This window comes from Carcharodon carcharias, chromosome 15, assembly GCF_017639515.1.
Source record: "Carcharodon carcharias isolate sCarCar2 chromosome 15, sCarCar2.pri, whole genome shotgun sequence".
In the NCBI taxonomy this organism is placed as follows: Eukaryota; Metazoa; Chordata; class Chondrichthyes; order Lamniformes; family Lamnidae; genus Carcharodon; species Carcharodon carcharias.
This window is the reverse complement of record NC_054481.1, coordinates 88,050,078-89,203,510: the sequence shown is the minus strand read 5'-3', so window position 1 is coordinate 89,203,510 and position 1,153,433 is coordinate 88,050,078. Positions and strand designations below refer to the sequence as shown.

General features: G+C 43.5%; 4 protein-coding genes across 10 annotated transcripts; 2 read left to right on the top strand and 2 right to left on the bottom strand.

Annotated features, from left to right (window-relative positions):
* Positions 1-232,298: 232,298 nt before the first annotated feature.
* Positions 232,299-298,215, bottom strand: LOC121288423 (chymotrypsin-like elastase family member 3B). Its single transcript, XM_041206956.1, has 7 exons — positions 298,133-298,215; positions 295,549-295,685; positions 261,906-262,048; positions 250,789-250,941; positions 242,416-242,472; positions 232,725-232,799; positions 232,299-232,430 (listed from the first exon to the last, which is right to left on the bottom strand). The coding sequence occupies exons 1-7, from the start codon at positions 298,213-298,215 to the stop codon at positions 232,299-232,301; spliced, it is 780 nt and encodes a 259-aa protein (XP_041062890.1).
* Positions 298,216-419,721: 121,506 nt separating this feature from the next.
* Positions 419,722-939,604, top strand: hspg2 (heparan sulfate proteoglycan 2). Of its 4 annotated transcripts, none has more exons than XM_041206463.1 (92): positions 419,722-420,000; positions 555,595-555,721; positions 556,881-556,976; positions 587,082-587,159; positions 614,460-614,569; positions 616,994-617,052; positions 622,902-623,062; positions 633,242-633,370; positions 638,302-638,484; positions 641,700-641,819; positions 644,076-644,207; positions 645,234-645,378; positions 646,563-646,714; positions 650,189-650,335; positions 651,497-651,660; positions 654,358-654,537; positions 656,057-656,253; positions 657,095-657,242; positions 660,917-661,044; positions 662,942-663,028; positions 663,115-663,173; positions 665,016-665,089; positions 666,830-666,970; positions 667,929-668,111; positions 672,075-672,254; positions 674,149-674,267; positions 675,846-675,957; positions 676,296-676,406; positions 678,850-678,977; positions 683,623-683,709; positions 704,244-704,293; positions 708,161-708,231; positions 709,457-709,597; positions 715,734-715,928; positions 733,868-733,960; positions 736,375-736,458; positions 738,317-738,547; positions 740,699-740,812; positions 743,114-743,241; positions 743,947-744,033; positions 745,219-745,277; positions 748,148-748,312; positions 749,627-749,737; positions 752,124-752,224; positions 756,565-756,745; positions 776,229-776,342; positions 782,066-782,218; positions 787,643-787,788; positions 798,495-798,630; positions 800,206-800,357; positions 801,344-801,473; positions 803,992-804,143; positions 804,659-804,794; positions 808,443-808,594; positions 808,754-808,880; positions 815,923-816,074; positions 816,253-816,379; positions 822,765-822,913; positions 824,163-824,289; positions 825,223-825,374; positions 826,677-826,806; positions 829,646-829,797; positions 835,984-836,113; positions 837,474-837,614; positions 843,454-843,588; positions 844,920-845,101; positions 847,722-847,917; positions 849,453-849,632; positions 851,060-851,320; positions 854,103-854,265; positions 858,849-858,946; positions 863,422-863,688; positions 866,715-866,827; positions 868,432-868,579; positions 869,725-869,841; positions 870,627-870,644; positions 877,847-877,931; positions 879,160-879,304; positions 883,999-884,101; positions 886,195-886,304; positions 888,380-888,488; positions 890,039-890,137; positions 890,729-890,950; positions 891,900-892,144; positions 894,896-895,067; positions 897,924-898,046; positions 920,663-920,738; positions 921,572-921,650; positions 927,537-927,607; positions 930,530-930,613; positions 932,344-932,447; positions 933,530-939,604. In XM_041206463.1, exons 1-92 carry the CDS (start codon positions 419,935-419,937, stop codon positions 933,700-933,702), a joined length of 12,150 nt encoding a protein of 4,049 aa, XP_041062397.1. In that variant the 5' UTR covers positions 419,722-419,934; the 3' UTR covers positions 933,703-939,604. The 4 variants fall into 4 exon arrangements, with proteins under 4 accessions (XP_041062397.1, XP_041062394.1, XP_041062396.1 ...); XM_041206460.1 differs by having other exon boundaries at positions 638,218-638,484; XM_041206462.1 differs by lacking the exon at positions 587,082-587,159 and having other exon boundaries at positions 638,218-638,484.
* A 32,063-nt stretch (positions 939,605-971,667) lies between these two features.
* On the bottom strand, positions 971,668-999,309 carry ldlrad2 (low density lipoprotein receptor class A domain containing 2). Its single transcript, XM_041206955.1, has 6 exons — positions 999,180-999,309; positions 998,614-998,754; positions 992,509-993,015; positions 977,828-977,977; positions 974,850-975,011; positions 971,668-971,915 (listed from the first exon to the last, which is right to left on the bottom strand). The coding sequence occupies exons 1-6, from the start codon at positions 999,307-999,309 to the stop codon at positions 971,668-971,670; spliced, it is 1,338 nt and encodes a 445-aa protein (XP_041062889.1).
* An 18,411-nt stretch (positions 999,310-1,017,720) lies between these two features.
* Positions 1,017,721-1,150,440, top strand: usp48 (ubiquitin specific peptidase 48). 4 transcript variants are annotated; one of them, XM_041206699.1, is made up of 27 exons: positions 1,017,721-1,018,007; positions 1,035,105-1,035,225; positions 1,038,892-1,039,048; positions 1,041,362-1,041,489; positions 1,042,829-1,042,953; positions 1,057,420-1,057,528; positions 1,065,780-1,065,913; positions 1,069,009-1,069,091; positions 1,082,125-1,082,304; positions 1,085,192-1,085,326; positions 1,087,029-1,087,178; positions 1,095,266-1,095,466; positions 1,104,494-1,104,608; positions 1,112,585-1,112,727; positions 1,115,704-1,115,778; positions 1,116,389-1,116,513; positions 1,118,098-1,118,220; positions 1,121,113-1,121,174; positions 1,130,942-1,131,052; positions 1,132,465-1,132,598; positions 1,133,866-1,133,972; positions 1,138,084-1,138,188; positions 1,139,873-1,140,037; positions 1,141,025-1,141,150; positions 1,146,250-1,146,298; positions 1,146,600-1,146,626; positions 1,149,435-1,150,440. In XM_041206699.1, the coding sequence occupies exons 1-27, from the start codon at positions 1,017,874-1,017,876 to the stop codon at positions 1,149,455-1,149,457; spliced, it is 3,147 nt and encodes a 1,048-aa protein (XP_041062633.1). In that variant the 5' UTR covers positions 1,017,721-1,017,873; the 3' UTR covers positions 1,149,458-1,150,440. The 4 variants fall into 4 exon arrangements, 3 of the variants coding, with proteins under 3 accessions (XP_041062633.1, XP_041062632.1, XP_041062634.1); XR_005945334.1 differs by lacking the exons at positions 1,146,250-1,146,298; positions 1,146,600-1,146,626; positions 1,149,435-1,150,440 and adding an exon at positions 1,140,366-1,140,471 and having other exon boundaries at positions 1,141,025-1,141,151; XM_041206698.1 differs by lacking the exons at positions 1,146,250-1,146,298; positions 1,146,600-1,146,626; positions 1,149,435-1,150,440 and adding an exon at positions 1,141,285-1,141,434.
* The last annotated feature ends 2,993 nt before the right edge of the window (positions 1,150,441-1,153,433 follow it).

The following is a 1,153,433-nucleotide window of genomic DNA, read 5'->3' as shown; positions in this document are numbered from 1 at the left end:
CTTCGTTCAGTATCTGTAGCCCCATACTAAACTCCATCGCTCAGTGACTGTAGTCCCATACTAAACTCCATCACTCAGTGACCATAGCCGCAAAATAAACTCCATCGCTCAGTGAACGTAGCCCCATACTAAACTCCATCGATCAGTGACTGTAGTCCCATACTTAACTCCATCGCTCAATGAATGTAGTCCCATACTAAACTCCATCGATCAGTGACTGTAGTCCCATACTAAACTCCATCACTCAGTGACTGTAGTGCGATACTAAACTCCATCCCGCAGTGGCTGTAGTCCCATACTAACTCCATCGCTCAGTGACCATAGTCCCATGCTAAGCTCCATCGCTCAGTGACTGTAGTCCCATACTCAACTACATCGCTTAGTGACTGTAGCCCCACACTAAACTCTATTGTTCAGTGGACTGTACCCCATACTAGACTCCATTGCACAGTGACTCCAGTCCCATATTAAACTCCATCGGTCAGTGCCTGTAGCCCCATACTGAACACCATCACTCCGTGACCGTAGCCGCATACTAAACTCCATCGCTCAGTGACTGTAGCCCCATACAAAACTCCATCGTTCAGTGACTGTAGCCCCGTACTAAACTCCATCGCTCAGTGACTGTAGCCCCACACTAAACTCCATTGTTCAGTGGACTGTACCCTATACTAAACTCCATTGCACAGTGACTGTATTCCCATATGAAACTCCATCACTCCGTGATTCCAGTCCCATACTAAACTCCATCTCTCAGTGCCTGTAGCCCCATACTAAACTCCATCGCTCAGTGACTGTAGCCCCATACAAAACTCCATCGTTCAGTGACTGTAGCCCTGTACTAAACTCCATCGTTCACTGATTGTAGCCCCATAATAAACTCCATCGCTCAGTGACTGTAGCCCCATAGTAAACTCCATTGTTCAGTGGACTGTAGCCCCATACTAGACTCCATTGCACAGTGACTTTAGTCCCATACTAAACTACATCACTCAGTGAACGTAGCCGCATACAAAACTCCATCACTCAGTGACTCTAGTCCCATACTAAACTCCATCGCTCAGTGAAAGAAGCCCCATACTAAACTCCATCGTTCTGTGACTGTAGTCCCATACTAAACTCCATCACTCAGTGACCATAGCCGCATAATAAACTCCATCGCTCAGTGACCGTAGCCCCATACTAAACTCCATCGCTCAGTGACTGTAGTCGCATACTTATCTCCATCGCTCAGTGAATGTAGCCCCATACTAAATTCCATCGCTCAATGGCTGTTGTCCCATACTAACTCCATCGCTCAGTGATTGTAGTCCCATACTAAACTTCATCGCTCAGTTACCGTAGCCCCATACTAAACTCCATCGCTCAGTGACCGGAGACCCATACTAAACTCCATTGCTCAGTGGACGTAGCCCCATACTAAACCCCTTCGTTCAGTATCTGTAGCCCCATACTAAACTCCATCGCTCAGTGACTGTAGTCCCATACTAAACTCCATCACTCAGTGACCATAGCCGCAAAATAAACTCCATCGCTCAGTGAACGTAGCCCCATACTAAACTCCATCGATCAGTGACTGTAGTCCCATACTTAACTCCATCGCTCAATGAATGTAGTCCCATACTAAACTCCATCGCTCAGTGACTGTAGTCCCATACTAAACTCCATCACTCAGTGACTGTAGTGCGATACTAAACTCCATCCCGCAGTGGCTGTACTCCCATACTAACTCCATCGCTCAGTGACCATAGTCCCATGCTAAGCTCCATCGCTCAGTGACTGTAGTCCCATACTCAACTACATCGCTTAGTGACTGTAGCCCCACACTAAACTCTATTGTTCAGTGGACTGTACCCCATACTAGACTCCATTGCACACTGACTCCAGTCCCATACTAAACTTCATCGGTCAGTGCCTGTAGCCCCATACTGAACACCATCACTCCGTGACCGTAGCCGCATACTAAACTCCATCGCTCAGTGACTGTAGTCCCATACAAAACTCCATCGTTCAGTGACTGTAGCCCCGTACTAAACTCCATTGCTCAGTGACTGTAGCCCCATACAAAACTCCATCGTTCACTGATTGTAGCCCCATAATAAACTCCATCGCTCAGTGACTGTAGCCCCATAGTAAACTCCATTGTTCAGTGGACTGTAGCCCCATACTAGACTCCATTGCACAGTGACTTTAGTCCCATACTAAACTACATCACTCAGTGACCGTAGCCGCATACAAAACTCCATCACTCAGTGACTCTAGTCCCATAGTAAACTCCATCGCTCAGTGAAAGCAGCCCCATACTAAACTCCATCGTTCTGTGACTGTAGTCCCATACTAAACTCCATCACTCAGTGATCATAGCCGCATAATAAACTCCATCGCTCAGTGACCGTAGCCCCATACTAAACTCCATCGCTCAGTGACTGTAGTCGCATGCTTATCTCCATCGCTCAGTGACTGTAGCCCCATACTAAATTCCATCGCTAAATGGCTGTGGTCCCATACTAACTCCATCGCTCAGTGATTTTAGTCCCATACTAAAATTCATCCCTCAGTTACCGTAGCCCCATACTAAACTCTATCGCTCAGTAACCGGAGACCCATACTAAACACCATCGCTCAGTGACCGGAGCCCCATACTAAACTCAATCACTCAGTGACCGTAGCCCCAAACTAAACTCCATCGCTCAGTCACCGGTGACCCATACTAAACTCCATTGCTCAGTGGACGTAGCCCCATACTAAACTCCATCGCTCAGTGACTGTAGTCCCATACTAAACTCCATCACTCAGTGACCGTAGCCGCAAAATAAACTCCATCGCTCAGTGAACGTAGCCCCATACTAAACTCCATCGCTCAGTCACTGTAGTCCCATACTTAACTCCATCGCTCAATGAATGTAGTCCCATACTAAACTCATTCGTTCACTGAGTGTAGCCCCATAATAAACTCCATCGCTCAGTGACTGTAGCCCCATAGTAAACTCCATTGTTCAGTGGACTGTAGCCCCATACTAGACTCCATTGCACAGTGACTTTAGTCCCATACTAAACTACATCACTCAGTGACCGTAGCCGCATACAAAACTCCATCACTCAGTGACTCTAGTCCCATACTAAACTCCATCGCTCAGTGAAAGCAGCCCCATACTAAACTCCATCGTTCTGTGACTGTAGTCCCATACTAAACTCCATCACTCAGTGACCATAGCCGCATAATAAACTCCATCGCTCAGTGACCGTAGCCCCATACTAAACTCCATCGCTCAGTGACTGTAGTCGCATGCTTATCTCCATCGCTCAGTGACTGTAGCCCCATACAAAATTCCATCGCTCAATGGCTGTGGTCCCATACTAACTTCATCGCTCAGTGATTGTAGTCCCATACTAAACTTCATCGCTCAGTAACCGTAGCCCCATACTAAACTCCATCGCTCAGTGACCGGAGACCCATACTAAACTCCATTGCTCAGTGGACGTAGCCCCATACTAAACCCCTTCGTTCAGTGTCTGTAGCCCCATACTAAACTCCTTCGCTCAGTGACTGTAGTCCCATAATAAACTCCATCACTCAGTGACTGTAGCCGCAAAATAAACTCCATCGCTCAGTGAACGTAGCCCCATACTAAACTCCATCGCTCAGTGACTGTAGTCCCATACTAAACTCCATCGCTCAGTGACTGTAGTCCCATACTAAACTCCATCACTCAGTGACTGTAGTGCGATACTAAACTCCATCCCGCAGTGGCTGTAGTCCCATACTAACTCCATCGCTCAGTGACCATAGTCCCATGCTAAGCTCCATCGCTCAGTGACTGTAGTCCCATACTCAACTACATCGCTTAGTGACTGTAGCCCCACACTAAACTCTATTGTTCAGTGGACTGTACCCCATACTAGACTCCATTGCACACTGACTCCAGTCCCATACTAAACTCCATCGGTCAGTGCCTGTAGCCCCATACTGAACACCATCACTCCGTCACCGTAGCAGCATACTAAACTCCATCGCTCAGTGACTGTAGCCCCATACAAAACTCCATCGTTCAGTGACTGTAGCCCCGTACTAAACTCCATTGCTCAGTGACTGTAGCCCCATACTAGACTCCATTGCACAGTGACTTTAGTCCCATACTAAACTACATCACTCAGTGACCGTAGCCGCATACAAAACTCCATCACTCAGTGACTCTAGTCCCATACTAAACTCCATCGCTCAGTGAAAGAAGCCCCATACTAAACTCCATTGTTCTGTGACTGTAGTCCCATACTAAACTCCATCGCTCAGTGACTGTAGTCGCATACTTATCTCCATCGCTCAGTGAATGTAGCCCCATACTAAATTCCATCGCTCAATGGCTGTTGTCCCATACTAACTCCATCGCTCAGTGATTGTAGTCCCATACTAAACTTCATCGCTCAGTTACCGTAGCCCCATACTAAACTCCATCGCTCAGTGACCGGAGACCCATACTAAACTCCATTGCTCAGTGGACGTAGCCCCATACTAAACCCCTTCGTTCAGTATCTGTAGCACCATACTAAACTCCATCGCTCAGTGACTGTAGTCCCATACTAAACTCCATCACTCAGTGACCATAGCCGCAAAATAAACTCCATCGCTCAGTGAACGTAGCCCCATACTAAACTCCATCGATCAGTGACTGTAGTCCCATACTTAATCCATCGCTCAATGAATGTAGTCCCATACTAAACTCCATCGCTCAGTGACTGTAGTCCCATACTAAACTCCATCACTCAGTGACTGTAGTGCGATACTAAACTCCATCCCGCAGTGGCTGTAGTCCCATACTAACTCCATCGCTCAGTGACCATAGTCCCATGCTAAGCTCCATCGCTCAGTGACTGTAGTCCCATACTCAACTACATCGCTTAGTGACTGTAGCCCCACACTAAACTCTATAGTTCAGTGGACTGTACCCCATACTAGACTCCATTGCACAGTGACTCCAGTCCCATATTAAACTCCATCGGTCAGTGCCTGTAGCCCCATACTGAACACCATCACTCCGTGACCGTAGCCGCATACTAAACTGCATCGCTCAGTGACTGTAGCCCCATACAAAACTCCATCGTTCAGTGACTGTAGCCCCGTACTAAACTCCATCGCTCAGTGACTGTAGCCCCACACTAAACTCCATTGTTCAGTGGACTGTACCCTATACTAAACTCCTTTGCACAGTGACTGTATTCCCATATGAAACTCCATCAATCCGTGATTCCAGTCCCATACTAAACTCCATCTCTCAGTGCCTGTAGCCCCATACTAAACTCCATCGCTCAGTGACTGTAGCCCATACAAAACTCCATCGTTCACTGATTGTAGCCCCATAATAAACTCCATCGCTCAGTGACTGTAGCCCCATAGTAAACTCCATTGTTCAGTGGACTGTAGCCCCATACTAGACTCCATTGCACAGTGACTTTAGTCCCATACTAAACTACATCACTCAGTGAACGTAGCCGCATACAAAACTCCATCACTCAGTGACTCTAGTCCCATACTAAACTCCATCGCTCAGTGAAAGAAGCCCCATACTAAACTCCATCGTTCTGTGACTGTAGTCCCATACTAAACTCCATCACTCAGTGACTGTAGTGCGATACTAAACTCCATCCCGCAGTGGCTGTAGTCCCATACTAAACTCCATCGCTCAGTGACTGTAGTCGCATGCTTATCTCCATCGCTCAGTGACTGTAGCCCCATACTAAATTCCATCGCTAAATGGCTGTGGTCCCATACTAACTCCATCGCTCAGTGATTTTAGTCCCATACTAAAATTCATCGCTCAGTTACCGTAGCCCCATACTAAACTCTATCGCTCAGTAACCGGAGACCCATACTAAACACCATCGCTCAGTGACCGGAGCCCCATACTAAACTCAATCACTCAGTGACCGTAGCCCCAAACTAAACTCCATCGCTCAGTCACCGGTGACCCATACTAAACTCCATTGCTCAGTGGACGTAGCCCCATACTAAACTCCATCGCTCAGTGACTGTAGTCCCATACTAAACTCCATCACTCAGTGACCGTAGCCGCAAAATAAACTCCATCGCTCAGTGAACGTAGCCCCATACTAAACTCCATCGCTCAGTCACTGTAGTCCCATACTTAACTCCATCGCTCAATGAATGTAGTCCCATACTAAACTCATTCGTTCACTGAGTGTAGCCCCATAATAAACTCCATCGCTCAGTGACTGTAGCCCCATAGTAAACTCCATTGTTCAGTGGACTGTAGCCCCATACTAGACTCCATTGCACAGTGACTTTAGTCCCATACTAAACTACATCACTCAGTGACCGTAGCCGCATACAAAACTCCATCACTCAGTGACTCTAGTCCCATACTAAACTCCATCGCTCAGTGAAAGCAGCCCCATACTAAACTCCATCGTTCTGTGACTGTAGTCCCATACTAAACTCCATCACTCAGTGACCATAGCCGCATAATAAACTCCATCGCTCAGTGACCGTAGCCCCATACTAAACTCCATCGCTCAGTGACTGTAGTCGCATGCTTATCTCCATCGCTCAGTGACTGTAGCCCCATACAAAATTCCATCGCTCAATGGCTGTGGTCCCATACTAACTTCATCGCTCAGTGATTGTAGTCCCATACTAAACTTCATCGCTCAGTAACCGTAGCCCCATACTAAACTCCATCGCTCAGTGACCGGAGACCCATACTAAACTCCATTGCTCAGTGGACGTAGCCCCATACTAAACCCCTTCGTTCAGTGTCTGTAGCCCCATACTAAACTCCTTCGCTCAGTGACTGTAGTCCCATAATAAACTCCATCACTCAGTGACTGTAGCCGCAAAATAAACTCCATCGCTCAGTGAACGTAGCCCCATACTAAACTCCATCGCTCAGTGACTGTAGTCCCATACTAAACTCCATCGCTCAGTGACTGTAGTCCCATACTAAACTCCATCACTCAGTGACTGTAGTGCGATACTAAACTCCATCCCGCAGTGGCTGTAGTCCCATACTAACTCCATCGCTCAGTGACCATAGTCCCATGCTAAGCTCCATCGCTCAGTGACTGTAGTCCCATACTCAACTACATCGCTTAGTGACTGTAGCCCCACACTAAACTCTATTGTTCAGTGGACTGTACCCCATACTAGACTCCATTGCACACTGACTCCAGTCCCATACTAAACTCCATCGGTCAGTGCCTGTAGCCCCATACTGAACACCATCACTCCGTCACCGTAGCAGCATACTAAACTCCATCGCTCAGTGACTGTAGCCCCATACAAAACTCCATCGTTCAGTGACTGTAGCCCCGTACTAAACTCCATTGCTCAGTGACTGTAGCCCCATACTAGACTCCATTGCACAGTGACTTTAGTCCCATACTAAACTACATCACTCAGTGACCGTAGCCGCATACAAAACTCCATCACTCAGTGACTCTAGTCCCATACTAAACTCCATCGCTCAGTGAAAGAAGCCCCATACTAAACTCCATTGTTCTGTGACTGTAGTCCCATACTAAACTCCATCGCTCAGTGACTGTAGTCGCATACTTATCTCCATCGCTCAGTGAATGTAGCCCCATACTAAATTCCATCGCTCAATGGCTGTTGTCCCATACTAACTCCATCGCTCAGTGATTGTAGTCCCATACTAAACTTCATCGCTCAGTTACCGTAGCCCCATACTAAACTCCATCGCTCAGTGACCGGAGACCCATACTAAACTCCATTGCTCAGTGGACGTAGCCCCATACTAAACCCCTTCGTTCAGTATCTGTAGCACCATACTAAACTCCATCGCTCAGTGACTGTAGTCCCATACTAAACTCCATCACTCAGTGACCATAGCCGCAAAATAAACTCCATCGCTCAGTGAACGTAGCCCCATACTAAACTCCATCGATCAGTGACTGTAGTCCCATACTTAATCCATCGCTCAATGAATGTAGTCCCATACTAAACTCCATCGCTCAGTGACTGTAGTCCCATACTAAACTCCATCACTCAGTGACTGTAGTGCGATACTAAACTCCATCCCGCAGTGGCTGTAGTCCCATACTAACTCCATCGCTCAGTGACCATAGTCCCATGCTAAGCTCCATCGCTCAGTGACTGTAGTCCCATACTCAACTACATCGCTTAGTGACTGTAGCCCCACACTAAACTCTATTGTTCAGTGGACTGTACCCCATACTAGACTCCATTGCACAGTGACTCCAGTCCCATATTAAACTCCATCGGTCAGTGCCTGTAGCCCCATACTGAACACCATCACTCCGTGACCGTAGCCGCATACTAAACTGCATCGCTCAGTGACTGTAGCCCCATACAAAACTCCATCGTTCAGTGACTGTAGCCCCGTACTAAACTCCATCGCTCAGTGACTGTAGCCCCACACTAAACTCCATTGTTCAGTGGACTGTACCCTATACTAAACTCCATTGCACAGTGACTGTATTCCCATATGAAACTCCATCAATCCGTGATTCCAGTCCCATACTAAACTCCATCTCTCAGTGCCTGTAGCCCCATACTAAACTCCATCGCTCAGTGACTGTAGCCCCATACAAAACTCCATCGTTCACTGATTGTAGCCCCATAATAAACTCCATCGCTCAGTGACTGTAGCCCCATAGTAAACTCCATTGTTCAGTGGACTGTAGCCCCATACTAGACTGCATTGCACAGTGACTTTAGTCCCATACTAAACTACATCACTCAGTGAACGTAGCCGCATACAAAACTCCATCACTCAGTGACTCTAGTCCCATACTAAACTCCATCGCTCAGTGAAAGAAGCCCCATACTAAACTCCATCGTTCTGTGACTGTAGTCCCATACTAAACTCCATCACTCAGTGACCATAGCCGCATAATAAACTCCATCGCTCAGTGACCGTAGCCCCATACTAAACTCCATCGCTCAGTGACTGTAGTCGCATACTTATCTCCATCGCTCAGTGAATGTAGCCCCATACTAAATTCCATCGCTCAATGGCTGTTGTCCCATACTAACTCCATCGCTCAGTGATTGTAGTCCCATACTAAACTTCATCGCTCAGTTACCGTAGCCCCATACTAAAGTCCATCGCTCAGTGACCGGAGACCCATACTAAACTCCATTGCTCAGTGGACGTAGCCCCATACTAAACCCCTTCGTTCAGTATCTGTAGCCCCATACTAAACTCCATCGCTCAGTGACTGTAGTCCCATACTAAACTCCATCACTCAGTGACCATAGCCGCAAAATAAACTCCATCGCTCAGTGAACGTAGCCCCATACTAAACTCCATCGATCAGTGACTGTAGTCCCATACTTAACTCCATCGCTCAATGAATGTAGTCCCATACTAAACTCCATCGATCAGTGACTGTAGTCCCATACTAAACTCCATCACTCAGTGACTGTAGTCCCATACTAACTCCATCGCTCAGTGACCATAGTCCCATGCTAAGCTCCATCGCTCAGTGACTGTAGTCCCATACTCAACTACATCGCTTAGTGACTGTAGCCCCACACTAAACTCTATTGTTCAGTGGACTGTACCCCATACTAGACTCCATTGCACAGTGACTCCAGTCCCATATTAAACTCCATCGGTCAGTGCCTGTAGCCCCATACTGAACACCATCACTCCGTGACCGTAGCCGCATACTAAACTCCATCGCTCAGTGACTGTAGCCCCATACAAAACTCCATCGTTCAGTGACTGTAGCCCCGTACTAAACTCCATCGCTCAGTGACTGTAGCCCCACACTAAACTCCATTGTTCAGTGGACTGTACCCTATACTAAACTCCATTGCACAGTGACTGTATTCCCATATGAAACTCCATCACTCCGTGATTCCAGTCCCATACTAAACTCCATCTCTCAGTGCCTGTAGCCCCATACTAAACTCCATCGCTCAGTGACTGTAGCCCCATACAAAACTCCATCGTTCAGTGACTGTAGCCCTGTACTAAACTCCATCGTTCACTGATTGTAGCCCCATAATAAACTCCATCGCTCAGTGACTGTAGCCCCATAGTAAACTCCATTGTTCAGTGGACTGTAGCCCCATACTAGACTCCATTGCACAGTGACTTTAGTCCCATACTAAACTACATCACTCAGTGAACGTAGCCGCATACAAAACTCCATCACTCAGTGACTCTAGTCCCATACTAAACTCCATCGCTCAGTGAAAGAAGCCCCATACTAAACTCCATCGTTCTGTGACTGTAGTCCCATACTAAACTCCATCACTCAGTGACTGTAGTGCGATACTAAACTCCATCCTGCAGTGGCTGTAGTCCCATACTAACTCCATCGCTCAGTGACCATAGTCCCATGCTAAGCTCCATCGCTCAGTGACTGTAGTCCCATACTCAACTACATCGCTTAGTGACTGTAGCCCCACACTAAACTCTATTGTTCAGTGGACTGTACCCCATACTAGACTCCATTGCACAGTGACTCCAGTCCCATATTAAACTCCATCGGTCAGTGCCTGTAGCCCCATACTGAACACCATCACTCCGTGACCGTAGCCGCATACTAAACTCCATCGCTCAGTGACTGTAGCCCCATACAAAACTCCATCGTTCAGTGACTGTAGCCCCGTACTAAACTCCATCGCTCAGTGACTGTAGCCCCACACTAAACTCCATTGTTCAGTGGACTGTACCCTATACTAAACTCCATTGCACAGTGACTGTATTCCCATATGAAACTCCATCACTCCGTGATTCCAGTCCCATACTAAACTCCATCTCTCAGTGCCTGTAGCCCCATACTAAACTCCATCGCTCAGTGACTGTAGCCCCATACAAAACTCCATCGTTCAGTGACTGTAGCCCTGTACTAAACTCCATCGTTCACTGATTGTAGCCCCATAATAAACTCCATCGCTCAGTGACTGTAGCCCCATAGTAAACTCCATTGTTCAGTGGACTGTAGCCCCATACTAGACTGCATTGCACAGTGACTTTAGTCCCATACTAAACTACATCACTCAGTGAACGTAGCCGGATACAAAACTCCATCACTCAGTGAAAGAAGCCCCATACTAAACTCCATCGTTCTGTGACTGTAGTCCCATACTAAACTCCATCACTCAGTGACCATAGCCGCATAATAAAGTCCATCGCTCAGTGACCGTAGCCCCATACTAAACTCCATCGCTCAGTGACTGTAGTCGCATACTTATCTCCATCGCTCAGTGAATGTAGCCCCATACTAAATTCCATCGCTCAATGGCTGTTGTCCCATACTAACTCCATCGCTCAGTGATTGTAGTCCCATACTAAACTTCATCGCTCAGTTACCGTAGCCCCATACTAAACTCCATCGCTCAGTGACCGGAGACCCATACTAAACTCCATTGCTCAGTGGACGTAGCCCCATACTAAACCCCTTCGTTCAGTATCTGTAGCCCCATACTAAACTCCATCGCTCAGTGACTGTAGTCCCATACTAAACTCCATCACTCAGTGACCATAGCCGCAAAATAAACTCCATCGCTCAGTGAACGTAGCCCCATACTAAACTCCATCGATCAGTGACTGTGGTCCCATACTTAACTCCATCGCTCAATGAATGTAGTCCCATACTAAACTCCATCGCTCAGTGACTGTAGTCCCATACTAAACTCCATCACTCAGTGACTGTAGTGCGATACTAAACTCCATCCCGCAGTGGCTGTACTCCCATACTAACTCCATCGCTCAGTGACCATAGTCCCATGCTAAGCTCCATCGCTCAGTGACTGTAGTCCCATACTCAACTACATCGCTTAGTGACTGTAGCCCCACACTAAACTCTATTGTTCAGTGGACTGTACCCCATACTAGACTCCATTGCACACTGACACCAGTCCCATACTAAACTTCATCGGTCAGTGCCTGTAGCCCCATACTGAACACCATCACTCCGTGACCGTAGCCGCATACTAAACTCCATCGCTCAGTGACTGTAGTCCCATACAAAACTCCATCGTTCAGTGATTGTAGCCCCGTACTAAACTCCATTGCTCAGTGACTGTAGCCCCATACAAAACTCCATCGTTCACTGATTGTAGCCCCATAATAAACTCCATCGCTCAGTGACTGTAGCCCCATAGTAAACTCCATTGTTCAGTGGACTGTAGCCCCATACTAGACTCCATTGCACAGTGACTTTAGTCCCATACTAAACTACATCACTCAGTGACCGTAGCCGCATACAAAACTCCATCACTCAGTGACTCTAGTCCCATAGTAAACTCCATCGCTCAGTGAAAGCAGCCCCATACTAAACTCCATCGTTCTGTGACTGTAGTCCCATACTAAACTCCATCACTCAGTGATCATAGCCGCATAATAAACTCCATCGCTCAGTGACCGTAGCCCCATACTAAACTCCATCGCTCAGTGACTGTAGTCGCATGCTTATCTCCATCGCTCAGTGACTGTAGCCCCATACTAAATTCCATCGCTAAATGGCTGTGGTCCCATACTAACTCCATCGCTCAGTGATTTTAGTCCCATACTAAAATTCATCGCTCAGTTACCGTAGCCCCATACTAAACTCTATCGCTCAGTAACCGGAGACCCATACTAAACACCATCGCTCAGTGACCGGAGCCCCATACTAAACTCAATCACTCAGTGACCGTAGCCCCAAACTAAACTCCATCGCTCAGTCACCGGTGACCCATACTAAACTCCATTGCTCAGTGGACGTAGCCCCATACTAAACTCCATCGCTCAGTGACTGTAGTCCCATACTAAACTCCATCACTCAGTGACCGTAGCCGCAAAATAAACTCCATCGCTCAGTGAACGTAGCCCCATACTAAACTCCATCGCTCAGTCACTGTAGTCCCATACTTAACTCCATCGCTCAATGAATGTAGTCCCATACTAAACTCATTCGTTCACTGAGTGTAGCCCCATAATAAACTCCATCGCTCAGTGACTGTAGCCCCATAGTAAACTCCATTGTTCAGTGGACTGTAGCCCCATACTAGACTCCATTGCACAGTGACTTTAGTCCCATACTAAACTACATCACTCAGTGACCGTAGCCGCATACAAAACTCCATCACTCAGTGACTCTAGTCCCATACTAAACTCCATCGCTCAGTGAAAGCAGCCCCATACTAAACTCCATCGTTCTGTGACTGTAGTCCCATACTAAACTCCATCACTCAGTGACCATAGCCGCATAATAAACTCCATCGCTCAGTGACCGTAGCCCCATACTAAACTCCATCGCTCAGTGACTGTAGTCGCATGCTTATCTCCATCGCTCAGTGACTGTAGCCCCATACAAAATTCCATCGCTCAATGGCTGTGGTCCCATACTAACTTCATCGCTCAGTGATTGTAGTCCCATACTAAACTTCATCGCTCAGTTACCGTAGCCCCATACTAAACTCCATCGCTCAGTGACCGGAGACCCATACTAAACTCCATTGCTCAGTGGACGTAGCCCCATACTAAACCCCTTAGTTCAGTGTCTGTAGCCCCATACTAAACTCCTTCGCTCAGTGACTGTAGTCCCATAATAAACTCCATCACTCAGTGACTGTAGCCGCAAAATAAACTCCATCGCTCAGTGAACGTAGCCCCATACTAAACTCCATCGCTCAGTGACTGTAGTCCCATACTAAACTCCATCGCTCAGTGACTGTAGTCCCATACTAAACTCCATCACTCAGTGACTGTAGTGCGATACTAAACTCCATCCCGCAGTGGCTGTAGTCCCATACTAACTCCATCGCTCAGTGACCATAGTCCCATGCTAAGCTCCATCGCTCAGTGACTGTAGTCCCATACTCAACTACATCGCTTAGTGACTGTAGCCCCACACTAAACTCTATTGTTCAGTGGACTGTACCCCATACTAGACTCCATTGCACACTGACTCCAGTCCCATACTAAACTCCATCGGTCAGTGCCTGTAGCCCCATACTGAACACCATCACTCCGTGACCGTAGCAGCATACTAAACTCCATCGCTCAGTGACTGTAGCCCCATACAAAACTCCATCGTTCAGTGACTGTAGCCCCGTACTAAACTCCATTGCTCAGTGACTGTAGCCCCATACTAGACTCCATTGCACAGTGACTTTAGTCCCATACTAAACTACATCACTCAGTGACCGTAGCCGCATACAAAACTCCATCACTCAGTGACTCTAGTCCCATACTAAACTCCATCGCTCAGTGAAAGAAGCCCCATACTAAACTCCATTGTTCTGTGACTGTAGTCCCATACTAAACTCCATCGCTCAGTGACTGTAGTCGCATACTTATCTCCATCGCTCAGTGAATGTAGCCCCATACTAAATTCCATCGCTCAATGGCTGTTGTCCCATACTAACTCCATCGCTCAGTGATTGTAGTCCCATACTAAACTTCATCGCTCAGTTACCGTAGCCCCATACTAAACTCCATCGCTCAGTGACCGGAGACCCATACTAAACTCCATTGCTCAGTGGACGTAGCCCCATACTAAACCCCTTCGTTCAGTATCTGTAGCACCATACTAAACTCCATCGCTCAGTGACTGTAGTCCCATACTAAACTCCATCACTCAGTGACCATAGCCGCAAAATAAACTCCATCGCTCAGTGTACGTAGCCCCATACTAAACTCCATCGATCAGTGACTGTAGTCCCATACTTAATCCATCGCTCAATGAATGTAGTCCCATACTAAACTCCATCGCTCAGTGACTGTAGTCCCATACTAAACTCCATCACTCAGTGACTGTAGTGCGATACTAAACTCCATCCCGCAGTGGCTGTAGTCCCATACTAACTCCATCGCTCAGTGACCATAGTCCCATGCTAAGCTCCATCGCTCAGTGACTGTAGTCCCATACTCAACTACATCGCTTAGTGACTGTAGCCCCACACTAAACTCTATTGTTCAGTGGACTGTACCCCATACTAGACTCCATTGCACAGTGACTCCAGTCCCATATTAAACTCCATCGGTCAGTGCCTGTAGCCCCATACTGAACACCATCACTCCGTGACCGTAGCCGCATACTAAACTGCATCGCTCAGTGACTGTAGCCCCATACAAAACTCCATCGTTCAGTGACTGTAGCCCCGTACTAAACTCCATCGCTCAGTGACTGTAGCCCCACACTAAACTCCATTGTTCAGTGGACTGTACCCTATACTAAACTCCATTGCACAGTGACTGTATTCCCATATGAAACTCCATCACTCCGTGATTCCAGTCCCATACTAAACTCCATCTCTCAGTGCCTGTAGCCCCATACTAAACTCCATCGCTCAGTGACTGTAGCCCCATACAAAACTCCATCGTTCACTGATTGTAGCCCCATAATAAACGCCATCGCTCAGTGACTGTAGCCCCATAGTAAACTCCATTGTTCAGTGGACTGCAGCCCCATACTAGACTGCATTGCACAGTGACTTTAGTCCCATACTAAACTACATCACTCAGTGAACGTAGCCGCATACAAAACTCCATCACTCAGTGACTCTAGTCCCATACTAAACTCCATCGCTCAGTGAAAGAAGCCCCATACTAAACTCCATCGTTCTGTGACTGTAGTCCCATACTAAACTCCATCACTCAGTGACCATAGCCGCATAATAAACTCCATCGCTCAGTGACCGTAGCCCCATACTAAACTCCATCGCTCAGTGACTGTAGTCGCATACTTATCTCCATCGCTCAGTGAATGTAGCCCCATACTAAATTCCATCGCTCAATGGCTGTTGTCCCATACTAACTCCATCGCTCAGTGATTGTAGTCCCATACTAAACTTCATCGCTCAGTTACCGGAGACCCATACTAAACACCATCGCTCAGTTACCGGAGCCCCATACTAAACTCAATCACTCAGTGACCGTAGCCCCAGACTAAACTCCATCGCTCAGTCACCGGAGACCCATACTAAACTCCATTGCTCAGTGGACGTAGCCCCATACTAAACCCCTTCGTTCAGTATCTGTAGCCCCATACTAAACTCCATCGCTCAGTGACTGTAGTCCCATACTAAACTCCATCACTCAGTGACCATAGCCGCAAAATAAACTCCATCGCTCAGTGAACGTAGCCCCATACTAAACTCCATCGATCAGTGACTGTAGTCCCATACTTAACTCCATCGCTCAATGAATGTAGTCCCATACTAAACTCCATCGCTCAGTGACTGTAGTCCCATAAAAACTCCATCCCGCAGTGGCTGTACTCCCATACTAACTCCATCGCTCAGTGACCATAGTCCCATGCTAAGCTCCATCGCTCAGTGACTGTAGTCCCATACTCAACTACATCGCTTAGTGACTGTAGCCCCACACTAAACTCTATTGTTCAGTGGACTGTACCCCATACTAGACTCCATTGCACACTGACTCCAGTCCCATACTAAACTCCATCGGTCAGTGCCTGTAGCCCCATACTGAACACCATCACTCCGTGACCGTAGCCGCATACTAAACTCCATCGCTCAGTGACTGTAGTCCCATACAAAACTCCATCGTTCAGTGACTGTAGCCCCGTACTAAACTCCATTGCTCAGTGACTGTAGCCCCATACAAAACTCCATCGTTCACTGATTGTAGCCCCATAATAAACTCCATCGCTCAGTGACTGTAGCCCCATAGTAAACTCCATTGTTCAGTGGACTGTAGCCCCATACTAGACTCCATTGCACAGTGACTTTAGTCCCATACTAAACTACATCACTCAGTGACCGTAGCCGCATACAAAACTCCATCACTCAGTGACTCTAGTCCCATACTAAACTCCATCGCTCAGTGAAAGCAGCCCCATACTAAACTCCATCGTTCTGTGACTGTAGTCCCATACTAAACTCCATCACTCAGTGACCATAGCCGCATAATAAACTCCATCGCTCAGTGACCGTAGCCCCATACTAAACTCCATCGCTCAGTGACTGTAGTCGCATCCTTATCTCCATCGCTCAGTGACTGTAGCCCCATACTAAATTCCATCGCTAAATGGCTGTGGTCCCATACTAACTCCATCGCTCAGTGATTTTAGTCCCATACTAAACTTCATCGCTCAGTTACCGTAGCCCCATACTAAACTCTATCGCTCAGTAACCGGAGACCCATACTAAACACCATCGCTCAGTGACCGGAGCCCCATACTAAACTCAATCACTCAGTGACCGTAGCCCCAAACTAAACTCCATCGCTCAGTCACCGGTGACCCATACTAAACTCCATTGCTCAGTGGACGTAGACCCATACTAAACCCCTTCGTTCAGTGTCTGTAGCCCCATACTAAACTCCATCGCTCAGTGACTGTAGTCCCATACTAAACTCCATCACTCAGTGACCGTAGCCGCAAAATAAACTCCATCGCTCAGTGAACGTAGCCCCATACTAAACTCCATCGCTCAGTCACTGTAGTCCCATACTTAACTCCATCGCTCAATGAATGTAGTCCCATACTAAACTCATTCGTTCACTGAGTGTAGCCCCATAATAAACTCCATCGCTCAGTGACTGTAGCCCCATAGTAAACTCCATTGTTCAGTGGACTGTAGCCCCATAATAGACTCCATTGCACAGTGACTTTAGTCCCATACTAAACTACATCACTCAGTGACCGTAGCCGCATACAAAACTCCATCACTCAGTGACTCTAGTCCCATACTAAACTCCATCGCTCAGTGAAAGCAGCCCCATACTAAACTCCATCGTTCTGTGACTGTAGTCCCATACTAAACTCCATCACTCAGTGACCCTAGCCGCATAATAAACTCCATCGCTCAGTGACCGTAGCCCCATACTAAACTCCATCGCTCAGTGACTGTAGTCGCATGCTTATCTCCATCGCTCAGTGACTGTAGCCCCATACTAAATTCCATCGCTCAATGGCTGTGGTCCCATACTAACTTCATCGCTCAGTGATTGTAGTCCCATACTAAACTTCATCGCTCAGTAACCGTAGCCCCATACTAAACTCCATCGCTCAGTGACCGGAGACCCATACTAAACTCCATTGCTCAGTGGACGTAGCCCCATACTAAACCCCTTCGTTCAGTGTCTGTAGCCCCATACTAAACTCCTTCGCTCAGTGACTGTAGTCCCATACTAAACTCCATCACTCAGTGACTGCAGCCGCAAAATAAACTCCATCGCTCAGTGAACGTAGCCCCATACTAAACTCCATTGCTCAGTGACTGTAGTCCCATACTAAACTCCATCGCTCAGTGACTGTAGTCCCATACTAAACTCCATCACTCAGTGACTGTAGTGCGATACTAAACTCCATCCCGCAGTGGCTGTAGTCCCATACTAACTCCATCGCTCAGTGACCATAGTCCCATGCTAAGCTCCATCGCTCAGTGACTGTAGTCCCATACTCAACTACATCGCTTAGTGACTGTAGCCCCACACTAAACTCTATTGTTCAGTGGACTGTACCCCATACTAGACTCCATTGCACACTGACTCCAGTCCCATACTAAACTCCATCGGTCAGTGCCTGTAGCCCCATACTGAACACCATCACTCCGTGACCGTAGCAGCATACTAAACTCCATCGCTCAGTGACTGTAGCCCCATACAAAACTCCATCGTTCAGTGACTGTAGCCCCGTACTAAACTCCATTGCTCAGTGACTGTAGCCCCATATTAGACTCCATTGCACAGTGACTTTAGTCCCATACTAAACTACATCACTCAGTGACCGTAGCCGCATACAAAACTCCATCACTCAGTGACTCTAGTCCCATACTAAACTCCATCACTCAGTGAAAGAAGCCCCATACTAAACTCCATCGTTCTGTGACTGTAGTCCCATACTAAACTCCATCGCTCAGTGACTGTAGTCGCATACTTATCTCCATCGCTCAGTGAATGTAGCCCCATACTAAATTCCATCGCTCAATGGCTGTTGTCCCATACTAACTCCATCGCTCAGTGATTGTAGTCCCATACTAAACTTCATCGCTCAGTTACCGTAGCCCCATACTAAACTCCATCGCTCAGTGACCGGAGACCCATACTAAACTCCATTGCTCAGTGGACGTAGCCCCATACTAAACCCCTTCGTTCAGTATCTGTAGCACCATACTAAACTCCATCGCTCAGTGACTGTAGTCCCATACTAAACTCCATCACTCAGTGACCATAGCCGCAAAATAAACTCCATCGCACAGTGAACGTAGCCCCATACTAAACTCCATCGCTTAGTGACTGTAGTTCCATACTAAACTCCATCACTCAGTGACAGTAGTGCGATACTAAACTCCATCCCGCAGTGGCTGTAGTCCCATACTAACTCCATCGCTCAGTGACCATAGTCCCATGCTAAGCTCCATCGCTCAGTGACTGTAGTCCCAACTCAACTACATCGCTTAGTGACTGTAGCCCCACACTAAACTCTATTGTTCAGTGGACTGTACCCCATACTAGACTCCATTGCCCAGTGACTCCAGTCCCATATTAAACTCCATCGGTCAGTGCCTGTAGCCCCATACTGAACACCATCACTCCGTGACCGTAGCCGCATACTAAACTGCATCGCTCAGTGACTGTAGCCCCATACAAAACTCCATCGTTCAGTGACTGTAGCCCCATACTAAACTCCATCGCTCAGTGACTGTAGCCCCACACTAAACTCCATTGTTCAGTGGACTGTACCCTATACTAAACTCCATTGCACAGTGACTGTATTCCCATATGAAACTCCATCACTCCGTGATTCCAGTCCCATACTAAACTCCATCTCTCAGTGCCTGTAGCCCCATACTAAACTCCATCGCTCAGTGACTGTAGCCCCATACAAAACTCCATCGTTCACTGATTGTAGCCCCATAATAAACTCCATCGCTCAGTGACTGTAGCCCCATAGTAAACTCCATTGTTCAGTGGACTGTAGCCCCATACTAGACTCCATTGCACAGTGACTTTAGTCCCATACTAAACTACATCACTCAGTGAACGTAGCCGCATACAAAACTCCATCACTCAGTGACTCTAGTCCCATACTAAACTCCATCGCTCAGTGAAAGAAGCCCCATACTAAACTCTATCGTTCTGTGACTGTAGTCCCATACTAAACTCCATCACTCAGTGACCATAGCCGCATAATAAACTCCATCGCTCAGTGACCGTAGCCCCATACTAAACTCCATCGCTCAGTGACTGTAGTCGCATACTTATCTCCATCGCTCAGTGAATGTAGCCCCATACTAAATTCCATCGCTCAATGGCTGTTGTCCCATACTAACTCCATCGCTCAGTGATTGTAGTCCCATACTAAACTTCATCGCTCAGTTACCGTAGCCCCATACTAAACTCCATCGCTCAGTGACCGGAGACCCATACTAAACTCCATTGCTCAGTGGACGTAGCCCCATACTAAACCCCTTCGTTCAGTATCTGTAGCCCCATACTAAACTCCATCGCTCAGTGACTGTAGTCCCATACTAAACTCCATCACTCAGTGACCATAGCCGCAAAATAAACTCCATCGCTCAGTGAACGTAGCCCCATACTAAACTCCATCGATCAGTGACTGTGGTCCCATACTTAACTCCATCGCTCAATGAATGTAGTCCCATACTAAACTCCATCGCTCAGTGACTGTAGTCCCATACTAAACTCCATCAATCAGTGACTGTAGTGCGATACTAAACCCCTTCCCTCAGTGGCTGTAGTCCCATACTCACTCCATCGCTCAGTGACCATAGTCCCATACTAAACTCCATCACTCAGTGACCGTAGCCGCAAAATAAACTCCATCGCTCAGTGAACGTAGCCCCATACTAAACTCCATCGCTCAGTCACTGTAGTCCCATACTTAACTCCATCGCTCAATGAATGTAGTCCCATACTAAACTCATTCGTTCACTGAGTGTAGCCCCATAATAAACTCCATCGCTCAGTGACTGTAGCCCCATAGTAAACTCCATTGTTCAGTGGACTGTAGCCCCATAATAGACTCCATTGCACAGTGACTTTAGTCCCATACTAAACTACATCACTCAGTGACCGTAGCCGCATACAAAACTCCATCACTCAGTGACTCTAGTCCCATACTAAACTCCATCGCTCAGTGAAAGCAGCCCCATACTAAACTCCATCGTTCTGTGACTGTAGTCCCATACTAAACTCCATCACTCAGTGACCATAGCCGCATAATAAACTCCATCGCTCAGTGACCGTAGCCCCATACTAAACTCCATCGCTCAGTGACTGTAGTCGCATGCTTATCTCCATCGCTCAGTGACTGTAGCCCCATACTAAATTCCATCGCTCAATGGCTGTGGTCCCATACTAACTTCATCGCTCAGTGATTGTAGTCCCATACTAAACTTCATCGCTCAGTAACCGTAGCCCCATACTAAACTCCATCGCTCAGTGACCGGAGACCCATACTAAACTCCATTGCTCAGTGGACGTAGCCCCATACTAAACCCCTTCGTTCAGTGTCTGTAGCCCCATACTAAACTCCTTCGCTCAGTGACTGTAGTCCCATACTAAACTCCATCACTCAGTGACTGCAGCCGCAAAATAAACTCCATCGCTCAGTGAACGTAGCCCCATACTAAACTCCATTGCTCAGTGACTGTAGTCCCATACTAAACTCCATCGCTCAGTGACTGTAGTCCCATACTAAACTCCATCACTCAGTGACTGTAGTGCGATACTAAACTCCATCCCGCAGTGGCTGTAGTCCCATACTAACTCCATCGCTCAGTGACCATAGTCCCATGCTAAGCTCCATCGCTCAGTGACTGTAGTCCCATACTCAACTACATCGCTTAGTGACTGTAGCCCCACACTAAACTCTATTGTTCAGTGGACTGTACCCCATACTAGACTCCATTGCACACTGACTCCAGTCCCATACTAAACTCCATCGGTCAGTGCCTGTAGCCCCATACTGAACACCATCACTCCGTGACCGTAGCAGCATACTAAACTCCATCGCTCAGTGACTGTAGCCCCATACAAAACTCCATCGTTCAGTGACTGTAGCCCCGTACTAAACTCCATTGCTCAGTGACTGTAGCCCCATATTAGACTCCATTGCACAGTGACTTTAGTCCCATACTAAACTACATCACTCAGTGACCGTAGCCGCATACAAAACTCCATCACTCAGTGACTCTAGTCCCATACTAAACTCCATCACTCAGTGAAAGAAGCCCCATACTAAACTCCATCGTTCTGTGACTGTAGTCCCATACTAAACTCCATCGCTCAGTGACTGTAGTCGCATACTTATCTCCATCGCTCAGTGAATGTAGCCCCATACTAAATTCCATCGCTCAATGGCTGTTGTCCCATACTAACTCCATCGCTCAGTGATTGTAGTCCCATACTAAACTTCATCGCTCAGTTACCGTAGCCCCATACTAAACTCCATCGCTCAGTGACCGGAGACCCATACTAAACTCCATTGCTCAGTGGACGTAGCCCCATACTAAACCCCTTCGTTCAGTATCTGTAGCACCATACTAAACTCCATCGCTCAGTGACTGTAGTCCCATACTAAACTCCATCACTCAGTGACCATAGCCGCAAAATAAACTCCATCGCACAGTGAACGTAGCCCCATACTAAACTCCATCGCTCAGTGACTGTAGTTCCATACTAAACTCCATCACTCAGTGACAGTAGTGCGATACTAAACTCCATCCCGCAGTGGCTGTAGTCCCATACTAACTCCATCGCTCAGTGACCATAGTCCCATGCTAAGCTCCATCGCTCAGTGACTGTACTCCCAACTCAACTACATCGCTTAGTGACTGTAGCCCCACACTAAACTCTATTGTTCAGTGGACTGTACCCCATACTAGACTCCATTGCCCAGTGACTCCAGTCCCATATTAAACTCCATCGGTCAGTGCCTGTAGCCCCATACTGAACACCATCACTCCGTGACCGTAGCCGCATACTAAACTGCATCGCTCAGTGACTGTAGCCCCATACAAAACTCCATCGTTCAGTGACTGTAGCCCCATACTAAACTCCATCGCTCAGTGACTGTAGCCCCACACTAAACTCCATTGTTCAGTGGACTGTACCCTATACTAAACTCCATTGCACAGTGACTGTATTCCCATATGAAACTCCATCACTCCGTGATTCCAGTCCCATACTAAACTCCATCTCTCAGTGCCTGTAGCCCCATACTAAACTCCATCGCTCAGTGACTGTAGCCCCATACAAAACTCCATCGTTCACTGATTGTAGCCCCATAATAAACTCCATCGCTCAGTGACTGTAGCCCCATAGTAAACTCCATTGTTCAGTGGACTGTAGCCCCATACTAGACTCCATTGCACAGTGACTTTAGTCCCATACTAAACTACATCACTCAGTGAACGTAGCCGCATACAAAACTCCATCACTCAGTGACTCTAGTCCCATACTAAACTCCATCGCTCAGTGAAAGAAGCCCCATACTAAACTCTATCGTTCTGTGACTGTAGTCCCATACTAAACTCCATCACTCAGTGACCATAGCCGCATAATAAACTCCATCGCTCAGTGACCGTAGCCCCATACTAAACTCCATTGCTCAGTGACTGTAGTCGCATACTTATCTCCATCGCTCAGTGAATGTAGCCCCATACTAAATTCCATCGCTCAATGGCTGTTGTCCCATACTAACTCCATCGCTCAGTGATTGTAGTCCCATACTAAACTTCATCGCTCAGTTACCGTAGCCCCATACTAAACTCCATCGCTCAGTGACCGGAGACCCATACTAAACTCCATTGCTCAGTGGACGTAGCCCCATACTAAACCCCTTCGTTCAGTATCTGTAGCCCCATACTAAACTCCATCGCTCAGTGACTGTAGTCCCATACTAAACTCCATCACTCAGTGACCATAGCCGCAAAATAAACTCCATCGCTCAGTGAACGTAGCCCCATACTAAACTCCATCGATCAGTGACTGTAGTCCCATACTTAACTCCATCGCTCAATGAATGTAGTCCCATACTAAACTCCATCGATCAGTGACTGTAGTCCCATACTAAACTCCATCACTCAGTGACTGTAGTGCGATACTAAACTCCATCCCGCAGTGGCTGTAGTCCCATACTAACTCCATCGCTCAGTGACCATAGTCCCATGCTAAGCTCCATCGCTCAGTGACTGTAGTCCCATACTCAACTACATCGCTTAGTGACTGTAGCCCCACACTAAACTCTATTGTTCAGTGGACTGTACCCCATACTAGACTCCATTGCACAGTGACTCCAGTCCCATATTAAACTCCATCGGTCAGTGCCTGTAGCCCCATACTGAACACCATCACTCCGTGACCGTAGCCGCATACGAAACTCCATCGCTCAGTGACTGTAGCCCCATACAAAACTCCATCGTTCAGTGACTGTAGCCCCGTACTAAACTCCATCGCTCAGTGACTGTAGCCCCACACTAAACTCCATTGTTCAGTGGACTGTACCCTATACTAAACTCCATTGCACAGTGACTGTATTCCCATATGAAACTCCATCACTCCGTGATTCCAGTCACATACTAAACTCCATCTCTCAGTGCCTGTAGCCCCATACTAAACTCCATCGCTCAGTGACTGTAGCCCCATACAAAACTCCATCGTTCAGTGACTGTAGCCCTGTACTAAACTCCATCGTTCACTGATTGTAGCCCCATAATAAACTCCATCGCTCAGTGACTGTAGCCCCATAGTAAACTCCATTGTTCAGTGGACTGTAGCCCCATACTAGACTGCATTGCACAGTGACTTTAGTCCCATACTAAACTACATCACTCAGTGAACGTAGCCGCATACAAAACTCCATCACTCAGTGACTCTAGTCCCATACTAAACTCCATCGCTCAGTGAAAGAAGCCCCATACTAAACTCCATTGTTCTGTGACTGTAGCCCCATACAAAACTCCATCGTTCACTGATTGTAGCCCCATAATAAACTCCATCGCTCAGTGACTGTAGCCCCATAGTAAACTCCATTGTTCAGTGGACTGTAGCCCCATACTAGACTCCATTGCACAGTGACTTTAGTCCCATACTAAACTACATCACTCAGTGACCGTAGCCGCATACAAAACTCCATCACTCAGTGACTCTAGTCCCATACTAAACTCAATCGCTCAGTGAAAGCAGCCCCATACTAAACTCCATCGTTCTGTGACTGTAGTCCCATACTAAACTCCATCACTCAGTTACCATAGCCGCATAATAAACTCCATCGCTCAGTGACCGTAGCCCCATACTAAACTCCATCGCTCAGTGACTGTAGTCGCATGCTTATCTCCATCTCTCAGTGACTGTAGCCCCATACTAAATTCGATCGCTCAATGGCTGTGGTCCCATACTAACTCCATCGCTCAGTGATTTTAGTCCCATACTAAACTTCATCGCTCAGTTACCGTAGCCCCATACTAAACTCTATCGCTCAGTAACCGGAGACCCATACTAAACACCATCGCTCAGTGACCGGAGCCCCATACTAAACTCAATCACTCAGTGACCGTAGCCCCAAACTAAACTCCATCGCTCAGTCACCGGTGACCCATGCTAAACTCCATTGCTCAGTGGACGTAGCCCCATACTAAACCCCTTCGTTCAGTGTCTGTAGCCCCATACTAAACTCCATCGCTCAGTGACTGTAGTCCCATACTAAACTCCATCACTCAGTGACCGTAGCCGCAAAATAAACTCCATCGCTCAGTGAACGTAGTCCCATACTAAACTCCATCGCTCAGTGACTGTAGTCCCATACTTAACTCCATCGCTCAATGAATGTAGTCCCATACTAAACTCATTCGTTCACTGAGTGTAGCCCCATAATAAACTCCATCGCTCAGTGACTGTAGCCCCATAGTAAACTCCATTGTTCAGTGGACTGTAGCCCCATACTAGACTCCATTGCACAGTGACTTTAGTCCCATACTAAACTACATCACTCAGTGACCGTAGCCGCATACAAAACTCCATCACTCAGTGACTCTAGTCCCATACTAAACTCCATCGCTCAGTGAAAGCAGCCCCATACTAAACTCCATCGTTCTGTGACTGTAGTCCCATACTAAACTCCATCACTCAGTGACCATAGCCGCATAATAAACTCCATCGCTCAGTGACCGTAGCCCCATACTAAACTCCATCGCTCAGTGACTGTAGTCGCATGCTTATCTCCATCGCTCAGTGACTGTAGCCCCATACTAAATTCCATCGCTCAATGGCTGTGGTCCCATACTAACTTCATCGCTCAGTGATTGTAGTCCCATACTAAACTTCATCGCTCAGTAACTGTAGCCCCATACTAAACTCCATCGCTCAGTGACCGGAGACCCATACTAAACTCCATTGCTCAGTGGACGTAGCCCCATACTAAACCCCTTCGTTCAGTGTCTGTAGCCCCATACTAAACTCCTTCGCTCAGTGACTGTAGTCCCATACTAAACTCCATCACTCAGTGACTGTAGCCGCAAAAAAAACTCCATCGCTCAGTGAACGTAGCCCCATACTAAACTCCATTGCTCAGTGACTGTAGTCCCATACTAAACTCCATCGCTCAGTGACTGTAGTCCCATACTAAACTCCATCACTCAGTGACTGTAGTGCGATACTAAACTCCATCCCGCAGTGGCTGTAGTCCCATACTAACTCCATCGCTCAGTGACCATAGTCCCATGCTAAGCTCCATCGCTCAGTGACTGTAGTCCCATACTCAACTACATCGCTTAGTGACTGTAGCCCCACACTAAACTCTATTGTTCAGTGGACTGTACCCCATACTAGACTCCATTGCACACTGACTCCAGTCCCATACTAAACTCCATCGGTCAGTGCCTGTAGCCCCATACTGAACACCATCACTCCGTGACCGTAGCAGCATACTAAACTCCATCGCTCAGTGACTGTAGTCCCATACAAAACTCCATCGTTCAGTGAATTTAGCCCCGTACTAAACTCCATTGCTCAGTGACTGTAGCCCCATACAAAACTCCATCGTTCACTGATTGTAGCCCCATAATAAACTCCATCGCTCAGTGACTGTAGCCCCATAGTAAACTCCATTGTTCAGTGGACTGTAGCCCCATACTAGACTCCATTGCACAGTGACTTTAGTCCCATACTAAACTACATCACTCAGTGACCGTAGCCGCATACAAAACTCCATCACTCAGTGACTCTAGTCCCATACTAAACTCCATCGCTCAGTGAAAGCAGCCCCATACTAAACTCCATCGTTCTGTGACTGTAGTCCCATACTAAACTCCATCACTCAGTGACCATAGCCGCATAATAAACTCCATCGCTCAGTGACCTTAGCCCCATACTAAACTCCATCGCTCAGTGACTGTAGTCGCATGCTTATCTCCATCGCTCAGTGACTGTAGCCCCATACTAAATTCCATCGCTCAATGGCTGTGGTCCCATACTAACTCCATCGCTCAGTGATTGTAGTCCCATACTAAACTTCATCGCTCAGTTACCGTAGCCCCATACTAAACTCTATCGCTCAGTGACCGGAGACCCATACTAAACACCATCGCTCAGTGACTGGAGCCCCATACTAAACTCAATCACTCAGTGACCGTAGCCCCAAACTAAACTCCATCGCTCAGTCACCGGTTACCCATACTAAACTCCATTGCTCAGTGGACGTAGCCCCATACTAAACCCCTTCGTTCAGTGTCTGTAGCCCCATACTAAACTCCATCGCTCAGTGACTGTAGTCCCATACTAAACTCCATCACTCAGTGACCGTAGCCGCAAAATAAACTCCATCGCTCAGTGAACGTAGCCCCATACTAAACTCCATCGCTCAGTGACTGTAGTCCCATACTTAACTCCATCGCTCAATGAATGTAGTCCCATACTAAACTCCATCGCTCAGTGACTGTAGTCCCATACTAAACTCCATCACTCAGTGACTGTAGTGCGATACTAAACTCCATCCCTCAGTGGCTGTAGTCCCATACTAACTCCATCGCTCAGTGACCATAGTCCCAAGCTAAGCTCCATCGCTCAGTGACTGTAGTCCCATACTCAACTACATCGCTTAGTGACTGTAGCCCCACATTAAACTCTATTGTTCAGTGGACTGTACCCCATACTAGACTCCATTGCACAGTGACTCCAGTCCCATATTAAACTCCATCGGTCAGTGCCTGTAGCCCCATACTGAACACCATCACTCCGTGACCGTAGCCGCATACTAAACTCCATCGCTCAGTGACTGTAGCCCCATACAAAACTCCATCGTTCAGTGACTGTAGCCCCGTACTAAACTCCATCGCTCAGAGACTGTAGCCCCACACTAAACTCCATTGTTCAGTGGACTGTACCCTATACTAAACTCCATTGCACAGTGACTGTATTCCCATATGAAACTCCATCACTCCGTGATTCCAGTCCCATACTAAACTCCATCTCTCAGTGCCTGTAGCCCCATACTAAACTCCATCGCTCAGTGACTGTAGCCCCATACAAAACTCCATCGCTCAGTGACTGTAGCCCCATTGTAAATTCCATTGTTCAGTGGACTGTAGCCCCATACTAGACTCCTTTGCACAGTGACTTTAGTCCCATACTAAACTACATCACTCAGTGACCGTAGCCGCATACTAAACTCCATCACTCAGTGACTCTAGTCCCATACTAAACTCCATCGCTCAGTGAAAGCAGCCCAATACTAAACTCCATCGTTCTGTGACTGTAGTCCCATAGTAAACTCCATCACTGAGTGACCATAGCCGCATAATAAACTCCATCGCTCAGTGACCGTAGCCCCATACTAAACTCCATCGCTCAGTGACTGTAGTCGCAAGCTTATCTCCATCACTCAGTGACTGTAGTCACATATTAAACTCCATCGCTCAGTGACTGTAGTCCCATACTAAACTCCATCACTCAGTGACAGTAGTGCGATACTAAACTCCATCCCTCAGTGGCTGTAGTACCATACTAACTCCATCGCTCAGTGACTGTAGCCCTTACTTAACTCCATCAGTCAGGGTCGGAGCCCCGTACTAAACTCCATCGCTCAGTGTCTGTAGCCCCATAGTAAACTCCATCGCTCAGTGACTGTAGCCCCACACTAAAATCCAACGCTCAGTGACCGTAGCCCCATTCTAAATGCCATCCCTCAGTAACTGTAGACCCATACTTAACTCCATCGCACAATGAATGTTGTCCCATACTAAACTCCATCGCTCAGTGACTGTAGTCCCAAACTAAACTCAATCACTCTGTGACTGTATTACGATACTAAACTCCATCCCTCAGTGGATGTAGTCCCATACTAACTCCATCGCTCATTGACCATAGTCCCTACTCAACTCCATCGCTTTGTGACTGTAGCCCCACACTAAACTCCATTGTTCAGTGGACTGTACCCGATACTAAACTCCATTGCACAGTGACTGTAGTCCCATATGAAACTCCATCACTCCGTGACTCCAGTCCCATACTAAACTCCATCTCACAGTGCCTGTAGCCCCATACTAAACTCCATCGCTCAGTGACTGTAGCCCCATACTAAACTCCATCGCTCAGTGACTGTAGCCCCACACTAAACTCCATTGTTCAGTGGACTGTACCCTATACTAAACTCCATTGCACAGTGACTGTATTCCCATATGAAACTCCATCACTCCGTGATTCCAGTCCCATACTAAACTCCATCTCTCAGTGCCTGTAGCCCCATAATAAACTCCATCGCTCAGTGACTGTAGCCCCATACAAAACTCCATCGTTCAGTGACTGTAGCCCTGTACTAAACTCCATCGTTCATTGATTGTAGCCCCATAATAAATTCCATCGCTCAGTGACTGTAGCCCCATAGTAAACTCCATTGTTCAGTGGACTGTAGCCCCATACTAGACTCCATTGCACAGTGACTTTAGTCCCATACTAAACTGCACCACTCAGTGACCGTAGCCGCATACAAAACTCCATCACTCAGTGACTTTAGTCCCATACTAAACTCCATCGCTCAGTGAAAGCAGCCCCATACTAAACTCCATCGTTCTGTGACTGTAGTCCCATACTAAACTCCATCACTCAGTGACCATAGCCGCATAATAAACTCCATCGCTCAGTGACCGTAGCCCCATACTAAACTCCATCGCTCAGTGACTGTAGTCGCATGCTTATCTCCATCGCTCAGTGACTGTAGCCCCATAGTAAATTCCATCGCTCAATGGCTGTGGTCCCATACTAACTCCATCGCTCAGTGATTGTAGTCCCATACTAAACTCCATCGCTCAGTGACCGGAGACCCATACTAAACACCATCGCTCAGTGACCGGAGCCCCATACTAAACTCAATCACTCAGTGACCGTAGCCCCAAACTAAACTCCATCGCTCAGTCACCGGTGACCCATACTAAACTCCGTTGCTCAGTGGACGTAGCCCCATACTAAACCCCTTCGTTCAGTGTCTGTAGCCCCATACTAAACTCCATCGCTCAGTGACTGTAGTCCCATACTAAATTCCATCACTCAGTGACCGTAGCCGCAAAATAAACTCCATCGCTCAGTGAACGTAGCCCCATACTAAACTCCATCGCTCAGTCACTGTATTCCCATACTTAACTCCATCTCTCAATGAATGTAGTCCCATACTAAACTCCATCCCTCAGTGACTGTAGTCCCATACTAAACTCCATCACTCAGTGACTGTAGTGCGATACTAAACTCAATCCCTCAGTGGCTGTAGTCCCATACTAACTCCATCGCTCAGGGACCATAGTCCAATGCTAAGCTCCATCGCTCAGTGACTGTAGTCCCATACTCAACTACATCGCTTAGTGACTGTAGCCCCACACTAAACTCCATTGTTCAGTGGACTGTACCCCATACTAGACTCCATTGCACAGTGACTCCAGTCCCATACTAAACTCCATCGGTCAGTGCCTGTAGCCCCATACTGAACACCATCACTCCGTGACCGTAGCCGCATACTAAACTCCATCGCTCAGTGACTGTAGCCCCATACAAAACTCCATCGTTCAGTGACTGTAGCCCCATACAAAACTCCATCGTTCACTGATTGTAGCCCCATAATAAACTCCATCGCTCAGTGACTGTAGCCCCATAGTAAACTCCATTGTTCAGTGGACTGTAGCCCCATACTAGACTCCATTGCACAGTGACTTTAGTCCCATACTAAACTACATCACTCAGTGACCGTAGCCGCATACAAAACTCCATCACTCAGTGACTCTAGTCCCATACTAAACTCCATCGCTCAGTGAAAGCAGCCCCATACTAAACTCCATCGTTCTGTGACTGTAGTCCCATACTAAACTCCATTACTCAGTGACCATAGCTGCATAATAAACTCCATCGCTCAGTGACCGTAGCCCCATACTAAACTCCATCGCTCAGTGACTGTAGTCGCATGCTTATCTCCATCGCTCAGTGACTGTAGCCCCATACTAAATTCCATCGCTCAATGGCTGTGGTCCCATACTAACTCCATCGCTCAGTGATTGTAGTCCCATACTAAACTTCATCGCTCAGTTACCGAAGCCCCATACTAAACTCTATCGCTCAGTGACCGGAGACCCATACTAAACACCATCGCTCAGTGACCGGAGCCCCATACTAAACTGAATCACTCAGTGACCGTAGCCCCAAACTAAACTCCATCGCTCAGTCACCGGTGACCCATACTAAACTCCATTGTTCAGTGGACGTAGCCCCATACAAAACCCCTTCGTTCAGTGTCTGTAGCCCCATACTAAACTCCATCGCTCAGTGACTGTAGTCCCATACTAAACTCCATCACTCAGTGACTGTAGTCCCATACTTAACTCCATCGCTCAATGAATGTAGTCCCATACTAAACTCCATCGCTCAATGACTGTAGTCCCATACTAAACTCCATCACTCAGTGACTGTAGTGCGATACTAAACTCCATCCCTCAGTGGCTCTAGTCCCATACTAACTCCATCGCTCAGTGACCATAGTCCCATGCTAAGCTCCATCGCTCAGTGACTGTAGTCCCATACTCAACTCCATCGGTCAGTGCCTGTAGCCCCATATTGAACACCATCACTCCGTGACCGTAGCCGCATACTAAACTCCATTGCTCAGTGACTGTAGCCCCATACAAAACTCCATCGTTCAGTGACTGTAGCCCCGTACTAAACTCCATTGTTCACTGATTGTAGCCCCAGAATAAACTCCATCGCTCAGTGACTGTAGCCCCACACTAAACTCCATCGCTCAGTGACCGTAGCCCCATTCTAAATTCCATCGCTCAGTAACTGTAGTCCCATGCTTATCTCCATCACTCAGTGACTGTAGTCACATACTAAACTCCATCACTCAGTGACAGTAGTGCAATACTAAACTCCATCCCTCAGTGGCTGTAGTACCATACTAACTCCATCACTCAGTGACTGTAGCCCTTACTAAACTGCATCAGTCAGTGATCGGAGCCCCGTACTAAACTCCATCGCTCAGTGACCGTAGCCCCATACTAAGCTCCATCACTCAGTGACCGTAGACCCATTCTAAATTCTATCGCTCAGTAACTGTAGACCCATACTTAACTCCATCGCACAATGAATGTAGTCCCATACTAAACTCCATCACTCAGTGACTGTAGTCCCATACTAAACTCAATCACTCTGTGACTGTAGTACGATACTAAACTCCATCCCTCAGTGGATGTAGTCCCATACTAACTCCATCGCTCATTGACCGTAGTCCCATACTCAACTCCATCGCTTTGTGACTGTAGCCCCACACTAAACTCCATTGTTCAGTGGACTGTACCCTATACTAAACTCCATTGCACAGTGACTGTAGTCCCATATGAAACTCCATCACTCCGTGACTCCAGTCCCATACTAAACTCCATCTCTCAGTGCCTGTAGCCCCATACTAAACTCCATCGCTCAGTGACTGTAGCCCCATACAAAACTCCATCGTTCAGTGACTGTAGCCCTGTCCTAAACTCCATCGTTCACTGATTGTAGCCCCATAATAAACTCCATTGTACAGTGGACTGTAGCCCCATACTAGACTCCATTGCACAGTGACTTTAGTCCCATACTAAACTACATCACTCAGTGACCGTAGCCGCATACAAAACTCTATCAGTCAGTGACTCTAGTCCCATACTAAACTCCATCGCTCAGTGAAAGCAGCCCCATACTAAACTCCATCGTTCTGTGCATGTAGTCCCATACTAAACTCCATCACTCAGTGACCATAGCCGCATAATAAACTCCATCGCTCAGTGACCGTAGCCCCATACTAAACTCCATCGCTCAGTCACTGTATTCCCATACTTAACTCCATCTCTCAATGAATGTAGTCCCATACTAAACTCCATCCCTCAGTGACTGTAGTCCCATACTAAACTCCATCACTCAGTGACTGTAGTGCGATACTAAACTCAATCCCTCAGTGGCTGTAGTCCCATACTAACTCCATCGCTCAGGGACCATAGTCCAATGCTAAGCTCCATCGCTCAGTGACTGTAGTCCCATACTCAACTACATCGCTTAGTGACTGTAGCCCCACACTAAACTCCATTGTTCAGTGGACTGTACCCCATACTAGACTCCATTGCACAGTGACTCCAGTCCCATACTAAACTCCATCGGTCAGTGCCTGTAGCCCCATACTGAACACCATCACTCCGTGACCGTAGCCGCATACTAAACTCCATCGCTCAGTGACTGTAGCCCCATACAAAACTCCATCGTTCAGTGACTGTAGCCCCATACAAAACTCCATCGTTCACTGATTGTAGCCCCATAATAAACTCCATCGCTCAGTGACTGTAGCCCCATAGTAAACTCCATTGTTCAGTGGACTGTAGCCCCATACTAGACTCCATTGCACAGTGACTTTAGTCCCATACTAAACTACATCACTCAGTGACCGTAGCCGCATACAAAACTCCATCACTCAGTGACTCTAGTCCCATACTAAACTCCATCGCTCAGTGAAAGCAGCCCCATACTAAACTCCATCGTTCTGTGACTGTAGTCCCATACTAAACTCCATTACTCAGTGACCATAGCTGCATAATAAACTCCATCGCTCAGTGACCGTAGCCCCATACTAAACTCCATCGCTCAGTGACTGTAGTCGCATGCTTATCTCCATCGCTCAGTGACTGTAGCCCCATACTAAATTCCATCGCTCAATGGCTGTGGTCCCATACTAACTCCATCGCTCAGTGATTGTAGTCCCATACTAAACTTCATCGCTCAGTTACCGAAGCCCCATACTAAACTCTATCGCTCAGTGACCGGAGACCCATACTAAACACCATCGCTCAGTGACCGGAGCCCCATACTAAACTCAATCACTCAGTGACCGTAGCCCCAAACTAAACTCCATCGCTCAGTCACCGGTGACCCATACTAAACTCCATTGTTCAGTGGACGTAGCCCCATACTAAACCCCTTCGTTCAGTGTCTGTAGCCCCATACTAAACTCCATCGCTCAGTGACTGTAGTCCCATACTAAACTCCATCACTCAGTGACTGTAGTCCCATACTTAACTCCATCGCTCAATGAATGTAGTCCCATACTAAACTCCATCGCTCAATGACTGTAGTCCCATACTAAACTCCATCACTCAGTGACTGTAGTGCGATACTAAACTCCATCCCTCAGTGGCTCTAGTCCCATACTAACTCCATCGCTCAGTGACCATAGTCCCATGCTAAGCTCCATCGCTCAGTGACTGTAGTCCCATACTCAACTCCATCGGTCAGTGCCTGTAGCCCCATATTGAACACCATCACTCCGTGACCGTAGCCGCATACTAAACTCCATTGCTCAGTGACTGTAGCCCCATACAAAACTCCATCGTTCAGTGACTGTAGCCCCGTACTAAACTCCATTGTTCACTGATTGTAGCCCCAGAATAAACTCCATCGCTCAGTGACTGTAGCCCCACACTAAACTCCATCGCTCAGTGACCGTAGCCCCATTCTAAATTCCATCGCTCAGTAACTGTAGTCCCATGCTTATCTCCATCACTCAGTGACTGTAGTCACATACTAAACTCCATCACTCAGTGACAGTAGTGCAATACTAAACTCCATCCCTCAGTGGCTGTAGTACCATACTAACTCCATCACTCAGTGACTGTAGCCCTTACTAAACTGCATCAGTCAGTGATCGGAGCCCCGTACTAAACTCCATCGCTCAGTGACCGTAGCCCCATACTAAACTCCATCACTCAGTGACCGTAGACCCATTCTAAATTCTATCGCTCAGTAACTGTAGACCCATACTTAACTCCATCGCACAATGAATGTAGTCCCATACTAAACTCCATCACTCAGTGACTGTAGTCCCATACTAAACTCAATCACTCTGTGACTGTAGTACGATACTAAACTCCATCCCTCAGTGGATGTAGTCCCATACTAACTCCATCGCTCATTGACCGTAGTCCCATACTCAACTCCATCGCTTTGTGACTGTAGCCCCACACTAAACTCCATTGTTCAGTGGACTGTACCCTATACTAAACTCCATTGCACAGTGACTGTAGTCCCATATGAAACTCCATCACTCCGTGACTCCAGTCCCATACTAAACTCCATCTCTCAGTGCCTGTAGCCCCATACTAAACTCCATCGCTCAGTGACTGTAGCCCCATACAAAACTCCATCGTTCAGTGACTGTAGCCCTGTCCTAAACTCCATCGTTCACTGATTGTAGCCCCATAATAAACTCCATTGTACAGTGGACTGTAGCCCCATACTAGACTCCATTGCACAGTGACTTTAGTCCCATACTAAACTACATCACTCAGTGACCGTAGCCGCATACAAAACTCTATCAGTCAGTGACTCTAGTCCCATACTAAACTCCATCGCTCAGTGAAAGCAGCCCCATACTAAACTCCATCGTTCTGTGCATGTAGTCCCATACTAAACTCCATCACTCAGTGACCATAGCCGCATAATAAACTCCATCGCTCAGTGACCGTAGCCCCATACTAAACTCCATCGCTCAGTGACTGTAGTCGCATGCTTATCTCCATCGCTCAGTGACTGTAGCCCCATACTAAATTCCATCGCTCAATGGCTGTGGTCCCATACTAACTCCATCGCTCAGTGATTGTAGTCCCATACTAAACTTCATCGCTCAGTAACCGTAGACCCATACTAAACTCCATCGCTCAGTGACCGGACACCCATACTAAACACCATCGTTCAGTGACCGGAGCCCCATACTAAACTCAATCACTCAGTGACCGTAGCCCCAAACTAAACTCCATCGCTCAGTCACCGGTGACCCATACTAAACTCCATTGCTCAGTGGACGTAGCCCCATACTAAAACCCTTCGTTCAGTGACTGTGGCCCCATACTAAACTCCATCGCTCAGTGACTGTAGTCCCATACTAAACTCCATCACTCAGTGACCGTAGCCGCAAAATAAACTCCATCGCTCAGTGAACGTAGCCCCATACTAAACTCCATCGCTCAGTGACTGTAGTCCCATACTTAACTCCATCGCTCAATGAATGTAGTCCCATACTAAACTCCATCGCTCAGTGACTGTAGTCCCATACTAAACTCCATCACTCAGTGACTGTAGTGCGATACTAAACTCCATCGCTCAATGAATGTAGTCCCATACTAAGCTCCATCGCTCAGTGACTGTAGTCCCATACTCAACTACATCGCTTAGTGACTGTAGCCCCACACTAAACTCTATTGTTCAGTGGACTGTAGCCCATACTAGACTCCATTGCACAGTGACTCCAGAACCATACTAAAGTCCAACGGTCAGTGCCTGTAGCCCCATACTGAACACCATCACTCCGTGACCGTAGCCGCATACTAAACTCCATCGTTCAGTGACTGTAGCCCCATACAAAACTCCATCGTTCAGTGACTGTAGCCCCGTACTAAACTCCATCGTTCACTGATTGTAGCCCCATAATAAACTCCATCGCTCAGTGACTGTAGCCCCACACTAAACTCCATCGCTCAGTGACCGTAGCCCCATTCTAAATTCCATCGCTCAGTAACTGTAGTCCCATACTTAACTGCATTGCTCAATGAATGTAGTCCCATACTAAACTCCATCGCTCAGTGACTGTAGCCCCACACTAAACTCCATTGTTCAGTGGACTGTACCCTATACTAAACTCCATTGCACAGTGACTGTATTCCCATATGAAACTCCATCTCTCCGTGACTCCAGTCCCATACTAAACTCAATCTCTCAGTGCCTGTAGCCCCATACTAAACTCCATCGCTCAGTGACTGTAGCCCCATACAAAACTCCATCGCTCAGTGACTGTAGCCCCATACTAAACTCCATCGCTCAGTGACTGTAGCCCCACACTAAACTCCATTGTTCAGTGGACTGTACCCTATACTAAACTCCATTGCACAGTGACTGTATTCCCATATGAACCTCCATCACTCCGTGACTCCAGTCCCATACTAAACTCCATCTCTCAGTGCCTGTAGCCCCATACTAAACTCCATCGCTCAGTGACTGTAGCCCCATACAAAACTCCAACATTCAGTGACTGTAGCCCTGTACTAAACTCCATCGTTCAATGATTGTAGCCCCATAATAAACTCCATCGCTCAGTGACTGTACCCCATAGTAAACTCCATTGTTCAGTGGACTGTAGCCCCATACTAGACTCCATTGCACAGTGACGTTAGTCCCATACTAAACTACATCACTCAGTGACCGTAGCCGCATACAAAACTCCATCACTCAGTGACTCTAGTCCCATACTAAACTCCATCGCTCAGTGAAAGCAGCCCCATACTAAACTCCATCGTTCTTTGACTGTAGTCCCATACTAAACTCCATCACTCAGTGGCCATAGCTGCATAATAAATTCCATCGCTCAGTGACCGTAGCCCCATACTAAACTCCATCGCTCAGTGACTGTAGTCGCATGCTTTTCTCCATCGTTCAGTGACTGTAGCCCCATACTAAATTCCATCGCTCAATGGCTGTGGTCCCATACTAACTCCATCGCTCAGTTATTGTAGTCCCATACTAAACTTCATCGCTCAGTAACTGTAGCCCCATACTAAACTCCATCGCTCAGTGACCGGAGACCCATACTAAACACCATCGCTCAGTGACCGGAGCCCCATACTAAACTCAATCACTCAGTGACCGTAGCCCCAAACTAAACTCAATCGCTCAGTCACCGGTGACCCATACTAAACTCCATTGCTCAGTGGACCTAGCCCCATACTAAACCCCTTCGTTCAGTGACTGTGGCCCCATACTAAACTCCATCGCTCAGTGACTGTATTCCCATACTAAACTCCATCACTCAGTGACCGTACCCGCAAAATAAACTCCATCGCTCAGTGACCGTAGCCCCATACTAAACTCCATCGCTCAGTGACTGTAGTCCCATACTTAACTCCATCACTCAATGAATGTAGTCCCATACTAATCTCCATCGCTCAGTGACTGTAGTCCCATACTAAACTGCATCACTCAGTGACTGTAGTGCGATACTAAACCCCTTCCCTCAGTGGCTGTAGTCCCATACTAACTCCATCGCTTAGTGACCATAGTCCCATACTAAGCTCCATCGCTCAGTGACCATAGTCCCATATTCAACTACATCGCTTAGTGACTGTAGCCCCACACTAAACTCCATTGTTCAGTGGACTGTACCCCATACTAGACTCCATTGCACAGTGACTCCAGTCCCATACTAAACTGCATCGGTCAGTGCCTGTTGCCCCATACTGAACACCATCACTCCGTGACCGTAGCCGCATACTAAACTCCATCGCTCAGTGACTGTAGCCCCATACAAAACTCCATCGTTCAGTGACTGTAGCCCCGTACTAAACTCCATCGTTCACTGATTGTAGCCCCATAATAAACTCCATCGCTCAGTGACTGTAGCCCCATAGTAAACTCCATTGTTCAGTGGACTGTAGCCCCATACTAGACTCCATTGCACAGTGACTTTAGTCCCATACTAAACTACATCACTCAGTGACCGTAGCCGCATACTAAATTCCATCGCTCAGTGTCTGTAGTCGCATGCTTTTCTCCATCGTTCAGTGACTGTAGCCCCATACTAAATTCCATCGCTCAATGGCTGTGGTCCCATACTAACTCCATCGCTCAGCGATTGTAGTCCCATACTAAACTTCATCGCTCAGTAACCGTAGCCCCATACTAAACTCCATCGCTCAGTGACCGGAGACCCATACTAAACACCATCGCTCAGTGACCGGAGCCCCATACTAAAATCAATCACTCAGTGACTGTAGCCCCATACTAGACTCCATTGCACAGTGACTTTAGTCCCATACTAAACTACATCACTCAGTGACCGTAGCCGCATACTAAACTCCATCACTCAGTGACTCTAGTCCCATACTAAACTCCATCGCTCAGTGAAAGCAGCCCCATACTAAACTCCATCGTTCTGTGACTGTAGTCCCATACTAAACTCCATCACTCAGTGACCATAGCCGCATAATAAACTCCATCGCTCAGTGACCGTAGCCCCATACTAAACTCCATCGCTCAGTGACTGTAGTCGCATGCTTATCTCCATCACTCAGTGACTGTAGTCACATACTAAACTCCATCGCTCAGTGACTGTAGTCCCATACTAAACACCATCACTCAGTGACAGTAGTGCGATACTAAACTCCATCCCTCAGTGGCTGTAGTACCATACTAACTCCATCGCTCAGTGACTGTCGCCCTTGCTAAACTCCATCAGTCAGTGATCGGAGCCCCGTACTAAACTCCATCACTCAGTGACTGTAGCCCCATACTAAACTCGATCGCTCAGTGACTGTAGCCCCACACTAAACTCCATCGCTCAGTGACCGTAACCCCATTCTAAATTCCATCGCTCAGTAACTGTAGTCCCATACTTAACTCCATCGCTCAATGTATGTAGTCCCATACTAAACTGCATCGCTCAGTGACTGTAGTCCCATACTAAACTCCATCACTCTATGACTGTAGTACGATACTAACTCCATCCCTCAGTGGATGTAGTCCCATACTAATTCCATCGCTCATTGACCGTAGTCCCATACTCAACTCCATTGCTTTGTGACTGTAGCCCCACACTAAACTCCATTGTTCAGTGTACTGTACCCCATACTAGTCTCCATTGCACAGTGAATGTAGTCCCATATTAAACTCCATCACTCAGTGACTCCAGTCCCATACTAAACTCGATCGCTCAGTGACTGTAGTCCCATACTAAACTCCATCGCTCAGTGACTGTAGTCCCATACTAAACTCCATCACTCACTGACACCAGTCCCATACTAAACTCCATCGCTCAGTGCCTGTAGCCCCATACTAAACTCCGTCACTCCGTAGCTGTTGTCCCATACTAATTGCATCGCTCAGTGGCTGTCGCCCCACACTAAACTCCATTGCTCAGTGACCTTGGTTCCATCCCTCAGTGACTGTAGCCCCATACTAAAATCCATCGCTCAATGGCTGTGCTCCCATACTAACTCCGTCGTTCAGTGACTGTAGCCCCATATTAAACTCCATCGCTCAGTGACCGGAGCCCCATACTAGACTCCATTGCACAGTGACTGTTGCCCCATACTAAACTCCATCACTCAGTGACTGTAGTCCCATATTAAATTCCATCGCTCAGTGGCTGTAGTCCCATACCAACTCCATCGTTCAGTGACTGTAGTCCCATACTAAACTCCATCACTCACTGACACCAGTCCCATACTAAACTCCGTCACTCCGTAGCTGTTGTCCCATACTAATTGCATCGCTCAGTGGCTGTAGCCACACACTAAACTCCATTGCTCAGTGACCTTGGTTCCAAGATACACTGCATCCCTCAGTGACTGTAGCCCCATACTAAAATCCATCGCTCAATGGCTGTGGTCCCATACTAACTCCGTCGTTCAGTGACGGTAGCCACATACTAAACTCCATCGCTCAGTGACCGGAGCCCCATACTAGACTCCATTGCACAGTGACTGTTGCCCCATACTAAGCTCCATCGCTCAGTGACCATAGTCCCATACTAACTCCATCGATCCGTGACCGTAGTCCAATACTCAACTCCATCGCTCATTGGCTGTAGTCCCATACTAAACTCCATCGCTCAGTGGTTGTAGTCCCATACCAACTCCATCTATCAGTGAAAGTAGCCCCATTCTAAACTCCATCGTTCAGTGACTGTAGCCCTTACTAAACTCCATCACTCAGTGACTGTAGCCCCATACTAAACTCCATCATTCAGTGATTGTAGCCCCATAATAAACTCCACCACTCAGTGACCGGAGCCCCATACTAAACTCCATCGCTCAGTGACTGTTGCCCCATAATAAACTCCATCGCTCTGTGACTGTAGCCCCATACTAAACTCATCACACAGTGACCGTAGCGACATACTAGAATCCATTGCTCAGTGACTGTAGCCCCATACAAAACTCCAACGTTCTGTGACTGTAGCCCCGTACTAACCACCATCGTTCAGTGATTGTAGCCCCATAATAAACTCCATCACTCAGTGACTGTAGCCCCATACTAAACTCCATCGTTCAGTGGACTGTAGCCCCATACTAGACTCCATTGCACAGTGACTGTAGCCCCATACTAAACTCCATTGCACAGTGACTGTAGCCCCATACTAAACTCCATCGCTCAGTGACTGTAGTCCCATATTAAACTCCATCGCTCAGTGACAGAAGTCCCATCCCTAACTCCATCACTCAGTGACTGTAACCCCATACTAAACTCCATCACTCAGGATTGGAGCCCCATACTACACTCCATCGCTCAGTGACCAGAGCCGCAGACTAAACTCCATCCCTCAGTGACTATAGTCCCATATTAAAATCCATCACTCAATGACTGTAGACCCATACTACACTCCATCGCTCAGTGACCGGAGCCCCATACTAAACTCCATCGCTCAGTGACTGTAGTCCCATACTAAACTCCATCACTCCGTGACCGTAGCCGCATACTGAACTCCATCGCTCAGTGACTGTAGCCCTACACAAAACTCCATCGTTCTGTGACTGTAGCCCCATACTAAACTCCATTCTTCAGTGGACTGTAGCCCCATATTAGACTCCATTGCACAGTGAGTTTAGTCCCATACTAAACTACATCACTCAGTGACTGTAGCCCCATACTAAACTCCATCGCTCAATGGCTGTGGTCCCATACTAACTCCATCGTTCAGTGACTGTACCCCATACTAAACTTCATCGCTCAGTGACCGGAGCCCCATACTAGACTCCATTGCACAGTGACTGTGGCCCCATACTAAACTCCATCACTCAGTGACTGTAGTCCCATATTAAATTCCATCGCTCAGTGGCTGTAGTCCCATACCAACTCCATCTCTCAGTGACTGTAGCCCCATACTAAACTCCATCGTTCAGTGAATGTAGCCCATACTAAACTCCATCACTCAGTGACCGGAGTCCCATACTAAACTCCATCGCTCAGTGACTGTAGCCCCATACTAAACTCCATCACTCAGTGATTGTAGCTCCATAGTAAACTCCACCACTCAGTGACCGGAGCGCCATACTAAATCCATCGCTCAGTGACTGTAGCCCCATACTAAACTCCATCGCTCAGTGACTCTAGCCCCATACTAAACTCCATCGCTCAGTGTCTGTAGCCCCATACTAAACTCCATTCTTCAGTGGACTGTAGCCCCATACTAGACTCCATTGCACAGTGACTGTAGTCCCATATTAAACTCCATCACTCAGTGACTGTAGCCCCATACTAAACTCCATCCCTCAGTGACTATAGTCCCATATTAAAATCCATCACTCAATGACTGTAGACCCATATTACACTCCATCGCTCAGTGACCGGAGCCCCATACTAAACTCCATCGCTCAGTGACTGTAGTCCCATACTAAACTCCATCACTCCGTGACCGTAGCCGCATACTGAACTCCATCGCTCAGTGACTGTAGCCCTACACAAAACTCCATCGTTCTGTGACTGTAGCCCCATACTAAACTCCATTCTTCAGTGGACTGTAGCCCCATATTAGACTCCATTGCACAGTGAGTTTAGTCCCATACTAAACTACATCACTCAGTGACTGTAGCCCCATACTAAACTCCATCGCTCAATGGCTGTGGTCCCATACAAACTCCATCGTTGTGACTGTACCCCATACTAAACTTCATCGCTCAGTGACCGGAGCCCCATACTAGACTCCATTGCACAGTGACTGTTGCCCCATACTAAACTCCATCACTCAGTGACTGTCGTCCCATATTATATTCCATTGCTCAGTGGCTGTAGTCCCATACCAACTCCATCTCTCAGTGACTGTAGCCCCATACTAAACTCCATCGTTCAGTGAATGTAGCCCATACTAAACTCCATCATTCAGTGACCGGAGTCCCATACTAAACTACTTCGCTCAGTGACCGGACCCCATACTAAACTCCATCGTTCAGATACTGTAGCCAGATACTAAACTCCATCGCTCAGTGACTGTTGTCCCATACTAAACTCCATCACTCAGTGACTGTAGTCCGATACTATACTCCATCCCTCAGTGGCTGTAGTCCCATACTAACTCCATCGCTCAGTGACCATAGTCCCATACTAAACTCCATCGCTCAGTGACTGTAGTCCCATACTAAACTCCATCGCTCTGTGGCTGTAGTCGCATACTAAACTCCATCGCTCAGTGGCTGTAGTCCTATACCAACTCCATCGCTCAGTGACTGTAGCCCTATACTAAACTCCATCGTTCAGTGACTGTAGCCCCATACTTAACTCCATCACTCAGTGACCGGAGCCGCATACTAAACTCCCTCGCTCAGTGACTGTGGCCCAATACTAAACTCCATTGTTCAGTGGACTGTAGCCCCATACTAGACTCCATTGCACAGTGACTGTAGTCCCATATTAAACTCCATCGCTCAGTGACTGTAGCCCTATACAAAACTCCATCGTTCTGTGACTGTAGCCCCGTCCTAAACTCCATCGTTCACTGATTGTAGCCCCATAATGAACTCCATCGCTCAGTGACTGTAGCCCCATACTAAACTCCATTGTTCAGTGGACTGTAGCCCCATATTAGACTCCATTGCACAGTGAGTTTAGTCCCATACTAAACTACATCACTCAGTGACCGTAGTTGCATACTAAACTCCATCGTTCTGTGACTGTAGTCCCATACTAAACTCCATCACTCAGTGACCGTAGCCGCATAATAAACTCCATCGCTCAGTGACCGTAGCCCCATACTAAACTCCATCGCTCAGTGACTGTAGTCGCATGCTTAACTCCATCGCTCAGTGACTGTAGTCACATACTAAACTCCATCGCTCAGTGACTGTAGTCCCATAATAAACTCAGTGACTGTAGTGCGATACTAAACTCCATCCCTCAGTGGCTGTAGTACCATACTAACTCCATCGCTCAGTGAACATAGTCCCATACTAAGCTCCATCGTTCAGTGACCGGAGCCCCATACTAAACTCCATCGCTCAGTGACTGTAGTCCCATACTAAACTCCATCACTCCGTGACCGTAGCCGCATACTGAACTCCATCGCTCAGTGACTGTAGCCCTATACATACTCCATCGTTCTGTGACTGTAGCCCCGTACTAAACTCCATCGCTCAGTGACTGTTGTCCCATACTAAACTCCATCACTCAGTGACTGTAGTCCGATACTATACTCCATCCCTCAGTGGCTGTAGTCCCATACTAACTCCATCGCTCAGTGACCATAGTCCCATACTAAACTCCATCGCTCAGTGACCGGAGCAACATGCTAAACTCCATCGCTCAGTGACCGTAGTCGCATACTAAACTCCATCGCTCAGTGGCTGTAGTCCTATACCAACTCCATCGCTCAGTGACTGTAGCCCTATACTAAACTCCATCGTTCAGTGACTGTAGCCCCATACTTAACTCCATCACTCAGTGACCGGAGCCGCATACTAAACTCCATCGCTCAGTGACTGTAGCCCCATATTAAACTCCATCGCTCAGTGACTGTAGCCCAATACTAAACTCCATTGTTCAGTGGACTGTAGCCCCATACTAGACTCCATTGCACAGTGACTGTAGTCCCATATTAAACTCCATCGCTCAGTGACTGTAGCCCCATACTAAACTCCATTGTTCAGTGGACTGTAGCCCCATATTAGACTCCATCGCTCCGTAGCTCTTGTCCCATACTAATTCCATCGCTCAGTGACTGTAGCCCCACACTAAACTTCATCGCTCAGTGACCTTGGTTCCAAGCTAAACTCCATCCCTCAGTGACTGTAGACCCATACTAAATTCCATCGCTCAATGGCTGTGGTCCCATACTAACTCCATCGTTCAGTGACTGTAGTCCCATACTAAACGCCATCGCTCAGTGACCGGAGCCCCATACTAAACTCAATCGCTCAGTCACCGGAGACCCATACTAAACTCCATCGCTCAGTGGAGGTAGCCCCATACTAAACCCCATCGTTCAGTGACTGTAGCCCCATACTAAACTCCATCGCTCAGTGACTGTAGTCCCATACTAAACTCCATCGCTCAGTGACTGTAGTCCCATACTTAAATCCATCACTCAGTGGCTGTAGTGCGATACTAAACTGCATCCCTCAGTGGCTGTAGTCCCATACTAACTCCATCGCTCAGTGACCATAGTCCCATGCTAAGCTCCATCGCTCAATGACCGGAGCCCCATACTAAACTCCATCGCTCCGTGACCGTAGTCCCATACTCAACTCCATCGCACATTGGCTGTCGTCCCATACCAACCCCATCTCTCAGTGAAAGTAGCCCCATAATAAACTCCATCATTCAGTGACTGTAGCGCATACTAAACTCAATCACTCAGTGCCTGTAGCCCCATACTAAACTCCATCACTCAGTGATTGTAGCCCAATACTAAACTCCACCACTCACTGACCGGAGCCCCATACTAAACTCCATCGCTCAGTGACTGTTGCTCCATAATAAACTCCATCGCTCTGTGTCTATAGCCCCACACTAAACTCCATCACACAGTGACCGTAGCCGCATACTAAACTCCATCGCTCAGTGACTGTAGCCCCATCCAAAACTCCATCGTTCTGTGACTGTAGCCCCGTACTAACCCTCATCATTCAGTGATTGTAGCCCAATACTAAACTCCATCGCTCAGTGACTGTAGCCCCATACAAAACTCAATCGTTCTGTGACTGTAGCCCGGTACTAAACTCCATCGTTCACTGATTGTAGCCCCATAATAAACTCCATCGCTCAGTGACTGTAGCCCCATAGTAAACTCCATTGTTCAGTGGACTGTAGCCCCATACTAGATTCTACTGAACAGTGACTTTAGTCCCATACTAAACTACATCACTCAGTGACCGTAGCCGCATACTAAACTCCATCACTCAGTGACTGTAGTTCCATACTACACTCCATCGCTCAGTGAAAGGAGCCCCATACTAAACTCCATCGTTCTGTGACTGTAGTCCCATACTAAACTCCATCACTCAGTGACCGTAGCGGCATAATAAACTCCATTGCTCAGTGACCGTAGCCCCATACTAAACTCCATCGCTCAGTGACTGTAGTCGCATGCTTATCTCCATCGCTCAGTGACTGTAGTCCCATACTAAACTCCATCACTCAGTGACTGTAGTGCGATACTAAACTCCATCCCTCAGTGGCTGTAGTACCATACTAACTCCATCGCTCAGTGAACATAGTCCAATACTAAGCTCCTTTGCTCAGTGACCGGAGCCCCAGACTAAACTCCATCGCATCATTGACCGTAGTCCCATACTCAACTCCATCGCTCATTGGCTGTAGTCCCATGCTAATATCCATCGCTCAGTGGCAGTAGTCCGGTAGTCCCATACCAAATCCATCTCTCAGTGAGTGTTTCCCCATACTAAACTCCATCGTTCAGTGACTGTAGCCCTTACTAAACTCCATCAGTCAGTGATCGGAGCCCCATACTAAACTCCATCGCTCAGTGACTGTAGCCCCATACTAAAGTCCATCGCTCAATGGCTGTGGTCCCATACTAACTCCATCGTTCAGTGACTGTAGACCCATACTAAACTTCATCGCTCAGTGACCGGAGCCCCATACTAGACTCCATTGCACAGTGACTGTTGCCCCATACTAAACTCCATCACTCAGTGACTGTAGTCCCATATTAAATTCCATCGCTCAGTGGCTGCAGTCCCATACCAACTCCATCTCTCAGTGACTGTAGCCCCATACTAAACTCCATCGTTCAGTGACTGTAGCCCATACTAAACTCCATCACTCAGTGACCGGAGCCCCATACTAAACTCCATCGCTCAGTGACTGTAGCCCCATACTAAACTCCATCACTCAGTGATTGTAGCTCCATAGTAAACTCCACCACTCAGAGACCGGAGCCCCATACTAAACTCCATCGCTCAGTGACTCTAGCCCCATACTAAACTCCATCGCTCAGTGTCTGTAGCCCCATACTAAACTCCATTCTTCAGTGGACTGTAGCCCCATACTAGACTCCATTGCACAGTGACTGTAGTCCCATATTAAACTCCATCACTCAGTGACTGTAGCCCCATACTAAACTCCATCCCTCAGTGACTATAGTCCCATATTAAAATCCATCACTCAATGACTGTAGACCCATACTACACTCCATCGCTCAGTGACCGGAGCCACAAACTAAACTCCATCGCTCAGTGACTGTAGTCCCATACTAAACTCCATCACTCCGTGACCGTAGCCGCATACTGAACTCCATCGCTCAGTGACTGTAGCCCTATACAAAACTCCATCGTTCTGTGACTGTAGCCCCGTACTAAACTCCATCGTTCACTGATTGTAGCCCCATAATGAACTCCATCACTAAGTGACTGTAGTCCCATACTACTCTCAATTGCTCAGTGACCGGAGCCCCATACTAAACTCCATCGCTCAGTGACTGTAGCCCCATACTAAACTCCATTGTTCAGTGGACTGTAGCCCCATATTAGACTCCATTGCACAGTGAGTTTAGTCCCATACTAAACTACATCACTCAGTGACTGTAGCCCCATACTAAACTCCATCGCTCAATGGCTGTGGTCCCATACTAACTCCATCGTTCAGTGACTGTACCCCATACTAAACTTCATCGCTCAGTGACCGGAGCCCCATACTAGACTCCATTGCACAGTGACTGTTGCCCCATACTAAACTCCATCACTCAGTGACTGTAGTCCCATATTAAATTCCATCGCTCAGTGGCTGTAGTCCCATACCAACTCCATCTCTCAGTGACTGTAGCCCCATACTAAACTCCATCGTTCAGTGAATGTCGCCCATACTAAACTCCATCACTCAGTGACCGGAGTCCCATACTAAACCCCATCGCTCAGTGACTGTAGCCCCATACTAAACTCCATCACTCAGTGATTGTAGCTCCATAGTAAACTCCACCAATCAGTGACCGGAGCCCCATACTAAATCCATCGCTCAGTGACTGTAGCCCCATACTAAAGTCCATCGCTCAGTGACTCTAGCCCCATACTAAACTCCATCGCTCAGTGTCTGTAGCCCCATACTAAACTCCATTCTTCAGTGGACTGTAGTCCCATACTCGCCTCCATTGCACAGTGACTGTAGTCCCATATTAAACTCCATCACTCAGTGACTGTAGCCCCATACTAAACTCCATCCCTCAGTGACTATAGTCCCATATTAAAATCCATCACTCAATGACTGTAGACCCATACTACACTCCATCGTTCAGTGACTGGAGCCCCATACTAAACTCCATCGCTCAGTGACTGTAGTCCCATACTAAACTCCATCACTCCGTGACTGTAGCCGCATACTGAACTCCATCGCTCAGTGACTGTAGCCCTACACAAAACTCCATCGTTCTGTGACTGTAGCCCCATACTAAACTCCATTGTTCAGTGGACTGTAGACCCATATTAGACTCCATTGCACAGTGAGTTTAGTCCCATACTAAACTACATCACTCAGTGACTGTAGCCCCATACTAAACTCCATCGCTCAATGGCTGTGGTCCCATACTAACTCCATCGTTGTGACTGTACCCCATACTAAACTTTATCGCTCAGTGACCAGAGCCCCATACTAGACTCCATTGCACAGTGACTGTTGCCCCATAATAAACTCCATCACTCAGTGACAGTAGTTCCATATTAAATTCCATCGCTCAGTGGCTGTAGTCCCATACCAACTCCATCTCTCAGTGACTGTAGCCCCATACTAAACTCCATCGTTCAGTGAATGTAGCCCATACTAAACTCCATCATTCAGTGACCGGAGTCCCATACAAAACTACTTCGCTCAGTGACCGGACCCCATACTAAACTCCATCGTTCAGATACTGTAGCCAGATACTAAACTCCATCGCTCAGTGACTGTTGTCCCATACTAAACTCCATCACTCAGTGACTGTAGTCCGATACTATACTCCATCCCTCAGTGGCTGTCGTCCCATACTAACTCCATCGCTCAGTGACCATAGTCCCATACTAAACTCCGTCGCTCAGTGACCAGAGCAACATGCTAAACTCCATCGCTCAGTGACCGTAGTCCCATACTAAACTCCATCGCTCTGTGGCTGTAGTCGCATACTAAACTCCATCGCTCAGTGGATGTAGTCCTATACCAACTCCATCGCTCAGTGACTGTAGCCCTATACTAAACTCCATCGTTCAGTGACTGTAGCCCCATACTTAACTCCATTGTTCAGTGGACTGTAGCCACATACTAGACTCCATTGCACAGTGACTGTAGTCCCATATTAAACTCCATCGCTCAGTGACTGTAGCCCTATACAAAACTCCATCGTTCTGTGACTGTAGCCCCGTACTAAACTCCATCGTTCACTGATTGTAGCCCCATAATGAACTCCATCGCTCAGTGACTGTAGCCCCATACTAAACTGCATTGTTCAGTGGACTGTAGCCCCATATTAGACTCCATTGCACAGTGAGTTTAGTCCCATAATAAACTACATCAATCAGTGACTGTAGCCCCATACTAAACTCCATCGCTCAATGGCTGTGGTTCCATACTAACTCCATCGTTCAGTGACTGTACCCCATCCTAAACTTCATCGCTCAGTGACCGGAGCCCCATACTAGACTCCATTGCACAGTGACTGTTGCCCCATAATAAACTCCATCTCTCAGTGACTGTAGCCCCATACTAAACTCCATCGTTCAGTGAATGTAGCCCACACTAAACTCCACCACTCAGTGACCGGAGTCCCATACTAAACTCCATCGCTCAGTGACTGTAGCCCCATACTAAACTCCATCACTCAGTGATTGTAGCTCCATAGTAAACTCCAACACTCAGTGACCGGAGCGCCATACTAAACTCCATCACTCAGTGACTGTAGTCCGATACTATACTCCATTCCTCAGTGGCTGTCGTCCCATACTAACTCCATCGCTCAGTGACCATAGTCCCATACTAAACTCCGTCGCTCAGTGACCAGAGCAACATGCTAAACTCCATCACTCAGTGACCGTAGTCCCATACTAAACTCCATCGCTCTGTGGCTGTAGTCGCATACTAAACTCCATCGCTCAGTGGATGTAGTCCTATACCAACTCCATCGCTCAGTGACTGTAGCCCTATACTAAACTCCATCGTTCAGTGACTGTAGCCCCATACTTAACTCCATTGTTCAGTGGACTGTAGCCCCATACTAGACTCCATTGCACAGTGACTGTAGTCCCATATTAAACTCCATCGCTCAGTGACTGTAGCCCTATACAAAACTCCATCGTTCTGTGACTGTAGCCCCGTACTAAACTCCATCGTTCACTGATTGTAGCCCCATAATGAACTCCATCGCTCAGTGACTGTAGCCCCATACTAAACTCCATTGTTCAGTGCACTGTAGCCCCATATTAGACTCCATTGCACAGTGAGTTTAGTCCCATAATAAACTACATCAATCAGTGACTGTAGCCCCATACTAAACTCCATCGCTCAATGGCTGTGGTTCCATACTAACTCCATCGTTCAGTGACTGTACCCCATCCTAAACTTCATCGCTCAGTGACCGGAGCCCCATACTAGACTCCATTGCACAGTGACTGTTGCCCCACAATAAACTCCATCTCTCAGTGACTGTAGCCCCATACTAAACTCCATCGTTCAGTGAATGTAGCCCATACTAAACTCCACCACTCAGTGACCGGAGTCCCATACTAAACTCCATCGCTCAGTGACTGTAGCCCCATACTAAACTCCATCACTCAGTGATTGTAGCTCCATAGTAAACTCCACCACTCAGTGACCGGAGCGCCATACTAAATCCATCGCTCAGTGACTGTAGCCCCATACTAAACTCCATCGCTCAGTGACTCTAGCCCCATACTAAACTCCATCGCTCAGTGTCTGTAGCCCCATACTAAACTCCATTCTTCAGTGGACTGTAGCCCCATACTAGCCTCCATTGCACAGTGACTGTAGTCCCATATTAAACTCCATCACTCAGTGACTGTAGCCCCATACTAAACTCCATCCCTCAGTGACTATAGTCCCATATTAAAATCCATCACTCAATGACTGTAGACCCATACTACACTCCATCGCTCAGTGACCGGAGCCCCATACTAAACTCCATCGCTCAGTGACTGTAGTCCCATACTAAACTCCATCACTCCGTGACCGTAGCCGCATACTGAACTCCATCGCTCAGTGACTGTAGCCCTATACAAAACTCCATCGTTCTATGACTGTAGCCCCGTACTAAACTCCATCGTTCACTGATTTTAGCCCCATAATAAACACCATCGCTCTGTGACTGTAGCCCCATACTAAAGTCCATTGTTCAGTGGACTGTAGCCCCATATTAGACTCCATTGCACAGTGAGTTTAGTCCCATACTAAACTACATCACTCAGTGACTGTAGCCCCATACTAAACTCCATCGCTCAATGGCTGTGGTCCCATACAAACTCCATCGTTCAGTGACTGTACCCCATAATAAACTTCATCGCTCAGTGACCGGAGCCCTATACTAGACTCCATTGCACAGTTACTGTTGCCCCATACTAAACTCCATCACTCAGTGACTGTAGTCCCGTATTATATTCCATCGATCAGTGGCTGTAGTCCCATACCAACTCCATCTCTCAGTGACTGTAGCCCCATACTAAACTCCATCGTTCAGTGAATGTAGCACATACTAAACTCCATCATTCAGTGACCGGAGTCCCATACTAAACTACTTCGCTCAGTGACCGGACCCCGTACTAAACTCCACCGTTCAGATCCTGCAGCCAGATACTAAACCCCATCGCTCAGTGACTGTTGTCCCATACTAAACTCCATCACTCAGTGACTGTAGTCCGATACTATACTCCATCCCTCAGTGGCTGTCGTCCCATACTAACTCCATCGCTCATTGACCATAGTCCCATGCTAAACTCCATTGCTCAGTGACTGTAGTCCCATACTAAACTCCATCGCTCTGTGGCTGTAGTCGCATACTAAACTCCATCGCTCAGTGGCTGTAGTCCTATACCAACTCCATCGCTCAGTGACTGTAGCCCTATACTAAACTCCATCGTTCAGTGACTGTAGCCCCATACTTAACTCCATCACTCAGTGACCGGAGCCGCATACTAAACTCCCTCGCTCAGTGACTGTAGCCCAATACTAAACTCCATTGTTCAGTGGACTGTAGCCCCATACTAGACTCCATTGCACAGTGACTGTAGTCCCACATTAAACTCCATCGCTCAGTGACTGTAGCCCTATACAAAACTCCATCGTTCTGTGACTGTAGCCCCGTCCTAAACTCCATCGTTCACTGATTGTAGCCCCATAATGAACTCCATCGCTCAGTGACTGTAGCCCCATACTAAACTCCATTGTTCAGTGGACTGTAGCCCCATATTAGACTCCATTGCACAGTGAGTTTAGTCCCATACTAAACTACATCACTCAGTGACCGTAGTTGCATACTAAACTCCATCGTTCTGTGACTGTAGTCCCATACTAACTCCATCGCTCAGTGAACATAGTCCCATACTAAGCACCATCGCTCAGTGACCGGAGCCCCATACTAAACTCCATCGCTCAGTGACTGTAGCCCTATACAAAACTCCATCGTTCTGTGACTGTAGCCCCGTACTAAACTCCATCGCTCAGTGACTGATCTCCCATACTAAATTCCATCACTCAGTGACTGTAGCCGGTACTATACTCCATCCCTCAGTGGCTGTCGTCCCATACTAACTCCATCGCTCAGTGAACATAGTCCCATACTAAGCACCATCGCTCAGTGACCGGAGCCCCATACTAAACTCCATCGCTCAGTGACTGTAGCCCTATACAAAACTCCATCGTTCTGTGACTGTAGCCCCGTACTAAACTCCATCGCTCAGTGACTGATGTCCCATACTAAATTCCATCACTCAGTGACTGTAGTCCGATACTATACTCCATCCCTCAGTGGCTGTCGTCCCATACTAACTCCATCGCTCAGTGACCATAGTCCCATACTAAACTCCATCGCTCTGTGGCTGTAGTCGCATACTAAACTCCATCGCTCAGTGGCTGTACTCCTATACCAACTCCATCGCTCAGTGACTGTAGCCCTATACTAAACTCCATAGTTCAGTGACTGTAGCCCCACACTTAACTCCATCACTCAGTGACCGGAGCCGCATAAAAAACTCCATCGCTCAGTGACTGTAGCCCCATATTAAACTCCATCGCTCAGTGACTGTAGCCCAATACTAAACTCCATTGTTCAGTGGACTGTAGCCCCATACTAGACTCCATTGCACAGTGACTGTAGTCCCATATTAAACTCCATCGCTCAGTGACTGTAGCCCCATACCAAACTCCATTGTTCAGTGGACTGTAGCCCCATATTAGACTCCATTGCACAGTGAGTTTAGTCCCATAATAAACTACATCACTCAGTGACCGTAGCTGCATACTAAACTCCATCGTTCTGTGACTGTAGTCCCATACTAAACTCCATCACTCAGTGAATGTAGCCGCATAATAAACTCCATCGCTCAGTGACCGTAGCCCCATACTAAACTCCATCGCTCAGTGACTGTATTCGCATGCTTAACTCCATCGCTCAGTGACTGTAGTCACATACTAATCCCATCGCTCAGTGACTGTAGTCCCATAATAAACTCAGTGACTGTAGTACGATACTAAACTCCATCCCTCAGTGGCTGTAGTACCATACTAACTCCATCGCTCAGTGAACATAGTCCCATACTAAGCTCCATCGTTCAGTGACCGGAGCCCCATACTAAACTCCATCGCATCAGTGACCGTAGTCCCATACTCAACTCCATCGCTCATTGGCAGTAGTCCCATACTAATATCCATCGCTCAGTGGCTGTAGTCCCATATCATCTCCATCTCTCAGTGACTGTTTCCACATACTAAACTCCATCGTTCAGTGACTGTAGCCCTTACTAAACTCCATCACTCAGTGATCGGAGCCCCGTACTAAACTCCATCGCTCAGTGACTGTAGCCCCATACTAAACTCCATCGCTCAGTGACTGTAGCCCCACACTAAACTCCATTGTTCAGTGGACTATAGCCCACACTAAACTCCATTGCACAGTGACTGTAGTCCCATATTAAACTCCATCATTCAGTGACTCCAGTCCCATACTAAACTCCATCGCTCAGTGCCTGTAGCCCCATACTGAACTCCATTGCTCCGTAGTTGTTGTCCCATACTAATTCCATCGCTCAGTGACTGTAGTCCCACACTAAACTCCATCTCTCTGTGACCTTCGTTCCATGCTAAACTCCATCCTGCAGTAACTGTAGCCCCATACTAAATTCCATCGCTCAATGGCTGTGGTCCCATACTAACTCCATCGCTCAGTGACTGTAGTCCCATACTAAACTCCATCGCTCAGTGACCGGAGACCCATACTAAACACCATCGCTCAGTGACCGGAGCCCCATATTAAATTCAATCACTCAGTGACCGTAGCAACAAACTAAACTCCATCGCTCAGTCACCGGAGACCCATACTAAACTCCATCGCTCAGTGGACGTAGCCCCATACTAAACTCCATCGTTCAGTGACTGTAGCCCCATACTAAACTCCATCGCTCAGTGACTGTAGTCCCATACTAAACTCCATCACTCAGTGACCGTAGCCGCAAAATAAACTCCATCGCTCAGTGACCGTAGCCCCATACAAAACTCCATCGCTCAGTGACTGTAGTCCCATACTTAACTCCATCGCTCAATGAATGTAGTCCCATACTAAACTCCATCGCTCAGTGACTGTAGTCCCATACTAAACTCCATCACTCAGTGACTGTAGTGCGATACTAAACTCCATCCCTCAGTGGCTGTAGTCCCATACTCACTCCATCGCTCAGTGACCATAGTCCCATACTAAGCTCCATCGCTCAGTGACCGTAGACCCATACTCAACTCCATCGCTTAGTGACTGTAACCCACACTAAACTCCATTGTTCAGTGGACTGTACCCCATACTAGACTCCATTGCACAGTGACTGTAGTCCCATATTAAACGCCATCACTTAGTGACTCCAGTCCCATACTAAACTCCATCGCTCAGTGACTGTAGTCCCATACTAAACTCCATCGCTCAGTGACTGTAGTCCCATACTAAACTCCATCACTCAGTGACTCCAGTCCCATACTAAACTCCATCGGTCAGTGACTGTAGTCCCATACTAAACACCATCGCTCAGTAACCGTAGCCCCATATTAAACTCCATCGCTCAGTGACCAGACACCCATACTAAACATCATCGCTCAGTGACCGGAGCCCCATACTAAACTCAATCGCTCAGTGACCGTAGCCGCTTACTAAACGCCATCGCTCAGTGGACGTAGCCCCATACTAAACACCATCGTTCAGTGACTGTAGTCCCATACTAAACTCCATCGCTCAGTGACTGTAGCCCCATACTAAACTCCATCGCTCAGTGCCTGTAGTCCCATACTAAACTCCATCACTCAGTGACCGTAGCCGCATAATAATCTCCATCGCTCAGTGACCGTAGCCCCATACTAAACTCCATCGCTCAGTGACTGTAGTCCCATACTTAACTCCATCACTCAATGAATGTAGTCCCATACTAAACTCCATCGCTCAGTGACTGTAGTCCCATGCTAAACTCCATCACTCAGTGGCTGTAGTGCAATACTAAACTCCATCCCTCAGTGGCTGTAGTCCCATACTAACTCCATCGCTCAGTGACCATAGTCCCATACTAAGCTCCATCGCTCAATGACCGGAGCCCCATACTAAACTCCATCGATCTGTGACCGTAGACCCATACTCAACTCCATCGCTCATTGGCTGTAGTCCCATACTAAACTCCATCGCTCAGTGGCTGTAGTCCCATACCAACTCCATCTATCAGTGAAAGTAGCCCCATTCTAAACTCCATTGTTCAGTGACTGTAGCCCTTACTTATCTCCATCACTCAGTGACTGTAGCCCCATACTAAACTCCATCATTCAGTGATTGTAGCCCCATAATAAACTCCACCACTCAGTGACCGGAGCCCCATACTAAACTCCATCGCTCAGTGACTGTTGCCCCATAATAAACACCATCGCTCTGTGACTGTAGCCCCATACTAAACTCATCACACAGTGACCGTAGCCACATACTAAAATCCATTGCTCAGTGACTGTAGCCCCATACAAAACTCCAACGTTCTGTGACTGTAGCCCCGTACTAACCTCCATCGTTCAGTGATTGTAGCCACATAATAAACTCCATCACTCAGTGACTGTAGCCCCATACTAAACTCCATCGTTCAGTGGACTGTAGCCCTATACTAGACTCCATTGCACAGTGACTGTAGCCCCATACTAAACTCCATCGCTCAGTGACTGTAGTCCCATATTAAACTCCATCGCTCAGTGACTGTAGTCCCATACTACACTCCATTTCTCAGTGAACGGAGCCCCATACTAAACTCCATCGTTCTGTGACTGTAGTCCCATACTAAACTCCATCACTCAGTGACCGTAGTCCCATACTAAACTCCATCGCTCAGTGACCGGAGCTCCATACTAAACTCCATCACTCAGTGACTTTAGTCCCATACTAAACTCCATCACTCAGTGACCGTAGCCGCTTACTAAACTCCATCGCTCAGTGACTGTAGCCCCATACAAAACCCCATCGTTCTGCGACTGTATCCTCGTACTAATCTCCATCGTTCACTGATTGTAACCCCATAATATACACCATCGTTCAGTTGATGTAGCCCCATACTGAACCCCATCGTTCAGTGACTGTAGCCCCATACTAAACTCCTTCGCACAGTGACTGTAGTCCCATACTAAACATCATCGCTCTGTGACTGTAGTCCCATACTAAACTCCATCACTCAGTGACTCTAGTCCCATACAAAACTCCACCGCTCAGTGCCTGTAGCCCCATACTGAACTCCATCTCTCCGTAGCTCTTGTCCCATACTAATTCCATCGCTCAGTGACTGTAGCCCCACACTAAATTCCATCGCTCAATGGCTGTGGTCCCATACTAACTCCATCGCTCAGTGACTGTAGTCCCATACTAAACTCCATCGCTCAGTAACCGTAGCCTCATACTAAACTCCATCGCTCAGTGACCAGAGACCCAAACTAAACTCCATCGCTCAGTCACCGGAGACCCATACTAAACTCCATCGCTCAGTGACTGTAGTCCCATGCTAAACTCCTTCGCTCAGTGACTGTAGTCCCATACTAAACATCATCGCTCTGTGACTGTAGTCCCATACTAAACTCCATCACTCAGTGACTCCAGTCCCATACAAAACTCCACCGCTCAGTGCCTGTAGCCCCATACTGAACTCCATCACTCCGTAGCTCTTGTGCCATACTAATTCCATCGCTCAGTGACTGTAGCCCCACACTAAATTCCATCGCTCAATGGCTGTGGTCCCATACTAACTCCATCGCTCAGTGACTGTAGTCCCATACTAAACTCCATCGCTCAGTAACCGTAGCCTCATACTAAACTCCATCGCTCAGTGACCAGAGACCCAAACTAAACACCATCGCTCAGTGACCGGAGCCCCATACTAAACTCAATCACTCAGTGAACGTAGCCCCAAACTAAACTCCATCACTCAGTCACCGGAGACCCATACTAAACTCCATCGCTCAGTGACTGTAGTCCCATACTAAACTCCATCGCTCAGTGACTGTAGTCCCATACTAAACTCCATCACTCAGTGACCGTAGCCACAAAATAAAGTCCATCGCTCAGTGACCGTAGCCACATACTAAAATCCATTGCTCAGTGACTGTAGCCCCATACAAAACTCCAACGTTCTGTGACTGTAGCCCCGTACTAACCTCCATCGTTCAGTGATTGTAGCCACATAATAAACTCCATCACTCAGTGACTGTAGCCCCATACTAAACTCCATCGTTCAGTGGACTGTAGCCCTATACTAGACTCCATTGCACAGTGACTGTAGCCCCATACTAAACTCCATCGCTCAGTGACTGTAGTCCCATATTAAACTCCATCACTCAGTGACAGAAGTCCCATCCCTAACTCCATCACTCAGTGACCGTAGCCCCATACTAAACTCAATCACTCAGTGACCGGAACCCCATACTAAACGCCACCGTTCAGTGACCGGAGCCCCATACTAATCTCCATCGTTCAGTGACCGTCGCCCAATACTAAACACCATCGTTCAGTGACCGGAGCCCCATACTAAACTCCATCACTCAGTGACTGTAGCCCCATACTAAACTCCATCACTCAGTGACTGTAGTCCCATATTAAACTCCATCGCTCGGCAACCGGAGCCCCATACTAGACTCCATTGCACAGTGACTGTTCCCCATACTAAATTCCATCGCACAGTGACCGGAGCCCCATACTAAACTCCATCGTTCAGTGACTGTAGCCCTATACTAAACTCCATCGTTCAGTGACTGTAGACCCATACTAAACTCCATCGTTCAGGGGACTGTAGCCCCATACTGGACTCCATTGTACAGTGACTGTAGTCCCATACTAAACTCCATCGCTCAGTGACCGTAGCCCCATACTAAACTCCATCGCTCAGTGGACGTAGCCCCATACTAAACACCATCGTTCAGTGACTGCAGCCCCATACAAAACTCCATTGTTCAGTGACTGCAGCCCCATACTAAACTCCATCACTCAGTGACCGGAGCCGCATACTAAACTCCATCGCTCAGTGACTGTAGCCCCATACTAAACTCCATCGCTCATTGACTGCAGACACATACTAAACTCCATCACTCAGTCCCTGTAGCCCCATACTAAACTCCATCGTTCAGTGACTGTAGCCCCACACTAAGCTCCATCGCTCAGTGACCGTGGTTCCATGAAAAACTCCATCGCTCAATCACTGTAGCCCCATGCTAAACTCCATCTCTCAGTGACCGGAGCCCCATAATAAACTCCAACACTCAGTGACCGTAGCCCCATACTAAACTCCATCACTCTGTGACCGGAGCCCCATACTAAACTCCATTGCTCAGTGACTGTAGTCCCATACTAAACACCATCGCTCAGTGACCGGAGCCCCATACTAAACTCCATTGCTCAGTGACTGTAGTCCCATACTAAACTCCCTCGCTCAGTGACTGTAGTCCCATACTAAACTCCATCTCTCAGTGACCGGAGCCCCACACTAAACTCATTCACTCAGTGACCGGAGCCCCATACTGAACTCCATCACTCAGTGACCGGAGCCCCATACTGAACTCCATCACTCTGTGACCGGAACCCCATACTAAGCTCCATCGTTCAGTGACCGGAGCCCCATACTATACTCCATCGTTCAGTGACCGGAACCCCATACTAAACTCCATCGTTCAGTGACTGTAGGCCCATTATAAACTCCATCGTTCAGTGACCGGAGCCCCATATAAAACTCCATCACTCAGTGACCGGAGCCCCATACTAAACTCCATCACTAAGTGACTGTAGTCCCATACTACTCTCAATTGCTCAGTGACCGGAGCCCCATACTAAACTCCATCGCTCAGTGACTGTAGTCACATACTAAACTCCATTGTTCAGTGGACTGTAGCCCCATACTAGACGCCATTGCACAGTGACTGTAGTCCCATATTAAACTCCATCACTCAGTGACTGTATTCCCATACTACACTCCATCGCTCAATCACTGTAGCCCCATGCTAAACTCCATCTCTCAATGACCGGAGCCCCATAATAAACTCCATCACTCAGTGACCGTAGCCCCATACTAAACTCCATCACTCTGTGACCGGAGCCCCATACTAAACTCCATTGCTCAGTGACTGTAGTCCCATACTAAACTCCATCGTTCAGTGACTGTAGTCCCATACTAAACACCATCGCTCAGTGACTGTAGTCCCATACTAAACTCCCTCGCTCAGTGACTGTAGTCCCATACTAAACTCCATCTCTCAGTGACCGGAGCCCCACACTAAACTCATTCACTCTGTGACCGGAGCCCCATACTAAACTCCATTGCTCAGTGACTGTAGTCCCATACTAAACTCCATCGTTCAGTGACCGGAGCCCCATACTAAACTCCATTGCTCAGTGACTGTAGTCCCATACTAAACACCATCGCTCAGTGACTGTAGTCCCATACTAAACTCCCTCGCTCAGTGACTGTAGTCCCATACTAAACTCCATCTCTCAGTGACCGGAGCCCCACACTAAACTCCTTCACTCAGTGACCGGAGCCCCATACTGAACTCCATCACTCTGTGACCGGAGCCCCATACTAAACTCCATCGTTCAGTGACCGGAACCCCATACTAAACTCCATCGTTCAGTGACTGTAGGCCCATTATAAACTCCATCGTTCAGTGACCGGAGCCCCATATAAAACTCCATCACTCAGTGACCGGAGCCCCATACTAAACTCCATCACTAAGTGACTGTAGTCCCATACTACTCTCAATTGCTCAGTGACCGGAGCCCCATATTAAACTCCATCGCTCAGTGACTGTAGCCCCATACTAAACTCCATTGTTCAGTGGACTGTAGCCCCATACTAGACACCATTGCACAGTGACTGTAGTCCCATGTTAAACTCCATCACTCAGTGACTGTATTCCCATACTACACTCCATCGCTCAGTGACTGTAGCCCCATACTAAACTCCATCGCTCAGTGACCGGAGCCCCATACTTTACACCATCGCTCAGTGACCGGAGCCCCAAACTAAACTCCATCGTTCAGTTACTGTAGCCAGATACTAAACTCCATCGCTCAGTGACCGGAGCCCCATACTAAACTACATCGCTCAGTGACCGGACCCCATACTAAACTCCATCGTTCAGATACTGTAGCCAGATACTAAACTCCATCGCTCAGTGACTGTTGTCCCATACTAAACTCCATCACTCAGTGACCGGAGCAACATGCTAAACTCCATCGCTCAGTGGCCGTAGTCCCATACTAAACTCCATCGCTCTGTGGCTATAGTCGCATACTAAACTCCATCGCTCAGTAGCTGTTGTCCTATACCAACTCCATCACTCAGTGACTGTAGCCCTATACTAATCTCCATCGTTCAGTTACTGTAGCCCCATACTTAACTCCATCACTCAGTGACCGGAGCCGCATACTAAACTCCATCGCTCAGTGACTGTAGCCCCATACTAAACTCCATCGCTCAGTGACTGTAGCCCAATACTAAACTCCATTGTTCAGTGGACTGTAGCCCCATACTAGACTCCATTGCACAGTGACTGTAGTCCCATATTAAACTCCATCACTCAGTGACTGTAATCCCATACTAAACTACATCGCTCAGTGACCGGAGCCCCTTACTAAACTCCATCGTTCAGTTACTGTAGCCAGATACTAAACTCCATCGCTGAGTGCCTGTAGCCCCAAACTAATCTCCATCGCTCAGTAGCTGTAGTCCCATACTAACTCCATCGCTCAGTGACTGTAGCCACACACTGAACTCCATCGCTCAGTGACCGTGGTTCCATGCTAAACTCCATCGTTCAGTGATTGTAGCCCCACAATAAACTCCATCGCTCAGTGACTGTAGTCCCATACTAAACACCATCGCTCAGTGACTGTAGTCCCATATTATACTCCATCACTCAGTGACTGTAGACCCATACTAAACTCCATCACTCAGTCCCTGTGGCCCCATACTAAACTCCATCGCTCAGTGACTGTAGACCCACACTAAACTCCATCACTCAGTGACCGGAGCCCAATACTAAACTCCATCACTCTGTGACCGGAGCCCCACACTAAACTCCATCGTTCAGTGTCCGGAGCCCCATACTAAACTCCATCGTTCAGTGACCGGAGCCCCATACTAAACTCCATCGTTCATTGACTGTAGGCCCATACTAAACTCCATCGTTTCTGACCGGAGCCCCATATTAAACTCCATCACTCAGTGACCGGAGCCCCATACTAAACTCCATCACTCAGTGACTGTAGTCCCATACTAAACTCCATTGTTCAGTGGACTGTAGCCCCATACTAGAATCCATTTCACAGTGACTGTAGTCCCATATTAAACTCCATCACTCAGTGACTGTAGCCCCATACTAAACTCCATCGTTCAGTTACTGTAGCCCCACACTAAGCTCCATCGCTCAGTGACCGTGGTTCCATGAAAAACTCCATCGCTCAATGACTGCAGCCCCATACTAAACTCCATCGCTCAGTGACTGTAGTCCCATACTAAACACCATTGCTCAGTGAATGTAGTCCCATACTAAACTCCATCGCTCAGTGACTGTAGTCCCATACTAAACTCCATCGCTCAGTGACCGGAGCCCCATACTAAACGCCATCACTCACTGACTGGAGCCCCATACTAAACTCCATCTCTCAGTGACCAGAGCCCCATACTAAACTCCATCACTCAGTGACCCTAGCCCCATACTAAACTCAATCACTCAGTGACCGGAACCACATACTAAACTCCATCGTTCAGTGACTGTAGCCCCATACTAAACTCCATCGTTCAGTGACTGTAGCACCATGCTAAACTCCATCGCTCAGTGACTGTAGCCCCATACTAAACTCCATCGTTCATTGACTGCAGCCCCATACTAAACTCCATTTTTCAGTGGACTGTAGCCCCATACGAAACTCCATTGCACAGTGACTGTATTCCCATATTAAACTCCATGACTCAGTGACTGTAGCCCAATACTAAACTCCATCGCTCAGTGGCTGTAGTCCCATACTAAACACCATCGCTCAGTGACTGTTGTCCCATACTAAACTCAATCGCTCAGTGACTGTAGTCCTATACTAAACACCATCGCTCAGTGACCATAGCCCCATACTAAACTCCGTCGTTCAGTGACTGTAGCCCGATACTAAACTCCATCGTTCAGTGACCGGAGCCCCATACTAAACGCCATCACTCACTGACTGGAGTCCCATACTAAGCTCCATCTCACAGTGACCGGAGTCCCATACTAAACTCCATCACTCAGTGACCGTAGCCCCATACTAAACTCAATCACTCAGTGACCGGAACCCCATACTAAACGCCACCGTTCAGTGACCAGAGCCCCATACTAATCTCCATCGTTCAGTGACCGTAGCCCAATACTAAACACCATCGTTCAGTGACCGGAGCCCCATACTAAACTCCATCACTCAGTGACTGTATCCCCATACTAAACTCCATCACTCAGTGACTGGAGTCCCATATTAAACTCCATCGCTCGGCAACCGGAGCCCCATACTAGACTCCATTGCACAGTGACTGTTGCCCCATACTAAATTCCATGGCACAGTGACCGGAGCCCCATACTAAACTCCATCATTCAGTGACTGTAGCCCTATACTAAACTCCATCGTTCAGTGACTGTAGACCCATACTAGACTCCATCGTTCAGGGGACTGTAGCCCCATACTGGACTCCATTGTACAGTGACTGTAGTCCCATACTAAACTCCATCGCTCAGTGACCGTAGCCCCATACTAAACTCCATCGCTCGGTGGACGTAGCCCCATACTAAACACCATCGTTCAGTGACTGCAGCCCCATACAAAACTCCATTGTTCAGTGACTGCAGCCCCATACTAAACTCCATCACTCAGTGACCGGAGCCGCATACTAAACTCCATCGCTCAGTGACTGTAGCCCCATACTAAACTCCATCGCTCATTGACTGCAGACACATACTAAACTCCATCACTCAGTCCCTGTAGCCCCATACTAAACTCCATCGTTCAGTGACTGTAGCCCCACACTAAGCTCCATCGCTCAGTGACCGTGGTTCCATGAAAAACTCCATCGCTCAATCACTGTAGCCCCATGCTAAACTCCATCTCTCAGTGACCGGAGCCCCATACTAAACTCCATCACTCTGTGACCGGAGCCCCATACTAAACTCCATTGCTCAGTGACTGTAGTCCCATACTAAACTCCATCGTTCAGTGACCGGAGCCCCATACTAAACTCCATTGCTCAGTGACTGTAGTCCCATACTAAACTCCCTCGCTCAGTGACTGTAGTCCCATACTAAACTCCATCTCTCAGTGACCGGAGCCCCACGCTAAACTCCTTCACTCAGTGACCGGAGCCCCATACTGAACTCCATCACTCTGTGACCGGAACCCCATACTAAACTCCATTGCTCAGTGACTGTAGTCCCATACTAAACTCCATCGTTCAGTGACCGGAGCCCCATACTAAACTCCATTGCTCAGTGACTGTAGTCCCATACTAAACACCATCGCTCAGTGACTGTAGTCCCATACTAAACTCCCTCGCTCAGTGACTGTAGTCCCATACTAAACTCCATCTCTCAGTGACCGGAGCCCCACACTAAACTCCTTCACTCAGTGACCGGAGCCCCATACTGAACTCCATCACTCTGTGACCGGAGCCCCATACTAAACTCCATCGTTCAGTGACCGGAACCCCATACTAAACTCCATCGTTCAGTGACTGTAGGCCCATTATAAACTCCATCGTTCAGTGACCGGAGCCCCATATAAAACTCCATCACTCAGTGACCGGAGCCCCATACTAAACTCCATCACTAAGTGACTGTAGTCCCATACTACTCTCAATTGCTCAGTGACCGGAGCCCCATATTAAACTCCATCGCTCAGTGACTGTAGCCCCATACTAAACTCCATTGTTCAGTGGACTGTAGCCCCATACTAGACACCATTGCACAGTGACTGTAGTCCCATGTTAAACTCCATCACTCAGTGACTGTATTCCCATACTACACTCCATCGCTCAGTGACTGTAGCCCCATACTAAACTCCATCGCTCAGTGACCGGAGCCCCATACTTTACACCATCGCTCAGTGACCGGAGCCCCAAACTAAACTCCATCGTTCAGTTACTGTAGCCAGATACTAAACTCCATCGCTCAGTGACCGGAGCCCCATACTAAACTACATCGCTCAGTGACCGGACCCCATACTAAACTCCATCGTTCAGATACTGTAGCCAGATACTAAACTCCATCGCTCAGTGACTGTTGTCCCATACTAAACTCCATCACTCAGTGACCGGAGCAACATGCTAAACTCCATCGCTCAGTGGCCGTAGTCCCATACTAAACTCCATCGCTCTGTGGCTATAGTCGCATACTAAACTCCATCGCTCAGTAGCTGTTGTCCTATACCAACTCCATCACTCAGTGACTGTAGCCCTATACTAATCTCCATCGTTCAGTTACTGTAGCCCCATACTTAACTCCATCACTCAGTGACCGGAGCCGCATACTAAACTCCATCGCTCAGTGACTGTAGCCCCATACTAAACTCCATCGCTCAGTGACTGTAGCCCAATACTAAACTCCATTGTTCAGTGGACTGTAGCCCCATACTAGACTCCATTGCACAGTGACTGTAGTCCCATATTAAACTCCATCACTCAGTGACTGTAATCCCATACTAAACTACATCGCTCAGTGACCGGAGCCCCTTACTAAACTCCATCGTTCAGTTACTGTAGCCAGATACTAAACTCCATCGCTGAGTGCCTGTAGCCCCAAACTAATCTCCATCGCTCAGTAGCTGTAGTCCCATACTAACTCCATCGCTCAGTGACTGTAGCCACACACTGAACTCCATCGCTCAGTGACCGTGGTTCCATGCTAAACTCCATCGTTCAGTGATTGTAGCCCCACAATAAACTCCATCGCTCAGTGACTGTAGTCCCATACTAAACACCATCGCTCAGTGACTGTAGTCCCATATTATACTCCATCACTCAGTGACTGTAGACCCATACTAAACTCCATCACTCAGTCCCTGTGGCCCCATACTAAACTCCATCGCTCAGTGACTGTAGACCCACACTAAACTCCATCACTCAGTGACCGGAGCCCAATACTAAACTCCATCACTCTGTGACCGGAGCCCCACACTAAACTCCATCGTTCAGTGTCCGGAGCCCCATACTAAACTCCATCGTTCAGTGACCGGAGCCCCATACTAAACTCCATCGTTCATTGACTGTAGGCCCATACTAAACTCCATCGTTTCTGACCGGAGCCCCATATTAAACTCCATCACTCAGTGACCGGAGCCCCATACTAAACTCCATCACTCAGTGACTGTAGTCCCATACTAAACTCCATTGTTCAGTGGACTGTAGCCCCATACTAGAATCCATTTCACAGTGACTGTAGTCCCATATTAAACTCCATCACTCAGTGACTGTAGCCCCATACTAAACTCCATCGTTCAGTTACTGTAGCCCCACACTAAGCTCCATCGCTCAGTGACCGTGGTTCCATGAAAAACTCCATCGCTCAATGACTGCAGCCCCATACTAAACTCCATCGCTCAGTGACTGTAGTCCCATACTAAACACCATTGCTCAGTGAATGTAGTCCCATACTAAACTCCATCGCTCAGTGACTGTAGTCCCATACTAAACTCCATCGCTCAGTGACCGGAGCCCCATACTAAACGCCATCACTCACTGACTGGAGCCCCATACTAAACTCCATCTCTCAGTGACCAGAGCCCCATACTAAACTCCATCACTCAGTGACCCTAGCCCCATACTAAACTCAATCACTCAGTGACCGGAACCACATACTAAACTCCATCGTTCAGTGACTGTAGCCCCATACTAAACTCCATCGTTCAGTGACTGTAGCACCATGCTAAACTCCATCGCTCAGTGACTGTAGCCCCATACTAAACTCCATCGTTCATTGACTGCAGCCCCATACTAAACTCCATTTTTCAGTGGACTGTAGCCCCATACGAAACTCCATTGCACAGTGACTGTATTCCCATATTAAACTCCATGACTCAGTGACTGTAGCCCAATACTAAACTCCATCGCTCAGTGGCTGTAGTCCCATACTAAACACCATCGCTCAGTGACTGTTGTCCCATACTAAACTCAATCGCTCAGTGACTGTAGTCCTATACTAAACACCATCGCTCAGTGACCATAGCCCCATACTAAACTCCGTCGTTCAGTGACTGTAGCCCGATACTAAACTCCATCGTTCAGTGACCGGAGCCCCATACTAAACGCCATCACTCACTGACTGGAGTCCCATACTAAGCTCCATCTCACAGTGACCGGAGTCCCATACTAAACTCCATCACTCAGTGACCGTAGCCCCATACTAAACTCAATCACTCAGTGACCGGAACCCCATACTAAACGCCACCGTTCAGTGACCAGAGCCCCATACTAATCTCCATCGTTCAGTGACCGTAGCCCAATACTAAACACCATCGTTCAGTGACCGGAGCCCCATACTAAACTCCATCACTCAGTGACTGTATCCCCATACTAAACTCCATCACTCAGTGACTGGAGTCCCATATTAAACTCCATCGCTCGGCAACCGGAGCCCCATACTAGACTCCATTGCACAGTGACTGTTGCCCCATACTAAATTCCATGGCACAGTGACCGGAGCCCCATACTAAACTCCATCATTCAGTGACTGTAGCCCTATACTAAACTCCATCGTTCAGTGACTGTAGACCCATACTAGACTCCATCGTTCAGGGGACTGTAGCCCCATACTGGACTCCATTGTACAGTGACTGTAGTCCCATACTAAACTCCATCGCTCAGTGACCGTAGCCCCATACTAAACTCCATCGCTCGGTGGACGTAGCCCCATACTAAACACCATCGTTCAGTGACTGCAGCCCCATACAAAACTCCATTGTTCAGTGACTGCAGCCCCATACTAAACTCCATCACTCAGTGACCGGAGCCGCATACTAAACTCCATCGCTCAGTGACTGTAGCCCCATACTAAACTCCATCACTCAGTGACTGCAGATACATACTAAACTCCATCACTCAGTCCCTGTAGCCCCATACTAAATTCCATCGTTCAGTGACTGTAGCCCCACACTAAGCTCCATCGCTCAGTGACCGTGGTTCCATGAAAAACTCCATCGCTCAATCACTGTAGCCCCATGCTAAACTCCATCTCTCAGTGACCGGAGCCCCATACTAAACTCCATCACTCAGTGACTGTAGCCCCATACTAAACTCCATTGCTCAGTGACTGTAGTCCCATACTAAACTCCATCGTTCAGTGACCGGAGCCCCATACTAAACTCCATTGCTCAGTGACTGTAGTCCCATACTAAACTCCCTCGCTCAGTGACTGTAGTCCCATACTAAACTCCATCTCTCAGTGACCGGAGCCCCACGCTAAACTCCTTCACTCAGTGACCGGAGCCCCATACTGAACTCCATCACTCTGTGACCGGAACCCCATACTAAACTCCATCGTTCAGTGACTGTAGGCCCATTATAAACTCCATCGTTCAGTGACCGGAGCCCCATATAAAACTCCATCACTCAGTGACCGGAGCCCCATACTAAACTCCATCACCAAGTGACTGTAGTCCCATACTACTCTCAATTGCTCAGTGACCGGAGCCCCATACTAAACTCCATCGCTCAGTGACTGTAGCCCCATACTAAACTCCATTGTTCAGTGGACTGTAGCCCCATACTAGACGCCATTGCACAGTGACTGTAGTCCCATATTAAACTCCATCACTCAGTGACTGTATTCCCATACTACACTCCATCGCTCAATCACTGTAGCCCCATGCTAAACTCCATCTCTCAGTGACCGGAGCCCCATAATAAACTCCATCACTCAGTGACCGTAGCCCCATACTAAACTCCATCACTCTGTGACCGGAGCCCCATACTAAACTCCATTGCTCAGTGACTGTAGTCCCATACTAAACTCCATCGTTCAGTGACCGGAGCCCCATACTTTACACCATCGCTCAGTGACCGGAGCCCCAAACTAAACTCCATCGTTCAGTTACTGTAGCCAGATACTAAACTCCATCGCTGAGTGCCTGTAGCCCCAAACTAATCTCCATCGCTCAGTAGCTGTAGTCCCATACTAACTCCATCGCTCAGTGACTGTAGCCACACACTGAACTCCATCGCTCAGTGACCGTGGTTCCATGCTAAACTCCATCGTTCAGTGATTGTAGCCCCACACTAAACTCCATCGCTCAGTAACTGTAGTCCCATACTAAACACCATCGCTCAGTGACTGTAGTCCCATATTATACTCCATCACTCAGTGACTGTAGATCCATACTAAACTCCATCACTCAGTCCCTGTGGCCCCATACTAAACTCCATCGCTCAGTGACTGTAGCCCCACACTAAGCTCCATCGCTCAGTGACCGTGGTTCCATGAAAAACTCCATCGCTCAATGACTGTAGCCCCATACTAAACTCCATCTCTCAGTGACCGGAGCCCAATACTAAACACCATAACTCTGTGACCGGAGCCCCATACTAAACTCCATCGTTCAGTGTCCGGAGCCCCATACTAAACTCCATCGTTCAGTGACCGGAGCCCCATACTAAACTCCATCGTTCATTGACTGTAGGCCCATGCTAAACTCCATCGTTTCTGACCGGAGCCCCATATTAAACTCCATCACTCAGTGACCGGAGCCCCATACGAAACTCCATCACTCAGTGACTGTAGTCCCATATTAAACTCCATCACTCAGTGACTGTAGTCCCATACTACACTCCATCGCTCAATGACTGTAGCCCCATACTTAACTCCATCGCTCAATGACCGTAGCCCCATATTAAACTCCATCGCTCTGTGACCGGATCCCCAAACTAAACTCCATCGCTCAGTGACTGTAGCCCCATACTAAACTCCATTGTTCAGTGGACTGTAGCCCCATACTAGAATCCATTGCACAGTGACTGTAGTCCCATATTAAACTCCATCACTCAGTTACTGTAGCCCCACACTAAGCTCCATCGCTCAGTGACCGTGGTTCCATGAAAAACTCCATCGCTCAATGACTGCAGCCCCATACTAAACTCCATCGCTCAGTGACTGTAGTCCCATACTAAACACCATTGCTCAGTGAATGTAGTCCCATACTAAACTCCATCGCTCAGTGACTGTAGTCCCATACTAAACTCCATCGCTCAGTGACCGGAGCCCCATACTAAACTCCATCGTTCAGTTACTGTAGCCAGATACTAAACTACATCGCTCAGTGACCGGAGCCCCATACTAAACGCCATCACTCACTGACTGGAGCCCCATACTAAACTCCATCTCTCAGTGACCGGAGCCCCATACTAAACTCCATCACTCAGTTACCCTAGCCCCATACTAAACTCAATCACTCAGTGACCGGAACCCCATACTAAATTCCATCGTTCAGTGACTGTAGCCCCATACTAAACTCCATCGTTCAGTGACTGTAGCCCCATGCTAAACTCCATCGCTCAGTGACTGTAGCCCCATACTAAACTCCATCGTTCAGTGGACTGTAGCCCCATACTGGACTCCATTGTACAGTGACTGTAGTCCCATACTAAACTCCATTGCTCAGTGACCGGAGCCTCATACTAAACACCATCGTTCAGTGACTGCAGCCCCATACTAAACTCCATCGCTCAGTGACAGTAGCTCCATGCTAATCTCCATCACTCAGTGACCGGAGCCCCATACTAAACTCCATCGCTTAATGACTGTAGCCCCATACTAAACTCCATCGTTCATTGACCGCAGCCCCATACTAAACTCCATTTTTCAGTGGACTGTAGCCCCATACGAAACTCCATTGCACAGTGACTGTATTCCCATATTAAACTCCATGACTCAGTGACTGTAGCCCAATACTAAACTCCATCGCTCAGTGACTGTAGTCCCATACTAAACACCATCGCTCAGTGACTGTAGTCCCATACTAAACTCAATCGCTCAGTGACTGTAGTCCTATACTAAACACCATCGCTCAGTGACCATAGCCCCATACTAAACTCCATCATTCAGTGACTGTAGCCCGATACTAAACTCCATCGTTCAGTGACCGGAGCCCCATACTAAACTCCATCGTTCAGTGACCGGAGCCCCATACTAAACGCCATCACTCACTGACTGGAGTCCCATACTAAGCTCCATCTCACAGTGACCGGAGTCCCATACTAAACTCCATCACTCAGTGACCGTAGCCCCATACTAAACTCAATCACTCAGTGACCGGAACCCCATACTAAACGCCACCGTTCAGTGACCGGAGCCCCATACTAATCTCCATCGTTCAGTGACCGTCGCCCAATACTAAACACCATCGTTCAGTGACCGGAGCCCCATACTAAACTCCATCACTCAGTGACTGTAGCCCCATACTAAACTCCATCACTCAGTGACTGTAGTCCCATATTAAACTCCATCGCTCGGCAACCGGAGCCCCATACTAGACTCCATTGCAAAGTGACTGTTCCCCATACTAAATTCCATCGCACAGTGACCGGAGCCCCATACTAAACTCCATCGTTCAGTGACTGTAGCCCTATACTAAACTCCATCGTTCAGTGACTGTAGACCCATACTAAACTCCATCGTTCAGGGGACTGTAGCCCCATACTGGACTTCATTGTACAGTGACTGTAGTCCCATACTAAACTCCATCGCTCAGTGACCGTAGCCCCATACTAAACTCCATCGCTCAGTGGACGTAGCCCCATACTAAACACCATCGTTCAGTGACTGCAGCCCCATACAAAACTCCATTGTTCAGTGACTGCAGCCCCATACTAAACTCCATCAATCAGTGACCGGAGCCGCATACTAAACTCCATCGCTCAGTGACTGTAGCCCCATACTAAACTCCATCGCTCATTGACTGCAGACACATACTAAACTCCATCACTCAGTCCCTGTAGCCCCATACTAAACTCCATCGTTCAGTGACTGTAGCCCCACACTAAGCTCCATCGCTCAGTGACCGTGGTTCCATGAAAAACTCCATCGCTCAATCACTGTAGCCCCATGCTAAACTCCATCTCTCAGTTACCGGAGCCCCATAATAAACTCCATCACTCAGTGACCTTAGCGCCATACTAAACTCCATCACTCTGTGACCGGAGCCCCATACTAAACTCCATTGCTCAGTGACTGTAGTCCCATACTAAACTCCCTCGCTCAGTGACTGTAGTCCCATACTAAACTCCCTCGCTCAGTGACTGTAGTCCCATACTAAACTCCATCTCTCAGTGACCGGAGCCCCACACTAAACTCCTTCACTCAGTGACCGGAGCCCCATACTGAACTCCATCACTCTGTGACCGGAGCCCCATACTAAACTCCATCGTTCAGTGACCGGAACCCCATACTAAACTCCATCGTTCAGTGACTGTAGGCCCATTATAAACTCCATCGTTCAGTGACCGGAGCCCCATATAAAACTCCATCACTCAGTGGCCGGAGCCCCATACTAAACTCCATCGTTCAGTGACCGGAACCCCATACTAAACTCCATCGTTCAGTGACCGGAACCCCATACTAAACTCCATCGTTCAGTGACTGTAGGCCCATTATAAACTCCATCGTTCAGTGACCGGAGCCCCATATAAAACTCCATCACTCAGTGACCGGAGCCCCATACTAAACTCCATCACTAAGTGACTGTAGTCCCATACTACTCTCAATTGCTCAGTGACCGGAGCCCCATACTAAACTCCATCGCTCAGTGACTGTAGCCCCATACTAAACTCCATTGTTCAGTGGACTGTAGCCCCATACTAGACACCATTGCACAGTGACTGTAGTCCCATATTAAACTCCATCACTCAGTGACTGTATTCCCATACTACACTCCATCGCTCAGTGACTGTAGCCCCATACTAAACTCCATCGCTCAGTGACCGGAGCCCCATACTTTACACCATCGCTCAGTGACCGGAGCCCCAAACTAAACTCCATCGTTCAGTTACTGTAGCCAGATACTAAACTCCATCGCTCAGTGACTGTTGTCCCATACTAAACTCCATCACTCAGTGACTGTAGTCCGATACTATACTCCATCCCTCAGTGGCTGTCTTCCCATACTAACTCCATCGCTCAGTGACCATAGTCCCATACTAAACTCCATCGCTCAGTGACCGGAGCAACATGCTAAACTCCATCGCTCAGTGACCGTAGTCCCATACTAAACTCCATCGCTCTGTGGCTGTAACCCCATACTTAACTCCATCACTCAGTGACCGGAGCCGCATACTAAACTCCATCGCTCAGTGACTGTAGCCCAATACTAAACTCCATTGTTCAGTGGACTGTAGCCCCATACTGGACTCCATTGCACAGTGACTGTAGTCCCATATTAAACTCCATCAATCAGTGACTGTAATCCCATAGTAAACTACATCGCTCAGTGACCGGAGCCCCTTACTAAACTCCATCGTTCAGTTACTGTAGCCAGATACTAAACTCCATCGCTGAGTGCCTGTAGCCCCAAACTAATCTCCATCGCTCAGTAGCTGTAGTCCCATACTAACTCCATCGCTCAGTGACTGTAGCCACACACTGAACTCCATCGCTCAGTGACCGTGGTTCCATGCTAAACTCCATCGTTCAGTGATTGTAGCCCCACAATAAACTCCATCGCTCAGTGACTGTAGTCCCATACTAAACACCATCGCTCAGTGACTGTAGTCCCATATTATACTCCATCACTCAGTGACTGTAGACCCATACTAAACTCCATCACTCAGTCCCTGTGGCCCCATACTAAACTCCATCGCTCAGTGACTGTAGACCCACACTAAACTCCATCTCTCAGTGACCGGAGCCCAATACTAAACTCCATCACTCTGTGACCGGAGCCCCACACTAAACTCCATCGTTCAGTGACCGGAGCCCCATACTAAACTCCATCGTTCATTGACTGTAGGCCCATACTAAACTCCATCGTTTCTGACCGGAGCCCCATATTAAACTCCATCACTCAGTGACCGGAGCCCCATACTGAACTCCATTGTTCAGTGGACTGTAGCCCCATACTAGATGCCATTGCACAGTGTCTGTAGTCCCATATTAAACTCCATCACTCAGTGACTGTAGTCCCATACTACACTCCATCGCTCAATGACTGTAGCCCCATACTTAACTCCATCGCTCAATGACCGTAGCCCCATATTAAACTCCATCGCTCTGTGACCGGAGCCCCACACTAAACTCCATCGTTCAGTGACCGGAGCCCCATACTAAACTCCATCGTTCATTGACTGTAGGCCCATACTAAACTCCATCGTTTCTGACCGGAGCCCCATATTAAACTCCATCAATCAGTGACCGGAGCCCCATACTGAACTCCATTGTTCAGTGGACTGTAGCCCCATACTAGATGCCATTGCACAGTGTCTGTAGTCCCATATTAAACTCCATCACTCAGTGACTGTAGTCCCATACTACACTCCATCGCTCAATGACTGTAGCCCCATACTTAACTCCATCGCTCAATGACCGTAGCCCCATATTAAACTCCATCGCTCTGTGACCGGAACCCCAAACTAAACTCCATCGCTCAGTGACTGTAGCCCCATACTAAACTCCATTGTTCAGTGGACTGTAGCCCCATACTAGAATCCATTTCACAGTGACTGTAGTCCCATATTAAACTCCATCACTCAGTGACTGTAGCCCCATACTAAACTCCATTGTTCAGTTACTGTAGCCCCACACAAAGCTCCATCGCTCAGTGACCGTGGTTCCATGAAAAACTCCATCGCTCAATGACTGCAGCCCCATACTAAACTCCATCGCTCAGTGACTGTAGTCCCATACTAAACACCATTGCTCAGTGAATGTAGTCCCATACTAAACTCCATCGCTCAGTGACTGTAGTCCCATACTAAACTCCATCGCTCAGTGACCGGAGCCCCATACTAAACTCCATCGTTCAGTGACTGTAGCCAGATACTAAACCACATCGCTCAGTGACCGGAGCCCCATACTAAACGTCATCACTCACTGACTGGAGCCCCATACTAAACTCCATCTCTCAGTGACCGGAGCCCCATACTAAACTCCATCACTCAGTGACCCTAGCCCCATACTAAACTCAATCACTCAGTGACCGGAACCACATACTAAACTCCATCGTTCAGTGACTGTAGCCCCATACTAAACTCCATCGTTCAGTGACTGTAGCACCATGCTAAACTCCATCGCTCAGTGACTGTAGCCCCATACTAAACTCCATCATTCAGTGGACTGTAGCCCCATACTGGACTCCATTGTACAGTGACTGTAGTCCCATACTAAACTCCATTGCTCAGTGACCGGAGCCCCATACTAAACACCATCGTTCAGTGACTGCAGCCCCATACTAAACTCCATCGCTCAGTGACAGTAGCCCCATACTAATCTCCATCACTCTGTGACCGGAGCCCCATACTAAACTCCATCGCTTAGTGACTGTAGCCCCATACTAAACTCCATCGTTCATTGACTGCAGCCCCATACTAAACTCCATTTTTCAGTGGACTGTAGCCCCATACGAAACTCCATTGCACAGTGACTGTATTCCCATATTAAACTCCATGACTCAGTGACTGTAGCCCAATACTAAACTCCATCGCTCAGTGGCTGTAGTCCCATACTAAACACCATCGCTCAGTGACTGTTGTCCCATACTAAACTCAATCGCTCAGTGACTGTAGTCCTATACTAAACACCATCGCTCAGTGACCATAGCCCCATACTGAACTCCATCGTTCAGTGACTGTAGCCCCATACTAAACTCCATCGTTCAGTGACCGGAGCCCCATACTAAACTCCATCATTCAGTGACCGGAGCCCCATACTAAACGCCATCACTCACTGACTGGAGTCCCATACTAAGCTCCATCTCACAGTGACCGGAACCCCATACGAGACTCCATCACTCAGTGACCGTAGCCCCATACTAAACTCAATCACTCAGTGACCGGAACCCCATACTAAACGCCAACGTTCAGTGACCGGAGCCCCGTACTAATCTCCATCGTTCAGTGACCGTAGCCCAATACTAAACACCATCGTTCAGTGACCGGAGCCCCATACTAAACTCCATCACTCAGTGACTGTAGCCCCATACTAAACTCCATCACTCAGTGACTGGAGTCCCATATTAAACTCCATCGCTCGGCAACCGGAGCCCCATACTATACTCCATTGCACAGTGACTGTTGCCCCATACTAAATTCCATCGCACAGTGACCGGAGCCCCATACTAAACTCCATCATTCAGTGACTGTAGCCCTATACTAAACTCCATCGTTCAGTGACTGTAGACCCATACTAAACTCCATCGTTCAGGGGACTGTAGCCCCATACTGGACTCCATTGTACAGTGACTGTAGTCCCATACTAAACTCCATCGCTCAGTGACCGTAGCCCCATACTAAACTCCATCGCTCAGTGGACGTAGCCCCATACTAAACACCATCGTTCAGTGACTGCAGCCCCATACAAAACTCCATTGTTCAGTGACTGCAGCCCCATACTAAACTCCATCACTCAGTGACCGGAGCCGCATACTAAACTCTATCGCTCAGTGACTGTAGCCCCATACTAAACTCCATCGCTCATTGACTGCAGCCCCATACTAAACTCTATTGTTCAGTGGACTGTAGCCCCATACTAGACTCCATTGCACATTGACTGTAGTCCCATATTAAACTCCATCACTCAGTGGCTGTAGCCCAATACTAAACTCCACCCCTCAGTGACTGTAGTCCCATATTAAACTCCATCACTGAATGACGTAATCCCATACTACACTCCATTACTCAGTGACAGTAGCCCCATACTAAACTCAATCACTCAGTGACCGGAAGCCCATACTAAACGCCACCGTTCAGTGACCAGAGCCCCATACTAATCTCCATCGTTCAGCGACCGTAGCCCAATACTAAACACCATCGTTCAGTGACCGGAGCCCCATACTAAACTCCATCACTCAGTGACTGTAGCCCCATACTAAACTCCATCACTCAGTGACTGGAGTCCCATATTAAACTCCATCGCTCGGCAACCGGAGCCCCATACTAGACTCCATTGCACAGTGACTGTTGCCCCATACTAAATTCCATCGCACAGTGACCAGAGCCCCATACTAAACTCCATCGTTCAGTGACTGTAGACCCATACTAAACTCCATCATTCAGGGGACTGTAGCCCCATACTGGACTCCATTGTACAGTGACTGTAGTCCCATACTAAACTCCATCGCTCAGTGACCGTAGCCCCATACTAAACTCCATCGCTCAGTGGACGTAGCCCCATACTAAACACCATCGTTCAGTGACTGCAGCCCCATACAAAACTCCATTGTTCAGTGACTGCAGCCCCATACTAAATTCCATCACTCAGTGACCGGAGCCGCATACTAAACTCCATCGCTCAATGACTGTAGCCCCATACTAAACTCCATCGCTCATTGACTGCAGCCCCATACTAAACTCTATTGTTCAGTGGACTGTAGCCCCATACTAGACTCCATTGCACATTGACTGTAGTCCCATATTAAACTCCATCACTCAGTGACTGTAGCCCAATACTAAACTCCACCCCTCAGTGACTGTAGTCCCATATTAAACTCCATCACTGAATGACGTAATCCCATACTACACTCCATCGCTCAGTGACTGTAGCCCCATACTAAACTTCATCACTCAGTGACTGTAGTCCGATACTATACTCCATCCCTCAGTGGCTGTAGTCCCATAATAACTCCATCGCTCAGTGACCATAGTCCCATACTAAACTCCATCGCTCAGTGACCGGAGCCACATACTAAACTCCATCACTCAGTGACCGGAGCCCCATACTAAACTCCATCACTAAGTGACTGTAGTCCCATACTACTCTCAATTGCTCAGTGACCGGAGCCCCATACTAAACTCCATCGCTCAGTGACTGTAGCCCCATACTAAACTCCATTGTTCAGTGGACTGTAGCCCCATACTAGACACCATTGCACAGTGACTGTAGTCCCATATTAAACTCCATCACTCAGTGACTGTATTCCCATACTACACTCCATCGCTCAGTGACTGTAGCCCCATACTAAACTCCATCGCTCAGTGACCGGAGCCCCATACTTTACACCATCGCTCAGTGACCGGAGCCCCAAACTAAACTCCATCGTTCAGTTACTGTAGCCAGATACTAAACTCCATCGCTCAGTGACTGTTGTCCCATACTAAACTCCATCACTCAGTGACTGTAGTCCGATACTATACTCCATCCCTCAGTGGCTGTCTTCCCATACTAACTCCATCGCTCAGTGACCATAGTCCCATACTAAACTCCATCGCTCAGTGACCGGAGCAACATGCTAAACTCCATCGCTCAGTGACCGTAGTCCCATACTAAACTCCATCGCTCTGTGGCTGTAACCCCATACTTAACTCCATCACTCAGTGACCGGAGCCGCATACTAAACTCCATCGCTCAGTGACTGTAGCCCAATACTAAACTCCATTGTTCAGTGGACTGTAGCCCCATACTGGACTCCATTGCACAGTGACTGTAGTCCCATATTAAACTCCATCAATCAGTGACTGTAATCCCATAGTAAACTACATCGCTCAGTGACCGGAGCCCCTTACTAAACTCCATCGTTCAGTTACTGTAGCCAGATACTAAACTCCATCGCTGAGTGCCTGTAGCCCCAAACTAATCTCCATCGCTCAGTAGCTGTAGTCCCATACTAACTCCATCGCTCAGTGACTGTAGCCACACACTGAACTCCATCGCTCAGTGACCGTGGTTCCATGCTAAACTCCATCGTTCAGTGATTGTAGCCCCACAATAAACTCCATCGCTCAGTGACTGTAGTCCCATACTAAACACCATCGCTCAGTGACTGTAGTCCCATATTATACTCCATCACTCAGTGACTGTAGACCCATACTAAACTCCATCACTCAGTCCCTGTGGCCCCATACTAAACTCCATCGCTCAGTGACTGTAGACCCACACTAAACTCCATCTCTCAGTGACCGGAGCCCAATACTAAACTCCATCACTCTGTGACCGGAGCCCCACACTAAACTCCATCGTTCAGTGACCGGAGCCCCATACTAAACTCCATCGTTCATTGACTGTAGGCCCATACTAAACTCCATCGTTTCTGACCGGAGCCCCATATTAAACTCCATCACTCAGTGACCGGAGCCCCATACTGAACTCCATTGTTCAGTGGACTGTAGCCCCATACTAGATGCCATTGCACAGTGTCTGTAGTCCCATATTAAACTCCATCACTCAGTGACTGTAGTCCCATACTACACTCCATCGCTCAATGACTGTAGCCCCATACTTAACTCCATCGCTCAATGACCGTAGCCCCATATTAAACTCCATCGCTCTGTGACCGGAGCCCCACACTAAACTCCATCGTTCAGTGACCGGAGCCCCATACTAAACTCCATCGTTCATTGACTGTAGGCCCATACTAAACTCCATCGTTTCTGACCGGAGCCCCATATTAAACTCCATCACTCAGTGACCGGAGCCCCATACTGAACTCCATTGTTCAGTGGACTGTAGCCCCATACTAGATGCCATTGCACAGTGTCTGTAGTCCCATATTAAACTCCATCACTCAGTGACTGTAGTCCCATACTACACTCCATCGCTCAATGACTGTAGCCCCATACTTAACTCCATCGCTCAATGACCGTAGCCCCATATTAAACTCCATCGCTCTGTGACCGGAACCCCAAACTAAACTCCATCGCTCAGTGACTGTAGCCCCATACTAAACTCCATTGTTCAGTGGACTGTAGCCCCATACTAGAATCCATTTCACAGTGACTGTAGTCCCATATTAAACTCCATCACTCAGTGACTGTAGCCCCATACTAAACTCCATTGTTCAGTTACTGTAGCCCCACACAAAGCTCCATCGCTCAGTGACCGTGGTTCCATGAAAAACTCCATCGCTCAATGACTGCAGCCCCATACTAAACTCCATCGCTCAGTGACTGTAGTCCCATACTAAACACCATTGCTCAGTGAATGTAGTCCCATACTAAACTCCATCGCTCAGTGACTGTAGTCCCATACTAAACTCCATCGCTCAGTGACCGGAGCCCCATACTAAACTCCATCGTTCAGTGACTGTAGCCAGATACTAAACCACATCGCTCAGTGACCGGAGCCCCATACTAAACGTCATCACTCACTGACTGGAGCCCCATACTAAACTCCATCTCTCAGTGACCGGAGCCCCATACTAAACTCCATCACTCAGTGACCCTAGCCCCATACTAAACTCAATCACTCAGTGACCGGAACCACATACTAAACTCCATCGTTCAGTGACTGTAGCCCCATACTAAACTCCATCGTTCAGTGACTGTAGCACCATGCTAAACTCCATCGCTCAGTGACTGTAGCCCCATACTAAACTCCATCATTCAGTGGACTGTAGCCCCATACTGGACTCCATTGTACAGTGACTGTAGTCCCATACTAAACTCCATTGCTCAGTGACCGGAGCCCCATACTAAACACCATCGTTCAGTGACTGCAGCCCCATACTAAACTCCATCGCTCAGTGACAGTAGCCCCATACTAATCTCCATCACTCTGTGACCGGAGCCCCATACTAAACTCCATCGCTTAGTGACTGTAGCCCCATACTAAACTCCATCGTTCATTGACTGCAGCCCCATACTAAACTCCATTTTTCAGTGGACTGTAGCCCCATACGAAACTCCATTGCACAGTGACTGTATTCCCATATTAAACTCCATGACTCAGTGACTGTAGCCCAATACTAAACTCCATCGCTCAGTGGCTGTAGTCCCATACTAAACACCATCGCTCAGTGACTGTTGTCCCATACTAAACTCAATCGCTCAGTGACTGTAGTCCTATACTAAACACCATCGCTCAGTGACCATAGCCCCATACTGAACTCCATCGTTCAGTGACTGTAGCCCCATACTAAACTCCATCGTTCAGTGACCGGAGCCCCATACTAAACTCCATCATTCAGTGACCGGAGCCCCATACTAAACGCCATCACTCACTGACTGGAGTCCCATACTAAGCTCCATCTCACAGTGACCGGAACCCCATACGAGACTCCATCACTCAGTGACCGTAGCCCCATACTAAACTCAATCACTCAGTGACCGGAACCCCATACTAAACGCCACCGTTCAGTGACCGGAGCCCCGTACTAATCTCCATCGTTCAGTGACCGTAGCCCAATACTAAACACCATCGTTCAGTGACCGGAGCCCCATACTAAACTCCATCACTCAGTGACTGTAGCCCCATACTAAACTCCATCACTCAGTGACTGGAGTCCCATATTAAACTCCATCGCTCGGCAACCGGAGCCCCATACTATACTCCATTGCACAGTGACTGTTGCCCCATACTAAATTCCATCGCACAGTGACCGGAGCCCCATACTAAACTCCATCATTCAGTGACTGTAGCCCTATACTAAACTCCATCGTTCAGTGACTGTAGACCCATACTAAACTCCATCGTTCAGGGGACTGTAGCCCCATACTGGACTCCATTGTACAGTGACTGTAGTCCCATACTAAACTCCATCGCTCAGTGACCGTAGCCCCATACTAAACTCCATCGCTCAGTGGACGTAGCCCCATACTAAACACCATCGTTCAGTGACTGCAGCCCCATACAAAACTCCATTGTTCAGTGACTGCAGCCCCATACTAAACTCCATCACTCAGTGACCGGAGCCGCATACTAAACTCTATCGCTCAGTGACTGTAGCCCCATACTAAACTCCATCGCTCATTGACTGCAGCCCCATACTAAACTCTATTGTTCAGTGGACTGTAGCCCCATACTAGACTCCATTGCACATTGACTGTAGTCCCATATTAAACTCCATCACTCAGTGGCTGTAGCCCAATACTAAACTCCACCCCTCAGTGACTGTAGTCCCATATTAAACTCCATCACTGAATGACGTAATCCCATACTACACTCCATTACTCAGTGACAGTAGCCCCATACTAAACTCAATCACTCAGTGACCGGAAGCCCATACTAAACGCCACCGTTCAGTGACCAGAGCCCCATACTAATCTCCATCGTTCAGCGACCGTAGCCCAATACTAAACACCATCGTTCAGTGACCGGAGCCCCATACTAAACTCCATCACTCAGTGACTGTAGCCCCATACTAAACTCCATCACTCAGTGACTGGAGTCCCATATTAAACTCCATCGCTCGGCAACCGGAGCCCCATACTAGACTCCATTGCACAGTGACTGTTGCCCCATACTAAATTCCATCGCACAGTGACCAGAGCCCCATACTAAACTCCATCGTTCAGTGACTGTAGACCCATACTAAACTCCATCATTCAGGGGACTGTAGCCCCATACTGAACTCCATTGTACAGTGACTGTAGTCCCATACTAAACTCCATCGCTCAGTGACCGTAGCCCCATACTAAACTCCATCGCTCAGTGGACGTAGCCCCATACTAAACACCATCGTTCAGTGACTGCAGCCCCATACAAAACTCCATTGTTCAGTGACTGCAGCCCCATACTAAATTCCATCACTCAGTGACCGGAGCCGCATACTAAACTCCATCGCTCAATGACTGTAGCCCCATACTAAACTCCATCGCTCATTGACTGCAGCCCCATACTAAACTCTATTGTTCAGTGGACTGTAGCCCCATACTAGACTCCATTGCACATTGACTGTAGTCCCATATTAAACTCCATCACTCAGTGACTGTAGCCCAATACTAAACTCCACCCCTCAGTGACTGTAGTCCCATATTAAACTCCATCACTGAATGACGTAATCCCATACTACACTCCATCGCTCAGTGACTGTAGCCCCATACTAAACTTCATCACTCAGTGACTGTAGTCCGATACTATACTCCATCCCTCAGTGGCTGTAGTCCCATAATAACTCCATCGCTCAGTGACCATAGTCCCATACTAAACTCCATCGCTCAGTGACCGGAGCCACATACTAAACTCCATCACTCAGTGACCGGAGCCCCATACTAAACTCCATCACTAAGTGACTGTAGTCCCATACTACTCTCAATTGCTCAGTGACCGGAGCCCCATACTAAACTCCATCGCTCAGTGACTGTAGCCCCATACTAAACTCCATTGTTCAGTGGACTGTAGCCCCATACTAGACACCATTGCACAGTGACTGTAGTCCCATATTAAACTCCATCACTCAGTGACTGTATTCCCATACTACACTCCATCGCTCAGTGACTGTAGCCCCATACTAAACTCCATCGCTCAGTGACCGGAGCCCCATACTTTACACCATCGCTCAGTGACCGGAGCCCCAAACTAAACTCCATCGTTCAGTTACTGTAGCCAGATACTAAACTCCATCGCTCAGTGACTGTTGTCCCATACTAAACTCCATCACTCAGTGACTGTAGTCCGATACTATACTCCATCCCTCAGTGGCTGTCTTCCCATACTAACTCCATCGCTCAGTGACCATAGTCCCATACTAAACTCCATCGCTCAGTGACCGGAGCAACATGCTAAACTCCATCGCTCAGTGACCGTAGTCCCATACTAAACTCCATCGCTCTGTGGCTGTAACCCCATACTTAACTCCATCACTCAGTGACCGGAGCCGCATACTAAACTCCATCGCTCAGTGACTGTAGCCCAATACTAAACTCCATTGTTCAGTGGACTGTAGCCCCATACTGGACTCCATTGCACAGTGACTGTAGTCCCATATTAAACTCCATCAATCAGTGACTGTAATCCCATAGTAAACTACATCGCTCAGTGACCGGAGCCCCTTACTAAACTCCATCGTTCAGTTACTGTAGCCAGATACTAAACTCCATCGCTGAGTGCCTGTAGCCCCAAACTAATCTCCATCGCTCAGTAGCTGTAGTCCCATACTAACTCCATCGCTCAGTGACTGTAGCCACACACTGAACTCCATCGCTCAGTGACCGTGGTTCCATGCTAAACTCCATCGTTCAGTGATTGTAGCCCCACAATAAACTCCATCGCTCAGTGACTGTAGTCCCATACTAAACACCATCGCTCAGTGACTGTAGTCCCATATTATACTCCATCACTCAGTGACTGTAGACCCATACTAAACTCCATCACTCAGTCCCTGTGGCCCCATACTAAACTCCATCGCTCAGTGACTGTAGACCCACACTAAACTCCATCTCTCAGTGACCGGAGCCCAATACTAAACTCCATCACTCTGTGACCGGAGCCCCACACTAAACTCCATCGTTCAGTGACCGGAGCCCCATACTAAACTCCATCGTTCATTGACTGTAGGCCCATACTAAACTCCATCGTTTCTGACCGGAGCCCCATATTAAACTCCATCACTCAGTGACCGGAGCCCCATACTGAACTCCATTGTTCAGTGGACTGTAGCCCCATACTAGATGCCATTGCACAGTGTCTGTAGTCCCATATTAAACTCCATCACTCAGTGACTGTAGTCCCATACTACACTCCATCGCTCAATGACTGTAGCCCCATACTTAACTCCATCGCTCAATGACCGTAGCCCCATATTAAACTCCATCGCTCTGTGACCGGAACCCCAAACTAAACTCCATCGCTCAGTGACTGTAGCCCCATACTAAACTCCATTGTTCAGTGGACTGTAGCCCCATACTAGAATCCATTTCACAGTGACTGTAGTCCCATATTAAACTCCATCACTCAGTGACTGTAGCCCCATACTAAACTCCATCGTTCAGTTACTGTAGCCCCACACAAAGCTCCATCGCTCAGTGACCGTGGTTCCATGAAAAACTCCATCGCTCAATGACTGCAGCCCCATACTAAACTCCATCGCTCAGTGACTGTAGTCCCATACTAAACACCATTGCTCAGTGAATGTAGTCCCATACTAAACTCCATCGCTCAGTGACTGTAGTCCCATACTAAACTCCATCGCTCAGTGACCGGAGCCCCATACTAAACTCCATCGTTCAGTGACTGTAGCCAGATACTAAACCACATCGCTCAGTGACCGGAGCCCCATACTAAACGTCATCACTCACTGACTGGAGCCCCATACTAAACTCCATCTCTCAGTGACCGGAGCCCCATACTAAACTCCATCACTCAGTGACCCTAGCCCCATACTAAACTCAATCACTCAGTGACCGGAACCACATACTAAACTCCATCGTTCAGTGACTGTAGCCCCATACTAAACTCCATCGTTCAGTGACTGTAGCACCATGCTAAACTCCATCGCTCAGTGACTGTAGCCCCATACTAAACTCCATCATTCAGTGGACTGTAGCCCCATACTGGACTCCATTGTACAGTGACTGTAGTCCCATACTAAACTCCATTGCTCAGTGACCGGAGCCCCATACTAAACACCATCGTTCAGTGACTGCAGCCCCATACTAAACTCCATCGCTCAGTGACAGTAGCCCCATACTAATCTCCATCGCTCTGTGACCGGAGCCCCATACTAAACTCCATCGCTTAGTGACTGTAGCCCCATACTAAACTCCATCGTTCATTGACTGCAGCCCCATACTAAACTCCATTTTTCAGTGGACTGTAGCCCCATACGAAACTCCATTGCACAGTGACTGTATTCCCATATTAAACTCCATGACTCAGTGACTGTAGCCCAATACTAAACTCCATCGCTCAGTGGCTGTAGTCCCATACTAAACACCATCGCTCAGTGACTGTTGTCCCATACTAAACTCAATCGCTCAGTGACTGTAGTCCTATACTAAACACCATCGCTCAGTGACCATAGCCCCATACTGAACTCCATCGTTCAGTGACTGTAGCCCCATACTAAACTCCATCGTTCAGTGACCGGAGCCCCATACTAAACTCCATCATTCAGTGACCGGAGCCCCATACTAAACGCCATCACTCACTGACTGGAGTCCCATACTAAGCTCCATCTCACAGTGACCGGAACCCCATACGAGACTCCATCACTCAGTGACCGTAGCCCCATACTAAACTCAATCACTCAGTGACCGGAACCCCATACTAAACGCCAACGTTCAGTGACCGGAGCCCCGTACTAATCTCCATCGTTCAGTGACCGTAGCCCAATACTAAACACCATCGTTCAGTGACCGGAGCCCCATACTAAACTCCATCACTCAGTGACTGTAGCCCCATACTAAACTCCATCACTCAGTGACTGGAGTCCCATATTAAACTCCATCGCTCGGCAACCGGAGCCCCATACTATACTCCATTGCACAGTGACTGTTGCCCCATACTAAATTCCATCGCACAGTGACCGGAGCCCCATACTAAACTCCATCATTCAGTGACTGTAGCCCTATACTAAACTCCATCGTTCAGTGACTGTAGACCCATACTAAACTCCATCGTTCAGGGGACTGTAGCCCCATACTGGACTCCATTGTACAGTGACTGTAGTCCCATACTAAACTCCATCGCTCAGTGACCGTAGCCCCATACTAAACTCCATCGCTCAGTGGACGTAGCCCCATACTAAACACCATCGTTCAGTGACTGCAGCCCCATACAAAACTCCATTGTTCAGTGACTGCAGCCCCATACTAAACTCCATCACTCAGTGACCGGAGCCGCATACTAAACTCTATCGCTCAGTGACTGTAGCCCCATACTAAACTCCATCGCTCATTGACTGCAGCCCCATACTAAACTCTATTGTTCAGTGGACTGTAGCCCCATACTAGACTCCATTGCACATTGACTGTAGTCCCATATTAAACTCCATCACTCAGTGGCTGTAGCCCAATACTAAACTCCACCCCTCAGTGACTGTAGTCCCATATTAAACTCCATCACTGAATGACGTAATCCCATACTACACTCCATTACTCAGTGACAGTAGCCCCATACTAAACTCAATCACTCAGTGACCGGAAGCCCATACTAAACGCCACCGTTCAGTGACCAGAGCCCCATACTAATCTCCATCGTTCAGCGACCGTAGCCCAATACTAAACACCATCGTTCAGTGACCGGAGCCCCATACTAAACTCCATCACTCAGTGACTGTAGCCCCATACTAAACTTCATCACTCAGTGACTGTAGTCCCATATTAAACTCCATCGCTCGGCAACCGGAGCCCCATACTAGACTCCATTGCACAGTGACTGTTGCCCCATACTAAATTCCATCGCACAGTGACCAGAGCCCCATACTAAACTCCATCGTTCAGTGACTGTAGACCCATACTAAACTCCATCATTCAGGGGACTGTAGCCCCATACTGGACTCCATTGTACAGTGACTGTAGTCCCATACTAAACTCCATCGCTCAGTGACCGTAGCCCCATACTAAACTCCATCGCTCAGTGGACGTAGCCCCATACTAAACACCATCGTTCAGTGACTGCAGCCCCATACAAAACTCCATTGTTCAGTGACTGCAGCCCCATACTAAATTCCATCACTCAGTGACCGGAGCCGCATACTAAACTCCATCGCTCAATGACTGTAGCCCCATACTAAACTCCATCGCTCATTGACTGCAGCCCCATACTAAACTCTATTGTTCAGTGGACTGTAGCCCCATACTAGACTCCATTGCACATTGACTGTAGTCCCATATTAAACTCCATCACTCAGTGACTGTAGCCCAATACTAAACTCCACCCCTCAGTGACTGTAGTCCCATATTAAACTCCATCACTGAATGACGTAATCCCATACTACACTCCATCGTTCAGTGACTGTAGCCCCATACTAAACTTCATCACTCAGTGACTGTAGTCCGATACTATACTCCATCCCTCAGTGGCTGTAGTCCCATAATAACTCCATCGCTCAGTGACCATAGTCCCATACTAAACTCCATCGCTCAGTGACCGGAGCCACATACTAAACTCCATCGCTCAGTGACCGTAGTCCCATACTAAACTCCATCGCTCAGTGGCTGTAGTCCCATACTAAACTCCATCGCTCAGTGGCTGTAGTCCTATACCAACTCCATCGCTCAGTGACTGTAGCCCCATACTATACTCCATCGTTCAGTGGACTGTAGCCCCATACTAGACTCCATTGCACAATGACTGTAGTCCCATATTAAACTCTATCACTCAGTGACTGTAGTCCCATACTAAACTCCATCACTCAGTGACTATAGCCCCATACTAAACTCCATCGCTCAGTAGCTGTAGTCCCATACTAACTCCATCGCTCAGTCACTTTAGCCCCACAGTGAACTCCATCGCCCAGTGACCGTGGTTCCATGCTAAACTCCATTGTTCAGTGACTGTAGCCCCATACTAAACTCCATCGCTCAGTGACTGTAGTCCCATACAAAACACCATCGCTCAGTGACTGTAGTCCCATACTAAACTCCATCACTCAGTGACTGTAGTCCCATACTAAACATCATCGCTCAGTGACCGTAGCCCCATACTAAACTCCATCACTCAGTGACTGTAGTCCCATACTAAACATCATCGCTCAGTGACCGTAGCCCCATACTAAACTCCATCGTTCAGTGACCGGAGCCCCATACTAAACTCCATCACTCACTGACTGGAGACCCATACTAAACTCCATCTCTCAGTGACCGGAGCCCCATACTAAACCCCATCACTCAGTGACCGTAGCCCCATACTAAACTCCATCGTTCAGTGACCGGAGCCCCATACTAAACTCCATCGTTCAGTGACCGGAGCCCCATACTAAACGCCATCACTCACTGACTGGAGACCCATACTAAACTCCATCTCTCAGTGACCGGAGCCCCATACTAAACCCCATCACTCAGTGACCGTAGCCCCATACTAAACTCCATCGCTCAGTGGACGTAGCCCCATACTAAACACCATCGTTCAGTGACTGCAGCCCCATACTTAACTCCATCGCTCAGTGACAGTAGCCCCATACTAAACTCCATCACTCAGTGACCAGAGCCGCATACTAAACTCCATCGCTCAGTGACTGTAGCCCCATACTAAACTCCATCGCTCATTGACTGCAGCCCCATACTGAACTCCATTGTTCAGTGGACTGTAGCCCCATACTAGACACCATTGCACAGTGACTGTAGTCCCATACTAAACTCCTTCGCTCATTGACTGTAGCCCCATACTAAACTCCATCGCTCACTGAACGTATCCCCATACTAAACACCATCGTTCAGTGACTGTAGCCCCATACTAAACTCCATCGTTCAGTGACTGTAGCACCATGCTAAACTCCATCGCTCAGTGACTGTAGCCCCATACTAAACTCCATCGTTCATTGACTGCAGCCCCATACTAAACTCCATTTTTCAGTGGACTGTAGCCCCATACGAAACTCCATTGCACAGTGACTGTATTCCCATATTAAACTCCATGACTCAGTGACTGTAGCCCAATACTAAACTCCATCGCTCAGTGGCTGTAGTCCCATACTAAACACCATCGCTCAGTGACTGTTGTCCCATACTAAACTCAATCGCTCAGTGACTGTAGTACTATACTAAACACCATCGCTCAGTGACCATAGCCCCATACTGAACTCCATCATTCAGTGACTGTAGCCCCATACTAAACTCCATCGTTCAGTGACCGGAGCCCCATACTAAACTCCATCATTCAGTGACCGGAGCCCCATACTAAACGCCATCACTCACTGACTGGAGTCCCATACTAAGCTCCATCTCACAGTGACCGGAACCCCATACGAGACTCCATCACTCAGTGACCGTAGCCCCATACTAAACTCCATCACTCAGTGACTGTAGCCCCATACTAAACTCCATCACTCAGTGACTGGAGTCCCATATTAAACTCCATCGCTCGGCAACCGGAGCCCCATACTATACTCCATTGCACAGTGACTGTTGCCCCATACTAAATTCCATCGCACAGTGACCGGAGCCCCATACTAAACTCCATCATTCAGTGACTGTAGCCCTATACTAAACTCCATCGTTCAGTGACTGTAGACCCATACTAAACTCCATCGTTCAGGGGACTGTAGCCCCATACTGGACTCCATTGTACAGTGACTGTAGTCCCATACTAAACTCCATCGCTCAGTGACCGTAGCCCCATACTAAACTCCATCGCTCAGTGGACGTAGCCCCATACTAAACACCATCGTTCAGTGACTGCAGCCCCATACAAAACTCCATTGTTCAGTGACTGCAGCCCCATACTAAACTCCATCACTCAGTGACCGGAGCCGCATACTAAACTCTATCGCTCAGTGACTGTAGCCCCATACTAAACTCCATCGCTCATTGACTGCAGCCCCATACTAAACTCTATTGTTCAGTGGACTGTAGCCCCATACTAGACTCCATTGCACATTGACTGTAGTCCCATATTAAACTCCATCACTCAGTGGCTGTAGCCCAATACTAAACTCCACCCCTCAGTGACTGTAGTCCCATATTAAACTCCATCACTGAATGACGTAATCCCATACTACACTCCATTACTCAGTGACAGTAGCCCCATACTAAACTCAATCACTCAGTGACCGGAAGCCCATACTAAACGCCACCGTTCAGTGACCAGAGCCCCATACTAATCTCCATCGTTCAGCGACCGTAGCCCAATACTAAACACCATCGTTCAGTGACCGGAGCCCCATACTAAACTCCATCACTCAGTGACTGTAGCCCCATACTAAACTTCATCACTCAGTGACTGTAGTCCCATATTAAACTCCATCGCTCGGCAACCGGAGCCCCATACTAGACTCCATTGCACAGTGACTGTTGCCCCATACTAAATTCCATCGCACAGTGACCAGAGCCCCATACTAAACTCCATCGTTCAGTTACTGTAGACCCATACTAAACTCCATCATTCAGGGGACTGTAGCCCCATACTGGACTCCATTGTACAGTGACTGTAGTCCCATACTAAACTCCATCGCTCAGTGACCGTAGCCCCATACTAAACTCCATCGCTCAGTGGACGTAGCCCCATACTAAACACCATCGTTCAGTGACTGCAGCCCCATACAAAACTCCATTGTTCAGTGACTGCAGCCCCATACTAAATTCCATCACTCAGTGACCGGAGCCGCATACTAAACTCCATCGCTCAATGACTGTAGCCCCATACTAAACTCCATCGCTCATTGACTGCAGCCCCATACTAAACTCTATTGTTCAGTGGACTGTAGCCCCATACTAGACTCCATTGCACATTGACTGTAGTCCCATATTAAACTCCATCACTCAGTGACTGTAGCCCAATACTAAACTCCACCCCTCAGTGACTGTAGTCCCATATTAAACTCCATCACTGAATGACGTAATCCCATACTACACTCCATCGCTCAGTGACTGTAGCCCCATACTAAACTTCATCACTCAGTGACTGTAGTCCGATACTATACTCCATCCCTCAGTGGCTGTAGTCCCATAATAACTCCATCGCTCAGTGACCATAGTCCCATACTAAACTCCATCGCTCAGTGACCGGAGCCACATACTAAACTCCATCGCTCAGTGACCGTAGTCCCATACTAAACTCCATCGCTCAGTGGCTGTAGTCCCATACTAAACTCCATCGCTCAGTGGCTGTAGTCCTATACCAACTCCATCGCTCAGTGACTGTAGCCCCATACTATACTCCATCGTTCAGTGGACTGTAGCCCCATACTAGACTCCATTGCACAATGACTGTAGTCCCATATTAAACTCTATCACTCAGTGACTGTAGTCCCATACTAAACTCCATCACTCAGTGACTATAGCCCCATACTAAACTCCATCGCTCAGTAGCTGTAGTCCCATACTAACTCCATCGCTCAGTCACTTTAGCCCCACAGTGAACTCCATCGCCCAGTGACCGTGGTTCCATGCTAAACTCCATTGTTCAGTGACTGTAGCCCCATACTAAACTCCATCGCTCAGTGACTGTAGTCCCATACAAAACACCATCGCTCAGTGACTGTAGTCCCATACTAAACTCCATCACTCAGTGACTGTAGTCCCATACTAAACATCATCGCTCAGTGACCGTAGCCCCATACTAAACTCCATCACTCAGTGACTGTAGTCCCATACTAAACATCATCGCTCAGTGACCGTAGCCCCATACTAAACTCCATCGTTCAGTGACCGGAGCCCCATACTAAACTCCATCACTCACTGACTGGAGACCCATACTAAACTCCATCTCTCAGTGACCGGAGCCCCATACTAAACCCCATCACTCAGTGACCGTAGCCCCATACTAAACTCCATCGTTCAGTGACCGGAGCCCCATACTAAACTCCATCGTTCAGTGACCGGAGCCCCATACTAAACGCCATCACTCACTGACTGGAGACCCATACTAAACTCCATCTCTCAGTGACCGGAGCCCCATACTAAACCCCATCACTCAGTGACCGTAGCCCCATACTAAACTCCATCGCTCAGTGGACGTAGCCCCATAATAAACACCATCGTTCAGTGACTGCAGCCCCATACTTAACTCCATCGCTCAGTGACAGTAGCCCCATACTAAACTCCATCACTCAGTGACCAGAGCCGCATACTAAACTCCATCGCTCAGTGACTGTAGCCCCATACTAAACTCCATCGCTCATTGACTGCAGCCCCATACTGAACTCCATTGTTCAGTGGACTGTAGCCCCATACTAGACACCATTGCACAGTGACTGTAGTCCCATACTAAACTCCTTCGCTCATTGACTGTAGCCCCATACTAAACTCCATCGCTCACTGAACGTATCCCCATACTAAACACCATCGTTCAGTGACTGCAGCCCCATACTAAACTCCATCACTCAGTGACCGTAGCCCCATACTAAACTCAATCACTCAGTGACCGGAACCCCATACTAAACGCCACCGTTCAGTGACCGGAGCCCCATACTAATCTCCATCGTTCAGTGACCGTAGCCCAATACTAAACACCATCGTTCAGTGACCGGAGCCCCATACTAAACTCCATCACTCAGTGACTGTAGCCCCATACTAAACTCCATCACTCAGTGACTGGAGTCCCATATTAAACTCCATCGCTCGGCAACCGGAGCCCCATACTAGACTCCATTGCACAGTGACTGTTGCCCCATATTAAACTCCATCACTCAGTGACTGTAGCCCAATACTAAACTCCACCCCTCAGTGACTGTAGTCCCATATTAAACTCCATCACTGAATGACTTAATCCCATACTACACTCCATCGCTCAGTGACTGTAGCCCCATACTAAACTTCATCACTCAGTGACTGTAGTCCGATACTATACTCCATCCCTCAGTGGCTGTAGTCCCATAATAACTCCATCGCTCAGTGACCATAGTCCCATACTAAACTCCATCGCTCAGTGGCTGTAGTCCCATACTAAACTCCATCGCTCAGTGGCTGTAGTCCTATACCAACTCCATCGCTCAGTGACTATAGCCCCATACTATACTCCATCGTGCAGTGGACTGTAGCCCCATACTAGACTCCATTGCACAATGACTGTAGTCCCATATTAAACTCTATCACTCAGTGACTGTAGTCCCATACTAAACTCCATCGCTCAGTGACTGCAGCCCCATACTAAACTCCATCGCTCAGTAGCTGTAGTCCCATACTAACTCCATCGCTCAGTGACTTTAGCCCCACAGTGAACTCCATCGCCCAGTGACCGTGGTTCCATGCTAAACTCCATTGTTCAGTGACTGTAGCCCCATACTAAACTCCATCGCTCAGTGACTGTAGTCCCATACAAAACACCATCGCTCAGTGACTGTAGTCCCATACTAAACTCCATCACTCAGTGACTGTAGTCCCATACTAAACATCATCGCTCAGTGACCATAGCCCCATACTAAACTCCATCGCTCAGTGACTGTAGTCCCATACTAAACATCATCGCTCAGTGACCGTAGCCCCATACTAAACTCCATCGTTCAGTGACCGGAGCCCCATACTAAACTCCATCGTTCAGTGACCGGAGCCCCATACTAAACGCCATCACTCACTGACTGGAGACCCATACTAAACTCCATCTCTCAGTGACCGGAGCCCCATACTAAACCCCATCACTCAGTGACCGGAACCCCATACTAAACTCCATCGTTCAGTGACTGTAGCCCCATGCTAAACTCCATCGCTCAGTGACTGTAGCCCCATATTAAACTCCATCGTTCAGTGGACTGTAGCCCCATACTGGACTCCATTGTACAGTGGCTGTAGTCCCATACTAAACTCCATCGCTCGGCAACCGGAGCCCCATACTAGACTCCATTGCACAGTGACTGTTGCCCCATATTAAACTCCATCACTCAGTGACTGTAGCCCAATACTAAACTCCACCCCTCAGTGACTGTAGTCCCATATTAAACTCCATCACTGAATGACTTAATCCCATACTACACTCCATCGCTCAGTGACTGTAGCCCCATACTAAACTTCATCACTCAGTGACTGTAGTCCGATACTATACTCCATCCCTCAGTGGCTGTAGTCCCATAATAACTCCATCGCTCAGTGACCATAGTCCCATACTAAACTCCATCGCTCAGTGGCTGTAGTCCCATACTAAACTCCATCGCTCAGTGGCTGTAGTCCTATACCAACTCCATCGCTCAGTGACTATAGCCCCTACTATACTCCATCGTTCAGTGGACTGTAGCCCCATACTAGACTCCATTGCACAATGACTGTAGTCCCATATTAAACTCTATCACTCAGTGACTGTAGTCCCATACTAAACTCCATCGCTCAGTGACTGCAGCCCCATACTAAACTCCATCGCTCAGTAGCTGTAGTCCCATACTAACTCCATCGCTCAGTGACTTTAGCCCCACAGTGAACTCCATCGCCCAGTGACCATGGTTCCATGCTAAACTCCATTGTTCAGTGACTGTAGCCCCATACTAAACTCCATCGCTCAGTGACTGTAGTCCCATACAAAACACCATCGCTCAGTGACTGTAGTCCCATACTAAACTCCATCACTCAGTGACCGTAGCCCCATACTAAACTCCATCGTTCAGTGACCGGAGCCCCATACTAAACTCCATCGTTCAGTGACCGGAGCCCCATACTAAACGCCATCACTCACTGACTGGAGACCCATACTAAACTCCATCTCTCAGTGACCGGAGCCCCATACTAAACCCCATCACTCAGTGACCGGAACCCCATACTAAACTCCATCGTTCAGTGACTGTAGCCCCATGCTAAACTCCATCGCTCAGTGACTGTAGCCCCATATTAAACTCCATCGTTCAGTGGACTGTAGCCCCATACTGGACTCCATTGTACAGTGGCTGTAGTCCCATACTAAACTCCATCGCTCAGTGACCGTAGCCCCATACTAATCTCCATCGCTCAGTGGACGTAGCCCCATACTAAACACCATCGTTCAATGACTGCAGCCCCATACTTAACTCCATCGCTCAGTGACAGTAGCCCCATACTAAACTCCATCACTCAGTGACCAGAGCCGCATACTAAACTCTATCGCTCAGTGACTGTAGCCCCATACTAAACTCCATCGCTCATTGACTGCAGCCCCATACTGAACTCCATTGTTCAGTGGACTGTAGCCCCATACTAGACTCCATTGCACAGTGACTGTAGTCCCATATTAAACTCCATCACTCAGTGACTGTAGCCCAATACTAAACTCAACCTTTCAGTGACTGTAGTCCCATATTAAACTCCATCTCTGAGTGACTGTAGTCCCATACTACACTCCATCGCTCAGTGACTGTAGCCCCATACAAAACTCCATCGCTCAGTGACTGTAGTCCCATACTAAACTCTATCGCTCAGTGCCTGTAGCCCCATACTAAACTCCATCGCTCAGTAGCTGTAGTCCCATACTAACTCCATCGCTCAGTGACTTTAGCCCCACACTGAACTCCATCGCTCAGTGACCATTGTTCCATGCTAAACTCCATCGTTCAGTGACTGTAGCCCCATATTAAACTCCATCGCTCAGTGACTGTAGTCCCATACTAAACACCATCGCTCAGTGACCGTAGCCCCATACTAAACTCCATCGTTCAGTGACTGTAGCCCCATACTAAACTCCATCGTTCAGTGTCCGGAGCCCCATACTAAACTCCATCGTTCAGTGACCGGACCCCCATACTAAACGCCATCACTCACTGACTGGAGCCCCATACTAAACTCCATCTCTCAGTGACTGGAGCCCCATTCTAATCTCCATCACTCAGTGACCATAGCCCCATACTAAAATCAATCACTCAGTGACCGGAAGCCCATACTAAACTCCATCGTTCAGTGACTGTAGCCCCATACTAAACTCCATCGTTCAGTGACTGTAGCCCCATGCTAAACTCCATCGCTCAGTGACTGTAGCCCCATACTAAACTCCATCGTTCAGTGGACTGTAGCCCCATACTGGACTCCATTGTACAGTGACTGTAGTCCCATACTAAACTCCTTCGCTCAGTGACCGTAGCCCGATACTAAACTCCATCGCTCACTGAACATATCCCCATACTAAACACCATCGTTCAGTGACTGCAGCCCCATACGAAACTCCATCGCTCAGTGACTGCAGCCCCATACTAAACTCCATTTTTCAGTGGACTGTAGCCCCATACGAAACTCCATTGCACAGTGACTGTATTCCCAGATTAAACTCCATGACTCAGTGACTGTAGCCCAATACTAAACTCCATCCCTCAGTGACTGTAGTCCCATACTAAACTCCATCGCTCAGTGACTGCAGCCCCATACTAAACTCCATTTTTCCGTGGACTGTAGCCCCATACGAACCTCCATTGCACAGCGACTGTATTCCCATATTAAACTCCATGACTCAGTGACTGTAGCCCAATACTAAACTCCATCCCTCAGTGACTGTAGTCCCATATTAAACTCCATCACTCAGTGACTGTAGTCCCATACTACACTCCATCGCTCAGGTACTGTAGCCCCATACAAAACTCCATCGCTCAGTGACTGTAGTCCCATACTAAACTCCATCACTCAGTGACCGTAGCCGCAAAATAAACTCCATCGCTCAGTGACCGTAGCCCCATACTAAACTCCATCACTCAGTGACTGTAGTCCCATACTAAACTCCATCACTCAGTGACTGTAGTCCGATACTAAACTCCATCCCTCAATGGCTGTAGTCCCATACTAAACTCCATCGCTCTGTGACCGGAGCCCCGTACTAAATTCCATCGCTCAGTGACCGGAGCCCCATACTAAACTCCATCGCTCAGTGACCGTGGTTCCATGCTAAACTCCATCGCTCAGTGACTGTAGCCCCATACTAAACTCCATCGCTCAATGGCTGTGGTCCCATACTAACTCCATCGCTCAGTGACTGTGGTCCCATACTAAACTCCATCACTCAGTAAAGATAGCCCCATACTAAACTCCATCACTCAGTGACTGTAGTCCCATAATAAACTCCATCCCTCAGTGACTGTAACCCCATACTAAAGTCCATCCCTCAGTGACTGTAGTCCCATATTAAACTCCATCACTCAGTGACTGTAGTCCCATACATAACTCCATTACTCAGTGACTGTAGGCCATACTAAACTCCATCGCTGAGTGACTGTAGGCCCATACTAAACTCCATCGCTCAGTGACCGTAGCCCCATACTCAACTCCATCGCTCTGTGACTATAGTCCCATACTTAACTCCATCGCTCAGTGACTGTAGTCCCATACTAAACTCCATCGCTCAGTGGCTGTAGTCCCATACCAACTCCATCTCTCAGTGACCGTAGCCCCATACTAAACTCCATCACTCAGTGACTGTAGTCCGATACTAAACTCCATCACTGAATGACGTAATCCCATACTACACTCCATTACTCAGTGACAGTAGCCCCATACTAAACTCAATCACTCAGTGACCGGAACCCCATACTAAACGCCACCGTTCAGTGACCAGAGCCCCATACTAATCTCCATCGTTCAGCGACCGTAGCCCAATACTAAACACCATCATTCAGTGACCGGAGCCCCATACTAAACTCCATCACTCAGTGACTGTAGCCCCATACTAAACTTCATCACTCAGTGACTGTAGTCCCATATTAAACTCCATCGCTCGGCAACCGGAGCCCCATACTAGACTCCATTGCACAGTGACTGTTGCCCCATACTAAATTCCATCGCACAGTGACCAGAGCCCCATACTAAACTCCATCGTTCAGTGACTGTAGACCCATACTAAACTCCATCATTCAGGGGACTATAGCCCCATACTGGACTCCATTGTACAGTGACTGTAGTCCCATACTAAACTCCATCGCTCAGTGACCGTAGCCCCATACTAAACTCCATCGCTCAGTGGACGTAGCCCCATACTAAACACCATCGTTCAGTGACTGCAGCCCCATACAAAACTCCATTGTTCAGTGACTGCAGCCCCATACTAAATTCCATCACTCAGTGACCGGAGCCGCATACTAAACTCCATCGCTCAATGACTGTAGCCCCATACTAAACTCCATCGCTCATTGACTGCAGCCCCATACTAAACTCTATTGTTCAGTGGACTGTAGCCCCATACTAGACTCCATTGCACATTGACTGTAGTCCCATATTAAACTCCATCACTCAGTGACTGTAGCCCAATACTAAACTCCACCCCTCAGTGACTGTAGTCCCATATTAAACTCCATCACTGAATGACGTAATCCCATACTACACTCCATCGCTCAGTGACTGTAGCCCCATACTAAACTTCATCACTCAGTGACTGTAGTCCGATACTATACTCCATCCCTCAGTGGCTGTAGTCCCATAATAACTCCATCGCTCAGTGACCATAGTCCCATACTAAACTCCATCGCTCAGTGACCGGAGCCACATACTAAACTCCATCGCTCAGTGACCGTAGTCCCATACTAAACTCCATCGCTCAGTGGCTGTAGTCCCATACTAAACTCCATCGCTCAGTGGCTGTAGTCCTATACCAACTCCATCGCTCAGTGACTGTAGCCCCATACTATACTCCATCGTTCAGTGGACTGTAGCCCCATACTAGACTCCATTGCACAATGACTGTAGTCCCATATTAAACTCTATCACTCAGTGACTGTAGTCCCATACTAAACTCCATCACTCAGTGACTATAGCCCCATACTAAACTCCATCGCTCAGTAGCTGTAGTCCCATACTAACTCCATCGCTCAGTCACTTTAGCCCCACAGTGAACTCCATCGCCCAGTGACCGTGGTTCCATGCTAAACTCCATTGTTCAGTGACTGTAGCCCCATACTAAACTCCATCGCTCAGTGACTGTAGTCCCATACAAAACACCATCGCTCAGTGACTGTAGTCCCATACTAAACTCCATCACTCAGTGACTGTAGTCCCATACTAAACACCATCGTTCAGTGACCGGAGCCCCATACTAAACTCCATCACTCACTGACTGGAGACCCATACTAAACTCCATCTCTCAGTGACCGGAGCCCCATACTAAACCCCATCACTCAGTGACCGTAGCCCCACAGTGAACTCCATCGTTCAGTGACCGGAGCCCCATACTAAACTCCATCGTTCAGTGACCGGAGCCCCATACTAAACGCCATCACTCACTGACTGGAGACCCATACTAAACTCCATCTCTCAGTGACCGGAGCCCCATACTAAACCCCATCACTCAGTGACCGTAGCCCCATACTAAACTCCATCGCTCAGTGGACGTAGCCCCATAATAAACACCATCGTTCAGTGACTGCAGCCCCATACTTAACTCCATCGCTCAGTGACAGTAGCCCCATACTAAACTCCATCACTCAGTGACCAGAGCCGCATACTAAACTCCATCGCTCAGTGACTGTAGCCCCATACTAAACTCCATCGCTCATTGACTGCAGCCCCATACTGAACTCCATTGTTCAGTGGACTGTAGCCCCATACTAGACACCATTGCACAGTGACTGTAGTCCCATACTAAACTCCTTCGCTCATTGACTGTAGCCCCATACTAAACTCCATCGCTCACTGAACGTATCCCCATACTAAACACCATCGTTCAGTGACTGCAGCCCCATACTAAACTCCATCACTCAGTGACCGTAGCCCCATACTAAACTCAATCACTCAGTGACCGGAACCCCATACTAAACGCCACCGTTCAGTGACCGGAGCCCCATACTAATCTCCATCGTTCAGTGACCGTAGCCCAATACTAAACACCATCGTTCAGTGACCGGAGCCCCATACTAAACTCCATCACTCAGTGACTGTAGCCCCATACTAAACTCCATCACTCAGTGACTGGAGTCCCATATTAAACTCCATCGCTCGGCAACCGGAGCCCCATACTAGACTCCATTGCACAGTGACTGTTGCCCCATATTAAACTCCATCACTCAGTGACTGTAGCCCAATACTAAACTCCACCCCTCAGTGACTGTAGTCCCATATTAAACTCCATCACTGAATGACTTAATCCCATACTACACTCCATCGCTCAGTGACTGTAGCCCCATACTAAACTTCATCACTCAGTGACTGTAGTCCGATAATATACTCCATCCCTCAGTGGCTGTAGTCCCATAATAACTCCATCGCTCAGTGACCATAGTCCCATACTAAACTCCATCGCTCAGTGGCTGTAGTCCCATACTAAACTCCATCGCTCAGTGGCTGTAGTCCTATACCAACTCCATCGCTCAGTGACTATAGCCCCATACTATACTCCATCGTTCAGTGGACTGTAGCCCCATACTAGACTCCATTGCACAATGACTGTAGTCCCATATTAAACTCTATCACTCAGTGACTGTAGTCCCATACTAAACTCCATCGCTCAGTGACTGCAGCCCCATACTAAACTCCATCGCTCAGTAGCTGTAGTCCCATACTAACTCCATCGCTCAGTGACTTTAGCCCCACAGTGAACTCCATCGCCCAGTGACCGTGGTTCCATGCTAAACTCCATTGTTCAGTGACTGTAGCCCCATACTAAACTCCATCGCTCAGTGACTGTAGTCCCATACAAAACACCATCGCTCAGTGACTGTAGTCCCATACTAAACTCCATCACTCAGTGACTGTAGTCCCATACTAAACATCATCGCTCAGTGACCATAGCCCCATACTAAACTCCATCGCTCAGTGACTGCAGCCCCATACTAAACTCCATCGCTCAGTAGCTGTAGTCCCATACTAACTCCATCGCTCAGTGACTTTAGCCCCACAGTGAACTCCATCGCCCAGTGACCGTGGTTCCATGCTAAACTCCATTGTTCAGTGACTGTAGCCCCATACTAAACTCCATCGCTCAGTGACTGTAGTCCCATACAAAACACCATCGCTCAGTGACTGTAGTCCCATACTAAACTCCATCACTCAGTGACTGTAGTCCCATACTAAACATCATCGCTCAGTGACCATAGCCCCATACTAAACTCCATCGCTCAGTGACTGTAGTCCCATACTAAACATCATCGCTCAGTGACCGTAGCCCCATACTAAACTCCATCGTTCAGTGACCGGAGCCCCATACTAAACTCCATCGTTCAGTGACCGGAGCCCCATACTAAACGCCATCACTCACTGACTGGAGACCCATACTAAACTCCATCTCTCAGTGACCGGAGCCCCATACTAAACCCCATCACTCAGTGACCGGAACCCCATACTAAACTCCATCATTCAGTGACTGTAGCCCCATGCTAAACTCCATCGCTCAGTGACTGTAGCCCCATATTAAACTCCATCGTTCAGTGGACTGTAGCCCCATACTGGACTCCATTGTACAGTGGCTGTAGTCCCATACTAAACTCCATCGCTCAGTGACCGTAGCCCCATACTAATCTCCATCGCTCAGTGGACGTAGCCCCATACTAAACACCATCGTTCAATGACTGCAGCCCCATACTTAACTCCATCGCTCAGTGACAGTAGCCCCATACTAAACTCCATCACTCAGTGACCAGAGCCGCATACTAAACTCTATCGCTCAGTGACTGTAGCCCCATACTAAACTCCATCGCTCATTGACTGCAGCCCCATACTGAACTCCATTGTTCAGTGGACTGTAGCCCCATACTAGACTCCATTGCACAGTGACTGTAGTCCCATATTAAACTCCATCACTCAGTGACTGTAGCCCAATACTAAACTCAACCTTTCAGTGACTGTAGTCCCATATTAAACTCCATCTCTGAGTGACTGTAGTCCCATACTACACTCCATCGCTCAGTGACTGTAGCCCCATACAAAACTCCATCGCTCAGTGACCGTAGTCCCATACTAAACTCCATCGCTCAGTGGCTGTAGTTCCATACTAAACTCCATCGCTCAGTGGCTGTAGTCCTATACCAACTCCATCGCTCAGTGACTGTGGCCCCATACTAAACTCCATCGCTCAATGACTGTAGCCCCATAATAAACTCCATCGCTCAGTGACTGTAGCCCCATACTAAACTCCATTGTTCAGTGGACTGTAGCCCCATACTAGACTCCAATGCACAGTGACTGTAGTCCCATATTAAATTCCATCACTCAGTGACTGTAGTCCCATACTAAACTCTATCGCTCAGTGCCTGTAGCCCCATACTAAACTCCATCGCTCAGTAGCTGTAGTCCCATACTAACTCCATCGCTCAGTGACTTTAGCCCCACACTGAACTCCATCGCTCAGTGACCATTGTTCCATGCTAAACTCCATCGTTCAGTGACTGTAGCCCCATATTAAACTCCATCGCTCAGTGACTGTAGTCCCATACTAAACACCATCGCTCAGTGACCGTAGCCCCATACTAAACTCCATCGTTCAGTGACTGTAGCCCCATACTAAACTCCATCGTTCAGTGTCCGGAGCCCCATACTAAACTCCATCGTTCAGTGACCGGACCCCCATACTAAACGCCATCACTCACTGACTGGAGCCCCATACTAAACTCCATCTCTCAGTGACTGGAGCCCCATTCTAATCTCCATCACTCAGTGACCATAGCCCCATACTAAAATCAATCACTCAGTGACCGGAAGCCCATACTAAACTCCATCGTTCAGTGACTGTAGCCCCATACTAAACTCCATCGTTCAGTGACTGTAGCCCCATGCTAAACTCCATCGCTCAGTGGCTGTAGCCCCATACTAAACTCCATCGTTCAGTGGACTGTAGCCCCATACTGGACTCCATTGTACAGTGACTGTAGTCCCATACTAAACTCCTTCGCTCAGTGACCGTAGCCCGATACTAAACTCCATCGCTCACTGAACATATCCCCATACTAAACACCATCGTTCAGTGACTGCAGCCCCATACGAAACTCCATCGCTCAGTGACTGCAGCCCCATACTAAACTCCATTTTTCAGTGGACTGTAGCCCCATACGAAACTCCATTGCACAGTGACTGTATTCCCATATTAAACTCCATGACTCAGTGACTGTAGCCCAATACTAAACTCCTTCGCTCAGTGACCGTAGCCCCATACTAAACTCCATCGCTCACTGAACGTATCCCCATACTAAACACCATCGTTCAGTGACTGCAGCCCCATACTAAACTCCATCGCTCAGTGACTGCAGCCCCATACTAAACTCCATTTTTCAGTGGACTGTAGCCCCATACGAAACTCCATTGCACAGTGACTGTATTCCCAGATTAAACTCCATGACTCAGTGACTGTAGCCCAATACTAAACTCCATCCCTCAGTGACTGTAGTCCCATACTAAACTCCATCGCTCAGTGACTGCAGCCCCATACTAAACTCCATTTTTCCGTGGACTGTAGCCCCATACGAAACTCCATTGCACAGCGACTGTATTCCCATATTAAACTCCATGACTCAGTGACTGTAGCCCAATACTAAACTCCATCCCTCAGTGACTGTAGTCCCATATTAAACTCCATCACTCAGTGACTGTAGTCCCATACTACACTCCATCGCTCAGGTACTGTAGCCCCATACAAAACTCCATCGCTCAGTGACTGTAGTCCCATACTAAACTCCATCACTCAGTGACCGTAGCCGCAAAATAAACTCCATCGCTCAGTGACCGTAGCCCCATACTAAACTCCATCACTCAGTGACTGTAGTCCCATACTAAACTCCATCACTCAGTGACTGTAGTCCGATACTAAACTCCATCCCTCAGTGGCTGTAGTCCCATACTAAACTCCATCGCTCTGTGACCGGAGCCCCGTACTAATTTCCATCGCTCAGTGACCGGAGCCCCATACTAAACTCCATCGCTCAGTGACCGTGGTTCCATGCTAAACTCCATCGCTCAGTGACTGTAGCCCCATACTAAACTCCATCGCTCAATGGCTGTGGTCCCATACTAACTCCATCGCTCAGTGACTGTGGTCCCATACTAAACTCCATCACTCAGTAAAGGTAGCCCCATACTAAACTCCATCACTCAGTGACTGTAGTCCCATAATAAACTCCATCCCTCAGTGACTGTAACCCCATACTAAAGTCCATCCCTCAGTGACTGTAGTCCCATATTAAACTCCATCACTCAGTGACTGTAGTCCCATACATAACTCCATTACTCAGTGACTGTAGGCCATACTAAACTCCATCGCTGAGTGACTGTAGGCCCATACTAAACTCCATCGCTCAGTGACCGTAGCCCCATACTCAACTCCATCGCTCTGTGACTATAGTCCCATACTTAACTCCATCGCTCAGTGACTGTAGTCCCATACTAAACTCCATCGCTCAGTGGCTGTAGTCCCATACCAACTCCATCTCTCAGTGACCATAGCCCCATACTAAACTCCATCACTCAGTGACTGTTGTCCGATACTAAACTCCATCGCTCAGTGACCGTAGTCCCACACTAAACTCCATCGCTCAGTGGCTGTAGTCCCATACTAAACTCCATCGCTCAGTGGCTGTAGTCCCATACCAACTCCATCGCTCAGCGACCATAGCCCCATACTAAACTCCATCACTCAGTGACTGTAGTCCGATACTAAACTCCATCGCTCAGTGACCGTAGTCCCATACTAAACTCCATTGGTCAGTGACTGTAACCCCATACTAAACTCCATCGCTCAGTGCCTGTAGCCCATTCTAAACTCCATCACTGAGTGGCTGTTGTCCCATATTAACTCCATCGCTCAGTGACTGTAGCCCCATACTAAACTCCATCGCTCAGTGACCGTAGTCCCATACTAACTCCATCGCTCAGTGATTGTAGCCCCATACTAAACTCCATCGCTCAGTGACCATAGTCCCATACTAACTCCATCGCTCAGTGATTGTAGCCCCATTCTAAACTCCATTGCTCAGTGACCATAGTCCCATACTAACTCCATCGCTCAGTGATTGTAGCCCCATACTAAACTCCATCGCTCAGTGATCGCTCATTACACCTAGCTCAGCCTTCCTGACCACTTCTTTAAATATTTGTTTTAGGGATGTGAGCATCACTGGCAAGGCCAGGGTTTATTACCCTTACTATTTACCCTTGTGAAGTTGGTGGACAAGCCATGTTCTTGTGCTACTGCTGTCAGTGTGGAGTATGTGCACCCACAATGTTTGTTTCTGTAGGTTTGATGCAACAGAGTGTTGCACTTGTAGCAGAATGATCCGATATATGAAGGTTTAACCTGGGGCTGAGTACAGTACAGCCCACTCATGATGTAAGAAGGCACCTGATCTAGAACTAAGGGCAGCAGTGTGTACCAACTACAAAATGCACTGCAGCAACTCAGAAAGGCTCCTATGACAGCACCTTCCAAACCCATGACTGTCACTGTTTGAAAATAAGAGGTTGCTTATTTAAGACAGAGATGAGGAGAAATTTTCTCTGTCAGAGGTTTGCGAATCTTCGGAGCTCTCTTTCTCAAAAGGCAATGGAAGCAAAGTCTTTGAATATTTTAAGGGCAGAGTTATAAATAGATTCTTGATTAACAAGGGGGTGAAAGGTTATCGGGGGTAGGCAGGAATGTGGAGTTAAGGTTGCAATCTGACCAGCCATGATCTTATTGAATGGGGGAGCAGGCTCAAGGGGCTGAGTGGCCTCCTCCTGCTCCTAATTCATATGCTCATCTGACCACTACCATCTAGAAGGAAAAGGGCAGCAGATACATGGGAACACCACCACTTGGAAGTTCCCCTCCAAGCCACTCACCATCTTGACTTGGAAATATATCGCCATTCCTTCACTGTCGCTGAGTCAAAATCCTGGAAATCCCTCCCTAACAGCACTGTGGGTGTACCTACACCAGCAACTAGGGATGGGCAACAAATTCTGGCCTGGCCAGCGAAGCCCACATCTCATGAATGAATTAAAAAAAGCTAGCTAGCAACGTGTAAGGACATGTCATGGAGCCCTCGCCATACCTTCGCCCTCTACTGTAAATATGTATACAGTTCAGTAATGTTAATAAAGACTTCTTGTTGGCTTCTACAAGACTGTTTCATGGTGTCTAAGCAGTACACACAACAGGTAGGAACAACCCAACAAAAGAGCACTGAGCCAATTCAGTGGGCAGTTACAAGTCAACTGCAGCGGGTCTGGATCACATACAGGCCAGACCGGGTAAGGATGGTAATTTTTCTTTGCTGAAGGACATTAGGGAACCAAATGAGTTTACAAACAGATCTTTTCATGACCATTATTAATGAGACTAGCATTTTATTCTAGGTTTATTAATTAACTGAATTTAATTTTTTTCCCGGCTGCCAAGGAGAGATTTGAATTCACGTCTGCAGCCTCTGGATTATTCTGGCAGTAACATTATTGTTATGCCACCATCCACCTGCATTTAAGTAGCTCTTCGATGCTATACGTTTTGGGCTTGTCTAGTAGATCTTTCTGCAATGCTTCCGGGGAAGTGGATGCAACCCCCAACTCAACAATCCTGTCTGCTAGCTCTGCATTTGAAAAATCACAGTATGTACCCTTTTCTCTGCATCTGCTGACAAAGTCTCAGCTGTTGTAGAAATGGCATGAACTCTAGTCAATGAATGCGGAAGGTTAACCTGACTCTGAACCAGTCTTCCAATATAGTCCATATCATTTGGCGATCTTTTGGCTCTTTATCGGTTACTCTTGATGTGTTCAGCCTGTGTAGACCTTCATTCCCAATTGCTAGGGGAATTGTTATGACTTGCTTGTCTGGTTCAGACACACCTGAGTCAAGAAACCATAGCTCAGTACGCTGTTTAAACGTTTTGTATTCGGTTAGTAGGTCAGCTGCATCCCAATTCAAATTGGAAAATTTTGTGGACATTCTGACAATATCCCTTTGACCTTCCTCCTCCAATAGTACCTGGGGTGAGTGTTGATGTAGCTACGTTCACACGATTTTCTGAAGCTCCGTCCATTGTAATCGCAACCTTCTCTGGCCTGATTTTTATGACGCTTTTTCTGTTTTGGATCGGAGGATTGAGTAAACAAGTTGTGGGTTCACTTATGAATTCTAGGCACATGTAAACAGATATACATGCACAGAAAGCTTGAGGTTTATAGAACAGTGTGTCTGTGTCCTGCTCCAGGCCTAAGTGAAACTGAGGCTGGGTCACATGACACATTTCCCTTAAAGTGATGTCATGCTGCTATCCCTTAAAGGTATATTACAAAATAGAGTAGAATGTTGGAGACCAGCCAGGAGTGTGTTGGATTAGTCAAGTCTCGAGGCAACAATGGCATGAATAATACTGCCTGTAACTCAAGCCCTCATTAGGTGTGAGCTGGAATTTCCTCAGCACTGATATTGTGTGGGATTGTGATTGGAAGACGATGCTTAGAACCTTGGAAGAAGATGGGGCATGCGATTGATTCTGGCCAGGGTGACTAAGTTGGGACCCACCAACCATCACTTAAAATATCCATGATTCAAAACAGCAATTGCTTATATCAGCCAAAGAGTGGGAATCATTATTCATTTACGTTCATGGCAGTTACAAAGTTGCCGGTTATAGCTATCATAAGTGCTCCGTTGATCTTGCCCAGAAGCTGTTCACTCAGTTTTAAAATGTCCTGGTGTAGTCTAACCACCTCGAATTGCTCCAAGGTTTTAATTTCCAACGTGAGTGTGAATGTCCTGAAAGAATCAAGTTCCTAGCTGTATGTTGACATTTAGCACATTATCAATGAGCAAACATCATCATTCAGTATTGAATAAGTACAGAGTGGGCCGTCAGTAATAAAAGATTTTAACCTACATTTTAACCCCCACTCTTGTTACCTCTCCCCCAGTGGGCATGAGAAAATCTGGTCTCAGTTCAAAATACTAGAATAGGGCAACCCAATCCCAGCCTGCCCCATTCCTGTTAGGGTAATGTTTAGAATAGTGATTCAAGCCCTGGACGAGGCCCCTGCTTAAAGTGGGTGGGAGCCACCTAATATTCATGAGTCCCTAGCCACTGCCTTGTGCAGCTAATTTCCTCTTCACCCCGCCTCCACCATCCCCTCCGCTGACCAACCTCAAGTTATTTCAATGAGGTGTTGTCATTTTGATTGGCAGAGCCTCTGTGTCCTTTAGCTCTGTCACTTTCTTCACCAGTTACCAAGCTCTCTCACACTTTCCTCCCCATTAATATCAGAGCCGTTGCCTGTGTACAAGATTTGCTTGCATTTAGCCTCTGATACCAACTGCCAATGGGCTCAGTTTGGGCCAATCATGTTCTGTTGCCCCAGCAGTGAGGGGTCCTGGCTGCAATCACCAGCTGCCCATGCCCCCACCTCACTCCCTGGGACAAATTGCCTCCTGACAAAGACACAGCCTGTAGGGCCCTACCCTACCAATGCCAGCAAACCTCTCCTTTCTCAGCTGACAGCAGCAGTGACGGCCTAAGGGAGAAGGTGATGATTCACCTGCAGTGCCCACTGGGCTCACCACTGCTCACTCCGCTCCATGTATCTCACAATCCTGATGGATTGCTCCAAGCTCAGATCATTCTTCAGGTTGGCACAGTCTCAGGCCAAGGGGCCGGTCATTTAGGACTGAGATGACGAGAAATTATTTCACGCAAAGGGTTATGCGTCTTTAGAATTGTCTATCCCGGGGGGTGTGGATGCTCCATCATTGGATACATTTCTGGGATTGACAGATTTTGGTCTGTCAGGAAATTTGGGCAGGATTTTCAGGTCATCGGGCGGGCGCTGTGGACGGCCCAGGAGCGACCAGGAAACGGACCGCTGCCTGCGATCGGCCCCCGATTAACGGCCGGCCAGCGTGAAAGATGCGCTGAAAGGCTCAGCGCTGCCGGGGTGGGGGGTGGGAGGAGTGTGAGCGCTGAAGTCAGTGCGGGCACGGGGGGAGCATGGAACGAAAGCTCCCTGAAGGCGCAGAGCAGCCTTGGGGAGCTGAAGAATTTTAAAATCAAAACTAAAGATGTGGAAAATGTGAAAAAAATGTCCCCACAAAGCACTTACTCACACGCACATATACGCAATAAAATTTATGTCAAAACATTTTTTTTAAGTAATGTTGGAAACCTCATCCCACCCGTGGATGAGGTTTTCTCAAAAATGCAGAGGCCGCCTGGTCGATTTGCCCACCCGCTGACTGTAACATTGGACGGGCAGCGAAAAACCTCTGGTAATTAATGGCCTTAATAGCCCTCTTAATTCTTGGTGGGCGTGCTGCCAACTCTCACAAAATATTGCGTAAGTGTGCGAGACATCGGGACGCTCACCCAACATCATCGCACACTATTTCACGCTCGGGAATGTGGGACTGTGCCCCTACGCCAAGCAGAAAATCCTGTCCAAGGGATACGGGGAGTGGGCAGGAAAATGGAGTTGAAGCCCAAGATCAGCTGTCTTTGTATTGGATGGCAGAGTAGGCTCGACAGCCTACTGGTCTAAACCTGCTCCTATCTCTTGTGTTCTTGGTGAAACATATCTTCCAAGGGCAGGCTCGCTGCTCCAGAACCACAAGAGAGGAGAGATAAAGGAAAGGGATTCTCTCTGTGCTTTATAAAATCCTTCTTGTTACACCAGCCACCAGGTACAGCAGGCAAATTACATTAACTTCAATGCACACACTATAAACAGTGGGGATGCTATTGATTAATAACATTTCACTTGCATTGCCTGCGTGAGTTTATTGGAGACAATGAAGATCTCAGTTTGGCTTGTAAATTAGGTGTGTTCCATATAACGGGACCGATTCTCCCAGTGAGACTGACCTCTCCACCCCCTCAAACCATGTTTGTAGTTGTTAAGCAGCAGTGATCTGGAGTCAGGATTAGAATTCCCGATCCTATCACTATGGAGGGAACTTAAAGCGTCCCAAATCCTTGACCTGCTTCTACCATCCGCAATATTCATTCTGTCAGTGACCTCTGCTTCCCCTCCCTTGGAGCCAGGCACCATGAGTGACCTGGATCCTCCCACCTCTCTCCGTCAGTCCTAGCAGAGGACAACATGGAGCTTTACATAGAGTTTCACAGAAAGAAACATACACTGAAGATTCAGGAGATGTTGTGACTCTAAGGATTCCCAGGGATCTCAAGTTCTCTGGTGGGGAAAAAAAAACAAGCAAAACATCTGGGAAAGAAAACAACTATCAGAGTCCCTGTACACCGAGAGAAGAAAACATCTAACCTCACCACAAGGACCTGTCTGTGCATCTTTTGAGGACGAGTGAATCCCCATTATTTAAGCAGCGATAAAGCAGCAATTACATCCAGATTCTCATAGCGACATAAGCTTTCATGGAAACATTTAGAGGGGTTATGTCTCATAATCAGCACCACTTTGTTTCCCTTCTAACCACTAATTCCAAGTTATGTATTCAGTGTACAGAGCCATTTTTTCAAAGTATGTATTTTTACTGTATGCAGAAGGGAGTAATTTATTGCTAAAGAAGTCTCTGGCTAAGAATGCAGCCTGAACTTCAAAAGGCTGGTGTTATTTTTAAAATGGCTTTCAATAGGATTAGGATATTTAGTCTGGTCCAGTGTATGAGGCTCCTGTATATGATATGTGTGATTGTGTGTGTGGCTGAGGGGTGCAGAACATACTCTCAAGCTCTTTTCAAAGATTCTGGGATTGATTTTGATTTTAGGTTGTCTACTTATCCTATGCCTCCATCCCACCCCCACCACCCCAGGGGGACACTCTATGATTTTGAGTTTTCGGCCTCATCTACATTCTTCAGGTAAGCTGCAGACTGTCAAATGGCCCACCCGACACAACTGGCCAGATTCGGCAGAGGAACTAGGCCAGATCTGTCACCAGGAAGGTAAGAAGTGGCTGGGGGTGTTCACAATTGCAGAGTTGGGGAGGGTGTCCCAGAGTGAAGACAACCTGCTTTTTTTCTGTGGGCCCTACAGGAGCATATTACTGGGGATCCAACAAAAATAATTTGGCACTTTCCTTTGGCAGACCATTTCTCCTCTATCTGCGGTGGAACTGCACTGAAAAAGCTTTTTTAAATTCATTTACAGGGCACAGCCCTTGAGAAGGTGTTGGTAAGCTGCCTTCCTGAGCCGCTGCAGTCCCTGTGGTGTAGGTACACCCACGGTGCTGTTAGGGAGGGAGTCCCAGGATTTTGACCCAGCGACAGTGAAGGAATGGCGATATATTTCCAAGTCAGGATGGTGAGTGATTTGGAGGGGAACTTCCAGGTGTTGGTGTTCCCATGTGTCTGCTGCCCTTGTCCTTCTAGATGGTAGAGGTCATGGGTTTGGAAGCTACTGTCAAAGAAGCCTTGGTAAGTTGTTGCATTGCATCATGTAGATGGTGCACCCTGCTGTCACTATACATTGATGGTGGTGGAAGGAGTGAATGTTTAAGATGGTGGAAGAAGTGCCAATGAAGGGGGTTCCTTTGTCCTGGATGGTGTCAAACATCTTGAGTGTTGGGGGAGCTGCACTCATCCAGGCAAGTGAGAAGTATTCCATCACACTCCTGACTTGTGCCGTGTGGATTGTGGAAAGGCTCTGGGGAGTCAGAGAGTGAGTCACTTGTCATAGGATTCCAGTCTCCAACCTGCTCTTGTAGCCATGGTAATTATATGGCTGTTGTATTAAGTGTTTCATGAATGGTGACCTCCAAGATGCTTACATTGCGGGATTCAGTGATGGTAATGCCATTGAATGTCAAGGGGCGATGGTTAGATTCTCTCTTGTTGAAAATGGCCATTGACTTGTGTGCAAATAAGGGGAGTCAGTGGCACAGTGGTTTTGTCACTGGACTAGTAATCCAGAGACTCTGGGGACTCAGGTTCAAATCCCACTATGGCAGATGGTGAAATTTGAATTCAAGAAAAATCTGAAATTAAAAGTCTGATGATGACCATGAAATCATTGCCAATTGTTGTAAAAATCCATCTGGTTCACTAACGCCCTTTAAGGAAGGAAATCTGCCACCCTTACCTAGTCTGGCCTACATATGACTCCAGACCCACAGCAATGTGGTTGACTCTTAATTAGGGATGGGCAATAAATGCTGACCTAAGCAGCGACACCCACATCCCATGAATAAATAAAAAAATACGTCACTTGTCACTTATCAGCCCAAGCCTGAATGTTGTCTTGATCTTGCTGCAAGCAGGCACGACAGCTTCAGAACTGAGGAGTTGCACATGAACACTGTGCAATTATTAGCGAGCATCCCCACTTCTGACTTTATGTTGTTGGGAAGGTCATTGATGAAGCAGCTGAAGATGGTTGGGCCGAGGACACTATCCTGAGGAACTCCTGCAGTGATGCGCTGGAACTGAGATGATTGACCTCCAACAACAACCATCTTCCTTTGTGCTAGCTATGACTCCAACCAGCAGAGAATTTTCCCCTGGTTCTCATTGACTCCAGTTTTTCTTGGGCTCCTTGCTGCCACATTCGATCAAATGCTGTGTTGATGTCAAGGACAGTCATTCTCACCTCACCCCAGGGGTTCAGCTCTTTTGTCCATGTTTGAACCAAGGCTGTAATGAGATCTGGAGTGGAGTGCCCCTGGCAGAACCCAGAGCGTTAGTGAGCAGGTTATTACTGATTGAGAGCTGTTTGGCAGCACTGTTGATGATATCATCCATCACTTAGCTTATGTTTGAGAATAAGCTGATGAGCAGTAATTGGTCGGATTGGATTTGTTCTGTTTTCGTGGATAGGATATACTGGGAAATTTTCCACCTTGCTCATTAATCAAAACGAATGATGGAATGCTGACATTCATATCTACACGACTAGAATACAAAGGGTAGATCACGCCTTGCATACTGTGTTCAATTCTGGGCATCACACCTTAGGAAGGATATATTGGCCTTGGAGGGTGCACAGCATTGATTTACCAGAATTATAAATGAATGCCAAGCCATATATTACAAGGGGAGACTATACAAACTAGTGTTGTATTCCCTGAATTTTAGAAAATTAAGGGGTAGCTTGGTTAAAATTTTCAAGCTATTACGAGGAACAGACAAGGTAGATAGAGAGGAACTACTTCTGGTTGTGGAGTCTAAAACTAGGGGACATGGTCTAAAAATTAGAGGCAGGCGTTTCAGGAATGAAATAAGGAAACATTTCTACAGACAAAAGGTGGGAGGAGTTTGGAATGCTCTTCTGCAAATTGCAAATAATGCTCAATCAATTAGCTTTAAAACTGAGTGATAGATTTTTGTTAACTCAAGATATTAAGGGATATGGGGTGAAGGTGGGTATATGGAGTTACGTTGCAGATCAGCCATGATCTCACTGAAGGATAGAATAGGCCAAAGGGGCTAATTGGCCTCCTCCTGTTCCTATGTTGGAGGTAGCTGTGCTGGAACACAGTTTGGCTAGGTGGTCAGCTAATTATGGAGCATAAATCTTCAGTACTATTGCCGGAATATTGTCAGGCCCCATAGCCTTTGCAGTATCCAGTGCCTTCAGTCGTTTCTTGATATCACATGGAGTGAATCGAATTGGCTGAAGCCTGACATCTGTGATGCTGGGGACTTCCGCAGGAGGCCGAGATGGATCAACCACTTGGTATTTCTGGCTGAAGATTGTTGCAAATGTTTTGCCCTGGTTTTTTTGCACTGATGCGCTGGGCTCCCTCATCATTGAGGATGAGGATGCTCATAGAAGCTTCTCCTCCTTCACAACTGGATGTGGCAGGACTGCAAAGCTTGATCTAATATGTTGGCTGTGGGCTGCTTATCTGTGTATAGCACTCTGATTCCACTGTTTAGTCCTTCACCAGGCTGGCACCTCATTTTTAGATGCTGCTCCTGGCGTGCCCTCCTGTTGTCCTCATTGAACCAGGGTTGAACGCCCAGCTCGATAGTAATGGTAGAGTGGGGGATAAGCCAGGTCGTGAGAGTACAGATTGTGGTCGAAGACAGTTCTGCTGATGATGATGACCCACGGCACCTCATGGATGACCAGTTTTGAAATGCTGGATCAGTTCTGAATCTATCCCATTTAGCACACTGGTGGTGCCACACATGATGGAGGGTATCCTTAATGCGAAGAGGGGACTTGGTCTCCACAAGGGCTGTTTGGTGGTAACTCCTACTGATACTCTCATGGTCAAATGCATCTGTGACAGGTAGATTTGTGAGAATGAGGTTAACTAGATTTTTTCCCTCTTTTTGGTTCTCCCACCAGCTGTCCCAGGCCCAGTCTGGCAGTTATATATGTCCTTCAGGACTCGGCCAGCTTACCCAGTGGTGGTGCTGCTGAGCAGCTGATGATGGACATTGAAGTCCCCCACACTCAGTGAGCATGACTATGGCTGGGATTTTCTGGCCCTGTCACGGGCGGGACCCGCCAAGAGCGAGGCGGCACTCCAGCCAGAAATCCATTGACTTGTGGCGGGACCAGAAGATCCCAATGGCAGATGGGTGCAGAAAATCCCACCCTATGTCTAGCTGTTGCTTGGCTATTCTGTAAGAACAGCTCTCCCAATTTTGGCGCAAGTTCTCAAATATCATCACAGTGTTGACAGGGCAGTGTGCTTTTGCCCCATCAGAACCAGTGCCTTGGCTGAATCCAAGTGATCTGTCCTATTTTATTCTTACTATTCTTTTCCTGTAGCAGTTTGATACAAATGAGTGTCTTGCTAGGCCATTTCAGACGGCAATCAACCATATTGCTGTGGGCTTGGGATCCCATATAGGTACGACTGGGTAAGAATGTCAGATTAATGAACTAGATGGGTTTTATGACAATCCAGTCACATAGTCACCATTACTGAGACTGGCTTTCTAATTCCAGATTTTATTTAATTAATTGAATATAAATTCCCTTGTATTTGGTTTCCAATGTTGAAGAACTGGGATTGTTGAGTTGAAATGTTTGCCTTCATCAGAGTTGTAAACTTACAGGCTATATATTGCATGTGTTCCTGGATTCTAATCAGCTGTTTTCCATCGTCTATGAACTTTCTGCTGCTGGTTTTGCCACATATCTCTTGCTATTTTTCGTGAAAATGCCAAGACACAAGGGAACACACCCAGGCAAAGTATGGAAACAAATTGTCCAATATTCTGAGCCTTGTTCTGGTGCATGGTCTACAGAGCAACCCAGGGAGAAATGTGTCACGTACTATCATATAGTTAGCTGCGCAAACTAGTTCAAAGGTCAGAACGGCAGCCTTTTCTTGATGCTATAATGATCCTGTCATCTGCATGATATGAAGTTTCAAATGTCACCAAAACTCAAACTGAGTTTATAGCTGTTATCCCTCTGTTTATAAACATATAGACATTTCCATAGTGATACCTTGGGCCTTAACTTCAATCAGACAAAGACCAGACTAATAATGGTAATAAGAACCTAGTAGTGTGGATTAAAGCAAAGCCAACTGGGTCTACTCCTGAGAACATGGTGAGATCAAATGTTTCATGGAACGCCCTGGCACCATGCAGTACCAATTATTATGAACATCAAGAGTTCCAGCAAGTTTTAAATACACTCCTTTAAATGTTTAACACCAAGAGAAATCAAGGGCAAATCAAAATACGCTACAAAAACAATAATTACTGTTAAAAATAAAGCAAGGTTTGGTCATATACAGGGAGGAGTGCTATTCAAAGCACAGACAGGGAGAGTGGTGTGGGATGGGACCCAGACAATCAGGGATGGTGCTGACCCCTGCATTCTTCTCCTTGTGGTTCTGAGGATCATTTTGGTCTCATCTGGGACATTCCTCATTCGAGTGAGCCAAGCCTGTCTCCCAGACAGATGGAGCTTGGTCAATAGTCATTTTGTGGTCTCTGGTACTGAGTTTTGCTCTGTTCTTGCTTTGGAATCCCTCATTGCTGAATATTGAACTTCTCTGCATCATCACACTTGTCTTTTTGTTTTTGGTTCCAGTTTGTAAATAAACAGCAAAAATTAACACCCAGGGATTTACTTTCTTTATTCTTTCATGGGATGTGAGCATTGCTGCCAAGGCTGGCATTTGTTGCCCATCCCTAAATGCCCTTTGAGCTGAGTGGCTTGCTAGGCCATTTCAGAGGGCAGTTAAGAATCAAACACACTGCTGTGGGTCTGGAGCCACATGTAGGTGAGACCAGGTAAGGATAGCAGGTTCCCTTCCCTAAAGGACATTAGTGAACTTGATGGGTTTTTATGATAATTGATGATAGTTGTCATGGTCACTATCACTGAGGTAAGTTTTATATTCCAGGTTTATTAACTGAATTTAAATTCCACCAGCTGCTGTGGTGGAATTTGAATTTATGCCCCTAGAGAATTGGCCTGAGCCTCTGGAGTTCTATTCCAGTGACACTACCATAACGCCATCATCTGCCACTCCTCCCACACAGTCATACTGATGGGATTTGAGGAATAGTCTTCATTTAGTACCAGCTGTGGCTCAGGTGGCAGCACACTCAATTCTGAGGCACAATGTTCTAGGCTCAAGACACACTCCAAGGCTTGAGCTCAAAAATCAAGGCTGAGACTCCAATGCAGTACCGAGGGAGTATGGCACTGTTAGGAAAAATGTTAAACGGATGCCCAATCTGCCTGCTCAGGTAGATGTAAAAGATCCCAAGGTACTGTTTTGAAGAAGGAGTTATCCCTGATATCCCTGGCCAATATTTATCCCTCAATCAAAATCAGCTTATCTGGTCATCATCACACTGTTTGTGGGAGCTTTCTGTGCGCAAATTGGTTGTTGCATTTCCTACAACAGTGGCTATACTTCAAAAGTGCTTCATTGGCTGTAAAGCCCTATAGACATCCAATGGTCATGAGAAGTGCTATATAAATGTAAATCTTTTCATTTAATGGGAACCTAGATAAGTATATGAGGGAGAAGGGAATCGAGAGTTATGAGGTGGAGTTAGATGAGGAAAGATGGGAGGAGGTTCAAGTGGAGCATAAACTCCAGCATGAACTGGTTGGGCTGAATGGCCTATTTGTGTGCTGTATATACTATGTAGTCTGATGTGAGAGACTGCTGTGACTGCAGCGAGTTATTACTACATCATACAAAGTCAGTATTCAGATGTAACAATAGGATAGTTCTTAGAAAAATAAATGCTCACATGTTCAGGAATCCAGCCCTTTTCCCTGGAGTTCCTGCAGAGCATCAGTCCCTGTGACATGGTGAAGGAATGGGGAATCTCCACCACCAACTGAGACTTCATAGTCCTAGACCCTGAAATAGCAGGTTAAGACCTTGGAGAGGGTGCAGTGCACATTTACCAGAATGAACTTTTAAAAGGTTTACTTTTTCATGAAATGTGGGCCTCACTGACAAGGCCTTCATCTGTTGCCCATCCCTAATTGCCTCAAACTGTCTGCAGTCACATACAGACTTCCTTTCCTAGAGGGCATTACAACAATCAATATTAATTTTGTGGCTACCATTACTGAGACTAACTTTATACTCAAGATTATTTTTAACCAATTGAATTTAAATGTTGCTAGCCTATGATGGGATTTGAACCTGTGTCCCCAAAGGATTAGCCTGAGCATATGGACTACTAGTCTAATGATACTACCACGACACCATTGCATCCCCCTTACCTTCAGCTATGTGGAGGTACAGGAGAAGCTGGGATTATCTTCTTTATGGCGAGAACCTTAATAGAGGAGTTCAAAATGCTGAAAGGCTTTGATATAATGAATAAGGGGAAACTGTTTCCACAGGCGGGTGGGTCAGTAACCCGAGGACACAGGTTTACAAGGCAATGGGAGACAAAAACTATTTTTATGCAACGAGGTGTAATGATCAGGGATGCACTGCCTGAACTGGTGGTGGAAGCAGATTCAATAGTAACTTTCAAAAGGGAATTGGATAGAAACTTGCAAAGGAAAAAGATGCAAGACTACAGGGAAAAAAGTGGGAGGTTGGGACTAATTGGATAGCTCTTTCAAAGAGCCAGTAGAGATACAGTGGGCCGAATGATCTCCTTCTGTATTTAATGAGTCTATTTCTTTAATAATGATGACTTTCTGTTGTAATTAAAAGAGGGATTCATGAGATACAATCCACAAACAATAAGAGTTTCCACATGAAGTTTTAACACTGATCATTTTATGGTTGAAATAAATCATATTTTCAGGTGTTTAAATCTTAACTCACTGACCAGAATCTGCTGTTAAAAACACCACATCAGCCTGGGAAATATTCCTGGGTGAATTCACCCCCTCTTCTCCCCCAAACTTTCTTTGCATTCGAGGAACACTTCTAAACATGAAATAAGGACAAACATCACAAGTTTAAATGACTGCAAATGTTGGAAATTGGAAATGAAAACAGAGAATGATGAAAATGCACGTCCCAATCAGAGAGGGTAAAGAAAGGTGAAAAGTTCAAGGTGTAACATATCCTGTGTTCTGTCTGCACAGAAAACTAAAGGACCAGGCAAAGGCAAACAATTCCAGCAGGACGTCTTCCGGAATGTTCTCTCTCTCAGACTTGGTGGTCATACGTGACACTGGAGATGATAACAAGTGTGTGCTTTCTGTTTGTCACTAATCAGCTGAGGCAGTCTGTAAGAGTGTGCATCTTGCCCAAAAGAGTGTCTAAGAATTCTCATCTGTTGGGGATACTTCAAACTCTTGTTCTCCACAAGCACTTTCAGTCTTTCTGGTTTGAGAGAGCTCACGGACCCCTCTCTCCACTATGTGTGTATCCGGGTGCCATCTAGTGGCTAACAATGAAATAGAAATAACAACTCTTTCTCCGGTACATTGATGATTGCCTCGGTGCTGCTTTGTGCTCTCATTTGGACCTGGAAAAATTTATTAATTTTGCTTCCAATTTCCACCCCTCCATCATTTTCACATGGTCCAGCTCTGACACTTCCCTTCCTTTCCTTCACCGCTCTGTCTCAATTTCTGGTGATAGACTGTCCACCAATATCCATTACAAGCCTACCGACTCCCACAGCTACCTCGACTACAGTTCCTCACACCCCGCTTCCTGTAAGGACTCTATCCCATTCTCTCAGTTGCTTCGCCTCCGTCGCATCTGTTCTGATGATGCCACTTTCAAAAACAGTTCCTCTGACATGTCTTCCTTCTTCCTTAACCGAGGTTTTCCACCCACGGTCGTTGACAGGGCCCTCAACCGTGTCCGGCCCATTTCCTGCGCATCCGCCCTCACACCTTCCTCTCCCTCCCAGAGACATGATAGGGTTCCCCTTGTTCTCACTTATCACCCCACCAGCCTCCGCATTCAAAGGATCATCCTCTGCCATTTCCGCCAACTCTAGCATGATGCCACCACCAAACACATCTTCCCTTCACCCCCCCCGGCAGCATTCCGCAGGGATCGTTCCCTCCAGGACACCCTGGTCCACTCCTCCATCACCCCCTACACCTCAACCCCCTCCCACGGCACCTTCCCATGCAACTGCAGAAAGTGCAACACCTGCCCCTTTACTTCCCCCCTCCTCACCGTCCAAGGGCCTAAACACTCCTTTCAGCACTTCCCTCAATTTAGTCTACTGCATTTGCTGCTCCCAATGCAGTCTCCTCTACATTGGAGAGACCAAACGCAGACTGGGTGACTGCTTTGCGGAACACCTTTGGTCTGTCTACAAGCATGACCCAAACCTCCATGTCACTTGCCATTTCAACACTCCACCCTGCTCTCATGCCCACATGTCCGTCCTTGGCCTGCTGCATTGTTCCAGTGAAGCTCAACACAAACTGGAGGAACAGCACCTCATCTTCCGATTAGGCACAACAGCCTTCCAGGCTTAAGTTCGACAACTTCAGATCATGAAATCTCTCTTCCATCCCCACCCCCTTTCAGATCCCCCCTTTTTCCAATAGTGTATATTTTTAAGATATATTTTTCTTTTCCCATCTATTTCCATTATTTTTAAATTTATTTCTATCCATTGTTTTATCTCCACCTTTTAGCCTGTTTCGATCCCTTCCCCCCCACCCCACCCCCACTAGGGCTATCTGTATCTTGCTCATCCTGCTTTCTATCCTTAATGTCACCATAAGCACATTTCTTAGCTAATATCACTACCATCAACACCCCTTTGTCCTTTTGTCTATGACATCTTTGGCAATCTCTCCTTTGCCTCCACCTATCACTGACCCTCTATCCAGCTCCACCTGTCTCACCCACCTCAACCAACTTCAATTTCACCTCATTTCTATATTCCCTCAGTTATGTTGAAGAGTCATACAGACTCGAAACGTTAACTGTGTTCCTCTATGCAGATGCAGTCAGACCTGCTGAGTTTTCCGAGCTATTTTTACTTTTGTTTCAGGTTTCCAGCATCCGCAGTATTTTGCTTTTATTAAAGAAATAGTGTGAGTTGATTCACGTGAGTTACCTTTTATCTAGGAAGAGATTGTGATTTGAAATTAAGACCACTATCATATACAGCAGGTCCTGTGACCAGTATGCTGGTACCATGAGGTTCAAAACTGCACAAGCAATTCCCCCAGATAATAAACAAAAACAGAATTACCTGGAAAAACTCAGCAGGTCTGGCAGCATCGGCGGAGAAGAAAAGAGTTGACGTTTCGAGTCCTCATGTCAACTCTTTTCTTCTCCGCCGATGCTGCCAGACCTGCTGAGTTTTTCCAGGTAATTCTGTTTTTGTTTTGGATTTCCAGCATCCGCAGTTTTTTTGTTTTTTTCCCCCAGATAATATATTTGTTCATTTCTTGCTGAACAGCTGTATTCTGCCAGTCTTTCAGTGCTGAATGCTCAAACAGGGGTTAGTCAGTCAGCAAGCAACTGGGAGTCTGCAGTGGGGCTGCCCTGACATAAGACTGAATCTCAAAATGTCCAAAGTATCAGACAATGAGGGATTTTAAAATTTTCATCCTTGTTTTCAAATCCCTCCAAGGCCTTCCTCCCCATCTCTGTAACCTCCTCCAGCCTCACCACCTCACCACCCTCCCTATCTATGTAACCTCCCCCAGCCTCACCACCCTCCCCATCTCTGTAACCTCCTCCAGCCTCACCACCCTCCCTAGCCCTGTAACATCTTCCAGCCTCACGTTTCTCCCTATCTCTGAAACCTCCTCCAGCCCCATTACCTTCCCTATCTCTGTAATGTCCTCCAGCCCCACAACCCTCGCTATCTCTGTAACCTCCTCCAGCCCCTACTACCCTCCCTATCTCTGTAACCACCTCCAGCCACCATAAGCCTCCCTATCTCTGTAACCTCCCCCAGCCCCATTACCCTCCTTATCTCTGTAACCTCCTCCAGTCCCCATAACCCTCCCTATCTCTGTAACCTCCTCCAGCCCCTAACATCTCCTATACTGTCCAGTGTCCATTATGTTATGTATCAGCATGGATTGAGGATTGGTTAACACATAGAAGACAGAGAGTTGGGATTAATGGGTCTTTTTCAGGTTGGAAAGATTTAACTAGTGGAGTGCCACAAGAATCAGCCCTAGGGCCTCAATTATTTACTATCAATATAAATGACTTGAAGGAGGGGGCAGAGTGTAATGTATCCAAATTTGCTGATGATACAAAAATAGGCGGGAGGGCATGTTGTGATGAGGGCATAAGGAAGCTGCAAGGGGATAAAGACAGGTTGAGTGAGTGGGCAAAAACTTGGCAGATGGAGCTTAATGTAGGAAAGTGTGAGGTCATGCACTATGGTAGAAAAAATCAAAAGGCAGGCTATTATTTAAATGGAGAGAGACTCCAAAAAAGTGCAGCATGGAAGGCAGCTGACCATTGCAGTCCATATGGTGTAGGTACACCCACAGTGCTGTTAGGGAGGGAGTTCCAGGATTTTGACCCAGTGATAGTGAAGGAACGGCGATATATTTCCAAGTCAGGATGGTGAGTAACTTGGAGGGGAACTTGCATGTGGTGGTGTTCCCATGTATCTGCTGCCCTTGTTCTTTTAGGTGGTAGTGGTTGTGGGTTTGGAAGGTGCTGTCTAAGGAGCCTAGGTGAGTTCCAGCAGTGCATCTTGTAGATGGTACACCCTGTTGCTACTGTGCATCAGTGGTGGAGGGATTGAATGTTTGTGGATGTGGTGCCAATCAAGCAGGCTGCTTTGTCCTGAATGGTGTCAAGCTTCTTGAGTGTTGTTGGAGCTGCACCCATCCAGGCAAGTGGGGAGTATTCTATCACATTCCTGACTTATGCCTTGTGGACGGGCTTTGGGGAGTCAGGAGGTGAGTTACTTATCACACGATTCCTAGCCTCTGACCTGCTCTTGTAGCCACAGTATTTATATGGCTAGTCCAGTTCAGCTTCTGGTGAATAGTAACCCTCAGGATGTTGATAGTGGGGGATTCAGCAACGGTAATGCCATTGAATGTCAAGGGGCGATGATTAGATTCTCTCTGGTTGGAGTTGGTCATTGCCTGACACTTGTGTGACGTGAATGTTACTTGCCACTTGCCAGCCCAAGCCTGGATATTGTCCTGGTCTTGCTGTATTTGGACATAGACTGCTTCAGTATCTGAGGAGTCATGAATGGTACTGAACATTGTGCAATCAACAGCGAACATTCCCATTTCTGACCTTATGATGGAAGGTCATTGATGAAGCAGCTGATGATGGTTGGGCCGAGGACATTACCCTGAAGAACTCCTGCAGTGATGTCCTGGAGCTGAGATGACTGACCTCCAACAACCACAACCATCTTCCTTTGTGATAGGTATTACTACAACTAGTGGAGAGGTTTCCCACTGATTCCCATTGACTTGAGTTTTGCTAGGGCTCCTTGATGCCACACTCGGTCAAATACTGCTTTGATGTCAAGGGCAGTCACTCTCACCTCACCTCGGGAGTTCAGCTCTTTTGTCCATGTTTGAACCAAGGCTGTAATGAGGTCAGGAGCTGAGTGGCTCTAGCGGAACCCAAACTGGGCATCAGTGAGCAGGTTATTGCTAAGCAACTGCCACTTGATAGCACTGTTGATGACCCCTTCCATTACTGATGATGGAGAGTAGACTGATGGGGTGGGAATTGGCCGGGTTGGATTTGTCCTGCTTTTTGTGTACAGGACGTACCTGGGCAATTTTTCACATAGCTGGGTAGATGCCAGTGCTGTAGCTGTACTGGAACAGCTTGGATCGGGGTGCGGCAAGTTCTGGAGCACAAGTCTCCAGTACTATTGCCGGAATATTGTCAGGGCCCATAGCCTTTGCAGTATCCAGTGCCTTCAGCTGTTTCTTCATATCACATGGAGTGAATCGAATATGCTGAATTCTGGGAACCTCTGGAGGAGGCCAAGATGGATCATGCACTCAGCACTTCTGGCTGAAGATGGTTATAAATGTTTCAGTCTTATCCTTTGCACTGATGTGCTGGGCTCCCTCATGATTGAGGATGGGGATAATTGTGGAGCCTCCTCCTCCAGTGAGTTGTTTAATTGTCCACCACCATTCACGACAGATGTAGCAGGACTGCAGAGCTCAGAACTGATCCGTTGATTGCATAATCATTTAGCTCTATCTATCACTTGCTGCTTATGCTGTTTGCCATGCAAATTTGTGGAGCCTCCTCCTCCAGTGAGTTGTTTAATTGTCCACCATCATTCATGACTGAATTTAACTCACTGATCAGAATCCCTTGTTAAAACACCACATCACCCTGGGAAATATTCCTGATGGACAATTTGGGAGCTGCTTTGCAAGATTCAGCTGAATTCACCCCCTCTTCTGCCCTGAACTTCCCTTGCATTCAAGGAACGCTTCTAAACATGAAATAAGGACAAACATTGAGACTTTAAATGACTGCAAATGTGGGAGACTGGAAACGAAAACAGAGAATGATGAAAATGCACAGCCCAATCAGAGAGGGTAAAGAAAGATGAAAAGTTCAAGGTGTTCTGTCTGCACAGAAAACTAAAGGACCAGGCAAAGGCAAACAATGAGAGCTGCGTCATAGGCGGTCATCCTCACCTGATTGTTAAGCAGTGACTTGGAAAATGGATTTCCCACGTGTTAAGATGTCATGTATGCTCCAGGGGAGCATGCATGTGCGGTCTCCCCACTACATTGGAAACCTTTGTCTTCCAGGTGGTAGAGGCTGTGGTTTTACAGGGAGCCGAGGTTTCTGGTAGATGTAGCACACATTCCTAGAACTGGACACTGGTGGTTGATGGATAATGTGGGAAGTAATTAAAGGAGATGCTCTAACACAGTTGTGACCTGACCCTGCACAATGTACATTAGCTGCCGTACTGTTAGTACAGACAACCATATCTGTAGGTCTTGGGTGCAAAGTACTGCTTTTTACTGGCACTCTCAGCATAGTGGGCATGGTTTGAGTGGGCACAGGGTGGCGTCTTGATCAGCTCATTGACAGCCTCTAACCTATCTGTGCAGGGTCCAGGTTGTGAAAGTCTTCTCAAGGTGTATTTGTTCGCTGCGTTGAGGCTGATTGATTCTGCCATGTCGAAGGCATTGATTTTCAGTCTGTGCTGTTGGCTTTCTCTCACTGGAGCTGAGCATTTCCCTGAGGATGTGTGACCTCCATTTTAAAGGCTGCTCACAGCCTGGGTGAATCTATTCTGGATTAGAAGGTGATACATGGCCCATAGCTACATGGGCCTGGCCCAGCTGGTCTTCAATTGGCACCCTTTTCCTCCTCCTCCTCCGTGTCAGATCCATGACCCTGGCCAGGAACCTCTACTCCTGCTCCTCGCCTTCCTTATCCTCCCAGTTTCTGTCCAGTCTACTTGTAGGCCCCACCTCTGCACTATGGTTTGTAGCATGCAGTATATCACTACTATTCGAGAGACCTTTGCAGGGGAATACTTGAAAGCTCCTCCTGAGTGGTCAAGGCACCTAAGTACATTTTGACAACGCCGATTGCCTGCTTTATTATACTGTGGGTCACCACATGCCACATGACTGTTATTATAGTGCAGTTTGGGCCTGGTTTAAACCACCTGAAGGGGGTCATCAGCACCTCTTTAAGGGGAACCCCTTTGTCCCCCAGATGCCAACTATGGACCTGTATCAGTGTTTGAAGAAGCTGAGGCAGCTGCGAATTCCTCTGGTGGTGTAGGGTGGCCTAGTTGTACTATTAACGATAGAGTTGATCTGCAAACGCTTCTTGGGTGAAAACATTAAGTTTATTTACAATATACTCAGCAGGAACTAAAAGTGTGCTTTCAACTCCAACTCTTAACTCTGCACTGGCTGCTAAGGTAGCCCGCGCTACTCTCCTATTGGTTACTACAGATCATGTGATCTTGCTTAGCAAGTATTATTCTTAAAGGTACATTATATACCAAATAAAACCATAATTACTACTTCAGGATAAATGAGTCATGGCAGCCTCCAGGAAATCCCGCACAGAGTATGGGAACACCTTGTTATGGTCACACACCACCCGCTCATAGAGGGAGTAGATGGATTTCCTGTTCACCGAGGTGTCAGGTTGATGAGTTGGTGTCCTTACAGTGACCTGGGTGCAGCCGATAAACCCCTGTACCTGAGGGAGGTTTGCTAATTCTGTAACTCCCGTGGCTCTCTGAGTCTGAGATGCTGTATCCCTCGGGAAGTTAATGTCCTCCCTCACCGCAGCAAAGAGGACATCAGTGAGCGCCATGATGCAGCTGTTTATGTCTGAGCACGAGACTCCGCAGTGCCTCTGGCTGATAGAGCTGGCAGGATAAAAATTCAGAACCATGGTGACCTGCAGTGTCACTGCATGCCAGGGTAGAGCACAAGGATTGGCAGATTATGGTTTCAGATCTTAATAGATCATGGCACATATGTCGGTGACGAATTCCCAGTTTAACCTGAGCTGCCTTCTACATTGGTTCTCAGTCATATCAAGATATGACCTACGCAGGCCAATAGACCCTTACCTCGGGTTAAAACCTGGCTGTCCTCCTCCTCCTCCTCCTCCTCCCTGGTAATCTCTGTGCTGCCTCTAACTCCTGGCCTGGTCCCCTCCCTCTGGCCTCACGTTACTGATACTCACATTCCTCCATGGTGCAACTGTGTGAAGCTGCCATCCCCAATTTTCAGCACTTTTGCCACGATGTATGCTCTCCCCTCCTCCGGCGCACTCCCCTTCCTGCTAGCTGGATGCTCCAGTCATGAGGGACAAAAACTATCTCTCCTTCCAAGGCCACAGGCCCCACCCTCCATCTCCCTTGGGTGCCAGCCACCCAGCTGTGATATGATTTGTTGAATTTCTGTGGCACTTGGTGAAACATTTTAAAGATCCCCAAAAGGGGTACTTGACCTCTCCAAACAACTCGGGGAAGTTTGGACCTTCTCCTCAAGTGTGTAAGCCCACGGGTCGTGTCTCAGGAAGCTGGGGCACGAAAATCACATTGAACCAAAGGAGCTGCAATTTTAAATATGCAGCTGCCTCTGTGAGAACCATCAAGTTACAAACTGCTCCTGTTTCCCCCCCACCCCTGCTTCCCAGTGAAAATGGTAAGTTCGGGGACGGGACTTCTGGAATCGTGACTTCGGCGCCATTTTGGTTAAGTCACCGATACCTTCCGTCCCCTCGAAAATTTAGGCCTCAGTCTCTATGATTTGAGGGAGAGCTCACGAACCCTTCTCTCCCCTGTCGGCCGTGTGTGTATCCAGGCTCCATCTGGTGGATAACTAAGGAATAGTTTGAATGGGTTTGTGAGCGAAAAGGGAAATGAACTTATTTGATAAGGGAAGAGAGGGGTGAATTGGAATTAAGGCCTAATAATATACAGCAGGTTCTGTGACCATTACGGAAGTGCCATGAGGTTCAGAGCTGAACGTGGAGTCCTCCCAGGCAATATATCTGTTCATTTCCTGCTAAGCAATTGCATTCTGCTAGTCTTTCAGTGAGCAGTAGGCTCAAGGGGCTGAATGAGCAGCTCCTGCTATTATTTCTTATGTTCTTATTGATCAACGGTACAGACACTGCTGGTTACAGATAATACAGGAACTTCATAGTGAACCATCTTTATGTGGCTGAATGACCACGTCCTGTTCCTTTTTGTATTATTTCATGGGATGTGGGTGTCACTGTCTCTTACAGGATTTATTGCCCATCCCTAATTGCCCTTGAGAAGGTGGTGGTGAGCTGCTTTCTTGAACTGCTGCAGTCCATGTGATGTAGGTACAGCCACAGTGCTGTTAAGGAGGGAGTTCTATGATTTTGACCCAGCGACAGTGAAGGAACGGCGATATATTTCCAAGTCAGGATGGTGAGAGGCTTGGAGGGGAACTTGCAGGTGGTGGTGTTCCCATCTATATGCTGCTCTTGTCCTTCTAGATGGTAGTGGTCATGGGTTTGGAAGGTGCTATCTAAGGAGCCTTGCTGAGTTCCTGCAGTGCACCGTGTAGGTGGTAGATGTGTGTCGGTGGTGGAGGGAGTGAATGTTTAATACAGTGGACAGGATGCCAATCAAGCAGGCTGCTTTGTCCTGGATGGTGTCAAGCTTCTTGAGATTTTTTGGAGCTGCACTCATCCAGGCAAGTGGAGAGTATTCCATCACACTCCTGACTGCTGCCTTGTGGGTGAACAGGCTTTGGAGAGTCAGGAAGTGAGTTATTCGCCACTGGATTCTCCGACCTGCTTTTGTAGCCACAGTATTTAAATGGCTGGTCCAGTTCAGTTTCTGGTCAATGGTAACCCCCAGGATGTTGAAAGTGTGGGATTCAGTGATGGTAATGCCATTGAATGTCAAGGATGGTCGGATTCTCTCTTGTTGGAGATGGTCATTGCCTGGCATTTCTGTGGCACAAATTTCAGCCCAAACCTGGATATTACCCAGGTCTTGCTGCACATGGACATGTACTGCTTCAGTATCTGAGGAATCATGAATGATGCTGAACATTGTGCAATCATCAATGAACATCCCTACTTCTGACCTCATGATGGAAGGAAGGTCATTGATGAAGCAGCTGAAGATGGCTGGACCTAGAATTGAGAAACTCCTGTGGTGATGTCCTCCAAAACCACAACCATCTTCCTTTGTGCTAGGTATGACTCCAATCAGAGGAGAGTTTTCCCCCCGATTCCCACTGACTCCAGTTTTGGCTCCTTGATGCCACACTCAGTCAAATGCTGTCTTGATGTCAAGGGCAGTCATTCCCACCTCACCTCTGGAGTTCAGTTCTATTGTTGATGGTTGGACCAAGGCTGTAATGAGGTCAAGAGTTGAATTGCCTTGGTGGAACCCAAACTGGGCGGCAGTGAGCAGGTTACTGCTAAGCATGTGCCACTTGACAGCACTGTTGATGATCCCTTCCATCACTTCATTGATGATCAAGAGTAGACTGACGGGGCGGTAATTGGCCAGGTTAGATTTGTCTTGCTTTTTGTGTACAGGACGTAGCTAGGCAATTTTCCCCATAGCCGGGTATGTTGTAGCATTACTGGAACAGCTTGGCCAGGGGTGTGGCAAGTTCTGGACACAGGTCTTCAGCATTATTGCTGGAATGTTGTCAGGGCCCATAACTTTTTCAGTATCCAGCGCCTTCAGCTATTTCTTGATATCATGTGGCGTGTATTGAATTGACTGAAGACTGGCATCTGTGATGCTGGGTACCTCTTGAGGAGGCCTAGAGGGATCATCCACTTGGCACTTCTGGCTGAAGATGGTTATAAATGTTTCAGCCTTATCCTTTGCACTAAGGTGCTGGGCACCCTTGTGATTGAGGATGGGGAGATTTGTGGAGCCTCTTCCTCCAGTGGAGTTGTTTAAATGTCCACCACCATTCACGACTGGATATGGCAGGACTGCAGAGCTTAGATCTGATCTGTTGATTGCATAATCGTTTAGTTCTATCTATCACTTGCTGCTTATGCTGTTTGGCAAGCATATAGTTCTGTGTTGTAGCTTCACCAGGTGCTGCTCCTGGCATGCCCTCCTGCACTCTTCATTGAACCAGAGTTGATCCCCTGGCTTGATGGTAATGGTACAGTGGGAGATATGCCAGGCCATGAGGTTACAGATTGTGTTTATATACAGTTCTGCTGCTGCTGATGACCCACAGTGCATCATGGATGCCCAGTTTTAAATTGCTAGATCTGTTCTCAATCTATCACATTTAGCACCCACTGTGGCACACAACACGATGGAGGGTGTGCTCAGTGCGCTGGTCATTCCCACCGAAACTATCAAGGACAGATGCTTCTGCCACAGGTGAATTGAGAGGATGAGGTCAAGGAGGATTTTCCCTTATGTTGGCTCTCTCCCCACTTGCTGCAGACCCAGTCGAGCAGCTATGTCCTTCAGGACCCAACCAGTAGTGGTGCTACTGAGCCACTCCTTGTTGCTATGATTTACAGCACCAATTCTCCCTAACATAAAATTCACTTACAGCCTCGCTCAAAGAGGACAGAGCAGGGTAGAGAAGAGTTTCATGGTGCAGTAGAGGGCAATCCTCTGGGGTTGGGTCTGAGGAACAGATTGCAATGGAGTAGAGGGGTTATTACCCTGAATCAGGTCTGCATGTCTGAAATTGGATTGGATTTGTATTCTAGCATGAATATCCTTCACCTCAATGAGCATGAAAAATAACAGAGGGAAGCACGCTCCATGAAACAGAAATGTCACAGAAACCTTTAGTGATTCCAGTATATTCTCCACTTGCCACTTGCAGTTCCAACAACACACAAGAAGCTTAACACCATCCAGGACAAAGCAGCCCCCTTGATTGGCACCCCATCACCACCTTCAACATTCATTCCCCTACCATTGACACACGGTGGCATCAGTGTGTAAATTTGTCCTTCTTCCCTTCCTGTCACCACAGTGTATAGATCCAACCCTATTACTTCTCAATCTCTACATCTCAAGTATTTACAGCCTGAACCAGATTTTCCTTTGAGGAACCAGTTATCTCTGCTGTAAAACTGCAGCGTGTTAGTTGACTGGCTTACTATTTTGCTGCTTATCTAACCTTTCATTCTAGCTAATATTCAAACAACGCTTGTCTGATGTCCAGTTCTGGATGAGCAGAGATTTCCTCCAATTAAATGTTGGGAAACTAAATTCATTGTTTTTTGGTTCCTGCTCCAAACTTTGGAATTCTGGTTCCCTCCCAGTCTTATGGGTCTCATTCCACCCACCTCCACTACCATCACACACTCTCACAGTTAGTGAGGGTGAGCGAGTGAGCACCCTGAGGCTGGGAGTGAGCCGGACACACACAGTCTCACCCTCTCACACTCTAATACACATCTGTATTCAATACTCATTGTTTTTTAATTACCATTTTATTGCTTTGACATTGGCTTTTGCTCAGCACGTTGTTTCTCATCATACCTCAGCTTTTTGTTTTGAAATTCATGTTTAATGTTGTGCACAGCTTCCTGAAAGTTGCTCATCACCCCCGAGTGAGAAAAAAATTGAAATGTGGCCTCCATGCAAGAAGGTTGGACAAGCCTTTCAGACATAGAGCACCAAGGGACTGGAACTGGGTAAAATCCACTGGGCTGTATGTTTGACATGTAATGAATCTTGTAAAAATTAACTGTAATTGTAAATATAATGAGTAACATACAGTCCTGGTAGAAATTGATTTGACTTATGTAATATGAACGTTGAATGGTCATGCAATGTACTTTTATAAATTTTATGAATAAAGTATATTTCTGATGTTCCCTGTGATGTCCCATCCTGGGTGTACCCTACCTAACACCCATTGCCTGTTGGGATAGGCTCCGACTCCCTGAGGCCCTGAATTGGATGAAGCGGTTCTGAAAAAATGAGTGAGCGAGTGCATACAGACCACAACCCTTAAAATTTCTGCCTAAATTTCAAAACCAAAGTACAAGGCTGTTCATTATCACTGCAACCATTTAATTTATAGGTTATACATGTTGCTGGAAGAGAAAATCTAATTGCAGATGCATCATCAAGAGTTTAAAGCGCAAATGAAATTGAACATGTAAAATGTGGACACTGGACTGAATGACATCTGATGATACAAAGGATTTGTGTAGATATATATATATATATATATATATAATATATATGTTAATGCATGCACCTGGTAATGTAATAGTTTGTATATAGATAAGTATAGTAAGTAATATAAAATGGGTTGAAAAAATGAAGCCATCTTTTAAAATTATGATGGTTCATTTTTCCATAAGGATGGAAGTGTTACGAAACCACAATATTTTTCATAATTTTATTGCAGGCTTATGGGTGTGAGAATGTGAATGGTTCTATCTGTGTGACTAATTTAATTGAATTAGTGTCAGATAAACTGCAAGGCTTAAATTATAAAAATAAGTTGAAATGGTATGGACAAGTGAGGATGAGTGTTCCACAGATAAGGTGTAAACGAAATTTGCATTTTTACACAAGGGGAAGAATTTTTCGATTTTCGAAGGAAACGTGATAAGGTTTTATGACTGGCAAGATAAATAGGGCGAGGTTATTATGTTGATTTTTACCAAAAGTGCCGGCCATATTGACAACATGAAAGATTTTTATATGCTGGGAAGGTAAATTTCCAAAGACCTGCAGAACAATGGCATTTATGGATTAAAGAGGTAAAAAAGTATTTGGAGAAGGATGGAAGATTGTCTTAAGGGGCAGGTGGCCATATGAGATTGAAAGGTGCACCGTGTGAAGCACTTCTTGAGGAAAAGTCTCCAGCCATTTTTGTAGATGTCTCCTGTGTCCAGTAACTAAAGTTGTGTTAAAAAACCTTTGGAATTCCACTGTCGAGTAGGTGCGTGTGGTAATCTTGCTTAAATTGCCCATTTAATTTTAAAATCTATTTTGGACTGTTGATTTAAAGGGGGTGTGTAGTTGGGAGTCAGGTTAATTAGGAATTTGGGGATTTGTTATAATATCAAGTACCTGTAATCTTATGTCTGTGTTTTAATTCTTTTCTTGTGTTAAATGTTTTAATCAAATTTTTAAAATCCCTAAAGTTGTTAGTGGACTCACTACTTCTCAATTCAGTGCACAAATCTTCTCATAATAAATACAAATTGCAAAACTATTGTGATAGTGTGGCCAAGGATCCCTTGTGGATTGGACGGCCTGGCACACATCACCTGCCACATCATAACAACATTTAAAGTGCAGCCACACACATACCTCTCAGTGCGTCCAGCCCATGGCTGCTGCAAAGATGACATGGCCAGGAAAGGCAAGAGGACTACAGCCCCCACATTCAATGACGTGTCCCTCAAGTGCTTTTTAGATGACATTGAGGCCCACCATGATGTCCTCTACTAGCACTCTGGCCACAGGATGGGCAGCAACATCACCAATCTGGCTTGGGAGGCAATGGCAGCGGTGGCCAGCGCCAACACCCTGTAACAGAGGACAGCCCCCCGAAAAAGGATGAATGATTTCCTCTGTTCCACCAGGGGAAGTCACTCTTTTCATCACCCTCAACTCACACACTCACAAACCCATCACACATCCACAAAGATCTCACTCCAATGCAAGTTCAAGGTACATCACCACTCACTCTCTCACACATGCCTTCATTGTCCTCATCCCATCCATGGGACCACTCACCACCCACACATGCCAGGCATACTTATCATCTGGCCTGGCAGGTGTCCTGATTACACTCTCTCCATCTCTATTCATGCAGGACAAACTGGCACACAACAACAGGGAGAGGTTGCAGACTGGTGGAGGAATGCCTGAAATCAAGGTCCTCATGGACTTTGAAAACAGAACCATCCAGCTGACCGGCGAGGATCTGGACCGGTCCTGTGCTGATAGTGAGGTCAGCGGTGCTCAACCAAGTGAGGATCCAGCAGTGCAACACCATCAGACAACCATGCTGTGAGTGATGTGTCCTGTTTCACAGGCCACTGTCAGGCACTAATTATCTCTCCTTGCTTTCACAGGCACATCTGGGAAACAGCTGATGGAGTCCATGACCCAGGGCCTCCAATCAAGCCCCGAAGAAACCTCTGAAGAGGAATCTGAAGGCATCTCATTGAAGTCCCTTCACAGCGCTCACCCACACTTTCCACCAACACAGACACACGCACACCTCAGTGGGATCTAGCCTTAGAGTAGCCTTGGGATCACAATCTGGTGTGCACATCATACTGTCTGATCCACAGCAGGCGGCAGCAGGGACTTCCCAGGTCCCCGGCATTCGGAGGACTGCTGGAGGCCAGAAATTTGCTGAGTCCTTCAGTTACAGGACATTGACCCCTACATTGTTCCTCGTTTGCATCAATTTTAAGTCAGGATGAGGTCCAATTTCTGCACCCGTCAGTTGTCCATGTTGGTGGGGCCTTATGATGATGCAATGATTGTGCCAAGAAGTTATAATCACTGTACACAGAGTCCATGTGTGAGGCACATTCTGTGCTTTTTGCTTTGTGTATATCATTAACTAGTTGGAACAGAGTATCTGAACATATCATTCATTAATGATACTTAAGAGTATAGGCATCCTGGGCTGCCACAAAGTTTCTGCTCCTTATTGTTCGCTGGCAGTTTAATTTGTGCGCTGACGTTCTATCGGAGCCACCTCAGCCAAGTTAACGACCACAAACTCGGAGTTTTAAAGATAGTTGCAGTCTGCAGTTTCTACTGAGTTCCAGAAACAACTTGTCCAGCACACCTCTGAGTCAGGCATCAGCCAACATGAGAATCTGCCTCATCTTCATTCTTCTCATCTTTACCCTGTCATGTTGCAGTGGAAAAGTGATTGTCCGGGTAAGGTGAACAATTATTCTTATTAAGATTTTCCCATTGCTTAGTGTGTGACACACACCTGTTGCTGTATATCAATGCTCGAAATGCTGCCTCCATGCATTGGCAATACTTCATGTCAAGACAGAGACTCTAGCGTTGTCCACTGTTCTGCGAGGAAAGCAAGCGTATGTGGCTGCCAGTTTGTTGGTGGGTAGATACCCTCTCCTCCAGTGGTGTCTGCTCTTTCTGCCAGTCAGGGGTACAGGCAGGTGCCACTTGGTCCAATCCACACCAGACCTGTGACTGTCAAGTGCAGAGAGAGCTGAACGCCATTTTACTGCTGTTTGACTGTCATTAATCTGTTCCCGTGGTACGGCAGTGGTTGCAGACTGAGGCTACAGGAAAAAAATCAATGAATTGCTCTTCTGTTGTAAAGCTCTGAGCCCATTGTTGTTCCCAATTGTGCCTAAGGGTCGTGTACAATGCCTGGCTAATATTTATCCCTCTATCAATATCATGAAAACAGGCTATCTGCTCACTTTTGCCGTCTGTGGGAGCTTCCTGTGAGCACATTGCTGCATTTCCAAAATTACGACAGTGGCTACACTTCAGTAAATATTTTGTTGGCTGTGAAGTGCTTTGGGCCATCAGGTGGCCATGAAAGTTGCTATAGAAATGCAAGCTATCCATGCCTTTGTTACCTCGAGACCCGGCTATTCCAATGCGCTTCTGACTGGTATCCCACAGTCTATCCTCTGTAAACCTGAGATCATTCAAAACTCTGCTGTCCTGTCTTAACTTGCAGCAAGTCCTGTTCTCCTATCATTCATGTGCTCGCTGACCTACACTGGCTCCCCATCAAGCAACATCTTGATTTTAAAATTCTCATCAATCCCTCCATGGCCTAAACCCTCCCTCTCTCTGTAATCTCGTCCAACCCCACAGCACTTGGAGATCTCTGCATGCTCTAATTCTGGCCTCTTGTGCATCCTAATTTTAATTTCTCCACCATTGGTGACCGTAGCTTCAGTTGCCTGGACCTCAAGCTCTGTAATTCTGCCCCTAAACCACTCCGCCTCTCTACTCTCTTTCCTCCTTTAAGATACTCCTTAAACCTACCTCTATGACCAAGCTTTTGGGTCACCTGACCTAATATCTCCTTTATGGCTCGGTGCCATACTTCATTTTATAATGCCCCTATGATGTGCCTTGGGACATTTCATTACATTAAAAGCACTATATAAATATAGGTTGCCGCTGTTCTAGGTCTTTCATTTCATGACACAGACACCAGTGGGAGGGTCCATATCTCCTCCATTTTAGAGAAAGCAAATCTACATTAATACAGTAACTTTCACAAACTCAGGATGTTCCAAAGCACCAATTAAATACTTTTGAAGTTGAAACAGAGGAAGTATAGCAGCTAATTTGTGTACAGCAAGGTCCCACAAACAGTATTACGATAATGACCAGATAATCTGCTTCAGTGATGTTGACTGAGAGTCACCCCAGGGGAGAATTCCCCTGCTCTCCTTTGAAATAGTGTCATGGAGTCTTTTATGTCCAACTGAGGGGCGAGGGATCTTTGGCTTAGCCTCTCACCAGAAAGACAACACCTCCGACAGTGCAGCACTTCCTCAGTTCTGCACTGGAATGTTAGCCTCGCTTATGTGCTCTCAAGTTCCTGGGTTGAGTCTTGAACCTCAGAGACAAGAGTGCGACCAACAGAGCCAAGTTTGACATAGCTGCTCGGTCAGTCATTCTGGTATTTCCCTTTGTCCCTTTTCAAGAGTAAAACATTCCCCCTTTCACCTTGGACCAAAGGCTGGTGAATGAGTTGATCACTAGGCTTCTGGAACAAGAAACTGGATTTTGAATACCCAGGTGGGTAGATCAAGTCAGGAAGTTTCCTGACTTGCCAGAACCGCCTTGGTAAAAAGAACCACTAAGCACGAGATTTTCACTCTGGGGCAGTTGTGGGGGGGTGGGGGAGGTGGCTGAGGGATGTGGGATGAAGTCAGGCCTGCTGACCCCAAAAGCAGAATGAAGGCAGCCAAGGAGGTGGGCGTGTGTCAAGGCAAGCTGGTTAAAAGGCCCACTTGGTTCCCTGGGTCTTTTCCCTTCTTGTTTTAGAAGATTTTATCTTCTGTAGCTCTCACTCTCACATCCCCTCACCCACCTCCACCACCCCCATGGCTGCTCATAACCACTTACCAATGCAATGCACCCCCACCTACCCTGATGGCCACTCATAACTTCCATGCCAGTGCAAAGCCAATACAACCAATATCCACCTTGCCAGACTTCTGGAGCCATATGGAGGTGAAATAAAATAAAATCCTAAACATCTAACAGAACCCTCACTCTACATACTTGATCATAGCAAAACTCCCATTCAAAGCTTCTAAATCTGAATTGTTTAATCTCTCGTGGGAACAAAAAAACATCTATTCACACCCCACATCAAAACCAGCTAATCCCTTAATAGACTCTCTCAGCTGTCAATTAAATTGTGAACTCAGAACCTAGCTGAGATATTTATAGCTTTTGAAACTCAGCCAAACTTTCAGAATGATATGTTAATAGCTCTTGTGGAAATGTCAACAAAAGGTTCTATTCAAACTGCATGAACAGATGCTGCATCAGCTGGCCTGTCAATCAAAGCAGTCCAGCAGATTCCTTTTTAAGCAATCACTGCCATTGCAGCCTATGTTTTTTTTAATTTTAAAGAGCAGGCCATTTAAAAAAACTTCAGATAGTGAAGTTCAAACAGACCTTATCTGCCCTTCCAAAGCATTTGTGTTTACTCCATCAATTTATGACTCCCACAGTGTGGTTTAAGGCCCTTGCAACAGCCAAAATGGGGTCTGTTTGAACTTAGCACTGAGTTAAAATGGCCCTACCTGAATTCAGATTTCCTGCATATGTGAATCACACCCTTCCCACTTTCCCCTATCAATAAAAATGGGACCTTCCGGAAATAGGGAAGGGACTGCCACATCCGGGTTCTGCCTTTCATTTTTAAAGGTCCACGTAGCCTTCCCAACACTGTGAAAATCCAGGCCAAGGTGTTAACAAGTAAAAATTGCTCTTGTAATTTTTCACTAATATTCATCAATCCATTTTGAAGGAGCAGAAATTATCAGTGCAGTGCCAAACATGGGTGAATAGCTCATTGGCATTTTCTGCTAACTTGACAGCTTTTTTTGATCAAAGACTGTTTTCAATAAAATAATGGGGACAGAGCAGAATAAGACACCTTGTCCTATAATACATCAGTAAATGAAAAGTAATGCTTACGATTAAAATCAATTTTGAAATAGTGGAATGTTCAGAGCTATGGACGGAATGTGAGGGAGTGAGTTAGCAAAGAGGCAGCACAGATGTGGTGGGGCTGAATTGCCTCCTTTCACGCTTTAAACTTTAATCATTCTATGATCTTCAGAAAGGTGGGTAGAGATGAAGGATTCATTCGAAGAATGAGAGGTGAATTTGTTGAAACTTTAAAAATTATTTAAGGATGTGACCAGGTGAATGCTGATAAGATGCTTCTCCTTGGATGGTGAGTCTAAAGCCAGGGGACATAATCTCAGAATAAGGGGCAGGCCATTTAAGGCTGAGATGAGGAGGGATTTCTTCATTCTGAGGGTGATGAATCTTTGGAATTCTCTGCCCCAGAGGGCTGCGGAAGCTCAATCATTGAGGATGTTCAAAACAGAAATTGATAGATTTCTGGAGTCTAATGGCCTCGAGGGATTTGGAGATAACGCGAGAAAGTGACATTGAGGTCGATGATTAGCCATTATCTAATTGAATGTTGGAGCAAGCTCGATGGGCTGAATGGCCTACTCCTGTTCATATGCTCCTATGAAGGAATTTGACCTCTTGTGTGAATCAAAAATGAGAAATTGAAGGAAATTCCCAAAGGTTTTGGTTAATTATTTTAATCTAAATAATCTTAATATTAATCAGAAGGCTTCCATGATCATGTGTGATTTAATATTTTTTCTGTTTACTTTAAAGATGGATGGATATGAACTGACATTATCTGACGTGTTACAACTGAAGGAGTTAATTTACAAAGAGGCACATGCTCCAGGGCGAAAATTCAGCTTCGCTGGATTATGCAGCTATCAACATGTTCCAAGATCAATAGAAATAATCTGTTCTTCATATAATAGCACACGATTATTCTACAAACTGCGTAAGTATCTCTGTAAATCGCTGGAATTCTCTATTCTCTAAAAGCTGTGTATGTTCAGTTAATATGGGGATATGGGGATAGTGCAGCAAGGTGGAGTTGAGTTGAAGATCAGCCATGATCGTATTGAATAGTGGAGCAGACTGGAGGGCCATATGGTCTACTCCTGCTCATGTTTCTTATGCTCTTATTCCCTCAGCAAAGCATCAAATTAAAGGTAACAAGTGATTATAATAAGATATATGTGGAAAAGAACAAACTTGCATTTATTTAGCACCTTATCATGTCCTCAGGAAATCCCAAAATGCTTCCCAACCAATAAATTACAGTTGAAGTGCGGACATTATTGTTATGTGTTTGGCCCTATGGATGTCGATGAGATAAGTGCTCAGTTAACCTGATGTGGTGATGATTGAGGCATGAATGGTCCCTGGCAAAATGGGGAAGCTCCCCATATATCCCTTCCAAAAGTGCCATGTGATCTTTGACATCCAAGTGAATATGCAGACACGTGCCTTTGTTTAACATCTCATCCATTCAAGTGGCATCTCCAACAATGCGGTACTCCCTCAGTACCACATTGGAGTGAGTTGTAAATCCATGAGTGGTTTGACAAGGTGGGGACGTGTGGATGCATTTCTACTCGAGAGTTGGATTTGCTGGCAGTTTTCATTCTGATAAAATATCCAGTGTAGTTGAAAGGAACCATTCCCTATGGTGATTTGTGATAACTGACATAAGTGACCTGAACTTTCATCTTTTCCACCCCATTTGATAGAATTCCATAGTTACAAGCAGAAAAATGAGGTACGACTTACAGGAACAAACTTAGCTTGTGAAAGCGGTGCCTTTATAGCGTTGCTTTGCCCATATCTTAGGTCTGCCAATGTTGTATATTTTATATATTTTATTTTCCTCAGAGAAATGACACAAGTTTCTGTGTGTGTGGAAAATTTAGGGCTGCATGCAATGATGTAAAACCATGCTCTGCTCTTAGCTTCCAGTAATTTCAGTGGTGTCTGTTTACTTTACTCTGAGTCAACATCCAGGTTTAACCAATCAAGCACAGTGAGCATAGTCAGTTACCAAGCTCACATAATCAAACACAGAACAACAGAACCATTGACCTCTGCAAATGGCAATATCTGGCATTTTCATTGGTTTTGGGAAGTTACTAGAATGTATTTCAAATTGTTAATGTGAGTGAATCTCTAGCCACCAGTGCAATTTCAGCCCCAACCACAGTTAAAGATACAATAGATCAGCATGGTCTTTCCTATAGGGATTTCCCTGTTTGTGATCTAGATGGAGGGGATGGAGGAGACAGCCTGTAGAAAGGCAGCATTGATTAATAACAAAGCCAACCCATTATTACCTTCTAGGCTTCATAGCTCTTCTGAGGACAGAATGAGGCATTTACTGCCTTACTTCCCTCGGAGCCCAGACAAAATGCCTGAACAGCTGATTGGTTTCAGTCTTTGGGGCACATTCAGTACCCAATGGGTGAGCGTGGATTTCTGTATGGGAAACTGTGAAATAACAGGGCTCCTGACCATCCTGCAGTTGTAACTGCAGGGTGTATTTTAATTTTTTTTCTGCAGGTTTCCTGCAAGGCAGCCAGCTTGGTTGACAGGCTGAAGGCCTGTCAGGTGAGAAAGTCTACAGCAAAATGTTGCAGTAGAGCTGGGAGCAGGTAGGTTTCCTGGGGATGGAGGGGGCAGAGGGCTTGAAAAGGTTTTGGGGGAGGTGCGGTGGTGGAGGGAAGGTGGTGATGGGAGTAGGGTGTTTTGATCATGGGTGTGGGGGGAGCAGAAAATTTGTGGAATTTACGGAGGTTAGATTTGTTGGGTGTGGTGGAAACACAGCTTCTCCTCCTGTTCCACAAGCAGTGCTGTAAAAGAACTTACCCCAATCCTTCACCTCCTTTTAGCTGCCCCCTAACTGTAGTTATACCATTGAGAAAGGAATGAATCAAGAAATTCTTGGACACTTTAACAAAGGAAATATAACAATTGTGGGAGGCTTTAATCTTCATATAGGCTGGGGGAATCAAATTGGCAAGAATGGTCTAGAAGATGAGTTTGTAAAATGTTTTTGTGACAGTTTCTTGGAGCAGTACATTGTGGAACCATCTAGGGAGAAAGCTATCTTAGATTTAGTGTTGAGTAATGAAGCAGTGTTAATTAGCAATATAAAGTTCCACTGGGAAATAGTGATCATAACACCATTCAATTCCATATCAAGTTTGAAATTTACTTATTCCAATCGCAAACAAAATTCATAAACTTAATCAAAGCCAATTTCATGAGTATGAGGGGAGAACTGGTGAAGCTTAATTGGGTAAATAGACTAAAAGGTATGGAGGTAAATTAACAGTGGAAAATATTTAAAGAAACAATTCAAATCTTCAAGAAAAATACATTCCACTGAAGAACAAAAAGTCAGCAAGAAATACCAACCTGTGGCTCATACGGAAAGTTAAGGATAGTATTAGATTAAAAGAAGAGGCTTACAATGTTGCAAAGAATAGTAGTAAGACTGAGGATTGGGGATGTTTTAGAAACCAGCAAAGGGCCACCAAAATGTTGATAAAAAGGGGAAAATATAGACTCTAGCCATAAATATAAAATCAGATTGTAAGAGCTTTTATAAATATATAAAAAGGAAAAGAGTAGATAAAGTAAACATTGGTCCCTTAGAAGCAGCGACAGGAGAAATTATCACGGGGAATGAGGAAATGGCAGAGACATTGAACAAATACTTATATCTGTCTTCAATGTAGATGATTTAAGTTCCATACCAGAAATAGAGATAAAGTATTGGAGAAACTTAATGGACTAAAATCTGAAAAATCCCCAGGACCTGATAGCCTACACCCTAGAGTTCTGAAAGAGAGCTGCAGAGAAAATGGATGTGCTAAGTATGATTTTCCAAAATTCCCTAGATTCGGGAATGGTCCCACTAGATTTGAAGTTGGCAAATGTTATGCCACTTTTCAAAAAAGGAGGGAGAGAGAAAACAATAAACTACAGGCCAGCTAGCCTAACATCTGTCTTTGGGAAAATGCTGCAATCTATTATTAATGCATCTAAGTTTCCTGATGATACCAAACTATGTAGAAAAGTTCCTGTTCCTGCTCCACGGAACTCATTTCTTGCTATCTTGACTCCATTCTCTCTCCCCTTGTCCAGTCACTTCCTACCTACATCCGTGATTCCTCTGATGCCCTACATCATATCAACAATTTCCAGTTCCCTGGCCCCAACCACCTCCTCTTCACCATTGATATCCAATCACTCTACACCTCCATCCCCCACCGGGATGGTCTGATGGTTCTCCACTTCTTCCTCGAACAGAGGCCCGAACAATCCCCATCCACCACTACTCTGCTCCGTCTGGCTGAACTTGTTCTCACACTGAACAATTTTTCCTTCAACTCCTCTCACTTCCTCCAAATAAAAGGTGTGGCTATGGGTACCCGCATGGGTCCCAGTTATGCCTGTCTCTTTATGGGATATGTGGAACATTCCTTGTTCCAGTCCCCTCCCACAACTCTTTCTCCGGTACATTGATGATTGCTTTGGTGCTGCTTCATGCTCTCGTCTGGACCTGGAAAAATTTATTAATTTTGCTTCCAATTTCCACCCCTCCATCATTTTCACATGGTCCATCTCTGACACTTCCCTTCCCTTCCTTCACCTCTCTGTCTCAATTTCTGGTGATAGACTGTCCACCAATATCCATTACAAGCCTACCGACTCCCACAGCTACCTCGACTACAGCTCCTCACACACCGCTTCCTGTAAGGACTCCATCCCATTCTCTCAGTTCCTTCGCCTCCGTCGCATCTGTTCTAATGATGCCACTTTCAAAAACAGTTCCTCTGACATGTCTTCCCTCTTCCTTAACCGAGATTTTCCACCCAACATGGTTGACAGGGCCCTCAACCGTGTCCGGCCCATCTCCCGCGCATCCGCCCTTACATGTTCCTCTCCCTCCCAGAACCATGATAGGGTCCCCCTTGTCCTCATTTATCACCCCACCAGCCTTCGCATTCAAAGGATCATCCTCCGCCATTTCCGCCAACTCCAGCATGATGCCACCACCAAACACATCTTCCCTTCACATCCCCCTGGTGGCATTCCACAGGGATCGTTCCCTCCGGGACACCCTGGTCCACTCCTCCATCACCCCCTACACCTCAACCCCCTCCCATGGCACCTTCCCATGCAAATGCAGAAGGTGCAACACCTGCCCCTTTTCTTCCCCTGTCCTCACCGTCCAAGGGCCCAAACACTCCTTTCAAGTGAAGCAGCATTTCACTTGCACTTCCCTCAATTTAGTCTACTGAATTCGTTGCTCCCAATATGGTTTCTTCTACATTGGAGAGACCAAACGCAGACTGGGTGACCGCTTTGCAGAACACCTTTGGTCTGTCCACAAGCATGACCCAGACCTCCCTGTCGCTTGCCATTTCAACACTCCACCCTGCTTTCATGCCCACATGTCTGTCCTTGGCCTGCTGCATTGTTCCAGTGAAGCTCAACGCAAACTGGAGGAACAGCACCTCATCTTCTGACTAAGCACTTTACAGCCTTCTGGACTTAATATTGAGTTCAACAATTTTAGATCATGAACTCTGTCCTCCATCCCCACCCCCTTTCTGATCCCCCCCCTTTTTTTCCAATAATTTATATAGATTTTCTTTTTCCCACCTATTTCCATTATTTTTAAATGTATTTCCATCCATTGTTTTATCTCTACCTTTTAGCCTATTTTGATCCCTTCCCTTCACCCCATCCCACCCCCACTAGGGCTATCTGTACCTTGCTTGTCCTGCTTTCTACCCTTAATTAGCACATTCCTTAGCCAATATCACCACCTTCAACACCTCTTGGTCCTTTTGTCTATGACATCTTTTGGCTATCTCCACCTACCACTGGCCCTCTATCCAGCTCTACCCTCCACCCCCCACCCCACTCCCCACCCCCCCTCCCAAATCAGCTTATATTTCACCTCTTTTCTATTTAACTTAGTTCTGTTGAAGAGTCATACATACTCGAAACGTTAACTGTGTTCTTTTCCGCAGATGCTGCCAGACCTGCTGAGTTTTTCCAGGTATTTTTATTTTTGTTTTGGATTTCCAGCATCCGCAGTTTTTTGCTTTTATGTAGAAAGGTAAACTGCAGGGAGGACACAGAGAGGCTGCAAAGAGATATAGTCAGGTTAGGTGAGTGGGAACAAGATGGAGTATAACATAGGGAAGTGTGAGGTTATTTACTTGGGTCATAAGGGCAAAAAAGCAGAATATTTTTTAAAAGGTGAGAAACTTGTAAATGTTGATGTTCAGTAAGATGAGTGTGCTCATCCAAGGAATGCAGAAAGTTAGCATGCAGATGCAGGAAGCAAATAGGAAGGTAAATGACTTGTTGGCTCTTATTGCATGGGGATTGGAGTATAAGAATAAAGAAGTCTTGCTACAGTTGTACAGGGTTTTGTTGAGACCACATCTGGAACAGTGTTTGCAGTTTATTCTCCACATTTAAGAAAGCATATACTTGCATTGGAGGCTGTACAATGAAGGTTCACTAAATTGGTCCCTGGGATGAGGGGGCCGTCATGTGAAGAGAGGCTGAGTAAATTGGGCCTATATTCGCTGGAGGTTAGAAGAATGAGAGGTGCTTTCATTGAAACATACAAAATCCTGAGGGGGTTTGATAGGGTAGGTGCTGAGAGATCATTTCTGCTGGTCAGGGAATCTAAAACACAGGGGCACAGTCTCAGGATAAGGGGCCAATCAATTAGGACTGAGATGAGGAGAAATTTCTTCACTCAAAGGGTTGTGAACTTTTGGAATTCTTTGCCCCAGAGGGTTGTGGATGCTCCATCGTTGAATGTATTTAAGGCTGAGATAGATGGATTCTTGGTTTCTCAGGGAGTTAAAGGATATGGGGAGCAGGTGGCAAAATGGAGTTGAAGCCCAAGATCAGCCACTGAATGGCAGAACAGGCTCAATGGACCAAGTGCACTACTCCTGCTCCTATTTCTTGTGTCATGTTTCTTACCTTATTGCAGTGACTACACTTCAAAAGTACTTCATTGGCTGTAAAGCACTTCGAGAATCCAATGGTCAAGAAAATCACTATACAAACGCAAGTCTTTATGTCGCTGTTCCCCTCATAACTTGACAATGCTGAAAGAATTGGAGGTGGAATCCTGGAGGGAGATAGCCCTGGATGCAAAGGAAGCCGAGGAGGCTGGAACTCAATCTCAGAAAAATCAGTTTGTATCTCCATGCTAGCTGCAATTCTGGGAAATCCCTGATCAATGAATACATTATACTTATATTAAAGTGGGGCTCTCCTCCCAACCTTTGCAAGTTCACAAGCCTCTTACCAACTCCAAACGTAGCAAACCTGATCAGCTTTCTGTCTGAGTCCCAATGACTAAACTGCCACCATACTTCTTGGCGCCTCACAAGATCACCCAAGAACACTATCCTGACTGGGTATTATATCGCTGTTCCTCTACTGCTGCTGAATCAAAAGCCTGGAAACCTTCCCTGACAGCACTCTGGGTGCACCTGCACCAAATGGACTGCAGAGGTCCAAGAAAATGGCCACCTTCTCAATGACCATTAGGGATGGGCATAAAATGTTGGCTTTGCCAGCGATGCCCACATGCCATGAGAGAATAAAAATAAATCAAAGTACATCATTGTATTTAATTTGCTAGAAGTGATCTAACCTACACTTGATCACCTTGTTTTCCCCTTGGTGTCTATGCTTAATTATTTCCCACACTGGTGCTTTGTTCTGAGGACCAGATTTAAGCCGTACAGCTATAAGGTTGTCTGGTGTAAGGAAGAGAAGCCCCTTTTGAACACCAGTTTACAGACTGGATATGCACTCAGTGTTGATAAGTGGGAAGGCTCAATTTAAAATCAAAAATCTGTTGGGCTATTGAAAAGCAGCAAAACCAGACGGTGCTATTAAGAAGAAACAAGAGGCAAGAGGTACTTAATGAACTACCCGAGGTGAGTTTTGTGGCAAAGGGTCATTTAATTGAATGGGAGGGTGATGGATGGGGACCCAGCCAGCTTCCCATCTCTGCCCCAATAAAGTCCATGGCGGGAAGGGTCATGGACGGTCTTCCCACCCCTTCACCAATTCAGGCCTTTAAGTGGGCGATTAATGCCCAGTTAAGAGCCACTGGCTAGCAGCAGGAGGGGGAATCACCAATGTGGGAAGTGGGAGAAGTAAACCCTTTTGGGGTTGCTTGTGGTCTTGGTGCCTGATTGAGGGATCCTGCATTGGGATGTGGGGCCTAATGAGAGCCACCTTTGCCCATGTTATCGAACACCCTCCCCTCCCTCCCCTGCGAGCCGATGTGTATGTGTGTGACCGTGTGTGTGTGTACATGTGTCTGAGTATGTGTGCGTGTGTGACAGTGCCTACGGGTATATGAGTGCGCGTGTGTGTGTGTGTGTGTGTGTGTGTGTGTCTATGTGCATTCTGTGTGTGTGTATGTGTGTGACTGTGTGTGTGTGTACATGTGTCTGAGTATGTGTGCGTGTGTGACAGTGCCTACGGGTATATGAGTGCGTGTGTGTATGTGTGTGTGCATCTATGTGTGTTTGTATCTGTGTGTTCATGTGTGTCTGTATGTGCATGTATGTGTCTGTCTGTGCATGCATGTGTGTGTGCTTGAGTGTGCCTGTATGAGTGTGCTTGTGGGTGTTTGAGTGTATGTGTGTGCCTGTGTGTGTGTGTGTGTGTGTGTGTCTGTGTGTGTGTGTATGTATGTTTTCTGTCTGTGTGCGCCTGTGTCAGTGAGAGTGTGTGTGGGTGTATGGGTGTGTGTGCCCATAGTTGAATAGAAATTTATAGAATATGACTGATCAAATAAAGCCTAGTATTTAATTCAGAAATTTGATAGTAGTTTCACTGGCCCAGACCTTCTGGTCTCCAGGTGGTTGTGCCCCAGATGATCTGTTGGGGTTCCTCTCAGAGGTCCCAATGCAAGGATTCTACAGGAGTTGCCTGAGGAGTTTCAACTTCCAATGGGCAATTCACTTGTGTCCAGAAGCCTCCGAAAAAGTCCCCAACTCTGAGTTAGATTCAATGGCTTTGGAGGGTTCCGACTCCATTACCTGGATATTAACCCAGGAAATGTTAGACTGAAAAAATACCATGCCTAACTCCTGAGCTAATTACATCCATCTCTATTTGTCACCTCTATCAGACTCCTCTCTCCTCTCCTCCTCCATCACAGCCCTCACGAGTATTTTTTCCTTCGGCCCTTGCCTCCAGAACTCCCTGTCTTGTCTCCTTGAGCAACCCCCCTTCCAAATGCCACTGCTCCCATGTGCCTTTCTCACATTCTCTAACAGCCTGTTATGGTACTCATCACTGACTCCTTCAGAACAGTAACCCACTAACTGCCCCAGTTAAGAACAGTAACCTCCTAACTGCCCCAGCCTTTTCTCCAAACAACTTTCTTGCCCAGCAGGTCAAAGCAATTGATTACAGAAGGGATAACGCATGCCCCATAGCTCCACATAGAGACTGAAAATCTTACCTTTCTCATGGACTCGTCTCCATCCATGAGTGACATGAAGTTCCTCCCACAGGTCCTACCAGTGATGTGGGGTTGGGGCCAATCAAAGGTTTTTGACTGTCCTGATGCACTTGCTTTAAATAATTTCAGATAAGGTCTGTGTCTCTCCACTGGGACAGTCAAGAATATAATATTTGAACATATCAGGCAGGCATAGACCATCCAGCCAGCAGAAGCTTGGCAGGCTGAATGGCTGATGTCTAAATCATTTATCTCTGTATGGGCCAGTTAAGAAAAGTTAGCTAGGATCTAATTGCTATTGTTAATTTTGATTTAAGTTATCTCAAATGGGTGTAAGATTGTGATTTCCGGACCACAGTTAACTCATTTCCAATCTCTTTCTCCAGGACATCTAGCTGAACACTATGCTCTCTGTTCCTCTTGTTTCTATCCCAATTGCAGTGGCTGCAGATGAAAAATTTGTCATTTGAATGATGTCCTCCTGCTGATGATCCACAGGCCCAGTGAAGGACGCAAATGGAGAACTCTCTCTCTCTCTTAAGTTGCCAGTGTCACAATCTCTAGAGAAGTCCAGAACTTTGTCTTAACCACTTTTGGATCTGTCAATATGAAAGCACGAGCCTTATCGAGTCCCATTGAACTGTAATGAGAAACTCTGGCGGTCACCAGGGCTCGTCATGAAGGTAGAAACGCAATGGTCAATGAGAGTGATAACAAGATTTTGTCAGTCACCATTCTGAGAATGACACGGTGCCAGCAATCATAGAATCCTAGCACACAGTAGGAGGCCAAACTACCCAATTAGCCCCACCCTCCTGATCTCTCTCCAAGGTCCTGAAAATCTTCCCTTTTTCAAGTAGTTATCCAATTTTCCTTTTGAAAGTTACTATTGAAGCTACTGCCACTCCCCTTCAGGCAATTCATAACTTGCTGCATAAAAAAATTCTCATATCCCTTTTGGAACTTTTGCCAATTAATCTTAAATCTGTATCCTCTGGTTACCGACTCTCTTGCCAGTGGAAACAGTTTCTTATTTATTCCACCAAAATGCCCCATTCTTTTGGACACTGCTATTGAATCTCCCAGTAATGATTTCTGCTCCAAGGAGAACAATCCCACTTCTCCAGTCTCCACACATAACTCAAGTTCCTCAGTCCTGGTATCACTTCAACAGTCTGAGCCAAGTAAGAAATCTCATCTCTACCACGTTACTTGAATCAAAGTTGATTAGTAGAATGAGTATGAGAAAAACGTAGCATTGTGCATATGTATATGGTCCCAGGACTGGAAGAAGCCATGTGGATGTTCATGCAGCGAGCAGGCAGTAAAAGATGGAGACTGCTCTGCTTCCAGTGTTTTTTAGCTGGCAAGGGGGTGGTAGGGATGTACTATCCACAAAGGGGGATGTCAGGAAGAATCCTCTTTAACGGAAGAGACTGGTCGCCTCCTCATTTTGAGTGTAATGCAGCCCATTCTAATCTCTTCAGTTCAAAGGATTTATTTTGCAATGTGATGCTGACAATTGTATTAGTATTGTATGAATTCAAATAAAGTGAAGAGGGTTATGGGAACGATTGAATTTGATTGAGACTTACTAACACTGAGTGATATAAATGTTAATTTTATCATTAAGGATAAACAGGTGCAGATTAAATGCCCTCTAACCCTCACCCCTCACACCCATTCACCCCTCCCACCCACTGGAGGGTATTGAGCACGTATAAAAGGGACTAGGTGTCCCTGGAGAGGGAACATGCGGTATCCACAAGCATGTTTGAGGCCTCCCATGATCAGTGTGCACCACAGGGGCTGGAGTGCATCATCAGCCCCAGAATTCAGATTTTAAATCAATTTTCTAAGTTTCCTTCTTTTTTTGTTAAAGTGCCCCTTAAAGGAGCTGATCGTTTGATTACTTGTTCATTTGTTTTAATTGATAGAAGAGTATAAAAATGGACTAGGTGGCCCTGGTTAGGCAGCGTGTTGCACTTGAGGCTTTTCGATCATGACAGGATGGAGTACATCATCAGCCCCAGGGACATTATTTTAATTTGATAGTTTCCTGTAAAGTTTTTCTACAGTGCCCCTTTAAGGGACTATTAATTAGTTAATTTGTTTATTAGCTAATGAATTTACTTAATTAATTTACTCAAAAATGTGTAAAGGACATTCCCTTTAAGGGTAGTTAGTTGATTCACATAGAAGAGTATAAAAAGGGACCACTGGGACACTGGGCTGGTTAGAAAGTAGCAGGCAGAGATATGTGATACTATATTCTGTGAATAAACTGACTATCAAGAAAAGGCTTTGCATCTGGCTTCATTCTTCATCTTTTGACTTAGAATACACTTAACATTCCATTCAGTATGTTGAATCTGAAAGATTGGGGACATGAGAAACATGAGAAACTAGACACTGCCAATGCTGTCTCCCACTTTACACTGAAGCATAAATTCAAAATCTATCACACTTGGTGTACGATCCACACAGCCAACAGAGAAAGAAAGTTTATCAGACTAACCTGGATTCAGGTCAAAAGAATCATTATCATGAACATGTTAAAAGAGGTCTATCAGTATATTTGTCAGTCAATGATGAAGTGAGCCATTAATGCTGCTGTCAAACAACTTCCATTTGATCAAGAATTTACTCATTGAGACTCACATCCAGCTCCAATACAACTATTTGACATTGGGCCTCACCACAGCCTTGGTCCAGGCATGCACATGAGAGGTGAATGCCCAGAGGAGTAGCTTTTGATCCAGTGTAGCACCAAGCAACATAACATAATGAGGGTTGATGGGGGCTCGAAGGAAAAATTCCTAGTGACTGGAGTCAAGTCTGACACAAAGGTTGAAGTGGCCAATGAACTCAGCTCAGGCCTTCACAATCAGAGTTCCTCACAGAAATGTGCTCAACCTAACCATCTCCAACCATTTTATCAATCACCTTCCCTCCATCATAATGTCCTCCAGTTTCACAATTTAATGAAATTGATACCCTATACTTTCTACCCTAACCAATATGTTGCATTTTCTGCACCCTTCTACAGAGCTGCTAGTTATTACTGTTTTTATAAATAAGGAAAAAATACTATGGAACTCTCTATTTTTCATTGCCTTTATCTGAAAGAATTTCAGAACAAGTGACTCAGGGTTCTGTTCAAATACAGAATCTTTGAATGGTTCTGAGAAAATATAAAATATGATTTTCACTTACCCATTGCATAACCAAATATTTCTGTAAATCATGAGCTGTATACATCTGGCACCTTGTTTACAAACTAACTGGAAATTTAAACTGGAGCGTTGTTAAGTACTTAGCAAAGACACAGTTCAACTGTTAAAAACAAAAAACTGCGGATGCTGGAAATCCAAAACAAAAACAGAATTCCTGGATAAACTCAGCAGGTCTGGCAGCATCGGCGGAGAAGAAAAGAGTTGACGTTTCAAGTCAGCATGACCCTTCAACAGAACTAGGTGAATCCAAGGAGAGGGGTGAAATATAAACTTGTTTAAGGTTGGGGCGTGGGGGGGTGGTTGCTGCGGGGTGGGGGGTTGGGTGAGGGGAGAGAAGTGGAGGGGGGTGTGTGGTTGTAGGGACAAGCAAGCAGTGATAGGAGCAGATAATCACAGACACTTCCTCCTACCTCTCCATGGACCATGAACCCACCACTGAACGTCATGCCATTGTTTCCAGGACTGTCACTGACCTCATCTCCTCTGGGGATCTTCCTCCCACAGCTTCCAACCTGATAGTCGCTCAACCTCGGATGGCCCATTTCTACCTCCTACCCAAAATCCACAAACAGAACTGTCCCGGCAGACCGATCGTATCAGCTTGCTCCTGCCCCACGGAACTCATTTCTCATTTTCTTGACTCCCTTCTCTCTCCCCTTGTCCAGTCCCTTCCCACCTACATCCGTGATTCCTCCAACACCTTACGTCACATCAACAATTTCCGGTTCCCTGGCCCCAACCGCTTCCTCTTCACCATGAACGTCCAATCCCTCTACACCTCCATCCTCCGCCAGGATGGTCTGAGGGCCCTTAGCTTCTTCCTCGAACAGAGGCCCGAACAATCCCCATCCACCACTACTCTCCTCCGTCTGGCTGAACTTGTTCTCACACTGAACAATTTCTCCTTCAACTCCTCTCACTTCCTCCAAATAAAAGGTGTGGCTATGGGTACCCGCATGGGCCCCAGTTATGCCTGTATCTTTATGGGGTATGTGGAACATTCCTTGTTCCAGTCCTACTCCGGCCCCCTTCCACAACTCTTTCTCCGGTACATCGATGATTACTTTGGTGCTGCTTCATGCTCTCGTCGGGACTTGGAAATATGTGTTAATTTTGCTTCCAATCTCCACCCCTCCATCATTTTCACATGGTCCATCTCTGACACTTCCCTTCCCTTCCTTCACCTCTCTGTCTCAATCTCTGTTGATAGACTGTCCACCAATATCCATTACAAGCCTACCGACTCCCACAGCTACCTCGACTACAGCTCCACACACCCCAACTTCCTGTAAGGACTCCATCCTATTCTCTCAGTTCCTTCGCCTCCGTCGCATCTGTTCTGATGATGCTACTTTCAAAAACAGTTCCTCTGACATGTCCTCCTTCTTCCTTAACCGTGGTTTTCCACCCACAGTCGTTGACAGGGCCCTCAACCGTGTCCGGCCCATCTCCCGTGCATCCGCCCTCACGCCTTCTCCTCCCTCCCAAAAACATGATAGGGTCCTCCTTGTCCTCACTTATCACCCCACCAGCCTCCACATTCAAAGGATCATCCTCCGCCATTTCTGCCAACTCCAGCATGATGCCACCACCAAATACATCTTCCCTTCACCCCCCTGGTGGCATTCCGTAGGGATCGTTCCCTCCAGGACACCCTGGTCCACTCCTTCATCACCCCGTACTCCTCAACCCCCACCTATGGCACCTCCCCATGCCCACGCAAAAGATGTAACACCTGCCCCTTCACTTCCTCTCTCCTCACCATCCAAGGGCCCAAACACCCCTTTCAAGTGAAGCAGCATTTCACTTGCATTTCCCCCAACTTAGTCTACTGCTTTCGTTGCTCCCAATGCGGTCTCCTCTACATTGGAGAGACCAAACATAAACTGGGCGACCGCTTTGTCCGCAAGAATGACCCAAACCTCCCTGTCGCTTGCCATTTTAACACTCCACCCTGCTCTCTTGCCCACATGTCTGTCCTTGGCTTGCTGCATTGTTCCAGTGAAGCCCAACGCAAACGGGAGGAACAGCACCTCATCTTCCGACTAGGCACTTTACAGCATTCCGGACTGAATATTGATTTCAACAACTTTAGATCTTGAACTCCCTCCTCCATCCCCACCCCCTTTCTGTTTCTTCCCCCTTCCTTTTGTTTATTCCAATAATTTACATAGATTTTTCTTTTCCCACCTATTTCCATTATTTTTTTAAACTTTTATGCCCCCCCACCCCCACTAGAGCTATACATTGAGTGCCCTACCATCCATTCTTAATTAGCACATTCGTTTAGATAATATCACCAACTTCAACACCTCTGTGTTCTTCTGTCTGTGACATCTTTTGATTATCTGCTCCTATCACTGCTTGCTTGAACCTGCAACCACACCACCCCCCTCCACTTCTCCCCCCCCACTACTTCTCCGCACCCCCACACCCCCCACCCTGCCCCCCCCCCCCCCCCCCCCCCCCCCCCCCCCCCCGCCCCCCCCAAACCATCTTATATTTCCCTCTCCTTGTAAAGAAAAATCAGTTCTGTTGAAGGGTCATGAGGACTCGAAACGTCAACTCTTTTCTTCTCCGCCGATGCTGCCAGACCTGCTGAGTTTTTCCAGGGAATTCTATTTTTGTTTTCTATGTACATATCCTTTTTTCTGTAGATCACCCACTGAAGTCCTCATCTGGATACTCTGCAGCAGTGTGTGGCTTCGCCTCCTGCCGAGCTAACACCTTCACTATTACGTCTCGACTGGTTTTAAGCCTAAGATCCTAAGATAGAGCTAAGATGCTACATAAATGCAAATTCATACATTGTAAATTCCCTCCCCCTTTTCTCTCCCTATATCTGCTCAACTCTGTATGGTTATTGCTCCTCTAAATTTTACTCTTGCTTACTCTAGCTTCAGATACAGTGTCCCACACATTGTGGGGTGTCTTGTGCCCTCCATCATTATGGTTTTGGTGGCAGGGTCATCTAATCAAGCAGGCAGCTGATAGGTAGGAACCATGTCACCTCCCTGCCTCCACCCCGATTAAGTCTGTGGTGGGATGGCCCATGGACAGCCTTCCTGCCCCACTGCCAATTGAGATGCTTAAGTAGGCAATTAAGCAGAGGGCGGGGACCTCTCCATGCAGGGAGCATGACAAGCAAACTCTGGTGTGTTTGCTTGCAGGCTTTCTGGGGAGGTCCCTCATTCAAAGGCACTCAGTGCCTGATTAAGGGATCTGCCATCGGGAAGGGAGGGGTCCACTGATATTACCAAACACTTAGCTAAGGAGTCAGCCCTCTGGCCTTGCTGCCATCCTTTCTCCCCCATGACCCACACCCTGTGACCCCCCTTCTCGCCATCACTCACCTGAACCTGTGTCTGTCCTCATTCCTCGGCCTCAGGATGAGTGTAGTACTGACAGTAGCCACCGCCTCTCCACAGGCACTCCTGAGTACAGGCGAGCTGTCAGCCTCTGATTGGCTGACAGCTCTCAGCAGGCGAGACTTCTGTCCCCCGTGGGGTCCTTAATCCTGAGGGAAGACCCACTGCTGGCCTGTTCAGTGCCTGAGTGGAACAAGATGCCATATGTCTTCCCCAAAGGAGGTGACATTGGGCTCTCCAGCTCTGTTCCCTCCACAAGATTCTGTCCATTGTTCTGGCTACCTGTATCCCACTTGCTCTGCAACAATTCAGTCCACAGCAACCATGGAATTCCTTATTTCCCTCAAACTTCTCCTATCTTACAATTTAGAAATTTTAAAACTGGAGATTTGAGTGACGACTTCTGGATTTATCTAGGCTTTGTTTCAAGTCTTTCTAAGTGTGGCAGGGTTTCAGTTATGTGGATAGACTGCAGAGTTATTCTCCTTACTGCAAAGAAGTTTATGGGGAAATTTGGTAGAGATGTTCAAAATCATGACAGATCTTCTTACGTACCCTATTACCAAGGGTTGGAGAGTTGGTTACTGGAGGATTTAAGGTAATTGGCAAAAATATAAGAGGGAAATGAGGAGAATTTCTCTGACACTGTGAACTGTTGTGATCTGGAAGACATTGCTTAAAAGGGCAATGGAAGCTGATTCAAGAAAGGAATTGGATAAAATACTTAAAAAGGAAAAAAAAATTGCATATGGAGAATATGGGGAAAGAGTGGAGGAATGGGACTAATTGGACTGCTCTTTCAGAGAACTGGCACAGGCATGATGGGCTGAATGGCCTCCTACTGTGCTGAATGATGCTATGGTACTATCGCCAACATTTGATCTGGGCCCGTCACTGAGGTTTCATTTCAAATAAAGCCATTTCTAATTCCACACTTCCTTATGCTCTCACATTGGCGCCACATCAGCCACCAGGCTAAAGAATTGTTGGTGTGAAACTGCTCCAGAGAGGTTGGTCTTTCAAATTTCTATTAAATAATGTATTTATAAGTTTGTCACACCTACGACACAGTGGAAACCTTCCCTTATTTGGAACTCAATAGCAACACTCCATTACTCATTAATGACATCAAAAATTTAAAGGAATGGCACTTTTGTTAGTCACTGCACAAGAACAGTTTCAATTGGGTCTGATATACAGTCCCCATATTATTGACCTAATATTCATAAACCAAGAGACCCTAAAGACAGTTTATGCTGATAGATTGCACAGAATTCTAGAATTGGTTTTGTTTGGGGGTTGGGGGAGGGAATGGGGGGGATGGGTGGTGGTGGTGAGGTGGGGGTGGGGGGGGAATGGGGTGTGGTGGGGGGGTGGGGGTGTTGGGGAGGTGGGGTGAGGTGGGGGGTGGGGGATTGGGGGGGTTGTGGGGGTGTGTGGAGGGTGGTTGTGGGGCAGTGTGGGGGGTTGGGGGTGGCAAGGGGTGGAGGTGTTGGGTGGTGGGTGGGGTGGAGGAGTTGTGGGGTGTGTGGAGGGTGGTTGTGGGGCGGTGTGGGTGGTTGGGGGTGGTGGGGGTGGGGGGTTGGGTGGGGATGTGGGTTGGGGGGTGTGTGGGGGTTGGGGGAGGTGGGAGTTGTGTGGGGTGTGTGTGAGGGGTTGGGGTGTGTGGGGGTTGGGTTAGGTGGAGGGATGTGTAGGAGTTGTAGGGGTTTGGGGGAGTGGGGGGGGCGTGGGGAGGTTGGGGGGTGTGGGGGTGTGGGGGGGTGTGTGGAGGGTGGTTGTGGGGCAGGGTGGTGGGTTGGGGTGGTGGGGGTGGGGGTGGGGGTGCTGGGTGGTGGGCGGGGTGGTTGTGGGGCTGTGTGGGGGTTTGAGGTGGTTGGGGGTGGTGGGGGGTGGGGGGTTGGGTGGGGTGGTGTGGTGGGTTGGGGGGTGTGGGGGTTGGGGGATGTGGGGGGGGTGTAGGAGTTGGGGGGTGTGGGGGTTGGGGGAGGTGGTGGATGGGGGCGTGTGTGGGGGTGTGTGGGGGATTGGGAGCTGTGTGGGGGTTGGGGGAGGATGGGGGATGTGTAGGGGATTGTAGGGGTTTGGGGGGATTGGTGGGGCATGGAGGGATTGGGGGGGTGGTGGTGTTGTGGGGGGGGCGGTGGGGGGAGTTTTGGGGGGGTGGGGGGGGGGCACATCAGAGATCAGCGGCCATGAGAATCCTTTTGGCTAGCATACTGCTCAGCAGCTGCTTACCAAGCCTTTCAGCAGTTAATATGGTCCGGGTAAGATTGACGCTCAAACTCTCTCTAAACTCGACTGTGATGTAACAGAATCTTGTTTTTGCATGCTACCCTTCCTCATTAAATTCTCTCTAAGATATAGTAGATTTATAGAACATATTTAATAACAAGAAATGGACCATATCCCAGGAATGAATCGGATGGAATAATAATGCAAAAGAATTTTCCGTACTACCTTGGGAATGATAATAAAGGCAAATAGCACTAAATAAAATTTGGTATACTGCTGTTTTTGCATTGTATCAATTATATGTACACAGGTTGCTTCGATATATCATTTATCCATTGAATACAATATTTTGTTTACTTATTAAATAGCCTGGTCAACAGTAGATAATTAACTTTCCCACGAATATTTTAATATCTCATTGGATGTTGGATTGTTTGAATCCAATACCCTGGGTCTTCATATTATCTCCCCACCTTTAGGAAATCTAACAATCTTCTTGCCTCATATTCAATTTCTTTTCCCTTAGTATCTAGCCCAAAAAATTATAACGACAGGTTGCATGGACTAGGCTTACATTCCCTTGGATATAGAAGATGAGTGGGTGATCTAACTGGAGTGTTTAAAATGGATAAAATGGATAATCCAGGGTAGATTTGGAGAAAATATTTTCCTCTACTGGGGGAGTTCCAAACAAGGGGGTGTAACGTTAAAATTAGAGCTAGGCTGTTCAAGGATGCCAGGAAGCATTTCTTCACACAAAAGGAAGTGGAAATTTGGAATTACCTCACAAAAATGGTGTTGAGGCTGGTTCAATTGAACATTTACAAAATTGAAATACATAGAGGACTGACTGGCCTCCTCCTGCCCTTACATTCCTCCCCTCAGATAACCCTGAGAATCTGATGCCTTGCTGTATTATTTTATTCACTGGTTTTCGACATGCATATCTTCGATAATTGCGTTTTTCCATTTATTTTTTCACAGGACATGGGCATCACTGGCTAGATCAGCATTTATTGCACATCGCTAATTGCTCTTGAAAAGGTGGCAATGAGCTGCCTCCTTGAATATTTACAGTCCATGTGATGTAGGGACATCCACAGTGCTGTTAGGGAGGGAGTTCTAGGACTTTGACCCAGCAACAGTGTTTGGAAGGTGCTGTTGAAGGATCCTGGGTGAGTTCCTGCAGTGCATCTTGTAGATGGTACACACTGCTGCCACTGCGCGTCAGTGGTGGAGGGAGTGAATGTTTGTGGATGTGGTGCCAATTAAGTGGGCTGCTTTGTCTTGGATGATGTCAAGCTTCTTGAGTGTTGTTGAAGCTCCACTCGTCCAAGCAAGTGGAGAATATTCCATCACACTTCTGACTTGTACCTTGTCATTGGTGGACAGGCTTTGGGGAGTCAGGAGGTGAGTTAGTGATAGTAATGCCATTGAATGTCAAGGAGAGATGACTAGATACTCTTTTGTTGGAGATGGTTTTTGCCTGGCACTCGTGTGGCATGAATATTATTTCCCACTAAACAGCCAAGACTGATTGCTGTCCAGGTCTTGCTGCATTTGGACACGGTCTACTTCAGTATCTGAGGAGTCGCGAATGGTGCTGAACATTGTGCAATTATTAGCATTCATTCCCACTCCCCACTTCTGACTGAAATTGTTGGGCCTAGTATACTACCCTGAGGAACCCCTGCAGCATGCCCTGGAGCTGAGATGACTGACCTCCAACAATCACAGCCATCTTGCTTTGTGCTAAGTATGACTTCAACCAGTGGAGAGTTTTCCCCCGATTCCTATTGACTCCAGTTTTGCTCGGGCTCCTTGATGCCACATTCAGGCAAATGCAGCCTGGATGTAAAGGGCACTCACTCTCACCTCACCTCTGGAGTTCAGCTCTTTTTTCCACGTTTAAACCAAGGCTGTAAATGAGGTCAGGAGCTGAGTCGCCCTGGTGGAACCCAAACTGAGTATGTTATTGCTGAGTAAGTGCTGCTTGATAGCACTGTTGATGACCCCTTCCATCACTTTGCTGATGATTGAGAGTAAACTGACGGGGTGGCAACTGGCTGAGTTGGATCTGTCCTCTTTTTGTGTACAGGGTATACCTGGGAAATTTTCCACATTATTGGGTAGTGTCGTAGCTGTTACTGGAACAGTTTGGCGAGGGGCGCCACTAGTTATGGAGGACAAGACTTCAGTACTATTGCCTGAATATTGTCAGGGCCCATAGTCTTTGCAGTATCCAGTGCCTTCAGCCATTTCTTGATATCATGTGGAGTGAACCGAATTGGCTGAAGACTGGCATCTGTGATGCTGGGGACCTTAGGAGGAGGCCGAGATGGATAATCCACTTGGCACTTCTGGCTGGAGATGGTTACCCCTGCTTCAGCCTTATCTTTTGCACTGATGTGCTGGGCTCCCCCATCATTGAGGATGGGATATTTGTGGAACCTCCTGCTCCAGTGAGTTGTTTAATTGTCACCACCATTCAGGACTGGATGTGGCAGGACTACAGCGTTGTTGTGGATCACTTAACCCTGTCTATCACTTGCTGCTTCCACTGTTTGGCATGCAAGTAGTCCTGTGTTACAGCTTCACCAGGTTGACACCCCATTTTTAGGTATGCCTGGTGCTGCTCCTGGCATGCCCTCCTGCACTCTTCATTGAGGCAGAGTTGACTACCAGCAGCCCCCCCCCCCCCCCCCCCCCCCCCCCCCCCCCCCCCCCCCCCCAGCCCCCAACCCGCTCCGGCTTGATGGTAATGGAAGATTGGGGGATATGCCAGGCCACGAAGTTACAGATTGTCGTTGACACTCAATTGGCACTCATGGCATTCAATGAGAAATAACTGATCTACACCTGAATAAATGCCGTCATTTCGAAGGCAGCAAAGCTAACAGGGAGAGTTCATTGCTAATTTTTAGGCTGTTGCTTCACCCTGGATCCCAGCTCCAAATATCGCTAGCGTTAAGGCCACAATGCACTCAGGTATGTCGGAGAGGGGTCACAGAACTGAATTCCAAAAAGTTTCATTAAAGGACAATGCCAAAATGTCAGGGTTAATAGTGTTCCTGCCCCCCTCAGCCCTACCTTCCCACACTTCTTTTGAGAAGTGTCGCACATGGACCAGTTTCTTGAACATTGGATACATCAGCTGCAGGTTCATAGCCAAAATGGTTCACAACATTTCAACATGCCCCATAAGCATTTTTCCAAAGCTGCCCTGATACAAAAGGCAAGAATCCCAACACCAGCCTTTTTTTTCTCAGTTGGATTTCAGTCAACTCAGTGTCGACTCAGTGAACCTCTTCTTATTTCAACATCTGTCTTTGCAGAACGTTCAATGCCAATGTCTTACTAATTTCATTGTTAAGGTTTAATGGCAAGTCTGTTGTTAAACAGGTGATGGGTATTTGTATGCCTACAAATGGAGATGGAGATGGAGGTGGAGGCAGCAGTGGTATAGTGGCATTGTCACTGAAAGAGCAATCCAGAGACTTGGGGTAATGCTCTGGGAACCTTCAAACCCCACCACAGCAGATGGTGAACTTTTAATTCCATGACCAAGGGGACTGGGGTGCATTATTGATCCTGAAAACCACATTTTGGTTTGACCTTTGTAAGTTTCCTTTGCAGTTTTACCTTTTGTTGCAGTTTCCATTTAAGGGGCTGCTCCCTTTTATTTGTTCATTTAATCATTTGCTAATTTGTTAATTTGTCCACTTTAATTGTTAATTTGTTATTTTAACATACCTATAAATGGGGATAGCTGGGACACTGGAGGTTGGAGTAGTGTTGTTTGAGAATCTAGCCAATAAACTCTCTCCAGCAAATAAAGCAGTTGTGTCTTAGTTTTAACTTCACTAACCGGCTTGGATCCGATTAACTTTCAATTACTGTGAGGGTCGAGCACTCTGAAGATACATGCCACCAGATTGTTTTGGGATGAGCCGGTCCATTGACACCAATGTGAATGTGCCGTAAGGATTTTCAATCTTACAATATCCAACCATATGAAAGCCTTTGTTGTGGTCTTGTGTTCTGTGAGGTCCATTCAGTGCAAACTCATGTGAGACATGATTGGCTCAAAGATATTTTAAAGGATCACATCTGTAAATAACTGCTGTTAATGAGAGTTAACTAGAAACGTATGATGGAGAATTGCTCTATCTTGTGGAGCAAGAATTGCTTTAAAAAAAGGGGAAACCAGAATAAATTAAGGGAGTTGTTGAAAAGTGGAACAAATTATGTATGTCTGAAAATTACTGTCGGTGGAGTAAAGGTGCATTAAATTATTTTTCAGGTTTGCTGGATTTCTGTTACGTAGGGACTTTAAGGGTTATGGAACCAAGACAGGTTGATAGAGTTAAGATACAGATCATTCATGATCCAACTGAATGGTGGAGTAGGCATGAGGGGATGTCAAGGGATTATTGTTCCTATATTTGCAATAGGACACATCTTATAGCCTATTTATTTCAAATGAGTTAACAACTCCACAAAAGTAACTGTCAGGCAACTGTCATGAGAACATATGGGGTATTAACCTCTGCCCCCAATCATCTGGGTTTCCATAGCTCTTCTACCAATGTTGTGTCAGATGGATAGGAGAGGATCTGTGAAAATTTACCCATCCCCTCCACTCAATGTATTCCTCTGCTCAGTCACCAACAATATTTTCTAGGCTATTAGGTCCAAATACCCCTGACCTGTGTGTGGTAACACCTTGCTGTGTATCTTTTATCTCTGTAAGCTTGGATTGCACGATTCTCCCTTGGCGGAAGCGATAAACCTGAAGGAGTTGATGGAGAATGAAATGTTTGAGAGGCCCCCATCTCACTTACATAGGCACCAGCTTATCCTGCAACAGCTCTGCTTTTCCAACAAATTTTAAGCCAATTTTTAGCAAGGCGGGCACCCCTCAGATTTTTTATATACTGAGTGAGTTATTGAAAAATATGAAAAACATATTGGACTAAGGAGATGTGAACATTTGCTGTTTACATATATGACACCCTAATGTGACTAAATATAAGTTTGCGTCAAATATTTTGTAGGAACTTAAGAAATGCTGAGTGATAAAAGACCAACCAGTTTACCACATAGCTTTTATACAATACTGTAAAACAGTAGTCCACTGTACAGCTCTCCCCATTTTCACTCGAAGCCTCAGATCTCCTTGACATGGGGGACCGTACAGTGAGAGGAGGCTGCACAGGTAAATACTGGAAGCTCAGGCCGACCCCAGATCAACATGGCCCACAGGTAAGTGATGAGTGGCCAGGGCTGGGAGAGGCTTCATGGGCTGGTGATCGGAGCAGGAACCAGAGACTGTCAGGAGGAAAGTCAAGAATCCCAGGGGCTTTGGAGGTCAGAGGTCAAGGACCTCAGAAGGCTAGAGATCAGAGGATGAGGATGGCCCTTTACAAGGAGTAACTTTTTTTTCAGTTGTCTGCCTCAGGCCAACCTACTCTTGCAGTTGGGGGCCTCAATCAAGTGTTAGGCCTCCTATTTACATATGCGAGGGAATAAATGTCTGCTTCAGGCATAGATATAGGTCAAAGCTAAAAGTAAAATACTACAGATACTGGAAATCTGAAACAAAAACAGAAAATGCTGGAAAAACTCAGCAGGTTTAACAGCATCTATGAGCAGAGTTAACATTTCAAGTCCGTATGACTCTTCTTCAGAGAGTAGATAAAGGTTGCCTTGCTTGTCGTTCCTGAATATTGTGGGAGTTGCACTTCCTGCTCACCATTTTACTCATATGGAGGTTGCTTAGCAACTGAAAAATAGGGCACTGCATGACCCAATTTCTCAACCATAGTGTCCAGTCATTTTTGAAACTAAAGGAGCAGCTTAACTATTTCCAATTTTGTTCTGATTTGACATCCACACAAGAGCTTCCAGGAGAGGACTTGGGATAAGGATCAGAAGTTGCTCTTTCCTCATTTGGCATCTATTCTTGTTTCTGCTATGATTGGCTCTCTCACCACAGACCGAGCATCAACTTTGGATCCTTTTTGGGTTATATAACCCACATGCTCACTGGTATGGCCCGGGTTATCCAAGGAGTGGCAAGTCCACTCCTACTTTTGCCCGTCCTGAAGCTGCTTTGTGTTTCTGGCCAGGTCTCCTGAGCCCGCTTCTTCGGGAATGTGGAACGTAGCTTCCATTCAAGCGCTTCATTGGAGCGCTGTGGAGCCAGGGGGAAGACTGGGGCATGTCCCCGGTTTATAGCACCAGCAGCCATATGGTAAGCCCAGTCTCAATGTTAATAAATGGGTAAATGGATGAATGAGAAAATGTGGGGTATGTGGGGAATGGGGGTTGTAGGTAAGTCGGTAGAGTGGCAAATGGGTAGGGTGGGCAGTGGGTGTGTGGATCATCCCTGACGATTCAGAGACCAGATGCTCTTGGCCAGCTGAAACATAATTAGAACTTTAGAATAAAAATGGTAATGTCTTTATTAAATTATTGGTTTAGATTAATCGAATAAACATAATTATAACAAGTATATCCTGATATTTGAACACATTTTTTACTGTAATATTTCAGACCATTTGTGTGAGATGATAGGCAAACTGCACAATTTGTGAAATCCTCTAACCTAGGAATTTCGGCATTTCCCTCACTTTTGTAAGTTTACAGCAACTTGAATCCATATTGCAACTTTCACTCAGTTAAGGCACTTTACAGGACAGTTATGGAGTAAAATTTGATACCAAATCATTTAAGGAGATATTAGGCTAGATTACCAAACACTTAGCTAAGGAGGCAGGGTTTAAAGAGAATTTTAAAATGGAAAGCGGAGTGGGGAGGTGGAATGACTTAGAAAGGGAATTCCAGAGTTCAGTACTTTGGCAGCTGAAGGCATGCCTGTCAATGGAGGAGCGATTAAAATCAGGGGTAACCAAGAGGCCAGAATTAGAGGAGAGCAGATATCTCGGGGGACTGTACGGTGGAGAAGATTATGAGATAGGGAGTGAGAAAGATCCTGAAGGGATTTGAAAATGTGAATGAGAATTTTAAAATTGAGGCATAAGAGCTAATGTAGATCAGTGAGTACAGGGTGATAGGTAAATGGAACTTGGTGCGAGTTAGCAGAGTTTTCGATGACCTCAGGTTTACAAAGGTAAAATGTGAGAGGGCATTGGAACAACCAAGTCTAGAGGTAACAAAGGCATGGATGAGGCCTACAGCAGCAGATGAGCTGAGACGGGGAAAAATCAGGCAACGTTGCAGAGGTGGAAATAGGTGGCCATAATGATTACGTACAAGTGTGGTTGCATGCTCATCTCGGGGTTAATATAACATCAAGGTTTCAAACAGCCTGGTTCAGCTTCAGACTGTTACTAGGGAGAGGGGTGGAACTGGTGGCTGAGGACGGAGTTTTCTCACTGGGACTGAAGACAATGGATTTAGTCTTCCCAATATTTAGTTGGAGGAAATTTCTGTTCATCTAGCACTGGATGTTGGGAAAGCAAGTCACAATTTAGAGTCAAGGTGATGTAGAGTGAGGTGGTGGTGAGGTAAAGCTGAGTGTCTTCAGAGTACATTTTGAGGCTGATGCCATATTTGTGGTTGATGTTGCCCAGGGTCAGCACATAGATGACAAGTAGAAGGGGACCAAGGATAGAACCTTGTAAGTGGGCATCAAAGGAAGATTCAAAATTGTTTTTTCTGATATATTTGGGTTCATAATAGCACAACATTCTGATCAGCCTCATTTTCCTTCTGAAGTTTATCAATACCTTAAATATGATAGTCACATTTTATGTTAACATTTGTGTTGATCTTTTCCATTATAACTTCTGGGAACTGCCATGTCAACACATCACACTGTGATTAAAGCCTCCCACCAGTGATGGTGCTGTAGGACCTCAACACCACCAAAACACAGCACTTGTCTTGCGTGAGTTAACTGAATCTTACTGATTGTGTAGTTATCAAATCAATGCTCTGGTTGGTCGTGAGCATGACTTTCCAGCTAGCTACTGACAATTTGGGAAGTGTCGAATACGAGTTGAACAGCACATTGGATTTTCTCTGACCGGGGAAGTGGTGGTATAAAACTGAGTGCTTCTCTGAAGCTAGAAAGCCATTGATTAATCCTCCAGCTTCGCGAGCAGTCCACCACCATTAATTGGAGAGGGAACCTGTCTGCATGCCAATTCAGGGAGAACCCCAGTCGAAACCCCAACCAGCAATTCTTTCCCCCTGGGGCAGGTCCCCATCTCTTGTATTCCACCCCCAGAGTGCAAATCCAGCCTGAAAAATCTTATGACATCTATCTTGATGACAATGTAATAATAAATATTAAGATCATTCATTGTGTACATTTGACTAATTTTCAATCTATCTTTCCAAGGCAAATTGCTACAAACCCATATCTTTGCACTATCTGTACATACATGATTTGTGTTGGTTGCACTTAACCTCAGGCTGGGGAACCATTCCATCTATAAAATATGCGTTCCTTTAATATTTTGCTAGTCACTCACTATGGAATCCCCAGGGAAAGAGTCAGAGAGTTATGCTCTACATTTTTGTGTGATCAGTAAACAGATAAATAAATCTACAACTTGGTGTTGAAAAATTTGGGACCTGATGGCATTATAAATGTGTTAGTCCTGTAGTATGTAAGGAACTTGCCAAAAAATATTGTAACGTGAATGGAATGGACCAACTTCAAATGCCACTACTTTCCTAATGTACCTGATAAGGACTCTTCTGTTCAGTTTAAAATTGTTGCTAATCTCCACTTCAGTTAGTATTCAATATTTAAATTGTCAAAGGACAATATCATTCAATAGTGAGATAACCTAGACATACACTGACAATCACAAAGTGTTCTGTATCTCTCTTTAATTTTCTCAGATGATTTACAGTTGTGCTCCTTTTGACCATTTTTTTTTCGCTTATCAATATGTGATGAGTTCTAAATGGATACACTATTTGTTCTAGCTCTCTGGGTGTCAGCATTCAGCACTCACAGATTGGACGTAACAGAAATAGTTCCAGGATACCCAAATCTTATATAATCCATTAGAAGCAAGGAGCAGCACACTTTAAGTCCATGTTGAGAGTGTCAATGCCACTTCACAGTTTCACAGTCCAGAGTTTAAAAACTTTGAGAAGCACTCTTTGCGTGTACCTCGGTGGCTCTGAGTGCTGGTATGTCTCTAAGAATGTTGTACTGCTGAAGTAGGCTGTGAGAATTGCAGTTTAAAGTGATGTTTCTAACTGGAATGCCAAGTGTGGAAGCAATGAGCTCCCGTTGTCTACACCTTGTTTGGGCCATTATTATGACACAGCTGATGGTAAGCGCTGAGTTGTTCAAATCCCAGAGGGAAACTTGAAACAAGTGTCATAATCCATTTTTGCAATTTGTATGTTTCGAGATGCAGGCTTTGAATTCAGTAGTAATAATACCACCGAGTCTCAAGAGGTTTTTTATAAAACTAAGTTAAGCATTTATTAACTTAACAACAAATTAAACACAAAAATAAATAGATTGCTTGGTGTCTTCCAGCTAGTTGCAAGATTTTACCCATTCTTTTGAATGTTTTATTTAAAAATGCAAATTGTCCCCTTGACACCTATGTTTCTAAACTTCCCCATGTTTATCTAATTATTATTTCAAGCCTATTTCTTTCTATACATCAAAACCTCTAGACCAGCTGGCTTTAATCCAATTAAGACAAAAATTTCAATAACATTATAGACATTAATCTCTTCATGTTGGCCAAATGTATTGTACTTGGATTAACATAAAGATGACAACCAGTAGTTGGGTGTTGCATGTGACCCTGGATTGACTCCATCCTCCAAATGGTGCCCCTTAAATGAAAAGGGGACTATTTCTACTTTCCTTTCTTAGTGTTGCTACATTAGTGCCAACATTCCAAGTGATGTATTGACTCATGAGCTGAATTTCAATCCCCATTTGAATGCAGAGTGTTGGATTTGAATTTAAGGTCTTTGACAGTGTTTCAGTGGGTAACACACTCATACCTGGTGTATTGGAAGATTACTGGTCCAAGTTGCAGTCCAGAGACTCAAAAACAAAACTGAGTAGTACTGCAGTGTCAGATGAGACATTAAACCAAGGCTCCATCTGCCCTCTTAGGCAGAGTTCCCAACTCTGGTTGGAGGCAATCCTTGGGGCTTGATCACATGAGATGCTGACAATATGACATTTGACCATTCAATGCCTGGTCACATGAGTTCATCCAAGAATTGTCTCTGCATTGTGTCTGCTGTTACAACATCTACTGTCAATTTCCACTTTCCACTCATTTAAGTAAATCTGATAATGCAATTCAAAGAGTGTTTTATGAACTATTAAACAGTGAAAGTAATGCCAGCTCCAGGTGCAATTTTGACCTTCAGGGTTACAGTGAAAGTGGAACTAAATGGATAGATCTTTCAACGAGCCAGTATAGGTATGATGGCCTCCTTTATGCGCCATAACATTCTACAATTCTTAATTTTTCTTTTCTTTAAGCAGCTTGATCATAGTTTCTCTGAAGGCTTCTGGTGGGCAGTGGACTGTGCAATTGGATGATTTGCTCACCAATGCTCCTGGTGAGAAGCCCTGACCATATAGATAGTCAGCCCTTGTCTGCTTACAATTGGCAAGCTGTGAGCACAGAGCAGTGCTCAAGGGAGCTCTCCATTTGAGGCAGGAGGGGGCATTCCATCAGCTCCTCTGTGGATCCAAACCTGGAGTCAAAACTGAAAAGGTGGTGGGTGTTGGGGTAGGGATGCCAACTGTGATTAAATGTATTCCTGGAGATTTCCACCATATCACTTGCCCCCACGGTCTTGCCATTATTCAGCCAACACCCCCTTTCTTGTGACGCATTGCCTTCCTACACCAACTGGAAAGCAAAAACAGTCAACTTCCAATTGGATGATTCTTGACTGTCAGCCAAGCAGCCTTTTTTTCCCATTCTCAATATTTTTATACCTGGTAAAGAGAAATTTCTAAGAAAATGACAGAAAAACACCATCTTTTTTAATGTCCCAATGATTTTTATCCAGGGTTACACACATCAGTGTCCTGGAGACTGTTCTCTGGTTCCTGGAGACTCCAGGTCAATCCTGGAGAACATTAGGCTGTTGGGGGGTGGTGGTGGTGGAACCAAGGAAGAGTCTTCATCATCGTGAGACCACAGAAACCATTTTGAAATCCTACCTGTGCTTTTTCTTTCAGAGGTGCCTAGAACAGCCTTTTTAGGAATGATTGGTACGCAGCTACTCAATGCATAGTATGAATGGATGGATCATGCATGATGTGCACTCTGCCAAATTGACACCTGGAATTTACACCAAGTTCCAGGTATGTCCGGGCACCAATCTGCTGCCTTAAAACAGGCCAGTTGGAAATGGCGGCTGGCAGATTGGGAACTTCCACCCAGTTAAGGGGTAAAAATTGTCCCGTGTCTCTGGTGAACCGAAATCATCATTTTTTACCCTTTGCCACGGCACCTCACACCCAACAGCTTACAATTAAAGCCAATAAAAGAAAGCAGGAAAGGATGCAGGGGGAACTCTTTTTTAACTAAAAGGCTGTGGAAGAGATTACCAGCATGGATGGTGGAACCAGGAACCTGAATGGGTTTCAGAAAGAATTTAGAAAGGTTTGTGCTAACAAATGGGATTCTGGGTTGTTAAGAATGCCATGTGGTGGCTAGATGGGCTGAAGTGTTTCTGTCTGAAACTGTTACGATATGGCTATGGTAACTTGCTGCAGTATATTTGGGATTCACATTAAATCTTCAGTCAGTTCAAAGATGAATGTTACACCATTCTGCATGATCTATAATATTTGCCAGTTTATTCATGAAGCAAATGAATAATTGATTAAAAATATAGTTGAGGTACTGTGCAGACCACTCAATGATTTACAATTACAGTTAATGTTATGACTTGTTAAATATAGTGTGTCATTCTCACAGTCTCTGCGGCAAACTCTTCAAAGGGCACATACACACATATATGCACAGCTCATGCAAATCTCCTAAAATTACCCCCTGACCCAAGGAGCTTACCTGTGAACACCCTCATCCCAACCTGCCTATTCCCCTCCCAATGATGGACTCCATCCCTGCAACCCATTCCCTGCTGCGGCTTTGAGGCGCAGACCCATCAACCTGACAGCCAGCTGACCTTTCAATCTTTTTTGTTAAGTCAGCTGCTGCTGTGAGCACTTCCAGGAAACCAGTACTTCCAGGTTTACTGGCCACCAACCTCCCAGGGGTTCACACAGCACTGGATAGCAGATAGGTGGCCATCTAGGTGAGCAGGAAGTGACAAGAAGTACAGGAGTCTTCAGGGTGTGCGCCATTCAGACTTGTACTCAGTATTGGAGACTACAGGGATAGAGGATATCTGGAAGGAGTGCATTCAAAACACCAACAGGCAAGAGACTACATAGAGGGAGCAGCAAAGGGAACAGTGGCACCCTTGGGAGGGAGTCCATCATTGGGAGGGGAATAGGCAGGTTGGGATGAGGGTGTTCACAGATAAGCTCCTTGGGTCAGGGGGTAATTTGAGGAGATTTGCATGAGCTGTGTGTATATGTGTGTATGTGCCCGTTGAAGAGTTTGCTGCAGAGTCTGTGAGAGTGACACACTATATTGAACAAGTCATAACATTAACTGTAATAGTAAATCACTGAGTGGTCTGCATATTTGCTCGACTATATTTTTAATCAACTATTCAAGATAAGAGTGTGAGGACATTTTCTGTAACTACAGGATGGTCAGTTTAACATCAGTGTATAAGGCTTTCGAAACAGTAATGAGGGAAAAAACTCACAGATGTTTGGAGAGGTTTGAGTTATTAAGGATAGCCAACATGGCTCTCTCTTCTATTTTTACTTAGTTCTGTTGAAGGATCATTCGGACTAGAAACGTTAACTGTGCTCCTCTCCTCAAATGCTGCCAAACCTGCTGAGCTTTTCCAGGTATTTTTGTTTTTGTTTTTGTTTTGGATTTCCAGCAACCACAGTTTTTTGCTTTTATCTATGGATTTGTAAAAAGCAGATCATGTTCAACTAATCTAATTGAATTTTTTGATGACATAACAGGGAAGGTTGATGAAAGAAATACAGTTGACGTTGGGTATATGGATTTTCAGGAAGTTTTTGACAAAGTATCACATAAAAGGCTGGTTAACAAACTTGAGGCTCATGGAACAGAAGTGTCAGTTTGAATAAAAGAATGGCCAGAGGACAGGAAACAGTGAGTCATGGTAAATGGTTATTTTTCAGGCTGGAGGATGTTACAGTGATGTAACCAGTGCTCTTTTAAATATGTGTAAATGATTTGGATATTGTAATACAGAATAAAATTTCAAAATTTGTTGATGATACCAAACTTGGAGGTTTGACAAACGGTGATATTGATCCCAATCAACTGCAACAGGACATGCATGGGCTAGTAGAATGGACAGACAAGTGGCAGATGGAATTTAATACAGAGAAATGTGAGGCGGTGCATTTCAGCACAAGGGAAAGGGAAAGCCAAAACAGGCATAATAACACAGTTCTAAAGAACTTGCAGAGACAGGTGGAGCTGGGGGCTTAAGTGCATCAACTTTGAAAGTAGCAAAGGTATCATTGAGAGCATGGTTAACAAAGCATATGGGATCTTGGGCTTTATAAAAAGAGGCATTGAGTACAAAAGCAGGGAAGTTATGCTCAAACTTTAGCTCTGGTTAGGCCACAACTAGAGTATTAAATCCGGATCTGGTCACCACACTTTTGGAAGGATGCAAATGTCCTTGAGTGGAGGGAGTGAATGTTTAAGGTGGTGGATGGGGTGCCAATCAAGTGGGCTGCTTTGTCCTGGATGGTGTGGAGCTTCTTGAGTGTTGTGGGAGCTGCACTCACCCAGGCAAGTGGACAGTATTCCATCACACTCCTGACTTGTGCCTTGTAGATAGTGGGCAGGCTTTGGGAGTCAGGACGTGAGTTAGTTGTTGCAGGATTCCCAGCCTCTGACCTGCTCTTGTAGCCACAGTATTTATATGGTGAGTCCAGTTTAGTTTCTGGTCAATCGTAACCCGCAGGATGTTGATAGTAGGGGATTCAGTGGTGATGATGCCATTGAATGTCGGGGGAGATGGTTAGATTCTCTTTTGTTGGAGACGGTCATTTCCAGGCAACTGTTTGCTGTGAATGTTTTTTGCTGCTTATCAGCCCAAGTCTGAAATTTGTCCAGGTCTTGCTGCACCTGGACTTGAACTGTATGAGGAGTCACAAATGGTGCTGAACCTTGTGCAATCATCCACGAACATGCCCACTTCAGACCCTATGATAGAGACCAGAGGTTTGCTCCACTTTGGTGAGGTTCTCCTTCTAAGAAGCTGAAGAGATCTGCGACCACTAGAACAAGAAGCAGAACCTTCGAAGGACTGTTGTTCAGAGAGGTTAAGGAAGATTGACCCTGTGCTGTGAGTGCCACCTCCTCTGAAGTGTAGCCCTGTGTCCATCCCTTCTGTTCTGTCCAGCTGCATGTGGCTACAGAGAATGCAGCAGCTGCTGCTTCTGGTGGAGTCGTTGCCCCGGTGCTGAGGCCAATAAGCCACAGGAGGCTGCACTTCTTTCTCAGAGGTCCATACTTCTTCAGAAGATGTAGCTTCATGTTACCAAGAAGTCCCGTAGGCAATAAGGTGAGATTATCCTTGGTGGTATCCAAAATACTTGATATAAGTTACACAAAGTTGCTGTTCTCAAGCATGTCAGTGATTGTGAGGCTGAAGGAATTGATCCTGTCAGTGCACGTCTCTCACTGTAGCTGATCAGAGGCTTGCTGCTTTATCAAATCAGTTCCCATTGTGTACTCCTTCTCCAAATTGGTGAGTTGCAGACCATAGAACCTGGACACTGTTGAGAAGGTAAGTCACCATGGTTAAAAAAAGGCTCTTAATTAGCTTTAAATTATCTCAATTACTTTCCTGCCACTTCCTCCTGGGGAAAGAGTAGTGCAGTGGCAATGTCACTGAACCTAGTAATCCAGAGGCTCAGGCTAATGCTATAGGGACATGGGTTCAAGTCCCACCATGCTACCTAGACTATATGTGACTCTAGACCACCAGCAATGTGGTTGACTCTTAAATATTGTAGCAATTCATTCAGTTTATATGATGCACTGCTCTCTGAATATCTTATGAAGCATCCTATTTCCTCACTGTAACAAAAGCAATCTGGTTTGCTATTTTGTCTGTGTAAATGTGTAATCTCCTGCCCGAAATTTTTCATAAGCATTTGACATCATTTGCTTTCAACAGCGTCCGTTTGACATCAACTACAATCAATTGCAATTATTTTGCCATCATTTGACATCACTTGCACGCAGAAGCAATCATCTGGCTATCATTCTATTTTCACCCAGACCACTTAGTTACCATTTTCACTGAGAATCATTCTTGTGATGTCAAATGATAGTTATCAACTTACATCGTTGTCATTAATTGCCGTCCTGCAGTGATCACAACAAAATGTGACTATATACGCAGCCAAAATTTTCCCAAGTCCCAGCTGATTATGTATGCAGTATGTAAGGTCACACCACTACCCCTCCTCTCTCTCTCCCTCCTCTCTCTCCCACCACACCCTTTATTCCCCTCCCCAACCCCACTCTTATTCCCCTCTCCCTTCCCTTCTTTCCCCCTCCTCCTTCTTTCCTTCCTCTCTGCTCTTACTCCTTCTTCCCCTCCTTCCCCACCCACCAACCGGAGATCCCTATTCACAGGGCTGGCTGGAAATAGGAAGTAATGTTTTCTGTCCAGCCCAGGTTCAGATTTGAAGTTGGCGTGGAAACAGTGAGTACCATAGCAACAAGGTAAGTATTGGGGAATTGGGGTGGGGGTGTCATTGAGAGAGGTCAGGCGGGCCTAGAGACTGGCAGGCGGGGTGGGGGGAGAGTTGAGCATGGGTAGGATAAAGGGCAGAGATTGGAGGCTGGAATGAGGGGACAGAGGAGTTTGGAGGCTGGAGGGAGGGTGCAGAGTCTGGAGTCTGGAGGCTAGAGGAAGGAGGCAGAGATTGACTCATAGACGCCTACAACACAGGACGAGGCCATTTGGCACATCAAAAATCAACAAAAATGGTCAACAAAAATCTGACTACACTAATCCCATTTTCTAGCGCTTGACCCATAACCTGGAGGCTATGGCAATGCAAATGAATATCCAAATACTTCTTAAATGTTGTAAGAGTTTCTCACTCAACCACCCTTTCAGGCAGTGAGTTCCAGACTCCCACAACCCTCTGAGTGAAAAAAATTATCCTCAAACCCCCTCTTAGCCTTCTACCTCTTACCTTAAACCTATGCTCCCTGGTTATTGACTCCTCTACTAATGGAGACTGGAGGGAGAGAGCTGATACAGGAGGGGAGAGTTAAGACCCTAATATTGGAGGTAGGGAGGAAAGGGGCGGGTGAGTTTAAACTTTGAGATTGGGGGGAGTTTAGCACCGAGATCTGGAGGGAATGATTTTTTTGGACAAAATGAAAAACTGAATAAATTCAGATATTATTTAAGTAATTAACTTTCTTGTATTTTTCAATATAGATTGTTGAGTGTGCTGGATAGTTTTGAGCACACAATCAAATTTGATGCCAATTTCATTCCAAATTAGAGCTTTTGATCTCAAATTGTAGTTAAGAGCATTGAGTACACTTGAAAGTAAAAAAGATGTTTAAATTTTCAGGTAGGGTTATCCCTTGTACTTTGACTGTTTTAAATAATATACATCACAGCAAGTTTGAAAATAATGTACAACTGCACATTTTACGGTTCGCTTGTGCAATGATCTCACTGATTTGGAAATTCTGTAATCTGAAATTATTTGAAATATGAAGGAGGACCCATTGCTTTGAAACCATTGGACTAACAAGTCGGTTTCTGTTTTCTCACGAAATCATTTGTCCAAATATTTGGATTTTCCATGGGCCCATTGCACAACCAACATGGTAAGAAATCACTTAAGTTTGATTGTAAACAATTAAAAATGACCTTGCTAGGAAAAGTAAACATTGTTTCAAGCAAGCAGGAATTGGTCACAATTTTAAATAATATGACAGAAATGAAACCTGATACTCTGTCCCCCTCCAGTCAATCTCCATGTCTGATTCTCATCTCCACTCTCTCATGTCCAAGGTTTGCAGTTTTGAGAGAATATTTAATCCAAAATTGGTTTAACCATCCATCCCCAGATCAGACTGAGCCACATCAAAAGCTGTTCTCCTCTACTGAAGCCATATGTTGCTCAAGGATCATCCTGAAGTGTGAAGACAACCCCCTGCACTTATTCTTTACTGACTACAGTCTCCTTAAACCCTGTTCACCCTGCTCCTTTACCTTCACCTCCAACAGCATTTAAACACTACAATAATCTGAATGAGGTACCCTTAATCCCGCAGTATGCCCCCATCCGATCATTGCTCGCTGTGTATCGCACATACTCATGAATAGGCCCAAGGCTGCCACTTTCAGAGCTGAAAAGTGTCCAGTCTACCTCAAATTACCCAGGAAGGGTAAGGTATCTCAAAAATTTGAGCAACTGGTGATGCTAGTCATTTCACGTTCCTACTTTTGTGATATTTTCCACTAACATGATGCTGCTGTCAAACCAAAAAGACATTCTGCCTATAACACAAATGAGTAATGTGGTATATGAATTTCACTGTCAGTGTGATGTAGGCTGTACATCCCAACAGCTGGCAGATCATATCAACCAGCACATCCTTCCAGCTGTTCATAACGAGCAGAGGACTAGCAGTATTCAGCATGTCCATGTTTGTAAAACCGAGACCATAATATCTAACATTAGATATGATTCTGAAATTGGACTGTACTTGCTGAACAATCCTGGGTGCGCTAAGAGTTACACTAAAGACTAATTTAAGATTATCAGTCAGGCTTGCAATGTTGCTCACTTACGTTTGCTAGAAGATTCATACATACATACACAGGGATCTGTCCTCTGCAGGCAACAGGAACATGTCCAGGCATTATGCTTTTTCTGAATTAAACCATAGCCTGGGAATGAATAGTTACCTGGCGCATTCTCCATGGCAGCGCCTCAAGCAATCAGAATTGACATGCCAACCAATCAGCAACCTTTTCTCATGCAGTGTAAATTGTTGCTTCCTTTGAAATTTGGCACTCTTGCATCTGTCCTGATGAGTGCAAAAGGAAAAGCTTCAACAGCACGCCTCTCTTCTTCAGCAATACTCAAGTTCTGTACTACCAATTAACTATCAACATAATCTTATTCTGGAATATTCTTTTAGTAAACGGAACACAAAGGTACATAAAATGTGTGTTATTTTTGTTGCTGATGACATATCATTCAAACTGCCCAACCTTCATTGCTTGCGTACAACAGGTACCATATATCCAACAATCAGCCAATGCAAATATTCCACTAACGCAAAGGTAAGTTTCAGAAATGAGTGACTCCATCAACATATGTTTATTTCAATAGAAGTGTGTTATTCATGGAGGCTATCATTGAGAAGATTCATTTCAATACTGGATTTCTACTTGGATGCGCTACCATCTAGTGTCAGGTCCTAGCAAGCCTCCCACAATCCATCCTCCTTAAAGCTGAGGTTATTCATACCAAGTCCAGTCACCCTTCACCCCTGTGCTTGATTGCTTCCAATGGCTCCTGCAAAGCAACATATCAATTTTAAAACGCTTGTCCTTGTTTTAAATCCCTGCATAGTCTTGCCTCTCCCTACCTCTGTGCGGACCTACAACCCTCCAAGATATCTGCACTCCTCAATTTGAACTCTTGAACATCCCGAATTTTAATCATTCCACCATTGGTGGTCATGCCTTCAGCTGCCAAGGCGCTAAGATCTGGATCCCTCAACTCCCCTGTTTTAAGATGTTCGTTAAAATCTACCTCTTTGATGAATATTTGGGGCAGAATTGTCCCAGACATGCGCTGAGTGCAGTAGCTGGAGGGAAAAAGAATGTTTTACCTGCCGGCCGCAATGGTGACTTTTCACGCTGTATTACCCCAATCCCGGCTCATCAACCATACAGTCATGGGAAACATGCCGTTTCGCTGGCGGGCGGCCTCTGATTCAGCTGCCAGGCTGTCACCATGCCGTTTCCTCACACCGGGCACAATGTGTAAAATGCAGCCATGTGCACACCTCTCAGTGCTTCCTGCCCAGGACAGCTGCACAGGAGACATGGCCCTGAAAGGTAAGAAGACTGCAGCCCCCCGATTCAGTGACGCATCCCTGGGATGCCTTCTTGACACCATTGGAACCCACCATGATGTCTTCTACCCCCGCTCTAGCTGAACGAGGCCCATCAGTCTCACCACTCCGGCATGGGGGCGTGGGAGGGGTGGGGGAGTGGTGGCCTAGGTGGTCAGTGTCAATGCTGCACACAAAAGGTCGACCATCCAGTGCAAAAAAAGGATGAATGATCTTATCCGTTCTGCTTCTCTCTCACTGCCAGTTCAAGGGACATCATCACCCATTCTCAAATCTCCATCTGGCCTCGTCTCCTTTGGACAATGCTGCCTCTGACCTCACCATATTTAGGCTACTTTTTAAATTCATTTATGGGATGTGGGCGTTGCTGGCTGGGCCAGTATTTATTGCCCATCCCTAATTGCCTTTGAGAAGGTGGTGGTGAGCTGCCTTCTTGAACCGCTGCAGTCCATGTGGTGTAGGTACACCCACAGTGCTGTTAGGGAGGGAGTTCCAGGATTTCGACCCAGCGACAATGAAGGAACAGTGATATATTTCCAAGCCAGGATGGTGAGTGGCTTGGAGGGGAACTTCCAGGCAGTGGTGTTCCCGTGCATCTGCTGCCCTGGTCTTTCTAGATGGTGGTGGTCGTGGATTTGGAAGGTGCTGTCTAAGGAGCCTAGGTCAGTTTCTGCAATGCATCTTGTAGACGGTACACACTGTGCTGTGCATCGGTGGTGGAGGGAGTGAATGTTTGTGTAAACACTGCCAGTCAGGCGGGCTACTTTGTCCTGGATGGTGTCAAGCTTCTTGAGTATTGTTGGAGCTGCATTCATCCAGGCAAGTGGGGAGTATTCCATCACACTCCTGACTTGTGCCTTGTAGTTGGTGGACAGGCTTTGGGGAGTCAAGAGGTGAGTTACTCACCACTAGGTTCCTAGCCTCTGACCTCCTCTTGTAGCCAGTATTTATATGGCTAGTCCAATTCAGTTTCTGGTCAATGGTAACCCCCAGGATGTTGATGGTGGGGGATTGAGCAATGGTAATGCCATTGAACATCAAGGGGAGATGGTTGGATTCTCTCTTGGAGGAGATGGTCATGGCACATTGCCTGGCACTTGTGTGGCATGAAAATTACTCGCTATTTGTCAGCCCAAGCCTGAATATTGTCCAGATCTTGCTGCATTTTGACAGGGACTGCTTTACATCTGAGGAGTCACGAATGGTGCTGAACATGGTTCAATCATCAGTAAACATCCCCACTTATGACCTTATGATGGAAGGAAGATCATTGATGAAGCAGCTGAAGATGGCTGGGCTGAGAACACTACCCTGAATAACTCCTGCAGTGATGCCCTGAAACTGAGATGATTAACCTCCAACAACCACAACCACCTTCCTTTGTGCTAGATGTGACTCTAGCCAGTGGAGAGTTTTCTCCCGATTCCCACTGACTCCAGTTTTGCTCGGGCTGCTTGATGTCACACCCAGTCAAATGTTGCCTTGATGTCAAGGGTAGTCACTCTCACCTCACCTATGGAGTTCAGCTCTTTTGTCCATGTTTGAACCAAGGCTGTAACAAGATCAACAGCTAAGTGACTCTGGTGGAACCCAAACTGGGCATCAGTGAGCAGGTTATTGCTAAGCAAGTGCCAGTTGATAGCACCTCTGATTACCCCTTCTATCACTTTACTGTAATTGGGAGTAGGCTGGTGAGGCGGTAATTGCCCTGCTTTTTCTGTGCAGGACATACCTGGGAAATTTTTCACATAGCCGGGTAGATACCAGTGTTGTAGCTGTACTGGAACAGCTTGGCTAGGAATGTGGCAAGTTCAGGAGAACAAATCTTCAGCGCTGCCAGAATATTGTCGAGGTTCATAGCTTTTGCAGTATCCAGTGCCTTCAGCAGTTTCTTGATATCATGTGGTGTGAATTGAATTGATGAAGTGTGATGCTGGGTGCCTTTGGAGGAGGCCAAGATGGATGATCCGCTTGGCACTTCTGGCTGAAGATTGTTGCAAATGCCTCAACCTTATCTTTTGCACTGCTGTGCTGAGCTCCCCCCATCATTGATGCTTGGGATATTTATGGAACTGCCTTCTCCAATGAGTTGTTTAATTGCCCACCACCATTCATGACTGGATGTGGCAGGACTGCAGAGCTTAGCTCTGACCCATTGGTTGTGGACTCGCTTAACTCTGTCTATCACTTGCTACTTATGCTGTTTGGCACGCAAGTAGTCCTTTGTTGTAGCTTCACCAGGTTGGCACCTCATTTTTAGGTATGTCTGGTGCTGCTCCTGGCATTCCCTCTTGCACTCTTCTTTAAGCCAGTGTTGATCCCCTGGCTTGGTGGTAATGGTAGAGTGAGGTATGTGCTGGGCTATGAGGTTACATATTATGGTTGAGTACAATTCTGCTGCTGCTGATGGCCCACAGTGCCTCATGGATGCCTAGTCTTGAGTTGCTAGATTTGTTCAAAATCTATCCCATTTAGCACTGTGGGTAGCTCCACACAACTCGATGGAGGGTATCCTCAATGTGAAGATGGGACTTCATCTCCACAAGGACTGTGTGGTGGTCACTACTACCTGTCATAGACAGATGCACCTGTGGCAGGCAGGTTGGTGAGGATGAGGTCAAGTATGTTTGTCTCTCTTGTTGGCTCTCTCACCACCTGCCGCAGACCCAGTCTAGCAGTTATGTCCTTTAGGACTCGGCCAACTCAGCCTGTGGTAGTGTCTCTGAGCTACTCTTGGTAATGGACATTGAAGTCCCCCATCCAGAACACATTCTGTGTCCTTGCCACCCTCATCACTTCCTCCAAGTGGTGTTCAACATGGAGAAGCACTGATTCATCAGCTGAGGGTGGGGGGAAGCATCCATGGTAATCGGCAGGAGGTTTCCTTGCCCATAATGCCATGAGACTTCATGGGGGCCTGAGTCAAGTTGAGGACTCCCAGGACAACTCCCTCCCAGCTATATACCACCCATGCCAACGCTTCTGCTGGGTCTGGCCTGCCAGTGGGACAGGACATTGACTTTTAATTCCAGATTTTCATTGGATTCAAATTCCATCATCTGCTGTAGTGGGTTTGAACCTGGGTCCACAGAGCATTACCCTGGGTCTCTGGATTACCAGTCCAGTGACAATATCACTTTTAGACTCAAAAGAATTACACCACCACCTCCCCCTGCACAGATCAACATGGGCCCCCACACATACCCTGGGATATCCCCTTCCCCAGTACAGCCCTCACCCTGCAGCCTCTTCCCATGCATGAGGCCACTTCTCCCCCTTCCCCAAGCAAGCCCTAGCCCTGCAGCTGTTGAAAAGCCACCCCTGCCTTACAGCTGATCTAGTAAGTAGAGGCCTGCCCTTGAGCCCCCCTAAAAGTGATGTAATGCTGTCTGTGAAGCCTGGTGCTGATGACCACGAGTGCTGCCCGAAGCAAGGTAGGCAAACAAGCCTGAAAATCCCAAGCGAAGTGCAGCTCACCAAAGTGCATGTTGCTTATGTTCAGTTGTGAAACACATTGGTGTGCAATCACACCGACGTGTTTGGATGATCCAGCGTGAGGGGGGAGGGATGATCCCAGCGAGCTGGGCTTATAATGATATGCAGATGTATTACAATGAGGGTCCTGACGCCTGACAGCGGGAATCATTGTCCGTCATTGATGGGCAAAGCAGACAATTTCAAACTGATTTCACGATGTTGTGAAACCAGTTTTTGGCCTTTCCACAATATTGTCCGCTCACACCCGCCAGCGGGCACAGAAAATTCCACCCTTGGTCTTCTGCCCTAATAGCTCCTTATGTGTCCCAATGTCAAATTTTTTTTGATAACACTTCTGTGAAGCACCTTGGAATGTTTTAGGCAGGTTATTTTTTTTAAAAAACCCAGTACTGTATTTAACTAACCTGAATCTGATCAGCAATGTTACATTATTAGTTTTCATTCGTTGTCAAACCTTAGAAGTACTGTACAATTCAGTGGCTTAGAGAAAAATATAGTTCATCACAATGCTACAGTATTGCAAATTCCCCCAATAATCTCCTGTAATAAATATGCAGAGATGGTGGTGTAGTGTTTAAGTCACTAGACAAGTAGTCCTGAGACCCAGGCTAATGCTCTGGGGATTTGGGTTATAAATCCTACCATGGCAGCTGGTGGAAATTAAATTCAATTAATAAAATCTTGAATTGTAATCAGTAACGGTGACCAGCAAATAATCATTGATTGTCATAGAAACTCATCTAGTTTACTAATGTTCTTTAGGAAACGAAACCTGCCAACCTTATCTGGTCTGCCCTACATGTGACTCCAGGCCCACAGCAATGTGTTTATCCCTTCACTGCCCTCTGAAATGGCTGAGCAAGCTGCTCAGTTCAAGGGCAATTAAGTGACCTTGAGAGAAAAAGGGAACAGTGCTGATGCTGGCTTATTCATAAACACACCTTCACCCTAAGGCGCCCGCCACACCTGATAGGTTGGAATTCATTTAGTTCAAATTTGTGACTCCACATTATTTGATGATATCAATTTAATAACTCAAGTTGAAGAGGAGAAAAGCAAGTTGCAAGGAGGATCCAATGAGACTGGAAAGTTTAAGTGAGTGGGCAAAAATTGGCAGATAGAGTATAATGTGGGAAAATGTAAGGGTGTCCATTTTGGCAGGAAGAATAGAATAGCAGAATCTTATTTAAAAGGAGAGAGGCTGCAGAATGCTGCGGTACAGAGGGCTCTGGGTGTCCTTGTATATGAATCACAAAAAGTCAGCTTACAGGTACAGCAAGTATATAAGAAGGCAAATAAAATGATGGCCTTTATTACAAGAACGATGGAATATCAGAACACAGACAGCTTGCTATAACTGCACAGAGCATTGGTGAAACCACACCTAGTGCTGAATCATCCTAGATTTGCACAAAGTGTGGTGGTGAGCAGGAAAAAGGAGCCGCCTGCCGCAATGGCGACAATTCACGCCAAATTGTCCCCTTCCCAGTGTGTCCTGCCTCATTAATAATGTATTCACAGGAAACACACCGGATGGCTGGCGGGCAGGCTCAGATTTTCCCACCATGCTGTGACCTCAGCGTATCCTAACTCCGGGCGCCATATTTAAAGTGCACCAGAGCGCAGCCTACTTCATGTCTTCAGACCAGGACAGCTCCAAGTGACAGATGGCCCTGATATCAAAGAGGACGGCAGCCCCAAAATTTAGTGACACCTCTCTGGGATGCCTGCTGGACACAGTGGAAGGCCAACACGATGTCCTCTACCCCCTCTCTGGCCACAGGATATCCGCAAGAGTCACCAATCCAGCCTGGGAGATGGTGACAGTGGCAGTCAGTGCCACCGGAGCAGAGAGGAGGTCAGCCATCCAGTGCAGGAAGAAGATGAATGCTCTCATCTGTTCCACTGGTTAAGTCAACCACCTCATCACTCTCAACTCACACACTCACAAACCCATCACACATCCACAGGGATCTCACACCTCAAGGGACAACACCACTAGTCCTCTCAAACATGCTTACATCCCCATCAGTCTCATATCCTCTGGAGCTCATGTCCTCATCCTGTCCATGGCTCTGCTCACCACGCAAACATTCCATGCAGTGCCTTGCACCCTGCGCTCACTCTCTCCATCTGTTTTCATGTAGGAGAAACTGGGCCATAATAGCAGGGAGAGGTCCCAGACCGGGGGTGGAATGATGCACATTAGGCCCCTCACTCACTTTGAGCAGTGTGCCATCACGCGGACTGATGAAGACATAGACTGTGCCTGTGGTGACAGTGAGGTCAATGACAAATACCCAAATGAGGATCCTGCACTACATCATCCCTCTCCCAATGCAATTGTCAGTGTTCTTTCTCCTGCTTTTGACTTTGCTGCCATGCACTAATTATCTTTACTTTGGATCACAGGGAGCTCTGCCAAGTGACTGACACCCTCAGCCAGCCAGTCCCTCAGCTCCATCCATGTCGTCACCTCCAGCCAAGAGGACACCTCCTCCATTGAAGAGCTGAGAATAAGCAGCCTAGAAGACCTGTCCCAGTGCTTACCAACACCCCCCACTAGCGCAGAGACACACACCTCATTGGGACCTAGATCTAGAGTAGGTTCAGGTTCACAATCTGGTGGTCACCGCACGGACACGTGTCCACAGCAGGAGGAGGCAGGTTCGGCTGAGCTCCACGGCACTTGGAGGACTGCTGGGAAAGAGGCATCTGTGAGGATGGAGTCAGATGATGAGCCTGGGGACTTGGCCTTCCAACTCTTTGTGGAGAGTCAGCAGAAGGCAGGGGAACATCAGCAGGGTAGCACGTGTGAGTCAGAGGACTGCGCTTGCTCTCTGATGAAGTGGTCCCCACATCTATGCGTATGGAGATCTCCATGGGAAGGATGGAGGACGCCATGGAGATCCTGGTCCAGCAGAACGCGGAGATGTGCGCAGACCTGAACTGTATTGTGGTAGTCATGGGTGAGTCCGTGCAGTGGCAACGTGAGAGGGAAACAATGTCCCCCTAGGTGCTCCTTGCCCTAAAGAAATCAGACTGAGGCCCTTGGGTACCCAAAGGGAGGAGGAGTGGCAGCTGGACACCCCTGGGTCATTCTCTCAGGAATCTCAGAGGCTGTCCTCTCCCTCTGGGACTTCTTTGCCTATGATTCCCTTAACATCACCCTCTGTCATCAGAGGGAGCAGCTGGCCCACAGGAGGACAACCTCAAGGCCTCAAGGCCTCGGCTCTCCAGAGGATGCAAGCCAAAGGCATCAGGGCCAGCCATTGTATAGGCTGTCTCTGCCCCTTCTGTGGATATCAGGACAGGACCTAGAAGAAGTGTTAGGCCCAGAAAAATAAAGAATTTCTGATCACATGGTTGCACGGGTGAACAAATTTTGTCACTTTATAATATGAAGATATATTCACTTTCACTGAATAATGTGTAATGTTGTCTTTCAGCTTCGTTGACAGACTTTGTGAGTCGTCCCGCTGCATCTCCCCCACTAGCAGTTCAGCTGCATGCAGCCGGACCAAGAGTGATTCTGGAGTGTGTGTATGGCAGAGTCTTTTGGAGCCTCGTGCAAGCACTCTCCCGTTCATGCAGAGCCTTCCTCCTCACACTTCGCTCAATGCCCCGAGTATTTTCAATGCTGCCTGCTAGGGTTCTCTTTCAGTTGTCCATCTGAGCTGACCTGCACCTCCGCCCACACCTTCCTCGCCCTGGACTCCCTGCACCCCCCTATCCCGGACTCCTCCCACCCCTCTGGACTCCTTCCCCCCTCCGAACTTCTTCCCTTACACCTTCTTACCCCCTTACACCTACCTCCCCAATTGCCTCATTCTTCCCCTTTACATCCTCCTCACCTCACACTCCCTCCTTCCCCCCTCCAACCTCACCCCCCCGATACATTCATCCCTCCCCCCCAACCTCACCGCCCCCGGCACCTTATTTCCAAAACTCACCCCCCCCCCCCCCCCCCCCCACTGACCCCACACGCCGCCTCAACCTCGGTACACCTTCCTCACCTATTCATAGCTGGACCTTCTTCTCCCCTCCCTCACCGATCATCCGTAGCAGCCCATTGACAAGACCCTGATGTTCTGAAGCAGACCTGGGACATGAGACCTCCCACCTTCCGTGAGCTGCTTCACGGCGGAGCCATATCCATGAGAATCCATCCAGCCTGCAATGCATGTGTTCCCCTGGGGTCAGGTAGCTGTAGGGCTCCAGCATCTTCTGCTCCTCAGATGTCCTCAATCTGAGCAAGGCCCTAACTGTAAGTCCTGGCTTCTGCACGTCACACGTGCCTAGACATGTACGAGACTGGCGTGTTTTCCCGCCAGTGTAACAGATAATCTGGCATGGTGGGGTGGTGATTCTGTTCAGGCCTTACTTTGCATCTCATTAGTGGGATGTAAAGTGGGTTCATGCCAGCCTCCAGTGGGATTGGCATTTCGCCATGGCACCATCACACAACCCCGCTTTGCTTTCATGCCGACGCGAAACCGATTTTTTGTTTTCTCGCCATATTGTCCCTTCTCCCCCTCCCCCTCCCCCACCCGCCATGACTACCGATGCTCACGGGGCTGGAAAATTCCGGCCCTAGTACTGTGTGCAGTTTTGGTCACCTGACTTAAGGATGGACATACTTGCATTGGAGGCAGTCCCAAGAAGGTTTACTAGGCTGTAGGTTGGGCCCCTACTCACTGGAGGTAGAAAAATGAGAGGTGATCTTTTGTTTCCCCTCGTGAGTAAATCTAGAGCTAGGGGGCACAATTTCAAAATAAGAGAGCTACCATTTAAAGCGGAGATGAGGAGGAATTTCTTCTCTCAGAGGGTTGATAGTCTTCGGAATTCTCTATCCCAGAGAGCAGTGAAGGCCGTGTCATTGCATATATTCATGGCTGAGCTGGACAGATTTCAGGCCTAGAAGGAAGCTAAGGGCAGGAAAGTAGAGTTAAAGCCATAATCAGATCAGCCATGATCTGATTAAATGGCGGAGCAGGATTGAGGGGCTAATTGTTCTACTCCAACTCCTATTTCTTATGTTCTTATCATTCCACCTGATTCATATTTGTGCTTAGGTTGAAAAGCCTCTGGCTTTTTAAGTAAATTTCCCTCCCCCACCTCAGCCACCCATTGATTTTGCAGTCTTGTGCACAAATTAAACTTGTGCTGGTCCCTTTAATAATTTTGTTTTTCCAATGTTTCAATTCCCCTTGTAACGCACAATTGAAAATCAATTAGTTTGTACAAACCAGAGTTACACGTTCCCAGTTCAATCCCAACAATCCCAGTTCCGTAGTAAAGACTCATCATGAATCTTGTGCCTTGCATAGTGAGATTGCTTAATCCTGATTCCAAGCCACTTGGAAAGAGAAAAATAAAATTAAACCAACTTTGAAAATACCACTGACACTGAGGTATCCAGTTACAACATCCTACATTTATACAATGTCTTTAACACAGATAATGTTCCGAGGCACTTCACAGTGTCTTCATCGGAAACAAAGTGTCTGCCAAGCCAGTAAGGAGAAGAAAGTTTCTCCTGAGTTCCCTACTGGATTTATTAGTGACTATATTACATTTAAGACCTCAACTGGAGTACTGTATACAGTTCTGGTCACCACACTCTAGAAAAGCTGTGATCACACTAGAGAGGGTACAGGGGAGATTTATGAGCATGTTACCTAGACTGAAGAATTTTAGTTATGAGGGAAAATTGGATAGGCTAGGGGGTGTTTTTTGTGGAACTGAGGGGCAAACTAATAGAAGTGTATAAAATTTTGAATATAGATAGAGTAGATAAGAAGGCCCTATTCCCCATGATTGAGGGGCCCATAACCATAGGTTTAGGGTAAGAACTAGGAGGCTTTGAAGGGATTCAAGGTGACCTTTTTCACCCAGAGTGTAGTGGGGAGCTGGCACTCACTGTCTGAGGGGATGGTACAGGCAGAAACTCTCATAACACTTAAGAATTATTTGGCTATGTTCTTGAAGTGCCATAACCTACATGGTTACGGACCAAGAGCCAGGAAGCGGGATTGGGCTAGATGGATCCTTGTCGGCCAGTGCAGACATGATGGGCTGAATGGCCTTCTTCCATGCTGTAAATTATATGATTTTATGGGTTTTGGCCTCATCTTCTCTATGTCTACCCTATCAAACACTTTCATAATCTCATAGACCTTTATCATATCACCATTCGAGTCTTCTCTATCCCAAAGGAAAAGCCCCAGCCCATTCAAACTTTCCTAAAAGGGATAATCTCTCAGTTCTGGTATCATTCTAACAAATCATTTTTCCACCTTCTCCAGTTTCTCTGAATACATTTTTTTTAACTAAGGAGACTTTAGAACTGTACACAATCCTTCAAGCGTGCCCTAATCAAGGTTCAATAAACGTTCAGCATAACTTCACGACTTTTCAACTCTTACCTTTAGAAGTGAAACCCAGTGCTTTGTTTTCTTTTTATGGCCTTATTAATCTGAGGAGCTTAATGATTTATGTATCTGTATTCCTCGATCCCCGTGGTTTTCTACCTCATTTAAACACTTATTTTCTGAAGAGTATTTAGCCCCCTTATTCTTCCTGCCAAAATATAACATCTCATGCTTATCAACGTTGAAATTCATTTGCCAAATACCATCTAGACACGACTTCAGCTCTTAAAAGATCATCATCTTAACTATATGCATTTCAAATTTGGGCATTCCCATGACTAAATCATTGCTCTATCTCTCTCTTTCTCTCTCTCTCCTTCAGGGCCATCTCATGATGAATAGCAGCCCTTGTCCATTGGTACTGAGCAAAGCAGCTCATTCCTGCCATGCGCTCAATCAAGCACAGCTCATGTCTGCGCCAGGCACAAGTGTAGATATGATCGCTTCACTAGGTCCTCTAGAGAGTTAGATGGGATCTCACCAGATGAAGCATACTTCACAGGTGAGATCTGGCAGACAGTGGTGCTAGAGTCAACTCTGGGGAATCTGCAATGAATGTCATAACCATCTCCATGAAATGAGCAATAAAAGCTGGCCTTGCCAGCGATGCCCACATCCCATGAATGAACTAAAATATAAGCTGCACAAAGATACTGAACTTGGGAATCCCTAAATAAGAATGAGTATGATAGAGGGTCAGCAGTAATTGTGCAGGGTACTGGTAGTCCTGTGTGGAGAACAAACTCCACAACAGCATAAAGGATGGAAACATTCAGCTCACATATTTGTACAGAGATGTCGCAGATCCATGTAAAGGTTTAATCTTCTATTGAAATTCTCTCGTCCTCTGTAGAAATTGAAGCATGGTGATTGATTGGTAAACAATGAGTCTCTGTAGGGCCTGATGACAGCCTTGCAAATTCTGAACACCAACATATCTACCATCGTACACAGGATGACAGACAGGCTTGAAAAAAATGTGCCAACAAAATCTCCTGAATTGATTACATCAAAGCCTTTGACCTCAGCCTGAAACTCAACCATTCTGTCAAAGCTTTGAAACAGCCAAACAGATGGTTGAGATGAACTTCAAGGAAAGCATAAAGCAAGGGGGACAATTCACACAATCAAATCTGAATTTCATATTGTGCAATGCAGAATAGCACTTTATCCAGTAGATAATATTCTCCAATGCATCTGAAGATTTTCCACTTTCACAATACTGATCAATTTATTGGCACCTACTTTTTGAAAACAAAGCCTATCATCAAGTACAGTATTGAAAACATTTACAACATTTCATTAAGATATGAGAAGTTGGCAACACATTTTGAATTTACCTTTCAAATGGTTCTTGACTCCAAACCATGGTTCCCCTAAGGTTCACACCACTGCTGAGCCAATGAGAACCACACCACCTTCTAAAGCCAGTCCGACTCCTTGAAAATGGCAGAAGGCCTGAGATGCCACTTCTGCAATGTGCCTGGCAACATCAGGGCAACTGGGGAGCAGGCTCACAACTTGCCCCTTTTCCATGCCGAAGAAAATTGCCAGTGCTAGGAATGGGAGTGGGAATCTTGGAATCGGTCATGCCCACCATTTTTAAAACCCTCCCAACACGATTCAGACTCAGATCAGGATGGGAATCCAGCCCTCAGTTTTGGATTCTCCCCCAATTGGAAATGTCCTCTCTATGTCCAGCCTGTCTAACTCATTCGTAATGTTAATGATCTCTATCAGGTCTCTGGGACTGGAGTTGGCCATTCCAGCCCACTGAGGCTGTTCCACCATTCATTTAAATCATGGAAGATCTACCATTTAATTCCACCTACCTGTTGTAGTTCCATATCCCTTTAATACCCTTGCCTAAGGAAAATCTATAAATCTCAGTTTAGAAATTTTCAATTGACCTGCAGCCTCAACAGGATTTTGGAGGAGGGTGGGGTGGTTGTTCAATGTTTTTACTGCCCTTTGTGTGAAGAAGTGCTTCCTAGGATCACATCTGAATGACCTAGCTCTAGTTTTAAGATTGTGAGCCCTTGTTCTAGACTCTCCCACCAGAGGAAATCTCTATCCTGTGTGCAAACACAGATTTTTGCAGTAACTTGAGTCAATATTATGACCAGCAAGCTTCAGAGTAAAAACTGCTGAGTTCTGCAGTCTGTAACCTGGCATGAGCAGGTTAATTATTGTGTAGAGCTTAGTGAAACACTTTATGCTTCAATAGTCTGATACTGGATAGCCATTACAAACTACTTTACTCATAAAATCATAGAAGGTTTATGGCACAGAAAGAGTTTCTGTGCCGGCAAAGTAAACAAGCCACCCTGCCTAGCCCCACTTTCCAGCATTTGGTCCGTAGCCCTGCAGGTGACGGCACTTAAGATGCATATCCAGACACCTTTTAACTGTGTTGAGGGTTTCTGCCTCTACCACTCTTTCAAGCAATGAGTTCCAGACCTCCCTGGGTGAAAAAGGAATTCCTCATCTCCTCTAATCCTTCCACTAATCACTTTAAATCTCTGCCTCCGTGTCACTGACCTCTCTGCTAAAGTAAATAGGCCCTCCCCATCCACTCTATCCAGGCCCCTCACAGTTTCGTACATCTCCGTCAAATGTCCCCTCAGCCTCTTCTATTCCAAGGAGAACAACCCCAGCCTATCCAATCTTTCCTCATAGCTGCAATTTTCCAGTCCTGGCAACATTCTTGTAAATCTTCTCTGTACCCTCTCTAATGCAAATACATCCTTTCTGTAATGAAGTGACCAGAACTGCATACATTACTCAAGTTATGGCCTAACTAATGATTTATACAGTTCCAGCATAATCCCCTGTTCTTGTATTCAATACTTTGGCTAATAAAGGAAAAGATTCCATTTGCCTTCTTAAGCACCTTATCAACCTGTCCTGATAAGAGGCAAATACCTACAATAAAATCTCTGAAATTTGGCTTGAAGGCCTAAAATGGTATTTGAAGGAGTTATAGAAGTGGCCATGGAAATAGAAAGAGATTAGGGAAACAGTCCTGGATGTGCTGTAGGCTCAAAGGCCATGGAAGATGGAAGGTAACTTACAGGTGGGCTTTTACCCCATAGTTTAGACAAAGACCTCAATGTGCTATTAGACATTTTGTATTAAGGGAGACCTTTATAGGACAATCAGGCCCTGTCAATGTAATGACCAGGAGTACCCCTGAAAAGGGATGTAAAAGATAGTGGCACTGCAGTTGGAATTGAGGGACCTAGCCAATCACCCAGAACTGAAGTTCTTATGTATAAATGTTCATGAAACTCTTTGTGAGACTATTGGTGTAACCTCTATGGTTTTGAATCTGCTTAAGCTAACTTATCTCTTTAAGCAGAGCTTGTGGCTGAATGATATGTCAATATCTTGCAACTCTTGAGCTCAGACTTAATATAGTGAGAACTCAAGAGTCCTTACACCTATCAATTCCTTTAATCATCGTAAATACCTCAATTCAATGTACGTTTTATTCTTTACTTCCTCTGACATATTTGACTTTCTATTCAATAGGTTCACAACAAAAAGATTGCACTCGGCAACAAATCTATTCCATTGGAAATCTGGAACTGTCTTCCCAAGAAGCTGCTGAGGCCAGATCGATGGAAAATAGACGCAGTTCTGATTATTTAAATACTGGAGGCAGTGCCGGATGGTTTTTGATGACTTTTTATATATTAAAATGAATAACAAATACAATGGTACAAAAACATAGCTATAAACATAAATACTCTTAGAGAATCTCCTTTTTGGCAAACTTCAAGGAATAGACCCTTCAGTGAGAGCGACGTTTCCTGTGCTCAAGCCTGTCATTCCAATCCAGTTCACATCTATGATAAAAGCAAAATGCTGGAAATCTGAAACAGAAACAGAAAATTCTGGAAAAACTCAGCAGGTCTAACAGCATCTGTGGAGAGAAAGACAAAGTTAATGTTTTGAGTCCGTATCACTCTTCTTCAGAGCCAAGTCATAGGGACTCAAAACGTTAACTCTGTCTTTCTCTCCACAGATGCTGTCAGCCTGCTGAGTTTTTCCAGCATTTTCTGTTTTTTTGCCAGTTCACATCTAATTTGGCTAGAGCATCTTGTGGCAGGCAGCAGAAAAATCTTCAATGCAATTCAGGACTATGCTGGTGAAAATAATAAATGTAACCTTTTAGATTTACAACAGCAAGGGAGATCCCACTCATAGGCTGACACTGAAAAAAGTTTAAACTAAGACAGCTAGCAAAGTTTAACGTTAAAAAAAAACCTTTTCAGATATTCAACGCCCAAGTACTGAATGGATACTTTTCAGCTTGCCAGATCAGGAAAGTAATTAATCCCTGGCTAGTTAATGGGGAGTTTAATCTGATTTGAAATTTACATTACCACCGAGTATAGACTTGGTCTGCCATTAGTTTCACTTGGATTCACTTTGGGGTTTACATTTGGTGTTTATTCACTAATGATGAGAAGAGTGAGGTTTAGCTATGCACTGTGAGCCTGTGTAACCATTAGGTCCCAATGTCAGGCTAACACACATGTGCACATGTTACATGGGCTCATATTTTGTTTGATGTTTATGAGACAACATTCCTCAGCTTCCCCATGTACTTGGTGCCAGATTTTGAAATTCATTATAGGGGTTAAGTGGGCAACAGGGAATAAAAAGAGGTGGGTAAGGAGAATGGCATGCAGGGAGAGTTATAATGTGAACCAATTGTCATTGCAGTGATGCGTGGATGCAGAGGAACATACTATAGTCTGGTCCAGCAGATCAGCCACCCTGTATTAATTTGATGAAGAAAATGAACAATGATTCCAATGACAGAGGAACCAACGATCATCACAGGAAGACCATTTGTAGATTTAATTACACATGGAATTGTCTCAATTAGTCTGGGGAGAAACAAAGTGCTTTCAGCCATTTCCACAGCTTCACAACCACAGGTTTTTAAATGTTTACTCCTGTTTATCGCAAGGTTCCACATCCCAGATCAACAGCCACTACAAGCAGCATAGCTACAGATTTCACAGATGTCCGCTTTCGCTGATAGTTCCTCTGCAAGAGAGAGAGAGAAATAAATTGTATTACACTTCAGCTGCACACAATTATAGAATCATTATGGCTTTTGACCCTCCAATCCATGCTGGAGAGCAATCCACACAGCCCCATTTCTCCACTCTTTCCCCAAAGCCCTGCAAGTTTATTTCTCTCAAGTGCCCAACTATTTCCTTTTGAAATCATAGATCATCTCTGCTTTCACCACCCTTGAGTTCCAGGTCATGACCACTCACTGTGAAAATGTTCTTCTTCATATCCTCTCTGTGTCTATTGCCCAAAACCTTAAATCTGTGCCCCTAGTCCTTGAGCCATCAGCTAATGAGTGCAACTTTTCTTTGTCTATCTTTTCTAAACCTGCCATAATCTTGTACACCTCTACCAAATCTCCCCTCAACCTCCTTTGCGCTAAGTAGAAAAACCCCAGCTTTCGAGACTAGAGAATGTCACAGGTCCACTAGCCTGAGACAGGCTACTTACCAGTCTTCGTGAGCTGGAGCATCAAGTGATGTCAAGCGTGAACAAATATTTTAATGAGTTTACCCAAGTGTAGCAGCTTATTAATAAAGGAAATGCTTAAGATTGGAAGTAGGATATTTTGAACAGATTTAAATTGTAAAATGGTGAAATTTACTAAATGCTTTGACAAAGTTCTGTAACCAAATGATCGAGTGAACAGAATCAGTCTGGACTTTTCCTTTCCTTTTTTCCACTTTTCACTGTTTTTTCTATCTGTTTTGTTTATATTTCTAGCATCACTTAGGTCAATTCTCTCCCTCATCCTCCAAACTCTTTCCCTCTGTTGCGACATTTCTTGCCCACTCTTTCTTTGATATTGCAATACTACTTGTGTGCTCCTTTCCTGGTCTCTACAAACTTCCTCTTCTTTACCCACTCACTCCTTCTCAAGATTTCCAAACTGGGGAGACTCCCTCAACACTTCAGTCTCCCCTTTCACCTACAAAGTATGGTATTTTCGACCCAAACCTGCCGTCACTTAATCATCACTGCTTCATTAAATATTTTTCTTTCCTGTTCTGTTCATCCTTTTTATATATTTTATATCTTGGATCTATGCAGAGATGATACTAGTTTCTAGTATCTAGTGTAACAGGTTTTATTCACAGTGCATTTTATGCCAACTCCACATGCTACAGCTCTGGCATCCATCTCTTCCTACAGCTTTGTTTACTTTTATCTGAGTCCACATCCAGTCTTAACTAATCAAGCACAGTGAGAATTACCCGTAAACAGACTCACATAATCAAGCACAGAACAATTGAACACTATGCTTCTGCTGTCCTACAATGAGGTTTTGAAGGTTGACAATTTTTCAATTAAAAGAAAACTGCTTTTAAACGTTGGCACCTAAAAACAACTTACTGCGATGTTAGTTGGGATTTACATATGTACTTAAAGAGGAAAGAATTCCAGGGCTATGGGGAATGCATGGGGGGGGGGGTGAAACTAATTGAATAGCTCATTCAAAGAGCTGGCACAACCATAATGGGCTAAATGCCTTCCTTCTGAATGTATGATTCATTGAAACTAAGTTAAGAGACTTACTGTTCATACCTTAGATTGGATCAAATATTCCTTCATCTGTAGTTACAAAATCTTGGCAATAGCAGGTGCCAAAGATTATATTTTGTATTTTTTTAAAAACAGAATCCCTCAGATATCATTTAATTAACATGCTACTTACTCAGTCTGTGGAAAACCTGAGGAGAATCATGTGAGGTGCAGATTGGATGAAACACTTCTGGTAGCTCAGGATCGTTGCACAGTGTAGAAATGTGAGATTTGCCATCATCTGGCATGACCTTTTTCATCAATGCCCACAACTGTTTCACATCCTTCAAGAGGAACTTGTAGTCTCCATCCTTATAAAAACAGAGAAACACAGCAAGTGCTTGTTGCTAATTGTTATGACGTGTCAGATGATACATGCCAGGCAGATCAAATCCATGAATGAAGCTCAATCCCACTATCACAACAGTTTTGCAATTTGTATTTATTTGAGATGTGCGCCCTGAATTCAGTAGTAATAAGTCCACCAAGACTCTAGGGATGTTTTAGAAAACTAAATTAAACACTCATTAACAAAAGAAAATATTTCAAGCACATACGTAGTCTACAAATTGCTACTATAATAATTCCTAAAACCCCTAATTAATCTGGCTTCCAGTTACACTCCTGTTAAGGCACCAGTAAAAACAAATAAGAATTAAACAGATCCAGGCAAGTCAACACAATACCCTGGACAGTAGAATTCCAAGTGGTTTTTCCCAGTTTCGGTTTTTGTAGACAGCAGCTTAATGCATAAATACTGGTGGCTTTTCACGTTTAGATCTTAAAATGCCTTCTCTGACACACAGCCTCTTCTCCTTTGTATATGTTTCTCCCTTTTAATGCAAATTCCATTGTTCCCACATGTCTTTGGAACTTTACCTTTCTCATAATATAAATCTTTTCATGGTGCTAATATTATCAGTAAACTTTGGGAGAAATAAATACACTGCTTGGCCAGGTCAGGTAGGAACTGCAGAGAGAAACAGAGTTAATGGTTGGTATTTGCCGACCCCACAGGGCGGATGGGGTGAGCCAGCCAAAAATCAATTGACTTCGGGAGCACCAGTAAATCTTGCTGGTGGGCAGGACTGGAAGATCCCGCCGAATGTCTCAGTTCAATTATCCTGTCGCTGTTGGCACCACTCCAGATAGTGGTGGTGAAAAGTAAAGCAGGACGTCTTCCTTTCCTATAGCACCTTGCAGAACCGTGGGATGTTCCAAAGCATTTTATAGCTGATGAAGTATTTTAATCAGGGCTGTATTGCAGCAAACATGACAACAAACTTGCACACATCAAACTCCCACAAAGCGCATTTTTAAAAATTCATTCATTGGATGTGAATGTCACTAGCTAGGCTATAATTTATTGCCCATCCTTAATTGCCCTTTTTCAGAGGGCATTTAAGAGTCAACCACATTGCTGTGAGTCACATGTAGGCCAGGACAGGTAAGGGTGGCAGATTTATTTCCCTAATGGTTGGCGGGCAGGCGAAAAGGGCAAGTGGACTTTGCATTTTTTTGGAAACCTCATCCATGGATGGGATGAGGTTTCCGAAAGCAAATGAAAATAAAATAAAACTTTCAATTTTCATTAGTGACATGTCCTTGCTCATGTGACATGAGGAGACATGTTCCATTATATATTTTTTTCATATCTCTTCATCTCCCTGACACAGCTCTGTGCCTCAGGGAGATTATGAAGCGCTCACTTGCATGCAGTCATGAAGTTCACCCTCAGCCTGCTTGCCCTCCTCCCCCCCAATCCCAATCCACCACCACCCCCCCACCTGCCAGCATGAAACTGCGGTCCAGTGCCGATTGCAGACAGTGGTCAACTTCCCAACTGCCCCTGCCCACCCTGACTTAGCACCCTCGCCAAGGGCAAAATTCTGCCCAATGAGTCACAGCTTCCCATTGCCTTGTGGGCTTTTGACCAACATTTCAGCCTGACAAGAGGGTTCAGAAACCCGCAGTGAAAATCCTGCCCTCAGCCCCTGGGCTCTAGCCCAGGACACGGACTCACTTAAGAAACACTTAGATGCAGCAACAGTTCTGATGATAGGTCATTGACCTGGAATGTTGATTCTGTTCCTCTCTTCATGGATGCTGTCTGACCTGCTGAGTATTTCCAGCACTTTCTGTTTTTATTTTGGATGCAGCAAAAGTGGGGCTGATATTCTGGAAAGGTGAAATGAAATAAGCTGACATGCTTTCCTTCATCCAACCCTGCCTTAAGCAATGACAGGCACATAGGTTTTGATTTCACATTGGGTAAAGCCAGACATAAACACCCTGTACCCATGAAAACCTAAGTACTCACTACCTATAGATTATGATAATTAGGTTGGAATCCATGGTACTCTATTACCATAAAGATGTCAGTGCTCTTTTCTTGCAGAATGTTAGCATCCATCTGAGTGCGGGGAGGGGCCATACTTCCCGAACCCCCCACCACCACTGCAATCTTTCTCAATTCAGGTTGGGTTTGTAGCACAGGTCTCAGAGATGAAGGAAGTGACATTAAATTGGACAATATTGCAAAATAGACAAATACAAATCAATCACCAATTTTATGGCTGCCCGGTTTTCTCTCCGCCCATTTTACCCTCTGCCAATCTTTCTTTTGTATAGAAGGCAATGGCGGCCAGTTCTTTCTTCATCCAGTTTGAGCTACGGCCCGGGAGAAGTGTCACCCCCAGCAGCTCCCTCCAGCGCCCACATTTTGATTCTTCCCACAAGTCTCAGAACCCACTTTTGAATTTTGAATCCCTAATCCTCTCTACCTCACTCCTCCCTCAAGATGCTTCATAAAACCTACCTCTTTGACCAAGTGCTTGTCATCTGCCCTGTTATCTCCATATGTGGCTCTGTGAAGCACTTTGGGGCAGGTTACTGTGTTATATGTGAGTTATTGCCATTGCTTATAGATTTTTAAACTGCTCACATAAAGACAAAAGAATGAGAAGGTTTATTTACCACTTATGGGAACATTTTGGAAACAAATTAAAACACTTTAAAGAAGTATTGAACTTCATTTAAACATCCTATTTTATACCTTAATAGAGAAGATTCAGCAACATTAAGGTAATTAATTCCATATTCAACAGTTTAGCATCAAGAATTCTTCATCGACGAGGAAATCAAAACTATTCACAATGTTACCATACAAACCTGGGATCATTCCAGATACTTCTCTCAAATATTTTAACAGCGGTGATAACTTGGTCATTTTAAAGTTAAGATGATGAGAGGGGGTTTTGATCAGAGCACATTCATAAAAGAAAGAACTTTCATTTATGCGGCACTTATATCACATCTTCAGGACATCCTGAAGCACTTCACCACCAATCAATTACTTTTTAAATGCTGTTTCTGTGTAAACAAACTAGACAAACATATTGTGTGCATGCAGCAAATGAATGGATGGCTGGTTAACCTGTTTTTGGTGCTGTTGATTATTGGAAGAATGCTGGACAGTAGATAGGCAACACATCCCTCTATGCTTTGAATAGTGCCATGGTATCTTTGACATCCACCTGAGAGGGCAGACAGAGCCTCAGTTTTATGTATCACCTGAAAGTCAGCACTTACAATAGTGCTGCATTCCCTGAGTACAGCACTGAGGCATTGTGCAATGGCATTACTGAGAGTCATTTCCAGACTTATATCTGCCACACATTAGTGAATTTATAACAGCAATAGTTATATCAGCATCAATTGGAAAATGTGTAAGAACTTAATTTACCTGAACCATAACATCTGCCACAAGATTTGATAAGCAACTGGTGAGGAAAACGAGGGCAAAAAGAGTCTTCATGCTGACTGGGATCTGAAGTTTAGCTTTGAGTTCTCTTCGGCAAGTTGTGTCAAGAACTCTACAACCTGTCAGCTTTTAAAGCCCATGATCATGACAATAAAGTAATCTGATGGAACTCTGACGGTGTAAATCCAGGATATCGCAGTACAATAAAAAAAAACGTCATCGTACAATGACAAACAAATAAAATTTGATTGCTTCTATAGAAGCTGTATATTTTTAGTGGTATTAATGGGTAACAAAGTTTTACTGCTTAGCTCCAGAAAAGGAACCATCCGCACAAAAGAAGTAAATCAGTGTTCATGTTTTATCCCACATGGAAACTGCGGATGAAATGAGATAAGTTTTACTGCTTAGCTCCAGAAAAGGAACCATCCGCACAAAAGAAGTAAATCAGTGTTCATGTTTTATCCCACATGGAAACTGCGGATGAAATGAGATAAGTTCTTGCAATTGTCATTGATTCGCTGTATCAGCACAAGTATCCAGAAACAACAACAACTAAATAAACACAGTTAATCAAGCTTCATTTAGAATTTGACTTATTTTCTTGTTTTTTTGTGAGGTTTGTTGGCTAAGGACTGTTAATGTCAAAAGCTAGAACATTTTTGCATTTTTGGGCAGAATCAGTTTCTGATATGCCAAAGGCACCCCATGTTACCCTTCTATCCCAGGGCACTGAAGAGGTAGAGTACAAGCAGCCCCATACTCTGCCAGCCCGGGCTATAAAGCACCTGAATATTTTGGGTCTTGCCATTAGTATGGCCCATGTTATGAGACAGCCTTTTGGTACAGCTGAGGTATTTTAAAATCCCAGAGGAAAACTTTAATCAACTGTCATAACCTATATTTTTAAGTGGTATGTTTGAGCTGCAACTCTAAATTCAGGAATCAGACCATCAGTTCTTGAGATTTTATATTAAGCTAAATGAAACATTTTATTAATTTGCACAAGTTAAATATATAGACATGGCTACAAACTACTACCATCATAACTTTTAACAAATTCCCAAACTAACCTCCATTAAGACAACAACTATCCTTAGACTTAACCAGACACCAGACAAAACATTTTCACCTTACAGATTCAAAATGAGGTTCTTTTCACTTTGGTTCCTGTGGAGACAGTTGTCGACTTACAGCTATTTTGATCTTACATTGCCTCTGCCCTGCACACACAAAACTGCTGAAGTTACACCTAGCATATCTTACTGAATGTAATTTCTCATTGTATCACCAGCCTCTTCTAATAATAAAACCTCTTTCATAGTACCAATTTTATTAGTAATATAAACATATTGCTTGGTCTCTGCTAGCTAGGTGCCAGATTTCACCCCCAAATCTTGAATGGTCTATTCAAAAAATGCAAATGCACTCTACCTCTCTTACATCTCAAAACTAGTACACATCAAAGCATCCAGACTAGTTGGCTTTAATCCAATTAAGACACATCCACAGGCTAAACCTTTATTTTAAAAGAAAAATATTTCCCAATATTATTATCTACATTAATAGCTCCATGGCAGACTGTTTATATCCTGAGGCAGCCTTGCCCCTGGCAGGGCAGTATACTGAGAACCACTGGCAGAAAAAGGAACTCAGTTGCAGGACTGGCAACTGAAGGTTGGCAAAACAAATAGGGACAATATGAGGAATAGCTTTTTAATGGAGCTCATGTGTTGTATTTTGGAATGCATTGCTCTATAGAGTAGTGGATTTAGATTTAATAGCAGCCTTTGAAAGGGAATTGGATAAATGCTTGAAGGAGAAAGAATTGCAGGGATAGGGGGATAAAATCAGGGAGGAGACTAACTGGATTGTTCTTCAAGGATCTATGCAGTCTCAATGGGCCAAATGGACTCCTTCTGTGCACTACAATTTCATGCAGCAATCTATCAGCTCACAATCCCAGCAAGCTACAGCACAAAACATTTTTGACTTGAAAAGTACAAGAAAATATCTAACAGTATGCACCCTGGGACAACCCAACTCCATCCATGTTAGATGCAATTTCCAATCACACTGTGTTAACAATTAGGGGAAAATTTTAAGGAGTTATATAACTTAATAATGTAACAAGCATTTAATCTGAAATTTCTGCCTGCAATTGACTTGACCCAATGTCCCATTACAGTATGAGGAACGTGCTGTAAATGTACTCAATGATGCAGCCCCCCCAGGCCAGGTACTTCCCATGGACTGTGTGCAATGCAAGTTTAGGTATGCCCTGCCTGGTATTCTAATGATGAATGATTGGAAAATCATGGGCATTGTGCAGCCAAATTTCTAAAGTGCTCTCTCACTGTCACACATGTGACATCAAAACATTTCAACGGTAATATCCATTCACTAATCAGTTTGGTAAAATGGGCAAAAGAGAAGACTTCTCCATATGTAGACCTGCTTCCCCTGTACCTGTGCTGCATTATCCTTCCTTGTCCTGCTCAATTTCTCTGCAGCTTTCTCCAGCAAGGGCCCAATCCTGTCCTTACCCAATGGCCCAAATTTGCAGTAAAGTGGCAATCACCGTTGGATTTCTGCTCCCCTCCTACTTTTCTGTGCCACGAAGAAGCTCTGCATTCCTGGCCAGGTTTTGTGATCAGTTGTCTAAGGGACTGATTGTCACTGAAAATGTCTGTCGGTGTTCATTAAAGAGGTTGCATGGCATTCTGGTGGCAAACACTTGCCCTAATACCCACTCCTATCATTTTTAAGCTGTTGGGGTTGATTTTAAATGTTATTTAAAGGGATTCTCATCATTTCATGTTCATTGCTATTGGAGCTGTGGAGACAACCTCTCAAACAGATTAGGGGACTTTTTGGGGAAATTTGTCAAGACTTCACACACACTTGAGCAACACGTATTTGGGAAATTCTCCAAGGGCTTCACCTCAAAATACTAAGTGCTGTGTTACTGCACCATACAGGACACCTTACAGGAGTCATCTTGCTAGGAGTCCCCTCTTAGCCTGGACTGGGGGAATCATGAGACCAGGCAGAGCAGCACCAGCTGCTGAGAGGAAAGGAGGATGAGGTGGTCTCCTGCCACACTGCGGGTACAGGACATCTCTCCTCTGGACCTCCGGTGCCATACCTGAGAACCTATTTGCTCCCTTACTCAGTCCCTGAGCCATCCCGTGATTTGCTGCTGTATGCTAGCCGGTACATTCCATGCCTTCAGTGGAAGTGGGTACATGGAGCCCTTATGCACTGCCCTATGAAAATTGCGCCTATTCAGCACTTGAATGTGAAATCTGCAGATTTCTGGGTTAGCACCTCCAGAGGAGTTTTACCTATAAAAATCAGCAATTAGGACCAAAATCTCAAAATCCAAACTTGCAGGCGGACATGTCTTATTGGCGCTGCACCCATATACCTCCTGATTTAACTCTTTGGCCAAAATTGCCCCCAAAGTGTCCTATAAATTGAGATGTTATGGAGATTAGAAAACTTCAATATTAACATTGAAAAAGGACTCACAGTGAGTTGTGGATTGTATTTTGTGACATGGGGAGAGGATACCTTAATAAAGCAACTGTTGACAACTTCAATGTTGCCATTAAGAAACCAATGAATGAATGTTGGAGAATAGCCCACCAGCAGAGTTTCAACCCAATCATCAATCAAGTGGCTCGGATTGAATCACAAACTTTGGCAGCAAAGGTTTCTCAATGTCAGTAAAAGCATGAAATTAGATTACAATTGGACCATTAATCTTCAGTGCCACTTGTTTCTCACCATACACAACATACGTTAGTTTCCCACATTTCTTATCTTTGTCATAGAGAGTGGTACAAATACAGACTGCAGTGATAAGTTGGGCAATGATGTATGACATCATGGACTGAGATAATATTGTATGATAAATTATTTTACAAGTAAAGGATTGCAGATTATTTACTCACCATAGATAATGAAGTCACACAACAAAAGCACTGACGATGCTACACAACAAGATTAACTATTCAAAGGTATCATTTCTCCTATTCTCCTTATGTGGTTCCCATCAGTTAGTACTCGTACTTCTGGGTAAGAAAATTGTGAGTTCAGGTCCCACTCCTGACAGAATACCTGCTCCACAGCCACAATTATGGTCTCAAAGCTCATGAGCCCAAGATCTCATTCCATGACCCCACCAGAGGCTTATGAGACATAGTTTGGGAACCCTGCTGTAAACTCTTGATGATGACTGCTATAATCTATGAGGGTAAGTTCAGTAAATCCTATGTTCCCATCATGGCATTTTGCTAGATGATGGGTCGGGGGTGGGGAGGTCACAGGTCAGAAGAAGTTATCTAGTGACACCATTACACGACCATATGTGTGGTGAGGATTAGGGAGTATATTCTCACCACCATCCTCCATACACGGTGATGCCATCAACATAATGGGAGTGGGCACCTGCCCCTGTTTTGCACGACATGAAAGCCCACCCAACATTATGAAAAGAAACCTGGGGTAAAGTGTCAACCACTGCCCTATGTAACTAAGCCTCCCTGGTTCTGGGACTTTGGCACCATTTGTTTTTATGAGTGAGCATCGAACAAAAGCAATGTTCACAATTTCTGTGCAATTGTATAAAAAAAATTAAGTCACATCATCAATCTCAATCCCTTGAGAATGCCTCCATTGTGTTTTCTATTGCGCATCACAGAATCACAGAATTGCTAGGTGCAGGAGGAGGCCATTCAGCCCATCATGTCTGCACCAGCTCTCCATATGAGCATTATGACTTATTGCCATTCTCCTGCATTTTCCCCATGTTCTTGCACATTGTTCCTGTTAAAATAATCATCTAATGCCCTCTAGAATGCTTCAATTGGACCTGCCTCCACCACACTTCCAGGCAGTGCATTCCAGACTCAAACCACTCATTGAGTGAAAAAGTTTTTTCTTCACATTATTCCATCTATTCTGTTGAGTATCCTTCTCTCTTGTGTGGGACTTTTTGTTTACCAGTCTCTCTCTTTTCTAAATACCCATTTTTCTCCATTTGGGACCATCTTTTGTTTGTTTACTTTTCCCATTCCCATATCCTATTACTATGCACCATATCCCTTTTGTTATTTCATTAGCTCTGCCTTGCTCCCTATCATTCCTTTTGTTCTTTCCCCCTCTGTCCTTACCCTGCCTCTGTATTTACTTATACCCTGTGACAAAAGGTCATCGACCTGGATCACGGGGCCAGATTTTCATAGAGAAGCTGGGAAGGTGAAGTCAGGAAACCTCTGAGTTGGCAGACTCATCTCCTTTATGAAAGGCCCCTGCCAGCCATGCTTTCATTTCTAGCAGGCAGAGGCAGGATGGAGATGGACCCACTGCCTTTCGGAGACAGGCCCGAGCCAACAGCCAAGGTGGGCAAATGAGCAGGCTGGCAGGCTAGTACACATGCCTCCGTTTACTGGGGATTTGGCTCAGTTTCAAAAGTGAATGTCAAGCCCTCAAAAGCTCAACCCACACCCCTCATTCCCCCATGGCCCCTCAATGCTCCCCATGTATCTTTCATAGCCAATTTCCATAGTCCACTATGCAAATTCCTCAGGAAACATGTTTTTGAAATAGAGATAAAAAGAATTAAACTTCTAACAAACTAATAGAGTTCTCTTTCAAATACAGTTCATACTGAAAAAGCTCTCATTTATAAAACCTACTCAAAAATATAAATCCATTCAAAAGGTCAATCTGTTGTAAAAACAAACATCTATTTCACTTACCATGTCAAAGGTGAATAATCCTTTAGTAACCTTCTAAAACTATCAAAATGTGAGCACAGCCCGCTGTTGGGGTAAGTGTTTCTGGAGCTTTTGAAACTCAACCAAGCACTAATAATAGGTTCACCTGGGAAATACAAAAATGGAGTCTATTGAAACTGAAAAATCAAATGGCCTTTTTTTTCCTAATCTACACCAGATGTCCTTCAATAAATGCAGTCCAGGAGCAAGTGGGGACTTTTTATTTCTCTAAGTGAAAGCTGCTAAAGGCTCTTTTTTCAATGTAAAAGAGCTCTGAGCATTAAATCACTTCAGGTTGCTACACTGGATATTCCAAGCAATGCTTTCTTCAGTTTTGAATGCATAGAAGCACTTTTCCCAATGGGAAAAGTACTCTAATGCATCACAATACTTACACACATTGATCAATGTAATGATCAACTTACTTGTACATAATAGAACCCTATTGTTAGTCATTGCAGTAAAAACACATCTAATTTACAATATAGCAGCTAAATATTGAAACCAAAAGAACAATTTTTTTGTGCCTTTCAAATCGTGTCAATGAAATAATTCCAGGAGAAAGTGGCTTTTTCTTTTTGGCTCCCAACTTGGAACTGGGGTTCCCCTGTGGTTCACACCTCCTCTGAAACATCGTGGACCATTTCTACTTACAAAAGGGGCCTGAGTCCACTATAATGGGGGGAGGGGGAGAGGGGCTGGTTTAAACTGCCAATCCCCACAATGGAACTAGCAAGTCGGGACTTCTGCAAGCACTAACTACCCGCCCTCTTATCTTGAGCCATCAAAAATTGCCAGAAATGGGAATGGGAGACAGAATCCCAGAATCAGGTCCCACCTGCCATTTTTAAAGGGCTCCCAACTTGGCCAAAATGTTAAGCCATTAGCTCTGTTTCTCTTTCCACAGATGTGGCCTGACCTGATGAATAGTTCTGGCATGTTCTGTTTTTAATTCCAGTTTCTAGAATCTGCAGTATTTTGTTCTGTTTTATTTCCCCATTCCTATCACCTTGTCATTTTCACTGCCTTTGACCTCTGCTCAGCCTATTGCTGCATTTGGTCAACTGAGCCCTGCATACTACTTCCTCTCCAGTAATCTAGGATTAAGATGTACTCGGGTGAATCCAGCTCATTTCTAGTGTAAAAAAGATGGACAAGGGCATGTTTTCAGGTCACATGCACTGGTAGTACAACAATAACAACAACAGGTATTTATCTAGCACCTGTAACACAATAAATAATCGCACTGCGCTTCACTGAAGTTTTATAGGACAAAATCTGGAAGTCAGCCACGTAAAGTAATATTAGGATAGGTGAACAAAAGCTTGGTCAGATAAGTATGTTTTAAAGAGTGTCTTAAAGGAGAAGAGAGAGCTAGATATGTGGAGAGGTTAAGAGTTGGAATTCCAGGGTTTATGGCCTAGGCAGCTGTAGGCATGTCTGCCAATGGTGAAGCAAGGGAAACTGGGGGTGCTGAAGACAGTTGGACTCCCAACTGTACCAGAATGATTGGGACCTTCCAGGAATTGGAGGGTGTGGGCCTCTCCCCACCCCAAGCATTTCTCCAGCAGGCTAGGAATAGGAAATCAGTATTTGGAATTTGCCCCTGCGAGTGCACCAGCAACATCACCGGCTCCTGTTGGAGAAGCCTCTGGCTCAGTGACATCATCTGCAGAACTGCAACTGCGAGGAGTGCAGACGGGTGAGGAGGGTGGGAGGGATGGGATGGCAGGAGAGTCGGACATCACAAGTGCCAGTATTCAGGGTCTCTCGGGAAATGGGGTTGGGTGGGGTGGGCTGTCTGAGATTAGGGAGTTTCTGAAATGCAGGGGGTCTAAAGTGGGAGTGTCTGTGACATTGACAGTCAATGAAAGAGGAGTTCTCTGAAATATGGGGGTCTCTCAAGCGGAGGAAGCATGTCTCATAAGAAAATTAAAACTTAATAGTAGACTAAACAGCCCCTTGAGCCTGCTCGGCCATTCAATATGATCATGGCTGATCTGCTTCAACTCCCCTTTCCTGCTCACACCCCACATCCCTTGATTCCTCGACAGACCAAAAATCTCTTAATCTCAGCCTTAATTAATGGACCATCCACCACCTACTGGAGAAGATAATTCCAAAGATTCACAATCTGTTGAGTGAAGAAATTTCTACGCATCTCGGTCTGAGGTGATCAGCCCCTTATTCTGATACTGTGGCCACTTCCAGGTTTCCCAGCCAAGGAACCCTGTAATTAAGTGTCTGTGAAATAGAGAGGGAGAGTCTCTGAATTGGACAAAGTATGAAATTGGAAGGCTTGTCTTCCCCACCCTCAGCTCCACCTCTTCTCCTGTTCACAAGTGGCCTTCTATTTGTTGGAAAAAATAAATGCTGCTGTGAGACCATGAGCACAAGAGGTCAGCTATAGGGGATCCAATCTTTATAGGGTAAATGCAACAGCGGTTGTAGGAGACAGGCGTCACATGATCAGACCTCCAGGAATACCTCCAACCAAGTTAAACCCTACACAAAGGGGTCAGCTTTCGAGGAACACAGAGATCTTGTAGAGTTGGAGGAGGTTACTGAGTTAGGGTGCAGTGTGTTCATGGAGAGGTTTGAATACAAAGGTGAGAATTTAAATTTGAGGCATTGTTCAACAACGTAGGTCAGTGAACACAGGGGTAAATACCCTAAAGTTACCTTTTAGAAATTGAACCAGTGACCACCACCCCCCCCCCACCCCCGTTCCACTTCCTCAATTTAGTTATACAAGGTAATCATGAATAACTCCTGCAGGAATAATTTTCGCCAGTTGATTGAATGGCCGTTAAGGCCAAGGCACTTCAGTCCTGTTCACTGGATTTTGTACACTGGATCTTGCACACTGGATCTTCATCAGTTAAGGGAAAGTAAACAATGAAGTCATGTGCTAATTGCTACTTACATTTAGTTATGTGTCTAAGAACTGTTAAATTCTTATCACTACTTAAAGCGTTTACACAGTCTCAAACAATCATTGCTTTGATGTTTTCTGTTGTGAAGAGCTTGCAAGTTTCCCCAATGACTGGTTCATGTTTTATTTGAAGGTGTGTTATATGCTGGAGAAAATATTGACTCATGACAGGCTGACAGGGCTTTGTTCATAATTGATGACATGGCTGTGATTAACTCAAGACTGACCTCATTGCAATGTGTTAATATGTGATCAGGCCAACAGTTATAAAATTAAATTGCCTCAGCTCAAACCTGACCAGCTGGTACTTTGTAAATATGGCCAATTACAAAGCTTCAAATTCCCCCACAGTAACTTCACCCCTTGATCACACAGCCCGCTTTGTGTATTTTTTCAGTCTGTTGATGATTTTCAGAAGCAGTTCTAGCCTGCATCATGAACTATGGAAAGTGACTCTATCAATTATATCGTTAGATTTCACTATTTATAGATCAGTATCAGCCATGACTTGGTTACATTTTCAAGCTCCATTCTCCACTCTGAGTACATTATCTAGGTTAATATTTCCAGCGCTGCACTGAGGGAGCACTGTCTCAGATGAGACATGAAAACAAGGCTCTGTCTATCCTCTCAGGTGGATGTAAAAGATTCCACAGCACTATTTCAGAGACAAGCAGGCCAATTGTCCTTGGTGCTCAGACTGTTATTTATCCTTCAACCAACATCATCAAAGCAGATAATTTTGTCTTTAATGCCTTGCAGTTTGAGCAGCCACATAAATTGAAGTAAATTGACTGCCACATTTTCAATATTATGTCAGTGATTGAACTTCAAAATTACTTTGATAAACTTCTATCGGAACAGATGAAAGGTCATTGACCTGAAACGTTAACCCTGCTTCTCTCTCCACAGATGCTGCCGGACCCAGTTGAGTATTTCCAGCACTTTCTGTTTTTATTTCAGGTTTTCAGCATCTGCAGTATTTCGACTTTCTTCAAAATTGCTTCATTGGGTTTATAGCGCTTTTGGATATCCTGAGTTCACAAAAGGCTCACCCATACTTTAAGCTTATTTAAACTTCCCTTCTTAATAGGCAAACACTAAAATATGAAGAGAAATTAATAGTTGTTTTTCTGTTTATTCATTTGTGGGATTGGGGTGTCGCTGACAAGGCCAGCATTCATTGCCAACCCCTAATTGCCCTTGAGAAGGTGATGATGAGTTTCCTGCTTGAACTGTTGCAGTCAGTGTGGTCTTAGGGAGTGAGTCCAGGTTTTTGGCCCAGCATCAAAGGAACGCTGATATCCAAGTCAGAATGGTGTGTGACTTGCAGGGCACTTGGGTATAGTGATGTTCCCATGCACCTGCTGCCTTTATTCTTCTAGGTCAGTATTGTCCAATAGGTTAACAATGCTCGCCAGAATTGTGGCAATCATATTCACTACACAATACAAAAAAATGCAATATTAATAAAACAATCAGCAATCTTTTCAAAATAGGTTTGAGTTTTAAACCATCAGCAACCACAATTGAAACGCTCGCTGCCAGAATCAAGGGAACAATTTCAAAAAGGGCTTTGCAAGCCAACTGCTCTGCAAAGCAAGTCTGCCATGTACACTCTCAAAGGGCGGTGAAAATCTGTTAACTGAAGTATTTTGTTTCTGACAGCGTGCTCCAGTTTATTTCAACAATTGAATTTCTTCCAGAGTAAACTGTCTCTACTTAATCAGAACTGATATATTAGGAGGCTCAGGGAGGGAAAATAATTGACAAATCTCCAAGTATTGACTCCTGCACTCTGATTCTTGCCTTGCTTACAATCTGTCAGCTGTCACTTCTGCACATAATTTCCAGACATTTAGGACACCTTAGGCTCATAGCCAACCTTCATTTTTAAGGCCAATAATGCCCAATTCCATTCAATGGCTCATTTCAATGGGTCTATTCAGATCATGACAGAGCTTTTCGGATTCCTGCTGCAATGCCTGGCTTGTACAAATTGGAAATTTCCAACCCCATTGGCAGCCATATGCCAGTTTTGTCCTTTCATTTCATCTATCAATATCTACTCATTTGGTAATGCAGAACATGAATACTGCTGAAAAAAGACTTGTCGAACCTTTTCATCTTGCACTCATCAGGACACTTCGCAAGAATACCAATATAAGGGGAAAACAACAATTTATACTGTATGAGAAGAGAATACCGATTGGTTGGTAAGTGGACTCTGATTGGTAGAGAGGCTGCCATGGAGAATGTACCAGTGATGGTTAACTGTCAAGCATTATTTTAAATTTAAACCTGGCAGCTTGACCCTGATTTGTCAAAGAATTAACCTGAGGAGTGAGTCAGCGAATGGATGTCACTAATTTTGTTTAGGTGAAACAGGTGCAATGTGTGTATTTGTTCTTTCTGTCTGCAAAGAACAAGGCCCTGTGTATTAATGTATGTAGCTTCCAATACACGCAAATTCGCCACACTCCAAACCCGACTGAAAATCTTAAATTGGTTGTCAGCATAATTCTTAGCACACTGAGGATTATTCAGCAAATGTTGTCCAATCGCGGAACCACATCTAATGTTGGACACTGTGTTTTGAGTTTTGCAAGCATGAGCTGGTTGGGTACGGTCTGTGCCTTGCCCATTGTGAACAGTGGCTGGGACATGCTGTTTGATACGATCTGCCAGTCTCTGGGATGTACAGCCTACACACCTAGCATCACACTGGCACTAAAATTCATACACCACATTACTGATTTGAGAGATAGGTAGAACGTGTTTCTGGCTTGATGGCAGCATCCTGTTAGTGGTGAAAACCACTCGTGTTGCTACTGCATAGTAGTAGCATGAAACAGCTACCTTCACCTGTTGCTCAAATCTTTGAGATACCTTGCCCTTCCAGTGTAACCTGAGGTAGACTGGGCACTTTTCAGGGCTGAAAGTGATGGCCTTAAGCCATTCTATATATATTATATCATGTATAGAATATGTGCTCACTTCTCTGGAATGGAACTTGCATGTTGACTCAGGTCAGAGTGCTGCCACAAAGCCAACACTAATGACGAATGGTGTAAGTGTTTGTGTAATGGGAGATGTCCTGTAACATGTGCAGACTGCAATGACCTAGTATTTCTCTGTATGTTGGTCAATATGAGATGTTATTGCTCTCACTGTTGGAGCCATTCATTTGTTGAATGCAAGTTGTGCATTTAGGTTCAGCAATAATCCGAAAACTTGAACATTGCTGGAAAGGTCGAGGACAAGAGGACACCAATTTAACATTAATGGCATAAGAACCTATGGTGACATGAGGAAAATTGTTCTTAAGCAGTGAATGATTCAGATTTGGAATGCACTGCCTGAGAGTGAACAAAGAAAAGTATAGCACAAGAACAGGACCTTCGGCCCTCCAAGCCTGCGCCGATCATATTGCCTGTCAACTAAAACATTTTGCACTTCTGGGGTCCGTATGCCTCTATTCCCATCCTATTCACATATTTGTCAAGCTGCCTCTTAAACACCATTATCGTACCTGCTTCCACCACCTCCTCTGGCGGCGAATTCCAGACACTCACTACTCTCTGCGTAAAAACTTGCCCCGCACATCTCCTTTATAGTTTTCTCCTCTCACTTTAAATCTATGTACCCTAATAATTGACTCTTCCACCCTGGGAAAAAGCTTCTGACTATCTACTCTGTCCATGCCACTCATAATTTTGTAAACTTCTATCAAGTCGCCCCTCAATCTCTATCGCTCTAGTGAGAACAATTTGAGTTTCTCCAACCTCTCCTCATAGCTAATAAACTCCAAACCAGGCAGCATCCTGGTGAACCTCCTCTGCACCCTCTCCAACGCCTCCATATCCTTCTGGTAATGCGGTGACCAGAATTGCACGCAATATTCCAAGTGTGGCCTAACCAAGGTTCCATACAGCTGCAGCATGACTTCCCAGCTTTTATACTCAATACCCCTGCCAATGAAGGCAAGCATGCCATATGCCTTCCTGACTACCTTATCCATTGTCACTTTCAGTGACCTGTGGACCTGTACATCCAGATCCCTCTGCCCGTCGATGCACTTAAGGGTTCTGCATTTACTGTATAACTCCTGCCTGTATTAGACCTTCCAAAATGCATTACCTTGCATTTGTCCGGATTAAGCTCCATCTCCCATTTCTCCGCCCAAGTCTCCAACCGATCTATATCCCGTTATATCCTTTGACAATCCTCTTCACTATCTGCAACTCCTCCAACCTTAGTGTCGTCTGCAAACTTACTAATTAGCCCAGTTACATTTTCCTCCAAATCATTTATGTATGCCACAAACAGCAAAGGTCCCAGCGGTGATCCCTGCAGAACTCCACTAGTCACAGCTCTCCATTCAGAAAAGCACCCTTCCACTGCTACCCTCTGTCTTCTATGACCAAGCCAATTCTGTATCCATCCTGCCAGCTAACCTTTGATCCCGTGCGACTTTACCTTCTGTACCAGTCTGCCATGAGGGACCTTGTCAAAGGCCTTACTGAAATCCATGTATATAACATCCACTGCCCTTCCATCATCGATCATCTTTGTCACTTCCTCGAAAAACTCGATCCTGTTAGTGAGACACGACCTCCCCTTCACAAAACCATGCTGTGTCTCACCAAATCGCCCATTTGCTTCCAAATGTTAGTAAATCCTGTCACGAAAAATCTTCTCCAATAATTTTCCTACCACTGACATAAGGCTCACCGGCCTGTAATTTCCTGGATTATCCCTGCTACCCTTCTTAAACAATAGAACAATATTGGCCATTCTCCAGTTCTCTGGGACCTCACCCGTAGCCAGTGAGGATACAAAGATTTCTGTCAAGGCCCCAGCAATCTCCTCCCTTGCCTCCCTCAGTACTCTGGGGTAGATCCCATCTAGCCCTGGGGACTTATCCACCTTAATATTCTTCAAGACACCTAACACCTCTTTTTTGATCTCAACATGTTCCAGACTATTTATACACTCTACCCTAGACAAATCGACCGCTAAGTCCTTCTCTTTGGTGAAAACTGATGAGAAGTATTTATTTAGTATCTCTCCCATTTCTTCTGGCTCCACACACAGATTCCCACCTCTGTCCCTGAGTGGGCCTACCCTTTCCCTGGCTACCCTCTTGCTTTTTACATATGTATAAAAGGCTTTGGGATTTTCCTTAATCCTGGTTGCCAGTGACTTTTCATGACCCCTTTTAGCCCTCCTGACTCCTTGCTTAAGTTTCTTCCTACTTTCTTTGTATTCTCCACAGGCTTCATCTGTTCCCAGCCTTCTAGCCCTTATGAATGCTTCCCTTTTCTTTTTGACTAATCTCACAATATCCTTCATTATCCAAGGTTCCTGAAACTTGCCATACTTATCCTTCATCCTAGCAGGAACATGCCGGTCCTGAATTCTTATCAACTGATGTTTGAAAGCCCCCCACATATCAGTTGTTGATTTGCCCTCAAACATCCGCCTCCTGTCTAGATTCCTCAGTTCCTGCCTAATATTGTTATAATTAGCCTTCCCCCAACTAAGCACCTTAACCCAAGGACTCCAGTTATCCTTATCCACCAGTACCTTGAAACTTACTGAATTATGGTCACTTTTCCCGAAATGCTCTCCTACTGAAACTTCGACCACCTATCCGGGTTCATTCCCTAATACCAGGTCCAGTGTTGCCCCTTCCTTAGTTGGACTATCTACATATTGTCTCAGGAAGCCCTCCTGGATGCACATTACAAACTCTGCACCATCCAAACCCCTAGCACTGAGTGATTCCCAGTCAATATAGGGAAAGTTAAAATCATCCACCACAACAACCCTATTGCTTTTACATCTTTCCAAAATCTGCCTACATAACTGTTCCTCAATCTCCCACCAGCAATTGGGAGGCCTATAATAAACCCCAACATTGTGACTGCACCCTTCCTATTCTGGAGCTCTACCCATATTGCCTCGCTGCATGAGCCCGTACAGCTGTGATATTCCCCTTAACCAGCAGTTCAACTCCCCCACCTCTTCTACATCCCTCTCTATCCTGCCTGAAACATCTAAATCCTGGAACATTTATCTGCCAATCCTGTCCATCCTTCAACCAAGTCTCTGTAACAGCAATAACATCATAGTCCCAAGTACTAATCCAAGCTCTAAGCTCATCTGCCTTGTCTATTATACTTCACACATTGAAACAAATGCATTTCAGACCCCCAGTCCCACTGTGTTCAGTAATTTCTCCCTGCCTGCCCTTCCTCTTAGTCCTACTGGCCATATTCACTGGTTCCCAGTCCTTTATTTCACCTGCTGACCTATTGCTCTGGTTCCCACACCCTGCCATACTAGTTTAAACCATCCCGAGTGACACTAGCGAACCTCGCAGCTACGATATTGGTGCCCCTCCAGTTTCGATGCAACCTATCCCTCTTGTACAGGTCCCACTTGCCCCGGAAGAGATCCCAATGTGGTGGAGGCAGATCCAATCATGTCTTCTGAAAGAGAATTGAATAAATAGCCTATGAGAAAAAACTTTGTAGGGCTACAGGTAAAGGCAGGGAATGGCGGATGGGGGCGAAATGAGACTAGGTGAGTTGTTCTTGCACAGAGCCGACCCAGGCATGATGGGCTGAATGGCCTCCCTCTGTGCTGTAACCATTCTCTGATTCTGTTCCATGACAGATAAGAACATAAGAAATAGGAGCAGGAGTAGACAATTTGGCCCCATGGGCCTGCTCCACCATTCAATAAGATCATGACTGATGTGATTGTGGTCTTAACTCCACTTTCCTGCCTGTTCCTCATATCCCTTGACTCCCTTGTCAATAAAAAATTCTGTCTACCTCAGAATTGAATATATTTAATGATCCAGCCTTCAGTGTGTGATGGGGAAGAGAATCCCAAACACTAACCATCCCCTGAGAGAAGAATTTCCTTCTCATCCCCAACTTAAATTGGGGGGGGGGCCTTTATTTTGAAACTGTGCCCCCTAGTTCTAGATGCCCCCAGGAGAATAAATGTCCTCTTATCATCTACCCAGTCAAGCTCCCTCAGAATCTTACATGTTTCAATTAGATCACCTCTCATTCTTCTAAACTCTGATGGGTATAAGCCCAACCTGCTCAACCTTTCCTCATAAGACAAACTCCTCATCCCTGTGCAGTTCCTCACACCATACACCAACACCATCACCCCCCACCCCCCCATGGCCACCCCCCCCCCCCCCCCCCCCCCCCCCCCCCCCCCCCACCCAATCCACCCCTTCCCTCTGCTTTCTTATTGATCTCCTAATACTTTGTAATCCATGTTATCATGCCTTGGAGCAATTCAAATTGGTTTTTACCTGCTTTCAGTTTTGGCAGTGTTAATAATTAGCATAATTAGATGCAGCACACAGCTATCACATGCAGTGAAAGATTCCAAATAATACTAACAGACGAAGGTATCGCCTACACTTGCAACCTTGAACCAGAGGCAAAAAATGCTTAAACGGGGAGTGAATGGCTCAATTTTGTGCCATGGGTGGATCAGTATATAATGCTGACGTAGCACACGAGTTAATATTCACACTCTTGCGATAGCGTGGCACATCTCACCCTCACTTATTTTGTTTAGTCTTCAGTTTCTATTCCACAATTTCTGTGATAAACGTCAGGGCAGTGATCCTGTTACATGTCACTCTTGTCCAGTCCAGTCACTGTGTCTTACTGCTTTCAAATTTCAACAGCAACCCCATGTTTAACAGTACCAACAGAAATAACCACACCATATCACAACATGCAAAAATCCGCTTTGCCATCTGTCAGCTGAGGCTTCTGTCTCTGAATAAGATGGTTGTAGTTTCCAGTTGCAACTCACAGATTTGCAGCACATATCAATAATCAGCACTGAGGGAGTACTGCGCTGTCAGGGGCGCCGTCATCATTGAAATAAAGAGTAGGAAAGAAAGATTGGATTGAGAGAGGGATAAAGAGACAGAAATAAAAGTAAAAACAACTAAAAGTAAAAATGAAACACTTCTGAAATCCTCAACAACTATTAACATCTGAAGGAATGGATTGTTAATTGAAGTAATACCTATCAGGGAAGATTGATTAGGCTGATAAAAGCAAAGAACTGTGGATGCTGGAAATCCAAAACAAAAACAAAAACAACAATACCTGGAAAAACTCAGCAGGTCTAGCAGCATCGGTGGAGAGAAGCAGAGTTGACGTTTCGAGTCCTCATGACCCTTCTGTTGACCCTTCTGTTGAAGAGTCATGAGGACTCGAAACGTCAACTGTGCTCCTCTCCACCAATGCTGCCAGACCTGCTGAGTTTTTCCAGGTATTTTTGATTAGGCTGAGCCTCTTTTCTCTGGAAAAAAGAAGACCTGATCGAGTTCATCAAGATTATGATGGGGTTTCATAGAGTAATTATAGAACAGATATTTCACTTACCAGTGGGAACATACCTAGGGGCTATAAATATAAAATAAAATCATAAAATAGTACAGCACAGAAGGACAAGAATTTTAAAATTGAGGCATTGCTTAACCGGGAGCCATTGTAGGTCAGTGAGTTCAGGGGTGATGGGTAAAGGGGACTTGGCATATCTTAGGGTACAGGTAGCAGATTTCTGGATGTGCTGAAGTTTACACAGGGGGAAAGATGCGAGAACAGCTAGGGGAGCATTAAAATAGTTTAGTCTGGAGGGAAAAGGGACATGGATGAGGGTTAGTAGGCTTGAGTCAGATTTGGTGATGCATGATAAACCAGTTAAGTGCGATGTGTGCTGGAGTGCGTACCCTCAGACAGGGCAAAGGTATAAAGTGTACCAGGAGTACCAGCACAGGTGAATGATATGAGAGGAATAAAAGCACAGGAAGCTGGCAAATAACTTGATTGAAAGATCCTTCAAGCAATGTCAACAAGAAGATTGGACTGTCAGTATTCAGTGTGTGAATGCTCAGAGTTTTTTGCAAGAAGCTATTCTAACTGCTAAAGAATAGCTGATGACAGCCTGGAAACATGATCAGCCTCAAAGAGGATGATCTTGCTCCAGGTTGAAGGTTATCCCCCTCCATAGATAGCTGATTTGCCGCATTTTCTAACTTGACAAGAATTTGTATATAAAATGTTGTTTATCCAATTTCTCGTTTAGGCAGAATATTTTTTACCCATCTGAAGTAAATGAGAGATATTCCTCCAGGAAGAACACTGCAACTAAGTGTTAACAACTAATTGTTAGCCTTTGGGTCCACGCACTCCTCAGTGACAGGGAACAACGTGATGCAGATTTCAGAGCATAGGGGACTGCAAATGGCTGTTCAATATGAAAATGGTGCAAAGGAATCCTTAGTCACTACTTTCGTTAAGCAAATACCTGTTTCTCACACTCTGGAACACTTGGAGCATGTATGCCTTGAACAGAACCTTCATCGCCTGCCTCAGGTGAGTCACTTTAAACTGAGTTGGTGATTCCTAGCACTGTATCTGAAAGCATTAGAATTGTTGCCACTTCTAGCTAGAGTCCATGATTGTGCTTCCACATGGCTACCTGCGGCCTACATTAGATAGAGAGAGCATTGTAGGGTCGATTTGCTCCCATTAAACTAGCTCATTATGCCCCAATGTAACGCACTGGTTAAATTATCTGATGCATGGGCAGATAGAGGGATTTAATGAGACCTTGAAATGCTTGCTGTGTTAAGCAGAGTTCCCTTGGCAGCGACTGAGTTTGCTTCTTATTTGTACATAAGGAAGTATCACAAGAATGAACAATGAACTTGCCCATCTGTGCTGCTTGTTGCGGGGAATTTCTATACAAACATTTATGGATCAATGAGGCGTGGGCAGGGAAAGCTAATTGCATATTAACTATTCAATAAAAGCAATAGATTATTGAATTGTTGCAGAGCTTTCAGCCACTTGGTCAAATATTGCACCTTGATCAAGAAGTAAACATGGAGACAATGCAATAATGATAAAAGCTATGACTTTTTTAGCGCACATCAAAGACAACTAAGAGGAAAGATTAGCTTTAAGAGTAACTTATTCTTCAAGGAGACCCTTGGGCATTCCTAGTGAATGACATGTCCCACCCAGCAAATCTGGTTTTGAATGATTAAAGCCCCGATGCTGGGCAAGTTAGTTTGGGAGAGGATGCTTCTGTCGGGCCACCTTTCTTGCCACCAGATTTGGGGGATCTTTTGTCCAAAAGTTTATCATTCACTTGGACACACAGAATACATGAAAGACTGAGGGGGAGAGTTAGCCATCATGTATCACGAAGAACAGGTTATTGCCCCAGGAGTGGGTATATTCAGCATTTGAGAAAGAATGCATCACCATTGTATGGGCATTACGGAAACCCTAACTATGTTTATACAATTTCCCACATGTTCTGACCACAATCTTCTGAATTAATTGTTAAAATAATTAAAAACACATCTTTACTAAGGAGGTGTATTGTTTTGCAGGCAGGCGATGCAGTCTTCATGCTGCACATTGAACGGGCATGGCTAATCATACATCCCAATCCCTGGACCAGCTTTCAGGGGCCATAGGACATTTGTGACATTGGTTGGGTGAACAATATTGTTCAGGAGCCTGGGAGAACTCTCCTGCTCTTCAAATGGGGTCTATAGCGTTCAAAAGACAGCACCTCTGACAGTGTAACTCTCCACCTATCTTACAAGGGAATGGCAGCCTAGTCCGCGAGCTTAAGTTTCTGGAATAGGACTTGAACCTACGAACTTCCAACTCAGATCTGAGCATGCTGCCACTGAGATAAAGATGACCCTAAGAAATGCAGATAAACCCTTATCTTACCCATTTTTTCAACCTGAAAAAACAGATGTTGGCACAAACCAAATGATGGTTCATTGTTCTGTCAAGTTTTTGTCAACCCCAAATGTCAAGCGATACATTCACTTCAAACAAGAAGATAAAATACCTAATATGTATTATAAACCAATCTTCATCTTAACCCAGGGAAGTTAATGTTGAAACAGCCAGTCCAACCCAGATTCATATCTCATTAACTCATAAACTCATAAAAATTCAATAACAGAAGATAAGTAATTGTGCAATTTCTTCAAAACACAAGAGTTACAGTGTATTGTAATAGGGTAAAAGTTTAAAAGCTTAGATGAAGATTATATCTACTGATATTTAGCAATATTCAATGACATAACATGGAAAATATCCACTCACAGGAGAAATACCCCGACCCATCCTTAACACTGTTCCTGAAGTATTCAAATACTTTTGGTTTCAAAGTACAATATTGAATGGAGTGGATTGAACCATTGTTGTCCAACAGATATCGTAAGTTAGCCACAAGTGTAGTTACAGTGGCAATATTTTAGCCACATGTACCAAGAAGAGTTGTATATACTCCACATACAATACAGGTAAACGTACTTCATATATTTAAAGCTACTTAACAAACAAAAATCTTATCAAATGGCAGAGCAGGCTTGAGGGGCTGAATGGCCTATTCCTGCTCCTCGTTCGTATGTTCGTATATATCCTACCATTCAGTAACCAAGGAAGTAAGGAAGTAAAGTGCTCACAATGATTAAAAAACACTTGCAAACTCTGCTTTTTGCCTTATCATTTTTATCAATAAACACATAAAAAGGTTACTGTTCCTATGGACACATCATGCAAATACAACATGTCTGATGATGAAGTCCATTACTCCTTTCATTATTTAATAGTCAGAAATGAAATTAGCCTCATCTGGATTGCTAGTTAGTCGTATTGTGGCTAGTAGCTAACATTTGGATGATACTAGACTGTCTTCTGCCTATGTAAGGTCCAAAGTGAAGTATTGGCAATTATTACACAATATCAGTAAACAGTTGGGTTAAGTTAGAGCATTGGCTGCCTCAGGTTGCACTATGCTCAAGGCTGATAGTCTATAGAAACAGATTAGAGCTAACTATCAGATTTGGCAGATGCTGGGGAGACTGTGCAGTACTGCATGAGAGAGAAGCGTTTGCACAAGTCTGTCTGCCACCAGGCTGAGCATCATCCCAGAAGCATGTGAACATTTGAGGTCAAAGTCTGTTATTTAACAGGGTTGAGACTCTGATATCAAGCCAGCAACATGCTCATGAATCAAGTCCCCTTTAATAAGCTGGGATTCTTATCTCTCCTGCCTGCTCCAGGTGCAAAGGGAAATCTTGGCCACAGTTACATCTAAACCTTTGATAGTTTGAGATGCAATGGTACTAGATTGATAACTTTATTCAGATAGGTCACTATTGAAAAAATTATACTGGGCCTTTTGCAGGGTGGTCAAGTTGTGCTATTAGTGATAGAGCTGATCTGCAGAAACTTCTTGGGTGGAAACATTAAGTTTATTTACTATATACTCAGTAGCAACTACATTTGTGCTTTCAACTCAAATTCCAACTCTATCTCTATGCTGACTGCTGAGATAACCCGCACTAATCTCTTATTGGTTACTACGGATCATGTGATCTTGCCTAACAAGTAGTATTCTTAAAGATACATTTCACACTAAATAAAACCATAATTACTATAGGGCCATAACACGGTTTTGCTTTACTTTTAGCTAGATAATTGTGGTCATTTAGGAGGAAAATCAGGAAGCAGAGTTTTTACTGGAACTCTGGAACAATTGAAACTAAGACTGAGATGGATACGTTCTTTTAGGCAAAGATATCGATGGATGTTGAGCAAAGGTGGATAAACGGAGTTGTGATATAGATCAGCTATGATCTAACTAATTGGCATACTTGCTCAAGGAGCTGAATGGTCTCCTCCTGAGGCTATGTTCCTACAAAATAACTATGGGCAGAATTTTCCGTTGTGCAGGGGAGAGAGCAGATGCGGGCACGGGTGGGCATGGACCTGATCGGCATCTACGATCGGGTCTGCGCTGCCATTTTACGCGGGCAGGCCAATTTTTAAGGAAGGGCAGAGGAGCCGGGCAGGCTGCAGGATCTGCCACAGGAGCAGGGCAGGCTGCAGGGTAGGCCAGCGCCCCTCACTTTTCAGGTGAATGCCTTGCTGCCCTCCTCGAGGAGGTGGCAGTATGGAGGGAGGTGTTGGTCCCCCAGGATGGGAGGAGGAGGCCCCCCTGCATAACCAAACGTGCCTGGGAGGAGGTGGCAGAGGTGGTGAGCTCCTGTGATGTGGTGCAGTGCATCTGGATCCAGTGCCGTAAGCACTTCAATGATTTGTTGTGTTCTGGAAGGGTGAGTACCATGTTGGCGTTGGGCATTTAACCCAGCTGGTAGCCTTAACCTTTGAGGGCCCCCCTCCCCCAAAGGTCTTACTGTCGTGACTTCATTGAATCATGTTGGGCATTTCTCGTACGCTGGGTGGGCAAGCAGATAGTGCCCATGCTTACATCAGCCTGAGTGGTTCATGAGGAGATGAGTTCTCCCCTGCACCATGTGTTGCTCTTAGTCGCACGTGACTAGCCTGGGGGCAACCTGCAGGAGAAGCAGCTCGGCGCATACTCAGAACTCCAGCACATGTCCTATTCAGAGTGAAAAGATTGTGGAAGGGGAGCCTCAAGGTGTCATGGCAAACAACCATCTGCTGCCCTCGACCCTGCACGTAGTTGCGCATCCTTATGATGGGAGCAAAGGCCATGTGTTTCCTGAAGTGATGGACACAGCATGTGTCAAAGGTGGCCATTCGGGGGGTTGGGAGCAGGCGTATGATCTTTGTGTGACTGATCAGAAGTAGTGGGGAGAGGAAGCACAGGAGGCCTGATATGGCCCACTGTGGTTGGGTTGCAGCGTGCACGTGCAGAATCCATGTTCAAATTGCCGTAATGGATGGTCTTCCTTCTTTCTCAGGGGAAGAATGCTCACAATGTCTCAGAGCATGTGAGGACTGGGGGCAGCGAGGGTCACCTCCTCATGTTAAGCCGCTTCGAGCAGGAGGGCCTTGAGCTGGAAAGCCGCCATGCGCCCAGGTCAACTGGTGTCGGTGAGGCTGGGGTGTCACGGCCAGGTATTTGAGGCCAACAGTGAGGTCCACAAAGTTCTCCCAACATCCGTAGCACTGATGATTGTTTAATTTGTTATTGTTGCAACATTGCTCGGTCACAGAGTGATAGAGTCAGAGGTGTGGGTCATTTAAAAAGGCCCTTCGGCCCTTCAAGGATGTGCGTCAAACACGTTCCTAAGTCTCCTAATCCCATTTCCCAGCACTATGCCCATGGCCTTGTATGCAATGGCATTGCACCTGCACATCCAAATACTTATTACATGTTAGGAGGGTTTCTGCGCCCACCACCCTTTCTGGCAGTGCGTTCCAGATTCCCAAAACACTCTGTGTGCAAAAGTTGCTCATCACATCCCTTGTAAACCTTATGCCCCTTACCTTAAATCTATGCCATCTGGTTAGTGATCCCTCTGCCAAGGGGAAAAGTTCCTTTCAGTCAACCCTATCTATGCCCCTCATAAGTTTATACACCTCAATCATGTCCCCCCTCAATCTCCTCTGTTCCAGGGGAAATAACCCCAGTTTGTGCAATCTCTCCTCACAAGTCAAACTCTCCAGGCCAGCCAACAACCTGGTAAACGTCCTCTGCACTCACTCTAGTGCAATCACATCCCTCCCGTCAAGTGCATTTCAGAACTGCACACAGAACTATAGCTATGGCCTAAGCAGTGTTTTCTGCAGCTGGAAAATTACCTCCCTGCTCCTATGTGCTATGCCTAGGCTAATAAAAGCAAGCATGGCATTTGCCTTCTTAAACACGTTATGTACCTGTCCGGCGACCTTAAGGGACAAGTCGACATGTCCCTCTGATCCTCATTACTTCCCATGGCCCTACCATTCATTGTATATTTCTGTGCTTTGTTTGTCCTGCCCAAGTGCTTCTCCTCACACTTATCCACATTATGTTCCATTTTGCATTCATCAGCCCATCTGATCAGCCCATCTATAGCCATCTGTAATGTAAGGCTATCCTCCTCACTACTTACCACCCCACCAATGTTCGTGTCCATTCGTGTCTAGAAGGTTGAGCGCATAATGAGCCAGGGGGAAAGGGATGAAGTGTGTCAGTGTGTGCAGTGTGTTCCACTGTCCTTGTTATTCATTTCAGCATCATCAGAGCAGGGCCGCCAGGAGGAGCTGCAGATGCCCCTCTCACAGGTGAAGGCCCTCAAATGTCACCTGCATCACATCATTTCTGTGAGGCAGGCACCAGCACAGATACTAGCACCTCAGTCGGCATTGGAACATCGGCTAGTGTCCTGGGGCACAGCGGTGAGGGCACTTCACATTCGCTGGAAGAGCTGGCAGAAACAGAGAGTGCTGATGGCACCAGCAGTCGGAGGACTGCAGGGGACCAGGCATGTGCTCAGTTGGTGCCTGATGATGTGCCTCCTGCAGCGGCTGCAGGAAATGTGGCCGGGTATGCGGCAGCATCTGGGTGTGATACATGAGGCTGTGCTTCGCTAGGTGTTCGTGGTGGAGGAGTCCACGCGGAGCATCACTGATGCAATGAGCCTCATGGCCAAGCGCCGTGCTTCTTCCATGGAGAGAGTGGCGAATCTCGTGGAGGGGCTCCTCCAGGTGAACAATCAGGGCCTCCTGGGGATACGCTCGGACTTGCAAGCCCTCATGTGAACAATCAGCGCCAGTGGCCTCAGTTGGTCAGTGCTAATGAGGGAGCTGGTGTGGGCTTCAAGCTTCCCAGCTCATTGCCCATCCATCGATGGCAAGCAGGGAGGTCCGGGGCGACCTCACGTCGGCACAGCAGCTGCCTGTCATCTCTGTGGGCTCCTCTCATGATGCTTCAAATGAGGGCACCAGCTGCTCCGCCCCTCTCCTAGTGATCGTTTCATCTGGTGAGGCTGTGACGACTGAGGGAGATGCCAGCTGTGGAACTGGCAGCTCCCTCCCAGGCGGGCCCAGTACAGGCTCCACAGGCCTGAGGACGATCGCCAAGGTCATCGAGGCCAACAGGACAGCAGAGTCAGCAGGCTGGCTCAGATGCCACTCTGAGCAATGGTGCAGCACCAAGACGTTGCACCCGCAAACGTAAGCATAAGGCACCCTAGGTACACCATGGGTTTCTCACTGGTGCTTTTGTGTTGGCCCAAGATTAGGTCCTTATAATTTATTTTTGCTTGCTTAAAGTATTATTTTGCAATTGGGAGAACATCTGATGTTAAAATTGAAAATCAGATGTGTGACCATGGCTGAGGATGGCTCGTTTGTTCTGCATGTGTATGTTTAAGAGAAATGTCATGAGTGTTTATTTGGACGTTCAAATTTATGTCCAAAGCCCTTAGTTCCTGTTGATGACCTGGCAGATTTAGCACTTAGGTGCCAAGTATGGAAGTGCCAGGCAAGGCTGGTCCTCCTGATCCATTTGTGTTGTGCTAGCTGAATGTTCGTTAGATTAAAGTCTCCCGAGTGTCCCTGCCTCCTTGGAGTAGTCTCGGGTCAGAGTCGAGCTCCTCAGCATTTCCCTGTGCCTGCTCATCCTCAGAACCAGTGCTGGACTCATCGTGTGCAGCCACAGACACTGCATCAACGTCTTCATCGTCCACTGCGTCCCCCTTTTCCAACGCAAGATTGTGGCAAGTGCAGCATGCAACCATTATCTCCGACACACGATCTGGGGGGTACTGGAGTGCGCCTCGGAAGTGCATCTTGAGAAGACTGATGGCTCTCTCCACCACAGCCCTTGTGGTGCCATAGCTCCTATTGTACTGCTGTTCAACTTCTGAACTTGGACGGCAGAGAGGCGTTATGAGCCACCTTCTGAGGGGATAGCCCTGGTCACCCAGCAGCCATCCATCAAGCCGGGCTGAAGAGCCCCGGCACCTGGGAGTGTCTGAGGATGTAGGCGTCGTGGGAGCTGCCTGGGTACCTTGCAAAGACTTGTAGAATCAGCATCCTGTGGTCACACACTATCTGCATGTGGAAGTGCTTCCTGTTGCCGAAGGCACCAGGCTAACCTACTGGTGCCTTGATGGCCACATGTGTGCAGTCGATTGCACCCTGGACACGGGGGAAGCCAGCAATGGCCACGAAGCCTCTGGCTTGCTGTGTCTGGCTTCCCTGGTCCCAATGGAAGTGGATGAAGGTCAATGCCCGTCTGAACCGAGCGTCTGTCACCTGCTTAACACAAGTGTGGACAGCTGATTGGGAGACATTGCAAAGATCACCCACCGAGCCCTGGAAGCAGCCAGAGGCATAGAAGTTGAGGGCAACTGTGAGCTTCAGAACCTCTGGCATGGGGTGTCCGCCCACACAGTTAGGGGAGATTGCAGGGCAAATCATCTGACAGATGTAGTTGACTGTCTCCCTTGACAGTCGGAACCTCCTTTGGCATATTGAGCTGCTTCGCCGCCTGTATACCCTGGCAGCAGGATAGTAGCGTCTTTTGCGGCCCCTTCCACCTTGGACTACCTCTTGGCCCTGTGCCCCTTGTGCCTGCGCCTGTGCCCCCAAAGGTGGCTCCCCTGGTGTCTGAATGTGCACTCCTGGCATCCTCCTTCTAGCCCTCCCTTCCTCCTCAGAGGAATTGCCTCCAATGGACATGTCAGAACCCATAGCCCCAGGCTAAAGGGAGGCCTCCGGAAAGCTGCAGGCCCAATAAAGATTACTAATTGCAGAGTGCTGACCTGAAGGTTCAAAGTGCACAGAAAGCTGCTGGAATTCGTCCTGAACAGCTGCAGATCACACAAGCAAGTTTAAAAAACTTTCTCCAATAAATACTCCACATTGCAGATTGACGACCCCACCGAGCCCTCTCATTCCGCCCGTGGATGAGGTTCATAGAAAAGTCTCTTATCCACCTGCCCGTTGTTCCTGTGCGCCAACCCAGATATCGCACGGGCATCTAAAAATCACCGTCGATTGACAACTAAAGGGCCTTAACTGGCCCGTTAATTAATGGTGTGCGTGCGTCGGACTTCATCGCACGCCCGCCCAGCGAAATATTGCGATGGCGCTCGGTGATGCCAGGGCACTCACCCGATGTCACTGCGCCACCGCCCCCGCACGTCACCCAGAAAATTCTGCCCTATATCAAACACAGACACAAACCAATAGCCATTGTAACACTTTGACATATACTTCAGAAGAATAGCTTATGATGCTAATATTTGATAAATATTTTAAAATAGCTGTTGCTTAATTTTATTAGAGCTGGAAGTGACTAATTCATATTCTTTGGCAGACTTCATCAGCGCCATAGCAATTTTACTTGGCCATAAATATAATTTGAAATAAACTGATGGAAGGGACTAAGGTGTACTTAAATGATATGGGGGCTATGGTAAGAACTTGCATTTATTTAGGACCTTTCACAACCTCAAGGCATCGCAAAACATATTACAGCCAATTAGGTATTTTAGGTGTAATAACTGTTGCAACTTAAGCAGATGTGGCAACCACTTTATGCACAACAAGCTGCCACAATCAACAATGAAACAAACAAACAGCTAATCAGCTTTTCTTTTTGGTTATGTTGGTTAAGTGATGAATGTTAGTCAGGACATGAAGAGAACTTTCCAGCCCTTCTTCAGTCGTGCAATGAGATCTTTCACATCCACTTGAACAAATTGACCAGCACTTAATTTGATGTCTCATCCAAAAGAAGGCACCTCAGACAGTGTAGCACTCCCTCAAAACTGCAATGGATTGTCGGTCTAGACAATCTTTTCAAGCTCTGGATTGGGGCTTGAACCTTCAACTATCCAACTTAGACCTGAGAGCACTACCACTGACCTAAGCTGACACATTGCAACTCTCATGACTTTCCATTGGGTTTATAATAGGCAGTATACTATAAGGGGGCTAGTGGATCACACAACCACCCTCCACCCCCAGAGGCAATGTCGGCATGGAGCCAACACGCTCTATGCTAGCCCGCCCTGTAGCCATTATGTGCTGCAGACAGACTGGATAGGGACTAGGGACAGTGTGGGTCTTCTACCCCTCACTGGGGAGGAAGTCCCGCCCTTGTAAGCTGATGGCTAATTGGATTAGCCGCCAGCCCCAGCAGTCCTAGCAATGCCAAGAGCACCTTAGTGGGCACTGCCAGGACTGCAACGGGAAACAAGAAAAAGGCCCAATGGATTCCCAGAAAGAGGTGAGACCCAATTTTAAGCAGGGAGGATTGGGGCAGTTTAGGGAGGAATGGGTGTGGGGCGGGTGGTGGTGTTAGGGGTGGTGTGCTTAATAGAGCAGCAGGGTAGGAAAAAAAGGGGTACAACCTTAGGGGTGTTATGAGACAGCACTTTGGTAAAGCCAAGTTATTTAAAAATCCCACGGGGAAACTTTCAACAACTGTCATAACCTAAATTTTTTAAACTTAGTTTGAGATGCAACTCTAAATTCAGGAATCAGATCACCAGTTCTTGACAGATTTTATATTAAACTAAGTGAAACATTTTATTAATTTATACAAGTTAAATATTTGAATATGGCTACAAATTGCTACTAACATAACTTTTAACAAATTCCCAATGTAATCTCCATTAAGGCAACAGCAGCCCATAGACTTAACCAAAACATCAGGCAAAGCATTTACACCTTACAAATTCAAAATGAGGTTTCATTCTCTTTGGTTCCTGTAAGACAGTTGGAAGCTCACAGCTACTTTGATCTTACATTGCCTCTGTTCTGCACACACGAAAACTGCTGAAGTTATACCTAGCACCGCTCATTGAATGTAAATTCTTATTATATCACCAGCCTCTTCTAACAATAAAAACATGTTCATAGTACCAATTTTATTAGTAATATAAACATATTGCTTGGTCTCTGCTAGCTAGGTGCCAGATTTCACTCGCCTTCTCGAATGCTCTATTCAAAAAATGCTACTGCACCCTACCTCTCTTACATCTCAAAACTAGTACACATCAAAGCACCCAGGCTAGCTGGGTTTAATCCAATTAAGCCACACCCACAGACTAAACCTTTATTTAAAAGAAAAATATTTTCCAATAATATTATAAACATTAATAGCTTCATGAAGGGGGCTTACCCGTGGTGCGCAAAGGACTCCCCCTAGAGATAGTACCCAACTCTTCCTTTCCACGCTTTGAAAATGGCTTTTAAAAATGCGGCCTGTCCATTATTGCCTCACTGCCCACACCAAGCATTTTATCGTGTGAGTAGCATATTATCAGTGTCAATGAGCTCCTGACCCCATTATAGCCTTCGTTCAAACATGGACGAAAGAGCTGAACTCCCGAGGTGAGGTGAGAGTGACTGCCCTTGACATCAAGGCAGCATTTAACTAAGTGCGGCATCAAGAAGCCTTAGCAAAGTGAGTCAATGGGAATCAGGGGGAAAACTCTCTGCTGGTTGGAGTCATACCTAGAACAAAGGAAGATGGTTGTGGTTGTTGGAGGTCAGTCATCTCAGTCCCAGGACATCACTGCAGGAGTTCCTCAGGGTAATGTCCTAGGCCCAACCACTTTCAGCTGCTTCATCAATGACCTTTCTTCCAACATAAGGTCAGAGTGGGGATGTTCACTGATGATTGCACAATGTTCAGCACCATTCACGACTCCTCAGATACTGAAGCAGTCCATGTGCAAATGCAGCAAGACCTGGACAATATCCAGGCTTGGGCTGACAAGTGGCTACTAACATTTGTGCCACACAAGTGTCAGGCAATGACCATCTTCAACATGAGAGAACTCAGTCATTGCCCCTTGATGTTCAATGGCATTACCGCCTGTAACACAGCGGGCTGTCTTTCTCATCAGCTGCATTTACATGAGGCCTGGGCATTAAAGTTGACTGGGTCTCTGACTAGGAAGACAGGCCAGACATTGTGATAATTCACTGCCTGGAAGTTAAAAGTCCTTCTCATATTATTATATTACACTACCTGATTGGTGGCAGTTATTAGAAATTAGCATTATCATATTATTTGCTCATTAACTGTGTGACTGATGTAGGGGTTACAGGAATATAAACAATATACAATGAATACGTAGGTTATTTATTGTAACTGGATCATATATACACACCACATGTACAGGATTACGTCCTGTACACCTCTTACTCTGGTAGTCTACACCTGCAATTCCCTGATCATGTGAGATGTGACACCACTTCCTGTTGTATATTTTATAATCTCAGAACAATACAGAGATTACACTGGTTTCTAAGTGCACAACAGCTCTTTTTACAAGAGTTTTAAAATATCTCTGTAATCACAAAATGCCTGTACTCATGCTCACAGCTCAGCTTCTAGCAGTGTCTGTGGTGTCTGTTTACTTTGCTCTGAGTCCATACTCAGGCCCAAGCGTTTTATCTACCGGCCACTGTGGTGGCTTTTCATGCTGTATCATCCCAAACCCACCGCATTAATTATGCTTTCCCAGGATACACGCCATTTCCATGGTGGTCAGGCTCCTATTCACCTGCCACCCCTTCACCTCGCCACTTCATTTCACCAGGCGCCATATTTAAAGTACAGCCGTGCTCAGTGTTTCCAGCCCAGGACTGCAGCAAAGAAGACATGGCCTCAAAAGGCAAGAAGACTGCAACCCTCAAGCACCTTTTGGACACTGTTAGAGGCCTCTGTGATGTCCTCTACCCCCGCTCTGGCCACAGGAGAGGCAGCAACATTACCACTCTGGCTTGATCAGTGCCATTGCTGCACAGAAGAGGTTAACCATTCAATGCAGATAGAGGGTGAATGATCTCATCCATGCCACCAGGGTATGGCAACCATCCCATCATTCTAATCTCACACACTCAAGCCCATCACACATTCACTGGCATCTCACTCACTGCCAGCTCAAGGGACATTACCACTCACGCTCTCACACACACCCTCACATCTCCATCTGGCCTCATCTCCTCTGGAGACTGCCTCCTCAGCCCTCACCAGCTTGAGGCCACTTGCACAGATCAACATGTGCCCCACACACATACCCTGGGATGCCCTCCTTCTCCAGTACAGTCCTCGTCCTGCAGCCTCTTCCCTTGCCTGAGGCCACTTCTCCCCCTTCCCCAAGCAAGATCTTGCCCTGCAGCTGTTGAAAAGCCACCCACAGGTGTCTGATCTAGTAGGTGGAGACTTGCCTGTGAAACTCCTAAAAGTGATGTGGTGCTGCCTGTGAAGCCTGGTGCTGATGACTACGAGTGCTGACTGAAGCAAGATAGGCAAACAAACCTCGAAGTCCTGAGTGAAGTGCAGCTCGCCAAGTGCACGCCTTATAAATGCTGTTGTGAAACACCTCAGCATTTTTTCCCACTGAAGTGGGTGGACGGTCCAGCGGGAGGGGATGAATCCAGTGGGCTGGCCTTATAATGATACGCTGATGTGTTATAATGAGGTTCCCAATGTCCGATGGCGAGAAACGTGGCCCGCCATCAACGGGCTGAGCAGACGATCACAAACTGGTTCCGCAATGTTGTGAAACTGATTTTTGTCCTTCTTGCCATATTGTCCGCTCACGCCACCAAACACACCCAATTTCAGAGGGCAAGGCAAATCCTGGACATTTTGTCAATGCTTTTCATCTTAGAGTCATAGAGTCACTGTGCAGCTGGCGGAGCCCATACGTCAGCGCTTAAAATGTCATCCTGACGTGAGCACGCGGCATCGTGATGTTTCGGTCAGCGGGCGCGCTATGCAGTGCGACGCGCACCCGCCATTAATTAAAGGCCTTGTTAAGGCCATTAAGTCACCAATGGACGAGGATTTTGAGGAGCCCGTGCAAACTTCAGTTTGGCGCATAGGCCCAATGGGCAGGTGGGTAAGTGATTTTTTTACAAACCTCATCCAGTGGCAGGATGAGGTTTGATTTTGGATTTTAAAAAGCTTAATAAAGTTTCTGTGTACTTCATTAACATGTCCCATCCCGTGTGACATTTTCACATGAGGGGGACATATTAATGATTTTTTTATTGTTCTATTTTTAATCTTTCACAGCCTTTCAGCGATCTCCCTGAGGCACCACTTAGCCTCAGGGAGGTGTGCGCTCTTTCATGCACACGCGCAAAAGAGCGCACTCTCTCAGTTAGGGAATCCGCCCCCCCCCCCCCCCAAACCGCCCACACAGGGAGCGCATAGCACTTCCTGCCGGAGCTTAATTGGCCCGCCCACGTAAAATGACGGTGGGGCCCATTTCGGTGGCAGTGATCGGCTGCCTGCCCACCGTCTAAGTTTGGAAACACCAGACTTAACCTTGTACATAGGCAGCATTTCATCAGTAATACAGACAGTGTTGAACCTGTAGTTGCATGAGGAGTCCTACAATAATTGAGAAGAAAACGTAGAATTTGAGTTTCTAGAGTACCCTCAGATAACTTCTTCATTCCCGATTTGAAAGTTCGCATTGCTCTTTCTGCTAACCCATTGGATGAGGGGTGATATGGTGCTGTTTTAAAATGTTTAATCCCTTTTAAACTCATGAATCTCTGAAATGCTGTACTGGTAAAGATTGTACCATTATCCAAAACAATGACTTCTGGTAGGCCATGTATACTAAAACAATTTCGCAGCTTTTCAATAGTTACGCATAATGTTGGTAATCTAACTTCATACACATTCAATCATTTAGAATGCTCATCAATGATCGATAAAAACATGGCACCTAAAAATGGACCTACATTGTCTATATGTAGTCTAACCCAGGGTCAACCAGGCCACATACACGGATCCAGTGAAGCATTGGCAACAAGGGACTCATAATCATTTATCATGCCCAAAAAAGACTTGAGTTCAGTGACATTGGTGGGGGAGGGCACCTCCTTGATTGCACTGACTTTCTCCTCCACTGGATGCAACCCCTGGGCATCCACTCGGTGACACAAGTAAGTGACTTCAGTTGCTTGAAAAGTACACTCCTCTTTCTTCAATCGTACACCAGCCCCCAAAAATCTTCTTAAAACCTTTTCTAGGTTGGCCAAATGTTCAGCTTCTATTGATCCTGTGATCAGGACGTCATCCAGGTACACTGCTACTCGGGGAAGTCCTTGCAATAGGCTTTCCATAGTCCTTTGGAAGTTCGCACAGGCAGGTAATACAGCAAAGGGTAGGCATGTGTATTGTTACAGGCCCTTGTGCATGTTGATGGTTACGTACCCTCCAGGTGTACTGTCCAGCTCTAGCTGTTGGTTTGCACAGTTCATGTCCAGTTTGGTGTAGGATTTGCCTCCAGCAGCTCAGCGTACAAATCATCAATCCTCGGGATAGGATATTTATCTCATTTAGCAGCCTTGTTCACAGTTAATTTATAGACCAAACAAATGCGAATAGTTTGAGCTGGTTTCATCACAGGGACTATGGGTGATGCCATTCTGAAAATTGGACTGGCTGGATGATGCCAGCTTCTCTAAGCAGCACAATTCTGCATCCATCTTCTCCTTTAGGGCAAATGGCATGGGTCTGGCCTTAAAGAACCAGGGTGTTGTCTCTGAATCTATACATATTTTTGCTTGTAAGCTTTTTATCTTTCCCAATTCATCATGAAATACACTGTTGAATGTCCTTAACAACGCAGGAATTCCTCCTGTTCTCACTTGAAATATTTCTGACCATTTGAGTTTAATATTTTGTAACCAATTGCGGCCCAGGAGAGTAGGTCCTTCACTTGTTACAATAATCACTGGAAGCTGGGCTGTCTGTTGCCTATAGGGCACAGGTACTGTGGCAATGCCTTTTACTTGTGTAGGCTCTCCAGTGTATGTATTCAGCTGAGCCATGGTTCGCTCCAGACTCAGTGGCTGGGTACGTTCATTTAGGTATTTAAATGTGTGTTCTCCCACCACCGTGGTCGAGGCTCCCGTGTCTACTTCCATGACCGGGGGTTTCCCATTCACTTGAAGGGTGACAGTTATTGGTTCAGTTTTTACTGTTTTGACATTGAATGGGAATAGTTATCAGTATCGGCAGCTTCTGGTTCGGTTATACTGTGCACTTCAATCATCTTGGTCTGCTGCCTGATTGGCTGTCCCGATTTCGCCCTGCATTGCTTTATGATGTGCCCTTTTTTGTGGCAGTAGTGGCATTCTGCCTCCTCGAATCTGCAGGTTTCCGGTACATGGTCACTCCCACATCTGTAACAGATTAACCTCGGAGTGACTGTTGAAATGCTTCCACTAGGCTTCTTTGTTTATCGAGCAGCTGAGACTGTCTCCAGCTTCACTGCTATCTCTCTGGTTTTCGTGCCATGCCCCAACTAAAGAACGTTTTAGACATGAGGATGACAGATGCTCATTGGCAATGATCTATGAATTCTGAGAAGCAAATTAATGTGATAACAATTGGAATTGTAACCCGCTCTTTAAGCACAACAAACTAGGCTGACACTCCAGTGCAGTACCGAGGCAGCACAGCACTGTCGGAGAGTCATTACTGAGGGAGCACTGCACTGCCGGAGGGTCAGTACCGAGGGAGCTCGGCACTGCTGGAGGGTAAGTACCGAGGGAGCTCGGCACTGCTGGAGGGTAAGTACTGAGGGAGCACTGTACTGTAGATAGGATCAGAACTGAGGGAGCACTACATCATTCAAGGGTGAGTACTGAGGGAGAACAGCACTGTAGGAGGGTCAGTACCGAGGGGGCACTGCGCTGTAGGAGAGTCAGAACTGAGGGAGCACTGCACTGTAGGAGGGTCAGTACTCAGGGAGCACTGCACCATAGGAAGGCAAGTCCTGAGGGAGTACTGCATTGTGGGAGGGTCAGTACTGATGGAGCACTGCACTGTGAAAGGGTCAGTATTGAGGAAGCACTGCACTGTCGGAGGATCAGTAATGAGGGAGCACAGCATTGTAGGTGGGTCAGTACTGAGGGAACACTACACTGTCGGAAGGTCAGTATTGAAGGACACTGCACTGTTGGAGGATCAGCATTGAGGGAGCTTTACACTGTAGCAGTGTCAGTACTGAGGGAGTACAGCACTATAGGAGGGTCAGTACTGAGGGAGCACAGCACTGTAGGAGGGTCAGTACTGAGGGAGCACAGCACTGTAGGAGGGTCAGTACTGAGGGAGCACAGAGCAGTAGGAAGGTCATTACCAAGGGAGCACTGCACTGTGGGAGGGTCAGTACTGAGGGAGTTCTGCACTGTAGAAGGGTCAGTACTGAGGGAGCACATCACTGTAGGAGGGTCAGAACTGAGGGAGCACTGCACTGGGGGAGGGTCTGTTCAGAGGGAGCACTGCACTGCAGGAGGGTCAGTTCTGATGGAGCAAAGCACTGTAGGAGGGCCAGTATCAAGGGAGCACAGCACTGTAGCAGGGCCAGTATCAAGGGAGCACAGCACTGCAGGAGGACCAGTACGGAGGGAGCACAGCACTGTCAGAGGAGCAGTACTGAAGGAGTGCTGCACTGTCAGAGGGTCAGTACTGAGGGTGTGCTGCACTGTCAGAGAGTCAGTACTGAGGGAATGTTGCACTGTCAGGGGGGCAGTACTGAAGGAGTTATCCCCAGTGTCCTGGCCAATATTTCTCCATCACAATAATCTACTTCACAAAAACAGATTATTTGTGTCATTATCATATTGCTATTTGTGGGAATTTGCTGTGCTCAATTTGGCTGCTGCACTCTTACATTACAAAACTGCAGAAGTGCTTCATTGTCCATAAAGGATTTTGCAAGATACTGAGTTAGTGAAAAGAGCTATATAACTGCAAGTTTCTATTATTTTTGGAACAAAGCTTTAGACCTACTCAGTACACCCATTGTGCCTGGTAAATGGACAACAGATCCATCCAACAACAGTCTCCAATATCCAGCCCTTTTGTGTGGGGGAGACTTATTGGCTTCATCACGTTCTGAGACTGACCCCGTGCGATCTGAGATTTATCCATCAGGACAAGGGACTGCTGCAAAGGATAAAGTCACCCATCTCTGCGAAGAGGAAAAGCAGAAACCCCTGTCAGAAGGATACTGGTTGGGTACAATACATTGCAATTAGACACTGCATTTGCTCTCAGTTTGAATTTTTTATTGCATATTATTATATGGTTTTCAGTGTTTGGAAACATAAATACAAGTTTACTACAAGAAGTTATCATGGAGAATATAAGTAGACATCTGCAACATCATAAATACTAAACAGGCTATCTTACTTATAATGGTTACTCAAAGGAGAAATATTGAACTATTGGGCCAATATTATCAAACCTCCCCAAAATTACATTGCTTTGCTCTGAAGGTAAAAGCTTTTCTAGGAAAGACTTTTTGTGATAGTTCAAAGAGCAATGCTCCCCAAGCCAGGTGAGGAACAGCCTGCAAAGAAAAAGCCCACTGTTGGTAGTCATTTATTCCCACTCTCATCCATTACCTAGTTTTGTCATGCTTTTTTAAATTACAGTTATAGAATCATACAGAACAGAAGGAGGCCATTCAACCCATCATGCCTTTGCCAGCTCTTTCTTTGAAAGAGATAGCAATTAGTCCCAGGCCCCTGCTCTTCCCCTGTAGCCCTACAAATCTTCCCTTTTTAGATACATACCCAAATTAAAATATATCATGTAATCACTACATTCATCTATGAGAAATGGAACATGTCATCACAATAAATCTATTCTGTGTGATTGCCAGGATCAAAGTGGTTGCTTTATAAGATAATGTAATTTTATGACTGATACAGGAAATTATTATTCTCACGAAGAGGGATCATCATAGGGACGAATATGGTGGTGGTGTGTTCCAGACCACACAAGGAGTCTGAGTTGCTGTGGCAACATACACTTTTAATGTGCCTTGTAGCCATGGATAGTGATGGTGGAGGCTCCAACTTTCTTTCCATCACATGGCTGACCAGAGATCTCTCTTAGTCTTGCCACCTTCCATTGACATGTGTCAGAATGATTTGCAGGTTGATACTCACCCTGTTTGGCTGCATTATGAATACATTTTCCTTGGCCAAGCAGTCCTGTGTTGGGACTCAAACCCAGACCTCCTGGCTCAGAGACAGGGACATTACCCACTGCACCACATGACTTTGCTACATGGAGTAAAATGACAAATACTCCTAATGAAACACTTGGATGTTACAATGGGGGGATTTTAAATAGGTTGAACCATCTTCCCAATCCAATGCCGTCTTATGAAGATCTGAGGCTCCATTTTGGCAAAATAGATATTTACAATGTGCTTTTTCAACTTCAATCCCAGAGCTTATTCAAACTATAATGTTCCTTATCAGTGATATGACCTTCAAGGACAGCAGCATGTCATTGTATTATCTTCTGATTCACAACATTTAAAGCTTCGCAATAAAATGTTTCATTTACTTTGATCCATAATCTTAACCACGATGTCACCCTGGCTGCTGTGAGGGCGTTGCTTAATTCCGGACATGCTATCCCAATGGAGAAAGCACACCAGAAAGGTCAAACTTCGTCGGGGGCCCAACCAAAACTCCCATCACAACTTTGAAACTTGGAGGAATGCCATAAAGGGTCTTCTTGGCGTAAATTTCCCCTGGGGTCTCCTACGATATAATGCTGAATTAGCAGCAGGGGTTCAGAGGGTCACCCCAACGTGCCCCCCATGCGCCCCCCACCCCCACCCACCCCCAGAGAAATTTTCCACCTTGGATTTTCGAAATAGTGAACAGGGGTGTGTGTTCAGCTGCACCGGGGGCTAGCCCTGCAAACCTACAGTACTGGAAGCAGTGCTGGATTTTGATAACATCCAGCTCAGTTTCTGGCCTTTAGCAGCACACACCATATTGCCAACTCACAGAGTTTAGCAAAATCAGAGAAAACCCCAGAGTTTGGCTAACCTCAGGAAACTGAGGTGTGGCAGGTTTGCCAGGTGGAATGTGGGTCTTGATTCGTTGGGAGTTTTTGGCATCTATCTGTAGTGAGAGGAAGGGAGGAGCAAATACATGTCAGCATTGGGGCGGGCAACTCACCAGCTTTGGAAACACTGGTTTGTAATATTCTAAGGCTGAGAGATTTCTGAAAGCACAATTTGGGGTTTTGCGATTGTATATCTCCTCATGTCTGTTGGTCTCTGTCTCAGATTTGCTTCTCTTTCTCCTAGTTTTTCTAACTAGCAACATAACACAGGTTATGATAATGGGACAATTAGAGATTCTGTTGACTAAAATTAGGGTGAGGAAAGATTCTCTCTCTCTCTTGTTCGTTCTCTCCCAGGTGTCAGTAATTAGAGTATTTAATTTTTTTTATAAACAAGACATCGTTAATAATTGTTTGACAACTAGAGGCTTTGGGCAGGATTTTCTGGCCCCACCCACTGCCAGGATCATCTGGTCCCGCCGACAATGAGCTTTTGGCTGAGCCACCAATCTCCTGCAGTGGGTCCCCTCACGACAGGGCCGGAAAAGCCCAGCCATTCTTGTTCGTTGTCAAATTCAATTCATTCATTTTGTTTTTGAAAACTCACATTAGGAAAAGGAAAGTAACTTTGTCTTTCTGCGTATTTCTCTCCCTATGCTTAACATGTATTCTGAAGTTTTAGTGGTGTTTATAATTCAAACACACACATAAGCTGCAGCTGGGGTGTAACTGGCTGTTCATGAGCTTTTTCCTCCTTTTTCCTTATATATTTCAGCTACTCAGTAAAATTATGGAGAGCAGGCTTTCTTTCAAGAAGTGTTTTGATTGATTTGATTGGTTCATTAACAGGCTAAGATAAGCAATATTGGAGAAATAGCATGATAAAATGTTAAAGTGGGCTGTTTCAATTAACTGTTGACATAATATTATCACCAAAAAAAATGGCAGAAGCATTAACATCAATGGGAAGGATAATGAGTTGCGTATGTAGCAGATGGCCATCTGTCACTAACACTGAAGGTGAAAACTTACCCCAGAGAGAATGATCGATCTGCATTCGACATCAGTGAGAAGGACCAGCAGCACTACTGTACTCTTCAGTTGGCAGAGGCACACATACCCACAGAGAGCCCATTGGATGAAGGTACGGATAGGCCTTTGACTTATCACCTGCAATGAAACTATTAATGTACATAATATTTTGGAAAATATTTTCCTTTTAAAATAGAGGTTTAGTTTGCAGGTATGTCTTAATTGGATTAAAACCAGCTAGCCTGGGTGCTATGGTATATACTAGTTTTGATATGTAAGTGAGCATCTGCATTTTTTGAATAGAGCTTTCAAGAGGTGGGGTGAAAACTTGATGCCGATCCAGCAGATGTTTATATTACTAGTAAAATTGGTACTATGAAAGGGGTTTCATTCTTAAAAGGTAAAGTTCAAAGACACTGGTGAGACAATGAGAATTTGAATTCAATCAGTGGTTTTAGGTATAACTTCAGTAGTTTTTGGGTGTGCAGGTGGAAGTCAAAAGGCAGGTGCAAGCCTCCAACAGGCTCCACAGTGGACAGAACCTCATTTTGAGATCGTAAGGTGAAAATGCTTTGCCTGGTGTTTGGTTAAGCCTAGGGTTGTTGTTGCCTTAATGGAGATTAGTTTGGGAATTTGTTAAAAGTTATGGTAGTAGTAATTTGTAGCCCTAACCCTAACCCTATATTTTACCCTGTGCAAATTAATAAAATGTTTCAATTAGTTTAATGTAAAGCCTTGAGAATTGATGGTTTGATTCCTGAATTTACATCTCAAATATAACACTTAAACTTATTGGTTATGACAGTATGAGAGGCACTTTGAATTCAGGAGTTGGTGAGGTATTTTAGAAGTGGTGAGACTGCAAGGTGGCTTTGGCAATTGCTGAGACTTGTCTGGGAGCAGAAGAGATATCTCTAATTGGGTTGGAGAAAATAAACAAAAGTCAGCTAACAGAGTTGGTGGATAAATTACAATTGGGGTTACCTGCGGAAGCTAAAAATCTGATATCATTAAAAGTTTAGCACAGCATCTACAGTTGGAAGTGAAACCTGACACTAGTGAGTCACAGCTGGAGGTAGTGAAACTTCAGTTGCAAATGAAAAACCTTGAATTAGGAGCAATCGGAAGAGAAATGGCTTTTAAGAGAGGATTAGAAATTGTAAAGATGGAGCAGGAGGAAAGAGAAAGAGAGAGAGAAAGAGAATTCCAACTTAAAATGTTGGAAGTTAGAAAAGAGACTTCAGTGTGTGAGGAATGATTTATCTCTAGGGTATAACACAGTGAGGATATATTTAAATTTGTACAAGCTCTTCCAAAGTTTGAGGAAACAGATATTGAAACATTCTTTATTTCATTTGAGAAGTTAGCTAAGCAGATGAAATGGCCACAGGAAAACTGGTTATTATTACTACAGTTGAAGTTATTAGGTAGGGGGCTTGAGGTATATGCTTCGCTTTCAGAAGAAATGTCGGTGAATTATGATGTGGTGAAAAAACCTATTTTGAGTGCATATGAGTTGGTTCCTGAAGCATACAGGCAGAAATTTAGGAATATGAAAAAACAGCCTGGGCAAACGTATATTAAAAGAGTAAAACAAAGCAATTTTGATCAGGGGATACAGGCATTAAAAATGGAGACAACATATGCATCTCTTTGGGAAGTCATTCTTTTGGGAGAATTTAAAGATTCAATCTCTTCAGCAGTGAAAACTCATGTGGAGGAACAGAGGGTTGATTCTCTAATACAAGCAGCAGAGGTAGCTGATGATCAAAACAATAACAGTAGGGTAATTATATTAGGTGATTTCAACTTTCCCAACATTAATTGGGATAGACATAATGTTAAAGGCTTGGATGGAGTGGATTTCTTGAAATGTGTACAGGAGAACTTTTTAGGTCAATATGTAATGGGTCCAACAAGGGTCGGTGCATTGCTGGACCTAATTTTGGGGAATGAAGCCAGACAGGTGGCTGAGGTGGAGGTGAGGGAACATTTTAGTGATAGCAGCCACAACATGGTACAATTTAAGCTTGTTATGGACAAAGAAATAGACAAGTTACAAAAAAATGTTTTGGACTGGGGGAGAGTGGATTTTAGTAAAATAAGGCAGGATCTGGCCAAGGTAGCACTGGGAACAGTTCCTTGTGGGGAAATCTACAGAAGAGCAATGGGGGCATTCAAAAATGAAACGGGGAGGGTACAGGCTCAACATGTTTCCTCTAGGGTTATAGGAAGGAGTAACAAGCCCAAAGAACCATGGATGATCAGAGATATTCAGGATACAGTGAGAAGGAAAAGAGAGGCTTTTAGCAGGTACAAGGGGAGCAAATCAGTGGAGGCATTAGTGGAGTACAGAAAGTGCAGGGTGGAGCTTAAGAAAGCAGTTAGGAGATCAAAGAGGGGACATGAGAAAGCTCTGGCTGGTAACAGTAGGGAAAAGTATATCAATGGGAAGAGGATAACCAGGAAAAGAGTAGGGCCCATAAGGGACTAAGGGGGAAATCTATGGGTGGAGCCAGAAGACATCACTAGAGTGTTGAACAAATACTTCACATCTGTCTTCATCCAAGAGAATGAGGATGAAGTTATGGAATGTGGGGAGAGAGACAGCGAGGTTCTTGAGCAAATTGATATAAGAAGTGACAAGGTATTGGTGGTGTTGGCAGGCTTAAAAGTGGACAAATCTCCAGGTCTGAATGATTTGTGTCCCAGACTGCTGAGGGAGGCAAGGGAGGAGATCACAGGGGCTCTGACCCAAATTTTTAATTCCTCTCTGGCCACAGGGGAGGTGCCAGAGGACTGGAGAACAGCTAATGTGGTTCCGCTTTTTAAGAAGGGTTGTAGAGATCAGCCAGGGAATTACAGGCCAGGGAGTCTCACGTCAGTGGTAGGGAAACTATTGGAGAAAATTCTGAAAGAGAGAATCTATCTCCACTTGGAGAGGTAAGGTGTTAGCAGGGATAGTCAGCATGGCTTTGTCAGAGGGAGGTCATGCCTAACAAATTTGATTGAATTTTTTGAGGAGGTGACCAGGTGTGTAGATGAGGGTAGTGCAGTTGATGTAGTTTATATGGATTTCAGCAAAGCCTTTGACAAGGTCCCACATGGGAGACTTATAAAGAAGGCAAATGCACATGGGATACAGGGTAATATGATAAGGTGGATTCAAAATTGGCTTAGTTGTAGGAGACAGAGGGTGATGACAGAAAGATGCTTTAATGACTGGAAGCCAGTGTCCAGTGGTGTACCACAGGGACCTGTGCTCGGTTCCCTATTGATCGTCATTTATATAAACGACATAGATGACTATGTGGGGGGTAGGATTAGTAAGTTTGTGGAAATCACAAAGATTGGCTGGGTGTTTAACAGTGAGGTTGAGTGTCTTGGCCTACAGGAAGATATAGATGGGGTGGTCAAATGGGCAGATAAGTGGCAGATGGAATTTACCCTGAAAAGTGTAAGGTGATACACTTTGGAAGGAGTAATTTGACAAGGGGGTATTCAATAAATAGCATGACACTAGGAATTTCTGAGGAACAAAGGGACCTTGGTGTGTGTGTCCATAGATCTCTGAAGGTGGAGGGGCATGTTAGTGTGGTGGTGAAAAAGGCACATGGGACACTTGCCTTTATCAATCGAGGCATAGATTACAAAAGTAGGGAGGTCATGTTGAAGTTGTATAGAACCTTGGTGAGGCCACAGCTGGAGTACTGTGTGCAGTTCTGGTCACCACATTATAGGAAGGATTGATTGCACTGGAGGTGGTGCAGAGGAGATTCACCAGGATGTTGCCTGGGTTGGAACATTTAAGTTATGAAGAGAGGTTGGATAGACTTACTTTGTTTTCGTTGGAGCAGACAAGACTGAGGTGCGACCTGATCAAGGTGTTTTAGATTATAAGGGGCATGGACAGGGTGGACAGGGAACAGTTGTTCTGCTTAGTTGAAGGGTCAGTCACGAGGGGACACAAGTTCAAAGTGAGGGCAGGAGGTTGAGGGGGGATGCGAGGAAAAACTTTTTTACCCAGAGGGTGGTGACGGTCTGGAATGCGCTGCCTGGGAGGGTGGTGGAGGCGGGTTGCCTCACATCCTTTAAAAAGTACCTGTATGAGCACTTGGCATAATATTCAAGGCTATGGGCCATGTGCTGGTAAATGGGATTAGGTAGGTAGGTCAGGTGTTTCTCACGTGTCGGTGAACAGGTGATAATAAGTGTGGTTCCTGGAGATGCTAAACCTATTCTACCGTGGAAGGTAAATTTGAAGAGTAAGTGGAAAGCAGGTGGAATAGAGGAAAAATCACCCATTGCAGGGATTCAATTTATTTTAGGTAATGATATGGCTGGGTCACAGATGTGGGTGACACCTACAGTAGCTGAGCAGCCTGTAGACGTGTTTTCTACAGAAGTGTTGCAGAGAGAGCATCCTGGATTGTCTCCAGATTATGTGATAACAAGATCACAGACTCATAGGTTGAAACAAGAAGAACAGGAAGTTGCAAAGCAGAGAGAAGGTGTAGAAGTCTAATCATCTGACATTGTGTTTGATAAGATTGTTCAGAAATAAAGAACAGAAGACAATGCAGTTGAGGTATTTAACTCAAAGCAGTTGTTGGATTTACAGAGAATGGATATGCAAATATGATATTATATCAGACAGCTTACTCAGAATCAGAGGCAGAATGTATTCCAAAATGTTATTACCTTAAGGATAATGTTTTAATGAGAAAATGGGGGCATTGTCATATTTCAGAAAGTGAAAGCTGAAAGGAAATGCAAAGGTTGTTATACCATCTGGGTATAGAAATGAGATTCCGAGAATTGCTCATGAAACTCTAATGGGAGGACATTTAGGAATTAGAAAGGCACAGGTGAAAATACAAAAACATTTTTATTGGACTGGATTGCATAGAGATGTAGTCAAATTCTGTGGAACATGTCACACATGTCAGGTGATAGGGAAACCACAAGCAGTGATTAATCTGGCCCCTTTAATTCCAATCCCAGCATTTGAAAAATATTTTACTAGGGTCATGATTGGTTGTGTAGGACCCCTCCCTAAGACTAAAAGTGGAAATCAGTACTTACTGACAATAATAGATGTGTGTACAAGGTTTCTTGAAGTGATACCTTTGAGAAATATCACAACAAAGAAAATTGTGCAAGAATTGACTAAATTTTTTATAAGATATGGTCTACCTAAAGAAATACAATTAGATCAGTGTTCAAATTTCATGCCACGGCTGTTTAAGGAAGTAATGAACAGTTTGGGGATATAACAGTTTAAGTTAATAGCTTACCATCCTGAATCACAAGAGGCTTTGGAAAGATGGCAACAATTTTTAAAAGCTATGATGAGGGTGTATAGTCAGGGTTATCCACAGGATAATAGGAGAATTCCATTCTTGTTATTTGCTATTAGGGATCCTCCTAATGCATTGATTGGTTTTAGTCCTTTTGAACTAGTTTCTGGTCTTGAGGTAAGCAGAGAACTGAAATTGATTCATGAGACATTGGTGGGTCGAAATTCAGGAACTACTCTCCTGGATGTATCAAATTTCAGAGAGAGATTGGACAGAGCATGTGAGTTAGCTAAAGAACATTTAAAAATACCACAGCGATTGATGAAAATGAAGGTAGACAGGAAAGCTACAGCTTTTAGTTTTGTTGCTGGGGAAAATGTGCTAGTTCTGTTACCAGTGCTGGGTGATTCATTAAAGGCAAGGTTTAGTGGGCCTTACAGGATTGAAAAGAAACTGAGTGAAGTAAATTATTTAATAAATACTCCAGATAGAAGAAATAAGCAGAGGGTCTGTCATATAAGTATGCTTAAAAGGCAGGGGAAGAGGGTCAAAAGGGAGTATTAGTGGTGGTAGATAAAGAGGAAGAGATAGAAATGAAGGACTCTGAAATTGATTTTCCTCTAATCAAATTGGAAAATGACAGGGTACTTGAAAAATTAAATGTAATATTGAGTTAGCTTCCAGACAAGTGTCAAAGTGATTTGGAGAAGCTATTACAGTCACACAAACCTATTTGTGGGAATAAGTTGCGGAGGACAAATTTAGCTATACGTGATGTATGTGCAGAAGTTTCATCTTTGATGAGACAACATCCTTATAGATTAAATCTGGCAAAGTTATCACAAGTACAGAAAGAAATTGAATTAATGCTTCAAATTGATATCTTTGAGTCTAATTTCAGTAACGAGTTTGCCTATTGTGCTGGTACCTAAACCAAATGGAACACAGAGTGTGTGCGGACTATCAAAAGGTGAATGCAGTGACAAAAGCAGATTCATATCCTATACCATGGTTGAAAGATTGCATTGAGAAAGTGGGACAATCAAAATTTATCACAAAGATTGACTTGCTAAGAGGATATTGGCAAGTATCAGTATCGGAGAAAGCAAAGGAGATATCAGCCTATATGATGCCAATTGGACTATATCAGTTTAAAGTCATGCCTTTTGGTATGAAAACTGCACCTGTAATATTTCAAAGACTGACAGATAAAGTAATTGCAGGACGCTCAGTGCTGTGCTGTTTATATTGATGACTGGATAATTCTCAGTCAAACGTGGGAGGTGCATTTACAGCACCTGGAAGAATTGTTTCATCAATTACAAGAAGCTAATTTGGTGATGAACTTGGCTAAAAGTGAATTTGCAAAAGCCAAGATTACGTATCTAGGCTATACCATTGGACATAGTAAGATGGTTGTGAGAGATGTGAAAATCAAGGCTATCATGAATTTCACCTTGCCTACAACAAAACGAGAAGTTTTGAGATTTCTGAGCATGAGTGGGTTTAACGGGGCTTAACTGAATTAAAGACAGCTGATCTGAAGGCTTTGATGTATCAGAAGAGAAGCTGAGTTTGAAATGCTAAATAAGTAAACATGGCTGAAGTTTTAGAATGTGAGGTGTATAGGAAAATTTGCAGTTTTTAGGGAGGGAGCTCTAGGATTTTGACCCAGTGACAGTGAAGGAACAGCGATATATTTCCAAGTCAGGATGGTGAGTGGCTTGGAGGGGAACTTCCAGGTGGTGGTGTTTCCAGGGGTATCTGCTGCCCTTCCCCTTCTAAAACATAGTGGTCATGTGTTTGAATGGTGCAGTTGAAGGAGGCTTGGTGAGTTCCTGCAGTGCATCTTGTAGATGGTGCACATTGCTGTCACTTTGCGTCGGTGGTGGAGGGAGTGAATGTTTGTGGATGGGGTGCCAATCAAGTGGGCTGCTTTGTGCTGGATGGTGTCCAGCTTCTTCAGTGTTATTGGAGCTGCACTCATCCAGGCAAGTGGGGAGTATTCCCTCACACTCCTAACTTGTGCCTTGTGGCTGGAGGACAGATTTTGGGGAGTCAAGAGCTAAGTTACTTGCCTCAGGATTCCTAACCTCTTACCTGCCCTGGTGGCTTTATGGACTGTTTAATGGAAGTCCATATAAATAACATCCATTTCCATCCCCAGTGCAGTCAGCTCTTCAAAACATTCTATGCTGAATAATGTAGGGGGGTGGGTGGAGGTCTTGCCCCCCTGGAAGCAAAGCCAGCGTGGAGCCAACATGCTCCACACTGACCCGCCCCCACAAGCATAAAGTGGTGTAGGGCAGCAAAACAAGGGCAAAGTGGGACTTCTGTCCCTCGCTGGCAAAGAATCCTGCTCTCTGGAGCTGCCAGCCAACCCAATTGGTCAGCAGTTCCATTTGCACCGGCAGCACCAAGAGTGCATCTGTGGCAGCTGCCGGGACTGGAAGAGAAGGGAGAAGGTCCATGGATCCCCAGAGCAGGAACGTCCAGGGTCTTGGACAAGGAGGGCTTGGGTAGGTCAGGCAGGGGAGCAGGATATGGGGACGGGGTGGGTTTAAGGCTGCAGATGCGTAGGAAAAAAAGGGGGTTTGTTTTGCCACCCCATGAACAGCAAAGGCAGCCTCCGAAGGGTGAACCCACCTCTTCTTTTCCTCCTTTGAAGAACATTTTAAATACATTGGGCAGCCTGCTCCTGCCCAGTTGCACATGCCAAACCTTTTATGATGTGGGTGGTATATTATCAGCATCAATTCACTTGATAATAAGCCTAATTGGCCCTTGATTACTTACATAAATATGATGAGTGTGCTGCCAATTTTGGTGCCCGCACAACACGGCCCGCAACAACAATGAGGGTGAGCTGGGGTGGAGGGGCCCAGCTATTTTATCTGCACCCCCCCAACCCACGCACAAAATATACCCAGCAGGAGCACGTAAAATACAACCATTTTTGCATTGTCAGGTGTGGCCTACCCTTTACATATTGGTGAATGTGCATATTTTATATGAATGTAATTATTACTTTAAAAATGCAGGGTAATAATCTAGAAGGAGAAGCATTGGAAGGGGTTGTTGTTCATCACATTCTGGGGGAGAATGGTGATCACTGCACTGTGGAGATGTTGGTGTTCACTGCATTGTGGAGGAGAATGGTGTTCGCCACATGGTGGAGAGGCTGGTGTTCACTGCATTGTGGAGAGGTCGAGAAGAACAAGGTGCCATGAAGCACAGTCACAGTGGATGTTTGGGACTTTACTTAGACTTGATTTCAGCAATTTGAGATGTGAGGCTGCTGGCCGTTATTGTTTCTCATAATGTCCTTTCGAATACTTACTGTCTCCACTGTTGACTCTTCAACATGCTTGTCATGAATTCCTGATAGGCCTTTTGCCTTTTGATCATATGTTACAAATTTTAATACCTAAATTTCACATCATTCTGTCAAACTTGTCTACATCGCTATTTCTGCTCCACACGAGCCTCCTCCCCCCGCCCATCATTTCATCTACCCCAGTTGGCCCATCCTTCTATTCCTTTCTCCCTCCGTCAGCTTTCCTCTTAAACGCTTCCTCGTTATTCACCTCAACTACTCTCGGTAAAGCAGTTTCTCCTGAATTACTCTGAATTACTCTGAATTACTTATTTAAATTATCAGTGATTATCTTATGTCAATCCTTGATTATTTTTCCACAGAATGGGTTTCGGATTGAGTTACATTTAAGAAGCAGGCTATGGCATGAGTGAACACACACAGAGTATAACTCCATCTCACAGCTGCTGAAACAAAGAGGGGATTGAGTCAAGTCACTTACTGTTTTCCAAAATGATCAGGAGTGAGAAGTCATTCATTACCCACCAGACTGGACTACCCACTGATCATCCACTCAAGTTCATATTCTTGGTACCCAGCAGGGCCATCTGCTAAGAATATACTCTTGGAAAAGAATAAATTCTTGGTTGGCATGATAACTGGCAAATCCAGGCAATATTCCACCATTTTGTTCTCAGTAAAATATTGAACAATGTCACAATGCAGGTGTTTCTGCAGCACACACAATGTTTTGGGACCTGACAATTGGATGTTTATGATAAATCAGTTAAAATGTAACTTTTTTTTAATGAAAATGGAGTTCAATCCATCCTTTAAAAGCACATGGAAAACATTAAGTTACACAGAATTACATAGAAGTTTACAACACATAAACAGGCCATTCGGCCCACTGGTTTATGTTCTACAAAAGTGTCTTCCCATTTTACTTCATCCCATCAGCATCTCCTTGTGTCCTTTCTCCCTCATGTGCTTATCCTGGATTATCGCCTCAACCATTCCCTGTGGTAGTGACTTCCTCATTCTAGCCACTCTCTGAGTAAAGCAGTTTCTCCTGAATTCCTTATAGAATTTATTTGTGACTATCATATATTAATGTTCCAAATTTTGGACACCCCACAAGTGCAAACATCTTCACTGCATCTCCCCTATCGAGTTCCTTCCAGATTTTAAAAGGCCTCTGTTGGATCATCCAATCCAATCCATCGTTCCTTCTGTAGGAAATAACTGAAGGCAGCTTTGAAACAAATGCCCTTCATTGATTGGCTTACAGAATCAGGGCAGACCACAGCTCATCCGAAAAAATATGTGAGGACCACAAGAAAGAACAAACTAAATGTGTTTATTTATGACCAATCTACAGGACTATCTGTCTGTGACAATGGGGGCACAGGTTAAAAGCACCCTATGAGATGGTGCCCACCTCCTCAAATGGCGAGTACCAGCTCGATCACACTGCCTCTCTGTTGTCACCTGGACAGTTACAGAGAGTGGCAACTTAGTAGTGCCACTGTTAGTACCAACATCTTTTTATAAGTAAAGAGGCAGTAGATACAACAGGAAGATAACTGGCATCGTGTATTCTTCCTTTCGCCCAAGGTGTGGACATCTACGCATATGCTGTTTCCAAAATATTTTGACTGAATAAAATGCATTAACGTGAGGTTACTGTTAAATAAATCCCGGCACTTAAAAACTATACAAGCACTGCTTTAAGAATAAATTACAAACAATCAAACATAATATGAGATGTAGTTCATTTGAACCAGAAGAATCATGTTTAAACTGTAGAAAACATTTCTTTACATTCTTCTCAATAATGTGGAGCAGCAATCTGCAGTGCAAATCACCAACAAATCTGCAGTCTGATTTAATTCTTCATCAAAGGTATGTAATCGCTTGAAGGCTGTTGTTTCCTTGTTTTAGTTGCTACTTATGGTCTGGAATAAAGAAATGGAATAATTAGTGAGTTCAATAACATCAAATTAGGTTACCAACTTACGAATTAGAAGCAGGAGTAGGCCACTCGGCCCCTTGAGCCTGCTCTGCCATTCAATAAGGTCGTGGTTGATCTGATTGTAACCTCAACCCCACACTCCCGCCTCACCCCCAATACCTTTTCACCCCCTTGCTTATCAAAGGTCTGATTGTTCACAGACTTGGGCCTTTGCAAATGTGTTAACTGAATCTCAAAGTGCCCACTCTCAAATGTTGGCCTGGAGTTTGCTCTGTGAGGGACAACCTCGATGTCTGCCCAATGTCACATTTATTTTGCCAACGTCATGTTACATCCATAAACAATCAAGGCTGAAGGAACCGTCAAACTCACAATGGTGCATTTCTCCCTCGAGTCTTCTAACTTAAAGCCTCAATTCATTCAACCACCGTTCACATAAGTCAGGCACAGCCTGTCATCAGGGAATCTTTCTAAAACTTTAATGTGACTGATGCCATAAAAACTCCAACCAAAGAAACAGAAAATAAAGAACTGGTCTCAGTGAAGATTTAAAAAAATGTTTAAATGCAGTCAAAGGGCTCAAAAATGATTTTATTCCCTGCTGCTTTTGAAAATCTGATCAGTGTATTGAGGAAACCTCGAACAAGCACAATTGAAGGAAGTTAATGTTTGATGCTTGGGCTTGTGGCTGGTTCTGTGGGTGAAGATTTCTTTAGAGGTTGAGTTTGATGGACAGATGCAAAAGGTCAAAGAGATCATGGCATATTGTAGTTATGTCCAAAATTCCACAATCCTTTAAACCACATAATTAGCTTATGTCCAGATTCAGAGTCCCTCTGGGCATAATTTCGAAGGAAACTCCAGGCCTCTGTGGGGAGAGCAAAAAAATGAAGGCCAGGATTTCCCGGTCGGCGAGTGGGGGGCGCGGCACCTGCTCGCGAGGTGTAAAATGACGCGGGATGACGTCAAGTGGAACTCCTGATGTCACCCCGCCCCATTTAAATTTTCAGGTTGGCGGGGGCTCAGCCGAATCAGCTGTGCGCCTGCTGACCTGTCAATGGCCTACTGAGGCATTGAAAAAGTGATTAATGTAATTAGTGGACCTGCCCGTCCAACCATAAGGCTGGCGGGCAGGCCAGGAGCCCTGGTGGGCATTGGAAAAAGCATGAAACCACATCCATGGGCGGGATGAGGTTTCATATATGTTTATATATTTTTAATAAAAGTTAAACTAAAAGTGATGGACGTGTCCCAACTCATGTTCTCTCACCTCAGAATGAGGAGCCTGGTATAGAGGCATGAAGCTGGGAATGCCCCCCTCCCCACACCATATCATTTACATGGTACAGCCTGGGGTGACTTCCTGCAGGATTGCTCCAGGGACTGCCTATAAAGCTCAGCAGTGAGAACCTAGGGCATCCTTAAAGAAGTTCAGGTCCAGTAATCTGGCTCTTTGTCCTATTTCCCTGGCCTTATTACACACTGGAGCTCAGTTTGTAGGTGCAACAGCCAAGGAAATAGGCCCTGTTATCTTTTTTATCCGTTCTCAGGTTGTGGGTCTCTGCACTTTATTGCCAATCTTGAGTTTCCCCTGAGAAAGCTAATGGTGGAACTTCCCCTTGAATGGCTACAGTCCACATGCTGTCAGGTAGGTAGTTCAAGGGTGTGATTTCAGCCTTGATATGTGTGCGAATGAGGATGATGTGTGACTGGGAGTGGAATTTGGAGGTGATAGTGCTCCCCTGTGCCTTGCTGCCCTTGTCTCAATATTTATTGCACGATTTCAAAAGTGTGCTGGCAAACTGAGAAAACACCAAATTGGTTAAATTTTTAAAAATGTTTCTGGAAGCACAACTTTACTCCCTTCAGTTTCTGTGAGGTCCAGTCAATTAGATCAAGGCTTGCAGGTTTTAAGCTATTATGACACGGCAGATGGTAAATGCCGAGCTGCTCGAACCCCAGAGGGAAACTTGAAACAGCTGCCAAAATGGTTTTTGCAATTTGTATAGTATGAGGAGCTGTTCTGAAAACAGGAAATTATGTCCCTGACTACTTGTAATGATTTTATAGTAAAGTAAACATTTATTATAAGAATAAAGAAAAACAAATAAAACACAATTACACTTCAACACATGAATGGCTGCACACAGTAAGTAGTATTTTAAAACAGTTCCACAAGTCTTAACTTAACTACCTTCAGAGCTAACCTTCCCCTGTTCTGTTCAACAATTATCCTTATAGATTTTAATATCTATAGAATTCCAATAATTTTACCACACAGTGCCTTTTTCCTTTGGGTGTCTTCTGATGCTGACAGCATCTGGTTCTTTCAGTCTGGCCTTGTTCACACTGTCTTCTGGGAGTTCTGACCAGCTATTCTGTTGTCTCCTGGGAGATCTAAACAGCTAACCCGTCACATAGGCTTCAATATTTCCTTAAATGCATTCCTTCCATTTGATCTTTCTATTGTCTCAACCAGTCTCTTCAGAAATGCTTTCTTCCCAGAATTGATTAAATTATTCTTTACTTTAGTTCTTAGACCTGTAAAAACAAACTTACCCTATCTTTACCTTATTCGCTTATACCATTTTACAATCTGCATACACCCACTTTGAACTAAAACAACTCAATTCAAAACTATTCCTGTTATTATTGCTTTATGTAAAACTCTGATTGAAGTTCCCCTTGGCTAATTAACATATCAAAACCACTCCTTACTTTTGACTTTAGACCCTTGCTATCACTCTAGCTCTTAATCCAATTACAGCCTGACTTCCAGTAAATAAGAAAATGTGCCAGGGTCATTACCAGAAGAAACTATATTACAATTCCTTCCTTTCTTGACAAAACATGTAGCAGAATCTCCCAGGAATGTATTCAGGAACAATGGTGGTTGGTAGAGGAAGCACGTTCTCACCCTGGGCTGAATTTCCTGCCCGGTAGGAAAGGGGGAAAAACTCAGATAGAGTCTATTCCCTTCATCAATTTAAAAACCTCAGGTAGACGAACATACAAACATATGAAGTAGGAGCAGGGGTAGGCCACTTGGACCCTTAAGCCAGCTCCACCATTCTGATTTGATTGTAATCTCAACTCCACATTCCCGCCTACCCCCGATAGCCTTTAACCCCCATACTTTCATGAATCTATCTACCTCTGCATTAAAAAAATTCAAAGACTCTGCTTCCGCTGCCTCTCACAACCCTCTGAGAGAAAAAGTTTCTCCTTATCTTGGTCTTAAATGGGCAATCCCTTATGTTTAAACAGTGGCCCCTAGTTCTAGATTCTCCCACAATAGGAAACATCCTCTCCACGTCCACCCTGTCAAGACCCTTCAGGATCTTATATGTTTCAATTAAGTTGCCTCTTACTCTTCTAAACTCCAGCAGATACAAGCCTAGCCTATCCAACCTTTCCTCACGAGACAACCCACCCATTCCAGGTATTAGTCTGGTAAGCCTTCTCTGATCTACTTCCAATGCATTTAAATCCTTCCTTAAATAAGGAGACCAATACTGCACACAAATTCCTCCAGTGAATAAAAGCCCCAATGCCTTGAGTCAACTGTAATAGCAAGAACCCTAAAGTTACACATAATTTTAGTAATAGTTAGGAGTCTAAAACTGGATGTAAAGGTATTAAACCCGGCACACTAAGGCCTTCTATAATCTGAGTATAGTGTTACTAGTTTTGTATTATATTTTATCTTCTCTTCACAATGTAATCTAAAACACTTTGCTCTCCCAATTGTCTTGTTGCATTGCTTGTGGACCTTCAGTAGTTTATCTGCTTGAACCCTAACCTTAATGCCCCCATCCCCTTCACTACTCCCAAATACCCCACCCCCACCCCCAAACCCCAGCCCCCAACTCCTCTTCTGCTCTTTAAAATCTCCTGGGGAACCCTGCACATGACTGGAGTTTCCCAGACTCACATACATCAAATTGCAATTCTCCATGTTGAAAGATATCAGGCCCTCATGCACTTCTTTCCATAACACATCTAAATCAGTTTGAAAACAAGGAAGGAGCTTGCATTTCTATAGCACCTTTCACATCTTCACAACACGTCAAATACACTATCAGGTTGCACAAACACCAATGAGATGAAAGGCCAGAACATTTGTTTTTAGTGATGTTTGTTGAGGGATAGATATTGTTCAGGGAACTCTCCTGCTTATCTTCAAAATAGTGGCATGGGAAGAATCTCTTATGATCACCTGAGATGGCAGGTGGGATTTTGGTTTAACATCTCTTCCAAATGCCAGCACCTCCAACTGTGCAGCACTCTCTCAGTCCTGCACTGGAGTGGTGGCCTAGATATTTGTGCTGAAGTGTCTGGAGTCGGACTCAAACCCACCACCTTCTGATTCAGAAATGATTACACAACCAACTGTATCCTATTTATCTGAAGCAAGTTTTTCACACCCAATTTATCTTTGTATGTTCAGCAAACCTGTGAATCATTCAATTAATGTCCTCATTTCAAACAGTTATGAAGATGGTGAAGAGCAAGTGTCTTAACACAGATGCCTGTAAAGCTGAAGTCATGACTTGGCCTCATGCAGATCAGCTTGCAGCCTCTCTGCCTATGAACCAATCTGATCCCCAGTTTAATAGCTGACCGCCAATTCACATCATGCAACTGTACTGATAGCATTGTGTGTGGCATTTTGTGGATGGGTGTCTGGAAAACAAGGTATACAGTATTAACTGGAACACCATCATCCACTCATCTTGCCCCTTCTTCAAAGACATCAGTCAGGCTATTGAGACAAGACCTAAAGCTTTGCTGGGATTCTTTAATTACTTCCAATCTCTTCAGGTAACCATACATTACACCCTTAATAATGTCTTCCAGCATCTTCCTAACAGCATATCAACTGGCATGTAAATCTCAGGGCCTGATTTTCTTCCATTTCTTAAAACTGGAATCACACAACCTTCCCTCAAACTCAGAAGAATGATGTGACTGAGAACAATGGCAAAGAATGTTTTAGCATGCTAATTTAATTTTTAAAAATGTGACTAACTAACTTTGTTGGGCTATTCACCATATTATTTCAATGTGTAGGCACATTCAGAACCTTTTTTTAATCACACTCAAAGGTACATGAACCAGGCTGAGATAATCACACACACCAAGTTACTGTCTGTCCAAAATAAAAACAGAAATTTCTGGAAAAACTCAGCAGGTCTGACAGCATCTTTGGAGAGAGAAACAGAATTAATGTTTTGAATCCAATATGACTTTTCTTCAGAACTAGAGAGAGGTAAGAATGTGATGGTTTTATGCTGTTGAAAAAGGGGAGAGGGGCAGGTGGAGCAAGATAGAAGGTCAGTGATAGGTTAGAGTGCAGGGGATATTAATTGACATCATAGCCAATGCAAAGGGAGCGGTAATGATAGTAATAAAGACACATAACATCAGTCCAGAGTAGGTGCTCATGGCAGAATAAAGGTCAGCGTTGTCTGAAAGCAAAAACATGAGAACAAGATACAAACTGGCAAGTGGGGAAAAAAAATTCAAAATGTAGGACAGGGTTCATGATCTGAAGTTGATGATCTCAATGTTGAGTCCAAAAGGCTATAAAGTGCCTAATCGGAAGATGATATGTTGCTCCTCCAGATTGCATTGACTTCACTGGAACTGTCTGGCCAATCTCCTCTTGTCAAAACAACTCCCAGTATGAGCAGGTTGGCAAAAACCAAGGAACTGTGGCTGGGTGATGGTGTTACATCAGCTTATACCGCATAGCTAACTAATGGTATACAGATCAGTTTCCTGCTGCTCCATCAAACCCTATCCTACTCATTAAAGCATTGCCTTACAGGATTACCAAGAGCCAGCAGCAAATGAGGAAATGTGGATTGTGAAACAGGAAACTCCTGAAAAAATCCAACCAGTAACCTGGATTGTAAGAATAATCAAAAAATCTTAAAGAATTAATTATTGAATTCTGAGGTCTGCTTCATATTGATAACAATTCGATTCTTGGCAGGCATCCACTTCTGAAGATGAAAGCTCTATGCAGAAGGACAAACTCATAAAAATATCCAAACCACCTCCGCAATATTTGTTTAGCACTCTATTCATTTAAACAAGGGGAGAATGTTCTAGACCTTTGACTTCTCCATGCATAATATAAGAAATGGGAGCAGGAGTAGGCCATTCAGCCCTTTGAGCATGCTGTACCATTCAATATCTACCTCAACTTTACCTTCCTGCACTATCTACACCTATCCATTGGTTCCTTTAATATCCACTAGATGCCATTAGTGAGGCATCTTTTTACTACTTGTGCTGAATGGTATCAAACTTTCAAACAGGCTAGCGTGTTATTATTTAATAGCTCGTCAAGGCTGAGCTCATTTTACATTGCAAAAAGACATCTTCCTACTTGATGCTCAGAGATAACTTACATCATTGATCCAGCTGTTGAAGGCTGACACTCGAGTGTAGACTGTGGGCTTCCGTGCTGTGTTGCATGGAACGGATCCTGTGAAGCTTCCCACGCCATTGATATACCATCTGCCGTCACTACCAAAGCAATTCAAAGGACTGCCTGGGTCACCCTGAAGTAAAAGAAATCTCTCCGTTATATTGTTTGCTTTAAAATACTTTGCCATTTTGCTTCTTTGAAGCTCAGTTAGCCTTTATATATTATTCCTGTACCCTGTTACCTTCTTGGAATTTACAGAGATCTTCCCAGTTTTTGGGGGTATTTGAGCATTGTTACCACCTCCAAATAACACCTTACACAACAGCAGGCCAATTTCCTATCAAAAGAACATGTCAGGAAATCACAAGTAGGTTCATCAGGATCTTCTATTCTAATGGGAATGAATAATGGATGGAAAATTGTGGGATCATGTCCATGATTCTTCAATATGAAGTCCCACCAAGTGAGAATGACAGGAGAACATATTGTGAAACACAGCCCTTTCAAAGTGTTATTATCATTACTCTGCATTTTCTAAGGTGAGTTTAACTCAAATGTCCATTGCCCATAAACTAAAAACACCAATTTAGCTGAATATTAAACAGTAAATCACAATAACTTTATTTAGCTCATCATTTCAGAATTAATCACTACCAGCACAAGTGGTGTCCTAGATTTGGCTTGCTACCTATTAACTTAAAACATATGTTTCACAAACTATATTGAATTTATAATATAAAAATATGTACGAGCATTTAATGATGCATTATGATTGTCTTCAATAGGTGGGTTTAATGCATTCCCTATTGTTTATAGAAATTGACAGTTGGGTAGAGAAGATGTGGAACTCTCTCCAAAAATGCTGCTGTGACTAGGCCAATTAAAAATTTCAAAGCTAAAATTGATGGTTAGTTTTAGGTAAAGATATTAAGGATTACTAAACAAAGACAGGTGGATGGAATCACAATTCGGATCAGCCATTAGCTGAATGAAGGAATAGGCTTAAGGGGCTGAATGACCTCCTCCTGTTCTGTTACACCAGTGCTTAGGTTATAAACCAACAGACTACTGGTTTTAGATGAGCTAAACGAAATGCGACTTGTGGGGGTTTGAAGACAGAGCTGGCTAAAGTGAACTGGGAAATTAGATTAAGGGATAGGTTAGTAGCGATGTCGTAGCAGACATTGAAGGACATATTAAACAACACTCAGAAATGATACATCCAGTAAGGAAGAAAGACTCTAAGGGAAGGACACACCAACTATGGCTAACTAAATTTAAAGATAGTAGCAAATTAAAAGTAAGTGTACAATTTCATGAAGGTTAGTGGCAGGTCAGAAGACTGGACAAAATCTAAATGACAGAATTGTGGAGATGGTGGCATAGTGATAATATTGCTGGGCTAATAATCCAGAGACCCAGGCTAGTGCTCTGGGTACATGGGTTCAACTCCCACCATGTCAGCTGGTGGAATCTATTATTATAAATAATAAGTCTTAAATATAAAAGCTAGTCTCAGTAATGGTCACTGTGAAACTATCATTGATTGTTGTAAAACCTATCTTGTTCACTAATGACCTTAAGGGAAGGAAATCTGCCATCCTTATCCAATCTGGCCAACATGTGACTCCAGATCCACAGCAATATAGTTGACTCTTAACTTCCCTCTGAAATGACCTAGCAAGGTCAGTTCAAGAGCGATTAGCGATGGACAATAAATGCTGGTCTTGCCAGCGATGCCCACATCCCATGAAAGAATAAAGAACAGCAAAGAATGACTAAATGTATAAGAGAAAAATTAGACTATGGGGGAAAGCTAGCTAGAAATATAAAAACAGATATTAAGAGCTTCTACAGGTATTTAAACATAAAAACAGTAAATAAAGTGAGAATTAGTCCTCTAGAGAAAGATTAACATTGGAGCAATTAACATTGAAAAATAAGGAAATGGCGGATAAATTGAATAAATATTTTGCATCTGTCTTCACTGCAAAGGATACAAATAACATCCCAGGAATAATTGTGAATCAAGGGGTAAAAGGGAGGGAGAAACTTAAACCATTTACAATCACCAGGGAAAGCATGCTGAGAAAATTATTAGAACTAAAAGCTGACAAGTCACCCTAGGCTCTTAAAAGAAGTAGCTGCTAAGATAGTAGATGCATTGGTTTTAATTTTCCAAAATTCCCTAGATTCTGGAAAGGTCCCATCAGATTGGAAAATAGGGAATGTAACTTCTATTCAAGAAAGGAGGAACCTGCAGATCAGTTAGCTTAGCATTTGTCATGGGTAAAATGCTGGAATCTATTATTAAGGAGTTTATAGCTAGGCACTTAGAAAATCTCAATGCAATCAGGCAGAGTCAACATGGTTTTGTGAAGGGGAAATCGTATTTGACTTATTTATTAGAGTTCTTTGAGGAAGTAACTGGCAATGCGGTTAAAGGGGAACCCGTGCACTTAGATTTCCAGAAAGCATTTGACAAGGTGCCACATCAAAGGTTACTCATGGTGTAGGGGTAACATACTAACATGGATTGGTTAGAGAGGAGGAAACAGAGAGTAGGCATAAATGGGTCATATTCTGGTTGGCAAGATACAATGACTGGAATGCCACAGGTATCAGTGTTGGGGCCTCAGCTATTTACAATTTATATCAGTGACTTGGAGGAAGGGACCGAATGTATAGTTGCTAAATTTGTTGATAACACAAAGATAGGTAGGAAAGTAAGTTTTGAGAAGGACCTAAGGAGTCTGCAAAGGGATATAGATAGGCTAAGTGAGCAGATAAAAATTTAGCAGATGGAATATGCTGTGGGAAAATGTGAACTTGTCCACTACGGAAGAATAGAAAGCAGCATATTATCTAAATGGAGAGGGACTGCAAAACTCAACTGTACAGAGGGATTCGTGTTTCCTTGGTACATGAATCACAAAAGGTTAATAAGCAGATACACAAGTGATTAGGAGGGCAAATAGAATGTTGTTTATTGCAAGAGAATTTATTTTAAGTATAAGATATTTTGCTACAGTTGTACAGGGCATAGGTAAGACCACACCTGGAGTACGGTGTGCAGTTTTGGTCTCTTTATTTAAGAAAGGACATACTTGCATTAGAAGCAGTACAGGGAAAATTCACTCGATTGATTCCTGAGACGAGGGGGTTACCTTATGAGGAAAGGTTGGACAGGTTGGGCCTGGATCCTTTGGAGTTTAAAAGAAAGAGAGGTGATTTTATTAAAATGTATAAGATCCTGAACAGCCTTTACAGACTGAATGCTGAAAGGATGTTTTCCCTTGTGGGAAACACCAGATCTAGGGGGCATGGTTTAAAAATAAGGGGTCTCCCATTTAAGACAGAGATGAGAAGAAATTCTCTCTCTCAGAGAGTCATTAGTATGTAGAACTCTTCTCTCCAGAGGGTGTTAGGGGCAGGATCATTGAATATTTTTAAGACAGAGGCAGATAGACTCTTGACTAACAAGGGAATCAAAGGGTATTGGGCATAGGCAGAATAGTGGTGCTGAAGCCACAATCAGTTCAACCGTGATCTTATTGAATGATGGAGCAGGCTTGAGGGGTCGAGTGCTCCTAATCCTTATGTTCGCATGTATGTAAGTGAATAGAATTCAGCACAAAACAGTATATTTCCAGTAATTAAAAATTTAAATTTATTGCTCAATATACAAAAACCGAAAGGGAGCAACTTCAGAACTATTGTTCTTTATAATATTGAAATCATTTGTCCACCTCTTAATGGCGAAATGCCGCCCCAGACTCAAACTGGCCCTGTTTTTCTGCTGACTTACAGATTGACAGTATATCCTTTGCTGCTATGTTTTCTGGGGCATTTGATGGAAATGTTGATGCAGCATACATCCAATTCAGGACAGATAGCAATCTCTTCAACCTGAGATGACTAAAATCCTCAACTATGGTAACAGAGATGATGATAAGGGAATTGTTGTTTGCCAATGACTGTGCCCTCACATAGGGCATGGCCTTCAGGGGATCATGGACTGTTTTTCAAAAGCTGATGATGACAATGGGTTAACCATCAGCTTAAGGAAGACAGAGATGCTCCACCAACCACCAGTAAACTCTAACTACCCCAACTTCTATAGCTATCAATGATGCAGCCCTGAAAGCAGTAGATCTTGGAAGCACAATCTCTAGAAATGTCTGCATTAACAAGGTGGCAAATAGAGCCGCCAGAGAAAGCTGAGCCTATTGCCCGAATAATCAAGGGACTGTGGTGGAAATAAAGAATCAAAACTTGCTGTGTACAAAGCTGTGGTAATATCTACTCTCCTATTTGCCTATGAGACATGGACTAACCACTTCAGAAAGGTAAAGCAGTTGGACAGGTTTCACGTGAGATGCATTTGGAACATCATGGGCATCAAATGGGAGGGCAAAGTGCCCAATACTGAGGTACTTCAAAGAGCAGAAATGTCTGGAATTGAAGCACTCATCATCAGAACCCAGCTCAGAAAGAGTGGATATGTGGCATGTATGACTGATGATAACACCCCTAAGGTAGTCAGTATTCACAATGTAATCTTGGACACCACATGTAGGTGGGTCAAGATTAAGGTTCAAGAACTACTTAAAGGTGAACATTAGGAAATGTGACCTGTCCGCCACAGACTGGGAGAAAAATGCACAAGCCCAACTGGGGAGCAATCTCAAGTGGCGTCATTTGCTGTAAACAGCAAAGGATACAGGCAGCAAAGGACAAAAGGGAAACTAGAAAGACTGGGCAACCCAATATAAACAGACACTTCATCCTTGCCCACACTGTGGACAGCCATACAGCTCTGCAATCGGGCTCCACAGCCATGTTAGAAAACACAACAGATGACTCTATGCACGCAAGAACAGTCATCTTTGATAACAAGGGAAAATTGGTGATGACAGATTGACTAACCCCGAGGTGGGTTCAAGAATATCAGTCCAACTCCTTTGAGGAGTTATGAAAACAAAGACCCACTTAAAAAAAAGATAGATTTTCATCTTCATTGCCTGTGAACTAATCTGGATCAGGGATTGGGAGGGAATGGTAGATACATGTCGGGCAAGCATGGAGGAGTCAAGCTCCAACCTATCTGCTCCCTCCTTATACCTCTCTGGCTTTCTATCTCTCTTTCCTCCTCTAAAATGCTCCATAAAACCTATATCTTTGACTCAGCTTTTGACCCATTTGCCCTAGGATCCTTTAAGTGGTTTGGTGTCAACTATTGTTTGATATTGTTCTTGTGAAGCATGCTGGGACTCAGGTTGAGACCAGTTTTGCTCTGGGATGCCACATGTCCTGTAGCTAATGGAAAGTGCAGATCAAACATTCAAAAACCTCCCAGTATACTTGTCCGCTCTCCTCCTTCTAGTCAAATGGTAGAGCAGGCTTAAAGGGCCAAATGGCCTATTGCTGCTCCCAAGTCCTATGTTCCCATGTTCCTATGTTCCTCATACAGAGCACCAAAAGTGCAGGTATCAGTCTTTGCTTAAGCTCCTTGGAAGGTTTCACTACAGTAAAGGGGCTTTATAAAGCAAGCTGTTGTTGATGATGTCCAGGCCACTGAAAATGGCATTGGTTCCACTGGCGAGGGACTTGTTCTCTTCTCTTAGGCTAACAGCAAGCCTGCTCCCCCATAAACCTCTCAACCAACACTCCTGGTAGTGCCAGAGCCATACCCATACTGCCCTGGCTAATGGCAAGACCCAGCAATCTGCAACCGGGTCCTATGGGGCACAGTTCCTCACAATCACCCACCATAGCATTCTCAAATACCCTCAGCAGAAGTTCAATAATCTTCCACCTCTTAACCTGTGATCTTGTGAGTCTGGATGGGAACACAATCAAGTCTTATTTATACTGAATAATATATAACCACTGTTATGTTTAAGGGTGGTGTAGTTTTCAATTGTTCAGCGCTTGGCTATGTGTGTCTGTTGACAGCTCGTTTTGTAAAATTAGTTAAGTCTGGGCGTGTCACTGAGCAAAAGAAATTAAACTGAAGAAAGCTGTTGTAAGCATGAGAGTGCAGACATTTTAAAGCATTGAATAAAACTCCTGTTTCACACATAGAAGCTGGTGTATCATCTCTGCATATCTCCAAAGCATAAAACGCAACAGGTAGCATTTTAAATCATTTCAGAACTTGACAGTAAAGAGGTTAATTGATTTGGACACCTCCTAATTTCAACAGTAATCACGGAGGAACCGTGAAGCATGAGGTTAGATAACCAAACACACAAAACAGGCACCAAGGGTTTACACAAGGGTGATACGGAACAGGCATCAGTCATATAAGGTAACTTTTTGTCAGGTCCAGACTGGAGTCTGTTGGAATAGTTTTGATACAACTCTTGAACTTCATAATGTAACAGGAAGCTCCATGAAGTTGTAAATTTTGAGAGCAGTAGTCAATTGGAAGGAGGGAGTGTCAGTTCTCTGGGGAGTTGAGGGTTGTTTAGCAACATCTCTCAACAATTTGCAGCCTCTTAGCACTGGGAGCTAGCAGTACAACAGGGTGAAGCTTTTCCTCTGTGTCCTCATCCCCTTCTCTATCCTCCTATTCCTGTTCTTCTTTCTCCTCCTCCTCAGGAATCTCCAAACCAACCCCTGTTGTATTCAAGATTGTGGCGAATGCATAAAACAGTCACGTCATGGAAGTTCCAACCTAGTTACAATTCCAGTACCTCGTTGGAGTATCCCTCGGATGTACTCGGTCACGAGGTTCACAGTCGAGATAGGGCAGTAAGGATTGGATTTGCTCTAGCTGTGCAACAACCTGCTCCACCTGCCACTTCAGCCTGAGGTTTATATCCCCATCCGTGCCAACAGCCATCTCCCTGATGGTGGCCTCTTTCCTGGTCTTAGCATTCCAGTCTTCCCCCATGATTCGGATAATGTAATCTCACACAACAGAGAAGTACAGTTGGAGTTTGTCACTGTTGAGTCTCCTCAACTCCAGCCAGACATCTTCACCACTCACCGCTTCAGCCAGACGATTTTGCAGCTGCATACCCCAGTCGTCTGAACGAGCGATCCAGGAAGATGTGGTTGAGCATCTTCACCAGGGATACAGCTTCCTGGTATTCATAAAACCTCTGCTGCAGCTGTGACAGGCTACAGCTGTCCCCAAAAACCCGGGCCAGTATCTCAAAGATCCACAGCGATCGCCTTTGAACATCTGCGCTTCTCCCCAGTATTTTCCAGCGAGACTTCCCGTATAGGTATTTTGCTTCGGTCGCCTCTAAAGTGGACACAAGTAACGTCCCAGAAATAGCTGTAAATCAGGAAGTGAAAGGGAGGGAGGAACTCGGAGGAAATTACCATCACCAGGGAAGTGATATTGAGCAATTTGTTGGAGCTGCGGGCTGACAAATCCCCCAGGTCCAGATGAATTTCATCCTAAAGTCTTAAAAGAAGTGGCTAGTGAGATAGTTGATGCATTGGTTTTAAGTTTCCAAAATTCCCTACATTCATGGAAGGTTCCATTACATTGAAAAATAGCAAATGTAACTCCTTTATTCAAAAAGAGAGGGACAAGAAATCAGGAAACTAGAGGTCAGTTAGCCTAACATCTGTCAAAGGGAAAATGTTAGAAGCTATTATTAAAGATATTATAGCAGGGCACTTAGAAAAATTCAAGGCAATCATGCAGAGTCAACATGGTTTTGTGAAAGGGAAATCATGTTCAATCAATTTATTGGAGTTCTTTGACGGAATCACATGTGCTGTGGATAAAAGAGAACCAGTGGATGTACTGTATTTAGATTTCTAGAAGGTATTTGATAAAGTGCCACATCAAAGATTATTGCAGAAAATAAAAGCTCGCAGTGTAGAGAATAACATGTTGGCATAGATAGAAAATTGGCTAACTAACAGGAAGCAGAGATTTGGCATAAATGGGTCTTTTTCTGGTTGGCAGGATATGACCAGTGGCATGCCAGAGGGATCAGTGCTTGGGCCTCAACAAAGTGACATAGATGGGTTAAGTGAGTGGGCAAAGATCTGGCAAATGGAGTATAATGTGGGCAAATGTGAAATTGTTCATTTTGGCAGGAAGCATTAAAAAGAAGTTTATTATCTAAATAGTGAGAGATTGCAGAGCTATGAGATTCAGAAGGATCTGGGTGTCCTAGTGCAGGAATCAGAAAAGCTAGTATGCAGGTACAACAAATAATTAGGAAAGCTAATAGAATGTTATAATTTATTGTGAGGGGAATTGATTACCAAAGTAGGGAGGTTATGCTTCGGTTGTACAGGGCACTGGTGAGACCACATCTGGTGTATTGTGTACTGTACTGGTCTGCTTACTTAAGTAAAGATGCAGATGCATTAGAAGCAGTTCAGACAAGGTGTACTAGACTAATACCAGGAATGGCCGGGTTTTCTTATGAGGAAAGGTTGGACAGTTTAGGCTTGTATCCACTGCAATTTAAAAGAGTAAGAGGCGACTTGATTGAAACCTTTAAGATCCTGAGGGGTCTTGACAGGGTAGATATGGAGAGGATGTTTCGCCTTGTGGGAGAAAGTAGAACTAGGGGTCACTGTTTAAAAATAAGGGATCACTTATTTAAGACAGCGATGAAGAGAATTTTTTTCTCTCAAAGGTTTGTGAGTCTTTGAAATTCTCTTCCTCAAAAGGCCATAGAAGCCGAGTCTTTGAATATTTTTAAGGCACAGTTAGATAGATTCTTGATTAACAAGGGGATGAAAGGTTATCGGGGTAGGCAGGAATGTGGGTTTGAGGTTACAATCAGATCTGCCATGATCTTATTGAATGGCGGAGCAGGCTCAAGGGGCCAAGTGGTTTACTCTTGTTCCTAATTCATACGTTTGTATGTTTGCATGCTCGTATGTGCAGATGTTCCATTTTGAATGCCCTCAGCTCCCTCTCATTGAGACCTTTGGATGCCATGACCAGCTGTGCATCCCCGATCCAGTCCTCAGCTGCCAGGTCATTGGACGTCTCCGATCTTCCCCCATCGGCAAGCAGGATATCCATGATGGGATATTCTGTCCTTCGCCTGCTATGTTAACGGAGGGGACACTGGAAGGCACTTTCTGGTCACTGCTTCGACTCTCAGCTTCACCCTGTGAAGCTTGCTCCTCAGCTGGAGCTGCAGATACTTCAGCCTCCCTCACTGACAGGGCCAGTTTCAGTTCTTTCATCACCTACTCCATCTCAGCCAGGCGCCTTTCCATTTTGTCCACCATGATTCGATGCCTGTGCTGTGAAATCCCATTCCTGACACCAAAATGTAACATGAGATTCAAGCGCACTGACAGTACAAAGGTTATAAAACAGGATTCTTTATTCCACTGGCATCAAAACAGTATCAACCCTCCAGGGAAAGCCTAACTTCAAGGAATAAACTATTTGCAGAGAATATTCACGGCCAATGCTCCAGATCTCTGCTCCATTCATGACCTTGGCACCACAACACAGTGACTCACCAGTTTTGATCTGCTGCTTCAGTTCCTGGCTGCAGTCCTACTCTCCTCTCTCTCCATGAGGCTTTTCAGGCTCAGGAGTGTTGCCAGTCAGTCTGTTTAGGGTCTCTAATTCCCTTCCCTAGCTCCTTAGCCACCCTCAGGGGCTTCAATCTGCCTGAGGCTCCTGCAACACTGCCACTCAATCTGCCACTGCCAGTCTCAGTGATAGGAGGCATAAAACTATCTTTGTTGTAAAAACCCACCTGGTTCACTTATTCCCTTTAGGGAAGGAAATCTGCTGTCCTTACCTGGTCTGGCCTATTTGTGACTCCAGACCCACAGTCACATTGTTGACTTTTAATTGCCCTCTGAAATGGCTTAAGAAGCCACTCAGTTCAAGGGCAATTAGGGATGGGCAACAAATGCTGGTCTTGCCAGCATTGCCCACATCCCATGAAAGAATAAAGTAACTCTGAGACTTTAGAGCCATGGTACAGTAAGATTCAATAAAATGTAGATACTTGAACAGAGGAGTGCATTCCCAATGCAATGTATTTATTCCTCTCAAGCTGCCTGGTTACAATTGATACTTCTCCCAATATAAAGAAACATAGAGATACACAAACCCAGTCTTACATAAAATGAGGTTAGAATTTTCACCCTCCTCACCTCCAGAAGAAATCTGTCAATGGGAATAAGAAATCAGATTATTAAATGAATATTCTGCCTCTCTGTGAGTTACCATGAATTCACACTTTCCTAAGTGAGATTAGCAGATCAGAACCCAGTAACTCCATTGGATAAAGTGTTGGCATTTTAGTCAAATTTATCAGAACTATGATTTTAATTTGGATCTGAAATTTGGCTACTATTGTTGGGTAGCTTTTATTATCCATAAGACATTCCATGCACACTTTGTAATTTTAAAAATCCTATAATATCTCTTGCATTTTGAGTTCCTTACACTCTGTTCAAGGTGATTGGGATGTCCAATTATTTTTAAGTAACATAGATTTTGCAAGGGTAGGAAATTAGTTTGTCTTTGATGGGAGGGGTTCCAGCACTGGGAAATGGAAGACTGTTTAACTCTTAACCTTCATCCTGCATTCCAAAATCAGAGGTAAAATGCTCTCTACTCTATTCCAAAACTCTCACCCCCTGGACTCTCACTCAGAACGTTCTCTCACTCAGTACTGTAACGTTTCCATTCACTACAGTTCTCCTCTCAGGGTTCATCTGCCAGTTACTACCAAATAATATGTACTTTCATCCTGTGGACTTGCACACAACTGGAAGCTGGAATAAGATTGAGTAAGTTCATTCTCATTAAACTACTTACGGCCAAAAGGAAAGACTTGTATCCCATCCGAACAGACTAGATTTTAACTCAGAGCTTGGAGGTGAAAGGGCAGTGATCCAATGGATTAATACCACACATTCACTCCCCTGATTCAATTATTCACCACCACCTTCTCAAGGGCAATTAGGGTAGGCAACAAATGCTGGCGTTGCCAGTGACACTCGCATCCCATGAAAGAATTTTAAAAATCACAGAGTGTAAGCAAAGCAAAAGTTTGTTTTTAAGGCAATGGTTTCCTTTGATGCAGATACGATAACATTTAATTAAACCATGTAGACTTAGTGACATACTTCACATGCAGTCTTGGAATAACCTCCAACACAGATCATGGTGTCTATCACATCGGTTCCCCACCAGTCAGACCGGCTGCAGGTGTCGTATTCGACCGCTGGAAGAAGCGCTTGCTGCAACTTGCGTGGTTTAGGGCCCTTTGCTACATAATGTCAAACACAACGTCAGTCAACATAAAAACAGATCATGTTTCATTCTGGTCCATAGAAAGAAATTCAATAATACAATATCTAATTTGAAATCTTTAATTGGCAGCACTCTGTTTGCACATGGTGGCAATTTGGTACAGATAACTCAGGGAGTCCAAGTTGCCATGGCAAGTTTACTGCTATGGATAGTGATGGTAGAGCCTCCAATGTTCATTTACATCACATGGCTGACCAGGAATCACTCCCACTCTTACCACCTGCCATTGGCACGTGCTGCAAGGATTTACAGGTTGATACTCAACCTGTTTGGCCACACTATGAACATACCTTCCTTGGCCATCAAGTCCTGGGTGGGACTCAAATCCAAAATTTTTGGCATTGACACAGGGCCACTACCCATTGCATCACAAGTCCTCTTCCATTCATTGGCACTTGCACATAATGCCATAATTACTAGTGCTAAAAGGGTCAAATTCTGAGGACATGTTTCATGGACTAGGCTTGAATTCTCTCAGGTATAGCAGATTTAGGGATGGCCTAATGAATTTGTTTAAAATATGTGATGAAAGTATAATAATTTTCATAATATTTTTCTGGCTTATTGTGAAATAGATTTATGTGAGTAAGTATATTTGGGTGTGTCTTTGTATGATGTAATTACATTTGGTGTCAAGTAGACTGCAAGCTTGGAATCATCTAAAGAAGCTAGATGCTTGACATGCTAATGAGTAAACATGGATGCTGGCTTAGCATGTAAGGTGTGAAGAGAATTTGCATTTTTAGATAGATGAAGGGATTATTTGGATTTTAAGGGGATCTTAGTCTGTTTACAACTAGCCAGATAAGCAAGGCTAGGGAGTGTGTTTATTTTTCCCAGAGGTTACTGACAATATTGACAACATGAACGTTTTTATATTATGAGGAAGATACAATTTCAAAGATATATGGAGCAATAGAATTTACATATTAAAAAGAGAGAAACATATATAAAGGAGAACGAAAGGCTATGTAAAAAGAAGGCCATATAAGATCTAACAGGAGTGTGTGAAATAGCCCTAATGAAGCCTCCAGTCTTGTATGCATGAGTCCGCTGTGTAAGTTGGGGAAAAGTCATTGGAATTCCACTGTGTTAACTTGCTGGTTCTGTTTAAAATCTAAAATCTATTTTAACCTGTTGCCTTAAAGGGGGTGTGCAAATATTTTAATTTTATTTTTAAAATCTCTAAAGATCTTGGTGAGCTCATTACTTCTGAAGTTGGTACACACATCTTCTCATAATAAATACAAATTGCAAAACCATTGTGATAGCTTGATGAAGTTTCCCTTGTGGATTTGGTCCACCTGTCAAAATTCATCTACCATGTCATAGCAAATGATTGAAGAGTTTGATAGGGTTGAGAGAGAAAAACTCTTTCCTCTGATGGGGGGATTCCAGAACATTGTGGTATGATCGTAAAAGTTGAGCTAGGCCATTCAAGGGAGATGTCAGGAAGCATTTTCTTACACTAGAGGTAGCAGAAATCTGGAACTCTTCCCCCAACAAAATAATTGTTGAGGCTGGGGATAAATTGAAAACTTAAAAACTGAATTTGATAGATTTTTGTTTGGCCAGGTTATTATGGAACTAGGATGGGCAAATGGAGTTAAAATGTAGATCAGCTATGATTTAATTAAATGCTGGAACAGACTCAATGGGTTGAATGGCTTCCTGTTGTTGTTAGGTTCCTATAAGCTGACATACAATAGATATATAGAATTGTTTCTATCTTTGGCTATCTATATCAGCAATGCCCATAGTGCATGAGTAGCTGTGGTACTTGTCAGTGTTTTATTTCCACAGTGAGGGTACATTTGCACACTTTTTGTTGCTCCTTCACTGGCAGCAAGAAAATTCTTTGAATGGGGATTTCTTTGAGTGTTCCTTTGGCAGTGCTGCAGAGGAAGAGGCAGAGGATGTATAATGTGGGGAGGAGAAAGATTGGTGCAACTGTACCTGATGTCCACTCAACTCAGAAAGCAGGTGTCTAACACTAGACACATATAGCCTGGCTACATCTGAAGAGGCGTCCCAAGTGAGGAGCTTGAGATGTTAATGTGTAAGATGGCCTAACAGATATCCATAAATATTATGATAAAAGCAAAATACTGCGGATGCTGGAAATCTGAAACAAAAATAGCTGGAAAATCTCAGCAGGTCTGACAGTATCTACAGAGAGGAACACAGTTAACTTTTCGAGTCCGTATGACTGTTCATTAGAATCTGATGAAGAGTCATATGGACTTGAAACGTTAATTGTATTCCTCTCCGCAGATGCTGTCAGACCTGCTGAGTTTTTCTATAAAAATTATGTTGGGCATGATTCCATTCATATGAGTCCAGCATTTCAGAGATTATCCACTAAAGAGAACAGGCAGGACTAGCGTCTTGACGGATTCCAGAAGGATTTCAGATGAGATGTTAGGTTGATGTTAGCCCTTTTAGGTTGGCATAAAAGGTCCATTCGACCTATTTGAAGATAAAGAGTTCTCCTGGTGGCCTAGGCAATGTTTATCCTTCAGCCAACAGCTAAGATAGATTATCTGGTCATTTATCTCATTGGTCTTAGTGGGAACTTGCTGTGCAATTGTTTACTAAGTTTCCCTACAACAGTGGCTACTTTTTGAAAGTACTTCAATGGTGGTGAGGTGCTTAGAATATCCTGAGGTTGGGAAAGGTGCTATAAAGGGCAAGGTGCTCCTTTTTTTCTTCTCTCTATTAAAGTGCAGGTGTTGTTTGAGCAATAAAATACTAGCAGACATGGAAATGAGAAACCCACTGGGATTGGCCATGGGAATGAGAAACCCACTGGGATTGACCATGTGAATGAGAAACTCACTGGGATTGGTCATGGGAATGAGAAACCCACTGGGAGTGGCCATGGGAATGAGAAACCCACTGGGGTTGGCCATGGGAATGAGAAACCCACTGGGATTGGCCATGGGAATGGGAAACACACTGGGGTTGGCCATGGGAATGAGAAACCCACTGGGATTGGCCATGGGAATGGGAAACACACTGGGACTGGTCATGGGAATGAGAAACCCACTGGGATTGACCATGATGCGTTTTTGTTTAGTAATCACTAGCTACTACCATTTGAAGGAAGAGAGAGATGAGACAGCTGACTGCTTGGTGAATACTGGAGCTCTGCCTACTGATGAACAAACCTGGAAGATAGACAAAGTATAGCATCAACCATTGGCTGAGAGGAAAGCAAGCGAGAAAGTCTTGAATCTCCATAGTTCCCTTCGCAACCTCAGGGTGTCCAAAGCGTTTACAGCCAATGAAGCATTTTGAAGCAAGGTCACTATTAAAATTTAGGATTTGCAAATGCCAAATTGTGCACAGCAAGCTCCCACAAACAATAATGAAATAAACGGCCAGATGATTTGTTCTAGGTGCTATGTGAGGTATAAAGTATAGGCCAGGACAACTCCCCTGTTCTTCTTCAAATAGCGCTGTGGGACTTCTCACATTCACCAGAGAGGGCAGCTAGGCCCTTTATTCAAATGACAGCACCTTCAACAGTGCTGCACTGCCTCAGTACTTGCACTGGAATGTCAGCCTAAACATTTATCCCTGAATTGGAGCTTGAGAAGCAAGAGTGCCAACACTAAGCCACAGCTGACATCAGAGGGTGCTGTGATTCCAGGTTTTTTCACCTAAATCCATTATCCAACCCATTCCAGTTCAATCATTCTGACCACAACACACTGACCCTACCAAAGACTGGCAGGTCATATCAAACAGCATGCCCCTTCTGCTGTTCACAACAAGCAGGGTACAGACCGTACCCAATCAGCCCGTGCTTGCAAAACTCAAAACGCTGTGTCCGACATTTTGATGTGATTCCATGATTGGTTAACATTTGTTAAATAATCCTCAGTGCGCTAAGAATTACACTGACAGCCAATTTAAGATTGTCAGTCAAGCTTGCAATGTGGTACATTTATGTGTACTGGAACCTACATATACTAATACACAGGGCCCTGTTCTTTGCAGACAGATAGAACATGAACACACATTGTGCCTGTTCCAGCTTTGCAAAATAAGTGACAGCCGTTTGCTAGTTCATTCCCCAGGGCAATATCTTGGCCGATCAGAGTCAAGCTGCTTGGTTTAAATTTCAAACAATGCTTGGCAGTTAACTGAACTGTGCCATTCATAAATCAAAGGGAAAGTTAGCAAGTCAAAATGGCTAATTAAATATGTGCAAGGATAATCAAAAATATTTTTACAGATTAAAGGAATATATTTTGTTGTGTGTTTGCTGCCTAGGCGGGGGTTTTGGGAATTGTCTATTCTCAAGTCTGCAATTTCTTAAAACCATTACTCTTTATTTACAGCAAGTATGTACACATTTGGACCTCCATACGAGGTTGGAGCTTCTCCTCCTTCTGAATCTCTCTTACAGTCATTTGGTAGTGCAGAACATGAGTCTTGCTGAAAAAGAGACATTTTTTGTTGGAGCTTTTCAGCTTGGACTCACAAGGACAATGCGCAAGAAAATACCAATGTCAGGTGGAAACAACATATTGAGAAAAGAGTGCTGATTGGTTGGCAAGTGGACTTTGATTGATAGGAGCGTTGCCATGGAGAATGGTTAATGGTAACTGACAGTTAACTGCCAAGCATTGCTTGAAATTTAAACTAGGCAGCTTGACTCTGATTGGTCAAGATATTGCCCTGGGGAATAAACTAGCAAACGGCCATCACTAATTTTGCGAAGCTGAAACAGGCACAATGTGTGTTCATGTTCTATCTGTCTGCAAAGAACATGGCCCTGTGTATTAATATGTGTGGATTCCAGTACACACAAATGTGCCGCATTGTAAGCCTGACTGATGATCTTAAATTGGCTGTCAGTGTAATTCTTAGCGCACTGAGGATTATTTAACAAGTGTTGTCCAATCACAGAATCATATCTAATGTTGGACACAGTGTTTTGAGTTTTGCAAGCATGGGCTGGTTGGGTACAATCTGTACCCTGCCTGTTGCGAACAGCAGAAGGGACATGCTGTTTGATAGGATCTGTCAGTCTTTGGTTTGTCTGGCCTTCATACCTAGCATCACACAGGCACTGAAATTCATACACCACACTATTCATTTGTGTGATAGGTAGAATGTTTTTTTGGCTTGACAGCAGCATCCTGTTAGTGGTGAATACCACTCACGTTGCTACTGGATAGTAGCAGCATGAAACAGCTAGCTTCACCTGTTGCACAAATCTTTGAGATACCTTGCCCTTCCAATGTATTCTGAGGTAGACTGGGCACTTTTCAGGGTCCAAAGTGATACTTTGGACCCATTCATGAGTTTGTGTGATGTACAGCACAAAATTATCTGATCAGGGTCGTCATTATCCCACAGGATGTCTTTGATGTGTCCCATTTCAGCATCATTGTCCTGATGAGTGCAAGATGAAAAGCTTTGACAAAAATTGTCTTTTTTTCAGCAATACTTAAAACGCTCTTACTTTTCAATCATGTGATCTGACATGACATCAGTGCCATATTTGCTTCTGATATTAACCCTTTACTCTACATCTCTCTATCCCTATCATATTTACATCCTCCTACATCTTCCCCTGAAGCCTGAGACTTCACAGGATTAGTCTTTGAGGTACCTTGACCAATCTCCCTGATCTTGTCCTGATCTCCTTTTGAGAATATTCCATACTCTCCCTTCTGTCGGTGTGAGTGATCTTATCCTGGGTGGCTGTAGAGCTTGTAGTAAGTCTTTCTGTTTCTTCAGGATCTGAGTAGTCAGTCCAAGTTTCTATTGGCTTTCTCTCCAAGGATATTAAGCTGCTACGGTTTCTCCTTATGATACCGTGTTTGTCTCAAACCTGTACAATCTTGGTTGGGGAGTTTTTTCAATGATTGGGCCTCTTCTGTTGATCTCAGACCCATATTCTCTACCCGGGCTTCAGCAGCGCTAACTCACGTGCTCTATGTCTGTTATTAAAGTTCTGGCTTGGTTGTTTCTCTGTTCTTCTTCACGTTGATTTACCCTCTCGTGGTCCTTCGTGGTGATATTCGATTTGAGTTTTTGTTCTAGAGATAGAAGCTGTGTTCTCAATTTCCTACCCGTTAGTAACCCTGATGGTGAGAAACCATTTTGCAGTGATGAAGTTCAATGATTCAGAAGAGTTAGATTAAGGTCTTCGTTTTTCTTCAACAAATCTTTAATGGTTCTTATCCCTCTCTCAGCTTCTCCATTCACTTGAGGATAGCGAAGTGGACTGGTTACATGAACAAAACCATATTCATTTGCAAAATTGTGGAATAGCTCATTAGCAAATTGTGCCCCAGTTGGACACGACAATATCCGGAATGCCTTGCATTGAATAAATTCTCTTGAGGGATCGAATGGCTGCTTCTGCTGTGATACAATGCAGTCTGTTTACTTCAGTCCACCAATGGCAAAAGTCACGTTTTCACTTTAAATTCAAATAAGTCTATCCCCAGACACTCCCACAGCCTTGATGGAAGAGAAGAAGGAAATATGGTTCTTTTTATTCTTGGCTGTTTATGGCACAAGTGAGATGGTTAGAAATCATTTCTTCTATAGAGTGGGTAACACCTGGCCACCAGAGTGGTTGCTGTGCTCCTGCATGACACTTTGCTATTTCTATATGACCTTGGTCAAATTTTTGAAGAATATCAAACCAAAGTGCTTTTGATATGCCTATTCTCTCTTGAAAACTCATGACTTGTGAATGACAGTGAGGTGCCAGTGATGTTCAAAGTATTGCTGTAGTTTTGGGTTAGTGGGGTTATAGTCTGGCTATCCTTCCAGACAATATTCTCGGACATGGAGACATTCTTCATCTTGTTGCTGGGCTTGCTTTATTTCCTGCAACTTTTTGCAATAGCTGGTAAGTATTGAGTGATTAAGAATGTATATGCTTCAACCTTTTCGATGAGGTGTAAATCCTCTAGTTTAGTTCCTTCTGATGGTATTCATAACAGTGTCTGCCATTGTTTGATACTTCCCTTGCACATACGCTGTGGTGGAGTCATATCTCATTCATCAATCTTAATCTGAACTGTTGGATTCTGGGTAGCATCTTTGCAATTTCTTTCATGTTCAAAAGAGTGACAAAGTGGCTTATGGTCTGCTTTTATTTTGAAATGCAATCCCATGGCATAGTCTGAAAATGTTTTGCATGCCCACATTGCGGCAAATGCTTCTTTTACTATCATGGCATATTGCTGTTCTGTTTCTGTTAGCGACCTAGAGGCATAGTAGACTGGTCACCTCACTGCATTTGAAATAAAATAGGCCCCCGGTCCTGTAGACAATGCATCTGCTGCTACTATGGTTGGTTCAGGATCATAGGGTTCCAAGATTTCAGAAGAGATTAGAAGTTGTTTAATCCGTTCCAAAGCATTTTGCTGATCTACATTCCACTGTTGACTCTGTCTCAATAGCTGTCTCAAGGGCTCACTGACCTCTGCTAAATTTGTTAGGAACTTGCCAACTTGGTTGACCATCTCAAGGAACCTTTGAAGCTCAGTTATGTTCCTGAGTTGCAGAAATTCTCTGATCATGTCCATTTTTTGTAAATCAACTGTGATTCCAGTGGCTTGTACTATGTAATCTAGCATAAATAGGTTTGGCCAACTCACATTTTTCATTTAATATTAGGCCTGCATCCTTTAAGACGCTCAGGACTGCTCAGATCCTGCGATCAATCTCTTCTCTCATGGATCCATGTATGAGTATATGATCCATATAGCATATTACACCTTCCATGCCTTCTAAAGTGTGAGACACTGTTCTATGGGAAATTATTGGAGCAGACATTATTCCAAATGGCAATCTATTGAAACAATAACGACCAAAGGGTCAGCAATCTGGATTCTTTGTCCAGAGGCAACTGTCAAAATCCACTGTTTGCATCTAATTGACAAATAAAATGCTCTTGGCAGGGTTTGCATCTACTGAGGCCATTGGGTGATTCTTGCATTCCACTGATTTGTTTAGTTGAGTTACATCCACACAGATTCTCATAGAACCATTTGGCTTTGGGACCGTAACCATTCCTGAACACAATTTTGTTGGCCTAGTGACCGGTCAGATAACCCTTTGCTGCTGCATCTTTTCAATTTTACCTTTGACTTTGGCCAAGAGTGGATGTGGGACTCCTCGGTATAAAGAGGCAAATTGGTTCAGCATCAGCTCATGATATGGCTCTTCGTCTTCAACTTCCCTACCCCAGTAAACTATTTTGGAAACTCATTTCAAAATGTACCACTGTAATTCTCATCAGCAACTTCATCCACAATATAAATTCATTTCAGTTTTAGGCATGTTTTTCTGCTTAGCAGAAGCGCTCCTGATTTTGAATGACATAGAGAGACTTGCGGATTTCACAATTTTTATATTTCACTTTTGCCATGAGTTGGCAAACCTTTAAAATTGTCCCACCAGAACCTTGTAATTTGATAGATGAGGGTTGCAATGTAATCTTTTTGAGCTATTTGACTTCATCTGATAATACAGAAACCCCTGCCCCTGTGTCTAGTTTAAACTCTGCAGGGTGTCCATCCATTTCAGGTTTAATATTCCAATACTTGTTTTCAGTATCATTTACCTCCTCCAGGATGGTTAGTTACTTTGCTTGTGATTCTTTCACTTCTTGGATATGACTCTGTTTTAAATTTTTCTCCCTCTTTTTACAGGTTGTCAGTACTTCCAAGCGACAGTTTTGAAGTGGCCTATTTTTCTACAGTTTGTTGCATTCTGCCCCCACCCTCCACCGGCTGGACATTCATCTCACTTGCTTGGTTTGTTCATGCCATAGATATCTCAGAATGGCAGTTGGCACTCTTTCTCCCATTTTGGTGGGATTAGACTTTTGCACGTTTTCTCTCTTATGGCCTACAAGCTGAATGGTCTAACTCGATCTTATCCGCAGGGCCTCTCCTTCCCTGCAAACAAACACCCAATTCTGCTTCCTGAGTTCCATTTCCCTTGCAATCTTCTCTGTCCATCCATTTAACTAGTGTTAAATCCTCTCTTGCCTTTAAGAGATCTGATAATGCTTCACCTAGGACCCTGACTACAATGCTGCTACAAATCAGCTCATCCTTTAAGATTCCATAATTGCAGTTCCCTGCCAGCCTCCAGAGGTCATTGATTAACAAATCCATGCTTTTGCCTGGCCTTTACTTTCTTTAATTAAATGCAGCCTAGTCTATTATTAAATTCCAATGGGATAAGAGTCGAACTTGCAGAACCTCTTCATAAGAAGTTGATATCTCATCAACCCCCTGCCTTGTTGTCACATCGTTAACAATTGATCCTACAGCAATAAGTAGCATACTAACCTGTTCTTTTTGATATTTTTGTGTAATCTTGAAGCAGATCCATATCTTGTGAACTGTTTTCCCCAGTTGTCTTAGCTCTGGGCCAGTTGCAAGCCTTCTGCACTCAGAAATGATCCTGGGAGTGGAAGTGTGGATTCCACGCTTCTGTTGAGTCCTGGAATTGTTCCTGCTTCTGTTCCGCTGCTCCTGCTGTTGCTGTTCCTGTTGCTGCTTCAGGCCTGTGCTCACTGCTGTCTGGTCTCTGGATCTATGTCACAGCTTGCATCTCCTGTTCCCTTGATATTTCAACATCTCAATTTTTTTTCCTTTTGTACTTCCTTCGTGGATGTCTTTTCTTGTCAGCTTTGTATCTTTTGTTTAAGGTTCAGTGGGTCTTTTACACACTGCCGCCATGTTTCATTGTGTGGATGAGGTCTAGATTGGGGTTTTGGCGATTGTCTATTCTCCCAAAGTATGCTGCTCAAGTCTGTAGTTTCTTAAAACCATTACTCTTTATTTACAGTATATGTTTACATATTTGGACCTCTGCACAAGGATAGAGCTTCTCCTCCTTCAAGATCTCGCTTACTTCTCAGTCATGTGATCCGATATCATTATTGCATCAGCATTCTGATGTGAACCTATTACTCTACAAACTGATTCACAAGAGAATAGAGAAAGATATGCAAAATTAAGTGAAATTTAAGAAGCTAGGAGATCAATGGAGAAAAAGATATTAGATAATTGTGTTAGCAATGGCCAAACTAGCGATGTTTGAAGTTAGAAAATCCACCTGCTTTTATTATTGCAATAAAATGCGACAGGCATTAAAAGAAGCCTCAGGACAGATTCAAATCAATTCACAAGGTGTTAAATGAGTACTTTGCAGCAATTTTCACTCTTGTGTTCAAAGCTAAATTACCAGCCAGGGGTTATGTTGTAGAGAAGAAAATAACTGAGGATGTTATTTTACAAAGGATAAGGGTCCTTATTATTGGTATTAATGACATCCACCAGAGATGTTTTTTTTCTTTCTTTCATGGATGTGAGTGTAAGCATGATTGGCAAGGCCATCATTTGTTGTCCATTATCCTTGATCTTTCTAGGCCATTCCAGAGGGCAGTTAAGAGTCATTAACATTGCTGTAGGTCTGGAGTCACACATAGGCCAAGGAAAGATGGTAGACTTCCCTCCCTAAAGGACACTAGTGAACCAGAAGGGCTTTTATGACAATCAACGATAGTTATCATGGTCACCATTACTGAGGCTAGCTTTAGAGTCCAGATTTATTAATTGAGTTTTAATGTCAGCAGTTGTCTTGGTGGTATTTGAACCCATGTCCCCAGAGCATTAGCTTGGCCCTCTGTATCACTAGTGTAGAGACATTACCACTGCTCCTCCACACCACCATTTCCTCCAACTTAAAGAGATTAAAGAGATGGGAGACATGCTCTGAAAAGCTCTTCCCCATATCTTTAACAGCTTACTAGGCACTGGGATTGTTCTGAAGAAGAGTCATACTGGACTCGAAACATTTTGTTTCTCTCTCCACTGATGCTGCCAAATCTGCTGAGTTCCTCCAGCATTTTCTGTTTTTATATCTGGGATTGTTCCATTGGATTGAAAGGATGCTAATGTTGCTCTGATTATCATAAAGGACGACAAGTCGAATCCTGGGAACTTTGGGCCCATTAGACTGGAGTCAGTTATTGGGACAATGCTCGAGGGGATCATAGAGAGATGCTTCTTATGATTACTGGCTAGAAAAGGAGACATCAGTGACACTCAACGCAGCTTTTGGAAATGAAAGTCATGACTTACTAATTTAATGTTTTGAAGAAGGTCTATGTTAGTGGATGAGGATTTCAAATATTGTCCACTTGAATATTCAGAAACCCTTTGATAACAATATGTTGCACTAAGACATCAGCAAGAAGGTTTTACAATGCGTAAGAATTGGATGTACCCCTGCCAGCAGAAAGTTAATATTAAGAGCCCTGAATATGCTTGAAGGCCGGTCACTGGTGGTGTTCCACACACCACTTTGCTTTCGACCATCTTCATAAATGACCCAGAGACAGGTGTTGGGGGATGGTCCATGGGTTTGTGGACATTACAAAAATCCCAGCATGCTTTAGGACAGTGGAGGAGAACAAATTTCTATGAGCAGATTGGGATGTGCTGGGAGATTGGCACCACATCCACAAACATTCACACCCTCCACCACCGACGCACAGTGACAGCAGTGTGTACCATCTACAAGATGCATTGCAGCAACTCACCAAAGGTCCTTAGGTAGCACTTTCCAAACCTACAACCACTATCATCTAGAAGGACAAGGGCAGCAGATACATGGGAACACCACCAACTGGAAGTTCCCCTCCAAGTCACTCACCATCCTGACTTGGAGCCATATCGCTGTTCCTTCACTGTTGCTGGGTCAAAATCCTGGAACTCCCTCCCTAACAGCACTGTGGGTATAACAACAGCTGGACTGCAGCGGTTCAAGGAGGCAACTCACCAGCACCTTCTCAAGGGCAATTAGGAATGGGCAATGAATGCTGGTCCAGCCAGCGAAGCCCGCATCCCATGAATGAATATTTTTTTAAAAAATTCTGCCAAATAGTATTTGACCTGGATAAAGGCAGGTGTCATGCATTCTGCAGGAGCAACATGAAGAATATTTACAATAAACATGGAAAAAAATGGAAAGGGGTTGAGAGAGTAAGGATCTGGCTAAATGGGTTCATAATTCCCAAACAGTTCATGTATATAAGTTACGCGAGGGTAGATGTCAGGAGGTTTGTCTTCTGTCAGAAGATAGTAAGCCTGTTGAACAGGTTGTTCAATCATGAGTTCAATGCCGACTCTCTACAAAACTTTCCGTCGGCTGCCAATCTGGGAGTAAGAGGCTGTTGACAATTCCTCAAAATCTGGCCTCTTGAGCATCCCCAATTTTAATGCCACCTGCGCCACCTCATCCCTTTTGCCATTGGTGGCCATGTCTTCAGCTGCCCAGGCAGTAAACTCTGGAATTTCCTCCCTAAATCTCTCTGCCTCGCTTCCTCATTTTCCTTCTTTAAGATACTCTTTTAAACCTTAGCTTTTGGTCACCTGTCTTAAAATTTCCTTGAGTGGCTCGATGTCAAATTTTGTTTGATAACACTCCTGTGAAGCACCTTGGGATGCTTCACTACAATGCAAATGCAAATTGTTGTTTCAACTTTCAATAGCCCCAGTCACAGTATCCATGAGAGAAGCAGTGCCTATTCTACAGTCAGGTGTTCAGAAGCAGTTTCCTGCAGATGCTCATGGATGCTGCTCGCTTGGACTCCAGGTTTACCAAGTCCTCATAATTAAGCTGCAACAATGCAAGAGCTGGCTCTGCAGAATCTCCAACATATCATGCAGAGCACTCTGAACATCCTCCGAGAAAAACTGCATAAAGTACTAGCACTTCACCTTAAGCGTCCCTCAGCCCATTCATGACCCTTGCAGCACAATGTTTGGCCCCGCCCCTCCATTTAGCTGGTTCCGACTCCTCTACTGTCATGGCCACTTGCTGCACCTTTCTAAATGAAACTTCCACACTGGGTGTGTCTGGGCAGACACTTGTGCAATGTTTGTAACAGGTGTTTGGAAGATGGTCCAGGTTCCCTGAGCACTCTGGGAACAGGGTCTTTGGAGACCCTTTGAAATAGAGAAATGGAATTTATGTTATCGAATGTATGCTGCCTCAATGATATAGTATTAGGGTCTGACACATAAAAGGATAACGTGAGACTGAGTACAGTTCCACCCACACGGTGATTTAAGAGGCACATGACCCGCACCTAGGGGTGTTGGACAGAGCAGTGTGTACCAGCAAGCATGGAGACAGCTCCTAGCTTGAACCCTTTACTGTATATTTGTAAATAGTTCTAAGAGTCAATAAAGACTTACAATTAACCTACATATGACTATGAAGTCTTCTTAAGATATACCAAGCTGAATCCAACACTCTATAAGATATGGTCAGATGAAAAGGTCCAAGGGAAATACATTTAATGCTCCGCTCCTGTTCCATGTGGAATGAATGTGGATATTACAAATTTCATGGGTCTGCATTAGATATTTCCATAGCCACAGCTTAAGTCATCTTTGCCATTAACAGGCATCATGTCCCTTAAGATCAGGAGTGCCTGTCTACCAATGTCCAGCCAAAGAATAGCATGATCCAGGCATTGTTATAACAGCCCACACAAATTATGATACTATGATAAGACATGAACTCTCAAGTCTCTCAATGTCCCTGACTGTGATTAGACAGTGAGATCTCTGTGGCTGTCAGAATCCTCTTTTCTAGAGTGAGGGAGAAGCCAAGGACTATCTCTTATTCTCCTATCAATGCTATATAGCGGGGCCTCTTCTGGTAGATAGTAATGTTGGGGGACAGCAATGGATATGGAAGCTGGTTGGCCTATGTGGGCCCCTTTGTTCAGAGAGTGGTGTCTTTAGCAGGCTGTGGGTGGGGGCAGAACCAAAGGCCATGAGGAGAGAGCAAGGGCTGAAGAGACAGCAAGGAGCAGATGTCTAGGACTTGTGGGTTACAGCATGGTAAGAGCCAAGGCCATGAATAGGGCAGCTTGAAGCCTTTGACGGTGGCTAGAGAACCAGGAAGTGGAAGTGGCATGGGCATACAGCTACTGGAGACCTAGTCAGACCAACTGGGCAGCATCCCTGAGTCCAAGAAGCCCCAAGGAGTGGAACCCCCAACATATCAGGGAGGCAAAGTAACCTGGTTCATGTGGTTATGAGAAATTAGCAATAGGAGTTCCACCAACTGAATTCTGCTACCCAGCTGTTTAAAGATCAGGAGTTAAGCTCTTGACAATATCCTGGTGGAGCTGGAGTGTTGGTTGTGCATATACATTGTAAATAGTTCATTCTTTTTTTATTATTCATTCATGGGATGTGGGCTTCGCTGGCTGGGCCAGCATTTATTGCCCATAACAAAAACAGAATTACCTGGAAAAACTCAGCAGGTCTGGCAGCATTGGCAGAGAAGAAAAGAGTTGACGTTTCGAGTTCTCATGACCCTTCGACAGAACTTGAGTTCGAGTCCAAGAAAGAGTTGAAATATAAGCTGGTTTAAGGTGTGTGGGGGGGGGGGGGCGGAGAGAGAGAGAGAGAGAGAGAAGTGGAGGGGGTTGGTGTGGTTGTAGGGACAAACAAGCAGTGATAGAAGCAGATCATCAAAAGATGTCACCAACAATAGAACAAAAGAACACATAGGTGTTAAAGTTGGTGATATTATCTAAACGAATGTGCTAATTAAGAATGGATGGTAGGGCACTCAAGGTATAGCTCTAGTGGGGGTGGGGAGAGCATAAAAGATTTAAAAATATTTAAAAATAATGGAAATAGGTGGGAAAAGAAAAATCTATATAATTTATTGGAAAAAAACAAAAGGAAGGGGGAAGCAGAAAGGGGGTGGGGATGGGGGAGGGAGCTCAAGACCTAAAGTTGTTGAATTCAATATTCAGATATTGAGGACTCGAAACGTCAACTCTTTTCTTCTCCGCCGATGCTGCCAGACCTGCTGAGTTTTTCCAGGTAATTCTGTTTTTGTTTTGGATTTCCAGCATCCGCAGTTTTTTTGTTTTTATCTATTTATTGCCCATCCCTAGTTGCCCTTGGGAAGGTGGTGGTGAGCTGCCTTCTTGAACTGCTGCAGTCCATGTGGTGTAGGTACATCCATAATGCTGTTAGGAAGGGAGTTCCAGGATTTTGACCCAGAGACAGTGAAGGAACAGCGATATGTTTCCAAGTCAGGATGGTGAATGACTTGGAGGGGAACTTCCAGTTGGTGGTGTTCCCATCTATCTGCTGCTCTTGTCCTTCCAGATAGTAGTGGTCATGGGTTTGGAAAGTGCTGTTGATGAAGCCTCGGTGAATTCCTGCAGTGCATCTTGTAGATGGTACATACCGCTGCTACTGTGCATTGGAGAGGAGGGACTGAATGATTGTGGATGTGGTGCCAATCATGCAGGCTGCTTTGTCCTGGACAGTGTCAAGATTCTTGAGTGCTGTGGGAGCTGCACTCATCCAGGCAAGTGGGGAGTATTCCATCACACTCCTGACTTGTACATTGTAGATGGTGGACAGGCTTTGGGGAGTCAGGAGGTGAGTTACTCATCGAACGATTCCTAGCCTCTGACCTGCTTTTGTAGCCACAGCATTTATATGGCTAGTCCAGTTCAGTTTCTGGTCAATGGTAACCCCAAGGATGCTGATAGTGGGGGATTCAGTAATGGTAATGCCATTGAACATCAAGGGGCAATGGCTGCGTTCTCTCTTGTTGAAGATGGTCATTACCTGACACTTGTGTAGTGCGAATGTTACTTGCCACTTGTCAGCCCAAGCTTGGATATTGCCCAGGTCTTGCTGCATTTGGACATGGACTGCTGCAGTATCTGAGGAGTTGCGAATGGTGCTGAACATTGTGCAATCATCAGCAAACATCCCCACTTCTGACCTTATGATGGAAGGAAGGTCATTGATGAAGCAGCTGAAGATGTTTGGGCCTAGGACACTACCCTGAGGAACTCCTGCAGTGATGTCCTGGAGCTGAGATGACTGACTCCAATAACCGCAACCAACTTCCTTTGTTCTAGGTATGATTCCAAACAGTGGACAGTTTTCCCCAATTCCCATTGACTTGAGTTTTGCTAGGGCTCCTTGATGCCACATTCGGTCAAATGATGCATTGATGTCAAGGGCAGTCACTCTCACCTCACCTCAGCAGTTCAGCTCTTTTGTCCGTGTTTTAACCAAGTCTGTAATGAGGTCAGAAGCTGAGCGGCCCATGCAAAACCCAAACTGGATGTCAGTGAGCAGGTTATTTCTAAGCAAGTGCCACTTGATAGCACTATTGATGACCCCTTCCATTACTTTGCTGATGATGGAGAGTAGACTGATGGAGCAGTAATTGGCCGGGTTGGATTTGTCCTGATTTTTGTGAATAGGACATACCTGGGCAATTTTCCACATAGCCGGGTAGATGCCAGTGTTGTAGATGTACTGAAACAGATTGACTAAGGGTGCAGCAAGTTCTGGAGCACAAGTCTTCAGCACTATTGCCAAAATATTGTCAGGCCCCATAGCCTTTGTAGCATCCAGTGCCTTCAGCTGTTTCTTTATATCATGCGGAGTGAATCAAATTGGCTAAAGACTGACATCTATGATGCTGGGGACCTCTGGAGGAGGCCAAGATAGATCATCCACTTGGCACTTCTGACTGATGATTGTTGCGAATGCTTCAACCTTATCTTTTGCACTGATGTGCTGGGCTCCTCCATCATTGAGGATGGGGATATTTGTGGCGCCTCCTCCTCCAGTGAGTTGTTTAATTGTCCACCACCATTCACAACTGGCTGTGGCAGGACTGCAGAGCTTAGATCTGATCCGCTGGTTGTGGGATCACTTAGCTCTGCCTATCACTTGCTGCTTATGCTGTCTAGCACACAAGTAGTTCTGTGTTGTAGCTTCACCAGGTTGACACCTCATTTTTAGGTATACCTGGTGCTGCTCCTGGCATGCCCTCCTGCACTGTTCATTGAACCAGGGTTGATCCCCTGGCCTGATGGTAATGGTGGAGTGGGGGATATGCTGGGCCATGAGGTTACAGATTGTGTTCAGTACAATTCTGCTGCTCACAGCGCCTCATGGATGCCGAGTCTTTAGTTGCTAGATCTGTTTGAAATCTATCCCATTTAGCATGATGGTAGTGCCACACAATATGGTGGAGAGTACCCTCAATGTGAAGGTGGGACCTCGTCTCCACAATGGTCACTCCTACTGATACTGTCTTGGACAGATGCATCCGCGGCAGGCAGGTTGGTGAGGATTTCATCAAGTATGTTTTTTCCTCTTGTTGGTTCCCTCACCACCTGCCGCTGACCCAGTCTAGCAGATATGTCATTTCAGACTCAGCCAGCTCAGTCAGTAGTGTTGCTACTGAACCACTCTTGGTCGACATTGAAGTCCCCCACCCAGAGTACATTCTGCACCTTTGCCACCTTCAGTGCTTCCTCCAAGTGGTGTTCAACATGGAGGAGCACTGATTCATCAGCTGAGGGAGGACAGTATGTGGTAACCAGCAGGTGGTTTATTTGCCCATGTTTGACCTGATGCCATGAGACTTCATGGGGTCCAGAGTCAATGCTGAGCACTCCCAGGGCAATTCCCTCCCGGCTGTATATCACTGTGCTGCCACCTGTCCTGCGTCTGTCCTGCAGGTGGGGCAGGACATACCCAGGGATGGTGATGATGGAGTCTGGGACATTATCTGTAAGATATGGTTCCATGAGGATGACGATATCAGGCTGTTACTTGACTAGTCTATGAGACAGCTCTCCCACATTTGGCACATGCATCCAGGTGTTAGTAAGGGGGACTTTGCAGGGTCGACAGGGCTGTAATTACCATTGTCATTTCCGGTGCCTAGGTCGATGCCGGGTGATCCATCCGGTTTCATTCCTTTTTTGTGACTTTATAGTGATTTGTTACAACTGAGTGGTTTGCTAGGCCGTTTCAGTGTCAACCACAGAGTTTGCCATCAGCTCTGGCATACAGGTGAAGGCTAAAGGTCCTAACAGTTCCTTTAATTATCGAGTGAAGTCCCAGAGAACTTAGGCAGGCCTTCGAACCAGGCCACATCAGCACTCGCCTGCCCTGTGGCCGCCTATGATCTGTTACTGGGCTTGGTGGGCCAGACTCTATACTGCCCATGCTTCTCTGGGGCAAAAATTTGGTTTAATTTAAACCAAGGTGGGTCTGCCAAGTTGGATAATTTCCCAACTTGAGTTACCCACCTCGGTAGCAAAAATCCAGCCCCAGGTGTATATCTCCTGGAGTATAGAAGTGATCCATTTGAGATGTGCAAGATGATTAAAGGAGTTGATATGGTAGAAGAAACTATTTCTTCTGGTGGGAGAGTCCAGAAAAATGGGATATCATCTTAGGCTGTTCAGGACTGATGTCAGGAAGGGTTTTGGAAATCTCAAGCTGCCCTCTCCAAAAAGCTGTTGAGGTTGGAGGGGGCAGGTGGTTCAATTGAACATTTTGACATAGAGGATTTCTATTGCAGAAGAGTATTCAAGAATATGGAACCAAGGCCAGTAAATAGAGTCAAGATGCCAGATCAGCCAGCTAAATAGCAGGACAGGGTCAAAAGGCTGAGTAGCCTCCTCCTGTTCCTTTGTGATCAGACAAGTGTTTAAAAAAAGGGGAAAATAAATATGTAGAAAGGGAAAGCAAATGTTACTTGAAGAGATAGTTACAGTTAGAACCAAATCATTTCCTCTGTGCTGTAATTCCTGCGATTATATATTGATTTAGGTCTGTCCAAAGTGGTGCTTGCCAAATAACCATCGTCCCCATTGTTTGTGGTGTCAAGTGCCTTCAAAGTGATGTTGTCAACCGTAAGCTCCAGCCCTCATGGACGGCACTCCCTCTAAAATACTCGATCCATTATGTCCCCTAAGGGCCAGATATTGGAGGGTGTTGCTGCTGCCTCTGTTATATCACCACTCTGAAGGTATACATCCCATTTGGATGAGCCTCCTTCACACATTGATACTGTTATCAGAGCAAAATTTTGAAGAACGCTAACTGATGTAGAGTATATGGTTGACATGAGGAAAATGATAAATAAACAACAGATATATTTAGACAACATTTAGGAACACATTTAGCTACATATATACTTAGATTACAATCATTTATATATTATTCCCTGTGCATCAGTTTCAACAATATCATGTGGGTAAGGAACAGGTTACAGCCCTCTTCCAATACAGTCTATTGCTGAGTGAAATTAACCATTAAGTTAAGGAACATTGTGTATAATACAACAAAGAATAGGGTGTTTGAATTGACCAAAAGACTGCATCAACAATAAGATTCCTTAATTGAAGTATTACCCAAGCCTCTTGACAATATAATCTCCCCCTTCACTCCTCCATGACCAGTGAGTACAGGCTCTTCATATCCTTTGGCATAATCCAGACTCTTTCTGCCACAATCTCCAGCTGGACTCCCATAATGGATATTTGCAGCACCCAACACATCACAATGGGCTGAATTTTCCCAGCCCCAGGCATGGGTGGTGGGCTTGGAGGTGGTGGGGGGAAGCAGGGGAAAATGGGGGAAGCCACATTGGGATAGATCCCCAATGCATTCCTGCCACTGGGGAACTCCCCTAGGGGTGGCCTAGAAGCTACATGGAGACAGGAGTACAGTTCACTTAACTAAGGTGCCGATTATGGGTGACTTTGTGGCTCAGCTGGCATTTTCTCACCATCAGAACGGTTTGTTATGCCATGTGCCAAGGCTGCCAGCGCAGTGGAGACGAGCGTGTTGCCCTCAGAACTGGAAGCTCCATGCCCCAATAATGGGGCGGCTGGAAGAAAAGACTGCACTCACAGCCCAAACTATCTAAGCAAAGGGATTCCTCCTCCAATCAATGGGCCTGCCAGCTTCAGCCCTCTGAAGGTTTTGCTTATCTGAACTCCTACAAGGACATCTCCAACCTGCCTCAGCAGCGCAAACTCATCCAGTGGAACTGCTGAGGCTCTAGAGCTGCCAGCTCTCTGATTGAGCTGGCAGTATTGAGAACCTGCCCGCTTAATTGGACAGAGCTTGGAGGCAGCCAATTAGGAGGCCAGCTCTGTGCAACCTGCGATGCCAGTATCACCCCAGCAGCAAGTATGGGTTTGGGACCCCAATTTGGTCCTGAAATGGAGGCCCTGAAGCCAGCCGGGAAATCCAGCCCAATGAGCAGAATTTTAACCATGGTGCCATTCCCAACAGCGGAACCAGAAGCGTGCACCACTTATGCTGTCTTGCTTTTTGCCAGTTCTCTCACAATTTTAATTAAAAATTAAAGTGCTGGCATGGTGCATGAGAGAAACATATGATCATGCAGCAAGGGGAACCTTTCAGCGCTGACACACACTGTTAGTTGATGATGCAGCAGGTACAGACGGGTTATAAAATAACCCCCTGGACAAAGAGGGCGGGTCTTCATTACAGCCACAACTTTCCTGCCCAACTCTGTTGCTATTAAGGTAAGCGTTGAGAGCACAAAGGTGGCACAAGTGTTTTCAGATTTCAGTTGTAAATATTTCACGTTATTTGGTTTCAGTTTATTCATTCGTGCATCATCATTATTTGCTGAGATTAGTTTAGTCAGATAGCTAAATATACCGCCATGCTGCATGGTTGGCACGCAATGATGATTTCAGGGGAATTAGTGTCACTTCCTTTATCATGGAAGAAACTATGTTGTGTTTTTGCATTCACTCTTTATCGAATGCTCATGTACTCCAGTCTGTGGAATATGACTGAACTTGCAGGCTCAGCAGGCCCTGCCTTCTATGCATTGTAAAGGACATTGTCTGGGATCACTCACAGTGAGCGTAACTGAAATGTTGGAGGTGAACTCAAAGTTCTGTAAGGACCCTGCCAGCCAACACACAGAGACGGACCCATATGTGGACAATACTGACCTCACCCTTTAGATTTCTCATTTTCTTACCTTGACCGGCTGTTCCCACTACCACACCTAGGACACCAGGCCCTTCCCACTTCATTCTTCCATACCCCCCACCCCACTCCACACCCTCCACCACTGATTCACTCTTGCCAATCCCAAGCCTCAATGCAAGCGCTTATTCTCCTACTCCCCTTCCTTGTGTTGTTGAGTTCAACAGGAAAACTACTGACCTCAGATACAACTGCACAAAGCCAACTGTTGCACGCCACCTGTAAGTGAGCGTGAACTGGGTACCATGAGATTGTCGTGCACCACTGACTTTGCCACAAGGGTAGGATGCAATTACAAAATATTTTAATGTAATGAGCATTCATGGCATGCAAATGTACTACTCGGAAACTGTCATAGAATGGTGTGAGGCCCAACCCACCACAAACATACGAACATATGAAATAGGAACAGGAGCAGGCCATTCTACCCCTCAAGCCTGCTCCGCCATTCAATAAGATCATGGTTGATCTGTTAGTGTTTCAAGTTCCACATTCCCATCTACTTCCAACAACTTTTGCCAATTAGTTAATCTCTAAATTTGAACCTGCAATCGGAAAGCGAAATTTCAGCTCCCACCTCTTTAAGTCACCCCATCCGCCATGTTTTTCGCTCTTGCAAGCCCCATAAAATTCCCCCTCCCCCCCCGAGAGTCTGTGACCTTCTCCATCAAGGACAAGTAGAGATTCCACTCTAAGTGAAAATAAGCTTTGCTGAAGGAAACCATCAATGGAACCTTCAGTAATGACTTCTGAAGCATGGTGGAAACTGAGATAACTTTGCTTTCACTTTCAGATATGATAGCTAAGTATATTATATACATTAAAATCATTTGTCAACCTAGGACATGCAAAGATTCCACGATCCATATTGATTCATTAAAAAAAGGAATCATGATTGAGGCTGAGACAGAAAAAAGGGCTAAACATGTCATTAATGAAACCCTGTCACTGATAGCAAAGGAAGATGAAACTCAATGACTTTGGATAAGATATTTGAATGAGGTTACACACATGTCGGAGATTCAGAACAGTCACAGGCAATAGTTTGGAAAATGTTGGACTCTAGCTTTAAAAAGAATCCCGTGCTGTAAGACCACAGGATCCGTGTAAACCAATGTGTTAGCAGTGTGGGAAAGCTCTACAGAGGAGAGTACTTCTTAGTTATGGAGATAAAAACAAAAAACTGCGGATGCTGGAAATCCAAAACAAAAACAGAATTACCTGGAAAAACTCAGCAGGTCTGGCAGCATCGGCGGAGAAGAAAAGAGTTGACGTTTCGAGTCCTCATGACCCTTCAGCAGAACTGAGTGAATCTTAGGAAAGGAGTGATATACAAGCTGGTTTAAGGTGGGGGGGGGAGAAGTTGGGGGGGCTGGGGTGGTTGTAGGGACAAGCAAGCAGTGATAGGAGCAGATAATCAAAAGATGTCACAGACAAAAGAACAAAAGAACACAGAGGTGTTGATTTTGGTGATATTATCTAAACGAATGTGCTAATTAAGAATGGATGGTAGGGCACTCAAGGTACAGCTCTAGTGGGGGTGGGGTGGAAAGGCTAGCAGGGCATAAAAGATTTAAAAGTAATGGGAATAGGTGGGAAAAGTAAAATCTATATAAATTATTGGAAAAAAGAAAAGGAAGGGGGAAGAAACAGAAAGGGGGAGGGGATGGAGGAGGGACTTCAAGATCTAAAGTTGTTGAATTCAATATTCAGTCCGGAAGGCTGTAAAGTGCCTAGTCGGAAGATGAGGTGCTGTTCCTCCAGTTTGCATTGGGCTTCACTGGTGTTTTTTCCTTTTGTTTTTTCCAATTCACTGGTGTTTTTTCCTTTTGTTCTTTTGTTCTTTTGTCTGTGACATCTTTTGATTATCTGCTCCTATCAATGCTTGCTTGTCCCTACAACCATCCCAGCCCCCCCAACTTCTCTCCCCCCCCACCCCTCCCCTCAGCACCCCCCCCCCCCCACCACCCTCCCCTCCCCCCCACCTTAAACCAGCTTATATTTCACTCCTTTCTTAAGATTCACTCAGTTCTGCTGAAGGGTCATGAGGACTCGAAACGTCAACTCTTTTCTTCTCCGCTGATGCTGCCAGACCTGCTGAGTTTTTCCAGGTAATTCTGTTTTTGTTCTTAGTTATGGAGTTTGATGCGTGTAGCTGCTGCTGCTGTCTTGTAAATAAAGCCAAATGTTTCAATTAAGAGAAGTTGGCTGAAGATCACATTTCAAGTTCTGAGATTTTCTTAGTTGATTGGAACTGATTATAATTGGAAGCGGTACATTTACCCTCACTGGAGATAGTAACAATACCACATGATGCCTCTCAGTGTGCTCACATTATTCATCCAATGTTTAAAACATCAACTGCATTGCCAAAACTATACCTACAAGAGACAGAAATGTGATTACCATAAAGGAAAACTGAAGTACTTTGGTCATGTAATAGCCACAGAAATAATTCCACCTGATCCACAATAACTTGGGGCTGTCCAATCACACGGAAGAAGTTGCAGCAAAATGATACAAAGCCCCTCCACTTAAATATTCACTTTCAAAGATACTATTGCAACATTGTTGACCAAGGAAATTCAAAGTAGATATTGCTTCACACCTTTAATAGTAAAGTAATAGTGAGAACTACATCCCGAAGAGAATTTACCAATAATAATGTGCAATGTACTAATTTCCAAATACTTGTAGATGCAAAGAACAGTGAGTAAAAATGAACCATTCTGTTTTTGTGTTAGTTTGTCGATTGCTTTTTTTCATTGTTAGTCACGGTACACGCTAACTTGATATCGGTTTCTGTCGAGCGTTTCTGCAAAGTACACGCTTATACTTCTGCAGAAATATAAAGGAGTCTAGGGATATGGGTCAAAGGTGGTTAAATGGAGTTAGGGTACAGATCAGCCATGACTTAGATGAACGACAGGACAGCTTTAAATGGCTGAATGACAAACTCCTGTTCCAATGTAGAAATGAGCATCTGCTTTCAAGATCCAATGGATTTTGAGAAGTAGCTCATTCTCTATATTGTTTTGAAAAAACACCAAGATAGCAAAATTAATAAATGACTGCAAATACACTTATTTGTTCTGAACACTCCTCATTCACATGTTCAATACTAAACTGGCTGTTGGTTTCCAGCTGGAGTCTGATACCGTGCAAATTCAACTTACCTATCAGAAATGGGATAAATCACTTGCTGGCATGGTGTACTCCACCAAACTGGAGTACGGAGACTAAAATTCTCTGTTCAATCCCTGTTCAATACTGTTTATCTAGACAATAGGCAGTAAAGGGCACACTCTGGATCTCAAGGGACATGAGCTCTGCTTACAGGAGTGATTGGTGATGCTAAACCTGAATTTCTAGGGTAAAGCTCAGAAATGTTTGAACCTTGTGCAGATGAAGTTGATTAGCACATTAAAAACAGCAGTATGAAGTGAACTGGAATTCTAACTTTGATGAGGAATGGTCCATTGGCCATTCCTGCTGCAGTAATAATTCAGTTCTTCTCTGTTAAGGTATAGAAGTTGGAGTGTTTTGCCCTTAGTGATTAATGCGGTAAACCAATAGTGTAGTATGGAGTGGTTTCCATTCAAGTGACATAACTATTTTCACTTGTGCTATCTAGACCTACAGTATTGCTGACATCAAGCAGGAGGACTGGGAGCTTGACACTTACATTCTCAAGTCCTGCAGTATTACTGGAAATATGGCCAAGGTAAAAAGGTCCAGTTGTGCTGGTCTGGACGTCTCAGCCACATGTTTGATTATTTGAACTCCCAAAGTCATCTTCTATGGGCATCTCTCACCAGGATATCATGACAGAGGAGAGCAGATGAAATGCTATAAAGACACAATAATGTTCCCTTCCATCCTGACTTGGATAGATATAGTTACTAATACTGTGAAGTTTGAAATAATAAAAAGAAGGTCCATATTCTTCTGCAGTGCTTGAACAGATATGGCTATGTGCGACTACAGCAGCCTTTCTGCATCCCCAGTGCTAGTTACCAATGCAATTATAATCCTCACAGGCTTGGACTGCCGGTTTCCTTAGGGCCTAGGTAGAAGTTCTGGTATGAAAGGGGCAAGAGATGACCGATCAGGGGTAGGAAATTGGAAAGGACCCATAAACACAAACATTGTCTCTTGAAGAAAAACCTAGAAGAGTTCTCATTGGGGAAGGAGGTAAGGCTCTTGGGAAAATGCTGCCCTCTGGATTTCCCAACTGCTTTTGACTTCTTGGTGGCCCAGGATGCCAGTAAGATACATATGTTCAGTAGGGACCATCGCTGAATCCCCGACCACCCTGGGAGTTACCATTGACCAAATATTTAACTGGACCAGCCATATAAATACTGTGGGTAAACAGCTGGTCAGGGACTGGGAATACCATGGCAAGTAATCACCTCCTGACTCCCCAGAGTCTGTCTGCCATCTACAAGACTCAGGAGTGTGATGGAATACTCCCCACTTGCCTGGATAAGTGCAGCTCCAATACTCAAGAAGCCTGACAACATCCAGGACAAAGCAGCCCACTTGATTGGCATCCTATCCACCAACTTAAACATTCACTACCTCACCACCAATGCACAGTAGCAGCAGTGTGTACAATTTACAAGATGCACTACAGGAACTTGCCAGAACTCCTTTAACAGCAGCTTCCAAACCCACGACCTCTACCACCTAGAAGGGCAAGGGCAGCAGATGCTATAGGATTGGAATTCCCTCGAAATGGACTTTGTTAAATATAAAAACCCCAAAGACCTTGCTTCATGGACATAAACACTGCAGAACAAAAAAGGCCAAACCTCAACACGGCGACAGACTGTACCGCAAGGAGTTAATCTTCAAACATGTCAACATCAAAACCAAATCAATACTGTGTGAAAATACTGGGACATTAGCATCTCAAAGATACAAAGCAGGTGCCATCAGGCACTCCAATTAAAGAAACTGGGAGACCATCACAGCAAATAGCCCTAGACAACAGCCATCACACAAACAAACATCAACAACAGCGAAGGAGAAATGGATCTTATCACATTCACATTAACCTGAGATCCAGGGACATCACATTGGGATGGGGTCCATTGTTTCAGTTGTGGAATCACCGTTGCGATGAATGGGTTGTCTGAACCAGGGCAGGAACCAGATTAAAGGGATTAAAGGGTGCTAAGCACTGACCATCCAGGCAGAATGTGCTCCAGGAAATGTACTTAGATATTATAAACAAGATTTGTAATAAAAAGGCACTGCTGTCACCAAAGAGGGTCAGGAACGGTCAACCTGATTCACGAACCTACAGCTCACATCGGAACCACCAACCGTGTGGGGAGTTGTAAGTATCAGCCAGATTCACAGATTTTGGGGCTGAGAATTAAGGATAGCTTTAAGGATAGTAACTAAACCCTGAAAGGGGGCTTGAGTTGGACCGAGTAAGTTTTGGGGCAGAAACGTGGGGTTTTGCCTGTGGTTCTATTTTTTTAGTGGAATTTTATAAATGAGTTTGTGATTTAGAGTGCTGTGCAGGGTCATTACATTGTTTAGAGCTCTTGTTTTAGGGGAAGGGGAGATGTTCTGTCAATAAATAAGTTTGTGGTTGAGACTAAGCCCCTGGGTCCCTGTGAGTTTGTCCTTTATAAAATCATCAGCAAGGGTAAACAAGCACTGATCGAACCCTTTACATATCTGGTGATCGCAACAGGACTTTAAGGTTAAGGACTAATTAAGGACAGGGCTAAGATCAAGAAACCTTCAATGGAGTAGAGGATATCCGAGTGTGTAGGAGGTAAATTGAACTTTTCTGCATTGTGGGTGCAGGTGTTGATGAATTCTGCCTGCCCGGAGGAGAAGGTAGCGGAGAGGGCGGGTAATAGTTCACAAAAGAAATCAAAAGAAAAAGCAGTTTGGCTGCTCTGTACGCAGAGACAAAACCAAATTGTAGCAGTGAAAATTAAGCAAGTGCAGGAGGAGAAGGAGGAGTGGGAGAACAGGGCAAACGATAGGGAGTTTGTGGTGGATCAACAGGTGGCAGAATTAAGAAGTGAAAGGTAGGAGAGGAGAGTGTAGGAGAAGGCTTCAAGCAGCACTTTGGGATATTTGCAATGCCAGGTTACAGAAAGTAAAAGGGAATGCCAGGCTCAATGGGAACACAGTGCCAGGAATCTGGAGAGGACTGGTAAGGATGAGGGGCAGCTGAAAGTTGTTAAGACAGCTTTACAAGGTAGCTCAGCATCAGGCACATGAAGAGGCTGACCACGGACCCTGGAGGGAAAAGATCCAGAGCTGACCCTAGCATTATCAGGGGCCAGAGCTATGGCCAACCTCATGGCATCAGGAGAATGTAGTATCGGCAGGGATGAAGTGGGGAAAAAGTCCGATGACGGGGCTCAGTATAGCAGGAGTCAGCCAGCTCCCGAAGCAGCTGGTCCACCAAGACTGATGTGTCCTCTGTGACAGCAGAAGTTTGGCCCACCTCCAGTAGGCCGTGGTCCAGCACTGTTGCAAGGTGACTATGTTGTCCCATATATAACCCTCCAGCTGCAGGAGATGCTAGCCAACGTGTGAAAGTTAAAACCCGGAAGGGACACCTCTGTCTACTTCGTGAATATAGAACAGAAAGGGGGAATTAACAACTGTAAGGAGAACGAGACAAAAAAGCTGATCTTGTTCTCCCCGGGCGGGAAGTTATATCAGAGTTTATCGGCAGCGACTGAGGTGGAGGAGTGGAAATGCGAACGGGTTGAAGGATGAGATTTTGGTTGCATGGGACATGGTCAGGGCAGCCCATTCTTACAGGTCGAACAGACTCAGCAGCTGGTGGGGGAGGCACCAGATATATTTGCAGACAGGTTATGGCCTGTGAATCTGAAGGTAACCTGTGGCAGGAGGCAACCAGGATCAGTCACAAATAGCAGGGGCTACTAGAAACCATTGGCTGGTATCCCACTGCCTGCCACAGGCTAGAATGATGGCAGAGCCATGGTTTGACCCCGAGGGCCTGACGAATACAGAGGCAGGGGGGTATTGAGGAAACTGACACGAGCATTTAAAGCTGACCGGGTGGAGGGGGAGAAGGAGCTCAAGCAGAAGGATAAAGTGCATGAGCTGGAGGAAGGCCAAGAGGCAGAAGGGAATGGAAATTTGAAGGGGCAAACACAGACAAAGCATGTTTTAATTATGGGAAACGGGACATTGGACCAAGGATCGTCGGTTTTCTAATGGGGGTAAACCAGGGAGAGGGAGTTCGCCAGGCTCGAAGCCACGGGAAGCAGAAGCGGAGCCTCAGTGAAAGGAAGCAGAGAGGGAGAAGGCAGACGTCCCAGTAAAAAATCTGGTAACCACATTACAGTAGGTCACAGGCATGGGGACAGGAGTAACTAGACTCCGCTGTGAGCAGTGAGAAGCCCAGCGCCCCCGTCTCTTCCCAACGACTAAGCCGTGGCCACCTTGAGCATCTGCGCCCACTCAGATACGATGAGTGGGGGAGGGTCGGTGGAGAAATGAGGCTGCAAGATGTTAGGGCGGAGTATTTAGTGGATACCGGAGCGCCCAACCCAGTCACTTCTCCCTGGTCGAGCAAAATTTCATTTAGGTTAATAGGCTTCACAGGAAAAGAGCAGGTCGGGACCATATTTAACTCCTTGCTGATAGAGTTAGGAGCCCTTGCCACGAAGTGAAAATGTATCCTGAAGAAATAGGGACAGGCTGGTGGGGGGTCCTGGGAGCTGACTTCATGCTGGCCCACCATGCGGCTGCCGAAACGGGCAAAATGGCCCCATATTAACCATTGCAAACTCTATGATCCTGAAGGCAGGAAGGTAAAAGAAACCAGGGCTCAGGAAACGGCCATGAGCCTGATAAATGAGAGTCCTTTCCCCATGATCTGGGATGATGACGAGGATGTGGTTAGGAGGAGCAGTTGGACATCCCGACCCTGAACACTTCCTCGTACACCAACTCCAAGCCTCAAGGGGCTCCACTTTGGGGCTATGGAATATGGTTAGGGAAAGATATAAGATGTTAAGTGGATATGCCAACTGTATAGCTAAAATACTGTGCGAACAGTAAAAGAAACCTAGGGCAGCATTTTCCGGTCAGTGAGCGGGGGCGGGGTTACATCGGGCGTGCGTCCCAACGTCACCCTGCGTCATTTACATTTTCAGTTTGGCGGCTGGGCAGCTGAATCGGCTGCGCACCCTCCGAACTGTCAACAGCCTATTGTGACCATTAAAAAAACTAACTAATGGACTTAATGGGCCTGTCCGTCCAACCTTAAGGTTGGCGGGCAGGCCGGGAGCCCTGGGGGATAATGCATGAAACCTCACCCACGGGTGGGATGAGGTTTCATGTAAGATTTAAAATCTTGCGAGAATTTTTAAATAAAAGTAATGGGCATGTCCCATATCATGTCACAGTTTCACACTAGGGGACATGTCCTTAAATTTATTTCGGTCTTTAATTAGGTTTTCAAAAGTAACACTGATCTCCCTCAGCGAGATTTCTGCACTCTTCCGCCCGCATGCGTGAATGAGCACACCCCCGACTCAGGGAACTACCCCCCCACCCCCTCCTCACCCGCTCAGGGAGCACACAGTGCTTCCGGGCAGGTGTCACGCTAGTCAGGCCTTAATTGGTCCGCCCATGTAAAAAGGTGGCCTGCCCCCAACCGGGAACCTACTCGCTCACACTCGTTCCTGTACAAACCCAACCCACCCACCGATGGGGGGAAAATGCTGCCCCTAGTGTGTTTGTTAGTGGATTCAGTTTCTGTCTGTGTGTTTTACTAGAGTGCTCTGTTTGGCTTTGTGTGTCTGTGCTCCAGGGTTCAGTGTATGTCAGTGAGTGAATGTTGGAGGTGATAAATCCAATTGTGTTGCACGCTTGGGCTAAGACAGAGAGTGGGTCTTTGTCTCTTTGTTTTCTCTGTGCGTCTGCAAGTTAGTGTCTGTATCACTGTGTCACTGTGTTGCCTAACTCCTTGTGGTCTGTTTTTGTCTGTGGTTTCCAAACAGCTGGTTGTTTAATGTGTGTTCAAAGTTATAATATAGTAAGAGAAGGTCTGTAAGACAAAGATTTCATGTGGATGAGTAAGTTTCAAAGTTGGACAACCCCTCACAGATCAGTGCTGTCTTGCTTTCTTTTGTTTAAAATTTGTACATAACCAAAGGCTGACCAGTGGAGAGAGGAGCCCTCACAGAGCAGCTCTATTTTTCTTTTACTTTTTTTTCTGTTGAAGCAAATTGGATCCAAGGATACAAAATGGGACACGCCCTGTGGCTGAGCAGGTAGCAATCCTGGTTGGAGCTGGACAGACGGCGCAAAGAGACACCAAGATGTCCCATACACCAATGGGTGTATGTGGGGGGGGGAGGGAGCTTGGCCCATTGTTACACAGGGGTAAAACCACGGTGCACGGATGGGATAAAAATATATTCCCATGAGGGAAAGTAGCCAGGTTGGTTGGGGTCAAATTCAACCAAATACTCCAACTCCACAGGCCAGCAGCTCAGTGAGACATCACTGCCCTGCCCAAGATTAAATATTACAGCCGGCAAGGTACAGGTGGGGGAGGGAAGGCGAGTGTGCCTGGAGCGTCGGGGAAACATCTCAGTGGGACAGTGGTTATGGCCACAAAAGACATAGAGGAGTAAGGCCGATGTATTCGGGGACTGGGAAATGACTCATTAAGCCAAGTTACCATGATAAAGTGGGGTACGAAATTGTGTTGGAGTAAATGATGGGAGGAGGAGCAAGAATAAGTGTGTGTGTGTGTGTTGGGGTGGGGGATGGGGGATCTGAACACAAATGCCAGCAGGGGACAGACATTGCCTTTAAACGCCAATGGCAGGGCTCCGGATCCGGACTGGACTGGACTCAGAGTTTAGACTCTTGGGTGGACCCAGATCCCCCAAATGCCGTCAATGCCACTGAAATGGTAGCATTTGATAGGCAGCCTCCACCAAGGGCCCCAAAGGCCCAAGTCACGGAATTCAGGTGTCCCAGGAACGGGTCAGTGTTAATTCCGACAATTCCACCCCCTTTACTAATTTGGGCAGTGGTGGAATACCGTATCCAAAATGAGCTACATAATCTTGGAGGTTTGGGAGGTCTACTGGAAGCTTCATCATGGCATTGATTCCAGGTAGGGATTATCGTCACTTGTGAAATCTCGACTTCCAGCGGGGGTTTCAAACAGAAAGCCAGGTCCTGAATAGGGCACCGCGTATTATTGTGTATCCTATACTGACTGGCACTGGTGGTAACGCAGTATGTCCCATTGCCCTCATCCACCACCTGGGGTGGAACATGGTCCCGGGCCATCACCTCCATAGTGCATTTTATGGGTTGTGTACTTTCTGATTCAAACTGGTCGATTGAATTCATTCAGGTGATATGGGCATAACACCATATGTGCCCTTTTCCCGTCCTCCCTTCTCAGTTTGCTTATTGTCTGGACATGAATTTCCAGCTCAGCTATTATTTCCTTTAGGTGAATTGTCATAACTTGGTTTTCTTGTAACTCTTGCCCTTCAATCTCGTTGCCCTCCCCTAGTATTCTTTTCTAAATTAGTAAAGGGGATGGAATTGTCTCAAAAACACTATTACACTCTCGAGTAGAGAAACAGAGACACAGGGAATGAAATCAGAGAAATAGCATCCCCACCTTGGTGGGACCTTGGCCCAACATTGAAATAGCCTCCGGAATCAGAATTGCTCACGTGTTAGGCATTGTATAGTTAATCATGATGTTGTTATATTAGCTTTGTCTTGTAAGCTGAGGTGTAGAACCAAAAAGCAAAACCTGGGGAAGTGATTAAGAAGCAGTTTACCTGAGGACTCCAGGTTATAGACAGTGATCTGGCTGAGGCTTGCAATTCCCAGAATGCAGGAGAAGGTTTGTCATCGGAAGTGTTCGAGATATTAAACGGGGGAATGTAGGATCGGAATCCCCTCCAACTGGACTTTATTAAATATAAAAACCCCAAAGAACTTGCTTCATGGACATAAACACTGCAAAACAAAATAGGCCAAACCTCAACACAGAGGCAGGCTGTACTGCAAGGGGTTAATCTTCAAACATGTCAACATCAAAACCAAATCGATACTGTGTAAAGATACTGGGACATTATCATCTCAAAGACACAAAGCAAATGCCATCAGACAATCCAATTAAAGAAAACTGGGAGTCCATCACAGCAAATAGCCCTAGACAACAGCAATCACACAAACAAACATCGACAACAGCAAAGGATAAATGGATCTTATCACATTCACATTAACCTGAGATCCAGGGACATCACATTGGGATGGGGTCCATTGTTTCAGTTGTGGAATCACCGTTGCGATGAATGGGTTGTCTGAACCAGGGCAGGAACCAGACTAAAGGGATTAAGGGGTGCTAAGCACTGACCATCCAGGCAGAATGTGCTCCAGGAAATGTACTTGGATACTATAAACAAAATTTGCAATAAAAAGGCCAGTACTGTGGGGTCTGGCACTCCAGTCACCAAGGAGGATCAGGAACAGTCAACCTGATTCACGGACCTACATCTCACACTGGAACCACCAACCGTATGGGGAGTTATAAGTATCAGCCAGATTCACAGATTTTGGGGCTGAGAATTAAGGGTAGTTTTAAGGGTAGTAACTAAATCCTGAAAGGGAGTTTGAGTTGGACCGAGTAAGTTTTGGGGCAAAAACACGGGGTTTTGCCTGTGGTTCTACTTTTCAGTGGAGTTTTATAAATGAGTTTGTGATTTAGAGTGCTGTGCAGTGTCATTACGTTGTTTAGAGCTCTTGCTTTAGGGGCAGTGGAGGTGTTCTGTCAATAGATAAGTTTGTGGTTGAGCCTAAACCCTTTATAAAGGGTTTGTCCTTTATAAAATCCTAAAGTCAAGAACCAACAGTAAGGATAAACGAGCACCGATCGAACCCCTTACATTGCATGGGAACGCCACCACCTGTAAGTTCCCCTCCAAGCCACACACCATCTTGATTTGGAACTATACCGCCGTTCTTTCACTGTCATTGGGCCAAAATCCTGGAACACCCTTCCTAACGGCACTGTGGGTGTACCTACACCACATGGACTGCAGACATTGAAGACCACCACCACCACCTTCTCAAGGGAAATTAAGGATAGGCAATAAATGTTGGACTTGCCAGCAATTCCCACATTCCATAAATGAATTTAAAAGAACCATAGAAAAATGCCAGAAAGGGAAAGAGCAGTTAGTCGAATGCTTGCCCCATAAAGTCATAGTGCAAGGAAGCATCATGGAAACCTAATGCTCCCCAAACACCAGAGGAGATCAAAATGATGGACTGGAGATCAGTGTGACTATGGGGAACATCACTAAACATCCCACCTACCTTCTGTACTTGGTGATATCAGTTTCAGCTCCCACATGCTATTTGTTATGTGGTTCAAGTCAATCTGTGCTGAAGCACCAGGCAGACACTTCACTCCTCACTTATATTAAAAAGTCTTTAATATTTGTGCTTAAAAAAGCTAATGAAAAATTACATACTGTACCATTCAGTTTTCCCCATCCAGTCACCACGCATGTGTAGTTATCTGGCAGTTCTTCACCTGCTGCAGGGAGACAGGTTAGTCTAATCTTGTCAGTGAAGACAACGGGCCAGGAGAGCTTTAATAAAGCTAAATCAAACCTATAAACAACAATGTACAGTTTACTTCCAAATATATATATTTTAAGCTCTATTTTAATTCAAATTGAATAGGGGAATAAAACTTAGAGATTACTATTCACAGTACAAACACCAGATGCCTGTCGGCAAGAGTTATTAAAATGGACTGGCTGATTAAACAAAATCCCAAAGCAACTCACCAAGGTTTCTTCAAGCATCAAACCCATGAACCTAGATGGAGAAAGTTTGCAAGTGGATGCAAACAATACCACCTCCATTATTTATCTGTCTAATGAAGAATTTTGGATTCCCTTTTCTGTTAGCTGCCAGTTTCTTCCCATACTCTCCCTTTGCCTCTCATTTCCTTTATCACTTCCCCTCTGAACTTTCCTCATTCAGCCTTGTTCTCACTTGTATTATCAAACTGACATCTGTCATACGCACACCTTTTCTGCTTCATCTTACTCTCTATCTCTTTCATCATCCAGGGACCTCTGGCTTTGTTTGCCCTATCTTTCCCCTTTGTGGGAAAGCACCTTGAACATACCAAATCCATCTCCTCTTTGAAATCACATACCATTCTGACTTGACAATATATCACCGTTCCTTCATTGCCACTGGACCAAAATCCTAGAACTCCCTCCCTTATAGTACTGTGAGAGTACACCACACAGACTGCAGCAGTGCAAGAAGGTGGCTCATCACCACCTTCCCAAGCATAACATTTCTGGCCCAACAAGAAAGGAGGCATTGCTGGATCTGGTTCTGGGGAATGAGGTAGAACAAGTGAATCAAGTATCAGTAGGGGAGCATTTAAGGAATAGTGATCATTGCACTATAAGATTTAGGTTATCTATGGAAAAGGATAAGGGGCAATTTAGAGTGCAAATATTTAATTGAAAGAGGCCAATTTCTATTGGGCAAGAGTGAACCTATCCCAGGTAAATTGGATTCATAAATTATTGAACAAAACTGAAATGAAACAATGTGCTGGCTTTAAAGAGGAGATGGATTAGGTACAGTCAAGGTATATTCCCACAAAGGGGAAAGGTAGGGCAACCAAAGCCATTTGAATTGAGAGATGTCAATTTGAAAATACCGAAGAACCAGGCTGAATATATAAAGTTTAGAGGGAAAGTAAAAAAGAAATGAAAGCCATAGAGACAGTATGAGAAGAGACTGGCAGCTAACAGAGAGGAGAATTTAAAAAGTCTTCTATAGGCATATAAATAGTAAAGAAGGTAGTAAGATGTGAAGCCGATTAGGAACCAAAATAGGGATCTATGCATGCAAGCAGAGGACATGGTTGAGGTACTAAATGAATACTTGCATCTGTGTTTCCCAAGGAAGGTACTGCCAAAGCCATAGTGAAAGAGAAGGCATTTGAAATACTGGATGAGCTAAAAATTGATAACAAGGACGTGTTAGAATGGCTACCTGTACTTAAAATTGATAAGTCACCAGAATTGGATCAGATGCTTCCAAAGATACTGAAAGAAATAAAAGGTGGAAATTGTAGAGGCACTGACCAAAATCTTCCATTCCCCAATAGATAGAGGGTTGGTGCCAGAGGATTGGAGAATTGCAAATGTTACACCTTTGTTCAAAAAGGAGCGTAAGGATAGAAATCATAATTTGAAACAAAATTAACGTCGCTTTGACCATTGTGGATTAATTAGGGAAACCAGCATAGGTTTATTAAGAGAGAATCATGTTTAACTAAATTGAGTTTTTTGATGAGGTAACAGAGACGGTTGATGAGGGTAAGACAGTTGACTTCCAAAAGGCATTTGATAAAGTGCCACATGATAGCCTTGTAAGCAAAGTTGAATCCCCCATGGATTAAAAGGGACAGTGGCAGCATGGATATAAAATTGACTTAGTGGCAGGATAAAGAGAGTATTGGTAAATGGCTGCTTATCAGAAGGTATACAGTGGGATTCCCCAGGACTCGGTACAAGGACCATTGCTTTTCTTGATATATATTAATGACTTAAGGCACAACTTCAAAAGTTACAGATGACACAGAACTTGAAAGGATTTGAACTGTGAGAATAATGGTGATAGACCTTAAGAGGATGTGCACAGGCTGGGTGAAAGGACAGACATGTGGCTGATGAAATTTAATTCAATGAAGTGTGAAGTGATACATTTTGGTTGGAAGAATGAGGTACACTTCTAAAGGGGGTTCTGAAACAGAGAGACATGGGGGTCGCTGAGGGTGGCAGGGCAGGTTAAGAAAGCAGTTAAAACGGCATTAGGTGGCCTGGGTTTTCATAAATAGAGGCACAGAGTACAAAAGCAAGGAAGTTATGATAATGGGCATCCTTCCGTCTATGTGGAATGAGGGGCATGCAGCTTCGGAATTTAGGTGTGCTCAGTTGAGATTATCTGCTGCACTTTTTCTGATGTCTGAACAAGTCGATTCTGGAAAGGCAAAGTCTGCTACACGTGAACTTGTCCCTTGCCGGTTTTGCGGAATGATCTTTGCTGACGCCTTGTTTGTGGGGCTGACATCCACTTTGGAGTTTGTGAACCCACATGTTACCATGGCAACGAGTTCCTGCCCACAGCTGGTGTCACCATTTCCATCAATCGTCAGCTAGAGTTTCCCATTTGTTCTGATCGATGTTGAGGATTTTCAAGATTCTAATGACAGCATACTTCAATCGGAGCTCTGGGTGCCCAGCTAGTCTCTTGGCATGGGCTATATCCCTATAGAGCACATCCTTGGGCATGTGGCTATCTTCCATCCTGTGCACATGCCCAAGCCAGCAAAGCCTTCTTTGCTTGATGAGCACTAGCGTACTTGGCGTGTTTGCCCTAGAAAGGACTACACCATTACTGCCATTGTCTCTCCATGTCATACTAAAGATGCATCATAGAGATGGTCATTGTTGAGCCTTTTTTCTTGGTAGGTAAGTTGTTCAGGCTTTACTGCCATACAGTAAGGTGCTGAGGATATAGGCCTTGTATAAACATCTTGCTCCTGTGGGTCAGTTTGTTGTTTTTCCATGTCCACTTGTTAGTTGGCCAAAGATGGTGGCTGCCTTTCCAATCTGTGCACTGAGCTCTTTGTCAAGAGACAGGTTGTCTGTCACCGTAGATCTAAGTTTGTAGAATTTACTGAATCTTCCAGTGGTGTCTTATTGAGTCTGACCACAGACAGCAACCACACCCTATCCCATAACCACAGTGTTCTTGATCCTGATGGTGAAACAGAAAATGACACAGGCATGGGACAGACGACCCATGAACCATTGGAGCTGGTCTTCTGTCTGGGTAATGAGTGCAGCATCATCATCATACAGAAGTTCTCTGATCAGGACAATTCACAGTTCTGTTTTGGCTTTCAATTTTGTTAGCTTAAGGAGTTTCCCATATTATCATGTGTAGAGATAGACTCCTTCCATGATGGCAGGGAAAGCATAGGTCAATAGGACAATAAGACCCCAGTGTTCTGAAGGAGATAGCTGAAGAGATAGTGGAGGCGTTAGTGGCGATCTTTCAGGAATCACTGGAGTCAGGGAGGATCCCAGAGGACCGGAAAATCACTAATGTAACCCTCCTGTTTAAGAAGGGGGCGAGGCAAAAGACGGGAAATTACAGGCCGATTAGCCTGACCTCGGTCGTTAGTAAGATTTTAGAGTCCATTATTAAAAATGAGATTTCAGAATACTTGGAAGTGCATGGTAAAATAGGGCAAAGTCAGCCTGGTTTCATCAAGGGGAGGTCATGCCTGACAATTCTGTTAGAATTCTTTGAGGAGGTAATGAGTAGGTTAGACAAAGGAGAGCCAATGGATGTTATCTACTTAGACTTCCAGAAGGCCTTTGACAAGGTGCTGCACAGGAGGCTGCTCAGTAAGATAAGAGCCCATGGTGTTAGAGGCAAGGTACTAGCATGGATAGAAGATTTGCTGTCTGGCAGGAGGCAGAGAGTAGAGATAAGGGGTTCCTTCTCAGGATGGCGGCCGGTGACTAGTGGAGTTCCGCAAGAGTCAGTGTTGGGACCACAACTTTTCACTTTATAAATTAATGATCTAGATGAAGGAACTGAGGGCATTCTGGCTAAGTTTGCAGATGATACAAAGATAGGTGGAGGGACAGGTAGTATTGAGGAGGAGGGGAGGCTGCAGAAGGATTTAGACAGGTTAGGAGAATGGGCAAAGAAATGGCAGACGGAATACAATGTGGGAAAGTGTGAGGTCATGCACTTTGGTAGGAAGAATAGAGGCATAGACTATTTTCTAAATGGGGAGAGAATTCAGAATTCCGGAGTGCAAAGGGACTTGGGAGTCCTAGTCCAGGATTCTCTCAAGGTTAACTTGCAGGTTGAGTCGGTAGGAAGGCACATGCAATGTTGGCATTTATTTCGAGAGGACTAGAATATAAAAGCAGGGATGTGCTGCTGAGGCTTTATAATGCCCTGGTCAGACCACATTTAGAATATTGTGAGCAATTTTGGGCCCCGTATCTCAGGAAGGATGTGCTGGCCCTGGAGAGGGTCCAGAGAAGGTTCACGAGAATGATCCCAAGAATGAAAGGCTTAACATATGAGGAACGTTTGAGGACTCTGGGCCTACACTCAATGGGACTTCAGAAGAATGAGGGGGGATGTGATTGAAACTTACAGAATACTGAAAGGCCTGGATAGAGTGGATGTGGGGAAGATGTTTCCATTAGTAGGAGAGACTAGAACCCAAGGGCACAGCCTCAGAGTAAAGGGAAGACCTTTTAGAACAGAAATGAGGAGAAACTTCTTTAGCCAGAGAGTGATGAATCTATGGAATTCATTGATACAGAAGGCTGTGGAACTCAGGTCATTGAGTGTATTTACCGAGATAGATAGGTTCTTGATTGGTAAAGGGATCAAAGGTTATGGGGAAAAGGCGGGAGAAAGGGGTTGAGAAACTCATCAGCCATGATTGAATGGCGGAGCAGACTCGATGGGCCAAATGGCCTAATTTCTGCTCCCACGTCTTATGGTCTTATGGTCTAATAAGATACCAAACAGGGTAGGGGCTAAGACGCAGCCCTGCTTCATCCCATTCTTGATCTCAGAACCATCAGGGGTGGAGCTGTCAGACAGAATGGTGCCATGTGTGTTATCATGGAAAGATCATATGAGACTGTAAAGCTTGGGAGAACAGCCAATAGAGACATGTCCTGCTCACAGTGTCAAATGTTTTTATGAGATCCACAAAAACAAGGTGGAGTAGTGTTTGCTGCTTTCTGCACTTCTCTTGAAGCTAACATAGGGAAAATATACCTACCATAGATCAGCTTACTCTGAAACCATCTTGTGCATCTGGATACATTCTGTTGGCTAATCAATGAAACTTCCTTAGAATGACTCTGGCAAAGGACTTCCCAGTGATGCTGAGAAGTGAGATGCCGCAGCAGTTGTTTCCATCCCATCGATCGCCTTTATTCTTGTACAACATGATGATCTTTGAGTCACATATATCCTGTGAGACAGAGCCTTCTCTCCAGCAGAGGAGCAAGAAGTCACTGAGGATGGCAACGGGTGTGACTTTCCATTCATGTGTAGCTCAGCTGGTATTCCTTGCTTTCTAGGTGCTTCTTTGTTGCCAGTGGCCTTTTCAACCTCAAGTAATGAGGGTTCTGCATCAGGCTTTAAGATGATTGAAAGAAAGATTAGGGGGGACATGAGGAAAAGCTTCTTCACCCAGAGGGTGGTGGGTGTTAGGAATTCACTGCCTGATTTGGTGGTGGAGGCAGAAACCCTCAGCTCATTTAAAAGGTACCTGGGTCTGCATCTGAAGTGCTGTAACCTGCAAGGCTACGGACCAGGTGCTAGAAAGTGAGATTAAAGTGAATAGCTAGTTTTTTTTTTCAATTTTTTCCTTTTTTGGCCGCTGCAAGCAAGATGGACTGAATGGCCTCTTTCTGTAACTTTTCCATGGTTCTATTGTTCTAAGCTCAGGCATGACAGGTAGCTGCAGAAGATCATAAATCACGGGCAGAGAGATGTCCATCTCATATGAGCATAGCTCGGAGTAGTGCTCTATCTAGTGGGCCATTTGCTTGTCCCTGTCATTCAAATGGGCAACATTGGTGATGATGGGGATGAGTACTCTTTTGTTACCGGCATACATAGCACAAAGATGCCATTGTAACTAGCAGTTTGCATTTTTCTGCATAGATTTATCCAGTACTTGTTGTTTTCTACACAACTGCCTTGACGAGCATGGGATTGTCAAATGCTTTAGGGTTAGAAGACATGATGCAAAGCAGGTGAGCTGTGCTCTTCGTTTCACTGACAGGACTCATTTTTGTAAGATGGTTCTCGAACCAATCTTTGTTCCAGTTTCTTCCTTTGCCAAATGTGTTTACTTTAGTTTCATCAGCATTATCCAGTGACCTCCCCCCACCCCCACCCCCCCCCACCCCCCCACTCCCCTGGTGGAAGGTACTGCCCGAGAGTTTCTGAGAATTTTGGACATTTATTGTCATTCCTCGCTAGTGGAATGTTGATGCACAGAATGATATTGTGCTTGGACTTGTGTATTTTCCGTGGTTGCACTTTGATCCTGCTATTAGTAAATTAGTGATCAGTATCGCAGTCTGCACTGTGGTAGATGTGGGTGTGAAGAATGCTGGATGAATCACATCTGCTGGTGATTACCAGGTTAAGTCGGTGCCAATAGCCAGATCTCAGATGGCACCAGAACACCTTGTGTTGATGTCTGCCCTGGAAGAAGCTGTTGGTAACACAAAGCCCATGCTATGCATAAAGTTCTAGTAGCTGCTGTCCATTTTTGTTCGTATCACCAACACCATGATGACTGAGGCACATTTGCCACAAAATTCTGTCTGATCCAACTCTTACATTAACAGCTCCTGGGAGAAATAACATTTCTCCATGTGGCAGATGCTCCAGGATATCATCCAGACTGTTGTCGAATGACATTTGTCTTCGGCGTTGGCATAGGAGGTTGGCATAGATGATGGTGGCAAAACCTCCAGCTGGTGACAGGTGAAGAGGTACAAGTCATTCAGAGGTTGTGACAGGCCTCACAATTAGCTGCATCAATCTGTTGTTGACAGCATAGCCCATTCCATGTTAAAGATGGTCATCCGCATTTTTGCCATGCCAGTAGAAGGTGTAATTGGCCTTGTGTTGATTCAGTGTCAGCAAAACTAGTGTCTTGGAAAGCAAAGTTGATGTTGAGTTTGTGTAGCTCGCAATCAATCAATGCCGTTGATTGATATCTGCATTTTCCATTGACTGTAAGACCTCATGTAAGCCAGGGCACACAGACCTGATATTCCAGCTTCCATAGAATACAAGACCAAGGCATTTATGATAAACCTTTATGAACTGATGAACTGGTTTTGGCTCCACCTGGAGTATTGTGCCCAATTGCAATAGGTGGTCATGCAATTGGAAAGAGGAGAAAGAAGAGGATGGTTTAAAAGGCAGCCAATGTGCCATATAGTGTTGTGAACCCTGTGGAGACCAACAAACCAAAAGAATCAAATTTAATAAACAGCCCCCACTGAAAAACCACTGGACAAGGTTTCACTTTTGAAAACTTTTATTCTAACAATCAAATCAAAATCAATATAAATCAAATATGCATTAACAGGCAAATTATGGTCAATATGAACTAGATATTATACATTAAATTGTAGATTAAACAAAGATGGATCTCAGATTTTTCAGATGGTTCATTTTGCACATTTGGCAACAATCTCAGCCACAGAGTCCTTTAAAACTTTGCCTTCATCAGGTAAAATTCCAGTTCCTTTCCTTCAAGGCTTTACTCCACCTGAGTTTCACAAGTACAATTTCCACCAAAAGGTGCATCTTTCCAGATCACTCTCAGCTCTGCTCACAGATCCAGCGTTTTTGGGTCTTTTTCAGCTGTGCCATGGTTTTCTATCACAGTGTGCCTGCACTGAAATCAGCTGAGGGCTGTGTTCTTTGTCTGGTTTCAACAGGCTTCCAGTTCCCTAACAATCTGAGGTCACAAAGCATTTCCCAGAAACTTGAAGTCTTAGTTTCTTTTTCAGTTAGGGAATCTTTTTCAAAAAAACAAAGTTTGATACCAGAGTCAGTGCACCCAACGAAACATCGGACAAGCTATCTGAGCAGACAACAGCTCACGCACACTTCCTCTCTGATCCCACAAACCACAGATTTCATCACAATAGATGTCTTTTCAATTTAAAAAAATGGGTATGCATGTAAGGAAAAGCTAGATAAGCGCATGAGGGAAAAAGGAATAGAAGGATATGATAGTAGGGTCAGAGGAGTAAGACTGGAAGGAGGATTAAGTGAAGTATAAACATGAGCACAGAGCAGTTGGACAAAATGGCCTGTTTCTGTGCTGTAAATTCTAAGTAATTCTATGGACTCCTACTGAGTCCTCCAGCTACTGGAGAGGGAGCTGAATAGAGTGCAATATGCATTCTTCGGGACTGTCTCCCCCTAACGGTGGCAATCGTGGATTTACCGCTGCCGGTCGAAGGAGTACCGCCAACCCTCTATTTTAACATTGGAGCTGGTTCTGATGGGTGAAAAAGGATTCAAATAGTGTTCCTGGGCCTTACAGCGTCAGTTAAGTGCAGTAGGGTGGACAAGCAGTAGGTGGGCCAAGTATCCTGAGGGGATTGGGGATCCAGGTGTAACACGCCTGTGCCTTTTCACTTCCCTTTCCACCACTGGGCTATTCAATTTTTGGTGGTAAAAACAAAATCCAACCCAATATTTCACATTCTATCTGCCCCTGCCCCTTTTTCATTTCTTTATATTTTGCTCATTTGAAACATTAGTACAAAATTAAATTAGTGTGAACAGGAGGTATCTATTCAGCCCTTCAGTCCTGCTCTTCCATTCAAGTAGATCATGGCTGGTCTGCACCACAACTCCATCGATCTTTGTTCCATTTCCCTCGATACTTTGACCTATATCAGCAATGTATCAATCTCGTTCTGAAAAGCTCCCTGGTTCCAATATCCACACTGCTTTCTATTCACCCTCACATGAGAAGGTGCCCATGAAATCATCCCTGAACGGCCTGGCTCTAATTTTATGTCCCCTCTTTTTCAAATCTCCCAAAAAGGAAACAGTTTTTCTCAATCTAGCTCCTACTGGGGGATCCCAGTGTTAGTTAACTCCGAGCAGTGAAGGAATCTACCATCTACCCCAGGAGTTCAGTTCCCTTGGGTGGAACTTTCCATGAATGAGACTAAGTGTGGTGGCAGGTGGATTTGGCAGCTCCCACCCCGCTGGCCGGTATGGCGGGAACTCGCATCCGATTCAACGATTGGAGCTTCATTAATTATGCAAAGCTGCGTATTGGTCCGAATCACCTGGTGAGTCGGGCGTTGATTTGTGTGGCTGCCATCAGCTGGCGGCTTTGCAGCTCCGGGAGCTGTTTTTATCGGAAAGTCCAACACACACTCTCACCCTCTCCAGCCCACCAGAGATGTCTGGCAGCCAGAAGAGGAAGGCCGAGAGACGGGCGAAGGAGACAGCACCCGTTTCACGCACCAGGCCCTCTAGGCCTTGATCAGAGGCGTGCAGGTGCACAGGCAAGTGCTCTATCCCAGGGGTGACTGCAGGAAGCACAGCAGCCTCACCTCTCTGGCCTGGGGCACCATTGCAGAGCAGGCACCCACGCCCAAAGTGCCACCCAGTGCAGGAAGATGATGAATGATCTCATCCGCTCTGCCAGGGTAAGTCATCATTCAAAACCCTCCAATATCAAACTCTCATCATAGCATCATGCACTCAAATGGTTACTCGCTTCAGGGGTCTCACACAACCATTAGCGGGGGACACATATCAACACTCATTCTCTCATCGAGACTTTCACATCACCACCATCCCATCTATCATGTTGCTCACACTCCATCCTCTGGCCCTCCTGAGGAGGGCTCACCACACACAGGGGATGTGCACCTCACCCAACCTCTGCTCCATTCCATCTCATCACCTGCATTTCTTTCTTCTTCATACAGGCCAAGCTGGAGCACAACAGGCACAAGAGAGTGCAGACCCGGGAGGGATGGCCGACATCATTGCCCTCACTGAGTTTGAGGAGGCTGCAGTCAAGCTGACTGGGGAGGACAGGGATTGCTCCTGTGGGGAAGGGGAGATTAGCCTCTCCCACCAACTTAGTACTGATCACAGCTCCATCACTTCATCAAATCCTAACATTCACAGTGAGTCACGTGAAGTCTTATCTAGCTCATGCTCATTAACCGGAACTCTATTTTCTATTTTCTAGGCACCAGCAGATTGAGGCCCCCAGCAAGTCCAGCACCACCAGTGTGAGCCCACGGACTATATCCAAGGCTCCAGAAGAATGGTCACGGCACTCACACACACCCGCCACCAGCTCAGAGACACACGTCGGTGGGGCACAGCTGTAGATTAGGCTCGGGTTCACTTTCTGGAAAATACCTCACTGACACGTCCCTGCAGCAGTCGGAGACAGGGACAGCCCAGGTCTCCAGCACTCGGAGGGCTGCTGGAGACCAGCCACCCGCTCAGTCCAAGTTGGATAATGAGCCTCTGGAAGCAGACACCAATGCTTGAGATACAATGACAGGCGGTGGAACATCAGGAAGAGAATTCAACAGTCACTCAGCAGTCTAGAGCAGATGATGGAGGAGTCCGTCCACATTCTGTCTGATGTTGTGGCTCCAACATGCGAGCACTTCACGGTCACGATGGTATCGTTGGCAATCACCATGGAGACCTTGGTGTAGCAGGTCCTGCCGGATTTGCACTCGGCCCTGCACTCCATGGCCACACACCCTGGTGGGCACCATCAGGGTGTAGGTGATATGGGGGTGAGGCACCTTGACTCCCTTCCAGGTACACCATCTCCTGAAGGAGCTAGGGAGGGCCCCTCGGACATCTGCAGGGAGGATGAGCATCAGCCGGACACTCCGGGAGCCTTTCAGGCCACTCCAAGGTGCAGCCGCTCGCAGCTCCTCTGACTGTGACCCCATCCACTCCAGCTTCTCAGGCCGCTGACGGCACTTCCACCCCTGAACAGGTGACCATTATCAGGCTGGGGCCCTCCAGGCCTCAGGCCATCAGAGGACGTCCACCAAAGTCATCACAGACATCAGGACATAGCGGTCAGCAGCTGCCTCCACCTCTGCTGTGGTTGTGGCAGCTGCACCCAGTGCTGGATTTAGGAAAGTTAAGAGCAATTGATGTCACTTTGGGGTACAGGCATGTAAAGAAATTGGTCCTTTGTTAATACATTTGATGGTTATGTGAATGTTTCTGTCAACTGAAGGCATTGTGATTTTGTACTTTGGAATCCTCTTATTCAAAAGTTTAGCCTCCCTCCCACTCCGTGATCGTGTCCCACTGTGAGATTTACATTCCTGTGATGTCAACCTCAGTTGAACTAGTCTCCACACCCCTTGTGTTTAAATCTTTATTGGAAGTGATGTAAGCGTTTCTAACCCTTCCTCAAGGAACACCGTTGAACAAGGGCAGCTCATCAGCATTGATAATCTAGCAGCATTTGTGTCTCCTCAGTGGTACTGACAGAAGGAGGAGGAGATCCCTCAGCATGTCCACATCTCAGTCACAGAGTGTTTGCATCATTAGATGGTGGCGAAGGCTTCAGTTCTTCTCTCACATCACCCTTGTTGCTAAGTGGATTCTCAGTTCCCAGAATGAGCTCGCCTAGAGCCCCACAGACCAAAGCAAAGATCATGGCCTGGTGATTCATGAGGCCAGAATGCACAAATGACAATTCGGGACTCGTTCTCGCTGCAATTGGGTGGACATCCCAAGTTGAAACAAAATGGCATTGAAAGCTAAGAGAGATGTGGCCATATTCCCTCACTTAACTTTACTCTTCCTGGAACCTGTCAGTGATTAACTTATCGTGGGCACGTCTCCCACTTCTTCCTTCCTCCATGGCATGATACTGACCCTCAGCAGCCTCCTGAGGTTGCTGGGCCTCCGATGAGTTCTCATCCTCCTCCAGTTTATCTTGCAGGGGGTTACCTCTTTGCATTGCCAGATTGTGAGGGCGCAACACATTGCGATGATGCAGGAAACTCGGTGGGGAGTGTATTGGAGTGAACCACCTGAACAGTCTAAGCATCTGAAACGCATCTTCAGGAGCCCTATGGTCTGCTCTATAAGGGACTGTATGGAGCTGTGAGCAGTGCTGTACCTCTCCTCGGAACGACTCTGAGGGCGATGCACCGGTGTCATCAGCCAGATTTTCAGTGGGTCTCCCTTATCCCCAAGCAGCCATCCCTGCAGACGTAATGGCCCCTCAAATCTCAGGCACCTGGGAGTGACTCAGGATGTAGGAGTCACAGCAACTCCCAGGGTTACCGTGTACAAATGTGCAGTATGTGCTTCTGGTGATCACACACCAGTTGTACATGGATGGAATGATAGCCCTTGTGGTTTATAAACATTAGGGCCTGCTGCTCTGGAGCCCATATAGCCACATGGATGCAGTCTATTACACCCTGCTCTCTAGGGAAGCCTGAGATTGTGGTGAAGCTGGTGAGTCTCGCAGCCTGGCTATCTTCATCCAGAGCAAACCTGACATAATGATGGGCCTTCCTGTAAAGGGCATCTGTGACCTCCTTCATGCATCAACATGTTGCGGACTGAGAGATGCTGCACACGTTCCCTGTTGATCCTTGGAAAGGACCAGAGACCAAGAAATTGAGCACTGTGGTCATCTTCAAAGCCACTTGCAGGGGATACCCTCCAACTCCACATTGCATCAGGTCTTCACAAAGAATGTGGCAGATATGATATACCAGAGCTCAGGACAAGTGCAGATGTGCACGACATTGCCTCTCACTAATTTTAAAAAGAAGACTCTTAGATGACTAGGCCAAGGTCTGGTGAGTCATCCCCATTGTCTGGGTCTTTCCTCCTGACCCTCCTATTCATGCTGTGGCTCCGCTTGACCATGTCCTCCAGCTGGAGCTGTGCACGGAGTTGCCCCTCCCTCATTTGCCTCCTCCATTAGGACCCTGACAAAGGCAGCATTGAACCCTGGATCCATATCTGCTTTTGCCTTCTCTCTGAAAAGAAACATTGAAGACATTAATGATTCAAGGGGCAAGAAAGTGAAGATCAGAGGATGACAGGTTTGGAAACTGTAAGGGTCCATAGTTTTTCCTGCCCTACTTGCCTTGTCCCTAAGAGACTAGCACACACATCAAGGTGACCAAGATGGTATCGCAGGAATGTAACATCTTGGGCCCTGTGTGGGGTGCTAAAGTTTAAGTGAGATGAGTGACCCAACCCAGCTCTGTGCTCCAATCTCTGGTGTGGCATTTTAATGACCAATCAGTTGCTCATGGTCAATGAGTGGATGCCCTTTGGCCCATTAAGATTGTCACATCTGGTAAACATGTGACAGGCTTTCATTGATAGAATGTCTTATATGATACAGCTGTGCTCCTTCATTATTGCCTGCATTCCCAAATTCTACATTCCTATGTGTTATTGTTGAGATGCAGCAACTGTGATTTGAAGCCACTGAGTTTTGAGTAGCCTTTAACAATGCTAATGAAGCCATTGGCTTTAAGTGGCTATCATCACAAGGAGGTGTTCCTCCTTTATATCTAAGCAGATTCCTGTTCATTCCAGCAGCAACAGCACTTTAGAGGATGTAGTAATTATAGTTTTGATAAATGTAAGACTGTAGCTTTAAGAATAATCTGGTGTTGTAAGATCACATGATCTGTGTAAACCAATGAGATAGCAGCACAGGGAATCTCCAGGAGATAATTCTTCTTTAGATATAGAGTTTGATGCACACATGTAGTTTCTGCTGCTTTCTTATAAATAAAGTTAAATGTGTCCACCAAGACAAGTTGCCTGGAAGATCAACACTATAACAAACTGGCGATGAGGATAAAACAGGTCCGGTACTGTGCCTCACCCAGCGATTGCGAGTATCTAAGTTCATTAAAAAGAAAGGAAGATATGCTCATCTGAGATGCACAGTTTGGTAGAATCAAGCCATGATCATGAGCCATGATCTCAATGTATAGAACGTCTTGCATTTGACTTGAAGCCAACAAAATCATGGGGGAGGGAAAGAGGCAGGCAATTCTCCTGAGTATTTGTGGGAGCAAATACTACAGTTTAACTCAAAGTTTGATGGCCCCCAGAGCCCCAGATTCAAAGACTTTAAGCGAATTAGTAGACCTCATTAAGGCCTCAGTCACAATGCAGAGGTTCAGGTTCAATTCATGGAATACAGCCCAGGGAGAGACCACTTCCAACTATGCGGTGAAATTAACCACTGTTTTAATGAGCATTCATGACATACCAAAGAATGCGGATGGTGTTTGTGCCACTGGTTGGCAGGACGATTGACCCATCACGAACACACCGTCGGGAGAATTGTGAATTGTTTTAAGATGCCGGATTTGCGACTTTTTGCTTCCTGTTGGATTCTCCGCTCCCACTCTCCACAAAACCTGCTGCGGGCGGGATGGGAGAAATCCAGCTCTTGTTTCTCCACCTTTCAAGGTACCATGGCCTTCACCTAGTTAGCTTAATAAGAGGATAATCCGTAACAATCAGCATTAGTTAGCAAAAACAAGTAGATGGGAAAAGAAAATAGAGGATATATAGGGTGAGAGAAGGCTTAAATGTAACATACATCAGCATAAGCTTGATGGACAGAATGACCTGTAAATGCTATGAGTAAAATTTTTACCTCAGCGGGCAGACACGTGGCCGACCTGCTTAAGCGTAAAATGATGCCCATTGACATCGGGCGAGTGGCCAACATCAACACACAGTCGCGCAATATTTCGGTCGGCAGGCGCACCAGGGAATTGGCAGCGCACCCGCCAACAATTAAAAGGTCGATTAAGGCCATTAAAAAGATAATTAACTTAAATTTTTCACTGCCTGTCCAACCTTAAGGTTGGCGGGCAGGCGAAAATGTCAAGCGACCTTTGCATCTTTTAGGAAACCTCATCCACAGGCGGATGAAATTTCCAACAGCAAATGAAAGTAAAATAAAACATTTTACATTTCATTTATAACATGTCCCTTCTCATGTGACAAAGTCATATGAGGGGACATGTTTTATAATATTTTTAAAATCTTTATTTTTTATTTTGAAAATGTTCATCTCCCTGAGGCTGCTCTGTGCCTCAGGAAGCTTTTCAACTGCCCCCGGCGAGCCCACCCAATGAGGGCAAAATTCTGCCCTATGTAATTCTCATTTTGAGCATTTAATTGTCAATTCTCTTATTTGAATGTCTTTAGCTTTAGTTTGGTTTATTGTATTCTGATGGTATTTTGGGGATATATGGGAGGTGTTTGTGAGGGTTAGTACCTTGATCCCCTACCAAACTGCACATTCATGTCAAAGGGGGTTTTGTTCAGGGAAACTGGTGTCCTATAACACTCCAACTCTCAACTGTGACTCCAAGTAGCTGGTTCTGCACGCCAACGGCCATACCCTGGGATCTCAAGTCAGTGCTCATGCAAAACTAAGCGGGGCGGACATCAACTTCAGCTGGTTTGGACTTGGGATGTAACCACTTCTAAGCGCATGAAGTCTGGGAACAGTGGAAGAAGCAGAAGATCCTAATGAGTTAGGATCAGAAGGCGGAGGCCAGCAACACGTGTGACACATCCAGGGCATTGTTATGATGCTTGGTAGGCAAGTGGCCAGTCACCTGTAACTGGGACATCACAAGATATAAGGCCCATGGTTAGTCATGGAAAGTCATAGACACCATGGCAGCAGGTCTCCTAGTAGAAGCAGCTTCAAACAGGACAGATCAGGAGGATGGTTCTCAGTGGAGTGAGGAGCCTGGTTTATTGGAATCCGTATTTTGTTTCTTCGATGCTCTTTGCCAGTTACGTGAATCTCATTTTCTGATCTTCAATATTTTCCTTAGAAGCATTAAAAGAGCAGTGTGGGGAAACGCTGACCAGTAAACACACCCACACCCTCTCTTCAAATACAATGTGACCCATCCCCTGATCACGGACTCCCTTAGGAACAGTAATATCACAGGGGGGGCAATCCTGCAGCCAAGACAGGGGAAACAATGGGGAGTCACTCTCTGACTCACTGAAGCCAGGCTGCAGGAGGCCACAGTAAACAGGAGCTGCTATTAACACAACAAACCAGCAACTGGAAAGGTTCTATTCTTTAAGGAACCTATCCAGGTGACTATGAAAGGACTGCCACAAATCCAGACTCACTACATATTTCAGTCAGCAGTTCAAGAGGACAAGGACTATGCAAGCGAAGCGAAGCAAAACCTTGCCTAAGGACATTTTATAAGGATATCGCTGCCTAAGGACATTTACATGCTCACTGGTCCTGTCATCCTTAATCATCTCAAATAACCTCTCTAACCAAGCTAGGTTCAATCTTCCATTGCTTTCAAAACCGTAATCACATCCTCTCTGTGTCTGTCTAACCTACATAACTAATCAATCTACAATTTGGTATCTTTTCTGGTTGTCACCTTTTGCACCCCCCACTGCAGACCAATTAAAGGAGCATATAGTCTATAGTGTTTTTCATTTTACACTAGCTGGTTCTAGGAATAAAAATAAAACCACCCTGCTCTCTTGCCCACATGTCTGTCCTTGGCTTGCTGCATTGTTCCAGTGAAGCCCAACGCAAACTGGAGGAACAACACCTCATCTTCCGACTAGGCACTTTACAGCCTTCCGGACTGAATATTGAATTCAACAACTTTAGGTCTTGAGCTCCCTCCCCCATCCCCACCCCCTTTCTGCTTCCCCCTTCCTTTTATTTTTTTTCCAATAAATTATATAGATTTTTCTTTTCTCACCTATTTCCATTATTTTTAAATCTATTATGCTCTCCCCACCCCCACTAGAGCTATACCTTGAGTGCCCTACCATCCATTCTTAATTAGCACATTCGTTTAGATAATATCACCAACTTTAACACCTATGTGTTCTTTTGTTCTATTGTTGGTGACATCTTTTGATGATCTGCTTCTATCACTGCTTGTTTGTCCCTACAACCACACCAACCCCCTCCACTTCTCTCTCTCTCTCTCCGCCCCCCACACACACCTTAAACCAGCTTATATTTCAACACTTTCTTGGACTCGAACTCAAGTTCTGTCGAAGGGTCATGAGGACTCGAAACGTCAACTCTTTTCTTCTCCGCCGATGCTGCCAGTCCTGCTGAGTTTTTCCAGGTAATTCTGTTTTTGTTTTGGATTTCCAGCATCCGCAGTTTTTTTGTTTTTATAAAAATAAAACACTATTTGCCTTCCCTTTGGAAAACTCACATTACCTGTGTAAGTTTAATGAGCTATTATCCCAGGTCTTTTCCTTGCTCTGTACCCTTGCATAACATAAACTGCCTGGAGGTTTCCAAACCCAAGTGCATGAAATTGCATTCCTGATGGACATCTGCTATAATGGGCCCATTCCCCTAACCTATCTAAACCAGCCTGCAATGTACTGATTTGGTCTAAGCTACAAACTTCTGTGTACACTATGTCATCTGCAAATATACAAGTGGTTCTACTGAGGTCCTCATTGTGAAAACTAATAACGCAAATGATATGCAGCAATGGTCCCAACACAAACCTGTACAGATACAATCTGTCTGTCTTTTGCCTGGATATTTGATGTTTGCTATTACAGACAGTACAGAACAGAAGTGCAGAAAGGAGGGAATTGAGCACAGGGTTAAGTTTAATGCTGGGACTCGTTCTAATATTGCTATAATGTCAGTAAGGAATAATACTGTTCTGTGGCATGGGAAAAATAATTCTATTTATAATGCAGACTCTGTCACTCACAACTTACAACTCAGTCCAGCAAGAGAACAAGATACATTCCCCTGTCTCACAGAGTGGAGCTGCCAACATCTGGCCTGTTGGTGAATCCAGCCTGTTTCTTGGCCTACAGAACAGCGTCCTACTCAGATATAATTGCTTCACCTCACAACATCGATGGAGAGATAGTCCACATGGTGCATCGTCAGGTTGTCTCAGGCCTTTGAAACAAGGGTTAAACTGGGCCAGAAAGGTCCAGGCTGACATTCTGGACCTCCTTTCACATTTAAGTACCAATTCCTCTATTTCCAGCAAGAGGTTAAAGCTAGCTTATTTTTCAGGCTGTTGGATTTAATGAGAGAGAGAGACAGAGAGAAAATATGGTGAGGCGAGTGACGCTGATGGGACTCTCAAGAAGGAGGAGAAGAAATTCAATGCAGAGAAATGTAAGGTGATTCATTGTGGCAGGAAGAATATGGAGAGAATATAAAATAAAGGGAAAAACTCGAAAGGAAGTGCAGGAACAGGGGCACCTCAGTGTATATGTACATAAGTCATTGAAAACTGCAGGGCATGATGAGAGAGCAGTTCATAAAGCATATAGTATCTTAGGTTTTATTACCAGGGCATTGAGTACAAGAGATGGGGGTCAAGTGGAACTTGTATAAGACGCTAGTTAGGCCTCATCTAGAATACTACATCCAGTTCTGGGCACCATGCTTGAAGAAGGATGTGAAGGCATTGGAGAGAATACAAAGGAGGTTCACAATAATGGTTCCCAGGATGAAGAACTGCAGCTATGAGGATAGATTTGGAGGGGCCAGGACTGTTTTGCTTGGAGAAAAGACAGCCCGAGAGGAGACTTGATACAGGTATTCAAGTTCCTGAGGGGTATGGACTGGGTAAATAGTGAGAAAGTATTCCCACTCAAGTGAGCATCGGGAACTAGAGGGCGCAGTTTCAAAATAATTGGCAAAGGGAGTAAAAGTGATGTGAGAAAAAAATTTTCACTTCGAGGGTAGTTGGAGTCTGGAACAAGCTTCCTGAGAGGGTGGTGGAGGCAGGTTTGATCGAGGTATTGAAAAGAGAATTGGATTGCTACCTGAAAAGCAAAGAAATGTGCAAGGTTACGGGGATAAGCTTGACACCATTCAGAACAAAGCAGCCCGCTTGATTGGCACCCCTTCCACAAACATTCACTCCCTCCAATACCGATGTACAGTGGCAGCAGTGTGTTCCATCTACAAGATGCACTGCAGAGCAAGGCTCCTTGGACAACACCTTCCAAACCCAAAACCACTATCGTCTAGAAGGGCAAGGGCAGCAGGCACATGGGAAAACTACCACCTGCAAGTTTCCCTCCAAGCCACTCACCATCCTGACTTGGAAATATATCGCCGTTCCTTCACTGTCACTGGGTCAAAATCCTGGAGCTTCCTCCCTAACAGCACTGTGGGTGTACCTACACCACATGGACTGCAGCAGTTCAAGAAGGCAGCTCACCACCAAGGGCAGTTAGGGATGGGCAATAAATGCTGGCCCAGCCAGCGATGCCCACATCCCATAAATGAATTAAGAAAAGGTAGAATGCTCTTTCAGAGAGCCAGTGCAGACTCATTGGGCCTAATGGCCTTCCTGCACACTGTAACTGTCCTGTGATTCTGAGAAGAGGAATGCCTAAGACCAGATGGAAAGATGTGGTGATGAGAGATTTAAACACAGCAGGATTGGAAAATTAATGGGCATCTGACAGGAGGAGATTGAGAAGGGTGATCGACCAGCATTGTGGTGACCCCCAAGTAGAATGGGAGCAGCCGAAAGAAGAAGGTGATGATGAAAAGGCTTTTTGGTCCCAGGCTCTGCAGACATGTTCCATCCCAGCCTGTTACTAGTGCAGGAAGCTCTATCTTTGATTTTGTTTCAGCGCCACCTCGTGTTTCAGCTGCTTGCATTATGGCACATGTTGTCTTGTCTATTTTTTTGAGATGATTGAAGTGTTACAAGCACATTTCAGAGCCAACTTCAGAAGCTCTCTACTCCCCCTCTTACTGTTAATTTTGGATTGAGCCATCATGAAGGTAAGAGTTTTGAAATTGGTCAGTACAGCACTTTTTTTGTTGTGTGTCATTTGGACTAAGGCCCCAGTATGGCCCGCAGGAAGCATGCTCCTACTGTATTGGGTCAAGACAAAAAAATAGGCATTCTCATGCCTCAAACAGGTGATAGGTCCTTTGCACATGCAGATGAGGAGCCTACCTCTCCAAGACCCATTTGCTTAGAGGCAGCCAGCCCATGAGGGGAAGGGTGAAAAAACACACACATTTTGAATAAAGAAACCTGCAATAGATGTAAAAACAAAGGCACTCAGAGAGGCAAAGAGGGAACTAGAAATAAGCACAATTGTAGAAAGCAATTACAACAATAAAATATTCCTCCAATAGCATAACAGCAAGAAGCTTAAAGAAGGAGATTTGAGATCTCTGGAATGCAAGTAGTTGAACCTGAAGATCAAGCAAAAATATTCAAATGCTATTTGAATTTTTTCAATAAATATCCAACAAGTGAAGACAATAGTTGAATTTCACCTGCCATTAGGAGTTTTACACTAATTTTAAAGGACTAAAAATTGGTTTGACCCATTGTTCAGGCCACGATTCACAATCTGCCCATGCTGGTTTGGAGTGGAGCTGTGCAGCATGAAAATTTGGAGTTGCCACCCCATTTACCTGATGGTGTTTGATGGCCTGGTGCATAGGAGATGCCACGTGAAGATGCATTCACTGACCTTGACCACCCAAGTGGCTAGGCTTCTTGTGGCACTGCTGTCAGATCCACCAATCCAGACTCCAGGAGTTGATCTTCCTGGTCACATGCTCCCACTCCCTTCTGAGGGTGGTCCTTGAGGACCTCCAGCCACAGCAATCATTTGATCTGGCACTCACAGCCACCAGCGCAGACACTGGCACTGCACCTACTTTGGAGGCTAGTAGGGTACCAGGACCAGCACGTGGTGAGTCACTGAGCATTTGGGGGCTGCATCCAGGCCAGGGGTAAAGGATGTTTCGCTGTAGGGCAAGCTATCACACAAGTCCTGCTGCCAGAGGACTTAGATGAGGACCTCGATGAGGGAGGGAAAACAGGAGAACACTAATGGTCATACACACCAAGATACTGAGTACATTAGCTGGCCTGCCAGATAGCCTCCGGCCATTGTCGGTGAATGTGGAGGAGTCGGCTCCAATGTGGCAGAGAGCATGGCACAGAACCTTCACCCCCTACAGCCCTGCTCCATCTCCCTGTCATGCTGCAGACCCAAAGTTACTGACAATGCAGCTCCTCCATGCCCCCACCCCCATTACCTGTTACAGCTTTTGTGTGGACAGGTCACTAATCCTCTGTCCTCCCTGTGAGGATTCAGCAACACTCTCTGGCAAATACAGGAACTCACCTCAACACCTCCATAAATACTTCAGAGTGCTTCCAGAGACATTGCAATAGCAGAAGCTCTTCAGATTTATCTTCCTTGCAAAGCTGGGTGCCTGGCTCTTTAAATAATGTTAGTGCTGGGTCCCTCTTACGCTTGAAGATTTGATCTTAGTTGACAATGGATCATGGGTATCACAGCAGCCTATAGGGCTGTGTAACATCAGGGTTCGGCCGGTTCAGCTGCATCTGTTCTGACAGCCAATGTCCTCAAGAAGGCATGCTGCATGGGCCATGCTGGAAGCAGCCCCAGAAGGACAATTTGCTATTTTAATTCTTGTTTTACATCAACTGCAAGGAGCGGGTGCAAGCACAGTGAATATAATTTAAAAATAATAATTTTTTTATTTGCCAAATGAGAGAGTTGTCAGCATTGCAAAGTAGACTCCGTGATATCCAGTGTCACATGGATAACAATTCAGTGGGTTTATCTGCAGAGCATGTTGTATGTTTTATGCTCACAAAGTTACACAGAGATGACACTGGTTTCTAAGTGTGCAAACAGCTCTATTTACAAGAGTTTTAAAATATCCCTGCAATCACAAAACGTCTGTACTCATGCTTATAGCTCAGCTTCTGTGGTGTTTGTTTACTTTGCTCTGAGTCCACACCCAGGCTTAACCAATCAAGCACAGTGAGCATAGATCAGTTACCAGATTCACATTATCAAACACACAACAATTGAACAAATGAATACTACAGAGTAACACATCCATACACACCAGAGAGCTCTCAAGTTCAATCACCAGCCTGCCTACTCCTGAAAAGATTCCTGCTCCTGAAAAAAGCATGTTTGTGGGTCAAATGAGGACAGGCCCACATTTGGCTGTGACAGCCCACCCTGGTCCAATAAACTGCTGAAACACTATGAGAAGACCATCACATGATAAGTAGTCACTTCTGGAACACAAGAATGCAAGAAATAGGAGCAGGCGTAAACCACAAGGCCTATTGAGCTTGCTCTACTATTCAATATGATCATGGCTGATCTCGGGCTTCAACTCCATTTTCCCGCCATTCCCCATATCCCTCAATTCTCTGAGAGATCAAAAATCTGTCTTTTCCATCCATAAATATATTGAATGATGGAGCATTCATAATCCTCTGGGGTAGAGAAGTCCAAAGATTCGCAACACTTCGAGTGAAGAAATTTCACCTCATCTCAGTCCTAAATGATTGATCTCTTATCCTGAGTCTGTCCATGCTTTAGATTCCCTGAACAGCAGAAACAATCTCTCACTGACTACCCTGTTAGGCCTCTTTAGAATCTTGTAGGTTTCAATGAGATCACCTATCATTCTTCTAAACTCCAGAGAATATAAGCCCCATTTACTCAGCATCTCATCACTGGACAACTAAAAGTATCAAAGACTATGAGGAACCATGAAGCAATATCCATCAAAGAGTAAACAGGAGTGAAACTTGCCTTGGGTAGGAGAGCAAATCAAATGATAGCAAACCAGCCGCCTGCATCATACCACGTATAATCTCTTTCCTATAGACCTCATTGGAAAAGACAATCAAGTAGAGTATGAAATGGGCTCCCCATTGACTATTACTCATTTTGGGCTATACTCAAAGACCACCTTCACCCCCAGAGATGACAGAACAGGAGAGAAGAAAACCAGAAACAATAACACAGAAGAAAGGAGTTTATTAATCTACCAACTATCATACTGAGGCAAAGGTTTAGAAATTAGTAAAGTTAAACAAAGATAAGATGTTCACAATCTAAAGCAAACATCCCATCTGCCTATGCAGTCTCTGCAGTGTTTTGAAAATTGCTTTGAGCATTTTGTCCACTTGAGGCTACTTTACATGCATGTATCAGCAGAGGGAGTCTGCTAGGAAGAGTTAATAAAGGATCCATGTTTAACAGCTTGTGCAGTTTTAATTCTAAATGTGTCTGGCTGAGTATATGACTGTTTCTGTCCCAGGAACTTCACAAACGCCAACCCCTGCTACTGATCTCTTTCAACCTCATATTCCAAGTGCAGCCCATCTGAAATTTCAGATTCATTTAAAATTGAGCATATTTGAGGATAGCTGGTTTCAAACACTGATTCTGATTTAAACGCATCTTTAAAATTAATACAACTAATAATAATCTCCAAGCAGACACTTAATTCAATGCATGTTGGGACTTACCCACAAGTGATACATTTGGGATTAAACATTGGGTGAGCAATCATTTTGACAGGTTCAATATATTGTTCTGAACCTTCAGTCAACGTCAAGTCGTATTTCCCCAAAACAACACGGTATTTCATACCTTCACTTTAAAGAGAAGAAAATAAATATTAAGGTCACTTGTGGCAATATACAGACCCAAAGAAAGTCAGTGCTGCTATTTTTGTGAAGAGGGTGTGCACTAATTTAAAAGGAAAAACATTTCGACTTCAGCAGCCAATACTCACTTAATACATTTTCCAGCAGTCAAAATCCAGGTTGGATCAATGAGGGCTCCTCCACACATATGAGAATATGAAATTCCTCTTTTAGCTTGCAATGAAACCTAGAAATAACAAAGGATGCAATGATGTTTGCAGTATAGTACAGTGTTGTTTTGTCTACTGATGAAGTCTTGGTCTGCATTTACCTGCCACGGCCAGCTGAATGGCACTACATTGTTACTGTTTTCATTTAACTCTGGCTTGTAGACTGGATCGCCACAACTGAACTCAAAAGCGTAGGCTGAAAGCATAAGGAATCAATAGTGAGTGATCCACTCTCTGCTAACATTACCATCACCCATCCCCACTGAGCTCTAAACGTGAGCTAATGTCAACATAATGATACACATAATGCAAGTCAGCTGTAAGGAAGAAAGAAAGACTAGCATTTATAGAACTACTTCAGGATTTCTTAAAGCCCTTTACAGCCAAAGAAGTACCTTCAAAGTGTAACTATTGATGTAACTCGGGAAATGCAGCAACCAATTTGTGCAAGACAAGCTTCCACAAATAGCCACGAGATGATGACTGGATAATCTGTTTAACTGATGCTGACTGAAGGATTAATATTGGCCAGAACACCAGAGAGAATTTGCTGGCTCTTTGTTGACTTGTGCCAAGTCTATCTGAAAGGGCAGACGGAACCTTGATTTAATATCTCACCTGAAAGACAACAATGCCAGCATTCCCTCAGAACAGCACTCAGGTATAAGCCTCGAAAACATGCTCAAATTACTGAAATGGGACTGGGCCCCATGACCTGATGATTCAGAAGCAAGTGTGTTCGCACTGAGCCAAGGCTGGCAATCACATTGCATTTATTCTACAGTTTAATGTACATCCCATGGTGCTTCATGGGCTAATGAGGCTTGAATATCGGCATTACATGGTTGATGGAACCTCCCTAGTATCCACTGGTTCTTTCAAATTGCAGTCTCTGTTTGTGATGGAGAATAAATGGAGCTGCAGATTCATCTCAAGGTCAAATACAACACTGAGATTGTAAACAGCCTGGTTCTGCCTGAAAGAGCAACTGGGATTGGGGGGGTGGGGAAATGGAATCGGAGGCTGGGGAATAGAGTTTGTACCATGGTCTTCAATCCTCCAAATGTTTAATTGGAGGAAAATTCAGCTCACCGTGACCTGGCTCGACAGGGTAAATACAGGAAGGATGTTTCCTCTGGCTGCAGGATCTCAAAGCAGGAGGCACAGTCTCAGAATAAGAGGTAGGCCATTTAGGATTGAGCTGAGGAGGAATTTCTTCACTCAGGGTGTGGTGAATCTTTAGAATTCTCTACCCCAGTGAGTTGTGGAGGCTCAGTCATTGAGTATGTTTAAGACAGAGAAGGATAGATTTCTAGATATTAAAGATATCAACATATATGGGGATAGTGCAGGAAAATGGTGTTGAGGTAGAAAATAAGCCATGATCTAGCTGAATGGTGGAGCAGGCTCGAGGGGCTGAATAGTCTACTCCCACTCCAATTTCCTATATTCCTATAGGCACAATACAAGATGCCATGCCCTTGGCTCACAAAACACCAGCTCACCACAGTACCCTGCATTATTCACTCCCATAGCGCTACTAGCAGAGGGACAGAAAGGGGTGTATAGCTGGGTGCAGCAGGTGAACTTTGGAGCATAGGAATGGTGGTGGCAGTTGATATGGAGCAAGAAGCTGCTGCTGGGCAAGGGAAGGGGGAGAGGTTGCAGCACATCTTTTCTCTGCCTCATGGTCCATGGTTCCCAAACACAAGGGGCATACACCTAATGGAAACAAAAATAGCTGGAAAAACTCAGCAGGTCTGGCAGCATCTGTGGAGAGGAGCACAGTTAACATTTGGAGTCTGCATGACTCTTCAACAGAACTAAGGAAAAATAGAAAAGGGGTGAAATATAAGCTGGTTTAAGGGGGGGTGGTGGGACAAGAAGAGCTGGATAGAGGGCCAGTGATAGGTGGAGATAACCAAAAGATGTCACAGACAAAAGGACAAAGAGGTGTTGAAGGTGGTGATATTATCTAAAGGAATGTGCTAATTAAGGGTAGAAAGCAGGACAAGCAAGGAACAGAGAGCCCTAGTGGGGGTGGGGTGGGGTGAAGGAATTGAAAAAGTCTAAAAGGTAGAGATAAAACAATGGATGGAAATACATTTAAAAATAATGGAAATAGGTGGGAAAAGAAAAATCTATATAAGTTATCGGAAAAAACAAAAAGGAGAGAGAAATTCGGAAAGGGGGTGGGGACGGAGGAGAGAGTTCATGATCTAAAATTGTTGAACTCAATATTCAGTCCGGAAGGCTGTAAAGTGCCTAGTCGGAAGATGAGGTGTTGTTCCTCCAGTTTGCGTTGGGCTTCGCTGGAACGATGCAGCAAGCCAAGGACAGACATGTGGGCAAGAGAGCAGGGTGGAGTGTTAAAATGACAAGTGACAGGGAGGTTTGGGTCATTCTTGCGGACAGACCGCAGGTGTTCTGCAAAGCGGTCGCCCAGTTTACGTTTGGTCTCTCCAATGCAGAGGAGACCACATTGGGAGCAACGAATGCAGTAAACTAAGTTGGGGGAAATGCAAGTGAAATGCTGCTTCACTTGAAAGGAGTGTTTGGGCCCTTGGACGGTGAGGAGAGAGGAAGTGAAGGGGCAGGTGTTGCATCTTTTGCGTGGGCATGGGGTGGTGCCATAGGAGGGGATTGAGGAGTAGGGGGTGATGGAGGAGTGGACCAGGGTGTCCCAGAGGGAGCAATCCCCACGGAATGCCGATAGTGGGGGGTGAAGGGAAGATGTGTTTGGTGGTGGCATTATGCTGGAGTTGGCGGAAATGGCGGAGGATGATCCTTTGAATGCGGAGGCTGGTGGGGTGATAAGTGAGGACAAGGGGAGGGAGGAGAAGATGTGAGGGCGGATGCACGGGAGATGGGCCGGAGACGGTTGAGGGTCCTGTCAACGACCGTGGGTGGAAAACCTCGGTTAAGGAAGAAGGAGGACATGTCAGAGGAACTGTTTTTGAAGGTAGCATCATCGGAACAGATGAGACGGAGGCGAAGGAACTGAGAGAATGGGATGGAGTCCTTACAGGAAGCGGGGTGTGAGGAGCTGTAGTCGAGGTAGCTGTGGGAGTTGGTGGGTTTGTAATGGATATTGGTGGACAGTCTATCACCAGAGATTGAGACAGAGAGGTCAAGGAAGGGAAGGGAAGTGTCAGAGATGGACCACGTGAAAATGACGTTGGGGTGGAGATTGGAAGCAAAATTAATAAATTTTTCCAAGTCCCGACAAGAGCATGAAGCAGCACCGAAGTAATCATCGATGTACCGGAGAAAGAGTTGTGGAAGGGGGCTGGAGTAGGACTGGGACAAGGAATGTTCCACATACCCCATAAAGAGACAGGCATAGCTGGGGCCCATGCGGGTACCCATAGCCACACCTTTTATTTGGAGGAAGTGAGAGGAGTTGAAGGAGAAATTGTTCAGCGTGAGAACAAGGTCAGCCAGACGGAGGAGAGTAGTGGTGGATGGGGATTGTTCGGGCCTCTGATCGAGGAAGAAGCTAAGGGCCCTCAGACCATCCTGGTGGGGGATGGAGGTGTAGAGGGATTGGACGTCCATGGTGAAGAGGAAGCGGTTGGGGCCAGGGAACTGGAAATTGTTGATGTGACGTAAGTTGTCAGAGGAATCACGGATGTAGTTGGGAAGGGCCTGGACAAGGGGAGAGAGAAGGGAGTCAAGATAACGAGAAATGAGTTCTGTGGGGCAGGAGCAAGCTGAGACGATCTGTCTACCGGGGCAGTTCTGTTTGTGGATTTTGGGTAGGAGATAGAAGCGGGCCGTCCGAGGTTGGGCGACTATCAGGTTGGAAGCTGTGGGAGGAAGATCCCCAGAGGAGATGAGGTCAGTGACAGTCCTGGACAATTTCCACCCACGGTCGTTGACAGGGCCCTCCACCGTGTCCGGCCCATCTCCCGCGCATCCGCCCTCACGCCTTCTCCTCTCTCCCAGAAACATGATAGGGTCCCCCTTGTCCTCACTTATCACCCCACCAGCCTCCGCATTCAAAGGATCATCCTCCGCCATTTCTGCCAACTCCAGCATGATGCCACCACCAAACACATCTTCCCTTCACCCCCCACTATCGGCATTCCGTAGGGATCGCTCCCTCCGGGACACCCTGGTCCACTCCTCCATCACCCCCTACTGCTCAACCCCCTCCTATGGCACCACCCCATGCCCACGCAAAAGATGCAACACCTGCCCCTTCACTTCCTCTCTCCTCACCGTCCAAGGACCCAAACACTCCTTTCAAGTGAAGCAGCATTTCACTTGCATTTTCCCCAACTTAGTCTACTGCATTCGTTGCTCCCAATGTGGTCTCCTCTACATTGGAGAGACCAAACATAAACTGGGCGACCGCTTTGCAGAACACCTGCGGTCTGTCCGCAAGAATGACCCAAACCTCCCTGTCACTTGCCATTTTAACACTCCACCCTGCTCTCTTGCCCACATGTCTGTCCTTGGCTTGCTGCATCGTTCCAGTGAAGCCCAGCGCAAACTGGAGGAACAACACCTCATCTTCCAACTAGGCACTTCACAGCCTTCCGGACTGAATATTGAATTCAACAACTTTAGGTCTTGAGCTCCCTCCCCCATCCCCATCCCCTTTCTGTTTCCCCCTTCCTTTTGTTTTTTTCCAATAAATTATATAGATTTTTCTTTTCCCACCTATTTCCATTATTTTTAAATATTTTTAAATCTTTTATGCTCTCCCCACCCCCACTAGAGCTATACCTTGAGTGCCCTACCATCCATTCTTAATTAGCACATTCGTTTAGATAATATCACCAACTTTAACACCTATGTGTTCTTTTGTCCTATTGTTGGTGACATCTTTTGATGATCTGCTTCTATCACTGCTTGTTTGTCCCTACAACCACACCAACCCCCTCCACTTCTCTCTCTCTCTCTCTCTCAATCTCTTCCCCGCCCCCCCCCCCCCCACCCCCCCCCCCCCCACCACCCCCCCACACCTTATACCAGCTTATATTTCAACTCTTTCTTGGACTCGAACTCAAGTTCTGTCAAAGAGTCATGAGGACGCGAAACGTCAACTCTTTTCTTCTCCGCCGATGCTGCCAGACCTGCTGAGTTTTTCCAGGTAATTCTGTTTTTGTCTTGATCAAGTCTCCCTTTCATTTGCCGAGCCACTAGTCTGCTTTAGCCTTATATATGCCACCAGGAAGTACTTTTTCATGCCTGTCCTCTGTCTGGTATTTCAGTATATACACCAAATTCTTTCCAACTTTCCAACTCTTTTTGTTTGTTATCATTTATCAACTAATCTTCTAATTTGTTAGTAGCCACTAAAACTTCTCAATCATAAGGGCTTCTACTCCTAGTGGCATTCCTAGCCTGTTCTATGGTCCTTGTTCTTGTCAAACTAAAACCTTCACTCGCCCTCCTCTCTCTTTCTGGAATACTGCCACATTGATCTCTCCCTCCTATGTTCAGAGTTCACTGCACAAGTCTGTGATATTTCCTAGGGCTGTGATCATTTCCAGGTCCACTTTCAGAACTCACATTGTGTTCTCTAGCCTTCCACATCTTTACCTTATTTTGCCAATCCATCGGTCTTCCCCCCCTTCCCCATCCCTCATCAATTGTTGGTATTTGTCGGTGGCTTTTCCTGCTCTCCCTATAATGGTGGCATCTCTCCATTCACTGATCCCTACTGGCATATGTTACTCTAGTGCCAGCTTTGGGGTGGTTGTCTATTGGGGTAAATAGTCTTATCCTGTGCTTCAGTATCACTTTGTCCATAATTCAGGGCATCCTAATAAATAGTGGTATTGTCACTGGACTGGTGACCAAGGGTAATGCTGGGTTCAAATCCCACCATGGCAGGTGGCAAAATTTGAATTCAATAACAAATCTGGAATAAAAAGTCTAATGGTGACCATGAAACCATTGGTTCGCTAATGCTCTTTCAGGAAAGAAATCTGTTGCCCTTACCTGGTCTGGCCTACATATTACTCCAGACCCATAGCAATATGGTTGGCTCTTATAGCAAGCCACTCAGTTCTCAAGGGCAATTACGGATGGGCAATAAATGCTGGCCTAGCCAGCAATGCCTTCATCCCATGAACAAATAAAAAAAACTCAGCTCTCTATCTGCCATAATCTGCTCCTCATAATTGTCCAACATATATGTATGTGAAGTGCATGCTGCATTCTATTCCAAGTTTAAGATCTGTAAATGTATAATCAGTGCCAATTAGCCTTGAGGAATGCACCCTTACAGTTGGATTGCATGTTATAAAATTACTGTTTATCCATCACGGCCAGGACTGAGTCTCAACATCGCAGGGACTCAGGGGCTGAACCTCAACAACTGAGTAGCTGGTGAGTGTTATCTTTTATTTTTAAGGTTTATTACAACTAGTAATGAGTGTTAAGTAATGGTAGGATTTATCAGTACCAATAACGTGTAATAGTATTGGTAAAGGTTTTTGGCAGTAGCAAGGTTAACTAATAAATAAAGGAACGACGGGGCTGCTCCAACCTCAAGAATCCTGTGCAATGTGGGAACTCCAGGAGGCTTCCTATGTCCTGGACAACCTTTTGAGCAGGAAGTGTCATCAGTTGAAGCAGCTTGAGTTCCAAGTTTCAGAATTTCAGCAGCAGCTGGTGTCACTTTGATGCAGCTGTGAGGCTGAGAGCTAGGCGGATAGCACATTTATAGATGTGGTCACCCCACAGCTTCAGATTGTGTAGGGGAAGAGGAGGTGGGTGACCACCAGGCAATCAAGAAGGAACCGGCAGGTAGTGGAGGAGTCCCATAAGTGCATCATTCTGTCCAGCCAGTATTCAGTTAATGCTGATGAGTGTGATTGTTCATCTGGGGAGTGCAGCCACAGCCAAGTCCATGGCACCACGGGTGGCTCAACTCTACAAGTGGGTACAGGAAAGCCTAGAAGAGCAATAGTGATTGGTGATTCAAAGTTAGGGGAACAGATAGGCGTTTCCAGGGCCACAGACATGATTCCAGGATGGCGTGTTGCCTCCCTGATGCCAAGGAAGTCATCGAGTGGCTGCTGAGCATGCTGATGGGGGAAGGTGAATAGCCAGCAGTCATGGTCCATATCGGTACCAACGATATTAGTAGAAAGAGGGATGTGGTCCTACAGTCAGGATTTAGGGAGCTAGGTGGAAAATTAGCAAGCAGGACCTCAAAAGTAATATTCTCCAGGTTACTCCCAGTGCCACACACAAGTCAGTAAAGAAACCGGAGGATAAAGCAGATGAATGCATGGCTGGAAAGATAGTGCAGGAGGAAGGGCTTTAGGTTCCTGGGCACTGGGACTGACTCTGAGGGAGATGGCACCTGTACAAGCAGGACGGGTTGCACTTAAATAAAGCCGAGACTGAATTCCTTGTTGGAGAGATAGACTAGAATCGAAAATAGTAAGTTACTAGGTGGGTCAGATGAAGGGAGAAAGTAATAGTCTAAATAAGGGGCCAAATTTTCTGGTCCCTCCCACTGCGGGACCAGGAATTCCTGTCCAGACCCAGCAAACTTTTGACTGGTCCAACAAATTTTCCATCCCGCCTGCAGTGATTCCCACTGTGGGCGAAACCAGAAAATCCTGGCCAAGGTTACAGTGCATGTATGTCAATGCACTGAGTGCAGCAAATAAGATTGGTGAGTTACAGGCGCAGACTGCCATGTGGAATTACAATGTTGTGGCGATAACAGAGACCTGGTTCAAGAAAGGGAGGACTGGGCCTGGATACAAGGTCTTAAGGAAAGGTAGGAAAGGAAGAAAAGGGGGAAGGATGGCTGTATTGATTAAGGAGAACATTGCAGTGCTGGAGAAAGAGGATGCCCCAGAGGGTTGAAGAAATAAAAAAGTTGCAATTAAATTGCTCGGTTTGGTCTGTAGGCCACCAAGTAGTGGTAAGGATGTAGAGGAACAAATTTGCAGAAGAATTACAGAGAGTGCAAACATTATAGCATGGTTATAATGGGGAATTTTAATTACCTGAATGTAGACAGGGACAGTGGTAGTGTAAAGGACAGAGAAGGGTAAGAGTTCCTAGAGTGTGTTCAGGAGAATTTTCTACTGCAATATGCGTCCAGTCCAATGAGAAAGGAGGCACTGCTAGGCCTGTTTTGTGGGAACGAGGTGGGCCAAGTAGATCAAGTGTCAGGAAGGGAGCATTTAGGGGACAGTGATCATTGCATCATAAGGTTTAGGCTGACAATGGAAAAGGACAAATAAGAATCCAGGGTAAGAATAATTAACTGGGGGAAAGGCAACTTTAATGGGGTAAGAAACGGATCTGGGCCAAATAAATTGGAGTCAAAGCTTGGCGGGAAAAACCGTAGCTGAACAATGGGCTACCTTCAAAGAAGAGATAAGTCAGGCACAGTCAAGGTATATTCTTTCAAAAGGGAAAGGTAGGGCAAACTAAGCCAGAGCTCCGTGGATAATAAAATAGATAGAAATTAAGAAAAAGTGTGCTTATGACAGATCTCAGGTGGAAAATACATTGGAGAACCAGGCCTCACCTGACTGCACGACACACAGTCTACCATCATGTGACTCTTTACACCATACAGTGGGCGGTATTGTTCCCCTAGTCCCACATTAACCCTTGCTCTGCCAAACACCCATCCTAGGCCCAACCATCTACAGCTGCTTCATCAATGACCTTCCTCCCATCATAAGGTCAGAAGTGATGATTGCACAATGTTCTACAACATTCACAACTCCTCAGAAAAGCAGTCTATGTCCAAATGCAGCAAGACCTGGACAATATCCAAGCTTGGGCTGACAAGTGGCAAGTAACATTCATGCCACACAAGTGTCAGGCAATGACCATCTCCAACAAGAGAGAATCCAACCATCGCCCCTTGATGTTCAATGGCATTACCATCACTGAATCCCCCACTATCAACATCCTGGGGGTTGCCATTGAGCAGAAACTGAACTGGACCAGCCATATAAATACTGTGGCTACAAGAGCAGGTCAGAGGCTAGGAATCGTGTGACAAGTAACTCACCTCCTGACTCCTCAAAGACTGTCCACCATTTACAAGGCACAAGTTAGGAATGTGATGGAATACTTCCCACTTGCCTGGATGGGTGCAGCTCCCACAACACTCAAGAAGCTTGACACTGTCCAGGACAAAGCAGACCACTTGATTGGCACCACATCCACAAATATTCACTCCCTCCACCCCCGACGCACAGTAGCAGCAGTGTGTACCATCTACAAGATGCAGTGCAGGAATTCACCAAGGTTCCCTCGGCAGCACTTTCCAAACCCACAACCACTACCACCTAGACGGGCAAGGGCAGCAGATAAATGGGAACGCCACCACCTGCAAGTTCCTCTCCAAGCCACCCACCATCCTGACTTGGAAATATATTGCCATTCCTTCACTGTCACTGGATCAAAATCCTGGGACGCCCTCCCTAAGAGCAGTGTGGATGCAGTGTGGACTGCAGCAGTTCAGGAAGGCAGCTCACTGCCACTTTCTGAAGGGCAATTAGGGACAGGCCAATGTTGGCCTAGCCAGCAACACCCACATCCCATGAAAGAATTTAAAAATACTCTCCACAGCATCGCTAACCTGGGGGAGTGGCTGTTACTCTGACTTGCCGGACAACAAACTGAGGAAGAGGAAGAGGATGGGGTGTACAAGAAAGATCACGTGCCAGCCTCAGCAGTTCTTTCCTTGGGGCTCTCTGAGACCAGCTTATTAAAAGTGCTTCCAAAGCCTGGAACAATACTTCCCCATTCATCATCATTACTACTCTCCCTAACCCTTTCTCTCTCGAATATCACTTATTGATATCTCACTTACTTGATATAAAAACAATACCAAATGTGTATTCAAATTATAATTGATCAAAATAATCATTGCATTAAGCTAACAAAATAAAATTGTAGATTCACTTAGTGCCTGTTTCCCATGTTCCTTGTCCTTTCCTTTCCTTGTGCTCCCATGAGGCTCTTCCTCAGTGCTGAAACCTATATATAGAAGGCTATTTGCTGCAGTTGGCCATGGAGGATAACCTTGAGAGCTATGGGCCCACAGGGCCAGGTTTCACACTTCACATGCTTGGCCTTGGTTGGAGCCGCCTGGCTGGTTAAGTGGCACCAGCAAGAGCATTGGCCGAATGGCAGGGTGGGAGCTGGACGACTGCAACCTTGAGAGACGATAGCAGGTTCCTCTTCCAAAGGGCCACTGCCACTCTCCTGGGATGGCATTTCAGCAATCCTAGTGATCCACTGAAGAACAGTTTGGTGGACTGTTGAGATATACTGGAAGTCCCTTTCAAAATGGCAGGCAAAGCCACGATGGCTGGAGCCTCCTTTCTGAGGCAGCTGTTTGTACTGCAATGAAAGCTGTGATATTAGCCATTAGATGCAGTAAAGCTGCAAATCTTTTCAGTCCTCATTCCTGAATCAGCGTCTTATGATATGGAAGCCCTCTTTCCGACACCTGTCTTTGAGCCACGTTTTTACTTGCCTGTTCTGTATGTACCTATGCCAGTCAGCAAATGGCACAGCTGCTAATCCCAAAATTATTACCTGTGAGGTCTTGCTTTTTAATTTAGCTCCAAGCTCTTAATACCCACAGGACATTCACCCTGTTCCTTCTATGTCATTGGGATATGGACCAAGATTGCTGTCTCCTTACCCTCCCTCTCTAAATTCCTTTCCAGCCGCACTGAGATTTCCTTTGCCCTGGCACAAGATAGGCAACATACCCTTCGGACTTTCAATGTTGAGAACAACATCTATTGCCATTAATAACAAATGGTATAGAGGTCTTGGGATTCAGTTGTAGTGCCCCTACCTCTGGGCCAGAAGCTCACGTCCAAATCCTATGCCAGGACTTGTTGGCCATGGACATTAAAAACTTAGCTAAATTCCTCAAGCTCCGCCATTCCTTCCTCTGTCTTGACTATGACAACACATTTTTAAAAAATAATATTTACCTCCTTGCATTTTATTGCCAGCTCCTCCTATCCTTTTCTATAAATTTTTTAAGAAAACTGCATTTGATAGTCTGGCCACTGCCCAAGGCAATGGCACAATGCAAGGGTAGATAAGTAAAAATCTTGAGACAGTCACCCTCCAATCTTTTCATAAGAATTATCTGAAAGTCCAAGAATGGTTTGTGTTGGACATGTGGCATGATATTGGGATGCCAATGTGAATGTGCAGATGTGTTTTGTTACATGTTAATGTTAAGCAACTAACATGTGGGAATAAAAACAAAAAACAAAAATAAGCTTATATTTCAACCCTTCCTGCGATTCACCTAGTTCTGTCGAAGGGTCATGAGGACTCGAAACGTCAACTCTTTTCTTCTCCGCCAATGCTGCCAGACCTGCTGAGTTTTTCCAGGTAATTCTGTTTTTGTTTAACATGTGGGAATGCCTGGTGAACCTGCACTGAAGAACGAATCACAGACATGCCTAGCTACTTTGACAACAGAATAACAATGTGCGATGTGACCAGCAGAGTGAGATAATATTTTAAATCACCAAGGCATTGACCCATACTCCACAGGGAAGCCGACTTTAAAGTAGTCAAAGAGGAGCAGGGAAGTTAGCCCCAGTGTCTGGGCCAATATTTATCCTTCAATTAACACCACAAAAAGAGCGGATTATCTGGTGACTATCACATTGCTGTTTGTGGGAGCTTGCTGTGCACAAATTGGCTGCCAAGTTTCCTACGTTACAACAGTGACTACACTTCAAAAAGTACTTAATTATCTGCAAAGCGTTTTGAGACATGTGGTAACGAAAAGCACTATCTAAATATAAGTCTTTCTTCGTATAGAATTAATCACATTGCCACCTGTCAGAGGGAGTAAAATTAACATAAAGAAGGATTTGGTTCATAGAAGGAACAGGGAGAATGTCCTATGGATATCAGGAGCTTAGAGCTAAATTAAAAAGCAAGATCTTACGGGTAGTAATTTCGGGATTACTAGCCATGCCAGGGATCTTGAATCTGGATTAAGAAAATTGAGAGCTAGGGAGAATTAACACTTAGCAAGGATTGGATACAGCTGAATAGAGGTCTGGAGAATCTTTAATGTACATGTGTGATCTGTTGTTTGAAACTTAAGTATTTACAACATGCCAATAATTCAGAATAAGCAGCACTCCTGCAAAAGTATATTGACTGAGGTGATCTGCAGGTGAGGAGTGCCAATCCTAGTCAATAGTGATCACATTTTATCGGGAAAACTTTCATATTTATTTTTGGTGGCAGCTCGAGGGTTCGTGTTGGTGATTCTAATAGCTTTATTACCTATGGTGTCTAATTAAGAAGTTAGGGAGACAGGTCAACAACTTAAAAATTGCTGGAGATGTCAGGGGCCAATGTGAGAAGTCAGTAAGGATATTTCCTTCTCAAGGTGCAGAGATTGTGAGAAATGCTGGTATAACAACGTTATAAAATCTTAAGAAATGAATTGAACATTACAGATATAGCTCTCTCTCTCTCTCTTCCTTATTAAGAAAAATTCTAAAGCAGTCTGCCGGACTGTTTTCTCTACCAAAGAAATGACATTAGCACAGGTTCCAGTACAAGACAGTCCCAAGCCTGTTAAGGTGGGATCTCATGCCCATATCTAAATCTACTGCCTGAGTAGGGTTAATATGATGTCCTAGCAAGGGAAAAGCCACAAGATGATTGGGCTAGGGAGGCAGAAATAGGGGGGATCTACCATGGGTATCTGTCCTTTGGCAATTGGAGAACTAAATAACTGATTGGCATGGGACACCCACCAGCCCTGTGAAATAAGGTATATAAGCAGGCACACAGGTGGGAAAAAAACACTTTGGACAGCAGACAACTTCTCAAGGTGGATCCATGCTGGTTCGGCCTAACTGCATTGTTAGCTCAAGAAGGCTGAGAGCAGAAGGGATTGCCACCACCAGCTACGGAGATCAGCATCACTTCACTTCATCCAACCACTCATCTGATCTGGGACCTGCTGCAGATCGTATGTCGATTCTGTCTATCTATATAACATATCTAAATTGCTGATTCTTCATCAAACGCACTGAACCACTTGTGATCTCAATCCCCTTTTGGGGGAGTGGGGGGGTGGGGGGCGGGGCGGGGGAGGTGGTGGATGCTTAATCTGTGACTCCCAGACCAAATTCAACACACACCACTGCCCACTCCCCGCACCACTGTCCACTTCCCGCACCACTGTCCACTTCCCGCACCATTGTCCACTCCCCATACCACTGTCCACATGCAACACCAATTTTCCACATTCCATATACCACTGCCCACTCCCTGCACCACTGCCCACTCCCCGCACACGCTGGGGGAAGATTGGGCGGAGTCAACAATCGTGAACCTGGAAGCAAGGAAGCCTGTTGGATCTGAAGGAAACACTCTGCCTCCTCCTGGCCCACAAGCAGTTAAGCCACTTACCTCATGGATACAGCCCTTCTCACCTCCTTCCACCCGCAAGCATTCCTGAGTCCTGGACAACCCAGACAAAATCCTTTAAAAATATAAAGCCCATTAAAATGGAGGCACGTAGACCCCTAGAAAGCTATTACTGACTACCTCACCTCCAGAGTGCAGATTGGTCACCTGTTCCCTCCATTGAAACAAGAAATGGGTGGGTTCGGGCTGGGTTAGGTCTTGTTTCAGATTTTTACCATTTTACCTACCCACATGACCCAAATTCACCCATTTGTGTGTTAAAATTACCCCCAGAGGTTGGGTCAAATTGAGCAGGGAATAGAGATGTAGGAGGAGCGGGAGAGAATGGAGGCAGGTACAGGGGAAAATAAGGATTGAATGGAAAGCAGTGTCTGTAAAATGGCCTTAAAATGCTGTTTTAACAGACTTCTGAACTCAAAACATAGAAAGGGTGAATGCTAAGCAATCTTAGAACAAAGGATGCTTACAACCAGTTGCTCCTTCCAGTTATTGACTTGAGTGACGAGACTGAACCTATAGGCCACAGACGTACAGATGGTGTGTAGCTGATGCTGTCACATTTGGAAGACCAAAACAAATGACATCAGCCCCCGGCACAAACTCTGTGCATTAATTCTTCTCCCCGAACACCTGAAGCTCATTGCCTAGCAACCTCAGCATCTTATTTAACCTCAAACCCATGTGGAACATAAACCCTGACATAGAGCCATTGGGACAAATGTCATATGGACTCGAAACGTTAACTGTGTTCCTCTCCGCAGATGCTGTCAGACCTGCTGAGTTTTTCCAGGTATTTTCATTTTTGTTTTTGTTTTGGAACAAATAGCTTCTTTCCATGTGCATTCTGTGTCTTGGGGCAAGAGCAGGAATGGCACCAAGTGGATAGCTCAGCACAGGCAGGATAGGCGGAATGGTCTGTGAGAAAAAATCATTCCCAAAATGTGTAGTCAGGTCAGGATTTTTCACTAATTATCTCTAAATATGAGGTGACAACCACTGACAGTACTGTATAGGCATTAGATAGAAATAATAATATGATCCATTATTTCCTTTTTAAATAATTTGATGCATAAAATTAAAGTATTCCATTCATAAGATGGAATCCCAATGATGGGAGGTAATTGGGAAACCTTTTCTAACTGAAGCAAGATGCAATTTTAACATCTCATTGTTATTTATCATGGAGATCCAATGCAGAATGAAAATGGAAAGTGCAGTCCAGGACTTACTGCTGGCTATAAAGAGAAAGGTGAGAAGAAGCTCCCTCATTTTTCCTCAGCAGAACTGTAAAAACAAAAGAATCATGTAGATCAATTATTGTTAATTATTTTCCATCACATTCTCTTATCTCACAGCAAACTTCAAAGAGCACGATGGTGAGTTACAGCTACACATTTACATTTACAACATAGCACCCCATTTTCCATTTTACTGCTGTCTGAATGAGGCAGGTACTATTGACACCCTTTCAAAAGCTGGCCACGTTATAGTTGCTCATGGGATGCTGAGGCTGTCAATACCATTCTGAAGCCATTCCAGCCCAATTAATAGCCTATAAAATGAAGAGTCAGCTATGGCTCAGTTGGTAGCATACTAGCCTTTGAAATAGAAGGTTGTGGGTTTGAGTCCTGTGCCAGTGATTTGAGCAGAAAGGCTAACACTCTGGTGCAGTATTGTGGAGGTGGGTGAGGTATTAAATGGTGGCCTTGTCTGCATACTCTCTCTAAGGTGGTTAAAGAATCCTCCTCACTATTTCAAGGGAGATCTATCTCCATTGACCTGTTCAATATTTATCCATCACTAAAGCAGATTATCTGGTCATTATCACATTGTTGTTTGTGGGAGTTTGCAATGAGCAAATTGGCTGCCATATTTTCTACATTATAATAATGACTAAAATCCTTCTACCTGTCGGTGGAGCACTTACAGATGTTGTGAAAGATGCTATATAAATGCAAGTCTTTCTTTCTTTAAGTGAAAATCGACTCCAGCGCATATGTGCAAATGTAAATGATGACTGCTAAATATATTCCCAATCACCAAGTTAGCTAATGGGGTTGTGATCTTACCCCTAAACCAGGCTCGAGTTAAAATTGACTTGTCTGTGTCTGTTAGTTTAAATAATTATAGTTGTGTTCCAGGGCAAAGGGATAAAATGCCCTATAAATGTTCTTATTATGCCAAATAGTAGAGCAGGAAAAGTGATTGTTGCCCACAGTCCAAACCATAGCAAAAGCTGCAATATTTTGGCATAGGTTAACAATTCCAAAGATTTTAGCCCCAATTTTAAGGGAGGGATGTCCAGGGTTTGTTCCAAAGCACTGATTAAAAAGGGAGCCTTACGCGGAGGAGCAAGACAACAGTGAGTAAATTACTCGGCTGGTTTTAACAGCCCTGATTAAAATCATCCCTTTTCTATTGAGGGAAAGTCACAACTGGATTTCTGCTAGTGTAACAATGGGTCCTCATCTATTTTTTTTTTGGAGATGTTTACTGGGATACCCCATTATATGGGGTATTTTAGGTGATGCTGTGACTTGGGGCAAGTGACGCTTTTGTGGAATAATGAGAGGGTAGGTTTTCCTCTGCCTGACTATCATATTGGGTGCCAAAAACAGATGCAATATACTCCTATCGCCCTCTCCTCCACCACCACCTCCCCTGCCACATATGATAACACCTGCTGCACCCACCCCCAGCAACTATTCTGCACCTGAATAGCGCTGCATGAGAATTTCCTCTGTGGCTTTGCATCTACCTGCAGCTAACTTCTCCTGAAGAGAGGCAACCCATATAGCAGCGAGAGTAAGAATCTTCAATTACTCTACATAGATGAGAAATAAGCAGAGGAAAGAACAAGGAGGGTAAAGAATTCTAAAAATGTGTATAGGAGAACTGTCTTAATCAGTATGTTTCTCGCCCAATGAGGAAGGAAGCAGTGCTCGATGTAAACCTAGATATTGTTTTTATTTTTTCACAGGATGTGGGTGTCACTGGCTAGACCAGCATTTATTGTCCATCCCTAATTCCCTTAAGAAGATGGTGGTGAGCTGCCTTCTTGAACCGCTATAGTCCATGTGATGTAGGTATACTCACAGTGCTGTTAGGGAGGGAGTTCCAGGATTTTGACCTAGCGACAGTGAAGGAACAGTGATATATTTCCAAGTCAGGATGGTGAGTGGCTTGGAGGGGAACTTCCAGGTGGTGGTATTCCCATGTATCTGCTGTCCTTGTCCTTCTAGATGGCAGAGGTCACAAGTTTGGAAGGTGCTGTCTAAGGAACCTTGGCTAATTCCTGCAGAGCATCTTGCAGATGGTACGCACTGCTGCTACTGTATGTCAATGGTGGAGGGAGTGAATGTTTAAGGTGGTGGATGGGGTGCTAATCAAACACTCTGTTTTGTCTTGGATGGTGTGGAGCTTGTTGAGTGTTGTTGGAGCTGCACTCATCCAGGCAAGTGGAGAGTATTCCATCAAATTCCTCATTTGTACCTTATAGATGGTGGACAGGCTTTGGGGAACCAAGAGGTGAGTTACTCTCTGCAATATTTCCAGCCTCTGACCTGCACTTGTAGCACACAATATATATATGGCTGCTCTAGTTCAGTTTCTGGTCAATGGTAACCCCCTGGAAGTTGCTGGTGGGGGATTCAGTGATGGTTATTTCATTGAATGTCAAGGGGCGATGGTTGGACTCTCTCTTATTGAAGATGGTCATTATCAGCCCAAGCCTAAATTTTGTCCAGGTCTTGCTGCATGTAAGCACAGACTGCTTCAGTGTCTGAGGAATTGTGAAAGGTGAACATTGTGCAATCATCAGCGAACATCCCCACTTCTGAACTTATGATGGAAGGAATGTCATTAATGAAGCAGCTGAAGATGGTTGGGCCAAGGACACTACCCTGAGGAACTCTTGCAGTGGCGTCCTGAGCCTGAGATGATTGACCTCCAACAACCACAACCATCTTCCTTTGTGCTAGGTATGACTCCAACCAGTGGAAAGCTTTCCCCACCCACTGCAGTCCCCACCACCACCACCACCACCACCACCTGCCCCCCCACCCCCCTTTTGATTCCCATTGACTTCAGTTTTGCTAGGATTCCTTGAAGCCGCACTTGGTCAAATGCTGCCTTGATATCACTCTCACCTCACCTCTGGAGTTCAGATCTTTTGCCCATGTTTGAACCAAGGCTGTAATGAGGTCAGAAGTTGAGTGGCCCTGGCAGAACCCATACTGAGTGTCAGTGAGCAGCTTATTGCTGAGTAAGTGCCACTTGAAGCTGTGCCAGTGGAGTGCGTTGCTGTAAAACACCTGGACAATAGTGATTATATTCTTGGATATGAGGACAGCGCCAGAGGACTGCAAACCTTAAACCCTCGTTCGAGAAAGGGGAAAAGGAAAATCCTGGTACGTAGCTATAGGCCAATATGTAATGTCAGTGATGGAAGATGATTGGAGACTATTGGCAAGGACAAAATCAATTCTCATCTGGAGAAGTATAGGTTAATAAGGAACAATCAGCCTGGATTTGTTAAAGGCATATTGTATCTGTGTAACTTGATTGTTGAAGTGATGGAGAGAGTTGATGAAGGTAGTGCAGTAGCTGTTGACTGTATGAACTTCCAAAAAGCATTTGATAAAGTGCCTCCCAACAGACAAATTCAGAAAATTGAAGCACATGGAGTAAAGTGATGATGGTAACTTGGGTATGTAGTTGGTTAAGGGTTAGGAGGCAGATTATAGTGGTGAACGGATGTTAATTCCTGATTGGTGAGAATTATGAAGTGGAGTCCCCCAGGGGTCAACGCAAGGACTATTCCTTTTCTGGTTCTAAACAAATGACCTGGATTTGGGTATCATTGAGTAGAAGCTTAAAGTTTGCATATGATCCAAAACCTGGCAACATAATAAATAGTGAGCAAGGAGACTTCAGGAGGACATAGTCTGGTGAAATGGGCAGACACATGGCTGTTGGAAGTAAATGTGGGTAAGTGTGAAGATGTGAAACAACATGGAGAGGCAGTATGTCTAAATGGTCCTATTTTGAGGTGCGGTGTAAGAGGGGCCCACGGGCAGCATATTCACAAATCATTGAAGATGGTGAGGTAAGTTAATAAGGTAGTTAAGAAAATGTACGTATAATTGGCATTATAAATAAGGGCGCTGAGTAGAAAAGCAAGGAAGTCATGATAAACCCTCGCACATCACTGGTTAGGCCTCAGCTGGAGGAATGTGTACAATCCTGGGCACCAAACTTTAGGAAACGACTCAAGACACTGGGGTGAGTTCAGAGGTTTTACCTAGATAATGAGGGACTTCAGTTATGTGGCGAGATTGGAGATGTTGCGATTGTTTTCCTTAGATCAGAGAGTTAAGGGGTGAAATAATAAGTAGTATGAATTATGAGGCATCTTGATACAGTAAGTAGCGAGAAATTGATTCCACAAGCAAGTGGTTTGGTAAAGGACATCATAGATTTATAATGATTGGCAAAAAAACTAGAGGGGAAAGGAGCAGAATTGTCTTCAGGGTTGAGAAGGTCTAGAATGCACTAGCTGACAGGGCAATTGAACACGTACTCGAAGGGGATGAATTTGCAGGGTTATGGAGAAAAAAACTGGGCTGAGGGACATGAAAGCTCATTTAAAGAGCCAGCACAGACCTGAAAGGCAGAATGGCCTCCTTCTGTGCAGTAGGATTCTAACTGTGGAAATCACATGCAAGTGAATGCCGGGTGGATCTGCACTCCTGTAGCCGCCCCAATTCAAACCCAGTGCTGTTGCTGCCTGAGCTGCTATTGACGCAATATGAATCCTAAAGGGACAGGCCAGCAATATTAAGGAAGGTTTCTGTCTTAGGCTTTTTGCATTGAAAGCAGTGTTGCTGCTAATTCTTTCCGCCAAGCAGCAGAGGTTTTGCTCAGTGAATAATACTTTTCATTTAGACTTTCACATCCTCAGCGCAACCCAAAGCTCTTCACAGCCAATGAGGCACTTACAAAGTGTCATCACACGGTTGTAACGTAGGAAACGTGGCTGTCAATTTACACATAACAAGCTCCCACATACAGCAAATTAAGCATGACCAGATAATCTGCTTTAGTGATGTTGATTGAGGGATAAATATTGGCCAGGGCACTGAGGGAAAACTCTCTGTTCTTCAACAAAATTGTACCGTGAGGTCTTTTATGTCTGTCTGGGGTGACAGACAGAGCCCTGCTTGAAAATCTCAGCAGACAGTGCTGCACTCTCTCAGTGCTAGTCTATATTTTGTGCTTAATTCTGGCCTTGTCTCCAGGGAGCAGACTTGGAGGGAGGAGCACCAGAGCGGTGAGTATAAATCTAGCTTACCTCCAGGATTCACGGCCTTGTCTCCAGGGAGCAGACTCGGAGGGAGGAAGACCGGAGCGGTGAGTATAAATCTAGCTTACCTCAAGGATTCACAGCTTTGTCTCCAGGGAGCAGACATGGAGGGAGGAGCACCGGAGCGGTGAGTATAAATCTAGCTTACCTCGGGGATTTGTGGCCTTGTCTCCAGGAAGCAGATTCGGAGGGAGGAGCACCGGAGCGGTGACCTTGGGACACAGAGTAACTGAAGCCAAAACTGAAAAAGTGACATCACAGGAAAGCTGTGACCTGATTGGTAGGTTGGTAGGAAATCTGCACCAAATTTGAAAAAAAACACTGCAAAGCTAATTAATAAATTAATTATCTAAGTAGAGATGGCTGGGCAGATGATGTGCTGTAGCTGAATGTTGTGGGAGCTGGCAGATCCCATTGCGAGCCGCAGTGACCACATCTGCAGCAAGTGTTGGTTGCAGGAGGAACTCCGGCTCAGAATTGATGAGCTGGAGTCCAAGCTCCGGACGCTGCAGCACATCTAGGAGGGGGAGAATTACCTGGATGCTTTGTTTCAGGAGGCAGTCACATCCGGTAGATTAAGTACCTCAAATTCAGTCAGTGGTCAGGGTCGGCAGTGTGTGACTGCAAGTGAGGCAGGTAGAGGGATCCTATGTTCAGGAACAGAGGAGCCTCAGCTCTTGACCTTGTCCAACAGGTACGAGGTACTTGCTCCCCGTGTGGATGAGGAACAGGGCTGTAGGGAGGATGAGCCACCTGACCACAGCACCGTGGCACAGGAGGCCATTCAAAAGGGGGGAGCAAAAAGACAAGTGGTAGTTGTAGGGGATTCTATAATTAGGGGAATTTATAGCATCCTTTGTAAGCAGGATCGAGAGTCCCGCATGGTATGTTGCCTGCCCGGTGCCAGGGTGAGGGACATCTCTGACCGGTTTGAAAGAATATTGGAGTGGGAGGATCCAGTTGTTGTGGTCCACGTCGAGACAAATAACATAGGTAAGACTAGGAAAGAGGACCTGATTGGGCATTATCAGGAACTAGGAACTAAATTAAAGAACAGGTCCTTAAGGGTTATAATCTCCAGATTACTTACCCGAGCCATGTGCAAATTGGCATAGGGATGCGAGAATAAGGGAAGGAATCACGTGGCTAAAGGAATGGTGCGGGAAAGAGGAGTTCCATTTCGTGGGGCACTGGCATCAGTATTGGAACAGGAGGGGTCTGTACCGTTGGGACAGTCTCCATCTGAACCGATCTGGGACCAATGTTCTAGCGAAAAGGGTAAATAGGGTGGTCAACAGGACTTTAAACTAGAAAGTGGGGGGGAAGGGAAGAGCAAAACTCCAAGAAGTATGAGTAATGGGAAACAAAGCAACAGGTTAGCATGTGGGGGGTGGATTCAACTTCATGGAAAATTATGAAAAAAGTGAAAAGAAAGGAGAGCCCAGGAGAGGCTATTAAAGTCTCCAGAACACAAAATAGGACAGAGTGTTTAGAAAGGGCTAGGAATTCAAGCTTCAAGCACATCAGATAAAGGGACGACAATGAGAAGGGGGACGGGAAATACAGGACTGAAGGTGTTGTATCTGAAAGCACGCAGTAAACCAAATAAGGTAAATGAGCTTGTGGCGCAGATTGAAATTGGCAGGTATGATGTGGTGGGCATCACGGAGACATGGCTACAAGGGAATCAGGACTGGGAGCTAAATATCCAAGGATATACATCCTATCGAAAAGATAGGCAGGTTGGCAGGGGGGGGGTGGGGTTGCTTTGTTAGTAAGAAATGAAATGAAATCGATAGCAAGAAACGATGTAGGGTCAGATGATGTAGAATCTGTCTGGGTAGAGTTGAGGAACCACAAATGTAAAAAACCATAATGGGAGTTATGTACAGGCCTCCGAACAGTAGTCAGGATGTGGGGCACAAAATACACCAGGAGATAGGAAAGGCGTGTAAGAAAGGCAAGGTTACAGTGATCATGGGGGATTTCAATATGCAGGTAGACTGGGAAAATCAGGTTGGTAGTGGATCCCAAGAAAAGGAATTTGTGGAATGTCTACGAGATGGCTTTTTGGAGCAGCTTGTGGTGGAGCCCACTAGGGAACAGGCAATTCTAGATTTAGTGATGTGTACTGAGGCAGATTTGATAAGGGAGCTTAAGGTGAAGGAACCCTTAGGAGGAAGTGACCATAATATGATAGAATTTACCCTGCAATTTGAGAGGGAAAAGCTGGAATCAGATGCAACAGTATTACAGTTGAATAAATGCAACTACAGAGGCATGAGGGAGGAGCTGGCCAGAATTGACTGGGAGATGAGCCTAGCAGGAAAGACAGTGGAACAGCAATGGCAGGAGTTTCTGGGAGAATTTGGGAGACACAGCAAAAATTCATCTCTAGGAAGAAGAAGCATACTAAAGGGAGGACGAGGCAACCATGGCTGACAAGGGAAGTCAGGGACAGCATAAAAGCTAAAGAGAAAGCATACAATGCAGCGAAAAGCAGTGTGAAGCCAGGAGATTGGGAAGCCTACAAAGACCAACAGAGGACAACTAAAAAGGAAATAAGAAGGGTGAAGATTAAATATGAGGGTAAACTAGCCAGTAACATAAAAGAAGATTGCAAGAGTTTCTTTTAGATATATGAAGGGTAAAAGAGAGGCAAAAGTGGACATTGGGCTGCTGGAAAATGACGCTGAAGAAGTAGTAGTGAGGAACAAAGAAATGGCGGAGCAACTGAATAGATACTTTGCGTCAGTCTTCACGGTGGAAGACACGAGTAACATCCGCAAAGTTCAAGAGAGTCGGGGGGCAGAGGTCAGTATGGTGGCCATTACCAAGGAGAAGGTGCTAGGAAAACTGCAAGGTCCGAAGGTGGATAAATCACCTGGACCAGATGGATTACACCCCAGAGTTCTGAAGGAGATAGCTGAAGAGATAGTGGAGGCGTTAGTGGTGATCTTTCAAGAATCACTGGAGTCAGGGAGGGTCCCAGAGGACCGGAAAATCGCTAATGTAACCCCCCCTGTTTAAGAAGGGAGTGAGGCAAAAGACGGGAAATTACAGGCCGATTAGCCTGACCTCGGTCGTTGGTAAGATTTTAGAGTCCATTATTAAAGATGAGATTTCAGAATACTTGGAAGCGCATGGCAAAATCGGGCAAAGTCAGCATGGTTTCATCAAGGGGAGGTCATGCCTGACAAATCTGTTAGGATTCTTTGAGGAGGTAATGAGTAGGTTAGACAAAGGCGAGCCAATGGATGTTATCGACTTGGACTTCCAGAAGGTCTTTGACAAGGTGCCGCACAGGAGGCTGCTCAGTAAGATAAGAGCCCGTGGTGTTAGAGGCAAGGTACTAGCATGGATAGAAGATTGGCTGTCTGGCAGGAGGCAGAGAGTGGGGATCAGGGTGTCCTTCTCAGGATGGCGGCCGGTGACGAGTGGAGTTCCGCAAGGGTCAGTGTTGGGACCACAACTTTTCACTTTATACATTAATGATCTGGATGAAGGAACTGAGGGCATTCTGGCTAAGTTTGCAGATGATACAAAGATAGGTGGAGGGACAGGTAGTATTGAGGAGGTGGGGAGGCTGCAGAAGGATTTAGACAGGTTAGGAGAATGGGCAAAGAAATGGCAGATGGAATACAATGTGGGGAAGTGTGAGGTCATGCACTTTGGTAGGAAGAATAGAGGCATAGACTATTTTCTAAATGGGGAGAGAATTCAGAAATCTGGAGTGCAAAGGGACTTGGGAGTCCTAGTCCAGGATTCTCTTTAGGTTAACTTGCAGGTTGAGTCGGTAGTTAGGAAGGTAAATGCAATGTTGGCATTTATTTCGAGAGGACTAGAATATAAAAGCAGGGATGTGCTGCTGAGGCTTTATAATGGTCTGGTCAGACCACATTTAGAATATTATGAGCAATTTTGAGCCCCGTATCTCAGGAAGGATGTGCTGGCCCTGGAGAGGGTCCAGAGAAGGTTCACGAGACTGATCCCAAGAATGAAAGGCTTAACATATGAGGAACGTTTGAGGACTCTGGGCCTACACTCAATGGGAGTTCAGAAGAATGAGGGGGGATGTGATTGAAACTTACAGAATACTGAAAGGCCTGGATAGAGTGGACGTGGGGAAGATGTTTCCATTAGTAGGAGAGACTAGGACCCGAGGGCACAGCCTCAGAGTAAAGGGAAGACCTTTTAGAACAGAGATGAGGAGAAACTTCTTTAGCCAGAGAGTGGTGAACCTATGGAATTCATTGCCACAGAAGGCTGTGGAGGCCAGGTCATTGATTGTATTTAAGACTGAGATAGATAGTTCTTGATTGGTAAGGGGATCAAAGGTTACGGGGAGAAGGCGGGAGAATGGGGTGAAGAAACTTATCAGCCATGATAGAATGGCGGAGCAGACTCGATGGGCCAAATGGCCTAATTTCTGCTCCTATGTCTTATAGTCTTATGGGTAGGATTTGAAACCACAACCTTCTGACTCCTGGTGTAAGGTTGTTTGGTGTGTCACTAAAGGTCTAGAGGCTTGTGTGGTTGAACATAACCTGTGTATTGGGAACTCATAACTATATACATAGGCAAGGTCCAGCCCTGCATGGGTGCTGTCTCCATGCTCACGCTCTCCAGACTCTACCACACACAGTCTATCATTATGTGGTTCTCTACATCATACTATGGGTGGTAGGATTCTCCGGTCCCACATTAACCCTTGTTCTGCCTGAACACCTTCATATTACAGAACCCTACAAACTGGGCTATGATTGATAGCAGTGATGCTCCACGTAATGCGCAACACCTCCCCTTTTTAATGATGTAACTTGCTCGGAGTAAAGGAGGAGCTACAACCACAAGATCCCTAGACAGTAACTGAAGAATTTTGCCTTGTTCACTCCTAACATGCAGTTTTCCCACCACAAAGCAGGAATCCTCCTTCTCTCTGACCATACAAACTAATCTATGCCATCTTGTGTAAAAACAGAAGCCCCACAGTCAAAACAGCACTCTCCGCCTGTTCCCACATCGTCATTCTTCACACACACAGTCTTTTTACCCTGTTCATCCACATACAAAATACGCAAATGATTCAACAATGGAGTACAAACAGTGCCTTACTGAAACAAGGGAATGTCTGGCTATTGCTCTCACCCCTCTTCCCTTTAACCCAAATTAATACAATTTAAAGAGAAGACAAGAATAGAGAAACCTGGATGAATACGTATACAAGTCTTTGAAAGTAGCAAGACATGTTGAGAAGGTTGTTAAAACACCTAACAGGATCTTTGGTTTTATAAATTGCAGCACAGTGTATAAAGAGGTTATGTAAAGCAAGGCCAAATCTTTTATAAAACACTAGTTTAGGTTGCTGGAGTTTTGTCACCAATTCTAGACACCACACTTTAGGAAGGATGCCAAGGTGCAGAGGACATTTATCAGGTTATATGCTCCACGGAATGAATTTCAGAATGGGACCAGGGATGAGAGATCTTAGTTACGTCTGATCAACGTTCCCATAAAGCTGCATGCAAACAGGGTCAAGAAAATGAAAGGTATAGTTCTTGGCCCCACCAGAAAAGAAAGAAAAAGAAAAACATAACTGCATTTATATAGCACTTTTCAGCACCACTGGACACCTCAAAGCACTTTACAGCCAATCGAATAATTAAGTATTGCTGAGAAAAGAGACATGCTATCAAACCTTTTCATCTTGCACTCATCAGAATAGCTTGCAAGAATTTTCCAACAGTAATGGGAGAGCAACAATTTATACTGCATTGGAAGAGAGTGCTGATGGGTTGGCAAATGGACTCTGATTGGTGTTCCATGCCACATTCTCCATGGCAACACCTCCACCAATCGGCACTTCCTCCATGCTGTACTGGAGTATTAGCCTAGATTTTTGTGCTGAAGCACTGGAGTGGAACTTGAACCTGGGAACTTTGTAACACTGAGGTGAGAGTGCTACCAACTGGGCTACAACTGGCACACCACCTTATCAAAGGCAATTAGGGAGGGGCAATAAATGCTGACCTAGCCAGCAATGCCCACATCCAATGAACGAATTAAAATAAATGTGGACTCTATATCTCACCCCCAATTCCATCTCCCTCCTTCAGTGCAGGCTGAATCAGACTGTTCACAGCCTCAATGTCCTTTGAACCTTCTCTATCACTAAGGGCAGAAGCATCCCATATTTGCACACGTGTGGTAGCGGATGAGATGCATTTTACCTGCCGGCCACAATAGCAGCTATCCGCGCTGTATTGTCGCATTCCTGCCTCATTAGTTATGCGGCCACAGGAAGCCTGCCATCTCGCTGATGGGCAGCCTCCGATTTGCCTGCCACACTGTTGCCTCGCCACTTCCTCATGCAGGGCACCATATTTAAAATACAGCCGCCTGCACACTTCTCAATGCAACCAGGGCTGCTCCAGTGAAGACATGGCCCCAAAAACCAAGAAGAGTGAAGCCCCCGATTCAGTGACACATCCCTGGGATGCCTTCCGGACACCATTGGAGCCTGCCACAATGTCGTCTACCTCCGCTCTAGCTGCAGGAGGCCCATCAGTCTCACCACTCGAGCTTGGACACGGTGGCAATGATGGTCGATGCCAATACTGCACACAAGAGGTCAGCCATCCAATGCAGAAACTGGATGAATGATCTCATCCATGCCGCCAGGGGAAGGGAACCATCTTATCACTCTAAACTCACACACTCACAAGGCCATCACACACTCACTGGCGTCTCACTCACATCTGGGCTCATCTCCTCTGGAGACTACCTCCTCAGCCCTCACCATCTTGAGGCCACTTGCACAATCAACGTATGTCCTAACACATCCTGGAATATAACCCGTGCCTGAAGCCACTTCTCCCCCTTCCCCTAGCAAACCCTAGCTCTACAGCCATTGAAAAGCCACCTCCGCCTTATGGCTGGTCTGATAGGCAGAGACCTGCCTGTGAGCCCCCATTAAAGTGATGTGGTGTTGTCGGTGAAGCCTGGCACCGATGACTGCGAGTGCTGCCTGAACCAAGGTAAGCAAACAAACTTCAAGGTCCTGAACAAAATACAGCTCGCCAGGTGCACGTCGCTTATGTACAGTTGTGAAACACATCGGTGTGCTTGGATGATCGGCTGATAATGAGAGGCTAATGTATTGAAATGAGGTTCCTGCCCTGAGGCAGCAGGATACGTGGCCCGCCATTGACCGTGTGAAACCGATTTTTGGGCTTCTCACCATATTGTTCCTCCCCACCCCCGCTTGCCATGATGCCCATCGCCAATGGGGCTGGAAAATTATGGCCTAGGTCCACTTAGGTCCACCTCTGTAACATTGACAACTTTTCCCGAAATGGGTGAGAATCCCAAACAGTTTGCAGGTTTGTGTCAGTTTCTGAAAACTGTGGGAAACTGATTCATTTTGGAATGCACAACAAGCCTCCGAGAATGATCAGCCATGTGATAGCAAGTCGCTCTTGGTTTTGAAATTGTTATTGGACTGCAGCATCTCATGACTTTAATGCAGTGGATCGGCGCAATGGTTCTATTTTCATTTGAAAGTTCTGAATATGGGGTCAATATTCCATGGTGAGTGCAGTGTGGCTCCCATAACCTCACCTGGGGTTGACAGAGCAAAATGTCCCAAGGTGCTTCACTGGATCATTAGCAGGCAAAATTTGATATGAGCCACATAAGGAGATAATAGATGAGGGCAGGGTGAAGATTTGGCTAAAGAGGTAGGTTTAAGGAGCATGCTAAAAGAGGAAAGTGGGAAAGAGGATCAGAAAGGCTTAGGGAGGGATTTCCAGAGCTTAAACCACAAGCAGTTGAAAGAATGGCTGCCAGTGAAGGAGTGATAACATCATAAGTGCTCAAGAGACCGGAACTGGCGGAGCACAGAAATCTCAGAGGGCTGTAGGCCTGGAGAGATAGAGAGAGGTGAGGCCATGAAGGAATCTAAAGGGTGAGAATTTTAAAATCGAGTTTTTTTGGCGAACTGAGAGCCAACGCGTATACCAGGAGCTGATGAGCGAACAGGACTTGGTGGGTTAGGATGCAGGCAGCAGAGTTCTGGATAAGCTGAATTTTATGGGAAGTGAGAGTCCAGCCTGGATTGCATTAGAATAAAAGCAAAATACTGAAGATGCTGAAACAAAAACAGAAAATGCTGGAAAAACTCAGCAGGTCTAAAAGCATCTGTGGAGAGAAAAAACATAGTTAACGTTTCGAGTCCATACAGACTTTTTATTGCACTGGAATAGTCGAGGCTGGAGCTGACACAAGGCAGCAATGAAGTTTCCAGAAGCAGGCGAGCTGAGGCAGGTGAAGAGGACCCAGTTATACTAATTTCCCGACCCAGTGTCAAGATTTCTGGACTGGCCGTGTTGAAGTGCAACCTCTTGTCCGCTACCTCACTGAAGCAAAACCCAGGAATGCAGGAGGGGGAACTGGAGGAATAACTGGAGGAATTGACAAAAGGACTAAGAATGTACAATCAAAAGGCTTAGGTAAAGGAATGTAAAAGTTACATTAGAGATATTGAGCTTGTGAAGTCATTTATTTGCTGAGAATAAATCAGATCTTATTCACCTGGTGGCAAATGATTCCCCCTCTATAAAATATAGGCTAATGAGTAGAAATGCATCAGCCTATCAGAAAGTCAGAATTGATTTTTGTGAAGATCTTTGAACAGAAAGAGTTATATATTCTGCTAGAAACATTTGGAATAAGAACGACATGAGCTCTTAAACATGGATCACTATGATTGTTTCTTAGCAGACTCCCTCTGCTGGTAGGGGAGGCAATAGCGTAATGATATTGTCATTGGGCTAATAATCCAGAGGCCCAGGGTAATGCTCTGGGGACCTGGGTTTGAACCCCACCACAGCAGATGGTGGAATTAAAAGTCTAATGGTGACCATGCAACTATTGCTGATTGTTGTAAAAACCCCATCTGGTTCACTATTGCCCTTTAAGGAAGGAAAACTGTCGTTCTAACTTTCATGTGACTCCAGACCCACAGCAATGTAGTTGACTTAGTTGTAACAAACTGCTACAAAGTCCCAAAAAAAAGGAATGAAACTGGATGGCCCACCCAACATTGACCTAGGCACATGAAACAACAATGGCAATCTAAGCCCTGTCGACCCTGCAAAGTCCAGCTCACTAACATCTGGGGGCTGGTGCCAAAATTAGGAGAGCTGTCTCACAGACTAGTCAAGCAACAGCCTGACATAGTCATCCTCACGGAATCATACCTTACAGATAATGTCCCAGACACCACCATCACGTGCTCTGGGTATGTCCTGTCCCATCGGCAGGACAGGCCCAGCAGAGGTGGTGGCATAGTGGTAAACAGTCAGGAGGGAGTTGTCCTGGGAGTTCTCAACATTGACTCCAGATCCCATGAAGTCTCATGGCATCAGGTCAAACATGGGCAAGGAAACCTCCTGCTGATTACCATGTACCGCTCTCCTTTAGCTGATGAATCAGTGCTCCTCCACGTTGAACACCACTTGGAGGAAGCACTGAAGGTGGAAAGGGTACAGAATGTATTCACCAAGAGTAGCTTGGTAGCCCCACTACTAACCAGCTGTCAGAGTCCTAAATGACATAGCTGCTAGACTGGGTGGTGAGGGAACCAACAAGAGGGAAAAACATAATAGACCTCATCCTCACCAACCTGCCTGCTGTAAATGCATCTGTCCACGACAGTATTGCTAGGAGTAACCACTGCACAGTCCTTGTAGAGACGAAGACCCAGCTTCACAATGAGGATACCTTCCATCGTGTTGTGTGGCACTACAACCGTGCTAAATGGGATAGATTTCGAACAGATCTAGCAACTCAAGACTGGGCATCCATGAGGTGTAGTGAGCCATCAGCAGCAGCAGAATTGTACTTGAATACAATCTGTAGCCTCATGGCCTGGCATATACCCCACTCTACAATTACCAACAGCCCTGATTCAATGAAGAGTGCATGCCAGGCATACCATAAATGGGGTGTCAGCCTGGTGAAGCTATTACACAGGACTACTTGCATGCCAGCAACATAAGCAGCAAGTGATAAACAAAGCTAAGCAATCCCACAACCAATGGATCAGGTCTAAGCTCTGCAGTCCTGCCTTATCCAGTCGTGAATGGTGGAGGAGGAGGAGGAGTCTTCACAAATATCCCTATCCTCAATGATGGAGAAGCCCAGCACATCTGTGCAAATTTGCTACAATCTTCAACCAGAAGTACCAAGTGGATGATCCATCTCGGCCTCCTCCGGAAGTCCCCAACATCACAGATGCCAGGTTTCAGCCAATTCGATTCACTCCACATGATATCAAGAAATGGCTGAAGGCACTGGATACTGCAAAAGGCTATGGGTACCTGACAATATTCTGGCAATAGTGCTGAAGACTTGTGCTCCAGAACTTGCCGCACACCTAGCCAAGCTGTTCCAGTACAGCTACAACACTGGCGTCTACCTGGCTATGTGGAAAATTGCACAGGTATGTCAAGTCCACAAAAAGCAGAACAAATCCAAGCTGGCCAATTACCCGCCCCATCAGTCTACTCTTGATCGTCAGTAAAGTAATGTCATCAACATTACTATCAAGTGGCACTTGCTTAGCAATAACCTGCTCACTGAAGCCCGGTTTAGGTTCCGCCAGGGCCACTCAGCACCTGAACTCATCATAAATATGGACAAAAGAGCTGAACTCCCGAGGTGAGGTGAGAGTGACAACCCTTGACATCAAGGCTGCATTTGACCGAATGTGGCATCAAGGAGCCCTAGCAAAACTGGAATCAATGGGAATCAGGGGGAAACCTCTCTGATGGTTGGAGTCTTACCTAGCACAAAGGAAGATGGTTGTGGTGGTTGGAGGTCAGTCATCTCAGTCCCAGGACATCACTGCAGGAGTTCCTCAGAGTATTGTCCTCGGCCCCCCATCTTCAGCTGCTTCATCGATTGCACGATGTTCAGCACCAATCACGACTCCTCAGATACTGAAGCAGTCCATGTCCAAATGCAGCAATATCCAGGCTTGGGCTGACAAGTGGCAAGTAACATTCGCACCACACAAGTGTCAAGCAATGACCATCTCCAACAAGAGAGAATCTAACCATCGTCCCTTGATGTTCAGTGGCATTACCATCACTGAAACCCCATTATCAGCATCCTGGGGGTTACCATTGACCAGAAACTGAACTGGACTAGCCATATAAATACTGTGGCTACAAGAGCAGGTCAGGGGCTAGGAATCCTGCAGCGAGTAGCTCACCTCCTGATTCTCCAAAGCCTGTCCACCATCGACACAGCACAAGTCAGGAGTGTGATGGAGTACTCTCCACTTGCCTGGATGAATACAGCTCCCACAACACTCAAGAAGCTCGATACTGTCCAGGACAAGGCAGATGGTACCACATCCAAAAACATTCGTTCCCTCCACCACTGGCGCACAGTAGTAGCAGCGTGTATCATCTACAAGGTGCACTGCAGGAATTCACCAAGGCTCCTTCAAAAGCATCTTCCAAACCCATGAGAGCACCTTCCAAACTCACAACCACTACCATCTAGAAGGACAAGGGCAGCAGATAAATGGGAATGCCACCACCTGGAATTTCCCCTCCAAGTCAGGATGTTGAGTGACTCACCCTCCAAGTCACTCACCATCCTGACTTGGAAATATATCGCTGTTCCTTTACTGTTGCTGGGTCAAAATTCTGGAACTCCCTTCCTAACAGCACTGTGGATGTACCTACATCATATGGACTGCAGCCGTTCAAGAACGCAGCTCACCACTACCTTCTCAAGGGCAACTAGGGATGGGCAATAAATGCTGACCCAGCCAACAATGCCATAAAAAAAACATGAACGGTCGCTTCAAGTGGACAAAATTCACAATACAATTTTCAATACGCTACAATGTGTTCACTTGATAGTGGTGTGTCTACTTAATATTTACTGTTCACTGCTCAGAGTGTACAACACACGGCAACATGACAGAAATATTTAGGAAGTCTTTAAAACCAATGGACTGCAGCAGATCAGTGTCCTGTTCCAACATAGCTTGACAAACAATGGCAATTCATTCATACAATTATTCCAATTATTCACAAGGGAATAGGTTCATGGAGAAGTCAGTACAGAACACAAGAAACTTTACCAAGTCATGGGACAGTGGAAATGATGGATTTAAGAGGCTCCTTGTTCAGCATGCCAAGGTCCCATTGGAAAGCAGGCTACTTCATCATGAGAAGGAGATAAGTCTGTAGGTTGTAATTAGAGGCTTATATAATTCAGTGTTGAACTCTTTTCACTCACTATCACTCCATGTGTTTTCCTTTATAATTCATTGCAGGATTGTTGACAGTTCTAAGGGCAGCCTAACAACAAAACATAGTTGGGTATGGTAAATGACTTGTTGGAAATCTGGAATTGGTAGAGCTAGAGATTTTGCTTGTAGATTGTAGTAATTGGTCTGGGAGAACAGAGGTCTAGTTGGGCAATCAGTGTAGAGCTGCAGTCTCATACACAGTCCACACATGTAGGGCAGGAACTTGTGCTTCGAGTGATGATGTTAATTTACTCATCATCAAAACCTTAATATCTAACTCAAGTCATGTGATCCAAGAGACCCAGGTTTCGATTCACAAAGGTGAGTTGGCAGTATAGGTGCTGAAATTAGTCTCCAGGCTGTGGAGGGGGAAAAGGCCAGTATAAGATTGCTAACCAGAGGCTCTTAGAGCACTTGTGGAAATTGGTGAAGACCAGGGAGGGGCTCAGCTGTGACGTTTCTCTGGATCAGACAACACATTGCCCACACTTACCCTACCTGTGCCCAGAGAGGACAAGGTATCAGAGACAACCAGTGCTCTAGAGGACTCAACACCTTCAGTGCTTGACTCTCAGTCACACATTTCCATTTTAGAAACATCTGAGTGGCTGAATTGTGCAGCAACTCTGGTCAGAAATATTCAGCCTGCTTGGGGACAAAGATTCACCATAAATTCCAACACAGAAATGGGCTGTTTAGGTCAACCAGTCAATATTGGCGTTCCCCCCCACAAGCATCCTATGTGCCCCCCCCTACCCCTCCCCGCCTGCATCCCCCCCCCCCACCCCCCCCACCCGCTCATCCCATAACATTTTGTTCTCCCTTTTCTTAATCCACCTATCTAACTTTAAATATTCACATGGCCTCTCCTTCAATCCTTTGCTCTCTAATGTATTCTATAGGTTCACAGCCCTCTCTGGAAAAATGTTTTCTCCCTCTCTCTCTCTGTCCTAAACATCCTACATGTAATCTTATATCTATCCTCTTCATTCTAGATCTTCAATCACTGGAAATAACCTGATTTCATTGTATCCCATCACGTCATCACTATCAACAACTCTGTCAAATGACCCCATAATACTTGGTGATAAAAAGTCATAACCTGAAATGTTAACGCCTCTACACAGGTGCTTCCAGACATGCTGAGCTAATTCAGCACTTGCTATTTTTATTTCAGATTTCTAGCATCTGCAGTATTTTACTTTTACACCTCAAAGTCTCCTCTCTTTTAATGAAAGCTGCTGCAATGTTTCAAGTCGTACTGAAATGATAAGATGATTGGTTTCTGAGGGAGCAGAGATCTAATTGAGGAAGAGATTATAACCCCGATTTTAACTTAACCCCTCAGAGGAACACAGTGGGCTCTGTTGTACATTTTATAATTCCCAGAGCAATGCAGAGCTCACAGTAGATGACACTGCAACAGGTTTATTTAGAGGAATTTAAAAGTTTTTTTACAACCACAAAATGTCTGCATTCATGCTCAGCTTCTCATGACTTCAGTGACGCCAGTTTCCTTTGCTCTGAGTCCACACCCAGACTTAACAAATCAAGCAAAGTGAGCATAGATCAGTTACCAGACTTTCATAATCAAACACAGAACAATTGAACATTACGGGGTCAGATCGGATGCCCTTTACACACCCCATCCCACTTTACGGTCCAATGCAGTTACTTGAGAGTAAAATCAGATGGGTTTTGCAACAGGCAACATATCGCCCTGTTCCCGCAGACGAATCAAAAGATGACGAGAGCTGTGTCTGAGCATACAGTGAGCTGGTTGGGTCAGTGGATTGGTAACTGGACTGTGTGAACATGTAAAGCTGGTTAAAACTAGTCAATTGCTTAAAGATGGAATAAAAGCAAAATACTGCTGATGCTGGAAATCTGAAATAAAAACAGAAAATGGTGGAAAAATTCAGCAGGTCTGACAGCATCTGTGGAGAGAGAAACAAAGTTGACATTTTGAGACTGTATGACCCTTCTTCAGAGCTGGGAAGATGGGAAATAGTTTTCCTGAGAAGCAATCTGAAGTGTTCAATCTTCCTGTCGGAGAGAAGAGAACCGTGAGGGTGGATAGAAGGAAATGTTACGAAGTAAAACACAAGTGAAGCCAGCACTTGTAGTGATGTTATTACTTGTCATTTTACCATAACAAAAGATCCACTCCAAATTCCTCTCTGCACTGTTTAGATAAATGGTAACTCATTTTAATTTAAACAGGTTAACGCCTGTGACGAAACACAGAGGAATTTAGTGACTAGTCAGAAATAACAGAGGCTTCCTGAGCATGTCTGGAAGAATAGAAGCAAAGGTGTTTAATAGCAACACTGACAGGGCTCACACCATTACAGCCCTCACTTCTCACACACAGCCTATTAGCTGCTCCAACATGACAGCCACACCCTCCAAACAAAACCTTTCACTGACACATGCCCCTCTTTCTCGCAAGAGAAGGTCACCAACAGCTGCCACTGACGAGGAAGACGCTGCCTGTACATCTTTACCCCTGTCACCATAGACAGGAGCAGAGCTGTAGCTGCTGGCAATGTTTGAGGAGACACCACACAGGGGTTCTTCACACCTTCCCATTTTGTCTCTTCTGGCCTGTCCCTCAACCAGACAATCTACCTGACAAGCTGCAGATGTCCTCAACACCTACGTCTTGTCTATCATTGAGAAGGTTGCCACCCCACAGTCAGTGGAGGAGAGGAGACCAAACCAGCAGAAGGTGCACCATGATGGAGCCACTTAGAACTCTGACTCCACTACCATGGATGGTCAAGTGACTGCCATTGTGGCTGGTGGGGGGAAACAGTTAGCAGGAGCTACCAGAGCCTCACTCCACTCCTGCATTCTGTTCTCTAGCAGTGTAGAAGGAGTGCAAAGGGGAAGTCCCAGGAGACTGGCCTTGACTCCATTAGTGCCATTCTCTCTAGTAGGATGGCAGCATGCCCGCTCCCACTCTGCCCCGCTCCTGCTCCTGCTCCCACTTCACCCCGCTCCCACTCTGCCCTGCTCCCACTCGCCCTGTTCCTACTCCGCCCACCCCGCTCCCACTCCGCCCTGCTCCCACTCTGCCTGCCCCGCTCCCACTCCGCCCTGCTCCCACTGTGCCTGCCCCGCTCCCACTCCGCCCCACTCCGCCCACCTCGCTCCCACTCTACCCTGCTCCCACTCCGCCCTGCTCCCACTCCACCCTCCCCGCTCCCACTCCGCCCCGCTCCCACTCCACCCCGCTCCCACTCCATTCTGCTCCCACTCCGCCCCGCTCCCACTCCGCCCACCCCGCTCCCACTCCGCCCCGCTCCCACTCCGCCCCGCTCCCACTCCGCCCCGCTCCCACTCCGCCCCGCTCCCACTCCGCCCCGCTCCCACTCCGCCCCGCTCCCACTCCGCCCCGCTCCCACTCCGCCCGCCCTGCTCCCACTCCGCCCTGCTCCCACTCTGCCCCACTCCCACTCCGCCCCGCTCCCACTCCGCCCGCCCTGCTCCCACTCCGCCCTGCTCCCACTCTGCCTGCCCCGCTCCCACTCCGCCCCACTCCGCCCACCTCGCTCCCACTCTACCCTGCTCCCACTCCGCCCCGCTCCCACTCCGCCCCGCTCCCACTCCGCCCGCCCTGCTCCCACTCCGCCCGCCCTGCTCCCACTCCGCCCTGCTCCCACTCTGCCTGCCCCGCTCCCACTCCGCCCCACTCCGCCCACCCCGCTCCCACTCCGCCCTGCTCCCACTGTGCCTGCCCCGCTCCCACTCCGCCCCACTCCGCCCACCTCGCTCCCACTCTACCCTGCTCCCACTCCGCCCTGCTCCCACTCCACCCTCCCCGCTCCCACTCCGCCCTGCTCCCACTCCGCCCTGCTCCCACTCCACCCTCCCCGCTCCCACTCCGCCCTGCTCCCACTCCGCCCCGCTCCCACTCCGCCCGCCCTGCTCCCACTCCGCCCTGCTCCCACTCTGCCTGCCCCGCTCCCACTCCGCCCTGCTCCCACTCCACCCTCCCCGCTCCCACTCCGCCCTGCTCCCACTCCGCCCCGCTCCCACTCCGCCCGCCCTGCTCCCACTCCGCCCTGCTCCCACTCTGCCTGCCCCGCTCCCACTCCGCCCTGCTCCCACTGTGCCTGCCCCGCTCCCACTCCGCCCCACTCCGCCCACCCCGCTCCCACTCCGCCCCGCTCCCACTCCGCTCGCCCTGCTCCCACTCCACCCTCCCCGCTCCCACTCCGCCCCACTCCCACTCCGCCCCGCTCCCACTCCACCCCGCTCCCACTCCGCCCCACTCCCACTCCGCCCCGCTCCCACTCCACCCTGCTCCCACTCTGCCCCACTCCCACTCCACCCCGCTCCCACTCCGCCCCACTCCCACTCCGCCTTGCTCCCACTCCGCCCCGCTCCCACTCCACCCCGCTCCCACTCCGCCCCACTCCCACTCCGCCCCGCTCCCACTCCACCCTGCTCCCACTCTGCCCCACTCCCACTCCACCCCGCTCCCACTCCGCCCTGCTCCCACTCCGCCCTGCTCCCACTCCGCCCCGCTCCCACTCCGCCCTGCTCCCACTCCACCCCGCTCCCACTCCGCCCGCCCTGCTCCCACTCCACCCCGCTCCCACTCCGCCCTGCTCCCACTCCGCCCTGCTCCCACTCCACCCTGCTCCCACTCTGCCCCACTCCCACTCCGCCCCGCTCCCACTCCGCCCACCCCGCTCCCACTCCGCCCCGCTCCCACTCCGCCCCGCTCCCACTCCGCCCTGCTCCCACTCCGCCCTGCTCCCACTCCGCCCTGCTCCCACTCCGCCCTGCTCCCACTCCGCCCTGCTCCCACTCTGCCTGCCCCGCTCCCACTCCACCCCACTCCGCCCACCTCGCTCCCACTCTACCCTGCTCCCACTCCGCCCTGCTCCCACTCCACCCTCCCCGCTCCCACTCCGCCCCGCTCCCACTCCGCCCCGCTCCCACTCCACTCTGCTCCCACTCTGCCCCACTCCCACTCCACCCTGCTCCCACTCCGCCCTGCTCCCACTCCGCCCCGCTCCCACTCCGCCCACCCCGCTCCCACTCCGCCCGCCCCGCTCCCACTCCGCCCCGCTCCCACTCCACCCTGCTCCCACTCCACCCTCCCCGCTCCCACTCCACCCCGCTCCCACTCCGCCCCACTCCCACTCCACCCTGCTCCCACTCCACCCTCCCCGCTCCCACTCCACCCCGCTCCCACTCCGCCCTGCTCCCACTCCACTCTGCTCCCACTCCACCCCGCTCCCACTCCGCCCCACTCCCACTCCGCCCTGCTCCCACTCCGCCCACCCCGCTCCCACTCCGCCCTGCTCCCACTCCGCCCTGCTCCCACTCCGCCCTGCTCCCACTCCACCCCGCTCCCACTCCGCCCGCCCTGCTCCCACTCCACCCTGCTCCCACTCCGCCCGCCCTGCTCCCACTCCGCCCTGCTCCCACTCCGCCCTGCTCCCACTCCGCCCTGCTCCCACTCTGCCTGCCCCGCTCCCACTCCGCCCCACTCCGCCCACCTCGCTCCCACTCTACCCTGCTCCCACTCCGCCCTGCTCCCACTCCACCCTCCCCGCTCCCACTCCGCCCCGCTCCCACTCCACCCCGCTCCCACTCCGCCCCGCTCCCACTCCACCCCGCTCCCACTCCGCCCCGCTCCCACTCCACCCCGCTCCCACTCCGCCCCACTCCCACTCCGCCCTGCTCCCACTCCACCCTCCCCGCTCCCACTCCGCCCCGCTCCCACTCCACCCCGCTCCCACTCCGCCCACCCCGCTCCCACTCCGCCCCACTCCCACTCCGCCCCGCTCCCACTCCACCCCGCTCCCACTCCGCCCCGCTCCCACTCCACCCCGCTCCCACTCCGCCCCACTCCCACTCCGCCCTGCTCCCACTCCGCCCACCCCGCTCCCACTCCGCCCCGCTCCCACTCCGCCCGCCCTGCTCCCACTCCGCCCTGCTCCCACTCCGCCCTGCTCCCACTCCGCCCCGCTCCCACTCCGCCCCACTCCCACTCTGCCCACCCTGCTCCCACTCCGCCTTGCTCCCACTCCGCCCCGCTCCCACTCCACCCCACTCCCACTCCGCCCTGCTCCCACTCCGCCTTGCTCCCACTCCACCCTGCTCCCACTCCGCCCCGCTCCCACTCTGCCCTGCTCCCACTCCGCCCTGCTCCCACCCCGCCCTTGCTGGTGTCACTGAGCCCACCAGCCCAGAATGCTGCTGCCCAGACAGCAAGCTGCAGTCAAGGTCCAGGGCTGTCTGAGGTCACCAACCACAGCCACCTGAGGTGTCCTCAGTCGAAGCTGAGAAACCTTTGACCTCCCAGCTGAGCTTTCTAGGAGCAACACAAAAGGGATTGAGCCAACAGAACTGGCATTCAGGGTTTACACAAAGCTGATTAGTCATTTTGCTTCTCATTCCTGACCCAATTTGACAACTTTTGTTTTTTAAGTGTTTGTTCTGGATTCAAAATTCGTATTTATCTTTGTAGTGCCCAACAATTCGGGACTTAAGAAACGTAATGGGATGGTGGTAATAAGGGTGATGTTTTGGGAATGTTGAGGATGGGAGGATGTTTAGGGTGAAGCACTCCTATATTGAGCTGTTCTCTGAGAGCTTCGGCAATGCGGCCCTGGTGGTCAATGCTCCTCCTCTTCCTATACTTGTTACCCAGATGATGTATGATAAGGGCAGCTCCCTGGTGAGGGCTAAGCTGTGGAACATGCAGCAGACAGTGACAAATCTGGATATCCACTCAGGGCTGCATGCAAAACTCCTCTGGCGCACTCCAGGCTGTGGAAACATTATTTTTCCACACTGACTGTTTGCTCCATGATGTTCCCTGTGGCGTTGGAAGCCTTCTCTGCAGCTGTGCCTGGTTTCATGAGAGCAGGCATGAACTGTGCCTTTGGCTTTTTTGCCCACTGGCCCAGTAACTTCCTGGCCTATTTATAATGAAAGTGGCACCATGGATTAACCATAATTGCCTCCAAGATATGGTGCACAGACCTAACGTGATGTGATGTGGTGACAAACTAGCTGAACACTGAGGTGGTGGCATCCTGTATGATTGATAAAGGTGCCAGGCTGGTGATAAGAAACATGCAAGGCAATGTGGGCACATTGAAGAGCACCTTGCACTGTGGGTGAAGCCAAGTTCTGTTGTGTTCTTCTTCATTCAGGAAAGGAAATGTGATGTTACTGCTGGTATAGAGAGTATCGATGACCTCCCTGACAGAGCATTGACTGTGAATGACAAAGTGTTGTTCATGTCACCTCCTCTAGCCCGAAAGGAGCTTGTGAATTAAGAGTTCAAGACAATGGTGACATAAACAGTGCTGGTGTGAGATTCGAGCTGTGGCTGCAACAAGTGCAACAAGTTGGGGTCAGCCTCTTTGGTGAAGTAAATGTGTCTGAGACATTGCTCCAGAGTAAAATTAATGGAGGGGAAATGCTCTCTGAATACTCATTAAGGCTACGGCCTCCTGTGTAGTGCTCTCCTCCTCCCTCCTTTGGCAATGTCTCCTTGCATTCTGGTGTCTTCCTTGCTGTTCACTCCTGTCTGGAGTGTATCAGAGGAGTTTTGCATGCAGTCCAGAATGGATATCCAGCCCCAAAAACAACCCGATTATGTAGGATAATGTAAAAACTATTTATTGAGACAGGGACTTGAAGGAGATGTAGTATAAAGGGTTAATGTTGAATATGTAAATATATAGTCTACATCACGAGTGATGTAGGATTACATGATAACAGAGCGTGGCAGGAGATAGTTCCATGCAGAGCCTCGTGTAGAGACTACCTTGTAAATAGTTAGCATAATGTTCAATAAAACATAGTGTGTGCCAATAGTATCGCCTCCAGCCTTATCTGTAAGCCCAGGACCACGACTACCACATTCCAGACGTAAGACAACAATAACAGACTTAGATGACCCATACCTGCAGCCAGGCTATTTCTTAGACAAAGCCCAGCAAAATCCTTTCTCTATGTAAACCAAATGAACACTCCAATGTGATATAACACACCAGGAAACACCCAGATGTTAACTAGCAGCTTGAAATGAGAATCCACTGTCTAATAGAGTTGCTTAGCGCCCTGTTATGCCCAGCAGGAGATGAGTGAAGCACTGGCACCATTGAAAACTGCAGCACACCACTTGGAATCCATCATTCTGTGCTTTGAATGTTGCCAGCATGTGCTCCTGCCCCTAGTTTGTTCTGCTCTACCAATGTGGCAAATGCAGTCCTTCTGATTAGAAACGTGCACGCACTTCCTGCAGCCATATTGGGAACTTATATATAGTTCATGTCACATTCTAAAGCACCTTACAACCAATAAAGTCCTTTTGATGTACTTTACAGTGAAACATTGTTGAAACACGCTAGACAAATTGTGCACAGCAAGGTCCCTTTGGCATCAACGTGATTATGACCAGTTGAGCTGCTTTTTAATAAGGTTAGTTATTGACCAGAACGCCAGGGACAACTCCCCTGTTCATGTTTGAATAGTGCTTTGTTTTTTTTACATCCACCTGAGAGGGTTAAACATTTCATCTGAAAGATGGCAGCTGCTACAGTGCAGCACTCCCTCAGTATCCTCAATCCTACACATCGTAACAATCTTATACTATCTTACCAATTTTCTGGCAATAAAATAAATATACTGAGAAACCATGTGTGTTCATTGTGGGCAGTAATAAATTTCAGCAGTCTGTGAGCTCGCCTGTCTGTCTGGTTCACATGCCACGTCTATGTACATAACTCACAATAAAGACAGAGATCCAGATTGTTCCACAGAGCATAGACAAGAATTCTGCACAAACTATTCTTATGGATGAGACCTTCAGCCAAACAGGATTTAAAGTGTGTGGTATCACCCAAAAGGCTTGTTCTTAAATGTCACAGTGTACGATTGTTTGGAATTTGGCCCCCAGTGCAGGAGTGAATGTCTTAATGAACTAAAGAGTGAGCTGCTGCCTTACCTGCCACTGCAGCCACTCTGAGGGAGGCCAGTCTCAAAGAAAAGGCAATCGACAATGTGAATAGTGCGTGATTGAAACAACATAAGCCTTAAAAAGCATCAAGTAAGGAATAGGGGCTGTTGCTCTTGCTGAAATCTTAGCTGATTGATGTCATAATATCCTATGTTTTCAGTAAGAATCAGACTTATTGGTGACATCAAAGAATGATGCCATGACAACGGTGACTATGAAATTCCAAAGTTCTAGTGATACAAACTAACTTTGATAAACAGGGAGGGATCCTTCACATCACGACACACAATTCCCACCCCCACCCTCAGCACATGCACACACCCACACACCCACACACACCACACACAACCCCCACCCCCACCCCCAGCACACGCACATGCACACACTCACACACACTACACACAACACCCACACCCCCCCTCAGCACACACACACACCCACACACACTACATACAACACCCAACCCCCACCCTCAGCACACGCACATACCCACACACCCATGCACCCACACCCAAACCGACTACACACCCCCCCACCCTCAGCACACGCACATACCCGCACACCCACACACCCACACCCACACAGACTACACACAACCACTCACACCCACACATACGAACCCATACACACATCTACTACACACACCCCCCCCAACAAACCACAAACACCTACACATCCACCCACCCACACACACTCTAATGCCACTGTTACATGCATGTAAATAACATTCTCACCACACAAGTGCCAGGCAATGACCATCTTATAGTCTCATAGGCTCATAGGCGTTTACAGCACAGAAGGAGGCCATTCAGCCCATTGTGGCCATGCCAGTCAACAAAGATCTGACTGCACTCATCCCATTTTCCAGCTTTTGGCCCATAACCCTGAAGGCTATGGCAACGCAAGTGAATATCTAAACACTTTTGAAATGTTACAAGAGTTTTTGACTCAACCACACTTTCAGGCAGTGAGTTCCAGACTCCCACCACCGTCTGGGTGAAAAACTTTCTCCCCAACTCCCCTCTCAGCCTTCTACCTCTTACCTTAAATCAATGCCCCCTGTTATTGACCCCTCTACTAATGGAAAAAGTGCCTTCCCATCCACCCTATCTATGCCCCGCATAATCTTATACACCTCTATCAGGTCCCCTCTCAACTTTCACTGCTCCAAGGAAAACTACCCCAGCCTATCCAATCTTTCCTCATAGCTCAGACCCTCCAGCCCAGGCAGCATCCTAATAAATCTCCTCTGCACCCTCTCCAGTGCAATCACATCCTTCCTATAATGTGGTGACCAGAACTGCACGCAATACTCCAGTTGTTGCCTAACCAGCGTTTTGTACAGTTCCAGCATAACCTCCCTGCTCTTGTAATCTATGCCTCAGCTAATAAAGGCAAATATCCCATATGCCTTCTTAACTACCTTATCTACCTGCCCTGCTACCTTCAGGGATCTATGGATATGCACACCAAGGTCCCTCTGATCTTCAATACTTTCCAGGGTTCTACCATTCATAGTATAGTCCCTTAGCTTATTAGCCATCCCCAAGTGTATTACCTCACACTTTTCTAGGTTGAATTCCATTTGCCACTGCTCTACCCACCTGACCCAGTCCATTGATATCCTCCTGCGGTTTACAGCTATCCTCCTCACTATTTACCACCCTACCAATTTTCATGTCATCTGTGAAATTCTTATTCATACCCCCTACATTTAAGTCCAAATCATTTATGTACACCACAAACAGCAAGGGCCCCAGAACCAAGCCCTGCGGAACCCCACTGGAAACAGACTCTCAGTCATAGAAACATCCCTCTAACATCACCCTCTGCTTCCTGCCTCTCAGCCAATTTTAGATCCAAAGTGCCACTTTGCCTTGGATCCCATGGGCTCTTACTTTTTTAATCAGTCTGCCATGAGGGACCTTATCAAAAGCCTTGCTAAAGTCCATGTAGACCACATCAAATGCATTACCTTCATCAAAACTCCTGGTTACCTCCTCAAAATATTCAATCAAATTTGTCAAACATGACCTTCTCTTAACAAATCGGTGCTGACAAACCCTGATTAATCTGTGTCTCTCCAAGAACAGATATATTCTGTCCCTCAGGATTCTTTCTTGTAACTTCCCCACCACCGAGGTTAGACTGACTGGCCTGTAATTTCCTTGTCTATCCTTTCCTCCATTTTTTAATAGCGGGACAGCATTAGCAGTCCTCCACTCCTCTGGCACCTCACCTGTGACCAGAGAGGATTTGGAAATTACAGCTAGGGCCCCTGATATCTCTTCCCTTGCCTCCCTCAACAGCCTGGGATACATCTCATTTAGGCTTGTGGATTTATCCACTTTTAAGGCCGCTAAACCCGCTCATACCTCCTCTCTCTGTTAATTTCCTCTAATATTTCACAGTCCTCCACCCTGACGTCTATACCTGTGTTGTCCTTTTCCATTGTGAAGACTGATGCAAAGTATTCATTGAGGACTGTACCCACGTCTTCCGGGTCCACATACAAATTACCCCTATGGTCCCTAATTGGCCCTACTCTTTCCCTAGTTATTCTCTTGCCCTTTATTTTTTTAAAAGCCCCTTTGGGTTTTCCTTTATTCTACCCATCAATGCTTTCTCATGCACTCTCTTAGCTTCCCTAATTTCCTTTTTTAAGCTCCCCCCTGCACTTTTTATACTCCACTAGGGGCTCTGCCATATTGAATGCTTGGCATCTGTCATAAGCTTCTCCTTTTTTCATAATCCTAACCTTTATGTCCCTTGATATCCAGGGTTCTGCAGACCTGATTCTCCACAGCAGCACCCCCCCCCCCAACCTTTGTCTTCACGGGAACATATTTACCCTGCTCTTTCCTCCTTGGATGCCTCCCATTGATCTGACACAGTTTTATCTGCAAGTAGCTGCTGCCAGTCCACTTGGGCCAAATCGTATTTTATCTTAGTAAAATTAGCCCTTCCCCAGTTTAGAACTTATATTCCCGGCCCAACCTTATCCTCTTCCATAATCATCCTAAATCTAACTGAGTTAAAGTCACTATCTCCAAAATGCTCCCCTGCTGATATGCTTTCCACCTGCCCAGGCTCATTTCCAAATATTTGGTTCAGAACTGACCCCTCCTTGCTAGGCTTTCTACGTACTGGCTAAAAAGGTTCTCCTGGATGCAACTTAAGAATTTTGCTCCCTCCTTACCTAGCACACTAAAACTATCCCAGTTAATATTTAGGTAGTTAAAATCCCCTACTTTTACTGCCTTATTATTCTCACACTTCTCTGAAATTTGATGACATATTTGATCCTCTATCTCTCCCTGACTGTTTGGGGGCTAACAACGTGTTTACCCCTTCTGTGTTTTTTTACTTCTATCCATATGACCTCATTTGACAATCCTTCCAATGTATCATCCTTCCTCACTGCTATAATTGATTCCCCCCCAATTCAATACCCTCTCCCCATCCCCCTCTCTATCTCACCTGAATACCCTATGACCAGGAATGATGAGCTGCCAATCCTGCCCTTCTTTCAGCTAAGTCTCGATCATAGCTATGACATCATACTCCCACGTGCCTATCTATGCCTCAGCTCATCTGTCTTTTCCTCAGGCTCCTTGTATTAAAATATATTCCATTTAGCCTTGCTAAACTCACTTCTTTCTTATCTAGTCTATGTTTCCTCTGCCTTCCAGACTCATTTACTGGCGTTTCAACTTCTAATTCCATCTCAGATTCTCTTCCCTCTGAACTACTTATCAGGGTCCCATCCCCCTGCCAATTTAGTTTAAATCTGCCCCAACAGCATTAAAAAACCTCCCCACGAGTAAGTTGGTCCTGTTTCTGTTCAGATGTAACCTGTCTAGCTTGTACAGGTCCCACCTCTCCCAGAAATAATTCCAATGCCCCAGGAATCTAAAGCCCTCCCTCTTGCACCATCTCCCCAGCCACGGTATTTATCTGCTCTATCCTTCTATTCCCATACTCACTGCTGCGTGGCACCAGGAGTAATCTGGAGATTGCTACCTTTGAAGTCTTGCTTTTCAATTTCCTACCTAACTACCTAAATTCTACTTGCAGGACCTCATTTCTTTTTCTTCCTATGTCATTGGTCCCAACATGGACCACGACCTCTGGCTGTTCACCCTCCCTCTTCAGAATGCCCTGCAGCTGTTCCGTGACATCCTTGACCCTGGCACCCGGGAGGCAACAGACCATCTTGGAGTCACATCTATGGCCACAGGAGCACCTGTCTATTCCCCTCCCTAATGAATCCCCTGCCACTATTGCCCTTCCACACTTCTTCCTCCCCCACTGAGCAGCAGGACGACCCACAGTGCCATGGCCTTGGCTCTGGTTGGTCTCCACAGGGGAATCGTCATTCTCACCGTTTTCCAAGGCTGATAAACAGTTTTTGAGTGAAATGCACTAGGAGGGATTCCCTCACTACCAGCCTGGTCCCCTTCTTGTGTCTGGCAGTCACCCATTCCCTCTCGGCTTGCACTTCCTTAAGCTGCAGGGTGACCACGTCCTGAAACATGCTATCCACGTACCTCTCAGCCTCATGAATGCACCGTAGTGCCCCCAGCTGCCACTCAAGCTCCAAAACCCGGAGCTCGAGTTGCTCCAGTCGGAGGCACCTCCTGCACACAAAGTCAACCAGACCGCCAGCAGCATCTAGGATTTCCCACATAGCACAGGATGTGCAAATCACAGGACTGAGCTCCCCAGACATATCGTAACTAAATAGAATATGGACCCTTGTTTTTATTTTACATTTACTCCTGCTTGAGTATAGACTAGATGCTAGATCCTCCAAATAGACTAGATCTTCTACGTGCTGCTGACTGCCTATCCCAGGGACCTCCTCTCGCACTCTCCTCTAGGTGCTGCTGACTGCCTGTCCCAGGGTCTTCCTCTCGCATTCCAATAAGAGGGAATCTAACCATCACCCCTTGACATTCAATGGCATTACCATCACTGAATCCCTCACTATCAACATCCTAGGGGTTCATTGACCAGAAACTGAGGGTTTGAAAGGGTAGATACTGAGAGATTATTTGCCGTGACTGGAGAGCGGAGAAGTTAGGAATTATAGCCTCAGAATAAGGGGTCGGTCATCTAGGACTGAGATGAAGAAAGATTATTAAGAGAATCGGGTTGATGGGATGGGGAAGTGGAGTTGATGTAGGTGTTCAGCTGTGGTTTTGTTGAATGGTGGAGCAGACTTGAGGGGCAATGTAAACTATTCCTACTCCAGATGTGGTCTCACCAAAGCCCTATATACAATTGCAGCAAGACTCCTTTACTCTTGTACCCCATCCACCATGCAATAAAGGCTAAGATACTATTTAGGTTCCTAATTGTTTGCTACACCTGCATGTTAACTTCCTATGCTTTATGAACAAGGGTCCTCAAATCTCTCCAGATATCAACATTTACTACTTTCTCACCTTCTGACAAATATTCTGTTTTTCCATTCTTCCTACCAAAGTAGATAATTTGACATTTCCCCACATTATACTACATCTGCCACCTTCTTGCCTAATCACTTAGCTGATGTATTTCATGTTGCAACCTCTTTGAGTCTTCCTCCACTGCCAATTCTCCTATCCAACTTCACCGGAGAAGCAGCAACAAGTCCAACACATGTGGACAGGATTACCACCACACTTGCAGTGAAGGCAAGGCAGAGCGAATAGAGCTCCAAGGAATATTCATGCTAAAACCCAAATTTCAGTCACTGATCAGGGGGTGGGGGTGGGGCTGGGGGTGGGCGGGGGTAGTTAGGCATACACAACTTCCCAACATCACCTAACAGTAAATCTCAGAACAGGTTCAAAACCACACAACACAATTGTTTTCTCCTCTTTGTGGGTTGAACCTGTAACGAGAAACATTTCACAATGATATCATCCCTCCAAATAATTAGCAAAGCCCTTGTTCAAATTCATGTGCCCAGAATTTACAGACAACAATATTACTTTGCATTATTATTAAGAACCGATCATCCATGAACAATAAGAAACTTTGTAACTTTGAAATTGGGCTCAGTTTTTTTTAAGCCAGTATGCAACCTCTGAAGACCCCAAAATGATGGACAATGAATGCTTCCAACCTGCCATAATGGGAAGGTGTAGTAATCTGATGTGTAATATACCTTTAAGATGAATGTTGTAATGGAAGATCACATGATCTTGTTATCCAATCGCAGAGTAGCACGGGCTACCTCTGTGATCAGTAGTCTTGAGTTAGAGTCTGAAGTCTGAAGACAGGGTTATAAGCACACAAGTGCAGCTGCTGAGTTTCTTTTGTAAATAAACAACATGTTTTTCTTCTAAGATCGATCTACTGACCTTCTCTGTCTTTGGTACCAACTGAGTCACCCTGAAACAAGCGTGCAGCCCAGATCCTTAAGTCCCAAAGAACCAGGGTACAGGATCCAACAGAAGGTCAAACAATAGTCATCTCTTCCTCATGCCTGACGCCTCAGTTAGGGATTTACATATGTAAGTAAAAGGTATGCAGTTAGTTTGAGGTCCGCACTCTAACACTGGTTTACCCAAGGCAACCATTCCATCTCTGGGAAATCAGGCTGAGGGATTGCCTGCAGTAACGTACTTTGTCTGGGAGTAGGAATACTCCTTCTACTCACATATTAAATCAGCTGATTGCCAATCCTGGCCCTCGATTGTCCCACCCCCACCAGCTGATCACGGGCACACGTCCCGAGGGATGCTGCAATGTAATTAAGGGGCCGAGTACCTATCTGAAACTCCCTGTGCAATGTCCCAAATGCAGCCCGCACCGGGCAGCTGCATTAGGAAAAGCCAGGTCTTCCTTCAGCCTGACAGGCACTTCTTATAGGCACTGCAGGCATCAACCAGCAAGCTCAGCATGTTGTAAATAAGTGCTCCACCTGATTCCACATTTAGCCTAACCCACACTCTCATCGTGACCTTGATCCTCTCCAATCCCAGTCACAATACTGTCCCAGTTCCCTGCTCTCTCCTGATCACTAGGTGAATGCATTGCATCATTCCTACATTGTGTCAGTGACTACACTTCAAAATTATTTAAAGCACTTTGGGACGCCCTTTCATTGTGAAAGGTGCTATATAAATGCAAGTCTTTCTTTAATTTTTTGGCCTGCCTTTCTCTTTAAAGACTTACCTAGGTGCCTCCTCAGGGAAGCTGTCTTGGGGCACACGTTAGGTGTCCAGAGCACACCATTTCAATAATAATGAGGCACAAGGTCCAATATCAGGTGCACCTCAGACACCAGGGCTGTTCCTTTGCACCTGTTTTGGGATAGGAAGGAACTAATCCCTGCTTGCTTGTACCTACAACCACACCACCCCCCCTCCACTTCGTTCCCCCCCCCCCCCAACCTTAAACCAGCTTATATTTCACCCCTCTCCTTGGATTCACCCAGTTCGGTCGAAGGGTCACAAGGACTCAAAGCGTCAACTCTTTTCTTCTCTGCCGATGCTGCCAGACCTGCTGAGTTTTTCCAGGTAATTCTGTTTTTGTTTTGGATTTCCAGCATCCGCAGTTTTTTGTTTTTATCTTTTTGTTTTTAGGAACTTATTCCCCTATATCTGTGTTAACCTCCATATTTCTGTAATTTATTCTCTGTTTCTTTACTATGTATGTCCCCACTCTCCTTGCATTCCTTACGGACATGTTCCCCATTCTCGCTGTATCAGTCTGTCTCTTTCTTTCTGTGTGTCTGTCACCCTCTCCTTTCGCTCTCACTTCCCAAGGAGACCTCCGAAAAGCTCCTTGGGATATTTTCCACTTCGAAGATGCTATAGCAATGCAAGTTGGTGGCTGTTAACACGAGACTTATATGCCACTAACTAAATTTGCATTAGGCTCACACCATCACTGAGGAAAGACAAAGGACCCTTCAGTTCCCCACTCTCTACAATTCCCAGCTAAATCCCTCCCCCATTCTGTTACTGTCTACAGTTTTATATCTTCTCAGGACCACTTCCCTAATGCTCATGCCATGAATATTACCTTATTCAGATCAACTTTTCTGACATCCAGCAACAACCCTAAGCACCAAAGTGAATCAGTGAGGTGGGTGGGGGCCATCAGAGGACACAAACCTGAGGGAGGTAAAGGTTTTCCAGTAAGGCTGCGCTCTACAACCTGACTGTGAATTTACATAGCTCACCTGCAGATGGCGCTGAAAGCCAAGTTAATAGTTTCAAAGATAAAAACAAAAAGACTGCGGATGCTGGAAATCCAAAACAAAAACAGAATTACCTGGAAAAACTCAGCAGGTCTGGCAGCATCGGCGGAGAAGAAAAGAGTTGACGTTTCGAGTCCTCATGACCCTTCGTCAGAACTAGTTCTGCCGAAGGGTCATGAGGACTCGAAACGTCATGAGGACTCGAAACGTCAACTCTTTTCTTCTCCGCCGATGCTGCCAGACCTGCTGAGTTTTTCCAGTTAATTCTGTTTTTGTAATAGTTTCAAAACATAATTCAAAGAAGGCAATTTGTGGGAATTATCACATAAAATGTCATATAATTACATAAAATTACATTGGTCAATGCCAGTGTTTGTACTCCACACAAACCTCCTCCCACCCGATCAACATAACCTCGATTCCTTTCTTCTTCTGCCTATCCAGCTTCCTCTTAAACGTATCTATAACTTTCGCTAAAACTATTCCATGTGGCAGTGAGTTCCACACTCACCATTCTCTGGGTAAAGAGACATTTCCTGAATTTGTTATTGGATTTATTAGTGATTCCCTTTTATTTATGGCCCCTATTTTTGGAATTGAAGTATGAAATGACTGCCAGTATTGAAGCTGGGCGCCTTCCTATTGTATTGTGTTCTGTCTGGATTCCTTCAGATGCACAGGTTAATCAGACATTATTATTACCATTACCAGACATCAGCTGGGTGACTGCAGCTCACACTGTGGTGGTGGTGGCTAACGGGACAATTCTCAAGTCTCACTCCAGACGCTCGACCACACAACATCAGCTGATGTTTCAGTGCAGTGAATGAAAGTCACCGTGGTCCCAGAGGACCATAGGCCGCTCTCTCATTAGAGATAGAGAGAGAGAGAGGACTGGTGGTGAGTTTAACCTGAGGGTCAGCACACCTCAGGCAGAGGGTGAGGTTGAGTAGAAGGGGCCTACATGGATGACCTCAGCCGGTACGGGAATTAAGCCTGTGCTATTTGGCATCAACTCTTTCAGTACAGTACTGAGGGAGAGCTACACTGTCAGAGGTGCTACAATTGGTCATTATTGACCAGAAACGCAACTGGAAAAGCAAAATACAACGGGTGCTTGAACTCTGAAATAAAAACAGAGAATGCTGGAAAAGCTCAGCAGATCTGGCAGCATCTGTAAAGAGAGAATCAGAGTTAACGTTTCAAGTCCCTATGACTTTCTTCAGGCCAGCGACATGAATGGTAGAGTGGCTCAGCGGCAAGATGCTCTCCCTTTAACAGGCGACCACTTCCTGGGGAAAAAAGTAAGGGACAGTTTGGCCTGGCGGACCGTATGAGCAAGGGGGTGGTGGGATAGGTGTTGGTGAAACTTTAACAGCAGGGAGGGCTGTGCTGTCCAGACCGTGGGAGGGGGCCTGGGGGTAGGGCGGGGGAGGCACTTGCGTGAGAAAAACAGATTTAAAATATAGAACAATCAACGTTCCAGCAGTAATCCTGGAACACAGGACAACCACCTCAAATACGGGACGGTCCCAGAAAAACTGGCAGGATTAATCACCCTGCCTCCTAACTCTCCAAAATCTCTCAAACATCTATCAGGCAAAATCAGGAGTGTGATGAAATATCCTCCACTCACATGGATTGGTGCAGCTGCCTTAAGAAGCTTGACACTGTGTGGGACAAAGCAGTCCGCTTGATTGGATCCACAGTAACCACTTTAAACATTCACTCCCTCCAGCCCCAATGCTCAGTAGCAGCAGTGTGTACCGTCTACAAGATGAACTGCAGCAAACTCACCAAGGCTCTTTGGACAGCACCTTCCAAACCCATGACCATTACCATCCAGAAGGACAAGGGGAGCAGATACGTGGGAACACCACCACCTGAAGGTTCCTCTCCAATCACTCATCAACCCAACTTGGAAATATATCGCCGTTCCTTCACTGTCGCTGGGTCCAATGCCTAGAACTCCCTCCCTAACAGCACTGTGGGTGTACCTACACCACATGGACTGCAGCGGTTCAGGAAGGCAGCTCACCACCACCTTCTCAAGGGCAATTAGGGATGGGCAATAAATGGGGACTGAAATTTGTCACCACAAACGTTCAGTTCACAGAGGAGAAGCCCCTAGAGATAAATCGAACATCTGCATCCCTCTCTGCCAGAGATGGAGAGAAATGGAGCAAACAAATAGCAGGAGACAGAATTACATATACCTCAGACACAAATATACTGACTTCATTTCACCAATGACTGAACTATGAGCAGACCGAGTATGGTGAATGTCAAGATTGTGACTTTGCTACCATTAAATTGTACCCTGTTCTTCTGTCTTGCAGAGCCTTTATGTGCACAGAACAACCAAGAGGACAATTCCTCAGATATCCTCATTCCTCCTGAGGATGCACCAACACAGGCTGCACAGCCATGCACCAGCACAAATATCCACTTCTCAGTGGGTCCATGCAGACAGTTATTAGATTTTCACCTTGCGATTCACAACTCACAAATGAGCGCACCACAGGTTCTGGTGGCAGGGGCAGCAATGAAGAGTTCATATCAGAGGGCGCATTCCTCCCCAAGCTCCACTAAGCTGGTCATTGATGCTGAATTCCCAGGGAACCATCCTGGAGAAGAATATCATGAGAGATGCATCAGAGTCTCAGCCTGGTACTGACAGAGGAGCCACACACACTGTCCACACAGCAGAGAGAATGGAGGATGCTGTGATATAATGACATGCATATTTAAGGGGGAGTATCTTAAAACACTGTCAATCATTACCACCTCGACAGGGTATGATGCAGTAGCCCTATGACTTGTAGTCAGTCCATCAGCAACATGATTAGGAGTAAAATGTGTGTATAATAGTCTCCCAGTTAACTCTACCTGTAAGTAGACTTAGCTTCAAATAAAAAGCCCACATTATTGTTTCACTAATCCTTGTGTATGATTGAGGCTTGAGGTTTACGTTGAAGAAAAGAAGAATGTAACATGGTGGCAGCACAGTTTTTGAAGATTTGACTGCAAAGTATACAAGCCTCAACTCTTCACACAGAGTAGAAGAGCTGGTGTGAAAGTGAAATAACTATCAAGACACACCATATTTAAGGACTCCATAGCTTTGTAGGGATTCTATACACCATATCTCCATTCTGAGATTGCACCTTACCCCAGCCAGTAAGCATTGGGTCCCAATAAGATTGTTTAAATCTGGAAGAGCTTAAGTAGTAAAAGTTTAACTGCTGCAAGATTTAAGCAGGCACAGAAATTAAATAGCAGACTGCAAGTGGTCTCAGTTTAAGTGGAACGTCACAGACAGAATTGTCTACTGCTGAAACTAAATACTAAAGACTGGGGTGGGAAGGAGACTCTATCCAGCAACAGTTCCTAGCAGCAGGAAGAAGCTAGTAAAAAGAAAGTTTTTGTTTACTGTTTGCTTTCATTTTTGAAGTCTACAGCCCTTTCCCCAACATAATCACTGCTTTGTGAACAGAGCTTAGAGCTAAACCCAGGAAAAATTAGAAAGAGCCACCATTGCAGTCAAGCAGTAACATATGACCAGCTAAGTCAGTGGCCACTATAAGTACTGCAACTCAGAACTAAATTAACCCTATAAGTGCATGAGGAAACTTGCATAGTTGTCATTAAAATTCGTGCAAAAAGCTAAAAGATGACCACAAAATTGCCAGCACTCAATTGGAAAGCAATAGATCTTCTATCTGAATTTACCTTGTTTCGATAACTATGATTTCTCAATATTTTGAACCAGATATAAAAGCTATTAAAATTAAAATTGCTATAGGACCGAAGGCCTCCACAGACTGAATAAGTCAGGTCTGCCCGATGACCATTTTAACAATCCAGAGAAAATATGGTCAACACTCAATTATGAGTGAAGCTCAACTTCAGAATATACCATCTGGAATTCATGTCTTGAGGACAACATCCAACAGAGATCATTGATCAGTTCATAAGTAGATGTAGAGACAAGGAGCATGATTGTGATTTCTTGTCAACTGAGCTGGCCAACAGAATAATCAACCTTGTGATAGCATCTACCCCAATGGAACTATTCCAAAACAACATCTTGGACCAACCCAAAGGTTACACAGTGGAAGCATTACTACAAGACGGACTAAAGTATGAAGCCATACTACTGGGTAGACAGAGTCTACAATCTATACATAATTCATCCACTATTGGCATGATAGCCAACACAGGCAATCCTAGTGAGCATTGTGGATGGTGCAGCCTCATAGATGCAGCCAGAAAATGCCCAATTTTTAATGCTGTGCTCAAGACACGTGGCACTAGGGGATATTGGAAATGCCAGTGCAGAAAACAAAGGCCAAAACAAGTGATTTTATATCAGGAGAAGCCACAACCAAAAGCCAGACAGGTATAGCATTTCAACCAATCAAGAGGCTGTACCAAACAGCGTCATGACCAGATCCACAAAATGTCTAACCAAGCTACACAGTTAGAGGATGAAGATCACAAAGTGAGCCCACATTCAGCCTGGTGACCATCAGAGAATGTATTGGCACAGTGGTACCAACAGGAGTCTTTGCCACCGTCCAGATTACATGCCCACAGAAGCAGGGTCAGCATAACCTATATGTAAAATTGGACACCTGTGCAAATGCAAACATCCTTCCATGTTGCACTCTGAAATGTTTGTACCCATAGGAGTAGCAGGTATTGATTTGACCAGCCACTGTCAAACTCACTGCCTACAATGGCTAAGAGTTTCCATTCCTGGGATCCATGACACTCCAGTGTCACTCCAACAACTCACTCTGGTCAGCCCAGATATTTTATGTTGTGGACACCACAGGTCCAGTGATCCCAGACCGACCAGCATGGAAGGACCTGCCCTAGGTCACCATTCATGGTATTGTCAAGACAATGATAAAGACCACAGACCACATGAGGTACAATCAGAAACATTGTGCTTACACTGGGAGAAGACCACCTAACCCTGCAATGCAGATCATCAGCCAACAGGCTACACGAAATTGTGTGAACCGAACACTAATACCCATTCCAAACATGCAAACTTCATCACACTGCGCAACTAACACAGGATTACTATTCGGCAGACAAATGTAGACAAATCTCCCAGTCATCGCTCGTCGATATTCCCAAGGGGACATGATGTGTTAATTGAAATACAGGGGAAGATAAAAGATGTCAATGACTGGCAAGCAGGGAATGGATTACCCAACCTGAACATCGTACAGAAAGTTTGAGTACAGCACCCAACTGATGGCACCTGAAATCCAGCAAAAACCATCAGCATTTGCCCAGAACCAGGATCGTATTAAATACAGACATCAAATGACAGTGCAACCCATACTGAATCAGAACAACACCACAACCACGAACACCGAGTGATCCTATTGCAACTCAAAAATGGTCTAAGACACAACACAAACAAAGCAACCCTAACCAGCATTCTGAAAACGTACAGCATCCTCCAGCAAAAAGTTGGATATGTGAGCAAACCACCAATATGTTTCAGAGACTTGTAAATTCATTGCCGTGTTAAAGTACATTCAGGCGCAATGTTATTTTGTTTTACTTTCATGTAAATAGTTTGATTCTTTTACGGTAAAGTTTTAGTTCGAAGAAATTAGGTCTGCTGTGATATGTTGACAAACCCTTTAAGGGAGCATGTCTTGAACAACTGCCAATCATTACCACATGGACAGGAAATGATGTAGCAGTCTCATGACTTGTAGTCAATCTATCAGCAGCAGGAGTAAGATGTATGTTTAATAGTCTCCCAGTTAACTCCATCAGTATAAAGTCCTATCTTCAAATAAAGAACCCACATTGTTGTTTCACCAATCCTTATGTCTGATTGGTGCATTTACATCGAAGGAAAGAAGATCATAACAGAGTAGACCAATTCAATCATTAAGGATTGGTGGCATGGAGATTTACAAAAAGGTCCTCCATGGGGAAAGTGGTTGCCTCAATCAAGCACAGCTCTTAAATGAGTCCATGTAGGCAATGACCACCTCAAGCACACTTTGGATGCCAATATCTCTTGAATCTTGCTGAAAAGATGTTGCTGAAGTTTTTGTCTTGCATTCATCAGGACGAATGCAAGAATGCCAAATTTCAAAGCATCACAACAATTCATACTACAGGAGGAGAGAGTGCTATTTTGTTGACATAGAAAAGCAAGGCTCCTCAAGCTCCTGGATAATTCAAAAACGGCGCAAGGCTTGAACACGTTCCTTTTGCTTGCACTTGTTTTTTGAATTATCTGGGAGCTTGGGTAGCTTATAGTTCAATATTGCTTTCTCCGTGGCAACATCTTGGCTAATCAGAGTTGACTTGCCAACCAATCAGCAGTCTCTTTTCCTGTAGTATAAACTTAGTGATTGTTTGAAATTTGGCATTCTTATGTTTGTCTTGATGAATGCAAGACTAAAAGCTTTTCAACAAGATTCAAGCTCTGTACTACAAAGCAACTGTTTGAATCTCTTCCTCCTTGAACTGGATACCAGATAACTTACCATCACCTTTCAACGTTTCACTGATCTTCATCAAGCAGATTGTAAAGCGGGTTGGTCAGAGTGATGTGGTGCTGCCCAGCAGAGGGATGATAGTGAGAAGGAGAATGGAAGTAGTGACTCCACTCAAAGCGCTCTCACTTCTCACTTGTTACTGACCACGCACCCACCCACCTCCCACAGCGGCCTCACCTCCCAATAGCCAAGTCTGCCTCTGCATTGGTGCAGGTGGAACAATCTTTGCCAGGGATCTCAAGGACTCCTAAACCCAAAGGATGCCAAACAAAAGCAGCTGAGCAGTCAGATCAGGGGTGTGAACAGCTTGCGTCTAGCTCTGCTGGAGTTAAACAGGTTGCACCAAGTCGAAACAGGAGAAGTTATATAATTCCAAAGATCTGCACATGGGGGTTTGACAAATATTACACTGTTAAGTTTCCTTTATCATAATTCCAAATCAAATAAAATGATTTGCACCATTTCCATATTTTGCCTATTATCACATCCCAAGGACCAACTCACCCTTTAGACTTAGAAGGTTTCCCACATCTAGAGATGCCTGAGGCAGACAAAGCACACACTTACATCCATGGCCATAGCTCGCATTTCCTGGAACAGGTCACTAACCTGAAGCCAGAGGTTAGAGCTTTAGGGGTGCCACAACTCATCAAGCAAGGCTGATCTGGAGACTCTCCCACTCTTACCATTCACCATTGGCGTACTGGAAAGATTTGCAAGTTGATAACCAATCTGTTTGGCTGTTCTATGATTGCACTTTCTGTGGCCATCCTGTCCTGGGTGTTGGACTTGATCCTGGAGCTTCTGGCTCAGAGTTAGGGATATTACCCACTGTGCCACAAGACCACATTCACCCTTTCCTTCCTTTAAGTAATAAAAGTCAATAAATACATGGATCCATTGGGGTTTAAAATTCTCCTCGAAGAACGTGTTATCGAAAGTGGTTGCTATATGCAAGATTTCTAACCTATCTTCATTGATTTTGGGATGTCCTGAGGTGATATGTGTTGTATAGATGAAACTCTTCCTTCCTCTTTTCTACGGAGAGAGACACAGAAAACAACTTTGTGATAAAAGGAATTTTTGAAGAGAGAACTGTTTTAATTCAGACCTTTCTGTGAGAATGGTTAATCAGCCACATCTATCCCATTCGCAAAGACATTGAATGCAAAGGACAGTACCCTGTGTTAGGCCAGACATACATAATATTCCCAATCAGCTGCATCATAGGACAACACTAAACTATACAACCACAGTGCATAAAATCATAGCTGTTTTTTCTTAAACACTCAATCTTTATCTGATCATGAGATGTAGTAACAACACAGACTGGAGCTAATTGAGTGGCATCTCATTTTGTTTTTCTTTTCACTAACTTTGCATGTAACGAAATTAAGTTACTGATAAATTGGGTGTCTTGACTCCCATTAATTGCTCTGGCAAATATGGTCAATGTTGCCCGACCTGCATTCCCCCATTGTGCAGTTTGCTATCAGCATTGTTGGCAGGCTTCACGTGAGGGGATGTGGTTGGATCACCTCAACCTTCACACATCCAGGCTGCTTCCTGTCCGACGTCCCCTTCAAGCAGCTGGAATGAAACCCATCCACAAACCGGGCTTCCTACCGCAACCCTGGAGAAAGGCCAAGTGGGAGCAACTCCAAGGGATTCACTTGACAATAGGAGTAATTTTAACCTAATTTAACTGGGTGAGAATCCCACATAATCGGGTGGAATGTCAGTTTTACATCCCGTCCGATATTACTGCCTGCTGGCTTCAATAGAGAGTAAAATCAGGCAGGAAGCAAACCAGCGTTACACCCAATCCCATAGATCTTGTCAATGGGAGACTTATATTAAAATTTTCCCCAACGTGTTAGTGAGTCAGTAAATCCAGAATTCAAAAGGTGCAGTGTTTGACACGGAGCTGCCTGGAGCTGACACTGGCTATCTGAAATAGAAAGGAAACTACAATGTCGTATCTTACAAAGCACTGAAGTACTATTTTCTAAACTAGGAGAATGAATTCAGAAAGCAAACATGAAAAAAGAGAGAACCAACAGAGTGGACCAAATACATTCAGTAACATGATAAGGCATTCAGCTGAGCTAGGAATGCTGTTTATATGTGAAAACTTTCCATGTGTAAAACTTTACTTTGGGCTGAACTCAGAGTCAGAAAAAAGGTAATTCCTTACATGGGCTCGTTTTTTCTAAAAGGAATTTAAGATTTAAACATTCTGGGTGGAATCGTCCCAGATTTGCACCAAGTGCGGCAGCAGGCAGGGAAAAGGACGTTTTACCCACTGGCCGCAATGGCGGCTTCTCACCCGTACCATCCCAAACCTGCCACATTAATTATGTGATCCTGGGAAACACGCCCTTTCCATGGCAGGTGGGCTCTCATTCGCCCGCCACGCCATCACCTCGCCACTTCAGCACACCGAGCACCATATTTAAAGTCCAGCCGCACGGACACATTTTAGTGCTTCCAGCCCACGACTGCTGCAAAGAAGACATGGCCCTGAAAGGCAAAAAGACTGCAGCCCCCAGGTTCAATGATGCTTCCCTCGAGCACCTTTTGGATGCCATGGAGGCTGTCCATGATGTCCTCTACACCCGCTCTGGCTGCAAGATGGATAGCAACCTCATTAATCCAGCTTGGGAAACAGTGGCAGCGCTGATCAGTGTCAATGCCCTTCAAAAGAATTCAACCAATCAGTACCATAAGAGGATGGATGATCTCCTCCGTTCCACCAGGGTAAGTCACTCTTCTCATCACTCTCATCTCACACACTCACAAACCCATCACACATCCACAGGGCCCTCACTCACTGCCCTTTTCAAGGGACATCACCATTCACTCTCTCACACTCACCGTCATTGTCCTCATCCCCGTCCATGGGACCACTCACCACCCACACATGCCAAGCATACTTATCATCTGGCCTGGCAGGTGTCCTGCTTACATTCTCTCCAACTATTGATGCAGGACAAACTGACACACAACAAGAGGGAGAGGTCACAGACTGGTGGAGGAAGGTCTGAAATCAAAGTCCTCATGGACTTTGAAAACAGCCACCCAGCTGGTCGGTGATGACCGGGACCGGTCCTGTGCTGATGGTGAAGTCAGCGCTGCTCTACCAAGTGAGAGTCCAGCAGTGCAACATCCGTCAGACAGCCATGCTGTGAGTGATGTGTCCTGTTTCACAGGCCACTGCCATGCACTAATTATCTCTCCTTGCTTTCGCATCTGGGAAACAGCCGACAGAGTCCATGACCCAGGGTCTCCAATCAAACCTCAAAGAAACTTCTGAAGAAGAATCTGAGGCACCCTCCCTAAAGGCCCATCGCAGCTTCACCCACACCCTCACCAGCGCAGAGACACACACCTCGGTGGGACCAAGCTTTAGAGTAGCCTCGAGATCACAATCTGGTGAGCACATCGCACTGTCCGATCCACAGCAGGCAGAGGCAGGGACTTCCCAGGACACCGGCACTCGGAGGACTGCTGGAGACCAGAAATTTGCTGAGTCCAAGTCAGATGACGAGCCTCTGGACTTGGTCATGTCACAGTTACTGGAGCTAAAAAGGCAAACTCGAGAACATCAGGAAGGGATGTCTGCTGCACTCCTCAGATTGCAAGGCACGATGGAGGGGTCCGTCCACCTTCAGACTGAGGTGATAGCACCAGCCTGCCAATGCACCAAGGTCTACACTAGTAGGATGGCAGCCGCAATGGAGATCTTGGTCCAGGACATCACTCCTGCACTGCTGCGCGGGCTCAACTCCATCGCTGGCACTATAGTTGGCCTCCAACAGTGTGTAACCGAGAAGGGTGTGGGGAATCTCAAGGAGTCAGCCGAGGTCCTTGGACACTCATAGGTAGGAGGATCAGCAGGTGTACCCCAGGGCCATCCATCCAGGTGACTCCAAGCGTGTCTGGCCCATTCAAATCCCCTCTTCCTGTGACCTCAGCAGCTCCACTTCACAAGCTGAGGAGAGTGCCACTGCCACACAGCAGGACCCCAAAAGCAGTTCAGGGTCCTCCAAGTCTCAGCCCTCCAGTGGACACTTGCCAAGGTCATCACAGACAAGGCATAGCAGTCAGCAGGCTGCCCCCACCTCAACTGTGGATGTCTGGGGAGCACCAAGACGGCAGGGTTAGGAAAGTTAAGAAGATGCAATTGCACATCCTGGACACAGGTGTTAATCACTTGTACATAGTGTTCACTAATGTCAATAAACTCCCAAGAATGTCTCCCTGCTTATGGCTCCTTGTTCTGATGAGCAGTGTTCATGTCACTCAGATGTGAAGCCTTTCTACACAAGATAAAGACAGGTGTCTCAGTCCAGAGCCTCTTCCCTGTGCTTTGTGCAGCCTTCAGACCAAAGTGATGGTCCGGCCTCACACTCCCTGGACACATTACTGATGCCTGCACCTCGATGGTGCTGGTCGTTGCCGCCAGAATGTTGTGGGTAGTCACCACAGAGTTCTCTCATTCTCTCTGTGTGCTCTCAGCACCTTTAAGGTGGGGCTGGCCCCCATCTCTTCAGCAGCTGTGACCAGTGATGCTGTGCTCCTGAAGGGATCAGGTGCTGAAGATGGACAAAGGATCAGATGTTTTTTAAAGTTTCATGGCTGCATCTCTATGATATGTCCTTGATCACAGAGCCCAAGCGAGCTGCCCTCGGCCAAACAGGAGTCTCAGAGGCTATGTGAACGTCAATGGTCCTCACTGCATGTCGTCATCATCCTCCTGGAATCTAGCAACTATTAGGGCATCAGCTGCATCTCCACGACTGGAGCTTTATCACAGCGGGTATGTGCGCTGCCATAAGCCGGACTGGAGTCAAACGTACACAGATGCAATGTGATGATCCATGGTGTCACCTCACTGCATGTCGTCATCATCCTCCACAAATCTAGCAGCTATGAGGGCCTCCCGAGCACAGCTGCCTCGTCTGACCAGTGCGATGGCCTCACTGTTGTCATCGTCATCTTCAAAGACCTCCTCACCCTCATCACCATTGACGTCCTCCTCATTGGAGGAGACCTCCAGCTCCTGCATCTCCTTCTCAGCTGTCTCCTCTCCCCGCTGCAGTGCCAGCTTGTAAAGGGCGCATCAGACGACGACGATGCGTGACACCCTCTGTGGACTATATTGCAGGGCTCCACCAGACCAATCCCAGCAACGGAACCTCATCTTCAGCATCCCAATGTTGCAGCTTGAGCCTCATTGTACCTTCACTCTGCTGCAGTCTGAGGCCGCTGCACGCGTGTTATCAGCCACATCCTCTGTGGGTAGCCCTTGTCCCCAAGGAGCCATCCCTGCAGCCTCTGTGGACCCTGGAAGATGAGCTGTGACTGACTGAGAATGTGGGAGCCATGGACACTCACTGAAAACCCTGCAGGATGTGTTTGTGGTGGTCACACACCAGCTGAACATTCAGCAAATGGGATCACGTACGGTTGACATCGTTGACCTTTTATTGCCATGGAGATCTGAGCACCATGTGAGTGCAGTTGATGACACCCGGCACCTGTGGGAAACCCGAGATCTTGGGAAATCCAATTGCTCTTGCATCCTGACTCTCCTGGTCCTGGGTGAAATGCACCAAGCTGTGTGCCCTTACGAGGATGGCATCCGTGACCTCATGGATGCATTTGTGGGTGGAGGCTTGTGATATCCCACAGAGGTCGCCTGTGGAGCCATGAAAGGAGCAACTGGCGTAGAAATTGAGCACTGTGATCACTTTCACGGCCACTGGCAGTGGATGCCCTCCATATTCCCTTGGCGCCAAGTCCTGCAGTAGCTGGCAGATGTGATGGACCAGTTTCCTAGACATTTACATTCTTTAGCGATACTGGTTCTCAGTCATCTTCAGCAATGAAAGCTGGTGTCTATAGACCCTGGGTCTAGCTGGGCGCCGACCAACAACAGCTCGCTGTGGCTCTTCAGCGACATGTGAGGGAGCCCCAGCCGGCCCTTCTTCCTGAGGGTGCTGCTCCACCCTCTGCTCAGCCAGGTGCCTTGGTCACTCTCTCCTCCATTGTCCTCATTTTCTGTGGCCATCAGGCATACAGCTCATTCACCAAGCTCCATGATCCTGATGGACTCCTCCTGCAGGATGAAAGAGAGATGCGTGGGTTCACTTGGTTGTACTAAGAACCTCTCTTGGTTAAGTCTGACGGCCCCTTAACGCAACCCAAAGATTGCTGGCCACCACTTGGATGGCCTGAGTTTAGTGCGCTGCATGGCTGCCCGAAACCCCACCCTCCTCCACTCCACTCCGCCCTGACTGATTGGCAGCAGCTTTGCCCATTGGACTGCATGCTGTGCTCTCAGCTCAGACACAGGCATTCTCCTAACCTGCACTGCGAGGCTGCACTGTTAGCTTGAACCATGGGGGAGACTTGTCCAAACCGGGATGATGATATTGCAAGGGGCTGTGACCACCTCCACCAGTAATTGCTCCATGGCCTGCTTTAGAGAGGAAATTGTACAATGTGCCCAGTTGTCCAACTGTTCTGCAGTCCATTAAAATGCTTATTAGCCTTAGTGCCTTAGTCTGCACTTGCGGGGTGAAACTCTCTGGAGCACTTAGTGGCACTTTGATGCCTCTTCATTGCTTGAGAGGGTAGATAAGCTGAAGGCCTGACTCCAATCATATCAATGTGGCTGCGCAAGAACTGTCTCAGCTGCAGAGAAATGGTCACTTTGTACAAGGTTTCCCTAATGCATGGCAGCTTCACTCCCCCTACCCACCTAGACGTGTTTATGCACTACCTTCAACCTCAGGGCAGCCCTTACCTCCCACCCCCTAAGTCACCTCGTGAAGCAGCTCTTGCACTCCCCCCAATGTTGCCTTAGCTGTAAGGCAGCCCTTGCCACCCACCCACCCAACACCCCTCAAACTTGAAGTCCAGCAAGCGACCCGGGTGAGTACTCCACGTTACTGTGCACTCACCTCTGAGTTCCCCTCAAAGTGCAGCCTGTCAATGGACGCCTTATACAAGCTGTTGTAAAACAGGTCAGTGTGCAATCACGCCTACGTGTGCGGATGATCCAGGGATGGAGGGGCACGATTCTGGCAGGCTGGGTTTATAACGATATGCAGAGGTATTGCAATGAGCAGGAGTAGGCCATTCAGCCCTTTCAGCCTGCTCCGCCATTCATCATGATCATGGCTGATCATCCAACTCAATAGCCTGCTCCCGCTTTCTCCCCAATAGAAACATAGTCACTATAGAAACATAATCACTGACTGAAGTCCGATGGCGGGAAACACAGTCCGCCTTCGATGGGCAGAGAGAATGATCACAAACAGGTTTCATGACGTATGAAACCGATTTTTAGCCTCCTCGCAATATTGTCTGCTCACACCATTGAACACGCCCGAAGCCAGCGGGCATGGAAAATCCCGGCCTCTGGTCTTGAAATTCTGTAGCACCTGTTTTTTCAGACGCTAAATGGAAGCCTAAGCCTCCAAAATGGTGGCAATGGCTCATACTGGTTACGAGCCAGAAACGCGCCACCCATCATTATTGGTAAAGGTAAAAATAGACATCTCGCATCCTCGTCTGAAACAGAAATGAGTTGTTTTGCATATTCAAAGAAGAGGCCTAACGTTTAATTGTTCAAGGCCCCCTCTGCAAAATTGGGGTGGAGTGAATGAGGCCTACATGAGGCCTAAATATCATTCTAACTACTCTAAGTAACCAGCTTAACTGGTGGTCCTTAAAGGCCCAGAAGGTGTTCACAGCTTGCCAGTTTCATTTAACTAAGGCCCAAGGCCCAATATTGGGTGCGCCTCCAGCCAGCCCAATCAGGCATAAGAATCATTACCCCCCCACCCAACCAGAACGAATTTCTAGGTCTCTGCCTATATTGTCAGTATTGTTTTATGATGTTATTAGCTGGAGCAAAGGCAACACAGCAATTTCCAACTCATGATGAAATAATGAATGCAGTATGTACGTTATTAGTTCCACAAGAACTTTTTCAAAAATATTTGTCTAATATCTTCCATTTAAAGTTTGGATTATTGACTGGTCTGACGCGTCTATTTGACAGTAAATGTTAGCACTGAATGCTGGTCTTTGAGGCTGCAAACAAGGAAAGGGGTTGAGAAACCTTCTTTGAAAACATTCTTGCAACATACTGTAAAACTTCACACTAAGGAGCAAGTCTTTGGTCAAATTCCAGTAAAGTATAAATAGAATCGGATGTTGACCTGGAGCTAAGCACATGCACAGCCTTCTCTAGTGAGGGTCAAAAGTCGGATATTGTAGAGGCCATAAGAACATAAGAAATAGGAACAGGATTAGACCATTCTGCCCCTTGAGCTACGCCACTTAATGAGACCATGGCTGACCTATTCTTGGCCTTAACTCCATTTCCCTGCCTGTCTCCAATGACCCTTGACTCTAACTCAGCCTTGAATATATTCAATAACCCAGCCTCCACTGCTCTTTATGGAAGAGGATCCCAAACACTAACCATTATCTGAGAGAATAATTTCCACCTCATCTCTGTGTTAAATGGGAGATCCCTTATTTTTAAGCTGTGTTTCACTAGTTCTAAATCCTCCCCCCAACTCCCACTCTCATCACCCAGCCCCTCCCTGCCGGAGGGTCAGCATCGACCCTGACAAGCCCCCTCAGAATCTTAGATGTTTCAATAAGATCACACTCTTCTCAACTCCAATGATTATAGACGCAACTTGCTCAGCCTTTCCTCATAAGACAACTCCTTCATCCCAGGAATCTTCTCTGACCTGCCACCTCCCTCCCGCTCGCCACTTCCCTTTCCCACCCTCCCACTCACCGCCTCTCTCACTCATCCCTTCCCTCCATGACACTCCCACTCGTCCCCACTCCCACTCACCACCTCTCTCCCACTCGTCTCTTACCTTCCCACCCTCCAGCTCGCCACCTCTCTCCCATGCACCTCTTCTCTCCTGCTCGCCACTTTTCCCCCTGACCCTCCTGCTCACCAGCCCCCACTGTTTGCCAACTCTGTCCCACTTAACGCCTCTGTCCTACTCACTGCTTCACTTCCTGATCCTCCCACTCAGTGCCTCTCCTGCCTGCCGACTCTAGGCCCATTAATGCCTTCGTTGGAGCCAACCGCCTTGGCTCTTCAGCTTGTCAACCGTCCGCCATCTTGTTGTAATAATTCCTACTGATTTCCCATGATGTGTCTAAACTTTTGAAAATGAGTTGAGGTATGGTGGATTGAAAAATAGAACTCTTCTGAGCAGTAACTGGCTAGGTTTACCTGGCTAAGGCATCTTCATGTCTGAATGTCAGACAAGGGCCAGGTCTCTTTCAATGCTCCACTCTCGTGCATCTCAGAATTGACCCAGTCAGATTCCAGCACTGGGAGCAGGTAAAGTTGAAATTAATACTTGCTACTCTGTCCGTTCTTGGAGTGTGGGCAACAGTGACCACTGACAAGGCATTGTTTATTGCTCAAACCTAGTTGCCTCCAAGTTAACCATGCAGTGTGGGACTAGAGTCATATGTAGAGCAGACTGGGTAACGGTGACAGGTTCCTTTCTCTGGAGGGCATCAGGGAAACAAATTGAGTTTTATCCAGCAGCTTCCATGGTCATTGCTTTTTCCCAATGTGGTGAGAGCTGAATTGTAATATTCTGGGTTGTTAGTCCTGCACCATAAGGACAAGGCTCCTGCACTGGCATGATGATATCACTGGATCCAACCTGAAAAACATACCCCTTCCAGCTGGTGAAGATGAAGGTTTTGCCAAGAGAACCTGCGAATTAAAATACTTACGTGAGGAAGCACTGTACAACCCCACACTAACACATGACAAATCTTTTCATCAGCGATAGGTCCCTGGTAATTCACATAACAAACATATCCACAAGTCTCTACCTGACCAGAAAAGACTGAATACAAAGATAATTATGTGTTGGGCCAGTAACAAACAAGGGTGAGATTATAACACTTTGGACTTGCTCAAGGTCTAAAAATAATGAAACCTGAAGAATTAATTTCATTTTGATAATTTCACAAAAGATTTTTAAATAGTCCGTATCACATTAACTTGTTTTAAAATCCCTATATTCTCCTGTAATTGTGCTGCCCTCCTTTAGGGAAGGGGTGGAGAGAACGGCATGTTGATAATCTTCTTTAACTGATCATTAGCAGGACCTGGCGCTTTCACACTTTCATGGGGTGGGATTAATCCCATGTGAGACTTACCACTGCTTCAGTATAAATCCCCTCTGTGGTTGCAGCTGGCGTGTCCAGCTGAGAACCTGTGGAGCGAGCTGTCTGTGGTCAAGTTGACTGAGGCTGGGAAACAGACTCTTTGGTTGTTTGTATTTCAGAAATTTAGAGGGAGCGTGCAGGTGCAAAAGATATATTTTCCTGCGCAAGTTTTGTCATGGAAAGTCACCCTGAAAATCTCACATTCTATTTGTAACCAGCTGGCGATTGTCACTGTCTATGTCTCCAACAGCTGTCTCGACATGAGATAAACCCCCTCCCACCAACTCTGTATAGTACTAGGTTCGTTGTCTGAAGATTATTCTTTGACATAAATCCTCTTGTGTTTTTATAGGTGTATTTTACCAGGAGCATCATTCGTTTTTTTTCCCTCACCCTTTCCTCTAGGATGGCCTCCTTGCTAACATGGAAAGGTTTGCTGGGTCACTTACTGATGCTCTGTGGAATAGACCCCCTCATGGCTCTGTTATGTTTGTCTTTCTAACTCACTCCGCAAAGTTCTTGCCCATGTTTTTTTCCCTTTAGGGTCACTTCCACTTTAAGCATCAGGCAGCTGCAACTCACTTTAGGCACTGAGGGTGGCTCACAGTGTCCAGCATTTACAACACCTGTCTCGGCACCAGGTTTTTGTATTGCAAAGCCCGTTCCAGATTCAGCTTGGTGTGACTGGTTAAAGGGGCGTCAAAGCTCAGTTTTTCTCCGCATAGAATATTCAACGGGGACATAATGAGATGGTAAGAGAAAGTATTAACTCCAGGAACTCCATTGGACTGTGATATACTCATAGCAATCATGTACTGCAATGATTCAAAACGGTAGCTCACCACCATTTTCTGAAGGGCATTTAGAGATGGGCAATATAAATGCTGGTCTAGCCAGCAACACCCAGGTCGCATGAAGTAATAAAAAAAATGACTGGGGGAAAAGAATATAGTTGCAAGGCCACTCCATTAATGTTGTACTCCATTGATTTATGTTCTGCACGGACTTGCATTTACAGGAAGAAAGTGGCAGTAATGTTTGGGCCAAGCACAGCTTCGTCCAGAGTTGCACAGCAATTGGCCTCAATGTAACATACAGGGCAGGTGGCCAGTGTCTGTCAAAGGCACCCACCTTATCATGCCAGTAGGGATACAGGGCACCAAGAGAAGAACCAGCAACTCAAATTGCTCCAAATGTCAAAACCGCCAACTGGGAGTTAAAGAAGGACCTGAGAAACAGCAATTGACCCTTTTAAGATTGATAGACATCCGCCTTCCATACATCCCCCTGACACCAATTGAGTAAGAAAGATTGATGGGAGTTTGTTAAAAATATAAAAGGGCTGTGGAACTGGAAGCAGCAACATCTCAAGCCTCTAGCCATGTGCAATCTGAGTGGCTGAAGGGGTCCTGCAACTAACTTGGAGCTCATGTTATTAAAAATGTTTGGCTTGTTTGGCAAAATGTCACACCACAGGAGGTGCCCTACTATTACCACTAGTACTGAAAATCCAAAAAAAAGCTAGAAATTGCTGTTCAATATTAGTGTCTAAATGCCTCAGGCAATGATTATTTTATTAGAGGTTTTAACCATCTATTAAATTGACAAGGGATTACTGTCAACAAAGTACATTAATATCCCACACAGTCATATTTAGGCGCCTTAAAACTTGGCTGAGATCCACTGACAATTGTAAAAACACAATGATCTCAAGATAATATTTTGCTGGTTTTTTTTATTCCACTTATCAAACAGCACAGTGGATGTACCTACACCACAGGGACTGCAGCAGTTCAAGAAGGCAGCTCACCACCACCTTCTCAAGGGCAACTACAGATGGGCAAGAAATACTGGCCCAGCCAGCGAAGCCTACATCCCATGAATAAATTTTAAAGAAGCAAGTGGGAGACAACATACTTATGTTTATTATAAACAATAAGTGTTTATCCAATTTATCATTACCTAATGTCCTTCAGGGCAGGAATACTGCTATCCTTACCCAATCTGGCCTCCATGTGACTCCTGTCCCACACCAATGTGAATGGCTCTTAAATGTCCTCTGGCCTAACAAGCCATTCGGTTGCATCAAATGATTTAAGAAGACAGCCCAACTTCTGGCCACGTCACTCGCATCCTGAGAATTAATAAAAGAAAAATCAATTCCCCCTCCCCCCCTTATTTCAACAACAGCTTGCAGTTATGTAGCACCTTTAACAGTGCCAAGTATCCCAAGGTGCCTCAACAAGGCATGAAGGAAAACAGGTACTGAGTCAAGGAAGAAGAGCTAGGAGGGGTGACCACAAGTTTGATAAAGAGAGATGGAAGGACTTAGGGAGGAGATTCCAGAGGTTGAGGCTAAGGCAGCTGAAATCATGGTGGGGATAAAGGGAGACAAGCTGAACAAGAGGCTGGAGTCAGATAAGTGGCAAGGTTGGTAAGGAGGGAGTGGGGGAGGATGTAGAAATGGGAGGGAGGGGTAAGTCCATCCAGGGGTTGAAAGATAATGATAAAGTGGCCTGAAACTGTTGGAGCTCATGTTATTAAAAATATTTGGCTTGTTTGGCAAGATATCACGCCACTGATAGTGGTACAAGCAGAGGTTCAAGATGGCAGCTCACCATCACTTCCTCAAGAGCAATTAGGGATAAGCAATAAATGCTGGCCTAGCCAGTGATGGCCACGTCCCATAAAGGAATAAAAAAATGGAGGTACCCTACAATTGCTGCAAGGATGTATCAAAAAATACAATCCAAAACAAAGCCAGAAATTGCTGTTCAACATTAGTGTCTAAATGCCTCAGGTAACAATTATTTTATTAGAGGTTTTGACAATCTAGTAAATTGACAAGGAATTACTGTCAACGATGTACATTAGTATGGGCCCACTCGACTACAAGTACCACCAAGCAGAATCCACAGTCTCTCAAAATGAAGGCCATTGATTTTTTACTCAAAATGATTAGCAAGGATTCAGTGCACACATCACACCTGTAATCTGCACCAGTAATGTCTGTTCCAACAAGCGAAATGTCAGATCATGTCCAGCTCATCAGGTCCGACTCAAAAAACACCTAAAAGGAAAAGAGAGGAAGCTGTACTCTGCAACTCACAAAGGAGTTATCAGAACATCACTGCAGGATAATTGATCCCCAACAGGGTGAATTCCCTACTAAGATAAAAGCAAAAAACTGCGGTGCTGGAAATCCAAAACAAAAACAAAAATAAAAATATTCCTCTCCACAGATGCTGTCAGACCTGCTGAGTTTTTCCAGGTATTTTTATTTTTGTTTTTGTTTAGGGTGAATTACCTGCTCCGTCTGACATTTTGGGACCTGTTCTTGGCAGATTTTAGTTCCTGCGGGTCTGTCTCCTTCAGTAGAAATTCTCAGGGAAGCCCCACAACCTCACCAAATTAATCTAGGCCAGTTGATATTACATTATGACATTATTTACCAGAGGGCTCCCCATGCCCTCCCCCATCCTCACCAATACTGGGTGTGTATTGTCACGACTAGGCTTTCCTCCATTTTCTGCACTATTCCTCCATCCCAGCCCCTCAAAAAACAATGTGCAAGATGACTAAGGTCAGAATGTTGGGCCTTGAAGTAGTGTAGGTAATACGATTGTAAAACAGTGTGGTCATTATTAGGTTGAGGTTAATTGGGTTAGCCAGGATAATGTGGGTCACAGAAACCCTGTCTTGTTGAGTTTTACAGTCGTTAATTGGGCTAGCCGGAATAATATGATCACAGATGGACGTATAAATATGGCTACTGTAACCGCTGATTCTTTGAGAGAGGACTCTCCCCTGTACATGCTTGAATAGACTTTGATATTCTACACCCCTCTGCCCCCAGAGTGGTGCTTGAAAATCCCCACAACAGTCCTAAGACTTTTCAAATTAAGGCAATGAGGGAACAGTAGCTAATGTAGGTAGCTAAGGAATTATAGGCAGGTGGGACTTGGTGCAGGAAGGGATGGAACATTGGGCAAACTGGACCTGACAAGGAGCCAGGGACTAGAATATAGGAATAACCGGGACGTCCACTTCCGCAAGGTTCAATTTATTTCTTCCACCCAATTTTAATTGCATTTTGATTAAAAACTACAAAATTTGCAAGAGTTACTTTTAGCAAAACCTCATAAACAAAAACGTACATTCCACACTGAATGCCATTAAATAAATGGCTTCTTTAAAACATGCTGGCAAACAGCAAAGCTTCCCATGCACTAGTGCACAGTTCCCGATCAAACAAGAACATTAAGTTCTAAATCAATAATCCCGAAATGAACTCAAAGATGAGATTTCTTTATGAAAACAAACAAAGCGCTGAATATGTCAAACAGATTGAGCAAAAACAAGTAATGAAGCGTCGGTTATTCATTCAGACTCGACTGTTCCAACGCTCTCATGTCTGGCCACCCAACGTCCACTCTCCATAAACTTGATATGATCAACACTGTACTGCGCTTATCCTAACTTGCACCAAGTCCCATTGAACCATTGCCTTATGCTCACTGACCTCCATTGCCTCCCGGTACATCAATGCCCCAACTTTAAAAGTCAAATTCCACCATGGCCTCGCACCCCCACCCCCCAACCAATGTAACCTCTTCCAGCCCTACAAGCCTCCAAGATCCCTGCATTACTCCAACTCCGGCTTCTTGTGCATCCTTGATTTTTCATCTCTTCACAGTTGCCCATGGCTACCTTGGCCCGAAGCTCTTTGGTTCCTTCCCTAAGGGTGGAATTTAATGACCTCCCCTATAGGGAGTTTGGTGGTCAGGGGACATTTAATCAGACAGGAGGGTGAGGGGGGGGGGATGGAGACCCCACCAACTTCCTGTCTCCACCCCAATTAAGTCCATGGTGGAAAGGCCAGTGGGCAGGAACATAGGAGCTTAGAGAATAGGAGCAGGAGTAGGTCTTTCAGCCCATCGAGCCTGCCTTACCATTCAAACAGATCATGGCTGATCATCTACCTCTACACCATTTTCCCCACTATCACCATTTCCCTTGATGTCATTAGTATCGAGAGATCTGTCGATTTTTGTCTTGATCAGAATCAGTGATTGAGCATCCACAGCACTCTGGGGTAAAGAATTCTCGCCACCCTCTGAGTGAAGAAATGCCTCCTTAGCACTGCCCCACCACCAATTGAGGCCCTTAAATCATCCATTAACCCATTCAACATGCAGGGATCACAACAAGCAAACCCATGCAGGTTTGTTTCCTGGCTGCCAGGGTGGAGGGAAGCAGGCCTCTCATTCAAAGGCACTCAGCGCCTGATTGAAGGACCCAGCATTGGGAAGGAGGAGCCAGGTGAGACACAGATGCCAACCTTGGTGCCAAATGCCCTTTCCCTCTCTCCTGCAACCCCCCCAAGTCTGCGACCTCCCTCCCACCATCACTCATCCATGATCCAGGATCCAACAAGACACTAGGCCTTGGTTGGGTGTCGTGCCAACAGCACCTCCACAATGGTGATGCCTGTCAATAGAGTTTGCAGCCTCTGATTGGCTAGCAGCTCTTGATGGGCAGGACTTGTGGACCCAGGGCTCTTGATTCCAGGAAAGGCCTGCCACTGTCCAATTAAGTGCCTGAGTGGCACTTATTTTGGTGGGCCTTCCCTAAAAGAGGTGACACAGGCTCCTGCTGGGTCTTCAGCTGATGGGCAAGGCCCCCATCACCTCCATCAAATGCCACCCTAAATCTCTCAGTCTCTCTCTGCTCCATTAAGCACACCTTAAAACCAAGTTTGTTGACAAAATTAAAAACAAAAAGTGCTGGAAAAACTCAACAGGTCTGGCAGCACCTGTGGAGAGGTGGTGGTATAGTAGTATTGCCACTGGACTAGTATTCCAGAGACCCAGAGCAATGCTCTGGGGCCCTGGGTTTGAATCCTGCCCTGGCAGATAATGAAGTTTGAGTTTAATAGAAATCTGGAATTAAAAGTCTTATGATGACCATGAAACCTTGATGTAAAAACCCATCTAATGTCCTTTAGGGAAGGAAATCTGTTGGTCTGGCTTATATGTGACTCCAGACCTGCAGCAATGTGGTTGATACTACAATACCCTCTGAACAAGGGCAGTTAGGGGTGGGCAGTAAATGCTGATCTAGTCAGCAATACCCATATCCCATGATCGAATGAAAAAAACAGAGTCCACATTTTGAGTCCAAGATGACTCTTCTTATTTGGCTACCTGTCCAAGGATCTCTTTACATGCTCAGTGTGATTTCTTTCTCCCATGAAGAGCTTTAGGATGTTTTACTTTGTAAAAATGTACTATTTATGTTGTTGGTTAACATTTTCCTAAGAGCTGGTTCCATCAGCTGAGGCCAATGATTGATCTCCACTTAATTAAATGATCTGAGCCAGTCTGGTGGACACCACACTGGCTTCAGTGTCTCCTAGATCAGAGAAGGGAAAGTAGTAAAATTAAATCTGATAAAATGAAACTTGATAGTTAATCAGCTCCAGCATGCTGAAAAAAAAGGACTCAAAGAGACTGAAGGACTATAAAAAGATTGTTTATTTACACATCGTAAAAAAGACCACACAGAAAGGAACAGATCCCCATAGTAACATCAATACATAGAAACAGGAGTAGGCCACTCTTCCCCTTGAGACTATTTCACCAATCAATGAGATCATGGCTGATCTCTGACCTAAATCCAAATACCGGTCTTTGCCCCATATCCTTTAATACATTTAATAGAGATTGATTTAGCATCAACTAACATTTGCCAAAGAGAGTTCCAAACTACCACGACCCTATGGGTATAGATATGGCCCCTAAAATGACTTTTGAAAGGTCTGCCTCTAATTTTTAGGCCATGTCCCCTAGTTTTTGAATCCACAGCGGAAATAGTTTCTCTCTATCTGATCTATCTGTTCCCCTTTATATCTTAAGAACTTCAATCAAATCAAGGCTTAACTTTTTAAATTCCAGAGAATACAACCCTGGTTTGTGTCGTTGTTCCTTGTGATTTGACCCTTGGAAACCAGGTATTATTTCAGTAAATCTATGCTGCACTCCCTCCAAGGCCAAAATATCCATACTGAGGATGTGTTTCCCAAAACTGAACACAACACTGCAGGTGTGATCTAACCAGGGCTTTGCATAACTGAAGTATAACTCTGACCACTTGTATTCTAGTCTTCTGGGACAAAGACCAGCATTCCATAAACTTTTAGATTATTTTTTGTACTTTTTCGTGATATTTTAATGATCCGTGCAACTGGACCCCCAAATCTCTTTGGACCTCCACTGCTTTCAGCTTTTTACCATTTAGAAATTAGCCTGTTCTATCTTTTAAGTCCAAAATGGATGACCTCGCTTCCCTAGTTTGAGATCCATTTGCCACAGTTTTACCCATTCACTTAATCTATTATTATCACTTTGTAATTGTATCTTTGTATCATCAGAAAACTTGGACATGTTAGCTCTCTATCTCATCATTTAAGTTGTTAATGAATACATTGACTAGCTGAGATCCCAGCACATCTTTGTGGGATGCCACTAGTCACATATTGCCATTTAGAATTTTTGCCAATTATCCCGACTGTCTCTGAGCACATAGCCAATCTCTTAATCAAGTCCATAATTGGCCCTCAATTCCATAAACTCCAGCTTCTCTTATGAAGGACTTTGTCAACTGCCTTCTTGAAGTCCATATAAATAACATCCATTGACATTCTCCTGTCCACTACTTCAGTCACCTCTTCAAGTAGTTCGATCAGTTTGTTAGGCATGATCAACCTTTAACAAAGCCAGGTCAGCTCTCTCTGATCAGCTGAAAACATTCATTCAGCCTTTCCTTAATGATAGACTCAAGTCATTTCCCGAAAATAGATGTTAAGCTAACTGGCCTATAATTCCCAGTTTTGCTTGCTTGCCTTTCTTAAATAGTTGGGTGACATGAGCAATTTTCTTATTTAAAGAAATAGTTTTTGAATTGGGAGGACTTTGTAACATCGTAGTTATGGCAATGTTCTCAGCAAATTCCTTTAAACTTCTGGGTTGAAAACCATCTGGTCCTGGTGGTTGGTCACTCACATTCATTACTGTTAACTTCATTATATTTATTTTTCTGAGAGCCCATTGCTGAGTCAATATTCATTTCCTTGGGATGTCTGGCATGCTGTTCTCATTCTCTACTATAAACACTGATGCAAGTAATTATTTCACTTGTATACCATTTCCTGATTTTCATTGTATTTTTTTTGTATTGTCACCATTGTCAGTTTTTATGGGGTCCACATTACTTTGTGAACATCCTCTTTTCCCTAATGTACCATAGATGTTCGTGTATAGGTCCACCTTTGAAGCCTTGAAAAGTCCCTCCAAAAACAGGGGTCAACTTATAAGCGGAGTATAAATGTGAACCACTGGCGCGGTGGGGGCAGGGGGGGTGGGGTGTCACCATTTTGAAACATCATCAGCATCCGATGCAAAGCGTGGGCATGTCTTAAACTCCTGTGCAAGTTTGCAACACAGCCTGTATCTCCGGGCCATTAGGGCTGTTAACTAAATCTTGCACATTACTCATTATTAAATCTAATATGTCTGGCCATATGGACTGCAAGATAGAAAAAAACTATTTCTGCTGGTTAGGGAATCCAGGACTAGGTGGCACTGAAAGTTAGAGCCAGGCCTCTCAGGAATGAAACTGGGAAAGACTTCCTGATACCAATGTGGGTAGAAATTGAAAACCCTATTCCACAAATGGCAATTGATGCTTGATGAATCTATAACTTAAAATCTGAGATTGATAGATTTTTGTGAACCAAAGGTATTGAGAAATATAAAAACAGAAAATGCTGAAAAAACTCAGCAGGTCTGGCGGCATCTGTGGAGAGAGAAACAGAGTTAACGTTTCAAGTCCGTATGAGCCTTCTTCGGTCTGATAAAGTGTACACCCAAATACTATAGAGCACTATGCTCATGGGGAGTAGATGGAAGCAGCAATATGGATGTTCCTGATTCAGCCAACAGAGATGGAGATCTATAAAAACCAAAGGTTTCAGGTTAGGGGGAGACAGGTGCAAAGGATGAAGGGTCATCCTTCAAACATTAACTCTGTTTCTCTCTCCACAGATGCTGCCAGACCTGCTGAGCTTTTCCAACATTTTCTGTTTTTATTTCAGATTTCCAGCATCTTGCTTCTATTTTCTATTAAGAGATATGGCGGGTATATGGAGTTAGGTTACAGATCACCATTATAGCATTGAATGGTGGACCAGGCTCAAGGGGTGAAATGGCTTCCTCCTGTTCCTTTGTTCCTGGGCAAAAATGATCTTGTGTTGGCCCACATTATCTGGTTCACCTGAACCACTAGCCCAGGCTAGGGACCGTGGCATTGTGCGATGGAAATCTTTCTTCACCATAATTTAGATAGGCTATTGGCACAAGAAAGGTTGGCACAAGAGTTTGGCCTGTGGCACGCTAGGGCAGGGAATGCATTATGAAGAAAGAAGGGGCACAGCATCTGGGGGCTGCTTTTTGTGTATCGGGAGTGCCCTCCCCCACCCACAACAACGATGTTACTCCTCCATTGCGCCTCCCCACCTGGCCTCCAAAACCTGTACCCCTACACCCCTCCTTGTGGTACCCAAACCCTCCCACCCAAAAACGCCCAACTTACCTGGCTCCGATGACAAGCGTCTCTACTTCGTGAAGATGCAGAAATGGAGGGTGAAATTTCACCGGCGGGGGTGGGGGGTGGGGAGTGTGGTATTGCTTGCTCCTGCATCTACATTGCACGAGTCAGCTGGCAGCTAATGGACCCAAAAGAAAACCTGCCCCTCAGCAATAACACGTTGCTGGTGGGTTAAGCAGGCTGAGAGTGGGACTTGAGCCCCCTCAGTGGGAGAAAGCCCCACCCTCGAGACTCATTGAGACCACAGTTTTTAAAAAGGAGCAACATCTTACCATGAAAGGAAAGTGGACCAATTATTCACATTAGCACAGTGGAGATGTGTAGATAACATGTTATCTTTTTTGCTGATTCAGAGCCTTAAGATTATTTTTGAAAAGCACTGAACATATTAACAGATTGAGCAAACACAATTAATGCGGTGTCAATTAAGACCTTCAGAAGTGTTCCATGATGGTTATGTGAACTTAACGGGAGGCCGTTCAGCCTCTTGAGCCTGTTCCCCCATTCAGCTAGATCATGGTTGATCCTCACCTTAATTTAGCTTTCCCACCTTGACAGCACAGCTCTTAATACCTTTATTTAGCCAAAATATATCCATTCCAGTTTTGAAATTTTCAATTGATCTCCAGCCTTAATGACTTGTTATAGAAGACACTTGTATTTGCATGAGGAAGTGCTTTACTGACTCTAATTCAAGCTCCTTGATGCTACAAAGCAAGAATGCCCACCCTTTAATAAAAGCTTAGGTGCCAGCTGTGTGGGGAAATATTGGCACCCAAGTCAAAGCGGGCACTTAGTTCTCTTGTACTTGGTCTGATGAAGCGTATACCCAATACTATAGGGCACTATGCCCATGGAGAGTAGACGGAGGCAGCAATCTGGATGTTCCTGATTAAGCCAACAGACAAGGGGATTTATAAAAACCAAAAGTTTCAGGTTAGGGGGAGACATAGGTGTGTGACAATTTTTGAGAAAGAGTATTTTGTTTGGTGCAGAGTGACAGCACTGCCTTTGGTTAACTGGAGTAGATTGAATTGGATTTGAGAGAGAAAAAAGAAAGATCTGCATTTAAATAGCGCCTTTCATGACATCAGGATGTGCTAAAGTGCTTTGCAGTCGATGTAGTACTTTTGAAGTGTTGCAGCCAATTTAAACACAGCAAGCTCACTGAAACAGCAAAATGATAATGACCACATGATTTTTTTTGTGATGTTGAGTGAGGGATTAATATTGGCCAGGATACCAAGGATAATGTCCATGCTCTTCCTTGAATACTCCTATTGGATCTTTGTACCTTAGAGGGCAGACAAGTCCTTGGTTTAAAGTCTCACATGAAAGACAGCACTTCTGACACTGCAGCAGTCCCTCAGCATTGAAATGAAGTGTCAGATTTCTGTGTTCAAAATATAAAAGGGTGAAACAAGTGCTGGATATCGTTAGACAAAGGACAATTGATCACATTGGCTATAAATGAGGAAGAACTGAGATGTTATCAGAAGCAAGATGTGAACTTTGAACATGTTCTCTTTAATTGTTCCTAAGCTGCATGATGTTCTTAAAGATGGAGGTAAATCTGCCAAACCAGGTCAAGGGGTTGTGGTGGGCAGGAAGCAGTGGGAGGGCAGTGGGGCAGAGGATGGTGTTCGATAGATCAAGGAACCTTGGATGCAGAGGGAAGCCCTGTTCTCCAAAGAACCATTAAGTGTTTGTTCTCCTTCAAAAAAGTGTGGAATTTACACAATGAAGACATTCTGTATAACAGCCATTGAACCTGACTTTTCGATGGTCAAATACCACCTGAACAGTGACTATGTGCCGACTGTTTTCCTTTGTGTTGGTCATGGGCCTGATACTCACATGGGTTCCGTCAATAATACCTTGCATTCCAATGATTGTGCCACACAGTCAATCCACTAAATGCTATCCAATTAAACTTTTCTTCCCAAAATGCGGAGATGGTGTTCCAAATGTCATATTGGTCAACTGCTTGATACATCAGAGAACTGCGGACTGCCTGATGTGGTAGATATTTTTTGGGTCAGCATGAAAACGTTATATTTTTCAGTTTTCCACTGAGAGACGTCATTGGTCGAGAGGTTGTCTGCAGACAATTGTGCAGTGTACAAGTAAGTGATCTGGCCGTTTACCTCATGGTTTTTTGAGAGACCTTGCTGTGTACAAATTGGCTCCTGTATTGTCCTACTTTACAACAATGATTGGACATCAAAAGCACGTCATGAAGCTGTGAAGCACTTTGGGATGTCTTGAGGTTATGGAAAATGCTGTATTATTGCAAGTCCTCTCTCTTTTTCCTTCATGAAAGGAGGGTGTTGGGGGGCAGGGATTTATCTAGTTCCCTCAACGTAGAAACTGCTTCAGAGCATAATCACAAATGGCCATCAAGCCAAAGGCAGCAATTTTAGGGGAAATGACTGAAAGTGTGGTCAAAGGCATGACTTTAAAATAATCTATATGGAGATGTGTTTTAGGATTGGAGGAGAAGGTTTGGTGCACCCAGTCTGAAGCTGTATCTTGTCTGCTAACCATACAGCCACTGCACATTCACAGGCTACACTAGGGACTGGGATGAGACAGCTCATGGAAGCAAGCTTCTTGGCAAACAGTCAAATCCGCACGGCAAAGTGGGCTTTATCTGATGGCTCCTTGCTCACCACAATGGAAATGATTACAAAAAGGAGATTTAAAGTGATAACATGATAATATGCCTTGCGATTCATGGCAGACAGAACACAAAGGCTTGTACAGTCTGTTCAGCTGACATTTCAGTAAATACTTCCACATCAGACAGCTCACATTCCTACAGCTGCTCGATCCTCCTCCCCATTGTCACAGGGTGAGAATGGTTACATGGTTCATCAGCTCTGAAGCTTAGAAAGTTCAAAAGGTCAGACTATATACAGCACTGATTCTTTCATATCAATATGTCACTGTGCTCAAATTTTCTCCTGTGTGAATACTTTGGAGCTGAAAAATGTTCATATCTCTGCCTATGTAGATAGATAGAGCAATAATTCATCAGCAGATAAACCACATGGCCCATAAAGCCAGAGTGTGTTGTGCAAATGTTGCCAGGATCAATTTTGCATCCAGTTTTCAGGTGCAGAATCAGGTATCAGCAAGATTAGAACCAAACTGATGTGGACGGAAAGCAATTGTATAATCGCTGAGGAAGTGGGAGGAAGATATTATCCTGTTTGAAGCTTGTCGATTTATTTTTACATGCATCTTTCAGCTGGGCTTGCAATCCAGGTTAAGTAAACTGTTTCCATCTATTCAACCTGTGTTTTTCCTGCAAATTCAAAATCTGCATCGTTCTCCTTCCTCATTTCGCTCCCGCTTCCCCCAAAACTACCCCTAATTCTTCAATACTTCCATCTCTCTTTATAATAGTTTTAAATTCTCCCAATTACCTCTCACACTCTTTTTTGATCATGGTCCAATTTGTCAATACTAAAGAGAGAAATCCATCTTTGCTGAGATGGCGTTGTAGTCTCTGAGGTACTATTCATCAGTTCAGATGCTAAACAAATACAGGTAGACATAAAGGATCCCATGGCTTTTCAAAGAAGAACAAGGAAGTTCTTTCAGTATCTGGACCAACCATCTTCAGCTGCTTCATCAATGATTTTCCTTCCATCGTAAGGTCAGAAGAGGAGATGTTCGCGGATGATTGCACAATGTTCAGCACCATTCGCGACTCCTCAGATATTGAAGCAGTCCATGTCCAAATACAGCAAGACCTGGACAATATCAAGGCTTGGGCTGACAAGTGGCAAATAACATACATGCCACACAAGTGTCAGGCAATGATCATCTCCGACAAGAGAGAATCCAACCATTGCCACTTGACATTCAATGGCATTACCATTGCTGAATGACTTACTATCAATATCCTGGGGCCACCATTGACCAGAAACTGAACTGGACTAGCCATATAAATACTGTGGCTTCAAGAGCAGGTCAGAGGTTAGGAATCCTGTTGCGAGTAACTCACCTCTTGACTCCCCAAACCCTGTCCACAATCTACGAGGCACATGTCAGAAGTGTGGTGGAATACTTTCCACTTACCTGGATGAGTGCAGCTCTCACAACATTCAAGAAGCTTGACACCAACCAGGACAAAGCAGCCTGCTTGATTGGCACCCCATCCACAAACATTCACACCTTCCATCACCGACTGACAGTAACTGCAGTGTGTACCATCTATAAGCTGCACTGCAGAAAGTCATCAAGGCTCCTTAGACAGCACCTTCCAAACCCATGACCGCTATCATCTAGAAGGACAAGGGCAGCAGATGCATGGGAAAACCACTACCTGGAAGTTCCCCTCCAGGACACTCATCATCCTGACTTGGAAATATATCGCCATTCCTTCACTGTCGATGGGTCAAAATCCTGGGACTCCCTTCCTAATAGCACTGTGGGTCTGCCTACACCACACGACTGCAGCAGTTCATGAAGGCAGCTCACCACCACCTTCTCAAAGGTAATTAGGGATGGGCAATAAATGTTGGCCCAGCCAGCGAAGTCCACATTCCATGAAAAAAAATGAACTTTCACTTATCACCAATAAAACAAAATATATGGTTACCGTCTCATTGTGTTTTTGGGAACTTTGCCAAATGCATTCTCAGCTGCCAATTTGTGCATAGCAAATGAGACAAACTGCTAATTAATCTGCTTTAGATTGTATTTAGGTTGTATTTAGCAGGTCCTCAGTGCTGCATTGAAGTGCTACCTGAAATCATGGGCTCTCAAGCTTCAAACACAGGAGTTTTACCAAATGAGGAACTGCTGAAAAAAAGACACGTTGTTGAAGCTTTTTGCCTTTTGTAAAAATACCAAATGTAAAAAGTACAACAATTTATATTTCAGGAGAAGACAGTGCTGATTGTGGCAAATGGACCCTAGTGAAGGCGTTGCCCTGGAGATTGCACCAGCTAACTGATGACTGACAGTTCACTGCCAAGCTTTGTTTAAATTCAAACCAGGCAGGTTGACTCTGGTTGGTCAAGGCGTTGCCCTGGGGATTGAACCAAAGAATGACTATCACTTATTTTGTTTAGCTGAAACAGGCGCAATGTGTGCACATGATCTTCTTGTCTGCAAAGAACAGGGCCCTGTGTATTAATATATGAAGCTTCTAGCATGCGTAAGTGCCTCACACTGCCAGCCCAACTGATAATCTTAAATTGGTTGTTAGTGTAATTCTTACCACACTCAGGATTGTTTATCAAGTGTTGTCCAATCACAGAATCACATCTAATGTTGGACACTGTATTTTGAGTTTTGCAAGCATAGGCTGGTTGAGTATGGTCAGTACCTTGCCTGTTGCAATCAGTGGAAGGGACATGCTGTTTGATATGATCCACCAGTCCTTGGGATGTACCAGTTAACTGGTACATTCTCCATGACAATGCCTCCGTCAATCCGAGTCCTCTTGCCAACCAATCAGCACTCTCTTCTCATAAAATATAAACTGTTGTACCCTTTACATTTGGTATTTTCTTGCAAATTGTCCTGATGAGTGCAAGATGAAAAGCTTCAACAACATGTCTTTTTTCAGTGATACTCAAGATCTTTGCCACCAAAGGACTAAATGGGGAATGCTGATTTCTTGTGTGAAGCCCCTTTAACATTCAAATGGGGTAACAGCTACAGACCTAAGTTATAGCTTTCATTTTTGCCATGTCTCAACATGGATATATATTTTTATTTCCTTCTTGGGATATAGATATCGCTAGCATTTATTGCCCACCCTAATGACCTACACCACTGCAGGTGGGCAGAGGTCCTGTTAGTCTGGTTGCTTATAAACAATATATCTCAAAAACTAATGGACAGATTTCAACAAAACGTGCCAGAAGTGGATTGACCCTGAAACCTCTTCAGTGGGATGGAAGCTCTTAGTAAAAAGATTTTTTTTCAGCTTTGTTTTTATAGAGCATCAACCAGACAGGAAAAAGCCTCAAGGAAGTTCTTCTTGAACCACTACATTCCGTGTGGAGTAGGTACATCCGCACTCTGTTGGAAGGGAATTCCAGGATTTTGACCCAGCAATAGTGAATGCATAGTGACATAGCTCCAAGCTGAGATGGTGTGTGGCTTGGAAAGGATATTGTTTGTGCTGTTGTTACCATGTGTCTGCTGCCCTTGGCCTTCTAGGCAGCAGAGGTCACCGATTTGGGAGGTTGTGGTAATTATGGTTTTATTTAGTGTGTAACATACCTTTAAGAATAATGCTTGTTAAGGAGGATCACATGACCCAATTGGAGAGTAGTATGGGCTACCTCTGTGGTTAGTAGTTAGTAATCAGTAGTTAGTGTAGAGATAGAGTTTGAAGGGAAAGCACGCGTGTAGTTGCTGTTGAGTGCCATTGTAAATAAACTAAAAGTTGCCACCTAAGAAGTGTCTGCTGATCAACTCTATCAATTGTACCAACTTGACCATCACTCACAACAAACTGGCAATGAGGATAAAACAAGTTTAACAGAAGAAATCAAGTGAAATGAAATCAGCACTGTACCTCGCCCAGTAATTGCAAGTAGAAGTTTCATTTGAATTGAAGAAGTAATTCCCTTTCAGAATGCTGCAATTCAGAAGAATTGATTCTTTTGATCCAACCATGGCTGATTGATCTCATTACATTGAACGTCTCACATTCTTTTTCCAAGCAAATGCAATTACGGGGGAAGAGAAGAGGCAAGCGACCCTCTTAAGTACACATGGGGATAAAATCTATGGTTTGATTCGAGGTTTGATGGCACCCAGTGCCCCAAATTTGAAAAATTTTGATGAATTGGTGGACCTTGTGAAGGGTCATTATCAACCAAAGCCCTCGGTAATGATGCAGGGTTCAGGTTTAACTCAGGATATAGAGCCCTGCGGGAGTCAGTTGCTATGTGGCAAGTTTGAAGCAGCTAACGGAACATTCTGAGGTTGGTACATCTCTAAGTGACATGCTCAGAGATTGTTTAGTGTGCGGTGTGAATGAGGACATGATTCAGAAGGGATTGTTGTCCGAAGCGAATTTGGATTTCAAGAAGGTGCTGGAGATAGCACTGGGCATGGAAAGCACAGTAAGAGATTCAAAAGCCATACAGGGCATGCAAAATGGTACTGTTCTCCACATCAGGTAGGAAACCCCAACCGAAAAGGGTTAAAAAATGCAAGACTCTGCCGAGAAGTGGGAAACAGCCCCCGCTAGCCGGAGAATGAAAAAAAATGACTTAGCTGCGAAAACAAAGAAAAATTTCAATAGAGATGGAAACAAGCAGCCTTTTAATGATTGGCAGTTTAAAAAAGTCAAATGTTTTTATTGCCACAGAAATGGACATATAATGAGACAATGCAAGGAAAGATTCAAGCAGGCTTTTAAATAAAAGAAAAAACCCAGTGAGATCTACAATGTAGAAGAGCCTGAAACAACAAATTCTGAGAATTAATCTGAAAGTTGGAAAGACAAAACCAATATTTGTAACAGTGAAAGTAAATGGCAGACCTGTTAGAATGGAAGTGGACACAGGATCTTCCACTACAGTAATTGGGGAACATACCTTCAGTATCTGAATAATGGTGAACATCAATTAAATTTTGAAGAAACATATTAAAACTATACTAAAAACATACACGCGTGAAGACATTCAAGTCAAAGGCATAAGTTGAGTAACTGTCCACTATGGAAGCCAATCGGCAAAGTTGGTATTGAGAGGCAGAGGACCAAGCCTCCTCGGGCAAAACTGGCTAAGGGAAATCAACCTTGATTGGCCACTGGGATTCCAAAAGGAAGCTGGAAACTATCCTGTTTTGGAAAAAGAGTGTGTAAGGACTCAACAATCTGAAGAAATGCAGGCTGTCATAAGCCAAAACCTGGAAGAACAGCAGAAGAAACTTGAAGAGACCCTGCTTGATGACGGAGTTCGAGACGAGGTGAGCAACCTTTGCAGGGAAAAGGAAAGCCTGCTGAAAGACCTTCACACACAACAAGATACCCTCAGGTCGAAGTTTGTACCTCTGGAAAAGTATGAAGAGAAACAGAAAGAATTCAGCACCTCTCTGAATAAACTGAAGGATAATTGGCAGAGAAGACACAATAATGTTCAGTTTTCCAGGAGGCAGCAAACAAATACAAAAGATGGAAGAGCTGAAGAATCAGCTGCAGGAAACAAAAAGAGACTTTGGAAGTGAAAGTCACAGAATTTTCTAAGAAACAGACAGATGATGAAATTTTGGGAGACTCAACCACTGAGTTCACTCAAGTCAAGCTCGGACCTGAGAGTAGTCTGGCCAATATTGAGGTCGAAAAGGAGGCCGAGATTAAAGTCAGCGCTAGAAAGAAGAAGGCACATAAGAAAGAAGACACAGAAACACAAATAATACTTTAATCCTGGCAGCATAAGAGTACACTTTCATACATAGGCCTGGCAATCAAATCGCAAACTCTGATGCATTTAGTTGTTTGCCTTTACAAGAAAAAGATGATGATGTCCCAGTTCCACAGGAATTTGTTTTATTGTTAAATTTCTTAGATTCCTCGCCGGTATGCGCTCGACAGAGCAGAGATTGGGCAAGTTGGGACCCAGTCCTATCTCAGGTATGAGAACAAATGTTTCATGGTTGGGTACAAGAGTCCGTACCTGATAAAATGATACCGTACTTCAACAGAAGACATGAAATAACCAGCCAGGATGGCATCTTATTGTGGGGAGCATAAGTGATGTTTCCTCCAAAAGGAAAGGAGCCACTTTTAATTGAACTATACAGTAACAATCCAGGAATTTCCCAAATGAAGCATGCAGCTACTTATGGTGACCTGGGATGGATGGTGAAATAGATAGTTTAGTGAAGAATTGTGTGCAATGTCAGCAACTACAAAAGTTACCATCAACAGCTGTTACACGCTTGGGAATGGCCAGGAAGACTATCGGTGTGCTTACACATTGACTATGTGTGACCATTCATGGGAACAATGTTTCTGCTCATTTTTGATGCTCACTTAAAATGGATGGGCATATATGAGGTGAAGTCACCAATGTCTTCTGCTACAATTGAAAAGCTATGTCAAAGTTTTGCCATTAACAGACTACTAGAACTAATCATTTCTGATAACAGTACGGCATTTACGAGTGCTGAGTTTCAATGGTTTTTCAGCCTCAACCGTATCACTCATGTAAAAACCTCACCATATCACCCTTCCTCAAATGGACTGACCAAAAGGGCAGTTCAAACATTCAAGGCAGGGATGAAGAAGTTAACTGGAGATTCTTTAGAAACCAAGCTAGCACGCTTTCTTTTCCATTATAGGACTACCCCTCACACAACAACAGGTGTCAAATCTGCGGAGTTATTGTTGAAACGCTATCTCGGGCCGAAATTGAGATTAATAATGCTGAATTTAGATGGGAAGGTAGAAAGGAGTCAGCGAAGCCAGAAAACTAGACATGACTGGCATGGTCGTGTGAGGAAATTTACTGTGGGAGAGATGGTATACGTGAAGAACTTTGGAGAAGGACCAATGTGGTTACCGGGTGAAATAAGTACAGTGACTGGATCTCTATCTTACCACATGGAGGTGGAAGGCCAAGTCATACAGAGACATGTGGATCATCTAAGGAAGAGAGAAACAGATGACCAAGAATTGATTTCACCAGTGTTCACAACCGGGTCAGTGTTTCCTGTTGAAGATACTCAGCCCAGCACAGACATGTCTGATGTCCCTGTTAGAGTTGAGGATACAAAACTGCAGGTGCCCAATGAAGCACCTGATGTTCAGGCAACTTTGGGAAAGGAGGTTCCTGACAAAGCATCTGAAGTTGCTGAGCTGAGATGTTCTACTTGCATAAGGAGACTACCAGAAAGACTGAACTTGTAAATTACTTACCAGCATAAATATGTTGTTGTCTTGAGAAAATTGTACTTGTGAATGTAAAATGTATATCTGAGTATAGGGGGAGGGATGTGATAATTATGGTTTTATTTAGTGTGTAATATACCTTTAAGAATAAAGTTTGTTAAGGAAGGTCACTTGATCCTTAGTACCCAAGAGGAGAGTAGCATGGGCTACTTCTATAGTTAGTAGTGCAGAGATAGAGTTTGAAGTGAAAGCACATGTTTAGTTGCTGCTGAGTACCTTTGTAAATAAACTAAAAGTTTCCACCTAAGAAATGTCTGCTGATCAACTCTATCAATTGTACCAGCACGGCCACCACTGGCAACAGAGGTGCTGTTGATGAAGCCTTGGCGATTTGGTGCAATGCATCTTGTGGTTGGTACACAAGTGCTGGGCTGAGTATCTTCAACAGGAAACACTGACCCGGTTGTGAACACTGGTGAAATCAATTCTTGGTCATCTGTTTCTCTCTTCCTTAGATGATCCCTGTACACTCAGCAAACATTCAAGGGATTGCTAGGATGTATGGTTGCTTTTGTAGGGGCAGCAGGAAATGAGTTATGAGAACATTTTGTAGCTTAGTTACTTAGAGTGGCTTCTTAGCGTATAAAATGTAAGCAAGTTATCTATTTCCGGTCAAATTCCTCCAGTAGTTGTTCCAGGGAAGAATGCTCTTCAGTACAAAAAGAAAAACAGACCTCCGGCAGTAAAAATTGCAGGAAATCTGGAGCTGGGTGATTAAAAAGCCTCCATTGTCTTGAGTTGCCCTCTTCCTCTGGACCAGGTAAGGGTGCTGAGGTTTAATGGCTACTGGTAAAATCAGGAGCAGTTGTTAGCCTTGTGTGAACCTCTATCAGGCAGTCTGTTACACATACCAAGGATAGCATGAAGTGCTTGAGATATGAAAACTATGAAAGAGTATTGGAGATATATAGCTCTGTGAGATTATTCACAAGGCACTTATTTGCATTGTAACAAGAATTTCTGAATTCCATCACACTCAACCACGACAATGAATCAACTGCACAATACACAGAGAGAAGATTCAGTCTATTTTTGAGATTAAAAATCCAGGAAAGGGAATGGTGCTGTTGTGCATTCTAGAAACATAGAAAATTGGAGCAGAAGTAGGTCATTTGGCCCTTCAAGCCTGCTCCGCCATTCAATGTGATCATGGCTGATCCTCTATCTCAACGCTGTACTCCTGTACTCTCCCTATCCCCGTTGATGCCTTTAGAGTCCTACACAATGTGGTGGAGGTGCTGCCAATAGTTACAACTGTTACTAGGTTATGCCTGACACAGCTCAGAAATGCCTGTGATCTGAAACACAGGCAAACTACTACACAGAAAGTTCAAGAAACAAAGTCCTTTAGAATAAAAGGTAATAATTGGGTTAACTCCTAGCAAAACCCATGTAATAAAAAGTAAACTGAATCAAACATTCATACTTGTGGGAGACAAGTAACAATTCTAACCATTTAAAAACTACATTTAAAAAGAATCAAATGTATGAGATGGGCAAAATTAAGTTATGATCCAAACTTAACAATTATACTAAATGGAGTTCAGCAAACTTTTATCATACATTTCGACGAAGTTGACTTGAAAGATTGATCCATCTGTTGTGTCTATACATACATATACTTATTCTATAAAACACAGATAAATTTATTCTATAAATCTATCTATAAGCACTTATCCATCTATACATGTGCACACATTTCTGCCTATGTCTGTATAGTGTTATGATCACTGCAGAGACCAATAACATATAAAAAAGATATTTGAATTTCCAGTGGCTGACTAGAAAAGTTACACAAGATTTCAAGCTAAGATTTTTTCTGTAACAAACAAACTAAAAGCAACGTGACTAAACACTATTTCAGTAGGCAACCTATACTCTAACTACAGAAAAGGTTCTCTTTTTAACTTTTAAAACAACAGAAAATTCCCTTCTACGGTTATACTTTACGCTGTCCCTTAAGTGGATACTTCATTCTCCAGGAACCAGTCCAAAGCTATTCTCAACTCCTGAAGGCTTGCTTCATTTTTCTTTTTACAGCTGTCTAATGTATGATGCCCAAATCTTCACAGTGACTTTCACAGTGAGTGTTACCCTGGTGATTTCTCCCTCTAGCCAAAGTTATGCAAAGCTTCTAGCCTCACTTAAATCCTCACAAATTTGGTCTCTTCAATACGAGCACCAGCTCTCAACTACATTTTGCATGGTGAAAAATAGAGACAGGCTTCTCTCCCTCTCTCTCTCTCTGTCTCTCAGATTCTTGCAGGTTGACCTTTCTGTCAGGTTCAATGAATTATAGGAAAATCTGGAACACAATTCCACAATGGATTCCTATGGCCTATACCCTCCTAAAGCTCATCCTCATGGCAATGTGAATCACATAGGTCTTGTATACAGGTAGAAATGCTAATTAGCTATCCTTTAAGCCCTCAACTCCATTTTATCTATACATTAAATTGACAGTTTATAAATACAACCATTTATAAAACCTGATATTCCCAACACCTCCCTGTGAGACTCAGAGACTAAAAGTCTAAACACCATCAGCACAACTGCTCTAGTCATTGTTCATAGGCATGAATATCTTGCACCTTCTTCCCAGTAAAACAGCCCAGGCCCCTCTTTAATCTTTAACAACTAAGCCACCCAAGCTTATTGTCAGGCAGAATTCAGAACAGGTCACATGACCCCCCCTTTCATCCCTCCAATTTACCCTAAATTAAAGAAACAGTCCCAAAACATAGCAAATTTATAAATTTTGTTCTTGTAAAAATATCTGATAAAATCTTGTGTTTAACATGCATCATACTGTCACATTATAAATGTGGCTGTCCATCTAGTGTAACTTCTTTATTTCCATCTGTCCGAAGTCTCCTGCACGCCCTTCAGATTTGTTCTCTTTAAGCACATGCACAGGCTTCTGATTGGTTAAGTGTAGGTACAATTTCCTCATTCTGATTGATAAAGTGCCTACCAATCGGAGGCTAGAAAATAAATCCATTTTTTTCCAAGGTAACCAATCACATTCTTAAAAAAAGCTATGAATACAGACAACCACATTCTATCAAATAAATTCTGAGCTACAGATATGTGGAATGGAATTAGGGTAGACTATTCAAGCTCAAATGCTGTCTCCTGTAAAGGCATGATGAACTGAATGGCCTGCTATGCTGCAGGTTCTATGATTATATGATAGCTGCTTGTGCAGCCTTTTGTATAATGCTGAAATGAAACCTTTCATATAATATAATTTGTAAAATTTCAAATGATTCACAAAAAATAAATCATAACTTGAATGATCAGATTTTCCACCCTACATAACAACTTCCTCAGGCCATTTCTACATGGGGTCCAAGGTTGGAGTTGAGCCTAAAGCCTCTGACTGGCACTGGAGCACAGGGGCAGTAACAATCCATTGGATTCATCAGCAGCATCAACCATTAACTTAACTATCAATCTCCCTGCGAGCAAGTGCCCGATCCACCCACACCAATCTAATCAACTGACCCAGCAAGTTGAGGCTACATTTGCTCAGACAATATATGAGCAACACATAGACAGAAGACTCATTCACATGACTGTCAATTTAAAGTGTCATTTAGGTAAACACAGCAGCAAATACTCTGTTTTTGCTCATGTTGATTGAGGGAAGAATGTTGGTCTGGACAACTCCCAACTCTTCTCAAATCTGGCCACTTGAATGGGTTTAGAAGGCCTCTGTTTAGCCCCTCATCTGAGAAAGAGTATTGACTCTCAGAACTGTACACAATATTCCAGCTGAGGTCTAACAAGTGTCTTATGTAAATTCAGCATAATCTTCCTACTCTTGTACTCTATGCCCCTATTAATAAGGCCCAGGACACCATGTGCTTTATTAACTGCTCTCTCCACCTGTCCTGCCAATGATCTATACACATGTGCACCCAAGTCTTTCTGCTCCTGCACCCACTTCAAAATTTCACCCCTTATTTTATATTGTCTGTCCACATTCTTCCTACCAAAATGCATCACCTCACACTTCTCCGTATTGAAGTTCATCTGCCACATATCTGTCCACTCCACCAACTTGTCTATGTCCTCTTGCATCATTCTCCTCACAGCTCATAATGCTCCCCAAGCTTCATATCATCTACAACTTTTGCAATTGTCTGCTGCACACCAAAGTCTAGATCATTAATGTATATCAGGAAAAGCAAGGGTTTCAATACTGACCCCTGGGGAACTCCACTACAAACCTTCCCCCAGCCTGAAAAATATCCACTGACATCTCTGTTTCCTAATTTTCAGCCAATTTTGTATCCACACTACTGCTGTCCCTTTTATTCCATGAGCAATCAATTTTCACACAAGTCGGTTGTGTGGCACTGTGTCAAATGCCTTTTCAAAGTTCATGTATACCACATCAACAGCCGTCAGCTCAGGAGGTCAGCTTTAAACCCTGAACGATGGCTTTCCAGCAGGTGAGAAACCTGACGTGTTTCACTATCGCATGTCCACACATTCCAGGGTGCACCCAGGAACAGGGACTTGCTTCAATTACCCTTCACTAAAGCAGTTGTCATTTCCCACTTTAGCCAGTTGATGCCACTTGACCATCCATTGATGAACCCTGATCTCTATTGCTTAGTACGCCTGGGGGATTTGAGCATAGGTGGATGGAAAGTGAAACACGTCGGGTTACTCGTCTGCCGGAAAGCCACTGTTCAGAGTTTAAACCTGACCTTCTGAGCAGATGGCAAGAGCTCTTTCCCAAAGCTGATGGGCTCCTTCTTTACAAGAGCTTGTTGGATCCCAAAGTGGCCATCAGAACCAGACTGCAATTTCAACACTGGCCTGAGTGGAGAAGCAGTTGTGACTTTCCTGGCAGGTGAAAGCGGTGGGACGAGGGCAGAATTGGCCCAAAACAGCTCTGTGTGGAACCAGGAGAGTGCTCACCTGAGACCCACATGGCAAACTTAGGCCTCTTCCCCCTTCCCAATTCTCAGAGCCCAGGTAGATGGCCCTTGAAGCCAATTCTGTGATTTTCCATTGCTGCTGTTGAACTTCCACCCAGCTAACGTGATTTAAATGAGGGCCCGGAGTTAAGATAACCTGGACCCCAAATGGATTCGAGAGTGAGATTCCAGTTCACATACCTGCCTGAAACCTATCAAAGGTTAAAATTGGGACAGTGTTTGTAGTCCAATGAACCATGGAAGGACCCAATTTTATTTTTCTTTCTCAAAATTATTAGACTGATTTTGTTGACAAGTATATCCCTGTGTACAACAACAACTTCTATTTATGTAGTAACTTTAAAATAATAAAATATCCCAAAGCTCTTCACAGAAGCATTATAACACAAAATATGACACCAAGCTTAGAGAGATATTAGGTCACATGGCCAAAACTTAAGTCAAAAAGGTAAGTTTTAAGGAACATCTTAAAGGAAGAAAGTGAGGTATAGAGTCAGAGAGGTTTAGGGAGGGAATTCCAGAGTTCAGGTCTGAGGCAACTGAAGGTGCAGGCAGCAATGGTGGGGTGATTAAAATCAGGGACGCTCAAGAGGCCAGAATTAGAGGAGCACAGATATCTCAGAGGGCTATGGGGCTGGAAAAGATTATAGAGATAAGGAGGGGACAAGGCCATGGAGTGATTTAAAAAAAAGGGTGAGCATTTCAAAATCAAGACATTGCTTGACCGGAAGCCAGTGTAGCGCAGTGAGCACAGGGGTGATAGATGAATGGGAATCAGTGCCAGTTAAGATATAGGCAGCAGAATTTTGGATGACCTCAAGTTTACAGAAGGTAGAATGTGAAAAATAAAAGCCAGGAGTGCTTTGGAATAGTCGAGTCTTGAGATAACAAAGGCATGAATGAGGGTTTCAACAGCAGATGAGCTGAGACAGGGTGAAGTCAGTTGATATTATGGGAGGAGAAAAAAGTGGTCTTAGTGGTGGCACCAATATGAGGTCAGAAGCTTATCTCAGGTTCAAATGTGACACCAGGTTTGCAAACAGACTGGATTAATCTCAGACTGTAGCCACTAATCCATTTGATAATCAAAAAATTGCAGGGACTGTGTGGATTACTTTCTGACAAGTATTCACAGTGTTTCTTCATGATTAACCACCTCTCTGTCTCTCGATTCCAAGCAAAACGTAAGTTAATGGTATCAGAAGCCCTTAGAAGAAAATAGGAAAGTTGATTCTGCTTCTCACAGTTGAAGATTATAGGATAGTGACTGGTTGCTTCAGCTACAAGGTTTTCCATTAAAATCCTCAGAATGGAGTTTCTGGTACCAGCAAGCTGACTCGGCTCAGCAATGGCTAAGTTAGCTTTTAGCTTAATTACTGAATCACTGCTGTGGCTTAAAATCTTCTGGCTCTTCTAAGAATGATTTAGAAATTCAGCAGGAGATTTTCCACCCAAGATCCAATACTTTACGTGTGAGTTTTGTCCAGCACTATCCCTTGGATGTAGCATTTTATGTTTGTCAATATATTTCACCAACAAACATATTTTCATTAACTGCTATTAATCATGTGTTATAAAAGAACAGCTTGCATTAATACAACATCTTTAATTTTAAAAATTGCACAGTACTTCAAAGAGGTTTAATAAAAGGAATGGTATTATGTCAAAGAGGGACGGTGTGGCCTAAGGTTAAGTCAATATTCCCATTATCACTTGAATTATTCATTAATATTATGCCTTAAACTTTAATATGTGAGGGTTGGTTTCTTTGGTTTTTCAAAGTGTCTCTGAAAATGAGAAACTTCCACCAATTTCATTTTCTTCCCTTCACATTGTTTCCTCCCCTCCCCAGCTTCTCCAACACAAGAACCATTTCTCCAGTGAGAAAACAAGCAGGTGACCTCCCCTGGACATTTAATAATGTCTGTCTGTAACTGGTCACAAGCAGGTGAGTGACAGCAGCTCCAGATCCAACACCTTGGGGATGCACACCCTACATTTTGCACCTCTTCAGAGTGTGTAGGGCATGATGGTACAATAAGCAATTAGGAAGAAAAACAGAAAATGCTGGAAAAACACTGCAGGTCTGGTAGCATCTGCGGAGAGAGAAACAGAGTTAATGTTTCGAGTCTGAAACGACCCTTCATCAGAACTGGAGAGAGGTAGAAATGTGATGGGTTTTATGCTGTTGAGAAAGTGGGTAGAGTCAGGTGGAGCAAAATGGAAGTTCAGGAATAGGTTGGAGGTCAGGAGAGATTAAATGACAAAGATGTCATGGAACACAAAACGAAGGGAGTGGTGATGATATATTAAAGACTAATGCAGGTGTTAATAATGGAATAAAGGTCCACACTGTCTGAAAGGAAAATAGCATTATGTGTTACTAGAACTGTCTGAAAGCAAAAATGTGAAAACAAGATACAGTCACAGACCGGCACTTTGGGTGGACAGAGTTCATGGTCTGAAGTTGTTGAACTCAATGTTGAGCCCGGAAGGGTGTAAAGTGCCTGCTCAGAAGATGAGGTGCTGTGCCTCCAGTTTGCATTGGGCTTCACAGGAACATTGTAGCAGGCCAAGGACAGAAATGTGAGCATGAGAGCAAGATGGTAAACTGAAATGGCAAGCGACAAGAAGGTCTGGGTCATGCTTGTGGACTGAGCATAAGCATTCGACAAAGCTGTGACTCAGTCTGCATTTAGTCTCCCCGGTATAGAGGGGACTGCATTGTGAGCAGCGACTACAGTAGACCAAATTGAAAGAAGTGCAAGTAAATCACTGCTTCACCTGGAAGGAGTGTTTGGGGCCTTGGACAGAGAGAAGGAAAGAGGTAAAGGGGCAGGCGTTATACCTCCTGTGTTTGTATGGGAAGGTGCCTTGGGAAGGGGACGAGGTGTTGGAGGTGATAGAGGAGTGGACCGAGGTGTCACGGAGGGAACAGTCCCTTTGGAATGCTGACAGAGAGGTGAAGGGAAGATGTGTTTGGTGGTGGCATCATGCTTGAGTTGGCGGAAATGGCGGAGGATGATCTTTTAAATACAGAGGCCGGTGGGGTGGAAATTGAGGATGATGAGAAGCTTATCATGGTTCTGGGAGAGACGGGGAGGGGTGAGAGTAAAAGCGTGGGGAATGAGTTGGTCATGGATGACAGCCCTGTCAACCACAGTGGTGGGGGGAAGTCCTTGGCTGAGGAAAAAGGAAGAGCATCCAGCCAACAGGAGGAAGAGCATCCAACAGAGGGTGGTAGTGAGAAGTGACTGAGAAGCATTCTGGGAGAAGTCAACGCATTCACCACAACTCAGAAGGGGATTGAGGAGAAGGACCCTTGCACTCAACAGGAGGAAGAGCATCCAACAGAGGACGGTAGTGATAAGTAACTGAGAAGCATTCTGGGAGAAGTCAGCGCGGTCACCGCAACTCAGAAGGGGATCGAGGAGATGGGCCCTTGCACTCAACAGGAGGAAGAGCATCTAACAGAGGGCCGTAGTGAGAAGTGACTGAGAAACATTCTGGGAGAAGACAGCGCGGTCACCGCAACTCAGAAGGGGATCGAGGAGGACGCACTGTCAAAGAACGGAATAGTCCCAAACATTATATTGCTGTTGTATTTCCATCCCTCCCTCCTCCTCAAACCAAAAAAAAAGAGAGAGAAGGAGAGGCAGTACCTTCAGGAGTGCACCAGACCTGCGAGGGACACTCTTCTGAAAGTGGATTTTTAAAAAAAAGCAGCTGGTTGGTGAATAAATCCTGGTGAGTCTTTTTTTTCAATCTGTTAAAGTAATTCATTGCTTAATACTGAGGTAGGAGCTTAAAAAATATATAGAGTAGTCCTGTACAAGTATAATTAGTCAAGAATCAAGTTTCCCAACTAACATAAATAAGGCCCTGAGCTAGTGTATTTTTTAAAGGAGTAACTAGTTTAATCGAGAGGTACGTCATGGCAGGAGAACTCAGACCCGTGATATGCTCCTCCTGCAGGATGTGGGAAATGAGGGACGCTTCCAGCATCCCTGGTGACCATGTGTGCAGAACGTGTGTCCAAATGCAGCTTCTAGCTAACCGGATTTTGGAGCTGGAGCTGCGGGTGGACTCATTGTGGAGCATCCGCAATGCTGAGCAAATCGTGGATAATGTTTAGCGAGGTGGTCACACCACAGGTGAAGATTACACAGGCAGAGAGGGAATGGGTGACCATCAGGAACAGTAAAAGACTCAGGAATGTAGTGCAGGAGTCCCCTGTGGTCATCCCCCTTTCTAACAGATATACCACTTTGGATACTGTTGGGGAATGGCCTTTCAGGGGAAAGCAGCAACAGCCAAGTTCATGGCACCGTGGGGGGCTGTGCTGCTCAGAGGGGTGGGAGGAAAACAAGTGGCAGGGCTATAGTGATAGGGGATTCAATAGTTAGGGGCACAGACAGATGCTTCTGTGGATGCAAACGTGAATTAAGGATGGTATGTTGCCTCCCCGGTGCCAGGTTCAGGCTGTCACCGAGCGGCTGCAGGACGTTCTGGGGAGGGAAGGTAAACAGCAAGTGGTTGTGGTACACATCGGTACCAACAACATAGATAAATTAAGGGATGAGGACCTGCAAGTTCAGTACAAGAAGTTAGGAGATAAATTAAAATGCAGGACCTCAAATGTAGTAACCTTAGGATTACTCCCAGTTCCATGTGCTAGCGAAAGCAGGAATAAGAGGATTGACCAAATGAACACGTGGCTGGAGAGATGGTGTAGCCAGGAGGGATTCAGATTCTTGAGGCACTGGGACCGGTTCTGGGGAAGGTGGGACCTGTATAAACCAGACAGGCTGCACCCATGCAGAGCTGGGACCAGTGTCCTTGCGGGGGCTTTCGCTAGTTCTGTTAGGGAGTATTTAAACTAGCGTGGCAGAGGGATGGGATCCCAGAAGTAGGATCAGATAGGTCAGGTTCAGATCAGAAAAATGGAGGTAGAACATTAGCTAGGGACGTTGTGATAGACATGGAGTTACAGGAGAAACAAGGTTTAAAAAGTGTCCAGCGAGGGAAATTGACGGAGTTAAACTGTTTACACATCAATGCAAGGAGTATTACAAACAAGGTAGATGAGTTAAGGGTACAGGTAGACACGTGGCAGCAGGATGTCATTGCTATAACGGAAATGTGGCTAAAGGAGGGACAAAACTGGCAGCTTAATATCCCTGGTTATAGAGTCTTCAGACACGATAGAGTAGGAGACAAAAAAGGAGGGGGAGGTAGCATTAATGGTTAAAGAATCAATTCCAGTTGTGAGAAGGGATGATATACCAAATTGGTCAACAAACGAGGCTTTATCGATTGAGCTTAGAAATAAAAAAGGGGCAGTCACACTACTGGGAGCATACTACAGACCCTCAAATAGTGAAAGGGAGATAGAAGAACAAATATGTAGGCAAATTTCTGCTTGTAAGAACAAGAGGGCAATAATAGTAGGAGACTTCAACTATCCTAATATCAACTGGCATTCAAACAATATAAGGGGCACTGAGGGAGACAAATTCATCCAGTGTGTCCAGGAAATTTTTTTCAACCAATTAGTGACAAACCCAATGAGAGGAGATGCAATTCTAGACCTAGTCATGGGGAATGAAGAAGGGAAAGTGGGTGAAGTGACAGTTGGTGACCATATCGGGGAGAGTGATCACAATTCAGTTAGATTTAGCATTACCATGGAAAAGGACAGAGATAAGGCAGGAGTAAAAGTCTTGAACTTGGGGAAGGCAAATTTTGCAGAAACGAGAAGGGACTTGGCTGAGGTGGACTGGACAGCACTGCTAGAGGATAAAACAATGGAAAACCGGGGGAGGCACTAAAAAGCAAGATCCTAATTATACAAAGTAGACATCTCCCCTACAAAAATAAGAGTGGTACTGCCAAATCTAGACCCCCCTGGTTGTCTAGAGGAATACAGGGGAAGATCAAACAGAAAAAGAAAGCGTACGAAAGGCACAAAGAACTAAGCACTGCAGATAGCCTAGACAAATATAGGAAGTGCAGGGACAAAGTAAAAAAGGAAATAAGGAAATCAAAGAGAGGGTATGAAAAAAGATTAACTAGTAAAGTTAAAGATAACCCAAAGATGGTTTACCAATACATTAATGCTGAAAGGTTAGTTAAGGAAAAAGTGGGACCTATCAGAAATGAAGATGGAAACTTATGTGTAGTTGCAGAGGCTATGGGAAGGGTTTTGAATGAATATTTCGTCTCTGTGTTTACAAAGGAAAGGGAGGATGTAGATACAGTAGTTCAGGAGGAACACTGTGAGATATTGGACGGGATAGTCATAAAGAGAGAGGAAGTACTCGAAGGGTTAAAATCCTTGACAGTTGATAAGTCACCAGGGCCAGATGGATTGTTTCCGAGGTTGCTGAAGGAAGTCAGGGAGGAGATAGCCGATGCTCTGAGGATGATTTTCCAATCTTCACTAGATACAGGGGAGGTACCGGAGGACTGGAGAAATGCAAACGTGGTTCCATTGTTTAAAAAGGGATCAAAGGAAATGCCAAACAATTATAGGCCAGTTAGTCTTACATCAGTGGTGAGCAAATTAGTAGAATCAATCCTGAGAGATAGGATTAACTGTCGTGTGGAAAGGCATGGGCTAGTCAGGGATGGTCAGCATGGATTTGTTAAAGGAAGGTCTTGTCTCACAAATTTGATTGAATTCTTTGAGGAAGTGACAAAAAGGGTTGATGAAGGTAGTGCAGTGGATATTGTGTACATGGATTTTAGCAAGGCATTTGACAAGGTCGCACATGGCAGATTGGTCAGGAAAGTAAAAGCCCATGGGATTCAGGGTAATGTGTCAAACTGAATAAAAGGTTGGCTTTGTAACAGGAAACAAAGGGTAATGGTCGATGGATGCCCTTGCGAATGGAAAGTTGTCTCAAGTGGTGTTCCACAGGGCTCGGTATTGGGACCCTTGCTGTTTGTGTTATATATTAACGATTTGGATGTGAACTGGGGGGCATGATTGGGAAATTTGCAGATGACACAAAGATTGACCGAGTAGTGGATAGTGTAGAGGATAGCCATAATCTCCAAAACGATATAGACGGGTTGGTGGAGTGGGCGGTAAAGTAGCAGATGGATTTTAACATAGACAAGTGTGAAGTCATACATTTAGGGAGGTCAAACAGTTACAGGGATTACACAATAAATGGGAAGGTAAGAGGGGTAGGTGAAGTGAGAGATCTTGGTGTACAAGTACACAGGTCCCTGAGGGCAGCAGTTCCAGTAGACAAGGTTGTAAAGAAGGCTTAGGAATGCTCTCCTTCATTGGCAGAGGTATAGAATATAAAAGTAAGGATATAATGTTGGAATTGTATAAAACACTGGTGAGGCCACAACTGGAGTATTGTGTGCAGTTCTGGCCACTACATTACAGGAAGGACATAATAGCTGTGGAGAGAGTGCAGAGGAGGTTTACAAAAATGTTGCCAGGGTTAGAAAAGTGTAGCTACGAGGAGAGATTGGATAGGTTGGGGTTATTTTCCTTAGAACAAAGAAGGCTGAGAGGTGACTTGATTGAGGTGTACAAAATTATGAGGGGAATAGATAGAGTGGACAGGAAAAAGTTGTTTCCCTTGGTGGAGAATTCTAGAACCAGGAGACATAGATTCAAGATAAGTGGCAGAAGGTGTAGGGGGGACACGAGGAAGAACTTTTTTATGCAGAGGGTAGTGGGTGTCTGCAATTCGCTGCCCAAGTTGGTGGTAGATGCAGAAACTCTAAACTCTTTTAAAAAGTACCTGGATCTGCACCTTAAGTGCTGTAAGTTGCAGGGCTATGGGCCGGGTGCAGGAAGGTGGGATTAGAAAGGGCACCTGGGTGTCCTTGGGCTGCCATGGACAAGATGGGCTGAATGGCCTCCTTCTGTGCTGTAACTTTTCTATGGTTCTATGTCAGAAGCATCATCAGAACAGATGAGAAACTGGAAGAATGGAATGAAATCCTTACAGGAAGCAGAGTGTGAGACTGTGTAGTCGAGGTAGCTGTGGGAGTTGGTGGGCTTGTAATGTCTATTGGTGGACAGTCGATCGCCAGAAATGGAGACAGAGAGGTCAAGCAAGGGAAGGGAAGTGTCAGAGATGGACCATGTGAAGGTGAGAGAGGGATGAAACTTGGAAGCAAAATTGATGAATTTTTCCAGGTCCAGATGAGAGCATGATGTGTCACCGATACAGTCATTGATGTACTGGAAAAAGAGTTGTGGGAGGGGACCTGAGTAGGACTGGAACAAGGAGTGTTCCACATTCATCACAAAAAGATAGGCATAGCTGAGGTCCATGCGGGTACCCATAACTACATCTTTCATTTGGAGGAAGTGAGACAAGTTAAATGGCGAATACTTGCAATTATCTATACTGCCTTTAACAACCTTGGAATGTGTCAAAGTGCTTTACAGCCCCATGAAGTACTTTTGAAGTATAGGTATTGTAGGGAATGTGGCAGCCAATTTGTTCTCAGCAAAGTCTCGCAAAGAATGATAAGGACTGATGATTGGATTTAGTGGTGCCGGTTGAGGGATATATATTGATAAATATTGAGTGTCAGCCATGCCCAGTTGGTAGCACTCTTGCCTCTGAGTCAGGTTCTGAGTTCAAGTCCAACTCCAGGGCTTACAGAGGAGACATTGAACCGAGGCCCTGTCTACCCTCCCGTGCCACTATTTTGAAGAAGAGCAGGAGAGTAATCCCAATGTCATGGCCAAAATTTATCCTTCAATCAATGTCACAAAAAATAGATTTTCAAGTCATTATTATGTTAATGTTTGTGGGAGCTTGCTGTGCGCAAATTGGCTGCCACGTTTCCTACATTATGATAGTGACTCCTCCTTGAGCTACCATGCCCTAAGATGGTGTTGGCAACCATAAATGTTGATTGGGTTGGTCCATGATGATGTTTGGCAAAGTATTGCAGTGGTTTGCCGTTGCCTTCTGCAGTATGACTGAACAGAAAACTCTCCCGCATTTACTACCTGCCATCAGGCACATTGGAAGGATTTATAGGTTGACGATCAACCCACAACAGTGATTACACTTCAAAAAGCACTTCACTGGCTGTAAAGCACTTTGAAACATCCAGAGGTTACAAAATGTGCTACTTAAATGCAAGCCTTTTCTTTACTGGGATAATGCCTTGGGGTCCTTTCCATTCACCTAAGTAAGGTAAACAGTAACAAAAACAAAAAATACCTAGAAAAACTCAGCAGGTCCAACAGGATCTGTGGAGAGGAACACAGCCAACGCCTCGAGTCCGAACAACTCCCACCAGGTAAACAGGACCTCAGTTTAAATTCTGATCTGAAAGCTGGCACCTTCGGCAGTGCAGCCCTCCCTCAGTGAGCCAAGCACTTGAGTCTGCCATGTGGGATTCAATTCTCAAACTCAGGGGGTGGGAGAGCTACCCATTGAGACACCACCTCACTCTCCCCCCACCCCAGAAAGGAGCTAACAAATAGGAAGATAAACCATTTTGAGATTGGAAAGTTGCTGGGGACAATGGGATCCATGGATTGGTGGGGAAATAGAAGTTAACTCCGGTTCCGGAAAATCCAGTCCGGAAAGTCCGGAAAGCCATTCCTGGGAATCTGACTGAGGAAAGACTGAAGCTCAGGCTGGGAGGGAGGGTGCGGGCGAACTTTGTCCAAAGCTGGAGCAAGAAGCAGAGACGGGACAGCTGCACTCAAGGACTTTGATTCACTTTCTTCTCCCAGCCCCAGCGGCCGGTTACCGGGAACTTTTTGTGAGGAGTTTGGGTTGGGAGAGAGAGAGAGAACAGAACAGAAGAGAAATGGGCCGGAGAAAAGTTTCGCTGCTTCACTGGCGACTCCTCATCCAAGTTCTTTTCCTCTCCTGTGTGAGTACAAGTGTCCCCGCTTTTTCTTTTCTTGCGTTTCTCGGTGGGTCTTGAGCTCATTTAACGTGGCGCGGGAGGGCGACTTTCCAAAAGTAACCACCACCACCTCCCCCCCCCCAAAAAAAAAGTTTTCACAAACTTCTGAAGAAGTTATGCAAAATTTGGTGCCCAACCTCCCAGCCCGGGCTTAGGGGAAAGTTTGAGGTTGTACCTTCCCAAACTCAAATCCTTGAGTGTATTTGTGTAAAAATGCTACCAGCTAGCAGTAAAGGCTAATTTTATCCAGCCTGGAACTGTTGCTATGCCTTAAAACCTATTCATAGAGTTTCCTCTAAATCAGTCTGTCCACCTCCCCGGCCTCATTATTTTTACATACATATGTTTCTTACGATGCTATACGACTGTTTGTAGTTTGAAAGGACGATTGCAATAAAACACTAAAGCCAAAAAAGAGAGAGACTGTTAAACTGTAAATCACTGGGAATAATTAAATTGGTTCCTGAATGATTTGGGTAATGTGTTTAGATGTTGCAAGATTTATACTCACTTCAGGGGGCCCTTAGAAACCCACTGAGTTCCAGTACTCTGTGCTGGTGTTCCTCAGCAGGTTACAGACCAGATATCATTTTTGCATCCAACTGGGCTCCTGCTTTATCAGCTCAACTGGATGCATTCTGGACCCCCCTGCAGCCTGCATGGCTGGGGGTTTGGCGGGATTGGGGGGAGCTGACTGCACACATCAAGAAAGTTGCTTATGGTGGGAAGAGTCTGGGCAGAAACCTCGAGCCTGTTTCTGAATCTTTTCACTGATCTGGTTTAGCTCTTCAAACTGAATTGTAATGCCAGGCTTTCATAACTTTTGCGAACCCCAACCCCACCCCCCGGTGCACCGGTGGAGCAAATTCAAGTCTATTCACAGGACCTGTCTTCAGTCACGTCTTAGAAATCTGAAAGTGCAGGCTATGTATCTCAGTACAGTTGTTCTGACAGTCGTGAATTGAAGCTTTGTGAAAACTCAGGGTGATTTCTGGAAAAGGTGTGAACCTTGTTAATCCAGCCTTGACAAAGTTACAGCTCTGTTACATTTCCTCTTTATTACATGACCTTGCTTAAAGAACCCTTAAAAGTAATTCAGAAGCAGAATGTGAAACCAGTCTGCACATTCTGTCTTAACTCTCCAAATAGCTCTGCTGGTAAGCATGATCAGTCCTCCAGGTTGGGAGGGTTGCAGATTTGAACCCTGCTCTGTGCTGAGTTTGATGGTCACTGAAGGTTGAGTAAGGGGTCTCCATTTGGTTTCTGTGCCCCTGGGGCATGAATGATGATGGTCGGGGTGGGGACGGATAAGCAATGATTATGGTTGTGTGATCTTGAATGCAATCTAGTGCCCCCTGCTGGAAACTTAGTAGGCTATGATTGTATTTGAGGCTGTTGGCATAGCCCAAAGAGACTATGGTGGAGGCAGTAAACTGACAGCAGGGGATCAGATGGCCATTGCACTCACATCTGCACCTTTCCCCTCACACCCCTGCTCCCTCATTCTCCTCTTCATTGGCTTTGACTGGCGGCGCCTGTAATGGGTGTCTGATCAGTGGCCAGTTTCCTGCTTCTGTCAATGTTGCCAATGGGCCCTCCTGCTTTATATATTCACTTCTAGAAATGGTCATTCTTTTGCAGTGCTGGTGCAGGCGGAGTGATAACTCCAGCATGACTCTCTGTCATGAGTGAATGTAGGGAGGAGGTCAGAGTTTGGGAGGTCGTTGTTCGAATGTACATGGCATCATGTGAATCTCTCGAGTCTGACTTCTGCCATTCATACAACAGTGAAACATTGCTGGCTGAAATCATGAGCAAATTGTAGCCCACCGTCCCTCCCTCGACCTTTTCACTACAATCAGTATGATTAACCCTGCTCCTTCTGTTCTACAACACTGTCGAGCTGCTTGGGTATTGTGTCACTATCCCTTCACCTTCTGAAGGCAGCCAGAGCATCTCCTCGATTAGTACGTTTTTCTATTCCAACACCACCATCTCCAACTATTGTCTAAGAGTCTGTCTCTGACTCCCCCCTCTTCCTCGTCTGCTTTGCTGCCCCTTGATGACATCATCCAAAAGAATAGGGTCAGGTTGGACTCACCGGCTGATGGTGCTGAGCATTACCTCACCACTACCACCCCTTTCAAGCTCTTCACAGCCTCCATGCTTAAATAATTGTCCAACATTAAGTTCTTGATGAATCATAACTTCCTTCAGCTCATCATCAGAAAGACTGAGGCCAACATAATGCCCCTGCTGGTCTCTACACTTGCCAACGACTCTATTCTCTTATTTTGATCTGAACTATACTGATTGCAATAATAAAAACAAAAAAATTGCGGATGCTGGAAATCCAAAACAAAAACAGAATTATCTGGAAAAACTCAGCAGGTCTGGCAGCATCGGCGGAGAAGAAAAGAGTTGACGTTTCGAGTCCTCATGACCCTTCGACAGAACTTGAGTTCTGTCAACGACTTGTCGTTGACATCTTTTGATGATCTGCTTCTATCACTGCTTGTTTGTCCCTACAACCACACCCCCCCCCTCCACCTCTCTGTCTCTCTATCTCTCCGCCCCCCACACACACACCTTAAACCAGCTTATATTTCAACTCTTTCTTGGACTCGAACTCAAGTTCTGTCGAAGGGTCATGATTGCAATCTTGCTGCTCTCACTGGCACTGAGTTTGTTAAAAAAAATTCTTTCATGGGATGTGGGTGTCACTGGCAAGCCCAACATTCGTTGTTCATCCCTAATTGCTCTTGAATTGAGTAGCTTGCTAGGTCAGTTCAGAGGGCAGTTGAGATTCAACCACATTGCTGTGGGGTCTGGAGTCACGTGTAGGCTAGACCAGGTAAGGACCGCAGATTTTCTTCCCTAAACGGCATTACTGAACCAGATGAACAATCGATGATAGCTTCATGGTCACCATTCTAGTTACTAATTTTATATTCCAGATTTTATGAATTGAATTCAAATTCCACCAGCTGTCATGGTGGGATTTGAATCCATGTCCCTAGAGCACCAGCCTGGGCCGTGGGATTACTATGACCATGACATTACCACTAATCACCGTATCCTCCGAACTCCAGTTAAACTCTGTCTCTTAAGGCTACTTACCTCCACTTTTTGAAACATTGCTTACCTCTGGAATATTGCAGTCCTTCAAGCCTACCTCAGCATAAAGGCTGTTGCCTTTTGTCATGCTGATCCTGTCTACTCTAATGTTCATCTTGGAATCCCCTCATAATCCAACTTTAATGAACTTGAACTTGTCCAACACTCTGGATGTATCCAGTGCACATTACATCCCTGTTGCACATCACAATTGCACTAATTTCTGCTACTTGCTTGCCATCCCTCAGCTGTTAAAGTTAAAATCCTTATTCTCATCTAGAAATCTCTCCATGGCCTTGACCCCTCCTATCGTGGTCTGCTGATTCTTCTGGCTCTTTCTGCATCTATTTGATGCATCATTGATGTTGTAGCTTTTAACTTCATTGGTCTTATTCTTTGGACCTCCCTTCCTAAACATCTCCAATTGAAAAGAAGCTCCTGTAAATCCATCTCTGCTGTAGGCTTTGGTAATCCTATTCTCATTCCATCTGCCTTGGCATCCATTTTCAGTATCTATTTGTATAGTGACGGGTGCTTTTTGTATTCAAGATAGCAGCTATTGTCATTGTAGACAGCTATGACACGATTGTGTATTTTACAATAGGGTTAAGACAGTGTAAGATATACTGACTAGCTTTCTGCCATGTCTACGGTTGCCAACTGCAATTAAATATATTCCTGGAGATTTCATCACATGACTTGCCCCCACACTGCAGCCATTAATTGACCAACGCATGCATCCTTGTGACGCACTGCCTTCCCAAGCCAATTGGAAAGCAAGACGACTCTACCCAATTCGATGAGGCTTGACTGTCAGCCAAACAGCCTTGTTTCTCCATTTTCAATATTTTTATATCTGATGAAGAGAAATGTTCGAAGAAATTTTATTTTAAATCATTTTTAATGTACCGATGATTTGTCTCCAGGGTTGCATGGAGCAGTGTCCTGGAGATTGATCTTCAGTTCCTGGAGTTCTAGCCATGTTATACCTGTATACCCGGCTGAGCCACCTACTGTATACATCCAAGTGCAGTCTCAACCAGACAACAGAAATAACTTGCATTTATATATAATTGTTAATGTGGTAAAACATGTCAAGGTTTTTTTCAGGAAGAAAATTGACAGCAAAGCAAGTAAGTGAGGTGATAGATATTAGGATAGGTGACCAAAAACTTGATTAGAGGTATGTTTCAAAGAGTGTTTGAAAGGCAGAGATAGAGCTGGAGAGGAATAGGGAGGGAATTTCAGAACCAGGTAACTGAAGGCATGGTTGTCAATGGTGGAGTGATTAAAATCCAGGACGCACTAGAGGCCAGAATTGGAGAAGAGAACTTGGAGGGTTGCAGGGTTGGCGAAAGTTACAGAGAAAGGGAAGGATCAAGGCATGGAGGGCCCTGAAAACAAGGATGAGAGTTTTAGAATGGAGACATTGGTCAGCTGGGAGGCACAGTAGGTTAGTGAGCTCAGGCTGATGGGTAACTTGGTGAGAGCGAGAAAACTGCTGGTTAGCGATCTGTAAGAATATTCTCTCGCTGAGATGGGGAAGGGAATAATATGGATGGATAATCACAGTGACTGACAGAATGTCAATCTTTTGATTGTAATCCAAAGTTGATGCCGTCCCGATTTGAGCTGATATGGTAGAGAGACAAAGAGAGTACCGAAAAATACCAAGAAAAAGATGAAAATTAGATTACAAGTAACTATGACTGGTGTGCATGTCAATTCAGTCCAAGAACCAAAGAAATGTCATAATCCTTAACTTGTATCATGGGGAATGTATTGTTCCTTTCAGAAACCTGAGGTGTTCGCTTGGTTTGCTCTGCCTTGTCTGTTGTTCTGCTTTACATAATGCACATGTTCAAGAATTGACTCTTGGTCTGTATTATCTCAGTTGGTTTCTGTTGAGCTGGCTTGTGTCCTAGGCTGGATGCAGGGGTTGGGGAAGTGGGGAAGGAGTGTGGCGGCAGTAGATCTGACGAGAAAGTATGTGTACAGGAACATGAGGTAAGCACAGGATTGACCACCCTCCTAGTGCTTAGTGCCTCACTGTGACTCACAATTGAATGGTCTGTTGGCTGAGGTGCTGAAGAGTTGATGGTCACAGACCAGAACCCCAATAAGTCCATCTTCAGGAGAGGTGGTGGCAGTTGTTAATCCACCCAAGTCTTAGAAATCATCTCGTCAGGCCTTTGACACCATGCTCAAACAAGTTCTTTTGAAAATTACTGTAACTGAATCTTCTTTCTATGATGCAGTGTTTTTGGAAAAGCTAATTTTACTGTACAAAGCGGCCCTTATAATTGTGGGCTAGTTAGTGCATGGCGCCTTTCAACATATTGAGAACAGGAGAAAGCCCTTCAGCTCTTTGAGCTTGTTTTGCCATTCACTTAAACCATGGCTGATCTCTCACGTTCACTTAAACCATTGGCTGATCTCTCACATTCACTTAAACCATTGGCTGATCTCTCACATTCACTTAAACCATTGGCTGATCTCTCACATTCACTTAAACCATTGGCTGATCTCTCACATTCACTTAAACCATTGGCTGATCTCTCACATTCACTTAAACCATTGGCTGATCTCTCACATTCAAACGTTTGACTGGCCAGTATGTATGCCCAAGACAGGGGCAAAAAATTTTAATTACGGAGATTCGGGCCATCTCCAGATACTTCTTCTATGCACAACAATAAAATCCACTCGCATTGGCAAGCTCTCACTCCAGTAGAACTGGAATGGGACCGTATTTGCAGGCAGACTGGGATAGCAGATTCTAGGGTGGTAAATGAAGGCATTTATCAGTGAGCTACACACTGGGGATAATACAGGAGACCAGGATCACACCTGATCACTAAAGTGAGAAGGAAACAACACACATATGATTTAGGCTGAAAATTGACTTGATTGATTAACAGAAAGTCTGCATTAATAGGAGAGAGGAGTTCTCCAAGGTACCTTTGGTGAAAATTCTCAATGTTGGTCACATCGCCATATAAAAAATATCTAATTTAGAAAGACAACTTATAGAATCTATATTTGCCTCCAAATCCTTATAGAATTAAAACTGGAAAGAAACCAGCCCTACAGACTAATGAACCATTCATTCTAGATGGCAAAACACAAGTCTTTAGATATTTACCATGTTCAACAGAAAAGATTCACGAGAATGGTTCGAGGGATGAGGAACTTCATTAGAAAGTTTGGAGAAGTTGGGATTGTTTCCCTTGGAGAAGAGAAGGTTGAAAGGAGACTTGATAGAGATGTTCAAAATCATGAGGGGTCTGGACAGAGTAGATAGGAGAAACTGTTCCCACTGGGGGAAGGATTGGGAACGAGAGGGCAAAGATTCAAGGTAATTGGCAAAAGCAGCAATGGAAACATGAGAAATGTTTTCATACAGTGAGTGGTTAGGATCTGGACTGCACTGTCTGTGCGTGGTGGAGACAGGGTCAATTGAGGCATTCAAAAGGGAATTCGATTATTATCTGAAAAAGATGAATGCACTTGAGTTCCAGGATGTTGACCCAGCGATGATGAAGGAACAGCGATTTGGTTCTCTGTCAGGATTAGGTAGGACTTGCAAGGGAGCTTCTGTCCGCTGCCCTGCCAACACTCGGGCCAACACCAAACCCCAACACTGCCGCGCTCCCTTGACACTGTAATAAACCCCAGCACTGCCATGCTCCCTCGACACTGTAATAAGGGTTGTAGGGAGAACATGGAGGCACTAGGTATATTGCTCATTGAGAGAGCCAGCACAGACTTGTCTGGCCAAATGGCCCCTTTCTGTGCTGCGCCAATACTGTGAATAGATGCTAGCTGTGATGTTAACAGGATCCTGAGCACTTTGTGCTGAAGCCAAGCTGGAATTAACGCTGGGGAAACATCCGTGGATTTGGCAGCTAAATCTGTGTGGACTTCAACCAGGCATGGTTGGCCCAAGGGATTGATCAGTCTGTGCAGTCTATAAAATGGCTCTGTGCGCAGTTGCCTTAATAAAACAATACTCGAATATTGCTTAACATGGGGCTTATTTTAGTCACGTTTTGCAAAAGGGGGTGAAACCTTCAAGATTTGTTGTGAAGCCTGTAGAGCTGTCACCTGTTGTGTTCCAGGAATCAAAACAGACAATAGGAGAGGTCCTGAGTGCTAGTTGCCTGTCTGCTCTTGTCATGTAGCTTGGCTGGGCTTTCCATAAGTGAGTGAAAAGTAATAATTTCACCTTAATAGCAATGCAAACAGCATTCTCAAGCCATTGGAGGGACTTAAAAGATTAGATTATTAGAGTGGGTAAACATTTTTGCTATTGCCATCGAGTTACAGGAGATCAATAATCTGCTGCTTTGAAGGTAAGCTTTTGAAGAATTCACAGCTCATAATATTTATATTAAGGGGAAAGAAACTACAAATAGGCTGCCAGCACCTCAGAAGCATTCTAGCTGGATCTATGGCCTTTTGAGTGAGCTTCTTGTGAGACTATCTAGCATCAACTGTTGCTGTCAAGACTCTGGGAGAAATAGACCAGGGGAATGTTGTATTTAGAGTGCCTGAATTGTTGGTTTGCCAAGAGTGATCTTATGTTAGTTCATATAGGTTATGCAGGGTGGGGTAGGTGGGAATGTGGAGTTGAGGCCACAATCAGGTCAGTCATGATCTTATTGAGAACAGGCTTGAGGGACTGAATGGTCTACTCCTGCTCCGAATTCATATGGTTGTATTGCCTTGTGTTTAGTTAAGCATTCATGTCCGATTTACAGAATCATAAGAGTACAGATAGAGGCCGTTCAGCCCATCATGCGTGCTTCCACTATTCTGTCAGGGAGCACGTCCCAGATCATAACTCCATGCATAAGAGCATTTTGCCCGATCTCCCCTGACACATGAACCTGGTTCCGTTGCAACACAGATACGAGATAGCTTTATATGATTGTCTGCAGAAATAAAATGCCTGTAATCTTTGTTTTAAATCTTCTAACTGCAGGTAAACAGTGGAAGCTAATTATAGCATGGCCTTTATGAATGATTTTGAAGAATATTATTATATGCTTTGGATTTGAGTTTGCTGCAGATTTGTGTTCAGCTAATTGTTCCTTGTTTCTAACAATGTCTTATTTTTCCAGTAAATTCTATTAGTGTTTTCCTGTTTGTTTAAACCAAAGCGATTATAACCCGAAAAATACCACTTGCCGACTACAATTTTTATTTCACTCTCTGAAGGAGCAGCAACCCCCCCACCATCACCACCACCCCTGCCACCCGTCATGGAATCCTTATGTTTTACTGGGTTTTTTTTTGGACATTGAGAAAATCCAACATTTTGCTGTGTGCTGCTGCTCCATCAGCCCCCAGCCCTGCATGGGTGGAAAGCCTTGGCTCCATCGTAAAAACCCAGGCCGAGTATCCCCAGGCATTCCACAGCTCTGAGATCAGAGGAAGGATAGGGTATGTCTGAAAGGAAAGAAACCGGATAGGGAAGGGTTCGGGAAGCTGAAATCAAGGATTCTGTCACCTGGCCAGGCGTGTTCAGACTTCATTTAAGCCTGTATGCCAGAGAATATTGTCTGGGTCTCAGCGGTTAACTTTCAAACACCAGTGATAAGTGGTTACTCTGCCCTGTGGCTTCAATAAAGCTGGAATGTGCGACTGTATGGAAGCTCTTTTCTTAAAAGTAAATTTTGGGGGAGTTGATTGAGCAACAACAATGTTATGTTAGATTCGAATTGAAGTTGAAAAAAGTGATGAATTAATGCTGAGATTTAGAGACAGGAATAGTTGGTGTGTGCCAGGAATTTTTTTAAGATAAAAGCAAAAAACTGTGGATGCTGGAAATCCAAAACAAAAGCACAAATACCTGGAAAAACTCAGGTCTGACAGCATCTGCAGAGAGGAACACAGTTAATGTTTTGAGTCCGTATGACTCTTCAACAGAACTAAGGAAAAGTAGAAAAGAGGTGAAATATAAGCTGGTTGGGGGTGGGGGGGGGGTGTGTGTAGGACAGGTAGAGCTGGATAGAGGGCCAGTGATAGGTTGGAAATTTTTTTTTTTTTTCTTTTATGAGATGGGACTATTAAGGGCCAGGACAGCCTGTTTGCCCATCGCTGTTTGTGCTTGAGAGGATGGTGGTGAGCTGCCTACTTGAACCGGTGGAGTCCATGAAGGCAACCTAAGTGCTCTTAGGGAGGGAGTTCGAGGATGAAGGAACGGCGATTTGCTTCTGTGTCAGGATTAGATAGGGCTTGTGGGGGAGCTTGTGTCTGCTGCCCTGCCAGCATTCGGGCCAACACCAAACCCCAGCACTGCCACACTCCCTCGACACTGTAATAAACCCCAGCACTGCCACACTCCCTCGACACTGTAATAAACCCCAGCACTGCCACAGTCCCCCGACACTGTAATAAACCCCAGCATTGCCACGCTGCCTCGACACTGTAATAAACCACAGCACTGCCAGGCTGCCTCAACACTGTAGTGAACTCCAGCACTGCCACACTCCCTCGACACTGTAATAAACCCCAGCACTGCCGTGCTGCCTCGACACTGTAATGAACTCCAGCACTGCCACACTCCCTCGACACTGTAATGAACTCCAGCACTGCCACACTCCCTCGACACTGTAATAAACCCCAGCACTGCCACGCTGCCTCGACACTATAATAAACCCCAGCATTGCCGTGCTGCCTCGACACTGTAATAAACCTCAGCACTGCCGGGCTCTCTCGACACTGTAATAAACCCCAGCACTGCAGCGCTGCCTCGACACTGTAATAAACCCCAGCACTGCCGCGCTCCCTCGATACTGTAATAAACCCCAACACTGCCACACTCCCTCGACACTGTATGAACCCCAGCACTGCCACACTCCCTCGACACTGTATAAACTCCAGCACCGCCACACTCCCTCGACACTGTATAAACCCCAGCACTGCCGTGCTCCCTCGACACTGTAATAAACCCCAGCACTGCCGCTTTGCCTCGACACTATAATAAACCCCAGCATTGCTGTGCTGCCTCGACACTGTAATAAACCCCAGCACTGCCGCGCTGCCTCGACACTGTAATAAACCTCAGCACTGCCGCGCTCCCTCGACACTGTAATAAACCCCAGCACTGCTGCGCTGCCTCGACACTGTAATGAACTCCAGCACTGCCGCGCTGCCTCGACACTGTAATAAATCTCAGCACTGCTGTGCTCCCTCGACACTGTAATAAACCCCAGCACTGCCGTGCTCCCTCGACTGTAATAAACACCAGCACTGCCGCGCTGCCTCGACACTGTAATAAACCCCAGCACTGCTGCGCTGCCTCGACACTGTAATAAACCCCAGCACTGCCGCGCTGCCTCAACACTGTAATGAACTCCAGCATTGCCGTGCTGCCTCGACACTGTAATAAACCCCAGCACTGCCGCGCTCCCTCGACACTGTAATGAACTCCAGCATTGCCGTGCTGCCTCGACACTGTAATAAACCCCAGCACTGCCGCACTCCCTCGACACTGTAATAAACCCCAGCACTGCCGCGCTCCCTCGACACTGTAATAAACCCCAGCACTGCCGCGTTCCCTCGACACTGTAATAAACCCCAGCACTGCCGCGCTGCCTCAACACTGTAATAAACCCCAGCACTGCCGCGCTGCCTCGACACTGTAATAAGCCCCAGCACTGCCGCGCTGCCTCGACACTGTAATAAACCCCAGCACTGCCGCGCTGCCTCGACACTGTAATAAACCCCAGCACTGCCGCGCTGCCTCGACACTGTAATGAACTCCAGCACTGCCGTGCTGCCTCGATACTGTAATAAACCCCAGCACTGCCGCGCTCCCTCGACACTGTATAAACCCCAGCACAGACATGCCCCCTCGACACTGTATAAACCCCAGCACAGACATGCTCCCTCGACACTGTATAAACCCCAGCACAGACACGCCCCCTCGATACTGTAATAAACCCCAGTCATGCCGCGCACCCTCGACACTGTAATAAACCCCAGCACTGCCGCGCTGCCTCGACACTGTAATAAACCCCAGCACTGCTGTGCTCCCTCGACACTGTAATAAACCCCAGCACTGCCGTGCTCCCTCGACACTGTAATAAACCCCAGCACTGCCGCGCTGCCTCGACACTGTAATAAACCCCAGCACTGCCGCGCTCCCTCGACACTGTAATAAACCCCAGCACTGCCGCGCTGCCTCGACACTGTAATAAACCCCAGCACTGCTGTCAAGTTTCCACCTAATGCAATGTTTTTGGGTCGTGCCTTTAGGCCAGAAATGTTTGACTCCGAGGTGAGTGATGCAGACTGAGACAAGCTGTCAATTGCATTGAGGAGGCCTGGTTCTGAGCCAGGTGAGATGTGGAGATTACAGAGTAATGTGGAGAGCAAAAATGAAAAAATACTGTTTTTTATTTGATATTTTGGTGTTATTTGTGTTTAATTCCCTTGAAGACTCCAGCAGCTTATCTGCCTCACAATGAGAGCTTCAACATACACTTGCCTGCCAGCTATTTCCAAGAGTTCTGCAGGCTGGAGAAATGTATGGAAACCATGGACATAAATTCAATGTTGGACATGGAAAGTAACTAATTTTTATTACAATCAAAATGTATTTTTTTGAACAAAGACAATGAAAGTGGCTAAGAGTAACTTTATGCCTTTTAATATACATAACTCTCTTCCAGTGCGAGTTAACTGTTCAACATAGAAATACTCTTTAATCAGAACTACCCTTTGACAGCAAAATCCTTGACCCTAAATGTGGCTTCAAATCAAGTGAAGAAGTACAGTAATAAAATAAACAATTGGAGGAAATAAAAGGCAGATGTGCTGGAAAGCACATAATTAAGTGGGGGAGTTCTCTGAAGTTTGGATTTGCTGAGAGATTTGGGAAATCAGTGATTATAGTTGGACCTATTATAGGGTAAGCCATACACCTTGAACCAGCTTATATTTCACCCCTTTCCTTGGATTCACCTAGTTCTGTTGAACGGTCACGAGGACTCGAAATGTCAACTCTTTTCTTCTCTGCCGATGCTGCCAGACCTGCTGAGTTTTTCCAGGTAATTCTGTTTTTGTTTAGGGTAAGCCATGTCTGGGTAAGATAATAGCAGATGTTATAGATCCTTTTTACGTAAAATATACAGGGAGAGTATTTGACACAGCTATTCCCTGTAATAGTTCATTCTACATTCTCCCCAATCTCTCTGTAAAGATGTTCCTCTTAAATTCTTCATTTATTCAATTTGTGCTGATCTTACATTTATTGCTCTGGGCTCCCCTGCTGAGTGGAACCAGTTTTGGAACTTGAGTACACCCTTGCCAGTGTGGACAGGGGTTGGGCTTAGCTTTTCCGATCATTAAATTGTCCTCCTGTCCTGCAATTTTATTTTACTCTTTCATGGAATGTGGGGGTCACAAATGTTACTTGTTATTTATCAACTCAAGCCTGAATGTTGTCACCGCCGAACAAAATGGGCATGAACTGCTTCAGTATCTGAGGAGTTGTGAATGGTGCTGAACATTGTGCAATCATCAGCGAACATCCCCACTTCTGACCTTATGATGGAAGGAAGATCACTGATGAAGCAGCTGAAGATGCTTGGGCCTTGGACACTACCCTGAGGAACTTCTGCAGTGATGTCCTGGAACTGAGATGATTGACCTCCAACAATCCCAACCATCTTCCTTTCTGCTAGGTATGACTCCAGCCAGTGGAGAGTTTTCCCCCGATTCCCATTGACTCCAGTTTTGCTCAGGCTTCTTGATGCCACACTTGATCAAATGCTTCCTTGATTTCAAGGACGGTCACTTTTATCTCACATCTCAAGTTCAACTCTTTTGTTTATGTTTCAACTAAGGTTGTAATGAGATCAGGAGCTGAGTAGCCCTGGCAGAACCCAAACTGAATGTCAGTGAGTACATTGTTGCTGAGTAAGTGCTGCTTGATAGCACTGTTGATGACCCCTTCCATTACTTTACTGATGATCGAGAGTAGACTGATGGGGAGGTAATTGGTCAGGTTGGGTTTGTCCTGTTTTTTGTGTATAGGACATATCTGGGCAATTTTCTACATAGCCGGGTAGATGCCAGTTTTGTAGCAGTACTGGAACATCTTGGCTAAGGGTGTGGCAAGTTCTGGAATACAAGTCTTCAGTACTATTGCCAGAACGTTGTCAGGGTCCATTGCCTTTGCAGGATCCAGTGCCTTCAGCCTTTTTTTGATATCATGTTGAGTGAATGGAATTGGCTGAAGACTGGCATCTATGATGCTAGGGACCTCCAGAGGAGGCCGAGATGGATCATCCACTCAGCACTTCTGGCTGAAGGTTGTTGCAAATGCTTCAGCCTCGTCTTTTGCACTGATGTGCTGGGCTCCCCCATCATTGAGAATGGGGATATTTGTGGAGCCTCCTCCTCCAGTGAAGTTGTTCAATTGTCCAACACTATTCACGACTGGGTGTGGCAGGACTGCAGAGTTTGGATCGCTTAGCTCTGTCCATCGAACGTCGCTTTCTTTGTTTGGCACGCAAGTAGCCCTGTGTTATCGCATCAGGTTGACCCCTTGTTTTTAGGTATGCCTGGTGCTGCTCCTGATAAATCCTCCTGCATTCTTCATTGAACCAGAGTTAAATCCCTGACTTGATGGTATAAGTAGAGTTGGAGATATGCCAGGCTGTGAGGTTACAGATTGTGGTTGAGTACAAATTCTACTGCTGATGGCCCACAGCACCTCATGGTTTCCCAGTCTTGAGTTGCTAGATTTGTTCAAAATCTATCCCATTTAGCATGGTGGCAATGCCACACAACACGATGGAGGGTATCCTCAATGTGAAGGCGGGACTTTGTCTCCACAAGGACTATGTGGTGGTCACTCCTACCGATACTGTCATGGACAGATGCATCTGTGGCAGGCAGGTTGGTGAGGATGAGATCAAGTAGGTTTTTACCTCTTGTTGGTTCCTTCGCTACCTGCCACACATACAAAGCCTAGCAGCTATGTCCTTCAGGACTCGGCCAGCTCAGTCTACAGAGCCACTGTTGGTGCTGGACATTGTAGTTCCCACCCAGAGTGCATTCTGCACCCTTGCCACCCTCAGTGCTTCCTCCAGTTGAGGAGGAGCAATGATTCATTACCTGAGTGGCGGGGTGTGGGGATGGTACGTGCTAATCAGCAGGAGGTTTCCTTACCCATGTTTAACTTGATACCATGAGATTTCATTAGGTCCAGAGTTGATGTTGAGGGCTACCAGGGCAACTCCCTCCTGACTGTCTAGCTCAGTGTGCCACTTCTGCTGGGTCTGTCCTGCCATTGGGACAGGACATACCCAGGGTTGGTGATGTTGATGCCTGGGACATTGCCTGTAAGGTGTGATTCTCAGAATATGACTATGTCAGGCTGTTCTGTGGGACAATTTTGTGGTCTCTCCCAATTTTGGCACAAGCCCCCAGATGTTAGTAAGCGGGACTTCAGAAGGAGGATTTGCCGTTGTCGTTTCTGGTGCCTAGATCAATGCCGGTTGGTCCGTCTGGATTCATTTCTTTTTGTGGATATTGTAGCAGTTTAATACAACTGAATAGCTTGCTAGGCCATTTTGGAGGGCAGTTAAGAGTCAACCGCATTGCTGTGGGCCTGGAGTCACATGTAGGCCAGACCTGATAAGGGCAGCAGATTTCCTTCCCTCAGGAACGTTAGTAAAGCAGATGGGTTTTTCTGGCAATCAGTGTTATTAAATTCCAGATTTATTTAAATTCCACCAGCTCCCATGATGGGATTCGAACCCCTGTCTCCAGAGCATCAGCCTCGATTACTAGTCTGGTGGCATTACCAGTATGCCATGGTTCCCAACCCTCACTCCGAGCGGGGTGAGGGTCGGGGTGATTTGTTCATTGCAAAGGGTGAATACCTGTCTGCTTTCAGCCAAACCAGCTCTAATTCTGACCTCACGTAAGTGTGTGTGTGTGTGTGTGTGTGTGTGTGTGTGTGTGTGTGTGTGTGTGTGTGTGTGTGTGTGTGTGTGTGTGTGTGTGTGTGTGTGTGTGTGTGTGTGTGTGTGTGTGTGTGTGTGTGTGTATGTGTGTGTGTGTGTATATTGAAAAGGGCAGCAATACAGACATTTCTTTATTGCAGGTGGAATTGAGGTTTTCTCGGCTGCAGAACAATCATTCCAGAGCAATTTATTTGATTGTATAATGATGGTGTGTGGTTTGACTGTTCATTGTGTTGCAAGATGCAGCTTGATGGTTGAACTGTTGCAGTATGAGTCAGGGCACCACTGTCTGCTGATGTTGGAACTGCCAGAGCAAAGGCCGAGTGGAGGAGGGAAGCTCCCTGCACATTGGTATAGTTAGAATTTAGTAATGCTTTTAAGTCTGGTGTTTTTTGACTTGTAACTTTTTGAAACCATTTAAGTGTGGAAATGAAGTTTCTGGTTCATTGTCACCGTAGCCTTAGTGGGGCCGTTGGCGTTGTCTTGCTTCTGTGATTCTCTTCAATCCTCCCTCAGCCCATGTCTCAATGTTATCCACCCATCTGAATTTTCTTCCTCCTCTTCTGCTTTTACCCTCAATTTATTCTTCCATTGCTGCCAGGACAAGGCTGTCAGGTCTTTATTTCCAATGGCTGTACTTGTCTATCATTCTCTCTCTGACTGTACTTAGCAACCGTTTTGATTTCCAAGCTCTTGTTCTAATCCACTCATGTGCCCTTCTGCCCATCCAGGAATGATATAGCGGTGTGGTTTTATACAGAATGTTTAAAATGTGAATGTTTCCTGGGTGTTGTTTCTTTTATTGGATTCAACAAACGAAGAATAAGCTTGCATTTCTGTAGCTCTTTTCAATTTCTCAGGGACCTCAAATAGTTTCACAGTCAGGATGATGTGGGGAAACATGGCAGCCAATTCTCACATAGTAAACCCCCATAAATAGCGATGAGATAATGACCAGATCTGTTTTGGCGACCTTGGTTGAGCAACAGGAGACCGGAGAGATCTCCCTTGCTCTTCTTCAAGCTGCCATGGGATCTTTCATATCTTTCATGCTCACCTGAGAGGGCAGATTCAAGTCTCTGGAGTGGCACTTCAACTCATGACCTTCTAACTTGGGCTACTGCTGAGCTGGCGCTAGTATATTTAGGATTGCAAGGTCGGGGGGTGGCGGGGGGGTACTCTTGATGGCTGAAAAGGACCACTCACCTTGTTGCTCCTTTGGCAGTTACACACTGGCACTTTGATGGTGTGCATAGCTCAGCCTGTTCACTTGCTGAGTGAGCTTCCAGCAGTTTTTTAATTTGAAAACTTGGGGAAGGAGGATCAGAGGCTATAATAAGATAAGTGGAGGAATGTGTATTCTAAATTGACATGTCCTGGCTACAGGTTGAGAGAACTATTTTATAATGGATGGTTTATGATGGGATAAAATGGACCATCACAGATCAATCAGCAGCACAAAGGGGCTGATGTAAACATTTGGTATAGGGACATGTCCAGACTGCTTTAATTATATTTACATAGAACATGAGATGGGGATGCATGGTTTCCATGTCAACCGGTAGGTTTGTATGAGGAAAGACAAAAGATGAATTCAGAAACAAAGCTTAAAACTACCTGCAGATTACTCATGTACGTATTGGGATTAAGAGACATTGGTTTATAAAAACCACGACCAAGCTATAAAAAAAACCACAACCATTTCATAGCCCCACAGATGTAAAAATGAAAATTCTGTCACATATCTGCATGATTGTGAGATGGCTCTGGTAAATTTTTGAGCAAAGCATTCTTAAATTAATTCTGAAATTAAACCTCAGGAATAACAGCATAATTCAGAGGAAATAACTGTGACAGAGATATTGACTGCTGTGAGATTGGAGGAAACCACAGGTTTGGGAATGTACCATATGGTTGAAACAGGCTTGCTCTGACTCAATGGTGGCATTCTCACCTCAGACTCCAGAGATTTGAGCATGTAATCTAGACCAACACATTAGCACAGTATGGAGGGAATACTGTGCTATCAGAGATGCCGTCTTTCAAATGGGCCGTTAAACCAAGGCCTATCACCTTGGGTGGATGTAGAAGCATTGTTTGAACAAGAGCAGGGAGTACTCCCTGCTATCCTGCTCTATAGTATATACATGTCATTTTGTTGCCATGCATAAACTAGCTAGTATGTTCCCTACGTTAAAACAGTGACTGCACAAGGAAAGTACTTTATTGGCTGTAAAACGCTTTGGGGCGTCTTGAGGTTGTGAAAGGTGCTATATAAATGCAAGTCTTTTTGTTTTCATTTTAGCATGATATTCAGTTACTGCAGGTGGGATAGAAGCATAGGAACTATGAGCAGGAGTAGGTTGTTGGGAACCTCGAGCCTGCTCTCCTATTCAGTGTGATCATGGCTGATCCTCTATCTCAACTCCGTACTCCGCTCTCTCCCCAGTCCCCTTGATGCCTTGTGTCTAGAAATCTATCTATTTTCTTCTTAAATATATTCAGTGACTTGGTCTCCACAACCTTCTGTGGCAGAGAATTCCACAGGCTCATCAACTTCTGAATGAAGAAATTTCTCCTCATCTCAGCCCCAAATGGTCTACCCTGTATCTTGAGATGTGATCCCTTGTTCTAGATCCCCTAACCAGTTGAAACATCATCCCCGCATCCAGTCTGTCCAGCCCTGTCAGAACTTTATACTTTTCAATGCGATCCCCTCTCATTCTTCTAACTTCCAGTGAATACAGGCATAGCCAATCCAATCTCTCTTATGACAATCCTGTCATCCCAGGAATCAATCTGGTGAACCTTCGCTTCACTCCCTCTATGGCAAGTATATACTTTCTTAGGTAAGGAGACCAAAACTACACACAGTACTCCAGGTGTGCTCTCACCAAGGTCCTATATAGCTGCAGTAAGACATCCTTGCTTCTGTACTCAAATCCTCTTGTAATGAAGGCCAACATACCATTTGCCTTCTTAACTGCTCGCTGCATCTGCATGCTTGCTTTCAGTGATTGATGTACAAGGACACCCAGGTCCCTTAGTACATCAACGTTTCCCAATTTATCAACATTGAAATAATACTCTGCCTTCTGTTTTTCCTTTCGAAATGGCTAACTTCACACTTATCCACATAATACTGCATTTGCCATGTATTTGCCCACTCACTCAACTTGTCTAAATTGCTTTGAAGCCTCTTTACATCTTCCTCACCATTCCCACCTAGATTTGTGTCATCAGCAAACTTGGAAATATTGCAAGATAATGTTCGCAGGAACATGCTACACACCCGAGTTTCTCTTTGTGCCCCTTCTCAACTCCCTGAGTTCTTCATATAACCATTTATTCCCCAGTTGGGAAAGTACAGGTTCTTGGCCCTGTGCCACTTCTGGATAGTCTATTAGAACATGTGTAAACATGGCCTGGTTAACTGGCCCTTTTTTTTTGGAAGATTTGTTTTAGGTAAATATTTATATATGATCTATTTTCAACGGACAGCCTGAAAACATTATCCCCTCTCAGTAACTACCTTTCAGTACCCTCTGTGGCAGAGGTTGGGAAGATCCAAGGTTCAAGTTACAAGGTCTGATGCTGCTCTGAAACATATACGTGCAGGCACAAAACACAATAGTGTATCACAGGGGGGATGTGGTGTCTGCTGTGGTAAAATCATTGAGAGCACAAGGTTGATAAATCATTAAAAGCCTGCTTAGCTATGCTCCAGGTTTCACAGTACACTCTGCCCAATAAACCAGTGTGCAGAAGATCGTGGCTTTTACACAACAGCCTGCTTTCCTTTGCTTGGGATCCACTTTGATCCTTAACTTTGCATTTGCACAATGACTTAACTGAGATCAGTGTGACGTAATCTGCTTTGCATTAATGCTGTGATTGCAGTAAGAACCTCAGCATTGGTTGTATGTGTGGGATGATGCATTTCCATAAAAATCAAGAACTAATCGTACTCTGGATGGAAGTGGTCTCAGCACTGTGAAAGCACAGAGGTGTTTTTGATGGTGGTGGGGGGTGAGAGTTCACAGGACATTAAAGGCAGCACTTCAGGTTGATAAGGCTGTTTGAAAAATCCTAAGAGTCCATTAGCTCTTCATCATCACAAGATATAGAGTTCAAGGTCTGGGGGTAATGGAACATCTCTGTAAAAGCTTAAGACCTCAGTTGGAGAACTGTGTACAGTATTGGGCTCCATGCTATAGAAAGGATATTGAGGTTTCACAAAGGGTCCACTAAATCAATGCCTGTTTTAGTGCATTGACTAATTGTGGCTTTTTACATCATTATGGAAGGGTGGGACAAGGTGGATACTAGAAGACTGTCATTGCTGTATTTAGAACCCATGGACAGAGATTTCCATGTAAAAGGTTTAGAACAGGGGACAAGAGAGTTTTTTTAATTCTTTTGCGGGATGTGGGTGTTGCTGGCTAGGCCAGCGTTTGTTTCCCATCCCTAATTTGCCTCGTGAAGGTGGTGGTGAGCTGTCATCTTGAACCGCTGCAGTATGTGTTGTAGCTGCACCATCCGTGCTGTTGGGGAGGATGTTCTAGGATTTTGACCCGGCAGCAGTGAAGGAACAGTGGTTCCAAGTCAGGATGGGTGTGGCTTAGAGGGGAACTTGTAGGTGATGGTGTCTCTGCTGCCCATGAAGGTGCTGTCGAAGGAGGCTTGGTGAGTTCCTGCAGTGCATCTTGTACGCACTGCTGCTACTGTGTGTCGGTGGTGGAGCGAGTGAATGTTTAAGGTGGTGGATGGGGTGCCATTCACGTGGGCTGATTTGTCCAGGATGGTGTCAAGCTTTTTGGGTGTGGTTGGGAGGCCCCGCCTACCCTCGTAAATGAACAAAAAGATCCCATTTCAAGAACAGCAGGGGAGTTCTTCCCAGTTTTCTGGCCAATATTTATCCCACAACCAACACCTTAAAGCCAGCGATTTGTCGTTTGTCATTGTTATCATTGACCTTTCTGCTGTGTTTCCTACATTACAAAAGTGACCGCACTTTGAATATACTTCATTGGCTGTGAAGCACTTTGGATGTCTTGAGGTTGTGAAAGATGCTGCAAGTCACTGACACTCCAGAGTCAGGATATCCTCAGTGCATGTGTGAGACGAGATGAGATGAGATGACCCCTGTGATGCCAGCAGTAGCTTTGCTGTGGAAATAACTTCCTTCCATCAGTCAATAACTGGAATGGATCCTGCTCATCATAGGACTCTTCTTTAAAGTGACAGAATACCAGCAGGAGCAAACATGAACCACAACAGGCCTCAGTATGAAAGGCCAGCGCTCAGTAATTACTGTGGTACTTGACCAGATAGACTGGAATGCATTGAGCCAGCAGCAGGAAGACAGAGAAACTCCCTGATTTACTGCCAATAGTTTCAACTGGATAATGAAGTACCTTCCACTTTTCTGCTTGTTTTGCTTGGACTTTGCCATTTATCAGGTTGTGTGAATAGTGGACATCAATTATAGCTCAGGACGTCATGAAGTTTAGTTAAGATGTGGCTAAAAGCATTGATTGGTTTCAGTAAAAACATTATGGGCCAAAACTTCTGAAGATAGGCAATCTGTCTCTATTTTTTTTACACAGTGGCAGAGCTCCGCATTTCTGGCCCGGACTTCCAAACCAGGCATTTGTAGAAATGCAGAGCGTACCTGCCTCCTAGTGTAGGATCGTCGGGTGTAGCCAAGTCACGACCCCGATTTTATAGCATTAGCTGCCGTGTTTTGTTCAGTTTTCATTCACTAACACGTTGAAAACCTTTGGGCTAGAGATTTTCAGTGTGTTGGTGAATCAGTGTGAGTGAGGTAAAAGGGTAGGGTGGCAGGGTGGGGAAGGTGCTGCTGGGTAGGGTGGCAGGGTGGTGATGTCAGAACAGGGGTGGGGGGGGGGAGTTGGAGATTTGAGGTCAAATCGGAAGATCGGGAGGGGTCGGGGGCTAGTCAGGTCGGGTTGCTGAGAGTCTCAGAGGATCGGGGAGAGTTGGGGAAGGAGGGGGGGTGGGGTGCAGGTGCGCGGTGAGTGTAAATGATTATGTATAGTTATCCAGGATGTTGAACTGGTTTATTTCCTGTCTAACATTTCCTGGTAACTATCCAGGAAACTAAGTTGGAACCCTCCAAAGCCTCCGACTCTAACTTTAAAGACTTTTTCGGAAGGCTCTGGCCGCAGAGAAATTGCCCATCAGAAGTCCAAATTTCCAGGGTAGTTCTCACATAGTCAGTGCATTGGAACCTTTGATGGGTCCAGTAGCGCATCTTGGGGAGTACGTCTGGGGTACAACCATCTGGAAGTTGGTTATTCTGCCCAATATCGTTCCTTGCTATAGGGTTGGCTCTGTGTTGGGCTATAGTTCAGCAGTGAGGAAGAAAGATTCTAGGAAGGGGATAAACCAACCATGGTTAACCAAGGAATTTAAGGATAGTATTAAATTGAAAAGAAAAAACATAAAATGTGGCAAAGATTTGTGGTGAGCCAGAGGATTGGGAAAGTTTTAAAAACCAACAAAAGATGACCAAAAAAAAATAGATGGAGAAAATAAACTTTGAGGGTAAACTAGCAAGTAATATAAAAATGGCTAATAAGAGCTTCTTTAAATATATAAAAAGGAAGAAAGAGGCTAAAGTGAACATAGGCCCCTTAGAGAATGAAGCTGGGAAATAATAATGGGGAACCAGGGAATGGCAGAGGTGTTGAATAAATACTTTGCATCAGTCTTCACGGTAGAAGACACTAATAGCATTCCAAAAATACTAAATAATCAAAGGGCGAAAGGCGGGGAGGAAATAAAAACAATAACTATCATGACAGAAAAAGTACAAGGGAATCTAATGGGGCTAAAGGCCGATAAGTCCCCTGGACCTGATGGATTGCATCCTAGGATATTAAAAGAAGTGGCTACACAGATAGTGGATGCACTGGTAGTAATATTCCATGAATCCTTAGATTCTGGAAAAGTCCCAGAAAATTGGAAAACTGATAATGTAACACCCTTATTCAAAGGGGGAGGGAAACAAAAAAAAATAGGCCAGTTAGCTTAACATCCGTCATTGGGAAAATGTTTGAGCCCATTATATAGGATCTTACAGCAGAGCATTTAGAAATGCATAACATAATCAAGCAGAGTCATCATGGTTTCATGAAGGGGAAATCATGCCTGACAAGTTTATTAGAATTCTTTGAGGAGATAACAAGCTGGATAGATAAAGGAGAACTAGTAGATGTAATATATTTGGATTTCCAAAAGACATTTGATAAGGTACCACACATGAGGCTACTTAATAAGATAAGAGCCTGTGGTGTTGGGGGTAGTATATTAGCATGGATAGAGGATTGGCTAACTAACAGAAGACAGAGTTGGGATAAAGGGGGCATTTTCAGGATGGCAACCTGTAACTAGTGGAGTGCCACAGGGATCAGTGCTGAGGCCACAATTATTTACAATATATATTAATGACTTTGCTCAGGGAAGTGAATGTACTATCGCCAAGTTTGCAGGTGACACAAAAATAGGTAAGAAGACAAGTGGCGAGGATGACACAAAGAGTCTACAGAGGGATATAGACAGGTTAAGTGAGTGGGCAAAAGCTTGGCAAATAGAATATAATGTGGGAAAATGTGAAGTTATGTACTTTGACAGGAAGAATAGAGCTGAATATTATTTAAATGGCAAAAGACTGCAGAAAGCTGTAGCACAGAGAGATTTGGGAGTCTTCATGCATGAATCACAAAAAAACTAACATAAAAGTTCAGCAGGTAATAGGTAAGGAAAATGGAATGTTGGCCTTTATTTCAAAGGGAATGGAGTATAAAAATAGGGAAGTCTTGCTAAAACTATACAAGGCACTAGTTAGACCACACCTAGAATACTGTGAACAGTTTTGGTCCCCTTATCTAAGGAAATATTTACTGGCATTGGAGGCAGTCCAGAGAAGGCTCACTGGGTTGATCCTGGGTATGGAGGGATTTTCTTATGAGGAGAGGTTGAGTAGATTGGGCCTGTACTCATTGGAGTTTAGAAGAATGAGAGGTGACCTTCTTGAATCACACAAGGTTTTTAGGGGCTTGACAGGGTAGATGCTGAGAGGTTGTTTCCCTTTGTGGGAGGGTCTAGGACCAGAGGGCATAATCTCAGAGTAGGGGGTTGCCCATTAAAGACAGAGATGAGGATGAATTTCTTCTCCGAGGGTAGTCAATCTGTGGAATTCTTTACCGCAGAGGGCTGTAGAGGCTGGGTCATTAAGCATATTCAAGGCTGAGATAGACAGATTTTTAATTAGTAAGGGAATCAAGGGTTATGGGGAAAAGGCAGGAAAGTGGAGTTGAGGATTATCAGATCAGCCATGATCCGAGTGGCCTGCTTCTGCTCCTACGTCTTATGGTCTTATGGCAAGAGTGAGATTCATCTTTCAACCCTCCACAGGATGTGATGGTGAGGGTAAGATGGAATTGGCCACTTCAAAACATCTAGCCCTGGCTCGAGGCAGGAGAACAGGCCATTCATGCACTCTCTTAGTTGAACTATGATGTGTGTTGGAGGGGGTGGGGGGGTTGGGGGTAAAGAGAATCAAGTGGACTATTGGTTCTCCAGGGTTGGGCGTTTGATACAGAATTTCGCAGCTGACGGCTATAAAAATGGGAACAGTATTGTCATAAACAGTATTTAGCTGAAGTCTGGTCATGGGTGTGTCCAGTTTTTGTACTGTGACAAGTTGAACTGTGTGACATCCCCATAGCCCAGTTATAGGCTTGAACTTTCATAAACACACCTTTGTGTCTACTGCGTACTGAACAGCAGATCCGTCTGCTTCTGGTGCCTGTACCACCGTTCAGTTAAATCCTAGCTGATCTGTCCCTCATCCATTTTGTCAGCTGTTGCTCCACATTTCTTGATGCCCTTAGTCAACACAATGGATTTTTGTTCGGCAAGAATATTAAGGATTACAAAACCAAGGTGAGTAGATGGAGATAAGATACAGATCAACCATGATCTGATTGACTGGCGGAACGTGCTCGAGGGACTGAATGGCCTAATTCTGCTCATGTGTTCTTTAAGAGTGAGGTAATGGACGATTGCCAGTGTCTGGACCACACACAGTAAGAGCTAGCACATTGGGAGCGAAGCAATGAAACCTGTGAGGGAAACATAATTCAATTCTTTACATATGAGAGGGGGAGGAATTTGCATGAAGTTTGGAAAAGACTTGTGAAGGGTGGATGCGTGATAAGGAGCTGTTGGCTGGATACATTGTTTTGGTTTTCTATCAATCTGAATTCATGGCAAATGACAAATAGGAATAGACAAAACAAACAAGAGTGAGTGTGTTAGCGCTTGCTTAAAATCGAAGTTGACATCGTGGATAAAGGCTCAACCAAGGATGATTTCACAGAGTATGTATTCTTTAGGGAACAAATACAGTGCTTTGGTGATGAATGCTGTCACATCTGTGATGCTTGTGCATGTGTTGTCATTTTGAAGGTTATGGGGTGAAATCCTGCATGTCAGAAATTTTACTAAATTGTGTTTCCTCAAAGTTATTGATATTATGACTTCAACATGATATGTGGACCTGTTCCATTTGAGTTTGTTCCCTGTTCTTGAGCTGCTTAAGACCCCAGGCAATCCGTTCTGACCATGTAACTTAAACGCTCGGAGTTTCCTCATTGTCTTGCCTTGTGTTGGTGAGGTTCACCTGGAGACCTTCATAAGGTCTTTAACAATGAGAATCTAAATGTTGCAACTGGATTCTATGCAATCCACCCATTTCCCTTTGACATTCTTCCTTGCAGATACAAGAAAGTAATTCAGTTATAAAAACAAAAAACTGCGGATGCTGGAAATCCAAAACAAAAACAGAATTACCTGGAAAAACTTAGCAGGTCTGGCAGCATCGGCGGAGAAGAAAAGAGTTGACGTTCCGAGTCCTCATGACCCTTCAACAGAACTAGGTGAATCCAAGGAGAGGGGTGAAATATAAGCTGGTTTGGGGGGGCGGTGGGTAGAGAGAGAAGTGAGAGAAGTAGGGGGGGGTGTGGTTGTAGGGACAAGAAAGCAGAGATAGGAGCAGATAATCAAAAGACAAAGTCACAGACAAAAGAACAAAAGAACACAGAGGTGTTGAAGTTGGTGATATTATCTAAGCGAATGTGCTAATTAAGAATGGATGGTAGGGCACTCAAGGCATAGCTCTAGTCGGGGTGGGGGAGCATAAAAGATTTAAAAATAATGGAAATAGGTGGGAAAAGAAAAATCTATATAAATTATTGGAAAAAACAAAAGGAAGGGGGAAGAAACAAAGGGGGTGGGGATGGAGGAGGGAGTTCAAGACCTAAAGTTGTTGAATTCAATATTCAGTCCGGAAGGCTGTAAAGTGCCTAGTGGGAAGATGAGGTGCTGTTCCTCCAGTTTGCGTTGGGCTTCACTGGAACAATGCAGCAAGCCAAGGACGGACATGTGGGCAAGAGAGCAGGGTGGAGTGTTAAAATGGCAAGCGACAGGGAGATTTGGGTCATTCTTGCGGACAGATCGCAGGTGTTCTGCAAAGTGGTCTCTCCAGTGTAGAGAAGACCAACTTAGCCTACTGCATTCGCTGCTCCCACTTTGCAGAACACGTGCGGTCTGTCCCCAAGAATGACCCAAACCTCCCTGTGGCTTGCCATTTTAACACTCCACCTTGCTCTCTTGCCCACATGTCTGTCCTTGGCTTGCTGCTTTGTTCCAGTGAAGCCCAACGCAAACTGGAGGAACAGCACCTCATCTTCTAACTAGGCACTTTACAGCCTTCCGGACTGAATATTGAATTCAACAACTTTAGGTCTTGAACTCCCTCCTCCATCCCCATCCCTTTGTTTCTTCCCCCTTCCTTTTGTTTTTTCCAATAATTTATATAGATTTTTCTTTTCCTACCTATTTCCATTATTTTGAAATCTTTTATGCCCCCCCACCCCCACTAGAGCTATACCTTGAGTGCTCTACCATCCATTCTTAATTAGCACATTTGTTTAGGTAATATCACCAACTTCAACACCTCTGTGTTCTTTTGTTCTTTTGTCTGTGACATCTTTTGATTATCTGCTCCTATCACTGCTTGCTTGTCCCTACAACCACACCCCCCCCTCCACTTCTCTACACCACCCCTACTGCTTAAACCAGCTTATATTTCACCCCTCCTCCTTGGATTCACCTAGTTCTGTTGAAGGGTCATGAGGACTCAAAACGTCAACTCTTTTCTTCTTCGCCGATGCTGCCAGACCTGCTGAGTTTTTCCAAGTAATTCTGTTTTTGTTAAAGTAATTCAGTTAATTCATTGACCTTACCAAAATATTGTCCAGTGTGGGTTTGGATGGGTTGCTAAACATACGTTAGTGCAGAATCTCACTACCCCAAATTATACATTCAGTTGAACTTGACTTCACTGCTATAAAGTAATTAAGGTGAATTTGCTCCCTCCATGTAGTGCAGTTGAAGGGACACGTGTTTTTTTTCTAATTGTGAGCAGTTTTGCTGTTTAATTTTTAACCTGTGAGGGAGCAAGCGATGCACATTCAACCTGGATCCTTCAGCATCATGAGGATGTCTGATGGACAGAAACATGTTGTGACTTTCAGAGAACTGGGGGGGGAAAAAAAACCTATCCTTTAGGTTTCTTTCTCTGAATGTGACAGGCCGGCAACAATATTGTCTTGCTATGTTAATAATTGGCATATCAAACCTTTCCGTTTAATGGGCCTGTCTTCACCTTGAAGCTTATGGCTCATATTTCTGTTTGCGGATGCAGGAACAGGCTGTGCACATAAATTCCCTGATAAAAAAGATGCATGCCTTTCCGCCACCCACAGATTGACTAGTGATTAATTTTTCTGTTGTTTTGTCTGGTTAATGTCTGCCTGGAGGAGGTTAGTGGTATGTTTATCTTGCATGACTAACCTCTTTATTTCTCACTCTCCGGCCTGATTTCCATGACCAATTGGGATCACCAAGAAGCAAATTACCTCAATGTAAATCATTTTGGGATTTCTGTGCCGCCCAGACTCCCTCTAAATAGGTTAGCAAACTGAAAATAGAAAGGTTTGTATTCACATAGCACTTTTCACGATCCCGAAGCATTTCAAAGCACAGACAATGAAGTGCTTTTTGAATTATACGACTGTTGTCATGTAGGACTTGCGGCAGCCAATATGTGCACAGCAAGCTCCCATAAACAGCAACGTGATAATGACCAGACAATCTGTTTTTATGATGTTGATTGATGGATAAATTATTGTTTGCTCAACCTTCTTGAATGCAGCTCCACAAGCATTTGGGCAAAATTCCTGCAAAACCAACTTTCAGTGGGTTGGACACTGTGTCCAGATGACCAAAAGTGCCTCCCTGCCAGGTCCTGTTTCCCAACTCTCAAATGGCCAACCTTCCAGGATAGGACAAAGAAACTATTTCAAAGACACTCTGAAATTCTCCTTGAAGTGCGACAGCATTGACATTAAAGACTGGGAAGAACTTGCTACCAGTCCTTCAAAATGGCGACAGCTTGTCCATCCAGCTTTGAGTCACAATATCTTAATGATGAGGTGGAGTGGCAGTAAACAAAGAAAACAAAGGAAGTGAATCCTACACTCTGGATCCCACTACCTCGTGGGACACCCTGCTCCATGTGCCCAAAGATTTGTGAATCACGAATTGGCCTGTTCAGTCACGTGGAGACCCATGGCAGAAACTTTCGACTCTGAGAATATAGCGAGGGATAGCTGCTGACAATGATGAAATATTGGCTATCCTACCAGGGATGACTCACCTTGAAATAGTGCCATGGAATCTTTAACTTCCACCCCAGCAGATAGATGGAGTCTTGGTTTAACATCTCTGAAAGACAGCACCTCCAACAGTGCAGTGCTCCCTCAATACTGGACTCGAGTGACAGCCTTGATTTTTATAATCAAGCCCTGAAGTGGCTTGAACCCAGAACCTTATGACTCAAGGGCAAGAGTGTTAGCAACTGAGTCACAGCTGCCACTCTTAAATGTATATACAGCAAGCACGAAAGCTCCTTCCTGTTATGCTTCAGGGTGTGTTTGTATGGCTCTCTTCTAAGCTTAGGAGCAGCACATGTGCAATCTTTTAATCTGTCTTTCTTCTGGCTCATAAAACAAGTAAAGGGCAGCTTATTTTAATCGTGGCTTGTCCGTCTTACATTACACTTGTTTAATAAGCTTGAGGTGGAACTGGATAATGTAAAGTGGTAAAACATTGACCTTTTGACTGGGACATGGATTCAAATGCTGCCTTAACACAATTTCTGTCTATGGTAACAGAGTTTATTCTGTCTCTGTCCAGTTCCCTTTTGTCCTCAAAACGTGAGGATCACCCAAGCCTATTTACATTGCCAGCATAAGAATTTTATTTTTTGTGTTTAAAAAGGGAGTAAATCCCAAAGAAAATTGGAACCATCAAGCCTGGCTCAATGCAGAGAAGAGAAGTTTCTTTTGGAAGAAGCAAGAGGTGAACTCCAAAAGTTGTTATACCGAGTAAAGCTAAATGATGAGCCACAATTATTTACATCATTTATATTGGCCTTGGCATCAGAGTGCCACTTAATCCCTGGCTGGATAGGTGCTTCAGTTTTACTGTTAATTAAACAAATATATTTATTGTAACTTCAGCCATTTAACTTGCTACTTTGGTGGGTTAGTAAAAATGGTGCAAGTTAGAAATATAGAAAGGTTAAGTGAATGGGCAAACACCTGCCAAATGGAGTATAATGTGGGAAAGTGTGAAATTGGCCATTTTGGCAGGAAAAAATTAAAAAGCATATTACCTAAATGGTGAAAGATTGCAGAGCTCTGAGATGAGGGGGACCTGGGTGTCCTTGTACATAAATCGCAAAAGGTTAGTATGCAGGCACAGCAAGTAATTAGGAAAGCTAATAGAATGTTATCGTTTATTGTGAGGGGAATTGAATTCAAAAGTGGGGAGGTTATGCTTCAGCTATACAGGGCATTGGTGAGACCACATCTGGAGTACTGTGTACAGTATTGGTCTCCTTATTTAAGGAAGGATGTAAATGCATTAGAAGCAGTTCAGAAAGAGTTTACTAAAACATACCTGGATTGGCGGGTTGTCTTATGAGGAAAGGTTGGACAGGTTAGGCTTGTATCCACTGGAGTTTCGAAGAATGAGAGTGGACTTGATTGAAGAATATAAGATCTTGAGGGCTCGTGACAGGGTGGATGTGGAGGAGATGTTTCATCTTGTGGGAGAATCTAGTACTAGGAGGTCACTGTTTAAAAATAAGGGGTCGCCATTTAGAGCAGAGATGAGAAGAATTTTTTTCTGAGGGATTTGAGTCTTTGGAACTCTCTTTCTCACAGGGTGATGGAAGCCAGGAATTAAGTGGCACTCTGATGCTGAAATGGTGGAAGCAGAGTCTTTGAATATTTTTAAGGCAAAGGTAGATAATTCTTGATAAGCAAAGGGGTGAAGGTTATTGAGGGTAGGCAGGAATGTGGAGTTGAGATTACAAATGATCAGCCATGATCTTATTGAAAGGCGGAGCAGGCTCGAGGGGCCAAGTGGCCTATTGCTCCTCATTCGTATATTTGTATGTATGCAAGAGGATACACAGATAAATCATTATGATCTTGATTTAATTTTAAAAGAAAGTATTCTTGGGTAACCTTAGTTAATCTTCGATGGCTTCAAACTTGAGATGAGCATCAGTGTGATAACTCTGTCAGCATACTTCAGTCCTTGATCCTTACCCTACTCAGATTGAACAATTGACTCACTTTTATGTTTATGTAAGACAGCAACCCACATTTACATACAACGCCAACTCCTCAGATGGGAACTCCTCAGATACTGAAGCAGTCCATGTCTAAATGAAGTAAGACCCCGACAATATCCAGGCTTGGGCTGACGAGTGACAAGTAACATTCGCACCACACAAGTGCCAGGCAGTGACCATCTCCAACAAGAGAGAATCTAACCATTGCCCCTTGATATTAAATGGCATTACCATCGCTGAATCCCCCACTATCAACATCCTAGGAGTTACCATTGAGCAGAGACTGAACTGGACTAGCCATATAAGTACTGTGGCTACAAGAGCAGGTCAGAGGCTAGGAATCCTGTGGTGTGTAACTCAGCTTCTGACTCCCAGAAGCCTGTACACCATCTACAAGGCACAAGTCTGGAGTGTGATGGAATACTTTCCACTTGCCTGGATGAGTGCAGCTCCAACAACACGTGAGAAGCTTGACACCATCCAGGACAAAGCAGCCTGCTTGATTGGCACCCCATCCACAAACATTCACTCCCTCCACTGCCAACACACGGTGGCAGCAGTGTACATCATCTATAAGATGCACTATAAGATCAGGAACTCACTAAGCCTCCTTAGACAGCATCTTCCAAACTCACTACCATTTAGAAGGACAAGGGCAGCTGACATGTGGGAACACCACCACCTGGAATTTCCCCTCCAAGCCACTCACCATCCTGACTTGGAAATATATTGCCATTCCTTCACTGTCACTGGGTCAAAATCCTGGAACTAATTCCCTAATAACATTGTGGGTGTACCTACACCACATGGACTGCAGTGGTTCAAGAAGGCAGCTCACCACCACCTTCCCGAGGACAATTAGGGATGGGAAATAAATGCTGGCCTAGCCAGCATCCCATGAATGAATAAAAAAGCCTTACGTGTGACACCACCTTAGGTTTATATAGCATTTTTAACATGGCGAAATGTCCCAAGGCATCATGGGAGTGTAATCAGACAAGAAAAAGTGACACTGAGTCAAAGAATGAGTGATTGGGCCAGGTCACTAAAAGCTTGGTTTCATGAAACGCCTCAAAGGGGGCATAAGAGAGATGGAGAGTCAGAGTATAAAGAACGTTGTCCTGGCAGCTGTACCTAAAGAAGATCCGTGCCCCTTTAAATCAAATGCATATTGATTGCTGAAAAGGCGGTCTTTGCATGCCAGCAGATGACTCTGCTATTAGTACGGATTTGTCCATTCATTTAGTCTGTAGAAAACTGATTGTAATAATTCTTAGGGAATCAGTGCAGAGCTGCCAGCCATGGTTAAATCGGATGTCTCATTCAGATAGCTAGTGTGGTCGCACTGGTTCAGTAAAGGATAACAGCATGAGGCAGAAATGAAGAATCTCACGGAAACACCATCCTTCATTCCTGGAATTCAGCTTCCTTGAGAACTTGGATCCTGGGATCCACATGCTTCAGGGCATTCTTGAAGAGTTTTCTTTGCTCCCTCTCGGAACGTTGGCCATTTGACAGTTGAGGAAACAGGCCCTGGTGGGGTAGGTGCTTTTTGGCCATCCGGGCACAGTGTCTGCCCCATTAAAGTTGATTTTGCATGAATTTTGCCTGAATGCTTGTGGAGCTGGCTTCAAGAAGGAGACGTCAAACAGCCATATTTATCCCTCAATCAGCATCACAGAAACAGGTTACCTGGTTATTACCACACTGCTGTTTATGGGAGCTTGTTTTGCACCTATTGGCTGCCACATTTCCCACACCAGGGAGTGTTGGTGAAAATGTGACCGTAGTGTTGCAGATGAGCAATGTTTCACGAGATCCCATCCTACAATGGGGGAAGAGTGACCGTACCAGCCATGTGCCAGGCGAGCTGGAATTTGTAGCCCTCGGACCTCGAGTGAAGGTGGGGACTATGACTGAGTTCTTTATTCTTGGGATGTGGCTTCGCTGCAAGACCAGCATTTGTTGCCCATCCCTAATTGCCCTTGATTTGCTTGCTAGGTCATTTCCGAGGGTAGTTAAGAGTTAACCATATTGCTGTGGGTCTGGAGTCACATGTAGGCCAGACTAGGTAAGGGCGGCAGATTTCCCTCCCTAAAGTTCATTAGTGAACCAGATGGGTTTTTACGACAATGATAGTTTCACCATTACTGAGACTGGCTTTCAATTCCAGACTTTTTTATTATTAAAAAATTGACTTGAAATCGATTGAATGTATTAATTAAATTCAAATTCTACTGGCTGCAATGGTGGGATTCAAATCCATGTCCCCAGGGTATTAGCCTGGACCTCTGGATTACTAGTCCAGTGACATTACCACTCCACCTTTTTAAAACTTCCAGTGAATGAATTTTCCAGACGTAATGAAAGACCTGCAATTATATGGCGCTTTTCATGACCTCAGGATGTTTTGAAGCACTTTATAGCCAATGAGATATTTTTGAAGTATAGTCATTGTTGTAATGTAGGAAATGGATCAACCAATTTGTGCGCAGCAAACTCCCACAGACAGCAATGTGATAAAGACCAGACAATGCATGTTTTTAGTGATGTTGGTTGAAGTATACATGTTGGCCAGAATATGTGGAGAACGCCCCTGCTCTTATTTGAAATATTGCCGTGGGATTCTTTACGTTCTTCTGAGAGAGCAGACTGGGTCGTGGTGTAATGTCTCATTCATCAGAAGGAGCAATAGGAGGCGGTGGTGGCATAATCACTGGACTCGTATTCCAGAGACCCAGGGGGACTAGATTTGAATCCCACCTTCTGTGAACTGTCAAAGGTAGGTTTGTAAATGATTGAAGCAAGCCCAGCTGGAGGCTCTTTCACATTAGTGCAGCTTATTCATGTGTGAGTTAAACATCTGTAGAAATGACATAGGAATTGGAATTCTCCAAAGTCATGATTATATCTTTATTTGAGCAAAGCTTGATAAATGTTATGAAGTATTTGGCATAGTGATGTAGTGGTATTGTCGCTGGATAGTAATCCAGAGAAATTTGAATTCAATAAAAATCTAGAGTTAAAAGCCTAATGATGACCATGAAACCACTGTCAATTGTCATAAAGACCCATCTGATTCACTAATGTCCTTTAGGGGAGGAAATCTGCCGTCCTTACCTGGTCTGGCCTACATGTGACTCCAGACTCGCAGCAATGTGATTGATTCTTAAATGCCCTCTGAAATGGCCTAGCAAGCCAATCAGTTGTATCGAACCTCAAGTCTCAAATGACTACCCGACATCGACCTAGGCACCAGAAACGACAACGGCAAACCCGGCAAAGCTCACCTTATTAACATCTGGGGGCTTGGGCCAAAATTGGGAGAGCTGTCTCACAGACTAGTCAAGCAAGACCCTGACATAGTCATTCTCACGGAATCATATCTTGCAGACAATGTAATCCCTGGTATGTCTTGTCCCACCGGCAGGACAGATCCAGAAGAGGTGGCGGCACAGTGGTATACAGTCAGGAGGCAATTGTCCTAACATCGACTCCAGATCCCACGAAGTCTTATGGCATCAGGTCAATCATGGGCAAGGAAACCTCCTGCTGATAACCACGTACCGCACCCCCACCCCCCAATCCCCCTCAGCTAATGAATCAGTGCTCCTCCATGTTGAACACCACTTAGAGGAAGCACTGAGGGTGGCAAGGATGCAGAATGTACTCTGGGTGGGGACTTCACTATCCATCCCCATGAGTGGCTCCGTAGCACCACTACTGACCGAGCTGGTAGTCCTAAAGGACATAGCTGCTAGACTGAGTCTGCAGCAGGTGGTGAGAGACTAACAACCGGGAAAAACGCACTTGACCACATCCTCACCAACCTGCCTGCCACAGATGCATCTGTCCATGACAGTACCAGTAGGACTAACCACCGCACAGTCCTTGTGGAGATGAAGTCCTGTCTTCACATTGAGAGTACCCTCCATTGCATTGTGTGGCACTACCACTGTGCTAAATGGATAGATTTCGAACAGATCTAGCAACTCAAGACTGGGCAACGATGAGGCGCTGTGGGCCATCAGCAGCAGCAGAATTGTACTCAACCACAATCCGTAACCTCATGGCCTGGCATTTACCCCACTTTACTGTTATCATCAAGCCAGGGGATCAACCCTGGTTCAATGAAGAGTGCAGGAGGGCATGCCAAGAGCAGCACCAGGCATACCTAAAAATGAGTTGTCAACCTGGTGAAGCTACAACACAGGACTACTTGCGTGCCAAACAGCCGAACTGGCAAGTGATAGACAGAGCTAAGTGATTGCAGAAACAATGGATCAGATCTAAGCTCTGCAGTCCTGCCACATCCAGCCCTGAATGGTGGTGGACAATTGAACAACTCACTGGAGGAAGAAGAGGCTCGACAAATATCCCCATCCTTAATGATGGTGGAGCCCAGCACATCAGTGCAAAAGATAAGGCATTTGCTACGCCGAGTGGCTGATCTGATCTCTGCCTCCTCTGGAGCTCCCCAGCATCATGGATGCCAGTCTTCAGCCAATTTGATTCACTCCACATGATGTCAAGAAACAGCTGAAGGCTCTGAATGCTGCAAAGGCTATGGGCCTCACGATATTCTGACAAAGGTACTGAAGATTTGTGCCCCAGAACTTGCCGCCTGCTTAGCCAGCTGTTCCAGTACAGCTGCAACACTGGCATCTACCCAGCAATGTGGAAAATTGCCCAGGCATGCCTTGTATACACAAAGCAAGACAAATCCAACCTGGCCAATCACCGCCCCATCAGTCCACTCTCGATCATCAGTAAAGTGTTGGAAAGGTTCATCAACAGTGTTATCAACGGCACTTGCTTAGCAATAACCCACTCACTTGGGTTCCACCAGGGTCGCTCAGCTGCTGACCTCATTACAATCATTTCAAACATTGACAAAAGAACTAAATTCCAGAAGTGAGGTGAGAGTGACTGCCCTTTACATCAAGGCTGCATTTGACCAAGTGTGGCATCAAGGAGCCCCAGCAAAACTGGAGTCAATAGGAATAAGGGGGAAAACTCTCCACTGGTTGGTGTCATACCTAGCAGACAGGAAGATGGTAGTGATTGTTGGAGGTCAGTCATCTCAGCTCCAGGACATCACTGCAGGAGTTCCTCGGGGTTGTGTCCTAGGGCCAACCATCTTCAGCTGCTTCATTAATGACCTTCCTTCCATCATAAGGTCAGAAGTGGGGATGTTAACTGACAATTGCAGAGTGTTCAACATCATTCACAACTCCTCAGGTACTGAAGCAGACCATATCTAAATGCAGCAAGACCTGGACATTATCCAGGCTTGAGCTGATAAGTGGCAAATAACATTTGTGCCACACAAGTGCCAGGCAATGACCATCTCCAACAAGAGAGAATCTAACCATTGCCCCTTAGTATTCAATGCCATTGCCATCACTGAATCCCCCACTATCAACACCTTGGGGGCTACCATTGACCAGAAACTGAAATGGACTAGCCATATAAATACTGTGGCTACAAGAGCAAGTCAGAGACTAGGAATCCTGCAGTGAGCAACGCACCTCCTGACTCCACAAAGCCTGTTCACAATCTACAAAACACAAGTCAGGATGGAATACTCTCCAATTACCTGGATGAATGCAGCTCCAACAACACTGAAGAAGCTTAACACTGTCCAGGACAAAGCAGCCCATTGATTGACACTACATCCACAAACGTTCACTCTATCACTGACACACAGTGGCAGCAGTGTGTACCATCTACCACTGCAGAAACTCACTGAGACTCCTTAGAGAGCACCTTCCAAACCCACGAACGCTATCATCTTGAAGGATAAGGGAAGCAGACACATGGGAACACCACCAGCTGCAAGCTCCCCTCCAAGCCACTCACCATCCTGACTTAGAAATATATCACCATTCATTCACTGTCGCTGGGTCACAATCCTGGAACCCCTTCCCTAACAACATTGTGGGTGTACCTACACCACATGGATTTCAGTGGTTCAAGAAGGTAGCTCACCACCACCTTCTCAAGGGAAATTAGGAATTGGGAATAAATGTTGGATTAGCCAGCGACACCCCACATCCCATGAATGAATGGTAAAAAGATACAATTACTCAGTTGGTGGTACAAACCTTGAATATTGCTGAAAGGAAAGACATTGTTAAAGCTTTTTGTCTTGCACTCATGAGGACAAACACAAGAATACCAAATTTCAAGCCATCGCAACAGTTTATACTACAGGAGAAAAGTGTGCTGATTGATTGAGGCATTGCCATGGCGAAAGAAATGAGGAACTATAGACTTTGGTTAAATCCTTTATTTGTATTCTTGTTTCCATATCTGTAGCAAATCAGAGTCTACTTTCTTTATAATGGTAAAATCATAGATTTGTGACACAGAAGGAGGCCATTTGGCTCATTGTGTCCATGCTTGTTGTGAAAGAGGAATCCAGTTTAATCCCATCATCTGGCTCCTCATCTATAGCCCTGTAGGTTATAATAAAAAAGTGTGCTGCGAAGTGTGTGTATTTATGGAGGGTTTCAACAGTAAGGGGGCTGTTACCGTATCTTGCTGCATTGATGGCTTGTGGTACATAAAACTGCCCTTAAAAGCAAGCCTGCAATAGTCTGTTTTATAGTGGTTGTTGTACCATTGAGTAGTCCCAACACCATCTGTTTACTGTCATCTGTAAAGACTCATTACTAGGATTGTACCATGTGGGATTGAGATTTTTAATGGGTACATTACTTTATAAAGCCAAAACTTGATGATGCATTAGCTTTTGAGCTTTTAATAGTCTGGCAATGGACCACATTGGAGATTGAAATGTGACCAAATAGCAATTTACACAGGAACAATCCCATCTGCCGAGGGAAAACACAAGCGAGTTTTAAATTGGGAGTAAATTGCAGATTGTTCCTTGTCTTGAAGCATTTACATTTCCTTTGAAGTTCAGCTTGTGACACGCTACTGAACATGCATCGACAAGCTAGGCGAGCGAGTTCTAAACGGTGCCTGGCTTAATCCTCTGATATTGAAAAGGTGTGCCAGGTTTCAGCCTTCTGCAGGATTTGTTACACTTGCTTGTTTAATCTAGGTGTTTTTGTGTTTCTGCCAAGAAACATTAGAGCAGTGACTCTGAATCCTGGAGCAATCCAAAAGCCTGGTGCCAGCAAAACTTTGCGCACTGCTTGCCTCTTTGACCTCTTGTGCTCTGCCTGACAGTTTTGTGCTTGAAATCCATTGCTGGAATGCACAAATTCAGATCCAAAGTTCATTGTCAGTTGGCGCATGGTTTTGGAGTGTGTGTTCAGCGAAGGAAACTTGTCAGTTGTTGCCTCAGGGGAGTTGATTCAAGTCTTTCTGTTCTCCTAGGAAGCCTCAGGCTCATTTTGGGCTATGTCCTTGGCTTGGCCTGGCTGGGAGATGTTGGAGCTCAGCTCTATAGGCGGTTGTCTTTGTGCTCTGCTAGGGATGCCAGCAGCTTTCTAGCATCATGCGTAAGTCTAGAAAGTGGGCATTGGGGAGCTGGATAGGCATTTGACCCTGCAAGGCATCACAATTGAACTGGCTCTTGTTTACCTCCAGTACAAGCGCACATTTGCTTGGCCTAAATAGCCAAGTGGTTATGGTACTGGGTTTGTAACCCCAAGAGCAAGAGTTCAAATCTCACAATGGCAAACTATGAAACAATGTAACTTCATCTGAAACAGATGGAAACGGGTTTGTACTCGAAAGAGCTACAAGCGCACATTTGCTCAAGGGAACAGTTTTCTTTCCTTCCCCATCCCTCTGACACCCCCTTTCCCTGCCTCCCCCACTCCCATTTATCTAGTTGAATTCTATAGTAGTTTTTCTCTGTAAAAACACATCAGATTCACTATAACTTGCTTACTTACCCTCCCTAGCACCTGTTCCCTCAACCTCTCCACTTCTCCTAAAATGTTCCCAAAAAAACTACTTCTCGCTGGCCCTGGTGCCCCTCACCAGCCCTAATTCTACTTTGTGGCTAGGTGTTGGGATGTTTTACTGTGTTAAAAGTACAATGCGTATTTTTGCTTGTTGACACTCAAACTCTCATTTCAGGTCTGCAATTTTGTAGGTGGGCTACAGCGAGTTTCCACTCTCACCGTTCCGTAGATGACTCTTAATGTTATCTTAATTGTATTATTGAAGTTAAGAATAAACAAGTTGAGGGTATTGATTGATGAAGTATCCTGAGTACATATATAAAGGGACTGCTGAGACACTGGGGTGCTGGTAGGTAGGAGGCAGAAATATGTAATGCTGCATTCTGTGAATAAGCCAACTATCAAGAAAACGACCTATGTCATACTTTGCCATCTGGCTTGACAGTGACTTGTATTGTGCATAGCGCTGCCCCCACCCAAGTAAAACAAATAGCTAAGGAAAGGGAGATTTTGTTTTATATATAAATTAAAAACCCTTCAACTTGGCTTTATTTGCACCTGCACATGCAAAGTATATCTCGACTCGAGAGTCAAGCTCTTCAAACAGCAGCCTGAGTTTGTGGAACTAAAAAGATTCCTGTTTGATTCAAATACTGGCACATTCTGTGTAGATTCCATAATGCTTCCTGGGCCATAAATTCCATGAATTCTCCAAGCATTGATCCTCTTCAGAAGGCTTTCAAAAGGATTTTGATAGTGATGTTTACTTAGGGCATTGCAATGGGGCAGATAAAAAGTGGCCTTCCTCTGTAAAAGACTGCGTTTGAGAGATTTACTTTGATCTCTCCTGATTACAAAGAGGGTGGAGTTGCAACTGTGTGTGATTTAAAAGCAGGCTATTAGTGTAGGTCTGAGTGACCCTGTTACCTTTCATCAGTGGACTGTGTCAGGGTTTGGGTACGGTTGTAGGTGGGGGAGGAGGACAAACAGTAGGTCAAGAATTGAAGCTGACTGGTTAATGTTCTTGTTCCCTCGTAATGTTGTGCATTAAATCTCATGGTCTCTTAAACATAACCTGTTGCAGTCTGCGGCTCCATTCAGAGGGAGATAGAGCAGTAAACAGCTTGCAAACCAAATGGATTGTGACGGTATGTTGAGAATTACAGTACAAGATCCAAAATTCAAAACAGACGTGTAAGGTTTGGAGCTGCCTCCTTTATAACCTTTCTTTTTCCCGATTTTGTGTGTGCATGTGTCTCTGTCTCTTGCAGATTCCTGTTTGGTACAATTTCATGGTGCTGACAACCCTCTGTTAACCTCATAGTACCAACGAATGCACAAATGGGTTAAAGTTCACAAGGCCTGCAAATGCAAGTATTGATTGAGATCCAATGACCAATGGGGAACTGTATCACTCATTTTTCATTCATTACTTACATCTGCATTCATTCCAAATTAGTCACATGCGCTTAATTCCAGATAAGACCACCTCTGATCATTTCCTTGTATCGCTCACCACCCATATTCCTATTCCTTGCCTCAATCCTACCTCTTCCTGTATCTGACCCTGGGAGTCCCTGAGTATTGCTGAAAAAAGAGAAATTTTGTCGAAGTGTTTTGCTTTGCTCTCATCAGGACAATTGCAAGAATACCAATATCAGGGGAAACAACAGCTTTATACTGTTTGAGAAGAGAGTGCTGATTGGTTCCAAGTGGGCTCTGGTAGGTAGAGGCATTGCCATGGAGAATGCACCAGTTAATGGTGACTGCTGGTAAACAGCCAAGCATTGTTTGAATTTTAAACCAGGCAGTTTGACCCTGATTTGTCAAGGCATTGCCCTGAGGAATGAACCAACGAATGGCTGTCACTTGTTTTGTTTAGCTGAAACAGACACAATGTGTATATATATTCTTTCTGTCTGCAAAGAACAGGGTCCTGTGTATTAATATTTGTAGCTTCCAGTACACGCAAATGCACCACACTGCGAGCCTGACTGATAATCTTAAATTGGTTGTCAGCGTAATTCTTAGCACACTGAGGATTATTTGGTAAATGTCCAATTGCGGAATCACACATCTAATGTCGGACACTATGTTTTGAGTTTTGCAAGCACGGGCTGGTTAGGTACGGCCTGTACCTTGCCCATTGTGAACAGCAGCTGGGATATACTGTTTGATACAATCCACCAGTCTTTGGGCTGTTGGGCTTACATATCTAGCATCACACTGGCACCGAAATTCATATGCCACATTATTCATTTGTGTGATAGGCAGAACGTCTTTTTGGCTTGATGGCAGCATCCTGTTAGTGGCGAATACCACTCATGTTGCTACTGCGTAGTAGCAGCGTGAAACAGCAACCTTCACTTGTTGCTCAAATTTTTGAGGTACCTTGCCCTTCCAAGGGTCTGATTTAATATATATTTAAATCCGTAGCAGCATGTAATAATTTCCTTGTATGTCTTAATGTGCTCCATCCTGTGCTCAAAATAAGTGATGGCCACTTGTTGTTTCATTCCTCAGGGCAATTCCTTGACCAATCAGCTGCCTGGTTTAAAATTGAAACAATGCTTGGCAGTTAACTGTCACTCACCATTAACTGGTGCATTTTACATGGCAACACCTTGACTAATCACAGTCTACTTGCCAACCAATCAGCACTATCTTCGTACCGTATAAAGTTGTTGCTTCCCCTGGCATTGGTATTCTTGTGATTGTCCTGATGCGTGCAAGATGAGAAGCTTTGACAAAATGTCTTTTTTCAGCAATATTCAAGTTCTGTACTACCAAACAACTATTTCTACAGCTACTAATTTACTCAACCACATGCTCACCTCCATCTTTGATGCCCTCATCCCCAACAAAACCCTTTCTCTCTCTTTTATCTTTCTCTCTCTCTTTATCTCTCTCTCTCTCTCTCTCTTCATCTCTTTCTCTCTCTCTCTTTATCTCTTTTTCTCTCTCTCTCTCTATCTCTTTCTCTCTCTCTCTCTCTTTATCTCTTTCTCTCTCTCTCTGTCTTTATCTTTTTTTTCTCTCTCTTTATCTCTTTCTCTCTCTCTCTTTATCTCTCTCTCTCTCTCTCTCTCGCTCTCAACCTGGCCGTTCCCCCAGTACAGTCCTCATCACTGCTCCCTTAAATCCAAGGAATGCAGACTTGAAAAGGTGTAGCAGGCAACTGGTTTAGCCATCCAGTGCCAAATCTGGCTGGAACACTTAAAACACTATCGAGTCCTTCGCTAGCCTGCTAAAACTGTTCACTATTCCAGGATCATCCTGGAATGCAAAGATCACGCCTGACGTCTTTTGTCTACTGCAAACTATCTTCTTTAACCCCTTTCCCCTCCGCCCTCACCTCTAGCATCAAGTGCGAGAAGCTCATGGAGTTCTTTGGTTTGTCTTGGTCTTCGTGACAGTCAGCTGCCTCTGCCGTGTCCCTCCCTTCCACTAGTCCACCTGGCCAAACTTCCTTTAATGCTTCCCCCTCCCCTAGCCCTGAACTCATCTTTTTCTTGTTTCTCTCCTATCTTCCCTCCTGCCCTTTCTTGTCTCTGAGATTGACCTCCTGTTCCCTCGGTCCTATTCCCACTAAACTGCTGATCCTCCAGCTCCCTCTCCTGGTCCCCATGTTAGCCAGTGTTGTAAATGGGTTCTTCAGGTGTTGCCCCTCTCAACTTTAAAACTGCTGTCATCACGCCACTCCTCAAAAAAACCAACCCTTGACTGCATTATCTTGCAAACTATCATCCCATCTCCAGCCTCCCTTTTCTCTCCATTAAACATGCTGTCTCCCAAAACCTTTCCCATTTTCCCCAAAATCCATGTTTGAATTCCGTAAATCAGGTTTGTGTTCCTGCCTCAGAACAGCTCTTATTAAATTCGCAAATGACATCCTATATGACTTTAACATAGTAAACTTTCCTTCCTTGTCCTTCCTAACCTGTCTGCAGCTTTTGGCAAGGTTGACCACATCACCCTCCTCCAATGCCTCTCCACCGCTGTCCAGCTGGGTGGGACTGCTCTCCAGTTATGAGTGAAATGGGGGATTTTTTTTTGCCTGAGCCAGATACAGAAGGAGAAAGTGTTTGGATTTGGAAAGGGGATGTCGGCAGAGCTTGATACAAGGAAGTGACCAGGAAGTAAGCAAGGAAGTGATGGCCTTAGCTGTCATTGATAGGATGGGAGTTACAAAGTTACATGAGATGGCAAGGTCAAGGGAATGGCTGTGAATATGGGTTGGCGAATTGTCTTGGAGGGAGAGATTAAGGGAAGATAAGAACAGAACTCTGAAAGAGGAGAGAGCATGAGTTGAGATGGAGGTCAAAATCTCTGATGGTAAATTTTTCGGTGCAGAGGCTGAGGGAGGCATTGAAGATCTCTCGGTGATAAAAAAAAATGTTTTAATCCTACTTGGGAGGGCGGTAGGGAATGTTGATTTTGAATGATTAGTGAGAGGGATGGAGCAAGGTGAAATGCTCAAAGGAAGTGAAAGTGCCAGTGGAGTAGGGGGTCAATCCAAAGTGTGACCTGATGAGCAGTGCCACATTGGCACAATGGCGGTCTTGACAGTGCACATGGTGGGACATGTAGCCAGACCAGGGGACTTCATTAAAGGGGAAGGTGTCAGCACCCCTGATGCCATGTTGACGCAACCATCCACAATAAGATCAGGTATGGCAAGGGCCTTGTTCACAAGTGAGCAGATGTGCTGGCGAGAGATGGGTAGAGGGGGGCTGAGAGCTGATCCACTGGCAGAGTGCACAGGGTCAGCAATGGGAGGAGTGAGCTGGGCGGGAAGGAGATTGACAAGATTAGCTTCCCAAGTAGGTGAACTGCGTGGGAAGGACACTGAGAGAGTTAGATGAGGCACTTGGGATTGTTACTTATAATGAGCCTGTGCCAAGTTTCTCGATGATCCCATTGGAGGATGTGAAGAGAGGCACAGAGGGAAGCTTTGGGCTTATCTAACAGGGAGTCCAGCCTGGGTTGGTGCCAAGAGAACAGAACGGCTGAGGAGTACTGAAAGGCTGAGGTAGGGAATTGGGAAGGCAGAGTACGTTAGCATAGAGAAATGAAAAGAGGCATGAGAGTAGAATAGAGACTAGGAGGGGTAGAGAGAAAAGAAGTTGAAAGAACGAGCATAAGTAGAAAAACAGTGATGGTTTTGGGTCCGGAGCTGCAGCCAAGATAGTCATGGAAAGTTCAAGTTACATGAGCCTGGCTACATAAAAATTAGCATGCATAAAAGCCTGATAGGAAACGGGAAATATAAAATGGATAGGAGACAATAGGAAGGAGTCTTGAGTTAAAATCTGAGGTCTGGTGGTGGGACCACGGACCATCAATGAACTGTTGTTTGAATTGGAGATGGATGTGAAGGTTGAAGCTGAGAAGCTGTTTGATGGTAGAGTATTGGAGGACATACTGATAGTGGAACGTTGGTGGGAATGAGGATCCAGGAAGGGACTACAGAGTCAGTTGCAGGATTGGAAAGATGATGGCAAAGTTGGAGGACACCATGAAATCCAGAAGCAGCAGAGGTTTGTTCTTCAGTCCAGGGAGGTGATATTCTGGCCAGGAACAGATTGAAGCTGAATAATAGGTTGAATATCCTTTATCCATACATCTGAAACATTGAACACATCCTAAAACTGAACATTTTTTTGAACAGCTATGCAGTTAATTTGTATGTTAATAAAGCGATTTAATGTTATATTACAGGTGTAATAAGTGTTAGTTAACAAGTAGCAAGTAGGGTGTGAGAGTTGGCAAGTGGAGAAACAACGTAATATTTGTGACTATAGCCAGCCTAGGCTGAGGCTATTGTAATGTGAGTAGGCCTAGTCCTCCCATATGTACAGTAGATCCAAAATTATCTGAAAACCGAAACGCAGTTGGCCCCAAGGGTTTTGGATAAAGGATACTCGATTTGTAGAACCAGTGGCCAGTGACAGGCTCAGCAGAAGATTGAGGTCTCAATCATAGCAGTCATGGGGGAAGGAAAATAAATTGATCAAAGATAATTTAAATATCACAAAAGAACAGCAGGTCAATGAGTTGGCATAACCAGTGTAGTCCAGAGCAGAACTGTGGTCTTGATGTCCGGAGAAGTCCAGGAATTTGACGCTGAGTTTGACAGAAAATCCACAGCCAGAACTTCTCCGGAGCTCACAAGGTTAGGCCTTGGAGTGGGCTTTGTACCATCAGACAGGGGTCGTTTAAGTTAAGTAGTACCCTGATGCTTGGGCTAAAATGTGTCCACTGTTAGGATCAGGAGAAGAAAAATAGAAATGAGGATTTATAGGGAGAAAGATCAATGAATGGCAGCAGATGAGCATTGATAGACATGCATAGTGAGGAGCTCCCGAAAGAACCATAAGACAGGAGTTATACTGCACCCAGTGCAAACTCAAACCCTGTGAGATGGCCTCCAGCAGGTTTCTGTCCACTTGGTCATCACAAGTGATACTACCTCTTTTGCTGTTGGTGCTCTTCATATTAGTGTTTGTACAGAACTGTAACTGAGATTCTAGTTTCTCCCGGATATACCCTGAGATCCAGCAAGTATAATTGTTTCTTGTAAATGGCTCCTTCAGTCTGAAGCGTTTCTTTGCCCATGCAGATGGACTACTCTAGTGTTACAGGCCAAATGTGGCCACTCAAATTCAATTCTGACCTTTGTATGAAGCTTGGACCTGTAGCAATATTCACTCTGTGAGCCTGTCAACTCTTTTCTTCTCTGCCGATGCTGCCAGACCTGCTGAGTTTTTCCAGGTAATTCTGTTTTTGTTTTGGATTTCCAGCATCCGCAGTTTTTTTGTTTTTATTTTTATGTTTGATCAAACACTAGTTAGGTATATGAATTATAGATAAAAGCAAAATACTGCGGATGCTGGAAATCTAAAACAAAAATAGCTAGAAAAACTCAGCAGGTCTGACAGCATCTGTGGAGAGGTAGACAGAGTTAATGTTTCGAGTCCATATGATTCTTCATCAGAACTAAAGAAAAATAGAAATGAGGTGAAATGTAAGCTGTTAGAGGGGGGTGGGACAGGTGGAGCTGGATAGAGTGCCAGTGATAGGTGGAGGCAAAGATGAGATTGCCAATGATGAATTATAGACTTGTTTTCTCTTTGAAAACCAGCGTAGGCTGTTTAACCAATCAAAGCTCTGGAGGAAAAGCACCATTCATTTAGAGAATAAATAATTGTTCAAATCATGATCAGGAGGCATGTTCTGTTTGAAGGATTCTAATTGCTTATGTGGAATTGCTCGTTTGGCTACTGAAATAGTTGAAATGTGCTAAATACTGTTCAGTTTTCATTGTTAATTTAAGTCTGCATGTTCGCCCTTGGTGAACAGCCAGTGAACCTGGCTGTAAATGAGACAAGCCAGAAAGAGTAAATCAAACTCCAGCATGAGGGTAACAGTGAGGTGTCAGAACCAGGAGTTCTACCATACACGAGTCATTGATTCATTTCTAAAACCTATGCAGCGCTTTTACTGTAAACAGAACCATAGTGTTAGCAACAGAGGTGTAGAAGCTGCCATGTTTTGGGTGTAGCACATTGGCCATGATTGTGTTGGTTGAAAGTCACATGATCCGTTGCCCAACTTTCTATCCCAGAGAAACGTTTGACCTACGAGCTTAATTTCTGTTCAGCTTTACTGTTTAAAAATATAACAGTGTCAAGTAGTCCAGGTGTGAAAGTATTTGTATTTTTTTAAGGAAATTACTCCATCTCTGTGGCCCCAAAGTGTCACTGAGAGGTTGGTTTAGGAATCTTCTCCCAGGTCATGCGTTAGCAGCTATAAACTAGTAGCAGTCAGCAGTTAGTGCCCCTTCTGTGCCCTCTAACTTCTAGCCTCCACTTGTTGCCTCCCCACCGTGTGCTCTCAACTAGTTAACCCTACGGAAAATGCTGCTTGCTTTTTGCGCTATTTGCTCTTGGATTTATCCTGTTGCAGAGAAGCTGCCTTCCCGAATACTTAGATGACAGGAGTACCTCTGCTGCATAGTGGAGTCTGTACTTGGTACTGAGGAATGTCCTTTAGTGTGTTCAGTGTCTTACTGCTGATAAAGTCCAACCATTCAGACCACCGCTGCCTCCCCATCACCTCCCCTCACACCCATTCCTATCTGATTTTAAATTCTGAACAAAGTGTGTTATGCTTTAACCAGTCCTATATGCACAGCGGAAGCTAAATTCATTCCGTTTGAGTAGAGATCACAGATCCAGCAACAAAGAAAAGAAGGACTTACATTGATGTAGTGCCATTCATGACCTCAGAACCTTGAGTTGCTTTATAGCCAGTGAAGTGCTTTTGAAATGTAGTCACTTTTGTATACTAATTTTGCCCAAATGCTGTAATTGTTATTTAAATCTTTTATATTATAATGTGCTTTCAAGCATGAATATGTGAGTCAATTGATCCCTGTGCGCACTTCTGCTGTACAGGGCTTGCTGAGCAATACAATTGATGACCCTGCCTATCGTGCACATTATCCATTATTCACGTGCCCTTGTTTCTTGGCACTAACATTTATGGCAGCCTTTTATCATGTTTTAAATCACAGCTCTCGTGTCTAGGGTCATTCTCGGCCTATGCAAGGCATGACCTAGCAACAGGAGCAGTTGTTGGCCGTGTCTATCATGTTTCACAATTGTTCCACAAGGGACAAATGCATATTGTTTCATTTTGTGTCAAAATGGATTAAATCCCCTCTGTCGCTCTACTGCCTAATCTTCTAATTCTGGTTAAAATAAAATGAAAAACAAAATGCTGCAGGTGCTGTTTCAAAGTGCTGGAAATACTCAGCAGGTCTGGCAGCGTCTGTGGAAAGAGGAACAGAGTTAACGTTTCAGGTCAATCACCTTTTGCCTGATGACAGGCCGCTGACCTGAAACATTGGGTGGGATTTTTGGCAAGAATGGAAATTCCCGCCCAAAGTCAATGGACTTTTGGCTGCTCTCCAAATTCTCTGGTCCCACCTGTGCCAATTCCTGTCATGGGCAACACCAGGAAATCCTGCCCATTAACTCTCTCGCTCACTCCACAGATGCTGCCAGTCCTGCTGAGTATTTCCAGTGCTTTCTATTTTTTATTTCTAATTATGGTATCTTGGGTGTGTGAGAATGGTGTTGCCCTGCATGCATCTTTTTAAGACTTGCCTGTAGTTGTTTGCAAGTTCTTCCTTCATAAGTTAGTTTTCTTTTTTTGTTCCTGGCATGTTGGCATTGCTCATATAAGATTATCCAATTACCCCAAGAAGCTGCTTTCTTGAATCCTTGTAGTGATGTTTTTCCCATGATAGTGTTTGCAGTATGTCCCATTCAGAATAGAGCATAAAAACAAAAAATTGCGGATGCAGACCTGGAGCTGAACCTGGAGGTGACATTTCAATCATATTGTCCTTCTAGGTGTCAAGAGGTCATGGGGTTGGGAGCCACTATTAATCGTGATTAGTGAGTTGCTGCCGCATTTCCTGAGGACAGTGCAGGTTGGGGTTACAGTGTGTCAATGGAGGAGATGGTAGATCTTGAGTCCCGTGGCACTGCTTTTATCTAAATAATGTCGGTGGAAATATTAACACCAAGTCCGTCTGCTGAATGGACAATACAAAAAAAGCAACCAGTGAAACAAGGCAGTGTGAGTGTATTTTAAGAAGCAACAAGATGCTGTAATGTTATGTTTGCATTCTGTCACTTGGCTTGTTCAAACCACATTGCAGGAGTCTAGCATTTAATTTAGAAGGGCAGTGCAGAATGGGGCGGAGGGGGAGCAGGGTGGGTGGGTGTTGGATGTGAGGAAGAACCATTTTTACACAGTGACTGGTGATGATCTGGAATACTGCCTATGAGGGTGGCAGAAGTGAAGATGATCACTGGTTTCAAGAGGAAATTGGATCTGCGTTTGAGAGAATTGAACTTGCTGGGGGGATTGAGTGGCTGGACAGGACTAAGCGGATTGCTGTACAGGGAACTGGCATTTCCTCCCTCTGTGCTGCAATGACTCTGTGACTCTAGAGCTGAATAAGTGCTTTGCTGTTGACACTGTCACTGGATGGAATGTTAAACTGAGACTGGTCCGCCTCTTCAGGTGAGCATTCAAAATGCCAGGACTGTAATTGAAGATGATGAAAGTGTTCATTCAGTGCCCAGCTTGTTGTGCCAATGGAAAACTTCATTCATTATGTGTTACACCTTGGGCTGTTTTGAGAATACGATGGCAGTATGTTAACGCTGTCTGGTAGGTGCTGGTCTGTCACTGCTGGCTTATTTGTTGGTAGAACGTAACATATAGGAGCAGGAGTTTATCATTTCGCCCCTCAAGCCTGCTCCACCATTCAGTAAGGTCATAGCTGATCTGATCATGGCCTCAACTCCATTTCCCCACCTGTCCCCTGTAACCCTCAACTCCCTTGTAGAACAATCTGCCTAACTCAAACTTGAAAATATTCAATGACCCAGCCTCTTGGGTAGAGAATTCCAAAGATTAACGACCCTCTGAGGTAAGGGCAGGCTCTCATTTATTTGAAATGTTTGCTTTGCAGGTCAAAAGTGTGACTGTAAGTGAGAATTTTGTCAACATTAATGCCAAGCACTGGATGCGTTCAGACCTGAGTTTTCTCAGCTTCAGGGTTGATTAGTGTTGCAATAGTTTTGGTCATTTGGTTGTGGGAAGGGGTTGGCTGTGAGGCAGGGGTGGGAAAAGTTGTAGGAATGTGAACTGTCTGATGTGGAAGTATTTGCTGAAATCTCGGCTGAACAGACTGTACAATCCTTTTGTTTTCTGTCTGCCATAAATCATAGTCATATTATCACGTTATCACTCTCTAAACCTCCTTTTTGTAATCATTTCCATTGTGCCGAACAAGAATCCATCAGATAAAGCCCGCTTTGCTGTGTGGATTTGACTATTTGCCCGGAAGCTTGCCTCCATGAGCTGTCTCATCCCAGTCCCTTGTGTAGACTGGGCGCATGCAGTGGGTGTATGCGCTGGGGCATGTTTTGTGGAGCTTACAAAGAACGTTTAAGCAGACACAATATACTTTTCAGAACAAGGCAGCTTGGTGTAGTCAGAAGACCAATAGAATGGCTAACAACATGGCTGAAACAGAATGAAACCATCAGGTTTTCTGGGCACCAAGAATACTGTGTCCAATGCTCGTTATCGAGCTATAAGTGAGACAAGTGGAACGCGGGAGACCTGCAAATCTTTGTGTCAAAGATATTGGGTTATCAGGTACAACGTATGCCTTTCAGCAAATAAGGAGCAACTGTTTCCACTGGCTCAGTAACCAGAGGCAAAATACTTGGCTGGGGGTGGTGAGAATCCTTTTAAACAGCGAGTTGTGGTGATCTGGAGCACATTCAGGGAATAAATACTTCAAAAGAAACAATCTGCACGTCGTTGGTGAAAGAGAAGGGTGTAGCATTATTTGGATAGGTCTTTATCAGAGAGTTAATATAGGCACAGTGGGCCAAATGGTCTCTTTCATTCCTGTATCATTCTATGACTCAGCTTGGAAAGAAGAAATCAGAGGAGTCATCTTTGAGGTAAATGAGATGGTGAAAGGAATGGAAAGGATAGCTCCAGAATATCACTTCAGATGAAGTTGAATGAGGAGGATAACGGGCCCCTGTTTACACCAGTAAAAAGTAATTTTGGGCCTGATATCAAGAAACTCTTTCTACAAAGAGTAATCAAGGCAGAAAGCTCAGAGCCTATTGGATGCTGCGATGAGGCTTTCGGATCCTGCTGGATGGATAAATTTATGGGCCAAATGGCCTTCGTCATCTGTAGCCATCTTGTGATTTTATTTTATTTTCCCTTTTTCTTAGGGAAGATAGTGGTGGAAGAATTTGAGCTTGCGTCCGATGTAATGGTGTGACTTTTGTGGACCCAGTGAACGAAACATTTTGGATAGTGAAAGTAGTTTTGTGATAGTGCATGGGCCATAAAACACTGGGAGCTGAGTTGGATTGTGTTGCTGGGAAGTGCTGGACCCTTGTTTCTTTCTGTAGCAAAGTATGCACACTCAAACCCGTCCTATAAATAACCATTGATGCTCCACCCCCATTGGTCAGCAACATTATCCAATCAGCAGGTGGAGCTAAACAGAGTAGAAATTGGCTGCCACATTTCCTACATCATGATATTGACTGCTGTGTTGGCTGTGAAGCACTTTGGGATATCCTAAGATTGTGAAAGATGCTAGAAAAATGCAAGTCCTTTCTTTCCGTTTTTTTGTTTCCTGCTTTAATGTAAAATTGTTTCAATGGGTCCTCCTTCGCATGTTACTGTTGTTCGCATTGCCCGAAACTGCATCTTGTAAACTGGTTGCGCACGTACTTGCAAGCAACAAGTGGGCTACAGTTTTACACCCAACTCTTTTGGCTCTAAAACCATGTAACGTGCAGTGCCCCACTCACCCTGTGTGAGTCCAGCCCATGGATAAGGAAATCCATTCAGAAGGCCAGATGGAAGCAAATAGTAAGTGTCCTGACTTCACCCTCTCTCGTCTGCAAAAGTATACTGATGTGGTCATCAGTCACCTTTTAGCTATTTGCCTTTGAATTTTTATACAGCTGAGATTCCAGTCATGGATTTTGATCTGGCAGAGTTTTGCCGTGTTGGAGTTGCACCTTGTGAGGTCTGAAAGAGTCTGTGTCTGCTGATGCTGGCTGTCTCGAGAGGAGGGAGCAGTGTCAATGAGGTCACTGGCTGGATGATGATTCACTTCTTTCAAAGCTTGACTTACTGTCCTTGTTTTATAGGGATCTGTGCACCACTGCACGTAAAACTTTGCCAAAGTTCGTTCAAGAGCCTGTTGCTTTCATGGCCACTTGTCATGCATGAAAATTTTAAGGTTTTGCTTCTTCCAAAAAAAAATTCCTGTGGTTTCTTGGGGGTTTTCTTTGAAAATAAAACAAAATCGTTGGGAAGAAATGAAGATTACAGTTTGAAAGGAATTGATTCTTATAAAAACTTTGGAGAATTGGTTGCATATTGCTTCCTTGTCCCTCTGTTGTGAGTACCTGACTTAAAGCACAAAAAAACTGTTTTGAACCGTGACGCATGTGGCATCAGTGAATGATGCACTGCGAGGGGGAGGAGGGAGGGATTCTGTTTAGTGTTGTAGAAATCCACAGAGTGACCAGGAGAAATGGCAGCAGAAATCTTGTGGGTCAGAATTAGGGTTGATTCCAAAATCTGATCAGGGCATGTAATTCAAAACAAAAGTGTACTTCGAGGAACACCTAGTGTAGGAATGTCTCTCTGAAGGGAAGGAATGTGGAGAAGAAGAACTATTGATGTGAATGCCCTTGCTCTTTAAGAAGCCAAAAACATGGGGTGGTATTTAATGCAGGAGACAGGGAACTTGCTTGAGAGCCTTTGGGGAAGGCCTGCCAAGTTAAATGCCTCCCAGGCATTTAATCCGCCAGCGGTGGGTGTTTCCCAGGATCAAGGACCCCCAGGGATAGAAAGCCTAAGAGCTGCTGGCCAATCAGAGGCTGGCAGCTTTCCATTACTGGCAGCGCTAGTGGGAGCAGTGGCAGCAGCAGGTAATGCACCCACGGAGAGGCTTAGGATCACCAAGGTGCCCAAGCCATGAGTGAGTGAGGGCGGGATGGGGGTCGCAAGATGAAGATTGCAGTACAGCAAAGGGAGGGAGGTGGTCAAAAGCAAGGGCAGGGGAGTGGCTTTTAATGCCCCCTTTCCTGATTCCAGGCCCCTTGATCAGGCACTGAAGGACACCCCATCCTCCCCTCCAACCACTGCCCACAAGCAATCTTGAAAGGCTTTACTTTTCAGGTTTCCTATCTGGCGACTGTCATGCCCGCTGCTGAGTAACTATCAGTGGCGGCAGGATGAGGCACTTGAGCAGACATTAATTGCCCACTTAAGCGCCTGAATTGGTGGCGGGTGTCCATGAACCTTCCTGTCCAGATTCAATCAAGGTAGAGGCAGGAAGGCAGCGGGATCCCCGCTTGCCACCCTCCCACCCGATTGAATGCTTCCCCGCCTCGGGGAAGGGCATTAAGTTCTGCCACTGATGTACAAAAACTAAATCCAAAGTTCTTTAAATCCCCCACACAGCCCCCATCTTTTTCCCAAAAGGTTGAACTGAATGCATCTTACCCTGGCATGAACTGCAGGCTTACACTTCACTGCAGTACTGAGGGAGTGCTGCACTGGCAGAGATGTCTTCTTGATGAGGCATTAAACAGTCTGTCCTCCCAGCTGGAGCAAAAAGATTGCATGGCAACATTTTTAAGAAGAACAGGGTCGTTCCCTCAATCAGTACCTTCAACTAAATATCTGGTCGTTATTATATTGCTGTTCGTGGGAGCTTGAGTATCCTTCAAGGATTTATTGGCCCCCTCCAATTTACATGTTCCTGCTCGCCGACATCATCCAAAAGCACAGTGTTAGTTTTCATATGTACGCTCATGGCACCCAGCTCTACCTGCTACCCCCTCTCTCGACTCCTCTGCTGTTACTAACTTATCAGACTGTTTATCTGACATAAAGTACTGGCTGAGCAGAAATTTCTTCCAATTAAATATTGGGAAGCTTGAGGCCATTGTTATTAGTCCTCGCTCCAAACTCCATTCCCGTGCTACTAAGTCCATCCCTGTTCTTGGCAACAATCTCAGACTAAACCAACCTGTTTGCAATCTTGGCGTCATATTTGACCTAGAGAATTGCTTCTGAGCTCATATTGACAGCGTCACTAAGAGGCCTATTTCCACCTCAGTAACATGACCTGACTTCTCCCCTGTCTCAGTCCATCTGCTGCTGCAACCCTCATTCATGCCTTTGTTACCTTTAGAATCAACTATTCCGATGCATTCCTTGCTGGTCTCCCACATTCTACCCTCCTTAAACTTGAGTTCATCTAAAAATCTGCTGCCCTGTCTTTACTCGCACCAAGTCCTGTTTCCCAATCACCCTTGTGCTCATTGACTTATTTAGACTCCCAGTCAAGCAACATCTTGAATTTAAAATTCTCATGCTTGTTTTCAAAGCCTTCCATGGCCTCGCCCCTCCTTATCTCTGTAATCTCCTCCAAACCGACAATCCTCTGAGATACCTGCACTCCTCTAATTCTGGCCTCTTGAACATCGCCAGTTTTAATTGCTGCACCATTGGTACTTTCAGTTGCCCAAGCCCTAACCTCTGGAGTACCTTCCCTATACCTCTATATACCTGTACCCACTTTCCTCCTTGAAGAGGCTCCTCATATCTCCTTCTGTGGCTTGGTGTCATATTTTGTTTTATAATGTTCCTGTGTAGCAAGATGCTATATCAATGTAAATTGTTATTGTTAATGGGGAGGTGGCCTTAACTGAGTGTTTTGGAAAATAGATGGGGAATGGAAGTAAATAACTTGTTCCCTCTTCCTTTCCATACGCCTCTTCTGAATGATCTGATTAAATGTTTGTAATTCCTTTCCCCAGAGGTTTGTAACCACATGGGATCTTTCCGTGACCAGACCACTGTCTCCTTTTCTGTCTGTTCACATGGTCCTGGAACTGATGAAACCCTATGACGTCGAGTGATTGGTGTGTTTGGACTTCAGGAATGTTAACAGTTGACTGGTATTTTGAGCACAATCTTTTCCCGCCCCTTCCACCCTTCCAGGCTCTTCATCCTTGTGCCCCGCTAACACACCCTGAAAAAACAGGACATGCCAAATCGAAGGCATGGATGGTAATGTTAGCCAAAGCTGATCCTGTGTTGTTTAGCCATGGAACATTTGTCCAGCCTGACTGCCTTCTGCTTCATTGGCCATGTCTCTACTCCCCTTCAGCTACCAGTTGCGATCAAAATTAACAGCTGAGGTTACAAGGGGTAATGAGTGACTCTGATACTGATTTTAAAAGCCAAGGTGTTTTAAATCAAAATGAATGACCTGCCCACTGCAGGTTGGCCTGTTTGGAAAGTGCAGGAGGTAATGTGTTCCAGCTTTTTTTAATCCTTTCCTGGATGGTGCTGTAGAAACTTCCTCCCTGGAGTCTCCCTATGTTGTTGGGGCCTCCTTCCTGGAGCTTTCATATTCTCCCTCCTTCCCGGATCCTCCATATCCTCCCTCCATCCTCGATTCCCCATGTTCTCCCTCCTTCCCGGAGTCTCCCCACATTGTCGAACCTCCCAAAAGTTGCTTGTCCAATTCTGGTTCACTCACTGGAAGATGTTCAAGGTTACCTGAAGCTCTGGATGATTTAATTTCTCTCCCTCTGGCTGGAATTCCCTCTTTGCCTCTCACTGTATTACCATGGTGGAATGGCTGAGAGGAGGAATTTTTAATATGAAGAATGGCAAAAGAACTAGGGTGAAATGAGGGGCACTGATTTTATATAGAGACCTGGAATGGATTCCCTGAAAGGATTGAGGGAGAAGATTCTTTCATAGCTTTCAAAAGGGATTGGACAAATACTTAAAAAAAGGAGAAACTTGCAGAGTGAAGGACAAAGAGTGGAACTAATTGGAAGGCTCTTTCTAAGAACTGGCACAATGGACTGATAGGAAATGAAATGAGAATTTGTAAAGGATGTTTCCTCTTCTGGGAGAACCTAGAACTCGGGGTCACTGTTTAAAAATAAGGGGTCGCCCATTTAGGACAGATGAGGAATTTATTTTTCTCTGAGAGTTGTGAGACTTTGGAAGTCTCTTCCTCAAAAGGAGGTTGAGGCAGTATCATTGAATATTTGTAAGGCAGAGGTAAATAGATTCTTGATAAGCAAGGGCGGGGGGAGTGGAAAGATTATCGGGGGCAGGCAGGATTGTGAGGTTAAAATCAGATCAGCCGTGAACTTATTGAATGGTGGAGCAGACTCTTGGGGCCGAGTGGCCTACTCCTGCTCCTGATTCGTATGTTTGTATGTAGGATCATACAGCAAAGGAGGAGACCAAAAAGAATGATTGTCGGGGCTGGTTTTACTGATAATATGGGATTATGTTTAAGGCAGTGATTCAATTTCAGAATATGACCCACTTTCAGTATTGTATTCGTCACTGCCACATATTACACACTGTGGTTCTACTTGGATACTATAGAAGATAAATCATGAATTTTGTGTTTGAAAGGCTTTGGTGCTTTCAAGTCCCCTGTCCTTCATTACATTTGAGATTTTTTTCTGTTGCAATGAGTCACTTTAATAGAAAACTAAATTTTGAACATCTTGAGTTGGAACTTGATCGATGGAGGAAAGGCTGATGAGTGACAGATTCTTTTTTAATGAGACAAGTCAGGAGATTGGGAAAAGTTCTTCATTGTCTCTGAGGTGACAGGAAAATTTAAACATTTTTCCTAATTGGATGGGGTGCTGATTGTTGTTAAAATACAACCAGAACACATACCAAACCAGTGACTGAAACTCCCAACAGCCTGGAGGTTCCCTGCAATAAACCCATTGTTTGTCGACTTTAGTTTTTTACCCTCTTGCACCATTTATATATACTTCAGTGAGGCCCTCAATTCCTGGACTATAAAATCAAAGCATCTCTAATAAATTTTATAGTTCATTCCCCTTAGTCCCTGTAAACTTGAGCTCGTGCAGAATTCTTCCAGCTGCATACTAACTGGCACAGAGTCCAGTGGCTCCCGTTTATCAGTGCCTCAGGTTTAAAATTCTCAGCCTTGTTTAGAAGCTGCTCCATGGCTTCACCCCTCCTTATCACTGTAACCTCTGAAAGCCCTGCCAACCGTTTGATTTTTCTGCTCTCTCCCGTTCTGGCCTCTTGAACATCCCTGATTTAATTGCTCAACCATTGGTGGCCCTGCCTTCAGCTGTCTAGGCCCTAAGCTGTGGATTTAACCCTCTCAATCTCTCCACCTCTCTACCTCTCTTTCTTCCTTTAAGACACTCCTCAAAACCTACCTGATCTGTCCTAATATTTCCTTGCGGTTTGGTTCCAAGGTGTGTCTTATAACGCTCCTTCGGGACTTTGTTTTTCTGCACTAAAGGTGCGTTACATTCTGCTGCATGTCAGTTTTGTCCCTCCTCTCTGTATGTTTTCCAGTGCCTATTTATTTCTGAGCCTGGCTGTGCAGACACTGATTGATGCATATTTATGAATTTGCACTGTTAAAGGTTCTTTGTGCAGTTTTCTAACTAATTCCAATCCCCTCTTGTTTATTGACTTTATCATTGAGTGCCATTCTTTACTGACAGTACAAAGCATAGTTCAAGCAGGATGTTTGTCATGATGGAAGGACTGGTGGGCATGTTTTTGCAGAGAGATCAGCTTTTTAGCAGTGATGAGAAGAGTGAACCAGTTATCACAAGAACCGAATACCCAAAGTTGGGGGAACTGAGAGAACATTTTGCTGTGCATCAGCTCCCAGCACCCAACAGCCTGAATTCCTGGGATTTTTGGGTTGAATAGGTTATTACATCATGGAGGTTGTGAAATCCCAGTGTTTGTTCCATGTGAGCAGAGCACATAGATCCAAGTGATTTTTCTCTCCATCTCCTGTTTAAAACCCCTGTGTGAAAGTACTGTGAAGCAACCATCATCTGGTGTCTTTTCTAGGCATGGCCAAAGATCCAACCCTGCTCAGAAAAAGACAGCAATGCAAAAGCACCCAATCGAAACCTGAACTAGCACAATGTCATCCAGTCCATTGCTTAGTGCTTGCTCTAGGCCTCGCTCATTCTTTCCAAGAATGAACGAGTTCATTCGCACTCCTTGAATGTGAGGAAACTCATGGCCTTTCAGATGATGCATCCCAGGTTGGCAGGAGGAAGCCCCCCCACTCTCTGTCATCTCTCCACAAGCCCACTCTCTGTCAGCGTGAGTTGTGTTACCACGCTCGGTCAGTGTGGGTCACAATACAAATGACCCAGTCCAATTAAAGCGATGTACCCAGGTTGAATTGCAGATGTAAAAGTAAATTTGGTTCCTGGTTCCTGGCCTCCCAACCGCAGTGTGGCTGCATCTTGGTAGAACTCAGTTCCACTGTTAGCACCCGTGAGCAGAACATTGAACATTGAACTCTGAATATGGTCACCGACCAGAATTATAATGGTATAGCTGTGGAAAAAAAGTAGATAGTCAGTTTGTCTTTAAACACTTCACACAAAAGGGAGTGGAAATCTGGGACCCCCCCCCCTGCCAAAATGCTGCTGAGGCTGGGGATTAATTAAAAATTTCAAAAGTGAACTTGATGGATTTTTTTTGTTAAAGCATAGAGGGCTATGGAACTAAGGCTAACCCTAAGATAGAGTTAAGATACTGACCAGCCATGGCCGAACTGAATGTCTGAGCAGGTTTGAGGGGTTGAGTGACATACTCCCAGAACTAGCCTCCAAGTCATTCACACGTCGAACTGTGCACTCAGCTCCCTACCATATTGTACCATTTACATTGTACCGTTAAACATACAGTCCACTAGGAACATAATGTAAAACAGTATGTTGTAACCAAACAATAACTGCAATTAAGAAACACGTTTTTATACTAATCAGAACCAGGTTGTGATTATTTCCCAGTTACTGACTAATGCCCAGACGTAGTTTGCAGTTCAGTTTCAGTTGTAAGAGATCATCATCGTGGAAGGAAATAAAATGAGTCTTCACCCCCTGTTTGACATCCCTTGCAATCGGCACTGCTCAACATGGAGGGTGGGTGTGCTCTGGGCTACCTGGCCTCTGCTCGTAGCACTGCCCAGCCCACTGGAAGGGGAATGTGTCCACGGTCTAAGGTAGTTTCTCTCTCCAGTTTTGTTTTGCTCCTGTGGTGCAGATTCTTGATGTGTATCTATCCCTGTGAAGGCGCAATCAAGATTGGGAACCCTGTGTACCGACTCTCTTACAGATCCAAGTCCTGCAGCTCTCTGTTACAACGCATTAGCAGAATATACTAGCTACCCTTGTTTAACTGAAGCAGATTCTTTATCATCAGTTGGTAATTACAGAGCTGCAACTGATACAGACTGGCCCATCTGTAACTTGTTTCACGTGAGAAAAACCTGTTTTCAGGGAGATGTGGCTTCAAACAGCAGGAACTATTCTGAGAAAGTTAATTGCACTTTTGAGAACTGTCCTGCCATGAGATTTCGGGAAACTTGACTTTCCATTAATCAGCAAAATATCTTCAATAAGAGCGAAATGTCTGTCTTGGCAAATGGGAGAGCAACTGAACAATTTCTTTTAAATAAAATGGAGAAAAAGGTGCTGACTTTGTGCTGTTTCCTTTGACATTGATAACAGGGCCTGTTCCCCAGAGGAAGACCAAGCAATTATTGACAACTTGCAGCCATTAAATTAGCAGCAAGTAGTCTCTAGCTGACCTTGGGATTGCCTAGGATTCACAGTACAGAAGGAGGCCATGCGGAAGAACTAGCTATTGAACTGGAGTAGTCCACTCTAATCTTAATTCCCTGCCATTTTGCTACATTCTATTAATATTTTTGCTTTTTGAAATTTTGTTCAATCCTATACATGCTGCTATAGTTCCCGCTTCAGTAGAATCACTGGAGTGTGGGGTGAGTAAACACTCAGTCCTGTTTGCCACCTGGCTGGGATTTAAACTCAGGATTCCCTTTTTATGCTTTTGACCACATTACCTGTGACAAGTGACCTTAAGAAGCCAGGCTAGGTTTAAACACTCCAATATTTTAATATATTAAAACCTTTCACACTGCCTGTGGGCAACGCCATGGTAAATCAACTTGTGATTTTTAGAACACTTAATTACATTGAAAGTTAACTTAACTGAGTGGCAAACTCCCTTCTGTCAAAGAGTTGCTGTAGTGACTCAGATCACATGTAAACGCCATTGTGCCACTAATGTGTGGTGTGGTGCCATGCAGAAGGTGAAGTGTCTCTTTTTGTTCCTGGCTGCTTAAGGTTGTTGTTGTTGTTGTTGTGGATTTCCTCTTAATGATAATTCCGTATTCCTGAATTACTTAATTGACAACCAAATGAGTGACTGTGGTCCTTAGCTGCGCAAGCAAGAATGACCCCAGCTTTCATGAGAGAAAGAGGGAGAGGGTTACAAGGGCAACCACCCTTATTGGAAAGTGTTGGTGTGTAAATGTTGGGAAAGAATAGCATTGGCCAAGTGGACCTGCTCTCACACATGGGTATCTCTGTGGCAGGGCACTGAATGGCAATAGCCACCTGTGGACCTGCACTCCGCATGGGCTTACTGCTTTGAGTAGTGAGGAGAAGAGGGACTGCTTTTTAAGTTGAGCTATTTGAAGATCTACAGTAGAAGAAGCATGAAGAGGCATCCTTCAGCTTGAAGCCCTGATTATAGCTCACCCCCTGGGTTCAAGATGTGCTCCGAGATTGTGGACAATGATGTTATCCAATCTCTGTTTTGTTTAGATTCCACTTTTTCCTCCAGGACAAATGTTGATGGATCAGCTTGTAAACGAGAAATCCCAGATGAGTTGGTGTGTTGTGTTTTATTGCATTAATACGAACCTTCATCGATCATGCTGCTCTCATTACCATAAGCCCAGCCAGCTGTTGTGATCAGCAGATGTTTGCATGTTACTGTCTGCTGGTTAAAGTTTGTATTTGATTGTTGGAGCTTTGTCAGCCCAGTTATTTCCTGTCAGAATTTGTAGAGTTTCCATTGGATATATTAACTTAGTGGGGCAGCTGAAGAAGTAACTCACAAGTGTAGATGCTGCAAGTGTATTATGCCATTCCCATCTGGAATGCCCCTGTTTTGTCGTACAGTTTGCTTGCCTAATGTCTTTGCTGTTTATGCAACAAAATCAAATGCTTGAACTTATATAGAACCTTTTAATGTAATAAAACACCCCAAGCTGCTTCAGTGTTAAGAAGAGAAATGGGACACTGAGCCACATAAGGAAATATTAGGGTAGATAGCCAAAAGCTTGGCCAGTAGGATTTAAGGAGGAAAACGAGGTAGCAAGATGGAGAGGTTTAGAGAAGGAATTCTCGTGCTTAGGGCCCAGGCAAATGAAAACATGGCTGTCAAAGGTGAAGCAATTAAACACTAAGATACAAGCAAAAAACTGCGGATGCTGAAAATCCAAAACAAAAACAAAAATACCTGGAAAAACTCAGCAGGTCTGGCAGCATCTGCGGAGAGGAACACAGTTAACGTTTCGAGTCCGAATGACCCTTCAACAGCACTAAGTCAAAATAGAAGAGACGTGAAATATAAGCTGGTTTAAGGAGGGGTGGGACAAGTAGAACTGGATAAAGGGCCAGTGATAGGTGGAGATAACCAAAAGATGTCACAGACAAAAGGACAAAGAGGTGATGAAGGTGGTGATATTAGCTAAGGAACGTGCTAATTAAGGGTAAAAAGCAGGACAAGCAAGGTACAGATAGCCCTAGTGGGGGTGGGGTGGGGTGAAGAAATCAAAAAAGGCTAAAAGGTAGAGATAAAACAATGGATGGAAATACATTTAAAAATAATGGAAGTTAGGTGGGAAAAGAAAAATCTATATAAATTATTGGAAAAAAAAAGGGGGGGAATCGGAAAGGGGGTGGGGATGGAGGAGAGAGTTCATGATCTAAAATTGTTGAACTCAATATTCAGTCCAGAAGGTTGTAAAGTGCCTAGTCGGAAGATGAGGTGCTGTTCTTCCAGTTTGCGTTGAGCTTCACTGGAACAATGCAGCAAGTCAAGGACAGTAATGTGGGCATGAGAGCAGGGTGGAGTGTTGAAATGCCAATGACAGTGAGGTCTGGGTAATGCTTGTGGACAGACTGAAGGTGTTCTGCAAAACGGTCACCCAGTCTGCGTTTGGTCTCTCCAATGTAGAGGAAACCGCATTGGGAGCAAAGAATGCAGTAGACTAAATTGAGGGAAGTGCAAGTGAAATGCTGCTTCACTTGAAAGGAGTGTTTGAGCCCTTGAACGGTGAGGAGAGGGGAAGGAAAGGGGCAGGTGTTCCACCTTCTGCGGTTGCATGGGAAGGTGCCATGGGAGGGGGTTGATGTGTAGGGGGTGATGGAGGAGTGGGCCAGGGTGTCCCGGAGGGAACGATCCCTGCGGAATGCCGCCCGGGCGGTGGTGGTGGTGGTTTGGGGGTTGGGGGGGGGGGGTGAAGGGAAGATGTGTTTGGTGGTGGCATCATGCTGGAGTTGGCAGAAATGATGGAGGATGATCCTTTGAATGCGGAGGCTGGTGGGGTGATAAGTGAGGACTAGGGGACTATCATGTTTCTGGGAGTGAGAAGGTGGTGTGAGGGTGGATGCGCGGGAGATGGGCCAGATACGGTTGAGGGCCCTGTCAACCACCGTGGGTGGAAAACCTCGGTTAAGGAAGAAGGAGGACATGTCAGAGGAACTGTTTTTGAAAGTGGCTTCATCAGAACAGATTCAACGGAAGCGAAGGAACTGAGAGAATGGGATGGAGTCCTTACAGGAAGCGGGGCGTGAGGAGCTGTAGTCGAGGTAGCTGTGGGAGTCGGTAGGCTTGTAATGGATATTGGTGGGCAGTCTATCACCAGAAATTGAGACAGTGAGGTCAAGGAAGGGAAGGGAAGTGTCAGAGATGGACTATGTGAAAATGATGGAGGGATGGAAATTGGAAGCAAAATTAATAAATTTTTCCAGGTCCAGACGAGAGCATGAAGCAGCATTGAAGTAATCATCGATGTACCAGAGAAAGTGTTGTGGGAAGGGGCTGGAGTAGGACTGGAGCAAGGAATGTTCCACATACCCCATAAAGAGACATGCATAGCTGTGGCCCATGCGTGTACCCATTGCCACACCTTTTATTTGGAGGAAGTGAGAAGAGTTTAAGGAGAAATTGTTCAGTGTGAGAACAAGTTCAGCCAGACAGGGGAGTAGTGGCGGATGGGGATTGTTCGGGCCTCTGGTCGAGGAAGAAGTGGAGAGCCATCAGAGCATCCCAGTGGGGGATGGAGGTGTAGAGGGATTGGTCGTCCATGGTGAAGAGGAGGCGGTTGGGGCCAGGGAACTGGAAATTGTTGATACGATGTAGGGTGTCAGAGAAATCACGGATGTAGGTGGGACGGGATGGACAAGGGGAGAGAGAAGGGAGTCAAGATAGCAAGAAATGAGTTCTGTAGGGCAGGAACAGGCTGACACGATCGGTCTGCCGGGACAGTCCTGTTTTTGGATTTTGGGTAGGAGGTGGAAGCGGGCCGTCCGAGGTAGGGAGACTATCAGGTTGGAAGGTGTAGAAGGAAGATCTCCAGAGGAGATGAGGTCAGTAACAGTCCTGGAAACAATGGCTTGATGTTCAGTGGTGGGGTCATGGTCCAGGGGGAGGTAGGAGGAACGTGAAGCATATCTTGGACAAATTTGCAAACAACTCTTATTACCAGGACAGCAACAAGTTAGAATTGAAAAACATATGATTGGATTGTATGCTAGGTTAGTTGTAGTATTCCTGACAGAGCTAAAGTCTAGTTTAGTTATTTAGGCAGTTATCATTTAAGTACGTGGAAAGTGAAACCATTTGCACAGAGGTCTGTTGAAATTGTGTTTGTTTAATTATCGTCTTTTGCTCATGGATGGCTACAGCTCTGAACATCGTTATTAGAATCTGGTTATATTGAGGAGATGCTGGAAGGCAGAACACTCCTATCCCTTGAGTGACAAAAATCTCAATCTCCAAAAGTGGTAGATTTAAAACCAGGCCCCATTTCCCCATTACAATATCATCTGTATACCATCAAAGGTCTTGTACACTTGCTGTCTGCAACTTCCTTCTGTTGTCATGCTTTCCAGTCAAAAATCAGTTTTGATTTGTCAACGTTGAAAGATACGGTTTATTGATGAACCAGTTGAATCACTCAAAGAATGTTCACCTGCCATTCTTTTTAGTAAGTGAAATTGATGTCAAAGTGGGATTTTAAATTTTGAAACATTGTGTTTTACAGTAAGATGGGTATCCATTGCCCTTTTCTGACTGACATGGTTTTGCTTGGAGACAAAAGTCTGCCTCAAAAATCCAGGCTTTCGCTGGATATTTTCACTGTATATAGGGGTTAGGATGCTACCAATGCAAAAATTAAGAATGGAGCTCCCAAGTCTAAACATGCTGTGGTTAACATTGTGCCAGGCCCATTGCAGCATGAGCCAATTTAATGGCTGTGACCTGAAGCAATTTGTGCAGTGGATAAATACCACTAATCATACCCAGGATTGCATGTGATGCTTTGGTAGATTATAACTTGCATGTTGGTGCATACTGACAGCACACCAGGTACTCTGTTTCCTCCCTCATGTGTGTTTTAGGGTTGCTGGTGACATGTTGGTAGGTCTGAAGAAGTCATTGTAGTCATACATAGGTTAACTAAGTCTTCAACAAGTGGAACTATTTACAAATATACAGTAAAGGGTATAAGCTAGGGCCCCTCTCCATGCTTGGCTCTGCACGTGGCTTTGTTCAACAACAGACTGACTCTGGGTGCGGGTCATGTGCCTCTTGCATCACTGTTTTTGGTACTATATTTGGTCCCACATTAACCCTATATGTGCCAGACCTTTATACCACAGTGTGAAGCACCACCACGCAGACGCAAGCATACCTCCATTACATAGGTATCTAGTTGCACAGTGAGAGAGGAACCAGGGTCTTTCTTTGCTTTTTGAAAACACACCTGATGGGATACTATAAATTGTGCCCCTCTGGGTGAGTAGGGAAGGGTGGATGTAACAGCTACGGTGTGCTTATAGATCCTACAAACTGAATTGATACAGTTTTAAATCAGTGGGACAGTATCACGGTTTTGGGTAACTGTTTGTCTCTGCATTCCATACAGTGGGCAAAAGGTGTGTATGTGTGTGTTGTGAAAGTCTTAACTAAAATTAGAATCCAGTCCTTTTCTCGAGGAGTGATTTTTTTTTCTCTCTGCTGTTCATTCTTCCATTTTTGGTATTTTCTATTTCTGTTCACATGTTGGCTGTGGACATGAATTGTTGAAAAATGAATCTGCTCACAATTTTCTTTCATTATTATTCATTCCAAATCTGGGTCTTTCTACCTACTGATTTGTCAGCCCACAATAGAACAGTTTCTGCTGGCATTGACTGGATGCCAGTGGAATGTTTGACTTCTGTTATCTGATTGAAAATTTATAAATTTTGCCAGTTTGTGGAAAAATTGCTGAATTGCTGAGTCATCAGGAAGGTTCCTAGTCAAATATAAATTACACTGTTCCACTAATATTGCAACTCTCAGCTGTACTATTTTTGGAGAACTGTTGCTGCCCATATTAAGGACCTCAGTCTTTTTAAGGTTTGAATGTTTGACGGATCCTGGATCTCTTAGACAAACCAGGTTCTCCTAGTAAATGTGATGAATTGCTGAACTATGCCTGACTTCCTCAGGGAAGCATTGTGGAGCCAATACGAGGACCTTGCAAGGATTATGCTTTGTTTAATTCTACTGTAGATGGATGCGTTGATGGATGAATGGACGGAATCACCATTGGCCATTTAGTGCTTTACAAAACCTGCATCTAACTGGCAGGATTTTGTATCCCTGTTTGGCAAGCCCTGTGGGGAAACTTATTTGATAATCTTCAATTTTGAACAGCCCAAAAACAGACTTACTGATGACTTGTTGTATGCCCGAGCTTATCCTATAATATCAAACAGATATAAATGTGCACTGGGCCCTTGCGAGTGGTTGAGTTCTGGATCAAGAACTCTGCCCGGCTCATGAGAACTGCTGCCTTTGTACCTCAACATCTGTATCAACACGATTGCACAGAGTGCAAGCACCAAGGCTCGAGATGGCTTTCCCTGGAGCTCTGTCACTTGTGCAAACAAGTTTAAATACAGGGTTAAAGCAGGCTTGTTGGGGCACATACTAACCTGTTAGGAAATCTGTGGTGACTAGTAAGCAGTATAATTTTGCGATATGCCATTATTGTGCCTTTGAACATAGGTTGCTGTGTGCAGGGGAAGTTTTCAAACTAGAATAAGACTCATCTGGAAAGTACTTGAAGTTCATTCTACACGCAATTAAGTACCAGTCTGAAGATATGCTGTTCTGTCTTACCTAGCTTGATGGTGAAATATGCTCCACATAGGCTTTATTTCAATGTAGGCAGTAACTTCACACTTCAGTGTTAAGATGATTTCCTCCTCCAAGTTTTCCTTCTACAAAACACAGCAGCTCATATGGCTCTGAGTAAGATCACTAGAAATAGGAGCAGGAGTAGGCTATTTGGCCCCTGGAGCCTGCTCTACCATTCAGTAAGATCGTAGCTGATGTGATTATGGCTGTAGTGCCACTTTCCTGCCTGTCCCTTATAACCTTTGACTCATTTGTCGATCAAAAATCTGTCCAGTTCGGCTTTGAATATGTTCAAGGACCCAGCCTCCACTGCTCCTGGGGAGGAGAATTCTAAATATTAACGACCCTCAGAGAAAAAAGTTCCTTTTCACCTCCATCTTAAATGGGAGATCCCGTATATTTTTCACTGCTCCCTAATTCTAGACTCCCCCACAAGTGACAACACTCTCCCAGCTGGGCAAATCCCTTCAGAATCTTTTATGTTTCAATAAGATCATTTCTCATTCTTCTAAACTCCAATGAGTTATAGGCCTAGCCTGCTCAACCTTTCCACCTAAGATAACCCCTTCATCTCAGAAATCATCCTTGTGAACCTTCTCTGAAATGTTTCTAATGCAAGTATATAACTCCTTAAGTAAGGAGACCAAAACTGTACATAGTATTCCATATACAGTCTCACTAAGGCCTGTGCAGCTGTAGCAACACTTTCCTGGCTTTTATACTTAATCCCTCTAGCAATAAAAGCCAACATTCCATTAGCCTTCCCAATCACTTGCTGTACTTGCATGCTAGCTTTTTGTGATTTATGTACCAGGGCACCCAGATGTAGTGCAGAGTCCCACAGTCTCTTTGCATTTAAATAATATTCTGCCTTTCTATTCTTCCTGTCAAAGTGAGCAAGCCTAACCAGGGCCTTGCCAGTATAAGTCTCTTGGAGCACTTCAAGACCATGCATCTCAAATGTTCAATCCTTCACATTCAGCATTGGCAGTCTACAGATTCTCTCTGGAGTTGAACATCAACCTAAACCGGAAACATTTACACCACATGCTTCTTCGGACTATTTAGTGTAACTGGGCCCTCATAGTTGTTTAGGAAAACTGGCCTCAACTTCTCCTTCTGTAGTCAGAATGAGGATCCAGTTGTGTGACCATTTTGAGGACTACACCGCCTCTCCCCTGTCCTACCCAAGATGTTGCCAGTTGCCTATGAGTTCTGAAGACATTTGGGAGCAGTGTTTTACAGGGCGTGCACAGCCTCATTGGTCACAAGGCCACTCAACCTCAGCATTTGGTAATGCCAGTGTTTTTTTTGCATACTTGGTATGATTGTATGTGCAGGTTGAACCAAAGTCAATAAATGAGGAACATCATATAGACAGTATTCAGTAGTGTGCTGTAACCATAGCAATAATTATACTTGTTCTTTCATTTCCATTTACCTGTAGAATTCCAATTGCTGAAAGATTTGCATTTATATTGCACCATCATGACCTTGGGATGTTCCAAATTGCTTTATTGCCAGCCAATTGAGGACTTTTGAAGTGCAGTTACAGTTGTAATACAGGAAATGAGGCAGCTAATTTTGTGCGCAGCAAAATCCCACAACAGTGTGATAATGAGCAGATAATGTGTTTTAGTGAACTTTTCTGATGGATACATTTTGCAAAGGAGACCAGGGAGGACTCGCCTCCTCTTTGAAGTAAAGCCATGGAATCTTTATGTCCACCTGAGAGGCCTTGGTTTAACATCTCATCCAAAAGATGGCAGCTCTGACTGTGCACACTTGTGCTGCATTGGAGTAGCAATCTAGTTTTTTTCCCCTCAAGTCTCTGGAGTGGAACTTGTATCCACAACCTTCTGACTTGGGCAATAATAACGTGAGCTCATCATTGTTAATTGGCTCTGGATGAGCACGTCAGGGAAATGAGCTATAGATTTGGGTTGCTTGCTTTAAAGTATCGCCACAATTTCCAACACTGAGCCATCTGTTTCCAACCAAAGAATCAGTGAGCATTGTTTAAGAGATGTATTATTGTAACTGTGGGATGTTTTGTGGTGGGAGGCAATGACTGTGGGAAGTGAAGATGGGTTGAAAGTTGAGGAGCAGCAGGATTGAGTAAATTCTCAACCAGCTGAAATGTGTAAATCTTGTAAATTTTTGGAAGAAAGTGGGATGCCAAGTTTGCTAGTCATGATCTCCACACTTTTCAGCTATGACTCGCATTCTCTTGTGAGTTTAGTGCAGACTTGGTTCAGTGTTCTATTTCATGTGATCATGGTACTCCTTATTCTCATGCTGTTTACAGGATCTTACATAAAGCTTAGATTTTTAAGTGACCTTTCCATTCTTCAATCTGTAGATGCTGTAGGTACCAGGTTACTGGCCTGATTTGTTGACTGAGAATTCTGTTTGTTCAACCCCATAATATGATTCATAGTTCCATATTAACATAGTAATGTTTTGACTGGGAGGAGAACATTGGTCTATTAACATACATTGGTTCCTTGCTGTGATTCTGTAACTTGAAGTCCTATTTTCCTTTTCTTAATGGGGAAATTGTTTATTGTTTTTTGAAACCTCCTGCCAAAAGCAAAAGTTGCCAAAGCCTCCCATTTTTCTTTGATATCTTTAATTTAAATTGTGCCCCATAGTAGTTGAATCCTGACCCTCTCAGGCTGTTCTGGATCCACATTCTCCACAACAGTGAAAATGCTAATAACTTCTAACAAGTCCACAACATCCTCTTTTTCTTCAGAGGGTGAACTTCCAGGATAGATTATCTACCCTCACAATTAAGCTGTCTTTTTAAAGTTCAGTAAACTGGTGCTTAAAGTGGCAAGTAACATTTGTGCCACTCAAGTGCCAGGCAATGACCATCACCAGCAGGTGAGAATCCAGCCATTTTCCCTTGACATTCAGTGGCATTACCATCACTTTCTGGGGGTTACCATTGACCAGAAACTGAACTGCACCAGCCATATAAATACTGTGGCTACAAAAGCAAGTCAGTGGCTGGGAATGTCGAGGCGATTAACTCACCTCCTGATTCCCCAAAGCCTGTCCACCATCTACAAGGGACAAGTCAGAAGTGTGATGGAATACACCCCACTTGCCTGGATGAGTGCAGCTCCAACAACAGTCCAGATGCTCAAAACCATCCAGGACAAAGCAGCCTGCTTGATCGGCACCACATCCACCACCTTAAACATTCACTCCCTTCACCACTGATGCAGAGTAGCAGCAGTGTGTACTATATGCAAGATGCACTGAAGCAACTGGCCAAGCCTCTTTCGACAGCATCTTCCAAACCTGCGGCCTCTACCACCTAGGACGACAGGGCAGCAGACACATGGGAGTGCTCCCTGCAAATTCCCCTCCAAGCCACACTCCGTTCTGACTTGGAACTTTTTCACCTTTCCATCACTGTTGTGGGATCAAAATCCTGGAACTCCCTTCCTAACAGCACTGTTGATGTACCTACACCACATGAACTGCAGCGTTTCAAGAAGGCGGCTCACCACCACCTTCTCAAGGGGCAGCTAGGGATGGGCTATAAATGCTGGCCTGGTCAGTGATGCCCACATCCTATGAAAGGATTAAAAAAAAAATCACAGTCCCTCCCTTGACTCTCTTTAACAATTTCACAGCTTTCCTATAATGAGACTAAAACTAGGTGCTGTATTCCAGATAAGGCCTCACCAAAGCTTGATGTAACCTTTAATTTTGCATCCTTGAGTAATTTTTTTTGTACTGCCTGTACTGTAGGTTTGAACTGTTCTAATAGCCTATCCACAATTTCCCTTGCTCACTCACCTCAAAGGTACTGCTGCTCAACAACATAATCTATATTCTCACTTCTTCCACCTCATTTTCTGACTGGACACTTGCCAGTGATGAACTGTGCCTCTCTGTCCTTTCATCCAGGCTTGCCTTAGTCCCTTGTGATGTTGCATGTTACCGGCACCCTTGGCCTCTATGTCACTTCCCATCATTTCCAAAACTAAGACACCCTGGAGAATATTTGGTTCTGTCACTTGTTTTAAAAAAGCATTGCCTTGACACTAGCCCCATTTGACTCCACTGGCAACTGATTTTCCCCAATACCTACCCAGGCATCACATTGTCTTTCAGGCATGTGTTTATCCAACTAATAGCTTGCCATCTATTCCACGGGCCTAAACCTTGTCAGATGCCTTCCTGAAGCCCAGGTAGATAACATTCCCTTGCCTTGGCCTTATCTGTTGGATTCTCAAAAAGTTGCAGGGAGTTTTTTTAATTCTTTCATAGGAGGTGGATGTCACTGGCAAGGCCAGCATTTGTTGCCCATCCCTAATTGCCCTTGAACTGAATGCCTTGCTCGGCCATTTCAGAGTGAACCACAATGCTGTGGGTCTGGAGTTACATGTAGGCCTAAAGGGGGATAGGTTTTTGTGACAATTGATGATAGATCATGGTCACCATTACTGAGACTAGTTTTTAATTCCAAGTTTTAATTGATTTTAAATTCCACCAGCTGCCATGGTGGGATTTGAACCCACGTCTTCAGGATATGTTAGCCTTGGTCTCTGAATTACTAGTCCAGTGACATTGCCACTGCACTACCATCTCTCCCAGTTAGACAGGTCCTGCTTCTTCTGAACCTAGATGTCTGTCTCTGGTCAGGCCCGATTCTTCCAGATGACTCTTTCTGCTATTTCTTACCCAGTTCACTTTCTCTATTTACTGACATGTCATTTGGAAATGATTAAAATGTATAGGATTTGAATGATTTTTCATCATCACATAGTGATTAATGAACTGATTTCAGTCCTAGCTGTTGTTGCACTGAGTGGCCTTTTAAACACAATGAATGTAAAATCTCAGATGGAAAAGCGACTAATATTAATGTTGCACTTATTAAAAACAAGTTTATTTTATTGTGTTATGTCAATGCCGATGTTTTCTTTTGTCCGGTTGCCATTGCTGTTGAGAAGCCGGCCACCTGTATAAATATAATAGTTAGCATTCTTTATCAGTCTTGCTCCATTTCACCTCTCGCTCTCGTGCAGTTTGGATCAGCACCTTCAGTGATGCAGAAAATCAAGCTACGGCTTTAGTCTGTTGGTTAACACAGCGCATCCTGCTCTGACTCCATTCTACTTTGTTCAGCATGACTCAACATGAGGAAAGCTGAAAGCAATTAATATGTCTTCTAATCAACCACGTGGGCTTTGTGTTTTAGCAAACTTTATGCCTATATGCTGATTGCAGGCCTGACCTAGGGACAGAGCCATGGTAAGCAGTTGCTACATCAACACCCAGTTGTAAACTAGCAAATCATCTTCAATGACTGCCAGATGAGTCTGGCTCTTTTGAGTCTTGCAATGTTCTGTAGATAGGGGACTGCAGCTTTTCCCTGGTAATGTCATAAATCCCATTGAAGCAGTCGGCCCTGACAGAAATAGATTTGTAGAGTGCTTGTGGCACAATAGGCTTTAAAAACCAGTTAGAGGGTCTGGGGTTTGAATAAACTCCTCACACACTGAGGTCAGCCAGACAAAGAGAACACACAATGTCAAGTAATTCAGGCAAGAATAGAGCTCGAGCATACATGATACCAATGAAGAGGCAATGCTGGCATGAAAAGCAACACTTCAGCGACACGAGAATTAATGCACGATTGCATCAAAGGGTCTATTCTTTAACTGGTTAACATTAAAGGGTCCAACTTGCACTTGTGCGTGTTTTAAAATTGCTGGTTCTTGAAGGAAGAATAATTCCTAAGAGATTGATGAGAAGGCAGTTACATGTCTAATGAGGAAAGGTTGGACAGGCTGGGCTTGTTTCCACTGGAATTTAGAAGAGTGAGGGGTGACTTGATTAAAGTATGTAAGTTCCTGAATAGCTTCGACAAAGTGGATGTGGAAAGGATGTTTCCTCTTGCCATTGAGTCCAGAGCTAGGGAGTACTGTTTTAAAATTAGGGGTCACCCTTATAGGACAGATGAGGAGTTTTTTTTTTCTCTGAAGATTGTGTGACTTTGGAACTCTCTACCTCAGAAGGCAGTGGAAGTGGGGGTCACTGAATATTTTTAAGGCAGAGGTAGATAAATTTGTGTTAGGCCAGGGAATCAAAGGTTATCGGGGGTAGATAGGAATATAGAGCTCAACACACAGATCAGCTGTGATCTTATTGAAAGGCAGAGCAGGCTCGAGGGTCCGAATGGCCTACCTCTGCCCCTAGTTTGCCTGTGAGGAAATCTTTACTGGATAGAGTTGAGTTAAATTGTGAGGTCAGTTTGCATAGACAAAGCTAGTATTCTCCTGAGTGTAGAAGATTAAGGGATGCCCTGACTGAGATGTTTAAAGATGATTAAGTCATCAGATATGGTGGATAGAGAGAAACTGTTTCCTCTGGAAGAGGCTAGAACTAGAGTCTAGGGGCAAAATGTTAAGATGAGGGGTGGTTATTCAAGGCAGATATCAGGAAATATTTCTTTACATTAAGGTTAGTGGAAATATGGAACTCTCTCAAAAGCTGTTGAAGGTAGGAGTCGATTGAATATTTCAGGACAGATTGATAATTTTTTTATAATATAAGGATTATGGGACCGAGGTGTAGGTGGGGTTTGAGGTACAGATCAGCCATGATCTATCTTATTAGTGGAGCAGACTCAGGATGGATGTTTTCTTATTTTCCTAGATTTTTGTTTTTACCCTTGGTTTTTTTTCTTGCCTTCTCATGGCAGTGACTCCCTGTGGGCATTAGGGGAAATATGGAGCTTCAAGAGGTTGGAATAGTTTTCAAAGGCCTGATGGTGATTCAATTGAAACATTCATGTTAAAAACATGATATCTGCTTGGCATGGGGTGTTTTGAGGTTTTGATCATATCTTGTTTAAGCTATTCTTGTTGTTCAGACACTCTTCAGTTTGTGGAGTAATGTTTTCAGTGACTTTTATCTGCGATTAGCTTCTATTATATCTCTTCAGTATCAATGGCCCTTCCTATGAACCTTAAAAACGTCTGCTCTCATTGATGGAGAATTGATTGTATGTACTCCCATTAATACCCAAGGTGAGAGTGATGAAGTAGAGATGAAGAGGAATATTGACAACTCCAAAGTGCAGTTATTGGATGTGGAAATCCCTTTAACCGAGTTTGAAAGTTGGCTAAAGGTGGTCGAGGGGCATTTATGAAGAAGGTGTTATTGTATTAATAATTGTAAAGTTAGAACTCTACCTGAGTTGGGAAAAAGCTGGCTTCAAAGCTGACTGTGTTGACAGTAGGTTCATGAGGATCAGCAGAGGGATCCTGGCGGCTGGTAAATGTTCAGTTCAATTAGTGTCTGTAGGTAAACTGTTCTTTGAACGATTGGGCTTTGAAGAGGCTTTCCTTTAAAAACAAATGGGCTTGCCTTACATTTATTAACTGCATGACCTACTGATAGAAAGCAGTCTCAGAGATTTTTGTGTCCCTTTGGATTTTTCATGAATAAAATGAAGTGCCTTACAAAATGGATAAACTTGTGAACTGGGCTTGTCTAAAATATTCACGGATATTTCTTGGATGTTGGGAAATTGCCAAAGAGAGTGGAACTTCATTCAGTTTTGATCTTTTTTGGGCAAGTGTTTGCACTATCTGGGCATGTTTACAAAGCATTACCTATAATTCTGAAACTGCCAAAGGTTCTCAGGCTCAGGGTTGATCTCAACATTATGTTTTACAGAAGTTCCCACATCTGTTTGTGTCTTCCCTATGGTATTACTTTAATATAATTCTGCTGATTTTCTGAGGAGATATGCTGGATAACCTGCCTTTGATGTTTAGTTCAAATTCCACTTTTAAAAACCTCATTCTCTTCCTCTCTCTCTCTCTGTGGACCTCTGTGACCTGATGTGGCTTCACACCTTTTATTTTGTGCCTTTAATCTTGTATAAATAAGTCCCTTTGCTCCTTTTTGTGGGTAGAAGCACTATTTAGTACCAATATACACACAGTTATTTTGATGGGAAGGCACAAGAGCTTAAGATAGTGGTTCAGAATGAAGTTCTTGTGCATATGATAAGGTAGAGGGGGCACCTGATCCAACATGGAACCAAGCTCTTAAAGGGGAACTGTCCCATATGCTTTTTTCCCTGTTTAGATGGGGGATGTATTCATCTGTCTGTGGAACTTGAAATTATAGACAATGAATAAGGAAGCCCCTTACTGGCCGGAGTTGATGCCATTTTCTTTGACTTTTTGTGATTTTAAAGTACATTTTATATAGAAAATGGCCATCCCTTGCATTTTTGCCATTTCCACAGCTTTCTGGGCTAAATGGGTTGGGCAATGGGACAAACTCTCAATAGGGCTTCTGCTTCCAAGAGCTTACTCTATTCAGCTGTGTGTCGCAGCAGCTGAGTCTTAACGCTGTGCACTTCATATGTGAATCAGCATACATCCTGCTTTATTTAGCTTGTCTCATATAGCTCACATGTGAAAGATGACATCTTGTTTTGAAGGCATGAAGAACTATATTCACACATTTTGACAGTTCCCAGAAAAGCCTACTGTACTCCTAATGAATTATCAAACGCATAAAAATGCTTAACAGCTGCTTTGATGCTAAAGTAGCACGACATACTGTGGAGAATACTTGGTTTATAAACCTCATCATGCTGAGGCCACAAATGATGCCATGCAGCCTTGGCCAATTGTCACAGAAGGAAGGGATGGGTGCACACAGCAGAGTCAACACGTGATGACTTGGCATTTGAGAACTCTTGTTAACTCGCGTACAGGTCCTCTTTCAGTGGTGCCTACCAAGTTGGTATTGGATAGGTGCACCCCTCTAAGCTAGGGATGAAGGTGAATTATTAGAGCAGAGGGGGAGAACTTCCACCCTCACCTTATGCTGGCTGTACCTGACTTGTGGGTGCCTGACACTGGGTGGAAAAAGTGAACTGTATTCCATTGTAAGTATTGGGAAGACGTCTTGAACGCAGAACTGCACTGAAACAATTGTACATAAAAGCATGACTTAATGTGAGATTAAGTGCATCAAACTACAACACTAATCTCATTTTAAAATCTGTCTTTAATTTGGGCCTGGTGGTACGGTATTTTAAATGCTTAACAGAGCTGTAATGGAGCAGAAGCCTGGAGGCCCATGCCTGTGTGCAATCTTTGCCTCTCCAGATCCTGATTCGCACCATACGTTCACTCTCTACTGAATCAGGCTCATTACGGGATGGAAGTTTATTAAAGAACAGTTTTGTCTGTTTCTAATTCATGTTTTCAAAAAGGGGAAAGTAATTTCAGTGGAAAGTGCTTGAATGGTTCAATCTCCCAAGGTGCTAATTGGGACATTTCTCACTTTTTGTACAAAGATCGACAGCATATGATACAGGACTGTTTATAAATGTGGATTAAGCAAAAGAAACCAACATGCATTTATCCATTCACAGCTGCATCTGCAGAAATTCAGCTAAGGCCCCTGAAGCTCTACTTTCCCGCTTCTGGCATTCACTGTAACAAAGACTTGCATTTATGTAGCTTCGTTTATGCGCTCAGGGCTGCCCAAGTTGTCTTGCAGCCAAAGACATACTTTTGAAGTGTCGTCACTGTTGTAATGCAGGAAAACACAGCAGGCCATTTGTGCACAGCAAGCTCCCACAAACAGTAATAATCTGTCTTTTTTTTAAGTGATGTTGGTTGACGGATAAATATTGGCCAAGACACTAGGGGAGCTCGGCTGCCTTCATAGTGCCATTGGACCTTTCACATCCACTTGCGAAGGCAGTCAGGACCTCGGTAAGTTGTGACAAAAAAGATTGTAGGAGTCAGCTGCATAAAGGAGGGAACTGTGCTGAAGAGGTGTTTTGGCAACAATGTTTCGGCCTATCATTGGATTCAGAAACTATTTGCAATATTAAACGCCTCACTTTCAGAGTTGGAGGGTACAAGGTTTCTGTATTCAGAAGCAAAAAGGAGAGCGTTTTCAATGCTAGACATGTAGATCACTTAAAATTGGTAGGCTTGACTCAAAGTCCCATGATGGCTGGCAGTATGCCAACCTACTTAGTGCTGAAGAGATCCCAGTTCTAACCTGGGATAGATCCATCGTACCACAGCAGAGTGTCTCCACTGCTTTTGGTCATGGGTATCATTAGTCAGCTTGCCCAGCTGACTGAATGGGGGTCATTTTTCTACCTGGATACTCCTAGGCAGCTTCACATTCCTTCATGAAGCACAATATCTATCTGTGCTATCTGTGCGGATCTTAACAATACTAAGTACAGAACTGTAACCTTTAAGAGACTTAAATGGATTAGCACCTGAAACTTAATGCAACTTCAAAGGTTGTTTTGGGATATCAAACGTAATGGTGATCGTCCAATTTTGGAATAATATTTATTGGCTTTTGAATGGTTTCAAACTGTTTGGGCATTGTGCTTGTGGGAATATGTTGCAAATGCTGCCATAATTTTTATTGACCCTGCAATTGTTTTTTTCTAAAGTATGGGATTTCCTGGTTTCAAAGCAAACGGTTACTGCTGCATGTTGCCCTCTCAGGAGGAACAAGTCTCCAGGCTCACTCATGTGATGCCAGGTTCTTGCCTGTCAAGTGGCAGATTCCAATGACAGATGCGAGACTTTCTTTCAAATAAAGCTCTTGGCTACCAGAGTAGAATTCAAATACTTGCAACTAGAGAGTTAATGGTGATTAAATGAATCAGTGTGAAATTAAACCCAGAGGGTGTCCCAGTACTGGGAAATTTTAAGATTGCCCCAAGGCTTCTTTGCTTTCTTAGTTGGTCAGTTTCCCCCCTCACAAAATCACACTGAATTAATTCACATAAGATATACGGTACAGAAACAAACCATTCAGATCAACCAGTCCATGTTGGTGTTCATGCTCCTCTCAAGCGGCCTCCCACCTTTTTCCCACCTAAACCTATTATTGTAACCCTCTATTCCCCCTCATATGCTTGTCTTGCTTCCTGTTAAATGTATCTATTCTATTCTATTCATTTCAACCACCCCCTGTAGTCGCGAGTTCCACATTCGCACCACTCTTTAAGTAAAGAAGTTTCTTCTGAATTCCCTGTTGGATTTCTTAGTGACTATCTTATATTGGCGGCCTCTAGTTACGCTCTTCCCACAAAGGGAAACATTCTCTCTCTACCCACTAACCTTTCATAATTTTAAAGATCTTTATTAGGTCACTCCTTGGTCACTATTATGACGTGGCAGATGATGTGTGCCAGACAGATCAAATCCACGAGGGAAACTTGATCCCGCTATCACAATGGTTTTGCAATTTGTATTCATTTTGAGATGCATGCCTTGAATTCTGAAGTAATAAGTCCACCTAGACTTCAGAGAGTTTTTTTCGATAACTAAATTAAACATTTATTAAGAAAAGGTTTCAGACACATACATAGGTCTACAAATTACTACTATAATAACTACTAAAACCCCTAATTAATCTGGCTTCCAGGTACACTCCAGTTTAAGGCAACAGTGGAAAAAAAAAAAGATTTTAAACAGATCCAGGCAAGTCAACACAAAAACCTGTACAGTAGAATTCAAAATGGCTTTTCCCAGCTTCAGTTTCTGTAGACAGCAGGCTTAATGCACAAATACTGAAGGCTTCTTATACTTCTGGTAGATATTACAATGCCTTCCCTAACACATAACCTCAATCTTCTTAATACATGTTTCTCCCTTTTAATGTAAATTCCATTGTTCCCATTTGTCTTTGGAACTTAACCTTTCTCATAATATAAATCTTTTCATGGTGCTAATATTGTCAGTAGCCTTTGGGAAAAATAAATACTCTACTTGGCCTAGCTTCTCTGGCTAGGTGTAAACATCCTACCATCGCTTTGAAATTCAAACTACTCTGATTTATCTAAAAATGCAAATTCTCCTCACCTCACATTCTAGGACTCCAGCCATGTTTATGTATTTAGCATTTCAAACCCAACTTCTCTTAATGAGTCAAAGCCTCCAGACCAGCTGCCTCCAGTTCAATTAAGTACCCTCCCACACATGCACGCACACACACACACCACCTCACCTCACCACCGCCTTCTCAAGGGCAACTAGGGATGGGCAATAAATGCTGGTCCGGCCAGCGAAGCCCACATCCTGTGAATGAATTAAAAAACACACACACACACACACACACAAACTATCCAAACCCCACTATTAAATTACTTTTATAGTAAATCACTAATATTTTGAGAATTATTATACTTTCGTGACAATCAAATTTTTTCAAGAGAAAAGAGACCAGCCTGTCAATCCTTCCCCTGATATGTGTACCCACACATTTCTGGTATTATCCTCATAAATCTTTTCTGCGCCCCCTCTTATGCCTCTGTATCCTTTTTATAATATGGTGATCAGAACTGCATTTAGTGCCGTAAGTGTGGTCTAACCAAGGTTCGATACAGATTCAGCATAACTTCCCTATTTTTCAACTTTATCCCTAGCCGATACTTGCTTTCATTTTTTTTTAGATCTTGCTAACCTGTGGCACAACTTTTCCGTGACTGCTGTTTTTGTAATCTGAAATCTCTTTGTTCTTCTACACTCCCTAGACTTGCATCTTCCAAATAATAAGTGAGCCCCCCTATTCTGCATCTCAGTTACCTGTGTTGAAACTCATTCGCCAGTTGTACGTCCCTCCTGTTGTGTTCTGGGTGGAAAGGAAACCTAGTAGCAGGGATATGCAGGGGAAATAGCATTGAGCACAAAAGAGCAACCAGTCTTGGAATGATTGCTCAGTATTACAACAGCACAGGACATTGTAACAATCACTTTATGGCACTTGAGTTCAGGGAGGTTCACCATCACTGATCTGCGCATTAGCCTTGCTCCGGAAGCACACGCCTTCGTTGGAAAAAACCCTTTCCTCCTCAAAATGCCAATCACCATGGTAACCTGAAGGAATCCAATAAACAACTTTTGTGCTCTAGATAGTAACTGAAAGTTGCAGTCAACCAAAGAAATGCTGGATTTAAAACTGCTCACAGGCCTGAGGACAGAGCACGTGCAAAGATACCTGGAATCCATACCATATGCAAAGTATAGACAGCTGATGGTGAGCTGTCTTGTCTAATCCTAAATGATCATCACAGTCCTCAATTTTATAAAATGAAAAAGAAAGACTTGCATTTATATAGCACCTTCCATGATTTCTGTTGTCACAAGGCCCTTTAGGTCAATGGAATGATTGGAAGTGTAGCCTCTGTTATAATGTAGGAAATGTAGCAGCCAATTTAAAAGCTGCAAGATCCCATAAACAGTATTGTGATAATGATTTTGTTTTTAAGTGATATTGTTCCAGTGATAAATATTAGTCTGGCTACTGATGAGATCTCCCCTGCTATTGCTCAAATCATGCCACGGGATCTTTCATGGCTACTTGAGAGGGCAGATAGCACCTGAGTTTAACATCTCATATCCCAAAGATGGAATCTCCGATAGTGTAATCCTCCCTCGGTGCTGTGCTGGAGAATTGGCATAGATAAAATGCTCGAGTCTCCAGGGTAGATCATGAACCCACGATCTTCTGACTCTGAGATGAGAGTGCTACCCTCTAAACCATGGCTCACTTCACTTGGAGCTCAGCCTTGACCAGAAAAAAACCTGCAGAAAAGGTCTTTTGTCTGATCCCTAGTGTCCAAACACTGAATTATGAGGGGAGGTTGGAAAAAACCTGGAATTGTTCAACTTTGCAAGGAGATGAATGATGGGAGAGATTATGAAGTTACAAAATACATTAAATGAAATAGGAAATGTTAACTCTGAGCCTGATCTCAAACGACAATGGCTACTCTTCAAAAGTACAATATTGGCTGCCTAGTAGCCATTAATGGTCCTATATAAATGTAAGTCTTTAATTTATTGCTAACATTTGAAGCACAGGATGTAAAACACACTAAACCGTGAGCCATTTTGAATTGTGGGCCATAAGAGTCTACTTGCAACTTTTGTCTAAGCTTACAATGGCCTTCAGTATTGGTTTCAGACGCCCTTGTGTGAATGAGAATCATGTGGTGTCTCTTGCCATGTTCATGATGTGCCATGGTGCTTATTCCAGTGACAGAGGCAAAGCCCTTGCCTGCTAGCTTCCTTACACCTGTGTTCGAATGAGAGCTAAAATCATTCGGCCTGTTAAAGGATGCTGTTCCCATTAAAAAAATACACACGCGTGCCCTTCCCAAACAGTAATTATGCAAGGGTAATTTGGAGTTTCTCCACTTGGCAAAATGCTGCAATCAGCAAGAAAAGTAATACTTAGCATACCTGTTGCAACATTGTTGGCAATTTTTGCAGTTACAAAAGCTTGTTTGTGGAATACCCTGCAGCTGGCTGACACCTGATCGAAATGCATCTTCCCACCCCACAACTGCTTTCTGGAATCGCTCAAAAAATAATTTCCTCCTCCAGGGATTTGCAATTGAAAGTAGGCCAGTCCGATGAGAACAGCCCCATTCTCCTGAATAACTTGCTGACCTTTTTACATCTGCGTAAACTGGACAAGCTCCACAAATTAGTAACCCACAGGGAACCAAAGCTTCTCCCCTCATCTGTAGGTTAGATAACAAATAGTTTGGCTGTTTGATGTCTTGTTTGTGAAATGGATGCAGTTCGTTGTAAATTTTTGAGAAGCAGAATGAACAGGAGAAAAGCTTCTGAAATTTCATGATAATATAGGTTTTTTGTCTTTGGGTTACATCTGGTATCCATGTAACTTTGCCTGCAGATCAAGGATTAGCAAAGTCAATAGATTCAAACACTGAGAATATGAAAAGGACTCCTGGAGATTGAGGCCACCATCTTGTTTAATCATTGACAGATTTAGTATACAACCCAAAGGCTATGCCAAAAGTTTGGTTCTGTGGTTGATGTGGCTGCTCATCCTTCATTGGGAATGGGATTGGTTAGTTATCTTCTCCTAAATGGTTAGAATAAAGCAGAACCTCCTTTACCCTGAAATGTAAAGAGAGCAGAAGACTCTCTTGCAGCATAAGTGTAACTGGCCAGTCAAAGAGTTAAGAGTTCTGGATAGAATAGCCATTCTCAGCTAAATTCCCAGTTGTTAGGGTCCCAAGAAACACACAACTGCCCCCACAATTCTCAGCATACAAAAATTCATGTTACTTTTATCATCGCAATTCCCAGTTGCCTCCAGCTGTTTTAGTCAGCTGTTAACCTATAGAATATATCTTTCTGGATTTCAGACTATGTCTCCTACATTGAGTAGGAGTGCTCCATTCCAACAACAGATTGATTTTCTCAGTGACGGCCAGATCTTTGACTGTTGTTGTGTTCTGAAAACAAGTCTTGCCATTTTCTCTCTGGCAAGACTTGCTAAGGTTGTTGGTGCCGACCTTGGAGTATTCAGATTCCTGCAAAGGGCTAATTGCTCAGTCATTACCTTCTAGCAGTGTCAGTGAATGTACAGTCAGATCTAGCACTAAGTGAGCGTTGGGTACCAGCTGGAATAAGCTGCTTGGATTTCCCAGATATTTTTGATAGTGACTGAGAGTGCAGATTTCAGTATGCATTTGGAGATCTGCAGTGCATTCAGAAAAATATCCAAATAATTTATATTTACTCTTTCTAAACTAAACTTGCCTTTTGGTCTTTAGAAGGTGCACAAGGTAGAGCAACTTGCTACTTGGAGTAGGTAATGGAAGGCTTCATATAATTACTGCAGTGTCTGTTTTATGTATGCTTTTTGAGCCTACTACAACAGCAGCAACAACTTGCATTTATGTAGTGACTTTAATGTAGAAAACTATGTCAAGGCATTGAGGCTTGATTGGATAAGAAAGGACAACAAGACAAAGCAGAACCATTAGGAGGAGTGAGAAAAAGCTTGGTCAAATAAATGGGTTTTGAGAGAGATTATTATTCCATTTTTTAATTATTAATTCCTGGGATTTGGGTGTTGCTGGCTAGGTCAGCATTTATTACCCATCCCTTGTGAAGGTGGTGGTGAGCTGCCTTCTTGAACCGCTGCAGTCCATGTGGTGTAGGTACACCCACAGTGCTGTTAGTGAGGGAGTTCCAGGATTTTGACCCAGCAACAGTGAAGCAACGGTGTTTTATTTCCAAGTCAGGATGGTGAGTGGCTTGGAGGGGAACTTCCAGGTGATGGTGTTCCCATCTATCTGCTGCCCTTATTCTTTTAGATGGTAGTGGTTATAGATTTGGGTCTTCAAGAAAGAGGTTATTCTGGAATTTGGGGCTTCAAACGCTGATGGCACAGTTGCCAATTATTAGGTTGGTGGGGGCCAGGGGTGGAAGAGAAGTAATGTACAAAAAGCACGAGTTAAACGAATGGGAATTTGGAAGTGCAGGGGTAGTATAGAGCAGAATTACAGTGATGTGGCATGTCTGACAACAATGTGAATTGTACACCTGTTAAGTTTGTAGATCAAATGGTTAAGTCTTATTGGGCTTCTTCCTCTTAGTAACAAATCAGGAAGGCATTTTATACACCACCCAATTTCCTCTTCCACTGACTACATTTGTCTTTATTATGAAATTTACCCAATTGGAATGATTCTAAATAGAAGAACAAAGCTGAAACACCATTCTGAGAGTGAGCCATCTTGTCCCCAAGAGGTGCTTTGGTTCAGCCTTGGCAGGCTACTAGCGCTGTAAAGCAGAACATTCATCCTATTTGGATTAAAGATACTATGAGGTTGTGTTTCCACTGCAACTTTACCACACCCAGCAATAGATTTCTGTTTTGCAGCAAAGCTGAAATTGTAGTACAATTCTAGTCCAGTACATGGTGTGGTGTGTTACAGCTCACGTAGCGAGTCCATGTTGCTGTGGCAACATGAACCTTTACATGCATCTTGTGGTCTGGAGCTATGAATAGTGATGGTAAAGGCTCCAACATTCTCTCCTCACATGGCTGACCAGGAATCTCTCCTGATCTTACTACCTGAAAATTGTCGTGCGTTGGAAGGATTTACAGGTTGATGCTCAATCTGTTTGGCTGTGTGATGAACACACCTTCCATGGCCATCAAGTCCTGGGGTGGTACTTGAACCCTGATTGTCCGTAGACAGGGCCACTACCCACTGCACCACAAAATCTCCTGTTCACTACATATCTGGGGTTAATCTCAACGTGTTTTCCGAAAAGTTACTGTTTAACCTTTGGGAGAGGAGACTCTGTGCATATTTGATAACGTCCCATTGTCAGTCATCCTCAAGGACTTGACTTCAATATCTTGTTCATCAGTAGCATACTGTTTTAGACCCTAGCAACTGACCAGAGACCATTATGAGATTTGATTCAATTGGAATATGGGCTGAGACCGAAATGAGGGTGCTATATAGATTACTACAGCATTTTATTCTGAAGCTGTTATTTTATAGAATAGGGCATTCAACTCCTGATCAAGTTCCTTAGGAAAATATGAACATTTGCATGAGGACAATCCATTTCTTTCGACCATTATCTCTTTTTGATGAGCAAAGTCCATTATCTTAGAATGATGTCCAAATCTGTTAGTTCATCTTGAAGCCTTCCACAGACAATCTGATTGTTCATAATTTCCACATTCCAACTTTGGCATTTAGAATATCATATACAATAGAGGCACCTATTGGCAATGGAAATGGCTTGTTTTCTGGTCCTGGGATGGTCATGTAACAGCTGTATTCTATGGTATCCCCATAGCCTGCTTTCTTTAGTTGTATAACAATCATTCAATAACCGCTTTTGGCGAAGAATTATTTTCCATCTTTCCATCACTTTCTAGGGAGAAAAACTGAATAAGTCCTGGTTCCTGGGCTCATGAAGACCCTGGGGAAATGAGGTGTAACTTTCAATGCTGTTGGGCAATTTTGCACGTGCTTCTTGCTAAGACCTGTCTCACTTTGCAGCTGTAAAATTGTTCTGTTCCATGTGTTCATCCTCCCATCCTTAGTTTGGTAAGTTGAGCAGATCTTCAGGCTCTTCTACTAGAGTGTAGTTTTAAAAAAAATTCCATTTTTTTCTCGTTTGTTTCCACGAAGAAACTTCAATACGCGGAGGAACTTTTACATTACACTTGTGTTCCCAGCTCTTTCTGCAGCTGGTCGCAATTCAAATGTAAGACGACTGAACTTGTTGAGGTCAGTGACCTAAAGACCTAAAGCAGCCAAACTTATCAAATATGGACAGCTAAATCTCTTGCCTAGTGTCACATGTTGTATCCTTGGCAATTGAGTATTCTTCAGCTGCCTGGTTGCACGTGGCTCCAAAAACACTCAAGAAAATCAGGACAAAGCAGCCCATTTGATCAGCATCCCAACCACAACCTTAACCATTCACTCCCTCCACCATCGATGCACAATGGCAGCAGTGCATGCAAAATGCACTGCAGCAACGCTCCAATTCTCCTTCAGCAATGCCTTCCAAATCTGCGACCTAGAAGGACAAGAGCAGCAGATGCATGGGAGCTCCACCATCTGTCAGTTTTCCTCCAAGCCACACACCATCCTCACTTGAAATATGTGGCCATTCCTTCATTGGCGCTGGGTCAAAATTCTGCAATTCCCAACTAGCCAGGCCGTGGATGCACCTTCACTTGAGTTGAATTAGTTCAAGAGGTGGCTCACCAGCTCATTCTCAAAGGGAATTAGGAATGCGTAAAAAATGCTGGTCTTGCTAGTAATGCCTGGATCCCAAAATTAATTCTTTACAAAAAGCCCACATCAAGGAGTTGAGGAAGGCTCTTATCAGTTCAAGAAGCACAATGATGTTTATTGTATGAGGAAAAGTGAGATGAAAGCAACAGTAGAACAAGACGTTGTTCCTAAACAAGTGGAAGTGGTGATATACTTATGAAGTTGTTGACTCGCTGAAAGAAATGAAGAGACTCCTGCTGACTGGAAGAACTTTTAACAGAATATTGGAAAGTAATTGGAGGAGGGGGTGGGGGCTGTATCACCCTGTGTAGTAAGGATAGTGCTTGAGGTTTTGTACAGTTGATATTCCTCTATGGGGCTGTAAGCCAGATATGGCAAAGGTGTACCGATATAAGATGGGATGGGATGCAAAATGGATTGAAAAGTTCATGAGCAGAGAATGAGGTTAATTTGCTTTGCCACCTCCTTGGCTGAAGAATGGGAGGGGGGGTGGTTGCGAGGCAGGGAGAGACTATTAAGCCTCACACTAAAGAGCTCATCATCTTGGCCATTTGTCTCTGTTTATATTAAACTCATGTGCTCTTGATACCTGAATTGAATGTGTATTGCATGCTGCATCAGTGCTGAGAATTTGAATTATCTGAATGTGTCTTGTGAATGAACCCCACTGGCGAAGCAATGGATTTAGACTAACCCCAGCATGACTAATTAAATAGTTAGGATTGGTGTTCATTTTCCTGGCCTTGGGATTGATATGGGAAGCAAACGTAAAACAATAAAAGTTAGACTGTGGTTATCTGTCGGTGAGTTGCAAGGGGTCTAACAAAGTTCGAACAGTTTATAAATTTCCATCTGGAGCAAGTATAATGTGCCTTCTGGTTTTGTTTTGGATGGTTTCTGGTAGTTCTGCCTTTGCTTGGAAAGCAAATATGCCATGTGGCACCTGAAGAGTGGCAATGATTGAATTGAAGTGCAGAAGTGATGTATCTCAACTGATCATAGTCAGTGGGGGTAAAAATTTGACGTTCCTTGTACAATTCTGAAAACCTGTGCTCATGTTTCACGCTTAATTTTGGGCTAAGTTTTTTTTCAAAATGGTCAACTTGAACTGCTGTATTTACAGTCAAATGATTCCTATTGGTAACAAGTGACTGTATATGTCACATATAGTCTCACTGGCAATTGAGATGAATACAGTTGTCCTCATATATTCTAGCACATATAAACTTGTTTACTGGGGGTTGCAGGATGCTTTAGGGGAGAGTGTGAATCAGCAGGTTCAGTTTTCCTGGCTGCCTATCATCACTATTATATTTTAATATTGCTGGTTATAAGCAGAGCGGAATCACAGAAACCCCCTTATACAGTGATCCTCTGACCACATCATGAATAGGAAGATGGAATGTGGGTTCCTACCACTAGAGTGGGACTTCATGATGGTACAGAAAGGTGAAGTTGAGGCAAAATGGTTACTTCTTGGCTCGCTCTAAACAGCAATTCAAAATGGTTATATAGGTCAGCTGTAAAACATCACTGCAAGCAGACACAGTACTTTGCAAGATTATAGAGCTGCTCAGGTGACGCAGTACTTTCTCTAACTGTAACATGGTTTAGAAGGTGAAGTTGCAGTGAGAAATGGCTGCAGTCAGTGCTGAATCAAAAAGATTGTGCTTATGCTGTTGATGCCAGTTGCGGGTAGCTCTGTCACCTCGGAGTCAGTGGCTGTAGGTTCAAGTCCTATTCCAGAGATTTGAGCACCAAACTAGCCAAAACTCTATTGCTGTACTGAGGGAGTGCTGCACTGACAGCGGTGTTATCTTTCAGATGAGAAAGTAAACTGAGGCTCATTCTGCCTCCTGCAAAAGGTTCCTGCTCTGAAGATGAGTAGGGAAATTCTCATGGTCTCCTGGCCAGTATATATTCCCCAACCATCTCTACCAATTCAGATTATCTGGTCACTGATCCCGCTGCTGGTATTGGAACCTCGATGTTTGTAAACTGGTTGCCACTTCTTGCATGCCAGCAGTAATTACAATTCTCAAGAACTTCATACAGTTTGGGATGTTCTGAGGGATGTGAAAGGCATGTCCTTTCCTGCGTTGCTCAGATCCATCAGTGCCAGTCTTGTTCCCTTATGTATGGATGCAATTAACTTTTAATGATTCAGTCAATTTCTTTGCTTACAGTTAGAATTATCCAATAATTGAAATAAAGCAACATAAATAATGAAGTTTGGATAGAGCATTTAAAAACACTGAACGACCAGATGCTTTGAATTTAGCAACTTTGAGTGAAGAGAAATAGATTGAATGTTGATCAAGGCATTCAAGAGAGAATTGGATTCTTATCTGAAAAGGGAGAATGTGCAGGGCTATGGGGAGAAGGAGGGAAATGGCACTAGGTGCCATTCAGGGAACTGGTGTAGATACCGAGGGCCGAAGGGCCTCCTCTGTGCTGTAACCATTCTGTGATTCTGAATCATTAATCGTTTAAATCGGCTTCAGTTCGGCCTGTGAGAGGCTGTACGTTTTTTGGAATATGTAAGACTATGATTTTCCCACTAAACACTCAATTTAATACCTGGTCTATTCAGTAAATCTCATACACAGGTTTCCTTTCTTTCGACCTGTCACCAGCCCTGTGAAAACCACACAGATTTGCATTCCTGCTGCATGCTAGCTCAAGTCTTGTAAGACAATAGAACAGCCGTCATTCTCTCTCGCACCCTTCCCTGGAGTGATGGAAATTGAAACATGATGCTTTTGGGAATTTTCCCTTTCTTAATCTGTTACCCATGTCTGAGGTTGTGCATTTTTTCCAGTTATGTGTCATAGTGTGGGAGCACGAATGCAGTTGGAAGCAGTCACAATCTTGAGTTTAGAATGTGTTATTTTTTGCACAGTGTGCTGTAAAACGGGCATTAACTTTACACTCCCTATTGTTGGTGTTTAAATATTTTCGTTGCGTGTCATGCAAGTTGGTTGCGCTACTGGACATCTTGATCAGGAATGTCCTAACCTATATTGGTACTTGAATCTCAAAACACAGCAATGTTGACCATTTGGATCCTATAATTGTACTTTGGCATACAACTTTAGCCCTTAATAACTCTGGGTGTCCGTTTTATACAGGCACCTTTGTGATTTGAATGTTACTCCAGTATAAACTTATCAATTGATTTTACTTGCTAGGTACATAGTGTGTCAAAGAATTGACATTTCTTTGCCTCATTCCAAGTCACTCTAGATTATAATGAATCACCTTTGTCATGGTGAACAACTTTGCAAGTGTTAGTAGCCAAGTTCAAATCAGTAACAAGGGGACTTAATATTGATTATTGGGTGCCATTCATGTCTCCAAGGTGACCCTGACACTTTGATTCACAAGGTGGTGGGTTCAAGTTCCAGTCCAGAGTTTTGAGCACGTGATCTTGATTGATACTTCACTGCAGCACTGAGAGGGTGCTGCACTGTCAGAGGTGCTCTCACTTGAATGTTTAACCAAGCCTGCCCAATCAAGTTGTTGTAAAGAACCATGGCAACTCTTAAAAAGAGTATGGGTTTTCTCTTGTTACCCCAATCAATAAAACTAAAAACAGATAATCTAGTTGTTTATTTCATTTTTATGTGTAGGGGCTAGCTGTGGACAAATTGGCAAATGGTTTCCTGCATGACTACGGGGCCTACATAAATAATTAATTGGCGGTAAATTGTTACTCTTTGGTATTTTGAGTTTGTGAAGGGCTCATAATATAAATCCTTCATTGAGATCACAAATACAAATTTAATTTAAAAGGCTTGGATTTTTTTTTTTGCAAAAGTTTTATATGTTTTCTGGGATATATTTTAGTTGGTTGTAACAGTGAATGAGATTGTGGAACATCAGTCCAGTTCTGTGCCCCCTCATATATCTGGATATGAGCTGTTAAAAATTAATTTGCACCTCAAGCATGTGAAGTTTTGGACCACATCATAATTGTTATTGAAATAAAACCCAGAAGGTTGGCACCGGGAAGCGATACTTTTGGTTGTGAGGGTGCGGCATCAGTTATTTTGCATTCCTTCATCAAGTACAGTGTCACCACCAGAAGCGGCAATTAGATGGCATTTAGGGTTGGTTTGTGGTCGTTTTGAGTGGGATGAAGACAGTTCTCCTGCAGCAGTAAATTAAAAACTGTTCATTTGCAGGAGGAGAAACTGCTTAAGGAGCAAACATGGCCAATGGTGAAATTATTCGGTTGAGTTTCTATAGTGTCACATGAATTTGCCTTATGAGATTGTGTAGTAGTATCAATGTTAGGCTATATTGTCCCATTACAGCTATGCTCAGTGTTTAGAGAAGTCGACCTTGCTATGTATGCATGTGCTAGCAAAATTAATAAACTGGTATTAAATTGGTGCTGAAATATTGGTATTCTGGAAGCACTGTCTGAAAGGATGGTGGTTGTAGGTTCAATAGTAACTTTCAATAAGGAAATTGGGAATATATTTGAAAGGGAAGAAATTTGCGGGTCTATAATGGAGTGTGGCAGATTACTCGGGAAGTCCGAGTTGCTGTGGCAACATGCACTTTTATATGTGTGTTGTAGCCAGGAACAGTGGATAGTGATGGTATATGCTCCAATTTTCTTTCTATCACATGGATGACTAGGAATCCTTCCCACTCTTACTGCCTGTCATTGGTGTGTGTTGGAATGATTTACAGGTTGATACTCAACCTGTTTGATCGCGTTATGAATGCACATTACTTGGGCAATCAAGCCCTGGGGCGGGACTCGAACCAGGAGCTTCTGGCTCAGAGGCAGGGATACTACCCACTGTGTCACAAGACCTCAGTCTATGAAGGAGGAGAGAGACTAATTGGACTCTCCTTCAGAGAGTCTGTACATGCACGATGGGTCAAATGGCTTCCTTCCATGCTGTATAATTCTGTTGGAACCAAGATTTAGAGGACTAACTGTTCAACAGTGGTATATTACCAGGAGTGGTGCTTGAGGCTTGCAAATCCAACATAAAACTGATTTTCCATTCCATTTCTGCAATTCACTAACTTAAGAAATAAAGAAAACCTTGCATTTACATAGTGCCTTTCATGACCTCAGAACATCCTAAAATTCTTTACAGTCAATGATGTATTTTTGAAGTGTAGTCATTGTTGTAATGTAGGAAACAAGCAGCCAATATGCATGCAGCAAGCTCCCACAAACAGCAATGTGGTGATGTCTAGATAATTGGATGATAAATGTTGGCCCGAAGTCACTGGGGAGAACCCCCTTGCTCTCCTTGACAATAGTGCCATGAAATCTTATACCATCACCTGAGAGTGCAAATGGGACCTTGGTTTAATGTCTCATCTGAAAGACAGCAGCTTTGACAGTGCAGCACTCTTTCAGGTCCGCTTTGGGAGTATCATCTTCGATTTTATTCTGAAGTTGAACTTGAACCTGCAGCCTTTTGCTCAGTCTCTGATCCAGGGCTGAGTTTTTTCTTAAGCATATCTTCACACATTTTGTTTTCCCCTTTGGGGAATAGTGGGGAAGTAGTGGAAGAATTCCCGGGCTAATGGTCAAGGGCTGAGTTGCAGCTCCGCATTGATTCCGGTTTAGATCGCTGCACAGTTTTGAATTTAGTGTGGGATAGTCGGAAGTTTAAGGCTGACATTTTGAACTTTTTGTAGTTGAATAAGAAGCAACATTAATTTCTCTGAAAATTGGATAGAGCTAAGCAGCCTGGGCCTCAGTAAAACTGAATTGGACTTTTATTCTGAATCATTCTGCATGAGCTCTTCTAAATGTAAATGTAATAAATGCACAGCTCATGGCCAAAACAGTATGCAGTTTTAGTAGGATTAGCCAGTTAGGTCTTGTTTTTGGCAGGGAGTGATTAACACTGACTTGTGTAGTGTCCCTTCTGGCAAGAGTTGAGGCTGGGGGGGGGAGATGGCTCATAAAAAGGTGATGTGGCTTAGAGATGGCCAGAATTAGTCTATAGAAATATTGCCATGTCCGTAATTCCCATCCAACCTATCCTGCACCACTGTTGCTTGCTGCTGTTAGTGACAGTTCAGACTCCCAAGGGTCAAGTTCACCTTCTCGTTTCTGAACGAGACACCCAAGGCCTTTGACCCCACCAGCTGACCGTCCCTGAAGGTGACTGGACTCAGCGTCAGAAATGAGACGATCAACTAGATTCAGTGGCATTTGACATCTAAATATGTCTTGTGTGATGACATTCTGATGTTCAAAAGTCGCAGTGTGAATTTTTGACCCAGATAAAAATACTGAAAAGGCAGGGAGGGGAGAAACACAGAAACCACCTGTTACCAAATATTCTACTTGATTGTTGAATATGTCTTTTTTTAAAAAATACTCATACAGCTGAGTTCAAATTGCAATGGGCATTGTTCTGATTAGGAATTCTTCAAGATAATTTGTATGATGGACATAGGAACAGCAGTTGTCCATTGAGCCCTTTGAGCCTGTTCTGCCATTTGATGAGATAGTAGGTATTCTGTATGTTAACTCAATTCCCTTGCCTTAGCTGCATAAACTTTTTTACCCTTGCCTAACAATTTCTATCAATCTCAGTTTTGAAATGTTCAATTGACCCCTAGCTTCTGGATTTTTTTAGGAGTAGAGTTTCCAGCTTTCCAATGGGTTTTGCGTGTCGAAGTGCTTCCTGACATCACTCCTGAACAGTCGAGCTCTAATTTTAAGCTTATGCTCCATTGTTCTGGTTTCTCTATTGACCCTTCATGCCCTTAATATTCCATTAACCAGTTTTTTTTTGTATCTGCCTGGTAGCTTTTAGTGGTTTCTGTATTTGAGCCGTGATGTCGCTCAGCCCCACACTGGGTTCTAGCATCGCATCATTTAGAAAATGTCCTAATCTATCTTTCTTGGGTCCAACGTGGAAGAGAAAAATTCTCCTATTAAACTTGAGTGGCTAGATCCATTTGGAGGTATCACTTTGCCTGAAGGTAGCACTAGCTGTCATCAGGGCTGCTGTTGGAGTGCAGCAAGTGGTATTTGTGAAATCCCTAGGGAGAAATTACACTGGGGCAGCTAAAAGTGACTTGTTCCAGTTTCAATTTATTTATTGGTATTGACCTCGCATTTCCTGTGTTAAATTATCATATAAATGCCAAAATTTGACAGACAGGAGTGAAAACTGAGGCAGGACCTGATTATACTGGGTGCCTGACCCTTTGTCCGCTCATCAGTGTTTGCATTCAAAGTATGGCTGAGCGTATTTTGGTGATCTGCAGCTGCCAGTTGTGTTTCTTGTCCCTTGTGTACTAGACAAGGGATGTATGTATGTCACAGCATTGAGTGTGGGCAGGGGGCTGTGAGGGGATTGGAGTTTAAAATTGAAGGGTTTAGTTTCAGGTTGCACCATTTCAATTATGGACATGGACTTGTTGAAAAAATAACTTTTTAAGAAAGACTTTGATGTACTGCAGACTTACTTGCATCGTGACAAAATACCACAGCCAGCTTCATCACAACTGGGGAGGGCCTGGGTGCCCAGTAGGAATGTCGCTAACCCTGGACGATGTTACAGGGTTTGAGAGTCCTGCTGAACTTGTGGTCAAGCTGATACCTCACACTGCTACAGTAAGAGCAGTGGAGTGGAACCAAGGGAGATTTAGTGGTGACTGAGTATCATTGACCGTTTCTCTCCAAATGTGCTGTGTTGGTGATTCGGATGAGTGCGGTAAAGGTCTGTTGGCCACTGTATGGGCTTTTAATATCCTGTCCACAATCTGTTATTGACTCTTCTCACTGGAGAGGCAGAGAGGCTGCACACTGACAGAGAGGGTGGAAGGATACACCATAGCTACATTTAGCTATCCATGGGACCAGTGCTAAACCCTGAAGTACCTTTATACATTAAACATTCAGGGAATCAGGACAGACCAGGGCAGATTAGTGCTTTTGACCACTCAGCCCACAGAGGGAGAGTCACTTTTTAAAAAGCACAGCTTCTGTTTGGTTTGTGGGCCTTGCTTTGTGGAATGTGTTCATGTTTGGTGGGATTGTAGATTCAATGAAGTTCTGTTCTTGTGGGCTGACAATCGGTTAATTAAATATTTTGTGACTTTTTAAAATCAGATTTGGATACCGAGTTTATTCTGTAGGACATTTTTAATCCATCAAACACAAGACCACTGGGTTTAAAGAGAAGATCTTCAGAATAGCTTCTGAGCTTCACTCACTATGCCTGTCACCAAACTCAAACAAGGATTTGTTGATGCTCTCTCCACCATGGAACCTCTGACATTAATTCTCTACGCTTTCCTACTGTCTCCTGTTTATTTCCTATTTCCCGTTTACCATCAGATTTTTATGTAACAAGGTTTTTATGTCATCAGGTTTCTGAAACTTGAGCTCTTCTTGAGACCATTTGTGTGCACATGTTGGCTGTTGCTCCAGACCCAAGCCCATCACACTATTTCCACTCCTCTTTTGTTAAGTCCTTTCTTTTTACTGGTTACCATAAACCCGTGGCTCTAGTTATGAGATATAAAGTGCAGAGTAATATTAATGTTGTCAGTGTAGCAAAATAGTGCTGCTTAATCAAGGCGTTGCCATTTCTTTGAGTTTGGTTTGATAGGATGTGTTGATGCACAGTGCTGCTATGTTGTACACTGAATAAAATTATTTACTTTGTACAACATCCATTCTAAATTTCAAACTGTGGTTGCTGTGGCAACACTGAATTTGTGATTTGCAGCCAACAGTTGCTAAATTTTATAGCCTAATTTTGGAGTTGCAATGTATGCCTGTAGGCATCTCTAAAATGAATTGGGTGTTCTGCTGGGTGCATTTTTACTGTTTTTATTCATTCATGGGATGTGGGCTTCGCTGGCTGGGTCAGCATTTATTGCCCATCCCTAATTGCCCTTGAGGAGGTGGTGGTGAACTGCCTTCTTGAACCATTGCAGTCCATGTGGTGTAGGTACACCCATAGTGTTGTTAGGGAGGGAGTTCCAGGATTTTGACCCAGTGACAGTGAAGAAACGGCAATATATTTCCAAATCAGGATGGTGAGTGGCTTGGAGGGGAACTTCCAGGTAGTGGTGTTCCCATCTATCTGCTGCCCTTGTTGTTCTAGATGGTAGTAGTCATGGGTTTGGAAGGTGCTGCCTAAGGAGCCTTGTTGAATTCCTGCAGTGTTTCTTGTAGTTGGTACACACTGCTGCCACTGTGCATTGGCAGTGGAGGGAGTGAATGTTTGTGGATGTGGTGCCAATCAAGTGGACTGCTTTGTCCTGGACGGTGTCAAGTTTCTTCAGTGTTGTGGGAGCTACACTCACCCAGGCATATGGGGAGTATTCCATCACATTCCTAACTTGTGCCTTTTAGGCGGTGGAGAGGCTTTGGGGAGTCAGGAGGTGAGTTACTCTTTGCAGGATTCCTAGCCTCTGACCTGCTGTTGTAGCCACAGTATTTATATGGCTAGTCTGGTTCAGTTTTTGCTCAATGGTAACCCCCAGGATGCTGATAGTGGGGGATTCAGTGATGGTAATGCCACTGAATATCAAGGGGTGATGGTTGGATTCTCTCTTGTTGGAGGTGGTCATTGCCTGGCACTTGTGTGACGTGAATGTTACTTGCCATTTGTCAGCCCAAGCCTGGATATTGTCCAGAGCTTGCTGCATTTGGACATGGACTGCTTCAGTATCTGAGGAGTCGCGAATAGTGCTGAACATTGTGCAGTTATCAATTAACATTCCCACTTCTGACCTTATGATGGAAGGAAGGTCATTGAAGAAGCAGCTGAAGATGGTTGGGCTGAGGACACTACCCTGAGGAACTCCTGCAGTGATGTCCTGGGACTGAGATGACTGACCTCCAACAACCACAACCATTTTCCTTTGTGCTAGGTGTGGCTCCAACCAGTTTTCTCCTGATTCCCATTGACTCCAGTTTTGCTAGGGTTCCTTGATGCCATACTTGGTCAAATGTGGCCATGATGTCAAGGGCAGTCACTCTCACCTCACCATGTGGAACCGGCTGATTTTGAAATGTAACTTTGCACCGAATATGTGGCAGTTCAAGAAGGCAGCCCATCACCAGCACTGCTTTCTCAAGACAATAATTGCCAGTCTTTATATGATTCCCAAATCCTGAGAAGGAATATTAAATCAAGCTAATGCCTGTGCTTCCAGTTGAAATACTTTGAACTTTAAAGATGAAAATCTAAATGCCACAAGTAAATTTCTAATCTCACTTCCCTCGGTTATACATATTTGAAACAAATATGCTTGGGATCATCTGCTTTTTATGTACTTTCCCCATGAGGTTTTTCTGATTTCTGAACTTCAGACATCAACACAACCCCATCTTAGCATTCTTTGGACAGATCCGGACACACATTTTGGAATGTGGTGTCAAGTTTCCAGATCCCAGATGCTGAATTAATTTGGAAAGCTGCAACTGACAAAGCCAGCTGTGAATTCCTGTCGAAAAGGATGGAAATTTCAGACAATCCTGTGAGAAAGGGTTAGAGTTTCAGCTGATTGTTTCACTTCCTAGGAAGCAGTTGTTAACCTTCCAAATTTGCGAATTCATTCTGCGGCTGGATTATCTTTCACACTTGTTTAAATGACTGTGTAATACCATTATTGTTGGCTGTTTGCAACAATACTCGCCTCTCACTTTGGGTAAAAAATGATCTGGGTTGGAAAACTTGTACCATTTCATAGAACATTAGATCGTAGGATTTTAAGCTTTGAACCTCTGCATGCTGGCTTTGTGACCTGAGGAATGCTGCTGTCAGGAATGTCATAGTAAATGGTAGGTGCTGTTCCATGGGGCGGGAAGGTTACTCTGAGCTGTTCTTGTTTGCCTTGAGATGCACAATCTTTGAATGGCATTGGGGAGATTTTTTTACTTGCTCATGGGATGCATGCACCACAGGCAAGGCTGTCATTTATTGTCCTTTCTAATTGTCCTTGAGAACGTGTTGATGAGCTGCCTTTTGAACTGCTGCAGGCCGTGTGGTGTAGATACACCCACAGTGCTCTATTGGGTATAACAGATTTGCTTGCCCGGCCAATCCAGGGGGTTGTTAGGAGCCAATCATCTTGTTGCAGATTTGGAGTGACATGTAGGCCAGACTGAATAAGGATGGCAGATTTCCTCCCCTGAAGGATATTAGTGAACCAGATGAGTTTTTATGACAGTCTGGTAGTCTTATGGTCACTATTACTTGAGATTAGCTTTTCCTTATTCCATATTTATTAATTAATTGAAATTAAATTCCACCAGCTGCCTGGTGACATTTGAACTCATGTCTCTTGGACCCTTAGCACCACCCTCCAGATTACTAGCTCAAGAACATTACTGCTATGCTACCGTTCCTGTGGGCAGTTGCAAGAATGAGCGGACAGACAGGGTGTATGTTAGGAACATAGGATTTAGGAGCAGGGGTAGACAATTTGGCCCCTTGAGCCTGCTCTGCCATTCAGTAAGGTCATGGCTGATCTGGTTGTGGCCTTAGCTCTACTTTCCTACCTGTTCCCATAACCCTTGACTCCCTCGTTGTGATCTGTCTTGAAAAAAGATGTCAGTTATTAATTGAAGGAAACCTAATGTTTAGTTTAAGCCAAGAAATGAAGGTCAAGCTGAGAATTCCAAGATGGTGATTACCTGTGCGTTAAATACTAACTGGGGAAAAGCAGGATGAACGCCATTTTGTTCCTTTTTTTACTGTTTGGCTGACCTCTGTTTTAAGGTCCATATTTAGTTTTATTCATGGGCTAAACTTGTTTTGATGAAGTGGTTGTGAATTAACCACCCTAGAAGGACATTAGATGAAGCAGAGCAATGAAACTTGGCTATAAAACATGTCTACATGCCAGTTTTTGAAATATAAATTACTTCTCTGACTCATGCAGAATGAGATCCAAAAAAAGGGTCATCTTGTATTTTTCATTTCTTAGTTTTTAATGCTGTTGTTAAAACAATGATTTCTTTCTCTGGCCGTCTGCCGATAGGCAGTGAGGGTTCAGTGTGAAAATACTCGTGGAGTTTGTGAAGGAGTGTAAGGAGAATAGATAGCACTGAGACACTCTAAACGTGGCACATTGCTACCAACCTGTACCCACGTATGACTGCAACCATTGAGCCGCAAGGGATCATAGTCTTGACATTAGTGCCCCCCCACCAATAGGCTGGGGGTTGCACATGGCAAAAACAGTGAGTGGGCCCCTAATGGCCATGGTGGTTTAGTGTGCTAGTGTCCTCCGGTTGCCACGCATGTTTCTCTGGACTTGGGAGAGCTGGCAGGGATAGGGATGAGGCAGCTGCTTGTACAGAAAGTTGCCTTTTCTAGCACTACTTGTGGGCCAGAAGAAGCAGCCCCTCGAAGAAGCTTTCAGCCTTCCCTCTGTCGATCATTGCCTCTTTCTGCCTCCCACTGTGATCACAGACCTTCTCCCCGACACCCCCCCCCACCCCCCCAGCCATACAGCCATAGCGTGTGCCGCACGGACATCGAGTGTTGCAAGAAGTGCAGGTCACCTGGCACAAAGTAGGCACCAATAATGTGCCTGATGGCCTGCACTTCACTTGTACCAACTTGACGATTGCAATAAAAACCTGGACAATCCACATCAGTTACAGGTAAATCACAAGTGGGGATTAAGGGTTAGTTTAACAGCTAACTCAGCCATGGCTGGTGGGACCAGAAATTCCCACCAATAATCAACAGACTTTTGGTCGCTAAGATAAAAGCAAAAAACTGCGGATGCTGGAAATCCAAAACAAAAACAAAAACAAAAATACCTGGAAAAACTCAGCAAGTCTGGCAGCATCTGCGGAGAGGAACACAGTTAACGTTTCGAGTCCAAATGACCCTTCAACAGAACAAAGTAAAAATAGCTTTTTTGGCTATTAACTTTTGGCTAATAACTTTTGGCTGCTCTTGGTCCCGCCCGTGACACTGCCCACAATGCTGGTGGCACTGGAAAACCCTAGCCCATGTGAGTACAGCTGGAGACTCCTTCAGGGCATTAATGAACCTGTTGTCTTCTTTTTCTATGAAGCTTTCATTGCACCCCAGGCTAGAAGTGACCCTCTTTGCATTGTGGAGCGGGTTGGGGAAATGTCAAGGGACAGTAGAACTGCAGTTGTGGGAGGTGGTGGGATTGATGAGAAACAGATTCTAGGTCAGCAGCAAAGCTCGAGTGTGTAGGAACTTGGCTGGTGGCATTTCTCTTCCATCCTGGAGGTTTAATTTTTATTGTATTTCTTCAGATGAATGGTTTAGTCTCTCCTTATCCTTTGCAGTGCCCCTTATCCCCTTGCTGGCATGAATATCGACTCCTTTGAACCTATTATTGTTTCCCAATACTGTGTATGTTTGCAGCATCTAGTCTCAGGTTGATGGTGAACATTTCACCAAAGTTGTCCTCATTTTAATGTGAGGCTGCTGACCATTCCACCTGGAGAGGAGCTTTTGCTAATTTCCAAGAACAGGAGTGGTCTATTCAGCCCCTTGAGCCTATACCACAAGTTAATGAGATCATGGCTGATCTGTACCTCAGCTCCATTTATCCACCTCTGTTTCATGTCCCTCGATATCCTTACCTAACAAATGTCTGTCTTGAAGATTCCAATTGACACACCACCCACAGCCTTTAGGCGCAAAAGTTCCAGATTTCTGCTAACCTCTGTGCAGGGCTGTTGGGGGAAGAGTGATTCCTTTGTTCAAAAGGCACAGATTGAAAATTCAGCTCGGTACAGAGAGAGCTGCGCTTTTTAGAATCAGTCCATTCAATACTTTTGTGTTATGCAAGACCAAGCACCTCCGCAATGGTTTCAACATGTTAACACCAAGACCTATTGAAGGTATTGATTGCCAAACCCCTTCATAGTTGGTGTGTAAAATTGTTGTTTAAATATGATTACAGCGACTTGCCAAACTTGCGCACAAAAGAGCGGACAGTGTTATTCAGAGTGGGAATAACAAGAACAGGAAGGAAAGAAGAACAAACTGGCATTTATATAGCTCCTTTCACAAGCTCAGGACACCCCAAGGCAGTTTACAACTAGTGAGATACTTCTGAGCTGTAGCCATTTTTGTAATGTAGGAAACACGGCAGCCAATTTTCACATGGTAAGCTCCAGATCATATGTTTCAGTGATATTTACTGAGGAATAAATATTGCCCAGGGCACTGGAGAGAACTCTGCAGCTCTTCTTTGAAATAATGCTATGAGATTTTTTTAACAAGCGGGTAGACCGCGCCTTGGTTTGACATCTTATCTGAAAGACACCGTTGACCTCCCTCAGTGTTGCATTGGAATGCAGGATTGGTTTAAGTTCTGAGGCCTCTAAATTGGATCCTGACCCCAAAACATCCTGACTCTGAGCCGAGAGTGTTACTCTCTGAGCCAAGGCAGACACTGAAGTCCTAATCCTGTCCAGTCAGGCTTCACAGAAGGTACAACATTATTGCTTGCTATTGAGACAGCTCAGAAGACAATGATTCTAGTCAATACATGAGATTAGATGGCCCTGGATCTATGCTAGACCCTCTTAATGGGCCCTAGTACTGAAATTTCATGGTGTTGAAAGATCCTGGAACAATTCACACACAGGAACCAGCCAGAGCTAAGTTCAATTTAAACATGGATAAATCATTTCAAGGTCTATAAATATTGATTTCTTGTAAGGAGAACCCTTACTAGTTGCTGCATGTACGGAACACTCCTTCAGGCTGTCGTCCTCCATGGGTGGCTAGACAGAGTTTACTATCCCCCCGGGGTGATGTTGACTGGTCAATGAATGTGCATGTGCCATTTGTTTTCAATTACGCCACTCTTGATATGTTGGATGTATTTGTCAGGCCTTGGTAGTTCAATGCTCTCCCTGTTGTAGCAGAAGGAACTCTTGAATTCTAAGCTGTTGACTTGAGCCACATTCCATTGTGGCTTATTTTAGTTGAATGAAGTATCGCTCCAGACTGGCACTGATTCTGTGAATGAAATGGAGAAGAAATTGATGGACTTGCACCGAACATTTCTCATGGTTGCTCAAGGATACCAATAAGAATTCATGACCCTAACCAGAATATAAAGAGTCCTGTACTTGGCTATTAAAAGGGTTAAACACAAGAGGACCCAGTGTAAGAAGACAAATAGAACCTTCATACAGAGTGGAACATTAAATCAGAGCGCAACATAAACTTCTCAAGGGGAGGGTTGGTCAAGGGCTTTATTGAATAATGTACACGAGGAATTCAGAACATTTTTGTGGCACGTGCTTGCAGTAGCAAGTGGTTTCTATGGCAACAGGATTTCTGAGGGCCCCTTACACCAGCACACATTTAAAACACCTTGGAAATTTGCCAGATATGTCCTATTCTGCAAATTCAGGACTCATCAATTCCTTAAGAGAATTTAGTAGTTGTAACTGGTCAGCTCCCATATGGGGCTTAATGCTGCATACACCCTTATTGGGTGGAAAGATTTAATGCAGCTTAAATTGGAATCCTGTGTAGATTTGGCACCTGTGTTTAAGCTGGAGCACACTGTTTAAGCTGTATGTTTAATGCAACCGGTTCTAAATAAACTTGTGCCCAATGGAGCCAGATTTTCCACCCCAGCAGAATCTCTCTCTCTTCCATTATGTAGAATTCCTGAAAGGAGGAAGCATGGAAATATATTACAAATTACCTAAAGGACCACAACAGGCAATTTAGTGTAGGAATTAATTGGGAAGTTGTGTAAGTCAAATCATGACTTAAGCTGATGTACATAGTTAGAGCCTATGTCCTTGTTTCCAAACCCCTCCATGGCCTCAGTCCTCCCTATCTCTGTAATCTCCTCCAACACAGAAACTCTTTGAGAATCCTGTGCTAATTCTGGCCTCTTGAGCATCTCTAATTTTAATTGCTCCAGCACTGGTGGTTGTAACTTCAGTTGCCGCAGCACTAAACTCTGGAATTTCCTGCACTCCAACTTTTTTTCCTGCTTTAATACACTCCTTAAGACCTAACACTTTGATCAAGAGGCCTGAATTGGAGGAGTGCAGATGTATCAGAGGGCTGTGGGGCTGAAAGAGATGACAGAGATAGGGAGAGGCAAGGCCACAAGTCAGGAGCGTGATGGAATACTCCCCAATTACCTGGATGAGTGCAACTCCCACGACGCTCAAGAAGCTTGACACCATCCAAGAGAAAGCAGCCTGCTTTATTGGTACCACGTCCACAAACATTCACTCCCTCCACCACCGAAGCACAGTAGCAGCAGTGTGTACTATCTACAAGATGCATTGCAGGAATTCACCAAGGCTCCTTAGACAGCATCTTCCAAATCCACGACCACTACCATCTAGAAGGACAAGGGCAGCAGATAGATGGGAGCACCATCCACCTGGAAGTTCCCCTCCAAGTCATTCACCATCCTGACTTGGAAATATATCACTGTTCCTTCACTGTCGCTGGGTCAAAATCCTGGAACTTTGTTCTAACAGCACTGTGGGTGTACCTACACCACATGGACTGCAGTGGTTCAAGAAGGCAGATCACCACCACTTCAAGGGCAATTAGGGATGGGTAGTAAATGTTGGCCTAGCCAGCAAAGCCCACATCCCGTAAATGAATTTTAGAAAATTGGAAACAAGAATGAGAATTTTAAAACTGAGGTGTTGCTTAACTGTGAGCCTGTGTAGGTGACTGAGCACAGGAGTGACAGGGAAGTGGGTTTGGTGTAAGTTTGGACTTGGGCAGTAGAGTATAGATGACCTCAAGTTTATGGACGATAGAACATGGGAAGCTGGGCAGAAGTGCACTGGAGTCTGGAGATAAGGACATGGGTGATGTTTTCAGCAACAGGTGAACAAAAGCAGGGATGGAATTGAAACCAGAGTTGTGGAGATGGGAATAGCCAGCCTTATCGATGACGCCTTTGACAACCTCAAGTTGTCCCATAACCCCTTCTATTGACAAAACTATTGAAGATACTTTTTAAACTAGTTTTTGATATGCTTCAATGTGCCCTAACCACTTGCTTCACAGATCATTGGCACATTAAGGGTACTAAATGCATTGAAAATGATTTCACCACTCATAAATCTATACTAAACCAATTATAATCCAGCGAGCAAGTTAGCCACTTTAGTCAAGAGGCCTTGATTAAAAATATAGAAATCCGAGTTCACATCCAATTGACACCCTGTTTGTTTTTTAAAAAGCCTGGTATCAGTGCAAGTGACCACGAAGCTGTTGGATTATTGTAAAAACCTAACTGGTTCACCAATATCCTTCAGGGAAGGAAATCTTATGCCCTTACTCAGGCTGGGATTTTTAAAAAAAGTGAACAGCAATAAATCTGTGAAAAATAACCCGACCTTTGTTAGCATCCAGTGATGAATTGTTCACAGATCCTAAACTATATTAGTGTGGTCATCATGAGATGTAATGTTCTCAAAATGAAGGTGGTGACTGAACAAGTCATATGGTGTTTTTTCTGTGCATGTATTATATTGAAGGTGGCTGTGCCATGTTTCTTTTTGCCCTAATCAATCACTTCACAGATCTTTGATACATCAAGGGCACTAAATCCATTGAAAATGACTTAACCTCTTGTAAATCCATATTTTGCCGCTATATAAAACCAATTATAATCCAATGAGCAAGTTAGCAACTTATCATGGTTCTAGGATATCAAGTGCCTTCAATCTAGCAGTCTCTATTTCAATTGTGCTGGGAGCCAGGACTTGGGAATGATCAGCGTACATTCCTGCTTCATGATGCTCATTTATAATTACAGTAGTTAGAGATCATGGCTCTTTATTCTAATCTCTGTTGATTTAAGTGAAATGGTAATCATTGCATGAACCCTTGCTTAACCTGCTGCACTATTTGATTCATGAGCTTTCATTCTTTATCATTCTAACCCTGCCATGGTTATCCCTTTGGAGTTTTTTAACTTTGTTGTTATATCATTCTTTCATTATCCAGCAGCACCAGTGACAGCTGGTTATTTAGTTAGTTTACTGTTTTGGAATCTTGCTGTGTGCAAGTTTGCTATGACATTTGCTTGCATTACAACAGTCACTAATTCAAGAAGTGCAGGTGAAATGTGCTTTGGGACATCCTGGCGACTTAATAAGGTGTGCATTCTTTTATGAAACATGCCTCCTTTGTTTTGTAATTCTGTGCTAATTTATTTCATTCCCCAGTGGCATTGATTGTGATTTGGTAATGATTTTTTGTGACACTTGTTTGAGTTCTTTTTGTTGCTTTAAAAGGTATAATAAAATGCTTTGAGTTAATTCAGGCCCTAAAAACGGGTAATAAAAGAAGGGTGAGGTAACTTGGACTATGGACAAGCATGCCTGACTAAATATTCACAGGCTTACCTGATAGGCCTATTAGTAATTTAAGATTCTTAGGAAAGATAAGTCCCTGGATTAGAGGTGACGACTGCTGGTTAATACATTTACAGTAAAAGACTAAAACAAAGACAATTTTATAACCAGAATGATTTTCTATTTAGTTTTTTAATTTCTCCTTTTCCTCTTTGTGAAGAAGCATTTGGCTTCTATTCTGCACTACTCCCATTAGATTTAGGATTGGGTACAGTCCTGCCAAAGCCTGATGATGCTTCAATGTCCTGTGCCACCGAATGTTTCTTTTAGTTAGAAGAATTAAAGAAATAAACAGGAACAAACATCGGCAGCCTAACTCACTGCTAACAATGCTTTCAACCAAAAACACGCTTGCATTGAATATCAGTCGCTCCTGTAGCTTGATGCAAACACCAGTGTTACTGAGCTAGTTTAACTTTTAAGTAATCAATTTAATCCTGACTCTGAACAATTCCTGAATTGGGATCCTGGTGGGGAAGTTGGGGGGGTTCGGTGGGGGGGGGGGTACGCGGAGCTGAGGTTGGAATGTTGGTAGGAGAAAGAGAGGAAAGACTGAGATGAGAAGTTGCCTATTATACTTGCTGAGATTTTGGGTATGATTTGGGGAAAAAAAAGATGAAAAATATGCATACCCTGCTGTATGGAGTGAATGTTTAGCCTCCTATCTTGGACATTTTGTATGTTAAAATACTGAGTTGGCTGCCTGCTTCAAGATGCACCAAACTGTTATTGCATGCCCAGATTCATGCTGTGGCATGGTATTAGGGAACTTGAGAGTTTTGATAGTTAATTTCTTTGAATAAGTCCTTTGTTTAAAAATAGCACTGAGGATGCCTGTTGTATTCTGTCTTCCTGGGTAATGATATGCTTCTGTTAAAGTTCAGGCTTCAGTTTTATTTAACAAGCCTTGATAAGGTAACTAGGAAGGTTCTGTCAGTCTGTTGCTGACCCATGTTATATCAAGTGATCCTATTATTGAAGCCTGTGTTTTATGGGCTCCTATTTAAATAGCTTGAGACGTGCGGAGCCAATGCAGAGAACCTCAAATATTTAGATGTAACATTAGAAAACAGGATTGCATGTCGCTTTTACAGATGGATCTTGTAGACTGAAGCTGCGATATATTGGAATGTATTTTAGGGCATGTCTTATGGTGCTTCTCTTACCTTTGGGGGAGTGTGCGATAAACTAGTTTCACTATAATATATACTTTTCACACGGAGGTATGTGCACACTTTACACGCAGATGCATGCTTTCTTTCACTTACTCACCCTCACTAAGATACATGTTAAACTGTTATATTTCTAGCCTGTTCAGAATATTTAAGTTGCAGGCCAAAGGTTGTGTGTTGTTTTGAGTACAGACCACTAGCTTTTAAAAAGAAATTTGAACTTCCAGTGACTGATGAAAGGATCACACAGATTTAAAGTTTTAAGAATTTTACTGTAACACACAAACTAAAAGCAGCAGTGACTAAACACTGTTTCATTGGGCAACTTCTCTAAACAATAGAAAAGATCTCGAATTTAACTGTTAAAATACCAAAAATCTCCCTCTTTACTCTGTTCCTTAAATAGACACTTTGTTCTCCAAAAACCAGTCAAAAGTGTTTTTTGGCTCCTTTTTCAGCAAGATAACATCTGATCCCAATTGACTTTCATGGTGTGGGTTGCCCTGGCGATCCCCACCTCAAGTCAAAGCTCGGCAAATCTTCCAGCTTTGTTTAAACCCTCACAATCTTGGTCTCTTGAATCCAGACATAGGCTTCCACCCACATTTTGCATTGTGAACAATGGAGACTGTGTCTGTCTGTCTTGCTCGCGCGCTCTCTCTCTCTTGCGCTCTCTTGCTCTCTTTCATCTTCATGGCAACAAGAATCACATGGGCCTTGTATCCAAGTAGAAATGCTAATTTGCTATTCTCTCGACACCACCACCCCCGTCTACCCACCCACCCCCCCCAACTCCACTTTATCCTGGAATTAAATAGACAGTTTAAAGTAAAACCATTTACAAAACCTAATATTCCTAAATTTCTTTGTGACTCGGAGATGAGCAGTCTATCCACCATCAGCACAGCTGCTCAGATCGTTGTTTGAGAGTGTGAATATTTTGCACATTCTTCCCAGTAGGACAACCTGTGCACCCTTTTAACAACCATGTCACCCAGGCTGACCAGTGCTTCCCAAATTTTTTCCTGTTGTGCCCCTATTTTTATGCTTTGGACTGCTTTGTTTGGTCCCAAAGTGAAAGTGAAGGGGGCAGGCGGGAGGTGGCGATGCAGAGTTTTAGAGCGGAATTGTTGACTGTGATGGGGGTTTGGAGAATTGTTAAGGGGGGGAGCTGGTTAAAATTATTGGGTTTTCCCTGAAAGAAGCAGAGAACCCCCTTTTTATAGGCTGTGGGTTTAGCAGCAATCTGGCTTCAGAGAACAGACAATTGTCACACCCACCAACAGAAAAAACCGGAACATTTAAAGGGGTCTGGCAACTTCAAAACTCTGCCCGAGCTCCATGGCTGCTTTGGAACTTGCGACCCCTAAATCTCATCCCAGGGTCGCAACCCACAGTTTGGGAACCCCTGTTGTAGACAGGCTGGTTTAAAAGAAAGTTGCATCTTAAAGACTTATTTGGTTCTGACAGGGATAATTGCTGACAAGTTAATTAGTGAAACAGCTATGGTACACATGTGTGCCAGAGGACAGGCAATCAGCTACATTCACAAGTATCCACAGTTAAACTCTCTTCTTGAAATCAATTTGCTAATATTTATTTTTACCAGCCGTTTGTGTGTGGCACCTTGACATGGGTTCAAGTTCCACCATAGCAACCGGTGGAATTTAAATTCAATTAATAAATCTGGAATATAAAACAGCCCATCAATAGTCACAAATCAGACTCAAATCTTCTCTTAAAGCCTCAGTAATGGTGACCATAACAACTATAATTGATTGTTGTAAAAGCCCATCTGGTTCACTAATGTCCTTTACGGAAGGAAATCTGCCATCCTTACCTGGTCTGGCCTACATGTGACTCCAGACTCACAGCAATTTGGTTGACTCATAACTGCCCTCCAAAATGGCCCAGCAAGCCACTCAGTTCAAGGGCAATTGGGGATGGGCAACAAATGCTGGCCCTGCCAGTGGCACCCAAAATAAACTTTTACTTGGTCCTGTTGTGCAGTCGATATTTAAAGAATTTCCAAAAAACTTCTGAGGAAAGCATCACCAGGTTTAACATTTAGTTTTTTATTTAAAAAAAAAGTGTTTTTATAATGTGATGTGATTCCTGCAACGCCATCATTTGGACACTTCCTGCTGTCTTCCTCTCACTTGCACACTGGCCGGTGACTCCTGTGTAAAACAAAGGGCAAAGTGACATAATGTCTGCTTTGAATCGATGGTGGTGTGCAGCCCATCAGTAGTCACAAACCAGATTCTCATCCTCTCTCAAAAATCGCAAATGGAAGTGAATGAGATTAAAATAGAACCCATATCTGAAAAGTCATTGTCTGAAGAATGAGGATCACTCAACTTTCTCATGAACTGCAGACAGCACCAACAAAACAAAGCCCACAGCTGTAAACAGACGAGCAGCCTGCTTCCCGTCTCTGGCTCTGCCCACTTCCCATTCCTGCCTGATTTTTGCCCGCTTCCTGATCATGCCCGGATCCTGCTCGCTTCTCATTCCTGCCCACTCCCCATCCCCACCTCTCCTCCCATTTTAATTGACTGCATTTTGCCTAGACTGTGGTGATTCTACTCTTGAAGTCATGCTGGGCGTGTAGTGCACTAACTCTTAAGTATTTGTATGCAGTTTCGTCCTCTGCTGATTAATGATGGGATTAAAATTATTTGACAAATGGACTAATGCCCACATCAGAATAGTTCACATTGTCTTGACTGCTATAAAACAGATCAAATTAACTGCACTGTTAATGGATACAGATTGAAGTGATGGGGGTGATGTTCCATGTTGCATGTAACTAAGAGGAAGGTTACAAGAGTTGTGTGTACCAGTACTGGAGAGAGGGAGAGTTGTGCAGATGGGGAGTATGCTCCTTATGTCTGGGAGTAATTGGGAATGTGGATCATGTAATGTTGTAACACTGCAGAGTGAAGATCTCTGACAAGTTAGAAGTAAGTTGCTGAATGTTGGGAATACTTGGATATGGTGGTTCTGGTGTTTTGGAGTCTTGGAAAGGTTTGCTACAAGTGGGAAGGAGATGTCAGGATGCTGTGAATGTGGAAGTGGAATCCTGAGGTTTGGAAGCACTGGGAGGGGAGTGTTGGAGTGTGCCAGTAGTGAAGAGGTGGTATCGGAAGTTGGAACATTTGGAGATCGGTTTGGGGGGGGAGGAGGGTGATGGAGCAGCTGGGTGGGAGCACTGGTAGGGCAATTCTGACTGGAGGAAACAAAACCATTTACAAACATATCGGGATGAGTGTTACTGTGATGGGTTAGCAATGAGAAATGGGAAGATAGACATGGGGAGTGTGTGAGGGATGAGACATGACAAGATAGAGGGGAGAAATAATGGTGTTTAGATTTGAAGCAATGGGGGGGGGTGGGGGGGAGGTGAAGATGGTGGTGTGGTAATAATGTCACTGGACTGGTAATGCAGAGGGCCAGGCTAATGCTCAGGGGACGAGTTCAAATCCTATGATGGAGTTTAAATTAAAATGAACTATCATTGATTGTTATAAAAACCCATCTGGTTCATTAATGTCCTTTAGAGAAGAAAATCTGCTGTCCTTACCTGACTCCAGACCCACACAATACAGTTGACTCTTAACTGCCTTCTGGCAGGCTACTCGGTTGAAGGGCAATTAGGGCAACAAATGCTGACCTTGCCAGCAACACCCACATCCCATGAAAGAAAAATACTGCTCAGCGGGGTGTGGTGAAGGGGATAGGTGAAAGTGAAGGTTTGAGTGTGAAGGAGATTTATTTGCTACAGTTTCCCCAGAAACAGTATTTTTTTTAAATAGTAGCAGATTGCTGCTTAGGGAACCCATTTGGTAATCCAACTAAGAACCAAGAAAAACTGTTCTCACGCAGTACCAGAAACCCACAATCAGCTTGAGGTTTGTGAGAAGATTTTTTTAAAGCAGAGAGCTATAAGCTTTCTGAGGCTGGGGTTGAGGCTGTGTCTTGGGGTTACTTTTGGGGTCACTTTCAGCTGGATTGGAATGGAAGAATTTTTCACTTCAGCCTTTAAAATTACCTGGTTGTTTGCCAGAATTATTTGTTGAAGAGCTAAAGCACAAATTGGAAAATCTTCATCCTGGCATAATTGATTTGAACAAAATGTTTAAGTAGTTTAACCCTGAGAGAAAGAAGCTCTCAGAAACTATTGAAATTCTGATTTATTTGTGATTTTTTTTTTTCGGTGAGAAGTCAAATTGCATGTGTGTGGAACAGTATTTGTATTGTATCCGTACGTTTTGAAAGTGATTGCGAACAAACTGAACAATAAATTTAACAAGATTTTCAGCTCATTCTAGAAAGCGGTGGATGTGAACGTGTACAAATGGATCTGTACATGTAAACCTGTTCTTTACAATCAATCCTCCCATAAGGATTGCCTATACAGTGAATAAAATAAATATTATTTAATAGATAGGAAAGGTGATTGATTTTTGCACATAATCCAATAACAACAGAAATGTGATGACTTAAATGATTTGTTCAGTCAGCAATTTATCCACTAACCCTGTTGGGATTCATCATTGAGTAAATAAAGCTCTTTCAGGTCATTCCTGGAAACTGTTGATTGGTAGATTGGTTAGAACATTGTGGGTTTAAACCCCAATCAAGAACTTAAGCCTAAAAATCAAAGCTGACATTGCAGCACCATACTGAGGGAGTGCTGCAGTGTCAGAGGTGTCATCTTTTGGGTGAGATGTTAAACCGAGACCTTGCCTGCCCTCTATCAGTTGGACGTTAAAGATCCCATAGCACTATTTTGAAGAAAAGGAACAACTCTGGTTTCCTGGCCAATAATTATAACTTGATCGATATTTCTGTTTGTGGGTGTTTGCTGTGTGCAAATTGGCTGCCACATTTCCTACACTACAACAGTGACTACACTTCAAGCAGACTTGTAAAGTGCTTTGGGACACCCAGTGGTCATGAAAGGTGATAGATAAATGCAAACAATGTGTTTCTTTCAAACCTGAGCAGTGCTGATGGTAGGCTTCGCCCATCACCTGCTTTCAAAAAGCAGCAAAAATTACTAATTGCATTTTCTTCATTGAAATTAAAATTTAATGTTAATGAAGTAGCCACGTGTCTGCCATTCCACAGTGGCAGCGCCACAGAGTCTGATATGGGGACATCTGAGGTGAAGGAGGAGATAAAAGCTTTCAGTCATCAAAGCTGTCCGGACACCTGTCGCACGATGTTGAATTTACACTGAATTTACAGACATCCCAGAGAATTGCCAGTCTATTGCTTGGTAGCACATGACGCTGTCAGGGAATGGCAGGATTATGTATCCATACAAGGACACTATTGTCCCTCAGAGGGAGGACAAATAAAAATCAGAACAGTCTTTGATTTCTTCTGATTGTCTTCTGTAGCACAGATCCACACTGATACTTGTGTAAACTAATTTACTCATGTACATGTTTGGGCATTGGGGGTGATCTTAATTTATCCTGCCCATTGTGGACCTGACGGGATTGGATGCAAAGCTGCTACCACACCCTGCTTAGCTTTGCTGCTCATTTAATATTAGTTTCCACTGATTTTAGTGGGGTGTAAAATGGGTATTCCACCTGATCCTATAGGTTTCCTATCCAGTTGGTTAATTTATTTCTCTGCCTAGCATCTGAGCGATGGGGAAATTACCTGATACTTACGCCATTTCTTTCTAACTTACTGTACATGTTATTATCAGGGGTTTTGAAATTATATTTGAACACACAAAAAAAAAGCAGGACAAATTGAACCCAGCCAATTAGTACTCCATCAGCCTACACTCAATCATCAGCCAAGTGATGGAAGAGTTCTGGACAGTGTTATCAAGCAACATCTACTAACTAAGATCCTCCCTCTAGGCTGCACAGTAGTGCGGCATTCCAGAATGTACAGCAGAATGCAACAAACAGACCACACGCAGAGAAAAAACAAATTGAGGGGAACATTGCTGCTCACGTTGCTGAGTTTCTGTTCCATCGTGATTTCTCAGCTCCAGACCTCCATTGCAACCTTGCTCCAAATAAGGGCAAAACAGCTGAATTCCAGAGATAAGGTGAGAGTGACTGCTCTTGACACCAAAGCAACACCTGACCTTGTTTGGAATCCAGGGGCCCTAGTAAAATTGAAACAGTTGTGAATCAGGAGGGAAACTCCACTCGTTGGAGTCATGCCTGGCATTAAGGAAGATTGTTGGAGGTCAAACATCTCAACCCTATAACATCACTGCAAGAGTTGCCCAGGGTAGTGTCCTAAGCCCATCAAAGGCCTTTCCTCCATTATGAGGTCAGAAGTGGGGATGTTTGCTGATGATTGCACAGTGTTCATGTCCTTGTGGACTTCTTTAGATACTGAAGCAGTCCATGCCCACATGCAGAACGACCTATTCAGCATTCAGGCTTGGGCTGATAAATGGCAAGCAACATTCCTGCCAAATGTGCCAGGCAGTGGCTATCTCTAACAGGATTGGAGCCTAACCATCTCCCTTGACATTCCGTAGCATTACATTGCTAAATGTGACAGTCAACCAAAAGTACAACTGGATCAGCCACACAAGTACCTTGGCAACTAGGGCAGGTCAGAGGTTGGGTATTATGCAGCACTTATTGAAGATAGGCATATGCATAGAGACTGAACTAAGAATCAAAGTATATATGAAGAAAATTAAGTTTATAACTTGGCCTGTCATCAATAAGTCGTGGAAGAGAGTTAGATGGTAAGCCGCTTGCTGCGAATACCCAGCCTCAGAGCTGCCCTTGTAGCCAAGACATTTATGTGGATGACCCAGTTGTGATTCTGGTTAATTTCTCTCCACAGATGCTGTCACCTGCTGAGTTTTTCCAGCATCCGCAGTATTTTGCCTTTATTCTGGTTAATTGTGACTTGTAACAATGTAATGCTATTGAATGTCAAGGGGAGGTGATTTGGCTCCATATAGACTTGTGCATTCATCACATGAGGACCACATTTCACAAATCAGAAGTATGATGGCATACTCTCTACTTGTCTGAATTGTCTAACTTCACTCTGGTTTGGCCATATATCAGCATTCATTGATCATCACTGCCTAACAACATTGTGGGATGTAAAACAAAGGGAACAAACAGGTTGGCCTCTTTTTTTCCAGTCCATATTCTTTCTCCTTTCCTCACCATCCTCCTCATGTAGGCGCTGACCCATTGCTGAGATGATATTACATGGGCACCATAGCTCTGCCTGAAAGCCAATCTTGTATAAGGCAAGTCTGAGCATGTTGGCAGCTATTCAGCTGTGGGCCTTAAGAAAGACTCGCGTTTAAATAATGCATTTCACGACCTCGGGCCATCCCAGAGCACTTTAAAGACAAATAAGTACTTTGTTGAAGTGTGGGCACAGTTTCTCATGTGATGCGAGGCATGTCTCTATGTATTGGATTGACCAGTTCACTGAACTAAAAAACAAAGTGAAGAACATTAAGATTATAGCTTGGCCTATCTTCAAAAGCACCATATATTTTAAATTCAGAACGAAACACTTGAGAAGTTTCTCATTGACGTCACTGCTAAGAACTACAATTGGGCAATTGTGCAACAATGGCTCTCTCGCCTCCCACCCCACAATCTTTCAGAGGCGAGGCAGACCTTATTGATGGAAGCTAGATCATAACTGACGTATTGTAACAAAACTGGGAACAAGTGTAGTTGACGTGATATATCCAAGTTAACCTTGCTGAACTTGGATAATTCTTTCAAGGCTGCCTGCTCGATTGTACAGGAGAACTGGTGACTGCTGCCCATTGTTCCATTCTAATCGAACAGTCCTCAGCTCGGGGTCCATTTGTAGATTATGTCATCGATTATTAGTGTGAATTTGCTACTTTATCACACATTTTTGAACAGCTGAAAATGAACAGTGTTTGCACTGAGCTGAAACCTAATTTTCCCACGGTAGGGCCCTCTCAGACAGTAGGGCTGTGCCTGCTGAGTGGAGGAGGAGGTAGGAGGCCTCTAAGTCAGTTGGAAAATTACGAGTCATCTGGAAAACTGAGCTGGCATGTGCAAATAAAGCTATTGTTTAACTAGTCAGAGTGGGAAGTCAGTTCTTGGAGATGAAAATATTGCCAATTGTGATGTACAGTTCTCTTGTTCCCTATACCTCAAATCTGGCAACCTTGAGGCCATGCCAGATTTCAGAACTTGCCGGTTTTCGAGGGACCATATCATAGATATGGGTTCATGTCAAAGGGTTTCCCTTTGTGGGGGGGTCAAGGTTCACTGGAGTGCAGGAAACGTCAGGCATACTAAGCCAATCAGTAATTGGAAACTCCCCAAACCTTTCTACACTGGGTTGGGTAGGGTCAAGGTTCACTGGAGGACAAGGAAAAAAATGTCCAGCTTTCGGGTGCCAGATTTGAGGTAGTCTACCTGTACTAATTTTGAATCAGTAAACGAGCTTTGCTTTTGTTGAAGGATTTGCTTAGAATTGTATATGAGGGTCAAATCAGTATTTTGTGTACATTTTGCCTTCATGGATTACCAAATTAAAGCAGGTTTGAAGTTCAGCTGATAGAAATGTATCGTGCCCCTTACAAAATTTTGTCAGGCTTGACACATGAATTTGCGGCATGGATATTACTGCTAGCTATTCACATCTTCCACTTGTTCCAGTGGCAATTTAGGTGTTTTTATTTTTGATGCCAAAGGCATGTCTTTTCTTGGCAAGCATGTTGACTTGTTTTTGTTCAGAGCTGTTGGTTTGAGTCCCACACAAAGACACCATTTAATTTGACACTGCATGCGTTGTTCTTCAATTAAGCCGCAAAGTGATCCATTGATTCACTGGTTCAGGGAGATGAGGATCACGTTGTACCACTTGACCATGAGCCAGCACCCTCCCAGCACCTTAATCAACCAATGCTACCAAAAAAAAACCCTCTTCCCTTTGTGGCTATGGTTGCCATGTTTCTGCTAAAGCTGTTCCATCAATCTCAGTGGGGTACAGTCCTTGATTTGTGAACAAGTTGACTGGAAGGCTAGGCAAGGGACAAAAATTAAACAGATCTCATGACCCAATTAGCGGGAGTTTTATTTTAGTTGTATCAACATTAAAGGTAAAAGAAGGGATCAATGTTAGACATCCTATTCAGTCAGTGGCAAATATATCTTGAGATAAGTGCATACATGAAGAAGAAAATATGCTCAGTGATATGAAATGTCAGCAGCAAAGGGAGTTGCTGAGAAATGAGGCAAACACTTGCTCTCACTTTGCACTCTGGTGTGTCAGTGCTACGACGTGGTCCAAGGTCACTACCCTGGAGTGTCGGTGCTACGACATGGTCCAGGATCACTATCCTGGTGTGTCAGTCCTGCAACATGGTCCAGGGTCACTCTGTCCTGGAGTGTCGGTGCTGTGACATGGTCGAGGATCACTGTCCTGGAGTGTTGGTGCCACGTTATGGTCTATTTTCAATATTTGAATTTTATTTCTTGTCCTGCCCTTTAAAATATAAAATTTGCCAAATGAATGACCTCCTTCAATGAGAGCTCCTAATATCAGTTATTTTTAACATTTAAATCTAAGAAAGTCCATATCCTTAAAATCAGTCGCTCCATTTTCAAGTACAACATTACCCGAGGGCAGCGGGATCTGATTTCCTTGTGGATGCATATTTTTTGGCAGCATATCCACCTCGCCCATTCGAGTGCATCTGAGATATCTATCTTTGTGCTCTGTTCTTAGCCAAATATCTGTCTGCTGAATCATTTGCTCACATCAGTGACTGTTCACCTGTTAAAATCCCTCATTCTATCTTTTTATTTATCAAAATCTGTCATTTTTTACTGGTTGATTTTAATGTCCTTTTGTTATTGCTGTCTGCTCACTTCAGCTGTGTCTGTATGCTTGTTTCTTTCCTCTTCCTGATTACCTGTGTGTGTCTAGGTTTTTCTCTGTTATGAGTGCTCCAGACTGAAATACACAAACCTTCAGGAATGGAACTATTGTAGAATTATAGAACACAGAAGGATGCCATTGTGCCTGTGGTAGCTTTTTGAGAGAGTTATCTAAGTTGCCCCACACCTCTCTACACTTTCTTCATGATCCTGTAATTTTTTCCACTATATTATAGGACCCGGTCCCAATAACTTGCAGAGACTGAAGGCCCAAAGAGCTATACCTGCTGATTTCTCAAGACCTCAAGAGACATACAAACCAGTTTACTACATCTTGGGTTTTGAGGTGAACTGGGCCAACTCAACGTTTAGGGAATCAGTTTCTTCATAAAAAATCTACTTCCTTACTGTCCTGTGGACAATTTGGAGGCCAGTTCATAAAATGGTAATTCATACTCCTGTGTGTGCAGGAGCCAAAAGTTAACAAATACAGAGAGGCACATTTTATTCTTTCATGGGTGTGAGCGTCACTGATTTATTGCCCACCACTAATTGCCATTGAGAAGATGGTGATGAACTACCTTCTGGTGTTGATCCACCCGCAGTGCTGTTAGGGAGGGAGTTCCAGGATTTTGATCCAGCGGCAGTGAAGGATTGTGTGTGACTGGGAGGGGAACTCGCAGATGGGTATCAGTTCAGTGTCAATACCCCATAAGGATCTTCCAGTGCTAAGGATGATGCTGATTGGTGGGCATGTCCATTTGTGCGACAGTTATCTTGCCCTGGTTCCTCAACAATGGACTGCCACAAAACTCAACTCTCATGCCAATGATCCTCGGTGTTTACATGGGCGGCATTCTGCCAACAACTTTCCACATGTGGATGAGCTTCCCCCGGCAAGACGAGCAGCACCTTCATTGATATCGAGTCCACCTTGAAGGGGGATGTAAATATCATAGAGGGACATTTCCAGAAACCTGAGCTCAAGCAAAACCCTCACAAAACAACAGTCAGTGCACTCCACATTGCTAACAGGAATACTAAACACACTATGGAACTGACCTCCCTTGGCAATACTGTGCGACATGACCCCACTCTGACCTCCTCCGGGGTGAAACTTGACCGCACTCTAACCCTCCATGGCCACCTGAACAAGGTGGCTGCCAAGATGAAGAAAGGGTCAAATTGGCCCTGAAAGTGCACATACAAGCTGGGAAGCTTGGTGCTTTGGATATCGCCTATGGCCTTGTATGCTCTGTAGTTGAGTACAGTGCACCAGTATGAACTCGAAGTAGTCTTGCTTGACTTGTTGATGCCTAAGCAAACAAACCAATACAGTGTGTCATTGGAAACCTCAAATCGATGTCAACACCCTGGTGGCCTGTGCTGTCGCACATCACGTCCCCTACTCCCCTATTTATTAGCCGTAACACTCTGGAAGTTCGGCAAATCAAGGAAAACAACTTTCTTTCAATCCACCAGGACCTCAGCAATATCCTCCAACATGGCTTGCTCACATCCTTTTGGAATGGAAGTTCAACCTCAATGTGACTTCACTCTTAAAGAAGCTTGGAAAGCTACACAAAGTTCACAATTAGTCACAAACAGACACTTTATGAAAGACCTGATGTATCCCTGGATTTTATCATCAGCAAGGCTATTGGGTAACCCTATTCAGTGCAATTTATGGCAGATGTGGATACTTGATGCATAAAATAGAAAACTGAAAGCTCTCCAGTGTGTGACTGTGGTCACCCAGAACAGACCATGGAACATATAACGTCTCAATGCCTGATTCACCAATATGAAGGAGGCTTCATAGCCTTTCGCTTCACTGCTCCTGATACAATTAGTTTAACTGCCTGAATGTAAAATTATAATTGTTGCTAAACATTGACATTAGCCATAAAAGATAAGAAAATGTAATGTCAAAGTGTTTTCTGCCACTTTCAATCTCTCTTGCTTATTTCCTTGCTCGTTCTCAGTCCTGAGCAATTGCTGTCTTGTTTCCTCCTCTTATTTGCTCCTTCGATCTCTATCTGCCTTTCTCCCTATCTGAGTCTATCCCATGCATGCCATCGTGGCAGATTGCTGTTCCAGCATTATATAGCGCAGGCAGCATGACACATCTGATTTCTACCTGCGCCATCATTGAGATTTCTGCTAGTTTGCAAATCCTCCTTTCCCTATTGACTGAGCAGCCTGTAATAATATTCCTATTGTATTTTTTTCTCTAAAAGTGCTGTGTCCTTAAATTCTTTCAAATAAAGTTGGCAGCATGCACTGATTGGCAGAGTAATTGAGCTAACTGATGCACTGTAGATTCAGGAATATTCACCCTCTCATCACACCATTCCAATCTCACTGCTTTCCTTTCACTTGTTAAATAAATTGTGTTGTCAGGATGTCAGACCAAGTTATTAAACTATTCACTGAAATATCCCCTGATTGTTTTAATGATATGTTCAAATTACTTCCCATTTTGAGAACACTTTCAATAATTGTCATGATAAAATGACATTTATTGATAATATATCAGAAATTAACGTGTCCTTCATGTCAAAGTGTTCACCTAATTTCCTATGGCCATGTTTATAATGGAAGCTCTCTATGTAAACTTGTTCAAGTATTGGTAGGAGTGACCATCACACTGTCCCTTGAGGAGACAAAGTTGTAGTACCACCACCATGTTGAATGGAATAGATCTAAAATAGATCTAGCAACTCAAAACTGGGTATCCACAAGGTGCTGTGGGCCATCAGCAGTTGCAGAATTATATTCAACCACAATCTGTAACTTCATGACCCAGCATATCCCTCGCTCTGCCACTACCATAAAGCTGGGGGATCAAACCTGGTTCAATGAAGAGTGCAGGAGGGCATGCCAGGAGCAGCACCAGGCATACCTAAAAATGAGATGCCAAGCTAGTGAAGCTACAACACAGGACTGCATGCATGCTAAACAGTGGAGGCAGCATGTGCTAGATAGAGCTAGGTGATCCCACAACCAATGGATCAGATCAAAGCTCTGCAGTCTTTTTACATCCAGTTGTGAATGGTGGTGGACAATTAAGCATGGAACTGGAGGAGGAGGCTCCATGAGCATCCCAGTCCTTAGTGATGGCAAAACCAAGCCCAGCAAAAGACAAGACTGGAGCATTTGCAACCATCTTCATTCAGAGATGCCGAGTGGATGATCCATCTTTGCTTCCTCCTGAGCTACCGAGCATCACAGATGCTGGTCTTCAGTTCGATTTACTACAAGCGATATTATGGAATGGCTGAGCACAGTGGGTATAGTAGAGGCCGTGGGCCGCAGCAGCATCCCGCTGGAGCCCTAGATCAAATTATCTTCAGTTGCCTCATCAATGACTTTGCCTCCATCATAATCCACATGTGATCAAGTGTGACATCAAGGGCCCCTAGTAAAACTGAAGTAATTGTGGATCAGCAGGAAAACTCTCCACTGGTTGGAGCCATATCTAGTACGAAGAAAAATTGTTGTGGTTTTTGGAGGCCAATTATCTCAGCCCTATGACATTACCCCAGGACATCGCTGCATGAATTCTTAAGGGTAGTGTCATAGGTCAAATCAACTTCAGCTGTTTCATCAATGATGGCATAAGGCCAAAAGTGGGGATGTTTGTGATGATTGCAACTCCTCAAATACTGAAGCAGTCAGTATTCATATGCAACGAGACCTGGGCAACATTAAGGCATGGGCCGAAAAGTAGCAAATAACATGCATGCCACACAAGTGCCAGGTAATGACCACTTCTCATATGATAGAGTCTAATTACCTATTGACATTAATAGTTACAAGATCATGTCAGAGGCTGGATATTCTGTGGCAAGTCCCTCACCACCTGACTCCCCAAAGTCTGTCCAATATTTACAAGGCACAAGTCAGGTGTGTGATAGAATACTCTCAATTTGCCTGAAATAAAACAATGCTCCAGAAGCTCAACACCTGGATAAAGCAACTTGCTTTATTGGCATATCATTCACTTCTTCCATCACCAGTGCATTGTGGCAGCAGTGTACCATGTAGACCCATAAAACATAGTAGCAGAAGTAGGCCATTCAGCTCATTGAGTCTGCTCCGCCATTTACTGAGATCATGGCTGACCTGATAATCCTCAACTCCACTTTCCTGCCTTTTCCTCATAACCCTTGATTCCTATACTGATTAAAAATCTGTCTATCTCGGCCTTGAATATCATTAATGATCCAGCCTCTACAGCCCTCTGCAGTAAAGAATTCCACTGAGAGAAGAAATTCCTCCTCATCTCTGTCTTAAATGGGCAACCCCTTACTCTGAGATTATGCCCCCTGTTCCTAGACTCTCCTACATGGGGAAACAACCTCTCAGCATCTACCCTGTCAAGCCCCCTAAGAATCTTATGATTCATTAAGATCGCCTCTCATTCTTCTAAATTCCAATGAGTACAGGCCCAACCTACTCGACCTCTCCTCATAAGAAAATCCCTCCATCCCCGGGATCAACCTAGTGAACCTTCTCTGGACTGCCTCCAATGCCAGCATATCTTTCCTTAGATAAGGGGACCAAAACTGTTCACAGTATTCCAGCTGTGGTCTACCTTGTGTCTTGTATAGTTTTAGCAAGACTTCCTATTTCTATATTGTATTCCCTTTGAAATAAAGGCCAACCTTCTGTTTGCCTTCCCTATAACCTGTTGAACCTGTATGTTAGCTTTTTGGGATTCATGCACGAGGATCCCCGAATCCCTGTACAACTTGCTGAGGCTTCGTTGACAGCATCTTCCAGACCTGTGCCAGCTGAAAGGACAAGGGCAGCAGATGCTTAGGAACACTGCTACTGCCAAGTTCCCCTGTCCTGAATTGCAAGTACATCATTATGTCTCGGGTAAAACGCCTGCAACTCCTTTCCTAACAGCACTGTGGGAGTACTTTCACCAGATGGACTGCAGCGGTTCAAGAATCTTCTCACCACCACCTTCTCGAGGGCAATTCGGAATGAGCAATGAATGCTGTCCTTCCCAGCAACACCCACGTCCCAATACTTCCTGACCAGTGAAGTGGCTGCAGCACTGCCCCTGGCCACAGATTGTAATTACACTGTGACAAGTTTACATTTGCAGTTTCCTTTGTAAATGTGAGACTTGGAGAATTTTTTTTAAGAAGGCTTAAGACTGTAAAATGGTGACTGAATTTCATCTGTGGTCCATTTATTCCCAGCCCTTTCACCCCTTTCTATCTGAGGACTACATGGGGTCTTTACACTGTGCACGAGGCTCGTGATGGTAACTTTCACAGCAATTAGACTATACAGCAGCAGAATCTTCTTTGAAATGAAGCAATGCCATGAATTGTATGCCTTGCCCCAGTCATTGTGATAAAAGGAAATCACATATGACATTGAATTAAAAACCACCTATTGCCTTAGCTCGAGTGTGAACCAGCTACATGCATTAGTCTCTTGCCAGAAGAACAGTGGACATTCAGCTGTTGGACATTAATTTTTCAATCACATTTACCCTATCTCTTTAAGGCCATATATCATATACAACAGAAATCCTCCATGTTTTTGTTTTTTGCTCTTTGTCTGACCTGATGCTGAATGCGGGCTCCAGTTTCACTGCTGCCAACCACCTCAACACTTGCCTTCCAAACTGGCTATGGGGAACTTAGACAATCAACATCAGCCAACTGTTTCAACGGGTGGAGGGAATAGACAGCAGGTGAATCACAGCCAAGTGAGCTGTTGCACTTTCTGCCGCTCTAGCTTTACTTTGTGCTCCTTCTCAAACCATGAGCTCTGAATTACAGTTGTAATGTCCTTACTGTTGTTCCTGCTGGGGATCAGCTACTACAACACAAATTTAATAACTTTTGACAAGTTGGCAATGGAATTGCAAGACTTAATAAGATACGAACATATCAAGGGGATAGTGAGTCACTTAAATCTATGTGGTTTGATTCAGCCTTGTGCAGAATCCGCTGCTGATTACAAAGAGCCACGTTAATGATATCTTGCAAAAATTACCAGGTTTGTGAATGGGTGTGTAGTGTGCAGCTTGATGATTTCTTTGTGTTAGAAATGCTGCCTACTTGCAGACTTTTTGTTAATTTGTAAAATGAGAAGAAAACAAAAGGAGCACTTCAAACAAGTTTGTGCAGTGACAGGTTGAAATTATTTTTCGGCAGGGATTTGTTCTGACAGGCAAGCTGATTTGTCAGCAGAGCTTTTACATCCATCCTGATTAATCTGTTCATCCACAAGGTCAGTACGATGCGGTTACCCTTAACCTGCACTCTCGCAATGACCAGTGGATGTAATGCCCTCTTCGTGTTCTGAATTCACAATCTCCTCTTTGACTTTCATCGTCTAACAATGTGCGAGTACCCAAGAGAAAGCTCATCGGTATTAGTTAATTCTGTGTGAATGGATGGTGTTGCTTCACCATCTGCACACAGAGCTGATGAAACCTTGAATCCAATTTGTGTTCAGGGCAATGTAGATAGTGTCAAGACTGAGCTACATGAACACTACCAACTGCATTGTGTCCAGTGTTGATTGACATGATCAAGAGATGCAGTGTCCATGTACTGTCCCATCACCTATCACTAAAAACCTTCAATACTGACCATTGCTGAAACATAAAAATACAGGTCGCTGTCTGGAGGTTGTGAAGACTGGCCTAGGCATAGGCTCATGAGTCTCACAGCCAATCTGTTGTCCAAGTGCAATGCTACACTCATTTACAGATTTGCAGTGTGCTGTGACAGGATTAATTTATGACCTCCAGGTGAGTTCCAGAGGGCATTTGATAAGGTGCCAAATCAAAGGTAATTGCGGAAAATAAAAGCTCATGGTGTAGGGGATAACGTATTAGCCTGGATAGAAGATTGGCTGGCTGGCAGAAATTGGAGTAGGCATAAATGGGTCTTTTTCTGATTGGCAGGATGTGACGAGTGGAGTCTGGCAGGGGTTTGTGCTGGGGCCTCAACTTTTTGCAATTTATATCAATTACTTAGATGAGGGGAGTAAAGGCATGGTGGCTAAATTTGCAGATGACACAAATATAGGTAGGAAAGTAGGTTGTGAAGAGACATGAGGTTGCAAATAGAAAAAGATCGGTTGAGTGAGTGGGCAAAAATCTGGCAGATGGAGTATAATGTAGGAAAATGTGAAGTTGTTCACTTTGGCAGGAAGAATAAAAAAATCAGAGTATTACTTAAATAGAGATGGTTGCAGAATCCTAAGGTGCAAAGGGATCTAGGTGTTCTAGTGCATGAGTTACAAAAAGTTAGAGTGTGGGTATAACATGTAATTAAGAAGGTTAATGGAATGCTATCCTTTATTAAGAGAGAGATTGAACATAAAAGTAAGAATGTTATGCTTCAGTTATACAGGGCATTGGTGAGACCGTATTAAAGGTTATTGGGGGTAGACAGGAATGTGAAATTCAAAACACAAACAGATCAGTCATGATTTATTGAATGGCACAGCAGACTTGGGGGGGCCGAATGGCCTACTTCTGCTCCTATTTCATATGCAATGAGGAAAAGGCCAGGATCTACCTTAGTCAGTGCCTCCTTAAATTTGTAGGTGTTGCGTCCCTGCTGCTGCTCCTCAATCCTGGGGTCCAGAACCGCGGGACTCTGTCATCTCCCATCCACAACGCTTCATCTGGCTGCTGCTGTTATTATTTCACCTCATTTACTATTTTCAGCTTGGGTAGTGTCTTCGCTTAATTTAAGAAAAATAATTGTCAAGGCTGGTTGTGGGTTCCCTTTGAGTTTCAGTTTTATGTAAAATAAAACTTGGATTCCCTTCCAAAACAATGTCTCATTACAGTATTAATACTTTGTCCTAAATCAGCATGATTTCTTGATTCTAGTAGATTATTCCACCTTCCAAGTTTTTTCCAGGATATGCTCTTGACCATGTAGAGATCCTAATGTGATGTGATTTCTAGTGTGAGCTATCCGCACCACTGATCAGGTTAACAAAACTGCACAAAGTGCCGTTAGCTTTGGACAGTGGTGGAAGGATGATGCTACAAGGTGTACTGTCCGGGCCACCATCCCCGCCCAAGTTAGATAATGGTAAAAACAAAAAATGGAGGATGCTGGAAATCCAAAACAAAAACAGAATTACCTGGAAAAACTCAGCAGGTCTGGCAGCATCTGCAGAGAAGAAGAGTTGACGTTTCGAGTCCTCATGACCCTTCAACAGAACTGTGGAAGGGTCATGAGGACTCGAAACGTCAACTCTTTTCTTCTCTGCCAATGCTGCCAGACCTGCTGAGTTTTTCCAGGTAATTCTGTTTTTGTTTTAGATAATGGTATGTTCTACTCGTCTGCGGAGGTTGTAAAGGGGAAGCTATAACACTCATATTTCAGGAAATTCACTTGACTGAAAACTTTGCTGTTGCTGTCTCTTTGATTCTGCAGTCGTTGGTTAATACTGCCATTTTGTCTGACATTTGGATGCCTCCCACTTTACTGACCATTACTCAGGCACAATGTTCAGCTCCTGTAATGTTTTAGTAAATATTTCAAGTGTTTTTTTTGTAGAAATGAGGAAACCCGGCATTGCCTTTCACACCCTTTGAAATTGAATCAGTCTGCCTCAGCTGCAGTAAATCCCTTCGCAGTGACTTGTTATGTAGGTGAAAGTAGATGCAGTGAAATATCGAATGGTAATAACAGTGCAGTGGTTATGGCACAGTGCTGGAGTAGCAATCCAGAGACCTTGGATTCCACCATGACAAATGGTGAGGCTGAGTGACCTTGGATATGTTTTTAATTTGCTTTATTTGCTGGCTGGGCCAGCGTTTATTGATTATTCCTAATTACCCTTGAGAAGATGGCGGTGAGCTGCCTCCTTGAACCTCCACAATCTGCCTGGTCTAGGTACACCCACAGTGCTGTTAGGAAGGGAGTTTCAGGATCTTGACCCAGCGACAGTGAAGGAACAGCCGATATATTTCTGAGTCAGGATGGTGTGTGACTTGAAGGGGAACTTCCAGGTGATGTTCCCAATCATCTGCTGTCCCTTTCCTTCCAGGCGGTAAGTCATGAATTTGGAAGGTGCTGTTGAAGTTCCTGGATTGTTGTGAAAACCCATTTGTTTTTTGATCTGGCCTACGTGTGACTCCAGTCCCTTCTGAAGTGATGTGGCAAACAAGTCACCACAAGGCTACAACCATCACCATCTTCTCAGGTTGATGGGCAACTGCTGCAATCTTGTCAATGTCACCTGCATCTCAAGAATAGATTTTGAAAATAAATAAGTTCGGTCCTGCTGATTGAGGGAGAAATTTTTTCATCTGTAAATCGAGTGCAATTAAATCACACCCCACCCCCCCACCCCCTCAATATGCACTGGCTTGAAAATAGAATGTAACAAGCTGTTACAAGTTATAAATAAATTGAAATTAATGGCTGGAGACAAGTTTGGCAGGTGGCACTTTGCTTAAAAATTTAATCTGGAACAAGCAATACGTCTGAAGCCCTAGGTTGTAAATCTAAATTAAATCATGCTGCAATTACCTTTATGATCTCAGTGAAGTCATGCATTGACTCCTTGGTTTGGAGTCCTTTTTGAAGACCCCGCACAGAGACAAATTGACAGTGAGGATGTCTGTAGCTTTCTTTAACTGTTGTGAAACACTGCAAGCTTCACGCACTGTTAACAAAATTCTTGGCCCGTTCTCATTCTGATTGTTTCTGTTTTTTTTTCCATTAATGACTTTTGAGGTGTGTGTGTGTGTGTGTCTGTGTGTGTGTGTGTGTGTGTGTGTGTGTGGGGTGGGGTGTTGAGGACGTTGTAAATGGTATGTTTGTTACTTGAAACAGGGAAAGGCATGGTTGTATTCCGCTGAGTCCAAATGATAAGGCAGCTAATCCACTTGGCATCCCAGAACAGTTTAATTGTATTGCTCCATAGAACTGAATAGTACAAACTCATTATTATTGGAAATGAAGGCTAGAATATGGAGTAACAGCACTCTGAGTGGGATTGGGACAAGGGGCTGACAATCATCATCTAAACCATTCCCAGTGCCTTAGCTGAGATTTATTGCAGTGTAAAGTAGGCGCCATGGCACCTCCCAGTGGATGCAGATACAGATGGGATAAACGTGGATCAACCTTCCTCAAATAGGAGTCTGAGTTTATCTGTTAAGCCCCTTAAAATTGGATTAGTTGCATATGTTTAAGGATGACTTCTTTTTTAAAGATCATCTTGCTTGAGATTGCAAAATTCTTAGTTGTGGACTTGATTGAACAAGGCTGTTTGCAATCTTTGACAAACATCTTGGAGTAAAACCACATCTCGCAAAGTGGTGAGAATGTGGAACTCACTACCACAAGTTGAGTTTAATAACATCGATACATTCAAGGGAAAGCTAGAGAAGTAAATGAGGAGGAAGGAATAGGTAATGGCAACAACTTTTATTTATATAGCACTTTTAGTGCAGTAAAATGTCCCAAGAAGCTTCAGAGGAGCATCATAAAACAAGTGTGACACCCAGCCAGGGTTGTTAGGTTGTCAGATGTTAGGAGGAGGTTCCTGTGGTGCGTAGACACTGACATGTTGGCCTGAACGCCCTGTGTATTGTCTTCAGGATTTACTCATTAATTTCACAGCTTTGACTTCACAGAATCATAGAATTGTTATGGTGCAGAAGGGAGGCCATTTGGCCCATCATGTCTGCACTGGCTCTCTGCGCAACTCATCCAGTGCCATTCCCCTAAGGTGGGGGAATGGCTCAGCCAATTTTGTATCCATGTTGCTACCCTCCCTTTTATTCCATGAGCTGTAACTTTGCTCACCGTTCTGTTGTGCAGCACTGTATCAGATGCCTTTTGGAAGTCCCCATACACCACATCAACAGCATTGCCCTCATCAAACTTTTCTCTTACTTCAAGAAACTCCAAGTTAGTTAAACAGGACTTTCCCTTAAGAAATCCATGCTGGCTTTTGTTAATTACCCACATTTGTCCCCATATGACATTCTTCCTTTTCAAATAACAGTCTCATTCCCTTTGGAATGCTTCAATTGAACCTCCCTCCACCACAGTCTCAGGAAGTGCATTCCAAACCCTAACCACTCACTACGTGAAAAAGCTTTTCCTAATATTGTGTTTGCTTCTTTTGCTAATAGCTTACCCCCTCATTCTCCATCCTTTCACAAGTGGGAACAGTTTCTCCCTATCTACTCTGTCCTGAAACCTCCTAATTTTGAATACCTCTACCAAATCTCCTCTTAGCCTTCTTTACTCTAAGGAAAACAGTTCTAACTTCTCCAACCTATCTTCATAACTGAAGTTCCTCATCCCTGGAACCATTCTTGTGAACATTTTCGGCACTCTCTCCAGTGCCTTCACATCCTTCCTAAAATACACCGCCCAGAACTGGATGCAGTACTCTAGCTGATGCTGAACTACTGTCTTATCCAAGTTCAACATAATCTCCTTGCTCTTGTACTCCATGCCCCCATTAATAAAGCCCAGGATACTGTTTAACTGCTCTCTCAACCCGTCCTGTCACCTTTGGTGACTAATGCACATATATCGCCAGGCCCCTCTGTTCCTGCACCCGCTTCAGAGTTGTATCCTTTATTTTATATTGTTTCTCCATATTCTCCCTACCAAAGTGAATCAATTCACACTTCTTTGCATTGAATTTCCTCTGCCACCTGTCTGCCCGCTCCACCAACTTGTCTATGTCCCTTTTGAAGTTTTACACTTTTCTCCTCACAGTTTACAGTGTGTCCAAGTTTTGTATCAACCACAAACTTTGAAATTGTTCCCTATGCACCCTGGGCCATTAATATATATCAGGAAAAGCAAGGATCCCAACACTGATCCCTGGGCAACTCCACTGTGAACCTTTCTCCAGCAAGAAAAACATCTGTTCATCACTTTCCTGTCGCTCAGCCAATTTTGTATCCATGTTGCTACCCTCCCTTTTATTTCATGAGCTGTAACTTTGCTCACAGTTCTGTTGTGCAGTACTGTATCAAATGCATTTGCAAGTCCCCATACACCACATCAACAACATTGCCCTCATCAAACTTTTCTCTTACTTCAGGAAACTCCAAGTTAGTTAAATAGGACTTTCCCTTAAGAAATCCATGCTGGCTTTTCTTAATTACCCACATTTGTCCATATAACTATTAATTTTGTCCTGAATTATTGTTTCTAGAAGCTTCCACACCACTGAAGTTAAACTGACCTACCTGTGGTTGCTGGGCCTATCTTTACACCCTTTTTTGGTTATCCTATCTGTGTCTTGTCTTTTACCTCAGGATATGTCACTATTTGCCCTGGTATACATAGCCTGTTGGAAGGAATTTGACCTTCTGCCTTTTTGCAGTTTGTGTGTATGTTTTCGCATCAGTTTTTTCCAGGGTCCCCTCCTGAAAATGTTGACTCTGAGCTGGAGTGAGGCTGCAGTCAGCCTCTCCTAGTTAACTAGCTGAAGTATAGCTACAAAACTGGCATGTACCTGACCATGTAGAAAATTGCCCAAGTATGCCCTATCCACAAAAAGCAAGACAGGTACTACCAAGCGGCACTTTACACAGCAACAACCTGCTCACTGACGCTCAGCTTGGGTTCCCTTGAGGCCATTCAGCTCCTGACCTCATTACAACCTTGGTCCAAAAATGGACAAAAGAGCTAAACTCAAGAGGGGAGTGAGAGAGACTGCCCTTGACATTAAGGCAGCATTTGACCGAGTGTGGCACCAAGAAGACTTAGCAAAACTGGATTCAATGTGAATCGATGGGAAAATTCTCCGCTGGTTGGAGTCAAAGGAAGATGGCTGAGGTTATTGGAGACCAATCATCCCAGACCCAGAATATTGCTTAGGACAGTGTCCTCAGCCCAAACATCTTCAGCTACATCATCAATGGCATTCCCTCCATCACTAGGGCGGAATTGGGGATGTTTGCTAATGATTGCATAATGTTCAGCACCATTCGCAACTCCTCAGATACTGAAGCAGTCTGTGTCCATATACAACAAGACCTGGACACTATCCAGGCTTGGGCTGATACGTGACAAATAACATTCATGTCAGGGTATGACCATCTCAGTAAATGAGCATCTGAACATCTCCCTTTGGCATGACCATCGCTGAATCCCCCCTCTATCGATGTCCTGGGGTTACCATTGACCAGAAACTGAACTAGACTAGTCAAATAAATACAAGAGCAGGTCAGAGGCTAGGAATCCACCTCCAAAGCCTGTCCACCAGCTACAAGGCATGAGTCAGAAGTGTGATGAATATTCTCCACTTGCCCAGATGTGTGCAGTTCCAACAACATGCAAGAAGCTTGAAACTATCCAGGACAAAGTAGCCTGCTAGATCAGCACCCCATCCAATAACTTAAATATTCACTCCCTCCCCCATTGACATGCAGTGACAGCAGTGTGTACTATATGGAAGATGCAGTGCAGCAACTCACCAAACCTCCTTGGGCAGCACTTTCCAAACCTATGACCTCTACCACCTAGAAGGACAATGGCAGCAGGTGTATGGGAGCAGCATCATTTCAAGCCACATAGCATCCTGACTTGGTACAATATCGTCATTCCTTCATTGCCACTGTGTCAAAATTCTGGAACTCGATCCCTAATAGCATGGTGGGTGTGCCTGTCCCACATGGACTGCAGCAATTCAAGAAGGCAGCTCATCACCACTTTCGCAAGGGCAATTAGGGATGGGTAACAAATGCTGGCCTTCCTAGCGATGCTCTGATCCCATGAAAGAATTTTTAAAAAGTATGATTTGTCAGGTGTCAGCCAGCATTTCATACCTGTTCATATATCTCTATTTTATGGCCGATCCTGCTATTCATGGTTATTAGGCTCTTCACAAGGTCAATTATAGCCCACCCCAATCCTGTCCTCATCTAGAGAGACACTTCCAGCATGGAATAAAGCTGTCTGGAATGGAAACTTAGGCTGACTTCCCTTCTTCTCTCACATTGGGCTCTGTACTCTATGCTTAATCCATATATCTGTGGTGGTAAGAATTGGTCTCTTCTGTAGCAGCTAAGCATCTCCTTTCTGTTTGCGTGAGATGCACTAGCCTGCCTTTCTGGTCCCGTGCATATAAAAATCATGGGTCGAGCTCCCATGACTTCCCTGTGGGTGAGCTTTGTAGGTGGAGTTCCTCAGGCAGAAAATTAGTCCAATTATTCATGCGCTGAAAATCCTTTCCTGGGAATCTCTGTCAAGAAATTTCCCATGAGTGCAGTGCCTCCTCCTGGTTGATGAAGGCAGCATTTCTGTTTGGAGTAGGGTGTGTGGAGGGGAGAAAATACCCAACAGTATAACCTAAGTTAGTTGGTCGGTTCCGTTTCCCTTTGAGGTCTTTGTTCATCTGTGGAAGATTCAGGGAAAGGAATTCTCAAGTTTAATGAATAATAAGATCTTGAACCTCATGACTATTTGTCTTTATATTTCTGGCTTACCCTCTTTTACACACGTGTTGGGTCTCAGTGATGCTCTGTGCAAGAGCATTTGTCAACAAAGGCCAGGCCAGCTGTTAGACTTTATTGTTGAAGAGCAGCCAATGGAGATTAGATGTGGGATTCATTTGGTTTGACAAGACCAGGCCAAACTGTTCTGCCTATAAGGTTGAAGTTACCCAGCTGTGGCTGTACTGAGTTTGATCAGGCTACCTCCTGGAAGCTTGCACTTTGGGCTGTCTTCAAGGAGGGTAACTGGATCACTTTGTACAGAAATAACTTGGGGCCCCCATTTCCAGTCATACATTCCGATCTTATTTTCATAAAATTCAGCCATTGACATTAATTATAATTGAGTAACAAACATGAGCGTGGCCTTGTATAGTTTTGATGAACGTGCAAAATTGTCAAGCAGGAAAAGACCAGCTGACCCATCAACCCTGCCCCACCTCTCAGGTTAGCTGGTATATTCTGAGTAAACACATACCACACCACCCAACCCCTCCTCACCCATTCCCCCCTCCCCTCTAATTCCATCCCTTCACTGCCCCTACCTCTGATGCAGGGTCATACAGACTTGAAACGTTAGCTCTGTTTCTTTCTCCACAAATGCTGTCAGACCTGCTGAGTTTTTCCAGCATTTTCTGTTCTTAATGACGTTGATTAAGAGATAAATATTGGTCAGGATACCAGGGAGACCTGCTCTTTTAAATGGCATCATGGAACCTTTTATGCCCACGTGAGAGAGCAGGTGGGGTCTTGGTTCGAAGTCTCATTCTTCAGTATTATATTTGTTCAGCCTCTGCCAGCGCTCAAAGGTTTGAGAGCTGCAGATGATATTTCAGGTGTGTGGAGCTTGGCCAGCTACCCAATGTCAAGGATTTTGAATAGTTTCAGATCTGAAACGAGGGGCCTGCAATGTGTCCTGGAGTTTCTAATGTTCATGCTATGTTTCTAATGCTAGGAACCTGCTCTCATCCAAGGAAAGCCCCTGGATGTAGCAGACGCTGCTTTACCAGGTGCTTTAGAAGGATAGCCAAAAACATTGGGTCTCCACAAACCCCAGTACCTCCCTGCCTATGTTACATGCCTAAAATGATGGCTGCTCCTCTTTATTTAAGAAAGCACTTGCATTTATGCAGCACCTTTCACAATCTCGGGGCACCCAAAATTGTTTATTACATGAGGAAGTGTTTTTGAAGTGTAGTTACTATTGTAGGAAAAGGGGGAGGCAATTTTCAGGCAGCGAGCACCCACAAATGACAACGTGATAATGATGAGAGAAATTGTTTTTGTGACGATTGAGGGATAACTATTGGCCAGGGCACAGGCAAAGAAACACAGTGCATTTTTAAAAAGTCTTTATTCTTTTGCATGTAGCTTGATAGAAAGTGGCTCTAAAACAGCTTCAGTTTGCTCTGAGTTGAAAGGGTGGTCGTGTTATTCTGACTTGTCTTTAGATGCTGTATCTTACAACAGTGAATGAGATCTGAAGTTGCGTTTTGATGCCTGTGGCTTCAGGTTCCTTCTCCTCCTGTTGGAAAGACTGTTCCATTTAATTAGTCATTTTTTTTGGCCTGCAACACTTGCAGCAAAATCATTCCGCTCAGTTTTGCATCTATAGACAAGGCATTAGTGCTCCAAACAGGTGTTGGAATCAGCTCAGAGCCCTTTATTGGAATTTTAAACAAGGTATTGTGAAAATTGAGCCTCCACAATTTCTAGCTTTATTCAACTATCATTGCATCGGGCACTTCAGACACGGCGAGCTGCCAGTGATAGACTTTGGCCTGTTGTGCCAGACTGTGACTGTGTAATTGGACAGGGCACCTAGGCTGGCACAAGGTCCCTGACTAGCTTCTGGAAAAGGACCATACACACTGGCAGTAAGCTGATCCCCATCATTGGGCCAACTGTTTTTATATCACCTGTAGTAAACAGGTCTATTCACAATCACAGGTGATTCCTGAGCTCTTGGAAGTTTGAAAATAACAATTGCTGGGAGGTAGCTGAAGAGAGTTCAGACATCTGGAAAGGGAGATGTTGGAGGAATGAAGTCTAGACTTGACAAAAATGTCGATAAGGTTTTCGTCAGCAACAAGTTTGAGAGGGAGTGGAGGCAAATAATTTTCTTTTAAATTGTTTGCAGGATATGGGCTTCACTGGCTGAGCCAACATTTATTGCCCATCCCTAATTGCCCTTGAGAAGGAGGTGGTGAGCTGCCTTCTTGAACCACTGCAGTCCATTTGATGTACCTATACCCACACTGCTGTTAGGGAGGGAATTCCAAGATTTTGACCTAGCAACAGTGAAGGAATGGTGATATATTTCCAAATCAGGATGGTGAGTGGCTTGGCGGGGAGCTTCCAGGTAGTGGTGTTCCCATCTATCTGCTGCCCTTGTCCTTTTAGATGGTAGTGGTCATGTGTTTGGAAGGTGCTGTCTAAGGAGCCTTGGTTTCTGCAGTGTACCTTGTAGATGGTGCACACTGCTGCCACTGTGTGTCAGTGGTGGAAGGTGTAAATGTTTGTGGATGTGATGCCAATCAAGCGGGCTGCTTTGTCCTGGATGGAGTCAAGCTTCTTGAGTGTTGTTGGAGCTGCATTCATCCAGGCAAGTGGGGAGTATTCCATCACACTCCTGACTTGTGCCTTGTAGATGGTGGACAGGCTTTGGGGAGTCAGGAGGTGAGTTACATTTAATTAAACTGGAAAATGCATGTCTGAAATTCAGATTAGCCTGAAGATGCACTCAGCACATATGGAGATACAAGCACTTGGTACACAGAGATTGAGCAATGCATCACAGGCTCAGAGATTCAGCAAAGCCAATGATTAGAGAATGAGTTGAGTGGGCCTTTAGAAACAAACTTGCATGCATCCAGCACCTTTTATGAGCTAAGGACATCCCAAACACGTTGGCTGAATAATGGCTAGAGTGTGGGAGGCAAGTCATGTGATGAAACCTCCAGTAAATGTTTAATCATAGTTGGCAACCCTACATCCTACAAGTGCTGGAGCATTTCCCAGTACAATAGATTGGAACCTCCTCATCTTCCAAATGCCACCTTAGCTCCTGGGACTTTTGTCCCAGAATTTTCTAACCCCTCAAGCTTTCCAAATGCTGGAAGTACTCAGCAGGCCATGCAGTATTCTCTCTCCGGTTTCTAGAATCCACAGTCCTTTGCCTTCTAATTTTCTACGCTTATTGCATTTAAAACCATTCTTCTAACTCCTTCTCAATAAATATATATGTGTATATAAAAACATATATACATATATAAAAATTGCCCCTCTAAATGACAGGGCATTTTTCCACATTACAGCGACTGATGAAGTGCAAGCTGTGTTTGACCGTTACACCAGCTGGTGACCAGGTCTGGCAGCACCTGCTTCACTCACACTTCAAAGGCAGCAGGAGATGAAATGCTGTCATCTTTAACACTCTATCTGGAATAGGAAAACACTGAGCCCATTTAATTTTAAGGCTTGGTCTTTACTCACCATCAGTGCACATGTGCTGGATGGCAACATTTTAGACGTATCACTGTTGGTTCAGTTAGTTGCCATTGCACACCAAGAACTGGGAATTCAGCAAGAATCAGAGAGAGATTTTCAATGATGCTGGTCCTGCTGAGGAACTCGGGGGCAGTTTGGAGGCTGGACTTAAATGGGCTTTTACAGTTTGCAGTGCCTAATTTTAAACAGCATATTTTAAGAACTATTTCTTATGTAGAAGCACTTTGTTAAAAATGCTGCATTAAAGTACTGATACAAGACCCCACACTGGAAAGCTTCTCTGCAGAATGTGATTAGGTTTGCAGCTGAGATTGCCTTGATTGTGCTGCAGAATTTTAGGTTATCTGTTTATATTAATTACCTACAGCACTGCAGTTGCATATGTTCAATAAATGGCAGCATGCATGAGTGGTTAAAGTCTGGTATACACTGCCTGAGATTGTGGTGAAGGCAGGTTCAATTGAGGCATTCAAAAGGGAATTGGACCGTTCTCTGTAAAGGAAAAATGTGCAGGGGTTACGAGAGAGGGCAGGGGAACGGCACTAAGGGAATTGCTCATTTGGAGAGCCGGTGGAGGCACGATGGGCTGAGTGGCCTCTTTCTGCCCTGTAACAATTCTGAGATTCTGTGAAAAGCAACTTCTGTTGTACCTTTAACATCATAAAACATCCTAAAGGTATTTCACCAGGATTGTTACAAAATAAAATGCCACCCAGCCACATAAGGAGATATTAGTTCAGATGGCCAAATGCTTGGTCAAAGAGATGGCTTTTAAAGCGTGTCTTAAAAGAGGAAAGAGAGGTGGAAAGATATAGGTAGGGTATTCCAGAGCTTAAGGACTAGGCAACTGAAGCCACAGCAGCCGATGGTCGAGTGGTTAAAATCGGGGATGCTTAAGAGGCCAGAACTAAAATAGCACAGATATCTCAGAGTGTTGTAGGTAGGGTTGCGGACTCTGGCTGGACATCTTCCAGGAGATGTCGGCGGAAGTGATGGCACTGAAAGCTGATGGTGTGGCATGAGCAGGTTCTGAGGAAAACAGACTAAAGCTTCAATTGAACCCACTACAAAAGCCCATTTCGAACAGGCTAAAACTACTTGTTTAAATTCTCACCAATTTGCACAATAGCTTCATTTTTAAAACATGTCTGTGTGACCTGCATCAGTACTAGTTTACATTTTATGTCATCAGTTGAGTAATCAGATCGCAGTTTTACAGTGAATGATGAACTTCTGTGCATGAATTATTGAGCATATCAATTTATTTGCTTACACTAAATATCGTTCTAAAATCTCCTGGATTGATTTCAATAGCCAACAGGAGACAGAAGTCAATTCCGATGGACTCCTAGCTGTTCCGGGAGGATTGGCAAACCTAGTTGTGGAGTTGGAGGATGAGGCCATGGAGGGATTTGGAAAACAATTTTAAAATCAAGACTTTGCTTGACCAGGAGCCAGTGTAGGTCAGTGAGCTCTGGATTGATGAGGGAATGGCTCTGGGTGTGAGTTAAGGCACTGGCAGCTGAATTTTAGAGGACAGAACGTGAGAGGCTAGCCAGGAGTGCGTTGGGATTGCCGAGTCTGAAGGTAACAAAGGCATTGTTGGGGGTTTTAGCAGCAGAGCTTAGATAGAGGTAATGGAGGTGGAAACCGTGGTCTTAGTATGAATATGAGGTCGGAAGCTTACCCCAGGGTCAAATATGACACCAAGGTTGTGAACGGACTGCCTTAATCTCAGACTGTTGCCAGGGAGAGGGATGCGCATGCAAAGCCATGCACATGTACAAAAGCATGAGCACAAAAGCGTGAACGTGCAAAAAGATACATGTGCACACAAACGGGGGGAAAGTGCCATTCATCTGCATGGAAAACCTGCTGTGATTGATGGTGTGTCAGGTCTTTGTGTGAAGATGCAGAGAATGGTTTGACAAGCAAGCATGGGGTTTTCTTCAGGATGCCATTGATGCCTGTATTATTCTCTTCAATTTAAACAAGTCAATGTGTTTTGCAATACAGTATGTTGTTTTGTTACAGTGATGGCCAGTAGTAGGTGCATGAAGCTTAAATACTGCAAGTAAGGTCGTTGATGAAGCTGCTGGTGTTTGGAGAGAATATTGTAGGAAGGACCTGCAGTTAGAGTCATAGAAACTTAGAGCACAGAAAGAGGCCATTTGGCCCATTGTGCCTGTGCTGGCTCTTTGAAACAATAGTCATGTTCAGTCCCACACCTCTGCTTTTTATCTATAATCCTGTGCATTCCTCTTCCTCAAGGACCTACCCAACTCTCCTTCAGAATTATTTGTGGAACCAGCTTCCATTAGCTTTTCAGATGGAGTGTTCCAGATCCTGACAATTCTGAGTGAAAACAATTCTCCTCATAGTCATTTGGTAGTACAGAACTTGAGTATTGTCGAAAAAAGATTTTTTTTTGTCGAAGTTTTTCATCTTGCACTCATCAGGACAATTCGCAAGAATATCAAATGTAAAGGGATCAGCAAAAATACTGTATGAGAAGAGAGTGCTAATTAGTTGGCGAGTGGACTCTGATTGGTAGAGGTGTTGCCATGGAGAATGCACCAGTTGGTGGTGACTGACAGTTAACTGCTAAGCATTCTTTGAAAACAGGGTGCATCAAAGGCATCCTGCAGGATAATGGCTACCCCGATCAGATCATTTTGCACCGTATATCACGCAAGCTCATGAACGGGCCGAGGGTCATCACTTTCGGCCCTGAAAAGCGCCAGTCGACCTCCCATTACCCTGGATGGGCAAGGTATCTTAAAATTTGAGCAACAGGCAAAGCTAGCTATTTCATGCTGCTACAATGCAGTAGCAACATGAGTGCTATTCGTCGCTATCATGATGCTGCCATAAAGCCAGAAAGACATTCTGCCTATCACACAAATGTGTAATGGGGCATATGAACTTCAGTGCCAGTGTGATGCTAGTTATGTAGGCCGTACATCCCAAAGGCTGGTGGATCATATTAAATAGCATGTCCTTTCATAATGGACAAGGTACTGACTGTACTCAACCAGCCTGTGCTTGCAAAACTCAAAATACAGTGTCCAACATTAGATGCGATTCCATGATCGGACAACTTTTGCTAAATAATCCTCAGCATGATAATAATTATGCTGACAACCAATTTAAGATTGTCAGCTGGGCTCCCAGTCGGGCGCATTTGTCGTACTGGAAGCTACATGAACACAGGGCCCTGTTCTTTGCAGACAAAAACAACATATACTAAAGAAAATAAGTGACAGCCATTTGTTGGTTTATTCCTCGAGTGAATGCCTTGACCAATTAGAGTCAAGCTGGCTAGTTTAAGTTTTCAAACAATGCTTGGCAGTTAACTGTCAGTCACCACCAACTGGTGTATTCTCCATGGCAAAGCTTCTGTTAATCAGAGTCCACTTGCCAACCAATCAGCATGCTCTTCTCATACAGTATAAATTGTTGTTCCTTTTACACTTGGTATTCTTGTGAATTGTCCTGATGAGTGCAAGACAGAAAAGTTTTGACAAAAAAAAGTGTCTCTCTCCAGCGATTCTCCACATCTTCACTCCACAGATTTTGCCAGTGATTTTGAACCTATGACCTCCGGTTATTGACCCACTCCCAACAGGGTATAGTTTTTCTCTTTGTGCTATCAAAACCTCACACCAACACGAAAACCTCTGCGAGATTACCCTATTCTGCTTTAGGTTGCACTGTGTAAATATGACTGCAAACACAAGAATTAGGAGCAGGGTCCTTCGAGCCTGCTCCGCCATTCGATAAAATCATGGTTGATCTGATGGTGGCCTCAACTCCACTTCCTTGTCTGTCCCCCATAATCCTTGACTCCCTTGTCGATCAAAAATCTATTCAACAAGCCCTGAATATATTCACCTACCCAGCCTCCACTGCTTTCAGGGGAAAAGAGTTCCACAGACTAATGACCCTCTGAGAGAAAAAAAATTCTCCTCATCTCCATCTTAAATGGGAGACCCCTTATTTTTACACTGTGCCCCCTAGTTCTAGGCTCCCCCACAAGGGGAAACATCCTCTTGGCATCCACTCTGTCAAGCCTCAGGATTTTATGTTTCAATAAGATCACCTTTCATTCTTCTAAACTCCGATGAGTACAGGACCGAACTGCTCAACCTTTTCTCATTATATAACCCCTTCAGCCCTGGAGTCAATTTAGTGAACCTTCTCTGAATTGCTTCTAATGCAGTTACATTCTTTCTTAAGTGAGGAGATCAAAGGAGTACACAGTACTCCAGATGCAGTTCAACCAAGGCCCAGTACAGCTGTGGCAACACTTCCCTGTTTTTATATTCCATTCCCCTGACAATAAACACCAACATTCCATTTGCCTTCTTAATCACATGCTGTACCTGCATACTAACTTCTTGCGATTCATGAGCTAAGCCTATCATTCAACCACCAATCAAGTGGTTTATTTGTAACAAATTGCTTTTAGTTTTACATGTACTGATTGGGTCCTTGTATGTGAAATTGCTGAAACTGCTGAGCGACTTGAGCCAGTTAATGAAGTATTTCCAGTTTGGAAGCTTTGTCTCAAATCACCTCAGTGATTTGATGTTCTTTCTGTATAGATGGAATGTGAATTTACTGCAAAATAAAAGGCTTTCTCTTTTCATGTCTCTCCAGATTGTAAATGCATCGAAGGTTTTAGATGAAGTCCCGATCCCAGAGGACTCCGAGCTGGACCAGAGTCATTTTCGACGGCGAAGGTTCCCCGTGGAATCTGATGATGAGGACTTTGTAGCATCTGCTGGTAAGACGATAAAGGAATCCAGTAGAAAGATGGGATGAAGTTTGACTACTAACATTAGAATGGCTGATTCCCTATCCAGTGCACAAAGAGAGAAAGACTGCTCCTTTCCCCTATGCTCTATGGAATTTGATGGCTCCTTGCTGGGCTGAGGTTTCACAGGCACTTTCCAAGACATGGTCAGCTGGCCATTATTCATGTCCAATCCAATATAAAAGAGTGCCTCTTTTACGATGGGAGCATCACAGTAAATCTTCATGCTGCCCTCGCCCAATGGCCACTTCCTGTATTGCCAGCGAGGCTTGCTGGCTGGTGCCATGCTGACGGGGGTGATGGGGTGGGGGTGGGGGTGAGAAGGGAATGGTCGCTGACCAGTGCCATGGTGGGGTGGGTGGGAAATAGGGGGCTGCTGCAGGCTTGTAATCAGGAGCTGGAGTTCTATTGATTCTTCCCTCCTTCCCCTGGGGTTTTGGAGTTAATTTTAATGTCTGGTCTAGCTGAGCGCAGCTAGACAAACACAGGATGGGAAACAAACCTGAAGGCCTTCATTGTCTCTGTTATTCAGCCATTGAAAGGCCAAAACTTGCTGAACTTCCCTTTATTGATAAAGCAAGTCCACAAGTTATTAACAGCTACACTGAGATATGCGTCACCAGCTGACTTAAGGTAGGCTGAAACAAAAGGTGGATTAGTGTCACACTCTTGAATCGGGGCGTGGGTGGGAGGGGAAGGTATAAACGTTGTTTCCTCTTAAATTACTCTGGACAAAACAGTATTTTGTTGAAGAAAGTGTTCTGAGCAGGTGTCCTGAATGTGTATCTCTGAGGCTAACAGATTCAGGTTCAAGGCAGGGGTTTTGGGATGGTTGATTCACACAATAGCCTCACTCTAGTCTTGTCAGTTGTTTGCCCCCTCTCTGTATGTCAGCTGCTCAATGTGGTTTCAGTTGGGCACACAGCTACTCACGGCCCTATAGCGCAGTAATGCCTTAAATCTCCTGTAAATCAGTGTGCAAATTGAAATTCAAATTATTGGATAATTAACTGATTTTGCACTTTGAATTACCAGGAGTAGACCGTCCACCCAAATCGCAATGTAACGTCTTAAGAAAGACCTGGAATTATTGTAATTGTTTATGGAGAATTTGCTGTTCTTTTGCCAGAGGGGAGTGCTGAGTTCGAAGAGGGCAGCACACCCAGCACAGTTGAAACTGAGGGTGAGATTCCAACAATATCAGTGATTCCAAAGCAAAAAACAGGTAAGAAAATGTCACTAAGTTACTTTGACGGCTCTTCACTGTATGTTGTATATGCTGCTAATGTGGGATTGCTTTAGGGAGGCTGGAAAGGCTGCATTTGCTGCCAATATGTGCATGCGCAGTTGTATGCTGATGGTTGGTCCAGGTTAGTGGCCACCATCTTTTTGGGGGGCAATGCGTTGCAGGGTGCATGTGCAGCCACCATCTTTATAGGGGGGCAATGTCCCGCAGGCTCATGCGCAGCCACCATCTTTATGGGGCAATGTCCAGCAGGGTGCATGCGCAGCCATCATCTTTATAGGGGGCAGTGTGTAGCAGGACTCGTTCGCAGCCATCACTGTTCCTGGCAGCAGGAGGAAAATGTTGTGAATTCTATCCTGGACTGACAATGATGGATTTTGGAAACTCCTTTTACAGGGGGTTAGAAGGAAAGGATTTGTAGATGGGAAACTAAAATCTTTTCCTTGCGAGATACTTGATTGCAGTCATGTGCTTGTTGTTACTAAACTCTGTCTCAGCACCCCGGTAATGTAAGTGGATTAGAGGTTGCTGTGAGTTTAAACTATATTGCCTGTCCTCATTCTTCCCCCTTCTGCCACTCTGAGTTCCAGGCTGCAGGTTCCAGCAGCCATGTAGGGATTTTTGAAGATAAATTCTCCTGCTTTTCTTGACCAACATTTATCCCCTAACCAACACCATGACTGATAAGTGTTTTTCAAATACTGTTTGTAAGACCTTGTAGTATACAAATTAACTACCATAGAATAGTAATAGCTACAGTCCAGGATTATTTCTTAGGCTGTTATGTACTTGAGTCACCCCCAGAATGTGGATTGGGCTCAGTGAATGTGAGTTCTCACATTCTAGCTTGTTGGAGATATGCAGGAGTGGAATCATGTTGAGGGTAGCTTATGGCACTGCGGCAGGAGAGAATTTCCTGGCCTCATCCTACCTGGCTTCTGCAAACAGCTAAAACTCTGTGTAACAGCCAGTGGCCTTTGCTCCGACTGCTCTGTCCTCTTATGAAATCTTCTTTCTCTTCCCTTACGATTTCATTGACGGTAGAACCTGCATCTTGGCTCACTTCTCCAGAAATCCCTTCTTCAACCAATCTGTGTTTCTGGTTCTTTCTTATTTTCAAAGACCTGTTTATCGGGAGGCAATGGCGTAGTGCTATTGTCGCTAGACTAATACTCCAGAGACCCAGGGTAATGCTCTGGGGGCAAAAAGAAAAAATGCTGGAAAAGCTCAGCAGGTCTGATAGCATCTATGGAAAGAAAGACAGAGTTAATGTTTCGAAAGATGCTGCCAGACCTGAGTCTTTCCAGCATTTTTTGTTACTTCATATTACCAGCATCAGCACTATTTTGCCTTTATCTTAATGCTCTGAGGACCCGGGTTTGAATCCCACCACAGTAGATGGTGGAATTTGAATTCGATAAAAATCTGGAATTAAAGGTCTGATGATGAAACTGTTGTTGATTGTTGTTAAAACCTACCTAGTTCACTAATTTAGGGAAGGAAATCTGCCGTCCTTAGCTGGTCTGGCCGACTTATGACTCCAGACTCTCAACAACGTGGTTGACTCTTATGTGCCCTTTGAAATGGCCCCAGTTGTAACAAACCATTGTAAAGTCTCAAAAAAGGAATGAAATCTGATGGACCACCCGATCTAAGCATCAGAAACGACAACAGCAATCTCAGCCCTATCGACCCTGCAAAGTCCTCCTTAGTAACATCTGGGGGCTAGTGCTAAAATTGGGAGAGCTGTCTCTCAGACTGGTCAAGCAACAGCCTGACATACTCATCCTCGCAGAATCATATATGAGAGATAATGTCCCAGACAACACCATCACTATCCCTGGGCCTGCCCCACTGGCAGGATGGACCCAGCAGAGGTGGCGGCAGCATGGTATACAGTCCTCAACATCGACTCCGGATCCCATGAAGTCTCATGGTATCAGGTCGAACATGGGCAAGAAAACCTCCTGCTGATTACCACATACCGCCCTCCCTCAGCTGATGAATCAGTGCTCCTCCATGTTGAACACCACTTGGAGGAAACACTGAGGGTGGCAAGGATGCAGAATATACTCTGGGTGGGGGACTTAAACGCTCATCACCAAGAGTGGCTCAGTAGCATCACTGTTGACAGAGCTGGCCGAGTCCTAAAGGACATGGCTGCTACGCTGGGTTTGCGGCAGGTGGTGAGGGAGCCAACAAGAGGGAAAAATATACTTGACCCCATCCTCACCAACCTGCCTGCCACAGATGCATCTGCCTAAGTCAGTATCGGTAGGAGTGACCACTGCACAGTCATTGTGTAGCACTACCATCTGCTAAAAGGGATAACTTTCGAACAGATCTAGCAACTCTAGACTGGGCATCCATAAGGCACTGTGGGCCATCAGCAACAGCTGAATTGTACTCGAACACAATCTGTAACCTCATGACCCGGCATATCCCTCATTCTATCATTACCATCAAACCATAGGATAAACCCTGGTTCAATGAAGAGTGCAGGAGGGCATGCCAGGAGCTGCACCAGGCATACAGGACTACTTGCATGCCAAACAGCATAAGCAGCAAGTGATAGACAGCGCAAAGTGATCCCACAGCCAATGGATCAGATTTGAGCTCTGTAGTTCTGCCACATCCAGTTGTGAATGGCGGCGGACAGTTAAACAATTCACTGGAGCAGGAAGCTCCACAAATATCCCCATTCTCAATGATGGAGGAGCCCAGCGCATCAGCGCATCAGCGCAAAAGACAGTGCTGAAGCATTTGCCACAATCTTCAGCCAGAAGTGCCAAGCCTTATCCTTCGTCAGAAGTCCCCCGCATCACAGGTGCCAGTCTTCAGCCAATTCAATTCACTCCACATGATATCAAGAAATGGCTGAAGACACTGGATACTGCAAAGGCACTGACCCTGACAGTATTCCAGCAATAGTACTGAAGATTTGTGCTCCAGAACTTGGCACACCCCTGGTCAAGCTGTCCCTGTACAGCTACAACACTGACGTCCACCTGGCTATGTGGAAAAATACCCAGATATGTCCTGTCCACAAAAAGCAGGACAAATCCAACCCAGCCAATTACCATCTCATCAGTCTACTCTCGATCCTCAGTATAGTAATGGAAAGCGTCATCAACAGTGCCATCAAGTGACACTTGCTTAGCAATAACCTGCTCATTGACGCCCAGTTTGGGCTCTGCCTGGGCCACTTGGCTCCTGACCTCATTACAGCCTTAGTTCAAATATGGATGAAGGAGCTGAACTCCTGAGGTGATGTAAGATTGATTGCCTTTGACAACAAGGCAGCATTTGACCGAGTGCGGCATCAAGGAGCCCCAGCAAAACTGGAGTCAATGGGAATTGGAGGAAACGATTCACTGCTTGGAGTCATACCCAACACAAAGGAAGATGGTTGTGGTTGTGATCAGTCATCTCAGCTCCAGGACATCACTGCACGAGTTCCTCAGGGTAGTGTCCTCGGCCCAATCATCATCAGCTGCTTCATCAATGACCTTCCTTCCATCATAAGGTCAGAAATGGGGATGTTTGCTGATGATTGCACAATGTTCAGCACCATTCGCGACTCCTCAGATACTGAAGCAGTCCATGTCCAAATGCAGCAAGACTTGGACAATATCTAGGCTTGGGCTGACAAGTGGCAAATAACATTTGTGCCACACAAATGCCAGGCAATGACCATCTCCAACAAGAGAGAATCTAACCATTGCCCCATGATGTTCAATGGCATTACCATCACTGAACTCCCCCCACTATCAAGATCCTGGGAGTTACCATAGACCAGAAAGTGAACTGGACTAGCCATATAAATACTGTGGCTAGGAGAGCAGTTCAGAGGCCAGGAATCCTGTAATGATTAACTCACCGTCTGACTCCCCAAAGCCTTTCCACCATCTACAAGTCAGGAGTGTGATGGAATACTCCTCACTTGCCTGAACGAGTGCAGTTCCCACTACACTCAAGAAACTTGACACCATCTAGGACAAAGCAGCCCACTTGATTGGCACCACATTCACAAACATTTACTCCCTCCACCACCGATGCACAGTAGCAGCAGTATGTGCCATCTACAAGATGCACTGCAGAAATTCACCAACAATCCTTGGAGGGCAACTCCCAAACCCACGACCGCTACCATCTAGAAGGACAAGGGCAGCAGATAGATGGGAATACCACCACCTGGAAGTTCCCCTCAAAGCCACTCACCATCCTGACTTGGAAATATATCACCGTTCCTTCACTGTCGCTGGGTCAAAATCCTGGAACTCTGTCCCTAACTGCACTGCGGGTGTACCTACACCACATGGACTGCAGCAGTTCAAGAAGGCAGCTCACCACCACCTTCTCAAGGACAACTAGGGGTGGGCAATAAATGCTGGTCCAGCCAGCGAAGTCCACATCCCCTAAATGCATTTTTAAAAAAAACTTGTTTCTATGGCAATATTTTTCATCCTATATCACGTAAACATTAATAAGAGACAAATCTCAACTTGTCACTGAATTAGAAAATCACAAGGGTGTTAAACTGAAGTTCAGTGCACCCCGTGCAAGGGAGCCCCGTGTGCCCAGTGTAGGGGTGGGGGAGCCTGAGCCCCATGTCGGGGGAACTAACTTGGCCAGCTGTAAGCAAAAATATTTTTAAAATGACAAACAGCATAAAGAAAAGGCTCCAAATAAACAGCCCACACCGTGACTTGTGATTAGGGGAATGACTCACCAATATTTAGAACCAGCTATAAAAACAAAACTAACTATGCTCCAAAAACTGAACAGTAATATGGAGCTAAAAGCACTGCATATATGGCTGCAACATCTAAAGTAAGAATGCTGGCAACCAGGCTGCAGCCAGGAAAACCATTGTGACTGTAATGAAATGAATGTGCTTCTTATACCAGAGGAATGTCGGGACTGCACAATAGTTGGAATGATTTGCCTCTCTACAATTTTTAAAGGTTTTTGATGATGCTCATTACCCTGCTCCTTTGCCTGATTTTAGACTTGACAAATGATTGCAATCTTATTTCTAACTCAACTGGCTGAGTGTTGCGATATATTTGAACAGCTTGTCAGAGTTTATGCTCAATGACGTGGTTGACTTTCAGAGAGGGAACAAGCATTTGGGCCTAGACTTTCTTTTTGAAAGTTTCCTGATGAGTATTTTGGGATTATTGCATGCAGTTCACAAGGTTGCAGCTGTTGAAATGGGACCCTTATTTATTACACTATATTGTTCGCTGCCCTCCCAAAATAGGGAATAATTTCACAGTATGGAGCAAGTCTGCAATTAGCAGACTAACTCATTTCACATGGGCTTAATATAGTCATCTGTACAGTTGAGCTTTGCAGTCTAGTTTTAAACAAGTCTTCAATCAGTATGTTTATGCTTGTTGGTCTGAGTTCCTGAGACTAACATTGTGCTCAATTTCCAAGCGTTTTGCCGAAATCGTCATGTGAACACAGGAATTGCTGATAGGCAAAGGATTAGTATTTCTCTAGTTTAGCTTCTACCATCCTGCTGGTCACATGATATAATTAAGAATGGAGCTGTTGACTAATCACACCAATCAGTTGCTTTCAAATAACCTAAAACAGACCCAGGTATGCGACGAAGAACTTTGGGCAGAACTTTGGGATCCAGAGGTCCAAAATCACTTGCTCTTCTTCCCAAGCATAATACACTCGCCACATGTCATTTCTCAAATTACACACACAATGTATCCCAAGATGTTATTTTCTATATTAAAAAAATCCATCTAATTTGCATTTGAACAAATCAACACTTTCTGTTTTCTCCCCACCTCTTGAAGGTACCTGTTTCATAAACTTACCACTCATTCCCTGGAATGAACTTTGTAAACCCCTCCTACTTGCTGTGTTGGCATGGCAGCAGTGACACTTGAGAAGTGAATTTTGTGTTGGTCACAAGAGCATCAGGAGATGGAAATTCCTCTGGAATCCTAGCAAAAATAATAGACACAAGGGAAAAGGTGTGGAATATTGGTGGATAGTTCCGCTGTATTGATCATCTATATTTAACATGGCACTGAGCATTTCTATTCAAAAAATAGAAGCCAGAATGCTAATGTGAAATTTAGAAGACTCTGATTTAGCAAAATACCTTGTTAAAGGCTGTGGTGAATAAGCAGGCAAGTGGGACTCACCAGAGTGCTCATTGGAAAAAAGGACTGATAAACTGTTCATTCTGAGAAGGGGCGCCTTAGAAGAAAGTTACTGTTATCCTTGGATTTAAGCTTATACTCTAGGCTGAAATATTCCATTAAATATTATGGAATGCTATCAGAGATGTTATCCTTCAGAGAGATGGTGGATCAGGCAGATGTTAAGGACCTGAAAGGACTCCTCAAACAGTAGTAGGGACTTCTCTCACTATTTTTAACAATGTTCCTCAACTCACAACACCAAAATACAGAGTAGTCATTTAATTGCTATTTGTGGAGCCTTGCTGTGTACAAAATGACAGCCATATTAACCACTTCAAAATAGTTCATTCTATGAAAGACATTGAAGCATTTCTCAGGTGTGATAGAGTGATGCGTGCATTGAACTGGAGATTGTAATTTTGGCTCAATAAAGGACAGTTTAGGGCATCGGTTGAAGTCAAGGGCTTTTAGTACATAATCTAGCTGATAGTTCAGTGCAGTACTGAGGGAGCACTGTCATATTGGAGGTGATGTCTTTCATTTGAAACATCACACTTGGGGTCTCTGCTAATTGTATAAATTAGGATAAGTATGTATACAGGAGGGGGGCACTCATTGGTTAATTACTTGTGCGCATATAAAGAGACACTGCAGGGAGGGTGGTGGGGGCAGAACCCGAGTTCTGCCCCTCCACGGCTGTGTTTGTGGTCAGGTGGCCCTGGAGAGGGTGCACATGGTGTCCACCGGCATGCCCGAGGTCTTCAGTGCTTAGCGGGCACCGTGCTGTGAGGGCTGGGGTGCATCACCAGCACCCCTGGAAATGACATTTTGATTTGGTTTTTGTAAGTTTCTTTTGAGGTTTTGTTTTTCTTACAGTGCCCCATCAGGAGCTGCTTACTCCCTCTAATTTATTGATTTTGTGAAATAGAATCAATATTTTTTTTAAAAAATGTATAAAGAGGCACTAGGCAGTTGAGGAGGGGGGGCGTTGTTCGATCTGACTGTTTGTCTCTCTTTATTGGTTACATCCCGTGCCTGAGTGTCCCTGGAGAGGGAGCATGTGGTGTTCGCTGGTACATTTGAAGCCTTCCACAACCAGTGGGTGCCACAGGGGCTGGAGTGTATCATCAGCCCTCAGAATTTTATTTTAATTTAATTTGGGTAAGTTTCCATTGAACTTTATGCTTTTAGTTACAGTGCCCCTTTAAGGGGCTGTCAATTTGATTTTTTTTTACTCATTCATAGGATGTGGGCTTCGCTGGCTGGGTCAGCATTTATTGCCCATCCCTAGTTGCCCTTGAGGAGGTGGTGGTGGTGAGCTGCCTTCTTGAACCGCTGCATCCATGTGGTGTAGGTACACCCATGGTGCTGTTGGGGAGGGAGTTCCAGGATTTTGACCCAGCGACAGTAATTAGTTAATTTGTTGATTTGATTTGGGGGGTGGGTCATTTGACCCAACTGTCTGCCTCTCTTCCATGGTTACAGCCATCCCTGGATGTCCCTGGAGAAAGGACTACTTAGTGTCTACCAGTTTGAGGCCTTCCACAACTGCTGAGCGCCACAATAGTTGGAGTACATTACCACTCCCCATAATGGCATTTTAATTTAAATTTCCTTTGATATTTTTGTTTTAATTACAGTGCCCCTGTAAAGGTGGTTAATTATTTATTTTTTATTAGTTAATTGATGCCGAGGAGGCAATGGCATAGTGGTAAAAGCAAAATACCGCGGATGCTGGAAATCTGAAACAAAAACAGAAAATGCTGGAAAAACTCAGCAGGCCTGACAGCATCTGTGGAGAGAAAGACAGAGTTAACATTTTGAGTCCATATGACCCTTCCTCAGCTCTGAAGAAGAGTCATGTGGACTCGAAAAGTTAACTCTGTTTCCCTCTCCGCAGATGTTGCTAGACCTGCTGAGTAATGGCATAGTTGTATTGTCACTGGACTATTATTATGTGCTGGGGAGCTGGGTTCGAATCTTACCACGGCAGATGTTGAAATTTGAATTCAATAAAAATCTGAAATTAAAAGTCTGATGACCACAAAACCATTGCCAATTGTCGTAAAAACCCATCTGGTTCACCAATGGCCTTAATTTATCCTCCAGACAAATCTGCTGTGACTCTAGAATCACAGCAATGTGGTTGACTCTTAAATGCCCTCTGAACAAGGGCAATTAGGGATGGACAATAAATGCTGGTCTAGCCAGCGACGCTCACATCCCATGAACAAATGAAAAGAACATAAAGAAACATTGCTTCTTTCAAATGGGGTGCTTTGTTGAATAAGTGTTAGCAGAAGATGCATAAAGAGACACTTACTGACACTGACAATAGGTTGTAGAGTTAGGAACTATATGGTTATAATATTTTACTTGTGAATAAATCTAAAACTGAGTAAACATTGACTTCTGGTCTCCTTCACCAACTGGCTGTCAAAAGTTTAACAGTTTCATTGGCCTCTTCAGATGGGTAGTAAAAGATCCATTATTCACATTGACATTATTCACATGGGAGCAGGGGAGTCCTCCCACTGTCCTAAACAAACATTTTCCCCTCAGCTAACATCACCAAGCTGGGTAGCTGATCACTTAACTCGTTTGAAGTTTGTGCATTCTTGCTGAATGCAAGTTGGCTGTTGCATTTGTTGATTAACAGAGACTCTTCTGCTAAGGTAAGGCATTGGCTGTGCAACACATAGGGAGGTTCTGAGCATTTGAAAGGTGCTATATAAATGCAAATTATCCCTTATTCCATGAAAGAAGTGGAGATTTCTTCTCGGCTATCCATTAAACAAACTTAATAGAAATAATTTGCATTTATATAACACCTTTCACAAACTCACAATAGCCAGAGCCAAAGAAGTCACTTGCAATGTGCAAATTAGTAAATGCACCAGAATGTGAACCTTCAGATATTCAAGATTACACTTGAAATTTTCACACACGGTACGTCTGTAGCCAGCACTGAACTCTACTTCCTGCACCTAATTAATTCACGAGCTTGTCTGTAGTGTTTACTTCAAAAGGCTCCAGAAATCTGCAGGAAGGCTTATGGAACCTTAGTTAATCTGTACCAAAAATAGAAGTGGAGGTATGTTTGAAAATAATTGTGGCAGGAGTAATTTTGCAAAATGTTTGGATACAGGCCAGGATACTGGCTTCAATTTATTTGCCTTTTAACACTCTCTTGGTTCTGTACCAGTTGTACAGATGTTCCGTACACGTTTATTCGGATCTTAAAAACTATCCTAGCTCTCCTAACAAGCTTCCGAAAACCTGGGTGATTCACTGTCTATATCATCATTGCCTGTCTTTATCTTCATTGCACCAAGTCCTGTTTGCCCATCCACCCCTGAGCTCACTGAACCACATTGGTTCCTGGTCTAACATTTAAAAAAAAAAATTCCCATCTTTGTCTTCAGATCCCTCTGTCACCTTCTCCTCTGTATTCCTGAAACCTCCCCCAGCTTACAACTCTCCACAAACTCAACGTTCTTGAACTCTGACCTCTTGTGCATCCTCTACTTCCTTCACTCTACCATTGGCTGCTGTGTCTTCATCCGTCTAGATCCTAAGCTCTCGAATTCCAACCCTTTGGGGGAGATGGTGGCTTGGTAGTAATGTCACTGGACTAGTAATCTCATGGCCTACGCTATTCCTCTGGGAACACGGGTTCAAATCCTGCCATGGCAGCTAGTAGAATTTAAATTCAATTAATAAATCTGGAATTAAAAGCGAGTCTCATGAATGGTAACCATGAAACCATGGTCAATTGTCGTAAAAACCCATCTGTGTTTTTTAGGGAAGGAAATATGCCATCCTTATCTGGTCTGGCCTACGTGTGACTCTGGACCCACAGCAATGTGGTTGATTCTTAACTGCAAAATGGCCTCGCAAGCCCCTCAGGTCAAGGGCAATTAGGGATGGGCAACAAAAGCCGGCGTTACCTGCAACACCCACGCCCCATGAAAGAATAAATTTTAAAAATCCTAAACATCTCCACCTCTCTCTCCTCTATAAGATGTTCCTTAAAACATTCCTCTTTGGCCAAGAGTTTAGCCACACATCTTAACATCTTGTCCTTTGGCTTTGTTCAGTTTTTATTCTGTGAATGCTTTGGCATGTTGAAATTGCTATATAAATGCAAATGTTTTAAGAATGTTTTCAAGCCTTTCATTTCTTTTGTTTATTCGTTCACGGGATGTGGGCGTTGCTGGCTAGGCCAGCGGTTATTGCCCACCCCTTATTGCCCTTGAGAAGATGGTGGTGAGCCTCCACCATGAACCGCTGCAGTCCATGTGGTGCAGGTACACCCGCAGTGCTGTTAGGAAGGGAGTTACAGGTTTTTGACCCAGCGACAGTGAAGGAACTGAGAGTAGTAAGATGAATGGAGGCAATAGCCTGTAGCATTGAGCATCTTTCCTTTAGTGTCTTTGATTCTGTTTGCTTGAAATTTTGTTGAAGTTGTATTTGCCAAAACTTTATAGCCATATAGCAAGATAGCCCAATATATGAGCTGTACACATTTAGCTCTGTGACCAGAGGGCACACTGTGACCAGAAGAGAATATTGGAAGTGGCTTAATCTGGTTATTTTCAAACCAGATTGGAAATGAGTCGAAGTTCTCAAGGGCATTGGCTACAACACAATTAGGTGCAACTGTTTCAGACCAAGTTTTACACCCAAATGATTTACATCAATTTAAAGTTTGAAAATAGGCCCAAGTCAAGCACGAGAAAGCCGTGCAATAGTCTGAAGGAGTAATTAAAGGGAAAGAAGAGTGGGTAATTAATTTAATCACTTTAACATCGAGGTTTAACAGTCCTTAAACAAATATATAATTTAGGCCTTCCCAGGTCACAATGGGCTTATGACTGAATTTTGGTGATGTAGCCTTGAGGCATATTAAGTGGAGCAGTAAATGCACTTAATTTGAACTGAGCTTGTCATTACCCTGGAGAAATCAAAGTTATTTATGTCTCTGGAGTTAAGTTAATAATCCCTGGGTAATCTTCACATTATTCTCGAACTTTCATTTTTTTACTTTGCTCTGGATGAGCAAGATACAATCAAGCTGATGACAGTGCTGGGGAATGGATTTAGCTTTCTCTATGTAGAGCTCATACTGATTTACAGATGAATCTGTGCGGTAGAATTGCATCCAGCTGCAATGTGAGTTTAGCTTAATGTCCCTCAGAAAATGTGAAGCTTGTGTCCCAAAGCATTCGGACATTCAACTTGTCCAAATCAAAGCTTTGTGTGTCAACCCAGAGACCTATCCATGTCTCTATGCTCTTTAAGACACTAAGAAGGCAACTAGTAAATCTAGCCATGTTAAATTCCCTATAGCCCATTATATTGGAATATTTCACCTAAAAGCTTAAACCTTCGGGCTGAATTGTTTATAAAAATCAGTGGTTTCCAAACTTTTTTGGTTGTATATCTTATTCAGATTTACCAACTTTTTGCGTACCCCTACAGGCAGTTTTTTTTTATGTGCCCACATTTTGTAAATCATTATAATTATAAATTACAGGTAATCATCTGTCAATAATAATTGTATTCTAACCGTTAATGTGATGGATGGCTTGGTTGTGGAGCCTCCAGTGTGCCACTTTCGCTCTGAGGGAGCATGCAGGAGAGTTGGGAGTTAAGCAGCAAGTGGGAAAGTCAGGGACGAGGGAGGTGGTGAGCAGGAGGGCCAGGAGGTTAAGCGGTGAGTGGGAGGGTTGAGGGAGGGAAAAGTGGTGAACTGGAGGGTCAGGGAGAGGAAAGTGGCGAATGCGAGAGTTGGAGGTGGAGAAGGTGATGAGTGGGAGGGTCGGGGAGGGGGAGGAAGTGAGCAAAAGGGTTGGAAGAGGGAGAAGCGGTGAGTGGGAGGGCTGGAGAGGGAAAGCGGGTGGTTTGGAAGATGGGGAAGCGTTGACCAGGAGGATCGAGGGTGGGAAGCGGCAAGGAAAGCGGTGGTTTGCTTTTAAAAAAGACTGGACATGTGCAGTAACTGATAAAACAAAAATGGAGCTTCTCTTAAGTACCCCCTGAAGACATCTGCCCTACCTCAAGAGGTATGTGTACCCTGTTTTGGAAACCACTGTGCTAAGTCCATCACCCAATCAACCTGATCCTGGAAGGACTTGTGTTCAAGTATATCACAAGTTCCTTGGATTTTGCTGTAAGATGTAATGTCCCTAGATCACAGCAGATAGTACACTTCATCGACTGTGCGAAACTTTGGGCTAAGGAAAGATATTATGTAGAAGTAGGTTTGTTTACGCTGCAGTGGGTAGTGGTGGACTGTCTGGTGGATGCAGGGACAAGAGGTAGAAGAAGAGACAACATAGCTTCGATGCACCTCAAAACTGCTGAAATTAATCACGAACCTTCTGCAGGGTTCAGCAACACGTTGACTTCCAAGTATTGTACAGCTAAAGACTGGAGTTATTTTCACAATATAGTTGGTGAAAATGTACTTGGATTTATTCTTGGCTGTTTGTGGATGCATCTAGCAAGTTGACGCTAAAGGCCACACAAAGGACAATATGGATTTTAATAGCCTATTGTGTTGCTGCTTTTTGCACATCCGGCTCTCAGTTAGCTAATGTGGCTGTTGGGCGTGTTCATTTATTTTTGACCATAATTTATTTTTGTCTCTATTGGCTTATTTTAAAATGTACTCTTTCCCCCAGATTTCTTCCCTTCCTCAGTTCCTGGGATTGGGAACTCACTGGGTAATGGCATTATTTATCAGGTGTATCATTTTGTTGCTAGAAGGAGCTTATTATTTTAGATCATGGCTTTGGAGGGGAGGAGAGGTGCTGTGCATGTATTTTGCCTCCCTATATTTTCTACCAACATCCAGTGGAGCTAAGTTCACCAAGATTTATTTGAGGGATTCGTAATCCTAGTGGTTTGATCAAGTAGAGGCAGTGTAAATTCCATTATTAATATCCATGCTTCAAATGCCTTCAGTATTTTTTACTTAGCTATGTTATCATCCTAGTTAGGGTCAACTGGGCCTTGTTTTTCTAGGGAGAAATGGGTGGATTGCAAATTCTGATTCCCAAAATACTTGCCAGATCCCAGATTCCCAATTGTATCATATGTTAAGAACAGCCTCGTATGTAGTGTGCAGCTCCTGTCAGCCCCTTGCCTGCTTCCTGTTACATATGCATTCTGTCACAGTTGGCTGATAATATTATGAAATGGCTTATTTATTTACCTGTGGTCTTAACCACTGTATAAGATTCAGTTTACGTACGTAAGGACAGTAGACATTTGACCCCTCGCTAAGATCATGGCTGATGTATATCAAATGACAATTGACCTCCAAACAAAGATCATTTTCTAAGTGATGTAAAATGATTTGAGACCTGAGAACTGAGCTAACTATCTTTACGTCATGATAGAATGTCCTTCAGTGCAGGTTTTCATAGTTTTGGTTTAATTTCTTCTGCTTTTCTTCATCTCATTCCCATCTTCACTTCCTGATGGTCTTGTGTCTCCCTGTTAAGCCAGGAAACCAGAATGGTGTGTGTTAAGGCATAATGGTGTTGCTGATTGGGCAGCACACCCCATTACAGTGTCCAAGGAGATACCCAGAGTACTGCTTACTCATCACAAGACACTCATCAATAGAGAGCAATTGATTAAACCTGTGGTAGCAAACAGTTCAAGGACTTGATTTCATCATCATTTCTCAATCAATTGCTGTTGTTTGTGATGATCTTGGGAGTATCTTTCAGTTGAATCTGATATGAACATAAAAACCTTATTAATGTTCTGACTTGATTTGCAGGCCAGAAATTTCTTTCTTCGCTCAAATTGCAGTGTGGATTTAGAGGCCAATTGGAATATTGCTAATACTTTTACTTAGATTGAAGTGCACAAGAAGTGTCAGCCTTGGCTCAGTGGTAGCATGTTTGCCTCTGTCTCAGAAAGTTGTGGGTTCAAGTCCCACTCCTGAAACTTGAGCACGCTTTAGCCATTCAGTGCAGTACTGAACGAGTGCTGTACTGTCTGAGGTGAATGTCAAAAGATCCCATGGCACTATTTGAAGAAGAGCAGGGGTGTTCTCCCTGATGTCCTGGGCAATATTAATCCCTGGGCTAATATGTAGATAATATGGTCATGTATCTCATTGCAGTGTGTGAGATCTTGATGTGCGCTAATTGGCTGCCACATTTCCTCATTTTACTCCAATGACAATGCTTCAGAAGATATTTTATTGCCTGCAAAGCACCTTGGGATGTCCTAAGGTTGCAAAAGGTGTGAGATAAATGCAAGTTTTTTCTTTGTGGAGAATCCTTTGACAAAGAGTTTAAGTAATTCTAAAATCATCTTACTGTCCTCACAATCCAGTCACTCCTGTTATTCATGACAGTGGACTCCTGTATTGTCATCAGACAGCTTATTTAGGATACTAAAAAAGCATTTTAACCAAAAAAGCATTTAAGGTCTTACATTCTTGGGAGCTACCCTTATCTCTCTTCAGCCTTAATCATTCTCTCCCACTTGCATAGTGTCCTTCCACACTTCCTCTCAGTCCTCCACCTTTTAGTGAGATAAGCCTTTTGGTCTCTCTCCCACCTGAGCACCACTTGCTTTTGTAACCCAATAGCTCCCTAAGCTGTGGCTTTTGGCTATCATTTAGTCTCTTTGCCCAGAGATGACTACATCCCCACAATCAACCCCAAAGTCTCCCCTCACTCTTAACTCCCCTTGGGCTTCTGATTCACTCGCTGTGAGCAGGAGTGAGGGAGATGAGCTGCTGCATCATTGAGAAATAAAAAGGGCGCATTATGCTTCATGGGATAATTGCTGAATTCTTATGATTTGTCAGAAAGGCGTGGGTTCAGGTTCTATTCCCAAAACTTCAACACGTAATCCAGGCTGACATTGTAGTGTGTCCTGAGGGAATGCTGCACTGTCAGAGGAACCTATTTTTAGATTTCCTTTGAATTTTGAGACCACTGTCTATCTATCAAATTGAGGTGAAAGATCACAGGTTCAAAGAGGCACAGGGCATGCATTTTCCTGGTGACATTCCTTCCTTAATTAACACCAGCAAAAAGCAGATTTAGCATCCTGTGTATAAAATTAGCTGTTGTATTTACCTACATGGCATCAGTGATTATGCTGTTACTAAAGAGAAGTGAACTGACTCCAATCAGGTATGAAATCAGCCTTCTGTGATTTGGGCTAAGAAAGATGAGGGTTCTCTGAACCCTCTGGCCACCCTTTCCTATCGCTGGAACCCCCTCTAGCCCTACAACCCTCCAATATTAGCCCCTTGTGCATTCCTGATTTCCTTTGGCAGCCCAGCCTTCAGTTGCCTAGGCTCTGAAATTCCCGCCCTAGCCTCTCTGCCTCTCTTGCTTCCTTTAAAACACTCCTTAAAACTTAACTCTTTGACCAAGCTTTTAGTCACCTGCCCAAACACTTGGCTTGGTGCCAAGCAACATTAAAGGTGCAATATAAATGCGAGTTGTGGTCATAATACCTTGTGCTCTGCTGTCTCACAGTAGGTAGCACTCTCACCTCTGATTCGGATGGTTGCGTGTTCAAGTCCCAATCCAGAATTTAAGCACAAAAAAACCGAGGCTGACACTACAGTGCAGTGCTGAGGGAATGCTGCACTGTCAGAGGTGTTGTCCTTTGGTTGAGATGTTAAACCAAGACCCCGTCTGCGCTCTCCAACAAAAATAAACCCCAATGCAATATTTCAAAGAAGAGCAGAGGAACTATCCCTGATGCCCTAGTCAATGTTTATCCTTCAATCAACATCACTATAAAAGTACGTTACCTGGTCATTGTAATGTTGCTGAATGTGAGAGCTTGCTGTGTGCAAATTGACTGCTGCATTTCTAAATCCCAGCAGTGACTATTCAAAAGTACTTCATTTTTTAAAATTCATTCATGGGATGTCACTAGCTAGGCCAGTTTTTATTGCCCATCCCTAACTGTCCTTGAAAAAGTGGTGGAGTGCTTCCTTTTTGAACTGCTGCAGTCCATGTGCTGTAGGTACATCCACAGCACTGTTAGGGAGGGAGTTCCAGGATTTTGACCCAGCGACAGTGTAGCTGTAAAGCACTTTGAGACGTCCCGAGATTGTGAAAAGCATTACAGAGATGCACGGTTTTTTTGGTAATATTGCGGAACTGTTCCAACACGCCAATGTAAACCAACTGAGTTTTAGAACAAGCCCGACCAATGGTAATACTTGGAGCAACAGCTTCCTATGAATTTGTTTGGCACAATAGACCTGGTGCATCCATCGCTGTTGACACTTACCATTAGGTGAAACAGAAGCATAAGATCCCCTCTGCTGGCACAATTGAGAGATGTCCTTTGATAAATGGCTGAGGGGGTGAGGCATGATAAATTCTTCAGGTCTGACAATCTTTTGTTTGAGAGCTTCGTTGTTTAGCCACCCTAGCTGGGGCAATTATATCACTAAGGTTTGAAGTGATCTTGGTTGCCATTGTGAGGACTCTAATTACAGAGCAGAGTGCAGCTAGTATGCTTTGGGATTGTTTTGGGAATGCATCAAAGGAAACGTTCTTCAGACAATATCCTTGTCCTTTGATGTGATTTCTCTGCACTAAGGAAAAGGATATTATCAGTCACCTTTTAAATTTGTAGTATCTCTGGTTGCCTTGTACCTAAGGACTTTGAAGTGAACTTTCAGTTGTGTTGCTGGTAACTACATGAGTTGTTAATGAGTTACAATCACTGTTTAATTTTATTCATGTTGCTGTATAATTAGTTTGCAGCTGAAAACATTGTACCAAGGTATAAACTTGTTAGGAAGTAATCATGTTTTCTAGAAATATGCCATTAATTTAATATTTACATTGCTCTGAAGATGGCAAGTACTGATAGACTCCCTTTTATCTCGTCTTCTGTTCCTTGTCTGCTTTCTCCCCCGTATATGTTCTTTAAAATTAAATCTTTTGTATGTCAAAAAGAAAGTGCGATCTTTTCTCAGCTTTGTGATAGCAGCTGATCCCACAGGTCAACACATGGCCCTGACCACATACAACCTGTCAGCAACTTGTTGGTTTAATGCATTGCATCAAAAACGAGCATATGTGGAACTATAGTTTTGTAGATTCACCATTCATCTGTTCTTATCTCCCTATCCTGCAGTCCACCTTCAATCTATTGTCTTAAAGGTCACTGTCTGTATTCAGTCTCCTCCAGGTTTCCTGGGCTTTATCAATAGGGCCGTAGAATTCAAAAGCAAGGAACCAAGGAGACTTGTATTGAACACTGGTTTGGCCTCAACTGGAGAATTGCATCCAGTTCTGGGCTCTTTAGGAAGGATGTGAAGGCATTGGAAAGGATGCAGAAAAGATCACAAGAATGGTTCCAGGGACAAGGCACATCAGTTACATAGATTGGAGAATTTGGGACTGCTTTCCTTGGAGAAGAGATGATTGGGAGGAGATTACATAAAGGTATTTGAAATCATGAGGGGTCTGGTAAGAGTAGATAGGAAGAAACTGTTCCCATTGACGGAAGGATTGAGAACCAGAAGGCACAGATTTTAAGTAATTGACAAAGTAAGCAATAGCAGCATGAGGGAAAACCTTTTCATGCAGTGAGTGGATAGGAAACGTCAACTCTTTTCTTCTCCGCCGATGCTGCCAGACCTGCTGAGTTTTTCCAGGTAATTCTGTTTTTGTTTAGGATCTGGAATGTGCTGTCTGAGAGTGTGGGGGAGGCTGGTTCAATTGAGGCATTCAAGAAGGCATTGGATCATTATCTGAAAAGGAAGAATGTGCTGGGCTACTGGGAGAAGATGGAGGAGTGGTACTAGGTGAATTGCTCCTTCAGAGAGCCAGCACAGACCCGATGGACTGAATGGCTTCCTTCTGTACTGGAACAATTTTATGGTCCAATGAAGTGGGAGAACAGATGCACGAACTTACATTAATGTAATGCCTGCAGCATCAATGTCCCAGGGCTCCACAGACATGGGAATGAGCAGTAATGCTAGGCAAGAGAACTGCAGACATAGTCAAAGAACTAACTGCTGCGGAGATGTTTGAAAGTGGAGGAAGTGGATGGGAACTGGATACTAGGGGCACTCCTCGAAGGCTTTAGAGAGGAAAGTGAAGTAAGACTTGGGCCATTATTTGAAGACAATGGAATGGTTTCAGGAAGGCAAAGATGGCGACCATTTTGAAATGCAGGGCAGGGGAGTAGTGCCTGAAGAAAGGGAGTTCATAAGAAGGTCACTGAGCATCATCAAGGGAAGGAAGTTGTCTGTTTAAGAGGGAGTTGAGGACAGAAGAGGTGAGGGAGCTGAATCTTTCGAGAGCTGTGGGCTAGGTGGAGGAGGAGGGGGCTGACATAGATGAGTTATTCCAATCTTAGTGAGGACAAAAACAGCTTGAAGTGCTGGCAAAATGAGGCAAGAGGGATATAAGGGAAAGTTATTACTTTGTTAAACAAAAAAGGAATTGACATTGTGACTTTCTTATGAAGAAGAGGTACCTCCGTGCATTGGGAGTCCTGTACATCGTGACCTGATGGCACTTGTAGTATTTAAACAGCTGGAAATTCTACCACCGAGCATGTGTAAAATAAACCTTAGTTTAAGCTGTTACAAGAAAAGTCATCCTTTTAAAACCAAAAATGGAAAAGCGCAGGGAATGTTGGTTATAGACATGACTTTTGATATTTTAAAAGTAGGGTACTACACACTTGCCTTCCTGTAACCTCACCCTGGTCGTCTGGTTGCAGGTTGTACAGAAAGAGACATTCTGCCCTTTGCAGACCCGACAGATCTGTGATGCTTCATTTGCACAGAGCCTCTGTCAGAACCCATCTGGAGTAACTGCATTCAATCCTGGGCATCGTGAAGCATGTTTTGGCCTTTGAGAGGGTGCAGCGCAGATTGGTCAGCATGATAACCGGGAGCTTAGTGCGAAACATTATGAGGACTGGTTGCATAAACTTAATTTGTATTCCTTTGGATGTAGAAAATTAAGGGGTGATCTGAATGACCCTTTTGAAATGTTAGAAGAATTCAATAGGATAGATGGAGGTAAAATAGTTCCTCTGCTGGGGGAATCCATAACAGGGACTGGGAAGGCTGGAATGTGTTAACATTAGAGCCAAACCATTTAGGAGGGAAATTGGGAAGCACGTCTTCACACATAAGGTGCTAAAGATCTGGAACTTTTTCCCCCAAAATGCTGGGGAGCTGTGAAGACCACATTAGGTAGATTATATTGGATAAGGATGGTGAAGGATATGGAGCTAATGAAGATAACCCATGACCTAATTAATTGGCAGAATAGGCTCAAGGGATTGAATAGCCTCCTCCTTTTCCAGTGTTAGTAGTTCTTTGGTCAAGATCCCAAAAAAGGCTGAAGTAGGCTGATGGTTTCACTGCTCTTCAAGAAATGCCTACCTCCTTGAAGAAGTTCTGTTCCTCTCAGCTCTTTCCTGGACTCGAACTCAAGTTCTGTCGAAGGGTCATGAGGACTCGAAACGTCAACTCTTTTCTTCTCCGCCGATGCTGCCAGACCTGCTGAGTTTTTCCAGGTAATTCTGTTTTTGTTTTGGATTTCCAGCATCCGCAGTTTTTTTGTTTTTATCTTTGTGTTTAATTGACTGCCACTGCTCTTCAAGAAATGCCTACCTCCTTGAAGAAGTTCTGTTCCTCTCAGCTCTTTCCTGGACTCGAACTCAAGTTCTGTCGAAGGGTCATGAGGACTCGAAACGTCAACTCTTTTCTTCTCTGCTGATGCTGCCAGACCTGCTGAGTTTTTCCAGGTAATTCTGTTTTTGTTTTGGATTTCCAGCACCGCAGTTTTTTTGTTTTTATCTATGGTTTTTCCATATGATTTGTTAGGATGTTGAGCTCTGGAAGGGGTGGCATCATTGCCATTTTGTAAGATGAGGCGTATCCTACTCTTGTAGGGCAAAGTAAACTAAAAAGCCTGCCATTTTAATTATCAGCCCACCTCCCGCACTGACCTGTTCTCAGCTTCCGACACTGTTTCAATGAAGCTCAATGTAAGCTTAAAGAACAGCACCTCATCTTCAATTAGGCACTTTACAGCAATCAAGATTCAACACAGAGTTCAATAATTTCAGACCATAACTCCTGCTCCCCATTTATTTGGATGATAATTCTGCTATATCTATTTACACCACCTCCAGACACATCTTTTGTTTCTTCACTTCTCCCTTTTGTCTTGCACCAGCAATCCTTTTTTCCATTTAATCTCTCCTGCCTTCCATCTGATCACAGACTTTCCATTATGTTTTTGCCCCTCCTGCTTCCCCTGCCTCTGTACTTACTTGAAACCTGTTACACCTCTAAATTTTCTCAGTGCTGATGAAGTGGTCACTATAAAATGTTAAGTGTTTGCATCTCTCTACAAATGCTGCCTGATCTGCTGAGCATGATCAGCATTTTCTGCTTTTTTCCCCCAGTTTTCCAACAGTTATGCAGAACAGATCCTGTGCAATTTCTGTATCAGTCTAAGGTTGTAATGCGGAGTCTCAGCTGCACGTGCATCATCCAGGGTAATAGTATCAACACTGAATCCCAGCTGTCCTTTTATCAGTAAATCAAAGTAAAATGACTCCTCTGGGCAGAGTATGGATGGGTTGATAACAGAATTGTCTGTGTGACTAACAGTGTAAATTGCTGTGGTATTGGCCCTCAGGGAGTGGTCAGGCTTTTGAGGCTTTGGCTATCAGCTGGAAAGCTGAGTGGCAACAAGCAGAGCAATGAGGAGTTACTATGTCATAAAACTTACACCAGTTCCCAGTTCTCTAACTGCCCGGAGACACAGAGGGAGGAAGGAGAGTGAGGGGGACGTCGAGTCCAGGGTTAGATGTCGAGTTCAAGGAACAACTGAAAGATAAATGGGAACCAGGGAGGAAGACATCTGTCAAAGGTTTATTAAACGTGTGCACAGACTAATCCTGTTTTAATTTATAGGAAATTCTATGTTTTTTTAAAACAAACTCTGCTTGACTTCGAGGCGCTGGAATATTTAAAGCAGACTTCGTCGCTGGTCTGATTAAGAGAGTCTTAGCTTGAGAGCTGGACAATCAGCAATTGTTTGCTTTTTCACCCTGATCTAAATACACATACTGACTTGGCCTGGGATTGGGATCAAGTTTAATTTGATTTATTGACACTCGGATTTCTTTTTTGTCTCAGATCTGCTCTGGCCGATGACTCCATTTTGGGAATAGCACCATTTGGAGCTTCCTCACTACCATCTTAGATATCGAAGCAAAGAAATACAGTAACCAGGCCAGGCTGATGCCTCATGCTCCCCTTCATTCCTGTTTCATAGGGTTTATCGTTTTAATCTGATCATAGCATATGGGTGTCACTAGCAAGGCTAGCATTTATTGCCCTTGAGAAGGTGGTGGTGAGCTGCTGTATTAAACTGCTGCAGTCCATGGAGTTTGGGTATGCCCATTGTGCTTTCAGGAGAAGAGTTCTGGGATTTTGATCCACTGACTTTAGGAACCCAAGTTTGGAAGGTGTGTGACTTGGAGGGGATCTTGCAGGTGGTGGTGTTCCTGTGCATCTGCTGCCCTTGTCCTTCCAGGTGGTAAAGCATGCAGTTTGGAAGGTGCTGTTGAAGGAGCCTTGATGAGTTGCCGCAGTGCATCTGGTAGTTGATGCACATTGTTGCCACTGTGCATTGGTCATGGAGGGCATGAAAGGTTGTGAATGGGGTGCCAGTCAAGCTGAGTACATTGTCCTGGATGGTGTCGAGCTTCTTGAGTGTTGTGGGAGCTGCACTCTTTTAGGCAGGTGAAGAATATTTCATCACACTCCTGACTTATACCTTGTAGATGAGGGACAAGCTTTGGGGAGTCAGGAGATGAGTTACTCACTGCAGAATTCCCAACCTCTGATCTGTTCTTGTGTAGCCACAGTATTTAATGGCTGGTCCAGTTTAGTTTCTGGTCATTGGTGACCCCCAGAACGTTGATATTGGGGTTTCAGTGGCAACTCCATTGAATGTCAAGTGGACTTGGTTGGATACTCTCTTCAGAACATAACATGAAAAACAGGAGCAGGACTAGACTAGTCACTCCTGCGAGTTGTTTTGCCCTGGACTCACCAACCAATGGAAATAGTTACTCTCAAGCCACCCTATCTGATCCCCTTAATAGCTTGAAAACTTGGATCAAATCACCCCTTAACTTTCTAAAGTTCAGGAAATACTATCCTAGTTTGTGTAACCTCTCCTTGTAATTTAACCCTGGTGAATGCACCATCTCCAAGGCCAGTATATACTATCTAATGTGTGGTGCCTAGAACTGCTCACAGTATTCCAGGTATCATCTCAATACAGAAGCCAGTATTCCGTGAGCCCTTTCGATTATTTTATGTCCCATTTTAATGACCAGCACTGGCAGGGCAGCCATGGTGACGTTGGAGATGGTGGTGCCGGTGGAGGGAGCTGAAGTTAACTCGGGCTCAGCCCGACTGGAAATCTACATCGATGGCCTGATGCTGAGCCTGGGCCTGGATGAGGGAGAGCAGAGCAGCAACAAGCAGCGAGAGGCCTCGCTTAACAACACTCACCTGAGGCCTGTGACCCTGGTGCTTGAGTTGTGCCTGGGCCAGGTTCAGGCTTAGTGCTTTCAGGATGGACAGGCCAGGGCTTGGGGCTGGCAGTGAGGGAGAAGACCAGCAACAGCAGCAGGAGGAGAAACATTTTCACGCAGCAGGTGGCCAAGTGGTTAAGAAGGCGCTGCCTGAGAGTGTGGTGGAGGCTAGGTCAATTGAGGCATTCAGGAGGGAATTGGATTATTTTCTAAAAAGGAAGAATGTATAGGGTTCCAGGGAGAAGATGAGACAATGGCACTAGATATATTGCTCGTTTGGAGAGCTGGCACAGGCATGATGGGCTGAATAGTCTCATGTGCTGTAACGCTTCTGTGAAGTAACATGATCACTAGTCCAGTAACATAAGCACAATGCTACTGTTCCCCATTCCTCATCAGCTATACTTCATAGACCGTTCTTTCCCTAAATATATTTAGAATTTGCAGCCCAGCAGGTCTAGTTCTACTTAACTATGTGGTTGCGATTTTCCGGTCTTGCCCCGATGACTCCTGCAGTGGGTGGGGTTGGAAAATCCCGGCCTATGCATCTTGCCCATGCTATTCCCCATGTATGGATCAAAAGAAAACATAACATTTTGAAATTTGTACTATTTTGGAGTGGACATCCAGTGCTCCATTTATTTGCTGATTTATTCTGTATAATTTTACTTATTAATAAGTATGAAGTAGTTTTGAGTTTTAGGTATTTGGCCTGTGCGCTGGTTCTGAAAGATTTAGAACATGTGGTGAGTAGACTATCATGCCAGATGTGGTTAAGGGTTTATAGAAAGAGCAGGCAAGCCTGTGGAAATTGACATTCACAGAGAACACAAGTGAAATGTATCAGGATGTGGCCCAAATGTAACACTTGGAATTGAGTGTGATAAAATATGCTTACAGTGTGGCAATGCCTCATTTAAAACATTGGATTGAAGAGGCAGCACTCTTAGAGATAAAATCACTGCTACTGGAGTAACTTAAAGGAGTGTTTATATCTTGAAAATGTGCAACATGTGAGCTATTTCTAAAAGGGGATTATTGGAACTTCTCGTATCACGAAGAGCCAGTTACCGTCTAAACCAGATTCCTGACTTTTGCTCACTAGATAAGTTTGATTCACTGTTGTCTCTGTGCCTGTATGAGTCATGAAGACACTGAGAGGCTATGCACAGCCAGTGATTTGAAATTGATTTAATTTTTTTAAAAAATGGGAATGTATTTCGCTTGAAATCTGTTTGTTTATATTTCCCTTAATCTCAACTTTACATTTGCCTTGTAATCGTCACAAAAGCTTTCTGTAGACATAAATAAACTTTGCCTTTCCTGTAAGGAGTTTCCATTTTACCACAGTCTGATTGAGAGTCATGTAGGAGACTGATGGTTTGAGTTTATGGAGAACAAATCAATCACTTGGTCCATACACTCGCTCCTGGGAATTCCATCTGTATACTCCCTGAACGAGGTTGGATGGAAGTTGCCTGTTTGCTGAGAATTGGGGATGTTCTGAGCTCCAAACACTCCTGAAGTGTTTAAGGTTTTGATTCTTCCAATGTAAAAGAAAATCAAGCTGTATTGGTTTAAATTTGACCAAACTTGGAAGTACCAGTGTTGTGGTATAATGTACAGGGAAGAGAGACCTCCAAAACAGAAAGACTTGCATTTATATAGTGCCTTTTACAATCTCAGGATGCCCCAAAACATTTCACAGCCAATTTAATTCTGAAGTGTAGTCACTGTTGTAATATAGGAAAAGTAGCAAAAAATTTTCACACAGCAAGATCCCACATACAGCAATGTAATAATGACCAGATCACCCATTCTAAATGTTGGATGAGTGATAAATATTAGCCCAAGCATTGAGATGGGTAGTACTCACCTGTTATTCAAACAGCACTATGGGATCTTTCTTTATGTCTACCTGAGAAGGCAGGCGGGACCTTGGTTTAATATCTCATCCGAAAAGCCGCACCTCTGACAATGCAGCACTTGCCCAGTACTCCGCTGGAGTGCCAACTGAGATTATCTGCTCAAGTCTGTGGAGTGGGACATGAACCCCACAACCTTCCGACTCAGTGAAGAATGTGCTACCATTCAGTGTCAACTGGCACAGAACTGAAGAACAACATCGACCCAGAGTGGTTACCTGATTATCTCATGATGCCGGCTGCACCTGCTAGCTTCGTGTTCTTGACAAATTGTACATCTTCATTACCAAACGATATTTTATTTCTTCCAGCTTGGTTTTCGGGTTCTCTGAGGAATTTTCTGATTTTTGTGTAAAAAAGCACCTAGGTGGACACAGCTTATTTCATCTGATTTTAGCCTTGAGGGAAAAAAGTAAAATCCAATATCAGAAGGCCTGCTCGTGAGGTTATCTGTCACGATAACGTTTCAAGATTGTCAGTCAAAAAACAAAAACATTTCCTGTTCAATGTTGCTTATCTAGTTTTATCCACTGAATGAAAGCAGCACATTTGGGAATGTTCCAAACTTAAAACTACATATAATTTTCTACAGAATATCATTGTTGCTAGTGGATTTCCCATGACATTGCTCACAGTAGAATGGTGTGCAGCTTCTAAGAGCAGGAGTTCAGTGTCATGTAATGGGAGAATGTATTATTCTGCTGCTAAGCTGGAGCAGGTCTTAAGGTCACAAAGTATAATAAGTAAACAAAGCATCAGAGATTAATTGCTTGGTGATTGAACTGTGCCAAATGAAAATAACTAGTAAACTTCAACTAACAATTCAGTAACTTGCTTTCTCTTTTTAAGCCTATTTTGCATTTTTCACAAAGCATCATTATCTATGTTTTGTTGGTGTTTACTCGCGCTGCGTCCCATAATGAAGACCTTCCATTTAAAGCTTATTGGTATGTAATAATACTCCAGTGCCTCCACTAGTGGAGGGTATAGCACCACCACTGTCAGAAGGGTGTAACTACAGTGTGACGACAAGTTTACATCGGCTGCTTCCAATATAAACAATAACATTTCTCATGGAAAAATAAGGACAAAGTATCCAACCTGGAAATTGGGGATTGTCATGATTTTATAATGATATAAAGGCACCAATCACTCATAAGGGATTGGGTAAACATGTTGTGGGTTCATTTATTGAGACCAGGCACATGTGAATAGATATACATGGATATAAAGCTTGAAGACATTACCAGCAGAGCTGTCTGTGCTGTGCTGTGCTCTGCTCCAAAGCAAAAGTGAAACTAAAACTGAATCGCATGACATACTTCCCTTCTAGTCATGCTGCTATCCGTTAAGTACACAGTACAACAGGGATGACACTGTATTTACACACCTTGATCTCTTACTCGTCTTGTATATTTGTAGAATTAGCTGATATAACAGAAAATGTTTACAGCTATGCATTGAGTAGAAACTTTAGGGAGATTCACTATTGGAGACACGTGTACAAGCAAACTCACAGTCCTAAAATTGTATCGGGAATGTCTGCCTGAGACTTTTCAACTGGGTTTCACAGATGATACAGGAAACTCGTGCTGCTGGTCCTTGTGAATAGACAAAATGATTTGGGTGCATTTCCAAAGTCACTTCCTGGCTCTCCTAACTTGTGGATTGACTGCTGGTGTCAGCCTGTGTGGCATTGGGGCTCAGCATCCTTTAGTCTTGCAAGCAAGCATAAAATGATGCCAGCACCATGCAAATGTGACTTCCCAAGATATATTGTGCTATGTTGCTGTGGCACCTCCTTCATTTGGAGTTAGTAGAGTGCCTTTGTGTTTGTGGATAGAGGTAATGGTAAAGAAAGAGTGAGATCTGCATTTATACAATGCTTTATGTGACCTCAAGCCAAGCCAAAGTGCTTTAAAGCCAATGAAGTTTTTTTTTAAAAAGAGTTGTAATTATCGTTATAATGTAGGGAAATGGGGCAGCCAGTTTCTACATAGCAAGCTCCCACAAACAGCAATGAGATAATGATCAAGTCATTTGTTTTTGAATTTATTGTGCAGGTTGGCCTCCTGCAGGACCTCTCGTGAGCTCCTTTGAATCCAGGGCAATGCAACCCAAGCTGGTGCAGAGGCTTTAATTGCAGGCACTACCAGTCCTTAACTTTTCCTTCTCTTTGGGACTCTCTCTTCCTGCCGTTAGCTGAGTGAAATTCTGCAAGTTTGAAGATACCTGCCATTGCTGAGCAAATCACCATCCTCCCTTCCATACCTGGTCTGGCCTACATGAGTCTCCAGAACCACTGCAACGTGGTTGACTCTCAACTGCCCTCCACAATGGTGCAGCAATTAGGGATGGGCAACAAATGTGGTCTTTGCCAGTGATGCCCACTGCCCATGAAAGGATCAAAAAAAAATCTCCCTTACAGCACAGTGGGATGGACTGCAGCGGTTCAAGAAGGCGGCTCACCACCACCTTCTCTAGGGCAATTAGGGATGGGCAATAAATGTTGGCCTAGCCAGTGACACCCACATCCCATGAAAGAATAAAATAAAAGCCTCCCTCAATATAACCTCTAGAAGTCTCCTTAATTGAGAAGAGCTGCCTCTTCCATGGGCCGCAGCACAGCTCCCGTCCCTTTTTTTATTTTCTGTAATAATACATTGAATTTGAGACCTTTTGAAACAGTTCAGCATAATCAGTTAAATCAGCTATTGAACACAACAGCTCAATTCCCACTGCCTCCACACTCCCAGAGCATGTCCCAGTACACGGTGGGAAGAATGAACCATTATGAAAATGCCACAGAGTCCAGTCCACACACCCATGCAGAATGACCTTGCACACTTCCAGCTGAAACACCAGAGGCAAACTGGCCTTCGTTTCCCGTGTTTGATCACTTACGCTTTGTTTCTGCTAAAGCTGATGTGCCTAGAACACCTTTGGCTTGATTTGGCTTGAAAGTTAACTTTCAATTTGAATCATTCAGGTTTGAACAGGTTGCATGCTGCATAATATCTACATGTCTGCACTTAACACTTCATTACTTTGGGTCTGTACCAGGCCTTTGTCGTACTGCACCCTTCCACAAAGGAAATTCCTACATCAACAGCTTGCATTTATGTAGCACCTGTGTTATCAAATAAAACTTGATACTGAATTACTTAACTACTCTGATACTGAACTAAGCTGACCAAAACCTTGATCACAGATATTGATTGTATGGAGCTTCTTAGAGGTGAGGTAGAGAGGCAGAGGGGTTTAGGGAAGGAATTCCATAGCTCAGGGCCAAGGCAGCTGAAGGTATGGCTCCCACTGGTGGCGTGATTAAAAACTGGGGATGCACAGGAGGCCAGAATTGGAGGAATGTACATATCTCGGAGGGCTGGAGGAGATTACAGAGAGGAATGGGTTTGAGAATAAGGATGAGTATTTTAAATTAACTGTAACTCAGTGAGATTACCAGTCATGTTATTATTGGAGTCAATCAACAGGAAGGAAATGACAAATGCAACTTCACAAAAATCAGAATATTCTGATTTCTGTGACATTGCGAATGCCAGGGAGTTAAAACTAGGAGGAACCCTGTTCATTTCTGCAGTCTGAGTCAGTTGAAAGTCAGTGTTTCCTCTCATTTATTTTGTTGCGTGCAACAGTTCATCTCAATGACGCCTTAGCAGGACAGCTCGGGGGCAGCTGTGTGTTACCTTCAGGGTAACTGTGCCTCCACATGCACATGCACACACACACACACACACACACACACACACACACACACACACACACACACACGTGCACCTTGGAGGAAAATTGGTAGGAACTGGAAGCAATTTTAAAGAATTGCAAAAAAAACATAGATAATTACAGCCCAGCTAGCTCAGTTGGAAAATAATGGAACTCTTAATCCCAGGATCATGGTTTTGGGCCCCACATTGGGTGATGATTTTGACTTTGGAACTCTCCAAAGGCAGTGGAGGCGGGGTTATTGAATATTTTTAAGGCAGAAGTAGATAGATTCTTGTTAGGCAAGGGACTCAAAGGTTACTGGAGGTAGATGGGAATGTGAAGTTTGAAACACAAACAATTCAGCCATGATTTTATTAAATGGCAGAGCAGGCTGGAGGGGCCGAATGGCCTACTCCTATTTTGTATGTTCATATATAAAAAGGATTTGCTTCAACTTGCTGTTCATCAGCTGGTTTTTGCCTGTCAGCTGCAAGTGAAATCTAGATTTATCACTGACATGTTATGACTGTGTGTCTCCCTGTGATAAAATGCTGATGGCCAGCTCAGATTTGCTGATGTTGATTATCCATTTTTTTTTTAACAGAAAGCTTTAAGTTTAGCAAATGGATATGTTCAGAAGAATAAAGGACTATAAAACAAAAGAGGGAGATGGTGGCATAGTAGTAGTGTCACTGGGCTAGTAATCCAGAGGCCCAGCTTAATCATCTGGGAGCACGAGTTCAAATCCCACCATGGCAGCTGGTGGAATTTAAATTTAATTAATTAATAAAGCTGGAATAAAAAGCTACTCAGTAATTGTGACCATGACAGCTATCGTTGATGCCCACATCCCACAAAACAACAAATAAAGTTTTAAGTTGTGAGTCATGTAAAAAAAAATTCTTCTTCACACCCCCCCTCCATCTTGTACTGTCAGCCAATGGGAACAGTATTTCCTTGTCTACCTTATCCAAGATTTTGAGAGCATTGCTGTATTAGGAGACGTTTAATCGACATCAGGATGTCTGCTTCCATTAGCAAGGCTATGGGTGAGCTGGGTGTAACTGGGGGTGTTTAACTTCCATCACCACCAAACGGGGAGGCCACCCATTCACGGAAATTGTATTTTAAAAAAAAGGAAGAGCTGATTTTTAGCTTTCTCCTATGAGCTGTCCATCCTGTAGTAAATCAGAGACTCTGGCTTTAGAAGAGACGTCCAAACTTTTAACAAGTGTTTCTGCAAACGTCCTGCCCTCTCCATAGGCGGGAATGTTAGAGTGAAGATGATGCAAAAGCAAATTCCCTGCCATTATTTAAAAATTGCCTTTTGAAGTAAAAATAATCAACTGTTTACGTAAGTTAGACAACATTGAATTGTAAATGGGATTAGATTTTAATTTCTGATTGTATGTTCAAGCCATTGTTATCCATTTTGTATTTTATCTATCGTTATTCACTTATTTTTTCTTCTTTCCTCTCCCACCTTTTTTTAATCTATTTGTACCCTCTGCCTTTCCTCTCTGTTTTTCTGATCCTTTTTTGCCCCATTTTCCTTCTCCGTATTCACATGTGCTGTTTTATTCATTCCGCTGCCCTCTCCCACTCCATATCCTCTCCGTTTGTCTCCCTGTCTGTCTCCCTATGGGAAGGCCCAGAGACCTCAGTTTACCCTCTAATGATTCCAGTAGTAGCAGAAATGAATAGCAGCCCAGAACCCCCTCAGTACGGTAAGTGTTTCTGCACCCAGTATGTGTTGTACTGTAACACAGTCTGCTACTGCACTGTGAGCTTTCTGCTTGTTACAGCACCCCAGCTGTCTGTGTTGGATAAGTCATGCTGCATGCAAAAGGAGAATGGCTTGGCAAGTGACTTTAAATGCATGTTGTTTTGTGCATTAACATTATTTATACCATATGGATTGCAGCGATTCAAGAATGGGGCTCACCCACCATCACCTCGAAGGCAGTTAGGGATGGGTAATTATTGCTGTCCTTCCCAGTGATGCTCACATCTCTCAAACGAATAAAAGCAAACACTTCCTCCAAAAAATTAAATTGCTTTGAGTACCCTGAACTGAAAATGCAGGTTACTCATTACATAGAATTATAAAATGTGTACAGCACAGAGGCAATCCAGACTCTGGTCTCTAGCTACTGACTTCATGCCCCTCCCTGACAACTGTCTGAGGCCAAACTAAACTGATCAAAACTTTATTGTCACGTTTAGCCCTTAGATGATTTTACAAACTCATAACCACACTGTCATTAAGACCGCCTGTTTCCACCTCTAACATAACTCAACTTTTCCTGTCTCAGCTCATCTGCTGCTGAAACCCTCATTCGTGCCTCTGTTATCTTAAAACCTGACTATTCCAACCCACCCATAGCTAGTCTCCCACATTCTACCCTCCAAAGACTTGAGGTCATCCAAAACTCTGCTGCCCATGTCTCAACTCACACCAAGTCTCAATCACCTATCATCCCTGCACTTGCTGTCCTGCTCGTAGGCAATCCCTCAATTTTAAAATTCTGATCCATGTTTTCAGATCCCTCCTATCTCTGTAATCTCTAATTTTGGCCTCTTGTGCATCCCCAATTCTAATTGTTCTACCATTGGTGGCCATGCCCTCAGCTGCCTGGGCCCTGAGCTCTGGAATTCCCTTCCTAAACCTCTTTGCCCCCCTTTCTTCCTTTAAGACACTCCCTAAGACCTACCTTATTGAGCAATATTTTGGTCATCTGACCTAATCTTATGTGGCTTGGTGCCTAATTTTGCTTTATAACGTCCTATGAAGTACTTGGGATGTTTTATTAGATCACAGGCACGATATAAATATAAGTCGTTGCTGACTGCTGGAAGAAGTTTTAAGATGCCACCAAACCTCAGACCTACAAACGTACCTGCGTTCAACCAGTGGTACAATTCCTGTAGAGAATGATAACTTTTAAAATTATATTTCAATTTCCAGTGACTGGAAAGGATCGCATGACAATATTTAAAGTTTTAAAACTTTTACAATAATAAGCAAACTGATGGCAACATTGACTAAACACCATCTATTAGGTAATTTATACTTCAAAATACAGAAATGTTTACCCATTTGATTTTGAACATGATTGACATTCCCAGGCCATTACCTGTGTCCCCTGAGTGGACACTTTATTCTCCCGGAGCCACTACACAGCTGTTCTCCACTCCCAATGGCCTGCTTCCTTTTTCCTTTCCCAGCCGGGTAAATTCTAACCCCAGAGCTGACATAACTGTGAGATTACACCGGAGATTCCTTCTCTTTAGCCCAATCGAGGCGAATCTTTCAACTTCCTTTAGATCTTCATGAGCTTGGTCTCTTCACTCTGAATGCAAGCTTCCACCGCATTCTGGGTGATGAACCATAGGATGGTCATTTTCTCTGCTTCAGGTGTAGGACTGGCTGCCTTTTCCAGCTCTTTTGCTGCCAGATTCTTGCAGACTCACTTGTGTTTCTGAGTTTGAGATATCTCAAACCCTGTGACCTGACACTACAATAGCTTTCTGTGAACTCCCCCTCTCTCAAAACCCATCTCCATGGCGCCATGAATCACATGGGTTTTGTAAGTAGGTATAAATGCCAATTAGCCATCCTTCGACCCCCAACTCCATTTTAGTTTGGAACTAAACAGACAGTTTAAAGTATAATCATTTATAAAACATAATATTCCTGACACTTCTTTCTTTGTGGGAACAGGAGACTTAACAGTCTACACACAGCCAGCACAGATGCTTTTAGCATTGTTCACAGCTGTGAACATCTTGCACCTTCCCAACAAGTTTCTTGACGTGTGCCCCTTTTGTCCCCATAGTAACCAAGGCTTGTCATTCAGAGCAGGCCACATGACCCCTCCCCCTTCACTATTCCATTTTACCTTCAATTAAAGAGACAGAAACTAAAAATTATTTATTTGCTATTGGGAATATGAAGCATAAAAACATTTTTCAAATACTGTCAATGCAGCATAACATGAAAAATACAGGATGGGTTAATTATGCATTTTAGTAACTTCTTGAAGTGTGACAGTACTTTTCATTTTGGAACACAGACTGTATTACTGGCAAGTTGAATTGAGCAAGTTGTGTCTTGTATCTCCCCTGAGTTGATTGTAAAGGAGAAATGCTGCATGTAATTCAAGCCTCTGAGTTCAATTTGGACATTCACTCTGCATGACTGGCACTGTGTTCCCCATGAAGCAAGTGTACCACTAGCAGGACCCACTAAAAGCACATCTTCCAGGCTGCCTGTCTCAGCCTCCGAAGTTTCAGGTTTGGTGTGCAGCCAGCTTCACATGAATTGTGCTTGGAGAAGCTCAGGTCTGCCACAGGTCCAAAATGTACTGCTGAACTGGAAAACCCCCTAGTTTTATTTTATAATGCATATAAATGTGTTTTTCTGATACCTTGGATCTTGATGACTCATGCTGCTTGATGCATGTTACAGATTGCTTTCGGATGCTGGTTGATCAGTTCCCGGACGGGTGGATGTTGTTTAGCAATAGTAGAATTAAAAATACACACGGCTTCCTGCAGCATTCAATGAAATTTAGAAGTTGAGCTTCATTTCTTGCCGAGATAGCTTCCCGCCATTTGCACAATGAACCATGACTGATCAGGGTAGAGGACGGTGGCAAAATGGTAATGTCACTGGGCTGTTCTGGAGACATGGGTTCAAATCGCACCACAGCAGCTAAAAGCTAGCCTAATGGTGACCTTGAATCTCTCATTGATTGTCAAAAAAACCCATCTGGTTCATTAATGTCCTTGAGGGAAGGAAATCTGCTATCCTACCCTAGTCTGGCCTACATGAGACTTCAAACCCACAGCAACGTAGTTGACTCTTAACTGCCCTCTGAAACAGCCTAGCAAAAGCCACTTGATTCAAGCGCAATTAGGGGTGGGCAACAAATGCCGGCCTTGTCAGTGACGCCCACATCACTTGACAGAATAAAGCAGACGCGATTTGAAAGGTAGAATGAGATGCCACTCACTGTCTGAAGTAATGGACACTGACTAACTGTTCAAACATTTATTAACGCTTCACGTATTTACCACATGCACAGACTTCCCACTCCCCACTGGAGAATTTCCCTGTGGTAACGTGAGAAGGAGAATTTACATCTTCAGGAATGGAAGGAAAAATGTTTTATGCAAGTCGCCAATGATTCAGGAGGAGGGTTAATTTTCAAGTTGTGTATAAAGCTTTGCTGCACCAGTTCTCAAGAGCAATTAGGGATGGGCAATAAATTTCTGGCCTAGCCAGCGATGCCCACATCCCATGAATGAATGAGAAAAGATTTTTCTACATCGTAGTGCTTGACTTTAGAGCACTAGGCAGAGGAACTTGGAGCAGGGAACTGTTATGGAGCATCTACTCGGACTTCAAAGGATGGAAACTCCCTCCTGAAATGGGTGTGACATTTACATTGTTTGTGATGGAGGGTGCTGCTTGCATCATTTCCTTGGGTGCTGGATGAAAGCCCAGAATGCTTCAGAGAAAGTAGGGGTCATGATAAACCCCTTCAAGTGGTAAAGTTTCCAAAGGGCCTGCTTGGGTACCTCCTGGCGCTGCAGTAAGATCATTATGTTGGGCAAGGAAGGAAGAGCAGCAGAGATAGAGACCATTTGGCCCATGTTTTAGAAAGTTGCCTGGAGATTTTGAATCCAGTTGGAACCTCAAGCCTGGAGTCGTGTCCAAGTTTCCTCCCTGGACCTGGGCACCTGTCCATGTCTTGGTGAAGGCCAGGTTATATAGATGAGTTGAATCTGGGGATTCATTCAGTTTGGTGCAGTGCAGATAGAAGATTGATCAATGGAATGGAAAGAGAGAGTAGGTCTCTGGATAGGGATAAATAGGATGAGGATTTAAAGTTGGCAGGCAGGGACCGGTGGAGTATCACAAGGATCAGTGCTGGGCCTCAGCTTTTTACAGTCTTTATTAAAGACTTAGATGAAGAGACAGAGAGTAATGTGTCTTAGTTTGCTGACATTATAAAGCTAGGTGGGAAGGTAAGCTATAAGGAGGACTCAAGAAGGCTGCAAAGAGACATACAGGTTAAGTGAGTGGGCATCAAGGTGGCAGATGAAATAAAATGTGGGGAGGTGTGAGGTTATTCACTTTTTGGTCCTAAGAATAGAAAAGCAGAATATTTTTTAAAAGGCATGAAACTTGTAAATGTTGTTCACAGGGCATGCAGGTACAGCAGCAGTTAGGAAAGCAAATAGCATGTTGGCTTTTATTGCCAGGGGTTGAAGTCAAGAATAATGAAGTCTTGCTACAACTGAATGTGGCTTTGGTAGACCACACCTGGAAAACTGTGTAATTTTAGTTTCCATATTTAAGGAAGTATACACTTGCGTTGGAGGCAGCACAGAGAATGCTCACTAGATTGGTCCCTGGGTTGAGAGGCTGAGTAAACTGGGTCTATATTCTGTGGAGTATAATGATATGATGCATCAAGTTTGTTAGTGCAGTGGGTGGTGTGTAGTGGTTAGCCTGTTTGTCACCTCTTGATTTCAGCTCTCGACGCTGGGTAACAATATAACTACTGCGAAAGAGAGCCGAGCCCATTAGCCTCTCCCGCGAGTACAAAGTTTCTCCATCAATAAGCCCCATGGAGTGCCTCCTGAGGCGACAAATGTAAACTGGGTAACTCACCGATCCAGGCTAAACTACAGGGGATTTGGAGGCGGCCTGCCCCCCAGAAGCATGTCATACAGACCCACCAGCATGTTATGCCCTAGTGCCCACGGACCAGAAGTCCAGCTATGGGCAATTAGCCCCACTGTCTTATGGATGCCTTGGGAGAGAAAATGTAAACCCCAACATAAAATCAGGGGTGGAGTCCCTTAGGCGGCAATCTGTCATCTATCAGGCAGCTTTCTGGCACTCCTGCAGCAGAGCTGGTATCAAACAATACAGCTTTATACTTTCCTTTGGACAGTACTAGCAATGCCAAGAGGGTGGCCCTGATGCTTAAGCAACCCGAGGTCTCCAAACTCTTTGCCCAGACTGATGGCTGGAGAGGGCATTCTAGCTTTGAAGTTTAATGTTGGCACAACACAGGAAGAAACAGTTACCAGTTATAAGCCTTCATTCAATTGGCGTAGAACACAAGTGCCAGGGGTTACTTCCAACAATAGGAGAGATCATTGCCTCTCATTGGATAGCCACGGCCCATCTCAAGCCTGGCAGCCCCCAGTCTTTTGGATGCTGTCCTGCCAATGCCTACTTGCTTCACTGGTGCTTGGAGGGCCATCTTTTGACAGATAATCTATGTACCAGGTAAGGCAAACTCAACAAAGAAGACACCATTCTTTCATATCGCAAGCTGGAACATAAGAACCATGCATCCTTGCCATTACTGATGACCTTCTGCAGGTTTGTGACACATGCAAGACGGCTGTGATTGACAAAGAACTTACAAGACTCAATATGGACATTGCTGGGCTGTAGAAAACTAGGCTTACTCCAAGTGGATTCCTTAAAGAGAAACACTACATTTTCTTCTGGCAGGGGAAAACTCAACAGGCAACACAGGAGCATGGAGTGGGTTTTGCAGTAAAAGTCACTCTACTTGCGAAGGTTTAAACCCCCTACAGAAGACTGAGAGACTTCTTACTCTGCTTGTCAACAAGTGTGGGCACAGTTAACCTCATGCATCTATGCCTTGAAACTCACCTCCACCCAAGACATCAAGGGTCAATTCTCTGAAGCACTTGACGCTGCTGTCAGCAGAATTCCCAGCATTAGGGGCTGGACCTCCTAGGGGTCTTCAACACAAGGATGGGTACTGACTGCACAGCCTTGCAATCTGCATAGGGCACCAGAGAATTGGCAAGATGAACCTAACTGAGCTGAGGCTGCTGTAGTTGTGGTGTTAGCTACTTCCTAAACAAGCCGTGCCACAAGGTGCCCTGGAAACATCCAAGATCATGCTCCTGGCACCGGCTGGATCTCATCATCCACCAGATGTTCCACCTTCAACAGTGTCCTCATCACTCGTAGCTATTGCAGTGCTGTCTGTGACACTCACCACTTGGCTATAGCCAGGTCAGGCTGAAGCCAAGGAAACTACACTACGTCAAGAAGAAAGGTCACCTGTAGTCCGTACCATTGAAACAGAAAGGGCCCAGGAGTTCCTCAACATCCTCTTTTAGACAACAAACACCCACGGCCAGAGGAAATGTCAAAGTAGGATCATCTGCACAACACCATCAGTAATTCTGTACTCACTGCATACGGGAAAAGAGATCAGAGGAATGCTGACAGGTTTGAGACTTATTGGACTGAAATGGAGCCAGTTACCACAACCACGAGGAAAGCCCTCATGAACTACAAGCAAGTCCCCAACAAACAAAATCCAGATGCTCTCTGAGCTGCCAGGATCGAGTTTCAGCAGATTGCTCAGCACTGCTGGTTGAAACTCTGCAATAACATAAATCTGCTGCTGAATCCGGGGTTGCTGGAGGGATGTATGAAGGAATTAAGAAAGCAATGGGCCCAGCAGCAACTAAATCACCCCTTTGAAGACAAAGACAAGGATGATCATCACTGACCTAACAAGCAGATGGAAAGGTGGGTGGAGCATTACCTCAAGCTCTGTGACAGAGAATGTTGTACTGAAGATCTCAGTGCCGTTCCAGACCGCCCTGTCACTGAGCTGGACAGTGAGCCCACCGTAGTAGAGCTCAACAAGGCTATTGACCATCTTGCCAGTGGTAAAACCCTAGGAAACAATGCTATACCGCCTGAAATCATCAAAAGTGGAAAACTGGTGCTGCTGCTGCAGCATCTCCATGAACTTCTGTCTCCTGGAAGGAAAGATTTGTCCCTCAAGGCACGCGCGATGTAAATATTGTCACTTTGTACAGAAACAAAAGGATCGCAGTGACTGCAACAATTACTGGGCAATCTCCTTGTGAAGTATCGTGGGGAAGGTCTTTACTCACGCTGCTGTGACTAGATCACATCATGTGTCTACTGAGCCTCAATGCTGCTTCAGAGTTGGCAGATTGACATGATTTTCTCACTTCGGCAGTTACAGGGGAAGTGCTGCGAACCATGCAAGTCAGTCTACCTTTGCTTCATAGGCCTCACCAAGGCATCCGATCTTGTCAGCAGAGACAGACTCTTCAAACTGCTGTAGAAAATAGGCTTCCCTCCTGGGCTCCTGAGTGTCATTTCTCCTTTACACCAGAACATGCACAGCTTCATCAGTTATAACGGAGCTTCGTCAGACACTTACAAGATCAGCAGCGGGAGAAAGCCAGGCTATGTCCTGGTGCCAGCTCTCTTTGGTATTTTTTTTTCCAAGCTGCAATTGTACGCTTTCGGTGACTCAGATGAGGGTGTCTACCTGCATGCCAGAGCTGCCGGCAAGCTGTTTAACTTGGCGAGACTGTGCACCAAAGTGCGTTATGTCCTAGTCCGTGAGTTGCTGTTGTTGATGATGCTGCATTAGCATTCCATATTGAATGTCACTCGCAACAGCTTGAGGGTCGGCTCTCCCTGGCTTGTGAGGAGTTGGACTGACAGTCAGCGTCAGGAAAATCAAAGTTATAGGCCAGAATATAGAGACTCCATCTTCCATCAACATCGACAACCTCACTCTGGAGGTCATCGACAGATTCACATACCTTGGATAAGCAATTGCCAACAACCTGTCCCCTGTTGCTGAAATCAGCACCAGGATTGATGAGGCTGCAAGGGTCATATCAAAGCTGAGAGGTCAAGTGTGGACCAACAGCAAATACACCAAAAGTGCAAAGCCCTGTTTGTACCAGGTTTGTATTCTCGGCACCCTTCTTTAGTGTAATGAAGCATAGGCAACTTATGCAAGCCAAGAAAAGTAGTTGAACAGCTTCCACCACCACTGTCTCAAATGAATATTGAGCATCTCCTGCCAGACAGGACAGAGTGCCGAATATGGAAGTACACCAGAGTTCAGGGATCCTCAATATGTTTGCCCTCTTGAGTCAGCAGCGACTCAGTTGGCTGGGTCATGTGAGCCGAATGGATGATGGCCGCATCCCGAAAGACATGCTCTACGGTGAACTGGTTTTCGGCCCCTACAACCACAACAGGCAGCGTTCGGTACATAAGTTACACACACCCCGGGTGCAGCCCTTTACCTCCAGAAATGGAAGGATGTCAGGCATTGTAATGATCCTCGGCCAGATCCCAGGGAGATCTGGTTAGGGTCCAGTAACATTTTGTTTAAAGTAGATAAAGTTTGAGATTCAAGATGCTATGTGAATAGAGCCATAAGGTTCCACGGGTTTTGAACAAACAAAAATAAATTTTACTAACAAGTTCAGAAACAACTTACAATATCTACCTTGCACTGCAACATTCATGGTAAGTATGAGGTACATGTGAATTAACAGGCAAACTATGGTCGGACACAGCACAATAGAAGATAGATGCGACCAAAGCAGATTCCATGGATTTCTTGACAACCCATCCAGACGTTTGTCACATTGTGAGCCACCCAATCTCACTGAAACTTGGTCTTTCTCATGAGGATTTCCAGTCTCTACATTTGAGGATCTCGTCTTCAAAGGTCGCTCCCACTCTGATGCCTTCAACAACGACCCACCTCGCAGGGTTTCAGTCTTGCCTTCCAAAATTCTTTTCGCCTGGATCACCGAGCACACTCAAGCTTCACTTTCCATGCACAATTTCAGATCTTTGGCTGTGCCAAGCAGAGCAGGCACTGCTCCACAGGGGTACCTTTTCCCCCAAAGGACCGCAGCACGGTATCAGCAACCTTCAGCTGCCTTCTCAGATCTTCAGAACTCCTCTCATGCCCACTTCATTTAAGGTCCATTCTCTGCAGCTCACTCTTGAATTTGGAGTGATTACCCTGCTCCTTTCTTTAACTTCACTTAAGGGGACTTATTCCTGTCTTCATTCATTACCTGGAACTACCTTTTGTGACCTCTCCCTGATTTGGGACCTTCCCCCTGCTCCCTGGGACACACTCTTACAATACCGGTCACCTGACTTTCCTCTTCGTTTTCCGTTTTCTCTTTTCCCTTCTGCACAGGCGAGCAGGGCCACGTCCCGCCCGGAACAACACAAAGCCACTGAACTGTGCGTGTGCAGCCATTTCCAACCCGATGCATGCAAGAGAGGCTGAAGTTCGCCCAGACCTATGAAGTAAAGGTGGTGAGTTTAGGTTTCATCACAAATTTCTCTAGGGCTTAGACGAACGAGAGGTGATCTCATTGAAATATTTATGAAAGGTCTTGACAAAGTAGATACTGAAACGTTGTCTCCTGTGACTGGGGAACCTAGATGAAGGGATCGCAGTTTCAGGATAAGGGGCTGATCATTGAGAACTGAGATGAGGAGAAATTTTTTCACTCAAAGGATTGTGAACCTTGGTAATTCTCTACCCCAGAAGGTTGTGGATGTACCACCATAGAATATATTTAAGGCCCAGATAGACAGATTTTAGGTCTCTTGGGAAATCAAGGAATGTGGCGAGTGGGCAAGAAAGCGGAGTTGAAGCCCAAGATCAGCCATATTCATGTTGAATGGTGGAATAGGCTCAACGGGCCTTATGGTCTACTCATGCTCCTATTTCTTATATTCGCCTGAAATCAGTGGGGGAGGTGGTGGCATAGTGGTATTGTCAATGGACTGGTAGTCCAGAGACCCAGGATAATTCTCTGGGGACCTGGGTTTGAATCCTACCACGGCAGATGGTGAAATTTGAATGCAATAAAAATCTGGAATGAAAAGCCTGATGATGACCATGAAACCATTGTCATAAAAACCCATCTGGTTCACTAATGTCCTTTCGAGAAGGAAATGGGATAAATATTTCCCTATCTGCTCACCTCTATCGTCTCTTATCTACTCTAGCTTCTGCAGCCTAGCCCTGTAATTGAAGTTTCTCATACCCTAACTTAGTAAAACATCCCAAGGTCCTTCATAGGAAAACAAAATAGGACACTGAGCTACATAAGAAGACATTAGGTCAGATGACTAAAAGCTTGGTCAAAGAGGTAGGTGTTAAGGATTGTCAAGGATGAAAGTGAGGTAGAAACAAGTAGGGGAGGGAATTCCAGAGCTTAGGGCCTAGACAACTGAAGGCATGGCCACCAGTGACGGAATTATTAAAATCGGGGATTTTCAAGAGGCTAGAATTAGATGATTACAGTTATCTCAGAGGGTGATGGCGCTGGAGGAGATTATAGAAGTAGGGAGGGGGCAAGGCGATGGAGGGATATGTAAATGAGAAAGAAAATTTTAAAATCCAGGAATTGCTTAATCAGACGCTAGTATGATCAGAGGACAATGGTGAAGGGTGAACAAGACTTGGTGAGAATTAAGATACTGACAGCTGAGTTTTGGATGGCCTCAAGTTATGGAAGGTGGAATGTAGGAGACCAGCCAGGAGTGCATTAGAATAATTGAATCAAGAGGTAACAGAGCCATTAATGAGGGTTTCAGCAGCAGTGTTTTTTTGTTTATTCATCATGGGATGTGGGCATCACTGGCTAGACCATTTATTGCCCATCTATAGTTTCCCTTGAGAAGGTGGTGTTGAGCTGTCTTCTTGAACTGCTGCAGTCCCTATGGTGTGGGTACACCCACAGTGCTGTTAAGGAGGAAGTTCCAGGATTTTGACCCAGTGACAGTGAAGGAACGGTGATATATTTCCAAGTCAGGATGGTAAGTGACTTGGAGGGGAACTTCCAGGTGGTGGTATTCCCATCCATCTGCTGCCCTTGTCCTTCTCGATGGTAGCGGGTTGTAGGTTTGGAAGCTGCTGTCTATTAAGCCTTGGTGAATTCCTGCAGTGCATCTTGTAGATGGTACACGCTGCTGATACTGATGGATATTCTGTTCATGAAACATTTCAGCATGTGTCAGGATTACAAACGAACATACGAATCAGGAGCAGGAGTAGGCTACTCAGCCCTTCGAGCTTGCTCTGTCATTCCATCTTTGGTTTTTTATCAGCCGATGCTGGCGGTTTTTTAAAAATTGACCCACTGGGAGCTGGTAGGCATGCCAGTGAACATTGTTTTAAGTTGCTGAGATGGTAGAGCAGACCTTTCAATCAGCCAGCTGTGTCTACATAAATTGAGCTGTTATGGGAAAGATTTCAAATAAAACTTGTGGTGGTTGCATCCTATTTTATGTGTTTCCTTTTCAGTGAAACTTTACAAGAGTACTAGATTGAAAGTCATATCAGTTAAAGGCAACGGGCAGCCCTAACTATTCCTAGGCTGGATCAGCTTAAAGTGTGAAAGGAAGAATTGAATGTAGCAGCTTTCATGAACTCGGGATGTCCCAAAGGACTTTACAGACAAGTTGAGTACTCACAGTATCGTCACTGTGGTAGAGAATTGTGGCAGCTGGTTTTTGCACACAGGTCCCACAACTAACATTGGCATAATGAGCAGTTGCTGATGTTGGTTGAGGAATAATTATTGGCCAGGAAGCCAGAGAGAATTTGCCTGCCCTTTTTTTTTGAAACAGCATACGGGATCTTTTAAGTCCACCTGCCAGGGCCAGCAAGGCCTTGCTTTAAATGTGCTATCTGAAAAACTACATCCCTGGCAGTGCAACACCACATCTGCATTATGATGGCCTAGGATATGTGCTCAAATTTTTGGAACGTGTCTCAAGCCCACGGCCTCTTAACTGCCCTTTGGAGCGGCCTGGTGAGCCACAGGTGTCAAACAGATGGTTCAAGAGAACAACCACCAGCACCCTTCTCAGGACAACTAGGGGCGGACCATAACTTATACAGCTTTGCCAGCAACACCTACATTCCAAGAATGGATATAAAGCTTGGAAGGGGAAAATCAGTCAGGACTGCTGCTTCGGTGTCACCTTGGCTCAGCGGTTAGCACTCTCGCCTCAGGGTCAGAAGGTTTGTGCATTTAAGTCACATTCCAGAAAATTGAGCTCAAAGACCAGGCTGACACTCATGCAGTGAAGAGGAGGCTCTGAAGAGTTTTATGGACTTGAAACGTCAACTCTTTTTCTCTCCACAGATGCTGTCAGACCTGCTGAGTTTTTCCAGCATTTTCTGTTTTTGTTTCAGATTTCCAGCATCTGCAGTATTTTGCTTTTATTGTACTCTCATGCAGTTCCACATTCTCACCACTTTCTGGGTAAAGAAGTTTCCTCTGAATTCCCTGTTGTTTTGCTTGGTGACTATCTTATTATGATGGCCTCTGGCTTTGCTTTTCCCACAAGTGCAAGCATTCTCTCTTTGTCTATTCAATCATCATCTCATCATCTTTCAGAAATGTAAAGACCTCTGTTAGTTTCTCCCTCAGCTTCCTCTTTTCAAGAGAAAAGAGACCCAGCTTGTTTTTTTTTTGCAAAAATATACTTTATTCATAAATCTTCAAAAACATTTCGAACCATTTCAAATCACCATTACAAAAATACAATCAGGTTCAACTTTAACAACATGAATCACAAGGTGTATCAGAACAAACAATGAATATTACAATCATTGGCAGACATTCATTTTAATCTGTACAGCCTGAGGGGCTCTTTACTGTTCCCAGCTTGTTCATTTTTTGATGGGCATAACTTCACGGTTCAGATATCATCCTTGTAAATCTTTGCTCACTCTCCGGTGACCCCATACACATTAAAGATATGGTGACCAGAATTGTACACAAATGTGGTGTAACCAAGGTTTGATACAAGCTTAGCATAACTTCCCTACTTTCCAATTTTATCCCCCTAGAAATAAGCTTGGTTTGCTTTTGTTATGGTTGGGGGCATCACTCCCAGGTCCCTTTACTCCTCCACCCCATTTAGATTCTTATTTTCTAAGTAATATGCAACCTCCTTATTTTCCTTTCGAAAACATCATACCTCACGCTTATCAATGTTGAAAATCATTTGCCAATTATTTGCCCATTCTACAAGTTTATTAATATCATCTTGCAATTTGTTGTAGTCCTCCAAGTGTCAACTGCCCCCTGAATTTGGTGTTGCCCATGGATTTAGAAATAGTGTTTTTGATTCCAAAGCCTAATATAAATTGTGAACAATAATGGTACTAGACTGATGCATCTAGGACCCCTGACTCCATGTGTTCTGACTTCATTCATTAGTCTACCTTATTTGAAGTATTTTTGAAAATCCAAATATATTGCATCTACTGAATTACCCTTGTCCAGCCTCTCAGTTACCTCTCCAAGGAATTCAGTATGATTGATCAATAAAACTTTCCCTTTTGAAATCCATGTTGCCCCAGAGCATTTCACAGCTCATGAATTAGTTTTGAAGTCTAGTCATATTTTGGAGACAAAGACGGCACCCAATTTGTGCACAGCAAGATCCCACAAACAACAGTGAGATGACTGATGAGATGATCTGTTCCTGGTGGTGTTGGTTGAGGGATGAATATTGGCTAGGACACCAGGAGCCCTCCCCTGGACTTTGGTTCATGCCTTGGAATCTTTTACTTCCACCTGAGGGCAGATAAGGACCTTTGTTTCAAGTCTCATCTGACAGTGCAGCACTCCTTCAGCACTGTTGAAGAATGTCAGCCTAGATTATATACTCCAGTCTCTGGGGTGGGACTTGAAACCAAGAACTTCTGATTTGCAGACCAGAATGTGGCAATTAAATCAAGGCTGCCATTATAATGAAGAATGACATTTTTATTTGTGTCTATGAAGGCTGTAAATGTGTTTTACCTCGTAATCTGGAAAGGCTCAAGCCATGGGAATGTGCATTAGAGAGCTCATGAAATGAAATTCATTACTACACAGTTTGGTATATGGTCCAAGTCTTTCCCAAGATAGCTGCGGTCCAGTTATAGCATAGATAAGATTAACATTAGTATTTTCAACTTTTATATTGGCGGTGTCCTTCATGTATTCAACCTAGTTTTTCAATTAATAATGCATTAGTTCCTGTCTACCTTCAGCTGGTAGCTTGTTCTTTGTTGAGGTTTGTGTGGCTCAGCGGATTGGTGCGTAAAGATGAACATTTTGTCTTATCCACAATAAGTGGCGAGGTCAGCTCAGCACTCTCAGCACCTTCTTTAGTCTTTAACACTACCATTTACACTCTCTCTGTCCTGTGCCCATGACATCTTTGTCAATCTCTCCTGAACTCCCTCCTATCCCTGTCCATCTTGCTCCACCTGCTCTACTCACTCTTAAACAGTCTAAAACTTGTCACGTATCTTACTTCTCTCCAGCTCTGAAGAAGAGTCATATGGACTCTCAACATTAACTCTGTTTCTCTCTCCACAGATGCTGCCAGACCTGCTGAGTTTTTCCAGCATTTTCTATTTTTATTTCAGATTTCCAACGTCCGCAATATTTTGCTTTCATTTAATTTATTATATTGCCGTAGAATTGCTTGAGCTGCCAGACAGAAACTGCAAAGCTCCACAATAGAATCATTATGGCACAGAAGGAGGCCATTCGGCCTATCGAGTGCATGCCAGCTCTCTGTAGAGCCATCTATTCAGTCCTGTTCCCTAGCTTTGTATCCATGGCCCTGTGATTTATTCCCCCAAGTTCCTATCCAGTATCCTTTTGAAATCACTGTCTCTGCTTCCACCACCTTCGAGGGCAATGAGTTCAAGGTTATTACTACTCACAGTGTGTAAAAAAAAAAAGCTCTTACTCACATCCCATCCTTATTCCTTTCCCAAAACCTTAATCCTTGTATGATCAGTTAATGGGAACAGCTTTTCTTTGTCTACTTTATCCAAGCTGTCATAATCATGTTCTTCTCCATCAAATCTCCCCTCAACTTCCTTTGTTTAAGGAAAATGACTCCAGCTTTGCCAACCTAATCTAATAGCTAAAATTCCTCACCCCTGGAACTATTCTGGTAAATCTCCTCTGCACCCTCTCAAGGACCTTCACATATCCTTCCTAAAGCGTGGTGACCAGAACTGGGCGCAGTGCCCTAGCCATGATCTAACCAGAGCTTCTGAGGCTTTTCAAAGGTAAAAGTGGGTCCCACATATTCATTGATAGTACAACTCGTTGGTGACATTTAACCTTTCGTTGTTTACCATGCAAAGGTTAATAATAGAAAGAAGGACTTGCATTTATTTTGAGCTGTTCACAATCTCAGACAATCTCAAAGGACTTTACAGCCAGTGAAGTACTTTTAAAGTATTGTAAAGAAAAAGCAGCAGCCCATTTCTACACAGCAATATGATAATGATCAGATAATCTGTTTTTGTGATATTAACTAAGGGACAATTATTGCCCAGGACATCAGGGATAACTCCTTTACTCCACTTTGGAATGGTGTCCTGGGATCTGGTATCTTCAAGAGGGCAGGTAGGATCCCTGTTTAACCTCTCATCTAAAAACCCAAACCTCTGACCATTGAGCACTCCATCAGTACTGAACTAGAGTATCAGCTCCAATTTCGTGCTCCAGTTTCTGGAATGGGGCTTGTGCCCACAACCTTCTGACTCAGAGATGAGAGTTCAACCACTGAGCTACGGCTGACAGATTTATTTGTGAGAAAAAGTAAAGCTCTACAAATGGTACTGGCAAAAAAAAAACTGGATATTTAGCTCCAATTTCGTGCTCCAGTTTCTGGAATGGGGCTTGTGCCCACAACCTTCTGACTCAGAGGTGAGAGTTCAGTTACTGAGCTGCGGCTGACAGATTTATTTGTGAGAAAAAGTAAAACTCTACAAATGGTACTGCCAAAAAAAAACTGGATATCTCAAGTTAGGAGCTATCCTAATAAATCCAGAAATATGCTCAGAAGTTAATTGGCCAACCTGAGTACAGAAGGAATTCAAATTTGCTTTCTACATCTCTGATCTCTCATTGCTACCCCTTACTGTTATGGGGAAGCACTTTTCTAAACTCACTGGCGAGAAAACCTCAGCAGCACAATAAAGATTGCTACCAATATTGGTCATTTCCTTCTCTTAGCTTCCAGTTACTCTACCCAGTGGTGCTAGTTGCTCCTACCGAACAAGCTGCACCTTTTTTGGTGTTTCATCTTTCAAAATAAATAGTGCGCTCCCCAGCAGCGTCCACAGGGAGTGCAGGTCAGAGATGGGACAGCAACATTAGTTGCAGCACTAGTTCTTTAATGCTCTGTGAATATATTTACTCACTGAGAGTGTAGGATCACAGAATCTCTCTTCTTACCCTATTCTGTGATAGCTATGACACAAGCTAGGTTCCCCAAGCTGCCCATCCTTAATGGTGACTGTAGAAATCTAACTATCTAACTCTCTTTTTGGTAGAAATTAGTGGAAACCACATTGACATTCAACTGATTTTCCATTCCAAAGGCAGGTCTGACATTTATGAGAGCTAAGTGGCCTAAATTGCAAAGGGCTTTTCATAAATGTCAATCAGGATTCGAAACTAAATGCTATTTTGCCATGTGTATTTTGGGTTGTAATTCAAGGGATTTTGAAAATTATGCAGTGTTCAGGGCTCTAATACATTAATAACATATAAAACTGCTTCAGTATTTAATGTCTGTCCTACATTAAGGAAGAATTCTCAGAGGGTTGTAGGGCTAGAGAAGGTTATGGAGATAGGGAAGAGTGAAACCATGTAGGAATCGAGCTTCCAGTGCCATTTTACAATTAGAAAACCTTTTCTTACAGTGTTGTCTTTCAGAAATAGAAAATAATAACGTTTACAGTAGATAGCTCTTCCAAACTTAGAACCTCATCAGTGAGGCGCCTACGACAACAGTGTAATTTTTCGCACTACAGTATTTTCAAATTGCATCTCAATGGTTTATGAAAATGAAGTATTTGAAGATGCGTAGGAATTTAGATTTCAACGGACTTCCCAGACCTCCACAATCTCTGATACTGCCACTCCCATTCTGGTTTGAAGACCAATTGATTTTAGAAGATTTAAATCTGGTGAGTCAACCATGAGACAGGTGCCTGAAGAAGCCAGCTTTTTCTTTAAAAATTGGGCTTAAAACAATAAACCAAAGAATAGGCCTTCAGGTACAAATATTTAAAGAGTAGTGTCCAAAAACACTTTTGGTTAACTATGTCTCAGATCGATAAGATTTAGTGGTTGGATTGTAATTTAGTTGTGTTGGAAGGTCCTTTGGATACAGGAGAGATCCAAACTGTGCTTAGCAGTCAAAGACTACCCAGTAAAAGAAGCCCTCGTAGATTGTCCTCTCATTCATTGATTGGGATTTTTTCTTCGATTATGAGAAATTCTTGAACTTTTGTTTAGTCTCAGCTTCAGTCAGAATGTTACTGGTTGTAGCTCCACTACAGTGCTGTGGAACTGCTGTATTGTCAAAGCTGCCATCTTTCAGATGAGAAGTTAAGCTGAGACCCTATTGCCTGTTCAAGTGGATGGAACAGATCTCATGACATTGTCTAAAGAAGAGAAAGGGGAGTTCCACCTGGTGTCCTGGCCAATATCAACCAGTGCTGTACAATGTTGGTGGCACAGTTTTAGAGCTCCTCTGGTCTTATTCCAAACCAGCACACAAGAAAAGCCATCAATAAAAGTGGCTTTTAAAGATTTACTCCTGGGGCCTTAAAGAGCTGAGGAACGAATTGGGGACCAGCTCTGCTGCTGATTATTCTTCATACTTGATCTCATTTCCTGGTTTGAAAAGATTTGTTGATTTCCCTCTTTTTTTTATCCCCCTGCCCCAGTCCTTCTGCTTGTGATGACCTGTACTCTGATATGGCCCCATAGGCAGCTGCTGCCTTCCATTATCTTCAATAATCTAGTAGGGTACTCACCCATGGAAGAGTGGAGCATGGCCCTGCCCTAACAATGTCTGTGGGGCCTTTCAAACAAAGGTCATTGCATTATGATCAAAAGCGAAACCAAGTGTTTGCCATGTTTACCAACTTTGCTAATCAGCTATCTCTTCCCCCACCCGACACCAAATAAAAATCCTGACTGTGGTCAGTAACATCAGCACAGACCATCATACAAAGCATCTTCCTGAGTCTGTGTGCCTCAACACTTCTTCACGGCAGCACACTGGCCATTATCTCAATTAGTTCATTGTTTCACTGAGCTCCATACCAAGGCCAAAGGTTAGTTTTTGTATTTTTTGTTAAAGTTTATTTGGTTTTGGTAGATGGATTATACTGATAAGGCTTTACTATCCCTCATTAGCTGGTGTTGATGGTCTTGTGGTGATGGTGACATAGTAGTATTGTTGGCTTGGAAGTTCAGGATATTGGCCTAGCAACGTTGAAGGAAAGGAGATGCGTGCCCAAATTGTAATAGTGTTTGAGTTGGAGGGGAACTGTTGAAGTGATTGTGTCCCCACAGCGCTGCTGCCCATGTCCGTACTATTGGTCACAAGGGACTGTAGAAGTAACGGTTCCATTCTGACGAAGGCTTGAACTAACCTTTGAGGCTTAATTGGCAGTTAAAATTTCTAGTTATGAAGTAGGAGCTCCATTGGTCTAATGTTATTTGCCTGCATCATGTGCCGTGAACAATCCGGATCTCACCAGTCCCAATGGAAAATACATTTTTGCAGAAGGAAATGAAGAACATAGCTTCCTACTAATGGCATTGAAAGTATTTTTATTTCTCTTGTTTATATCCATAATCGTGCTGCAGTATTGGAATGTCATGTGGAAGTAACATTACTGATGCTGGGCAGAAGCCACCTTTTGTTCGAAAACAGTGGTGATGTTTTATTGAAAGCTGATGAATCCTGCTTCTCCTTTACTGCTGTGGCCAGGATCCAAAGCTAAACTGAAGCACCAAGCATATGTATTTGGACAATTTTAATGCAAAATGTGTTATTCAGCTGAATCAATGCTATAAGAGGAAATTAGGAACAGGAGTAGGTCATTCACCCTCTTGATTTTATTCTGCAATTGCATCTTTTAAAAGCAAATGAGTATGAGGAGTTACATACATGAACGTTTAATAAAGTGTTGCAGATTTTTGCCACAGTCCAGGTAAAACCTTAAAAGCTGTTTTTAATAATTGTGCTTTTGTACGGTTTACCAAGATGCTTGGTTTTTTCGCAGAGATCACTTGAAATCTCACAGGTGGTTTTCTAAGAACACCTTGCTAGTATGTCATTTGCCCAATGTGGTGTGGTGGATGAGACTTCCTGCCCCTAGCAGAAACTCAGAAACCTAGGGCTGAAGGCCCGCCATGTTGCAAAATGAGAAGCAGGCAAGCGTATGGTAGAATAATGGATAATTTGGATTCTTTTTTATTCTTTCATAGAATATGGGTGTTGTTGGCAGGATCAGTGTTTGTTTCCCATCCCTAATTGCCCTTGAGAAGGTGGGGATGAGCCCACATTCTTGAGCCTCTGCAGTCCCTGTGGTGTAGGTACACCCATGGTGCAGCAAGGGTGGGAGTTCCAGGATTTTGACCCAGCGACAGTGAAGGAATGGCGATATATTTCCAAATCACAATGGTCTGTGGCTTGGAGGGGAACTTCCCAGTGGTGATGTTCGCATACTTCTGCTACCCTTGCCCATCTAGGCGGCAGAGGTTGCAGGTTTGGAAGATGCTGTCTAAGGAACCGTGGTTGCCACAGTGCACCTTGTAGGTGGTACACGCTTGTCACTGTGTACCAGTGGTGGAGATATTGAATGTTTAAGTTGGTGAAAGGGGTGCCAATCAAGTGGGCTGCTTTGTCCTCCTGGATGGTGTCGAGCTTCTTGAGTGTTGTTAGAGCTGCACTCATCCAGGCAAGAGGAGAGTATTCCATCACATTCCTGACTTGTACCTTGTAGATGTTCGACAGGCTTTGAGGAGTCAGGAGGTGAGTTACTCTCCACAGAGTTCCCATCACTTGACCTGCTCTTGTATTCACAGTATTTACATGGATGGTCCAGTTCAGTTTCTGGTGAGTGGTAAGCCCCCCCAGGTTGTTGATGGTGGGGTATTCTGCAATGGTAGTGCCAGTGAATGTCAAGGGGAAGTTAGATTTTCTCATTTTGGCGATGGTCATTGCCTGGCTCTAGTGTGGCGCTAATGTTACTTGCCACTTATTAGCTCAAGCCTGAATGTCAAGGTCTAGTTGCATATGGATATGGACAGTAGGCAGTATACTGATGCTCCGTTTATTCAGTGAGGCAGCCTATAGTGACGAGTAAACGACAGGAACAAATGTAAACAGCTTGTCTTATGGCCTTTTACCACTGGGTCACCATTTTGGGTCTGGTTGGGGGAAGACTGAAGTGAATCAAAAATGACCAGCAATACGAAACATAACACAAGAAACACTAAAAGGAGTAGGCCATTCAACCCCGCCCTGAACCTGCCCTGCAATTCAATAAGATCATGACTGATCAAATTGTGGCTTCCACTCCATTTTCCAGTCTGTCTCCTGTAACCCTTGACTCCCTTGTCAATCAAAAATCTGTCTAACTCAGCCTTGAATTAAACTCTCTAACTGTGCATGCATTCAAAATGAGCCTCATTAGCTCTCACTTGTCTAGACTGTATTCAAATCCTGACCTGGGAACAACACATGTCAGAACTAATGGGGAGACCTGTGGCCAGTAAGCATTGCAGCTTCCAAACCTATGTTCACTAAGACTGGTGTACACTGATGAGGTACCACGTTTTTAAACTTAAGTGAGCAATCACCAACACAACTAATGAGTGACATTCAGTAATCTGGAACTCCCTACCTAACAGCATTTTGGGAGCACCTTCACCACATGGACTGCAGTGGTTTCAGAAGGTGGCTCATGACCACCAACTCGAGGGCAACAAGAGATTGGCAATAAGTGCTAGCCTTGCTTGCAACGTCCAGATTGCAGGATGGAGTCTGTTAAATTCTAGATTGTAAACCATTGCTTCACTCAGTCACTGGAACAAGAGTAGGCCATTCAGCCCCTTAAATCTGTTCTGCCATGGCTGATCTATATGGGTCCTGTTACTGAATTTTTTTTGTATGCACTTCTGTCCCAAACTTCTCTACTTCCATTATTGTGGCATTGTTCTTTGGAATTATGTTCTCATGCACTTTAAAAATGTATCCGGTCCCGCAGCCAGCAAACATATTGTCTGCCAAAAGCAGAATAAAGTTTCCCGTTACAAGGCCTTTATCCAGTGTTGCTTTTATCTCTTCTGTTCTTGGGAGTGGTGTGAGGGGATGATCCCTCCAGTGGCATCTTTGTCCCTTGACGTTCACTCTTGATTTTAGATTAGAAGCTGGCTGTGCGATGAGAGACAGAGCTGGCTTTTGAATCAGTTTTTCTTGTGTTGTTTTGAGGGGACGAAATGGAAACTATTGGAACTTCATGCTGAGAAATGGAGGTGAAGGGTCATGATTTATAATCCAGGCCATCAATGTTCAAAGTGGTTAGAGTGCAGGTGATGTCAGATAGTTACGACGAGGTAGTAAGAGGCCATTGAGGTGGATACAAGAAATCTCATGGTTTTATTTCAAACAAAAGCAGGGGAGTCCTCCCAGTGTGCTGATGAATATTTATCTATGTATGTCAGGTGTCACTTAGCTGGTGGTACTCTTGCCTCTGAATCACAAGGTTCCGGGTTCAATTCCCACTCCAGGCCTTGAACACAAAGTTGAAGGCTGACGTTCTAGTGCAGCACTGAGGGAACACTGCACTATTGGAGGTGCCATCTTTTGGATGAGACATTAAACTGAGGCCCCATCCGCCCGATTGGCAGGGTGCAGAAGATCCCATGGCACTACTTTGAAGAAGAGCAGGGGAGTTATCCCTGGTGACCTGGTCAAAATTTGTCACTCAATCAACATCACAAAAACAGTCTGATTATCAAATTGCAGCTCCTGGGATTTTTTAATGTATAAATTAGCTGTTGCGTTTCCTACATTACAACATTACATACTTCAAAAAGTCCTTAATTGGCAGTAAAGCTCTTGGAAATGTCTGGTTATCATGAAAGGCACTACATAAATGCAAGTTTATCTTAAGTCTTTCTTAAGCGTGTATCATGAAAGCAAATTACTTGGTCATTATTGCATTGAAAGATCTTGCTCTGTACATTACAACAATGACCTTTCTTTTCTACTTTGCCTTTCTTTCATTTTGAAGTTCAACAGTTTTGAGATCCTGGGAAAGGATGAGTTGGAGTTAGGGGAGGTGGTGTGATGAATCTTGAGGTTGCAGGGAGGAGGATGAGCTTGTTGAGGGGATGGTTGGTGTTGAAACTTTGGCACAGCTGAATAGTTGCAAACTAACCAAAGGTCGAGAATTGATTGCGGCTTGTTTTCCCACAATCTGGAAACAGCACGAAGTTTTTGAATTAAAACCCTTGCATTTTAACATGTTCTGCAATATGATGTCTTTGCTTAGAAGCACTGCTATATGAATAGCAGTTTAGAAAATGTGTTCACTCAGCACAGCTTTTGGTAAGAGATCTCCTTGGCAGTAGTTAATGTTTTTAATCTGAACATCGTTTTTGGTTTCATTTATTGACCTGTGTCAGCCAAGCCCTGGGCTCGTTAAGACCCATTGGTGAAAGGCCTTGTCTCCCCATACCAATATGGTTCAACATGACACTGGTGTTCAGGGCACTGAGAGGCCCAGGTTTGGTGAGGGACTGCGGTACAGGGAGGAGGCTGGGTGCTGCTGTAAGATTACCTACCTGAATGGAGCTTGACCTGATAGCCTTTTTTTGTAGAACCCCATTTAGTGCTTTTACACCACAGTGTGAATAGTGGGGCATGGCATCGGAACAGCTGCAAACAGACCTTTAAATAATTTGGCTTTCATCAGAAAAAGCCCTCAAGATCACAAGCCTCTATGTGCTGTGCTGTTGAGAAATGCGTGGCTGTGAGGGCACAATGCTCCTCTTTGTGAGGAGATGGGGAGGAAGTTGGAAAATCAGTGTGATTCCAAGGATTGCAGGCTTGGTTGCTGTGAATGGTTGTTGCACAGGGCAATAAATTAGAGCTCTTTCCATAGCCACAACAGTGCTGAAGCCAAGTCTTAGACAGAGCAACTCCTGATATGTGCAAGGATCTCAGCTGCTTTTTGAGTATTAACTGGCTCTGATTTTAGGGTTCATTGGAGTCGTATTGACCCTTCTCACATTGGACCATGTCAGCATTTAAAAAGCATTGACAATGCTGAGTGTATATCAACTGGTCACAGGGCTTCTTGTAGATACTACAAGACCATGCTCCTTGCCATTGGCACCCGGTGAAGCTATCTGCTCTTCACCGCTCTTGCTTCGTGACACTTAGGAGCCAGCTGTGGCTCAGTGCTAACCTTGAGTCAGAAGGCTGTGGGTTCAGTACCATGGCCAAGTCAGCCTATATGCTGACAGACCCCATCTGTTGAAACTTGAGCATAAAATCTAGGCTGACGCTACAGTGTAGCACTGTGGGAGTGCTGCACTGTTGAAGATATTGTCTTTCAGATGAGATATTAAACTCGGGCCCTGTCTGCCATCTCAGGTGAGCATAAGCTATCCTATGGCAGTAATTCAGTGAATAGCAGGGTGGTTCTCCAAGGCGCCAAGGCCAATATATTTTCCTCAACTAACACACAAAAACAGATATTTGGTCATTATCTCTGCTGCGTGGAAATTGGATGCCATGTTTCCTACATTATAACAGTGATTGCGCTTAAAAAAAAACATTGACCATAAAACATTTCTGGATGTCCTAAAATTGTGAAGGCCTGTCTTTCTCGAACACAGTCCCTTCGTTTCAGCTCTGATCTTCCATGTGGAAAAATAATTATTATGCATCACCAGGTCAACAATCTGTATATTCCTCATAAACCAGATCTCACCACATGACTGGTACTTGAAATGGCCTATGTTAAAATGTGTCTTAAATAAAGTGCTGGGAAACACATCTACCAAGTGACCTGATGGCTATTTTGCTACAAAATACTATGATGTCAAAGCAGCCTGAACCTGTTGTTGTGTCATACAGAATCTTCAATATAGAAAAGAAACTTGCCGAGGTGCATCATGGAGGCTTTTGAATTGGTTTGGGCCATAAGATTCAATTTACACCACACAGTTTGCTGTTAATGCAAAGCTGAAATTACTGTATGTATTCGGAACCATCAGACTTAGTCATACACTAGGGCTGTGTTGATAATATTTACTTGTATGTCTAGAATTAGATATCCTGCGATTTGTGCTATGTTTATTGATATAGCTTCACATAGAATTTTACTACACAGAAACAGGCCATTTGGCCGAACATGTTTATTCTGCTTCATGAGGTTCATCTCTCCCGAATTCTTATCACCCTATTACCCTTTCCCAAAAGTGTTTTTATCTGGTTTCCCTTGAAAACATTTATGCTATTCACACCATGTGGTAGTGAGTTCCACGCTATCACCACTTTTGAGTAAAGAAGTTTCTCCCGAATTGCTTATTTGCTTTATTAGTGGCTATAGTACATGGCATCGAGTTTTGGATATCACAAGCAGAAACATCTTCTCTACCTCTACCCCCATTAAACCCCATTATAATTTTATCTTCTTCATTGAACTGTTTAATGCTACTCTGGTAATCAAAAGTGAATAGTTTTATATGGTGGGGCTTTGCTGAACAGAGCAGTGTTATTTATTGACCGGGAAAGCAGGATTTGAATTTCTCTGGTGCATTCATGGTGCATTGAAACTTGTTCCTTGCTGTATGATATGTTCATCACTTGCCTATCAAAGAACTTGGTAACAATCTCAAGTGGATCTCTCAGCTCTTGAGAGATAGCTAATTAGCCATAGCTAATTGGACTTGAATAAGGAGGATTATGCATGTTGTGTCCTTGAAATAACTGTTGCCGAGGACATTAAGCTCCATTCTCTGATAAATTGGCTGTCAGCAGCATGACAGTGAGACAAAGAGGTGATGTTACTGCTTTCCAATTGCCTAAAGACTCGTCTTCCCTGGAGGCAGTAAAACTGGAACATCAATCTAAATACTACCCTTTCTTTCCAGCGTTGATCTTTGTACCTCAGTTAAGTTGTTGTACAGACCCTCTCTCCTTGCCCACACTCAGCCTTTGGTCGATCCATGCCCTGGTTATTATCTGCACAGACCCCGTCCTCCCCTAAGCTGCTGTAATGGATGCCAGACTGCACTGTTGTCAGATAATTGCTTAAATGTATTTGGGTTTATTGGTGTAAATGGAGTGGATACCACAGCTTGAGAGATCAAGAGACTACTTGAAGCAGTTATGTAACCTAAATACATCGTTAATCTACTAAATATTGCTGAGGCGCATGCCATACAATTGAGGCTCTTTGTAAAATCTTTTCAGGAACACCTTCAGCACACGGACATTGGCTTAATTTATATAGTCAATGAAGCAAGATTTAGAAATGCATAGATATTGCAGAAGCTGAAAATGATAAAATAAACATTGTAGATTGAATATATGTTACTGGTGAGTTGCTGGACTATCGAGGTTTATGAGGAGGCAAATGGTGATAACCTGTTTGCACTGGAGATGGTAATGAGAGGGCACAAATTTGAGGTAATTGCAAAAAGATCAAAAGGGGCAGAACCTTGATTTGAATAACGATTTAACATATGAACACATTCCAAGAGAAATCTAAACAGCAGATGGGGAAAAAGTAGGAGACTGAGTCAATGCTACTTGCTTGTGCAGAAGATTGGTAAGTTCAAACATCACTCTGAAGAGCTGACGCTCCAATGCAGTGGTGAGTGCTCCATTGTTAGAAGTGTCGACTTTCAGATGAGATGCTAAACTGAGGTCCCTCCTCAGATAGATACAAAAGATACCATGACATTATTTTGAAGCTGGGGAGCTTTCTGGTGTCCTAGCTGTTAGTTCCAATAAGTGCTCACCGCAGAAGAATGAGTCCAAAGCTAGTCTTTTACCACAAGCAGGTTTATTCTTAAGCCAGCTCAGCACAGTGACAGACTCTTTCAGTCCCTTCCACTCTGGAGTGTTACAGTTGTACCTGTTAATAATATTTCTTCCCAGTTTCAAAATGGGGACCTTTGCACTAAAGTGAACGTGAGAACTGCTACATTAGAGAAATGATACAAATGATTGCATCAGGAAACCAACGCCCATCACAATGTAATTGCTATGCAATGTAATTGCCAGTCAAAAAGATGTTTGTTATTGGACTTTGACAGTGTAATTACTGAAACACTGACACTAGCCAATATTGATCCCACAACCGATACCACTGAAAACAGATGAAATGGGCATTTATCTCATTGCTATTGATGGGACCTTGCTGTGCAGATTGGCCATTGCATTTCCCTGCATCATGGCAGTGAATACATTTCAAATTGAAAAATAATTCATTGCTTGTGAAGAAATTTGGGATGTCCTAAGGTTGTAAGAGGCACTAGAAATGAAATTGTGTATGTTCCTACCTGGTTGATGTACTTACTAGCAACTGCTGTTGCATGGCACTCATACTGCAAATAGTCCTACATGGTTTGTTTTGTTTGACATATTTTATCAAGTTCGATGTAAATTTTCTCCAGAGTGTGTGAGAGGTTTGAGGGGTGAGAGCAGTAAAACATTTACTTTCATGACTCCTTTGTACTACCAACCTACTTCCAGTTCAAGTGTTTCTGCAGTGCACGACTACTGATGTGACATTTACTGTCTTCACATTTAGTGCTGAATTCCAAATGAGCAAGGGAAAATACAGAACCTTGGATATGCTGGTTGGCTGGGAATTTGAGTTGTGATCTTCAGTTTCAGGCCATGGACCCTCATTAATATTTGGGGCTATTGTTGGCTTGGAAAGGTAGACTGGACATGGATATTTATTACCGGAGGCACTGGTTCCTCAGAGGAGCTTTGGAAAACAGGAGGGGTTTTCCTCCAGGAGGTCCTCTGCTTCCCAGAAGACAATAGTGCAGGTCGATGTATATTTGTGGTAGTGTTGTTTAACTGTGGCATTGAGGAAAGGATTGAGTGATATTTTTTGCTTTGTAATTTGCCTTACTTGCTGGGAAACTTGAGACTTAATCCAGTTTTCTGTCAGTCATATGATGTAATTTTTTAATCAGAAATAAAAGCCCCAGTTTGCTGTTTGCTATTATTTCCATGTGTTAATTTTCAGTGTACTACCGCGTGTTGGTCAACTTCACAACTTCAATCGAGTACAACCCTCAGTTGGAGAACTTTGAATCTGAAGCGTTCAAAGAAGTATCTGAAGGAATCATAGACACAGTAAGTATAGGAGAGGCAATCCCACTGCACGGTTCTGATTTTAAAGCTTATTGATTTTTTTATGACTACCAGGAAGGACTGAGCAGGTTGAGCTCTTCAGAAAAGAGAAGGCTGAGAAGTTGCTTAATAACAGGTCTTCAAGATTGAGACAATTGTTCAGCACAGGCATAGAGAAGATGTTTCCACTTATGGGGGAACTAGGTGCCCTGAATATAAGGTTGTAGTAAATCCAATGGGCAATTCAGCAGTAACATATTTACCCAGGGAGATTAATAGTGTAGAATCATTTAATGGAACCTGGACAAATACATAAGGGAAGAAAAGAGCAGGAGATTATGGTGCTTTGGTAAGATGAAGTAGGGTGAGTGGAGCATTGTGTGGAACTTTAGCACCAACACAGGGGTTTGTCTGAATGACCTGTTTCTGTGCTGTAGAGTCCATGCAATTCAGTGAATTGCTGAATTTTTGCTGCTGGATGTAATATAATTTGAGCATATGAGGGTATAGAGGATAGCTTTGAAGCTGCTGAGCAGTTGATGAGGACTTACTGTGCTGTAGTGAACCTGTGTAAAATTCTGTGGGATTTTTGGACATTTTTGAAGTCAAAATTATCCCCAGAAACACCCTTTATTTCCCAGATTATTGCTATTTAAAGATCAGTTCGCATGTTAGAGGCTACAGGACGAGAGAGGAATGTAGCAGGTGAACAGCAGTATCGGGTGAGCTCGACAGCATCCAAATAATCCAACTTGCTCACCAGAGGGAGGGTTAACATGAGTGACATTATAGTCAAGATTCTTGGCTTTAATTGGTCATGATTTCATGTTTCTCTGACCTGATTTGTGTGAAAGATTGTGATCTCTTGCTCTGGCATCTGATTGCACATTTTCTACCTTACAAAACTTCTCTTCCGTGACTCGCCAACCTCTTTCAAAGGCAGTAACTCATGCTGATATACCATTCTGTAGGTTCTAATTGTCCTCACCCAAATGGCCAATTCTAATGTGTGAGCTTAAAGTGTGAGAGCTATTCCACTGTGAGGAGCTTCAAAGCCCAGTTGTCATCCTGATGCTTGTCCACGGGGGAAGCATTGGAATAGTGGTATTGTCACTGGACTAATGCTCCAGAGACCCAGGGTAATGCTCTGGGGACCTGGATTCGAATCCCACCATGGCAGGTGGTGAAATTTGAATTCAGTAAAAATCTGGAATTAAAAGTCTAATGATGACCATAGAATCATTGTCAATTGTCATAAAAACCCATCTGGCTCACTAATGTCCTTTAGGGAAGGAAATCTGCAGCCCTTACCTGGTCTACATGTGACTCCAGACCCACATCAATGTGGTTGACTCTTAAATGCCCTCTGAACAAGGGCAGTTAGAGATGGGCAATAAATGCTGGCCAAGCCAGCGATGCCCAAATCCCATAAATGAATTTTAAAAAATTTTAAAATGTGAATAGCAATCGAGAGCTGGGAGCTCTGGTTGATTTTGCCCACTTTCCCACTCCACAATTCGTAAGACCAGCGTACTTACCTCTCCTCTCCCCACAAGCACAAGGCCAACTGTGGTTCAACCCAGTCCTCGCAAACCTGTATCTCCTAACTCGTAGTACATTTATCATCATTTAATTATTTATTAATCCCACAAAATTGGTCCTCTGTTTTACCACATGTGGTCTCAGAAGTAATTATTTTCAGTCCCCTCCCCAGGATATGTTGGCCATCTCCTGGTCAGTGTAAAGCCCTTGCTGATAGACCAAGCACATGTCCCTTCCCAGACGCTGGACCATTTTATAACATCCTACTATCTGGCCGTAACCTCATAACATGCTCTATAAGTGGTCTACCTAAATATGTCAATAATGACACATAACAAGTTGGTAGGTAGTGAGGAGGAGTCATCATGCTGGTCTGTCTGCAAACTCCAGGTTTTTCTGTATGAAGCCCAGTGTCTGAGCTTTGGTCACCTATAGGGTCCCTTGAGAACTGTGGTCCATTACATCATTTTCTGGAGGTTGACTGCAACTGATGTGATCTTTTATGATGTAGCTTATTGACTGATACGTCAATTGTTTATTACATTGAGCTGAGATTGGCTTCGGCAGCCAGCGCCAGGACCCTCAATCCAGTAAGATGCAGCTTGTATTGACATGTTTGCTGTGAAAGACCCTTACTGCTCTGACCCTCTTTGCTTTCACTGGACTAATCTTGGGGCCCTGACTGAAAGAATTTAGAATGTTGCATTGTGGCCAACATGCTGATTGAATGACGCCCTATCATATGTCCCATCACTCAAGATGGACTGTGTCTGGTTGATTCCTGAATGATCTATTCAAATACAATATTTTGAAGTAAACACAATCTCAGAAGCTTTGAAGCCTCCCCTCAATTCAGAATATTTAATAAATGTGCTTTCTTTACAGCTTGAGTCTGAATTTTATCGGATTCCAGGAGACCAATCAGTCACTGTGGTATGGATCAAGTAAGTATAGCTTCATCTCAATCTCAGTTTATGCCAAAATGATCTCCTGTAGGCCCAGTCTCAGACAAAGCAAAGCACATTATGATCATTCTCAAATTAGTTTTAACATCTATCATAGCTATGAAGGCTTCTCCACCAGTTGAGGGAAAGGGATTTTCAGTTCAAGTGAGTTCAGACAACCCTGAAATCATGAACACTCTTGGACCTTCTTTTTTCCCCTCCATTCTTAAAGGTAACTCTGTCATCTGGCAGCTATTTATTTCACAATTATTCCTACTGACACATGTTGATGTAACATAAACCTCTGTTTTTCTGTCCCTTCAAGATTTGGCTTCTAAATCAATGTCATTGTCATGGATTGTTAAGTCCTCATTTGGTGATGCATAATCAGTACTGATCACGGAAAGGCTTGTGGAAGTACCTTTGCACTGGGAAGTTGTTGACAAGGTGTTCACATTAAATTTATTTCACTGGGGGCAAGAGCAGGGACTTCACCCTGGAGATGTTTAACATACAGTGCCCACTTGCACCTTCGAACTTTTTTGGCCTTCTCATCCAGATTAATTTTATTCTGTTTGTTCCTTTTGCTTAGTGTAGCAGCTGAACCCAACTACCATGAAGAATTTATTCTGGATTGGTGATGACACTGGAGTCAAGTACAAGGTTTAGATAATGTTTGCTTTAACTGGCTACCTAAAGCCTGAAGTGATAAAGCTGTAAGCCATCTCATATCTCGCCTGAATTGGCTGCTATCTCAGTTATTTAATTTCCTAAAGGAAAAGTATGTGTGAATCTGATTCTCAATCATAGATGAACAAAACTGAAGAATGTCTATCCATATCCACACCTTCATTCTTCACCCTGACTGGCTGTCCTTCACTGACCACACCCTCTATCCAATGCAGGAACCACATTGGACCACAGAACATTTGATCAACTCTATTTGCACATTTCCATAATCCTCAGTCCTAGAATCTTACAGCACAGAGGGAAGCCATTCAGCCGATCATATATTTGCCAGCTCTTTGAAGGGGGGGTTCTGATTAGTCTCATCCCAGCTCTTTCCCCATAGACCTGCAAACTCCTCCGATGGAAGAAAGCCATTACAACAGCTGACGTGAACACAACTCTCAGTGACAGTTCTGATAAAGAGTCAATATCAAATTTGGTTTTCTAGGCTTAAAGGTGACCAATAAAGTACTCTTTCTATAATGATAACACTGGTTATAATGAGATGTGTAGATCCAAGGCTATTATAATGGAGTAAAATGGGTCTGACTCTATTGCATGCACCAGCTGCTCTGTTTGTCTGTGCGCCTGTATGTACATGGGAAGGATAGAAGGCACAATGATTTTACCAGTTGACCATACTCCTAATGAGGCTACAAAATATCCACTGCTGGAAAAAGAGATGATTTCTTTTCTCAGTCTTAATCAACTGAGGCTGATAACATAACAGTGAGATATAAAGTGAGTGATTAAAAGCTGTGAATAGTAATTGATGATTTCTCTGGGGATCAATGAGAACGAAATTGCCTGAAAAATGGCATCTGTCTGCAGCTGTAGCCAAGAATGATTTTAACAAGCAGACACTTTGATCACCTGGCACAAGAAGACAGATAACTATCCCATTGGCCCACGGCATTCCAACTTCATCAGTCATCGCTCCCTACGCTCCAAAGCACCAAAATGTTCTTTAGAAAAAAAAGACGCTTTCTACTCCTACAGATGACCCACTCCCACACTTTCCTCCAGTTACAATCAGTGTATTATTCTGTCTGGCTTAGTGAGCTTTGTGAGATGTATTGGCTCCTTACTGCATTTGGTGGAATAGTTTTAATCTTTACCTGACTCCATAACGAATGTTTACATTTTCCAAGATTGCTTTTCTCTGTCTTATTATCATGTTGCCTCATCATTAGTGAGAATGCTAATTTGAAAAACCTCTACCTCTCCAAAATGCAAGAACTTCTTAAAACTATGTACCGCAGCTCAGCTGTCAATATTTCAGCCCCATTTCCCTGCTACCTCATGAGTCTATTCATTGTGTAGCTCATGTGACCTGCGGGAACCTTAACTCTGCCTATGCTTTGTGATAAGTTAGTTGATGTTAACGGGGGCCATAGGGTCACTGCCGTTAGCTTCTGTGCCTCCGGATTGGTGTAGGGAACTAGGGCTGCCACTGCTCAGGTCTATCCTTGGCAAATGTGTGACCAATGGATTAGCCTCCCCGGGCCACCCCGCTTGCCTTGTCGAATAACTGGCTGAACTTCTGTCTGGGGTTCATGAATGACTGATGACCACTTGGAGATGTACAGGAGGAACTCAAGCTAATGGAGCTACTGCCCAGGCAACAGTTAACATCTTCAGATTATTGCAGAGGCTGAACAGGGCTCTTTTGACCCTAAGGAATGTAACTGCAGAAGTTCCAGCTCAAAGAAATGAGTTTGGCAAAGAGGTGTTTTGCCATTCACTATTTACAAATCATTTATTGTCCAGAGTACAAGTACCTCATAACAAATTTATTTGGCTTGTTGTCTTGATTAAAGTGCTTGTGCAAAGTTATAATTAACCTCCACTCTGGATCCAATGCACATGACAACTTATTTGACAAGCAAGACTTGAGAGGTATTACTTGTCTTTGTAAATTTTGTTCCCTTTTCCCCAGGAGTATGTGTAAAGTCCATTCCCAAAACAATCTCCAGAATGTCTGACCATTACTGCATCTCTGATGTTCACTCCCGCCAGCAATATGCACCTTTTCACTGGCCACTTTGGACGATAAAATATTTCAAGTTAACCCTTATTCACCCTCCACAATTACTTGAAAATGGAGTCCTTTTCATCAACGAATCACTTGCCATGCCCCAACCATCTAGAATTCCATCTGAAAACCTATGTTCTTCCTTCGTCTCTCTGACATTGTACTGGGATTGTCTCCAAGAACAAAGCAATTTGATAAATATAGAATTGACGAGACCAACCTTGATGCCTCTCCTCCCATGAGCTTCCTCTTCTGTCAGTCTTCCTCTGATTCCTCTTCACCTGCTGTACCTCTGCCTGCTGATGTAGATTCTTCAGATTCTCTTTAGTTGAAGGTACCCCATTAATTTTAACAAGTTAAACATGGTGTGAAGACTTTCCAACTCCCTGTGACACCCCCATCGCCAACAGTACAAACCAATTTTATTACTTGGGAAAGCTGAACCAGGTCAGTGTCACCCTCTTAAACCTGTCCACCGTGCTGCCCCCATTTTTTCAGATCAGATTCACCTTGGATTATATCGAGCTATTCACAGAATCATCCTTTTATCTGAAATCACTGCAACAGATGCCTTCTGTTTCCTGAGTTTGTGTTAATGGGTTTGAACCCTTTTCTTAATCTTTTGTTTTGATATCCTGTCTCCTTATTAAACTGTGGAAACTATTTTGTTTTTTTTTTTGGCCAAACCTCCTGCCATTTCTATTGTGTTGTCCGACCAATGCCCTTCGCTGCAACTCCCAATTAAAAAATAAATGATATAGCTGCCACATTTCAGGCTGCCTTGCTGTAATCACTGTCCGCTTTTATTTTATGAAGGACTTGTGTTTAATATGTAATGGCTTTAATGCCTTTTGTGATAGCAACAAATCCCTTAATTTTGCTTGCAGTGTAACTGGTTCATTGCCTGAAGCTGAGACAGCAAATAGCAGGAACCAAACTGCCAAAGCTTGTGTCGGATCTCTCCCTCGTGAGCTTTGGGGAATCATAGAATCACACAGCACAACATGAGGCCGTTTGATCCATCGTATCTCTTTGAAAGAGCTATGCCTTTAGTCCCGATACTGTCCTTTCCTACAACCCTGCAAATTTCTCCTTTTCAAAAATTTACTCAGTTACCTTTGGAAAGTTACTATTGAATCTGCTTCCACCATCCTTTCAAGTCAGCACATTCCAGATCATGAAAACATGCTGTGTAAAAGCAAAGAAAATTCTCCTCAGCTGCTGCTCTGTTTCTTTTGCTAATTGCTTTCAATTTGTGTCCTGTGGTTATTCACCCTACTGTGAAACAGTGGAAACATTTCCTCCTTGTTTACTCTATCAAAACCTCTCAACTTTCAGCATCTTTATTAAAACTCCCCTTAATTTTTTCTGCTGTTAGGAGACCAATCTCACCTTCTCTAGTCCATCCAGTGACCTCTGCTTAGTGCTTTCCCATAGCAGCATTGGTTTTTTAAAACTGATTAGGTCGGATGTTGAATCAATGCCCCCTTCTTGCGTTAGGGTCAGGGTTTGGGTTTCTAGTGCACTGTGCTTTGAGGCTAACCCAATGTTAAATTAACCTGACAATCTCCTCTTTAAAAGCCTGACAAGTGATGGGTCACTATTGATGACCTTTTACTTCATAGCCCTTTTCTTTTGATGGTCCTGATTTTTGTTGGAAATGAGTTCATTAGATGCCTGTTACATACAAATGCTCCATGAATGGTCGCTCTTCAAGTATAAGGCTAGGCTGAGAGTGTTGGCAGGCTGTTTGACACATGAGGACAATGGGGCCTCAGTTTTTCCCAATACAATGACCACATTTAGACTTTCCAACTTGATAGTAATCAGGAATATTTTTTAAATGATGAAAAGCTAGGAACAGTGAAGGGCCAAAGAGATGCGTACAGGTCACTAAAATGGAGCAGGCAAGTAGACCACATCTGGAGCAGTGTTTACACATCTGGGCACAACATCTTAGGATATATTGACCTTGGAAGCAGTGCAGCACAGAGTCAACATAATGTTACCGGGGATGTTAGATTAAAAGAGAGATCACATACACTAGACTTGTATTGCCTGGAATACAGAAGGTTAATTAGTAATTTGATTGAGGCTTTAAGACTTTGAAAGGATTTGATTGGAAAGATGGGGAGAAACATCTTCCACTAATGGAGGGAGACTACAGCAAGGAGACGTTATAGTAAAATCAGAGCCAGGTCATTCAGGGTTGGGGCTGGAAAGCAGTTCATCACGTGGAGTTATGTTGCTCAAAGAAGTCCATTTGATCCATCGAGTCCATGCCAGCTCTCTGTAGTGCAATCCAGTCACCTACCCTCCTGCCCTATCCCCATAGTCCTGCAGGTTTATTTCCCTCAAGTGCCCATTCAGTTTGAAACTGTTCATTGTCCCCATTTCCACCACCCTCGTCAACAGCAAGTTCCAGATCATTACTACTTGCTATGTAAAAAAAAAATAATTCTTCCTCGCATTCCCATTGCATCTCTTGCCCAAAACTTGAAATCTGTGTTCCCTTGCCATTGTACCACAAATTTGGAACACATGCCCACAAAAAGCAGTAAGTGCTAGCTTAATTTTAAACCTGAGATCAACTGATTTTTGCGAGACAAAGGTATCGATGACTATGAAGTCAAGGCAGTTAGAGGCAGTTAAGATATAGATCATTCATGGCCTCAGCGAATAGAGGAACAGGCTTGAGAATTTGAATGACCTATTCCTGTTCCTACATTTGTGGTAATGAATAAATTAATATTAAATCAACATGCTGGATAATGTGAGTACGCATTATCAATCAGACTATAGAATTGAAAGCTCTGGGATGACCAACATGGTTGCATATTGCATCTAGTTGGTTAAGAGTTACTTAGTTTATAAGGCTCTGGAAAAATAGGATGGGATCATTTACAATCTTTTAATTTTGGTTGGTGTAATTCAGTACTGTTCTTTTGTTGATTTATCTTTGGTTTGTCTAGTTCTGTATTGTCCTATCCCATTTAGTAGCTAGGACCCAAAGTGTTCAGTCTAGACTGACTAGGCTGAATGATGTGTCATATCATTTCAGAATCGTTTCTGTTTAACTTTGCAGGCAAGAGGACCAAAATGTGATTGTGGAGCTGGATGTGGGATCTGATGGAAACAGCAATGATGAAGAGATACGGGATGTGGTTTACTCGGTTGTGAGGAGTGGATCCATTGGCCCTTATGAAACCTCAGTCGAAGGCTTCAAATTCCGACACCTAGGAGAAGGTATTTGTCGTTTGTTCCTAGATTAGTTGGTGTGTCCATGTGGATAGTCAAAAGATCCACTAACATTGAACTGAAAATCTGGGTGCTCAATTAAGTTTGAGGAAAAGTCAGCTCTGATACGAGAACCAGTGCAGATCTCACCCAGATGAATGGACCTGGATCAGAATATAATGATTCCAGACTCTAGCAATTGTTATGATTCCAGTAGAGATGGATAACTTTTTAAAAAAAGACATTCGAGTTCTGAGTAAAAAGCTGAACAAATTACAAACACGATTTCACGTTTTAAGACATTTACTGTAAGCACTATTAACTAAACACTATTTTTGTAGGCAACTTATGCTTTAAACTACAGAACAGAAGTTTTAATCGTGTCTTTTTTTAAAATGGCTGTATCAGATATACATTACACTGTCCTTTAAATAGACATTCGATTCTCCCAGAACCAGTCCAAAATGATCCCTAATGGAAGTAAACTTTCGGGAGCTCTTTTCCTTTCCCAGCCTGCAAACTTTTAACCCAGAACTGTTATTCATGATGTAAGTTTTCCTGGAAACTTCTTCCCCTATCTAAAACTAGGAAAATCTTCCAGCTTTGTTTTAAACCCCCATAAATTTTGTCTTTCCATCTGAGTGTGAGTTTCCACCCATATTCTTGTGTGATGTACCACACTTGCTCCCTCCCCCGGGTCCTGGCAGACTAACCCATCTGTCTGTGATACTCGATGATGTTTTAGGAAAGCCTATAAACCAATTTTTACATTGGCTTTGTCTGTACCCATCCCTGTGACAATGTGAATCACATGGACCTTGTATCCATGTAGAAATGCTGTTAGCTATTCCTTAGACCCCAACTCTATCCTACCCAAATGGACAGTCCTAAATATATCCTTTGACACCCTGATATTTTAAGTACTTCCCTGAGACTTGGAGACCCATAGTCTATTTGTCACCCTCACAGCTGCCATTATCTGCAAGTGTGAATACCTTGCACGTTCCTCCCAGCAAAACAATCAAGGCCTTCCTATATTCTTGAACAACGATATCACCCAGACCTATTGTCAGGCAGACTTCAGCACAGGTCACATTGCCCCCTTCACTTTACCCTAAATTAAAGACAGCCCCAAAACATTATAAATAGTCCACACTAGTCAGGGCTGAGAATGTATCGTAGATTTTGACTTTATTCCTCTGTGTTGATGTAGGACTGAAGCTGGTGTATTGTTCACAATGTAAAGTGCTGTGTGTCCCATTGGCATAAATGTGCAGCTTCAAAATATTGCAGACAGTTGGGAAATGTTTTTTCCTGGGCGCTCATTCCTGAGGTTCTCCACCATTTTATTTTGAATAACCATTTTTATTTGCGTTTAGCAAAATGTGAGGTGTCCATCATTAGGGAAGCGATGTTTTTGTCTCTTTTAATGCCAACATTGTTTACGAATAACCCTAGCATAGACACATGTGCAGTCACCTCCTGCTCCACTTAGGTGCCTTTGCCAGAAGATCGCACATCACTGCAACAATGTGACTCCCATGTTTGCCTCACTGGTCAGTTTTTGTAGTACTTCTGAGAAACTGTGTTCTGTGTTTTAGGGTTTAGTAACTAAGCCAGCAAGGAGAATGAACAAAATTGCATTTAGACATCCCCACTGAAGATTTTAGGACGTTCCAAAGCATTTTACAACCAATAAAGGACTTTTTGAAGTGTAGTCACAGTTGTAATGCAGGAGATACGATAGCTAAAAATTGAAATATTGTAGCCATGAAAAGCTGGTGCTGGAGAATACCTTGCTACTTATCAAATTGACAAACCTAATGTTGACAGGATCCAAGCTAGTTGGTGAAGCTGAAACCAAGGCACAGAACTTTTCTTTATTGAGAGAGTTTATTGACTAGTTCAGTTTCAGAACTCTCCTCCCACTCAACCCAGTGTCCCAGGTGTCCCCTATTTATATGTGTTCAAAGACCATTAATGGCCATCACCTGTTTCTCTTAACTTTAGCAATGTATTTGACATGACATTAACAAACCTTAACAATGACATTGATAAGACATTAACACATTATACCCACTATTCTTCTGCTAGGTTAGTTTAGTTTGATTTTCTCACCCTGGGTGGGAACAAGCTGTGCAACTTTAAGCTCCACCTTGTGCTCCAACTCTTTGTTTTATTCATTGCTCCGCTTTGCCAGCTTAGATGGAAATGTAAGAACTCACATCCATGGTCTGGCTGACTGCAAACCCTTGGTTAATAAATAGAGGGACTGTACTCATGACAGTTACATCTTTTGTATAAAATGCTCTGTTACTGTTAATTGCTGTTCTGGGATTGAATGTTTTCCTGCTGAGCAGCTGCAGTCTATAACATTAGCAAATGGAGCGGATTTTTAATTTCCTACTCTGAACTTCCTACTGGCTAAATTAAGCCTTTCTCAATCTGGACACAGTGGCTTACTCTGTGTTTGTGCAGTATTTTAAAATTTCACAGACTTTTACATTGTCCCTTGTGATACATACATTAATTTAACACCTTATGACCTGACTGAAACATGCGTTTTGCTGCATGAGCTAATGCGGCCACAAATCAGGGCCCTAGGCCCAATTTTACCTGGAGCCCAATGAATACCGTAGAATCCAACAGCATAGAAGGAAGCCATTTAGTCCATCCTTCCTGTGCCGGCTCTTTCAAACAGCATTGAGACCAGTCACATTGTCCTGCTCTTTCTCAAGAGCCCAAAAAATATTTCCTTTTACATGTATTTATTCAGTTCCATTTTAAAATTTACCACTGAAACTGCTTCCACTGGATTATCCACAACATCATAATTCACTGCATTGAAAAAAGCTTATCCTTATCTCGCCTTCTGGTTCTTTATCTAATTATCTTAAATCTGTGTCGTCTGATTACCAACCCTCCTGCCTTTAAAATAGTTTCTTTCTCCCTATTCTACCTTTCCTTATCCCAGAGGGCAGTGGATACTCATTCGTTGAGTATATTCAAGACAGAAGTTGATCAATTTTTGTGTATTTAGGGAAGTAACAGTTTTGAGGATAATACGAGAAGGTAGAGTTGAGGTTGATGATCATCGATGACCTTACTAAATGGCAGAGCAGACTTGAAGGGCCAAATTGGCCAACTCCTACTCCTATTTCTTAAGTTTTAAGAAACATAAGTATTTCATAATTAATAATGCTGAGGTGTATTCATTCTTTGCAGATCTGGTAAAGCCAGAACCACTTTGCAGTAACACTAAACAAATGTATAAATTGAGTGTGAAGGCTGGAACTGACTTGGTTATAAAATTAAACATTCTCCTCCAGGAAATCTTAGTCAGTTTTGCTTTGGTCACCTGTTGACAACCAGATTCAGGTTTACATGTGCAAGGACCACTTTGGCAGTGGCTATGAGGGTGACTGTGACAATGAACTTGTGTGTGCCTGGCTCATTCCTGGAGCAGGCAATGTTTGTAACATCCCCCATTTTGAAATTCATAGAGGCTCTGTGTACTAAGAGGATTGAATACATTTCATTGTCTCTTTGCCAGAGAGAACCAGTGGAGCAAGCAGGCAGCTTCGTTAGGATTGCTGGCTTCCCATGGTGCAGGGAGCCATTGACTGCTCACATGTGGCTTTGCGGGTGGCATATACTGCAACCAGAAAGAATTTCACTCTCCACTGTCTCGCTCGTGTGCAACTAAACTCTACATTTCACACAGGTCATTGTTCGTTATTCTGACAGCAGTCATGATGCCTTCATTCTGCGGCAAGCCACTGTATCTACATTTGAGGCACTATGGCAAGCTAGATGGTGATTCACTGAGCAGCAAGAGTCATCCACCGACCGCTTAATTCATGAGCCTGTTGTGTGACCCGCGCACACGTGCGCAGCATTCATATAGTGAAAGTCATGTTGCCACTCAAATGTAATTGGGCAGACCATTGAAGTGCTGAAACAACATTTGTGCTGCCTGGACCACTGTGGAGGAACCCTGCAGTATACGCCATAGCATGTGTAATGATTTGCTGTGGTCTGCTGCATGATGTATCACCTCACCACATCATGTGGGCACAGCCTTTGGCACCAGCCAAACAGTGACAAGCTGAAGGTGAGGTGGGGAGGGAGGCATCGAAGGAGTCAACCAGCACATTCCTTTACTGGCTGAGCTGACTTTGACCCATCCAATGGCAATATCAGTGACCACAACTGTAATTCCTCATTCAGCAACAGTCCCAGTCTTTCCCTCCCCTCTGTTCCTGACCATCACAGTGTCCTCTTGACAGCAATGTAAACCAAATTTATAAATTGAACATTGCCTTATTGCATACAAAAGTCAACTGTTCATCCTTGTGTATTCCCTTAATGCTTGACTTCCATGTGCTTAACATTGACTGGATGCTACAAGCATTTAAACGATCGTGCAGCAGGAGGTTTGCGTGCATCAGAAGCAAGGGGCATGAGTTAAACACAACTGTTTTCAGAAGGGGTCAGGTGCTGAAGGCGGACAAAGGATCAGATGTCTTTCAAGCTTCATAGCTGGGTTTCTGTGACACTGCTCACAGGGAGCAAGTGAGCTGCCCTCGGCCAGACAGGTGTCAGACATCCTTGGAAGCTATGTGAAGATCTGTGGAGTGTCCTCACTGCATGTCATCATCATTCTCCTGCAATCGAAAGCAACTATTAGGGCTTCCACTGTATCCCCTCCACTGTGACCCTAAGACAGGAGCATTATCACATGGAGTATGTATGCTGCCATAAGCTAGACTGGAGTCAAATGTTCACAGATGCAATGTGAAGGTCTCTGGGGTCTACTCTTTGCATGTTGTCGTCATCCTCCACAAATCTAGCAGCTATGAGGGCCTCCTGAGTGTGCCTGTCTCGTCTGGCCAGTGTGAGGGCCTCATCGCTCTCATCATCACTTTCGAGGGCCTCCTTATCCTCAGCACCGTTGATGTCCTCCTCATCAGAGTAGACCTCCAGCTCCTGCATCATCGCCTCAGCCAGCTCCTCTCCCTGTTGCAGTGCCAGGTTGTAAAGGGCACAGCAGATGACGACGATGCGTGACACCCTCTGTGGACTATATTGCAGCGCTCCACCAGACCAGCCCAGGCACCGGAACACCATTTTCAGCATCCTGATGATTTGCTCCACCAAGTTGTGAGTTGCAGTATGAGCCCTGTTATACTGTTGCTCTGCTGCAGTCTGAGGCTGCTGCACGGAGGTCATCAGCCACGTCCTCTGCAGGTAGCCCTTGTCCTCGAGGAGCCAACCCTGCAGCTTCTGTGAACCCTGGAAAACATCAGGGATCTGTGACCGACTGAGACTGTGGGAGTCATGGACACTCCCTGGAAAGCGTGCGCAGACCTGCAGGATGTGTTTGTGGTGGTCGCACACCAGCTGCACATTCAGCAAATGGAAGCCCTTGTGGTTGACATAGCTGGCGTGTTATGATGGAGACTTGAGTGCCATGTGAGTGCAGTCGACCGCACCCTGCACCTGTGGGAAACCCGAGATCTGGGAAAATCCAATTGCTCTTGCGTCCTGGCTCTCTTGGTACCGGATGAAACGCACAAAGTTGTGTGAAGATGGCACCTGTGACCTCATGGATGCATTTGTGGCTGGAGGTTTGTGATATCGCACAGAGGTCACCTGTGGAGCCCTAAAAGGAGCCACTGGCATAGAAATAGAATGCCGTGGTCACTTTAGTGGCTGCTGGCAGTAGATGCCCTCCCCGTGGTGCCAAATCCTGCAGTAGCTGGCAGATGTTACCGACTGGTTCCCTAGAAATGTACAGCCTTTGGCAAACTGGTTCTCAGTCATCTGCAGGAATGAAAGGCGGTGTCAGTAGACCCTGGACGCTGATCAACAACTGCTTGCTGTGGCTCTTCGGCAGTGTGTGTGGGAGCCCTGGCCGCCCCTTCTTCCAGAGGGTGCTGCTTCTCCCTCTGTGCGGCCAAGTGCCTCAGTCACTCTCTTCTCCGTCGTCCTCATTTTCTGTACGCCACGAGGCATACAGGTAGTTCACCAGGCCCCATGATCGTGATGTACTCTTCCTATAGGATGAAAGAAAGAGATGTGTGGGTTAGCATGGGTATATTAAGAACCTGTTTTAGTTAAGTCTGAAGATGCCTTAATGCATCCTGGAGAGTGCTGGCCACCATTTGGATGGCCAGAGATTAGTGCGCTGCATAACTGCCCGAAACCCCACCCACCTCCATCCCTCTCCACCTGACCGATTGGCAGCAGCTTTGCCCATTGGACTGCACGCTGTGCTCTCAGCTCAGGCACAGGCATTCTCCTAACCCGCGCTGCAAGGCTGCACTGTTAGCTTGAACCATGGGGGAGACTGGTACAAACCAGGATGATGACATTGTAAGGGGCTGTGATGCCTCCACCAGTGACTGCTCCATGGTCAGCTTTGGTGAGGAGATTGTACAACATGTGCAGTCGTACAATTGTTCTGCAATCCACTAAAACATTCATTAGTTTGCAGTCTGTGCCGGGGCAGGTGAAAAGCTCTGGAGCACTTGGTGGCACTTTGATGTCTCTGCGTTGCTTGAGTGGGCAGAGAAGCTGGAGGCCCGACTCCAATCATATCAATGTGGGTGTAACTGAACTGTCTCAGCTGCAGAGGAATGGTCATTTGAGCACAACTTAAGTTGTAGAGCATGAGTGGTGGTTGGAGCCATTGTGTTTTATCCGCAAGGCTGAGGATTACATAGACAGCACGTTTAGGGAGGTGGTCACACCGCAGCTAAGAAGTACACTGGCAGAGAGGGAATCGGTGACCCCCAGAGTATCTAAGAGAACCAGGCAGATAGTGCAGGAATCCCATGAGGCTGTTTTGCTCTCTAATCATGGGGAGGCAGTGGCATAATGGTATTGTTGCTGGACTAGTATTCCAGAGACCCAGGGTGACGTTCTGGGGACCCGGGTTCAATTCACAGCAGATGGTGAAATTTGAATTCAATAAAAATCTGGAATTAAAAACCTAGATTTCTGAGGCATTGAGATCAGTTCTGGGGCAGGTGAGACCTGTACAAGAAGGACGGGTTATACCTTAACAGGACTGGAAGACGTATCCTCATGGGGAGGTTTGCTAGTGCTGTTGGGGAAGGATTAAACTAGATTGGCAGGTGGATGGGAACCTGAGGGAAAATTCAAAGTGCAGAGGAGAAAAACTGGCAGTGGGAAGTAGAGAAATGTGAACTGATAAGGAGGATATATTAGAGAGTTGCCTCAAGGTAGATAGAATACTTGGGGAGTTTGATAGAATTAGAGTAGGCAACAGTAAGTCATTAGATGGGGTCAGAGTAAGTGGGAAAGTAAAAAAAAGCCAAAATTAGGGCTAATGTGTATGTTTGTGAATGCAAGAAGTGTGATTAATAAGATTGGCGAACTGCAGGCACAGGTTAACAAATGGAATTATGATAGGACTGGGCATTAAATCTTCCTGGGTACAAGGTGTTTAGGAGAGACAGGAAAGGAAGGAAAGGGGTGGGCGGATGGAGTGGCAATATTGGTTAAAGATGGAGAGAGAGGATGTTCCAAAGGGTCAAGGATGGAATCTCTCTGGCTAGAAGTAAGGAATGAAAACGGTGCAATAACATTGATTGGTGTAGTATATAGACACCAACTAGTGGAAGGGATGTGGAGAAACAGATTTGCAAAGAAATTACGGACAGGTGCAAGAGTTATAGATTAATCCTAATGGGGGACTTCAATTATCCAAATATAGACTGGGATAGGAATAGTACAAAAGGACAAGAGGGGTGAGCGTTCCTGGAATGTGTTCAAGATAATTTTCTGCAGCAGTATATTTCCAGTCCAACAAGAGGACATGCACTTTTAGACCCGGTTCTGGGGAATGAGTTGGCCCAAGTGGATCAGATATCAGCGGGAGAGCCTCTAGGAGACAGCGACCATTGTATCAAAAGATTTAGGTTAATCACAGAACAAAACACGGAACAATCCAGAGCAGGGATAATTAATTGGCGGAAAGCCAACTCCAATGGGATGAGAATGCAACTGAGTCGAGTAGTTGGAATCAAATGTTGGCAGAAAAGACAGTGGCTGAACAATGGGCCGCCTTCAAAGAAAAAGTATTGCAGGCAATGTCAAGGTATATTCCCTTGAAGGGGAAAGGTAGGACAAATAAATCCAGAATGCCCTGGATGACGAGAGAGACAGAGGTGAAGATGGAAAGGAAGAAGTGCATGTACAACAGATGTCAAGTAGAAAATACAATGGAGAATCAGGCTGAATATACAAGGACCAGAGGGGAAGTGAAGAAACTAATAAGAAAAGCAAAGAGAGAGCATAAAAAGAAGCTGGCAGCGAACATACAAGGTCTTCTATAAGCATATAAATAATTAAAGGGTGGTAAAAGAAATTGGGGCCAATTAGGGTCAAAAAGGGGGACTTGCATGCGGAGGCTGGAGAAATACCGTGGGTGTTGAACAAGTACTTCGCATCTGTCATTACAAAGAAAGAACTTGCTATCCAGGCCGATAGAGAGGAGGTAACTGGTACACTGGAAGAACTTACCATTGTGAGGAAGGAGCTGTTGGAAAGGCTATCTTTATTTAAAATAGATAAGGTACCAGGACCAGATGAGATGCATCCAAGGGCACTGAGTGAAAATTACAGAGGCACTAGTGGTAATCTTTCAGTCTTCCTTAGATACAGGGGAAGTGCCAGAGGACTGGAGAATTCCAAATGTTACACCCTTGTTCAAAAAAGAGGTGTAAGGATAAAGCTGGCAACTATAGAGCAGTCAGTTCGACCTCACTGGTAGGGAAACTTCTGGAAATTATAGCAAGGGATAAAATCAATAATCACTTAGACAGTGAGCAACAAGAAACAGAGTAGTGATGAATGGTTGTTTTTCAGAATGGAGGAAGGTTTGTAGTGGAGTGCCTCAGCGGTCAGTGTTGGGACCCTTGCTCTTCCTGATACATGTTAATGACCTAGACTGTGGTGTGCAGGGCATGATTTCAAAATTTGCAGATGATACGAAGATTGGAAATGTGATGGGGATAGCCTTGACCTTCAATAGGACATGGACATGTTGGTGGATTGGGCAGAAAAGTGGCAGATGAAGTTTAATGCAGAGAAGTGTGAGGTGATTCATTTTGGCAGGAAAGATATAGTAAGATAATATAAAATAAAGGGAGAGCCTCTAAAGGAGGTGCAGGAACAGAGGGACCTTGGTTTATACCTACATATGTCATTGAAGATGACAGGGCGTGTTGAGAGAGCAATTAATAAAAGCTTATAGCATCTTAGGCTTTATTAATAGGGGCATTGAGTGCAAGCGTAAGGAGGTCATGTTGAACTTGTATAAGATACTAGTTAGGCTTCATCTGGGGCACTGCGTCCAGTTCTGGATGCCATACTTGAGGAAGGATGTGAAGGCATTGGAGAGAGTACAGAGGAGATGCACAGGAATGATTCCCAGGACGAAGAACTGTAGCTATGAGGATAGAGTGGAGAGGTTGGGACTGTTTTCCTTGAAGAAAAGATGGCTGAGAGGAGACTTGATAGAGTTATTCAAGATCCTGAGGGGTATGGACAGGGTAAATAGTGAGAAACTGTTCCCACTCTAGGAAACATCAAGAACAAGAGGGCAAAGATTCAAAATAACTAGCAAAAGGAGTAAAAATGATGTGAGGAAAAGTTTTTTTCACCCAGAGGGTGGTTGGAGTCTGGAACAAACTTCCTGAAAGGGTGGTGAGACAGGTTCAATCGCAGTATTCAAAAGGGAATTGGATTGCTACCTGAAAAGAGAGAATGTGCAAGGTTAGGGCTAAGGCAGGGGAGTGGGACTAGGTGGAATGCTCTTTCGGAGAGCTAGTGCAGACTCGATGGGCTGAATGATCTCCTTCTGCACTGTAAAGATACTGTGATACAAGGTGTCCCTGATGCATGTGCTGCGTAACATTACTGTGCACTCACCTCCAAGTTCTCCTCAAAGTGCAGCCCACAAGTGCATGCTTTTTATATGCTGCTGTGAAACATGGATGGACGATACAGCCAGAGAGCAGGGGCCGGGAGGGGGAAGTAAAATTGCTAGATGCTGACCCAGCTGACACACAAAGCAGATATTTATTAACTGGTGTGCATTAACAAATGCTGCAGGTTGTTTTGTTTTAATGAGCTTCATTCTGCCCTTGTATTTAGATGTGATACTTATCCCTCGTGAGTGTCGTCCTGATGAATTTTCCTGTGGTTCTGGCGAGTGTGTCCCTCTTGATTATCGCTGCGACTTCAGGGCTGATTGCAGCGACATGTCTGATGAAGACAACTGTGGTAAGAGTTCTATATATCTTGATGTAAAGGAGTTTGGAATTCAATGCGCCCCTCCTCCTTCCTCTGAGGATTGCTGTAGTGGTGCCAATCTTTGCCCACCAGAGCAACCACCAGATCTGTATCTTGTTGCATGTCTTCCTTATGATAATTTTGACGCACTAATCAGGCCTGCCCAAAGGTCTTTATCATGGACTCAGGATTCCACTCACATTGGAAATGGAGTGAACGGTGCAGAGAATGCTGAACAATGACTTTCAGTCACATGAGGAAACCACCCTCTGGTCCATCCAGGCTTTGCCAAGATGGGAGGAGGAACTGAATAAAATGTGGGTAAAATGGTATGTAAGCCATATGTTACTAATTATGCCCAACAAGTTACAGTGTGCAACCAAGTAGAGCAATTTTTATCACATCTGAATTTTTTTAATGTGTTGCCTTTCTTTGGAAATAAGAGTATATCAGTACATTACTGCAGGGGCTTTTAACTGGGCCTTTACGAGAAGGTTTCAAGGACTCTGCCACAAATAATGTATTCCTATAGACGCTGTAGGAACATTGCTAAATAAGGTCCAGGTCTGCCATGGAAAGCACCACTGGGCCCCAGAGCCTCATGGTCATCAGTCAGCCTTGTTGTTATGGAGACGCTGTCCTGTCTCAGCAGACACGCCCTGCTCAGCTCTCCAGTAACGGATGAGAGGAGAAGTGAGAGCTCTAATGGCATCAAGACCATTGGTTTCATCAATACCCTGAGCTCCAGTGACATAATTTCAGCCTTACTGACAGTTTACCAACCTCTATGACCATCTGCTAATTTCACTATGACTTTACCAGCCTCTGGCAGTTCATCGGCCTCAGTGATGATCTTCTCACTTAAGCAGAGCTTGAACAACCTTGGTCCAGCCTCAACCTCATAATAATGAGCAGACTCAGTGCCAACATAAGTAACACTCAACCAGCTTTAGCAGAACACCACTAACCTGAGCCACAGTTTATTAATCTCAGTGCACAGACTTCAATGATACCAATATCAGCAAGAAAAAAATCAGTGGCAACAAAATAAATTACAAAGAACAGGAAAAATCATCGTAAATGCCACAATCAATACCAGGGGATAAACTTTTCATCCAATACCTTCACATCTTGTCAGAATTATTGCTTAGTAACGAGTTTCACATTAAGTAAAACAAAATTAGTAAATACATGTTTAATTGTACAACAATTTTTTCTTAGAAAAAGTACTTGTTTTACAAGAGGTCCTTGAAGTTTTTTTTACAATACGGGGGGGGGGGTTGTCTCAGAAGCAGAGGTTGAAAACTCTGCAGTAATGTACTGGACCAGCAACGCAGAGACTGGGTCATCTCTCATGTCTCCCAAACTTATTCCTACTTTACAGAGTTTTCAACCACATATCTGCACCATCACGAAAACCACCTATTTCCACCTCTGTTACATCGCCCATCTCTGCCCCATCTCAGCTCATCTGCTGCTGAAATGCTCATCCCTATCTTTGCTATTTCTAACTCTTCCAACATACTCCTGGCTGGGCTGCTACATTCTACCGTCCATAAACTTGGGGTCATCCAGAACTCTGCTGTCCTTGTCCTAACTCGCACCAGATCCATGACCCCTGTGCTCACTGACCTGCATTGGTTCCTGATTAAGCAATGCCTCATTTTTAAAATTCTTGTCATTGCTTCACCCCCTGCCTATTTCTGTAACCTCCTCCAGCTCCACATCCCTCTGAGATATCCACACTCCTTTAATTCTAGCCTTTTGAACATTCCTGATTTTAATTACTCTGCCACTGGTGGCTGTGCCTTCCGTTGTCTAGGCCCTAAGCTCTGGAAGTCCCTCCCAAGCCTCTCCATCTCACTACCTCACATTCTTCCTTTAAGACACCGCTTAAGACCTACCCCTTTGACCAAGCATTTGGTCACCTGACTTCACCTTCTTACATTGCTTGGTGTCATATTTTATTTTATCTAGCCTCTGAAGTATCTTGGGACATTTTTATTCTGTTAAAGGTGCTATGTAATTAGATGTTGTTGTTACGGTCCACAGTGCCCACTGGGATATTGTTTGTTTGGTTTTGAGTTTAAATGTTTAAAGTATTCTTGTACCAACTGTGCAGCGTCACCTTGGACATCATCCCATGGCTTCTCATGATTGGTTAAGATCTGGATAGCTTCTCATTGGTGCCAGCTGCTACTTTCTGAATCTGTCTCCAATATCATGGATTCCCCCTTGCTGGTTTCAGATGAGTAAACTACAGAGGAAGCCAGTGGGGTATTTGGTTGGAAGGGCTTGTTAGGCCTTTTGAGGCCTTGTCTTCCAACATATACATTGGCGAGGATTGTAGAGTTTCTCTTAACTTCCGGAAGAAGTTGGTGGGACGATTGTTCTCAGACCAAGTAGAAAGATCCCTTGTTATTTAAAACTTGGACCAGCAATTACCTGGTGACCTTCACTTGTCTCCCTCCTGTATCATTTGGATGGATTTTATCTCATTATAGCTCTCCTAGTGAATGAACGGGAAGGATAATATTTACTTGCTCTTGGCATTGACCACAGCAAGCAGATAGAATTGCTTCAAGGAATAGTTTTTATTTTAAACAAATTATCTTGATGTTTTCTGAAATTTCTTTCCTGTTTACGAGAAATAAATACCAATTTCAAAGTGGCCTATGTTTTCCAGTATTATGAAGCAGTGTCTTTGTGGGAGTCCGTATCAAAATGCAATGCTCCCCAACTAACATTACTAGCATGGGGGAGCAGCTTCAGTACCCAGGCTGCAGCGCCTCAGCGTACCCAGACTGTAGCGCTTCAATAAGAATGCTGACCATGTGAAGGGAACTAGTAATGGGCAAGAAATGCCGACTTTGTCAATAATACCCACATCTTTGGATTAATAAATATATAATTACACGTAAACCATAGGTCTTTGATAGTCTCAATATAGAGAGGATGTTTCCTCTTGTAGGGATGAACATGACTAGAGGCCATCAATATAAGATAGTCACCTAGACACCCAGTAGGCAATTCAGAAGAAACTCTTTTACCCAAACGATGGCAAGAATGTGGAACTCACTACCCCAGGGAGCGATTGAAACAATAGAACAGAAATATTTAAAGGGAGGCTGGACAAGCACATGAGACAAAGAGAATAGAGGGTTATAGTGGTAGATGTAGGTGAGGAAACATGGCACGAGGCTCGAATAGAGCATGATCATTAGTATGGACTGGTTGTGCTGAATGCTCATAAGAAATAGGAGTGGGAGTAGGCCATTCAGCCCCTTGAGCCTGCTGCACCATTCAGTAAGATCATGGCAGACCTGACTGTGGTCTTAACTCCATTTTCCTGTCTGTCCCCCATAATCTTTGACTTCCTTGTCAATGAAAAATTAGTCTAACTCAGCCTTGAATGTACTCAATGACCTAGCCTCCACTGCTGTCTGGGGAAGAGAATTCCACAGACTAAGAACCGTCTGAGAAAGAAATTTCTCCTCATCTCTGTGCTAAATGGAAGGTCCCTTATTTTTAAGCTGTGCCTCCTAGTTCTAGATTCCCTCAGGAGGGTAAATATCCTTTCCGCATTTACCCTGTCAAGCCCCCTCAGGGTTTTTTGTGTTTCAGTAAGATCACCTCTCGTCCTTCTGAACTCCATTGAGTACAGGCCCAACCTATTCAACTTTTCCTCATAAGATAACCCATTCATCCCAGGGACCTGCCTGGTGAAGCTCCTCTGAACTGTTTCCAATGCAAGAATATCTCTCCATAAGTAAGGAGACCAAAACTGTACACTGTACTCCAGGTGTGGTCTTAGCAATACCTTGTATGGCTGTTGCAAGACTTCTCTACTTTTATTCTCCAGCCCCCTTGTAATAAAGACCGACATGCCATTTGTCTTCCTAATTACTGCATGCCAATGTTTTGCGATTCAAACTGTGTGCTGTCTAATCTTTAAGAATTTCTCAGTGCTTCAAGTACATTTAAAATTGAAACATGCTTTAAACCCCAGGGAAGAAAATTGGCAACAGAATGTTCCAGTATCTTTTAAACCTCGTTGGCCTCTCTTCCCTATGTCTCAGGCTGGTTCACTACAATATCTAAATATGAACAGTCCATGACAGTGTTCCAGTAGCGACAAGTTCTGCAACCAATCTGTGCCCATCTGCAAGGAAAGTTCCATCAGTATTCCAACATCAACCTTCCTACATCTGCTTCTGTTGGCCCCTAAAACCTCTAAGCAACCTGTTACCAAGGGAACGGGTTTTGTGTGTCCTTTTGGGGCCTGTGGCTTCGATTTTCTGTGATTTATTTTCAAAGTTCATTTTTTCACCACTTAGTACACATTTACAACTTGAACACTCACCACCTGGCCTCCCCGTCCCATCCCTCTCAATGATTCCTTTACAATGAAGGGAAAACTATGGCAGTTTTCTGGCCTCATGCTTCCTGCCCTTTGCGGCCCTTCCACAATTACCAGTAGACAGTGGGTGGATAATAGAGTTAACAGGGTGTATATTCATCCTGCTTGCTAGCTGATTGGGGGATAGTGACCCTGCTGCCTGTTTTACAGCCCGCCCAACAAATGTCAATGCAAAAGAAAATGTGTGGGAGTAAAAGGTGTGGGATGATAACACCCATTTTGTGCCACTCTCTGAGATTAACTTGTACACGTGAAATTATATCAATCATTGCAAGGTGTAAATATTAAAGTTGAATTCTCAGAGAGTAAAATTAGAAATGACTTTTCCGAGGAAAAAGAAAGCTTTAGCCGGGATGGACTCTCTGCACTAAGACGACTTGGTTCTCACATCTGCATATTACATTTTCAAAACCTACAGCAGATGTAATTGGACCAGTTTCCACTGTTCCACCCATTCAGCCAAGAACGCCAGCAGCCCCTACAACACCTGCATTTATTACAGCCAAACCAGAGCGACGACCGCCAAGGCCGCTGGTTACTGCAGCACCGACTCCCCCCACTATTGACGTGCTGAGACCCTGCCCAATAGACAAGGCAGTGTGCCAGAATGGGCAGTGTATCCCCAGAGACTACCTGTGTGACGGAGAAAGGGATTGCACTGACGGAAGCGATGAGCTGGACTGTGGTAAGTACCTGAAGTAGAATTTCCTGAGCGCTAATTTGTTTAGGAGAGCGTGAAGAACATTTGTTGTTGTTGAATTATTTTTTGCCGCTGGTTTTCACATAAGAAGGGAACTGAACATTGCTGTTATTAACTGTTAGGATGTTCTGGAAAATAAGCAGCAGTGGAGAATTGCTAAGGTGTTTCCAGCCTAAAATGCAGAAAATTGGCTATGACCTCCACTTCTAATTGGTTACCTCTGACCTCTGCTGGAAAGTGTGTGAATATAACGGTCATAGAGACAATGAACCATTCTTAGAGGTTTCCACGCACACACATTGGGGAAGAGCCAGAGTCAGGCAATATTGTGGATTGAATGTCCGAATGATATTACTGACCAGGATTATCAGTCCTGTGGTGCCAGTGGGACTGCACTTTGTGATAAATTGCTGTTTTGTGCCACCATGATTTTAATCACTCCACTATTGCCCCCTCTCCCCTGCTCTCCCATTTAATTCACTCTTTAAGACTTACTCACTTGATCCATTTTTTGGCCAACAGTTGGTTCCTGATTTGGCTCACTGTTAATTCTGTTTGATATCATTCCTGTGTAGCATCTTGGAACATTTTACTCCGTTAAAGATGCCACATTAATATAAGTTGTTGTTTAACGAGATGCTGATGAACCACTTGAACTTCTCTATCATACTTATACATCTCCTGAACCACCACCACCCCCCCACCCCCCCAACACCCTGCTCTGCCCAGATTCTTGTGATGCCCCCTCAGTTGTAGTTCTGAAATATAGTTATTTCTTATTAACCATGAAAGACTATCAGAGGCTGAGCTTAACATAAAGGTAACTGGAGATCACTCCAGCATCCAACTTTTTGGCGGCTTTGAACCAGCACCTGGGACCTTGAGATCCTGAGGTAAGATGTTGGCTAAGCTGAAGGGTGAAGGACTTGGTGCTTGAAGATTGGGAGGAAAGAAGCAGCCCTCCCACTGAGTACTTTTGAAAACAGAGTTTGAAGAATTTATACTTCAAAATAAAATTTTTGAGGCACAGCCAAGTGCTCTGTTTCTCCACAATTCTGAAAAACTTTGCATTTATATGGCACCACTTCCATTCAGAGGGCATGTGAATGACTTGTGAAGAGTTGTCACTGCTGTTAGATAGCCAGTAGGGTAACTGATACCTTTCACATTCCGATCTAACACGCACCATGAGCCAGTTACCCTGCTCTTGGTGGTTTTGGTCGAGGGATAAATATTGACCAGGGCATCAGGAAAATGCCTCTGCTTATCTTTGAAATGTGCAGTGAGATCTGTTATGTCTCCCTAAAGAGTCAGATGGAGTCTCAGTTTATTGCCTCATCCGATGGATACCACTAATTCAGGCTTGGGTGGGGGCTGGCACACCACTGTGGCTGCCCAGAAACCTCATGTACCTCATTCAAATAGACACTTCCCTTCCAAAGCTGCATGGCAAGTATCCTGGGTCTGGTCAGTCATGAGGTGGTGTTCACAGCCACATTTTATCCGCTCCCCTCAAACTGTCCAAACATACGTGGAATTTTTCAACCGGCCTCACTGGATCAGACTTGGACAAAACTAACACCCATTTAATTTGTCCTCCTCCTTAACCCAGGGATATCGAGTCAATTTGTGACCCCACTGATAACCCTAACTGAGACCCACAAACTCTGATTTAGGGATTGATGCTAGGATCTTCATGAGATTATAAGAAAGAGGCGCAGGAGTAGATCATTCAACCCATTCGGCCTGCTCCATTATTCAATAGCATCATGGCTGACCTGATTGTGGCCTTAACTCGACTTTCCTGCTTGCCCCCCCCCCCCCCCCCCCCCCCCCCCCCCCCCCCCAAATAACCCTAGGACTCCATGGTCATTCAAAAATCTATCTAACTCAGCCTTGGAATTTACTCAATGACCCAGCCTCCAATGCCCTCTATAGAAGTGAATTTCAAAATCTAACGACCCTCTGAGGGAAGAAATTCTTCCACATCTCCTCCTTTAATGGGAGACCCCTTATTTTTGATCTGTCCCCCCAGCTTGAGATTCCCCCACAAGAGCATCTCAGCATCTACTCTGTCAAGCTCTCTCAGAATCTTATATGTTTGAATCAGATCACCTCTCACTCTTCTAAATAGCAATGAGTATAGGCCCAACTTGCTCAATCTTTCCTCATATGACAGCTCCTTCATCCCAAGAACCAACCTAGTGAACCTTCCCTTAATTGACTGCAATGCAAGTATATCCCTCATTGAGTAAGGAGACTAAAACTACACAATACTTCAGATGCAGCCTTCTCATTGCCCTGTACCTTTGTAGCAAGACTTCCCTACTTTTATGCTCCACCCCCCTTGCAATAAAGGTCAACATTCCATTTGGGTTGCTAACTACTTGTACCTGCATGCTAACTTTTTGTGATTCATGTACAAAGACACCCAGATGCCTTTGTATCTCAGCATTCTTGAGGTCTTTCTCCTTTTAAATAATATTTTGCTTTTCTGTTCTTCCTGCCAAAGTAGACAGCCTTACATTTTCCCAGATTATACTCCATCTGCCAATCTTTTGCCCACTTTCTTAACCTATCTATATCCCTTTGCAGAATCATTGTATCCCCCTCAGAAATTATGCCTATTTTTGTATTGTCAATAAATTTGACTGCAGTGCAGTTGATCCCTTCATCCCAGTCAGAAATATACATTGTAAATGGTCTAGATTCCAGCACTGCTCCCTGTGGCACTCCACTTGCTACAGTTTATGAACCTGAAAATGATCCATTTACCCCTTTCCTGTTAGTTAGTCAATACTCTACCCATGCTAATATATCACCCTCAACACTACTCAGTATCTCACTACAACAGAAAACTCCATTTAGCCACCGATTAGTTGAGGGGTGAAAACTATTCTCCACATTTACTTCCATAAATCTGTACAATATATTATTAAATTTGGTATGTCAATCTCACACTCCTTATTTTGATGTCATCATTCTATGACAAACAGTTGCACTTCCATTACGTGCATCTTTTCTTCCTAAGTCCCAGAAGTGGCAGGTCCTTAAACTTATATATACAGCTTCAGTCTGGACACTCAGTCTCCATACGCAAAGCCAGGGGACATGCAGCAGTAGATCTAATTGTATTGTATCGGGCAATTTTTGAAAAGCACAGCTCAGGCAATGTGAATTCACTTTTTCTTGTTCTCCAGGAACGCCATCACCATGTGAGCCCAATGAGTTCAAGTGCAAGAACGGTCGCTGTGCCCTGAAGCTGTGGCATTGTGATGGCGATAATGATTGTGGAGACAACTCTGATGAAGAATACTGTCGTAAGTCAGCGGAAATTATCCTTCAGCCATATCCCTGCCCCAGAAACAGATTGCACGTTGGTGTGCTTTGTCAACTAATTCATTTAAAACTCTTTGTACTCGGGCTGGTTTTCGATTGCAGGAAGTGGGTTATTGTAATGAAATGCTAATTAAGAGGAAGTAATTAAGACTCTCACTTAAATAAATCAATATTTCTTGCACTCCCCAAAATGCCCGGAGAAATCGAATGTGAACTCCATCACATTATCAGCCTGATGAGTCACATTGCTAAGATCCTTCGTCGAGTTCTGATGAAAAGGGCCAGGGGCAAGATAAAGCCAGAAACTTCAGCTCTTCAATGTGGTTTTGTAGAAGATAGAGGAATAAAAAATGCTATCAGAAAGAGCTATGGAAATGAAAAAAAGATGTGTTCGCGTGTTTTTTTGATTACAGTAAGGTATTTGATAAGGTGAAACATGGAGAACTGATGTGTTAAAGCCTCTTGACCTTGAAGGCAAGGATCTGAGAATAATGAAAAATTTTCATTGTGAACAAACTGCAGCTGTAAAAGTTAAGAATGATGGAAGAGATTTTGTGAAAATTAAAACAGGGTCAGACGGGGGTACTTCCTCCACAAATTTATTCAGTTTATATCATGAAAATATTCTTCAAGAGATTGAAGACCTTCCTGGATTATTAGTTAGAGGTTGCAACTTTAATAATATAAGATACGCTGATGACACCGTTCTCATTTGCAGTTTCTCTTCAGAGTCGGCAAAGATTTTGAATAGAGTAGTGAGGAGAAAGGGCTGAGCGTAAATTGGGAAAAAAAGAAAATTATCCAAAGAAAATCGTACCAGGATGTGAGATCACAGTAAAGAATGAAAAGGTCACACAAGAATACTAATTTTGTTATCCAGGACGTATGTTAACATTGGACGGAAAGTGCAATCAAGAAATAAGACGAAGGATTGGACTGGTCAAAGATGCATTTCAAAAAACTGGAAAAGATTATGATCAACTCAAAATTAGCCATGAAAACAAAGCTGAGAATCCTGGAATGCAACATCACACCAATTTTGACATGAAAGTGAGCATTGGGACAATCAGTGAAGCAATGCAGAGAAAAATTGAAGCTGCAGACTTACGGTTTTTGAGGCAAATAATGAAGATATCTTGGACAAGTCACACCACCATTGAAGAAGTGCTAGTAAAATGTGAGACCAGAAGATCTCTGCCGACCAAGTTCAGGAAGAGATAGTTGGAATTTCTTGGGTGCGTAATAAGAAATCATGATTTAGAAAGTCTGATGTTGATGGGAAAGATCAATGGTAAAAGAGATTGAGGTAGACAAAGAACAATCTTCCTAAAGAGCCTTGCAAACTGGATAAATGTACCATCATCAAAGATGACCCACACCTGCAGAGCAAGATTAATATGGAGGTCCATGGTCACTAACGCCTTCTTAGGACATGGGACCTAATGAGAGAGAGAGAGAATTAAGTCTCCGTTATTTGGGCATACCACATTCACAGAAATCTACATTGGGCTAATGCCTTTTTATTTCTAATTGATGTTGATATATGGTCTGGGGATTTACAGTACAGACAAATAGCACTGCAAGCGTTCCTGACAGATTTAGGAGGGTGCTCATCATCTGTAGCATATCATTCGACCTGACTCCTGTACAGGTTGTGTCCGTGTGTCAGTGATTTTGCTGATGGTGGTCTAAGAATTCCAACCAGTTAAAGGGAAAGCTGGCCACTGTGAATGAGCGGTTTCACTCTTGCAGAGACACATTTGGAGGTCATGGCCTGGATTTTTTGATCAGTATTGTTTTAATGCAGAATGATAAACCAGGAAATTTAGGCCACTGTCTACCTAGGCAATGAATATGAAAGTTTAGTTCTCAAAATGTCAAACTTTAGGATACAGAATGAAAAACACCTAAATCTCGTCGGGATCCATCGCAGGTGGTCACTCTCATATTAAACCCAAATCTGAAGATAAACTTACCTGGCAGAATATATGCTCATACTTTATGACTCTCAAACTTAAAGCCAGATGAAACGAAGATAAAGGATTGACATGTAACTTTTTTGCTTAATCGCTACATTGCCCTGATATTTTACTCTTGTTTATATCATCTGTGTTCCCCCCCACCCCCCACACCTCCCCGGACACATTGTAAACCATGAGCAGGCTGTGTGGTGTGAGATCTGATCAATGTCTTTTCCAGTGAATAAGTTCTAGTAAAAGTGTTCTGTCAACTTTCAGCCACCAAAGGACCTGGAGATACGTGTGCTCCTGAGCAATTTGTCTGTGTTTCGACCCAAACGTGTATCCCGGCAAGTTATCAGTGTGATGAAGAAGCTGACTGTCCTGATCGGTCAGATGAATTTGGATGCAGTAAGTAATCAGTGCTGTCGTTCTGTAAAGAAACTGTGTCGCCCTAACTAATCCACTTTGTTGGCCATGTTTGCATTCAGGGAAGTGAGGACGATATTGAAACTTTGTTGAAACTCCCACTTTGAAATTTGCGTTCATGTTACTTATTTTGTTGGTATTCTTTGTGGGGGGGAAGAAATAGGGGTGTAAGACTAATTGGATAGCTCTTTCAAAGAGCTAATTCTGACACGATGGGCTGAATGGCCTCTTTCTATCTTCTGCTATCAGAAACAGCTGCTTCAACCCTTGATGATTTTGAACGCCTCTGATCATCTCTGCTCCAAGGACTGCAACCCTGGCTCCTCAAGTCTTTCCACATAACTGAAGTCCTCTAACCCTAATAAATCTCCTCCAGACCCTCTCTAAGCCTTGATATCCTTTCTAAAGTGTGGGGCACAGAATTGGACGCAGTACTCCAGTCGGGGCCTAACTAGCAATTCATGAAGGAAAAGTCATTCACTGAATGAGCCTCTGAGGCATTTCAAAGGCACTGCATAAAGGCGAATATTACTTTGATAAAATGGTTCCAAGGTTAAAATAATAAATTAAGTCACTGGTCCTTTTTTTAAACAAAAAGTATAGAGATTTGGGAGGCAGGTCAATAGTCTGCAGAGTCCAATGGGAAAGAGTCTTAATTTGTCGTTATATTGTTGCTGATTTTGCTTTCTTGTCACCATCCTTTTTTTTTTAAGAACCAATGTGGGCTTCTGTTTTGTTTCTTCCCATCACAGCAGGGTTAAGACTGAGAGCTCACAATGGTGGGTTTTGTGATCATGAGCCGTCCCCTCTCCTGGATGGGACATTTGTTGAAACTGCTAATGACACTTCTTTTTCTTTCCCATTGAGTCTTTAAAGCTATGCCACATGAAGATCAATTTATTTGAAGATTCTTCTGTTTTGACTTGAAGCCGTTCTTAATCTATGACCAAGAAATTGCCACAGAGATGTGTAGGGTTATAAGTCATTGTTGAATATTCTTCTCTACAGCTCCTCCCCAGGTCATCACACCACCACAAGAAACAGTCATGGTGAAGCGTGGCGCTACCATCACATTAACTTGTGTGGCGGCAGGTGTTCCAACTCCAATCATTACGTGGAGATTGAACTGGGGTCACATCCCTATTACCAGCAGGTAACTATTACGTGGTCTGTGAGTTGGTTGAACGTTAGCAATGTGCCCATTGGTCTACCCCGCAAGGGGTAAGCCACTCAGTTCAAGGGCAATTAGGGATGGGCAGCAAACGCTGGCCCTGTCAGTGACATCCATGTCCCCTCAATGAGTGAAGAAAAAAAAAAACCTGGGAGAGGTGAAAAACTGGGTGAAAACCTTGATCAAATTGGGGAAAAATAAAATCTGTGAATTTTCCCTCTGACCTGCTAAGGTGATCCAAACTAGCCCAAGAAACCATGCTGGCCCTGCTGTAATGTTACCCAGTGCTACAGATTCTCTGTTGTTACTTGTCTTTTCCGTATGGCTCTAAACAGAGCCAAGACTGTAATGACGTCAGTGGGTGCATAATTTAATGATTTTTCCTGTATTTTAATTGGTTTAGTGTTTCCAGCTTTCTAAAATTACAACCATTCTTCCTTTGATTGAATTTTCCAAATCATTAGCTTATTACTGTAATTAGAGGCAGTATATTTGTGGGGGGTTTATCTTTACAATAGTCCTGAATATTCCTTACTAAAAGCTATAGGGCACTGTATTCAGGCTCATGGCATTCTCTAACATGTTACACCCTCATCATTTTTAATGTGTATATCTAAGCATTATTTCTTGGACTGAAGAGACTGTAGCACAAGAAAAATGACTATGTCAAACAGATGTTTTGTGTGTTGCTGTATGAAGGTAAACAGGTCTATTTCTTTATCTTTCTCTATTTCTTTCTCTCTCACCCTCTCCTCTCTTTCTCTCTTTCCCCTGCTTTCTCTTCAATCTCTCCCTTGCCTCTGTTGCACCCTCCCTGCCCTCCCCTACTGATGGGCTAGAAGGGAAATTTCAGGTCCAGAACAAGGGAAAAGAGCAGCTAATAATGATAGGGTGTTGAAACGGTAAAGCACACTGTCCATTTCCTGACTATAAATGAAATTATATGGGATCTATGTTGCATTACTTAGCATATGCAATTTGCATGTGCTTACAGCAGCCTTCCTGTCAAGTTAAGGAAACTTACTTATTGTTTTGGAACGTGGGCTAGCTTAATTTGAGTTTGCGGTGAGTCTCTGGACACATACTAGTGTAGTGTGTTGTTCTAGCACAGCTTTATGCCAAAATGACAACTGCGACTGATTCTCATTGATTTATTTTTTCTGCAGAGTTAGCATGACTAGCCAGAATGGGCAGGGCACACTGATCATTAGGGATGTCAAGGAGTCAGATCAAGGAGCGTACACCTGTGAGGCCATCAATGCCAAAGGAATGATCTTCGCAATCCCTGATGCGCTGCTGATTTTGCAGTCCAACCCAGGTAACCCTTCACACTAAGCTCAACAGAAAGTATTATTTAATGATATAGAACATCCTTGATTCATCATTGTAAGCATTAATTCCAAATCCTGTGGCTGGTCAGGAGTTTGAATTGACAATGGAGGCCATTGACACAGGGATGGACTTCTATTATACTCCAGAAATCCACCTTTCAGTTTGTAGGCAAACCTTTGGTCCTGTTGTCTTTAATATTTAAGGATCAGTGGTAGCAATTTGCTCCCTGGCTTTTTGCAGAGGCGAAGGAATGGTAGATATCTCTTGACCAAACCAGAAGAGTAATCCATATGATGTTTCTCTTGCAATGAACTTGGATGACTCTGTGCAGCCGGGAACTTCCCAGTGGGGTGGATGGTGAAAAGAGGGGTAAAGCAGGGAACAGCTAGATAAGCAGTACGCCTTATACTGGGCGGGGGTGGGGGGGATCAAAAGTTAATCAGTTGTTGCCACCAATAGAATTATTCTCCACTCCAAAAATTCTCAGGGCCAGATGCCATTCATTGCCCAGCTATTTTTCAGCTTTGAACTCATATTACATGTTGTCAGTTGCACCCTGCTGTATCCCTACCTGACCATTAACACTGTCCACCCTTTTGCTTAAATTATTGAAATGCTCCCACAAGGCACAGCAAGTGTGCTTTGAGAGGAGCTAAGTCATGCAGAACATGCGAGGCTGGAGATCACTGCCTGCTCCGGGTAGAGCAAGCTTTTCTCAGGTGGTGGCAAGAACTCTTCAATTAGTGTCTGAACCACTGGGACAGGGACGGGAAGATTGATCCGCTGGGTTGGCACCTGTCCACCCTTGTCAGAGTGAGGGGAGGCTGGAACACAGGTGTGATGCCCCACATAGTTGTGCAGTCAGCAGATGCTTGGCACCAGTATGCCTGGTACTGGAAGCTGACTGGCAGAAATGGAATTGTGATCCAGCAAAGAGTCAGTCCTTTCAGGGGATGAAGAAAGAAAATTAAAATAAAATTTGTACAATTGATTTTGTGACATCTTCCTTTGACTGATTCTGCAACTGCTCCACAGGATTACATTGGCCTATTTCTGTGCCTTATATCCTTTCAGCCCAACTAGTCTGTGCCGGTGTTTGTGCTCCATTTGAGCCTCCTCACATCTTTCCTCATCTAAATCTATCATTGTAACCCTCTAGTCTAGCCTCCCTTAAATGCATCTACACTACTTGCTTCCACTCCCAGTGGTCACAGGTTCCATGTTGTCACAGAGATAAAAACAAAAAAACTGCGGATGCTGGAAATCCAAAACAAAAACAGAATTACCTGGAAAAACTCAGCAGGTCTGGCAGCATCGGCGGAGAAGAAAAGAGTTGACGTTTCGAGTCCTCATGACCCTTCGACAGAACTTGAGTTCGAGTCCAGGCTGGACTCGAACTCAAGTTCTGTCGAAGGGTCATGAGGACTCGAAACGTCAACTCTTTTCTTCTCCGCCGATGCTGCCAGACCTGCTGAGTTTTTCCAGGTAATTCTGTTTTTGTTTTCCATGTTGTCACCACTGTTTGGTTGAAGAAGTTTATTTCTATCTGCTTTCCTCCTTTAAGGCACTTCTTAGAACTTGCCTCTTTGACCAAGCTGTTGGTCATCCATCCTAATATCACCTTATGTAACTCAGTCTCATATTTCTGTTTTTATTTTAATTTCCAAAACTATCATTTCAATATTTTGTTATGAAGGTATTGAATTGACAGGTTGGCAGTCTACAAGTGGTTTATGGTGAATTTACAATCTCAACCTGGTTAATCGGCACTGTGTTCCTTACTTTTCCAGCAGTCAATTCATGACTTCTCTAGCCAGACATGGTGAAATGGGTTGTTCTTTTAATTCTTTAATGGTCTGAGTTGGGAGTGTGGGCAGATGGGGAGGGGCCAAGGGAGAGACAATTAAAAAAGGTGAATGGAAAATATCTGAAATAACTGAAAATCCTACAAGTAAATTGCTTTCAAACAAGCAAGGATGGACAAATGCAATTGTTTCAGAATGATGATATCTAGTCATTGAGATCCATAGAACCATAGAAAAGTTACAGCACAGAAGGAGGCCATTCGGCCTATCTTGTCCATGGCAGCCTGAGGACACCCAGGTGCCCTTTCTAATCCCACCTCCCTGCACCCAGCCCATAGCCCTGCAACTTACAGCACTTAAGGTGCAGATCCAGGTACTTTTTAAAAGAGTTTAGAGTTTCTGCCTCTACCACCAACTTGGACAGTGAATTCCAGACACCCACTACCCTATGCGTAAAAAAATTCTTCCTCATGTTCCCCCTACACCTTCTGCCACTTATCTTGAATTTATGACCCCTGGTTCTAGAATTCTCCACCAAGGGAAACAATTTTATCCTGTCCACTCTATCTATTCCCCTCATAATTTTGTACACCTCAATCAGGTTACCTCTCAGCCTTCTTTGTTCTAAGGAAAATAACCCCAACCTATCCAATCTCTCCTCATAGCTACACTTTTCTAACTCTGGCAACATTCTTGTAAACCTTCTCTGCACTCTCTCCAGAGCTATTATATCCTTCCTGTAACGTAGTGACCAGAACTGCACACAATACTCCAGTTGTGGCCCCACCAGTGTTTTATACAATTCCAACATTATATCCTTACTTTTATATTCCATACCTCTGCCACTGAAGGAGAGCATTCCATATGCCTTCTTTACAACCTTGTCTGTTTGAACTGCTGCCTTCAGGGACATGTGCACTTGTACGCCAAGATATCTCACTTCACCTACCCCTCTTAGTATATTCCCATTTATTGTGTAATCCCTGTAACTGTTTGACCTCCCTAAATGTATGACCTCACACTTGTCTATGTTAAAATCCATCTGCCACTTTACCGCCCACTCCACTAACCCATCTATATAATTTTGGAGATTATGGCTATCCTCTACACTATCCACTACTCAGCCAATCTTTGTGTCAACTGCAAATTTCCCAATCATGCCTCCCACGTTCACGTCCAAATCGTTAATATATAACACAAACAGCGAGGGTCCCAACACCGAACCTATGGAACACCCCTTGAAACAACTTTCCATTTGCAAAGGCATCCATCAACCATTACCCTTTGTTTCCTGTTACAAAGCCAACCTTTTATCTAATTTGCCATATTACCCTGAATCCCATGGGCTTTTACTTTCTTGACCAATTTGCCATGTGGGACCTTATCAAATGCCTTGCTAAAATCTATGTACACAACATCCACTGCACTATTGTCATCGACCGTTCTTGTCATTTCCTCAAATAATTCAATCAAATTTGTGAGGCAAATTTCTTCCTTTAACAAATCCATGTTGAAATCCATCCAGTTGTATAAATATCAGCTGATATTCTGAGAAAAACACAGGTGAAACAAAGTTGGGATTTTAGTTTCATTACCTCCTTTCCTGTTCCTCTCCAGTAGTTGCCTTTAATCTAACTAACTGTTTTGCTTTTCAGGAATCTGCTCTGAAGGTCACTTCAATGTGGAGGGCAGTCTGCAATGTGTTCCCTGTTTCTGTTTTGGTGCTACCAGGAAGTGTGAATCTACAAGCCGCTATAGAAACCAGATACATCTGCGTTTCACTGAGGAAGACAACTTTATGGGTAAACAATTCTAAATATTGTCTGCTCCTTTGATAGCAGCTTCTTGAAATCCTATCTTCATTTGTGCTTTGAAGACTTTTTTGAGAGATTTCGTCGGTCATCTTTCTGTCCATGTTAACTATGTTCCTCAAAAGGGCTAGAATGGAAAAAGGATACGCCACTCATTATTATGATATAACTTTATGAATGTGACTAGAAGGCCAGAAACCACAGTAGTTGATACCACATTAATACTGCAAGTTGTCTTATTGCACTTTTGGAACTGTTTCACTCTGTAGCAGTGATCGCCTGCAAGCAGAGTTTGCACTCAGCTGGTTTGTCTTAGGAGGGGGTGCAGACACATCTTAACATCATTCCCTCACTTTGCCTGATAACTGAAACAGCAATGTTAGAAATAGAATTTTCATCCAAACTCATGACTCAATGGTTTTGTTGGCACAATGAGACTTTCAACAGAAGTAGAGAGTAATTGAGAAAACGTTGCAGAGTTGGTGACTAATTACTAGTTGGCATAGGAATCTGGGAGCTCCCTAAATAAATACAAGATGAATTTTGTTACCATAGATGTCAGCGTATGAGTTGATCTTGAAGCCTCAAATAATCTCTCCAAAAATGGGCTTGATTTAAATGCTGAGTATTAAAAGTGAACCACTGGCATGGGTGTGTGGGTGGTCACCCTCTTTGTCATTCAGTATGTGGGGCCTGCTCTGTGTGGCTGTGTCTCCCACACATCTATGCAAGTCAGCCAGTATTGCCTGCGTGGTCCCTTGCACCGAGCTATAAGGTACTGGTAAGTAAAAAATCCAATTGTGGAGTGAAAAATTGGGGCTGACTACTAATGCGAATATAGCATGTCATAGCTGGAAAGGGAGGCAGGGGCTGACGGGGTGTTAACCTATACTCTGAGTATATGCAGAAACATGACTTTTGGGGCTGAGAAAATGGGCTCGGTGTTTTACAGTGCTTTTGTGAAGCACCTTGGGAAGTTTAATTACGTTAGAGGTACCATATAAATGTAAGTTGTTGTTGAACTCCAGTCTCTTGTTTATCCTCAGAGAATCGTCCTGTCCAACTCAGGCGCAATCAGCCTTGGTTGAGGATATCGTTGAACTAATCAGCTTTCGACCTTATTCTGAGGAACAATTGTCTTTACTCTCCTAGGTGTGAACGTGACAGTACCAGCTCAGCCAGTGACACCTCCCCTTTCGACCTCTCAGATGATTGTGGACCTTGACTCAGGAGAATTCCAGATGGTCGACCTCTCGAGACGGTTCCTCAGCCATGATTCATTCTGGACTCTCCCAAGACAGTTTCTGGGAAATAAGGTGCATTTGAAGTTTTTGAGATCTTCAGCTGTTGGTTAATCTCATGAATTTTGCCACCCTGTTTGCCCCTCACTGGAGGTTCAGACGAAAACTGGCCAGAATCATAGTCCTGCTTTTAATTATGAGTGAAGATTTATGAAATGCACACTTTGAGCTATTATTACTTGGCACAAACTGCAGTCACAGCTCATGAGTAAGAATAAAGAAGGGCTTTGTCTTGCTGATATTACAGATTATCCAGCTATCTAATTTCTTACCTGTACAACTTTGGAAGTATATTAGTGCAATGTTATCAAATGGGTCAGATGCGCTGTTCCTTTAAGCATGTGAGCCATTCGGCAGCCATCTTGGCAAGCCTGTGTACTCTCGCTTGTGATCACCCCCTGCCCTCCATGCCTAATGCATGAATGAACTGTGGTGGTAACTATTGGCATTTATCTTTCCCTTCCAAGAAAGGAAGCAAAAGAGTGCTATTCATAGCAGGAGTGATCGATTTCTAGGAAAACTGAGAGCCTCTTTAATTTTAATGGTTTCACTATACCTGCATAGTGAATGTCGGAATAATCATGCCTTTATTATTGTGGTGGAACACTTCTCAGGTGGACTATGGAGGCAGGGAGGTTAATGGGCAAGGGAGAAAATTATTCAATGGTTAAAGAGGAGAGAGCATAATAATGCCTGTTCGTTGACACCTTTATTTATTTGTTTTGGTGTAAGGCCTTCACATCTGAAGCTATCTTGTGACTGTTTCAAATTTACGAATTATCCAGCATTGACCATTCTGTGATTTGTTTTTCTCAGCTCTGTTTTGTCCTGAACTAGCCCTAATATTTTTTCTTTACTCAGAAGCACTTCCTACTATTCCTTGTGACTGATATTTCTTTATCTCTTGGAGCTTTTACTCAATGTGGCACAGTGTGCGATAATCCTAAACTTGTACAAAGATTGGCAGCAGGAGATATTATAAGTGTTGAATTCACAGGGAATGAAATTATTCTGATAAGTATTGCCTTGTTGGTCATTCCTTTGAAAGAGGCAGCGAGTTCTGTTTTTTAACTATCACACTACGAATCAAGATCATTTTTATATTCCGGTCCTAATCTCATCTCACCTTTGATTGTTGCACCTTTAATGCCTCCCAGACGCAACTGTGTACATTTCAAAGAAAATCCCTGACACGGGCACTGATTCTTCCCTAGTTAGAAGAGGCCTTCTGTGGTTGCTTCGTTCTTCTTCCTCACCTGTTTATACCTCGGTCCAAATGATTTCTGAGAATTTTGGTCTATTCGTTTCAGTTGATTCGACTGTTAAAGGGGACAGCCTAACTAAAATAAACTCCTTGCTATATTCGACGACATTTAGAAAGGCATCAAAAACTTGAAGGCTTTTGTGACAGAATCAGGGCTGTGACATATTGCGGTGTGATATTTAAGTTTTCCTTCTTTATTATTGTCTTGTTGACGAATGTTCTCATGGCTAATTCAGTGAGACTTGCAACAACATTATTCAGTGGGAAATTTATAAAGTGGATCCAAGTTTGTAAGCATTTGAAGGTTAATACCTGGCATTAGCATTTTATTTTGCATAAATTTCATACTGGCGTAATTTTGGTTTCTTGTGACCTAAAATTTATCCTTTTTAAAGATCCTTCTGTTTGCTCTCATTTCAGCTTGTAGGTTTAGTGAGGTAGATCCCTGATCCAGTGGCAATATCTTACTTTGATGCTTGGACCTATAGTCACAGGATCGCATGCTTGACTTTTTTTTTAGTAAAATGAAAAGCCTCAATTATCCCTGAGTAACTGTTAGTTTTATTTGCCATCAAGTGCTGCTTGCTGAGAAAGGCGAGTTTTTTTCTTCTGTATAGATTAATATAAAAGGCATTTGGCAAAGGAGCCAGTCATTAATCTGATTTAGCAATGCAGTCAGTCAAATCCATTGCTAAGTAGTGTTTTGGCCTTTCTGCTTGTGCTGTGGCCACTTTACAGGCCAACAGTAATAAGATTTATCTCATCACTGCACGTAAGGCAGTAAAATCTTTTTATTATCTTGATCAGGCAATTCAAGCTGACCATTATTTTGGTGGCGGTGGGATCTAAGCTGGCCTTAACACTGGACCATTGGGTTTTGTACCTGCAGTTTTCTCCAGTAATTTGGCATAATGCGAGAATTAACAGGATGAAGAAGAACATTTCATTATCCACCATTGATACAGTCATTATTAGGAATTCTGGGTTGCACCAGATATTTCTCTTAATGCAGTAAGAAACACTCCTGTACACAAACCCTTTCTTGCTATGAGCTGAATATGACCTTATACGCACAATGATATGTGCCTGGCTTGTCACCCACTTTATGTGATTTCTGCAGTACTAAATGTCAAAATATACAAATTGTATTTTAATCAATAAATGATGTAACTGTTGGGTTGCAAGTATAATAAAATGCCTAATGTGGGCAAGAAATCTTTGACTTAATGGTATTTACATGAGCTGGGTGGCGAAGGATTCAATATTTGTTTCAGTTAGTTGAAAATATGTGTATTAACTAGTCATCCACTTAAGCTGAGCTGAATCTTGATAGTTGGATATGTTAGTTTCCAGGTCAGAGAGTGCTTTTTATTGCAACTCACACATGTTTAAAGTTCAGGAAACCAGAATGACACCTGTTTTGAAAATGTGACTTGTCTTTTGCACAGGTCGATTCATACGGTGGGTTCCTGCGCTACAAGGTTCGCTACAGTGTGGCAAGGGGGCAAGCAGAGCCTGAGGAAAAGGCAGATGTGATCATAATAGGAAATGGAAGAAAACTAATCTATAAAATGATGGCCCCTACCCAGCCTGGTGTCGTTAATCAGAAGGAAATCCTGTTCACTGAGGTAAGAAGGGAATTTCCAATCCCAATCATTTTTACTTAAAATTCTCATCTTCCTCATCTGTAGATGCTCGTTTCCTGATGCGAGGCTTGTCGGGTGGAGCTGCATCAGGGCTCTGACAGGCCTTTCTGATGACCCAGCACATGAAATTTGGGTGTTCTGGGGTAGACTGGAAAACCAACTGCAGTTATCCAATGTCTTGTGTTAGAACCAACAGAATTTTGTTGGATTTCAACTCTTGTTTTTAATTGTTGTGGAAGCAGTTGAGATCCCTTGTTTCTTTCACAGTGGGTGCCTTTGATTAAAATGAACGCATGATCACCAGCACCAAGATTTTCTTTGAAGTCTTAAGGCCTTGAGGCTTTGATTTGCTAGCATTTGGGCTTGACGAATGAAAATAGGAAGCCCTTGTTCTAGTTCTGATTTCTCTAGTCTGGTCTCTGCTTTGAGTACAGTTTTGATCTCAAACAAATTGAAGTTTTGAAGCCTTGTTTTCTACAAAAGTGCAGCTTTTTAAATTTGTTCGAGCTCTTGTTTCCCCAATTATTCAGGGCATTTATACACAATTTGAATAAATCAATAACAAGAGGCTGTATAGAGTTTTTCGTGACTGTCGTCTTTTTATATTTTATTTTCTAATTTAACTTAAAAGTATTTAACTTAAAAGCTCATTGACTAGTTGAATTTTGGTGGGAGCATATCACTGCTGAAGCTCAAAGATGTATTTTTGCTTGAGGAGCAATTCAATTACTATTATTATTACTACTATTATTGGAATACTGTTGCTATTATCATGTTCACAGAACTTGGGATGAAAACTACAGTGTAAATAAAACAACAAATCCTAGTTCTGTACGTTTAACAAATTCTATTTGACTTACAACCACTTAAAAGAAATAAAAATTTCCATGGCTATTTTATGTTTTGACCCTGATGCGCAACCCAATGTTGTTTCCCTGATTAGTATGCATGAGTGACTTTTGGACGAAACTGGTCATGGCCATTCTTTTGAGTGTTGTTAATATGTTAACTCATGTAATCTGGGCATTTCTAGAGGTTGCACATCCTGCAACATATGTGATCATCAGTTAAGAGACTTGTAAGTGCTTTCTAAGTAGCTGACCAATGACATGGCTGTAATTCAGAGGGTTGTGGGATATAGGCCCTATCACATGGCTGTAAGTTATTGAATATCATATAGTGCTCCATCTTTGAGAATGTGAATTATGGGCTGTAACATTTTGTGGCGTTTGGTACCTAACTGCCTTGGCAAGTGATGACCTTAAAGTTGTTCTGAAATTGGTTTATGAACCAAGATCTTATTTAACCATGTCTCTGATAAATCTTGGCATCTATCATGCAGCCCAAGTGGACTTCTGGACATTTACTGTCTTTATTATCCTCAAAGAAATGCATTTTTTTAAAACTATGAGTCAAAATTCAATATTTAATGTCCAACGGTTGAAACAGGCATGATAACTCTTGTATATTGCTTTAAATGTTTCATGTTTTTTTTTAATAGGATAACTGGCAGCATGAGTCAGGTACTCCTGTGACTCGTGAAGATCTTCTGATGACATTGGTTAACCTGGACAAAATTATGATCCGAACAAAGTACGACAACAAGATGGCCAGCGTTGGTCTTAGCGACATTGTCATGGATACCACCAGTGTGGAATTCACAACTCTGGGAAAACCACAGCTTGTTGAGCAGTGCAGGTACCAGGCAGAGTTCCTCCCCACCTGGTGCTATTTTATTGGTCTCTGAGAAATCTTATTATGGTTGAAATTTCCTTTATCCAGCTTAACTGAAAATTGCAACCATTTCTACACTGATTTTTGCCCAATGGCAACTTACACCAAAATTTCCTGAGACTTTAAAAAAAATCATCAGCAGAAAACATCGAAGACAGTGACTTTGGGTTCCAAAGCATTTAAATTCTTTGTGGTAAATTTACGTTCATTCAGGATTGGCATAAGTGCAGAAAATTAGTGCTCTGCGCTCTTTTTTGTGAAGGAGTGGAACTATACTCATGAGCAAAGCGGGGCGTGTCATGTGCAACTTGGGAGTGGTGCAGATGTTAAGGAAATTTGCCTGTAGCGGCAAAGTGTAGAATAGGTGCAAGTCAGTTCGGCAAATCTCTTCTGAGAAGGTTTGGATGACCAACTCTTGCGGAGGAAATGAAGGGACAGCCTGCCCAGTAGGGGGTCTGGGGAGGTGGTCAAGCAAACAGGATGAGAGCAAGTACTCCACGAGCATGAAATTTAATGGTGTGAATTACAGGGCAAACAGCACCCTGGCACCATGAAGCCCGAGACGTGGGACGTGTGCTCAGATACAGGATGATTCCTTAAAATAAGGGGTGGTTGGTCACCCTGCTTACACCCTAGTTAACACCAATACTTCCTAGGAAATTCCATTCCTGTTGTGTTGATTACCGTGTAACACTATATTTATGAAAGGAACAACCTAGCATGTTTATGGGGACAGGAATCTAAGTTCAAAGTGTCGCTAATTTAGAGCAGATAAATATAAGGTAAAAATTTCTCTCTCTTTCAGGTGCCCTGTAAGTTACAGCGGTCTGTCATGTGAGATCTGTGCCCAAGGATTTAAACGTGTTTCGACTGGGCCGTATCTGGGTACTTGTGATGGCTGCAACTGCAATAGCCATGCCAGCAGCTGTGACAAAGTCACAGGATATTGTCTGGTAAGGACTTCAAACATTGCAGCAAGAAAATTCAGACTCCTTAAGAGAACTCTGGTGGCTAGTACTGGTGCACACTATCTCTTAACAAACATCATGTTGTAATTGGGAACAAGGAAATATCAGGGAAAGAAATTTAGCCATTCAGAGATTATTCAGTCATCTACTTTTTGTCATGGATGTGTGATGGCCCATGTACTTTTGGGGAAAAAAATGTGTTTTGTTATGTTGAAGTGACGGTCCCTTTAAGAACTAGGTTTCTCTGGGAGATGATTTCTGGTAAAGCAGCTTACTTTCAGTAACTGATCATATGACCAGCTTGCCTGGGAGGTCAACAAGAAGTTAATTATAGGGGTAAGTAGGTTCCTACATTTGGCTCTCTGTTCAAACAGTTTTAGGATTTAGTTTTTAGAACAAGCTTGCTACAGGGGCTATTTCTTTCTAGTAGAATTCAATTGCAATTCAGTGTACTGGCTAAAAGAGTTTAAAACTCTTGTCAACTGAAGGAATTTACTGACAGTAAGTTAGACTCCTGGGTTAGTCAAGCTCAGGAGAGAGAGAGTGAGTTTTAGATGCAAGACTCCAGAGTTAAAGAAGATGAGAATCAGGAGAGTTCTGACCCAAGGTGACAACGCTTAAAATGTTAATGATACCCGCGTTGAATGGGGAGTCTGCATCAATGGCAGTTGGAGGAGATTTGAAGGAACAACCTTGCTGGAAGCGGAAGGCCCAATAAATCTCAGCCCTTATACAAATTGTTGAAACAGTACTCAGACCAAGTAGTTAATCTGATAAGTACCTGACTTGAGTTACTGGGGGTGTAAGCCAAATGGATGTATGATGAAATTTGAGTTAAGCAGTTTAGTTTAGAGTCCATGTTCTTTGTGCTGTCTTTTAACAAGTTGCAATACTGGTTAACACACTGTTGTAATCGGAAAGTATAACTACCTCTTCCTAAAGAATTCCTGCAGCACACAGACGGACACACACACAGACAAAGGACAAACAGAGTCTCTCTGCAGAGACGGACTCTGCAGGATGGGTGTTATAAAATAAAGGATAAAGTCTGCTGGGTCTCAATACTGTTGACCTAGAGTTCCCATGTGTGAAGATGGGCCAATCCTGCGGATGTGTGGAAGTTCTCACCCACTGGTCTCAGCTTTGCAGGTCCAAACGCAGACAGGTTACTCTCAGATGAGGGTTCTCTAGCTGCACATGGATAGCCCCACACTGCTTTTGGCATGATAGAGAGAGAACCAGCTAGGTCAGCCTTCCTTCCTCAGCTTGATCCGCAACAAGACTGCCTTCAAAACAAGCAGGTTCACTGCTTAAGTTTTTTTTCCTCTTACCCATGTGATTTCCAGTAAGTTACCAACCTTCCTTTTCAGTTTTTTTTCTCGCCATCAATTAAAGTGATTGCAGTTTAAAACAAACAGCCAAATCTTCCTCAAGTACCATAAAGGTCAGGTGATTTCTTGGAAGAGGCCTGCTTGGTGTCGGTTCCAAGGTGAACTTAAGACCTTTTTTTAAAAAAAAATCCCAGGTTAACATCCAAATGGCCAGATCATGCCATTTCCTTCCATTTTGTAAAAGAATAATTCACTCTTGAGGGATATGATTCTAACAATTTGTACATGGTAGGTTAATGTATTTTTTGATTTCTTGATTTGTGAATGGAACTACATTTTTGTCTGAACTTTTGGGCTAATCAAGGCCTTTTTCTTAATTCTTGAAATAGAGGCGTCACTGACAAGGCTGGCATTTATTACCCATTTCTAGTTGCCACTGCCCTGAATGACACAAGTCCTTGTAGGGAAGATGCTCCCATGATGAGCTAATTAGTGAGTTCGATATGGAGATGCAGTAACAGTGAATGAATGATTGTGCATTGCTAAGCCAGGATGGTGCGTGATTTTGGGAGTAACTTTGAGGCGATGGTGTTTCCAATGTACCTGATGTTCTTGTTCATCATGGAAGGTGTGGGTTTCGGAGGTGCTGCCAAAGAAGCCACAGTGACTTGGTGCATTGCAGCTTAGATCCAGGAGCATAATTATTATGTTACTGGATTTATTGGTCATAAATAATAACCCTGGCACCTTGAGAATTTCAAATCAGGTTTTAAAAACTCTGCCAATAAGAAAGCAGTGCCAGTAAAAGTGGCTATGAACTTGTTCGATTGGTGTAAAAGCCCAACTAGGTTCACTATTACCCGTTAGGGAAGGAAACTTGACCTCCTTTCCTGGTCTGGTCTATATGTGACTCTAGTCCCAGGCTAATGTGATTGACTCTTAACTGCCCTCTGAAATAATTTATCAAACAAGCCAGTTGTGTAAAACTGTTGAAAAAGTTAAGTGGGTTGGTGCTTGGGGAATGGAATGCACCCACATTGGAGATCTTTGATCAGTTACAGGCCAGCCCAATTCAGAAGAAAATACTTCCTTCTGCCCCAGAAATTTGTTTAAAAGAACATCCCATCTGCACTAGTGAACTTTCTTTCCTTTCCCCACACTATCCAACTTCACTGCCTCTGGGGGAGTGTGCTAATTGTACCAGTTATCGTACCCGTGCTAACACACAGCAAAATCAGAAACATCTGCAAGTATACAGCAAATGGTGCTTGGTAGGACAGAACTTGAATATTGCTGAAAAAAGAGACATGCTGTTGAAGCTTTTCATCTTGCACTCATCAGGACAGATTCACACATGCCAAATTTCAAAGGGAGCAACAATTTATGCTGCATCAGAAAAGGATGGCATGTCGATTCAGACTGTTTGAGGCATTGCCATGAAGAATGCACCAGGCAACTATTGTTCCTCAGGCTTTTGTTTAATTCAAAAAAGGCGCAATGCTTGGGCATGTTCCCCTTGCCTGCCTAAGACAGATCCCTGTGCATGAATATATGTAGCTTCTAGCAAGCATATGTGAGCCAAGTTTTGAGCCCAGTTGATGATCGCAAATTGGTCGAGAGTGTAATTCTTAGCATACTCAGGATTGCTTGGCAATTGCTATCCAATCACAGAATCATGTCCAATGTTAGTCATTATGTTCTGAGTTTTGCAAGCATGGGCTAGTTGAGTGTGGTCATTGTTCCGCCTATTATAAACAGCTGAAGCGCTGTGCTGTTTTATACGATCTGCCAGCTCTTGGAGCATGTGGCTTACATACCTGGCATTGCACTGGCATTGAAATTCATATGCCACGTTACATGTGGCTCACTTACTTGGCATCTTTTCTCTTGTGCAGTATAAATTGTTGCTCCCTTTGAAATTTGACATTCTTGAATCTGTCCTGATGAGTGCAAGACAAAAAGCTTTGACAGCATGTGTCTTTTTTTCAGCAATACTCATATAGGCAGCAGCTCAGTCAGTATCTAAAAAGAGAAAAGGCAGATTAATGTTGCTTGTGGAGACCTTTCATCAAAAAACTGCCAAGACCCTCTGAAGAAGGGTGGATTTGGATCCAGTTATGATCCAGGTGACTGAGAGTTGGGCTTCACACACAGTTCCTGTTGCATATGTAATCTCACAATCTGCCTGTTTTGGATTTGAGGTGCAGGTGTTTTCTTGAGGCATTGAATAAAGACAAAGTTCCCAAGTAAGTTCTGTTTCTTTGTGCAAACTTTGCTAAAGGTTTTGAATGGCTTTTATCGGTTAATATGTTTCTTCATACCTCACAGAGCTGCCAACACAACACGGAAGGCCCACACTGTGACAAGTGCAAGGCTGGATTTTTTGGCAACCCCACTCGAGGAACTGCCAACGACTGCATGCCGTGTCCATGCCCATTTACTGATTCCCACAGGAGGTCTGTGTCCCACCGCTGGAAAACTCTGGAAAAACAGCATTGCTGGAACAAATATTTGTGAACTTGACAAGGCTGAGCTGTGTGTGTCAGATTTGTGGTTTGGTGTAGACTTGGGAATGATTTTTGTTTTGTTTCCATATTAATAGGCAATCTATTGTTCATACATCTTCTGTTCTGTTTACTTATCAGTTGCCCTTTACGAATTTCCCCCTCAACCCTGCCCTGAAGAGGATTTCAGTAGCCCCTGTGTGTGAATTTAATTTCTGATTATTGGTGTGCTGTTCAACCTGAACATGTTCCTGACCACCTCTGAAATCCACCCTCACATGTTATTGTCTCAAAGTGACCAGTAGTTACCAGTCAGGTTGACTATCCCAACCTGGGTGTTTGAGACTTATTGCAGCCTCACTATATTCAGGATGAGCGTTGCAGCCTCATAACAAAGGCCAGATGGAACTGTGTGCCTTCCCGCTCACTCCATGCATTTCCTCATTATGCCTTCACTTTGTGAATAATTACAGGAAATGGAGAAACTGATAACCTGTTTTCCAAAGATTGAACATAGGTACATAGGAATATAGGACTCAGGAGCAGGAGTAGGCCATTCAGCCCTTTCAGCTTGGTTCAACATTCATTAAGGTCATGGCTGATCTGGTTATGGTCTCAACTCTACTTTCCTGTCTGCCTCCCATAACCCTTGACTCCCTTCCACCTCCTCCTTCAGGTACCATACCCTGAGAGTGCGATGGCGATCATGGACTTCCATTGGATTGGTTCATCATATGCTTGGCAAATTACTACAGTAGTTTGCAGGTTTCCTCCAAGGTGTCTGTGCTCCTCAAATTCTGGCCTCTTAAGCATCCCCAATTTTAACCATTCCCCCCTTGGTGGTCATGCTTCAGTTGCCAAGACCCTATGCCCTGAATTCCCTTTCTAAACCCCTCTACCTCTCTCTCTTCCTTTAAGGCACTCCTGAAAACCTACCACTTTGAGCTATTGGTCACCTGATCTAATATTTCCATTTGTGGCTCAGTGTCAAATTTTGTTTGCTAACTTTAGTTGAAATACCTTATTAAGGGTGCAATATAAATGCAGGTCGTTGTTGTTCTGTGGGCCCCTTGGTTTGAATCCAGCCCAAACAGATGGACCAAAAATTTCTGCTCTCTTTTGGCTCAATGAGTGACCAATGAATGTGTTTCCTTATGAGTGTAGACTAACAGCACCAGACCTATGACAAATCGGCAGTGTGACCCAGGGCTGACATTAGACTGATGCACTGAATGGAAAAATTCCCACCAGTGTGCAGTAAAGGGTTTCAGTGTAGGAGTTAGAGAACATAGTTTGATAGAATGGAGAAGCTTCATCTTAACTCCTGACCTGTGAGTACTGCACTCCCTCTCCACATTCCTTTTGCGCTCCCTCCATCTCCATGGTCCCTCCCTCTCCACTCTACCTCACTCACCCACCCTCTCTACTCTCCATGTTCCCTTCCTCGCTGCTCCCTCTCCACTCTCCCTTGGCACTCCCGCCCCCTCTACTCTCTACTTTCCCTTCCTCTCTGCTCCCTCCCTCTCCACTCTCCCTCTATGCTCCCTCCCTCTCCACACTCTCACCCTCGGCACTCCCTTCCTCTCCACTCCCTCTCCACACTCCATTCCCTCTCCACTCCCCCTCTGGAGTTGAAGAGTCTAAATGGAGGACATTCAATATGTTCTTATGAACTGGTGTATCCTGTATGATCTACAGCTGACGCTCTGTATAATTGTTTTTGCAGAAAATGCTTCAGGATGGAGGTTAATTTAAGAATGAAGTGCGTTTAAAAATGGCAAAATCCAGGATAAATTTAGGGAGTGACTGCCGTTTGCAGGAACCACACTGACATGTGTTTTCCCTTCAGATTTTCGGATACCTGCTTCCTGGATACAGATGGGCGTCCCACCTGTGATGCTTGTAGTGTTGGCTACACTGGACGTCGATGTGAAATGTAGGTTTATCTCCACAACAATGCAATTCTCTAGCCTGGTTGAAGAGATGTTGCTTTAACTTGTACTTGTTTTTTCCTTCTTGTAGATGTGCCACTGGTTATGAAGGAAACCCAATGACTCCAGGTGGAAAATGTAGACCACATGGTAAGCTCCAGAAAGCTGGCCGCTTTTCACATAAGTGTGTCGATAACTGGTATTTTGCGCTAAATTTTATCATTTAGAGTCACATCAAATCCCCCAGTTATTGTTTAAAAACAACAGTTGGCAGGATCTCAGAGCTCAATCTACAATCAAATTCCACTGTTGTTTAAAAGCAAAAAAACTATGGATGCTGGAAATCTGAAATAAAAACAGAAAGTGCTAGAAAAACTCAGCAGACCGGGCAGCATCTGTGGTGGGAGAAACAGAGTAAATGATTCGAGCCCGATATGAATTTTCATCTGTTGAACATGTTCATATTGGACTCGAAATGTTAACTCTGTTTCTCTGGCCACAGATGCTGCCAGACCTGCTGAGATTTTCCTGCACCTTCTGTTTTTATTTCATTGCTGCTTGCTAATTAAGTTAGCCCATTGGATGATGTCTAAAATTGAGCAGATTAGCTGAATTCCAAATAAACTGCATTCCCTCAGTATGGAAATGCAGCATCAATTCAGGAGAACTTCCACATTCAAGTGTGGGCTGCCTGTTGGGATGAGATATTTCTACAATTCCCATAGAGACCAGTAAGTTTTAAAAAGAGATGAATTTCCCAACCATCAACGGAAATTATCGAAGGACAAGATTTCATGTTTTTAAGACTAAAATCAACACAGGTCAAACACTCCTTAACAGGTAACTAACACACCAACTTAAAGAAAAGGTACTTTTGCATTAACTAATTATTTCCGACAAAATATGCCATGCAACATTTTTACTTTATTCCACACTTCTGGCAGCTGGATAGCAATACAAGATTAAGCCTGAAGGCACCCCCAGCTTCCAGCAGGCTTACTTCTCCCTGTCATACCAGGTCAAATCCTCTTGGTGTCCTTTGGAAATTGAGCTGCTCGGACAACGTAATCTAGATCAAACTTTCACCAACAAGGCCCACCTCATTGATTCTTTGTTCCTTGAACCTCTAAAAGACCCGTCAGTCCTGTTCCTTCCTCTCCAAATGTAAAACTTGTAAAATCAACTTGTGCAAGCATTCTGCTTAGCTCTTAACACAAAAGCACTTCACCCTGTCCTTCACAACAATAGAGGCTGCTTTTCCTCACAGCAGTAAGTTCTTTGTGACCCTCTGTGTCACCTGTGTTCCAAGTGTGAAACCTGTCACTTGATTTTCAATTGGTTTTGAATACAGATCACAAGGGCTTGTCTCTGGGCAGAATCAGTCTGAGCACCATCTCCCATTGCAGGATATCCTGCTTTACCTTGAATTTAAAGAGACAATTTAAAACATTTATACATCGTATAAAACCGCACATTTCTAGCAATACAACCTCTCTCTGGATGTTGGTTTTAATCAAACTGAACAGATGGAGTAAACCATCTCTCTGGTTTAAGTGAGATCCAAAGTGAGCAGGGTCCAGGTAGTTTCCCTCTGGATCTGTTCCTAGAGGTTACAGAAGCAGGATTGCTCTCAATGCTTGCCAGTCCCACCCAGGATCATTAATCTGGGAACGAGGAAGATGTGGCTGGTGTCGGAAAGGATAGTACCGTGCAATAGAGCTGCTGGTGCACATACTCACTTTAATGTCCCATATTTTATGTAGCGATACTGTTACTGAATGAAAAAAAAACTTGTGATTCCCCAGCTTCAGGTCCCATATTCTAAAGGAAGAGCTTCCATTTATATAGCTCCTTTCACAGCTCAGAACCTGGCCAGGTGTTTCAATTGAGTGTAGTTACTGTTGTAATGTAGGAAATTTTCTCTCATGAATCTTGACACGCTTTGATACAATCCAGAGCAGAATTTTGAAGGATGTTTGTTTTGTTGTGCAGCGGGACACATTTCAAATTGTGACAGCAGAGGAACGGACTCCACAGAATCATATGATGGATCTTGTGCGTGTAAGGTAGGTATGTTCTATTGACCAGGGAATGCCGAACATGAATACGCAGAGCATTTCTCTCTAGACCTGGCGGTATTGCGTAGAACATCCATGAAGTGGATGCAAAAAGCATGGACATGAGTAAAGAGTTCAAAATCAGTAGTTACTTTGAGAAACATGCTTGAGTCAATCATGGCGATAGTATCGACAAGAAAGGAGACTTCCCTATGTATATTGGCCTGTTTTCGCTACTCGGTATTTTATGTATCTTTAGTTCAGTAATATTATTGTATTTTTACCAATGCACAGCCACTTATTTTGTAGTTTCTTTATCTTTCCACTTGCTGGATGGTCAATTTGTTGGCGCTCAAATGATGATTTTAAAATCCATTGTAATCTGGTGTTTGGATTTGTGACATCCATTCGCCAAATTCTCCCTCACTCTGTGTGTGAATTACTCTGTCACCTTTCCTCCCTCTGTACACTATCCTCCTTCCTCCCTCCCCCTCCTTTTACTGCCACGTTTAGAGATCAGTGACTAATGTACTCTATATATATATATATATATATATATATTGGTCGCTTCACAGCTGGAAATTTACTAGCTCCTGTTGTTAAACCTGACCATTCCATCTAACAATGTCCTTTTACTAACTAATAACATTGCAAACGGTAATAACCCCAACAATGTCCCTTCCACCAGTCGACCAGTGTACTCGATATAATCAACTTCAAGCCTGCTCTCTCTTTATTGGCTCCAGAGCTCTGTCATGGATTATTTTTCTCTCTTTTCTATTGAATTTGTTGATTTGCTTGAATTGAATGAAATAACTATTCTGATTAAGCCCAGACCAAAATCACAGATGGATGATCTTAGGTTCCTACAGCAGAAAGGAGGCCTTTTGGCCCATCATGCCTCTGCTGGTTCTGTAGAAGAGTTTTCCAATTATTCCCACTTTCTTGAGCCTTCTCCTTGGCATTTTTTTTTTCTTTTTAAGTATATATTCAACTTTCTTTGTAAAGTTGCTATTCAATCTGTTTCTACCACCCGCTCAAAAAGCACATTCCAGGTTACACCAACTGTTTATGTGAAAAAAAAAGCTTCACATCTTGTCAATTATCTTAAATCTGTGCGCTTTGGTTACCGATCCTTCTTGTGGAAACATTTTCCCTTTATTTACTCTATTAATACCCTTAATAATTTTAAGCAATAATTTTGAGAATTTCTCCTTAGCCTTCTCTATTCTAAGGACACAATCCCAGTCTCTACACCCTCTTTACTGCGATAACCATGTAAATTATTCATAGATTTTAGAATACGTGATAACACTCTGATCTTGGAATCTGTCGTGGCATTGGATTTCCCAAACCTACCCCGGCAATACCTCTAGGTATGGGTTAGATAAAAAAAATTGCAGAATATTCAAGATTATGTATAGGGTTGAAGATCTTTAAAATAAGCAGGCAACATTCAAATGGTTGGGAGAATGAAATAAAATGAAAACTAGTACTTTTCATAATTTTTTCTTTGACATTTGATTTGGCATTTAAAAATGTTAGTGGAAAGAGTCTTACAGTTGGGAATTTTCTTTTAAAATCCTATTATAACAAGAAGAATGTGGTTATCATTAACGTCTTTTATTTTGTTCTGTGTTTTTGAATCTCAATACCCTTGGTATGTCAGAGGGTTCTAATCAGGCCCTGCTGTGTCCAGGCTTGCCCACAGCTTATTATACAGCTTTCACTATGTTGGCTGTTTTACAGGCTAATGTTGTTGGAAGACTATGTGATGAATGCTCAGCGGGGTCCTTCAATTTGGATGACTCCAATGTGGATGGTTGTCTGAAATGTTTCTGCATGGGGATCAGCAAACAGTGTGCCAGCTCATCTTGGCATCGAGACCAGGTTAGTCTGCAAGCAGCAATGTGTTTGGGCATCTTATGAGGAAGCATCTGTAAGGGTACCTGTCCATGGAATGGTTGATTTTTAGATTTTTTTAACACGATCTCAATTTACTGGTTTCATTTTTCAATTTGACAGAGAATAGGTGCAGAGGATCTATGAAGAGAAAAACTGGATATCCCTTCATCATGCTAAACATCCTCTGCTCAGGGGCTGTAACCTCATTTTGTTGCTGGAAGTCAGGTTAAATGAGCAATTTGTACCAAGATTCTTCCAATGTTGGAATTTGTGCATGCTCTGTGTTCCATATGGGAGATTAAAGCTCGGATTTGGCACAACTTTCACCTTTGCAGAACTTCACCTGTTTCATAGGTTTTGTTGGCATTTTAAGTATTGAGAATTTGCAATAAAGTTTCAACTCTTCAGCAATTCTTCAACATTTAAGGTGATTTATAACCTTGAATATTTTTGTTGGCCAATTCTTCAAGTGACAACCTGGAGCTGGCTGGAATTGGAAGATATTATAGAAAATGCTCCTGGTTAAGGGAATGTGGAGCTGGATTTGAGAACCAATTCATTGGGATAGTGTTACTGTTTCATTTCACTGTGCACAGAGTTTTATAATAATCAAAGAAAGGATTTTGTTTAAAAGTGTATTCTTTAGGACTTGCATAAAATGGATGTGAGCTTTATATCATAGTAACACAGTAATAACCATCTATTTCAACATGTCAATATTGTAATATTAGGTAGTTTTAAACATGATGTGGAAGTTACTGCAATGGATATTAAGTTGGCTGAAATCTTTAAAATGGCTGCTGTGGGGGAGGACATGGACTATTATTACCATACTGATTTATTAATGTTTGAGTTGAACTAGTTAGAAATAAATTTGACTGTTAGATTTGCTGAATGTTCCTCATTGTTCCACAATCTAATTGTGCTGCTTGTTCTTTGCAAGGTCCGAGCTCTTTATGATGAGCAGGAAAGGAATCTTTACACGTTGACAAATATGGCACACACGCAGAGAGTCACTGAAGGAGTTCAAATGAATGCCTTGAATGAGCTGGTTTTTGCGAATTTTGACACGATCCCTCGTGACATCTATTACTGGGTGCTGCCTAATCGGTTTAAAGGCGATAAGGTAAATGGAGATCCGCCTAATTTGGGTTGACATTTCAAATGGATGCCACGGCATTATACAGGCAAAACAAAAGTTGTGAGTCCCCTCAGTTTGTGAATTGTTGCATCGAGGCTGAGTGGCTTCAATACTTATTTCCACCTCTTTGTTTCTGTTTTATTTTATTTGGAACAGTCAAAGATGTAAGAGTGCTTACTGGTCACCAGTCATTTTCTGGAACAAAAACATAATTAGCTGGAAAAACTCAGCAGGTCTGGCAGCATCGGTGGAGAAGAAAAGAGTTGACGTTTCGAGTCCTCATGACCCTTCAACAAAACTAGGTGAATCCAAGGAGAGGGGTGAAATATAAGCTGGTTTAAAGTGGTGGGGGGGTGTGGTTGTAGGGATAAGCAAGCAGTGATAGGAGCAGATAATCAGAAGATGTCACAGACAAAAGAACAAAAGAACACAGAGGTGTTGAAGTTGGTGATATTATCTAAATGAATGTGCTAATTAAGAATGAATGGTAGGGCACTCAAGGTATAGCTCTAGTGGGGGTAGGGGGGGCATAAAAGATTTCAAAATAATAGAAATAGGCGGGAAAAGAAAAATCTATATGTTATTGGAAAAACAAAAGGAAGGGGGAAGAAACAGAAAAGGGGTGGGGATGGAGGAGGGAGTTCAAGACCTAAAGTTGTTGAATTCAATATTCAGTATGGAAGGCTGTAAAGTGCCTAGTCGGAAGATGAGGTGCTGTTCCTCCAGTTTGCGTTGGGCTTCACTGGAACAATGCAGCAATCCAAGGACAGACATGTGGGCAAGAGAGCAGGGTGGAGTGTTAAAATGGCAAGCGACAGGGAGGTTTGGGTCATTCTTGCGGACAGACCGCAGGTGTTCTGCAAAGTGGTCACCCAGTTTACGTTTGGTCTCTCCAATGTAGAGGAGACCGCATTGGGAGCAACGAATGCAGTAGACTAAGTTGGGGGAAATGCAAGTGAAATGCTGCTTCACTTGAAAGGAGTGTTTGGGCCCTTGGACGGTGAGGAGAGAGGAAGTGAAGGGGCAGGTGTTACATCTTTTGCGTGGGCATGGGGAGATGCCATAGGTGGGGGTTGAGGAGTAGGGGCTGATGGAGAAGTGGACCAAGGTGTCCCGGAGGGAACGATCCCTACGGAATGCCGCCGGGGGTGGGTGAAGGGAAGATGTGTTTGGTGGTGGCATCATGCTGGAGTTGGCGGAAATGTCGGAGGATGATCCTTTGAATGCGGAGGCTGGTGGGGTGATTAGTGAGGACAAGGGAGACTCTAACATGTTTCTGGGAGGGAGGAGAAGGCGTGAGGGCGGATGCACGGGAGATGGGCCGGACACAGTTGAGGGCCCTGTCAACGACCGTGGGTGGAAAACCTCGGTTAAGGAAGGAGGAGGACATGTCAGAGGAACTGTTTTTGAAGGTAGCATCATCAGAACAGATGCGACGGAGGCGAAGGAACTGAGAGAATGGGATGGAGTCCTTACAGGAAGCGGGGTGTGAGGAGCTGTAGTCGAGGTAGCTGTGGGTGTCGGTAGGCTTGTAATGGATGTTGGTGGACAGTCTATCACCAGAGATTGAGACAGAGAGGTCAAGGAAGGGAAGGGAAGTGTCAAAGATGGACCACGTGAAAATGGTGGAGGGGTGGAGATTGGAAGCAAAATTAATAAATTTTTCCAAGTCCCGACAAGAGCATGAAGCAGCACCGAAGTAATCATTGTTGTACCGAAGAAAGAGTTGTGGACGGGGGCCAGAGATTCCTTGTTCCAGTCCGACTCCGGCCCCCTTCCAGAACTCTTTCTCCGGTACATCGATGATTACTTTGGTGCTGCTTCATGCTCTCGTCGGGACTTGGAAAATTTTATTAATTTTGCTTCCAATCTCCACCCCTCCATCATTTTCACGTGGTCCATCTCTGACACTTCCCTTCCCTTCCTTGACCTCTCTGTCTCAATCTCTGGTGATAGACTGTCCACCAACATCCATTACAAGCCTACCGACTCCCACAGCTACCTCGGCTACAGCTCCTCACACCCCGCTTCCTGTAAGGACTCCATCCCGTTCTCTCAGTTCATTCGCCTCCGTCGCATCTGTTCCGATGATGCTACCTTCAAAAACAGTTCCTCTGACATGTCCTCCTTCTTCCTTAACCGAGGTTTTCCACCCACGGTCGTTGACATGGCCCTCAACCGTCTCCGGCCCACCTCCCGCGCATCCGCCCTCATGCCTTCTCCTCCCTCCCAGAAACATGATAGGGTCCCCTTGTCCTCACATCACCCCACCAGCCTCCGCACTCAAAGGATCATCCTCTGCCATTTCCACCAACTCCAGCATGATGCCACCACCAAACACATCTTCCCTTCACCCACCCCCGGCGGCATTCCGTAGGGATCGTTCCCTCCGGGACACCTTGGTCCACTCCTCCATCACCCCCTAATCCCCAACCCCCACCTATGGCACCTCCCCATGCCCACGCAAAAGATGTAACACCTGCCCCTTCACTTCCTCTCTCCTAACTGTCCAAGGGCCCAAACACTCCTTTCAAGTGAAGCAGCATTTCACTTGCATTTCCCCCAACTTAGTCTACTGCATTCGTTGCTCCCAATGCGGTCTCCTCTACATTGGAGAGACCAAACGTAAACTGGGTGACCACTTTGCAGAACACCTGCGGTCTGTCCGCAAGAATGACCCAAACCTCCCTGTCGCTTGCCATTTTAACACTCCACCCTGCTCTCTTGCCCACATGTCTGTCCTTGGATTGCTGCATTGTTCCAGTGAAGCCCAACGCAAACTGGAGGAACAACACCTCATCTTCCGACTAGGCACTTTACAGCCTTCCGGACTGAATATTGAATTCAACAACTTTAGGTCTTGAACTCCCTCCCCCATCCCCACCCCCTTTCTGTTTCTTCCCCCTTCCTTTTGTTTTTCCAATAATTTATATAGTTTTCTTTTCCCACCTATTTCCATTATTTTGAAATCTTTTATGCCCCCCCACCCCCACTAGAGCTATACCTTGAGTGCCCTACCATCCATTCTTAATTAGCACTTTCGTTTAGGTAATATCACCAACTTCAACACCTCTGTGTTCTTTTGTCTGTGACATCTTTTGATTATCTGCTCCTATCACTGCTTGCTTGTCCCTACAACCACACCCTCCCCCTCCACTTCTCTCCCCCCACCCCCCACCTTAAACCAGCTTATATTTCACCCCTCTCCTTGGATTCACCTAGTTTTGTTGAAGGGTCATGAGGACTCGAAACGTCAACTCTTATCTTCCCCGCCGATGCTGCCAGACCTGCTGGGTTTTTCCAGGTAATTATGTTTTTGTTTAGGATTTCCAGCATCCACAGTTTTCTTGTTTTTATTTGTCATTTTTTAGATGCTGTTCAATTTCCTGCTCCTTGGTTCTGTCATTCTCAAACTGCATTTGGCACTTCCTGTTTATGCTCACTCTATCATCCCGAGCTATTTGCTGATACCTCCTTTCAGAAAGGTTGAAGTGCACGTTCCAGAACAAAACCTTACACAAACCAGGGGAGTGGGGGGTGATGAGAGAACACATGCATTGACTCAGGATCATGTAAAGTGACAAATTGTGTTGGGCAAAAGCCTGGTGTTGCTAACATTTGACCAGTGACCTTGTATAGAGACATTAAACTGTGGTCAAAGAATGAGGAGCACTGTCTCCTGCAAGAGGTCATTTAATGTTCCTTATGAAATTAGTCTTCTGTTGCATGAAGATAATTATGCAATTGTCTAAGTGCTTAATTTAATTACCTTATCATAGGGTAAGATTAATGTTTGTTTTGTCTCATTTCTGTCGACACATTTGGTTGCCAAAGATGCTGTTTACACCAATTCCGTTCAATGCATGACCTAACGCATGGCTATATTAGCGAGCTGTCAACAAGTTACATGCCTTGTTGTTACCTGCCTCCCCCTATTCATTTTTATAGGTTACTTCTTATGGAGGTGAATTGCATTACACTATCCAGCATAGTGTCTCCCCTGTCTCCTCACCAATCACTGGGATGCCTGATGTTATTCTACAAGGCAACAACATCTTCTTGGAGCACTACACGGCAAAGAGACCGCAACCTGGCATTCCCTCAACTTTCTCTGTTCCTTTTAAAGAAGTAGGTTGTCATTGTATTTCTTTAACCTATTGCATATATATTGGAGATGTACAATGAATGCATAAGTGGAGAAGAGAGTCCTTTGCTGATTAGATTGTGAGATTGTCCACCCACAAGTGGGGTTTTGAAGACCTTAGTGTTCAGTTAAGAGGCACCATAATATGTGTATGTAATGTTCTGTTGAGCTGAGGATGGATTGGATTATTCAAGGATGAGATCATCAGCATTGAGGTGACCTTCAGTTGCACAACTATTTACAATATCCACGTATGCTATTCAGTGACGCTAGGGGACCTTTTAATGATACACCTAGCATCCAATGAGTTGAGGTAAGAGGTCTGCACTGCACATGGCTGAATACAGGGCAATGTGGGCAGCAAGTGATGGAATACTGCTGAGATCTTCATGGCATAATGCAGTTGGTGCAGTTGACATAAGCACTGAATGTTTTCAACAGCCACTGCAGTCGGGAGCAGGGGAGGTTAATGCATAGGCCAATAGAGTTCATGCTTGGGATCAGGGTGGGAGGTTAATGTACAGGCCAATGGTGTTTGTGCTGGGATCGGGGCGGGGTGTGGGTTAACGTACAGACCTATGGGATTCAAGCCCATGGTGTTGGCAAATACGTTTAACTTAAGCATGATATATTATGATTTTCTTCATTCTGAGTTCAATGTGTAAACATTATATTGACTCACGCGTTTGTGTTGTAATGGATTTGGGAATGTGGAGGGAGGTTATGCAGAGGGACTCCTAATAGCCTTGATGCCCAGGATCCTATGAATCCTTATTTCATTTTGGAGTGGGTACTGCAAGGGAAGGTTACAGGAAATTCTTGCATTACCCCCACCACCCCCAACCTGGTCCAGTAGGATCAATTAGTTGACCTAACACGAGATGGTTGGCCTCAAAAGACCAGTTTTACCGGGATTCAAGGACTCTGTCCTGCTTTCTTCCCGCTCCCCACATCCAGAGCCCTTTTGCCTTGCATGTCTTAACATGTAGAGAGCAGTGTGCAGCTTCTATCCACTCCCTTGTGTCATGCACACGGGACCTTCCCTTTGATTCAGTGCAGTTGTCTTCCTTTCATTGTTATGACCTACATCAAAATGTGGGGCAATTCAGTGAAATGGAGGTAAGTTGAGTGTGGCCCCGTTTTTGTGTGTGTAATGGAGAGCCATTTCTGTTGCATCTTTTTGATGTAATAATTAAATTGTGCATGTGAATTTTGCGCAGGATGTGCTTGACATCATTTGTATTGAAAAGCGGAAGCAGGATTCACACAGCCAACTCCTTCACCTAGTTCATATATTGTATGTTGTTCTAGCTCCCTCCTGGTACCTAAGTAACTTCTTGGGACTTACTTTCATTCGTAATGCCTGGAATTGCTCTTCAGATTTCTGATTACCACCTCTCTTCAAGTCCAGTCTAACTAAAGACTCACGATTATGATGCAGCTGCCAAATTGGGTTGTAGTGAGATTGACATCTTGCTGCCCCTCATTTTGCAACAGCTGGGATGGGTTTGTCTAGTTTACTTAGTCTCATTACCAGACAGATAATCTCTCAATAGTCAAACAGAAAAGAGAACAGTTCATTTCTTTGTGTGCTCTTGCTACCAATGTGGCTTCTCATAGTCAAATGTAGAGCTGCACCAGCCTCCCCACCGCAGAACGAATTGCTAGCCTTGTTAGAATTGCATGAGTTGGAAGAATGAGAGGGAAGCATGCAAACTCTTGGAGGGAATACTGATGCTGATGAAGATCCCCATTAGTGTGGTGTAGTTACATTCTTTGATATCTGCAATTCTGTTGTTGGATATGTGAACCAAGAAAGATCATTCTTCCTATTGGTGCCTCTTCTCAATGATTCACAAGCTACCTTGTTTTTTTCAGTCGGCATGGCGACGGGCAGATGGCCAGCCCTCCACCAGAGAACATCTCCTGATGGCTTTGGCCAATATTAATGTTTTCATGATTCGAGCAAGTTACACAGAAGGGACAACTGAAAGCAGGTTAAGTATCAACAGATCTGTGGATAAATATTTTATAATAACTTGAAGCAAAAGTTGTGTGTGGAAAACTTTAGTATCTCTTGCACGTTATCTTCTGCCAGCGCTGCACACTTGGTTCCATTTGGCTTGGTATCCAAAACAAAAGGAAAAGCCAGCCTCTGCTGTGTCATTGTAGCACTCGAGAGTTGAGTCAGCAGTTGATGCCAGCTCATTAGGATTGATTTGGGATGTTGGGCCTCCTCAAAATATAGCAGAAGCATAAAGAAACTTTGAAATTTATAGAAAATGGTTTGCAAGTTGTATAGCTGATATATAGAAGAACAAGAGATTTGGTGGGGTGGGGCCAGGGGGTGAGGGTGGGGAAACAGTTTTTTTTTAAATGAATTCTTAAACAGACAGTGGCATTACGAATTTTTCTTGCATTTGATCAGTTTTTCTGTTCCTGCCTTTTTCTAAAATTGATCCCTTCCCAGACCAAGACCCAAGTGAATAGGCCTCATGTTAGACCACAAGGATTGTCCTAGCCCCAGTACCTCACCATACTGTTAAAGGGGCATGACCTCTTTGGATGATGCATAGTTCTTTTGATGTGGAGCTTGTATTACACTCAAAACAAAAGGCGTTCAGATTTTTTTGAGAAATGATTTAGCTAAATGTATATTGCATTGTGTTATGGCGCAGCAGTTGGTAAAGGCTTAGTTGTTTAAATCCCAGAGGGAAGCTTGAACAACCTAGATTTTCAATTGGTATGTTTGAGATGCAGCTCTGAATTCAAGAATAAAACCACCAAACCTCAAGAGGTTATTAATATAAAACTAAATGAAACATTTATTAATTTAGCAACTAATTAAACATATGCACATGTCTACAAATTACTACCATAATAACTTTTAAACAAATCTCGAAATGAATCACTCCCGGGTAAACCTTCACCAAGGCAAGAATAACCCATAGATTTTAAACAGACACCAGGCAAAGCACATTTGACCTTATGAATTCAAAATGAGGTTCCTTGCAATTTGTTCCCTTTGCAGACAGGCTTACAGACTGGTTAGATCTTAAATGCCTCTGCCTGACACACAAACTCCTTTCTGTTTATACCTAGCTTCCCCTTTGAATGTAATTTTTCCATTGTATTACTAGGTTTTTATAATTTTACCTTTCCTAATAATAATCCTGTTTTGAATGGTTTATTTAAAAATTGTCCTTTACCTTCTACTCCTTATGTTTACCTAATTAACATCTCAAAATACTATACATCAAAGCACCGAGACTAGCTGACTTTAATCCAATTAAGCCACGCACATACACACACAGAGACACACACATTAGATACAGACCCTACTACAATTCCAATTTAAAAATAATTTCTGATTACATTAAATACGTTAATATTTCTTCATGTTAGTTTTCAGATGATTACATGTCCTCAATATTAGAGAACAATTTTCTCTCAAGATTGGGGACACATTTGGATAGAAATTCTGTCTGTATATAACGGTGAACCAGGGACATGAAGCCCGACCATTTTCAGGAGTCCTGCAATGTTTGGGGACTAATGTGGCTGTTCATTTTCAGAATATCCCAAATCCATATGGATGTAGCAGTCCCACATTCCACTGGACAGGAACAGGCTGTTGAGGTGGAGGAATGTATTTGCCCAGAAGGTTACAAGGGATCATCTTGTCAGGTAAAAAGAAAAGAAAAGCTTGCATTAATTCAGCACCTTTCATGATATCTGGATATCAGCAAGTGCTCCATGGTCAAACTGGAAAAATTTTCATCTTGACTAAAAATCAGGAGATCAAAATTCTGAGTCTATCAGCTTGTCACAATCAGACATCTATAGCTAACTAGTTCCCATCCACAGCAATTTGAAAACACAATGTTTAACCTAGTTGATGTTGTTGAATTTTTCAACAAATTCCAAGAACTGGTTGCATTAGCTTTAAGTGATTTTTTTAAAAAAAGTATAGATTCACATTGTTTATTTTTGAAACAAACTCATGTGGCATTCCTTTTGTGCAGGAATGTGCCTTTGGCTATACACGCACAGCGAGTGGATTGTACCTGGGAATGTGTGAGCGCTGTGACTGTAACGGACACTCCGATTGTGATGCAGACACCGGGGAATGCCTGGTATGGATAAAACCATGAAATGCTTCTTTGGTTCCAAATACTAATTGATACGTTATATAGCATTTTCCAACGTTGATAGGGACTTCAAGAATTTTTTTTTCTCTCTAACTAGCCCCATTTCTACAATTGTATCCTTTTCGTGGTTGGACTTTTAATTCTTCCATCTCTTTGCTCTCACTCTGCTTCATGTAATTTTCATGGCATGGTCTGTGTATGCTCTTGGTAAAATAAACTTGTCAACTCGGTAGTTTAGAAACACTTCTCCAGTTGGTGCAGTCAGTGTGTTGGAGTTTTGTCATTGTGTGACAGAATGAGAGTTCACAGTGTCTCAGCCACACCTGCAAACTGCACTTGGCGAGTTTCTATCTTCACTTTTGATCAGTTAGTGAATCACATTGTAAATTCAGTAAACTTCATTCAATTTTACCAAATCCGCAGTTTTGATCATAATTCAAAACTCCACTCAGAGTGACAGCAACACATGCCAGCCTACAGCAGGATCATCCAAGACAAAGCGACCTGCTTGATTGGCACCCCATCCATTACCTTCAACATTCACTCCTTCCATCACCGGTGCACTGTGGTAGCAGCGTGTACAAGATGGACTGCAGCAACTCGCCAAGGCTCTTTCGACAGCACCTTCTGGAAGGACAAGGGGAGCACATGCAAGGGAACATAACCGGCTGCAAGTCTCCCTTTAAGCCACACAACTATATTGCCATTCCTTCACTGGCGCTGGGTCAAAATCCTGAAACTCTCTCCCTAACAGCACTGTGGGTGTACCTACACCACATGGACTGCAGGGGTTCAAGAAGGCAGCTCACCGCCACCTTCTCATGGGCACTTAAGGATGGGCAATAAATGCTGACCCAGCCAGTGACACCCACATCCCATGTTTGCTGCAGAGGAAGACAGTGGGCTGAGAAGGTGCATGATTCGGTGGCCTCTGTTTTCTCTGGACCCTTTTCTCAGTCAGCTGAGCTTATAATTTCTGCTCGCTTCTTCGAATGTCCCTCCAAACAGTCAGCATCCACAGGTCATGGCCAGTCAGTTGGGGATTTTTTTTGACAGTCCAACTTCGAAGTTACTTTTACTATTGCATTCTTTAAAAAAAAAGGATTGAAAGTCTCACATTTCAATAGTACAACTTGAAGTCATTCCCTGGATTAGCAGCCCAGTAAGAGTGACGAGTTATGTAAGTGTCATCAGTGGCCATTTTGAGCCAGGGAAAACCCTGCCATATTCCTATCCCAGGGTCCCACACCATCAACATCTTAGGGTCACCAGGGTTGAATTGGACCAGTTTTATTCATGCCTTAGCTACAAGAGCAGGACAGAAATTGGGTTCCCTTGTGATAAGTGGCTCACTTGATCCCACAAACTCTCCCCACCGTCTACAAGGCTCAAGTGAGGTGTGAGAAAATTTACTGGCCTATGTTTTCTCTGGACCCTCTTCCTGACCAGCTGAGCTTATCGTTTCTGCTTGCCTGGTTGGGTGCGGCTGCCACAGCACTCTAGAAGCCAAGCATCATCAGGGGAAAACAGTTCACTCAATTAGTGCTTGTACCGTTGGACTTGGCATCCACCAAACTGGGACCAATAGTTTTTACAATCTACAAGTTGTCCACTACAGCAACTCACCCAGATTACTTCAGAATTAATCCCCCTCCCCTCCAACCTCTACCACCAAAAGGAATCATAGCAGAAATAGTGGGAGATTTCATCAGCGTTAAGTTCACACCCTGGGATGGAGGTCAAAGTTCCTCGGAGGTGCCATAGAGGTGCTCTGTGTCACATGGGTGTCCTTTATTGTTGATATAATTGACCTAGGAAGGAGGAAGACCCTATTCAAGGCAGTAGCACTGATGATTATTTTTAGTAAAATGCCAAATTGCTGTCATGCCTGTAAGTATATTATAAAATAGGAGAGTATGTGAATTAAAAAGTACTCCCTTAGACTTCCCTTCTCTTTCGGTACTGTTATTTTATGGAGAGTCCACTGTTGATCAGTGTTAATGAAGCAGTTTTGAGGAATGAGTAAGTATTACAATCAATAATGACATAATTTAGCCACATTAAGTTTTCACTTTTGGCCTGCTTTCATATAACATGTTATTACACCTTTAAATCTGCTATTGGTCAACATTATATTTCAACATTAAAGAAATATAGCATCCTATTTTAAATATGTTTCAAATACAGTTGCTGTCTTGATACAAGACTATTTTCCCTCGTCTCTCACAAATGGCTTTATACCAAGAGAGTGTGCATTTGCAACTCTCCTTTTGTGTTGAAATCTGTGCTAATTTGTTGTTCAATGTTGTGCAGAATGTCTGAATTATCACAGATTTTTATCTTTTTTTGGTCTTTTATTAGATTGTAATTTTACCCGATGTTGGCAGCTGTGATTTGAAGTTTTTTTTCTCTTGTAATGTCACTACAGAGGTGCCAACACAACACCGAGGGCCTCAGATGTGAACGGTGTGGGCCAGGTTTCTATGGGGACGCCAGACGTGGAACACCAAATGATTGTAGACCTTGTCCTTGTCCAGGAGCCACTCCCTCTAATCAGTGAGTTTCCTTTTTAAAAAAAAACTTTGCTGTTATTTATTTATAATATAAAGTGCCATGAATAAAGAACAATTCCATAGATTTTCCTTTCCCTTCAGCATTGTTATTTAATGGAAAGACTGCTGTTGATCAATGTCAATGAAGCAACTTCAAAGAATGATTAAGTAGCATAATAATGTAATATTCAATCTCCATATGTAATGATGAACTATGCAAATTGGGGAAACTGCCTAAAAATCTGTGTCTCCTTAGAGATTGGAACCTTGCAATGATCGGATGAGCATGTGGTATACTCCTTGCTCTAAGACTAAATAAGGCCTTATTCTGATGTTGTAGCTCAATCCTTTACTCTCCCATTGCTGGGAACTGTCCCCTTTCTTCACACCATGTTCCTCAGTATAGCATACAGTATAGCCCTTTCTTCCAGAAGGTGGTGTGATTTGTATTACGTTGAAGATGATCATTAGTACGAAATGTTCTGCTTTTTCACCCCCGAAGAAATGGCAGCTTTCCAGTTTTTCATCAGGTTGCATCAAACTGCATTGACTTGTCAGTTAGGGGGTGCAAGGTCAGGAGACTCCACCTGAATGAGACGTAGACTGAGTGAGTGACAAATTAGCAATTCACGTGGGAATTTGGTGCACTGGGGAAAGAGGTCCTTTAAGTAAGGTTTATTGCAACTTGTAAAATGTGATAAGTATCAGTCAGATTTATCAGTACCAGTAGGGTTTATGAATAGTTGTAAGGTTTATTAAGTTAGACCAAATAAAATTAATATAAGTAAACTATAGTAAAATAAAGTTGACTTAAGTGAAGTAAAGTTAAGACATGGCAGGCAGCTCAGTCACGTGGAATGTGTTTCCTGTAATACATGAGAAGTCGTGGATGCTACCCGTGACCAAGACAACCACATGTGCAGGAAGTGTCACCAGCTGCAGAAACTTGAGCTCCGGGTTTCAGAGCTCAAGCAGCGACTGGAGTCACTGAGTTGCATCTGTGAGGCTGAGAGCTACGTGCATAACAAGTTCAGGGAGGTGGTCACACAGCAGGCTAGGAGCATGGAGGCAGAAAGGGAATGGGTGACTGCCAGGCAGTCCAAGAGAACCAGGCAGGTGGTACCAGCGTTCCCTGAGGTCCTGCTGGCTAATCAGTTTTCTGTTTTGGATACTGGTGAGGGCGTTGGTTCTTTGGAGGAGTGCAGTCAGAGCCAGTTTGTGGCACCACAGGCAGCACAGCCATACAGGAGTGGAGGAAGAAAGCGGAGAGAGTAGTAGTGATAAGGGATTTTTTAGTTAGAGTTCTGGGCGGGTGGGACATGTACAAGATGGACAGGCTGCACCTTAGCAGGACTGGGAGATTCATTAGTGCTGTATGGGGAGGGTTTAAACTAGGTTAGCAGGGGGAATGAGAACCTGAGAGGGTGCTCAGATTGGAGTGAAGCAAAACTGGTGGAAGTAGAAAGCAAAGATAGAAGGCAGATGAAGCATAGGCAAGCATTGAATAGGATCCGAATAGAGAATAATGTTAAAAAAGCAGAATTAAAAGCACTCTTGCGAATGCTACATTTATTCAGATAAATGGTTGACGATTGGAATGCACAAATTGAGGTAAATGGGTATGACTTAATGTCCATTATGGAGATGTGGCTACAGGGTGACCAAACTTGGGAACTGAATATGCAAGGATATTCGGCATTTAGGAGAGCAAAAAGGAAAAGGAGATGGAGTAGCAAACTTAATAAGGGGCAAGATCAATACATTAGTAAGTGAGGATCTTAGAGGATCAAAATGTGGAATCAGTTTGAGTGGGGTTAAGGGGCAGCAAATACTGGTGGGAGTTGTTTGTCGGGCCACCTAACTGTTGTGGTAACGTTGGGCATGGTATAAATCAGGAAATTAGAGATTTAACATGAGTAATACAGTAATAATGGGCAACTTCAATTTGCACAGACTGGGTTAACCAAATCAGTAATGCTCTGGAGAAAGAATTCCTGGATTGTGAACAAGATGGGTTTCTGGAGCAGTTCATTGAGGAGTCAACTAGGGATTGGGCTATTTTGGATTTAGTGTTGTGCACTGAGAAAGGGCTAATTAATAACCTTGCTGTAAAGGAGCCTTTGGGAAATAGTGACCATAATATGATAGACTTTTGCAATAGGTTTGAACGTGATATAGTTCATTCTGAAACTAGGATCTTAAACCTGAATAAAAATTATGAAGGCATGAGGGGCAAGTTGGCTATGGTGGATTGGCAAAATACACGAAAAGATTTGACAGTAGACAAGCTGTTTTTAAAGAAAGACAGGTAGTTTTTAAAGAAATACTACATGGTCTGCAACCGACATACATTCCTCTAAGGTACAGACATACAAAGGGAAAGGTAAATCAACTGTGGTTAACAAAATAAGTTAAAAATTGCATTAGACCAAAGGAAGTGGCTTATAAGGATGCCAGAAAAGGTGGTAAACCTGAGGATTGTGAGCGATTAGAACCCAGGAAAGAAGGAACAAGAAACTGATTAAGAAAGGGTAAAGAGGATATAAAGGCAGACTGTAAAAACTTTAGGTGTGCGAAAACAAAATGATTAGCTAGGACAAATGTGGGCCCATTACAGATGGGACAGGGGAATTTATAGTGGAGATTAGGGAAATAGCAGAAAAACTAACGGTTACTTTCCATCTGTCTTCATGGAAGAAGATACAGAAAATCTCCCAGAAGTACTTGGCAACCAAGGGTCTTGTGAAACTGAAGAACTAAAAGAAATTAGTGTTAGTAAAGAGATGGTACTTAAAAAGTTAACTGGATTGAAGATTGATAAATCCCCAGGACCAGATGAGCTTCATTTCAGAGTGTTGAAGGAGGTGGCTAAAGAGATAGTAGATGCATTGGTGGTTATCTTTCAATATTCTATTGATTTTGGAAATGTTCCTGCAGGCTGGAAAGTAGCAAACCTAACCCCATTATTTAAAAAGAGAGGGAGAATGGAGAACTGTAGACCTGTTAGTTTGACGTCAGTAGTGGGGAAAATGTTAGAATCTATTATAAAGGATGTGATAACTGGGCATTTAGAAAAGAATGGTAAAATTGGGCAGAGTCAATGTGGATTTATGAAAGGGAAATCATGTTTGACAAACTTGTCGGAGTTTTTTTTGAGGATATTACTGGTAGCATTGATAAAGGAGAGCCAGTGGATGTGGTGCATTTGGATTTTCAGAAGGCTTTTGATAAGGTCCCACACAGGAGATTAGTAAATAAAATTAGAGTGCATGGGATTGGAGGAAATATGAGTATTGATTGAGAATTGGTTAACAGGCAGAAAGTAGAAGGTAGGAATAAATGGATCATTCTCGGGATGGCAGGCTGTTACTAGTGGGGTACCGCAGGGATCAGTGCTAGGTCCACAGTAATCACAATCTATATCAATGATTTGGATGTGGGGACCAAGTGTAATTTTCCAAATTTGCTGATGACACCATACTGGGTGGGAATATAAGTTATGAGGAGGATGCGAGGAGGCTTCAGGAGGACTTGGACAGGCTAAGTGAATGGGCTGGAACGCGGCAGATAGAATATAATGTGAATAAGTGTGAAGTTATTCAATTTTCCCAGTCTTGTGTGCTGGTTTGGCCAATTTTGGGCGAATTGCACAGCACAATCCAGTGGAAACTCTACTCCATCATCTTCAAAGAGTAGGAAAGAAGTGACGTACAATGTCTCATTGAAGAATTTGAAGGAGATCTGATGACAATGATTCCACTATTCTGCTGCAAGCAACTGTGAGCATGGTGACTCGAGAATCTCCTGTAAAAGAATGGACATGATTGGATGGAGAAGAAACAGTGGGAGAGAAGAGAGAATTGTGGGGAACTCCTGTGTTGTTGAAAGATGATGAATCATTGATTCCATCAGAAATAAGAAGGCTAGAGAGGAAACTAGATAGCTTTGCACATTTAATGGGCGAGCATTCAAAATAACATTTTTTAGAAGTGCACCTTCTGAAAGGCCTTGGAGGTGTCCAAGGCAATGGCAGATGAGTAACCTGTGTTCCAGAGCAGTGTTTATCAGCTAGGGATTCAGGTTGCAGGTAATTTAAGATTTAATAAGAGTTTTTACAAATTTATACCTGACCATTCAGTATTGCAGCCATAAGCTCAGGCCAAAGAGCCTTTTGAAGATTCACAAGACAATCCATACTTTGTGCTTTGGTAGGGCTCTGATTTTGTCTTTGCACATATTGCTCAGGTATGTGTATGTTACAGTCATTGCTTCCCCTGTTTCTGAGCTGAGTTCCAAGCCTCTGTGACTGGACTCACTTGCACAACAGTGTAGTAATTTGAGAGTAACTATCTAATCCACTCATCAAGCCACTGATCAGAAATTCTAGCCAGAATGCTACAAAAGGCAGGGAATTTTCCACATTGATTGTAACAAACCTCCAGCAAGGTGGGCAAGTTGGGTCAAACATGCGTAAAAGAAAAACAAAAAAATAATAATTTTTCAAAATTAAAACTTTCCAAATGCTTTTCACTTGTATCCGGGCCACTAAGCATCACATTTGTCTAGCTGATGTGAAAATTTTACTCCAAATCCTTGAAAACCTTAGTGATTAGCTCAAACCTTTTTTAATGGTTTCATTTTCCACTCAGGTTCTCCCCGACTTGTTTCCTGGACGCGGACGGACAGCCAACTTGTGATCATTGCTCTAGCGGTTACGAAGGCAGAAACTGTGAAAGGTATGGTTTGCCAAGACCCTTTTGTGTCTTGGTTTATCATGACTATTTTTACTGTACATTGCTATTTCCTAAGTGGGTATTCCAGGTAATTAGCCCAAGGGCCCACTTATTTAATCTAGAACGTGGAGCTGCTTCCAATGTGGTGTCATTTCCAAGAACCAGCATCTCATTCAGATGCACTGACCCCTTCACCGGCTGTATGCACCAAGTTCTGTATCTCGTTTACATTCATGTTGTTCACTAAATGTTGCAAGTAAAGTACCCAGAACTCGACCAACATATTAAAATTCAATTACCATCCAGGAAAATAGTGTTTAGTCCTAACCATTGTTGAGCTCCGGTGAAAGGGTTCAATTTAACCGAACCCATATAACGTGAATCCCCGACTTAACAGCAGGTTCTTTGTATTTTGACCAGTAATTCTCTGACTAAAAGAAGCTCGCTGTTGCTCATTGAATCAGGGATTCCGTTTAAAAAGCGAAGATCTGTTTTAAGATTTTCAATTGAAATCTGCTTTCTTTGGTATAAATGTCAGCTTCAAAATGATAATATGGCTTCTCAAAGAGTTGTTGAAGTATTGATTCAGCATACTCCATATCTGACATGCAGCCCAGCCCAGTTAGAGAAGGGATGGAGATCCCTTTTATCTGATGTCGTGGAGCCCGAATGAGATTGGCTCATCTCAACCATGGTGGGTATGGGCATTTTAAAGTTGAGATGACAATAAAGCCTCTTTGTGCGTTGTCACTGCTTCCAGTGGTAACTCCCAACAAAGAAAGCAGTATAACATTGAAAATCCTCCTAAGACAGAACTTCAGTCTTTATCAGGAACATGACATCACGTTACCTTTGTTGAAAGCAGACAACTCTCATATAGCTTCTCCCAAACTCTATACAGTAGTTTGAGCATGCAGGAGTATAACTTGTAGAAGCTTAATATATGGAAAAACCCAGCCTCGTCAACTGTGAGTGAAATGAGCAGGAAGATACTATGTGATTTTCTAGAGACAATAAACCAGTCATACAAGATGTATTTTAAATATCAGTAGAAAGTTACCTGTGCTGTTCAGATGGCACTGCTCTTGGATTATTTCTGTAAGTGCCATTGAGCTGAAACATATCACTGACTGTTAATGGGGTGTAGTACATTGAAAGTAATTTATTACAGGACTGTATATCCATAGAGACAAATAGGATCTTCTGCATGCTATATGTTGAGAGTCTGGAGAGAAGCCAAGAGTTAAATGGTAAACATTACTGGACTGAACACTCAATAACTACCTCACTCCCTGAGGCAGAAGCTGGAAGGGCAGAATGGCTGGCTGTTGATATGACCTTAATGGCCTGAAGTATGTTTCCTACAGTTATCAGTCACCACCATTCCATATGTTTTGGGTTCATTGCCAAATTTGTAGTTTCTTAGAAGGAGAGGAGAATTCCTTCTGGCCTTAACGGAAGCTAGGCATCTGATCTAAAGCAGATTACTTGCCAGCCTCTGTCAATACGGCTGATAGCTAGAGCTTCTTTTTGAACAACAGACCAAGAGACTGGACTTTCAGCTTCTGTAAAAAGGGGTTAACGAGATATGTTGACCCTTACTTACTGTGGGAAAGACAAAGAGCTTTGCATGAATCAGTTGGAGTTGGTGCTTTGTGTTGTGGGAGTTTGTGTATAGTTGCAGACTGGTGATCTTCAGGTGCTTCTGGGTGGCTTAGACTCTCTCGTGTGTCTGTACTGAAGGCTTACTGTAGTAATACTGTGCATTTTTGTCCCTTATGGTTCTTTCACATTGCAAACTTTGATTCATGGAAAGCAAAATATATAACTGCTACTTGGTTTGGCACTATTTAAAGTGTAGAGTTTTTATTCTTTATGCTTGGTGCAAATTAGATGTAATTGCAATCAACAAATCTATTAACTATTGTGGGTTGTTGAGATTGACTTCCCTTGGAGGCCTCAATATCTGACTGGTGGTGGATGGTACCATAAAATGAAGCTATTATATTAACTGATGGTCTCACACCCAGTGAATTGGGCATAACTGCTGAATGTCTGATGACATTGTCTTTGTGGTTGGATGTATCCACAATTCCAAATAGTCTGCTCCAATCCCACAATCCCCACCAATCCCACCGTCTGCTCCAATCCCACAATTCAGTTAGTATACACAGGTTTCTGTGAGTTGTATTGTTATTTTTTTCTGCCATCTTTGTTTAACCTCGCTCTGTATGTTACCTCCCCCACTGAAATTCAGTGACACACAGTATGCAAATTGCCATTGCATAGCCTGGCACCAGGCACATCTCATAACCCCATTAAATAGCTGCTTTGAGAGATTGGAAGAGCTCCAGTTACTTGTTTAATCTACTCATTTTTGGTCAGACAATTTTGCTGGAATCTGAAAGATTTTGATGTGTGACCAACCCTCTGTTGAACCTGACTAGCCTGGCTGGGGCTGACTTCAGCTGTTACCTTCCAGTGAGGATCAACCATATTTAATGTGGTGATCGATGGAAACACTGAGGTATTTTAAACAGATTTATATTTGGGGGCTGATTGGTACTGTCAGAAATACTTTTTCTCCAGGACCTGAGTTTGAATTTAGCCCATGGTGATGGCTGAAAGTACCCCCGTTCTACCAATTTGAATCTTCTGTAAGGTAATTTGGGGCAGTTTCAGTCAGCTTCCTGATGGACATAGACCTGTAGAATTAATGAGTGTGGTTCCTATTAGTCGCCTCACCCAGTGAGTCCATAAGGATAGCTCGAGTAGGAAGTAGTGCATTTTACATTGTGTGTGGCAGTTCTGCTGTTGGAGTTAAGTTGTAGAGTAGGCATGTAACTGGGTCATGAATGCTCAGTACTCACTCTAGTGTCCATGGCATATTAGCTTCCTCAAATCTGATCCCTCATCTTAATAAACATGACTAGATTTGGAATCCTAGAATCATACAGCACAGAAGCAGGCCATTCAACCCATCAAAGCCCTTTGAAAGAGCTATCTGATTATTCCCTTTTCCCCCTCCAACTTTTTTTCTCCTTAAAGTATTTATCTCATTTCCTTTTGAAAATAATGAATGAATCTGCTTCCACTAGCCTTTCAGGCAGCGCATTCCAGATTAAAAAACCCACTGCACTAAAGAAAACGTTTTCCCCCTCTCCCATCTGGTTCTTTTACCAATTATCTTCAATCTCTGTCCTCTGGTTACCGACCCTCCTGTCAGTGGAAACAGTTTCTCCTTATTTACCCTGTCAAAAGCCTTCATGGTTTTTCAACACCCCCACCTTCCTTTAATTTTCTCTGCTCTGAGGAAAACAACCCCAGCTTCTGTTGTTTCTCCACGCCACTGAAGTTCCATTTCCCTGGTTCTATTCTAGTAAATCTCCTTTCCACCCTCATTAAGGCTTTTACATTCCTCCTACATTGTGGTACTCAGAATTAGACACAGTGCTCGAACTGGGGCTGAGTTTGTGATTTATAGAGGTTGAGGGCAACTTCCTTTTATCAATTTTTAGACGCTGCCTGTTCTAACCTTCTGCCATGCTGTAAAATTGTTTCCTTGCAGCTGTGTGATTTTGTAAATACAGGAATGATCTTTCTTTCAGTGAGGTTAAAGCTGCAGTGCCTGGAATTGTCTTAGTTTATCTCCCACCCTGTAGTTAGGTGGCAGTGTGTTGTTGCTTTGAAACTGGTTTCTCGGATTAGCTAATGAAGGGTCATTGAGTTTCAGCATAGTTTGGCAGATTTCCACCTGAGAGGACAGACAGGTCCTTGTGTTAACATCTCAACTGAAAGATGGCATAACAGACACTGCAGCACTCTCTCAGAGCTGCACTAAAATGTCAGCCTGGATTATGTGCTCAAGCAACAGAGTGGAACCATGACCTGCTGCTCAATGGAGAGAGTGCGACCACTGAGTTGCGATTATAATGTTTGCCCTGTACAATGTGGCTGAAAGCTGTGACAACTCACTAAGTGGAGTGATGAGATAAGTATTAGTGTAATACTGCAGATGCTGGAAATCTGAAATGAAAAGAGATAAAGTGCTGGAAAAACTCAGCAGGTCTGACAGAATCCGTGGAGAGAGAAACAGAGTTAACGTTAATATGACTCTTGTTCGGAATCAGTGAATGTTAGCAGGTATGGCACTATTAAAATCCATCTGAATACCCAATGCAGAAACAGAGGTTGAGATATTAATAAAGCAAGTTGTTTTTTTAACCTGGCATAGGAAAGGCTCGAGGAAATGGTCCTGTTAAAATCACTGTTCTCTGTAATAGAAAGAAAAGGCAAACACATCTGGAATGTGCTTTATTTTTTTCTCTTGGAATGAGTATTTTCCTGCCACAGTTAGACCCTCAAGTCATGTCTTCCCATTAGGCTACTTTGGTGATATCAAGTACTGGAAGGGCCCCAGAGTGGCTCCTATAAACAATCCAAAACAGGTTGATGACCCTGGGTTGGTGGGGTCGAGGGTGTCTCTGTGGGGGTACTTTGAAATTGACCCCCTCCTGCAATGGCGCAGCTACAGTACACTCCCTGTAAAGTATGTCAATGAAATGGCTCAGCAAGAATCGAGCTCCTACTGTGGGTTACAGTAGTTTTATTCTCACTGGCACTGGGCATGTACCTGGGGTTCTTTTTCTTGCCACCTGTTGGCATCTTCCCACCTTTCCATAACGATTAATTCACACCATTTGTTGGGCAGTGGTAGAGATAATTCTTTCAATTACACTTATTACTGCTAGAGGGAAGTGATGCTACTAGCATTAATGGGGGAGGTAGTGGCCTAGTGGCATTGTCACTAGACTGGTAAACCAGAAACCCAGGGGTAATTCTCTGGGGACCTGGGTTCAAATCCCACCACAGCAGATAGTGGAATTTGAATCCAATAAGAATCTGGAGTTAAAAGTCTAATAAATCATGGGACTACTTGTTGGTCAGGGCTTGCAAACATGGCATTTTGTTGCATAAAGCCTTTCCACACTGACACAGCAAGTACATATAAAAGTCAAGCTGTGAAACCATTGCCACTTGTCACAAAAACCCATCTGGTTCACTAATGTCCTTTAGAGAAAGAAATCTGCTGTCCTTGTCTGGTCTGGCCTACATATGACTCCAGACCTATAGCAATGTGATTGACTCCTAAATGCCCTCTGAACAAGGGCAATTGGGGATGGGCAATAACTGTTGGCTGAGCCAGAGATACCCACATCCCATGAACAAATAATAAAAAAAAATCACTTGTGAAATTTGTTGGATGTTCTTTTCTAATATCCACAAAGATCTTATGATGAGAGAAAAAAATTGCACCCATTGTAACTCACCCTTTGAATACTCTAGCTATCCCATTATTACATCCAGATGTGTGTTTCTGGTTTGGTTTTACTACTATGCCTGAGGATTTTCTCTAACATTTTTACACGCTGTGAAATGAAATCACACACTCCAGCTGTTCTGCATCAAGGAGACAATTTGTGCAACTGAACAGAGTCTGACTTGTTTATAAACCCTCAGAACAGACTCTTCTGTTATTGGTTCAATCCTCACTACAGCTGACGCTTCCAGTTTGTTGCATTAGCTTCATCTAAATCAACTGGACAATGTGTTTGAAGACTTCATTTATAATGTAGCAGGTAATGAGAGAGGCGTCAGGCAATTTCTGTAACATCATGTAAAAACTACTGGGCAGCTGAATTGCAAAAACTCACTGTGTGTATTTTACTTTTGTCATTTCCTTGCAATTGGCTGGCCAGGTCTATTGAGGTGAACATTAAACACACTTGAATTAAGGGTCAGAGTTGCCAAGTTAGTTGTACAAAGCTAATCAGTGAATGTTGGGGAATCTTCAGGCCCCAGCATTCTCACTGTCAAGCTGGTGCTTCACTTTATTTCAAGTCACGGGGATTGTTTGGAATTATCTGTATGCAAATTAATGATGTTTGACCTAATTTGCATCCCTTTAAGTGCTTCCCTTCTACGTGACTAAGAGCTCAGTTTGCTTTCCAGCTTACAACAGCCTGCAGAATGCAACCAAATACAGGATGAAAGTTTGCTTTTGGAACAGTAGTAGTATTTTTTTTGAGGATTTGCATTGAGGCGAGGAGCAGGTGAGAACAGATTTTCGTGCAAGGATGATAATTGGCTTTCATGTACAGACTAGTCTGGGGCTTTTGCTTTAATCACTGCCTAATCAAGCTCTGCTTCTGCTGCTAACTAACCTGTGCACTAACATGGGGCTACCATGTTGGCTACTTGTTGGTCAGGGCTTGCAAATGCGTAAAGCCTTTCCACACTGACGCACAAGTACATATAAGCAATAGAAAAACCTACTTGGCTGAAACATGTCTATTGCTGTGAACAATAGAGTCTTCAGCACACTGTCTTTGTGCTCAAGTAAAACAGCTCAAAGCAGCCTGCCTAAAATGAAACCAATTTTAAACTAACCAACTGGCTATCAATCTGAGGCCAAATGATCAAATTCTATGTCAATAATTCTTTAAAGAAGGGAAAGATGTTTTTGTTTGCTGACCAAGACCTTTTAATCCTTTAAGAAGAAATCTGACACAATTCTGCAAAGCCTGGAGTCAGCCACTAAAGCTGGAGTCTAAGGAGCTGATTCCAGTTGAGTGCCAGAAGATCATTGAAGGTGGATTCAAATACGATGCCAAAGATCCAAATAACAACGTGACGGAAACTGTTGATTGGAGTGGTAATGATAAGCCGGGGGCATCTTCATCGATCATTAACGCCACTGGTCTAATAAGTGGGGATGCAGGGAAAATGGACAACGCTTCCAGTGCCAGTGCAGTTACCATGCCAACAGCAGCAACGAAAATTCTGCCAGTGGATACCACCTCGAAACGGAGGACATATAACTTCAGGCACTTGATGAAAACATCTCTCATCAGCTTCAACAGAAGACTAACCATGTTAGAAGACACAGGTTTGGACCTTAAAGACAGCTTCAAGCACTTGCAGAAAAGGCAAGATAATTTAAGCTTACAGCTGAAGAACCTCACCCATATGTTATCAGTCCCACGCAAAGATAAGCTGATTTCAGACTTAGAGTGGAAATACAAAGATGTCGATGACAAGCTGACCGCGTTGCAAGTACGGCTGGAGATTCTTATTGATGGTTTTGCAGCTTTGGCTGAAGAGATCTCGGAACTAAAGAAAAGGAGGACTTCACTCACCAGTAGCGATCAACCAGATCTGACTAAAATTACTACTAGCTCCCCTACAAATTCGTTTACAAAGTTTTCTAGAACAATATCGAAAGTGAAGCCTACATTTTATGGCAGCAACAACAAAACTTCAAGGTTTGTTTCCAAAAGACCTCCTGTTAAAAATCTCGTTCTTACCACCCCACCACAAATCAAGAGCAAATCGTTTCACTTTCACAGAAAAGCAGCAGCTACCGTTGCTTCTTTGACAACTGTACGAACACATCTCAAATCCACATCTTCTCCCGCGCAGTCCACAGGTAAAGTCCAGGTTAAGAAGAAATTTGGTGTGCCTGCTAATAATGGTCGAAAAAATTCAACTCTATTTGGTAAAGGCGGAGCTGTTGTTAAACAGATTCCCACAAGAGCTACATCAGCAATAACAGTGAAGCCTGCAGTCACATCTACCACGTTTACAGTGCATCCCAGTGTGACTATGGTCAGCATAGAGCCTAAGGATTTGACAACTCAGCCAGTTCCTACAACTGTGCTGGGGAAACCCATAAAATCACGCTTACAGGTATCAAGAATGAAAGTGAAACCCAGATACGTAGAAACTGTAAATAATGCAATGATCCCGGTTAGAGCTAAGGGTAAACTAAACTCTGGTGGGAAAACGGTCACAAAGTCTAAAAGCAAAACCAAACCTGGTAAAAATGGAACTGGGCATTCGAAGCATAAACTAAAACCTGGTGAAAAAGCACCAGCACAGTCTCAGGATAAAACAAATCATGGTGGTAAAACAACCACAGGACATCTTAATTCAACCGTGAAACCATCAGCTGCAGCAGTGCAGAATAAAGGTGGGTCTCGGAGGCGTAAAATCAAACAGCCATCAGATAGTAATAATACATCCGTCCGTAGGAGAGGAAATACATCCTTTGAGTCAGGTGCTACCACATTGCCCCCAGTGACAACACAGCCTAAACCTGCAGGCAAAACAAGCTCACTGCCAACATTGGCATTCACCAGGAAGATTTCTGAAAAGGTGGAAACCCTGTTGACGATTACCACAGCGCTCCCAGCAACTGCACCTCCACTGAAAAGACCTGAAAGTCGACCAATACATGGGTCACAGACTAAAAAATGTGATGGTGATGACCCCCCCAGAAAAAAACTGACAGGAGGCAGAAAGAGAAAGACAAAGAAAACAACCGCTCTGGACATCCTGCGATTACTGCGAGGAGGGCAACATCATTATTCCAACTCAAATGGCAAAAGCAAGGACCTGCCGCTTTATATTACGCTGGGTCGCCTAGCCATACCAATAAAAATTATCCCAGATTGATGAGTCCCTGTGCTGACTTTCAGAGTTCAGCTTAATGAAAAATATGTGAAGACATTTCCATCTAGTAGCTGGTTTTGTGCTTGAGAATCTCATTTACTTAAATGTAAGATGGAGATTCATTGAGAACTGATCGAGATTCTTTTGCACTTATCTGTATAAAACAACATACAAACATTTGTCAAAAGTTTTGAAGGTGTTATGCAATGTAGTTTGTGAAAGTAAAATGTAACTCATTTCAAACAGTAATGAGGTGCAAATAACTACCTCAGTACAAGTGACACACTTGGTTTCCTCTCATTTGTTCTATTTGAATAATCTGTACAGAAACATGCTTGCATTAATAATTTATTGAATTCAATAAATTAGTCTCTTTTTGACTCAAATAGTGAATTACTGTGCCCAAAGAAAATGGGATTCCTTTTGTACCTCCACATAGATCTAGGTTGTTTTCAATAGAGTGCTTGCGATTTGTTTGCTGAAGGATTATAGATTGTTAAGTTGTGCATCTGTCTTGTTACATTGCATGTCCTATGTCCCTTAGATCGATGTAGATTTAACAATCAGTTAATTACAGTGGTCAACTAGCCACATTTGTGTGACCAGGTCGACTATGTTTGCGAGTGCAGGAATTCCAAGGCAACACTAAGGTAAATGAAAGACTACATTTCAAACCTTTTAACTTCTCTTATTCTGGGTAAGCCTGGGCTCAAAGTCAGGCTTATTTCATTTCACCTGCCCATCTCCACTTAATTTCAGTCGTTTCTGCACACCATAAATGCTGTTTTTTTCGGAGAATATTTAAATCCTTTTTGTAAACCAGGATTGAGTTCTTCCATTTGAAAGTTTGCATTGCCAGAAAGGAAATCACATATTGCTGTTTAAGTGTACTTTATTTAATAAAATCTTGCTGTAAGCAGCACTGCATACAGACTAGAAAGCAAATATGTTTGGATTCACGATTTTTCTAAAATTATCTTCCCAAAGAAATAATCTCTTTTCCCCATTCCTTATTCCCTATATTCATCTGAAGAGAGAGGGGAATCTCTTCATGGTTTGTACAGTCTGATCTGATCCTGTGGTAACACATTGACGGATGCTCTTCCCAACACCTATTTGATAGAACATAAAAATAAAATACCGCTAATGCTGCAAATCTTAAATAAAAACAGGAAATGCTGGCAAGCAGGCCAGGCAGCACCTGTGGAGAGAGAAACAGAGTTAACATTTCAGGACTTTTCATGAGAACCTATTTTATAGAAGGCCATCTTCTGGGATATCTCAGCTGTTTATCTCCTATCTGCTTGTTATCCATGAGGAGAAAGTTGCTTCCATCATTTTAAACAGTAAGTTTACATCATTAAGCTACATGAGGGTATATTTTCCTCCATCTCTAACTTACAGGGTAAAAAGGGGACTTGCATAATGCAGAGTACAGTGTTTTATATTTGCATCCAACTTACTGCTAAAGTTAACAAACAAGAGATGATATGCCTCAGTCTTTGTGCTTTATAGAAATTCAGTGAAGCTTTATTTGGTTTTAGCAAGTTTTGGCCATTTTATGCCATCAATCCAGCACTTGGCTGATGCATATTTCTTACTTTCAATTGACTGAAGTCCAGGTTTGTGTGCCTTTTTTATCTTACAAGTGGTGGTGATCCTGGTTCTAAGGTCCTCCTCCAGTCACTTCAAATGTTTTTAAACATTGCTTATTGACTACAACCTTTTCCAGAGTTGTTAATTCTTTTGGCCATCTGTTTACTGTGGTTCAACGAAGGGCCAAAGAATGGTCACACTCGATCCTCCAGCTGAAAAAGCGTCAAGTTTGCTTTGCTTGGAGAAATGTACCTTTACATCCTAATTAGAAGGAGAATAGGGACCACTAATTAAAACGATCCAAACAAGGTTGGCAGGACTACATTGCAGAGCATCTCTCTCTCTCTACCTTCCAACATTACAGAACTTGCTTCAGTGACAATTGGTCAGTTTTGGGGTCCCAATTTGCTTCTCTTGTTAAGCAACATCAACAGAAGAAGTGACAAAACCATTTGAAAGCTCCAGTCAATGCCCAGTTGATGAGTATTAGACATTGTGCACCCTTCAGCTTGTTCCTGTGCAAGTAAAGTGTGTTTCCAATTCTGATCAGTAGAGATTCCAAAGTGGAGTTTGTACAAAACTCCTATGTATTGATTTGGCAGGAATTAACTTGGTCGGTGGAGATCTCCTGCTGATACATAAGAACATAAGAAATAGGAGCAGGAGTAGGCCATGCAGCCCTTCGAGCCTACTCCACCATTCATTGAGATCATGACTAATCATCTGCTTCAACACTATTTTCCTACACTATCCGCATATCCCTCGATGTTTTTAATATGCAGAAACCTATCGATCTCAGTCTTGAACATCCTTGATGACTGACCCTCCACAGCCCTCTGGGGCAGAGAATTCCAATGATTCACCACTCTCTGAGTGAAGAAATTCCTCCTAATCTCAATCCCAAATGGCCTGCCCCTTATTCTGAAACTGTATCAAATAATTCTAGACATCCTCCAACCAGGGGAAACATCCTTCCTGCATCTATCCTGTTGAGTCCTGTAAAAATTTTGTATGCTTCAATGAGATCACCTCTCATTCTTGTAAACTCCAGAGAATAAGGGCCCAGTCTATTTAATCTCTCCTCATAGGAAAATCTTTCCATCCCAGGAATTAGCTTGCTGAACCTTTGTGGCACTCCCCCTATGGTCTCCTTAGGTAAGGAGACCAGAATGACACACACTACTCCAGGCATGGTCTCCCCAAGGCTCTATATAATAGCAGTAAGACCTCTTTACTCCTATACCCAAATCCCCTTGTAATAAAGGCTAACATACCATTTTCCGCTCACTGTATCTGCACATTAGGTTTCAGTGACTCATGATCAAGGATGCCCAAGACCTTTTGAAGTTCAACACTTCCCAGCCTCTCTCCATTTTGAAAATACTCTGTATTTCTATTTTTCCTACCAAAGTGAATAACCTCACATTTCTTCACATTGTATTACTCATGCCAATTTTTTGTCCACTTGCTTAGCCTCTCCAAATCTCCTTGAAGCATCTTTGCATCCTGGAATATGCTGGAAACTGAAAAAGTCGTCTTCCAATCCTAATAAAGGGCTGCTTTGAATCTATACCCTTAACCACGATAAATATCCCCAGTGACATGGTAGGATTTGTGTCTTAAAATTCAGCCGAATGCGGGTTCCCTAGCAGAAAATCCTAGTTAGTTAAACTTGCTTTCTAAAGAGCTAGACTAAAAGATGAAGGTGCTCATACCAAGAGCTCCTTTCTCAAAAAGCTTGTCTGAATGGATTTTCTACAAAATGCTGAGAGTGAAAAAGTCCAATGGTCAATGGGCAGTTCCTCTGGTCAATGATTAGTGAAAAAATGAGCCACATTTGCATGTGATCAAGGCATGGGAAGTAGAATAAATTAAACAATCTGACCCAACTCCTCCACATGAAATGTGGTATGCGGAAACTTGTAATCTGCTTTGCAGCCTGAGTGAGCCCATAGCCCAGGAAAGAACAGGATGAAAATGTTTTACAAGGTGCTAGTTTATAATGGATGAATTAAATCTCAATGTTGCTCATCAACACTGAAAAACTGGTGATATCTCGGTGTGAGAAATTATTTCAGCAATCAGTACGAATCCTCCCATATCGTTGCAGAAATTTAGCTGAAAATGTGATAGTTTGCATTCTCGATGGAAAGAACTCTCTCTCTTTATGCCTCTTGGGTCTTTATCAGATCTGGAGCTTTTTAAAGGCCTTTTTTGAGGGTTTCTCTCATTTGCCTTTCGTTAAAAAGTTAAGATATTACTGAGGATGAGACTGGTTTTATGCAGCAAGGTGGGGAAGAGCATTGACCTGACCACGATTTTAGCAATGAATTATACAAAGTTAAATAATGCTGTTACAGCTTTCACTCGTGGGCTTTCTTGTGAAGAAGTAGGAAGTATAATGCTCACTGTTGTTGCTAAGTACTCATTCCCACAAAGAGTTTTCATTCCAAGTGGGACATTAAAAGGTGATGGCAAAGCAAACTGGCAAAAGGAAATCAATCTAGTACACTTCTTTGAAGGGTGGAATCCTTTTCCGAACAGTTTGGCTGGAAGTTAATGGACACAGTACATACACTAGTGAATTAGAGCAAAGTGAACCAAAGCCAGCAATTGGTGATCTCTCAGTAGGTACCACTTGTGACTTCTTGTTGAAGGATGGAGTCAAAATAAGTTGCAAACAGACAACTGACTTGAAATATTAGGTTAAAGCATCTAGTTCAACTACCAATAAAAACGGCATCCCTGGCAGTTTTTTTAAAGTTGGCTCTACTTATGTTCACTCTCAACAGATCTAAATCACCATTGGTCATTTGCTGTGGAGATTATGTGAATTTAATAAACATTTCTGGACAATAGTATGGCTCCATAAAGCTGGAGAAACAGCAATGAATAACCACGTCTGCCTATTAACAGACAGGAAATGTCTTCCCTCCATTCTGTTTTTGGTGCCACACGTTCTGCTCTCTTCTCAGCTATTGTACCTTCTGGACAATGATTACAAAGCTTAAAAAACAGAAGCAGTTGTATTTTTAAATTGTGTCGAGCTTGTAGCTCCTATTTAAGTAATTATTTATATATTGTATTTATGTTGACATTTTAAAAACAATTTTGTGCTTCTCCTTTTATGATAATTAAGATTCATAATGATATCAGCCACCATTTTCACAACCTGCTTTGTGCAGGCTTAGTTTAGTGTTCTGTGATTTCTCTACAGCTAAACATCATTGTTCTGACTCAATGGTTTCACTCTAGGTTGCCATATGTTATTAGCTGAGCTATCATTTTCCAAGGTACAAGCGCTTCAAGAACTGAGCTCCGCTAGGCTGGAGAATGGATCACAGAATTAGCCTGAATGCTAGAGCCTTATCTTTGATCCATATTCCTATCTAGAGTGGCTATTCATTGAGAATGGAGCTTATTGAAATTACTGGCTACACCAGCACTGTTCAAGATTTTTGTTTTGTTTTTGTGAGCTACATAGTTGCATATCATGGAGTCTTGTAAGACTCATGTGAAGTTTACATCCATGCCCCACTAATTTGTATGTATCTTATATTGCTGGTGCTCACCGAACTTGGTGTCCTGATTTAGGATTCATCAATGACACTGTAAACAGCCATTTCCAAACCCCAAGGCCTACAACGTTGAAACAGGCCAAACCAACAAATAAAACTGAGCTAGCTTGGCTTCACAATCGATTGCCAAAGTTCGGTATCCAACTGCCACAGTTTGGATGCTCCTTTTAAGTGTATGAGGGAACATAGGAATTGCTAGATAAAGAGAGAGCAAGCCCCATCTAGTTTATCTTCAACCCTGCTGGTTGTCACAGGATCCAATGATAATGCTAATCACAGCAATCAATCTCTATCAGTTTGTTCAGACACAGACATGAGGCAAGGAAAATCCCAGTGATGGAGAGCTTTGGGAACCATTGGCACCGGATCCTCCCAAACATTCAAATTACTCAGATACTGGGTAGTACTTAACGCCGCTGACTGGGCGGGAGAGCCACTGAGAGCCTGTACAACCACTTGTCAGGAAGGACCGCTGCATTAGGTGCCTCTTAGGGACTCAAATGGTCAGCGGTGGGCCTTTTCCGGGATCAAGAACCACCGGGGATGGAAATCCCGGTCTCCCATGTACTGCTAGCCAAGCAGAGGCTGGAAGCTGTGCATTGCGGCAGTCAGCTGAAGAGGTGGCTGCTGTTGGTAATGCACCCAGAGTCCAGGAAAACTGAGGAACCCTAGGTCGAAGGTGAGTGAGGGTGTAATGGGAGTCGCAAGGTGGGGATTGCAGGGGAGGAGGAGGGTCAGCAGCAAGAGCAGGGGGTGGCTGTTACTAAGTGCCCAAATAGGTTTCCTGCATAGTGACTCCCTCATTTGCTGCTAGCGGTGGTAGAATGAGGCCCTTAAGTGGACATTAATTGCCCATTTAAGGGCCTCAATTGGCAGTGGGGTGGGAAGGCCATCCACAAACCTCCCCACCTTAAACTTAATCAGCAGTGGCAGAAAGGTGGCAGGGTCCACACCCACCACCCTCCCCACCTGATTAAATCCCTCTCGCCTCCAAACCTGCCTTGGGAGAGGGCATTCAATTCTGTCCACTGTTTCACAAAAAATTCTGAAAAGAATCTAATTTTATTTTATTTATAATAATTTTATTACAACACTGAGGAAAATATTCCCTCTTACTGGATTTGCAAGTTGACCATTAATCATTCTGTCCAGGTGACAATTGTCAAGATCAAGGGAGCATTGGTGACATCTCTGATTCTCAAGTATGATATAGGGCTAGCATTTATGTTTTTAAAGTGTGAAGCAGCAAAATAGGCAACGATTTAACTGAAAAGGATGCTTGTCACTCCTGAGAGTTTTGACAGGTTTGCTTTGTTAAGTAAAGGTGACTCACTGTCATAATTCTGGGTTCCTGCATCTACCTGAGGTACCACGATAGTCAGCCTCTCATTGGCTCACCACGATTATTCTGCTCTTCAACATCCCGTATCCTTCCAGATGATTAAGTGACATTCTGTACTATAAAGTTACAGGATGCAATGATTAGGTGTGAAAACATTTGCATTGGACAGGTGAGGTACTACATTTTTACAAATTAAATTATGTGCCTTTGGCTCTTCAATGCTGCCCGAACTTAGACTTTTTGAAATGTTTTCAATATTGGAATTAATTCTAAGAATACAAATAAAATTCTCTTCAGAAGATAAACAGGTCACTATTTATCATCTTCAGTGATCATTATCTGAGTATGTTTGCGTCTTAGTGAACCCAGAGAAGGGAACAGTAATGCCAATGTTAAAAATTAAGGCTTCACTATATGTCATGTTGAAGCAAATGTTTTCTGTGTCCCATAAATATATACACACTGCTCAATAGTAAACCATAAGCAATTACAGCACAAAGAGGCCATCAGCCCATTGTGTTACTGGCTTATTAATGGAGCAATCCAAAACTAATTCCACTGTCTTGCTCTCTTCTCTGCCCCCACTACAACCCTGTACCCTTCAAGTAGCCTTTGAACTGTTGTATCCATGAGATAGTAGACAAATAAGAGCTCATCTATCGCCAGTGCAGCTTGCCATGCCCTCAATAGGAGAATATATGCATCCTGATCCTTAACAGTGTACAGCACTGGAAGGTCTGGCACTGCATATGACTTTCAGCTTGTCCCCAGTTTGTATTGGGCAGGGCAATGCCTTTCTTGTGATGGGAAATTCAAAGAGAATTTTGTTCAACTTCATAGCAAGTTCCAAGCCCAGCACCTAAACGTGGGATGTTCGCATGCACAGACATTACCTCAAAATCAATGCACTATGTGCGTTACTATTTTTTCCAGTATCTGCAGGGGAGCAGTGGTCTTGTAAGTGCCTCTCGGACAAACAATCCTAGCTGTCAGTTAAAGCTTAAGGCTTTCTGGATACAGTATGCTTGGGCTTTCTTGCTATTCAGGGTACAATGTGCTTGGACATTCTTGTTATTCAGGGTACAGTATGTTTGCACATTCTCACTATTCCCCATTCCCTATTCTCTATTTTCTTATTTGGTAAGTTGGAAGCTATGGGGTAATATGAATATCCATCAATTGCTTGAATCTGATCATCAATAAGAGATGACTGGCTGGTCATAATCAGCACTTAGTTAATCATAAGTGTCCTTAAAATAATCGTGCATCTTTCTGTTGAAGATGCTGAGGAATAGTTTGTTAAAGTGTATTATTATTTTGGTAAGTGTAGTATGAATGCTTCTAATATTTTTACCTAATTTAAGACCTCACTGTTTTGGGTGTTTTAATACAATTGATGTAATGAAGTGTTTATAGGTTCAGGCCTTTAGTTTGGCGCAAGAATTGTTCTGGTTGGCCATAAAGAAATGGTTACGATAGGCCACAGACTCGCAAGGTAAGATTCCCATGATACACAAGTCAGCTGGTGCGCTTGTAATTCTGTTTCCACAATCCCTTTCACATCTTTTGGGAAGAGGTGCTATGCTGGGTTTGTTCGACTTCAGGCAATTCCCATTACTTTTGGGTGCAGGTGGCTTTATGTGTGAACAAAGCTTTAAGTGTCTCTGTATGTGCATTCATATATACAAAAAAAAAATGAGCATTATAGTTAAGCTGTGAGAACTTGCACATTGCTTATCCTTTCCTGTAGCATGCCTTTGTTTTGTCTTCTTGGCTTTGATTGTTACAGTCCTGAACCAGGTCAGGTCCAATATTTGCTACATTATTTGAGTATTGGACTATTTTTCTTTCAATATATTTACCTGTAAATTGTTTATGGCAGTCAGGTTAACTTAGAGAATGGGCATTAAGAAAGCTAGTATTTCTACACTTAATACAGTAGGGCTACTGCCACAACTTTGATAAGGTGCCACATCGAAGGTTACTATATTTTTATAAGTGTGATATGGCCAGCACAGTTTGTTCACAGTCGTGGTGCCTATTTTGTTTTATGATCTTGCACACTTGATCCATTTATCCCAGTGTCCGCTGTCCGGATAATTCTAGGGGATGGGATCATAGAAAAAGCTTTCAGTTTAATAGTGATGTGCATATCTTCAGGATGTCCCAAAGTGTATCACAGCCAAAGAATTGCTTCTGAAATACAGTCACTTTTATGTGGGCAAATATTGTTATTACTTGAGTGACTGGTTGGTCATAATCAGTACCTAGGCACAGATAGCAGTGAGGCCAATGACTTGTTAATAAATTTGAGCGATGTTAGACAGGCCACCTGGAGAATTGCTCTCCCGCACCCCCCCACCACCCCCCCAGCTTCATCAATGAATGCTTTTATGTCTACCTAAATAGGATGTTGGTTCACCATCTCATTGAATGTCACCTCTGACAGGACTACATTGAAGTGCCAGCCTAGGTGATCCTATCAAGTCTTGGAACTGTGATTTGAGCCAACAGCCTTTTTGACTCCCAGGTCAGAGTGATAGAGTGATACCACTGAGTTATGGCTGACACTTAAGTGGATTATCAGAAGCCCCATGAATAAGAAGCATTTAACCCCTCATGCTGCTAGCCATAGCATAATTTATGCACAGCCCTCAGCTGTATGCCATCATGAAAGAGCTAGTTTAGTATTACTTTAGGACACATTGAAACCAGTTGGTTGCTTTGATGTGATGGAGACAGATTTTTACAAGTTCAGCTCCAGTTGAAAACCACAAGGTTTCCAGCAGTGCCGAAAGAACTGGCTTGTAAACTCTCAGTACTCAAACATTTCTACTTTCAGGACTCCTTTATCAGCAGCCCATTCTATCTGGGCCGCCTTGCAGCAATATGGCTTCCCCATTCAGTTACCAGATATTGAGGGGGCATTGCAGGAATCCAGTTTGCCCTTTGCTTAATTCATCACACCAAGACTGTGACTGAGCTCCCTAACAAAATATCTTGGGCAAGGCAGGCAACTTCAAATAAAACCAGTCCATTTACAGGAACAGGTTTGAATTTATATAGCGTCTTCATTGAAAGCATTCCAAGGCACTTCACAGGAGCATTGTCAGACAAAATGAAGTAGATGTCAAGGACTCTCTGACACATGTGAAACTGCAGAGAAAATTCCAAAGCAAATATTTTACAGAAGGAAGGCTTAAAATGAGAGAGGACATTAAAACATAAAATACTGTACCACGGCAGTCCTCTTGTACCTCGTAACAGGGACACTTTCAAAAGCTGATTCACATGTTGTTCTTGCCTTGGGGTGAGGACTAGACCCCAGAGGTGGAATGCAGCTCTCTTTGGCTTGAGTCGTTAACCCTTCATAAAACGTCTGGATTTCTACCACTGCTTAAGTTCCCATGTGACTGTGAATGAGAAGTTGCACAGTATTGTGGATTTGTACAGTGCTTACATTTTGATGACAGAAGAAGGTTAAATTGTCCCAATGTGAAATATCAGCTAGAAATAAAAAATAAGGTTTGGTTCTAATTTGAGTGTAACCATGAAATGATTGCAGGGTAGACAATGCTTTCGATGTGACACAAGCCTCTTAGCGACATGCAGAGGAATGTTCTGAGTGAAGTGTTTAGTAAAAGAATCATCACGTTAATCTTCAAACGTGGCGGGTTAGATTAATCTTTTAGTATTTTTAAAATAAAAAGTTAGTGTCATAGCTGATTACATGGGGAGACCCTGGCCTCTGACCTGTGAAACCTGGGTAGCATTTCCTATTGACGCTGTGTTGGTATATGCAACTGAGTGACAGTGTCCCCTTGCTTTGTTATGTGGAATGATTTTGGCTATATTTGGGTGACGTTTATCCAAATGGTGTACAATAAATAGTTGAAGGAGGAGACCTTTACCAAGGGTTTGTAGTCAGAACAGTAATCTTATCTGCCTGCCATTCTTAATTTCTGGCCTTGGTGCCCCGTAGTTGTCAGTAATTCTGATCTGCTATTTAATTTGCTTTGCCAGTTCTCATAAATAGCCGCCTGATTTGCTGCCTTGGTCTCTCTGAACTTTGTCACTGTTGACTTTAGTTAGTGTTGGTGCAGGTTTGCTGATGCTGCCCTCAGCTCTAGTGTGTGTTTGTGTGTGTGTATGTGTTTTTGTTTCTACATCAGTTGTGCATATGTAATGTCTTTGTCTAAGTAAAACAATCATTTCTGCCTGTTTATTAATGTGTAAAATCAATAAATAGTTTCTTTTTGGGAAGGGGCGGTAACTGGAGTCAAATCAGTTAGTGCGGAAGTGTTGGAATGCTCTCGCTGGTTATTCGAAAGTAAATTGCAGGTCAATAGTTATTTGCAACTAATTGTTGACTGTGGTTTTAGAATTGATACATGGTGTACCAAAACATACATCAGAAAGTAAAGTCAAAAGTGCAAATGCTACAGTTGAACAATTATTGGGCAAGAGGACAACAGAGGTGTGCTCAACAAAAACTAAGCCAACTGTGATAATGGCACAAAAATTACCTGCTAAAGCAAATTGATATGACAGTACATAATACACAGCACAGAAGGAGGCCATTCGGCTCATCGTGCTTGTGCCAGCTCTTTGAAAGCGGTATCCAATTAGTCCCATAGTTCTGCGGTTTTTTACTTTTCAAATATATCTCCATTTCCATTTTGCAAGTTACTATTGAATTTGCTTCCAGCAGCCTTTCAGGCAGTGCATTCCGGATCTTAACAACTCGCCTTGTAAAAAAAATTCCCCCTTGTTCTTTTGTCAATGACCTAAACCTGGGTCCTCTGGTCACTGACCCTCCTGTTAATGGAGTAGTGAGAAACTATCAAAGCTTTTAATCATTTTGAACACCTTTCTCCCACTAATCATCTTAGCTGTAAGGAGAATAATCCCAGCTTCTCTAGACTGTCCACATAATTGTAAGTTGTGTAGTCATAGCCCTTTGTATGCAGTGGTTGCTCTTGAGAACCAGGGTAGATGCTTTGCTTTTACACCTGTGCTCACCACATTCTGATATTTTTAGGAAGTAATTTTTGCATAGATAGAGAAACCAATCAAAATTTGCTAACGACCATCAGGAGGGCTTTAGACAAGAGAGAGGCAATTGCTGGGACAGATCATCTTTCCATTGTATCCAAAGACTGCTTTCACTACAGGCATGGTGTCCAATTCCAAGATTGCAAATTCTTCGGTCACATTTTTAAAGATCTGCCAAAACCCATGATCTCTTTCAGCTGCCATTGCCTTCCCATTGATTCATAATTATTTTGCTGGAGGCTGGATCACACTTTGACCCACATTCCCTTGACTGACACAACCGAGGTGCTCATGTAACTGAGGGTATAATTATCCTGCAGACTTCAAATCAGAATTAAATTCCAGTGTAAATTTGACCTTTGTCAATGGGTTCAAGAAAGGTTCATATGTAAACACTTTTGCGTCCTCTATAAAGAATTATTTCTAATTTCTGTTTGTAATTCTTGTTACAGGTGTGCTCCAGGTTACACTGGGAATCCCATGTACGGACAAAGTTGCACTAGTAAGTACCTACACTTAATAGTGATTATTATTATGACTATTAATTCAACCTTCCCTACCTGATGAAATTAAATTAAATTTGAGGATATAATACCAGGTCCAGATGGATTATGCCCAGTTGATGATCAGGGCAGGCAGAGGATAGCAAAGGCACTAGTATCCATGTTTTAAAAATTCAGCAGCAAAAGGATTAGTCACAGTAGAGGACCAGTGGACAGATAATATAGTTCATAGTTTCATAAAGGGAGATAAAATTAGTACAGGTAACTATTGATGAATTAGCTTAATATCAATAAGATAATGGAAACTAACAAAACAAATAGAGATGGAGAAGAGAATAAAACTAGTCATCAAGGATTTCCAAAAGGAAGGTCATGTTCAACTAACCTTATTGAATTCTTTGATAGAGATAACAAAGATTGACCAACGTAATTCATGAATGTGGTAAACATGAACTTTCAGAAGATCAAATTATAATAAACAGTAAGAGCAGGAGTAGTCCATTCGACCCATCGAGCCTGCTCCACTGTTTGATAAGATCATGGCTGATGTGATTGTGGTCTTAACTCCACTTTTCAGGCTGTCCTCCCTAACCCTTGACTCCCTTGTCAATCAAAAGTCTATCTAACTCAACCTTGATATATTCAATGACCCAGCCTCCACTGCCCTCTGGGGAAGAGGATTCCAAAGATTAATGACCTGCTGAGAGAAGAAATTCATCTTCATCTCTATCTTAAGTGGGAGATCCCCTCATTCTAGATTCACCTATGAGAGAAAGCATCCCCTCAACATTTACCCCATCAAGACCCCTCAGAATCTTATATGTTTCAATAAGATCACCTCTTTCTTCTTAACTCCAATCTGTATAGGCCCAAGCTACTCAACCTTTCCTCTTAAGACAACCCCTTCATCCCAGGAATCAGCCTAATAAACCTATTCTGACAGCTTCCAATGCAAGTATATCCATCTTTAAGAAGATCAAAAACGTACAAAGTACTGTAGGTGCGGTCTCACCACTGTCTTGCATAGTTGTATCAAGACTTTCCTACTTGTGCACTCCGTTCTATTTGTCTTCCTAATTACTTCAAAATTGAATTTAATTCCCTGGCTGCCATGATGGGACTTGGAACACTAGACCTGGTCTTTGGATTACTAGACCACTAACATTACCACTAAGCTACCATTCCCTGTTGATTAGGTGCCATGTAAGTGACATACATATGGGTTTGGTAGCCATTACAGAGGCTGCAAGGTGACAAAGGCTGGGACCTAAATATTCTAGAGTATTTGACATTTTGGAAGGATAGGAAGCTAGGAAAAAGTGGTGGGGTAGCTCTGTTAAGGACAGCATCTGTACAGTAGTGAGAAATGACCTCACTTTTAAAGATCAAGGTGTTGAATTAGTTTGAGTAGATATAAGAAATAGCAAAGGTAAGAAGTCACTTGTGGGAGTAGATTATAGGGCCCTAAAAAGTAACTACACTGTAGGACAGCGTATACAGGAAGAAATAATGGGGGCTCATAAGAAAGCTAGGCAATAAGCATGAGTTATTTTAATCTACATATAGATTGGACATATCAGTTTGGCAAATGTAGCCTGTAAGCTGAGGTCTTAGAGTGTTTTAGGGACAGTTTCTTAGAGCAGTATGTTCTAGAGCCAACCAGAGAGCAGGCTATTCTGAACCTGGTAATGTGTAATGAGACAGGATTAATTGATGACCTCATAGTATAGGAGCCTCTTGGTAGCAGTGATTTTAACATGATTGAATTTCGCATTCAGTTTGAGGAAGGGAAGAGTGGGTCTAAGATGAGTGTTTTAAACTTGAATAAAAACAATTGCAAGGGTATGAATACAGGGCTGGCTAAAGTGAATTGGGAAATAAGGTTAAGGGTAGGTCCATAGAGATGCAGTGGCAGATATTTAAGGAAATATTTAATAACACTCAGCAAAGATATATTCCAATATGAAAGAAAGATGCTAGGAAAAGGATGCACCATCTATTGCCTAACTAAGGAAGCTGAGGATAGTGTCAAATTAAAAGAAAAAGCATACAATTCTGTGAAGATCAGTGATAGGACGGTAAATTAGATAGAATTTAAAAATCAGCAAAGAATGACTCAAAAAACAGAGGGATAAATTAGAGTATAAGAGAAAGCTAACTAGAAATATAATAGTAAGAGTTTCTTTTAAAAAGGAACAAAGTAACTAAAGTGAGTTTTGGTCCTCGAGAGAGAGTCTGGAGAATTAATAATGGGAAATAAGGAAATGACACAAGCATTGAACAATTATTGTGTCTGTCTTCACTGTAGAAGACACAAATAACATCCCTGAAATATCTGTAAATCAAGAGGTGAAAGGAGGGAGGAACTTAAAACAATTACAATCAACAGGGAAAGAGTACTGAGAAAACTATTAGAACAAAAGGTTGAGAAGCCCCCAGGACTTGATGGCCTGCATCTTGTGGTTTGAAAAGAAATAGCTGTGGAAATAGTAGATACGTTGGTTAATTTTTCAAAGCTCCCTAGATTCTGGAAAGGTCCTATTAGATTGGAAAATGGTGAATGTAATTCCTCCATTCAGGAAAGGAGGGAGACAGAAAACGTGAAACTATAGGCTTGACATCTGTCAAAGAGAAAATACTAGAAGCTCTTATTAAGGAGGTTATAACAGGGCACTTAGAAAATCTTAATGCAATCAGGCAGAGTCAACTTGGTTTTGTGAAAGGGACGTCGTGTTTGACTAATTTATTAAGAGTTCTTTGAGGAAATAGCAAGCAACATGGATAAACAGGAACCTGTAGATGTGATGTACTTGGATTTCCAAAAGACATTTGATAAGGTGCCACATCGAAGGTTACTAGAAAAATAAGAGCTCATGGTGTATGGGGTCACATATTAGCATCGATAGAGAATTGGTTAGCTAACAGGATTAAAGAGTAGGGATAAATGGGTCGCATAGGCAAGCTGTAATTAGTGGAGTGACTGAGATCAGTGCTGGGGCCTGAGCTATTTATAATCTACATCAATGACTTGGATGACAGGACCAAATATGAGATTGCTAAATTTGCTGATGACACAAAGATAGGTAGGAGAGTAAATTGTGAAGAGAACATAAGGAGTCTGCAAAGGGATATAGATGGGTTAAATGAGCGGAAAAAATTTGGCAGATGGAGTATACCATGGGAAAATATGAGGTCCTCCACATTGGCAAGAAGAATAAAAAAGCAGAATGTTATCTAAATGGAGTGAGATTACAGAACTCTGGAGTGAAACTTGAACCTGTGACCCAGAGATGAGAATTCTACCTCTGAGTCAAGGCCTAGAGGCCAATTACAACTTAACTTTTCCTTCTCCTGTATTTGAGTCTAGTACCTTGCCTGGTAGATTACCCCAAATGCTTCTTGCTCCTTAAGTTAAGAAGCCTTTCTTAACATCTATTTTAAATATATTTTTAACTAACCTTGCCCAGCTGGCCTGACTTACTTTGAAGTGATTTAAGACCTTTTCTCCAGATAGCAGAGATTAAGCTTCTCCAACTTTTATTTGTCATTCTTCCGTCTTAAACCTTCTCCAGTGCATTTATTTTGTTTTAAGTGAGGCAACCAGTTTCCTGGTCAGCACTGGGCTCTTCTCAAACATCACTGGGACTCTGGGGCTGCTGGCCAATGCTGAAGAGTCAACACAGTGAGATGAGTACAGCGATGAGTCCACATTCAACAATAGCAAGAGCAACTCTCATCCCACTGAGAGACCCACCATAGTGGATCTTGAGGTGCCTGTTAAAATTTGGATCTTCTTTCTGGTAACTTTTGTGATTTTCCTCAGTTTATGAATAAAACCAGAAATGTTTCATTTGCTGTGTTTGCAGCTGGCTGTACATGTGATTGGAGAGGAAGTACTGGAGGCCAATGTGATGCCACTGGGCACTGCCAATGCAAGGTAATGATTGAATACTACCCACTGGAGAGCAACCACTGGAGATTTTCCTAAACCACCTGACCAAAGTGGTCAAATGTAATTGAGTTATATTGTAGGATAATTCTTTTATTTTTACATTCGGGAGTAGGGATGAAAAGAATCATATTTTTAAAAGACTTTTCATTTGGGTATAACACAGCAAATTCTAAAAGCGTCTGGTCTCGCAACCATGCGGAAGCTATTTTAAAGAAGATCCTGTCAGTCCAACAATATACAGTGAAGATGCTGTCGGACAGTGGGCTGTGATACTTCATGAGGTTCAGCTTGGGAACTGATATTTGGGTGGGTGCTTCATTTCAGGCTCAGCTACAGGTTCGGGTGCTACAGTTGAAGTCTCGAGATTAGGAGGGACGAACCAGTCAGAGTTCATGCTGATCACTCTCCAGGGTCCACTCGGGGGCGGATATCACATGCAAATGAAGCCGGCCTTGGCAGCGATGCCTGTTTTCACTCCCTGTCGCAGCTCACACCTGAATAGCAGTCACTTGGACAAGGCACCAGAGGGTGACAGGTGTCCGTGAAGCCACATTCTAGCAATTAGTCAACCATTTCAGGAGAGGAAATTGGGTTGCGGGGATGCAAATAAAGTGAATATTTTCATTTTAAGCATTAAATTAATTTGTGGCTGCCGTCTACCAATACACCTCACTGCACTGCAGAAAGGACTTAGATAGTCTATTCTCACAGATAGTCGTAGGTGTGGTTCCTCAACATATCACCAAATGGATCCCCCTCAGTAGGGCTTTGAAACAGAATGAAATCACCTGGGGGTGAAGGTAGGAGTAATTGAGTGGTCAAGTTGATTTTATCCTCTGATGAGCATCAGTGCCGTAAAGAACTCCTTCATGAAAATCTAGTGCTGATATCATAGTCTTCTGGTTTGCTGTTGGGATTTCCACTTGTCTACCTGGTCCTTTTTCAAACTTCATTCAACTCCAGCTGCACTGTCTGCACAATGGAGCCTAGTTACTCCTGCCGAGATTGATCATACTGACATTCTGGTTTAAATGAGAAATCTGACGCTTTGCCACTTCAAGTCAGAAACCTAAAAATTTACCTACAGAGCGCTGCTGGTTAAATCCGATTTCAGTTGATATAATTTATAATGTTTTACTGCAGAACGATGTGACCCATTTACATTAAGTGTCATTTTAGTGCAGATATATAATTTTCATTTTGATTACAGCTTAATGTGCAAGGCCAGACCTGTGACACTTGCAAAGCTGGTCACTTCTACCTGAGTGCAGAGGGCAGAGAAGGATGCCTGCCGTGTTTCTGTATGGGAGTGACGCAGCAGTGCAGCAGCTCCTCGTACTATAGAAAACTGGTAAGTTTTATATTAACTCTTCAATCTTTGTCAACCTCTGTATGAACTGCAACTTCACTCATCCCCTAGGGAAAATTACTTACGAATGCTGTCCTTATAAGATATTCACATCAGCACAGGTTAAATGCATCCAGGACCTTTGGGCTGGGAACAAGCCTTAGTTCTCCCTTTCCCATTGACATTTGCCTCCCTATCCAGGAGTGTTTAAATCACATGTAATCCGTCTGACCTAATGTCTCCTTATGTGACTCGGTGTCACACTTTGTTTTATAATGCTCCTCTGAAGCGCCTTAGGCCGATTTATTACATTTGAAGGCACTATATAAATATAAGGTATAATTCTCAGATATGAGCTAACATGTGACCAGCATATGGAAAAGCTGCTGCAGTTAATGCTGGTAATTTTTGTAGGTTATGATCTCATTTGTTCCACCAAGCAACTTAAAACTTTCCCCTTGTAAATCATCCACACACAATGTTCATGTCCAGCAGTAGTGACTGGTCCTACATTTGTAGAATAGAAATTGCACATAGAGGGGACTTTGACATAGGAAGTTCCTCCATTAACACTACAGATGCATGCATCAGGCAATCATGTTGATCCTGGCCCAGCACATAGGGCAAGTTTGGAACACCATCAGTGTGTAGCCTGGACCTCTCTGCTTCACTTCATGTCATTAAGGTTTGGAATTGTAGTCAGTCAGATTCCATAGATGTGTCAACCCATCACATCTCAGGATGATGAATGAAGTAACATGCACACTCAGTGGAGGTGGGTGTGCCAATGAACCTTCCTGTTTAGTGTGATGGATCTAATTGATAAGTAGCAGTATCCACATATGTTACTGTCATATTCAGAATCACAGAATAGTTGCAGCCCATCATGTCTGCACCAGCTCTCCGAATGAGCAATTCACCTCGTGCCATTTCTCAACCTTCTCGCTGTAACCCTGCACATCCTTCTTTTTCAGATAACAGTCTAATGCCCTTTTGAATGCCTTGATTGAACCTGCCTCCACCACACTCTCAGGCAGTGCATTGCAGACCTTAACCACTTGATAAGTGAAAAAGTTTTCCCTTCTGTCGCTTTTGCTTCTTTTGCCGATGATTTTAAATCTGTGCCCCCTCATTCTCGATTCTTTCGTGAGGAGGAACAGTTTCTCCCTATCCACTCTGCCCAGACACTTCATGATTCTGAATACCTCTGTCAAGTCTCCTCTCAGCCGCCTTTTCTTCAAGGAAAACAATCCTAACCTCTCCAATCTATCTTCATAACTCAAGTTCCTCATCCCTAAAACCATTCTCATGAAACTTTTTATGCACTCTCTCCAGTGCCTTCATATATTTCCTAAATGTGATGTCCAGAACCAGATGCAGTACTCCAGCTGAGGCTAAACTTAGTGTCTTGTACAAATTCAACATAATCTCCTTGCTCGTGTAGTCTATGCCCTATTAATAAAACCTAGGATACTCTATTTTTTATTAACCACTGTCTCAATTTGCCTTGCCACCTTGAGTGACTTCTAACCATATACACGCATTCCTCTCTGCTCTTGAATCTTCTTTAGAGTTGTACCCTTTATTTTGTATTGTCTTTTGATGATCTACCTACCAAAGTGAATCACTTCACATTTCTCCACATTGAATTTCATCTGCCATCTGTCTGCCCCTTCCACCAACTTGCCTATGTCCCTTTTGAAGTTCTACACTACCCTCCTCACAATTCACAATGTTTCCAAGTTTAGTATCATCCACAAATTTTGAAATTGTGCCCTGGGTCATTTATGTATATATATATATATATATATATATCAGAAAGAGCAAGGACTCTGTAGAAACACGCTCTGGGAGGCTTCATAGTCAAACAAAATGAACTTTATTTACACTTCCATGGCTGCTTGTTTCCAGCCAGCCCCTCTTACAGCCATTTTCTTTTCCTAGGAAATCCCTCCCTAGAATTTATTCCCCCGTGCTAGCTGCACATTGGTTGAACAAATCATGTGACCCCTACTCAGTTGAACTGATGTTAAAGTGACGGTCATCACAGGTCCTAAAATTGGCTCCTGGGGAACTCCACTACAAATCTTCCACCAGACTGAAAAACATCCATTAATCACTCTCTTTCTCAAGTCGCTCGGCCAATTTCCTATCTATGTTGCTTCTGCCACTTTTATTCCATGAGCTATAACTTTGCTCTCAAATCTGTTGTGCGGCACTTTATCAAATACCTTTTGGAATTCCATATACACCACATTAACATCATTACCCTTGTCAACCCTCTCTGTTAACTTGTCAAAAAAACTCCAATCAGTTCTTCAAACATGATTTTCCTTAATTAATTCACAGTTGTCTGTGTGAGTGTTAATTTTGTCCTGAATTATTGTTTCTAGAAGTTTCCCCACCACTGAAGTTAAACTGATTGGCCTGTAGTTGCTGGGCTTGTCTTTACACTCTATTTTGAACAAGGATATAACATTTGCAATTTTCTAGCCCTTTGACCACCCCTGAGCCTAAGGAAGACTGGAAAATTATCGCAATTTCCTCTCACTTCCCTCAGTATCCTTGGATGCATCTCATCTGCTCCTGGCGCTTTATAAACTTTAAGTACAGGCAGCCTATCTAACATCCTCCTTTTCAATTTTAAATCCTCCTAGTGTATTAATTACCTCCTCGTGGCCTTAGTAGCATCATCTTCTTTGGTAAAGACATGCAAATTATTGATTTAATACTTTGGGAGACTCCCTGCCTCCATGTGTAAATCCCCTTTTTCGTTCCTAAATGACTTTGCTCCTCCTTTTACCACCCTTATATTATTTTTATGCCTATAGAAGACTTTTGGATTCTTTTTATATTAGCTGCCAGTCCCTTTTCATTTTCTGTCTTTGCTTCTTTTATTTGCTTTTATACTTCCCCTATGAACCTTCTGTATTCAGCCTGGTTCTCCATTGTATTATCTACCTGAAATCTCTCATAAGCACACATTTTCTTCTTCGTCTTAACCTCTACTCTTTTGTCACCCAGTGAGTTCTGGATTTGTTTGCCCAACTTTCCCCTTCAAGGAAATATATGTTGACTGTGCCTGACCTATCTCTTCTTTGAAGGCACCCCATTGTTCAGCTACAGCTTTTCCAGCCAACCTTTGATTCTAGTGTGTTTGGCCCAGATCCGTTTGTACCTCATTGAAGTTGCCTTTCCCTCAGTGAATTATTCTTACAATATATTGTTGTTTGTCCTTTTCCATAGCAAACCTAAACTTTATGGTATAATGATCAATGTTCCCTACATGCCCCCCCCCCCCCCCACCGGCCCAACGCTTGATCCAGTTGGCTCATCTCATTCCCAAGAACCAGGTCTAGCAGTGCTTCCCTTCTCATTGGACTGGAAACATACTGATGTAGAAAATTTTCCTGAACACACTCTAGGAACTCTTGCCCCCCTCTCTGCCCTTTACGCTGCAACTATCCTAGCCTATATTCGGATAATTAAAGGCCCCCATTATAACTACTTTATAACTCCTGCACCTCTTGGTAATTTCCTTGCAAATTTGTTCCTCTACACCCTTTCCACAAATTGGTGGCCTATGGATTACACTGAGCAATTTAATTTTTGTTCAGGTAGATTCTGTCCTTGACTTCACTGACATATTCTCTCTCTCCAGCGCTGCAGTGTCCTCCTACATCAAAACTGCAGTTCCTTCTCCTTTCTTTCCTATCTTTCCTGAACACCTTGTACCCAGGAATATTTAACACCCAGTCCAGCCCTTCTTTGATCCATGCCTCTGTTATAACCACAGCATCATATTTCCACTTGTTAATCTGTGCCTGTAGCTCACCAATCTTATTAAGTACACTTTGTGCATTCATATACAAGCACATTAACCCTTTATTACTTTCTCTCTAACTTTGACCCTATCTAATAACTTACTTTTCCCTGCAGTAGTGCTATCTCTCTCAGCATTCTGTGCACCTTGGCATTGCTCTCTGATAATTCTTCCTGGTTCCCACACCCCTGCTAAATTAGATTAAACCTTCCAAAATAGCATTAGCAGATCATCCCACAAGGTATTCAGTCCCGGCTCTATTTCGATGCAACATGTTCAGTCTGTAGGTCTCACCTCCCCCAGAGCCAGTCCTGATGTCCCAAGAATCTAAAGCCCTCCCTTCTGTACCATTTATACAGCCACACATTCATCTGCTCAGTCTTCCTATTCCTGTACTGACTTATGTGTGGTTACTGGGAGTAATCCAGAAGTTACTAATTTTGAGATCCCGCTTGCTAATTTCTGACATAGCTCCTTAAATTCTGACTGCAGAACTGCATCCCTCTTTCTACCTATGTTGTTGGTACCACCATGGACCCAGGACTGCTAGCTGTTCGGCCTCCCCACTCAGGGAGCTCTGCAGCCGTTCAGTGACATCCTTGACCCTGGCGCGAGGGAAGCAACACGACATCCTGGATTCATGTCTGCGACCACAGGAACACCTGCCTGTTTCCTAACTTTTGAATCACCTATCACTATCACTTCCAATCTTCCTTGTACCCTCGCGTACAGCTGAGCCACTTCTAGTGCCATGGACTTCGCTCTAACTGCACTCCTCAGATCAACCATCACTGTCATCAGTATTCAGAACTGAATACTAGTTGGAGATTGAGATGCACTCGGGGGACTCCTGTGCTACCTGCCTGTTCCTATTTGACTGTCTGGTCGCCATCCATTTTGGAACAATTTTGTTGCAGGGCATCACAGCATGATGATAGCTCAATGTTGTTTCTTCCTGATGGGTGTTCTCCAGATGTTGACAAAGGGACAGGCGTTGTTGGATATGTGTAACCGTCTTTTTGTGTTGTAACTGTCTTTCTGACTGGATGTCGTGCATAATCTCTGTAAGGATGATCAGAGTCTTAAGCAGAAATTGTTTACTAATTCTCTACACTTCCCAGCCCCATCCCATCCATATCAAAATTTGGATAGCACTCTATTGATTTGCCTAAAGTAAATTAGAATACTAGAGAAGATCACATTGAAGCTATACAGAATGAAATGTTTCTTTACTTAAAAAGGATCATTTTGTTTCACAATTTCAAAATTAGCAGATGATACAAAACTTGGAAATGTTGTGAACAATGAGGAGAATAGTGTAGAATGTCAAAAGGACATAGACTGGTTGGTGGAATGGGCAGATGAAATTTAACGCAGAGAAGTGTGAAGTGATAAATTTTGTTAGGAAGTGTGCAGAGGGACAATAACATAAAGGGTACAATTCTAAAGGGGGTACAGGAGCAGCGGAACCTGGGGGTATATGTGCACAAATCATCGTAGGTGGCAGGACAGGTTGAGAGAGCGGTTAAAGCATACAGTATCACAGGGCTTAATTCATAGGAACTTAGAGTAGAAAAGCAAGAAGGCTATGTTAAACTTGTATAGAACATTGGTTCAGCCTCAGCTGGAGTATTGTGTCCAATTCTGGGCACAGACTTTAGGAACGATGTGAAGTCATTGGAGAGAGTGCAGAAATGATTCATGAGAATAGTTCCAGGGATGAGAAACTTCAGTAATGCGGATAGATCGGAGAAGTTGGGACTGTTTCCCTTGGAGAAAAAATTGACAGGAGAATCGATAGAGGCATTCAAAATCATGTTGGGTCTGGGCAGAGTGGATAGGGAGAAACTCTTCCCATTGGTGAAAAGATCGCAAACAAGGGGGCACAGATTTAAAGTAATTGGCAAAAGAAGCAAAAGTGATATGAGGAAAAGCTTTTTCACACAGTGAGTGGTTAAGATCTGGAATGCACTCCCTGAGAGTGTGGTGAAGGCACATTCAATCAAGGCATTTAAGAGCGAATTGGATTATTGCCTGAAAAGGAAGAACGTGCAGGGTTACTGGGAGAAACTAGGGAAATGGCACAAGGCAAATTGCTCCTTCAGAGAGCCAGTGCAAACATGACAGGCCGAATAGGCTCCTTCTGTCCTGTAACAATTCTGTGTGATTCTGTTGCAAGTGATTTTTCGGTAACACTTGTATATCATAGTTCTTGTGTGAGTTGCCTGGTTTCGATGATACTGTAAGGCCTTTATGATCAGATATGATTTTATAAGCAGTTAAACAAATGACCTTTCATTCTGTTCACTTCTGTAGGTTGCAAGTCCATTTGTTCCACCAAACAACTTCCAAAACTTCTCGCTGGTGAATCGCCAGCGCACCACACGCATTACCTCGGGATTCACAGTGACGGTGAGAGACAGGCAGCCACAGCTCTCTTTCGGACAGTTTGGGCAGCACATGCAGGAATCCTACTACTGGCAGCTTCCAGAGGCTTTTCAAGGAGACAAGGTACAGCTCCAGACTCTCTCAATTTAAATCCTTTGGACCCTGGAACTTTACAGGTTTAAGAACGTTCTGCTATCACCCAAATAGGACTTGGTGATACTCGACATGATGTCTCCTACTGGTGATCAAGATTGTTGAACAAAACTTTAAGTTGTGATTATTTAGGAGTGAGTTTTCTGCCACTCTCCTTTCATAATAATGTTTTGATATTTATAGTTCAAGACTTTTGAGGTTGTTAGTTGTCTGTGTTGTGACATTTCTTGATGATAACAGTCTGAATGAGCAGGAGCTGGTGTGATTGCAGGGAAGTGAGGACCCAGTGTGCAGTTATTAAGGAAGTCCTGCCAATGTGAACAGCAGGGCCTCATCAACACCCTGTAGCTCTGTCCTCTATCCAACAGCCTGACCAGAAGGCAGGAAAGGGTACTAACCGCAGGAGGCTCTAGATGGGGGCCCCTTGGGCACTGCCCCTGTCACTTGGTTGGGATGGAAATCAGCAATTGGGGTCAGAGGCTCGTGACCAGGCTGAGACTGGAAACAGAAGGTTTCCTTGAGCAGCCAGGGTGAGCACTCCTGCTCCACTTGGCTCACAAGGAGTGCTGGAAAAGGCACTTAGTTTGTGGAGCCCTCAGCTCCCACACCCATTCACTGCCAAATTTCCCAACCCCAGGGAAACCAGTGCAGCTGCAGCAAAATTTAAATGGAGTTTCTTATTACACTGTCACCCCATTTAGTTATGTTCATGAGCATCACTCAGGTGCCCTGATATCTGCCATGTAAAAAATGGTGATATGTTGATGTCTCGATCCATGTATTTCACTTTTAACCCAATCTCCTGCTGCTGTGGGGGAGTTAACACTGAGGCCAGTGCTATAATATTAACAGTGGGATATTTTATTTACATATAGAAATGAACCTAATGAACATGATACATGTCTAATGAGTTCACAGTCTTTATTACATGACAAGTGTAGTCTCCCAAACATGAGCAGCACTGTTTGATTTCGTTCAAATTGTGTAGCCAAGAACAATATACCTGTGGAATAGAACGTCTGTGTATGTGATCCAATACATTCTTAGTGTAACATGCAAGCCTCCAGTCTCATCATATTCACAGCATTATTCAAAGATTAACCATTCCCCTCAGAAGTTCTGATGTAAGACCACAGTCTGAAAAGCTAGATTTGAATTTTGAGTCTTACTGAAAGCTTTGATCCATTTCAGTCAAAAAATGCCAAGTTCCAAAGTATTAAGATTAAATTCTGCCAACAATTAAATTTTCTTTTTTCCTCTTAAAAATTGATCTGCCAAGAACTCTACCCCAGATGCCATTAACAGATGTTGATATGCGTGGAACTAACAATGACTGAAGTTTAATCTGGGATTGTATAAATATATGTGGAATGAGCATTACACAAGTCTTGCACATGTACATGGAAAAGATGATACTGTTCCTTCAAAGCAGAGTAATTGGTGCCTGTAGACCGACTGCTGAGATTGGCTGAGACTAGCATTACAAACCTGTGACAAAGGCAGAAATATTTTGAGCCAAGGGCTTAGCCAGTTCAGCAAAAATGGAAGGGGTAGAATCGACCTGGTAATAAATTCTCTCGGCAAAGCAAATTAAAATAATATGGAGTCAGTGTCTGAATACTTGGATCTTACAGTCATATTCTATTGCTTCTACAACCACAACTGTGAAGTTTCATGGGTTTCTTCAGTCCGCTTCTATTTTATGCTCCCAAGGCAGACCACTGCACTTTGGTCTATTGTTTTCAGCTTTATCTCTAATGTACTGTTCACCGCTTTGTGCTAGTTTACCTCTCACTGTTATCTATTCCCTTTCTTCAGAGGGAGCAATTCTTTGCCCGTATTAGACGTGGACACAAGGTAGCATTTGCATTGGGCCTGCTGTGATGTCCTTCTCATGGCTTGATCGCTATGTTTGTCTGCTTGGGTTTGGCTTTGTGCTGTTAGCCTGCAGTAGTGAAAACGTGCCTTGCTTTGCAAAACCACTGTACCATGAGATTAGATAGTGGGGGCTACTGCAGAGTCCTCGAATGAAATTGTGCACCTATTGTCTCCACCAGGTTTAGGTGGCCAGGTGCTGAGCAAATGTCTGGCCTTGATCCAGGTTACTTGACAGTTTTTCCTACAGCAGCCAGACTGAGAGCAGATTGCCTACCTTTCCTCTCAATTCTGAATGGTTGTAAAAGGGAGCCTAGGAAAGAAAACAGGAAAATATCACTGTCTAAAAGAAAAGACACTGCGATAAATGTAAATTTCCTCCAAAGAAAATGTTCAGATTTTCACATTCGGAACAAGAAGTGAATATGAGCTGTATAATATAGTTTGATGTTCCTTGGTAGGACAGAACATGAGTATTCCTGATAAAAGAATCACGCTGTCGAATCTTTTCCTCTTGCACTCATTAGGACAGATGTAAGAATGCCAAATTTCAAAGGGAGCAACAATTTATGCTGCATGAGAAAATGTTGCTGATTGGTTGGCTAGTCCCTCTGCAGACAAAAGGAACATGTCTAAGCATGTGCCTTTTTCGCATTAAGCGAAAGCATGGGGAAACAATAATTCCCTGGTGCATTCTCCATGGCAATACTGCGACCAATCAGAATCAACTTGCACCCTTTTCTCACACAGTATAAATTGTTGCTCCGTCTGAAGTTTGGCAATCTTGTGTCTGTCCTGATGGGTGCCAGACAAAAAGCTTCGACAGCATGTCTCTCATTTTCAGCAATACTCAAGTTTAATGTCTGTTCTATTGTCAAGACTGGAAAAAAGGGCCTGGGAAGATCAATGTATCACTCCAATACCCTGTAGCTGTTGATGAATATGGAACTGCCATCATGTAAACCCCTCACCACTTCAGCTTAATCAATTTAGTTGTTGTCAACTCCCATATTATGACTCTGAAATGGACACTAAGAAATCCTTTGCTGCATTCACCCCCTTATTCCTTTCTTTCTCCTTTTATGTTTTAGGCTGTTTTCTCTGTTTCCTATTTTTTTTTTAACGGTACTTTCCTCTGCCCACTCTAATCCTCCTCTGTTGTTTAGTCTTAAGCTTAAAACCTTGTAAATTGCCTTCCATCACCTCTCCATCTCCCACTGCCCATTGGCTACCTTGCAACTTGGAGTAACTTTGTAGCTCGAAGCAATTTGCCAGATGTTTGGAAGCATAGATTCAGAAAAGATTGACATGTGCAAGTGACAAAGCTAACTTTTGTCATGAAAATCGTATTCGAACAGGGAAATGATGACCCTGTAGCCCAGTGTTCAGGTGAGAGATCTGTTCACCATTCTGAGAAAAGCGCACTGTACACAATTTCAAAATCTAATTTATTTTCATCCTTTTCCCAGCAAATCTTTCACTTGCCCAGATGTGTATAAACAGGGTCCTGGTATCCTGGCCAATATTTATTCATCAACCAGCATCATTAAATGGCAACATTTATATAGCACTTTTAAAATAAAAGATCTCCAGGCACTTAATAAGAGTGTTGTTACCAGGCAAATCTTGACACTGAGCCACAGAAGGAGATATTAGGATAGGTGAGTAAAAGATTGGTCAAAGAGGTAGATTTTAAGAAGCATATTGAAGGAGGAGAGTGAGGCGGAGAGGTTTAGGGAAGGAATTCCAGAGCTTGGGGTCCGGGCAACTGAGGGCATGGCCGTAAATGGTGGGAACAGAAGAAATTTGAGATACTCAAAAGGCCAGAATTGCGGGAGTGCGAGGAGCTTGGAAGGCCATGGGACTGGCAGAGAATGCAGCAGTAGGGAGGAGCGAGACCTGCAGGGATTTGAACACATGGATGATGAGTTTAAATTGAGGCATTGCTAGGACTAGGAGGTAATGTGAGCACAAAGGTAGTGCTTCACTGAGACTTGGTGTGAGTTAGGATATGGCTAACAGAGTATGGATGAGCTCACAATTAGCAAGTGGAAGATTGGAGGCTGGCCTTGAGAGCATTGGATATCGTCAAGTCTGGGGATAATAAGCCATAGATGACAGTTTCAGCAGCAGATAAGCTGAGGCAGGCATGGCGACATGATATTATAGTGATGGAAGCATGTGGTGTTGCTGGAAAGGATATGCCTTCAGAAGTTCAGCTAAGGGTAAAATAATGTAGCAAGGTTGCAAACGGGCTGGTTCAACCAGGGAGGGGGGGATGATATCTGTGGCTTGGGAACAATGTTTGTAGAGGGGACAAAATACAGTTGCTGTAGTCTTTCTTATATTAAGTTGGAATATTTCACCTCTGCTCATCTAATGCCAGATGCCTGAAAAACAGTATGACAAATTGTAAGAAATAGTTAGAGTGGTGGTAGTGTAATAGTGTTGGTGATGATGTGGTCATTTTCTTATTACTGCTTGTGGGAGCTTGCTATGCACACATTGGCTGCCACATTTCAAACATTACAACAGTACTTCAAAAGTACTTTGTCGGGGGTTCAGCACTTTGAGACATCCTGAGTTCATGACAGGTGCTATATAAATGCAAGCCTTTTCTTTGATATTCCCACAACTTTCTTGCCCTTACCTTTCTCAGTGGTAGAGGTCACAAGAGAGGGGGATACTTTTGACATAATCCTGGTGAACCTCTGCATTTTTTTTTTCATTTTCTCCATTTCCGCCCCCCCCCCACCTCAGGTATTTCAATATTCATTTCTGAATACAGATTTGCAAATTGCTGTGTTTTTTCTAAGCTGCTGTTTCCTCCTCTCCCCTCCCCCAGGCTCGATGTATTAAAATAACTGATTATTAATCATTCACCATAAAGATGATAAATCCACACAGACCAGAAAATCTTGATCTGCTAAATTTACAGCATGAATGTGCTTCGCAATGTCTGCCAGCCTGTCACATGTATCATGTTTTTTTTTAAACTGAACTTTCCAGGAGATTGGCTCAGATTTGGCTATAATGGCATAAAATATGGAACTCGCTCCCCCTAAAGGCATAGGTGCTGGGTCAGTTGAAACTATGAGCACTGGGAGCAATAGCATTTTTGCTGGTGTCAGGATATTGAGGGATTTAGAGCAAAGCCTGTTAAATAGGCTGAGGTGCAGATCAACCATGATTTAATTGAATGGCAGAACAAGTTTGAGGGGCTGAATGGCCTCCTCCTGTTCCTAAACCTAAGTTGAAGCCCTTTGACTATTAACTTTTTTTTAAACAATGCACTCCGTGACCGGAAGATTAATTTTAAGCCAAAATCAGAGTAAGCCATTTTTGGATAATAAATGGAAATTGGCATCCACTGTGCAATTGGAATCGTTCTAAATGGTCAGTAATTTTTGTTTGCCCTTGCTGTTGGAAGGGTGTCAATGATCAGAAAACTCTATTGGCTTTTATTTGCATCTGCAGAGCCTGAAATTAAAATATATAAAACCAGTTTTCTGATGTTTCTATTAACATTCAGCATGCTTTGATACTGTTTGAGGGACGATGTTTCATATTAAATCAAAGCTGCTGTATTTTTGACCTGCAATGACTTGAACTACTCACCTTAGCCTACCTCAACAAGATAACCAAGCCGTACTTTCCGATATTGCCAGAATTTGCTTACATGGTAACTTCTTGCTTGTACATGTTTGTGCTGATTCTGAGTTAACTGGAGCACCTTGCTGAGCCGGAGGATGAGTTGTATGTTGTAAATAACGTTCAAAATTACGTTCATTAGAAAGACCTGTCTTTGACTGAGGACCAGCTGAGGAAGGATGCGGCCATCTGGGAACTCTTAGGCTCCTCTTCATCACTTCCTCGAGTTAAACGATCCTCAAAGGTAGCAGTGAAACTGCATGACAGTGTTGAGCATGAATCTCTCTGACTGTGGACAGTGCAAGCTGCATATAGAGTAGATTTAACCCTGCCCAGTCCATCTCATACACAAGATTATTTCAGCTATTTTAAAGACTGCATTTTCATAATTTTTAAAATTTCTTTCTCCCCACTGCAAAGAAGTTTACTATAGTAATAAAACAGTATACAATCCATTATTAAGCTCATCTTTGACAACTTTGCACGTGTGCTGTAAATGGAGCATAGGGAATTACTTTATCTAAGTTGTTATTGAGGACTCAAAATGAATTTCTATAGGGATTGGAGACCCATGTGCCTCCTGCATGTAGCACAGGTTTTTTTTTTACAAGTCGGGTTCAGCCACCCTATATAGTAGAAGGTCACATACACCATTTGTACATGGAATAAACTGTCTTCGTTTTAGACACTAGTCATTCAAGCATCTTCCCAAAGAGCTTCAGAAGTCAGGTGTTTTAGCACAGGAGGAGGCCATTCAGCCCATCGTGCCTGTATCAGCTCTGTGAAAGGGCTATCCAATTAGTCCCACACCCATTCTCTTTCCCTGTAACTCTGTGGATTTTTCCTTTTCATGTATAAACCCGATTCATTTTTGAAAGGTACCATTGAACCTACGGCGGGATTTTCCGCAGCCACGATCCTCCGGCCCTGCAGCAAGCCAATGGACTTCTGGCTAGGGCACCGCCTCGCCCGTGGTGGGTCCCTCCCGCGACTGGGCTGGAAAATCCCAGCCCTACTTTCAGGCAGTGCATTCCAGATCATCATAACTGACTGTACAAAAAAAATTCTCTTCACCTTTCCTCTGGTTCTTTGTCAATCACTTAAACCCGAGTCTACTGGTTACTGCCTCTCCTGCCAGTGGAAACAGTTCCCCCCTACCTGCTTTGTGAAACAAACTCATAATTTTGAACACTGCTATTAATCCACCCCCCCACCCCCCCGTGGCCTTCCCTGCTCTAAGTCTGACAATCCCAGTCCCTCCACATGACCGCTCTCTCTCATCCCTGGTGATTGGTTGTGTTGTTTGCGAATGGGGATGATCTGCAGTCATACTCCAGGTGCCCTTCAGATAAAGATTGAGTCAGAGTATAATTGGACCCATGGCATCACATTGATCCTTCACAATTGGATCTCAAAGTGATGCAGGGAAAGGTTGAATTATCAAACCAGTGACCACCTTGATTGTTTCTACAGCATGGTTTGGTCCTTTTTCAATGGTATTTTGGCCTTAACACTTATGATTTAACATCTGATGGTTGTCCTTCAAAGGACAGCAGTGAAAATTGGGTATGCCTGTGGGACGCACAGATTTGAATAAGTGCATGACAGTTCAAAAGGGGAAGAAAATTTATAGAACTATTTTGAAAACAAGCTGAACAATGTCCTTTCGGAAAGGAAATCTGCCATCCTTACCTAGCCTGGGCCTAGATGCAACTCCAGACCCACAGCAATGTGGTTGGCTCTTAACTGCCCTCTGAATTGGCCGAGCAAGCCACTCAGTTGCAAGGGCAGTTAGGGGCAGGCAATAAATGCTGGCCCATTGGCAGTGATGCCCACATCCCATAAACGAATAAAGAAAAAAAATTAATTATCCTTGTTTGTGCAATGATTTCATGCATGTTTAGTATTAAGTGATAAGTTTGTGGCTGGATTGCAGTGGTGATTGTTTTTGATGTAAATACTTTTATACATGACTGTTCCTTCACTTCCTTGTAGTCTGTGCCTGATATGGAAGAGCAGAAGCGAATAGATGACGAGATATGGGCAATTATAACTGGCTTTACTGCTGAGCAGTTGCACAAGCCACTCAATCGTACCCCATCCGTTGACAGGGATCTGTCCAATGCATCCCGTCCATTATCTCGACTAGCCTCAGCGAGGCCTGCTGGACCTCCTGCTCCCTCTTCCTCTCGCAATACAGCACCTCATTCCGCACGCTCATCTTTCTCTTCAAGACCTGCTACTTCCCGCTCTTCTCTCCCCTCATCTCTACTTTCCCCTCCTGGCCACTACAAAAAGGTATGGAAATCTTGCTTCAGTGGGAGATAGAATAATCGATTTAAGGCGAATCCTTGTGTCTGTAGGTTTAGGATTAGTAAAAAGTCGAGGCACAGTTTTCCATTTGGTAAAATGCCCAAAAATGTAGTTGCAACCCATGCATCAGGGGATGCCTGTTTGTAAGCTATCTTCATCAGCATTGTAGAGCATTCCATTGATAACTGTTGCAAGTGGTGAACAGTTAAGGTTAACTGTGACCTTAGAATGCCGGGCTTGGATTTTAAATGGTCAAGTGGCAAAATGTGTTGATAAATCATACAGTGCGCACCACCCCCCCACCCCCGCCCCCCCCCCCACCCCCAACCCCCACCTCCAACCACAGTGGTTGAATGTGAGTCTGTCAATTCCTCAATCTCCAAGGTCACCAGGAGAAGATGGAATTGGATTTGAGGTGCTTCCGCCAAGAAGGAACGTAAGTAGGCATAAACTGGAATAAAAACAGAAAATGCTCGAAGCACTCAGCAGATCAGGCAGCACCTGTGGAGAAACACAGTTAACATTTCAGCATGGTGACCTTCAGAGCTGGAAATGTAACAGATTTTAAACAGCAAGTGTTTAAGACCTGGATGTGCTGCCTCAGACTGTGGTGGAGGCAGATTCAATCGAGGCATTCAAAAGGGAATTAGACCATTAACTGAAGAGGAAGAATGTGCAGGGTTACAGGGCGAAGGCGGGGGAATAGCACTAAGTGAGTTGCTCGTTTGAAGAGCTGGTACAGGCACGATGGGCCGAATGACCACCTCCTCTGTGGTAACAATTCTGTGATTCTGCGAAATACAGTCATGGGGAAAGGGGAAAGTGAGGAAAGGACAAAATGGGAGGTCTGTGATAGGGTGGGAGGCAGAAGGGATTAAATGACGCAAGGGATAGTGGAGCAAGGCAAAAAAGGATAGCAATTAGACAAGTAAAGACATAAAAGATGGATGTAGAGGAGCTGTAAATGGCAAAAGCGAAATTATCAGTGATTCATCACTGCTGAGACTGTCAGAGGGCAGAGGTTTGCTTTTGCAAAATCTTGAAGACTTGAAATACAAACAAGGAGCAGGAGTAGGCCACTTGGCCCTTCAAGCCTGCTCCAACATTCAATAAGATCATAGCTGATCTGATTGTAACCACCCTCCTACACCCAATAACCTTTCACCCCTTTCTTAATCAAGAAGCTTTCTAGTCCTGCCTTTAAAATATTCAAAGGCTCTGCTTCCACTGCCTTCCGAGGAAGAGAATTCCAAAGACTCATGACCCTCAGAGAAAAAATTTTGCCTCATCTCTGTCTTAAATGAGCAACCCCTTATTATTAAACAGTGACCCCTAGTTCTCCCACAAGAGGAAATATCCTCCCCACACCCACCCTGTCAAGACCCCTCAGAATCTGATGTTTCAATCAAATTGCCTCTTACTCTTCTAAACTCCAGTGGATACAAGCCTAGCCTGTCCATCCTTTCCTCATAAGACAACCTGCCCATTCCTGGTATGAGTCTAGTAAACCTTCTCTGAACTGCTTCCAATGCATTTAATCCTTCCTTAAATAAGACCAGGTGTGGTCTCACTGGTGCCCAGTATAACTGAAGCATACCCTCCCTACTTTTGTATCCAATTCCCCTCGCAATAAATGATAACATTCTGTTAGCCTTCCTAATTACTTACTGTACTTGCATACTAGCCTTTTGTCATTCCTGCACTAGGACACCCAGATTCCTCTGAATCTCAGAGCTCTGCAAACTCTCACCATTTAAATAATAAGCTTCTTGTTTTATTCTTCTTGCCAAAATGGACAATTTCACATTTGCCCACATTATACTCCATTTGCCAGGTGTTTGCCCACTCACTTAACCTATCTATGTCACTTTGTAGCCTCCTTATGCTCTCCTCACAACTTACTTTCCTACCTATCATTGTGTCGTCAGCAAATTTAGCAACCACACCAATGCTGTCCTCAGCCTTGGGCATGAAGAATGTTAATCTTGACTGTGCCCACTGTGCGTGTGTATGTGCAGTGTGATACAGGACATGATGACTCAGGGGTTGACTGCTTCACCTTTTGAATATTTGCCCTCATCAGCCAGAGCAACATCTGTCTGGGGAGGGGGTAAGAGGCTGTGTTGTTTTCTGCACCCTACTGGAAAAAGGCAGTTGCGAAGGATTAGGCTTCCAACTGAACTCCCTTGAGGGATCAGTTGGGCAAGCTCACTCATTGGGAAGGCGAGGATAACAATACTCCCACCTGAGACATGGAAGGGGAGAAAGATAGCAGTTTAAAAGAAAATGTCAGTAGTGTTGTTCTCCATTTGTATGTGAGGGTTTGCAGTATTTTTAAAACCAATTCCATTATAAGTTGATGAAATTCAGTGTTGATTTTCTCTGGACCAACATACAGATGAGAACCATTCCTCAGGGCTCTTCACTGCAAGCTCAGGAATCAGCAAACCTAATTTCTTCCCCCATGTCAGGCCCAAGGCCTGGAGGCTTCAAGAAGGTAGCCAGAGTTAACTTCTGCATGGAATGTTCTAGTATCTCCGTGATTGCATGCATGTCTAAGATGTGAATGGCTTCAGAAAGCTGCCTGTTGGACTACAAGTTCAAGACCTTTGGACAAGGGTCCTAGTTGGCCTGAGGAGCTCATCAGATTGCCTGTATTTGTGGATGTTTTCATTGTTCACCATGTCAACTAGTTTAAGATATTTAAAAATAACAGCAAAGCAGCATGTTAGTTAGTAAAGTTATGTCAAAAATAGCTGAGGTCACTGAAAAATGTAGATCATTGTGCATGAGATTTTAATGTGGTCATAAATACCCTGCTGGGTATAGTTACCTTTATTTTATTTGGGCTGAGTTTTAGCTGGGACTAAAACTGTGTACAGCTTTACTGTGATTGGTTCAAAAGTGCATGTTTGAACTTGAGCTGTCTTGATACCCAGTGTCATTTGTAAATTATTAAAAGGGGGATCTCATTAGTCATTGTGTTAAGACAACACTCTTGAGAGGAGACTTTCACGTTTCTTACCTATTAAAAGTTCTAAGTATGAGAAGGGTTCCCAAGACTTGCTATTGAAGATCAGCTTTCGGGTGTCTTTGCCATAATGTGACGAGCGTCTTCAAATTATGTGGCCATGGTGGAGTGATGCCAGGCATCACGTTTTCCATTGGTTGCCATAACAACGCTGAATGTAAGACAGACCTGTAGGTGTAATTGGAATCCAGCTTTGGTTTGGCAGGCAGGAGGAAATTTACATTTTATTAGTCCCCTGAAGCAATGCATTATTGAACAATGGTTTCAGAAAGTTTTCTTTTTAGCAAGGAAGTCAAACAGAGCCAAGAAACTGAACAGGATTTCCGTAATCCTGTTTAAAAAAATGACTACATAAAAACAAATTGACCTCCTTTTCAAAAGCCTCACTAGCCAATGAGGCCTGCAATAGCTTCCCAGCACAGGTGGGAATTCTGTTGGAAACCTTCAAACCTAAAAGAACGAGAACAAAAACAGAATTACCTGGAAAAACTCAGCAGGTCTGGCAGCATCGGCGGAGAAGAAAAGAGTTGACGTTTCGAGTCCTCATGACCCTTCTCTTTTCTTCTCCGCCGATGCTGCCAGACCTGCTGAGTTTTTCCAGGTAATTCTGTTTTTGTTTTGGATTTCCAGCATCCGCAGTTTTTTTGGTTTTATCTAAAAGAACGAGGTTGACCCTGGAATGCTTGCCAACTTTACATTAGGTTTCTACCAGTGAAAGATCCCAGCTACATTTCTTGCTAAAAGTTCCAGTCTCTCATGTGGAAAGTGATGGGAAACTAGATTTCTAATATTAAGGATATGGGGATAGTGCAGAAAAATTACATTGAAGTCGATGATCAGACATAACTTTATTGAATGACAGAGCAGGCTCAATGGGCCTACTCTCCTGTTTCCAGTGTTCCATTGTTTTTCAGCTTTCAATGATATTGTAGGTCGCCCATGCTTTCCAGTTTCGAAATGCCACAGTAAGTGGCAGGAATGTGCCCCCTTTGGTTAATTTTCACCTTGCTTTCAGCTAAGAAATAACCTGGATTTCAGATGGCTGCGAAGTTGCAGACTGACTAAGAGCATTTTGAAATGGAGGAGTAATTGGAGAAATAAAATGAAACATTTTTGCAAATGACCTTTCCCCATCCATGAACCTTAGGGGTGATCCCCATTCAGAAAAAGTACTAGTTCTTAGACTAGACAGAAAAGCATCTGCTATCTTTCGCCCTGCCAATTCCCACACAAGGAAATTGGTGGCACTTGTCTTTTTATTTGTTATAAAACAGACTAACTATATCCTGAACTCTTAAAGCAATCATTTGTAACATGGGATAGGTGTCATGATGGAAGAATGGATTCTTCCCACACAGCTTCTGATCATCCCATCATCTAACACCCTAATGGATAAGATGGTACCAGGAAAACAAAGAGTGGGAAATTTTCCAAGACTTGAGGGAAGACTTTGTGAACTTGTGGCTAACTAAAGTTCCAGCAGTCCCAACCTGGGTCCCCTCCATCTTAGGTATTGCCAACTTGCAGCTAGACTCTGTAGGCAAACTGTGCTTTGTATTTCAGCACACAGAAACTCTACCAGATTACAGCTCACTGTAGCTAGGCTTGGAGAGTCTTGAACTCGTCACTGGGTTTCTGTGCACATCTGACACTCAACTGACCAAACAAAGGATGTAAAATGGTAAATTAATTTTGTAATAAGACAGAAAATGTTGTCACTAACAACAGATTAGGCAGCATCTGTGAAAGAAGAAACCGTGTTAGCATTTCAGATTGATGACCTTTCATCAAAACTTCTTTTCTTGCCATTGCATTAACTTCTGCTTAGTTCACTTTGTTCAGCCAAGTGGATTTTACTGAGAGTCCAGTACTTCTGATAAACTGTTAGGATTTGGTACCTTTACAAAGGTCCATTGCTTTTCAATAATTCCATGAAACACTTGTGAAAACAAACCTGTTTGTCTTTTTGCAGCAGAGAATTGGGGATGTTATGGGGTGTCTCTGCTTCCTGAAACAATCCGGGGAAAGGGTTTCAGAGCATGTCCTTGAATGTGCCTTTGACTGCTTCTCTGCCTATACTTCTTCTGTTCATCTTGTGTCTGCCTCTTTTCCTAGTATTCTCTGCTTTACAAGGGCTTCAGCCTTCTACCTGAAAGCAATTACTATTGGCAACTACCTCGCCAGTACCTGGGGAACAAGGTAACCAGTGTTTCCAATACTGAATGAGAAACCAAATCTTTGCACAATTGTAGTTTGGATAATAATTCCAGCTGGGACAAGTTATGTGTGTTTTTCTAATTTAATATGACAGCGTCTTTGTATGTATTTTTGAAGAGAGATTCACTGGTTGGCCCGTGCTCTGGATTGGTGGAGGAAGTGTTGAAAGCCTCTGGATCATATATCAGATCCTCTGTTACTGGTCAAAAAAAAATCAATGCAACTGTTGAGTTCTCTTCATTCAGCATCTTTTGAGTTACCAAGATTTTCAGGCGCCAGTTTCGCAAAAGGCCATCATTGGTCAACATCAATACAAGAGCAAAGTGTTGACCAGAAGCCTCCATTAAAGACTTTTGGCAAGAGCATGTTAATTTTCTGTCTTCCCTTGAGCTATGGTCATTTTAGACTCCAGTGAAAAAATGCCAGGCTTGTGTCAGCTACTCATTTTACACCTTGTCCAATGGAAGTCAGTGGAGACTAATATCAGGTGAGGCATAGAATTGTGGCTGGCCTCATCCAGACAGTTTCCCACTGGTTGAGTTAAGTTAAAATTGCCCCCAGTTTTCACCCATCCTCATTGGATCTTGGAACCTAAAACTGAAGTTGGTGCGCTGATGCTAAGCCAACGTTTGTGTTGTCTGACATGGATGAGGATAGCTGGCCAAGCCACTGATGCAAAGTGCTTTGTTGGTGATAGATGCATTGGCATCGGAGCAGTTATGTCATTCTATCGTAGATTAAAAGTGGGGAGTTCCAGAATGATAAGTGTCTCATGTTTCCAATAGCTACCTTTTATATCTCCATTCCCTGCCCCTGTGCCCTATATCTTCTCTTTCCTCAACCCAACCAAAAAATGTCTCCCTCGACTCCTTGGCTGAGGGAAGAATCTGTTCAAAAATTACATTGCCAGTTGCTGTTTGGAGGAGACACAAGTTTATTATTTGGTCTCCTCTGAGGGTCTTTCTAACACTTAAGTGATAGGATTGTAGTCAGCATCAACCATTGCTGATTGCTGAGACCTCTCTACTTGAGAAAGGGGAGGGTTTCCTTTCTGCTTGGGATGGGTTTGCTCAGTTTATTGTCATTACATCAGTTGAGGAAACTGAAGCATACTATCATCAGATCAAATAACTCTCATTTCACTGCACACAGCCCAGCAATGAGAGTTACAGTACACCTATGATGCGACAATGGACTGTAACTTCCGAGCTTCAGGCGACAAATCTGGGGAGGGTAGCCCAAAGATGTGCTGGGGAACCCCCCCGCCCCCACAGGACTCCCCGGCCTGGCCACCACCCTCCTCCTCCTCCTCCTCCACCCCCCCTCCAAGGCCTGACCCCACCCCCCTAAAAGACCTGACCCAACCACACAGCCCGAGGTCTGACCAAACCCACCCCCCAAATCCTGACCCAGGACCCCACCCCCACCAGCACAAATCCTACCCGTTTACCTTATACATTTACCTTGTTGAAGGTCTTTAAACTTGGTTGGACCTTTAAACATACCTAGTTTACAGCAGCTAGAACCATAAAAAAAAAAAGAGGGCATGGCTTACTTACCTTCAACGCTGGGCCCTGATCTGCACTACACAGGTCTCACCCGGCCTGACTTGGAAGATCGGGCGAGATAGGAGCAGCTGGATTTTCAGATGATAACAATCCAACTCAATTGCCACTCTATTGGAAATTGCGACCCAATGCGATTGACAACAATCCTGACAAATTAGACCAGTATCCTAGCAAAGAATAGTCAGATTAACTTGTCTATATTTACCTATCAGTTCATAAACAAATGAGTGCCAGCAGTCAAACAATCAATATTTCTAGTTAACACATCCAGACTGTCTCGCCCAATCTACAAATAAATTAGGGGAAAAGTCTAATGCCTGTCATTATACTCAGGTAATGGGCCATTTGTACATTGGAAATGATGGGGGGAAAAAATAACAAATGGCATCTTTTACTCAGAAATGACTGAAAGGATGCATCTTTCAAGAAAGATTGAGCTGGCTGGAGGTCTTCATTCAATAATAGAAAAGACTCAGAGGAGACCTGATAGAGGTTGCTCAAATTATGGAGGGCTCGAAGGAATAGGAGTAGACCATTTGACTTCGCAAGCCTGTTCTACCGCTCAGCTAGATTATGGTTGTTATATATCTTAACTCAGCTTAGCTGCTTAGCTTCATATTCCTTAATTTCCTTACCAAACAAAAATCTGTTGTTCTTAGTTTTGAAATTTTCAATTGATTTTCCCCCAAACTCAACATTTTTTTTTGGTGGTGGGCAGGGGAAGGGCAGAGGAGAGTGTTCTGGATTTTCACTACCCTGGGTGTGAAGTATTTTCTGATGTCAGCCCTCAACACCCTACCTCTAATTTTAAAGTTATGCCCCCTTGAACTGGACTTCCTCCGCAGAGGGTCGATGGCAGTAGAATGTGGAGAAACTGCTTGCACTTGTTGGAGAGCCCTGAGCAACAGGGCAAAATATAAAACTAACAGATCAATAAAGTATTTCATTACCAAGAAAATGTGGAACTCACTAGCCCATGGAGTGGCTGAAGCAGATAAATTTAAGGGGTGGCTTAGAGCATACATGAAGGGTTCGGGAATAGGGGCAGGCTAGGAAGAAGAAGTTAGAGTGGGAAGAAGCTGATGTGAAGCATAAGCACAGGCAATGACCACGGATCAAATTGCCTGTTTCTGTGCTGTAAGTTTTATGTAATTCCCAGTATGATTTAGTACCCCCTAGTTTTAAAGGGAGATGCGAGATATTTAGCTTATAAATACTGATCAAAGGGAGCCTTGGAACAGATGTTTTGTGTCAAGTTCGGTAGGTATCTGGAGTGGTACAACTCAGTTTTATCTGGATGAATTACCAGTTCTCAGTCACATCTACTTATTGGGCCTGAAGTGGAAGGTCAGCACCTCACCATGAGAGAGTCGAGAGATATTATTAAGGGTATTGTGTTACCTTATGGTCAATGATAATAGTAAAACATAGTTCTCCAGACCAGATTACTCTGCCCTGGGGATTAGTTGGGATATACAATGGCAGGGCACCTTTATAGAGATGAAAACTGAGAGCACAGTCAGAAATAATGACCTATTCTAAGATATTTATCACTCACTATGATATTTCATGGCTAGTCATGATAAGAGCACTGTCACCATGATGCTCTGATTATGTTCCTCCCCTGAGGAGTTCCTCAGGCATTGTCCCTGGCCCACCACCTTCAGTTGCTGCTTCAATTACCTTTCCTCCATCATAAGGGCAGATGTGAGGATGTTCGCTGATGATTGCACAATGTTCAGCACCATTCATGACGACTCAGATACTGAGGCAGTCCGTGCCCATGTGCTGCAAGGCATGCATGCTTGGGCTGATAAGTGACAAGTAACATTCATGCCATGCAAGTGCCAGGCAATGACCATCTCCAACAAGAGAAAACCCAACCATCTCTCCTTGATGTTCAATGGCATTACCATCACTGAATCCCCCACCATCAACAGCCTGGGGGTTACCATTGACCAGAAATTGAACTGGACCAGCCAGTTAAATACCATGGCTACAAAAGCAGGTCAGAGGCTGAGAGTTCTGCAAAGAGTAACTCACCTCCTGACTCTCCATTGGTTGAGTACAGCTCGACACCATCCAGGACAAAGCAACCCGTTTGATTGGCACACTATCCACCACCGACACACAGTGGCAACCGTGTGTGTCATCTACATGATGCATGGCAGCAACTCGCTAAGGATCCTTCAACAGCACCTTCCAAACCCACAAACTCTACCACCTAGAAGGACAAGGTTAGCAGATGTAGAGGAACACCACCACCTGCAAGTTCCCCTCCAAACCACACACCATATTAACTTGGAAATATATCATTGTTCCTTCACTGTTGCTGGGTCAAAGTCCTGGAAGTCCCTCCCTAACAGCACTGTGGGTGTACCTACACCACATGAACTGCAGCAGTTCAAGAAGGCAGCTCAACACCACCTTCTCAAGGGCAATTAGGAACGGGCAACAAATGCTGGCCCAGCCAGCGATGCTTACATCCCATGAAAGAATTTTTAAAAACATAACACCCACTAACGGAGCCAGTGGTTTCTGGTTCCAGCCCCAGCCGAAGCCCTATAAACATGTTCCTCTCGATACACATTATGACATGCTTTGGTATGGATGTTTGCATTTTGCCATGTTGATTTGAAATATCAGGACATCTAAGTAAATATCCCCAAATTAGCATTGATCCATCATTCTTCCAGTTCACCATCTCTGTCCTGTTTCCAGCACCCAGGCATGTCTGTTCTCAAAATGACAGCAATTACTGGCTAACAGGTAAAATGAGACTCATCCAGCTCCATCTCTGTGGGAATCCTGCCTTGTTCCAACTCCTCCTTCCCACACATGCTTCATTCCTTTGCCCTGTGTTCCACTCCATGCCTGGCTGCTCCGAGGCTCTCCATCTTCCTGGCCCATGTCCTGGACTCTCTGTGAGCGGTGCCATAGGGAATCTATATCTATATCTAAATATCTATAATAATGGAAGCTTTAACTGAAGCATTGGAACTTGGCATTTTTTAAAATATAAATCTATAATCCATAAAGTGTTAATTTTGATAACTTTTCAACTGATACAGTGCATCATCAATTTTTTATTTCTGTAGGTATGTACTTTGACATAGTGTCTGACTGTTAAATCCAAGGTGTGCCATTGACACCTGTTCTCTCTCTCTGCTCCTGGTTAAGGAGTGGTGCTAATCCACGTGTTACATCAATATGAAGCATTCTTGTCAGTGATTTTTTTTTTCCCTTTTGCATAGGTGACTTCCTATGGTGGGCTCCTTCGGTACACATTGTCCTACGATGCTGGATTCCGGGGTTCCACAGTACCGGATGCTGACGTACAGATCATTGTAAGTGACTGTAGTTGCCCAGCTAACACACACTTCACTTGAGCCTGTGAAAATGAAGAAAGCCATTAATAAAATTTTGATCTTGGATCCCCATCATGTACCTTTGCAGGAAGACCAAGTTGTGGGTGCAGCATTGTTTTGGGAGATTAGTATCTAGATGTTAAACACACAACCTTTTGAAACCAGGGAATAATACCTTGCACCAGCCCTGTAGATCATGTGGCCGATTTTCATGAGCTGGCTTACACTGGGATGGATACAGGTTCTTCCTGACTGAGCACATGTTCATTAGCAGGCCCAATTGTTTCAATATACCTGGCTCATGATATTTGAACTGTTGCCAGGGAAACGCGTGGACAGCTCTCTTGGCCCCTACAAGATGGTGGCTGTTGAAGGCACTTTTGCTCCTTTTGAGGTGTGCTGCTTCAGGACTTTTCTTTGCTTATTTTACTTTTTGGGTCCTATCTTTATTTATTGGTGGGATTTGTTGTTGTGCTTTTAAATTCTTTGAATTTATTTTTGGTTTTTGCTTGTTTGTTTTCATGTTGTGACTTTGAAGGAGCTCATGGCTGTTGAGAGATAGGTGTTGGCAGGTGCCTTTACATCATGCAGCATTTGTACATTACAGTGATTTGCCAGGACTTATGTGTGTAAGATCCAATTTTCAATTTTTAATTAACGTGAGCCCTACTGGGAAATGGGAATGTATGAGGTGCAGTGAAAAAGTTGATTTGTGAAAGATGAGTTAACTTAGAACAGGTTGACAGGCAGCACTTGGTGATACAGAATCTTCAGCCATCTATCCAATGCACGGTAGTCTGATCTTACAGATTTTCTGAACTGTGCAGCCTTCTTATGTACCTGAGTCCAGGTAGGGTACATAAGGTTCAGCTTGGCCAGAACCTGCTGCCAAGGAAGGCTGCACTTCTGTGCTCTGAGGAGGGTAGCATGAATTGCCAGAATGGACATCTCTTCCCATGCAGCAGTATATCCAATTTGTCGACCATCAAAGTGGACTGGGTGAGATTCACATCATTCGCCCACTGAAAACGTTTTGTGCCTCGCCCCTGTCTTCTCTTTCACTTCTTTGGTCAGCCCTTGATGAAGGTTGGCGAGTATTTAAAATTAATTTTGTAGCTGTATAAAAGATGAAATTATGTTTGTCCTTATTGCAGCCACTTGGTCTTGGATTTGCTGACCCTTGTAGTTTGAGTTTCCATTAGATGATATCCATACCCTATTAAACTGGCTCCTTGCACCAAATCGTAGATGTGTCGGTATCTATCGGTAATTAGTCCAGTGAGCTGTTCGCACACAATTGTGGACAATCAGCTCACTAGACTGCAGGTCAGTTTTGCCATAGCAGTTGGACTGAAAATCCTGACCTTAACCCAAAGCAGAAAATTAGCCCTTGTGTCATCTTTGTCACATCACTATAGAAGTACCTAATAAAATACACACACAAAAATTCCTGGTTGTTCTGCCTGGTAACCTGGTCGACCTATTAACTTATAAAGTATGCCTGGCTGAAGATAGTAATACCAGCGCACTGTTACTCAGATTGGAGATGGATTGCAGCATCTCCCAGTAAAAGGGAGGAAAAGAATGAGGGAGCTAACTGCTCTGGTAGCTGCCTTCAGATGACAATAGCAAATGGCAAACAGATTGTGCCCAGTTGGATGAGGACGATAGAATTATGAAGCATTCCACACTTAGGGTAATTTAGAAGGTAAATCTTCTCCCCCTGCCACATGGGAGTCTTTTTATCAAACAATTTATCTCTAAATCCCAACATTGTCAAACTAACTGAAGCTTAAAAAATGGTTTTGTGGATATGATAAAGCTGTTAAAATCATGAAAGGTTTTGATAGAGTAAATAAAGAGACTGTTTCCAGTGGCTGACTGGCCGATAACCAGAGCGCACAGGTTTAAGGTGATCAGCAAAAAACTAGAGGCGACGTGAGAAAAAGCTTTTTTTCATGCAGCATGTGGTTAGGATTTAGAATGTACTGCCTGACAGGGTGGTGGATGCAGATTCAAAAGCAACCTTCAAAAGAGAATTGGATAAATGTGTGAAGGAAAAAGAATTTCAGGAATATGGGGAAAGGGCAGGTGAGTGGGATTAAGTTGCTCTTCAAATGAGTAAGCACAGACTCAAAGGGCTTCAGTGCTATATTATTCTATGGCACATTTCATAAATTTGAGTTAGATGCTGTTGTGTTCTTTGGGCTGCTGAAGCAGGTCAGCACTCCAGCAAGAACATTGAGAGGACTTTCCTGATTCAGCAATGGGGTTTTTTAATAAAAGTATAAAAGAATCATTGTACAATCCTTTTTGCGGGAATAGCTATTGCTTAAGTGTACAGACCTATTGATTGTTCACCTGAAAACGTTTTTGTTTATGTGATCCTTCAGGGCAATGATATCACCTTGGTGACCTACCACCACCACCAGCTGCAACCGAGAGAGATAAAGGCCTTTGAGGTCATGTTCAAGGAGGTAAAGGGTTAAATTTTGCTTATCCCATTTCACCATTTCCCCGCTAAATATCTTCAAGAATGGTGATGGCAAATCCATTCATGTTTTGGGGATGAGTTGCATTCCAGAAATGAGGAAAGGAAGACCTGATGTTACATTGGGCAGTAAGAATGTATGTTTTTAGAATGAGAAACGATGAGTCAACACAACAAACCTGCCCTTTTTCAATGAATCAATCCAAATATTAACCATTGCTCTCCAGAAACACAACCAATTCACTCCCATTCCCACAGGTACTGCTGGTGTCGGTGCCCTTCTCTGGTAAGTTACTCCACGGGACTATTGTTCTTGGGGTAAAAGGGTTCTGCCTGATTAACATTTTACTCCTAACTTCCTAATTTTGACTCGGCTCCATGGATGGAAGTCAGTTACCCCTGTTGACTAGACGGCTTGAGTATGGTGCAGAATGACACCTACGGGTTGGGGTTCAATCACGACTGGTTGAGGTAGTTCATGGAGGTCTGCCTCCTCGCCTTGCCCCACACTTGATGCAGAGTGGTGCCCCTCAAGCTATACAACCATGTGTCTGTCTGTCTCTCTCAAAGGGAGAAAGATGCCTTTGGTCCCTCGTGGACTATGGCCAACACCATGGGGACTTGAACTTGCTGCCATGCGGAGCAAGGTAGAGGAACACTTCACACCACAAATAATTACCACGTTTGGCATAAGACGCATCAGGATTTTGAAAGGAAATATTTTGAAAATGTTTGTCAATTATAGCTGATTTTTTTGCAGAAAATGTAGTAATATAATTTTTAAAAATATATAATGTTCTGTTATAATTGGAAAATATCTATGATAAACTCTGTACAACTACAATAAGTAAATGCTGCTCATTTATTCACGGGTATAGTTGTGAACATAATGATATGCATGTTGGTTAAGGAGCTTAAAGAAAATTCTAACCCTTGTTTACTCCATGGGATCTTTTATGTACTTTTAAATACTTAAAGTGTATTATCTCATTGGAATGTTGGCACCTCTGACAGGGCAGAGCTCCTTCACGACTGAGCTGTGTTGTTTCCTTGGTTCTGTACTTAGATCCTGAAAATGAGGCTTGAACTCCCTGATTGAGAAGCGAGTGATCCTAACTGAGCCAAGCCAATGCATGTGCTACTGAGGGGAACCAATATACAGTATTGGTTCACACTTACCTTTGTACAAAGGAGATCCACAAATCATGAAGATGGACTATTCTCTATAAATTATTTTTGTTTGAATGCAGCTTTGGTTTTCCTTCAAAGTTCTATATAGTATGTTGGAGGAAAGAATATTGTGTAATTTTATTATTGTATATCTTTAACAAAAACTAGTTGAAGCCTGGCTGCTTTTAAGTAAATTTGCATACATATTAGAAGCATGAGTTAGCCATTCGGCCCCTCGAGTCTGCTCCGACATTCAATAAGATCATGGCTGATTGTGGCCTCAAAGCCACTTTCCTTCCTACTCCCTATACCCTTTGACTCGCTTGTCAATCGAGGGAGGTTTGCAGTTCTCCAAAAGACTGACAAAAAACAGGTACAATTTGTATTTGGGGCTCAATTTAGTTGCAAACACTCAACTTAATCTTCTATGCCGGTTAGGTAACTAAATAAATAATGTAAGCATTGTCAAGCGCACTTCCTTCCGAACATTTAAAATGACTTGTGTTAGTTTTCAAATCACCTTTTAGCTGATCTTCAGTTTGGTGTCTGGGTTTAGATGCTGGAACAGTTTGACGTGAGCTGAATATTAATTTTGGCCCTCAGTAAATGAGGGATCACTGTTCAATACCATTTGGGAGTGAGCAAAATGTGAATCTGATCATCTTCCTTTTCAGCAATTCTGGAAGCGCCCAGATGGTCAGCAAGCCACCCGGGAACATCTCCTGATGGTCCTCGCTGACTTAGATGAAGTCCTCATCCGTGCCACCTACTCGACTGACATGATCTCTGCCAGCCTTTCCGATGTGAGCATGGAGGTTGCAGTGCCATACTACACCAACCTGGCACAGGCATTGCAAGTGGAAGAATGTCATTGCCCCCCGGCTTACCACGGCTTGTCCTGCCAGGTGACTGCAAAATTTCTCTGGCTGAATCTGGCTTTCACTTGAAGCTGCAGCTTATTGTAAGGTCAACAGCAGCAACTTGTGTTTATAGTGTACTTTGGGCCTTGGCAGTTGAAGGCATGGCTGCCAGTGGTGGAGTGATTAAAATTGGGGATGAGTAAGTGCCAGAATTAGAGGAGCAAAGGTGTAGGGCTGTAGGATATGAAAGAGATAGGGAGAAGCAAGGCCATGGAAGGATTTGAACATGAAGATGAGGTCCACACACTATGTCCTCTTAACATTTCCCTTTCATTTTACTTTTTATTTTTATTTTTAAGTTGTACCGCAGGGTGGTCAGTTAAAGGGATAGATATTTCCTGCACAATGTACTTGAAGCAGTGGGAGACCTGGGCATCCACTAATGACAGGAGTAAGTTTTAGAAAGCAAGATGTCTGGCACAGAGATCAAAGCCTGATGTTCCCATCAATGCCTGTCACTGCTGTGCTGGGTGTTCAACAGGCAGAGATAGCCCCTGTATCTCATTGTTCATTTGTGAGTAACTCTAGGCGATGAATGTCCATGGGCTGCTCAACCATGGGGTTTATAGTAGCCAAACCCCACCTGACTTTCACTTAGAATACATGTCTGTACACTTCTAATAGGAGTTACTATAGAAGCTTCCATTGCAAAAGCTGTGGTAATATGATGCCATTACCCATTTCAGGAGATGATAGACTGCGTCCGGGGTGAATGTCGCTCTGGACTGAACATCCTCAGTTGTGGCTGTAGAGGTCCATTCATGAGTGGCAGATGAATAGTGTTGGCTCAAGGTCAACTGATGATTTTTTCCCTTCCAGTGGGCTCTCTTGTCCGCCATTTGGTCATTTCTTTTGTCCTCTGCTTTTTCCACGTCCCTCCTGACTGCTTGTCTCCAGGCCCTCTTACCAACAGTCAGCAGCAACAATATTCAGTCCACCTGCAGATTACTGTGGATGTCGGCGTATAAGTCAACCTTTGAAGCTTCAAAATCCCTTCAAAAACGGGTGTCAACTTATGTGTCAAGTATAAGAGTGAACTGCCAGTGTGTGTGGTCACCATCTTTGTCATTTGCCTTGTGGGTCTCCTCTGCTTGGGCATGTTGTCTTCTCCTGCAGAATTTTCTTACCACAGCCCATATCACCTGCTTGATCCCTTGTACCCAGTTATAAGGTACCAATAAGTAAAACATGCATATAAGGGATGAAAAATTGAGACTGGCTACTAAAGTGAATATCGCACATTGTGGGAGGAGTCGACTTATATGTCAAGTATATGCAAAAACATGATTTTTGGTTTTAATAGGATTCATGCCAGTTGTGAAGTCAAAAATAAGACACAGAACCTTTCCTTGCTGAGAGTTTATTGACTTTGTTCAGTGTTAGCATTCTCGCATCTGTCCAGTGTCCCTGCTATCCCCTATTTAAGTGTGTTCAAATACGCATCACTGGTTTCCCTTAAAAATGTAATTGACATTAACAAACCTTAAGAATGTAATTGATAAGACATTGCCTTTGGGGCCAAAAAATTTGAGTCGTCTTATATGCCACATCAATTTATACGCTGTGTTCTATAGTATTTGTTTTTTAACAAATAATCAGCACTTGCATAAAGACAAAAACGCAAATAAATAAAGAAGATGAAGATGAGAGAATAGGATTTTTTTATGTTGCGAGTTATGATAATCTGGAAAGCACTGTTGGAAAGTGTGGTGGAAGCAGACTCAGTAATTTTCAAAAGGGAATAGGTAAATATTAGAAAAGGAACAATTTGTCAGGCTATGGGGGGAAAGAAGCCAAAATGGGACTAATTGGATAGACCATTCAAAGAGTCAATGGGATGAATTGCCACCTCCTGTGCTGTAAGATTCTGTAAACCAGTTAAAGACTTCTGTACTTTGGTCTCTACAAGACCTTTGAGTTGTGAATATCGGAAATGTTGATTTGGACCCAGGACTGCAGTTGTTGCAGCCCATGATTCATGGGTAGGCAAGCAATGTGCATCCCAATTTCAGAATTCTAATTTTTGATTTCTCTGGCTTCCCTCGGGTAAAAGAAAACTCTAGTGCAATCAGGAAGACAATTGAATAAAGGACGACATGTTCAATCTCTTTCTCTGTTATCCTGTTTCTCTCCTAGGACTGTGCTCCTGGTTACACAAGGACTGGAGGAGGCCTCTACCTCGGAGACTGCAAACTATGTGAATGTAATGGGCACTCCGACTCCTGCCACCCAGAGACTGGCCTTTGCTCGGTATATAATTTCACTGTCTATTTCAATGTGTTAGGAATTTAGCAAAGAGTGAACAGCATCAAAATGTCTCCCTTCAGTAATGGTCCTCAGATATCTCTGTCTCACGTTTGCAGAAAATGTCAACAATTTTAAAAAAGGCCTTTTACAGTTCCCATGACCAAGTGGGTGGAATATGAAAGGTAGCCTATTCACTGAGTGGTTTGATCCCAGCACCACATTCTCTAAAGTGTTAATTCTTCAAAGTGTTTTCTCTGTCAAAAGAGCGTTGACACTCCCCAGTAGCTCTGCTAGTTAAGCTGGTGAGTAGCTAAGCCTGCAGCCCAAGGAAGTTCTGCGTATGATCCCCAGTGTGTGCTGATCAAAGCTGTGAGGGAGTCCTGTTGGAAGTGGGAATACTCCCATTGCTGACATTCACTGGCTAGATTCACACTTGATGAATAGCTACTTATCTGAAGGATTGAAGATGTCCTTGGTTAATATTTCAATAATAATGTGCAAAATTTTGTGAGGTTTTAATAGAGTAAATAAGAAGAAACTGTTTCCATGGAAAGGAGGGGCAGGATATTGATTTAAGATAATTGGCAAAAGAACTAGAGAGGAGATTCATTTTTCACAGAGTAAGTTATTATAATCTTGTATGTGCTGCCTGAAAGGGCAATAGAAGCAGATTCAATAGTAACTTTCAGAAGGGAATTGGAAAAATAAATGAAAAGGAAAAAATTACAGGGCTCTTGGGAAACAGCGAAGAAATGAGACTAACTGCATAGCTCTCACAAAGAGCTGGCAGAGGTATGATGGGCTGAATGGCCTCCTGTGTATATGGTTTCATGAACTGTAAGAAGTGGAACAGAAGTGTAATATTATTGTAAATGCAGAGAGAGACAAAAAAACAGGTGTCGAAGGATGGAGGCGTGGTTTATATTTATAGCTGATGATGAGAGAGGAAAGAGTAGTTACCATTTGCACTCACATGTTCCACAGTGAAGCGTGGCACAAGGTACCAATCTGGAATTATGCTGATCAGATGCAGTCTCAAAGCAGCAGGGTTGAGAGTATGTAACTGTAGGTTTTTGCCACAGTGAAATGGTATGTATGGACTGACCAACTTTAAGCAGTGGGATTGCAGCTGAGTAATTAAATTTATGATATTGGGAAGCCCAGTGGATATGAGGTGAATCTGGCCCAGCTACTTGAGTTATACTGCAACATCGCCCCATTCTATTCGAAAGCACAAATTTTCCAACCTATCGGAGGCCTGAAACTACTTCACATTAAATTGAATCCTGTACTTTTCCCCTGGGAAATGGCATTTATATTCACTGGTACAGAAAGGGAATATATTGGCTGCTGCACTCTGGTGTTTAGAAGAGAACCAAAATTGTATATCCAAAGGTTTCTACTTTATTTGGAAAGCATTGCATTGCAACACTCTCAAATCTAGAGACAATATGAATGTGAAATAAGATTTGAACTATCTTCAGATGCGTTCTCCTTCCTGGATGTTTTGTAAACATAGATGTTAAAAAGATTAAATTATTTGACCATTTCCAATTCATTTGTTGCTCTTTTGGATATTGACATTTGTGAACACCAGCATCTTCTGTGAAGAAACCCGTTGTAATCCTTCTTTGCATTTGTTTAATCTGGAAGGCAGAGTCAGAGCACAGGTCTTGTTTTGGCAAAGAGACTGACACAGTGATGGGCACTGCGTGTAAAGCCCAGCAACTGGTGTGCTATCAGCTTTATAATGGAGAATAAGGCTGGATGATCCAACTATGAAAAAACACATAATTATAAAGTTCTAGATTTGTCTCACCGAATATAGGGTGCTTCCCTGAGAAAACATTTTGAACGGTATAGCCAAAGCAATCTTCTGATGTCAGCAATGATTCTATCACTCTGAGACATCATGGGGGTAAAAATTGTTAGGGGGGGTTAGGCAGAACAAATTTACACTCTCTATGAATTTATTTTCCATTGACTTCAATTGGGCAGCAGTGAAACGCTTACTAACACGCTATTCCTTGTTCTGTGCTATCACCCAAGACAAGTTTCATCCCCTATTGGCTTGTTATTGGCACAGGATGAGTTGCTGACATGATTACAACTGATGGTGGGAAGAAGTTGGAATGATAAATTAAGAGCGTGTGTACCACTATTTGGAAATGTATTAAACTGAGTGATTTTCTTTCAAATGCCCCCTGATACTAATGCACTGACGAACCTTAGTAATAAACCTTGGCACAAAAAATGCTCAACTGAAGCAAGATTTTTTAAAAAAAAATAAAATCTCTTAAACAGAACTGTTTACATAACACGGCTGGGGAGTTCTGTGATCAGTGCGCCCCTGGATATTACGGTGATGCCACAGTGAGTACGCCAGAGGATTGCCAACCTTGTGCCTGTCCACTGACAATTCAAGAGAACCAGTAAGTAATCTAATTTACAAATGTCTCGTTGCGTTGTGCTGTCATCTAGTAACTTGTTGCTCAGTGCGCCGAATGTAAGATTAGTAATATTGTTGTGCAGCCTTATGCAGTTTTTTAATGTTTCGAGGTATATGTTTTAAATTAACCAATGTAGATTTGTTTCAATGATTGTCACAAGGCCTTGAGTTCCTGACCGCAGCTCTGTTACTGTTATGAGAATTGCTGGGCATGAGAGAGGGACAGCATTGAGAAATGTGGATTGCAGTTTTTCCGCATGCTGCACCTGCTGAGTGTACCCAGCTTTTCCAATTTCTATTTCCAGACTTCCAGTGTTCTGTCACCATGGAGATACACTGAGTGAAGCCATTTGCTTCTTTACAGAGCAGCAGCAAAAACTGGCACTGACAAACACAGAGGGTCAATGTCGGGGGGCGGGGGGTGCCACTAGCAGAGGGTGCCGGGGTGGGGGGGGGCACCAGCACAGGGTGTCAGAGAGTTAATGGGAGTGGCCTTCAATCAATGCCCCAGCCCCCTCTTAACTGCTGGTCATTATTGCTAACAGTAACATTGTGAAAGGTGTACGGCTCCACCCTTAAGTTATCATAGTCATTTCTACATAAGTCATTTCTGCATCTGATCGTGTGGATCAAAGACGTTGTAACTGGAATACTTTCTGTGGTGTGTTCGCTTTCTGCTGCCTTCTAGGTTTTCTCCCATCTGTGAAAGTAATGGAGTTGGTGGCTACAGATGTACAGCTTGTCTCCCTGGCTACACAGGCCAGTACTGTGAACGGTAAGTGTATATGATCACTAGTTGAGGTTCTTCAAGGCTTAGATAATCAAAAGTAAGAAATTAAGACAAACTCCTGTACAGCCCTCTGCAAATTTCCTGAGTCACAGTGGTAATATTCTTGACCTTTGGCTCCAGGATATGCCAACTCCCTGGTGCAGAGGTCAGAAAAAGTAGGTGGTGACCACTTTCTTGCCTAAGGTCTCTGCCCCACTTTGCATTGCCCCAAAATATCAGCATCCCCTTCCCCATTCCCCCACTGCAGGAGGGGGAACAGAGCAGTTAATGGGCGCAGGCTGAAAAATAGTATGCTGAGCGGGTGTGTTAATGCCAGTCTGCTGTCTCCTGATCATGTGTATGGATGCAGTGACATATCACCAGACTACCATAGGAGTCATCCTCTGATTGGAGGATTTGAGAGGCTCCTGCAACAAACTGGAGAAGAGCCCTGGGCTTAAATTTTGCTTTCCCAGTAGATTTTCAGGCCAACATTTCTTGCCATGTTTTCTGCCCCATTTTCTGGACTTAAGCTCCCGCAGGAGATACATCTGCACTGAAGATTTCTCCAGACCGCTGATGGTTCTGGACAGGAATTTTAGGCACCCCCTGAATCTCAAAGTGCTGGTACCTTTGGATTTGCTGCTCTTGTCCAGTACTTGAGGGGCAGGAGTAAAAAGCAGGGAAATTGGCCCTTAAATTTCCAATGAGCATGCTTGGTTTTGTAAGGATTTCTTAACGTTTTATGGTAATGCAGGACTGTTGGGTTGAAATTCATATCTTAAAATGAGGAATTTGCAGGGCTACAAGGGGAAAGCAGCAGTGTTGTGTAGATGAAATGTTCCTTCAGAGGACCAGCACAGGTATGATGGGTCAAATGGCTTCCTTCTGTGCTGTAACCGTTCTATGATTCTGTAATTTTAATGGGTTAATGCTGGGACTACAACAGCGCAGAGAGGAACATGGCATTAGTGCTTTAAGGGGATACGTAGGGATGGTTCCAATTGTAGTTTTCACCCTTGGAGTTGAGCTAAGAAGTGTAATAGTACTGGGGCTGTGTAATTTTCTGCTAGCCTTTAATTAGTTTGATATAATGCATTTTATCAAATGATGTATTTCTCACTTGGTAGTGGCGCTGACACTCCGCTGTTTATTTTCCCTTTGCTGGTAACCTTTTGACTTCCTTTTCAGCTGTGCCCCAGGGTATTCAGGCAATCCAGGTATCGCAGGACAGAAGTGTCATCCAGTCGGTATGTTGGCAGCAAGCCCTGGGAGATGAGGGGGTTTGAGATTTACATTTTCACACCATCGACATGGAATTGTTGAACACCATTAATATGCAAGGGATCTGCAGGCTGAATCTTTACTTCCAAAATTCTTTTGGAAAACCAAACACCACAAAGGATTAGATTTGCAGTTATCAAGATCAGTCTCAGATCATGGGTCTGATTCCTAAGCCAGTTGGAATTCTGCAACCTCAAATTCTCCATTCACACGCCACCTTCCAGGATTAATTTCCCCTCAGATTTCTGTCTGCTGCTCAGGAAACTCAATATTTGGAAAGCGTCAGGTTCTTTTAATCACACTAAGTATGCACACACGAAGTGTGTTCTTGATCGTAGCCCTCAATCTTGTAAACATTAAGCTCAGCAACTCGTTTTATTGTCATTTTTAACCATGTTGCAGGTCTGTTTCTCTGACTCATTGCCCCACACAATGTACACAAGGTGGACATCAACAGCATTTCCAAACTGCAGCACATAGTGACTCCAACATGGCTTAGATGCTGCGAGGATGTTTCTGTCATGGGGGAATCTATTTTCAAAATAAGGGGTCTCCCATTTAAGACGGAGATGAGGAATTTCTTCTGAGGATCACTCGTGTTTGGAATTTTCTTCTTCAGAGAGTGGTGGAGGTTGGGTCATTGATTATATTCAAGACTGAGCTAGACAGATTTTTGACTACAAGGGGGTCGAAGGTTATGGGGGACAGGCAGGAAAGTGGGGTTAAGGTCACATCAGATCAGCCATGATCTTATGTTCTTACGTTGACTAAGTTCTACGGTCCAGGATATCTGACAGTTTAATGTAGCAAACCGATTTTAACATTTGCATCACACGACCATGATTCCCTTTGGCATAATACCGCTACGTATATGGAGGTTGAATATACTCAAAGAAGTGTATTCAACTTTCAAACACAAAGTTGTATCATACTCGCTTCCTCCCTCTTCCTCATCCTACATTCATCTTCTGACAATTAGATTATTTCACTCATACATTCAGCTCCCCACCACATTCTTGAGGGCAATCAGGGATGAGCTACAAGAACTGGTCTTGCCAGCATCCCATGAACCAATAAATAAAAATAAACTTTTAATTCCTCTTACTCCACCTGTGCTGCAGTTGATCATCTGCGAAAAACCTAACAGACATAAAGCATAGTAAAGTCTGCCTCCTTAAACCAGCTGCACATTGTGTTTCAAAAGGTAGCATCCAAATGTTTCTCCCCAGAATGATTTTAAATTTAAATATAATCCTTAATGCAGGAAAATGTCTCGAGGTGTTTCACAGATAAAAAGGACACTGATCCAAGGGAGAAACCATTAGGAAAGCTGACTAACGACTTGATTCAAAAAGCAATTTTTAAAAGAGGAGAGACGTGGAGAACAGTTTAGGAAATTCCAGAGCACAGTACTTTGGCATTTGAAGGCACTGTCGGGAATGGGAGTGGGTGATAGAGTGGGGGAGGGCGTGGTTGAGGGGATGGGGTTGCATACATGGGGGCTGTGGGTTGGATATACAGAGGGCCTGAGGAAGGGGAATGGAGAATTGTCAGATTGTTATAGGGATAGAGAGGGTTACAGAGATGAGGAGGATAAAAGCCATGGTTTAGGTGAGTGTTGATCTAAATTCAAAGAGTGAAGAACATGCCTTCGTGTAAATCAATTGTTACTCCTGAAGAATCTCTGCACTGATCCAACACCAAAAATTGATTAATCATTCATCTTAACAGTTTCTGTCAGTTTGCTGTGTGCGAATTAGCTGCCATGCTTGCTACATTACAGCAGTGATTCTCATTGAAAAGTACTTCATTCACTATGAAACACTTTGTAATGTCCTGAAGATGTGCATGATGCTATATTGGGGATCTGAGGACAGCTTCTTGCACCAGGGGCATGGCATTAAGGTTGGCGGCTAGGACACTGGCCTTGCTCCTACAACAGACAAGAGGCACGTTACAATTCGTGGGAAGATCTTAGAAAGTGCCAGGGCTGCAGAATGAGGGCAGACACCTGGTGTAATGCATCTCATTTTTCCTCTTATAAATCTAATGCAAATTATTATAACCTTGGACATTCCTCCCTCATTTTGCCCCATCAATGGTGCTGTGCCTTAAACTGTCGAAATCTTTCATTCTGGAACTCCCTCCCTATTCCCCCTCTGCCTCTCCACCTCCTTTTCCTGCTTTAAGTCTCCCCTTTAAACCCACCTCTTTAACCAATTGTTCAAGCACCCCACCTAATCTCTCCTTTTTTGGGCTGGTGGTCCTTTCTTCTTTAGCTACGCCTCTTGAAGCACGTTCTCCTACTTTAAAGGCACCTTACTTGAGAATGTTACTGATGGGATTAGTCTGGGAGACTCCATTAATTAATGATGGGTCACTAGCGAAATCCACCGGTTTGAACTCTCATGTTCTCCCTGGGGATTTAGCTGCAGTATGTTTGGGTGCTAAAGTGGGATATGATGTGACAGGAATCTTTTCAGCCATCAAAGCAGCTCATTAACTGCACACCTCTTTGCTACAGATTGGACATCTCTTGCCTTACGCACTTGGATTGTGAGTGGTCTGATTGTTAGTAAAAGTACAGAATAAAAATATTGAAATGGGTTTTTATTCACTTATAAAACTATAGTTGAATAATAGAAGAGTGACTGAATACAATCAAGAGGTTATCAGGGCTCGACTGGAATTTTCCTGCCTAGCTATGAGTTAAATAAAGGCAACAGAAGTGTATGGAAAAATCTCATATTTTACATTGACCAGATTTGACCCTGTTTGCGTTTTAGTTGGACAAAACTTAATAGCATGGATTTAACTAAATTTACTTTTGCTATAGATCGCAATCCTTTCCTGGTTACTGTTATCCCTGAGAGAACAACGGTGGAACAAGGTAGCACGGTGATACTAAAATGCCAGGTTTTTGGCCAAGCTCCATTTTATTACTACTGGAGCAGAGCTGATGGTCAGCCTTTATCCAGCCGTGTTCAGCAGAGGAACCAAGGTAACGGTGCATTGAGAATCTCTCCAACAACTTACTCAATATTTAAAACTGGGAGCACAGTCTACACTTGCATTAAAAACATATTCAGACTTGATGAAAGAGCATTTCTTGTTCTCAAGAGCTCGAAGCAGTTTCTGTTGAATTATTCAGCAGCACATGTGTGGGATCTAGGGGCGAGCATGAATTAATTAGAACCTTATACCCTGCCCATGAGCACTCAAAAATTCACGATCACTGGTAAGAGTTATAACTCTGAATTAATTAAATTGGATGAGCATTTTGGGGTAACAGACTAAGCTGGACATAGAAAGATGAGCTGGTCCATGTGTTCTGGGGCTGTGGGCAATTCTGATATCGTGGAGAATGATCATTGTCTTCCTTTAAATTCATCAGTTAAAACAACCTTTCTCCTCAAAATCCAAAAAATCTGGTTGACTTGGCGCTCAACCCCAAGTGTAAGGGTTGTAGGATGTTCCTGTATTACCATGTAGTAGTCAGGAAGACTGCTCTTCAGTATTAGAAGTCTTAGATAATTGTTGAAGGAGGTGCAGAAAACAGCTGTTTTGGTGATGGGTCCAGGGTAAGTATATGAAGTATTGGAAAGTCACAGTATCTCTTTTTTTGAGACCAAGCCCACCTAGGAATGTTTTACTAAAGCTTTAGTTGCCACCTAAAGGTGTTTTTCCCCACTCCTTTCGTGCCCTAGCTAACATGAGGATGAAAACATTATTAATGACATATATTGCTCTCTTAATTTTGTAACAAGTTGGCTTAACCATTGAATTCCATTGTTGGGAATGGTGGCAGTTTTTCTTTTGGGAAAGTTGTTTCACCAGTGCCCATTAAAGATTCTGTGCCCTTAAGGGATTTGCGATCGCACTTGTTTGGACCACTATTATGGTGACATTTGATCAAAAACCCCAGTCCTAATGGTTGATGACTAAAGTCTATATTTCACTATTTAAAAAGACGAGTTTGATAAGAACTGAACAGGGTTCACATGCTCAATGTGAGGATTTCAGTTTAATGAGGAAGGATGTGATATTTTATGATAGTGATGTTGCTAGTGTAGACACAGATTGACTTAAGCACTAGCAAGCTTGCAGTGCTGATTTTTAGTGAAATGACAGTGTAGCCATTTATCTTTGTTGTTGTAAAGAATAACCTTGGTATGAAATTGATTACCTTCCTGTCTGCATGCATTGACTGTTGATAGTGTCAAGCTTATTGAGTTTAGGAACATGGAATTTGTACATCTGTTGCTGTAAGTAACATGAGGCGACTAACAGTTACTTCTGAATTCTTCTCTACCAGGAGAAGAGCTGTTGATCCAGGAAATTAAATCATCTGATGCTGGGATTTACATATGTACCTGTCGCAATATGCAAAGCACCAATTCAAGTCGAGTTGAAGTCATTGTTACTGGTGAGTTACAGAAACAAGTTCGGACCGGAATCAAAATCTAATGAGATTATAGTTCAAACAAATCTCTGCAGCATAGAAACAGTTTAAACCCCACTTCTCACTTTCACAACCTCCAGGAAATCGAAGACTCTTGTGTTTTACTGCTGCTGTTTCCTCTCGAACGCTTGACATCTTTCTTCATTGTTTTTGTGACTTACTGTTTTTGTCTTATTTTAAAAGAAGAATCGGTCATCTCGGCTTGAAATGAATGTACTGCTGCTTCAGCTTATCTACACATGCTTTCCTCTTTCCTCTCTGTTCCCATTGAGAATGACCCTTGTTCCAGCCCATAACCAAATCTTGTTTCCAGTCATTTTTAAAACTAATCTGTGAACCAGAGTATACTGTATTGTACAAACTTTATTTCTTGCAATATTTCCTGTTAACTTATGTTTCCAATGTCAAGACTTTTTAGTGAGGTTGACTGACCAGTAAGGACACATTCTCCACCAGAGCCTTAGGACTGGGTTTTAAGCTCCCATACCAGCTGGCTGAAGGAGGGAGAGGGGGTTTATAAAATCTAGTGAATGGCCTTCCCACCACCTGCACCACTCTCCCTGCCACACCCCCTCCCCCACCACTGACCTGTTTGAAATATTGCTGGGGGTGGAGGAAGCTTCAGATAGCCCACTCACACTTGGGGCCCATTGAGGCCCTTAAATGGGCAGTTATTGGTATTTGACCCACACTGGGGGGAGGACCACACCATGCGGGAAGCCCGGCAGCTTTGGCTGCGTGGGCTGGTGTGGGGCAAGGGGGAGGGGTTGTGACCTCCTTAGCGGATCCCCTTGACCCATCGGAGGCAGCGGCGCCCCTCTCCGCCCCGCCCAAAGATTATTCCCACCCCTCTAATCCTCCCCCGCACACCCCCGACCTCTTTTGAACCAAGCCTCCCACTCCCTCACCCCCCTCACTGAGACCCTCAACCCTGGACTTAACCAGGCCCCTCAGTGCGTGGTAGGACTGCCTGTAACTCCAGCAGTGACCACTGCTCCTGGCAGTTGCTTCCGGGAAGTGCATAGGCAGCCAGCCATGCGATTGGCTGGCAGGTCTCTAAGGCCTGACCTCCTCCCCAGAAAGGGACAGATGTCTCGCCTTAAAGCCATTACCGCTGCTCCCAGCATTAAATTGCTAGAGGGCAGCCATTGGGAACATGGGTGGGCACCCTTATTAGCTGGGTTTGGGGCGGAGTGTGGCGCGGAGAGCCATGCAACCCTTAAATTCCAGCTCATTGAAGCTTATGTTTCTCCCGTTTAATGAGGACATCAGACTAGAGGAGCAGTGAGCATTATTTGATCAAGAAGTATTTAGCTTTAATTTGCTTGCATATGATTGCTAAAGCATGGTTCTCATTTGTGTGTTTGCATGCATGATTTCTCAAAAAGGATGAATAGACCTGGTAGTTACTGTGGAATTCAAAGTCAAATAATATTTTAAATTATCAAAACATATAAAGAGCAGGTGCTTCGAGAGACCCAGTTACATTAAAAGGTATCACACTGAAATGTTATAAATTTGCCTAACCCTGGGAACGTGAATCTATTATCACAATTGCTTTTCTGCTGTTGAGTCACACAAAATAGTGGAAACAGTATGGTATGATACTTCTTTCCAGCTTGTAGCCAGTATATTCTAAGCTAATTTAGTACAGTTCAGCGTAGGTAGCTGTTCACATTAGTTCTATAAGTCACATGGGAGGGGATTCATCTGTTGGATCAAACAGTCCTGTGAATCCCTCCTCCATCGGTGGTTTTTGAAACAGCATTTGGATAACATCAGGAGAGAGAGCCTGTGACATGCTAAGTACTCTGCACAGGAGCAGCAACTCTTGTTGCAAAAGTGTACAATTCATTATTCTTAACCAGAAGTCACTTGATTTAAATCATTTGTTAAATCAAACTTTGTTTTGAGTACAAAAAGCTTCCTGCATTGGTTTATTTAAATTGATTAATTTGGTAACAAGATAATTAAAATTGTCTTATGCAAAAAGTGAATTTGAATTAACCAGAATGCCAGCACCTATAGAATATACAGTGTGGGATAGTTTAACTCCTGCAAGACCTACATTATTTCCAAAACAACATCACTTCTCAGTTACTAGATTTTCCTCACACTTAAATAAACTGGAGCTGTGAAAGGTGTTTTTTTTTAACCACCCTGATTTCTTCTCTCTTTGTGTAAAGATTTTTGTTTACGATTTAACACTACGTCAGAGCAACCAAATGAAAATTTTGGTTCTATTTTTGTAGCTTGTTTAAGATTGGGCTTTCCAGTATATTGATGTTGCTGCTCCTGCTGAAAGTAACTGGATATATCCGTAATGTACACTTTCCTTTTTTACCCGCAGTTCCCTCTTTCAAAGCCATAACAGTGACTGTGGAAGAACCAAGGACACAAACAGTGAGATCTGGCATCACTGTCAATTTTATCTGCACAGCAAAAAGTCAGGTAAACATCCCTCAGTCGGTCCATAGCTGAGAGTCAGTGGTACTTGTGCGATAACCTGGTGCTTAAACAAAGTAGCATTGGGAAATTCCGACTATCACCTGGAGTTTCACTGCATTGGTTTCATCGGTGTAATTCGCCCAATATCGGCATAACCAGCACAATAGATCGAGGAATTTTAACTGTAAATTACACTCTGTGTAATGCAAGTTTCTTGCAATCTTTTCCGTTAATTTTAAAAATATTGTGCTAGAAACAGGCCCTGCCCACAAAACTGGCCACACCCCTAGGTGAATTAATCACCATGGCAACATTCCAATAATTGCTCTTATTTTAAGGCCTTCAAGGTGGCTCCAAAAATTAAATTGGACCCTTGTGGACACAAGGTCATTAACAGACCTGCTTTGAATGTTTTTTTTAATTTACTCAGGAACTGGCCGCCCTACCTCAGTGAATAGAAAATAGTTTTGAACATGTTTAAAGCCATTTTTGGTTATTTAAAAATCGGGTTACTCACGGGTGGTGGATTGGCAATACTTTAAAAAGCTTATTTCTTTGTGAATAGAGCCTTTTCAGGTGTTTAATCAAACTGCATCAAGTTGCCACGCTTAAGTAAATCAAGATTTTTTTTTAATTTTAAAAAGTAAAGTTTGAACCTAAATGCTGCCCATTTGTGCTGATTTATGGCAGATTTTGTGCTCTTGTGATGTGCAAGTGAGTTTGAGTGGAAACTGGGGTGGGTGGGGGTGTTGAAGAAAATTATTTTCAGAACAGGCACAATTTATGCCAGAATCGCTGATTGCCAAATCGTCAAAGCAGATAATCTACCCCTGTGTCATTCATTCCAATGGGAGAGTGACACACTGAAGGAACTCACTTGCACATTGTACATTAAGGGTATGAGCAGACCTTTCAATCATACAGGGATTCCTACAGGTTCTGCTGAAAAGATTTGCAGTCATATCGGAAGTCTGAAAAGTTGGTGTGTTAGGACTAAAATTAGAAATGTTGCGATAACTTGCAACAGTTATAGAGGACGCCTTCAGGTCTGGGCTGACTCTTGGTATCATAGACATCACAGCATGAAGTAGGTCTGGAATTCTTCTCTTAAAAATCATATTTTCACACAAACCTCTTCAAATGTTTATGAATGGAGTTTTGTAAGTTTCACATTTTCAGCACTTCATTTCAAGTAACTTTTCACAGACTGCATCTCTTAGCTAATTTAGATTATTGTAAACAAATGCCTGGGAACCAGTCACTCATCCTTCCAGCTGTAATCAGCACACAAGCTGGAGAGAAAAACAGAAAGTTTTACACTGATATTAGAAGTTGCTGACTAAAAGCAGTGGTATTTGATGAATCATTTTTGGTTTATTCCCCTGGAAGTAATGACTATTGTTATGACCGATGCAGTTGGTACAGCTGAGTTATTTAAAAATCCCAGAGGGAAACTTTAAAAAACTGTCATAACCTATATTTTTAAGTGTTATGTTTGAGATGCGACTCTAAATTCAGGAATCAGTTCTCAAGGCTTTACATTAAATTAAATGAAACATTTTATTAATTTACACAGGTTAAAATATACATTCACATACATATACATACAAATTACTACTATCATAACTTTTAACAAATTCTTAAACCAATCTCCATTTTTGCAACAGCAACCCATAGGCTTAACCAAACACCAGGCAAAGCATTTTTACCTTACGAATTCAAAATGAGGTTCTTTTCACTTTGGTACCTATGGAGACATTTCGAGGCTTACAGCTGCCTTTTGAACTCACATTGCCTCTGCTCTGCACACACAAAACTGCTGAAGTTATATCTAGCACTGGCCATTGAATGTAAATTCTCATTGTATCACTAGCCTCCTTGAGCTCCATTTTTTACAATTAAACCCCTTTCATAGTACCAATTTTATTAGTAATATAAACATATTACTTGGTATCTGCTAGCTAGGTGGTAGTTTTCACCCCACTTCTTGAATGCTCTTTTCAAAATATGCAAATGCACGCTACCTCTCTTACATATCAAAACTAGTACACATCAAAGCAGCCAGACTAGCTGGCTTTATTCCAATTAAGACACACCAACAGACTAAACCTCTATTTTAAAAGACAAATATTTTCCTTATACATTAATAGCTTCATGATACTGTGTAAAGCAATGCTCCTTCCTGGGATGCTCCTATGTCTCCCCTGGTAGTCATCCTGGCCACTGAATGGGATTCAGTACAAAAGACATGAATAAAATTATTTCTGGAGGTGAGACTTAATAAAGCATGGAAATGATACAGAATTATTGGCTTATAATGTGCAGTTACACACAGGCTTAAGAACATACGAATTAGGAACAGGAGTAGCCCATTTGGTCCCTCAAGCCTGTTTTACTATTCAGTAAGATCATGGCTGATCTAATTGTGGCCTTAACCCTTCTTTCCTGTCTATCCCCCTATAACCTTTGACTCCCTTGTCCACTAAGAATCTGTCTAATTCAGCCTTGAATATATTCAATGACCCAGCCTCCCCTGCACTCTGGGGAAGAGAATTTCACAGGCTAATGACCCTCTGAGGGAAAATTTTTCTCCTCATCTCTGTCGAAAATGGGAGACCTCTTATGTATCCCCTAGTCCTAGTCTCTCCTATAAGGGGAAAAATTTTCAAATGTAAACTAAAGCAATTGATATTAGTTTGGTATTCATTACGAAGTAAGAAATTGTCTGCAAACATTGTGAGGGACAGGTGTTACAGTACAGAGGAGCCCTAATTAGTCAGTCAGTTATCCTTCAGATACTGTGTAGTTACATGAAAGGCAATTGCTCTTTCAAAAGGCAGATACTTGAGTAATAGAGAAAAATAGTGGAAATAGAATTTAGAAGGAAAGAACTTACATTTACATAATGTCTTTTACAATCTCAGAAGGTCCCAAAATGCTTCCCAGTCTGTGAAGTACTTTTTAAGTGTAGTCACTGTTGGACGGAAATCCAGCTGTTAATTTGCACACAGTAAACTCCCACAAAGAGGAGTTAGTTAATGAGTAGCTAGAATGCCCCATAACTTCCAAGCTCCAGGGTGTTGTAGCCAGGGGGTACAGGGGGAGCCTCTCCAGCCCAAACTCCATGTAAGGATTGCACGACAATTGCCCAGCATGTTCAGACTTCTGTTGGGCAATTGCCCTGCAATGGGAACCATCTGATACTCTGATTAAATCTCAGTCTTCAGATGATTCTGACTATCTTGCAGGATTAGTTACTGAGAAAAAGTTAGCAGAATTAAAACCACTTCTAACTCCTGGGTAACTATTGTGCTGACCCTACCACTGGACCCCCTCCCAGCCCCTCCACAGGATATCCTGACTACCTCCCCACCCCCCACTACCTGCCAACAGTCCCAACCTCCCCCCGAGCCCTCGCCAAGACCCCCGACTACCCTCTACCCCTCCACCCCTTCCCAAATACCCCACCCCATGATGGCCCTCCCCTCCCCCCAACTACCCTCCTCATCCTCCATTGACCACCCTACTTCCCCCCACCCCCACGGACTATGACTACCCCTTGACCACCTGCACTCCCACCCTGCCCATCCAATCCTACCGACTTATTTTACACACTTATGTTTTCCCTGGCTTCTTAAAGTGGCTAAAAGCTTTAAACTTACCTGCTTTACTGCAGCTGGTGCCATTTTTTAAAGAAGGAGCATATCTTCCTTACCTTCGACTCAGCTGTCCTCAACACAAGGCCCTGGGAACCTGCTGCACTGCACTTTCTCACCCGGCCCGAGACTGAAGGTCGGGCAAGAAAGATGTGGCTGCACTTCCAAGGTAAGTAACTAGAAGCAGAGTGGCTCTAACAGTGATTGTTACTCCACAGAAGTTACAGCCCAGTGTTTTTAGTGGTTGTATCTGAAGAACGAGTATTAGCCAGGATATTGGAAATTCTTTGAACACTGCCACAAGGTCTTTTCCTTCCACTGGAGAGGGAAGACAGTGCCTCGAGTTAACATCTCATCAGCAAGATGGTACCTATGACTCCTGCCCTAGTGCCATGGAGTGTCAGCCTGAATTTCGAGCTAGATCTTGGGAGTTGGGTTTGAACCCATGAGTTTCTGACCTGGGGGGTGAGTGTACTACTCACTGAGCCGCAGCTGACCATCATTCTTCTGAACTTTATTTTTTTACTGCTCAATTTGAAAAGCATCAAAGACTTATCAATTTTACACTTGGACATTGTTACCAGTGCAAATTTCTTGCTAATTGGTGACTGTAATATTGACAATAGACTTGATATAAATGTTTGGTGATATATGTGGTGTGACATTTCGTGTCATTTTGACTTCCAGTCCCCAGCATACACATTGGTGTGGACCCGACAGCTTGGAGGTAAACTCCCAAACACCGCAGTGGACTTCAATGGAATCTTGACTATTCGCAATGTTCGTCCTGAGGACGCTGGTGTGTACACCTGCACAGGCTCCAACATGTTCGCCATGGACGAGGGGACTGCTGTCTTACATGTACCAGGTTCGTGAACTGCACCGTTGAGTACTCATCATCCTCTCCTCCCATGGTGCATGGCATTCCAACAACTGCCTTCCTGTGCCCTTTGACCTGCAAACAGTGCTGTGCTTTGCCCTGCCATCTTTCTGCTTTATTTTTTCACCTTTTGCTTCCTCTATGCTCTGGCTGATCCCTTGCTTCACCTGTTTAAATTTTTCAAATGCAGCCTTGCAATACAGACTTTTCTGATTGGGTATGTCTTTTTTTTTTCCCCATTTTTTTAATTGACCTCTTTAATACAATCTGGCCCTTTTAAATAAAATGAAATTTCAATATTTATAGTGATTGAATTTGATTTTAGTAAATAATAGGAACCTTCTCAGGGAAGGTTGAAGAGTTTCTTCTAGCTAGCTGTCTTCATTTTCATTCACACCATTTTATTTTTCTTAATCCCGCTTAGAGCTTTAATGCATTAATGGTACTAGTTGGGTACAACATGGCTGCCAGTCCCCACAGAAATCCTTGATCTGTATTTCCATGTGGCCTGAGCTGGACGTAAATTCTTGGTTTTAGCCTGTTCCCAAGGGGTTAGCTATCTCTGAAAGGTTTCAGTAACGTCTGCCTTAACATTCTGCCAGGGTTGCAAATTAAAGAGTAAAAAGAGGAGCATCTACTGATTTGTTTTTCTATAATGTTCTCACCTGAAGACTTCTGTTAACCATGTTGAGGTAATCTCTGCAGGCAACCCTTAAAAGTGCTTAGCTAGAGCCATCAATGTATCAGGCATGTAGAGTTGCTCATAAATTCAGCACAGCAGGAGTTAGTGCAGTTAGCAGTGGGTTCTGTAAAAATTTTTGCTAAGCCAAGGTTATAGAACCAAGGCTGGTAGATGGAATTAAGAAACACTTCAGCCATGATCAGGGACTAGGCTGGAGGGGCTGAATGGCCTACTGCTGTTCCTATGTGCAGTAATTGTTTTGCAGTCTGACTATAATTGAGCACTGGCATGAAATGGTCTGTGATGTTCCCCCGAACATCCGTACATTAGCTTATAATGTTCTACTTCATACAGTTAGAGAACAGAGCTTATGAAAATAGAAAACCTTGCAATTAAAATGATTTTTATGCCCCTTTGAAATGTGAAAATTAAAATATACATTTAATATTTTTACTTAAATCTGCATCCTTTATTTAGATAATCGTTGTTTGCAATGCACATTGTAACTTGTAGATAATTTGCATACTGTATATTTTATGTATTTATCACTTGCTGTGGGGGTCGTGGAATAAACTCAAGAAAAATCTAACCATAGTACCCTGTAAATCCTAGCGTTTGAAAACCGGTCACATGATTTAAGCCATTTGATTTACAAAACTTGGCACCTCCAGTTATGTTGGATCCATGTGGCAGACCCTAGTTGTAGGAAATTGATATTTTTGCTGAATAGTTAACATAGAGTTGGGATATTGTGACACAAAAGCGCCTACCTGTAGAGGCTGGGGCAGTGATGCCAGAAGATGCCCATGGTGCTCCTTGCATTTAATTTGGACTCCTTGGATCTCGCATTCTTCCCTACCCACAGTGGTTTTAGCAGTGCCCATCTAAGGTTAGAAACACTGGTGTATCTTTCAGCATCTTACAGCATAAAACTGAGGCCTTCGGCCCATCCTCCTTTCTCCGTGAAACATTTTCTTTTCAAACCGTTCACCCCTTCCGCGTTATTTTGAAGTCCAGATGATTACGTTATAAAATGAATGCAGGTTGCCTCAGTCCCCTCTCTTTCCCTTCCCAGTATTTCTGTTGTATCAGTGGGTGTTGGTCTTGGTCTTGGTCTTGGTCTTGGTGTTCCTTTCCATTGGTTTGAGGTTTATTTCTGCTGACGCTCTGTTAAAACACCAGGGTAGTCGTGGGTGATGAGGTAACCAATCATATTCTGGTGGTGCAGCGAGCCTTTTTGACATTCGCAAATCAACATCCAATCTTTTCCTTCCAAGAGAGTCTGCCATCTTATGACCCATCATGGACATTGTTTAAAACTACTTGAAAAATTGTCCATGTCAAAACAGGTTTTTTCAACTGTTTCTTTTTAAAAAAACTGGACTCCATATCTGAAAAGATTTAATTAACAGTTTTAAATTATTCATCAGATACTGAAAAGACTAATTAAAATTGACAGTTCCATTCTTGGAAGCAGTAAACAAGAGGTTTTTTTATCACTAGCATTAGAGTCACTTGTTGTAAAATGTCAAAGCAGACAACATGTTGAAGTCAACCCCATCGATAATATATACTGAACGGTATCTGTTTAGATACAGCATATGCTGAAGAAGTAGCTGGTTCATTTTTAAGTACATAACGATTGGAGGTACGCTGATCCTTTTGAAATTATAAGAGATCGGTCTCACTGGATTGTATTGATACTTTACACTTACAACTCCTACAGTACTCAGGTTAGACTCTCTCTCATGCTCCTGTAAACACCATGGCAACATCACGGAACAGAAAGCAATGTAATTCCTGTTTTTTTTTTTCAAACTGCAATCCAAAATTATTTCTGATCTCTCTGATTCCCATGTGCTTGTATATACTACTGCTGGGGTTGGCTTGTAGGTTTTTGCATTCTAAAATCATGTTAAGTGTGTGAACAACCAGGGCAAAGAGGATTCCCGTCAGGATTCAGTGAAGTTTTCATATTCTAAAGGTGCTTGTTTCCAATTTTTTGTTTGGTGCTACGAAATGATCTGAAAAGTTGTAGAATTTTTTTCTTCTGATCTTGTGTATTTTTATTAAAACAATAACTATGTATAATTATCTGTTTTATTTAACTGTCAGTTCTGTTACTGATGGCCTGTTTACCTGTACGCAATGAACTGTGACCCCTTTTTGGAAATCATTGGATTTTACCATTGTTATTAAATAGGGCTCAAACAAAGTTAGGTGCCTGCTGTAATTCTAAACTCCTCCATCCTCCTGAGAAGAGCTGGAAGGTGGTTATACTTACTGCTGTTTTGCAGGAATCAAATTTGTTGGAAGTGCACAGTTAGCAGCAAGTGAAATGAGCACGTTAGTTAAAAGAAAGGACAGATCTCATTTCAGGAGTGGATCAAAGCATTGCATGAATAATGAATTACTTTGGAATGAAGTAACTTGGGCAACGTGACAGTCAGTTACACACAGCAAGATCCCACAAACAGCAATGACTGGTCCATCTGCATTTGGTGGTCGTTAAGTGAGGAATGTTCGGCTCAGGAAACGTGTATTTCCAGCAATGCAACCAAATACTTTCCCCATCCTCCAAATACAGACCAGTCTCAGTGATGTTGAAATAAGCACACCTATTGCAATAATAAACCTACTTAAACTTCATGAACAGCTTTTATTGCTGCAACATATTAACCCAGTATTAAATTAATGACAGCTTTCTTTCTATAAGTCTGCTTGTGCAGGGGAAACTCTGAGGGTTTATATTGAGAAAGAAAAACATCCATGAAGGAAGGAAACAAGATTAGAACGAGGGGCCAAGCTTTGATCAGAGAGAGAAGCCTTAAAGAAGTTTTCGAAAGCATTGAGGCAAAGGAGTTTTGGAAAGAGGTTCCACAGGATTAATATATTATGGCTGAATAAGCTGCCAACTGCACCTAAAGTACAACCAGAAAATGAAAAAAACGTTTTGTTTGCACTTTCTCTGTCAACCACTTTGCCTTCCCTATCTTGCTGTACTTCGTTGACTGTGAAGCACTTTGGGATATCCTGAGATGATGAAGGTGCTCTCTACATGCAACTTTCCTTCTTTCCTCCTTTCTTTCTTTACCTTTTTAGGCTATTTAGTTTAATTCAGTCATTTGCCACTTAGCTGCCTTTCTCAGCCTTCCAGCTCCTACCATCTGTTTTGGAGGAATTATTTTTTAGAGAAGGCTTTCTTTGACTGAAAGGCAGGTTTTGCAGAAGCTCATAATAATGACATAATAGTACCTCATGTTTCCCATCTTCTGGCTCTCATCACCACAATAATGGCCAATAAACTATCCCATAATTTATAGGGCCATTGGGAAAGAGTTGGGGGATGGAACTAATTGGATAGCTCTTTCAGTGTGCTAACGCAAATGGGCATTTCCTGTGCTGTATGGTTTTATAATCCACGGATATAGTTTTATGCCCCGCTGTTGCTGACATTACTGTTCCCACACGACAATTTAGCACACCAGTACAAAAGTAAAAATTGCATTTGCCATAGTTGCAAGGATTCCCAGATAAACTCTGAATGAGCTTGTTACTTGCGAGAACTGTAACACAGCGAAAAACTGATTAGATTGATCAAGACTTGTTTTCTCGCCATATAATCAAAACTAGTAAATACAACTGTAACTAGTTCAGAAAATGTTTATGCTCGGATTATGCTTGTTAGAATTATTGGTATTAAAATAAAGGCAGGCCATGCGTTTAAATAAGATTGACTGAGAGCTCAACTTTCACTTGCTGTGCACTGTAAGACCCCTTTTTTAAGGAGCAGGGATGGTCCTGAAACATATTCGTTAATAAGCTGTTTGTTTGAGCCCTTGAACAAAGCAACACTGAACTACAGAGGTGACCAAATTGGTGTCTGCACTGAGATGAATGATGAGTCCTCTTGCTTTCTGTGCAGAGATGAGGACAATGAAGGTCTTTGTTTTAAAGAGTGTGTGTGGGGGCCAGTTGTAACATAGGTTTCACTTTTTCTAGTCAACAAGAATATTTACACAACTGCCAGCCATCATTGTTCAATTACTTAGGGAGGTTAATTTGTCAAGGGAGTTGGGTGATGTTTTTCCGTTTCAAATTCTGAATTCTGTAGTCATAGATTTGTTCATTCAGCACAGAGTTGAAGTCTGTATTACACTGATTGAATAAAAGGCACTTGTTGCTAATGGCTAAAAAAGATCTGAAATTCAGTGTGTTGAGATGGTTTTAATTCATGCAATTCCTTTTAGATAGAAGTTCACACCCCAAAGACCAAAACTGGCAGTCACTTAGTGCTGGGCAGCAATGAAAGCGAAACTGACTAGTAAGAGGAAAGGAAATTTCATAGTGAGGTGCTTTTTCAGATTAGGATTCATTGCTGGGGTGCATCAGTATAGCTTTGCTCTATTCCCAGTTCATTTTTCACCTAACCCGAGAAGTACTTCAAGCATCAAGTACTTGATGCTGCTCCTGATATGTTTCATTTAATGGCTGTAAGGTAATGGGAGTATAGCTGCTGATTTCAAACAGGTTTCACTGGGAAAACATGCAAGATGAGGTAGGCTTGGCATGATTGAGGAAGACAAGTTGACTTGTGGTACTAATGGCCAGGTGCATAGCAGTAAAACCAGACTACTTGCATCACAATTCAAACTGTGTTTGAGACCCAAGGGCAGCAATGATATCTGAGCTTTTTAATCTGGATTTTGAAGCTGCCATGAGTTTCTAGCCGGCAATTTAGTGGTATTTTATAAAAACAATATATGGAATTGTAATACAATATAATGGAATCATGAAAAATGTTACCAGTATTGTCAATTTAAACCAGCAGCCAACATTATTTTAAAACTGCTTCAAAATCAGCTAAACGGTTAATAAACCTAAGGTGGTTGGAACTCTAATAATTAACATTCGTAATGTTTGGCCAGATCATTGGGAATGATTCTGTAACATTTATCTCAGGAGAAATGTGCTAGTGATGCTTTTTTGCTGTTACAAGTATGACTTGGCTAGTTTGATGAAGAAGAAACATTGACAGAGGGTCATGCTATAAAGCTCCAACTCTACTCTCCCAACTAATAGAGGATTCGTGTAGCAATCGACCATGTGCTGAAAAATAGTGGGGAACCCGAGAGAGAATAATAAATTGAAATGGCCGGCTCTAATAGTCAGCACCCAGTGACGAAAATCATTTGACTAATGTCAGTTTAAACAATTTGAGAAACAGTATTGTCTGGGAAAATTTACTTTACAGCAGCATAGCCCAACCAATGCCCATCAACTGTACTAAGGGTCACGTATGTGTGGATGGTTTAATGTTGCATTGTTATTCTCTACACAGAAAGCAGATACTTTTTCAAATGCTGACTACATTTCTTATCAGTCAGACTGGCAGTGGGAAGTCTTATTAACAATGAGAATGAGTTTCTACTGCCATCAGGTTATGTACAGAAGAAGAGTTATGTACAGAATCCCAAACTTGAACCTCAGCTGCTGAGATATCTTAAAGCGCTGTTGACAGGGACTTCTATGATGCAAGCATTCAGGAGATGTGTTTCATGGAGCAGTTTTTGTAGTAATAGCAAAGATAGTCATGGACAACTTTATTTTACAAACAACAATGGTGCAATGGTAGGATCTTGGTAACATATGATTGTTGATGTTTTTGATCGTACTATTGGAACAGTTGAGACAACTTCTGCTATTACTAAGTGGCTTGCTCTGTAAACTGTTTAAGGCCCTTTGTTCTGTTTCTCGACCAGAATTTTCTGCTTACATTCACGAAGTTCCTGATGAGACAGTGCTTTTTATCACAGCTGTTATCGGTGCTTAAATGATACAATGTGAACTACTGATCTGAAATTACCTCCTTTTCTCCTGCCACCATTATAGATGGCGAATCAAGTCAAAAATAAAAGCCATGTAAATCTGTTTTATTGTATTTTGTACAGAAGTAAAGCTTTTGCATATACTAACATGCATGTGTGTGCCTAGCCTCTTTTTTTGTAATCAAGAGCCTTCAAATCCTGCTATTTACACATCATTGCTTTTTACTTTTTTTTTGCATACATTCACTCACTTCTGTTGATCAGCATCTCATTTTCAACATTGTGCATATTGGTGTAAAGGTTTCAATGTTTTTCTTTCAGTAGTTTATTTTCTTGCCTGAAATCAGGCTTGCACAGTCCACTGGAGTGCAGTGCTCTCAATTTTAAGGACCACTAGAGCAACATGAGAAGAGATCTCATTCATTATTCAATAAATTAACCTAGGGTTGGGCAACAGGATGATCTGCCTATTCACAAAGCCCTGTACAGGAAATCATTTTGTGCAGGCATTGCATCCACAAGAATGATCCAAGTGGAAGTTCAGGATGGGACGAGGAATGCTTGGCAAAGAAAAGACCACAAGAACTTTATTCCTTTATACATTATCAATTCCTCAATCCCTCAATAATCTTAATATTTAAATTTCAGGTGAGGGGCAGACGTAACATTCAGACCTTGCCTCTTTGAGATTTGGTGCCATACATGAGCCATGTTAAATGCCGCAATTTGCCACATTTTATGGGCTTGTTTTTAGTTTTGTATTTCTGCTCTCCCCTTGTCTTTAACTACATTCTAATCTCTAGCCAGCACAAGAAAAAATTTGTTTAACTTGGTCCTTCTCTGTAAGTCATGTTGTATGTTATAGTAACTTAACTGAATTTTATTTCATCGAAGATTATATAGAACTGTATAGTATTTACAGCACAGAAACAGGCCATTCGGCCCAATTGGTCCATATTGGTGTTTATATTCCACACGATTGTAAGAGTTCTTAACAAATGTTTGCTTTTCTGCATAGTTATTTTGACATTGATTTCCAGGTTTGGGATACCTTTTGGCTGGCACTTGCATTGGTAAGTGATATATTGGTCAAAAAATTCCAGCTGAATCCTTGTTGGCTTATTACGACCAGATTCAAAAATTTTTTCTAATGAGCAACTGGTAATCAGTTTGTGTATTGAACCAAATCAGATAATCTAGGAGCAATTATGATAGTTATTATGTGAACTTGTCCTTTCACTTTAAAGTCTAATTCTACTATATACTCCGTACAAATGACATTTGAGTTATACACTACATATTTATAAAACCCTTACTGTTGGAAAATAGTTTGTCCTGTGACTAAATGGCCAACAAAAAGGGTTATTTACTGATGCAATAGTGGTGCATACATAGCTGTTTCTTGCCTGTCATGTTTCAGATGTATCATGGAATAATAGGCAAGTTTGAACAAATTTCTTGTAGCTGATTGACCAGTGGGCAGATTTCCTCCCTGACAAGGAGGCCAGTAATTTCAAAACCAAATCACCATCCTAGATTCTGACTTACAGCTTCAAGATAAAAACAGCCTTAAAAATGCTTCTGGGCTACAGATTGACATTAACATGCAGATTCCAATTTCAAAGTTTCCTGACCAAACAGCGGTTAAGCTCTGAATGACTTTGAGCCTATGCTCACTTTATAATTAGGTATTGAAGGGGCACAGATCTGCAATAGAATAGCACACATATCATTATTGAATTGTACATCATCTGACTTGCAATGAGCAACAATATGGGAGATCCGCTAGATAAATGATCTCTTCCATGCTCTCAACCAAAACTTGTGACTACTATAAAATGGCCGTAATCTAAGAGCATGTTTACACAAGAGGCTTAGCATTACAACACAAGGATTTGCACTGTACTAAAATTAGAGTGTACAGAGATTTAGATGTGTTGCTTAAATCCTGATCAAAATTGGAACTGGAAAATGAAACCTAGCATATCTGTAGGTTTTAAATCTGACATGCAAATCTCTAGCCACATTGTAAACAAGGTCTTCATGTTAAGTCCAAACATTTCTTTCCCATCATGGCCCCTCTTATGATGCAAGAACCCCATAGTCCTTGAAAATCAACTTCAGAAAAAAATCTGATAACAGGTCTGGATTGACCACTCTACATTGGTTCCTCAAGCCCACAGCAATTTCCCATTCCTGTACTGTGCACAGGTTAATTGAATCTGAGGAAGTTGATACTTGGTCACTTGGTACTATAAAACTTGAATCTTGCTGAATAGAGAGACATGTTACCGAAGCTTTTCATTGTGCACTCATCAGGACAGACATAAGAGTGCCAAATTTCAAACGATCATGACAATTTATATATAACAATCTGGTCCTGTTTTGAATTATCTGGGAGCTTTGGGAGCCTTTAGTTCCCCATTGCTTTCTCCATGACAATGCCTCAATCAATCAAAGAGAGTTGACTTGCCAACCCCCAATCAGCACCCTCTTCTCCTCTAGTACAAATTGTTGTGATGGTTTGAAATTTGGCATTCTTGCATTTGTCCTGATGAGTGCAAGACAAAAAGCTTTGGCAGCATGTATTTCTTTTAGGCAGTATTCAAGCTGATACATTATGTAGTAAACTACAAAACAGCAAGAGCCCCAGATCAAATATAAAAGCAAATGCAGATCACACTACTCTGGAATTGATTGAACATAATCCATGCTTTTCATTTACCCTCTATGTCCAGGGAAACAACAACTGGATGCTCCATGATTTAAACAATCTTATCTCGGTATCATTCTAAAGTAAAAATGTTACCTTGTATTGATGAGTTAAGCCTTATAACAACAATTTTATTCAGGTACACTGACCCTTTTAACAATAAGCATTGGAATTCTTAGTCCCACATCCAAGGAGCCCATAAACCATGTAGCTGTCAATCAAACTGTGAAATGGAAGGCACCCTACTGCGATAATGGATGGTTGTGAAATGAGTCATGCAGTACTAATCCAGTAATGTCTGCAGAAAGATTGAAACAGCAAGCAATTCTTTTTCAGACTCCAGACATTTTTTTTCAAAGATTTAAAGGGCTGGACTTCTAAAAGCCTTGACAGGTTTACTGTTCCCTTTGACAGATGCTGCTGACAGTTTTGACAGGTCTGTTGACAGTTCCAATGAATTTATGCATGTTTGACGCATATTTTTACCTACTTTTAACATTTCCAAAGGGGCATCTGACCTACCCCAAAGGTGGTTCAGGACCAGATCCAAGGGGTGGGCCTTACCTTTACAAAGGGGTACGTGTCCTGGCTATCGAATGAAAGAAATCCACCAAATTCAGACCTACTCTTACCTGGTCTGATCTGCACACTGCAGATTTCACACTCCTGAGCTACCAAAATCCCACTTCAGTGGAGGCAGCTGATGATTTAAGTGGCCAGCTGTGCATGTGCGAAATGCACCCCCTCCATTTTGATAAAAGCATCACCTTGTTCTTTTTTCTTATTAATGGAACTAAGAATATACATCTGTCTCGGCTAATCTCTTGCTTTAGGAAAAAAAACCCTTTACTAAATCCTTTACGAAGCGTAGTAAGGCTAGATGGATAGCTGAAACGTGCTGCCTTATTTTGTGTACGTTGCTCTTTATCGGTTATGAACCTCTGGGAAAAGTTGAAGTATGAAGTTAGTGCCACATCTACTTGCAATGCTATTAGAAGCCATTAGTGTCCTGGCCGGACACCTCAAAAGAAGCACCTTGGCACTCAGTACAAGCTGGACATGAAATTAAGCTATGTCTGCTGCCAACACAAGATGACTAGCAACATCAGTCTGCACATGTGTACTTGTCTGTGCACATGCAGAAAACCTAAAGCTGAATCTTGTCAGCAACTGAAAACAGAGGGAAAAAATTTAAATTGCCACTCAACTTGGTGCTAGATAAAACATGATCTGTATATTTAGTATTTTCCTTGATTTTTTTTGGGCAAAAACGGACATTGTAATTTGTTCGGGATAAAATAGCCCTTTCTGGTTCCAAAATCCTTTTTTAAAAAAAAAGGAACTAAATGGGTGGGGTAAGTATCACACTGAGGTTGGGGAAATGAATAGTGTCCTGATCTCCATCATTCACAATAACATCATGGAGTGAAGCGGTACAACTGCGCATTGGCAGCAAACACAGCCTTGAAATTATGAAGTTCCTTATCATCACTTTGTCGAGCAACGAAAAATCAAATGTGACCACTGTTGGGGATTTCAACAATCAAGTTTCCTTTTACTGCAGTTATAAGAAGATTTCACACTTCGTGGCTGCTGTCAGTGTTCGGTGATGGCCAACAGAGAGAAGTAGTTCAAGAGGGGCTGGGTGGACAATCTATATAGCTCTGGGAATTCCTATGCTATGATCTAATGTTCTTATAGAGAACAGAGGAAATTCTCCAAGTAGTTTGAATGACAAGCAGGTCAGTTGATTTTAATGGAGAGAATAGTCCTTTTTTGGTTTTGTACATTTCTCAATAGTGCTGAAAGAATAAAACATTAAGATGGCTCCTCTGTTCTGTCCATAGATGCTGAGCGATCTGCTGTGTGTTTTTCAGAATTCTGTTTTTATTTCAGTAGGTTTGACTAGAAAGTGTGGGTTGTAAACAGGATTAGTAATCTGGAGATAGCTGTATTCAGAGAGAATTTCTTGGAGATTTGTCTCATTCAGTAAATTAAGTTGTTTGGAGAGTCAGAATAAGGGAAGATTGTATTCAGTGTGGAGAATATCCTTCACTGGCAGATTGGCCTTTCTGAACTTCCTGGTAGAAACTAAAAAAGGAGGCACATGCTTCAAGTAAGGTAAAGTCAGCTGATCTTGTAGATTGGCCCTCGTTTTTAGTAAAGTATTGGCTGTTTTGACTTCACAGGTATTTCATCAGAGTGCTTTTGTAATTTTTTTAACCAATTGCCCTTGCAATGATTTTTTTCAACTATGATTCTGTATATGTTATAGGAAAATCATTTGCTTGTTTTGATTTCCTCAACATAATATTATTTGTTGTAATTGGGTCCTCTTTGTGTAAGAGTTGATGTCCAACTCTAGCCATCTTTGCATCATAGGTCCAACCTTCTATATGTTCATGTGCCTGCTTTTCCCTTCAGTTCCTCGAGTCTTGTCCTGCTCTCTCTTTCAATTTCTGCTTCTCAGCCTCACTGCATCTCCTTTATACTGACTTCAGCAGGTGTTCTATGCCTCTGAGTCTTCCATCTCCTACTCTGCTCCTGCTTGTTACCGGCTACGGGGTCACTGATTTTTTTGTGCGTTATTCCCAATGTAGGAAATGCTCTGAAATCCACAAACTGCACCTCGAACTTTACACAATGTTGCTGATGCTGTCAACCTTTCGTTGGACCATGCTGCATTCTGAGGGTGTGCTCATCTCCATAGTGAAAAGTTTACGTTTAATTGTAAAGGTTGAAGATGCTGGTTATACAAAGTTGCAGGCAGTGTACAGACTCCCCTAACCAGTTTGCCAACATTCTTTAAGTAATTAGAATTTCCTTTCAAAACTCCTATGGTTTTGTTGGAGAAGGGCAGTGGAGTCCATCGTGGTGAGCTTGTATTTTGAAAGCAATTAATGTTAAAAAAGCGCCACTGTTCTAAATAATTTGCTATTCAGTGAAGCATGGTAAAATCCTTACATGCTTACAATATTCACTGAATAAAGTACATGTGAAAATGATTATTATTCCTATTTAAATATTGAGAAGAGCAAAGCCATTGCTTCAGTCCCCACTCCATTGCCACCAATTTCATCACTCTCCCCAGTGACTGCCTGAGCCTGAATCAGACCATTTGCAACCTTGGTGTCACATTTGACCCCGAGACGAGCTTCTGATCATATATCCACATCATTACAAAAACCGGCTATACCCTCTGGAACATGGCCTGACTCTGTCCCTGCCTCAGCTCATCTGCTGCTGAACCCCCATTCGTGCCTTAGTTATCCCTAGACTTGCCTATTCCAATGCATTCCTGGATGGCCTCCCACATTCTACCCTATGTAAACTTGGCCAGCAGAGTGATGGATGACCTTGTGCCCTTACTCATGCCAAGTCCTGTTCACCAATAACTCTGTGTTCACTATTCTGGCTCCTGGTAGATCGACGTCTTGATTTAAAGTTCTCATCCTTGTTTTCAAATCCCTTCATGGCCTCAACCCTTATTTTTCCTGTCCAGCCCTATAACCATCCAAGGCTAAGGCCAGGATTTTCCAGCCCCAGCCAAAAGTGCATTGACTTTCAGTGGGACCAGACAATTCCAGCGGTTGGTGGAGCAGGAAAATCCTTCCCTAAGTCTTGGTAACAATAGGACAAACTGAAAGTATTAAGAATATCAACATTTCTTGAAAATAAACATTACTGGACAATTGGTTTTCTTGTGATACAGTGATGTCCTGAAAAATAAGTTTCAGTATCTTGCACCCTGATTCAGTGCTTAATTGAATTGACTAATTGGTATATTTAAACTCTAGACGGTTGCAGTGTAACTGAATGTGCTCATCTTCTGATGCCTCCACATTCAGATTCTGTTGCAAGAGCAGTGTTTAGGGCATTCGATGCAATTAGCCTGACAACACACTCAATTAGGTCATGGCAGGGGAACCTGAGTTTGAATCAAGCTGTGCACAAGTGTTTTTTTTTAAGTTTGGCTAACAGGCCTACCACTGTCAAGAAAAGAATGGGGCATGATTCTCCTTACATCATGTAATGGATACTTATTTGCTAGCTATTTAATCTGACATGTTAACTCCACAGCTACGCCACAGGCCCATTTTCAGGCATTTGAAACACTAGAAGTATACAGACAATGTAAGTTGGCATGGTATGAAGTTAATTTTTCTGGAATCTTTCTCTCTCTTTCTCACGTACATATTTATCTCCAATACTTTTGTCCAAAAGTTAATAAAATGTTGGTGTACATTCTTCATAAGCCAAGCAGAACTTATAAAAGATGACTCAAGACATCTGGCATTTGGTGCCACAGGGAATTCTCGTCACCCTTGTCCAAGATGAAAATATATTGTTTAAAAAGCCAATTTCTATGTGCTGCCATATCTTCTGTAAGTTCATAAAGTAAGGCACTTTCATCCATTTTTGTTGACCTGTCCCTTTTTATCAAATGAGCACTATTCTGATACACCATTTTTGTGTGTGTTTTGGAAGAGGTTTCTTGCTGGTTCCATAGAAAACAGGAGCAGGAGTAGGTCATTTGGCTCTTCGAGCCTGCTCCACCATTCAGTATGATCATGGCTGATCCTTTATCTCAATGCCCTCCTCCTGTGCTCTCCCCATACCCCTTGAGACCTTTAGAGTCCAGAAATCTACCCATTTCCTTCTTAAATATATTCAGTGACTTGGCCTCCACAGCCTTCCGTGGTAGAGAATTCCATAGGTTCACCACCCTCCTTAAGTGAAGAAGTTTCTCCTCATCTCAGTCCTAAATGGTCTACCCTGCATCCTGAGACAGTGACCCCTTGTTCCAGAACCCCCAGCCAGAGGGAAGATTATCCCTGCATCCAATCTGTCAGAATTTTATTTGCTTCAATGAGATCTCCTCTCATTCTTCTAAACTCCAGTGAATACAGGCCTAGTCGGCCCAATCTCTCAAGGTGAAAGGATAAAGAACGCGAATTGAGAAAGAACCATTACAGAACTAGCCGTTCCTCACCCAGCCATCCCTGCATTTTCAATGGAGTGCGTACACCAACATTAGTCCTTGATTCCGGATGCAACTGAAATGTTTGACTGGGTGCGGTTAATTCTCACGCATTGTGACCTTGTAAGAATGTTATTTAAAGAGTGCATGCAGACAGAAGACTGGACAATTTTCATGTGACCTATTTCTGGCATGTTATTTTCCCCCAATTTTGTGCATGAACCTGACTGAATCATTCATTTGCTTGAACGTCGGACTACACATGTTGAGTCAGCATGAGATTACATTTATATGCATAATGTAATTTGTCAATCTGCTTTATTGTCAATGGATGGCAATTTTTAACATTCTATCTTTTTTTTAGTATTTGTTTTATGGGATGTGAGTGAAGCTGGCAAGGCTGCATTTGTCCATGGGGATCGCCATTCTGTATCCCAAGCCATTGCACACAATTTCAACTAGTGGGATTTATAATGCTTCATATGTGATAGCCCAAGTTAAACCATGATAGCTGAGTAAGAAGGCACATTTTCAGGAGGAGGTGACTTTGCCTGATCACTAGATTTATATTGGTGAAAGGCAAAGTGAAGACTGAACTTCATCTGCAATATAAAAATGGAATGTAAGCCTTTCTATCATGAGGGTTGGAATGCCAAGGGATGTGGCATTTATAAAAGCTTTGGTCAGACCACATCTGGGGTACTGTGTTTGGTTTTAGGCACTACACCTCAGAGGATATGTTGGTTTTGGATGAGGTGCATTGCAGATTCACCAGGATGATGCCAGGTTTAAAAGGGTTAAATAATGAAGACAAGTTGCATAGACTAGGCTTCTATTCCCTTGACTATAGAAGATTATGGGGTTATCTAATTGCGGCATCTAAGATCTAACAGGGCCGATAGAGAAAAGCTACTCCCTTGACTGAGAGTTCAGATTATGGGGGAAAAAGCTTAAAATTAGAGTTTGGTCACTCAGGAGTGGTATCAAGAAACACTTCACACACTTGGTGGTAGGAGTCTGGAACTTTGTCCCCCAAATGCTGTTGAGACTGGGAAGTTGAAAATTTCAAACCTGAGCAGAGAGATTTTTGTTGCTTAATGGGATTAAGGATCATGGAACCAAGGCGTTATGGGGTTGAAGTACAGATCAGTCATGATCTAATTAAATGGTGTAACAGGTTCAGAGGTCTGAATAGCCAACTCCTGTTCCTACATTGCTAACAATGGAAAATACATGCATTTTTTGGCAACTTTGAAATCAGAATATATTTCAATTTAACCAATGCTTTTTTCAAACATCAAGGCTCCATTAGGTAATACAGTTAAAGTGCAATGTCCATGATCATTTTTCTTCTGCACTGGGTTCCAGAGTTATTCTAAATGTGTCCCATTGAGCTCAGTGAGTCTTTTGCATGCATTCCTCCACCCATTGCTCCACTTATCCCAGCACTATCATCACCAAGCAAATTCCCTAAAAGTGTCTAATATCTGGCTCCCAGGGATGCCCTGTAGATTAATGTAAAGTCAAAATTGTTGCAGAGGCTAAGCCTATGACTTTTGGTAACAGTCCGACTGTGGGAGAATTGGGTGAGAACTCCCAACCTTGCCGAGGAAATAGAGTTAACTCATTGTACTGTTGGAGTTTGTCCTCATTTTTCATTGCATCCATCAGCATAAATAACAAAAACTGACTCCTCGTGCGACTGCTATAATGTATTCAAAAGCTGGCTGTAATCCCAGGCTGTTTCGCCAGAATTCTGAATTATCTCCCCTTACTTTACACAGCGTTATTGTTCGAACTTGTCTTCTGCCAAGCTGGCACAGAGAGTGCGAAACCAGCTTAACGGCTTTGTTGGAACTGTCAGTTTGATCAGCATTATAGGGTCAGACCATTACTGTGGCATAGCTAGGACGTTCATGTCATTCTTTATCTGAAATCACTCTGTAATCATTTACTACTTTGGTTCATTGCAAGTAGCAAAACTTTGTTTCATTTTTGCTAAGTAACTTGTTTTTACCCTTAAAAGGGGACATGTGCAAATGACAGAATTTCTCAAAAGTCACTTTAGTTTTCAGATGACTCTAACTTATAAAAGTTTTACATTTCATTTCAAGTTTTTCCCAAAAAATTGCAAATCAAACTTTAGAAACAAGCCTTAAAGGCAAGTTGTCAGGGGTTCAGATATGGTTATTTCAGTATTAATGTTCTAGTCCGATCTGGATATTTTCAGTGACTGGAATAGAGATCCCTTATATAAAAAAAATCAACCAATTCCATAGAGAATTTAAAGAAATTGACAAAAGCCAAGTTCTTCAAAGGACATGGTCATGATACCCTGTCAACTTGACCTGATTTTGAGTTGTATTCTACTTTTAGGCAGCTAATCTGATTCTAGGAACTTTTGTTTAGAAGATGTAGTAATAGAGGAGTATTGTTTAGGGGAACGATGGGTCCCAATTATTCATATTGTGGAGTTTTGCCCTCAGTGATGTCAATTGAAGCCTTTAATGTTTTCCTTTATTTAGGCTTAAATAATTTGTCCAGGATTCTTTATTTTAACCTTGTTCCATTGGAACTTGTTCAATAAGTAAGGGTGAACTATTCAACTCGACTTTGACTGTTTCAATGTATTTTCTTTAATCCTTCTCGGTTGTGTTTAATGCGGATAATTGCATAAGTCCCAGAGACCTTTCTCAGTGGTGGAAATACAAGAATCTGATAGTGATAGAAATAATGTAGCCAGATGTGATACAGGCTTCAATAACAAGTTGCATCTGTGAATGGAAATGGATCTTCTGTTGATAGCTAATGCAGTAGAATGGCTGCCAAAAGCTGCTGGAGTGAGATATGGATGAAGGGATCCTGGGGAAAGGAAACTTGGAAAGCAAACTTGAATGAATGAATAATATAAGATGCTAAGTGAAAGGGAAATTGGGAAGTTTTAATTAAGGGAAAGTTCAGACTGATGGGGTGAAACCCTCCTATGTGTAATAAGTTAAAGGAGTTTGGCTAGTCCAATCCACAGCTAGTATGAAACTGCCCCCCTAACTGGCACTCAATTAGCCAACTCACTTATTAAGGCCACAGGAAAATGGGGAACTGTCACACTATTGTGGTAGGAAATATTATTAGAATGTTGGGCAGAATAGAGAATGCCCTACTCTAAATCTTTGCTGTGCTATACACCATCTGCATGGTTAGTGCTGACACTGGCTGCCTGTTTCATTTCCACCACGAATGTCCTTCCCCTTGATCTCAAAATTTACAAAGAACACATTTGATAGATGCAGAAATAAGTCAACGCATACATTGAAAACTTGAGGGAAAAGAAGACTGTCCAAGTATAAAAGTTAACCCATTTCGTAATTCTTCTCAAAAACCCTCAGATAAAAATGAAATTAGAGATTGAGATTGTAGAATCTAGTACCCCTCACAACAGCATATATTGATCATAAAGTGTTTGAGATTTTCTGACCCCCAGCAGCAATGAATATTGCACCAATATAACGAATGATTAAGAGGATAATATCCTGTGTTTGCAACGGCCAAGACAGATTCAATTAACCAGTGCAACAAGGGAGGGTTCCAGGACCGACAAACCAAGCGAATTATTCAATTCATTGGAAAACCTGTTAATTGGGATACTTTGATTTCAGCAATAATTTCAGGGCAAACCTTAACTTCCTTAGGAGCTATTTAATGGAGCCATTGTCATGGTATTATTCTTGTCAGAGAATTATGCTGGTTCATGTAACCCCTCCAACAATGGGGTAAAAAGGTGTTTTGCTTAAAACATACACTTTTGAAAGCCCCCAAGTTAAAAGCGTTATCTGGATCTTACTATGCATGCGTTTGATGCAGTTTCCAAACCTGTTCCACATTGCTTGAGAAACGATGTGTTGCACTCCATGCCGTTAAGCTTTATAGAAGCAGATGCTGGGGCAGTTGAAATTTTCGAGAAAGAGAATGGTGATGGATCTTTTGCTAGACAAGGTCATTGAGGGATATGGAGCAAAAACAGATAAAAAGAGTTGAAGGGCAGAGCAGCCATGATCTCATTGAATAATGAGACGGGCTCAAAGGGCTGAATGGCCTCCTCCTGTTCATAATGGCCCTGGATCTAAATCTCAGCATGGCCTGGAATGCCATTTGTACATTGTAGAAGACCCCATACTGCCTGATGGAGACTGAAGAAAATTCAAAGGAGGAAAGCTCGCCGCCTCCAAGGCATTCTTTTTCTTCAAACATTAAAGAAAATCAGGGGTCCTTTATTTTCTATCTGAGAGTTTGAGTAGAATCTGTTTTCCCCATACATTTCAAATTGTCTTAATTTATTTTGTTTCATTAAAATAAATTGTTCTTATTCTTTCTCTAAGTAAACCAATGTGAGAAGTTAAGAAAGTAATTCGGATCCAGCAGTTCATTTAGGTATCTTCCTTCGACATTTTGGTCAGGCACAGCTTCTTTGACAAGTTATTTTTTAAAACATAGAATCTTTCAGAATCATTGCATGTTTCTGTTAACTGTGTCTCTTGAAAGAAAAAGGCAATTTTGAAAAATCATGGCCTCACTGTCCCATCTCGGTGCAAGTGACAATCGAAAGTCTAGGTGACACAGTTTGTTGCCAACAGATCAGCACAATTAATAAAAGTGAGGTGTTGGATAATCAATGACACAATTTTATTCCTATTCTTAGTCAAGGAACCTGTGGATCCAATCACAGGTGAATGCATGATAAAGAGGATGTAAATAGTCCGAAATTACCTAAATCTTGGTTCAAACATCAATTTGATTGCTGAATTGCAATCTAATAGGTTGGCAGTCACACAGGGCACATTGTTTCCTCTTAGTAGCAAGAGGCTACATACTTCATCTTTGTTGTAACATCACTTCATTAGTAAATGGCATCTATCCACAATGAGTCGAACAGAATGTATGCAGATGTTGGGCTTCATTCAATACACCAGTAAAGCAGCAATGTTTACCCCCTCAATGTACCTCTCAACCACTGTACTCCAGTCTGTAATGCCTGGAGTAAAAACATGTCCTGCTCTTTAAATGACTGGCTGCTGAACTATTTATTTTTATTATCTAAAGCGTGCTACTCACTTGATAAATCTACTTGATTTCTCATTTCCTGGCCTTCCTAGACAATGGAGTTTGGGAGAAGAGCTTCTGTACAGTTCCAAGCAAACCGGATGGCCTCGAAAAATGCTTTCTTATTAAAATGTTTAAGTAGAATAAAATTATGTTTTGCCTTGCCATAGCAACAGCACCAGTAGCGACAATTGAGCCTCCCATCCTAACAGTCAAGCGGGGGCAGTCAGCAGAATTCCGATGCACTGCAACTGGGAATCCACCTCCAACCTTGGAATGGTTCGGTATGTAATTCCAACAAAATTTCCATGGTCATTTGGTACTGTAATGTTAGAATTGGCCTATTGTTAGTCCTATTTCAAAACGAAATGTTTTCTTAGCACAATAGGTTGAATCAATATAAGGAGTTTGCTAAAAGTCATATGTCCTAACTTAAGTAAAATGAAATAAAGTACAAAAGCAAGGAAATTATGATGAAACTTCATAAAACACCAGTCCAGCCTCAATTGGAGGATGTGTCCATTTCTGAGTACCACTCTTTAGGAAGGGTGTGAAGGCATTAGAGAGGGTGCAGAAAGAGTTAAGAGAATGATTCCAAAGCTAAGGGACTTCAATTGCAAGGATCCATTGGAGAAGCTGGGGCTGTTTTCCTTGGAGGTTGAGAGGAGATTGATTGAGGTGTTCAACTTCATGAGGGGCCTGGACAGAATAGAAAAGGAGAGACTGTTCCCATTGGCAGATGAGTCGGGAATTAGTCTTAAGGTGATTGGCAAAAAAACCAACGGCAAAATGAGAAAACACTTCTTTTACACAGTGAGTGGTTTAGACCTGAAATGTGCTGCCTGACAGTGTGTTGGAGGCAGATTCAATTGTAAATTTCAAAACTGAGCTGGACAAGCAACTGAAGAGAAAAAATTGTGCAGGGTTACAGGCAGAAGGCTGGCATGGACTTTGTAGGCCAAATGGCCTTCTCCTGCGCTAATATACCAGGAATTATCTGCAATGCTAGCATATTGGATTCTCAGCTGACAGACTCAAGTTCAAACCTTAGACCGAGGAGTGATTCCAAAACGAGGCCATCTAAATTATTACCTAAAAAGATACAGGTGGATGCGATAAGGTAATCTGGGGCTCTCTTATCCTCCTCCCAGTAAGGTAACAAAGCCATTGGGTTTCGTCTTTTTAAGTGGTGCTATGAGAGCAAATATGGTGACTAAAATATCAAAGTGTTTAAGTAAGCTACAGATGGTACAAGCAGTGAACTTTGAGAAGCTGTTGAACCTCTGAAATGTAGCTCCCAGTCCAAACTACCAAGTTCATGAGGTAGAATCCACAGCAGAGTCCCACAGAAAGCGTTTTTAAATTTATAGTTGGGATGTGGGCGTTGCCTAGAAGACCATTTATTGTCCATTCCTGGTTTGATATAACTAAGTGATCTGCTGGACCACTTCAGAAGGCATTTAAGAATCAATTGCATTCGTGCTGGGACCAGAATCACATGTAGGGTAAACAGGATAAAGACGGTAGGTTTCCTTCCCTAATGGGCATTAGCCTTATGAATTTTATTTCCAAATTCTTCTTTCAAGGGTGTTTCAATTCTCATACTGCCTGGGTGGTATTTGCACTCGTGTTCAGTGGTTTGTTAGTCCGTTACAAGTCAGGTACACAACCAATACACTGCGATACCAACCTCAAATTTTGTTCTAACCAAGGAGAAGGATATCTTTAATTTAGAGTTCTCTCACCACTTGATAGACTTCATACAGATTGCCTACCAGATCCAGTGCTAATCAATATTGATCATTTCTCTTTGGTACAAACCAGGACTTGACTAATTGGTTAAGATAGCTAAAGCCTAGGATGCATCTATTCAAAAGGCTGGGATGAGTCCCAACCTTCTCCAGGAAGAGGGAAGGTAAGGTGAATTACACTTTACAGAGAAAATCAAGGGAGCAGATAATCCTTAGCCTTTGGACTTGTACAGATCTCTTGCAATTCTCTTGCCTACTGCCAAATAGGGTTTGAATTTCTTAGCTCAAGTAGAGTCTTCATTTTAAAGAACTTCAATATTTTTCGTACCTCATCCCTCCAAGGACCCGCTTCCCTTCCAGGAATGCCAACATCCACAGTATTTTGCTTTTATGCTCAGGGAGAGTTTAGGCCAACTTATTACAGTCTCACCCAGGTCTGTTGAGCTCTTCAGAATCACCCTGAGCTGCTCCAAACCTCCTTTTACTCAGTTTGTTGTAGACAAGCTTTCTGCATTCAGAAAATGAAAAGGCTCCAGACACAATAATCCCACACACAGTCTGCAAAGTGAGATAATTGCAACAAATGTCAACATTCAATAAGATCGCTGACTCATCAGGCCCACTGAATCAAAGTGATAGTGTGGTAGCTGAAACCTTCGCAGTTAATGAAAGGTGCTTAGGTTTGCATGGATTAAGAAAGAACATATAACTTTATAGCACCTTTAACATCCTCAAGAAGTCCCAAAGTGCTTTACAGCCAATTAAGCACTTTTGAATTGTGTCATTCTTACAATGTTGGAATCATTCACATATAGTTGCTCAAACAGCTCACCACTGAGAATCGTAAATAAAGGGGTCAGATCAGTTGCCAAGCTTCTGTGTGCAAGTATCTTAAGACACCAGGTTTCCATTTGAATGTACAGGGAAAACCTATGACAATTCCTGGGAATTGTTTCGGTGGTCAAAAAAAATGACCATCGTAGGCTATTCTGATAACTCTTAAAATACAAAGCCTAATTCAATGTGTTGCCTTTCGAGGCAAAATAACTCTCTTTTTGTGTAAAGACTCAAAAAGCCTGTCGATGAGGTCAGCACCAAACTACTGCTGCTTGTGTTGCCATCAACTCAGCTGTATTGACCTCCCACATACTTATAGAATTGCCAGTGGAATCCATTGACACCTGGTCTTGGCAGTCATCTAGTTGACGTCATGCCTTTCGCTTCCCAGGGCCTACCCTGTGGTTTTGATGAAACACACAAAAATTGCCCATGGCCTAATGAGGCCTCTTTCATTACTGTCCAAGCATTTCAGGCCAGTGCCATTTCACATAAGCAATCATGGGTAAGCTTAAGAATGCAAAATAAATTCTTCTGAACTCCCCATTCCGTCCATGCTACCACCCACTGACTCCCAAAAATTTCACTTGAGTGGAAATTCATGAAGAAACTCTTAATGAATGCCTGCGGGTAATAGGTGCCTCTGCCTGCCTAAGATTGGTTTCAATAGCATTCAACTAGCAGACATGAGTTATACTGCTGACTGTAGCCATACTAGATTTAATGACGAAAGAGTACTATGCTTGAATGTTTGTGTAATGATCAATTTGCCAGATAGACAATTCCTAACTTGAGGAATTAAGTTTTCTGTTTTTTTCATTGAAACATTTTGAAGCCTCAGTTTATCAAGGAGATCCAAAATACATTCTGGGCACCTTTTAAAATTGTCTTTGCACTGATCTGTTGTCATACTGCAGGTGGCAAGAGGCCCAAATCTAAGAAAAGTTACCTACTGGCTGTGACCTTGAACCTTTAACCTTGACAAAGTCTGGAGTCAGATTGCCAACTTGCCAACTGCTCATGCAGATCTGAAATTGCTTCTTATCGATTTGAAAAACGTGTTAACAGTTCTTAACACTAAGATAAAAGCAAAATACTGCAAATGCTGGAAATATGAAACAAAAACAAAAATTGCTGGAAAAACTCAGCAGGTCTGACAGCATCTGTGGAGGGAAAGACAGAGTTAACATTTTGAGTCTGTATGACTCTTCTTCAGAAGTAAAGAGAACTAAAATGTGGTGAAAAATATACAGTTTAAGGGAGATGGGACAGGTAAAGCTGGATAGAAGGCCAGCGGTAGGTGGAGGCAAAGGAGAGATTGCAAAAGATGTCATAAACAAAAGGTCGAAGGGGTGTTAATAGTGGTGGTGATACTGGCTAAAGGAGGTGTTAATGGTGACATTAAGAGTAGAAAGCAGAATGAGCAAATGACATGGCCCTGGTGGGGTGGGGGGAGGAGATGGTGTGGGAAAAAAGATCGAAATAGGCTTAAAGGTGGGGATAAAACAATGAATGGAAATAAATTTTAAAAATAATAATAGTAAAATATTTATTTCCATTCATTGTTTTATTCCCACCTTTTAGCCTATTTCGATTTTTTTCCCCACACCATCCCCTTCCCCCACCCCACCCCCACTGGGGCCATCTGTCCCTTGCTGATTCTGCTTTCTATTCTTAATGTCACCATTAGCACCTCCTTTAGCCAGTATCACCACCAACAATACCTCTTCGATCTTTTGTTTATGACATCTTTTGTAATCTCTACTTTGCCTCCGCCTATCGCTGGCCTTCTATCCAGCTTAACTTGTCCCAACCCCCTTAAACTGTATATATTTCACCACATTTTTACTTCTCTTTAGTTCTGAAGAAGAGTCATACAGACTTGAAAGGTTAACTCTGTCTTTCCTTCCACAGATGCTGCCAGACCTGAGTTTTTCCAGCAATTTTTCTTTTTGTTAAAAAGTTCTTCCTGGGGCTAAGTTAGGACTGGAAAACCAGTATGGTAACCACACATGAGACTTTGAAATGCCCAAATGTGACCAATTTTGTTTAAAGAAATCATGCGTGTTTCCAAGATGAAAGCTAGCCATCTTTCTTTAGTTGCAATTGGACTAATCATCAAAGCATTCTTTGGTATTGTAAACACAATGCTCCCTTTACTTCAGTGAGACATTCTGTAACACAGATTCTTATTTTTTTTTTTAAAAAAATCATCAGACACAGTAATTTTACACACACCAAACAAACTAAAAGTTTCCAGACCAATTCTTGACCACATCACAAATGCAGCTGAGTAAAATCTGGGAAATGCATATTAAGTGTCAGGATTACAGCCATTCAAGTCTCCCTAATACTGTCTGAATCTGATAGCACATACTTTGGAAATTTTGGTGAAAGCTTTTGAAGATTCCTGAATTTACAAGGAAACTTGCACAGCCACTTCCAAGGAGTTTATACAAGTTTATACACTGCTTAGGGACAGACACTTCAACCCTCTTACTGCTATATTATTAGCAGTGTTAACTCATTTAGATGAATTGTTCAATGACTGTTCGAATACAGGAAGAGGAATGTCATATGCAACACTAATTTTTAGACTGTAATGGTGAGTAAATTACCAGAAATGTCTTTCTTGTTCTGGCAAACCAGAGCGTGAGATGGAGATCACTTAACGTCCAAACTTCTGGGCTCAATTACATCCAGAAATGTACCAATTTTGCAAAACATCAGTTACCAATACATTGTACTGTGCAATGACACAGATTTGTAATTTCCCCTGTAAAATTCATTGGAAAAGGTAAAAAAGACCACAGTCTGAGCAACAGGAACAACATGCTGCTTCCATCAGCCTAAAAAGGTGAAAATAATTTCCATTATAAATCTCTATGTCTACATTTAGAAAGCAAACTGTGAGGGTGAAACTGGTTTATCCCGGCAGCGTGAATGGGCTTGTAGCGAATCAAGCAACCATCTTTCCACTGCGCCAGTTTTTTATTTTCCTTTGACTTGGAAAACAGAGAGACCAGGAAATGAGTCTCCAAAAAGGGATTAGACTATTGCTCTGTAAATTTCAGAGGAAAGATCAGGTGTAGCGAGAAACTGGCTGCCACTTCATGACGAGCCCATTTTGTGCCATTAATGAGACCAATTTCACCCCATGCTGTAATTACAGCCTCATACCAGTGGTGGTGCTGCAGTGTCTCCACTGGGAGGCTACAGGTGTAATTACAGCGTGACAAGTTTACATAGGCAATCTCTATTATGGGTGAGGATGTACAATTTCTAATTACTAGCCCATATTAATCTGATTCCAACCTGTTAAAATCCAAAATAATCTCCTGGTTTGCCTACTAGAAAAACATTGCCCACAATGTGATTATTATGGCAATTATATCATTTTTTTCCTTTCTATATTTCAGGAGGTCAAGGTAATATTATTTCGCCAAATGCAGTAATTCAGGGTGGACTTCTTCGAATTGTTGCCGTGGAGCATTCAGATGAAGCTGAGTACTCCTGCAAAGCTTCAAACAGTGCTGGACATCACACAGACACGTCCATTCTCTACGTGCAGAGTAAGAACCAAATTAAATTTAAGTCGAGATGTATTCTTGTTACCTGCACCCTGAAAACCATGTTTACTGTGCAACTAATTAATGAGCAAGGATTAGCTCCCCTAAGGCTGGGTTACTGAGCCATACTCAAACTAGGAAGGCCCTTTTTTAATCCTTGGCCTGTGCTGAGTCAAGTGATCACAGCACCCTTGGCACCGTATTTAATCCAATACCAATGAACTGAGGAGGAGAGAATCCAGGTCAGATCCTTGCATTCTGATCATCGCTATTCCATGACCTATCAAGATTCTTGCGTGAGCTGTGGTAACTTGGATAAGTTAGTGGAATCCCAGAGCCCCCCAGCAGACACAAGCTAATAGGAATCATTGTATTTGAAGGGGGAAGCAGGCAAAGGGAGCAGCATCACTGAATGGAAATTTGATAGTTCACAGTCCTTGCTTGATGCTTTCCTTGAATTTCATGATGAATTGGAAAAGTACCACCTATAAATTATCTCAGTGGGTGACAACTCAGCCAAGAATGTGCTGCATAATTGGAAAGTGTATTGACTAGATCATGGACACAGTTCGCAACTGAATTATCCCACATTTACACACACAATCAATGTGCACTGTCCTTGTGTAATAATTTGGTATGGTCACTCTGTACAGCAGCTGCCACAATCATGGCCTCTGACATCTCCTCAAAGCCGTGGGCTTGTCAAAAATCATAAACATCACATTAATTGCAATTAGGCCAAGACATGGAAATAAAGAGTTATGTGTTACAGTTACAAGACTGAAATGGAGTTAAAATCAGGCCTCATTATATTCTCAGTAGCAAGTGAGTTTATGTAATGGATGATATATATGTGCAGGACAAGAGAATGGGCTCCTCTCAATGAAGGGCATCTGCTCTAAAAGTTCCTATCACCAAAGGTTACTTGCAAAGAAATGCATCAGTAACAACCCCAGGTCTGCAGGTGATGTTCACAAGATCTGTGATGATGTATCAGAACTTGCATAATAATCTCAATAAATCAAGGAACATGGTAGTATTTATTTCTGCCCTTTAGCACAAAGGGATTCAAGGAATTATTTTCTTTGGGATTTATCTACTTGGCTTGAGTCAAAAGAACAGAAGCTTCACTTTCTGCATTGCTGATTGCGTTCAACCCCCCCTATTTATAACCTATTATTTTGTTCAACAATTACAGGAGCAGAGTATGTTCTGTTTGTCACTTCCAGTTCAAGTGTTAAACATATGCTAGAAACAAATTAGCCTTCTATGAGTCTACAAAGTAACAGAAAAGAAATTTATTAACTTAGTCACCACAAGAATTATCTCTGCAGTCTCTTGGCTGTATTTGTTTTTCTGGAACTTATTCCACAGAAGCTCCTACTTTGACTGCAGCCTATTCTCGTTGCCTTACTATTTGCCAAGAAGGACCCATCCTGTATTCAGTGTGACATAGATGCAGAAAATTTGGGGCACTATGGTTTAGAAATCATAGCAACAGCAGTTGCCCTACGCCTGTACATTATCTAACTTTTTGTTTCAGAAATGCTTTGTTTTTACAAGGAACAAATGCAAACTGGCAAAATATTTGTCACTTTCAAATTCTGATTCTTTTTGGATGGTGTTAAAAGTAAAATTCAAAATAATGCATGAAATTTTGCAAAACAGACGAGAGCCAATCAGAGGGTTTATTCACTCCCATGTATACAGCAACATCCTGCATTGATAAAGCAGTAAAACATCTCAAGGCATTTCACAGGAGCATTATCCATCAAAATGCAACACCAAGCCACATAAAGAGGTGACCGCAAACTTGTTCAAAAAGCTAGGTTTTAAGGAGCATCTTAAAGGAGGAGGGAGAGGTACAGTGATAGAGAAATTTAGGGATGGATTTCCAGAGTGAAGGACCTACATAGCTGAAGGGAAGACTGTCAATGGTGGCTGAAAGAATTGGGGATTTCAAAAGAGACCAGAATTGAGAGGAATGCGGAGACCTAAGAGAGGAGGAGGGTTGAAGCCATGGAGGGATTTCAATGCAAAAAGGCAGGAATTTTAAATTTGAGATGGTAGTGGACCAGGGAGCCAGCATTGGTCAGTGAGCATGTGGTGATTGTCGAACGGAACTTGGTGTAAATTAGGATACAGGAAGAGTAGAAATAAACAAAGTGAACCAACAAAGCCCAAGTAAAATACGGAAAATGGGTCCACACAGATAATTAAAAAACATTGTTTCATAGTAGTAACAATTCTGTGATAAGCAGGCATCGCTGGACTAATGGACAACTCAGGCCAAGACAGCATTACTAATGTCCCCACCTAAGAGGCAGGATGGAGCCTATCACTACATTTGCAGAAAAATTCTTGTGCACTCGGGCAGTGCTGAAATATATAAATGGGGATTAGGTGTCTATTTTGGATTGATTAGATTTGGCGTGGCCATTATAAAAGGGAATGAGCATTGTTGATTTTGTGGATTGTCTGCTGCAGTGCAGCTAAATTGTGTAACCAAAACTGTCTGCATTCCTTCTTCCGGTCTTTGGCCAACCTGCCCTAGTTTCGTGTTGCTGTGGCAACCCTCGTGGATTTGAAGTCCGTAACATCCTATTTTAAAAACCCACTACCCAGAAGCCTATTGAGAAAATGTAGACCAATTCCCAATGCAACAGAAAGTATCATGCAGAATGCTGCTTACTGTCTCTGCGACACATACACTTGGTGCAATCTCATTAAACTTATCCCATAAAACCAAGCTAGGCGTTCATTTTAAATCTTTCTGTAAAGTATTGTTAAGTTTTACTCTGATGTGTAGACACATCAAAGAAGTTGCTTTGCATTGATTCTCTAGCTGTTGCCTTACAAGGGGTTATGAATGGATGATTTGGATCTGGTACTTGTCTTTTAAAAAAACACAGGATACATCACTAGACAGGATACATTAGAATATGCCACAACCATTTTGATTATTTTTGGTACAGTTTAAAGATATACTCCATGGGGAATTGTTTAATTTTAAAAATGGCTTCAAGCATAATCAGGTATTAATTTGAAGTGGTTTTGTCATTTTTTGTCATTGTCTCCAAGGGAAAAAATGGAAAATCTGATAAGAAAAACCCACTTAAAAGTTGCACTAACGTTAGTCATGATATTTAATGACAGCTCAGATCATTCCAGGGTGAGAAATTTGCCCTATGAAGAAAGGCCCATTCGATTCATTCTACCTTTGGAGTTTAGAAGAAAGAGATAATCTCATTGAAATGTGTAAAATTTCAATACAAAAATGTTGAACTTTTTTTCAAGAGAAAAAATGTAATGAATTTTTGAACAACTCTGAGGCTGCTTTCTCTGTTTGGATTCTGGAGCTAGCGGCATTGATCCATGGATGAGGGGTGAGCAATTTAAGACTGAGATGAGAAGAAATTCCTTCTTTTAGAGGGGTTGCAAATCTTTGGAATTCTCTATCCCAGAGGCCTGTGGATGCTTAATTGATGAGTGTATTCAAGACTGAGATCGATAGATTTTTGGTCAATAAGAGAATCAAGGGATATGGGGATAGTGCAGGGAAGTGGCATTAAGGCAGAGAGTGTCCACGACCTAATTGAATGGCAGAGTAGGCTCAAGGTATAATATAACCCTGCCTTCATTCTTTTACTTACGTCTGATTTGATTCACTTTATCACCAAGCTCCACAGTAATCCAAAGTATAATGAGGTTTACAATTTCAGTACTTTGTTTCACCACCTTGAAATGATGGATGAAAACTTGTCCAGTGAAAATTAGGCCAAGGCTGAAGGTTAAAACCCATCTGAATAATTTTTCCCCTTAAATATTAAGGCAATAACAAGTCTTTTTTTTAATCAATCAACCTCTATATCCAATGGGCCATTGTCTAGAGGATATGATTACTTTAGACTATATAACACAGAAACTGGAAGGAAAAGATTTTAAGAACATAAGAAACAGGAGCAGGAGTAGGTCATTGGGCCCCTGGAGCCTGCTCCACCATTCAACAAGATCATGGCTGAAATTATTGTGGCCTTAACTCCACTTTCCAACTGTGCCAATGTGCCCACTCTTACCACCACCACCCTCACCCCCACCACCACCACCACAACAACCCTTGACTCGCTTGTCAATCAAAATTCTATCTAACTTAGCCTTGAATATATTCAATAACCCAGCCTACACTGCTCTCTGGGGAAGAGAATTCTAATAACCCTCTGAGAGAAGAAATTCCTCCTAATCTCCATCTTAAATGGGAGATGCCTTATTTTTAAACTGTACCCCCTAGTTCTAGATTCTCCCATGAGGGGAATCATTCTACCCTGTCAAGTCCCCTCAGAGCCTTATATGTTTCAATAAGATCACCTCTTGTTTTTCTAAACTCCAATGAGTATGGACCCAACCTTTTCTAATTGCTTTGTTTATTGACATTCAAATACATTTGAAAGGAACATATTTTATGTTGCTGCTCTACATCTTGACCAGAGCAGCTCTATTATGTGTAACCGACCAGAGCTGCTCCCAGTGGTGCTTTCTTGCACAACTTGTCATTTGTCCTCTTGTCCTGCTCCAGACAGGGTTCTTCAGATTAATTCAATTCTGTTGTTGATGCTCATTGTGAAAGGAAAAGAACCTGAGTGAATCAAGGGTGTTTATTGAGGGGACCAACAGTATAGGACTCATTTAGAAATAAGCATTGGCAGTGTGTTATTGTTCAGCTCATTTCTTTACCTAGTGCATGTTTTTTATTGCAAAGTCAGGTAAAGGCTTTTATTCTCCTAGCCAAATCTTGGATCAATAAACAACGCACTTCACACGACTCTATTTGTAAGGCAACTTTTGTATTTTTCTGGTCTGCACTGCCCTTTACATTTTTATGCACAGGATTTCTTGGCATATTTCATTTGTTTATGAGCGTCCTAAAATGGAAAAGGCTAAATTGGGGGTTGTCTCCCTCATTCTTTCAATGTGGCCTGACCTCCTTAAAAACCAGTTTCTCTCACCCCTGTCTCAGTTACACCTTTGAGTTTCTTATTGTGTTCGGTGTATTCTGCTGTGGTACTAACTCCTTTGCAGTATTAAATAAGTCCCGACATGTTATAGAAGCTTAGGGGGAATGCCAAAAGTTTACAGAGCCGGTTTTATGTGATCATACAAATGACATACATACTGAATCAAAAAAAGAGTAGCATCAAACCTATCGCATATAATTGTACTTTTTAGAATTTATCTACCTTTAAAAATTGGAAACAAAAATGACACCAGTCTGAACTAATCGAATAATTTGAGTCACTCAATGATAGCTGTTCAAAAGAATTGCCAACTCTATTGTTTTGAGTCTTATAATTCCAAGAATGTTGATTCCTACTCAATATTGATTTGTATATCTGAATTTTTAAGTTTAATGTCTCCAAATTGTCTCTGTAGGTAGTGGTAACCTACCTCAGGTACAGGTTAGTCCACAGCGGATAGAGGTACCAGCGGGCGACACTGTTAGGCTGTACTGTCGAGCTGGGGGACATCCTTCACCAATGCTCTTGTGGAAGAAGCGTGGAGGAGAACTACCACCACAGGTACTACTGACCTTATTCACTTACAAGCTGCACTCAAATGCCTGGCATTCTGCTATTGATTTAGTCAGGTGGCTAGGTGTCTTCAAGTTGATGTGAATTGAGGGCAACTCCAATGATCTCTGAATACAATGCCATTAATTTTCACACCTGTGATATAAGTAAATTGTTCCCCTGTGCTTGAAGAAGCCATCCTTTTTGTCTTCCCCTGGATCCCAACAGCTCCACTGGAATGTTGCCAACAACTGTTGGTCAATGGTGGTGCTATACCAAGGCAGAGTAATTCTTTTCTTCAGTGGCTTTTGGATTAGTGGCAAATGACACTGGAGAGCAGTTAAGATAAAAGATCAATTATTCTACTAAACGTTGTAGAACTGAGCAAGAATGACAGTGGGAGTATAATGTATTAATATATTTATTGATGTATTAATATTATGTTAATATATTTAGAAGTAACAAAATACACTTTTGACTGTTGCATCTTAGTTGGAACTTTGTTTTTTGACATCCCACTTTGGATTATGTTCCAGTTTGTGGGTGAAGTACATTTTTGATAGATTTGGTCTTTAGACACATTCTACCCAACAATCTCCACAGAACCATCTACAGTGATAACCCAAAATCCCTGTTGCCTAAGAGAGTTTGAACGGCAAACCATATCAGCAGGAGCAATAATCTCAAATCTTAAAAATAGTCCTTTGCTTGCCAAGATCTGAAGATTCTCTGTCCTACCTGTTTGAGAAATTGGGTGGAGAATTTTCCAATAATGCAGAAAGCCCCCAGTTTCCAGGAACAGTGGGGAAAGACATCAAAAACAGCTGGAAGCTTCACTGCTACAGGTAGAGTATTGGAAATGATAAAATATTGTCCATATCTGATGCAATCAGTTTGCAAATACACACTATACCCCAATTACTCAACCTGAACCTTAATGTGGTTCTCATCAATGCTGCTTCTGTACAGATTTGAAATCTCTTTTGGGTAGATCCAAATTCTAATAAAGTAGAAAGTAAATGCATTGGAGATCTAACTGAATGGCTAACTAAGCCACTTGAGAAGCCTAAAAGCAAGATACTGCCGATGCTGGAAATCTGAAGCAAAAACAGAAAATGCTGGAAAAACTCAGCAGGTATAGCAGCATCGGTGGAAAGAGAAACACAGAGGGAGCAGCATCTGTGGGGAGAGAAACACAGAGCAGCATCTGTGGAGAGAGAAACACAGAGAGAGCAGCATCTGTGGAGAGAGAAACACAGAGAGAGCAGCATCTGTGGAGAGAGAAACACAGAGAGAGCAGCATCTGTGGAGAGAGAAACACAGAGAGAGCAGCATCTGTGGAGAGAGAAACACAGAGAGAGCAGCATCTGTGGAGAGAGAAACACAGAGAGAGCAGCATCTGTGGAGAGAGAAACACAGAGAGAGCAGCATCTGTGGAGAGAGAAACACAGAGAGAGCAGCATCTGTGGAGAGAGAAACACAGAGAGAGCAGCATCTGTGGAGAGAGAAACACAGAGAGAGCAGCATCTGTGGAGAGAGAAACACAGAGAGAGCAGCATCTGTGGAGAGAGAAACACAGAGAGAGCAGCATCTGTGGAGAGAGAAACACAGAGAGAGCAGCATCCGTGGAGAGAGAAACACAGAGAGAACAGCATCTGTGGAGAGAGAACACTGTTAACAGTTAATCATTTGGATTTGGGCTCAACTGGCTAACTTCAGACTGAGGTACAAACCCTAACTTAGGGATCCACAGCTTCAGTATAACTAATACTGGGTTAGTTATGTGTAAACTGCACTCTGTGCATTTTTTAATATATTCTCTAAAAACAGAGAGGCTACTTGACAATTCCTGTGATTATAGGGTCTCTAATATAGCAGTAGAATGTTGGAGTCTGGCTAATATAACATTTCTCTGAAAATGTATTGCTGTCTTGTTAATCCTTTGATATATCTAGACCTGAGGCAGAATATTAAAGCTTTCTCTTGTCATGAAAATATTAAATATTCATAAATATTTCACTTTTTGGGAAGGTAGTCCTCATTGACCTAAACCTACCCATGAACAGGCAGCGGAAACAGAAAACCATGTGGAGGGATTCTAAGATTGGACACTCTGCCGAGGGAGCACATCTCAGAAAAGCATAGGTGCTCAGCTGGATGGGAAAGCAAAAGCCATTCATTCCACGGTCTCCTAGCCTTTGCAAGGAGCACTGGGTCACAGAAGGAAGCCTACTCTGCCTTGCTGCTTCTCTCCATGGCTTGAACCACTCAAGACATGGGCCCACTCTTAATTTGGAGGACTGTTTGTTGCTTGCTTATCATCCTCTCTTTACCACTTTCTCTTCCTCTCTCCCATCCTGTCCTGCCTGGTTCCATGGATGCTGTTAGCTCCCTGGAATTTTCTGAGATGGCCACTCTTCAGGTGAGCCATCTGGCTAAGGGTGGCACCCCTGGTGTGCCAAAAGTGCCAAGCCAATCCCATTATCATCAAGTGATCATGGGCACACTTTCCAGTAGAAGTGATTGGCAACAATCAGCCAAGGGAGCCTTGTCTAACTTTACCCTCCAATCCCAGTCTTAGCCTGGTGTTGCTGGAAGCCAATTGTACCCTCCCCACTGCCGAGTGTCTCAAATCGGGCAATTCTGCAAAAACTATGGGCTTGACCTGGGATCTTCCTTCCGCATAATCATCTACTTGCTATATTTATCTATTCCAAGCAGGGGTCATAACTGTGTAGATAGTTTCATAATAAATTCCTCCAAGGTAACAATGAGCTTCTCATTTCCAACCATGATGTTTAAGTCAATGTTGGAAGCGGTTAGAATTACAATCCTGCATGCCAGCGTTTTGCCTTGTGAACTGCTGAATAAAGGCCAGGTTTGGTGAGATAATTAGGTGTTCTGAACTGCGACTCCATCTACAGCTCTACCAGCAGAATAGATTTGATGGAAAATAGGGGAAGAATTTGACTTTCACAGATCTAAAGGAGGAAGCGGGAAGTGTCGGTGAGGGAACAATAAAAGGTCAAGCTCTAGATAAAATCAACTTTCCAGTGTTTAACTGATCTCTTAGCAACATTGCCATACAAGTTGTTTCATGATGTACTGCTTGCATCTGATCTTTCGTTGCTGTTTGCACTCTCTTTTTCACCCTCTCTGCTCTCTGTCCAGGCTATGTCCGTTTTTGGTTTCTTTCCGATGGGAAATGGCTACAATGCTCATGTTTTCCAGAGGCGCATCCAAGAGCTGCAGGTAGCTGCACTTGTCTGGGCACTGGAGCTTGCTGAGCAGCTACTGATCCACTGACTTTCAGACCATTCCATCATATAGGTAGCAGGAAATGTGCAGCAGTATGCAGGGCTTGTCCAGGGTAGCAGCAGATAAGCAGGGTACAAACAGGTGTGCATCGTAGTAGCAGATGTGCAGGGGAGCAGCAGATGTGCAGAGTAGCAAGAAATGTGCAGCAGACATGCAGGGCTGCAGCAGGTTTGCAGGATACAAGCAGGTATGCATGGTGGTAGCAAGTGTGCAGGGCTGTAGCAGGTATGCAGGACATATCCAGTGCAGCAGATCATCTGTACTTGGAAACTCAGGCCTGTCCACGATGCAGTCTAACATCTAACATTCAGCACCTGATAGAACAGACTTAATTGTTTCACTGCATTAATGCTACAAAATTCTCCCACTCTTTGAAAGTACTGACACTTGACCCTTGCAGAACATGTCTGGTTTTTTTTTACCTTCAGTTTTACCTTCGCCAAATTAAAAATTATCCTCATCCCTAACCGATCTGTCCACATTCCAGTCGCACACTGACTTGTCCCACTCTGAGTTGATTTCCAACTTGCATAAAATCATTTTGGAGGAACCAGAATATAAAACTCCGCCTAAATTCACAATGCCAGTTTTACCAACAACAACTTGCATTTATAAAGCACCTAAAAGAAATACTCCTTTCTCCACTTTGGCTCTTTTGCTAAACTCCCTGAGCCTGTGCCCTCCGGTTACCAGCCCTACTGCCAATGGAAACAGTTCTCCTTATTTACTCTGTCCAATTCCTTCATAATTTTGAACACCTCAATTAAATCTCCCTTAACCTCTTTTGCTCTAAGGAGAACAACCCCAGCTTCCCATCTGTCTCCATGTAACTAGTCTTGCACCCTTGGGACCATTCTAGTAAATATCATCTGCACCTTCTCCAAGGCCAACATTCCCCAAATACAGAGGCCCAATGGACAGAGAGAACTGCTGCCAATACAAAACCTATTTTAGTAAAACTTTATTGAAGTTCCCCCAACTGGGATTGGTAGAAGTGAGATTTATGAACTGAATAAGCATGACGAATTTCAAACTCCATTTAAACACGTGAAACTATGATTCTTTTTAGAAGTGGGAAACGTTTGAATTTGTCACACATTTAAACCAAAGTCTTGCTCCAAATAAGTCAACACTTATTCAATCATAGGGACTTGCCCATCCGAGATATCAAGTGGAATGGTCTGAAAGCAATTTGTTTGCAATGCAATAATCCCAATAATTGCCTATGTGTGTCTCTGTGTGCCTGGGTGTGTGTGTATGTGATGCGGATTTTCAATGACAGTGTCACCTGTCTTTCTATTGGGCATTCACTAGACAGGGATGTCTTTGAAGTTAATATAAGATCTCCACCCCTGTGACTATCAGCCAAATCCATGTATAGAAAGGAATATGTGCTAAAGACCTCATTTAAGTGTTGTGTTTGTTGCTTGAGCTATCAGATGACAAATAAAGTGTGTGTTAAATGACTTCCAATAATTTTTTGGGGTTTTGCTGTTTAATTATAACATCACTGTGGATTCAGACACCTTCCTGTTTCAGCATTAGTTCTTCAGTGTTCAACTTCAGTAAAAGTTTATTGTAAAACTTTGGCAACATCTGATGACTCCTCATCTTTTCAGAGTATTTGGAAATTTTGTTTTATCAACATAATGTTTTTAGCCTCTTGAGAGTAATTTGTCTCCTCTTCCTGATTGGTCACCACTTAACCAAAAGAAGCCCACCACAATTCCCTTAATGCTCCCTGACTAAACCTCAGGTCTGATCTGCCCCTCACACCTCCAGCAGTCATAGGTATAGGGTGGCCTTGCCCTTGTGCTCAGCAGGAGCCAGCTGGTGGAGCAGGAGCACCCATGACCCTATGTTACTTCATGTCCAACTGGACCATCAGCTACTCTGATGACTACTTCTGAAGTCAGTGTTTTCACAAGTAATGCCTACCTCACTCACTCAGAGCAAACTGCGAGCATGGGAACAGGGGTAGGCCCTTCGGTCCCTCAGGAGGCCCAACAGAAGGAAACAATTTCTCCATATTTACGCCTTTTAATGTTTTAAGCACTTAGATCAAATCTAACCTCAAACTTCTATCCTCATGGGAATACAAGCAGAGTTTATGCCACCTTTCTTCGCAATTTTATCTCTTTTGGGCCCCAGTGTCATTCTGATGAATCTGCACTACACCCCTTCCATATCCTTCCTGAGGTGCGGTGCTCAGAGCTGAATGCAGTGTTCCAGATGCAGTCTGACCAAATTGCTAGACGGCTGAAGTATCACTTCCTCCCCTTTGTATTCCAGCCACACCCCCCCCCCCCCCCCCCCCCCCCCCCGAGATACAGGCCAACACTCTTATTAGCCTTTTTTGATTGTTTTTTTCACTTGAGTTGTGGAGTTCAATCATTTCTGTATTTAGCCTCCCAAATCTCTTAGTTCCTCTGCAGTCCCCAATCTCTTTAGGGTTTCCCCTCTGGGCTTGACAGGCAACTGCTTCAAGCAATTTCACTCAGCAAACACATGGAAATGACTCTTTATCTTGGCTGAACTTGTTCTCACACTGAACAATTTCTCCTTCAACTCCTCTCACTTCCTCCAAATAAAAGGTGTGGCTATGGGTACCCGCATGGGCCCCAGCTATGCCTGTCTCTTTATGGGGTATGTGGAACATTCCTTGTTGCAGTCCTACTCCGGCCCCCTTCCACAACTCTTTCTCCGGTACATCGATGATTACTTTGGTGCCGCTTCATGCTCTCGTCAGGACTTGGAAAAATTTATTAATTTTGCTTCCAATCTCCACCCCTCCATCATTTTCACGTGGTCCATCTCTGACACTTCCCTTCCCTTCCTTGACCTCTCTGTCTCAATCTCTGGTGATAGACTGTCCACCAATATCCATTACAAACCCACCGACTCCCACAGCTATCTCGACTACAGCTCCTCACACCCTGCTTCCTGTAAGGACTCCATCCCATTCTCTCAATTCCTTTGCCTCCGTCGCATCTGTTCCGATGATGCTACATTCAAAAACAGTTCCTCTGACATGTCCTCCTTCTTCCTTAACCGAGGTTTTCCACCCACGGTCGTTGACAGGACCCTCAACCGTGTCCGGCCCATCTCCCGCACATCCGCCCTCACGCCTTCTCCTCCCTCCCAGAAACATGATAGGGTCCCCCTTGTCCTCACTTATCACCCCACCAGCCTCCGCATTCAAAGGATCATCCTCCGCCATTTCCGCCAACTCCAGCATGATGCCACCACCAAACACATCTTCCCTTCACCCCCCTTATCGGCATTCCGTAGGGATCGCTCCCTCCGGGACACCCTGGTCCACTCCTCCATCACCCCCTACTCCTCAACCCCCTCCTATGGCACCACCCCATGCCCACGCAAAAAATGCAATACCTGCCCCTTCACTTCCTCTCTCCTCACCGTCCAAGGACCCAAACACTCCTTTCAAGTGAAGCAGCATTTCACTTGCATTTCCCCCAACTTAGTCTACTGCATCCGTTGCTCCCAATGTGGTCTCCTCTACATTGGAGAGACCAAACGTAAACTGGGCGACCGCTTTGCAGAACACCTGCGGTCTGTCCGCAAGAATGACCCAAACCTCCCTGTCGCTTGCCATTTCAACACTCCACCCTGCTCTCTTGCCCACATGTCTGTCCTTGGCTTGCTGCATTGTTCCAGTGAAGCCCAACGCAAACTGGAGGAACAACACCTCATCTTCCGACTAGGGACTTTACAGCCTTCTGGACTGAATATTGAATTCAACAACTTTAGGTCGTAAGCTCCCTCCCCCATCCCCACCCCCTTTCTGTTTCCCCCTTCCCTTTTTTTTCCAATAAATTATAAAGATTTTCCTTTTCCCACCTATTTCCATTATATATAAAATAAAAAAAAACCACTAGAGCTATACCTTGAGTGCCCTACCATCCATTCTTAATTAGCACATTCGTTTAGATAATATCACCAACTTTAATTTTAACACCTATGTGTTCTATTGTACTATTGTCGTTGACATCTTTTGATGATCTGCTTCTATCACTGCTTGTTTGTCCCTACAACCACACACCCCCACCCCCCCCTCCACCTCTTTGTCTCTCTATCTCTCCGCCCCCCACACACACACCTTAAACCAGCTTATATTTCAACTCTTTCTTGGACTCGAACGCAAGTTCTGTCGAAGGGTCATGAGGACTCGAAACGTCAACTCTTTTCTTCTCCGCCGATGCTGCCAGACCTGCTGAGTTTTTCCAGGTAATTCTGTTTTTGTTTTGGATTTCCAGCATCCGCAGTTTTTTTGTTCTTTATCTTGAAGTGTTGAGTCTAATGTCAGGAACTTTCTACGATGAATGTTCAAAGTGCACTGCAGCATGAGTAAGCAAAAAAGAGTAGCAAAGAATTTGACTGAAGTGCAGCAATTAAAAAGGAATCTTTCCACACAACATAAAACTAGCCCAATTTTACATTCCTGCCCACCACCCCTCAGCCAGCAATGCCAGAAGCAGGATAACATATCATTCATCTTGCCTGCCTTGTGGGGCCTTGCTGTGCACAAATTGACCACCACCGTGTTTGTCTGCAAAGCAACAGTGTCACAAAACAATTAATCCCTTCAATGTAATGTGCTCTGAGTCATTATGAGGACAGGCTAAGGTGGATTTGTAATATACATTCTGGGCGCAGTGGCACTTTTCACTGTTCCACCCTCCATAAATTCATCTACCTGTATCCAATCCCTCCGAAAGTCCCAGTCTCTCCTCACCCAACCTTCCCTACACGAGCCTCCCATCACTAGAACCATTTAATTCAAAATCTCTATCATAGGAAATAGGAGCAAGAGTAGGCCATTCAGCCCGTCGAACCTGGCCTGCCGTTCAAACAGATCATGGCTGACTATCTACCTCCACGCCATTTTCCTCCACTATCTCCATCTCCCTTGATGTCTTTAGTATCCAGAAATTTATCGCTTTATGTTTTGAACATGCTCAATGATTGAGCTTCCCCATCTGTTAATCCTTCCACAGCCTCACCACATCCTGTTTCTGCAAATTCCTCCAACCCTTCCCGAATCTTCTCTTCCTCTGACTTCACCAGTTATCCCTTGTCTTTGTCCCGCAAATGGTGACAGGGCCTTCAGCCACCCTCCCTCCTCAATCCTCACACCTTTCTTCACTTGTTTGAACTTGCTGGGCCAACTTCTTGAGAGTCAACCAAATGGGTCCAAGCTGCGATTGCCCACGGGCCAGTCTGTCTCATCACAGCTCTGCTAAGCCAAGCTAAGCCAATTCTCACGCTATGTCTACACATGCATTTTCAAGCAGGAGTGTCTGGGTAATAATTCTGGCATCAGCCCATGACCACCAAGGCCAATTGTCATTGCTGTTTGGACTGACTAACTCAGTGCAGTCTAGGGATTGAGCCTGAGGGGTTTTTTCCATCTGTGTGACTCTGTTGTAAAAGAATTCGACATAACCAGAGGTCCTGAAAAGTGCAAAGCAAATTCTATCCAGAATTCAGAAGTCCTTTCCTCCTTGATGATCAGGAATAGTCTGGCTGTATCTCCATTGCAAAGCTAAGGTAACAGCTCTGGAACAAAAATAAACTTAGAAAATTAGGGCAAGAGGCTGGAACATATTAAGGTTAAGACTGTATCCAGTCCCAGGCTTATCTGATGCTAAGCATTTCAGCTGTGGCTTTGCAAATCCTTGACTTGCTGCTTCAGCCCTTGGCAAGTGCATCCCCTGGTGGCTGGTGAAATACTGCAGTTTGAATATATCTCTGCATTAATAATGTGAAATAACCCATTAGCATTTGACTGCTAACTGCCATTTGCAGCTTTTGAAATATTTTGTTTTGCTTTATTTTATCAAAATATATGACGCTTATAAACTGAGTGCATCAAAAGACCGCATGTTACTGAACAATTTTGTCCTGGAGCAGAGGTGCATGTTCATCACGGTTACCAGTAAGTGAAAACCTGATGGAATAGGAGAGTTCTGATTGTTATGTGAGATCTTCATATAGCAAGTTGCAACAAGTCCCAGTCACAGTGCAATAAAACTATTCACGTGCTTGAAGTCTCAATGAAGGTAGGAGATAGAAGTGAGCTGACCAACAACAACATATTTATGATAAACGTTATCTTGAAAGTAATAAAATGTCATAAGGTGCTTCACAGGCACATTATCAGACAAAACTGGACACGGAACCACAGGAAGAGTCATTAGGAAAGATGATACACTGAAGTGCGTAGTGTGTATGTCAAGATGCTGAATATCTCATGCAGTTTGTGCCATTACTGGAAGAACAAATTGTAGATGAACATGGCTGGTGTTCACATTCGCTGATCATACTGACTCCAATCAAATCCAATCCAATACTTCTGAAAGCATCACAACAGCATTTGCCTGTGGCCATTGTGGCTGCTGTAAGTGCAACACCATTGCTGTGCCTAAAGGCCCAAATCCACTGTGATCCATAGTCAGAGCTGTGAGGCGATGGTATTTCTGTATGATGTGGCTGTGTGTTCATCTGCCAGAGAGCTGCCCTAATGATGAGCTCTGAATTTGTGTTTACAAACTGTTATTGGCTGAGCTGCTAACCCTTACTGGGCCTTTCAGCATTTGGGTAGGATGAAAGGAGATTCTGAGCCGAGAGAAGATACTTCCCCACAGGGTATTAGAAGTTCAGGGAGGGAGAATGTACCACCACATTTTGTCACAGAGCTGCGGTGGCAGAGGCCGTAAGGCAGGTAAAGCTGTTCACTCCATGTGAGTGGTATGTAAGCATGAGAAGGACCAAAGACAAAGATAATGTTTGGAATTGCCCTACAAAAGATTCTAGTCACATTTTACCCTGCCCAGACATAGCCAAATCTACTTGAGTTTTTCAAGAGCTTGCATATTCCCTGCATGAAAATGCATGGATCTGTTCCCCTTCTAATTAAGCAAAGGGCAAAAGAAGTCGCCAGTTCTAGTCTGGATAGTCGAGACTTCAGGTGAATCGGGGTTAGAGATCAGAGGTAATTGATGCACAGGCATTACTTCAATCCCTAATATTTAGCTCTCACATTGTCAATGTTAGCTTTCCATTATAAATCTCCAAGTCCACATTTACAGTGCAAACAGTTTGTGTTAAATTGTCATGATGCAATTACACCTCTCCTCCAGTGGAGACACTGTTTAAAGGTAACTGTGTGAACATCTTACAGTGTAATTACCACCCCATCCCCACCCCCACTGGAGGGGCTGTTTGTGGGCAGCTGCCAATATACTTCTGGACATAGGCATTTATAATGTGAAACGTTGACAATGCACAGAAATGTAAGATGTTTAATATGTTATAGATAGATACAAATCTATAAACAGTGCTATGTGACGTACATTGCTTTTAATTTTTTCCAGGCCAAGGTTGAGCGGACAGATATTGGGACTCTCATTATCCCTTCAATCACTACTGCCCAAGCTGGTATCTACCTGTGTGTGGGAACCAATTCTGCTGGGTCCTCAGAAGGTCGCATAGAGGTCTCAGTGTTATCCTGTAGGTGTTGGTTTTTCCACAAGTATTGAGTTTATTTGTGCTGATGCCTAAAGTTGTCTCCCATTCAGTTTACTCTTGCTCTTGTCCCCAACTATGACCTTCAGAATAAATTACTCTTCTAACTTCAAGGGCTCTGCTTTAAAAAAATCCATTTCAGATTTTTCCTAACCGAAGGAAGCTATTCCATTTCTCCTAGGTCACAGGTAGCCTCCAAGGGACCTGGCATTCTGCATTCCCCAATCAGGCATGATCTGCGTAATCAGTGGATCCACCACTAGCCAAGTTTCAGCTGAGCAGAACTGGCAGGCTGGCCGATTCTGGTGCTTGAATACAACCAAAAAGCTCAGTATCACTGGGAGCTGAAGCGTTTTAAACTTTCCCAGCTTAAAAACTAACTAGAAAGCAAATCATATTGCAGCAATGAAGGGTTCACACTGGCACCAAATAGGTTGGTTTCTTAGCTTCTGAAACTTGGAAGGTAACGAATATAAGTTACCTCGAGAGTCAGTCTTCTGTAGACACGCATATGGCTGTCTGGGTGCTTAGCTAAATCCCATTTCAACCGAAGGACAACCAAGAATATCCAAGTGCAGATATGTGACAAACCCAACATTCACTCCATTGACTTCACCTCAGAATTTTCCATTAGTGAGCTTGGTGTACAGAGTTTATTTTATTCCAGGAGGTGCCTCCAGAGCTAGTTAAGAACAGAGCAACACATGTTCATGTTTTTTTTCCATTCCTGTGCAGTGGAATTTGTACTTGTTAAAGAGTAACTTTACATCAAGCGCAGTCACTGCAAAAGGTTCTCCATAAGGTGAAATATGATGGTCTTTTGCAGTTGTGATAGTTTCATAATGTTTGAAATGTTAATAAATTAAGTAAATGTCCTTTCTTTTACCTGGTTTATCTTCAAACTAGACATACTCAAGCCATCTTTGTATCTTTAATTGTTGATTGGTCGATCTCCTTTATCAACTTGCCATTATAAATTCCTACATCACATTTATAAAAGAATCCTATCATGCTGCAATTAAACTCTCCCACCAGTTTTTTTTTCCACAAAACATTAACTGGAATCTAGACCCTTAAATATTTGGAAAACTCAAACAATCATTTTCAAACTTACAGTTTAGAAAGTTTTAGTAGGATTCAACCAAAAGCATTTGATTAAAAATGAGCTGACATGTGCTGTTCATCTATTTCACCACTAACCTAACTCCATAAATATTAAACAAACTTTGTACCAGGATCAAAAAGCTCATTTAGAAATTATCCATTGCTCTAAAATGTTATTATCTAAAATAAATGTATCATTAAAATATATTTGCACTTGCACTGCCTTCTGTAATTATAGCCTATTTAATTTGTGGTATCTGCACTTAGTTGCCTGTTTTATCTAGAAATTTCTCAGATTCATCACACATTGAATTCCGTTTGAAGAATGTTGACTCTTATGCAAGCAATTTATGTGTGTTTTTCCCATCCTATCTGCACTTTTTTTTTGGTTTTCAGAAGGAGTTTCTTTGTTCCACATTTTGATCTGTTTGTTTCTGGTGTCTACTCTCCCCACAGCAGAAGAATCTGCACCAATCGCTCGAATTCAGCCCTCTCCTGCCTCAGTAACAGAGGGAGAAATGCTGGAGTTATACTGCCAGGTGACAGGGGAGCCTCAACCCAGGATCACATGGCGCAAGTCAAGTGGTTACCTAACGACCAATCACCAGGTGTGCAAATGTAATTTCTGGATTGGGGATGGGCAAGGGCAAAGACATCCCAAGCTTTTCCCTGTGGAACTCTTCAAGGAAGAGGATGGGAATTCTCCCAGTGTCCTAGCCAATGTTAATCTCTCAACCAATATCAGTACCACAGATGACCTGGCCATTTATGTCACTGCTTTTGTGGGAGCTTGCTGTGTGCAACTTGGCTGCACTGTCTCCTACATTGCAATAGTAGCATCACCTCAGAAGTACCTAACTGGTTGCAGAAGGGGCACTGGGATACCGTGCGATCATGAAACACAAGCCCTTCCCTTTCTGGGTCACTGGGCAGTAATCAGGAGAGGGAATCCTTCTTCCTTCTTCAAATCTTTGTTTATCAATCAAATATCAAACTCAGGAAAAGATCTGACATTCACTCTGATGAGGTGCATCAGATGTGCCGTGCTTAGCAGTACATGTCCTGATTGCTGAAAATAATCATTTGATTCTTGAAATGTGCGCGTCGCTGGTGGTCAACATTTAATGCCCTTTCCTAATTGCCATTGAGAAGGTGGGTGGTGAGCCACCATTTTGAACCACTGCAGCCCATGTGGTGTAGGTACACCCACAGCTTTTCTCTGTAGTAGTTTTAATACAGTTGACTGGCTTGCTAGGCCTATTCAGAGGGCAGTCAAGAGTCAACCACATTGCTGTCGATCTGGAGTCACATACCAAGCCAGACCAGATATGGATGGCAGATTTCCTTCCTGTAAGGGCATTAGTGAATCAGGTGGTTTTTACAACAATCCAGTAATTTTGTGATCATTATTAACAAGCTAAGCACTTTATTCCAGAGGCACTAATTAATTGAAGTTAAATTCATCTAGCTGCCTTGGTGGGGTTCGAACTCCAGGCCTCTGGATTCCCAGACTAGTAACATTACCATGTTACCATCCTCCAGGTTGTTTCTAAGAAAGGGTTCCATGGCTCTGATTTTGCGGTTGATTTTGTAGGTGCAGGGCCCTGTGTTACGCATTCGGCAGGCCACTGGTGCTGACGCTGGGGATTACATCTGCCACGTTGAAAACAAGTTTGGAATGCAAGAAGTTACAGTCTCTGTGTCGGTCACCTCCAGCGTTTACAGTATGTAACCCACTTGTTCTTATTGGATAGCATCAGATAACTTCTGCCCCATTTTTTTCCCTTAAGGACTGTACAGTAGTTATTTTGATAGGTTCTTTAAGGAAGTGGCTTTGGAGATAGCAAATGCATTGGATGTAATTTTCCAAAATTCACTAGATTTAGGAAAGGTCCCATCAGATTGGAAAGTAGTGAATGTAACGCCTCTATTCAAGAAAGAAGGGAGACAGAAAGCAGGAAACTACAGGCCAGTTAGCCTAACATCTCGCATAGGGAAAATGCTTGAACCTATTATTAAGGAGGTAACTGCAGGGCACTTAGAAAATCTCGCTGCAATCAGGCAGAGTCAACATGGTTTTGTGGAGGAAGAATCGTGTTTGACTAATTTATTAAAGTTCTTTGAGGAAGTAACAATTAATGTGGAGAAAGGGGAACCTGTAGATGTGGTGTACTTGGATTTCCAAAAGACATTTGAACAGGTGCCACATCAAAGGTTACTACACAAAATAAGAGCTCATGCTATAGGGGGTAACATATTAGCATGGAAAGAGGATTGGCTAGCTAATAGGACGCAGAGAGTAGGGATAAATGGGTCATTTTGGTATGGGCAAGCTGTAACTAGTGGAGTGCTAGAGGGACCAGTGTTGGGGCCTCAACTATTTACAATGTATGTCAATGATTTGGATGAAGGTACTGAATATACGATTTCCAGGTTTGCTGATGACACAAAGATAGATAAGATAGTGGGTTATGAAGAGCACATAAGGAGTCTGCAAAGGGATATAGGTAGGTTAAGTGAGTGGGAAAAATTTTGGCAGATGAATATAATGTGGGAAAATGTGAGCTTGTCCACTTAGGCAGGAAGAATAGAAAAGCAATATATAATTTAAATGGAGAGAGACTGCAGCATTCTACAGTGTCTTGGTACAGGAATCGTAAAAAGTTGGTATGTAGATGCAGCAAGTGTTTCAGAAGGCAGATGGAATGTTGGCATTTGTTACAAGGAGAATTGAGTATAAAAGCAGGGAAGTGTTGCTACAGCTGTACTGGGCCCTGGTGAAACCACATCTGTGTACACTTTTGGTCTCCTTACTTAAGGAAGGATATAATTTCATTAGAAGCAGTGCAGAGCAGACTCACTCAACTGATTCCTGGGTGAAGGGTTATCTTATGTGGACAGTTTGGGTCTGTATCCATTGGAGTTTAGATGAACGAGAGGCAATTTTATTGAAACATATAAGATCCTGAGGGGTTTGACTGGGTAGATGCTGAGAGGATGTTTCCCCTTGTGGGAGAGACTAAAAGTAAGGGGTTTCCCATTTAAGACAGAAATGAGATTTTTTTTTCTCTGCACATTGTTAGTCTGTGGAATTCTTTACCCCAGAGAGCAGTGCAGGCTGTGCCCTTGAATATTTTTAAGGCTGATAGATTCTTGATTGACAAGGACGTCAAAGGTTATGGGGGTAGACAGGAAAGTTGAGTTGAGGTCACAATCAGATCAGCCATGAAATGGCGGAGCAAACTTTAAGGGCCGAATGGTCTAATCCTGCTCCTAATTCTTGTCTTGTTCTTATTGATGCTTCCACTGTTCTTGGGAGACCAAGATTTGAGTGTGATTGAATCGATGTGTAATAATCTAGAATTTAAGATTGTTCCGTGAGAGTAAATTGCAGTTCTTCTGTCGGTCATGAATTTTTAACCTTGCAATGTTATTAGAATGCTTGAGGAAATTAAAGATCAAAATCAGTGAAGTTTTGCGTAAATACTTTTAAAAGCACCTCAAGCATTGGAACTGGATCTTGGGAAAGATGTCAGAGTCATTGAAAGGGTGCAGAATAGATTCAACAGGATGTTACCAGGGTTTAAAGATTTAGTTATGAGAGGACATTTGAGACACTAGGGGTTGCTTCATTTTAACAAACGAGGCTAAGATGAGAATTGTTAGCAGCGTAGAAAATCGTAATGGGTGTAGAGGGATCAACTATTTTAACTGGCCAGTCGGTCAGTAACTAGTCAGAATAAGTTAAGATCATCCCCAAGCTAACAAAGGGAAATGGAACCAAGGGGGTTTAAAGAAGAATGAAATATCAAAAATACCCAAACTAAGTAGTTGATTAAGTAATAACATAAAATTTAATACAGATTGGTTAATGCAAAGCATAATCAAAATGAAAATGTGAAACATGTGTGAAACAGAGAAACATCTGGATGATTCCAAGTCAACACAATCAAAGCTTATCAATTACAAGGACATCTCACTGTAAATCAATAGAATGTCATGTCTTGGCATAGAACAGAGATGAGGCCATATCAGAACTAATTGCTACACAATTAGTACAATATCTTCCGAAAAACATTGAACAAAAAGTTCATTATTCAAAAACAGTTCCAATACAACTCAACAATTTGATTCCATCCTTCAATTTTACATTAAGTGTAGGAAGGAAGGTATCTGGGATACAGCCAGTGACAATCTTTTGATCTGTTTGTCTCATTTAAAAACCTCGTCTGGTCTCCACAGCACATAGAACTGCCCCCGTGGTGAAGGTTCACCCCTCACGCATGTCAGTAAGTGAGGGAGAAATGCTGGAGTTGTACTGCCAAGTCACAGGTCAACCACAACCCAGGATTACATGGTACAGGGCAGCTGGGTCTCTATCAGCCAATCACCAGGTAAGTGAAGATGGTGGAACCACCCTGCTTTTCTTTTAATGCAGAATTATTTTACGTGAACAGGAGTGTGTAATCTAAAGTTTAAGTATTGTTGAAGCAGAGAATGTGTTCTGGAAAGAAATAAAATCACCCCTAACATCCAAATGTTGACACTGATAGTTTTGGTATCTATCCGATACTCAGTACTAAATCACTCGGCATTACAGCCAAATGGTAATTCTTTGTGTGAAGCTGGACAGGCTGTTCGACTCGGGCATCACCAGTGTACTCAGCATGAGCCTTTACCCAACATGCATGGCTGTGCATCTTCCCTGGCATGTCAATGGATGGCCATGGGCAATGGGAACACTGGCTCATTTTCCTGTTTTCCATCCTTCAGTCAAAGCCAGCAAATTTCAGCCCTCACTCCTGAGTGGCAACGGTGTGTTGTGGCTGTTTGTATTTTTGTGAATCTTGAAATCAGCCTGGGGGAGTGAGAGTAATGGGGGCTGTGATTTTTCCTGTTAATGCTCTAGGTGGAGGGTCCTGTGCTGCGTATCCTTCACATGACTCCTGCTGACATTGGGGATTACGTCTGTCGCGCAGAAAATGTCCTTGGAATGCGGGAAGTCAAATTCTCGGTCTCGGTCACTTCCACTTCCACTGTACCCTGTATGTAACCTGTTCGTTCTTTTGGTATTTGACTTGCACTTTCTTTGACTCTTTTTATGGCTATTTGTTTTAATCTTGTGCCCACTCTTGACTACAATTGAGATCCATGGATTTTGTGTATTGATTGAAAAATAATGTTACTTCTGAGGAAACAAGATTTAGTTACCTTATAACAGAAAGCTTTACAACATATATAATACCAATTGAGTGGAGTGTACTGGCATCTGTCATTAGGGATAGAGTGACTGAGCATAGCTTTGTTAAGTTGAAGTCCTGTTTAACTAATCTAGTTAGATTTTCTAAGGAAAATGGAGTTTGTCCTCTGTCGCCACCACCCCCCCACCTCCCCTCCCAACCCATTTTATCAATACCTACTGCTTCCCCCACCTGCTGCTCCTCCACTACCGCCCCCCCCTTTCTCTTCGCAACAACCAAAGATCATCCTAGAAGACATTAGCTAAGAAAAAAATTACATTTATATCGCACCTTTCATAAGCCCAGGATATTTCAAAACAGTCTACAGCCAATTAAATACTTCAAAATGTTATACATACCAAGTTTATAAAATAGTTGTGTTTTGGGATTGTCTCTTTAATTTAAGGTAAAATGGAGTAGTGAAAGTGGTCATTTGACCTACTCTGGATTCTGCCCAACAATAAGCCTGGATGTCTTGGTTTCTATGGGGACAAGAGGGGCCAAGTCAAGAGATTTGTTGAGAAGGTGCAAGATGTTCACAACTGTAGACAATGGCAAGAGCATCTGTGCTGACTGTGGGTTGACTGTTCATCTCCAAGTCTCATAGAGAGATGTTAGGAATGTCAGGATTTATAAATTGTTATACTTTAAGCTGACTGTTTAATTCAAAGATAGAATGGAGTCTGGGGTCTAGAGGATGGCTAATTAGCATTTCTGCTTGGAAACAAAACTCATGTGATTCGCGTTGGCATAGAAATGGGCTTTAGAAAAGGGAAGAGTCCATAGCAAACCATTGTGGTAAGAGATTATAAGGTTTCTTAAGATATCACTGAACCTCACAAACCGAAATCTGTCTGCAAGAATCTGTGAGAGAGAGAGAGAGAGCAGAGATATAGAGGCAACTAGTCCTACACCTGAAGCAGAGAAAATGCTGAATCTATTGTTAATGTTGTAGAATGTGGTTGGAAGCTCACACCCGGATCAAAGAGATTGAGTTCATGGAGATTTAAAGGAGGCGGAGGGTTCACCTAGCTTGGTCTAGAGCAGGAAAATCTCCAGTGTAACCTGCACAGTGAAAGCCAGTTCTAGGGTTAGAAGTTATCCAGCTAGGGACAAAGGAAGCAGGTCATCGGGAGAGGAAAATAGCTTTGGACTGAATCTGGGAGAATAAAGTGTCCACTTAAGGGACAGAGTAAAGTATAATCATGGCAGTGGATTTTTGGTCATTTTAAAAGTTAAATGTAGAAACCTTTTTGTAGTTTAGAGTATATATTGCCTACAAAAAATAGTGTTTATCCATAACAAAAACAGAATTACCTGGAAAAACTCAGCAGGTCTGGCAGCATCGGCGGAGAAGAAAAGAGTTGACGTTTCGAGTCCTCACGACCCTTCGACAGAACTTGAGTTCGAGTCCAAGAAAGAGTTGAAATATAAGCTGGTTTAAGGTGTGTGGGGGGGGGGGGGGGGGGGGGGCGGAGAGCTAGAGAGACAGAGAGGTGGAGGGGGGGGTTGTGGTTGTAGGTACAAACGAGCAGTGATAGAAGCAGATCATCAAAAGATGTCAACGACAATAGTACAATAGAACACATAGGTGTTAAAGTTGCTGATATTATCTAAACGAATGTGCTAATTAAGAATGGATGGTAGGGCACTCAAGGTATAGCTCTAGTGGGTTTTTTTTTATAATGGAAATAGGTGGGAAAAGGAAAATCTTGATAATTTATTGGAAAAAAAAAGGAAGGGGGAAACAGAAAGGGGGTGGGGATGGGGGAGGGAGCTCATGACCTAAAGTTGTTGAATTCAATATTCAGTCCGGAAGGCTGTAAAGTCCCTAGTCGGAAGATGAGGTGTTGTTCCTCCAGTTTGCGTTGGGCTTCACTGGAACAATGCAGCAAGCCAAGGACAGACATGTGGGCAAGAGAGCAGGGTGGAGTGTTAAAATGACAAGCGACAGGAAGGTTTGGGTCATTCTTGCGGACAGACCGCAGGTGTTCTGCAAAGCGGTCGCCCAGTTTACGTTTGGTCTCTCCAATGTAGAGGAGACCACATTGGCAGCAACGAATGCAGTAGACTAAGTTGGGGGAAATGCAAGTGAAATGCTGCTTCACTTGAAAGGAGTGTTTGGGTCCTTGGACGGTGAGGAGAGAGGAAGTGAAGGGGCAGGTGTTGCATCTTTTGCGTGGGCATGGGGTGGTGCCATAGGAGGGGGTTGAGGAGTAGGGGGTGATGGAGGAGTGGACCAGGGTGTCCCGGAGGGAGCGATCCCTACGGAATGCCGATAAGGGGGGTGAAGGGAAGATGTGTTTGGTGGTGGCATCATGCTGGAGTTGGCGGAAATGGCGGAGGATGATCCTTTGAATGCGGAGGCTGGTGGGGTGATGTGTTTATCCATGTTGCTTTAAATTTGTTTTTTGCAGTAAAAGTCTTAAATTGTGAGATCTTGCCATTTGATCTTTTCAGTCAGTCACTGGAATACAGATATATTTCCAAACGATTGTAATAAAGGATTTAGTCACTGTTGTAATTTAGGAAAGGTTTTTTCTGTGTTTATCCATGTTGCTTTAAATTTCTTTTTTGCAGTAAAAGTCTTAAATTGTGAGATCTTGCCATTTGATCTTTTCAGTCAGTCACTGGAATACAGATATATTTCTAAACGATTGTAATAAAAGATTTAGTCACTGTTGTAATTTAGGAAAGGAGAAGGATGTAGAAGAAGTGCTAAAAGACTATTTTGGTACGGTCTTTACAGTGAAGAAATTGTTGACAGTGCAAGAGGTTTAGGGATAACTGAAGGGAGAAACTTATTGATTAATTCCAGAAAACTTTTAAAGAATAACCACTCCGATTGAAACCAGAAATTGTATAAATTCAGATAAGTTCCACTGATGGTTATTGAAACAACCTTGGTATCTTCCAGAACTCCCTAGATTCGAGAACACGTATTCGAAGGTAGCAAATGCTGTTCAAAATGGAGAAAGAGAGACAGCAAGGAATTATAGTCCAGTTAGCCTGACATCAGTGGTATGGGATATGCTGGAATTTGCCATTAGGAACATGGAACAGAGCAGTTAGAAAATCATGATATGATTAGGCAGAGCCAGCATGGTTTTACAAAACAAAATCCTGTTTGACAAACCTGTTAGAGTTTTTTGAAGATGTAACTAGTGGAGTAGGTAAGAGGGAACAGGTGGTTGTAACATATTTGGATTTTCAAAAGGCATTTGATAATCTGCCACACAGGAGATTATAACACAAGATTAGGGTCCATGGTGCTGGGGTAATGTGTTAACATAGATTGAGGATTGGTTAATGGATAGAAAACAGAGAGCAGGAATAAACAGGGCATTTTTGAAATGGCAGGGGGTGTAACTTGTGAAATCCCGCAAGGATCAGTGCTTGGTCCTCAACTGTTTGCAATCTACAGCAATGACTGAATCTCCATTCTCCCCACAGCACAAGAAACTGCCCCATCAGTGATGGTTCACCCCTCACCCACCTCAGTTAGGGAGGGAGAAATGCTGGAGTTACACTGCCAGGTCACGGGTCAACCAGAACCCAGGATCACATGGTATAGGGCAGCTGGTCCTCTAACAACCAATCACCAGGTAGGAGACATTTTCCAGTTTGTCAATGGTCCATTTGCTTTCTGTTTGTCTTTATCTGTTCTTCAAATTTCTGACTTTAGAAAAAATGCTCAAAGGGAATACTGAAAGCAGCCTGTGAATGTGTGAGTAACAGAGGCTGTGATCTTCCTCTTAATGTAGGTGCAGGGCCGTGTGCTACGCATCCTTCGCATGAGTCCTGCTGATGTCGGGGATTACATCTGCCGTGCAGAAAATGTCTATGGGATGCAGGAGGTCAAATTCTCCGTCTCAGTCACTCCTTCCACTTGTATGTAACCTGTCAATCTTATAACATTTATTTGCACCATCTTTTATGCGTTTTATCTGCTTTATCTTTCTGCCTCGTTTTCAATGTACTTTGGTATCAAGTATTTTTTCTTTGCGAAGTGCTCTGTAAAATGCAGTGACCTCCAGCATTGGGAAACAAGATCAAGCAGCCTTATAACCAAGAGAGTTCTATGAGCTGAGACTATTATAGAAAGATGATGTCAGCATGATAGGTAACCTAATTAACCTAATAGCAGCAGGGGAGAAAATGTTAACAAGTATTGTATTTTTTTGCATTCCAGTAATACCCAAAAGAGTTCATGAGCATAATTACTGTTTTAAAAATTCAACTGGTTCTATCTCTCTAATCTCCCCTGATGTTTTGAGTAGGTAACTGTAGTTGTGTATGTAGAGCTATCCAAAGGATAATGCTTACTTGGGATTCCAGCAACCAATCACCAGGTCGAGGTCATGGTAGATCTAAGGCTGATTCAGGAGTCTGGAAATCCTCGAATATGCATGCTATTAGATGGAAGAAGAAGTTGATGCTATCAAGCAGGAGGATCAAGAGTTATACTCAGTCAGAGAGAGTGAGAAAAACAGCACATGGAGGATGAGAGTAACAGGGCTGAAGATAAAATTACAGCACCCACAGTCGAAATGAAAGCCAAAGATTCACAACTCGTTTTCATCATTGCCGTATCTGCTATCTCAGAAGGAGATTATAAGAAATCCCTGAGTCACGTTCCCTTATATAAAAGTGGTGTGAAGCTGACTAGTTATTTCAATGACAGTATCCCAGTGTTAGGTCAAGTTGGTGTTAGGATGGAATACAGTGACCCATCCTATTATTTGCCATTGGTAGTAGAAGGAGATTACGAAGTCTCCCTGATGGGAAGGAATTGGCTTAAGAAACTACAGCTAAACTGGGCCGAGTTATTTACAGAAGAAATCAGTAAGAATACATCTGACACTGAGAGAGTGCGAAGAGAGCACAAAGTGGTCTTTGATTAAGAAAGGCCACATGGTAAAATTAGGCATCACAAGACCAAAGGATAAAGGACAACGTACAGCTGGTGTTTTGCAAGGCTAGGCCAATGCCTTATGCAGAGTTAGTAGGAGTAAGTAAAGAGCTGAATAGATAGAAAGAACTGGCAGTTAAGAAGATGAAGAGCAGTGAATGGGCCACACCCATTGTGGTAGTTTAAAAAGCAGATGGGTCTGCTCAGATTTGAGGAGATTATAAACAGACAGTAAATAAACTGATTGAGATTGATGCTTACACACTGCCTACCAGTAAAGATTTGTTTTCTAATTTAGCCAACGGAAGGTAGATTTTTCAGATGCTTATTTGCAATTAGAATCGACTGACAACAAGGAACTGCTTACCATTCATACACACAAAGGATTGTACCAGTACGAAAGGCAGTGTCTATTTGGGGTGTCTATTGCCCTCAGTGTTCCAGAGCATCATGGATCAGGTACTAAGTGAGATGAAAGGGGTGTGCTGCTTCTTAGATGATATTCTCATCAGTAGCAAGACAGAGAAAGAGCGCAATATAAGATTGAACAAAGTTCAAGGTTCACTTCAAAATTATGGCATCAAAGCTGAAAAGCACAAGTATTGCATCATGGTGTTAAGTTTAACATACCTGGGTCACCATATAGGTGAAGGTATCTGCCTAATACAGGAGAAGGTTGAGGGAATTTTGAAATCAAAGAGACCATAGAATAAAGAAGAACTTTAAGAGCATTTAGAAGGATTGTTGTGTTTTAATCAATGTTCATCCCTGACTTAGCTCATACATTTGATCCACTGTATCAACTGCTCAAAGATGGAATAGACTGGGAATGGTCTGTGGTGTGTCAGAAAGCACTTGAAGAAGTGAAGAAAGCACTGACCAGTGATGCTGTTTTGAGCAACTAGGATCCCAGGGAACAAGTAGTTTTGGCGTACGATGCCTCGCCACAGGGATTATCTCATGGTATTATCTCATATAATGGATGATGGTATGGAGAAACCTTCACATACTTTAATGAGGTCAGAGCAAAAGTACCCACAAGTCAAGAAAGATGCATTAGTGATCATATATGTTGTTACTAAGTTTCTCAAATACTTGTGTGGTAGGAAGTTCACTTTGCTAACTGACTATCAAGCCCTTACAATCACATTTTGTTCAAAGAAGGAAGTACCATTCTTAGCAGCAGCGCAGCTTCAGAGATGGGTGTTAATTTTGATACTCCATCAGCACAATATTAAACATTGTAAATCAGCAGATCATTCAAATGCAGACATTCTTTTGAAATTTCCAATGAAGACTGTAATTTCTAGCCATTAAGTTACCTTACATATAAAAATGACATTCCAATGTCTGCCAGAGAAATTAGTGAAGAAACTCAAAGGATGTGGTGCTCAATTATGTCATGAATAGCTGGCCTAAGGAAGGTGATGATGCAAAATTACAGGAGTATTTCAAATGTAGAAATGAGCTGAGTATAGATCAAGGCTGAAATAAAAACAGAAAATGCTGGAAAAACTCAGCAGGCCTGTCAGCATTTGTGGAGAGAGATGCAGAGTTAAAGTTTCAAATTTGTATGACTTCTTAATAGTAGAACAGCTTCTGCTATCTTACATTTATGCCATTACTTACCCTTTACCACTACCATTAACACTCCCCTTGTCTTGTGTCCATGACAGCTTTATCAATCTCTCCTTAGAAGGTCAGGGACAGGTGTCAGCTATCTTGTTCCACCTGCTCCACCCGCTCTTAAACAGTAAAAAGCCATCACATTTCTACTTCTCTTTTGCTCTGAAGAAGAGTCAGATGGACTCAAAATGTCAATTCTGCTTCTCCCTCCACAGATACTGCCAGACCTGCTGAGTTTTTCCAGCGTTTTCTGCTTTATTTCAGATTTCCAGCATCCGCACTATTTTGCTTTTATCGTAGATCACAGCTGTCCCCTGTGGGGTTTAATAGTCATAATCCACCAAGGTGTGGAGAGGAATGGTTTGAGGAATTTCATCAAGAGCCCACAGAGATAGTCCATATGAAAACAGCAGCAAGCAGCTATTTTTGGTATCCAAAGGTAGACAGAGATATTGAAGAGTCAGTGAAAAGTTGTGAAGTGTGTCTCAGAATGAGAAATGACCCAACCAAGGTTTCTTTCATGCCATGGTCAAATACAAGTAAACCATAGGAACAAATACATGTCGATTTCTTTGAAGTGGAAAGGAAAGAGTACCTTGTTTTAGTCAACAGTTAAGTAAGTGGATACGTGTTGAGTCTATGTTCAATACCATAAGCACCAAAACTATTGAGGTTTTGAGAAATTCGTTTGCAATTTATGGATTGCCAGAGGTTTGGTGTCCGATAGTTGTCCACAGTTTATAGCAGAAGTGTTTGAAATATTTCTGAGTAAGACTAGACTAACATTTTTTAACATGTAAATCCCTCTGTCAGTATCATTATACAAAATATACACTTTGGTTGTAGCTACAGTAAAAATAAATAAGCAACTCAGTCTGTTAAATTTCCAGGTATTCTCATTGTTGGTTAAGTCATGTATTATTCTGGGAACTTATGAAGATGTATCATTTTACATTTTACTGTATAAGTTGTCCTCTTAAGTGAGGAGGGACTGTAGTGTTGAGCCTGCAGTGTTCAATCATTCAGTTTTTGATTATCATGTGTCTGGTCTTTGTTCTCTGTGTGTGATCAGTTAAACTGAGTGTGGTTACTGAAAAAGAGAAACTAAGCTGTAGGCAAGTAGCTGGAAGCATGAGAGCAGATATTTTAAAGCATTGAAAAAAACTCCTGTTGAGTGCACACAAACTGGTGTGTCATCTCTGCAATCTCCTGAGGGCATAAAACACAACAGAGCTCTCTCTGCTGCCGTCTGTATTGGCATGGTGTAAATAAAGTTGCTTCAATAATGACTGATTGCTGTAAATCCACATGGTGAGTTTTCTGAGTGCAATACACAATAGTCTGTGTCTCTCATCCCATCACTCTTAACAATTTTCACAAAGGATTCTCCAGCTCATATCCAGTGAGCTTCACTGTGATCCCATATGCTTTGCTAACCTCTCTCAATATATCCTGACACCTTCAAAAATCTATGCACAAGAATCATCAGGTCCCTCTGCTCGTGCACACACTTTAGAACTGTACGATTAAATCTATATTGCTTCTCAGTATCCCTTTGGACAAAAAGCATTACTTGACATTTCTCCATATTAAGTTCCATTTGTCACTTGTGTCTGCCCACTCTGCTAGCCTATCCATGTCCGGTTGCAGTCGATTGATATTATTAGCACTGTTTGTCACAGCTCCAATAGTATCATCAGCAGATTTGGAAATTTTACTCTGTATTTCAATATCCAAGTTATTTATGTGTGTGTAAAAAAAAAAAGTAATGGTCCTAACCCTGAAACTTGGGGAACACCACTATCTAACATCCTCCATTCTGAAAAACAACCTTTACCACAAATTGCGGTTTTCTGTCCTGCAGCCAATTTTTTATTCAATCATATAGATAATCCTATTCCAAGAACTTCAGTTTTGTTAACCAGCTTTTTACATGGTACTTTGTCAAAAGCTTTCTTAAAGTTCCTATACACAACATCCACCACATTCCTCTCTCCAAAAAAAATCAATTAGATTAGTCAAGCACCTGATTTGCCTTTTACAAATCTGTGCTGCCTCTCCTTTAATTAACTCCGATCTCTCCAAGAGCGTGCTGATTTTTTTTCCCCTGAATAAAACCTGAGCCACCACTTACTCTTTCTTGAAAAAGGGTGTCACATTTGCCACTCACCAATTCTCTGGTATTTCCCCTGAATCCATCGAAATTTTGGAAGATCATTGCAAGCCCTTCTGCTATCTCCACTCCCAATTAACAACCTGGGATTTGAGCCATCCAGAATTTGGTGACTTAGCCACTCTAAGCATAGGCAGCATTTTCATTGCATTCTGCCTATCAGTTTTCACCCCATCCGCTACCTCTACCATTTCCACTTCCCCTGATACTTTATCAGCAACCTCTCCCTTAGTAAACACTGATATAATGTAGTCATATTAAGTATGCTAGCACCTTGTCGTTTAGCACCTTCTTTGTCCCATCTCTTACTGCCTGCTTACTGTTTACAAGCTGGTAGAAGAGTTTTAGTTTCCCTTTTATGCTTACTGCCATTCTATTCTGCTATTCTCTCTTTGCCATTCTTGTTTTTCTCATCACTTATCCTCTCACCTTATCGTATTTGGTTTGGTTCTGTCTTAAGAATTTACCTGACATGCAGCAAACACCCTCCTGTTTTTTCATTTAATCATATTCTCTATCTCCCTCAACATCCAAGGAACCCTGGCTTTGGTTCCTTTATCTTTCATCCTTGTTGCAATGTACCTAGCCTGTAGCTGAAACAGCTACTCCTTAAAGATCACCCTTTGTTCCATTACAGTTTTTTCTTTTTGACTTCAGCACCATTTTACCCTGACTAGATCCCTTCTCATCCTAGTTATCCCCTTTCCAATTTAAAAGTTCTACTTTAATTTGGACCTTAGTCTTCTACTTTACTAATCTAAACCTTACGATACGATGATGGCTCTTACCAAAGTAAGAATGAATTCAAAGTTGGTCATCTCTTAAGTTGTTACTTCTTGCAAGAAATCACGAGAAGATTCTGCTAATGTGCGACTGCTCAGAGAAAGTTCCAGGACTCATGTTTTGATATCATTTAGCTGGAGATCATTGCCAAGCTGTGGGCTCAGAATGAGTAGGTCTACAGGAATGGATGTTATACAAGATGATTATGTGAAACCTGTGACAAAATGCCCCAGAGCTGTCACATCATGAGGGAGCCAATTAAAAGTTAGGAGATCCAGTGGTTTGGGAAAAACTTGGTCTAGTGTAAAGGTGGGATATGCTAATGTATGACATAGATGATGATGTACCACTGACACTAGTCAGTCACGTGTTAGACTTTTGATAGAGGTTGGTATCATGCCTAAGTGGTACTGTAATCTGTTTAGAAGTGGCACTAATAAACAAGTGTTAAGCAGATATTGGAATATGTCTACAGTATGTCTTAAGAGCCAAGACCCACGCCTTGAGTCCAAGACAGGACCCAGTCTCAGAACAGCTGGTGTGTTAAGTATTTTCTGGAGAAGTGAATGTGATAACTGCAAACCACCAATGATGCGGAAATGTTAGGGTGAGTTCTCAATCCTAAAAGGAGCCTTGTAGCAAAGTATGTGACACTGACTGCAGTAAACAATACTAGCCCTGAGCACTCTTTAATGTAAGCCATGACTTCACAACAAGGGACAAAGGCAAATGCAGAGTGTAAGGAAGTACTTTAAGAGCTGAGAACCCAACAGGTTACCCACCCTCCTAAACAGCTACCTGTAAGCAACATGATTAGCACTGGCACACCCGCGATATTTCAGCAAAGTCATATGATTTACCCCCCCCCACCGCTGCCCCGGTGTCCTTGGGTGAATGAGGTGGGTTCCCATGCGCCGTCCCACCTTCAGTCTGCACCATTGGCGAATAATCTCCAAAACGATGGTTGGAAAGTTTTAAAAGTCATGAAAAATGGCATAGGAAATAATCCAAAAGGCAAAGAGGAGTTTGATATATGAAAATAAACTTGGATGGTGGCAGTTGTTTGGAAGGTAACAAACAACACCTTGTCATTAATAATGACAATGCAGCAATCCACCAATACAATACTGAGCTGTCAACTTTGTTCTTGTGCTCTACTTTGGTAGTGTTCCAAATCTGAGCCCTGGTTCAGAGGCTATAGACAGATACCAATTGAGTCAGGCCAACATGATGTCAGTTAAAAATGTATTGTCTTCACGCACAGGACTTTGTCCAATGCATTTCATCAGATGATCACAGATGAAAAGTCAACTGAAACATTTAAAAATTCACACAAATTATTGAAGTGACTATCAAGGGAAGAAACAAATCTGGGATTCAATAACAGCATCTGCATGTCCACTTTTGATAATTACGCTCATTCTGGTCTCTCCCCTCAGCACAAGGAACAGCCCCTACAGTGAATGTTCACCCCTCACGTACCTCAGTTAGGGAGGGAGAAATGCTGGAGTTACACTGCCAAGTCACTGGTCAACCAGAACCTAGAATCACATGGCATAGGGCAGCTGGCCCTCTGACAGCCAACCACCAGGTAGGTGACATATCCAGATTGGCCAGAGTCCATTTGCTCTGTTTTTCTTTAACTTCTAATTTCTAACCTTGGAAGAAGTGGGGAATAGTTATCTGTCACCCTATATTGTTGTGAATGCTGAAAACAACCTGGGAGAGAGTGAGTAACAGAGGCTGTGATTTTCCTCTTGATGCTCTAGGTGCACGGTGCTATTCTACGCATCCTTCATGTGAGTCCTGCTGATGTTGGGGATTACATCTGCCGTGCAGAAAATATTGTTGGAACACGGGAGGTCAAATTCTCTGTCTCAGTCACCCCTTCCACTGGTATGTAACCCATCATTCTTATAGCATTTAATTGGACCCTCTTTTGTGTGTTTTACAACTGTCTACTTTACCATTCTGCACAGTTTTCAAAATACTTGGATACCAATTATTTCCTTTATTCTTTGGAAAGTGCACTGTAACTGCAGTGGCCTCCAGCATTGGGAAACAAGTTCGAGCAGCCTTATAACCAAGAGAGTTCTATGAGCTGAGACTATTATAGAAAGATGTTGTCAGCATGATGGCTAACCTAATTAACCTAACAGGGGAGAAGATGTTAATGAGCATTGCATGTTCTACATTGCCAGAACAACCCTAAAGAAGAATTCATGAGCATAATCATTGTGAAGAAAAATTCAACTGGTTCTATTTCTCTAATCTCCCCTGATGTTTTGAGTAGGTAACTGAAGTTGTGTATGAGAGCTATCCAAAGGATAATGCTTATTTGGGATTCCTGAAGACATTTGATACGATTCCAATCTGTGAGCCTTTAGAGGATGGTTATGGCTCATGGCGATAATGGCAGATTATCCATGTGGATTGAGAACAGGCTTACAGTAGGAGGCAGTAGACGTCAATAAATGCACAAAGCTCCTTTCGTGCCACGGCAACTAGTCGAGTGCTTAGTCGGGTCTCTCCTCCCTGTCACTCATAACAACATTCACAAATAATTCTCTACCTCAGAGTTTTGAATATACAATGAGCTTAGCTGCAGAAGAACCAAAAGCAGCATGAGGAAAAGCTTTTAACGCAGTGCATGGTTAGGATTTGGAATGCACTACCTAAGAGTGTGGTGGGGGCAGGTTCAATCATGACCTTCAAAAGAGAATTGGATAATGATCTGAAGATAAATTTGCAGGGCTACAGGGAAAAGGCAGGGATTGGGCCTCTCTGAATCACTCTTGCAGAGAACCAGCACGGACATAACAGGCCAAATGGCTGTTTCCTGTGCTGTAAAAATTCTATAATTCTACCCTATGATATTCCAGGTCATGCAATGCACGCAAATGATAAATGAAGATCAATACTGCTCAGTGTACAAAGAATGGGATTGTGTTGATAGAGAGAGTTACGGAATAGCAATGCAGTTGAATCATCACTCACCAATGTCATAGTTCCATTTAAGTAACCAAATGGACAGATTTTTAATCAGTAAGGGAATCACGGGTTATGGGGAAAAGGCAGGAAAGTGGAATTGAGGATTGTCAGATCAGCCATGATCTCATTGAATGGTGGAGCAGACTCGATGGGCTGAATGGCCTAATTCTGCTCCTATGTCTTATGTCTGAGATATTTAGCAAGAAATGCAGAGTGAAAACCTCCGGCAGTTACACTGCAGCTGTAAATAGTTATTTTAATCCTTTTATGGCCTTTCCTCTGCTAAATTTTGTAACCTCCCTTAGTTCTGCAATCCTCCCCAAAGATTCCCCATTCCTCCAGCTTAACCGTTCCACTTCCTTTGCCCCATCATTGGTCATAATTTCAGCGATTCAGTCCTCAGTCGCTGGAATTCCTCTCCACTTCCAACATCCTCTCTAAATCCCACTTATAATTGTGGAGCTGAGCATAACAACAAGAGTGTCATGAAAGGAGAATTGAGATCTCTTTAGATGTGTACTGCAGCTGAAAGTCAGTCATTAGGGCACAGAAAAAGGACATTCAGTCATTGAGTCCATGCTATCTCTCTGTAGACCAGTCAGTCCCATTTCAACACTCTATGCCCAGAGCCCTGCGAGTTTATGTCCCTCAAGCCCTCATCCAATTACTTCCTGAAATCATTAATTGTCTCCACTTCCACCACCCTCATGGACAGCATGTTCCAGGTCATTACCATCTCTCGCCCAAAATCTTAAATCTGTATTCCTTAGCCCTTGTATGATCAGCTAATGGGAACAGTTTTCCTTTATCTACATTACCTAAATCTATCATGATCTTGTACACCTCTACCAATTCTCCCCTCAATTCCTTTGCTCCAACCCCAACTTCTCAAACCTAACCTTATAACTCAAACCCCTCCCCATTTCAGGAACCATTATGGCAAACCTCCTCTGCATCATCTCAAGGGCCTCTATATCCTTCCTTAAAGTGTGATAACCAGAGCTAGAGGCAACACTCTAGTTGTGACCTAACCAGAGCTTCATATCTTCCCTGCCTTTCTACTCAATACCTCTATTTATGATGTCAATTTACATTGCTAACTTCTCTCAATATGTCCTGTCACTTTCAAGGACATTTACACAAGGACCCCAATCTCCCTGTGTCCCTGCACACTCTTTAGAGCTGTGCCATTAGTCGATATTGCCCCTCCCTATCCTTTCTGGCGAAATGTATTACCTCACACTTCTTTGTATTAAACTCCATCTGCCTCTTGTCTGCCCATTCTGCTAGCCTATTCTATATCATATTGCAGTCAATTTGTATCATCCTCCAGTTTGGAAAATAACATTGTAACATGACTTGCAGTTTTCTGTCCTTTAGCTAACACTGATAATCCGAGTCCATGAGCTCCGATTTTATTAACCAGCCTTTTACGGGTTACTTTGTCAAATGCCTTCTTAAAATCCGTATAGACAACATTCATCTCATTCCCTTCTTCAAGCTTTCTTGTTGCTGCATCAAAAAATTCAGATTTGGAAAGCAGTTACATATCTGTGCAGGCTCTCTATAATTAACTCAAACCTTTCCAAGTGCCTGTTGACATTTTTTCCAGATTATTGATTCTAAAACCTTACCCGCCACCAATGTCAAACTGACCGGCTGGTAGTTACCAGTCATGTCCTTACACCCTTTCTGGCCCAATCCTCTGGCACCTCTCCTGTATCTGGGGAAGTTTAGGAGGAATGACAAGCCTTTCCACTATCTCCAATCCCCCTTCTGTTAACAACCTGGGATGCAAGCCATCTGAACCTGGAAACCTATCCACTCTAAGCATAACCAGCTTTTCCAGTACATCCTGCCTATCAATTTTCACCCCACCCATTACCTCTACCATCTCCACTTCTACCAACATTTTATCAGCAACCTCTTCAGAGTAAACACTGATACAGTATACTCATTAAACATTCTGGCCTTGTCCTGCACCTCTAAGCATTCATTGCCTTTGACCCTACTAGGTCCCACCTTGCCTCTTACTACCCATTTACTATTTACTTGCCAGTAGAAGATTTTTGGATTCCCTTTTATATTGGCTGCTATTCTAGTATCATAGTCTCTCTTTGCCAGTCTCATTCTCCTCCTTACTTCCCCTCTCAACCTATAGTATTTGGCCTGGTTCTCACTTGAAGAATTTACCTGACATGCATCATAGATCTTTTTTCGTTTCCTCATATTCTTTATCTCCCGCAGTATCCAAGGAACCCTGGCTTTGGTTCCCTTATCTTTCATCCTTGTTGCAATGTACCTAGCCTGTAGCTGAAATATCTCCTCCTTAAAGGTCACTCTTTGTTCCATTACAGTTTTTCCTGTTTGACTTCGGCACCGTTTTACCCTGACTAGATCCTTTGTCATCCCATTGAAGTTATCTCCCTTCCAATTTAGATGCTCTACTTTAACTTGTTCCTTGATCTTCTACTTTACTAAACTAAACCTTACGATACGATGATGACTCTTACCAAAATAAGAACGAATTCAAAGTTGGTAATCTCTTATGTTGGTACTTCTTGCAAGAATTCACAAGAGAAGATTCTGCTAATGTACAACTGCTCAGAGAAAGTTGCAGGACTCATATTTTGATATAATTTAGCTGGAGGTCATTGCCAAGCTGTGGGCTCAGAATGAGTAGGTCTTCAGGAATGGATGTTATACAAGATGATTAAGTGAAACCTGTGACAAAATGTCCCAGAGCTGTCACATCATGAGGGAGCCAATTAAAAGTTAGGAGATCCAGTGGTTTGGGAAAAACCTGGTGTAGTATAAAGGTGGGATATGCTAATGTATGACATAGATGATGATGTACCACTGACACTAGTCAGTCACGTGTTAGACTTTTGATAGAGGTTGGTATCATGCCTAAGTGGTACTGTAATCTGTTTAGAAGTGGCACTAATAAACAAGTGTTAAGCAGATATCGGAATATGTCTACAGTATGTCTTAAGAGCCAAGACCCACGCCTTGAGTCCAAGACAGGACCCAGCCTCAGAATAGCTGGTGTGTTAAGTATTTTCTGGAGAAGTGAATGTGATAACTGCAAACCCACCAATGATGAGGAAATGTTAGAATGAGTTCTCAATCCTAAAAGGAGGTGGATGTGAGGGAGCCTTGTAGCAAAGTATATGACACAAAGTGCAGTACGAAATACCAATCCATAAGACCACCATAAGACCATAAGACATAGGAGCAGAAATTAGGCCATTCGGCCTATCGAGTCTGCTCCGCCCTTCAATCACGGCTGATAAATTTCTCAACCCCATTTTCCACCTCTCCCCGTAACATTTGATCCCCTTACCAATCAATAACCTATCTCTCTTGGTCTTAAATACACTCAATGACCTGGCCTCCACAACCTTCATTGGCAATGAATTCCATAGATTCACCACTCTCTGGCTAAAGAAGTTTCTCCTCATCTCTGTTCTAAAAGGTCTTCCCTTTACTCTGAGGCTGTGCCCACGGGTCCTAGTCTCTCCTACTAATGGAAACATCTTCCCCACGTCCACTTTATCCAGGCCTTTCAGTATTCTGTAAGTTTCAATCAGATCCCCCCTCATCCTTCTAAACTCCATCGAGTATAGATCCAGAGTCCTCAAACATTCCTCATATGTTAAGCCTTTCATTCCTGGGAACATTCTCGTGAACAACCTCTGGACCCTCTCAAGGGCCAGCACATCCTTCCTGAGATACGGGGCCCAAAATTGCTCACGATATTCTAAATGTGGTCTGACCAGAGCCTTATAAAGCCTCAGCAGCACATCTCTACTTTTATATTCTAGTCCTCACGAAATTAACGCCAACATTGCATTTGCCTTCCTAACTAACGACTCAACCTGCACGTTAACCTTAAGAGAATCCTGGACTAGGACTCCCAAGTGCCTTTGCACTCCAGATTTCTAAATTCTCTCCCCATTTAGAAAATAGTCTATGCCTCTATTCTTCCTACCAAAGTGCATGACCTCACACTTCCCCACGTTGTATTCCATCTGCCACTTCTTTGCCCATTCTCCTAACCTGTCTCAATCCTTCTGCAGCATCCCCGCCTCCTCAATACTACCTGTCCCTCCACCTATCTTCGCATCATCTGCAAACTTAGCCAGGATGCCCTCAGTTCCTTCATCTAGACGATTAATGTATAAAGTGAAAAGTTATGGTCCCAACACTGACCCCTGCGGAACTCCACTAGTTACCGGCCGCCATCCTGAGAAGGACCCACTTATCCCCATTCTCTGCCTCCTGCCAGACAGCCAATCTTCTATCCATGCTAGTACCTTGCCTCTAACACCATGGGCTCTTATCTTACTGAGCAGCCTCTTGTGCGGCACCTTGTCAAAGGCCTTCTGGAAGTCCAAGTAGATAACATCCATTGGCTCTCCTTTGTCTAACCTACTCGTTACCTCCCAAAGAATTCTAACAGATTTGTCAGGCATGACCTCCCCTTGATGAAACCATGCTGACTTTGCCTGATTTTACCATGCACTTCCAAGTATTCTGAGCATTCTTTGGTGTAAGCCATAACTTCACGAAAAGGGACAAAGGCAAGTGTAGAATGAAAGGAAGCACTTTAAGAGCTGAGAACCCAACAGTTTACCCACCCTCCTAAACAGCTAGCTGCATGTAAGCAGCAAAATTAATGCTGGTTCCTCCCCTAATATTTCAACTAAGTCTGATTACAAAAATCGATCTGGCCTCCTGCAATGTCCTTGGGTGAAGTATGTAGCCTACGCACTGCCCCACAACTGAAGGACATCCTGATAGTGTCCAGAATTATGGTTGGAAAGATTTTGGAAAACAGCCAAATGAAAATAATTAAAAAAACAAAGAGGACTTTTATATATGAAAATAAACTTTGGATGACAGCAGTGGTTTGGAAGGTAACAAACAACGCACCATTATTCAATAATGACAATGCAGCAATCCACCAGTACAGCACTGAAATGTCAACTTAGATTTTGTGCTCTGCTCTGGTAGGGTTGCTAATCTTAACCCTGGTTCAGAGGCTGGATGGATACCGATTGAGCCAGGCTAACCCAAGGACAGTTAAAATTGAATTCAATGCACAAGGGGTTCTGTCCAATGCATTGCACTAGATGGTCAAGGATTGAAGTATTTAAACATTCACACAAACTATTACACAAGGAATATCCAGGCAAGAAACAAATCTGGGGTTCAATAAGTTACAACATCTGTATTGTCCACTTTTGATCCATTTGCCTCACTCTTGTCTCCACTCCTCCCACAGCAAGAAATGCCCCGACAGTGCTGGCTCAGCCCTCTCCTCTCTCTGTAACAGAGGGAGAAATGCTAGAATTACACTGCCAGGTCACAGGTCACCCACAACCCAGGATCACATGGTACAGAGCAGCTGGTCCTCTAACAACCAATCACCAGGTAGGTGAAAGTGGTGGGGCAACCATCAATTTTCTTTTTTTATGGGAAATAATTTTATCTGGACGTAAGTGCGTGATCTGAACTTCGGCTCATCACTCAGGTAGAAGCTGGTGGGCAGATTCAATTAAGATTGCCCCAAGAGTGTCACATCAGCTACTCTGTGGCTCAACTTCCCCATTCACAGCTGCCTCCTGACCTGCCTGTCACTTCCCTCTCTCTGAGCAGATAGACAGTGAACTACTCTCTGTCCTGTGTTTCATTACTTGTCGTATTGGATTCAATCTAATTTCAAGTAACCGAAGTAAGCTGGCAGAAAAGAAGCTGACTATACAGCCTGTGTGAGATCAAATTGGCTGACAAGCCAAACATTTATTCTCACTCAATCTGGACTTCGATTCACCTTCAGTTTTTGTTCATTTTTCTTGCCAAATTTCTGACCTCATTCTGAAGTGTCCATGAGCAATAGTTATAACAAAACTAATTGAGGGAGGTGACTGGGTCAAGAGGCTCCTTATTTTGAAATCTGGCAAATATCAGATTTAGTTTCGATGGTGGTGCAGTGGTTAGTGCAGCTGCCTCACAGCTCCAGGGACCCGGGTTTGATCCTGACCTCAGGTGTCTGCCTGTGTGGAGTTTGCACATTCTCCTCGTGTCTATGTGGGTTTTCACCGGGTGTGCCAGTTTCCTCCCACCAAAGTTGAGGTGGATTGGCTATGGTACATTGCCCTTAGTGTATATGCCCTGTGATGGTCCTTGGTGTACACCGTCTAGCGCCCATTGCCTGTCGGGATAGGCTCCGACTCCCCGTGACCCTGAATCAGATGAAGTGGCTCTGGAAAAGTGAGTGAATGAGTTTCCACTAGAACAGGTCACTGCTCAATAAGACATTAACTTTAAAGTATAGTAACCTGGCTGTAATTGGCTGACTGAACACTGATGAGGGGCGGAACTAAGCTCTTCTCCTCTCTGCACAAAGTACCATTTCATATGTATCTGCTAAGTAAACAGGTGGAATCAAGTCTTACCCTAGATGAACATCTATATTTGCCCTCATCAGTCACTGGGTGGTTGTGAGGAGTAGGGACACAAGCCGGGTTATCCTTTCAAATCTTGATTTTCACTCCTCATTCAGACAGGAGCACAAGCAATTACCAGCCCTTACTCCTTAGGTGTTGTAGTTATCAGTATTTTTGTGAATGCTGAAATGAGAGTGTGAGTAACAGAGGCTGTGATCTTCCTCTTGATGTAGGTGCAGGGCCCTGTGCTACACATCGTTCGTGTGACTCCTGCTGATGTCGGGGATTATATCTGCCGTGCAGAAAATGTCTACGGGATGCAGGAGGTCAAATTCTCCGTCTCAGTCACTCCTTCCACCTGTATGTAATCTGTCATTCTTTTAGTCTTTGATTTGCACCATCTTTTACTCCTTATTTCTGTTTGCTTTACTGTTCTGTGCAGTTTGCATACAGCTGGAATCCAAGGATTTCTTGTATTGTTAGAAAAGTGTTCCACAACTTCAGTAGCCTCTAACGTAGGGAAAGAAGCCTTATAATTGAGAGAGTGTTACAATCTGAGACTAAATCTTTGCTGGGCGTGATAGGGTAGATGCAAATAGGGTGTTTCCCCTGGCTGGTAAGTCCAGAGCCAAGGTCTCAGAATAAGGGGCAGGCCATGTAAAACTGAGATGAGGAAGAATTTCTTCACTCAGAGGGTAGTGAATCTTTGGAATTCTCTACCCCAGAGGGCTGTGGAAGCTCATTCATTGAGCATGTTCAAGACAGAAATTGATAGTTTTCTGGGTACTCATGACATCAAGGGATGGTGGGAAAAATGGTGTAGAGGCAGATGATCAGCCTTGACCTGTTTGAATGGTGGAGCACATTCGATGGGCTGAATGGCTTACTCCTGCTTCTATTTCCTATGTTCCTATTAGCAGATGATAGGGCCAGCATTGTAGACCCAATATTAGAAGGGGGTAAAATGTTTAGGAGCTTCACAAATCCTGTGTTTTCAGAACTACCCTAAAGAACAGAATCCATAAACGTAATCAGCATGAATGGAAAATTGACTGTTCCACCCCCACTAAACTCCCTGTGGAATAATGGGAAGAGGGATGATGAGGAGGAGGTCCAGTGAAGTATCTTGTTGCGATTGGAGATGAGGCATGAGAAGCAAGAGGAGAGAATAATTGCCCATGTCGGGGGGCCAAGAAACATCTTTGTGATTCCACAAATAACAGCCTCAGTATTGTGTACTTTCGATCTGCTTGATTGGTTAAAAATCTCTTCTGATCTCCAAACAACCCACAGCACAAGGAACTGCTCCAACGGCAAAGATTTATCCCTCTTCCACCTCAGTCAGTGAAGGAGAAATGCTGGAGTTACGCTGCCAGGCCACAGGTCAGCCAGAACCCAGGATCACATGGTACAGGACAGCTGGTTCTCTCACAACCAATCACCAGGTAGGTGAAAGTGATAGGACAAACCTGGATTTTCCTTTTGTGAGGAATTATTTTATTTGGGCACAAGTACGCGTTTAATCTAAAATTTAACGTCACCCTGGTGAAGGGACAGGTATTTCCAAGAAAATACCAAATAAGGTCACCCCGCCCCCACCACCCCCAACACCGAGCCCCCTCACCACACACCCCAACTCCCAAACGGCACCAAGTGATTATCTCTTTTGCTTCAGCAGTTGTTGTTTTGAAGTGGTTTTCTTCATAAAGGAGACATTTTTAGCTGATCCCTGATTGGTCTCACCCTGAGATGTCAATGCCTGGCAGCAGTGTTGGAAGGTTACTCAGAAGCATCCCAACCACTGCATGCCATGCTTTGCTTACTGTCACACAGCAGGAGGCAGCGAGGTGACCAGGCAGTCACGCGGTGAGACTGCCAGGTTGCCGTCTATCCGGAGCTGAGGGGAACCTAGCCTTTCCTGTTCCAGGTCAGTGGAGAAGCCGATGCAACGATGCACCATTTGCTGCAAGGATGCTAGCGTCAATCTTATATCAGAGAGTTTGTAGTGCTGGGCAGTAATAATGACCTGCAGCCTGAAACTTGGTTGCACTCCCTCGTAGGCACACAGCTGTACTGACATACGGGACGGTTCCCTTGACCAGCTCTGAGGGAAACACTCCTTGTGGGCAATTCATGCAACACCACATTGAGTCCTGTGGTAATTAAACATGGAGTTGGAGTGCTATAAGATGTGACTTGTCAGTTGCTTCTATCTGGGGCTCTGTAACCCTTTGTTTTTATCTGGTGTTTCTTAATCCTCCACCACCACAGCCTTGGAAAAGGTCAGAGCTGAGATCCCTTTTTAGGTTCTTTAATAGATTTATGAATTTAGTCCCCCTCCCACAAAACCCATTATGATATTGCTCTCTAACTGTCTTCCCTTTAATCCTCCCTCCCCTTTAACCTTCCCCCCATCTCCCTGCACTTCCCTGTTTTAACACTGGCATCGTCCCTAGACCTATTCAAGTTTGCACCTGGGGGTATGAATAATTATTTGAATAATTCTCTACTCTTAAGTGTTTTTTATATAGAAGCAGGACTAGGGTGTTTAGCCCTTCGAGTCTGCACATGAGAATCAGGTGTGTGTTGAAGCAGCAATTAAATCATTATACCGGAAGATAATTATCAGCATTGACTCCTCTGGAATGGTGACTGTGCATTGTGGTTATCAGTATATTTGTAATTGTTGTAAACAGCCTGAGAGAATGTGAATGACAGAGGCTGTGATTCTTCTGTTAATGCTCTAGGTGCAGGGCCACGTGCTGCGCATCCTCCGCATGAGTCCCGCTGAAGTCGGGGATTACATCTGCCGTGCAGAAAACGTTATTGGAACACGGGAAGTCAAATTCTCAGTCTCGTTTGCTTCCACTCCATCCAGTGAGTAACTCAGTCATTCCTGTTCTGTATGTTTCCTATTTTCCACCCTCTTTTAACCTTGTTCACTTTCAGTTTGGAACCAGAAGATTCTGTGTGCTATTTAAGAAAATTTTAATTGTCAGCTTAATGCACCTAGGAAGAATGAAAGCACAGAAGGAACACAGGACTAAAATTAGTGCCAACTGCAGTCAGGGCCATCCAATTTTGCAAAGGGCCTCAAAATAGCTCCCTATTTGCATATTCAAAGCCTTATGCGGGCATGGGCCCAAGACAACGTTCCCTTTAATTTTTTTTTGAATTGTGCAGGAGGTTTATTTAAGTGTGCAACACTTTAAATTTCTTTGCAAAGGCGCTCACAAATGGTAACTTAAAAAGGCCAACATATGCGCAGCTTGTGTGGAAGCTTTTGGGTTGCTGCACATCCATGTGCGCAGCCAACAGGGAACACTGATCCTAAACACCTCTTTCTCTGCCAATATGGCAAACAGCGCACTTCCGGCATGCTATGAATATGCATGTACTGATAGCCACATTAGGTTCTTAGGCACCTGTTTTATACTTGAACAATGAGCAAACCATCATCAGATTTCTAAACCCCAGTAATTGTTTTCAAATGGTGAAAAGAATGTGTGTAATTATAAAACATTCACTCCAGGAGCACCATTCAATATGAAGATATTGCTGAAAGATGTAGAGAAATAAAGACAGTTCTATATAGATATATATATATAGTGCCTTATTTTACCTCTCCAAATGTCTCAGATTGTTCTCTGAATTGTAGATATATAGGCAATATGGCAACCACCTCCTAAAAAATAGGGGCAGGAATAGGCCATTCAGCTATTCGAGCCTGATCCACCATTCAACAAGATCATGGCTAATAATCTTCCTCAACTCCACTTTCTCGTACAATCCCCATATATTTTTTCTACTCATTCGTGGGATGTGGGCTTCGCTGGCTGGGCCAGCATTTATTGCCCATCCCTAATTGTCCTTGAGAAAATGGTGGTAAGCTGCCTTCTTGAACTGCTGGAGTCCATCTGTGTAGGTACACCCACCGTGTTGTTAGGATGGGAGTTCCAGGATTTTAAGTCAGCAGCAGTGCAGGAACAGCAATATATTTCTAAGTCAGGATGGCATGTGGCTTGGAGGGGAACTTCCAGGCGATGGTCCTCCCATGCATCTGCTGCCCTTGTCCTTATAAATGTTAGTGGTCGTGGATTTGGATGGTGCTGTCGAAGGAGCCTTGATGAATTCCTGCAGTGCGTCTTGTAGATGGTACACATTTCTGCCACTGTGTATCAGTGGTGTTGGGAGTGGATGTTTGTAGATGGGGTGCCAATCAATCGGGCTGCTATGTCTTAGATGGTTTTGAGCTTCTTGAGTGTTGTTGGAGCAGACAAGTGAAGAGCATTCCATTACACTCCTGACTTATGCCATGCAGATGGTGGACAGGTATCCCTCGATACCTTTAGTATTCAGAAGTTTATCGATCTCCATCTTGAATACACTCAACAACTGAGCATCCAAGGCCTTTTGAACTAGAGGATTCCAAAGATTCATAGCTACTTGAGTGAAGAAATATCATTTTCATCCCAGACCTAAATGGCCAACTCCTTATTCTATGATCTCTAGCTTTAGTTATAGACTCACAGCTGGGGGAAACATCGCCCCAGTATCTACCCTGCTAAGCCCTTAAGAATTTTAGAGGGGCAATCCTTTCACCCCAGGTACCAGTCTTTATTGCACTCACTCTAAGGCAAATATATTCTTCCTTATTTAAGGAGACCAAAACTGTACACAGTATTTGCCGCCCACTGGATCTGTCTATTTCCCTATGCAGCCTCTTTGCATCCTCCTCACCACTTAGTTTCCCACCTAACTTTGTATTGTCAGCAAACTTAGACTATTACACTCAGTCCCCTCGTCTAAATTATTGATATAAACTGCAAATTATCAAGGCCCAAACACTAATCTTTTTTACAGCCTTCCAACCAGAAAATGATACGCTTATTGCTACTCTCTGTTTTCTGTCCAGCAACAAGCCCTCAGTCCATGCTAATATCCCTTGATTCCATGAGCCCTAATTTTGTAAAATACCCTCTTCTCTGGCGCTTACAGAATTCAATGGTACTTACAGAATTCAACCAGCTGTTAAGTGGAAAGAAGTTAGTCTCAGCTTGTATAGATCCTGGATGCAGCAACATTGGGTATTTGAGGGTAAATGCAGTGAAGCCCCTGGCTCTGACTCAGCAGGTTGCAAAGTTGGTATGAGAATGGCAATCACATTCTCTGACCCAGACTTTTGATGAGCAAGGCCTTGGCTCAAATGCAGCTTTCCCGAATTAACGCTATTGGTGTACCCTTTGAAAGCAAGCATATATTAGAGGCAGAGAGAAAAGGCAAGGAAAGGAAACCCTGAACCAGCAACTCATCCAAGGCTCAATTGTCTGCCGAATCCTGCACTATTTGTAGCAGAGCCTTCCAGCTGCAAATCTGTCTTAGCAGTCACCTAAGTACCTACCAGAACCCTACCAAACACCTCAGATGACAAACATGGTCTCCTTCACCTCGAAGGATGAACAAGATCCCTGTTGTGTCCAGTTTAGCGTTTGCAACCTTCAAAAGGACATTGATGTAGTTCAGAGGTTACATACTAAAAACCTATTGTAAGATCGCTGCCACAAATTTGATTGTACCCCTTGATTTTACACAAACTGTTATCGGACAATGTCAGTACGGATGCATCAGTGTGAGATTCAGCCAGTGACAGCGTCTGCAGTGCCCATATTTTGATCTGTCTTATTAAAGCCTCTTCTGATCTCCGCCCTCCCCACAGCACGTGAAGGGGCACCAATAGTGAGAGCCCAGCCCAGACCTGTCTCAGTAACAGAGGGACAAATGCTGGAGATACGCTGCCAGGTCACAGGGCAGCCGGAACCCATGATCACATGGTACAAGGCAGATGGTTATCTAACAGCCAATCATCAGGTACGTAATTGTGGTGGAATAACACTGCATTTTCTGGGTTATTTTATACAGATAAAATGTAATGGAAAACTAAATTGTCAGGGAACAGGGAGTTTGCAATGGAGACACTTTTCAAGAAAGCACCAGACAAAATTACACTCCCCTAGTTCTTCAGCTTTGTTGCTGTAACTCATATCGGAATTCATCAGTGCATGTCCAACCGTGAATTTTTGTATCACTTTGGCTCATGTTTTCAGACAATAAATCCAGTTGTGATCTAACTTGGTAAATGTATCTGACCCTCTGCATTCACAGCTGCCTCCCTTAATGTTCCTTATTTTCCTCTCAATTGCCATCTGTAATTTTCTTGCCCCTTGCTCTATAAACTTTGGCATCTGCTTTCAAAACAATGCTAAGAAACTTCTAGATCAAGGGTCTATGTGCAGTCATGTTGTGGGAAGACTGTTTGAATAATATAGTGCAAACTCTTAAAGGGAAGCATGCCCAAGTGGCCCTCACCCCTGCCCCCTCCCCCTCAGGTTTGGTTGACTGCATCTTTCTACATACATGGATGCTGAACTACATTCCAGGAATAAGTGAGACCAAAGCTCGGAGGTGATTGAAAGTTTCTGGGACTTCATGCATTTGTGTATTCTATAATATCACTAAACGTCTGAAGGCATGTCACTAATGTGCGTGAGGAACTGAATGCTGTGCCAGATAGAGTGATTCAGAAGAATGACTGAAACCTTTGACAAGCTCTTTGAGTGAAGAGAGAGGTGAACACGAAGACACCTAGAGAAAGAATTCCACAGGACACAGTCGAATGAAGGCTTTGCCACTAATGGTGGGGTATAGAGAGGGGTGGAGGAACAGAAGGCCAGAGTACAAAGAGTGAAGCATTTGAGCGTGGCTATAGGGTTGCCAAAGTTAGGGACTGGCGTTGGGAGTGAGACTCAGTAGTCTAAAGGTAAGGACAAGTGTTTTAAGTTGATCATTTTGGGGTGGGGGGGAGGTGGTGGGAGAGATGAGAATCAGTAAGGCGAGCAAATGTGGAAGGGAGTTGGTTGGATGAGGGAGATGACATTTTGAGCAGGTCGGGAGCTTACAACGACTTGCTGAGAAGATGTTGGAATAGTGTGGAAGTGACAAAGGCTACCTACCAGGATTGCAGTTGAAGACCTCATTCCTAAAGTTGACAGCTTTATTCTTTCACTTGAGATTTATGAGAATTTACACAGGACTCTCAAATTCTTAATGATGTAATTTGTATCTCCAAGATATATTCTAAACTACCACTCCCACACAATCTAAAGTTAGCGGTACAGTGCAAGTACTACGCCAATAATGTTACAGGTGATAATCAAATATACAACCACCAATGAGTGATCCGGCATTGTTGATTCAGGTCCTCCCGGTGAGATGACAAAGTCACCTCATTTAGGCTACAGCAATGAGGTTTCTTTAACAGCCACTTTTTATATGTTTTTTTCAATAGCAGACAGGATTTTACACTGACAGGAGCTCACTGTCGAACAAAAGTCTTCTGTGACGTAAATTAACCAAAGAAACATCAAATTCGTTGTTTGAACTGTGGAATTCGAGCCCACCTAACAACACTACCCATCCTCCACAACCCTCTAGGACTTTCGCACACTTATCAGAGCTAAAGAAAAATAAAAATGAGGTGAAATATAAGCTGTTTGAGAGGGGTGGGACAGGTGGAGCTGGATAGAGTGCCAGTGATAGGTGGATGCAAAGGAGAGATTGCCAAAGATGTCATAAACAAAAAGACAAATGGGTGTTGATGGTGGTGATATTAGCTAAAGGATGTGCTGATGGTGACATTAAGGGTAGAAAGCAGGTCGAGCAAGTGACAGATGGCCCTAGTTTCTTTAATTCTGTTGAAGAGTCATATGGACTCAAAACGTTAACTCTGTCTTCCTTTCCACAGATGCTGTCAGACCTGCTGAACTTTTCCAGCTATTTTTGTTTTCATTTCAGATTTCCAGCATCCGCAGTATTTTGCTTTTATGCTGGGATAAAATTTGGTCAAGTTTTTAAATTTACTTAAGTTATTATCAAACCTGCATTCTTAAATGGAAGAGATGGTGGCAGGGTATGTCAGAGAGTTGGAAGGCTCTGATGATGGATAGGATGTGGAGTTTAAAGCTCAGCTCCTGGTTAATTGGGATTTCAAGCTGGCAAACAGTTTGTTTCCAGGAAGAATTGGTTTTCAAAGGAAGATTAAAACGTACTATGTACAATGTAGCAATTTAAATGTAGTAAAGTGGCAGCATTATTTTAGATCTAATTAAATTGCCTATCTTTAAAAACTTCTACACTTTTTTCCCTGGCTTGTGTGTGTCGCTTTGACTGTGCCGAAGTACAGCAATCTTTCAGCGTGCTCTCGAGAAAATGTCACCCTTTTTTAAACAAAAAAACTTTTTCCCTTTTTATGCCCAAAATGTCAATTAGCACCAGATTCAGTTTGCTAGCGTTTGTCACCGTACAGAAAAAGGGGAAATTACAAATATTTATATACTAAAAAATAAAGACTGTGTTACTAATTACCCCCTCCCTGGCCTGGTGTAAAAACGTTGGTATCGATACAACAGAAATGTCATATTTGGGTAGCTACATCAGCTGTATATTAGCCTGAAGAAGGATGTCTATCTTGGGAAACGCTAATAACAGTCAATACACAGAAATGAATGATAGTACAACTATTTTAGTTTGTTGGGTTTCTTTGTGCAAAGAAACTTAGAGTCGTTCAACTTAAAACTGTTTGATAATCTTCACCTTTCTCTTCTCTTTGGGTCAATGACTCCGCCTGGGGTATGTGGCTCCATGTCAGCCCTTAGTTTTCTGTCCCAGTGGCATTCTTTCTGGTGTTAGCATGAGTCATTACTGTTTACCAGCTGTTCAGCACTGAGTGGGAACCTCATAACAACCAGGACAGGGAGCCCTTTGTCTTCTGCTATCATTTGTAGTTGTGACCAGGTTGGTTAATCGATTACAGGCCCCCAGTCAAATCACTGAGCCCTTGTAGTTTGTTTGGCTAAGACCCAGGCCATGTGATTTATTTATTCACAAAAAGACTATTGTAATTATTAAAAAGTTTGTTTCTTTAAAAAAATAAAATGGGTGAAAATGCTCCTTTAGTTTAAGGTTTGTTTCTGACTTGATTCTTAGTACACAAGAGCTAAAAGCTAGAGGCTAGGTCTCCCATGAAAACCACTTTAAACTGAGCATCAGTTGTGAGCTAATTCCTATCATCGACCTGCATACATTATCTCAAGAGTTACCAGAAGTGGGAATGAAGCTGGTTTCTGCTCCCAGTTGAGCAGCTAACACGAGGAACCCTCAAATTCGCAGGGCACATACTGTAGACCAGTCTCTAATGGAGCCTGGAGCCCTCTGGGAGTTGCCCACTGGTCCAACCTTTGGCCAGAGGAACTGACCTCACATGGTGGATTGGTCTCCAGAATATTGGGCAGCAGTAGCTACTAAAGGGCCGATGGCTGTTGTTCTCGTGCCAACACTTTTTTAATGGCTCAATACTATGGGGCACAGGGGCCCCATCGAAACAATTGCTCTAGAGAGGCAAAAGAATTGAGCATTTGAAAGAGTGGGTGGCCATTTGGAAGGAAAGTCTACTCAGGAAGAAGATTTAATCTTTTTAGTTTCACATGCCTTGCTTATATCACCCATTCCTCGTATGCATTGAGCACCTAGAGCAATGGCACTTCAGGCATTTATGGGAAGATGTTTATTCAGTGTAGAAACTGGGGCATTAATGAACCTTGATAGTCTGTGCACAGCTTCAAGTGCCTTACATAGAGGCATGTGTAATCTGTATTTGAGGGTGCAGTAGGCCTCAGGCCTTTGTGCCTGATAATAGAGGCCACTTGACTTACTCCCACCAATGACCGTTTAGTAATATAAATCCTCATCTTCCCTACTTTGCCTAGCAGCACATGAGACAATCTTTCCCTTTCACTGCTTTTACAAGTAGCAGTTTATGCTCTCAGTTGTTTCCATACCAGAGCCCATTTTTACCTGGACAGGTCATTAGTCTGACTCTCAACCTTCCGGAGGACCAGATGCATACGGGGATAAAGACAGATACTAAGAGTTTCTACAGCTATTTAAAAAGAAAAGTATTAACAAAGTGAGTATTGGTCCTAAGAAAATGAGTCTGGGGAATTAGTAATGGAAAATAAGGAAATGGCAGATGAATTGAATGGGTATTTTGCATTGGTCTTCACTATAGAGGATACAAGTAACATCCCAGAAATAGCTGCAAATCAAGAAATGAAAGGGAGGGAGGAACTCAAAAAATTACAATCACTAGGGAAGCAGTACTGAACAAATTGTTGGAGCTGTTGGCTGACAAGACCCCAGGTCCTGATGGACTTCACCCTAAGGTCTTAAAAGAAATGGCTAGTGCGATAGTTGATGTGTTGGTTTTAATTTTCCAAAACTCCCTAGATTCGGGAAAGGTCCCGTTAGATTGGAAATGACGAATGTAACTCCTTTATTCAAAAAAAGGAGGGAGACACAAAGCAGGAAACTACAGGCCAATTAGCTTAACATCTGTCGTAGGGAAATGTTAAAAACCATTATTAAAGACGTTATAGCAGGACACTTAGAAAAATTCAAAGTAATCAAGGAGAATCAACATGGTTTTGTGAAAGGGAAATCATGTTTAACCAATTTATTGGAATTCTTTGAAGAAGTCACACATGCTGTGGATAAAGAGGAACTGGTGGCTGTACTGTACTTAGATTTCCAGAAGGCATTTGATAAAGTGCCACATCAAAGGTTATTGCAGAAAATAAAAGCTCTGGTGTAGGGGGTAACATATTGGCATGGATAGAAGATTGGCTGGCTAACAGGAAGTAAAGGGTAGGCATAAATGAGTCATTTTCTGGTTGACAAGATGTAATGAGTGATGTGCCACAGGGATCAGATTTGGGGCCTCAACTATTTATAATTTATATAAATGACTTGGATGAATGGACCGAATGTATGGTTGCTAAATTTGCTGATGACACAAAAATAGGTAGGAAAGTAGGCTGCAAAGAGATATAGATAGGTTAAGTGAGGGGGAAATATTTGGCAAATGGAGTGTAATGTGGGAAAATGTGAAATTGTCCATTTTGGCTGGAAGAATAAAAAAGTATATTACCTAAATGGTGAGAGATTGCACACCTCTGAGGTGCAAAGGGATCTGGACATCCTAGTATTTTTCTTTCGTTCATAGGATGTGAGCATTGCTGGCTAGGCCAGCATTTATTGCCCATCCCCAATTGCCCTTGAGAGGTGGTGGTGAGCTGCCTTCTTGAACCGCTGCAGTCCTAGTGCATGAATCGCAAAAAGCTAGTATGCAGGTACAGCAAATAATTAGAAAAGCTAATAGAATGTTATTGTTTATTGTGAGGGGAACTGAATACAAAAGTAGGGAGGTTATGCTTCAGTTAAAGGGGCATTGGTGAGACCACTTCTGGAATACTGTGTACAGTACTGGTCTCCTTATTTAAGGAAGGATGTAAATGCGTTGGAAGCAGTTCAGAGAAGGTTTACTAGACTAATACCAGGAATGGGCAGGCTGCCTTGTGAGGAAAGGGTTGTCAGGTTAGGCTCGTATCCACAGGAGTTTAGAAGAGTAAGGGGTGACTTGATTGAAATGTATAAGGTCCTGAGGGGTCTTGACAGGGTGGATGTGGAAGGGATGTTTCCTCTTGTGGGAAATCTAGAACTAGGGGTCATGTTTAAAAATAAGGGGTCACCCATATAAGACAGAGAAGAGTACAAATTTTCTCTCTGAGGGTAGTGAGCCTTGAACACACTTCCTCAAAAGGTGGAGAAAGCAGAGTCTTTGAATATTTTTAAGGCAGAGCTAGATAACTTCTTGATACGGAAGGAGGTGAAAAGTTATCAGGAGTAGTTGGGAATGTGCAGTTGAGGTTACAATCAGATTAGCCATGATCGTACTAAATGGCAGAGTAGGCTCGAGGGGCCGAGTGGCCTACTCCTGCTCCTAATTCGTATTTTTGTATGTAATCACTACACTCCCATTAGATGTCAACACAATATCCAGAGAATCTCACCTCCGTTTCATGGCAGCTGTGTTAGGCGTAGCAATGCTAAAAGCAATAGTTTAAGTGACAAAACTTTGAACTTTTTCTGTTGATGTCCTAGGTGGAGGGCCCTGTGCTGAGAATCCTGCAGGTGACTAGGGCTGACGATGGTGATTATATCTGCCGCGCTGAAAACATCTTCGGAATGCAACAACTTAAATTCTCGGTCTCAGTCACCTCCACAGCATCCAGTGCGTAAACCCAGTCGTTCTTGTTATTTAAGAAATGTTCAATTATGGATGAAAGAAAACAGAATTTTCATTTCTATAGTGCCTTTCATAACCTCAGGACTTCTCAAAGCCATTCAAAGCACCTAAGTAATTTTGAAGTGTAGTCACTGTTGTAGTATAGGGATTGGTTCATAACTTACATGAAAGCTTTTTGGAACAAAGTACAAGTACTCATTATATGGAGAGTTTTATAATATGACAGATTTACTGGAGGACTGGGTTAAAACTAAGATTGATTTTAACCTTGGAGTAAGTAAGTGAGGTTTTGGTTAATATTTGAAGATCCTTGAAGACTGGAATCCTTGATAAAATGTTCGAAAAAAGACTGAAGCTAAAGTCAGGAAATTATATCTAATTGGTCTACCATCTCTAATGGGGAAAAGGCTTCAAAACATTTTATTGAATATAATTAGTGCTCAGCTGGAGAGAACGCAGGCCATAGTTACCAGTGGCTTAGTGGTTAGCACTCTTGCCTCTGAGTCAGAAGGTTATGAGTTCAAGTCGCACTCCAGCAGTTTGAGTACATAATCCAGGCTGTCACTTTGAGAAAGTGCTGCACTGTCAGAGGTGCTGTCTTTAAAATGAGGCATTAAACCGAGGCCCCATCTGCCCTCACAGATGGATGTAAAGGTTCCATGCCACAACCCTAAAAAGAGTGGGAGAGATTTCCCCAGCGTCTGAGCCAATGTTGTGATGTTCGAAACTATGAACAGTTTTGATCGAGCAAATAAGGACAACCTGTTTATGCCGACAGAGCGTCTGTAAACAGGACACTTATTTAAGGTGATTTCCAAAGGAGCTGGAGGTGACATGAGGAATTTTTTTTTTATTCAGTGAGTTGGTGTGATCTGGAGTGCATTGCCTGAAAGGGTGTTGAATGCTGATTCAAAAGGAAATTGATAAATACTTGAAACATAAAACTTTACAACGCCAGAAGGAAAGAGCAGGGAATAGGATTAATTGGAAAACTCTACCAAAGAACCTGCACCCGTCCAATGGGGCCAGATGACCTCCATTTGTCTTGCATCATTCTATGATCTTAAGATATTGATCCCTATTCAACATCGCTGAAGCAAAACAGATAATCTGCTCAATTATCACGTTGCTGTTTGTGGGATTTTAATAGTGGCTGCTTTTCCCTACATTACAACACAATGTAATTAGTTGTAAAGTGTTTTAGGTTGCGAAAGGTACTTTACAAATGCAAGCTCCGACTTGTACTGCACGTTGACATGATATTTAATAAGTTTATTGTTTTAAAAAAATTGTTCCCTTGTTTGTTACCTTATTGTTAATGTTAACCTTTTGTATTGTGCTGTAGGGGATCTGATACCAATTATTAATACTGGACCACAGGATGTTACTGTAATCCAGGGCAATGATGCATCCTTCAGTTGTCAAGTTGTTGAGGGAGCTCAGCCATTCAGCATAGAGTGGAAAACACCTAATGAACCACAACAAGGTACACTGCAATGGGATTTACAGCCCCTTTTTGTAATATGCTGACACCTAAAGGCAGAGTTGAGCTTGTCAACAGTTTGTACTTTTTATGACAAAAACAAAAATAACTGGAAAAACTCAGCAGGTCTGGCAGCATCTGTAGAAGGGAGCACAGTTAACGTTTCAAGTCCGAATAACCCTTCAACAGAACTAAGTAAATATAGAAGAGAGGTGAAATATAAGTGGGTTTAAGGGGGGGTGGGACAAGTAGAGCAGGATAGAGGGCCAGTGATAGGTGGAGATAACCAAAAGATGTCACAGACAAAAGGACAAAGAGGTGTTGGAGGTGGTGGTATTATCTAGGAATGCGCTAATTAAGGGTAGAAAGCAGGACAAGGTACAGATAGCCCTAGTAGGGGTGGGGTGGGGTGAAGCAATCAAAAAAGGCTAAAAGGTAGAGATAAAACAATGGATGGAAATACATTTAAAAATAATGGAAATAGGCGGGAAAAGAAAAATCTATATAAATTATTGGAAAGAAAGGGGGGATCGGAAAGGGGGTGGAGATGGAGAAGAGAGTTCATGATCTAAAATTGTTGAACTCAGTATTCAGTCCAGAAGGCTGTAAAGTGCCTAGTCGGAAGATGAGGTGCTGTTCCTCCAGTTTGCATTGAGTTTCACTGGAACAATGCAGCAAGCCAAGGACGGACATGTGGGCATGAGAGCAGGGTGGAGTGTTGAAATGGCAAGCGACACGGAGGTCTGGGTAATGCTTGTGGACAGACAGAAGGTGTTCTGCAAAGCAGTCACCCAGTCTGCGTTTAGTCTCTCCAATGTAGAGGAAACCGCATTAGGAGCAACGAATGCAGTAGACTAAATTGAGGGAAGTGCAAGTGAAATGCTGCTTCACTTGAAAGGAGTGTTTGGGCTCTTGGACGTCGAGGAGAGGGGAAGTAAAGGGACAGATGTGGCAAATTCTGCGGTTGCATAGGAACGTGCTGTGGGAGGGGGTTGAGGTGTAGGGGGTCATGGACTAGTGGACCAGGGTGTCCCGGAGGGAAGGTTCCCTGCGGAATGCCGCCGGGGGGGTGAAAGGAAGATGCGTTTGGTGGTGGCATTATGCTGGAGTTGGCGGAAATGGCGGAGGATGATCCTTTGAATGCGGAGGCTGGTGGGGTGATAAGTGAGGACAAGGAGGACCCTATCATGTTTCTGGGAGGGAAAGGAAGGCGTGAGGGCGGATGCGTGGGAGATGGGCCGGACACGGTTGAGGGCTCTTTCAACCACCGTGGATGGAAAACCTCGGTTAAGGAAGAAGGAAAACATGTCAGAAGAACTGTTTTTGAAGGTAGCATCATCAGAACAGATGTGACGGATGCAAAGGAACTGAGAGAATGGGATGGAGTCCTTACAGGAAGCGGGATGCGAGGAGCTGTAGTCGAGGTAGCTGTGGGAGTCGGTAGGCTTGTAATGGATATTGGTGGACAGTCTATCACCAGAAGTTGAGACGGAGAGGTCAAGGAAGGGAAGGGAAGTGTCAGAGATGGACCATGTGAAAATGATGGAGGAGTGGAAATTGGAAGCGAAATTAATAAATTTTTCCAGATTCAGACGAGAGCATGAAGCAGCACCGAAGTAATCATCGATATACCGGAGAAAGAGTTGTGGAAGGGGGCCGGAGTAGGACTGGAACAAGGAATATTCCACATACCCCATAAAGAGACAGGCATAACTGGGGCCCATGCGGGTACTCATAGCCACAACTTTTATTTGGACGAAGTGAGAGGAGTTTTAGGAGAAATTGTTCAGTGTGAGAACAAGTTCAGCTAGACGGAGGAGAGTAGTGGTGGATGGGGATTGTTCGGGCCTCTGTTCGAGGAAGAAGCTAAGGGCCATCAGACCATCCCAATGGGGAATGGAGGTGTAGAGGGATTGGACATCCATGGTGAAGAGGAAGCAGTTGGGGCCAGGGAACTGGAAATTGTTGATATGATGTAGGGTGTCAGAGGAATCACGGATTTAGGTGGGAAGGGACTGGACAAGGGAAGAGAGAATGGAGTCAAGATAGCAAGAAATGAGTTCAGTGGGGCAGGAACAGGCTGACACAATCGGTCTGCCGGGACAGTCCTGTTTGTGGATTTTGGGTAGGAGGTAGAAGCAGGCCGTCCGAGGTTGGGAGACTATCAGGTTGGAAGCTGTGGAAAGAAAATCTCCAGAGGAGATGAGGTCAGTAACAGTCCTGGAAACAATGGCTTGATGCTCAGTGGTGGGGTCATGGTCCAGGAAGAGGTAGGAGGAAGTGTCTGCGAGATGATGCTCAGGCTCTGCGAGGTAGAGATCAGTGCGCCAGACAACAACAGCACCACCCTTGTCAGCGGGTTTGATGACAACGTCAGGGTTGGACCTGAGAGAACGGAGAGCAGCAAGTTCAGAGAGAGACAGGTTAGGGTGGGTGAGAGGAGCAGAGAAACTGAGACGACTAAAGTCATACCAACAGTTCTCAATGAAAAGATCAAGAGAAGGTAAGAATCCAGAGGGAGGGGTCCAGGTGGCTGGAGAATATTGGAGGTGGGTAATAGCATCCATTGAACGGAGAGAGGACTCCTGCCCAAAGAAGTGAGCACGGAGACGAAGACGGCGGAAGAATAGTTCAGCATTGTGCCGAGCCCGAAATTCATTGAGTTGAGGGCGTAAGGATATGAAACTAAGTCCTTTGCTGAACACTGAACGTTCAGCATCTGAGAGGGGAAGGTCAGGGGGTATGGTGAATACACGGCCGGGGCTGGGATTGGAAGACGGGATGGGAACAGAGGGACAGGCAGGGTTTGGGGGTCCTGGATGGGTGTTGGTGTCAATGAGTTGTTGGAGCTTGCGTTCCTTTGCACCTGAAAGAAAGAGACAAAGTTTCTTGTTGAGGCGTCGGATGAGACGAAGAATAAAATGAAACTGGGGGCACTCGCTGCTTTGAAAAAGGGTGCGGCGGTGCTGCTGGAGGGAGAGGTCGAGTGTGTTCATATGGCGGTGCATGACACTGTGTGAGGATCTCAGAATGCGACGAGAACAGCAGTCGGAGGATCATTGTATGTCCCAGAGATACCTGTAATCCTGGGTGGATTCAAAACATGAGGGATGGAACTTCAGTTGAAATCCATGTCGGGTAAGTTGGAGACGGAGACAGTCACTGAGGAAGGAAATATGGCTGTGAAATCGGGTTTTAGGAAACACCTTGTCAAACACCAGGAGAGAAATGGAAAGCAGTGAAGGTGAACAAGGCAAAAGAGGGATACGAAAATCCTAACGGAGAGCAGAGCAATACTTCTTCAAGGTAGGCATTCCCTGAAGAGAAGTGGCAGTCAATTAAACACTAAGATAAATGACATTGCCTGGAATTTTTTTTTGGGGGGCTTCATGAATGGCCATTTCATGAGGGTCTTTTTTATATAATGTTATATAATTTTTATATAATCTAAAAAGCATGACCCATTTGCTGTCACTGTCAATAACAGAGTCGCTGTTTCATGTATAGTAAGCACACTGGTTATTTGAGGCAACCACAGGGGTCCAGTGAGTAACTCTCACTTCAAATTACTACTGCACATATCAGCCATGGAGCCACACATGGGGCAGGATTTTACCATCGGCGGGCAGGTGGCAGGGCCTGCTCGCCGACGCATAAAATGACGCAGGATGATGTCGGGCGGAACTCCTGATGTCACCCCGCCTCATTTAAATTTTCAAGAAAGCTGGGGCGCAGCAAAATCAGCTGCGCGCCCACTGACCTGTCAATGGCCAATTGAGGCCATTGACAGATCAATTAAAGTAATTAGTGGACCTGCCCGTCCAACATTAAGGTTGGTGGGTCAGCCAGGAGCCCTGGCAGGAAGTAGAAAAAACATGAAACCTCATCGGGATGAGGTTTCATGTAGGGTTTTAAAAATTTTAATAAAATTGTTATGGAAATTATGAACATGTCCCAACTCATGTGACATTGTCACATGAGGGGACATGTAAGGGCATTTTTAAAAAATATTTTTAATATTGTTGACAGTAGAGCCGACCTCCCTGAGGCAGCACTTAGCCTCGGGGAGATGTGCGCTTTCTCGTGCGCGTGTGCGAAAGAGCACACTCTCGATTTTAGGAATCCCCCGCCCGCACAGGGAGCGCATAGCACTTCCCTGTGGACGTCACGCTGGGCGGGCCTTAATTGGCCAGCCCACGTAAAATGGTAGCCGTGCCTCCAATTGGGGGCGCCGATCGGAAGCATGCCCACCCATCAACTTCCTCCCCCACCCCACCAGGGGGAAAACTCTGTCCATGGAATTCAGCTGTAGAGATTGAGGCAAAGCTGAGTGATCTCTGCAGACAGCTTCAATGTGGAAGGGCAAGTGAGCAGTTTATGATATATTGCTGAGTCCTGTCAGTGTGACATTCATGCAGAACCTTAGCACAGTCACCACTGTGTACAGTGAGCCAGGGAACAGTATGAGTGGGTTGAAGTTCCAGTGGGTTGAAGTTCCAGAGTGCTGAGTCCAAGCAGCGTCTCCCATAGATCACAGAAATCCATCAACAGGAAAAATTAATGGACTTTAAACAGAACACTTTGAAATGTAAACTGTTTAACATTAGACCCAACATGTCCACTTTAAGTGGTGGGGATTATACTTTCCTTGTTCTCTTTATTGTATCTTTAGCCACATAATGTACTACGCCAGGAGAGTTGATTTGTAAACTGTCTCAAGCCCTGCCTCTAAGTGGCTTCTAATAGGGCACAAGATCAGCTATTGGTCTGTAGAATTTCCTCTCTTGTACACTGCCCCATGAAGGTATTCCAACTGAGCGATGAACTTCTCACCCTCGGGTTTAATGTGCATGTTTACAGGAATGTATTGTGTCCATGCTTGAACTCTGCCAATCTGAAGTTTTATCTGCCTCTGTGTGAACTCATGACTGTAAACTGGCATAAATGTGGGTCACATTGCAACATCACCAAATGACCCAGAGTCTGAAGGAGAGTCATACGGACCCAAAACGTTAACTCTGTTTCTCTCTCCACAGGTGCTGCCAAACCTGCTGAGTTTTTCCAGCATTTTGTTTTAATTTCACCCAGAGTCCATGTTCTCTGCCTATTCTGTCTATCAAATTTAATGCCAGAATTTTATTTATTTAGGAGGAATCACCTATTTAATTATGTTTTAGTTGAGAAAAGCACTGTCTTATTATTTGAAAGTTAATACTCACTTTGATCGCCACCTGGGCAAACTTAATTGCCAAGTATTTCTTCAAGTTTGCAACATGGTAAATGAGGGAACAGGATGCGGCATGAATTTTAATCATTGCTTCGTCAATAAGATGCCTGTGGTTTGTATTTGGGATGTTCCACTGAACTTTAACTAGGTGTTGGATTTTGAGAGTTTTAGCACTCTGCGCCCCAAGGTACTAAAGGCAGCGTAGGGTAAAGTGTTGAATTTCTGTTTGTAAAAGCCTAGAGAAGGACTCTAGAGTTCACCATTTCAATTAGTGTCTAGACATATTTATTTTTTGAATGAAATATCTAAAGGCTGGGTGCTGCTATGTTTATTAAGTTTTATATTGTTCCCAATAAAACCTTGTCATTCCTGGATATATCCAAACTTCAAACAACACCCATTTAAAAATACTGATAGCAAATTTATAGTAGTATATATGGAACAATGAAAGCATCAATAAACTGTTAACAAAATGATCAATTGTTACTTACTTTCACTGCTCAAGACTGTATATGTCAGTCTCTGCAGTGAAGGCATTTGTGTAGCAAGCACAGAACATTTCTAACTATTGCAATAGGACTTTCAGCAGCTTTATTTGCTCATCTCCTGTTTCAGACAATGTAAAGTTCAGCAGTGCTGGCTCTGTGATTACAATCACTCGAACTCGTCAACGTGATCAAGGCCAGTACAAGTGTGTGGCTCGTAATCGGTTTGGATCAGCATCCAGCATAATGACTCTAATCGTACAAGGTACAAAGTTATAAAGCAGCAATACTTTTAGGCTTATCTCTGTAAGTATCATTTCCCGGCTATCACTGCATTATGTCACCAGTCCAGATGTGACCATTGGTCAGTTCTCAATGTTTCTCTCTCCTGGTGAGATGATCCGTGTTTTTGTGGATTTTTTCCAAAGGTGACCGGGCTGAGTGCACTGTTCATGATATGACCACTTCTTCCTTTCTTTTGTGCCTTATCAAAGAATGTTTGGCATTTTATCGACATTTCCTCTCTCCACATGACCATGGTATTTATCCTCATCTCTCTCTGAATTATCTTTCCACACTTAACTCTCCCACCTAAAATAAATCATTCCTGTTTCAGTTCAATATGATCCTAGTGGTTGCCTTATGCTCTTTAATTCAAAACTAAAGTTACGTTTCAGCAAAGCCCAAACCAGCCTAATATGTCGTAACTCATGTCTTAACTTAATATGTGGAACTGCCCACATTGTGGTCTTAAGTGTCAGCTTTGCCTCAGTGGGTAGCAAACTCACCTCTGAGTCAGAAAGTTGTGGGTTCAAACTTTGCACCAGGACTTGAGCACGTAATCCTATTTGACACACCAATGCAGCACTGCACTGTCAGAGGTTCCTCTTTTGGATGAGATAGTAAATTCGGAACCCTGCCTGCCCTCTCAGGTGGGTGTAAAAGATCCCGTTGCACCCTACAAAGAAGAACAGTGGAGTATTCCCAGGGTTTTTGCCACCATTATCCATCACCCATTACCACTAAAACAGTTAAGTTGGTCATTTATTGCGTGGCTGTTTGTAGGATCTTGCTGTGCGCAAATTGACTGCCACATTTTCCTACATGACGGCAGTGACCACATTTCAAAAAGTAACTTATTGGCTGTGAAGCCCTTTGGGATATCCTGAGGGCACGAGGGACACTATATAAAAATTTCTCTCCTTGATTGTCAGTTCAGGGTCTGACTTCTCACCCGGAGCTCGATATTAGTGACTGTCTGTTCAGAGCAATGAGACATTTATTTTGGCCATAGAAATGGCAATGGTGTTCATCTAATTGTGCCTTAAAATCGTAGCCAGTTGCTTATCTAACTTGCTATTTCAATAAGTGCTCAGTGAATTGAGGGAAGATTAACAGACAGAAGAAATGTGTCCTCACTTTGCATCTTTTTCATTTAAACAAAAGCTTAGGGAACAGTTATTCCCGGGTTCATTGCCCGAGAATCTGGCATAGCCTTCCTGGATTGTGCAAAGTAATCCATCACACTAGCGCTCATCCTTCAATCTACGTATGTGTTTGATGAATGGAAGTTTGTTTTTCCTTCTTTGCCACCAGGACCTCCCACTGTATCCGTCTCCCCGAGAGGTCCGGTCAGACTGGGTGTGGGCAATTCTATCAGTCTGGAATGTATAGGCATGGGGGAGCCCCAGCCTGCAATCAGCTGGAGTCGGGTTCGTGGCAGGCAAAGGAATAACATGGGGAGGCAGCTGCCTAGGGAAGGCGATCCCATCCTGACGGTGAGTAAATATTGACACTCATTGTCATTTCTCCCAACATTGTGAAAAATTTAAATTAGAGAGCAGATTGGTCGTAGGACATCTTAGTTGTGATAAAGTCGAAGTGCCCAATGTGGTGATGGCTCCCTTAGGTTATAGCCCAACTGGTGTCAATTATTTAGTTTGTTCATTCTGGCCATGTGGGCTTTACTGGCAGGTCATTGTTGCCCATCCCTAGGGGCCCTGAGAAGGTGTTGGTGTTGTCTTCTTGAACTAGAGCACTCCATGGTGTGAAGGTAGCGTGCTGGTGGTATGAAGTTCCAGCATTTTAACCCAGTGATAATGTTATCACTGTGTTTGCTGTGGCTTTGCTCCATTTTCTCATTCAGTAACAGTTTTGAGAAGTAGAATTTGCAATTGTTGCACTGCTACCCTTTCTTTGAAGGGCAATGCCCTGGGTGAGCAACGAACTTACTTAGGGAGCTGTGAGTGAACTAAACTCAGCCTTGTGCTACATTCCAAACTTTAGTTAGCATGCGCATAAAGTGTATGATCCAGAGGTTAATTGTTTCCAGGCCAGAACACCTGGGGTAGAATCTTACTTATGCTAGGTGGGAGAGGGCGTGGAGCCGATCGCCGCCCGCAGTCAGCTGTACACCACCATTTTACATGGGCCTGCACAGCGCTACCTGTGTAGGTAGGGGGAGGAGGGAGAGGAGGGGCCTGCGCTCTTTCACGCATGCGCGCAAAAGAGTGCAGCACTCTCCCTGAGGCAACTCCATGCCTCAGGGAGATTAAGTACATAATAAGTTTTTAAATAATTAAGTAAAAAATTATTTAAACATGTTCCCTCATGTGACAATATCACGTGAGCTGGGGCATGCTTGGGAAGTCAAGAAAATTTATTTATTTATTTTATGCAGGCTTCAGGAAACCTCATCCTGCCTGTGGATGAGGTTTCCTGAAAAATGTGAAGGCCGTTTGGGCTCTTCGCCTGCCTGCCAACCTTAAGATTTGACAGGCAACGTTGTTAATAGGGTAAATTGCTTTCTTAAGGGGCCAAAATATCAAAATGATGTGCAATGTCGGGATGCACGCCTGAAGTCATTGCGTGTCATTTTACATGTTGGGAACACCCTCGCACGCCAATGGCAATATTCTGCCCCTGGTAACATTTATTTATAATTTATAAATTAAGGAGAGTTATGAAATCAACAAGCTTGGCTAATATAATGCAGATGTTCCCATACCTTCATCTCATACACACACAACAAATGCTGTTGCATGTCCTTCTCTAGATTATGCAGAGCCCCAAGTACTGGCACAATATAGGTAAACAGATTAGTGCTTTTGTGCTGCTTTCCATAATAGATTAACTTCTCAGTAACCTCAGGGAGGGTGTTACACAAGGAATTTATAAACTGTTTGCGTATATAGCCCTCTTTTCTGACCCTTCAGTAAGACAAGTGCAGTAGAAGATTCCAGCTTTTTTTCCCAGTTTATTTCTTTGAATTATGAAGATTTCTTTGAAATAAGAAATCAGATGAACGTTAACAATATTGATATAGAATTACAGCACAGAAATAGGCCATTCAGCCCAACTAATGCCAGTGTTTATGCTCCCCACAAATTTCCACCCACTCTAACTGCATCCATATCTATTTGTTTATCATTCTACTCCTTTCAGTGTCTATGGGCGGAATTTTATGGGCCTGTCACTGCGGAGACGGGGCCGTAAAATGCAGCGAGCCTTTCAAAAGTCGATTGACTTCGGGAGGCTAGAAATTTCCGCTGCCGAGAGGGGCCATAAAATTCTACCCCATGTTCTTATCTAGCTTCCCCTTAAAGGCATCAACAGCACCTGAAGATTCAGAACAGATCTAAGCTGTTTCCCTACACTTCTGTCAACATAATGACCCTCGAGTCTAGCATTACTCAGCTGCATGACATACATAAATGCCGTTTCCAGACAGATGCATGTGTTTAACTTTATCCAAAGGAAACGATTATCAAGTGCAAAATGCAGGAACTGATGTCACTTTAAAATCCGTATCAAACCGAATATCGATATATTTTTAAAATCTTAAATTCACATGCATTTCCTGACTACAAAATCTTATTTCCTCTTTGCCATGTTCTTATCATGTTTTTGTGTTGACGTTTTCCTGTTATAACTTTCCCTATCTACATTCAGAATGGAAACTGCCCAGGCAAACTTAATGTGCTGTAATTACACCATCCCCTCACTGGTGGCGCTGCTGTGCCTTGATTTTATGTCTCCCAGCTCCTCACCCAACATTACAGTAAATGTCTATAAAATCAAAGTATGACATAATAATATGGGTAAAATGGGTAGTGAATGAAGTTAGCACAGTCATGTTTAATTAAGCCCCATTCTCTAACCTCTGCTTCAACTGAATTCAGACATCTTGGCCTATACTCACTGGGAGCCAAACCATGGGAGGTCCACAAGCAAAGATTCATTTTCTGTAATTCTATTTTTAATGATTTGTGACATTGCTCCAAGCGGAAATAAAGAGTTTGGCAAACACTTAACACAAAGATTGAGCTTCTTTAGGGTATGTCAATATGACCTAGAAAATTTATTAAAGGATAAAATTTATTAAATTTTCTATTTCAGATTACTTCCGCTCGTCTACAGGATTCTGGGACCTACTCCTGTACATCCGCTAATTCGTTTGGCACTGCTGAGGCTCAGGTGGAGGTGATAGTCGAGCGTTCAGCCTCCACACCACAAGTTCCTCAGGTTACCTCAGAAGAACCATCATTAACCATTACAGCAGGGCAGGTTGCTACACTGCGCTGCTCAGCTACAGGTATGTCAGTGCTGTCATGATACCTGCAAGACGACATTTGGCTTTTCAAATATAATCAATAAGGTTTTATCCTTTCTTCCCTCTCTGGCTTATTTAAGCCCGCCAGATCACTGTTGACAATGTGCCCTACAAGTGCATTAGGACGTCACTAAGTTCACTCTTCAAGAGATGAATGTTTGACTTTGATAAGGAAGTTCTTTCTAGGCAGTAGCTTAGATAGCTCAATGAAAGAGTTCAAAATTCTTTGCAACAGTAAGATGGTATAGCAAAGTAGAAGGTGTAAGGAGGTCAATATTAAGGACTGTCACTTTCAGGTAGACCTTTTTACCTATATATGCAGAGCTTCACTATGCTTTTCTTTCATTATTCTGGCTGGCAAGGCCAGCATTTGTTTCCACCTCTAATTGCCCTTGAACTGAGTGGCTTGTTAGGCCATTTCAGAAGACAGTTAAGAGTCAACTATGTTGCATGTGGTCTTTATCTAAAGTGGAATGTGCAGTTGACCAAATCTTATTGCTCTCAAGGGGCACACACAGGGAGAGTAACCATCAACTGTACCCACAAGCCTGTCTGCAACCACTTGCAAGAATGATGTGAAGAGACTTGTGAGTGTTATTGCAGAGTGTCACAGAGAGGGCAGCCCTCCTCACAAGCATCTCATGCTCGATTGCAATGAACGTTCAGCAGGAAGTCAGGTGCTGAACTTCGCAGACTTGAACATGCACCTAGGGTTTCCTACGTTTGCATTTTATCTTGCTGCTTCTTAACCCTTGGTCAGGATTGTTAATGGGTTGAAATGACTTTAGAGACTCTCCAGAATTCTTGTCACGCTATTCAGAAGTTTGCCATTTTTAATGCCCACGGTTAATGTCCTCCCCAGATCTACCTGAATCTCAACCTGATGTTTGGAAGAATGATACAAACAAGCTTACATTGGCACTTAACACTTCTGTTGGATTTGTTCTAGTTTTTAAGCATAGTAGGGAATTGGGCCCATGATTTTTTTTTAATTGGTAAAGAGGTGTAAGTATCTATCTTTCAATCATTCATGAGATCTGGGCATGTCTGGTAAGGCTATCATTTGTTGCCCATCCTATGAGAACCATTAAGAGCCAACCACATTGCTGTGGGCCTGGAGTCACATGTAGGCCAAAACAGGTTAGGATGGCAGGTTTCCTTCGCTAAAGGACATTAGTGAGCCAGATGGGCTTTTACGACAATCGATGACAGTTTCACAGCCGCCATTACTGTGACAAGGTTTAAATTCCAGATTTTTTTTAATGAAATTAAAAAAGATTTTAATTTATTAATTGAATTTAAATTCCACTAGTTGCCATGGTGGGATTTGAACCAACGTCAGCAAAGCATTAGTTTGGGCCTCTGAACTACTAGTCTAGTGACATTATGACATTACCTCTAACCCACCATCTCCTCCAGGCATTAAGCACCCTTGCAGGAACAAAAGAGAATTGAATCTAAAATGTAACAAGTTTCTTTTTGGATTACACCTTGTTTCTTCTCTTTGTTCTCTCTAGGTTACCCCACTCCGATTATTCAGTGGTCTAAACTGCGAGCCCCACTGCCATGGCAGCACAGGATTGTCAATGGATCTTTATTTATTCCTAACGTCGGACTGCAGGATTCGGGCCAGTACATCTGCAATGCCTCCAATTCTGCTGGATTTGCTGAGTTGTACATACAGCTAGATGTAGAAAGTAAGAGCTGGCTCGCTGGTATTTTTTTTCAATACTCTTTGAATGTCAAATGTTCTAGCCTGAACTGTTACTTTTTAGTGGGCGGGTGATATTTTAATATTTTCTGAGTATCTCCTTTGAGGTATTTGGAGACTTTGCACTTGAACTCTACTCACTGGAGATTTTCTGCCAGCAGTGCCTGTGTGATCAGGGATTGGAAAAGATTTGCATTTTTACAGTGCCTTTCAAGACTTCCCCAAGCACATTACAGCCAATGAAGTACTTCTGAAATGTAGTCACTGTTGTAATGCAGGAAATGCAGCAGCCAATTTGTGCACAGCAAGCTCCCACAAACAGTGATGACCAGACAATATGCTTTTTGAGATGTTGGTTGAGGGATAGCTATTGGCCAGGATGTCATATTCAGTTAACCACTGATTTACTGCCATACAATTAGTTTATTGGGAGTTCTGGACATTACAAACCTTTTACCATTTTGAACAAGTTTGTTCCCAATAAAAACATAACAAACATCAAAAGTACCATAATATAAAGACAAAATACTGGAGATGCTGGAAATTTGAAACAAAAACAAAAAGTGCTGGAAAATCTCAGCAGTCCTGACAGCATCTGTGGAGAGAAAGATAAAGTTAACATTTCGAGTCCGTATGACTCTTCTTCAGCTCTGAAGAAGAGTCATACAGACTCGAAACGTTAACTCCGTCTTTCCCTCTACAGATACCATCAAAAGTACCATACTTGACCAATCAAATATGGGAAAGTATTGGATAGCATTGAATAACAACAACCCCATCTTAAACTTCTGGTAATAAGTGTTGAAATAAATAATTCCATTTATTATAACACTTGTATCAAATTTCTCAAAGTTCTCAAAGCATTTCATAGGCAAGCAATTCCCTTTGAGAGACATGAATTGTTGTAGACAAGTAAGGCAGAAATTATACACTCAACAACTCCCATAAACAGCAATGAGACAATCAGCTTCTTGGTGTAATTATGAGAAGAAAATTAGCCAAGGTACCGGAATTCCTTGCTTTTCTTCAGGCAGGACTGATAATTTCAACATCCATCTGAATCTTCTCACTCAGTGTTGAGAGTGCTATGAAATGCATCGATCTGGCATTTATTAATTGTTCAGTCATAAGGTTTTGGTCTCTTGAGTTGAAGTGTACACACACAATTTGTGCTTTGATTAAGACCATGTGAATCGCAGAGATGGTGGGACTTGTTACAGGAGAACCTCAATGGAAGGTTGGTAATGGTCAAAGAGATGTAGAACTAAAGACCTGTGGGCAACTTGACTATGCGACTATCTGCCACAAGTGAATGTGGAACCAATCACAATCCTTCATTAGCCATAGCTAACTTCTAATTAAAAAGTTAACATCAAATGTCACATTTTAACACTGCCTTGTCTTGTTCCTCAGCCGCACCATATGCCACCTTTAATGTTGAGGTTGTCACCGTAAGGGTGGGCGAGATAATCCGATTGCACTGTCTATCCCAAGGAACTCCTCCAATAAAGTATGAATGGTCTAAGTTGAATGGAAGCTTGCCGAGCCGGGCAGTCATACGCAATGGGTTCCTGCAGATCAATCTAGCCGTTGTATCTGACTCCGGCATGTACCGATGCCTAGTGAAGAACAAAGTTGGCCAAAGTGATGCAATTGCAACAGTAAATGTGAAATGTGAGTAAAATGTCTTACTTTGGTTCATTTTCTTCTCATTCTTTTCTCCTCTTCCTTCAAAAGCAAATTGATAAATACTTGGAGGAAAATTTGTAGGGCTTTGGCTAAAGAGTTGGGGGTGGAGGACTAATTGGATAACTCTTTCAAAGAACAGACACTGGCACAATGGACTGAATAGCCTCACCTTTGTATGGTTCCAAAGACCAACGTTTACATTCCTAGGCACTTTATTTCCTAATTAAAAGTGAGGATTTATTACCTTGGGTCTAATGACCAACAAAGGTAGTTGGTTGAATCTGAACCAATTACATTCAAGTAGTTCTTTAACAAGACCAAGATAATCCTCCAAGTACCTAGGCAATTCGCTTGGCCTAAATAGCCAAGTGGTTATTGTACTGGGTTTGTAACCCCAAGATCAAGAGTTCAAATCTCACAATGGCAAACTATGAAACAATGTAACATCATCTGAAACAGATGGAAACGGGTTTGTACTCGAAAGAGTTACCTAGGCAATTCAACTGCCAGTAGGATAAAATGGAAAGTGCAGAAAATGATGGTGATGGTATTTATCTATCAGCCTGACTTCTGGATTTATTGGGGCTGAATTTCTCATATTTTAATGTCCAATTTGGGGCACTGATGGGGCAAAAATTAGGAATTCTGGTGAGAATAGGGGCTCTGTCATACTCGTTTTGGTTATAGGAACTGATGTTTCTGGTTGGACCTGGGGCAAGTGTATGGAGTTCCCGTCTTGAGGAGGTGGGAGTTTTGTCAATGTGTGAAAGAGGTTCAGGTAACCAGTTTCTATCCTGAACATGCCTCAATGATCATTGAGCATCCACAGCCCTCTGAGGTAGAGAATTCCAAAGATTCACCACCCTGAGTGAAGAAATTCCTCCTCACCTTAGTCTTAAATGGCCTCTCCCTTATTCTGAAACTGCGTCCCCAGGTTCTAGATTCACCAGCCTGGAGAAACATCCTATCCACATCTGCCCTGTAAGAATTTTGTAAGTTTTGTTGAGATCACACCTCATTCTTCAAAACACTCGAGAATACAGGCCCAATTCCTTCAATTTCTCCTCATAAGACAGTCATGCTATCCCCAGGGATTAGTCTGGTGAACCTCCCTCTACGGCAAGTATTAAATAAGAAGATTAAAATTGTACTCCAGGTGCGGTCTCACCAAGGCACTTACAATTGCTGCAAGACATCTTTACTCAAGGTACTTTGCTTGAGGCTTGCCTCCCCAAAGAAGATTGCCCCAGCAGATCCTTGTGACATCCCAGTGAGATGTGGATGTCTGACTGATTCCTCAGAAGTAACGTATTCATATTGTGCCCTGCATGAAGGAAGGACATGCCTGGGTGATTAAAGGCTTGTATTGTTGCACCTACCACAGTTAGTTCAGAAAGTGAAGCTGGCTTCAACCTTCACTCACCAGCCTGCCTGTGTTTTTATTCACTTTAGACTAAACATATAAAGGAATAAATTGTTTTTTATAAGAAACCGTTGTCTCAGCAGCTACTGAGATCAATGTACAATCATTCGTGATTATCCTCCTGGCATCTTTCTAACAATCTGATAGCAGCATATGGCTGCAGCCTTCCAGCACAAACCACACTTACATGTCATTATTCTAAACATGGATTGAATGGGATGCCAGTGAGAATCGGTTTTCACTGTTGCGCCTCTAACTGATGTCAGTTTGCAGGTGAGCAAACATATCAGCTGCCGATCATTGTCAACTGTCCAAAATAACCCTGGAACTTTTAACATAAGTTTTTTAAAAAACAAATATCGACTGCATTCCCTGATAATTGCCTTGGTAGTTTGCTGCAGAGTGTTTTTGTTGAATTAGAATTATAATCAGGTAAGTTTTTGTGCCACAGCTGATTAGCATCTCAACTCCAAACAGGAGCAGAAAATAGTGAAAAATGTTGAATCTCAAAATTGTGGGACCCACAGGGAGAAACTTTATTGCATTCTGATGATTTTTTTACTCGTTAAGCATTTACAATAGGTATTTGGTCAACTTTTCATTGAGGAAGTGAATGGGGGGGTGGATTTGGTTGGTTTTGATGATTCAGTGCTTGGAATGGTAACTGGCATTAAAAACCCACAAATGTTCAACAAAATCAGCGAACGAAAACACGTACACTTGTGATTCTTGAAAAAGCCCTGGGATGACAATTCCAGCTATCATTCTGAAATGCTGGTATTTTTTCTCCAGTTTGAACATACACAGTCGCACTGATAACTTGATGTACCATTGCCTTGACATTCTGAACATGCGTTGTTTAAATGCACAATCCAATCGCCCTGGATAAAATGTATTTGTTCAGTGTTGAAATGACCTGCTGACAGATTGCTGAATGGTTATTATAAACTTATGGAAATCTTATCTGGGTATAATCCTAATTCAAATATAACATTATCTGACAAATTAGCAAACTTGATTCTCTTGCTTGCATCAGATGCATATTTTTTTTAAATCCTATGTTTCCACTTTTATAATGGAAGACCTATAACTATGTGAAGTTCCAATAAATTGCTTGGTACAAGTTATGGAATGGCAACTCTCAGAAAATACAATATCACTGCATGTGCTGTATCTAATGTAGCCCTGAAGAATCCACAGCTGGGGTTCTGTTGTTACATGCTTGGAATGGAATAGATTCGAGTAGAAAAGGAAAAGGAAGCGTTCATGTGTGGGAACTTTGTGGGAAAAAAACTTCACAACGTGTAACTCTTTGCTGCATTTTGTACTGTTTTATCACATCAGCTCCCCCAGCAGTGAAAGTGTCACCACAAATTGAGGTGCGAAATGTTGGCGGCACTGCAGAATTCACCTGTTCAGTAACCGGCCACCCAGAACCCAGGATCGAGTGGCTGAAGGAGGGAGGACAGTTGCCATCAAATCACAGAATCAGTAAAGGAATCTTGAAGTAAGATGATGAATTGTTATTTCCGACAGCTCTAACAGTAGCCTTTTCTCAACTGAAATCTAAGTAAAGGTCCAAATTCCCTGTCATTCAACTTTGAAATAAGGTGCCTGAAAGATCATCTTACAGACGGATAAACATATAGAGAAGTTAAACCAGAATATTAATTTAAATTAAACCAGAGAGGTAGATCCAAGGGGGATGGGTTCAAATTAGTAAATGTTAACTTTAGGACTAATGTTGAGAAATGTTTCTGCACAGGCAGGGTGATCATTGTGCGGAATACACTTGCATATAGAATGGAGTTGTGGAAAGAATTAGAGACTACAATGGGGGACGCCGGGGGCAGGCATTGGGATATCTCTAGGGGGATGAATCAAGATGGAGCGATTTTCCACATTCATAATTATCATGTGATCCAGTCGCATGTTCTATGGAGCTTAAAAACGGTTCAATCTACGTTAAAGGGATAATGTATCAAAAAAACTGGTTGAGAACGTTCTTATTTAGAAACAGCAAGGTGCCTGAACAATGTGTGCATTTTACTCATGTAATTGTTACAAATTAACTATTTTGTTGTGATTTATTTAATTGCGTTGTATTTACATGAACAAAGAATGCCAATTTTTGTTTAAATGATAACTTTACCCCATTAATGAGGGGTTACTTGGCTCATGTGTGGAGTCTTCAGTTATTATCCCACAGACCGAATCTTACTAAGATATTCCTTTTGCAAAGTGCTACTAAGATGGTGACTGTCTAATGTCTGCAATATATATAATTTACCATGTTGCATGGGCCTTATTTGGACATTGTCATTTGGAGATGCAGTCACTCCTACAGTTGCATATTTCTGCTAACAGATGGCCCATATCTTCACACCCTTTCCAAAGCGTGATGACCAAAACTTAGCATGCTACTCCCACTGAAGTCTAACCAGTGACGTATAAAGTTTTAACATAACTTCCTTAGCTTTTACCAACATCCCAATGAAGAGATTCTAGGGCAGGGGAGTTAACCCTAAACAGCATTTAACCCTCAAATATAAGCACAAAGGCAGATGATCTAGTGAATTAGCTCATTGACATTCCTAGGTGTTATGATGTGGCAGATGATGTGTGCCAGGCAGACCAAATCCACAAGGAAAACTTGGCCACGCTATCACAATGGTTTTGCAATTTGTACTTATTACGAGATGTGTGCACAGAATTCAGAAGTAATGAGTCCACCAAGACCTTTTGAGATTTTAAAAATTAAATTTGAATAATTATTTAAAAAAAGATCTCAAGTACATACATAAGACTACAATTATTTAATATTAAGTACCCATTTGACAGTCGAATTCCAAATGGCTTCCCCAACTTCAGTTACTTTATACAACAGACTTATGCACAAATGGCTGGAGGCTTCTTGAAGGCTGTTTTACACACTCCTGTTAGACCTTACATAGCCCTCTCTTCACTTAGCCTTTCATCCTCCTTTATATGTGTTTCTGTCTCTTTAATATGTAAATTCTATTGTTCCATATGTCTTTGAAACTGTATCATCTTCATAATATATAAAAATGTCATGTTTCCATTATTGTCAGTAATATATAGGAAAAATAAACACACTCCTTAGCTTTGCTTATCTGGCTAGTTGTAAACAGACTAACATCCATTTGAAATCCAAACAATCCTTTCCCTTATCAAAAAATGCAAATTCCCTTCACATCTTACATGCTAAGCTAGCATCCATGTTTATTCATTAGCATGTCAACATTTCTACACCTAGCTCCTTTTGATGGTTTCAAGCTTGCAGTCTACTTGACTCCAAATGTAATTAAAGCACACAGACAGACCCACCTATACTTACACTCATAAACCTACCTCACAATAAACCAGAAAAATATTGTGAAAATTATTATACTTTTGTAACATAGGACTTTGCTGTGTCCAAAATTGCTTGCTGTGCTTTCTTATAATTTAAGGGTGATTACACTGCAAAAGACCTCCATTGGCTGGGAAGCACTTTAGGGTATCGTTGTGAATGGTGTTATTTATTAGCAAGTTTTTTCTTTCCATCTAAATCACTGACACCGGCATTTGAATGTGACAATTCAACTGCAGTAAAGCAATAGGGGCCACACCTAACTTGTTGGAATGTTACATTTATTTTACCACATGGCACGGATACATTGCCTTGCATAAATGAAAAGGAAAGAAAAATTTGCATTTATATATGACCTTTCACAGCCTTAGGACATCCTTAAGCATTTGGTAACCAATGAACACACTCTAATTAGGAGCAGGAGTAGGCCATGCAGCCACTCGAGCCTGCTGCACCATTTGATAAGGTCATGGTTGATCTGACTGTGGCCTCAACTCTACTTTCCTGTCTACCTCCTATAACCTTTGAATCCTTTGTTAATCAAGAATCTATCTAATTCAGCCTTAAAAATATTCAATGACACTGTTCTCTGGGGAAGAGTTCCACAGACTAACGGCCTCCTGAGAGAAAAATTTTTCCTCATCTCCATCTTAAGCAGGAGACCTAGTCCCCAGTTCTAGTCTCTTCCACAAGGGGAAGCATCCTTTCAGCATCCACCCTGTCATGTACCCTCAGAATCTTATATGTTTCAATAAGATTGCGTCTTATTCTTCTAAACTCCAATGAATACAGGCCCGACCTGTCCTTTCATAAGATAACCCCTTCATGCCAGTCATGATCAGTCAGGTGAATCTTTTCTGAACTGCTTCTAATGCAATTATGACCTTTCTTAAGTGTTTTTTATACTTACTGTATACAGTACTCAAGATGTGGTCTCACCACTGCCCTCTACGACTGTAATGAAACTCGCTTATTTTATATTCAATTCTCCTTGCAATAAATGCCAACATTCTATCTGCCTTCCTAATCACTTGCTGTACCTGCACATTAACTTCTTGTGAGTCATGTGCTGGAACACCCAGATCTCTCTATGCCGCAGAGTTTTTTCAATCTTTCATCATTTAAATAATATGCTGTTTTTCTATTCTTCCTGTCAACGTGAACAAGTTCACATTTACCCATGTTATACTCCATCAGTCTCATTTTTTCCACTCACTTAACCTATCTCTAACCCTTTGCAGTCTCCTTATGTTCTCTTCATAGCTTACTTTCCTACCAATCTTTGTGTCTAAAGCAAATTTAACAACCATACGTTCCATCCTTTTATCTAAGTCATTGATATAAATTGTAGGTAGATGAGGCCCTCATCCCTGGGGCACTCTGGTTACAGCTTGCAAACCTGAAAATGACCCATTTATCCCTAGTCTCTGCTTCCTGTTAGCTAACTAATCCTCTATCCATGCTAAAATGTGACCTTGTATACCACGAGCTCTTATTTTGTATAGTAATCTTAGATGTGGCACCTTATCATATGCCTTTAGGAAATCCAAGTACATCTACAGGTTCCCCTTCATCCATGCTGCTTGTTATTTCCTCAAAGAACTCTTAATAAATTGGTCAAACATGACTCCCTTTCACAAATCCATTATGACTACCCAATTGCATTAAGATTTTTCTAAGTGCCCTACTGTAACCTCAATATTAGGTTCTAGCATTTTCCCTGTGTCATACGTCAGGCTAACTGACCTGTAGTTCCCGTTTTCTGTCTCCCTCCTTTCTTGAATAAAGGTGTTACATTTGCTATTTTCCAATTGGATAGGACCTTTCCAAGACCGAAGGAATATTTGAAAATTACAACCAATTCATCTACTATCTCAGCAGCCACTTCTTTTAAAACCTTAAGATGTAAGCCATCAGGTCCTGGGGACTTGTCAGATTTTATTTCTAATAGTTTTCTCAGTACCCTTTCGCTGTTGACTATAATTGTTTTAAGTTCCTCCCTCCCTTTCACCCCTTGATTTACAGGTATTTCTGGAATGTTATTTGTGTCTTCTATAGTGAAGACAGGCACAAAATATCTGTTCAATGCTTCCACCATTTCTTTAGTTCAATTTTTCATTCCCCACATTAACTCTCTAGAGGACTAATGCTCCGTTTAGTAGCTTTTTTTCCATTTTAAATACCTGTAGAAACTCTTGCTATCTGTTTTCATATTTCAGATTAAGTACTGTGGAAGTGTAGTCACTGTTGTAAGCAATGTAGCAGCCAATTTGTTCAGAGCAAGCTCCCATAAACAGCAATGTCCTGATAATAAGATAATGTGTTTTAATGATGTTGATTGAGAGATAAATAACAACCAGGCGATCATGCAGAACCTCTTGGGTCTTCCAAATAGTGCCATGAGATCCTTTATGTCAACATGAGAGAGCAGATGGGGCCTTGGTTTCTCATCTCATCTGAAAGACGGCACCTCCAACAGTGTAGCAAGCCCTCAGTTCGAGAATACCAGCCTTGATCTTTGTGCACAGGTCCTGAAATTTGAATTGAATCCAAAACTTTCTGACCCAGAGGCGAGAGCTTTACTGACTTGAGGCACCATTGGCACATGTAACAAAGTGAAAGAGAGTAAAGGCTGTGCTTTGTGTTACTAGTGAGTTCGGTTCCTTTAGGGATGGTGTTTATCTGATATCAAATTGCATTATTTGTTATCTTTACAGAATAGAAAATATACAAGATGGAAATGAAGGAGTGTACATCTGCAGAGCATCAAATCCATTTGGGCAGGTACAGGATAGTGCCAAACTCACCATCCAAGGTAGGCTTTAGATTAGATTTGTCATCGCAGTTGAAAGAGGGAGCTATGTTGCCCCTGTTTTAAAAAAAAGATGTGATTAAAAAGAGTAAAATGCCAAGAGAAAGAAATGGATTATCTTTTACCTCTCTTGAGTGCAGTGGTGGACTCTTGGAAAAATTGAGAGAAAACATCAACTCCCAGCCCTAAAATAGGGTCCTTATTAATGAACTCATGCAGCATTGCACAGCTGCGCAGTCAGATCGCACCGGCTGTTTTATTCCAGGATATGCAAAGAGGAAGATGTGAAAGATGTTACAGAAAGGCAGACATTGGCGGATATATCACAATAGAGCTGGAGAATGAGGAAGGGTGGACAGCCCAGGGACACAGGATACCAGAGACATGACTTTAATGGTTAACAAGTTAAGGCAGCGAGTCAGCTGCAAGGGAGCCATCCACCTGGGCATGTCAGATGATAAGTACATGAGGAGCCTGCTGCTCAACTTGTACACTGCGACTATGATGTGCCAACCAGCCATAAACATTTACAGAGAGGATTGGCCAGCTGCAATCCGATAACGCTGCTAATGAAGGTCATCTGTCCCTTCAACAGAGAAAGACACAATCAGATGAATAGCTCTTATGCCATATTTGTCGGTTTGCTGGCATGTTTGTTTCCTGTGCGTTGTGAACTGCCCAGTGCTGATGATGCATTTTCAAGGTTCAAGAATGAGCACTCGATAACTAGTTGAGTAACAACTTGCATTTATATGGCGCCCGTAATGTAGAAAAACTTTCCAAGGTGCTTCACAGAGGCATAACCGGATTAAAAAATGGATGCTGAGTCAAAGGGGGAATATTCAAAGGGGTGATCAAACCTTGGTCAAAGAGGTGGGTCTGTAGGACACAGGTGAGATACTTTTCTATTTATTCATGGGATGTGGGTATCGCTGGCTGGGCCAGCATTTATTGCCCATCCCTAATTGCCCTTAATGTGGTGGTGAGATGCTGCCTTGAACCTCTGCAGTCCATGTGTTGTAGGTACAGTCACAGTGCTGGGATTTCCAGGATTTTGACCCAGCAACAGTGAAGCAATGACGATATATTTCCAAATCAGGATGGTGAATCACTTGGAGGGAAACTTCCAGGTGGTGGTGTTCCCACATATCTGCTGCCCTTGTCCTTCTAGATGGTAGTGGTCATTGGGTTTTGAAGCTGCTGTCTAAGAAGGCTTGGTGACTTCCTGCAGTGCATTTTGTAGATAGTACACACTACTGCCACTGTACGTCAGTGGTGGAGGGAGTAAATGTTTGTAGATGGGGTGCCGATCAAGCGGGCTGCTTTGTCCTGGATGGTGTCAAGCTTCTTGAGAATTGTTGGAGCTGCATTCATCCAGGCAAGTGGAGAATATTCCTTCACACTCTTGACTTGTGCCTTGTAGATTATGGACAGGCTTTGGGAGTCAGGCGGTGAGTTATTTACCACAGGATTCCCAACCTCTGACCTGCTGTTGTAGCTACAGTATTTACATGGCTAGTCCAGTTCACTTTCTGGTCAATGGTAACCCCCAGGGTGTTGATAGTGGGGGTTCAGTGATGGTAGTGCCATTGAATATCAGGAGGCGATAGTTAGATTCTCTCTTGTTGGAGGTGATCATTACCTGGCACTTGTGTGACGCAGTTACTTGCCAGTTGTCAACCCAAGCCTGGATATTGTCGATATCTTGCTGCATTTGGACATGGACTGCTTCACTATCTCAGGAGGCACATTGTGCAATCATCAGCGAACATCCCTACTCCTGACCTTATGATGGAAGGAAGGTCATTGATGAAGCAGCTGAAGATGGTTGGGCCTAGGACACTACCCTGAGGAACTCCTGCATTGATGCCCTGGGACTGAGATGATTGACTTCCAGCAACCACAACCATCTTCCTTTGTGCTAGGTATGACTCTAACTAGTGGAGCGTTTTCCCCCAGATTCCCATTGACTTTTGCTAGGGCTCCTTGATGCCACACTCACTCAAATGCTGCCTTGATGTCAAGGGCAGTCACTCTTGCCTCATCTTGGGAATTCAGCTCTTTTGTCCATGTTTGAACCAGGGCTGTCATGAAGTCAGTAGCTGAGTGGTCCTGGTGGAGCCCAAACTGAGCATCAGTGAGCAGGTTATTTCTAAACAAGTGCCGCATGATAGCACTGTTGATGAACCCTTCCATCAGTTTGCTGATGATCGAGAGTAGACTAATGGGTCAGTAATTGCCAGGTTGGATTTGTCCTGCTTTTTGTGTACAGGACGTACCTGAACAATTTTCCATATTGCTGAGTAGATGCTAGTGTTGTAGCTGTACTGAAACAACCTGGCCAGGAGTGTGGCAAGTTCTGGAGCACAAGTCTTCAGTACTATTGCTGAAATATTGTCAGGGCCCATAGCCTTTGCAGTATCCAATGCCTTTAGCTGATTCATGATTTCACAAGGAGTGAATCGAATTGGCTGAAGATTGATATCTGTGATGCTGGGGACCTCCAGAGGAGGCTGAGATGGATAATCCAATCAACACTTCTGGCTGAAGATTGTTGCGAATGTTTCAGCTTTAACTTTTGCACTGATGTGCTGGACTCCCCCATCATGGAGGATGGGGATATTTGTGGAACTCCTCCTCCAGTGAGTTGTTTAATTGTCCACCGCCATTTAAGACTGGATGTAGCAGGACTGAGACAGGTTGAGAGGTTTTTGGACAACTTCCAGAGTTGAAGGTATGGCTGTCATTGGAGAAGCAAATAGAGTGGAGCAGGACAACGCACAAGAGTTCAGATTCAGAGAATCAGGAAGTTCTGTGGAACTGTAGGGTTGGAGGAGGTTTCAGAGACAGGGAGAGGGTCAGGTCTGAAAGAGATTTCAACACACAGATGAGAATTTTCAAATGGACGTATTAGAGAACCAGGAGTCATTGGAGGTGACCAAGGAGAGGGATGATGAGGTAGTAGACTTGGTGTGGGATATGATATAAAAACCAGAGTTTTGGATCAGCTGAAGTTTAGAGTTTGGAGGATGGGAGGCCAACCAGGAAAGCATCGAAATAGTCAAGACCGGAGGTAATCTCAGCATAGGGATGAGTTTTAGTAACAGGTGGGTTGAGATGGGTGGAAATGGGAAATGTTACAGAGAGAACAGTAGGTATCTTTTGTGGGAGGAATATGAGGCCAGTGCTCAGCTATGGGTCCAATAAGTCATATGATTGCCAATAGTCTGTTTCAGCCTGAGACTGTGGCTGGGGAGAGGAATGGAGTTGGTGTCAGGGGTACAAAATTTGTGGCCTAGATTTTGCCTTCACGATGTTTAACTGGAGAGGTCAAGAGAGGTGGTTGAGAGGTAGAATCAGGTGTCATGAAGCAATGTGTGGAAGCTAATCTTATGTTTCAGATGATGGCACCATTAAGCAAAGGTGTCATTGTTCATCATGACAAAGGCTGCAGAGAGAGAGGTTGTGGAGGTGAATACACCACAGTCACAGAGGATGTCATTTGTGACTTTATTGAACTCAATTTGTGTTCTCCAGTGCAGGAACCTGATTGGAGAGTTTTAATCAGCTGGTCAGCTGCAGATGAGATGAAAGGTCCACTGGCGATATCTGCAGCCATTCCAATGCAAGACATTCAGTGCCCAGGGGTCTCTTCTGCTACAGTAGATGAGAGATAATTGCTGTTAGAGATTACTTGCTCCATCACACGAGGAGAGCTACTTGACAGCATGACATTCCTATGATGTGAACTTACCCGGGCCACCTTTGGAGCTCCATGTGTCCACTCTGCTGGTGAACATCTGTTTGCATGGTCCACCCTTCAGTCTGAGTATAGGAACAGTGCAGAGAACAGCATCATGAGTGCAACTTGGAGCTTAAAGCTCAGTGACACCAATATGAGCCTTCATGACTGTTGTGTCTTCTGTACCTGTGACCTGTTTAACTGAGGACTGCACTGTAGATGTCATTGATGTTGCAAGATATTCAATTTTAAATCATAGTGCAGCAACCATGTTGGAGCTAGTAGCTGATATCCAGGGATTGAACCTTCCAAAACTGCGCAGCTCATTTTCCAATGTCAAGGAGGATTTGGACTTGGGCATAGGGAAATTTGTGGGTGAGGCAAATGTAAAAAATTGGGCAAACAGCAAGATAGGCTGTGAAAGATTTTCAGGATCTGATCTGGTTTAGATGGACCTTCACAGTTGACTAACTCAGCAGCAGCCACATGAGAAAAACGGCCATGTAGGTAAGCCACAAAGCAACACCATTGCACTTCATAGTTTATACCACAATGAATCAGGAGAAGATGGGAGACAATAAACAATGAGCATGACAAAAAGTTATTGGCCACCTGTGACGCTGAGATAGACATACTAATCCAGTATCACGTATGCTCAGGGGTGCCGGGGGCGGGAGGGTGTATTGGGGGATTGTGGATGAAAAATTAAAATGATTTTCTCCCTGGTTATTTTCAGCCTTACCCATTGTCATAATAAATGTGAGGGCATCTATGCAGATGGTAATGGTGGGTGGCTCGGTGGAATTCGAATGCCAGGCTATCGGGGATCCCCAGCCTTCTATTCACTGGAGTAAAGCAGATGGAAGGCTGTCTCCTGATGTCATCATTCGGAACGGAATGCTGAAAATTGAACATGTGAAGGAGTCTGATGCTGGACGTTACCGATGTACAGCCACCAACGATGCTGGATCTGTCAAGTCTGAGGTGGTCCTATATGTACAGAGTGAGTGAAACTTGAATTGTTCTCTATCTTATTTTGAGTGGCATAGGACCAGATATGCAAAGGGCTACAGGGTTGGGATCTGGTGTATGCGGCCCATGAAAATCACGATCCTGGAGGCCGTGTCAAGATCCCGGCACCTCCAGAGCAGTCATGAATTTTCAATTGGCCATTGAGAGGGGAGAGAGCAGGGAAGTCACTCAGCCCCAATTGACAATTCCTTAAACTCCTTGAGGAGCTGGTTAAAGGGCCTGTCTGAAATGGAATGAGATTATGGAAATTTTTCTCGGCAACCTCAAACAGTTTTGTGCATCAGTGCTCAGCTGTTTGAGTTCACCACGGTGCCCAAATCACTTTATTTGCAGTGCTTTTCTCAACCAGCACGTGGGACCAGCCAATGCTGGCAGGACTGCTGTTCGTGCAAGGTCACGGTCTGCCCCCTTCCATTTCTGAAGAGCTGCCTGGTCTAATCAGCAGGGCAGCAACAGCCCCCAACATGCCTGCTGCCTGTCTTTGCTGCTGGTGCCAGGCAGGCAGCTCCCACTTCCTGGAGACACTTGGCTCCTCTAATTGGAGCCGAGCTCACCTCCTGGTTAATTAGGCCACTTCCATTTAAAGTTCGTCTTGCTATAGCGATGCAGTTCAGGCATGGGGTCAGGATCTGGAATTCATCTAGTTGCCTCCATAGCACAGGAATAGACTATTCTGCCTAACTAGCGTGGACTGGTGTTTATGCTCAACATAAGCTTCCTCTCGCCCTACTTCATCTAACTGTGTCACCATATCCCCCCTCCCTCTTCTTTTTCCCTCGTACTAATTTAGCTTCTCCTTAAATGCATCTATACAAATTGCTGTAATCTTGTCGTATAAGTTCCACATTCTAACCACACTCTGGATAAGGACGTTTCTCCTGAATTCTTTACTGGATTCATTGTTATCTGCAGTAAGGTCCTCGCTTAACATCAACTTACTTAATGTTATTTCACGTTAATGCTGTTAATAGCGTAGTTGTCAATATATCCATTTAACATTGCCAGTTTCACTAACATCATTTGCCGCAGACTTCCTCTTCTGTGGCCTGTCTGCTCACGTGACTTTTCCTGCAGTGCTTCTGCCCTCAACCTCAGTCGCTCTTCCTCCTGCTCCTGACCTTGTCGGCACCTGCCTTGCTGACTCTTGCCTTGCTGACTCTCACCCGCACCTTGCAGCCTCTGTTCTTGCCTTAGTCCTTGAAGTCTGCTCTTCAACGACTGCCATCTCTTGGCTCTCCTGCTGGCTTCACTTCTGAACTCACACTGAAGACCTGGGCTCCATCTACTGGCAGAAGGCAATCAGTGCAGATAATCAGGGCTCCAACTCTTGACTGCACAGACCAACTACTGCCACTAGCTCGAACCTGGTCAATCTAAAAATAATGTATTGAGGTCAGTATTGTAATTTTTAAATTTTAATTGTGATATATATTGTACTTTTATATTAGTGATCCATTTTATTTTGCAAGTTATTTCAGCTAGGAATGCACAGTGCTGCACATATACAGTACAGTATTTCAACTTGTATATTGGGTTTTCTGGGTAAGAAGTGTCCGAAGGAACCTAACTCTGGCTTTAACGTTAATTCTTATGGGAACTCATGATTCATTTAAAGTTGTGATTTTCAGTAACATCACCACAACTTTCAGTGAGAAGGTACTAAATGTTATATTCATTAATCCTAGTTTGGGACTCCCCAACAAGTGGGTAACATGTTCTGAACACCAAACCCATCAGACCCCTTCATAATTTAAAGATCTCTATTACTTCATCCCTCCACCTGTTCTTTCCAGAAAAAAAGAACCCCAGCCTGTTGAGTCTTTCCTGATGGTTCTAACCTCTGAGCTCTGCTAACATCCTTGCTAAACGTTTTAGCACTTTTGCCCACTGCCTCCACATCCTTTTTATAATATGGAGAAGAGATTCTAACCTTAACCTCAAGACTTCTACAAGGTTCACTCACAATTGTATTTTACTATAATGCACAGCAGTGAAACTCCTGGTATTAAAATGCTTCTTCACATATTTGAGTGTCCTACTCTAGAATGAATCTTTACCCAGAATAGTTGAAACAAGAACAAGCTTTATCTTCTTTACATCATCAACCTCCCTGAGGTTTACCATGATGACATATGGGTGTGTGGATGATGGGATGCTTTAATGGAATGCTGTAAGGCTCTGCATGCATTGACAGATACTTTATTGGAATTGTTAGTTTGCACATGACTCATGTCATATTTTCTTCTTGTTTGGTTTTAGTATGTGACCTTTGTCATTGCATCTCCCAACTATCATAAAAATATAAAGACTTATAACCATGTGTATTTATGTGGGACTTGAGTCACGTAAGGCCAGACATGGTAGGAATAACACAGAAGGGGATTAGTTTAACCAGTTTGGGCTTTATCGAGAATCCGGTACTTCATGGTTACATTTTAGGTGTCAGCCCTTAAAGGACCAGATTTATTGAATTCAGTTTTACAACTTGCTCCAATGGGATTTGACTTATGGCCTTTGAGTTATTCGTTCAGTCCCATAACCAACCACCAGGCTATTGCACCCTGCAAAACCAAGTGCAAACATTGTTCTACAATCATTTCTGTATGCAACAGGTGACTCCGATTGCTTGACCCTTGATGCCCTCAGAATAGTTAGGGAATGGACAATAAATGTGTCTTTGCCAATGTTGGCCACATCCCTAAAAACAACTACAATTTGCATTTGTTCCAGAAAATATAATCTTCTTCATACTTCTACCACTGACCTCCATAAATTAATATTTCATTAAAGTATATATTTTTTAAAACTACAAGGCCTTTCCATAACTTTGAAGTACATGAATGGAGACAAAGGTGGTCCTGTTGTACAAAGCTCTAACTAACACCCGAGTCAGGGAGTTTACTGAATCCCATTATTTGTTCTGTGTGTTCAAAAATTGGTTTGTAAAACTTATTTTTCTATGTTGCGCTGTTAACAAAATACTTGTTGGTTTTATAGCTGTCCCCATGATTGCCCCTCAGCCAGAGCTCAAAGAAGTAGCAGTTGGATCCACGGCAGTCTTTCCATGTCTAGCCTCAGGGTACCCAGTACCACAGGTCACCTGGAATAAGGTAGCTTCTTGCTTGGGTATCTGTTTCCTTCAATATTGTTTTGAGAAATGTGTCCTTTGTAGGGTCAAAAATGCACTCATTCCCCTGTCCAAAAGGAAGATCCTGCATATCCTGGGGGTTACCATTGACCAAGAACTGAACTGGACTAGCCATATAAATACTGTGGCTATAAGAGCAGGTCAGAGGCTAAGAATCCTGCCGTGAGTAACTCGCCTTCTGACTCCCCGAAGCCTGTCCACCATCTGCAAGACACAAGTCAGGAGTGTGATGGAATACTCCCCACTTGCCTGAATGAGTAAAGCTCCAACAACACTCAAGAAGCTCGACACCATCCATACAAAGCAGCCCACTTGATTGACACCACATCCACAAACATTCACTCCCTCCACCACCGACACAGTAGCAGCAGTGTGTGCCATCTACAAGGTGCACTGCAGGAACTCACCAAGGCTCCTTAGGCAACACCTTCCACACCCACAACCACTACCTTCTAGAAGGACAAGGGTAGCAGACACATGGGACCACCACCTGGAAGTTCCCCTCCAAGCCACATGCCATCCTGATTTGGAAATATATTCCCATTCCTTCACTGACACTGCTTCAAAATCCTGGAACTCCCTCCCTAACAGCACTGTGGGTGTACCTATACCACATGGACTGCAGCAGTCAAGAAGGCAGCTCACCACCACCTTCTCAAGGGTAATTAGGGATGGGAAATAAGTGTTGGCCTAGCCAGTGATGCTCACATCCTTTGAATGAATGAAAAAAAAATATTTTGCCACTAACTCATAAGCAGCTGATACTGAGCTGATTAACTCCTTCACGAACTGGATTAATATTTGGTTGTGCATGGGATTGGAGGTTGTAACAAAGATCATAGAATGAGGTGATGAAATATTTCATGGCTCCTTTAACTGTCAGCAGCCAGTTGTTACGTCATATAAGTGAGTTAGAGAATGGGTAGATACTCTGCAATTTTGATTACCCATTGGTTGATGAAGCATTTATGCGGAATTTCCCTTAAGAAGATTAAATAGCCTGGGCAGAGTTGATGAGGGGGTAGATTCATCTCTTGATTCATAAAGCGTGCCATTAGACAGCAAAATTGCCGATACTCCTTTTTTAAGAATGGTGGGAGAGATCATTGAGATAACTACAGGCCTGTGGGAAAGCTACCCAAGTCCGTCATTAGCAATCAAGCGACTAAACACTTGAACAAATATGTGTTGGTCAGAGAGAGCCAGCATAGGTTTGTTAAGTGTAAGTCATGACTAATTATTCTGGTTGAATTTTTTTTGAGGAGGTCATTATTAAGTTAGACAAAGGAGTGTCTATATTGCCTATGTTGATTTCCAGAAGGCAATAAAGGCCCATGCAAAAGATTCTTGGCAAAAATGAGATGGGGTGAAATGGAATGTAGTTTTGGATTATAAATTGGAAATTGATTTAGTTTTTGGGTACATCATTACTAATTGGTATAAGCAAGCCCCATTGAATTTCTATCTTTGACCAAACATGCTGATGAGATATTTGGTGTTGAGTTAGTCTTGTCAGGAGGCTTGCATCCTGTTTCCATGTTCACACATTTTTGCACTTGCTTTTAGCTTGAGGGAGAGCTCCCACCCGGAGCGTATGTTGAGAACAACGTGTTGACCATACCATCAGCCACCACTGAACATACTGGGACGTACGTTTGCACAGCTATGAATGAACAGGGAACAGAAACAGCATACGCCATGCTGAAAGTCAGAGGTATAGCATACTTGCCTGTGTGTTGCTGCAATATAAGAACATAAAAAATAGGAGGAGGAGTAGACCATACATCCCCTAGAACTTGCTCCACCATTCATTACGATCATGGCTGATTTTCTGCCTCAACTCCATTTCCCTACCCCATCCCCATATTCCTTGATTCCCTGAGGAACCAAACATCTGTCTATCTCAGCCTTGAGTATAATCAATGATGGTACATCCACAACCCTCTGGTAGAGAATTCAAAGGATTCATAACCACTGAGTGAAGAAATGTCTCTTCATCTCAGTCCTTAAATGATCGATCCTGCCCTGATACTGTACCCTTGTGTTCTGGGTTCCCCAGCTCTCAGGGCGGGATTTTCTGGCCCCACCCACTGCCCAGATTGTCCAGTACTGCAGAAAGTCAATGGACTTTTGGCCGGGCCACCAAATCTCCCGCAGTGGGGTCCCACCATGACTCGGCCGGAAAATTGTGGCCTCAGTATCTACCCTGAAAAAGCCTTCTCAGAACCTTTTTTATTTCAAAAAGATCACCCCTCATTCTTCTAAAATCCAGAGAGTATAGGCCTATTTTACTCAGCCTCTCATTATAGGACAGTCCTCTCAACCCAGGAACCAATCTCGTAAATCTTCATTACACTGCCTCAAAGGCAAGCTCTTCCTTCCTTAGATATGGAGACCAAAACAGGTTAGAGGGCTCCAGGTGCGATTTCACCAAAGTCCTATGCAATTGTAGCAAGACTTCCTTATTCTTGGACTCAAGTGCCCTTGCACTAAATACCAACATGCCATCTGCCTTCCTAAGAGTACATCCAAGTTTCTCTAAACATTATTGGCCAGGGCAACCAGGTATAATTCCCCTGCTCTTCTTTGAAGTAGTGCCATGGGATCTTTGATGTCCACCTGTGAGAGCTTGCAGGGCCTCGGTTTAAAGTCTCATTTGAAAGCCTACACGTCTGACAGTGCCACACTCCCTCAGTAATTCACTGAAGTGTCAGCCTAATTTATATAAAGTGAGATTTGAACCAAAGCCCTTTTGACTCGGGGGCCATGAGGCTACTGCTGAACCACTTTAAATGTTAAAAGCTCGAGGGGCTTTTTTATTACTTCAATAAACCTTTGTACGTTTTCTTGTCTTTACAGAACGTAAGATCCCATATTTCACACAGGACCCCATCTCCTACATTGCTCTGCCCACCATAAAGGATGCCTACCATGAGTTTGAAATCAGGATAACATTCCGCCCAGATACAGCTGATGGTAAGAATTCCTATCCTCTGCGTTTCTCATAAAAGCTCTGAATTACGCTCAAGTAAAAAAGCCATTCAGTGACTCACCCAAGCGACCTTCATGTGTGAAGTGCGTGTTAGCAGGTGGAAGCTGGAGAAATGACATAGAATCTAACCCTCTCCTCACTTGACACCAAAGTAGCCCAATGGCACCTTCTATGTGAGTGTTGCTCAGTTACAGTCCATATCCTCCAGTAAGAATATTACTGTGGGGACCTGATCAACAGGAGATCCTATTAGAAAATAAATAGTTAAACATGTTTGATATACGTGGTTGTTTTGATTTGCTCCATCAGTTGCTGATTTTGTTTTAGATGATGAGTGCTGATTAAATCCCTACAGTCTCAGAGCTAAGATTCTTCCCAACCAGCTCGCTCAATGGTGTCATCGGCACTTACTCTTTAGATATCAACCAAAAAGGAGGGGCAGTCGGGGTCGATCCTGATTTCACAATGGGCTCTGATGGTCTAACTAGTGTTGCACATGTGTTAACTCACAGGCTCTTACAGCCAAGTTGAGATATCACATGGTATATATATATATATATTCATTTTTGGTACTTTGTAAAGTGAACAGTACTGTTCAAATTGTAAATACATTTGTAAAGTCTTGCCTCTCAACCTTAACCTGTACAAAAACTTTTCATATTGATATGTCACTCTGTAAGTCTATAGTCTGTTGTTTGTTCCTTTGTTCAGTTTTTCTCACTTTTTGTTTGTGTTTCTTTGTGTTCTTTTCCCCATCTCTATATCCAAGCTCTCTTATTGTACTCTGGTGAGTTTGTTGTGCATCTCCACAAATTCCACTAGTTGTTATTGGCAAAAACTGTGCTTTATGTTTGGATTGTGCTGAGCTTCATTATAAAACTACTAAAAAAAAACAGACCATCAACTGCTTTAAGCCTTGGACCTTTGCCTTATTATGCAGATTTGCTACCTTTATATCAGTTTAATTTGTTATCAAATACAATGTGAATAAGAATGCAATACAATGATCTAATTGAATGATGGAACAGGCTCAAGGCTGAATGGCCTTCCCCTGTTCCTAATATGATATGGGGCATAACAGAGCGCTAACAAAGCTGCCATATATTTCAGGTAAGTGGGACTAATTGATTGACTCTTTCAAAAAGCCAGCGCAGGTCAATGGGCTGAATGGCCTCCAGTGTTGTATGATTCTATGATTACGGTATAAAGAAAGGCTTTCATTGGTTTAACAGAGACCATAAATGTGAGTGCCTTACAAGATGCTTATATAAATTTTTGACCTATTAATGTTCTTGGATTCTAAATAAAATATTTAAATTGATTATTTCACCCAACAATGTAGCTATGGCTTGTGTTGTGAATGGAAAGGCAGTAAGTTTTTAGAACTAAACAGTTTTGGGTTGATTTTGACTGATACGAATTTATTTGTAATGCCCTTCTCATTCATTAACCATTGGACTTCACCTCCCTGACTGTCTCAGCAGTCATGATATCCTGAATACAATGAACTAGTAGCGCCAGAAAAAAGTGGCCACGTTCTTAGAAGTGAAAATGTGTGACGATTTCTATCAATCCAAATTTCCCTTCAGTAATCTGCTTGTACTGTAGATCCCATTAAAACATTTCGGACACTTCACACTAAAGGTAAGCAGAGATACTAGAACAAGGAGGCATTGGCTAAAATAGTGTAATGCCAATTTAAAGTAGAAAGTTTCTTCACATCAAGAGTGACTGACACATGCAACGGGTATGGTCTCCTGGGCATAACCTGAGACTCATTGAGAATAGAGTTTGGTGACGTGATGAGGATGGCCATGTGTTTTTGGATGGCTCAGTTGAAATGGGCTGACTGATCTCCCTCCCTTGCAGTTATCTTGCACCTTGTGAATATAGGTCCAGCATTTAAATCTTTCTGACCATTGGCTGGCCGTTCAAATGAAACAAATTAGGCATTAGGATCCTAAAAGATTAACATAGAAACTAGGAGCAGGAGTAAGCCATGGGCTGATCATCCAACTCAATAGCTGCTCCCGATTTCTCCCCATACCATTTCATCCCTTTCACCCCAAGAGCTATATCTGACTCCTTGAAAACATGCAATGTTTTGGTCTCAACTACTTTCTGTGGTAACGAGTTTCACAGGCTCACCACTCTGGGTGAAGAAATTTCTCCTCATCTCAGTCCTAAATGGTCTACCCCATATCCTCAGACTGTGACCCCTGGTTCTGGACTCCCCCACCATCGGGAACATCCTTCCTGCATCTACCCTGTCTAATCCTGTTAGAATTTTATAGGTTTGTATGAGATACCCCCTTCATTTTTCTGAACTCCAGTGAATATAATCCTAATCGACAATCTCTCCTCATATGTCAGTCCCGCCATCCCAGGAATCAGTTGGGTAAACCTTCGCTGCACTCCCTCTATAGCAAGTACATCCTTCCTCAGATAAGGAGACCAAAACTGCAGGTCTCACCTAGGCCCTGTACAATTGCAGCAAGACATCCCTGTTCCTGTACTCGAATCCTCTGGCTATGAAGGCCAACATACCATTTGCCTTCTTTACCACCTGCTGCACCTGCCTGCTTACCTTCAGCGACTGGTGTACAAGGATACCCAGGTCTCGTTGCACATTCCTCCCTCTCAATTTATAGCCATTCAGATAATCTGCCTTCCTATTTTTGCTACCAATGTGGATAACAATAACCTCACATTTATCCACATTATACTGCATCTGCCATTCACTCAGCTTGTCCAAATCACACTGAAGCATCTCTGCATCCTCCTCACAGCTCACCCTCCCACCCAATTTTGTTTCATCTGCAAATTTGGAGATATTACATTTAATTCCCTCATCTAAATCATTAATGTTTTTGTGAATAACTGGGGTCCCAGCACCGATCCCTGCGGAAAACCAATTAGTCACTGCCTGCCATTCGGAAAAAGACCCATTTATTCCCACTCTTTGTTTCCTGTCTGCCAACCAGTTTTCTATCCATCTCAATACACTACCCCCAATCCCATACGCTTTAATTTTACACGCCAATCTCTAATGTGGGACTTTGTCGAAAGCCTTCTGAAAGTCCAAATAAACCACATCCACTGGCTCCCCCTCATCAACTCTACTAGTTACATCCTCGAAAAGTTTCAGTAGATTTATCAAGCATGATTTCCCTTTCATAAATCCATGCTGACTCTGTCCGATTCTGCCACTGTTTTCCATGTGCACAGCTATTAAATCTTTAATAATGGACTGTAGCATTTTCCCCACTACCGACGTCAGGCTGACTGGTCTATAATTCTCTGTTTTCTCTCTGCCTCCCTTTTTAAATAATGGGGTTACATTAGCTACCCTCCAATCTGTAGGAACTGTTCCAGAGTCTATAGAATCTCGGGAGATGACCACCATTGCATCCATTATCTCTAGGGCCACTTCCTTAAGTACTCTGGGATACAGATTATCAGGCCCCGGGGATTTATCGGCCTTCAATCCCAGCAATTTCCCCAACTAACCAATATTACTCTAAATGATGAGCAGACACCCGCTGATCATTTGACCCCATCAGCTGACTGGAGCAGATGGTCACTCTTGACAGCATGAAATCATGTGTGACAAGTGGAGAAGGAAAAAGGTCTTAATACTGCCATACAATGTCAACCAGTCACAATTCTTCTGAAGCCTATAATAACCAAATTTTGCTTCATTTGGACCTTTGTGTAATTCAACATCCAATATCAAGCCAGAACTCTGTTCCTGCACCAATACGTTTGATTCATTGTTTGTGTAACTAGAGCCAAGGCTACTTAGCAGCAGTGGCAGGTGTTTAATTTGGAAACAAAACCCTAGTCAAATCCAATCCTAAGTAGCAAACTGGAATCTGGAATGATTGGGTTATGTATTGTCAGTGCCTGACTGACAGGAAGTCATTGGGTATGGTTGTCGTTTACCCTACTAATGCTAAAACCATTTGTTGGTTTGATAATGAAAAAGTTTTCCGTTGCTGCTATCTGCAAGAAAGCTACTTGAAGTAATCTGCATGCCTTTAAAAACACCGTATTAACGTTTCAGGCATTGCTCTTTTCAAAGCTGGCTGGCTATTAAATTATAGAGAAATGATATTGTCATTTACATGTTTATATGTGAAAGTTAAATGAGGGAATAAGAAGTTGGATAATTTTTCATTTCTGCAGTGCATTAAATGTAAGAAGTCGACTAATGCCGGGGAGGCGATGGCATAATGGTATTGTCACTGAGATAATCCAGAGATTACTAGTAATCCAGACACCCAGGGTAATGCTCTGAGGACCTGGGTTCAAATCCTGCCATGGCAAATGGTGGAATTTGAATTCAATAAAAATCTGGAATTAAAAGCCCATTGATGACCATGAAACCATTGTTGATTGTTCACTAATGTCCTTTAGGGAAGGAAGTCTGCGATCCTTACCTTGGGTCTGGCCTATAAATTGACTTTTAAATGCCCTCTGAACTAGAGATGGGTAATAAATGCTGACCTGGCCAGCGACACATCCCATGAATGAATATTGGAATACTCCAAATACTGGAGAAAATTGCATTTTAGAATTCTAATTACGTAATCTGAAATTAAATTGCTAATTGCTCAAGTAGGCGGTCATACAAAAATTGAAAAGGAGGCGGATTAGGTTTAGTGAATATATTAATCCAAGTAAGGAGTTTTTTGGGGAAAATAATGTTTGTGCTTTTAAAGTTCCGATTTAAACCAGTTACAAGATGGGGTAACTTTCATGTGGATACCGAGGATTGGTTTGAATTTATTACACATTCTGCTGCTCTACTCAAAAGCCCATGTTAATGCTTCTAAACCCATTGCCTGCCTCTGTGTTGCCTATAATGTCTTGGGCACAAGGCTATTTTATATTTAGCCTCAGCTGTCCTTCTGAATACATTTATGCCTTTGTTTTTTACTTTATCAGATGGCTAAATTCCGTAATTGTATTGCTCTGCGAAAAGAGGATCTTGCTACCAAACTACTGTCCAGTGTAGCACTTCCCACTGAGCAGCTAGGCAATAATACAAGGTTCATCTCATCCAGCCCTATTTGTTGAAAGCAAAACAATTAATTATTGAAAGGCATTAATTACTTCAGCCTGACTGGCTTGGGCTGAATTAAACCACTTTGGTCTCTGATAGGCTTCAATGTGTTGCCAGGCAACCTCTTCAGCATTCGGTTTGGGGTTTCTTTCTCTCCTTCGCTTAGCACTATTGTGTCTCCCTAGTTTACAGAGCCAGTCAGCTGAGCTCTTGCATTCAGGCTGAATGGTGGCTGATCTCTTGCTTCAGCTCATAAGGTCGTAAGAAATAGGAGCAGGAGTAGACCATAGGGACTGCCAAGCCTGCTCTCCCATTCAATAAGATTATGACTGATCCTGGGCTTCAACTCCCCCTTGTTGCACAATCCCCAAATCCTTTGATTTCCTGAGAGACCAAATATCTGCCGACCTCAGCTTTAAATATATTTAATGATGGGGCATCCACAAACTTCTGGGGTAGAGAATTCCAAAGATTTAATCACCCTTTGAAGTAATTTCTCCTCATCCCAGTCTTAATTGATTGACCCCTTATCCTGAGGCTGTGGCCCCCATGTTTTTGATTCCCAAATCAGGGGAATAACCCTTCAGTGTCTACCTTGTCAAGCCCCTTCAAAATCCTGTTTGTTTCAGTGAGATCACACCTCATTCTTCTAAACTCCAGGGAGTATAGGTGCAATTTACTCAGCCTCTCCTCATAGGACAACCCCCTCATCCCAGGAACCAATCTAGTGAACCTTCGCTGTACTGCCTCCAAGGCAAATATATCCTTCCTTAGGTATGGAGACCAAAACTGTACACGGCATTCCAGCTCCAACTTTATCTGCTTTTCTTGATGGACACATGGTCAACCTCCACTCCATAGCAACATGGCTGAGATCGAGACATAAGTGAAATGTAGGGGAGCAGACACATGCCGCACAACTTGGTAGTGTAACCTGTTCTAGTTCCCTGCCCAATAGCACCTTTATAATTGATCTCAGAATGCAAAAGTTACAATCCTTAACAATGAACCTGAAGCATAGAATTGTTACAGCACAGAAGAAAGCAATTTTTAAAATTAATTCACAGGATATGGGCATCGCTGGCTATGCCAGCATTTATTGCCCATCCCTAATTGCCCTTGGGAAGGTGGTGGTGAGCTGCCTTCTTGAACCGCTGCAGTCCATGTTATGTAGGCACATCCACAGTGCTGTTAGGGAGAGAGTTCCAAAGTTTTGACCCAGCGACAGTGAAGGAACGGCAATATATTTCCAAGTCAGGATGATGAGTGGCTTGGAGGGGAAATTCCAGGTGATGGTGTTCCCATGCATCTACTGCCCCTGCCCTTCTAGATGGTAATGGTCGTGGGTTTGGAAGGTGCTGTCTGAGGAGCCTCGGTGAATTCCTGCAGTGCACCTTGTAGATGGTACACACTGCTGTTACTGTGCATTGGTGATGGAGGGAGTGAATGTTGGTGGATGGGATGCCAATCAAGCGGGCTGCTTTGTCCTGATGGTGTCAAGCTTCTTAAGTATTGCTGGAGCTGCACTCATGCAGGCAAGTGGACAATATTCCATCACACTCCTGAATTGTGTCTTGCAGAAGGTGGACAGGCTTTGGGGAGTCAGGAGGTGAGTTACTCACCATAGGATTCCTAGCCTCTGACCTGCTCTTGTCGCCACAGTATTTATATGGCTAGTCCAGTTCAGCTTCTGGTCAATGGTAACCCCCAGGATGTTGATAGTGGGGGATTCAGTGATGGTAATGCCATTGAATATCAAGGAGTGATGGTTGGATTCTCTCTTGTTGAAGATGGTCATTGCCTGAGACTTGGGTGGCACAAATTTTACTTGCCACTTGGCAGCCCAAGCCTGGGTATTGTCCATGTCTTGCTGCATTTGGACATGGACTGCTTCAGTTTCTGAGGAGTAATGAATGGTGCTGAACATTGTGCAATCACCAGTGAACATCCCCATTCCTGACCTTATGAAGGAAGGAACATCACTGATGAAGCAGCTGAAGATGGATGGGCCTAGGACACAACCCTAAGGAACTCCTGCAGTGATGTCCTGGAGCTGAGATGATTGACATCCAACAATCACAACCATCTACCTTTGTGCTAGGAAGGACTAGCAGAGAGTTTTCCCCCTGATTCCCATTGACTCCAGTTTTGCTACGGCTCCTTGATGCCACACTCGGTCAAATACTGCCTTGATGTCAAGGGCAGTCACTCTCACCTCACCTCAGTAGTTCAGCTATTTTGTTTGAACTGAGGCTGTAATGAGGTTAGGCCCATCTCCTAAGGAGCAATTTACATACTGCCTCTGCCGTGCTCTCTCCCCACATCTTTTTACATTCTTCCTTTTCAAATATTTAGAAAGTTTAGAGAATGTAGAAATATTTGCAGCACAGGAGGCGACTCTGCCCATCATGTCTGTACCAGCCATAAAACAAGCCACCCAGCCTAATCCCATTTTCCAGCATTTTGTCCTTGGCCCTGGATGTTCCGGAACTTCAGGTGCATATCCAGGCACCTTTGAAATGAGTTGACAGTTTCTGCCTCTACCACCCTTTTAACAGTGAGGTTAAACTCCTACCACCCTCTGGGTGAAAATGTTTTTCCTCATCTCCTCTCTAATCTTTCTACCAATCACTTTAAATCTATGACCCCCTAGTCACTGGCCTCCCTGCTAAGGAAAATAGGCATTCACTCTATCCAGGCCTCTCATAACCTTGTGTACACTTCAATCAAATCTCCCTTCAGTCACCTCTGTTCCCAGAACAGCTCCAGCCTCTCCAATCTTCCATCATAGCTGTAATTTTCCAGTCCTGGAAAGCCCTCATAAACCTCGTCTGTACGTTGCATTGAAGCAATGCATCTGTACAATTCCATCGGCAGTGATACTCCTTACATTGACCCCGCTCTCACTCTCTGTATTTCAGGTATGATTATATACAATGGTCAGAAACAAACAACCGGAGCAGATTTCATCTCATTTGCGTTAGTGGGAGGTCGCCCTGAATTCAGGTAATGATAGTGCTTTGGTTCAGTTACGTGTATAGAACATTGGATGTTTAAAATCTTGGGTAAGATAATAAACAGGTTTACAAGAATGGCTGCCTTAGTTACACACCCATCAATCCTGGAGCAAACCAAACCTATAGGGGGAGATGGTGGTGTCATGGTAATGTCACTGAACTAGTATTCCTGAGGTCCAGGCTAATGCTCTGGGGAACATGGGTTCAAATCCCACCATGGTGGCTGGTGGAATTTAAATTCAGTTCATAAATCATAAATCTCAGTAATGGTGACCACGAAACTATAATCGATTGTCATAAAGACCCATCTAGTTCGCTAAGGTCCTTTAGGGAAGGAAATCTGCCATCCTTATCTGGTCTGGCCTTCATGTGGCTCTTTAACAGCCTCTGTAATGGTCTAGCTAGACAACTCAGTTGAAGGGAAGAAATGCTGGCTTTGCCAGTGACACCCACATCCCATGAAAGAATAAAGAAAAAAAACAATGACACTATCTGATCATCCAGAAATAAAGTTATTCTTTACTAATACGAATAAACTACCTTTCCATCTCTACCTGTCCATCTCTCCTCTCTATCAGGGGAGACTAGAGTTTCAGGGTTACGTCCTTATTTCTTTTCTTCCGCCAAGGAGGGCTGTGATGAACCAAACTTTCGTTCCATCTTTGTTTCTGTGGTTTTTAACGAAGTTTTTCAGAGTTTATGCAGGCTTCCCTCGATGCAGATTGGTACACCAAGCCCGTGCTGATCAACAAGTCATCTGCACTAAGATACAAGTATTGCATTGGCTAAAGGGTCATTTTCTGCCACATGGACCTATCGGCACTGCCTTCTGGTGTTGCTTGACCCCAAATGTTGAAGTTCGATCTGAATCCAGTAGATGGTCTCATTGTCAATATATTATCCGGCAGGAGTCTTGCCAACTCCTTTCACAGACTCCAGTGTAAAACAAACCCTCCAAACTGCTGTTACATGAGCATTCTTGTACAATGGTGCCTTCCAATTCTAATACATTACATAAAGAAACTGCAGCAAAGAGGTGGGACTAAATCATGAAAGAGCAGCTATGCATGTCCATTGCAGAATTACCTTAAAGGAGTCTTACAACATACCTTGTTAATAATTTCATACACTCTTTGCACCCATTCACACTCACTGATAATTACATTCCCGCACAGTTTCCTGATATGTAACATTAATGCACTTGCTTCCTTCCAAAGGTTCAATGTGGGTTCTGGCATGGCCACCATTCGCCATCCTAACCCCATTTCTCTGGGGGAGTACCACACTGTGGTTCTATATCGGAACTTGACTCAGGGCTCACTATTTGTAGACAACGACCTGCCTGTCAACGGGAGTTCTCAGGTAAGAGAAACGGTAATAGTGTGATCAGTATTTCAGATGTTGAGGGTGAGTTTTGAGTGCCTGACTGCTTTGTGTCAATGTTTGTATTGTGGTTGTTTGCACTGCCTGTTGGGCACTTGGAGTTCTTCAAAAGAGCCAACCTGGCTCAGGTAACCCGCCTCTTGAGTCAGAAGGTTGTGGGTCCAAGTCCCACTCCAGGGGTACATAATCTGAAGTGACACTTCAGAGCAGTGCGGGAGCGCTGAGTTATTCCAATGTTTCAGAAGAGATATTGTACCACCTGCTTGTTCAGGTAATGTTCAAAGAATAACTATGAACACTCCTGGTGCCTTGACCAACATGTCTCCCTTAACCAGCACTACTAAAAACAGATTAACTGGTTATTTTCTCTATTTTACGTAAATGACAAGAGCGACTGCACTTCAAAAGTAATTAATTAAAAGTGAAGTCACTTCTCCATGTTCTGAGGGTGTGTTGAGGTGCTATATAAATGCACATTCTTCCTTTCCTCCTCAGGAAAGAAAGATTTAAATAGTACCTTCCACAACCTGAGGGAATTCTAGAGTGCTTTGTGGCCAGTGAAGTACTTTGAAGTGTAGTCACTGTTTTAATGCAGGAAATATGGCAATCAATTTTCTCGCAGCAAGCTCTCACAAACAGCAATGTGATAATGACTAGATAATCAGAATTTAAGTGTTAGTTAAGGTGTAAATGTTGACCGGGACACCAAGAGAACTCCCCTGCTCTTTGATCTTTCACATGAGTCTGAAAGGGCCTAACAGCTCATTCGGAAGACAGCAGGCCTGACAGTGCAGCTCTTCCTCAGTACTGCACTGATCTGATGCACTTGGGTCTGGAGTGAGACTCTGACCGACAATCATCTGAATCAGAGGTGAGAGTGCTACTACTGAGCCATGGCCAATCCCTCACACTCAGATGAACATTAGCACGTGCAATGTGACAAATATCTGGTTACAAATGTTTGAAGTGCAGCCTTCGGTTTGGAATTTTCCTTTCCCCAAAATTGTCTTCCATTTCTTCACATAACATCCCGTAATAGCTTTGCCCCGGAGCAGATGAAGTAATTCAATCTTTCTAAATTATTGGAACTTTTGCTGTCAAAAGCCTACACTTCTGATCATTGTGGTTCCATTAAGGCTATATCGTATTTACTCTCTCTCCGTATTCCTTCATTACACAAATTACGAGTGGGAATTATACTAATGACAATTTAAAATTAGCTGTAAGTGCATTGTTTTAATTGGAAAGTCGATTGGGATGCCATTATTCTGTCGCTGGACTGGCAGTGAAGTTAGAATTCAGGAACTATTTTGCAACTCAGAAACAAAATTGTTCTAGGGCTGCACGTGTGCTGTGGAGGCTCAGACACTGACACCTCACCTTTGGGACAGGCATTCACATCCACTTCACACTGATGGCCTGGTGTGAAATGTGTTTGGGCAGTCTCCATCCAGTTCCTGGTAAGCGTGTGCTCACATTGTGTGGCTGCCTCTAACTAAGTGCTAAATTGCAGCAGCCTTAGAGAATTGTTGCTGTACGGGAAATGGGAAAATGCCCCACTGGTACAGTACAATATGCTCTTTGGAGGTCGGGACAGAGTGGAGGGAACTTTAATTAGCCTTGTGCGTGACCTAAAATTCCTGACCTTGGCACTGAATGCCTGTAAAATATGAAGCAGAATAGAACCTCTGCAAAATCAAAAATCCACAGAACAAATGCAATTCAATTTGATTTAAATGAGGACATAAGCACAGAGAAATAAATAAAAATAACAATAGGCCATTCGGCCCAAGTAATCGATGTTATCAATTACCATTCACATGAGTAAATAGTTCAGATCACATTTACCTTCCCTGCAGGGTGACCAATTCTTGGGGAATAAGTTAAGGGGCACTGGGAGGGCGGTGTGGTGTGCTGGCAGATCTCTGTGAGCAGAGGAGGGGTTGGGAGGTTGGCGGGGGGAATCATGACAGCGGGCACCTAAGCCACTCAGTACAACATCCACTGGACACATGCTGAAAAGCCCCAAGCAAAGATCACAGTATTTCTGGAGCAGACGCATGCACAAACACACAGAAAGGCGTGACAGAGGAATTCAGGACAAAACACATCCTGAGAAGGCACGGCCCGAGAGTGAATTGTTCTTTCCCAAACTAGTTTGGCATTGGACAGCTTTTCACTGTCCTAATTGGTTCGCCTTTCAGAAAGCTCCGATTGGTCACTCGGTCAGAACGCTCCGATTGGTCACTTGGTCAGAACACACTGGTTAATCAGGGATTCCAGGGGCACACTCAGTTTGATCGCACTTTGTGCACATGGTGCAATGGAGGTTCCTGTTTGGGTGAATTCACTTGGCTAAAAAGAAATCACTTTTTACATAACTGTAGGGAAATCGCTCTGAAAGAAACATCGATGTCTTCGATTTGAAGGCAAAATATTTACGAAAAAATCAGGCAGTGACACAGGTAGTGAAAATTTTGGAGGTTACACGGGTTATTTTAGAGGTGAGAGTGAGAGAGAGAAATTGGGGAAGGGAGGAGGGAGAGATGGAAAGAGAGGAGAGAGAGATTGGGAAAAGGAGGTGAAAGAGAGGTTGGGAAAAGGAGGTGAAAGAGAGAGAGATTGGGAGAGGGAGGAGAAAGAGATTGGGAGAGGGAGGAGAAAGAGATTGGGAGAGGGAGGAGAAAGAGATTGGGAGAGGGAGGAGAAAGAGATTGGGAGAGGGAGGAGAAAGAGATTGGGAGAGGGAGGAGAAAGAGATTGGGAGAGGGAGGAGAAAGAGATTGGGAGAGGGAGGAGAAAGAGATTGGGAGAGGGAGGAGAAAGAGATTGGGAGAGGGAGGAGAAAGAGATTGGGAGAGGGAGGAGAAAGAGATTGGGAGAGGGAGGAGAAAGAGATTGGGAGAGGGAGGAGAAAGAGATTGGGAGAGGGAGGAGAAAGAGATTGGGAGAGGGAGGAGAAAGAGATTGGGAGAGGGAGGAGAAAGAGATTGGGAGAGGGAGGAGAAAGAGATTGGGAGAGGGAGGAGAGAGAGAGAGAGAGATTGGGAGAGGGAGGAGAGAGAGAGAGAGAGATTGGGAGAGGGAGGAGAGAGAGAGAGAGAGATTGGGAGAGGGAGGAGAGAGAGAGAGAGATTGGGAGAGGGAGGAGAGGGAGAGAGAGAGATTGGGAGAGAGAGAGAGATACCGAGAGAGAGATTGGGAGAGGGAGAGAGAGAGAGAGAGATAAGGAGAGAGAGAGAGATTGGGAGAGGGAGAGAGAGAGATTGGGAGAGGGAGGAGAGAGAGAGATTGGGAGGGAGAGGAGAGAGAGAGATTGGGAAAGGGAGGAGAGAGAGAGATTGGGAGAGGGAGGAGAAAGAGAGAGAGAGATTGGGAGAGGGAGGAGAATTTTTTTTTAAACTTAGTTCTGTTGAAGAGTCATACGGACTCGAAATGTTAACTGTGTTCCTCTCCGCAGATGCTGCCAGACCTGCTGAGTTTTTCCAGGTATTTTTGTTTTTGTTTTGGAGAGAGAGAGGGAGTGGGAAAGGGAGACGAGGGAGAGAGAAGGAGTGGGAAAGGGAGATGAGGGCGAGAGAGAGGGACTGGGAAAGGGAGAAGAGGGAGAGAGAGAGAGAGGGAGTGGGACAGAGAGATGAGGGAGAGAGAGAGAGGGAGCGAGAAATTATCCCAGATTACCACGATTACCCCCAATCCTTTTGCAAACATTTCATCTTCAAACCAAAGTCACTGATTTTTTTCAGAGCGACTTTTATACATTTTTGGAAAAGCTAATTTTTTTTAAACCAGATGAATTAATCTAAACAGGAACCTCCATTTTGCCATGCACATGAAAGTGTGGGGTCAAATGGTGTGCTTCCCTGGAATCCCTGATTAACCAATCAGAGCATTCTGACCAAATGGCCAATTGGGGCACTGAAAGGCGAACCAATCAGCAGCGAAAAGCTGTCCAATGCCAAGCTAGCCTGGGGAAGAAAAATTCACAGCCCAGGAGGTGGGGTAAAAGGCCAAATTACAGGACGGTCCCGGAAAATACCCTGCTCCCCTGTTCCCGTAACCTGTCTACCTGTTTTCCCGCATCCACCTAATTTTCAGTGTTGTCACAGTTTCTGCCTCAGTCACTAACTCTGGACATAAATTCCACCGCCTCACAACTCTCGGTGTGGAGAAGACTCTCCTTCCCTCTGTTCTAAATCTCCCATTCAATCTTATATCTATGGCCACTCATATTTTGACCCCGCAACTACTGGAAGCAGCCTGTCTCAATTTACCTTATCCCATTCTTTCATTATTTTAAACACATCTATAGTAATTATGGTTTTATTTAGTGTCTAATGTACCTACAAGAATAATACATGTTGGGAGAGATCACATGATCTGTAGTAACCAATAGGAGAGTAGCGCAGGTTGCCTCAGCGTCAGTGTAGAGTTGGAGTTGAGAGCACGCGTATAGTTGCTGTTGAGTATTTTGTAAATAAACTTAATCTTTCCACCCAAGAAGTGTCTGCAAGTGTCAACTCTATCACTAATAGTACAATTCGGCCACCCTACAATGATGTCCATCACGTTGTTTGGTAATCTGTGGTGTTCCTTTAGAAGAAAGACCCATTTTTTCACGTTGTTCCTCATGTTTCTATTTCGTCCAATTAAAATATTTTACTCTCATTTAGGGAAATTTCCGCGGCCTGGATTTGAATGAAGAGCTGTACGTCGGTGGATACCCCAATTTTGATAACATTTCAAAAGTCACTGGAAGCAACAGTGGGTTTATGGGTGAGAAAGCTATTCAGAAGATAATTATACAGAGTTTTAAGTCGACTGTTAAAGGATCCCCAAGGACCATTGTTAGCAGCTGCCGTTGCATTCAAGTTTTACATCTAGCGCAGCACAGTATGTCGCAAGGTGGTATGACTCCCATTCAGAGTTTACTGAGTTGAAGATGCCAAGCTCGCTCCTCAAGATCAGGTTTTATATGTGAGCTGCTTCCAGTCATCAGGAAACAGCTGTACTGCACCCCACACCATTAGCCTACACTAGCAAAGGCCGAAAGGTAACCATGGCAACAATATAAAGACTGGCTTCCCTCCACTACCAGTTTCCACCTACCCTAAGTCTACCTATAATTAATTATTGCTTCAACGACCTAAAACACTAGGTATTGTGATGTTGAAGCTTTAATTAATCACTGCACTTTGGGGCTATAAGGGCCAATCACTGTCCCTTTGGTCTTAAATAGCTTTCATAATTTTCATTCCTTTGGTTTACATATTTATAAATTCGTAATCCAGAGTAATGAGTTTAAATCCCACCATTGTAGCTGGGGGATTTAAATTCAATGAATGAATTAAATCTGGAATAAAAAACAACTCTTAGTAATGGTGACCATGAAACTATGGAATTGTCGTAAAAAACCCAACTGATTCATTCAATATCCACAAGCAGCAATGTCCCCCCTTTCTCACTCTGTCTCTCTCACTCTCCCCCTTTCTACTCTGTCTCTCTCACTCTCCCCTCTTTCTCACTCTGTTTCTCCCACTTTCCCCCCTTTCCCCAATCTGTCTGTCTCACTTTCCCCATTTCCCCACTCTGTCTCTCTCATTTTCCCCCCTTCCCCCACTCTGTTTCTCACTCCACCACCCCCCCCCCCTTTCACACACTGTCTCTCTCAAAGAAGTCATATGAACTGGAAACGTTAACTCTGTTTCTCTCTCCACTGATGCTGCCAGACCTGCTGAGTTTTTCCAGCATTTTCTCTTATTATCTCAGATTTCCAGCATCCGCAGTATTTTGCTTCCGCTAAAATATAATTGGTGCAATTGGCTGCAAGCTTTATATTTTTGTCTGAACCTATTTGTCGGTTAGACTCACAGTCACCTTGGTTTTATTTTAATTTTAGCACGACATCCACTAGGGCATGATTGAATGCTACAAAATTTTAATTTTATTTTTCAAAGATGGTAGTGGACAAACTATTGTGCTCCTTCCCCACCCCATCATCCACCCCCTCCCCCAAACCGTCTTTCACAGTAATACTGCATTTCCCTTTTTGTTTCTGTTCCTCATTGATGGCAGGGTGGGGGGTTGGGGTGTTGAGGGAGGGAGGATCGGGTGACCTGCCTGCCAGTTTGCATCAATGTTGCTCCATGACTGGTGGTTTGTGCCAGTACAGCCGTTCCCCGATTGGCGGTCTCTGGCTCACTGCAGCACTGCCCTTACCTTCCTGAGCTTTGAGGATACCACAACCAATTACAGCAAAACCAAATCCTCAAGTCTGAAATGAAGGCAGAAGCTGGTGGTGGAGGGCATTCCTCTGGACAGGTAGCATTATTTTCCCTTGTAGGAGTGAACGCCTCCTACCATCCACCTTATCAGGAACCTGCCCCTTTCATTCATTCTTTCCTCATTCCATTTCTCCAAACTTCCCCCCCCCCCCCAACCCCCCATCTCCCCTGACTGTGCACTTTTTTAGAAACTGTTCATTCTCCAACATCTTCCAGCCCTGGTGAAAGGTCATCGACCTGAAACATTGACTCTGCTTCTGTCTCCTCAGCTGCTGTCTGACCTGTTAAGTATTTCCGGCCCTTTCTGTTTTTATAACGAGTCTCAGTGGCCATTTTGCATCTGCAGGAGCCAAAATGTTTTATAATGCCAAAGGGTTGTGTGTGTGATGTCAGATAGCTATTGTGCTAGAACCATTCAGAAAGCTCCCATTGACTGCCATGTTGCTTTTAGTAGAAGAAAATATGTCTTTGAATTCTATTATCAACTGTGGAAAAGAAACCTCTTAGTAAACATTAATGCTTACATTTGCAGAACAAATAATACAATGTCAATATTTCAGCTGACTCACTCTTCTCTCTGACTAGGCTGTATCCGCCAGCTCATAATTCAAGGCGATGAAGTGATCTTCTCAGCTCCAGGACTAAAAGCAAGAGGAGTATCCAACTGCCCAACCTGCAAAGACAACCCTTGCAAGGTGCAAGATATCAACAGGGCTGTTTAGAAGAGGGTCCAGTGATTGATTGTCAAGTGAAAATTTATTTTCACAGCATCAGGGAGTTTGTTGCTGCATTTCCATATCCCTTTTTTGAACAAGCTTTCCATCCAACATTTCATTTCCTGACTGAGGCAGGGGATAAGTAACTTCCTTTAAGATCCCCCAGTGCAGTCCTCTAATAGGAAGTCTGCAAGCCTGACGTGGAGTCAACTATCCTCTCATTATTGGCTTCCCAAGTGATGAGAAGCAACTAGGCCTCTTTCAGCATCACCTCCATCAGCTTAGTTAAGATAGGATATCTTCTGGAAAATAATGGGAGCATAATGTTATTACCAGACACACACCCATGGGGTTAAAGAGTGCTGCATCAGCAAAGGAGCACTTTGCTAAGATCTTGAAATATTACAAGGCCTATTATACCTTATAATTTGGTTGCAAAATGAACTTACAGTAGTTGTATATTTGCACCAATTGATATTTCTACTCTAAATTTCTACTCTAAATAAGAGTTGAATAAACCCATTCTTCTGGAGTTAATGATGATATCAGGGTAATTGCTTTAATGTCATGAGGGGAAGGGATGAGCCATGTGTGCATGGCATGAATTCATGAGCACATTCAATAACTTCATGTGGAATCCAGAAGAGAACATGGCCTTTCTGGTTACAGAGTAGATCTTTCTGTTAGTTCCAGATGCCAGATTGATTATTAGTTAACCTAAGTATCATTAAAAGGTTGGACTGTTGGTTGATGGATGTTTCCACAGGGAAGGGAGATCATTTGTATTATAACTTAGTCAATTGATGTAACAAGTCATTGAATCAGGAAATGTGCACATTGTGGATAGCATCTTTATTTTGAGTTAATGATCTCTAAAATTGAAGGGAATCATTGGGGGTTAATACTCATAAGACGTTATGGAACATGAAATAGACACGGGTGATGTAGAAGAGATTCCAATTGGTTAGAAAGTAAAGCAGGTTTATTTTTATTACTACATAATCCCTGAAAAAAATCAGTTTTACTCCAGCCAGGGTCTACACCAGCTAACAAAATGTCTCAGAAAAATCGCAAGGGACTTGTCGATGAGAAGGCCATTCAGCCCATCAATTCAGAGCCACCAGCCATCTTAATTCACCCATTCAGAGAGATTTCACAGTCTGCACCCCGCCTTTCCCCCAGCGCTAAATCAAATTATCTCTTAAATGATTCTAGAGTTTTTGCCTCCATCTCTGAATCTGAAGATCCATTTCAAGTGATTAATTCCGCTAATTTCAACCCTTATTCCCTTGTCCTACTCTTTCAATTGAAAGTAATGTTTTGGATTAACCTGTCCCATTCAACTTACACACCTCTGCAAGATCACTGTGGGGGCTTCATTTCAAGGCTCAAAAAAGCAAAGTTTCTCCAGTTCAGAAAAAAACAAATACATTCGATTCTGTATTTTTCAAGGCCCTCATCAACTAAGATAAATTTTCGTGGAGTGAAAGGATGTTTTTAGGGAATTACCTCTCCCCCAGTAAACTAGTTCCTACCACCCCAGATTGAGGTGTTTCTGATTTTGCAAAGGGAAGTGAATATACGAGCAATGATAGACGCATAGAGATCCTTGGATCCATCCTGCCTATCCCACACAACTGTGATACCTTGTGTATTGCAGAATGTACATTCCTGACCCCAAGTTCATTGCTTGATTTCAATCTGATCAGCTGTCACTTAGTGTCTTTTAAATCACTTCAGTTAAACATCCTTATTTATTGGTCTCAAATCATTCATCAGGGTGCATAGCAAAGTTAAATGCACACAGAATTTTGCACACTTGCAATCATTTTGATGTTAAGCCTGACTTGCTGCAATTGTTAAATTCCAGAGATATGTGCAGCTGTGCTTAGAATATAGCACTGTGACAGTCCTGTCAATTTTCTAGTTAACATTTTACAATGATAAGGAACATTGATGGATAATGTCACTACAATTGGTTAATCATTGTTGTAGGCTGATGTCTTTATTGAGGGTTTATCATTTATTAATGCAGCAACTTTGATGTTTTTCAGAATGGAGGTCAATGTGTCGACTCTGAGACTAGCAGCTATGCGTGTCAGTGTAGGAGGGGATATACTGGGAGCAACTGTGAACATTCACTGGCTTTGCACTGTCACCCAGGTAAATGTATATTTAGAATGCAGTTGGCACCAATGAAAATAAAAGATAATACTCAGGTAGTTTCATCTGTTTTTGACTGTCAGAAGGGCAAACATAATACTGACCCTGATTTCGCCTCCCTTTCAAAGTAATTGTTATTGAACAGCTGGGGAAAGACTGTACACAATGTCTTCTCCATTAGGTGGATGAGAGGTTTTGGTCTCAGAGTGTCTTCTTAGCAAACGGGTAGCACTTACCCCTAAGTCAGAGGTGTGGGTTCAAGCCCCACTCTGGGTTGAAACTCTAGTGCAATACAAAGGGAGTGCTGAATTGCCTGAAGTGCTGTTTTTCACATGGGAGATTAAACCAAGTCCTGTGTGTCTGATTAGGTTATAAAGCAGCAGGGCTTTTCTTCTGATGCCCTGGTCAACATTTATCCCTCAATCAACACAATTGAAGAAGATTAAAGCTGTCCTTCTTGAAACATATAAGATCCTGATGGGACTTGATAGGGTGGGTACCTGGAAGATATTTCCTCTTGTAGGGGAGACTAAAATCCAGGGACATAGTTTAAAAATAAGACGTCTCCCTTTGAAGACAAATGAAGAGGATTTTTTTTTTTCCAAAGAGTCATTGGTATGTGAAATTCTGTTCCCCAGAAAGTAGCAGAAGCTGCCTCACTGAATTTATTCAAGGTAAAGTTGGACAGATTTTGTTATGCAAGGGAGTCAAGGATTATGGAGGGCAGACAGGAAAGTGGAGCTGAGACCGCAACCAGATCAGCCATGATCTTATTGAATGGGTCGAGCAGGCTCAAAGGGCTAAGTGGCCTACTCCTTTTCCTGTGTTCCTAGATTAACTAATTATTTATCACCTTGCTGTTTGTAGAGCCTTGTTGTATACACATTGGCTGGTGCATGCAGTAACTGCATTTTGAAAATAATTAATTGTGAAGTACTTTGCGCTGCTATGAGGATGTAAAAATGCCACATCAATGCAAGTTCTTTTAAACATGCCTGTACCATCACAGTGTCTCCAAGTGGTCAACCAGTTGTCTTCAAAGACAGAGTTGTAGTAAAAATAGTAAACTTGAAAAGATCAAAGAACTTCTGAGAAAATAAGTATTCTTTCTCTTCCAAGATTATTGGTTAGGGAGGTAGCTGTGCTGGGCAAAGATTTAGTAACTACAAAGAAAATTATTCAAGATGGTTAGCGATCCCTTTGTTTCACAACTGAAGAATGCGATCCAATAAGAATCATAGAGACTAGGACCCTAATGCTAGAATGGTATAGACCAATCTTCTTTATTCTTCATGGAATGAGCTCCTGTTCTAAGCAGTGTCATTATGAGAAGGTGATGAAGAGATTCCACTGGCTATTTATCCAAGTGTTGGCAGAGGACTTACAAGCAAGGCTACTGTCAGGCCTCTGGCCTGAAGAGTTCTACAGTGATCTAATTTGTGGAAACTAAGGAAGGGCAAACGGGATAAACTTCTTTGTTTAGGAAAGTCTAGCAATGTCAGTGTTCTATGATGAAGTTGCTGATGCCTGTTTGTGGTTTGGGTCTGCAGAGGCCTGTGGATCAGATGCAACTTGTGTGAACAAACCAGATGGCCTTGGATATAACTGCCGATGCCACCTGGGCAAACGAGGGCCAAAATGTATGGATGGTGAGTCTCGCCTTTTAGTTTTAATTACAAGACAAGAGGGTTATTCCACACTAACTAACTTAATAATAACTAACGTTTCAGTTGCATGATAGCTGTGTTTTTTTAATACTGCTAACTTATTAAAATTATAGCTCAGAACTTGCAGTGAAAACAAAATGATTCCAAATATCTTACATTTTTCATTTTAAAAAATCATCTTTATTTTGCCCATTTTTGTCAATCAATGTCAACTCCTACTACTCCAAGATCAGGTACGGTAAAGGTCCTGTGCAAAGCCAAGTTTGATTTCTATTGCCCTAATAATGTGCATTACTCTCAAACTCAGAAGACCACCACCTGCTTTTCTTTTATTCTTTCATGGGAGTTGGGCATCGCTGGCAAGGCCAGCATTTGTTGCCCATCCTTAATATCACAGTGGAGATTGGTATTTGAGGTGTGGCAGCCTCACTGGACATTTAGCGCTTGGGGATCAGGCAGATCAAATATTTCTGTAGAACTACTTCTCCGGTATCCTCGCTTTAACTAACACCATGTAGGCTACAAAATTGTAAACCCGACTCTCATTACCTGCCTTTTTTTATTGCCTCACAGGTGTCTTAATCACAGCTCCTTCCTTCAGGGCAGGTAATTCTTTTGTGGCTTATCCACCGCTGACCAATGTTCACAATGAGCTGACGATTGAGCTGGAGTTCAAACCTCGCTCACCCTCCGGACTGATGTTCTACAGCAGCAGCCAGAGAATGAAGATGAATGACTTCATCTCTGTCGCCATGCTTGATGGACACCTGGAGTTCCGCTATGACCTGGGGTCAGGTAGGTGACAATTAACCTGGATTGATAACTTCTTCCATTAAAGTAGCTCAGCCTCCATGTGCAGAGCTCCTCCAACAATTTGCTATTTGGCTTGCTTTGACATTGTATGCTTGTTCTGGGGTGTTGCATGTTTGTGAACCTTGCCTGTTGGATCCCTTTATAGTCTCCAAGCAGTTGTCATTTTTCAAGAAGAAGTCATTGAAGCTACTACATTTTTCAATAGAAGTCACTTACTTTTTAAAATATTGGCACTTTGCTCCTTTTGGAGAATTCCAAAGCTAAATGCTCATGTCCTTTGGCCCTTCCCATTGCTCCAGATTCTCTGGTGGGAGTGCTGGATGCTGCTTTGACTGCCACCAGCATAACGGGGCCTCTGAAATGCCTAAACAGATGTTTGCCATCCGATCGCACTATGGGAATTATCGCGTCACCCAAGCCTTGGCTGTTGCCATGTATGAGTCCAGCTGCACCACACCTTTGAAGGAATTTTGATTGGAGGGTGTGGGTGGAGGGGATGTTGTTGTTGGTGTGTGTGCCCATGTGGCTCTTATTGCAGTGAAGGGGCCTCTGTGTGCGCTGCCCCAGCCCTGAGACTGTTTCTGGTGAGTTCCATTCCCAGCACTAACTCCCTCACCTCAATCACCACAAATGCTTAAGGGAAAAATAAAGCTGTTTGTTGTAAACTACATCCGTGACACAGCCTCAACATTCAACCTTGGGACGTGCTCCCCTCAGGATTTGTGTAAAGGGCCTCAGTCTCTTTGCCTCTTGATTGGGAGAAAGGAGCTCAGTTACGTGACTGTTCAGGCAACCCATATATTTTTGTGTTTCTATGTTTGCAGCTCTTCATTAAGGGACAGATTTCTGAGGAAAGGTCCATATCATTGAGATGTGTGCATGCGTCATTGCGTTCATTTACTCAATCCCACCCCACTTTGGATTTTCACAGGACTTGCTGTTCTGCAGAGCATCAAACCAGTGGCTCTCAACAAATGGCACAGATTGAAAGCCCATCGACACAACAGGGACGGCTTGCTGACCATTGATAATGAGAAAGAGATCAGAAGCATCTCTCCGGGCAAAAGCCAAGGTCTTAACCTGCGAAGCCCTATGTATCTTGGTGGTGTGCCCGGATCAGAAGTTCTCCCCAAAGCAGTAAATGTCACAGAGGGGATTGATGGCTGTATTGCTGAGGTGAGTCTCTGGAGTAAATACAACTCAATGTCATTGTCCACCAATGATTGAGGAAAGGCCTCTTATTATCACACAGCCACATTATGTACTTTCGCCTGTGTGCTAAACACCATTCCATGCACTGAAGTTGAGAGGGACTTGCCCACTGTTCCCAAACTCCTCTCTATTGCACTCTGTTATCATTCTATAAGGAACCAGTGAGAGCAGCCTGCCTTGATCTATCCCTCAACCTCGCCCCTCTCCACCACTCCTAACCCCCAACCTTCAACATCCTGGCCCAGATGAGGAACTCACCTCTGGGGTTTGATTTCTTCTGGTGCTGCACAAAGTAACCCATTCATGTCAAATTCTTTTGTGCATTGCCTAAATGAGCAGATTTATTTTAAACAAGTGAAGCACTGTGTTAAAATAGCACACAGTAGAACTTGGGCTAACCCTGTGGCATACAAATGAAACTGTGTCAGGGAATTGTAGGCTCAAGTTCATAAGTACAGAAGAAATATGAGCTGAAGTAGGCCACTTAGCCCTTCAAGTCCTCTTCGTCATTCTATGACATCATGGCTGATCTTCCACTTCAATACTATTTTCCTGCACTATTCCCGAACCCCTTGTTATTTTAGAAATCTATTGATCTCTGTCTTGAACATCCTCAATGATCAAGCCTTCACAGTTCTCTGGGACAGAGAATTCCAAAAATTCACCACCCTCTGAGTGAAGAAATTCCTTCTCATCTCAGTCCCAAAAGGCCTGTCCCTTATCCTGAGACTGTGTCCCCTGGTTAAGACCACCCCCCCTCCACACACACACACCACCACACCACCACCACGCCCCAACCCAGAGGAAACATTCTTCCTGCATCTACCCTGTTGAGCCCTGTAAGAATCTTGTATGTTTGTGAAATCTCATTCTTCTAAACACCTAATTCATGTCTGACAAGCTCTGAGCATGACTGTTATAGAGCTTACTGTTCCCATATGGTTCTCCAAATGAAAAAATATTCTTTGTTGTTGGATAAAGGCTGCTTTATTTGTTTGGTCCATTTGGGGAAAATAAATTGAATGATCCAGTGTTTAAGGCTGGACCACCTCTAATATGATTGTAAACTGATCTGGACTCTCTTACCCCCAATGCATCTAACCCCTTTCTACGCTGAATTTGAGTGATAACTATGCTTTTGTTGACATGAACTCATTGCCTTCACTTTATTTTGATACGTACAGTGTGTTGAGCTTACACAGTTCATCTTTCACCAAACATATTGCAAGGCATAGTCAGCACGGATTTCAAATGGGTTTCAAAACATCAACCAACCTCATTGAACTCTTTGAAGAGGTAACCAAGAGTAGACAAGGGTAATGCAGTGTATGTAATTTATCTAGATTTCTAAGAGGCCTTTGATAAGGTGCCACATAATAGACTAATGAACAAGGTCAGAGCATGCAGAATCGAGGGATAGCTAGAATGGATTGCTAACTAACTGCAAGACAGAAAGCAGAGAGTGGGAATAGTTCAGAATGCTGAAAGGTAGAAAATGGATTACCACAAGATTCAGTGCTGGATACATTGTTTTTCACAGTTGGTATTAATAACTTAGACCTTATCAAATATACAATTTCTAAATCTGAGACAACCAAATTGGGAATGATAATCGACACTGAGGAGAACTGCAACAAATTACAATATGTTAAAAAGTTGGAGAGGGGGCATATAACTGGCAAATGAACTTTAACACAGATAAATGTGAAGTCGTTCATTTTGGAAAGAAGAGTGAGGAGGTGACATATTACTTTCAAAAGTAAGAAACTAAATGGAGCGGAGGAGCAGAGAGATCTGGGACAATGTCAACATTTGTGAATTGTCCTGATGAGTGCTAGATGAAAAACTTCGACAAAAAACTCTTTTTTCAGCAATACTTATGTTCTGCACTACCAAATGACTAAAACTATCGATACTAATTAATAAGGCCATAAAGAAGACAAACCAAGCACTAGTGTTTATTTCTAGAGGGATGGAATTAAAAAGTAGAGACGTTATGTTAAACTTGTATCAAACTTGATTAAACCACACTTGGAATGCTCCGTACACTTCTGGTTGTCATATTATAAACAGGATATAGAGGCAGTGGACAGGGTGAAAAATGAGTTACAAGCATGCAACGTTATACCTATCGGGTAAGGGCTCAGGGGAATAGGCTGGGGTTCTTTTATCTTGAAAAGTAAAAGTTAAGAGGTGACCTAACAGTGGTCTTTAAAATTCAGGCTTTAATAGAGTAGGCAGAGTTTGTTTCCTCTTATGGTGAAGAGCATAATCAGAGGTCATCAATCTAAAGTAGTCACCAAGAAACCTGCATGGGTGTACCTACACTGCATGGACTGCAGCAGTTCAGGAAGGTGGCTCACCACCACCACCTTCTCAAAGCAAATGAGGAATGGGCAACAAACGCTGGCCTAGCCAGCGATGCCTCAACCAATGAAAGAATAAAAAATATCAAGTAAGGAATTCAGAAGAAACCTCTTTACCCAGAGAATGGTGAGAATGTGGAGCCCTATACCACAGGATGAAGCAAATAGTATAGAGGCATTTAAGGTGAGGCTAGATAAGCATTTGTGGGAGAAGGAAACAGAGGGTTATGTTGATAGATTTAGACGAGGGAAGACAGGAGGAGGATCAAATGGAGAATAAACTGGCTGGGCTGAATGGGCTGTTTCTGTCCCCACATTCTGTGTAATTCTATCTCTCTCCATTAATCAGGTGTCTATCAATGGGAAGAAGGTTGATCTCTCCTACACCTTTACGGACAGCCTGAATGTCGACCAGTGTTATGACAGCTCACCATGTGACCGTGTGCCTTGCCTGCATGGTGGAAGGTGTATCGTAACTGGAGAGTATGAATATCAGTGCATCTGTACAAATGAATATCAGGGTGAGTCTGCAGGAAGAAGGAGCTGCCATGTGTCTCATTCTGCTCAAATGCCAATGGACAGGGGCCTCTCAATTAATGAAATGGGTTTAAACTTACTCTGGTTGACATCAGTAAAGTAATATTGAGTGGTGAAGACCAGATTTCCAATTGCATTTTGAATATTGAAACTTTGGCACATTTACAGAAAGATGTACAGTTTAGTTGCCAATAGTCTTCATGGTAAATCTTCCACCTCTTGTGGTATTGGTAACACCAGAGCTAAAATTGTGACTGACAATTATCTATCAGTTAAAGTCACAATGCATATTTTTTCCAGAATTGCTGGGGACTTGATGACTGATTAAACCTGACATTGCCCTTGACCTCAGGACCCTGTTTCAGATACATACCCAACTGATTCAAACTAAAATCTTGTCTTTGTTACTTATAGAGCTATAGGAAAAAAGGTTAGGCAAGGGTAATGTTGTAAATGCAATATGTTTGCATTTTCATGTTCACATTTCTGTCCTCGGCCTGCAACAATGTTTGAATGAAGCTTAACGCAAGCTGGAGAAACAGCACCTCACCTTCCAGTTAGCCATTTTACAGCCTCCTGGACTTAATATTGAGTTCAATAGCTTCAGACCATGGACTCTGTCCTCCATTTTGATTTTTTCCCACCAATTGCCAGTCTGTTTCTTGTTCTTATGTTTTTCCTTTCAGAGACTGCCAACCTCTTTCTCTGCTATTACCAAGTTCTGCTGTTTTCCTTTCAGATAGTGCTTACATTTATTCTGCTATTACTCTGGACCAAAGCTTTTGCCTTTAAACTATCATTACCAGTTCCTTTGACTTGTATTCCATAACATCTTTGTCATTTAACCTCTCCTGCCTTCCAACCTATCCCTGACCTTCTATTTTGCTCCACCTCCCCCTCCCCCCTTTTTCAACAAATTCCTACCGCTCTTCAGTTCAAAAGAGTCATATTGGACTCGAAACATTAACTCCGTTTCTCTCTCCATAGATGTTGCCAGACCTGAGTTTTTCCAGCATTTTCTGTTTTATTTCAGATATCCAGAAGCTGCAGTATTTTGCTTTTATTGTATAAGAAAAATGGTTGCAACTGTAACTTTTCTTATGAAGCTCACATGAATTTATCATTTGGATCTGTCCATTATTTCTATAAATTTATGAGCTAAGACATGTAAATAAAGCTACTAATGCAAATTTGTATTTATTTAAGGAATTGGAATTTACAAATCTGGAATTGAAAGCTAGCCTCAGTAATGGTGTCCATGAAACTGCCGTCGATTGTCGTGAAAACCCATCTGGACCTTTAGGGAAGGAAATCTGCTGTCCTTCCCTGGTCTGGCCTATATGTGATTCCAGAACCACAGCAACGTGGCTGACTCTTAATTACAGTCAAGGGCATTTAGGGATGGGCAACAAATCTTGGCCTTGCCAGTGACACACTCATTCCATGAAAGAATTAAAAAAAATTAATTTGTTTGAAGAAATAAGAATGTGCCAGAATAAAACAAAATGTTTAAGATTTGCCGTTTGTATTAGAGTGAAAGACAATCGAAACCAACTAACAGAACTGTTACAGTGAATAATTTACATTAAACCCACATTGCATGTTTAACAAAATATCACATTTGTTCAGTTGGACATGGATTTTTTGTAAAACCCATCTGAATTATTGATCATATTGCCATATTATTACTGAACAATGATTGTTTATAAACTCCAAGTCCCAGCAGTAGTTGGAAATCTTGACTAGTTCTAATCAGATGGTGATTCTGAATTTGAGCTAGGGGACCAACAAAGGGGTCATTTTAACTCCCAAGGCAGACAAGAGGTAAAAACTTAAATAAATGAACAGCCCTACCCCAATCCACCCTCTTTCAGTTTTATTGGAAGCAGGGGACAGGGCAGGCAAAGGACCCATTCTTAGGTGGCAGGTTGGTAACCTTTAAGAAGGTTGCATGCCTCCTATTTAACTAAACCTTTAGTTTTATTGCCCGTGGGCCACATTTTCTGGACTTTGGGAGAAACCTGGCAGCTGAAGGGCGGCATCCATCAAGATAGAGCCTGTTGAGCGCTGCTTGTGGGCCAAGAAGAGCAGGAGTGTCTCCGCCGCTGGCCCAACAAGCTTACCTCCAAGGGATTGGACATCAGTGATCAGTCAACAGCACCCTCTCCCTCCCTCATGCTGGGCTTAGTTCTGGTCCTCTCCCCAGCTGCCTGTCTTCCCTGCCCCCTCCTGCCACCAACCTAACGGGCAGACAAATTGCCAAGCGGCAGCTTGGAAATCTGTTGAAAAAAAGTTCAAAATGGGGCCTGCCATCAAATTTGGCAGGACTTGCAGGAAACCTATGTTCATCCTAGTTTCAAATTCTCCTCCCTCCTGCTACCCAAGAGTTTGGAATTCTCTTCCTCAAAAGATGGTTGAGGCAGCATCCTTAAATTAAGTATCTTGAATATCTTCAAGGCAGAGGTAGATAGATTCTTGATAAGCAAGGGGGTAAAAGGTTGTTGGGGGTAGGCAGGAATGTGAGCTTAAAATCAGATCAGCCATGATCTTACTGAATGGCCGAGCAGGCTTGAGAGCCCACGTGGTCTACTCCTGCTCCTAATTCCTTTGTTCAGATGCATATACCCGAACTGCCTTCCCACCAACAGGGTCGAAAGGTCTTTTCCTGCTGCTTTCTATGAGTCTTATTCACCTGTTCATTCTTGCCCTTATCTCATAAAACCTAAAACTTAGGAGAAAATATTATCCCTCCCCCCTTTCATTAGAATTCTGTGTTTGTTTTGCCCTGATTAACATGAAAGGAGAGCTGGTGTTTAATTTTAACTCTGCTCTGATTCTAGGTGAGAACTGTGAAACCTTCCAGGACATGTGTTTGCAGGGGAACCCCTGCATGAACGGCGGGACCTGTGAGAAGAATCAATGCTCGTGTCCAATGGGATATGCTGGATCATACTGTCAGGAAGGTACAGACTGAGAGACAAATATTTCATCACAATCCTATCTCCAACTCTTTGAAATCCGAGAGCCATTTAAGAATGTTCCATATATCCTGAAGGAAATGTGGGTCTCAATCTAATTAATGATCCCTCAAAGGATCTCTTTAATGTTTTCGCAAATGTGAGAGCATATTTGATATGATCTATTGTACTTATCTTTGTACAGATGCTCTCACTGAATTGTTAAGAAGTTATCCCTGAATGATCCATCTGTTTGGTAATGGAGAGAATTACTGTCGTTTGATATTTATTTAGCCACTCATGAATTTTAAGATCAAGGACGACAAAATATATTAGTGCAGTCCCTTTAGAATATAAAAATACCCCAGGATACTTCACAGAAGAGTAATGAAAGAAAAATGAACACCAAGCCAAGGAAAGAGAGAATGAGGAGAGATTACTTAAAAACTTTGTGAAAAAGAGGAGTTTTGAGGAAGGTCTTAAAGGGCGAGAGGGAGACAGAGCGATTTAAGGAGGGAATTGGAATATGTGGGGCCTAGGTCGTTGAAGGTCTGAGTGGTGAGGGCAAGGCAAAGGGAGTAGAGATTGAACAGGAGGACAGAGTTGCAGGAATGCTGAGCCCTTTGAGGATTGTATGGCAGAGATAGGGAGGAAAAGATCATGAAGGAATAAAGCACGAGGAAGAGAATTTTAATTTGAGGTGTCGGGATACGGTGAGCAGTTAAAGACGTGAGACCAAATTGTCCTGATGCCCAATTTGACCAGAGACCTATAGTCACCATTACTTGGTATCAGAAACTTGGGTGTGTAATGTTCATGAACCTCTGCTCATTCCTGGGCAATGTGACAGAATTTCTGGCAATGCCCTCTTGGCGGGCAAATGTCCTCACAAGCTGATGTTCGTCAAATTCTCCCATTAATATGTAGAGCTTTCTCAATCTGTTTGATTTCCTATTATGGTTTTTATCTGTGGTATTCACAAAGGCTGAAGGGGGCATGGTCGGTTAATGTCATCCAAAGTTAAAACTAAGTGAGAGTGTGGGCAGTGAAAATAGGGTGGATAACTTTTCATTTAGGATTCTCCAAGTTCAAAAGCTAGTGGATATAATTCTCCCACCTACTTTCACTGCCGTAAATAGTGTCTGACACTTAACTTTGATTTTCTGTTGTAATTCTACATTGAAATGATGGTTAAAATCCCTCTCAGTTATTCTTAATTACATGCCGGGCACCTTGACTGCATACCAGACTCTCAAATGAATGCTGCATACACAATTCCCCAAGCACTCATAATACAGTTAGAAATCCCTGTGCCAGGCTGTCAGGGTTTCTGATCTGAAAGACCAACTGCAGCAGTGCAAAATTGAAGGTGATTCGTTATGAGTGTGTCCTACTGCACACTTTCCACTCGCAGATGTGAAAAATAAGCAAAGGCTCAGCTGATTACTGCTGCCCTCAAATGAAAGTCTTGTGTATCATCTTGTTTCCCAAATGCCGAAGGCTTATCTCATTTTGGCAATTATACAGAAACTCACAGTAATGTTATTATCTTTCAAACTGAATGAGTCTGTTCTCAGCAAGTCAAAAATAACCTACGATCAGTCAATTGCCCTGCAGCCTCACCAAGTGAGAACTGATTGCTTAGACCTGGAACTTACTTTTGTCCCTGACGACTTTTAAGGGGTAGTTTAGCAAGAGAAAATCATTATACTAACCCTGTGTTGGATCCAGTGCCCTTGGTTTGTTGGGGCTAAAGGATCCAGGCTGCATGCTTGTTTCGGGGTGACTGAGTTGGCACAGAGACAGAGAACATCAGATCGTTGTTAGAATGAACACATGCTGTTTATTTGCAAACAAAACTCGGCAGCTACACTTGTGTGATCACAACTCAAAACTCTTTCTTCACTCTTCAGTGTCTAACATGAGACCCTCCCACAGTGGTAGGCCGCACTACTCTGCTTTTGGGTATTAAGATCATTTGACCTTACTTTACAATACTTGCCTTAAAGGTATATCACATATCGGGTTACGACACCCCCTCCCCCTTTCTGAAAGATATATTTTACAATTTTTCAATATATCAAGATATTTACACAGATCAATTATTTACAAAGTCAGTCTCTCTGGGGGTTTCCTTATGCGCATAGTGCATCTCAGCTCTACAGCTTCTGAAGTTTTCTTTGGAACCTCCCTTACTGAAGTCACCTGAGCATCTGGTTCTTCAGGTACCTGTAAAACTTGTTTCTTCAACTCTTTCAGGTACAGTCGGCCCTTCAAATACTTGGCTGAGTTCTTTCAACAGGAAATGTAAATTCAGTCTCAAACACTGGTGGAATCACTTCTGGATATTTGTTTCCTCCTCTTCGCATGTGATCCACCACATGTCTCCTTACTATTCGATCTCCAACTTTCACGTAGTAGGAAAGGTTCCATTACTGCACTTATCTCACCGAACAACCATGCTGGTCCTTCTCTAAAACTTTTCACAAATACCTATATTAAATATTTTGTCCCGACTGTGACAATCATGTCCCAATTTCCGATTTTCCTGCCTTCTTTCTACCTTCCCCCATCCCTCCAAGTTTGGCATGATTAGGCTCAATTTCGACTGGAGACGGCGCTTCATCAACAGTTCCACAGGTGTGATGCCTGTTGTCGAATGAGGGTGGTACTATAATGGAAAAGAAAACATGCCAATTTAGTTGCTATCGAATCTCCAGATAATTTATCCATACCAGATTTGAACCACTGAACTGCTCTCTCGGCAAGTCCATTTGAAGAAGGATGGTATGGAGATGTTTTCACATGAACATGAGGCTTGTAAATCAGTTAAATTCAGCACTTGTGAATTCTGTTCCATTATCTGATACTAGCACTTCAGGTAATCCATTTATAGCGAAGCTTTGTCATAGCTTGCCTATTGTCACTGAAGATGTGGGTGACCTCACTTCGTATATGTCCATCCATTTTGAATGAGTGTCTACGATAAGTAGAAACATTGTTGCCATAAAAGGGAACTTACTCGTGGCCTTCCTGGCCACCCCCAGGGGTGTTACAGAGCTGTTGCGGGTAATTTTTGTACTTAATGAGAAGTTGTATGCAGTGTCAACAAGTTTTCTATTTCTCCATCCATTCCCGGCCACCACGTATAGCTATGTGCTATTGCCTTCATTTTGGAAATTCCAGGGTGTGCACTGTGAAGTTCAGATAACAATGGCTTTCGTCCTTTTGGAGGAACGATCACCCGAGCCCCCCACAATAAAATACCTTCTTGGCCGGTTATCTCTTTATCTTCCCTGGAAGTACGATTTCATTTCATCAGACTCTTGTGTTTGTGACCAACCATAAAGAACTTGATTCCTCACTTTGGGTAAGACTGGGTCTCGTTTCATCCAATCTTTACTTTGTTTAGCACATATCGGTGATGAGTCCAGGAAGTTCAATAAGTTGAATTGCTGAGGAATTGGAACATTCTCAACCTTTATTTGCAAGGGTAAATGACTGAGTGCATCTGCATTTACAACTTGACTTCCGGGTCTATGACTAAAAGTATACTCGTGGGTTGCTAAGATCAACACCTATCTTTGTATTCTTGCTGAAGCTATGGAGGGTATAGCCTTGTCTTCACCAAATAGCCCTAATAATAGCTTGTGGTCCGTTATGATAGTAAAATGATGACTATGTACATATTGATGAAACTTCGTAACACCGAAAATGATTGCCAAGCTGCCTTTTTCTATTTGTGAGTACTTTTCCTCTGCAGCACTAATTGATCTTGCCATACATCCTATAGGTCATTCTGATCCATCATTCAATGGGAAAGCACTGCTCCCGCTCCATAAGGTGATGCATCACACGTTAATATCAACTCCATTTTGGATCAAAATGTACTAGAAGTGCAGAAGATTGTAGCAACTGCTTCACTTTTGTGAAAGCTGCTGCTTGTGGTGATGGCTATGACCATCTCTGGTTTTTCTTGAGTAGGTAATACAGGGGTGCCAGTTCTGTCAACACATTAGGCAAGAAGCATCCATAGTAATTGATCATCCCCAAGAATGATTTCAGTTTGGATGTATTCTTTGGCGCTGGGGTTTCTCTAATGGCTTTCACTTTTTCTTCAACTGGATGTAGGTCTTGTGAATCTATCTTGTGACCGAGGTAAGTTATCTCTTTTGCCTGGAATGTGCACTTTTCCTTTTTCAATCTCACTCCAACCTGCGAAAAACCTTTCAGAACTTCTTCTAAGTTCATCAAGTGTTCCTTATCAGTGAGTCCAGTCACGAGAATGTCATCCAAATAAACAACAACGTGGGGAAATCCCTGTAATAAATTTTCCATGGTTCTTTGGAATGTGGCGCAAGCAGAAGAAATGCTTCTTCTGTACTGGGTGTATTGGTGCAATCTCTTATGTGTATTTATAGTGACAAAACTTCTAAGATGCCTTCTCTAATTCCAATTGTTGGTAGGCATGGCTCAAATCTAACTTCATGTAGGCCATTCCACCTGCCAGTTTCGCAAATAAATCGTCAATTTTAGGTATGAGGCGTCTATCCAATTTTGCCATTTTATTAACTGTTAATTTGTAGTCCCTACATATGTGAATGCTTCGGTCAGGTTTCAGAACAGGTACAATTGGTGCTGCCCTCTATGAAAACTGCACTGACTGTATCACTCCCAGCTTTTCTAATCTGTCCAGTTCAGCGTCTACCTTATCCCACATTGCACAAGGTATTGGTCTTGCCTTCATGAATCTTGGTGTTGCCTTTGGATCTATATGAACATTTGCTTATAGCCCCTCAGTTTTTCCAAGTTCTTCCTTGAAAACTGAGGCATAATTTTGTAGTAGCTGTGGTAACCTATTAGTTTCCATCCATTCCAATTTAATTTCTTTCAGCTGGTTTCACCCAAGGAGACTAGGTCCCTCACCTGCTACTACCATCAAGGGTAATCTCACTGTTTGACCTCTATAGTATACTGTGACTTTACATACACCCTTGATTTGTAAGTTTTCTCCTGTGTAAGTTTTTAATTTTTCACAAGCTGAATTTAGAAAAAACTAATGTTCTCCATGATTCAGGTATTTTAAAGTATGTTCACCAATCACTGTAGCTGCTGTACCATATCCCCCTCCATTCTGATAGGCTTCTCATTCACTCTCATGGTTACATAGATAGGCTCTATACTTCCCATCTTTAAATTATATAGTGAATAGATATCAGAATCTATTACTTCAGGCTTTTCAATGCTGTTAATCTCATTCGGTTTTTGCTTTTGTCTGAAAGTCTGCCTAGTTCTATATTTGCAATGTCTCATGAGGTGTCCATATAGATGGGAGAAGAAACATTTGATCTTTTTAAACTGTGATTGATTGCAAGGTTGTCTGCTTTCACCTCTGTTACTATTAAAAAAGAAATAAGGAAGGAGAAGATTAATTATGAGGGTAAACTAGCCAGTAATATAAAAGAAGATTGCAAGAATTTTTTTAGATATATAAAGGGTAAGAGAGAGGCAGAAGTGGACATTGGGCCGCTGGAAAATTACGCTGGAGAAGTAATAATGGGGATCAAAGAAATGGCTGAGGAACTTTGCATCAGTCTTCACAGAGGAACATCCCCAAAATTCAAAAGAGTCGGTGGGGGGGGCAGAAGTGAGTATGGTGGCCATTACCAAGGAGAAGGTGCTAGGAAAACTGAAAGATCTGAAGGTGGATAAATCACCTGGACATGATGGATTACACCCCAGAGTTCTAAAGGAGATAGCTGAAGAGATAGTGGAGGCGTTAGTGGTGATCTTTCAGAAATCACTTTAGTCAAGGAGGGTCCCAGAGGACTGGAAAATCCCTAATGTAACCCCCCTATTTAAGAAGGGAGTGAGGCAAAAGACGGGAAATTACAGGCCTATTAGCCTGACCTTGGTCGTTGGTAAGATTTTGAGTCCATTATTAAGGAAGAGATTTCAGAATACTTGGAAGTGCATGGTAAAATAGGGCAAAGTCAGCATGGTTTCATCAAGGGGAGGTCTTGCCTGACAAATCTGTTAGAATTCTTTGAGGAGGTAACGAGTAGGTTAGACAAAGGAGAGCCAATGGATGTTATCTACTTGGACTTCCAGAAGGCCTTTGACAAGGTGCCGCACAGGAGGCTGCTCAGAAAGATAAGAACCCATGGTGTTAGAGGCAAGGTACTAGCATGGATAGAAGATTGGCTGTCTGGCAGGAGGCAGAGAGTGGGGATAAGGGGGTCCTTCTCAAAATGGCGGCCGGTGACTAGTGGAGTTCCGCACGAGTCAGTGTTGGGACCACAACTTTTCACTTTATACATTAATGATCTAGATGAAGGAACTGAGGGCATTTTGGCTAAGTTTGCAGATGATACAAAGATAGGTGGAGGGACAGGTAGTATTGAGGAGGCGGGGAGGCTGCAGAAGGATTTAGACAGGTTAGGAGAATGGGCAAAGAAGTGGCAGATGGAATACATCGTGGGGAAATGTGAGGTCATGCGCTTTGGTAGGAAGAATAGAGGCGTAGACTATTTTCTAAATGGGGAGAGAATTCAGAAATCCGGAGTGCAAAAGGACTTGGGAGTCCTAGTCCAGGATTCTCTTAAGGTTAACTTGTAGGTTGAGTCGGTAATTAGGAAGGCAAATTCAATGTTGGCATTTATTTCGAGAGGACTCGAATATAAAAGCAGGGATGTGCTGCTGAGGCTTTATAAGGCTCTGGTCAGACCACATTTAGAATGTTGTGAGCAATTTTGGGCCCCCTATCTCAGGAAGGATGTGCTGGCCTTGGAGAGGGTCCAGAGGTTGTTCACGAGAATGATCCCAGGAATGAAAGGCTTAACATATGAGGAACGTTTGAGGAGTCTGGGTCTATACTCGATGGAGTTTAGAAGGATGAGGGGGAATCTGATTGAAACTTACAGAATACTGAAAGGCCTGGATAGAGTGGACGTGGGGAAGATGTTTCCATTAGTAGGAGAGGCTAGGACCCTAGGGCACAGCCTCAGAGTAAACGGAAGACCTTTTAGAACAGAGATGAGAAGAAACTTCTTTAGCCAGAGAGTGGTGAATCTACGGAATTCATTGCCACAGAAGGCTGTGGAGGCCAGGTCATTGAACGTATTTAAGACTGAGACAGATAGGTTCTTGATTGGTAAGGGGATCAAAGGTTACGGGGAGAAGGTGGGAGAATAGGGTTGAGAAACTTATCAGCCATGATTGAATGGCGGAGCAGACTCGATGAGCTGAATGGCCTAATTTCTGCTCCTATGTCTTATGGTCTTATTATGCCATGTTTTTGCTGCTAAGTTATTCCTTTTAATTTCTCTGTTAGTGGTGGCTGTTTCCTGCTTCAGAACAAAGCTCTGCACTTTCACGCTTTTTTTGGTTGAGGATCCCTCCCAATTCAAAGGACGGCACTATTTTGCACTCCTCAAATGGTTTCCGAGTCCATTGCCAGAGCAAATTCCAATGCCGTCTGAAAAGCTAGATTTGTTTCAGCAAGTAATCTTTTCTGAATCGCATTTTCATTTAAACCACACACCAAACAATCTCTAAGCATATAATTAATAGAAGTACCAAGCTCGCAATATTCAGTTAATTGCTCCAGACTTGCGACTGTCTAACCCCCGCAGCTCTATTTCTTGAGTTAAATTTAAACCATTGCATTGTCACCGACGGCTTGGGCTGGTAATGACTCTTTACGAGGCTCATTAAGTCATCAAAACATTTTGAGTCTGAGCCATTGGGCATCAACAGATTCCAAATTAGTCTGCATGTGGACTGAAGGATTGCTTGCCTCTTCTCCTCCCCCGCACTGTCGCTCACCTGGAAGAAGAACGCGAGACACTCAGCATAGTGAGACTAGTTGTCCGAGGTTGGATTGAAAGGCTCCACTCTTCCAAATTGCGGTATGATCTGAGGGGATTACTTCGACACTCAGAAGGAAATTTTCTTTTATTTACAACTACCGTGCAAGGTCCGGCCCAATTTCGGTTCCTCTGGGTTCTTTTGTTTTTCCGCATTTCTTTACCTCATTTTTCATGTGATTTTTCATGCTTTTACTCTCATTGCCAGTTTGTTGGATCCAGTGCCCTTGGTTTGTTGGGACTAAAGGCTTATTTCGGGATAACCAAGTTGGCGGAAAGACAGAGAGCATCAGGAGATCATTGTTAGAATCAACACATGCTGTTTATTTACAAGCTAAACTCAGCTGCTACGTTTGTGTGCTCACAACATAAAACTCTGTCTTCACTCATCAGTGACTAACTCAAGACTCTCCCACATAGAGGTAGCCCATGCTACTCTGCTATTGGGTATTAAGTTCATGTGACCTTACATTACAATACTTTCCCTAAAGGTATATTACATATCAGATTACTACACCCTGCTATTCCTGCAGTCACTGGGAGAATTCCAGTGCAAGCAACAGATCAATGGAAGGTCTTGGTGGTGAGGTGATGCATTGTTTCTTTGTCCCACCACCATGAATTCTCCTGGGAGCAGAGCATTTTCATCACAAGGAACATTAGATGATGAGTCACTCTGGGCTGGTCTTATAAAAACCCCTAGCAAAGGGTCTCAAAGCTCAGGACTGCTGTAACTGCAAACATCCAACAGTTAGCACTTATTCCCTCTGCCTGGGAAATGGTACAGTACAGGAGTGTAAATAAAACATTAGGATGAAAGAGTTGCTAACGACATTTTAGATCCACTCACCTTTCACCACATGATTTACCCAAAATGCCACAACTCGCTTCTATCCTTTAATTACTGATGCTTAATTTTGCTAAAGATCTTGCTGAATTTTGTCAATTTGCACAACATTGCTCAGTTTTGATTAATGATCAGATAATAGGGCATTGGTTCAAGGCGATGTGAAACAAAGGAAAGGACCGAAGCAAAACATTCCATGGGGAAAATTTGCCTCTTTTCAGGTCATGTGTGCTCTCCCACACTCAAGTATTTTGTTGTTCCTGTATTCCATGGCTAAAGAAGAACTTGCATTTATATAGACTCTTTCACACCCTCGGGACACCCCACAGCTCCTCACCGCCATTGAAGTACTGTTGACTTGGTGTCATTGTTGCGATGTAGGCAGCCAATTTGCGTGCACAGCAAGCTCCCACAAACCACAATGACATAAACAACCTGATCATTCGTTTTATCTGCGATTTTTTTTTTTGCCACTTCCCAATGGCATCCTGCACAGCATGGGAGGGAGATTGGCCATGGGGTTTAAAGGGGCTCAGGCATTACAAATTTCCCCAGCCTCATTTCTGGGCCAATGGATGGGTTTCCTCGTCAACTGCAAAGGGTTTGACCAACACCTGTCCTGAGCTAAAATTACTACCCGATTTTTACAAACTTAGGCTTCTGAGTTTTAAGAGCGATTGTATTGCTTGCATTTATTTCCACTTCCACCCTCAAAGGGTGAACACTTATCACCTTGTTGTTTGCCAAGTGCTGAGGGCCTGTCTCTCACAGCAGCAATTATATATAAACTTACAACAATTACAATATCAGTCACTTACACATGCTCTGAGAGGGTCACTTACTAACTGTGTAGCGTGAATGATCTCTGAAGAAGGCAGACTTCAGGCATGAGTAAGGTCTGAAGCTGACAGAGAGTCATTTTTGTGGCAACACTGGTAAACGTTTGGGAAACGTTAGAGTTAAGTTTTTGCTGGCCTCAAAACTGGATCAGAAGGGCAGCAATCACCTTAAAACAGGACACCAAGCAAGTGTTGAGATTTTTTTTAAAGCTTTAATTACACTGTACTCAGTAATTGGCATTTCCACTGTCTGCAAATCTAGACTCAAAGCATATGGACCCAACCACAGCCCAGTTACCACATCAATAGACTGTATGTGCGGGCAGTGTGGGTTAACCTTGTTCTTCAAAAATGGACCTTTGACAGTTGATAGCACTGAGATGAATCCGTGCAGAAAGGCTATGCAGCTTGAACATTAGTGTCATCCAAGCTGCACAGGTTTGAAGAATATCTCCTGAGCTGAGGTAAAATGGCCGATCATTTCTGATCGACCTCTCTCCAGGTGGAAATAAATCTTACTGCAATACCGCAGCTTGAGATCACTCATCCTGGACGGTCCATTGTTTCCTGTTAAGATTATAGTACCTATTCCTCCTCTTTATTTACTTCTCAGTTCTGAAAATCTGATCAGAGATGACAACAGTGATCCTGATGATTCCATTATGACCAAACAAAACATGGTGATGACTGGATTTGAATTCTGGACACAGCTCTGCCTCACACATGCACCACCACCACACACCACCCCTTTGGCAGAAGACAGTCATTGATCCTCCAGGATTAATTGCTTTATCTAGATTTTTTTTACATTTATCCTTTGCACATTTTCGCCTTGTGAGGATGATACTGCTCCACAAAAGATCAGGGTGGTTGTTGCTGATGTTCGCTTACAGGCTGCAGTAACCCTTCCCAGCTATGCAAATGATCCCATCACTGGGAATCGGTGCAGAGTCTGCAGCCTTAAGGTGAGGACAGTGGGAGCTCTGAAACAAGAGCACTGATGGAGTAGGGCCCAAGTATCTATAACCACCTGTTTTTTGGTTCCGTGTAACTAGCTGGGTTGTTGTTTTACTCCATTTGAAACCCTTTCTCCCACCAATGCCTCTCACTGGGTTCACTAACAGCTGATTCCAGCTGCAACTTTTCAAACTCCTTTGGCAGGAGGAGCTTCTGATGTTATCCAGATTTATGGAATATTAACACTTTTATTTGTCCAAATAGTGCTTGACTCATGTGTCTAAATTAATCATTTTTCCATAATCTGAAATTCTTTGTTTTACTACTTCCTGATTCCCCAAAGCCTGTCCAAACTCTGTTTCTCTCTCCACAGATGCTGTCAGACCTGCTGAGTTTTTCCAACGCTTTCTGTTTTTATTTTGGATTTCCAGTATCCGCAGTATTTTGCCTTTACCTGTCCACCATCTACAAGGAACAAATCAGGGTGTGACGGAAAACTACCCACTTGCCTGGATGAGTGCATCTCCCACAGCACTCAAGAAGCTTGACACTATCCAGGACAAAGCGGCCTGCTTGATTGGCACCAAACATTCACTCCTTCCACCCCCGATGCACAGTGGCAGCAGTGTGTACCATCTACAAGATGCACTGCAGCAAGGATCAAGGCTCCTTCGACAGCAGCTTCCAAGCCCATGACCTGTACCACATAAAGAACAAGGGCAGCAGATGCATGGGAACACCACCACCTGCATGTTCCCCTCCAAGTCACACAACATCCTGACTTGGAACTATGTCACCGTTCTTTCACTGCCATGAGTTAAAGTCCTGGAACTCCCTATCTAACAGCACTGAGGGAGTTCTTCACCACTTGGACTGCAACAGTTTAAGAAAGCGGCTCACCACCAGCTTCTGAAGAGTAATTACAGATGGGCTGTAAGTGCTGTCCTTGCTAGCGACCGCCAGCCACCCCCCCCCCCCCCCCCCCCCCCCCCCCCCCCCCCCCCACCATGTTGAGAATGAATAAAAACAAAAGGTATTTGAATTAGCAACTTAGTTCTGTTGGGTATTGGGACATGTAACAGGTTTCAAAGTAATTTTGGATCATTTATAAATGATGAATTTAGATGCGACAGTCAAGTACTAGTTGTCTATTGCTCCAAATTGTCAACAAACAGCATTTAAAACATAAATTAAAATATCTCACCATGGAATTCCCAGCCTCTGACCTGCACTTGTAGCCACAGTATTTATATGGCTGGTCCAATTCAGTTTCTGATCAATGGTAACCCCCAGGATGTTGAAAGTGGGGGATTCAGCAATGTAATGCTGTTGAATGTCAAGGGGAGATGGTTAGATTCTCTCTTGTTGGAGATGGTCATTATCTGGCACTTGTGTGGTGTGAATGTTACTTGCCACTTCAAGTGTCCAAGCCTGAATGTTGTCCCGGTCTTGCTGCATATAGACACGGACTGCTTCAGTATCTGAGGAGTTATGAATGGAACCAAAATGCTGCAAACATTCTGAACATTTTTGGAAGAAAGGTCATTGATGAAGCAGCTGAAGATTGTTGGGGCCTGGACATTTACTTGAGGAACTCTTGCAGTAATGTCCTGGAATTGAGATGACTGACCACCAACAACCACAACCATCTTCCTTTGTGCTAGGTATGACTCCAACTCCCGATTCCAATTGGCTTCAGTTTTGCACCTTGATGCCACACTTGGTCAAATGCTGCCTTGATGTCAAGGGCAGTCACTCTCACCTCACCTCTGGAGTTCAGCTCTTTTGTTCATGTTTGGATGAAAGCTGCAATGAGGTCTGGAGAGTAGTGGCCCTGGCAGAACCCAAATAAGTATTGACGATGTTATTGCTGTGTAGGTGCTGCTTGGTTGTCAACAACATCTTCCATCACTTTACTGATGATCAAGAGTAGGCTGATAGGGCAGTAATTTGCCAGGTTGGATTTGTCCTGATTTTTGTGTACAGGACGTACCTGGGCAATTTTCCACATTGCTGTGTAGGTGCCAGTGCTGAAGCTGTACTGGAACAGCTTGGCTAGGGGCACAGCAAGTTCTGGAGCACAAGTCTTCAGTTCTATTTCCTGAGTGTTGTCAGGGCCCATAGCCTTTGCAGTATCCAGTGCATTCAACCATTGCTTGATATCACGTGGAGTGAATTGAATTGGCTGAAGACTGGCATCTGTGATGCTGGGGACCTCAGGAGGAGGTGGAAATGAAACTCTGACTGAAGACAGTTGCAAATACTTTAGTCTTATCTTATACACTGATGTGCTGGGCTTCTGCATCATCGAGGAAGGGAATATATGTGGAACCTCCTCCTGGTATTTGTTTAACTGCCCACTACCGTTCATGACTGGAAGTAGCAGACCAGCAGAGCTTAGATCTGATCTGTTAATCATGGGATTGCACAGTTCTGCTGAAGAATGCTGTTTAACATGCATATAATCCTTCACTAGGTTGGCACCTCATTTTTAGGTATGTTTTAAGCTGCTAAATCTGTTCTAAATCTACTTCATTTACCATGATAGTGGTACCAGACAACATGATGGATGGTGTCCTTTGTGAAGACAGGACTTTGTCTTAAGGACTGTGTGTGGTCATTCCTAAAAATACTCTGAATAACAGATGCATCATTGATAGGTAGATTGGTGAGGATAAGGCCAAGTAGGTTTTCCCCTTTAAGTTCTCCCACTACCTGCTGCAGGCCCAGTCTGTAGGACTTGGCCAGCTCAGTCAGTAGTGGTGCTACCAAGCTGCTCTTGGTGTTGGACTTTTTGAAGTCCCCATTCTGCACCCTTGCCAATCTCCATGCTTTCTTCAAAGTTTGTTCAACATGGAGGAGTGTCAATCCATCAGCTGGGTGGAGGCAGTAGGTGGTAATCAGCAGGAGGTTTCTTTGCCCATGCTTGACCTGATGCCAGGATACTTCATGGAGTCAATATTGAGAATGTCCAGGGACACTCCCTCCTAACGTATACCACTGTGCCTTCACCTCTGATCAATCTGTCGTCCTGATGGAACCGGCCATACCCAGGAATGATGATGGAAGAACCTATGATGCTGGCTGAAAGGTATGATTTGCTAGGTGTGACAATGTCAGGCTGTTGCTGGACTAATCTGTGGGACAGCTCTCCCAGTTTGGCACAAGTCCCCAGATGTTGGTGAGGAGGACTTTGTAAGGCGGATTAGGCTGGGTGTAGGCACTAACATTTCTTCTCCCCAGACTAGGAAATTTAATGATGCACAACAAGATACAATGGCTTGTTAATGACTTTATTTACACCTACACAGGTATGTCTGCTGTTACTCCAGCACCAGAATGGCACATGGAGGGTAGTGCGGGTAATGTCATTTAGTCTGTGTTGATTTTTAATCTAACAAAGAAGTGGTAATGGTGTCTAATTTGGCATGACTCCTAGTCCTAGTCGCCTATAATCCCATTTGTAACATTAGTTTGCTAAATGATGCACTGAAACCTGAGGGAAGAGAGGAAACAAGATGGGCTTCTGGCTGTTATGTTACAGCAAGCCTCAGTCCTGAACAGTTGTTGATTGATTGACAAACAGAAATGTTGCCCAATCACAGGCCCAATATAGAGAGTATTGTTTGATATTTAGTCTGAATTCAGCTTCTAATCCGCCTCTTAGTGTGGAGCAGCAGTTTAAAGGACACTTTATTTTTGATGACTTCAGCTTGAGGGTTTTTGCTTTTATTTTTCATTTTTGAGGGCTTTAGTTTCGCCTGGGATTGCCAATTCTCAATGAATATAATCTTGGAGGTTTCATCAAATAACCTGCCACTTCTAATTGGCCAAACAGCCTTTTAGCCCCATCTTTGATATTTTTATAATTGTTAAATGCAAATTTTAAAAAGCACTGTTTTTAAAACTAATGCCCCCCCCCCCAAATTTCTCTCCCAGAATGCTCATTGCAATGTCCAGGAGATTAATCTTTAATTCCCAGGGACTCCAGGATAACCCTCGGTTTGTCCCAGTTTTTCTTTGCCTTGTTGGGTTGATACATACACCTTCCTTCAGATGGGAGGATGGGCCAGACTAGGTCAAGATCTTTCCCATCAGTGCTACCATTGGCTGAATAAATTGCAGTAAACAGAACTCGAATGTGGTGGACTGGATGAGCTGCTCCACCCACTCTCAACATGGACCATCTTGGGACTGATCATCAGATCTAAACCCAAGACTCGATCTCAACATTGAGAACAGCATTTGTGACTAGCTGAGGCATCAGTTCACCCTGAAGGGAAGTGCTATCAATGCTTTAATGCCAAAAATGATTACAAAAACATTTAAACACAGTCAGCTTATAGGTTGAATCAACACTCCAATAGCGGCTCCAATGGCCATTCGTGTTGTAACTTGAAAATGGAGTGCGTAAAGAAATGGCAAGTAAGTAATAGAGTAGAGGATAATAATTTGCTATTGATTTGGGCTTAAAGGAAAGCTCTTGGCCCAAATCAATCCTGTAGTGCATCATTTAGCTTTAATCTAAATTTGACCATATACTAACACTTTCATATAGTGCCTTAAAGCACCTGTTGGAATGAGATAACCCAGTCTAATGTGGCACCCCATGTTATATAAACTGTTGGGGGAGAAGGAAGAAAATGTTTAAACAAAAAACATAATGCATCTCCTCCTGTTGAGGATGAAGTGCTTTGGTGACTTAATCACCCACCACACAAACCTTTTCAGCTGAGGATTGGGTGTCTGACTACTTGTTCACCCTGGAGCACGTGCTGAGCAGCACTGTCTTCAACAGGGAAATGTGGTGCAATTAATGGATAAGTTCAGCTGGAGCTCAGGTTCAGCGCCTTTACCCCTTGTCTCATTATTGAATCTACATAAGGACACGAGAAATCTATGCTGGCCATGCTCATAGTAGTTCAAGGCACACTATATGAAAGGATTCACCAGTTGCTTTAACAAAATTAACCCTAGTAGTTGGTGATATTGCTGGATTGCAAATTATGTTAAATGGTTATCAGAATTTAGTATTCAGTAACACATCTAGTGATAATTTTGTACAGCTTTTTTTTCCAATTGGAAGCACAGTTGATTCCATGTTTAAATGATGGGTGATTCTGTTAAATTTTAAAAATATGTTTAGCAGCCAGTGTGAAAACTATTTAACATTGCAAATAAAACATTTTCTGTCTTAAAGGAGAACAGGTTACAATCCATGCTTGCATCTGATTATCTCCCCTCCCCAGAATGGAGCTTAAAGGCTAACTATTGAAAACCTTATTAATAAAATGATGGTTGCATCAAGAATAATAGACACCAGGGAGTAATCACGAACAGTCAGCTATGTTGAAGGGTTCAGATGCTATACATAGCAAGTCAAAACTCCAGCTGTAACACGTGACATTAGTTTTTTGGTGTCTGTTATTTTGATAATACATACAATTTCCATTTGATGTGAGTGTTTTAATCTGACTTGTATTTACTTTGGTGCTGGGTCCAGTCAGGTGAATATAGCCCATGTTCCCAATACATACAGTCTCACAGGGGGATGGACCCCTTTTGTTGACTTTATTGCTAGTTGATCAGGAACTCATGTATAACTAAATTATTCTCTATTATCTATATATACTATTATCTATTATCTACACTTTATAGGAAGGATTGTTTTTCAGCTTGTTAAATTAGGAAACAAGAAAAACGCTTGCATTTCTGTAGCATTTTTCACACCCTCGGGACGTTCTGTAACACAAGAGGAAGGAGCAGGAGTAGACCGTGGAGCCCCTTGAGCCTGCTCTACCATTCAATACAGTCATAGCTGCTCTACTGCCTAAACTCCACTTTCCTGCCAGCTTCCCATATCCCCTGAACCCCCAAGAGACCAAAGTTCTGTCCATTTCAGACTTAAATATACCTAAGGATGGAGCACCCTCAACCCTCTGGGGTAAAGCATTGCAAAGATACATAATCCTTTGAGTGAAGCAATTTCTCCTCATCTCAGTCCTAAATGATTGACCCCTTATCCTGAGACTGTGCCCCCATGTTCTAGTTTCCCCAGCCAGGGGAAACAATCTCTTAGTGTCTACCCCTTCAGAATCTTCATTAAGATCACCTTTTATTCTTACAAACTCGAGAATCTTGGCCCAGTTTTCTCAGCCTTTCATCATAGGACAAGCCTCTCATCCAAAGAACCAAGTGAACATTCACTGTACTGTCTCCAAGGCAATTATGCTGCTCTTTAAATATGGAGACCAAACCGCACACTGTATTCTAGGTGAGGTCTCATCGAATCCCTGTACAATTGTAGCAAGACTTCTTTATTCTTGTACCCTAATCCCTTTGCAATAAAGACTAACATGCAATTTGCTTTTCTAATTGCTTGCTGTACCTGCATGCTAACTTTGTGTTCTTTGTACAAGTACGCCCAAGTGTCTCTGAACACCTAGGAGTTTCATGCCTTTTAAAAAACGTTCTATTTTTCTATTCTTATTACCAAAGTGAATAACATCACACTTCCCCATGTCATACTCCATATGCCACTTTGTTGCCTAAAAACTTAACCTGTTTCAAAGCCATTGATGTACTTTTTGAAGCGTGTTCACTGTTATAATGGAGAAAACATGGCAGCTATTTTGCACACTGTAAGCACCCAGAAACAGCATTGTGAGAATAACCAGAAAATCTATTTTGGTGATGAACAAATGTTGGTCAGGGCACTGTGGGAACTCCCCTGCTCTTTTTGGAAAGATTTTTTTTTTAAGCATCCTTCTAAGGGCGCAGATGTTCATCTGAATGCCAGGACTTCTACAACAATCCCTCTGTACATTAAGTACTCAAGACTTTCAAGTGGGATTTGAATGCACGACCTCCTGACTCAGCAGTAAGAATTTTACCACTGAGCCATGGATGGCATCTTATGATTATAAAGCAAGAAATTATAATTCAACCTGTAATATGCATTTCAATACATATGAAGGGTATTTTGGAGGCATCACCAATCACTTCCAGAAATGATGCTGCTTTATGCCATTGGTGCATTATCATCCTGATGTAGGCTCATCTGGGCCCAACAGTGTGACAACTCCTGAGAGCTGTTACAGGTCAACTCATTGCCTTTATGTCCAACTTTGATGAGCTTATTGCTTGTTCCATATTAGGGCAAGTTTTTTTTGCTTTTCTAGCTTTGACTGGTGGAGTTCCTATGTCCTCTGTTTAGTGTGGGGTTGAGCTGCCATTCCTTTCACATTAACTGTACTACCCTAAAACACTGACCACTTCCCTTGCCAATGTTGATCAAATCTAAACCGGTTGGTATCAAAAGCAAGGCACAGCTTTCATCCCTGAGAGAGTTAATTGACTTTTGTTCAGTCTCATGGCTCTCCTCTCACACCCAGTGTCCCAGCTGTCCCCTATTTATATGCCTTTATAAAACAAATAAAATAAGCAAATTAACTAACAAACTAATTGAAAGTCCCAAAAGCAGCACTGTAACAAAAAGACAAAGCTTTAAAGGAAACTTATAAAATTAAATTAAAATAATGCTCCCGGGGCTGCTGATGCACTCTAGCCTCTGCAGCGCCCACCGGTCACAGAAGGCCTCAAGTGTACCTGCGGACACCACATGTTCCCTCTCCAGGTACTCAAAGTACTTAATTAAACAATGCCCTTCACCTGTATATCTTAACAATATAATGAACATACTATTAGCAGCCCATGGAAACCTGGCCCACTTCTTGGGCATTTTTCCTTTTGTTGATCATTTCACATGTTGATCACTCTGTGTCAGGAAGATTGTGAGATTTCCCATCGAAGCTCCAGGGAGGCGAAGCATACAGTCTTAAAATTCCAGAGATGTGAGCACATTATCCAGGTTGACACTCCAGTGCAGTTACTGAGGGAATGCTGTGCTGTCAGAGGTGCTGTCTTTCAGATAAGACATTAAACCAAGTGCTATCTGCCCCCTCTTGTAGACATAGAAGATCCCACAGCACAATTTGAAGAAGAGCAGGGGGGTTGTCCCATGTCTCCCATCCAATGTTTATCTCTCAACAAGCACTTGGAACAGATTATCTGGTCATTTATCATATTGTTGTTTGTGGGCCCTTGCTGTGTACAAATTTGCTGCCATGATCCCTACATTGATACAGTGAATACGTCATTGACATTGGGATGTCCTGAATTGTGAAAGTTGCTACACAATTACAATTCTTTTATTTTACCACTTATTCACCATCACTACATAGCAAGCCATTTGCACAGCATAAAGTGAAGGAATCATATGAGGAAACTCTGCCAACCATGTCCAGTCTCTGGTGTGACCCGTTTGTTCTTTCTCTGATCTTTCCCCTGAGTGATATTACACCCTGGGTGACTCCTGCTACGTAGTTTAATTCTCCTTCTAAGAGGCATGATGGTGAGAGAGGGAATTGAGATGTCTGCTTCTGGGTGTCTCTGCAGGTTCCCTGGTCAGGAAAGTACAGAGGGCTCGATAACATGGTCACCAGCAGTGTCCAGGATCAGCTCTTGAATGTGTAATGATATTTGGAGATTTGGGTTAGGGGTGACCTCCAGTTTTAATTCTCTAATTCTCTATTCTATTTACTTCCTTGGGCTGCAATGAGAAGACTGCAACAAATGATTAGGGTTGGTTTTAACTCAGGTGTGGGTTGGGAGGGAATCTGTCATTCACAGAGAGTTCAGCGGGGTGCCTGAGGTCAATTTAATGCCCTGGCCCCCTCAAGTTTCTCCTGCTAGGAGTGACACCAGGGCCAGCAGGTGGGAACAGGACTTGGATCAGAAACCCAGTCACATTCCAGGGAGCTGTTATTGCTGGCAAGTGGGGCTTCACCCAGGATACTGCACTGGGGGGGAGAGGCAAGGCTAGGGTTCAGGGTGAGGAGAAGAGAGGCAAGGCCAGGGTTTGGGGTGAGGAGAGGAGAGGCAAGGCAATAGGGTTTGGGGTGAGGGGGAAGAAAGACAATGCCAGGACCCAGTGTGAGGAGAGGAGAGGCCAGGGTTTGTGGTGAGGAGAGGCAAGGCCAGGGTTCGGGGTGAGGAGAGTCAAGGCCAGGGTTCAGAGGGAGGAGAGGAGAGTCAAGGCCAGGGTTCAGAGGGAGGAGAGGAGAGTCAAGGCCAGGGTTCGGAGGGAGGAGAGGAGAGTCAAGGCCAGGGTTTGGAGGGAGGAGAGTCAAGGCCAGGGTTCGGAGGGAGGAGAGTCAAGGCCAGGGTTCGGAGGGAGGAGAGGAGAGGCAAGGCCAGGGTTCAGAGGGAGGAGAGGAGAGGCAAGGCCAGGGTTCGGAGGGAGGAGAGGAGAGTCAAGGCCAGGGTTCGGAGGGAGGAGAGTCAAGGCCAGGGTTCGGAGGGAGGAGAGGAGAGGCAAGGCCAGGGTTCAGAGGGAGGAGAGGAGAGGCAAGGCCAGGGTTCGGAGGGAGGAGAGGAGAGGCAAGGCCAGGGTTCGGAGGGAGGAGAGTCAAGGCCAGGGTTCGGAGGGAGGAGAGGAGAGGCAAGGCCAGGGTTCGGAGGGAGGAGAGTCAAGGCCAGGGTTCAGAGGGAGGAGAGTCAAGGCCAGGGTTCGGAGGGAGGAGAGGAGAGGCAAGGCCAGGGTTCAGAGGGAGGAGAGTCAAGGCCAGGGTTCGGAGGGAGGAGAGTCAAGGCCAGGGTTCGGAGGGAGGAGAGGCAAGGCCAGGGTTCGGAGGGAGGAGAGGCAAGGCCAGGGTTCGGAGGGAGGAGAGGCAAGGCCAGGGTTCAGAGGGAGGAGAGGAGAGTCAAGGCCAGGGTTCGGAGGGAGGAGAGGAGAGTCAAGGCCAGGGTTTGGAGGGAGGAGAGTCAAGGCCAGGGTTCGGAGGGAGGAGAGTCAAGGCCAGGGTTCGGAGGGAGGAGAGGAGAGGCAAGGCCAGGGTTCAGAGGGAGGAGAGGAGAGGCAAGGCCAGGGTTCGGAGGGAGGAGAGGAGAGTCAAGGCCAGGGTTCGGAGGGAGGAGAGTCAAGGCCAGGGTTCGGAGGGAGGAGAGGAGAGGCAAGGCCAGGGTTCAGAGGGAGGAGAGGAGAGGCAAGGCCAGGGTTCGGAGGGAGGAGAGGAGAGGCAAGGCCAGGGTTCGGAGGGAGGAGAGTCAAGGCCAGGGTTCGGAGGGAGGAGAGGAGAGGCAAGGCCAGGGTTCGGAGGGAGGAGAGTCAAGGCCAGGGTTCAGAGGGAGGAGAGTCAAGGCCAGGGTTCGGAGGGAGGAGAGGAGAGGCAAGGCCAGGGTTCAGAGGGAGGAGAGTCAAGGCCAGGGTTCGGAGGGAGGAGAGTCAAGGCCAGGGTTCGGAGGGAGGAGAGGCAAGGCCAGGGTTCGGAGGGAGGAGAGGCAAGGCCAGGGTTCGGAGGGAGGAGAGGCAAGGCCAGGGTTCAGAGGGAGGAGAGGAGAGGCAAGGCCAGGGTTCGGAGGGAGGAGAGGAGAGTCAAGGCCAGGGTTCGGAGGGAGGAGAGTCAAGGCCAGGGTTCGGAGGGAGGAGAGGAGAGGCAAGGCCAGGGTTCAGAGGGAGGAGAGGAGAGGCAAGGCCAGGGTTCGGAGGGAGGAGAGGAGAGGCAAGGCCAGGGTTCGGAGGGAGGAGAGTCAAGGCCAGGGTTCGGAGGGAGGAGAGGAGAGGCAAGGCCAGGGTTCGGAGGGAGGAGAGTCAAGGCCAGGGTTCAGAGGGAGGAGAGTCAAGGCCAGGGTTCGGAGGGAGGAGAGGAGAGGCAAGGCCAGGGTTCAGAGGGAGGAGAGTCAAGGCCAGGGTTCGGAGGGAGGAGAGTCAAGGCCAGGGTTCGGAGGGAGGAGAGGCAAGGCCAGGGTTCGGAGGGAGGAGAGGCAAGGCCAGGGTTCGGAGGGAGGAGAGGCAAGGCCAGGGTTCGGAGGGAGGAGAGGAGAAGCCAGGGTTCGGAGGGAAGAGAGGAGAGGCAAGGCCAGGGTTCAGAGGGAGGAGAGTCAAGGCCAGGGTTCGGAGGGAGGAGAGGCAAGGCCAGGGTTTGGAGGGAGGAGAGGAGAGTCAAGGCCAGGGTTCGGAGGGAGGAGAGGCAAGGCCAGGGTTCGGAGGGAGGAGAGGAGAGAGCAAGTCTGGGGTTACAAAGTGAGAGGTAAGGTCACAGATGGGGAGGCCTTGGGCCTAGACAGCGTGGGGTGGGGTACTTCATTGTTTCATTGGGTTTTCGTGTCAAATGGAAATGGTAGAGGGAATCTCTGATTTGCAGAGTTTCCTCAAACATTGATTAAAAACAAATGTAAGTTTTGATATTGGGCCACAGCTGAGGAATATTCAGGGGTGGAACATAAGAATGTATTTCATTTGTGTGATTTTCTTATCAGCCTGCCACTGGAATATGGAAATGAGTGAAATGAAAGCTCCACATTGTTGTTCGATCTGCACATGAACTGATGTGAACCGCAGCACAGCTGCATTATTACAGCAGCTGGTGTGAACTTTTATACAATTCATATTTCAGCTGATCGAATAAAATAGTTTCGCGGGAAAAGGAATCCATTTCCTGGAAGTGAGATCTTGTGTTAAAATCTGATGAGAAAAGCTCCGTTTCTCGCAGAGAAATATTGTAATAAAAGTGACAGAGCAACAGTCAGGGCTAAAGCTGTAATCCTGCAATTGATTTGAAAAGTTCACTGTTGGGTGGGATTTCATTAGATGAAGCCCAGATAGGATAGGCAAAGCACTGGTGAGATAATACAATGAAGATTGGAGTTCTGTTGACTCCCCTCTTTAAGTAATAAGAAGGTCATATAATGAGTGTTTAATCCCACTTTATCTGAATTAACATGTTACACAGAAACATAAAGATAAAGCCTGATGATGAGGAGGAAGCATTTTAAGGATTAGTAAGCAGTAATGAAACCTTTAATCAAAATACTTGAGGTGGTTCAGTAACAATATTTTGATAAGCCAGTATGTATCATAGCGAGGCCTACATCAGGTGGATGGCAAAGAATGTAATAGCTCCTCATATAGTGGTTGTTTGATTCTAAGTTCTCCCTGCGAATGATTGAGAAAAAAAATCACTCAATGGAAAACTGCGCTGTAGAAAGGAAGGTTCTCGATTCCTGTGGCTTATTACTGGTCTAAGCTTTCGATATTATCTTTTTATACAGACTCTCCTGTGCAGTATGGAGCTTTCTTCTACAATGGAGGATACATCGTGTTACCAAAACAGATGTTCCCAAGGAGGTAAGAGCAATGATTGAGTGTCAGAGTGACAATTTAGGCACTTGCCAGGTCTAGTTGTGAGTCACACATCCTGAGACCACTCCTAGAAGGACCAGTGATTATAGCTGTAACAATGTGTGAATCTTTATTGGATTGTGAAGGGTGGGGGTTCAATAGAACGTGGATTTAAAAGGATATCAGTTGACTTTCTCTCTCTTAGGATTCAAAATCCGCCAGGCTTTGATCCCTGGCCAGGATTAGCCCATTGAGCATTGATCCCGCCAGGGGAAAGGTTCTGTCTCTTTAATAAATATTTGCCACCCACCCTCCCCTCCCCAAAGTCAGGGACAGATGGTGGCAAACTTTTGCCCACAGGAAAGTATCTTCAGATTTTCCAATCACCTCCTTTATTCAGAATTTTGCCTTTTCTTCCATGCCCACGACCAAGATCCCTCTTGATGGACCGCCATTTCTATCCTTGCAGTAACCAAGCTGTCAGCTCAGAAAATTCAGTGGGATTACCGCTTTCCACCAGACTGGGGGCTGTGTAAACTCCCTCCACCCAGATACGTCCCTCTGATATGGCTAACCTTGGGACTGAAGTTCCGCACGGCCTGACAGAAATAGCAGAGAAAGCCAGGACTGAAAGCTCCAGGTTCAGGCCTAACACCCAGGCTTCAAGGTACTCTCCAGTCCAGCCTTACAGCAGTTGTGCCCCTTCCTCTTCCATGAATGGCCATAGACATCATGCACCTTATGAACCGCAACCTTTGAATGCATTGGGAAGGCACTGTGACAGTCGAGAGAAATTTATATTCCTTCCATTTAAAAATTCTGTGGTTGAATTTTCACAGTTCTCCAACTGCTCCTGAAACCATTGAAATGGAGATTCAAACAACATCACTTAATGGCGTCCTGCTCTGGCAGGGAGTGGTAAGTGCCTCAAACACGTCCTGACAAATTAATATAAAATTTTGGAACTTGTGTTTTATTGAAAACTTTGAAATATTACACAATGAAGAGAGGAACTGTTCATTACTCATGCAGAGGGGGAACCCTCCGTTATGAATTTACCGCATATTTTCCCTAGTCTGTTCAGCAATACAATTCCCATCGGTACCACACAAATCATTTCTTGCTACCTCATAAGAGGTATTCTGATCTTCCCAGGTGTGGGCTTCTAAAATGGTAGTAATGTCCTGCAGGTGAACCATCAGGATGTGAGCATCTTGGTTCTGATTATTTTTCCGTAAAATATTCTTAATCCTATTCCCCAAATCCAATGTTGTCCAGTGTGGCCAGGTCAGTAGTGTTGGCCACAGATGTGCCTGTATTAAATATTGCAGTGTATCATTTACCAGGCCCCTACATGTTCTGCACCTCCAGAGATTGCTGATGAGCCTCCTCCTACCCTTTTATACCTTGCATGATGACCCTTCCTGTTTGGACATCCTTCTTTTTCCTGCTGTATGCCCAACAATCTTTAAGCACTTGCCCAAGGAATGGCACCCACCTCCATTTACCCTAGGAACACCCGCGTGCCATGCACTGTGCCAACTTTGAGATTCCAGGTCTGGCCTGTTTACTTTGGTTCGGATCCCAGTCAAGTTGGAGGGGTGACCCGTCGCTCCAATCTAAAGGGTGGTATATAAATGTACTCACCTGTCCACTGTTAGTCACGAGTGCCCTCCTTGTTCCCATCCTGGAGATCCTGCCGACTGTGCCACTTCTTGTGGGAATTTCAAGCACCAGTCTGGAGGCAGAAAAGTGTGGAATATCAAAGTTTATTCGAGTATTTACAGGGGAGAAATACCTAGTGGACTTAGCTCTCCTGAAAGAATCGATGGTTACCATAGCCGTATTTATATTTCCTCCTAGTGTGACTATATTATTCTGGCTAATCCAATTAACAACTGTAAAATTCAATCTAGTACGATTAGCTCATTAACAATTGTAAAATCAACAAACAATTTATTGACCTATAGTTTTTCCACACTACAGGTTCCTGATTAAGAAACAAGGCAGTGATATGGAGGAGATAATGACTCCACAGTATCAATTCCTTTTCCCAGCACTCCTTGCTAGGCCAGGAGGGGCAAGAGTGTTCACCCAGCCCCTCATTCCTGGCTTCAACATTCGTAATGCTGATTGTTGCTCATAGCCCCAACCCCCTGTCTGCAGCCTGCCCTGGGATACTGATTGCCGGGGTTCCATAGAAACAGACCCCAGGGCCTCCTGCTGCTGGCTCCGCTACCAATTCTCCCCCCACCACCATGGCACCCAGCTAACCTGAAAATTTGGCCGTTTGCTAGGCAGGGAACAGAAGAAAAATGATAAAGCAACAATTCCTGTATTCCTAGGCAGCAGCAGCCATTTCCTGGTTGCTTTTTTAGATCCAACACAATGTGAAAGGATTGCTTGACTGAACTTTGCTTGATGATCCATACAGGCTGTGATAAACTCTCAGGAGCATGGCATCATTTCAGCACCATACATCATACAGTTTACTTTCACCACAGCCCCCACTGCACCCTCCACCTGCCCCACTTCATACCAGTTCAGTCTAGCGTTGGTAAGAATCACCATAATGATAATACTGGAGACAAAATGTTCATCAGCCCACGAGTATCAGAACCTTTTGATGAAGAGGCTGAGCAAATTGGGCTCATATTGTCTAGAGTCTAGAAGAATGAGACATAATCTCATTGAAACCTACAAAATTCTGATGAGGCTTTAGAGGGTAGACACAGAGAGATTGTTTCTGCTGGCCAGGGAGTCTAAAACACAGGGGCACAGTCTCAGGATAAGGGGCCAATCATTTAGGACTGAGATGAGAGAAATTTCTTCACAAAGAATCTTTGGAATTCTCTACCCCAGAGGGTTGTGGTTGCTCCATCATTGAATACATTTAAGGCTGGGATAAACAAATTCTTGGTCCCTCAGGGAATTAAGGGATACGGGAGCTGATGGGAAAATGGAGTTGAAGCCTAAGATCAGCTATGATGGTATTGAATGGTGGAGCAGGCTCGTTGGGCCGTGTGGTTTACTCCTGCTCCTGATTTTTGAGTTCTTGTGATGTTCGTGCAAAATTGTCCCCAGGACACTTCCCTATTCCTGAATTCTGAGATCACGTTAAACTCTAAGAGACAAATGCCCTATTCAGGTGTATGTTTATCAGTTTTCGTTTGGTTTATATGCATTTTAATGGACAAATTTAAAATATTTAGCAGCAGACATTAATGTAATAACATTACTGCATTGCAAGTCCCGTTACTGCATTTGTCTCTGTTTACAAATCTTCAGACACCAATGTGCCTGTCCCTTTTACCAGGATGGCAATAATCCTTTAAGGGGTCTCGCTTTCAACACTTCACTATGAGCTTTAATGTTAATCTTTGGTGTTTAGATCTGTAATTGCCAATTCTGCCACTAGGTTGCACATGCTATCCCTTTAGTCTCAGTTGAATTTATACCTAGATATCTTGGGGTGAAATTCCTGTCTGTTGATTAGATTGAGAGGCAGGTATGTAGGGTTTGGATACCATTCAGTAGGTCATCATGAAGCCTTCATAGTCTTAAGTAGGTTAACTGTATGTATTTATTAACTACGAGAACTATGCACATATACACAGTAAAGGGTTCAAGCTAGGCGCTGTCTCCATGCTTCCTTGTGCACATGGCTCTATCCAACACTAGACTGACCTGTAGATGTGGGTCAGCTGTTCTCTTACATCACTGTGTGGGTGATACTGTGCTCAGTTCCATTTTAACCCTATATGTGCCAGACTTGTATACTACAGCAAGTACAACTTAGCCATGAAGAAATATTGGAATTTCACCCAATCTGCACCCAGAGTAGCAATGCCACCTTGTAATGACTGAACAAACATCGTTTAGCTCCTCATTATGACTGGATGCTTGTCTTGCTCTAGAGGGGCAGAAGCTCCAAGTGCACTGACCTAATGGCCATTCTGATCGTGTTTGTGGCAGCAGACTCCACGTTTAGCCTGTTTTACCTATGAATCCTCTTCCTCAGATAGGCCTTCCTTGCCTGCTGACATTTTGCTGATTATACTCTGTGCTCTTACAATTTCTGGTATTATAGTTCCTTTGACATTTTTGAAATGAACCTTGGCTCAGTGTTCACATTCCCCTGAGCCTAGAGGTTATGGGTCCGAGCCTCACTCCTGGTGGGGGAAGATGAGAGCTCTGCCCCTTGAATGCTGGATTGACATCCAGTGGGATAATAATGGAAGTGGAGAGTGACCCTGTACTCCCTCCAATCAGAACCTGCCATTTCCCCCAGTAAGGTCAGCCTGAGGACCTATCCAGTTTTCAGAATGGCCTGCTGCTACTGGAATTTTAAGGCCATTTAAAGGACTGAGCTGCTCCAGATCCTCCCAACAAGGGAACTAAATCATTGACAAGGAAATTACCAAATAGTCGCTCCTAATGTGGTGTGTATTTAATTCAGTTGTTTGTGATTTGAGTTAAAGCCAGGAGCCAGGAATGCTTTTGTCCCATTATTGAATTGACAATAGCTAATTTCCTGAAATAAAGCAGAATGATGCTGTTTCTTTTAATAGACCAGTAGCTCAAAAATAGACCTGTATTTCTCTGCTATTCTTTGGAAGCTCACTATCTGATCTGAATTTATGATCCCAATCTGCAAAGGAAACGTTGTATGTCTTGGCAACAGAGTGATTCAGCATTAAATGTTTCTAAATTATGAAGAGAATTGTCACAGATGGATTTGTTAAGGTATGTGAAGATTACCCAGACACAGGGACGCTATCAGACGCTGACACACTCTTGTAGACACAAACATACCATCACACCCACGCACATACATTTAAAGACACACATGGACATGAAATTATCAGAATAGTTCATTTTGGACTGAATCATGACAGGCAAGATAATCAGCAATTTCATTTTTTTTTGGAAAAGTAAATTCAAAACTACTCTGAATAATGATTAGAAAATAGGATTGATATTCTCAAAGGAGAAGATCAAACCAGCCATATCTTTTGGTCACGTAATCTCAATTCGCATTCTTGGTCCAAACAGGATTGGATTTGGCTTCATTATCTGCCTTTGTTACATAGTTTGCTAACACTCACAATCTAGACTCACTCAAGAGCAAGGTGAATGACCATGGTATCAGAAGGGCTGTCACAATCTATGGAATTAGTTCCAGAATGAACTCTCATTGAGCTGAGGATAAAATTGGGACATAACTGTTCTTACAGCTCTTCCTCCCAAGGCTTTTCGGAAACAGCTGTGCAACATACTGGTGCAGCACCTTTCAGAAATGTACGTCTTGATGTGTATGGGTGCTTTTCACACATTAGAAACAATTAAACAATCATCAACATAACATTCAGATATCAAAGTCATTATATAAAACCTAGGCAATTATTTTGTCCTGGCCAAACTGCAGTACAGATCACACAGGTTTGTACTCTGCATTCCTGATCTGTGGCAACTTATTCAATTTGTCTATTACTCTCTCACTCGAGTATTACTCTCTCATTCCATTGGTCTATCACTCTCTTGAGCCCAGTGAGCCAAAGCTGAACTGAAATCAGGAAACATTTCTCCACATAAAAACATGGTCAACTCTTGGAATGGGCTTCCAGAGAGAGGAGAGGAGATGAGAATCCTGGAATCAGTTTTAAAAGTATCTTGAAGCTGATATTGGGATAATGAAGAACCTGTGGGGAAGATTGGATTAAGATGGGAATTGCTTTAAGTTGATAAATGTGCAAGACAAGGTTATTAAATGATTCACAGTGGTTACTTCACAGGAAAGGTTAACACCAGGACGTCACCTGCCTTGTGTATATGTTGCATATAGGGTTTGAACAATAGTTAGATACAAGGTTAGGGGAACAAACAGTCACGGTGAATATACAATTCAGTGAATAACAGCAACCAGGAGCAAATATTGGAGTGTAATGTGACCAAAACAAGTTGTGTTCTGCTACAGCTCCCCAACCCCCACCCTACACACAGACACATCCCATATCACAACAGACAGAGAAAGAAACAACATGAGTTAATCTCCCATGCCATTGCACATGGGAGTCAAGATCAGGTGAAGTGGGATAGTTGAACCAAACATTTCTCTGTGATTCAGCACATTCTACATTCATGCATCTGTCCTTATTTGTATATAATACTTTGGTATTATGTTATTATTTGTAGGCAATTAAAGCTTTGGGAAGTAGAGTAGTTTGGCGCATAGGAGTTTCTCTGCAGTATAGGCTGAGGAGCTGAGAGGACAAAACTAAGGCGCTTTGGTGCCACTATTGGTGGGAGGGTGTAATTACAGAATGGCAGGTTTACATACGATGTTTGCATTATAAATGTCAATGTAGGAAATTATAATAGGAAAAGCCGAGAGAAAAGTGTGACAGAAATATTACAACAGAAGAAGCATGCAGACATGAGTTTTAATATAGATTTTTACAAAATCAGGTAGCGTACAATTTATAATCTAACCTTGGGGTTTTAACTATTTTCAAACTGCTTTAACTTCTATTGTTTGATATCATCTGAATCCTTGTCATAGGTCACAATGTTTAGCATTTTTATTCTCTACATATATGCCTGTATTCAACTGGGGCCTACAGTTCCATATCTTACAAAGAGAAGTTGTCTCTTGTTATAAGTGAAGAGGATAACAGATTTCTAAGTTCTGATGAAATGTTAAGCTTTTTCTTTCGTTCGTTGGCTGTCTAGCCCAATGTGTATTTTCCAGCTTGCTGGCTTTAGTTTTATTTTTGTCAATAATAGATTTTCTTATGTTTGTAGAAACACGGGGAAAATGGAAGAGGAAAGGACTTTGTCGCTCTTGGTCTACAAAATGGTCACGTGCTCTTCAGGTAAGGCAAGCAAGGTGTGACGTGATTTAATAAGAAAAACTTAATTATTCACCCAGAGCCCAGAAAGTTCTTCCATTCATGTAACACTAAGACCATAACATAGTTGTGTGTTGTGTAACGTATAATTTCCTTTCTGCTTCCTCTGTCCCTATTGCATTGTACATGTGAGCATTGGTACGCTCTTCTTCCTCCATGCCTACCCCATTATAGTTGCAGGCTTGTACAGGTACTCTTATTCTTCCGTCCTTTGCCTCATATTTTGTGACATTGTGTGATTTTAACTTGCCAAATTCAATGTTGGATAATATTGGCCTCGAAATGTGGTCAGTAGACTTATTCCCTTCCTTTCTGCCAACGGTCTTCCTTTCGCCACCTTGACATGGGCACCAAGCAGCCTACCAGTTTCAGATTGGTGTCACTTTAATATACAAATCAGGTTCATATGACATACATCAGATTCCAACCACCATTGTAGGATAGAACTAGTCGTGACACTGTGAACTTCCTGTCCAGTTTCACTGACAGAGACCCTGAGAAAGAGAATTTTCAATTATTCTTGTGGGCCAGGAAGAGTAAGTCTCTTGTGGTTCTCCAGGCATCACAAATATTCTGGGCTAATGCCACCCCAAGTTCTGCAACACCTGCTTTCTCTTTCCTCCCCCACCACTTGCTCCCCCCACCCTGTCCCAGATGCGCCTTGCTGGCCAGGATAATATGGAATGCCCGTTTTTAGGTGGGCAGCTCATCTATTTATTTAAATGAAGCCTTGACATCAAAATGGCTGCAGCATCTTCACTACCAGAACAGCCACCCGAAGATTTAAGGTCAATCCTAGAGATTTCCAGCAGGAACCAACAGATAGGATGACATCCATTCTCACCTGAGGTACTGAGGTCAATGGTAGGAACACGGTCATCTATCTACCTGAGACCACTAAACTCATGACAGACTAGAGACTGGTCCAGTCTGTCTGGCTCAGTGGCTCACTGAGGCTTCAAAGGGACCATTCTGTCCCATTCACATGATTGAGTCTTGAATCTTTTCACTTCAAAGAATAAGGTCAACGTGTTCGTGATACCAGAGCTAATTCAGATCAATATAGAAAGAAGGAAAGAACTTGCATTCATATAGTGCCTGACATCACCTCAGTACATCCTGAAGTACAGTACTATACTTGTGTCATACAGTCAAGTGTGATTGCTGTTGTAATATATGAAACACAGTAGCCAGTTTGTACACAGCATACAGCCACCAGCAATGTGATCATGACTAGGTAATGTGTTTACTGATGTTACTTGAGGGATAATTATTGCCCATGACACAGGGGGAATGCCCCTGCTTTTCTTCAGATAGTATGTGGAATATTTTATGTCCACCTGAGAGGGCATGTGGGGCCACAGTTTAATGCATATCACAGAAGACGGCATCTTCAATCGTGCAACACACCCTCAATACTTCCGTAGAGTTAAGCTTGGATTATATTCTTGTAGTTGCTTCTGATACAGAACCTTCACCTCAGAAATCAGGCAATCTTCTTCACATAGAGCAACCAACATATATAATAGACTCCTGGGTAGAGCATTGCAGGTGACAAATCCAGCATCATTTTCGAGCCTGCAATGGGGGAACTGTAGAGTATTTCTGGATGGATGAGCTAGGGTGGGAGGGATGAATAGCCTTCTTTATCAGAAGTTATCCTTTGATTTTATGATCACTTTTAAAATAATGAGTTGATCCTCTCCATTAAAAAAATGAACATGGGGCAAATGCTTTAGCATCTGTATGATGACACCAACAGTTTTTGCTATTGTATAATGGCTTGTTTTTCTGTTCTTATTTTCAGTTAGCTGTGATCCAAATAATTTATGAAGATAGATATAATTAATGATAATGAAGGTCACTACTTGATCACTGTACACTCACCTGTCATTCACTATTGTAAAATAACATACCAAACACCCAGTCGATGGCAATATCCCTTTCATGGAATCATGTTGCCTTGCATTTAAAAGGTTGAGAGAGATCTAACTAAAGTCTTAAAGGGATTCAGCAGGGTGGATACAGAAAGACTGTTTCCTCTGATGGAGGAATCCTAAACAAGGAGCAATAATATTAACATTATAGCTAGTACATTTCAGTTTGAAATCACTGTGGGTAGTGGTAATCTTGGAGGTCTTGTGACACACTGGGTAGCATCCTTGTCAGAAGCTCCAGGTTCAAGTCCCACTCCAGGACTTGTTGGTCAGGGAAGGTGTGTTCATAACTTGGATAACGGGTTGAGTAAACCCTTCCAATACACGCCAATGGCAGGTGGTAAGAGCAGGAGAGATTTCTGGTCAGCCATGAGGTGGAAAGAAATTGGAGCCTTTACCATCACAATCCATAGCTCCAGATTACAACATGCAGGTAAAAGTGTATGTTGCCACAGCAACTTGGACTCCTTGGGGGCGCAATTGGCTGGATGGTAGGTGTGGATCTGATTGGTGCCAACAGCACGGTGTTTAATTCCCTGTTATGGCTGGGGTGGATTTGAGACCTGCCTCCTTGTCCTACCGGTGGTGGAGGTCATGGTGCTGTAGATCAAACCTGCCTTCAGGCAGAGAACTCATGAAGAAGAAGTGGAAATCTGGAATTCTCTCCACTAAATGTCTGTTGGTTCTGGGTCAGCTGATGCTTTCAAGAAAGGGATCAATAGATTTTTGTTTGGTAAGGGTATTGGAAGCTATGGAGCACAGCAAAGTGGAGGGTACAAATCAGCCATGATCAAATTGAGTGGTTCCAGGAGCTGAACTGCCCACTCGTCTTCCCATCCACATTCAGCCATTCATGATGCACCTCAGAATTGTGGCACAGTCACAACAGATTCTTCTCTAATGTTTTTTGTGATACAATTCTTTGCACATTTTATTTTTCTCCATTCAGTTACCAGCTGGGAAGCGGTGAAGCCAATATCCTGTCAGAAGATCCGATTAATGATGGGGAATGGCACAGAATAATTGCTGTGCGGTGAGGAAATACGCTCCTGGTAATGTTAATATGTACAATAGTATAATGGTAATGCTACTGGAATTATGATCAGAGGTACGTACTAATGCTTCAGCTCAAATCCCACCATGACAGCTGGAATCATCTAAATTCAATTAATTAATAAATCTGGGATAAAACAACTAATGTTAGTTATGATCATGGAACTACCAGATTGTCGTAAAAACCCTTCTGGTTCACTAATGTCCTTTTGGAAAGGAAATCTGCCATCTTGTGACTCCAGACCCATGGCAATATGTTTGACACTTAACCGCCCTCTGAAATGGTCTAGCAAGCCACACAGTTGTCCATTTTTATCTTTCATGGGATATGGGCATCATCGGCAAGGCCAGCAGTTGTTGCCCATTCCTAATTGCCCTTGAGCTGAGTGACTTGCCAGGCCATTTCAGAGGGCAGTTAAGAGTCAACCACATTGCAGTAGATCTGGAGTCACATATAGGCCAGAACGGGTAAGGATGACATATTTCCTTCCCTAAAGGACATTGGTGAACCCGATAGGTTTTTACGACAATCGATGATGGTTGTCATGGTCACTGTCACTGAGGCTATCTTTATATTCCAGATTTGTTAATTGTATTTAAATACCATCAGCTGCTGTGGTGGGATTTGAACCCATGTCCCCAGGGCATTAGCCTGGGCTTCTGGATTACTAGCCCAGAGACATTATCACTATGCCACTGCTTCCCTAAGTTATAGAATATCTAAATACCTGCTTGGACTGCTAACTTTTCAAGGACAATTAGGGATGTGCAATAAATGGTGGTCTCCCAGCTGCACTTGCATCGCATGAAAATAAAAAATAAAAATGCCCTATCAACAATATCTTATGCAGTGTGTTAAGTGGTGCTCAAGTACCTTTTGGAGCATCCTGAGGATGTGGAAGTTGCTATATAAATACAGAGTTTTTTCTTCTATTTATGTAGTGCCTTTCATGTCCTCAGAAAGCTTTGAAGTTGTTCCTGAAGTATAGTCACTGTTGTTATGTAACAGCCAATTTACACAAAACAAGGTTTCAAACAGTCAGGATGCTCTGTGTGAATGGGACATGTGGATAATTCCCCTGGACTTCTTCAGACAGTGCCATGGGATTCTTTACACCCAACTGAACAAGAGAACGGAGCTCAGCTTGGAAAGTTGGACACAGCTGGCGTTCCTGACTGTGGGCGTACCTAAGGTTTGGGCCAGAACAAGCCCATTTCTGCTAGCACTGGAAAATTGGGCCCAGTATGAAAAAAAAAATGAAGGCTGTAAATCTCAAATGAAACCAGGAACAAGTTATAAGTTCCCAAAAGGTTGATCATCATCTGAAAGGCAAAGGTTAATGTTTAAAGTATGATCTTCATTCAGAACCCTCTAATTATTGTTTTCCTTTAAATCTGAGTATCCCTCGTGGAAAAATCATTTGTAACTGGTCCAAATTTAAATGGGAATTGGAACTGGTCCCAGTTGAGCTATTTCCAGTTGACTAGCTCCAAGCTGGCCAGTTGACTGGCTCCCAGTTGACCAGCTAAATGGGAATTGGAACTGGTCCCAGTTGAGCTACTCCCAGTCAGCTCATCTTTGAACTTTGCAGCAAATTGAAACAATATCAGACTGAGGTCAAATGTTTTTCATGGTGTCTAAAGCTCAAGCAATGTGTATAGGAAGTTGGGGTCTGTTCAGAATCTAAGCAACATTTCACATCTCCACAGAGAAGGAAAATTGGGATATATTCAAGTGGATGGTGACGAGATTGTGAGGGGAGAATCCAAAGGAGACAAGGTCATGGTGAACACGAGGGGAAGTGTCTATTTGGGTGAGTGTGAATTTTCAAGAGGTAATTTTCATCAGCTCAGCTTATTTAATGTCAGAACGTGGAGCTGTGACTGGATAGCCTCTGTTTCCTCTGTCCCATCAGAAGGTGTCTTGTAGACAGAAAGAGAAAAAGAAAAGCTTGCCTTTCACAAACTCAGAACGCTCCAAAGCTCTTAACAGCCAATTACTTACCTTGGAAGTATCATTGCTGTTGCAGTAAAGGGAACGGCAGCAGTCAGGTTGTGCACAGCAAGATCCCAAAAACAGCAATGCCATGAATGACCATAAGATCTATTGATAGTGATGTTAGTTGACCAGGACACCAAGGAGAACTCCCCTGTTGTTCTTCAAATGCTGCCATTGGTCCACGTGAGAGGGCAGACAAGACTTTGGTGTAAGGTCTCCTCTGAAAGACTGACCTACAGTGCTTTCTCAGTATTGCATTGGAGATATGCATAGAATATGTCATTAAGTTCACTGTACGGGGCTTGAACCCACAATCTTCTGAGTCATAGGTGCTAGTGGCACCACGGAGCTACTGCTGATACCTCAAACCTCATTAGGATTCTGCCTCCAGTTCTGGCGTCTTGCATATCCCCAATTTTAATCAGTCCACCATTGTTGGCCATACCTTCAGCTGCCTAGCCACTAGGCTCTGGAATTCCTTTCCTAACCCTCTCTGCCTTTCTACCCCTCTCTCATCCTTTAAGACATTCCTCAGAACTTAACTTGTTGACCAAGCTTTTGGTCATCTTGTCCAAGGATTGTATTAGGCAGCTCGGTGTCAAAGTTTGTCTCAGAGTCACATCTGTGAAGTGCTTTAGGGTGTTTTATTATGTTAGAGATGCAGTATAAGTGGCAGTTGTTACTGCTATTAATCATTAAGAGGAGCCAAAATGTTGTTGACTGCCTTGAATTATTGAATGATTTTATTGATTTAATTAATGGACTAGAAGCACCACTTGTGCACATGCGGCATGCATGTCACCAAATTGTGTGCCCTGATCCCACACCAAGAACCAGTGCAGCATAACTTCTACTCCATACCTCCGCCTTGGTGTAATGTTTCCTTTCTATCCTCAGGTGGTGCTCCAGACATTGAACTCTTTACAGGGGGAAAATTCACCTCAGGAATTGCCGGCTGTATCAGGAAAGTGGTCCTTGTAAACAAAAGACCTGACCAACATCAGGTTCAGCCTGTCGACCTGCAGGTTCACGCTGAGGGAGGGGTAAACGCTCAAGAGTGTTCATCATAGACATTCTGACTCACTAAAGGCAAAGTAGAGACTTCTGGGAAAGGTGCTTTGCTGCTATTAAATTGGATTGTTTTGTGTTCTTTAATGCAGTCCTCTTTAACCAAAAAAAAATCATCACAATGTCATCCAATTGTATTCCATTGAATGAAGGTTTTCGGCAACTTGGATTGGTTTATATTGTACCTACAACAGCCATACAAGAACACTAGCATTATCCTTTGAGGCCGAAGCTCCTATGGATTTAGATTTCTCTAGCACTGAATTTTTGGAATATTAGTGAACAACAACAGCTAGGAATCAGTCTTCTACCTTTGCCTCTGGATTCTAGTACTGTGTTTGAAGGCACTCTGGCCTGGTTGGTGTCTACTTGAAATGAACTAGGCCCAGTTCAATCATCACTTGTTTTACAAAGGAAAGGTTCACAAGCTGTATGCCTGAAGGTTTATTACTTAAGTATCAGAGGGCTGGCCATTGTAGGAGTTCTTTAATTGTACAAAATATACAGAGATCTGAATTGGTACCATATAGAAAAATGACAAGAGTTTATAACAATTTTCTTCTATCAGACTGGCAGCCATTTTCTGTGCATGTACACTGCTGGCTTACCAATTGTTCAGCACACACTGAAGTCGAGAATTATGCTTAAACCTGCTCCGGAATGTATGCCCTGTATATTGGTGTAAAATGCCACTTCTTAAAATACTGCAAAGGTGCAGAGGTCTTCCTGGACTTCATACTCACAAAGATAGCCTTTGAATAAGATACAACATGAGTTAAGGTTTGAGATCCTAGGATTAGCTGGACAGAAGACAGTAATATCATAACACGTTAAGGAAAAAGAAAAAAACTCACTCAAAATTGTTCTGAAAGTTCAATTTTTTAGTGGCGTAGTGGTAATGGTGCTGGACTAGCAAGCCAGGTGTTGTGAGTTCACATCACAACAGAGAAAATTAGGAAACAAATTTGTTAAATTTGGGCCGACAAATACTAAAACAATCCAACCCATGACTCCAGTCCATGCTCACTCTTAATGCCCTCAGGATAACTAGGAGTAGGTAATAAATGCCAGCCTTGCCTCCAGCGCTCAAATCCTGAGCATGATTTTCTTTTAATAGTGCAAAGCTCAATTCCACCTGCCGCATACTCTTGTGTGCCTTTAAAAAAGCTTCTGTTCAAGGTAATTGTCTCTTGAAATCAAAGAATTCAGCAAATGCCAAAATTGAAATCAATGAAAGGACACTGTCTTCAGGAGAAGCATTTAGCTACCTTTTCAGTGTTTGCAAGCACACAATTTGCTACATCAAAATTCATTAGCATATGATTCAGACAGTGCGAAAGATTTGACGTGAAGTTACACTGACAACGGACTTCCCAAGTACAAAATGGTTCCTCATGTTTCCATGAAGGCAATGCCTCTTGAACTTACGAGCAAGACTTCTGTCAATGTCTGGATTGTTTTTCTGTTAGTTGGTTCCTCTTATGGAGTAAATGGGACTTCCCGAGGATGAAAATATTGACCTGCATGAAAAAGAATCTGTGAATGTTTTTTCTCTTCCTTGCTGAGTTGGCCTGTTGGTGTAAATCCACCTGAAGAAGAGATTGCCTCCAGCTCCCAACATGCTGTCCTCATCATTTGCTTTAAGGATTTGAGTGGTGCTGCTTATTAGACAGGGTAAAGGTCAAGGAAGTTCTATTAAATGTGTGATCAGCTTTTGCATCCAACCTCCTGACGACAGAGCTACCCTTGAACTGTTGGTAACACATTGTCATGCACGTGGCATGGTGCTTAACTGAAATACTAAGGGAACAGGCGTACAGTACACAAACAAGCTAGAAGAGAATAAAACAATCAGGGAGACACTAACACCTCTGGCACCAATAATATCTTCGCTCCAGTCCTGGGCTTTAAATTCAGGTGCAAGTATGCATTTTAACGTTTAATGGCGGATTGAGATTTTATTTTGAAACTTAAAACACTATTTGCAGTTCCAAACCTTCCAGGTATTGTTCAGAATTGACTAATTCATTAAGAAAGCCACCTTGTGAACCTTTTTGTGAAAAATATTTTCTGGACATATATCCAACACACACTTTTTAAAAAGAAAATCAAACCAGAGCATCCTTGCACAGTTAATACTTTATTAGAACTACTGACATCTCTCTCCAAGCATAGCCAAGGCAATCACACACAAAGCATATGTTAGTGCTCTTAACATTTAACTATGCATTTTAATGGTATGTACGACATCCTTGAACACGATTGTAATATTTGATCATTTTCTGTTTTTTTTTAACCAAAGACATTTTCTTCCAACAGCTGCAGTATTAATGAAACCTGATTCCTCAATAGTGAGTCAGTATTTCAGCTACCTATCCCTCAGTATGCTACTATTAAATTGAGCAGGTTTGAGATATGCCTTAGATTTATTGTGTGTATCTACAAAGCCATAAAAAATAACAATCTTACTCTTTGTTCAATGGTATAATTTATAATGGCTTCATTTTTCTTCACATCATTCTTTGTTAGGTAGACGCTTCTGGCTCCACGTTAGAAAGTTGTAGTAATTAATTTTCATTCTGGTTTAGGAAGCTGTAAGAAGAATACCACTGGTATATGCAATTTTTTCAATTAGGCACTAGTGCTGTGGACTACTAGAATAATTAGGAACCTAGGTTCCCTTTCATGGTTTCTTTAAAATGCATCCTGGTGGTGATTGAATTCACTTTTCATTCTGCAAACTGTTTAGGATACAAGTTCTTTCTTTCCTCTGGTTAAGGCTGTGGGGGTGGAACGGGACTGGAGAAAGAGGGGACCAGAAGAAATTAACGAATACATACCTGGGTTAAAGTCCTGCTTCAAGGATGAAGAGAAACCTTTTATTTCCCTTGGCAGTTACAGATCTGCGCATTGTACTGGCTGGTTCCAGAGTGAAGACAGCAATTTAATACACAGCTGTTGGTTACTGTGCTTTCCTAATGTTGCATCCCTGGGAAGGAGCCAGTGCCTCCAGTATTCCCCACATATCGTTACATGGGTATTTAGAATGTGTCCTCTAAACATTTTTATGCATTTCGTGTTAGCCATATTTGACTAATTTGATTTCCTGGTGCCAATGTGGTCAAATAAACAGAGCAAAGCAGCCAGACAGGATCTGATGAGCTACCTGGTGATTTGATCCTGTCTGTGCTACAATAGAGTGTACTATACATATACTGAGATACATTAAAATTTGTCATTTACTTCCTGTGCCATGTCTACACTTGATCCCTGTTGTATTCAATACAATCTCTTTATATTTTGCAGCTTATTTCCATATATGGATTAAGCATTTACAAGTCTGAGACCCCAAAACAGATTGTTATCTTGTCACTTTGTTTTAATATGGAAATGGGAGCATTTGGCACCAATGGTCACCCCTCCCCCAGTCCATGCACCAAAAACATTCACCCCCAAATCTATTGAGATCTTCTAACAATCCTACTAGCCGGGGTATCCATATTCTGTGTGTTGTATTAACCTACTAAAGATTCCTGAAGGATATACAGTATTTTTATGTGAAAAATAAACTTTTACTGATATTAACTTTTTGACACCAAGAATGACGGCCTTGCAATGTAGATTGTTATACAAAACTGCAGTCCATTTGGAGGTGATTCAATGACTTGGGTAATGGGAAGTAAGGATATGACTGAATTATTAAAAGAAGCATCTGGGATGCTGAATTTTTAAAATGTTTTTAAGTTTGCCTGAAGTAAACCCCATATTTCAATTTTTTTTAGACTCCTGCCTGCCTGTATGATATATCATAATGGGAAACCCACCATCGTACAATAGTCCAATTGCCAAAATATTTAAACCTTCATGGCTCACCTTAAGTAGGGGCTATTGCAATAGTTATTGGGTAGCACTGATTCAGGGACCTGGATTCAAATCTCATTTTTTAGCTCCCTCTCCCTGGCCACACGAGCTCTCTAATTGAGAGAGACTCTAAAGACTATCCCTCTGCAAATTTGTGTTGTCAGAAAACATGTGGGCTGATTTGCTGTCCAATGTTCTGCCTCTGCTGGATGAAGCATTCTGATAACAGTGGTTGAATTTGAGAGCCCAGGATAGAGCCATCTCATGTCACAGAATTCTAAGCTACTTGGCCACATAATAAAGTGAGCGCTGACACTGTCTTAAATTCTTTAAGCTTTAAGCACTAAACACTGTAGGCCACACGATGGGGAAATAATCTAGGAGTATATATCATAGAAACTATTCAAAGGGATTTTTTTAATGGATTTCTTAAACTTTGACATGTTTAAATATACAGTAGTTGTGTATCACAGCAAAAAAACTGTACCAGTATCTACCCCATAGTAACTCACCCTGGAGCCCCATTTGGTTATTCTCCCCAATTCCAAAAATGTTATCAGAACTATTTTTCTCTGTCATTTTCTCATGATCTCGCTCCAAGCCAAACCTACCCTGTCCATTTACTTAGTCGTTCCTCATTGCCCACCTTGACCCTTATGATCATCTGCCAGCTGTACAGCTCACCAACAAGTACAACAGGCCCTTAGTGTCATGGCTGTGAAATCACAGCAGCTGCTGATGTTCCACCACCACAGCCTCAAACTCTGTGCAAGCATGGTGAGGTTACAGAATCAAAATATGTGACAATCATCCAAACTTACTTGCCAACATTTTCTTCATTATTGTCCCAGTTATTATTTACTCATGCCACTTCTAATAGGAGTGATCCAGGACAACACTATATATGGTGCTAAAGAGGAGCATTTCAGAAATGAAAGCTCACTGAAGAAATCACTTAAGCTTTGATTCAGGTCTAAGCAGGGCAGAGTTTCCCTGATAAATTTGGACAGGGATACGATGAAATCACATCCTTTTAAAAAATAGTTAACCGTCTTCACATTAGATCAGGTAATCCGATGCCTCCCGTGGTTCTGATCAAGATGATGACACTGTCAGCAGCTTGTCAAATTGTGCAGGTAATCTTTGAAAGTAGGCACTATGAAAATTGTATTTTTTTTTAAGCACCAATGCCTCTTGATTTGCCTGTGAGATTTGTTTCTGCCCAGGTTTCAGCAACATCCCGAGAGGCAGTTCCTTTTTTTTTTATTCAGATATATATCCTCTCATTGACAAGAATTTGGTTTGAATTATGTACCTGCCGTGCTGACCTATACAAGGCTCATTCCGAACTTATCAGCCTTTTATCCGGTAATTTCCCGAGTCACCTCCATTATTTTTGGACCATCATTTTCAAAACTCCTACCTCAGTCACTGTGACAACAGAACATAAGAATCTGTACAAGGTGCTGGCGGACACGACTGGAGTCACCTGGCAGATTTCAGGCATTCAGTCCTAGGTGTCCCAATTTAGCATGTCTCAATTAGTTGTCAGTTTCAAAAGGTTCCAAAGTCATTGAGTGCAGGGGCTGTATATAAACCAAAGACCCTGAAAAGGTGCATATCGTGAGTGGAGTTGGAGATATGATTGAAAAGAACATTGGCAGCCACAGAAAATGGTCAAAAGCACGGTCATAAGCAATTTCACTTTTATACAGAATGACAGTTTTCTACTGCTTGCAGGAAAATGTAACGGCCATTTAACATAACACAGCTGTCGTGGGTGGGGGTGGGTAGTGGGGGGTTTATAACAGTCTGGGTGGCACGGCCTGGTGAGAAATGTAACTGAAACTACAATTCCAGTGGATATTGTGTTGTTTACCAAATCAGAACTGTTTAAGATTTTTTGTCCTGGCAACTATATATCAAAAATGCCACTTGTTTGGTGCTTAAGCAGGTTCCTTGGGATTTGCAAGTGAGCCTACTGTTGCTGTCTGTGTTCAATGCATTTTATTTAAACAATAAAAGCTTTTTAATTCACTGGAACTGGTGTGATGTCATGGTCATCTTGAAAAAGAGAGAGCCCAACCCCCTCCTACTTTTAACAACAGCACCATTGCTGAATTCCACCATCGCCAAAATCTTGGGAGTCATCAGAAGCTTAAGTGAACCAGACACATTCAGCGGCAAATGTTGCCACCTCCTGACCCTTCAAAACCTTTCCACTATCTACAAGGATCAATCAGGAGCATACATGCCTCACCACTCCATGGGTGGAACATTGTGGAAGCAACCGGGGTCTTGCCTGCTGGCTAGAAAATCAGCAAGAGACCCATGATGCCACCTTCGGGGGTGGCCTGCCAAATCACAAGGAATTGCAAGGTCAACAGTAGTCTTTTCTTGAGATCAGCAACCCGGGGGAGGGGGAGGCAGAAGTCTTGCCTACCGAGAGCTGCCAGCCAATCGGAGGCCAGCAGCTCTTTTGAATGGCAGCGCCATTGGGAGTCGGTGGCTGCTGCCAGAATGACAGTCACCAGAGGCCTGGGATCATACAGCAGCAGGTGAGAAATGGCGTGAGGGGTTTTACAGGGTGTGGGTTGTACTGTAGGGGTTGGTTTGCAGCAGGGGCAGAAGGGTGGCTTTCAGTGGGCCACCCATTTCCCGATGCCAGATCCCTTGACCAGGCACTGAGTGCCTTTGAAGGAGGAACATCCCTATCCCGCCCCCACGCCAAAGGCAACAAGCAGTTCGCACAGTTTTACTCGCCGTGCTCACCTTGTGACAACAGGCCCACCCACAGCTGGATTAATACTAACGGTGGTGGGTGAGGCTCTTAAGTAGTCATTAATTTTCCATTTAAGGGCCTCAATTGGCAATGGGTGGAAGGCCTTCCCACCCTGCACTCAATCGGGAGGGAGGTGGCAAGGTGCTCACTCGCCATCCTCCCCCAGCCAATTAAATGCCCTCCTGCCTTCAAACATGCCACTGGAGAGGGCAGAAGATTCTGCCCAGGAAATCTCAACACCATCCAGGATAGAACACTTTGCTCGATTAGCACCCATGCCACTAAGATTCATATCTTTCTATGTCATCATTGGCACACTATGGCTGCAGTGTGTATGGTTTACATGAATTGCAGAACACCGCAGCATCTCTCCAAGTTTATCTATCCTGCTTGTTACCTCCTTAAAAAACTCTAATATATTTGTCAGATGTGATTTCCCCTTCATGAAGCCATACTGACCCTGCTTGATTATATTATGCATTTCTAAATGCTCTTCCAATACATCCTTTACAATAGACTCTGACATTTTACCAAAGATGGATGTTAAGCTAACTGGCCTATAGTCTCATAGACTAGGCAAGCAAAAGCCTGACATAGTCATCCTCACTGAATCATACCTTACAGACAATGTCCCAGACACCACCATCACTGACAGGACAGGCCCAGGAGAGGTGGCGGCACAGTGGTATACAGTCGGGAGCGAGTTGCCCTGGGAATCCTCAACATTGACTCCGGAGCCCATGAAGTCTTATGGCATCAGGTTAAACATGGGCAAGAAAACCGCCTGCCACTTAACACCTACCGTGCCCACTCAGCTGATGAATCAGTGCTCTTCCATGTTGAACATCACTTGGTAGAAGCACTGAGGCTGGCAAGAGCACAGGATGTATTCTGGGTGACTGATTTCAATGTGGCTCGATAGCACCACTACAGGCCAAGCTGGCCGAATCCTGAAGGACACGATTGCACTCGATGCCATACAATCAAGTGCAGCCAAGGAGTCCTTGCAAAATTAAAGTCAATGAAAATCATGAGGAAAACAGGCCACTGATTTGAGTCATACCCTAGCACAAAGGCATTTGTTTGGGGTTGTTGGACAACCATTTCAACCCCTGGACATCATCACTGCAGGAGTTCCTCAGGGCAGTGTCGGTGGCCCAACCATCTTCAACTGCTTCATCAATTACCTTTTCTCCAACATATGGTCAGAAGTGGGGATGTTCACTGCTTACTGTACATTATTCATTACAATTTGTGATTCCTCAGATACTGAAGCAGTCCATGCCCACATTTAGCAAGACCTAGGCAACATTTGGACTTGTGCTGAGAACTGGCAAGTGACATTTGCATCACACAAGTGCCACCACTAACAAGAGAAAATATAACCATGTCTAGTTGACATTCACAGCATTATCATTGCTGAATCTCCCATCTTCAATATACTGGGGTTACCATTGATTAGAAACTTAACTAGACCAGCCATATAAATACTGTGGTAGCAAAAGCAAGTCAGAGACTGGAAATCCTGCACCGAGTAACTAATCTCCTGACTCCTGTTACGAGGATGTGCTTTTTAAAGACACAATTTCTAATTTTCTTTTACCGGTTGGATTTTTAAAAATTAGAACCGTCTAACACTACGAGGAAACTGCCCAGGCTGCTGCAATACACAGAATTTTGTATTCCACAAAGTGGGATGAAAAAACAGACACTCAACCCGCTGGGGAGCTTGGAAAACCCCATCCCCTGCCGGCTTCACACCATCCTGAGACTTTTCAAATGTTTGAAATGAGACATCAACATGCAATTGTCTGTTCTGAAACAATAATATGCAATAGTACAGTAGCAAAAGAAAATAATTGTAAGTAACCTATTCACAAGTGCAACTGTAACTACCTCCGAAATGAATTTGCAAGTAGGAGACTGTTGATGTCTAGAAATGATTTCACAAATTGGCAGTGATATGTGGGGAAAAATGGGTGAGTGGACTTATTTGCACTGCTGAAAAAGTCTACACAGACATGATGTTCTGAATGGCCTCCTTTTGTGTTGGAAGTTTCAACAATTCTATTCTTCTGATGTCACAGATGCTCAATGCAACATCATTACTAGTCTAAATAATGTTTAAACCCAGAGGTAACATCTTAAAAGCCAAGACGTAGAGAAAAATCTTCATTTTGACATATGCTTCAGCTGCCTTACAGCCCACAAATCTGTTATAAGACCTTTGTTCATTTTAGAAACAGGATTAGGTCATTTAGGCCCTTGAGCCTGTTGGTTAGATTGTGACTCCATTTACCCACCTTGGCTTGGTAGCCCATGTTACTGTTGGTTAATGAAAACCAGTCCATCTCTGTTTTGACATTTTCAAGTGATCAAGGGTCAGCAGTTTTTGCCTGTTTGGCTTTGACTTCCCCCAGTCCTCCTTACTTGCCTTTGAGGGCTTGGCCTAAATAGCCAAGTGGTTATGGTACTGGGTTTGTAACCCCAAGATCAAGAGTTCAAATCTCACAATGGCAAGCTATGAAACAATGTAACCTCATCTGAATACAGATGGAAACGTGTTAACTCGAAAGAGTTACTTGCCTTTGATGGAACCCCATCCTTCCAAGGAGCTGCAGCTTCAGCACTGGCCACAGTCTGTGGTGGTGCTGTCGTGCTGGCAGCTCTCTGATTACACTGTCAATCCTTGGATGTGGCTGCTGTCCTCAACTGGATGGCAGTTTGATGGCAGTCTCTTAATTCGCTGCCACCGGCAATATGCTGACTCAGGGTCATTGTGACCAAAAGAAATTCAGCCCATATCTCTCTCAGTTCATGGGATCTTCACTGTCCTTTGTCTTTATATAAGCACTCTAGTTCTATAATATATTTCACTTCTTTGGTTGACCAGGGTTGCTTAATTACATATGTAGAACCTCTTTTGGGGGAGGTATTAAACCAAATACTATTTTGAACACCTTCCTCTTGATACCAGTTAGTAGTTCAGCCCAGCCTACCGTTGTCACTTTCTGCCCCATTCATTCTGGGTCAGCCTTACTTAAATTTAAATATATTGGCTTGTAATTTTGCCTCCTCCTTTTCAAACTTATTCGTTTTTAAAGAAGGATGTCAACGCATTGGAGGCAGGTTGTCTTATGAGGATAGTTTGGATAGGCTGGACGTGTTTCCACTGGAATTTAGAAGAGTGGAGGGGGATAACTTGATTGAAGTATTTAAGATTCTGAATGGTCTTGACAAGGTGGACATGGAAAGGATGTTTCCTCTTGTGGGTGAATCCAGAACTAGGGGGGCACTGTTTTAAACTTAGGGATCGCTATTTTACGACAGAGATGCAGAGAAATTTTTTCTCTGAGGGTTTTGCGACTTTGCTACACTGCCTCAGAAGGCAGTGGAAGCAGAGTCACTGAATATTTTAAAGGCAGAGATTTTTGTTAGGCAAGGCAATCAAAGGTATTCATGGGTAGATGGGAATGTAGAACTCGAAACACAAAGGGATCAGCCATGATCTTATTGAATGGCGGAGCAGGCTCAAGGGCTGAATGGCCTACTTCTCCTATTTCGTATGGCTGCTAAACTGGGTCCTCGACGGGGTGAGGGAACCGACAAAAGGGAAAAACCTACTTGACCTCGTCTTCACCATTCTACCTGTCAAATATGGAAGTACACCAGCACGCAGGGATCCCCAACATGTTTGCCCTCTTGAGTCAGTGGTGACTCAATTGGCTGGGTCATGTGAGCCAAATGTATGAAGGCTGCATCCCCAAACACATGTTCTATGGTGAACTGGCTATTGGCATGAGACCAACAGGTCGCCCACGTCTAAAATACAAGGATGACTGAAAGTGAGACCTCAAATTGGCTGGAATTGAAGTCTATGCCTGGGAAGCCCTCACTGAGAGGGCTGAGAGCTTGGAGACAAGCTGTTAGGAACGGTTTGGAAAAAGCAGAGGACAAAAGAACTGACCAGATGGTGGAAAAGAGCCAGCCAGAAGGAAAAAACATCAGGTCAACCTCGGGCCAACGCTATTCATCTGTGCCAGCTGCGGAAAGGATTGCCACTCATGAATCGGCTTGTATAGCCACAACAGACAATCTAGAAGTGACATACACTCTGGGCACAGTCCATCGCCTCCGATTCAGACAGATGCCAAGAGCTGCATGCTACCCAGTCTCTCCATCACGAGGGGACAGCCCATGCCAGCAGCTGGCAACATGAGGAGGAGGAAGAGGATAAGAAGAGCCAACCTAAACAATTCTTTCTGGCCAGGCTTTCCATGAAGATCACATCAGAGTCCGATACCAGTAACTGTAACCCCAATTCCCCCATCACCAACAGCCCCACATCTTATCATCCCTCAGTCGCTGATCACCACAGTGCCCTCTTAGCCTTAATACTACAATAAATGCCACCAAGAAACATACATTCCAAGCTGACTTTATCAAACAAATCACCCAATATTCCACATTAAAGACATTTAATCAACCTTGTCCATTCCCTCCGTGCCTTTGCCTGTCCTCTTGCTCCTGTACCTGCCACTCAGGTCCAACTCCAGTAGTTACAGTATGGCTGGTGGAAGACTGCTGACTTTCACTGTGGGAGATTGCTGGGAAACAATGAACTTGAGTGGCTCTGTGCCTAGCTGAGCTGCAGATATCACCATCTCACCATATGGGCAGCAGTTCAAGCTAGCTAGCTGAGGGGTAACACTGGAACAGGAGCAGGCCATTTAACCTCTCAAACGTTTTCTGCCATGCTATGAAATCATGGCTCATTTGAAAACTAGCGCTTGATTCACAGCTTACTATATCCCTCGATACATTTAGTTAAAAGAAATCTATCAATCTCAGATTTAAAAGTAACAATTGCTGTAGCATCAATTGTCATTTGAAGAAGAGTTCCAAACTTCTTCCAAGTGTAAAAGTGTTTCCTAAATTCCTCCAGTCAAAGCAGAAATAGTTTCTCTCTGTCTACCCTATCTGTTCCCCTCAGTATCTTGAAAAATTCAATCAAATTACCTCTTAACCTTTTACATTTTAGGGAAAGCAACCCTGATTTGTGTGATCTCTCCATATAATTCAATCCTTAGAGTCCAGGCATCATTCTAGTGAATCTACACCACACTCCATCCAAGGCCAAGGTGAGCTACCCAAAATTGCTCATGGTACTCCAAGGTTTTGTACAGCTCAAGCAACGGCAAGGGCAGTGGCAGGGGTCAGAGCACAAATTCTATCCTCCAAAGAGCGGGCAGAAGTTTTGTGCTTCATGAAACTATTGTTATTCTCCGGGCCAGTGCTTCAGCAGCACTAGTAATTGTTAAAGGACAGATTGTGATACTGAACAAACCCCTTTACCTTCCTGTAATCCACAGCAATTCTGGAAGCAATCTGCCTTTCCAGCATTCAGATGTTGAGTGGCTGCTGCTGCTCTCCAATGGAAACTGAGACTTTGGCAATTAGACGCTGCAGGTGAATGGAGGTGGTCACCACTTCCACACTGGAAAGGATGGGCTTCAAGCTCTGTGTAAAGCCCTGTTCCAAGTTGGTGCTGGGCTCCACCTCCATGCCCCTTGACCACAAGCTTTCTGGCAGACCTGCCAATGCACCAAGCATTTTGCTCTACGTACGAACATACGAAATAGGAGCAGGAGTAGGCCATTCGACCCCTTGAGTCTGCTCCACCATTCAATAAGATCGTGGCTGATCTGTTCATTTCTAATTCCACATTCCCATCTACCCCAATAACCTTTGATTTTCTTGCCGAACAAGAATTAACTATCTACCTGTGCCTTAAAGATATTCAATGACCCCACCTCCACCACCTTCTGAAGAAGAGAATTCCAAAGTCACACAACCCTCTAAAGGAAAAAATTTCTCCTCATCTCCGTGTTAAAAGGGTGCCCCCTAGTTCTGGACTCACCTACAAAAGGAAACATCCTTTCCGTGTCCACCTTGTCAAGACCATTCAGAATCTTTTACACTTCAATCAAGTCACCCCTTGCTCTTCTAAACTCCAGTGGAAACAAGCCCGGCCTGTCTAACCTTTCCTCATAAAACAACCCACTTATACTAGGTATCAATTTCCTCTGAACTGCATCCAATGCATTTTCATCCTTCATTAAATAAGGAGACCAGAACTGCACACAGTATTTGAGATGTGGCCTCACCAATGCCCTGTATAGCTGAAGCATAACATCCTTACTATTATGTTTAATGCCTCTTGTAATAAAGGATAGCATTCAATTAGCCTTCTTAATTACTTGTACCTGAATACTAACTTTTTGTGACTAGAACAGCTAGATCCTTCTGCACCTCAGAATTCTGCCATCGTTCTTCACTTAAGTAATACTTTGCTTTTTTATTCCTCCTCCCAAAGTGAACAACTTCATAGTTGCCCACATTATACTCCATCTACCAGATTTTTTCCCACTCACTCAACCTCTATATCTATCCTCTTAATAATATATTTTCCTACTATCTTTGTGTCATCTGCAAATTTAGCTACCATGCCCCCTCTATCCTCCCCCTCTGCGGGACTCCACTCTTCATATCCTGCCAATCAGAAAATGACCCATTTTTGCATACTCTCTATTTACTGCCAATCTTCTATCCATGCTAATATTTTATCCCCCTACTCCATGAATATTTATTTTCCACAATAACCTTTGATGTGGCACCTTCTAAAACACCTTCTGGAAATCCAAGTACAACATATCTACAGGCTCACCTTTATCCACAGCACAAGTTACACCTTGAAGCACTCCAATAAACTGCTTAAACATGATTTCCCTTTCACAAAACCATGCTGACTCTTTTCGATTACCTTGAGTTTTTCTTTGTGCCCAACTATAACCTCCTTAATGATTGACTCTAGCACGTTCCCCATAACAGACATCAAGCTAACTGGCCTATAGTTTCCTGTTTTCTGCTTCCCTCCCTTTTTGAATAAAGGGGTAAAATTTGCTACTTTCCAATCTGATTGAACCTTTCCAGAATCTAGGGGATTTTGGAAAATTAACACTAACATATCAACTACCTCATTAGCCACCTCTTTTATAACCCTAGGCTGAAGTCCATCAGGACTCATCAGCCCGCAGCTCCATTAGTTTGCTCAGTACCACTTCCCTAGCGATTGTAATTTCACCAAGTTCCCCTCTCCCTTCCACCTCCTGATTTACCGCTATTTCTAGAATGTTTTTTGTATCCTCTGTAGTGAAGCAGAAGCAAAATATTTCATCCGTCATTTCCTTATTATCGACTATTAACTCCCCATTCTCACTCTCTGGAGGACCAACGTTCACTTTATTTACTCTTTTCCTTTTTAAAATACCTGAAGAAGCTCTTGATATTCATTTTCACATTTCTTGCTAGCTTCCTCTCATACTCTGATTTCTTTCTCCTGATTAACCTTTTAGCCACTCTCTGCTGTTCTTATATTTTGATCAATCATCTGACTTGTCACTCATCTTTGCACAGCTATAGGCTTTTTTCTTAAGCTTGATGCTTTCCTTAACTTCTTTAGTTAACCATTGATGGTGGGTTCTGGGAAATAATCTCCTTGCACCAACACACAAGGAGCTCAACACCATCCAGGACAAACCAGTCCGCAACATAGGCAATCTATCCACCACCTTAAACATTCACTGCCTCCACCATCAGTGCACCGTGATAGCAGTGTGTTCCATCTACGAGAAACACAACAGCAATATGTGCCTTTTTGCTATCCTCTAAGTTCCGCAAAGAGTCGGTATTTGAGCTGGTGGCTGTAGATGTGAAATTGGGGGACAGTGCATCTTCAGCATCAGTCTGCCCATGCTGCCCTCCCAGTACCTGACCAGTTTACGCTTCTTGGCTCTCTGAATTAGCACATGAAATGGGATCATTTTACAAAATTCATAATTGATCACCAAATGGGTTTGCAGCAGAGAGAAGCTTACAACCCCACTGAATATTTTCCAGCTATCTACTAGCATGGACTTGATGGGTCAAATAGCCTCCTGTGCCATGATGACTTGACTATGGTTTTGAAATTGAGTGAGATGGCAGAAGATGGGCACAGTGACCGTGGAGCAGGGAGTGAAAATTTGGGGCAGAAAATGGGTCCATGCTACCTTCAGCCTAAATTATGATCAGGGGAGGGGGAACCTCCACCAACCAACCCTCATGGTCACCACTCACCCCCTTCAACTATATGAAACAATGAGACTTTGGGGGCTATGTCTTCCAGGTGATCCTGGCCCCACCCTGGACTTCCACCAATGAAGCCACTCGATAATAGTATTCCCATCTCTGGTTGGCTGGATTCCTTGAGTTTTCATTACATGACCTTCCTTCCACTCCACACCCACTCTCGTGCCATTGGTTGTTGCATATCCATCCTCACAATTTCCCACCTTCCCGCCCCAATTGGAAAGCAATCAGAATCTTTGACACCTGATTAGATGAAACATGACTCTAAGATATTCCCTCCCCTCATCTGCCAATTAGAATACTTTTACAATTGATAAACATAAATGTTTGAAGAAAATGAAGCAAAGCACAGTTAATTTACTAATACCCTATGGTTTGTGTCCCAGGTAGTTCCACAGTCATGATCTGGTGATTTTGGGGATGATATTTGACAGCTTCTGAAAGGGCACATGGCAATTTTGATGTGTAAATAACCCTCATTTATTGATTGAATGCAGGCAGCATGCCAACCTCTTTCATTTCAATAAAAGCAAAATACTGCGGATGCTGGAAATCTGAAACAAAAACAAAAATTGCTGGAAAACCTCAGCAGGTCTGACAGCATCTGTGGAGAGTGAAACAGAGTTAATGTTTCGAGTCCGTATGACTCTTCTTCAGAATTCAGTTTCCTTCATTTCAATGATTGCTGCATGCAGCCAGGCTAATCCAGCTGTGGATTGTGTTCCAAATATCTAGTTCATGGTTCATGTGTTTTAGTATATAACTTTTGGTTTTGGGAATTAAAGTTTTAACTGTAGAAAATAGGGTAAATGCAATTAGAACAAGCTTGGAGCCTATTACACTTAAAAAGGCTGCAGCCATTTTGACTTAAGAAGTTAACAGCAAGAAAGGTAAGATCATAAAACAGCAGGTAGAGAAACAATGCACAACCTATCTGGAGACGTTTTAGGAGAGATCATTGCAATGAGGGCAGGACAGGAAGATGTTTTTGTTTTGGGAGTTGGAGCTATATTAGTTTAAAAGCATTCAGTAAACCCTGTGCAATGTGTTCTTGTTGTCCTTTGGTTCCCAGGTATTGCTAATAATCACACTTTGAGCTTGGAAAGATCAGAAGCTCTATATTTAATTTTGCCATACTGTCTCATATGATAGAAGCACTGATTGAACTGGTTCTGTTATACTTCACATGAGTTTCTCCTCAAAGCCTGTCCACCATCGTGCAGTAGAATACTCTCCAATTGCCTGGGCGTGTGCAACTCCAACAACACTCAAGAAGCTTGACACCATCCAGGATAAAGCAACCCATGTGATTGGCACCCCGTCCATCAACATTCACTTCCCCCACCATTGGCGCAGAGTGGTTGTTGTGTGTACCATGCATTAGCTGCACTTCAGCAATTCACCAAGGCTCCTTCATCAGCATCTTCCAAACCCGCAACCTCGACTACTTAGAAGGAATAGCACAGCAGATGCATGGGAACACCACCAACTGGAAGTTCCCCTCCAAGCCACACACCATCCTGACTTGGAACCACTGTTCTTTCACTGTCGCTAGGTCAAAATCCTGGAACACCCTCCCTAACAACACTGTGGGTGCACCGACACCACACGGACTGCAGCGGTTCAAGAAGGCAGCTCACCACCACTTTTTCAAGGGCAATTAGGAATGGGCAACAATAACACTCACTTCCCATGAATGAATAACAAAATTGCTGGTGCCCCCATATTCTGAACTCCTGCCACTGACTGGGAAGGTGTTAGAAGAGCTGCGCATGCGCCAGTGGCCACTGTATGGGATGTGTGTGCATGTGGAATTCTTCCTAATGCCTTTCCAGTCGACAGCAGGAGTTATAGTGTAAAACACAAAGGTAGATAGGTTGGTTCATCCAATTTCCCAAACATCAGTTTCAGTGTGGGTGTGTGTGTTGGGTGTGGGGTTGGGGATGGTGGTCACGGTGGGAGTTGGGTGTGGTGGGTTGGGGGCACAGTTTTGTAGTCGGGAAACTTGGAAGAACAGGTTTCCCTCAGGCCCTGCTGAATTTGCCAGTAAGTTAAATCAATTCATTATAATGCAACCCCTGGTAGCCAGTTACAAAACAGTATTTGCAGAATTCATGAAATAGTTCCCCAAGTGCCTGGGAAATCCAGTTCAGCTTTGAGAGCGCAAAACAAGAGGAATAAAAATACTTCTAAAAATTTTGCAGAAAATAACTCATGGAGATTATTTTTTTCCTTTATTAACTCATGTTGTGAGCATCACTGTCAAAGCCAATGTTTATTGTCCATCCATAGTCACTCTGAGAGGGTGTTGGTGGGAATTCTTGAACCACTGGTAGCGGTTTGATACAACTGTGTGGCTTGCTAGGCCATTTCAAAAGACAGTTAGGAGTTATGGGTCTGGAGTCACAAGCAGGCCAGACCTGGTAAGGACGGCAGGTTTACTCCCCTGAAGGACATTAGTGAACCAGTTGGGGATTTGATACTGCCTTACAGCTTCATGAACATTTTTACTGAGACCAACTTTTTAGTTCAATTCAGTTCAAATTCTCAAGCTTCCATGGTAGAAACAGACGTTCATTATTAATCCAATGAATAATCTATCCCATCGTACCAAACTCAAGACTTTTAAAATGATACTGCCCTCAGAGAGCTACAAAACACTCTCAAAAGGTTTCAAGGTATTTTGTCTATGTGGTGACTGGAATGTAAATGCTTCACTACTTCTATTGAAGTCAGCTCCAGGATTTCAATTTCACGATCTATGCCTTTATCCGTGGGGCTTTGTTTGATGGGTGCATGTCCGCATTCTTTCTCTTCACTACCTGATTGTCAGGGAGTGTCCACTCGTCAATGGTGCAGATATACATTTGAATACTGGCTGACTTTCAAAGCACTAAGTCATGTAGTTTGTTGTTCCAACTGCCAAGGACTCCTGCTTAATCAGCTAGGGCAGGGCAAATGGACACGTTTATTGATAAATGCTTTGTTTGAATGAGTTACTAAATATTAAAAGACTACTTTCTCTTAACTCAGCCCTTTGTACAATAATGAAAGTGGATCAAACTTTGACTGAAGTTAACACATTAAGTGAAAGTTTTATTCCTGTTTGAAAGAAGGAACTCAGAACGTCACACCGAAACAGTTATTTATCATATTCATGACATTTAGCACCACTTCTTAGTGTTCTCTTTCCAAAAAAAATTATTTGACCCCTTTGATTCCCTTCTGGATCACACACATCATCCCCACTTCAGAGGCAGATCATGTGAAACCTGCCCCTAGCTCAACCTGTCATGAAATTGGTTGGTTCTCCCGGCCTCCCCTTTTCTTGTGCCCAACCACAGGCTCTTCAGGACCCTCTGCCAATCACACCTCATCTGAGATCAAGGCTTCGCTCATGAGGAATAGCAGCCATAAGCCTAAATCCTACCCCTCTGTGACAGGTGTGCACTCCCCAGCCTAAACAATGGATTAGCCTGTTGAGTATTCATACAGTCATGTAAACACAGAAAACTAGTTACTTGTTGTTACAGAGTTGATTTTCCAGGCAACTTTTCTTGGTGGAAACATTGAACTTTATTTACAAGACTGCAGCAGCAACTATGTGTGTGCATCAAACTCTGCAACTAAAGAAGAACTCACCCCCTGAGGTTTCTCGCGCTACTAATTGGTTTACACAAATCATGCGATCTTACAGTACAGGATTATTCCTAAATCTGCAGTCCTACCTTTATCAAAACTATAATTATTACATTCGTCCCCTTTAATTTTTCTGTACATTTTTTATTTACAAGGAATCTCATGACATTACAATTACACAGGTCATGAAATAACAAGTTCAGTCTTCCGGGTGGTTTCCTGAACCATGTAGAATGTTGTAGCTCCACAATTTCCGATTCTTTTGCAGGAACCACATTCTCTGGAACCGCATCAACATCAGGTTGGCACAGGCTTCTACTGTGTCTTCTACTCCGACAGAGACATTGAGCATGTCCATCCTTGGTTGAGCAACTTCAACAGGAACCACAGGTTACAGGTGGAACATCATTTTGTTGGGGTATCTCCCTTCTTCTTAAATAATCCACTTATCAATGAGTGAACTGGTCCTCCACTTCCAAGTGGTACGATAATGGTCCGGTCACAGACCTTACTCTACCAGGTAACCACTTCAGTCCACCACTGAAATTCCTGACATATACTGCCTCTCCAACAGTAAATTGTCGCTCATGACTATGCAAATCATGAGTCGCTTCTGGGTTCCCTTGACTTTTCTCCACCTTCCCCTCCAAATTGGAAAGTACCAGGCTTAGTCTTGTTAGAAGATGGTGCCTCATCAGTAATTCTGCATCCTCTTCTTACGTGCCGTCTTCTTTTTACCACAGAATTTAGTCTTGGCCTTCTTTTTGACTTCACTGTTGGCAGAACTTCTCTCAGGGGAAATCTCATATTGTCTTAGGTCAGTAGTTGAACTACCCATGACTTCATTATCTACTTGTACCTTGGAAAATTCTATAACTTTTGCTTTCAAAGTTATGTTAGCTTCATTCAGCTGATTCTTCAGCTGTTCTGTCTCCTTCTTATACCTCTTGGCTTCCTCCTGGAACCTTGAACATTGTGGCATCCTCTCTGCCAACTGGTTCTTTAGTTTCTTCAGAGTCACATTAAAATCTTCCTGTTTCTCTTCACAATTTTCCAGAGGCACAAACCTTGACTTTGACCCACCATGGGATCTTTTATATCCACCTGGACGTTTAGTTGGGGTCTTGGTTTAACATCTCACATAAAATACACCACCCGTGGCAGTGCAGCACCCCAGGGAGAGTCAGCCTATATTTTGTGCTCTAGCCTCTGAAGTGAGATGTGAACCCACAACCTTCTGACTCAGAGACTATAGTGCTATCATTGAGCAAATGCTCAGAGTGATTTGGGTAGTAGTGCACATGCTGTTTTAAATCACTGAATGTGGAATGAACAAAGTTGGATATTGTATGATAACCAACATCCCATTGCAAACAGAAATAACTTACATTTGTACTGTGCCTTTCACAGCCTCAGGACATCCAATAGCACTGGAAAATCACTGGAAAATGGGTGTGTCAAACCCTGTCTTTAGATCAAAGCTTAAACCAATCTGGTCCAGCACCATATAGTAAATGTACTGCAGCACAGCACAGGACTATTAGTGAGGGAAATACTCAGACCCATGCCTTTAACATTTAACATTGGAATTTCAATTAGGGAACTCAATTGGTTTATGAGGTTAACCCAGTGAATATAATAGGCCTGAGTCTTACAGCAACATTCCACATTCAGATTTTATGGAGGACACTAAAACCGATCGAGCAAATAACAAACCTTCCATAATCAACCTCTAGTTGAAGAGCAGATAATTTATTTCCCTTATTTAAATTGTGTTCATAATGTGTTATTGTAATAATATAAGTCCTTGAGCTTATTTACTGTATAAGACACGAGGCACCAATTGCTCTTAAGGGATTTGGCAAAGATGTTATGGGTTCATTTATTAAGACTAGGCAAATGAGAACAGTTATACATGGCTATAAAGCTTGAAGAGAACAGGGCTTTGTGTGCTCTACTCAAAGCAAAGGTGAAACTAAGACCGGATCACATGACATATTTCCCTCCTATTGGTATCATGCCGATATCACTTAAAGACATATTGCAATATAAAATGTGTGGGGAAAATAATGAACCAAATCTCTAAAGAGCTAAGATTTCCCCTGAGATCAGGAAGGAGCTGAACCCTGATAGATTTGGCCCCTCTCGTTTCCTCTTCACCCTCACTTCTATAAATATATCACTCATCCATTCAAGGGATTTCAGGGTCATCAGATTCAGGGGCCAGGGTTTTATGGCCCTGCTGCAGCTTGTCTCCCCCTGTTGGATGCAGTGAGCCATTTAAGCCTCCATTCAGTTCGGCGGGACCATAATATCCCGCCGGGAGGGAGGGGCCATAAAATCCTGGCCACAGTTTCTGTGACTGATCATTCTGATAAGAGGGAATATCGTAACTGATGAAGGCTGTGACCAGAATTAACAGATTCTGATAGCTATGTATTCCAGAACCACACACTAACTGGGGTAATTTTAACCTCCAAACACAAGTGGATTGTGTCAGGTGAGATGTAAAAATGTTCAAAATTGCAAACTGATTCCAGCCTGCCCACTTTCTGGGTTAACAGAGGTGGTCAGAGAGAGAAAGCAAGCCAGGCAGTGGGTTGAAAATTTAAATAGTAGAATGATGTTGAGTGCTTCATATCTTTTTTATTCATTCATGGGATGTGGGCGTCGCTGGCTGGGCCAGCATTTATTGCCCATCCCTAATTGCCCTTGAGAAGATGGCAATGAGCTGCCTGCTTGAACCACTGCAGTCCCATATGGATTTATCGTATGATAACCGAATATAACAGATATATTTAATCTGTCTTGCAGCGTTAACCCTAGCTGACCAGATTTCCAAGGCCTCATGAAACCTAACATCTCAAGGGAGATGAGGACAGCGCTGCTTGTGAAACAGGAGGAGCAGGAGTGTATCCTAGCAACCCAGACAGCTAACAAGTTTCCTTCTATTGGAACCCTTACCCCCCTCTACACCTCCCCCCCAATCCTGCCCACCACCCTGCCCCATCCAAACCCCACATTCTGGGGTCAGGGATGTAACTGCCCTCAGAAGAGGTAAGCATCCCTCCCACTGCTCCTAACACAATCCCAGTAATGCAGCAGCAAGCTCCCCATCCGCTCCTGCAGCTGTGGCCTCCTTCAGATTGTTCCCTGCCTGACATAAAGCTAAGCCGGTTAATCAGTCTGGCTTCTGGGTGGGAAAGCTATTGCTAGCAAAGAAGTCTGCTATGCAGTTAAAACTCCATAGCATACAGGGGTGCCCAAAAGCCCTCCCCATTGCCTACACAACCCAGCCCTCTCAATATAAACATTTCCAATATCACAGCACATTGCATTTACAAGGTGAGAGGCTGAGTAAATTGGGTTTATATCCTCTGGAGTTTAGAAGAATGAGAGGCGATCTCATTGAAACCTACAAGATTCTGAAGGGGTTTGATAGGGAGGATGCTGAGAGATTGTTTCTGCTGGTCAGGGAATCTAAAACACAGAGGCTCAGTCTCAGGATAAGGGGCTGATCATTTAGGACTGAAATGAGGAGAAACCTTTGGAATTCTCTGCCCCAGAAAGTTGTGGATGCTCCAGCATTGACTATATTTAACGCTGGAATAGACAGAATTTTTGGTTTCTCAGGGAATTAAGGGATGTGGGGAGCAGGTGTGAAGATGGAGGCGAAGCCAAGATCAGCCATGATCGTATAGAATGGCAGAGCAGGCTCGATGGGCCGGGTGGTCTACTTCTGCTTCTAACTCTGTTTGTCTTGTGTGACTGTAACATACAGAAACCATGCTCTCCCCAAGACTGCCAAAAATCTAATTTCCACTCATGATGTATGGTTACATTTCTGTTCACTTGCGGGTTTAAGCCATCTCTCAAGTTGTGTAAAATTCATCCACCCAGGCCTAATATTTGTAGTAATTCAAGATTAGCGTCATTTGGCTTCCAGTCTCTCTTGAGATGACCAATTGCGTTTTCAATGATCACTTTTCACCTGGGAATGAATTATTAAAAATCTACAACGCCCCAATGTGCCTTCTCAGAGCACAGAGCCGTTAGTCATGAAGCCAGTGATATACCATTGCCTAGAGTATATCAACAGTATTATTAGCCTCAGTTCAGTGGCACCACTCTTGACCAAATGGTCAAGGGTTCACAGTCCCATACCAGGACATGTTCAACCTGCATTGATACACTGGGGCAGTGCTGTATTGTTGGAGATGCATTCCATTGGATGAACCTTTAAACCAAGACCATTCTATCTGTTCAGGTGAACATCAACAATTCCATAGCAATATTTGAGGAACAGTAGGGGAGCTTTCCTGGTATTCTGGCCAACATTTATCCATCACAAAAAACAGATTAAATGGTTTGTTCTTTCATTGCTGTCTGTGAGACATTACTGTGCAAAAATGACCCTTTAATATGGCTTGAAGCTGAAAAATGAACCTTAAAACCAAAATAAGTAGAATTGAGAACTGAAGTGAATTGAGAACCTAAAAATCTGAATTGGTAAATTCAATGGAAGACCAGACTTGTCACCAATTGACCATTCCATCGAAACAACAGTATGGAAAGAACTGTAACATGTATGGTGTGCCGTTTTAAACACCCTGCCAGTAGGTACCTGTTTCCATGTGGTTGGTGATGGGTAGCCAGCCAAGAATGTCACTATGGCGATTTGATGTTATGCCTTGGACAAGATACTTGCAATGTGACCTCTGTGTTCAGGACTTGATTCTGTTCAAGTCTGCTCAAGCGTATATGGATCTTAGTGCTGTTTCTGTTAGTCTAGATAGTTGGGGAAGAGGAAGAGGAGATTCTCTCTGATCGTTCTGTGGTCTTGATGTATCTGTATCCCTTGATAATGTAGTGGAGCAGGGATATGGCCATGTTCTGTGGGAGGTCTCCAAAACCAGATTATAGTCACGAGGAATAGGCCTTAGATTTATAAGAATTCATTATGACTTTGAAGTTAACTCTTTTGAATGTTCAGCCCTTAGAGAGATGTTTGTGTCTTGTATCTTTTTTAATTTGAATTCAGTGCTTATCAAGATCAGGAATGTTAGTGCTGAAAAATGAGATATTTTTCACGTTGGGTTTGCAGTGTTAACATCAAACACTCCCAGATCATTATAACACAGTGTGTGTGGCATGAAGCGAAACTTCCACTTCTCTCCCATAACAATGTGCCTCAGCCCCATTACAGATAAAGTTGTCATTAATCGATTAAATGTAGCCCTGGAGGTTTCATCACATGATTTTCACCTAAACTACAGCCAACACATCAATCCTTGTGACTCACTGCTTTTCTACGCCAATAGGAAAGCAATAAGACTTATCACCCAATTGGATGATGCTTGACTGTCAGCTAAACAGACATTTTTCTCCTGTTTTCAACATTTTTATATCTGGTTAAGAGAAAAGCTCAAAGAAAATGACAAAGAAAACATTTTTTTTAATGTCTTGATGATTTTTCTCCAGGTTTGCACACAGCAGTTTTCTGGCAATTGATTTTCCAATTCTTGGCCAATCCTGGAGGGTTGGCAACTCTAACTGAAGAACATTCTTGCTGCATCTGTCTGACTTTTTCACCTCTGCTGTGGAAAAGAAAGAAGCACATTTCTGACAAACTCAGGATGCCGAGTGCATTACAGCCAATGAAGTGTAGTCACTGCTATAATGCAGGAACTGCAGCAGTTAATTTGTGCACAGCAAGATCCATGAAAAAAAGTGCTATAATGTCCAGGTCATCTGTTTGAGTGATGTTAGTTAAGAAATAAATGTTGACGAAGACAGCTGAAGAACTCCCCTGACCATGTAAGAACAGCAGATTTCCTTCCCTAAAGGGCAATAGTGAACCAGATGGGTTTTTAGAACAATCAACAATGGTTTCGTTGTCATCAGACTTTTAATTCAAGATTTTTATTGAATTCAAATTTTACTATTGAACCCAGGTCCCCAGAGAATTACCCGGGGTCTTCTGGAATTCTAGTCCAGTGACATTACCACTATGACACCGCCACCCATGCCTTTAGCCATTTCTTGATATCATGTGGAATAAATGGAATTGGCTAAAGACTGGCATCTATGATGCTGGGGACCTCCGGAGGAGGCTGAGATGTGTCTTCCATTCGGCACTTTTGGACGAAGATGGTTGCAAATGCACCCGCCTTATCTTTTGCCCTGTTGTGCTGGGCTCCCCCATATTTGTGAAGCTTTCTCCTCCAGTGAGTTGTTTAATTATCCACCATCATTCGTGACTGGTTGTGGCAGTACTGCAGAGGTTCGATCTTATCCATTGGTTGTGGAATCGCTTAGCTCTTTCTATCACTTGCTGCTTATGCTGTTTGGCATGCAAGTAGTCCTGTGTTATAGCTTCACCAGGTTGACACCTCATTTTTAGGTGTACCTGGTGTTGCTCCTGGCATGCACTCTTGCACTCTTCATTGTACCAGGGTTGATCCCCTGGCTTGGTGATAATGGTAAAGTTGGGGATATGCCAGGCCAAGAGGTTACAGATTGTGGTTGAGTACAATTCCGCTGCTGGTAATAGCCCACAGCACCTCATGGATGCCCAGTCTTGAGTTGCTAGATCCCATTTAGCACAGTGGAGTGGAGGGTATCTTCAATATGAAGACGGGACTTCATCTCCATAAGGACTGCGAGGTGGTCACTCCTACCGATACTGTCATGGACAGGTACATCTGCGGCAGGCAGGTTGGTGAGAATTTCTTCAAGTGTTTTTCCCTCCTGTTGGTTCCCTCACCACCTGCCACTGACCCAATCTAAGTGCTATGCCATTTAGGACTTAGCCAGTGCAGTCTGTGGTGGTGCTTGGTAGCCAGTCTTGGTGATGGTGATAGGAGGCAATTTCATTGAAACATACAAGATTCTGAAGGGGCTTGATAGGGAAGACACTGAGAGATTGCTTATAGTTGTCGGGGAATCTAAAGCAAAGGGACAAAGTCTCAAGATAAGGGATTGAGATGAGGAGAAATTATTTCACTCAAAGAGTTGTGAACCTTTGGAATTCTCTGCCCCTGATGGTTGTGGATATTCCATTATTGAATACATTTAAGGCTGGGATAGACAGATTTTTGGTCCCTCAGGGAATTAAGTGATACAGTGAGTGGGCGAGCAAGTGGAGTTGAAGCCCAAGATTAGCCATGATCATATTGAATGGCGGAGCAGGCACGACAGGCAGTATGGTCTGCTCTTGCTTCTATTTCTCATGTCCTTGTGAGTGTTTTTAGGAGGAAAAACATAATGATGGACCTATGGTTCCCAAAGTTCTCTATCACTAAGGGTTTACCTCGCCTCATGTCTGGGTCTGTTGTAGATTAATTGAAGCAGATTGATTCCTATGATTAGTCAACAACTCCATTATCCTTGTATCATATAAATACCAGGATAAAAGAAGGTAAACAAGATGGACCCTGATCTTTTTTTTTGACCATCCATTACCATGTATGATGAAACTGAAATCAGAGTTCAGCCCTTTTCCACCATCAGGCATGTCACCTCCAAAATGTCAAATCCAGCAACTGAAGAGAATGCAGTTTAAGTGCACAGATGAAAAATGAGGCATAAGTAACTGAGGATTCATGGACCTCAATATGGCGCTCAGGTCATAATTAGGAGACACCTGCTCTGAATTACAATCATAGAATGGTTACAGCACTGAAGGAGGCTATTCAGCCCTTTGTACCCATTGTCCTCTGCAAGAGTAACTCAGCTAGTCCCACTCCCCAGCCCTTTTCCTCATAGCCCTGCAAACCTTTTCTCTTCACATAATGATCCAATTCCCTTTTTGAATGCCGCAATTAAATCTGCCTCCTTCAATTTGTGGACAGTACATTCCAGATCCTAGCCACAAGTAAAAATGTTTTTCTTCATGTCACCTTGGATTCTTTTGCCATTCATCTTAAATCAGTGTCCTTTGGTTCTCAACTCTTCCAAAATGGGAACAGTTTCTATCATCCCTATCCAGATCTCTCATGATTTTCTATCAAATCTACTCTCAACCTTCTCTTTTCTATGGAAACAGTCCCAGCTTCTCCAATCTATCCCTGTAACTGAAGTCCCTCATCCCTGTAACAATTCTCTTCAATCTTTTCTGCATCCTCTCGAATGCCTTCATATCCTTCCTAAAGCCTGGTGCCCAGAATATGATGCAATACTCCAGTTGAGGCCAACCCTGTGTTTTATGGAGGTTCACCATAACCTCCTTGCTTTTGTATTCTATAGTTGGAGTTTCCCGTAAGTGAGCCCAAGTTCGGTGGTGGGAGTTTTCAGCAATACCCACCCCGCTTTCCGGAATGGCAGGAACATGCACCCAATTCAGCGCTTGGGGTCTCATTAATTGTGCAAAGGCGTGAATCGATCTGAATTACCTGGTGGGTCAGGAGTTGATTCACGCAGCTGCCATTAGCTGCAAAGTTCGAAGGTCTGGGCGCCATATTGAAAGGAAAGGAACACTCTCTCTCTCTCTCTCTCCAGCCCACCAGAAATGTCTGCCAGCCAGAAGAGGAAGGCCGAGAGGCTGAAGAAGGAGGCAGCACCCGTTTCATGCACCAGGCCCTCCAGGCCTTGATCAGAGGGTTGCAGGTGCACAGGCAAGTGCTCTATCCCAGGGATGGCTGCAGGAAGCACAGCAGCCTCAACTCTCTGGCCTGAGGCACCGTCGCAGGGCAGGTCAGCATGGCTGGCACCCATGCCCAAAATGCCATCCAGTGCAGGAAAAGGATGAAGGGCCTCATCCACTCCGCCAGGGTAAGTCAGCCTTCAACACCTTCCAATATCAAACCTTCATCATGGCATCATGCACTCAAATGGTTACTTTCTTCAGGGGTCTCACACAACCATTAGCGGGGGACACATATCAACACTCATTCTCTCACCGAGACTTTCACATCACCACCATCCCATCTATCATGTTGCTCACACTCCATCCTCTGGCCCTCCTGGGGAGGGGTCACCACACACAGGGGACTTGCAGCTCATCCAGCCTCTGCTCCATTCCATCTCATCACCTGCATTTCTTTCTTCTTCATACAGGCCAAGCTGGAGCACAACAGGCTACGGACAGCGCAGACCCGGGGAGGGACGGCCGACATCATTGCCCTCACTGAGTTTGAGGAGGCTGCAGTTGAGCTGACTGGGGAGGACAGGGATTGCTCCTGTGGGGAAGGGGAGATTAGCCTCTCCCACCAACTTAGTACTGATCACAGCTCCATCACTTCATCAAATCCTGACATTCACAGTGAGTCACGTGCAGTCTTATCTCATGCTCATTAACTGGAACTCTATTTTCTATTTTCTAGGCACCAGCAGATCGAGGGCCCCCAGCCAGTCCAACGCCACCAGTGTGAGCCCCCAGACTACATCCGAGGAGAAAGCTCTGGATGAACCGTCACGGTGCTCACACACACCCTCCACCAGCTCAGAGACACACACATCAGCGGGGCACAGCTGTAGATTAGGCTCGGATTCACTTTCTGGGAAACACCTCACTGACACGTCCCTGCAGCAGTTGGAGGCAGGGACAGCCCAGGTCTCCGGCTCTCAGACGGCTGCTGAAGACCAGCCACCCGCTCGGTCTGAGTCAGATGATGAGCCCCTAGAAGCAGTTGCAATGCTAGAGATGCAACGACAGGCGGTGGAACATCAGGTGGAGATTCGACAGTCACTCTGCAGAATAGAGCGAAAGATGGAGGCTTTAAATGGCTTCCATTGCAAGTTCTTCCTTCTTGCCTTCTAAGAAGACACCTGCTTATTCCTGTGGCAACAAGAGGTTAGAGAACGACCTCAGAAAGGCCCCTCTCGTGTTCGCCCTTCCCCCTGACTGCCACTCCTCAGCCTTTCCTCCCCATTGTCCCCCTCATGTTCATCAATCCCATCCTCGCCCCTCAGCCCACACCCGGTTGAAATGCTCATTTCTGAAAGTGGAGGCCTGTATGAGTACCACAGCACAGTGGTGTTCCTCAAGACAATGCAGGCAAAGAGCAGGAGCAGACCAACCCTACAGCACCAGCAGTGTGGTGTTCATCGCAACAAGACCCAGGCAGCAGTATGGCAGGTGGGCTATGTATGTTGCACTCACCTCGAAGTTATCAGCGAATTGAGGTCTGACTTGTGCACGCCACCCTTTTGCAAATGGGTTTGAGGCTGACGTAATTTCCCGCTGACATGATGCAAGATTGGAAGGCCTGACAAGATCCTGGTGAGTAGCTGTTTTAATGAGTATTCATGACATGCTAATGAAGACAAGTGGTGTTCTCGCCACTAGTCGGTGGAACACCCGACCTGCCACAGACACATCATCAGGAGAATTGCACAACAGCCGATATGCAACTTTTGGCCTGCCGCTGGATTCTCCGCTCCCACCCGCCGTGAAACCCGCTGAGGGCAGGGTGGCAAAATTCCGTCTTGTGTTTTCTTGAAAGATACCAAGTAATGGTCCTAGTACTGACTCCTGGGGAGCTTCACTGTTAACCTTCCTCCAGTCTGTTGACCATTATTCTCTGTTTCCTGTCACTCAGCCAACTTCATAACAATGCTGCAACTGTCCCTTTTATTCAGCTTTGATTTTGCTAATAAGTCTGTTAACTGACACTTTATCAAACACCTTTCAGAAATCCATGTACACCACTTGTAAGGCTTGGCCTAAATAGCCAAGTGGTTATGGTACTGGGTTTGTAACCCCAAGATCAAGAGTTCAAATCTCACAATGGCAAACTATGAAACAATGTAACTTCATCTGAATAGGAACAGATGGAAACGGGTTTGTACTCGAAAGAGTTACGCCACTTGCAAGGCTTGGCCTAAATAGCCAAGTGGTTATGGTACTGGGTTTGTAACCCCAAGATCAAGAGTTCAAATCTCCCAATGGCAAACTATGAAACAATGTAACTTCATCTGAAACAGATGGAAACAGGTTTACTCAAAAGATTATCAAGAGTTCAAATCTCACAATGGCAAACTATGAAACAACGTAACTGCATCTGAAAAACAGATGGAAACGGGTTTGTACTCGAAAGAGTTACACCACTCGCAACCATTCCCCTCATCAACCTCTGTACCTCACCAAAAAGCTCAATCAGGTTAGTTAAATATTATTTACCTTTCGCTAATCCATGCTGGCTTTCCTTAATTCATCCCCAGTTATCCAAGTAACAAGGGTGAATATGTTCAATTGTATCAATGTTCAGTGCATCTATGACAGGCCATTCAAATTAAAATGGGGTAAAAGGTCCCATTGACTTATACAGATGGGAACCTGCAGACAGCAAAATACAGCAGAAACAAAGATTTTCAGTTGTCCTGTTGAAAAGATTCACTGAGTATTCCATCCACTGATGCTGACTATGATGTCCATTGAACCTTTCTGTTGCAGTTCTGAGATTTCCAAAACTTCCCGTTTTACTCACCAACTCAATTGTTCAATTTAAAATCCAAACAACAACAGCTGAAACTCGTTACAGTCGAAGGGTCATACAGACTCGAAACGTTAACTCTGTTACTCTCTCCACAGATTCTGTCAGACCTGCTGAGTTTTTGCAGCATTTTCTGTTTTGGTTTCAGATTTCCAGCACCGCAGTATTTTGGTTTTATTATCTTGTTAATATTTGTTGTGTTGAGGAAAAGAAAGGTAATAGAACATGTAAAGTTAACAGAGCCCCAGCAAACTGTGCGGGCTGGGGATGTATCGGTCACCTACATGAAATGAGAAAGTGTTTGATAAACTAGGGACTTGCCCTTAACAGAGCTGAGGACATTGTGAGAGACCTCCCTCATGAAATAAAGACCAGTCCACCTTCTGGTTCCACTGTTGGTTTTACATCTTTTAATCGTTCACAGGTTGCACAATCCACTATTACATTACAGTCACTACAATAATGAACATTAAAGCACACACAAATGTTTCCATTCCTTAGCCTGTAGCTTGTGTTTAGCTTTTCTAATTTAATCTGGCTGTTTCATTTTACACATTCAGTTCCTTTTATGATTTTTTTTAGTAATTTTAGAGAAAGCACACAAATCAACATGAAATATACTGTTCAAACTAGAATCCTAAATTATATAATTTATATAATAGGAACTCATTTTTCAGCAGATGATTTGAAGAGAGGTTGATTGGGTTTTTAAGAAACATTGCAATGGCATGGAGATATTCTTTATGCACATTTACTGATATGCACAGAAACACATGGAAGTTATAACAGGGAAACAGGCCATTCGACCCAACTAGTCCATATCAGTGTTTACTACCACACAAGAAAGCATTTCTAACCACAATGTTCCTATATCGCTTCTCATATCAGCAGCACCGTTGCCAGTGATGTCTGGTGCCAAGGCTGCAGCTGCAGGGAGAGGGTGCCTCAATGATGGGGGTACCCTTGAAGAGCTGTGTGTAAAGTTTGAGGATGGGGGGGGGGGAAGGTGGGTGTGGTCATGGAGCACTGGCTGGAGCAGCCATTGCCTCTGTTCTCCATCATCCCCCTATCCAGTTTAAGCTTCAATGTTCATTAAGTTCCTGCCTCAACCACTAACTCTGCAAGTGAATTCCATTGCCTCACAACTCCCTGTGAAGAGGTTTTTCCTGCCCTCTGATCTAACTCTCTTCCATTTAATCTTTGTAACTCTGACCCTTGCTCTTGACCCCTCCTATTAATGAAAAGTCTTGCTTCAATCTACCCCAACAAAATCAATTTCTGAACCAACTTTTCAAATCAATTGCATTTAGTTATTGAAACAAAATTGGCAATTGCTTATTTCACAATTTATTCTGCACTTTAAACCCAATGGAATATTTCCTGATGAGGAAACAATTACATTGGGCCGAATTTGGCTGCAGAATAACATCTAATTGCACCAGCCACTAGTTAGATTGAACAAATCAAATTGGCATAGGTAGCCTTGAGGATAAATTCAGAGTATATTCGGAACAGTTCCTTACAACAGGGTGCTGTGAACCAAGCAGGAAGCAAGGCTATTTTTGACTTGGTACTGTGTACCGAGACAGGGTTAATTAATGATCCCAATAATACTAGAAAATCAGGGGGCAAAAGGGAAGGAGGAGCTTCAAACAATCACTGTTACTGGACGATGTGTACTAGGAAAACTAATAGGACTAATGGCTGACCAGTCTCCTGGACCAGATAGCCTGCATCCTTTGGTCTTGAAAGAAGTGGCTGCACAGATAGTGGATGTATTCCTTGTAACCTTCCAAAATTCCCTGGATTCTGGAAAGATCCCAGCAGATTGAAAAACCACAAATGTGACAGCCCTAATCGAGAAGGCTGGGGGATGGGAAGCAGGAAACTATGTGCCAGCTAGCCTAACATTTGTCAATGGGAAAGTGCTGGAATCCATTATTAAGGAAGTAGTCGTACAACATTTAGAAAATCATTGTGCAATCAGGCAGAGTCGACATAATTTTATGAAAGGGAAATCATGTTTGATATGTGCCACATAAAAGGTAACTGCACAAGATAAGAGCGCATTGTATTAGCATTGATATATTAGCGTGGATAGATGATTAACTATTAGGAACCAGACAGTTGGGATAAATGGGTAATTTTCAGGCTGACAAACTATAACTAGTGGAGTGCCACAGGCACCAGTGCTGGGGCTTCAGCTATTTACAACCTATATTAATGACTTGGATGAAGGAACCCAGCGTATTGTAGCCAAATTTGCTGAAGATAGAAAGATGGGTGGGAAAGCAAGCTGTGAGGAGGACAAAAAGGGCTGAATATTCCTGGCCCATTGGCAACAGGCAGATAGCTGCTACTGTTTCTCTTCTTGATGTCCTCGTTGCCCATTGGGGTCCTTGTCTTTGGGGTCTATTTGAGGATATCTCTTGTACAACACCATAATGATTGAGGCACTAGCTGTACTCTATTGCAGCATGCTCCAATTAGATTTTGGTCCCTGAAGTACCCCTACACCCTTTCCTACTGCTATCTGCGTCATATTTACAGTGCCTTCTATGTGTATCAGCTCCTATCCATCCTGCCTGACCTATCTTTCCAGTGAGACATTGGCGCAGAGTTTGTGGCCAGTTGTGAAGCAAGAGTACTTGCTGCTTACTTTGAAGCAAGTCTTGTAGATCAAATTTCTGCTCCTTCACCTTGTTGAGATACCGTAACTTTTGCTGTGTTCTCCACGGGATATTCCCACCTAGAGTGTTGCCATCAGGTTGTCCAAGCAGCAAATCATATTAAACGATTTTCATATAACCAAGAAACAAAAATAAGTACGATAAAATCACTTTAAATTTTTTTTTACATACAGCCAATTAGAAAATGGCGCATACATATGATGTGAAAGTAGAAGCAAAAGAACCTTGTTTAAAAACATTTAATTTAAAAATTGAGCTTAAGTAATGATGAAAGTGGAGAATTAACTTGTGTCCTGGGAGAAAACTCAGATTGTCATAGGCTATGACTTTGATTTTCCAGAAACTTGCTTGTCAGGAAGAGGAGATGGTGCAACGACAAATTGTCTTCACCATAGTAACACCCACATTCACTTGAAATATGGTGCACTGCCAATTATAAATGAGCAGCACACTTAAGACAGTGGAATCCTTTCCTGTTTAAATCAGTATTGAGCAATTGGATGTGTATGTGGCCACATGAGAACAAACAATGATTGGGTTGGAAATGAGCTGTTGGTCCACTCACAGACATGGCACCATTCAATGATGCTGTCCTTTAGAAAGCAAAGCTTCCACAGGCGGGCCTTAAATGCGGGTAGAACCACCCCTGCCTGGTGGGAGGTGCCCATGGGCAGGTGCCATGTGCAGCCTCACCAGTCTGGGATGCTCCCATTGCCATTCCTCCCCTTGTTCCAAGAAACAGAGAGAGAAAGAAATTCCTAATGGAAAATTCATTGTGACTGACCAGAGGTGCGGTGGAGGGGAATGGCAGTTCCTCAAAGAGATGCGAAACTAGTTGTTAGCTCAAAGTAACAAAACTAAGAAAATTGGCTGTAAAATAACAACAACTCATATTTATATAATGTCTTTAATGAAATAAAATATCCTAAAGCACTACACAAAATTGCTGTAAAGCAAAATGTGATAACAATCCATGAAAGGCCATCACCAAGACTGGCTCAATAGCACCACTACTGACCGAGCTGGTCAAGTCCGAAAGGACATAGCTGCTAGACTGGGTCTGCGGCAGGTGTGAGGAAACTAACAAGAGGGAAAAACATTCTTGACCTCATCCTCACCAACCTGCCTGCTGCAGATGCACCTGTCCATGACAGTATTGATAGGAGTGACCACTGCACAGTCATTATGGAGATGAAGTCCTGCCTTGACATTGAGTATTGTGTTGTGTGGCACTACCACCATGCTAAATGAATTAGATTTTGATCACATCTAGCAACTCAAAACTGGGCATTCATGATGTGCTGTGGGCATCAGCAGCAGCAGAATTGTACCCGAACACAATCTGTAACCTCATGGCCTGGTATATCCCTCACTCTACCACTACCATCAAGCCAGGGGATCAAGTGTGGTTCATGAAGAGTACAGGAGGGCATGCCAGGAACAGCACCAGATATACCTAAAAATGAGGTATCAATCTGGTAAAGCTGCAACACAGGACTACTTGAATGCCAAAAAGCAGAAGCAGCAAGTGATAGACAGGCTAAGTGAATCCACAACCAACTGATCAGATCTAACCTCTGCAGTACTGCCACATCCAGTTGTGCATGGTGGTAGACAATTAAACAACTCACTAGAGGAGGAGGAGACTTCACAAATATTCCCATCCTCAATGATGCGGGAGCCAACACATCAGCGCAAAAGATAAGGCTGAAGCATTTTCAGCAATCTTCAGCCAGAAGTGCCAAGCGGATGATCCATCTCGGCCTCCTCCAGAGGTCCCCAGCATCACAGATGTCAGTCTTCAGCCAATTCAATTTGCTCCATGTGATATCGAGAAACTGCTGAAATTATTGGATACTGAAAAGGCTATGGGCCCTGACAATATTCAGGCAATAGTACTGAAGACTTGTGCTCCAGAACTAGCTGCGCCCTTAGCCAAGCTGTTCCAGTAACAGCTACAACACTGGCATCTACCCAGCAATGTGGAAAATTGCCCAGGTATGTCCTGTACACAAAGCAGGACAAATCTAACCTGGCCAATTACCGTCCCAGCATTCTACTCTCAATCATCAGCAAAGGGAAGGTGCCCATGGGCAGGTGCCATGTGCAGCCTCACCAGTCTGGGATGCTCCCATTGCCATTCCTCCCCTTGTTCCAAGAAACAGAGAGAAAGAAATTCCTAATGGAAAATTCATTGTGACTGACCGGATGTGCGGTGGAGGGGAATGGCAGTTCCTCAAAGAGAAGGAGTTATTCACAGAGCAGCATTTAGTCAGCAATAAACTGCTTACTGATGCTCAGTTTGGGTTCCGCCAGGGCTACTCAGCTCCTGACCTCGTTATAGCCTTGGTCCAAACATGGAAAAATGATATGAACTCTAGAGGTGAGAGTGACAGCCCTTGACACCAAGGCCAGTAAAGGAGAAGTGATAAATTTCCAAGTCAGGATGGTGTGTGGCTTGGAGGGGATCTTGCAGGTGGTGGTATTCCCAGGTGTCTGCTAACCTTGTCCTTCTAGATGGTAGAGGTCATGGGTTTGGAAGGTGCTGTTGAAGGAGCCTTGGTGAGTTGCTGCAGTGCATCTTGTAGGTGGTACATACTGCTGCTCCTGTGCAGCACTGGTGGAGGGAGTGAATGTTTAAGACGGTGACAGGGGTGCCAATCAAGCAGGCTGCTTTCTCCTGGATGGTGTCAAGCTTCTTCAGTGTTGTTGGAGTTGCACTCATCCAGGCAAGTGGGGAGTATTATATCATACTCCTGAATGGTGCCTTGTAGATGGCAGACAGACTTTGGGGGAGTCAGGAGGTGGTTTACTCTGCACAGAATTCCCAGCCTCTGACCTGCTTTTGCAGCTACAGTATTTATATGGCTGGTCTAGTTAACTTCTGATCCATCATAACCTCCAGGACAATAGTGGGGCATTCAGCGATAGTAATGCCATTGAATGTCAAGGGGATGGTTAGATTCTCTCTTGTCGGAGATTGTTGTTGCCTGGCCCTTGTGTGGCACAAATGTAACCTGCTACTTTTCAGCCCAAGCCTGAATATTGACAGAGTGTGGCATCAAGGATCCCAAGCAAAACTTGAGTCAATGGGAATTCAGGGGGAAAAATTTCCATTGCTTGGAGTCATACCTAGCAAAAAGGAAGATGGTTGTGGTTGTTGGAGGTCAAACATCTCAGTCCCAGGACATCACTGCAGGAGTTCCTCAGGGTAGTGTCCTAGACCTAACCATATTCAGCTGCTTCATCAATGACCTTCCTTCCATCATAAGGTCAGAAGTGGGGATGTTCACTGATGATTGCACAATGTTCAATACCATTCATGACTCCTCAGATACTGAACCACTCCATGGCCATATGCAGCAAGACCTGGACAACATTCAGGCTTGGGCTGAAAAGTAGCAGGTAACATTTGTGCCACACAAGGGCCAGGCAATGACAATCTCCAACAAGAGAGCATCTAACCATCCCCTTGACATTCAATGGCATTACTATCGCTGAATGCCCCACTATTGTCCTGGAGGTTATGATGGATCAGAAGTTAACTAGACCAGCCATATAAATACTGTAGCTGCAAAAGCAGGTCAGAGGCTGGGAATTCTGTGCAGAGTAAACCACCTCCTGACTCCCCCAAAGTCTGTCTGCCATCTACAAGGCACCATTCAGGAGTATGATATAATACTCCCCACTTGCCTGGATGAGTGCAACTCCAACAACACTGAAGAAGCTTGACACCATCCAGGAGAAAGCAGCCTGCTTGATTGGCACCCCTGTCACCGTCTTAAACATTCACTCCCTCCACCAGTGCTGCACAGGAGCAGCAGTATGTACCACCTACAAGATGCACTGCAGCAACTCACCAAGGCTCCTTCAACAGCACCTTCCAAACCCATGACCTCTACCATCTAGAAGGACAAGGTTAGCAGACACCTGGGAATACCACCACCTGCAAGATCCCCTCCAAGCCACACACCATCCTGACTTGGAAATTTATCACTTCTCCTTTACTGTGGCTGGGTCAAAATCCTGGAACACCCTCCCTAACATGCACTGTGGGTGTTCCTTCAACACTGGGACTGCAGCGACTCATCACCACTTTCTCAAGGGCAACTAGGGATGGGCAATAAGTGATGGCCCAGCCAGCGACACCCACATCCCATGAACAGATGGAAAAATATTAGGGCAGTTGACCAAAAGCTTCATGAAAGAGGTAGCTTTTAATGAGTGCCTTAGAGGTACAAGGAGAGGTACAGAGGTAGAGAGCGGTAGGGAGGAAATTCCAAAGCTAGGACATAGGCAGGTGGAAGGTGGAAAAATTAAAATCAGGGTGCTCAAGAGGCCAAAATTAGGTGAGCACAGATATCTTGGAGGGTTGTGGGGCTGGAGATGACAGAAATAGGGAAAGAAATATGCTTTTAACTGTTGCCTTTCTATTGTTCTTTAACTTATCTCTACCTTCCTCATGGTGCCAGCAACCCTCGACCATGAATCAACACCAACAATGGAAAATAAGGAATACCATGTTACCACATCAGGGTTGCCTTATTTGTTTGCCAATGACTGCCCCTAGAGCACGCTACCTGCAACAAATTAAACCTCGGTGTAAAAGGAAAGCCTGAGACAGTTCTTTTCTTTAATGTACTTCCCTACCTTGCAGTGAAGCCATGCGTCACAAAAAAAGAGGCAGGTTTCTCAACTGAGGCAGAGACAGATTAGGCCATTTGCTGCTACATCTGTTGACATCAATCAATGTGTATTTCCTATAATGGCTCCATAGACACATTGGCCTCAGGCTGCCCGACCTGGAGAAGCCATGATACATTGCATATTGGGCCTTCCGGAGAGCTCCGTGGATCAATGAAGCAAAGGCCAAAAAACAGAAAAGGCCTAACTCTGAAAGAAATTTTCCCACAAAATCCATGGTCGTTGATGGTGGTTTATTAGTGTTACGGTGCTGTGCTTCCGCTGCCTTGAAGGGCCCAGTTCTGCTTCAGAATTAGACTGAATCAACTCACTTGCGAACAGCTAACTGCCTTCTGCAGTGGCAAAGGAAATCTGTCTTTGTACAAAATGCAACACACAAGGCTGGAAACCCTGGGACAAATCAGTACAATCCCATACTGCTTAGGCCAGATGAAAGTGGACAATAATATACCTATACTCTTTCATTCCTGAAGAACAGGGAATCTATGAATTAGTCAAACAAATATAGTGGATCATATTGTAAGTGTTAAATTAGTCCATAGGAAGTTCCAACGCAATCCTGACCTGTAGGAATGTAGCAATGTCAGGCTGGAGTATTGTATAGTGCTGGTCAGGCTATTAATAATGTGCTGTCAAAGGGAGGAGGGGTATCCTAGGCAACGTATATTACACAGGTACAGGGATTGTGCTTTGCGGTGTGACCTTGGCCAGTCGACTGTTGTCCGTCCGACAGCAGCTGTGAGTGCAGAGCTGACAGGCCGCACAGAAGGAGTTGCAGCACGGGAGGAACCTACAGACACTGAGCCTCCAAACCAACCAGCCTGGTGACCAACAACACCAGAACAGCAGGATCACCCCAGCAATGACTCCCAGGATGACGTAGAGGGTGAGCAGTGAAACGTACGACTTGGTGTCTGCAAGGAAGAAAGACAAGTACAAGTTGCATCAAAGATTCAACAGGTTTAGGATCAATTTACCTTTTAATCAACCAGAAACACATCTATTACAATAATTTATTTGCAGGGCAGATCTCCAGCAATGACACTGACTGAGTTTGTAGGGTTAACAGAAGAACTCCTCATGAACATGAGGCTGAAGTGGTGAGGGAGTAAGTGTGTTATGTGCTAACAGGAGCCTGATCCGTGATGCTGGAAATTCTGGACTTCTCCCACCCCAGGAAGTATAGCCCAGTACACTCCCCCTCTCCCTTGACACTAGACCAATCAGCCCACTGAACATGGAAAGGGATGGGGCAATCAGATTTTAAAAACTTGTCGTTCTTAAGGGGAATTCACACCACTTACCAACCCTGGACACTGCCTGTTGAGACCCCCATCTACTCTTATAGAGACCAAAGTACCCCATCTCAGGGTGGGGTTATTGCAACAATAGCTCTCTGACCCGGTTCAGGATTGGGAACCCCCAGTTTAGGGAATTCCTGCTGCAGGTTCCAACCATGACTTGCTATTTGAGGATGTGGATGGAGAAAGGTAGGAGTACATGGATGATAGAGTGAGAATATAGAATCTTAGAATCTTGAATAGTACAGCCCTGAAGAACGGAATGTGTCCAGTTCTTTCAAAGAGGAATCCAGGTAGTCTCACTCCCCTGCTCTTTCCCTAAATCCCTGCAATTTCTGCCTTCAAACAGTTATCTAATTACTTTCTGAAGGCTAGCATCCTCTTAAGCAGTGTATTCCAAATCCTAACTACTAGGATTTGGAACAGCCCCAGCTTCTCCAGTCTATCCCCATAACTGGGATCTCTCACTCTGGAACCATTCTGACAAGGTCGGTATGGGTGCTGAAAGGATGTTCCCCCTTGTGCGAGAGACCAGAACCAGGGGACACGGGGTCTCCTATTTAAGGCAGAGAGGGCAGAATTTTTTTTCTCTCAGAGGATCGTGAATCTGTGGAATTCTCTTTCCCCAGAGAGTGTTAGAGGCAAGGTCATTGAATATTTTTGAGGCAGAAGTAGATAGATTCTTGACTAACAAAGGAATCAAAGCGTATAAGGGGTTTGCAGGATAGTGGCAACGAGGCCACAATCATCTCAGCCATGATCTTATTAAATGGCACAGCAGGCTCGAGGGGGTGATTGGCCTACTCCTGCTCATAATTCATATGTTCTGGTAAATCTCTTCTTTACCCTCTCGAAAGCCTTAATGTCCTTCCTAAAGAGTGGTGCCTAAAATCAGATACAATTGTTCAGCCGGGGCTGAACTAGCGTTTTATATAGATTTAGCATAACTTTTCTGCCTGCTCTAATCTATGCATCTATTAATAGAGCCCCTAATCCAATGTGTTTTGCTAACTGCTTTGTTCACCTGTCCTCTCAATAGCAAAGATTTGTACACAAACATCCCCAGATCTTCCTTTTCTTACGCTTCCTTTAAAATTACACCATTTATGTATTGGTTTGCCTCATTCATCCTACCAAAATGTTTCTCCTTACACTTTTCTGTGTTGAATTTCATCTACCACGAGTCTGCTTGTTCCACCAGTCTGTTTACTTCCTCTTGAAGTTTATTATCTTCATCACTGTTTCCTACATTTCAAAGTTTTGTGTCATCTGCAAACTTCCAAATTGTGCCCTGTACTCCCAAGTTCAAGTTCGTCATAGTCAGTTACTAATGTATGTTGAAAACAGCAGTGGTCCTAGTACGGAAACTTGGGGAACCTCACTGGATACCTCTCTCCAGTCTGCAAAACAGCCAGTCACCACTACCCTGTCTTCTATCCTTTCACTAATTTTGTTCCATGCTGCGACTGCTCTTTTATCCCATGGGCTTCAATTTTTCCAACAAACGCCTTTTGAAAGTAATAGACACAACATCAACTCCACTGTTAGAGAGCAGCAGAATATGGAGGGGAGAGGGAGTACATGGATGGGTGAAGAAATACATGTGAGGAAGTACTTGGAGAAGTGACGGAGCAGTGAAGTACCAGTGATGTAGCACATCAGTTGCAAGCCACAACGAGTTTATGAAGTATCTGGGGAAGATGGCAAATAACAGTATAAACATACCAATTATGAAAGTTTGAAATGAAGCAACTGAAATACGTCTGGTTTTAGCCTAAGATTAAAAAAATGGCTGCAAAATGGACTTATTCCCAAATATACAATAATTTTCCAACCACAGAATATTCATGAAAAGTAAAAGTATATGTACTTGCATTTATTTCAATTTAGTACAGTGTATTCACTGCTCACAAAATAGTTTCCTCAAAGTAGATTGACCACTTTGCAGACCATCTTTGCTCAGTGTGTGTGATCCTGAGCTTCCAATCACCTGTCATTGTAATTCTCAATCCCAGTTGCACTCTAACCTTTCTGTCCTTGCCACCCTAATGAAGCTGAACTAAGCTCAAGGAGCAGCATCTCATCTTTCGATTGGGCATTTTGCAGCCTTCTGGACTCAATATTTGTTCTCCCCAACCCCTTTCTCTGCTTCTGTACATGCTTAAAACCTTTCCATTTCTAACTTTTTCCATCTCTAACGGACCTAAAACGATAACTCTTTTTTTCTCCACAGATGCTGCCTGATCTGCTGTAGTTTTAAGTTTAATTGTTGAGCCCCATTGCTTGGAGCAAATAGAGCAGCATTTGGATTGGGTGTGGGGTGACACTGCCAGGCACATGAGGTAGGTGGGTACAAATGGGGTGTGTTGCCCCACTGATTCAACTAACTCTGGGCAGGGTTCAGTGTCGGACACCATCGGGCATGATGCCAGCATATTTGACGAGATTGGAAGCCACGGCATTTAGGGTCAAGGTGCTTTCATTCTGAGGCAACAAACTTTAATGAGCTCTGTGAACTACACTAAAAGTAAAGGGAAAATTGTTAACCTGTAACAGAGCCCGGATAAAGGACGCTGGCTGGTAGAAGGTGATGACGTCTATTTGGCGTTTGACAAAGAGCAGTGAGGTTGACAGAAGGCGACAGTGAATTGTTAGGCTCCATGGTGCTTGAGCTGGCCTTACCAACAGTTGCTGAGTTGAAGAAATTATCTACAGAAGAAGAAGATTACAGTGGGTAACAGAAGCTAAAATAAGCATTTATGTAATTAAAAGTCTTTCAAATGTATAACACCTAGAATTATAGTCACAGTAACACCACAGCATCACATATCCATCATGCAAAACATTGTGATTGATAACTTAGATAAATGCTTAATTGAATCAAATAACTTATCAACTTATTGTAAATTAATAAATTAGTGATGAATAAGTAACTGGCAGATCAATCAAATTTCCTAACTGTTTCAAAGCTACCAGTCGTGAACCAGTAAGTACCACAAAACTGACCAATCAAATTGCACAAGAAATGGTTGCTTTGATCTCAAGGTCATCGCAAAGCACTTAGCAGCCAGTGAAATGCTTTTGAAATGTAGTCACTGTTAAAATGCAGGAAACATGGCAGCCAATTTGCACACGGCAAACTCCCTCAAACAGCAACACAAAAATGGCTACCTGTTTTAGGCAATTAAAATTACCCACTCTGTTTCAGTGATGTTGGGTGAAGGATGAGTATTGGCTAGGGCATTGGGAATCTCTGCTCTTCAAAATGGAGCCATGGAATCTTTTGTATTCACCTGAGCGGACAGACAGGGCCTCAATTTAAAATCCCATGCACACAAACACCTTAGGCACGGTCTAAATGCAATCCCACTCTGAAATATCAGCCTGCATTATGTGCTTTTCCTGTCCCCAGACAGGCGTGTGTTTGGATGTGAAATATGACGGGTGGGTAGCTCGCTGCCTTCCCGGCCACCTCTCAATCCAGTCCCTGTGATATGGGGGTGCGGGTATGATGCCTACTAGCCTGCCTGCTCTTAGGCCTATTGAGGCCCTTAAGGGCCAATTCATGTCCACTTAAGGACCTCAATCCATTTCCACTGCCATAATACCTTGGGCAGTGGAAGCTAGGTGAGAGTGGAAAGGCTTTTTTTTTAACCAAAATTGACGAAAGGGTGGGAAGGAAGGGGTTACATCCTTTGGGGTATGCCCTATACACCATGGGGACAACCACCCCCCAAACCCCCCATGACTGTAACCTTGTATTGGATTGTATAGAATAATAATTACCTATAATTTCATTGTAAATACAATATGCTGTTCTTAAACATAAAATTTATGTACCTAAATTTTCCCTCAGCAAAAGTTTTATATACATAAATCAACCTTTCACCTGCCCATCCCTCTCTCTCTCCGTAGACCATATATTGGAATGATCAACACTGTTGGACCAAATGGAATATATATGGTAAACGTTGTTTTTCTAATAAAGACATTAAGGAAACAAAGTATGTGAGTGGTGGAGAACCTCTGGATTGGGTTTGAAATTAAAATACTTTTGAAATTGAAGGTGACAAGTTTGATATAATGAAAATGCTCTTTCAGACAAATGGATTTGGCAAACAAAAAGCAGAAATATTCTTCCTGAAAATCAAACTAATAACTTTCCACTGGAAAAACCTACTAGCCACATTATTAATTAAGCACATTTCAAAACATTCAACAATTGATAAAATTTTTACTTTTCAAGTTATGGAAACAACGATAAATATTATGATGGTTTTATGGAGCATAAATCCTGTGAATCGAATGAGGGAAGTGGAGCCAAAATTTGAAACTTAGGAACGATACGGTTTATCCAACTTCGAATGGATTGTGGGATGACAAATTTTGGGGCCAATTTGTTTAAAAACTGCAAGTACTGAAAATCAGCCTTAAAAATATCACCCATGCAGCAACCATTTCTACTACAGCAATGCGTAAAGTTCAGTGTCTGAAAAAAGTTCTGGAGCAGGATGCAACACTTTACATGATAACAACAGACAAGGCAGCCTGATTTATTCACCCAGAGCAATCTAAACATTTACCCATCCAATTCGAAAATTCACATTTATGCCTTCTTAAATTGCACGACAGTCCAACTATTGCAAGACAAACTGTCAATCAGAATATGACCAATTATATCTCCTATTTAATATCCAGCCCATAGAGCAGAGGCAACAAATTAACAACTTTAACACTGAGTATAACTGGTATAGGTTTAGCACCTCTGAGTGAATGTGTGTGAATTAGTGCCAAATGGGGAGGTTAGTGTTAGCCCAATCGTATTAGGAATGGGTGAAGATGCAACAAGCTAATTTACCGTATATACTCATGTAACAGTCAATTTCATGATTTTTGGCCTAAAAAATCGTATTTTTTTCGAATGCTTCTTATCAAAGTTGATCCTACTTTTTCAGGGAGCAGAGCCCAAAAATTAATCTCTACAACTGCATCAAAAACCACAATTTGTTACTCAATAAAAAAGTTACACTTACCACATTTCCTCAACGTCCTAGTTGTCAATTAAGACAGGACAAATGTAGATTGATTCTGATTTTTGAGGGGGTGGGAGGAGTAGAAACTGATAGATCAGAGGATCAGAGGACAGTGCACATGGGAACAAGATATAGGGACCAATGTCCACAGCAAACTTTAAAGAATTGAATGTCCAAGCCTTGTGTCCTCAATCGTTGCCCTCAGCCTTCTCAGGGAGTGGATGGGACGCTCAAGTCTTGCCAATAGGGAGGATAGAGGACACCTCTATCCTATCAATCCAGGTTAACCCCCTGCATCATTTAGTCCCACATGCATTTTCAAAAAGGTAGCAAGAGTAGAGTTAAATCGGAAATGTTTCTGATTCCTGAAATATTATAGATTTAATGCACCACAGGCCCAATGGGGAAAATGGTCTCCTTCTGTGCTATCTTGATTCTAATCCCAATTTATGCCACTGTGAGTTCTGTTCAATGTAAATACTCTGGTCTTACCTTTGCATTTTCCTGGAAGAAGTCCGGTCTCATCACTGCCATCTCCACAGTTATCAATACTTTCTGAATCACAGACCAGACTCTTGGGAATGCACTTCCCATTTTGACATTGAAAGTATGGCTCATCACTGCACGTTGAAGATTTGAAACCTATGATTAAAGAGTTGAAAGCTTCAGGTTCCCTATTTCCATTATTATTTCTACTTCCGTTATTCCAGTGTAACAGTGATGATATTGTCTTTAGTATCCAGCCCATGACATTGCCCAAGATCAGTTAATGAATATCATTTTTTTTCACAAACAATGTGGTGGCTAGTTAGAATGAGACTCAGAAACTCAATACATGGCAGCAACATCTACGGGGTAGAGCTCACAGGCATATTATTACAGGCAACTGTTTATATGCAGGATTTTAATTCTAATATTTACATAGACAGTTTCAGTGTTAAGTATTTATTTATTTTTATTCGTTCATGGCATGTAGGCATCGCTGGCTAGGCCAGCATTTATTGCCCATTCCTAATTGCCCTTGAGGAGGTGGTGGTGAGCTGCCTTCTTGAACCGTGGCAGTCCATGTGGTGTAGGTACACCCACAGTGCTGTTGGGGAAGGAGTTCCAGGACTTTGACCCAGTGACAGTGAAGCAACGGCGACATATTTTCAAGTCAGGATGGTGAATGGCTTGGAGGGGAACTTCCAGGTGGTGGCATTCCCATCTGTCCGCTGCCCTTGTCCTTCTAGATGGTAGCAGTCGTGAGTTTTGAAGGTGCTGTCTAAGGAGCCTTGGTGGGTGTATATAAAAGTGTGACCATAATTCATGACAACAGGAGGTTGCACAGGAAATGCATACAGCACAAAAACATTAGCTAACATCCAGGTATCTCACAGACCTGATTCAGCAGTGTCAAAATGAATGATGTGTGACTTGAAAATATATCACCGTTCCTTCACTGTTACGGGGTTAAAATCCTGGAACTCCCTCCCTAACAGCACTGTGGGTGTACCTACACCACATGGACTGCAGCGGTTCAAGAAGGCAGCTCATCACTGTCTTCTCAAGGGCAACAAGGGATGGGCAAAAAATGCTGACCTAGCCAGCAACGTCCACATCCCATAAAGAATTTTAAAAATTGTAATTGGTAATTTAGTGTTGCTATTGATATTCCATTTTGATGCAGGAACAAAAAGGACCCTTTCTTTAATTGTTCAGTTAATGCAGTTTCTACCACACAAATGACTCTTCATATTCAAGGGAGCTATTTAATTAGATGCTAGCAAATGTTCATACACTAGCCGTTGGAACATGTTACTTGGATAAGTCACAATAAGGGAATCCTTTGTGGACACTGGATGGAGAAATGGCTTTACATGCAGACAGCATAATAATAAACATAAACCTTTATACAGGCTACAATGTACGTGAGAATAAAACTGAGCTAGGAGCATGAATAGGAGGATGAATCTTTGGTTAAACAACTTTGCATTTGGACCACAGGCATAGGGATTTTGGACTGTAACTCTACATAACTATTATCTGTTAATGCTGGACCACTACCATCCAATATTTGACCTGCTGCTGCCTGACTGACTTATCCAGTACAGACCCACCCCATACACACCAATGTCATGCACATCCATCCAAGGCACATTTAAAGAAACAATTTAAATATAACTATCGTGAGTAGAAAATAAACACTTCACTTACACAATTAAACACAACTAATATTATTGTAACATTTTGGGGAATGAATGCAACACATTTCTGTCTCTTTACATACGGTAAATATTTATGTATTTAATTTATTCCTTATTTGTTCAAACTTCTAATACTCATTTATTGAATATATATTGAATCTTGAGTCCACACGTGCAGTTAAACCTGGAAATCCAGAAGACCCTATCGGTGATTCTATGCTTCTTCATAGTGTGTGCTATTGAAAATCCCCCACAGTCTGCAATCAATTATAGATCACTGAACTGATTGAAGCATGCCTGTTTACATTATGGACTGAATTTTAACCTAACAAAATGGGCTTCCTACCCATCCATTTATCACTTTGACCGAGGCTAGAATTTTTTTTTATTCATTCATGGGATGTGGGTGGCACTAGCTAGGCCAACATTTATTGCTCATCCCTAAATGCCCTTCCTAATCAAGTAATCAAGGCTGAGACTTCAAATATGAAAATGAGACTGCAAGCTTCAATGTCATACAGCTTATGAACTTTAACAGCTGTTGGCTGGGTTGCCCCAGCGAAGGCTAGGTGGATTCAGAAGGTAAGTGTCTCCTGGGTCCAGATGCCAGGCTGGAAGGCCTCCATGTTCGGCACTCTCCCAATGACGTTCTGCCAAGACCTCTGATCTTCGCTCTACTATGAGGCCTCTCAAGGCCCTCAACCACACCCCTCCCCACAGGCATCAGCAGGACCAGGAAGAGGAATCATGGGCCCCTGGAGTTTTTTTCTGTTTCTTGACCCCTTATTCCACACCTCCCCCCCCTCCCTACACCTTTAACCCCCTCTCCCCACCTTATATCCTTCTGGTGTCCAGAATTGAGAACCATAACCACAGGGGTGTTAAATTGTTTTCGATAGGTTTAGCAAAACTTCTTGGCTTTTGTACCATATGCCTATATTTATAAAGCCCATCCAAAACTCAGGTTTCAGTGTGACACAGTTTACAACCGCAGCTCCGTTAGACAATTATGCACCACTTGATCGTTCATATTATGTAACCAGCTCCGCATTTTGAACCTAGCCCTATGCAACGTCCGGACGGCAACATCCAAAAGACATGAAGCTCACAAACACTGCAAACAATAATCCCATGTACAAGTGAGAATATCTTGAGCTAAAAGTGACATATTCTATTGGCGCATGACTCCTGCTTTCCATTTCAAGTTTAAAATTGGCAAACCTTCCATTATATTAGCACAAACCAATTCACCTGCAATAATGTGTTATTTCTCTCCACAAAAGCAAGTTTTGTTAACTGAAAAATAATGTTCTGCATTGAGTGATAAATATCTTCTCACTTTAAATTGAATCACACTTATAACCACGCTTGCAGATACCCAGCATGAAGCATCCAACAGGAGAGCAAATTACTGCAGATGCCGAATCTGAAATCTAAACAGAAAATGCTAGAAATACTCAGCTGGCCGGACAGCATCTGTGGAGGGAGAAACAGTCATTGGGCGGAATTTTCCCATTCCACCTGTGGCAGGTGGGAGTGGGGAATCCAGCGGCAGGTAAAAAAGTCAGAAATCCCCCATCGTAAAAACAACATGTAATTCTCCCGATGGTGGATTCATGGTGGATCAGTTATCCCACCGACTAGTGGTGTGAATTCCATTTGCATTCATTAACATGTCATTAATGCCCGTTGGAACAGCTGCTCGCCGGAACCTTGCCACGCCTTCCAATCTTGCGTCACACCGACGAGAAATTACGTCAGCCTCAAACCCGATTGAAAAGAGGTGGCGTGTACAAGTCGGACCTCAGTTCACTGGTAACTTCGAGGTGACTGGAACATACCTGCCATAGCGCCACGCCAGTCTTGTTGCGATGAACACCACACAGCTGGGGCTGTAAGGTTGGTCCGCCCCTGCTCTTTGCCTACCTTGTCCTGAAGAACACCACTGTGCTGTGGTTCTCATGTAGGATCCACTTTCAGAAACACTTCAACCCAGGGTGGGCTGTGAGGCGAGGTTGGGGTGATGAACATGAAGTGGGGTAATGGGGAAGGCTGTGGAATGTCAATCAGGTAGAAGGGCGAACGCGAAGGGGACCTTTCTGGAGTCGCCTTCTAAGCTCTTATTGTGCAGGAATGAACAGGAGACAGTTTAAAAAGAAAGGAGGAAGACCACCTTGCGATGATAGCCACTAAAAGCCAATGGCTTCATTAGCATTGTTAAAGGGCTACTCAGAACTCAGTGACTTCACATCACAGTCGCTGCATCTCAAGTATAACACATAGGAATGTAGAATTTGGGAATGTAGGCAATAGTGAAGGAGGCACAGTTGTATCAAATACGGCATTCCATCAATGAAGTGTTTACCAGATGTGACACACCTACTGGACCAAAAAGGTCATCCACTCATTGACCATGAGCAACTAATTGGTCATTAACGTGCCAAATCAGAGTTTGGAACTCAGAGCTAGGTTGAGTCACTCATCTCAATTAAACTTTAACGTCCCATGCGGGGCTGAAGATGTCACATCTGAGATGCCATCTTGGTTACTTTGATGTGTGTGCTAGTCTCTGAGGGACAAGGCAAGTAGGGCAGGAAAAAACTATGGACCCTTACAGTTTCCAAACGTGTCATCCTCTGAGCTTCACTTTCTTGTCCCCTGAATCATTAATGTCTTCAATGTTTCCTTTCAGAGAGAAGGCAAAAGCAGATATGGATCCAGGGCTCGTTGCTGTTTCTGTCGGGGTCCTAATGCAATGGAGGAGGTGAAGAAGGGAGAGGTGACTCCACGCGCAGCTCCAGTAGGAGGGACATGGTCAAGCAGAGCCAGAGCATGAACAGGAAGGTCAGGATGTGAGACCCAGACAATGGAGATGAATCGCCAAGGGTTTATCGTAGAAGAGTCTCCTATTTACTGATGAGTGAGAGGCAATGTTACGCACCTCTGCGCTTGTCCCGAGCTCTGGTACATCAAATGTGACATATTTTTCGTGAAGACCTGATGCTACATGGAGTTGGAGGGTATCCCCTGCCAGTGGCTTTGAAGGTGACCACTACGCTCAATTTTTTGGCCTCTGGTTCTTTCCAAGGATCAACAGGGACCCTGTGCGGCAACTCTCAGTCCACAACACATCGATGCATAAAGGTGGTCACAGATGCCCTTTACAGGAAAGCCCATCATTATGTCAGGTTTGCTCTGGATGAAGATAGCCAGGCTGCGAGATTCACCAGCTTCACCACAATCTCAGGCTTCCCTAAAGAGCAGGGTGCAATAGACTGCATCCATGTGGCTGTATGGGCTCCATGGCAGCAGGCCCTAATGTTTATAAACCACAAGGGCTATCATTCCATCAATGTACAACTGGTGTGTGATCACCGGAAGCATATACTGCACATTTGTGCATGGTACCCTAGGAGTTGTCATGACTCCTACATCCTGAGTCATTCCCAGATGTCTGACATTGTTGAGAGGCCATTAAGTCTGCAGGGATGGATGCTTGGGGATAAGGGGGACCCAATGAAACGCTGCTGATGACACCGGTGAGTCACCCTCAGAGTCGTTCCGAAGAGAGGTACAACGCTGCTCCCAGCTCCACATGCTACCTTATAGAGCAGGCCATAGGGCTTCTGAAGATGCATTTCAGTTGCTTTGGCCACTCAGGTGGCTCACTCCAATACACTCCCAACAGGGTTTCCCTGATAAAATAAAGGCAAAATACTGCGGATGCTGGAAATCTGAAGCAAAAACAAAAAGTGCTGGAGAAACTCAGCAGCTCTGACAGCATCTGTGGAGAGAAAGACATAATTAATGTTTTGAGTCTGTATGACTCTTCTTCAGAACTAAAGATAAGTAAAAACGTGGTGAAATATATACTGTTTAAGGGGGGATGGGACAGATGAAGCTGGATAGAAGGCCAGAGATAGGTGGAGGCAAAAGAGAGACTGCAAAAGATGTCATAAACAAAAGGTTGAAGGGGTGTTATTGACGGTGATTCTGGCTAAAGGAGGTGTTAATGGTGACATTAAGAGTAGAAAGCAGAATCAGCCAGTGACAGATGGCCCAAGGTGGGGTGGGAGGAGGGGACAGTGTGGGAAAAAAGATCGAAATGGGCTAAAAGATGAGGATAAAACAATGAATAAAAATGGCAATAAATTTTTAAAATAATAATAAAAATAGGTGGGAAAAAAATATATATATAAAAATTTAAAAATAAATATTTGAAAAAAGGGGATCAAAAAGGGGTGAGGATGGAGGAGAAAGTTCATGGTCTGAACTTGTTGCACTCAATGTTAAGTCCATGAGACTATAAAGTGCCTAATCGGAAGATGAGGTGCTGTTCCTCCAGTTTGCGTTGAGCTTCACAGAAACATTGCAGCAGTTCAAGGACGGACATGTGGGCATGAGAGCAAGATGGTGTGTTGAAATGGCAAGCGACAGGAAGGTCTGGGTCATGCTTGCGGACAGACTGAAGGTGTTCCGCATCATCACAGTGTGTTGCGCCCTTCACAATGTGGCAAAGCAAAGAGGTGAAGCCCTGCCAGAAGATGAACTGGAGGAGGATGAGAGCTCATTGGAGGATGACGATTCGGAGGCACAGGACCTCAGGAGGCTGCCGAGGGTTAGTATCACGCCATGGAGGAAGGAAGATGTGGGAGACGTGCCCATGATAAATTAATCACTGACAGGATCCAGGAAGAGTAAAGTTAAGTGAGGGAATATGGCCACATCTCTCCTAGCTTTCAATGCCGTCTTCTTTCAACTCAGGGGATGTCCACCCACTTGTAGTAAGAATGAGTCCCGCATTCACATTTGCATGTTCTGACCTCATGAATCACCAGGCCATGATCTTTACTTGGTCCGTGGGGTCCTGTGAGTGACCTCACTCTGGAAACTGAGAATCCACTTAGGAACAAGAGTGATGAAAGAGAGGACTTGAAGCCTTTGCCGCCATCTAATGATGCAAACACCCTGCAACTGAGATGTGGACACGTCTAGGGATCTCCTCCTCCCGCACATGTCTTTCCTTCTGCCACTACCACTGAAGAGACATGAATGCCGCTAGAATATCAATGCTGATGAGCTGCCTTCACTCAATGGTGTTCCTTGAGGAAGAAGAGTTAGAAACGATTACATCACACACTTCCAATAAAGATTTAAACACATCTCCCTGACATCACACAAGGGGTGTGGAGACTGGTTCAACTGAGTTTGACATCACAGGAATGTGAATCTCACAGTGAGACATTATCACTGAGTGGGAGGAAGGCTAAACCTCGAAATAAAATGATTCCAAAGTACAAAATCACAATGCCTTCAGTTGACAGGAACTTTTACATAACCATCAAATGTATTCACAAAATTGCAATTTATTTACATATCTAGCACACTCATGAAACAACAGAGACATCAATTATTCTTAGCTTTCCTAACTCTAGCGCTACTCCTGGGTGCAGCTCCCACATCTGCAGCAGGGGTGGAGGCAGCCTGCTGACCGCTCTGTCCTGATGTCTGTGATGACCTTGGCGGACGTCCTCTGGTGGCCTGAGGCCTCGAGGGCCTCAGCCTGATAATGGTCACCTGTTCAGGGGTGGAAGTGCCCTCTGAGGCTTGAGAAGCTGCAGTGAATGGGGTCACAGGCAGAGGGGGCGGTGAGCGACTGCATACCCTTGGAGTGCCCTGAGAGGCCCCCGGAGTGTCCAGCTGATGCTTAACCTCCCTGTGGGTGCCCGAGAGTCCTGCCCTGATTCCTGGATGGTGCACCTGGACTGAGGTTGAAGTGCTTTGTCCCCATGTCACCTGATGGTGCCCACCAGGGTGTGTGGCCACAGAGTGCAGGGCCAAGTGCAAATCCAGCAAGGCCTGCTGCACCAAGGTCTCCATGGTGGTCGCTAGCCTTCCCATGGTGTCCGCGAAGCGCTCGCATGTTAGAGCCAAGACAGAAGACAGAACATAGGGGGACTCCTCCATCGTTTGCTCCAGTCTGCTGAGTGACTGTCGAGTCTTTGCCTGATTTTCCACCGCCTGTTGTTGCATCTCCAGCATCAATTTGGCATCCGCTTCCAGAGGCTCAACACCTGACCCGGACCGAGCAGGTGGCTGGTCTCTAGCAGCCCTCCGAGTACCGGAGACCTGGGCTGTCCCTGCCTCCGACTGCTGTGGGGACGTGTCAGTGAGGTGTTCCCCAGAAAGTGAGCCCGAGTCTAATCTACAGCTGTGCCCCACCGACGTGTGTCTCTGAGCTGGTGGAGGGTGTGTGTGAGTGCTGTGACAGTTCTTCCAGAGATTCCTCTTTGAATGTAGTCTGGGGGCTCACACTGGTGGTGCTGGACTGGCTTGGGGGCCTCAATCTGCTGGTGCCTAGAAAATAGAAAATAGAGTTTCAGTTAATGAGCATGAGCTAGATAAGACTGCATGTGACTCACTATGAATGTCAGGATTTGATAAAGTGATGGAGCTGTGGTCCGTACTGGGTTGGTGGGAGAGGCTGATCTCCCCTTTCCCACAGGAGCGATCCCTGTCCTCCCCAGTCAGCTTGACTGCAGCCTCCTCAAACTCAGTGAGGGCAATGACGTCGGCCATCCCTTCCCCCGTCTGCGCTCTCCCTAGCCTGTTGTGTGCCAGCTTGGACCGTATGAAGAAGAAAGAAATGCAGGTGATGAGATGGGATGGAACAGAAGTTGGATGAGCTGCACATCCCCTGTGTGTGGTGAGCCCTCCCCAGAAGGGCCAGAGCATGGAGTGTGAGCAACATAATAGATGGGATGGTGGTGATGTGAAAGTCTCGGTGAGAGAATGAGTGCTGTTATGTGTCCCTGCTAATGGTTGTGTGAGACCCCTGAAGAGAGTCGTTGTTTGATTGCATGATGCCATGGTGAGAGTTTGATATTGGAGGGTTTTGAAGGCTGATTTACCCTGGCAGAGCGGATGAGGTCATTCATCCTCTTCTTGCATTGGAAGGCATTTCTGGTGTGGTTGGCAGCTGCAGTGACCTGCTTCACGACAGCCTCCTAGGCTGGAGAGGTGAGGCTGCTGTGTTTCCTGCAGCCATCCCTGGGATAGAATACTTGCCTGGGCATCTGCAACCCTGGTCAACCCTGGAGGTCCTGATGCATGAAGCGGGTGCTGCCTCCTTCTTCAGGCTCTAGGCCTTCCTCTTCTGGCTGCCACACATCTCTGATGGGCAGGAGAGAGTAGGATTATGTGTTGGACTGGCCTTTAAATGTGGCCTTCAAACTCACCAGCTGATGGCGGGCAGATGAAACAGCTCCCGTCCTGCCAGGTTATTTGGACCAATACGCGCCTTTGCATAATTAATGACCCTCCAAGTGCAGAATCAGGCATGGGTTCCCGCCATTCCAGCCATTGGAGTGGACGCTGCCGAAACGCACTTAGTCTCATTAACGGAAAATTCCGCACACTGTTTCAGATCCACGATCCGCATTCGCTCTGACGAAGGATCACTGACCTCTGCGTTTCTCTCTGCACAGATACTGCCAGACGTGCTCAGCATTTCCAATACTTCTCATTTCTAATGAATAAAAAAAAACCCTTTTTGCCAAAAAAAATCAAAGCAGTAAATTAGCAATTTTAAAAAAGTGATAATTAATAAATATGACCATTAAAAAGTGCCAAACAGCAGAGCTAACTAATAAAACCTTTTTCAACTTTTTGCTTAAGAAGCAGAGCTAGAGAGAGAGAGAGAGAGAGAGACAGGCAGACTAGGCCCAAAGTCTTAGTCACCAAGGAAAGGGGAGGGGAAAAGGGAAGGGGACTGGGACTGGGGCCAAGCTAAGGAGTTGGGTTTAACTAACACCGACCTTGCATTCGCCTCCGGTGATGCACACCCCAAGTTTGTCTCGGCAGAATTCATACGGAAGTGGCAGTAGGAAGCAGTTGCCTTTCAGCCTGGGTTTTCCTCCTCTTCCAGCCCAGCGTGTGGATAGGAGGAGGAGGATTTCTTTTCTTTTTGCTCAGCAATCTGTTTATATTTTCTTCATACCTTAACTTAACTTTCTGAAAGTCATGTTTAATGTTGAGCCAAATCAGATCTCAGGCAGCTGCTGCTGAGTTTCTTGATAAAGGGGTGTGAGAGGCTCACAAGAGTCTGACTGCTCTTTGGAGGCTAGCAAAAGGGGTCATTTTGACTCCAATAGAAACGGGAAATGTTGGAAATGCTCAGCACATCTGGCAGCATTGGCGCAGAGAGAAACAGAGGTCAGTGACCCTTCCTCAGAACTTGTACAGATCATGGAATTGAAGCATTGACTCTGTTTCTCTCTCCACAGATGCTATCTGGCCTGCTGAGTATTTCCGGCATTTTTTGTTTATATTTTAGATTCAGCATCTGCAGCACTTTGCTCTCCTATTATATGCTTCATATATACTTGTATTTGTCAGTGTGGTTAGTTTCAACTTAAAATGAGAAAATATATATCGCTCAATGCAAAGCGTAATTTTTCTGTTAACAAAGCTCACTTGTGTGGATGGAAATGGCAGGTGAATTGTGCTAAGGAAGGTTTTGCCATTTTTAAACTTAGAAGGGAAACCAGGAGACATGCACCAATAGGATGTGTCACTGTTCGTTCAAGATATTCTCATTTGTACATGGGATTATTGTTTGCAGTGCTCATGAGGTTCAAATCTTTTGGATGTTGCTGTCTAGATATTACATTGGGCCTGGCTCAAAGAATGGTTGCATAATATGAGTGACTAAGTTTTGTGTAATTGCATGGCATGGTTGTAAAGTATATCATACTGAAACTTGAGTTTTTAATGGGCTTTATAATTAGAAGCATATGATAAAAGACAAGAAGTTGTGCTAAACCAGTATAAAAGTTTGACCCCACTGTGACAACGGTTCCCAATTCTGGACACTCAAAGAACGTGAGAGGGTGGATTAAGGGACCCAGGAAGTTGAGAAGCACCAGGGCCCATGATTTATCCCCCTGGCCTTAGGAACTGTAAAGTGTTGGGACTTCCAACTTTTAACTCTCAATCAAGTCCATGTGTATCCAAGACTTAAATCCTGTTCCCACATGTGGGGAGGATTTCTCCCATTTGTCTTCTGGTAAGCGATCTTCTTTTTTCTCAAGTCTTAAATCTCTCTTCATTACAAACTTCCTTGTCTCATTTATCTTAATATTTGCCTATGAACATTTGGCTATACTTTTTGAAGTGTAGTCATTGTTGTAACGCTAATTTGTGCTCAGAAAATTCCCATAAACAGCAATGTGATAAATTTTTTTGTCACATTGATTGAGGGATAAATATTGGCCAGAACACCAGAGATAATTCCCTTTTTCTTTGAAATAGTACCGTGGGATCTTGTACATCTACCCAAGCTGGCCGATGGGCCTCAGTTTAACATTTCATCTGAAAGGCGGAGTCACACTTTCTACACCCCATCCAATTTTGTCTCCATTGTCTTATCACCGGAAAGAATGTAGAAACTGTTCAGATATTGGCAGTGGGAACTTAGGAAATGTTTGCTGAGCTGGCAAAACTTCCAAACGTGATCAATAATAATTATAAGATCATAGAATCATACGGCAGAGAAGGAGGTAATTCAGACCATTGTGTCTGTGCCAGCTCTTTGAAAGAGTTAGCTGATTAATCTCACTCCCCTGTTCTTTCTCCCATAGCTCTGCAATTTCTACTTGTTGAATCAGGCTTACAAATTAACAACTGTATAGTCTTCAAAGACTAGAACTGGGAACAATGGAGACATGCACTATGCAACTTTCTTGAAATTACAGCAAATACCTCTTTCAAACGCCACAGCCGCATGTTAAGGGAGATTAATTACATGGAACTTAAATGTTATTTGGGTCTTTAACTCTAAGGTGTTTCCCAATAAGGACTACAAAAGAAGTTGATCCAATAAGCTCTGTAATCAGGGGTATAGTGCTTGGTAAATGCAGATATACAGCACATGCCCATTAAATTTCAACACTTCCCCTGCCATCTTAGTTTCAACCCTGCACCATCACTGCTGCAGGAGCAAACTTATTTTTCCAGTAACTTGAAGAAAGATATTTTGTCTTTGAGTGAGCACGTAAAATGAGCGATATCTGATCAGCCAGCTGTTATACATCTCTCTCCATTTCATTTACATCGCCTGCAAAGGAAACAAAACTTGGGTGAGGTGTGTAACAAGCAGTAAAATCAAATATTACCTATATTACACAATTGCCCAATGTCAAAATGATTCCCATTGAATCCAACTAACAATGTAAGGCTGCAGATGAATATTCATATATCTAATATTCTCTCTCCACCTGGACCCCTCCCTCTGGATTCTTACCTGCTCTTGATCTTTTCATTGAGAACTGTTGGCGTGACATCAGTCGTCTCAATTTCTCTCCTCCTCCCACCCACTCTAACCTGTCTCTTTCTGAACTTGCCGCAATCAGTTCTCTCAGGTCCAACCCTGAATTTGTCATCAAACCTGCTGACAAGGGTGATACTGTTGTTTTCTGGCGCACTGATCTCTACCTCGCAGAGGCTGAGCGTCAACTCGCAGACACCTCCTCCTACCTCCCCTGGACCATGACCCCACCACTGAACATCAAGCCATTGTTTCCAGGACTGTCACTGACCTCATCTCCTCTGGAGATCTTCCCTCCACAGCTACCAACCTCATAGTCTCCCAACCTCGGACCGCCCACTTTTACCTCCTACCCAAAATCCACAAACTGGACTGTCCCGGCAGACCGATTGTGTCAGCCTGTTCCTATCCCACGGAACTCATTTCTTGCTATCTTGACTCCATTCTCTCTCCCCTTATCCAGTCTCCTCCCACCTACATCTGCGATTCCCCTGATTCCCCACACATCATATCAACAATTTCCAGTTCCCTGGCCCCAACCGCCTCCTCTTCACCATGGACGTCCAATTTCTTTACACCTCCATCCCCCTCCGGGATGGTCTGAGGGCTCTCTGCTTCTTCCTTGAACAGAGGCCTGAACAATCTGCATCCAACACCACTCCTCTGTCTGGCTGAACTTGTTCTTTCACTGAACAATTTCTCCTTAAACTCATCTCACTTCCTCCAAATAAAAGGTGTGGCTATAAGTACCCACATGGGCCCCAGTTATGCCTGTCTCTTCATGGGATTTGTGGAACATTCCTTGTTTCAGTCCTACTCAGGCCCCCTCCCACAATTCTTTCTCCGGTACATCAATAACTGCTTCGGTGCCACCTCGTCTGGACCTGGAAAAATTTATTAATTTTGCTTCCAATTTCCACCCCTCCATCATTTTCACATGGTCCATCACTGACACTTCCCTTCCCTTCCTTGACCTCTCTGTCTCAATTTCTGGTAATAGACGGTCCACCAATATTCATTACAAGCCCACCAACCCCCACAGCTACCTTGACTACAGCTCCTCAGACCCTGCTTCCTGTAAGGGCTCCATCCCATTCTCTCAGTTCCTTCACCTCTGTCACATCTGTTCCGATGATGGCACTTTCCAAAACAGTTCTTCTGACATGTCTTCCTTCTTCCTTAACCGAGGTTTTCCACCCACGGTGGTTGATAGGACCGTCAACCGTATCCGGCCCATCTCCCATGCATCCACCCTCACACCTTCCTCTCCCTCCCATAACCATGATAGGGTCCCCCTTGTCCTCACTTATCACCCCACCATGCCAATTCCAGCATGATGCCACCACCAAACACATCTTCCCTTCACCCCCACTGTTAGCATTCCATAAGGACCATTCCCTCATGGACACCCTGGTCCACTCCTCCATCAGCCCCTACACCTCAACCCCCTCCCATGGCACCTTCCCACCCAACCGCAGAAGGTGCAATACCTGCCCCTTTACTTCCCCTCTCCTCACCGTCCAAGGGCCCAAACACTCCTTTCAAGTGAAGCAGCATTTCACTTGCACTTCCCTCAATTTAGTCTACTGCATTCGCTGCTCCCAATGCAGTCTCCTCTACATTGGAGAGACCAAACGCAGACTGGATGACCGCTTTGCGGAACACCTTCGGTCTGTCTGCAAGCATGACCCAGACCTCCCTGTCACTTGCCATTTCAACACTCCACCCTGCTCTCATGCCCGCATGTCCGTCCTTGACCTGCTGCAATGTTCCAGTGAAGCTCAACGCAAACTGGAGGAACAGCAACTCATCTTCCGATTAGGCACTTTACAGCCTTCTGGACTTAACATTGAGTTCAACAACTTCAGATCATGAACTCTCTCCCCCATCCTCACCCCCTTTTTAATACCCTTTTTTCTAATAATTATTATATATTTTTTATTTATATTTTTTTCTTTACCCACCTATTTCTATTATTATTTTTAAAATGTATTTCCATCCATTGTTTTATCTCCACCTTTTAGCCTATTTCAATCCCTTCCCCCACCCCACCCCCACTAGAGCTATCTGTCACTTGCTCATCCTGCTTCCTACCCTTAATGTCACCATTAGCACATCCTTTAGCTAATATCACCACCATCAACACCCCTTTGACTTTTTGTTTGTGACATCTTTGGCAATCTCTCCTTTGCCTCCATCTATCACTGGCCCTCCATCCAGCTCCACCTGTCCCACCCCCCTTTTAACAGCTTATATTTCACCATATTTCTATTTCTCTTTAATTCTGATGAAGTCTTACAGACTCGAAACGTTAACTCTGTCTTCCTCTCCACAGATGCTGTCAGACCTGCTGAGTTTTTCCAGCAATTTTTGTTGTTGTAACAATGTAAGGCACCTGGATTAACAATCACAGATCATCACAACTCATCCCTCACCTTGTGAATGTATTTCTAACAATATTCAATATGGCCAATCATAAATGGCCTCAGTAATTTCTTTCGGACATCAGCACTTATTGGAAGTGAATAAAAATGGACAGTACAAACACACAAAAGATGTTAGTATTACCACTGTTTTTTTAAAGGTGGTTCTGGTAATAGTATTCCCTCTTTAAGGTGAAATATAATTTTTTAATCCAATTAACAAAAGCTATCTTTTACCTGGTCGAAAGGATGTGAAATCTCCAACAAAGTCCACTCTGGGTTGTTGACCTCTGGTGACCAGTCTCAATGTAAGATAGTTCCCAGTTGATAAAATTGGTTTGGGGATACTCTTCCCACATAAAAGGGAGCCAATAGGTGGTGAATTTCTATTCTTCCCATCATAAAATTGTACATATGATCCAGCTTTGCATGTGTTAGTAATCTCTTCTCCTAGTGCTTTTTGCCCAGGTCTGGTGGTCTCTAGTAGGGACAGAGGTCCTGTTGCATTGCGCTGCAGTAGTTGAAGTGCTGTGGTGGGCTGAAGGATAGAAGACTCTCGCAGCAGACTGTATACCAAGAAGAATCTAAACTGGAACTGAACTTTGTCCTTCGGGGAAGTAGCCTGCATTGTAAACTCACAGTCAGTCCCGACTGTGACAAGATAATCCTTCTGAGATTCTTGATGGGAGTTAATAATTATTCCATCAGCCTTGATGGTCTGTCCACAGAAATCCACCAGACTGACTTGGAGCAATAAAAAAAACAGTTGTATTACTTGTTGTATATACTTGGTCACAATATCTCAGCAAATCTAAGAAAAAAAAAATTTTTGAAAAATATTTTATTCTGTAAACTTGACCCTCTCAATCTTTCTATGATTAAGAGTATAAAGTGAATGTAATGTGTGATAATAACATTTAATATGGTTTGCCTTTTATTGAGCAAGTCATTAGAAATGGAGCTGATGTATCAGAAAGGGTGGCTTCTCATCCTGAATTTAAAAGTTGCATTTAAGAATGCTTGTTTGATGTTATAGTTTAGGAATGCTCTGATCTGACCCCTGTAAAATTTTCCTGGAATTGATATAGAGTGCATCTTGAGGCACAAAACTGAAAATATTTTTTATATCCCAACACCGTGCTCCCTTAAGCATGATATTTGCCCCTTGTGAATATTTCAAATGATCGACCATTATGTATCCTGCCTTTAGACATAATTATTCAATGTTAACAAGATGCAAAAGTATAAAATAAAGAGAAGAAACATGGAAGTACAGAGAGTGTCTTGATTGTAAGGAAATGAATGTCTGGAAACACTCCTTGGAATTCTCATAAATCACCTGAATTTATATGAATAACTTTTATTGAGATTACTATAAATTGAAGTTACTTTCTTTAACAATGAACACAATCTGCTCCATCTTGTATTCTAGGGGGCATACAGTAGTAAAGTAAGAAAATGAGACCTTTATTAGGGTTCTATGGGCATCTTAATGAAAGAGATGCCAGAGCTTAGATCTATCATTGTCCTCTCTCTCACACCACACAACCCAAGGATGACATGGAGAACACAGAGATTTATTGTGCTTCTCAGCATTTATTAGTGAGGTTTCCAGGGGCTGATGGAAGTCTGGTTAGGACATTTAGAAGAATGTTTAAAGTTAATTTGCTTTGTTCATTCCTCAAGTCCATTGTTAGCGGTTTCTCTGAGCCTGTTTGCCTGACACTTTGACAATCGCATTTGAAAACATTGTTTTGAAAGGATTATTTTAAAAATGCCTTTGATAATGGATGCCTTTGTTTGGCACACTGATTAGGTTACATCCTCCAAAGAACATGGTGCTTGGGAGCAATGTACATGTGAATTATGGTGAGTGCACCATAGTAAAAATTCCATGAGGTAGCAAACGGTAATATGACAAATTTTGTTCCAAGATCTCAGCTCTAATACCTACAGATTTCAGATAAATAAGGCAGTAGTTATGCTGCATACCAGTTTGAAACCACTAGCTGCAGCTGGTGCTTTCTACATGGAAGCATGCGAGTTATACCGTAATCTCCCAATGGTTGTACATCTATATTTGCAGTGCATTGAAAGAACTCTATGCACTTGTGTAGCCATGCATCGATAGAGGCCTATGTTCTGTCGGAAAATCTTTAAATGGTTTGAGAATGGGGTTTTGAGCCCTTATACTCTTAGTACACTGGGAATAACATGATTTCTGTTAACAAAATACTGAGAGCATCGCTGGAACCCAGTTTGATAACGTACTGGAACAGTAGGGCCAATTAGGGTCAAAAATGGAGATCTCCTTTTGGAGGCTGAAACACTAAATGACTATTTTGCATTGATCTTTGCTGGAGAAGAAAATGCTGTCAATCTGCAGTGAATTTCTATGATTCTGTAACAGAAGGAGATAGTCGTGATATTGGATAAGATAAGAATACGTAAAGAGAAGGTACTAAAAAAGTAGAAAAGTCACATGGACCAGATAGGATACATCCTAAATTGATAAGGATAGTGAGGATGCACTGGTGGAGGCTCTGGCCACAAACTTCCAATCCTCCTTAGCTATAGAAATAGCGCAAGAGGACTGGAGAATTGCAAGTGTTCCAACTCTGTTCAAAAAGGGGAGAGGGATAAACCCAATAATTACAGTCAGACTAATGTGGGTAGTGCGGAAGCTTTTAGAGACAATAATCTGAAACACAATTAATTGGCACTTGGAAAAGGATGGACCAATGAATGAAAGTCAGCATCGATTTGGCAGAGGCGAATTATGTTTGACCAACTTGATTGAGTTCTTTGATGTAGTAATGGAATAATTAAGGATTATCGGAAATCGCAAAGGTAAAAGAAACCATAATGGGAGTTATGTACAGGCCTCCGAACAGTAGCCAGGATGTGGGGCACAAGATACACCAGGAAATAGAAAAGGCGTGTAAGAAAGGCAAGGTTACAGTGATCATGGGGGATTTCAATATGCAGGTAGACTGGGAAAATCAGGTTGGTAGTGGATCCCAAGAAAAGGAATTTGTGGAATGTCTACGAGATAGCTTTTTGGAGCAGCTTGTGGTGGAGCCCACTAGGGAGCAGGCAATTCTAGATTTAGTGATGTGTAATGAGGCAGATTTGATAAGAAAGCTTAAGGTGAAGGAACCCTTAGGAGGAAGTGACCATAATATGATAGAATTTACCCTGCAATTTGAGAGGAAAAAGCTGGAATCAGATGTAACGGTATTACAGTTGAATAAAAGCAACAACAGAGGCTTGAGGGAGGAGCTGGCCAGAATTGACTGGGAGATGAACCTAGCAGGAAAGACAGTGGAACAGCAATGGCAGGAGTTTCTGGGAGTAATTTGGGAGACACAGCAAAAATTCATCCCTAGGAAAAAGAAGCATACTAAAGGGAGGACGAGGCAACCATGGCTGACAAGGGAAGTCAGGGACAGCATAAAAGCTAAAGGGAAAGCATTCAATGCGGCGAAGAGCAGTGGGAAACCAGGGGATTGGGAAGTCTACAAAGACCAACAGAAGACAAATAAAAAAGAAATAAGGAGGGAGAAGATTAAATATGAGGGTAAACTAGCCAGTAATATAAAAGAAGATTGCAAGAGTTTTTTTTAAATATATAAAGGGTAAGAGAGAGACAAAAGTGGACATTGGGCCACTGGAAAATGACGTTGGAGAAGTAGTAGTGGGGAACAAAGAAATGGCGGAGAAACTGAATAGGTACTTTGCGTCAGTCTTCATGGTGGAAGACACGAGTAATATCCCCAAAGTTCAAGAAAGTCGGGGGGCAGAGGTGAGTATGGTGGCCATTACCAAGGACAAGGTGCTAGGAAAACTGAAAGGTCTGAAGGTGGATAAATCACCTGGACCAGATAGATTACACCCCAGAGTTCTGAAAGAGATAGCTGATGAGATGGTGGAGGCATTAGTGGTGATCTTTCAGGAATCAATCGAGTCAGGGAGGGTTCCAGGGGACTGGAAAATCGTTAATGTAACCCCCCTATTTAAGAAGGGAGTGAGGCAAAAGACGGGAAATTACAGGCCGATTAGCCTGACCTCGGTTGTTGGTAAGATTTTGAGTCCATTATTAAGGATGAGATTTCAGAATACTTGGAAGTGCATGGTAAAATAGGGCAAAGTCAGCATGGTTTCATCAAGGGGAGAACATGCCTGATGAATCTGTTAGAATTCTTTGAGGAGGTAACGAGCAGGTTAGACAAAGGAGAGCCAATGGATGTTATCTACTTGGACTTCCAGAAGGCCCTTGACAAGGTGCCGCACAGGAGGCAGCTCAGTAAGATAAGAGCCCATGATGTTAGAGGCAAGGTACTAGCATGGATAGAAGATTGGCTGTCTGGCAGGAGGCAGAGAGTGGGGATAAGGGGGTCCTTCTCAGGATGGCGGCTGGTGACTAGTGGAGTTCCGCAAGGGTCAATGTTGCACTTTATACATTAATGATCTAGATGTAGGAACTGAGGGCATTCTGGCTAAGTTTGCAGATGATACAAAGATAGGTGGAGGGACAGGTAATATTGAGGAGGCGGGGCGGCTGCAGAAGCATTTGGACAGGTTAGGAGAATGGGCAAAGAAGTGGCAGATGGAATACAACGTGGGGAAGTGTGAGGTCATGCGCTTTGGTAGGAAGAATAGAGGCATAGACTATTTTCTAAATGGGGAGAGAATTCAGAAATCCAGAGTGCAAAGGGACTTGGGAGTCCTAGTCCAGGATTCTCTTAAGGTTAACTTGCAGGTTGAGTCGGTAGTTAGGAAGGCAAATTCAATGTTGGCATTTATTTCGAGAGTACTAGAATATAAAAGCAGGGATGTGCTGCTGAAGCTTTATAAGGCTCTGGTCAGACAACATTTAGAATATTGTGAGCAATTTTGGGCCCCGTATCTCAGGAAGGATGTGCTGGCCCTCGAGAGGGTCCAGAGGAAGTTCACGAGAATGATCCCAGGAATGAAAGGCCTAACATATGAGGAATGTTTGAGGACTCTGGGTCTATACTCGATGGAGTTTAGAAGGATGAGGGGGGATCTGATTGAAATTTACAGAATACTGAAAGGCCTGGATAGAGTGGACGTGGGGAAGATGTTTTCATTAGTAGGAGAGACTAGGACCCTAGGGCACAGCCTCAGAGTAAAGGGAAGACCTTTTAGAACAGAGATGAGGAGAAACCTCTTTAGACAGAGAGTGGTGAATCTATGGAATTCATTGCCACAGAAGGCTGTGGAGGCCAGGTCATTGAGTGTATTTAAGACCAAGATAGATAGGTTCTTGATTGGTAAGGGGATCAAAGGTTACAGGGATAAGGCGGGAGAATGGGGTTGATAAACTTATCAGCCATGATTGAATGGCGGAGCAGACTCAATGGGCTGAATGGCCTAATTTCTGCTCCTATGTTTTATGGTCTTATAGTCTTTATGGAGAAATTCACATTTTGATTCCAAATATGACTCTTCTTTGAAACTCTTTCCTAAGAAGAGTCATGTTGGACTCAAAACATTTACTCCGTTTCTCTCTCCACAGCTGCTACCAGCCCTGCTAAGTTTTTCCAGCACTTTCTGTTTTTATGGCTTTTTTCTTACTTTGTTATTGACATCGGGCTTAAGCAAACTAAACCTTGTCCTAGGAGTGTGTTTAAACACTAACGCGTAAGATAAGCAAACTGTTTTAGGCTGCAGGGTTATTCTTTAAAAGAACAGAAAATTGACTACCCCTATGGTGAAGAGAAACATGAAAATTACAGCCTAGCTTGTCACCCAGCAAACATCTGCAAAAACCCCAACACAATCTGTATAGTTCTTTCTACAGCACCACTCTATGCTGGGTGATATTGGTGGTATTAGCATTTGTTTGCTTCCATTTTTACTCTGAAATATTTCAAATTCTTTTGACAAAAATTGTGGACCATTATCTGACACCCAACATATCTGGTGATCCATAAATTGCAAAACAACTTCTCAAAACGTCAATAGTTTTGGCACTTGTGGTTTGTGCATAGATGCAACACTTGTCCATTTGCATCTAAAACCAAGGTTTCTCTTCCACTTCTGAAACTTGTTCCCATGGTGTTTGACTATGTAATGAAAGAAACCTTGGTTGGATCATTTCTCATTCTGAGACACACTTCACAACTTTTCACCAACTCTTCAATATCTCTGTCTACCTTTGGATACCAAAATAGCTTCTTGCTGCTGTTTTCACATGGATTATCCCTGTGTGCTCTTGATGAAGTTCCTCTAACAATCGCTCTCTAAACCTTGGCGGAATAATGACTATTAAACCACAAAGGAGACAGCCTTAATCTACCCTCAGTTCATTTCTACATGTGAAATTCTCCTGCAATTTCTCATCATCACGCTCTTTAGGCCCGCCAGTTATGACATAATTGAGCACTTTACTGAGCACCACATCCTTTCGAGTTTCATCACTAATTTCTCTGGCAGCCATTGGAATGTCATTTGTGTCTGTAAAGTAATTCACAGGTAACTCAGCAGTTAGAAATAAATCAGTCTTCACAGGAAATCCTGAAAGAACATCTGCATTTACATGATCTGCTAACTTATGATATTTGATATTATACTGATGGCTAATCTTATAATTTGATCCTCCTTACTCAAAGACTACTTTGTGCTCTCTTAGCATTTCCTCAATGTCAGACATATTCTTACAGTAAATAACTCAGCCAAGTTTAAATATATTTTCTTAAGCCAATTCTTTCCCATCAAGGAGATTTTGTTCTCTCCAATTACTACTAATGGCAAGTTACAGGATACATCATCATATTCCACCCTGACAATAACTCCATCTAATGCTGGAACACTGTAATTAGCATAACTAGTCAGTTTTACACCTGTTTTGCATAAATGAATATGACTTAGGGATATCTTACACTCTTCTTCAGAGATAACAGACTTGGCTGCAGCTGTATCAATGATGAAAATGAGCTGGGAAGCTCTGACTTTCATTTCTACTGTGAACAAAGGAATTTTATCTTCAGCCCTGTTACTCTCTTCTTCCATGTGCCCTTTTTCTTGCTCTCTGACTGATTACAATTCTTTATCTTCCTGCTCAATAACAGCAACTTCTGTGTCCATATTTATCATATGGGTATTCAAGGATTTCCTGAACTAGCTTTAGATCTACCATGATCCAAAACTGGTGCATGGCTGCATTCTGGAGCTTTACCACAGCCTGGAGTGTTACTGTTTCCTCTGCTCCTGCATGCTGTCTAGATATAACTGACTTTTCCACAGGCATATACTTTGTCTGGAAATGGGGGAAATTTAAGTGATTGTTGGCTTCCATGGCAATGATAGCATCTAAATTTCAGACTCTGAGGCTGTGTACTTATCAGCCGTGGCCTGGATATCACTGAAATCTGGTGGACCTCTCCAGCTGGGTCAGGAAAAGAAGCCCCTTGCAATTTGCAACTATCTTTCTCTGCTATTTCCATGGCCTTAGCCTTTTATTTTTATTCATTCACGGGATGTGGGCTTCACTGGCTGGCCCAGCATTTATTGCGCATCCCTAGTTGCCCTTAAGAAGGTGGTGGTGAGCTGCCTTTTTGAACCTCTGCAGTCCATGTGGTGTAGGTACACCCACAGTGCTGTTAGGGAGGACTGCTTTGTCCTGGACGGTGTCAAGCTTCTTCAGTGTTGTAGGAGCTGCACTCATCCAGGCAAGTGGGGAGTATTCCATTACATTCCTGACTTGTGCCTTGTAGATGGTGGACAGGATTTGTGGAGTCAGGCGATGAGTTATTCATCGCATGATTCCTAGCCTCTGACCTGCTTTTGTAGCCACTATATTTATATGGCTTGTCCAGTTCCGCTTCTGGTCAATGGTAGCCCCCCAGGATGTTGATAGTGGGGGGATTCAGTGATGGCAATGCCACTGAACATCAAGGGGCGATGGTTGGATTCTCTCTTGTTGGAGATAGTCATTGTCTGACACTTGTGTGGCATGAATGTTACTTGCCACTTGTCAGCCCAAGCCTGGATATTGTTCAGGTCTTGCTGCATTTGGACATGGGCTGCTTCAGTATCTGAGGAGTCACGAATGGTACTGAACATTGTGCAATCATCAGCAAACATCCCCACTTCTGACCTTATGATGAGAGGAAGGACATTGATGAAGCAGCTGAAGATGGTTGGGCCTAGGACACTACCCTGAGGAACTCTTGCAATGATGTCCTGGAGCTGAGATGACTGACGTCCAACAATCTCAACCATCTTTCTTTGTGCTAGGTATGACTCCAATCAGCGGAGAGTTTTCCCCCTAATTCCCATTTAGTCAAGTTTTGCTAGGGCTCCTTGATGCCACACTTGGTCAAATGCTGCCTTGATATCAAGGGCAGTCACTCTCACCTCGCCGGTTCAGCTCTTTTGTCCATGTTTGAACCAAGGCTGACAAGGTCAGGAACTGAGTGGCCCTGGTGGAACCCAAACTGGGCATCAGTGAGCAGGGTATTGCTAAGCAAGTACTGCTTGATAGCACTGTTGATGACCCCTTCCATCACTTTACTGATGATGGAGAGTAGACTGATGGGGTGGTAATTGGTTGGATTCCACATCAGCTTATTGCCTTTGCTCTAAAGGTTGGCCTGGATTTTCTTGTCCTTTAGGCTCCTATGAATTTGCCTCTAACGTTGATTTCTAAGTTCATGACATACCCACAGTGACAAGAGATTTTCTTTAATTCGAGAAACTAATCGGCAATAGCCTCACTTGGCAACTGCTTCCTTTGATGAAACATAACTCTCCGTGCAATTTCATTCTTACTTGTGCCATAATATGAGTCCAGAAGCTCATTCATTTCATAGAACTGGGGTCTCTTGAACAACATTGGTTAAAAACTGTATCTGAAAGCATCTGACCCCATCATGATGAAGAAAGCATTTATGTTATCCTCCTCTCCTATTTTATCCATTTTCAGTCAAATGTGAAAGTTTTGTTCATAATTATACCAGTCCTCTTAGTTAGGGTTGAATTCATTTATCCCCAAATATGCTTTCAGTGCCATTTCTCAGTTACATACTGTACTGAATCATTGTGTACCTGTACATGAGGTGTACCTGTACATGAGGTGTACACACAAGTAATCTTTCAAACCGCTCAAACTTCCTCGAAATCAACTTTAGAATTTCCAAAAGGTCTATCACAATGTTCTTCAGTCCTTCATACCTCAAATGAAATATAAAAAAGAATTCCATCCTATTTTCTTTGCCTTCTTTCTATTGTGTATTGCACTGAGTAAGACTAACAAGTGCTCGATTACAGACAGCCATTATTGAATTAACATTATTTGTAGCTTCCCAGCAGAAAAGGCAGCAGATTGAGCAAGATAACAAAATGCTCAGATCTTGCAATGTATTACATTGCTGATCTATATTGGCTTCAGGTCAAACAATGCCTTAGTTTTAAAACTTTCATTCTTATTTTCAAATCCCTCCAAGGCCTCGCCCCTCCCCATCTCTGTAATAATCTCCAGCCTCACTACTCTCTGAGATATCTACACTCATTTAATTCTAGTCCGTTAAGCATCCCTGATGTTAATTGTGCCACTATTAGTGGCCACACCTTCAGCTGCTAAGGCCCTAAGCTCCAGAATTCCCTCCCTAAACTTTTCTGCCTTGCTACCCCTCTTTCCTCCTTCAAGGTGCTCCTTAAAAATAAATCTCTTTCAAAAAGCTTTTGGTCAAGTCCCCTAATGTCGTTGTATGTGGCTTGGTTTCAAATTTTGTTTCCTAATGTGCCTGTGAAGTGCCTCAAGATGTTTTATGGCATTATAGGCACATTTTAATTGTAAGCTGTTGTTGTTCTCCTTAGAACAAAATAGGTTAAGAGGAGATTTGATGGAGGTGGTCAAAATCGTGAAGGATTTTGACAGAGTAATTTAGGAGAAATTGTTTCCATTGGCAGCAGGGCCAGTAACCAGAGGAGACAGATTTAATGTGATTGACAAAAAAACAGAGGCAGCTTAAGGAAATATGTTTTCACATGTTGCGATCTGGAATGTACTGCCTGAAAGGATGGTGGAAGCAGACTCAGTACTGACTTCTGAAGGAAAATTGGATAAATATTTGAAGGGAAGAAAATACAGGTAAATAGCAAACATCAGGAAAGTGGGACAAATTGGATAGCTCTTTCAAAGAGCCAATGCAGGCATGATGAGCCAAATGGCCTCCTTCTGTGTTTGTATAATATTTCAGCAATATCCAGGCCAGCATGCTGCTGCTTTTCAACAACAACAACTTGCATTTATGAAGCATCTTTAATACAAAACAATGTGCCCCCAGATGCTTCACAGGCACATTATCAAACAAACTTTGGCACAGAGCCACATAAAGAGACATCAGGTAGATAATCAAAAGCATGATCATGGAAGGTAAGTTTTAAGGAGCATCTTAAAGGAGGAAAGAGAGTTAATGAGGTGGAGAAACTTAGGGAGGTGGAGATACTTAGGGAGGTGGAGATACTTAGGGAAGGAATTCCAGATCTTTGGTCCTTGGCAACAGAAGGTACAATCATAAATGATGGAGTGATTAAAATCAGGGATGCACATGAGGCTGGAATTGGAGCAACACAGAAGTCTAAGCAAGGATGAGAATTTTGAAATTAAGGCATTGCTTAACCAGAAGCCAATATGGTTCACTGAGTGCATGGGGTCATAGGTGGATAGGACTCGGTGCAATTTAGGATACAGGCATGAGAGATTTGGAAGAGATTAATTTGAAGTGTGGAAAGTGGGAGGCCGCCAAGAAGCATATTGTAATAGTCAACTCTAGAGGTGACAAAAATATGGACAGGAATTTCAGCAATAGATGAGCCGAGGCGAGGAGAATTAAATGATGGAATGGCGATGGGAATAGGTGATCTTAGTATGGTAATGGTGCAAATAGCTGATCAGAAGCTCATCTCAGGATAAAACAAAATACCAAGGTTGTGAAAAGTCTACTTCAGCATCAGACTGTTTCCAGGGAGGGGGATGGAGTTGATGGCTAAGGTATCGAGATTGTGGTAAGGATTGAAGACAATGGGCAGTGTTTTGCCGTCCGTGAGCAGGGGGTGGGGCCTGATGTCATCCCGCCCCATTTAAATTTTAAGGAAGGCGGGGGCACAGCAAAATCAGCTGTGGGCCCGCAGATCGGTCAATAGCCAATTGAGGCCATTGACAGGATCATTTAAACCTTAAGGCCAGGCCAGGAGCGCTGGCAGCAAATAGAAAAAACATGAAACTTCATCCAGCGGCGGGATGAGGTTTCATGCAGGGTTTTAAAAAGTTTAATAAAGTTAGAGTGTAAATTATGAACATGACCCATCTCATGTGACATTGTCACATGAGGGGGACATGTTAGAGAATTTTTTTTTCTATTTTTAATCTTTTTCAAAGTAGAAGCAATCTCCCTGAGGCTGCACTTTGCCTCAAGGAGATGTGTGCTCTTTTGTGTGCATGCGCAAAAGAGTGCGTTCTCACTTTTGGGGAATCCCCCCCACCCGCACAGGGAGCACATAGCGCTTCCCGCCGGATGTCACACTGGCTAGGCCTTAATTGGCCCGCCTACGTAAAATGGCGGTATGGCCCGCTTCTCCAGCGGGGATCGGCTCCCCACCCGCCGGAGATTGGGTCTGGCGGGGAAAATTCTGCCCAATGGCTTCATTCTTCCCAATGTTTAGTTGGAGGAAATTTCTGCTGGTCCAGTACTGGATATTGGATAAGTCGCCTGACAATTAAGAGAGTGGAGTGGTCATGAGAGCTAGTGATATGGTGGAGTGGGGTGACAGGTGGCTGAGAAATAGGAGGGGGCCAAGAATAGATCCCTTGGAAAATCCAGTTAGCAGCATGACAATGAGAAGAGAAATCATTGCAGGTGATTCTTTGGCTACAACCGGATAGATAAGAATTGAACCAGGCAAGTGCAGTCTCACCCAACTGGACTGTGGAAGAGAGACGTTGGAGAAGGATGGTGAGGCAAACCATGTCAAAGGTTGCAGACAGGTCGAGAAAGATGAGGAGGGATATTTTACCGTGGTCACAGTCACACTGGGTGTCATTTGTGACTCTGATAAGAGCCATTTTGGTACTGTGGCAGGGGCAGAAACCTGATCAGATTCAAACATGGAATTTTAGGAAAGATGGGAGGGGACAGCATGTTCCAGGACTTTGGAGAGAAAAGGGAGGTTGGGGATGGAGCAGTAGTTGCAAGGATAGAGGTGCCAAGGGTTGCTTTTAGGAGAGGGATAATGATGGCAGAAACGAATGGCAGGGGGACAGTGCCCGAGGAGACAATCATTAACAATATCAGCTAACATGGAGACCAGGAGGAATGCTGGGTAGTCCGCAGTTTGCTGGGAAAAGGGTGAGGGGAGTAGATGTTGTGTCAGGTGGACATGGCACCTCCTCTACAGGCAGATAGGGATTTGACCCAACCTATGTTTCACAAAAATGAAAAACTGAATTGGAAAGTTATTCATACACACTTCAGAGAGGGAAGAGGACAAGACTGAGAAATAGCTAAAAAATGTTCATTCTGGATGGATCTAATACTTTCCAACACAGCAATCTGACTTATTATATTGTACATTGCGTAAAACACTCCTCAATCAGCTCAAAAACCCCAAATACTTATTTTAACTAAACAGGTCTTTATAAAGAGAATTGCTTTCAGCTAAACAAGGGGGATTGATGTATTTAGGATCAGGAATAGGGAATAAAGACCGGGGGCAGAAAGAAACAAGCAAATCTAGAAAATATACGGGGACAGACCTGGGTAAGTATCGGTGGCTGCGGGAAAGGACACTAGAATACAATGTTAAGGAACATTTCAAGAAGGTTAACTCAAACGGATGGGACAGGTCGAACACTGAACATGGAGAAAACAGGGAGCAAACACAGAAACAGCGAGGAGGTCTGAAAATGACTGCTTCCTCAAACACTCAAGACAGGGAGGCACTTACCTGTCCGCATGGAATCCAGAGGCAACGTGTTCACCAGAAGCAACAGAAGCGGCTGCAGAAATCTTCTTAGAGTTCTCTCCATCTTCTCGCTCCTTCAACGATTCTGAGTTTTCCTGAACTCTGACGGGACGGCGGTGGGGAGGGTGGTGAAGTTCTACTGGGTATTCTAGCGCCTGTCCTTGCCTGCGGTTACACAGCTAACCCTGCTCAACCAACGAACTCACCATTTCTTGAGCAAACATTCAGGGGAAAGCAAATGCTGAGATTATTCCAGGCAGGGTCGAGCTTGTTTTTTGGAGGGAAGTGGCGGTGGGATATCCCAAAGGACAAGGATGTTTTGATGCACAAAGAGGCGACATTCTTTCTTTGTCCATTTTATTCCCCAATGTGTGTGTTTTGGGGGGGTACCATGGAAACAATGCGAGTTTAATAGAGCAAGGAGACACCACAGTGCAGCCGAGATAATGGCACATTTTTCTTCCAATGTTAGCTGTTTGACAATGCAGTGTTTTATAAATTGCAGAATTAATAGTCCCACCCTTCCTTCGAGTGTTTATTACACCGAGCACTTCGAAGCTGGGCACTAACCGTCTTTGTACTTTTTTTATACTTTGTTGAATTGCGATAAATATTAATGTTGGCTTTAAGGTCCGACTCATTAAAACAGAATCTGGCGCCTTCGCCCACAGGGCGAAACTCGAGATCGTCCGAGCTCCACATTCATATTATTTGTTCTGTAATCATAAAACGTAGTGCAACAAACTGACAATATTCAGTGTTCCTGATTATACAAACCACATAAGCAGCTAGCCTTCATGTTTTACAAATAACTTTGCCGGGCTTTGTGAGGAATATTACTAACATATACTATTTTAACTAGAGTTAGAAAACGCTCCTTTTGCAAGTTGGGGAATCGAACTTTGGCCACTAGATTTATCCCAGGCCTTCGGCTCTTAAAATGAACACATAAGCGTTCGCGACAAATTCTGAACTCAACCTGAAGAGAGTTGAAACTTTCTCACTTGTTACAAGTTGATTTGTAGGTGATGAAATGTTAATACTTTCTAGGATATTGCTATTGTTTTAAATGTGTCGGAAGCTTCAATGTAAATATTTTTCTATTTAAAGAGGTGGATATGTAGTATTCTCATCGACAATTAATCTCGAGTTATAGTTCCCATTTTGCGAATAAATGATGAAGAGTTACAGTCCAGCGATTGGTATTCCTGGGAAAGGGAGCTGACAGTCCGTGCTATACATGGCAATCGTTTATGTACATGACCTCCAGCCAAAATAATGTTATTAATTGTCCCCACTCCACATTTCTCTCATTTGAAATTGGAACTTATGTTTTCTTTGCATTTGATGAGAGACTTTCTTACCCCAGGGCCATCACGGTTCAGCCTAATCCTGTCCTGTTAGGGGATGACTAGGAATTTATAGGGGTTAAAACCGGCCAGATATTTCCTCCCGAGCTCCGGGGAAGCTGAAGGCTAATGCTTAAACCCTGACTCCCGTTCACTGGCTAAGCTGACAACAGACCAGGCGTTAAACCAATTAGCAACACCAGCTACTTGGAGGCCAATTAAAAGCCTTGGTAAAGGGCTCTTACAACTGCTAAATCACTATTAGTTGTGTCATTAAAGATCTGCTTTTTAATCATTGCTTTTCTATGGATGAGCCATGAGCTGACGTCAAACTTTAAATAATTCTGTTAGTTGTTACTAATGCAAGACTATAAGATGGTTATGTATTGAAGTACTTCCTTTAATTTAGGGTAAGACCTGAAGAATAGGAATGGTTATCATCCTAAACTCTGCTGGAGACAGGTCCATGTGATCTGGATGCATGGAGACAGAGGTCCAGGTTGTAACCCATAGAAACTCAAGTGCCAGTTTTCACATCATGACACAAAAGTGGGGCTGCTGGTTTTGCTGGACACAGACTCTCAGTCAGAGATGATACTTGATTATATTCAGGAGATTGAGTGAAGGGGACACTGGAAGACTCACCCCAACGGGGCAGGGAGAAGAGAGCCTGCTAAATAGCTGAGAGGAATTTGACACTACAAGTCCACATATCTGCTGAAAATATTGGACATTGTATAAATATGGTGTGAGGTTTGTAGTTGTGTTAATTAGTAAATGGGGAAAGCACCTTTTCTGTAGTTTATTGTATAGTTGCCTATGAAGTAATGTTTAGCTGATGTTGATCTTAATTTATTTGTTACATAAAATGCTTAAACAGGTCTTCTGATCTCCGGATAGTTGGAGACCAGATGTACCCCAGAAGATGTAGTACAGGACACCTCTGAAGTCACAATGCACCAACTCTGTGGCAATTGCCCAGAAGTTTGAACTTCCAATGGACAATTCCCTGGCTCCCCAAGGCCCTCCAAAAAGCTGCCAACTCTGAGTTAGAGTAAGACACTTTGGACAGTTTTAATTTGATTACCTAGATAGTTGCCCAGGAAATGTTAGACAGAAAAAAAACTAGTATAAGTCCTGGGTGTTACAAGGATGTGCATTAAAAAAAACTTCCTAATTTTTCTTATTCTGGCTGGATTTTGAAAAACAATAAACTGTAACCTTATTAAGAAAATGGAGGACTGCCAGCCTGCCATAATATACAACCTGCATTCCACCCAAGTGGGATGAAATGGAAACAGACAACCCAAACCCCCTGAGGAGTGTGAAAGACCCATTCTCCTGTTGGCTTTCACACTATCTTGAACTCTTCAAACGTTTCTGAGATGAGACATCAAAATGCAATTACCTGTTCTAAACAAAATGATGACTACAACAGGCACGGAATTAATTGAATTCCTCTGGAATATACAGTCAGCAAGACTTTAAGAATTACTTGATGAGCCAGAGATATCAGGAGCAGAATTTTGACCTCGTCGGGTGGGCCAGGCAGAAACCGAGAAACCGGCCGCTGTCTGTGATCAGGCTCTGACCGCGATTTCACTGGCTGACCAATTAACGGTCAGCCAGTGTGAAACACACGCTGCAGCGCTCCTGGGATACGGGCGGGAGGAGTGCGAGCACTGGAGTTCATCCATGCACGCGAGTGCATGCTGTAAAAGATTCCTGAGGCACAGAGCTCACTCAGGGGGCTGAAGAATTTTATCAATAAAAATAAAGATTTTTAACCTAATGAAAACATGGGCCCTCATGTGATTCTGTCACATGAGCAGTGACATGTTAATGATGAGTGTAAAAAGTTTTAAAATCTCTGGTCAAAACCTCATCCTGCCTGTGGATGAGGTTTCACCAAAAATGGAAAAGCTGAACGGTTGGATGGTCAGTGAAAAATTCCAATCAGTTAGCTGATTCAGGGCCTTAATAGGCCACTTAATTGTTGGCGGGCACATTGCTGCGCATGCGTGCGCCTGCCGACTGAAATATTGCGCGAGTGAGTGATGGCGTAGGGAGGATTGCCCAATGTCATCGCATGTCATTTTATGTTCGAGTGTGTTGGGCGCATGCCCGCACACCAAGCGAAAAATTCTGGCCCAGAGTTCAGAATGCTGCACCGAAACACTGCAAAGCAGCGGTCTCTCTCTCTCTCTCTCTCTTTAAATTATTGTGCCAGGATTTACAAAGTAACCATCCTGAGAAGAGAAGTCTACTGCAAACTGAGATCTTTTGGGAATAAAGGGCATAATTTTACATTCCGCGAGCTGGTGCGCACCTGACTTGAACAGGAAGAAAATCACGCGAGATGGCATCGGGCAAGCGTCCCAACGTCATCGCACATTCACGCGATATTTCGCTCGGTGGGCGCACGCAGCAGTTGGAAGACTGCTCGCCGACAATTAAACGAGCAATTAAGCCCATTAATGGTGCAATTATAAGTGATTTTTCGTGGACCATTCACCCTTACGGTTGGTGGATGGGCCAATCTGCCAGGAGGGCTTTACGTTTTTGATGAAATCTCATCCAAGGGCTGGATGAAATCACGTTAGGATATAAAATAAAAAGAAATATCTGGGGACAGCACTTTTATGAGGTAGGCTTTCAGATGATTGATTATGCTGCATGGACATTTTTTGCAACTTTTTTGTGCTTTCTTTTATCATTTGGAGGTCTGCAGCTCCCTAAGGCAGCTGTCTGCCTTCAGGGAGTTCAGTGGAAGGTGATGTCAGTGCCCGCCCTCTTCCCACCCCCACCCCGGCAGCGCTGAGCTTTGCGGCACGCGTTTCACGCTGGCTGGCCAGTAATCGGCCAGCGTGAAACGCCATAGGACAGTTAACTGTATATTCCTTTGTTTGTTTATCTTCTTCATGAACAGTAAAACATCTTTAAGCCTATCCTCTTATTTTACCATCTGTGCCTGTGTATGTGTGGGCTTAGGGAATGTGTGTGACGTACAAATCGTGGTTACCCAGTTTTCTTTTAATTTGGAAAGTAGTGTTAATGAACTTATCTTGCTTTTTGTTGAAACTCAGAACACCTGTCTGATTAATTCTTTATAATCTGAAAGTGGGACTCCCGTAGTATTAGCAAAGCACATCCTTGCTAAATTCATAACAAAACCCTGTTACAGTCAGACTTGGAGTAGTAGAATAGGGGAGTCATTTTACCCCTCATCATGTGGTTACAATATAGGTAACTATGCAACTGACACCCCCACCCCAATCCCTTACACTGACCTGCCTGATACACCCCCTGACCCCTGACTATTCCCCCAAACCTCTGTACTTCCTGACTGACTCTCCTGTCTCCCACTCCATCTGACATGACTAGCCCCCACCGGGTGACTAAACCCCAAACTCCACCCCACCCCCTGACTTGACCTGGCTAGTCCCCAACCCACCTTTCCACCTGCCACTTTACCCACCTGCCACTCTACCAACATAGCTCACCTTCTAACCTACCCGCCTATCACCCTGCCCACCCACCGCCCTACCAACCTGCAACCCCTGCCCCCTTACACACTTACCTTCCCTCCATAGCTTTGCAAAGAAGCTCTGGGACATTCAAACTCTTTACTTACCAGAATACAGCAGCAAGTGCTATAAAAAGTGGACATGGCTTGTCTTCCCCTGGCAATCCAGGCTACGAGGAAGCAGTTCCATTTCAGGTACATTCTGCATTTCTGGAGAAGCTGGGATTGGAAATATCGGCCGAGGGAACTCAGGCATGGCACAGAAAATTAGGAGATTGGAGCGGCAACCCAATGGTGATTGTGCCATTCCTTGGGAGACTTAGGCCAAAATCTTGTCATACAATGATTTGCGATGTTGGCTGGGAAAGTCATATCTCTTTTACAAAGTTATTGGTATCTATGGGATTGGTTACACATTGGGCAGAATTTTGCTGTTGGCGAGCAGAGAGCGGGGCCCACTCACCTACGTGTAAAATGACGTGGAATGAAATCGGACGGAACCCCCGATGTCATCCCGCCCCATTTAAATTTTCAGGAAGGCCGGGGCACAGCAAAATCAGCTGTGGGCTCACCGACATGTAAATGGCCAATTGAGGCCATTGACAGGATCATTTAAACAATTAAAGGACCTGCCCGTCCAACGTTAAGGTTGGTGGGGAGGCCAGGAGCCCCGGCGGCAATAGAAAAAACATGAAACCTCATCCAGCGGCGGGATGAGGTTTCATGCAGGGTTTTAAAAAGTTTAATAAAATTATAGTGTAAATTATGAACATGCCCCATCTCATGTGACATTTTCACGTGAGGGGGACATGTAAGGGGTTTTTTTTCTTTCTATTTTTAATAGTCTTCAAACTCCAGGCAATCTCCCTGAGGCTGCACTTTGCCTCAGGTAGATGTGCGCTCTTTCGTGTGCATGCGCAAAAGAGCGCACTCTTGCTTTTGGGGAATCCCCCTGCCCGCACAGGAAGTGCATAGCGCTTCCTGCCAGATGTCACGCTGGGCGGGCCTTAATTGGCCTGCCCACGTAAAATAGTGGCGCGGCCCACTTCTCTGGCAGGGATCAGCTCCCCACCTGCCAGAAATTGGGTTGGACCCGCCCACCCGACAGGCAGAAAATTCTGCCCATTGTATTTATTTGTTGTGCATTTACCAATATACCATCCCAACAATGGCATCAAGTCCTCATTTCAGGATTTCCCAAACTATTTACAGCCAATGGTGTACTTTTGAAATGTAATCATTGTTGTAATGTAAGAAATGCAGACATCAATTTGCACACAGCAAGCTCCCACAAACTGAGATGTGATAATGACTAACTAGTCTGATTTTAGTGACATCGATTAAGGGATAAATATTGGTCAGGAACACTGGCATATGACTCCCTGCTCTTCTTCAAAATAGTGCATGAGATCTTTTATGTCCACCTGAGAGGGAAGACATAACCTCAGTTAACAACTCATCTGAAAGACAGCACTTCCAACAATGCAGGACTCCCTCAGTACCACACTGGAATGTCAACCCAGATTTTTATGCTTATGTCTCTGCAGTGGAATCTGAACTCACAACCTCTGATTCTGAGGCAACAGTGCTACAAATTGAACCCTGGCTGATACCGACACAAAGGATGTACAACTCTTCCTTCTTCCCAAGCCCTTTTAAAAAAGATCTCATTTATGCTTTCCAGTTGCCACTTTCACATGGAGCTCTGAAGTGAGTCACACCAACTCTTATATGTTAATAATATTAATTGAATGCTGCTCAAGTCCTATTCGCACCAAGCCCTGCTCATCAATCACTCCTGTGCTCACTGTCCTGTCCCAGTTGAGCAATGTCTTGATTTTAAAATTCTCATCCATGATTTCAAATTCCTCCATGGCCTTGCTCCTCCCTATCTTTGTAATTTCCTCCAGCATTATAACACTTGACATTACAGTCTTAAGATTCACTCCCTCCACCACTGACGCACTGTGGCAGCAGTACCATTTACAAGATGCACTGCAGCAATTTATCAAGGCTAATTCGACAGCACCTTCCAAACCCACGACTCCTACCATTTAGAACGAGAAGGGCAGCAGATGCATGGAAACACATCATCCTGATTTGGACCATTCCTTCACTGTCACTGTGTCAAAATCCTGGAACTCCCTTCCTATTAGCACTGTAGGTGTATCTACATCAGATGTATTGCAGTGGTTTAACAAAGCAGCTCACCAACACCTTCTCAAGGCCAATTAGGATGAGTAACAAATGCTGACCTTGCCAGTGATGCTGGCATCCCACAAAGAAAAACCCTCTGAGATCTATGCCCTGCTCCAATTCTGTCCTCTTGAGCATTCATGATCTTATTCGTCCCAGCACTCATGGCCATGCCTCCAGCTGCTGAGGTCCGAAGTTCCCCAAACTTATTTGTCTTTCTACTTTGCTTTCTTCCTTTAAGACTGGGCAGATGGGTGGACAGGACTTTGTACGAGTTACAACATGGGCAGAAGAGATTTGAATTACCTCAAGTTTGTGGAGAGAACGAGAGAGGCCAGTCAGGATTACATTGGAATAGTCCAAGTCTAGAGCAAACAAAAGCATGGATGAGGGTTTCAACAACTGGTGAGCTGGGGCAAGGGTAGAGTCAGGCAGTGTTACAGAGATGGAAATAGGTAGTCTTAGTAATAGCATGGATATGTGGTAGGACACTCATCTCAAGGTGAAATATTACACAAAGGGTGCAGACAGACTGATACCGCCTCAGACAGTTGTCAGGGGGAGGGATATGATTTATAATGCATGTAATTTAGATTGTAAAATGAACTCTGATTGAGAACGAAAGAACTGAGAACGTATGTTCACTTGTCACACATATTCTGGTTATTCTTTCTCTGCACTGACAGCAATGCACTGTTTATTAAATCTATCTCTTCAAGCCATCATGTAGTTTCCACTTCCTCATCAGATTTTCCTTTTATCCATTCACAGGATTGGACATCACTGGCTGGGCCAGCATTTATTGCCCTTCCCTAATTGCCCTTGAGAAGATGGTGGTGAGCTGCCTTCTTGAACCGCTGCAGTCCATGTGGTGTAGGTACACCAACAGTGCTGTTAGGAAGGGAGTTCTAGGATTTTGACCCAGCGACAGTGAGGGAACGGTGATATATTTCCAAGTCAGGATGATGAGTGGCTTGGAGGGGAATTTAACGGTGGTGGTGTTCCCATGTGTCTGCTGTCCTTCTCCTTCTAGATGATAGCGGTCATAAGTTTGGAAGAGGCTGCATAAGAAGCTTTGGTGAATTCCTGCAGAGCATCTTGTAGATGGTACACACTGCTGCTACTATGTATCAGTGGTGGAGGGAGTGAGTGTTTGTGAATGTGGTGCCAATCAATTGGGCTGCTTTGTTCTGGCTGATGTCAAGCTTCTTGAGTGTTGTTGGAGCTGCACTCATCCAGGCAAGTGGGGAATATTCCATCACATTCCTGACTTGTGCCTTGTAGATGGTGGACAGGCTTTGGTGAGTCAGGAGGTGAGTTACTCATCACAGAATTCCTAGCCTTTGACCTGCTCTTGTAGCCACAGTATTTATTTGGCTAGTCCAGTTCAGTTTCTGGTCAATGGTAACCCCCAGGCTGTACATAGTGGGGGATTCAGCGATGATAATGCCATTGAATGTCAATGGGTAATGGTTATATTCTCTCTTGTTGAAGATGGTCATTGCCAGGCACTTGTGTGGCATGAATGTTATTTGCCACATGTGAGCCCAAGCTTGCATATTTTTCAGATCTTGCTGCATTTGAACATGGACTGCTTCAGTATCTGAAGAGTTGCAAAAGGTGCTGAACATTGTGCAATCATCAGCGAACATCCCTACTTCTGACGTTATGATGGAGGGAAGGTAATTGATGAAGCAGCTGAAGATGATTGGGCATAGGAACTCCTGCAGTGATGTCCTGGAACTGAGATGATCACCTTTAGATATGATTGCTGAAAATGTATTCCCAAGAAGAATCCACAATGCACCTGACAGCTCACCATGGATTTTATCTTCTTGCATTGGATGTGGGCATCACTGGTGAGGCCAACATTTGTTGCCTATCCACAATGACCCTTAAGAAGATGGTGGTGAGCTGTCTTCTTGAAATGCTGCAATTCATCTGATGTATGTACATCCACAGTGCTGTTCGGGAGGGAGTTCCAAGATTTTGACCCAGTAACAGTGAAGGAATGATGATATAGTTTCAAGTCAGGATGGTGGGTGGCTTGGAGGAGAACTTGCAAGTGGTGGTGTTCCCATGCATCTGTCACCCCTGTACTTCTAGGCAGTCAAGATCGTGGGTTTGGAAGGAGACTTGGCGAGTTGCTGCAGTGCATCTTGTAGATGGTACATATTGCTCTCTGTGTGCATTGGTGGTGGAAGGAGTAAGGATCCAACAAAACTTAAGAAGCATCCAGGAAAAAGAAGTCTGCGTGATTGGCACTCACCCCCCCCCCCCCCCCCCCCCCCCCACCCCCCCAACGCTCCCCCCCACCCCCCCTCCACCCCGGATGTTGATAGTGGGGGTTTCAGTGAAGGTAATGCTATTGAATATCATGGGGAAATGGTTAGATTCTTTCTTGTTGGAGATAATCATTGCCTGGCACTTTTGTGGTGCGAATGCTACTTGCCACTTATCAGCCCAAGCCTGAATGTTGTCCAGAACCTGCTGCATGTAGCATGGACTGCTTCAGTATGTGAGGAGTTATGAATGGGACTGATAATCAGCTAACATTCCCACTTATATCCTTATAATGGATCAATGCTGTTGATGTACTGGTGCTAAATTGATTGGCTTCCACTAACCAGAACCATCTTTTTTTGTGCTTGGTATGATTTTAGCCTGTGGAGAGTTTTCTCTCTGATTTCCATTGACTTCAGCTCTGGAATTCAGCTCTTTTGTCCATATCAGAACTTAGGAAATGAGCCAAGTGGTTCTTGTAGAACCTAAAGTAAGCATCAGTGATGAGGCCTTGCTGAGTAAGTACCACTTGATGGATGGGTGTATCTTGTCATATCCGATGCCTTAGATGATGCTGGGTGGTCTGTTCTGTTTATTTATTTGTCTTTTTCATAGCCATTTTGTTGCAATTTAGTGTCCCACCTCAAAAAGGCTACCAATGGGTATAAACACAACTCTCACTTTTTAAGCTTCCCATAAAGTCTCCGCTACCTGCTTACCCCCTGTCATCTCCCTTATTGGTGAAGGGATTACATCCTTAATTTCAAAGGCTACTTCTACACCCTACCATTTTCCCTATGCTTCCCATTGACCTTACAATACATTGTACATAGTTCCTAGCCATAGGCTCAAAGAAGGCTTACAGCACAGGAGGTTGGCCCCTTGTATCCGTGCTGGCTCTCTGCAAGAACAACCCACCTAGTGCCACTTACCCGCCTTTTCCCCATAGCCCAGCAATTTTTTTTTCTCCAGATAATTCTCTTTTGACTATTCTGATTGAATCTGCTTCCATCAAACTCTCGAGCAGTACATTCCAAATCTTAATCACTCATTGCACTGTTGTTTCTTTTGCCAATCACCCAAAATTAGTGCCCTGTGGTTCTTTATCCATCCGCCAATGAGAACAGCTTCTTTCTGTGTTCTCAGTCTAGACCCTTTCTGATTTTGAACACTCTCCCCTCAAGCTTCTCTTCTCCAAGGAGAAGAGCCTCAGCTTCTCCAATCTATCCATGTGACCAAAGGTTCTCACCTCTGGAACCACCCTTGTAAATCCCCTGACCATACTGTAGTTGTGACTTAGTTATGGCTACCATGCCAAGTTGAATTTATGTCTGAAATTCATTCAGTTTATAGACTCACTGCTTTTGTCTAAAGAATGTTTACCCTATCCTGTCCTTTTGATCTAAAGGGAAGGTGAAAATCTCCCTTTAGCAGCCAATATGGAAAGTAGCTCATTCTATGAGTGGCATGATAAAGCTCAGATGAGTATATTTATAGATTGAAGAAGTTGGGACTGTTTTCCTTGGAGAAAAGAAGGTTGAGAGGAGATTCGATGGAGGTATTCAAAATCATGATGGGTCTGGACAGAGTAGATAGGGAGAAACACTACCCACTCCTGAAAAGTTTGGGAATGAGAGGGCAAGATTTAAAGTAATTAGCAAAAGGGAAATGTCATGCCCAGAAGACATAAAGGAAATATATACACATGTCCTATATTGTCCTGGCTACTTTATAATTTTTAAAAAATGGACAATGGCTTTACATTGACTGAAGCCTGATTAGCTACGGCTCACACAAAAGGAATACTAATCTTCAGAAACAGCAAGCATCTCGTTATCTCTGAAGAGGTGCTAATGCCCCCTGTGACTGCAGAGATCAAATTCCAAGGAAATGCCCAAAGACCCTTCACATTTCTAAGGCAGAGCTCTGGCCACTGGAGACAATACATCTGCGAGGTAAAAGGAGCCCTGAAACCGCTGAAACTTATTAAGGATGCAATATTAACCATCTCAAGAATCCAGCCAGGAATATGCATCCTATGTCCAAACCAATGGGAAGAAGTGAGAGTTATGTCACATGACCCCTCCCCCCCCAAGCTGCTAGAACCTATAATATTGCCTTGTGGAGCTGAATCCAGGTAGTCTGCCATCTTCCATCAACAAAGCAGCAGAAACAGAGCTCTGTTCAGGTTTAAATTGCCTCGTCCTTATCTACAATGTTTTCTACTGGAACATCTGAGCACCTATACCAGTGCCTACTGCAAGACTGGTTTATCTCTATGTGCTCTCTCATTGTGGAAGTCAGCACTACTGGAAAAGTGGATCACCCTGCATTAGTTTCTGCCAGCTAACCTCTCTGAAGGAATACACCATTGGACTTTTAAGTCTGGGCTCTGGACTCACGTGAAACAGTAATTCTTACTTTTTCTGTTGTCTTTGCCCTGTACCCCTTTCTTGCCTTCATCCCTCCTTTGATACGTGAATGTACTGGAGCTACGTTGCGAACCCCTTTCCCACATTTTTGAATGTGTGTAAAATAAACTAACTCTCTGATTTTGCCCCACCTCGAGTTTGCTGTGTGGTTATTAATAGAGGATTGGATCACTCCAAAAACTGAAGTGTGGGGCAAAATATGCCTCTGCTTATAAAGGGGGAAATCAAAAATCAAAACACCTTTCTGTTTGTGGATGAGTGGTGAGAGGAGAAATCAGGGCTGTTTTAAATTAAATTCCCTCCTGTCCATAACAGAAGCAAAAGCAACATGACAAGAAACTTTTTCATGCAGTGAGTGGTTAAGATCCTAAATGCGCTGCCTGAAACCATGGTGGGGGAAGCATTCAAAAGATAATTGGATTATTGTTTGAAAGGGAAGAATGTGCAGGTTTATGGGAAGAAGGGGAATGTTACGAGGTGAATAGCTCCTTCAGAGAGTCAGTGCAAAGACAATGGGCTGAATGACTTCCTCCTGCACACTGAAGGATAATGAAGAACCATTTTCACAATGAAGAGCAAATAAGAGGCAGCTCCAGCTTGTGTACTACGTCACGGATTGCTGCGGTCATGACGTCACCCGAACCTGTGCTCCTGAGTGGACTACGTTACCCTCCCGGCTGCTTGGCGGCGCGGAGCAGGCCCCAGGGTTCGGAGTGAAGGCCGCGGGCAGGCAGAGCGGACAGTCCCCGGCCCGAGTCTCGGAGTGAAGGCCGCGGGCAGAGCGGATAGTCCCCGGTTCCTCCCCGTAGGCTGAGCGGCGCCTATGGCCCCCAAGCAGCAGCTGGAGAAGGCGGCCTGGCAGTGGACCGAGAGCGTCAGGCCGGAGGAGGTGAAGCAGGAGCACATCGAGCTGGCGTACCGCATCCGCCTGGGCTCCTGTCGCAGGGATGCCCGCAGGTAACGGCGGGGCTGGAGGCCGGCAGGGGGAGACACGGCGGAGCCGGGCGAGGGGACTCAGCTGCGGGCGGCGGATTTTGCTCTCAACCGGGGGGCGGGAATCTGCGCTGGGACTCGCCCCAGATTGCGGAGAGGGAGCGACATCAGCTCCCAACACCATCTTCTGTACGGCTCTCCACTCCCCCCGCCACCTCTATCTCTCTCTCTCTTTCTCTCTTTCCCCCCCGCAAGACCATCACCTCTCTTCCCCCCGCCCCCAGACCACCACCACTCCCCCCCACCACCACCACCACCACTCCCTCCCCCCCCCACCACCACCACCACCACCTCCTCTTCTCCACCCCCTCGACCACCGCCTCTCACCCCCCGCCCCCGACCACTGTCTCTAACCCCCCCGACCACCGCCTCTTCCCCCACCGCCACCTCCGCCTCTTCCCCCACCGCCACCTCCGCCTCTTCCCCCACCGCCACCTCCGCCTCTTCCCCCACCGCCACCTCCGCCTCTTCCCCCACCGCCACCTCCGCCTCTTCCCCCACCGCCACCTCCGCCTCTTCCCCCACCGCCGCCTCCGCCTCTTCCCCCACCGCCGCCTCCGCCTCTTCCCCCACCGCCGCCTCCGCCTCCTTCCCCCACCGCCGCCTCCGCCTCCTTCCCCCACCGCCGCCTCCTTCCCCCACCGCCGCCTCCTTCCCCCACCGCCGCCTCCTTCCCCCACCGCCGCCTCCTTCCCCCACCGCCGCCTCCTTCCCCCACCGCCGCCTCCTTCCCCCACCGCCGCCTCCTTCCCCCACCGCCGCCTCCTTCCCCCACCGCCGCCTCCTTCCCCCACCGCCGCCTCCTTCCCCCACCGCCGCCTCCTTCCCCCACCGCCGCCTCCTTCCCCCACCGCCGCCTCCTTCCCCCACCGCCGCCTCCTTCCCCCACCGCCGCCTCCTTCCCCCACCGCCGCCTCCTTCCCCCACCGCCGCCTCCTTCCCCCACCGCCGCCTCCTTCCCCCACCGCCGCCTCCTTCCCCCACCGCCGCCTCCTTCCCCCACCGCCGCCTCCTTCCCCCACCGCCGCCTCCGCCTCCTTCCCCCACCGCCGCCTCCGCCTCCTTCCCCCACCGCCGCCTCCGCCTCCTTCCCCCACCGCCGCCTCCGCCTCCTTCCCCCACCGCCGCCTCCGCCTCCTTCCCCCACCGCCGCCTCCGCCTCCTTCCCCCACCGCCGCCTCCGCCTCCTTCCCCCACCGCCGCCTCCGCCTCCTTCCCCCACCGCCGCCTCCGCCTCCTTCCCCCACCGCCGCCTCCGCCTCCTTCCCCCACCGCCGCCTCCGCCTCCTCCCCCCACCGCCGCCTCCGCCTCCCTCTCCTCCCCCCCCGCCACCTCTCCCCTTCCCCCTGACCGGACCACCCCCTCATCTCTCCTCTCCCCCTCTCCCCGACCACCACCCCACCTCTCCCCTCCCCCTCGCCCCGACCACCACCCCAGTCTCTGGAGCACAAGAGCAAACAATTGGAAAGTGGACGTGTTTCTGCTCGGCAGAGTTGACTTGTTTGGTAATGAGTTATTTTCAGTTTTGAACTTGCTCACTGTCAGGTTTTCTGCGTTAGGAACTGGCTAAGGTTGTCTTCCATGGCAATAGGGTGAGCATTGTGTTGGCATTGACCAGGTGTTGTAAGGGGAACTCTTTTTCCCAAGTGGCAAGTTGATGCTAGGTCAGTTGTTCATTTTCAATTTGAGCTTGATAATACTTTTGGCTAATTCAAACCATGGGCCAAAGGTGGGAACACGTTGTTAAAAACTTAGTTCACGACATGATTTCAGGCAGTTCTCTGCCATAAATTTCATGTGTGTAATTTCCAGGTGGAAACTTATTAGTTTGAGTAGCAAACACACTGTTGTCGGCATAGATGGATTTCCGCATGGTCACAGACGTGTTTGCGTACAGATTAAAAGGGAATGGAACTAGAACTGATTCCTGAAGGAGGCCATTGATTTGTTGTATCCTTGTTCTGCTGTGCCCAGCACTTTACTTTCTTTTATTCATTCTTTGGATGTAAGTGTCGTTGGCAAGGCCAACATGTATTTTCCATGTCTAAATTCCCTTCAGAAGGTGGTGGCGAGCTGCCTTCTTGAACCACTGCAGTCCATGTAATGTAGATACAGCCAAAGTGCTGTTAGGGCGGGAGTTCCAGGATTTTGACCCAGTGACAATGAAGGTTGGGCAATGGTGTGTACCTTGGAGGGAAACTTGTAGGTGCCGCTGTTCCCATGCATCTGCTGCCCTTGTTCTTTTTAGGTGGTAGGGGTCATGGTTTGGAAGGTACTGTTGAAGGAGTCTTGGCAAGTTGCTGCAGTGCATCCACTGTGCACTGGTGAATGTTTAATATGGTGGATGTGGTGCTGATCAAGTGGATTGCTTTGCCATGCAGATGATAAACAGACTTTGGGCACTCATTATGTGAATTGCTTGCTGCAGAGTTCCCAGTCTCTGACTTGCTCTTGTAGCCACAATGTTCACACGGCTGCTGTAGTTAAGTTTCTGGTCAATGGTATCTTCCAGGATGTTGATTCGGAAATCTCAACCTGCAGTCGTCTGGCTTTACTGTGTAACCAGACCCGCAACAATGTGGTTGATTCTTAACTGCTCTTTGAAATGACCCAAACCCCTATGAGAAGGTCTAATAAGGCAACTGGAAGGATCAACCTGTATTGACCTAGACACTGGCTTCGTCACTGGGCCAAAATCCTGGAACTCCCTACCAAACAGTACAGCATTGACTGCAGCAACTCAAGAAAGTGGCTCACCATTACCTACTGTAGGACAATTAGGGATGGATAATAAATACCAACCTTACAGCGGTGCCCACATCCTGTGAACAAATCTAAAAAAGGTGGGCAGTAATGCATCTAAAACAGGAACCGCATGACTCTACTAGTATTAATAACCATGCAGGACCATTTCCATTAATGACAGCCCTCTGTCTACAATAAATTCAGGATTTGTCCTCCAATCCCACAGCACAGAATATCCCTAATGATTCTTTTGAATAACTTTTCAAGAATTATTGAGCTAATGGGTCTACAATTTCATAGGCTTTGCCTTTTTTGCTCTTTTTGAATAGAGTCCACAACATTCAACTCCTTACTAGATATGGGAGCAATGCCAGAGGACTGCAGGATTGAAAACATTACACCACTGTTCAAGAAAGGGAAGATAGGTAAACTGTGCAATAACAGCCTAGTGTTGGCAAAACTTTGAGACAAAAATGGAACAAAATTAAGTGGCACTTGAAAAAGAAACGGTTAATAAACCAAAGCTGGTGTGGATTTGTTAAAGGCAAATTGTATTTGACTAACTTGATTCAGTCCTTTGGAATAATGGAGAGAGTTGATGATGGTTGAGCAGTTGATGTGTATATGGGTTTTCAGAAGATAAAGTAACAGTTGAGAAAATTGAAACCTGTGATATTAAAGTGACAATGCTACCATGGAGACAAAATTGGACAAGGGACAGAAAATGGTAGTTTTTTAAAAATGGTTTTCCAGACTGGTGGGTATTGGCCGTTCCCCAAGGGTTAGTATTAGGACCATTGTTCTTTTTGATCTATTAATGACCTGCACTTGGCTATACAGGACATAATGTTAAAGTTTGCAGATGACATGAAACTTGGATAGGTAGTCAACCATGAGGATAGTAATAGACTTCAGGGAGACAGATTAGTGAAAAGGCCAGGTACATGGCTGATGAAATTTAGTACAGTGAAGTGATGCATTTGGTAGGAAGAATGAGAGTCAATATAAAGTAAATGGTACAATTTTAAAGGGAATGCAGGAAGAGACGGACCTGGGTGTATTTATAGAAATAGCTGATGAAGGCAAGACACATTGATAAGGTCTTTTTTATTCATAATAAATAGCTTATGGGATCCTTACCTTTATGAATGGAGTACAAAAACAAGGAGGTTATGCTCAACTTTTATAAATCACTGGTTAGGCCCCAGCTGGAGTATTATAACCAAAGGATACAGATTTAAGATAATTGATACATGAACCAGAGACTACCTGATGAAAAAGGTTTTTACACATGAGTCAAGATTTGGAATGCACTGCCTTAGAGGCTGGTGGAAGCAGGTTCATTTGTAACCTTCAAAAGAGAATTAGTTAAATGCGTGGTGAGGGGGAGATTTGCAGAGTGACAGGGAAAGTGCACACGTGTGGGACTAATGGACAGCTCTTTCAAAAAGCTGGCATAGGCATGATGGGCTGAATGGCCTCCTGTACTTCTGATAATTTAATTAAATTAATACTTAGAACAGCTTGTTTTGCCTGTGAGGTGACATTTGAGCTGACATCAATTGTTACATTTTGGATTTTTGCCTAACATTCTTGTCTTCTCAGAAATAATAAATTTCTGTAAATGGAACACGTCTCCCATGACCTAAAAACGGCACCCTTTTATGTATCGGGTATTACCCCCAATTCATTTAACTCACTGTTAGCCAATTGGGATGCCCATGATGTTCTCTTGTCTGTCCTGAATGTTGGAAAATGTGATGTTGCCAGATTAATACTTGTAGGCTAAAGCTACTTGGTGAGATTAAGTTAATTAACACACAGGCAAAATCATACATACAAGATATTGGACAGTGCTTTAAAGCAAAATTGGAATCATTCTAAAAGTAAACTTAAATTCTAAGACTTTTGTAGCAACCAATTTTAAGTCTTGGTACAAAATCCTGCTGTGGTGTCTGTGGGCAGTGCAAGTCTTGGTTTATTCAAATTACAGGTTCCATCCTTCAATTAGAGGCAATAGGAGAATTCCCCAGTACCTATTTAGCCGCCAGCGCTCTGATGTGAGAGTTATCAATCATCTCCACATAGTTGTTTACTGACTAAATATCCGTTATGTCAAGATGGGGAAAATTATTAAGCTGGTACCTCAGTGTTCACTGTTGGAACCATTGTTGTTTCCAACATGGATCATTGAGCTGGTTTCAGAAACTCAATGCATATTGATCAGATTTGTAGATAATTCTCAGTCAGGCAGTGAATTTGGAGTAGGTAGCAAAAAATTACGAGTTGGAAAAAACATGCAGGTTGGCAGAAAAGTGGCAAATGTTCTGTTTTAAATAATACAACATTTAAAACAAAATTTTAGTGAAATATTAAAATAGAGAATAATAAACTTTCATGCAGAAAACTATAATTTTGGAGAGAAATTGTACTGTAACAACTTGCAAGTACTTAGTATCTTTAAAGTTGTAAAGTATTTCAAGACCCTCAGGATGATAAAATTCAACTCTGAGCCACATAAGATATTAGGATCGGTGACTCAGAGATAAGGGTAGGTTTGAAGGAGTATCTAGAAGGAGCCAGGGAGCAGTTTAAGGATGGAATCCTAGACCTTAATGGCCTAGGTAGCTGAATGCATGACAGCTAGTGATGGAGCAAAAAAAATTGGGAATGTGCAAAAGGTCATAATTGGAGGAGCACAAAGACCTTGGGATTGTAGGACTGGAGGAGGTTACAGATTGGAGGGTGTGAAATCATGGAAGGATTTGAAAATGAGGATGAGAATTTTAAAATTGAGGCATTACTGGTCTAGGAGTCAATGTAGATCTTTGAAACAGGGGTGATGGTAAATTCAGGATGATCAGTATCACAGGCATCTTCTTGGGAATGATCTTCACATAGGTTAAGAGAGGATTCTGTGCCCCATTTCCTGGAGATGGTTTTAAATCGACACGCTCTGATTATTGCAATATATTTTTCTCAGACAGAAATGCTTGCTCTTCATTAAAATGGGATATTGGCCTTAAATAAAAATGTTCCTTCTACTGGTATTCCATATGGTTTGACGTACTCGTATCCATGAAGGCTGACAAATTTAATAGCCCCGTAATCCAGGGATTCATGGTCTAGAAACCACAGTATTTTAGAATTTTGGGCATGATGCAAATGGAATTAATCAAACTAATGAAAGTATGATGGAAAATTTAGATAATTGTGGAGCTTCCCCTTCAACTGCTTTTCTATTGGTAATGACTTGTATAACTTCATGTGGTGAATTGAGAGAATGAGGTAGAGATATTGATGGCTGTGAAGACTAATTCACACTCAGAAGGCAGCAAAAAGTGTGCTTTTGAAATAATGAAGCCAAAGGAAGTAAATTACTGATAGTTTGGATTATTGGCTTCATTTGTGTCTTGAAGTTAAAAAATAATACGGAACAATCAACATGGATTTCAAAAAGGAAAGTCTTACTTAACCAATCTGTGAATTTTTTGAAGGGTAACATGTAATACACTAAGTGTAAAATATTTGATTTTCAAACGGCCGGAAAAAGGAAGCATTTGGCTAAGACAAGTTGCAGGCACTGTCAGGAGAATTCATAATGGGGAAATAGAGAAATGACAGAAAAGCTTAATAATTACTTTGTGTGTGTTTTCACTAAGGAGGATACAGGAAATCTCCTAGATTTAGAGATCCAAGGGACTAAGGAGAATGAGGAGTTGAAGGAAATTAGTATAAGAAAGAAGGTTGTATTGGAGAAATTAATGGGACTGAAAGTTGATAAGTCCCCGGGACCTGATATTCTGCACACCAGTGTTGAAAGAGGTTGCTATAGAGATAGTGGATGCATTGATGATCATTTTCCAAATGTCTATAGATCCTGACGTGGTCCTTGAAGATTGGAAGGTAGCAAATGTCAATCCACTATCTAAGACGAGAGGGAGAGAGAAAACCTGGGAACTACAGACCTGTTAGCCTTACATCAGTAGTAGGGAAATGCTAGAATCTATTACAAAGTATGTGATAAATGGATACTTGGATAATCATGAGCAGATTGGCCATAGTCAGCATGGATTTGAGAATGGGAAATCATGTTTGATGAATTTGGAGTTTTTTGAAGATATTGCTAACAAAATTGACAAATGAGAGCAGATGGACGTGGTATACTTAGATATTCAGAAGGCTTTTGATAAAATCTCCCACAGGAGATTGATTAGCAAAATAAAAGCACATGGGATCGGAGGCTATATGCTGGCATGGATTAAGGATTAACCAACAGGCAGAAAACAGAGTAGGAATAAACGAGTCATTCTTGCGTTGGCAGGCAGTGACTAGTGGGGTACCACAAATATCGGTACTTAGGCCCCAGCTGTTCACAATGTATATCAATGATTTGGATGTGGATGATACAAAACTAGGCGGGAATGTGTGTTGTTGTGAGGAAGATGTAAAGTGGCTACAGGAGGATTTGGACAGACTTAGTGAGAGGGTAAGAACATGGCAGATGGAATATAATGTGGAAAAATGTGAGGTTATTCACTTTGGTAGAAGGAACAGATGTGCAGTATTTCCTAAATGGTAAGAGATTAGAAAGTGTAGATGTACAAAGGGACCTGGGTGTCCTTGTCCATAAGGCACTGAAGGCTAACATGCAGGTGCAGCAAGCTATTAGGAAGGCCATTAGGAATGTTAGCCTTTATTGCAAAAGGATTTGAATACAGGAGTAGTGAAGTCTTGCTTCAATTGTATAGAAGCTTGGTTAGACCGCACCTAGAAGAGTGTGTGTAGTTTTGGTCCCCTCAACTCAGAAAGGATATTATTGCCAAAGAGGAAGTGCAACGAAGGTTCATCAGACTTGTTCTGGGGATGGGAGGGACTGTCATGTGAAGGAAGATTGGGAAACTGGGCCTGTATTCTCTAGAGTTTTGAAGAATGAGGTGATTTCATTGAAATCTACAAAATACTTAAAGGAATAGACAGGGTAGATGCAGGTAAGATGTTTTCCCCTGGATGGGGAGTCTAGAACAAGGGGACATACTTTCAAAATAAGGGGAAGCCACTTAAGACCGAGGTAAGGAGAAATTTCCTTACTCAGGGTTGTGAATCTTTGGAATTCTCTACCCCAGCGGGCTGTGGAAGCTCAAGTCGTTGAGTATGTTTAAGGTAGAGATTGATAGATTTCTGATTAACAATAAAGTAAAGGGTTATGGAGATAGTGTGGTTAAAAGGCAATGAAGTGTTCGATCAGCCATGATCATAGGGAATGGCGGAGCAGGCTCGGTGGGATGAATGGCCTTCTCTTGTTTCTATGTTGTTTACAATTTATATTAACATACTGGAATCAAAGCCACAGTTCTTAAATTTGTAGATGACACCAAATTGGGAGGCGTAGTCAACACTTAAGAAGTACAACAAACCACAAGAAGACATTAAACTTGAAGAATGGACATACATTTGGCAAATGAAATTCAGCACAGTTAAGTGGCAGAGGATCCTTTGGGAAGAGGACTTGTGTTTCCTCTAAACATGTATGAGGAAGGTGACTGGAAACTACCTCAGTATTCTTTTCCCTGGTCATATTGCTCGTTGCAGTTGAAAATGGGAGGCTGATGAGGAAAGTGCAGGATTGTGTGGTATGGAAAAATGAGCAGAGGACCTGTTCTTGGATAGATCATCACTACACAGATAAGTGTGAAGTATTACATTTTGTTAAGGATTACTTGTAAGAGCCTAAATAGGGTAGAGGAGAAAACAAGTACAAATACGCAAACTATTAAAAGCTGTGATGCAGGTCATTAGGACCATAAGCAAAAGCTAACCAATCACCAGAGTTTACCATAGGTCATGGTGTATAAGTTGATTGAACATATAAGTCAACCTGAAATTTTATGCTAAAAATTCACGGTTAGGCCTGTACTCAGTGTATAAGTCGATTTCCCTGTGCACCCTGTTCTGCTAAGAAATGTCAAACTTGCAGCAGGAGCCAACCTCAGTTTTCACCTCAGAAATGCATGTTTCACTTATAAGTCGGCACATGGGAACATGATAGCGATATGATAAACAGAAATAGATCCCCTGGCAAAAAAAATTAGAGGTCAAAGCTGATTTCAAACTAAAAGTCGTAACACTTGCTAATTCGTCAAATAACTGTGATGCAGCGAGAGAATTCGTAGTATGTGAAAAACTGGTGTGAGAATGGGAGGAGGAGGAATCTGGCCTGAAGAAGATGCCCAAGAATAAATGTGTCATGAGAACAGGGACCAGCCATTGGCCTTGATCTTGTGAAACATTTATCGGAATTGGCTCTCAAATTATCAGAATGGTTATGTTGTCACCAGAAATGCAAAGCATATATACAAACTTAAGTGGGCCAAATAAAACTGAGTCCAGCAAAAATTTCAAACCCAAAGTTAATTGGTGTAGCCATTTTATGGAAGGAAAATGTCTATGTTATGGCAGAAGACCAAGATTACTTAGTGACTTCCAAAAAAAATCTCTGCCAAATTACCAGCTTCAAGCGGTTCTTCATCAGGCAGTGGCAGTCATGAGTACCAGTTATGTCACACAGCTACCAAACTGTTGAGTGGAAAGGTTCGAAAACCATTCTGGTGAAAACCACTGTATGTGAGAAGACAAGATTCACAGTGGTGGTACTAGTCTCCACGGCTGACGGAACAAAATTAAAGCCTATGGTAATTTTCAAATATAAAAATATGCTGAAAATCAAGTGCCTTGCAAGAGTTTTTGTGCATATCCATGACAACGGTTGCTTGGATGAGAATGGAGTGAAACTATGCGTCGCTAATGTGTGGAATAGACATCCAGTGGTCCACTCAAAAGAATGGAGCTTATTAGTGTGTGATAGGTTCATATCCAACATTACTGATGAGATCATGAGACACCTGTGAAGAAATGACATCTAAATTGCAGTTATACTGAGGGTCTAACACCTGTTGTTCAACCTTTGGATATATGCCTCAACATGCCATTCGAGGATCATGTTCACATTGAATGGAGCAGGTGGATGGTTGACAGAGAAAAAAATCTTCACAAAGAGTGGGAACATGCATGCTGCCCCTTTGTTTTGTGTGGTTTCATTATCAAATTGTGGGATGCTATTAGTGTACAAATTCATCCGATTGTTCAAAAGATGCAGAATATCGAACCTGATGGATGAAGAGGAAGTTTATTTGCTGTGGAGAGATGATTCTAAAACCGGAAACGCCAAATCTGATCTGTTGCGATGACGCAATAAATTCAATGAACTCTTTGTATCATATGTCAAAGACAATGAATTTGACAGTTCTTAAAATGTCTAAAATGGCGACCACCTATACCAACACCGTTGACGTGTAGGTTGACCCTAATTTTTGGAAGGATTTTTCAAGACTTTAAATGTCGCCTTATCCGCCGCAATCTATAGTATTTCTGGACGGATAGGATTGAAAACAAGCTTGTATCGATCCTTGGTTAGATCACACTTGGACTCCTAAATGCAGTTTTGTCACCATTATTATGAGAAGTATTTAGAGGCACTGTGCAAAAACTATTTACAAGGATTACACCAGAGCTGAGAGGTTGTGCCTATCAAGAAAAGCTGAACAGGCTGGGTTTCTTCCTCTGGAAAAGAGAAGGCTGTGGGATGACCCTGTAGAGACCTTTAAAATTATGAAAAGTTTTATTAGTGTGGTTCCACTTGGGAACAGCAGAACTAATCAATAAATCAGTAGATTAGAACATCATAATTATATAGTTATGAAATCAAATAGGGAATTCAGAAGAAACTTCTTTACCCAGAGAGTGGTGAGAGTGTGGAGTTTGCTACCACACTGAGTAGTTGCAGCAAATTATATAGATACACTTCAGGGGAGGCTAGATAAGCTTATGAGGGAGAAGCTGATAGATGGGAAGGGATGAGAAAAGGCTCACGTGAAACATAAACCCTGGCTTGGACTGAGTGATCTGTTTCTGTGCTGGACATTCTGAAAATGTTTGTTTTGGTAAAAGACATCTAATTTGCCAACAAGATTTACTGAAGCTTGATATGTAACTGATAAAGTACATCATCAACTTCAGGGCAAGAACTAACCTTCCACTAAAGTTCCCTTTAAAATGTCTTTATTTGCTCAGACCCAAATACACTGCTCAACGCAGAGCAAGGCTTGTGCGGTTACTTTCAAGCTGATGCATGACCGTACATGCACCTAGCTTAGCGGGAGCATTTCCTTCCACTGCAAAGCCAGATGAGGACTACTCTGACGGTCCTGCTTATCACTGTGAATTCATAGATGAAGCTGAAGTGCATAGCTGATTTTATTGGTGCAGTGGAAAATAATCTTCAAGCCATACTTGTATGCATGATTCCTTGAAATGGTTTAGATGTCCTTTACTTCCTTGACCTCAAGAGGCACTGAGGCAACGGGTTCACCTTGCAGAATCATAATGCATGACCATCATCGTCCTTGGAATTGATGTAAAGTTTTGGAGTTTTGAGTTGATTGGAGTTCGGTTCCCGACCAACTGGAGATTGTGTTTTATCTGCTAATGGTGCAGCTTAAGTAACAAGCTGTGTTGAAATGAGGGTGTGCGATTTTACCCGGTTTCCCATTCCTTACAATCATTCTCTCACTTGTCCACCCCAGAAGCAATGCAAGCTGGATGTGGCAGTGCTGCCAAGGATGGCAGTAAATGGGTTTAGAACTCAGAATACTGATGTCGTTGGCCTGTTTTCCATAGTGGTTGATTAAAGTGTACACTTTCAGAGGCTGCACTAATTTCTGTGAAACGCAGGATATTTTGTTTCTTGTGCTGCCTTTACATAGCTGCAAATGAGTAAAATTTTAAAGCTTGAATCTGGCATATGCTATTAAGTATAAACCTTTTTTCTGTTGCACTTGTCACGCTTTGGCATTCTTAATTAAACTTATCTTGCACATCTAACTGGATCATTCTTATATGATGCACTCCTTTCCTAAATATGCTCTAATTTCTTTAGGAGTGCATGGGTGATTTGTTTGTGTGTGCGATCCACTTAAATTTTTTGTCATGGCTGTGCACAAATGCCAACTTAAAGTGGCCAACTTCTGTGTGGCACATGTGGGGACTTTTGGGTTGCCGTGCAGCTGAGAGGAAACATTTCCCTTATCCCCAACTTGTAATTTTTTGGGATCTTTAGCAGATTAGCAAACAAAACAACCCAACCTAAATCTCAAAATGAGAGTTTTAACTTAAAGATTTTTGAAGTTTAGGTAATGTACACTTTTCCCCTCCTGCATTCTGTTCTCTTATCTTACCAGATGTAAAATAATTTTAAAATGTTTTGTTTCAGCTTCCTCTTGAAGAATGTACTGGTATGACACTATCCAGCTTGTTAACTGACCTGTCAAAGAAACTATAAGGGCCTTTGCTTAACTTAACCTCCACATGAACATGTAATCCATTCAGAGCAATTACACCATCTAGCTTCAAGGGAGCACATATCTGCATTCTGGGCATCACAACAACATTCTACTTTGTGATATGTTAGAATGTTACAGGATACACCATGTGTGGCTGGAGTCATGGGAGGTTTGTTAATTTTAATAAATAGATATGTACAATTTATTTTTTAAGTTGCATGAGAATGTTAAATATGTTCTGATGGCTCTTGAGGACTTGTTTATTTTGTTTGACTCACTGCAACCTCAACTTTTAGTTGGTCCCTGTCAAGGGAAAGTAGATACTCATCCAGTATCCTGAGATTGCAACAGCCATGTGGATTGAATTTACAGCTGTACTTTTTCCAATATTTAATTTGGTAGTAACCTTTTAAACCCCATGCCTAGTTAGTTGTTATGGTGCTGCAATCAGTAAGAAAATGTTTTTGAAATGTATGTTGATAATCTAATCCTGTTTGAAATTATTTTGAGCCCAATAGGCAACATTCCAGTGACAGAGTGACAACCCTGCCAGAACCTGGATTTACTCAATGTCTAATATAGGTGCTCCTGGTGGCATAGTGGTATTGTCACTGGACTGTTCGTCCAGAGACCCAGGGGAATGGTCTGGAGAACCGAGTTCGAATTCCACCATGGCAGATGGTGAAATTTGTGTTTAATAAAAAATCTGGAATTACAAGTCTGATGATGACCATGAAACCATTGTTGATTGTTATAAAAAAGCATCTGGTTCACTAATATTTTTTAGGGAAGGAAATCTGCCGTCCTTACCTTGTCTGGCCTACGTGTGACTGCAGGCCCGCAGCAATGTGGTTGACTCTTAACTGCCCTCTGAACAAGGGCGATTAGAGATGGGCAATAAATGCTGGCCAAGCCAGCAACACCCACATGAATGAATAAAAAAAAAAATGTTCCTGCAGATCTTCTTAGATCAGGAAAGGGAACTCTTGCTGATGTTTCTTCAAATGCTTATTAAAATAGGCAGGCAAGCACAAGCATTGAGGCTATGATCTTCAGCCTTCAGCTTTGTTGGGTTAGTGGTATAGTTCGGATGTCAGATACCAGGCTCCAAAAGCAGATCGTCTTCTCCCAGCTCAGGCAGTACAGAAGAAGCACTGAATGTGCTGAATGTCTACATGAAGAAATGCAACATTGACATCAACTCCTGGGAGACCTTCACCTTGGACCGAACCAGATGGTGGCAGAGTCTTTGGGAAGAATCCCAACATGTTGAGAACCCAATGACGATGAAATGAAGGAGAAAAGCGAGAGTGGCTATAAGAACACGCCATCACCTAAACTTTTAAAAGACCAAGCGTCCCACGTGACTACAAATTCCCCAAGTGCCTTATTGTCTGCAGATCCTGAATTGGCTACATCAGCCATCTTCATTGGAAGACAATCACCCTCACTAGCGAGGGATAGCCAATAATGTTACAATAAGGTCCCAGAGAAGAATAGCTTTGAATATCAGCCAATCCAAATGGAACCTAGTTTGCATTGTGATGGATATATCTGTGTTTACACACTGCTTCTGATCTCGTTGTATCTCACGATTACAGCCAAAATGGACACTTATCTGATCTTGCAGTTCCTGGCTTACTCCTGCTCTTCTCTTCCTTCTGTATGCCCAGCAAAACATTAAAGCCGCTTTGTAATCTTGAGGTTGGGTTGGTCCTTCCAATGCTTCTGTTCTCCCTTTTGGGCCTCTGCCCACTTTCTGGATGCCATTAGGTCACATTTAATAATATACATTTAAAAGTTATGCTCTGTAGGTGCTCAGCAATTTGGCATTACCATTATTTACTGGTCTACTCCATTTTTCTCCTTCACTTTCTTAATTCTTCACCTAAGCTTTTAACTTAAATTCACAGTATGCCATGGAATTTTTTGAGTTAATATAACAGCAGTTTTATCAAGGATTTCAAAAGCAGTTCTTATCCACAGATCTGTGTAATTGTGACCTTTTAAAACTGGTTTTGTGGTCTAACAAAAGTTTAAGCTTCACTTAAGTCAACACAGTGAGACTTGTTTCACTATGCCAGATACACAAAAACAGTAACAAACTTACAGAATGGGCATATAAACCTGCATCACAAATCATTAAAACGAGCAATGCGGTTTGATGAAGCCATGAAAATGCAAGTGACATCAGGGATAATTTCTAGTGGAACAGAATTCAAAAGCAGGGAAGTTATGTTAAACTTGAATAGACCTTGATTAGACCACACTTGGAGTATTATACGTACACTCTTGTCTTCAAATTATAAAAGGGATATAGAGGCACTGGAGAAAAATGCATAACAGATTTACAAGAATGATGCGTGAACTGAGGCTGCAACTATCAGGAAAGACTGAACTGGCTGGGCCCTTGTCTCATTTTTACATTAACAAAAAAGGAAGCCTGAAACATGATCTAATAGAATTCTTTAATTATGATGTGGTTCAATATGATGGGCATGGGGATGTTTCAACTTGTGGGGGGAATCTAAAACTACGGGTCATAAATACAAGATAGGCACGAAGAAATACACTGGAATTTAGGAGAAATTCCTTCACTTGGTGTGGTGATAATGTGGAACTCTGTCACAAGAGGTGGTTAAATTAAATAGCATAGATTTATCTATTGGGTGGCAGATAAGTACATGAAGGAGAAAGAACTCTGAAGTATATGTTAAGATAAGCAGAGCAAGGTGGCAGGAGGCTCGTGAAGCATAAATGCAGAAATGTTGACCTTTGGATTGTGGTCTATATCTGTGCTGTAAAATCCCATGTAAGTAGTAATCCCATGTAAGTAATCCCATGTAAATTATAGAATGAATTTAAATGAGGTTTAATTTGCCAGCCATGAATGTAGCCAGTAAGAATTGGGAATACTCTCTTGTGGAAAGCAGTAACTTAGATTTGGTTCTGTGGAAATGACCTCTCTGCAGCTCTATCCAGACCCATTCTTTGTGAGCATAAGTAGTGAGTACTGAGATTCAGACCATGGTGGGAAGGCAGCCTGATCTTGTCCTTCCTCAGATGTTAATTTTGCTGCCTTGGTCATTGGATAGTGATCAGAAATGGAAACTGGCTTCTCCACCCACTTTCCTTACCTCCCTGACTCTAATAGATGCTTTGCTGCTTTTGTACACTCTGCTGAGTGAACAATCAAATCAAGGACATCCAATAGGGTGCACGATAGGAAGCTTTGAGTGGGTTAGTAAAACAAAAATCACAAGCTAAAATGGCAAGATTAGACAATTAGATCAACGTATGCTGTAACAGTATTTTGCTGGCAAAGGGGTTATAGTAATTGTCTGCAGAATTCATGCATGGCTTTATTACTGATACAAAAACAGAATTACCTGGAAAAACTCAGCAGGTCTGGCAGCATCGGCGGAGAAGAAAAGAGTTGACATTTCGAGTCCTCATGACCCTTCGACAGAACTTGCGTTCGAGTCCAAGAAAGAGTTGAAATATAAGCTGGTTTAAGGTATGTGTGTAGGGGGCGGAGAGATAGAGAGACAGAGAGGTGGAGGTGGGGGTGTGGTTGTAGGGACAAACAAGCAGTGATAGAAGCAGGTCATCAAAAGATGTCAACGACAATAGTACAATAGAACACATAGGTGTTAAAGTTAAAGTTGGTGATCTTATCTAAACGAATGTGCTAATTAAGAATGGATGGTAGGGCACTCAAGGTATAGCTCTAGTGGGGTTTTTTTTATATAATGGAAATAGGTGGGAAAAGGAAAATCTTTATAATTTATTGGAAAAAAAAAGGGGGAAGGGGGAAACAGAAAGGGGGTGGGGATGGGGGAGGGAGCTTATGACCTAAAGTTGTTGAATTCAATATTCAGTCCGGAAGGCTGTAAAGTCCCTAGTCGGAAGATGAGGTGTTGTTCCTCCAGTTTGCGTTGGGCTTCACTGGAACAATGCAGCAAGCCAAGGACAGACATGTGGGCAAGAGAGCAGGGTGGAGTGTTGAAATGGCAAGCGACAGGGAGGTTTGGGTCATTCTTGCGGACAGACCGCAGGTGTTCGCAAAGCGGTCGCCCAGTTTACGTTTGGTCTCTCCAATGTAGAGGAGACCAAACGTAAACTGGGCGACCGCTTTGCAGAACACCTGCGGTCTGTCCGCAAGAGTGACCCAAACCTCCCTGTCGCTTGCCATTCAACACTCCACCCTGCTCTCTTGCCCACATGTCTGCCCTTGGCTTGCTGCATTGTTCCAATGAAGCCCAACGCAAACTGGAGGAACAACACCTCATCTTCCGACTAGGGTCTTTACAGCCTTCCGGACTGAATATTGAATTCAATAACTTTAGGTCATAAGCTCCCTCCCCCATCCCCACCCCCTTTCTGTTTCCCCCTTCCCCCTTTTTTTTTCCAATAAATTATAAAGTTTTTGCTTTTCCCACCTATTTCCATTATATATAAAAAAAACCCCACTAGAGCTATACCTTGAGTGCCCTACCATCCATTCTTAATTAGCACATTCGTTTAGATAATATCACCAACTTTAACTTTAACACCTATGTGTTCTATTGTACTATTGTCGTTGACATCTTTTGATGATCTGCTTCTATCACTGCTTGTTTGTCCCTACAACCACACCCCCCCCCCTCCACCTCTCTGTCTCTCTATCTCTCCGCCCCCTACACACACACCTTAAACCAGCTTATATTTCAACTCTTTCTCGGACTCGAACGCAAGTTCTGTCGAAGGGTCATGAGGACTCGAAACGTCAACTCTTTTCTTCTCCGCCGATGCTGCCAGACCTGCTGAGTTTTTCCAGTTAATTTTGTTTTTGTTTTTGTTTTGGATTTCCAGCATCCGCAGTTTTTTTGTTTTTAGCTTTATTACTGATGTTTGCTTTCCCCTTCCACAATCTAGACGCAACTGTAGAGGAAACCCAAACTGCTTAGTGGGTCTTGGTGAACATGTGTGGCTGGGAGAAATTGATGAAAATAGCTTCCACAACATTGATGATCCAAACTCTGAAAGGAGGTGCAAGGTGAGTAAATAGTGTGTTTTGGCGATAGTTTGGTGCAAAATGTAAATGGGTAGAGTTTTCTTTTCAGGTGAAATCTGCCATCTGGACATGAATTGTGCTCAGAATTACACCCAGTTTTCTGAATTAATAACAATTGATTCAAGCTCCTGCTCAAACTCATTTGCACAGTCACAAGCTTATATCTTCCATGGACCGGTGTGTTCAGGAAGTATGTTAGAATATAATTTTTTTCTTGCATTAAAAAATAATTCATTGACTTATTTGAGTGGTAACCTGGTGCAGTTTTATTAATACAACTGAAAAATGAGTTTATCACAAAATATAAGCATTTTAATCAGTGCCCGGTCCAGCACCTGTGACTAATCTAATTTAAAATAATTGAAAAGAACTAAGAAAATCATTTATTAGTTACACTGGTGTACATTAGTCAATTCCTTTGTAAATTAAATACTTTCTTAAAGATGTCTATTGTTCTTCCACCAAAAAACTTAATTTTGAGAGCCTCCTTGAAGGCCCCTAAGTGGCACAATGGCAGAATTAGTGGAAACGTGCCATAGTGATGAATTCAGTCTCGGGTTGTGGCCAGTTTTGTGTGCTGGGCCAGCTTTGAGCGCAGTATTTACTCAAATCAGTGCAAAAGATCATGGAAACTCGATTTTCTGCCCTATGTAATTTGCCTTTGCAATTCATACAATCCTGCTCTGTATTTGATAAGATCATGGCAGACCTGATTGTGGCCTCAGCTCCATTTTCCTTCCTAACCCTTGTATCTGTTGATTGTGTTGTTAGTCAAGAATCTATCCAACTCACCCATAAAAATATTCAATGACCCTGCCTCCACTGCTCTCTGAGAAAGAGAATTCCGTAGACTCATGATCCTCAGAGAAAAATTTTCTCCTCATCCCCATCTTAAATGGGAGACTTTATTTTTAAACTCTGTCTGCTAGTTCTGGTCTCTCCCACAAAGGGAAACATTGTTTCTGCACCAACCTTTTCAAGTCCCCTCAGGACCTTATGTTTCAATAAGATCACCTCTCATTCTTCTAAACTCCAATGGGAGTTTAAACTCAAACTCCAACAGGCCCAACCAGTCCTCACAAGATAACCCCTTCATCCCAGGAATCAGTTGAGTGAACCTTCTCTGCACTGCTTCTGAGATAATCAGATCCTTTCTTAAATAAGGAGGCCAAAGCTTTCCACAGTGCCCACGATGTGGTTTCACCAATGCCCTGTAGAACTGCGGCAACTTTTATATTCAATTCTCCATGCAATAAACACCAACATTGCATTTGCCTTCCTAAACTCGTGGTGTACCTACATAACTAACTTTTTGTGATTCATGAACCAGGACGTCCAGATCCCTCTGTACCGCAGAGTTCTGCAATCTCTCTATTTACATAATATACTGCTTTTCTATTTTCTGTCCTTCCTGCCAAAGTGGAAAAGTTCACATTTTCCCACGTTATACTCCACCTGTCAAATTTTTGCCTATTCATTCAACCTGTTGATATCCCTTTGCACACTCCTTATGTCCTATTCACAACGTAATCTTCTACTTATCTTTGTGTCATCAGCAAACTTAGCAACCACACTTTGCGTTTCTTCATCCAAGTCATTGATATAGACTGTAAATAGTTTAGGCCCTAGCACTGAGCTTTTGGGTGCTGAAGCAGTCCATGCCCAAATGCAGCAAGATCTGGACAATGTTCAGGCTTGGGCTGATAAGTGGCAAGTAACATTTGTGCCACACAAGTGCCAATCAATGATCACTTCCAACTGGAGAGAATTTAACCATTTCCCCATGACATTAAATGGCATTACCATTGCTGAAGCCCCCCCACTATCAACTCCTCGGGGCTACCATTGACACAACACTGAACTGGACTGGCCATATAAATACTGTGGCTTCAAGAGCAGGTCAGAGGCTAGGAATTCTGTAGAGCGTAACCCACCTTCTAACTCCCCAGAGCCTGCCCACTATCTACAAGGCACAAGTCAGGACTATAATGGAATGCTGTCCCCTTGCCTGGTTGAGTGTAGCTCCAATAGCACGAAGATCGACACCAACCAGGGAAAAGCAACCCACTTGATTGGCACCCCATCCACCACCTTAAAAATTCATTCCCTTCACCATGTATGCACATTGGTATCACTGTGTACCATCTGCAAGATGCACTGCAGGAACTCACCAAGGTTCCTTTGACAACACCTTCCAAACCCATGACCTCTGCCCCCTAGAAGGACAAGGGCAGCAAATGCATAGGAAACCACCACAAGTTCCCCTCCAAGCTACACACCATCCTAACTTGGAAATATATTGCTGTTCCTTCACTGTTGCTGGGTCAAAATCCTGGAACCCCCTCCATAATAGCGCTGTGGGTGTACCTGATTGCAGCAGTTCATGAAAGGCAGCTCACCACCAGTTTCTTGATGGGCAATAAATGCTGGCCTAGCCAGTGATGCCCACATCCTGTGAAATGAATTTTAAAAAAACCTTGAGCAGCTCTGTCCTCATATCTTTATAATTGCCTTTATTTAAGTTTAAACCACTGGTCTTAGACCCACTCCTCTTTTCCTCAAACTGAATGTGAAATTCAATCATGTTATGATCATTACTACCTGGGGGTGTCTTTCCCATGATGTGATCCAGTCTTGTTACACATTACTAGGTCTAGTAAAGCCTGCTGTCTCTGGTTGGCTGTAGAAAGTGCTGCTGTAAGAAACTCCCAAAAGCACCCTCTGAGCTCATCTTCAAGGCGACCTTTGCCAATCTGATTCGTCAATCTATATATGGGTTAAAGTCACTCATGATTATCACTGTACCTTTCTCACAAGCGCCAATTATTTTTTCCTGTATACATCATCCTACAATATAGTTACTGTTAGGGGTCCTGCAAACCACTCCTACAAGTGACTACTTACCTTTATTATTTCTTATTCTTTCACCTTTGGTGCTGGTTTGACTGATTCTTGGGCGAACTGATTTGCATGACCTACTGGAAACTCTGCTGGTTGTTCTGAATTGTTTGGATATTTGTAATATGCTGTGTAGATACGCAGTAGGGGGTTAATTGGTGAAAGATCCAAAGGTTCTTGGAGGAGTAGATGTTTAATGGAATACTTGCAAGTGAGTATAGGCTTCCAGGAGATGGTGCTTTTTGACTTCTTTCAGTTTTAGATTGTATAATATTTGAGTAAAATGGTGCTAGATAATTTTAATCTTTGTCTTAATGGGAAGTAATTTATCACTGTTTAAAAATTGCTGAATAGCTGCTCACGGCTATAGCAATAACATTTTACAAACATTGGCACACTTTGTCAGAGATGCACCAAAAGAATAAAGTGTAAATATATATGCCATGAGAATGAGTATTGAGATTGCATTCCCAGCAATTTGAATCAGAAATGCATTGGGTAAAGTTGTGAATATGGTGTTAAATTTTTTTTTAAGTACTACCTTTCCTGTATTTAGAATACATCCTGAGAGCTAGGCCCTTCATATTTTTGGTCAGTTACTGGGCAGTTGGGCCATTTTCTACAAAAAATTCCCTTTACCATTAAGCTCTATAGTTTAGCAGTTTTAGAAACCCAGAATCCTCACCTTGTTTGTAAAAAAAAAAATTAAATTTATTTCTCATAATTCAAACTGTTTTTCTTTTTTCTAAGAATACCTTTGTAGGACTAACTAATCTCGGAGCTACTTGTTACGTTAACACCTTGCTTCAGGTTTGGTTTCACAACCTTGAGTTGCGACAAGCACTGTATCTCTGCCATGGTCCTCGAAAGGAGATAGGGACTGGAGAAGGGATTGAGGAAGATTCTGGTGAGTATTGGCAGTAGATTAGCCTTGAGGAAATTGAGAAAAAAGTGTCTTGGACCACATTTCAGTGCAATAGTTTTTTAATAGTTTCTGCATTATTAGATGTGTGGTCATGGCCTGGATGATGATAAGCATGATCAATAATTCAGCTCAAGACAAACTTACCCAGAACTTGATATGGCAGTTTCCCTTAGACAGTGGAAAAACAAGCAGCTGTGGAAAACGTCCCAGCACATGGATGTGGTAATGTGCTTTGTCATAGGACGTGGGTTCTGTGCGTTCATTATCTGTTGAGTTCTTGATCTCAGCCCAAGTTGTGTGGCGAGGTAGTGAGTGAGAAAGCCTGCACTGAATTATAGCACCTGCAAGAACAGGATTGGCAATCCTGGGCTGAAGTTCCTTTTTCATTTGGTTAAGGAATAGTGTATTCCCTCTTTGTATGATGAAGCTAGAAACTGTCACAGTGAGGGTCAGTTTTGAGAATGTATTTTGAGGTCAGGATGTGTCTGTTTACATTTTCTTCCCTGTTTTACCCTTATTTATTGAATCAGATATTCAGTGTAAAAGCTCAATTTCTGTTAAAGTCTAAACTGGGTTTTTGAAGTTGACCTCTGCTTTGAAAACTAGACATAAGGAGAAAGGAAGGGACATTATACAAAAATGCAAGACTGGTTCCTAATTTATAGGAGTCCCAGTTGGCCCTTCTCTGATTCCAGATGGTCATTTTCTTTTTGAAAAAGGCTTCCCAAGAATGCATGAGTTATTTCAGTTGTGGCCAAACTTTATGGTCTAGATACTAGATTAGAATAACTTTTAGTCAAACCCATTTAGATGCACCCAGGTAAGTGAATACCCTTTGTTAATAAATTCTCATTAACTGGATGCTTTCATTGAATGCTTACTAATGATCCTCAAACCTGTTTGTTTTCTGCCTTTTCAAATGAGCATTCTTTTATTGCGTTTCCATTGTACGTTGGCCTGTTTCTGTGCTTTAACACTCCACCTAATTTGTCTGTGCTGGTGGTTATGATCCACATGAACCTCCTCACACCCTACTTCATTTAACCCTATCTGCATAACCTTCTTTCTCACTCGTGTACTTAACTGGCTTTCCCGTAAAGGCATCATCTCCATCAAAGGCTATCCATTGACATTAAGACCCATCCAGTTAATTTATTCAGATTGCTTTTGAATTTGCTGAATCATCATGTGGCCCCAAAACTTAAGCGCCTTTAATAGTAGAAAAGGTGCCTTTAATAGTAGAAAAGGTATCTGTTACATCACAGCATGGCAACCTTCTTGTTGCAGTCATCCTAATGTGAGTCATTCTTAGGTTGATTTCAAATTAATATGTTCTTTGGAGTTATTTTTATTTAAAAAACTCTTGAAGACTACTGTTTGAACATGTGTTATTTCCTCATCCTTTGATGTTTGAGGATAATGATGTATGTAATGAATGTCAAATATTTGACATTCTGGTATATACAAATAAATGTACACATTTATAAAATGTAAGTATGTGCATAGTTTATAAAATTAAAATATACCCTCCCCACCCACCCCAGTGGTTATGCTGTAGAGGTCAAAACTGCATTGATGCCTCACAAACGCACTTGGCTTGCACAGTGGGTGAAGCAGCAATTTTGCTGTTCGTATGATGCTCTTGAATGCAATGAGAATTTGTTTAAAAAATGCAGTATCATTTATTCACCACACTTGAAAGATGAAGGCAGTTTCTTGTGTGGAGGTGTTGCTTCTTTTCAAACAATGTGACTTACACTTTGTAGAAAAAATAGACTTAAATGCAGCGCAATTGAGTTATAATGGCAGATTTGGAAAGGAGCCTGAATGATCATTAAATCAGACGATGGTGATCTCAAAACCATTAGAACTGAGAGCTTTAAAGTGCTGGTAGGCAGTTTTGCTAAAAGGCTGAGCAGAGTTGACCAGCAGTTTACACAGCTGATTGGTAAACTATATAAAAGTACTGTGCACTGCTTAGTCTTGGCTCCATTTCAGTATACCTGCAGTATAGTATAGAGTTGAGACAAGAGTAAAGTGTTCTTTATGGGTTGTTTGGTACAATGGAATGTAGGCCGTATGATCAATGGAAATGGTGCCAATTCAATACAAATGTGTTTTAGCAAGCAATATTTAACCATTTACATCCATATTATAACAAGAAGTGATCACTAAAGTGGATTGTTTTGTATGTTTTGCTCTATAAGCTATAAAGCATGGAGGTGAGGCATTCTAAAGAAAAACAAGATTAATTACAACAATGATCAGTTACTAATATTGTGTTTTCTACCTCAGAATTTGAACCGCAGTCCATCTGTGAGCACCTTCAGTACTTATTTGCTTTGCTGCAAAGTAGCAATAGACGGTATATCGATCCTTCTGGTTTTGTAAAAGCACTGGGCCTGGATACAGGGCAACAGCAGGTAAATGGATGTGAATCCAAGCAGCTAGTTTGCTAAGAAATGTAATGCATGGATCAGGATTCCTATGACCCCCAAGTTGCAAATAAACGCCCTAGTTAAGCTATCCAATTTGAACAATAGGAAATTCTTTTTTTGCTAATATTTTCTGTTGGCTTATAGTTGACACTATAGTTTCTTGAGTGTTAAATACCAAGTCAGAGGGCATTTCATGCTTGAATTATGCTTTTGTATTGCATGTTGCAGGAACATAAAGAATTATAATTGGTGTAGCAGTGAACAGGGAAACCTAATGCCCAATCCAACAGTGGTGGTTCAATTAATAAAAAGTAAGCTCTAAATGTGGGAAAACTGCAAATAGTATGTGTTGGTCAGCATCTGCAAGATAATTAACAATTTGGGTAGATCTTTAAGCAAAACTGCTTTAAGATAAAAATTTGCAAAGAGACCAGCAAGAGAGTCCAAGTAGATTTAGATGGTTGGAGATGGGAAAAATGTTTGAAATTGTGAGTACCTATAGCTAAGGAGAAAGCATGAAGACAAAGGCAGCAGATGATGTAGTTAATATTGTGAAGGTGAAGGTGGAGGAAGATTAAGGGAATGATCTTTGAGACCATGTAATCTAGGGTCAGAAAGTGTAAGTGTGGAAGGGCAAGTAAAAATCTGGTGGGAGTACAGTAAAAAGTTGAGCATCATCAGTTAATTGCTTCTAAATTAGTGAGCATTCACAGAAATATCTTCCACAAAGCAAAATACTGTGGATACTGGAAATCTGAAATAAAAACAAAATGTGCTGCAAATACTTAGGTCATGCAGCGTCTCTGGAGAGAGAAATATCTTGTTACCTAAATGCAATAGTCTGCTGGAGTAGCATGCCAGTGTTTTTGTTGCTGTTAACTACAGTTTTACAGATCATTTTTAATGCTAGATTTTCAAGAGCTGAATTAAACTTTCTAAGTGCCTTTGTAATAACTATTCTAGCTTTAAAATGTTTAGTCCTTTTTGGCAGGTACAGAGTACTAAAATATAAAATAATTTCACATTGTTTGTGGTTGAGGGTCTACTCTGCTTTTGATGGACGCTTAACCTCAAGCTGTAAATACGACAAAAAACTGGTAATCAAGTCCAATAGATCACAACTATATTAAATTGTTAGGATTTTGAAGACTACATTAGCAATGACACATTTCACTTCGCACTCGATGGAAATGTCCTTTTTTAAGATTTTCCCGTTTTATAAATTCTCCTAACCGTTCATGCATTGCTTACTTAACTATATCTGGTAGTTAGGATGACTACTATTATCTTAATTGATTAAAATATTTAACAATTGCATCCACAGGATGCTCAAGAATTCTCCAAGCTTTTTATGTCACTGCTAGAGGACACACTATCAAAACAGAACAATCCAGATGTACAGAATATTATACAGCAGCAGTTCTGTGGACAGTACGCCTACGTTACAGTGTGAGTGTGCTGGAATCTATTACTGAACTTTGCTTGTGCTGCAGAACTTTTCAGATATACTTCAGTGTAAAAAGTATCAGTAAAGAAATTGCAGTGGGAAAAGGAAGAGAAACAAGCTGGTAATTTGTGTCCTCCTTTTGTTGCTGGTAGTATATGTTCTTTTGTGATGAGAATTTGGCTGATTTGATTTATTTCAATTCATATGATTTTTAAACTCTACATTGTTTTCATACTATTCAATGTCTTTCATAAATATCTTCTATAGAATGTTAACAAAAATGCACCCTGTGATACAATAATGTAACATTTAATTCAGTGTTTGATTCAGAGATTAACCACTATAAGGAGAAAACAAGCCAGTTTGCACGATTTTAAACGTTTTGGATTCCCTGTCATACACTTAATTGGAACATTATATGACTTTAACTGTCATGAGCATTCAACTGATTATCTCACTTCAATACCTTGTACCATTGCCTGAAGGTTAGGCAGTGGTTAATTATGTTTTGTTACGCATTTTTCTGCTACAATACCTTCCTTCAGCAAAGTAAGAAGCTACTGCTTCATATTGGTTAACTTTTTAAGATGTTTTTGTCCTGTGTCAAGAATTTCAAAACATTTTATTCCACCCATAATTTTCTTAAATTAGCCAAACTGCCTTGGTTTCAGGAAAACCTGCAAATGCAGGTATATCTACTCCAACACACCCCTTTTCAGAACACAAAATACAATAGTGTTGCAAACGATATATTTCAAACAATGGTGGTGAAACAAGCCAGTGGATTCCAGACGACTAAACTGTGGCAATCACTCATTCGGGGCAAAATCAAAAACCTTACTGCCTGGAATAATTCAATCCTATCATCAGCAAAACTTGTGTGGATCAGAAAAATAACATCTGAGAAAATGGTGGAAACACTCAGGAGATTCTGACAGAGTCCACACCTGAAATTTTAATTTCTTCATTCCGTCCATGGATGCTACATAAGATAAATAGGAGCAGGAGTAGGCCAGATGGTCCCTCATGCCTGCTCTACTATTCAATAAGATCATGGCTGATCTGACCTTGGCCTCAACTCCACTTTCCTGCCTGTTCCACAAAACCTTTGACTCAAGAAATTGTCTATCTCAGCCTTGAATATGTTCAATAACTCAGCCTCCACAGCTTTCTGGGATAAAGAATTCCAACAATTCAAAGCCCTCTAAGCTAGGAAATTCTCCTAATTTATATTTTAAATGGGCCACTCCTTATGCTGAAATTGTGCCACCAGCATCTACCCTGTCAAGTCCCCTCAGAATCTTATGTTTCAATAAAATAATCTTTCTTTCTTCTAAAATCCAACAAGCATAGATTTAGCCTGCTTGACCTTTCCACATACAAGAATCCTCTCATCCCAGGAATCAACCATCAATTTTATCTCTACCATTTTTTCCCTACTCTTATTTGCTGATGTACTCCTAATGTTGTATGGTCTGTTCCTTCCTGTCACACTCTGGTTATCATTACTCATATTACTACCCTGCATTATTGACTTGTACTTTCTCTTTGACTTTCTAAATTTCTCCTCACTTGCAGCCACCACCCCGTGTTACCCTCCAATTATTTAGTTAAAAGCCCTATCTGCTGCCTTAGTTTTTCAATTCGCCAGGCCACTGGCCCCAGCATGTTTCAAGTGAAGCTGCCCCAAAGTACAGTTCCCTCTTTTCCGCAGTACTGATGCCGGTACCTGATGAATTGAAACCCATTTCTCCCACATCAATTTTTCAGCCATAAGTTCAACTATCTGATCTTATTGACTTTCTGCCAGTTTGATCATGGGTTGGTTAGTGATCCAGAAATTATCATCTCTGAGATTATCAGAGGTCCTGCTTTTTAAAAAAAAACTTTTGACCCTAGTTGCTTGTAATCCCTCAGCAGAACCTCTTCTTGGTCCTACCTATGTTGTTGGTACTCAAGTGTACCATGACAACTGGACCTTTTTCCTCATACTCCAAGTTCCTCTCCAGTATCGAGGAGATGCCCTTAACCTTGGCACTGGGCAGGTAACATAACCTTTGGGAGTCCCATGCTTGGCTGTGGAGAACAGTATTGATTCCCCTACCACTACTACATTTCTTGTTACTCCGACTTGAATGGGACCCTGCACCATGACCTATGATCAGTTTGCTCATTCACCCCCCCCCCCCCCCCAACCAATGCAGTCCCTGCTCTCGTCCATACAAGATGCAAGAATCTTGAACCCATTGGACAGGTTCAAGGACTGAGGCTCTTCCAATGATGCCATCTGGATTTCCATACCTGTCTCACTCGTAGCCACACCATCCTGTCCCTTACTGCAGAGTAAATCTGAAGTTCTTAACCTAAGGTATGTGACTGCTTCTTGGAACAAGGTGTCCAGATAACTTTCTCCCTTGCTGATGCATTGCAGTGTCTGAAGCTCGGACTCCTGCTCATCAGCTCCTGAGCTGACGTTCCTCTAGCTGAAGACACTTACTGCACATGTACTTATTGTGGATCACAATGGTGCCCACCAGCTCCTACATGGTACAACTGCAGCACGACACTTGTGCTTCTGTCTCTTTTATTTAATTAGGTTTTCAAGTTTTCAAATATCATTCATTTGTCTGTAGGTTTTAATCTAGCCAATAACTTTGTTTATTTATTAAATTTAGTTATCTGTTTTAAGTCTTTATTGTAGCCCACAGTACTAATTTAACCCTTTTTTTATAGCTGATTTTGTGTGCTGATTGACTTGCTTAACAGTTTTAACCATCTGCAGGTTTCTTTGCCTTTTGTTAATACTCTTTCACAGATGTGTCTCTAACCATTCCTTGAAGGTCACTGATTCAGAGTCTGATGCAAATGCATCTAGTTAATTCTGCATTCTGGTCATTCTGAATCCCTCAACATAACATAGCCCTTTGAGGATTCAATTACCAAATACTATGTATTTCTACTTGGGCAATATATCTTGTTTCACCCATAAGCATGAGGCAGCAATTTTGGATGGTGTGATAGTTGAAGAATTTGGGTCAAGCTTTTTGGGCCATACACGTGAATTTTATACTTTCCAGCTTAGTGGGCTGGTTTTGAACTCAGTGTTAAGAGCACCTCCACTAAAAGACCTGTCTTTTGGATCATGTTAGTTAAGTTGCTAATCTCACACACTAAATCAGAAGGTTGTAGTTTCAAACCCTACTCCAGAACTTAAGCACACATTCTAAAATGACACTTCTTCAGTGTGGTTTTGAAAATATGAATTTAATGCAGAGAACTATAAGGTATTGCATTTTAGGAGAAAGGATAGGGCTAAACAATATAGGTTTAATGGCGCAGTTTTATATATAATGCAGGGACAGAGGGAACCTCTGGACACATGTATGTAGATCTTCAAAGGAGAAAGCAGGCAGCACAGTACATGGGATCTTGTGCTTCATGATGAAAGGTATTGTGCACAAAAGTAAGGAAGTTATGCTGAACCTTAATTAATTTCTGCAAATAGAGTATTGCATCCAAGTCACCGCACTTCATAGCAATCAAAGAAATTTATGGAAGGAATCCATTCGGCCCATTGTGTCAGCACAGGTCGACAAGGAGCCACCCAGCCTAATCTCACCTTCCGACTCTTAACCTGTAGCCCTCTAAGCTTTGGCATTTTACATGCATATCCAAGTACCTTTTAAATGTTATGGTTTCTGGCTCTATCACCCTTTCAGGTAGTGTTCCAGATCTCCTACGCCCTCTCCTCCAAACCCCTCTAATCCTCTTGTGTCTCACCCTAAATCTTTTTCCGTTGGTTGTGGATCCCACAGTCAAGGGGAATAGGGTAGTGTTACCCACCATCTAGTGTTAGGAAGGTTGTGAGGATTCTAGAAAGGGTGCAGAGTTGGTTCCAAGGTTAGAGGACTTTTACCTGCATGGTTAGGTTGGAGAAGTTGGGGTTGTTCTCCTTGGAGTCAAGGAGGTTGAGGTGAGATTTGATTGAGGTGTACAGGCTTAGATGAGGTAGCTGAAAAGAAGCTGTTCCCATTAACTAATGGGGCAACGATTAGGGAACGCGGACTTAAAGTTTTAGGCGAGGGATTTGGGTGGCGATTAGAAAGAACGTGGTTATGCAGCCAGTGGTCATGACCTTGGTGTCCATGAGGATTGTGGAAGTGGTGATGATTTAGATAGGCAGTTGAAGGAAATAAACTTGCAGGGCTATGGGATGGAGCAGGGGAATGGGACTGATTAAATTGCTCTCCAGAGAATCAATAACCACCTGTGCCTCTGTCCCCATGCTGCATTGTCAAAGGTGTTGTCATTCAACTAAAGCTAGACCAATAGTGCAAGAGATTTTTGTATTCCTTGTCACTATCCAGAGTGAACCACTGTTCTCCCAGTGTCGTGGGCAGCACACTTTTCTTGACTAACATTAATAAACACCTGGTCATTCATCTTGTGTCATTTGTTGGATCTTGCTGTTTGCCAAATGTTGTTGGTGAACAGTCACTGCACATCAAAAAGTAATGTATTAAATGCCGAGCATTTTGGAGCATCCCAAGGGTAAAGTAGGGCACTTCGACCATATAAGGGTTTTCACCTGTTTGGGTTAGAAGGTTTAATTTGTTGAACATAGCTGCTGAACCTGACCATATTTCTAGGGGTACAAATGCCATCTAGGGTGCTTGGGGCAGAAGTAGACTGCTCAACACCTCAAGCCTGTTTCACTATTGAGTTAGATTATCTGTCCCTCAATTCCATTTGCCCACCTTTGCTTCTTATCCCTAATATATTTGCTGAACAAAAATCTACCTGTATCTTAGTTTTGAATTTTCAATTGGCCTAGCCTCAGCTTTTTGAGGGAGAGTATTCCAACCTTCCAATACACTTTGTGTAAAGAGATGCTCCCTGAATGTCCTAGCCCTAATTTCAGGGCTATGTCCCCTTGTCTGGACTCTATGACCAGAGAAAATGCATATTTTGTATCTACCCTATCAGATTCTTCAATCATATGAGACACTTCAATTTTGTCATCCCATAACCTTCTGTATTCAAGGGTGTACAAGCTGAATCTATACCATCTGCCACTATTGCTTAACCATTCTAACTCCAGTATAGTTCTGGTAAATCTGTAATGCACTCACTCCAACGCTAGAATATCCTTCCTGAGGTGTTGTGCACAGAATTGAGATAGCACTCCAGGTGCAGTCTAACCATAGCTTGCAGCCCTTTGTATCCATTTGCTTTAAGATAAAGCCTAACATTCAGCTTTTAATTATTTTTTGTGCTTGTCCACTAGCTTTATATTTCTGTATATTGACTGCTTAATTGCTCAGTTGCTACACACTTCCCAGTTTCTTACAACTTAGAAAATACTGATCTATCTTTTTGGATCCAAAATGAATGATCTCATACATCGCCACATTAACTCCATCTACCACAGTTTTACCCGCTCACTTAATCTATCAATGTCTCTTTACAACTTTCTGCTCCATCTGCCTTACTTTACTATGCCATTAAGTTAATTAGATAGAATTTCAGACCAAACAGCCGTAAAAAAGATTATTTTGGGACAATGGAAGTCATTGTAAAAGTTTGCATCCCAGATTCAAATCAGTTTTCATTCAAAACGCCCAGCAATGCGTTTGCCTGAACAAATATTGTGGCTGCTATGAGACACAACATCAAAAGGAAGTGTGATTCATTCAAGATGATGAAAATCCTGGTCAGAGTTGAAGGTGGTCTGAGAGGTCATCCTTTATGTCTCTAATGGGATATCCCACCCTCTATTCTGTGAGCATGACCTGGAGACCCCAGGTTATGGCATGAAGATTTGTAGCTTACGAGAGAAAAGTTCAGTGCCATTAGTATAAGGATTGTGAAAATCTACACATGGAGCAGAATGGCATTTTAAAAAATGTTATGATATGAGGTGCAGTAGGTAATTGATCAGGTCTCTGTAAGTACATTCTGTTCAAATAGTTTGCCTTTGTTGGTTCACAGGCTGAGAGCCACTTGCTGTGAATACCTAACCTCTGACCCACTCTTGTCGGCACAATATTTGTGTTTCTTGTCCAGTTAAGTTTCTGTAAATGTGACACCCAGGATGTTGATGATTAGGTATTTGACAATGGTAATGCCATCGAATGTCAAGTGCAGATGTTTAGGTTCTCTTGTTGCAGATGGTCATTGCCCGGCACTCCTGTGATGCAAGTATTACTTCCCACTTTTTAGCCCAAGCCTTAATGTTGTTCAGGTCTTGCTGCAGGTGGCATGGACTGCTTCATTATCTGAGCATTGCAAATGGGTCTGATTACTGCAATCATCAGTGAACATCCCCACTTCTAACCTTATGATAGAGGGAAGGTCATTGATGAAGCAGCTGAAGATGGTTGGGCACCATCTTCACTGGTCGTAGGGTTGGAAGGTGCTCCCTAAGGAGCCTTGATGCAGCACCTTCCAACCTACCACTACCATCTAGAAGGACATGGGTGGCAGATGCATGGGAACACCACCACCTGAAAGATTCCCTCTAAGCCACTCACCATCCTATTCCTGTTCCTTTGCTCACTCAAAATCCTGGAACTCCCTCCTAACCACACCTACACCACAGGGACTGCAGCGGTTCAAGAAGGCAGTAGAAAATAGACTAGACATTAATTAGCTGATTGGATTTGCCCTGTCTTTTGTGGCCATGACATAACTGAGTAGGTGCCAGTGTTGTTGTTGTAAAACAAAAGCTTGACTAGAGGCAAATTTAATTCTGGAGTAGTTTATACTCCATTTGGGATGTTAGCAAGGCACATTAGCCTTTGTTATATTCAATGTGCAGAGCATCTCTTGATATCACATGGAGTGAACTGAATTGACTGAAGATGGGCATCTGTGACGGTGGGTCCTTGAGGGCGCTGAGATGGATCATCCACTTGGTACTTCTGGCTGCAGATAGTTGCAAATGCTTCAACTTGATCTTTTGCACTGATGTGCTGGGCCCCACTGTCCTTGAGGATTACATGAGAACATAGGATTTAAGCATAGGAATGAGCCATTTGGCCCTTTTGAACCTGCTACGCTTTTTGATAAGATCATGGCTGATCTGATTGTGGTATCTGCGCTTTCCTGTCTGCCCCTCATAACCTTTGACTCCCTTTTCTATCAAAAACTTGTCTAACTCAGCCTTGAATAAATTCATTGACCCAGCCTCCTGATTTCTGAGGAAGAGTGTGCCATATATTAGGTACCCTTTGAGAGAGAGAATTTCTCCCCATGTCCATCTTAACAGTGAGACCTTTTTTCTAAACTCTGCCCTAGTTCTAGTCTCCCCCTCAAGATCAAACATCCTCCTGGTAACCACCTTATAAAGTCCCCTCAAGATCTTATAAGTTTCAATAAGATCACCTCTCTTTCTTCTAAACTCCAATGGGTGTAGGCGCAATCTGTTCAACATTTTGTCATAAGACAAGCCCTTCATCTGAGGAATGAGTCGAGTGAACATTCTCTGAACTGCTAATGCAATTCTATCCTGTTTTTCAATTAAGGAGAGCAAAACTACACAGCATGTCCTCTGAGCATTAGCCTAGCATAACCACTATGCTATTGTTATGGCCACAATTAATTAAGTGTTATTTTACCATTTAGGTTGCTGACTAATTCAGGCCCATCACTCATGTTCTCATGTTGGTTCTGGAACTTATTGTTCCCTAAAACTGTCTCTCATACACTAGAGAAACTCCCTGCCTTTGGGATGTGAGCTGTTTTGCTTCTAGTTAATGAAAACTGAAATGTCCAATTATAACCACTCTGTTTTGGCAACAAGCTGCCCTTATTTGCGTTTATGCATTCAGTTGCTTTATCATTGCTGTCAGATGGTCTAAAAAAACTCCCACCAATGTCTTCCATCTTTTTCTATTCTTTTACATTCTGTGCAGAGCTTTCACTACCTACTGTTAAGTGATGCTCTCTCTCTTTCTACAATTCCACCTTTTTCAACTTCCCTGTCCGCCCTTATAACCTCATTCATCTCCTAGTTAAGCCCAGCTTTTAACGTAGAAACTAGGAGCAGGAGTAGGCCATTCGGCCCTTCGAGCCTTCTCCGCCATTCATTATGAACATGGCTGATCATCCAACTCAATAGCCTAGCCATATCTTGGGAATGGCAACCACATTATACCCTTTAAACTGGATTAACATTTTGCATTATTTCTTGTGTGTGTAGAACACTCCTGTTTGAGCAAGTTAGACTTTTTGTCCTGATGCTGTAAATTGCCATACTTGTTTTCTTCTCCCTCCTATTGTATTTCAGTTACGTTATTCCCTGTATATTTTTCTAAACTGAATTATTTATATTACTGTTGTAGGGTGGCCGAGTTGTGCTATTAGTGATAGTGTTGATCAGAAGACACTTATTGGGTGCAAACTTTGTTTACAATATACTCAGCAGCAACTACACGTGTGCTCTCAGCTCCAATTCTATCTCTACACTGGCTGCTGAGGTAGCCTGCGCTACTCTCCTATTACTTACTACCAACCGTGATCTTCAGTATTATTCTTAAAGGTACATTACACACTAAATAAACCCATAATTACTACAATCACCTTTAGCATTATTTATAATCTGTGTTTTGCCTTTATCCCCTTTTCTTTAGTGAGTAATTTTTCTAACTGGAAACCGCACTGTTAATGTTGTTAACTTTAATTAGGATAATCCATTGAAGCCTGGGTTAGAGGAAGAGTCTTGGATAATTTAAATCACTGGTGAAATAGTAGCAATACTTTTGTAAGATGAAGCTTGCAGTTTTGCTATTGGTCTCATTTCTAATGCTGGTCATTGTGTACTAACAATCACACTAGTACAAAATAATATCCCACAAGTTTTCCTGTCCTCGATTCTAGTTTTTAGACAATATCCATGTTGATTTGGCGTTTGCTCCTTTTTTCACTGTATGAAATGTGCAATAAGTTTTTTTTTTCTCATTCCAGTACTATAGACACTGGGTTTGATTTGGCTGTGTAGGATTATGGAGATGAAGTTGTGAAATTTCATTAGAATTCTCCATGTGACTATTGGTTCATGAGAACCTACTGTACTCTAGAAAGATTGTCTTTATATATCAGGAGCTCAGACACAGCAAGTGAGTAATTGCTTTCAACATGGAATTTGAACAGTAAATTTTTTTTTAACTGCTTATAGTAGGGGAACTCTCAAACAACTTTTCATTTAGGATGTCGACTTAAGCCTATTAGGCAGTCTATCTCTGAGTCTGAAAACAAGAGCAATGCCATGGGAGACCTATATCACTTCATCCAAATCTGAGTTACTTCCTGTCACACTTGCCGAATTCATTCTGTTGAGAAGATGTCTATTGTTATAAAATTGGTCCTTCTGACTCGATGAACAATGTCACAGATAGTAAATTGTTGTTTTGATTTCTAAGGAGTCAGCCTAGACTAGATGACCGCATTCTCATTTCTGAGTCATGGATTCAAGCTTCATTCCAGAGATTTCCACAGCAATCTAGGCTAATGCTTCAGGACAGCAGTGAGGAAGTACTGCATTGTCGGAAGTGCTGCCTTTAGCTGAGATGTTAAACTCTGGCCCTGTCTGATTTCTGAAATGGATCAACTTCATGTTATCCGGCACGCTACCAGCTGAATGCTCGATTTTTTTTTTTAAAAGCCAGCCTGAAGGTCAGAAACAGTGTTAAATGGTTTCCAAAACACCAATGTCGGGGTTGGTCTTCAGTTGTGGTGTCAACTTGGTTTTCAGTTGTAAAGCTGGAGACCCACGAAGTTGTCTGGAAATCTGAAGCAGCAGTTACCGCTCGGAGCAACTATCATGTGAAATTGACAGCTCGAAAGCCAGTTTGAAGGTCATGGTGTTGGCTTGGATTTCAGCTGTCGTGGCTTGACTTTGATTCCCTGCTGTGCTGGGGCCCTTGACCGCCCAGCTGCTTCCCCTCTCCCCTCAACCCCTCAAAGACAGAGCAACACTGTGCCCTGTTTCCAGAGTAATATAACTCCCTGCTAATCAGCACCACCCATTCCTAGAGCATGCCGGGTAACAAAAGTTTTACTGTATTCGGATAGGAGTCAGGGAGTTTCCAGGTTTGAGCCAATATTTATCCTCAATCAACATAGCTAAGGCAGATTGGTCATTTATCTTGATGCTGCTTTTGGGGTTTGCTGAGTGCAAATTAGTTGCTGTTTCTCTAAGCTACAACATTGGTTACTCTTGAGAAATACTTCATTGGCTATAATGGGATGGCATTGGGATGTCCTAAGGTCATAAAAGGTGCTAAATAAAAGCAAGTTATTTTTCTTGTGTGTTTTGTCTGGGAATCTCTGTATTATGAGTTTATTTACCTCTCATTGTAATGCCATTTTGTCCAGGTTCCATAGATGATTCCTCTGCCTTTGCTGGGACTATCTTGTAATTGCTTCCTAGTAGGTGCACAGGGGCAGCTGAGTGACTGTGATCCCAAAGCTTTTTCTGTTGGGGCTGAAATGCTGAATTTTCATGCTGAATTCTTCCCATCGCCACTGAGATCAGGAGACTTCTTCATGAATAGTTATTGTGTATTGGTATTCTCATGGTCACCACATTTTTAACTGTAATGAAATTACAAATTTCAAGGCAATGTTTAATGTTTACACTCGTTACAAAGTTTGTGTGCTGCAATCATTGGTGTTTTGTGAAGTTTATTTGGCCAAATGGTGAATAAATCCTTCATCTTGTAAAGACATGTTTCAGGTTTACTTAGATTGATCTGGATGCAGTCATTCAAGCTATACATAAACTTGCAGTCGGGTGATGACTGACATAATCCTGATTTTATTTTGTAGTTTGTGGCTGATTCCTTTAGGTTCATGGAACCTTTAAATTTGTTTGCGCAGCAACTTGGTAGGACTAGCTTGTGCGCGGTGTATGCAAGGATTTTTAGGCTGCTGCATGACTATGCAGCTTAAAGCAAATATTGGTGATAACCTAATCTGAAAGGTGCTCTGTGATGATAATTATAATTCGGGTGCTATCCAAACACTGCTAATTCAGATTCACAGTGAAAAGTCAGTTTCCATACGCAACATGTATCTTCTTTGAACTAAACCTTGCATTCTGGCAAGCACTGTGAATGGAATAGCATTCCATTGGACTAACCGCTACTGTTTTTGTTGTAGGTTTAAGCAGTGGCAGCCGCTGGGGCTGCTCACCTAGTTCTGTACAATGCAGTGGATATTAACAATGGCTGTTTGTTATCTTCAACTTCAAACTGATGGTCAGATTGGTTTGCTTGTTTTATAACACAGAAGAAAGACTCACCAAGAAAATAGCAATCAAAGATTTGACTTAAATGAAGTGTGAACTATTTCAGGATATGCCCGCCTTTAGAGCCTAGCTCTGTCCAATAACGTTTGAACTCTGTCACTGAATTAGCCCCTCTTGGTCACCTTGTATGAGAAGTGCAGTAAGTAGCAGCCAAGTATACAGAAATCCCCAGCTCATGTACAATTTTGTAGTACTTCCAAAATGCAGAATTCCTCTGAAAATCAAAGACGTTCTTCACAGGCAATCAGCAGAGCTGCTATTTCAAGTAGATAAGTTATGAATTCATGCAGCTTCTTAGTTGTCTGCCCTGGAAACCTGGCTGAGAACTGAAACTGGTTAACATTTCAACAATGAGAATTCTGAAGCAAACTTACTTAAACAAACTTAGGTTCTGATTGCAGGCACTGGTACACAATCCCCCATCCCACTCCTCCGCACCCACCCCCGACAAAATGACTGTTTATGTCCTCTCAAAACCATTTACTAAGACAAAACTCAACTGTCTATGATATCAGCCCAGAAAGGCAAACTCATTTCCTGATACCAGTCTTTATAATACATTAGGCAATCGTATGCAAAAAAACCTGTTTGAGGTAAGATGGAGCTCTGCTTCTCACTGTGATGAAGAGTATCATGAGCTATTTTTAAGCTATCCTCTAGCAGTTCAAAAGGAATTAGCTAAATGGGTTTTTACATAAGAGCAAGGTGTTCAATGAAAAACCTGTAATTAAAAATAGGAACTGCTGAATAAAAGTTAAAAAAACTTGCATTTATATAGTACCTTTCACAACCACAGGACATTCCAAAATACTTCATAGCCAATGAAGTACTTTTTTTTTGATATGTAGTTACTGTTATATAGGAAATGTGACAGTCAATTTGCACTCAAGTTCTCCGAAACCATTACCTTTATTTGTGACTGAGGGATAAATATTAACCAGGACGGCAGGGTTAACTCCACTGCGCTTCTTCAAAATAGTACTATGGGACCCACTGAGAGGACGGATGGGGCTTTGGTTTAAGGTCTCATCTGAAAAATTGCCCTTCTGGTAGTGAAGTACTTCCTCAATACTACATTGGATTTTTGTGCTGAACTCCTGTCAGTTGCATCTGTGGAGAGAGAACTAATTAATATTTCAAGTTGATAACTTTTTTCTCAGAACTGGAAAATGCTTGGAGACAAAACTGGTTTTAACCAAGTATCAAGGCAGAGAAAGGGAGAACGGGCAGTAAAGAACAAAAGGGAGGGTCTATGATAAGATGGAAGACAGGAGAGATGAATGGCAAAATGGATAATGGCCTCAACCTCTTTTTGATCCAAATTGTGGGGAAAAATCACAACCTACATAAACAGTTAACTGATTCTTATCACCAAAACTCAAGATAAACCAAACTAGGTTAGAGATTGTTTTCTGAAATTGTGGGGAAAAATCACAACCTACATAAACAGTTAACTGATTCTTATCACCAAAACTCAAGATAAACCAAACTAGGTTAGAGATTGTTTTCTGAAAACATTGGTCATTTGTTGTTTGGCTCGCCCTCCGATATCCAGTCTTGGATGAGCAGAAATTTCCTCCACTGGAACAACCCAAGTCATTAGGCTGAATTTTCGTCTTTGGTTCAGAAAGCGTGAGTTGGGCCATTTATGGACATTACAATCCTGACTTCGGAAAGTCAGCACATTCACCAGAATTTTGGTCCTCGAGGGTCAAGTTGGGACTGTTACCAATCAGGGCAGCAACAGAGGCGGGCAGATGCCGAGGCCCACCTCTGTTCACCGGCAACTGTATCAACAAAGCAGGCTGAACAGATGGCTAGATGTGTGTTTTGCAAGATGACTTCATTATGAATGTCTGGCTGAACCCCAAGACAGTAATGGATTTGGGTCTATTGGGGCTTGCTTACACAGCTGCGAAGGGGATTGTTAACTTTGACCATTTTATGAGCTTGTAATAAGTTTATCTTTCTTTTGGCTTTGAAATGGGTGCGTTCAGCGTTGGGAGGGGAAAATCAGGCCCACTGTTAGTAGATCACGCTATAATCTCCATTCCCTAGTTTCCGACTTAATCATGAAGAGTCATATTGGACTCCACGTTAACTATCTTTCTCTTTCTCTCCACAGATGCTGTCTGAGTTTTTCCAGCTCTTTGTTTATATTTCAGATCATCATTCGCAGTATTTTGCTTTTACTTTGACTCTGAGCTCAGTTTCCAACCCCAGATCCTGTCTGTCACCAAGACTGACTATTTCTCAATACTTATTGTCCATCTCTCTTCTGCCTCAGCTCTTCTGCTGCTGAAACCTCCATCTGTCCCATTGCACACCCTGGCTCCCTGTGCCCTACCATTGACAGCCAAATTATTAGCTGTCTAGGCCCTAAGTGTTGGAATTCACTCCCCTCATCACTCTTTCTTCCCCCACCCCACCACTTTCTCCATTCTATTTAAAGTGCTTCTTAAAATCACCTCTTTAGTCGCCTTTCCTTATAACTTCCTCCCCTTTTGCCCCACTGCCAGCTATTCCCTGACTCTGCCCCTGTGAAGTGCCCCTTGAGTCTTATTACATTAAAAGTGCTTTATAAATGCAAGTTTTTTTGCTGAAGGCATTTTAGCACTTTTGTGTTTTCTGCAACTGTCCATTACCTTTTAAATAACATGATGTCGACATCAAATAACTATATCTTGAATCTACCTCACTATATAAAAAGTGATGCAGATGATCTGTAAACATGATTATCTTTTTCCTGTTTACATTTTACATCCACACTGACAGTTGGCAGCTTAACACTGGTTGCACAAACCAATTAAACAGACATTAAAATTAAATAGAACAATGAAAGCTGACTTATCAAAATTTTGAAATAAATTGATTTGCTAACCTGTGACCAAGCAGAATTTTTGAAAGTAATTGTTAGCAAGTCTGAGAGAGGACGAGTAATTTGACCAAATGTTCAGCTATTCGAAATGAATGAAATTTGTGGTGATCCAGGCGGGAATCTGATGGTTGTTTGATTCAACATCTTATATCCCAAGTACATCTAACATGGAAGCTGAGTTCCACTCGTCAAGCTATAATTTATACCATACTATTGCATTTTCAAAACAGTCATTTGTTTATTCTCCGCTTAATTAGGAATATCTCTGTTTAATTTCAGGTGTAATCAGTGCGGGAGGGAGTCTAAGCTGTTATCCCGTTTTTATGAACTGGAGTTAAATATCCAAGGACACAAGCAACTGACAGATTGCATTGAGGAATTTCTGAAGGTACCTTGGTATTCAGTAATGGGGACAAAAGGCCCCATGATTCATTCTGCAGGAATATTTTTTTCACCCACCATACTGACCCCCACAATACAGAAATAATTGTTGAGTCCATTTGAATTTCATTAATCTTGCAGTTTTTTGCCCCGATCAAAAGTCATATTTTTTCATTTACCTTGGCGCAGACAGGAGACAATTGAAGAGAGTTATAATATCAGTATCTAATATTTAAATTAGAAAATTGAGAATATACAACAATGGTAATGCGATAATCCTGGAGGATTTTAATCATCACATGAACTGGAGAAACCAAATTGGCAAAAGTAGCTTAGAAGCCAAGTGCATGGAATGCACTTGACAGTTTTATAGAATAATATATCAAGGAACCAATTAGGGAACAGGCTATTTAAGATCTAGTATCGTGTAACAGGACAGTGTTAATTAGTAATATTTTAGTAAAGGATTTTTTTGGCAAAGGGTAACCATGGTATAATAAGATATGAAGTTTCAGAGATGCGGTTAAGTCCAAAACTGTATTCACAACTAACTGATCAAAACCAATTCCAAAGGTATGATGGACATGTTGGCTGGAGAAAGTTAAGACATTGTCAAAAGATGTGATAAGAGGTAAGAATTGGAAAAGATTTAAAGAAATAATTCACAATTCTGAACAAACATATATTCCCTTGAGAAATAAGAGCTTGACTGGAAAGTGAAAAGTTCAGGATTTTGTTACATTAAAAGAACAGATTTACAATGGGAGAAAGGAAAGTAAGCCTGAGGATTAGGAGGGTTTTAAAAATCAATGTGGCTGACCAAGAAATTGATAAAGAAGGAAAAAATAGAATAAGAGAGTAAGCTAGCAAAAAATGGAAAAACAGATACAGGAGCTTAGATAAGTATGTAAAATGGAAGAGATTAGTGGAAATAAATGAGAGCCCCATAGAAGCAGAGACAAGAGAAATTATAATGGGAGGTAAGGAAATGGGCAGAGAGTGAAACAAATATTTTCTATCTGTCTTCACAGTAGAAGATTCAAAGAACACGCTAGAATTTGTAATGAGAGTGAGAAACTTTAAGTAATTAATATTAGTAAAAAAATGGGCTGCAGAAATTACTGGGGCTAAAAGCTGAAAAATCCCCAGATCCAATGGCCTGCACTCTAGGGATTTAAAAGAGCTGGCTGCAGAGATAGTGACTGTGTTGGTTTTGATCGTCCAGAACTCCCTAGAATCTAGGATAGTAGCCATGAATTAGAAGGTGGCAAATGTAACCCTGCTGTTCAAGAGAGGGGAGTGGGAAAAAAACAAGGAATTCTAAATCATTTGGCCTGATTATTAGTAGCAGCAATAGTGGTTATAATACTGGACTATTAATCCAGAGCCCTGAACCAATGATCCTGCGACATGAGTTCAAATCCCACCATGCCTGCTAGGGAATTTAAATTCAATTGATTAAGTAAATCTGGAATAAAAAGCTAGTATCAGTTATGGTGACCATGCAACTATCTGTTCTAAAAACCCAAGCTGCTTACTAATGCCCTTTAGGGAAAGAAACCTGCTAACTTTACCTGGCCTTATCTATGTGTAACCACCTCAGGCCCACGGCAATGTGGTTAACTCTAAAATGCCTAGCAAGTCACTCATTTGTCACATAGGGAGTTTGCCACCACTTTCTCAAAGGCAATTGGGGATGGGTAATAAATGCTGGTCGTGCCAGTGATGCCAGAATCTCTAGTTAAAAGAATGTAGGAAAAACACTGAAATGTATTATAAAGGACATGGCACTTGGAAAATGATAATATGGTTAGCAGAGTCAGCATGGTATTATGAAAAAGAAGTCCTGTTTGAGAAATCTATTAATGATTTTTTCAGTGTGGATGAGGGGGAACCAGTGGAGAGTATTTTTTTGGATTTTCAAAAGGCATCTGATAAGGTAACACATGAGGTTGTTATATAAGATTACCACTTATAGGATTATGGATAGTGTTTTAATGTGGGTTGGTCAACAGGAGGAATAAACAGCATGTTATGTATGGCAAGTTACAACTAATGGAGTGCTGCAAGGATCAGCGCTTGGGCTGCAGCTATTTGCAATCTTTAGGCAAGAGGACCAATTGTAAAATATCCAGTTTTCCTGGTGTTACAAAAGCTATGTGTGAAAGTTAACTGTTAGGATGATGCTGAGGGAAAAAGACAAGTTAAGTGATTGGCCAAGGAGAATAATGTGGTGAAGTGAGATTATCTACTTGGTAGGAAGAATGGAAAAGCAGAATATTTTTTAAAAGGTGAGACACTAACAGATGTTGGTATGCAAAAGGATTTGGGGGCCCTTGTACACAAATCACCAAGTAAACATGCAGCGCCAGCAAGCAACGAGTTTATTACAGTGGGGGTGGGGGGGGCGTTGGCTTATAAGAGTAAGAAGTCTTGCTGCAGTTAATTAAGGTTTTGAGGGAGGGTCTGAACAGAGTAGATCAAGATAAACTGTTCCCACTCGTGAGAAGGCATAGATTTAAAGTAATTGGTAAAAGAAGCAAAAATGATATGAGGAAAAACATTTTCGTGCATCGAGTGGTCAGGGTCTGGAATGTGCACTGCCTTAGTGTGGTGGAGGCAGGTTCAATAGAAGCATTCAAAAGGGAATAAGACTGTTTTCTGAAAAGGAAGAATGTGCAGGGCTATAGGGAGAAGGCGAATGAATAGCACGAGATGAGTTGCTCATTTGGAGAGCAAGTACAAACAAGATGGGCCAAATGGCCTCCAACCCTGCAACAATTATGATTCTGAGACCGTACCTGGAGTATTGTGTGCAACTTTGGTTGTCATATCTAAGAAAGGAAGTTGTCTTAGAGCTTTCCTTAGAGGGAGTGCAATGAAAGTTCACTAAATTTATTCCTGGGATGAGATACCTGCTCTATGAGGAGAGATTGAGTAGAATGGACCTACGTCCTCTGTGGTTTAGAAGAATGGGAGGTGATCTCATTGAATTGTATAAAATTGAGGGCTTAAAAGGGTGGATGCTGAGAGACTTTCTTCTGGTTCAAGAGACCAAAAGTAGCAGGTTGTAGCCTTGGACTAAGGATTTGCTATTTAGGACTGAGTTAAGGGGAAATTTCTTCACCTGAGTGTTATGAGTCATTGGAATGCTGTACCCAAAAATCTGTAGATGCTCAGTTGTGTGCATTCAGTCGATAGATTTTCAGGCACAAAGGGAATTGAGGGATATGGGGAATGGACTGTAAGCTGGAGTTGATGTATAAGTTCGACCATGATCTTAATAAATGTGGAGCAGGTTTGAGGTGCCGTAGTTCTTCTTGTGTTGCATTAATCGTCATATAAATTTTACCTGTGGAGATGCAGTCCATGGAAATTTTCCTTTTGTATTGAACATTCAGAATTTTTTAGAATGCAACTTGCATTGTGGATTTAATATCTCAGTATGAGAAATGATAGCAAATTCCTATTCAAAATTTGAAGCTTTGTGTATATTTATATTTGCACATGGATGAGCAGCCTGCATGAATAGAGAAGTATTTTGCAAGTAATTGTGCACTGTACTATTGGTTCTGAAAAGCTTTAGTCAGGCCCATGGCAGTGGCAAGGATGTTGGAGGGGAGAAGAACTGTTTGCCGATGAACAATTGGTGAATGGCAGTCATCTTTTAATGTGCAAGATATAGCACCAAGTTCAGGCTCCTGTTTGGTGATCAGTGCATACTTGCCATTTAAGCAGTTTTAGGACTGATACCAACCATTTTTTTTTGGTCTTTGGCAGGGCTTTAAGCCTGTACAGCTGGTATGGTAGTTTGTTTGCAAATTAATGTCCATTCATTCATAAATTTTATTCCAGGAGAGGAAACATTAGTGTTTTGGGGTAACCGCGAAAAACCCTTCCAAGAATGCTTCACTCAATGCATTTGTGAAAGGAATTAAAGTTTTAATATCTACACCATTCCTTGATTCTAAATTTGCTCCCTGTTTTTGTTTCTTGAAAAATTTTGAGCAACTTATAGTTGTATTTTGTTTCCAATCTGCATAAATGGGAACATTTATGCCTAAACCCTCATTGGCTTTGACAGCATGGAAGTCGCGTTCCATGAGATACAGTTGTAGATTTTCAGAAAGCTTCTGCTGAAGTTCCTTATAAAAGATTTCAAAATCACCAAAAAACTACGCAGAAGGGTGGAAAGAAAAGAACTGGTTAGAAATTGGCTTATAAATAAGTGTACTCATGAAGAGATCTCCAACTTCGATTGCTCCAATGAACTCTTGGCTAACCTTCCATTCTCCACTCTGTAACTTTCATCCAAAATTCTGCTCGTCCCATCCTTTCCATCATCCCTGCGCCACTGACTTGTATTGACTCCCAGCCCCTGATAACTCATTTAAATATAAAATTTTCACCCTCCTATTTAAATTCCTCTTAATCTTTTTCCTCCCTATCCTTGTAACCTCCTCCCCTCCACATCCCCAACCTTTTACATTCCCTGGATTTGCCATCCATCTGCTGCACTGTCTCCCTGAATCTCTATTATGACACAGTCGATGGTAAAGGCTGAGTTGCTCGAATCCCAGAGGGAAACTTGAAACAACTGTCATAGCCCATTTTTGCAATTTGTACGTTTCGAGATGCAGGCTTTGAATTGTAAACACATACATATGTCTACAAAATTACTACGACAATAACTACAAAAATCCCCTAATTAATCTGACCCTGTTACACCACCATTAAGGCAACAGTAAAACTCAAAGATTTAACAGATCCTTGGCAAAGCACACCCTGGACAGTCGCATTCAAAATTAGTTTCTTTCAACTGTGGGTCCTTGCACACAGACTAGGGCTTACAGGCTGGAGGTTTCTCGGACTTGTTGGATTTTAAAATGCCTCTACTTTACAACAATCTCCTTTATACATATCTTTCTCTTTGAATGTAAATTTTCCATTGTATCACTAGGCTTTTAACTTTATCTCTTCTAACAATAGCATTCTTTCATCCCAACAATTTTGTTAGCAAACTGAAAAAATAAACACATTGCTTGGTGTCTTCTAGCTAGGTATAAGATTTCACCCGCAGTCTTGAATGTTTCTTTTAACAAATGCAAATTTACACTTTACATTCTACCCTCCTTAACATTTATCTATTTACCATCTGAAAACTACTATACATCAAAGCACCCAGACTTGTTGGCTTTAATCCAATTAAGACATACGCAGGCACAGACCCCATAGAACTCTATTTTAAAAAAATAATTTCCAATAACATTATAGACATTAATACCTCTTTCTGACATCTCAGTTGACATTCTTATGGGAGATATCTTCAAGATATTTTCCCCTTTGTACATAATACAAAGTGCAGTCAGTCGGTTTTCAAGCCTGGAAGCTTATTTCTTGTAGAATCAACTTAATCAGCATTTTGTCAAAGGGTATTCCATTCAATACATTATGGATTGAGGTTCGGCCACAGCTTTCATGTCATACAGTAAATAAAAATAATGTTCACAAAACCCACTTAAGTTCTGTGGTGTTGCAAAAAGTGTTTGCTTTTTGTTTGTATTGGAAGCCCAACTTCTTTTGAAAAGTTGAAGCATAGAAAATCTCCTTTACAAAACAGAATACTGCGGTTGAAGGCAATCTGAAATAAAAACAAAATGCTCAGCAAAGCGGGTCGCATCTGTAGAGAGAAACAAAGTTAATTTTTCAGGTTTGATGACCTTTTCATCAGAACTGGAAAAAGTTAGAAATGTAATAGATTTTAAGCTGGTACATTTTAGCCATCAGCAGCAGTAGAATTGTATTTAACCATAATCTGTAATCTCATGGCCCTGCATATACCCCACTCTGCCATTACCATCAAATCAGAAGATCACTCTGGCTCAATGAAGAGTGCAGGAGGGTGTGCCAGGAGCAGCACCAGGCATACCTAAAAATATGGCATCAACCCGGTGAAGCTGGAACACAACATGCATGCCGAACACGGAACAACATGCATGCCAAACAATGGAAGCAGCATATGATAGGCAGAGCTAAGCGATCCCACAGCCAACAGATCAAATCTAAGCTTGACAGTCCTGCCACACCCAGCTGTGAATGATATTGGAAAGTTAAACTACTAACTGGAGGAGGGGTCTCCGCAAATATCCCCATCCTCAATGTTGAGGGAGCTCAACACATTAGTGCGAACGACAAGGAGCATTTGCAACCATCTTCAGCCAGATGTGCTGAGTGGATGATCCACCTCTGCTTCCCCCTGAGGTGACCAGCATCACAGATGCCTGTCTTCAGCCAATTTGATTCACTCCACATGGTATCAAGAAACCACTGAAGGCACTGGATACTGCAAAGGCTATGGGCTCTCCAACATTCTGGCAATAGTACTGAAGACTTGTGCTCCAGAACTAGCTGTGCCCCTAGCCAAGCTATTCCAGTACAGCTACAACACAGGCAACAACCCAGCAATGTAGAAAATTGCCCAGGTTTGTCCTGTCCACAAAAATCAGGCCAGTTGCAATGCAGCCAATTACAGCCTCATCAGTCTACTCTCAGCCATCAGCAAAGTGATAGAAAGCACTTATGCAGCAATAACCTGCTGCTGACACTCAGTTTGGGTTTAGCCAGGGCCACTCAGATCCTGACCTCATTACAGCCTTGGTCCAAACATGGACAAAGGGCTGAACTCAAGAGGTGAGAATGACTGCCCTTGACATCAAAACAGCGTTTGACTGAGTATGGCATCAAAGGGCCCTAGCAAAAGTCATTGCATATCAGGGGGAAGCACTCCACTGGTTGGAGTCATACCTACCACAAAGGAAGATAGTTATGCTTGGGGCCCTAGCCCCAAGCATCTACAGTTACTTCATTAGTGACCTTCCCTCCATCATAAGGTCAGAAGTGGGAATGCTTGCAGATGATTGTGAATGGTGCTGAACATTGTGCAACTCCCCAGATACTGAAGCTGCCCATGTATATATGTGCAACTGTGTGTGTGTGTGTGTGTGTGTGTGTGTGTGTGTGTGTGTGTATATATATATATATATATATATATATATATATATATATATACACACACACTGACTGGACTAGCCATATAAATACTGTGACTACAAGAGCAGGTCAGAGGCTGGGAATTCTGTAGGGTATAACTCATCACCTGACTCACCAAAGTCTATCCACCATCTACAAGGCACAAGTTGGGACTGTAATGGAATACTCTCCACTTGTCTGGATGAGTGCAACTCCAACAAACAAGCTTGACACCATACAGGGCACAGCAAACCTGCTTGATTGGCAACCCATCCAGTACCTTGAACATTCACTTCCTCCGTCACCAGCAAACAGTGGCAGCAGTGTGTACCATTTATAAGATGCACTGCAGCAACTCACCAACTCTCCTTTATCAGCACCGTCCAAACCTGTCACCTCCATCAACTAGATAGCAAGTGCAGGAGATGCATGGGGACACTACCACCTAGAAACTCCCCTCTAAGCTGCACAACATCCTGACTTGGAAGTATATCACTGTTCCTTCACAGTTTCTGGGTCAAAACCCTGGAACTCCCTCCCTAAGAGCACTGTGGGCGTATCTACACCACATGGACTGCAGTGGTTAAGAAGACAGCTCACCACCGCCTTCTCGAGAGCAATTAGGGATGGTCGATAAATGCTGTCCTGGACAGCAAGGCTCATGTCCCACGAACGAAATTTTTAAAAAATAGAGAGGCAAGTAAAGGAGGCAGTGAGGTCTGGGATAGGGTGGAAAGCAGAAGAGATTAAATGACAAAAGAGATGATGTAAGGCAACAGGGATAACAATGGGATAAATAAAGAAAAGATGGGTCCAGAGGATGCGTAAATGGGAATAATAGAATCATCTCCAAAAGCTGTTGCCCGAACAAATGGCGGCAGTGGTTATGATCTGAAATTGAGCGCATGTTGAATCCAGAGGTTGTAAGATGGTTCATCAAAAGATGGGATGGATGCTATTCTTCATGCTTATGCTGAGCTTCATTGGAACAACATAAAAGACTAAGGACAGAGAGGTTGGAGTGGGGCAGAGAATTAAAATGACAGGCAACCAGAAGCTTGAGGTCATGCTTGTGGATTGAACAGAGATGCTCCACAGTCTCCCATGAATTAGGAAAATTATCACGAACATGGCATATGTTATTTAGGAGAAACCATGCATGTAGAATTTGCTTTGCCTGTTTTTGCTCCCTTTTAGAGCCCTTGCACTAATTCTGAATTTTCTTTCAGGAAGAAAAGTTGGAAGGAGATAATAGGTACTTTTGTGATGAATGTCAGGACAAACAGAATGCCACTAGAAAAATTAAACTACTCAGCCTTCCGAGAACACTCAATTTGCAGCTTTTGAGATTTGTCTTTGACAGGTCAGTCACGTTCAGTTTGCTGAAAGCATTATCAATGAATATTTGTGCTTGTTTTCACGAACATGTTTGTTTACTTCGGTATAATTATCTGTACAATCAGTTTTCGAGTCATGATTTGCTGTATAATTTCAGTGCTTGCAGTAGAACATCTGCATCCAAAAGACCTAAACCAACGCCGCTTCACGTATTATACTTGACATATAAGTTGACCCTCATTTTTGGAAGGATTTTTTGAGCCTTCATATGTTGACCTATATGCCGCAGTCTATGGTATTTCTGGAGGGATAGGATTGAAAACAAGCTTGTATCGATCCTTGGTTAGATCACACTTGGACTCCTGAGTGAAGTTTCATCGCCACATTATGAAAAGGATTTAGAGGCACTGGAGAGGGTGCAAAAACTATTTACAAGGATTACACCAGAACTGAGACGTTGTGCACTTCAAAAAAAGCTGAACAGACTGAGCCTCTTCCTGTGGAAAAGAGAAGGCTGTGGGATGACCCAATAGAGACCTTCAAAATTGAGAGGTTTTATTAATGCAGTTTCATTTGGGAATATCAGAACTAATCAATAAATCAGATTAGAACATCATAATTATATAGTCAGCCTGAAATCAAATAGGGAATTCAGAAGAAATACCTTTACCCAGAGAGTGGTGAGTGTTTGGAATTTGCTACCACACTGAGTAGTTGCAGCAAATTGTATAGATGCACTTCAGGGGAGGTTGGATAAACATATTAAGGAGAAGGGGATGGAGGGATGTTCTGATAGATGGGGAAGGATGGGAGGAGGTTCAAATCGAGCATAAACACTGGCATGGACTGGTTGGGTTGCATGATCTGTTTCTGTGCTGCACATGCTATGTAATTCTATGCTTCATTTGAAGAATGTAAGTATTGAAATTGTCGCTCAGTAGTGGGGTGTGGAAACTACTTAGGATTATGATTCTTATAGTTTGTGGCAATCAGTTGAAACTTCATATTCACTTTCACAGGTTTATAGAAGTAGACTTTCTCCATACTTTCGTGTGTAGCTTTTGAATCAGTTCGAATGTGGAAATCATATACAATTTGTTGAACACATGGTGAAGGTTACAAGAAGTTTCTTTCTCTGAGTATGAACCCTGTGTAGCATTCTGGCTTGGTTTTCCAATTTTTCTGCACTCCTCTTGCTGGAGTCCTGTACCAGAGGCTGCTGTTTACCCTTCATTACCATGCTCAAGTAGCAATTCTTCATGTGTGAGCTCAAATAACGAATGTGGGCAGCTATTCCACCACATGAGTATGAGAAATTGTTGTGCCTGATCCTGTCACCAATGATGGCCAGACATGAGGCTCGTCACTGGAAAGCACCATACAGGGGCAGATGTTTGGTTATTTTTTTAAACCCATTATCTTGCGATGAATATTGAAACCAATAGCAATGCCCCTTTCAGATGCCTAGACTTTGATCAACACAACAACAATGAATTTAAAAGCAAAAGCAATGAATTTAGGCACTGCTGACCTGTGTAGCTTGGTTATATACTGCTTTTATCAAGAGATGCTTATTCAAATTAGAAATATCCTGTATTATGAAACACCACATAAGGTTTTCAAAAGTCATATTTGGTCATGAAGTGGAAACGTCAATGCTAAATATCCAGAACCACAGAATCTTTACAGTGAAGGAGGCGGCCATTTGGCCCTTTGAGTCTGCTCTGGGTCCCTGAAAGAGGATTCTACCTAGTCCCACTCCCCTGTCTTATCCCCATAACCTTGCACATTCTTTCTTTTCAGATAGCCATCCAATACCTTTTTGAATACCTTGATTGAATCCATTATTAGCCTGCATTATTTTGCCCATTTACACTGCCAGAAATTTACAAAAGCATTTGTAGCCTTTTAGCATTTATTCAAAAGAAAATATCAAGTAGCACTGTATGTTTTTTGTGTTTATTCGACAATCGAATAAAATTGAACTGTCATCCAAATTCCTGTATAACCACTGGGACACTGCTTCTTTAGGAATTTAGAGACACCCAGTCAGTAACCACTTGATATTACTCCAGATCTCACTGGTTATTCATTGTCAGTACTACACCTGAAGTGCTTTCTTTCTCATGGCCTGCAGCAGTTCATTTTATTGATGCAGAATCGGTTTTAAAACAAAAATCAGCTACATTTAAATTAATATTCCTGTTTTGAGTAGTTTGCCAAAGAATTGTATTTCTCAAGTTTTCTAAGTGCTCTGTAACAATTTTCATTGCTCTGCTTAGCTAATGATATGGCTTTGATTTGAGGATCTGTTTTATTTGCTACATTAAGTGCATGGTTAATACCAGGTAGTAGGTTTAGTTTTTGATGTAGTGCTTTCAAGTTTTGATCAATTCCCTCAGCCAGATTGGAAACTTGTAGATTCTGCCAGTGATTGGTGCTTATGACCAGTGACTGTATTGTCTTCCAGCAATCCACATCTTTAAGCACTCCACCTCCAGTAAGCTTGTTGTGACCACTTAAGAGAATCTTAGAATCTTATAACACAGTTCATTGTCATGCAATCCACTACAGTGTGCCAGCCCTTTGAAAGAGCTATTCAATTGGTACCACCCTTCCAGTCTTTCCCCTTAGCGCTGAGCTTTTTTTCCTATTCAAGTATATCCAGTTCCCTTTTTAAAGTAATTATTGAATTTCCTTCCACTACCCTTTCAGTGTAAAACACAGAAAATAACATTCATGAAATTAAAATTTTGTGAATGAGGTATTTTTTAGATTTTATATCAATATTGTTTTTTTTAAATCCAGTATTTGGGCAGCCATTTAACTTTTTTAACCACCTTATCATAAGACATTAACCTTTTTTTGATAAGACATCATGGGGTAGAAATCTGTCTCTGGTCCTGAAGCAAAATTGGTGCTGTTGATTCGCCGCCCATTATCCCCAGAACTTGGTTTTTAATTCCGTTAACTGCAATGAAACTGAATATCTAGTGCTATGTATAACGGACAGCCAATACAATACCATCTCTATCGCACCGCAGCCCAAGGTGAATTTCCATCCCGAAAGCTTTACAGTTAGAGTTCATAATCTGAATTTCTCAAATTTAACTTCTGCAGGCAAACTGGTCATAAGAAAAAACTAAACTCATACATCAGCTTTCCTGAAGTTTTAGACCTTACTGCATACCTTGAAAGGAAAGGTAAGGAATAATTTCATATTAATGTTTTCAGTCATGATGTTGGATTTCAGTTATTTCAAGAATTGTTTTTCTCCCTTAGTTGTGTGGTCCCAGTTCAAATTAATCTGTTCTGTGGGAAATGTGTTTGCTTCTCCTGATGGCCCATTAACATGCTGATTAGCTGGCACTTGGTTAGTGAAAATATTTGCTCAAGGACTGACTCATTTCTTGCATGTTTTACACTGTTTGCTCAAAAGCAAAAGTTAATTTATTTCCAGATTGTTTGAAAGGATATTGAAGACAAAGATGTCCTCAGATGCAAAGGTGAAACTTTGGGATCGCAACTAAAATTGCTAAAAGCACAACATGTAAAATACTCCAAAAGAAGAAGCGACTAGGATTGAGAGTTATTTTTAAAACCAGCTGAGATTAACTAAAAGGCATGTTTAGAAGGCAATGGAGGTAGAGATTTCAGAAGACAGGAATGGGATCGTTTTAAACTTTTAAAGGGTCCACTGGCAAGAAAATACATGAAGCAAAAACAAATGCCATGTGTTCAATAGATTCTCGCATTTTGGCAAGTAGATAGTACAAGTTGCAGCATATGGTTTGAACAAATTATTTTTAATGTGAGATTTGACCCCATATCTTCAGGTAATGTTACCAAGGGGCAGCCTGAAGATGAGGAAGAGAGGGGACCAAGTATAGATTTCAAGCAAGTGCAGAGGTGAAAAGGGAAGCGTTTGCTGGAGATGCCCTGATGGTTAGAATGGAACCAAGGGAGAGTAATCCTAATGAACTATATGATAGGGGAGGTGTTGTAGAAGGTTGGCTGCAAAAAACATCCAGAAGGGCAAGGAAGGATTGTGCACCATGGACATGGTCACAGAGGGTGTCTTTTGTGACTTTGATTAAGGCTGTTTCAGTGTTGTTGTAAGGGTGGAAGCCTAATTGGAGACATTCAGACATGTAGAAATGATGGGCTTAGATTTGGAGCTGACAACACTTTCAAGGATTGGAAGAGGATCAGAAATTTGTAGATCTGATGTGGAGGGAAAATATCTGGCTGTGATTATTTTGAATTAACTAACTACATATTTCCAGTCATTGTAAAGCTATGGCATAAATATCTATCAAATTTAACTAGATTGAGGGAAACTATTCTACCCTTGTGCAGATCTCTGCTGAGGCCACATTTGAAATATTGTGCAATTTTAAACACCCTAGCTTGAAAAAGAGATGCATGCATTAGGTAGAGTTGATTGTGAGGAGTGCCCGTGGTGATTCTGGAGCCTTGGGTTTCCAGTTATGAGAAGACACTCATCACTCAACTTGTTTTCGCTCCAAATAAGCATGCCTGATTCAGCTCTTCAATTTGCTGATGAGCATAGGTGTGCAGATGAAAGTAGACTGGTTGCCTTCTGCTATGCGTGCATAAATAGTTAACATGGGTTTAAGTTTGGCCAGTCGTGTTGTATCAACTTAGTTTTAAAGATGTGTTCTTTGAAAGAGTTTTTTAATGCTGGGCCAAAACTTGTACTACAGCAGAATTTTTTCCTGGAGAGGAGATATGTGCTCATTACCATAATGAAGTACCTTGTTTTTTTTTATACCCATTTAAGTGCATAACTGAAGTGAATGTGAGCTGCCAATATGGTGCTGAATTTAAGCAAACTTTGTCAATTCATTAGTCAAAATCCTTCGCCTCGCTCTCAGGTCACCACCTAGTAGTGCAAATGCTCTTCTGACAGATTTAGCCTCTGTCACTTGGAATATCAATATCTTGTGTGGAAGCAACCAAGGAGCAGGTTTGTGCCGCTCCTCATGCCATTCATATGCCTGTTGCCTTCCTGCTGAGGGTTGCTAACATAAGAAATGGGAGCAGGAATAGGCTATTCAGTCCCTCAAGCCTGCCCTGCCATTCAGTAAGATCATGGCTAATCTGCCCCAGGCCTCAACTCCCCTTTCATGCCAGCTCCTCTTAGCCCTCAACTCCCCGATATTTCAGAAATCTGTTTACCTCCTCTTTAAATACTTGCAGCGATCTAGCCTCACACTTGTTAATAATGTCCTTCACTAATGCCCTTTAGCATTAGGAAGGAAACCTGCCATCCTTACCTGGTCTTGTCAAAATGTGACTCCACCCCACACAGCAACGTGGTTGACTGTTAACAGCGCTCTGAAGTGGCCCAGCAAGCCATTCAGTTGCAAGGGAAATTCAGGGTGGATAACAAATGCTGGCCTTGTCAGTGACTCCCACATCATGAAATAATATTTTAAAAGCCAGCTAGTGATAATCTTGAAAAACAACAAAGTGCTGAAAATACTCAGCAGGTCTGGCAGCATTTGTGGAGACAGAAACAAGGTTCGTGTTTCAAGTCTGTGACCTTTCGTCAGAACAGTAACTGTCTTTGTGGGGGCAAGTGGAGAGGTTAATTTTTTTTTGGGTCAAGTTGATTCCAAGATGCAGGGGTGAAATTTGTTTTGATAGTGACTCTTTTTTGGCTGCTACACAACCTTCAGCTTCCAAAATAGTAATTGTAGTGCTAGTACACATTGCTGATGCAAAGTGTGCTATATTGATAAAGAGTTTGGTACATGTGCATCTAACACCTGCTAGCAACATGTAGAGTAGGCAGATCATAACGTCATGCTGTTGCTGCAATTCTGTTTTCAGGTGCTTTCTGTTTAACGTTTCAAAAAGTACAGGGGCTGGTCTGACAGTTACTGAAATATTTTTCAGCTGACTTAAAGGTTTCTGCAAAAACAAGCTGCTTCTAAACATTGGTGGACTAGTAGGCCTCTTGGTATTAAGTATAAGTGGGAAATTGAGCTTCGACCAGAGAGAGCAGGGCAAGCTGCTGGAAGAGGGAAGAGTGGAGGAAGTCTCGTGGAAAGAAATTATATACACCCAGTTAGGAACCAACTCTCTGAACTGAACTTTAGCGGTGACCAATGCTTGAGATGTCAGCAGTTCACTTTAGGAGGCTGTTGGTGAAATAGGTCAACTACTGCAGCCACGGCCCAACCTCTGAGCAAGGCAAGGACCATTGTGGCTTTGAAAGTGGCTGGCTATGGACTTGGTGCCTAACTGCTTAGCTCCTGGAGATTTCAGCAATATCTCTGTCTTCAGTGTACAGCTGCACAGGGAAGGTCATTCTCTAAGCAAAGAATGATAACTCAAATTTTATTTCATTCCCTCTTGCCAGAGAGAAGTAACCAGATCAAGCACAGAGGTTTGCATGGATTGCAGTCTTCCCCGTGGTGCAGGGTGCCATTGACTGCATGCGCATTAGTTTTCATATGTCAAAGGTCAACTCTGCCAGGTATCTGAACAGAAAGGGGCTCCACTTCCTCAGTATGCAGCTGGTGTGTGACCACAGGCCAATGCCTGTATCCCATCTATACTCATGCATTCATTTTGTGGCAGTCCTCTGTGCCAGCTGTATTTCAATTACCATGGCAAACCAAAGGATGGCTGCTGGATAGTCAAGGCTGTCCAGTAACTCCATGGCTGATAACTCCAGTGTGCAAAGCATGCGCTTGGGTGCATAACAAGTGCAATACTGCAACACAGCTTTTTTAATTCATTCATGGGACGAGGGTGTCACTGGCTAGGCCAGCATATATTGCCCATCCCTAATTGCCCCTGAGAAGATGGTGGTGAGTTGCCTTCTTGAACTGCTGCCAGCCATGTGGTGTAGGTACACCCAAGTGCTGTAAGGGAGGAAGTTCCAGGATTTTGACCCAGCGACAAGGAAGGAACGGCGATATATTTCCAAGCCAGGATGGTGAGTGGCTGAAGTTGGTGGTGTTCCCATGTGTCTGCTGCCCTTGTGCTTCTAGATGGTACTGGCCATGGGTTTGAAAGATGCTGTCTAAAGGGGCTTGGTGAGTTCCTGCAGTGTGTTTTGTAGATGGTGTACACTGCTGCCATTGTATCGGTGGTGGAGGGAGTGAATGTTTGTGGATGCCAGTCGAATGGGCTGCTATGTCTTGCATGGTATCAAGTTTCTTGAGTGTTGTGGGAGCTGCATTCATCCAGGCAAGTGGAGAGTATTTCATCACACTCCTGCCTTGTGCCTTGTAGGTGGTGGACAGGCTTTGGGGAGTCAGGAAGTGAGTTACTCGCCATAGGATTCCCAACCTCTGACCTGCTCTTGTAGCCACAGTATTTATATGGCTCATCTAGCTCAATTCCTGGTCAATGGTAAACCCCCCCCACCCATTGCCAAGGACGTTGATGGTGGTGATGCCATTGAATGTCAGGAGGTTAGATTCTCTCTTGTTGGAGATGGTCGTTGCCTGGCAATTGTGTAGCATGCATGTTACTTACCACTTTTCAGCCCAAACCTGGATATTGTCCAGGTCTTGCTGCATTTGGACTGCTTCAGCATCTGAGGAGCCAAGAGTGGTGCTGAACATTATGCAATCATAAGCGAACATCCCCACTCCTGACTTTGCGATGTAGGGAAGGTCATTGATGAAGCAGCTGAAAATGGTTGGGCCTAGGCCCTACCCTGAAGAGCTCCTGCAGTGATGTCCTGGAACTGAGATGATTGACCTCCAACAATCTCAACCATCTTCCTTTGTGCTAGTTATGACTCCAATCAGCGGAGAGCTTTCCCCCAATTCCCATTGACACCAGTTTTGCTAGTGCTCCTTGATGCTACATTCGGTCAAATGCTGCCTTGATGTCGAGGGTTGTCACTCCCGCCTCACCTCTGGAATTCAGTTGTTTTGTCCAAGTTTGAACCAAGGCTGTAATGAGGTCAGGAGCTGATTGGCCCGGGCAGAACCCAAACTGAGCGTCAGTGAGCAGGTTATTGTTAAGCAAGTGCTGCTTGATAGTACTGTTGATGACCCCTTCTGCCAATTGACTGACCAAGAGTAGACTGATGGGCTAGTAATTGGCCGGGTTGGATTTGTACTGCTTTTTGTGTACAGGGCAATTTTCCACATTGCCGGGTAGATGCCTGTGTTGTACCTGTGCTGGAACACCTTAGCTAGGGGCGTGACAACTTCAGTAGTGCAAATGTATTATTGCTGGAATATTGTCATTGCACACATCCTTTACAGTATCCAGTGTCTTCAGCCTTTCCTTATCATGTGGAGTGAATTGAATTGATGAAGACTGGCACCTGTGATGCTGGGTTCCTCTGGAGGAGGCCAAGATGGATCATCCACTAGGCACTTCTTTTACACTTATGTGCTGTGGCCCCCCATCGTTGAAGATGGGGATATTTGTGGAGCCACCGCCTCCAGTGAATTGTTTAATTGCCTACTACCATTCACGACTGATGTGGCAGGACTGCAGATCTTAGATCTAACTGATTGGTTGTGGAACCGCCTAACTGTCTCTCGCTTGCTGCTTATGCTATTTGGCATGCAAGTCATTCTGTGTTGTAGTTTCACCAGGTTGACACCACAATTTTATGCCTGGTGCTGTTCCTGACATGCACTCCTGCACTCTTCATTGAACCAGGGTTGATTCCCTGGCTTTGTGGTAATGGTAGGCTCGGGGATATGCTGGGCCATGAGGCACAGATTATGGTTGTGCACAATTCTGCTGCTGCTGATTCTGTGCCTCATGGTTGCCCAGTCTTACGTTGCTAAATCTGTTTGAAATCGTGATACACAACACATTGAATAGAACCCTCGATGTGAAGGCAGGACTTCATCTCCACAAGCACTGTACGGTGGTCACTGCTACCGATATTGCAATGGACAGATGCATCTGTGGCAGGCAGGTTTGTGAGGATGAGATCAAGCATGTTTTCCCCTCTAGTTGGTTCCCACACTACCTACCACAGACCCAGTCTAGCAGTCATGCCCTTTAGGACTAGGCCAGCTCGATCTCTTGGTGATGGGCATTGTGTCCTTACCACCCACAGTGGTTCCTCAGCCTCAAGGTTTCCTTGCCTGTGTTGAACCTGATGCCATGCAACTTCATGGGGTCTGGAGTCGATGTTGAGGACTCCCAGGGCAACTCGGTCCCGACTGTATACCACTGTGCCCGCCACCTCTGCTGGATCTGTCCTGCCAGTGGGATAGTGATGATGGTGGGACGTTATCTGTAGGTATGATTCTGTGAGTAAGTATGTCAGGCTGTTGCTTGACTGGTATGTGAGACAGCGCTGCCAATTTTGGCATTAAATGTTGTGTAGGAGGACTTTGCAGGGTTGACAGGGCTGAGTTTGTTATTACTGAGTGGCTTGCTCCCATTTCAGAGGACATTTAAGAGTCAACCACATTGCTGTGGGCCTGGGGTCACATGGAGCCAGACAAGGTAAGGACAGCAAATTTTCCTCCCTAAAGGGCATTAGTGAACTAGCTGGTCATCAGTAGACTTTTAATTCCAGATTTTTATCGGATTCAAATTTTGCCACCTCAGAGCATTACCCTGGGTCTGGATTACTAGCCCAGTGACGATACCACTATGCCACCGCCTGCCCTGAGTATTATACAGTAGTACAACAAAGCTGTGTTGAAGCACTGATCTGGATCAGCCTGGACTGCTCTGGAAGGAGCCCTGCAGTTCTCAGCTGAGTGGGGCTCAAGATTTGTTGTGGTATGCTGCACAACCTTGCTGTATTCAACTGTTGAGACAAGAAGCTGAGGAGCAAGAACGCCAAGAGTATAAGGAAGGGAGGCTGAAACCTATGCAGCCCCTTTCTGCTTAGGCTGAATGTGATCAAGTAACTCTAAAGCGATACAAGTAAGGCCAACATCAGCTGCCCATTCATTGACTGTCCCACATCTTACCTTCTCTCTATCACTGACCTTCACATTTGTCCTCTTGGTCACAATGCAAAAATAAAATTATCAAAACATATCAATCCAAATTTATTAATGAAGCTGTGCTGTATTGCAGGCAGAAATAAACTAATCACTTCTCTGCATTTCCTTAGTGCCTGTCTTCCAGGTATCTTTGCCTGTCCTAGTGCTCCTGTGAGGCTGCAGCATGGCTGGTGGGAGGCTGATGATGTTTATTGAAGGAAATTGAACAAGGCCTTGGAGATGTGACTGTTGTGAATGAATAATCGAGCGGAGTGTGCAAGCTGAGAGATATGGCTGTATGGCTTGCAAAAACGTAAAATCTGTGATTGTGAGCTGAAGCATATGAATGTTGGGCAGGAGTCCTGATTGATAGAGATTTTTGTTAAATGATTGAAGGGGGTGTGGGTGGTGTGAATTGTGCAGTGTGTTGAGACTAATGTTGCAATTGATAGGATATGGGGCATGATCACTCATTGGCCTTGACCACTTGTGAGGTCATAAATTTTGGCCACTGCATCCAGGCCCTTGGGGCTACGCTCCTGGTATTAATCTCCCCTGGATATCTGCTCCCATTGCCTTCTCATTTTGTGCCTGGAGGGCTTCCTGACCCTTTCAGGATGCAGGTCATCTCCTTTCCAACTCTGCCATCCAAAAACCTGGGGCCAAGTTGTTATTTTCTCAACTCATGTTCAGTTGCAGAACAACTTTCAGTACCGGCTCAAAATGAACTTTCCGTTTAAGCAGTCGAAGCTATCTTTAATGGTTCAGGTTGGCATCAATATCAGGCTTCCTGCTGATATGCACAGCTGATAAGCTATTGGGAGAGCACTGGTTGCATACAGAAATTGTTACAATGGGTAGGTAGAATTTATTTGTCATGCATTCCATGAAATTGAGTTTTTATGATTTCTCCCTACTGTATTCATGGGCCACCCAATTTAACCCTAAGCCTACCTGTTGAAGGACAATCAGAAGAGTCAAACAGATACCTGTGCAATACTTTTGATGATTGTATAGGCAATTGGCTTGGTCTTCCGATCTGGAGGAGTGGGCCTGTCGCTGACCGCTGGCATTCTTTGCACCCTTTGTTAGCGAACTTTGTAAACCAGTATGGTAGGCTATACACTGGGTGGGAGCCCCTTATTGGCTAGCTGCATGGCTCCACACGTTTAAATTCACTTGGTTCTTGTCTACTTGCACCTATGATCCTTGAAGTTGTTCAAGTGAGAACGTCCTTCCAGGAGAGAAATTGTAGTCCATTCATCAAGCAGATGAAAACTCTGCCATGCTCATTTCCTAAAAGCTTTATTTGGAGAACCTGAAGCATGGTGATAAATATCTGTCCATGAAAAAATGAGTGACCCAAAAAAGGGTACCTTGTTTATAGTGTTCCACTATAATACCATCAGGCTTGCTCTTTTAGACAGTAGCCAACCTTAGAGCAACTACCTGCAATCAGGGTCAAGATAAAAAGGCCATTAAAAAATGCAAACAAAGCACTAGTGTTCTTTTGTCATGGAATAGAATTGAAAAGGAGAGAAGGTAAATTAAATTTTCATAAAACCTTAGTTAGACCACATTTGGAATACTATGCACATTTTGATCTGCAAATTTAAAACCTTTGAGTGGTTATAGGACAGGAGGAGACCATTTTTCCTGCCATGGGTTCTCAGTAAGAACTACTTAGTCCTGCTCCCCTGCTCTCTCCTCATAGCCTGCAATTTGTTTGCAAAAAATTGTCCAGTTTCCTTTTGAATTTGCTTCCTCCATGCTCAGGCATTCCAGAACTTTACCACCTGCCGCATAAAACAAGTTTTTCCTCATGTCACCTCTGATTCTTGACCCTTTTGTCATTTGGAGCAGTTTCACTCTGTTCAGGCTCCTCGTGATTTTGAGTAGCTCTATCAAATTTCCTCTTAATTTTCACTGCTGTGAAGAGGATAGCACCAACGTTGCCAATCTATGTCATTGCTAGAACCATTCTTGTAAATCTTTTCTCCACCCTCTCCAATGCCTTCCTATCCTTTCTAAAGTGCAATATCCAGAATTGGTCACAATACTCCAGTTAAGGTTGAACCAGTGTTTTATAAACTTTCATAACTTTGATTTTGTATTCTTATACCTCTGTTTATAAAACCCAGCAATCTTCAATGATCTATGCACATATATCCCTGCCCCCCTCAGGTCCTTCTAATCCTGCACCCCGTTTAGAAGGGTACCTTTATTTTATGTTGCCATTCCTCATTCTTTGTACCAAGATCCGTCAATTCACACTACTATACGTTGAATTTCATCTGCCACATGTCCACCTATACCGCCAGCCTATGTCCTCCTGAAGTCTTATTATTATCCTCCTCACAGTTTGCAATACTTCCAAATTTTGGCTCATCTGCACATTTTGAAATTGTTCTCTGCATACCCAAGTCTAGATGATTAGATTTACAAGGATAATATCAGAACTGTTAGGAAGACTGTACAGGCTAGAGCTTTCATTCTCTGGGGAATTACCTAATAGAGTTGTTAAGATGATGAAGGGGTTTTTATAGGGTAGATGAAGAGATGCTTCAATTTGTGGAAATCCAAAATTAGTGGTCATAAATATAATATGATCACTAATGAAACCAATAAGAAATAGAAAAGGGACTTCTTTACCCAGAAAGTGGTTAGAATGTGGAAATTAGTGCCACAAGGAGTAGTTGGGGCGACTAGCATTAATGCACTTTGGGAAAATCTAGATAAGTACGTGGGGGAGAAAGGAATAGGAGATTTTGTTGGAGGTCAAATTAAGTTGAGTAGGAGGAGGCTCATGGGAAACATAAACAGTGGCTCAGACCAGATGAGCCGAATGGCCTGTTTCTCTGATAGTTCTACATAAAATGGAAGATCTTATTCCTACTATACAGAGTGAAGCTATAATCAGTAAGTATTTTGTCTGATACTTTTGCACTGTCATTTGCTCTGTAGTGTGCTTGCTGTCAGAGATATCCTTATCAGGAATATTGGCTCATTTTTTCCTCCTACTTTGCATGAAGAGCATTAGAAGAATGAGGAAGGCTGAATGGAAAGTGGATAATGTAATATTGTGATGCTTTTGGCTTCTGTTTCCACAGCAATAGAATTAACTTATTTTCAAATGGATTTTCTCAGAGATGGACTGATGAGAGTGATTCTCACTACGTGAGATTGTCACATGTTTAAATGAACAGCAAGTGAGAAAATGAAATAGTTGGCTTATGCAAGTAAATTGTTTCTGCACAATTTCCTAGTAGTGGAGCAAAAAGGAGCAAATCTGCTAAACTGATCAGTTTACAGTTATTCCTTGGAGTTATATTTAATCTGTTACTGTTATTCTTTTTACGAAGTGCTTGTGAGACTAGTGTAAAGACAGTGACTGAACATAACTTATCAAATGGTTGCTACAAATTAATATGCTGTAGCCTTAACTTGCAGGTTTGATTTTCACTAAATTAAATTTATATTGATGTCACTGGTTTCAATGCCTGTCACACCAGGGAGGCTATAGTACATCAGCCAGGAGTCTTTCAAAGCCTCTCTGTGTACCTTTGTCTGTGTGTGGGATAGAAAAGCACAGAAAACAGGGTACTAAAAGCAAAATTTAAGATTGCTTTGCTGTACAAGTGCAGTGAAAGTAATTTATTAGTGCGTTGAGGTTGATGAAAGCGCACTAAATTCAGGGATCGTTTCCTTGGTAATTCAGGTCATTGGTATCTGTGAAAATTTACTTAGAGAAGTAGCAAAAATATGAGAGCATGTTGTGAGGTTGAACTGCTAATGATGCCTATATACCAACTGGATAACAAACACTTGCTCCACTACTTCACTCCACTAGCAGTGTTTCTGAAAGCATTTTTCCCCTGCCACCTGCAAAAGCAGAACTATGGTTGATTTTGCAGCCATGACAAGATGAGAGAGGCTCATTCAATCCTATAGTAAACTGAGTCAAATTCCAGGGGAACCTTCAAATTTGGGCTAAGCAGAGCTTCGTGATAATCAAGGAGGCCTAATTTGCCACATGAATAAGCCTTTATGAAATCCTATATACAAGCACAGTCTACACTGTATTTGAAATGCAACAAATTGAGTCATTCTAATACTTATTACTTTCTGATGTCCGCTTTCTGCTTTGCGCCACAATTTTCCGCTTGCTCTAACAACCTCTCCCCTCTGATCAACAACACTTTACTTTCTCACAATTTTCACCATACTCGCATGCTTTGCATGTTGCTTCACAGAGAAATTTGAGTGCACTTAGATCTAATGACTCCACTCAGTTTGACGTGGTCACCTGTTCCCTGGCGGAAGAGGCCGACTTGCTTGCACCACGGAAGCACCTCAAGGGATTTTGGCATTATTTTTCTTGCTGGCGCAAAAAGTTCTACTAACCCAGATCAACTGCTGCAGAATTTCCTCTAGTCACAGGCATTGTTCTATAGCTTCTGCTATTCTGCTGGCGAGAATGGTTGATAATTTCGACACAGGCGGAATTTTGTGTCATCCGAGTTTGATCCATTGAGAGTTTACTTTGTAGTATTGTGTTATTTGGGAATGAGGTCATCATTAATTTTGCATCACCCATTAAATGTTCCAGCGACAGTATGACCATGAGCTTCTCTGCAGGTAGCCAATTTAAATAGCAATTTCAAACAAAAGCGATATTGAGAGTAGGCCCTCCAGTATAAAAAGTTCTGTAGACGTGCATGGGATTGTTAATGGATAGTTTTTAATGCTCAGCTTTTATAAAACCAGTTCCTGTTGTATAATGAAAATAAACATTTTATTTGTTTCATGTGGAACACAGAATTGAGTTTATCTCCTACAAAACTGTCTTGCTTTGAAACCCAAAAAGCATTTGAAATGATCTTTATTTAAAGTATGCCACTGATGCATGCAAATATTTTAGGTTAGCAATTCACACTAACAATTTAGCAACCGTGTATATTTATATCTGACATTTTTGTACTGCCACACAATTGCAGGTTGCTTAATTAAGACATTTATGCATTTGATATTGAAATAATGTTTTATTTTGTTTAAAATTATGTTCCTAAAGTTTGTAGATGAAATAACCAATTTGTTTGTAATTATGGATTAAAAAAAGCCCTGTTAAATCCATCATAAAGTTTAATATCATGATGAGTTGTATATAAATGGCGTTTACCTGCCCAGCAAACATAAGGTTAAATGTTTTGCTCAGAACAGAAAATAGCTTCTATTTTTAAAAATGCCACCTGCATTTTACAAAATAAGAATGAAAAAATAGTATTGCTGAGTGCCTTTATTAATCATAACAGGTGTTGTCCACAAGAGCTAGTGATTGGGTAAATATAACAGAGTCTCATTGATGCACAAGTTTTGTGGTGTCGTTTGCACGTGCTAATGAGTGTCAATGTTAGACAAGCCCTTACTCTTTAATGAATGGTTTAAGCATGAATTGTGATGGTTTAGAGTTGGTTTGTACAGGGCCATGACGAGCTGAATAATGGATTGCAATTAAATGTTGATAAATGTGTCACCGAAGCTCAAGTTAACAAGTATTGACTACTATTGGGCTATTCTATGTTAAGTTACATTGTTATATACTCCCACTGGCCCGTGTATAAAATTATAGGATGTTACTGAGCATCGCAAGTTCCATCAAATTCTAGCTTTTTACAAGTGCTGTTTAGTCAATTTGCATCACCCTGTAAATGTTCCAGAAGTAGTAAGAAGATTTGAGATCTAGTGAATGATATCAGTGAGAACAGAAATTGAGGAACTTAAGATTCACAGGAGGCTCCTAGTTCTATCTACAGTTGTAGTTGAACCAACAAATGGGTGAATTGAAGACTCAGTCCCTGGGAATTTGAATGTAATTGTTGCTTTACTGTATGTATGGCAGATTATCTGAGCCTTGAATGTAGCTAATTATATAGCATGCTTCCATTTATATCTGAAGCATTCTTGTGGAACTTGTGATAATATGTAAGGTTTTGTGACTTGCTTGTTAATCAGAATTTGGTAACATTTATAGGCATAATGATTTACAACCTAAGGGATAGATGCAGCAATATCTTATTTCATCTATGCCAATTCTGTATTTTAACTATGCATAGTGTTGTCCAAGGAAATAACGGCAAAATCCCTTTTCCGCTGCACGTTGTTAACTATGGCCTACGTGCAAAAATTTGTATTTTGCTGGTTAATGTTAGAATTATTGTTCCAGCGGCATTAAGCATTGATTTAAATGCTTTCTTCCATTTCTGTACACCTCTAGATATTGGCTGTGTTTATGAACTGAGTGCAGTGCTGATCCACAGAGGGGTGAGTGCATATTCCGGCCATTACATTGCACACGTGCGAGATGACAGGACCGGCGACTGGTATAAGTTTAATGATGAGGAGATTGAGAAAATGGAAGGGAAGAAGCTACAGTTGGGGATAGAGGAAGATCTTGGTGAGCAACCAGTGGCTTGACGTTGGGCCATGTTCAGAAGTTTTACAGATATATTTTGTGTTTAGAGTGAGACACCTCCTTGATGCATGTTTGGTCGTTGAGGTTTTCAATGCTGCAGGCTGCATTGGCTTGGTGGTAAGTCGGGCAATCAATTCATGTGCCAATGTGGCTCTGAAACTGTGCGCTGAAATGCCCAAGAGTGGTCCGCTGACATGAATTCTTGTTGTGCCTGAGGTGGTGAGCTCAGCACCTAGAGGATCATGGTGGGTAGCCCATATATACCACTCCTGTCAGCATATTGTGACTCAGGTGCTGAGCAAAATGTTCCCATGCAATTCACATTCTAACCTTAAACAAGTTTCTATGCATGAACAGTTGACATTTAATTAGTGTATTGATTCACAAACTCCAGTGATAGATGAGCCAGTGAGAGAGAATGACAAAATTAATCACCAATTTTGTATCAACAATATAGTTATTTTATGCTGTTGGGTGAAATTGTACTGCTGTAATTTCAGTAACTGAGAAGTGCTACAGTTATGGGTTGAAATAAACATATAGTACTAATAGCTGCTTTATTGCAATATCTGATAATTCACAAAAAAATTGAACTTTTTTCTGTCCCTTTACCTTCATAGAGACTTGCGTGTTGTGCATCTTTCAAGCAGAGGGAATAGGCTGATGACTTCATAGTCTTTTGTTAATGCTGCTTGCTAATGATTCCATAATTGGGGGTTTGCAGGAGTAGCTTTAGCTGGCTGGCCTTTCCATTTTCCCTAGTATCCAGCCTGCTCCACCCTGTGGTGGGACCATGTAAGAAACCATTCACACAGATCTACATCTTAACCCTCCATGAGTTCCATGCCAATGTGGTGTAATCTGATATTTTAGTCTTTGGCTTTAGTTTAAAAAATAGATCTGCTTGAGGACTTGCTCCTGTTCATTACTTATTATGATTAAACTGTCACCAGTTGCTTTTGGCCAGAATAATTAGTTCATATTGTGTGAATTCTCCTCCCCTGCTCTTTTTCTCTCTCTCTCCTTTTTTCATGGACATCTTCCTTTTCTTTTCCTTCTCCTCCTTCACACCTTCATTCAAATACAGTATTGAGGGTGGCATCAAAATTACACCCCACTGAGTCCTCGTTCATGAGCCCACATTTCTAATGAAGGTTGTTTGATAACCATCGGAAGCAGGAATCATGGCCATTTGCCCCCTCCTTAACCCAGTGATGCTGAGGCCAATTATAGTGACAAATTAGCATATCTTCACTGTATAATCAGATTTTTGCATTTTGTGTTTGATTTTTTTTTGGGTTCTTGAATGATTTTGAGGGTTTTCATTCTTAGAAATCACCAGCATCTGCTTCCAATGTCAACATATCTGTCTCTTCATATTTTAAGCTTCTCAAGTCTTTGAACTGGTATTGTTGCAATAATTGGAAATCCATTTGTTAATTTTGTAAGTACTCGTGCTACATCTTGGTTATTGACCCACACAGTATTCCATCTGTAGGGTATAACTTTCTTCATTCCTTCCAGTAAGTAGCAAGGCTATACAGAAAAGTAGGATCTCTGATTCAAAAGCTCGCATTAATGTAGTACCTTTAACGTAATAAAATGTCCCCAGACTGCTTCACTGGAGTACAGTGAAACAAAAAATTAACTGGGCCACTTAAGCAGACATTAGGGCAGGTGACCAAAAACTTGTTCAAAGAAGTGAATTTTAAGAACATCTTGAGAGGTCAGAGAAGAAACTAGGTTTAGTGTGGGAATTCCAGACCTTGGGTCTAAATGGCAGAAGGGACGGCTACCAGTGATGGAGTGAGGAATGTACAAGAGTATAGAGTTGAAAGAATGCTGAATGTTTGAACAGCTGTAGGATTGGAGAAGGTTCGAGATGGAGAGGACCAAGACCACAGGGATTTGAACACAGTAAGAATTTTAAAATGGACAGTCGTTTGCCACTGCTGATCAGGGAGCAGAAGAGTGATGGGTGAATGAAGCTGGGTGTGAGTTAGGGTATGTGCAGAAGAGTTTTGGATGGACTTAAGTTTATACAGAATTGAAGGTGGGTGGCTACCCAGATAACATTTGCATTGTTGAGTCTGGAGGTAGCAAAAGCAGCAGATGGCCTGAAGTCGAGGTGGAACTAGGCAATATTACGGAGGTGCAAGTAGGCAGCCTTTCTGATGCAGAGGACATGGAGTCAGAAGCTCAGCTCTGGGTCAAGTAGACCCCCAGTGTTGTGAACAGTCTTGGTCCACTTGAGACAGTGACCAGGGATGGGAATAAAGTCAGTGATTAGGGAATTGAGTTTATGTCATAGACTGAAGACAGTCTATGCCCTTTTAGTCTTCTCAATGTTTAAATGAAGGAAACTTCAGTGCATCCTGGACTGGATGTCAGACAAGTTGCTTGACAATATAGAGACAGTAGAGGGATCGTGAGAAGGATGGTGAGATAGAGCTGGGTGTTATCAGTGTAGTTTCTCGAACACTGATGTTTTTCACATGGTGTTGCAGAGGGGCAGCATATAATTGGAAAATAGAAATAGTTCAACACTGACGATTTTCTTGATCTCATAATTACACTTAAGGTTTAAGATTAATTGCTGTCTTCAATGAAACCACATTGGAAGTTGAATGCCTACATTTTGTCAGTTGAACACCTTGTTAGAATGTTTCATTGCACAGCATAATAATGCAAATATAATTGCTGTTGCAACAAAATTGCAGCATGCTAATTACTTAAAATAAACCGTGCTATTGAATTCTCTAACATTAATCTTATTCCTGATATACCTATGATGTGGTCTTGCCCTTTTTTGTGTATTTCAATTCTGTTGCCAGTATTGATATTCTGGTTTTGCATTGCGCTTTTTTAGCAGAACCTTCAAAGTCACAGACAAGAAAACCCAAATGTGTTAAAGGTGTTCACTGTTCAAGGAATGCTTACATGTTGGTGTACAGGCGTAAAGTGGAAGGAGGCAAGGAAAAGGAAATAACTGTTCAACTCCCACGTAAGCATTAATATCTCTTTCAATTTATTTTTTCCACAGTGCTTTTCCTAGAATCATTGCAGCACAGAAGGCAGCCATTCAGCCTATTGTGCCTGTGCTGGCTCTCCTAAGAAGCAATTCACATACTGCCGCTCCCCCACCTCTCCCCACGTCCCTGCACATTCCTTCTTTTTAGATATTTAGAACAATTTACAGCACAGAAGGAGGCCACTCTGCCTGTGTGTCCACATTGGCCGAGAAACAAGCCACCCAGCCTAATCCCACTTTCCAGTACTCTGTCTGTAGCCCTGGAGGTTACAGCACTTCAGGTGCATATTCAGATAACTTCAAAATGACTTGAGAGTTTCTGCCTCCATTACCCCTTCAGGCAGTGAGTTCCAGACTCCTACCACCCTCAGGGTGAAAGAATTTTACCTATCTCCACTCTAATACTTCTACCGATCACTTTAAATCTATGACCTCTAGTCACTGACCTTTGTTAAGCGAAATAGGTCCTTCCCATCTGCTCTATCCGGGCCCCTCACAACCTTGTACATCTCAGTCTTATCACCCCTCAGCCTCCCTGTTCCAAGGAAAACAACCCCAGTCTATCCAATCTTTCCTCCTAGCTGCAATTTTCCAGTCCTGGCAACATCCTCATAAATCTCTGTACCCTCCCTAATGCAGTTAGATCCTTTCTGTAATGAGGTGACCAGAACTGCACATTTGATAGATTTTAATGTTAGTGATTTCATATTGCAATAAACCAACTGTCCTGGTCTGACCGAAGCCTTTTAAGTGCAAAACTTACAATTATGTGCTTGGAAATGCACCTGAAATTTGCTGGTAATTCAATATTCTGGTCATTGGTATTCCTTTTGTGTCCACACTGTTAAATGTTGGAAAGTAGTTTGGAAATAGAGAAAACCACCTCCTAGGGCAGGACAAGGTCTTCATTCAAACATTGCACCACTAACTCTTCAACATTTACAAAATTAAGAGTAGCTGCTTTTGTTGTTTAGTGCTGCTGGGGCACCCATCTCAATGGTGGGAGAGAAATCTCTGCAGCACCATTGTTGGTTGGGAGTGCTGGCTGAGATTGCAGGAGGAAAACCTTGGTTTTACTGGGGTGCAAGTGGCATGTATGTTGTATGACATCCAGCCATTTGTGTCTTGCTATCTAAAGCCTATATTTGGGAAGATATGTTGTCACTTCTGGAAAATGGGGAAGTGATTTGATTGGTGGAGGAACACTGGAACATCTCCCCAATGCACTTTTTGTTAGTCAGTTCTTTTTCCCTAGTCAGTTAATCTGAAGAATTTGAGTGTTATTTTCAGAAAAGTTATTTGGTTTACAGTACAATGTACATCTCAGTGCTGGAAGAGGCATAACCTTTAGTCCATGAACCCACGAATTCTGCTTGTAGCACTACTTTCAGACTAATTTCTACAACTTTATAGCTGTTAACAGCATCTAGTGATGCAATATTAAAATAAATCAAATGTTATGTTATTAGATAATTGAGAAAAGATTTCTTAAATAATTATTGTTGATGAGCTTCTTTGCTATTGTTAATATCTTGGGCATAGAAATCAATAAATTTGTGGGTTTGAAACCTGGTAAAAATGTTACATTTGTCGTGGAACTTTTAAGATTTGTTGGCAGTACATTAGTCACTGGTATTTCCCAGTTCCTAAGGAACTTTCCTTCCCATTTTTGCAGCACATTTACAAAAGATGGTTGAACGTGACAACAAAAAATTTGAGGAGTGGTGCATGGAAATGGCTGAGATGCGAAAGCAGAGTGTGGACAAAGGCAAAGCCAAGCATGAGGAGGTGCAAGAGCTCTTTAACATGTTACCAGCTAAAGAAGGTCTGTAAATTTAACAGAGGATGGAATACGGTTATTGTATGTATACCTGTGTAAAGAATTTTCTTTGAAGGAACCCATTCATCTTGCTGTGATGTTTGTACAGGAAACCTGTCCAATAGTGCTGTGTAGGTGACATTGCTATACATAATGGTGGAAAGTTTTTTGATCCTATAGGAATAGTTGAACACAAGAATCAACCAGGATCTTATTTAATGTATTGATTCCCTGACAAGAAAAACAATTTTAAGTGAAAAGTTGTTGATTACTCCTAAATTGCCTTGACGGTCTTATGGACAAAACGAATGGAAAACTTGCTTCCAGTCTCTATGCATATTGCTGAGCTCAACTGTGCTACAGCTGTGTCCATGATAATAGCCTGATGCCACACACTTGCAAAAAGAATTCCCCCTTGGGTCCGATAAGACAACACTGCCAGTCTCGCTAGATTATACATATCTGGGTGGAAAAGGGAAATAATGGGGGGGGGAAAAAGTCAAATCCATAGCAAATCTTTTGAAGACGATGTCTTCATACATTTGAATATATGGAAATAACTATAGAAAAGTATCAATCATTGTCGATTAGTGCTCTTCCTTAAAAAATTATGGCCTAAATTTTTAGGGTAGGCATCAAAGTGACACTAACAGCGCTCACTTATTAAAGAATAAATCAGATAGCTACATTTTCAGACCACACATCATGAACAATCAGGAAGTTGGTGTCCAAGTTGCTCTGCTTCTCCGTAAGCTACATTACCTTGCCGAGAGACTGAGCATTCATATACATGGAGACTGTGAAGTTGCGGTATTTGCTTGTTACCCACTAAACACACCAGAAAAAGCTTGGGCTTGTCCATTCAAGTGTATGTGAATTTTTAACAGCATGTTCAATCTTAATTACTACCAAACAAACCCAGTGGCAATGAATATTAACTTCTACAAGTGTGGACTTTATTTGTACTTTTTCTGTCCTGCCTCATGTATTTCTCTCTCAATCCCATCTTTCTTTCACTTTGTTTTTGCTTTCTGTACATGATTTGATGTTGAATTAAGCATTCTAATATACTTCCTGGTTTAGACTCCATAAAGATTCTTCAGCCTAATTGAACATGATTGCCCTGTTCACATGTAGAAGGAAATGCATTGTTTTGACCCTTTTAGATCAAGTCCCAGTGCAAAAGTCCACAAGAAGTCCGTGGGTAAGCCTAAGTGTAATGAACAACTAGCACCATTAGTTTGCAGATGACTGCGTAATTGGACCATGATCTTGAGCAGTTAATATTACATAGGCCCAGTCTTGGCCTAAATAGCCAAGTGGTTATGGTACTGGGTTTGTAACCCCAAGATCAAGAGTTCAAATCTCACAATGGCAAACTATGAAACAACGTAACTTCATCTGAAACAGATGGAAACAGGTTTGTACTCGAAAGAGTTACATAGGCCCAGATTTTGCTGTTCACCAGAGATTCTTTGCAGGTTTGTCAGTGGAGTCATCTGGCACCTGATTGAGTGTGCCCCTCCCCTTTTGGGCTTCTGAGCATTGCAAGCAGCAGAGTGGCTCTTCAACCAATCAGATTGAAGAACCCTCACTGAGAGGAAGTTTAAAAAAACCAGGAAATAGAAATTACATTTAAGTTGTTGTATAGGAAGCAAAATTAAAGTTAGACACACAGGATTGTGTTTGAGACATAAGAGAAAAACACACAAGCTTTTTAGAAAAATAAAATCTGCAACATTATCAATTATTTTCAAGGGAATGAGATTCCGTACTTAATTTTTCAGGGCCAGAGCAGGAGTTCAGAAATATTTACTTATGCCATTTTTAAAAAGAATCACTTGCTCCTGATTACAGTAGCTCTAACATTTTCATCTGCTTTTAGTGTGTGTGTGGTTGGTAATTACTCAAAGCTCACGCCCTGGCAGTGATCTGTGTGCAAATTCAATTGATGAAGACTGCAACAGCGCAGCCTATATTGGAGTAGGTTTTCACTGACAACTTCTGAATTTCAGCCTTTACCTGTGGATGCCAGGAGTTGCTATACATTTTGTAATAACGGTGAGCGCTGACAGCCTTGCCAGTCAGTACATCAAAATCCAGGCCAATACCTTGTCTTAAAAAGAAACAAAAATAAATGATGCTAAATTATGCCTTACTCACTAAGGTTTAAAATTCTCAAAGCTGCATTGACATCACATTCTGGTCAGTGACTTGATATGTATTGATGACTCCTGTAGTTTTGGACTCTTATAGTGAAAACATCTGTCTCCCATGTCAAACCACTTTGTTATTTTAAAGACCTCTATTAGATCACTGGAGAAAAGACCCCAGCCTGATCTGTCTTTCCTGATAGATACATCCTCTCAATTCTGGTATCATCTTTGTAAATCTTTTTTGTGTCCTCTCCAGGGTCTTAATTATCCTTTTTTATAATATGGGGACCAGACTGTACACAATTGTGTAACCAGGATTCTATACAAGTTTAACAACCTTGCTGTTTTTAGTCATCGTCATCTAGAAATGATCCTCGGAGTTTTATTTGCACTTTCTGTAGTTTTGTTGGCTTGCATTGCTACTTTTAACAATTTTTGAATCTGTGCTCCTAGATCTTCCATATTCACATTCCTATTTTCCAAGGGGCATGTGACCTGCTTATTCCCTGTATTAAAATGCTCATCTCTCATTTATTCATATCGAAAACAATTTGCCATTCTGCAAGTTTATTAATATTGTCTCTAAATTCCTTCTATTCCTTCCTAGCTCTAACTGTCCTCATCAAAATATGAACAAGGTGCAGGAGTAGGCCATTCGGCCCCTCGAACCTGATCCTCCATTTAATAAGATCATGGCTGATCTGATAGTAACCTCAAATCTGCATGCTGCCTACCCCTGATAACCTATCACCCCTTTGCTTATCAAGAAGTTATCCACCTCTGCCTTGAAAATATTCAAAGACTCTGTTTCCACCGCCTTTTCAGGAAGAGAGTTCCAAAGACTCGCGAACCTGTGAGTGAAAACATTTCGCTTCATCTTTGTTTTAAAAGGGGGGGGGGGGGGCGACCCCTTATTTTTAAACAGTGACCCCTAGTTCTAGGTTCTCCCACAAGAGGAAACATCCTCTCCACATCCGCCCTGTCAAGACCCCTCAAGATCTTAAAAGTTTCAGTGAAGTCGCCTCTTACTCTTCTAAACTCCAGTGGATACAAGCCTAACCTGTCCAACCTTTCCTCATAAGACAACCCGCCCATTCCTGGTATGAGTCTGGTAAACGTTCTCTGAATTGCTTCCAATGCATTTACATCCTTCCTTAAATAAGGTGACCAATACTGCACACAACACTCCAGATGTGGTCTCACTAGGGCTCTATAACTGAAGCATAAGTTCCCTACTTTTGTATTCAGTTCCCCTTGCAATAAATGATAACATTCTTTTATCTTTCCTAATTATTTGCTGTACCTGCGTACTAGCCTTTTGCAATTCATGAACTAAGACATCCAGATCACTCTTCATCTCAGAGCTCTGCAATCTCACCATTTAGATCATATGCTTTTATTCTTCCTGCCAAAATGGTCAATTTCACATTTTCCCATATTATTCTCCATTTGTTAGATCTTTGTCCACTCAATTAACCTATCTATCTGTAGCCTCCAATGTCCTGTTCACAACTTACTTTCCTACCCATCTTCGTGTTGTGAGCAAATTTGGCAGCCGTGCTGTCCATCCCTTCATCCAAGTCATTTATATAAATTGTAAACAGTTGAGGTCCTAGCACTGATCTCTGGCACACCACTTGTTACATCCATTTATGCCTACTCTCTGCTTCCTGTTAGCCGGCCAATCTTCTGCCCATGCCAATATGTTACCCACTATGAGCTTTTATTTTCTGTGATAATTTTTGATGTGGCACTTTATCAAATCTAATTTATCAAATTTAAATCAAATTTATCAGTCACTGACCAGAATGTGATGTTAATGCAGCTTTGAGAATTTTAAACCTTAATGAGTAAGGCATAATTTAGCATAATTTATTTTTGTTTCTTTTTACGACAAGGTATTGGCCTGGATTTTGATGCACTGACTGGCAAGGCCTTCTCGAAATCTAAGTACGGTCCATACACCTGGTTTCCCTTTAGCCACAGCAAATGTTACTTCCTCAAAGAACTTCAATAAGTTGGCTAAACATGATTTCCCTTTCCCAAAACCATGTTGACTCTGCCTGATTACCTTAATTTATCCAAGTTTGCTGCTTTGGCTTCTTTAATAATAGTTTCTAACATTTTCCCTATCGCTGCTGGGACTGTTGTAATTCATTAATTATTCGAATGATTTGGCTCAGGAATTAGAAACACAATTTCAAAAATACAGACACCAAATTTAGGAGTGTAATTACGACTGAGAAGGCAGACAAATTGCAAGACAGCTTATAATTATATATACCCTTAATATAGAAGTGCTTCATAGGAACATTAAAGCAAAATCTGATACTAAATCAAGAAAATATGAAGGCAGACGACCAAGAGCTTGGCCATAAGTTTTAAGGAGCATCTTAAAATTGTTGGAGCTGCAGGCTGACAGGTGCCTGGGTCCTGATGGACCATTCTAGGGTCGAAAAAGAAGTGGCTAGTGAGATAGTTGATGGAGCCCCTATGATAGATGTTAAGCTAACTGGCCTGTCATTTTGCTTTCTGTCTCCCTCACTGTTTGAATAATGTTACATTTGCTGTCGTCCAATCTAATGGGACCTTCCCTGAATCTAGGGCTTTTTGGAAAATTAAAACCAATGCATCAACTACCTCACTGACAAGTTTGGCAATCAAAAGGCATTAACACAAATAATATGATCCAAAATTGCTGTTAAGACTGACTAGGGCACCACAGATACTTGAACCCAGTGTTATCAAACAGCACTTGTTTAGCAGTAACCTGCTCATTGACACCCAGTTTGGGTTCCGCCAGGACCACTCAGCTCCTGACCTTGGTTCAAACAAGGACAAAAGAGTTGAACACGTGAGGTGAGAATGACTGCCCTTGATGTCAAGGCTGCAGTTGACCGAGTGTGGCATCAAGGAACCCTAGCAAAACTGGAGTCAATGGGAATCGGGGAAAACTCTCTGCTGGTTGGAGTCATACCTAGCACAAAAGAATATGGTTGTGGCTATTGGGGGTCAACCATCCTCAGCTGCTTCATCAATGACCATCCTCCTATTATATGGTCAAAGTGGGAATGTTTACTGATGATTGCACAATGTTCACCATTTTCGACTCCTCAGATACTGAAGCAATCCATGTCCAAATGTAACAAGACCTGAACAATATCCAGGCTTGGGCTGACAAGTGGCAAGTAGCATTCGCGCCATACAATTGTCAGACAGTGACCATCTCCAACAAGAGATAATCCAACCATCGCTCCTTGATGTTCAATGGCATTACCATCAATGAATCCCCCCCTGTCACCATCCTGGGGGGTTACCATTGACCAGAAACTCAACTGGACAAGCCATATAAATACTGTGGCTACAAGAGCAGGTCAAAGGCTAGGAATCGTGTGACGAGTAACTCACCTCATGACTCCCCAAAGCCTGTCCACCATCTACAAGGCACAGGTCAGGAGTATGATGGAACTCTCTCCACTTGCCTGGATGACTGCAGCTCCCACAACACTGAAGAAGCTTGACACCATCCAGGACAAAGCAGCCCACTTGATTGGCACCATGTCCACAAACATTAAATCCCTCCACCACCGATGCACAGTAGCAACAGTATGTACCATCAACAAGATGTACTGCAGGAATTCACCAAGGCTCATTCGATAGCACCTTCCAAACCCACAACCACTGCCATCTAGAAGGACAAAGGCAGCAGATGCATGGGAACACCACCACCTGGAAGTTCTCCTATAAGTCACTCACCTTCCTGACTTGGAAATATACCGCCGTTTCTTCACTGTCACTGTGTCAAAATCCTGGAACTCCCTAACAGCACTGTGGGTATACCTATACGACATGAACTGCAGTGGTTCAAGAAGGCAGCTCACCACCACCTTCTCAAGGGCAACCAGGGATGGGCAATAAATGTTGGCCCAGCCAGCAAAGCTGACGTCTCGTAAATGAATAAAAAAAAAATGCCAGGCCTGAGTAAATACTTATCCCTAATGTTTTGCGTTTTATAGCCAACTTGGTTTGTAGCACCTTATTGAAGACCTATACTAAGTAAAATTAGTAGTCTTGTTTTAAAATGTGTTTTTGGAGTGGTCATGAGATATAAATGGAGTCAGAAGAAACTACTATCTCATCTGGAATAGAGGGGAATCATGAACTAATACCAGCTGAGAGATTTTTGCTTGCTTATTCTGGACTCAAAATAATGTCAGAGCGGTGTAGAGCTTATTTAATTATGGAATGGTTCCTCACAGAAGGAGGCCATTCAGCACATCATATCTGTGCTATATCTTTGCAAGAACAACTCTGCTATTGCCACTCCCTATCTTTTACCCATAGCCCTGTCATTTCTTTCTTTTCAGATAATCATCCAATACCCTTTTGAAAACCATGATTGAATCTGCCTCCTCTGCACTTGCAGGCTGTGCATTCCAGGTCTTAACTACATGCTGTGTCAAGGAAAATGTTTTTCCTCATGTTGCTTATGATTGTTTTGACATTCACCTTAAATCAGTGTCCCCTGGTTCTTGACCCTTCTAGTCATGGGAATAGTTCTTCTCTATTGACTCCGTCCAGATCCTTCATGATTTTGATCACCTCTATCAAATCTCCTCACAACCTTCTCTTCTCTAAGGAGAACAGTTTTTCAATCTCTCCACATAACTAAAGTCCCCCATCCCTGAAACTATTTTTCTAAGTCTTTCTCCAGCCTCTCTAATGCCTTTGTGGAAATTAGCATTACGAATGTTGCATGTTCTGCAGAATCATTTTTTAAAAATGATATGAGGCAGTATTCTTTTCAGGTATTGTGAAAATTGAACATTGCTGGCTGATGCACATAAAAAAACTTCATTGTGGTTTTGAAAGACCATTTTATTATGTAAAGAAAGTGAACATGGCATACAAGAAAGGTGGATAGAAAAAGCCCAATTGGTGAACAGTTCTGGACACCACAATACAAAAAAGGATATTGCAGCTATTGAAGAAGTACAGGAGGGATTGAATTGTATAAATTGGGCACCTTTCCACTGCAAAAAAGGCTGAGAGGTGGTGCTCTCTTTTAGGATTCTTTAGGACCTAGATATGTTGCCCATGATGGAACTGTTTCATGTTGTCCAGAACAGCAGAACCAGAAAGCACTGAGCATGAAAGGAGGTAAATTCAAAGCCACTCTGGAAAGATTATTTGTCAGCGAGTGATAAGTTTATTAGAATAGGCTCCCTGGGAGACAGTGTAAGTAGATAGTATTGATTCATTCAAATAAAAATAAAAGATTTCTTTCATAAAATAATATTTTGGTGATGCAGTATATGAGAAATTTGAGAAATGACGTAGTTAAGTGTAGCTTGTTTAGAATGCACCGGTGACTTTGGGCGTATAACTCCCATTCTTTCTATTACTGTGGTTTTTCTCACCTTTTGTCTGGATCTGTTGTATTGATTGATAGAGATTGATTATGCTTGGTCAATAGCTCCAAGTATCATGCCAAAATGGAAGAGTCCTGGCTCAGTGAGCCTGTCACATTTAACCATGTTGCAATGAGTTGACATGTTCCTTGCATCTCCTCCCCATGCTCCACTTGCACCAGCAGCTGTGTTATCTTAAAAAAAAAGTTCCCATGTCTCCTACAAGCATAACCTGGTAGATAAAGTTCCATGTATGTCAGTATCCCTTGAGCTGTTTCCCCAAGTGGTCATTCTGCATGTGAGCTTGAAAGGAGAGTTTTGACAGTAAACTTGGTCAATTGTGCATCATCACAGCTGCCTTTACTTTTCCTTACAAGTGAACACTGCCTGTACAGCCACTGAAGGTGTTGGCTGAAAGCTTTCACACAAGAAAAAGCTGTCTTGATATTTTATATATAGTGTCAAAGTAACATTAAATGTCTACTCGTTACAGAACGCGGACTAAAACTTTCATTTTTTGTTTTAGATGAGCACTATGAATTTCTACCAGTAGACTGGTTACGGAAGTGGCTGGATGACTCTGCAGTAACAAAGCCAATTGATAATTCTTGCCACCTGTGTGCGCATAACAGACTTATTCCTGACAAAATCTGTGATGTTAAAAGAATCTCTCAGAAAGCAGCAGACATCTTCTATGCTAGATATGGAGGTGGTCCCAGATTGGATGGTAAGTAAACCAGTTTGTAACGTTTTGTAAAAGGTCTGCAGAGTTCACTATGGTCAAAAACTGATTGGAAGAGTTAAATTTAGAAAGCTTAATTAAATTAAACTCAGTTTTCTTGGTTCGAGTGCACTGCACAATGGGTGTGTAAATAGCGAATGAGTTTTAATATAGATAGGTGAGATGATGCATTTTGGTAGGAAGAATGGGATAGAGGAGCAACGTATTCTGGGGTACAGATACATATATCCTGAAGGAGTTACATGGGCTAATAAGGGCCATTTTAGAAAAAAAGCAAACAAAGCTCTGGGGTTCATATCTAGAGGAGCAGAATTGAAAGTGGGGGAGTTCGTTAAATTTATGAAGAACTTTGGTTAGATCGCACATAATACTGTGTAGAATTCTGGCCTCCAGGTTATAAAGAGGATATCAAAGCACTGAAGTTGCAAAAATACACAAATTTACAAGAGTGCCACCAAAACTGAGACACTTATGGAACTGAGATTATACCTATCAGGAAAGACTGACCAGATTATGAGTCTCTTTCTCTGCAAAAGAGAATGCTTAGCGGTGACCTGATAGATATTACAATACTATGAAAGAGTTTGATAGCGTGGACATAGGGAAGATATTTCCACTTGTGGAGGAGACCAGAACTAGTTGTCATATATATAGATATATAAGAAGTCACAAATAAATCCAGAAGAATATTCAGGAGAAACTTCAATTCCTAGAGTGATTAGATTGTGGAATCCACTGCCACGACAAGTAGTTGAAGCAAAAGCAGAGATTCATTTCAAGATGAGTTTGATACACATGAGAGAGATAAGAATAGAGAATATCAATAGGGTTTGATGATGTAGAATTGGAGGAGGCTTGTATGGAACATAAACACTAACATGGGCTATTTGGAGCCAAATGACCTCTTTCTGTTTTAAATGCTGTGCAATTCTATGCAATTTTCCTTTGCTTGCCTTAGTTTTTTTTCCAAAGGTGCTGATTTTAATTTGTGTTTTTGCCTCTTTATTGTCCTTTGGATTACAAATAAGATTTTATTGGGTTAAGAATATTGTTTTCTTGGTGTACAAAAGTGCTGTATTACCCAGTGTCTTTTTGTCTGTTTCTTTTACAGAAAGCTTCCTTTTGAGTTTTTTCAAAACTTTCCTTAGTTTTGCTCATTGGCACATTCCAGTCCACTTTTTAAAATGTTTCCGTATTGCTTGGGTTTGGGCTTTGATTGCCATTCCTTGAGGGTGTATTAAGTGGAAGCAGCGTGGCAGCACCCTGTGTCATACAGCCTGGATCCTGTCTGACTGGAACTCCAGTTGTGAACAGAAAAGAGTGTTGTAGATGTACATATAGGGGAACTTCCCCCAAGGATTAAAATTTAAATGCAAGTGTGTAATAGGGAGAATCCTCATACTCATTATTTAAAGTAATGTCTGGTAGGCTTAAAAAGTGCCCATGAGGTTGCTGCAGACACCCTGAAGCAGTTGAGCCTTATCCTTGGGTTTCCACTACAAGTTCAGCATTGGTGCTAAGCTAGAACTATTTTGTACAGTTAAGTTTATAGAATAAATGTACCCTAAGATCAACCTAGATTCTTAAAGCTCTTTTCCAGTGCGCCTGATCTCTTTACTCATGATTTCCAGACATTTTGTTGTGTTTCCCAAGCTCTGCAAGGTGCCCACTGTGAGCTGAGTCAAGGGATGGCAGCCCTTTAGGTGAGGTTTGCCACCTTTGATAATATATCTGTTCTACTCCCATGCCGACATTGGCAATAGTTGCTTCTTCTCTAACATTGTCGTTCTTTCTGAAATCATGATTATTACCCCATTTCCCTCACCACCCCCTTCCAAAAAAATCCCACACTCAATCCTTCACCAGAAACCAACACATCTGCGCCTAGTATCATGTCAGAATAAGAATGGTACCTACTTGTACTCCATTCTCAGAACTGATACAGAAATTTGTTATAAGCTAATAAACACATTTGTCTTAAGTTCTGAAGAACCTTCTGCAGTTTGGCAACCTCCAACTCCAGTTTTACTGAATCTCAGGGCTCAGTAATTACACAAATAGCATAGAATAGATTCAGCTACTCCCAATTGCTCTGAGCAACAGGATCTTACTATAGATGAATTCATAATCCCTCAATTTAAGGAAGATTTTCCTTGATTCTACATCCAGCTGAGAATAGGAAATTATACTGGGGAAAGCATCTTTTTCTCTTGCTCCCAGAGGAAGAGTTGAATATAATTGAGGAAACTTTTTGGACTGCACAAGACGTTCTTTACCTGAAATTGGTGCATTGTGTTAGCATTTGGATCAATGTTATCTGTAAGTAATCTGTACCAATTAGAACAGTAGCCCAAATCTTCACATCTGTGAGACTTGGTATCTCACAATCAAATAACAAGCATATTTAAAAAAAAATAAAAACAGCAAAATTTAATTACTTTCAGGAATATGATACCCATGAGAAACTGAGCCCCTTTCATTATTTGTGGCAGAGGGTTGAAGGTATGAGTACTGTACTGTATGTGGAATTCAAAGTGATAACCAAGGAGCATACAATGCTTATCTTGCTGTCATTATGAAGACAGATTTGAAAATTAAGTAATCTTGTCAGATGTCTTCCTCCAAGAACTGAACTTTCTTTGAAAAGATTGTTTGTTTATTTATCATGGAGGATACAGACCCGTAACACAAATTGGTATCAAAAACTAGCTTTCCACAAAGATGACTGTGGTGAATGGATCAACCACATTGCAGTAGAGACCACTATTCTGAGTTTGGAGGCAAGCCGAGTGAGCATTGCTTTGCACCAGGCCTGTTATATTGGTCTTTGAATTGCTCACTGTTGACATGGGCTGATAAAAGTAGGATAGTTTACTTATAAGTGACAAAATTACTTTTGATCATATTACGTTAATTTGGTTTGACCAGAGTTGGGAGTTTGTGCAATAGCTACCAATATTTCGGAGGCTACTGAAAATGCATTTTCACAAACAGCAAGATATTACTTTGATTAAGCATAATTAATCAATGCAAGCATTTTTCTTTACAAGCATCTGCCTTAAAGTATTCTTCCCTCAATTCCTCCATCCCAACCTTGAACATCAAGTGCAGATAATACAAAGATTTCATCTCCACAATTGAAAGCATTTGTGAAATTGTATCTTGGTTTTCCCTTTCTCTTTCTCCCCCAGTTCCCCACCGGTTTTTGCTGTGATCCTCCATCTTTCTGCTGTTTCTCCCACATCTATCACACTGCTGTCTACAAGCTCATCTATTCGAGATCTTCTGCTCCTGTTGATGCCTTTCCCATTTATCTCCTGACCACCTTTTGCCTTTTCCATGCCTTCTTGCCATGTAACGTTCAATAGCTCACTCTTCTCTGAAACTGCTTTCTCTTCAAAACCATTGTTACTGCCACTCTCAAAAAAAATACCCACCTTGAATCCATACTGACCAATGGCCAGGCCACTCGATCTCTTTTTTCTCATTCTTTGTTTACTTATTTTCAAGCTCTTGAAGACTTGATATTTAAGTTCAATTTACTAGTATTTTGCAATATAACTGTAAGCGGAAGCCCTTATACATTTGTGCCCGGCTAAGGGCTATGCAGGGAAGTGTGAACCATGTTGATTAGGGATCTGTTGATATTTTCAGCATCTGTTTTGACTCTGAGGTGCCTCATGTTCCAAGTTCATTGTTTACATGTGTGCATTTCTGATGGTTACCTGCAGCATTAAAGTTCATCTTCACTCCATTGTTCTCCTCTTTCTTTCGTTTTCACAAGCATCACGAGAAGGAGATTGGTGCTGTTTGTCATAAAATGAACAAATGCTAAAGGACAAAATACACCCTTTTAGCCAACAAGACCATAATACATAGGAACAGAAGTAGGCCATTCGGCCCATCAAATCTGCTCCGCTATTCGTTGAGGTCATGGCTAATCTGATAATACTCAATCCACTTTCCTGCCTTTTCCCCCTTTGATAGCCTTTGATTCCCTTACTGATTAAAAATCTGTCTGTCTCAGCCTTGAATGTACTTAACAACCCAGCCTCTACAGCCATCCTGCGGTAAAGAATTCAACAGATTGTCTACCCTCTGAGGGAAGAAATTCCTCTTCATCTCTGTGTTAAATGGGTGACCTCTTACTCTGAGATTATGGCCCTTTGTTCCCAGACTCTCCCACAAAGGGAAACAACTCTCAGCATCTACCCTGTCAAGCCCCCTAAGAATCTTACATGTTTCAATGAGGCCGCCTCTCATTCTTCTAAATAACAATGCGTACAGGCCCAATCTACTCAACCTCTCCTCATAAGAAAATCCCTCCATACCCAGGATCAACCTAGTGAACCTTCTATGGACTGCTTCCAATGCCAGAATACGTTTCCTTAGGTAAGGGGACCAAAATTGTTCACAGTATTCTAGATGTGGTCTAACTGTCTTGTATAGTTTTCACAAGACTTCCCTATTTTTGTACTCAATCCCTTTGAAATAAAGGCCAACATTTCATTTGCCTTCCCTATTATCCGTTGAACTTGTATGTTAGCTTTTTGGGATTCATGCACAAGGACTCCCAGATCCCTCTGTGCTGCGGCCTTCTGCAGTCTTTCTCCATTTAAATAATATTCAGCTCCTCTATGCTTCCCGCCAAAGTGCATAACCTCATATTTTCCCACATTATATTCCATCTGCCAAGTTTTTGTCCACTTACTTAACCTGCCTGTACCCCTCTGTAGACTCCTTGCGTTATCCTCACCACTTGCCTTCCCACCCATTTTTATCATCCGCACACTTGGCGATAGAACATTCACTTCCCTCATCTAAGTCAGTAATATATATTGTAAATAATTGAGGCCCTAGCACTGATCCCTGTGGCACTCCACCAGTTACAGGTTGCCATCCCGAAAATACCCCCCTTATCCTAACTCTCTGTCTTCGATTAGTTAGCCAATCTTCTATTCATGTTACTATATTACCCCCAACACAATGGGCTGTTATATTAAGTAACTTTATGTGCGGTACCTTACTAAACGCCTTTTGGAAATCCAAATATATTATGTCTGCTGGTTCCCCATTATCTATCCTGCTTATTACCTCCTCAAAGAATTCTAATAAGATTGTTAGGCACGATTTCCCCTTCATGAAGCCATGCTGACCCTGCTTTATTACATTATGTATTTCTAAATGCTCTGCTATTACATCCTTTATAATAGACTCCAACATTTTCCCAGTGACAGATGTTAACTAGCCTGTAGTTACCTGTTTTTTGTCTGTCTCCCTTTCTGAATAAGGGTGTTACATTGGCCGTTTTCCAATCCCCTGGGACTTTTCCAGAATCTCCGGATTCTTGGAAGATTACTACCACTGCATTCACTATCTCTATAGCTACTTCCTTTATTATCCTAGGATGCAATCCATCAGGTCCAGGGGACTTATTGGCCTTTAGTACCATTAGTTTCCCTAGTACTCTTTCTGTAGTGATAGTTATTGTATTTATTTCCTCCACCCCCCACCCCCTTCTTTTGCCCCTTGATTATTTAGTATTTTTGGAATGCTATTTGTATCTTCTACCATGAAGACTGAAGCAAAGTATTTATTCAACTCCTCTGTCATTTCCCGGTTCCCCATTATTATTTCCACAGCCTCATTTACTAAGGGGCCTATGTTTACTTGGTCTCTTCATTTTTATATATTTAAAGAAGTTCTTACTGTCCATTTTTATATTACTTGCTAGTTTACCCTCAAAATTTATTTTCTCCCTCTATTTTTTTGGTCATCTTTGGTTTTTAAAGCTTTCCCAATTATCTGGCTTACCACTACTCTTTGTCATGTTGTATGTTTTTTCATTCAATTTGATACTGTCCTTAACTTCCTTGGTTAACCATGGTTGGTTTATCCCCTTCCTTGACTCCTTCTTCCTCACTGGGATATATCTTTGTTGAGAGTCATGAACTGTTTTCTTAAATGTCTGCCATTGTTTATCAACCATCTTTTCTGCTAAACTGCTTTCCCAGTCCACTCCAGCCAACTCTGTCCTCATCCCTTTGTAATTACTCTTATTTAAGTTTAGCACAATTGTTTCTGACCCGAGTTTCTCACTCTCAAACTGAAGGCTAAATTCTACCATGTTATAGTCACTGTTTCCTAAGAGATCATTTACTCTGAGATCATTTATTAAACTTGCTTTGTTACACATTACCAGATCCAAAATAGCCTGATCCCTGGTTGGATTCACAACATATTGTTCTAAGAAACTGTCTCAAATAAGCTGTATGAATTCTTGCTCATGTCTACCTCTGCCAATTTGATTTTCCCAATCTACATGAAGATTAAAGTCACCCATGATTAATGAACTGCCTTTATTACATGCCCTCATTATCTCCTGATTTATTCTCTGCCCTACAGTATAGCTACTGTCAGGGGGCCTATAGACCACTCCCACCAGTGTCGTCCTCCCCTTGTTATTTCTTACTTCCACCCATATGGATTCTACATCTTCCGACCCAAGACCCTTTCTTGTTGTCATACTTTTTCCATCTTGCAATAACAAAGCTACCCCACCACCCTTTCCTTCCTGCCTGCCCTTTTGAAAAGTCACATACCCATGAATATTTGGTTCCCAGCTATGATTTCCTTGTAACCAATAATTTGGCTATAAGACCATACCCTTTAACCTCTATTGTGCTGCTAATTCATTGATATTGTTCCAAATACTATGTGCATTTAAGTAAAGAGCCATTAATTTTGGTTTTTTACCATTTTTTCCCCTTTTGACCCTATTTGTTGCCTTTTTTTATGTTTGTACACCCTGTCCCTTGCTGTCACGCTCTGGGTATCATTACCTAAATAGCTGCCCTGCAAGGCTGCCATGTCTTTGTTTTGTAAGCCTACTTATCCCCTTTCCAGAACCCAGCCCCCCCACCCATTTAATTTAAAGCCCTCTCTATAGTTTTAAATGTAGCTGAAGCTGTGTTCCGTTCTTATAAACCTGAGTAATCTTGAGGTACTATATCTGATATTTAGGAGTATAAAGTGTTCATGTTTCACGGGACTCTGAACTAAAAGTTCTTCTTTTGGCTTCTGCACCAATGAAAATCTGATAGTTACTGTTGTCATGACCGTAACATATTGAACGTGTCTGCGTTTTATAACTGGCAGTATTTTAAAATGTGACCAAAGAAAATATTGAATTGTTTTAGTAAAGGAATCTCAAACTTGCTCTCCAAAATAAAACAATGATCAGCCTCTTTAACACAGAAATGCAGATAATGAGTTGTAAAGTTATGAAGCAACATTTACAGGAGAAATCTTAAGTCCTAAGTCGTCAAGACAGAGGAGTATTTTGGATTCAAAAGCTGACACAGCACAGAAGAAAGCCATTCAGCCCATTTTGCCTGTGCCAGCTCCTTGGATGAGCTATCCAATAGTTCTATGCTCCTTTTTTCCCCACAGCCTTGAAATATTTCCCCTTTAAGTCTTTCTCCAGTTACCTTTTTATGGTTGCTATCGAATCAGCTTTTGCCTCCCTTTCAGACAGTGCATTCCAGATCATGAGAACTATTACATAACTTTTTTTTCCTTGTGTTGCCTCTGGTTCTTTTGCCAATTGCTTTAAATGTGTATCCTCTGGTTACTGATCCTTATGCCACTAGAAACAGTTTCTCCTTATTTACTCTGCTAAAATCCTTTTGATTTTGAACCCCCTATCAAATCCCCACTTCTCCATCTCTGTTGGAGGGAGAACAATCCCAGCTCTTTTAGTCTTTCATCCCTTATGCCGTTCTAGTGCTCTCTCTAAAGTGTGGTGTCCAGAATTGGCCACAATACTCCACAGGCCCTAACCAGTATTATATAAAGATTTAGCATCATTTCCTTGCTTTTGTACTTGTGCTTCTATTTATAAATGATCATTTTCCTTTTCAACAGCATTCTCAATTTGTACATCAGTCTTTCAAGATGATAGGACTTTTGCCCCATGTGTCTCTGTTCCTGCGCCCTTCCTCCCTCTTAAAAATGTTCCATTTATGCTTATATCGACTCTCATGTTTCCTACCAAAATGAATTGTAAAAGTGGTTCTAGCAGGACTGGTCATTGTAAGACAAAGTTAAAAAGGAAACCATTTCATTTGCTGCCCTGGTAAGGATGAACCATTTGCAACACAGCCAGCCCTGTATAACTTTGGGGCTAAATTTCAGATTTTTACTCAGCAGTTGTCTTGGTTGTATTTCTTTCCCTTTATCTTGTGCATATTATACCAGATATTAAAAGTATTTAAAGCATATGGAGTGAAGTGTAGCCTATTTGCTAGTAATTTGTAATTGTGTTCATGTTGATTTTAGTGAAATAACAAACTTGCATACATTTACCACCTTGCATGACCTCAGGAAGCCCCAGAGCACTTCACAACCAATAAATATTTTTGTTGATCTGTTTTATTCAGAGCCAATTAGTTTTATGAGCAATAGAGTCCAGTAAGGCATGCCTGGTATACCCTGCATGTGGTTCTTGTTACCACATGGCATGCTGTGCTGATCTGCTAAACCTTTTTTGCAAAGCCATTTTCAACACTCCATCTGAACTTCGCAGTGTTATGGGGGAGGGTGTGTGGCTAAAATGAGCCTGTTGTGCGATCATCTTCCAGAGCCTATTTTAATATTCTTTTCTCCTTTCTCCTGCCTGTGCTTCATTTCCATAGAGCCACTGTTCTGTCTTTTTATCTGGGATTGGTTGTACCTACTTATCAATTGTTAGGACTGTGTCGGAGCACCCCCTGAGTGTTTTGCACACCTGCTTGAGCTATAATTCTGTATCCTCATGAGTCTTTACTTTGCCAGCAAAACCCTCTGCTTGTTAAACATCTGGAAGTATCTTTTGAGCTAAACAATAAACACTAATATTAATCTCGGTATGACTATTAGTAGCAGTCTTGGTCTTGTAAGAACCAAAAATGTAGAGTATAAAAGTTGCAAACTAAGTACTGCATACTAATGAAACACTTTTCTTATCCTTAGCTTCTGCTTTATGTAGAGATTGTGTGGTGGAGAAATGCAGGATTCTTAGATTAAAGAATCAGTTAAATGAAGATTACAAGATTATCTCCAACCTGACCAGGTCTACATTACAAAGGTACTTTTTGTTTTGAAACCATCCATTAAACAGGCCAGAAAAATGGTTTGTATTTGTCTGAAGACTACTGCTTATTTCTATTGTAAATTTTGGTATAGTTCTGTTGACATATTTATTTTAAAACTTTAACTAGTGTATTTTGTGGCTTTGTGCTTGCATGTATTCATTTCTCATCTATTCTTACCTGGCTTCACCTAACTGGTATCACTGAATTTTATGTTTAGGTAGTTGTGTGCAAGGAGAAATGATGATGTTGAGCAAGTTGAGTCAATACTCTTTAAATTTAGGAGAATGAGATGTGATCTTATTGCAACATATAAGATTCTGAGAGGGCTTGGGAGGGTAGATGCTGCGAGGTTGCTTCTCCTTGTGGTGAAATCCAGAACTAGGGAGCAAAGTTTCAGAATAAGGGGTCTCCCCAAACTGAGATGAGGAATTCTCTTCTCTGTGGGTCATGAATCTTTGGAATTCCCTACCGCAGAGAGCTATGGAGGTTGAATCATTGAACTTATTCAAGGCTGAGAGACACTTTTGAACAATAGGGGGACCAAGGGTTATAGGGGACAGGCAGGAAAGTGGAGTTGAGGCCAAGATCAGGTTGACCATGACCTCATTGAATGGAGGAGCAGGGTCAAGGGGCCAAATGGCTCCTAATTCTTCTGTTCTTATTATGTTCTTATGAGGTGATAAAGCAAGTTACCCTCAAGCTTTAGCCAGCATTTGAACCACCTTAGAACAGAAGCCAGCATTTCTTGACGATTGAGTGTGTGGCATCATGGATATCTGTTCTGAGCTTATTAGTCAATCATCTGCCATATTGTGATGCTCTTGAGGCATCAGATTAAATGATATTGGTTTTTAATGTTGAGGATCAGTCAGGGGTATAGAACATCAGAACAAGGAGACATGAGTGCAATGTTCAAACCTGACTTCAGAAGGTACTGAGCGTCATCAGATTTTGGAATACCTTATTAGAGTGGTGAAAGTAGAAAATAGCTGAGATTTCCAAGGTCAGCAAGTACCTTAAAAAGCGTATAAGTTATAACTGCTTGGACAAGAGGGAAGACCAGATGGACCTTGGGATTTTCTGTGATTCATTTGAATGCTGCCAAAAGATTGAGGGTCTGGGCAATGAGTTGAAGTGCAGCCTTATAAAATGTTCTGAGCACTGATGGTGGTCACATACATTATTAAAGGTGTTCTGCTGCTGGGTGGGGTCACAGTTCTCCATTGGCAGTCACAGCTATGTTCATCATCTCATCCTGAAGGAGCAAGACGGTTCTCTGCTTGAATGCTATGCAATTTACGACTGGGGTGTCATTATGTCTGCTGCCTATTGAAGCACAAGGTGTTTTTATTGAACGCCTGATTTGCTCTTGCATGTTTAAAGGAAGCTTTGAAGGAATGTTTTATCAAGAGGGAAGGCAGCCTGAGAGACATTGTCACTCAGGGTACGTGCCTGGCGCCACAAGGTTTCTCCAGACCCATTTTTCCAGGCGATCATTGTGTGGATTTAACTTGTTTTTGAACTTCTATACTTGTGGACAAAACACTTCGTTTCCTAAGTTGTAGTCATCAGTAACAGTTTCTTGCAGACTTTTGAACTTCTATAGAAGCACATAAAGATTGTAAATAGGCCTCATATACCAGTGGAACATTTTACCTCATCCATACTTTCTGCTCATGGTATCTTTCCTGACTTAGTATTTCCTAGTACTTAGAGTTGATATAAACTTCTCCCTGGTACAGATCTATTTGATGTCTAAGTGCTGATGGAAAAAAATAACTTGATTTGACAGCCTGAAACCAAGACAGAGTTGGTGCCAATCATATAACAAGATTTTTGTGTAAAACTATGAAGTAGATATATTAGGTCTAAAACCAATCCTTACCAGAACTGCTCATGTCTCATGTATATTAAAAAAAAGAAATAAGAGTAGGCCATATGGCCCCCTAAAGACTACTCTCCCTTTCAATTAGATAATGGCTTATCTTCTTTATCAACTCCACTTTCCCACCTGATTACCATATCCCTTGATTCCCTTAAATATCCAAAACTCTTGCATATACTCAACAATTGAGCATCCACAGCCTTCTGGGGTAGAGCATTTCAAAGGTTTGCAACCCTCTGAGTGAAGAAATTTCTCATCTCAGTTCTCTTCGATCACCTCTTTGCTGATACCCATAGTTTCATAATGAAGGGTGGTGTATCCAGAATTTGAAGAATTTTTAATGCTACAGAATTTTGGATGATTCTATATCTGTGCTGGGCAATGCGTGAACAGAATAGCAAAATGGGAATTTGTGGCTGAAGTATTTGTATTTGATTGAAGGAGACTTAAGTTACCATTGATGCGCATTCTGGTTGAAATCCTTAATTGCTGATTGCACTTTTTACTGTTGCTCTGTGCCACGTGCCCTTGCTTAAGTTTCAAGAACTTCTTTCTTCAGGAAGCTTGCACCCTGCTGTCCACAACTGGGGTTTAAGTTCACTGTCAGTTTGATAGATTAAGTCCTGTGGCTGCTGTTGAGTCTCTTGCTTGGCACAGGGTAACTGGCACTGAACTCATCTCCTACAGTTAAAATTAACAAGTACATCTTGTAGTTTAGCCAGTTGTTTAATTTGATGATGCCCGTTACTAAGCACCATTTGCCTTTATGTGTAATAAACTGTTTTGTGATTTTCGATAGTTGTAATCCATCAAGGAAAGCTGCATTATGGAAATATCACTACCCAATATGCAAAGGATTTCTGTTCACTTCACATGTAAGCAGCTGCAGACAAAAATCCACTGGCATTTATAAAGCATATTGTCTGAATCTAGTGTTGCAAATTGAGTTCTGGCACTTCAAGCTGGGCACAATATTAAACCAGTTTCTCAATTTTAATTTCTGAATTACATTCATTTGCACTAATAGATTTCCCAAAGATTTGTTTGATCAGGTGGTGGTTTTCTAAGAACAAGGATGTTGTGTCAAGCAGTGCTACCACACTCACTGACTTAATAGCAGTGACTGCAATCTTGGGGCCAGGAAGTACAAAAGAGTCCAGAGCCTGCCATCCTGAGAATCAAGGTCTCATGGTTCAATGCTGTTTCTGGGGGAGGGGAATCTCAAAATCTGGTAGCACTGGGAGGGAGTCCCAGAAACACTGAAAAGAGACATCCTGGCAGTACTGGACAGATTGTGGGTTCACTGGGAAGAAGGGCAATTGTATTATTTATTGAATCAGGGAATGCTGAGAATACAGTCTGGAATTGAGTGGGCACTGACCAAGACTGGAGAGGGGCTTTAGAGCCTGGCAGTATTGGGTGGGGACTGTTGGGTAGTGGTAATAGACAGTGATTGTTGTCATGACCAGGATTTGTATGTTTTGCTGACCATGATTAATCTGATTTTGTGTACGTGAGGTGTGTTTTTTTTATCCTAGAGCGTGGTTGCCCCAATTTAAATACTCGAGCAGCAAGCCTTTTTGTGAGTTTAAAAATAAAGGTTATTTATTAGCCCAAATTTGCAGCGGATGTTTGAAACCGTAACACCTCACTCAATCGAATCTGATGCACTATCACTCACTAAGAATAGATACTGAAGAAGAAAATAAAATACGATTACAATTATACATTGTAAGCCTGTAGTTTCTTTGATGAGTTGATGCTTGTTGATGCAGCATTGACCAAGTGTAGGGTCAAGGCACCCTAGCAAAACTGGAGTTAATGGGAATTGGGGAAAACTTTCTGCTAGTTGGAGTCAAACCTAGCACAAAGGAAGATAGCTGTTGTTAGTGATCATTCATCTCAGTTCCAGGCCATCACTTCAGGAGTTCCTCAGGGTGTTGTCCGAGGCCCAACCATCTTCAGCTGCTTCATCAATGACCTTCCTTCCGTCATAAGGTCAGAAGTGGAGATGTTCGCTGATGATTGCACAATGTTCACCATTCGTGACTCCTCAGATACTGAAGTGGTCTATGTCCAAATGCAGCAAGACCAGGACAGTATCCAGGCTTGGGCTGACAAATAGCAAGTAACATTCATGTAATACAAGTGCCAGGCAATGACCATCTCCAACAAAAGAGAATCTAACCGTTGCCCCTTGACATTCAATGGCATTGTCATCACTGAATCCCACACTATCAGCATCCTGGGAGTTACTATTGGCCAGAACTGAATAGGACAAGCCATATAAATACTGTGGCTACAAGAGCAGGTCAGAGGCTAGGAATCTTGCAGCGAGTAACTCACCCCCTGGTTCCCCAAAACCTGCCCACCACCTACAAGGCACAAGTCAGGAGTGTGATGGAATATTCTCCATTTGCCTGGATGAGTGCAGCTCCAACAAAACTCAAAGCTTTGGACAGCATCCAGGATAATGCATGTCTCTTGAATGGCACCCCATCCGCAAACATTCACTCCCTCCACCACCGCACAGTGGCAGCAGTGTGTACCATCTACAAGATGCACTGCAGGAACTTGCCAAGCCTCCTTGACACACGTTATAAGTAGCATCTAGATGGACAAGGGCAGCAGACATTTGAGAACACCACCACCTGCAAGTTTCTCCCCAAGCCACGACTTGGAAATATATTGCCGTTCCTTCACTGTTGCTGGGTCAAAGTCCTGGAACTCCCTCCCTAACAGCACCGCGGGTGTACCTACACCACGTGGACTGCAGTGGTTCAAGAAGGTAGCTCGCCACCATCTTCTCAGTGGCATTTGGGGTTGGGCAATAAATGCTGGCCCAGCCATTGATGGCCACATCCCATGAATGAATTTTTTAAAAAAGCAGAGTTTTCTCAGTAAGCTGTGAGGCTTCTTGTAGTTGAATTTCCAGGTGATTAGTTTTCAGTTAAACTTGAAGTTGGAACAGGCTGGGGAAAGTCCTTCTCCCAATTTCAAAGATTGCTGCTTATTACCTTGGTTGCTTAGTTGACTGAAGCGGGTTCGATGGCTTCCCGGTGGTCTTTGTCTCTGCAGAGCTGAGTCTTGCTGTTTTTAAAAGCAGGTAACAAACATGGCTGGAGCTGAAGCTGCCAAAGTCACATGGTTTGCAGCAGCCATTTTAACAGTCTGTTTTTGTTCAAAATTTTAAAGCGTTGCCTTAAAGTTCATAATATACTGGAACATGGTATTGGGAACAGGAACGGGCAACCTCAAAGGGGAATGGACCCAAGAGACTGGAACCCAAACTGCCCATGAAACATTTGAGTCATCTGTCATAATGCTCCTCGCATTCCTGTTAGTCAGCCTTCCCTGATCAATCCATTGCCTTCTATATTGCCCCTGGGGTATTGTTCAACCATTTTGCCCGTCATTAACCAGCTCATGTCTTTTCATTCTTGCCCTAAAGCATTTAATGATCATTTGAGAAGTTTAATTTCCAGATTAAATTTAACCTTCAAGGTACTTGGACAGTTTGCATGAATAATATTCTTTGGTTATCCCATTAAATACCCATTAAATTATGTGATCTCTAAGATATATGATTACAATTTTTCAGAAGAGAGTTTTATAACTGACTATATGCAGTCGAAATTTGGCTGTTTTCTTCTGGACTAAAGTGTTTATTCCAATTGGTTGAACAGTGCTGTTCATACAATATTGCTGTGGTTTCCATGGTATTGAGATTTGGCGTCTTCATCCATGTTGCTCACTATTTTAACAGACAACCAATAAGCAGAATCAGGAAGTAAAGCCCATAGAACCCAGGGGCCCTCGTGCTCTTGAGTCTGTGGAGCTCTTTTTCCTAGAGAGCGATGGAGGCAGGGTCATTAAATCTATTTAATGCAGAGTTAGATATATTCTTGACTAACAAAGGAGTCAAAGGGATATAGGGCAGGACTTCCCAAACTGTGGGTTGCAACCCCAGACAAGGTTTTGGGATCTCGAAGCCACAATCAGATCAGCCATGATCTTATCAAATGGTGGAATAGGCCCGAAGGGGTGCCTGGCCTACTCCTGCTAATTTTTACGTTCGCAGCACATGATATTTTCACACTGCTTTTTGACATTTCTGTGTTGCCGATAATTGCACGCAGATTACACATGCAAATCTGAGTAATGAGATCACTAGCCTAATGATGGTGCCTAGCAATTGCTTTGTGTTTGCTAATGAAGAACACAATTGGCTATGTCTGGATTTCCAATTAGCCACATGTGACTTGTGACAAATGCACTGGACAGCACTGACCTAAATTATTTGCTCAAGTCTTTGGGTAGAACTTGAACCCATGACTATTTGATTGAGGTGTAAGTACTACTATTAAGCAAGCTGATATTTTAGAACTCCCAAATCCTTAAAGACAACTCTTCTACTTTTCAACTTTTGGTGATACATAGACTGCATGCTGGACAACCTGCACATGCTCAATGCACAGATGTGCTTGAAGGCATTGCTGTCACGGTTGCTGAGGTAAAAGTAGCTAATTGAATCCCTGGCTGAAACCCTGGAAATAAAATTAATAAAGGTCCTAAAAGACAATTCAGTGGATAAATTTAACTGCCATCCATTAACTTTTTCTGTATAAAATGTTTTTAAGACTTGAGACTTTTCAGCTCCAAAACATTTAATTTGTGATCCATTTTTAACTGTGAAGTGTTTACATAGGAGATGTTTATAAAGGTTTATACTCTTACGTATAGTTTTCTCATAATTTAAAGTGATTTTCAAGGCTGATTTGGAAACAGTAGCATAAGTAGCTTGTAGACAGGAACTGCATGTCATAGGCAGGAATTTTGGCATGTGTTGGAAAAAAATCTTCATAGTAGGTATGGGTTGTATGTATAGGCATATATATATAAACTTGGATGAGTAAATATTCCATGATATATGATACTCCCCATGCTGCTGTGACCACGGAAAGGTAAACTGCAAAACAGTCAACCAGAGAAATGACTAATGAATGTGTAAGGGTGGTAGTTAATCCGGAAAACCACTCAATTACCTTGCAAGAACAGAGTCTACATGTGGAAGTTTTTTTTTAACCTTTACCACATTAGTGGTAATGTCCTAGACTGTGCCCTGCCATTAACAAATCAGCCTGATTTCATTCCATCGCTTTTAATGGAATGAAAATTGGGCAGGTTTGCTAATAAGTAGGTGAACCATTCTACCAGATTGCCTTTTGCAATGAGAGGGTGTGACAGGCTACCTAACTCCCTTTTATACTTTCCTTTCTTAAATAAAGCTTTATTTCCACCTTTGCTTTGTCTTTGCGTTGGAACATAGTTATGCATGTTTCACTTATGTTGTTGCATCAGCTTAATTTCTATGCTGCCACTAACTTTCATAAGCAAGGAGATGTGATACCAGAGCAAAGTCTTTCTTGTAATGGGCCTTAGAACATCAGTGTGGATGATACTGAGAGTTACTGCCCTCACAGATTGCCCGGGAATGTCCCAGACTGGGTATTGGTTCACGAGGCACTGCTGTTAGCAGCCAAAGCGAACCTAGCCTTTAAATTTCTCACAGCTGCAGTGGCACCACCCATTCGCTAACCCCCACCCCCCAACATTTTGTGCTGTCACCAGCTTCTGGGGTAGAGAAGCCACTGACTTCATGACTTTCCTGATACTTCAGAGAACCAAGTCTATTCTGGGGTGGCAGGAATTAGGATTGGCTGGTGGAGAAACAGAATGCTGGCACCATGATGACGACTGTAACCCCAGATGTACCCTGGATGTTGCATCTCGTTCTGTGAATGATGCTATTCACTAATAGATGATCTCAGTTACCTCCTTCAAACCAGAAGATGAAGATGGTTAACAGCTCTCCTAACATATTTATGTTAAGTAAAGTGTTTGTATAAGTAATTTTGTTGTGCATTTGTCCTGTTACTGAGATATATTGTTTTTAATGTCTGAACTTTTATTTGGTATTGTCCTGACACTTTGAATTCCAGGTTAGTAAGGTTGAACTATTTTAGATTGTTAAGAAGATGCTTGTTTGAAACCTAACTAGTTATCACCTCCTCACTTTTCTAGCCATGAAGGATACTGGGTGGGAAAAGCCTCACTTCGAAGCTGGCGCCAACTAGCACTGAATCAGTTGGATGGGAAGGAAGATGACCCAGAACATGCTGATGGGAAAAGCAATGGAGAAGGCCCAAACAATCTGCATGCCAAAGGTATTTTTCCAAAAGGGACTTGTTAAGGGTGCAGCGATTCATTATTCAGCTTAAGTAGGTGATGAGAAATAATGAGATGGATGCTTCTCAAACACACAGCCGCTTTCCAGTAGGAAATTTTTAAATAACTGATTTAACCACAGTATTGTTGTATGTGCCCTGTAATACGTTTTGCATCAGTGTCTGATTGAAAATTTGTGGTAATTCATTGGAACGTTCTTCACATGGCTTGGGAATTTGCTTTGGCTTTGGTCCTGGTGGCAGCACAGCCATAAAAAGTATCCTGACGTGGTACTTGATGGCATATGTCCCATCTTGCAAAAGTCTTAGGTTCTTAGTAATATTGCTAGTGCAGTTTTCCTCATTCTTGAAGTTCCCTGCTCTCATCATTGCACTTTTCCAAGTTCAGACACTGCAGCTTTTACCACTTCAAGGAAACAAAGGTAGTTTGCAGTGATTACTGGGACCTCAGTTGCTTTACTGTATTGTCAACCTTGTTCACTTTCACCTTTGGGCTACTTTGTGGAACATGGTGTGGACCAATTCAAATCTGCTGTAACAAACAACCATTACGCCCCTCAGCCAAGGTAGAATCTGTCCTTTTCAAGACACAAGACCAAAAAATCCGAAGGAATTGTGTTTGGACATTCCAGAAAGCAATAAACATCCAGGGCACTAAGACAGTCACTAAAGCCCATATTTTAACTTCAAAAGAAAGTTGTGCATGTAGGGTTTGAGATGGATGGAAACTCTGTCTCTCTTCACTGTTGGACTTGCTCTCTGGTGAGAAGCACTTGCTAAACAATAGGCAGGAGTGGGGTTTCAGGCAGCAGGAGGCTTCTGCTGAGGACTTGGGGGAACTGTTACCAGCAGCCAGATAAATGCTTAGGAGGCTTAGAGGAAGCATCGTGGTCAGAGGAGGGAGAGGGTAGACCAGGGTTGGGGTGACCCACAATTTCCTGGCAGAAAGAGGGAGCACTTCAACTGCTCTTAGTCCACAAGGAAGCGCACAAAATATTAAAAGCAGCTTGCCTTTCTGGCCACAGGCCCACTTGCTACTGGCTTGATCTACCAGGGGAGACCATAATGTTTTCCTGTGCAGCCCTCAAGTTACAATTGCAGTCAGACCACAATGATGTAATCAGAGCCCGATTAATATATTTAAAGAAGACTTATGCTGCTGTCTTCTGAATGCCTGCCTAAAAGAGCAGGTTAAAATTGCAACCCACTACTGCCATTTTAAATGCCTGCCATCTGGTTACTGCTAGGAAGACTGTGTTAAAATTGGCCCATAAAGATTTTGTTTGCCTGAATATTTGCTTTAAAAGTAATAAACTGTTCTCTCTTCAAAAAAAAACAGGATTTAACCATTTTTGCTCATAGCAGTCTTACTTCGAAAGTAGCTCTGTTCAGAGCCTTTGATCCAGGCGCACTATAAACATATATCTTGGTTGTTCCCTAACTCTATCACAAACTAAAGTCTACACCCAACAACGTGCAGGCTTCAATATATCCACTGCAGGTTCGAGAGAAAAGCCCAGAAGGAGAGGCAGTCCTTTCATCTTGCTTAATGGCAAGAGCGCAGGTGGTTATATGGATCATTTAATCACCGAATGCTTTTGTAGAATAGTATTTAGTTTAATAAGGAACATCCTTCATTCATCACAAGCAAGAAATCCATTCAGGGGTATAATTTTGGGAACATTGGTGTTAAGTGCTGAGTTTGTAGTTGGCCCCAGTTCAGAGCGAGCAGTTCAGGTCCTGGAGATCTTTCTACTGTAAGAGTAAGCCCATATTCACAACTGCCAATCTATTATGTGACAGCATTTTCATGTATGAGTTCAGCATGTAACTTCCCAAAGCAATTCAAAGCACTTCTATAGTGTACAAAACTTGACCCTAAGCAATTGGGTGGCTGTCCAAAGGAGACCATGGGGATGATTACAGCTTGAATACCAAAGGATTTTATCTGCTTCTGAAGAGCCATGATTTTTTAACTACGAGTACAGAGTTGAACAGAATGAAGAAAGTCACTTGATTAAAATTACAGCACTTGCAATATGTTTAGAGACCCAGGGAAAGGTAGTTATATTTATGTAGCACTTTATTACATCAATATCTTGAGACTCTTGCACAGAATTTCTGAGTGCAGCGAACATGGCAGGCATTCTGCATCAGCAATGATAAATGGTTAATTTGTTTACTTTAGGTGTTATGGGTTGAGGAGGAATGTTGGAAGGACACTGGGAGAACTGCCTGTTCTTCTTTGTATAGTAGCATGGGACATTTTACTACGTTAAAGGTGCTATACAAATGGAAGCCTATTTTACAGGATCTTTATCATACATCTGAATAGCTGACGGAGCCTTAGCTTAACGTCTTATCTAAAATATGGCACCTTTGGCATTAAAACATTCCCTCTAGTGGAGCACCAGCCTCCGTTGTGTGCTGGTGTGGGGCTGAACCCCATAATCTTTGATAAAAGTAAGGTGCTAAGTTGAACTTCCTTCTCAGAATGGGAACAAGAACCTATCATTGGTAAATAATCTGATCATTCGGAACAAACCATATGACATAAATACCTAACCTTGCATTGCGAAAAAGATTTTCAGTTGCCCGTAATTTTTTTGTTGAAAATTTGTAATTCACTTGGATCAAAATTTTAGGGATAGCTCCTGATTGTTGTTAAGGGTATCTGAAAGATACAATAAATTTTGCTCTTATTGACAACATGATTGTAGCAAAACTTGGTGCTCAGATTTAGAAAGTGTCTATTTGAATTCTGAAGAAAGATTATGTTGGCTCACTTCCACCTTATTTTAACTCTTGCTATGTTTTGACCCTTTATGATGTGTTGTACTGCTCATATTAAAATATCTCATTTAATGTATAACCATTGCCTTTTTAGTGTAATTTGACATTTATTTTTGTTGTGTATGTTTTGGGGAAATCATCCAACATTGTAATTTGTTGAAGGGGATGACGAAATCACAGGAGAAAAAGATGATGATGAAGACCTGAACTTCAATGAAGATCTTGTCTGTCCACATGGTATGTGAGAGATGTTTAATGAAATGAAATTTATTTTTTTTAAGCTTACATTTCTCTTTAATTAGCTAGTTGTTAACCAGATATTGGGCCAGATCTTGCTGGAGTGGGGCATCTCACAGTATACCCCGTTTTTTGTTTCTGGTCAAATATTATTTATCATGACATGGCTGGAAATATGAGCTGATAACAAGGGCAACAGCACATCTGGGACCGTTAGCGAAGGTGAAACTAACGGTGCATTGTCTCAGCTGGTAAGATTAACGATTGAGGAAGAAACTGGAGCGACTAAGGAGGATGAATTAGTGGCTGAATTAGAGTCAAATCAGGTGCAGGAAGTAAAATAGAGGGAAGGAAAGATTGGATGTGTTGCAATCTTATTCAGAGTATAAAACATGACGAGATAAATACGTGAGGCAAAAATTAATGTTGCCAGGGTAAGGATCTGAGAAATGAGAATTTACCTTTTGTCCTAGGATGTGTAGGTGAAACTCCTATGTCTGCTGCCCAGGGTGCATCTGAAACTTGAGGATTTTGAACGTTTGAGGATCAAAAAAATCACTAAATTAGCCAGAGAAACTGAGGTTTAGTAATTCATAAATCTTTTCAACAGGGGACTTGTGCACATCTGAAACTGAAAGAAGACTCGTGTCTGTTGAAACGTGGCGTAGACTAAAGGCTTATTTCCCAAAATCCCCTGAGTTCCCACATTATCACTCGCCTTGTGTACAGTGTCAGGTAATAGCAACACTTGATGTTTTTTAAAAGAAACTAACTTCAATCTGTTATAAATGCAATTGGTTTGTTTCTTGCATAGCGAGACAGATACTTCCTTGGAATTGGACAACAAAATTCATCAATTATGTTAGACAGCAAGTCAAAAATGGAAAAAACCTTTTCTATGCTGACCCCATCAAGCCCTTTCATCTCTTCAAAGGCCTCCAGCATGTCTCCCTCAGATTTTTCTAGGGAATAGAGCCCCAGCCTGTTCAATCTTCTAATAGGCATAACCTCTCAGTTCTGGTAACATTTTTGCAAATTTGTTTGCATCTTCTCCAGTGCCTCTATATCCTTTTCATTATATCGAGACCAGAATTATGCACAGTGCTGAGTATGGTCTAATCATGGACCTATACAAGCTTAATGCATCTTTTCCGCTTTTTAATTCTGTCCCACTAGCAATGAATCTTGGTGTTTTGTTTGCTTTTTTATGGGCATATTAACATATATAGCTACTTTGTGATTTGTGTATTTGTGCCGCTAGATTGCTTTGTGGCTCTATCTCATTCAGACTCTTCCTTTCCAAAAAATGTTGTTTCCTATTCTTTTATTCAAATTGCACCACCTTACACACCTATATTGAAATAGCTTTGCCATTTATAGGCCATTCATTAGGTTTGCTAATGTTGTCTTGTATTTTGTCACAGTCTTTCTCAATATCAACTATACCATTTCAGCTTAAACACCCCCTCAGTGCCCTTCAGGGACAGTGCATTCCACATCTTTTTTGTACAATGAGCTTTTTTTTCCGGACCTGCCTTTGACAAGTTTAGTTCTAATTTAAGATTAATTTCCCTTGTTCTGTTTCTCCACGAGGGGGGTGAATCTTTACCTAGATATCATGTCGCCCTGTAACCTCATCTCTTAACACTACTGTATCCTGCTAGTTTACCCAGTCTTTTAACCTGTAGTTATAGAATCATCCTGTAGATAAATATTTTATATTTTTGTGCCCGTAAAGTCACTTGCTCTAAGCTATTTGCTGCTTTTTTGCAGGAAATAAAGTATAATCAAAGGACGTGGTTTTTAATTGCAGACTATACAATCAGAATTTTACAGAGTAGGCGTCATCTGTTCGATCCATGGTGCCTATGATGGCTTTTTGAATTATCCAATTATTCCCAATTTCCAGTTCTTTTCTCAGAATGTTTCCTTTTCAAGAATATATCTAATTCCCTTTTGAAGTTACTGTTAAATCTGCTTCTCCCAACCAATCATTACAGATCATCATAACTTGCCACGTAGTGTCTCATCTTCCTCCTGATTGGTTTGTTTAATTTAGCAAAACCCTTCATAATTTTGAGCATCTTTGTTAAATCGCCCCTTAAACCTTCTGTTCTCTAAGCAGAATAAATCCAGCTTCTAAAGTCTCACTGCATGACTGAAGCCCCTCATCTCTTCTACCATTGTAGTAAATCTATTATGCATTCTCTCCAAGGCTTTGGCACCAAGCTTTAGGAAAGATGTTTAGAATTTGACACAACACTTAGCTGAAGCCTAACTTCCTATGTCTAACTGCAAGCTTTTTGTTTTGTGGAGAAGGTATTAGAAAAGGAGGGTGAAGAGAATGAGACTCTGAGCAAGATGATGGCAAATGAGCAGAAATCAGCACTTCTATGTCTTTTTCAAGACAAGAACAGACCGCTGCTAATCAAATGGCCTGAGGTAAGAGGCTTGACAAGGTGATCCTATTTGTTATTACCTTTCAATCATGAAAATAAGCAAAACATATCTATTTTTCTGCCACTGAATTTAGCATGTGAAATATTGGTATATATCTTAATTGTAATTGTTTAGTTGTGAGGGAAGTGATTCATGTTAAATGGGTAATTATTTTCTTTCCATGCGGCAGAAGTACTTGTCAGAGGTTCTTATTGACTGTTGGAAGCATGTAAAACATGGTCTAGAGGTACAAGCAAAATACGTACTAAATACTTGAATTTATGAAGTACTTATAATCTCTCCCAAGTACTTCACTGAATTAACTCATTTAGAAGTGCAGTGAGTAGCATTATCTGTTTAATTGTTGCTGCCATTTCACACCTGCGACATCCTTCAAACAGTATTGGGTTTATCTGCCGCTAGATGGCATGGGTTGAGGAATGCGATTACACCCTTTTTGGTATTCACTAGAGCTGGGATTAGCTTCACCCAGAGGATGTTCCCTACTACAGTGCAGCACTCTTAAGAGCAGTGAATGGGATGGGGCAAGGGAGAATTTCCTCATTGTTTTCAGCACACTAACAGTGTATAAATGGCACAAGAAAATCGGGTCGTTTGTGCTCAATTTCCGCCAATAAAATGTCTACCCGAGTTCCATCAAACCTTTTAAAATCTCCCCACAATCTACCTGCAGATTCGCCATTGGCCGCGTTTGCATCTGTCAATAGGAACTGCACCTAGCAGCTGAGGATTTCCTAAGCTTTCACTGCTAAAGCGCTCTTGGTAAATTAGACTGAAATATGAGGTGTTGGGACCATCTGATCAACATGGAAGTGCAAAGTTTGGATTCCGGAAGAATCTGGAGAATTTGAACACTGCTTTCTACAGTTTAAATACTTTAGATTTTAGGCTTTTTGGCTTCAAATACCTGAGCTGGTTCATACCGGCTCATCCACTAGTAAACTTTCAGATTCCACTGTTGGCTTTCAGGACTTCCCTGGAGTAGATACAACATTCCCTGTAAGTTATTGTGGAGGAGGAGCACAGGTTGGGGCTAAGGAGAGTTTGGCTCCATTTTCAACAAGAAGGCAGCATTATCTAGAGACCTGCTGCAGGAAACCTCAAACCACACTCAAATGCCTGTACAACTCTATTGCCAGAGTGGCAGTTAGCAGCCCCCTAACTTAAGTGACATCAGGGTCATTTCAAACTGTTATGGGATCTATCTGAAAATATCAGCCATGGTGCGGTACAGGTCTGCATTTGTTGAGTCACTGTTGCAATTTGTGGAGAGAGGGGCAATTCATCACTTTTGACATTACAGCAGGACAGCTGCGAGATAGGGCAATAGTTTTATAATAGTGACCATAAATGCAAATTGACGTTGACAGCACTACAAAGAGGCACATGCCTCTACTAGACTGAGGGGACCGTAAGGTGTTAAAGAGATGTTTTCACTGCCTGACAGGTCAGGAGCGAAACTGGGTTATGATGTGGAATAGTTGGAGCCTATTGTATCCTTCACTTCACCGTTCAGGAAGGGCTGGACTTTGACCTGTGTGATGAGAAGACTGTTGTTCAGTTGGATGCAGAACTACATGGAGCAGACAATCATGGTGAGCACTCAAAGGAGTCCTCAGTGACTGCTGCAAGGGGCATCAGAACCCAAATCATTTCTGCACTCTTCTCTTCCCAAAACACAGTCCATCTTTGCCATCATAGTCTGACCTCCCCTCCCCACTTTCAAAGAAAGGGGCATTCTCTCAAATTAGTAGCCGTCCTACAATATGAACATTTTTTTTAAGCCCTCTGCCCCTACGTGAATGCTCCTTTAATCATCACCTGCGTAAGTAAGTTAGCACCGAATGATCGAACCATTTTTTGTGTGATTGGAACCTTCATAAGTAGCAAAGTGCCATGCCAATATGTAGTTTAGTTTAATACAGCAATTGCAAAGTGGCACAATCTCCCTATTCTTTTCTAACATTGGCACCCAGGGGAACTGCACCTTTTTTCCATGTCATGCCAGAGACTCCGATATGCAAATGAGCAGACCCAGGAAACCTGGTTAAATCCCTTTACATGTCAGTGGCGCGCGTAGCATTTTCAAAGTTGCAATAGCAGCATGATTTACTTCAAGGCAACCCCATCACTCTGCACCCCACCCCACTCACATCCACGACAAGAGTCTGGTAGCATTTCTATTGAACAAAGGATGATGTAAATAAATTACCAGGGCTGCTTATTCAATGTGTTGATGCAACTGGATGTGTTTCTTCTGGAGTGGACGGCGGGATGGATGGGTTATGATAATCTGAGAGGCAGATACATGTAGCTGATACTATACTAGTATTTAGCAGCAGTGTGAGAAGGAGGCCTGGAGCTTGACAAAAATTACGGGAGGGTAGAATGTGGGGATTAGCTCACTATCACAATTATTACAAATAAAGCACAAAGAGAGACAGGAAAATAGTGGAAAGGGTTGACAGCAAATTGCTTGTTCCCAAGCTTCCCAATATTCCATTGTCATTTTGGTACACGAACATCCTGCAGAGAACTGAGTCTTGATTTTTCCTCTTGTGAAGAAGCACTGGAATCTGCTTGGAATTACCCACCATGGCAAAGTGTTCTGAGTTTTCATTAATATGGAGAAATAATATAACACCATGTTCAACTAGGATAATAGCGCGCCTTCAATGAAAAAGAGATGTTGACTATAACATTTCTTAATTGAGGTATATCACCAAAAAAATTAAGAATTGTAAAATATGGCTGCCATGATTAAACGTTTTGTTTGACATATTTCTCATGCAGGTTACAATATACTGATAACTTTGACTTTGTTAGATAATCATGTAGGTTTTTATTTACAGTACCTTAATGTATGTTTTCCAGGAGACTGATGTTCTATACGTTGTTTCCCAGTTTTTTGTCGAAGAATGGAAAAAGTTTATCAGGTGACATTTTGTTTTGTTTTTATATATTCTACATATTATTTAATTACACTTTGGCTCTTCCAAATAATGTAAGATTTTATACTGATCTGTGCATTTTTCGTAAGGTGGGGAAAGAATTATGCTTCCTGGCTTCGGTTATTGGTCAAGTACAATTTATACTTTGGCCTTACTTTGAAAATGGCTTTCATATTCATCAACTGCACATATAAATGGCAAAACCTGCCAGGAATGCTGCCTCTATTTACAAACTTAGTCACGCGGGGGAAATACAAGCACCACTTCATCCTGGTCCTTGATGCATATTGGGCCTTATTCTAGGATAGCACCTTAGTACATTTTCTCCTATCACCAGAAACACCAAGTTTTTGTAGTTGTTACTTCAATTGCCATCTTTCTAAGCTTTATATTTTGTACTAAAGTGCTCAATTTGACAGTCACCGCTGCAGATTTCTGATTTTTAGAATGCATTATATTTCAAGTATTTTTAGTCAAACTTTCCCCAGTCTGTTGTTGGTCTTGAACCTGACTGTCATCATTAAATTTAGACTTGCGCATTTTTCCCATACGGTCTCCCTGACAACTGGTCATTGCATCATCCCCTCTGAGTATTATTTGATTTCCAGAAGAGCGCAGCGTTGTTCAGCCTATTCAACAAATCTGGTTAGGGATTTCTGAATGCTTGGTTCAGGATTGGCAATTATAGAGAGCTAGAAAGCTGGTTGGCACTGGAGCTTCTGATGGAATGCGGTAGTCAGATGCACATAGTGACATGGGCAGCTGCTGGCCCCACGCTAACATGATATCCTCTAAGTGATCCCACAAATTAAGCAGAGTCAATGCTAGTGGCCACTGTTGAGCATGATCTTGGCATAACTGTCAGAACTGTTGCCCGAATGTGCCCCAAATTGTTCATGCTGTTCTAAATATGGTCCTGATGATCTACAGATAACTTTACAATAAGTTCCTTCAACTGGACCTCAAATTTGCACCTCAGTCCTTAATCAGATTTATAAGTTTAATGATTGTTGATTATTCGTCAGGCCTTAAACTTTTTTCCAAAAGCCTGAAGTGAAACTTTATTAAATGGCTTCTAAAAATTCGCTTTTTATCGCTGTTGAACTTTGCACCGTTAACTCCCATACCATAACCTCGAGTGCCCCAAGGGTTTATCGTTGGCCTCATTCTATTTCCCATCTACATGCTACTTCTTGGCGACATCATCCAAAAGCACATCTGGTTCCACATGTATGTTGAAGATGCTCAGCTTCATCTCTCCACCAGTTCTCTTAATCCTCCGCTGCCTTTGATTTGTCATTTTGTTTGACACCCAGTATTGTATGAGCAGAAATTTCCTCCAGCTAAATGTTGGGAGAACCAGAGCTGTTGCCTTTGCTCCCAGCTTCAAGCTTCATTCCCTTTCCACTGTTTCCATCCCTGACAACTATCTGAAGCTGAGTCAGACTGCTCGCAAGCTTGGTGTTGTGTTTTACCACAAGATGAGCTTCCGACCACACATCTGCTCTATTTCCTAGATTTCTGTCTTCCACCCCCATAACATGCTTGACTCTGTCCATACCTCAGCTCATTTGATGTTAAAACCCTCATCCACGCATTTGTTATCTTGATATTTGTCTATTTTAGTATAGCCAGCCTTCTACCTTCCATCCTACATAAACTTGTGCTTATCTGAAACTTTGCTGCCTGTATCTTAACTTGCATGAAAGCCCATTCACATATTACCTGTGAACTTGCTGATCTCTATGTTGTCTCCCAGCCCGATAGTGCCTGCATTTTAAAATATTCATCCTTAGTTTCAAATTCCTCCATAGGGTCATCCTTTCCAATCCCTTTAATCTCCTCCAGTAGCCTTCGAGATCTGTGTTCCATCAATTCTGGCCTCTTTTGCTTCCTGGATTTTAATCGCACCACCATTTGAATATGCTTTCAGCTGCTTAGGTCCCAAGCTCTGGAATTTCCTTTCTAAATCCACCTGTCTCTACCTAACTCTCCTTTTTAAGATGTTCCTTAAAACCTATGTCTTCAATCAAGCACTTGATCAAACTCCTGTGGCTCAGGGTGGAAACATTTTTAATGATATCTGTCTTTTTAAGCACCTGGGAATTTTTTTTTTATATTAACTTTGCTTTTTTAAACAAGTTGTTATTCCCCACCATTTTTTTATGACCTAATACAAGAATCTCACTAGGTTTGTGAGCTGTGTGCTCTCTAATTTTATACAGCTAACAGGAAGAGACGACTACAGAAATATCCCAATCTTCAATAATGGGGGAGCCCAGCACACCAGTGTGATTAACGAGGCTGAAGCATTTGCAACCATATTCTGCCAGAAGTGCCAAGTGGGTGATCCATCTCCAGCCTTTTCCTGATGTCCCTGACATCACAGATGCCAGTCTTCAGCCAATTCAGTTCAGTCCACATGATATCAAACGGCAAAAGGCACTGGATACAGCAAAGTCTGTGGGCCTGATAACACCCCAGCTGTAGTACTGAAGATTTGTGTTCCAGAACTAGCTGTACCCTTAGTCAAACTGTTCCATTAGAACTGTCGTAGGCATCTAAACAACAAAATGGAAACTGGACCAGGGATGTCTTGCCCAAAGAAAGCAAGACAAATCTAATTGAGCCAATTAATGCTCTGTCAGCCTAGTCTCATTCATCAACAAAATGATGGAAGGTGTTGCTGAGAAAGCCACCAACTGGCACTTACCCAGCAATAATCTATGCTACGTGGGAAGTCATGGACAATTCCAGTGTCCCTGGCAACCATGTGTGCAGGAAGTGGGTCCAGCTGCAGCTACTGGCTAACCGCATTTCGGAGCTGGAGATGCAGGTGGATTCACTGTGGAGCATCCATGATGCTGAGATTATCGTGGCGAGCATGTTCAGTGAGTTGGTCACACCACAGGTAAAGACTGAACAGGCAGAAAGGCAATGGGCGACCACCAGCAGAGTAGAGGAAGGCAGGTATTGCAATAGTCCCCTGTGGCTGCCCCTTCTCTAACATATATACCATTTTGGATACTGTTGGAGGAAACGACTTCTCCAGGGAAAGCAACAGGAACCAAGTCCAAAGCATCACGGGTGTTTCTGCTGCACAAGAGGGGAGAAAGAAGAGTGGCAGGGCTATAATGCTATGGGATTCAATAGTAAGGGGAACAGACAGGCGTTCCTGCGGCTGCAAAAGAGACTGCAGGATGGTACGTTGCCTCGCTGGTGCCAGAATCAAGGATGTCTCGGAGAGGCTGCAGGGCATTCTGAAGGGGAAGGGTGAACAGACAATGTTCGTGGTACATGTTGGTACTGATGACATAGGTTTAAAAAAAAGGGATAACTTCTTACAAGTTGAATGTAGGATGTTAGGATGTAAATTAAAAAGTAGGACCTCAAAGGTAGTAATCTCAGGATTGCTACCAGTGCCACGTGCTAGCAAGAGTAGAAATAACAAGATATATCAGATGAATGCATAGCTGAAAAAACGGTGTGGAGGGCAGGGTTTCAGATTCCTGGGACAGTGGGTCTGGTTCTGGGAAAGGCGGAACCAGTACAAACAGGGCGGGTTGCATCTGGGCAGGACCGGGACCGATGCCCTCGGGTTGTTTCGGGGCGGGGGGTGTTGGCTAGTGCTATCGGCGAAGGTTTAAACTAGAATAGCAGGGGGATGAGAACCTGAGTAAGGGGACAGAGGAGGGGGAAACAAGGGTAGAAATGAAAGACAGAAAAGTAAGAAGCATAAGTGGAAGGCATATATTGTCGTGGTGCAATATAAAGCTAAGTTGACTAACAAGGTTAGAAAGACAAGTCTAAAGGCATTGTATCTTAATGTGCGGAGCATTTGCAATAAGGTAGATGGATTAACAGCGCAAATAGATAAAAATGATTATGACATAGTTGCAATTACAGAAATATGGCTGCAGGGTGACCAAGGATGGGAATTGAACGTCCAAGGGTATTCAATATTTAGGAAGGACAGACAAATAGGGAAAGGAGGTGGAGGTGGGGTAGCATTGCTAGTAAAGGATGAAATCAATGCAATAGTGAGGAAGGATATTGGCTCGGAAAATCATGATGTGGAATCTCTTTGGGTGGAGATAAGAAACACCAAGGGGCAGGAAACTTTGGGGGTTATCTATAGGCCCCCAAACAGTAATGGGGATGTAAGAGAAGGCATTAAACAGTAAATTAGAGATGCATGCAATAAAGTTACAACTGTAATTATGGGTGACTTTAATCTACATATAGACTGGACAAACCAAACTAGCAATAATACTGTGGAGGAGGATTTCCTGGAGTGTGTACGTGATGGTTTTTAAGATCAACATGTTGAGAAGCCAACTAGAGAGCAGGCTATCCTAGACTGGGTATCGTGCAATGAGAGAGGATTAATTAACAATCTTGATGTTGAACAAGATTGAACAATCTTGGGGAAGAGCTACGATAAATGACAGAATTGTTCATTAGGATGGAAAGTGAAGAAGTTGAATCCGAAACTAGGGTCCTAAATCTATATAAAGGGAACTGCGGGGTATGAATCGTGAGTTGTCAATGATGGATTGGGGAACCTTACTAAAAGGGTTGAGGGTGGATAGACAATGGCTAATATTTAAGGAGCGTATGCATGAATTACAACAATTATTCATTCCTGCCTGGTGCAAAAATAAAACTGGAAAGGTGGTTCAACCATGGCTTACAATAGAAATAAGGGATAGTATTAGATCTGAAGAGGAGACAAAGAAAATTGCCTGAAAAAGCAGCAAGCCTAAGGATTGGGAGCAGTTTAGAATTCAACAAAAGTGGACAAAAAGATTGATCAAGAAGGGGAAAATGAAATAAGGGAGTAAACTTGAAGGGAACATAAAAACTGACTGCAAAAGCTTCTATAAATATGTGAAGAGATAAAGATTAGTAAAGACAAATGTAGGTTCATTCCAGTCAAACGGGGGAAATTATAATGGGGAACAAAGAAATGGCAGAAGTATTGAACACATATTTTGGTTCTGCCTTCACAAAGGAGGACACATAATTTCTCAAAAATGTTAGAACTAAGGGTGTAGTGAGGGAGGAATTGAAGGAAATCAGTATTGTTAAAGAAAAATTGTGCTAGAGAAATTAATGGGGTTAAAGCCTGAAAAATCCCCAGGGTCTGATAATCTACATCCCAGAGTACTAAAGGAAGTGGCCCTGGAAATATTGGATGCATTGGTGGTCATCTTCCAAAATTCTATCAAATTTGGAGCAGTTCCTACAGATTGGAGGGTGGTAAATGTAACCCCACTATTTAAGAAAGGAGGGAGAGAGAAAAGAAAATTACAGACCAGTTAGCCTAACATCAGTAGTGGCGAAAATGCTAGAGTTTATTATAAACAACATGGTAACAGAACACTTAGAAAGGAATAAAAACAAAAAACTGCGGCTGCTGGAAATCCAAAACAAAAACAGAATTACCTGGAAAAATTCAGCAGGTCTGGCAGCATCGGCGGAGAAGAAAAGAGTTGACGATTCGAGTCCTCATGACCCTTCAGAATTGGTTGAATCCAAGGAGAGGGGTGAAACATAAACTGGTTTAAGGTGGTGGCGAGGGGGGGGTGGGGGAGTGTGGAGAGAAGTGGAGGGGTGGCTGGTGTGGTTGTCGGGACAAGCAAGCAGTGATAGGAGCAGATCTTCAAAAGATGTCACAGACAAAAGAACACAGGTGTTGAATTCCGGAATTTCGGAAGATGAAACAGTGAACAGTGAAGCCCAACGCAAACTGGAGGAACAGCACCTCATGTTCCGACTCGGCACTTTACAGCCTTCCGGACTGAATATTGAATTCAACAACTTTAGATCTTGACCTCCCTCCTCCATCCCCACCTTCTTTCTGTTTCTTCCCCCTTCCTTTTGTTTTTTCCAATAATTTATATAGATTTTTCTTTTCCCACCTATTTCCATTATTTTAAAATCTTTTATGCCCCTCCACCTTCACTAGAGCTATACCTTGAGTGCCCTACCATCCATTCTTAATTAGCACATTTGTTTAGATAATATCACCAACTTCAACACCTGTGTTCTTTTGTCTGTGATATCTTTTGATGATCTGCTCCTATCACTGCTTGCTTGTCCCTACAACCACACCACTTCTCTCCACCCACCCAACCACCTCCCACCTTAAACCAGCTTATGTTTCACCCCTCTCCTTGAATTCAACCAGTTCTGCTGAAGGGTCATGAGGACTCGAAACGTCAACTCTTTTCTTCTCCGCCGATGCTGCCAGACCTGCTGACTTAGAAAGGAATAACAGGATTAGACAAAGTCAACATGGGCTAATGAAAGGGAAGTTATGCTTAACTAATCTACTGGAGTTTTTTGAGGATGTGACTAGTAGAATAGATAAGGGAGAACCAGTGGATGTGATGTATTTGGATTTCAAGAAGGCTTTTGCTAAGGTCCCACATAAGAGGCTAGTGGGCAAAATTAAAGCACATGGGACTGGGGGTAATATACTGGCATGGATTGAGAATTTGTTCACAGACCGGAAAGAGTGTGGGAATAAATGGGTCTTTTTCCGGTTGGCAGATGGTGATTAGTACTGTAGCGCAGAGATCAGTGCTTGGGCCCCATCTATTCACGATTTTTGTAAGTGACTTGGATGAGGGAACCTAATGCAATATTTCCAAGTTTGCTAATGACACAAAACTGGGCAGGGCTGTGAGGAAGATGCAAGGAGGCTTCAGGACAATTTAGACAAGTGTGTGTGGGAAAACACATGGCAGATGCAGCATTACGTGGATAAATGTGAAGTTAAATACTTCAATGTGAAAAACTGAAAGGCAGAGTATTATTTAACTGGTGATATATTGGGAAATGTGGATGTACAAAGGGACCTGGGTGTCCTTGTACACCAGTCAATGAAAGTAAACAGGCAGCTGCAGCAAGCAATTAGGAAGGCAAGTGGTATGTTGGCTTTCATTGCAAGAGGATTTGAGTTCAGAAGTAGGGATGTCTTACTGCAGTTATACAAGGCCTTGGTGAGACCACACCTAGAGTATTGCATGCAATTTTGGTCTCCATACCTAAGTAAGGATATACTAGCTACAGAGGGAGTGCAGCGAAGGTTCACTAGGCTGATATTGGGGATGGAACGACTGTCATATGAAGAGAGATTGGTTCGACTGGGCCTGTTTTCACTAGAGTTTAGAAGAATGAGAGGGGATCTGATTGAAACGTATAAAATTCTAATAAGACTAGACAGACTAGATGCAGGGAGGATGTTTTCCCTTGTAGGGGAGTCTAGAATCAGGTCCCACAGTCTCAAGATACAGGGCAAGACATTTGGGACTGAGATGAAGATAAGTTCCACTGAGGGTGGTCAACCTGTGGAATTCTCTACCACAGAAGGCTGTGGAGGCCGCGTCACTGAATATATTCAAGAAAGGAATTGATAACGTTTTGGATATTAAGGGCATCAAGGGGTATGGAGAGAAAGTGGGAATATGGCATTGAGATAGAGGATCGGCCATGGTCATATCGAATGGTGGAGTAGGCCCAAAGAGCCGAATGGCCTGCTCCTTTTTATGTTTCTATCTATTCACTGATTGGTTTGGTTCCGTCAGGACTATTCAGCTCCAGACCTCAATCGAGCCTTGGCCCAAATAAGGACAAAATCACCGAATTCAAGAGGTGAGGTGGGAGTGATTGTCTTAGACATCGACACAGGACTTGACCAAGTGTGACATCAAGGAACCCTAGCAAAATTGAAGCCAGCGGGAATCTGGGAAATCCCTCCATTGGTTATAACTGTACCCAGCACAGAGGTAGACGGTTGTGATTGTTAGAGGCCAGTCATCTCAGCCCGAGGATATTGCTGCAAGAGTTCCTCAGGGTAGTATTGTAGGTTCAGTCCTCAGCTGAATCATCAGCGACCTCCCCTCCATCATTTTATCGGAACTGGGGATGATTGCACATTGTGCAGTACTGTTCATAACTCGGGTACTGAAGCAGCAAGTTCTGTCGAAGGGTCATGAGGACTCGAAACGTCAACTCTTCTTCTCCGCTGATGCTGCCAGACCTGCTGAGTTTTTCCAGGTAATTCTGTTTTTGTTTTGGATTTCCAGCATCCGCAGTTTTTTTGTTTTTATCTCTGAAGCAGCCCTTGTTTGCATGTAGCAAGACCTGGACAACGTTGATAAGTGGCAAGTAACATTCATACCACACAAGTGCCAGTCAATGACCATTCCCTAACAAGAGAGAATCTAGTCATCTCCCCTTGTCATTTGATGGATTAACCATCACTGAATCCCTCAACATCAGCATTCTAGGTTTAATCTTGACCAGAAACTGAACTGACCACCCATATACATTCTGTGTCTACAAGAGCAGGTCTGAGGCTGGAAATTCTACAGTGTTTATCTCACCACCTGACTCCCCAAGGCCTGTCCACTTTCTACAAGACACATGTCAGGAGTGTGATGGAATACTCTCCACTTAACTGGATGAGTGCTGCTAGAGAAGCTCAGCACCATCCAAGAGAAAGCAGTCTGCATGATCGGCACCGCCTTAACTATTTGCTTCTTCCGTGACTGGTGCAAATTGGCAGCAGTGTGTACCATCTACAAGATGCGTTGCAGCAACTCGCCAAAGTTCCTTCGACAGCTCCTTCCAAAGCTGCAACCTCTACCATCTGGCCTTCCGACAAGGACAAGGACAGCAGAAGCATGGGAGCACCACCAAAGCTCTCCTCTAAGCCACTCATCATCATAACTTCGAACTATGTTGCCATTTTGACTCCATTTTGTGTGGGGTTTTGTATGATTTATTTGTATGTGGATTCATAATGGAAGAAATATTAAAATTACATCCCATGGGTAATTGTCAGTTTTTTTGATAGTTCGCATCCACATACAAAGCTTCTTCCTTAATTGTCTCTGTGTAATTCTGTACATGGGAAAGCTTCCTGTTTTGTGTGTTCAGTTCCTCACTTTCCTCAGTTGGTCTTCTTGTTGCTGTTGCTTTTGAAAAGAACTAGATTAAAGTTCCAGACCATGTCCCTAAATGTAGCAAGGATGGAGAAGGACTAAGTGACCAGTAAGGCACCAAAATGTTAATGGGGCAGTGTTGCTATTCTTTTATCTGTTCTTGGATGATGAGCATTTCATTTGTATGTGGAAGTTGAGCTATCTTCATAAATAAACCAATATTTATGATCAGCCTTTATGAGCTATAGTACTTACACTATGAATAAGTTCACATATATTATTAGTTAATTAACATGCAAGTATATTTGCAGCCAAGGTCAGTTGTCCACTATAGCACTGATAACCAAATCCTATCACCTGGCGGTTCCTCGGTGCTTGCACTATTTGATGGAGCTTGCGTCAGAGGTACATTTCTGTTGGTGAGAAATGAGCAGGATGGGCTTCAGCTTTGCCACTGTGAGTTGTAAGAAAGTTATGGCTCATCCAGACTGGTGCAGCAACAGACCTGGCATCTTTGGTGATGCCACATTGGAAGAATGCAGTATCATCAACCCATATCAGTGCACGTAAGCTCAGTTTTTTTTTAGATAAGGAGGTGCAGGACGTAAGGCAGAAAAATCACTTGAAGGTGCAATCTGACCATGGGTCTTAAAATAATATCTGCATTTTAACAACGTTCTAATTGAGAGGGGAAATGATCTTGTTCTCAGAGCAAAAGAATCTACTTCAATGTAGAACATGTTACATTGTTATAAATCCCTCCCCTGTGCATTCATTTGATTCTGTTTGCTGAAGGAAGCCAACGAAATGCAGTCCGGTATCATCTGTGGGCAACAATGCACTTCTCTGTCCGCACGGAGGTCTCATGTTTACAGCAGAGTCGATGACCAAAGAGGATTCAAAACAGTGAGTCTTATTCCATCGTTTTAATAATGTGTGCCTGCAGAGGGTCAAACATGTAATCCTTTTTTAGGCAACTGATTAAGTTATAGTCCCAATGTAATTAACTTTTATTTTCTTTCAAAACTTGCTTCATTGAAAACAAATGAAAATGTGTAGTCTCCCCTCACTGGTTCAGTCTCTACATGCAAAAAAAAATCAGGTGGGGGAGGGTGTGAAACAGACTGGAATACAAAGCAGAGCAAGTTGTGCTTCATTTGTATAGTGCAGGCTTGTCCTTGTTGCGTTGGTGCCACATGTCAATTTTTCTCAGCCTCAGCCGATGAACAAATTTCAGAAAGAAAAGTGGTGAATGTGAAAGAGTGAGAGTGTGTGCACCCTGCTCACTCTCCTATTGTGAAAGTGCCTGTTGGTGTGTGGGGGTGAGGGTGAACGAGAACCCTGAGACTGGGAGTGAGCTAAACATCACCTCTCCCCCGCCCCCCCCCCCCAACTCAATTCGTCTCACGCTTGTCTTTCTCTCGCCTGCCCCTCTCCCCCTCCTGCGCCCGCCCCCTCCGCCCGGCCCAGCCCCTCCCGTGCCTGGCCCGCCTGCCCCCTCATCCTTGACCTCTGCTTGACAGCTTTGAATAATGGGTCATTCAAAGCTGATATGTTGGTGTCAATCCTTTCGGAGGCTTGCTGTGTTTCACCATTATTTCTGTACACATATCTCTGCTACCTCCAACATGACTGTTCTAATGTGATGTTTAGCCAGCCTTCCATAAACTTAAGCTGATCCAAATGTGGAAGTTGAATGGTGGATGTTACTTTTTGTGATTGACTTTCTTCTGCCTTTAACTTCTGTCTACATATGCAAAGCTCTATCTCAATCTGTCCGTTTTTCTCTATCAGAGATGAGGTATCTTAGAATTGTGTTTTGTTCCTAAGCGCCCTTGCAATTGGAAGCCTGTCTCAGATAGAGGCTCCGATGCCATGGGACTTTGACCCGTAGTTTATATTTTTGAAGGGGCACTGAACCTGCTAATGTTCACAATGCACTGATGGCGGTTTTTATTTGCGTGTGGCAGCTGAACTTTCAAAGTAAGCATTTTACCTGCAGCAAGAAATTCATTACTTTGGAGATTGCTATGGATACTTCAAAATTTTGTGGGGATAGTGACTTAAAAGTATTCTAAGATAAGACTAGAGAAGACTGAATAAATAGATCTCGGCAGTTCAAATTACATCTATCCAGTCAAACCTATCAGGATAAGGATGATTGGCACCTTCATGCTGATAGTTGTTTTGGCTCAAAAGCCTGTAATATTTGTGCTATTTTTGAGATGGATTTCTCCTCTTATATTTTGTGTGTTTGTGGTTTTGTTTAACTAAAACATTCCTTCAAAATTCAATAACCTGTATCTTCCTTTGCACAGTGTAGCTCTTTTATGGCCAAATGAATGGGAAATCATCCACAAATTATTTGTTGTTGACAATACAATTAAAGTTATTCGACGGGTGAACACTGGAGAAACTGGCACTGTACAACTGGAATATAGCACCAGCCCTGGTAAGCGGATTTTCCTGCTTGGGTTTGATTGTTATATTTCTGCAATTTAATGTAAATTATTTTAACTTGAAAGGTCTGATGCTTTCTTGAGTCCCTACTTTTGTAAAGAGTTTTCAAGTACTGGTTATAGTGCTGTATATGTTGTAAATTAGATAATTCCCCTCACCATATTTGCACTTGATGTAACCACACTCTTCCCCCTCATGTTTAAAACCTGTGGTACTGGTGAGGTTTTGCTCGAATTCCAACATGAGCTGCAGCTTACAGCAGGGTGCCTACACATCAAGTGAAATGGGTATTGATGCAAGCCCAATCAGCCACAATCTCTTTGGAAGCTGAAACTGGCTAATATTCTGCAAGGAGAAAGCATACCTAGCTTTTTACAATACAGTGATGTGTATTTCATCATGATATTCCCATAAAATAGGTTAATTACTTTGTAACACATAAATAAAACTAAGTTGGCAAGATTCTTTGTTAGTTTAACAAAGCAGAAATCTAATTCATTTTGGTTACATGGCCAGTAGAATTTGCCGCCACTATTGAACAAGCTACTGAACCACTGTTGCCACAATATTTTGAACAGCAAATTTTTGTTTCCTGCTTTCAATTACAAGATTTTAAAATGGTATCAAGTGAAATCTAATAGTGCCCTACTATCAAACACTAATGAATGTTAAAAGAATCAAGAACTGGGCCAACAGTGTCTTGGAAATTTGATTGCACAGAAAATGTCTTTTGGGTGCTAAAGGTCCTACTAGGATCCCATTATGATGGCCAGGAAGCGCGCGCACATGTTTAGAAGTGTGCTGCCTGTCATATTGGGAAAGGATAGAAGATTTTGTGCTGGGTCCACACCTGAAACATGCTTACGGCTCTTTGCATATGCAAACAAGGAGCCTAATACTTCAAGGCTCCTGTTTCAAATGGGTATGCCTTGAGGTAGCCGGCGCGAGCGTCAGGCCCTCTGAAGCCAGGACTCAAGGATCGCCTGTTGCAATCTGAATGTGGAACAGGAGGAAGCAAAACTGCTCCTCCCAGCCTCACATTTAAAGAAAGCGAACTCTTGATCACGGTACAGGCTGCATTTTGGTCTGCTGTTACTGAGGTTGCATAACCATTGGAAGAAGCTGTAAACCAAGGATGTGTGTGGGTGAATGATAAGAACAGCAAAAAGGATAGGACTGGAAAACCTGTTGGAGTCAGACCTCCCGCTCTTTATATCACTGAAAATGCCAAGTTGCAAACTCTGCTTTTTAATGTGTAGATCTTTGTGGAGAATGTCGGGAGGGCTTGCTTTGTCAACAGCAACGGGATTTGAGAGAGTACACACAGGCAACTATCTATATTCGCAAAGTGGTGGAGAGTATAAAGGTGAGACTTTGTTTCATAAATTGTATTCCTGAGAGATTTTTGTAATTTAATTACTGGAGCTTAACTGAAAGCAGCTTTCTCAAGCTTGTACTCCATTAAAAATTCCACTCGTTATTCTGGTTAATCCTACATTACTAAAAATTTCAAAAAAGCCAGCATTTAACATAAATATAATTTCCAGCTGCTTTACCCTTGTACAGTATATTGTTAAATCACAATATCTTTGTAAATATCAATGTGTGCTTGTTTATGCATGTATTGCTGCTCTGGTGGTTCAACTGTGTCTGACAAGAAAAGTTAAAAATAGTATTAGGTTAAAGAAGAGGCTCATAATCTTGCCAGGAAGAGTAGGAAGCCTGAGGATTGGGAAGATTTTAGAATTCAGCAAAAGATGACCACGAAATTGGCGGGAAGAGAATTAGAGTAAACTTGGAGGAGACATAAAAGCAGATTACCCGTGCTTCTGTATGTAAGTAAAAAGGAAGAGATTAACAAAAGTAAACATAGGCCCCTTAGATGAGACATTTTAGGAGACAGGAGAAATTATAAGGAAATGGCAGAGGCATGGAATACCATCTGTCTTTATGGTAGAAAACAAGTAACATTCTGGAAATACTAGTGGGAAACCAAGGGTCTAGTGAGAATGAGGAGCTTGAAGAAATTGGAATTGGGAAAGAAATAGTGCTGGAGAAAGTATTGGGACTAAAAGCTGACAAATCCCCTGGCCCTGATACAGCAATAGCGGATAGATTGTTTTTGATCTTCCAGAATGGTCCTCATGGATTGGAAGGTGGCACATGTCACCCTGTTTTTGAAGAGAGAAGGAGAGAGTGTAAGCATTGAACTATTGGCCAGTTTGCCTGATATCAATAGTAGGGAAAATACTTGGATATGGTAAAAGGCCAACACATTTTTATGAAAGGCTTGACAACTTAGTTTTTTTGAAATTGTAACCAGCAGCGTAGCTAGGGAGGCATCACTGGATGGTAGTGTATTTGTAAAAGGCATTTCATAAGGTGCCACATGAGGTTATTAGACAAGATTTGGGCTCATAGAATTTTGGATAATATATTAGCATGCATTGAGGATTGGTAAATGGACAGAAAGTAGGGATAAATGGGCCATTTTCAGGTTGGAAAGCTGCAACAGTGGACTACTTCACTAAGGATCAGTGCTTAGACATCAGCTATTTACAATCTATATCAATGACTTAAATGAGGGGATTGAGTATTGTGTCCAAGTTTGCTGATGGTACAAAATTAAGTGGGAAAGTAAGCTATGAGGAGATGCAAAAAACCTGTGAATGGATATAGGTAGGTTAAGTGATCTGGAGAAATGTGCTGTTATTCACTTTGGTAGGGAAAATAGAAAAGCAGAGCATCCTGGATAGTGTCAACCTTCTTGTGTTATTGAAGCTCTATGCATTTAGGCAGGGGGGAGAGTATTATTCCATTATGCTCCTGACTTGTGCTTTGCAGATGGTGGAAAGTTTCAAGGGGTCAGGAAATGAGTTGCTTGCTGCTAATTAGCCAGCTTCTGACTGGCATTTGCAGTCACAGTGTTGATGTTTAGGTGTCTCCACCAGTTCTGATGAAAGGTGATACCTGAAGTATTAACCCTGGTTGGTCGAGTGAAATTTCTGGTCAGTGCTACCTGCCGGGATGTTGATGGTAGGGGAGTTGAATGTCACGGGAGGGGTGGTGGTCAGAACTGCTCCTGTTGGAGGTGGTCATTGGCACTTGTGGCGTGAATGTTTCTTGCCATTCATCAGCCCAAGCCTGGATGTTGTCTAGGTCTTGCTGCATGCAGACATGGATTGCTTATTATCTGAGGAGATGCAAATGGAACTGAATACTGCAGCCATCACTGAACATCCCCACTCCTGACCTTATGTTGGAGGAAAGGTTGTTGAATTATTTGAAGTGGTTGGGCTAGGGCCACTTTCCTGAGAAATTCCTGAGATAATTAGCCTCCAACGACCACAGCCATCTTCCTTTGTTTGCACTAGGTATAACATTAGCTAGTGGAGAGTTCCCCTGGTTCCTATTGACTTCAACTTTACTAGGAATCCTTGATGACGCATACTGTCAAATGCTGCATTGATGTCAGGTGCAGTCACTTTGGCCTCACCTCTGGAATTCATCAAATTTGTGCGTTTTTGAATTAAGGCTGTAATAAGGTCTGGAGCTGAGTTGTCCTGGCAGAACCCAAACTGAGTATCAGTGTGTTATTGGTTAATAATAGCTACTTGATAGCACTATCAGTGGCCCATGGTTCTCTGATGGTCGTAGGACAGGTATATAAGGTGGTTAAGAAAGCATACAGGATATTTTTCTTTATTAGCCAAGGCACAAAATAAAAGAACAAAGGGATTACGCTAGAACTGTATAAAACACTGGTTGGACTACAGCTAAAAGACTGCAGACTCTTCTGGCCACTGCATTATGGGAAGAATGATTGCACTGGAAAAGCTACAGAAGCAATTTAAGGGGTTGTTGCCAGGTATGGAGAATTTTGACTCTGAGGAAAGACTGAATAGGCTGAGCTTATAGAAGAGGACAGATTTAATTGAGGTGTATGAAACTGAGACACCTAAATAGAGTGCAACTAATTTCCCTTGACAAAGAGATCAACAACAAGGGCCGTAGATTTGAAGCAATTGGCACGTGGATTAGAGGGGAGAAATTTCTCCTCCATTCTGATGAAAGGTGATACCTGAAATATTAACTCTGTTTCTCTGTCTCAAAGATACTGCCAGACCTGAGTATTTCCTGCATTTTCTTCATTATTATAAATATTATTTATTATGCTATCACCCTGAATATCTTTGTATTAGCAATTTTTAAAGCAATTTTTCTGTTGCAAACATTTTTTGGTTTTCCCTTCCTCTTGAACATTTCCCTAGATGCCCTGCTGAAAAAAAACAGTTTCTTTGTCATCAGTGCCCATCCAATTATCCCATTTCCCATTGGAGACCTTGAGCAGATGACTGGTTCCCAAGACTCAGTTGCATCTGAACTACTTTTTCCTCGTTGCTGTGCAAATGTGTTGTACAGATGTTAGCCTTTATTGCAAGGAGTATGGAGTATAAAAGTCAGGAAGTTTTGCTTTAGCATGTACAGGGAATTGGTGAGACCACATCTAGAGCACTGTGCACAGTTTTGGTCACCTTACTTAAGGAGGGACACATTTGCATTGGAAGCAGTTTGGAGAAGGTTGACAGTTCCGATTCTTAGGATAAGGAGTTTGTCTTATGGGGAAGGGTTGAGCAGGTTGGGCCTATACTCATTGGAGTGTAGACGAATGAGAGGTGATCTTATTGAAACACACAAGATTATGAGGGGTTATGATGAGTATCTGCTGCTGAGGGAATGTTTCCCCTTGTGAGGGAGATCTAGAGCTAGGGGGCACAATCTCAAAATAAGGGGTCTCCCATTTAAGACAGAAATGGCAAGAATTTCTTCTTTCAGAGGATCATTCGTGTTTGGAATTCTGTTCTCCAACAAGCATTGGAGGCCGGGTCATCGAAAATATTCAAGACTGAGTTAGACAGATTTTTGATTGACGAGAGTTATGGGGGACAGGCAGGAAAGTGGAGATAAGACCACAATCAGATCAGCCATGATCTTATTAAATGGCAAAGCAGGCTCAAGGGGTCAAATGGCCTACTCCAGCTCTTATTTCTTTAATGTTCCTATGTTCTGCTTTGGAACTTTAGGAAATAAATTGGCGGAAAACAATTAATAGGATTTGCTGACTTTACGGACCATTAAACCATAATTTAAATAGCGAATGGCCATCAGAATCCTACACTTGGGGAGGCAAAAAAACAGCTTCATATCCTCTGCAGTGTGAGGTTTGAAAAATGGGATTGCTCACTAATACTGCACCAAGTGAAATGCTGAGGTGACTGGACCCTTTGCTTACTACAATCTTGAAACGTTCCCCCAATGTCAGGATGATAGTCATAGAATGATGGAGCAAGCACCTATGACCTCTTTAAAGTAGAACAACTGAGTTGCCTAATTGACATTGCAGCAATGTTTATCTTGAAGTAAACTGGTTATTTTATAATAAGGGTATATTGCATGATCAATGTTTTATTTCTCAGGTGATGAAAGAAGGTGCACCAGAGCTAAACTTGAGTGGTTCTGAGGCAGAGGAGGAAAGAGAGGAATGCAAGGTAGAAGGAGAGAAGGATCCTGACTTTAACCAGGTAGTATTTTGATCTATTTGAAGTGGCATAAGAGTGGTTGGAAGGAATCTCATTGAGTTTGTTCTTAAACATTGTATATATGTTCCTATTTCAAACTTGGATAATTGGTTATATTGTTGGCCTCATCTGGGACTTAAAACTGCAGTCTTATATTTCTGAAATAAATAAATTACGAACAAACTTCTTTTAAATTTGAAGCATTTTCTTTTTCCTTGATGGTGTATATTTGTACCTGGTTAGCACAATATTACTGCATGTTTCTGTAATAGTTGACTAATAAACTCAAGGCTAACACCAGGGCTCAAGGGCGTTGCAACCCATTTATTGTGCCATCGTAACTTGCATAAGGGACAAAAATAGAAACTTGGTGTTTTCATTGAAATAATTCAATAATCAAAGAGAATGAGATGGAATAATTCCTCTCTATTTTCCACGCACATTAAAAGGAAGGCATTAACCTGGTATAATACTCAAGTTCATTTTCTAAATGCCAAATTAGTGCATAACACATTTGCAACGGTGTAATTTATTTTTGAATTTGTACTTCCAATTAACATGACCAAGGTAAACCATTCAACTGGAACAGTAGAGGGGCATTTTAAGAGATTGCTTTGACTGCAGTTCTGCACCTTAATCCATCTTATTTTGTCTCAGATAGTTATGGTGTGTTTTACCACTGCAAAAGAGATTACATTTTGCAAAGAATATTTTGTTTTCACTGATAATTTGTAGTGTTTTTATTTATCAGCTGTTAACTTAGACTTTGGCTTTTCTACCACTGAAAGTTTGTACATGGTTCTTAAGCGTCCTCCAAAGTATTCTGAGCATCTGGTGCCCTCTAGAAGGGGCTGATTGTCACTGTTGTGCACTGTTCTTCAAAGAACCGTGCGTTTACCTCCATCTTGTGGCTGGTTCTGGGACACAGTATATCAGTGCACAAATATTAATTTCACCAGAGTTTTTAACTGAGCTTACAATTATAGCCTTTTCACAGCAGCCCCTTCACAGGAACCTGGTCCTAAGCGGTACTGGGCAAGGCCCACCCACCACATAGGTTATGTGATTGAACCTTGCCAGTGTTGATTAGCAAGATCACAATCAAGTAACCAACTCTTGTGCTCCTACGATGTTATTGACAGTTCAGCTTTTTCAATAACGCTCTGTCGGCCTGCAGATGGTTCTAGTCTATTTGTGGAGGAGGGTCTTACTGAGAGTGCCCGCCACTGCCTCCTCTGACTGTTAATGACTCAAACTAGGGTAGGATAGGGTTAGGCAAAAGAAATGTGTTCTCAACAGATCTAAGTTTTAAAAAAAAAACTACACGTAGGAAATCTGAAACAAAACAGAAAATGTCAGCTGGTTAGTCAGCATCTGTGAAGCTAAATGGACAATCTTTCAGGCACAATCTTTTATCAGAATTTGAAAGCATAGAGATGAGTAATTTGGGAATTGGGAGGAACACACTCAATCTCAATCGCACACTCAAATGGTGGACATACCGTAGCTGACCAGTGAGTACCTTGTTTAGCATTTAATAGTGAATTAAACAGTGATGCCCATGGACTATGAAGTTGAAATGTTTTCCTCCATGTTCTACACTAATTGGACTCGGAAATTAATAGGTAAAGTTTCTCCACTTTATGTAGTTGAAAGCAAAAGTAGTTGTCAAACCTTCTGCTTTCAGAGTAATGGAGCGAAACGGCGGAAGCTGACGCACCCTTGTATTGGTGGAGGTAACAGCAGCACATACTATAAACAGGGAATTCGACGTAGTACACGACATAGAGTTCGTGGAGAAAAGGAACTCATCGTGTCAGCCAACCAAACTCTCAAAGAATTGAAAATACAGGTAAACTATTTTCAAATATTTCAGGTAAATTAGATGCTGATTTTAAGTGAGATAAAGCTCCTGTTATGTAACTATCAGATTTGTGGCTGATTTTGTTTATGGAGTAAGTTAACAAGAGAACCATTAAAATTAACCATTATAAATGGTTTCAAATGACGTGTGGATGTGTATCTAGAGAAAAAAGGTATTCTGGGTGTTGCAAGAAAGTAGATTGAGTTCAGATCTGTCAAAAAGTAATGAGAATGTTGGATCATTTATTTCATGATCCAAAGAATTCTATGTGGCACGTTCTGTATGATTTTTCTTTTCACTTCCATTGTGTTTTTAGGTAGCAGCATACCAGAGTACGAAGCAGTAATCATGTTGAGGGGGTCAGTTAACAATCCACTAAAGCAAAATTCAAACAGTTTGGCTATTATCTGAATCCTGCAGAGGTCAGTGGTTATTGTTGGGAGCAGCTTCACTCTGGTTGCACTTGAGGAATAGTGGGGGTAATAGAATCACCGAAAGCATTTCAGATGGTTAAAAGCAGTTGTTTACCATGTGGCAAGACAAATCGGTAGCGAATAAAGGAGAAAACTACAGATTATGCAGGGCTAGACTTTAAGCTGCTATTTTACAGGATGAAATGATACTCCTCCAAACACAAACCTTGTGTGTTTCTTTTTCTGTGTGTAGTAAGAAATACCAACAGTATGAGCTTTCCGGTAAAATAGTTACTTTCGATATTCTATTTCCCAATGCAGGAGGTGTCACATGAAGTATGATCTATATTCAGAATTCACTTTTTGGAGACATTTTGTTAATTTTAAGTTTTCCTCCTTCATTAGTTTTATGAAATGACTAATCGTGTTTTCTACATAAAGTTCATGGATTTGCACAAGGGGAATTATTGGGAAATGTCTGTAGGGTGCTGTTTGGGCAGATTGTTTTCAGCAGGAATTCCTGATTTACAGCTGCCTTTTAAAACCTTCACCTCTCTTCCAGATCATGCACGCCTTTTCTGTTGCACCATTTGACCAGAATTTGTCACTGGAAGGACGAATGCTAACTGATGACACTGCAACACTGGGAAACCTGGGAGTCATCCCAGAATCAGTCATTCTGTTAAAGGTATTTTTATTCAACTATTGGTGATTTTGGAATTGCTGTATGTTAACTTTTTTTTGTTAAAGCCATGATTTAGTGGTAATACGTTGATAGAAATGTAGTCAATATATTTTATTTTCCTCTTTACTGACTGGCAGTGGTTTCACCTCCAACGGGATTGCAAACACCTACTGATGAATTATCCAATAGGGTGTGTTAAATTTATATTCTGTTACACTCTGGTAACATTCCAGATTTCTAGTCATCCTCCTGGTTTCAGCTTTTGTTTGTAAACAGTTGCAGCAAATTGATGAAACTCCCTCCATCACTCGGGTGATTTAATACTGCAGGTAATTAGATGCATTTTTAAAAAAAAGAATTAATTAAATGCAGTGTATTTAAAGCTAGCATTCTGTACTGCCGTTGACCCTGCAAAACTGCTTTAGATTAAAACCAGTGACAAGGCTACAAAAATTGAACCTTGTGGAATCATGGAATCTACAGCATAGTAGAAGGTCATTAACCCCATTGTGTTAGCTCTGCTACTGTCTACTGCAATCTGATTTCCTTGCCTTCCTCATATCTATTTATATTTGTCCTTCTGAGATGTTTATCCAACTTAATTTTAAAGTGTCATGGTCCCTGCCTCAATACCCACTTAGAGTAAATATTCCAGTGATCCTTGTGAGACAATTCTTCAGATTTCCCCCTTTAGTCTGACTTTGTGCTCCCATGTTACTGATTTGTCAACCAGTGAAGCAGTGCATCTCTTAATGACTCTCTCTAAACCTGGGACCAATCTGAAATGTTTTATCGGTGCCCAACTTCACCTCTCTTCCAGTGAAAAAATCCAATCTTTCATGCCTATCTTCACAATTTTTTCTCATTCTGGTATAATTCCAATGAATGCACATTTTCCATGGTTCATTCAATAATCTCGCAATGGGGTACCTGGCAAAGTGCCAAATATACAAAGCCCAGACTTTTTGATAGCCTTTTTACCTTAAATTCTGTCTTTTTATATTTCAAAAAAATTTGATTACACTATCAGATCTGTTCTCTCAACTCTGTTAAGAGGTGAATTAATTTCATGGTTTTTCCCAAAAAGCATTAGTGCACAATTCTCTGTATTTAACTGCATCCACCCATTCTGCTCATCCACAGTCTTTTTCATCCTAACAGATAATTTGACATGGCTTTAATTTAGTATGGTTGTCAAAGTTTTACGTAATTGAAGGTCTGTTTCAAAATAAAAACAGAATTACCTGGAAAAACTCAGCAGGTCTGGCAGCATCGGCGGAGAAGAAAAGAGTTGACATTTCGAGTCCTCATGACCCTTCGACAGAACTTGCGTTCGAGTCCAAGAAAGAGTTGAAATATAAGCTGGTTTAAGGTGTGTGTGTGGGGGTCGGAGAGATAGAGAGACAAAGAGGTGGGGGGGTGTGGTTGTAGGGACAAACAAGCAGTGATAGAAGCAGATCATCAAAAGATGTCAACGACAGTAGTACAATAGAACACATAGGTGTTAAAATTAAAGTTGGTGATATTATCTAAACGAATGTGCTAATTAAGAACGGATGGTAGGGCACTCAAGGTATAGCTCTAGTGGGTTTTTTTTTATATATAATGGAAATAGGTAGGGAAAGGAAAATCTTTATAATTTATTGGAAAAAAAAAAGGGAAGGGGGAAACAGAAAGGGGGTGGGGATGGGGGAGGGAGCTTACGACCTAAAGTTGTTGAATTCAATATTCAGTCCAGAAGGCTGTAAAGTCCCTAGTCGGAAGATGAGGTGTTGTTCCTCCAGTTTGAGTTGGGCTTCACTGGAACAATGCAGCAAGCCAAGGACAGACATGTGGGCAAGAGAGCAGGGTGGAGTGTTGAAATGGCAAGCAACAGGGAGGTTTGGGTCATTCTTGCGGACAGACCGCAGGTGTTCTGCAAAGCGGTCGCCCAGTTTACGTTTGGTCTCTCCAATGTAGAGGAGACCACATTGGGAGCAACGGATGCAGTAGACTAAGTTGGGGGAAATGCAAGTGAAATGCTGCTTCACTTGAAAGGAGTGTTTGGGTCCTTGGACGGTGAGGAGAGAGGAAGTGAAGGGGCAGGTATTGCATTTTTTGCGTGGGCATGGGGTGGTGCCATAGGAGGGGATTGAGGAGTAGGGGGTGATGGAGGAGTGGACCAGGGTGTCCCGGAGGGAGCGATCCCTACGGAATGCCGATAAGGGGGGTGAAGGGAAGATGTGTTTGGTGGTGGCATCATGCTGGAGTTGGCGGAAATGGCGGAGGATGATCCTTTGAATGCGGAGGCTGGTGGGGTGATAAATGAGGACAAGGGGGACCCTATCATGTTTCTGGGAGGGAGGAGAAGGCGTGAGGGCGGATGCGCGGGAGATGGGCCGGACACGGTTGAGGGCCCTGTCAACGACCGTGGGTGGAAAACCTCGGTTAAGGAAGAAGGAGGACATGTCAGAGGAACTGTTTTTGAATGTAGCATCATCGGAACAGATGCGACGGAGGCGAAGGAATTGAGAGAATGGGATGGAGTCCTTACAGGAAGCAGGGTGTGAGGAGCTGTAGTCGAGATAGCTGTGGGAGTCGGTGGGTTTGTAATGGATATTGGTGGACAGTCTATCACCAGAGATTGAGACAGAGAGGTCAAGGAAGGGAAGGGAAGTGTCAGAGATGGACCACGTGAAAATGATGGAGGGGTGGAGATTGGAAGCAAAATTAATAAATTTTTCCAAGTCCCGACGAGAGCATGAAGCGGCACCGAAGTAATCATCGATGTACCGGAGAAAGAGTTGTGGAAGGGGGCCGGAGTAGGACTGCAACAAGGAATGTTCCACATACCCCATAAAGAGACAGGCATAGCTGGGGTCTGTCTCTTCATGGGGTATGTGGAACATTCCTTGTTGCAGTCCTACTCCGGCCCCCTTCCACAACTCTTTCTCCGGTACATCGATGATTACTTCGGTGCCGCTTCATGCTCTCGTCGGGACTTGGAAAAATTTATTAATTTTGCTTCCAATCTCCACCCCTCCATCATTTTCACGTGGTCCATCTCTGACACTTCCCTTCCCTTCCTTGACCTCTCTGTCTCAATCTCTGGTGATAGACTGTCCACCAATATCCATTACAAACCCACCGACTCCCACAGCTATCTCGACTACAGCTCCTCACACCCTGCTTCCTGTAAGGACTCCATCCCATTCTCTCAGTTCCTTCGCCTCCGTCGCATCTGTTCCGATGATGCTACATTCAAAAACAGTTCCTCTGACATGTCCTCCTTCTTCCTTAACCGAGGTTTTCCACCCACGGTCGTTGACAGGGCCCTCAACCGTGTCCGGCCCATCTCCCGCGCATCCGCCCTCACGCCTTCTCCTCCCTCCCAGAAACATGATAGGGTCCCCCTTGTCCTCATTTATCACCCCACCAGCCTCCGCATTCAAAGGATCATCCTCCGCCATTTCCGCCAACTCCAGCATGATGCCACCACCAAACACATCTTCCCTTCACCCCCCTTATCGGCATTCCGTAGGGATCGCTCCCTCCGGGACACCCTGGTCCACTCCTCCATCACCCCCTACTCCTCAACCCCCTCCTATGGCACCACCCCATGCCCATGCAAAAAATGCAATACCTGCCCCTTCACTTCCTCTCTCCTCACCGTCCAAGGACCCAAACACTCCTTTCAAGTGAAGCAGCATTTCACTTGCATTTCCCCCAACTTAGTCTACTGCATCCGTTGCTCCCAATGTGGTCTCCTCTACATTGGAGAGACCAAACGTAAACTGGGCGACCGCTTTGCAGAACACCTGCGGTCTGTCCGCAAGAATGACCCAAACCTCCCTGTTGCTTGCCATTTCAACACTCCACCCTGCACTCTTGCCCACATGTCTGTCCTTGGCTTGCTGCATTGTTCCAGTGAAGCCCAACGCAAACTGGAGGAACAACACCTCATCTTCCGACTAGGGACTTTACAGCCTTCTGGACTGAATATTGAATTCAACAACTTTAGGTCGTAAGCTCCCTCCCCCATCCCCACCCCCTTTCTGTTTCCCCCTTCCCTTTTTTTTCCAATAAATTATAAAGATTTTCCTTTTCCTACCTATTTCCATTATATATAAAAAAAAACCCACTAGAGCTATACCTTGAGTGCCCTACCATCCATTCTTAATTAGCACATTCGTTTAGATAATATCACCAACTTTAATTTTAACACCTATGTGTTCTATTGTACTATTGTCGTTGACATCTTTTGATGATCTGCTTCTATCACTGCTTGTTTGTCCCTACAACCACACCCCCCCCCACCTCTTTGTCTCTCTATCTCTCCGCCCCCCACACACGCACACCTTAAACCAGCTTATATTTCAACTCTTTCTTGGACTCAAACGCAAGTTCTGTCGAAGGGTCATGAGGACTCGAAACGTCAACTCTTTTCTTCTCCGCCGATGCTGCCAGACCTGCTGAGTTTTTCCAGGTAATTCTGTTTTTGTTTTGGATTTCCAGCATCCGCAGTTTTTTTGTTTTTATCTCTGTTTCAAAATGATTGATACAAATAGAAGACAAGGGATCCCTGGGTACACCTTGACCAACATTCTGGAAGTCATCCACTTTTACCCCAGTTGTTGCTTTCTATGACTGAGCCATCCCTCTGCAGCAGCTACATTCTTTTTAATACAAGTGCCATAATTTTCATAAACTTCAACCTAATTGTTACCTTCTAATTTAATTCCCTTTCTCTCTAAACTTTGATTTTGACCCAAAAAAAGTTAAATTAGCCCTTAAAAATCCACATTGATTGTTTCTGATTATTCCAATCCTTGGTAAGTGTTCACTAATTTCATCCTGTATTATAGACCCTAGGACTTTAACTACAAGCCAGGTGAGACTAACTGGCCTGCAATTTCCTGTTTGTACCTGCAGTACAAAAGCATATGATTTCTGTATTTCAAATTGTTCTTAAAAATATATTTAAAATTCTTGTGCAAGTCACAAAAAATACTTGGCAAATTTGATCTGAGCAGACTTTTGACGGATCATTAAAATAATCTTGTGTTAATGTGCAAATTTATGGCAAGCAGTTAAATTCTGTTTCGTTATCTTTTGCACTTAAGGCTGATGAACCAATTGCTGATTATACAGCAATGGATGATATAATGCAAGGTAGGAGAGTTTGGATGTTTTCTTAGAATTTGTAAATTTACCTTAATTTGAAATAAATTACAGTTGAACAATCTAACTTGATTTCATTTGCAAAGTGGTCAATGATCATTTTGAAACGTATTATTTGTAACTATAAAATACCAATAGAATTTCTAAACATTTAAAGAAGTAAAACATATAGATATGATTTAATGTTTTATCGTTGGTAAATTTTGATCTTAAAATGTACCTGATTTCTATGCAGAATTTTACAATGAAGGGGTTTCTACTTACAGCAACTAACTTTTCTTTTTTTCCCCAGTATGTATGCCTGAAGAGGGTTTTAAAGGTGAGTCTTGTTTTTTTCAAAGTGAGTTTGTGATCTACCACTGCCTGCTGGCTTGTTTGGTTGCTTTGTTATTCTAGATCTTGGTAGTGAAATGCCAGATGGCAGTATACCAGGTTATGGATATCAATATAGCAGATATTGGTGTTGCAAAACCATGTTTTGATGTTGGTATTTTAGGTATCAGTATGCCAAATAAGAACATAAGTAGGAGCACCTTGAGCTTGTTCCACTATTCATATGAATTTTATCTTGGCCTCAATCCCACTTTCCTGCCTGTTCCTCATAACACTTGATGCCCCTGTAGTTTAAGAATCTGTCTATCTCAGCTTTGAATATATTCAATGATTCAGCTTCCACACATCCCTCTGGTGGAGATTCAAAAGATTCACGACCCTCTAGAAATTCCTTCTCGTCACCATCTTAAGCCGGAGACCCCTTAGTTTTAATCCCCTAATTCTGAATTCCCCCACAAGAGGAAACATCCTCTCAGCATCTACCCTGACAAGCCCCATCAGAATCTTTTATGTTGCAATAAGATCACCTCTCATTCTTCTAAACTCCAATGAGTATAAGGCCAACCTGATCAACCTTTCCTTATAAATCAACCTTTTCATCCCAGGAATTGACCGAGTGAACTGCGTCCCAACACGAGTGTACCCCTCTTCAAATAAAGATACCAAAACTTTACACAGCACTCTAGATTTGGCCCATAAATAATAAGTACAATATATGCAAGAATTTCCTACCAGTACAGCGATACTGATATAAATATGCAAGTAATCGATACCTTTGATGTCAGTATGCTGAGAATGGTTTTCTGATCTAGTGACTTAAGATAGAGGATAGACAGCTTGCTATTCATGCTGTTTTTGTTAGAGATAATATTTACAAACTGAATTGCTAGGCCATTAATAAGACCATAAGACTTAGGAGCAGAAGCAGGCCATTCGGCCCATCAAGTCTGCTCTGCCATTCAGTGAGATCATGGCTGATCTGATAGCCCTCAATTCCAGTTTCCTGCCTTTTCCCCAAAGCCCTTGATTCCCTTCCTGATTACAAATCTGTCTGCCTCAGCCTTGAATATACTTGAATATCTAGCCCTCCACAGTAAAGAATTTCACAGATTCACTACCCTCAGAAGAAATTCCTCCTCCATCTCTGTCTTAAATGAGCGCCCCTTACAGTGAAATTATGCTCTCTGGTTCTTGGCTTTCCCACAAGGGGGAACAACCTCTCTGCATCTACCCTGTCAAGTCCTCTAAGAATCTTATGTTTCAATAAGGCCGCCTTCTCATTCTTCTAAACTCCAACAAGTACAGGCCCAACCTACTCAGCCTCTCATAAGAAAATCCCTCCATTCCTGTGAGCAATCTAGTGAACCTTCTCTGCACTGCCTCCAATGTCAGTATATCTCCCCTTAGATAAGGGGACCAAAACTCTTCACAGTAGTCTAAGTAGTGCCTAGTATAGTTTTGGCAAGACTTCTCTATTTTTATACCCCATTCCCTTTGAAATAAAGGCCAACATTCCATTTGCCTTACCTATTACCTGCTGGACTTGTATGCTAGCTTTTTGGGATTCATGCATGAGGACCCTCAAATCCTTCTCTGCTGCAGCTTTCTGCAGTGTTTCTCCATTTGAATAATATTCAACTCCTGTATTCTTCTTGCCAAAGTGCATAACCTCACCTTTTCCTCACATTATATTCCACCTGTCTGTATCCCTCTGTTAACTCTTGGTATCATCCTCACCACTTGCCTTCCCACCTAGTTTTGTGTCATCTGCAAACTTGGTGATAACACATTCACTTCCCCCATCCAAGTAATTAATATATGTTGTAAATAATTGTGGCCCCAGCACTTATTCCTGTGGCACTCCACTAGTTACAGGTTGCCATCCTGAAAATGCCCCCTGTATCCCAACTCTGTCTTCTATTAATTAGCCAATCCTCTATCCATGCTAATATGCTACCCCCAACACCATGGGCTCATTAAGTAGCCTTATGTGCAATACCTTTTCAAATACCTTTTGGAAATCCAAATATTTTCCATCTACTGGTTCCCATTTATCTATCCTGCTTGTTACCTCAAAGAATTTTAATAAATTTGTCAGGCATGGTTTCCCCTTATGAAGCCATGCTTACTGTTTGATTATATTATGTATTCCTAAATGCTCTGCTGTTATATCCTTCATAATAGACTGCAACATTTTCCCAGTGGCAGATATTAAGCTAACTGGCCTACAGTTAGCTTTTTTTGTCTCCCCCTCTTTTTTGAATAAGAATGTTACATTGGCCGTTTTCCAATCCTCTGGGACTTTTCCAGAATCTGAGGATTTTTGTATTATTGCTACCAGTGCATCCACTATCTCTGTAGCTACTTCCTTTAATATCCTAGGATGCAACCTATCAGGTCCAGGGACTTATCAGCCTTTAGCTCCAACAGTTTCCCGAGTACTTTTTCCCTAGTGATGGTTATTGTATTTATTTCCTCCTCTTCCCACCACCCCCCCACTTTTTGCCACTTGATTATTTAGTATTTTTGGAATGCTATTAGTGTTTTCTACCATGAAGACTGATGCAAAGTATTTATTCAACTCCTCTGCCATTTTCCACAGCTTCACTACCTAAGGGGCCTATGTTTACTTTGGCGCCTGTCTTCCTTTTTATTTATGTAAAGAAGCTCTTCCTGTCTGTTTTTATAATACTTGTTAGTTTACCTTCAAAGTTTATTTTCTCCCTCTTTATTTTTTTTTTGGCCTGGCTGGTCACAAAGAAACATGTAATCCTTTGTATGGTTCTTGTTACAGGTACTGGTCTATTGGGCCACTGAAGTGATGAAACTTGCTGTAGACAGCTGAGAGGAAGTGTGCAGTAAGGAAGAAGGACAGAGGTGAAGTCACTCAAACATTGCACCAGGCATACAGAGCATACATTGACTTGGTTTATACTTTTAAAAAGAAAGGACCAGTCTGAAAGTTTGCTTGCATCTCCTGCCTTTTTTATGCAAAAGCACACAGTGTCCTGAATTCATTCGATGGGGCAATAGAGGAAAATTGAACCCCTTTTGATTCTGCCTTGACATATGATAGTGACTGATGTTGAGAGAGAAAATTCCCCTCGATTCACTGTGTCTAAAAACATGTTCGAAGCCAAAATGGTGTCTTGATGGCTGTTCTGTTCAAGCAATTTGATGTAAAGTTTCCTCTTTGAGCACTCACAACTGTTGTTGGCAAGTTGTTTTGATCACTCGGCCAATAATTAACTTTTCTCTGTGTGACTTCACACACTTAAAGTTGATTTCTGCTTAGAATGACACACCAATGTAACTGTAAATTTGTGTTAATACTGAGTTACATTGTTTAACACACATCAGATTAACAAGTCACTACTGCATTTCAAAATGTATAATATGCAAGAACAAGATGAACAAGTGTACGAGAATGAAACAGATCTCCAGCCAGGTTGTTCCTTGCAACTTGTAAGCTGTATACACAGTGAAATAGTTGCCTGCATTATTACATTAATGTTTCCTGATATATTCAAGTAATATTGTACTAGGACCACTGAAGTGCTGTAAATAAATGCAATGCTTCTTGATTTAATACATTTTACTGTTTTGTTTTTTGATACCGCCTTTTGCTTGGAAAAGAATTGAAAGTGTGCTGAAATAGGTTTTTCCAAATCCTGTTAAAAGGGTTGTGCAAATTGCGTTTGTTGTAGAAATGCTGTGGTAAGAATGCTATCTTGATAAATCCACTAGAATTGTTATATTGCTTATCTTTACTGTACCAAATAAAAGAGCAGATCGTTATAGAAAATGATATGTGGTTTTTTTCTAAGGTGAGGCCTGAAGGTGCCCACTGCACCACTGGCTGGATCAACCTACATGTGTATCTCGCGTCGCAGAATGTCATCTGTGACGGGTAAATATTGAATTGTGACAGTCATAAAACTGCTACTTATGAAGCGGATTCATCCCAGTTTTGAAGATGTCATTGAGATTTCAGTTATACCATCATTGAAGCCAGTATGCAGACTTGCCTGAAGTCTGTTTCACCTCTGCGTACAGAACATGAGGCCACACCTCTTTCCTAAATCCTTAACTTTTAATTTTAACCTGCTAATATAACAGAACACATTGTTGGCAGTTTGCCTGGCAATTGAGCGGTTGGCTATGGTAATTGGAAATCAATGTGTTATAAACAGGAGGGGGTTTAAATTAATCAGACCTGATTTCTCCTTTTGCTACCTGTCTGTAAACAGAAAGGCATTTTGATTTGCTTCCCCTTTTATATGCGCTGGTGTATTCCCCAACCCCTTGGTTTTGGTGCGATCCAATTTTCTATTAATAACCCCACAGCAAGCTTGAGATAGGGTAAACTTAGAGGGTTTGTTTATTTGCACACACTGAAACACGAGAGGAGGATTTTCACTCAGAAAAAAATTTACAGGGCAAAAACCAGAGAAAAGAACTATTGTTTCACGCAAGTCCAAAGTCCAGAATCAAAATTCCATGGTGTATTCCTTCACAGAGGTCAGCAGGCTGAGCTGAAGCTGGACAATTCACTTTTCCAATAAAGTTGATTTCCATCATGAGAGGTGCATGGAGATGAATCAGTCTTGTAGCCAATGGTACCGAAGTTCCAGTAGAAACAGTGTAGATAGGGCCAGGCATTCAAACCAAGACAAAGCCCCTTTTCTGTGCTGCTGCTTGGTAAATGGGAAGATAGCAGACTGAGCTTTGCAGCACCACAAAGCAATATTACAGGTTCTGCCAGCTAGGGGGGGTGTCATGTGACATGACTCCCACCTCTCCATTTTGGCTTGGACAAAGGGTTTATATCCCTTTGTCTTAGTTCCTGAGGTTGTTAAAATTCCAACCATTAAGAATTTGAAAGGAAGGCTGCAGAGCCCTTTGTTCTAGCAGACTAGTAGTCTCTGGCTGGCCAGCCTGGGTTCTGAAGGCAGATTGCATTGGTATTATTCCCTTTGAATTTGATCTCTGCAGCCCACATGGGTTGTTAGTGTCTCTTCAGAGATAATGAGGCAGAAGTTTCTGCAATACTGCCAAATAGCTCGTATTGTTTGAGGGTCACTGCCAGACATCACTTCAGCCATTTTAAACGGTAACTGTCCAGTTTTAACATTTTAGAAATTAGCCATGGTATAATTATATATTTTGTAAAAAAATATTGAGGCATTAGCCCCGTTACACAGTGCCCAATGATTCATATCAAATGGCATTAAGTGCTTTTTGTTATCTATTCTTGGGATGTAAGCATTACTGGCAAGGCCAGCATTTATTACCCATCCCTAATTGCTATCGAACAGGTGGTGGTGAGCTGCCTACAACTGAGTGGCTTGCTAGGCCATTTCTGAGGGCAGTTTAAGGAGTCAACCAGATCGCTGTGGCTCTGGAGTCACATATAGGCCAGACTGTTTAAGGACAACCGATTTCCTCCCATGAAGGACATTAGTGAACCAGATGGATTTTTACAACAATCTTGAAGTTTCATGATCATTATTAAGGAGACTAGCAGTTTTTTTTTCAGATTTGTAAATTAAATTCAAGTCCCTCCACCTGCTGTGGCAGGATTTAAAAGCGCCTCTCCAAACCATTAATCCAGCCTCTCTCCTCTTGATTGCTTGTGTAGTAACGTGATCACTATGCTACCGTACCCTTGAACTTTTGCCAAGTTAACCCTTGAGGAGATGCATCATGCAGGTTCTTTGAGAACTCGGATAAATCAAGTTAAGGAAGTTAAATGCTCCAACGGGGGGAAGTGAAGAATTTTAAAGTAAATATTGATTCTACATTTTTTTAAACTTTTATTTGACTCTGCTACCTCCCTGGTGTACAGATGTGTTGCTGTCTCCTTGGGCACCCGAGTACGGTGTTGCCTCCTCAGTAGTACTGAACCATCAGGGATTCTCATTGTGTAATTTAATACCTTCAAATGGTTTAGTGTCTAACATAGCACCATGAAACAGTCAAATTCTGGTCTGCACCTTAGGACTCTAAGTGAGTTCCCAATCCTGGTAGCAAAATCAGGGCAGACTACCTATTAGTGCTGAATAGTTATACATCAAAGACGTTAGAAAAGCTGATCAGCTGAGAGATCACATAGCAATGTGTGTAGGTGGTAAGAGTCCTCGAAAACCAGAGAAGTAGGGGTCCGTGATGAGAAGTTGAAGAGCTCGTTGGCTGACATGCAGTTGCACATAGGTGTAAGGGCTCTTACAATCATCAAAAAGCATCTGAGAATGTGTTGGGAATTGCTTGGTTGGTTTGGCTTCACCCTGGCAAAAACATTGGAATTTGTAATAAGGAGGCAAATCGTCAAAATAATAAGAAATTTGATCTCATCCGGTTCTAGTACCATTTCTGTTGTTATAATGTGCTGCAACCATTTCATTTGAAGGTGGGAGTATTACCTTAAGTTAAGGTGATTCTGAGATAATTGATAGATGCTGTACTAGCATTGCCTCGTGGCAAAAACCTAGCTACTGATGCACAAAGTGCTACCAACCAGGACTCTCTGGCTCACTATTTCAGAGTCTGGGTGTAAATTTTTGTCCAGCTGCTCTTTTGTATAATAAACATAAACATAATGAACATTTTACATTCATTGAAGCAATGGTCAGCACTCTACCAGAGCACAATCTGCGAGTTCAGACTGTCATTGATTCAACTTCCTAGTTCGATTCCGCCTTCTGGGCTGGCTTTCTTTGTTTACGAGGCACCATTGGTAAAAAATAAAAACAGAAAATGCTGGAAAAACTCAGGTCTGGCAACATGGAGAAAC

Excerpts from the sequence above, each read along its gene's own strand:
- hspg2 (XM_041206460.1), top strand. The coding sequence starts at position 419,935 with ATGGGCCGGAGAAAAGTTTCGCTGCTTCACTGGCGACTCCTCATCCAA. Across the intron at positions 849,633-851,059 it reads CATACAGCTAGATGTAGAAA|CCGCACCATATGCCACCTTT; the intron begins GTAAGAGCTGGC and ends CTTGTTCCTCAG. Across the intron at positions 920,739-921,571 it reads AAACAGATGTTCCCAAGGAG|TTCTCCAACTGCTCCTGAAA; the intron begins GTAAGAGCAATG and ends GAATTTTCACAG.
- usp48 (XM_041206698.1), top strand. The coding sequence starts at position 1,017,874 with ATGGCCCCCAAGCAGCAGCTGGAGAAGGCGGCCTGGCAGTGGACCGAG. Across the intron at positions 1,041,490-1,042,828 it reads TGGATACAGGGCAACAGCAG|GATGCTCAAGAATTCTCCAA; the intron begins GTAAATGGATGT and ends TTGCATCCACAG. Across the intron at positions 1,133,973-1,138,083 it reads AAGTGGTGGAGAGTATAAAG|GTGATGAAAGAAGGTGCACC; the intron begins GTGAGACTTTGT and ends TTTATTTCTCAG.
- ldlrad2 (XM_041206955.1), bottom strand. The coding sequence starts at position 999,309 with ATGGAAGAAGAGAGTAACAGGGCTGAAGATAAAATTCCTTTGTTCACA. Across the intron at positions 998,755-999,179 it reads TGTTATCTCTGAAGAAGAGT|ACACAAATGACATTCCAATG; the intron begins GTAAGATATCCC and ends ATTACTTTACAG. Across the intron at positions 971,916-974,849 it reads TTATCCGGGCTCTGTTACAG|ACACCAAGTCGTACGTTTCA; the intron begins GTTAACAATTTT and ends TCTTCCTTGCAG.
- LOC121288423 (XM_041206956.1), bottom strand. The coding sequence starts at position 298,215 with ATGGTAACATGTGGGTTCACAAACTCCAAAGTGGATGTCAGCCCCACA. Across the intron at positions 250,942-261,905 it reads ATTCCAAGACTGCATGTGAA|GGTGACCCAGGCAGTCCTTT; the intron begins GTATGTCACTAA and ends CTTTTACTTCAG. Across the intron at positions 242,473-250,788 it reads TCAACAGCTGGATCAATGAT|GCAAAAGGCCTATCAGGAAT; the intron begins GTAAGTTATCTC and ends TATGATCAAAAG.